Genomic DNA, 1,153,433 nt, shown 5'->3' on the forward strand with positions numbered 1-1,153,433 from the left:
CATGTATTGTGCTTGATATAATTTTATTTCTCTTAGTATCTCTTGCGACTTTGGTTTTGCTCTCAATTTCTTTTCACTTTCCTTTATTTTCTCCAATATTTTCTCCTTCTTTTCATTTTGGATTCTCTTCTTTAATGCATTCTGTTGTATCGCGACTAGGGAAATTCAATTCAGGTTCCATTTAAAGGCAAACTTACCTAATTCATTTTTCCCCAAAACAATATGTGAACTGAAGTGCAACTGTCCTTTGAAATTTGCACATCTCTAGACTTTGCTGCAGTTCTCCAGCCAAGTAACATGTCGGAAAATGGATACACTTGCACATATTAGCAAAGATAAGACACATTGGAGGGAACTGCTTTTCAAAAACGTGTATATTAGACAAACATGCTGAAATATACTCGGAGTCGAGAGTGGATTTCATGCTCTTTATTCAGCTCATAGTGGTGAGGAGGAATGAATGTTTCCCCAAAGTATCTGCTTTATATACATTATTTACACAATAGGCTGCACGTGATTGGCTAATTCCGGGATTTTCCTGTAGGCCAATCAGGTTGTGGATTCACTTCCACCTGGAGCTGGATTGGGTGGCTCCTGCAGACCAATCATACTGCTGCATTGTTCTAGGACCAATCAGACTGCTGCATTTTGGATCCTATTCAACTCAGTACATAACACATGCATACAAGCCTATGTATATTAAGAGAAATGCTGGTGAATATTCGTGGGATTGTTTTGTTTTTTTTAATGCAAACTGAGGTGGGAATGTGGAGAACTGAAGAATGGGGGGGGGGGTGAAGAACTGAAAGAAACCAAAATTGACAAATTTGCCCATTCCCAGTCCGAAGGGCCAGAATGCAGAAACCCTAAAAGGACAAAGTGCAACTATAAGGACACAACAGGTCCAGAAAAAGAGAAAAGAAAAGGGAGGATGAAAGGATTTATGAAGGAGAACTAAGTCAGGGCAGGGTATAGAACAAAAGAGAAGGCAAGTAGAGCTACAGCCATGGCTGTGTCATGGGAATGAGTAGGGAGGAGAACGCAGGAGGAAAGCAGTGGTTTCCCAACCCCTGCCATTGTTTAAAACCATCATTTTCCTCTCAGTGTTCCTCCATCCCTGCTTTACTCAAACTTCTTCCATTGTATACAGCAGCCATTTCCCCTCTTTTAGACTAGATGGCACTTGGGGTCCCTTGCAACTCTCTAATTCAATTATTCTCAATTCACCCTTGTCTTCCATTTTGTGGCCAGGCAGCAGTACACAAAAGTATCACCCTCCTTCAGAAAAGTGAGCCCCCACCAACTCAGAGGAAGCTTTCTAATCTGGTGGCTACTAGCCCATAGCAGCGTTGCAGAGAATGGATCAAAGGCAATCCACCTCTGACTAGATCCAATTAATGCCCTGGTCCACTCATGGCTATGGCCCCATTTTGCTACTCATCAGAATGGTATCCTACAATTGGTTTTCTGCTGTAATGGTTTTCCCGAAGCTCAAGACAAGGTGGTGGTATGATCACTACATGATGCATGGCCCAGTATCTTTGCTCTTTCTAATCTGCTCCACTGTCATCGCAAGTCCTGAGCAGAATCCAGTCGAATCAGAGCTATTGTTATTCTTCTTGTAGCAACTCGCTCCCAAGCATCAAACTCCCTCGCCTAAAACAAATATTCCAATCAAGAAGTAACCGCTCAGGCATGTAATTAAGAAGAAAGCTATGCTCAAAGTTCTACTGTACCACAGGCAGGAAACAAGGGCACTCAAATGAGCAAAGACAACTTTGATAATTATTGATTTAGAGCTACAGTGCGACTACAGTCCAATGATGCTGCCCATAAAAGCACAATAGTTTTTGGGGTTTTTTAAAATCAATACCCCCGAATGAATCTTTGCTTGGGGGGAGGTGGGGGGAAAGAGAACACATTTACCTGCATTACTCTCAGAAGAGTTACAGCTTAGTCCAACCAAAAAACCTGTGAATTTGTGGAGGGGAATTCAGTTGTTTCTCCTGGCTTCTTTGCTCCAGAAACTGAGCTGCACACTGTGTTTTGGCAGGTCAGAAATGAGGATGGGGTGAAGCTCTGCAGAAAGATAACAGCAGCACCTCCTCCTGACCCACTGTTGGCACCCGAAAGCTCCTCAAAGCCTGCATCCCTCAGCAACTGAAGCACCTCCGTCTCAGGCAATGCTATCAGGTGTACAAGATATATACATATCCAAGAATCAGTAACCTCTGTATGAGGTACATAACTATTTATATGATAAATTAGGCTGTGTCTGTGTTTCTATGGCTGGTTGTGTGGAGACCATAGGGAGACCACTTATACATCACCCAAAAGGAGGGAATATATTGAAAAGCCTATAAAAAGGACAAAACAGGACAGAATTTTGTATGATGTTTGCACATGCAAATTTAGATTCATAGATGCAAACTTAGAAATAATTACCAATATATATATATATATATATATATATATATGCAGGTTTTGGTGTCTTCGGGTGTCTTCCCGTGTAAGAGTTGGGGTGTCTAGGCGACGTTTCGACGAGGTCTCACTCGTCATCTTCAGGCTGGTGCTTACGGCTTCTTGTTACTGGAACAGAGCAGGATCTCAGTGTTTGAGTTCCTATAAATACTGTTGAGGGGGTGTGGTGTATTCTGGGCAGAGAGGAAGTTCCCAGGGTAGTGTGACTTTTCTTCTTTTGTTCCTTAATTACTTGAGGGATATCTTGAGTGATTTCTTGAGTGATATTCTGAGTACCACTTAGGAGGGTCATTAAGAGTGGATTAGTTGCTAAAGCTTTCGTGTCTTGACCTCTTGAACTTGTGAAGAGTTTTTCTGAGAAGATGGCTGTACTGCACTTAATTGTGCTCTGGCTTGGCTTCGTGTATAGGGGCGAGCTGTGGTTTTGTGCCCTGTGCCAGTCAGATCTGTGTAGGGATTGCAGGGGGGTGTAGCATCCGGAGGTGCCACTATGGTTTGGCTACTGGATGGTGTCTGTAATTTATCTGTGGAGAGGGTCTGGGTTTGGGTCTGGTGTGGTTGATTGGTGATGGTGTTCTGTGTGCCTCTGGTTCTGGTGTCGGTTTTTGTGGGGAGGGCTAATTTCCAGATGTCTGGCAGGCGGGACGTGTCGTCACGCTTGTTCATGTTGTGAGGGTGTTTCTCTATCTCGATGGCTTCCATGATTATTCTCTTGTGGTGATGTTCCATGTTAAAGAGCAATTTGGAGTCTGCAAAATTAATTTCGTGTCCTGTTTCTTTCATGTGTTGGAAAAGAGAGGAAGTTTTTTCTTCTTTTTTGACGGCATTCTTGTGTTCTGCGATACGTGCATTTATTCGTCTGTTTGTTTGTCCAATGTACGTGGCTGGGCAGACTTTGCAGGGTATTTCATAGACCCCTTGGTTTTCCAACTGGATTTTATCTTTGGGGTTTCTGAGGATATTGGCTATTTTTTGGTTGGTGCAAAAGGCTGTTTTGATATTGTGTTTATGGAGGATTTTGCTAATTTTATCTGTAGTGCCCTTGATATAAGGAAGGAGGGCCATGCCATTGTTTTCTTCTGTGTCTTGGTTTTTGGGGGATGTTTCTTTTTGGATTAGCTTCGTAACCCTGTTTTGCTGGTATCCATTGGCGATTAACACATTTGAGAGATTCTGTAACTCAGTTGTCAAGTGGTCTTTGTCAGCCAGGCGTTTGGTTCTGGAGATGAGAGTCTTGGCTACGGAGTTTATTTGTGCAGGGTGGTGGTGTGATTGTGCATGTAAGTAGCGGTTGGTGTGTGTTTTTTTCCGGTAGATGGTGTGTCCTAGGGAGCCATCAGGTTTTTTGTAGATTAGGACGTCAAGGAAGGGAAGTTGGTTGTTGGCTTCTATTTCCATAGTGAATTGTATTTTGGGGTGTAGGCTGTTGAGATGTGTGAGGAAGCTATCTAGTTTTTCTTTCCCGTGTGGCCAAATTACAAAGGTGTCGTCAACATATCTGAGCCAGAGTTTGGGTTTGTGTTCTGACTTGTCTAAAGCATTGGTTTCAAAGTGTTCCATGTACAGATTTGCGATGACCGGTGAGAGGGGTGATCCCATAGGTGCTCCTTCTATCTGTTTGTATCTTTGTCCATTGTGGATGAAGTACGTGTTGGTTAGGCAGTGGTTGGTCAGGTCCAGGATGTATTCGGGGGGATTGTATTTGTTTTGGATGGCTGTCAAGGCTTCATTAATGGGCACTTGTGTGAAGAGACATGTACATGGAACACTTTGAAACCAATGCTTTAGACAAGTCAGAACACAAACCCAAACTCTGGCTCAGATATGTTGACGACACCTTTGTAATTTGGCCACACGGGAAAGAAAAACTAGATAGCTTCCTCACACATCTCAACAGCCTACACCCCAAAATACAATTCACTATGGAAATAGAAGCCAACAACCAACTTCCCTTCCTTGACGTCCTAATCTACAAAAAACCTGATGGCTCCCTAGGACACACCATCTACCGGAAAAAAACACACACCAACCGCTACTTACATGCACAATCACACCACCACCCTGCACAAATAAACTCCGTAGCCAAGACTCTCATCTCCAGAACCAAACGCCTGGCTGACAAAGACCACTTGACAACTGAGTTACAGAATCTCTCAAATGTGTTAATCGCCAATGGATACCAGCAAAACAGGGTTACGAAGCTAATCCAAAAAGAAACATCCCCCAAAAACCAAGACACAGAAGAAAACAATGGCATGGCCCTCCTTCCTTATATCAAGGGCACTACAGATAAAATTAGCAAAATCCTCCATAAACACAATATCAAAACAGCCTTTTGCACCAACCAAAAAATAGCCAATATCCTCAGAAACCCCAAAGATAAAATCCAGTTGGAAAACCAAGGGGTCTATGAAATACCCTGCAAAGTCTGCCCAGCCACGTACATTGGACAAACAAACAGACGAATAAATGCACGTATCGCAGAACACAAGAATGCCGTCAAAAAAGAAGAAAAAACTTCCTCTCTTTTCCAACACATGAAAGAAACAGGACACGAAATTAATTTTGCAGACTCCAAATTGCTCTTTAACATGGAACATCACCACAAGAGAATAATCATGGAAGCCATCGAGATAGAGAAACACCCTCACAACATGAACAAGCGTGACGACACGTCCCGCCTGCCAGACATCTGGAAATTAGCCCTCCCCACAAAAACCGACACCAGAACCAGAGGCACACAGAACACCATCACCAATCAACCACACCAGACCCAAACCCAGACCCTCTCCACAGATAAATTACAGACACCATCCAGTAGCCAAACCATAGTGGCACCTCCGGATGCTACACCCCCCTGCAATCCCTACACAGATCTGACTGGCACAGGGCACAAAACCACAGCTCGCCCCTATACACGAAGCCAAGCCAGAGCACAATTAAGTGCAGTACAGCCATCTTCTCAGAAAAACTCTTCACAAGTTCAAGAGGTCAAGACACGAAAGCTTTAGCAACTAATCCACTCTTAATGACCCTCCTAAGTGGTACTCAGAATATCACTCAAGAAATCACTCAAGATATCCCTCAAGTAATTAAGGAACAAAAGAAGAAAAGTCACACTACCCTGGGAACTTCCTCTCTGCCCAGAATACACCACACCCCCTCAACAGTATTTATAGGAACTCAAACACTGAGATCCTGCTCTGTTCCAGTAACAAGAAGCCGTAAGCACCAGCCTGAAGATGACGAGTGAGACCTCGTCGAAACGTCGCCTAGACACCCCAACTCTTACACGGGAAGACACCCGAAGACACCAAAACCTGCATTCCTGTACCCGTGAAAATCTACGAAAGCATATATATATATATATATATATATATACCCATTACATCTCACCTTAGTGGGTAAGACTGGAAACAGGTGAGCCTTGTGCCTTTTCAGTCTTCTGTTCAGCTCCTTCAGGGTTCCTGCTCTCTCTTCTTAGGATCTTTTATCTTTAAACGACTTGAACTGGACAGCCCTCAGAACAGAGAACTCCCTCTAGGGACCTGTTCATGTCAACATTCACCGTACTTTTCCATGTATAAGACGAGGTGTTTTTTACTGTAAAATAATGTTCAAAATGGGGGGAGGGGCATCTTATACACGGATAGCGCAGATGGAGGATGGGCGATTGGTTGCAGTCGCTAGCAGGAGCTTGTCAGCGGTGAATGTGTGTGTGATTCGTGGCTGCGGCAAGGGCTGCTTTGGATTGGCTGCTGCTGCGGTAATTGGTTTAGTGATTGGTGGCTGAGTCAAGGGCTAGTTTTAATTGGCTTTCTTCAGCAATTTGATTGGTGATTGGCGGCTGCAGCAAGGGCTGCTGTGGAGTAGCTGCGGCTGCAGCAGTTGGGCGAGCAATTGGTGGCTTCTGGTGGCGAGCGGGCAGATGCTTGCTTGTTTCTGTGACATGTTCGTTTTGCAGCGTTTGTCAGCCTGGTGTGTTCGTCACCCCCCCAAAAAAATAGTAATCGAACAGCCCTGGGCAATCCTCCCCAAAAAAGCTCAACAACTCTGGGCCATCTCCCCCCATTTTCTAAAATTTGAGTCTTATACACGGGGGCATCTTATACACAGAAAAATACGGTGAGCACTATGATACCACTTTAAGCAGTCATGGATCCCCCCCACCCACCCAAGATCCTGGAAGCTATGGTTTGTTAAGGGTCCTGAGAGTTGATAGGAGACCCCCTATGCCCTCCACCCCAAACTACAGAGGTCACTGGGAAGAGGGATTGACCCCTCTTAAGCCATTCTGGGAATTGTAGCTCTGGGAGGAGAATAGGGGTCTTCCTATTGGAGAACCTTGCCATAATATCAGGAGGGATCGGTTGTTCCAAAAGAATCAAAATTCTTTTGCGTGAGAAGGGAAGTTTGATGAAAAACATCTACAGCCACTGCCTTGAAAACAAGATGGGGACGTTTTATGCTTCATAATCTCCTCTGCATTTCTTTGCAATTGCAGCAAGGCGTGCACAACATTTCCCCCTAAATGTAAGTAATGGAGAAAGGCAAAGTGCACAGATACAACCTCCTAATCCTCCCTGTGTCTTCTGCTTGGAAAAGAAGGTTTGGTGGTGGTGTTGGAAACTGTATAGTGCAGAGATAGGTGCATTTGATGTGTAGCTCAGGTAATTAGCAGAACCATGTGGGGAAATGAAGGATGTGACAGAAGGAAATGTCATGCATTCACTTCCCTGTCCCTTATTAGTTCCTACTGCCTTATGGAATATGGTAGAATGAGTATGATGGCCACCTATCAGGTGGTGTTCATGTGATGAGTGCTTGCAAGTACTACTGCTGCAGCAGGAAGGTAAATGGCATTTCCATGAGCTCTGGCTTCCGTCATGGTGTTCCGTTGCTCCAAAAGCTGGCCACGTGACCCGGAAAGCTGTCTGTGGACAAACTCCCTCGGCCTAAAAAGTGAGCTGAATGCCACACCCAATAGTCGCCTTTGACTGGACTTAACCGACCAGGGGTCCTTTACCTTTACCTTTTTTACAAGTACTACAACAAACAATGAGCCCTGCGACATGCTCGTGCCGTGGGTGGCTCCTTTAAAATATATTTTTGTTATCTCTGATGTTTTAAGATTTAAACCTCCTTTTCCTCAAAGACTGCTTGAGTCATAACCCCCCGCAGTCAACAGCTAGAGATCTCAGAGCTGCTGTTTTCACTTCTACGTCTGTTTATTTAGTTATAAACCTGGCACAAATCTTCAGAGAATGGAAATCCGCTGTTATTATTATTATTTTATATCTAAAACTTTCAATTGCAGCATTTGCTGCTCCCGCACGGTGAGAGAAAGCCAGGGGGAACGAGATTAGGAAAGAACATAGTAATTTCTTTCTCAGTTCTCTTGGCAGGCTGGGAATTACAGTGTTTGTCCCCAGACTCGGGGTTAGCAGGGTGAGAGAACAGCTTGTGTCAGCAGGAGCTTTGCATCCATTTCCCATGCGCCGTCCTCTTTACTATTCACCTCAAGCCTTGAAACTATAAACATTTCTAAATGCCATGGGCTTAGTCACCGAATTACAAGGTCCTTGGTGAGAAGATTCCCTCAGTCACGCTTCTGTGTAACTTCAAAATGGAGGCAATGTTGCTCAGAAGAGTGTGCAGGCTCTGGCGGCTTTCAGCCCCAACAGAGGTTATTATAAACCTTTGCTGCAGCAAGAACTAGTAGGAAGCTTTTTTCAAGCCTGATCAATTTTCAAGCGTAACTCCAGCTTCTAGGTCTCCTGCTGCAATTATGCTCTTCAGCAGGACTTCAGATCCAAGCCTCATGTTAGGTTACTACAGCAACTGCCATGCATTAGAAAACAAGCTCATGAACTTTCGCTTTACAAAAAAAAAACCACCACCATCATTCACCGAGGCAGTATAAATTCCTGTTTGTTTCCAAATGTATTCATGATAGGCTGCCGCTTTTGGGGGAGGAAAGATCTTAAAGGATTTCTGACTTCACCCAAGGTTGAGTTACAGTGGGAAATTGACTGTCTTCTCATGAGAATCAGTGTATGGCTCATTTGCCTTTCCTTTGTGGAGGGAATTGATTATCTAGACCTATATCAATCTGGTTTCAGGCCTGGTTGTGGCATCAAAACTGCCTTGGTCATCCTGATTGACCTTTGACGGTATCAACATACAGGGAATACAACCCTGCCCTGCTCCTTTGTATCCATGTGGCTTTTTGTACTATCAACCACAGTATCCTCCTGAAGTGAGTCTCTGAGGTGGTGGTCAGGGGCACCATGTTACAGCCAACCTCTGGGCTTGTTTCCAAAGAGAGCAATTTGATTGGGATGGGTATAGTATTTAGAACACTGAGAATGATCCTGTTACTTTATCCAGGGAATTATTATTATTATTATTATTATTATTATTATTATTATTATTATTATTTATACCCCGTCCATCTGGCTGGGCTTCCACAGCCACTCTGGGCGTCTTCCAACAAAATATTAAAATACAGTAATGCATCAAACATTAAAAGCTTCCCGAAACAGGGCTGCCTTCAGATGTCTTCTAAAAGTCTGGTAGTTGTTGTTCTCTTTGACATCTGGAGGGAGGGTGTTCCACAGGGTGGGTGCCACTACTGAGAAGGCCCTCTGCCTGGTGCCCTGCTACTTGGCTTCTCTCAGTGAGGGAACCGCCAGAAGGCCCTCGGTGCTGGACCTCAGCGACTAGGCAGATTGATGGGGGTGGAGACACTCCTTCAGGAATACTGGGCCAAGGCTTTTTAGGGCTTTAAAGGTCAGCACCAACACTTTGAATTGTGCTCGGAAACGTACTGGGAGCCAATGTAGGTCTTTCAAGACCAGTGTTATGTGGTCTCGGTGGCTGCTCCCAGTCACCAATCTAGCTGCTGCATTCTGGATTGTAGTTTCCAGGTCACCTTCAAAGGTAGCCCCACGTAGAGCGCATTGCAGTAGTCCAAGCGAGAGATAACCATCCTGTTCCCTATGCAACTTAACATTTATATACGAAGCTGTTGGGAGAGGTCATCAGTAGGTGGCAACCAACTCTATCTCTCAGTAATCACCAGATTGGTGGCTGGAGGTAGTGATAGACTGGATGTGGGACAACAAATAAAAATTGAATCCAGACAAGATGGAGATGTTAAGTGTTCTGAGTTCTTAAGTCCAATAGGGCAAACATCCTGATTTAACCAGGTCTGCTCTAGATGGGGTTGCACTTCCGAGAAGGAGCAGGTGTGTGCCTTTGGGTACTCCTGGATCTGACATTGTCACTGGAGGCTCAGGCCGCCACTGTGACCAGGAATTGCTTCAAAAAATCTGCCTTGGCAGTGTCTGTCATTAGCTCAAAGGAAGCTCCACAGGTCTCCCAGATCAATCTGTAGATAGGAAGTTCCTGTGGAAACACAATTAAAATTACAGTTTGAGCAGGGCAATATTTGAATTGCAAAGGTTTCATTTCAAAATCTGAGAAATACATATGGCTTTCACAGAGTGCAGCTGGCTGAAGAAAATCTTTAAATGAAAGCAATCTCCCAGGGTCTGAAATTGGTGATATCACACTGCTGCCATGCATTCAGTCTCTGACTATAAGGTTTCAAGTGCTTCTATTTATACAACTTCTGCTCTTAGACTTTTCTTGGTCCTGAATTTAACTAAGGCAGTTGCAAGTTTACGAACATCTAAATAGAGCTGCATAGATTCAAATGCTTCTAAACCTTATGCATGCTGGAGTTTGGGGGTTGGGAACCCATACGTAATCCATACATAATGTTACCCACTTCTGTTTTAGCTCCTGGGCCCATCTTGTGGGTGCATATTTATAAAGGGACTGAACAAGGAACTCAAACTGACAGCAATTTTATGTATCCGACACAATTCTTTAAAAAGGCAATTTGCTAGCAGAAGGAACTTCCAGAGAAGACTAATCTTCTGCAATGGTGGCTGGAGCCCATTGGAACTCATGGGGAGGAAGACAAGCAGACCAACGGTTATAGGAGCCAGAACCAATGACAGGCAGAACGAACTAATTCTGGTTTTGTTCCCATCCTCACCCCACTTCCACTAGTTCTACAAGCAGCTTATGGTGAAGACAAATATTGTGGCCATCTAAGAGATCGTGATGCATCACTGTGAAGAAATCTGATTTGCTTGTTATATGTTGGATTTGTGCAGGTTCTAATATTTTAAGGAAGAAATTAGTGCTCGAGGTATGTAGTTGCCTTTCCACAACCCCCCTTAGAATGAATCTGGGTGCCAGGTAAACCCAACCATCTCTGGTTGCGGGGAATAGACGGGTTCTGGTCTTGCCAAAGGAAGATGCCAAGGTTTGGTGCTTTTCTTGCTGGAGTTGGCAAAAGTAGAGATTGTTATTAAATCTTATATTACACAAGATTATCAGTTGCTAAGATAAATGCTTGAAATCTAAAAGTTGCCAAGTATTGGAGTGGGAATTCTACTCTGGAATGTTTATTGGCTGAAATCACAAAAGGAGAGGCTCTATCTTCCTGAAGGAGATTGTTACTGTGGAGGATCAAGGTGGGATGCTTTTCTTTTTCATACTCTGCCCTTTTTCATACACTTCCCACAAAAAGGTGAATGCGTTGTTGTGGTTCTTTTACACCCATATTTATTAGTAAGTGCACAGTGTTTGCAGAGCGGAACGGGCTTAAGTTTGATGTAAGGACCTGCCTCTCCTTGAGACCTTTTGATCGTTGCAGGAAAAAGAAAAAAAATGGTCATATATTTAAGTGCTATCTGGGCTTCTCAAGCATTATTTCCCCCTCAAAGCATTTAAATTAAATGTAGTCCAACTTCATGACTTGAAATCGGTGATATCACAGTGGTGCTGAGTCTGTAATCTTCTGAAACCAATATATAAAGAAGCTTGTTTTGATCTGTTCCACCTGCCCCCTATTGTATTTTCCATTGTATTTGTCTTGATCTTGTGGGTTTTATTATGATATTGTGATTGCTGTAAGCTCTCTCGAATGATGTATATGCATTAGAAGAGTGAGGTAGAAATACTTTAGACAGATAGATATTGGCAGAGAAGGTGGAACAACATATATATGAGGCTGTGCTCATGTAACCCGAAGTACCACTGTAGTTCTATATAAATTCTATGTAACACCCCCATGGATTTGAAGGCCCTGAGCCCACCTCAGTGCTTGAGTGGGGATCTTATCGAATCTGGAATTGCACCAAGAGACATACCTAGCCAGCTGTACTTTTCAGTTGGCAAAAGCAGCCAGAAACTTGACATGCTTCAGAATGTGACAATTTCTGTAAGACAAACAACTGCTGTGAATAAAAATGAAGCGCATTTTCGCTCTCCCTTGTCCCTGATTTTTGACAGGCCATGGGCAACAAAGAAAGCCCCTGCCCGTACATGTTTTCCCATGCATGCCTAACAGTGTTTAATACACTTAAATAGTAAATAAATTATGTAAAAGGTTTTATTTTATTTATTTTCTATTCCACTCTTCTTCTTACAACTGAGCCATTCAGAGCAGCTAACCGCACAGACCGGAAACAAACATTGTAACAATAAAAAAGATTTTAAAAATTATGAAAGTACAATCAGGCTTACCACAGTAAAATCACTCACTATGTGTGCCAGCTTAGCTATCAATGTGTTATAGCTAGGCTGTCACTGGTGGATAGCTCAGGTGGGTGTGCTAACCTTCTAACAGGAATGGAGTAGTGCATGTGAGAAGTCCATTTAAATGTGACCAGCTCTGATGGGTTATGGCTTTTTTGTATGGCTTGCACTCTATATATATCAGGTCTCCTTTGCCCCCTTTTAGTGATCTGAAGGATGGATGACTAATGATAATACAGGGAACAGCCCAATCGCAGATTGTTGCTGAATTGAGATACCCAATCTTAAACATCAGGAAGGTGATATCAGAATACAATGAAGCTAATGCAAAGGTGTCTTAGACCCCAGCATGCTGTCTGATGAAATGATGGCATTTGTTGGGAGAGAAACAAAGTTAATGTGTCTCTGTTAATTCTCCTTGATCTTTTAGGAGCATCCTTGGTATTCTGCTGAAGTAACTATTTAAGTTGGGGCTGGGTGGCAGAACTTTGTGCTGGTCCCAGTCCTACATGAATGGCTGTTCTCAAAGAGCGACACTTGGATATTATGGTTTGGTCCTTCCGTGTGGGCTTCCCCAGGGTACCATTTTACCTGTCATGTTGTTCAACATCTACATGAAACCACTGAATGGGGTCATCAGGGGTTTTGCTGTACGTAGTCACCAATATGCTGAGGGCACAAAGCCTGCTCCTCCTTTACATCTGCAAGTGTGGATGTGCTAGACTGGTGTCAGGCCTGGGTGAGAGCCAGTACAGTGGTACCTCGGGTTACTTACGCTTCAGGTTACAGACTCTGCTAAGCCAGATATATTACCTCGGGTTAAGAACTTTGCTTCAGGATGAGAACAGAAATCGTGCTCCGGCGGCGCGGCGGCAGCAGGAGGCCCCATTAGCTAAAGTGGTGCTTCAGGTTAAGAACAGTTTCAGGTTAAGAACGGACCTCCGGAACGAATTAAGTACTTAACCCGAGGTACCACTGTAAATTGAAGTTTAATCCAGACAAGACTGAAGCACCATCGGTGGGTGCTTCCCAAGGCTGGATGAAAGGGTTTGGGCCTGCTCTGGAAGGGGTTACACTCATCACCGCCTTGCCCTGCCCCATCCCAGTGAACACACTGCTGCCGCTCTACCCCCCATCATGCCCCTCTGCCGATTGTTATACAAGTAGGAGCATCACTGTGCCTGTTTTATGCTGCACAAAAGAGAAGCTCGCGATTCTAGTTTTTAACTCCATGGTGAGGCCACCTACAAGCTACAAATGAAGCCATCGCCAGTGCCATTCAGATACCAACTGGAACTCATTATTTCCTGCAGCAAGATACATTTCCTGACATCTGGGCTTAGGGGAGACATCTAGCATTAAAGTGCTTCTGATTTCCCTTGTGGAAAGCAAGACATTTTCAGGCTTGCTCTTCTTCTTTTTTTAAAGTAAGTGATTACATCGTATACAGTTGGGAAAAGCAATAGCACAGGCTGCCGAGGAGAGGCCAGGAAGAGAAGGAGGGCTGAATTCAGCTGTCTTTGCTCAGAGACGAGTTGCTTTTGGCCCTCTCTTACCTATCACCTGACAGCCGCCATTCCATCAGTCATTAGAAGAACTGCAACTTTATAGGTGGGCTGTTTTTTACTGCTTCAGGTGTGCTTTTATATGCTGTGCGTGACCCACTCTATGACCTTCAAGAAGTACAAAATATTAATAATGTTGGAGTGTGCTTTTTTCCTCCTTTCTCACCAACCCTTTTTGTGTGTGTGTGTTATGCCTTTTAGATAGTTCCTGCTTCCAAGCTTACAATCTTCTCATCATTGTAAGCTAACCTGTCAGCACTTTTAGCTAAAGAGAAGTATATGCTATTCTTGCTCCCAGTCTTCATGCATTCAGCTGAAGGTGTACATAGAATTTATATAGGACTACAGTGGTACCTAAGGGATGCAGGTGGTGCTGTGGGTTAAACCACAGAGCCTAGGACTTGCCGATCATAAGGTCGGTGGTTCGAATCCCCACGACGGGGTGAGCTCCCGTTGCTCGGTCCCTGCTCCTACTAACCTAGCAGTTCGAAAGCACGTCAAAGTGCAAGTACATAAATAGGTACCACTCCGGCGGGAAGGTAAACAGCTTTTCCGTGCGCTGCTCTGGTTCACCGGAAGTGGCTTAGTCATGCTGGCCACATGACCTGGAAGCTGTACGCCAGCTCCCTCGGCCTATAGAGCGAGATGAGCGCTGCAACCCCAGAGTCAGTCATAACTGGACCTAATGGTCAGGGGTCCCTTTACCTTTACAGTGGTACCTTGGGTTACATACGCTTCAGGTTACAGACTCCGCTAACTCAGAAATAGTACCTCAGGTTAAGAACTTTGCTTCAGGATAAGAACAGAAAAAGTGCAGCGGCCGCACGGAAGGCCCCATTAGCTAAAGTGGTGATTCAGGTTAAGAACAGTTTCAAGTTAAGAACGGAACTCCGGAACTAATTAAGTACGTAACCAGAGGTACCACTGTGCTTATTTGCATGTAGGGGTGTCTCCTAACTGCATGATGGGGGTTCCAAATCAAGACAGGAAAGTGGTACATATAAAGTGTCTATGCTGAGCTCCAGCTGAGCCTTTGGAGGTTGGGAATGAGAACAGTGTTGAATGGAGCAAATGTCCAGGTTTAATAGCTACTTTGTGATTCTCCTACAGAATTTTAAAGAAGCATTTGTAGAAACATAATACAAAATATGTTACAGCTCCTCTTTTTCCCCCAGCACTTTCCCCATAATGTTACTTTATTAAATTAATCATTTTCTCTGTGCTTCAATAATGTTCTGCCGGCCTCTATACATGATGAAAACTTTGTAACAATAATTTCCAGCTATGCCTCCATCTAAACTCCATGTGAATAATTACTGGTTGCTTTTCCAACAGCCAATTTGTAGAACTGTAATTTTTGTTCAGCAGTAATTAACTTTTCTTTAAACAGATGGCTCCTGATATATCATACCACCTTGAAGGCTTCTATTATGCCACCCCTTCGGAAATGATGGTCAGCTTCATTCTGGCATCATTTGCCAGGTGGTTTATTGCTTTTGGGGAGGTGGGGGATTGCACCAGGTAATATAAATGTCTCCCCTCTGAGTTATTCTGTGATATTTCTGCACAGTTATGGTCTAAAGCCAGGGACACACAGCTTGCTAAATGAGATGCTGCTGAATTAATGTGATGAAAGATAACGAAAATCTTTTAACATATTAATTACTGATTAGGTGTAAATGCCAGATGGTTTTAAATGTAAATGCCCGATCCTAAATTAAATTATTCTCTAAGTATTTCCAAAGCCCTTCTCTCACAGGAGGTGGGAGATGGTTAGCTTCATCCTTCCCTCTTTTCAGGATCCTCCAGTTGCCATTTGATTGGGTAGCTGCTGCTGATCCATTCTCATGAGGGGGGAAAGTTCGCTTTGCAATAATGGAGGATCATCACAGTGAGTCAGAGCTGGTGTCCGCACTTGGCATCCTTGGGCAGCTGCCCAGCAGAATAGCAGTGCCTACAGCTGGCATCTACCTATTGTCCTTACCAATAAGTTGTTTGATGAGCATTTTATGCATTTCGTTTTGTCCATTGTTTTATCTTTCCCTCCTGGTTTTAATTTGCTTTCACGTGTTGTAATTTACTGCATCAAGTTGGTTTGAGACTTTTTAATGCATAGAACATTAAATGTAATTAACAACAGCAAGGCAGCACAAATGGTAACAGACACTGTGGATAAAAACCACACACTGGGTTTGCCATATGAATTTTCATCTGTCAGTATGCTGCCCATTTAACATCCTGCTCCACATCACAGGCTGCCATTGGCAGGAGGGAAAAGATGTTCAGGATACAAGGTAAGTTGTGCTACAGGTTATGGCTTTTTTTCCTTCCTTAGAGAAAGGCCTGTGTTGGGCTACAATGAGTTTTGGTCTGATTTAGTCCTATATATAAACAAGATCTATATATCTAGAGCCATAAGTTCTCTGAGGGTGGTAATAGATTTCAGAATTGCAGCAACAGGTGTCATGCAAACTAGAGGTTTTTGGCTTTCGACAAACAAACAGCTGACAACAAAATAAAAAGTTACCAGATAATAGAAATAAGTCTTCTTTCCATGTAGAGCTAGCGATGCTGGCACTGAGCCCAGAACTCTGCTTGTTTCCAGTCAGGAGAAGAAAAGAAAATAGAGCAGTCCTCTTGTTTCTGGCTTCCAGCGCTGCTATCTGAAGCACGCAGAGCCAGAAGGAGCAAAATTGTTGATACTGTGATGAGGCACAGATGACCACCAGCAGCAGTAGTGATCATCCATATCGAAAACAAGCAGTGCTGGCCTTAGACATTTCAGCCCCTTGGGTTAAAAGTCTAAAATGAGTTACTCTTTCAGTGATTGCTTTAAATGACACAGATTGAGGGTGGAAGTGAACAAAATTATTCCCCACCCAGAATTTTCCACCAGAAGCAATAGCTTTGTGTTACTGGGGTTTTTTTTTGGAACGGGCAATCGTGACACCTACGCAGTACAGATGAAAGCAGAATTACTTACAGGATCTATCAGAGGCAGCTCAGCACACTTGCACAATTTTTCTTTTCATGGCCCAGGAATGAGTTTGGCTCCCAGGAAGCAGTAAGGCCACATAAGATCAACTTCCATCAACCCCAGCTAAGATGGCCAATGGGCTAAGAAGGTGGAAATTGTAGTCCAGCCACATCTGGAGGTCCATATGTGAATTAGCCTCTGTTCACCAAATTGGCCTTTGCTCAAAACTTAACCTGACTATTGGAATTCCTTGTCCAGTTAAGTCCATATATGGAGAGGTTGTTAGGTAGCCGGTATCCCTGCAACTGGATGTGGGTGGCGCTGTGGGTTAAACCACAGAGCCTAGGACTTGCCGATCAGAAGGTCGGCGGTTCAAATCCTCGCGACGAGGTGAGCTCCCGTTGCTCGGTCCCTGCTCCTGCCAACCTAGCAGTTTGAAAGCATGTCAAAGTGCAAGTAGATAAATAGGTACCGCTCTGGCGGGAAGGTAAACGGCGTTCCCGTGCGCTGCTCCAGTTTGCCAGAAGCGGCTTAGTCATGCTGGCCACATGACCCAGAAGCTGTACGTCGGCTCCTTCGGCCAATAAAGCAAGATGAGCGTCGCAACCTGAGTCGGTCACGACTGGACCTAATGATCAGGGGTCCATTTACCTTTACCTATCCCGGCAATTGTAGATATCTATCTAGATGTCATCATCCTCCAATACTGTTTTGTTCTTTCTTAAGCCTCTGTCAGCTATCTATTACATCGGCTGCATATAAGCACCCTGGCAACTCTTGTTACGGCTGATTGTGAAGTGTTGATGTGCTTGCAAGATGACTTTGAAATGAACCTGTGTATGCTTGGCAAGGAGGTCCGAAAGGAGGACAGCTGGTTGTTTGCTTGTCCTATCCTGCACAATATTCAAATGTACCCCTTCTTCCTTTTACGGGACCGCCTCTCCTGGCATGCCCCGCAGAGGACCTTAAGGTCCACAAATGGCAACACCTTGGAGGTCCCAAGTTGCAAGGTGGTTAGATTGGTCTCAACTAGGGCCAGGGCCTTTTCAGTACTGGCCCCGACTTGGTGGAACGCTCTGTCACAAGAGGCCCTGCGGGACTTGACATCTTTCCGCAGGGCCTACGAGACAGAGCTGTTCCGCCTGGCCTTTGGTTTGGACTCAGTCTGACCCTTATGTTTCCTTCCTCTTATGGTTTTGATCTATGGGGTACTATTAAAATGAGGCTGCATTTTAAATTATATTTTAACTTGTATTTTAACTTGTATTTTAAAAAAAAAATTATTTTTTTATTGTAATTTTACTGTGTTAGCCGCCCTGAGCCCGGCTCTGGCCAGGGAGGGCAGGATATAAATAAAAATTAATAATAATAATAATAATAATAATAATAATAATAATAATAATAATAATAAATTTATTATTTATACCACGCCCATCTGGCTGGGCTTCCCCAGCCACTCTGGGTGGCTTCCAAAAGAATATTAAAATACTATAATACATCAAACATTAAAAGCTTCCCAAAACATAATATTAATGTATTATTATTATTACTATTATTAATGCATATTTCATCTGTCGCCTCTGTGGTCCCATAGCTTCATCAGTGTGATCTATAAGCAGGAACTGCATAGTATGCATATGTGTGTGTGTGTGTGTGTGTGTGTGTGAGAGAGAGAGAGAGAGAGAGAGAGAGAGAGAGAGAGAGAGTCACAATCAGCTATAAGGTACTCATAAATCCACTGCTACATTAGTCGGATAGAGCTTTGTAGAGGCTAGACTATTGCCATTAGCAACATTCAGTTTTGGCAGCATTCTAAAGCATTTCCCACTCACTTCACTTGGAGAGAAGGCTTTGGCTATACACGTCAGATGCCGTCATTACATTTGCCAGACTGCAAGCTAGAGAACCATGCGGCATCTTTATAGAGCAATCTGGAAGCCAAAGTGGCAGCTAATCTCACCCATTCTTCTCACTGCCATCCCTCCCCAGTGCAGGAAGGACCACATCTCACCTCAGTGGTAGAGCATCTGCTTGGCATGCAAATGGTCCCAAGGTCCATCCATGGCATCTCCAGGTAGAGAAACCCAGAAAAGCCACTGCCAGTCAACTGAATAACACCAAAAATAATACAAAATACAGTTTAATACACATTAACTTCTGAATAAATAAATAAATAATATTATTATTTATACCCCGCCCATCTGGCTGGGTTTCACTAGCCACTTTGGACAGCTTCTAGCACATATAAAGACATAAATAGGGAAGCTGGAGACCATTTGAAGTGAAATAATACGCCTTGTTATTGAAAGATGCCTCCCCTCAAGATAATTAAGTGCAAAATGACCTAATTCCACCACTAAATTGGTGAGTATAACCTCTCCTCCAAACATTCATTTTATACAAATGGGTGGCAGAAAAGGTCTTATATATTACAGGTCTTATATATTACTCTGTGATCTTTCTTCTGTGTGGGCTGGGTACACCCGCACAAGATAAAGCGAGACATCTTTACCATCTGTGCCGTAAAGTTTTTACAGTTGCACTCTCATATACTCCCTTATATTTTACGAGGCTAGATCAAACAACCCATTTACTCTGGTTCTGCCTTCCTTAATTTGTCTTCATACAGAAGACTAGTTTGGAATAAATAGATTATGGATTGTCACCCCAATAAAGTACCCGTTCATTCCCATGTTTTCTGTTGAACCATGACTCCAAGTACCTGGAACACTACCCCTGTATCTTGGTCTTGATGTATGATTAACTAGTGATTTGTGACAAAGTCAGACCAGAGGTTTTAATTATTCTATTGATACCTTTAATCTCTCTCTCTCTCTCTCTCTCTCTCTCTCTCTCTCTCTCTCACACACACACACACACACACACACACACACACGACAATTAAACCTCTTAGGCATTATCTCACTTCATTAAAACATCAATCAGTCAGTCCAATTTGTTACAAACTACTGGCCATGACTAAAATACAAACATTATGGAAAATATTGTGTGAAGTGTATTAATTCCCACGCCTCAAAAAATAATGGATCCCTTTTTAAATAATGGATGCCAGCTCTAGATGCCTTCACTGGCATATCAACAGCAGGTGATACAAAAGCCTAAGAACATAAGGAGAGCTTGCAGGATCAGGCCATGGCCCATCTAGTCTAGTACAGTGGTACCTCTGGTTAAGAACTTAATTCATTCCGGACGTCTGTTCTTAACCTGAAACTGTTCTTAACCTGAGGTACCACTTTAGCTAATGGGGCCTCCTGCTGCCACAGCGCCGCCGCCATGCAATGTTCTCATCCTGAAGCAAAGTTCTCAACCCAAGGTACTGTTTCTCGGTTAGCAGAGTCTGTAACCTGAAGCGTCTGAAACCTGAGGTACCACTGTATCCTGTTCTCACAGTGGACAACAAGATGTCTGTGGGAAGCCGGCAAGCTGGATATGAGCACATCACCATCTGCAATTCCCTGCAACTGGTATTCAGAGGCATAATGCTTCTGACAGTAGAGAGAGAAGAAGGATTTAGCTCCATGTGGTGCAAAGTTTCGCCTGCTGAGTTCAATATATAAATTTCCTGTTAAAAGAAGAGCAGGTCAGACTTTCCCCACCTGAGCCAGTGGGAGCCCTACTTTTTTAACAACTGTTCAGAATGATACCTGCATTTTGAAAACTATGGTATCCTCTCTTAAGCAAAGGTCAAAAAAGTGAAGGTAAGATAAATGACCCCGGACGGTTAAGTCCAGTCAAAGGCAACTATTGGGTTGCAGCGCTCATCCCGCTTCAGGCTGAGGGAGCCGGCGTTTGTCCACAGACAGCTTTCTGGGTCATGTGGCCAGCATGACTAAACCGCTTCTGGCGCACAGAGAACCATGACGAGTGCCAGAGCGCGCTGAAACGCCGTTTACCTTCCTGCTGCAGCAGTACCTATTCATCTACTTACACTGGTGCGCTTTTGAACTGCTGGTTGGCAGAAGCTGGAACAGGAGCTCACTCCATCACACAGATTTGAACTGCCGACCTTCCGATCAGCAAGCGCAAGAGGCTCAGTGGTTTAGACCACAGCGCCAGCCGTACAGCTAAGCATTCCAGGGCACTTTAAAAAAGGTAAAGGGACCCCTGACCATTAGGTCCAGTCGTGACTGACTCTGGGGTTGCGGCGCTCATCTTGCTTTATTGGCCGAGGGAGCCGGCGTACAGCTTCCAGGTCATGTGGCCAGCATGACTAAGCCGCTTCTGGCGAACCAGAGCAGCACACGGAAACGCCATTTACCTTCCCGACGGAGTGGTACCTATTTATCTACTTGCACTTTGAAGTGCTTTCGAACTGCTAGGTTGGCAGGAGCAGGGACTGAGCAACGGGAGCTCACCCCGTTGCGGGGATTCGAACCGCCAAATTTCTGATCGGCAAGCCCTGGACAGGCTACTGCAATCTTGATGCTTAAGAGCATAAGAAGAGCCCTGCAGGATCAGGCCAAATGCCCTTCCACTCTAACATCCTGTTTTCAACCATGACCAACCAGATGCCTGTGGGAAGCTCACAATCAGGACCTGAGAGCAACAGCACCTTCCTGACCTAGCAACTGCTATCTAGAGCAGACTGCCTAAGACTGGGGAGGTAGAACATAGCCTTATCTTACCCCTGATAGTCTCCAGAGCCTAGGGCTCCCTGGTAGTATTCTTTTCTCTCACTTGACAGGTGAGTTAAAGAACTCTTTTCCAGCCTAAAGCAGAATTAAAGCTTCTTATCTTCTTTCCAAAGTTTACCCACAGCAGAGCATGTTTGTTATCACTTACAAAAATGGGAGCTTGTTGCTGCATTACATCTTCCTGGAGAGTTCATATATATTCTCAAATCCTGTTAAGACTTGATTCCTTTGAACAGCAGCAGATATCTGGAATGCTATCCCACGCTGTTATAGATCTGTTCCATTCAGCAGAATGTGCTTCTTGCTTTTCCACTACTGAAAGCCTGGACCTCTGATTCAGTAAATCAAAGCCTGACACTTCCTCATAGGGTCACAAACTCAGTAGCTTCCTTTCCCGTGTGAGAGATCTTGGGTAAAATAGTGTATTTAATAAAGGCGGGGTTCTACCTTAAAGGAAAGCAAATCAAGAAATAAAAGGTTTATTATGTGGCAGCATCATTCTGCTGTCTGTTAAACCTTTCACTATATTCAAGCAAAATTCAATGAAACAATTTATTAATAGATGAAAGATGATCAAATTAAGAAGTGAGTATGCAGTGATATGGGAAGAGAATTAAATATACCTTTCAGCTGATTAATTATAGGGGGGGTTCATTTTAACATTTTAACAGGGACGCGGGTGGCGCTGTGGGTAAAACCTCAGTGCCTAGGACTTGCTGATCGTAAGGTCGGCGGTTCGAATCCCCGCGATGGGGTGAGCTCCCGTTGCTTGGTCCCTGCTCCTGCCAACCTAGCAGTTCGAAAGTACCCCTAAGTGCAAGTAGATAAATAGGGACCGCTTACCTAGCGGGAAGGTAAACGCCGTTTCCGTGTGCGGCACTGGTGCTGGCTCGCCAGCGCAGCTTCGTCACGCTGGCCACGTGACCCGGAAGTGTCTTCGGACAGCGCCGGCTCCTGGCCTCTAGAGCGAGATGAGCACGCAACCCCAGAGTCGGTCACGACTGGCCCGTACGGGCAGGGGTACCGTTACCTTTACCTCATTTTAACATCAAGTGAAAAACAAAGGTATATGTCTTCAATAGTTCATTTGAATAGCAGAAAGGAATGGGAATTTGAATGAAATGAAAATTCATTTATCAGTTTTTTAACAGATTTTTTTTTACTGAAGACATAGGCTATAATTTTATGGATATATCACAGTTCATGAGAAGGGAGGGACAGACAGACAAATCTGATACGTATAGTGGAAATCTCTATTGAGGGCAAAACCCTAAGGATTTTGCAGGTTTCTCTCTCCATGGACTCTCCCTCTGGATATTGCTTTTACTGATGTATTTTTACTGTTTTTGTTATTATTGTTTTTCTGTCACCCTCAAAATATTTTCAAATGCTGAGCGGTACATAAATTGTTTACATAAATTATTCAGAAATTTGGCAAGTTTGATGCCCTGCAAGTATCAATCAATCAATCAGTCAATCAGTTTTTATTGTATATAGCCAAAGGCCTTTACAATGGACGACAGAGAATAAAAGGAAACTTTAATCTAAAACCATACACGTAACCTGTAGCAGTTTGCAACACAAAAAGAAATTTACAACATTAAGACTGGCGTGCATTCACATAGCTGGAACGGAGCTTCCTGGCTGCCAGCGCAAATTTGGTTACCTGGTGTGTGATATAGAGGTGTTTATCTGCTAGGAGTTCAACTGTCACTTCCTGTGTGGATCGACCTGGAAGCCAATTAAGAATTGGCAATACAAATTTTCCTCTGGGCATTGTATACAGGAGGCAAGTCAGCAGGTAGTCTTCTACCTGATTCCATCCATGTTGACATTTGTGATCTGTATGGGGAATTCCCTGATAGCTCTCCTCTAAATATGTTGAGAGCATCTGTTGAAATCTCAGTTCTACAAAGGCCCTGCATAGTTGTGGGAAGGTCAGAGTCTCAAGGTAACGGAGCCTTGAGTGATTGGTCTTAATTTGGGGGTACCAAGCAGAGTAGTGGGCAGCAATGATGGATGCTCTGTCTTGATTGGCATCCTGATCAAAAATCCCATTTCTAAGGTCACGTGGACTAAGGGCTAAGTAGTTCTCCATTTGGACATTATAACCCCTAAGCTTATCTTGGCACATTTGTGCCCAGCCCCCTGTCCTTAGTTGATCTTCGAAGGCATTTAGCCTGCACCAGTATCTCAGACAGGCTAGATCAATTCTGGCAGCTAGCAAGGGAAGGCCCAACTCGGCTTGGAGGTGGGCTGCTGGTGTCCCTCAAGGAAGCCCCAAAATCTGCCTCATAAATTTATTTTGTAGGACCTCTATTTCAGATTTGACACCAATCCCCCATATCTTAGCTCCGTAGAGCAAATATTTGGGCGATGATTTTAGAGACAAATATCTTAATAGTTGGGTTGATTAACTGTCTACCCTTTGAATGGAAGAACTTATATAGCTGCCCAGTAGAATGGCCAGATATTAGTTTGATTGCTTCCAGATGGGGTTTCCATGATGACTTCCCATCGATAAGTAATCCTAGATATTTAAATCTGGCTACTTGCTCAAGGGTGTGACCGTCTAGAGTCCACCTGGACTTGGTAGTCCTCTTGCCAAATAGAGTGACCTTGGTTTTATCATCATTAATTTTTAGATGGTCTTTTTTACACAGCTGTCCATATTTAACCAGCAAACTTCTAAGTCTGATTTGATTCTGGGATAACAAAACTAAGTCATCAGTGAAGAGCAGAATTGACACTTTACAATTCTCTAGGATGAGGGCAAAGAAGAATGGGGGTGCCATATCAGGAATGAGATTATTTATATAGTAATTAAATAGGAAGAGTGCCAGTATACATCCTTGCTTGACACCTTTGTTAATTGGAATTGCCTGTGAGAGGGCAACTTGAAGTCCCAGTCTCACTTGCATGGGGTTCCCTCAATGGATGAGCCAGAGAAGTCTTTTATCGATATTTGAATGGGCCAATTTGTTACCTATCTTTTAAATCAAAGGCTGAGGAGAAGTCAATGAATGCAGCATTCCCTGTGATCATAGAAGAATGTCAATAATTTTGTGCAATTTGGGTAGAAAAGCTACAGGCAACAGATGACATGCTTGAACTTCCATTGACAATGATTGGAAGATGAATGAATGCATGTATATATAATTGAAATGAATGGAAAAATTGAAATGGTTTGTTTTCTTGCACACCCCTAGCTTAATTCATATCCAACTTGAGTACGAGTGCACTTGGTAGCGCTGGTGTTGGTGAAATTGCCATTAATTCCTCATTGGGATGCAGAGATCAGATTGGAAGTTTTCTCTGTTGATCCCAGGTCACAAACCTGGATGTGCCGCCCCTGTTCTAAAAATAGGCAAAACTTTGCACAAGGTAAGAGTAGTGGTGGGGTGATGACAGTAGAAAACAAACCTAGACCAAAAACTTAGGGTGCCAGACCTGCAGTTCTAGCTGCTGTCCTAGAAAACAGCTGCAGCAAAAATAACCTCAGGAAGAGGCAATTTTTCGTAAGAATGACAGTGCTAACAAAGAACACATTTATGTAATTTATCAAATCATAGTATGAGGGAAAAGTCCTATTCTCTGTTAGTGGGGATTAGATAAATCCAATTCAAACAACAAATCTGCAAGTGCAAAGATATTTTATGAGAGCTGAAAGCTTCCACTGATCGATCAGTGTGATTAATGAAAGCATCGATTACAAACTAAAGTTTAGCACACAAGTACGCAGTGGGGCTGAGAACAAAGAATAACTCTGGGGCTTTGAATTCCTGAAGAGGTTGCCATTCTGAAGGTCTGAGAGATCCATCCACTTTATTTTTCTACCACCAAATGTTATTATCTTTCTTTTTTAAAAAGCTTTTCGTCTCTTTTGGAACCCAAGATAAGAACACTGCTTTCTTTTTATGTTTAATCAACTTCAACCTCCTTTCTAAGAGCTGGGCTACACATTACGTTCATCACACAAGAGTGGCCCAGCTTCTGCCTCTTGGAAATTCTGCTTTCACAGATTCATAGAATCATAGAATTGTAGAGTTCGAAGGGACACAGAGGATCATCTAACCCAAACCCCCCAACAATGTAGGAATACGCAGGTGGCCCTTATGGGAATCAAACCCACAACTTTGGCGCTATTAGCACTATGGTCTAATCACCTATTTCTGAGGCTATTTCCCCCCCAGGGTTTGGGAAGAGGGTGAATAGGGGAAATTAGCTAATGAATTAAAGAGCTAAGTGAAGATCAACAATAGGCAGAGAAGTCAGCCAGCCACTCCTTATACTTTACATACCGTATTTTTTGCTCTATAAGACGCACCAGACCACAAGACGCACCTAGATTTTGGAGGAGGAAAACAAGAAAAAAAATATTCTGAATCTCAGAAGCCAGAACAGCAAGAGGGATCGCTGCGCAGTGAAAGCAGCAATCCCTCTTGCTGTTCTGGCTTCTGTGATAGCTGTGCAGCCTGCATTCGATCCATAAGACGCACACACATTTCCCCTTACTTTTTAGGAGGGAAAAAGTGAGCCTTACAGAGCAAAAAATACGGTACTTGTGATCCCCTCTGTGTTTTCGGCTTGCTGGTGGGACAGCTTTTGGAATTCTCAGTCACCTGTACAGTGCTGGTTACAATAACAGAAAGCCAAACATTACAAAACACACAGGCAACCCAACTATGCAGTGCTCAAAGCAGGGACAATGATAATACTATATATATATATAAGCAGTGCTTTTTTTCAGCTGGAACACAGTTCTGGCACCACTAAGGTGGGTGCCATTGTGAGCTGCCACTCCCCTGCCCACTTCTTGGCTTTACAGACTTCTAAGAAGCAGGAGTAAAGACACAATGGAGACAACGAAGCCCTTAAAAATAAGTCCAAAGTATATCAAACTGCATTATATTGAGTCGTGCCACTGGTCCATCTGGCTCAGGGGTAGCCAATGGAATGCCCTCCAGGTGTTGTAGACAACTCCCGTCATTCCTGACTATTGGTCATGTTGGCTGGGGAAGATGGAGATGATGGATGATGATGAAGATGGAGTCCAAAAAGCGCCACATTGTCAAACCCTGATCTAGTTCAGTATTGTCTACAGTGAATGGGAGCCATGCTCCAGGGTTTCAGACAAGTAAAATTCCTTTCTGACATAAATAGCACCTCCTCTGCCACCTACACTTTCCAGCCAACTTCAGCAATGTTAAGATTACATGAAATAAATCTTCTGTCAAGGAGTATCCTCAATAAGGCACACAAGTTTATCTCTTTATAGCAGGGGAGGTGCTTTGCTGTCACAGAAAGCTCATCTTCCTGTCATGCTTGTTTCCTTTGCACCCAGCAAGCACTATGCAGAAGTGCCAAAATAATGATTCTACATTTTGAAGCAATACAACTAGGCAGAGAAGGAAGCCTCCTGCTTTGAAGATCAGTGGTGTGTCAAAATGCACTTGAACATTCTGGAAAAGCAGGAGACTAGCAAATAGTTTTTATGCAAAAACAAAACAAAACATCATTTCCTTCTCAGAGCCTACCCAATAGCCCAAGTCACCACTGGGGAATCTTTTTTATAATATGCATAGAATATGTGTCAGTTTATTTGCACAAAGAGTTTGAATGTGACTTCTTCAGTCTTGGAATAAAACTACTTCTTCAAAACGGATTAACCTCCTGGGTAAGTGGAAGGCAGTATTCTATCCCTAGTAAGTTCCTGATGCAAACATAGATCCTAGATGTGATAACAGGTGCACGTATTTGCAAAAAGAAAATGTGCATTTATATTCCCCTATTATAAGAAAGACACTTTTGCAGCAGATTGGTTCTGTTTTATTGCATATATGAACAACCTGAGAAACATGGGTCTTCTGGCAACGTACAACATTTTTTGGTTGGTTTGACATCTGGGCGGCATGCTTTTCCTTTTATAACTGCACAGATCCTGGTATATCAAAGTCTTATTTTTAATGCTTTCTTATTCTGCACTAGGCACACATTTTTTGTTGTTGAAGAATGGGAAGGTTCAGGTTGTTCTACTAAATGATACATGTCATAACAAATGCCTAAAATAGAAAAGAAAGAAAAAATAGCTTACCAGGGGTTCATTTTTTATTAAGTACATCCATGTCATTTTTAGAACATACATAGAGTTTTGGATGGGGCACAATTGGTCTCCAATGTGGCAGTTAGAGTGCAGGCAGGCTTAGACACCCAAGTTAGAAGGAATAAGCAAAAATCTGAGCTTCAGCTGCAATTTATATAAGGGACTAAGTGCCGGGAGGTAAGTCAGATAGTGGACACCTGGAAGCCAGCAAACTACCACAAGTGCAGCCTATGGGGCTGCATGGCAGGCTGTTCAACCCCACCTGTTACATTGAGAATATAGCTCTAGAGGGCACTGTAAGAGAAAAGCCCATGCAATTTCAGGTATGCGTGTTTCATTTGTGGTAGGGACTCAGGATACCCCAGAATAAAGTCATTTTGATCTGAAAGAGATGGACAGGGGAGGTAGCCTATTGGTCAAGGGAAAGTGACCCAGCCCCATTAATCTGGTGGCATCGAGGAAATTAATAGTTGAATACCCAAGAGCAGATGGTGCCAGGTATTCACAGTGGGGTTTAGGATCCCATGTCAAGTGGGGGGAGAACTGTGGTTTTGTAATAATGTGTAGTCAGTAGAAGAGATTGAAGTGGTGATCGGGTAGAAAAGAATGGGAAGGTCATGGAGGAAGACAGGATTCTAGGCCCTCTTTCCCAGGCACCTTTAGCTGCACATCCAGCAATTGTTTGTCGTCCCAGAAGAAGAAGTGGGGCAGTTCAGAAAGGTACACCATCTCTCATATTCTAAAGGAGACTCAGTGAATTACTTTGTTCCTGAACATTTCTGCTCAGTGCATTAATCTTAATTTGATGGTGCTGTGAGAGTGGTACACAGATATGGCATAAGAGATCTCCAGTTTTCCTTCTGACTCCTCCCAGTCTGCTCAAGGGAATTTTGATTCACTGGAGTTCTGTTACAACAGTCCATTTTACATGGCTAGGGCTCTTCTTATGGGTTGCTCTATCTGGTGTGCAGCAGTTGAGCCTTTTGGCTCTTTGGCGGAGTGGACTTTGAGGAGCCAGACTGGTTGGACAGAGAGTTCATTGCCTGCATGTTGTTTTTTTAGTGGGACAACAGGGGTTGGTGCAGCCATGCAAGGATTTAACAGGCAAGCTTCAGGTCTCGTTGGGTAGAGAGAATTGAATTAGATGCAGCAGCTCAGTTTTCTCGCCTTCCTTGAGAAAAACTGACTGTACTGCAGCAGAAGGGAGCGGAGGTGTTAGCATTAAAGAAAGTAACACTGAAGAAATTACAGGAACTCTCTGGTCACCTGTTTTGCATACCATGTGCTCACTCCTGGCAGAGCATTCATGAGATGGCTGTGTGATGCCACAAAAGCTATGAGAGCTGCATATCACAGGGTTAGGGTTATGTCAGAAATGAGGAAGGATCTTAGGCTAAGGATGGAATTTTTGAAACCATTTAATGGTTTAAAGCTGACCTGCTTTTAGACGCAGCATAGGAAAAGGTCCATGAGAGCAGTATGGCAACAATATGTTAAAATATGCCCCAGTTGGAGCCTTAAGGGACTACCTAGTCATTAGAGGTCAGTCACTAGGACATCTGTTTTGTCCTGCCAACAGAGGCCCATTGATGAAGTTCCTATTTTGGACCATAACCACAAGGCCTTTGGAAGGAATGGGTGCCTGTTTCCAGGACTTCAGAACGCATTCATTTAGAATTGGGGCCGCACAAGAGGGAATTCATAATATAGGCAGATAGCAGTTTTCTGTCTATATGTCATATGCATGGTTTCTGAAGGGGCAACGGAAAGACAGTTAACGTTTGTTTATTGTTCATTGTTCATTGTTGTTCTCTTGACAGGTGGCTGGGATGGAGGAGAATACCAAGTCAGAGTCTTCATTACGGCCACAGCATAGTTTTGGGGGCCAGCCATAGGACAACAGGCCCAAATGGAACTTAGCCGGATGCAGGCAGTTCAATGGTTGGGTAAGCGGGCACTTGCTCAAGAAAGGATATTGCCCACTATCTTCCAGAAGGGTGTGGTCAAGCAGCCACCTCACTTCCTGGTTCTGCATATGAGTGGCAATGACCTCAGGCTGGTGAAATGCAAAGTTTTTATTTTACAAGCTTGTTTTGATTTTGATGCTATTAAATGAAGGTGGCCCAGGGTGTTGATTCTTTAATCAAATATCTTACCTGGGAAAGTGTGGCAAGGGCATTTGATAGACTAGAAAGGAAAGTGAACAGGGTATTGAGGAAAGCTTTGCAGCAGATGGTGGCAAAGTGATAAGACACCCTGAGATAAAGTATAACAGGGCTGAACTTTCTAGATAAGGTAGAATATATCGGATATGGGAAATTAAACTTCCCTGGTGGCTCTGCATAGGGATGTGAAGTTAGCGATACTGGAGAGGTCGGAGAAGAAATGTTAAGTTGTGACTTGTCCTCCTGCAATGGCAAAATTGTGCAGGGAAACGGAAGAGGTTGGAAGAAACTGAGTACCCTGTATAGGTGAATAGCAATTCCTAAGACTTTCATGTAGGGATGTGGCACTTGTGAGGCAAGGAATGGGTTACTTTTGAGGCTATCCTGTGTCACTAACTATGGGGCTACAGTGGGACGAGAATGAGGAAGGCCTGCCTCCTCACTTGAAGAGGTGTGGCATGGGAAAGGGGTGGAATTAATGCTCCCTTTCCTCTTTGCAGGGTAGGCTTGCCCAACGATGGCAGGCGTAGGAGCCTGGTAGTTTATATTTCCTGCACATCCTCTTTCCCCTCTGCAGATCGCAAGATCAACTGTAATTTTAAAAGGGATCCTTGTGCCTTGTTTATTTGTGATGTCCCCACACAGTGCTTTCATCTGTCACCTTCTCTGGGTCTTAATTTCTGGCAATTCCTCCCATAAAAGCCCCTTGTCATTGCTCTCTGTTTCCCATTGAAGTGATGTGCCCATGGCATAACCATTGAAAACATCAGCAAATGAGAACTGGCTATCATTCAGGCCTCAAACACTGCAGAATCTGGGGTCAAGGTTGGCCCAAGTTACTAGTTTACTGAGAAACCATCAAAAGTTACAATTATCTTCAATTCTGATCCCTTTAAAATGGGAACAATAACAACCCTACCATTTTGTTGGGAGGCCAAATATGAATTGTGGTACAAGTGGATTTCATCAGTCTGTGTATTTGTTTATTAACAAACTTTGTATGCCGCCTCATAACATAAAGCTTTCTAGGCTGCTTACATATTTCCAAACATAGGAGCCAGCTACCAGGAGCCATGGGGGCTTTGGCACCCACAATAAAAAAATTGAGGGTGCTGCCCCCCCCCCCAGCTGATGGGCATTCCCATTCAAATGGTTTGTGTGCATTGCATCATGTGATTGGTTTTGTGGGACAGGGCTCACCTAGGCCCCCACAATAGTTTATTCAAGTTGGCACCTCTGTTTCCAGATGTTGTTCACTTTGGCCAGTCAAAAGCAGGAAATGCTGCTGCAGCAGCTGTGGAGGTTACAAACATATATTTCTAAACTTCAGGTCCAAGCCGAATGAGAACAAGGACGTCTTTTGTAGCACTTTTATGCTTTGGTCATTTTCCATCAAGAAAATGGAACTTTCAAGCTGCTCCTGCCACACAAAGTACTGAATGTCCTCTGCTTTTTAGCAGGTTTCCTATGAGCTGACATGAAAGCACTAACCATCTAGTTCTCCAGTGCCCTTATTATCTGCACTCTTCCCAGCTCCCATTTCGCAGTGTCACTTTAACCTTAGAAAATATAGAAGCCACAGGAGGAAATAGATCTAGAGTTGCTGAATGTTGAGAGGAAAGGCACTGATGCTTGACGCACTCGATATTTTTGTTGCTCTTTCTGCTTTCTGCCTCCCTCCCTCCCTTTCATGGCTAACTTTGTACTTTCCATTCACATGTTCATGTTTGGGAGAGCTTGTTTAGGCAGCTGGCAGGGCCCCCAAACCCCAACAGGGCCCACTAGCGCTGGCTTCCAAGCCTTGGGGTTACCTGGTGGCAGCAGTGGCAGGCAGCCATTTTAATTTCCCAGAATGACCCTGATGTCACATTGCTCCAGGGCACTGTGGGGAAATAAACTTGCCACCTGCAATCAGATCACATAACTAAATTGGTCTGTGTTTGATGCAGCACCTTATTATTCCTCTCTGGTCCTATATGAAATGCCGCTTTGTTTTATCATTTCAGATGTCTCAGAAATGGACCAACTGAGCTGTTTTTATTGTTGAAAGTATATTCTGGCTGACAATGGGTTCACAAAAGTGTTTTAATGTGTGGTTCTCGACACTAAAATGCTTTCACAAAGGTGTCTAGCACATCCCAGTCTGTTCTGCAACCATCTTGATGTGAAAATTACTTTTCTAGCCTGTTCCATTTTGTTCTGCCTTTTACATTTACTGTCAAATTGAATAACGATCAAAGACTTACTGTTCTTTATACACATATTTAAAGCACTTAAGAAATGTTCTCTTTCCAGTCCAGAGTATGTTGGTGGAGTAACTTATTGTTAGGACAACCAATTTGGCTTCAACCTAGTTTCCCAGTTGGAGGCACAGCCTTAACTTAAAGAAAATTCGGCCTTCACTGCTACCCTCACTAATAAAAAAAGGACTACATACTGTTGCACACCACCCCAATATCCAAGCAGTGCAAGGTTCAGAGGTTCCAGGCACTTACCCTGGGTTTGGCTTCCTGGGAATGAGAGACAGAGGAGACTGTGGTGTCTTTATGATATATGGTTTATTTACACATATATACAACCTGAGCCTATGTTGGGGAGTGGGGGCTCACAGCATTAATACCTCAATAAGAGGCACAGGTCAAATCTGTGTCCAGGGCAGCTGTTTACCAGCTCCATCTGGTACGCAGGCTGAGACCCTATCTGCCTGCGGACTGTCTCACCAGAGTGGTGCATGCTCTGGTTATCTCCCGCTTGGACTACTGCAATGCACTCTACGTGGGGCTACCTTTGAAGGTGACTCGGAAACTACAACTAATCCAGAATGCGGCAGCTAGACTGGTGACTGGGGGCGGCCGCCGAGACCATATAACACCGGTCTTGAAAGACCTACATTGGCTCCCTGTACGTTTCCGAGCACAATTCAAAGTGTTGGTGCTGACCTTTAAAGCCCTAAACGGCCTCAGTCCAGTATACCTGAAGGAGCGTCTCCACCCCCATCATTCTGCCCGGACGCTGAGGTCCAGCGCCGAGGGCCTTCTGGCGGTTCCCTCATTGCGAGAAGCAAAGCTACAGGGAACCAGGCAGAGGGCCTTCTCGGTAGTGGCGCCCGCCCTGTGGAACGCCCTTCCAGCAGATGTCAAAGCGATAAACAACTACCTGACATTCAGAAGACATCTTAAGGCAGCCCTGTTCAGGGAAGTTTTTAACGTGTGATTTTACAGTATTTTTGGTTTTATGGAAGCCGCCCAGAGTGGCTGGGGAGGCCCAGCCAGATGGGCGGGGTATAAATAATAAATTATTATTATTATTATTGCTTCTTCCATAGCCACAGTCTTGGATTCAAGCAGAAATCAAGGATGGTTCTCCCTTACAGGCTTCTGCTTGCAACCTGCTTCTAGCTTCTAACTCTCACCTTTGTCTTTTGTCCTTCTAACTACCAGCCACTTAAGGGAGGGGGCTTCACTCATTTGTCCTCTGGCCTGGCACCTCTGCTTCCAGCCATGCTGACCTGACAGGGAAGGCCTGATCAAACAGGCCAATCAGGTTGCAAGGGATGCTTTCGCTCTTAACCAACCACAGCTCCCATAATTATTGGGGGGAAGTCATGACTGTTTAAAGTGGTATCATAGTGTTTTAAATGTATGGTGTGTATATGGCACTGGTCCTGCAAAACCTTATTATTATTAATTATTATTATTATTTATTGGATTTATATGCAGCGCATTTCTCAGAGCGTTTCACAGAACAAAATCAAAATATAAAACCACAAAATTTATAATCAAAATAAAAACAAGAACCCAATAACCCCCCTGACTAAAAAAACCCCCACATTTTAAAAGGGCATAGGATGTCAATCAAATCAACCAAAGGCCTGGTTAAAAAGGAACATTTTTGTTTGGTGTCTAAAGTTATATAATGAAGGGGCCAGGCGAACTTCCCTGGGGAAGTTCCACAGACAGGGAGCCACTTCAGAGAAGGCCTGTTTTCGTGTTGCCACCCTCTGGACCTCTCGAGGAGGCACACGAAGACAGGCCTCAGAAGATGATCACAGGATCCGGGTAGGTTCATATGGAAAAGGCAGTCCTTGAGGTATTGTGGTCCTGAGCCTTTTAAGGCTTTATAGGTCAAAACCAACACTTTGAATTGGGCCTGGAAACTAATTGGTAGCCAGTGCAGTCGGACCAGGATCAGTGTAATATGCTCAAACCATCTTGCAACCTGGCCACTGAATTCTGCACTCGTTGAAGTTTCCGAAACATCTTCAGAGGCAGCCCTACATATAATGCATTGCAATAATCTAACCTTGAGGTTACCAGAGCTTAGACAATAGTAGTTAGGCTATCCCTGTCCAGATAGGGGCGTAGCTGGGCCACCAGCTGAAGCTGATGGAAGGCATTCTGGGCCACTGAGGCCACCTGAGCCTTGAGTGACAGCAAAGGATCCAGGAATACCCCCAAGCTAGGAACCTGCTCCTGCAAAGGAAGTGTAACCCCATCAAGATCAAGTGATCTTCCACCCATCTGGTCTAGTGAACCACCCACTAACAGTGCCTCAGTGCAGCGCGAGGCTGAAAGGGGCGACACAGCATCGTGCCGGGGTTTTAATTGCCCTGGCCACGCCCCCCGAGCCACCCGATTGGCCGCTCACTGTATGGCGTGGCCAGGGCCCCTCAGTGTGACACGGGACGTAGTCTCGCCCCAACGCTGAGGTAGAAGTGGGCCTGGCGGCGAGACCGCAACCTGCCTCCACTCGGAAGTGGAAGCGATTATACAGTGATTCCTCAACATTTCTCCTCCCTATTCTTTCAGCTGAAATAGGCTCACAGTCTTTGGGTTCACAAAGGATGTCAAGGATAGGGAACCTCCTGCTTAACTGTGTCCCATCATGATTTTATCCTCATAGTCCTGAATTATTTTGCTCGTACTAAAAAGGGTTTGAAAAGGAAAAAAACTTCTGCAAGGAATATAGAAATATATAAGCAGAAGGATGAAATTGGAGAATAATTGCATATAGGGGCCTCTAAAACGCAATAGGAAAAAATAAGAGGCTTGTTTTTGTTATGTGGACGCATAATTCCATCTGCTTGTAATCCTGTTAAGCAAATTGATGTGCTCCAAGCAGCTCAGCGCGTAAAGCATGTAAGAGCCTGCAGAGTTAAGAGCGCGGATTGAACAATGCCCCTAAGGACCACATTAAAAGGCACAAAATCCCCTCCGATGTAATTCTGTGTTGGTTCAAACAATAAGCTGCCTATTACTATGAGTGACTTGTGAGACACTGAAATAGGAAATTATGACCATTATAAAACCAGTCCGTTGTGATTTATGCTGATGCTGAATTGATAGGTGCCGCAGTAAAAGAGCAAAACAAAACAACTGAACCAGAAATTGCTCTGGCTACAAAGAGGAAGTAAGTGTGCAAAGAACTGCCCGCAGGGACCAGGAAATAACTAACTAAAGGGCCAGTATAGAAGTGCTCTGAGCTAAATTAACAGGAAACACAATTTGAAGAGCTGGAATCCACGAAAAGCCCCCTTGGTAACAGCCTTTACTAGACAGTCAGTTGCTATAATTGCATTGAAAGCCTGAAAAATCAAAACAAACAAAGTTTCTTAAAATACAGAAGAATGCAGAAAAAACAACAACACTGGAATTGGCTACAACGTTCTCTGAAATAACAACTGAGTGAGAAAATGATATTAATTCCAGAGAAACAGTGTGAGGAAACAATTAAAAAAAAACACCTGTCTCCCTAAAAGCACATCAAGCAAGTCATGATCCTATGGGGACACCTAGTGAACATCCTCATAGGCAAAGAAATATTACATTATAATATACCATATTTTTCGCTCTATAAGACGAACCAGACCACAAGATGCACCTAGTTTTTGTTTTTGTTTTTTTAAATATTTTTTATTACATTTTCAAACATAAGACAAAAAAACCACATATTAAACACACAGAATCCCTTCACCAAAAAGAATAACAAACAAAGAAACAAATACAGATACACCAACAAAATATATAAAAAAAGAAAAAAAGAGTAAAACACAACTGTTCATAACATTTTTTGTGTAACTAATTGGACTTCCTCACATCTCCCTTACCCTGCATTGTCTGTAATAAAAATATCAGCAAATTATTACCTTGTTTCATTCCTTATTTTGTACTTCTCAGATGTTGCATTTCTTAACTTAAAGTAGTTTTTATCAATTGATTGTTACTTAGATTTAACATAAATATTGCTTTAAGCTTCATTCTTTTCTTACATATCACTTAATTTTCTATATCCCACAGTCAAATTACTGGAACCATAATTTTCTGGATTGTGCAATTTCTTAACATTCATACAACTTATACTGTTTTTGTAAATAGTCTTTTAGATGCACCTAGTTTTTGGAGGAGGAAAACAAGAAAAGAAATATTCTGAATCTCAGAAGCCAGAACAGCAAGAGGGAGCGCTGTGCAGTGAAAGCAGCGATCCCTCTTGCTGTTTTGGCTTCTGAGATAGCTGTGCAGCCTGCATTCGCTCCATAAGACGCACACACATTTCCCCTTACTTTTTAGGAGGGAAAAAGTGAGTCTTATAGAGCAAAAAATACGGTAGATCTTTTAGAGTACATTAATAGAACAAGCACATGTACACACACCCTGAATATGCTCCCTAGGAGTAGCATAAGAAGCTATTCTGCTTCTGCATGAGCACTAGGATTCTCAGGCATAATCTTTTGAGTTTTAAGATTGGGGGCTAAGGGTATTTGGGGCATAATGCTAGAGAAGTATGTAGCGGCTGTTCAGATCGTTGGAAAAGCTTGGGGGGGTGTTGGCCCAGGAAAGGGCATTCTCTGTGGGTGTCCCTAAGTTGTGGAAGTGCCATCACACAGAGGTGTGCCTGGCACCTGCGTTATACTGATATCACTGACTGCTGAAGACACACCTCTTTGCCTTGACTTCTGATACCTGATACATGTTTTTTAGAACCCACCTTGTTCTGTAATTTTCAGTTGTTTTAAACTGCTTTTAATATTGTGTTTTAATTGTTGTAACCCACCCTGAGACCTTGAGGTGAAGGGAAGACTGCAAACTGTTTATTATTGTTGTTATTATTGGTTTCTATTGATTTATTAGTTTCTTTGTTGCCTGTATAGGATATTGTTTTTTAATGTTTGATGTTTTGTTGTGTTTTTATATATGTTGTAAGCTGCTCAGAGAGGCTGGGGAAACCCAGCAAGATGGGTGGGATATTAATAATTAATAATAATAATAATAATTAAAAAAGGTATTATTATTATTAAGAATTGAAATGCCACTGCAGAAAATCTCCTGTTTCTGATATTCACAAAATAAGTCTGATTTAAAGGGAGGACAGAGCCTAAGACAATAATATTAAACAACTGGTACACTGTACCTTTCAGAGCACCCTTCTCCTCACTTTGCTGGTATGTCCAAAGAAGGCACAGGGATAAAATATTTCCAATCCAAGTAATGATATCAGTTCTATGCATGGTGTCATGGAAATGCAGTTTGTCCTAGGTAGGATTTTAGTTATCTTAAAAAAAAAAAGGCAAGGCCATAGATAATCAGCAAGACATCCAGTAGGTACGCCTTTATTTATTTAATTCTACTGGAGTAGGTCTGGACCTCAAGGTCAAAACCCAAAAGCGCCGCCTTTCAATTGAGGACAATGCAACAACCTAAATTTGAATGTTTCATAATAATCCGTTCATAATATTTCTGAAATGTGACTGGTAATTTCTCCTGTTGTTCATGTTTTACATAAAAAAGAAACACTTTTAGAGCAGTATTCAAAGTATGCCAGAATAAATTATAATTAATCCAATTAATGATAACAGTTCTATGCATGATATTTGCTATTTGTGTTATACATAAACAGAAGGGTTGCATCCAGTCATGCCTTTAAGCAAACAGGAGAGTCCTTTCATTCATGAAAGAGTATTTTGCCTAATGAAAGCTTTCACTAGTGGAAGAAAGGAGGCAATTTGTCCTTCCCAACTGTTCTAGAAGGTCCTCCAACCCTTCAGAACAGATTTCTCGGCAGCTATGGGGGGAAATCAGCGAAGATCAGCCCCACTTCCATTAGCAGAGGTGTCAGCTGGATGAAAAGCCCTTCCGCCTGTGAAACAGAACAATTAGATTCCACCCAATGATCTCATTGTTGCAGTTCTGCATAATTTTTCATTGCATGGCTCTTAAGTCCTTAAAAGTTTATTCAGCTCCATACTACTAAGCAGTAACCGCATAATTGAATGTGCCTCTGAGACAGCGTTTGAGACTTCCCTGAATTAGTAATGCCCAAAGGACTATTTATGGTGGTTTGTAATTAAGAGACTGGGGGCCTTATTTCTTTCTAATTAGAGCTTGCCTCCAAATTGTCATTCATACTGAGAAAGTTATCCCATAATGCCACAAGCTTAATGAAAAGAAATTGTCTTTGAACACAAACACCTTATTCCTCTGGTACCTGGAAACCCTATGGGACAGGGACATAAAAGAATGAGCAGAAGAAATGTAATCATTCTTTGGGTTCATTAGTCTCACAATTTGCATCTAAAGGTGAAACTGGATTCTGACCGTGCTAATATGTAGAAACTGCAGGTTGTATTCAACTAAGGCATTGCCTAAGAGGAACAACTTCTGATAATGGGACAGAAATACCACTCCCTCTTCTCCGCACCCCATCCCATGCACTCCTCAAATCTATTTTGGGAGTCCCCCAACTCTCTGGATGATGTGGATGTGTTTGTAGAGGTGCACAAGGGCAGGAGAGGAAATTCTGTTGTGCAAGTTGTTCTGCTTGTGCAAGGACTTAATTGAATTCAACCCAGGGTGTTAGAATACCAACTTCCAATTGCTTCCCTCCAAATCCTCTTTTTGAAGCATACTCCAAAGATGTAGCTATGTTCATCAGTGCCCATCAGGCAGGGCACTTGACCTTCCCCCTTCCAGAATCCTAGATGTATTTTAATGTACACAGCCACATGAACATCCAGCTAACAAGAAGTGTAGAACGATTTCGGGGAGATTTAGAGTGATCCCATTGAGAGTGGCTGCCCAACTAAGAATCTCTGCCCATTGCTGGAGAACGTTCCTGCGCCAGGAGACAGCTTAGATGAATGCTGCTTGTTCTGATCTAATGACCCAATGATCCTGCTCCTGCAAATGTTATCCAATTTTGAAACCCTAGCAATACAATAATATAAACCAATGCACACCCTGCAACTGTCCTGGAAAAAACGGGACATCCCGTTTTCCCCCACAACAGCATGGTGGCCGTTTTGGGTGCTATGCTCTCACGAGATACTAGGATGTGATCTCACCCCGAAAAAAGCACTTTTTCAGGACTGTGATCTTGAGCAGTGCCCCAAAACATATATTTTGAGGGTGCTGTCCCCCCAAAGTGTTTTTTTGAAGCAGTGGTCTTACATGATGCCCCCAAATGTGCTTTTTGGAGCACCAAGCCTGAAAAAGCACTTTTGAGGAGCCACAATCTCACGCAGGTCAGGTGACTTGTGCAGGAGTGTGGCCCCAGAAGATGGTGTTCCAGTTTTCCCACAACTATGTTGGAGGGTATACAAATGAGTTGTGGTACCTTTTTGTGTTCAGGTGAGGAGCTTGGGGGTACTTCTAGACCCTGCCCTTCTTTTTGAGGAGTATGTGGGGGCAGTGGTCAAAGGTAACCCAGCAGAATAGAAACCAACAATGCGGACATGGTTCTCAAGAAATGGACAGTGGAAAGCCTTTTCTTTGGGAACTGTGTACTGATCATTAGGAACAAAAGTGCAGTGAGAGAACAGAAGAGTACAAGCATTTTGTTTTCTCATAAATATATATGCAGTCACATTTATTTCAGCACTCATTTTAGAAAGACCTAAAACCCACATAATACCACTCTGCACCCCTTGAGAATTTCTTATGTTTTTCAGCCCCCAAGATAACCTTTTTTCCTAATTGATATGCTAATCACATTAATGTTTGAGCTTTCCAAAATTCTAATTAACAGCTTGCTTTGTCTCCAGCTAATTCACTAAATACTTGTTTCTTAACAAGATTAAAGGAGGCGGTGGATTTCCATTTTAGAACAAAACTGCTATCCTATATAAATCTAACCAAGTTTAACTGTTTTATACTGAAGTTCTATGCACACTTATCTAGAAGTAAGTTCCATTGCACCCAATGGGCATTATGTAGGAGCAGACAGGTATAGGATTGCACTGCCAACTTCTCCTGAACAAACTATTGGATCTGAAGAAGTGTGCTTGCACACGAAAGCTCATACCAAGAACTAACTTAGTTGGTCTTAAAGGTGCTACTGGAAGGATTTTTTTTATTTTGACTATGGCAGACCAACACGGCTACCTATCTGTAACTGAAACTACAGTATTGTTTTGTTTTTCATTCCTTTATTTAATTCATTTTATATGAAGAACTCAAGTATTAACTGCAGCTTCCTGGGTGTTCTGAGAGCTCCAAGTCCCCTCATGAAACTAAATTCTTAGGATCTATGGAGGGGTGAAGAAGCAATCCATGAGTAACATAGACACTCTAACCTCTGAAGGCAGGAGGGGGGAGAGATGTCAGTGTATAAACAGGTTCCATATGAAAAATTCACAAATCAATTACCTAAGTGTATTTAGATTGCTTTAATAAGAGGACCTGCAACACAATGTTGCAGTGGAGCAGCCCACCCTGTTCCAGTCAGCCATGCCCTCCCTCACAATACTCCATTGCATTCTTTCTCCCTCCCATCCACTCCTGTTGAGGAGCCAAAAGTTAGCAAGTGAGGACAAACACCCCCCCCACACACACACACACAAAAGCCCCCATGGGCTGTTTGAGAGGTTTCTTCACCCTTTTAGGCTTTTCTCTTGCCAGATTTTTTGTACTTCTGCAAAAATTTGTGGTTCTCCTGAGCTAGCTGATACCACCATCCTGTGTATAGGTGCCGCTTTGACTTTATAAGCAGTGGCATTCATGTGTGGGCATCAGATTTAGAAGTATTTCTGCCTTGCATTCTTATTCAAGTGTTGATGCTTTGATATACCCTGTATCTCTTCAGTTGTTTTAGGTTGTTGTTGTTTAGTCGTTTAGTCGTGTCCGACTCTTCGTGACCCCATGGACCAGAGCACGCCAGTACATAAGGTAGTATTCAACAAAATAATTGTGCTAGCAATTAGTGCTACTAAAATAGGATTTCCCCTACCTCTGTGCATGCCACATTCTGTCCCACAATCTGCTCTGGTGGTTGGGGGAACCCTTAGAACAGATTTAGAAGGTGTATGGGGGAGGAAGAATATTCCACTGAGAAAAGAATATCCCTGGTGACTTTGCGCTACATTGAATACAACCCATAACCTCCAAAATTGATTTTCCATGACACCCCAAACCCATCAGTTTAGATTAGTTTTATGAGAATATTGTGCAAGAAACAAAAGAAAGGAATGAAAATAAAGTTCATACAGAATGTGGCACAAACATGACAAGGGAAGGCCAACAGCCAGAAAGAAAATGGAAGAAAGAGAAGTAAATGACCCTGAGAGAAACCGAGGTGGGAGATGGTTTGCGTGTTATGAAAGCAAATGATCTTCTTGACATACACTTCTACATTTCCTACAAAGATTAGATAACTATAGACATGAACTTATGTTCTGTTATCAGCTTCACATGACAGATTTTTATACCTTATATATAAAAGTCAGATATGGCTAACTATTGGGGTTAAAACTATTATCTGCCCCTGTTCTTTGTAACAGACAGTGGAGGAGGCTGGCAAAAAGGAAGTTTCTTGGTGGTTGTTTTTCTTGCACAGCTTTTAAAAACAAAGTTTGGAGATTCCTTTGGCAATGTGAAGTGGTATAGAAATGATTTAAAGAAACAATTGAACAAATAAATAATACAGTTCGAAGAGGATCAGATGCAGTGTTAACTCTCCTTCCATATCCACCCAGTTGCCCTATCCTACCATAGACTGGTTGAGCACATGGGACTTTGGGGATAGATGTGTCTGCTTTTGCAATGTCCTTGAAGAGTCAGGAGCACAGGGACCATACTTGTACACTGTGGGTTGCAACACACCAACACATCACCCTCTATGCTGACACAACTGCTCTGAATGGGCTTTCTCAGCCTTTAAACTCCTCTAATGGCTCTTGCTGGAATGTTCTGTGCACTGCGCTCTCTGTTTTTCCCCCTTCTGAATGGGCATTAAGTGGGCATTAAGGGTAGTCTGTATTTGCTGTATTAGAATACATGAGGATAACTTAACAAACCACCATTTTATTATAGCTGTTTATTTGTATTTGGCTTTATCCATATTATACTTTGAGTATTCACATATTGATTAAATGAGAGGGAAAATCAGCTAAAGAAGTTTCAGCAAATCTAGTCCTTAAAAATGGAGAAACAAAGATGTTATCATTTACATTTCTCTAATAAGTCAACTGCTTTTTTCTTTACTATAGTCAAGTGATTGTTTTCATTGTTCTTTTCATTTAATCTTTCCTATTCAGTTATGGAAATAAAATATGTACAGACGTTCACAGTTAAAATTTAAGATAATTTGCAACCAATACATTAGTATAAACAGTATATACAGTAACAAAAGATAAATGGTATTCAACATAAACTGGAAAAGTAACTAATACAGGCGATCGTGTTACTCTACACAAAAATATATTTTCACCCACTGATAAGTTCCTGGATACTGATAGCTTTCTTGTAATCAGCAATAGCTTCTTTCATTAAACCCATCTTGCCACGAATATCAGCTCTGAGTTTAAACATCAGGGAATCATACGGCTGAATTGACAGTGCTGTAAGAAGTTAGCATGGTTATTAGTGATTTCTCAGAGTAAATAAGAATGATATGCTAATATTCATCTGAAAGTGCTTGCATAATTTGGATATAGTTTATTGTGCAATCATCTTCATATCTACTCAGAAACAAGTCCAGACAAGATAGACTAAATATTAATTTATTCTATTTTGATATCCAGTCTGTCTCATAGGTTCAAAATGCAGAGAATTTCTTTTGCTGCCGCCTCAATCGAAAGGCAGGAATGTACCTTGGGGTCCCTTCCAGGATCAGAGCTGGAAAAAAGCACTAGGGGGAGCTAAACCTACCTGGGTCCAGTGTGACATCACAAGAGGAAGGAGGAGATGCTAAAAAGCAGTTTGCCCACCTCCAAACACAATTCAAGCCTCATACTGTTGACCAACTATGCATGATTGTCCAGACACATCTAGATTGAAAGTTTACACTCCCTACTTCATGCAGCATTTTTGGGGGCTGCATAGTTCTGACCATTGGGATCAGAGAGATCATTTAACAGACCATTTTGAAGTTTTGCAATGCCTTTTTAAAAGAAGAGGAAGGTACATAAACTACAGTGGCGCTCTCTCTCTCTCTCTCTCTCTCTCTCTCTCTCTCTCTCTGTGTGTGTGTGTGTGTGTTTTTACCTTTTGAAATGGCTTCCTCAGCTTGCTCATATTCCTGCAATGTACTGTAGAGATTTGCCTTGTTAAAATATATTGCTGCCGAGAAAGGAGAGAGGCAAATTGCCTGCTCAAAATCTGCTTTTGCTTCTTCAAATTTCTTTAACAGTGTATTTGTAATAGCTCGATTTAGGAATGCAGATTCATTTGTTGGATCAAGCATCAGTGCCTTGGAATAATAGTTATTTGCCTGAAAAAATAAATAAAATGTATATGCATTTTGAAATTGCTTATTACTTTTGTTTTATAGAATCACTAACAACAACATGAGAAATGAATGAAGAATTTTGTTTTAGGGAAGCCTGGTTGTATTCCAGTCTAGATGTTTTCTCCAGTAATTGCCCAATTTGCTCATTCATTCAGACAAACATTATTCCAAACAATTGTATTTTGTTGTTTTCTCCCCATCCCATTTTTTTCAGTTGTTGATTTACTGCAAAACTTTATTGTTGTTGTTTATTAAATTTCTATACTGCCCTTCAGCCAAAGATCACAGGTCGGTTTACAATATAAAACACAAAAATGTGTAACATACTAACAAACAGAAACCAAACCCCAGAAACCATACCCCCTACACTTCAAACTTCCACTACAGCTGCAGAATAGTAGTATCAGGTGTGAACTGACTGCAGTACTATTGCTTCACCTGGGGCAAAGGAATAGTCTGTTTGATCCGAGCCATGACTACTGCCAATAACAGAACTGTATTTTATACAGTGGTACCTCAGGTTACATACGCTTCAGGTTACAGACTGCTTACCCAGAAATATTACCTCAGGTTAAGAACTTTGCTTCAGATGAGAACAGAAATCATGCAGTGGCGGCAGAAGGCCTCATTAGCTAAAGTGGTGCTTCAGGTTAAGAGCAGTTTTAGGTTAAGAACAGACCTCCAGAACGAATTAAGTTCTTAACCCAAGGTACCACTGTATTGCTTTTGATATGTTCTTAAAATTATTTCACATGTGGTCATTTTGTAAAAGGTTTTTGCAATATATCACTTCAAAACTGCTTAAATGTGAAGCAATTAATAAATTCAAGAAACAAACAAATAATCCATTGGCAGTACTTTTGATGACAAAAAATAATTATTATTCCTTTTCAGCAGTGAACTTTTCTGGACTTCCAGAAAAACACATAAAGGACTATCAGTTTCACCTGCTGCATCTATATCAATGCCGACGTGCACAAATTGCCTTTTTGGAGAAGGAAAGTCAACAGTAACAAGGGTGGTAAGCAGTAGACCGTATGAATGCTGGAAAGGGCTGCCTTTCCTTCTAAAGACTGCCTTCCCCTTTGCATGGGGATTATATAATACATAAACATTACTGAACAAGGTTGGTCCTACAATAATGCTTGCAAAAAATGCATTGCTATCTACAATGCATTCTGATATATTTGGTTATTAAGTTATTCAGTGGATCAAAAATTTGCTCAAATTCTCATGATTTTTCGGAAATTTAAAATGCAGAACAGTAAAGAACATTTCATAATACTTTCTGATAACTAGCATTCTATTTGTCCCATGCTTTATTACAAAGTTATACATTAGAGTACCATTATCAGATGTCATTTCTAACTTGAAAGACGCTAATTATAGCTACAGAAGTAGAGTATATTCATTTAATATCTGGGAATGGCCTTTTTTGTCACAAAAACAGCTAGTTCGGGAATGCAAAATTTTAAGTACTGTGTAATAAAAAGGTAAAGGTACCCCTGACTGTAAGGTCCAGTCGCAAACGACTCTGGAGTTGCAGCGCTCATCTCGCTCTATAGGCCAAGGGAGCCGCTGTTTGTCTGCAGACAGCTTCCGGGTCATGTGGCCAGCATGACAAAGCCACTTCTGGCGAACCAGAGCATCGCACAGAAACGCCATTTACCTTCCCGCCGGAGCGGTACCTATTTATCTACTTGCACTTTGACGTGCTTTAGAACAGCTAGGTGGGCAGGAGCTGGGAGCGAACAACGGGAGCTCACCCCGTTGTGGGGATTTGAACCGCCGACCTTCCGATCAGCAAGCCCTAGGCTCTGTGGTTTAGACCACAGGGCCACCTGCATCCCTAAGTACTGTGTACATAAATCCCAGTGCGTGGTATGAACACATCGAAGCAGATACACGATCCTGCAGCCTTGCATTTGCTAGTTCCTCCTACGCTTGCTGTTGCTATTGGTGTTGTTGACAGATCAGTAGACAGAGCACTGCTGTAGGGCAAGCAACTGCCCAGTACCCCACAGTACTGCAATATGGGGGAAGTGCATTAGAGTCTAGCATGGTTCTCCCTTCTGCCTCCACCCCAAAACTTGTACAGAGTGACCTTTCCAGTCAGCCTGGAAAATCAGGATGTGAGTCACCCGCCCTTGAGCTTTAAGACAAAAATGCTTTTTAAGGATTGTGCTAAAAAATCATCTACTAACTGAAATCATGCAAGCAAACCATTCCAAGGAAAAGAGTTCAGGAAAATTAGCGTGCACAGAATCAAATACAGACCTGTGAAAACTGCCTGTTGTTAAAGTAGATATTTGCTGCATTGAAATATGCCAAAGCATAGCTGGGGTCAATGGAGATAGCTTGCTGATAATCTTTCATGGCACAGTTTAAATATCCCATAAACTGGTTAATGACACCTCGATTAGTAAGCAGCTCTGCACTTGTAGTTACCTGAAATATAGTCAACATAAATAAAATTGTAGGAATAGAACTCATAAAGGACATGGTTGTTAGAAATAGACAGTAATATCTTGATCTTGACAGTTACCTTCAAATTATGATATAAAAGCGGAGATGTTAATATACAGCAGCAGAGCAGATATATGCATGAGAATGAACTTAGAAGTGCAAACTAAACTTGGAAACCCACCCATGCACAGAGCACACTTGTTGAAATGGCTACTAGCCATGACGGGCATAACGTTTCCCCATGTCATTGGTGCCTACATGCACCATGACCACTGACTCTTCCCCAGCACTATCTACCATGCTATCTAGGCAACTGGCAACATCTGTGCAACCTTCATGCCATGCAGACAATTAACCCTGTGGTCCGCAGGCCCACCACATCCACAATCAGTGCTTTTTTTCTTAAAAAAATGTTTAGGGGTACTCTCATTTTCCTACTCATATTGAAATACTGCCCCTCAATGAGGCCAAACCTAGATTCAAAAAATGTTTAGGGGTATGCGTACCCCTGCGTCCCCCCAGAAAAAAAACACTGTCCACAATTATCTATATTCTTAATAATCATATATCACCCACAGCCGTGATCCATCCATCCACCTGAGAAGTATCTTTGGCACAAGAGGATAGATGTTTCTCCCCCAAGGAATGGATCCCTTCTAAGGGAATGTTTCCCTCTTCCTAAAGGTGGACACTCTCCTTCACCAAGACCCTCAATCTCCCTGGCAACTATGATATCTCTGAAGCCCTCCTCCTCCACTCTCTCTGCCCCTCTTGCATGAAATGGAAATGGGCACTATGAAATGCTGTGGCAGCTGCAGTTAAGAAAGCTAACTTAAGAGAGAGAAGTCAACTCTCTCTCACATGAGTAGTAAAAAGAATGTTGCAGAATTGCCCTGAGAACCTGGGGAAATCGGGACACGCAATCCATCACATACATGTCTTGTATGCCAGCCTGTGAAAGGCTGAGTGCATATGAGCAACTGTCAAAGATAAGGAGCAAATTATAAGCAAATTGGAGATACTGCGGAAAGACAGAGTTTACATGAAGGGTATAAATTACAAGCAAGGAAGGACACTGCAAATGATCAGTAAAAGATCAAATATTTACCTTGAGTGCAGCATTTGTATCTTGAAAGGCAGCAAAGGTATCGCCCATCTGAAGAGAGACTACAGCTCGCCCATCATAAGCAATGTGACACTTGGGATCAATATAAAGAACTGCTGAAAACTGGGCCCAAGCTTTCTGAAACTTTCCAAGAGCCTACAATAATTTAACATAACCAGTAACAAAATCAGACACAGTAAAAAAAACCCTCTCACCTCTTTAAAAATGTGCCTATGTCAAACTGGTCCCCTCAAGATATTTTGGACTACATCTTCCATCATCCTGAACCGGTAGATAATCAGTAAAAGAAGTCCAGAAAATGAACCTTGAATTGTCATCTTATAATCAGATTTTAATGAAGTTAAATACATGTTACAATTCTAAATAGTTTGATTTTATCCAGTAAAACCAAACCTGTGTTCTCAGGCTCATTATCCATTATATATTGTAGAAAGTGAAAACCTGCAAATGTCATGGGCACAGAAATCCAAATGACTCAGCACCAGTCTGGAGCTCTGTCAGCCTTTGCTGGCCATCACCTGCAGTGTGATGTAAACATCACCTGCTGAGTGATGCCAACCAGCACCACTCTGTTGGTGCCAACTTCCTTCTGGATAGCGTACTCCAATCTCCCTTTGTGTTGGTCTTGCAACAACCATGTGGGCAAATTCACTCCTGGCAAGATTTCTTCTGCTAGCAGCCAGTGTGGAGCACTGAAAAAAGATGTCCCAACAGAGGAGCTGAGCTACCTTGGTACCCGTTGGATCCCAAACCAGCCCCACTTTACGCTGATGCACAAAAACCCCACTGCTCTGTATTCCCCTACCTACTGGTTGGGGGCCAGTTTTAGAACTGTTCACCAACTGTGCAATCCTTTGCATGTTACAAGAAAGCATGTGAAGCTGTTTACAGAAGCTTGTGAAGACTGAAAACACTACTAGCCACGTAGGTATTTGTTGGAAGTATATCGACAAAACTGCCCAAAGGCTGTAAAGCTAGTTCCTAATTTAAATGAGTATTATTTCAAAACAATGTGTAGAGAGCTGCTTTATGACAAACCACAATAGCAATACAGTGAGCTATATGAAATGCAAAGAAAAGGTAATTTGTAATTTCCTTTTTCATATCTCAGTTAATGCAGAACTATTCCAATCTGTTGACTGCTGTGTTGTGCAAGAGTTTCCCAGCAAAGTTTCATTTTAGGACTAACATGTCAACATTTCCACTAGCTTGTATCCATAATTGTTCTTCCATTTGTGGAAAGGTTTCTTCCATTCACAGGAGGATCTTTGATCCAGCAGAGACCCCAACTGGTGGAAAGCGGGGATGGAGGTATTTTTTCCAATCCTGCCTTCCCACTGCAGCACCCACTTACACCTTTCTGGAGGGCTATGTAGCTCAGAGTATATTTCCAAGGAGCATAGGGGGTGGCAGGAAGAATTAGTGAAAACTGCTCCCCCCCGCCTTCTGTCAGCAGGAGTACCCCATGAGCCAAGTGCTATGCACAGAATATCTAGATCCAAGGCTATATGTAGAAGCTCCTCCTCACTTACTGAAATAGTCATGTTTTAATTGCAGTGCCGCTATCTCAGTAGGACCGATCTTCTATAGTAATGTCTCATACCTCTATGACTCTGCCAGTCTCTTTCTCCTTAACCACTTTGCCAGTGCTGTGACAAAGGGTTCTAGTCTGGACTTTAACATGGTTTATTACTAGGGATCATAGTTGTAAGTTTCCTGCCTAAAGCCCATATAATCTCTGTCTCTCATTTCCGTGTAAGAAACCAATTTTTCTACTTCCTGATATGACAGGTTATTTATTAGGCAAAAGGGTTTAAGGCATACACACATTTTAAATGGACACATGTCCTGACCTCACACAAAAGGCGATCCATATACAGGGTGGTACACCTCGTGACATTGCCAGCAGGATAAAGCTGAGAAGTATGGGAAGTTACAGGTTGCACTATGGGAACTATGGAAAACAGCTCCTACTCTGCTTCTTTCCCCTATGAATTTCATAGGAAAATAGTACTGCTTTCTAGTATTGATCTCCAACAGTTAAGAGTGCTGTGTACGATAGGCACAGGTCTTACATAAATCAGAGGGCATCAATTCTTCTTACTGGTTAAAAATAGATTTAATCTAGGTATGAGAAATGGAAATAACTGACCTACAACCACACTTATATGTGCTGGTTATTTTATCCTTAAGAAAAGTGTTTAAATCTTTAATGTTCATTATGTATTTTAAGTGAATGCCCTAAATTGTCAGAGGAAGTTTAAGATTGCTGAGTGTAGTCGAATATTATAAAGACACGGTTACCAATACATTACCTGCAAACTATATCCTGCACAAAGTCTGGCCTTTATGCACAAGGGATTCAGATGTATTGCTCTTGCGAAATCTTTCTGGGCTTGTCTGGTACCTTTCTCATGACCATATTCCAGATATGCATTTCCTCGTCCAATATAGCCATCCAGAGAAAAGGGATCTAATTTAATAACCTTTGAAAATGACTGCACAGCTTCTTCGTATTTCTGAAGTCTGAAAATCAATACACATTTGAAATTAAGCGTTTTATTAGCAACATTTGATATTATATACTTTACAATGGACCATAAAGAAGGCTGATCGTCGAAGAATTGATGCTTTTGAATTATGGTGCTGGAGGAGACTCCTGAGAGTCCCATGGACTGCAAGAAGATCAAACCTCTCCATTCTTTAGGAAATCAGCCCTGAGTGCTCACTGGAAGGACAGATCCTGAAGCTGAGGCTCCAATACTTTGGCCACCTTATGAGAAGAGAAGACTCCCTGGAAAAGACCCTGATGTTGGGAAAGATGGAGGGCACAAGGAGAAGGGGATGACAGAGGATGAGATGGTTGGATAGTGTCTTTGAAGCTACCAGCATGAATTTGACCAAACTGCGGGAGGCAGTGGAGAACAGGGGTGCCTGGCGTGCTCTGGTCCATGGGGTAATGAAGAGTCAGACACGACTAAACGACTAAACAACAACAACTTTACAATGAGTGAACAAGCAATGGTGCAGAAACCAGGACCATAAATATAATTTGTAGCCAAAACATCCCTCTCATTTTTGAATAATGCATTCTCACATGGCTTATTTTGGCATGGTTTATAGTATTTATTTCACCATCTATATTCCTTTTTCAAGCATGAGTCACATATTGTGCTGGTCATGTGAACTTGTTCAGAAGCAGACCAAAGCAGCATTTTTCTTATTGTAAATATCCTGTTCTGGATACAGGGGCAGATTAGAACTTTGCCTTTAAAATCTGATCTATGTGCTGTTCAGGCTGTTACCACCCACCACCATCTGACTGATCTCCTTCGTCTTCTATGGGAAGCTTCTCTGAGACTTGGTGGGGGAAGCTGAGCATGAAGGACTAAGTTTCCTTATATACTATACAGTCCAACCTGAAATGGAAGGTGCTCCCTGATTGCTGTTCCTTTTAATTAACTAAACTTTCTGTAGAGGTGGGGAGCCCTCTGAGGAAACAAGCTCCAAATCTCCGTCTCCCATTTGCAGCCTATCCAGAGTGGAAGAGGGGTTGAAGAATAGCTGCTCTTTTCACACGCTTTCTGTGCCCTTCCTGAACTGCAGAGCAGACTAGAGCATCCCCACTCTGATTGGACCAGCCCTGGAGAAAAGGCAATGGTGGGGGAACAGCCTCCAGCAATTTTTGCACTGCTGCCATTGCCCAGCTAGCATGCTAAAAGGATTCCACACTGATCTGGCCCTAGGTGAAAAGCTTGTGGGAAAGAGCAGAGCCTACAGGGCCTAAGAACTAAAAGCACACAAGAAATCCATTCAACCTCTTGCTCGGGAAACCACCCATTGCAACTGAAATGTTCCTCAACTTGTGCTTTGCCAACTCTATTGTAAACCATGACATCAAAGCATTTATTCTAAATCCCTACTGTTCAGTATTATTACCTATGACAGCAGTGTCCGATATTTTGAAATAGTTTACAGTCTTTTGGCTTACTCAGTGCTACTTCTGCAAAGTCCTAAAAACAGAGAAAGAAAATATGTGTGATGCACCCAGCACTGACGTCACAGGCATCATCCATTAAGTGCCTATAATGCTAGCACATTGCTCATACCCACAGCTGTGAGTGGAAACCAGCACTTTCTGAGAAAAAAGAAAGTTTTTAAATTTTATTTTAAGTATGTATATCCCATCATTAATCCAGAGATCTCAGTGCAGGGAACAGTAATTCTGCAATAAATAACAATCAACAGCAATTAAAACATGGCACATAGACCAGATATAAAGCAACTAACTCAGCATAGAATCAGTCACAGTCCCCAAACATCTTTGTAAATAGCCAGGTTTCAGACTGTTATTAGAATAACATCAGTCCAGACATTCCCATCAAGAACAAGTCATCCACCCAGTTCCCTGATATTGGAAACATCTAACCAGAGCATTTTCAGTCCAGATTCATTTTCCAGTTACTAGGTCTCATCTAGCCAACCACAGCAGCCAGACACCAGATGTACAAGAAACTGCACATCTTCAGCTGACTCAGATAACATGAAGAAACACAGCTGGGTGTCATCTGCATATTGATGGCATCCAAATCACCTCAGCCAGCAGCTCCATATAGATGTAGCATTAGGGACAAAATAGAATCCTATGCGACCCCTCAAACCAATTTACATGGGGCTGAGTAGAAGCCACACACTTCCCACCCTCTGGAATCAGCCCTTTGGTTAGGACTGTGCCTAATACCCTCAGTACATAAAGTCATTCCAATAAAATGCAGATCTAGGAGAATCAACAGAGCTGCACTCTCTCACTACAGAAAGAAGTCGTCCGTCAGGGAGACCAAAGCCAAACTGGGGCCTAAAGACAGAATGAAGTGAATCTAGATAAACAGCCGTCACCAAGAATATCTGAAGCTGACTGGTCACCACCCTCTTGAGTGCCTAAGCAACTAGGCTATATTCAGAATAGACCTACTGAAAGTAACAGGACATGACTAAGTTAGGTCTGTACCTCTAGTGCATTAGCATGTTGGTTGAAATCTACATAGAGTAAGGCACGGTTGATCAACACTTTCAGAACAATGTCCTTGCTGGGCTCAAGAAGAAGAACAATCCCATAATCTTTCAAAGCCTGTAAAAATACACACAGTAACTGGTAAATAGTGCAAAATATGGAATCTCATTATCCTGTATAAAGACATTCTAATCTCCCCATCTGATTAATTACCTGTTTGCTTTTCAAAGAAATAAAGCAGGGTGGAGAAGCCTGTGGCCCTTCAGATGGTACAGAGTGAGCTGCAACTCCAACCCTCCCTGACCATTAGCCATGCGGACTGTGGCTGATGGGAGCCAACAAATTCTGAAGGGTCAGAGGTTCCCCATTCCTGGAATAAAGGCTTGAGAAATGTGGCTTATATTATATAACTTTACTAGGGTGTCTAACAAAGAATTGTACAATTTTCCAAGTTTCAGCAAAGTTCAGAGAAAATAATTAATTTTCAGTATTTTGTTTTAGCCTTAGTTTCATGAACTATAGTGACTATAAAGTTTGCTGTTATGAAATACAAGGGAGAAATAGATTAAGAATAAATTTGGCATAGCTAAAAGCAATTCATTCTTCCCAACCTGGCGATTTGGGGAAAGAAAAGGACCTTAACCATGGCACTGTAGCTGACAGGAGTGCCTTGAGCAACCCTTGGAAGTCAGTTTATCATCAAAACTACAAGATGATATCATGGACCTTGGAATTTCCCAATTGCACCATCTGCTTAATCACAAGACTATTGATTTTGTACTACCTCTGGTCATCTTAATAAATCTGTCTTTAACTGCAGTAGTTACATGTGTCTGATTAAGTTTTATTGGTTAAGTAATTTTTATTGGTTTTCACAGAATGTCTGATAAAGTTAAGAAAAAATACAGCAAATTAAGAAAAATATAGCATTTAAGTAAGTTTTTTAAAATGCAGATTTTTTTCTTTCACTGAATTTGCACATTCAGCAAATCTTTTATGAACCAACCATCAAAGTATTCCTCATATGGGGTACAAAGGTAGGGAAACAGTTAAGACCAGTGGGTTTTGTGGGGGGAATTGCCTATGCAAATTAGCATATTTAGTGTAATTTGTGCATAGGAAATTTTTCAGTGTGCATATTTAGGAAACAAGGCCAAAAATTGTGAAACCTCTAAGCTTGCCTAATATTGTATTTGCAACTGGCATCCATTCATTTAACTAATAAACTTATGAAACAGAAAGGTTTCCATGGAAAAGCAAAACATTGGAAAATTTACATTTTGGAAAAATTTACATCCGACATCACTGGTTAGAATATTCATACACTAATAGGCTTGGGATGTAAATACTGAAAATGCAAGTAAAAGCAACTGGTACTTTTTGCTGTCAAATATTGGCATCACGACAACAACAAAGCTAAAATCAACACAGAAAGGCACCACTTGTCATTTGCCATATTAAATGTACTTTTGCAATCATCTATTCGCATCACTGTGGGTTCTTAAGGTGTGCAAGGGTCTGTCGATGTGATGCTATAAATTCATAAAATCATAGAATAGCCTTCCCCCAACTTGGTGCCCTTCATCTATTAAGTAACTCCCATAATCTCTGAGCGTTGACCATGCTATCTGAGGCTGATGCCATGTTAGGGAAAGCTACCACAAGGATCAAATGCAGAGGCCGTTACCAACAAAGTAACACAGTGTGAAGCTCCCCTTCACACTGTGAAGAGCTCAATGCAAATGCTACAATGTACACAGAACTCTAGACTGAAGTTAGTAAACACAGTAAGTGAACAAATGTCATAAACTGGGAAAAGGCATGATAATTAAAAATAAAAGCAGGACATTCAGATTCAGAAATAGAGGTAAAGCAATTGAAAAGTATTATGTAACTGCCCTTTTAAAAAGAAACATACATTTTTGCTGTCCTTCAAGCAGTGGTAAGAAAGTGCTCTATTGTAATATGCCAAAATGCAAACATTGTCTAGGTCTATAGCTTTACTTAAATCTTCAACGGCATGTTTGTAAGTCTGTAGGGAAAAAATGACATGGCATTAGTCATATTACCTAAACTCATCAAATAATCTGTATAAATGAATATCGCTACACATTCCTCTATATGTAATCCTGTGTTGGCAGGTTTTCTATTGATATCTGTTGAAGTTTATAAAATTATGAAGGTGAAAACAGCGGAGAGAATTTTTCTCTTTCATAATACAAGTGGTCATTCAGTGAAGTTACCTGGCAGGAGATTAAGGACAACATTTCTTCACACAAGGTATAATTAATTTACGGACTTCACCACCATAAGACATAGTGATGGCCAGCAGGTTATAGGGCTTTAAGAATAGTTAGATAGAAAAATAGATATAGGAGGCAGAACAGATCTAACCAAGCCTATTAATCAAGCTTGATATTCAAAGGCAGAATACATATATGTTACCTGATGCTGGAAACAGAGAATGACCATCACCTATTGCGTGCTTGTAGTGGCCTGTGTCTTCTGTTTGAATCAAAGCAGATTTTTGTCTGATCCAACAATGCAATTCTTTTGGAAAAAGCACCCTGAGATTTTCAGGGATTGGACAGATGAAAGGGGCAGATGTTTATAAGCTTCACAGGGATCTTTTCTTTTAAAGTATTACCTCACCTATATTAGCTCATACTGTCTCCCTAAAACAGTTACCAATGTTATAGTTATAGGTATTTTTAAAACCAACAAACACTTGTGTCCACCTTCATGACATGAAAGTGTGCTATTTCTTACAAGTGGCAATCATTATTAAACTATGGGAGGAATTCAGCATTGAACTCATGTGACTGTCATGTCAGAGCAAGCATTTTGGTTTGGCAAAGGAACAATCCCCCTCTCCTCCTGCCCCCCATGCACTGTTTTAGGGATTACCCCTCCCCCCAAAATGAACCAATTTCAGGGGAACAAGCAGCAGGGGTGGGGACTTGTTGTGCAAGGGGAAACTGGGCTTCTATTGACATTGAATCCCACCCTATATTTCAAAAATATGTTCAGTTAAGGCTGATTACTTCATTAGTGTGTTAATCATAAATTTTCGATTCTTCTTTAAAATGAGCAGCAGTGTACTCGAAACATCTGTCTTTACCTGCAAAAGGCAACATACTTCATCACAAAAAAAAATAAGACAACATTTTTACCCTGTTATAAAACTTCAGTGCTCCTCTATAAAGATAGGCTCTCACGCTAGTAGGCTGAATTCTGAGGGCTTCATTGCAATTCATTATTCCCTTGGAGAATCTTCCTTTGCATCCATAGTAAGCAGCACGGCTTAAATATGCCTTTACAAAAGCATTACAGGGGGGAAAACAAATACATTTTAGAAGGAAACAAACACCAACAGGCCCAGTACCAGACATTATGCTGCCTGAGATGGCTAGTAATTCTGCTGCTGCTCAGTCTTCTTTATGGTGCTAGTAAAGCAAACATCCTCCTCTTTCACCCTGCCATCTCCTCATTCCTGCTCCTCCTGTTACCTCACTTTATTTGTTTCTTTGTTTTCTTTTCCTAGAAGTTTTTCCACTCACCTAGCTCTGAGAAAGACCCAAGGGGGGATCTTCAGAGTGAAGTCCTCTGGGTGAGGTGGCCTGGGTTACAAATAACTTTTAAGATTTCTAAATTTAAAACAGCATTTCGGGTTCCAGTGGCAAACTACAGCAGCAGTTTAGGCAACCTTCTGGTTACCTTGTCCAGAAGGCCTCACTCTGCAGAAGGACCCCCTTTTGCATGAGTACCTGGCAAGAGATGTTAAACAGGAATGTAACAGAGGCCTCTAGAAAACTCCTTGCATGCTAATAAATGCTTCTTACTATATAGACACACAATGCCTACACAGAGGTGTATGTGTTTGGATAGGCAGTGGCGTAGCGTGGGTTGTCAGCACCCAGGGCAAGGCAAGTAATTTGCGCCCCCTAACCCGTGGATTTGCGCCCCCTAACCTGTGGATTTGCACCCCCTAACCCTAACCCCCAGATGTTGCGCCCGGTGCAGCCGGCCCCCCCTGCACCCCCCACGCTACGCCACTGTGGATAGGTAGGGGTGTGGCTGAATGAGCAGGCCTGAAAAATCAGCCCACACCATTGGCCCTGGTATACCACAAAGTAAATTTAATGAAGACGAACTAGAATCAACTTTTCCAGGGATTTGCAATCTACTATTTTTATTGCTCAGGGACGCGGGTGGCGCTGTGGGTTAAACCACAGAGCCTAGGACTTGCCGATCAGAAGGTCGGCGGTTCAAATCCCCACGACAGTGTGAGCTCCCGTTGCTCAGTCCCTGCTCCTGCCAACCTAGCAGTTCAAAAGCACGTCAAAGTGCAAGTAGATAAATAGGTACCGCTCCGGAGGGAAGGTAAACGGTGTTTCCGTGCGCTGCTCTGGTTTGCCAGAAGGGGCTTAGTCATGCTGGCCACATGACCCAGAAACTGTACGCCAGCTCCCTTGGCCAATAAAGCGAGATGAGTGCCGCAACCCCAGAGTTGGCCACGACTGGACCTAATGGTCAGGGGTCCCTTTACCTTATTTTTATTGCTAAATGTAGAACATTGAGATAAGATAAGCTCTATTTCAGTATCTCCAAAAATCAAATTTTCAGCATTACCTGAAAATGGTCTGGCTGAACAGCAAGTGTTTTGTTAAAATCTAATATGCACTTAGGTTGATGGAGCTGCATTCTGCAAAGCCCTCGCTGATAGTATGCATCTGCATAACGTGGATATAGCTTGACAGCAGAAGTAAAAGCGTCACAGGCCTAAAAATACAATAAAGTTAGTATTACTAAATACTGCCCTTTGTCTAGACTATATTGTCAAGAATATAAAACGTTTACCGCTTTAGGACTTTGTATTGCATGAAATTAGGCAAATGATACCAGTTATGGAGGGATAAATTCCAATGTTTAAATAGGCCTCACATTCTGAAAATAGGTTTTAACACTCTTCAAGAGGCCCAGACAGTATCTGTTGTTATATGAGGTAGTAAATAGGACCATTTTTTAGATATTACCAAATTGGCCACATATTAACAAAACAGAAGTTTAATGTCTTATTAAGACTTCTAATTGTTATTATCTATCCCAGACAAGACCATTTACTGCCTAATTTTTTCATACTGACCCAGTTTGACTATGCTGTAACTGTGATGCTTAGATTAGTTTTTAGTTGCTGGTTTGCTAATGGTGCTATACATATTGTTATTGTTTTACTGATGATTTGTTAATTTATATAATATGACTTATGTAATACCTGGGATGTATTATTATGTTATTGTTATTTATTGTCTTTGAGCCTCTTTCAGATTCGTTTTAATGGAAAGAGGAATAGAAAATCTAATTACCGGTAATCAAATCTATCCAATTTGGCCATTTTGTTTACTGCACTTAAATGAAGAAGAATATTATCAGCTGTTTGGACCTATAAAGTATTTTAATTCCAATTTAAGGAAATCACTCAACAAACCTTCTTGTTATGGTATGAGGTGAGTGGCCACAAAGAGGGTGGGTGGCTTACTCTTGACAAGCCCTCTTGATCAAAATATATGCTCTATATTTTTTAGAGAAGTTAGTTAAATTGATCAAAGTGAACCATGTCCTGCTGTACCCAGCGCAGGCTTTCACAAGGGGCATAGTAGAAGTGATCAGTATTTTGTTTTGAACTCTCTTATTCATATAAAACATTTAAAGTTAATTTTCTATAGTATATCAAGGGGGCAGGGGGACTTAACATATTGAGGAAACACAGACACTTAACTAAATTCTTCAGCACTCATGCCAACAATTTTGCTATGAAAATGCAATGCCAATGAAAAAGAAGGAGGTGATGGTTCAAATACCAGAATTTACTCTCATAGAGACAGTAAGGTTTTGCCCTCCCATTCTGGCTCCTGTTCAGCCACTGCCACCTTCAGCTCAGACATCTCCTGTGGGTTGTTAATGCCCTCTTCAATGTCCCCAATAAGGCTCTCTGCTCCATCCCCAGTTCCTATTATTCACACACCCCTTCTGCTTCTGCCTCGTCCTCATCAGTCTGAACTTGCCAATCCATGTCTGATCCCAATGGAACCATGGGGTTCAAGACAGAAAATCACTGCAGGGTATTATTAATCATGGCAAGTCACAGAGGGGAATTAATTACAATAATCAATTATGACAATCACAAAGGGGAATGAATCGTAGACAATTATTGAAGGAATTTGAAGGAATTTAAGAACCAACTGAACGCAGAATCAATTAATATCAATCACACAAACTAGCAAAAGGAATAAAAAAAATGTAGACAACCACAGAATTAATTAAGCTTGTGACACTGGAACAGCCAAGGGAAGATTCCACTTGCCACAAAGATTAGACACACAAAACTAGCTACAGAGACAGAAAAATACAGAGAAATAATTGAGAGAATGAATAAAAGGATCCTGAGCACACAGAGCAGAAAACAGAGAAAAGTACAAACCTGAATAACAAAGAAATGCAGAAAGAATTGCTAAGCTATTGCCAGAAACAAAAGGCAGGAACTTCACTGGGGTATCTTCTGGGAACAGGCTGCTTAGAAGTTCCTGAGACACAACTGCATTCCTGTCTTCAAGCATTAGAAGTTCAAGCGTGCCAGCATGGGAGAAGAACAGTGGCAAATTGATAATCCTGTAATCCTAAACATTTGTTGCTTTACCAGATGATGTACTATTGTTATTAATTTATTTATTATAAAAATGAATCCCCTACCTATACACATACCAAGCTGATAATAGCTAAAAACATTATTGCAATAGAAGTATAATTGCAACCCATCAATAGCTTGGCTGGTTGATTAAATATATTCCAGGAATTCAACATGGCGCTAAGGAAAATTATCTTCCCTCTCCTACCCTCACACATTGTTCTGGGAGATCTGCTGACCCTCCAAAACAGATCTGAGGGAGGTGCACAGGGGAGAGAGGAAGGAAAGCCCTGTTGTGCCAAAGGGAGTCCTTGCATTGGCTTCTCCTCGCAGAACGGGGTAGCTAAATCTTGCCCTTAGTCTCTGTGCCTAGGGTGACACTATCCTAAGAGGTGTGACAGAAGTGCTACTGCCCAATTGGAATAGCCCTGAGGTACCAGCAGGAGTCTGAACAAACTGCGGGAGGCGGTGAAAGACAGGAGTGCCTGGCGTGCTCTGCTCCATGGGGTCACAAAGCATCGGACACGACTAAACAACTGAACAACAACAATCCCCTTCCCTTCAAATTACTTTGTCTGACATGCCTAAGCAAAATTTAACACAGTTTTGGACTTTCAACAAACCATTGAAGAGTATCCCAACGCTCAAGTCTTTAACTCATTTCAACTCCACAATCAAAACTTTTGTGTACAATGTTTAAAACCAAAATGCCATAACACTTAAGAAATATGTACCTCTAATAAGGAGACTTGCTCCATATAGCACTGTCCCATAAAAAAATATATTTCTGCAGCTTCAAATGTACTAGGTGTAGATCTTGTAGCGGCAGTATCCATCAGCCGCTTCAATGCTTGTTTAAAACTGGCTACAGCATCCTGTAATAAAAAGTAAGTGTAAAATATAGTTAACTGATGTTTGCAATCCCAGTCTTGAGAGTGATCGTGCTGCTCAGTTTGCTCAATGGTGAATCAGTCACCCTTTTGAATAACAAAGTGGCCTCCATCTTTCTTTCACCGCAGATATATTTACTTCGTTTTTTTTAAAAAAACAAAGTAAATACCCAACCCTATAGATTCTACACATATGTTTACAATTCTATGCACACTTACTTGGGAGTAAGTTCTATTGAAATCAATAGTTACTTCTGAGTAGACATGCATAGGTTTGCTACATTCTTACATACTGTACGTACTGCGGCAAAGAAGACCATGTAATACAGCTCTTTTTTTTGGCACCAGGGAAAGAGGATCTAAGGTTATCCCAGTAATGAAAGCTGGACAGAAATACAAACTTAATGAGTTGAATACATAGCCAGAAAGACTGATTTAGTTGCAGCCAATTGACATGTGTCATGGACTAGGCTGTCCAGTTAAAAGAAACAATCCATTTTTACTTCTGCACAGCAAGTAATGATCTAAAACTTGGCCTGCTTTCATCTGGCACCTTGAATCCAAAGAGTAATTGCCATTATTTTTCTACATATTTATCAAGTAGGCCCTGGTAAATGTAATCTTCCCAAGTACTGGTGACACCTGAAGTAGCACATGGGAAGATTCCACTTTTGAGGGTTTACTTTGGCTTCACAGAACACCAGATATCAGAGAAGCATGGCTTGCTGCCATGGCCAGAGTTAGAGAGGTATCATTAACCTCCAAATAGGGTGGAAGGGACGCAGGTGGTGCTGTGGGTTAAACCACAGAGCCTAGGGCTTGCCGATCAGAAGGTAAACAGCGTTTCTGTGCGCTGCTCTGGTTTGCCAGAAGCGGCTTAGTCATGCTGGCCACATGACCCGGAAGCTGTCTGCGGACAAACACCGGCTCCCTCGGCCAGTAAAGCGAGATGAGCGCCGCAACCCCAGAGTCATCCGTGACTGGACCTAACGGTCAGGGGTCCCTTTACCTTTACCTTTAGGGTGGAAGAGGGTATGGGGAAGGCTAGGGGAGATGAGGATAAAAAGGAGAAATTTTCTCTAGTTCAGATTAAAGTCCAAGACAGATAAAAATATAGGGATCATACACAGAGGCCAGTGAGATTAAATGAGCTCTTGACAAATTAACTATTGAGTGGCAAAGACAGCAGAAAAGAATGGACAACCAGCAGGATGCTGTGTCCCAGCAGAAAACAGCAAGGAGGAATAGAGATTTAATAAGAAATGAAATAGTCACCAGAACCCATGCAGAATTCTATCAGCCTCACATATTTTCCCTATAGCTTTCAAAAATAGTTCCCTTCAAAACCGCAGAAATACAAGAGCATATCTTTAACCTTATATTTTTTGGCTTTCATTTGGATTTTTCCAAGTAGAACAAACATGGCACAATCAGGTTGGTTTTCGGAGGCTGCAAGTGCACACACAATGGCCTTGTTGTGATTCTGACAAAATGATTGAACAAGTGCTTCTTGAACAAGCGAACATTCAAGGGGTCCTGTAAAATATTGAAGGACAACTTCATTCTGGGCCAACCTATTTATTATTGTGCATTTCAATGTATAAATACAGATATCATAAGAGACAGGCAAGCTTCATAGCCAATGTTAATATAAATGTTCAGAATGCCAAAGACTCGTATTAAACTTCTGTTAAAGCACTCGGCATTCAGAGAATACCAGAGTGATGTACAGAAACCAAATATAAAGCATAATACAGCAGTGGTTCCCAATTAGCTTATTACTAGTTCTGCATGCTCAACGAGACTTGGGGCTTATATTTCTTAGACAGCCATCATACCATTTTATGCCAACAGGGCTTCGCAGCTACTTAATTTTCAATTTTTATTTAGCTAGCCACCTTAACAATTATCTGTATTTTTGTCGTTTTAATGGTGCATTCATTGTGTTTTAACATTGTGCACCGTCCTGATATTTTGTGATATGGTGGTATAAAACTACTTTTATTTTTAAAAATAAAAAATGTCAAACCATTTTGAACTTGAGGGGACTCCCCCCCCAACCAAAAAAACACAACTGTGATAGGGTATGAGGGTTTGCTGTTCAAGAAAAGTTCCAGGTGCTCCTGGGCATGCTTCAAGTAATCCTTTGGACCTGGGCCATAGCTTCACAGTGCACAGAAAGGTAAAACATAAACAGACAGTACCTTGACCCATTTCTGCAACTTGGTGTATGCAGAAACTTGCAAGATCATAATTCTGCATCTCTAGTAGATACTGTCCTCTGTAAATGAAGTATTTTAACATACATTAATTGCTTGGAATTTCTATGGAACCATTTATTTGTTTTCAAATAGCAATAGAATAACAACAAAGATTTAAATATTTGAGTAAATAAAATTACAGAATATTATCAACTCTTCATTGGCTATACATTCAGCAACCTTTTTTTAAAAAAAATATTTATACTTTTCAGATATATACAATTCATTTCGACATTTTAAAACTTGACTTCCTTCCTCCTTTTTGTGTGGTTCCTTAAATTTATTTTTACTATCTTCTGCATATCCAAATTAACTTAACGTGCTCATTTATTTATCTTCGTTACATATATACTCTTATATAGCTTCAGGTTATTACAATAATCCTGCCAGTGTTTTTATCTGTTTACAATTTACGTGTAAATATTCAATAAACCATTTCCATTCTTTTATAAAAAGTTTTTTATATTGAGTTCTTATTCTTACAATAAGTTTTGACATTTCTGCATATTCCATAAGTTTTTGTATCCATTCTTCCTTTGCTGGGACTTCTTTTTCCCATTTTTGGGCAAGTAACATTCTTGCCACTGTAGTCGCGTACAAAAATAAATTTCTATACAATTTAGGTAGTTCTATCCCTATGAATCCCAGAAGAAAGGCTTCTGGGTTTTTTCACAAACGTTATTTTAAACATCCTTTTCATTTCATTATATATCATTTCCCAGTAAGCCTTAACCTTACTACAAGACCACCACATATTAAAAAAAGAACACCATTCAGCAACCTTTGCATCATCCCTAATAAAATACCTAAAATATATCTACTAGGAATAAAATGTGCTAATTCACAATATTTATACCCACTCTCTATCTTTATTGACCCTCAGGGCAAGTTACATAAATAAAATAAATATTAAAATATCCAAAAGAAGCAGATGAAAGTACAAATCAATGGACCAAACATATGTAACATAACAGCCTGGAAAAATAGCTCTTGAGCTGATACTAGAAGTAAAATATTCCATCAGATTCTGACAATCCCGCTAATTTGTTTTTAATTTAGGCAAATTTCATTTAGTCAAATAACGCCCTAAGAAATTCTATTTATTTATTTATTCAGTTATGCACTGAAGAATCTCAACTATTAAGCCCACTTTAATTAGAGTAGCATTCTTGATGAAAGAATAATATTCATCCAGCACTAAAAGACCTAAAAACTAAATTTAAAAGGATACAAACTACTTTGGCAGACCACACATCTGAAATCATAGTGAGGACCTATGAAGCAGCTGAGTTGTATGCTGCCTTCAAATATGAGTCAATGAAGCCTGAACTTCAGGGCTAATGGAGGGAAGTTGAGTTCAGTCCTCCATCTCCTTCAGAGCTGAAGCCATTGCAGAAGGTTTTGTGGTGTCCTCAAAATGTTACAGGCCTACAACTCCATGCTGGCTAGGGTTCATAGGGGTTGGGCTCCAACAGCATCTGGAGGGCAACACAGTGCCTACCAGGCCAGTTAAGGGTTAGCACCTGCACTCTGCTATCAATGTTATTTCTTAGCAACATGAAGGCAGCACAGTATATATGTGCAACCCTCAACCCACATCAGTGTAATTTATGTGATTCTTCAACAAAGGTTGATATTCACCTAGTATACCAAGCCACCACCAGTAACCTTCAGTGTCCCTAAACAGACACCAAGAGTCAAACTAGACATGGCATTAATGTATAAATGCATTTATACATGTATGAATACACATTTATTCATTCATTCATTTATACATACATACATACATACATACATACATGGTATCCCAACCACATTCCTGGTAATGACCCAGACTAGTTCACTCAAGGAAGGAAACAGCAAGTTTGGGAGGTAATTTTTCCCAGAGTGTGGTGTTGGGGGAAATGATTAAGAATACTCCCTCAAAACTGTTTTTTTAAGTTTAAAAAAGAAACATTAAATGTACTAGCACATTTAACATCACGTCAAAGGCTTACATGATACATACAGTGATAATACAGGTGGACAATAAAAGTAGGAAAGAAAGAAACTGATAACAATCTTACCTTGTTAAGCATAAGTGGGGTGAGTTGGGCTGGAGATGAATGGCTCTGTTTATATCTTTAATTGCACTCTTTAGATCATGAACCTGTTATTTTAAAACAGACAAACATCCATTATTCTTTGTCTCAGGATACCACCATCTCATTCAATGTGTTCTCCTATACAAGGACCACCTCCTCCTTTTTAAAACATTTTTAATCCATATCTTTTAACAGTAAATAAACTTCAATTGATTGTTAAGAAACTTCCACAGCTTTCATTTCTGCCTTGACCAGAAGGAAGGGCCATAATCCATCATACCGTCCCTGCTAGCCGAAGGAAATCCTTTTATGTAAATAATAGGGCATGTCCAGATTTCCAAATCCAAATTTATATGGGGAATTTTTTAAAAAAATTAAGCAAGTGGGAAGTTTTAACTAGCGCATGTATCAAGGAAAAAACAAAGCCAGAATGTTCAACACCGTAGACCCTAAATACTCTTCATTAGTTTTTAGAACTAAATTAAGCCTTCAGAGAGATGGTTCTGACTAAGAAAACACCAGGACTTCTGTTGTTTGCACTGAGAAAGTCTTTGCATTTCTTGCACATTGTCCCAGTATTGTTTTATATGCAAGCCTTAAAGCAGCTAGTTACCTATTGAGCACCTATCACACAAATTCTACAGCATAGGTAAAGAATAGATAGATACCCTTTGATATGCCTGGGCTCTGCACATGTATGGTCTAATATCTAATGGATCCAGCTGAATGGCTTGAGTGAACTGTCGAATAGATTCAAAATAACGGTCCATATATAACATCAAAATCAGTCCAATATTTATGTAAGCTACGGAAAGGCTCCTGAAAATAGAGACAGAATGCTATGAGCGTTACATTTTTCAACATGTTTGTACATTATGCTACACTGAATTTCATATTATTTGTTGAATTAAAGCCAGTCTGCTTTCCAGTAAGAAAAACATGTTTCCATCCTAGACCTGTACACGCTACATATCAAAAGCAAGAGTAATGTTTTGAGTTCCCTCCTGCTATCTCCATGCTGCTTCTTATAGTGAGGGCAGAAGCACAGCAGAGTGTCATGGAGAGGAATACACATTTCTTTTCCACAGCATGGCATTCCTACAACCTGCTTTGTAGGCAACCTGGGCACTAAGAGCGTAATTTACCTCAGCACAACAGAACTTCTGCTTTCTGGCCGTCCACAAAGTGGGATTTATCAGTGACCTACACTGACTTGTTAGCTAAACAATTAATTAAACAATTAATGAAAATAATGTGCCATTCTGATACAGATGCCACATTAGCATCAGAATCTATATTAGATTCATTCCCAAGCTCTACTAGTTATGTTTCCTTGGGGAAAGGTGGGGAGCAAGGAATACAAGGTATCAGAAGTGTAGCTTCTTGGGTAATACAGCCAAGCAATAGGAGACTACCTGGTCTGAGTAGTTTGATGGTTAATACCTTCCCCCTTCAGCAAAATGGTTCCATTATCCCTTAAGGTGGTGATAGTGGAGCTGTTGTTTTTTAAAACATTAATTGGATCTGACTAATTTGGGAAGCAGGTATGTATTACTCTATACTCAAACAATATAAAAGTTAGAACCTGTATAGTGTATTTTGCTTATGATGGCCCTCTCTGTAGGTCAGGAACTGGCATTTCTGCACCTCCATATGCAGGGCACTGATTCGTATGTCATGCCAAGCTAACACATGGTTTACTGCAAATACATAAATACACAGGCTCTAAAAAATTAAAATGGCCCCCAGAGGGTTAGCTTTAGGTCAGTGTGGCCCTTGACCTGAAAAACATTAGCTGGTTTTAATGTGTTTTGTCAATTGATTTTATTTGATCAGCAGGCTTGAATGCCATAATAATAATAATAATAATACAGCAAGCAACAAACATATAGATAGATAGATAGATAGATAGATAGATAGATAGATAGATAGATAGCATACCTGTCCAAGGAGAGTGCACTTTCAAAATCACAGATTGCCAGTAACCACTGTTTCAGTTCTGAATACAAGATCCCACGGTGAAGAAAAGCAGCAAGATTCTCAAACTTGTGATTGAGAAGAACTGGGGAGGGATGGGGAAATATATATAGTTGTTTCTATATGCCCTTCATGAAATATAGCCTTTGAAATAATTATATATTATCTCAGTGTGCACTATGACCTTCATCCTTTATTTAATTCCTTTCCATTCTGGTTGCTCTTCACTGCTCTGGCACAAATCACACCCTCCTTATAGAACTGCAGGGCTTGTTTTAAAATATCACCGAACGTGCATGACTGCACCTCTATGGTTGCTTCAAAGGATTTAATGACCTTGAAATATCTATGGGAGCTTGTGAAAAAGTTGTATGGTTGTATCAGATCACCAAGCAACTCTTGCAACCCCTTTCCAAAGAAATGGAGGTGTTCACTGTGAATAGGAGCGAACTTTTTTTCAAGGAGAGAAGATACTCTATTAATGGAGGGATAGGAGAAAGGCGTTCTGATCATAAAGGAGGGGGGCAGGACAATGGGAACATTGAAAAATTTGCCCAAACAAATACGAGAGCCAGTCATTGGCTACAGCCTACTTCCTGGGCTAAATATTATTATTTATTAAATTTGTATACCACCCTTTGTCCAAAGATGCCAGGGCGGGTCACAACAGAAAAATAAAAGATACCAAATACATAATAAAACAAAAACAAACCAATAACCCCTCACCTACAAAAACATTTAAAAAGCCACAGAATGTTAATCAGTTGAAGAGAAACGTTTTTGCCTGGCGCCTAAAGATATGCAATGAAGGCGCCAGGTAAGCCTCCCTGGGGAGAGCATTCCACAAGCACCGCAGAAAGGGCCTGTTCTCATGTTGCCACCCTTCAGACTGCTTGTGGAAGAGACACATGAAGAAGGGCCTCAGATGATGATGTCAGTTTCATTTTACATATCTATATATAGATACACATAAAAATATAGGTACAGTGGTACCTTGGTTCTCAAACGCCTTAGTACTCAAACAACTTGGAACCCAAGCACTGCAAACATGGAAGTAAGCGTTCCGGTTTGCAAACTTTTTCCGGAAGCCAAACGGGCTCCAATTTGAGTGCCACACTTCTGTTTTGAGTGTTACGCTGAGGTCTGTCAGTTTTTGCTATTTATTTTGCATTTTTGTGGCTTTTTGTTTTCTTTTTGTGACTGTGTGGAGCCCAGTTGAGCTACTGATTGATTGTGTGACTGCATTACATTGTTTATTGCTTTCATTTTATGGATCAGTGGTCTCGTTAGATAGTAACATTCATGTTAAAGTGCTGTTTTAGGGGTTGTTTTTAAAAGTCTGGAACGGATTAATCCATTTTGCATTACTTTCTATGGGAAAGCGCGCCTTGGTTTGGGAATGCTTTGGTTTTGGAATGGACTTCCAGAACGAATTAAGTTTGAGAACCAAGTTACCACTCACTGTATACATATACATATACATATACATATACATATACATATACATATACATATACATATACATATACATATACATATGCTGGAAGGACTTTCCAGTGTTTAAAGGAAACATCCTCAACATATAGATGTAAAATTTGTAAATACTTTTAATTCTATTAATGTTTAATTTAAAAAAATAAAATTCTATGTTTTTAGCAAGTCTTATTTTTAGCTGTTAGCCACCTTGGGTCCCATTAGGAAGAAAGGCAGGAGATATAGATATTTGATATACTTAAAAAGAAAAATGTATAAATTCACACTTTGAACTTAAAAAACAACAACACCCTGCATCTATCATAAAAACAGTGTATACTATACCAGAAACACTCAAGTCCTGCAGGGCTTGTTTTGGATCCAGCGTTCGCAAAAGACAACCTCTGTGGTAGTATGCAATCCAATCATTAGGATTCAAGTGAATCGCAACAGCGAAATCTTCAGCTGCATTTTTATACTGCTCTAGTTTAATATATATTCTCCCTCGATAGGTTCTAGAAATCAAACCAATATTTTCCTCATCATAGTAGATTTACAATATTCTGCATTTATATAAATTCTGTCTGAATGCAAAACTTAGAATAGAATCATAGAATCATAGAGTTGGAATAGACCACAAGGGCCATCAAGTCCAACCCCCTGCCAAGCAGGAAACACCATCAGAGCACTCCTGACATATGGTTGTCAAGCCTCTGCTTAAAGACCTCCAAAGTAGGAGACTCCACCACACTCCTTGGCAGCAAATTCCACTGTCAAACAGCTCTTACTGTCAGGAAGTTCTTCCTAATGTTTAGGTGGAATCTTCTTTCTTGTAGTTTGGATCCACTGCTCCATGTCCGCTTCTCTGGAGCAGCAGAAAACAACCTTTCTCCCTCCTCTATGTGACATCCTTTTATATATTTGAACATGGCCATCATATCACCCCTTAACCTCCTCTTCTCCAGGCTAAACATGCCCAGCTCCCTTAGCCGTTCCTCATAAGGCATCGTTTCCAGGCCTTTGACCATTTTGGTTGCCCTCCTCTGGACACGTTCCAGTTTGTCAGTGTCCTTGAACTGTGGTGCCCAGAACTGGACACAGTACTCCAGGTGAGGTCTGACCAGAGCAGAATACAGTGGCACTATTACTTCCCTTGATCTAGATGCTATACTCCTATTGATGCAGCCCAGAATTGCATTGGCATTTTTAGCTGCCGCGTCACACTGTTGGCTCATGTCAAGTTTGTGGTCAACCAAGACTCCTAGATCCTTTTCACATGTACTGCTCTCAAGCCAGGTGAGCAGTTGTCCCAGTGTGTTTAATTTGATTTAAGCAAGTCAAGGCTGTGATCCTAAGTATGCTTACATGGAAGTACCATAAGTTCCATTCATAACAGTGGGAATTGCCTAAAAGTAACTGTGCTTAGAACTGAAATGCAAGAGGCGAGGAAAGCTAATGGGCAGCTTAAAAAACATAAACATCGAATTTGACAAAGCATATTGATCAGGCTCTCAAAACAAAAAGTGTACGTATTGTGTTAACAATGCTATATAAATTAACATATTCCATAGACTACAACCCTGAACCTTACAAACATTCTGATGCAAAAAAGAGTTAAATGAAGGTTCAAGAGGCATATATACCAATAGCAGAGATAGCTCTGCACAACACAATTGACCCACCACCACAGACAGATTTCATAAGACATTGGCACTCCTTGTCTCATCAGATCCAGTCTCAGTCTCTCTCTCTCTCCAGCAGATAGACACAAGTAACACAATCACTCATCACTCTTATATATTTATACCCAGAAAGTAGGGCACAGATACTTTCACTCAATGTACAAGAGGTCACAGGCAGACACTGAATGCAGGGCATAATCATTTTCTCAGACACTGTTATAAGGGATTTAGAAGTCAACTATAATTGCTTAAATTCATATATAATTTGCAGTTACCTTGCCTCTGAAATGCTTGGGTCCTGTTTAATCACATTTGTAAAATCATTAATAGCTATATTCCATATAGATTTATTAAAGTAATGTATTCCATGCTTCATAAGTGCATCAGTTCTTTTGGGATTATAGAAAAGGCACTAGATTGAAATAAAATACATGCAATTGTTACCCTTGCTTTTGTATTCATAACGTCACACCAAGGCAATCATTCAATCAACACAAGCATGTCTTCTTGCCAGATGAAATTATCTCCCCTCTCATCTTTCTGTGTGCTCTTCTAGGTGTTCTCCTGACCCCCCCCCCCCAGAGCTGATTTGGGTGGGCAGGGGAGATGAGGAAAGTCCCATTGCGCTGGTACAGTAAGTGACTTCTGGAGGGATGGCGTTTTTGGTGCTGGCACCCTGGTTATGGAATGCCTTCTCAACAGAGTTGGTACTTTTCATTTTTCAGTCTTTTCAATCCATATTTTGTCAATTGTGATTTATCTCTTTTTTATTATTGGATTGTGTCTAATAAAGTTCTACTCAGAGTAGTTCAACTGAAATTAATGGACCTAAATTAGCCATGTCCATTCATATCGACGAGTTTACTCAAAGCAGAACATCAGACACAAGCCTTAGTCTTATAAATTGCATTGCTCACTCCACACAAGTACATCCCATCAGTACAAGGATTTACACTTGTACAACAGAACTTCTCTCTCTCTCTCTCTGCTCACTAGCGTCCTCCCCTAATCTGTGCAAGAGAGTTGGGGGAACATTTATGACAGATTTAGGGTAACATGGCAGGAAGAATATGGGGAAGTCCCATTGTGCAAATGCAAATCCTTGAACTGATGGGATGCATTAGTTGGAAATTGCCCAAAATTGATTGGTGGGTGGTATACCAAAGTAACTAAACAAATAACTAGGCAAACTCAATAGTGCTTCAATAGTGTTGTGTGACCACCATTTTAAGAACCTTTGCAAAGAATCCTTTGTGATCACAGAAGTAATTGTACAGGTTTTTTTATTCTGGCCCAAATATATTGTAAAACTATATACAGTATAGCAATACTTACTTTAGCATAATCTTCTATCGCCAGTATTATATCACCATCCTCTTCATGGGCCTCAGCTCTTTTGTAATATATTTCATCATCTGTAGGTCTGCATTTCAGGGCAAGACTGTAGTTGATAATTGCTAATGAATTATCTCCCTGATTTTTGTATATTTCAGCTCTTGACAGATATGCATCTGCATAATCAAAATACTTTAAAATTAGTCTCTTTCAGGTGCCCAATATCATTGATATGCATGTTTAATTTTTTTAACTAAAATTAATTGCAACTGTAATAAAAATTTGCAAACAAAATCGTGTGATTCAAATCTGCAAATGTATTGGAAGTAATTTTCCAACCTTTGTCTAGACCTATGGATATTTGGCAGAAGTGTTGCATAATAATAAAACTTCTGTACATACTGATTTGATATGAGGGACACATAATCAGGAGCTTCTCAGAACAAAATTGTACATCATGGGGTTTCAAAGTTACTTGCCTGCATTGTTTTTGTTGCACTTAATTATAAAACTCAGGTCTTCTAGTGCTGGAAGCATTTTGTTCTGGTAAATGAAAATTAAATGTCTATGCCAATAGGCATTAACCAGCATTGGTTCTAAACTTATTGCCTGTGAAAGTAATGAGATAAATTGGTTATTAGTTAGCTAAAAATTCCAGTGTATCATAAGGCACATCTTAAGTTACACCTCTGGGAACATCACTTGGGATCTAAGAAAAAACAACATGGTGAGATCTAAGTTTTGGTTAGGCTCCATACAATCTGGTTCCAGGACCAAGTGGAGCTAGCTTCTGGGTCAAAAGCAGATATATCATCTAAAAAGGGCAAGGGCTGAGTTCCAACCAGGAAACAAGGACCAGAGGGACCAGACACTGGTACATTATCAAAAGAACACAAGTCAAGTCGCAGGATAACATCAGAGCATCTGTGGAGAGGGCAGTCAGAAGCATATCTGCAGTCAAAGCCATACAGCTCTTATATTTAAGGAAGTCATCAGGGGAAGGAAACGGGCACATAGGTAATATGCTCACACTGCAGACCAGTTGCTCTGAGGTTAGGATTTATAGGACCTAGTGGACACAGAATAAACTGACTGAATGATCTGGCAGGTAGGAACAGAGTACCATATTTTTTGGTCTATAAGACTCACTTTTTCCCTCCCCAAAAGTAAGGGGAAATGTGTGTGCGTCTTATGGAGCGAATGCAGGCTGCGCAGCTATCCCAGAAGCCAGAACAGCAAGAGGGATTGCTGTTCTCACTGCGCAGCGATCCCTCTTGCTGTTCTGGCTTCTGAGATTCAGAATTTTTTTTCCTTGTTTTCCTCCTCCAAAAACTAGATGCGTCTTGTGGTCTGGTGCATCTTATAGAGCGAAAAATACGGTAGTTGCCTGAGCATGACTGCCAGGAATCCTGGCCTGAGACCTCCTTTAGTGCCCTACAATTAGTTGTTGCAAAACATTTATGCACTGAAGCTCCTTGCATACTTAAAAATTAAATAAATGTACCATTTTTAGCTTATATTGTTGCTCTCATATTAACAAATTGCATTTTGAAATTGTTGGCTACAGAAAGTAGTTAAACTCAACCCAAAGTGAATATAAACTGGTCACTGTAGGCTGCAAGTACCTATACTGAATATCTAGTTTCAATATGTTCTTCTGGACCCCAATATAAAACAGTCATATAAGGAAGATCTATGGTCTGTCTAGCATAGCTTACTGCTACAGTAAGCTTCCTTACTACACACTAACTCTATCATATGCTACTGAAAAAATACAATTGTCAAGCATTCAATTGATGCATGATTGTGCATGCACACATTGCACCAAGCCCAAAAGTGACCAAAACAGTGGCAAAAACAGCCCTAAAAGAGCCCAGAAAGGGCAAAAAAGACATGAAACAGTGCCTAGAAATTCCACGAGCCTTTGCAAGCGCAATCCCAGGAGCCCTTGCTCTAACTGTTAAGGCCTGTGGAAAGTTTAATTGGAGCAAGGAGGTTCAGATGGAGCGACTGTGGTGGAGTCTGACATCTGGTAAGTGCTGCTGGTTTTTTTTTAAGGGTTTCCAAGGGTTTAGAGTTTAGAGGGTGTTTGCCAGCTTTTCCAATGGTGTTTCCGGTGCCTCAGAACATAACTCCCATGTAAATGGGGAGTTGCTTGTACACAATAGCATACAGCAATTCTCTGATACTCATGCCTAGCTTCTTCGGTTCTAAATACCTCTATAGGACGCACTTATCCCCCTCCAAAAATGAAGGGGAAATGTGTGTGCGTCCTATGGGGCGAATGCAGGCTTTCGCTGAAGCCTGGAGAGCGAGAGGGGTCGGTGCGCACCGACCCCTCTCTCGCTCTCCAGGCTTCAGGAAGCTATCCGCAAGCCTTGCGAGCCCGGCGGGAGTTCCCCCGGGCTCGCAAGGCTTCCGGGCGGCAGCCTGCAGCCCGGAGCACAGGGCGACCTCCGGAGGACGCCCCGTGCTTCGCGCAAGTGTCCGCAAGCCTTGCGGCCCAGGGGGAGTTCCCCCAGGCGAGCAAGGCTTGCGGGTGGCAGCCTGCAGCCCAGAGCACGGGGCGCCCTCCAGAGGACGCCCCGTGCTTCGGGCAGGTGTCCGCAAGCCTTGCGCGCCCAGGGGTAGTTCCCACGGGCTCGTAAGGCATGCGGGCAGCTGCCTGCAGCCCACAAGCTTGGGGGACAGCGGGGAGGCGCAGCGCCACCATCTCGCTGTTCCCCGACCTGGTTTGGAGGCTGTCGCTGGGGAGAAGCGCACCTCTCCCCAGCGCCAGCCCCACAAGCTCAGGGGACAGCGGGGAGGCGGAGCGCCGCCATCCCGCTGTTCCCCGACCTGGTTTTGGGGGGAAATAAAGGGGGGGATTTTTTTCCCTTTATTTCCCCCCCCAAAAAAACTAGATGCGTCCTATGTGCCGGAGCACCCTATGGGGCGAAAAATACGCTAAGTGTAGTAGCACCATGTCTGTATGACGTCAAACGTATGCATAACATCACCACCTGGCAAACAGCTTGATGTTTCTATAGTCCACAAACTTGTCAAAAGTGAACCATGACTGGGGGATTTTATGTAGATGAAGATGATGGATGGATGGTGGAGGAACTTGTGTGAGAGGCAGGAAAGGGGAGATCTCCCAGGGTGGTAGGAAAGCTCCCAGGTGATAGCTGGGAAGGCCCACCTCTTTCTGTATGAGACAAGGGTTAGAATCTACCTTTGATAGAGGACTTTGCATTTTTCTTCCTCTTTTTGTTTTTGCTTAGTTTGTTTTTCATTGTATTGTATTGTATTGTGAAAAACCCTACTGCAATCTTATTAAAAATGAACAATGAGTTTGAGTCAATCGTACAACTGTCAATAGCTGTAATGTAGAATTAAGATTTTCATTAAAATATTTTTAAAAATATTTTTCGTGTGTTCAGATATGTAGGGTATAATGAAAACAGATCACTGGTGACATAATTATCTGCATAATTGCTAGGTTTCCAGATCTAGTCCTGCAAAGTTGTTTTTTCCTAAATAGAAAAGTGCATAAAATGAGGAATCCAGAGAGGGGATTATTTGAAAAAGATGCTCTTCCATTTGTTAAGTTCATCTGTCATTGCCAGAGGGTCATAGTTATTAATAAGTTAACAAAACATCTTCAGTAGCAAGAAAAAATAGGTATTATTTCTTTAAAACTTACTTTTTCCAAGTCATCCATGGCTGCCTTCATTTTGCCTATTTTCCTGTATATTGCTCCACGTCTACAATAGTTAAACCCAGAAAATTTTCCTTCATCTATTTCTTGGGTTATTTTATCAATTTCAGATTGACACTGCTCAAGTTCATCTGGCTTTCCCTCGAAGAGAAGAGGATTTACTGTGTTTACTAATTCTATGTCCTTGGTTTCCTCCTCTATGTCCTTTTTGCCTGCCATTGATTTATCAGCAAAAGATTGCCTACTGGGAGGGTATTGCTCATCAAACCATTTATTCCAGATTTTTCTGGCCCACAGATAATCATCGGTGTCTTCTGGGGTTCTCCCTTGGCTTGCTGCAAATTTTTCAAAATCTAGCCAGCAAGGGAGGCTGGGACTTCGATAACTTCGAACTATTCGAGATACTTTGATACAGAATTTATTATGAATTGGAAGCTTTCCAAGAGATGCAGACCTAAGGAAAAAGCCAAAACTAGAATTACATTTTGCCTGTACATTTGTTGCTGACATATGACCAATATGACATATGTAACAATGTGACATATGACCAATAAATATTCATTATAATGTTTAATAACGTATTTGATTCCTGCATAATATTCAAGTTTCAACACATAACAGAAGATTCCTGTCAGGGGTGCATAAAAATGGTTTAAACTGCCATTAGTATTTATTTTTATGTAGAAAATTTATAATTTATGTAGAAAACTTAGTAAGCAAAGAGCTCTCTAACTTCTTTATTATACACTCATGTTGCACATGACAGCTGTGCAACTGTGTCAAACCGATAAAGCAATGTGTATAGCCTAAATAGCATTTTCTGATGGACATGGTGCAACAATAATTTGGCACCTGAGACAAAAAATCCAAATAGTACCTCTTTTTAGTTTAATTTATTGTTAAATTAACTGTAATTAATTTACTGTAATTCAGTGCAACCAAAAGTGCAGCGCCCATACACAGAATCCCATAATGATTAGAAAGTATTTTTCCACATCAGTCCTTCACACAGCCACTGGCAGTGCACCAGAGCACTGGAAGTCTGTGAGTCACTTCATATCCTTAGGCAATTTGTCTGCTCTATGTGATGAAATGCAAGAACATGACATGAAACTTGCATTTAGGCAAAAGGGTTGCCTACTGCCTGAGAATTTGCTGAGGGAAGAGAGGAAACAAAGCTATACCGAATCCTTTGGGAATCTTCTGCCCACAGTTGATGTTCTTGTGAACATATCTGGTACCAATTTGGTACCCTCCAAATGTTTTGGACTACAAGCTACAACACCCATGATCTGTTACCACTGGCTTTGCTTGCTGGGATTGAAAGGAGTTGTAACCCAAAGCATCAGGATAACACCAATTTAGGAAAGCTAGTGTCAGGGAACTGCCATCGGAGGGACAGGTGGTGGAAGGGCTCACGGAGGTTGGGAGAGACCCAGCAGCTGAAGCAGGAACCAGCAGGGGGAGAGGTGGGTCTCTGAGGGAAAGCGAGCAAGAGGGAGGGCTCAGGGACACGTCCAGCGAGAACAGTGGGGAGGTTTCTGGACCTCCCATAGGGAGACCCACTCCTCGCCGGAAACTGTCACGCCGCGAGTCCAGAAGACGTGTTTCCGTTAAGGAGCTTTTATGTTGGAAGCGATTCCGAAAGCAACCACTGTCGGAATCTGCCAGTGACTAGAGGAGCCATGTCCGAGGGGCTCCGTCACAGACAGAGGTTTGTGGACTTGAACAAACTCTGAGGGACTACGATTTTACGCACAAGCAGCTCATTATCCCTTCACAGCTAGTATTACTGTATTACCCATAAAGAACTGGCACACACATAAAAATGGTATCTGGTGCTGTTGGAGAAATTATTGTTTCCATACCCCAAAGTGCTCAATGTATAAAATTAAAAGTTGCAAATATTAATAAAAAGGCAGACCTTTTAAGAATCTGTGGAGGTTCTCTTAATTTCTCACAAACACTTTCTAATATATGAACAGAAATGTATTTCCCTGCTGTTTTCAATGATCTCCTTTTGTATGATGCTTTCCTTGGGAAAACGATGTACTTCATCCCAGCTTTTCTAGATTCTTCAGCCAGATTAGTTTCATCTATAGGTTCAGGAGGTGGAGTGGGTGCAATAGATGCAGATCGTCCTCTAGAGGAGAAAAGACCTTTTGTTTGCTTGAATGTACTTGCCAAAGCTATATCAGAATCTTTATCTGAACCAACAAGAACACTTTTGTGTGCGGCAGATTCTCTTTTCTCAAGGCTAAGAGAGCTTTGTGGCTTTGTTGATAAAATGCCAGGCTTTGTAGCTTCCGTATCTACTGAAAGACGTTGTTTTTTCATAACAGTTATCTCTTCCATAGTGGTTCTGAAATTTGCAGAAATCTTCAAAGCAGATTTGTCTCTGAATGATAATTCTGGTGCACTATGAGGTCTTTTAACCAGAACTTCCTGTAAGAAAAACAAATATCGGTTTGTTTATTTTTAGTTTTTTGGATAACATTCCAAAAGTAGTCAGCAGTATAAAATTGGATTGCTGGGTACTTAGTATGGGTTGTCTCCAACCCGGCACCTTTGCTTCCACAACTGTGTGTGCAGAATTTCTCCTGTCCCCTCCAGCCCCTGTGTGCCCTCAAAAGCAGCCCTGGAGCATTGGGAGTCCCTTCAGAGCAGCTTGGGGGGGGGGTGAAGAGGGGGCTGAAGGAGAAGAAACGGAAGTCCCATTGCATTAGTGGAACCCTGCTAAAGGTTACAATCAAGTAACCTCTTGAGAGAGTGAGCAAGAATAAGCCAAGCATGAGCAGGTTAATTCCTCCTCTTGCCTAGGCAAGATAAGATTATGTGACATATCAACATAATCAAGTATCCACCCCAACCCCTCTCACTTTGCCTTAGTTTCGTCTTAGTTCACGTGAGTGTCAGTGGAAAAAACCTAGGAGGTCTAAAAGGAAGGAAACCAAAGAGAAACCTAGTAACATGCACCCCTTTTCTCTGTAGGTTTTCTTTGTAGGCCTGTTCAGGGTAAGTACCCAGTGACCAGTTCCCCTGACTGAGCAGAAAGACATCAGGCAATAATGGCCTAAACTAAGCCAGTTGTGTATGGAAGTGAGAGCTGGACCATGAAGAAGGCTGATCGCCGAAGAATTGATGCTTTTGAATTATGGTGCTGGAGGAGATTCTTGAGAGTCCCATGGACTACAAGAAGATCCAACCTATCCATTCTGAAGGAAATCAGCCCTGAGTGCTCACTGGAAGGACAGATCCTGAAGCTGAGGTTCCAATACTTTGGCCACCTCATGAGAAGAGAAGACTCCCTGGAAAAGACCCTAATGTTGGGAAAGATGGAGGGCACTAGGAGAAGGGGACGACAGAGGACGAGATGGTTGGACAATGTTCTCGAAGCTACCAGCATGAGTTTGACCAAACTGTGGGAGGCAGTGGAAGACAGAAGTGCCTGGTGTGCTCTGGTCCATGGGGTCACGAAGAGTTGGACAAGACTAAACGACTAAACAACAACAAGAAGCCAGTTGTGACACAATCCAGCACTCCCACCAATGCAACCAGACTGGGCCAGCCTTGCTGCCTCCAGGGCCCTCTCCCTCCCAGCAAACCATAGATTCCATTGCTGGGAGGCCATGTGCACCACAGCACCTTTCCTCATCAACCACTCCTGCTCAAAAAATACCTTACTGAGCAATTTTATATGTATTTACTTTCAAGCAAGTGCCATTGTTTTCAATAGGCCTAAGTATGTTTAGAATTGCATCCTTGATTCTATAGAATCTAATGCTGTCTTCGTTCATTCATAATAAACATGTTTCTATAGCAAGCCGCTCATCCACAGATGCAAAGAATGAGTTTAAAGATTTTCAGTTCTGCTGTATACAGGTTTATTTTGAAGTAAATGCCACTGTGTTCAATGGGGCTTATTCTTACTAATCCTACTCCCATTTACCTGGAAAGAAGCCCCATTGAATTCAATGGAACGTGTGTCTAAGCAGACATGTATAGGATTGGACTGTGTGTTTAGGGCTACAGTCTAAATAAATCTTGCAGCACAATCCTAGGCATGTCTACTTGAGAGTAAGTCATCACAGCTACTCTGTGTAAATAACTGATATAAAAAGTTTGAATTCTGAAAATCAGAAAGTGCTTTAGTATTTCTTCTCACAAACTGTTTTGAAAAAATTAGGCTACAATACTAACTCAACCTACAGCACCTAGACGTAAACCCACTAAATTCAGTAGGACTCATTTCTGAGTATACATTGTTAGGATTGTGTTGTAAGGCATAATAAAATGAATGTAGAGAGATGTATTTATGTTTTAATTGTTTACCCTTTCTTGTAAACAATCCTGGGGATACAATTGAAGGGTGGTGTAAAAATGCCTGAATTTGAAAAACTGTTGACAACAGTTACACAAGCAAAATGATTATTATATTTAATCTCCCAATTACTTTTAATTAAAAAATGTGAATGTTAGATCTCATTGAAGGGAAACATAGGGAATATCTACCACTGAATCGGAACAGAATTAATTTTTACAGAAGCAACAAAATCTATATGCAAAAACTGGAAATAAAATTATTTGGTTGGCACTCAGTGTCACATAAGTCAAGTAAGATTTTATAAAACCAGCATACATATTTCTTGCAGATGCAACTCCTTCACAGCAGACTACTTACACATTCTGTGATGTTCTCCTGCAACACAAAGTTTTGGTATATTGTAAAATGAGACATTACAAGAATAACTGATTATCTAACACTAGTACAAAAATTAGGCTGCTTGAATTTTACATTTTTTCAAGCACATTGTTTTTCAGTTCCTAATTGATTGACCACTGCAAAGTTAATTATTGCCAAGAAGGAAGAACATGTCCCAACATGTAAAGAATGGATAAAAAGAATCTGTCTGCCTTATGGCACAGGCAGAGGCTGAAGCCTCAGCACTGCTTGATCTCAGCATTCTTGCTCGCTTAATTGGTTCCAGAGCAGAATAGGAGGGGCTGTTGTCTTAACCCCAACTCTCTCTCTCCCTGTCCCCCCTTCACACTTTGTGAAACCCAAATCCCTGCTAGGATGTTTTACTCAAGCTCTGTGGAGAGACTTAGAGAGCCCAACTCAGACTCTGCATCAAGAATAGGAAGCAGAGCTAATCTCACACTTTAAGGAGCTCTGCCCTAGCAGAGAATTTTCCACAGTTTAGTCAGGTTCATTTTAGTATATACAATAATTGGAATTATATATTTTAGATTTAGTTCAGAGAGGTTCCTGCTCTTCAGTTTTCCTTAATAGAGGAGTAAAGTTCAAGCCAGCCCTACCCTCCTACTACTGGGAAAGCAATTACGAAGAATCTTAAATGCCCTGCTTAGTCTACCAGAGATTTTTTTTTCAATATAATTTTTATTAACAAGCCAATCAAATCAAATCACATCACGTTAGTTCCAAATTACACAGCCAAATTTTTAAATTTTTGTTGGGGGTACCCATGCTTCGAGCTCAGAAAGGGATCCAAGCATCTCTCTTGCTGCTGCTTTAATGTACATAGTCTACCAGAGAATTAAAGATTAAAATAAATAATTATAATTTTGAGTTAAACTTTAAACAAGAAATTAATATTAAATATGGATGTGATTATTGCAAATAATAATTAAAGCTTTAAGCCACACTCTGGATAAAACTGTTGCTATGAAAAATCTACTATATATTTTGGGAAATCGCTTGTTAACCATGCATTTGGACATCTCAACCAAATTTTGCATGGTGGTTCCTGCAATTAGGAGCAGGTTTTCCTCAATGTTTGGATACAATTGGACACCATTTTGAATCAAGATGGCAGCCAGAACCTTTCAAAACAGCACTGTTTTAACCACTGGTTTTTTTTTTGGTTTCTTTGAATTCCCAAGCAATGCTGGGTATGATACGGCTAACAAATAATAAGTACTAAATAATAAATCTGAAAAAAGTTACAATACCTGTAATGTTTCCCTTTCAGAAACTAAAAGCCCTGGAGAGGAAGCGCTTCTTCTACAGATTTTAAGAGTCTATGAAACAAAGAAAAATATATACAAAAAGTGGGTATTTTTTAAATAGAACAAACGTATTTATTTTCATAACACATTTTTTCTTGGAAAGCTACCCTAGATTCAGATTGTGAGCATGTATGTTGGTTTTACATTAGGAGTATGAAATTAAAAATAAATTGAGTTTTATTTACATACTCGTAAATCTGACATAATTATGTACACTGAAGTCTAAAAATTGTGGTGGAAGAGATGTATCACGGAGCTTTCTTTCTGGTTTAGAAAAGGAAATAATATTTCACATAAACACCTTGTTAAAAAGGAGATATTTGCCACTGGGCAATAGTTGTTTAACATAGGTAAAGGTAAAGGGACCCCTGACCATTAGGTCCAGTCGTGACCGACTCTGGGGTTGCGGCGCTCATCTCGCTTTATTGGCCGAGGGAGCCGGTGTACAGCTTCCAGGTCATGTGGCCAGCATGACTAAACCGCTTCTGGTGAACCAGAGCAGCACACGGAAACACCGTTTACCTTCCCGCCGGAGGGGTACCTATTTATCTACTTGCACTTTGATGTGCTTTCAAACAGCTAGGTTGGCAGGAGCAGGGACCGAGCAACGGGAGCTCACCCCATCGCGGGGATTCGAACCGCTGACCTTTGGATCGGCAAGTCCTAGGCTCTGTGGTTTAACCCACAGCGCCACCCGCATCCCTTTAGTTGATTAACACATCTAGGTCCAAATAGAATCAAGGAAGGCATCCGGATGAGGAGCTTGGGAATTTACCTTCAAACGACAGAATGGCCAGTGGATGAACAAACAAAAAAGTCAGATTTTGTTAATATTTCACAAATATTACTACTTGGATTCTTCATACTTTTCACGAAATACAGAAAATTAAAGATAGCGTAATTTTGGCAAAAGAGCCTGTCTCAGTTGACAGGCTTCTGTTACAAATCTAAGGCATATCTCAGCTGCAACAGTCAGCAGGGCAGAGTGTCAGCACTTACCTGACCTGCTATCACTGCTGCTGCAGCTTACAGGAAGGAAGAAGGCGATGGGTGTAGTGAGCATAGTGCCAGCACACTGGTGGAACCAATCAGGTGTTTCTGCCAGTGCATTTGCATACTAACCTTATCACTGCCTTTCCCCTCCTCCTTTCATTATACTGCAGCAACAGCAGTGGCAGGTCAGGTAAGTGCTGACACCATGGCACCCACTACTGTTTGTAAGACGGAGAAACAGGGACCTTAATTCACTAGGCCTTGGTTCTTCTGATGAGCTGAAAGGAGGAGCTCTGAAGTTAAATACTAGATGGAATTAAGACAGCCCCATGGCACCTTGATGTTTAAGAAGCCACTAAAGAAGTTTTTTAAGACCATTTTCTCTGAAGTGTGCTAATTGTACTTTAGTAAAAATGTTTTTAGAATTATTATTTTTTTGTATTTTATGTCATTTTATCTTGCACTGTACACCACTCTGATGGCCTCAGGCTAGGAAGTAGTTTATAAATCTATAAAATAAAATAATAAATAAGCAAATGGCAGGTTCTGTCTCAGGCACAGGATGCAGAAGAATGAAAGTTAAGAGATATGGGACATCCAGACTGAAGACTGAAAGAATCTAGTTACCTCTGGGAATCTGAGTATGCCTAAGATTGCTTGGGAAACAGCCAAGGGAATTAACTGGACTGCCCAAGGGCAATAACATTCCTCTTTAAGACTGCTTTAGTGTTCTCGAAGCTACCAACATGAGTCTGACCAAACAGCGGGAGGCAGTGGAAGACAGGAGTGCCTGGTGTGCTCTGGTTCATGGGGTCACGAAGAGTCGGACACGACTAAACAACTAAACAACAACAAATGTTCTCCTAAGGAAGTACAAAGGCTCCAAGAGTCAAACGAGTACTGAGGGGCCCATGCCCATCTTGGCCCTAAAGAATTACAGTATACGGACTGAGTGTGGTCCTTTCATAACATTGACATTCAATGAAGAAAAGTTGACAAATGCATTCTGATATATTAAGTTTCTTCAGTATTTGTATGCTGTTGTTACACATTACTCCCAGTTGAGTGGTGTCCCCTCTAACCAGTTCCCCCGTGATTCCTCAGAATGCCAGACCACTCTTGCTTCAGAGGACAACCAGTGAGCCCTTTTTTCTCTGAACTCAGGAGCCAGATTCATTACAGGACCCTCCTATGGGCTTCCCCTACTTTCTTGTGCTCAGGTTCGTCCTCTTTTCTTCCGCTATGCTGGTCCCTGTACACAATTAGCATAGGCAGTCCAGTTACTGCTTCTTTCCTCCCCTCAGCAAGCTCCTCTTGGCACCCTTGTACTTGACCTCTCAGTACTTTGCCTGCCAGTTATATGAAACACTGAGGCAGAGGGAGTTCCCCTGTTCATTGCCTGCCTATTTTCCTGTTGGAAGAACCAAACACTTTGGAGCTTTTCCTGCAGCCATCTCTTCGGCTGTTCTCTCCTCCATGCCCTACTATTCCCTCTCAGCACTTCTGTTTTATCTCTGTATACTGAGAGAGGCATGCTTTCCCACAGACTGACTGCTGGAGAAGCTTCCTGCAAATACAAAGGCATGAGCCAATGGCAGGTTCCTCCTCACAAAGCCCTTCCAAGGCAGCTCCCATAGGAAAACAACCCTTTATGAAATATATAAAACCATTATCAGATCAAAAAAAGAAGAAACTATTACTGCAATACACACAGAAAGCAAATGGTCAAAGTCCTCCTCAAACTCTAATACTTCTTGATCTCGAAGATCACATGAAAAGTCTTCATAAATAACACCATTAATCAGATTGCTCTGGAAAAATAAAAAGGTTTAATGATAACTTTTAACCGGTGGTATAAACCATCATACCAATTTCAGTTTGACTTCATAAATCTCTAGGAAAAGTTAAAACGATAACATCAAAACTTCATTGGATTTGATACACTGATACATCCAATTTGATACATTGGATTTGGTCCCATTAAACAAGGAATGCACAGCAAGTTGGACAATATGATTTATTTTGGCCAGTAGTGCTTAACATACAAAAAATCTGAACAGTTTGAAATATGGCTGGTGTATATACTTTCACCCAGGTATTTTAGCTTACTCATACACAAACAAACACAGCTACATAGAGAGGTTTGCACTATAAGACTCCAGAAGGATCATATCCAAACAAAGGAAATATGAATTTCAGCAATTCTAAGAAAGAACAAGAATGGTTTTGGGCATTCACAACACAGTACAATCCTGCAGGTATTTAAACATTAGCATTCTCTGTTAATTTGATGAAATATTTAAATATTTTGGAGAATGTGCCCCAATTGCATATGGTATGTAATTACTAACTGTAAGTTCATGTTTACATGAATTTAAAATACACCACTCTATATCAAAATAAAGCAACTATTTCTATAATTCACACTTTCAGTTATAGATATTGGTAGAGAAACGCTATTATTTAATTTATATTTTATGTAGATAACCGAATGTGATGTTAAATGAAATGCTGTGTAGTCTTCAAATATATTAAGAATTTTTACCTCATACTTTGGAAACAAGGTCTCCTTCATAAGAGAGAGAGGAGCGGCGAATTTCTGTGGCGCTGGTGTCCAAAACATTTTGAGAGACCCTGGATGAAATTTAACCTTCACATCAAAAACAATTAACTAAATTAGTATGACTTTAATCCTAGACATGATTTCTTCTGAATAATTAGATGTTGCTGTGCTGAATTGGTAAACATTTCAAGACAAATCAGGCATTTTGAGATAAAACAGAAGTGAAGGAAACACAAAATATGAAGGGCACTTGTATCACCTGGCAAAAGTTACACATCACATTTGCATGGCAAAACCAGCATTCTCTGGATCAGGGCAAATGAGTGAAATCCTTATTCTAAACATATTACATAAGAGTATGGACTACCTCAATCAGCAGGAAATCTAAATGGAAAGACCCAAGTCCTATGCTTTCATATGCCCAGGATTATATATTAGCAACAGGGGGTGCTTACACCCACAGTTGTATCTTAAAGCTGTCCCACACAGTTACACTTAGAAATTTATTAAACTAGTATCCCCAAAACAGAAAATGCCAGGAGACTCCAAAAATGGCAATGGCTACAGCAAGAGAATGAGACATCATAAAACTCTCTGCATTCAAGGCCCAGTTAAATAAAGAATTTGCATACAATTACCTCACTGTCAGAGATACAAGAAAGAAATAGAAAAATTGACTGAAAGTCAGGGGAGAGGAGCTTCTGTGAAAGAGAAAGAGTCCAGCCTTCAATGTGGTTGGATTACACCATTTGAAAAGGAGATGAGCTTGTCTTGAAAGGAAGCCACTAGGGTTGGTAAGGCAAGTCCTAATATTGTCTATTGAACCTCCCCCCTTCTGTACCTTGAGGAGTGTGTTGTATAAGAACCTGGGAAATGCAGGGCAAAAAACTACCTACTATGCTTTGAATTTTTCTTCCCTATATAAACACCCTCTTTAAAAAAGGAGAAGCAATCTAGAAAGACAATAATTTGTTATATTTCAAAAGATGGGACTTCAGAAAAATAAGTTATCAGAATTACGTATCAAATCTTACTTTTTCTCCTAACAGGGCTAGTTGAGGTTTTTCAACATAAAACTCAGCTACTCTTTGCCATTCAGGCATACTTTCTGGTGACCTTGGAGGGAAAACTTTAACTCCATCTTCCTGACTGCATTTGTATACTTCTGAAATAGGAACGCCTTCGTTACAAATTCTGGAAAAAAAGATTCTCAGTAAGATATTGGAATATTTGTAAAGCACACACACAGAGAGAGTATTTACTCCGTTCAAGTTTTATGCTTTGTTTTGCTTTTAAATAGCACACTCTTGATGGCAAATAATTGCAGGCTATAACCTCAGCAACTACTGGCCAACATAGCTCAAGTAATGATGGATTCACACTGAATTTTATTTCAAAGCAGAACTGGGAGATGGGAGACAGTGGGGAAATGAATAGAAAGACAATTAAAGAGTAATTGATTTGGAGAAATTGGGGGGGGGCAGCCATTTTTTGACTAGCCAGGCCTAACCACAGCAATCATTTTGTAGTGTTGCCTAGGTATCAGGTAGGTTTTGTTAATAGTAAATAGGCTAAATTTCATTGAGATTAGCTCTCTGGGTATTTTTTAAATTAGGTGTTAACCAGCTCAATCCCTTCAAATCAAAGGGATCTTCTTATCACATAAGTTAAGCATGCCGTGTGCAGTTCTCCTGCCAGTGATCTATCAACAACTTTGATGAATTAGTTTTAGTGTTTTTACTATATAAGAGTTTTAATTGCATTTATATGTTTCATGTTTCTGTAAACTGCCCAGACAGCTATGTTATACATCTGGTGTACAAAGAGAATGAATACATAAATAAACAAAATGTAAAAATAAATATTTAAGTCAATTATCATTTTCAACTCAAGAGTACATTCTAACAGTGCCATCTACTGGTGGTTCAAAACTTTCTCACTAGAGAAAAGATGAACACTGCTGGGTTCTGCAATAAAATCTGCCTTCAAAGTCCTGTGGGTAGAAAGCAAGGCTATATATTTAAAATCACCATTCATATCTTTATACCTGTGACCACCAAAATATTGTTTTCATTTTAAAAGGGAATGTAATAATGCAAATGAACACCGTCCATTCCACAGAACACTGTTTCAGAGTCTTGTTTAGTCTCTCAGATATTAAAGCATTATCTACACTTGGGTAGTTTCTGATTTCATAAGAGAATAGTGATAATGAATTACTCTAGCAGGGTCTCCAAAATTTAAGCCAGGAAACAATCAGAATTAATTAAACTGCCCACCCACAAAACATTTTGCTGAAGGAATGCCTGTTCACATAAACAAGTCTCCTGAGTCAATAGAATCTCTCACATTCTCATTCCTATGAAAAGACACTGCTTGATAGTGTTTGTTGATTCAGACTAGATGCCATTCAAACAACCCTTGTCATGTTAACAAAGGAAAGGGCTTTTCTTGGACCAAAGGGGAAAGGGGGGAAACCTGCCTGACAGCAAGGCACAGGGATACCAGAGCACATCTTCAGTTTCTGCCTACCATACACTAAATCGCAGGAATAAGTTTCAGGCATTCCAGTCCCTGCTCTGACCTGTCACCCTAACCCACTATTCTAATGTCAGGATGTTAGGACAGCTAACTGTCCTACAAATATTTGAGCTGGATGTGCTTACTGGGCAGAATACATAGAGAAATGGCTATTGGCTTAGAACAGGGGTGAGAACTGGTGAAAGGGAACAAGTTACCTCTTTAAAGTAACAGTGACATTTTAAAGCAATCATTAAACTTAGTCTTGTTTAACATGCAAATAATTCCATTATCTGATATTATCAACAAATTTCAATAAATAATACCGGGAATGGTAGTTTTGCACACAACCAAGGCATACACAACTGCTGATATGCATGCTCTATTCAGCTCCAGAATGGGGCAGGACCGGCTTTTGCGTGCCCCACTGATGCGCACAATACCCAGAATGCAACCCCCACACAAACAGGGAGTTGTCAGTATACTTGCCTGGCATTTAAATTTAAGTCCCTTAATTAGTTAAAATAGCTGGGCTTAGGCTAATAGTTGAACATGAATTAATTAAATTAAATGCTAGCAACTGAAGTTTATATTTTATGTCTTGGGTGTTTTTATTTGCACTGTGCTGTTGTTGAATTGGTGTGTTTTACTTTTGTTTACTGTGCATTGTCCTGGGCTCCTTGTGAAGAACAGCAACTTAGAAAGGTTTTTTAATAAGTAAATAAATAAAGGGTGGGAATCTTACACCTAGAAATATTGTAACAAAAAGTATCAAGAAGTCATAGCATCATTGAATAATAATAATAATAATAATAATAATAATAATAATAATAATAATAATAATAATTTATTTATACCCCGCCCATCTGGCTGGGCCTCCCCAGCCACTCTGGGTGGCCTCCAACAAAATATTAAAATACAATAGTCTGTCAAACATTAAAAGCTTCCCTAAACAGGGCTGCCTGTTTATAAAGAATTATAAAGATTATAAAGAATATAGAAGGACAAGTCACTGAGGAAGTATCAACATGGCTTCTGCAAAGGGAAGCCCTGCCTGACTTACCTTTTAGGATTTTTGACAGTGGCAGTAAGTATGTGGTTAGGGGTGATTCAATATACATTATGTACTTAGACTTGAAAGAGCTATTCAAAGCATTACTATTTTACAATTGTTGGCATCCCGACCAAGAAGACCACTAGCAGGGCCAATCTGGGCAGGAGGGCCATCTGGGCCAGGGCCTATGGCTCAAAAGGGGGCTCAAATTTAGACACTTGTTAATTTTTTTGCATTTAGTATGTTTTTCAACTTGTTTTTATGCACATCAGACCAAAATGTGACACACCTTCTCAGCTAGAAAAGGTTAGAAAAGCTATTGTTAAATAAAATGTCTCACTCTATTTTTGCGCCTTGTTTTCGGATATTTTTATTTCAGGTAATTGTTATTCTTCTTATGGTTAGGAGTCTCAAAAGCTGGGCCTCTCCAAACCTCTGAGAGGGCCTGGGCCTCCCCACTAGAACCTCTTTGGCAGGACCACCTTCTCTGAGTTCCGCCACTTCTCAATGGGAGGCTTGCTGGGCCCAGTCCTTCTTATTGCACCACCCAAAAAAGAGAGGACACTGAAGCAGGTAAAGCCTTCCAGAAGAAGAGGCCAGGGATGGGTAGGAACCTCATGCACTGAGCACCAGCTGTGCTGGGAAAAGGCAGCAGGAGCCACTGGTGGAGGAAGAGGGGGGCGGGGAGAGCACACTGCCCCCAGCAGCACAATCCCTGTGGGGTGCCATCGCAGCTGCCCCCCCCGCCCGCACTGGGTGCCACGCCCCCACAGGCAGCACGCCATGCCCCTGCAGGCAGCATGTCATGCCCCCAGGCGCACGCCATGCCCCTGGGACATGCGGCAGCCATGCACCTGCCTGCTCTCTGCCCCCCAGTGCCGGAGCATGAAGCTCCGCCACTGGCAGGAGCCACAAAAACTCAGTGTGTGCCACAGGAAGGAGGGACACAAATCTGTAGATTTCTGTTATTCCTGGAATGCAAATAAAGTTGTGCAAATTGGTTCTTCCACCAGAAAAAAATATTCACTGTTACATAGAACTGCATCATAGTGCTCACTCGGCAACACAAAAACATCGCACAAAGTATTTTCTAATCATACCTTTCTCTTGCCACAAATTCATCATCAGCAGGAGTGGATGGTAAGAACTGCTCTGAGAGGTCACTGCAAAGATTAACTGGTGGTAATAAAACATTATGACCCCTTTTGTGTATAGTATGGTGTATTCTTGAAGCAAGCTGCAGATGAACGGGCAATACACATCTTGGGCAAGCCTCACAAAGAAGGTGAATAAGTGGGTGATCCACATCTCTAGAAAGAAAATAAAGATCATTACCATTTGATGCATGTAGATATTAATTTTAAAGTTACTGAGTCTGGACCTGTATGTTTCTGTCTGGAACCTGTTAAGCTGATTGGGGCTGTCTGCTCTGCTCCTCTCCAAATAACTTTAAAAGCTCATGCCTTGGAAGTGGTGCAAGCATTCTGGCTCAAGCTGAAGGGCAAAAGCCAAAGGGTGCTTGTTCTGTGGCTCTTTGCCTCTGGCTTGTGCCCTCTTTGAAGAGGGAGGGAGCGGAGGGGAGGGGAAGGGAGAGAGAACACAGTGCACTCCTCCCAAGGGAATGTGGAAATGAATTATCTTAAATATCACACATGGCGAAAAGTCACCGTACTGGGGGGTAGAGGTCTTCTATGGAACCTGTTGACCCACCCCTCTATAAACAAAACGGCAGTGATCATTTTCTTTCTTTGAGGGTGAAAGAGAAGGCAAGACCAAAAACTATGACAGATCTTGCTACACTGGCTAAAGAAGCCCCTTCCCAGAGGAACAGTGTTCAAGCAGCTGTTTTTGATGTTTTGAATCAAACTACAATGGAACAGTACAGAATGTATGTAATGAAGGTGAGAAAAAGTGTTGCAAAGTTATGGGTTAGTGTTTCTGCACATGGTAGTCTGTACTGCAAAAATTCTTAAACAATTAGATACCGTAAACAACTACCTCACACACATTTCCATTTTCTTCCACAATACAATTTCCCTGTCACCCTTTTTCAAACATAAAAAGTTACAATTCTGTAGCTCTCAAAAGAAAGCATAACAGACAAGTTTAATTAATCACAGTCATCAATTACAATGTTACCTAGTGTGTTTTGTTAAAAGGTTTTGTTTTTAATCTAACTGAGAAAATAACAACTGAACCATAGTTTATTGTGCCCCTTTGCTTGAGCTCCAAAAGAAGATGGACTCATTTGCCGGTAATGGACAAAAATGGAAACACTCCTAACAAAAAACTAAAATATTTAGAACATGTTGCAGGTAAAGGTGTGTGTTTTTACAGCACACGCTCTCCTTAAGCACTCTATTTATCATCCTTTGAAAGAGAAGACAAAGAAAAACCAATACTATGTGTGTGGCCTACATTAACCTCACTTAATGCACTCAATAACTTTTTTTCACAAAATCATGCTTTTTCTGCACCATTGATAATCTGACAGTAACTTTTTACTGAAGTAAAATACTCATTGTCTGCTGTCATTATTTGTTTTAATACATAATCTTGCTAACCAAATGAACTTAAAGCAATGTAGATAAGCAATGGCATGCACGGGGTCACTTAAATGCCAATTTGACCGTTTCATAAACTTTGGAATTCTTTTCCCATGAGTCTGCTCTCGGTTACTTAATTGAAAGTAATATCCATTTACAAACTTCAGACTTGCCATAAAAAGGCTCTCTTCCGTGTCCCAGAAACTTTTCAGGGCTTGAAACACAACAAAAGCTAGTAATTAAAGCTTTTTTCCTACACCAATAAAGTAGTGGAGGAGTAACCTGGGGTATTCCAAAACACATTTGACCCTAAGAAGTTACTATTCCAAAGGGTGCAAAACTGAAAAACAAATGCGAAAATAAATAAATACTGTAAAGGAAATGATGCCAGGCACATCATTCAATTGAAAGGCCAATACCAAACATATTTAATGAATTAAGTTCTGAGGAATGCAACCGAACTTACTGAAATAACGCATGCATACAATTAATAGGGAAGCCATGCACCACGGTCTGCCACAGACAAGACTTATTAAAAGTACCAGGGTCTTTAAGAGGAATACATCTAATTAGTTAATTTCTTTCATCAATTCTATGGATTATAGCATAGCCATTATCTGCACAAGCCTATGTAAGTCTACTCAAAAGTAAGCAGATCTACTCATCAGTAAGTCACAGTAGGTTAAATGGAGCATATTCTCAGGTAAGTGGGTATAGGAGTGTAACTTAAAGCAGATATGATTGCAAGGAACTATGTGTACCATTCAGCACATAACATGCAAGATGGTGAGATTTTAAGAAATAAGTGAAAAAGCAGGGTTGTTTCAAACATGTGGTCCATCTACCTACATTTTTCCACATTTGGGGAGGTTATGTGGAGGACGGGGACAGACTTTGGGGGTGTGGACATTCAGGTGGATGGTTTCCAATGTGACGTACAACAAGATATAAGGCAGCCCTTCCCTATTTATTTATTTATTTTAACAACATGCAAATACTGCTTGATTGTACTAAAACCTCTAAGCAGTTTACAAGAGATAGTAAAATTATCAGTAAAAATAGTTAAACACATTTTAACATAATTTAAATATTTTAATTTTATTAATTAATATATTAAATATTAAAACGTGGCAACATCTACATGTCTGAATAAGCTTGCCTAAACCAATCTGTTTTAAGCAGGTGTCAAAAAGAGTACAGCAAAGACGGCTGCCTGATGTCAATTGGCCAGAAGTTCCAAAGTGTAGGTGCTGCCACACTAAAAGATCTATTTCTAACATGTTTCACAGATGTATACTATTATCAGTTGTGGTGTGCAGGATTATGCAGGAATATAGATTTTCATAATGTATTTGGGGGGGGCCTCCAGGGAATATAAGTAAATAAAATGAAAGCTTTATTTCTCGCAACTGTGGAACAAGTATTATGTAGCATGTAACACTGCTAGTTCCACAGATCAAAACTGTCAAGTGTGCAGTTATGTGGGTAAGGCAATCCTGCAAGTAAGCCAAACCATTAAGGGCTTTATATACCAAGAGTAACACCTTGAACTTCACCTAGTAACAAATCGACAACCAATGCAGGTAATCTGAGCACAGGTGTTATATGCTGACAAGGTCTTACTCCTGACAGCAACCATGCTACAGCATTCTGCACTTTCTGGAACAAGCAGAAGGCAAACCCCACATAAAATACATTGCGGTAATCAAATCCCGATTTCTGATTTGATCCTGGAATATCTTGCTTTTCCTTAGGACGTCCCTATTTTCATTGGAGAAATGTTGGGAGGATATGGACCATGGGCCCATCAACTTCAGCCTTGACTAAATTAGGGGTGGGCAGAAAGTAGAGCAGGATCTACTGGTAGATCTCTGCACGATCTGAAGTAGATCAGAAAGGACTGATCATTACCAAACGTTAACCAATGGCAACATAATTACACACACACGCACACACATGATGGAGATAGAGATTGCTGAAATGAACTGGGGGAGAGATAGCCAAGAGTGGATTTGTGAGCAAACTATGAGCAAAGTTAAACTCTGGTACTCAAACCAATTACTGAATTCTTTCATTCTAAGTATATGAGTTTTGCACCAAATTCCTATTGGTGACTTTAGGGGTTCCAGTAAGAAAAAAAAAGTAGATCTCATAAAGCTGAAGTCTGCCCATTTCTAGTCAACACTGACTGCAGTATTCTGATTACAGATAGGTAGACGTGTTGGTCTGCCATAGACAAAATAAAAAAATTCCTTCCAGTAGCACCTTAAGTACCAACTAAGTTGGTCTTTAAGCTGCTACTGGAAGGAATTTTTTTATTTTGCAGTATTCTGAGACAGACATATTTCCCAGCCCTACTTACAGATGGCAAGGGTTGAACCTCGTTGTCCTCTTCAGATCACCACACAAACGCTTCTTGTTCTTTTATAACTTTTTATTGCGTATTAACAAAACATTCTTATAAACGGTTCTTAAATATTACTCCTCAGAGTCACTTCTTTCAGATACCTTCTGAGCTCTGCTTCTCCATGACCAGCCACTCTCAAAATGGCGAAGGCGCCCTTCCCTTCGCTTTCCCGCTCTTTTTTCTAACCTCCTGGCTAGAGCTGGCCTGTATCTCCCCTCCTCCGAATCTGAGCTAGAACTTAACCCTTGCCTTTCCTGGGAACAGCCAGTCCCTCCCTGTTGCTCTCTTCTCTTCAATTCACAGCTCTCCTCCCCCCCTTGGGGAATGCTTTCTCCCTCTGGGAAACTGGAATCTTCTAACTCTAACTCTTCCCTGACACTGAGACATTTTGCATTCAAACCACTGAGCTATGGCCCTTTCCCTACATTAGGCAATAATCTGCAACAATTACTCTTTGTAATTTAGGATTGAATCTTCTGCACTCTAGAACATTTATGATGTTGTAATGCAGTGAGTGGTTCTTGTGTTGCAACTAACGCTTCTGTCAGTTCTGCTGTGAACTCCTTAGGCAGCCTTCGGCAAACCACTATTCTCCAAGTCTCCTCACCTGAAACATGGAGATGATAATGCGACCTACTATGTAGGTTTGCTTTAAGGTTTACAAAAGCAAATTTATGTGAAACACTTTGAACACTCTGAAGTGCTGTATAAATGCATAGTATTATTAATTAGTGCTAAAAAAAAAAAACAATTCCCCTCACCTCCGTTTAAAAATAAACGACAAGGAAAAAGAGACCAAGATTTGTGTGTGCTACTGACAGAATGTAATCTAAAATCAAGCTCAATTGGGCTATAAATCTCTGGAAGGAAAAGAATTTGGCGGCTGTGATAAGAATGCTGCAGAGATTCTGGGTGCTGGAAAGGAGTATTAAATCTTCAGTGTGTTCAAAAACTGCCCACCTTTTCCTAGGCTGAAGGGAAAATGGCGAAGATCTGTGACATAATAATATAATAATAATAATAATTTATTATTTATACCCCGCCCATCTGGCTGGGCCTCCCCAGCCACTCTGGGCGGCTTCCATAAAAACCAAAAATACAATAAAATATCACACGTTAAAAACTTCCCTGAACAGGGCTGCCTTAAGATGTCTCCTGAATGTCAGGTAGTTGTTTATCGCCTTGACATCTGCTGGAAGGGTGTTCCACAGGGCGGGCGCCACTACCGAGAAGGCCCTCTGCCTGGTTCCCTGTAGCTTTGCTTCTCGCAATGAGGGAACCGCCAGAAGGCCCTCGGCGCTGGACCTCAGCGTCCGGGCAGAATGATGGGGGTGGAGACGCTCCTTCAGGTATACTGGACCGAGGCCGTTTAGGGCTTTAAAGGTCAGCACCAACACTTTGAATTGTGCTCGGAAACGTACTGGGAGCCAATGCAGGTCTTTCAAGACCGGTGTTATATGGTCTCGGCGGCCGCTCCCAGTCACCAGTCTAGCTGCCGCATTCTGGATTAGTTGTAGTTTCCGAGTCACCTTCAAAGGTAGCCCCACGTAGAGTGCATTGCAGTAGTCCAAGCGGGAGATAACCAGAGCATGCACCACTCTGGCGAGACAGTCCGCAGGCAGATAGGGTCTCAGCCTACGTACCAGATGGAGCTGGTAAACAGCTGCCCTGGACACAGATTTGACCTGTGCCTCCATGGACAGCTGTGAGTCCAAAATGACTCCCAGGCTGCGCACCTGGTCCTTCAGGGGCACAGTTACCCCATTCAGGACCAGGGAATCCTCCACACCTGCCCGCCTTCTGTCCCCCAAGAACAGTACTTCTGTCTTGTCAGGATTCAACCTCAATCTGTTAGCCGCCATCCATCCTCCAACCGCCTCCAGACACTCACACAGGACCTTCACCGCCTTCACTGGTTCTGATTTAAAAGAGAGGTAGAGCTGGGTATCATCCGCATACTGATGAACACCCAGCCCAAACCTCCTGATGATCTCTCCCAGCGGCCGCATGTAGATGTTGAAAAGCATGGGGGAGAGGACAGAACCCTGAGGCACCCCACAAGTGAGAGCCCAGGGGTCTGAACACTCATCCCCCACTACCACTTTCTGAACACGGCCCAGGAGGAAGGAGCGGAACCACTGTATAACAGTGCCCCCAGCTCCCAGCCCCTCAAGACGGTCCAGAAGGATGCTATGGTCGATGGTATCGAACGCCGCTGAGAGATCCAGCAGAACTAGGAAACAGCTCTCACCTTTGTCCCTAGCCCGCCGGAGATCATCAACCAGTGCGACCAAGGCAGTTTCAGTCCCATGATGAGGCCTGACATGTTTAACTAGTGAGACAGAATGGTTTTTAGCCTGTTCCGAGGCCTGTCGCCTGTACGGAGACATCGAAGCAAGGGACAGAGTGATAAACTTCGAGATTCAGTTCTACCTCCAAGCCACAATGGGGGAAACAACTGCTGGGAAGTGAAAGAGACAACACAATATATGGATAGAAGAAATTTCTATGCACATAAGTTTCCACACACAGGGCAGAATAAAGATAATAATTTGAGTTCCTCACTTGAAGCTTTATAAATTTATATATTATAATATCACGAATGGAAATCATTAATTATGTAGCTGTTGACTATGGGATTATTATTATGACTTAAATGTAACTGACATTAAGATTAGGTAACATAGATTGGAAATGCACCCAAACCACCATGCGGGGAGCCATTTTAACTAAAATGTATTAACTGGAAGCTGATTGGCATTTTGATAATTGTATAATTTGGCAATAAATTGCTATTGTTATAATTTGGCTATAATTGGGGGTATATTGGAAAACTAATAAAAATAAATAAATTAGTGCTAAAAAGGAAATATTTTTAAGCTCACTTGATCTTTGTAGTCCAAGTGGAAAGCAGAGATACGGGATGCTGTTCATCAAGATCTTCTAAATCCTCCTGAATTTTAAATGGTTTAGCCTTTGGAATTGATTTGCCTTTTATTTCCAGCTCTATGTCTGAAGACAGAGACTTCTATACAGGGATAAAATTCAATGGTAAAGTCAAGAACATTAAAAAAGAATGGCTAAAGTAAACTTTCAGCAGCCTCACAGTTGGGTTATTTGTTCAGATGTGCAGTAATATTCCTACCCCTTTTTTAAAATTCCTTGCTCCTCCCTGTTGTTAGGGATGACCACAACCACAGACAGGCCATCTGTCCATGTTAAATTATGGAAAGCAACCCTAAAACCAGAATTATTAAATATATAAAAGCTGAAGCCTTGATCAAGAAGAATTAGCATGTCTTCCACACTTCTCCTTATCAGATTCAGGACAAGACAGCTGCCTTTCTGAAGTAGAAAAGCAAAACTAACCCTCTTCCGATGTGTCATCTGCACAAGTGATGTTTGCCTCAATTCCGTTCAACGCTCTTGAATGAAGAATTTCTCTTCATTATCAATCTTCCCTACCCCCTCCAAACTTTAAGGAGATAAAATGGAGATGGTTTTCATAAATGAAGCTGGTCTATCATAAAACATGTGAGGGAGACCCTTGCTCTGAGCAGGTAAGTTGCTGATACTCTATCTAGCGTAAGATATTTAGTAAGAGTGTGTGCTGGAATTTCACAAATTCCAATGCAAAGTGGGATGCCTTGGAATAATCTGGAGCTTCTCAAAGGTGAAGCTAGATCTCTGTGAGTAGGCAAAAATGAAAGCAAAATAATTTGCCTACCACCCAAACATAGAGACCACCCACCCAAACAGCATCTCTCTTTCCAAAATTCAAGTACAGATTACTGGCCCTCATCCAGTACACTAATGCATGCACATACCAGTCCAGACCTTTCAGAGTCTCTCCTGATTCAGATGTTTATGTTCTAATGAGAGTCTATGATTTGTCCCTAAGATCAGCATCCATATCTGAAGACTGGAAAGTGGTCAATGTAACATCCATTTTTAAAAGGGACTCAGGGAGATCCTGGAAATTACAGGCTACTTTCCTTAGTATTTGCTTTATTTTCAAATTATTTCCTAATCATCCTTTTCCATGCTAGAAGGGAACTGAAAAGAAAACTGCCGATGTCATAATGCCATTTTACAAATTTAGAGTATGACTGCACTTGGAATACTGTGTACAGTTCTGGTTGCCTCACCTCCAAAGGAATATTGCAAAGTTGGCAAAAGTTCAGAAAAGGGCAACCAAAATAATCAAAGAGATCACTCCCTCCTTTGTTTTTTCCTTAAGGTGACTTAATGGCTTACGAGTCCTTTCTGTAAAGAGTCTTTCCGAGATCTAAATATGAATAAATGGTATTTTAAAATTTATCTCCTACCTGTGATGGTTCAGGTATGGCCTTTTTCACATCTTTTTGCTTTGGAGGAGTTGGCTCTTGTAACTGTACAACCTCTGAAGATGAACTCTCTTCACTTTCATGGAAGCTTATTACCTCTTGTGAAGATGATAATGAGGAATGCTCTACTTTCTCTCTTGGCATTTCAGTCACTTCTTCATCAGCCTATGAGGACATTTTAGTCTAGATATACATTTCTACTTCCCTCAATTATATATAATAATAATAATAATAATTTATTATTTATACCCCGCCCATCTGGCTGAGTTTCCCCAGCCACTCTGGGCGGCTCCCAATCAGTGTTAAAAACAGTACAGCATTACATATTAAAAACTTCCCTGAACAGGGCTGCCTTAAGATGTCTTCTGAATGTCAGGTAATTATTTATCTCTTTGACATCTGATGGGAGGGCGTTCCACAGGGCGTGCGCCACTACCGAGAAGGCCCTCTGTCTGGTTCCCTGTAGCCTCACTTCTTGCAATGAGGGAACCGCCAGAAGGCCCTCGGCGCTGGATCTCAGTGTCCGGGCTGAACGATGGGGGTGGAGACGCTCCTTCATATATATATATATATATATATATACTTGGCTCCTAATCTAGCTAAGTATGAAAATATTTAGCTCAAATATATAACACTGAAATATTGACCCTGCACAAGGTCCTGATCCAGATTGGACCTGCTATTGCTTATTGTCTGAAAGGTGTCACATCTGTTTTGTCCCTAAGTTTAACAGCAACATACAGTATACTTGAGAAGAAGGTGAGGCAGTGTTTAATTTTTTAAAATGTAAACAATGAGGTTGAGGTCTGTGAAGAAACCTTTATCCCTAAAGAATAACATTTTGTCTTTTCTAAAAGGCTCACCAAACATAGGAAGCTGATTAACAACCATGATATAAAGCTGGTCAGACATTCAGACAGTCATAAAGTCCTGAGCCACCCCAAAGCCAGTCGCCTCAGCATGGATGTTGAAGGTCCCTAGAACCAGCAGTCTGGGAGTCCTCAACACCACCTCCAAGACTGTCAGCTCAGGCAGGGAGACTGCTGGGCAGCAAGGCGGGCGGTAAACCAGCAGAATCCTTAATCTACGCCAATTGCTCAATGCCAGGAATCTGTCCCAGCCCTGCCTGGAGATGCATGGACTGAACCAGGAACCTTCTGCATGCAAGTCTGGTGGTTTCCACTGAGATACAGCACTTCACCAGTTTAATCTGAGAGCACCTGGAAAACTACCCGATCACAGGGCATCCGACTTGCTGGGATTCTTTCTCACTTTATAGAGCTTTATCCAGCCCTCCAATTGTCTAGAATCTGCACAGCTTTGCCTAATTCTGATGTCAAGATAAACAGAGCTAAGTGTCATTGGCATATTGGAGGCACCCTGCTCAGAGACTAGGCTCACACTGAGAAAGCAGATGGCACATGGGATACAAGAATAAGAAAAAGGATGCATAAAACAGCAGCTTGGAAAGAGAATAATACAGGTAGTATCAGCAAAGAAAGGAGTAGTCAGAAACAAGAAAGTTTAGAATTTAAGTTTTACCTTAACTTCAGCAATATCTTCTCTCACTCTTGCGGCTTCCATTTGAAAATGAGCTTGGGGATGGTGAGCTTGGGGAAAGCTCGTTCTTCGTGATGATCCTGGTATATCCTAGAGAAAATAAAGGGCAAATATACAATCTACAGTATCAATCATCATGGATGAAAGAAGTGATGTTTTATGAACAAGCTGTATCATCTTCATCTTGCCCTCTATCCTTTTCACTAATTCTGTATAGGGAAGGGACAAGCTGTTATTGCTCAGGGTAATGAGAAAGGAATTGTACACATGCTCAGAGGTACTTTTCACATAATTTCTGCTGGCTAGTAGAAATAATGGTGTCATTTTGCTACCAAGACCCAACCGACCCATGCTCCTCTATTAATCTGAGGACTACTATAGTGCTCTACACAGGCAATTCCTGCATCTCTTTATTCTATTACAATGCTTGTGCCACAGAACATCCCCACTCCTCTGATCTGAGGTTGCTGCAACACAAATCCTTGAATCTTGTTACACGTGTGGGTTAGCCTGTTCTCTACAGCAGCACTGGTTGGTATTATATGGTTCACTTTATGTTTCACATAAGAGGCATTTAAGAGGCTTCCTTTTCAAACATTACAAGTAATCAGTGATCTTGCTCTTTGTGGCTGCCAATCATATAGTGGAATTTACTTCCAAGTAAACAAGCATAACTTTACACTGTGAGAATGATTAGCTTTTAATTTGCTATGTTTAAAACAATAGAGAAAATGGTAGAGTTGGAAGGGTCATCTAGTCCAACTTCCTGCAATGCAGAAATCTCAACTAGATCATACAAGATGATCTAACCTCTGCTTTAAAATCTCCAAGGAGAGTTCACCAGCTCTTATGCGAGTCTGTACCACTGTCAACCAGCTCTTACTGTAAGACTGGTCTTCCTGATGTTCAGGAAAATAAATATATAAAATAAATATATAAATATTTTTTTAAAAAATTTAAATCTAAAATAATACAAAGTATTTTAAAAATAAGCTTTTGTTTTGATCTCTCATTCCATGGTCCAAAGTTTACCAAACCCTATTCCCAACCACCTAAATTAGCAAATCAACCAATCCCAGCTTTACTTTACATAGAAGAAACAGTCATTTTATATTTTTCAGTCATTCTATCCTTTTTCCTTGTCTACTGTATGGGAGACCTGCTCAGAATAAATTACCAAAAGAATAACATTTTGTCTTTTCTAAAAGGCTCACCAAACATAGGAAGCTGATTAACAACCATGATATAAAGCTGGTCAGACATTCAGACAGTCATAAAGTCCTGAGCCACCCCAAAGCCAGCCGCCTCAGCATGGATGTTGAAGGTCCCTAGAACCAGCAGTCTGGGAGTCCTCAACACCACCTCCAAGACTGTCAGCTCAGGCAGGAAGACTGCTGGGCAGCAAGGCGGGCAGTAAACCAGCAGAATCCTTAATCTACGCCAATTGCTCAATGCCAGGAATCTGTCCCAGCCCTGCCTGGAGATGCATGGACTGAACCAGGAACCTTCTGCATGCAAGTCTGGTGGTTTCCACTGAGATACAGCACTTCACCAGTTTAATCTGAGAGCACCTGGAAAACTACCCGATCACAGGGCATCCGACTTGCTGGGATTCTATCTCACTTTATAGAGCTTTATCCAGCCCTCCAATTGTCTAGAATCCGCACAGCTTTGCCTAATTCTGATGTCAAGATAAACAGAGCTAAGTGTCATTGGCATATTGGAGGCACCCTGCTCAAAGACTAGGCTCACACTGAGAAAGCAGATGGCACATGGGATACAAGAATAAGAAAAAGGATGCATAAAACAGCAGCTTGGAAAGAGAATAATACAGGTAGCATCAGCAAAGAAAGGAGTAGTCAGAAACAAGAAAGTTTAGAATTTAAGTTCAGCAATATATTCTCTCACTCTTGCGGCTTCCATTTGAAAATGAGCTTGGGGATGGTGAGCTTGGGGAAAGCTCGCTCTTCGTGGTGATCCTGGTATATCCTAGAGAAAATAAAGGGCAAATATACAATCTACAGTATCAATCATCATGGATGAAAGAAGTGATGTTTTATGAACAAGCTGTATCATCTTCACCAGGAATACTACACCTGTAGCCCATCACAGGTTTGTTGGACTACAACCCCATTATCCCCAAGCCCTGTCAGTCTGAATGGGGCTGCTAAGACTTGCAGTTCACAAGATCTGGAGGGCACCAGGTTGGGGGAAGGATACTGTATATTAATCAGAGACCCAATGCTTATATGCCTGCCAACCCAGCAGCAGTTGTTGCAAATTTCTTACTGCCCCAAATCAACGGGCTTGAATGGATTCTCAAAAGAAGGGAGCTCTTTCCTTGGCAAATGTACAGGGATGTCAATTTTCAGAAGCAGACATAACACAAGTAGTAATTGTTATGCTTCGTTACAACCAGTAGCAGCCTGTGTGGTTGAGTCATCCTCCCAGTGCTGGCATTGCTGTAGATTCCCGTACCCGGTTGAGACCGTGAGGTGGGGGCATGGAGGCAGTCATGTTGAGGCTGCCCAGGCATACTAGCAGAAGCACTAGATTAGCTCTGCCAGCATCCTTGCACACACCCAACCTCACCACCATTGTTCTTTACCCTAGCCCTGTCCAGCCAAACTGCAACTGTGATGGGAGGGCAGCTGAATCACACAAGACAGGCAGCTAACGCTTACAATATATATATTTTTAAATTTTAACTATAAGTAAGTCATTGCTAACAAAAACAATTCAAGGAATATTCATGAGATTTTCTGTTATTTGTTTGTTTGTTTGATTGTATGTTTGTTTACTTGTATGTACATCTGTTTTCTTGTAAATGTATTTATTTTAAATTAATAAAGATATATTTTTTAAAAAGAGAGATTTTCAAAACAAAAGAGAAAAGGAAGCAGATTCTATTTCAAATTAGGATATTTAACTGTAGAAATAACATAAAATATATAACATTATGTATATAAAACCAAGTTTGTTTTCAGCTCTCATTTCATCATTTGCTTTCAACAGATATAAAATAGTTGGAATACAAGGTACAGTATATTGTAAAGTGGCTAAAGCAAGTTCTGTTATACTAGTTTATTTCACCCTGACAGTGAAATTTAACTGTGGCCACTTTTAGTCCTTGCAGTGGGGCAGGGGTGTTTGTGCAAATGTTAAAGAACCTCCCTAAACTGACTAGCAGTAAACAGCAGTGCAACATAACCCATCTTGTCTCCTAACTGTACCTACCACCACCACTTTTTGCATGTGTAAGTTTATTTTGTAATCCATTCCAAATCTGGAGCACAACCTCAGCTAGCGCAATGCTCCTTCTCCATATAAAGGCATTGTCCCAGTACCAAAGCAATGGCATGCATTCTCATTCTCTGTAAGCTCAATAATCAATTCTATGTTCTGCTGCCATTAGGCAGAACAGTGTAGAATATCAGGTTAAGAAACAAATATTTTTCTATAACAGAAGCTTAAGCTATACCACTTTCACTTGTTCAGCATCTTCTGGTGTCAGTTCTTCAGGTGCCAACTCTGTTGCCAGATGGTCTTTTTTAACAGGTGGCGGCTTGAGAAAGAAAGAAGAATATTAAGATTAAAAAGCATGATCTTTGATGTCACATTTTAGCCATAATGAAAGCATTTGATGGGGGACGACAGGTTAAAGAACATCCCTGAATGGCATCCTATGGAATTCCACCATTAGATCTGTATCAATGGGGATTATCCTTTTGCCGGGCTCTACCCTGATGGAGATATCAGTCAGCAAGCAGGTTGCTGATCCAGGATACAAACCCAATGCCCATGCCAAAATCCATCTTACATCTGTAATCAAGTTGTGGCCACTTTTTCAATTCAAAGTGGTGTCTTGTCTTACTTATTGTATCACACTGTCATTTCCCTGCCTCTGTGGCCACTGGCCTGTTGTGCTGTGGCCTGCAAAGATTAAGATTAAAAAGCATGATTCTTAGCATCATCTTTTAGCCATGAGGAAGGCATCTGTTTACATAGTATGTACTACTATGTGATACAATTTAGATTCTTTTCACATTTAGGCCTGGATCTAAAGGTCTGCTCACCTACCGGGAAGCTATGTTACCAATTCCCAGAAGCTGCAGGCTTTGTCATTTCACATGGTGCTCCAGGTCCCCAAATCCTCCATAGTAGTTTCTTATGGAGTCAATGTGCTCCGTACTGGGGGTGGGGGGATCAGTGGCCCTATGCTACTATGTACAAGTGACAGGGCAAGTGGGGATTCAGTTCAACCAATATTCCTTCGTTTCAATCTGCAGCTACTTTGATTACAGCGTATATGATAAAGGACTAAAATATTTATTAGAGCAGTCCTCTGAAACAATACTAAAAAATTAACATCATTCTCTGATAATGCTTTGAACCTTATCAATTTTACCTGTTCCATTTCCAAAGGTGAAACTTCTACAGCTGGAGTCCCTTGTTCTCTCGCCTGAAGTTCTTCATTCATAGCTAATATCTTCATAGTACGAAAATATATATAAATATATTAGAAAGTACACCAATGTCAAACAACAGTAAAACATTTTGCTGAAGTTGATGCTAATGTAAGTGTGGAATCTCCCGTATAATTTTTTTAAAGCACGTTCTATCAATAACCACTCTACTATGATCCTATACATTTCTGGCACAATTCAAGCTGTACCATACCTATGAACTTGATCTCTGTATACTGTAGGTTAGGCACTACATCAATCTCTGTATCCAATATCAACTTGGAAAGCTGCACATGATACTCAAACATGAAAGTCATGTAGACAAGCACCCTCAGTATGTGTTTCACATGCATGAAACTCTTCCCTAGGGCCCTAGTCAGAAACAGAATAAGTGTTTTGTTTTATTTTATTTTAACCCATTTTAATTCACTTTGAACCACCAGGATGAAGCCTGTATACACACACACACACACACACACACACACACGCATGCATACATACATACTTTGCAGCAGGCTGCAACTATGGCTTTTGTGTACTTCCAGGATACTTCTACTAATATATCTATTAAACTACAGAAAACCTATCAAAGGAGGATGCATTTATATTTGCCCAGTCTAACTATTAGTTTTATAAGGTACTACTTTTTATCTGTGTTACAGCACAGTGTAGGTTTCAGAGAAAAATATGCAAATTTTAAAAATAAAACCAAACATATTTCATGCATTCTAAGTCCACCTACTGCTTTGTTTACGTTGTAGTCCTGACCAAGAATACTCTCCACAAGCTCTTTGATCCTCAGGTCCGAGGGAGTTGGTATAGTAGACTTCAGGGATGCAATAATTTCATCAATAGACCTTACAGCTATTCCAGAAGGCATCTTTTGCAGGGAACGCTGTAGTTGTGACCTACTTCGCGAGAGGTGCCTCGCTTTTGAAATGCTTGATGTACTCCCACGTGAAATTTCTACCAAAGCCTCTGCAGCAGACTTCATACTAGATGAGCCACTGCTTCTTTTACTAACTGATATTTCAACGTCAAATATTGAACCTAATAAGGATGGTTTTGAAATTTCTTTCAACATATCAGATTTTCCACTTGAACCAGAAATCACAGAATGTGTGTCATCAGCTTCTACATTTAAAGCGCTGGTTCCTCCAACTGTAGAAACAACTACTTCGTCCGATGTTATTTTTTGCTTTAGTTGTTCCATACCCAAACTCTTTTTCTGTAGAGCAACAGATTTAGCTGGTGATTTCACATGACTCCTTTGATATTTGGGTTTCGGTGGGGGCTCTGGTTTCTTTAGCATTGTGAGTTGTTTGCTTGTACCTACGAAAGAAGCTATTGCTACTGCAACTTGTTCATGTTCATCTTCCATGTTATCACTTTTGATTTCTGAGGTTGTTTTCTTAAAACTAGGGGACTGTTTCTTGTCAACACTGCCCTCTTTCTTAGATGTCTTTTGTGAAGTTGTGACATCTTGTGTTTGATCTTCCAGGCCGGTAACAGTGATCCTAACTGCTTTCAGACGTTTAGAAGAATCCACTTCAAGAGAAGAATCTGTACTTTCAAGATGTGGGGATGGGCTCCTTGAGCTCCTATAAGACAAAGTTGTTTCAGGTGGTTCAACCTCCAAATTGGATTTTTCCAGTTCTCCATGAACATCAGCAATTGCTTGTTTAAACCTGACAAATTTCTGTCGAGATTCTTTGCAGATATTTTCACGTTCCTTAAGGATACGCAATTCTTCCAAATAGCTTAAGCCAAAATGCTCATGTTTTCTAGCCATTTCTTTGCACCTTTCAAGAAATAAGCATAGAATTTTACTTATATGTGATTAAAATTCATAGCTATAAAAGATTAAGAGACCTCTTAATATTCTTGACTTTGTAAATTAGCATATCTGGGAGCTTCATGTGGACAAGCTGAAAAGTGATTCCAGATATGCTAATTTATATGAAGCTCTAAATATTTTTTGAAGAACTGCTAGGAAGTCTGAAAAAGGAGAAGAAAAACAGAAAAGCCACAAACATTTAATTTACCATGGTTAGTCAGAGAGAGGAACAGGAGGGCTTCAATTGTCCCATTTAATTTTTCTCCTTCCCCAGCACCACAGGTAACACACAAACAACAAGCAAACTATATCACTGACTGACAGATTGATAAAATGTTCAGCCTCAGCCATGAAGCTCACTGGGTGATCTTGGGCCAGTCATAGTCTCTCTGCCTAACCCAGCACACAGGGTTGCTGTGGGGATTAAATGAGGAGGGAGAAAACCATTTATGCCACTTGGGCTCCGTGGAGAAAAAGTGGGATGTAATTGCAATTGATTAATTAATTAATTAATTAAAACCTGCTCCTCTATAAAAATAAATAAATCCCGAATGATATTTCAACATTAATTTGACTAAATAGTTTCCAATAAGGGTACTGCCTATTAGAAAAAGCAAGTTGATAAAATAAATGTTAGTTAATTTGCACAATTGTACATATAAGTAAAAGGCAATGATTCTGAAACAGCACAAGTGCTGACTTTTTTACATGATGTGTGTGAAAGTTATACCAGGTGCCTTCTTAGGAGAGGCCTTACCTTCTGAGCAAAAGAGGAAGAAATGCCTCTTTTAAGACAGAGATTGCTGTCTGCCATTTTAACAAAATACTTGCTTTTTTAAAAAAAGAAAAAAGAATCTGCTGCATAATTAATTGGGGACGCCTTTTTTTACTTTCGCAACAGGTCTAGCTGATTATATACAACCAAGTCATCACACACAGCAGCCATATAGTTCCCTTATCCATCCCGCACCCACCCATTGGCAGGGTCCTGTGCCCTTTAGGCAGGGCCAGATTTAGGTTTGATGAGGCCCTAAGCTACTGAACGTAATGGGGCCCTTTATATGTCCAGCTGTCCTTTGCCAACAACAAATTGTCGCTGTTTTTTGTGTTGAATATATGCTATAGGTACCTAATAGATACCTAATAGATATCTAAATCCATTTGCACATAACACAATATGTATTTTACCAAAGTAATTGTTGAACTGAAATACAATTAATACAGTGGTTTTTTCCTTTAAAAAATTTTGGGGGCCCAAGAGAGTGGGGCCCTAAGCTATAGCTTGTTTAGCTTACACAGTGGTACCTCGGGTTAAGAACTTAATTCTTTCCGGAGGTCCATTCTTAACCTGAAACTGTTCTTAACTTGAAGCACCACTTTAGCTAATGGGGCCTCCTGCTGCTGCCGCACCACCGCTGCGCAATTTCTGTTCTGATCCTGAAGCAAAGTTCTTAACCTGAGGTACTATTTCTGGGTTAGCGGAGTCTGTAACCTGAAGCATTACAGTAACCATATGTAAGCGTATGTAACCTGAGGTACTACTATACATAAATCTGGCACAGGCCATATAGTTCCCACATCCATCCCACACCCACCCACTGGCAGGGTCGGTCCTGCGCCTTTCAGGCTGGGGCTGGGAATCCGTGGTCCTCAAGTTGCTCATGGACTCCGACTACCCCTAAACAATGGAGTTGGGACCGAAAAATTCAACAGGGCAAGCCCCTTTCCTCTTAGGGCAGGCATAGGCAAACTCGGCCCTCCAGAAGTTTTGGGACTACAACTCCCATCATCCCTGACCACTGGTCCTGTTAGCTAGGGGTGATGGGAGTTGTAGTCCCAAAACATCTGGAGGGCCGAGTTTGCCTATGCCTGACTTAGGGGGTTTCCCACGACGATGGAAACCTGAACCTGTTGGATTTCTGCCACGCAGCTGCTTCGCGCCAAATCCTCGCCCGACGTTAACTTTCCCCCGCGAAACATTTCAAGCAAACCTCGCTCCGCGATTCCTCCCGCGCCAACCCGAAAGCGGTTCCCTCACGGCTCGGGTCCACCTCTCCCCATCTCGTCCTTTCCCAGCCTCTCCCTCCTCAGCGGCCGCCAACGACGACGGCAGCAGCAGCTCTGGCCCGCCGCGGGGAGAGAAGCGCGCGCGGTCGCTTAGCAACGGGCTGGGACGCGGAGTCAACGCAAGAGAGACAGGCCTGGCCGGCCGCGGCTTACAGGGAGTGGGAGAGGAAGCGGTGGGGTTGGGGGTGCGTCGTGGGCGAGAGCGCCCCCTGGGGCAAGGGAGGGTCGCGCTGGAAACGATCCCCTCGGCTGCGTTGGGCTCTCTGTGGAGAGAGGGCGTTCAGGTCTTGCTTGTGGGATGCTAGGCTACGTGGACCATCGGCCTTGCTTATGTTTTATCCTCGGCAGGAGTTGGGGGTCCTCTTCCCCTCTCAGACAGCTGTAGGCTGCTTGGACCAGTGCCGGATTTACATATAAGCTAAACAAGCTATAGCTTAAGGCCCCACTCTCTTGGAGGGGCCCCAAAAAATTAAAGGGGAAAAAACCCTGGATGTACATTTCGAAAATATAAGATAAAAAACAAATAAAATAAAACCTACATACAGCAACAGTGTTTTGTTTTGTGTTGTGTTGTCTAGGCTCCTATGATGTAAGTAAGTGATGTAAGTAAGCCTGCTATCCTGCTCCCTAAAATATCACTGGTTTGCTCATTTCTATATATAGGGTGCCTACATTCTGCATGGACTGGTTGCATGACAACATGTGCAAATGGCTTTAGATACCTATTAGGTCCATAAATTACCATAGCATATATTCAACAGAAGTAAAGGTAAAGGGACCCCTGACCATTAGGTCCAGTCGTGGCCGACTCTGGGGTTGCGACGCTCATCTCGCTTTATTGGCCGAGGGAGCCGGCGTACAGCTTCCGGGTCATGTGGCCAGCATGACTAAGCCACTTCTGGCGAACCAGAGCAGCGCACAGAAACGCTGTTTACCTTCCCGCTGGAGCGGTACCTATTTATCTACTTGCACTTTGAGGTGCTTTCAAACTGCTAGGTTGGCAGGAGCAGGGACTGAGCAACGGGAGCTCACCCCGTCATGGGGATTCGAACCGCCAACCTTCTGATCGGCAAGTCCTAGGCTCTGTGGTTTAACCCACAGTGCCACCCACGTCCCATATTCAACAGAAAAACAGTGGCAATTTGTTGTTGCCAAAAGACAGCTGAACATATAAATGGCCCCATTACCTTGATAGCTTAGGGCCTCATCAAACCCAGTTTGGCTATATGGACCATTGACCTTGCTTATGTTTTATCCTCGGTATGCCCAATTAAAAGGCCAGGAGCTAGGGGAATCCTCTGCCCCTCTGAAGAGACAGCCATGGGCTGCTTAGACCACTGTTCTGGCTCAGTATTTTCATATAAGGTTTTAACATAGAGAGAGAGCTGTTTTGTGTCTGAATTATTTATCATACTTCAGCTCTTAGAGATTAATTTTACGCTGTTTATATCTGTATGCTCACTGTTGTTGCATATGTTTGCACTTTGGTCAGTGACCGAAATAAATCAATTTATTCATTCATTCAGTATTTTTATTTACTTATTTATATTACATTTGTTAGTTGCTTTATCTTGCCCAAGGCAACCCCAAAGCACCTTGCAAGCAAACAAGGGGGGGGGACCAGTCGAGTTAAATATGGTCAAGTCCTCCAGCCTACACAATTACTATTTGGGGTGTGGGTGGCACTGTGGTCTAAACCACTGAGTCTAGGGCTTGCTGATCAGAAGGTCGGTGGTTCGAATCCCCGCGATGGGGTGAGCTCCCGTTGCTCGGTCCCAGCTCCTGCCAACCTAGCAGTTCGAAAGCACTCCAAAAAGTGCAAGTAGATTAATAGGTACTACTCCAGCGGGAAGGTAAACGGCGTTTCCATGCACTGCTCTGGTTCACCAGAAGTGGCTTAGTCATGCTGGCCACATGACCTGGAAGCTCCCCCGGCCAGTAAAGCGAGATGAGTGCCGCAACCCCAGAGTCATCCGCAACTGGACATAACAGTCAAGTGGTCCCTTTACCTAACTTCTGTTTAAAGGGTCTGTGTGGCAGTACAGTGATGCACTAGGACAAGGAGGTTTCTCCCTCACATGGCAGTTTTCTCCCTCACACTGCAGTTTAGTTTGTTTTCATTACTTTCCCCCAACTCTTAAGTTCTGCATTATGTCTGAGTTTTCACGTAAAAGCCACTTCTGGAACCATAGTGGAATAACACAGTGCAAGTTTAGTGTTCATTTCCAGGTTGTTTCCAAGGGAAAAATCCATTTGCAAATAATATGGAAGTGAGAACTAAACTGTGTTCAGGGAAGTTTTTAATATTTAACACTGTACTGTTTTCAACACTTGATTGGGAGCCGCCCAGAGTGGCTGGGGAAACTCAGCCTGATGGGCAGGGTATAAATAATAAATAATAATAATAATAATTGTTCTATATTAGTTCCAGAGGTGGCTTTTACATTGTGTGAAAGCTCAAATATTAACAAGAAATTAACAAGGAAATGTTAAAATAGAATAAACTGCCATGTCAGTGCCGTCTTCAGATCAGAGTTTCTCTTGGCCTTAAACTTCACTGAGTGATTTCTCAGGGGCCCTTTCAGACTCATCTTCTCACCAGCGTGTTCTGCAACATGTCATGGCCCAATAATAGTGCATTTCTGGTGGATAGAATATAAAAGCAGGGAGGGGAGAAGAGAATCAGGTGTGTCACCTTGAGCTCTTTGGAAATACAGTAATGCAATCCTATTCATGTCTATTCAGAAGTAAGGCCCACTGAATTCAATTACACTACTTCCTAGGTAAGTGGGTGTAGAATTGCTTGCTGAATCCAGATATCTACCTTGTTTTAAATTAAGAGTAAACTTTCTCATTCTGCCATGCAGTACTGCCCTCTACAGTTCAGTTGTTCACTACCTCAGCCTTGCTGAGCTTCTAACAGTTTTCTTTCGAGCCATCCTGGGATGTGTGGAGGAAATACTGATATAAATTATGAAGAAGGTCAGGGAAGAGTCATACACATGGACAGGATTTTAAAAAGAAAGTCAAAGAGCAACTGATAGTACATTTTTTTTAAATCGTGCATCTGATTAAGTGGCCTATGTCCACAAAAGCCTATGACGTAACACATTTGTCTTTAAGATGCCAGAAGACTCTTTGTAGTTTTAAACAGTAAATAGAACCATCAGTATGCCATTTTAGGCAGCCATGACACCTCTCCACAGGAGCCTCAGCAGGAGGGGCAGGACATGGCAATGAATAGAAAGAGCTATTAGCATCAGGAAGGAGGACCTGAATGGAATGTTGGGATTTGCATCCGGAAGGAAGCAAAGGAAAAGCTCACAATAGGCAGAAGGGTAGCCCCTTAGCCTGTGCCACAATAGGTTCTCTGGGGGTCACGATTCTGGCACACTGGTGAGGAACAGTTTCAGATAAATTGGCACTGTTTATTTTCCTACACTATAGCACAGTAGATGCAAGGAATCTGAGCCCTCTTCAAAGTTATTCATTTTCACAGCAAGAAAGGCTCAATCCTAATCCCATTGAAATTAATAAGAATTTCCCTTTTATCCTCTGTGGGAATAGGATTGTAGCCCCAGTGTGCAACTTCCTTCCTAGTTCGAGTTCCACAGAAAGTTGGTCAGAAGCCCAGGGAGATAAGAGGGGACAGAGGAAAAACCCAGAATTACGTAATTTCTGAAGGAGTAGCATTAAATTCAATATCTACCCAGGCTACCAAATTCATATTTAAGTCTTGTTATTAAAAATTAAAAAAAAATCAGTCAACTAGGCATTACAGTGCTAGCATTTTATTTCTGAGCATTTTAATTAAAACATGAACCCACTCTAAATGACAGAAGACTGAATGAGATGCCACAGACATGATATCAAATACATATTGGATTGTCTAATGTCTTTATTTAACATGAGTTTTGCTCAGGTTGTAATCAGATTGACTTGGGACACTGTGTGTTGGTCTGTGTGTCATCTTTTTGAATCACGTAAACCCAAGACGTTGGTTTGACTTGATTCAAAATCTGAGTAAACCATGTTGGAAGCTTGGGCATCCGCGGGCAGGGGACAGTTTCCACACACAGATGAACCATAACCTCCAGAGTCCCAACAGTCCTTGCTTAAAATTAGATAGATAGATAGATAGATAGATAGATAGATAGATAGATAGATAGATAGATAGATGCTCAGTTGTATAGAACTTCTTAGCATCTTGTGATTTCCACTGAGCACCAAAAGGACATGTAGAAAGGAAATGTAGAAGAACTATAGTTGAAGTATAAAACTATAGTTGAAGTAAAAACCATAGTTTTTAGTCTTCAACTATAGTTGAAGACTAAAATGTAGAAGAACTATAGTATACATGCAGAAGAACTATAGTTCAATATCTGTGGATAGAAATGCCTCCTTCCAACTCATGCATCAGAGAACACTAGTCACACAAAGCTTTGTGGATCTAACTCTTACAAAGCATAAAAAAGTGCTTGGAGTCCTCTCTCCTCATCTTCGTTCCAAAGAACAGGGCATTTGCCATTCTAAAAGCCATGCAAAAGTTAATGTGTCACCACCACTTAAGTGGTCATGGCACCAGAAAGCCTCAGTTAATGGGAATGAGTGCAAGCAACCTTTTTGCAACCATCTATTAGCCATCAAGAGAGCTCTGATAAAGCAGGATGCTAGTGAAGGCAGAGTCTTTCTCCACTCATGCATGAATTGTTTGAGTGGGGACTATGCTAACCACCACTGATACATGGCATTCCAAAGATTGAGAAGAGGGACAACCTTTTTAAGTAAGAACCTTGGCTTAACCAATGTATTTAACTCTAGCCAGCAGGTGGGACTGTTATCTAGAAAGATTTCTAGTATTGCCTCCATAGGTGCATATTATTATTATTATTATTATTATTATTATTATTATTATTATTATTATTTATCATCATTAAAAAAAGATGTTTCACACTATTGGTAAGTTTTAACTGTATATACATTGTATCAGCTTATTGGCCATGATGCCATGGTTTTAAAAAGGCCTATAAAGGAAGCCCACCAGCTGTAGTCATGCATGAGGACTACAGACCTTTCTCATGTCATAACACATTCCTAAATGCAATTAACTCCTTAAAGAATGCAGCCTAGAAGGATGAATATTAGCTAATCAGATTCAGACATCTATACCAACATAAAGCATTAGAGAGTTCACCTGTTGAATGTCACGGTTCTCCTTATAACACAGTGTTGTCAGTTCAGTGGGAGGGTTTAGACTGTATGCCTGACTCCCTGCTCATTCCTGGATCCAGCAAGGATTCAATAGCTGGGATAGCCAAGCCAGCTTGGTAATGGCTCCCAAAGTATGGGTCATTAAAGTAACAAAGGAAGTGGCCCTGTGCAAATGGGTGGGCCCTCTCTCCCTCAGCTGTTTGATAGGTAGAAGAGCAAAGGCTAGAGTTGAAGTGTGTGAGAAAGCAGAGCTAGAAGCTAGAAACAGGCTGAGGCTTGTGAGTGAGAGACCTGGCTATGGGGAAAAGCATGTCATTATTGGGTTGTTAATGTGGTGAGCCCTTCCATCATAGGCTCAGGATGTATATATGTGAAATATACTCAGAGTCGAGAGTGAATTTCATGCTCTTTATTCAGCTCATAGTGGTGAGGAGGAATGGAAGTTCCCCCAGAATGTCTGGGCCCCACGTGATTGGCTAATTCCAGGATTCTCCTGTAGGCCAATCAGGTTGCAGATTCACTTCTACCTGGAGCTGGATTGGGTGGCTCCTGTGGACCAATCAGACTGCTGCATTATGAATCCTATTGTTCTAGTACCAAACAGACTGCTGCATTTTGGATCCTATTCAACTCAGTACATAACATGTATAAATATATTCCTAAAGATACCACTGTCTCCACTGTCCCTCAGTCCAAGGAAACTGAACCCTGGCTAAGCACCTACAGCCCCTGGAATATTGCAGCACTCAGAGATTGGGGTGACATGCAACACTAAGTTCCACATATCCCATTACAGCTGATGTTAAAGGCTCAGAACTTAAAATCGTAAGAGCCCATCTAGCCCAGCATACTGTTCTCACAGTGACCAACAAGATGCCTGCAGGAAATCCACAAGAGCAATCTTCCCTCCTGCAGTTTCCAGCAACTGGTATTGAGAAGTGTACTGCCTCCAGCTGGTTGAAGGGAGAGCATAGCCTTATCCTCCATGAATCTGTCTAATCCTCTTTTAAAGTCATCCAAGTTGGTCATCACTGCTGCTTCCCATGGGAGCAAGTTCCATAGTTAAAGTGGAGGTCAAATCAGAACAATGGTGTCATCAAGATAGGAAACTCCACTTTAGCAAAGTTATCCCACTCGGCGTCTGGCTTAACACATTTTTGAAGTAAAGCGCTATGGGTTGAACCACAGAGCCTAGGACTTGCCGATCAGAAGGTCGGCGGTTCGAATCCCCGTTGCTCAGTCCCTGGTCCTGCCAACCTAGCAGTTTGAAAGCACCTCAAAGTGCAAGTAGATAAATAGGTACCGCTCCAGCGGGAAGGTAAATGGCGTTTCCGTGTGCTGCTCCGGTTCGCCAGAAGCGGCTTAGTCATGTTGGCCACATGACCCGGAAGCTGTACGCCGGCTCCCTCGGCCAATAAAGCGAGATGAGCGCCTCAACCCCAGAGTCGGCTACGACTGGACCTAATGGTCAGGGGTCCCTTTACCTAATATGCATTAAAACCCAAAGTGATGTGTGTCCAATCCCTTAAGACCATTAAGGCCAGAGTCAAATACTGTATTACTTAACTGCACCACTGAGTAAAAAAAAGTAGCAATTCTAAGTAGCATTCATGTTAAGAGTTGCTCACTTTTTAATGAGCAGCAGTTCTGTGTCTTCAACAGTTACACAACAGAAAGAAGTAAGGCATTTTCTAACAAGCCTTCTGCATCAATTCACATGTTGCAAGATTGTCCCTTCATAGCATAATTACCTCTTGAGATTTATGGTCCCTTGAAATCAGTCAGGCCTTTAATTATTTTATATAGGGCCATCTTGCAGTAAATACTCTCACACAGAGGCTTTTCTTTGTATTTGCCAATCTAGCTTTTGCTTTATTTCTTTGCCAGTTTAAACACAGACATTTCCTCAACAACCCAGACTAAAATGCTGCTGTTGATTCTCTCTCTCTCTCTCAACAGTTTTGATGTTTTGATCAAAGTTATTTTCACCATTTTACAATGAATGTTTTCCTCCACTTAACAGAAACTTGATTTGTCAAAGCCTTAGCACTCCTAAGCCAAATAGGTAGATACCCTTATTGTTAAACAAGGTCTCAAACATATCATTCACTTGACTGTATGAATTGTCATAAATTTGATTGTGCCAAGAAATGCAGCACCTTCTTTTGGCTTTGATGTTTATCTGTATAGTACTTTTGCTAGATTGGTGTTGGATAGTAAGAGCTGCCAACATGCTAGGCAGAGGGAATCTATTGGTGCTTTAGCATAAGTTCATTCTGCAGAATTTACAAGAGAAAAATTATCACTTGTTCGCATCTGAAGAAGAAGAAGAGTTTGGATTTGATATCCCGCCTTTCACTCCCTTTAAGGAGTCTCAAAGCGGCTAACATTCTCCTTTCCCTTCCTCCCCACAACAAACACTCTGTGAGGTGAGTGGGGCTGAGAGACTTCAAAGAGAGACTGGCCCAAGGTCACCTAGCAGCTGCATGTGGAGGAGCGGAGACGCGAACCCGGTTCCCCAGATTACGAGACTACTGCTCTTAACCACTACACCACACTGGCATCTGTAGATCAAGCTGCTCTTAAAGGCAGAAGATGAACTTTTTTTGTTTCTGTTTTTTTAAATCTCAACCCTACCAGGAAATGACGTAACCGTAGGTAAAACAGAATAAACTATTTATTGGGCTGATATCCTATTGTGCACACTTATTAATTTCCTCTTTCTACCTGAAAAGGTTTCTGTGAAATTCAGAAATCATTCACCAGTAAAAAGTGAATATTTAATGGAGACCTTCTCAGCAACCTGAGTTTATTAACTGATCCACCAAGACCCCTGGAGATTTTCAAGTGGTCCATGGGGTGAGGGTGGGGGCAGAACTACCTGTTGTACACAGATGTGACTTTCATAGAGTTTTATCTTGTGTGAAAATGCCATTGGGTCATTATAAAAATCCACAGCTGACTTACAAATGGTTGGAGGCTGTCATGTAGCCCTCCCCAAGTTGAAGCCCTCCAGATGTTTTCAGCTACAACTCCTATCAGCCCCGGTCAGCACAGCCTATGGTTGGGAATGATGTGAGTTGTCTAAAATATCTGAAGCGACCTTGTTGGGGGAGGCTGCTGGAATATGTCCAAACACAATTAAACTAGGCTTTTTAGCTAAACCAGTATTCCTCAAAGGGCTAAATATACTTACTGACCGCTGAATCCTATTCCTGCCTCCTCAAAAAAACCTACTGAATTCAATGGGACTCACTCCTAGGTATGTAGGAGGTATCTGAGACCTTTTAATCCCATCAGTTTAGATCCTAAATTTTCCTGGAAAATACATGTATTTGTTATTTATGCCCATAGCTGTCAACGTTTCCCTTTTTTTTAAGGGAAAGTCCCTTATTCCGAATAGGATTCCTCGCAAGAAAAGGGAAAAGTTGACAGCTATGTTTATGTCCTTGAAATCCCTTTCTGTGTAGTGTGAGTAGAATTGCAGCTTCTAATATCTGTATCCTAAACAATGAACTATTTAATCTATTTTGTATTGTTTTTTTCAAGTAAGGACTATCTGTTGAAACTTCTAGATATTAGTGCAGCTAGATTTCACTAATCAGTCACATTCAGCAGATGAGGGCAAGTTCTCTGGCTCTTTGGACTCATCAACGGCACTCAAAACAAATTCCGGGATGAATGCGTAGGCACAAATTCAGCACTGGCCAATAACTCGTGCTACGAGTTTCTCAGATGGGCGATAAACCCCGTTCCTTGCAATGCGACGCGCAACGCGATCCTGCGAAGGTTAACGTGGACATATGTCCCACGGAGTTGCTTAAGGAATCTTAGCGTGGCTTAACCCTCAGGATGTCGTACCCAGCTCAGAAGGCGTGGGTCCCAATCCCCACTCAGCCGCAACATTCATTGGATCTTCTCAGGCCAGCCAGTCACTATCTCTTAATTATCCTATCTCGCAAGATGGTTGTAAGGATAAAGGCGGGAGTGGGGAGGACCAGATATGAGGTAGGTAGGTAGGTAGGTAGGTAGGTAGGTAGGTAGGTAGGTAGGTAGGTAGGTAGTAGGTATGTTGGTTGGTTTGCAGCCTCGCCCCCGCAAACTTCCTTTGGATCTGGGCAGCCTAGTTGCTCATTTTCTAAACGGTTCGACTCACAAGCTCCCCCGCGTTCATTCTAAGACAGGGAAGCCTCTTCTCAGAATCTCCCTGATCAGAATTGTAGCCATTCAGATCCGCTGGAGGTTCCCTAGACTTTACAAGATGATCTGCTGCGGATAATGTTGCCACAGCCTGCTACTTCGTAACATCCACGTTGCTCCAGTCTTTGGCAGTCCTGCGTGCAAACGCGACTATTAACATCCTCTCCAGACTTCTTTCTCCAGCATCTTAGTCAAATGTATTGGGAACATAGAACATAGAGTCCGACCTGTGGTCCATGGAGCTTGGTTTAGTAACTGGCACTGGCTCTGCAGAATTTCAGAGTCGAGGACTTTGCCAGCCCTGGCCACTTGAAAAGGGGGATTGGGGGTTGGAATTTGGACTTCTGTTTGCGAAGCATGAGCTCTACCTCTGAACTTACCATCCTTCCCTAAATTGAGGACCTCAGACGTTAGGCGTTTGGTGCCTGCGTCTTGGCACGGCGAGGTGTGTGTGTGTCCCCCCCCCCCTTTATCCGGCTACAAGTCGCGCAGCTGTAGGGTTCAGTCTGGAGAGGAATGGTTCGCACCCATTCACTCTCCTTTCCTGGGGGCTGCGATGACTCTCGCGTGTGAACGAGCAGATGCAGATTAAAAAAAACCCTCCAACAGAAAGTTCAGATCAAATCAGGAAACTATGTTTGTCAGATCACTCTATACGTTCAACTTCGCTCTAATTTCTCGGGTAGGAATCGCATGATGTGTGTATACGTGTGAAGGCATCCTAAAGAACGAAATTCCAGATCGAAAATGGTTCGTGGAGAGAGATGTGCGTGCTTACTTTCCTCTCCTTACAGAGCCTTATGACCACGCGTCAGATGCCTTCTCCACCAAGTTCTCCGAAGTCATATTAACTTCCGAGGGACAGCTGCTCATCTGCTGCATGAAAAGACAAGGAGAAGTCTTGTGGATCCTTGAAAATTGGCATGTTTGGGCTGCAATTAGAATTTATGCTTTTGAATTATGGTGTTGGAGGAGACTCTTGAGAGTCCCATGAACTGCAAGAAGATCAAACCTATCCATTCTGAAGTAAATCAGCCCTGAGTGCTTCCTGGAAGGACAGATCCTGCAGCTGAGGCTCCAGTACTTTGGCCACCTCATGAGAAGAGAAGACTCCCTGGAAAAGACCCTGATGTTGGGAAAGATTGAGGGTACAAGAAGAAGGGAACGACAGAGGATGAGATGGTTGGACAGTGTTCTCGAAGCTACAAACCAAACTGCGGGAGGCCATGGAAGACAGGGGTGCCTGGCGTGCTCTGGTCCATGGGGTCACGAAGAGTCGGACACGACTAAACGAATAAACAACAACAACACAACAACAAGCCCCATTTAGCTCAGGGGTCCTTACTTTTGAGGAGACGTGTCTACGGTGGCGCGGCCATTGTGGCAGGTGCCTTTCCTGAGCTTGAAAGCCCAGCTGAATAGTCACGCCTCTCTCGTCACGAAAAGCGTGGGGTCGTCAAGGCAAGTGCCCTCCAGGGACCCCCATCTTCACTGATCTTTGGTCATGTTGATTCGGGCTGATGTGAGCTCGCTGGAGTCCAACCACATCCGAAAGCCATCTCGTTGACTACGTCAGAATAAATCCTAGTTTTTAAGATGCCAGCAGGACCGTCTATTTATTTATTAGATTTCCATCCCTCAATGTGGCAGTATACATGGTTTTCCCTCACAACAACCCTGTGAGGTAGGTTCGGCTAAGAGACGCTGAATGGTCCAAGATCAACCCAATGAGCTTCTTAATACTTGAGTGGGGATTTGAACCCGGGTCTCCCAGGTCCGAGTCCAACAGTCTAACTCTAACCCAGTGTTTCTCAGACTTGGGTTTCCAGCTGTTTTTGGACTACAGTTCCCATCATCCCTGACTCACTGGTCCTGCTAGCTAGGGATGATGGGAGTTGTAGTCCAAAATCAGCTGGAGACCCACGTTTGGGAAACCCTGCTCTAACCAGTACAACCACATCGGTTCTGATTCCAAGAATAATTAGAGCCCGCTGCCATTAGGCAGCAGATATAACGCCTGCTTCCTGGGAGAAAAGCAATGACAAACCTAGACAGCATCTTAAAAAGCAGAGACATCACCTTGCCAACAAAGGTCCATATAGTTAAAGCCATGGTTTTCCCAGTAGTGATGTATGGAAGTGAGAGCTGGACCATAAAGAAGGCCGATCCCCGAAGAATTGATGCTTTTGAATTATGGTGCTGGAGGAGACTCTTGAGAGTCCCATGGACTGCAAGAAGAACAAACCTATCCATCCATTCTTAAGGAAATCAGCCCTGAGTGCTCACTGGAAGGACAGATCCTGAAGCTGAGGCTCCAATACTCTGACCACCTCATGAGAAGATAAGACTCCCTGGAAAAGATGTTGGGAAAGATGGAGGGCACAAGGAGCAGGGGACGACCGAGGACGAGATGGTTGGACAGTGTTCTCGAAGCTACCAGCATGAGTCTGACCAAACTGCGGGAGGCAGTGGAAGACAGGAGTGCCTGGCGTGCTCTGGTCCATGGGGTCACGAAGAGTCGGACACGACTAAACGACTAAACAACAACATAACAAGCGACTGCGTCGAGCTTGAAGAAAGGAATGCCGACCTTTTGGCTCCTATGGCGGTGGGTGCCCTGCTTTGGAGATTCCTTCCACGACCCTTGATTTGTGGCAAGAGGGAAACTGCACTCACGGCTACCTGGGTGGCGAGCACGTCTGACCGAGTCTCTCTGATCAACATCATGGGGGCAGCCTTTATTAGCCCAAGGCTGGCCAGGAGCGGGACACGGCGCACGGGTTCCTTTGAATATGTCCAAACACAGTTATCGGTGGGGAAATGCGTCCGAGATGCTGCTCCGTTGTTTGCATGGAAACCAGAGAGGCTTCAGGCCCTGGTTGAGAGCGCAACCTGTTATCCCCCAGAAGCGAGAGGACCGAGACCATTTCGTGCATGCAGGGGGGGGGGGTGAGGAGAGAGTGCCTGCGCCAATGCTTTGTTTCCAGCCGGTTGGTAAATAAACGATACTCGGGTTGCTTGCACGCTGCTTAATGGGAAAGGCGCTCCCTGGAAAGTCAAGATAAGCAGGATCAACAAATCTGGCCGAAATCTGGAGGGGGGGAAGCGGGGGTGTTCGGTGTTGGTGATGCGATGGGGTTGGGTTCAAGAGAAAGAGTGGGGCTGGCATGTGGGTTCAGGAGGTTCTGCCTCTGCCACGACCGCCTCTCGCCTCCGATCCGCCTCCAGACTCTCGTTGGAGAGCTGGTTGCTTAACAGTATCCCGAAGACCTGAGTTCAAATCTCACTTCTGCCCCGATGTCGTCATCAGATGACCTGGCTATGTGATGTTCCTGGATTCACAGACCACATTTCAGCCACGACGGATTCCTTAGGCAAGCCACTCCATCTGCCAAATGGGCATAATAAATAGTAGTCTAATTTATATAAGTCAAACGTCTGTCTGTGTGGACTTTGCGCGCCCCCGGGGCTTTACAGGAAGAGCCGCGGGCGCGGCAGAGGTTAATCCAGTGTTGCTCTTCGGTTGGGAGACCGAGGTTCACATCTCCGCCATCTTCCTGGCTGACCTTGGGCCAGCCCAGTTGCTGCCTCTCCACCGTACCTACTTAGAAGCGTTTGTATGATTGATTATAAGAGCACGATCCCACGCCTGTCTCATCTGAGTCCCAGTCAGTGAAGTCAAAGGAACTTACTCCAAGGAAAGTGGGTGTAGGATTAGCACTAAAAGGGGGCATATATACCATCCTGAACTCTTTGGAGGAAGTGGAGTAGAAGAAAAATCAGGTAGATGGGTGATGATATTCTAAGTATTATACGCATTTGGGAACACCCCACTAAATTCAGTGGAATATTTTAGGCTGCATCGGGCTAGCTGAGAATTTCTGCGGTAACCGCAGTGAACAAACTGCAGTCCAGAGACACCATTTGACCTACGGGTTTATTTAGTTATGTGCACACTTTTTAGCATAGTTTTCTGCAGTCTCTCGGACATAAGATCATCTCTCTGCGAACCGCTCTGAAAACACAAAAGTGAAGGGCAATATAAATCTTGTAAACAAACTTCCATTATAAGTGGGGTTATTGGTTTGTTCTTGTTTTTATTAGGTATTTTGTGTTCTCAATTTGTATTTTTATGTTGTGAACCGCCCTGTGATCTTCGGATGAAACTATGCAAATTTAATAAAATCAATTAAAATAAAATAAAATTCCTTTTCTTTCGACTCCGCCTTTTCCCTAGCTAGATTGCTTTATTTTAATTATTGCTAATTCATATGCCGTATGTTTTTGATGGGGCTCAACTTTCATTAGCTCGCTCGTATCCACCCGTGGCCAATCCTGGGGTCGGAGGCAGGAACACTCTCACCTGCGCCTGCACAGCCCACCTCCCCCGCTACGCTGCTCAGCTCAGGTGAGGCAGGAGTGATCGCTCCCTTCCCGTCTCACAAAATGGCCCGTCTAAAGCTTTGCACCGGGATCCCAAGCTAGGCGGAGAGATTTTAAATCCTTAGAAGTGTACCTACCTCTGCAGCTTCCAAAATGGGTAGGGTCTTGGAGAGAAACAGAAAATGTCATGGGGGGGGGCACATCAAGCTACAGACTCCGAGATCCAGCCACTCCTGATTTACAGGGTCTCACCCCTATATGACCAAAGCATCCGGTTGGGAACTCAGCGGGGATTGTTTCTTGCGTAATATGCGCAAAAAGGACGGCGCTCCGAATTTGGAAGGCTCGCCGTGATTAATTGAAATTGATTTGAATGGGTTCCAAAATCTGAAAAGGCACGAAAATTTCGCACAGAAAACAAGCTTGGAGAAATGCAAGCCACTTCACGCGTCTAGACAGAAGTATGGAGAGCGAGAGGCAAAGTAAAGGCAAGATTCTGGCTTCTCTGACCCAGAACCTTCCAGCCTCCAACACTTCTAGATCTTAATTCTTCATATACATACTGGGAAGATCAGTCCTTCCTATTATATATGGAATTGCGCCTGTGAAGCTTCCCACTGGCTGAGCCGCTGAGGTGGCTCGGAATGTTCACCAACATTCCAAGTGCGGGGAACAAAACTAACGACATTGGCAAACCAGAAACTATGAGTGGAGGGGAAATTCTCGGCTTAGCTGGATCTGAAATATCACAGGACAGGAGTTTTGTGGGATAGGGTAAGGACTGGCAAGAGATCTCAGGAGGTAAGGAAACTAAAGACAGGGAACGCAGGAGCTGAAGGAGCAGGTCATACCAGGCACTCAGGCTGCAGTCCTAACCACAATTGCTCTCGAGTCAGCCCCATTGCACACAGGGGGACTCATTTCCAAGTAAGCATGCAGAGGATTGCATTGTAAGAAACTGATAAATAAGGTGGCGGCTTGAGGGGGCGAGTCGAAGAGGGCAATCGGCTCTGAAATGTACATATTGAACTGAAGCGAGGCGTTTTGGAGCTTCCACCATCCTATTTCCTTGAATTGGCGCTTGTACTTGCACGTGTGTGTGTGTTTTGAGCGATGGGGTTTAGGAATAGCCGGAAAGACGGAAGATCCCGCGCCCTCTGTACAGCTAAATTTGGCTAAGGCGGGCAGAAGCTGTTTAAATCAACAATGCCTCCCCCCCCCCCAAAAAAAGGGTCTCTCTCCCTCCTCCTCGTAACCGAGTAAAGGCGCTGTTAACAATTTTGCCCTCAAGTCCGATCCTGACATAAACATTGGATTTCATCTCCGCTTTGACAGGGATCCTGCGGGCAGCCGAGAGCAAAGGCGGGCAGGTCTTCACTTCTCCGGAGCTGCATGCGCCAGTGCTCTCCTATTGTTTAGAGCATAATGTTTGCGGTATTCATTGGCTTAACAAAAAGCCAAGGCTGCGTTTCATCTTTCTTTTGTCCAAGCCGGAGAGAAGGTGTTTAATTCTGGAAGGATGGCGAGGGCGAAGGAAACGACCAACATCTATTTATTATTATTATTATTATTATTATTATTATTATTAGGAGCGTGGATAGTTTTTCACTAAACATAGAGAGAGACAGGCAAAGCCGGCGAGGGGAAATTTTAGGATCTGTAGCTAGAAAGCTGCCCTGCTCCGAAACTAGCTGTGACATCTGGTTGGCCACCATCGCGAGAGACAACAGCGAGCTAAATAGACCATTGTTGTTACCCAGCAAGCTCATCCTTTTGCTTCAGAAGGATTAGATGCGAAATTCCGGTCATCCGCAACTCCATTATCAGGTTTAAAACAAACAACCTTTTTTAAAAAACACAACCTCTGCTCATCCCTTTTTGCAAGGAGAAGATCCTTTTTTACACTGTCGGCTATCTTAATGGAGAAATCTAAACGCTGAGAAAAGCGAGAAGCATCAGTTTCCCCCTTAAAATAGAAGGGGAAGTTGAGGCCACCCGCCTCCACGAGAGGAAAAACAGTGAGAGTCTTCCTCGTCCAGGTTAGCAGTCGGATCTGGGGCTGCATTACCTGACAAATGTCAATGAGAACACACCTGGGTATCAAGGTGAAGCGGAAGGCAACTTCCAAGCTAGCGAGCTTTCTGCCGACCTTCACGCAAGTGAAAGGGGGGTGGGGAGTGTATCAATGATGAGAACTGCACGGCCGGTGCTAAAATAGCCACTGGGAAAGTGCCCAAGTGAAATCAGTGGGAAATACTGTCTAAGGATCAGTTGCCAAGTTAATCTGCTGCAGCCAAAATAAAAGGGTGGGTGGGTGTCGTGTCACCTTAAAGGCCAACTGATTTTTTGTAGCCTTAGTTTCCGTGAACAAGACTCCACTTCATCAGAAGCGTAACGTGTAAATCTGAACTTGCAATCAATTGTTTTCCATTTTCAGGGTAGTCGTGCATCTGGTGAAGCGGGCTGTGGTCATCATATGACTGTGGTCGTAATAAATATGTTGGTCTTTAAGATGAAACAGCGCTCTTTGCTGATTTTGCTAATGGAACAGCTCATTGGGTTTGGAAACCTCTTTATAATTTTATAAAGCGTTTAACGCGGTTTCTTCCTAATGCTTAGGATTGGAGCCAATTTGGGCTCCAGGGTTTAATTTGTTTAAAGTGCTACAAATAACCGTCTTGTGCATCCGGTTAAGAGTCTATTGTTCCCGGAGAGACAAACAGCCATTCTTTCCCATTACTTGCGAGGAGGAGTCTGGATTTTGTGCAATATTTACAGCAAAGTCCTAACCAGGTCCACTCGTAAATATCGAGTTCGATGGGGCTCATTCCTAGGTAAGTGGGGTTAGGTTTGCAGCCTTAGGGGGAGAGAAGAAACCCTGTTGGCGCATCGCTTTTATAGCAGAGGCCCTGCCACGGTTGCATTTCCCTGGGGGGGGGGGTGGAGAGCCCCTAGGTAAATGTGTGTGAACGAAGAGAGACAGACTCTGTAAAACAATTGCCATGGTCGAGTCTCTCCTAAATATGATGCGCGTATCATTGTTCTGGCTCTTAACATAAAAAAGGAGTCTCGCGGCATCTTAAAGATGAACAGGTTTATGGTGGGGCGAGCTATCCTGATCTGGAGTCCCGTGTACCTCATGAGGGTGTGCTCCCTAGTCCACGAAGATTTCTGCTCCCTCTTCCCCCCAAAAAAATTAAATTTAAAATCCGTTCATCTTGTGCCTATTTTTTATTACGGTATGTTCCTTTTGCTGCAATGGGCTGACAGATATTCCCCACCGCACTCCCCGCATGGATTCTTTCCCTCGGGATTATCCATTTCCTCGCTTTCTCCTAGTGCAGGAGAAATTCAGCAGCGCTGAAACGCTCGTCCACACGCCCTTTGCTAGGGATTCTCCAGACAGCAGGAACACCGTGCCTAAAGGAAGGAGTTTTTCAGTTGCTTTCCAAGCAGTCTCTCCCCCCGGGGAGTTAAAGATCAGGGGTGTCGCGGCTGTCTCGCGCCCCATCGCCACCGCCCTACACTCCCAATAAGCCGCTAGATGTGAACGAAAGCGCTTAGCGAGGATGCCGTCGGACCTCTCCCCTTCCTGCGCGCATTTCTTTGAAAGTGCGCGCCAGGAGGGGATGTGCGAACGAGCCCCACTAATCTGTTTTTTCCTCCGAGGTGCTTAATCTCAGCAGAGGTCGGCTCTTGGTGGTTTTTTTAAAATAACACCTCCTAGAAACAATGATGGATTTTCAGTTCAACACACCTGCGTCCCCCCCACCTCTCGGCTCAAGTGCCGTCTGGTATGCAGCCGGGAGAGGGATGTTCCCGCAGTGGGCGACGCGCTTAGTTTTGCTCGCATCCGGGAGCCATGCGGAACTCGCGTCCCGTTGAAGCCTGAGCAGCAAACCTGCCGATCGCTTGGGATGGCCGGGCATCGGGTCCTCCTTCCGTCCAGCAGCTGCGTCTCAAAAAAACAGGTGTGCGCGCTTGAGGTTGTGGCCGGTCAACAGGAGGCGCTGTGACTTCGCCCAGAGTTGTACCTTCGGTCTCACAGCCACACACAAATCTCTCATCAACCTCTGAGCAGAGAATTCACAACCACCACCAAGGGGGGTCCGGGCACCCTTCCTTTGCTGGTGCTTTCTGCTTAAGGTTTGCAAGCGGACAACTTAAAAATATATATATATTTAAACTTTATTGCACAAAACCAAGCTTTGAGTTCAGGTTCGAGTTGGGAACTTTTTGTACGCTGTTCGAAAGTGTTCCAATCAAAATAAGAATAAATAATAAAAATTAGTATTAATAGTAGTAGTAACAAAACAACAGCTATTTTATTTCCCTATCTCTGTTCTGGTGTAATATATTTCTGGAGCTTTAAAGGGATGAGGAACTACGCACTTTTGGTCAATTAATGGAAAGGGGGTTTCTCTGGTCATTTAAGCTATGCACACGCGCGCGCCCCCACACACGGCATTTATTTAATGATTTATTTATTTTGCTTTCAGTTAAGCTCTACCTTGAAATCCATAGCGTTTACTTCCACATATGCGTGTTTCAGGATCCGGTTGCTAGAAGGAAGTTCAAAGAGAGCTGCCACCTCATCCTATACCCACCTGAGGGTGGTTGTCGTTGTTTTTTAAGGGCGGGAGCGTGGAAGCAAGCCATGCTGCAATCCTAAAGACTGGAAGTCACACTCATTGAAATCTGTGAAACTGAAAAGGTGTCCAGAGTTTCAGCTATGTAGCGGCACTTTGATCCTAAATGGAGTGGGCTCCACCCTGCCAAAATCAGCCCCCGTCCACATAAATGAACGAGACTCATAAATGCTTCACTGAAATGAATGGGGCTTTAAGCAACTGCATCATGGTACCCATTCATCGCAATAGGATCGGAGAGGTCCATCATCAGCCTGGCAGACAGGAGCATCTCTTCCCACACCCCTGGCCCTCTTTTTTTCCAAGTCCCAAGAAAAGGTTGTGTCTTCTGTGGCAATTCATCCCCTATGTATTGTATTTCAATGCGTCTTTAATTTACAGTGTGATCATATTCAAAAGCAGTTTGTCCTTTCGTGCTTTTATCTTTTATTTCCTTAATGGCACATTTTCATCCCTTGTTCTCGCATGCTGATTTGAGACATTTGTTTGTTTCAAGGATTTGACTTAATTCTGTTGCCAGATTTTAGGCGGCTGCGGCCAGAGAAAGGACAAAGAGAGAGAGAGAGAAAGAGAGGGATGAGAGAGGCCGCCTTTTGTCGACGGGTTAAACCATACGTCTTACACCAAGGACGTTACCTTAAAAAAAATATTTTTTACAAAATCGTGTTATTTGCTTACTTTAAATGGTTCAACGTAAATGGAACAACAAACAGATGTCATTGAAAACTATTATCTGTGTATCGCCTTGCTGTGTCCCAAGAACCACGTAAAAACGAAAAACTGGGTGCACAACCTGTGTAAACCGAAACGGTTGTTCCGGATGTAAGATTCCTCCAGCGAAATCAATAGAAAGAAACGATCTAAAATTAAGTCGAGGCGGCTGCGATTTTGTAAGGGAAGTTGTGGCGTAACCAGCTCTGGGGTAGTCAATAGGAACTTGAATTCCTCCTTGCGCGTGTGTGGGGACTGTGGTCCATACATTCATTCAGGGCAAGGCTGCGCCATCATTTATAGCAGTTGAGATTGCTTCCTTGCCATTGATGTTCAAACTCTTAGGAACCCCATTTCGGCACTGCCACCATTTAAAAGCAAGCAAGCAAGCAAGCGCGCACACACAACCCTGATGCGATCATGTTTTCCCAACCCCAAAAAGGAAAAGGAGCCACATTCCATTTAGAGTCAGCCAGGGCAAAATGCTAGAATTTGAAAGCATATTTTATTCCATCGGTTGCATTGGAACTAAATCGCCTTTTCAACCTCATCCTACTCAGTAAGGCCAATTGACTTTACTGGGATCTCGAGGAAGTATGCACGCAGTCCGGTGCTAGGTAACGTTCCTCGGAAGGGACACTTACCATGTTCTCAGAGAGAGGCTTGCGCCCCGGTAGGATTACTTAACATTATTTGGAATAGAGGACAGGCTGAGAAGCCTCGGTTTCGGTTTAAGCAGCGATCCCGTGCAATATACCGGCAACAAACCCCACAGAACATAGTGGAACTTATGTCTAGGATCGCTCTATAAATAGAAAGGAGGGTGAACCTAGACGACGTGCGTTCGACCGGTGTCCCACTGCTTGTTGTTTAGTCGTTTAGTCGTGTCCGACTCTTCGTGACCCCATGGACCAGAGCACGCCAGGCACTCTCACTGCTACCGATGGGCAAAGTTGCCCATAACTGGACCCACGCCCCCACTGACTTCAACGGGAACGAAGTTCAATTAACTAAGTCTAGATCCAAGCCATGGAAAATCTCTCCCACCGTGCCCACCCTCCTTATCCAGAGCCCCTGAAACAAATTTCTGGACCGATTTGTTTGTTTCTACGAAGTGGTTCCCCATCCTCCGCGGCCGGCCACCAACGTTTGGGAGCAATGAAGACAGCACCCTGTAAGTGTAAAGGGAACCTCAGCCCATTTACTCGGAAGCAGCCCTATTCGAGTTAATGGCCGAGTGGGATCTGCAGAGGATCGCCTAACACAAAAAGCAGGGGATACCGCCAGATTTACTGCGAAACAAGACCCCTCTGCCTTGGTCCCACGCAGCCCTAGGGGCGTGGATAGGGGTCTCCGTCCCGGGAAGGGGGAGCCCCTGCTCTTTTTCCGCTGGGGACCCTTCTGCGGGGACGATGGCCAGCCACACCCCCCCCAGCCAGGCCAGGGGCGCGGGGCGCCAGCCAGGGAGGGATGGCGGGCGCGCAGGCTGGCTGGCCGCGAAGCTGCTCGGCGTGACTCACCTGGGCCGCTTGCCAAGCCGAGCCGCCTGGCCGACCTCGCTATTCATTGGGGCCGCGCGCGTCACGCGGAGTGACTCATTCACACGGAGGCTCGGGGCTGCTGGACGGCGCGGGGACGGGGCCAAAAAGGAGCGGGGAAAGCCCGTGCGCAATGAAGGCGAAACTGCCCCCAGGAGCTGCCTGGGGAGATGGTCAGGCAGACGGGGATCTGTGGGAGGGGGGCAAAGAGGCACACATGGGGTCCATCCTGTTGCCCGCCCCCCCAACCCCAGAAGCGGCCACCAAGTGAAAGGGGTCGCCTCTGCTACCCACCCCCTCGAGCAAAGCCAGCCAGCCCTAGGCGCAGGCTGCTCTTCCCAATCCAAGCAGAGAGGGGGCTGCGCTCGCCTCTCTCTTGGCATCCCCCACGCCCCTCCCCTTCCCCACTGGAGGGAGGGAGGGGGTTGGAGGAAAGGAGGGGGGCAGTATTTTCCCGTTTCCCTCCTCCCTTCACGGGTCCCCACTTCTGTCTCTCTCCCCCCCCCCAAAAACAGCACGTCGGTGCGCTTAAGCCAATTACACCGCTTTGCGCCTAAAGTGCCGCCCCGGGGGAGTTGCGCGCGGCCTTGTTTGCAGGTGCATCTCCGGCTTTGTAGGTGCGAACGTCTTTGTGCGGGCGGACAAATGGGGAGAGGAGGAGGAGGAGGAGGAGGGGAAGGAGGTGGAGGAGGAGGAGGAGGAGGAGGAGGAGGAGGAGGTGGGCTCTGCTGCTGCTGCTCCTGCTCCTGCTGCCGCCGCCGCTGGTGCGACGACGTAAGATCCACCTCAGCTCAACTCCCCTCGCATCCCAGCCAGCACTTCCTCACTTCCTCGAGTGGCTGTCCGCCGCACACCGCTTGCTGCTGCCTCTGCCGCCGCCGCCTCCTCCTCCGCCGGGGGGCTTGATCGAGCCGCAGCTCGGCTTCCGCCGCTCCGGGACTGCGGGCGGGGGGCTCCCCGGACCCGCCACTCGCCGGGAGGGGCTGGATGGTTACCCCGGGCAGGCTGGTTCCAGGATGTTAGGGACCGTGAAAATGGAAGGGCACGAGACGAGCGATTGGAACAGCTACTACGCCGACACGCAGGAGGTGAGCCGAGCGGGGTGCAGGGAGGGCTTGGGAAAGGGGCTCCGTCCGCCCCCTCGAGGTGTGGCGGGTGTGAGAGAGAGGGGGAGCCAGGGTCCGCTCCCAGAGCCCGACGAAGCCCAGGTCTGCCTCCCTCGACCTTCCAGCTGCCCGGGAACCCGGGAAGGAAGGCGCCAAAGAGAAACTATAGAGGGCAGCGGGGAGATCTCCCTGGCCGTCGAGTGGACGGAAAACGGGAATCCTTGGTTTCATTCTAGGGTCTCGCCTTGGAGACCTACGGGCGCCCCTCCAACGCCTCTTGATTCTGAGTTAGGGCCTTGATGTGTGGGGCAGGGGGTGGGGTTGTTTGAGGCAAAGACCCCTTCTAACCCTCCCGTCGGGGAAAGCTTTCTGCCTCGTCGGCCGCCTTCTCTCTCCCTCCCACCCCTCACTTGGGCTGCTATTGCACTCTGCTGAGCATAACAATCGTTCGTGTGTACTTTGCAACACGCTTCTTTCAAGGCGGCGGCGGCGGTGGAATAAAAACTGAAACGGGAGCAATTCTCCCCGCGACCGGCGGGTGGCGCTGCGGAGAATAGGATCTCTGGAGCCTGCGACCAGGAACCGGGCTCTGTTTTTTGCATTGTCCATTCATATCCACGTTCCTGATTTAACAATATGCTCCAAAGAACTTCCAAGAAAAGATCAAAGACGCGTAAACGAACAATAACGGGTGGAGGAGCATGTAAAACCCCGATGGGGCGGAGGGTGGGAGGGAGAGAGAGATGAATGGGGCCCTCTTAACTGAATAGGGAGTGAAAGGCGGAAAAATACCCCCAAAAAATGGCTTCAGCTGCGAACTGAGCCTTACAGAACGTGAAAGGGAAAGTGACAAGATGATACGAACGAAAATCAAAGTGGGGGCGGGGAGGGAGAGGCACCCAAAATCAAGCAGACCTGACCTGACGGCGTGTGTGCAAAAAAGCAGATATTGCTCAACATTGCTTTCCTCTCCAATGTCCCGGGTTCATATGCGCTGCCTGCTGTAGACTCCGGCTGAACATATGTGTTTGCGGAGGCTGTCGTATTCCGGATTCTTATTTAATACTGAAGGGTCAACAGAGGCCAAGGAAGGGGTTTAGATTAAATGTATGCCTCTTCCCAGCGCCATAGGCACTCCGGAGGGGGGGGGACACCCTAAAATGCGGCTAGTATGCTAATGTGGGGCCCTTCATTGGTAAGCATAATTCATCCTTCTCCGCGCCAGATTTCCCTCTCTCTCTCTCAATTTGATTTTCCAGTGTTCTTTTGACAATTTTACATCCAGTTTTATTTATCGCTCACCCGCCCGCACACATTATTTTCCCATCCAGTCTTGCTCTGGGAAGGATACTTGATTTTTTGTTTGTTTTTAAAAAACGTATTTGTTTTATAAATTATAGCACGCCAGGCAAGGGGGGGGGAATGATTCATTTATATAGAAATATAATGTTTATATAGAAATTATATTCTCCATCAGTTAGGCTTAGTCACACTGCATAATCTTAGGATTGTTTACTAAAAAAGAAAAAAGAAAAACGTCAGAAGTAGGGGAACTGTCTGTGTATCACCCACAATATCACAACCACCTCTACGATATGCAAACGCTGTCGGAGAGATATTCTGCAAGAAATCTCAGGCATATTATAAATCTCTTAGCTTTTAGGAATTTTTGGGATTCTAATTATACTAGAGAACCGGGACTACACCTACTTAACGTTTAAAACACAAGCAAACTAGGAAGCGAACCTATGGGACACCCTTTCCCGGATTCAAGCCCAGCTAATAGCGTACATTAGCTGCAGTTGTTTTAGTAATTATATTTTTAAAAAATTAAGTGGGGGTTCGCTTTCTCAGTCTATTTTAACCCCAAACTGATTTTTTTTTTAAATTCTTTGGTCTGTTGTTTTATTCCAGACCGTTCTGTTATTTGGGACTCAAGGTGGGGAAACTGGCTGAATCTAAATTTAGACGGTCCAAAGGTTTGATGAAGCTTCGGTTGACTATAAACCTCGGGAAAATAGATGGGCGGAGGGAAGCCACCTTTCGCCCCCCCCCCACCTCCAAGAAAAGGCTGTGTTGTTTTGGGCCCAAAAGGTGCAGTTGTTCATTTTGTAGAAAACTTCCCGGCGGGCCAGGAATGTGGGGGCAGTCAGCACAGAAGAGAAGAGGGACGCGGGGTTTGTGTCAAGGAGGCCGCAAAGTTTGTTTTTCCCACCAGCCTCTCTCCGAGACTTTGGGAAGCTTTGGAGAAGGAGGCCGAGGAGGAGCCACGACCTCGGAGAGCTCCGTTTCGGCGCCTTGCAACAAGGCGCGCGGATTTCGGCGCGGCCTCCTTCGGGAAAGGCACCTGTCTCGGCGGCCTAGCCTAGTGGCAGATCCGCCACCCGCTTGGGGTAGCGCCGCAAGCCGTCGGGTTTTCCTCCTCCCCTTCCTAGGGATGCGCTTTCTTGTGGCGGCGAGGCTGGCGATCTTTGGATGGAATGGCGGCTTCTCTCTCACCGACCTTTCTCCTCCCCCGCTGTAATTCTTAAGTGTATTTAAATCTCACTGGTGTTTCCATTTTTTTTAAAAATGAAATAATGGTACACGACCTGGCCTTGGAAAAGGGGAGTCTCTGAAGGAAGCGCCGGGCTTCCTCAGATCCCACTTTACACGCCCGCGGCAAGGATGTGGAGTGGCTCGTCTCAGCCGGCGCTTTGCCCTGGCAGGACCTGGGAGGGTCTGTGGGTGTCTGATCCTTTGGGCCGACTGGTTCTTCCCCCGCGTGTCCCCGAGTTCTGGTTTGCTGCGCGTAATTTGGCACCCGCAGCCACCCACTCGCGCGGCCAGGATCTTTCCTGTCTAAGAACAGGGCCTCGTTTTAACAATACAGGCCGCATCCAAACATCTCCACAACTCTTGTTTTTACTTTCTGTGGAGATAAAGGCGCTACAGCGATTTGTGGCTGATCCTCCGCACTCTTTACTTTGAAGGAATACAAACGTTTTAACAGGATGCGCGCCAAGCTGCGACGCCCTCGGTGCAAATCGGGACCTTTTACGGATACGCCTTGGTTCTCCTATAAAGTTAGATCGAGTAGATTCATAATGTCGCTGTCCTTCAAATGCAAACCATGATCTCCCCCATTTCCTTCTCACACAGCCCCACCTCTCCCTCCCCAAAAAAACTCCCTGATCCATCCAGGGCCAATATATTTCTAGAGTTTGGAGGATCAACCCGGACTCGCTCATTGCCCCTTTAGCGAACCCTGTGATAAATCGCAGACTAGAGACTAGGATACGGTTAAGAAGGCGCCGCTTTGAGTGTAGTTTGCGAGCGATAGTCGAGATCCTAATCCTCGCCGGCTGGTTGCGTGAGAAAGGAAACTTGCGAGAGCAGCTAGGAATTCACCGAGGTGACCAATAAAGGCAAAGGTCGGAAGGGACTGGGGCAGCCACGGAGGGAAGGGAGGTTAGGAAGGCAGACAGGTGCGTTCCGGCTTCTCGCCTCCTTTAGGCCGTCTAAATTAAGATTCAGCCAGTTCCCCCCACGTCTAACCAGTGTCTCCCTCCGCAGGCCTACTCGACGGTGCCCGTGGGCAACATGAACTCTGGCCTGGGCTCCATGAACTCCATGAACACCTACATGAGCATGAACGCCATGACCACCAGCGGCAACATGACGTCGGGCTCCTTCAACGTGTCCTACGCCAACCCCAGCCTGGGCGCTGGGCTGAGTCCCGGGGCGTCGGGGGGCGCCATGAACAGCATGTCGGCCATGGGCTCGGCGCTCAGCCCCGGCGGCATGAACGCGATGGGCAGCCCGCAGGCCTCTCTGAACGGGCTGGGCGCCTACGGGGCCATGGGCCCTCCGTGCATGAGCCCCATGGGGTACGCCGCGCCGTCGCTGAGCCGCGGCGGGCGCGACGCCAAGAGCTTCAAGCGCAGCTACCCGCACGCCAAGCCGCCCTACTCGTACATTTCGCTCATCACCATGGCCATCCAGCAGGCGCCCAGCAAGATGCTCACGCTGAGCGAGATCTACCAGTGGATCATGGACCTGTTCCCCTACTACCGCCAGAACCAGCAGCGCTGGCAGAACTCCATCCGCCACTCGCTCTCCTTCAACGACTGCTTCGTCAAGGTGGCGCGCTCGCCCGACAAGCCCGGCAAGGGCTCCTACTGGACGCTGCACCCGGACTCTGGCAACATGTTTGAGAACGGCTGCTACCTGCGCCGCCAGAAGCGCTTCAAGTGCGACAAGCAGCCCGGAGGAGGCAAAGCGGGACAAGGTGCCGTCGGGGGAGGAGGAGGTGGTGGTGGCAACGGCAGCGAAGGCAGGAAAGACCCCGGAGGAGGAGGAGGTTCGCCTTTGCACCGAGGCGCCAAAGGAGGCCAGCTAGAGTCCGCCCCTTCGAATCCCAGCTCGGGCAGCCCGCAAGGCCTGGACCACAGCGGGAGCGGAGCGGAGCTGAAGCCGTCGGTGGCCTCTTCCGCCGCAGCTGCGGCGGCTGCTGCTGCTGCCGCGGCGGCAGCGGTGGCAGCGGCCTCCGTGCCCCCCGGGCCGAGCTTGGCCTCTCTGGGTCACCCGGGCCACTCTCTGGGTCACCACGAGTCTCAGCTGCACCTCAAGGGCGACCCGCACTATTCCTTCAACCACCCGTTCTCCATCAACAACCTCATGTCCTCCTCGGAACAGCAGCACAAACTGGACTTCAAGGCTTACGAGCAAGCGCTGCAATATTCCTCCTACGGGGCCGGGCTGCCGGGAGGGCTGCCTCTGGGCAGCGCATCCATGGGCGGCCGGGGAGGCATTGAGCCCTCGGCCCTGGAGCCGTCCTACTACCAAGGTGTGTATTCCAGACCCGTCCTAAATACGTCTTAGCTGGCAGGGACTCGAGGGCGCACCAAGCAGCAATCTTCCTCCCCAGCAGGGCTGGTTGGTTTGGCCTCTCCCATCCTCCCCCTTCTCCTAGATCTCTCAGCCGAAACTGACGGTGCGTTTCCCCCAACACCATCCCTGCGAGGCGGGGGAAGCAAAAGGAGAAGGGGGCGGAGAGCAGAAGAAAGGACTGTTACTTTATTATTGTTATTATTATTGTTATTGTTATTATTATTGTATCCCCCCCCCCAATGCATAGTGTTTATTCTATTTTGGCCTGGAAAGTCCAGCAAATCGCATCCAACTCCGCAAGCAGACACTGTATATACCGCCCACCTTCCCTCGCCATGACCACAAAGGAAAGATTGATTTCCAACCTGTAAATTATTATTATTATTATTGGTGGAGTCCCCCCCGCCCCACTTTAACCTTCTTCAGTGTAATCTCATCAGATTTAGGACCTTAACCAATAAAAGCAGACCTACGAAGATGCCTTATTCTAGTGAGTCAGATCTCTCTCTCTGGCTGGCTTGCTCCTGCAAGGTCTCAAGACTGAGCTGTTCCAAGTCTCCCCCCCCCCATCCAGCCCAGCCTTTAGATAAATAAATAAATAAATAAAAGGCAGAATGAGGTGGAACCGGGGGCCTTCTCTGCGTATAAAGGCCTCTCCAGTTAAAGTAGTCCCAAATGGAGAGCTTTAAGTTAAATTTAAATTAGGAAGTCCTCCAGGGACAGGCGATACAGTGCTGAATATATAAATGCGCATATGTACTTGAACAGAACAGCCCCCGGTCCCACCAGAGCCTTGGGGAAAGGAAATCTCCTAACCAACCCAGAGTTGATCTGACCGGTTCGGAATGGCTCCTTTGGGAGAGATAGGTCACACGCCCATGGACCATAGAGCCTGATCCTGAACCCCCCTGCCCTAACTCTGCAAAGTGACAGGGGTCGCGGCTGGATATGGATGCAAAGTCGCAGGGGTCGCAGTCGTTTTAATTTCCCCCCTCCCTCCAAGCTGTTACTAAAGCGTCTCCTTCACCGGGAAGCGCCCTGGCCACGTGGACGGCCGGGTATTTAATCCCAGGACCCCTTCCCCTCCGCGTGCATTCTCGAACTATATCTATCCGTAACAACAAGAATTATTGTCATTCTCCTCTCCCTCCCCCGAATATTTTAAGGTAGAAGGGGTTATCTCCCTCCCTCTCCTCTTCATCAGATTAGTCTATGACCAGTCATGATTCTGCCCCTCTCGAATTTCTTGTGGCCGCTTAATTATCGCCGTTGTTAGCACGTTCATCCAGTGTTAATGCACTTTCCACAGGTTTTTTTTACACACGATGTATTTTAGCCTAGCCAGACGGGTTGCTTCCCTTCCTCCCCCCCCCAACTTCCCCTCCCTGTTCGCTTTCACGACGTCCTTAATTTATTTGCACGGTTTTATTACTTTCTTTCTTTACAGCTTGAAAGTGCTTTTAAATGACGGTTTTAAAAAAATGACACACACCATTTTAAAGAAAATTTTAAAAAAATCTTAATTTTATAATAAATGTGATTGTAATTGAAAAAAATGTTTTGATTTTTTTAAAGGAAAAAAATGACAATATAAGCAGCGACGTATGTTTTTGGGTTTTTTTGCATCCCCTTTCTCTCTCTCTCTCGATCATTTGCAGTTAAGGACTTTAAATAAATCGAATATTATCAACGAGAGAATTTTTTGGGTTATTTTATTTTGTTCCATTATTGGGTAGGACGACTACGTCTATATTAATTAAATGGTCTGGAATAGAAAAAGAGATGGAGGGGGTAAACAAAAGATGTTGGTCCCCCCCCCACTTTCCTAGTTGATAAATTAGGAGCTCACAGGGGCTTCTGTGATACAGAATAGGGATGCCCAGAACTCATTCTTGCAACACATAAGCAGCACATTCCTACAGGGCTAGGGGGAGTCTTACCACAAACTTAAACCTTCTCTTCTTATGTATGGGAAGAAAAAAGATAGCATCCGATCTGCCCTAGATTGCATTGGAGGAATACTGTTATTGTTTTCTCCTAGCAGAGAAATGTTGTATTTAATTTGGGAGATAGGGTTGTGGTTCTACTATTGTAATGTGAATTATCGAGTGATGAAGCCCCCTCATCCCTCTTATTTTACATTAACAAAAAACTCAAGTTTTAATCGACCACCATAAGAATGCGAAATGTCTGCAGCAACCAAAACAGGGATGTTGCCATTGGCTTTAGCGAGAAACGGGTTGCATTCACTTAGCGAGTTTTAAAAATATGAGGTGTGTCGGTTGCTGAAACTGGCTCTGTTGCCCTCGCTTTCTTGTTCACTGGAAGGCGGCTTTGCAGTTTGGTGGTGAATTCTAGTGTACAGTTTCTGTTTTATTTTTCCTAAGTCTTTGCGGAGGGAACGACTTGTAGCAGACGGTGCAAAAGATCGCTTCACTTTGTAGTGGAATTTAGCGCCAAGTTAGCAAGAGAGGAGGAATCGGCGCTGCTCTCACTTTCCTGGTCCTGTCCGCACCTCCCTTTAAATTAGCTGAAGTTACTGCTTGCAATATTTTTTTGGGAAATCAAATCCTTCCCCGCCTCCCCAAAAAGTTTATCGATACACAAGTTTGTGTATCGAGTTGCTAGTTAGTGTTTGAGTGTGTCCTCTGTATATTATTGGACTCCCATTCTAGCTGCTCATATTCAGATTTCGCTGTTGTGACAGAAGCCTTTGGAATGAGACCATTTTAAGTAAGGCTTTCGGTGTTATTTTTATTCCATTAGTATGTCTGTGGAAGAGGCCAGGTCTCTATTTCTAAGAGTCTGAAATGCTTTCAGGTTATATGGCTGCAAACTTAAGACACACTTGGGGCGGAGGCATCCCACTGAATTCAGAGGGACATCCATAGAGGAAACAAGGACCTACGCATACAGCTGGAGTCCAATCCTATGCATGTTTCCTCGGATTGATTCCAATCCTAGCCATGAATCCCCACTGAATTCCGGATGATAGCAACCAGTGAGGCAAGTATCCAGGATCAAACTGGGTAGGTAGATTGTTGCTACTGCTACAGGGCTAGAGAGAATCAAGGGAGCAATCCTAAACAGAGCTCCAGAGAATCTGGTGTAGTCGTTTGAATGCTGGAAATCCTATCCATAGTTCCCCCAAGGGATTCTTACTTAGGCAAGGTGTGCGCAAAGAGTTGCAGCCTAAAGCCAAGTGTTGTGGCAGAGGGTTTTCTGGGCCGGATATCCACTTCCTTCTAGGCAGATCTAAATTCACACACCAGTTCCAAATCACCCTTTTTAATTTCACCCATCGCACTTGAGTTTCAAGGTTTGCTTATTCTGTTCTGTTGTCGCGTTGAGAGAGGGGGTCCCCGGTGACGATGAGGGTGAGGATTTATTTATACCGCGCCCATCTGGCTCCAAGCGGTGGGATCTCCCATTTTAAACCTGCTGGCTTCCGAAGCCCCCAACTCCTTTTCATGTTTACAACGACTAGGATCCAGAAGCCTCGCTGGCCTCGTTTGGGGCTTCCTTGTTTATAAGCACGTTAAACGGGGGGGGGGGGGAGCGGGGCTTCCAAGATCACCAAATGCTTCTCATTACACTCAAGTGTCTTAATTCAGTCCATTAATCTGAGGAAAGTCGGCCCTGAAACGAACAGCGCTTGCTTCCAGGTCTAGGGCCAAGGACCGCTAACCACAAGTGAGGAGGAGGCCGTGACCAGCTGCTCCACTCCTCGCCCTCCCCTTTTCTGTGCCAGCTTTCCTGGGCTCGGTACCAAGAAGACCCACCAAAACAACGGCCTCCTTAACAGCACATCATTCTGGACTGCGAGGGTCGTGTGTATGCGTGAACCTGGGTCCCATTTCCCTTTCGTCTGCCCATTCCAGACATACTCAACAGAGGAAAGGCCTGCGTCTCCCGTCTAATATCCGCACAATTAGTCCCCTTCTCCAGAATTCAGTTGCATAAAAGGAGACTGTCAAACTCTACTCTCCGGTGCAAATATACTGTAATTGTACGAGATGGATTCTCAAGTAACGCTGCATTTAGGAGCTGGGCTTCATTTAGGGGGGTTAGTTCGGCTCACTCTCGCCTATCAAGACTCGACACCACAAAACCTTCCAGCAGAGAGAGGGCAAATAAACAAGAGTTGTGGGGTTTTTTTGAGGGGGGTGTCACAGGGAGAGAAGGGAAATCAGTTGACGCTTCCACGCTCTTGATCCGAACTCCAAACCTCACTTAGGTTGGGTTAATAAAGGCATCGCTCTAATGTGGATTTTGGATTTCTTCTTCTTGTGGGTCAACATGACTACCATTTCCTTTTGCGGCGCTTACTTGGGTCTGCCTTCCGAGTAAACTAGGAGAGGATCGGGCGACCCACATATTTACTTGGATCGACGTGGCTTATTCAGGGAAATGCGTACCAGGACAGCCTGCGAAGCTTTTGTAAACTGCTGGGGGGGGGGGTGGAGAGAGAGCGCGGGCAGTTGGAAGTGATAGACAGCTCGGGATGAATTGCCTCGTGAGTAAACACCCATAGGATCCGGCTGTTGCGCCCAGCACTTGGTCACTTTGATTGTAACCCTAAGCACTTTCTCTAGGGTTACAGGTCCTGAACACGTTTACCCGGCAGTAAGACTCGGTGGGACTTACTTCCGAGTAAGCCAGCTTAAGGTGGCGCCCTTAGAATGGATCCTCCAATAAGTCCAAATGTTGAGGCGTGAGCGAAGGCCCGGGACATTCAGCCCCGAGCGAGATTCAGTCTCACGGATTTTGGGTCCGGCTAAAAGTAGAGGCCGCAGCGTTTCAATGAGCTCTCCATATGGGTGACGTGTGTTTTTGTTTAGTTCAGACGTGTTAAAAGGAGCCTGCCTCCGCTCTTGTTTCCCATCTCATCTGCATTTCAAAACTTTAAGGGGTGCAGCGGGGTGCCTTGCCCATAGCCTATTTCCCTGCTTAGCCTATTTCCCTGCTTTTTAGAAGACATCTGAAGACAGCCCTGTATAGGGAAGTTCTTAATGTTTGATGTCTTGCCATGTTTTAATTTGTTGGTGTAACCCAGTCAAATGGGCGGCATATAAATAAAATTATTATTATTATTATTATTATTATTATTATTATTATTATTATTATTATTATTATTATTATTCCTACTACTACTCCAGGCATAGTCTATCTATTCAGAGCTTCGATTAAAAGACTTCTAGAGATTCAGAGCAATGTCCGGGCTTTTGCTAAGGCTCCGTTCTTTTGCAAAGGTGCAGAAGCGAGAGAGTTTAGGCAGGAGACGAGTTTCAAAGGGACCCACGAGGAAGGAAGCGGGCCATCTGCAGCCCACGAGGATGGTTGGATTATGCCCATCGCAACTGTTCCCCAAGAGACCTTCGTCTCTTATTTTCCACAAGGCGTGTGTGTGTGTCTTCCCCTCCTTCCCCCACAAAATAAGCAACGATCATAAGAGATGGATATCGGGGTTCAGCCTTCTCCACTGTAGGCAACACGCGGCGTAATTGACTTGGAAGATGTACTCCGCGCCTGTGTAATAAAAGATATTCACCTGCTCCGTCTGGCGAGGCATAATAATAATAAGCACGCGCGTCCTTCTGCCGGGCTGGTTAATGCATAGCACTTCTGGAAAACCCATCTCTCTACGACCTTTATTCTTAATCAAAGGGGCTAGAGAATACGTGGTCACATCGAAACCTCTAGCCAAAGGCATTTCGCTGCAACGCCAGAGCGCGGTTGCGTCTCTGGAAATGCTATGGACTTTTCCCTCTCCCCCCCCCCCTTTTTCCAGACACACAATACCTGATAATGAGGTCCATTGACTTTCAGGGGATCGATCTCCCTGGGTGCTGCGGGGAGTGTTATAAACAGCTCGCAACTTTTAAGTAGTATTATATTGGGCAGTAACGGCGGAGAGAAAGCGCTGGGTCCGGATAGTAGTGGGGAGGGAGAATGGTGTGAGTGGGGCAGCGGGGGGGGGGGGGAGAGGTTAGGAGGAGCAAGGGTTCATTCATTACAACAGCCTTGTAAAAATACTTTCCCTACTCCAGCCACTACTGCGTTTGTTTCGACGTCAATTTCAAGGCAACAGAGGGAAAAAGCAAAGCTGTTTATTTTCTGGCCGACTCTCAGCTGTTGCCATATCTGGTTTCGGCGGCGGGAATGCGTGTGGGTTTTAATCTTTAGCATCCCTAGCCTGGCATCTTCTGCCCCATCCGCTCAGTGGGGAAGGGGGTGTTTGCTCCCGACCCCCCCCCCAAGCGAATTCAGTCCTCCTCCTCGCCGTCGATTGGTTCCCCAGGCGATGCTTGCGCTCTTGTTTCGCTGTCCCGCAGCATAGCAAGGACATAGGTAGATTCCGGCGTCAATGGGTGACGCTCTGGCTTTCTTCCCTTCTTCCTGGGGACGCAGGAAATGCCTTTCCTTTTCAAATGCAATTACCTTCCTTTAACAAGCCACGTGCTAGACAGCTAAAACTGTTGCCATCATTCAGGCTCATTTAACTCCATTAAACTCAAGCAGGGAGTAATTCAGCATATTACTGAAGCCTTTTAAGAGAGCTAACTGGATTTTGGCCAGTGTAAAAGACCCATATGGGGAGGCGGGAGATGGGGGAGGGGAGGCCGGGATAGATTCCCCATAGAGGCAGAATAGGGCCGTTTGCGGTGCAATACAAGCCCCCCCCCCCAATTACACCAAAATTCCCAGGACAATATTATGTGGACTGGGAACTGCTGTATATATTTTGCAGTTTATTTCTCTCCACGAATCTATTCCGGGGCCATGCTTGCAGATTTACAGAGATGCAGCTGGTTGTTTGTTAAGAAATCCAGTTACAGTTGTTGATGTTATTATTGTTATTATTATTAATAGAACAAGAAGAAAATATTCTTCTTCCTCAGGGGAAAAAGAGATTGCTTCTCCATCATAATAGAAGTATTTCTGTTTGCACCACGGCATCCTCACAAAACCTTCACTTTATTGATTAATGTAAGATGGACCTGCTGGTGGATTAAGCTTCGATGGCTCGTGAACATTTTGCCTTTAAAAAAAAAATGAAGCTTTAAAGGGAAGGATATTTTGCAATTGTTCCAGATAACATCGCCAATGACATTTGACCTCCTTTCCCCGCATCAATTTTTTCAGGAAGACTTTGCAGAAAATATTGAAAGGGTGGGCGTTTGTGGCTGAGACGAAACTTGCAGTTTCATTTAAATGAATCCTTGTTGTGCTCTAAGGGGGCGATCCTAGAAGTGACCCACTTGGAAGAAAGCTTCATGGAAATCAACAAGATCGACTGCCTTTAAAAAGTGCTTAGGACTCGGGTGCCATGAAAACAAGCAGGCGCAGAAAACAAATCAGAAGATATAGCTGTGTGTTTTTTTTTTGTGTATCTATATATCATAGTTCTCTCTCTCTCTCTCTCTCTCTCTCTCTCTCTCTCTCTCTCTCTCTGTGTGTGTGTGTGTGTGTGTGTGTGTGTGTGTGTGTAAGCGGTTTTGAACCAGAGGTTCCGTTGCCATGAATCTGTTTTTATGAATCTCAGTTGCCTGGAAATCTCTCCCCCCCCAGTCCTTTCAAAGGAGCACAACCGGTTCTCAAACATCAGGTTGGGATGGATTGTTCAAGCTGATTTATATTGGATGCAATCCACATCCTATGGAGGTCAGTGGGAAGCCTCTCATTGATTTGAATGGATTTGCATATGCTTCTAATGAGCGGGTTCTGAATCTGAGTGGGCTTGCCTTTACGTTGAATGGATCTGTAAGGATATTGGCAATGAAAACAGAGCCGGGTGCCAAAACCAGCACCAGCTGATACTAATATGCTTATGAATTGACTTTCACGCTATCTCTGTCACAGAACTCAAAAGGTGGCACTCTACTTACCTGGGAGTAGGGTGCACTGACCTTAAGTGGGAATTACTGTACTCTTGAGCAGACATACAGAGGATCGCATTGTCACATTCATGTATATGGTGGGGAACGACATGTGGCGTTGTTGGGACTCCAAACTCCATCAGCTCCAGCCAGCAGGACCAGTGGTTACAGCATGATGGGACTTGTGGTCCACCAATGTCTCGAGGGCTGCAGCTTCCCCATCCCTGGGGAAGCAGCTTAATCTTAGAGTCTGATACATTTACTCAGAAGTAAGTCCCACTGAGTTCAGCAGACTATTCTTCCAAGTAAGAATGAGCAGGGTTGTAACTTTAGACATTACTTGAAAGTAGGATCCCAAGGAGACTTACATCTAAAAGTCTGTGATTAGGACTGTGGTATAAAGTAAAACTATTTTAATTTATTGCTGATGCTTGGTTTAAAAGGGGGAGGGGAACCTACTGTGTATACTGCCCAGGATCCTTCGTGATGAAGGTCGTACTAGAAATATAACCTATTTATTAATACAGTATCTTCCTTGTTTATGTCCTGCGAGAGATAACAGGCTGCAGTTCCTTACACACATTGAACGTTCCAATGCATTCACCTTCTGAGCAAATGTGTTTAGGGTCTGACTGTGCGCGCAGAGAGAGGTGTCACACTCTCCCCTCCACTTTGAATGAAGTCCAGGTGTCTCCATTTCTCAAGCAAATGCAGAATAGATGCCTCTTGCTTTTCCAGGCAACAGGGCTCCTGTCACCTGTCGTGGGTCACGATCCGCAGCCGTCCTTTCCAGGGGCTCAGCAGTGGAAAACCAAGCAAGGAAAGAAGGGTGACGCCATGGAAAACTGCCTTTGTTCTCTATGTGTTCTTTTCCACTAATTATTTTGCACCCTGTGACAATGCAACAGTTAAGTAAGGATAGATTAGTCGAAATCACCTCCCCCTTCTCCCAATAGAGTGCCATTTTCTGGCCCAGGCTTGTGTTTTTCTTCTCTCTCTCTATTGCACACAGGCACACACGCACACTTAACCGAGATTTCACAGCTTTGAACTTTGGACAGACCAAGCTTCCCCTTTGTTGTAAGTTTCAGGTTTGCGATAAATGCCAGATACAGAATTCCCCTCCCCAGCTCTCTTCTCCAGTCTTCTTGCTTCTACAGCCAGGATTGAAAGGATCCGAGACCCACTGGCTGGTTCCATTCATTGCAATCACAGTGCAAGCCCATAACCTCTACTCAGAAATAGGCCCCAGTGACTTCAATGGAAGTTACATCCCAGGTCAGCTTAGCTGTGGTGGGGATGGAGCTGCTGGATCGCAACCCTGAACACATTTCTTGTGTTTCATTCTAAATCAACAGGCTTGCTTCTGCTTCTAAGTACTGTATAGGAGGTTTCAGTGGAGCTCCTTTCAGGACGAGCGTGGCAAGTAATTCAGGTTCGTTTCCAATTCCCACGGATATCAACAGAACTTACCGGTACCTACACCATCTCAGTCCTCTTAGGACCCCAACCTTAATGGATTCTTTCAGTCGCCTCCATTAACCTTGAGCAGATAAACCCTGTACAAGTGTTTGATTTTTAATAGTCCAGTAAATATTTATCTCTTTTCCGGATTGAAAAAAATTATGATAAATGTTATGGCAGAAGATAGGTAACTAGCCAACTCTTGTTATATTTCTCAGCTCCCCATTTTGGATTTCTCAGCTCCCCATTTTGCAATGTTAATTTAAAGAGCCCGGGAAACTCCTCCTTTGAAATATATTAGAAATTTGGAGAGCTGTTGCTAGGTACTGAAAACCTCCCATCTGTGTTTGTTACCATTGTGTTATGAGACACTAGGATTCAGCTGCAATACATTGCAGCAACTGGTTGGTTGCCCGACAGCATATATGAGCACAATACGAATATATCTACTTGGAAGCTAGCCCCACTGATTTAAATCTAAAGAAGTATATGAGAGGTTATGGTGTTTTAAAAATGGTGTGTGTGTGTGTGTGTGTCTTTCACGGAAAACCAAACAGAGGGTAACCCAGCCTTCAGAGTATGGCATCAATCTTCTTTCCCCACTACAAGGAGGACCACAAAAAGAGAGACAAGAATGGCTGGAGAATATATTCCAGCGACAGCCACCTCGAATGCTTTGCAACTTTTTTCGCGTTTCCACTGGAAACCAAGCGCTGCAACAGCTGGAGAGCAAACACGGCGCGTTTCAAGGAGGGTGAAAACTCACATCGCTCGGCAAATTTAGCCGCCAGTGCAATGCACTTTTGCTTTGGAGTAAAACGCCACTGAGCGGTGGCAGTTACTTGCGAGTAAATATTCAGTAGGATCGGGAAGTCTTGCAAGCATAACTATATTTAGAACTACAGGCTATCTCTCCTGGAAACCCGATTATTTTTAATGGCTGTCTTAAATCGATGCTAAACGTTACTTGGCAGAAAATCCCAATGACTGACGGACTTCCAATGAATGGGTTTAGGACTGGGGTGGGGAACGGGGTCGGGGACCAGCCTGGTCATATGTATTCCACCTGCTGCTGTACTAGGTTATCGGGAATGCATTGCAACTCTGGTGAGCTTAAAGACCCGCGAAGAGGAAGGCAGGAGTGCGGAGTGTTTAATGGAAGCATCAGATTTAAAATGCATTCTCCCAAATAGGTCTTTTTCTCAGTGGTTGACCGTTGCTCATTTTCTGCAATGAGCCTGAAGCAAGTTCAAAGGATGGCAACAGAGTCATTCGGAAGCTTTGGCTAACCTAACCGAATTTTATTCTAAACCGAGAAACACAACAGAATACTGGATAGCAGAACTAAAAAGGCGCAATCCGCTGCCCACGGAATCAGCAAAATTCCCAATGGGTGCTAGAGGTCCAAATAATAATTGATTATTATTATTATTTTGCATCAATCAAAGTTTAATGATGCTATCTGTATACCTTACAGAAATCAAGCAAATATTTCTATTATTTACCCATATTCTAGCTCTGGAGAGGAGAGGAGCAAAGCCTTACGGTTCCAACAATGCAATTTACATGGCAGCAAGACCCATTGTCTTCAATAGGATTGACTTCCTAGAAAGTGAATATAGGGGTGCACCCAGCAGACTCGAGGGGGAAATCTTTTCCTTTGCACGCCTCTATACTCAGGGAGTTGTTGCTCTTGGGGGGGGCGCGGGGGGTGTTGTCTGTCCCTGAGGAAACCTCCGAAGGGGCTTCCCCCAGCAGCCAAAGACAACAGTTGATTCTGCTGAGAATATTAGAAGGTCTAAAAGGAGGCAGGGTCACAACAGGCGACTGTGGGGAGGAATCAGTTACGCGTTTTATCTAAACAGAAACGAAATATGAAATGACTGGAGGAGTCACGCCGGATTTCAGCTGTGAGCACTGTAAACGACCGTAGATACACAAACAGAGTACACAAGCTCGATTGTGGTCCTCGTTTCGTCCAGCTGCAGCGGCACCAACTGAAAAACAGACTCTACCAAGTCTTCACTTTTATCACTAGGTCGGAAATACGTATATATGCTGACAAATCAGGGCAGCGCATTCGAACCTCCCTCCCCTCTTAATCCTACAACGAGGCTACGATTTTTGAGAGAAAAGTTGCCCTTTGATGATGATGATTTGCCCAATCCTGACGGGCTTCCAAATCCGCTCGAATCTTACTCTGGCAACCAGTTCAAAACCTTTGGACAAGATCCTAAGCAAAGATAAAGACTGGAGAGAGTTAAGCAGACGCATTTAGTTTGCCACTGAAATAACTGAATAAATTTGACCAAATAATGCCTATTAGCTGGAAGAACGTCCCAGTGAAACCAAGGGGGCTTTACTTCCAAGGAAAAGCGATTAGGACGGAGGTGTGAACTTCCAAGGCTCACATTCGGGCTTCACCCGAATTCATCGCGCCTGGATATGCGAACTGCCTTCTCTGTTCACGCAACGAGGGTAGTTAAAAGAGTCCTGGCAAGGTGGGGTTTGCCGCTCGGCTTGCTTCTGTACTTAATAGGTTGCTTAATAGCCGAGTTGCTATTTATTCTAGCCTCATTAATCGAGATTAGCAATATGACTTCGTGAATGTTCTCCAAGTGATTTGCCCCACAAATAGATCCAGCAAACAGACTTCACATGTCCAGGATATTCGATGTCGGAGTCAGATTTTCAGCCTGAGCCTATGCATGTTTACTTGGAAGAAAGCCCCACGGAATTCAGTGGGGCTTCCCTTCCAAGAAAGTGTGCAAGGAACTGGAGGCTTGGGGGCTAAGTGAAATGAACTGCCTGTCACCACCCCTCTCAAAAACCTGGTTAAGAAGAAGTATTTGAATGTCAACAAATCCACACATTCCAGCCTAAACACATCATGGGCTGTGGCTCCAGCTGAAGCAAAGGGGAGTGGGGAGACAGCATGAATAGATCTAGGGATACTTTAACCCCCTGAACCTTGTATGCTACTATTCCTTGTTTTCCTAAGCAAAATTCTGCATCAATAAAAGATGTCTGCAACCAATATCAATTATGGAAATAAAATATATCTGTGCGCTTTTTTATTTTGTTTTCAGAGCCATTATAAATTGCCTTACCTGCTCCTTCAGTGTCACCTGAGTTATGGGAACTACTTTAATGGCTGACTGCTGAATTCTGAGCCACGCAATTCATAATGCAATCTGCCCTAATGCAGGGATTTGATCACTTTGATGCTACACACAGCTCCTCATATGTAGCTGTAACTCAATGAATGCAAACTTTCAACTGACAATAGAAAAAATAGCTTAAGTTTTGTTCATTCTCTTATACTTATATCACACCTTTCTGATGTTATGGAACCCAAGCTGCTTTTCACGTGGCATTAACTCAACTAAGACCCACTTAACTGCAGCAAAGTGGAAGCCTCAGGTGCCTTAGGAACACACGGACCTGCCATACGGGGTCAGTCCATCTAGCTCAATGTTGTTTACAATGATGGGTACCCAGTTTCCAGGGTTTCAGACAGGAGTCCTTCCCAACCTTACCTGGAGATGCCACGGACTGAACTGGGAACCACCTTCAGATCATAGCTTGTAAAATGTCTTCCTTCTACTTCTTCTGCCCTGAGAATCTGGGCAAATGATTGGGATGAGAGAATATTTAGCCGTTTTAATTTCCCCACTCCCATCCCTATGGTGTGTGTGTGGGAATTTATCTCGGAGAGGATTTTCAAACAGGCTATGTTCAGCATGCATATGGTTTTTGTCCAGCTTTGTTAGACTATGTCCCACTTTTTCTGGCTCTGCTCCATTGCTTTGAAAAGCAGCCTGCCATGCAGAAATGAAGCCAGCTTTGCCAGGTAAATTTCTGTGCACCAGGCTGCTGTTCCAGGCCTGAAAGGGCAAGAGAGAAAGCAAGCAGGCCTTCCTTAAACAACACAGAGACCACAAATAAGGTTAATCTATTACGACGCAGGTTGGATTTCTCATGTGTCCTTAATAAATATTAAAGAGGAGGAGCCCTTTCAGGACTGAAGCAAGCACCTAACCTTTATGGGTGCTAGCACCCCCTAAAGATGATTGAACAAGGCCTCTAAAATGCCCTTATAAGTTTTTGATTTGCTGATGGCACATGGAGGTTAATGGAGGTTAATTTAAACAAGATCAATTGGCAGCTTACCTGTCCTGGAATCCCCTGGCACCAAACTCACATTACAGAAAGAATGAAAGGCACTCTGCAGGTGCTCAGAGGCACACCAATTACCGTACTTCCCTTGTTTCAGACTGGAGCTATGGCGCTAACAAAGATTTAAGAGGCAAAAGGATGATCTCCTTTGAATCTGATTCCCCTGAAAGGGAAGGCTCCAATACACTTGTCACCCATAAAGGTTAGGCGCTGTTTCTTCCCAGCCTAGGGTTAACCATCTCTAACAGCAACAGGGCAGACAGAAATTCTGCAGGTGAAACTTTCCCCTAGCGTAGTGTGAGGGAGAAGGAAGAAAAGTCTCACTGGCTGAATTTCAACCCTTCGGAAAGGGCATGAACTGCTTTTAAGAGAAGCTTTTAAGGAAAGCAAGCTGGCCCTCTCAGGCCTAGCTTGGGTCTGCTCCATCTGGGCTTCAGCTGCCAAGCACCACTCCTTTCACAAGGCCCAAGGAGGGAGAGCACTGGCCTGCCTCACCCCGAGGCTGCTCCTGACTCTTGGTGAGCCCACGCAGCCTTGCCAAGAGCCTGGCTGGCAGCAGCAGCAGCAGCAGCAAGAATCTGGCCCGGGCCTGGCCGCGCTCCTGCCATTGTCAACAAGGCCTTTGTGCCTCGCCGGCTTTGAGCTGCTCTCCAGTTAATCATCTCAAGCTGCAATGGACCGCGGGCAGCAGGAGCAGCAGCCTCAGCCAGCCCGCCTCGGCCTTTCTTCTCCCAGCCAGCCAGGCAAGCAGGCATTTAAGCGGACATACATTTCCTCCTGGTACTTCGCAGAGGCGCGGGGAATGTCAACAGCTTGGTAACCAGGAGGGAGGGATGGGGGGACGGGGGTCCCTCTCTCCTCTCTCTCCATAGCGACTCTCCTCAGTGACCCCCGTTAGCATGAAAATAGCCTCCTCCAAGAGACGCGGGGAGTCTCCAGGCTGGGGGAGGGCAGGCGACTACGCGCTCGGAGGCAAGCTCCCTTCAGCTTCTGCACCCAAGGAGGGCGCTTTGCGCAGGACGCGCGGAGGTGGCTCCACAAGCCAGGACGGTGGAGGGGGGGAAGAGAGAGAAAGCTTACATCCCAATCGCCCATCAGGGTAGGAAAAGGAAGATCAGTCCGTGGTGCCATGGGGGAAGGGGTTTAGGGAGGATGCTCAGACGCTACTCAGCAGAACCTAGCAGGGCTGTCTTATTTGGGGCAAAAGGGAAGTAATGCACTCGAGCACCCATCCCCAAAGCGCACGCGGGGAGGGACTATGGAGTCTAGAGCCTAGATCGCCTCACTGCATCACTGCTCAGCATGGAGGAGAGAGATTACCATTAAACAGACACGTGTACACGACCCAAGGTGCCACTGAAGAGTTACTCTTTTAAAAAAAATGATAATATGTCATCGGTGGATGTTTGTGCCCTGACACCGGAGTCCCAAACGTGTGTGTATGCCGTATACAGTATATATTAATTCTGAATTAAGTCCGACTGCATTTTATGCATGTTTATACAAAAGTCAGTTCTAGTGTTTGATGCATTTTTCAGAGAAAGTAACTGGGATCGCATAGGATTGGATGTGGGCTTTGCGACCAAGCCTGTCGAAGTAAATTCCACTAAATTCAGTGGAAAGGACTCCCAGGTAAGTATATGCACAGCGCTTCAGCCTTCAGTTAAGAAAACACACCCAGAATACCGGAGTTAACTTTCCACCAAGCGAGAACCTAGCATTGGGAGAATTTACTCTGAATCCACACAAACTGCGCTCCATGAATTCTTCCCCAGGTTTCTCATAGCCTAAGCGAATGGTTTATAGATTGCAACTGACTAGGATCCTAAAGTAGGATCCTCTTGAACACATGTTTTCCACATAACTCACTTCTAATAAATAACTTTAGGACAACACCCTATTACTCTCCCTCTAAACAGGAAAAGTAAGGCAGCAGTAGAGAGACAGTGTGGTGTAGTGGTTAAGACCTGGGCGACAGGGTTCAAATCTCCACTCAGCCATGAAGCTCACTGAGTAACGTTGGGACAGCCGCAGTCTCTCAGTCTGACCTACCCCGCAGGGTTGTTGTGAGGTTAAAATGGGAGCTCCTTGGAGGAAAAGGTGGGACATAAAGAATATAAATAGATGCAATATATTCCCACTTCATTAGGAGTAAGCCTGACTGAATTCATCAGGACCTACTTCTGAGTAAACATGCAGAAGTTAGGGCTGCACATCAATAGAATTTATTTGCAAGGAGGTTTTATCCCCAGGATTGGGGGGTGGTGTGGTGGTGGTGTAAGACATCTTTACACTTGGAACATTTACTTCTCAGCCACCCCACTGAAGTCAAGGGAGGTACTCTAAAGTCAGTGATCTGAAGATTTCATCTCTGCCTTGGCTTTAGCACGAGGTTATTTGATAAGGAGGCATTCTTGACCAGCATGATCCAGGACCTCAGGGAAGCTGAAGCTCAAAAAAGTATTCGTATTGCTTTCAATAGACTGGTCTATACTAACACATTGTTGGGAAGGAGCGTTCCACTGAAATCGGAACGATTTATTTTCATCTAAAGACTGTGGCCTGGAGTGGCCTGACGGCTTAATTGATTCGCGACGGGAGCCTTCCCCAGTAAACCAGGAATCCTGTTTTAAGAGTTGTGCTGTACAACAGCTAACACATGCAGCTGCGTGTTCATCATTTGACCACCGTAGTCAAGTGCGCCTGAAAGACCGACCACCGACCGAACCACCCATTGAAAGGTTTTCATTATTACCGCAAATTCCACGCTTTTCAGTGAAGGCAGTTCACCCCAGCATACACATTACTTGATTAGCTTTGGTAGATTCAGACGTGCCTGGCAGCTGAATGTGTGAAAAGTTTGAAGTGATGCAGTACTATTTCCAGGCGTGTTAGCTTTCTAGCCACCCATTCACACGTGCACTTCGCCATTTCGGGAAACTCTCTCTAAAAGATGAGCTGGGGTGTGCGAGACAGCCCTTAGCTGCTGGTTACCAAACGCTGAGAAATCGGATAGTGAGGAAACCGACTGGCGCACAAAGTACGTGTGAAGGTGTGCTAAGAAGTCTCAATGGTGCTCGGTTAGTGGTGGCGCGCATCTGAGAGTAATTCTAACCCCCCTTAGCCCGAATCAGTGTCCCCCCCCCAAAAAAAAAAACCCCTGGAGTTTTGTATTAATGCGGGACATATGTCATCCCCAGGACCAGGGCTTTGCCCCGCTGGTCGAACTTGTTGCGCCAGTGACGAGGTGGTTCTCATCTCCGCATCAAAAGCGGCCGTCTTTCTTTGCCGGACGGGCAAAAAAGTGAAATAAAATGCCAGAAGCGCAATCCTCGGCCCCCTTCACTTCAAAAGCCGCTATCAGGGAGGCTCCCCGGCGAATTTGCCTGCCTGCCTTTCATTCCCCGCTGGAAGAAGTGGGGGGGTGGGGGCGTGCGGGTGGAAAAGCCCCTCCAACAAGGCCAGGGCGCTGCTAATGCGCTTTGATGGGGATTGAATTCATTATCTCCAATAACACAATTGTGCTCGGCCAACGAAAAGAGCAAAGTAATACTCATCTAGAATTAGAGCGAGGGGCTCAGAAGAAAAGGGACGGAGGGGCCGTTTCAAAGGGAGCAGGGGCGAAAAATGAGAAAACACCTAGATGGACAATCGGCTCGGCGAAGGGGGTCCCCCGGTCTAAAGCGCAGAAGTGTATTAAGTGGGCCATTGCGAGGATCAAGGCGCGTTGGTGGTCCCTGACTGCGCATTCTTGCCTTGGCCGGCCAAGTCGAGGCGAACAAGGCCGGGGTCTTGACATTTCCTTTCCTCCAGAGAGTGGGAGGGGGACGGGGACTTAGACCTCGCCCCTCCCCGCCCCACCCGCCTAATCACATTTACTTGGGAAGCAGGAGAGCCGGACAGAAAGGAGGAGGAGGTCCTGTCTCTTGAGCGCAGCCGCTATGGGCAAAAGAGCGAAGTTGGGAGCGCGCCTCTTCTCCTGCAGCAGCGAGAAAAGCTACACCTGCGGCAAATATGAACAGTTCAGTTCTTTTAAGCATCTGGCTTAAACCTTTGATCCGAAAGTGAAAATCTTTAGCTACATTCAATGGTCCATCCAAATAAAGTGCCACAGTCAATAGGATGAATTGGGCACGGGAAGGAAAGTATCCAGGACTGCTCCCTAAAGCAGGAATGGGCAACTTGTGGACCTCCAGATGTTGTGGGACTACTACTCTTAGCATCCCTGGCCGTGCTGGCTGGGGCCGAATCAAACAACATCTGGAGGACCTGAGATCTCTCCTGGGAGGATGGGATTAAAACAGGGCTAGTCATCTTGGTGCCCTCCAGGTGTTGTTAGAGACCAATTCCCGTCAGCATTGCCTATTATTGCCAGGAATAATGGGGGTTGTATTCCAGTAAGATCTGGAGGGCTCCACGCTGGGTATCCCTGGATATTTTGGAACTAACTAAACAAACAGCTTCATATGCGCTTTGGAGTGGCTTTGGGGCAACCCCTGGAGGGCTGGAATGAGCCCCTGACATGCTCTTAGTCGCCGTGGAATCATAGCTAAGCTGGAGGAACTCTATCCTTTGCCCCAAACAGCTGGTGTGGATCAGGGGCAGGAAGGGGAACTTGTGAGTTGGGGAGGAGGGGGGGGGACACAAAGGGCAGGAAATGCGAGCGCGGATGAAGCTGAGTCCTGCAAGAGGTCAACTGGAGTCCTGAGCAAGAGCACCACTAACTCCCCCAAAGTGTTAAACCTGATGCCTCTAGAAAATAAGAAAATCATTTTTTATTTTTTTAAAATGAAAAATAACAAGATGATGATGAAGAAAAGAACTCTGTCGGTCAATATAAGCGCAGGTCTTTTCATTTTAATTACTTTCCATTCCAGTCATAGGAGCCCATTCCCAGGGGCCCGGGTCCCTTCGCCCTCCCCCATAAAATAGTTGAGGGAGCCCCCCCCCCACAGTTGATAGGCATTGCCATTCAACTGGTGTGTGTCTTGTGATCGATTATGCAGGGCGGGGCTCCCTCCAATATTTTATTCAAGTTGGCACCTTTGATTCCAGTGAATGTCTTTCATTGGAGGCAAGCAGTTTTCCAGTACATAACTTTGAATGCGTGGATAGAGCTCAGCAGCCACTTTGTTCATAAACGGTGGTGGCGAGGATCTCGATGGCAGGGATGCTGCGCGCCCCAGGGACCTTTGCAGGCGCTGCAAACCAGAGCGCAACGCCGAGAGAGTAGAAGGCGAGTCTTTTTTCAGGAGCTGGACGGCGAAAAGCAGCTCAGAATGAACCTGCTTGGTTCCTTCCACGTTTCCGCCGAGCAGGGCAGGGGCGCGCCTGAAACTGGCCGGGCCTCTGCTCGGACAGGGGGGTGGGCCACACGCCCCGCGTCTCCTCGGGTCGGCGCCTCGCCGCCAGAAGCCCGCACAGAGCGGCCTCCGTCCAAAGCAGCCGCCGCCGCAGCTCTCGGCAGCAAAGGGCGGTTTCCCGGCGGTGCCCCGAGGGACAGCGTATGCCCTGACAGCCAAGTCTCACCGGCCGCTTGAAAGGCGCTCAGCCGGCGAAGAAGATGGTGGTAGGCAGGTAGAGAGGAGCTCCCCTTCTCGCAAGGCCTCGAGTGCGCCGAAGTGACTGAGCCCTCAGAGATAAGGCCCTTCTGGTCGTAGCAGAGAGCCAGACCCAGAAAAGGGCGCGCTTGGGGCCTAGCAAACGCCTCCGAGCCTCGTCGTGGCAGTTGCTTCTGCGCGCTGCTGAGGAGCTTAGCGCAACTCAGGGTGGCTTTGCCCTCCGCTTCCTCCCGTCTACGATTTCCTCTACCGAGGGCCCAGTCAGTGCTGGATTTACCTATAAGCTAAACAAGCTATAGCATAGGGCCCCACTCTCTTGGGAACCCCAAAAAGATTTAAAGAAAAAACAACACTGGATGTACAGTTCCAAAATAGCAGATAAAACCTACACAGTGGCCAATGGCTTTAGATACCTTTAGATACCTATTAGGTCCATAAATTACCACATAACATATATTCAACACAAAAACAGCGACAATTTGTTGTTGACAAAGGACAGCTGGACATATAAAGAGCCCCATTACCTTCAGTAGTTTAGGGCCTCACCAAACCTAAATCTGGCTCTGGGTCCAGTCCATGGGAGTAGCCAGGGGGTAGGCAGAGGCAGCTAAGAAATCAATAAAAATACATGACAAACTGAGGTTCTCCCCCCCCCCCCAACAAAAGGCCTGTCTCCCCCCCCCCCAATCCTGGCTATGGCCATGGCCCAGTCGCTTAAAATAAGAGCATCCTTGCCACTGACTTTCACTGGGTGGTAACATGGGATTTTTGTTAGGAGGGAGCAGGACTTTTGTTGGGGGGGGCAGAACTGAAGTGATTGGTCAGTTAGTTATGTATTTTAATTGTTTTCTTGATCTTGGGGGGAGCAGCTGCCCCCTGCAAAGCCTGTTGGCTATGCCCATGGGTGGGACGACATCCTTCTACACACACACACACACACACGTCTAAAATAAGTTAAGGGAGGCAAACTTCACTGAGCCTAACAGGCAACCAAGGCTCATGCATTTAAGACATATTCTCAACTCAGTCGCCAAAAGAGGGTTAGCAAAAGTATGTCCACTAGAAAACATACTGGAAGAGTAGCAAACAGGTAGAGTGTCTTGCTAGTATCATTTCTTAAATTTCCAAGCGCAAAAAGGTCTATTAGAGCAAATTGCTAGAGAATAATGAAGTTTGGGGGTACACAGGAAATAAAAAATGCAGGCACATTTCTCTGGTTTATGTAAAATACATCACATTTGATAATCGGAAAGGTGGGGATTGCACTGTCGGAGCAGCTTCAAGATAAGGAAATTGAACACCGGCACCCGCATCTATGAACAGCTTCTGGTTGGAATCAAGGAAAAACCCGGGTTCTGCTGTTTCTAAATACAATAAACACTACAGGATTTGTTCCAGTGTAGAGTATATGACCGAGATGATCTTCCACCTGCTTTTAGGTGCCACTACTGGAGGTCTCAGGAACACTAAAGGAAAGCGAGAAGTAGGAAAGTCTTGACAGTCTTGACAGCACAATTAGGAATGAAAGGGGGAAATATAGAGGTGGGAGTCAGAAGTTGGACAGGGACCAAGGCCTAGTGGAACTTATTTAAGCATGTATAAGATTGCCTGGTTGCAGAATTCCAAAATGGAAGTGAAGAGTTTCCTCTTCAAAGTAGAGTGCCGCCTGTGCTTGTCTCACCAGCTAACTTGTAGCTTCTGAAATGTGAGTGGGGATGAATATGGGTTCAGTTGTGAGCTGAATGGTGCCCTATTTGATCCATCTGCCATCTGAAATCATCACCCAAGGCCTTTCTCTAGGTGACCCCATGGTCTGAAGTGCTGCTGGTGGTAACTGAAGAGAGCCTTTGCTATTGCGAATCCTTTATCTTTCAATAAATAATAATAATTATATTGGGGTCAGCCTGGAAATGTCCTTTAGGTGCCAGGCAAAAAACACTTCTGTTTTCTTAAACTTTCAATAACTAAGAATGTATGCAGTTAGCTTTGAACAGCTGATTTTGGTGTCTGTTTGAATAAGCTGCTGCTGTTTGAGTTTGTTATTTTAATTTAATTGTTGGATAGTAGTTAAGAGTGTTGGACTAGGAAACTGGGAGACCCGGGTTCAAATCCCCCACTCAGCCATGAAGCTTACTGGGTGATCTTGGGCCCATCATTGTTTCTTAGCCTAATGTTCTTCACAGGGTAGTTGTGAGGATAAAAAGGAGAGAAATATGTATGCCACCTTGAGCTCCTTGAAGGAAAGGTGGGATATAAATAGGACAGCTAGAGAGATAGATACAGCAGGATTATGGAGCAGGATTTCTAAGTCAAAGTGTGTGATCTGAGACCAAATCCCTTTCATTTGAGAAATTGTGCAAAGTCTTGGTCTGTTTCAGCCTTTGCAACAAGAATCAGCTATCCTGCACATGTGATGAACACATCACAAGACCGGGCTTTATCTGAATTCCCCACCACAATCCACTCTCGGGGTCTGACACCGTAAAATATTCTTTTGTTCTGGAATCCAGATGACTGAAGGCCCAGCCAAGGTGCTAAAGTGTCTCATCCAAGTTGCTGAATTTCTTTGCTCCCCATGGGACTTTATCTCGCTTAAGTGCATGAATGCAAAGGGAATTAAGGTCCTCAGCAAGTTGCAAGATTTGAAGCTAACTAGAAGGGAACCCGAGAAAAGGATATCAGGATCCTTCATGGATTAAGTTTTGGGTGTGGAGAAGAGGCTTAGAGTGGCTCCATGCTAGTCCCCAGTATCTTGAATGTTAATACTTTTGCCTAATGTTACCTGCATAGGTGCCTCCTGAGAGTTAAGATTAGAAGAAAGAACATTTGGGAAGGGAATTGAGAGAAGAAAAACCTAACAAATACTTTCAGAAGGTCAAATGATAAGGACTACCTTGTTAAGCTCATTGGAGCTTTGGTTACGTGTCAGATATGGCTGCAAATATGTTCATTCCCTTGTGCAGAGGAGAAAGGAGCTTATTACATTTCAGCTCTTTCACCAGAGTTTATAGAACTTTTAAGTGAGGACTAACCCATTGCCACAATAGTGCAATACCTTTATGAGGGCCAACTAAAAACCCCAAAATGATAAACAGTCTTTTGAGTTCTCCAGAATAACAGGCTGGATGCTAAGCAAAAAAAGAAAAGAAAAAAGTGTGTGTATTTGAGTTGGGGGAGATGAGAATGGAAACTGGGAGTGGTGAAGTTGCTCTCCAGCTTTGCAGTTTACACCAGTCTTGAACTGCAATGCAGGGGGCATTTTGCAGACAACACTGGATTAGCTTCGCAAAGTGCAAGGCAGCTTGTAAAATACATCCAGGGTTATTGGAACAAGCAAGCAAAAATGGATGTTCCCTCATTTTTATGCATTAATATCCCATCTGTTCCTCCTTTCCCCCTTTTTATCCTCATAGCAACCTGGTGCAGTATATTAGGCTGAGAGGCAGTGACTGGCCCAAGGACAGCCAGTGAGCTTCATGGCTGAGTGGGGATTTGAATCCAAGTCCTAGTCCAAGATTTCAACCACTACACCACACTGGAACTTGCCTTTTTAAAAAATCCAAAATCCAATAGTTACTCAGTTTGGTCTCAAGCTTTAACTGGAACACACAGGTCTAGTAGAGATGGAAAACAAAAAGCAATGTGGGTATCTTTATATTAGCAAAGTTGGAGATTACTTTCTAGGTGGTGCCAATTGAGGTATCTGATTGGAAAGCATGTGACTCTTGGAAGGAAAGTGTCATCTTCAGGTAGTAGCAACCATCTCACTTCAGTTTCATGATCCCTGTCCTTGATGGTTATATCCAGCAGTCTTTTAGACACAAAAAGCAAAGGCAGTGGTTTGGGTCCATTAGAGGAAACAAAGACACCAAAACACAGAGCAGGGTGATTCTTTTATATTACAAAGGAGTGAGCAAGTTTTCAAATTTTTTTTATAACTCATTTTGTCAAACAAAATGGGTGTGTATGGGGGAGATGCAAGGGCTGCATCTCTCCAGACTAACGTGTCCTTCAGATAAAACCTAAAGCCAAGGTCCAAAGCTTTTTGTCATTTGAAATACCCGGCAATGTTTCACAAGATACCTTTTGGGCAAACTCCATGTTGGGCAACTGGGATCCTAGACTTTTCTTCCAGTATTGCTTTGAATGACACCTGAATTCTCTGCTGCTTATTTTGCTGTGCTGCATATCCAATATGTATATACTGTACTCAGAAATGAGTCCTGTGGAGATCATTTAGGCTTGCTGCCAGGTTTGTGTATATATACACTTAGGAAAGAGCAAGCCCAAATGATCTAAATGAAACTCACTTTGTAGCAGACACACATAGGGGTTACCTGGTTAAAAAGTGGGAAATTTATTTGAGTTAGTAATTATTTGTGATATATGACTCAAAAAAGATGTACATAGTTATAGATTACTGTATAAAAACCTGAGATAATGATATTTTCACTTTACTGTTTCCTTTCAGGGAAAGTACAGTATTAGGTTCTGTCAAAACTGCCCTCTCCCTTTTACAGCACAATTCTAAAGCTAATTTACTACAATTTCTGATACAGAAGGTTAGCAATCAATTTGTCAATGGATTTGTCGATAGCATCATCAACAAACATTATACCATCTTTTTGGTGGTGGTGGGGGGGACTAATGTGATAAGGAGAAATAGAAATCCTGGGGTGTAACACTTAGCAGTAACCAAGTGGTAAAGCTGTTGAATGGGCCTTATTCATGGCAGGAAATTATTGTGGATTCAGGTGAATCCAATCAGCAGTGACTAATTCCAAGTGTGACTTCCAGGGTGTGCAATCACCAGTGGAAATTCTCTGATCAGGTTGCTGTTAATGTGGCAGACTCCCACTTCCTGCAAGACAATGGTCTTTCACTTTGTAGATTACACTTGTGAATGCATCTGCTGGATAGGACACTAACCATCAGAAGTTTGTTCCTAAAGGTTAGTCTGAATCTCTTCTATTGTAATTTGAACCCTAAAAGCTTCATAGCTATTTACAAAAAAAGAACATGAGAATAAAACTATTTGTGAAAAACAGTTAAAAACAACTTAAAATAAATAAAATCAATTATAATCTGAAAACCAGATTAAAACACATGGTAGTATTCTACATGTCTGGATATACTTGCCTAAACAAAAATGTTTTTAGCAGGTGCCAAAAAGAGTGCAGTAAAGGTGTCTGTTTGTTGTCAATAGGCAGGGAGTTCCAATGTGTGGCGGCAGCTGCACCAAAAGATTGATTTCTTACAAACATAGAATGAGTTTCATGTGGTACCTGTAGCAGTGCCAGGTCCACAGATCAGAGCAGCCCAGTGGACATAAATATTATGTAAGGTGATTTAGTTGGGGTGTAGGACAAAAGGACAGTTCTGGATTTTAGGCTAAGGCTGCTGCCATTGGAGGCATCTAGCCATTCTCAGCAGAGGCAGATTTAAGGCAGCGTGACTGGTTCTCATGCACTGGACACAGAGCTGAGGGAGGTGCTGCAGGGCATCTCAATTATTATGTCATGTACACTTGGAACAGAAGGTGAGAAGCTGGGGTATGGACCAAATTTTGGCCTTGCACAGGGCACCGTTGAAATTTGAAAGACTAAAGTCTGCCCCTGTTCTCAGTATGAGCTGGTTATAGAAAATATCTTGACAGGGTAGTTTAAACAGTAGAAAAACTTGATTCATAGTATCATAGAATCTTAGAGTTGGAAGGGAGCCAAGGGTCATCTAGTCCAATGCAGGAATCTCAGCTAAAGCATCCATGGCAGCATCCATCCAACCGCCATTTTAAAAACCTCTAAGGAAAGAGAGTTCACAACCTCCCAAGGGAGTCTGTTCCACTGTCAAACAGCTCTTACCGTCATAATTTTTTGTCTAGCCGGAATCTCCTTTCCTGCAACTTGAAGCCATTGGTTCGAGTCCTACCTTCCGGAGCAGGAGAAAACAAGCTTGCGCAGTCCTCCATGTGACAGTCCATCAAAATGTGAACGTTTGGATGGGAAGACTGAAATTTGACTGGTGGATATACTTGTGAATTCATGGCAGGGATGGCTTGGCTGCGGTGTGCTGAGTGAAAGCAAGGCCTGAAAAGATTTGGGGGTAGTTATAGCAACCAGATCAGTCCCTGTCTCCTCTCTGCCCTCTGAAGCCCTTTCAGCTCCGGCTGCCAGAACACGTTTTTAATTAAAGCGTATAAAAAGTTGTTTTGTCAGGCCTCTCACCATCCCATCAGTTTCAAAATGGTTAATGAGGCATCATCTCTTTTTGATGTTCAGGGAAGCATGGGGGGACTACCTAAAATGGCCACCAAGAGAGTTATCTCTCAATCAGGATCCCCACAACAGGGAAAGAGCGACTAGCTTCATGCCACTGACAAGGGGAACGCTTCAGATATGTGTTGCCCTTACAGAACTTGCAAGCCCAAAGTTGCAGTGAGCGTCTGTGGATCTGAAAGGGCACCAGGCAGCCTGTGACTCCTTCCCTCCCTCTTCCCTCTTCCCTCTCCCCCCCAAACCCCTCTCCTCCCCTGTTTTTCTGTGCCGCAGCAGGTAGCCTTTCAAGTGGCCACCACAAGAGGCAGCAACTTCAACCAGGCAGAAGTGGCAGCTACTCCCTCAGGGGTGTTCGTATAAATATATAAAAGAGAGGCGGAATTTTGAGAAAGCCTGGCTTGGCCTACCTGGTTATTTTAAAGAATAGGCCCAGTCTACCTAGGTATCATTATTTCAGTCTTCAGTCTTTTGTTTGTCTTTTGTTGAGCTAACCAAAAAACAACAGAAATATTTAGAAAATCAGGTTTCAGATTATTTTTTAACCTTTAAAGCCTTTTTAAAGCATTTCTAAAACACTTGATAGTTTTAAAACTATCTAAGCAGCGTACAACATAAGAACAGTCGACAATATCCTTTATACAATAATACCTCATAAGAAAACCCAGTAAAATGGTAGTATAAAAGCTTATCCGTCAGGGAAAGCCTAGACAGAAAGATACTGTACTTTTCCATGCATAAGACCAGGTGTTTTCTTTAAAAATTATGCTAAAAAGTGGGGGTTGTCTTATACATGGATAGTCCATAGGGTGGACGTTTGATTGGTGGCTGCCGCGGCTGTACCAACAGCTATTGGGCATGTTATTGGTTGCTGCGTCAATAGCTGTTGTTGATTGGCTGACGCTGTAACAATTGGGCGGGCGATTGGCAGCTTCTGCCAGCGAGGGGACGTGACAGGAGGTGGATTTTTGGACACATGCGGGTGAGTCTTTTTTGGCAATCCCCTTCAACAACTCTGTGCCATCTCCCCCCATTTTCTTAAATTTGAGTCCCCCAAAATAGGGGTGTCTTATACATGGGGGAGTCTTATAGATGGAAAAGTATGGTATGTATTTAAAAGAGGTCTGGAGCAGCTCCAGGAGCAAATAATTTTTCTTGAGGGACCTTGAAGTGGCCCATCAACCTTTCTCTCTTGGTAGTCAACTGAGCAGGCACCCTGGCCACTTGGCTACAGTCTTCTCTGCTATGGTGAGGTGTATTCTATTTCTATTCAGGTTAAGGTAATTATGTATAGCCTTGCATCTATACATATAAAGTAGCATACACAAAGTTCACACACATCTAAACCCTCTTATCCCCCCTTTTTTACTTCTTTTTTCATGATTTGTTTGTGACCACCCTACTAAGGGCCCCAGGGCGAGGGACTGAGGAACGAATTGGGAATGCTACACAAGTCCGAGCATATAAACCGATCTGGACTCTGCATTCATCATCTGAGGCCCTTCTTCATGTGCCTCCTCCATGGGAGGTCCAGAGGGTGGCAACAGGAACATGGGCCTTTTCTGCAGTGGCCCCCTTTTTGTGGAATGCTCTCCCCAGGGAGGTTCAGCTGGCGCCTTCATTATATATTTTTAGGTGCCAGGTGAAAAACTCTTCAACTAGGCCTTTGGCTGATTACACAGCCTTCTAAATATTTTGTTGTTTTTGTTTGAACTATTCATTTGTGCTTTTACCTTGTATTTTTATATTGTGAACAGCCCTGAGACCTTTTGATGAAGGGCGGTATAGAAATCTAATAAACAGCAATAATAATATTTGTGCTCTTGTTCAGCTGCTGTTCGTTTCAGAACCCCCTGTCAGATCGTGTCCCTTAGATTCCGTTTGAAATGAGAGCCTGCCTCTGGCACTCATAGGTGGCCCTAAAACAGCAATCCAGTTTTTGCCCGACTGCCAGCCACAGCCCTCAACCTTCCTTGGCCAGGTGGCTTCTGAGTCTGCATGGAATAGGCAGACTCCAAAGACATTATCAGGTAAAGTAAAAATGTAAAGGATCCCTGGACAGTTACGTCCAGTCAAAGGTGACTATGGGGTTGCAGCGCTCATCTCGTTTTCAGGCCACAGACAGCTTTTCAGGTCATGTGGCCAGCATGACTAAACTGCTTCTGGCACAATGGGACACCGTGATGGAAACCAGAGCGCACGGAAACACCGTTTACCTTCCCGCTGCAGCGGTACCTATTTATCTACTTGCACTGGTGTGCTTTCAAACTGCTAGGTTGGCAGGAGCTGGGACAGAGCAACGGGAGCTCACCCCGTCGCAGGGATTCGAACCACCAACCTTTTGATCGGCAAGCCCAAGAGGCTCAGTGGTTTAGACCACAGCGCCACCTGTGTCAGGTAGCCATCTTAGGAAAGGCTGATCTAAATTATTGCAACTAGAATCCACAGCATGTTTAAACATTCAAAAGAAGTGTTCCAAAGGGTGTATCAGTTGCAGGTCAATCTAATGATGCTTATCAGCTTGACAAGCTAGGGAAGTGTTGCTAAAGACTGGAAAAGGCCTGACCCCTTGCTTCTAAAACTAAGGGGGTAGGTCTATAACCCACAGAGGGTGGGTCGCACACATAAGGCTTTTAATGCAGAGGTTTACTGCTGCCAGAGTTAAAAAGCTACAGGCAGTAATGACTCAGGTTAGATAAGGGATTGGATGGGTGGAGCGAGTGAACAATACACCCAAGTGCTTTTCTTTCAGCAACCATGGTTCAAATGAAGGTTACATTCCAAGGGGAGTGAACATTCCCCCCCCCCCCCCAAGGAAAGGATTGAAAAGCCCTTATTTTTAGTTTCGAAATGGCTAAGAGGGCATATGTAACTCTGAATATTGCCATAGATTTCTGAAATGGAAGATGCATTGAGTCTTCTGGGATTAACACTTTGCTACCAAATGGGTATACTCTGCACCTTACCCAAATGGCTCATACCTATGACGAAGAAGTCCCATTAAAGTCCATGGATAGGATCCAGCAATTTGAAATGGGAGATTGGCTTGGAATCTCAAGCTGAGAATCTTCAGCAGCCTCAAGCAAACTACAATTCGCAGAATTCTCCAACTAGTATAATACAGCCAGCGACTCATGCTGCTTTATATAACTTTTGAATGGTATAACCAAAGCTCCAAGGGCAATGGTTCCAAGACCTGGGAAGACCTAAACACTGATATGCCTTTAGTTGGGATGTGGGTGGCGCTGTGGTCTAAACCACTGAGCCTTGCGCTTGCCGATCAGAAGGTTGGCAGTTTGAATCCCTGCGACGGGGTGAGCTCCCATTGTTCGGTCCCTGCTCCTGCCAACCTAGCAGTTCGAAAGCATGTCAAAGTGCAAGTAGATAAATAGGTACCGCTGCAGCAGGCAGGCAAATGGCGTTTCCGTGTGCTGCTCTGGTTTTGCCAGAAGCGACTTAGTCATGCTGGCCACATGACCCGGAAAAACTATCTGCGGACAAACGTCGGCTCCCTCGGCCAGTAAAGCGAGATGAGCACGCAACCCCAGAGACGTTTGCGTTATGCCTTTAGTCATGGGCTTAGCCGGGGGGGGGGCAAGGAAGGGCAGCTGCCCCCCTAAATAAATAGAAATAAAAATACATAGCAAACTGAGGTTCTGCTCCCCTAACTAAAGGTCTGCTCCCCTCAGCAAAAATCCTGGCTACGCCCATGCCTTTAGAAGAAGAGATCAGAGAGAAATGTCCTACAGTTCCCATGCTGTTTTACTGGGTGACTAGCGCTGATCTAGGGAGTGGAATAAAACCCACCATTATGGAGATGTCGGACCTGACTCCGTAGACACCTTATATATAGCACAGAGAGGCAAAATAGTTTTAATTAAGAGGGTCAGCAACAACAAACAAACCAAAACACAACCACCGGATCACATTAACAATACAGTATCTATCAATACATCTGTCTTGGTTTACACATGTGGCTCAATATACTCAGTCCAAATACGTAGGTATCCAAGCCACTTTAGCATTTATTATTAATGTCCTTTGCTTGATTTTCTGTTTTGATAGCATTTTTCTCCTCTTCTATTCCTTCTTTTCGTATGCATTCTTTTTTTTAATAAATTGCAATAACACAAATAAATGAAGGGGGGGAAGGCTCAAGAACACTGTTTTGGTCTTGTCACTTACATTAATGGCTTATGGTGGTAGCGCAGGAGTGGCTAGGAAAAAGTATATGCCTTTTTTCAAGACACTTCCTGACCTCCCAATTTCTGCTTATATTGACACTAGTGCCCCACTTTTTCTGCTGCATGGTCCTCCAAGTGACTGTACACTATGGAAGGGGAACCTCAGGCCCAGGGGACAAAGGCGCTCACCAACAGAGCTCCTTATCTGGTCCTCCCTCGGCATCACTCCAGTGTGCCAGAGAGCCAGTATGGTGTAGTGGTTAAGAGCCGTAGATTCGTAATCTGGTGAACCGGGTTTGATTCCCCACTCCTTCACATGCAGCTGCTGGGTGACCTTGGGCTACTCACACTTCTCTGAAGTCTCTCAGCCCCACTCACCTCACAGAGTGTTTGTTGTGGGGGAGGAAGGGAAAGGAGAATGTTAGCTGCTTTGAGACTCCTTCGGGTAGTGATAAAGCGGGATATCAAATCCAAACTCCTCCTCTTCTTCTGACACCCATTACTGGCCCTATTTGCACCCTCGTTGAGTCTTTTTGCCTGGTTGCAATGTGTCCTTGCATTTTGTCATGTTGCCCCCAGAAGGATACCTTCACACATCACACACTGGGCCCAGCCACATTTCCCCTTAAGTCCGTTTTCCCTCTTTACCCCGTTTCCCACCTGGTCTGGGTGTCAAATCTCCTTCGCTTTCATTACGCAACTTTTGACCCTTTTCTCAGCTTCCCTCTCAGTCCTTCCACAGACTCAGACTACATCGCTTCCCCTTTTGGATTTTTCTAAAACTCTGCTTGCAGCTAGCATTCCACCACGAACCACCCACCTATTGCTCTTATAGTACTTGATAATCCTTTTATTTAGCTCATGTTGCAGTATAATTAAAAGCATCAGAATACAAAGCTAAGCTAACAAGATTAACTACTTTGCTTTTATGTGGCAGCCTTTCAGCCTCACTGCTAGATGTTGTCTGCCGGGGCTGTGAGCGGTTTGGAACAGGGGGTTAGGTAGTTATTTCCTTTACTTGTCTTCCGAGGCCCCATGGCATAACTATATCACCAGGAAACCCTTGATCCCTCGCCACTTCTTACTGTATGCTGAAAAGGGCTGTAGAACGGTATTTCACCATTCGTTTTATCCTCACAACAGTCCTGCGAGGTAGGATGTTGACTTCCCCAAGGCCAGCCACAGATTCCATTGTATCACACCATGGCTGAGAGCCTCCAAGGAAATCCCAGTGTGCCCTGTATATTATAACAGATATGGCGTGAACACGATGGTACAGCTGAAACACTGGGCAGTCAGAAGCATTTATAACACGAGAGGCCCAGATTTCCAGTGCCCACAATTTTCACTAGCTGGCATTATAGTTGATCCACCCATACCAAGTGGTGAGGCTATCCTGGGTCTGAACCACTTCAAGAAGAAGGATACAGCAAAGGCAGGCTTGCACTGTGTGATTTCCCTGATGCTAACCACTGTTCTTTTGCTTTTTCACGTCTGTCCAAAAGACGTACACATAATCTGTTGGACAACTGCAATGCACTCTATGTGGGGCTACCTTTGAAGGTGACCTAGAAACTACAATTAATCCAGAATGTGGCAGCTAGACTGGTGACTGGGAGTGGCTGCCGAGACCACATAACACCTGTCCTGAAAGACCTACATTGGCTCCCAGTACGTTCCAAGTACAATTCAAAGTGTTGCTGCTGACCTTTAAAGCCCTAAATGGCCTCAGCCCTGTATACCTGAAGGAGCGTCTCCATCCCCATCGTTCAGCCCAGTCACTGAGGTCCAGCGCCGAGGGCCTTCTGGTGATTCCCTCACTGTGAGAAGTGAGGTTACAGGGAACTAGGCAGTGGGCTTTCTCAGTAGTGGCACCTGCCCTGTGGAACGCCCTCCCCATCAGATGTCAAGGAAATAAACAACTATCTGACTTTTAGAAGACATCTGAAGGCAGCCCTGTTTAGGGAAGTTTTTAATGTTTGATGTTTTATTGTGTTTTTAATATTTCGTTGGGAGCTGCCCAGAGTGGCTGGGGAAACCCAGCCAGATGGACGGGGTATTATTTATTTATTTAGGTATTATTATTATTTATTATTATTTATCATCATCATAATTTCCAATTCATACTCTCTTGTCTAGTAAGCAATATGAAACACATGAAAGTTTTACAGGTGCAAGGGAGGGAGAATTGTATTATGAATGTTTAAAGATCACCCAGCTCAGTCTTAGGTTATTTAAAGATAAATAAAACACAAACAGCAACAATGTGGTGTTAGTACCCATCAGGATGCTTATTTTGGAAGAATAATTTCTTTATGCAATGTTAAAGAAAAGCTGATCATGTCATTTTTGGGGTACTCTAACGATGGCCAGCTGACATATGGAGCAACCGCCTCACCATTGCTGAGAACCTCAAAGAATCCCTGAGGCTTGTATGGACTTCTATGGAAACACCATTTGGAGGATGCGGTGCCTCCATGTGGGCAGGATAGTCATGGCAGATCTAGTTCTCACCGGGGCCAAACAGATGTCTATGGGAAGCCAGTGAGCAGGACCTGAGCACAACCTCACTCTCCCATTCCAGCAACAGCTCTTCAGAAGTATACTGCCTCCACTTGTGGAAGCAGAATATAGCACATACCCTCCATTCATTTGTCAAATCCTCTTTCAAAGCCATCCAAGTTTGTGGCCATCATGGCCTCCTGTGGCAGTGAGTTCCACAGTTTCACGATGCACTGTGTGAAGAAGTACTTTTCTTTGTCTGCCCTAAATCTTCCAATATTTAGCTTCATGGGACGTCACGGAGTTCTAGAGTTACGAGAGAGGGAGAAAACCTTTTCTCTATCCGCTTTCTCAATACCATGCATGATTTTATACACCTCTACCATGTCAGAGGACGCAGGTGGTGCTGTGGGTTAAACCACAGAGCCAAGGGCTTGCCGATCAGAAGGTCGGTGTTTCGAATCCCCGTGACGGAGTGAGCTCCCGTTGCTTGGTCCCAGCTCCTGCCCACCTAGCAGTTCGAAAGCACATCAAAGTGCAAGTAGATAAATAGGTACCGCTCCAGCGGGAAGGTAAACGGCGTTTCCGTGCGCTGCTCTGGTTTGCCAGAAGTGGCTTAATCATGCTGGCCACATGACTCGGAAGCTGTCTGTGGACAAACGCCGGCTCCTCGGCCTATAGAGCAAGATGAGCGCCGCAACCCCAGAGTCGGTCACGACTGGACCTAATGGTCAGGGGTCCCTTTACCTTTACCTTACCATGTCACCTTATAATTAAAAAGCCCCAAATGCTGCAACCTTCCCACATAGGGGAGTTGCTTCATCCCCTTGATTGTTTCCGTTGCCCTTTTCTGCAAATCACTTTTTAACGCTCTACACGCATATGCTCCTGCATCTAGAAAACCAGCACATCAGGGAAAAGGGTAGGTTCGAGTTCTCCATGCTGACATGTGAGATTTTCATAGGCTGTTGGGGGAAGGACCAACCGTGTGAAATTTCTTAATGTGCAATTTCGCTCAAACACTTATGAAAACAAGTGGCCTTTTTCTAAAGCTAGAAACCAACCGTACCAAACTTTCGTTTTACGAAAATGAAATAGCAGAGCTGAGTAACAGGAGTACCCAGCGAACACTACACAAGCAGCTCCTTCGCTGCCGGTAATGTTAGGGAGGATTTAGATAATATCTGTACAAAAACTGAAATGGCTGTGAAGAGATTTGACTCTTGTGGGAGCGGGGAGGGAGACTGGGAGACAAGCTTGATAACATACCTTATGGCATTTAAAAGGAAATGAGGCTTCTACAGGTGAAGTCTTAAATGAGCAATAGTCTCCCCTGATGAGAACCGTTCTTTGACAGACAGTTAATGACTGGAACATTTAAGACATAACGTGATTACTGAAAATGAGGCAGGCCATTACAATTGCCTGCCATTGGATGGGGTGGAGCCGACTAGCAGCAGCCGGCTAGTGCTTGTTCATGAAGACAAGAGCTGTCAAAGAAATAATTTAATTTAATGTGATAGAGGCTAAATTATGAAGCTTATGATGTAGGTCATTTTCCTTTAGACATTTTAGGTGCTACATCAGGGAGACTCAAGGACACTGACAGGGATGGCTGCTAAGAGACGGTCAACTGGGTAGAATTTATTGTAAGCTGTATGCAAAAACTATCTGGTGGATGCTGTGAGCAGATCCATCCATCTCCCAGGGGTCTCTGGGAAGTAGAACTCACTGAAGCTAGATGGCAATTTGAGAGTATATGTTGTCCTCCCCCTCCCCCGACCAAGGTAATGTATTTTTCCCTCAAATAATGGGAGTTTCTGTCTTCCACACAATGTGTCATACGTGGGGCTGCCTCTGTTGACAGTTTGGGAACTTTAGATGCTGCAGAATTTGGCGGCCAGGTTGCTCACTGGGACAAGATGGTTTGAGCATATTATTACACTGATCCTGGCCCAACTGCACTGGCTGCCAATTAGTTTCCAGGCTCAATTCAAAGTGTTGGTTTTGACCTACAAAGCCTTAAATAGCTCAGGACCGCAATACCTCTAGGACTATCCCCCCCTATCTGAACTGACCTGGACCCTTCAATCATAATCTGAGGCCTTTCTTCATGTGTGTCCTCCACAAGATATCTGGAGGGTAGCAACATAGAATGGGGCTTTTCTGTGGTGGCACCCTGCTCATGGAATGCTTCTCCAGGGTGGCTCACCTGGCATTTCCATTACATGTCTTTAGGCACCAGGTGAAAACCTTTCTCTATAACCAGGCCTTGGGCTGATTACCAGTCTTTTAAATCCTTTTAAATGTGTTTGGGAGGGGGCACTATTAGTTAGTTTTTTTTGTTTACTATGTATTTTGTGTTCTCCTTTTATATTGTGTAATGCCCTGTGATCTTCAGATGAAGGTCAGTATACAAATTTAAGTATTATTATTAATAATACGGCAATACTCCAAAGTGCCATTGATTTCAATGAAACTTACTCCTAGACAAATATGTATAGGACTTAGGTCTGTCTGGACCTAACCAGGTAGCTTTCTATTCTAGTGGATAACCCTGGTTTCTTGAATAATGAGAGCAAGGCATATTTTTCTGTTTACTCTCTCCACATACCACAAGATTTTATAAATCCCTATTGAGCGCTAGCTAAATTTGCTTCTTCTTTTTAACTAAGTGGAAGTTCCTTGATGGTGGATTAGTTTGGGAAAGCACCATCCCATTGCAAATTTGCTGAAAATAGACTGACTTGGCAGCTGTAGAGTGAACATGGTAGTGCATGTTGGATTCTCACGCGGGAGAAATCAGTTGACCACTGCACTTTACGTTTCTTTACACTGCCCTGCATCATTCAGCATCGATTCACAACACACGGCTGTTTGCTCACCACATTCATGAGACGAGAACTAGAAAAAACAACGCAGGGTTGATGCAACCTTTCCACTCTTGGCTATGAAATTATTTTTGTGTTTGTGAAGTAATGCACACCGAGGCAGGCTGCTTATTTGCTGAGCGATACAGACCAAAGTGCCTTCGCCAAGTAACCTCAGTGACCCCCGTTAAGAATTGCTAATTTTATTTGCAGGGAAAAGAAGGGGATTCCAAGCTATTGAAAGTTCTCAAAATCCTGCTTGTTCATGGCCTCATATTTCAGAGGCTGATTTTTATAAATAGTGGAGGGAGAACACACCCACCAGGCAACATAAAGAACTTGCGAAACAATAAAGCAACATCTGTGAAAGTCAAATACTGGAGAACAAAGCTCTGGGCCTCCAGACGTACATGTTTCAGCAGTTCCCAGACAGTTTTGTATCATGTATCTTAATTTTTGGAATTCCCTTTCAGTTGTTTTGCTTTGGAAGAATGTTGGTCAACAGTTCTTGTTTTCTGGCAAACGTGTGAGAAGGGATGCCCTCTGTCCTCAGACCTCCTGCAGGGTCAGAGGGGATTTTGTGTGTGTGTTGAATCTGGCAATGGAAGGAGGCAGTATATTCATACTTTCTGATAGGTGTCCTTCCAAAACAAAGACAAAAAAACTACCCCACTCAGCAGATCCGAGTCAGGAAATCCACTGTGGTTAGCCGTAATTTACCAATCAGTCTATCTGAATGTAGCAATAAAAGTGTTGCTAATGTACCAGAACTCCAATAACAAAAGCCAAGAGATGAAAGAGCTATAACTCTGAGTAAAATTTAGGAATTTCCTGAAGAGGGAAAGAGATTTATTTTGATCTCTCCATGGAGTTCTGAACCCCTGGGATAGGATGGGACAATCTCCCTCTCCCGGACTCAAACATGCATGCAAAATAGATAAAACCGGGTAGAACCCAGCCATGCACTGAGATCACTGTGTATGCAAATGGCCCACAGATCTTGCTTCTCATCCCCAGGAACTAGCACCATGCCAGGAACTTACCTCCATGGAAAGGTGTGGCACCGCACTGGCTTCCACATTTCTTGGACTGCACAGAGTAGTGACTGGAGCCACATGGCACCAGATGTGTGACTGTGCCTGCCCTAAGGAGCTCATGATGGGAAGATCTCTTGTGTCTTACTTGGGCTGATGACTTTCCTGGCCATGTCTTAACCATGCTGCAGGGTGCAAGAATAGGACCAGGTACATTGACTGCAAAGAAGCCTTTGTTCTGAACGTACTCTCACTGTATTTATTCTGTAAAAAAGGGGGTGAACAGAAATCTGGACTATCAATACAAAGTTTTGAAGCCCCCCGTTTCTTGATTTTTACAGTTAATTTCTGACTCGCATTCATGCAATGACAATCCTTCACCTTGAATTGTTTTTAAAAGCAACCTTTACAAAGCCTATTTTAATAAAAGGATTACAATCTACAAAAGGGTAAGAGACAGGTAACCTGAGATCCAATTTTGGAACGTATACTCCTAGTTCAAATGTGCAAGCTTGAACTTAACAAATGTTTAAAATATTTGAGTTTTTTAAACCGTGCCAAAATAAACCACATCTTTTCTAAAGGCTACATATTTAGCTAGGCACTGGCAATGTAAATCATTCAACCATTCCAACTATTTGTTTAAAAGCCTCCTGGAACACGTGCAGCTCCAACAAAACTGAAGAATGAAAAGTCTAGACTGTTGAAGACTACAACTGACTTCCAATCAAATTAAAACAAGTAAGGAACTTTTGGGAGGTTCATTAGGGCTTCACTAATGAAATGCTCTTTAAAAAAAACAAAACATTTTACACAGACCTAGAGCTAAATGGGAAAATGCATACAGTAGGTAATATAACATAGGTAAGCTATTTTACCAATACCTAAATTTTAGATTCTAAAGAACGGATATAATTCCTTCCATCCTTTGGATGCAGAGCAAAACAGAATCTCATATGCAAAGCCGATGCATACATGGGAGCTGGGTTCCACCTGAACATTCCAGCCTAAGATAGGAATCATGCACAAAAAGTTTAGCACCTACATCACTGCACTAAGCCACATGGGCCTATAGGAGGAATTCAACACCACCCTGTTCTGATTGTTCCACCAGTGCCAGAATTTCAGCTTGCCAGATGGAACAAATTCCCCTTCTTCCCCTGCATCCTGCACTAGGGGGATCTCCTGACCCTCCCAAGTCTATTTCGGGGGGGGGGGGCATACCGGGGCAGAGGGGCGAAGCTCTTTTGCATAAGCAGAATTCCATGTGCAGGGCTTGCACTGCTGTGTCTTGTTAGGCAAATCCCATCCGAAGTGTATAAAATGTATGTGTGTGCGCACACTTTCAATCTCACCAGAAGAACCCATTAAGGCAGGGTTCTTAACCTGGGGCAGGGGGAAGAAGGTAGCAGAAAGAGGAGAGGGGAAGGGAGAATGATAGCAAAAAAATAAGAGGCGTGCAAGATGGAGAACGGTGATAAAGATCACCCTGGCAGTGCTGAATATATTGGGCAACCCGCTGACACTGCCCCTGATACACCAACTTAATAGAGGGTTCTAGGGCCCTGTGAGTTTAGGGTGAGGAAGTCAGCCTTGGGATGGAAGATGCACTGCCCTTCTTAGAAGGTTGGGAGATATCAGAGGATGGCTGGGTCAAGGGAGGGGGATTCCACTGTACAAAATACCACAGTCAGGTTATGATTTGGGGCCGAATGGGAAACATTGCTGGGTGATGCAAGGTCCCCATTTCTTTCCTGTTCAAGTTGACTTGTTGCAGTATAGTTAATTAGTGAGGGCTTAGGGGAGGCTTACCATGAATCTAATTACAGTGCTGGAAAGCTTTAATAATGCTCTTATTCTGAGACAACGTGATGCTATTTACATATTTTACCATGACATGGACCATGGATGGCTCACAACTCACTGTGCAATCCCGCTGAAAAAATACACAGTATCTCCATGTAGCATTGAAGGAATAGTGACACGACTCGCAATGGTAATTACATTTGTTATCTTAGCCAGTGGGGGTGGACGGGCGGGGGGGACAGGCTCTTACTTTGAACCCTGGGAAGGGGGAAGAACGATCATGATCAGTGTGCAAATTAGAAAGCATCTCACATTTCCTGCGTAAATCAAGAGACATAAACCGTATTCCAGTCTGTCATGCTGAGCTGTAGGCAGCTGTCAAAGGTGAGCCGAGAAGAACAAGGAGTTGAGCCCAGAATCTGAACTGAGCAACCAAGACAGGACACACAGGAACACCCCTGAGCTAGGAAGCCATTGTTGCCCAGACAAGGTCCCAGGGTAAACAGGAAGTCTTTATACAGCGCTTCCTGTCAGCCCAATGGGCAACCTGGATGGGGCCATTCTAGAACCTGACTAGATGATCTAAGCTGCAGTTCTGACAGCTCATCATATGCAGCTCAAGCACACAGAACCAAAAGTTCCTAGTTTCTAGCCCAAGCAGCTTCTGATATCTGCTCATGATTGTCTTTTTGAGAGGAAAGGAGTTTGCAACCCACGTGTATGGAGGATGTTAGAATCTGGAGGATGAACTTTGCAGCAGGGTTTATAATCTTGGAATCTTCAATAGATTTCCCCCTCCCCCATTTTTCCTTCAAGAGCAGCCATGTTACTCTGTACTATGCCAAGAATAGCCATGTACGTTTGTAGTATTAAAAAGATCAAAAATCCTGAGACATGTTAAGGAACAAATGCTGTATTGTATTTTCAAGGAGCAATGCCCACTTCTTCGGATGTATGAAATGGACAGAGAAATATGGATGTACAGATACACACACGGGTTACTCACCCCTGCAGCTCAGTTTTAGTGTGTGCACACATGTGCAAGTGTACAGAGACTGAGATGCAATGGTGGATAAACCAAGTTAACGAGAATGAAACAGAACAGGAATTATTGACTCACAGCAAATACATCATATAGTATTTATTTCCTTCAATCCTTTATTTTTTCCATTATAATCTTTTTCACTGAATCTGTAAAACAATAATCAAGGAAAGCTGGAGAAAGAGATTGCCTGGGCAATTCTAAATGATAGGAAACTGACACGGGTGTACATTTCTTGCGGGAGGTTAATCATATCGCCAGTTTGTTTGCTTTTATTTGAGAGGGTTCATAACAACAAGGACTGCTTTAAATGAGACATAATGAATCTTCTCTGCTTCTGTACAACATGAGACTGGGAATCTCCACAGAAATCACATACTGAACAATTAAGATGTGAACATAAAGAATTTGCTAATTTATCAGGATATATCTACTACTACTTGATATATGTTTTAATTTTTCCTGAAAATGGTCTGTATGCCTTCCCTTCAGTGTGTCTGCACAGGGACAATTTTCATTAACCTATACAGTGTTGGCAGAAAACGAACAGTGTTGTTCAAGAGAAAATGCAACATTTTTCAAGATATTAGATGCATATTTTTATTCCGAGCTCCTATCATTTACATACATCTTGAATTTTAGCATTATCGGATAATTTCAATATTTATATTCAACCCAGTGGATTTAGAGTTCAAGAATAATCTGAAAGGTTTTGCATCTTATATTAGGCAGAAAGAGTTAAGACCTGACTAAGCAGGCTACACTTGGTAAAGAAACAATTGCCCATAGTGTGTGTGTGTGTGTATACAACACACAAACTTTCTCAAAGGCTTGCTAACCCTACCAAAACAGATCTGCTATGAAAGTAAATAAATTTTCGTTGGGATACCTTTGGACAAATCACAGAACTCAGCAGCCAAGTGGTTAAACATTTATGATTTGATTTTATCTCGGCTTGGAATGTCGTTGGAGTGTCCCACTTCTAACAACTGTTTGCTAAGTTAAGGCTTTAATGTTTACACAGCGCTGAATGAAGCAGCCTGGTCACCAGATGTGAATGCTTCCCCAGACTGGAGTTTTCTATCAGATCACCGTCCTAATGGTCCCTGCGCCAATCTTCTTCCTTAGGACGTCCACCAGCCTTTGCAACCTGGAATGGGGGAGGCGAGTGAAGAAAAGGAAACTAATATTAGGAATGTCCTGGCTGAAAGAGACAGTGTTTGCTCTGGACCAATAAGTCCCAGGGGTGGTCATGCTAGGAAACAAAGCATTACTGTAACAGAGACAGGCTCCCAAGGCAGAATGCAGACAATTTGCGAGGAACTTTTAACCTACAGCCCAGCCCCGTCCCAGTCAGAAGAGCGTGTTAACTCATCTCCCACTTCGTAGTAAACACAATATCTGAGAACCCCGCATCTCTCAAGTTTGCACAGTACTGCCGACTGCTTGTGTGTGAAGCTTCTTGCAGAGATGCCTTCACACAAGCAGCAAATTTGGTTCCTGTTTGGGGGGGGCAGGGGCAGGGGCAGGGGGGAACCCTGCTTTGGTGCCTGTTGCTCTCGTTACATGGAACACCCAATTCTCTTTTGTCATTTAAAATATCTCTGCCCTTGTTTCTACCTCAGCCACCAACAAGCTTTAGTTGAATGCGTGCTGCATTTCCCTAAATTTCCCTATACATCATAATGTATAATATCATTTGCAGAATTGGAGAAACTAGTGAGATGGTTGGATAGGGAAGGTGGAAGCCCTTTGTTTGGAGAATCAGGCCTCCTCCTTTTCCCTCCTATCCCTTCTTCCTTCTACCACGATTCCCTACAATACCCACTTAGTTTTCTGGCAGCCCAGCTCATCCACCTCCCCATTTACATGTTATTAAAAACCAGTTATGGAACAGGCTCCCAAGAAAGGCTCACCTTTAAACATGATTTTAACATTTTAAAGATCAGTTAATGTAAAACAGTGTGGTTGGAAGGTGTGTCCCTTTGGTGTCATTTATTTGCGATTAGGTATTATTACTATTGTTATAAGAATATTTATTTATATCCCGTCTTTATCCCTGTAAGGCACCTTGGGTGCCCACCAAGAACACAGAAAAAAGAGCAAGAATTAAAAACTAATTTTATATAATATTGTTGAGTTTGTGGGTGCCAGACTCCTTTAATCGCTGAATCCAGAAAGTGTTAGAATTTGATGAGGGCTGGGGGTTTTAAGCTGGGTGCCAGACAATTCTCATCCCAGGATTGACCAGCATTCTAATAACAATACATTTTAGCAATTTCCTTTGTTAATGCATAGAACTTTTTTTGAAGGTTCTCCGCCCCTGCCCCCTGCATGGCATAAAAACATATATTGAGAGAAGGGGAGCAAATCCAACACTAGTATATATTAAGATATACAGTACTTTTTGCCATTGGGAATTTCAATAAATTGCCCTCAGTAAAGCTAAAAACATCAACATAGTTATACAAGAAGGAAATCATGTTCCATCATTTGTGAAGAATGTTAAGTGCAAATGAATTTGTTCTCATGGATGAGAGAAAGAGATATATATGGTTACCAGACGTCCCCGTTTCCTGGGGACAGCCCCCGGATTTACAAATCTGTCCCCGAACAAAATCCATCCCCGGAACGTCCTCGGATTTCATTTAATGTCCTCAGATTTATATTTTAAGTGTTGTAGATTTATTAGTAGGGAATGAATGTTGTGTGATTGCTTCATTGGCACAAGACACATCATATAAGGAGTTCTGGCGAGGCAAAATGGCGGGCGCTATGGCAGCGAGCAGCTCCTGAAGCCAGCCAGAGCCAACTGCGCTACCAGGCTGGCTCTGGGCTGCTGAGACTGCCGCTGCCAGTGCCGTGGGAGGAACCGGGGATGCCCGGTGCATCAACTGGGGGAACCGCTGGACCCCCTCCCACAACCCATATTGAGCTGGGAGCAAGAGAGCTTGGTCACCTGGCCAACTGCCCAGTGGCGCTCCAGGGCCAGTAAAAACCACGGAGCTGACACAGTGAGAAGGAGGAGAAGAGAAGGAGAAGGAAGAAAGAGGAAGGAGGAAAAAGAGGGGAGCCCTGACCTTGTCGTGCCGCTGCGGAGGAGAGGTAGGAGAACACCAGGAGGGCAAGGACATGCAGCCAAGTCCAGGACCAACCTGAACCTACTCCATGGCAGCTAGCGCTCCAAGAGAGCAGATGAGGCCCAGATGAAGGCTATGCGACAGAGGAGACCACAGAAGAGAAGATATTACTTCTTTACAGTGGCACCTCAGGTTAAGAACTTAATTCTGGAGGTCCGTTCTTAACCTGAAACTGTTCTTAACCTGAGGTACCACTTTAGCTAATGGGACCTCCAGCTGCCGCTGCACCACCGGAGCACGCTTTCTGTTCTCATCCTGAAGCAAAGGTCTTAACCCGAGGTACTATTTCTGGGTTAGCAGAGTCTGTAACCTGAAGCGTCTGTAACCCGAGGTACCACTGTATTTATTTTTTAAATAATTTTTTAAAAAATATTTTACCCCCTCTTTTTTTTTTTAAAAAAAAGTGTCCCCAGATTCTTTGAAAAAAATCTGGTAACCTTACAGAGAGAGAGAGAGAGAGAGAGAGAGAGCTTTATAGCAGATAACTGCAAGCTCTACAAAGATAGCTGCTTTGGTTTTAGTGATCCAAGCAGAAGTATCTGATACTGACAGAGGTGCACGCTAGGTATCGAAACTCTCACATTTTCCAGGAGACTCTAGGCTCCTTCCAACTGTGCTTTTTATTGCACTATTCAGAAAACTTCATCCCTGAAACTAGATTAGGAATCCACCCACTACGTAAAAACATTGGTACGGGAGAAGGGGGTGGGGTGAGTGGTAGGCAATAAGGCTTTCAGCAAGAAACAGGAAATGGTGACAGAGAGGTTTAACTACTTTTACTATGCTCTGTGATACTGAAGAAATTTATGCAGGTCAAGTGAACCAGGAGAGCAACAGAAGGCTGCATACATGCAGATGTGCTCATGGCTACTTGGAATAAGAGGATGCCTACCGGTCCCAGTAGGATAAAGGGTGATGAGCAATTCCCCATGCAGCTTCCAAACACTGAACCTCCAGAATGCTTTCCCACTGAACTGAAACCCTTCTGTATGTGTCTAAAAAGTTTAAACCCTCCAATTCAGGCATAGGCAAACTTGGCCCTTCAGACATTTTTTGAGACTACAATTCCCATCATCCCTGGCCACTGGTCCTGTTAGCTAAGGATGATGGGAGTTGTAGTCCCAAAAACATCTGAAGGGCCGAGTTTGCCTATGCCTGCTCTAAATCCAATGGGGCTTAACCTCAAGTGTATGTACAAAAAAGTTACTTTTTTGAAACTTAAAAATCATCATTGTTAAACGAGGGCTGCAAGATTCAGATAAGCTTAATCATGATAAGAGTATGTTGGTCCTCCCTGATGAATCAGGCAGCAGATTTGGAAGATTTTACCATTCTTTTTAATGGAGGGGGAATCCAAAGTTTGCACAAGCAGGAGGTGAGCATTCGCTCCCCTTCTCTTCCAAGTTATACCCCCCTCAACACGCCCCCCTCCCCGTTTTAGAGGATCAGGTTCCCTCTGAACAGTGAGGGTGGCATTGTATGGGGCCGCAGCACGGTGGCAGAACTGCCTGAAATTGGATGGAGAGCCTTTGCCCCAGCTAAAGCAAGTTCCTTCTGCACCATTTCGTAAGTGATATGTAATTATTTTCTTATCACTTGGCACGAAGAAACAGAAAACCTAACAATTCAAATGTCTGTGTGGGCTCAACGTTGCTTAAGATGTAAAAGCTGGGAATGTACCAGTCTAGCCTGTCTGCATGAAACCTGAGAGATACAGGCTAAACACTGTGGTACCTTCTTAGCGTGCAAACATTTTATTATGGAAGACGATGCAAATATTTGGAAGTCGTGGAATTCCTCAGGGGGAGCAAGCTCAGTGCACTCCCATCCACAGGTTATGCTACTGGTGTTGTCTCTCAGTTCTTGGGGGGCGGCCACAGCAAAACACATTCCACCTCAATGTGGCTCTTGTCTTGTTTTCATTTTCTCCCCTTCAGCAACAGAAGAAAGCCCACCAACATTTGTCAGCATAGTAATACCATGCATGGGAAGGGAATGGGAAAGACAATGGCTGGAGGGCTTACTTATGAGCCTCAAGAGTACAGACATATAAGGAGATGCGACCAACCACCATCGGGGAACACCACAATTGACAAGTCAATGAGGAGTCACCCATGCTTGAAAAGAAATACCCATAGGATGAAAGTTGCTGTCTTCTGGTTAACTCTGAAACTGTCAGGCCTCATTGAAAATAATGAGGCTTAGCAATCATGGCTATGGCTCTTCAGATGAATGATGACGGCTATCATCAAAATGAGGTAGACCACACCACGCATCAGGAATGCAAGACCACTTTGCTCTTTGTTTTATTCCGGGGGAAAACGTTGCAGGTTTAATCAATGGTAACAAGAGGAATTAAGCTTTTTCTGGGTATGAAAGAAATGGACCCAAAGCAGGAACTACATCTCAAAAGCAGCAAATTACACTTGAAGAGAAAAGTATTTATCTAAGAAAGTGCTTCTCATTCAAAAATTGTACTTGGGATAGTACAACCAGACTGGGCTGGACTGGCCAAAATAAAATTTTGGCTGCTCTTCCAAATGCACGCCCTCTCTCTCTCCCTACACACACACACACACACACACACACACACACACACAGAGCAAATTCCTCATTGTTCCAGCAGGCCCATTTTTCAAGTGGAAGCTCAGACTCTGGACTGCTTAGCAGGTATTGGCCCTGACACAATTGCTTCAGGTGCACCAGGGATAATCCGGCCTTGATGACAGTGGGCCCTGATAGGTTTACCTGGTGGGGTAATGACAGTGGTGGATGCCAGTGCTGCCATCAACACTGAGTGGCTTGGAGTTGCCATTAAAAATTCCCACAATGTACTGGTGTGTCACTGCGCTGGGGGCACTTTAGGAAATTAAAATGGTAGCTTCAAGCCAACTGGCATTGGAATCATAAGCCACAGGGCATCAGTGGGCCCCATCAGGTTCTTGGTACCTATCAGCTGCCCAAAGGTGCTGTGCCTCACCATAATCAACTCCTGCCCGGAAATCTATGTCCCCACTGTGAAAGGACATGTGGATCCAGAACTGGCCTCCATAGTCACTTAAGGACTCACTGTTAAAACCGTGTTTATGGAAGACAATCATACTCGGCTACGAGTAATCGCCAAAGAAGACCGTGCTCATAAAAGGTTATAAAAAGTGAACAATAGTGTTTAAGCAGCCAGCATCACCATTATTCATTTCTAATAGTTTATTAATTTACATACCGTTTAATTCCAAAATAGGTTTCTAAGCATAAAATGCTTATAAAAGTATAAACATCAATTTACATGTTACAATTTACCATTAAAATATAAACATCCATAATTAAAATACACAATAAAACAACCCCACTAAAGTACACAAACCCATAGTTAAAAGGTGCAATAAAGCAGTATCGTGCCAAATACATTTACTTGGAACAACTTTGTTTAGGCATTTAGCTAAGTTGTGTATTAGATCTGTTGTTCGGTCCCAGCTCCTGCCCACCTAGCACGTCAAAGTGCAAGTAGATAAATAGGTACCACTCTGGTGGGAGGGTAAACGGCATTTCCGTGCGCTGCTCTGCTTCGCCAGAAGCAGCTTAGTCATGCTGGCCACATGACCCGGAAGCTGTACGCCGGTTCCCTCAGCCAATAAAGCAAGATGAGCGCCGCAACCCCAGAGTCGGTCACGACTGGACCTAACGGTCAGGGGTCCCTTTACTTTTAGCACTAAGAAAGGTGACTTGCCCAAAGCTACACTGCTGAGCGCTACTTGAGTCTGCCTGGATTCCAGTCACTTTGTTGTGCTGGGCCTGAAAGAAGTCACCTTGATCCAGGAGGCTGCAGAAATTGGCACACACGCCGATCACAAATGTATGTAAGAGACAGGAGAGAGAAAGAGATGGCGCAGCAACCGCGAGAGACTTTCTAGGTTTCCATATATCTAGGATTTATGAACAAGCTCTGTTTGTAACATATTCGTAATCAGAGATGTTCTCCTGAATATAAACCAAATACATTTCCATCACAATTGTAACTTGCAACCCAAATGCAGGGGAAATTTGATCACTCCTGGACATAATATGCAGTTCTGGAGATTTTTTTTTTTACATGCATCATAGAGACAGGAGCTGCAGAACAAAATATGAAGAAATGCAAAGAGTATGTGGATACTCGTCTATGTTATTCTTCCATTATTATGATATATTATACCCATCCTCAGAGTACTTCACTGGTTACAGAGCCCAATTCAAGGATGTGGTTGTGAAATACAAAGCCCCCAAAGGCTTGTGACTCTTCCTGCCCATGACTTGAAGTCTGCTGGGGAGGCCCTGTTCTGGTCGCTTGACTTGCAAAATGGAGGGACCCCCTCAAAATTTCATCAGTTATGAAACTCACTCTCCGCCCCCTGCCCTGGCTGGCATCAGTGCTGTCAACCTGATGCCTGGACCAGGTTTGTAAGTGTCTTGAGGACAGCACTGGAAGAGATGTTTGGTGAGAGAAAAAATATATCAAAACTATGAGTGTATGTGGGGCTTGAAGGAGGAGTGGCAATCTTTATTCCCACTGCAGGTGTGAGGTGAGGAAGAGCTGGGAAGGAGGTCTGCCCCAAGGGGGAGGTGTGACTACCCCACAAAGCAGGGAAGTTAACTGTGGAGCTCTTCTGTGGAATGCCTTTTTGGGGTGGTGACGCCCCCACCCTCAGTTTTCTAAACTTCCATTTTATCTTTGTGTTTGGCATTATTCTCTCTCCAGTTTAGTTTCAAGCTGTTAAAATTAAGTTAGCTTATTTGTATTGTCTTGAAACAATGTTGCATGGATTTATTTACTTTTGTATTTACTTACTGACCTCACACTTATTTCTAACCATTCTGGTTTTTGTTTAATAATTGCAATATGTTGTTCATTTGGTACGTTGTGATCCACCATGGGCACAATTTTGTGGAAAAGTGATATACAAATAAACAGATGGTGGTGGTGATGACCTTTAGACACCTGCCTGTTTCTTCAAGGCTTTCAAACCTCAAATAATTTGCCTGTGCAGCAACAGTGACAAATTATTGCTTCTAAATGTGCAGAACTGTGTTGTGTTTTGATATTTGTTGACGGCTTTATGTGTTATTATTGGATTCCATCCTGAGGTCTTAAGACAAAGAAGAGAGATAAGATTCAAAAGTAAACAAACATTTTCATCATTACCTTTGTGAGTTTCACTAGGGTGTGAAAGGTGGGATATAAAGTCAACAACAAATGAACCGAACACTTGAATGTACTATTCAGAATAGGAGCAGGAAACAGGGCTTTGCCTATAACAAAACACTGTGTACTTCAAATGAAAAACAACTGAGCAAATTTAATATGGCAGCATTATTAGTCATTTACAGTGCTACGAGACTAGGGTTGGAATTTCCTAGACATAGCTGGAATACTGCAGTTTGAAGCAGGGTCCAGGCGGAAATCTCTGAAATGTCCTTGAAAATCTGGACATATGGCAACCCATGTCGGAATTCTAGATTTTGTTGAATAGCTCAAAAACTTCATTATTTTTGAGATTTTGCAAAAAAAAAGAAAAAAAAGCACAACATAGAACAACAACAACAAACAAACAAACCCAACTACTTTGCCAAAAAAACTCAACAACATTTGTGTCTGGATTTTCACTTTTTGAAAGATGTCAACCCTAATGAGAGGCTTTGGTTGTATACATGCTACTGGCTTAAAATGAAGCAAGGCCATTGTTTCTTTCACTGGATCAAAGCTGGTGTGTGGGGGGAAACGCATCAAAAGATAGTATTTCTTAGGAAGCAACAGGATAAATAAAGGATTGTGGCTTATTTTGTGTGTTCATCGCTTCTCACACCAGTGAGAAGAGTAAACAGGGAATGTGTATGCAGCCTTTGTTATTTTTGGTACAGCTGCCTAACACAGCTACTGTTCTGGAAATCGGGTCCCAAAAAGTTCAAAAAGAACTACTATTTGGGTTTCTGTACCTTATATCCTAGCTGCTGTCTAGACACCAAATTGACAACATGAGGTTTTGGCCCTAACCTCTATGCTATATATGAGTATAACACTGAATGCTCTTCTTCTCTGGGATGACTGCTCTTCAGTGGAAATTGCCACACAGCTAGGGGAGTGTGAATCTTGCTGAAGTTCATGACTTTTTGAAGGGACCAAGACAGGGCGCTGCCAGTATTCTTCAGGAAGCAGCGATTTCACCTCCCTTCAAACTAATAAATACTTCAGTACAAATGCGGTCTGTAGCACAGTTAGCTCAGCTTCATGGGCAAACTGTTTGCTAATGCATGTGAGCCTAGGTTCATATGAACTGTAGTTACATCACCAGCAGACTACATTAGGTCTGTTATTCTTCTTGAGGGGGTTTACACAGCCACATTCATGTAATATCAGAAATACTACCAATGGGAGTTGCACATTTATTTTGCAAAATATGACTGTTAGCAGTGTTCTTCATTGTTGCACAGCAAATACAGTGCAAAACTAGAGGTTTTTAGACCTCTGGTTTCTTCCTGTCCATGGTATGCACCATAAAAACATCACCACATTATAACTAGGAGTGATCAAAACATGCAATATCACTATTTCTAAAATTAGCTGAAGCTATGAGGTGTTCTTCAGATGGTCAATATTGGTATTTTGTGGGGAGAACTGAGGGCTTAGTCACATAGTGGTCTTTCTCATCATTGTTATTTGTCTTTGCCCAAAGCAGTTCCTACCTATGAGTAACAGATCATCCATCTTGTTTATTTATGAGCAGAAGCTGTATTTTGTGATAGTTTTCCGATCTTTTGCTTTACACTTGTTGCTGTTTGGAGGCCATGCACACCCTGGAAACCTCACAGAAGATCAGAAGGTTGATGGTTTGAGTCCACGCAACAGAACTGTGGACTATCTGTATTGATATTACTTGGCACTGTGAATGAGTCTTGTCAATTTCACTACAGCTTTTTATGGGAGAAAAGTAGGTTTCAAAGCTGGCTTGAAAAGTGAACAAGTGATCTCATCTTTCAGAGTGACTTCCTGCCCCACAATTTTGAAAAGTTGGCTTAATTATATCCTTAAGGGCAGAAAATGAATGAGACAAAATGTGCTCCCTCCCTGCAACATTGGATCACCCGTTGTCTTTTTTCATAAATGTCTTTTCCACCAATCAATATCCAGAAGAAGAAGAAGAGTTTGGATTTAATACCCCGCCTTTCACTCCCCTTCAGGAATCTCAAAGCAGCTAACATTCTCCTTTCCCTTCCTCCCCCTCAACAAACACTCTGTGGGGCGAGTGGGGCTGAGAGACTTCAAAGAAGTGTGACTGGCCCAAGGTCACCCAGCAGCTGCATGTGGAGGAGTGGAGACGCAAACCCGGTCCCCCAGATTACGAGACTACCGCTCTTAACCACTACACCACACTGGCTCCCATCCAGTGAGGCATGGTTATAAGCAGGGGTAAAAAGCATGGGAGCTGGACTACAACTCCATTGGCTATGCATCCCTGTCCACTGGCTATGCTGGCTAGGACTATTGAAAGCTGGCATCCAACAGCATCTGGAGAACCCCAGATTGGCTGCCTACGGGTTTTTGTAATTGTTGGTAGACTTGCAGGCAGATCATGTAAAAATGCAGTTGAAGGCATGCTTTGCAGCACTGTTTAAATAAGGTGAGAGGCTCCGGAAACACTGGTGCTGAGCCCATGACCTGTTAAAATTAATGGTCTTAGTTTCAGAGCATCATATTCCAAGTTCTGTGTGTTCTAAACAAGCATTCCATGATGACTTGAACGCTTGCCGCTCCCTTGTGTGTCCTCTCTGATTGTTTATAGTCCTGGTTTAAAATACCAAGTGTCCTCCATTAAGCATCCTCTGGACAGTATAACCAACACAAACTGTTCCTTCTCCATCACTCTGTATTGCGTATTTGGCAAACTTTGCAACAAATCTTTTGGCATTGTGTCCTTTTAATTTTTATTCTCTCTCATCATCCTTACGACATAAAACTACCCCCCACCACCACCCTTGCAAGCAATCACATTGCCTTACAAGAGAACAGAACAATCTCACACCACGAATCAGAGTGACATCTGGAAGTGCCCAAAAGAACTGTAATGGACACCAGAAGCATTATTCTCATTATTGCTTTTTCAATGATTGTGTGTGTGTGGGGGGGGATAAGACTCATCAGAGGCTCAAGGACTACCTCAGTGAGCCCTTTGCTTCAAGCCACATGTAGGTGCCATTGTCTGTTGGTGAAGACAATTTACAAAGATAAACATCAGCTCAAAATTTTGGCAAGATGGCCAGTACTTTATTATGTTTTCTCCTAAAGAATACTGAATTTTCTTAAAATTAGACTGGAACCCTTCAAAACTGGGAAGGATTTAAAACTCTGATAAACCTTTATGTGGTTAAAAAAAAAGGAATATACAATTTGAAGCTTAAGTTACATGCACCATCTTTATCAATGGATATAAACAGGACTGCTCAGCAACTTTTATGCAGCAGGAATTTAAGTGGTTGGCTAGATTGTGAAAAAAATAGCATATTTCATCTGAAACCATCAGAGGTGCTTCTGCCCGATGACTCAGGTAAGGCATCTGGCAGAACTCCATAATTAACAGAAATGCATTTTAAAGACTTGATATATCTTTTTGTTATCTATTCAAGGTGGCCTTGCATATTTTTTCAAACATTTTTAGCAGTTATGCTTTATTTGTTCAGCCAAGTTTTAGCACTGTCTGATAATGATTTTTACAACATGAAAGGGAAAAAAACATTTTGAAAAACCAAAACACTATCCATTTATTATATTTGGGAAGAAGTAATTTTAGCAAACAATACTTGGCCAGGATGCTTGCCTCTTTTATAATATAAAAGTGAGTTATAGCAGTTATTCAAATTAGCAAACACTGTTTTCAAAAAGGTAATTTAATAGTTTGCAGTTATCGAGCAGCTATTATGGATTTTAAAACACTAAGTAAACATCCTTCTTAGTTTTGGACAAAGCATACAACTCTGAGATCTAATTTGTTTTGTGTCGTTGGTCTTGCTGAATGGTAGTTTCTGCTGGGCTGGTGGCTTACATTATTTAACTTCACTATGCCAACATCTGGGTTTGCTCTGAAATATTCCACAACAAGCTGATGTTACACAGCAGCAGCCCTTAACCTAGCCTTTCCAGTTTACTGAGTATGCTTGGTATATTTTGCCATTGATAAATCAATGTACCAACTTCCATCTCTCTGAAGCTCTTATAAGCAAACTGTAAATGAACACTCGGGTCAAAAATTGGGTGTTGGGATTATGTTGACTTGGAAAACATTTGATTTTCATAGAATACAGTTTATTGTTTGGCAGGGGGAAGATGTTCCAGTGATGCCTGCATTTTCATGAAATGCAGTAGTGAACATTATCTAAGGGATGTTAGCTGTGCATAAGTGACAAACAAGTAAGTTAAAGATCCCAGCTCTATGAACACCCATGCTCTACTGTAAGAGAAGCTACAGTTCACACAGTGTGTGATTGTCCCTGCATGTGATTAAGTTATGTATGCAGAGGGCTCTATAGAGCCTTCAGATTACCATAGTCTTCTTTTATCTGTTTCTTACATTGTTGATTCCATATTAAGAAAAGCCAGCTCTATGACTCCAGAATGACATGTAGATTGAGCACATGCGGTCAAAGGTTTACACTTTCCACAAGTTAATCTCCTTTTATTAATCAATAGACCTGCATAACTTACTTAAGCTCCATCACATCACCACTGTCTTCATCCCCACTATCCAACCAGTCCACACATTTTCAAGTCTTTCTCAGCAAACATCAATATTTCATTTTTCTCAGAGATGGAAACAGAAACTGGAGCCAGTGAGGAGTAGCTCTAGTACCAAGCTCTTCATTACCAGAAAGAATTGGGCCCTCATAACATGTCCACCAGGTTCTCATAACATCCTTACAAAAACCTATTTACATTAGAAAAAAGGCTATGTAGTTTCTCTTCTGCATACAACTGAATACAACTGGCTTCTCAAGAAATAGTTCAGATATCCACTCCTTCCTAATTAAACAGAGAGCACTGGCTCAGTAGAGTTTTGTATCTGCACCAACCTTCATGGTTGTCACAGGAGTCAACAAATACTTCCAGAGTGACCTCCCTCGCCTAGCCTGGCCAGAGAGGATGTGTGCCTCACATTGGCTTGAAGTTTTGCTAAACATCTCAGTAATGGAACGTCCTATATGTTACATTTGCTTTTATATTAATAAATTATCTTTATCTGTTTTAAGAGTACAGAACAGTATCCACTTCGCCTGATACCATCTCTATGACCATAGTAAAGGCCCTAGATGAGCCAAAGGTGCCTTTAATTTGTAGCTTCACAGTTGGATCTATAAATAAAGACTTTCCTAGTTGTTAGTTGCTGTTCTACGTTGTGTGCATTCATATTCTTTTAGGGTAGTGGCGATCATAAGAGAGAACTAATCCTGCCTTCCCAATTTTTCTTCTCTTACCCAGAGAGCACTGTAATTCCTTACATTCTCTTTCTTTCTTTCTTTGTTTTAATTAGTGTTTCCAATGCATTTTATATATATACCACAAATCTTTATCAGTAGTAAACAGAATACCATATACAAGGGGATTTTTAGAAAATGCCTTGATTTGTACTTAATCAAGCATAGTTCCTACCCTGACTTTATTTTATTTTATTTCAGTAGATTAGGAGGCACTAGATGAATTGTAGGGGTGAAAAAGAATACAGCAGACTTTCCCATACCTGATGCCCTCCAGATGTTTGGGACTACAGCTCCCATCAGCCCCAGCCAGCATGGTCAGTGGCTAGGGATGTTGGGAATTGTTTTTCAACAACATATGGATGGCACCAGCTTAGGGAAGGCTGGTATAGACTATATGAACTGTTTGGAACACATGGAATATACTATGTAAATGCTATGACTATTGCACATCATAAAAATCCAGCGATTTCTATTCACTAGTTTAATTAGGACCAGAGGTATGAACCGGATATTGTGTAATTCCCATTCAATCAATTCTGTTTTGATGGATTTCATGACATCAAAATGATTTTAAGCACACTGTGCCACACCGCAACATCATCAGTTAACAATGGAGAAAGAGTCATTATTGTGATGCGTGACTTACATAATGGCTACAAAAAACACATTGGAATAATATTTAGATAACCAGCACTAGGGCTTAGGAAGTTAGGATATGCCATTATGAAGGTTGCCCAGAATAGCTTGATTTAATCCTCACTTCTGTTCCCATCTGTGCATTTTCATCAGGATACAGTGTGATGATCCGTCATAATCAAGGACCCTGATTTGATATTTTCAGCCGGTAATGTGATTAATTACTACATCTGGAAGGATCACTCTTTCTTGACCTCTTCAGGTACGCACAACAGCTGAAAGAACTGTTTGAGGAAATAATGAGAGAATACCTGCTTTGTCTTTTCAACTTTCACATAAGCTGGAAAATCCATACTGTATACTTTTTCAGAAAGTAATATTTTGATTGCATTGCTCAGGCAGAGTTCATGAACTAGCCGCACAGTAGGTGGCTCTGTATGAACCTGGAAGCATTGTTGGACAAATTAAGAAGGTGCCCACTAGCTTCCTTCCTTGCTTTTCTAGATTGCCTCATCTCAAAAGGTTTGGAACAAATAACAATGCATTGAAATGACACGAAATGTCTAACTCAAAGCAGATAAAACATGACAAATGCTGGATCTCAACAGTTCCACTGGCACCAGACCAGCTCAAAGAGGGGGTTGAACTGCTTCTACCTGATGCTCAGGTTGCACCAAAGTAACAGAACTTTAATGCCTCAAGCAAAGGCTTTAGAGGTCAAAACCAACAATCTGAGTTTTGTGTGGAAGCCCATAGGGACCTGATGGTCTGGAAACCTGATACATGCTTTCACATTCCATGAAGGGAAATGGATTTATCATTGTATTCATTATGGGCCATGTGGAGATCTCTCGGCAGGTTGGAGGGGGAAGTGGAATGAGATGAGGCTGCTGAAACTGTGGGCACGGAGGGTCCAAATCAGGTGGTGCCTCCATTGTGTTGGTGCTGGACACCCCAGAGAAGAAGAAGAGGAGTTTGGATTTGATATCCCGCCTTTCACTCCCTTTAAGGAGTCTCAAAGCGGCTAACATTCTCCTTTCCCTTCCTCAACCATAACAAACACTCTGTGAGGTGAGTGGGGCTGAGAGACTTCAGAGAAGTGTGACTAGCCCAAGGTCACCCAGCAGCTGCAGGTGGAGGAGTGGAGACACGAACCCGGTTCCCCAGATTACGAGACTACCGCTCTTAACCACTACACCACACTGGCTGACAGAGGAAAAGCTGACAGAGCCAGTCCCTAAACCACATCTCCTGAGAGTGAGGTTGCCTGGCAGGTGAACCTGAGACAGACAGTGAAGCAGCAAAGCAGAGTCTGCCCCTGACTTCATGGACACACAATCAAATGTGTTAGTGCAAGCAGACCCTGCCTGCTTGCAAAAGTGGCTACTTGCTTGCCCAGCCCTGTTGCTTGGGATGAGAATTGCACTAATAACTATGCCTGCCCTGCTCTTCAAAAGGAGAGCAAAGGGGATGTGTGTGTTAGATGTTGAGAGCGCTGAACTGTGTAACCACCATCTTGAACTATGTTTAAATTGCATACTGACATGTGGAATAATTGAGCTGAGAGCCTGAGTTCTGTGTCTGACAGGTTTTTAATTTTTCCTATTCTTATTAAACTCTAAAAAAGAATTAGGCTCAATCAAAACAAAATGATGGCATTTTCTGACCGCAGGCTCTCACACAAAGGTACAAGAGAAATTTGGAAGTGCACTGGCAATGGGAGCGAGTTGGAAATGGGGTAGGAAGCTATCTTCCCAAGGTGTGGTGCGAAGCCACATGACACATCACCCTTGCTGAAGCTAGAAGCAATTGTTCAAGCCTGGACGGGAGATCACCTAAGAAAACTCCTGCATGCTACTTGCTTGTATTCTACTTGCTTGTTTCCAATACTCTGTGTATTAGTATAGAGACAACTGAAGTCATGAGCCATTCCCTTAAACTGGTTTCTTCTTGTAATCTTGCGCCATTTAGCATGTTTCTGGAGCATCATCTCAGCTTCCCAAACATCAATGAAGCTATTATCCCCCAGTACCAGGTGTTCCCCTGTCATCTGTAATATTCTCTCTCCCGCTCTCCCCTGGATTTAGTTTAAACTAGCTCTCCTGATCAGGCTTGTGAGATTCTCAGCAAACACATTCTTGCCAACTGCTGTGAGGTACAAGCCATCTCTTGCCAGAAGTCCTTCCTCAAGAAAGCGAAGACCATGGTCCATGATTCTCCTAATGTTTTAAATTATTATAATGAGATTGCTGTGTGATAGCAGTGGGTTTTTTTAAAAGGAAAACTGAAGAATCATGAAGAATTCCCCCCCAAATATTCAGTTATTCACATCTTAGTTTTGTTTGGTGGGGGCTTTCAGTTAAATATTTGTTCTTTTCCAGAATCTGTTCCGATGCCCAGGAATGAATTACAATATTTCTTACAGTGGCCAAATCAGTCACCCTTTGAAGAAAATGGGCATCTGCTCTCTTTCCACCTGGCTGAGTTAACCATCACTACCTTCACAGAAACCAGACATTAATTTATAGAGATATGAAATCCAAATATTGATTCATATTTAGTCTTACACGAGAACATTATCTGAATCTACATTGACTCAGCTTCCACAAGCTATTTGTCTTTTCTTCTCCACTTCTTCCATTTTTTAAAAAAGAAGCGGGAAGGTTTTAGAATGTGCAGGGTGATTTTGCTACAGTTTATGTCACCCTGCAAGATCCTTGTAGCTAGGGGTGCTTGAGGATTTTGCTCTCTGATTTCTGAGGTGAACTGACCTGATTTGCACCTTGTGAACTAACACTTTATTATCTCTTGGGGTTCATGGCTCAAAAAAAGGCAGAGGGCCTTCTTGATAGTGGCGCCTGCCCTGTGGAACGCCCTCCCATCAGGTATCAAGGAAATAAACAACTACCTAACTTTTAGAAGACATCTGAAGGCAGCCCTGTTTAGGGAAGTTTTTAATGTTTGATGTTTTATTGTGGTTTTAATATTCTGTTGGGAGCTGCCCAGAGTGGCTGGGGAAACCCAGCCAGATGGGTGGGGTATAATAATAATAATAATAATAATAATAATAATAATAGAAAATATGCTTGAAAATTTACATATTGAGATAAAAATGAAATACCTGTACATATTTTGTGATAAAATAATATTTAAAATATGAATTCCGAAGGGGATTTTTATTTTAAAAATGACAGATTAAGGTAGTAACAGGCTGGAATGGATTTATGAAGGAACATGTGCAAAATTGATTGGGACCATCCATTTGCTATGTGTGGCTTCTTTCTAGAGCTAACCAGGCTTATAAAAATGTTGTTGGCATCTGTCTGTCTTGAGAGAAGTGGAGTGTGTCTCCATAGGTGAAGTCAAGCCACTGTATTAGCAGCAATGAAGTGACCTCCGTGGGATGTACAGGAACTATATTAAAAATGAAGGGTTTGTTCCATTACAGTGGTACCTCGGGTTACATACGCTTCAGGTTACAGACTCTGCTAACTCAGAAATATTACCTCGGGTTAAGAACTTTGCTTCAGGATGAGAACAGAAATCGTGCTCCAGCAGCAGGAGGCCCCATTAGCTAAAGTGGTGCTTCAGGTTAAGAACAGTTTCAGGTCAAGAACGGACCTCTGGAACGAATTAAGTACTTAACCCGAGGTACCACTGTATTGGGGTGTAAACCCCGACCTCAGAAATGCATATCCCCACATGCCATCATGTGAACAATACTAAAAATATATCTTTATTTTATAATGCTTTATACAGTTTTAAACCTGCCAGTGTGTGGGATTTGCTAGCTTTCAATTGTTGGAAGCTGCCCTGGGTGATGCAAATGCATCAGAAAGGTGGGATACATGGTTTTAAAGTAATAAATGCATAAATAAAAAGGATGCTGCTGCACTACAACTCCCAGCATCCTTGATCACTAATCATGCTCCTGGTGCTGATGTTTGTTGTAGTCCAACAACAAGGCCACAGGCTCTTCACCGCCCTATGAGGTATATATTAGCAGATCCTTCAAGATGCAGACATGACATTAGTACATGTTAAAAGGTGAGGATCTGTAGCTTAACAACAGAGCTCACACCTTGCACATCATCTCATGTCCAATTCCTATAATCTCAGACTGGATTTCTGTGAAATACCTCTTCTTGAGAACTTTTTAAAAAAACAACCTGTCAATCAGACAGGACAAAGGGGCTAACCTGTGGCTTTCTAGGTTTTGTTGAACCATAGCTTCCCTCACTGGCCCTGCTGGCTATAGCTGATGATGGGGCTCAGCATCATCTGGAAGACCAAAAGTTAGTCATTCCACAAGTAGACACTGTTGGGCCAAATGGGTCAATGATCTTGAGAGTATAATCCAGCTTCAAGTTACAAGATGGATTCAAGTTACAAGAAAGGAAATTCCAACTAAACATCAGGAAGAACCTTTTGACGGTAAGGTAGTAGACTCTTCTTCATTAGAGGTTTTTAAGCAGAGGTTGGAAGGCCATCTGCCATGGGTGCTTCAGTGGATATTCCTGTATTGCAGGGGGTTGGACTAGATGACCCTCAATGTCCCTTTAACTTCTACAATTCTAGTTTGGGTCAAAATATTGGGGAAGGAAAATGTATGTCAACTAAGCTTTTCTATTGCTTTAATATGACAAATTTCCCATAAATATTCAAAGAAATTGCATTGTTGGGATACTGGTACACAGCAGAACATAACAACTCTTAAGAATATGTCTTGCCTTTAAAATTCCTGGACTTTCTATTAAAATTTGTTTATATGCTTTGGCTATACCCTAGTGATAACTCATCTAGTAGACAGTTGACTTTCTTTATAACTTATAACTATACCGTACATGTCAGTTCCTGGGGAAAAAAATCCTTCTGCACAAATGAATTTTCCTGAGTGGAGTAATAACTGGGATTACCGAAGGGTTTAAAACAACTGTGATGTGTGCAATCAGTCTTAAATACCTAAATAAACTTTGTAAGTTCTCAGTTGGATCACACACAACCTCCTTTATACATTGCAATTAGTCTTAATTCTACACAAACCTTAATCCCTAAGGCAGACTGAGTTTGCACACCCACCGTCACAAAATCCAGTGACTTTACTGTGCCCTTTATTCACATATTCCATAGCTTATGTGCCAATTAAAGACAATCTCTTCACCTTACTTTCTTCTATTTCAGACTTTCCTCTGCCCCCGCTCTGGGGAAACTTGCCTTGGTTGCGTGGCATCCTCCATAATTCCTTACAACATTCCCACTACTTTCCTGCATTGTGTAAAAATGGCCCATGCCTAAGAAGGTCATATTAAAAATGTGAAAGCCAACAAATAAGGTAGCTCAAACAAATTCCACTGAATACAGAGAACTTGTTTTTGAAAATAAATAGTTCTCGTTGGCACCTGTCTGTCTCGAGAGACATGGAGTGAGCCTCTGGGGGTGAAGTCAAACCACTGCATTAGCAGCACTGAAATGACCTCCCTGTGGTACAAGCCAGGGCAATGTGTATGGAGGTCCAGCCCAGACAACAGGACGCCCCTAAATGAACAAATTCATAATTCCATCCTGCTTGATGTCCACATCACAAAACATAGTGTTTCTAGACCAAGAACTGCCCTCTCCAAAAGGTACACAATCCTCCCAAAACCTCTTAAATATTTTTGTTGTTAAGATTGTCAGAAAAATTCTTAAAACGGGGAGAGGGAAACCCTCAGTGCCTTGATCCAGTATGTGAATATGCTTAATTCTCCCCATAGGAGCAAGCTAGCCATACATTTCAAAGGAGGGACCAGCTATGCATAAACATTCTATAGCAGCCAAATTAAATGACTGGCCTCAATAGCTTCGAGTAAGCTATCAACACACCCCTATATGCAGCTATTCCTTCATACCCTTTGGGTGAAAGATTTATATGATCTGAAGAGAATCCTGAATATTCACTCATCTTACCCTTGGTACAATTGGCCACAACAGGAATTGTATAGGGCTAGCCACACTCCAATACTTGGGAGTATTGGAGGCTCCAATACTTTGGCCACCTCATGAGAAGAGAAGACTCCCTGGAAAAGACCCTGATGTTGGGAAAGATGGAGGGCACAAGAAGGGGACGACAGAGGACGAGATAGTTGGACAGTGTTCTCGAAGCTACGAACATGAGTTTGACCAAACTGCGGGAGGCAGTGGAAAACAGGAGTGCCTGGCATGCTCTGGTCCATGGGGTCACGAAGAGTCAGGGATGACTAAACGACTAAACAACAACAGCCACACATATATTTTAGGGATAGTTTAACTCAGAGCTTTCCAAACTGTGTGTCACGACACGTTAGTGTGTTGGCAACAGTGTGTAGGTGTGTCATGTGAACACCCCCCGTACTCCTCCCAGGGCTGGCAATGGATTAGTTTTTCCACCAGTTTGTAGGTAAAACTGAATTACTGTGTCGCAAAATGATGCATGTCTGAAAAGCGTGTCACCAACATGAACAGTTTGGAAAACTCTAGTTTAACTCCTAAGAGAACGTCCCAGTTCTCTAGGACCCTACTGATGAAACATAATAAAAAAGTAAAAAAACTAGGTGTGTTAAGTAGATATGAGCGTGCCAACAAGATGAGGAGAAAAATCAGTCAATCAATTAATCTAGCAGAGATATGGAAGTTACCCAGTGTTTCTTTAAAGTGTCACACGTATGTGATTACCTGTTCACCTGGCAGAGGTTGCAGGCATGAGCCCTTGCAACAAGCACCTGGCTCTTAGGAAACTAAATTACTCCCTTAAGTCCAAGGTGGCAAACACAGAAAAGCTGAAGGACACACAGAGGTGCACAGATAAAGGCTTTCAGAGATGTGGTTGAGGCACCTCAATCCCATGCTGATTGGGTCTTGAGACAAGAAAACATCATAGGGAGAGGGGAAAAATAATTTAGAAGGTATCCCTTTTTCAGGTGGTTCAATTCTGTTTCAGGTGGTTATAAGTGATACGAGGAGATGCGTCTAGGATAGAAATTTTACCTCACAGAAAGAAAATAAAAATGAGCACAATTTCTGGCACAAAAAATGTAAGCAGATAGCAAGGCAAGAGAGAAAATAATCTGAAGGCTGTATTGTAAAGACACTGGGCTGGATTCAACTAGCCAGTCCCACTTGTGGGAAACTTGTGTAAGGACTTCTGCTGGTGCAACAGAGTTCATCTCCCTCAAAACTGTAGGGGGGGGGAGAGAAGGGAGATTGTTCCATCACAGAAGCAGAAATGATTGACAGAGTGCTCTTCCTAGCGCTATGCTGAATTTCTCCAATAAGATGAACAACAGAAGTTCTTAAACGATAAATGTAAGAGTTTTACACTGGGGCATAAAACCTGGAACACATGTCCATTAATGCAAGGGTAGGCAACATGGTGCCCACCATACGCTGTTCGACTACATAATCCCTGATCACTGGCAATGATGGCTGTGTCTGATGGAAGTTTTAATCCAACAACATTTGGGAGCATCAAATTGGATACCCTTGCACCAATGGGTTTTGAGCTAGATGTGTTTCTCCAGAAAAGAGACTCCTTGGGTTCTCTGCTGCGTTGCTGGGTGGTGAGTTTACCAGAGCAGTGAGAAATTCAAAGCCCCCGAGAATGTGGAGCTAGTTTCAGAATTCTTTGGGCTTCCCCCCTGAGGTTTGGGATGGAAGTATAGTGGTTTAAGAGGTTGGACAAAGACATTGCTTCCCACAGGGCCCTCTCACTAGGGCCAATTTTCTGCCCCATCACCAAACTTATATAACCTATTGGCCGGAGCTGAAAGCAAGATGAATACACATTGCATGCAATGTTTCCTGTCTTCAAACTGAATTCAATTCTCTGAAATAAATTAACTCTTGTTTAAGATATCATCATAATGCTTTTAATGAAGCTTTAGGGAGACCTTCAGCCTGAAGAGTCAAACTCTTTACTAAGGCAAAAGAAACGTTCTTTTTAACTAAAAGTGGGACTGCTTAGCTCTAAAAATGGAATTTCCAGTTTAAACTTAAAAATCTGTCAAATATAAACAGAACTTAATAAAATATTGTATGTAAGCAAAACATGAACAAAACTCACTAGAAGGTGCAGAACACAACCATGTATTTCTGCAATTAAAACAAACAGATTTTTAAAAGTTCTCAGAAATTCAGTCAATTCCCCCCCACCCCAAATCAAAACAAGTATTGCTTATTTTTCATGAAGTTAGTTTATTGCCTATACATTTATTAACCACCCCCTTCTGATTTTAAAGGGAAGATTAAAGTCAAACACCAAATTTCCACAAGTTTCCTGAAACTCTAGAAAAGTCATTCTGTTTTGCAGAAAGGCCATTCATAAACCGGCATCAGACGGGGACGGGGGGGGGGTTATGAAAAGCACTGATGTCCATAAGCCTAGCTTTGAGTCTGCTTCCTATTTAATAGACATTGTACTCTATAGAATGCAATCTGTGCTTTAACGGTATCATGTTTGCAGTTAAAAACCTCAGACTTTAGACCTACGTATAAAAGATAGTCATATTATCCTTTTCTGAGACACTGACCTGTATCCTCATTTAAAAATGAACAACCCATCTTTATGTAATTAAATCTTTGTTTTGATCTATTAGTATTCAGCAAAGTGCCATTTTATAAAACCTCGCCCTGAATAGGCAATGCTGGAGGTAACCATCTGCAGCTTTAGAGTCCGAGTTTGAATTGATGAAAAGAGCTTTGTGTTTTCATTGCCAAGGTTGATTCTTCCAGTCATTAGGCATTCCCCTCAGATCGAATCAATGAAGCTGAAGCTCTTACACCCATGTGTTAAATTCTCTTCCCCTCATGGCTTCCTTTGCCAGCTATACTCCAGAAAGGCTACTGGATCTTAGCCACATTCTTCTCACAGCTGTGTTAAAAAAGAACATCAGAGCGCCTTGCCACAAACCCATATGGGTAACTGGTCAGTCCCCTGCCTGAGGGTCACCTCACATTGTGGTGCGATTATTCAAAGATTCATTCTTGTTCTTGAACTGCGCTGCTCAGATCATTCTGGGAAAGATTATACCCTCCAGTGGGCGCTGGAGAATGTCTTGGACATTGGTGTGAAATGCACACAATTCCCGTGCTCAGAGAAGGCAGATTAGTATTTACTTTCTGAGGAATAAGATGCTAACACCTATTGAACAGGCTGCCCCAATGTGATTCCCTCCGCCATGCACATTTCATGTGTGAAATGGCAGTGCAACATAGAAAGCAGATCCCGTTATGCAAAATGCAATGAAAGAAAGAGAACTTGTTCTGACACATGACTCTTACAAGAGTTTAATTGTTTTTTATGCAAAACACACAAGATATTACAGGAAAATTATGTATGCAATTATATGATAAAATGAAATTATGCTAATCTTGTATGTGTGCTGCACACATGTGCATATTATATCTTACACAAAAATTGATTAATAGTAAAGTATTACCATGTCCTAAAACATGTACTTTTATCACACTGAAATAAACAGTTTTGATAAAGGGTAGTGCATGATTTAAATAAATGTATGGCGATTGCAAGCATGGTCTATAATTTCTCTTGTTTTTCCATTCTTTTTCATATGAAGCATCCATTTTATTGATTTTGTAATATATATCCCATCTTTCCTACATGCAACACTATGCATGTTTTCCCAAATGTGCCACTGTGTTCAGAGTAGTTTACTCTCAGGTAAATATGCATGGGACTTATACACCTTTACCTGGGAGTATGTCCGGTTCAACCATGAGATTTTTGGAGAAACATGCCTAGGATTATGCTAAAAAAATTATCTACATAGTTATTCATTCTGAGATCACAAAGCAATGCACATTTATTTGGAAAGAATCTGCCATAAGATCAATGGAGCTTGTTTGCAAGTGAACGGGATTTGAAGTCTTGTTAATCAGAAAATAATGTTGGAGGGGGAATATTGTGCTATTCTTTACAGTTACATCAAGACAAGAACACCCCTATTTTCATCAGTGAAATGTTGTACAGCATTTGAGCTTAACTCAATAAAATCTCTGTGGGATTCTTTGATTGATCTTGGTTTAGCTTCTGGAGTAGCTGCACTAAAAAATTATATTGCTTTAATTAAACTAGAAGTAGGATTTGCAACAAAATGTAGCAAAATGCTATCTAGCCATTTGGTGCTATCTTCCCCCTGTTCCCAAAATGTCACATATTTGGTCACTCACTGGACAGTTTGGGGGTTATATATAAGGGCTTTTCTAAAGTTTTCTTTTTGTAGTTCAGCAAAAGTTATAAGAATTAAACCTAGAGGTTCCCCTTCCATGCTGAGGATACTTCCACCAGGTAGTACTATTTTCTACATACACACGGCAGTATTCTTTGGAAACAGAGGTAATGATGCGCTCCTGCTTCCAATCCCATCCCGATGGTTGGAGCTGCATCCAAAAGACTTGTGTCCCATAAGATTCCAACCCCATATCAACACACTCTTCCATGCCAAAGCATGCCTTGAAAACTTGTGGAATTTCAATTTATTGCCCAATTTACGATATCCTCACAAATTAAAATTAGTATAATGCAACTGCAATTTGAAAACAAACACTATAAAAGCAGGAGTAAAACTAGCCAAAAACCAGCATGAAACCATGCAGCAGCATAAAATCAATACATTGGCAGCAAGACCAACAAGGATAAATAAACAAAATAGTTATAAGAATTAAACACGTGGCATTAAGGAGTGTCTCCACCCCCATCGTTCTGCCCGGACGCTGAGGTCCAGTGCCGAGGGCCTTCTGGCGGTTCCCTCATTACGAGAAGCAAAGCTACAGGGAACCAGGCAGAGGGCCTTTTCGGTAGTGGCGCCCGCCCTGTGGAACGGCCTCCCATCAGATGTCAAAGAGATAAACAACTACCTGACATTCAGAAGACATCTTAAGGCAGCCCTGTTCAGGGAAGTTTTTAATGTATGATATTTTAGTGTTTTTTTTGGTTTCTATGGAAGCCGCCCAGAGTGGCTGGGGAAACCCAGCCAGATGGGCGGGGTACAAATAATTTTTTATTATTATTATTATTATTATTATTATTATTATTATTATTATTATTAAAAGCGTGGGAGAACAGAAGGGACTTTCCCCGGTGCTGGAAAATCCGAAGCTGCCACGAGAGCCTCTCTTATCTATAAAGTATTATCTATAGCAGGTGCAAACTTTAACTGACTAAAACGAATTCAAAAGCTCCATTCATATTAATGGATTAGAATAGCTCCCAAACACTATCAGAGAGGAGATTCCAGTATTCAACTGCTGCTCCTTCTGGTTCACAGGCGTACCATGCATTTATATGCTGGATCCCCATATATAAACAGTGCTATAGTGAATTGGAAGCTTCACAAAAGCTATGAGATTGAGAAGCCCAAGGTTCTCATTGAAGTGGTCTACCTATTTTAGTAGGTACAGACCTGCTTCTGATGCTGCAGTCACACACACATCCTGGCCATGGTGATCTAGCAACCTCAAGGTTGGACTCCCGTAATACTTCATCACTGACGTTGTTACAGAATGCAGATGCTAGGATAATAGCTGGGGTTGGATGTTGCAACCTATCTTATTGTGCTTCAAGAGCTACACTGGCGACCAGCCTTATGATTAGGTGTCTACTTCAGGAAACTGATTTTGGATGTCATGAAAGGGCAGGGAAATGTTAGTTATTTATTTCATTATGGTTACATTTTCAGTGCCAGGAAAGGAATGGGTGCTTCTGGAGCCAACATAATTTGACTGACCTATGCACCTTGGTCCTCAGAGAGGCTTGTCTGATAACTCAGAGACAAAATTTGTACAAACCACTTCAATAATTGTCTACTGGAGGGTGGTAGAAAAACCTGATGGATGAATAAATCCAGGTTGACTATGTATTTTCTCTAACAGATAGGTGAGCAACTTAACAAGTATTCAAACTATAAAATGACTAAATATAATGAGGACTGAATCACATTATCAGTCATGCTGGCTGCTTCCTCCTTCAGCCCTTGGTGGATTCCCTGCTTGAGATGAGAATGTTTGTAACATGAGCATTATCAGTAGCTCTGCATGCTGCTGCAAGCCATCTCTCTTTTGTGTTGGGTGTTGAAAATACTTGCAAATGTTTAGATCACATGGTTTTCTTTCCATTAACACGGAGAGCGGCCATGACAAGAGTAGCAGCTAGGAGAAGCCCAGATGTTGTGTGACTCAGCCCTGACATCCCTTGGGGTTCTGAAAAATGATTAAGTTCATTTATGATGTTAGCTGCCTTTGGATTGAAGAGGAAAGATGGGGTATAAATATTTTAGAAAGATCCATAGCAATATTTGCTAACCTTCTGCTATCACAGTATATTACGAAACATTCCAATATATAAATAATAATTTCACTATTTCTTCCAAAGATTATCAAGGCACTATCATAGGTTGACACCTAATAAAAAGGACTTCATCCCACATGCATGTTATACTCTTAAGAAAACTTCAAGCCATAACTATTAATAGACAGATGTGATGGAAAATTAAGGATATTAGAAATCAGGTGGGTTGCATTGATTTTCATTATTACTTATGCAAAGCATACACTTTGCATTTTTTTAAAAATTGAGTAGGAATACCTGGTTTCCCATTACAAATGATAACTACTATCTCCTTGGAAAATGGGGATGGAGTTGGACAAAATTAGCGTGGTAGGAAGTCTTTCAGTACAGGGATCAGTCAGTTCCTTTTAAAAATGCAGAATATTTTATATCTTTCTCCCTCTCTCACATTAATAAAGGCTAAGAAAAGTAGTTCTGGCCTAATTGAAAAATACTCATTTGTATGAAGCCGTTGAGGTTACAAAGAAACTGCAAATTCTTAGCCTGGTTTTCCTGCTGATGAGTAAGAACCGTCTGTGTGGCTCTCCCAGAGGTGTCAGTGGAATCTCTATAGTGCCACACAAGGGTTCTTAGCTCAAAGTAAACACACTTTCCACAAACTCAGCTGCTTAATCTGTTTGCAGGTTGAATTATAAGATGGGGTGGATGACTGGGGGTGCTGGGAAGATGCAGTAAGCATTTCCACAGTTTCTCGATAAAAAGGGCATGGTGTTGTTGTCAAAAGACTTTGCCCAGCTGTTTAATTTTGCTACAGGCTCAGAAGGCTGATTTTAGCATTAACTAACCTGGCAGACAGTTTTTCCCTGAGTAGTTAAGCATGTCAAATTGAATTAATTCTTCTCATAAAAGCTCACGTTAGAGTTAGCATGGTTCAGGTTATATCTGCAGGTCCATTACAGCACTCCTGGTTTGGGGAGGATTAGAGCAAAGCTAGAAAATTTTCTCTGAGATAATCCTGGCCTATACTCTATTGTAACAGCAAATTATTTTAACACTAAAGAACAGAAATGGGATACTTATATAAGCTAGTTGCTCAAGTTATCTGCCCAGATTCACAGCTAACTGGATGGAACTTTTCAAAATATTTTGCCCTCTTACATGCAGCAATTTCTCTACTTTGCTTTCCAGAAAATGATTCCCCAAATTAAGTGAAAATCTAATACAGGCAAATCATGGCTTTAACTAAATTACTCTGGTACACAGAGAAATGTAGGAGGTCTAGCTATCCTTTATGGCAGCCAACCTGGTCTAGTCTATGGAGAGACTGAAGTCCTTTTCAGGTGTTTGGTGTGAACTTGTGTTATTCTAAAAGGGAAGAAGGAAGGAAAGTGCATGGAAGCTCTGCCTCCGATGTCCCCGAGTACGGTGTCCATTGCTTCACTTCAGAGTTCCTACTACTGATAAACTTTGAGAAGGAAAATGGAACATGCTTAGAATTCTCCTCCTGATCAGGATCACAGGGAAGATTCTATGCAGATCCAGCTAAATCCAGTACGTTTCCAAGGACAATTCAAAGTGTTGGTGCTGACCTTTAAAGCCCTAAATGGCCTCGGTCCAGTATACCTGAAGGAGCATCTCCACCCCCATCGTTCAGCCCAGGCACTGAGATCCAGTGCCGAGGGCCTTCTGGCGGTTCCCTCACTACGAGAAGCCAAGTTACAGGGAACCAGACAGAGGGCCTTCTCGGTAGTGGCACCGGCCCTGTGGAACGCCCTCCCACCAGATGTCAAAGAGAAGAACAACTACCAGACTTTTAGAAGACATCTGAAGGCAACCCTGTTTAGGGAAGCTTTTAATGTTTAACAGACCACTGTATTTTAACACTTTGTTGGAAGCCACCCAGAGTGGCTGGAGAAACCCAGCCAGATGGGCGGGGTATGTATGTATGTATGTATGTGTGTATGTATGTATGTATGTATAAATAAACAAACAAACAAACAAACAAATAAATATTATTATTATTGCACTTGGAATATATTGTCACGGCTAAAATGGCCGCTGTTTCTTTAATGCGAATAAAGCTGGGTCAGCATGACTCAGCGGTCTGCACCAAGTTGTATATATAGAGTGAGAAATGTTAGTTTGTTGCTGTGGCTGGTGTTTAGGTTGGTTGGTTGGTTAGTGCTGGTGTGTATAGTTATTCAGTCGTGTTTTGCACAAAGTCTTTTAAGAATAAAACTCTGCAAGGATATTCTCGTGGACTCTTTTTGTGCTGACAAGGAGACTGAGGCGACAAAGGGAGGTCAGAACCCTTTCCTCCTTTTTTGCTTTTTACAAACACTGACATATATTCCCTCTCAATATGGGGAAGTCTGAAGGGGAGCCAGCATGTGTGGGGATGAGTGCCACACCAATGCTTTAAGATAGGGCCAAAAATGGACTGGGAGCGCTGAAACTGGTAACAATTGGACGGAATTGTGCAGCCCGGGTAATATTCTTGCAGCTGTATTTAAAAGTGTACAGAAAGAACATTCCAAACCAAGGTTCCCAAACCAAGGTGCACTTGCTAGGAAGAAAGGAGAGGGCCTCACACCTATGAAAACGTGCACATGATTGCACTGTGTGAAACATAGCAGTTGAAGTGAACCGAGGAAACTGTTTCACAACAGCTGCTTAAAATAATTGAAAAATAAATAATATCACAATGCAACATGAATTCACAAAAAAAGGTCTTTGTTTTCGCTGTTCCAAAATGAGCCAATATTCAGCTGACTATCACTGGGAATTAACTGATATCTAAATGACTGTCATGGCATAATTGTATCATTATATAATAGCATTTTTGTCAGCTCAGTCTGTGCAACAGGAGAGATATATGATGTTTGACCCCTTGGTTGCTATACTAAGAAGAAAATTGCTGCCTTTACAGGTTTGGCAGCTGACAGTCTGTCTCTAAGGTGGGGCAAGTGGTAAGCAAGAATTTGCTGGTAATAATTGCAGCTTCTCTTTGGCATAACAGGAACATGAGATGCTGCTCTGGAGTTCAACTTAGCGGCTCCAGGATATGTGTCAAAACATACAATGTGTGAAACAGTCCAGTTCTTACATAGAATTATTGTGTAACTTTTCAGTTAATTATGTATTTCCTTCCTAACGAGCTGCTGTTTGAAACAAAGATCTGGGGGGTAAATGTTGCTCTTTCACTGGCAGGGAATCAAACAATGGGTTTCCAAGAGGAGTTCTAGACCTTAGGAGCAGAATGGTTTCCTGGTACAGTGACGCTCACAAAATATGACTGCAAGGGGCCTTGCTGGTTGCCAGGATTCCTTTGGGGGGAAAGCAGGAATTCTTGGTGGCTACACAATGAAGATCACAGCACGGCAATGCATATACTTAGGGAGAACTCCTTTCGCCTCTGGAAGGTGCTGGGGGAGACTGTCAATAGCATACCCAGGGCACTCAACAGATATGCTCAGTAGAAAATTGGGAGTGCAAGGGCAGGGTTCACTGGTTATTTATAAAAAATATTTATGCCATCCTTTATTCTATTTAGAAACACAACCATTTATCACAACTTAAATGCAGTAAAACAGACAGAACACATAATCATTACACAGCAGCAGAAGAAGCTGCTTTATACAGACTAAAGATCAGTTTTGTTTACACTGATTGTCAGTGGCTGTCCAGGATTTCAGGACCAAGACTCTCCCAGCCCTACCTGGAGATGCCAACAATTGAACCCTGGACCCTTTTGCATGCCAAACAGATGCTCTACCACAGAGCTACAGCAAATGAAAACAGGCACAAATTAAAAATGACTCGGTGGATAAAACTATTTTAGCTTGGCAACAAAAGGATCATAATGCGACTGCCAGGTGAGTCTCTGTAGGGAGGGTCAACCCAGAGTCGGCAGGGGGTGGGCATTGCAGGGAAACCCCTTGTCATGGCACCTGACAAATGTCACCTGAAAAAGGGTCACAGCAGGTTAATGCACAAGCAGGTTGATAAGGGAAGATGTTGTTCTTCAGTTATTTGGGTCCCAAGTCATTTAGGGCTCTAAAGGCGTGTACCAGCACTTGGGCCTGGAAGCCAATAGGTAGTACAGCTCCTTTTAAACTGGTGCCTAAATGTTTGTCAAGAAAACTAATGCCAACTATTGAGTTTCGCACAATGTCAGGCATTTTTCAGACAGATCAAATTTAGGGCTGCCACACGTACAAATTTTCTCGGGATTTCAAAGGTGGAAATGACATCCAGGGGGGATTTTCAGCAGGCAGCGGTTTATCCTGACATTAGGCAAGTCAATCAAAAATTTATGGGTTTTGGGTTTTTTTGCGTTTTTTTTTGGGGGGGGGAGCTCAACAACTTTTGGGGTGTCCTGGTTTTTACTTTTTGAAATATGGCAGCCCTAGCAAAATTGAAAACATTGATGTCCTTTTTTCCTTTCTTTTGCAAGCCTCCCCCATGATACCAAACAGAAAAGAAATATGCTGAACATGTGTTCAAGGACTGTGATTGATTTGATCTGTACTGCAAAGTAGCCAAGAAAAACCTGGCCTTTTAAATTTTGGATATTCTGGTAAACTGATTTGGGCATGAACTTTTTTCAGCGGGAAAGCACACATCTGAACTTAAAGAAGTATTAACAAACAGCCAGATCTACTCAACTTTAGCCTTCCAGGAAGAGAAAGAAAAAGGTGCATTCACTGATTTTCATTTCATCTGGGCCCATGGAAGCTGGCAACTACATGGCAGAACAACATGAGATATGCTGTGCCTGGAAGCTGCTGGAAAGCATGAGCCTTTTCCACCATTAATCATCATGCTTCACCTGACCTGCCTCTAGACGTGTGCAGGACATGAGAAATGTGCCATTCTCTCTAAACTGGTACTGTGCAAGATTGAGAAGGGAACACTGTGTGACCAACAGAAAAAGCAATGCAAAGAGGTATTATTATTAATGCATGGAGGCTGGCGGAGCCAAGCAATGGGGACATGGCAAAGAGCAAAGAGCATTCCCATTCAGTGGCGTAGCGTGGGGGGTGCAGGGGGGGGCCAGCCACACCGGGCACAACATCTGGGGGTTAGGGACGCAAATCCACGGGTTAGGGGGCGCAAATCCACGGGTTAGGGTGCGCAAATTACTTGCCTTGCCCTGGGTGCTGACAACCCACGCTACGCCACTGTTCCCATTCTCCCTCTGTTTGTATGAAGAGAAGAATAACTGAATAGGGCGAACATGTTACAGTCAAATATATGAACTACCTAAATGGGAAACTGAAATGTTCCAGGCATTTCAGCAGCATACACAAAGTTGCTTCAAATGTTACAGGGCTGGATCCAGACTTTGCTCCTCTAAGAAGGAACATCCCTTGAATGCAGTTCTGCTCAGGGGATGTTCCCTGTGTTTGTGTGTGTGGTTTTTTTGGGGGGGAGGGGGCAGATTCCGACTCCCCGTGCAACCCCTGGCACTACCTCTGACACTGTTCTGGAGGGCTGGGCAATCCTCCTACAACACCCTGGGAAATGGTGCTGGGAGCTGCATGGGTTGGGAGGAACTGGTAAAAGTCACCCCTCCCCATCTTCCCTACTGGTAGGATGCCTTTTGTGAAGAAAAAGACGTCTGCAAACGGAAGGACCTCTCCATCCATCCAGTCTGGATCCAACTGACATGTGCATATAGACATGAGTCTATAAAATGTTAAGCAAGCATGAACCTGTGGCCCTCTAGTTGCTGTTGGACTACAATTTCCATCATCCCAATCATTGGCCATATTGACTTGGGTTGATGGGCATTGGAGGCCAACAACATCTGGATAGTCACAAGTTCTGTCTCAAGGCAAATCTAAAAAAATGTAGTATAAACACCAACAACTGGGAAACACTGGCCTGTGAGCGCTCCAATTCGAGAACAGCCTTTACCAAAGGTGTCATGGGCTTTGAAGACACTCAAACTCAGGACGCGAGGGAGAAACGTGCTAAGAGGAAGGTACGCTTGGCAAATCCACACCGTGATCAACTCCCACCCAGAAACCAATGTCCCCACTGTGGAAGGATGTGTGGATCAAGAACTGGCCTCCACAGACACTTACGGACTCATTGTCAAAACCGTGTTTATGGAAGACAATCTTACTTGGCTATGAGTGATTGCTGAAGAAGAAGAACCTCTGTTATAGAAGATAAATAAATACACAAGAATCCTATCTCTTCTCCAGATGTTATAACTATGAAGTGCTAAGCTGACAAATAAAAACCCTACAGTTTTGTTGTTGGATATAACAATAAATAGCTCTGCTATTAAGTCTGAATAAATATTCAGATAAGAATTGGCCCACTAACTTTAACAGGGATTTCTGTCTGTTTTCTAACTTGAACCTCTTTGTGTCACAGGAAGAGGGGCCCATTTAGTTGACAAACGCCATTTTCCTAAAAGAAAGACAATGTACTTACTTTTGAAGTTTCTCACTGGCCTCCTGTGAAGCCTCTAAAGCTTGCTGAAACTTCAATTCTGCATTTGCTCTCTCTTCTGCTGCTTGCTGAAGATGGGTTGTCAGCTCCTCATTTTGAAGCAGCAGCATCGACACAACATCCTCTCTGTTTTTCAGAGCTTTTTCATAAGTTATGAGAGTGGCGTTGAACTGATCCTTAAGGTTCACTTCTTGAGACAAAGACTGGTGTAAACTGCAAAAACAAAAAGGTAGGTCTTTTCAGTATGGTCAGCACAGGTTTGGCATGTAAAAAGAGGACATTGAAAAAGATGGTACAAATATGCCATGGCCAAAATATTTCAATGTAAAATTCAAACAGCAAGCCAAGAAGATCTGAAGCACTCGTGTTAATGGTTCCACAATACATTAAAAATAAACACAAAACTAAATCAACGTTTTCATATTGTACTCTACAGACCAATTGCCTCTCGGCAGTACTATGAAGTAGAGGGAAGTGATATGGCCTATTCTCATGAAACAAATAAAAACCCCAGGATTAATTACACAAATATACTAACGCACTATTGACCAACAGCACAACATTTTGTTACAGCCAATGGCATTACCCAGAAGCTGAAACAGAGGAAGTGTGAATAATTAGCACTTTCCTTTCCTTTTCGTTTTGGTATCTTGCAGATCCTCCATGTCAAGATACATTACCAGCTTGGGGAACGGATCCATTGAGACCATCCCATTAGCACCAAGACTTCTGCTTGTGTGATGGAAACTACCCTGCTCCTCTCTCCAAATGACCCTCCAATTTGGGGATATGTGGGGGGGAGGAGAGAGAGAGGAAGTTCCACTACAGAAGTGGAAGCCCTTGAGCTAACGTTACAACTCCGTTAGACACAACCCTATACGTATATCTTTATTTCTGCAGAAGTGTCTGAGAAGCACCAGTATGGCTCGCACCTCCTCTGTTGCCACTGCTAAGGATCATCCCAAGCCAGCTAGCACTTGAGACTTAATGAGTGCAACAACCTCTGGAGCATCATAGGTTCCCCACCTGTGCTGTAGAACTTGGTGGGAGGGTGGGGTGGGGGAAGAAGGTTAAAAATACTGAGCTCACTACAATCAGTGCAGCTTTCAGCTTGGTGCCCAGGGTGAGCACTCTGCTTGTCCACATCTAAGGCTGGCTTTGGGTGGAGCAAAATCCAGGTGCACATTCAATGGTGTTTTAGAATCAGATCATCTGATTGGTTAGACCCCACGGATGACAGTTCGTGGCTGTTAAGAGCAATTAAAATGTGCTGCCAAGACTGCAATTCTATGCACACTTATGTGAGAGTAAGTCCCACTGAACTATATTGAACTTGCTTCTCATTAAACAAGCATAGGAGCACACTGTTGGAAAGTGATGAAACATGCTTAGGGTGCACTATTTATCACAGTTTTACCTCATTATTACTACCATCAATCCCACAGTGTGGTATTTATGCAGTTAACCTATGTTTTTTCCACATAGCAACCCAGTAATGTAGACTAGGCTGAGAAACAGTGACTACAAGGTTACCACTGATATAAATGAATGAGTGGATATCTTTCATTAATTATTTTTGTTTAAAATAAATATATAATCTGAGCAGCTTTTTAAAATCTTTGCCCTATTTTGCTTTTGCAGGGAGCCATTCTCCCCACCATGTGCATATTTGTTTTCTTGCAAACATTGGGTTGGGTAGATTGGATGTCACACATTTGAACCATCATGGAAGTAAGAAATGAGGCATAAATTGTGTTTTCCTATTTTGAGACATGAAAAGTAAGCACTGAATAACAAACAGAACTCTGTGTCAAGAGTGTTGGCACTCCCCTTTCCTTTCTGCAGAAAACACGACCGCATTGCCAGATCATATAGAAATTAAAACCCTCTGCGCATGCATAAGTAAAATATGGCTGATTTAATAGGAATCTAAAAGTTAAAGGTCAGAGTATCGGTATGTCATTACACCTACCACCTGAGGTTGTTTGAAAATGGTGCGAGGTACCTATTCAATTAAATAAGGACATTCTGAAACTATAAATAATGTATAAAGAAATACGAAAAATCCACAGAGCAGAGAGTCTAAAATAAATAAATAAAAACCATTGGAAGAGTAGCAGATAAAATATATTGACTCACATTTCACCCACAAAAAAAAAGACGGGGGAAAAATTAAATACTCCAGCATTTCAAAGGAAAATGTAAAGCTGTAAGCTGAAGACATCACTGTCTTGCTTTTAAGGCACTTAAAGAGTTTCATAAAGAGAAGCCTAGAGTTCAGTTCTTCTTCAATTTATTTTCTGCCGTTCACCTGCAGGTCCCATGGTGGGTTACAAAAATTAAAAATTAAAAAAAGTTAAAACATGTGCATTAATTTACATCCAAATAAAGATGCATAGGATTGGACCGAACCAAAGGATTCAAGTTACAAGAAAGGAGAGTCCTACTAAACACCAGGAAGAACTTTCTGATAATAAGAGCTGTTTGACAGTGGAATGGACTCCCTTGGAGGTGAAGGACTCTCCTTCCTTGGAGGATTTGAAGCAGATTTTGGGTGGCCAGCTGTCATGGATGCTTTAGCTATGATTCCTGCTTTGCAGGAGGTTGGATTAGATGACGCTTGCAGAACATCAGGGAGCTTGAAGGCCTCTGGCTTATGCTTACTGTACATGAAGAAACATGAAAAGATCATGTTTGAGTTGGCCTCTTCTGCACCCACTCAAATCAATGGACTTCACTTAGTCATAAAAAGCCCAAACAAAACAAGAAGAGTCAGTGTGGTGGTTAGAGTGTTGGACCAGGAGGAACAGGGTTCAAATCCTCACTCGGCCAAAAAGCTCACAGGGTGTCCCTGGGTCAACCACTGCCTCTCAGCTGAATCTACCTCACAGGGTTGTTGTGAGGATTAAATAAGGGGAAAAACCATGTTCACCACCGTGCGCTCCTTGAAGAAAAAGGCGGGTAATAAACAAACACAATAATGTTCCTTGATTTCAGTGGATCTACTTTAAATATGGCTTAGTGAGATACAACAAAATCCAGATACAAAGGAAATTAAGAAGAGGAAGGAGAGAATTCTTAGCGGTTGGAAGGATGAAGCACCTTCAGGAGGCAAGGGAAGGCCGCATCAAATGAAGTCAGGGGCCACATGCACCACCCAGGCTACAGCCTGCTCACCTCTGTCTACCCTGACTTGCGACAGACACAGAAGTCTTTCCTAGTCCTACCTAGAGATGCCAGGGATTGATCTTGGGATAATCCAAGGGCAAAGCGTGCACTCTAGATAAAGGTAAAGGTCCCCTGGATGGTTAAGTCCAATCAAAGGCGACTATGGGGTTGCGGCGCTCATCTTGTTTTCAGGCCAATGGAGCCAGCGCTTGTCCACGGACAACTTTCCAGGTCATATGGCCAGCATGACTAAACCGCTTCTGGCGCAATGGAACACCGTGGCGGAAACCAGAGCGCACAAAAAATGTCATTTACCTTTCTACCACAGCAGTACCTATTTATCTACTTGCACTGGTGTGCTTTTGAACTGCTAGGTTGGCAGGAGCTGGGACAGAGCAACGGGAGCTCACCCCGTCACGGGGATTCGAACCGCTAACCTTCCGATTGGCAAGTCCAAGAGGCTCAGTGGTTTAGACCACAGCGCCACCTGCGTCCTCCTAAACGCGCTCTTCTACTGAACTATAGCCATTCTTCATGGGGAATAAATCCCTCTGAACGCAATCAGACATAAATATAAGTAAACATGCATAAAATTGTGCCGCATGACAAATTCAAAAGGCCAATTTGCCATGAAGAGTGGGCACATGAGGTGGAATTGAAGACAGAGTAACAATCCTAATTTCATGCAGAATGCCAAAACCCCCAGCAAAAGAGCACTCTGCTTCAAAAACATTCTGACAGCATGATGTCACCTTAATATCTCTTTTGTGGAGGTTTTTTAAGACACTTGAAGGAGTAACTCTACATTTTCAGCGAAGTGAAGAATTATGCGAAGTGGCCATTCAGCTAAAAGTGACACTTTTCTGATAACAGCAAATCTCTCACTGCTGGAACACAACTCGGGCACTGGAATCACCTCAAAAGCAAGTCCAACTTAATGGCTGTGCTATATGCCATTTACTTTTATTATCATCCCCAGGAAATAGGTTTACCCTGCTTTAAAATTTATACGGCTCATCTTGCAAGCTGCTTTCTAAAAATTAGCTTGAAGGAAATAGTGATTCAGGAGACAGAGCGGAAATCAATTCCAATTCGATATTGATAGCTACCGTGCGATGTAAACTGTGTGTTCTTTCTAATTAAATGTAAACACGCTTGGTTCTAAAGTCCAGCAGTGATGACAACAGCCATTAGAATGGATTGCTTAAGCATTGATCAACCAATTTGTCTGAACCTTTGTTCATACCTTACGTATTCTTGAGCAATCTGCGGCAGGGTTAGTGTCAGTTCCAACTGACTTTAGTTTAGGTCATCTTCAGGTAAAAAAAAACCAAACTTGACAGGAATGTTGAGTGCTCAGTAATGCCTAAAGTTATTCATTAACTATGTCCTTCTGATAGCTAATCAATACCATTGCATGGAGCCAAGCACACTGCTCTGAACTGCCCTTCTCCCAAAAGCCAAGTCTTGGTAAATATTTAATGGTAGTAAAGGTGTTTTGGGTTGCTATCAAACTGATTATGTTAAAGAACTCTTAAAAGAAACTTTATCTTCCCCCTCTCTGCAGAATTTGTTCAGCAATTCTATAGCCCTGATGCAAAGTGGTTCGAGGAATGCATTTCAATGCATCTTTTGAATGGTGGATATTCACCTCTGGTGTGTAAGAAAATAGTTTTGTTATAAAAGAATCAAGAGATCTCTTTTAAAGACCTGTATTTCCTTGCTAGAACACTATATAAAGGCAGGGGAAGGGACCCTAGTGCCTCTCATAAGTTGCTGGACTACAACTGCCATAATTCCTGACCATTGACCACGTTGGCTGAGACTGATGGGAACTGGAGTTCAACATCTGGGGGGTCACAGGTTCCTCAACCCTGTTAGAAAGCAACCCAACCCTCTCGTGCCCCTTTGCGACAAGGAAAGGCTGTATTCCAGTTTCCCAGTTCCATGCCTACTTTGCATATGACGCAAACTGTTTGCTAATTATGCAGTCAGGCATACTGTATTAGCTGTTTAACTGTCTATCAGCCGCTTCCTGTATGTTCCTGGCAAATATTTCAAAAACGTTGGGGAAGGGTCAGAAGCAACTTTTTCCCCAATGTCCATTTGCTCATGCCAGAATTTGCTTACTCTTTTATTCGCTCACAATAGGAGCAGCTTAATGGGGACAGAGGTGTTGCAAACTGCCTGCTGCCTGCAATGCTGTTGCTCTAGCAGTACATATTCTGCATCCATGCATATATATTCAAATGGCATTTTGGAATCTCCAGCAAAAATCACACCACGGGTTTTGTGGTTGGAAGTATTCTTGAGATAACATTACAAGGGAAATGGAAGAAGCCAACATCAAACTATTACAACAGGATTTTTTTTTCTTTAAGTTGGTCCAAGTTTAGAATCCTCCCTCCCCCCCCCCCCAGCACAGGAGCCAACTCCTGGGGGAGGGGGAGTCCTTGTGCAGGGCTTCTGTTGAAGGTCTTCATTAGCTCAATGTCATCCAATATCTGTAGGTCAGTTATGTGGTAAAAGGTAAAGGTAAAGGGACCCCTGACCATTAGGTCCAGTCGTGACCGACTCTGGGGTTGCGACACTCATCTCGCTTTACTGGCCGAGGGAGCCGGCGTACAGCTTCCGGGTCATGTGGCCAGCATGACTAAGCTGCTTCTGGCGAACCAGAGCAGTGCATAGAAACGCAGTTTACCTTCCCGCCGGAGTGGTACCTATTTATCTACTTGCACTTTGACGTGCTTTCGAACTGCTAGGTTGGCAGGAGCAGGGACCGAGCAACAGGAGCTCACCCCGTCGCAGGGATTCGAACTGCCGACCTTCTGATCGGCAAGTCCTAGGCTCTGTGGTTTAACCCACAGCGCCACCCACGTCCCTCAGTTATGTGGTAGTACTGGCTTTTCCTCTTTCCATTTAGGCTGTAGCCTTGAGTTTTTGGACAGCATTTCTCGATTTAGAATCTAATCCACACCATTCATGGTTTCTATATAGCTCCATCATGCCTTCTTGGAATCATCTCTGTTTAGCCTAAAACACCCTATCTGTTTAAATCTGTTTCCTAAAGATGATCCTCTTACCATTTTAATTGCCTTTCCTGCAAGTTTATCAGAGAAATCTGCGTAATTCAATACATTTCTGAATGCTTCTGAGGCAAAGTACATCTAAAGTTACACTAGCAAAAGTGCATCCCTATGGGCCTACGGAAGGGAAATGGAGAAAGAGTGGGCAGAGTTTGGCCCATCCGCTGCGAACGGAGAGTTGTCTTGGCAAACTAAAACGATCCTTTTAAGAAGCTCCTATTGCCTATTGTAGTTTCTTGGTCTCGGTTGCTTGCTTCAGTCATATTTAGTGTCCTAGAATGAAATAAATATTTCCAGAGAATAACAATGCAGTTATTTTTCTAAGTAGACGTACCTCCTCTACCCCTCAACAAGCCCTGGTTCCAAGTCTAGCTATGACCCCTGGATTGAAAAGGTTCTTGGCAGAACCCTTGAGGTAGGGAGGGGTCAAAAAAGTCTAAAATAGGAGCAGGGAATACAACTGCGCTTCATAATGGACGCAAGGCTATGCTGCTGATACTATTGCATGGTTTTTGACACTAGCTCCATTCGCTCCCTAAAAATGTATCCCTGTAGAATACATTTTTAGAAAACACATCCTAAGATGTGTTTTCTAAAAATGTATTCTATAGGGATAATGGAGGGGTAATAATCAGACACTCTATTAGATATATATTTTTTAAGTCCCTAAATAATCATTTCACGGAGAGAACTGTGATTCCTCCGTTTAATCAAGAGTTAAAATATGCACAGTAATTCCTTATTTTCATAATATTCCTTTTGACAAAGATAACAGCCATGAAAACAGTTCCCACCTGGCCAAACCCGACATACAGGTTTTGTTGAGGAAAAAAGAAATGCATGACTTAATTATTGAAATGGATCTATTAGAACTGTCCCCCAATCCACCTTGCCTGCCCCACCTACAGATGAACTTCGAATGACCCGCTTTATGCAAAAAAGAATCGTAATAACTTGCACTAAAAGCTGCTTATAAAGCTCAGGCTGCCAGGAAGACAAAAGCAGAATTCAGAAATGTGTGTGATGCCCCTAGAGGAGAAATGTAGCGAAAAAAGGCACCTTTTATCAAGTTTGCTTTCATATCGAATAAATAGCTAAACTGCTGCGCTATAAGTTACTTCGTGCTAATTATGTTTGGTTTCCTTAGTCCTTGATACTGTCTATTGTTTAAATTGCTTTCATTAAAACAGAAGATGGTGTCAAGAGTAACACAACGAAGAGACATTCCCCTACCCCAGCATTCCTTGAGTAAAAAGGGCAGTATTATAACAAGGGCTCCCCTCCCCCATCAAATAATACTACCATGAAAAGGTGTTCTGAGATTATTATTATTATCATCAAAAAAATAAGAATTTTCAAATGATTTAAACTAAAGGATGGTTTTCATTGTGCTTTGGGAAGTTAACTCTACAGCCATCTCCTTATTTTAACCATCTCTTCCATTTCCAGTATTCTGAGGTATATATCGGTGCTTACAGAACCAAAACAGCAACACCCATGAACAAGAGGAAGGTATCAGCAAGGTTGGGGAAAGCTGAATATTTAAAATAGAAAAAAAATATTTAGGAGGGAAGAAACAAATCTTAAGGGGGGAAACAGCCCTGCTGTATGCTCAATGGCCAATGAATTGAGTGGGGGCCCCCAGAAAACTGGGTGGCAAGGGGAATGGAGAATCCAGACAGACTGAAGCACACAACAGGAGCACTCCATGCTACAACATTTTGTTGCATGTCCACTTGCAGGACTCTGTTCTGGTTTACATATAGCTGGACTTTGACTGAGATCTTCATTAATGTTGGTAGATTTGGCACTGCCCACTTCTAGACATGTAGGATTCCTTCCCTCAATAAGGGTATAGCTGCAACGTCACGTGCCACATTTATATACAGATTTTCTGCCAAAGCACTCAAAAATGATATGAAAAGGGACAGGGAAAATTAATGGAGGGCGGGTAATCGGCTGAAAACAGCATAATGTCCTGTAGCAACAAAACATCCTAAAGATTGACAAATTCACCATGGTATGTTAAGTTGTGGTGGACTAGAGTTTATTTCATTGGATGGACTCTAGTCACACAGGCCTATGCCAGGGGTTGAGAACCTGCAGCCTTCCATATGTTACTCCAGCAGCCCAGCCACAATGGTAAAAAAGCAGGGATGATGGGAGCTATGACCTGGCAACTTCTAGAGGGTCACAGGTTCCTGGTCCATAATCAATGCATTAGTCTTCAGGTCACTATGATGCTCCAAGTTGGTTTTACATGCTAACATGACTACACATCTGGAAGCTATAATGCAATCTTAGACATGCTTACTAAGGAGTAAACCCCACTGGATACAATGGGCTAGATTGAAGTAACCTGGCACATTAGCAGAAGCTAGTGTGTGGTTCCCACTAACATAATGGGGCTCCCCCCCAAAAAATCTACTCTAGTGGTTTGGGAGAACCCCCAAAACAGCACATGGGGAGCTGAGAGGGGGATTGTTCCATCTAAATAAAACTAATGGATCGAAACAGTGTGGCATATTTCTCCCAATAGAAATCACTTAGGAATAAACATGTGTAAGATTGCATTCTCAGTCATGGTGATTAACAGCAATCTCCAAGTTTAGGGCCAGTGCACTTGAAACCTGATAGGACAAAAAACAGGGGAGGACTGTTCCAAGTTTTGGGATGACAACTCGTTGGCCCCAGTTAAAAACAGAATTCTGGACTAGAGGCATTTTGGCTTGATCCAGCAGGATTCTCTTTGTGCCTTTTTACGACATGACAACTCTGAAAGTTCTTCTTCGTACTTCTGTCGAAATGTGCTCACAAACTAAGCCAAGGAATTAACCCCCACATTTATATTTCAGGGTTCCCTGAAAGCTCCCCCTTTTTTTACTGGAGGCAGAAATGTGAGAAAAGGAGTCAGAGCAGTTTAGGCCTGGAATGCTGCATCTTATATAATCCCCTCTCACTGGTCAGGTGAGTCTTTCCCTCTACAGCTGCAATGACCTTTTAATTTATTATTATTATAGACTTCCAAGGGATAGAAGAAAATGTCATTTGGTCTGCATTCTTAAGTGAAGTGATCTAATCCACACCTTCCAGAACAATACATGGTTCAGAATGTCATCATCTTTTGGACTTCACACTTCTCCAAATGTTGCTACACAGTTCTTGGCTCAAAAGAACACAACAATGTACAAACACACACACATATGAACACGGATATAAAGCAATCATCAGTATCCAGGTTCTGACTCTAGCTTCCTTGGGCTTGGTCCATTTATGAAAATAGCTGACCAAGTAGCTTTACATCATAGGCTACTTAAAATGAATCTTGGAAGACATCAAAGACCAGGGATGTCTCTGAACCTCAGCTACCCTGGACCACTGTGTCAAGAGGATGGCGTTTCCCCCATGTTCAGGGCTGAGATCATGGGACTAAAACAACCAATAAAACACAGGGGCTGGCTGTATATCATGGAGAAGACTTGAATTGAAAGTTTGCCCCAATCAAGAGATGGCTCAATCTGGATCCTGGAGAGCAGGTCTGGTAATTGTGAGGCAGGCAGGGAGTTGAGGTAAGATGTTGAGAGGATAGAGCTGTGAGTGTCATGTGGTCTGTCTGCACCCCTTAAGGTAGCCTACTGTCCTCTGGTGCAATGGAGAGCACTGTTCATGCCACCAGTGCTGAAGTAAGATTCAGCTGGCAGTCAGGTTACATTCTGTACTTGGAATGTACCTTTCACTTCAGAGAGCAGAATGTCTTGTGCTGGACCAGGTAAAGACAGTGACTTACTGTATTTTTCGCTCTATAGGACGCACTTTTCCCCCTCCAAAAATTAAGGGGAAATGTGTGTGCGACCTATGGAGTGAATCCAGGCTCCTTGGCTTCAGCGATAGCAACGCGAAGCCTCCGAAGCGCAGAGGGAGCGCTCCCTCCGCGCTCCGGAGGCTTTGCATTGCTTTCGCTGAAGCCAGGAGAGTCTTGCTCTCCCGGCTTCAGCAAAAGGAACCCGAAGCCTGAGGAGCGTAGCGGGAACTTGCACTGTGCTCGGAAAGCTTCAGGGATAGTCGCGCGCAGCCCCTCCGGCAGGGAGAGGCTGCACGCGGCTATGGCTTCTTTAGCCCCGCGCAGCCTCTCCCTGCCGGAGGGGTTGCACGCGGCTAAAGAGGAAGCCAAAACAGCGAGCGGGATCCATCCCGCTTGATGTCTTGGCTTGTGCCATAGCCGCGCGCAACCCCTCCGGCAGGGAGAGGTTGCGCGCAGTCTATACGCTGCTCGGGGGGGGGGGAGATTTTTTTTCTTGATTTCTCCCTCTAAAAACTAGGTGTGCCCTATGGTCCGGTGCACCCTATGCAGCGAAAAATACGGTACCTTCTCAGGCTGCAATCTCATATGCGCTTATCTGGCAATTAAGTCTGACTGAATGTGACTTCTGAGTAGATATGTATATGATCACACTGTTAAGTCCCATTCCCCACCTGGGTTTCTTTTCGATTCATTGCTACAAACAGACAACACAAAGGCGAGTGAGGAGGGTCTTCTCATATGGATGTAGGATCCACAGTAAAAGGTTATACATGTGATGGGGAGGATGCTCAGCTGAGACACTGTCAGGAGAAAATGGAAGAGTGTGCTTTCGGAGGGAAAGTCAAACCATTGGAGAGTTACAGCGCCAGCTGTGGCTGTAGAGAAGGATACAAGAGAGACGTGTCTTGTTGCAGCTGAGGCAAAAGGTGGTGTCGGTTTTGCTGCTACAGATGCACCACAGCGTTTCTTCTCTCTGCGCTCCTCCCAGTGGTCATTCCTCGTCTGGTCACTGCTGTGGATACATGACCTGACTATCTGTCTCCAGGCACTGCAATTGTCTGCAACAGCAGGGTTAATGTTGCCATCCTTCATGCCATGTTTGCAGGCATCTTTGTAATGCAGAGTTGGTCTGCCAACAGTCCTAGGACTTGAAGCCAGTTCCCTGTAGAGCACGTCCTTGTGGATCCTGCCATCTTCCATTCTGTGTACATGACCAAGCCAGCGCAGACGTCGCTGGTACTGAAGTGCAAACAAGCTGGGAATGTGGGCTTGGGAGAACACATTTTTGTTTGAGACTCTGTCTTGCCATGTGATGTTCACAGCACATGTGAAAGGCATCGAGGTATTTCTCCTGGCAGGTGTAAGTTGCTCGCTTCCATAAAGCAGCATGCTCAATACCCACAAGTCCAGAATATATATCTTAACATTCCTGTGTTGTGTATAAATTGTCGTCTAACTGGAAAATCTGTTTATTTGCCACTTGGGTAAATACCACATTATGCTAAGACTTCACAGTAATATATTTTAAAGCTAACAACATGTCTTGGAATTAAAGCTCTCAATAATTACTAAATCTTAACAGTATTCCCTATATGACACCTATTGGAATCAAGTAACTGCCTGCAAAAAAGGTAAAATGCAGTTTACTAAAAAAAAAATTCCATTTTATCTTACTGGACCAGATAAATACATTTTGAAAGAAAAAGAAAAGAATTCTGGTTACCTGAAGTAAAACAACCTATTGTTTTGCCATTGTTGGGTGAAATATTAATGACCATCACTAAGGGGACCATCACGTATTAGCTACCAAGCCTAAAAATACATATTTAAATTTTTGTTTTGGGGTGCTATTTGCTTCCTGCCAGTTCAATTTTAACATTATTTCATTGGTCACAATATCAGTTTATTTACTCTGAATGTTATCACTGCATGGTTCCCAATGTAAACACTCCCGCTGAATGCAGCATAGCTGTTTGTGTGCTGAAGGTAAACTAATGCTTTGGTATGGAATTGAAGGGGAGGATGTTAGGATCCACTATTCAGGAAGAACTTTCTGGGTCATGACCTTTTCGTAAGCTGCTTGGCCTCTGGGGCATTGTTAAGGGGTGGCCCAGAGGGACAGAACCCCCTGCTCATTTGCATGGGGCCCTAGATTTCCTGCCCTTCACCCCCACTTAAAAATAAAAAAAATAAAGTTTGCTTACAGGGTGGCTTTCCCTCTGAAGATCTGCCACAAGTTTTCATCTATGAATATAAATCAGCATATGCAAATTTTATGCAGATTTACACCATGGACCTGTGTCTCAAATCTTTAAGGCACCCAGCAATGCTCAAAAAGCTTCTGACACTCTCTGTGTACTCCTGGGAAGGTGACTCTTTAGTACAGGCACGGCTTTTTCAAAGAGGAAAACATGTAAAGGGGTAAAGGAAGTAACCCTTGTCAACTCAAGTTTTGTTTTTGGGCTGAAAGAAGTCCCCTGTCAAAGCCACACACTTTCTGAGATTGTTAAAAGTTCTGGGATAGACATGGAATCAGCATTGTGTGCTAAAATGGCAAACTATTAACATCGGTTTATCAAATTTAGATGTAGGGCACACAAGATTACCTTAATAGCGAGATCTGGGATGTGGGAGAAAGAAGGGAGCTAAGATTTTAGAACAAGAGACTATACTATGGAGGAGAAGAATGTCAGCAGCTTGCCTCATCAAGTACTGACAAATGGAATGTGAGAACTGCTCCTTAGATGAAAGGAAGCAGACGGAACAATTCAACTAATGGGATCACATTGAGCTAATGGGATCACTCTGACTTGCTTGGCTTCTGTGGGCATATGTCAAAATGCTAATGTTATTTTAAGGTAGTTTCTTTTATTTGTATATTCACTAGCAGTCGGCCATGACAGGTTTGGAGAATTTCGAGGCAGTTAAAACACATCCACATACTTTAAAAGTTGTAGGACAAAAAAAGCTAACTCCCTGAAAGGAGAAAAAGAGGATGGGGTAGGGGGGTGGGAGTGAAGCAGATGCATGCACCCAGAAGCCAGGCCCCCTTTCACTAGTTCTCCACTAAAACCCTAGGCTTAAACTCCCCTCAGTCTGAAAAACAACAACAAAAAACCTCGTTTGAGGGTTTGGACTGCTTGGAAAGTGAGCAAACCTGCTGCTGAAAAAACTTTTTTTAAAAAAACACACAAAACCTTAGCAGGCTGACACGAAGCCTGACCTGAGGTATGCAAGCAAAGCAGCTTGCAAAGCCCAGCAAGTACAATGGGGCCAACTTGCTGCTAAAGCACGTTTAGGGTGGCAGCCTTAGCATGCATGCAGAGAGCAGTGTTTTTCCGGTATTCCCATCATGCTACACTGGTATTTTTAAGCTCAGTGAGGAGTGTGAGTGGGGGGAAAAGTGTTTCTGGAACTCGACGCCTCTCTGTTCCTGCCCACTTCCTGTACCGTGGGTGCTTCTTAGGATTATAAAAGTCATGAACCACAATTCAATTAAGAAAATGGTTGCATAATCCAACTTGGATTTTGCACAACTGTGGCAAGTTTCCCTGTTTCTGATTTATGTAAATAACAGAATCTTCCGACACCAGAATTCCTGGCATTTGTTTAATTAACTCCTTTAAACAACCAATCACTTAAAAACTTTTCTAACTCTTAACAGGACACATGTATGGGTATCTCCTCAGAAGCAAATCCCACTGAGTGTCCAGAGGAGGGCAACCAAAATGGTCAAAGGCCTGGAAACGATGCCTTATGAGGAACAGCTAAGGGAGCTGGGCATGTTTAGCCTGGAGAAGAGGAGGTTAAGGGGTGATATGATAGCCATGTTCAAATATATAAAAGGATGTCACATAGAGGAGGGAGAAAGGCTGTTTTCTGCTGCTCCAGAGAAGCGGACACGGAGCAATGGATCCAAACTACAAGAAAGAAGATTCCACCTAAACATTAGGAAGAACTTCCTGACAGTAAGAGCTGTTCGACAGTGGAATTTGCTGCCAAGGAGTGTGGTGGAGTCTCCTTCTTTGGAGGTCTTTAAGCGGAGGCTTGACAACCATATGTCAGGAGTGCTCTGATGGTGTTTCCTGCTTGGCAGGGGGTTGGACTTGATGCCCTTGTGGTCTCTTCCAACTCTATGATTCTATGATTCTATTCTATGATTCTATGAGTTCAATAGGCCTGGCTGCCATAATACAGGATGTACAGTCTAAGCATATATGGCACAGATCCTGGATTCTCACTATACTCAACATGCCACTATCATCACTTCCTAGTACTGATGATTCCACACTTTGGCCACCATATTTTGAAGCTGGTTTGCAAGCGATTCAGAGTCACTCATTTCAAAAATTCTTACACCCAGGACATTTCTCTGTAGGGGGGTTGGCATGAAACTAGCAGGTAAATTGTCCTGTCTCGTGATCTTATATACCAAACGGCTACAAACATAGGTAATAAGAAGCCACAACTGATTATAGTTTCCCAGCCTGCAACACAAAAGAGACATACAAGTCGAAAAATGGCATCCAATGTTGTCAGATATGATGCTATGCTAATCCTGCACTCTCCCCATCACCCCCGTTTCTGTGTACCATCTGCAAGAAGTTGTATGTAGAGCAAATGCTTTCTTCTTTATAATTTTGTAAATCTGGCTACGGTCACTAAAATCCTGTGAAACGTAACATCTTAGAGAGGCCATTCAGTAAAAGCCCGGGGTCACTGAGCTCCGCCCTGGAAACCTAAAGATCTGATAAGATTACTTGTATTATCTACAACATCATTAGCTTTAATACGACTAGTGGTTAAACATAGATAAGCTTTTGAGATACTATTGTTATATTCTATCTTGTAACAGTGGGCAACCTATTGTGACTTCACACTGGTCTGCTTCGAAACACTGCTCTTCTTTCTTACGATTATCCTCTCAAAGAACAGGCTAAAAAGAACTTAAAGAAGCTTTTTCTGGTGCGAGTAAATGAAATACCACATAAAAACCAATATGAGCAAATCTGAGGTTCATACCCCACAACTTGAAGTTGAAAACAAATTGCCCAACCAGGGGAAACAGGAAAAAACAACCATCTATCATATATACATTAGCAACGAGACCTGCAGTACCTTAAAGACTAACAAATTTATCGTGGTTTGTGAATTTGTGAATTCGAGTTGACTTCATCAGCTGCATGAAATGTAAGTTGTCAGATATACATGATTGGGGCGAGGGGAGAAAGAAATGTAGAGACGATGGCAATTACATCAAAAGTTAAAATAAAAAAATTCCTTCCAGTAGCACCTTAAAGACCAACTAAGTTAGTTCTTGGTATGAGCTTTCGTGTGCATGCACACTTCTTCAGATACCAAGAATGCACACGAAAGCTCATACCAAGAACTAACTTAGTTGGTCTTTAAGGTGCTACTGGAAGGAATTTTTTTATTTTGACTATGGCAGACCAACACGGTTACCTATCTACTATCAAAAGTTAAATGCAGCTAAATTTGTGTACATTCACAAATCAGTGTTGCGGATGATGCAGCATTCCTGCAACGGTAAAATAATTAATACTAGCAGTAAAATAATGATGTGGCAAAATGCTTTAATTGATCACACAACTTAATGTGGCACAATATTCATGAGGTACGCTAACAAATTTCAAATCTGCTAAACACTTCAAAGTACAGTGGTACCTTGGGTTACAGACACTTCATGTTACAGACGCTTCAGGTTACAAACTCCGCTAACCCAGAAATAGGACCTCGGGTTAAGAACTTTGCTTCAGGATGAGAACAGAAATTGCACGGTGGTAGCGGGAGGCCCCATTAGCTAAAGTGGTAACTCAGGTTAAGAACAGTTTCAGGTTGAGAACGGACCTCCAGAACGAATTAAGTTCTTAACCCGAGGTACCACTGTACACTGATTGCTACTCAATTGTCAGTGTTAATTAATAAATAAATATTTAAATGTTTTCCTAGTTCAAATGGCAGGAAAATTCAGACCTTATGACCTCTTGGTGTGCTATGTGGTGAGTTCCCATAGCACAAGATTATTCTTTAATACCCATTTACAGGAGCCAAATACAATAACTTCTTTATAATTAATTAAATGTGATAATACCAACTATTGGTATATCTGTCGAAACATTTTAATGTCTTGCAGATTAAGTGGTAAGATTTTCTTTCTAAGGAAAGCTCAAAAGTGCACCAGACCCTTCCCTATCTTTTGGAACTGGCATGGAGGGGTAGGAAACCTGTAGCCTTCTAGATGTCATTGGACTCCAATTTCCACCAGCTCAGAGATTACGCAATATGCAGTCCAATAATACCAGGAGGGCCACAGGCTCCCCGTCCTGGCATATGAAATGGGAAGGAACTCAAAAGTCAGTCAGTTCAATCAATCCCTAGCTGTGAAGAAGGAAGAACCTTTCATATTTTCACCTAGCCCTAAATCTACTCAAGTGCCTTACAGTGCAGTCCTATTCGTATCTATTTAGAGGTCCCACCAATTTCAATGAAACTTACTCTCAGGTCTGCAGCATAAGACTCACCAAGGATTTTGGCAGTTTTAGGGGAGGATTCACGAGAGGAAGTGGTGCTCAACCCAGGCACGGAAAAAATCAGTTTTGGATCCCAGCGCAGGGTGGAGGACAGGCATTCACAAGAGAGAATCAGTGGGTAGAGGAAGGGTTACAAACCCTCCTGCCAATTCACTCTTGTTAGTGTGACCTCCAATCTCTCCATTAGCATTACAAAAGAAGCACAGGGTTTGGAACCCCACGTTCCTCTTAGAAATTCCTCTTAGAATTTCGAGTTCTGTCCTGACCAATCTCACTAACAGAAAAAGAAACATTCAAAACCCGACAGGAATAAAAACACCTTCCTGTCTGCATTGCTCAGAGGAGGACTAAAAGTCTTCTTCCCTTCACCGTTACTCCCCGCCCCTTCCCAGTCACAGAACATCTAAATGTGCATTTTGTGCTGAAATATGTATTAAATTAGGGATTTAGTACAAGAACACTGATAAAAGAACAGAACATAGGATTGGAAGGACCAAGACTTAACCTTTTTTTTTTTTTTTTTGTATAGCCAGAACACCACCAAAAACTAAAATGCACAAAAGGGCATCACAAGTGGATACTGACTTAAAAAACAAACAAAACCAAAACCCTAAGCAACACGCTTGACAATTCCTTACTTTTTCTTTATCTCATTTAAATTGTGTGATATCAAGTTGCACTGGGTTAGGTTCTTTCATATGAAGTGAATAAATCGAGACATATCACATTGTGTCCCACGGTGCAGAGAAGGTAAACAAAGACCTCTTCTTTATGGCAAAGCAGAAAAAGATAATTCGTTCCCCGCCTTTAGCCTCCCACCCTGTACACATCTGATGGGTCTTTTGTGGAGAAGGCAATCTGAAGCATAAAAATGAGACTGTCAAGCCCAGATACCTTTTCCATTCTGAATGACGGAAAAATCTATGTCACACATACTGCTAGTAAAAATGAGAATTGTTTGCTTGCTGCTGCTGCTGCTGCTGTGTGTGTGTGTGATTATTGCATCAGGTGATTTTCATTTGTGTATTTCATATTCACCCCCAAACTGGTATGAAGAAAATAAAATAGAATATTAAACAAGGAACTTAATATTAAATGAAATCTGAATAGTTACATGGGCAGGCTTGAAACCTTTCTTAGTTTCTGTGTGTGTACAGAAGTCTGCAGTTGAGTAAGGGAGGGATATAAAAAACACCATTCTACTTAAAATACTTTCTGTATAGCAGGTATCGATTTGCACATGGAAATGTCAGATCTGCATATGAAAACAAAAAAATTACATAAGAGACAACAATAAGATATAATTTTTTTCTTGCTGGTAATAACGGGGGGGGGGGGAGAAATCATAGTGTTTCATCCTGACTTGGCCATACTGAAGAGTAGACCCATTCATTTCAAAGGGGTCTACTCTAGGTATGACTAACAGAATAATCCAACCCCCAACAGAGCTGGGTTGAGCAGAGGCACCTCTCCACTCAGCTGGCCTCCTGCCAACTCCTGAACATGTGACTGGGAGGCACCTTGGTGGGCTTTACATCACACCAGACAGCTGAAATCCTCAAAATGGGGCATTGGGATCAGGAATGAGGTAGCCCAGGATCTGCTGAATGCCGAGCCAGTCACACTGCTGTTGCATAGTAGAATCAGGCCTGATCCAACCCAATTGCTGCATCCTGCCCTCCACCTTCTGCTGGGGCTGCCATGAGGGTCTGGGATGCCAGCAGTGGGTGGGGTTTTAGAGTGTACCCTAAGACTGGCTACAACTCATAGTACAACAGGTAATGAAAGGCAATTCAGAAGAAGAAAAAGAAGAGTTTGGATTTGATATCCTGCTTTATCACTACCCTAAGGAGTCTCAAAGAGGCTAACAATCTCCTTTCCCTTCCTCCTCCACGATAAACACTCTGTGAGGTGAGTGAGGCTGAGAAACTTCAGAGTAGTGTGAATAGCCCAAAGTCACCCAGCAGCTACATGTGGAGAAGTGGGGAAGCGAACCCAGTTCACCAGATTACAAGTCTACCGCTCTTAACCACTACACCACACTGGCTCATTAGGACTTTAGCACACAACACTTTACTTGGCTTCTTCACCATACCAAAACCATTTGTATTTAGGCACCATATTAAAACTTGACCTCCTCTAGTGGTATTATCAACTTTTCTATATTGATACTGACTCTTCTGCAATCGTACTATTCAACTGGGGATGATTTGACACATTTTATTACTATTGTTTTCCATGTTTTATTTTGCAAGCTGCCTTAGAAATCTTAAGGCGGTAAGGCAGGATAAAAATGGTTCTACAGAAACACATTTCTATCACTTCAAAAAAACATAGAACAATACAAAGTCCATGAGCTGTATTGATTTGTGTCCCAACAGAAGGCTCTTTGATCCAGTAGAACCAAAAGGGGAGGAGAAGGTGATTTTCTCAGATTCACCCTTTCTCCCTCAGTTTTCTGCATCATCTACCATGTTTTCTCAAAGGGTCCTCCAACCCACTTGAGGAAAGTTAACGGGAGGCACAGGGGGGCCGCAGAAGGAAGGGGGGAAAACTCCCTTCCCTTTCCCACCAACAGAAGCCTCCACTGGACCAAGCAGCCTTCTGTCAGCAGAAGGGCACAATTGGATACCACCCTATCTGTTTAACAAATTAAGAAATACCAGGAAACGGTTACTGCCATTATTGGTTCCTGTCATCTCAGTAATTTATAGTTCTACTCCCTCCTTCTCTTATATCCCTCTTATTAGACTGGAGGGCCTGCAGTTAGGGATTGATGTGCATTTTTATTTATAATAAGTACACACTAAGCACTTCACAAATAATAAATGGTGACATCCCTGGACATCTCTCCGTTTGCTAATGGGTACTTTTTGCACACAGAAAAAATGTTACCTGTGAAAGGCAACATGATGGAAGTTTCAGGTGCCCAGGCTTTTTATGTCAGAAGGGCACTTAATCTTCTGAAAAATGTGATTGGATAAATCTTAACATATGACTTGGGAGGTCATTCTAGACCTTTGCTATTTACACCATTAAAAAACCCCCCAAACCCTATGATGAAGTGTGTCCTTTCTTCTTCAAGAGAACACTCTCCCCTATACCAGATTTTGGAAAGCCAGTTCCCAGCTACCCTCACACTTGCAAGTCTGGTTCAGTTTTCAGTGGTGGCCCTTGAGTTCTGGGAGAGAAAGCAAAGAGACCACATTCCGAGAAAGGAAATTCTGTGATGTTTTAAATGTTTTCCTTTCCCAACTTGAGTATTAGGGTGCAAATGTTATTAGAGCAGCATTAAAAAGTAAAGGTACCCCTGACCATTAGGTCCAGTCGCGGACGACTCTGGGGTTGCGGCGCTCATCTCGCTTTATTGGCCGAGGGAGCCGGCATGTGGCCAGCATGACTAAGCTCTGGCAAACCAGAGCAGCGCACGGAAACACTGTTAGAAAGCAGCATCTTCCAGGGAAAAAAGAAGATGGGGTGGGGAGGGGGCCAGTGCGAAGTACCAGTCTGGATTGGCAAAGCAGTGCCAAAATGTCATTGCAAAGCTCATTTTCCTTAATAAAATGGGAGGGGACCAGCCAGCATTAAGCACACTTTTAAAGAAGAATAACAAACGCAATCATGTGTAGATTGGCCATTAGAGAGGCAATGATGATTCAGCGAAGCTGACAGGTGTGTACAAGCTCAAGCCGCTTGGGACTGGAGACCCCAGGGAAACAGGGACTTAAAGAACTTGGGATTCTTTGGATGTTTAATGGTAGAAAACAGAGAAGAGGAAGTGGGCTGAATGAAAGTACTGGGTATGGGAAGGAGTTAGAATTTATGTCCCATAGTGCAGCAGGAAGAGGAAGTGACTTGGCAAATTTTAAGTACCGGTAAGTGAATACAGGAGGTGCTGAAAGAGACCGAAAGGTGAAAGGAGGAAGCAGGATATATTTGGTTTTCGGTTGTTGTTTTTTACTCTTGGCATCTACTGGTCTGGGAAGGCTCCTGCCTGGACAATTATCAATCAGATAAACTAACCTGTTTATCAAGCCTCTTTTTAAGGGCATAGATCTGGTCAAAGGTCTTGAATAATGAGGCCACTTACAGGTTGTTGTTTTTCTTAAAAAGAAAATAAAATTTAAGAGCCTCCACCCTGCGTATTCCCCACAGTTCAAGAATATATGCAGTTGGAATGTGAGTATTTCTTTACAGATTTGGGCATAAGGGAGATCCCCTGATCTCAGGTGCTGGAGCCACTAGCTACAAAGGATACAGTGAAACTTTGCAACCTGCAGGGATCCATAAAATTTTAACAGTCCTCTGTCCATGCATACTCTCTCTCTCTCTCTGTGTGTGTGTGTGTGTGTGTAAGTGATACTTTTCTTGCTATAGGAAATGGAAATAAAGTTAGAACTTTAAAATGAACTAATTTTAAACATACCTGTGGCATTTATTGCCCAGAGAAGAAAAGAAATAGATATGATGATTTGGACCCACAAACCACCCACAGAACTCCACTTCCAAAGCTTCCTCCCTGTTGCAGCCCCTTGCACACATGCACACACCCCTCGGGACCCTTGGGAAAGGTGTGGCACATGGTGCAAGCGTCTGCAGATGGGGGCGGGGAGTTGGCAGCAGCCATGAAGCCCCTTGAGCAAGGGGAAGTGCCTTCTACTTACAGAATCATAACATTGTACAGTTGAAGGGACCACGAGAGTCATCTAGTCCATCCCCCTCCACTTGTGTGATGGCCCTCTGGAACCAACACAATGTATATGAAGAAGAGGCCCTCCCAAGTCCCTTAAACAACTTAAAACATACAGGCATGAAACACCATTGATGAAAAAGTTTATTTATCCACCTTTAAGCCTTCTTAAAAAATAAAATAAAGCTATAATATGCTGGCACACCTTTATTTTAAGAAGACTCTTACTTTTGTATACAGTCATACCTTGGTTTCTGAACAGCTTAGTTCTTGAATGTTTTGGCTCCCAAACGGCGCAAATCCCAAAGTGACTGTTCCGGTTTGCAAACTATTTTTGGAAGCCGAACGTCCGACAGGACTTCCGCGGCTTCCGATTGGATGCAAGAGCTTCCTGCAGCCAATCAGAAGATGCGCTTTGGTTTCCGAACGCTTTGGAAGTCGACTTCTGGAACGGATTCCGTTCCGACTTCCAAGGCACAACTGTACTTCACTTCGGTAAACGTTTTGTTTTTTTATTACATAGGAGAATGATTTTTTTCCAGTACCAACCCAGCCTTTGCACAACACTCAGGGTTTTTATGATTTGCATTAATCACCACCTCAGGAATACAGTGGTTAGAAAATTAGAACAGTTTAACTGGCAACATTGTAACTCCTAACTGTCATGCAAAGTTTTGTTTCAGGAATGATTTTCAGGTATTGAATCAGGCTGAATGGCACCTTGTCCTGAGTCACAACACAAAGAAAGAACTTGCCTGTCTTCATTCCCAGCCAACTTTTTCTTGGCTCATGAGCCTGAGGTAGATTCCTTTCTGTTTTTCTCCACCCCCACTTTTTCCTTCTTTAGATTAAATAGGTTTTTATTATTTTGGGGGGCAACCCCATGGTGTTTTGTTTTTTTTAAAAAAAGGAATAAAAAGAAGAATCATCAAATAGAAATACAGCAGTCTCTGGATAAAAAACATGCTCAAGGAACCATTGTGTGATTCTAAGAAATCTTTCCTCATTGAAATGGCTTTGAACTTCCATGCTACAACAGATGTGAACACCCTCAGGTCAAGGGTTCCTCTCCTCCAGTGGAGGTCAGCCTCCTCCCACATCAGTGAGCTTCATGAGCCCAATGGAGACATCTTGGCAAGGCTGGTCAGAGGGGAAGCAAGAAAAGGACAAGAGTGCAGAATTGGGGAGGCACTGATCTGAATACTGGGGAAGGGCCAGTTGGGTTTGTAGGGGAGAGGCCTGCCCCAGTGACATCCGATGCCCTGGCCAGCACCTTAGAGCTGCCTGACTTGTCTTTTGGCTTGCAACTTTGACACATTTTTTTCTTGTCCTATATAGTTTCTCCCTAAAATATGCATCTGATAAACTGAATTCAGGGATATTATTACCCTGACCCTTTTCTCGCTTTTTGTATTCCTAGGAATAATAACACAATGGGGGGAAAATCACATTTCATTGGACATTGCTTTTTCAGTAATATAAATTACATTACCTGTAATAAATGCGAAGGGTCTGGAGCTCTTCTTCTAGTTCTTTATACTGTTGAACAGCTGCCTCTCTTTCTTGTTGCATAGCCATCAATTTTTCCTACAGAGAGAAAGCCAGTTTAATTTTCCCCCTTCCTTGTTTCCCCCCAAAATAACAAAAATATATTACTTTATACACAAAAGTTGGCATTGTGTTCCATGCAAATGCCTTGAAGAGCAACCCTATGCATGCTTACTTCTATGTAAGTCCCACTGAGTTCACTGGGGCTTATTCAGGTAAGTGCCTTTCAGGTAAGTGCCTGCAGGATTCAATCTAGAGGCCTGCTGGATCACACTAAAGGCCTATCCAGTCTAGCTTACTGTTTCCAACAGTGGCCAATTAAAAGTACCCGAGAAGCTCACAAACAGGACATGATTGCAATGGCAGTTTCCTGCTGGTGCTCCCAGCAATGGATATGCAGAGGCATACTGCAGAGGTGGCATATAAGCATAATGACTAGTAGACCACCTTGGATGCATTAGCAGGAATGAGGAATATCAATACAACCAATAAATAGTTGTTAATTGAGCCGTTGTCCTCAACAATTCATTCTAACTATTCTTTTTTTAATATAATCTAGCAAAGAGATCTCAGGAAAAGCTTGGCAGTCAGTGCAAATGTTGTAGCAGAGGTGTTGGATGCTGTAGGCCAGGCATGGCCAAACTTGGACCTCCAGATGTTTTGGGACTACAGCTCACTAGCTAACAGGACCAGTGGTCAGGGATGATGGGAATTGTAGTCCCAAAACAGCTGGAGGGCCAAGTTTGGCCATGCCTGCTATAGGCTATTAGCAGTCTAGCTCACTGAGTTCTGCATCAGATGGGAGTTTTTGAACAAGGCCCAAGGGCAGCCCCACACAGACTACATTGCAGTAATCCAGACTCTAGGTTACCATTACATGAATTGGGCCCCAAAGCCAAACAGAACCAATCTAGGTGCTGTAAATTTAATACAATAAGCTCCAAGCTTATTCCACTCAACAACCTGGAAGCCTCGTTCTATAACAACCGAAGTGTCCAAACATTTTTCAAGGCAATCTCACCTAGAGCATTTCTTGTGTCCTGTCTGGCTGTGAAGTATGCAAAAAATACCATGGCTAAATCACTGTATCTGTGGGTTCCTTCTCACACAGCACTCTTTCAGGCATTTACCGTATTTTTCGCTCTATAACACGCACCCGGCCATAACACGCACGTAGTTTTTAGAGGAGGAAAATTCGTAGGCATGCCACCCATAGGCATTTCCTCCATAACACGCACAGACATTTCCCCTTACTTTCTAGGAGGAAAAAAAGTGAGTGTTACGGTGCAAAAAATACGGTACCTTATCCAATCCCACAGAATGTATTCCTGATAGAAGAGTACTGCAAGGAAAAGGTGACCAGATGCAATATCTCACAATAATTTTGCTAGGATAGCCCTACTGTTAGGTAGAGTGAGCTGTTGCTATAGGCAGCAGGCGAGGACAGAGTTATGTGCCATGCAGCCTGCCTCCCTGTGCCCCAGGGCCTTTACCTCATCTCCTCTGTTGAAGTATGATTCAGCTACCGGTCTAGTCAGCTTTTCTACAGGGCACCATCTTATCCTTCACCCCCAGACAGCAAAATGTACTGAGCCAGCCTTGCAGCTCTGAAACAACACCATACTAAGCAGAGGCTGAGGTAACAATGCCCGCCTGGCCAAGGAATTTGCTCTAAAACTCAAGGTGCTTGCTTCCTCTGTTAAATGTGCACAATGGCATTTACTCTGCTTCCATGAACAGGCAAACAGTTGATTCCTGGAATTAAGCAGTTAAAATTCCATTTGCAGGTCGAGCCATTTGTGTGTTGAACCTTTTAGGCTCACAGATATAAAACCACAAAAGAATGTTAGCCAAACCAAGCTATTTTTTATAATTATACTGTACCGTTTGTGAACCAATCTTCTTAAATATTGGGGGAAAACATGCCTGAATCAAAGTAGGTGGGTTGTTCCAAGAGGCCAATAATTAACATCCTTGACAATTTTCAGTGTACTGTGAACTGCAATTGAAACGTAGACTGGAAGGAAATGTTTGTAGCAGACACACCCACTCGCCAAGAGATTACCAGTTCGATTCTTTAGAGAGGTATCACACCTGATATCCTTTTAGGATAAAGGTCAGGAGATGTAGGTCTGGATTCTCCTTTCACTTAAACCCATACTGGTCTGGTACTACTTCACAAGATTAGCTTCTAGTTTATTGCAACATAAGAGAAGGGAGAATTGACGTAAATGGATTCAGGGCAATCAGTCCCTGAGAAAGAGGAAAATAATAATAATACTAGGCTTGCAGTTAATCTCCTGAGTATAATGTGTAGGATGGGAGCCGAATTCTGGTAAGGCAGAGACAATAGCAAACATTCCAATCTGGGATTTAGGTGCCTGCTACCTGTGACAGAAGCCCAATCCTCACTAAGGTGGTAAACCTGTGCCTTGGTTGTAGCATCTCAGATGGAGAGGGGGACACATACAAATAAAAATAAACCAGCATCATAAAAATCCATGCATACAGAAAATTAGATGTTACGAAGCCGGCTTATTCCTGATATCTAGGGCTGGATATTTATTGTTATCATATGGAGCACAATCTTGCGAGCCCCCACTTGCTTTCAGTTTAGCATTTCAATGAGCTGGAGGAGAAGTCTATCAATGGTTACTGGCCATGATGGCTATGGTCTACCTCCATAGGTGGAGACAGCAATGCTTCCAGACACCAGTTGCTGGAAACCACAGAAGGGGAGAGTCTTCTTGTGCTCATGTCCTGCTTCCTGGTTTATCACAGGCCTCTGGTTGGCCATGGAGAGAACAGGATGCTGGACGATATGGGCCATTGACCTGATCCAGCAGGCTATTATTATGTTCTTAAATCTTATCCGGGAAGTTTGCACTGCAATAAAATAGCTGGCTAGCAAATACCATTCTCTCATTTGCCATGTATTTCTATGCCAGATTTTTAACCTCCCTTTTTGTCGCTCATCAATAAAGAGAAAGAGAGACAGAGAAAGGCCCTGCCATTAGGCTTACAAAACTAAAAAGAGACAAGACATACAAGAAAGGGAGAGTAAGAGAAAAAGGCAGAAGTGAGAGATCAGTTTATCAAGGCCAAAACAAAGTGATGATGTATAATGATTTATACCCAGTTTGAGCCAGGTTGATCTTTCCTGACTGGTGTTCTTCCTTGAATAGTAAAGGTAAAGGGACCCCTGACCATTAGGTCCAGTCGTGGCTGACTCTGGGGTTGCGGCACTCATCTCGCTTTATTGGCCGAGGGAGCCGGCGTACAACTTCCGGGTCATGTGGCCAGCATGACTAAGTCGCTTCTGGCGAACCAGAGCAGCGCACGGAAACGCCGTTTACCTTCCCGCCAGAGTGGTACCTATTTATCTACTTGCACTTTGAGGTGCTTTCGAACTGCTAGGTTGGCAGGAGCAGGGACCGAGCAATGGGAGCTCAACCCGTCGTAGGGATTTGAACTGCCAACCTTCTGATCGGCAAGCCCTAGGCTCTGTGGTTTAACCCACAGCGCCAATAGCAGTTGAATTCTTTTGGCCAGTGGTGTGGGGCAAGGTGCTTTCCCCTTGTGCTTCTGTAATTCCAGGGCAACAGGCATATGAGACTACAGGCAAATTCTACATCAACCGAGATCTTTTTGGTAATGTCATGCGCAGAGGACGCTCATCAAAAGTAATCAACTTAATCGAGTCATGTCCATTGATTTCAGTGGGTTTACTTTGAGTGTCATTTGGAACTTTGAAATGTGACAGCAATATGGAGTAGTCTACTAAGAAAGATTTTAATGGATATGGTATTTTAGGAAAGCTAAAGAACAATGTTGTTTGCCTAGAACTGTAGTGCTGGAAAGAATCTCAAGGATTATCCAGTTCAACCCCTACCACACTAAGACAGGAATCATTATACCTTAAGCAGCTCTGATAATTGTTTATCTAAGGCCTTCTTTAAAAAGTTTGTTGACAAGTTTCTATGACTTAAATCTTTCAGTTAGAAACCTTTGTTCAACATTTAATCTAATCTACTGTCATTCTTGTAACACTGCTGCCTCTCATTGGCAAAACAACAACAACCACCCCAATTGCTTTCTAATTTGCTTATACTGAAGAAATGAACCTTTGCTGCCAATTCTTGTACTAGACCAGTATGAAGTAAGCAGCACATAAGCGGCACACAAAACACTGCCAAACCATTCTACGTTCTAAATCTTATATTAATAATCCAATGATCCTTGTTCTCTCAATTTTTGGATTATTAATATAAGATTTAGAACGTAGAATGGTTTGGTAGTGTTTTGTGTGCGGCTTATGTACTGCTTACTTCTAATTTGCTTATGGCAAATGTTTGAAAACTACTTTGTCCCCATAATCTCTTCCCTAGATCCAGTATTAGAAATGTACCAGATATTCTGCAGTTTTGATTTCTGAGCTGAAAATGGAGGTTTTAGAGGGATAGAGGCTACCTGAGCCTCAAGCAACAACAATGGAACCAGAACTACCCCCAAGGTATGTACCTACTCCATCAGATGGAGTATAACTCCATCAAGAACAGGCCGTTCTTGGTCTAGGGAACCACCCACTACCAGTGCCTCAGTCTTATCTGGATTGAGCTTCAGTTTATTGGCTCTCATCCAGGCCATTATCAAGGCAAAACAACGGTCCAGCATATCTGCTGCCACACCTGCAGATGTAAAGGGTGCTTCCCCTTCCGGAACTACAATCCCCAGAGTTCCCTGTAGAGAGGGATTGATTGTTGATCCTGGGACTTATAGCTCTGGGAGTGGAATAGGGATCTCTTAAGAGCTCTCAGCACTCTCCCCCCCCATAACATTTTATTAATTTTCCACAATAACAAAAACAAAGCAAACAACAATAAAAACAAAACAGATTGACTCCCCCCTATTCCCTTTCTTGGTTCCATTGTATATCAATGTACTACATGTCCATTACAAAGTTTTAACCATTTGAATTACTTATTGTCCAGTCATAATAAAATTACAAGTATTCTCAAAACCCTGCCAATGTATTAGCCTGTGTACATTGCTTCTGTATATATGCAGTAAAGTACTTCCATTCTTCCTTAAATTCGTTGTCATCTCTTTCTCTTAATTTCACTGTCAGTTTTGCCATTTCAGCATATTCCATTAATTTAACTTGCCAATCTTCTTCAGCTGGGACACTTTCTTCTTTCCAAGAGCTCTCAGCACTCTTAACAAACTACAGCTCTGTGATATGAATGTAGCCTTAGCCCACACTGAATATAACTACTGTTGCATACAATGCATTTTTTAAAATAAAAAAATCCTATTTCTCTTTTGTCCTGTTTAGTGGCAGCATTTCCTTGGCACCACTTTCCCCCTTGGCTTCTTCTTTATTCTTCCTGAATTAAAAGCACTGGTGATGATGGGCAATCAAGGAATGCACACTGAACAGGGTGTCTGAGAGATAGTGGCATCTCCTAGGACAGAGAGAGAGGTTTTGGCCAAAAGCAGAAAATGGAAGATCCCAGGGCAAACTGAACTAGTAGATTATGCTATCTTGAAGATGAAAAGAAGTGTGCTTTAACGTCAAAGGTAAATACTTTCTCCTTTCATCATTATGATTTTTATTCACAGGATCTGCTTAGGCATACTTGGGTACAGATACAGTGGTACCTCGGGTTAAGAATTTAATTCGTTCCGGAGGTCCGTTCTTAACCTGAAACTGTTCTTAACCCGAAGCACCACTTTAGCTAATGGGGCCTCCTGCTGCCGCTGCTGCACGATTTCTCTTCTCATCCTGAAGCAAAGTTCTTAACCAGAGGTACTATTTCTGGGTTAGTGGAGTCTGTAACCTGAAGCATATGTAACCTGAAGCGTATGTAACCTGAGGTACCACTGTGTGTGTGTGTGTGTGTGTGTATATATATATATATATATATATATATATATATATATATATATATATATATATCTCCTCTCCAAATTGTAATGTCTGGTTCAAGAATGAACCATTGCATTCTCATGATTCAGAGTTTTCATATTGGAGGTGGGGGGGGGGCAGCGTCTTCTGATACTGCTCAGCTTTGTATTTAACAACTCACCTGGTTGCCATAAGCAACAAGGAATTCCATGCAGCCAAGTGACCGGACTGGCAGAAGAGGGATGGATCACTCGCTTGCTTCTCTGCCAGCAAACTTGGTTTCTGTGTCAGCCATAAAGGAAGGCGAGACCTGTGGCTCAAAAGGAGAGGGCTCCCCTACAATATTAAGTGCACTCCTATCCATGTCTTCGAAGAAGTAAGTCCTATTGAATTCAATGGAGCTTACTCTCATGTAAGTGGGGTTAAGAAGAGCAGCCTTAAGCAATCAAAAAATTTTCCTTGCCACAAATGTTGCTGCTCAAGTAGGAAATATTAATATTCTGATAGAAGTCAATTGTATGCATCTGTTTCCTCTGGATGGTACATAATCAAGTCATGGAAATGGCTCTTGACTTAGCACTCAACTTCTTACAAAAGTAACTTCCAAAGCTTGCAGCAAAGACAGGAGCATGGAGAGCACTGGGAAAACCCTCCACTCCCCATTATTTTTTTTGGCAGCCAGCAATTTAATTATGTTAGGTACATCTTAGATATTAGCTATTGAACATACTAGCCTCCAGTTTACCAACGGAAACAAGAGCTCTTTTAGATCAGACCAAGAGCCAACCAGACGAACAACTTCCCTGCCATTATTGCTAGTCTGCCATTTTCCACTCTTGCTTTGGCCACCCAGCACAATCATTTGCCAGCAGAAGGCAGCTCTCATGTTATCTATCAGACGATTATAACATGTCACAAAAAGATGCCTAACTCTGTTCCCAGCCATTCTGAAATGGCATGCGGCAACTGTTTTGCACAGCGTTGATTCTGTTAGCTGCCTTGAGCATGCTAATGGAAAGGTGGTGCGTCAAGCAAGGAAATAAATAACAAATAGGAAGAAAAAGGAGAATTGTGAATTCACAGCAATGCAACATCTAAGGTTGTAAAATCTTGCTCTGTTAAAATAAATAGATGTTTTGCTTCTGTCTTGAGCAGACACATGACGGCTCCCTATTAGAGCAAAAAATCCTTATGATCCCTTAGCAACGATCTTGCCAAATTTACCCCTGCTTTTAACCACTTTTTTGCAATGATCTCGAAAGATGCCAATGAGAGCAAATATCAGCCGCTGCAAACCAAACTACCGTGTGCAAACCCGCAGTCTGTTAAAATCGAACTGTAAACTTTCCCCTACATGCCAATGCCCTTCTGCATTTGGAATCTTTGCCAATACTTTTGTTTTTGTTTGTTCAAAGGATCTCATCTGCTGTCACTGTGACTACCTTACAGTTCAGCTCCTGAACACCTGCTGAAGTGAACCTGTCACACCAGAAATGTTTTGAAGGTTAGGCAATCTCCATTCATTGAATGGCAAGCACTTGGGTCCTGTTTCCTCTCTACCTTTCAACATAACGAAAAGACAATTGGATAACTGACTGTACAGAGATATTTGCCAACCGAAATGTTATTCCAGCAAGTTTAATCAAGTCATTTTGAATAGCAAAGAATGAGCGTATTTCTGGCAAAAACAAAATGAAAGTATTAAACAATTTACCAGATTGAATTGCAATATTGCGAGTCCATGAAAATTATTTCATAGTTCTGCCCAGTCAATGAAATGGAAGAATAAATAACCTATAATATAGTCTTTACTTTCTTTGTACCTTAAGTTACAAATAGGTAGCCGTGTTGGTCTGCCATAGTCAAAATAAAAAAATTCCTTCCAGTAGCACCTTAAAGACCAACTAAGTTAGTTCTTGGTATGAGCTTTCGTGTGCATGCACACTTCTTCAGATACAGTGTATACAGTGTATCTGAAGAAGTGTGCATGCACACGAAAGCTCATACCAAGAACTAACTTAGTTGGTCTTTAAGGTGCTACTGGAAGGATTTTTTTTATTTTGTACCTTAAGTGTGGGACATTACTGATGATTTGTACAATTTCAACACCCGTACCCAATGAAATACTAGATCAATGGGTACTTAGTATAGTAATGACTAGCTTGGGTCCCACTGATTTCCCTCAATCTGCTGTGCTGATGGGGGTTTGATGGGGCAAAGGTGTTCTTCCACCTAACGCTGCCTGGTTCTGCCCCTCTCCCCTCTGTTGGTGGGGAAGTCCTGCCCTATTGGAACCATGGGGGGAGGGAGAAGTAGTAAACCTACTACTTCACACATGTTGAGACCAAATATGCAAGCCAAGGCACAGCCATCCTTCAAAATCTGCACTAATCTAATTCTGCCATGCAGTTCTCCAGACAGGTAATACAGTAAAAATAAATAAATACATGTATTACAATAAAATGCATATATTTGTGAAGACAGCATAATAAATGCTTTCTATTAGGCCAAGTTGCTTTGCAAAAAGGTGTATATTGGGCAAAATTAGAAAGATGTGTATATCAGAAGAAATTCACACTACAATGCTGATGTTGTTAGCTGCTCTGTTGTTTACCTGTTGTTAACCACTCTGAGCCCGGCTTTGGCCAGGGAGGGCAGGATACAAATAAAAATTTATTATTATTATTATGAGTTTTCATGAGGACTTTTTCATTATTAAAAAAATTACAGACTGATGTGGAAATGTGGAAAACTAAACTTAAGACTGGAAAAAAGAGAAAGTGGGAGTAATCAAAATGGACAGATGCCTCTATCCCTAACAATGTCATAAAGGACATCTATGCACATCAACTGCTATAGCTAAGAACAGAACCTCCATATATAGAAGCAATAAAGGTCCACTCGCGGACGACTCTGGGGTTGCGGCGCTCATCTCGCTGTATATGCCGAGGGAGCCGACATTCCTCCACAGACAGCTTCCAGGTCATGTGGCGAGCATGACTAAGCCGCTTCTGGCGAACCAGAGCAGTGCACAGAAACATTGGTCACCTTCCCTCCGGAGTAGTACCTATTTATCTACTTGCACTTTGACGTGCTTTCAAACTGCTAGGTGGGCAGGAGCAGGGATGGAACCACGGGAGCTCACCCCGTTGCGGGGAATCGAACCACCGACCTTCCGATCGGCAAGCTCTAGGCTCTGTGGTTTAGACCACAGTGCCACCAGCGTCCCTATAGAAGCAATATACCCCATAAATAAAGAGCATTTTGTCACTGTTTACAATTAAGCTTTAAGGGATGTTTGTTAATTGTTACGGTATTATCTTTGTTGTTTACTGTCTTAGGCTCTATGGAGGAATGGTGGGATAGAATAATTTTAAATAAAATACTACCAGTGGAGGATCTTGGGGTGTCAAATTTTAGCGGTGCCCTGTGCGATGACAAAATGTGGTGCCCCCTGTCTTCCATTCTACATCATTGTTGTGGCACGCCCTTTGGCGCTCCCAAGGCTCTACACCCCATAACCCACCTCTGACACTACTGCTACTAATTTTTATTTCTATACATTACTGAATCCATGCAGTGTTTATAAACAATTAAGGATCCAGCACTTTGACTTGGGCTTGGAAGCAGAAGCCAGTGCAGTTTTATAAGAAACGGCAACATACGGATGATATCCAACCATAACCTGTGCATGAGTAGACCGATTGAAAATCATGAGAGATTCACTGAAATAGATGGGCTTAAGTTGCTTAGCTCCATCCAGTGGGCTTATTCTGAATATAACATAGCTGGATATTACTCTGTGCTCTGAATGGCTCCTGGTCAACAATGGCCAAATGGAAGTCTTCAAAGACAGTCCCATATATAACACATTAAAGCATAGCAGTCTAACTGGTGTGTTATCAGGATGTGGACCACAGGAGCTGAGCTTCTCTATCCAGGAGAGGGCCCCCTTCCTGTTGAACTTCCAGCACTTACTGAAGACTTCCTTTCACTGTTTTTTGGGTGGGGTTTTTTTATTGTGGTAGAAGATACTTCATGCCACAAATGCCACTTGAACACACTAAGACAGAATTGGATTCAAAAGCACTCCAATGCTGCAAACCTGATCTTTAAAGTGGAAAACACATAACACCCCCCCCCCAAGGATAGGTGAACCACCAGGATGGTGGCGAAAAATAGCGAAAAAGAAGGGAAATTGGGGTGAAAAAATGCTTCCCTCGTGCATTTACGCCCAAAATCTCTGAGGTTTTCACATCCCCTTTAGGACTCAGTTGACTAGCCCTTGAGCACCATAGCTGTCAACTTTTCCCTTTTCTTGCGAGAAATCCTATTCAGAATAAGGGAATTTCCCTTTAAAAAAGGGAAACTTTGACAGCTATGTTGAGCACACAGTTCCTCTGTGTAACGCCAGGATGCAACTAGATCTGATAGCTGTCAGCCGCAAAACAGGCCCTGCCAATTGCCTATACAGCACCAGTAATTTTATTTATTTATTTATATTTATTTATTTTGTTTTTAGATATGATGTTGCCTGACGTGCTTAGCTGAGGAAGAAAAATTATTCATCCGATCACCAAATCCTGTTAATGACGAGGTTCAAATGTACAAAAGTTGCATCAGGAGGTGGGCACACAGCGACTTCTTTTGGAGGCTGCAACTTCTGTGACTCGCATCGCTTGGGGTTAGATTGCTATGGATTTTGGCTGTTACGCGGAACTCCGCAAATGCTTTTGATCCATTTTATCTTGCAACGTAGCAAAGAAATGTTGCAATAAGAAACACCAACAAAGATCCGAAAATCTTAAGCTCTGGATTACCATATTGTGTTCTCCTGCCATTCAATGCATCAGACAAAGGCCTTGGTGTTCAAAGTAAAAGGAAGGGAGAAAGGAAGGGGAAAGAAAAAGTAAGAAAGAAAGAAACTGGTCACAGAAAGTGCAGAACACAAAGTCAATAATATTCTTCCACATCTTTCCTCTTTTCACAGACTGGATGTTAAAAGAGTTGCAGCAATTAGGCTTTTGTTAATTACCAGCTGTTGAAACAGATGTGTTGACTGTCCTTATTAGCTCACAGCTGGGACAGGAGAACAACTGATGCTCACTAAAACCAACAGCCAGCTGTTTGGCAGTAATTATCTCCTATAAATAATACAGGTGATAAATGCAGTAAAGCTTCATTGGGGAGTTTTAATAACAAAAGCACAGTTACTACATATATGTTCAATTTAAGTTTCAGATTCCCCCATCCTAAATATTTGTGCTGGCATACCTTCTTGGAAGGTTTATAATGTTACACTGGTGCAGCAGTTAGCATATTGCATTCTACCTAAACATGTTTTTGCTGCTCCAGCAGGCCTCAAAATTCTCTCAACGTGGCGGCATGTGTGCATCAACTACAAACTTACAAGGATGGTTTGTTCTAGCTGCTTCTGTGTTGATCCAGAAAAAGTGAGATCCAAAGTAAGAAATATTACCTCCAATACTGAATTTTATTATGCTTGTGCAACAAGATTCAGTTTGAGTTTAACAAAACTCTGATGAAGTGTCCTGTCTTAAATGCTTGCCTACTCTTGTAGTGCATTCACACCCCAGCAAAACATACCACATTACATCCCCTTCCTTTCTGTGGTAAATATATATTCTTCAACTGCCTATAATGGGCTTGCCGTGTCATATTTCTCTTTATTATATTTTACCATGATTTGGAATAGCCTTAAGTTGTATGTGTGTGAGAATTCACAAGTCACACAAGTCATACAATATGAAGTAAAAGCAATATATTCTAGGGAAATGAGCAAATATGTCTTTTCATCTCAGCACATTTGGTTCAGTCCCATAAACAACCAACTGCTTATTTAACTTACTTATTTTAAGACATATTTTTGACATATACCAAAAGTGGAAATAATCTGAAATTTCTGGCATCAAGTTGATAAATGTTACAACACAGGATACAATTTTCCGAATAAGCAAATGATGGAAATATGTATTTTTTCTACTGCTTACAATTTTAAAATAACCTCATATCCAGGTAACAGTAAATGCTGAAAATCTGATAAAGTTGACATTCACACATGAATGCTGTTAAACCTAAAGATGAATGTTATGAATGTCAAAAACAGAGGCGTCCCCATTTTTAGTATATACATACTGATGTGCATGTCAGAATACAACAGCACTTTCCTTAGTTTTCAGTTTTTAACATTATTTCTCTGTTACTAACTTCCACTTGAAATGTCTTTTAGTCATGACATTTTGGGTGTTCACTGGATCATTCAGATTTCCTTATATGTAGGATAACAATATGGAAATAAGTCAGAATATCTGAAATAATATTAACATAGATGATCATGTGGTTGTTTATATATTGATTCTTGACTTTATTCCAAATATTTTGTTATTAAAACTTATTAAGATGCATTAGAAAGAAGAAAGCAATGTAAAATAGAAATTTTGATTCTCTTATGTAAGCAAAGCTGTGCAACACAACCCAACAAAGGACAAGTCTACAGGAATTTAAGTCTATCCACTAATTAGTTCACATTAAAGACACCATCTTACTGAAAACAAGGATTAAGGCAGGCTGAATATTCACCCTTTCATGTCCTTCCTTCCTTATGTCTTGGGTAGAATCACCATAAAAAGCCTGTTCAGCCAGCTTTTAAGTAGAGAAGCTTGACAATAATCAAGTCTCTGTTCATTAAGAGGGACAATATCAATTAAGAGACATTACAGGGCAAGCAAACAAATAAAAAAGCCAGCCTGAACAGCCCACACAATGCCCATGAAAGTGTATTTCTAACACTGATGTGTTTTAAATTTTATAAATAAAATTTAAAGCAAAGTTCATTATTTTGTATCTCAAAGCCCTGAGTGAAACACATACCCATTCTCAACCTGCAAACACAAATGAAAGGAATTATCTTAGTGCCTAGAGAATTCCATTTATGAGGTGACCAATAAAGGTAAACAAGAAATAATGCTTCTTAAGGAATCATAACTTGATATATTGGGTTGTCTATGCACCGTTTCATTGTTAATACGACTTTGAGCAAAAGAAATCCAAAATTTGTAACAAGTTTCAGTTTGAGAGATAATGCCTTTCCCCACAAAGCTACCCCCCCTTGCCCAGCATCATCTTTAGAAATTGGTGCTATCTTTAGTTATTTGGTGCTACTTTATGTGAATATAGCAAGAAGACAACTGTAAGGACTTGTAGAATGTAAAGCAGGTCTCACCAGAATTTGCTATCAATGATGAACTGTACGAAAATAATAGATATAATCTATAGATAGGTTTGTCTACTATATTTGTAGCTGAACACAAAACAGAAACTTCCACTAAACTATGTTTGACACTTCTAAGCAAGTCTTCCATCCCCCTTATCGGGAAGAAGACAGCTTAGGAAAAAATAGTAGGGAGAAACCTATTTTATCTACTTCATATAATTGGATTAACTAATCTGTAATACATCTGACAATCCTTTTGAATGTGTAATCTAGATTGGCAAAAGGTGGTCCCTCCCTTCCCTGATTCTTCTGACTTTTAGTATTTTTTATTGTTTCGATGCTGATCCACACTGGAAAACATATATGCAAAACCAGGGGATGGTAGTGAGCAATTTGGGAAAAAACACACAAATTGATTCCTTTAGTCCAAAATTTATTTCTGGAAATTGCTGTCATACTCAGTTTCATGCAATGAAAGCAACACAGACTATGCCTACATGCAGAATTTGGACATTTTGGAAGTCCAGCAAAAATATCTAGATGTGCAGCTATATCATGAGTAACCTATAGCTTGATTTTGGCCACTGATTTAAAGCAACTGATCTTAGCTATATAGCTACTTTAAATTTGCCTCAGCCGAAAGTGGGAAACCCATTTACACGTTTAAAATATAGGTTAGTTATCCTACATTCACACATAGCAAGAAGATATTCCATATTCTGTTTTTATGTGTCCTCAAGGACTTCTGGCTTGTCAGACTGCAATGCAAACAAAAATTCTTCAGCATTCAGACAAGAAGAACATGATTTTTTATTTTATTCCCCCAACCATTTCAGATAAGTAATATTTACTAGACTTAGGTGGGAGGAATAGAGACCTAGTTTTATTATATTTCTGCATTGTTTGTAAATGCTGACAACACAAAAGTTAATGGGGAAATGAAATAGATTTTAACGGTGATGCATTCGTAATGTTGCCCATATTTATGCCACATGCAAACCACGCACACACTTTTTGTCTGTATATTACGTGCTAATGTGCAATTTTAACTTGTGTCAAGTCATGGTCAGAGTACGAGGGCACAGGTGGTTTTTGCAATACACAAAGGCAGAATAGGAACAGAATTCTAATAAAATTCTAAACTGCCACAAGCTGTCTATCACAGTTCCTTCCTGATATATCTCATAAAATACTGGCAAATGTTCCAATCGAGCTACCCAACAAAATTCACCTGGCAACAGTTGCATTGAAACAAAGTTACTGCAGCAACAAGAAACGTCATGGCGTTAATAATTGACATGCAAAGAATGAAACGGTGAGCAAGGGATAGAGAGGACAAAGGAAAGATTTCAGTATAAACTTATCCCAGCCAGTAATCAATCAAATGGAGGCTGAAAAGGGGTTTGGTTAAGTCGCATGCTAAAATGGAAGCAAATTTCAATATTTTATTATTAACTGCCTTTTTATCATGGTTCAAAGAAGGTAGCGGCACTCAAAATGTTGAATTTCATTGGAACATGAAATGAAGAATGTCAGAAGGGAACCCCCACTAATTTCTTTATTTCCTTAACTGCTGTGATCAAGAAAACTCAAGGTAGTGCCAAAACAGTAGCACCAACTGTTTAGTGTTTCTAAGGAAATGGAAAAAAAAGTGGTTGAGTCAGAGTTTAAAGGTGAAAGCAGGAATAAGCAGTGGGTTCCTGGGTTTCAATCAATCTATCAAAAGTCACTCCTTTCTGGGAAAGGTGAAATATCCCAGTGACACTGTGTAGATTAATGCGATTTGCATGACTTATCAACAACCTTGGGCGAATTTTGCTGTTGAGTTAACATCCATGACGACTATTGCTGGTAGCATTACAGCACAGGATTCTTAAGAAGCAAAACTTAACAAAGCCAAGACTGAGCAAAAGAGGAATCACACCAGGTGTGGGATGCTGGTGGTAGCGACTCTTTGTTCCTCTGGTACATAAATACACACAAAAATATTAGTTCCCAGGGTTCCAATTACACTACTCGCCCCCGCTTTGTTAAATAATTGCAAAAGCGTGAGTAAGCGCGTCGCGTCAAAGGTAGCTGCACACTTTCCCCTGGAAAAATCAGAACATGAGAATATATAAATGAGAATATTAAAACGAGATTAAATGGATTCGAGGGCTCTACGCTATTATTTGTAAGATCCTAGGCTTGACGATTCAGCCCCCTAATACAGAGCACATTGGTTACAGCACTCCTCTTACAGCTAACCCCCCACCCAGCGTATCGATTTAAATTATGTCAAGATTATTTATATAGAATGCTCCATGGAACTGGATTCTTTGATTCTGCATGAAAAACTGCTAATTGAAGCACTTTTCAGTCTCTGTTCTCCCCACCTGATAAGATCTGTTCTGTGATTTTTCAAAAACAAACCCTAACAGGCAATGAAGAGGTTGGCCGACTATTAAAAAGGTAAATCTTACAAAAGGAGATTAATAACTCATTGGGTTTAAAATTTAAGCTGAACATATTAAATAGTATAAACCAAGCTCATTTCCTGCTCCTTGCAGGGACCTGCTAGTTTTTGCTTTGCTTCCAATCAATATTTTCCTGATAGCTTTACGTGCAGGTAGAATGAATGAATCCATTCGCAACTATTTTCCCCCCCCCCATTATTAGTAAAAAGTAAGAATCTTGTTCAACATGAGTGTCAGGTTTCTGTTGGGCTTTACTGGTATTTCAGGCTGAAAGACGGACAACACTATCACTTTGATCACAGCAATTTCACAGGACTATTTTTATCATTCACAGAGAAATGTGCTACTAAATAGAGAAGTCATTTAACGTGAACTATTTATCAGTACAGGAAAGCAGTATGCTCAAATTTATTTCCTTATGCAAGCTTTCCCCAAATCTAGATTTCAAAATTTCATTTTGAAGTGATTATTTCCATGTCTCTTTCACAACCAAGAACACAAAAGAACAATTCCTCACTTTGAATAATAGCATCCTATCTGTGGAACTCTCCAGCAAAAGCAGTTAAGCCATTGCCCACTCTGTAGAATTGGTGACACCTCAAGTTGTGAGTCAAATCTTCGAAAAAGGCAGAGATATTTCTACAGAATAAATATAAAAGCCCATTCTGAGTCAAGTAAGGAACTTTCAGCATCTTTTAGATTATAAAGCTTGTTCCTTTTAATATATTCACTATACAATGCCTAGTCATTGTAACACTGTACAAATAATCATTATAATTAACATTATAGGCCACATATCTAGTATAATTCTAATGTTTAAGCATTGTATAGAATTTTGGTTCTTTTTTAGTGGGGGGGGGGGAACCTGTCACTATCACTAATTTAGCACCAATATACCGTACTTGCTAATAACAAGTATTATATAGAACCTCAAACCTACATGTATTTATTGATTCTAATGAAATGTACTTCAAAGTAACCGTACTGAGGATGTAATTTAGCTCTTCAATGTGATCTTATGCACGTTTGCTCTGAAGTAAGTCCCACTGTCTTCACTGGGGCTTAGAATTTGTGTTTTGGATTGCAGTTCTGGAATGATACTCTTAGGTTTTGAAACTTGCTGCTGCAAAAAGACTGAAACCATTAGCCAGAGTGAACAGAAAGCCACATTAATGATGTTGTGGGTGGGAGTCGAGAGTATGTGACACAGCTAAATGCAAGCATATAAATGGTGATAAATGTATGTTCCATTGATTTCAGTTCCCACACACCTCGTCAAAATCAACAGGATTTTAACAAGTTTCTTAAGTTAACAATGTTCCTTAATTAATTAAATTTAATTAAAGCCTGCTGAGGTTTTTCCTATAGGCTCTTATGCACAATGTTTCTTGGCCAAGCTTTCCAGCATGAACACTCTCGAAAGCAGAGATGAAGGACCTGCAGCCTTCCAGATCATGGGTAGGCAAACTAAGGCCCGGGGGCCGCATCTGGCCCAATCGCCTTCTAAATCCTGCCCATGGACAGTCCCGGAATCAGTGTGTTTTTACATGAGTAGAATATGTCCTTTTATTTAAAATGCATCTCTGGGTTATTTGTGGGGCCTGCCTGGTGTTTTTACACTAGTAGAATGTGTGCTTTTATTTAAAATGCATCTCTGGGTTATTTCTAGGGCATGGGAATTTGTTCATTTCCCCCCACCCCACCCCCCCAAAATATAGTCTGGCCCCCCACAAGGTCTGAGGGACAGTGGACGGGCCTGCTGCTGAAAAAGTTTGCTGACCCCTGTTCCAGATGTTCCCATGCCCCAACTCTTATCAGCCTCAGCCACCATGGCTAGTGATCGGGGTGATGGAAGTTCTAGTTGAATAACATCTGGAGAGTTACGGTGTTCCCCATCCTTCATGTAAAGCATAAGGTCATAGGCAACAAAACAACCAACCTCAACTATTTTCCTTTCCTGTGCAGGAGCAGGAGCAACAGCCGGATGTGGGGAGACAGGAGAAGGGAAGTTTGTCTGTCTGTAGGGTGGGGTGCTTGGAAGGGCCATGGAGGGAACCTGGAATTTCCAGAGTATTTTTTTAAAAAATATATTCTTTAGAAGCTTTGGCAAATCCCAAAAGTTCTTCTTTTTGCAAGCCCAGCTTGTGTAGTATGAAAGGTGCTGGACTCTCCTTCAGTGGAGGTTTCTCGACAGAGGTTGGCTGGCTGATTGCTGGGGATTATTGGGCTGTGATTTCTGCACTGGAGTGGGATGGATTGAGTGACCCGTGGGGGTACCTTCCCATTCTATGAACTCAAAACCTGAGGCTGCAGAAACCATCTTGGCTGTGAGTTCTGGGAGAGCCAGTGTGGTGTAGTGGTTAAGAATGGTGGACTCATAATCTGGTGAACTGGGTTTGCATCTCCGCTCCTCCACATGCAGCTGCTGGGTGACCTTGGGCCAGTCACACTTCTTTGAAGTCTCTCAGCCCCACTCACCTCACAGAGTGTTTGTTGTGGGGGAGGAAGGGAAAGGAGATTGTTAGCCGCTTTGAGTCTCCTTAGGGTAGCGATAAAGCGGGATATAAAATCCAAGCTCTTCTTCTACTTCCTGCCTTGCTGGACTCCACCTGCAGAAGCTGAGGCCGCTGAGCAGACACATTGGCTGTGGTATTGTTTAGGGGGTGTTGCTGCGGACTTTGGTAATTATGGATATTGGTATACCTGTCTTTTTAGATATGATGATTTATGTGGAAACATTTCAACTTTGTTGTGTACTTTTTGATGTGTTTTATTTATTGTTTATGACTACTTGCGTTATTTGTAATGTTGCACCTTCAGCATGGTTTTAACAATGGAAAAGCGACATGCAAATAAAATGACAATCGGTTTTAGGACACATGTGACTAATTAAAAACATTTTTCAAAAACAACAAAATATTTCAAGACACCTTCTATTTGAAGCTTTTTCTTTTGAACAGAAAATATATAGTCTTCTAATCTCTCCCATATCATCTAAAAAAACAAACTGTTAAAGGTTAATTCATGAAGTAGGTGCTCTACAGTACAGGATATCTTTCCCTACTGATTAAGGTTTTATGGTTAAGATATAAATACCTGTTTACCATATTTCCCTGTATTTGTTTCCATTTGAGTTATGAGGCATAATATCAGTCCTTTGACTGCTTAATGATCAACAGTCATGAGATATGACCAATCATACATTGCTCTATCTCAAACTCTTCCATTCATTCAAGTGAGCAACTATTCTTTAACAACTCATTTAATCTCCTCATCAGAGTGATAACCATATCACATTATTAGAGCAGAAGTGGTTTCTGCCAGACGGTAAGGAAACAGATTAAAAAGAAGGGTGCGTTTAATTCGAGACATGCAGGAAATTGGAATTATTTCCCATGACTTGAATAGAAACATGCAGTGGAAAGGCAAATAAAAATTTAACCAGGGCTGAATGTAGTATAACCACTTGGCAAGCTGGTCAACTGTAAATGTTGAGGAGAACTGTACTATTTCTCTGCTTCTCCACTTTTCTGAGCAGGTGAGAGAATGTGCACTAAGACACTCTGCACTGCTTGGCAAGATGTTTACTCATAATTACCTGGTAAGTTGGCACTTGTTAAATTGTCAACTATACAGTATTCACTTGATGAAAACCAGTAACTGAGAAAATACATCCAGGTTCTGATCTAACTAAGCTGTGATTCTCCAGATGTTGACTGGCTACAATTCTATTAATCCCTGACCATCAGCCATGGTGGCAGTTGTGGTACAGCAACATCTGTGGAGGGGTCAAAGGTTAGCTACACGTATTCTTAAATGAAAAGCACAAGAGATATGAACTACACTTAGAAAGGAATAAACAAATGCACAAATATAGGATGGGGGACACCTAGCTTGATATTAGCACACACAAAAAGGATCTAAGGGTCTTAGTAGACCACGAGATTAACATGAATCAACTGTGTGAAGCAGTAGCAGCAAAAAAAGGGGGGGCAGGGAGGGGGGAAGAGAGCAAATGCTATTCCAGGCTGCATCAACAGAAGTCTAGTGTCCAGTTCAAGGGAAGTAATGGGACCCCTTTATTCTGCCTTGCTCAGACTCCATCTGCAGTATTGTGTCCAGTTCTGGGCGCCACAATTAAGAAGGGTATTGACAAGCTGGAACACGTGCAGAGGAGGATGGCCAAGATGATAAAGGGTCTGGAAACCAAGCCATGGTGACTTACCATTTTTTTTATCTGAGGGCCACATTCATCCTTGGCATTCATCTGGGGTCCCCATGCCAGTGGTGGGAGTGGCCAAAAGAGGGTGTGCCACCTTCTCTCTCTCTCTCTCTCTCTCTCTCTCTCTCTCTCTTTCTTTCTCTCACGTTTTTCTATGCATGGAACACAAAGGGCATATATAGGCAGCCCACCTCTTCAGCTGATCAATGCAGACCAACTGATATGGGGGCTACCCCCCTCTCCACATACCCAGTGATCAATCTGATAACCAGGGAGAAAGACATGTGGATCCCCATCAGGGCACTCGGCTCTGTCAGCCCCAGCACTTTACATTTCCCCTTTTTGCTACAGCTACAAAAATCAGTGGGGTCTTGGGCAGGGGACAGAATTCCTTGGGTGGCTACATTGCCCCCCCCCCCCACTGGGGAGAGCCACTTATTACAAGCAAATGTATACTGATAATATAATGAGATGATACAGGTTGATACTCTTATTTTATATAAATTATTTCAAAAATTATCATGGGTACATGCTTAAAATACACTGAGGATTAATGAGGAAATATTTGGGCATGCGCCAGAAAGCTTATCAGGAAGGGCTGGTCCACATAAGACAATTTCCCCCAACAATTTCCCCTTTGGATATTATGGACTACAACTTGCATCAGTCCAGCCAATGGTTGGGGATAATGGGAATTGCAGTCTAAAACATCTGAATGACCCCAGGTTGGGAGCAGGTATCAACTCCATCTTCTTTTTTAGCGACAGTGCCAAAATTTGGAAATTGGGTTGGGAAATGATTCCCTCAGTTCAGAAAACATAAAGCAATTAGAAACTGAGTGCAAACTGTCCCTGAAGTTTGAGCCTGGCTCTTAATGGCTTTTCCAGGGACTAGCCCTCTCTCCAGCCCAACTTTCAAATTACCAGCTGTACACAAAAGTTCTTTCTTTTCTGAAGCAACAGTAACATTAGGATAACACCTTCATTAGGACCAGCTAAAATGCCACAAATGCCCAGATTGTAAATAAGATGTTTTTAAAAGCATACGTTGCTCACATTTCAACTATTTGTAGGAAGGAATAAAAAACATTTAGCAAAAGTAAGATCAAAATATTTTGAAACAAGGGTCAAAAGTACGGTTAATGATTAGCTGTGTTAATGGACTGATTTCTGTCTCTCTCTTTTGGATTACAGAGGCAACTCAGCCATCAGGCAGGTCTATCTCCCCTCATTCTTTGGCCACTTCCAGCAGATTGAGAAAAGCTGGAGAGTAAACACAGGTGTTTTAAAACTGGAGCTGCTGTCATGGACAACCACAAACAGCCTTAACTCGACTGTGGCTATGCCTCTTTCCCGCCCTCTCTTTTTAAAAGGAGAGCTTAGCAAGAAAATGTCAAATGTTTCACCTTTCAACACCTCAAAATAACTCAGAGCTTAAGGTATTGTCCAGGAAATCTCAAGCAAATAGTTCTTTTTCTAATTTTCTTTTCAAATGTAGCCAACTTCGAATTAGTCATGTATTTTTTGAATATTTTTTTTTACTAATTACTTTATTTGGAAGATAAGTTTCTTGGTTTCTTGGAAAGCGCTATAGTTATTACACACAAAGAGCATGATCCAGAGAATCAGCAGGCTAATTTACTGGATCCAGCGAAACTACTCGGTGACTTGTTTTTATAAACATCAGCCGCCATGGTCATTCATACCCTTAAGTCGCTGTTGGAGCTGCCTTTGAAGACAGCTCGGAAACTTCCAAGTGGTTCTCCATGCAGCCTCTGCTTGGAACAGGACAACCCTCTGAAAAGCTGCTCTCCAGAGTAGAGTCCAAAGCAGCGCTAAAAGCTGCAGATGGAAAGGGACAATTGGAGCTCAGTTTGGGCATACACAGCCACAATCTATTTAATGACTGCTAAGCGAGATGTTTTGCTTTGAAATGGCAAAAACTGGACCTACTAAAGTAGCAACCATCTCCCATACTGTGCTATGGGCTCAAAAGACACAATGGGTAAATCAAGCTATGGAATCTGTATTATTTAGACAAGAGTGACTTACCCCGAAAGCTGCTTGATTTACCCGGAGAGTTGGGAAGCAGGTGGCACAATCAACCTGGCTGGGCAACAACTTAAAGGGAAATTTGAGATCCTGCACTGGGATATGACATCTATAGTATGGGCACCAGTGTACTTGAAAGATTTATTGTTAAGAAAACACCCCAACTAGTGTATTAGTGAGTAAAACCTGAGAGCTGGCACAGGCAAGAGCAGGCATAGGCAAATTTGGCCTTTCAAATGCTTTGGGATTACAATTCCCATCATGCCTGACCACCGGTCCTATTAGCTAGGGATGATGGGAGTTGTAGTCCCAAAACGTCTGGAGGGCCAAGTTTGCCTATGCCTGGGCAAGAGCCATTTGCCACTGCTACCACCTCCTTTGGTGCTGGCCAGCCCCAGCGGTAGGGTTGTGGATGCATGCTGTTTCATTAACCCTGGTGCTGCCAGCCAGGGGGTTGGATTGCCCCCTAAGTACATTTTTGGTTGCTTCCATGAGAAATTAGCTCTCGTCCCCACCCCAACTTTCAGGTACTAACCTTTTCTTTTTTACTGATGATTCATGAGGCAAGCAGCTTTCATTCAGTAATGTTTGTGCAGCCTTTTCTCTGAACCCCATTTTTTAAAAAACAAACAAACAAACAACCTACAATATCCTATGTATATGTTCAGGCCGATCTTCACAACAAATGATCAAGGAATAACTGGGATCTGCACAACAGTAACCCTATCAATGCAAATACAGTGGTATCTCGTGTTACAGACAGGATCCATTCCAGAGGCCCGTCTGTAACTTTAAATGCCCACAACTCGAAGCATTCTGGTACTTCTGGGTTGCTGCGGGACGTAACGTGAAAAGACGCCACATGAAGCGTACGCAACACAAGGTATGACTGTAACAGCTTATAGGAGGCAACCTTTTTATCAGGATTGCAGGGGCAGGAAAAGATTAAACTACTACTTCTAGTCAGCTCCAAGTCTGTTACTCAACCCCCATAGCCGTTATTTGAATTTCAAAAACTGTACATTACATGCAAAAATGCAACATGTTCAATTTATGTTCAGTTTGGCTCTTTCTGCTTTGGTCTCCACAGCCTGACACGGCAATTCCGGTCTCCAGGCTGGTTCATCTTTGCCTGTATGGCAAACTAAGGCCCGTGGGCTGGATCCGGCCCAATCGCCTTCTAAATCCGGCCCACGGACGGTCCGGGAATCAGTGTGTTTTTACATGAGTAGAATGATGTGTCCTCTTAAGAGCGGTAGTCTCGTAATCTGGGGAACCGGGTTCGCGTCTCCACTCCTCCACATGCAGCTGCTGGGTGATCTTGGGCTAGTCACACTTCTCTGAAGTCTCTCAGTCCCACTCACCTCACAGAGTGTTTGTTGTGGGGGAGGAAGGGAAAGGAGAATGTTAGCTGCTTTGAGACTCCTGAAGGGGAGTGAAAGGCGGGATATCAAATCCAAACTACTACTACTACTACTACTACTACTACTACTACTACTACTACTCTTCTTCTTCTTCTTCTTCTTCTTCTTCTTCTTCTTCTTCTTCTTCTTCTTCTTTAAAATGCATCTCTCGGTTATTTGTGGGGCCTGCCTGGTGTTTTTACATGAGTAGAATGTGTGCTTTTATTTAAAATGCATCTCTGGGTTATTTTGGGGGCATAGGAATTTGTTCATCCCCCCAAAAAAGATATAGTCCTACAGCCCACGGCTGAAAAAGTTTGCTGACCCCTGCTGTATGCCTTTCATGGGCTACAGATGCCTCACAATATCAGATCCTCCAAGTGTCCTATTTTCCAGGGGCATCCCTGATTTAGAGAAGCTGTCTCAGTTTCTGATTTGATCCTGGAATGCCCCACTTTTCCTTAGGATGTACTTATTCTCATTGGAGACATGTTGGGAGGGTATAGAATTATCTGACCCCCGAGTCGTCTGAAGGTAATCTTGTATAGGGAGGGTTTTTAAAAAATGTTTTATTATGTTTTTATATATGTTGGAAGCTGCCCAGGGCAACCTAGTAAGATGTGTGGGGTATAAATAGCAAAATTATCATTAAGGAATGGGACACCCCTATTTTCATCAGAGAAATGTTGGAGGGTATGCAACATTGACCCTGACTGACCTTCATCTACATTAGATGAAAATAAATAATGCTTCATACATGCCTTCTTGTGATATGGGCAGAATAGGCTCAAAACTATGAATTGCACAGAGCTCTACCCTGGCTAAATCCAGATTCCAACTCTGGATCTGTGCAAATGGATTAACCCTGCCTTGCAGCCAGAAACCATTAATCCAAATCACTTGATGCAATCTTGAAACTGCTTGTTCTTTAGTAACCTAATTGCTTTTAATATGTTTGTTCTGGAATAAGTGATTTCTAAACCTGTGGCTTTTAGCATCACACAACTGCCCTTGAACAATGGAATATTCTTTCTTCATTTCCTTCCCACCATCCTTCCAACTCCAAAAGCATCTATTTATTTATTTTAAATTCAAACACAGATTATGTAACGAGTTTCTGGTAAACTTGTGAATGTGTTTTCTGAGTATCAGTTTAGCATTATATATGTCTATCAAGCTAAATGAAATCAGACCACAATAGTACTATGATTACTAGTAGTAGCAGCAGGTTGTTGCAAAAATAAATTTATAAGTTAAAAAGTCAAACCAATTTTATTTCTAATTAATAAATCTCATCAAGTTTGCTTGTCTTCCTTATTTATTAATTACACGGAGCATATTAAATTTATGTGACTAATAAAACTGTAGTTTAATGCTGCATATAAGGGAAATATCAAAGTAAGCTATACTCACAAGAGACACAATAAGGCAATAGGTCTACTCAATGACAAAACTGGATATCATCCAGTGTGATTTTGTGTATGCTTGAAATATTTTTTTTTAAGTTTGCATGTCTTTCTTAGAAGTCCTACATTTTAAAAACAACAAAACCCCCGCTTGTGCTTCTTACAGAAGTAATTCCAAGATGAAATTCCAGTTTGTGAAAAATGTTTTTTCTGGACTCACATCTGCTAAACTGCAGACTAGATTGAAGTCTGGGTTGCAAAGTCTTAAAGTTGTGTAGGTAGGAAGCTACAGTGCTCTGACCTAAGCTGCTTCTGCCTCTACTGCAATGTCAACTTTGCCAGGCAAGTTTTTTAAGTACCGAAAGAGAGGAAACATGAAAGCTGATGTCATTTTCCTTTGAACATAAACAAAACCCAGCAAGAGCGTGAATCTATTTTTCTGAAGAAAAACTGAAAAAACAAAACTTTTGAGAGATGTAGACATTCCTCTCCAAGGTCATAGCTAATAAAACATTTGGAAGACGACATGACACAATTTAGGTTTAAAGGTTCACTTAACTTTGTTCTAATGTTTTGAATTTGACGGGCTCACGTGTCAAAAGATGTTTGCATCGTTTTGTGGTCTGACAATTGATCTGCAAGAATAGTTTTTAAGGAGCTTTTTTCTTTTTTCTTTTTTTTGTTTCAGTTAAAATTAAAATCCATGCTGCCTAATCCTTGGAGTCAATCTGTAATTAAGGGGATTTCAAGAGAGACCATGCGCTGAATTAATGATAAAATTTAATATCTGTTTAATACTCTAACAAAAGAATGAAAACCAGGCGATACACAAAACACCATCACTTCAGTATTTGGTGTAAATTTGCACCAATACTTTCACTAGCAATAATCAGATACTTGATACTTAAGGACACATTTTTTGCAACTGAACGTCTGTTCAGCTTACAGCTAAGGCACTGATCCTATGTACATTCAGGACACTTCCAGATCCTTAGTCTTTGACATGGTGATCATACGATGCAAAGGAGAACAGGGCTGTCAAGGTTCTTTAGAAAGAGGAATTTCAGCAGGTGCCATTTGCCATGAAGGTGTGAGGAAAGCAGCATCCACCAATGTTTCTTCTCCCTCAGACCTCTTAGGTTGGGAGCGTTGTACACTTGGAAGTGGCATTCTGCTCCTCTGCACGTACCTGGCAGTTCAGATACTCCCCCCCCACTCTGTTTTGCGAGAGACTTTCTGTGTTTTTTGTAGTCTAACAACAATGCAAAGGATGTAAAAAAATACCCACCCACGTTACAAATTCCTGAAAGTTCCTTCATAGTGTTGTTTGAGGAACCACAGACTTTCAGAAGCCATTGGACTACAACTCCCACGATCTCTAGCCACTGGCCATGTTGGGTGGGGCTATTGCAGGCACAGGTAAACTCAGCCCTCCAGACGTTTTGGGACTACAACTCCCATCATCCCTAGCTAACAGGACCAGTGGTCAGGGATGATGGGAATTGTAGTCTCAAAACATCTAGAGGGCCGAGTTTGCCTATGCCTGGACTAATGGGAGTTAATCAACATCTTCAAATATCTCAAGGGCTGTCACACAGAAGATGGAGCATGCTTATTTTCTTCTGCTGTGGAGGGGTAGGTCTCGAACCAATGGCTTTGAGTGACAAGAAAGGAGATTCTGACTAAACATCAGGAAGAACTTTCTAACAGGAAGACCTGTTCAACTCTGGAACTATCTCCCTTAGGAGGCTGTGGACTCTCCTTCCTTGGAGGTTTTTAAGCAGAAGTCAGATGGCCATCTGTCATGGATGCTTTCATGGAGATTCCGGCATTGCAGGAGGTTAAATTAGGTGACCATTCCAACTCTATGATTCTGTGATCTGGAGGGGCAGATTCCCCATTCCTAACTGTACAGGTAATATTTTGTATGCTGTGGGATGCTATTGGTAATCTCACTTCCAAACTACCACCCACAGTATGTAGTTATCTTGTATTTGGACTATTTGCCCATAAAGTCCAAGGTTGTCTACTTGGATAGGCAGCAGCTCTCTTTTGCATTACCAGACACTTGATCCTTTTGACTGGAGATACTTGGGAATTCAATCTGCCACTCATCTATGTTACCTATTTATAATAAGATAAAATGTGCTGTAAGAGTACCCCCCCCAAAAAAAAACCCCTGTAGCACACATACCTACAAAAGCAAGAGGGGGAGCGAAGGATGTGCAATAACAGCATTTTAGCCAGAACTTGTATGCTGCTAATTGAGCAAAAATATTCATATCTATATATTTTTTAAATAACTGCATTCTTTGACTGAGTGAACTGGACCTGACAATACACAGGCCTATTCACATACCTGTCTACATACCATTTTGGACTTCATAAATTTACAGCCTAATCCACATTTATATAAGACTGAGGTCTTTGAATTTAACACCTTTTCTTCATATGGATGCCTTTGGGTATTTAAAATCCAAATACATCAGGTTACTGGTTTGTGAACTGAGCTCATCTTAATTGTAAGTTTGGTTCTACAGTGTGAAGTTATTACTGGCAGATTTCATAGGCAAGTGGTGTTCAGTTAATTCTGCTTTCAAACTGAACTATATTTAGTTTATCTGTAATGTTAACATTCTTCATGCCTTTTCTATTAGCGACATTTACATTTTTCTCCTTAATGGAAGGTAAGATTTTGAAATCACAACACTCCTAAGTGAATATTTAAATCAGAGGAGATTGAACTCTTAACGGGGAATGCCAGGCCATTGTATTTATCGCTATAAGAGAGGAGAAGAACTTCTCTGAGCTTATTGCTTCCTACTGAATAATTCATTTCTGTATAAGTATAATGAAATACTCAAATCAAAGTACATGCCAGGACTGAGCAATCAGGTTCTGCAAGGATGACACATCCTAATATAGTCTCGGCTGAAATCTCCAAGTATTTGTGCTGCTTTAATATCTTCCCCACAGTGGGACTGCGTTCAGCTTGACTTACTTGTGAGTAGTAGTCATGTTTAGTATTTGTGCCTAGCTCTTATGAAGGAACAACATACAACAAGGAAGCTACACAGCTTATTGGCTTTCCAAATCACAGAGAGAATGTGGGATCTGCACAGTTGATTCGTAGTTAAGCCTATTACGTACGTGTGAGGATCCATTCTATGCGTGTGTTACAGTTGCTTGTCTTGTACACTGAGACAACTAGAGTGACATTTTCATTCTATTACACCTTTATCACCCAATATTGGAGCAATAAGGGACAACCAAGTATTGGGCATAGCAGAATCTGCTGGCAGGTGACAGAAGACTTCAGATAAGGCCAGTGCCAATTTGGACCATAAAGAAGGCTGATTGCTGAAGAATTGATGCTTTCGAATTATGGTGCTGGAGGAGACTCTTGAGAGTCCCATGGACTGCAAGAAGATCAAACATCTCCATTCTGAAGGAAATCAGCCCTGTGTGCTCACTGGAAGGACAGATCCTGAAGCTGAGGCTCCAGTATTTTGGCCACCTCATGAGAAGAGAAGACTCCCTGGAAAAGACCCTGATGCTGGGAAAGATGGAGGGCACAAGGAGAAGGGGACGACAGAGGACGAGATGGTTGGACAGTGTTCTCGAAGCTACAAACATGAGTTTAACCAAGCTGTGGGAGGCAGTGGAAGACAAGAGTGCCTGGCGTGCTCTGGTCCATGGGGTCATGAAGAGTCGGACACGACTAAACGACTAAACAACTACAACCATTTTTATGTCCAATGATAAATCCACAGCTCTTTGTGAAAATGAATCATGGACACCAGATTAAAATCCATTAAAAGGCACAATATTCTTTAGGTGGTGGAAGAGAGGGGACATGAACATTGCCCTTCCAGCACAATTATGACTCTCGCTGGCTTAGTAAACCATCTGAAACAGAGTTTAGCTGTATGATCTGCTCATCTCATGATCACAGTAGACACTGGTTTACAAATGCCTGGAGCAGCACTGGAGCCACTTCCCCACAGTTTCTTCCTACGTAACACAAGTAATGACAATATGATAGAAGCACACGGATGGCGTGAATCATGGTGTGGTTTCTTCCCATGCAAATTATGCCTGGCTCCCAGAGAAGGGGATGATCACACAGAAAAAACACTCACATGTCACTCTCCTCCTCTACAGTGTTCTGGAGACCATCTTGGCTGTGAGTCCAGGAAGAACTGCTCCCTGCCTTGTAGGCCTATTCCCACCTGGCCTGGTGGGGGCAGGACACTGACTGACGCCAGCTACAGAGACTGACGCTACTGAACAGACTATCGGCTCACGGTATTGTTTGGGGAGATTTGTTCCTCTTATTGATATCATTTTTTGGTATCTTTATTTTCAGCTCTTATTTAATGTGGAGTTCTTCAAATTGGCTGTGCGCTTTTTGATGTATTTGTAATTATCTACCCCCCCCCCCATGCTGTAAGCTGCCTTGAGCATGGTTTTAGCTATGGAAAGGAGGCATACAAATAAAATGATGCATGTAATGGGAAAGCATGGATGAAGCCACATGGAAGCTGCTCCCATGCCATGTAGTCTTATGTGTTCTGGGTCTGGGAATGGCTTCCTTAGAGCCTGTAAAGCAAATACTTTCAGGATAGAGCCTTAGTTGGCTGCCAGCACTCAGCAGGACAACATAGCAATAAAGTTCTTACAAAAAGCAGCTGCCGGCAACAATGTGCGGGGAAGTATTTATTTCCAACTGTTCCAGCACAGGTCAAAGCCACTGGAAATGAAGACTGATCTACACTGCTACTGGTGGGTATGTTTTGTCACAGACACCTGGAGTTGGTTCACATGTAATGTCAAAGTTTGCCATTATGTCTGAATCAGAGGTAGACTAAACTCATGGATGAAACTTTCAAGTATTAGACGGGACAAACTGACCAGTAGGTCTAACCAAGTACCCCCGAATACGCAACAGCAACATCCTACCTCTTGCGGGCTTTCATGACTTGGAAGTTATTCTTGCTGAATTTTCACCTACTGTACAGCTAGAAACATCAGAGCCCTGCCAATAATTTATCTAGTGTGGATTTTAAAAGCAATAGATTTCTTCATTTAGTATTTGCTCTCACTTCTGGCTCACATGCCTAATCACACCACCATACACTTATCAATTTCCTTATTGTTTCCTTTTTCCAGTATGTGGGGGGACGACCCTAAATTCTGAACCAACGCTTAAATGTTAAAACTATTAAAAAGTTGCAAAAAATAAAATTAAAGTACATTTACGGATCTCCCTGCATTTGCTGGTGTTATTCCTGTTTTAGAATTCCCGGCTTGGATACTATTATGGTAGGGAGTTTGGTAAAATAGTTTGCAAAACTATTTATACAGATACATTATTTGAGAAACTATCCATTCTGATGTCCTCATTGGTCACAGGACTACAGTCAAGAAGATCCTTCAGATTAAGAATGAAAGAAAAGTTGAAAAGTGCAAACATGTATTATCTTTTGAGCCAAGGCTAGTTGGCAGCCTTGAGAATGCATTAAGGCTTTTGTCTCATCTCTTGTGAGGAACTTGCTCATGACATCTACAAATTTCAAGCCACACAAAAGAAAGAGGCTATATCAGGTAAAGGGGCCCTGGTACTATTTTTTAGAAAACAGACGAGGCTTAGAAATATTTATATATGCTTTGCCCCACCTATGTCTCCTCAGTGTCTATTACAGACCGAAGGTGGAACGGCATTTTCAGATAAGGAGGTCATGCATGGGTCGGAGAAAGACCTTTGCTATTTAGAGCTTCCTAAGGCTTGCTTTTGGGGTGAAGGGTTTACGTAACCAGCGTTTATAAGATTTCACTAGAGCACAAACAACAATGTATCGTTATGCACTAATGGTGAATGGGACAATCTAATGGAGGGTTATTTTGACACTCGCCCTAAGAAGTACAGTTCACTATTGATACCTTTTTAAAGCCCCCCCTTAAAGTCCCAGTTATACTGCAGCTAAAAACCACACACTATTAAGGCTGTAATCTTTCAAATACTGCAATCCTGTTGTTGTTTAGTTGTGACCGACTCTTCGTGACCCCATGGACCAGAGCACGCCAGGCACTCCTGTCTTCCACTGCTTCCCGCAGCTTGGTCACTCATGTTTGTACTGCAATCCTATACAGTGGTGCCTCGGGATAAGAACTTAATTCGTTCTGGAGGTCCGTTCTTAACCTGAAACTGTTCTTAACCCGAAGCACCACTTTAGCTAATGGGGTTTCCCGCTTCCACTGTGCCGCCACCGCCCGATTTCTGTTCTCATCCTGAAGCAAAGTTCTTAACCCGAGGTACTATTTCTTGGTTAGCGGAGTCTGTAACCTGAAGCGTCTGTAACCCAAGGTACCACCACTGTACATGCTTAACTAGGTAGACGGAAGCTGCTTTAAACTCAACGGGACATGCTTCTGAGTAGACACATGATTGTGCTGAAACACAGATCTGTCTTGAGAGTCACTAGAGGGTCTGTTGTGATTCTATAAAACAATCCCACTTTAAAGGAAAGAGGATATTTAACACTTCACCCATGTCAATTTAGATATGTATTTGACTTACATCCCAGGTTTAGATTAACAGCATGTCCCCCAGAGGAAAAGCTTTTTCATATGATTCCGCCCCGCCCCCCAATAAAATAAAGCATATTGCTTGACAACAACTTAACATTTCTGGTAGTGTGACATCTCTCTTTTGGCTACAAAATCGGTTACTTACAGAGATGCAGTAGTAAAAGCAAAATTAAAGAGCATGGAACGCTCTTCTTATCCCTACCCCACCTTCATTTTTAATTTTAAAATCTGAACATTCTGTATAGTGATGAGGAATCCCAGGCATCTAAAATGTTTGATTCGTGTTTCAAAAACAAACAAACCTGGGGCAGGACTAAAACCCCCCACACGAAAACCTGCTGCTCCTATTCATTTGAAATGTTTTCCCGGACAAGAGTATTATTGTGCATATATGAACTAAACAAGCTACGTATTATTAAACATTTATATTATACCCCCTCCCTTCAGGCCTCAATGTACACTGGGATTAACTCACCATTTAAATGTAATCTATTTTGCTTCTGGAAATATTTTTTCCTTGACCAAATGTCTCCTTCTTTTAACCACAAAGAAAAAGGCTGCTGTGCTCTCAATCCTTTTGTCTTTGGTAACAAGCGAAAGAATACTCTTGCTAATATGTGCTTTCATCTCCAGTGAAACGGACACTTAGGCACACAATTAAAATTACTCATACAAATGAGTCAATAGTACTATTTGTGTAAAGAGAGCCACATATGTAAATATCATCCGAATCAAAATCTCGCCGCACAAAGTGGCATGCCACTTCTGAGAAGCGTGTGAGTTTTTCTTTTTGGGAAGCGGGGAAATAGGCAAGAGGCAATTCAGCTTGGCTAGTTAGCCCTGTGAAAGATTAGCCCTGTCTAATTCTTCTACTGTTGGCTTTCAGGCAGTATAGAATCTCTGGAAGTGGGGTCACATGAGACATGTGGCCATTTTCAGACACCTCTATACAGTAGTCATGATATTTGTGCAAAGTGAGATTTCTGATTTTCCATGATCTGTAAGGTACATTTGTCAGATTCAGAGATTGCAACAATTGATGTTGCTGAAACCTCTGGGTTTCTATGCCACACATAATATCAATCACATTAAGAATTGTAAGACGTCATCCTAATCAGTCTGTGTTATACTATCTACGACAAACCTACAATATTTACTGCACATACCTGCTGTTGCTGGAAACATGGACGAAGTAGATGAATCTCAAAGGAAACAATTAGGATAATTATATAAAAGGTAGTGTGGTGGCCCCTACCCTTTGGAACACTATCTTCTTATGTACCAGACAAGTGCCATTTCTATTATGATTTCAGCACCTACAAAAGACCTTCCTTTTCTCAATAAGCCTTTTAAGACTATATTTTATCCCAATCTGTATTTGCACATTTGAAATGCTTTTTATATATGAACCTGCTCTATGTTACATATGTTTCTACTGTTGATGTTTTCATTGCTGAATCACCTTGAAACATTTCATAGAAAGTGATTCACAAATGGGATTAATTGAGAAATAGATAGCTGTAAAAATGTCTTCAACACGAGTCCACTTTTTAAAAGCCAGCTACAATGTTTTAGCTTTACTGAAAAGAATATTTGTGGTGACAAATATTATGTATTGTAAGCAGGACAATTTTGCCAAAGAGGAAAATTGTGTATTCCTCTCTGAATGACTCAACTGCCTTGCAGGAATACATGAAAACATTTACAGTGTGAAAATGCATAGGGTGGGTAATAACAACTACTTTGGCACAGTAACTTCAAAGTATCAAACGTGACAACTCTGAGCGATGTTACTTTAGTGTTGCAGGCACAAATATTCAGTTCTGAATGGGAGTTTGATAGTTTAGCCCTGTGTGACTGGAATGATAAATGCTGAGCTTGGTTCAGATAATTAAACAATAACTAAGTAAAAAGCACCTTGGACATCCGGGGATGAATAACATTTGATTTCACGTTAGCCTAATTTCCCCCTCATCTAAGTGCTTTTAGAGCCTTCCCATGACACACAAACAAGGACTGGTTTTTATATCTACTGCTTTGTGAAAATTCCATGAATTATGACTATACTTAGCTTCATGAGTTGCCACAAGTCCACTTGTTGATAGAGCCTAGGAATGGGCAAATCGGTTTTCTCTCAGGTTCTCATTTTTCCAATCTTAAATTGGAGAACCTTTTTTTTAAGTCCTCATGAAAATCTACCAGCATTTTATTGTGAATTCCTAATATATACATTGTGTACAATTTTGGCTCATATACACAATTTTGCAAAGCAATTACTATAGCACATTTTTGCACGTGTGTTTTTGTGTGCATTATTTTTGCTAATATATGCATTCAATGCACACGTTACCCAAGTATATGCATTTTTGAACACACTGTTTGGCCAGTGAACTGCACCCAAAAATTTGGAGATGTGCTAATTTCAGAGGCTGGCTGTGTTTCGGTTTACATATTGCTTTGGAAAGTGTGAATTGGGCAGGTTCGCTTTTAAATCAAATGGGGTTCAGTTTTCTTCTCCATCCCTAATGGGGACAAATGTTTTCACATTTCAGAACTAATCAATATAGACAACAGAAATGTTGATCCTCAAGCTAACTTAACAAGAAGAAAGGTGGGAAATGAGAACAAGTTTAAAGGAATAAAACAGCTGTAGGCTCCAGACAAAGATCTCTCTTTTCTTTTCATTATACATGTTGGGATGATGTAGAAATATATGTCTCATGAGCCCTGCAGTGCTGCTGGGATCAGGCTTGAGAACAGGCTCCGATGTGGGTGGAGGAGGTTGAACAGAAGATGGCAGCAACTGAACTGGCGTTTGAATTGGAGTATGAAGCCTTGCTGCTCAGAACCAGGCCCCACCTTCACAGATGGGATCAGACCCACCCACTCCAACCAAGTGTATGCTTGCAACCCTAATATTCCAGAGAGGTGAGAGAGCCTTGATTGTGAGCTCACCACACCTTGTCTTGGCAGGAAAACTCGTTGGGACATCTTCCAGGCTTCTGTCCAATTCTGAACTTCTTGCCCTGCTCCTGAATCATGAATCCTGCCTGCTGTGAGCCTTTACCATCACTTGCCTGAAGTAAGATCCTCTGTCTGCATGCATTGGCTTGGAGCAAGGACAACATGGATCTTTTAAAAACATTATTTTAATCTGTTTTCCCCTTTTGGTTCCTAAGAGGGTCTCGCAAGGAAAGGCAGTGTCAACATAAGATGCCCTTTCTAAAGCTAAAGTATCATTTCCCTCAAATCTTCCCACTTTGCTGCCTTTTATCCTTCTCTTCTTTCCTTCTCTCTTCCTCCTCCTCCTTTTTATCTCTTTCTCCCTTTTATCCTTCCTGACAAGACTTCCCCCGCCGAAACTGAGAAGAGGACTCACAAGCTACCCTTTTGCAAACATCAGTATCAACTATGTGGTCACTACTAGGATAGGTCAACAATCTTATTAATACAGCACACACTACCTGAAGCATATCAAACAGACATTCTTTAGAAATATTCATTTTGTACAGTTACCGCTGGGCAAACAGCGACAATTTCCCCCCAAACACTATAGAGCTAGAATACTGCCAGAAGCGAACCGGTGTGAATTGAACGTTAGTTACCATAACACAGCCTGTCAATTTGGAGAATATGTTGTTTTTATTTTGTTGTGCTCATAGGCGCACACACACCACTAAATAATACCATAACAGAAGGGTGCTGTATCTGTGTTTAAAGAAGGGGTTGTTGGCAAACAGCGAAGCTCACTTCTGCCGAAATGTACACAACTGATATATGCAGCACAGAAAGCTGGCACCCAGGGCTTACAACCTTAATTTGCCTGCAAGAAGGAATGGAGATTTACCTTCAGAGCACGTTCTTGATTGTTTTCAGCAGTCAGATGTCTCGTGTTGTTTGCAGAAGTCTGGTTCTGCTCTTTCATATGATGAAGCTCCTGCTCCAGCAGTTTGCACTGCAACGAGGGAAGAATCCCATTAAGTGAAGGAGCTGGGACAGATCTTTTCTCCTCCAGCAAGCCAAATGAATTAATGCAAATAAAACATATTATATTATATTATATTATATTATATTATATTATATTATATTATATTATATTATATTATAGAATTGATTTAAACTTCACATTTAAACATGTGATCTAGGATATGAGATAACACAGATTTTGGTTTATTCATTCTCTCACGGTATAATTACTCACAGACAAAAATGCAAATTCCCATGACTAACACAACATATCTGAAAGACGGCATATAAATTATTGAGAAAAAATAATATTCTAAGTCAGAATGAGAAGCAATTTTGGCATTAAATAGCTACACACACACACACACAGAGAGAGAGAGAGAGAGAGAGAGAGAGAGAGAGAGAGACTTGTCTACATTCTGACTTAGATGATTTTATATACGGGAAAGTAAAGTTGCATGTAAAATGTTGAATTGGAAGTTACAGCCACAATGTTATGCATTGCTTATTAAAAACAATGTGAAACAAAACAGATTATACACTGCACACCCTATCTCATGCCAGTTAAAGATACAGCTATAAACATCATGTGTTTGCATTAATAATTAGAGTTTAGTACTAAGCAGCAGAATTGTTAATTATTTGTCTGACAGGGAGCATGCTTCAAAGAATTAAACAACAAAGATATAGGCCAATATATTGGATGGGCATCTAACCAACTTTCCAGAAGGTCATGAGGTGCAATTCCTAGTTATCCTGGCTTAAAGGTAAAATGTGGTTTGGAGGGCAAAATAAATACAGAAAAATTCAAGACCAAAGAACCATAAGGTGTATAAGGGAGGCTGGAGAACAATCACAAAACACAAAAGGGAACCTCTGAAAGCATGGAGACCTGTAACATAAAAACTCTAAATCAACTGTATACCAGAAAATGTTAGGAAAAGTATGTCCTGATAACATTTGCACACTCAGCAGTGTGAAATTTGTCAACTGAAAAACACATTTCCTGAAATGTGCCCAAAACTTTGGGAGAATTCATTTTGGAGTGCAATATTGCTATCAGATACATGAGGCAAATCCCAACAATGTACCAATGGGCATAAAAAAACTTCATTTTCTTTGTATAGCCCTCACAGAAGAGAGGAAAGGTAAGACTCATTCGCAGAAACAAAATACTACAATTGGATACCACCCATGGGGTATGTTATTGAAGAGATTTTACCTACATATATTAATCTCTGAATAAGCACAAATGTCTTTCTCCAATGAATAACAAAGTTACAATATTAATAAAATTGCAATATAAGCAATTCCTGAAGAGAATAGGTACAGAATGCCAAAAAGAAAGAACAGATTTTTGTGGAAAATAAGACATTTTCCATATTGAACTATTTATTCTCATAAGCAACATCCAGATGTGCAGACTGGCTAGAGTCCAATCTACAGTAGCAAATGCTTAGGTCCTACTAAAATCAATGAAATTTAAATATGTTTAAGAGTGAAATGAACTGCAACAATTATAGCTTTCATTTAATATTAGTTTAATGCTCCTCAAGATGTTAACTGGATTGATGCAACTAGAGTGATCAGTAAGAAAACTTGTCTATGCAAATATCTAGAAGATTCAGGTTGATAGGTTAGGCATAATTGGAAAACAAAAGTCATTTAATGTTATCTTGAACCTGGTATCAACATCACCAAGCAGCTTTCCTTATTGTGACAGAAGTATATTATAAACATCTAACATGCATTCTGGTGGAGTTCTGGGGCTGTTTATTTATTTAGATTAGAAATAAGAAAACCTTGCCTATTCCCAGAAGTAGGATTTGGAAGGTGACTCTCACTTTCTCCCTCACACAACCCAGAGAACAACTAACCTCTGGAGAAAATAAACTATGCTTTTATATCTCGGCACCAGGATTTCACTAGGCCATAATGTTTGAAAGAGAAAGTAGTTGATAGATGCAGAAAATAACGGGTTGCATCCGATTTAGTCATCTGGTTCACTTTCCCTCTGTCTTCTCCCCTCCCAATTTTTATGGAGTTTTCCCCAATCCCATGGAGCAGATTTGGGGATGGAGTTGTGGGGGACAAAAGGGAGAGGAAGTTCCACTGCACAAGCGGAAACCCTTGTATGAATGATGGCGTTGGATACTTATTGTCTTTGTACTACATAAAGACTACATAAAGTACTGTATATGTAGTAGTAGTAGTAGTAGTAGTAGTAATAATAATAATAATAATAATAATAATAATAATAATAATAATAATAATAATTTTTATTTATACCCCGCCCTCCCCAGCCAAGACCGGGATCAGGGTGGCTAACACCAGGTATAAAAACAATTGATTAAAACACAACTTAAAAACAAGATTAAAATACAACATTAAAACACAGCCTCATTTCAGACAAACTGAAATCAAAACTTTTTGGGAATTAAAACGTCAAGTCTTCACCAAGGCCAACTATCCAGACTGGTCCTATGGGGGCCAGAAAAAAAGCCAGGGAAGTCCCCAAATAGGAGTTCCATCACACATATATTTCAGAGCACTTTTAGTCTGAAAATGTTCATGGGCAAGCGCAATGTTCTTATGCACTTAAAGGCTGGTATAATAATAATAATAAATTTGTATTTATACCCCACCCTCCCCAGCCAAGACCAGGCTCAGGGCGGCTAACAACCAATAATAAAAAAGTTGATTAAAATACAATTTAAAAGATTAAGATACAATATTAAAACATTAGGGTACAATTCTCTTCATAGGAGGAGAAAGGAAAAAGAAAGAGAGGGAGGGAATCAAACTGATTCCAAGCCAAAGGCCAGGTGGAACAACTCCTGCAGGGTCCTGGTCTCATGGGCAGAGCATTCCACCAGGACGGGGCCAGTGTTGAAAAGGCCCTGGCCCTGGTTGAGGCTAATCTGACTTCCTTAGGGCCCGGGACCTCTAGGGCAGTGTTCCCCAACCTTGGGCCTCCAGCTGTTTTTTGACTATAACTCCCATCATCCCTCGCTAGCAAGACCAGTGGTCAAGGATGATGGGAATTGTAGTCCAAAAACAGCTGGAGGCCCAAGGTTGGGGAACACTGCTCTAGGGTGTTGCTATTTACGGACCTTAAGGTCCTCCACGGAGTATACCGGGAGGTGGTCTGGTAGGTACGAGGGTCTTAGGCCGTGAAGGAATTTCAGAACTGTAAAATATTTAAGAGATTGAGTCTGCAGTCATCTGTACAGTCTGGCCCAATTCAGTTCCACGTTGCTTCCTTCCTTCCCCATTCTCTACTTGGGGAGTATTCTGGGGTTGGGCAGGGGAAAGAAGTGGAAGAGCATCTGCTTTGCTTGCAGAATGCCTTGAATTCAACCCGTCATCTCCAGGTAGGTCTGGGAATTTCTGGAGGCTGAAACCCTGGAGACACATTGCCAGTCAATGTAGACAATAAGGAGGAAGACAGTCTGAGGTAGTTTCCTATGACGCTTCCTATTGTGTCTATAGGATTCCCAGGCTATTGACTGCGTCCATCTATTGGCAGCATTCTTCCAGTGGCTTGCATGGAGCGGAGCCTGGATTGACCCTCTATTTGGCCAAAGGTCCCATCAAATCCAGTGGGACTCAAGACTAAACCTGCACAGTTTGAGGCCAAAGGTGAAGGAGACAAGTTATGTTTACTGATAGTGAGATTACTAAACAGGAAGCATTTATCCAGTGCACCGAGCAGCCAACTTCAAAGCTTGTTTTTATCGATGATCTTTTGATCCTAGCTTATTTGTTAACTTATTTTAATAGTGTACATCCTCCTTTTTTAAAAAAGTCAAAAATCAAAACTGAAACTCAGTTGACATGTTGGAATAAAACTCCATGTTCCAGACAAAGGTGGTTTAACAGATTTCAAAACTGTTTTATTATTCTGTTCTTCTCTTTATTTTCTTTTGAAAGAACTGCACATGAGGACAGTTTCCGATCCAAAGATTTCTCAAAGAAAGCAAGCAGTTTTCACTGTGATTTTTTTAAAAAACAAAAAACACACAGTCTCCCCCTTGTCCCAAATTCATCATGATTGCTTGAGAGGCAAATATCTCACCACTTGGATGCTACACAACTCCTTCCTTTGCAGACAAAAATAATATCAAACTCTTCCAGTCAAAACACAAACCAACCTTTGGTGTCAATGTGAGTTATGTACATTGAGCAGCAGATGTTTGGAAACACTTGTATTTATCTAAATTGATTTTATCCTTTTCTTTTCCATTTAAAAGAATTAGTTTCTTCTTCCACTAAATGATGGTCTAGATAGATTTATTTAATTATGCCATAATTCTGAATTATTATTTTTTTTCGTTTTTAAAAAGTATGAAGTCTTTCCTCTACACTTCTGGCAAGCGGTCAACAAGAGTGTTTAACTGATTATTTTTACAATGCCCAGCCGTTTTAAACCTCCTGGATTTCAGAAGAGTGAAAAAGAAAGAAAGAAAGAAAAAGAGCTTTGGTAGAGGTCAGACCCCAGGAACATCTGCATTTTTAGAAAAAAAATTATTTGATTAGGAAAAGAAACATTTAACATTTCAACTTGGGGGAAAATGCAATGCAGCTCTAACATCTTGCCAATCAGAAGCCATAAAAGGTTTGATTAAACACTACTTGTCTCACTGCTGTAATCCAGTCTGAGCTTGAAGCTGTCATGAACTCAAAGATAACTTTGTATATTTGTCTTGCTCCTAATAAATATCAGTTTATGCATAACAGGAAGAAGAAATGTGGAATGCAAAATTCTGTTAAACCATGTTGGGGTGTGTGTGTGTGATTTCAGATGCAACTCTTGAGGAGCACAAATCCCACTCAATTTAATTTGATTTGCATGAAGGTTACTGGAGCTTATGATCTTATTAGGGCATCTGGCTGGAAACCCAGCCAGATGGGCAGGGTACAAACAATAAATTATTATTATTATTATTATTATTATTATTATTATTATTATTATTATTATTATTATTATTACTGCTGCTGCTGCTACTACTACTACTACTTTTAGGCAAAATGCTACTAAATAAAGTTACCATGGAACAATGAGTATATTAGGAACCAAACTGAAACAAACAATGCATGCTGTTATCGTTATTTGCGAAATTTGTATACAGTGGTACCTTGGGTTGTATACGCTTCAGGTTACATATGTTTCAGGTTACAGACTCCGCTAACCCAGAAATAGTGCTTCAGGTTAAGAACTTTGCTTCAGGATGAGAACAGAAATTGTGCTCCGGCAGCACGGCAGCAGCAGGAGGTCCCATTAGCTAAAGTGGTGCTTCAGGTTAAGAACAGTTTCAGGTTAAGGACGGACCTCCAGAACGAATTAAGTACTTAACCCGAGGTACCATTGTACTGCCTTCAGCCATAGATCTCAAGGCAGTTCACAACATACGACTATCATTCATATCTCCTCTGACTTGTCCAATGTTTTTTTGAAAATTTAATTTTGTGATGGCAGTTGGCAGATCTGTTGAGGAAGGGCAGTGGCAGAGCATGTGGCTTGCATGCTGCAATTTCAAGGTTCAATCCCAGGTAGGGCTGGAACGATTCCTGGAGAGCTAGTCAGCATGAACCAATGGGATGGGCCTTCAAACATGTCACCAGTATTCAGAGACGTTAGAAGGAACTAGTCCAGTCTAAGACACATGGGAGTCCTTTCTGATGGGAGAAAAACAAGGACCACCATTTCAGGTTTTACATAGGTGTCCTGCTTTTGTAAGTTATTGGGTTAATTTATTGCCAGTTGTCCTACAAAGTTCTGTGGACTGGTTCAAGCAGGCATGTACACAACAGTCCCTCATAACCAATCAACACCCAGTGACTCTCAGGCAAATATCTGAGGGAGATGAGGATCACACTCACAGAATAAGCTATTCCTATTCAGCAGACTTTTTGTATCAGTTCCGTTGCTTCCCCTAGCACAGGCATAGGCAAACTCACCCCTCCAGACGTTTTGGGACCACAATTCCCATCATCCCTGACCAGTGGTCCTGTTAGCTAGGGATGATGGGAGTTGTAGTCCCAAAAACATCTGGAGGGCCGAGTTTGCCTATGCCTGACCTACCAGTTCTAAGATGAGGATGCAATTTTGCATCCAATGAAATCAAAACTGTTGACAAGCATATTGGCTAAGAACCGATTGTGCCCTGCATGACTCAAAACACTCTTCGGTTCACACCACTTGCTCCTCCCAATTTCTGCTGATTTCTGTCCTCTTTTTGCAGCCCCCACCCCCAATTCCATTCAGATGGATCTCCCAACCTTCAGGAGCTGCAACTGTGGGGAAAACAGATAGGAATGACCCATTCCATCAGAAAATCCAGGCCGTAGCATTGGAGTTGACAGTGGTCTGGTTGAACTATGGCTTAGTATGAATGAGCAAGCATGCTAGGACATGGTGAAAATATTGCGGCCACTCTGCTTGTGCCTTGCCCCTGCCGCACCACCAGGAGCTAAATTGTGGTTTGGCATAGCCTTCTGTGCAAACCTGGGCTCATGATTTATCTTGCTCCAGACAAACCATGAGCTATAAATCAAGTTTTGTTTTTGACGTAGTGCTCATGGTTTGTTTGAGAGAGACAAACCACAAGCCCAATTTTGCACATAACATTAACCAAACCATGGCTAGCTTTCTGGTTTGTGGAGGCCACAGGAGCAGGGCAGGAACAAAGCAGACACAGTTTTGTACCTGTGCACCAGATTTCCTGCTGTGGGTTAAACCACAGAGCCCAGGACTTGCCGATCAGAAGGTTGGCGGTTCGAATCCTTGCAATAGGTGAGCTCCCATTGTCTGGTCCCTGCTCCTGCCAACCTAGCAGTTCGAAAGCACGTCAAAGTGTAAGTAGATAAATAGGTACTGCTCCGGCGGGAAGGTAAATGGCGTTTACGTGCGCTGCTCTGGTTCGCCAGAAGCGGCTTAGTCATGCTGGCCACATGACCCGGAAGCTGTACGCCGGCTCCCTCGGCCAATAAAGCGAGATAAGCACCGCAACCCCAGAGTCGGTCATGACTGGACCTAATGGTCAGGGGTCCCTTTACCTTTTTACATACCCAAATTCATATATATACCTAAATATACTGAAGTCAGTATATTTCATTTCCTTACGCTGAATCAATAGTTATGGCACTTTCAAAAGACAGATAATTCTGTGCTATTTCTGGAAAACCACGAGAGTATGAATTGCCACCCTGGAATTTTGGAGCGACGAAAACTACTTGGTTGGAGTAGGTAACACATTTGCGCATATTTTCATTTATTCATTTTTATTTTTATTTTAAACTTGTTTCTCCCCCTGCCCCCGATTTTTCTCAGCCTTCTCTCCTATTTCCAGGAAACTTCTTTCAGCAGAATAAAATTCTAATTGCTTTTTAATCTGGATCAGACATTTGTGTGCGATTCCACACTTGACTTAAAAAATTTAATTTACTCAGTCTGCAGGATTTATTTATTTATTTATTTTTAAATGTGCCTTATATATAAATAAGAGGTTTCTGTTTTACACAGAGGCTCGATTATTCATTCAATTTTCTAATTTCATGCCTCTTATTCCAATAAATTATTTATAAACAAAGCATGTAAGATGATAAATAGTACTCAAGGTAGTAGATTAGTATGCTCAAGCATACTTTACAAACCTGAGATAATGCACCTTTGTCCAGTTGTTCAAACAATAGGCACCCACTGCAGTACAATGGGCTTAAAAAGGTTCAGAGTGCTGATTTGTACATGCCAGAACTGTGAATGTTCCCGGCAATTCCTATTAGTGCAGCACACAAAGATGGTGCGTTCATTTCCCGCAAAAAACTAGATGAGTACAAGTTGTCGGCTGGTAAAGGATCTCGCTTGACAAAGGCCAAGGTTCCAACGACAGTAGATGTAGTGGAATTTGTACAACGAATTATTTTGTGTATGTCTCAGGCATTTGGAAATAAAAAATGGCAAGTGTCATTATTACTATTATTTATTTATATATTAATTTACGACAGTCGCAACAGCACAAGTTTTAACACCCTCCCTCTGAGGGTGCTGCATTGTTCTTATTTGATCTTCACCGCAATGTCAACGTAGTCCCCAGAGAACCCCCGAACAATAAAGATTGCTAGGAAAAGTGAGTGCCCCCAATTGGGCGTGATGTAGCCAGAGCCTGTATCTTGAGTCAGAAGCCAGCAGAACCTGCAAGTGAGGGGAAGGCAGTGGTGTGTGTGTGTGTTGAACACTTAGGAAGTCATGCGCCAACTCAGGGTGGTGCCCTCAGAATGTGGTGCCCTCCAGGTTTTTCTGGACTACAGCTGGTTGTCCAACTTCCCCAATCCCTGTCAACCTCACGCCACATGGACATGAACTGGTATGAGATGATTAGGAGTTGTAGTGCAACAAATGGGAGGCACCAGGCTGACTACCTCAGAACCACATAATTAGGAGCAGGGGCTCTTTCCCTTTGACTCTGGCCCAGCAAGATGCCTTCCAGACTGAGGAAGACCAGGAAACTGAGGGGTCATGTTAGCCATGGCCGTATCGGCAAACACAGGAAGCATCCTGCAGGCCGTGGTAATGCTGGGGGTTTGCACCACCACATAATTAATTTTGACAAATATCCTGGTTATTTTGGAAAAGCTGGTATGAGACATTACCACTTGAAAAACCAGCACTTCTGTCCTACAGTGAATCTCGATAAACTCTGGACACTTCTTAGTGAGCAGACAAGACTCAACGATGCCAAAAATCAGGCAGGATTAGCTCCAGTTATTGATGTCGTATGTTTGGGTTACTACAAAGTCCTGGGCAAAGGGAAACTGCCCAAACAGCCTATAATCGGGAAAATTCTTCAGCAGAAAGGCAGAAGAGAAAATCAAAGAAGTTGGTGGTGCCTGTGTGTTAGTGGCATAAAGGATTTTTCTATGTATCCAGGCTTCAATAAACACAATTTCAGCTGTGTATTCATAAGCTTGAAAATTGAAAATTGAAAATAATAATAATAATAATAATAATAATAATAATAATAATAATAATAATAATAATTAATAAGGAGCAGGGTGGGATCCATGTTCTACATAAAGAAAAACAAGCTAAGAAGGTGTGAAAAGCACTGGGAGTCAGCAGAGGAGGTATTCTCAGCACAGCAATCAAACAACACCAGATCCAATCTGGGACCAGGATTATTTTTTGCCAAATGTAGAAACCAAATTAGTCCTAGTGTGGATGGGAAGGGGTCTGCACATTATTTATAAACACTAAATATTATTGATATGATAATATATCCATTGGCAACTCATATAAGCCTATTTTCAGGGTAAACGTTCAGTTTTGGGAATGTCAAATGAATAATAAATAGAGTGTCATAAGAGCGCGTGTAACACACCCTTTCTAAAGTCCTAACCCAAACATCTAGGATAAGGGAAAGAGTGGCAAGTGTTACATAGCTCAGTTGGTTCTGAGCATGGAAAAAGTATACTGCTTTTCTGTAACTTAGAGCAAACATTTTTTTTGTCCAATGATTCCTCAGCAGTGAAATAAAAGAAACTTCAGTTATTGCAGAAGGAGCAGTGAAGAGAGGCAGTCTTTTTGCATAACTGTAACTCTTGCTTGGTTGAATGCCACCAATTTAAGTTGACAGACAGGAAAACAAAATTCTGTAAACAAACTGTCATTCTAATGAGCTGGTTTTCAAATAAGCTTCAATGGATTTTCTTGAAATCCATATGCAAACAAGAATATTGCCTAAATGTTAAGTTGGCAGTTATAACACAAAAGGACAGGAATGTTTCTCGTCCTTTGCAAAATACCGACACATTAGTTCAAGAAACAAATATTGTGGATCACTGTGCCATAGTCACTACCAAATCATTTATTAATCTTTTCATTCAGTTATTACTTTTTCAGATCAGGAGTTTGCAGGTGACTTCATATTTGTTTGCCTTTTTTACACATTGAACTCTCAGTTGAGTTGTAAACTGCTTAAGTATCTCTTCTTCTTGGCCTTGTTGTATAATGCGTATTCTTTAAATTCTTACAAAAGGCCTTTACGGTAGATGGGCTGCAAGAAACTGAAAATTTAATGGAAAAGCTGAAATAATATAAATAATATAAATTAAATGCTTTACAAGAAAATGGTGTTAGGCTCGGAATGTGTAATCTTTCTAGTGGCCTATTTTAAGATCCTGAATCCAGGGTCTATCTTTATACACCACGGAGATACAAATATTTCTCAGTCACTGCCAGTGTCTAGAAGATCCAGAGCTAAGCATGTTTACTGAGAAAGAGGTAAGGTCCTCTGAGCAGAATCCAGCAGAAATGTCTTCAAAGGATTCCTGCTACTCCCTGAAGTCACTATAACCAGCCTGTCACTAAAGCCTAGGATCGGAGGAACTTTTAAAAAACAGAATTTCAGGGGGGACTGGAGATGTGTGTGTGTGTGTGGGGTGGATTCAGCTAAAATTGGCTGGCCTCCTACAATTAGCAGACATCCCTGCTCAACCAAAAGTCCTTGTGCTTTCACAAGAGCACCAACTGGATAAAGAAGCCCTATGATTTCAACAAGGTTTAGTCCCATGTATATGTGAATGGGAGTGCAGTCTAATTTGTTATGCTGGCTCAGCACAAAGACTGACTCCGAATAACTGTAGGACCACAAGGTTCTGCCCACCTATGGGACCTTTGCACTTACGCTGCGCAACAGAGCAGCTTCCTCACTCTTAAGGTACATGGGAAACCTCTTCTGGAAGCAAGGAGACTTTAAAAGTAGGGTGTGACATGAGATGGAGGGCTCCCATTCAAAGGAAAAGGAAAAATAATCCACTCATAGTTGCTCGGATGCTAGCTTGAGTGCTTTAAAGGTAAAGGTAAAGGGACCCTTGACCATTAGGTCCAGTCATGGCCGACTCTGGGGTTGCGGCGCTCATCTCGCTTTATTTGCCAAGGGAGCCGGCGTACAGCTTCTGGGTCATGTGGCCAGCATGACTAAACCACTTCTGGTGAGACCAGAGCAGTGCACGGAAACGCCGTTTACCTTCCCGCCGGAGCGGTCCCTATTTATCTACTTGCACTCTGACGTGCTTTCGAGTGCTTTACTCCTGTTCAATTGCACCTGCCAGTTTAATGGCAGCAAATTTATTTATTTTTAACCAAAAACTTACACAGATGAGGATTATAAAAGAAAAAGAGGAGACAATTAACTGTTATAGGTAGTTTTCATCTCACATTCAAACGAGTTGACAATATGGTTGCATTTTGAAAAGTATAAATTTGTATGTAATACATAACACCAGTGCTTTTTTTCCTGGGGGATATGCATACCCCTAAACATTTTGTGAATCTTTGTACTTCCGTCCATTTACTGTATTTATTTTTCCTAATCTGAACTATTAAATGGTGATTTTCTTGAGTCAAAATGAGAGTACCCCTAAACATTTTTTTTAGAAAAAAAGCACTGCATAACACACATAAACACATTCACATACACACACACACACAAACAAACAAATGTAATAAAGAACATAAAAATAAAAAATGAATATCCTTTTACTTATTTGGACTTCAGGAAATCTGAAATGTGGAGGGAAAAGCCCCCTCAGCTCCAGGTATCACTTCCTCATTATTAAATGGCTTTCAACACATTTCCTCTTATGATGTCACTCTGTACAGAATGCAACAAAAAAGCAAAACTGGAAGATATAAAACAAAGAGTCATTCAGCTACATGATCCATGAACAAGCAGATTGAGGAAATGTTCATGGGGAACTGTCCTTGCGAGTGTGCTTTCTCCACCTATTTTAAATGAGGAAAGAAAAAAGGGGGATTCTCCAAAAATGTTTTTTTTTTCATCCCTCAATTAACCAGTGAGTCAACTGGAGGAGTCCAGTCGAGTCTTTACTGAATCTTTTCACATACAGGAAGTGATTTGTGTGTGCATTGAGGAAGCATACACAACTTCCAATGGTGATTCATTATTATGCAGTCTTCACTGCTTGATGGATTTGTCATTGATTCAAATCGCAGGTTGTTCTGTATGAGCAGAGGTACTTTCACTTAAGTAAATGGGAAGATCAGTTGCACAGGAACTATGAATGGGCATTGGAGCGCCTGCATGCACAAGAAGCTGAATCAGAAAACAGCAGCATTCCCCAACCTGGTGTCCTCCCAGTATATTGGACTACAAATCCAGTCAGCCCAAGCCTGCACTGCCTAAAGTCAGGGATGATGGGAATTGTAGTCCAAAATATATGGTGGGCATCAGGTTAGGGAAGTCTGAAACAGGAAAAAAATAAACAGATTTTCTTTTTTAGAAACAACAATAAAACGCATATGCTTTGAGCTATAACATTACATGCATATTATTGCTAAACATATTAAGCTTTTTAAAAACAATATATGTTACTGAAGCAAGCTACCAGTAATACATAACCATTTTATGTTTCCTCTCGGGGTCCTAACGTTAAATATTTAAATTCATTCCAAAAAGTGGTTAGGGAGTCTGATCTGTATGAACTTAGAGCTTAGCACTATGATAGAAGAGTCAAACAGCAATTAATCTAACAAGCTCTCATGCAAATTTAGGGACATTACCTAGAGTCATGTTCAAAAGGGGAGCGGCCCTTAAGTATTAGAAAGAAGATGAATCTTCCACGTTAAAAATTAATTAATCTTTGTAATTAAAGATAGGTTTAATTGTGCCCTCAGCTACCAGGCAGACATGGATTTTGTAAATTCTACACAACACCGTTGTTTAAACAAGCACAACAGGTGATTTTACAATACAAATAATAGACATTCCAGGGCAGAGATGTGGCACAAAATGGAAGATTCATTAAAATGTGCCAACTGCTTATTCATGCATACATATTCCTTTTTACCTTTAAAATCTAGAAGTAAGGAAGAGAAAACCTTATGGGATTCTAGATCATCATTGCCAATATTCTTTCATCTTCAGAATAAATATGACTGGTCATTTGATGCACATAGTTTGCAAAGAAAGTTTTAAGGCTACAGGATGATGGAATAACTTTATAGAATATAATCTGAATTACTTCAGTTGAGATCCGAGGGTAGAACGTACACAGACACACACAACACACACATCCACCCAAACCAGGGGTAGTTCTGTTTGAGCCAAGAAGTCACACCCTGAACATGATTAGTCCATCCTGCTTTATTTGTGTCCATATTGACTTCTAATAAATATTTTTATTTCAGTACTTGTTGTTGTTTAGTCGTTTAAGTCGTATCCGACTCTTCGTGACCCCATGGACCAGAGCACGCCCGGCACTCCTGTCTTCCACTGCCTCCTGCAGTTTGGTCAAACTCATGCTGTTAGCTTCGAGAACACTATCCAACCATCTCGTAATCTGTCGTCCCCTTCTCCTTGTGCCCTCCAACTTTCCCAACATCAGGGTCTTTTCCAGGGAGTCTTCTCTTCTCATGAGGTGGCCAAAGTATTGGAGCCTCAGCTGCAGTATCTGTCCTTCCAGGAAGCACTCAGGGCTGATTTCCTTAAGAATGGATAGGTTTGATCTTCTTGCAGTCCATGAGACTTTCAAGAGTATTTCAGTACTATTCATATCAATATTGTATTTCATTGTCTAATCGCAGTGCTATAAGTAAGTTAGATACAGGTTCATAAGATAATAAATATAGTATACAATTTATGTATTTTGTGGTTTTGATATTGTAATTTTATGCTGTGAACCGCCCTGAGATCTATGGGTATGGGGAGGTATACAAATCAGCAGCAACAACAATAATGCTGCTCAGCACATTATTCTGCACATTTTCTTGCAAGAAACACTGATGTCGCAATTTTGTCTAGGTCATGGATGGGAGACAGGAACCGGCAAGAATCCAACTCCTCTAGGTTATATTGGACTATGTGAGCTAAGTTAGTTTGAAAGACAGGGACTGTCCAAAGGTTACTCAAAGATTTCCCACAGGCACTGGCCTGATCCAGCAGCCTCTTCTTATATGCTCAAGAGGGCTTTATGGCTGAGTGGCGATTTGAAGACTGATCTCCACAGCTGTAGCCTGAAACTCTCTTGCAGGGGTAGCCAATATCATACCCTCAGTATGTTGCGGACCTCAACTTCAATCAACCTGACGCACAGACATTATGGCACAGGATTATGGAAATTGTAGTCTGCAAATTGTAGTCTGAAGGGCACCTTGTTGGCTATTCCTGCTCTGACCACCACAATGTGCTGGCTCCCAAGAATACCCTTTCAAATGCTGAGTTTTAACAACACAAGGTTGATGTTTCATTTTTAAAAAACCATTTCAGAGAACAGTAATGCAGCATTGTGGGGCACACAGATTCCTAAATCCAGATGAAGCAAACTCTTTTTCTTTTTCTTTTACCCTTTTTTGCATCTAACAACTTTTTCAAAAGGGAAAAAAAATCACCTTGATGTACCTCACAGGTGTAGTTCTTACATGAGAAATGTTTGCTCGCCTGTGGCAAGAATGCTTGAATGCTTTCTGCATTGCAAAAGGAAAGGGGGGAAAAGGAGAGAGTGATTTGAGTGCTTCCATTTGGTAAACTGAAGCGCAGAAAAGGCTGCTCTAAAGCAGGCTCGTGAGGCCTATTGGATGCTTACTGATTTATCAACGACTAGCTGGAATCAATAAAGATGGGCAGTCAAGTGTGCTGCTTCTAAATCTTTGTGCTCCCGGCGATTGAACAGCAGCAAGCCCTGTGCCAAGTGGTGCCACGAACAGAAGAAACGGCCTTTGGCTCGTTTCAGATGAGCAATTGGGCGCGTGCCAATTTTGTTCATGAACAGTCATAAGCATGTTCCTGCAGAGCAGGATGTGATCAAACTATTCAGAGCCGGAAAACCAGGTTTGCTTGCCAATTACGTTATTGCTTCAGTGCCGAGTATTAAACAGACAGTGCCACACTGGCCATAAAATGATTCTTTTTTCTCTCTCTCTTCAACAGCAATGAATTCTGCATCCTTGGCCCTTCTGCGAGACTGTACCCATAATTACAGCTATAAAAGGCAGAGAGCACAGAAATCACACCCAGCGTTCAAAGCCCCTCTTGCAACTTAAAAATAGCTATGTCCCTGCCCCCAAACATATAAGAGAAAACTCACTGTCCCTTCCTCAGTTACCTAGTTTCGGCTGCCAAGCCTCTCTCATGCTAAACATTCCTGTCCAGAAGGTGTAAATGGCAAAGGTCCAACAGCAGCTCTGAGGTATTTCATCATACTGCCCACTACTGGCAATACTTTTATTAAGAACCCAAGCTGTTAACGTTAACATTTAATCAGAGTTGAAATGTTCAGACACCAGTGCTCAACAGAAGGAAAATATGTTGAGGACATTTCCATACAAAGACTTCCACATTCATGCACCTACACACCCAAACCTGCTGAACAGTCACCAACAAAGTATATTAATTACAAATCTGGGAGGGATACATGTGTTCAAATGTCATGTCCAATAACGGTTTATGATGATGGGAAGGAACCTGGCCTCCCCCTAAGTTTGGACACTCCCTGTGTGGTTGCAAATGTTCAAAAGCTTTTGCCTCCATATTTGATAGATCATAGCTCCTTGTGTCACCCAGACCCAACAAATTGTGATTAATCTTAACTATGGTTTGATTTGTTTGGATCAAGCCAACTTCAAAGTATGGACTATAAAAGCTGGTTTGATTCAAACAACCCATGGTTAAAATTAGCTGCAGTTTAGGGTTCAGGCAATGCTGAACTGTGATTTTTGTCTAGACACAGCCTGGCATAATAAACCATGGTTTAGTATGATGTCTGAATGAAGGCTCTGTCCTCCATTCATGCACAAACCGTTTTCTCTGCAAAGAGAATATATATATATATATATATATATGCAGGTTTTGGTGTCCTCGGGTGTCTTCCCGTGTAAAAGTTGGGGTGTCTAGGCGACGTTTCGACGAGGTCTCACTCGTCATCTTCAGGCTGGTGCTTTCGGCTTCTTGTTACTGGAACAGAGCGGGATCTCAGTGTTTGAGTTCCTATAAATACTGTAGAGGGGTGTGGTGTATTGCCTCAAAAGTTCTGGGCAGAGGGGAAGTTCCCAGGCTAGTGTTCTTTTCTTCTTTTGTTCCTTAATTACTTGAGGGATATCTTGAGTGATTTCTTGAGAGATATTCTGAGTACCACTTAGGTGGGTCATTAGGTGTGGATTAGTTGCTAAAGCCTTCGTGTCTTGACCTCTTGAATTTGTGAAGAGTTTTTCTGGGAAGATGGCTGTACTGCACTTAGTTGTGCTCTGGCTTGGCTTCGGGTATAGGGGCGAGCTGTGGTTTTGTGCCCTGTGCCAGCCAGATCTGTGTAGGGATTGCAGGGGGGTGCAGCATCCGGAGGTGCCACTATGGTTTGGTTACTGGATGGTGTCTGTAATTTATCTGTGGAGAGGGTCTGGGTTTGGGTCTGGTGTGGTTGATTGGTGGTGGCGTTCTGTGTGCCTCTGGATCTGGTGTCGGTTTTTGTGGGGAGGGCTAATTTCCAGATGTCTGGCAGGCGGGACGTGTCGTCACGCTTGTTCATGTTGTGAGGGTGTTTCTCTATCTCGATAGAGAAACACCCTCACAACATGAACAAGCGTGACGACACGTCCCGCCTGCCAGACATCTGGAAATTAGCCCTCCCCACAAAAACCGACACCAGATCCAGAGGCACACAGAACGCCACCACCAATCAACCACACCAGACCCAAACCCAGACCCTCTCCACAGATAAATTACAGACACCATCCAGTAACCAAACCATAGTGGCACCTCCGGATGCTGCACCCCCCTGCAATCCCTACACAGATCTGGCTGGCACAGGGCACAAAACCACAGCTCGCCCCTATACCCGAAGCCAAGCCAGAGCACAACTAAGTGCAGTACAGCCATCTTCCCAGAAAAACTCTTCACAAATTCAAGAGGTCAAGACACGAAGGCTTTAGCAACTAATCCACACCTAATGACCCACCTAAGTGGTACTCAGAATATCTCTCAAGAAATCACTCAAGATATCCCTCAAGTAATTAAGGAACAAAAGAAGAAAAGAACACTAGCCTGGGAACTTCCCCTCTGCCCAGAACTTTTGAGGCAATACACCACACCCCTCTACAGTATTTATAGGAACTCAAACACTGAGATCCCGCTCTGTTCCAGTAACAAGAAGCCGAAAGCACCAGCCTGAAGATGACGAGTGAGACCTCGTCGAAACGTCGCCTAGACACCCCAACTTTTACACGGGAAGACACCCGAGGACACCAAAACCTGCATTCCTGTACCCGTGAAAATCTACGAAAACATATATATATATATATATATATATATATATATATATATATATGCTTTCGTAGATTTTCACGGGTACAGGAATGCAGGTTTTGGTGTCTTCGGGTGTCTTCCCGTGTAAGAGTTGGGGTGTCTAGGCGACGACCTAAGTGGTACTCAGAATATCACTCAAGAAATCACTCAAGATATCCCTCAAGTAATTAAGGAACAAAAGAAGAAAAGGCACACTAACCTGGGAACTTCCCCTCTGCCCAGAACGTTGGAGGCTATACACCACACCCCCTCAACAGTATTTATAGGAACTCAAACACTGAGATCCTGCTCTGTTCCAGTAACAAGAAGCCGAAAGCACCAGCCTGAAGATGACGAGTGAGACCTCGTCGAAACGTCGCCTAGACACCCCAACTCTTACACGGGAAGACACCCGAAGACACCAAAACCTGCATATATATATATATATATATATATATATATATATATATATATATATATATATATATATCCCTATCTCTTGTCTAACAAATATAATCTTGGAAAATGAGAGTAAATGGTTGGTGGGTTTTCCTCTCTGAAGGGGCCAAGAGTTAGAAGAAAGACTGCTGTCAATGTTTAGTTATGCTTTAGTTGTTTGTTTTTTATTCACTTGAAAATACATACGAAAAGTAGTATCAAATATTTGAGTTTATACCATTTTATTTGTTTTCGCACAGAGAAAAAGTAGTTTGCATATTTGCTCAGCAATCTAGTGAATGATCTCAGATTATACACACATGTACCATTCAACCCAGTGAGGATAATGCCTATCGGTCTGTTAAGACAATGTGCTCACATATATCTGGGACTCTGTCAGAATTTTCACTACCCATTCCACCAAGAAAACACAAGCAGAGCAAAGTTTGAAGGAAAATCTAATTAAAAACCCTGAAATGCACAGCCACATGTTTATTATAGGTTAATTAAAAACTTAACTGCATTATATAACAATGTGATGCCATACTATACCTGAAAGGCTAGTTCAAATACAGACAGTAAAGTACAACTGTTTGCTCACAGAAGACACACAAGTTGTGTTACTATACAGCAACTATTAATTTCATTGCCTGCTGAACCCAAACTAATGTTAAAGCTGCATTACTTCCAAGGTTACACGGGGCCCAGAACTGAGCAGAAGGCGCCAATAGTAGCCACATGGAGGTAGTCTCTGTTATATATCCTTTGATCCATAGTAGGCTACCTTGGCTGCAGGTTCTAGTACAAACTTGTAATAGCTTTAACGTATACTAAGTGACTCAATAGCCATTTCCTGGTCAGGGTAAATCGCTCAATAGGACTTATCCAGTACATGCAAGAAAACAGTGAGTACAGCTGGTTTCCAAATAAGGGAAGGGTGGGGTTATACTGAATAACACATGAAGAGCGACCAGGGGGTCAAGAAACTACTGAATAATAAAATGCACTTTTATTGAAACATGCTGCACTGTGTAGGAACAGGAGACCCACATGAAAGCCATTGCAGGTTTTCAGCTTGAGTATTACCTATCTCCAGATTACAGGCTGGACTGGGCCTGCATGTATCCCATGCGCATGGTAGGAAGAAAGAACACACCTTGCCTACCAACCTTCCTAGGGTACTGGCCCCACCTCCACTGTCATCAGATGCACAAGTGAGAAAACTATTCAAGAGTTAATAGGACCTGTGTGCATAAAATCCAACGCATTGAGTCTCATTCTGCATGGCCGATATGTCGAGTAAAATCCAGGAATGAACTGCGACAAGCATCCTAAGACGGCAGGGTTGTCAGACTCTCGTACGCCACCAGCTATATGGGATGGATATGAAAAGAAGGCACCATCCAATCTGACCCTAAATCAGATACTTATGCTTATAACTAGAAGAGGCTTTCACATAGCTTCCATAATCCAACCTTCTCTAAACCTCCACAATGATTAGGCTTTCACAGGCAATGGTCGCCTATTTATCTTTTTGTTAAAAACAACAACAACCGAACAGTATAGGTGGGATTCAGTCTCATGAATTCTTGTGGAAATCTTATTTCTTGTGCAGTGTAAATGGAGAAGTACTATTTTGTAAATTCGGTTCCTAAATGAAAGCAAAACGAAAACCCAAACCAAGAACAGAAATATTTTTCCGCAGTTAAGGGTAACGATCCACCAATAACGCAGCCAGTTCACAACCATTCATCTCAATGTCAGCACAATGAAGGATCAGCAACAGCTGGACATCCTTATGTCCAGATGAGAATCCTTCTTTTTATTCACTTTGCAGGTCGGTTGTGAGACAGAATTAAAGTAAAGTAGCTAAAAATTGTTATACAGCACACTCTCTAAAGAGCAACCAGAGAATAAATGGTGTGTGCGTGCAGGGAAGAGATACAGATAAACAATCTAATAGTGAAATTCTGACAGGTCTGATGCAATAAAAGTTATCATTGGCAGGCACTGCTACCACCGAGAAGTCCATAAAAATGCATTGCACTTAAGTGTAATGCGTATCAGGTAGAGCAGTACTGCTTGGAATCAAATATTTGGAGTGCAGTATACTTAAGATAAAAAAGGCATTTATGGCCCGCACTATCTCCTTGAAACTTCCAGTCTGCTATACTGACAAATGTACAAATCAGGTGCCAGGAGAACAGTGCCAAGAAAACACTCTGGATTAATGGCCTTTACTATTAAGACTGTATTTAATATTTTGGACTGTGTCTTTCAGCTCAAAAGAGATTCACAATTCGCATCCACAGTTGAGAGCCTACGTTGCTTAAGACCTAGTAGTCAGAGACATCTTGTTGGAAAGCATATTGTGACCAGAAGGCTGAACAAACCAAAGCTGTCACCAACCAACTATAGCAATCCCCTCTTCTTGGGCGGTCATCTTCTCTATTACTTTTGGTGGTCTGTATTAAAAAAATACAGCGTGTAAAAATCAGTTCAAGAACAAAAGATTCTACTGTATTTCCCAGAGGCAATTTAAGTTATAAGTATATTCTGATGGGTGAACTAGAGGAACAGAAAGCAACTGCTAACACATTTCATTTTCAACCAGTAAGCGAAAATGTGGATCACAGTAGCAGTAAGTCTTCAGAGAATTCAAACATCACAAGAAGATAGTCTTGAATCCAAAGATACATGGAGGGGTACTGCTGGTTTTCTCCCACATATCTGTCCCTGCAAAGGTATACCTGACCCTCATCAGGGGCTCCTTGCAGAGGCTACAACCAAGTTCAACAGCATTTCCCCACCTACTCAATGAGCAGAAGTATCTTCCACTCAAAGAGTACATCGTAGGTTCTTTGGATCCAAGCCAGATACTGGATCAGACCAAAGTCAATATTCTTTATCCACTCAGTGGCCAGCCAAATATCTCTGAAAGCTTACAAGCAAGATATGAAGGCTAAGGCTACCCCCACCTAACTATCAGACTATACCGGCTGTGTTCAGACATCATGTTAAACTATGGTTTAGTAAGACATGAATAACCAGGAAAACGAGTTAAAAATCTTTTCCTTCCATTTTTAATTAACCACAGCCTGGAATTTCATCTAGACCCAGAGCTCTAGTTAACATTAACTACATTTAACATAAATAAGCCGGCTTAAACCCCCGCCCCCAAAAACTCATGATTTTAAACTGGTTGGCTGGAAACTAACCATTGTTAATGTTATCCAGAGTTTGTCAGGGTTGGAAGGCATGACAAATCAGTTAGCTAAAAATGTGGATGCAAAAGTTTCAGAACTCTTCTTCCTGGCTAGAAGTACATAAGCCAAGGAGGAGGACAGGCTTGTTCAAAGTTCATCAGACCGAAGCTTTGTGTATGTCCAAATGCAGTCACTATCTCTGAACATGAGGATTCCATCATTTAACTATCAAAAACAGTCCCCTATACAGCTGATAAAAACTAATACCCATCACATCCTGCGGTAATGAGTCCTATAAGTTAAGTCAGGCATTTTATGAAGTACAGTGGTACCTCGGGTTAAGAACTTAATTAGTTCTGGAGGTCCGTTCTTAACCTGAAACTGGTCTTAACCTGAGGTACCACTTTAGCTAATGGGGCCTCCCGCTGCCGCCACGCGATTTCTGTTCTCATCCTGAAGCAAAGTTCTTAACCCAAGGTACTATTTCTGGGTTAGGGGAGTCTGTATCCTGAAGCGTCTGTAACCTGAAGCGTCTATAACCTGAGGTACCACTGTACTTATTTTTCTCTACCTTGAATGACTGTGTATGGCTTGCAACAGATGACTTTAGGTTCTCAGAGAATCATTTTGGTCTATTCTTTCTCAGTAACTCCAGAGCCCTCAAAAACCTGCTCTGGGGGGGGGGGGACCCCATCTGGATCATTGGGAGATTGGGGGAGTTGCAGAAGTATAAAATTGCTTCCACCCCCTTCCTTCAGTGGGAGCCTTTGCCCTGTGGATTTCTGACAAGATATTTACTGAGAACTTTTGTACATGCCTCAGGCACCACACTACTAGGCTTTAGTAGATGCCCCACTTCAGAGAAGAGATTTCTCAGTAATTTTGTGCAGTCCTTTCCCCTGTCCGCAATTCTTCTCCTCGGGCCTTTGCGAATCGTAGCTGTCATCCTCTGTGATTCTCATATGCCCCTGTCCAGTGTTCCAGTGTTGCCAATCCTTCTTTCTCAGTGCATCCTCCTTCCCACACCAATTCACCAGTGGAAGCCTCAGTGGTTCCATCACACCATTTCCCCCCAATCAGACTACAAGATGATGTACCAGAAAGGCTTGGCTTGGCCCAGCCAGCTGTTGCACACCATAGTCCCTCTTCCCTGTGGGCGATTTCTGGAATAGCCAAGCCCAGCCCCACCAAACTAAGAATAACCTGCAAACAGAGGACTGGATTCAGAGATCCTGTGTGTGGCGTTCTACTCAAAGAACACAGGCACTGTTTGTCTATTCTCTCTTCTCCTGCACCCCCATGTGTCCTGTAAACCTGACCCTTGAAAGTCAGAGAACCCTCTTAAACAGCATGGGAAGTTGCATAGGAAGTGGTTGGTGAAATCAATGAAAACTGCCTCCCCTCCCACATCTGTGAGCCTTTGATGAATCACCACCAGTTCTTCCATAAATGGAAGCCTTTCAAATTGTGGAATGGTTGCTCTGAATCCAGGTCTAGCTATATCCCGGCGCCACTGCCCCATAGGATCCTGTGACAAACTTGTTCACTTCTAGGCCTCATAAAATTAATGTGAAATATTCATGATGCATTAATGATGAGTGCCCTATCCATCCCATTTCACACTGGAATGGAGGGAATCGCAGGCAAATAGGCCCCACTCTTCAGTAAAGCAACATTGGGGGGGGGGGGGGAGAGAGAATGACAAATGCCTTTACCTTGCTGATTCACATTTATACCATGATCTCCTCTAAAACCCAAGTCTCTCCCAACAGCACTTGAACCTAAGCTCCTTCCTCATGTAATGTATTTATACATTCGTTTTTACACATACAATTGTGGTTTTTTCGTCCCCTTCATCTCGGTTTGTATTTCTTTACACTTATCTGTGTTAAATGTCATTTTAATCCCTTAAAATTTCCCACCTCAACTTCCCATCTCGGATTTTAATCTTAGCTTCCTGTGTGACCAAGGTTTCTGTTTCCCCTATATTTTTCTTATCACCTTTCTCTAATTACCTCATGCGTTATTATTCTGAACAGTGGCTTAGAAAAGAATAGGACATCTGCTTTTTATATTATTCTTATTTCATTACAGTGTGGCAACAATAATTTCCTAGGGTGGTTTTCAGCACAAGGAAGTTTTCTCTGAAGAAGTTAAAACCTTAAAACAGGAAAGCAATTCCATTTTTCCCGGCCGTGAGGAGAAGGGGGTGATTGGGTATCTGCCGACAAATCCTTTTATAAAATAATGTGGACTTACTTGAGCCAATGCAGCATCGCGCTCTTCTATCACTGCATTCATTTCTTCAGCTATTATTTTCTTTTTCCGTTCCTGGGTCCTGTATATTCGATCGACAATTTCAGCTCCACTCCTCCATATCGCCATCCCGGTGTCTGCATTGTTTATTCTGTTCAGTAATTCCTGTAATGTCTACCAACAGCATTTTATGTTAGTCAGACATGAAGTTTTAATATATTTTATTTAATATGGGGTTTTAATTAATAGGCACATGTGAATTGTAAATTGACTGAGTGAAGTTATTGAATTTTCATACTGCAGCAAAGATGTACATTATTAGTGTGTCAATTCTTCTTCCCCCCCACATCTTAGTTCCTGAAACCCACTCAATTGAACTTAAGCCTCTAAGATATAAGACTGACATCAAGAAATCTCCTCAGAGAATGGCTTACCATGTCATTTTCTTCAGGGTTAATATTTTCTAGCCTAGGAAAAAGGGACACAGAAAGCCTGATCAGTAGCATTTCCTTAGTGCAGCAAAATGAGTTCGCTTTTTAAATCTTTAGAACCTCAAGTAATTTCATTCTACTAGTCTTTAGAGTCAACCATGACATGGAACATATTAAAGTGCCACCGGCTCGATTCCATCTTTCAATAATACTCCATATCTTCAGGTACCGACTTCAGAATGTTAAGTTATTAATGTTTACTGCTATATATGACTACAAGGATCAATTGTTCATATGTGCTTAGATGAAGAAAGTTCCCCAGCGACAGGAGCACAGATGCTCTTATTTATTTATTTATTTATTTCTGGGCCCGCAACTTTCACCAGAAATTTATATATTTTAATTTTGCTTAATGCAACCCCCCAAATAATAATAATAATAATAATAATAATAATAATAATAATAAAAAGAAAGCAAACACCAACACTCCAATCCTAAACATATTTACTTAGAAGTAAGTCTCACTGCCTTTAATGGCACTTACTTCCAAGTAGGTTTGTGTAGGATGGAAAGGAGGATGAGGTTGCCTTGCTATGTTTTCTGCTTCTCAGCAGGTCAGAAAATAAGAAATTTATTTTTAAAACTCTTTCAGCCCAGCTGAAATGTGTGTGTAAAGCTAAGCCATTAAAGGTCTCCGTCCATCAACTCTTGAACAGCCCCACTTTTACCGAAAAATTGTTGTTAGTAGATTTACAACTCTGTCAAGACCATTCTGCAGAGCTGCAGACAGAAAACTAATGAGTTTGCATTAACTGGATCCCACCCCATTTTAACAAGACAAATGCTGGAAGTAAGTCATAACACAGTTAAACAGGTTATACAAGACTGACTCTCTCTCTCTCTCTCTCTCTCTCTCTCTCTCTCTCTCCACATTGTTAATTTGATTGAACCAGCTTTTCACACAACGTAATGAACCCACTTTTTAAAAAAGAGGGATAAATATAAATAACCTCTAAAAATCAATGTACGTGTGTTACCAGGATAGTTGAAAAAAAGAAAAGAAAAAAGCTAATGTACAAAAAGTTTGCAGTTTGCCCCTTTATCTGCCTCTGAAGAGGATCTTTGAATGCTATATGGGCTCCTGTTAGCAGGGGAGGGGTGAAGTAATCAAGATCGGCTGGCTGCTGTTTGGACAATAATAAGTATAGCTACATGGACAACTTTGACAAGAATGTCTCTGGACACTGTTTCAAAGGCTGATGGAAAGGTGAATTTGAGTTCCTAACTTTTCACATTTTCCGTTCAATTTTTGATTGATTTTGGAGCCGGAACACATTTAGCAGAAATGATAGCAGGAGCCAATACAAAGCTGTGATTGTATAACCACTAACAGGAACTATACTGATGGTTGATGTACTACCTGCAACAGCTCCATCTTTTGCATTTTGTTTATGCAGTAGAACAAAACAAGCACAGAGCATCATATCCAACTAAGTCATACACTGAGTAAACCCACTGAAATAAATTGACGTAAGTTAGACCCTTAAATTCACCGGTAGCAGTGAATTTTTGAAGCATGACTCAGTTGTGCATGGTCCATAGAAATAATTCTATTTTAAAGTAATATAAGAAATGCGTTTGCAATGCAGCAGGTGTAGGGACAAGAGGGATACATGCTTTGATTACTACTCCTTAATAAGCATGTGGGTTTTGCTTTTTCCTGATGAAAATCATCTACTGGCCTTAAAGGTTTGATTGATTTTCTATATAGGGAAACTTCAGACCGACAGCCTTGTAGCCCAAGCACTGGACCCTTGCATGAAATGTCACACTTCCTTGATTTATTGCTGAATAAAATCAATACTGGACTTTTCTCTCTATATCCATGGTGATTCACCTTGTTTTCTGTCCTGGGAGCAAAACTGTGACCTGAAATCAATAATAAAAACTGCGACAAAAAAAGCCAATGGCCTGTTCAAGACTATCTCCCAGTGTGGCAAAAAATAAAACTCTCGTTGATGCGCTAACAACAGGCGCACCCAACTTTTAAGAGAGCCGGTGGGGCACTTCACAAGCTGCTCCTCCTCCAACCCCCACAAGGACCTCTGAGTTGCTACCTCACTACTCTAGGAAACCTGTCATATGGTTGCCAAGAAACCAACAAGTACTTCCTCCTGCCTCCCAGATACAGGATTCAGGGTTGGATACAACTAACAAGCTTCTCAGAGCTTTCCTCTTGTGCAATGAGTCCTACCCTCCCCCACTCTGCCCTGATATTGTGGGGGGAGGGGGGAGACGTCAGGAGACTGCCCAGTACAGTATGTGTGTGTGTGTGTGTGTGTGTGTGTGTGTTGTTCTGTCTTGTTAGCCAAAATGCTTGCCTTGACTGAATTATTACCTTATTGTGATGCTGAATTTCTCCCTAGTTTGTATCAGGGAACAGATATACCAGGCCTAGGCAAACTCAGTCTTCCAGATGTTTTGGGACTACAACTCCCATCATCCCTAGCTAACAGGACCAGGGGTCAGGGATGATGGGAATTGTAGTCTCAAAACATCTGCAGGGCCGAGTTTGCCTAGGCCTGAGATAAACCGTATTTTCCCGTGTATAAGATGCCCCCATGTATAAGACGCCCCCTACTTTTGGGGACCCCAAATTTAGAAAATGGGCATATGCACTATCAGGTATAAGACGCCCCCAGATTTTTAACCTTATTTCAAAGTAAAAAAACCCCTAGTCTTATACATGGAAAAGTACGGTATATAGCACTAATGAAGACTTGGTGGGCTAGTAATAAGGTATAAGACTATAACTGTAGTAAGTCGACAATCTTTGCCTCCAAGGCTGACAAGACCTGTGGTGGCCAAGGATAAGAAGCTGAAGAAGTAGATGCGGGATGGGGAGAGTGAAAAAGAGTGCATTCCAGCATGCATGTTTGTCACGTGGAAAAAAGGAGTCAGATCCAGCAGAGTTCTTGCCCAAGACATTTGATCAAATAGCGGTAAGTTTTACATATGGCGGCCAATTATGTACGTACGTTTCAAAAGATCGTTCCGAGAGTTTCATTCGTTTACAGGCATCCTCCCTCTCTTCGTTGGGAAGCTTCAGCCTAGCCATGACAGCCTCATCACGCTCTCGCTGCGCACAATGAATCTCTTCTACTAGAGCTAGAATAAAGCAAGAGTTTTAAACGTGTAAGTAGGACAGAAAGAAACATGCAGGTTTTTCCTTTTTGTTTGTGTGTGTGTCCTGTGATTCCTTGAACATACTGAAAGCAATGTGCATTTTTCACTAATTTAGAGCAAGCTTGTAACCATCCAGATTAATGGCTTTTCACTCCACACAGCTAAATCCAGTGCTTTCCCCTCCTAAAAAAATGTTTAGGGGAAGATACTCTCATTTTCCTACTCATATTGAAATACTGCCCCTCAATAAGGTCAAACTTAGATTCACAAAATGTTTAGGGGTACCGTATTTTTCGCTCTATAACACGCAGATTTTTGCTCCTAAAAAGGAAGGGGAAATGTCTGTGCGTGTTATGCAGCGAATGTGTGTCCCTGGAGCCGAAAAATGAGGCAAAAATCAAACCGCGCTTCAGGGAGAAGGGAGCTCCGTGAGAGAGGAAGTGGCAGCTTTCCTGCATTCTGCCTCAGGGTCTTACTGCCCACCCTGCTCTGTTTCGTTACTGTGTTTGCTCAAACGGAACAAAGAGCAGGGAAAGCCCCTCCCCTCCAGGCAAGAAGAGAGGAAAGGAAAGGAAAGGATCGTCCTTCCTTCTATCCTCTCCCTGCTCCGGAGGGAACAATGTTTGTGAAGGGAAGAGAGATTACAGGTTCGGCTTAAAATTCTGATTTGACTTCCTGCTTTTTGTTTTTGGAGACACACAGCATTCAAATATGCTTTCTTCCATTTAAAAGGATGAAATCCTTAAACAGTGTTTTGCCTGTAAATTCATGCGATCTGGAAGATTACAGTGTCTGTACCTCTTAAGGGATGGCAAAGCTTAGGTTTCGCTGCTAAATAGTTCTTAATGCAGTTAAAATGCTTTCTTCTGTCATGCTGGTGGGAGGGAGAGGGAGAGAGAGAGAGAGAGAGAGAGCGCGCGCACGCTGGCTGGCTTGGGTGGGTGGGTGGGGGGAAACTTTTGCCTTCCTTTCCTCACGTTATAGCCCTCTCCTGCATTCTTAGCCTTCTGTGTTTTTCCTTCCCTCCCCACTTAAAATGTGGTTACAAAGCATGGATCCACATGGATCCTCAGGATCTTTGCACTGGGTCACCCCAAATTCACCATCAGAGCACACAGCATGTCCATGGCTACAGCCTGCCCCCCCCCAAAATCACACACCCATTGTTGCCTGGGGCTGCAATGGTGCAAAAACGTGGTTACAAAGCATGGATCCACATGGATCCTCAGGATCTTTGCATTGGGTCAGCCAAAATTCACCATCAGAGCACATAGCATGTCCATGGCTACAGCCTGTCCCCCCCCAAAAAAAAATCACGCACCCACTGTTGCCTGGGGCTGCAATGGTGCAAAAACGTGGTTACAAAGCATGGATCCACATGGATCCTCAGGATCTTTGCATTGGGTCAGCCAAAATTCACCATCAGAGCACATAGCATGTCCATGGCTACAGCCTGTCCCCCCCAAAAAAAATCACGCACCCACTGTTGCCTGGGGCTGCAATGGTGCAAAAACGTGGTTACAAAGCATGGATCCACATGGATCCTCAGGATCTTTGCATTGGGTCAGCCAAAATTCACCATCAGAGCACATAGCATGTCCATGGCTACAGCCTGTCCCCCCCCAAAAAAAATCACGCACCCACTGTTGCCTGGGGCTGCAATGGTGCAAAAACGTGGTTACAAAGCATGGATCCACAGGGATTCTCAGGATTTTTGCATTGGGTCACCCCAAATTCACCATCAGATCACATGTCTGTGGCCACAGCATGAAGCACAAAAATGATACGTGCACTGTTTCATTCAGAATATTTTTTCCCTTGTTTTCCTCCTCTAAAAACGATGTGCGTGTTATGGTCAGGTGCGTGTTATAGAGCGAAAAATACGGTATGTGTACCCCTGCGTCCCCCCAGAAAAAAAGCAATGGCTAAAACTGGTGCCTAATCTAATCTAATCTAATCTAATCTAATCTAATCTATCTATCTAATTTATTTGCTTATTTATTTCAACAATTCATACACCTTTTAATTACATCTGTCTCTAAGCAGTGTATAAGTAACTCAGTAAAACAAGATAAAAGTAAGTTAAAACTATGGGATCAGAATTCAGTGAAAATGCCTTGCTAAAATAAAATTTAAAAAGTATTCAGTTGGTACAAGATGTTCAACAGGGAAGGGGGTGCCCTTCTGACCCACAACTGGAACGGATTTCCATAAATTCCCAAACGTTAGTCTGGACAAAATTTTATTTTCCAAATTAATTTTTCTAACCCGTGGACACAATTCAGAGAGTCTAGGCTACTGGCCTTCATCTGTCTGATCTAAGGTGAGTTGAAGCAGTAGCACTACCAACCATACAAATACATTTGTTTCATTTCATTTCATAAAAGTTTGTACGCTGCTTGTTTGCAAAAAGCCTCCAAGCGAATGAAACAATAGCATCACCAGCGAAAAGAGTCAAAAGCAACTGTTTAAAACATTTAACAAAAAATAAATAAATTAAAATGCACAATGAAGCAAAATCAGATTAAAATACACACTGACATTCTACACATCTGGGCAGGCAAACAAAAAGCGTTTCTGGCAGGCGGCAAAAAGAATACAGTGAAGCTGCCTGCCTTATGTCAACAGGCAGGGAGTTGTAAAATGTAGGTGCTGCCACATTAAAGATCAATTTCTTACAAACGTGGAAGGGCTAGGATGTGGCACCTAGTTCTTCAGATCAAAGTGGTTGAGAGGGCATACATGGGGTAAGGCGGTTTCATAGGTAAACTGGTCTCAAGTTGCTAAGGGCTTTATATATGATTAAAAAAAATTAAGATATGGGTTCCCAAATGCATGTTTGAGTTAACAGTGTGTCCCAGATCTGAAAAGGCTAGAGAGGACTAAGACACCCAAATGAAGTGTGTTAATTTTTTTAAGCCCATGCTGCATCCTCCTTGCTGTCAAACGAGACATGTCACTGCTACCAACACCTCTCTCTCTACCCCTGTCACTTATTTCTAGTAACAACAAGATGATGCCTTCTGTGAGCTCATTGCACTAACTTTCTCTACACCTGTTGCACTTCTATGGGCTGATTTTGGAGGTGTGAACAGTAACTATGATGGTTATAGTTACAGGTTGGTAGCCGTGTTGGTCTGCCATAGTCGAAACAAAATTAAAAAATTCCTTCCAATAGCACCTTAAAGGTAAAGGGACCCCTGACCATTAGGTCCAGTCGTGGCTGACTCTGGGGTTGGGACGCTCATCTCACTTTACTGGCCAAGGGAGCCGGCGTACAGCTTCCAGCTTCCATGTGGCCAGCATGACTAAGCCACTTCTGGCGAACCAGAGCAGCGCATTGAAATGCCGTTTACCTTCCCGCCAGGGCGGTACCTATTTATCTACTTGTACTTTGATGTGCTTTCGAACTGCTAGGTTGGCAGGAGCAGGGACCGAGCAACGGGACCCCATCGTGGGGATTCGAACCACCGACAAGTCCTAGGCTCTGTGGTTTAACCCACAGCGTCACCACACGCACATGAAAGCTCATACCAATAAGAAACTTAGTTGGTCTCTAAGGTGCCACTGGAAGGAATTTTTTTATGATGGTATAATACTATATGGCAGGGGTCAGGAAACTTTTTCAGCAGGGGGCTGGTCCACTGTCCCTCAGACCTTGTGGGGGGCTGGACTATATTTTGAAGAAGAAGAAAATTCCTATGCCCCGCAAATAACCCAGAGATGCATTTTAAATAAAAGGGCACATTCTACTCATGTAAAAACACGCAGTTTCCTAGACTGTCCGCGGGAATGATTGAGAAGGCGTTTGGGCCTGATCTGGCCCCCGGGCCTTAGTTTGTCTACCCATGCTATATGGGCTTTGAGGAGATGTATGAAAGAGATGTGGACCTGCTTCTCAATGGTGGTGTCCACACACCCCAGCCCAGATTGGCATTTAGCTTCAGGAGTAGCTTTTATGTGGCAGGAAGGACAAAGGTGTTTCTTTTTTAAAAAGAAAGATCCGAAAGTGAACAGAGTAATGGAATGATTTAGGTTATGGGTTAATATCTACCGTAACATTTGCACCCTCACCAAACATTTGCCACTAAAAGGTCATACAATATCATTAATAGACTTTTCTTAGCTGCAACCATCTTGGCTGTGAGGGCAGGGCCCTGACTGACTCCAGCTGCAGAAGCTGTTAGGTTGGGGTTCTGTTTAGGGGATTTTGTTGTGGAGGGGTTGTTGTTAATTTTTTGCATCTTTATTGTGGATCTTATGGTTTATGGGGCAATTGTTCAATTTGGTTGTGTACTTCTGGATGTTTTGTTTGTTGTTTATGACTACTTCTGTTATGTTTGTAGTGATGCAATTATTTTATATGTCATAAGCCGCTTTGGGTTTTAATTTTGGAAAGGTGGAAAATGACTGATTGATTGCTTTTATTTAATGCAAATGTATACAGGCAACTCCCCATTTACATGTGGGTTATATTCCAAGGCATTGTGCATGTCAGTGAAATCAGGTATATTTGAAACACCATTGGAAAACCCTGCAAAAAACCCCTGCTCCACCCCCTTTTGTGGCATTTTCAGGTCACTTTCAGGTTTGGTGCAGTCGCACACATATTGAACACATGTAAATGGGTGTGTGTGCCTGTAATATCATTTTATTTAACAAATCTGTACGTCCTAAAAGCACGCTAGACTATTTTTCTTCTCCAAACATTATCCAAGCAGTTTCTCCTGATTTATGGGCAAGGTTTGTTAGTGCTCATTTTTATACCCACAACAACATAGGTAAGTGGCTGATGAGCAACACCCTGGAGAAAAAATTATGGACTAGATGTGTTGCAGCATTACACTGTCAACCTAATTTCTTGAACCAACCTGGGACAATGGATAAAAGCACAGGACTTGGGAGGAGAAATACTATTTCAAATCACTAAACACTATCAGCCTAACCTATCTCATACCAGTGTGGTGGTAAGAAAACACCTGCCGTTGTGATCTCATTGGAGAAAGATGGAATGTAAAATGGAACAGATAAATAAGTTCCCTCCATGCAAGCGCTATGGCTAAGACTCAAACTAACGTTGCCATGCCACTCAGCACTGGTAAGACCACACACAGAATACTTTATTCACTTTGGAGCACTAAGTTCAAGGACTTTGACAAGCTGGAGAGTCACTGAGATAAAGGGTCTAGAAGTCAAATCATAAAAGGGTAGGCAAAAATAAATTAGATATGTTAAGCCTAGGCAGAGGGAAGCAGTGAGTATATTAAAAAGAGTATCACTAAGAAGAGGGGCAAGCTGTTGAGTCCATGCACTGGAGACCAAGCAAAATCTAAAACCTGGTTTTACATTACAGAGATGCTGACTTAAGTATCAGAAAAAGTAAATAGAAGTATGGACTTCAGTGTTAAGAAACCTGTTCACAGCTCTGAGCACCAAATGGGACAGGAGAGCTTACTGAAGACACAAGAAGTGATCACGAAGCCCACAGTTTCAATAGAGCTGCCTCAGCAAACCTTTTGTACATGTGAATTAGTTCCTTTAAATCACGGGTATTGCGAACTTTCGGTGAAAGCCAGCATCATTTTCATTAATTTTATTTATTTAATGCATTAATAAACCACTTCACGGCATGAAGCTGCCAAAGCAGTGCACAATATAAAAATAGAATAAAGCACAGAAGCACAACCTCTAGAAAAATAAAATCACTTCAGCAAACTCCAAAAACTGTAAAATCCCAACCCTGCCCAGAGCCAGTTTAAGGGGGTGCAAGGGGCATGTGTGGGGAGGGAGGGAGGGGTGGGGAGGGAGGGAGGGGTGGGGAAAGGCCCCCTTGCACTAGCAGAAGTCCTTGTGCGGACTTTTGCTTGTGGGTCCCATTAGTTGAATCCAACCCTTTAAAACCATTTCTGCAGATTTGCAATTAAATGACTAGGTTACACGTCAGGTACACATTTCTTAGACAAGAAGGTTTTCACTACAGTGGTACCTTGGGTTACAGATGCTTCAGGTTACATACGCTTCAGGTTACAGACTCTGCTAACCCAGAAATATTACCTCGGGTTAAGAACTTTGCTTCAGGTTTTGAATAAACATTCACAAACTTTTTATTGATAATAATCAGCTAAATAGTTTGAGGATCTATACAACTTTGTAACATGAAGAAAACAGCAGTCTCAGAGAAACCAAAGACTGGAACTGAGGGAAGTTGGGGGGCGGGGGCGGGTGGGTTTTGTGGGGGGTGGAGGGAGGAAAAATGGGGGGGGGAACAAGGATGATATGTTTTTGGATAATATGTCTTGTTTTAATTTTGAATTTAAAAAAAAGGAAGAACTTTACTTCAGGATGAGAACAGAAATCGTGCTCTGGCGGCGTGGCGGCAGTAGGAGGCCCCGTTAGCTAAAGTGGTGCTTCAGGTTAAGAACAGTTTCAGGTTAAGTATGGACCTCCGGAACGAATTAAGTACTTAACCCGAGGTACCACTGTACATGCCTAAGCATCATGACTCTAGGCACCTGTCTAATTTTGGCTGCTGATTGATTCCAGGGAGGCTGGAGCTGCAACATTAAAATCCCACTTTCTAATACAAGTGCACTCCACAGGTGCATTGAGGCAGTGTAGCTGATGGGGTGAGGCAGTCTAATAGGTAACCTGCTTTCGAGTTGTCCGACAGAGAACTCTGGAAGGGGAAAAAAAGTGACCTGCTATGAAGATTTCTGGGTAGGATATCGTACTTCAGTGGAACTACTGGCAAGGACTTTTAGGACTCTTGTTCCAAAGTCACCTTTGTTATTTCCTGGAACACCAAGGTTTACCTTGGCAACAATATTTCAGCCAAGCCTAGTATGCTTAAGTTGTTTCTTTTTCTTTTTAAAAACGACATTTTAATTGAAATGTGAAGCTTATTGAAGTCAACGTGCATTTAATGTCAGGGGCTAATGATATGCAAAGTGAGGGGAGGGAGATAAGGAATTGGCCAAAGTTAAGCACACTTAAGCCCATTGATTTCAACATAAGTGTTGAGCGTGACTACAACTCAACAGTTCAAACAAATCAACACGAGTGCATTTTGCTTCATAAATGATAGAAACATGAATTTCCAATTATTAAAACGTATTTTAGGTTATTTGTAACAAGATTACTAAATACCCAGCCTACAAAAATGATTTGCCCCTTCAGAAATATAATTGTCCCCAATCCATCAAGTCTAACAGACTTGTACTTTTAAGATAGATAATAACTGTAAACAGGCAGTTTTTGTAAGGTACATAGCTATTTCAAAGTTCACTTAGAAAATCAACATAGCATTTTAGCTGGAATTTGCTCATTAAATACCCATAACTGTAATGCAAATTATGCTGGAATGAATAAGGCAAATACATATGCTTCTTTCTTTTTATTAAATGTAAAACCTGCTGTTAATTACATTGGCTATGTCATATAAACTTTTCTCTTTTAACTATTAAACGGAAGTCTTTACAAAAGTCATTAGAGATCCTCATTCTTTGACTTGTATAAATTTCAATATTTGTTCAGTAAAGGTTCACAGCAGTTAAATTACATTAACAAATATTATTAGCTACTATGTAAGCCAACTAAGTAAAATACTTATATTGCAGGTAAAACAAATCATTGGGTGTTTACGATAATATTTGGATATGTCCATTTTTAAACAAGCTTATCAAATATCCTGTAATTCTTAGTCAAATGAGAGAGACTCAAAGTAGATCTTTTCCCCCAAATGCTCAAATTTGTTTAGTAAGCTAATTGTTTTCTAATATAGGATAGAGCAAATATGAAGAAGCTGAACCATTCGGAGTATGAGTTTACTGAGTCAAAGCAGTGTACATATTTTCTTAGTTAAACCTGATTCGGTTGGCAAACCTTTCGGCCACACTTTTTAGCTACCTTTAAAATACAGTAGTAGCAAGAGAGGGTGTTAGAAATCATGCTAGTATAAACATTGGTTCATGATTCTCCAAACAACAGAACCTTGGAGAGGAGGGGGGTGAGAGGAGGGGGGGGGGCATTTCCCAGAAAAGATGTCTGTTTGCTGATTTCTTAGGGGTCATCTGGATAAATATAGAAACTGAACTGATGGCAGAAAAAAGGGATATTAAAAAACACACACACACTTGCAAAACTCGCACGGTCTGGATTTTTTTAAGGACTTAAAACAGCCAACAGCTAAGATCTACAAGTCAATATAACGCACAGAACTCTTAACTCTGTACTACGCCACACTGAGACTTAATTGTTGCAGATTACTTCTTGCAAAAAAATCCAGTATGATTCCCCCTCCCTTTTTTGCAAAATGAGAATACCACCTACAATTTCTCCTTTCCCCAAGAAAAATTAAAAATAACAAAAAAATGGCACATAAAATGTCAACATCTTTAGAAGCAGCTTCCTCCCACCTTTCCACCCCCCTTTCTATTGTGTACATTTTCTAAGTTTTCTACGTAGTTCTGATTGCAATCGTTGCTTAGGTATCCTCAGTAAGTTAAAGAAAGAAAGAAAGAAAGAAAGAAAGAAAGAAAGAAAGAAAGAAAGAAATTTGCTGCAATAATGAGGAGACTGTTGTGAGTAGTTTTGTGATTTTGGATTTAGTATTCAGGATTAGGGGCTGTTGAACTCTGAGTGACCTAGGATTTTCCTTAGAGCTGGTGAAGGAATGATCACAGGACTTCTAATGGATATGCACAGATGTCTTCTACCCAAAAAGGTCAATAGAAGGGACGAAAGGGTACTTTTTCTGTTGAGGACATCTCTAGTAAAGATAAAGCTTTCCTAATCTGAAAGATATTTTTAGATTACACAGGCCTATATAGAGTTAATATGTCATGGGAGTGGAAAATGGAGAACAAATAACATTTTCCATTTTTGTTCTCATTTTAAAAGGACGGGGAGGAGGGGGGCGGCGAAGTGAGAGATAAAGCTTGTTCTGTCATGCCATCCTTTGAATCTGAGATTCCTGTAATGGGCTGCTTGCTTTTCTTCTTCTTCGTTCATTAATGGTAAATCTACTTATAATCATTTTTTGTTTAGTTAATAATCTCCTGGAAAGGAGTAAAAAAAAAAAAAAAGGATAAGGAAAATTGTTTGGGAAGGGGAAGACGTAAGAGACCTAAAATATGAAACTTCTTTGGTGGGGTTTTATTTTGGAGTTTAGCAATAGTTGCAACCCAGAGAGCTTTGGATTCTCTCTGTGCCAATATAGAAATTTGTGTATATATGTACAGGTCATTACAATATGGTACTAATCAGACTGTGCACGTAACATATTGCAAAATATTGATAATCCCATAAATTTTTCTAAGGACCAGATTGTGGTCCTGTTAAAATGAATGGAAATAGCCCCAAGTCACGATACACTTTTTATTATGTTGTTCTGACGTCATTAGGATAACTGAAATGTAGAAGCATTAGAGAGATGCACGAATAAAATAGAAGTAGAACAGTTTTTGACAGGTCAGTACTAGGAATTACAGACTTAAAGTCATTTACATATAAATGTGACTTGGTAGATAAAGCAATGTGTGCAAACACAGATAGAATGCGCTGACACCCTTGTTGCCGTGTGTTTGTTGTATGTATTTAGTTTGCAGTACTCAACAGCTCCTAAATTTTGGGTGCTGTAAATGTACTGATTTTACCAAAGAACCTGAACTGTTTAGTAATAAGCAAGCAAAGAGACATTGCACAGTGGCATTCCTGTTTACTCAGCTACGCAAAAAGAAAATGAAAGAGAAGGCATGCAAATGAGAATACGTATACGTTCATCTCCACTGCATTTACAGTTTCTTACTGAAACCAGCCCTTGTACCGGTGCGAAAACCACCCTCCTCCTTTCAAAATAATAATTTTTGGAGGGGTGACGCTGACTTTTCAGAATCTACACTACTGTCTTGCAGCTGCAATTCCAAAAATCCTTGCTTAGCTAAATAGTGAAAATTCGGGGATTTTGAATTGTATGCAGATGAATGTCTCTCATCAATAAAGTAGTCTCTCAAAGGAGCTACTAGGATACTTCTGAGTCTACAGAAGGGCATTTTGCTAGCAAGAACATACACAATTAACAACTATATTGAATAATTCATACACATAGCATATTGATGACCGGCTGTGTAATCTTAACTGTGTCTACTCAGAAGTAAGTCTCACTGAGTTCAATGAGGTTTATTCCTAGGTGGGATATATGATTGTACTTTCAGTCACTGAGAATTATTCTATACTTTCAAAACATGCTATCTGGCATCTGTGACACAAGCTTATTTTACAAATGTACCCATATTTACAGAATATGATTTTACGCTAGGGCTCCCCACCTCACACATTCTTCATATGAATTGCTAGAATTCTTGAGAAGCAAAACCACTGCCTTGTTTCAAATTTCTTAATGCTATGAGTTGAGCAAGTTTACAGAAGTCTATGGCAAATCTCTGACTGATTTTAGTGGAAGTAAACCACACCTATAGTGCATTAAAAGTCTTTGCCTTTATCAAGAAACCATCAGATGAAAGGCTTAGGAAATGAATTTGCATAACATATGAATCTTACACCAAAACGGCTAGATACATACTGTATATAGAAAGAATAATTTTACGACTCAATTATTAGTAAAACTATGTTCGTTACATACTTTTAAAAATAGAATGTCACACATATTTAGATTTATAAACACAAGGGTTGGGAACTGTTGAGATCTTTTGGCTAAAGCCCAATATTGGCCTTATTTCAGTTTAATTGGAAGAGGATCTCAAATTCATCTTCTCCATGAGATATCAGGAACCTGGATTTCTCTTTGTAGCAAAGGTTAATAAGAAATGTGTCTGCAAAAGTCAAACAGCATTAAATATCAAAAACTGATTATTATTCCACAGGAGTTGTTCTGTCATTCATAATCTCTCCATGCTCCAACCTTCCACAGCTAATCTTTAATGGATGACATGCAAGAAAGAAAAAATAAATGGCATCTAAAAAAAGTCTGTCGATTGAGTTTAAATGAAATGGTAGATATTTCCCTTTACTGATCAGCGAAAGATAAAAAGGAGCACTTTTAAGGTAATATGGAATTACCAATGTAAATATAATCCTTATTCTTGTGTTACTGGATTGTTCTCTCCTCCAAGCCCAAACTGTTGCTTGTTTACTACCACAACAATCATAACTTTCCCCACCTCATTTAAAGTAATGTGTGTCACATTTCACTTAAGTTTTAAATCCTCATTGAAAGACAAAAAGGAAGAGTGATACAATGAGAGAAATTTGCAGGGGAATTTAAAGGAGCATTTCAAAAGAACTGGAATATGGAATATACACACAGAATACAAATTAAGGCAACTCTGAAAAATGTTTCGTGTAAACAATAAACTCACGACAAATTACTTGTGGCAATTATTTGTGGTACTGCCCTCTATTTTATAATATGTGCACAAACAATGTTAGTTGTTGAGGGGAGCTGCATTTATTAAACACAGATGCAGCCAGACTATAGTTTTATAAATGCTTGGCACTTAAAACATTACGGTGCTGCTTTTAAGTGCGTGTGTGTGTGTGTGTGTGTGTGTGTGTGTGTGTGTGTGTCAGATAGTACTTTCTCTTAATCTCACCAGAACTGTGCAGGTTATGAATGATTCTCAAGGTGGGTGTTTGGAACCAACACCCCTCTACCCAAATTCCACACTGTAAATTACTCTGTGCTACTCAGCAAAATTAGATAACCTTATTTTGTGTGTGTGGTATGGTCTCTCCACCCTGGTTTTCTGCCTGCTCAAAATTTGTGGGGGATATTGTCCTTTAACTCCTCTCTGCTTCTGATGTTCATGATAAACCACTGAAGGTCTCAGCAAAAGGCAACATTTTCATACAAATGAGGAACAATCAGTTAAATTATTGTTAAGGGTTATTTGCCTGATAGATTTTTTTTAAAATAAAAACAGTAGCAATTACCTGACTTTTAGCATAGACAATATATTTTCTCAATGGCAACATGGCCATTGGCCAAGGACTTTAATAAAACAACAAATATGAACAAACTGGCTGCCTGACCGTCTTTACCTGGAACATCCTTCCCTATTGCGTGTGTTGAACCAGCTACAGAAATTTTTAAGGTGGTTTTTACTGAAGCGGCGTTTAGCTACTAGAACAAGCCTCTAAAACTTAATACTCTGGGGCTGATTGTGCCCCCATTTTGTCTACCCTTAAGCTCCTACGTTTCAGCTTCATTGGATAACATCCGGTTCTACTATTACAAAAGACTGTACAGATTCATAAGAGTGAAAGGTACCACCACTGGACCTAGCAAAGAAATGGCAGAGCTGGGGAGGTGAGGAGCAGCAGAAACAGAAAAGGAAGGAAGAAAAGGACAGAACCGAGATAAGGAAGTGGAAAATAGATTCTCCAACATCTCTGTGATGAAAATAGGGACATCCTATTCCATAATGATAATTTCACTATTTATACCCTACACATCTTACTGGGTTGCCCCAGCCACTCTGGCCAGCTTCCAACATATATAAAAACGTAACATGAAAAAAAAATTCCTTATACAGGATTGCCTTCAGTCAGGGGTCGGAAAACTCCATACCAGGCATAGGCAAACTCGCCCTCCAGATGTTTTGGGACTACAATTCCCATCATCCCTGACCACTGGTCCTGTTAGCTAGGGATGATGGGAGTTGTAGTCCCAAAACATCTGGAGGGCCGAGTTTGCCTGTGCCTGCTCCATACCCTCCAACATTTCTCCAATGAAAATAGGGGTATCCTAAGAAAAACTGGGACATTCAAGGACCAAATCAGAAACCAAGACGGCTTCTCTAAATCAGGAACATCCCTGGAAAATAGGGACACTTGGAGGGTCTGGCAAACAGACCCGATGAGGGTGGGGGAACCTATGGTTTATGGTGGTAAAGAGAAAAGGGTGCACACTGTGGACCAGACAAAGAAAAAGAGGTAGGATTAACTGGGGGCCTTTAGAAAGGCCTATAATGGCCTCATCTGCTTCTCCTAGGCCATACCACCATCCCCTCCTAAATGCTGGAATGCGTGCTTGAACTGTTCTAATGCCTTCCAATTGCCTGGATGGAGAGAGATGTCTGTAGAAATCCATGGCTTCCCTATGGTTTGAATGCAGCTTGCAGTACAACTGGAAGAGTCACATCCGTTGCTCTGCCCATCTTTGCCCATGGAGGCCCAGGTGGTGTCTGTGGCAAAGAGTGCCTAACATCAGCTTTGGTTGGTGCATCAATCACACCCTTTCATGGACAGGGAAACCTGGCCACTGTGACACATGCACTGGTAACCACACACCTGGACTACTGGAACATGCTCTTTGTTGGGCTGTTCTGGAGGCTGCAGCTAGTGCAGAATGCCACGGCCTGGATCGTGAGTGTTGTTTCTTATTGGGCACATATGCCCAGGTTCTGCACTGGCTGCCTATTAGCTACTGAGACAATGTTAAGCTTCTGCTACTTACATTCAAAGCCTAAATACCGTATTTTTCCATCTATCAGATGCCCCCATGTATAAGACGCCCCCTATTTTTGGAGACTCAGATTTAAGAAAATGGGGGAAGATGGCTTAGAGTATAAGACGCCCCCCTAATTTTTGACATTATTTTTTAGGGGGGAAACCTAGTCTTGTACACGGAAAAATACGGTAACTCTGGACAGGCTCCATGAAAAACCATCTTCCTCTTCGCTACCCATTAAGGGTACTGAGATCAGCTAATGAAACACAGTTAGTTTTGCCAATGTTTGATGATCATCAGCTTGTAACATGGAGGTGGGCTTCTTCACAGGTGGCACCACAGTTGTGAAAAGCCATCTCTGCTGAAATGCAAGAGGTCTCATCAGTGTGGGTATTCCACCAGCTCCTGAAAATGCAGCTGTTTAGGCAAGCATTCACCTGAATGGAACTTGTGACTTTATTGTTTTAACTGTTTCAAAACTGTTTTAATTCCTATGTGTTTAATTATATATTTTAATTAAGGATGTTTTAATGCCTTTTAATCACAGATTGATTTTATAGTCATAAACCACTGAGAAGCCATTTTGACGTACAAGTGATATTCATTAATAGTAATAAAAATATTCTCTCCTCAGTGGTGCAGTGCAATGAAAGGTGGGCTGTTGGTTGGGTCCCATATGTTTCTCTTATAAACAACAAAGACCGCATTCAAAATTTTATATTATGAACTATAATCAGCCTTTTAGGGTGCTTTGCAAATATTATCTTTGTAATTATTACAACAACCCTGCAAGGGACGTCATTCCCAACTTGTACACAGCAGGACTGAGAGACCATAGATTGCTTAAGGCTGTCTAGCAGTTCCTAGCAGAAGCAAGATGTGAGGCAGAAGCTTCTAGGCTTGCATCTCAGTCACTTTGTTACCACAATAAAGTAGCTCTCGAAAACATTATTTTCCTGCTAGTGTTTGAGTAAGTTGGACTTTGGTCTCTTGGCCTTCAGTGAGTCAGACTTAAGCATTGCACTGGTTTTTTAATATAAAAACCAAGGCCTAGTCTTTTTTTTAACAAAGTCCTACTCTTCTTCCAGCCATGCCTGAATCAAGCAAACTGTTAGCCAGTGTTCTTTCAGCAGAAGGTAGCCATGTTTTGTGCATTCATAAGCCTCCCAGTAATAATAATAATAATAATAATAATAATAATAATAATAATAATAATAATAATAATATCTTTATTGTCATTGCCCCCTCTCGGGGACAACGAAATTACTTGGCTGCTCCATCCACCCAGGTAGGGCACTCCACACAAAATCAAATCAACTATAAAAACACTAATTAAAACAATACAGTATAAAACAGCAAGGAAGATTAGATGACTTTCAAAGTCCAGGCTTCCCATTCAGGGCCGAGATCGCTCTGGGGAAGAAGCTGTTCTTAAGACGGCTTGTTCTTGTCTTCATCGTCCTGTATCTCCGTCCTGACGGCAGGAGCTCGAAGAGACAGTGACCAGGATGTGATGGATCTTTTACTATGTCCAGTGCCTTCCTATGGCACCTTGTGGCATAAATCTGCTCTAAGGTGGAGAGTGGGCAGCCAACAATGCTCTCTGCTGCCTTAACAACTCTGCACAACCCCAACCTGTCCCGGGTAGTACAGCTTCCGTACCACACACATAAGCCATAAGCCATAAGTTCTGGCCAGTTCCTGCTGAAAAAAATCCTGGCAACTCTCAGCTTCAACAGAACAAGTACAAAAGGGACAACCCCCTCACATAAAGATGTGTTAACCACCTCTTGCTCCTCCCTGATCAACACCCCACAACTTGCAGGATGGACAGAAGGCAAGTGGTTGGATAGACAGTCAGTGGTTGGATGGACACCTTCTGCACATCCTCAGGCCTCAATAGCAGGAACTATTGGGACAGACTTGGATAAACTATCATATATGCATATTCAAAATCTAACAGTGGCACATTTCAGGTCAGGTTGAAAATGCTTTAGTTTCTCTCATCCTCACACTAGCCCTCTAAGGCAAGTTCCTATCCTTCCTATTTCAAATATGGTCAACACTGATTTAGATCTGATATGAGAGTCTTGTACCCTATGTACAACACATTACTCATCGGCTAAAGAAGAAGAAGAGGAGTTTGGATTTGATATCCCGCTTTATCACTACCCGAAGGAGTCTCAAAGCAGCTAACATTCTCCTTTCCCTTCCTCCCCCACAACTATGAGGTGAGTGGGGCTGAGAGACTTCAAAGAAGTGTGACTGGCCCAAGGTCACCCAGCAGCTGCATGTGGAGGAGCGGAGATGCGAACCTGGTTCCCCAGATTACGAGACTACCGCTCTTAATCACTATACCACACTGGCTCTCAAAAGCCAGTGCCATCTCCAGGAATTAGCCTGCTGGCCTTCAGTGGACTATCTGTATGCTCAAGAATGTAAGGTTGGTAATATTAAAACAGCCCCACACATTTTTTAGTGAAGAGACAAATCATAACATTAAGAAGATTTAAGAGGGGACTCCACAGACAACTTCATTCTTAATTGGACATAATGATCAAAATTACAGCATCAAATCTGTTTTCAAGTTTTCTTCCACAAAATATTGACTGCATGGATTTTATTTTTTACACACACACACACACACACACACACACACACACACACACGTTGTGGGTATTTGGTGAGTATTCATGTTGTGAAGCTTTGTGTCACAAGGATATCTCAGTTCCTTGGAAACCAGAACATATAGTTTGTGTATCAGATGACAAAACGTTTCTACTAATCCTAATGATTGCCTGTTTGTCTCCTTAAATCATGCATCCGTTTAACATTAATCTGCTTCAGAAGTAGACATACTGACACCTTGTGTGGTTTCTCAGCCTCTGGGTTCCCCTAACATGTTTGTCCTCTAGTTTATGTTTCCTCTTCTTCCATCCACCTTCCATTCCATTCCTGCTTTCACACCTTTGACATATACAGTGGTACCTCGGGTTAAGTACTTAATTCATTCCGGAGGTCCGTTCTTAACCTGAAACTGTTCTTAACCTGAAGCACCACTTTAGCTAATGGGGCCTCCTGCTGCCGCTGCGCAATTTCTGTTCTCATCCTGAAGCAAAGTTCTTAACCTGAAGCACTATTTCTGGGTTAGCGGAGTCTGTAACCTGAAGAGTATGTAACCTGAAGCGTATGTAACCCGAGGTACCACTGTATACCTCTTTCCCTTCAACTATAGGAAGCTGTGAAACGCTAATTGTCATCTTGCAGCCATTGTTCCACCAGCATCAGGAGATGGAAAGCAGGGACAGTGCTTCTGGCCAGCTGAGAAACCAGCAACGTTGGGCTTCTTCTCTCCTTGAATTGTTTCCATTGCAGCCAGTCATTGTAGGAACTTTGGAACTAAGAACTGGCTTTTATCCTCACTGGGACAGCATCTACTTCACAGTCAAAAGGCCCGTATTCAATCTCCAGGTAAATGTCCCACAATGCCAGACAGTGCAGAAGATACTGAGTTGAGCCAATGGCCTGACCCAATACAAGGCAGCTTCCTATGTCTTTTTACATTGTAATCCTAAAGGGACAATTTGCAATTTGCTCTGGGAGGCTTTTGGGCTGAAGAGCAGAGGGAAATGCTTTAAATAATTAAACAAACGAATGAATAAACTAACAAAACACTAAGAAGGAATAGCAGCCTCTAGTGGCCACAGAACTGAGTTGGTCAACTGACCATTTCTTCTAAAATATGCCCCGGTATTTCTAAAGAGGCATGTAGCAGCACACAGATTCCCAAACCCAGGGTATAACTTTGCACAAAACCAAATGTATACTAATACAAAAATGTTTAACCCAGCTTTTTAAATGTGAAAGGACTGAATCATTATTATTCCAATTTTCTGCCCAGATATATAAAATGCTAGGACTCATCTAAAACCATCCAGTAAATTGATGGCTGGGATGAGACTTGAACGCAGGTCCAAGGTACAGACCCATGCATATTTTCTTTGTATGCTAACATGAGCATCCACATTGATGGTGTGCATATTTTCCACCCTAGCTATATTTCCTTGCTGTTTTAATTCTCCATCTGCTTCCTCGCATTAGTTCTCCCAGTTAACTTCTTCTCAAACACCAAAAAAGCAGGAATCTTACTAACAAGGGAAGCTGCTTTTGAATTTCAAAGCCAGTTTTGTCAACAGCCTGATTGGCTACTATGGAAATGTGTGTTTTTGCATGTGTGTTTCTTTCAAATGCGTGAGTGTACGTGCATACACACACACACACACACACACACACACACACACACACAGATACATGTTTGTTAGACATAGATAATATTTATAAAAGTTACATCACAGCTTTGATAAATTGATGAAAATATTGTTTTAGTGATTATATAGGGATCAACATTCTGTATTTTGTACTCTTCCTCCCTGTTTCATATTAACAAGGGCTTTTCAGCTTGAGTTTTATTATTTTAAGATCCTTCTCAAAGTACAAGGTAAAAGTTTTATAACACACTTCCCCGGTGCCTTTTATTACACGCTCTTCTGTCATGATTTTATCACAATTTCAAATGTAAGATAAACATTCATCTGGATGTTGTATCTGGATGTAAAAGTGGAATCTAAATATGATAAGCAAAACACACAATGATGGGTATTAAGCAACTAGGTTTTACTCAGAGTAGACTCATTGAAATTAATAAACATGATTAAGTTAGGTCCATTAATTTCAGTAGGTTCACCCTGAATAAAACTTAGTTTAATACCAACTGCAGTGATTAACACTAGTGAATCCCAACAACATACAGTATACATCTTTTGAAGACAACCCAAACTAACCTATCTTAATTCAAATACATCTAGGAAATCTATAGAGTTCAGCAAAGCACACAATATGTGCCACCTTCAAGTGCAGGATATGGGGTTATCCATAAACAGCATGCAGGATCTTACCCAGGGAACCATCCATACATATGCCACTTCTGTGAACAGATCACCCTGCTGGATTATGGCACATGTGTTTTTTATCCAGTTTTCCTCCATGAGCTTGAATGAGCAAAGAAAGTCTACACTGAATAAAATATTTCTCTATTATATACACAGAAGTAAAACGCTGTGCAAACATCCCCAAAACAAACATATAACTTGGAATTTAATCCAAACAGTTCACATCCTGTAAATGTTTAGTTGGTAGATAATCAAGATGTAACTATGATCTATGTAAGGGTTTTATGGTAGTTTTTTTATATATGTCAGAAAAACTATAGGGTTACTTTAAATATGCATTTAATTTGTGTTGCGAATATTTTGGGTTATGTCATTGTGATTCAGAATGGCTAGCCTATCTCACAAATGTTGGTAAGGTAAAGGTAAAGGGACCCCTGACCATTAGGTCCAGTCATGGCAGACTCTGGGGTTGTGGCGCTCATCTCGCTTTATTGGCCGAGGGAGCCGGCATACAGCTTCCGGGTCATGTGGCCAGCATGACTAAGCCGCTTCTGGCGAACCAGAGCAGCACACGGAAATGCTGTTTACAGTGGCGTAGAATGGGTTGTCAGCACCCGGGGCAAGGCAAGTAATTTGCGCCCCCTAACCCGTGGATTTTAGCAGGGGCAGAGAGCTGCGAGTGCGAGCGCACCCCCCCAGATGTTGCGCCCGGTGCGCCCGGCCCCCCCTGCACCCCCCACGCTACGCCACTGGCTGTTTACCTTCCCGCCGGAGCGGTACCTATTTATCTACTTGCACTTTGACGTGCTTTCGAACTGCTAGGTTGGCAGGAGCTGGGACAGAGTAATGGGAGCTCACCCCATCGCGGGGATTTGAACCGCCAACCTTCTGATCGGCAAGCCCTAGGCTCTGTGTTTTAACCCACAGCACTACCTGCGTCCCACAAATGTTGGTAATATCAATCAATTTCTTTACTGACACTGTAGAAAGCCAATCAACTGAAAATTCTACACTAATCCCCAAGCCACTTCCATTCACTTTGCCAGTGAGATGGGAATGACATCTACCCAAGTCACATCAACTACTATTAAGCATATTAGGGAGAATTAGCTTTAATAATGTTACAACATTTTCACAATCATGCTAGCGAAGAAGCCATATTCCCATTTCTCTTTCAAACCTCTTACCAGCTTCATAACATTGTCACCAAGTGTCCTTGTCTACATATGTTTACCATTACATATATATATACTCAAGGAACTTACTTTAGGATCTTTAGCCATAGTCATGGTGAGCCACAGGCAAAAGAGTTTTCTAAGACGAGGAACTAACACCAAGACTCTAGCTTAGAATAAACGAATATGCAATTCGTTAAAGAAAATAGAACATAGCCATCAAGTTGGACAAGCATCTAATGAGTCCATCCCCATCTCTAAGGAATGCAAGAGACTGGGAAGAAAGGGTCATGCAGGTGGATAGGGGCAAGGAGAGAGTAAAACTAAAGGAGGATACTGGAGGGCAGAGGGATGAATGAGGTTAAGAAAAGGAGTCAAAATGTCAATAACACGATCGTGAAGCTGAGGCTCCAATACTTTGGCCACCTCATGAGAAGAGAAGACTCCCTGGAAAAGACCCTGATGTTGGGAAAGATGGAGGGCACAAGGAGAAGGGGACAACAGAGGATGAGATGGCTAGATAGTGTTCTCGAAGCGACTAACATGAGTTTGACCAAACTGCAGGAGGCAGTGAAAGACAGGAGTGCCTGGCGTGCTCTGGTCCATGGGGTCACGAAGAGTCAAACACGACTAAACGACTAAACAATGACCAACCTGGATAGCTGGAGAGAAAGAAAGGAAACCAGATAACAGATATTGCTGTTATTACTGGCACGAGATGGAGGCAGGGAATTTGATCAGCTGAGAAGCAGGTTTCTTTAAACTGCCCAGTTCTCTGTTGATCAAGAGATGGTGGCGGTCTGGCCCTCATCCTGGCCGTTGTATTGATACATCTCCCAGGAAACTGTGGTTTGGCCTCAGTATGATGCGTGGAGCAAGCCACTGGCGAAGATCTATCATCACTCTAAAGCAACATTTCTTTCATTGGTTAAAAACCTGAATTCCCTGCTCACCCAACAGAGGTTCGGGTCTCCAGCTGAGAGAAACATGAAAATCTCCCCACAAAGGTGTGTGGAAGGAGGGGTGGCAGCATCTCTCTGAACAAGCTAAAACAATAAGTGGGTATTTGAACTGCTGGTTGAAAGGTAGTGGCCGTGGTAATCATTATTTCCCTTGTTTGTTCAGGACCTTCCAACAAAACAAACAACCTTTTTGTGATTGGATTGACATGGTGTTAACAATTCATTTAATGCCCAAATCAGTATGAATACAGGTAAAGCTCTTACTAATACCAGTACCAGGATGTTAAAGCCACCTCTTTTCCAAGCAACTTTAAACAGCCTCATATAAAGAAGTCAAAGCACCCCTCCTTTAGCAAATACATCTAATGTTCATTAGGCCACGTCATATAGCAACCAAGCGGGCTGTAGGAGCCCTATGGCCATCTGTTAAACGCTCATCTACTGCACCTGCAGCTTTTTCCGCAATCTTCGCTTCTGCCACTCTCTCCTGCAGCTCTAAGTCCAGCTTTATTGTCTTCAGCTCCTTGTCTTTTTCAGACAGCCGGTCCTGAAGCTGAAGAGTCGAAACGGCGACATTGTTATTGGCATGTAAAAGTGCACGGGCACAATATTAACTTGCAAGAAAGATATGTATTTCGTTCTCACAAAATGGCTCTCTCAACAAACACCGAGCAACGCAAACACAACTCTTACATTTTTGTTTTCATATAAATAACTTTTAAAAATGAAATTGCCACCCACTTCCATCCTGATGCGTTATGAAGGGAAAGGAACCTATATTCCAGATTTAATTTCACAAACTCTTAACCTACCTACCATGCACACAAAGAGAACAATCCTAAAGCATGTTGACCAGAGAAGGGAAGTTTTTGGAGCTCAGCAGAACTTACCCGCTAGAAAGGGTGCAAAGTATTGCAGCCTTAAGCAAAAGGTTAAGGGCCCCCAAAGTGTGCTAATTTACCTGGTTGAGTTTTCAGATGTGGTTAGCAATTCCAGAACAGGAATTGCTCACCCTAATCTACAGCATAATTCAGGGGTGGTAGCAGAGCATTAACCACATAATTAAATTGATTTTTCTCATCCCAAACCCCATCCAACTGTAGCTCCAGTGCTATGTCAAACATTCCATATTGTACAGCACAGATAGGTGGTTATTAACAACAAGAAAGAGCAAACAAACAAACAAACAAACAAACAAACAAGAAAAGCACATGACCAAAACATTTGGAAAGGATTGAGTTAATATGCCTGTCACTATTGATTTTATCATTTGTTGTTTACCTGTGCTTTGTTAATTTTTGCCTGTTGCTTTAAACTCGTGTTTTAATGATTTTACTGGTGTTTTTTGCGGCATGCTCTGAAATCTCTTCATGAAGGGTGGGATTATTAATGGAATAAATAAATATTATTAATAATAATAATATACATACATGCAGCAGCATTGCAAAATCATGGTCTTAAAAGTTAAGGGAGCTAATAAACAGTGCCGCAAAGGTTTCAATTACTCCATACAAGGAACTTCAAATAAACTGAGCAAAAAATAAAAAGTAAACTTGGATATGTCTCTACACTCTGGTTTCTCTTCAGAGTGTATATATCCTTAGAATGAAAACAATGTTGCATTTGAACAGAAGTGTAATGCATACATATTTTTCAGCACTTGAGTTCAATAATAATCTGTAATTTCTAACTTATTGTGTTACTATCTTTATTCTAAAATCCACAATGCACTTCTATCACTTAACAAAAAAATGTAATGGTCAATTTAACAGTATTATTTTGATAATGAAGTGTGATTATATCTGCAAAACAATTTACTGAGGATTTTACCATTTAATTTATGAAAATAGATTGCTGTTAGTATAACAAAGCACATTTGAGGGATGCTTAATCTGATAACTTCAAAAACCTTGCACAGATTGACTGTTCTGAGAAGTGGGGAAAAATATTGTAAATATGTACAATTTTTAATGTACAATGGATCTCTTAATCATCAATGCAAACCAAAGAGTTTGCTTTGTTACATGGGGGTCTCTTTCTATCATCTTTGATCCAGGTTATTCAGAGTGTTTAATTAAATCATAGTCGGTTCTGAACAAGGCCAGCCTTTCCAAATCTGAGCCAAAAAGAACTGCAAAAGAATCTAGATGGCACTATCTGTGATGTCACTGATTTTAAAACAAAAACAAAAAGGAAGACAAGAATATACAAAGATTAACAAACCATGAATCAAATGATCCCTGCAACAAAAGGAAGCTATATCTTGTCAATCAAAACAAACAATAAAGAAAAATTAGAGTAGGTTAATAGGCTTAGAATATTTCACTGTACCTTTTTATTGTTTGCCCTTAGAACGTCCAATTCCCTTAAGAGGAATGCAATATCCTTTTCTTTATCTAGGTTTGCAGTGACATGAAAAGGATCCATGTTGTCAGGCATAACTTCTCTTCCTTGCTTTTCAGTAGAACTAGAATGAAAAAAGGAAGAAAAACTTCATTGATCAGTTCGTTCAAGTGATACTTCCTACATTCAGGGGCAGGGCAAAAGCTGTGTAGTAAAACACACACATCGCACCCAGAAGGTCCCATGTTCATTGCCTGGCATAGGTTTGAAGGAAGTAAGTCTGGGGGGAAAGCCTCTGTGCGAGATCCAGGTGGCAGTTTTATACCAGTTCACAGGTTCATAGTTGTTCCTGGATTTTTAAAACTTTCAAGAAATGCAATGCAGAAACTGCTGCTTCTTAAATTTACATCCATAGCACTGTTTTGTAAAGTTTTATATAAACCATTTGCTATAAATGCACAAAGCATGTGCAGATGTGTCTTCCTTTCTGTCCGATGAGATACCTGTTCCTGCTCTGTAAAGAGTCTCAACCATCATGTAACTACAGTGGTACCTCGAGTTACAAACGCCTCAGGTTACAAACTCTGCTAACCTGGAAGAGTTACCTCGAGTTGAGAACTTTGCCCCAGGATGAGAACGGAAATTGTGTGCTGGTGGTGCAGCAGCAACAAGAGGCCCCATTAGTGAAAGCATGTCTCTAGTTAAGAACAGTTTCAGGTTAAGAATGGACCTCCAGAACGAATTAAGTTCATACATAACTAGAGGTACCAGTAATACCTCAAGTTAAAAACTTAATTCGTTCTGGAGGTCCGTTCTTAACCTGAAACTGTTTTTAACCTGAGGTAGCACTTTAGCTAATGGGGCATCTCACTGCCACCACGCCGCCGCAACACGATTTCTGTTCTCATCCTGAAGCAAAGTTCTCAACCTGAGGTACTATTTCTGGGTTAGAGGAGTCTGTAACCTGAAGCGTCTTTAATCTGAAGCATCTGTAACCTGACATACAACTGTACTTACACCAGTCTCATCCCGTCACTTTTCTACAACTGCCCACTGAATTCTTGTTAGCTTATTTAAGAAGTTCTCTCCCGTGATAATAAAAGAAACTGAAGGTGGGATTCAACCAGGTTCTGCAAGCAAAAGCTCTACGTAAGGACTTCCACATGCACTATGGGGATTCCCTCCTCCTTCTCCCCCATGTGCCTTCAAAATTTGCTTGGTGTGGGGTCAGTAGAACCCCTGGAACAATCTGCATGGGGAGGAGGAGGGATCATTCCATAGGGGGAAGCCAAAAAGCTTGCCCTGGCAAAAGATCACTGTCATGTGATGCTGAATGCTTCCCTGAGCTTTTAAAAGCCTCAAATGAACATCTTGCTTACCTTAACCTTTCATCAGTGCAAGAGACAGTGAGATTACGTAGCTGCAAACTTTTGGTACAAGCAGTTTGCATAATGCTTAAACTGGATGTTGGCTGATCAGAACAGTTTAGCTGTTCACTTTTAGTCTGAATGGCTTGTTCTCTTGGCTGTGATTTTGCTGAAGAACTGTGCAAATTCAGGTAACTGGGAGCAGAGACATCGTTCTTTTGCTCAGAATTCTGCTTCAAGATTTCTGTTAGAAAAATAACAACATTTTACTGTTTAATTAAAGATGAAAGATGAGCATTTAATGCAGCTGAATGACAACGCTGTTGGCTTCTAAAGAAGTTCAGTAAAAACAAGTAAAATTTAATGCCAGTTTGACTGCCAGGATTTCCACAGCATGGAAAACCAGCTGTGTGGATTAGTAAATTGAACACAACCTGCATCCATGCATCTAAGTGGCAGAGAATAGGAGCTCCAGCACATTTCCCAAAGTCATTCAGTATTGAACTATACAAAAATATCACATACGAGTACAACTCTTCCAAGACTGTGACTGCAATCAGACATTACTTCATTGTTGTTTGTTGCAAAAATACAGTTGTTAACATGATCCGAAGTTTATTGATCATGACAACATGACAAGCTGTGGGAGCTCCTTGTGACTGTGCTTGAAGAGAAGGCAGGGAGGGGAACTATATGAGCCTTAAGGATCATGTGGCTTTTCTCATCACACTAAACTATGGTCTAACACAAGAGTGGGGAAACATTCCCACCCTAGCTGACCAACTGTGACAGACAGTTGGAACAATCCATCTGTCAATCACATGGTAACATGATGGACAGGAATGTTGCTCCACTCACCCATCAGTCCCTTGCACAAAGCTTCCCAAGCGCCCAACAGCCAGCTGGTTGTCAAGCGCTTGAGAACCATCCTATCCTCAACACTTAGAATCATAGAATCATAGAGTTGGAAGAGACCACAAGGGCCATCGAGTCCAACCCCCTGCCAAGCAGGAAACACCATCACAGCACTCCTGACATATGGTTGTCAAGCCTCTGCTTAAAAACCTCCAAAGTCGGAGACTCCACCACATTCCTTGGCAGCAAATTCCACTGTCGAACAGCTCTTACTGTCAGGAAGTTCTTCCTAATGTTTAGGTGGAATCTTCTTTCTTGTAGTTTGGATCCATTGCTCCGTGTCCGCTTCTCTGGAGCAGCAGAAAACAACCTTTCTCCCTCCTCTATGTGACATCCTTTTATATATTTGAACATGGCTATCATATCACCCCTTAACCTCCTCTTCTCCAGGCTAAACATGCCCAGCTCCCTTAGCCGTTCCCCAAGCAGTGAGCATATAGCTGGAGAAGCTGCTTCATACAGGGATCAGCTTCATGATCAAGTTCCCCACACAGACCTCAGTCACAGCTGACCCACCTATGTTTCTACATGGCCTGCTACTGATGTCATATATCACATCATGACTGCTGCTCTAACATCATTAGGAAACTGCTTCACAAGACGTTCCTATAGTCTCTGTACAAAAATTCCCTACATTTCCCTGAAAATTCTGCTGTGCTTCCAGGGAACTGAATACATATCTTCTTTGCATCTTTAACGAAACTATTATGCTATGGACACCTTCATGCAATTCACTATTTACCCACTAAAACAGATAAACTAACATTAGCAAATAGGACCATTTTTTTCTGTAAGGATAGCTTCATATACAGGGAAGTGTTCTATGTGTATACTAGATAACTGAATACTTAAATGAAGTTAATGACTCAAACATCCAGTTGACATTACTGCAATCTGCTTTTTCTTGAAGGAACAACAGCAGCACAATCACTTGTACAGGAAATTTCCCCTTCAAGCTGTCAGCATCGCCCCTGAGCCAGTGTCACCAACTGGACTCATCCACTTCAGCCCCGAGTGGGCTAGGCGAGCTGGGTAGCACTTCCAGAGACCACCTTCTGCACAGGAACAGGTCTAAGTGCTGTGGACTCACAACTCAGAGCTGTGAGCACCGGATTCACTTCCACAAGAAGACAGTCGTCACACAGCAGAGTATAGCAGAGTCTAGCAGAGTATAAACGACTTGGAGAGCAGCTCTGTAGAATATCTTCTTTATTCTATCTACAACTATAATATACACTATATACAGAGCTAAATGTGGTCTAAACTGAAACGCTTAACTGCACTGAGTGTCTGCAGCTGCTCTTAGCAGCAACCTTATCTATACACACGATCTCTCTCTAACACTCAGTCTCTCTCTCTCCTTCTGCTCTGACTGACTGACTGATGTTAGGCTGGAGCGGAATAAGTAGAGAGCAGAACACCGCCCCTCCTCTCTGGAAAATCACCAGACTCATCAGCAGATTCTTGGATATGGGAGGGGTGAAATCTCCTCACAAGCTGGGGTTTCTCAAGACCAATAATAGAAAGAACATGAATCTCAATGCCATTAATATTCTGGTGACTTTTAAGGTGATCAGTAGTGGAGCACATGCTTGCCATACAGAAAAGTCCTAGCCTCCATTCCTGGTAAGATTTCCATCTGAATCCAAAAGATCCAATGCCAGAGCTCTGCAGACCAGAGATTGGCAACTTGTGATCCTCCAGATACTGTCCAATGGCAACTCCCATCATCCTTGTTAGCTGTACTAGTTGGGACCAATGGAAGTTGGAAGTTCAGGAACATTTGGAAGGCCCCTGATTTCCCGTCCTTAGTGTAAACAGCACCAATCATACGCTCAGCAGTGTATGATTTCAGAACAATTTGCATTTGACATAATTGGGGGTATTTGTGCTCCATGAGTGGTATCCATGTAGGTTTATCTGTGTCTCTTATGAGTCACCAAAACTAAAGCAGACCCATACAGAAACTTGAAGAAGTTGACACCACAGACTTTGGCTCCTACTAGTAAACTGCAGTTACATGTAGGGTTTACAGTACATGTTTCATTATGTGTAGTTTTAGACTGAAGTAAAGCATGGCAATATTTTCCTTCACATACTATGAAGGAATAACTATTTATGAAGGGTGGTACAGGTAAAACTAAAGAACGTTTCACCATTCCACTACCGCTAATCAATGATCAGCAAGTTCTCTCAGTCAGAAAAAAAGTTTTGTACACCATGTTTTACTCCCTACTCAATATTCCTTAGCTCTCTGTGTTACAACGTAAGCCCTAGGTTTAGTTAAGTAATAAGACAAAAATCTGTAGAAGAGAGCTGATCAATACATATATTGTGTCAGCTAGAATAGACATATAAAATAGACCTAGAAATATCCAATTTGTGATTTATTAAAGAATTCGGATAGGACTGCCAGATGTGTTCCGACACTATAAAAACAAACATAATTAAACTTGTGCCATCTGTAGGCACAATTTTGTGCTCAATACCGTTTCACGGGGTTGAACAGAGAGATGCATGACTGCAACTCTGCCCATGCAGTGGGGATTGGTCCAGCTTCTTCCAGCTACAGCCTCTTAGTCTTTGCCCTGTGAAAAGCTGCTCTTGAGGGTTGGAAGGCTCACAGGAATAGCACAAGGCATAGCTCAAGGAGGCTGCTATGGACATTGACATAAATTGGGGAGTTTCTGCACAAACAGAATCTGTATGAGGCTATATACCACAGCACTAAAGATAAAGGTACCCCTGCCCGTATGGGCCAGTCTTGACAGACTCTAGGGTTGTGCGCTCATCTCACTCAGAGGCCGGGAGCCAGCGCTGTCCGCAGACACTTCCAGGTCACGTAGCCAGCGTGACGAAGCTACTCTGGCGAGCCAGAGCCGCACACGGAAACGCCGTTTACCTTCCCGCTAGTAAGCGGTCCCTATTTATCTACTTGCACCCGGGGGTGCTTTTGAACTGCTAGGTTGGCAGGCGCTGGGACCGAGCAACGGGAGCGCACCCTGCCGCGGGGATTCGAACCGCCGACCATGCGATCGGCAAGTCCTAGGTGCTGAGGTTTTACCCACAGCGCCACCCGCGTCCCTACCACAGCACTACTCTTTTCTAAAGTGGAAACAATTAGATGACAAGTTTTTGGTTTTTATAATGAATCAACCCCCATTAGAATTATGAATTAAGAACACGGTGCGCCCACATACGCCTCCCCTAAATGAACATTGCAAAGTTAATTCCTGGAAACCAATGTAGGTGAATGCTTCACTTTCTAGTGTCCTACTCTGAGTGCTCCCACTTTGCTCCCAGTCTTATTTTCAACTCTGGCCACACACAATGGACACAAAGCATAAGTACCTGTAACTGCACTGGTTCATGCTCATTCCTGCTATCCTTATTTCTGCCTTTCCTTCCCAACTCCTGTTCTCTCCCCACTTCGTTGATATTTAGAACACGAGGTCCTTGGATTCAGAGATTTATCTTTGGTGCTCATTTTTCTCTGTTATGCACTGTGTACATGTATTGCAATCAATAATAACACCAATACTCAAAATACCATTGTACAAAAACAGTTATGGTCCACCAACCACAAAAAAACTACAATATGTAAGATCATTAAAATAAACACCATTTGCAAGATAAAAATGAAGAGAGATTTAGTAGCCACTGAGGTTCTAGTAGAAAGGCAATTTTAAGGAAACCCCAAAGGTAGTAATTCCCTTTCTCAAATTCAAGAAGCATTAATGAAATCCTATTTTTGTTTTCTTAAAAGTAAATTCCATCATAGTTAGTGGGGCTTACTCTCAGGTAAGTGTATGTAGGATTGAAGCCTAAATTTAGCCACCACCACCAGCAGCCCAGTTTAGCAGATACTGCCTTTCATAACCTCTTCTCAAAGCTGGCTAATCATAATTTTAGTACTCAGTGTCAACTGTGATCATTAAGCACTTACTGTGTAAATATCACGAGCTTCCTTAGGCATTTGCTTATTATTATTATTATTATTTTGCAATTCATTAACATATTATTTCCCAGCATTAGATTTAGGAGAGAAATCAGTTGCAGTTGTGCAGATTTTTTTGTTCTGTGCCTGGGCATTGAGACCATTTTTGAGATTCCACGCATATACAATCAAAATTGCAGTATTGCTAGACAGATAGTAAAAAAAAAGAAGACGACGAAGAAGAAGAAGAAGAAGCAGGGAGGGCAATTTCAATGAAACGCAATGTTAGTTCTAATGGACGGATGATTGTGTTTGGTCTTTTGAAACTTTGAAGTATAGGTAAGTCTTGATCACACAAATTAATAAATCCTAAAGCTGGAGTTAACAATAACCATTACACCCAAATTCTGCAGCTTAGCCCAGGCAATTTTTCAAAAGGTCAGGTTGTGAACTGGAGAAGATCAGGGAGGTCCACCGCATAGCTTTGTTGCCAGGCATCTCCCGTCTGGATTGTTGCAGGCATTTATTAGTATTCGTCAGCAGACTCAACAAAGCAAACAAGAAATTCAAGCACGAATAATAAAATGAAAATGCTGCTATATAACCCTTTGTCATTCAGCAAATATGGGACTTTTTAGCTACATTGTTCCTAAACCTGGGTTACTACTTTAATTTTTCTCCACCAGGCTGACTGAGCGAGTATGCATGTGTGTTAAATGCAGAGCTCCCTTAACAACTGCAGGACTGCCATTTAATCTGTTGGTAGATGGACCACTTCCTGTGGGAATTCTAGCTATGACTTCCAGATCCACCAAATAAATCTCAGATTAAGAATCCAAATGAAACCTGCCTTTGGCAGATAAAAAAAAAATGTCAAGATGGATATAAACAGTAAAATTATAAATTATCTAGGTGCTGCACACTGATTTGATGCGCCGGGCTTTCTTTGTGTGTTGTTTATATTTTACTGCAGTATCACAACTACACAAGGTATTCGTCAAATGTCACACTTTTATAATATTGGAGGCATCATTAAAACTGTTTGGCTAAGGACCTTGAAGTGTTTAAGCAGTAGCTCAAAAGTATATTTGTGCAAAGTAGAAGAATAAATTTACATATCAGCAGCAGCTCATAAGGGATGAGTAAATATTCTGTTTATCTCTCATTGTAATTCAGGTTAGTTTAAATACAGGGCTTCAAGATATCATTACAATCTATATAGATTTATTACATAATTTCCAAACACAGTGCCTGGTGGAGTTTTACTCAGCCAAACTAGTACTTGGGTTTTCTATCTAAACTAGCATTTTAAAAAAGGAAGAAAGTAAGCCTTTCCATTATATATACTATATACTAGATAGATAGATAGATAGATAGATAGATAGATATAGATATATATAGTTAGTTAGTTAGTTACTGTGACACCTGGCAGATAACACTCTTATTATATATTTCCTCATCAATTATCCAAATCTTAATTATCTAAATTTCCTTTTTATGTGGAGCAAGGTCATGTCCCTGCATACCCTTTAATTAAACAGAAATCCTCTTTGTCACCCAAATTTATTCAGGTATTAATGCCGATATGATAAATTTTATAATTTAAAATGGCAAAATGAGACAACCACACCAACCACACACACACACACACACACACACACACAAATGCCCCCTGCCTTATTGAAATAACATACCTTTAAAGTACTTGTTTTATTTTTTTAGCCTGCATCACAATAACATTAAGGCCACTTTAGGCAATAATGAGCTGATAAACGTCATTCTCTGGAAAACGGTACATTAAACATGCAGGCAAAATCTTTGATAATCTCATTTCATCTCTGATGCATCCCCCTGGGGGACATGAACTGGTTTTTAAGGGAAAAAATGGTTATGCCTTTGCTCATCTTACCTGTAGTGAGGCTGGCCTGGTCTAAATTTAAGCTTTACACTTCTTGATAATAAAACTCTATCCAAAAATGTTTATAAGCAAAGCAATGGCCAGACATTTGCAGTACTTGTGATAATTTCCCTAAACCTTATCTGGAAGATACCTGACAACTCCAAAAAGCGTACAATACTGGCAACGCAAAGCCATGGAGTCCAAGCGGTAAACACCAAATTATATTAAAGTTGAAGAAATACAGCATTAAGGGATGCCAACTTGCCTTTGAGAATGAACAGGGGTACTTAGCAGTCACTGCTCTCCTTTTTCAATATACTGTATCGGTTTTCAACAAATCAAATCAAACCTCAAGAGATAGGTACTCGGTTGCTCCGTCAAGAAGGAACTTATGAGTTAGATGCGAGCAGCTTCTTCTTTTTTAAGTGCTCACAGTATTGCTTATGTCAAAGTATTCAAAAAAAAAAAATTGAGGAAGAAGGGAAAAAGAAAAAGCTGTGAAGAGAGTGGTCAACTTAGTATTTAACTTAAAAAATATTGAATATAGTTGCCTTTGCTCTTCATCCTTCAGGTTTTTGGTTGTTTTTTTACATTTGTATACACCAAGCATCACTTATATTCACTGATCCATAATGGCCGCTCAGCCCATCCATAAAAGGTGGGTGGCGGTTGTGACCCGGCACATGAGCTCCTTCACCTCCCTGTGTAATAAAAAATTTAAGGATATATATATATATATATATATGCAGGTTTTGGTGTCCTCGGGTGTCTTCCCGTGTAAAAGTTGGGGTGTCTAGGCGACGTTTCGACGAGGTCTCACTCGTCATCTTCAGGCTGGTGCTTTCGGCTTCTTGTTACTGGAACAGAGCGGGATCTCAGTGTTTGAGTTCCTATAAATACTGTAGAGGGGTGTGGTGTATTGCCTCAAAAGTTCTGGGCAGAGGGGAAGTTCCCAGGCTAGTGTTCTTTTCTTCTTTTGTTCCTTAATTACTTGAGGGATATCTTGAGTGATTACTTGAGTGATATTCTGAGTACCACTTAGGTGGGTCATTAGGTGTGGATTAGTTGCTAAAGCCTTCGTGTCTTGACCTCTTGAATTTGTGAAGAGTTTTTCTGGGAAGATGGCTGTACTGCACTTAGTTGTGCTTTGGCTTGGCTTCGTGTATAGGGGCGAGCTGTGGTTTTGTGCCCTGTGCCAGCCAGATCTGTGTAGGGATTGCAGGGGGGTGCAGCATCCGGAGGTGCCACTATGGTTTGGTTACTGGATGGTGTCTGTAATTTATCTGTGGAGAGGGTCTGGGTTTGGGTCTGGTGTGGTTGATTGGTGGTGGCGTTCTGTGTGCCTCTGGATCTGGTGTCGGTTTTTGTGGGGAGGGCTAATTTCCAGATGTCTGGCAGGCGGGACGTGTCGTCACGCTTGTTCATGTTGTGAGGGTGTTTCTCTATCTCGATGGCTTCCATGATTATTCTCTTGTGGTGATGTTCCATGTTAAAGAGCAATTTGGAATCTGCAAAATTAATTTCGTGTCCTGTTTCTTTCATGTGTTGGAAAAGAGAGGAAGATTTTTCTTCTTTTTTGACGGCATTCTTGTGTTCTGCGATACGTGCATTTATTCGTCTGTTTGTTTGTCCAATGTACGTGGCTGGGCAGACTTTGCAGGGTATTTCATAGACCCCTTGGTTTTCCAACTGGATTTTATCTTTGGGGTTTCTGAGGATATTGGCTATTTTTTGGTTGGTGCAAAAGGCTGTTTTGATATTGTGTTTATGGAGGATTTTGCTAATTTTATCTGTAGTGCCCTTGATATAAGGAAGGAGGGCCATGCCATTGTTTTCTTCTGTGTCTTGGTTTTTGGGGGGTGTTTCTTTTTGGATTAGCTTCGTAACTCTGTTTTGCTGGTATCCATTGGCGATTAACACATTTGAGAGATTCTGTAACTCAGTTGTCAAGTGGTCTTTGTCAGTCAGGCGTTTGGTTCTGGAGATGAGGGTCTTGGCTACGGAGTTTATTTGTGCAGGGTGGTGGTGTGATTGAGCATGTAAGTAGCGGTTGGTGTGTGTTTTTTTTCCGGTAGATAGTGTGTCCTAGGGAGCCATCAGGTTTTTTGTAGATTAGGACGTCAAGGAAGGGAAGCTGGTTGTTGGCTTCTATTTCCATAGTGAATTGTATTTTGGGGTGTAGGCTGTTGAGATGTGTGAGGAAGCTATCTAGTTTTTCTTTCCCGTGTGGCCAAATTACAAAGGTGTCGTCAACATATCTGAGCCAAAGTTTGGGTTTGTGTTCTGACTTGTCTAAAGCATTGGTTTCAAAGTGTTCCATGTACAGATTTGCGATGACCGGTGAGAGGGGTGATCCCATAGGTGCTCCTTCTATCTGTTTGTATCTTTGTCCATTGTGGATGAAGTACGTGTTGGTTAGGCAGTGGTTGGTCAGGTCCAGGATGTATTCGGGGGGATTGTATTTGTTTTGAATGGCTGTCAAGGCTTCATTAATGGGCACTTGTGTGAAGAGAGATACAACATCGAAGCTCACAAGTAGGTCATCGGGATGTAGGTTTTGCTTCTTTATTGTTTCTATGAACTGGAAGGAGTTTGTAACGTGTGAAGAGATGGATTCTGCATAGGGCTGAAGTTGCTTAGCGAGAAATTTAGCGAGATTTTGTAGAGGTGAGCCTATGGAGCTGACTATTGGTCTGAGTGGTGTTCCTTCTTTGTGTATCTTGGGGAGGCCGTAGAGTTTGGGGCATCTGGATGATTTTTCTCTGGGGATGATTCTTAGCTGGATTTCTTCACTGATAGGAGAGGCTTTTATTTTGGATTTGGTGGTTTTTTCCAGATAGGTGGTGGGATCTGTTTTTATAGGTTGGTAGGTAGGGTCTTGGAGTAGATTTGATAGTTTTGCTTGGTAGTCCGATGTGTTCATCACAACAGTGGCATTACCTTTGTCTGCTGGGAGAATGAAACCCAGACCCAGACCCTCTCCACAGATAAATTACAGACACCATCCAGTAACCAAACCATAGTGGCACCTCCGGATGCTGCACCCCCCTGCAATCCCTACACAGATCTGGCTGGCACAGGGCACAAAACCACAGCTCGCCCCTATACACGAAGCCAAGCCAAAGCACAACTAAGTGCAGTACAGCCATCTTCCCAGAAAAACTCTTCACAAATTCAAGAGGTCAAGACACGAAGGCTTTAGCAACTAATCCACACCTAATGACCCACCTAAGTGGTACTCAGAATATCACTCAAGTAATCACTCAAGATATCCCTCAAGTAATTAAGGAACAAAAGAAGAAAAGAACACTAGCCTGGGAACTTCCCCTCTGCCCAGAACTTTTGAGGCAATACACCACACCCCTCTACAGTATTTATAGGAACTCAAACACTGAGATCCCGCTCTGTTCCAGTAACAAGAAGCCGAAAGCACCAGCCTGAAGATGACGAGTGAGACCTCGTCGAAACGTCGCCTAGACACCCCAACTTTTACACGGGAAGACACCCGAGGACACCAAAACTTGCAAAAACTAAGACCTCGTCGAAACGAGGTCTAGACACCCCAACTTGCAAAAACTAGACCTCGTCGAAACGTCGCCTAGACACCCCAACTTTTACACGGGAAGACACCCGAGGACACCAAAACCTGCATTCCTGTACCCGTGAAAATCTACGAAAACAAATATATAACTAACCTGGGAACTTCCTCTCTGCCCAGAACGTTGGAGGCTATACACCACACCCCCTCAACAGTATTTATAGGAACTCAAACACTGAGATCCTGCTCTGTTCCAGTAACAAGAAGCCGAAAGCACCAGCCTGAAGATGACGAGTGAGACCTCGTCGAAACGTCGCCTAGACACCCCAACTCTTACACGGGAAGACACCCGAAGACACCAAAACTTGCATATATATATATATATATATATATATATATATGGTAAAGAGACCCCTGACCATTACCATTAGGTCCAGTTGTGGCCGACTCTGGGGTTGTGGCGCTCATCTCGCTTTATTGGCCGAGGGAGCCGGCGTACAGCTTCTGTATGGCCAGCATGACTAAGCTGCTTCTGGCGAACCAGAGCAGCGCACGGAAACGCCGCTTACCTTCCTGCCGGAGCGGTACTTACTTATCTACTTGCACTTTGACGTACTTTCGAACTGCTAGTTTGGCAGGAGCTGGGACCGAGCAACGGGAGCTCACCCTGTCGCGGGGATTTGAACCACCGACCTTCCGATCGGCAAGCCCTAGGCTCTGTGGTTTAACCCACAGCATCACCCGCGTCATTCATATATATATAGATATATAGATATATAATGTTCATAAATGTACCAATCTAGCACGTACATCGATATGTGGACCACATGCCTGGAGCAGCACAGGAAGATCGCCCTGAAACCATTTTGACTCCCAAACTGATGAAATGTTTTCTCTGCAAGGAGGGAGAGGGTGAGGGAACCTTCCCATTGTCTCAGGAATTAAGTGATCACCATCTCAAAGGAATGGCCAGACTACCAGGAAAGGGAATCAGATAACCTGGCAGACGGGAAAAACAACATCATTCTAATTTATGTTGTAGACCGCCTTTTCTGTGATGTAGCTTTGATGTTTGTTGGGGATGGTCTTGGGTTACACCCCTTCTGTGATGTATATATGATGTATGGAGGGGTGGTCCTGAGCTCCAGGGCAGGGAATTTAAAACGTCTATATAAGGGCAGGCACACCTTGGTTCTGGGTCCTCCTCCTCTCTCCTGTGTGTAAGGGAGCACCCTGTTGCAACAGCTTTAATAAAGATCAGGCTTACTAGCTGCTTTGCTTCTCAATATTCTCTGGCTGGCCTCTGTTATTTTCTCCTACCGATGGAGAACCTACGAAGGACTCTATAAAGGGCTCTTGCATACCCCATCAGGGAATAAGGGCAGATTTTGTTTACAACACCTGGAACATGCCAGTTTCCCATGCGGCCGTTGGCTCGCACCCCCTGGCCGTAGTGGAGCATCACAGGTCACCCACCAGACCCTGTTTTGAATCGTGCCTATCCGTGGTGGCCTGGGAGACGTGCTCAGGGAACGGACATGGAGTGGTAGTTTTATCTCTGGCCCGCTTCCAGACCATAGAGAACTGGCCGGTGCTGTTTGCTGCAGCCCAAGCCACTCCCACCACTGCATATGTAAATAGAGAGAACTGGGGGCCCTTCTCTTCTTTTATGTAGTCATTGCAGTTTTGGATGAGAGGCAGAAAGGACTTTAGAGTACTGAAAACAGGGGCAAATGGCTTTTCTCCATATGAAATGGACTTATGAATTGTAGCAGGTTCTTGCTTTCTAATGACAAATAAAAACATCAGAAGAAACTAATGGAGTCATGTTTATAGGTTTTACGACATTCTGCAAGAAAAAGAAGAAATTACTGCGAAGGTTGTGAATTCCTAGATCTGGGTAGCCAACCTGCTCCCCTCTCCATGTTGTGAACTGCTCCTGATGCTGTGGACAACAATTCCTACCGTCCGTGGCTACTGGCACTGCTGCCTGGGGCTAATGGGAGTTGTAGTCTGAAACAGTGGGAGGGCACCATGTTGACCATCACTAGTAACAGAATATAACCCATTCTATATGAACTGCTTGCTACTCCTCACCAGAATTCCAGCAACCATAAATCTTTTTCTGGCAGAAAATGTTTGAGCAACAACTTGGATGGAGAAACTGAGATGTAAGCAGGTTGCTTAATTCTGCAAACAACCGTCAAGATGAGCCTCTGCCAGGTTTGTGCAGTGATGGCCAACCTTCTTGCCATTCTGATGTATAGATGATGGAGAAATGATAGTATGAGAGACAGCTGACAGGACGATCGTAACAACACTATCTCCTACTTAAGACTTGACTTGTACCCCTCTAACCCCACTGCCATGAAGGAAAGAAAGAAAAAGCCAGCATCTTGAATAAAGATCTAGCATGGGTTAGAAATGGGAAAAGGGCTGGTGAACAAAGAAAAGATGTTTAAATACACAACACAGTAACTCTTCCATAATACTAAGGGCTAAGCCAATGTGGTACCCTCCAGACATTGCTGGAATCTAGCTTAGTCAGCATGGCCAATGCTGGGACCCAACATCTGGGCAGCACCACATCAGCTACTCATAGACTGTAAACTCCATGTGCAATTCTTTGAATGAGCCCATTATTTCTGAACTGCAGCTAAACTGAACTGAATAAAATCCTAGCCCCGGGGGGTGGGGGGGTGGGGATCGTAAAAGAATCACAACACAAAAATTAATAGTATTTACAGCTGTAACGAATAATTCCTAAGCCTCCAATGGCCATGACAGATCAGGGATTTTGCAAACTGAACTACTGTACGTTGGAACACAAATATACTGTTGCACGCCGCCCCAATCCATGGATGGATTGCTAACAGACTGGGTGGGTGGCTAACAGATTGAGGTTGAATCCTGACAAGACAGAAGCACTGTTTTGGGGGGGGCAGATATGGGGGACTCCCTGGTCCTGAATAGGGTAACTGTGCCCCTGAATGACCAGGTGCGCAGCCTGGGAGTAATTTTGGACTCACAGCTGTCCATGGATGCACAGGTGAATTCTGTGTCTGGGGCAGCTGTCTACCAGCTCCATCTGGTACACAGGCTGAGACCCTACCTGCCCGCAGACTGTCTTGCCAGAGTGGTGCATGCTCTAGTTATCTCCCACTTGGACTACTGCAATGCACTACCTGTGAAGGTGACCCAGAAACTGCAACTAATCCAGAATGCGGCAGCTAGACTAGTGACTGGGAGTGGCTGCCGAGACCATATAACACTGGTCTTGAAAGACCTACATTGGCTCCCAGTACGTTTCCGAGCACCATTCAAAATGTTGGTGCTGACCTTTAAAGCCCTAAATGGCCACCATAGCTGCAGCCTTGGATTCAAACAGAACTCAGCAATCTCTCTCTCTCTGTCCAGCTTGCTGCTTTGCTTCTAGCTCACATCACTACAAACTCTCTGCTCTCAACTCAGCCTTTTTCCTTCTAACTATCCTTGAGTTGGGGGAAGCCACCCATTTGACATCTTGCATAGATCCCCTTCCTTTGTTCCCCTTGGTGGCCCATCACCTGGGCAATTACCTTATCCAGAAACTAGCCTGGTTTACATTTTAACACTTGCTGGATTCCAGTGGTTAGAAGGCTCTCACCATACTGCCTACTCCCCCTATAGCTCATAACACTGTTATCCCATATTGTTCCTTAATGGTGTGAAGAATGTTCTCTATCTATCAACGTAATTTCTGTTTTGTATTACACAGTCAAAAAACACAAAATGCACATTCCATTGCAAAAATTTGGAATTCTATAAACAAAAGGATAACTCATCTTGGCCAATTGATTATGTAGCCCACTGTGTGTAAGGACTATGCATACCAAGATGTTACGGTAATCTGGTACTATTTAATGTATAAGTCACAGAACTTGCAAATGGTCTCTTTGAAAGAATTAACCTTTTGAACCTTTCTTAGGGTATAGTGACCCCTAAAGGTACTAAAGTTGAACTGGCTACAGAGGTTCCAAAAATGTAATAGAATGAATACATGTTTGTTGCTGGCTGTGAAAAGTGGAGTCTGAAGGACACCTTTGGATTTTGTTAGTTGCAGTGGTCCAATTTCCTCTGAGCCACATCTTAGAAACCTTGATCTGGCAATAACAGAAAAGGAATTCAACAAGTGGGTATAGTGACCATTCATGAAACAGCCATAAGTCAAGGAAACATTTCCTGTGGAGATCACAACAACTAACCCCATTGCCAACTACGAAAAAGGAAACTCATGCCACAACAGTCTACATAATAGTTAGGATGGCTTCCCAAAGGAGATCTTTCTTTCTTTCTTTCTTTCTTTCTTTCTTTCTTTCTTTCTTTCTTTCTAAAAATCACCTGTGATATTCAACATTTAACCCACTTCCCCATAAATTCTCTATATTTTATGCTTTATGGACCCATTTCACGAGTTGTTGTAAAAACAGAGCAGTTGGGTGGTGAACTCCAGTCCACAGGTTGGATGTAGCCTTCTAGGCCTCTTTCCTTCCAGTCTTTGGCACTCTCCCCAAAGCACCCTCTCTCTGTGCCCTCCTTGAGTGCTTTTGTCTGGCTAAAACATCTCATTGAACTGTGATAATGCCCCTTGATTGCCAGGATGGAGAAATTTGTAGAGAAAACTCTGGCCTTTGCATGGCTGGAATATAGCCTACTGTACAAAGGTAAACAAAATCACATCAATGGCTCTACCCACTGATGTTTCTGGCTCTCCCTACCTCCGGCAAGCAGCCCCTGAACAGTTTTCAACCCCTTGGGGGCTGAAAAAAGTGTTCCCTATTCCAATAGTAGAATATGCTGGTACAACAGGGCGCTGGCCTTGCTGCTTCACCTTGTCTAGATTCTAGTCCTTAACACTTCTCCTCCATCCTGTTCACTCACAAGAGGGCCCAAACGACATATAGGAAACAGCCCTCCTTCTACATTCATACAAGCACCACAGAGAGTGAAGCTCTGCAGCAGAGAAATGGCCAGGGAGAAGGGTGATGAGAGAAACCCCTTTCTTAGGAGAGTTTAAGTGGAAAGTTAGCAATATGCGGGAGGAGGAGTAAGTTCCCTTCAGGACTGAGACTGAAGCAGCACGAAGTACTGGGACATATACACACACAAGTGTGAATGTAATGTGATTCTAACTAGGGATTTTCTGATCTATTATGTTCTTGTGTTTCTTGTGGCAAGCCACTCACAGCTGTGGAGTACATGACATTTACTACTACCCCTTCTTCCTTCCCTATACAATGCTGACTCTTCTGCCACAAGGGACCCCGGTAGACAGATCAGAAGGCTCCTGATTTGAATCTTGGTCAACTCAGAATCCAGTTTCTAACCACAATTGTCAAGTTCCCTGCCTCCAGCCCATTTCCCAGTGCAGTTTTATGTTTGAAGAACTCCACACTCCTCCTTGCTTTTTTAATCTTTCCTTTGTAGCACATTACATTTAACTGCTTATGAAATCAAATCGAAGCAAACAAGATGGCTGCTCTGGCTACTGGCTCTCTTTAGTTTGTATGGGATTAGCACTAGGCGATGCTGTTGCTAGCCTGTAACTTCTCCATGCCTGCAGCTTGGTCTTGGTTTTATGAGGAGAAACAGGAAGCTGATGCTTTTCAGAGCCTGTAATTTAGAGCTGCTAGGTCAACCAGAGATGCACCTAAAATAATAGTACAAAAAGGGTTTTCTGTTTGTAATTTTGATTAAAGTGGATATTCTTCAGAGAGAATGAAATCAGTCAGTCACTTTGATATTGACTCAAAAGCTGGTGGTGATAGGAAGAATGGATGAATTGCTAGTGTTGATGTACTTTCACTGCTTCCTTGGAAACTAGAGAGAGATGGGCGTAGTGCAATTAACCGTGAAGTGTACCTCTACTGAACCACCAGTACGGTTCTCCAATGCTAAAAGGGAGGCAGGTCTCCTCTTGCATTATTCTGCATTCATAAAGATGTTCTAAACCCTTTCAGGAAAAAGAAAAGCGGCAAGACAAGGAAAAGCATGTGCAAAGAAATGCAACATATGCCCCCCCCTGCACCCATGATCCATTTGCCAAGGCTGCACATGTAGACCTCTCCCGGCCCAGATGCAATTGAACTGACCTTTGGAAGGGACAATGGGGCGTCCGTCTGCACATGCCGCAGATAGTTCCTCCCAGCTGATACCGCATTTATTTACTTGCTTACTGTCTGCACTTACAACCCACCCTTCAACAAATGGTTGCAGTAATGTCACAATTAAAGTAAGTAGAACTTACACTAACGTCAGAAACTAAAACTGCAAACAACTAAAGACAGCAACGAACAAAACAGAACAGCTAGGCACAGCAATTTCTTTTGTTAATCACGAGTTCCATATAGATGCTGAAGGTCCTCGTGTTTCCATGTATGTGTCTCTGCCTAAGCATTCTGGAGGGGGCACACTGTTTGGCGTGAGCTGTCTTGTCCTCCTGACCAGGTTACTGCCCCCAGCTCTGCTCCTGAGTCTGAACTGGAAGGAAAAGAGTGCTTGGGGGAGGGCCTACTCTTTGTTATCAAGGGCAAGGCAGCCAGAACTGCTGCCAGTGTTGGCTATAATTTTCAGAACTGTAACTTTCAGGACTCTTGCTCAAGTTGCAGCGTTGGATGGTAGAGCAACTCTCCACGATACGTGCGGTAAGTAAAGTCTAATTCACTTAAAGCTATGGTTTTCCCAACAGTGATGTATGGAAGTGAGAGCTGGACCATAAAGAAGGCTGATCACCGAAGAATTGATGCTTTTGAATTATGGTGCTGGAGGAGACTCTTGAGAGTCCCATGGACTGCAAGATCATCAAACCTACCCATTCTTAAGGAAATCAGCCCTGAGTGCTCACTGGAAGGACAGATCCTGAACCTGAGACTCCAATACTTTGGCCACCTCATGAGAAGAGAAGACTCCCTGGAAAATACCCTGATATTGGGAAAGGAGAAGGGGACGACAGAGGACAAGATGGTTGGATGGTGTTCTTGAAGCTACAAACATGAGTCTGACCAAACTGCGGGAAGCAGTGGAAGATAGGAGTGCCTGGCGTGTTCTTGTCCATGGGGTCACGAAGAGGCGGACACGACTAAACAACAACAAATTCACTTGGAATGGCATGAAGCAAGGAAGCCTACAGGAGTAAGATACAAGGAAAATGGATTGACAGCATGGATAATGCAGCTAGGACACATGTCTAGGGTTTTTCTTTCTAGAATTGCAGGCATAGTCCCTCTCCCCAATTGGCAATGGGGCTGCAATGCATGGGGAGGGAAAGGTTAACTGTTCCCTCTGCAGCCATGATTCCAAGACAGTCATACCTTGGTTGCTGAAAGGCTTGGTACTCGGACGTTTTGGCTCCCGAACGCCGCAAACCAGGAAGCGAGTGTTCCGGTTTGCAACGCCCGACGCGCCTTCCGATTGAGTGCAGGAAGCTCCTGCAGTCAATCGGAAGCCGCATCTTGGTTTTCGAACCATTCCGGGAGTCGAATGAACTCTTGGAACGGATTAAGTTTGACAACCACGGTACGACTGTAAATATCGCTTCCTGCCCCCCTCCCCTGCCACAATTAACCTCAGGGGGGAAAGCTCCCATTCAGACCATTGGGAGCTCTCCCATCACCAGCAAACTGAACCATAGGACAGATACAGTGGCACCTCGGGTTACATACGCTTCAGGTTACATACGCTTCAGGTTACACACTCCGCTAACCCAGAAATAGTACCTCGGGTTAAGAACTTTACCTCAGGATGAGAACAGAAATCGCCCGGCGGCAGCGGGAGGCCCCATTAGCTAAAGTGGTGCTTCAGGTTAAGAACAGTTTCAGGTTAAGTACGGACCTCCGGAACGAATTAAGTACTTAACCTGAGGTACCACTGTACTCATTGCCAAGATCATGCCTGGAAAGGATTAAACTCCCCACCACCACCACCACTGAAGCCCCAATGCTAATACCTCCCCCATCTGTAATTACAGAAAGAAAACTCAGGTGTGCTTACTAGCCGTTGTGCAATTAGAATAGCAGTTCAGCCCTCTGCTACGTATATATTATCCTTACAGACAAAAAAAAAAAAAAGAGGTCTGGTTTAAAAGGAACACGCTTGCAGTTACATCACTTAACAGAAAAGAAGTGAACTTTTTTAAACAGTCACTTTTACCTACCAGCAAGAACAAATGCATTCCATCCAGGCATTGCCTAGCATTGGCATAGCCCCTGGGGTTATGTATCAATACCTCAGAAGTCCTTACCTTTTGACCAGTCCTCCATTTGTATTTCTGAACTTGTTTGATCTGGCAAGGTCTCCGCGTCTTGCTCCAAGACTTCAGAGCTAAAGTAAAGCCAAGTCTAGATAAATAAACGTAAAACAATATATCAGAACACACCTATACCTTGCCCTTATTTGTCAGGGAATTTACAAGACAAATGGCTCAAAAAAAATGTTTAGAATAGGACAATAAAACCTGTTTATTTTAACAGGTGACATTAAATTGACTTTCACAGTAAAAGATATTTTTGTTCACACTTTCAGTTTAGATAGATTTATTCTGTTCTCTGTTGAATTTAATGATGGTGTTGAGAAACGTATTAGTCCTCAAAGCCTGATCCTGGCAACAGTTATTACAAAATAGAATGAGTAGGTCCAGGAAAGCAAATATGATTACTTTTTTCTTGGTCTGCATTACCAGTGGTAGTGAATGCAGGATTAGGTCATGCCAAGGTTTTGCTCTGCATAATCCTTAGGTATATATGCAAGTATTACAGAGAGAAAGTTCTCACAATATTTTCAGATTCGTATTAAGATACATAAATCACCACGTTAACATTTTTAATTTGTAAGAATAGTATGCTCATTAGAGACAATGTGGAATTACAGTTATTATGCCTGTATTATCACAGTTTTGTGACTTTTTGGTTGGTCTTAATAAAGGTATTACCCAACCATGGGTTTTGGAAAGTTTTTCCCTTCCCTGGTCCAAGATGGCTACCCTTGTTCTTCATGTTTCTTATAATAAGAAAGTTTACTTCTTAGGAACCCCAGACGGCCATAAAATGAAATAAAATGAGAAACCTAGCCACCATGTGGTTATCAAGTTCAAAATAAGGAACAAGAAGACTTTCTAAAAAAATATAGATAAGTAGCTTATACTGTATAGCCTGTACTTGATTCAGCTCTAAGAATACACAGCGAAAGCAAGATGAGAGATTTTAAGGGACTTTCTTCTCAGGAGTGAGAGAGAATATTACCTCAGACCCTGAAGTCTGAATTCCTTACAAAAAGTCCTCAAATGAAGCTGTAACTTTGGCTTTTTCACTTCTGTGTAACTGTGTTGATTTGGGGTTGGCAATTTCCCCCCCTATATAAGTTCCTCATTTACTTTTGGATTAGCTGGAAATATAGAAGGTTATTATTAATATCAAAGAAATGTGTTTTACGTCAATGAAGTCTTTCCTCTACATATTGCACAAAAAGGTCCATAATAATTGCAGTCTTTTAATAAGGTATTCATATAGCAAGAGATGAAGAAAATACAGTATTTAATAACCTCTGGAGTATTTTAAAACATGTCTTAGGGCCTTAATGTGCCTAGTAATATACTATTTAAAACCACAATTTTATCCCTCCACAATATACAGTCATACTTCCCCGCCATTTACCCAGCTAATGAATGCCAGCAATTAGTAAAATGTAATCCCACTGCACAATCAGTTTAATGCTTTTAGCACTCAGAAAAGTAAACACCAAATTAATACTGCTCAAGCCATATCAGATCCTACTTGGAAGCAAGCAATTATAGTTCAGCTCCTCAGGTGTAATTAAATGATTGGAATGATTTAGTTCCATAAATGCAAGTTAATTCATAAGCAAGCAACAAATATACTGGGAGTAATTACAAGAAACATTGGCAGTCTAAGCAGGGCATGCTCTTTTATACACCTGGTATAGGAAAATGCTGCCCTCTCCTGGATATCGAGGGTGACTATCCACTCCAACAGCCACACTAATGTGAAGTATGGCAAAATGCAAGGTGTGAACACAGGAGAATCTTTGAAGGTTAAAAGTCATTCTTGCATTTCACATGCACAAACCATCAACTATGGTAGTAGCCATAGTAGATTGCCAGCAAGAATTACTTCAATTACACACAGCCAGCGCTCATGGGCTAGCAGGGAAATGAGTCTTGTTGATCCGCAATAGAATTAGACGGACAGCTTTATTCACAAAGCACTTCTTACACAAATATAACCTGCTCGGAGAAAATCATTTACAATGTCACGTATAAAGACTATGCAAATGTCTGTTTTGTGGAATGTACACAATTTAGGAAAAGGCTTCCCAAAATATGTTTCCACAGAAATATAGAACTGGCACAGTTATCTTGTATGACGATGGCTGCAATCTTATACCCATATATAGCTGGGAAGAAGTCGTACTGAACTGAATAGGACTTCCTTCCGAGTAGAGACGAATAGGATTTCACTGTACATTTTTCCCTATGCAGGGATTATATCCTATCCACATTTAAAATAACCCCCCTAACCAACATATTAAAGATTTAAAGCTATTCCAGGAAATACAATAGGTTTAATGTAATACAGTCATGAACATATTCTATTTCTAAAGAGAAAATATATTCTATACAGTCAATTTTTGAAAATACATTAAAAAAAATATTTAAAACCGCACTGGGAAAACTTACCAGTGCCTTCAGTTATATATCTATAATCCATAACCAAACATTACTAAATAAAATAATTATTATTAATAATGATGATGATGATGATGAAGGCTGTTAAATAGTGTACACTGAAGATGTTTAATAGTGTACACTGAAAATGCACACAGATTGCAATAACTTATTTTCAGAGTACAACACGCATTACAATCTAGTTTAAGTTAGTTAAGACCCACTGAAGTCAACAAGTTATTTGTGACTAACTTGATATCAATGAGGCGACAATAAGTGCGACAAATTTTAGCTGCATTGGGTCTACGTTGTCATTTTAATCACAGTTAAATAATTTCTGTTGGTGTTGATTGAATCAGGAGTTTTCTTTGACAGCTGCCTTCAGATACCGTAAAATTATAACAATTATCTTCAGAAGCAATATTATTTAGTTTACAGTATTGCGGTAAAGTGAGAAGGAAATAAGCTTTATATATCTGTGAAACCACATACAGCCCTCCTCTGTGCAGACATCACTAATGTGTCAGTGTGTTTTTGAAGCTTTAAACAAATCAAGAACATAAGCACACTTAGATATTTGTTTACATCAGCCACCAGACACTGCAATTTGTGTAAAAAGCATAAACATATATAAACATAACTAAGCATTGCCAAATTATACAAATTAAAAGATACTAGAGTATACCACCCTCTCTTAACAGACAGAAGAAAATGAAAGGTTATGTTAAACAAACAATAATATGGAATTTGAATCACAACCCTGAGTCACTTTTAAGACTTTGTGCTTTAGTCTCTCCATGGATGCTTTTTTTCTTTTTTGCAACAAAACATGCTTATCTTATTAATCTTTAAATGTTTTTAAATAACCCTTGTAGGTACGAATTCAATTATTTTATTAGAAGACATATTATTAATTTTAAAATGTACAGCACATTTACTTTGCCCTTTAATGCCATGGTCTTATTTTTCTATTCAAATCTTGTACACTGTAAGTTAATTGCTTTTGGAAACTACTTATTATTCATGTAAAAATTAATGTGCCAATGTGTTTAAATCCTTTTAAATGACCATTCATGCATCCTCCCCGTTTAAGTACCGATGAAATCTGTCAAAGATATCAGTGCAAGATGGTTTTAAAGAAAGTTCCAATAAAGATTTTTCCCCCTGCTAACATAAGATTTTCATTTTCACCAACTTTACTTGAATTCCATTAATTTTTTAAGCTGCTTTTAATAAATTCACCAAGTAAAATTTTTTAGGCCCCATAGTCTGTCATTTGTGTTCCAGCTGACTCTATGAATATTAATAACAGTGTTATCCTGATTAAATAGGCTTCGTATGAAATCCCTGTGAATCCTATAGCTCAGACATCTCATTTTTTCCAACTCTTTATGAATTTGGATTCAGACATTATGCTGGAAGAAATCTTTAATAACAGATCTACTGGTACATTTCTGTATTCTTAAGCAAGAACGAGATCTTCTCATAATTCAAACAATTAAAAGAAACACGTCTACATCTTAAGGTTTCAGGCTTTCTGTAAATACACACAACACATCTTAACTCTAATGGAAACTTCAGCATTTTCAGAACAAAGGACTGGGTACCTATTAAAAAGTAATACTAATGTCTCTCCCAATACACACCTTATTTGGTCTTAATTCATAGGTGCTTTGCAGTTACGAACATGTGATTAGATAGAGGAGACCTTCAGGTCTCGTTGCAAGAAGATGCATCGGATTCAAACCCAAGACTTGGCACACATATGTCTAGCTTGTTTTTATATATTTTTAATGAAATTAAGTAGCAGTTTACCAAAACCTCGTTCGGCAATAGCTTTAACCAAAAGCAAATCATAAGGATTTCCAGGGACCTCTCCAGGAAAAGAGTGAAATGTTTTTTTTAAAATAAATAGTCACAGGACCTGACCTCCTCTGAGAGGAGGATAGTGTTGAGAGACTGCTGCCTGGTTATAATGTGGGTAGACTATCACTACAGATTTGCCTTAGAGCAAGCAGGGAACCGTTCCTTAGCCCAAGAGAGGCATCCCTTGGGCTCACCCATCTGGGAAACACTTGCTGGTGGTTGGCAAGGCCAAAAAAGGGTGTGTGACCAAAGTGGGAAGGGCTAAATCTGCTATATACATATAACACATCCAGACAACACACAGGGAATAGAGAGGAAGCCCCATGCGTAGACCAGGGTCTGATGACTGGCAATTCCCCCACCATCTTACAGCTAAGCCTGTTTTGAAGAGGAAAAAAGTATGTTACTATTTCTTTATGGCACAACTGGGCAACCTGCAGCCTGACCCAGTTTTATGTGGCCTCTTAACATCTCCTGAAGTCGTCCCATTTCCCCACCCCATCTAAATTGCTTCTTGCTTGTTAGTTTCCGACTTTTCCTGACTTCTAAAAACATTTTGCCACTCTTTCTATGACGTTTCAGCGCAAATGAAAAAGGACATAATTTCATCTGAAAAAAAATAATGGATCGTTTTTAAAATCCAAGTTTTCTTGGAGACAACAACTTCCCAAACCACCAAGTTATAAATATAATATATATCCCATCTATGAAACTTCCACTTTCTTTACCAAACAGTAGTTATAATCACCTGCTGCACTTAAAAACCAAAAGGAATTACCATAGTTTTTTGTGTATAACAAGCCCCCTATTTTGGGGGACTCAAAATTAAGAAAATGGGGGGGGGGGCGATTCCCCAAAGTTATTGAGCTTTTTGGGGCAAGGACTGCCCATAGATGTTGAGGTTTTCTGGGGGGGGGGGATGATGCCAAAAAACGCTCCCCCGCCATACCGACAATGCAGCTCGCATACATTGCCACAGCAACCTAAACTCTGTCCCATCACCGGATCTATTGAGTTTTACTTCTGAGTAGAGATGGTGAAACATGGAGGTCATTAGTCTGGAGCAGCTAATTCAGAGTGGTCATTGACTGTGTCCACCAGTCCAGCATGGCCCCCTTAATAGATGGTAGATCGTGTCCTCCCTAAAAGAGGGCACGTGTTGCAGTGAGATCTGGAGACAGACCTCTTGGTTGTGGGTGGGTCCACTGGATAGCCACAACACCTGATTGGTAGGTCCCTTGATGCTGGGTTTCAATCTGGCCAATGGGGTTGCAATCTGAACTGATCGAAGGACCTATATAAATCCATGTATGTGCCCCAGAGCTTCCTCTTTTGGCTTGTGCATCGGAACATCCTCCCGTCTCTCCCTAATTTTAGGACCTTTTGTGATTGACCTGCTATGCCATTGTGTGTCGTCTGTCGTTGGGACAGGGGCACGGCAGGAATTTTCCCACTTGGCTAAATGGCTGTTGCCATTTGGGTTTTGCCTGCCGTGTAGCAAGTTGTCACAACTTGTAAGGTTGCGGATAAGCACTGGTTCATGTGATAGGGATGGGAGAACGGTCTTGCCATCCCTATGTGAAGGGTATTCCGTTAAAGGAATCCAGGGACTCAACTTGGTTTGGCCAACCCCTGAGTCCAGGGGAGCATTTGGGGAGTGAATAGAGTCTGTTCCTGGGCTTTTCACCTTCCTCAGGTGTTCACCCTTGGCTGACCTATGATAGAGCCCTGGGTGAGTGCTACCTGCAAGGGTATAGGGAGCTATTCGAACCAGAGCCTATGCAGCCACTCACTGTTCTGTAATCAGTAAAGTTGTGGCCTAAATGCTACCAAAAACCAAAACTAAAATTTGAGTCAAATGTGTCTTTATTTAGGAGCAGCCTTTCTCAATCTGTGGGTCCCCAGATGTTGTTGAACTACAGCTCCCATCACCCCTAGCTAGCAAGGCCAGAGCTCAGGGATGATGGGAGTTGTAGACCAACAACATCTGGGGACCCACAGGTTGAAAACCACTGTTTAGGAGGGAGGTCTCTGGGTCTGAACATGCAATGGATGTAAGCATGGACTGGATGTTTTAAATCTTTTTCTTTTTTTAATGTAACAGGCAGATGGAAAATTGGAAGTTTTCTTTTTGTATGTTTTTCTAATGTTTTTGTCTATTTTGTCTCTTTCTTTTTTCTGTTTCTCTTCTTTCTTTTTCTTCTTTCTCTTTGGAATCCTATATTTGGGGCTTTTATTCAGGTCCAGAGATTGTATACTCATGGGGGTGGCAGATGGTCAACGGAGGACCCTGGGTGAGAGACAGGTGAACGCTGTGTCCCAAGGTGAGAGGCTGAGAGGAGAAAGGAAAGATCCCAGGTGATAGCTGGGAGGGGCTACTGTCCTCTGTGGGTAAGGGCTAAAAAGTACTTTGAAGGGAGGACTCTACTTATTCAACTTGCTTTTTTTGTAGTTGTAATTTTACTGCAGTATTGGTGCGAACAACAGTAAGGCTGCAGAAACACATGGTTTCTGCAACATAGTTGCAGAAAGGTAGGAGGCTAAATCAAAGCACAGAAATAAGGATAATAAGTGACAACAGGAAAGGAAAGCCATGAGTTTACACACTAATGCCCAGTATTCACTTTGTTCATCCTAAATGAAACTTCAGAGGGAATTCAAGACAAGTGTTCCAGGTCGCTGAAAAAGAAGGAAGAAAAGCAATGCCACCCACCATCCCTGCAGCTGTGCCCCCCCCCATTGCTATTTCAGGATGCAGAAGGGGAGCGAAATGGCAAGCAAATGAACCAAGGCTAAAACACGAGAGAAAATCACATTGGACCCAGTGGGCCTTGCTTTTGTGCAACAATGCAGAATAATAGTGTATCCATATTTGCATCCCATGACCACTGGATATTTTTTAATGAGCAACCTCAAGCTTCCAGCTTTCCAATGTACACAAATTACCATTGCTGGCATGTTGGAGACTGCCTTGATTCTGTTTTTGTCACACCGTTTTCAGATATCCATTCCCCCAGGCAGGTGACTTATTTAACCCTAAATTGGCATTTCTCCCTGTTTCAACCCTGCTGCCCTTGTCCTCTCGAAAGCCTCTTGTAACCTCTGGTCATATCCCTCTTCAGTTATGCCCAGTCAAGATCCCTCTGCACATGGTCACATGTGCCCACAGGCCAGAGACTTACCATACTCGTATTTGGAGCACATCAGAAGAGGTTCAGTGCAGAAAATGTAAGTTCACCTAGCTGAATTTATCACAGAATCAAAACAAAGTTTATCCCTCTTATTTGAATCAGGCATATAGGAAGAGTATATTAAATGTGCTATCTCCATTATAACATCAACTGATAAGGAAGCAAAAACTGAAAAAACGTACCCCCATTTTCCTGGAGTTAATCAGATACCAGGATCTTTTAAGATATCCTGAAACGTTTTGCCCTAGGCCAAGCTAAACTAAATCACTTAATCTAGGAGGGTACTACATATAAAAGCAAAGTTAGCTTATAGAATAGTTTCCCCAGGGAACAAACAGCCTGTTTTCTTAGCACTCTTATTCATGCCAAGTTTTGATGTAATGACAAACTTCACCACAAAAGGACTTGCGTTTCCACAGAGCTAGAAAAATTTACTGGCAAATCTAAAGGTCAAAAAATTAATAGAAGAAAACTCAACTCAGCCCAGAACAGGTGCTGAGAAGTTTTCACAGCAAAAAGGATAAAAGGTTATAGGCATTTTTTAATGGCTACCTAAAAACAAAAGAATCTGTAGTTCAGACGCATTTAAGTATCATCTCCACTTCTAAACTGAAAATGTGGTTTGAACACTGAGAACATTTCATCAAAAGCAACAACCAGCTCATTTTCTAATAACATTCCTTGATAATAAAGGCACTACAGTACTCTGAACACTACAAAACTTCATACTTCTGTGCCCATAACATTTCATTTCTGCTCCTTGGTGGACGTCTCACACCGGAAAATGAAAGGGGTGATGAGAGTACTGCCCCATTAGTTCTCTTGGACTTCTCAGCTACTTTCGAAACCATCAACCATGGTGACCTTCTGGGTTGTTTATCTGAGTTGAGCTCAGCTGCTGGAGTTTTACAGCGGTTCTGCCACTTTCCAAAGAAGTAGTTTCAGAAGGTGGTTCTGTGAGAACTTCTGCTCTACCCCCTGACCTTTGGCTCATGGGGTGCCTCAATTCTCCCATGTTTTTAAATAGGCTTCTTCACACGTTTCACTAAAAACAGGCACAAGTGATCTCTACACATGTGCAAATGTTTCTGTGAAAGAAGGTCCACTTGTTGATTTGTGCAGCTAAATTAATGTGCAGACAGTTACCCAGAAACTCTTTGAATGCTAGGTATGAATAACTGTGCAAGTTTTTCTATAACTGCTCAGGTGGTTGTGTCATCCAGAAGTTTCCGCTCCAGTTGGTGAGGTCAGGCCTGGTCACAGTTATCCATCCTCTAGTCATGACCAGCTCATTTATTTCATTATTAAGAGCATTTCTGTACCACATCCCACATAAAGTCTTGAGGCCGTTAAAATATTAAAATACATATCAACATATTAAAATACAGAATGATAATGCAACCAAAAACTAGTAGATCCTTGCAGAAAGGAGGATTTAATCCCTCAGCTATCAGCAGATGAGCAGAGGGTTAAATCCTGCCTGCCAGGATAAAGCAAAATTTATCTCCCCCATGCAGTGGTCAATTTTGACTGCTTGGGAACCACTGAGCAAGGGATTTTGACAGGTGGGCAGAATACCCCACTTGTCAATCATTTGATATCATAGGAGTGACAGGTGGGTTGCCCCACAGGCCTGTGAAAGTTGGCCGATGGGGTCAGATAAGAATCTGGTCCATGGAATCAGAATGTGGCCCACCCTGACCTACAGCAGTCTCAGGACCATGGAAGGTGGGGAGGAAGACCTCAATTCTTGCCACAGTCTCAACAGAAAATCATTTTTCCACAAGGTAATTGGAGGTTTCTATTGAAGAGACTGTGTCAGGGCCATAGCAGAGTATCAGAGAATCACAGAATTATAGAATCACAGCATTGTAGAGTTTTAAGGAATCCCTAGGGGACATCTAGTCCAACCTCCTGCAACGCAGGAATCTCTACTAAAGAATCCATGACAGATGGACATCCAACCTCTGCTTAAAAGCCTCCAAGGAAGGAGAGTTCACCACCTTCTGAGGGAATCCATCCACTGTTGAACAGCTCTTACTGCCAGAAAGTTCTTCCTGATGTTTAGTCGGAATCTCCTTTCTTGGTTTGAGACCTACCCTCCACAGCAGGAGAAAACAAGCTTATTCCATTTCCTATGTAACAGCCCTTCTGGATGTGGCATCCAGAAGTTTCAGCTCCAGTTGGTGAGGTCAGGCCTGGTCACAGTTATCCATCCTCTAGTCATCTTCAACTATCATATCACTTCTCCGACACCTATTTTCCAGGTTAAACATAACCAGCTCCCTCAACTGTTTATCATAAGACTTGATTTCCAGACCCTTTATCATATTGGTCGCCCTCCTCCGTACATGTTCCATTTTGTTCCCTCAATTCATTTATAAAGATGTTGAACAACACCAGGCCCAGGAGAGAACCCTGTTAACTGCCTTTTACCATTATCCCAAAGCAACCATTTACATTTACATAACAGAACCCATAAATATTAATTGCGTTCTTGCAGTCATAATGGGATACAGATTTTGGGAAGCTAGCTATTAGGGCTCTGGAAGATCTTAGCTGGGAAAATCTGGCTTTGTGTTTCTGCTACAAACTACAGCTGCTTTGGCAGCTCCCAACTATTCCTGGCATATTACTTCAGAACAGTAATGTTGAGATATTTCTGGAATCATGCCATAATTGAGGAATAGCACTTTTTAAGCTTGCAACTGAGGTCAACCTTGCATAGAATATAATCAGACAGTTAGAGAGAGACTTATGGGGCCTGAGGGCTCTTTCCATGCCAACTGCAATCAATGGCAAAATCAGCAAATATTTAAGAGGAGGGGAAGCCCCAAGCAGGTTTAAATATGAGAGTCAAATCAAAGACGTTCTCTTCCTCATGCGATTAGAACTGCTTGAAGGAAAGGGAGCGAGCACCAAGCTAGCTTCGCCCTTCCATGACGCATGGAATGTGTATTAATATACACATCAGAATTAACCATGTTTCTCACTGCTCTGCAACTGCACTTTCACATTCCAATCAGGGATCTATCTGCACTGTGCATTTAAAGCAGCACCACACCAATTTAAACTGCCATGGGTTTCCCCAAAACAATCCTGGGCACAGTAGTCTGCTAAGGGTGCTGAGAGCTGTTAAGAGACACCCCGCCCCCATTCCCAGAGTCGTGTAACTATCAATCCTTCTTTGCATGCAACTCTGGGAATTGCAGCTTTGTGGCAGAAATTCTATAAATCACTGCATATGCTCATTGACTTCCATGAGGGCAATGGAACACCCTCTCCTTCTCCAACCCATTCTCTTGATCCATGTAGTTAACTCATGCTTATGTCCCGTAGAATCTGTACTGAAGAGAACTACTGTAATGTTTATCCAACCCAGGATCTCAAATCCTGATTCCATCTGCACTATACATCCTGCCAATTTAAGAAGTCATGGCTTCCCCCCAAGAATGCTGGGAGCTGTTAAGTGCTATTAAGGGCACTGTTAGAAATTAGCCAGGCGCTGGGAGTATTTTGCAACTGGCGAGGTTCTAACTGAGACCATATGGAGATCTCAGGATGTCAGGCTGGTGACTGACATCTGGCTAGCCCCTCCAGTTTTCTTAAGCAGCGAAGCAGAAGAGCTTATTTATTGCATGTACAGCGGTACCTTGGGTTACAGAAGCTTCAGGTTACAGATGCTTCAGGTTACAGACTCTGCTAACCCAGAAATAGTACCTTGGGTTAAGAACTTTGCTTCAGGATGAGAACAGAAATCGCTTGGCGTTCTTAACCCGAGGTACCACTGTATAGCCCACTTTTTTAAAAAAGGAGTACATGGTTCATACCCCTCCTCAGTTAATCCCTACACTGACCCTGAGAGGTAGGTAAGGAAGCTGTAACTGGCCCAAGGTCAGTGAGCTTCATGACTGAGTGGGGATATGAACACTGATCTCTCAGGTCCTAGTGTGACACTCCAACCACTACACCACACTGGCTTCCTATAGTACTTCTGCTATATAAACTAAGTAGGTAAATAAATAAATATGGGGAATTCAAAATGTCACTACAGAAGGATCTGAAATATTTGACTTAAAACTTGAATTAGTTTTATTCTGTATTGTTTTATTTGATGTTTTAAGGTGCTGTAAACTGCTTGGATTTTTTCCCCTTTAAAATCTTAAGTGGCATAGAAATGAAACTAATAATAATAATAAACTCCATGGGCGGGGGGAGGGAATGGTGCCTAGACATACCGTTGTGGCGAATGTAACCCAGGTTTAAGGTGCCACTTGGCAATTAGCTTATATATCTGAGTTTCTAACGCTAATCAGTGTTATGAGTGCTCAGAGTTGTTAAGGCAGAGCTTTCCAAACTGTGTGTCATGACACATTAGTGTGTCATTTGCGGTGTGTAGTAGGTGTGTCATGTGAATGCTCTCTGCACTCCTCCTAGGGCTGGAAAGGAGTTAGTTTAACCTCGGGTTTGCTAGTACAGTTGTACCTTGGAAGTCAAATGGAAGCCGATCCGGAAGTCCATTCGACTTCCAAAACATTTGGAAACCAAAGTTCGGCTTCTGGTTGGCTGCAGGAAGCCCCGCCGGATGTTCGGCTTCCAAAAATAGTTCGCAAACCGGAACAGTCACTTTCGGGTTTGTGGCATTCGGGAGCCAAAACATTTGAGAACTAAGCTGTTCGAAAACCAAGGTACGACTGTAAAACTGAAGTACTGTGTCGCAAAATGATGCATGTCTAAAAAGTGTGCCACCAACATGAAAAGTTTGGAAAGCTCTGTATTAAGGAGACCCCTATAATAGAATCATAGAGTTGGAAGACTAGTCATTCTAGTCCAACCCCTGCAATGAAGGAATCACAACATGCGGTCACCCACCCAATTTGAAGCCGTAACGGACCCTGCTTAGCTTTGCAAATATGCTAGCAGTTTTATTGCTGTACCACTTAGTTGGAGAAAAACCTATTAAACTTCACTCACATTTTAAAATAAATATTTTTTTCCTTACATATGGATTTTTTTTCTTTAGTTGCTTGTCTTTTTCACTTAAGAGCCTGCTACCTGAGCTACAAAGAAGAATTTACTGGCTTTGTCTTGTGGCGTAATGAGAAGTTGCAAACCTTTATACAACTGATGTGTGTGACATAAGACATATTGTATTACCTGGATAAGAAATTAGAGTAGAAATGAGCATTCTTCAGGACAGGGGTGTTTGTAAAGCAGTCCTTTGCAGAACACGTGGGTGGAGTACAGGTAAATTTAAGGTCAAGCCATTTTCAATAAATATCTTATCTGTAGTTCAAGACTCCCAAAATAGATTGCTATGACAAAAGGTGATATACAGAATTGCTCAACAAAAGTTTTTTTTTCTTTTTCAAAGTTTCCTGTTGAGACATGGTGCACACCTTACACGGTTCAGCAACTTGGACTATATAAAGGTCTTTATAGAAATCTGCTGAATTTTTTCTTTGATTATTAAATAGAAAACTTGGGTGACAAATATAAATTTTCCACTCATCATTCCAAGTAAGACATATGTGTGGCACACTGTGGGTGTTAGAGTGGAATAAAGCTGGTATCCTCATGGTAGGTCTTTTGAGCGAGTAGGGGCATCCAGTAGCAGAAAGATATTGGAAATTATTTTTTGCCCATTCTCACTCCTGTAGGTGGCATGTGGAGGGCTGCAGGGAGAAATTGGCCAAAAAACAAAACGAAACCTACTTTCTCTCTTCGTCAGCATATGCCTCCTCTGAACCAAAGGTCTTATGTGAGCACAAGGGCATTTATTATTATTATTATTATTATTATTATTATTATTATTACCCTGCCCATCTGGCCGGGATTGCCCCAGCCACTCTGGGCGACTGCCAACACATATAAAAAATATTATAACATCAAACATTAAGAGCTTCCCAATACAGGGCTGCCTTCAGATGTCTTCTCAAAGTTGTGTAGTTCTTTATCTCCTTGACATCTCACAGGGAGGGCACCACCACCGAGAAGGCCCTCTGCCTGGTTCCCTGTAACTTCACTTCCCGCAGTGAGGGAAGCAACAGGAGACCCTCGGAGCAGGACCTCAGTGTCCGGGCTGGACAATGGAGGTGGAGGCGCTCCTTCAGGTATACAGGGCCAAGGCTGCTGAGGGCTTTAAAGATCAGCATCAACACTTTGAATTGTGCTTGGAAACATGCAGTAGCCACCCAAAACTGGCTCAAGTATTATTGCTAACGTTAGGTGGCAGTTCATGGTCATTGTAAAGCTACATGAGCTCCTGACCGAACACCCATTCCTGAACTGTTCTACATTAAATGTTTCCTTACACCTAAAGGAGTAGACCAGAGGTTTTCAATCTTTTTAAGTCCGTGTCTCCCTTGATCAACTACATTCTTTCTGCGACACCCTGTGGGGCTCAGGAGGCCAGCTATTTCACCCCTTGCCTGCAGAGCTGGCAGCCTCTCACCCTTTTTTGAACATCCTTCCTTGTGGAGTATTCCCTCAGCCTCCTCTCCTCTCACCTCTCTTGGGAGTCCTCTTGGCAGCTGCTGCCGCCACTCCTGGTCTCTGAGCTTCCCCCCCCACCCGAGAAAGGTGCCTCTTCACACTGCCCCACAGGGGCCTGGGAAGCACCCTCTGGCCAGCCCCAGAGGCACCATTCGCCCAGGGAGCTTGTAGCTAGGCCTGCTGCAATCAACAGCTATGCAAGCCTTTGGGAGGCAAAGACACGAGAGGGCATCAGGAAAGAGGTACAGAGGCCAGTGTTGCCTGCGGCACCCCTGACTGTCATTCAAGGCACCCCAGGGTGCCACGGCACACAGGTTGAAAACCACTGGAGTAGGCTGTGGCCAATAGGTGGCAACTGGAAATGAACATTTGTTTAATGGCCATGAACATTGAGGTGGCCCAGCTCCTTCTGTACCTCTGTATTAACTTACACACGAGAAAGAGAAGTATTTGCTATTGCATGCAAATGCTTTTTTGGAAAGTAGAATAGCTGAAAGAAATAAGAATGAACGAACAGAATCGTAATTCTTCTATTATTTAGTAACCTTCAGTGACTTTAATATCACTTCAAATCCCTAAAAAACAGGTTAGAAACAAATATTAGCCTTACCAGGATGGCAAAGGAATGGATCAAATTACATTTCAAGGGGAACACTGTATTTTAATTAATGCTACGTAGTGCCTTTACAGACAGCAGTCACCTTCAGTGCAGAGTGGGAGTAACAATTACACCTCCTAATCACACGACGTGAATCGGGGAAATAGTCTCCTACAGGACAGCCTATTATGAGGACCACATGGGTATTTGTCTTCTCCTTGTCTTGACATCCAACTCAGAGCACCAAAGCCAACAGTAGAGGCAGAACCAACACTGGAAGAGGTTTTGAAGGAAATAAATAAAAACTCAGGCCTTGAATTGGGGAAAAATCCTGGTTTGTTGTCAAGCGGCTTTAGCATCCACAGATCCATCAAACCTCTCTGATCCTAAAGTGGCCATCTTGTGAAGGTTTTCCCTCACTATGCAAGTGTGCAAAACTTTACTAGAGCCAACTACGGGAGCCACTTGTGCATTGCCAAAAAAGAGAGAGAGGAAATGTATGAACCAACCAAAGAAAAGCACACAGATTTGCAAAAAAAATGGTATGTGCTAATAAACATAAGTGCATGTATTTGTGTTCATGCACACATAAGTATGTATATGTGTGTGTTCATGCACAAACGTATTGAAATAATTCTCACAGAATCACAAAGTTGGAAGGGACCCTGAGGATCATTTAGTCCAACCCTCTGCAGTGCAGGAATATGCAGCTGACCCTTAAGAGGATTCGAACCTACAGCCTTGGTGTTATCAGTATTGCACTCTAACCAATTAAGCTTTCCTACAAAGCATAGTGCTATTGTATGATCAGGGGATAAGCATGTCTGCTGTCTAGGTACTAACTACCGTATTTTTCCGTGTATAAGACAATTATTTTTATTACTAAAAATGTTTAAAATTGGGGGTCGTCTTATACAAGGATAGTGCGCGGGGGGACGGGTGATTGGTGGCAGCCGCGAGGAGATTGTCATTGGCAATCGGGCAGCCGATTGGCTGCTGTTGCAGCAATGGGGTGGGCAATTGGCGGCTGCTGGCACCGAGTGGGCAGGCGACTGGTGGCTTCAGCAAGGCATGGCAGCGGCGGTCAGGCGGCCGTGCGGTTGTTGGCAATCCCAACTCTGGGCAATCCCCCCCCCCCAAATGCTTAACAACTCTGGGAAATCTCCCCCCATTTCTTTAATTTGGGGTCCCCAAAAATAGGGGTCGTCTTATACACAGAAAAATATGATATTTACAGTACATGTGAATCGTCAGCCATCTTTTAGATGGGTTAGAATCACAGAACAGTAGAGATGGGTCATCTAGTCCAATCCTCCCGACACTAAGGTTGTCCTCTGCCACAGACTGAGCAGCTGGAAACTTCTGGAGCTTACCTTGCAGCACTCTGCTGGTAATAAAGTAAGGATATTGTTACAGGATGAACATGCACATCCTTGAAGGTGGTGGGGAAACCCTGGCAGGACCAAGGTACTGTTGTTATTATTTTCATGTATAGACCGCTTACCTCCTGCAGATCTCAAATAAATTTATGCTAATAAAGGGTAAAGGGTAAAGGGACCCCTGACAATTAAGTCCAGTTGCGAATGACTCTGGGGTTGCAGCGCTCATCTTGCTTTACTGGCTGAGGGAGCCGGCGTTAGTCCACTTCCGCAGACACAGTTTTTCCAGGTCATGTGGCCAGCATGACTAAGCCACTTCTGGCGAACCAGAGCAGCGCACGGAAACACTGTTTACCTTCCTGCCGGAGCGGTACCTATTTATCTACTTGAACTGGGGTGCTTTCGAACTGCTAGGTTGGCAGGAGCTGGGACCAAACAACGGGAGCTCACCCTGTCGTGGGGATTCAAACCGCTGACCAGCAAGCTCAAGAGGCACAGTCGTTTTACCCACAGCGCCACCTGCGTCCCATACTAATATATATAAGGTATGCTTAATTCAAGCCAGTGGAACTGTTTGGCTTCCTTGACCGTTATCAACTCCCGCGTTATCAACTCCTGGCAGCATAGAAGTTTTCTCAAGGGCAAACTCTTCTGAAGGCTGTTCGCCTTTAATAGTAGGAGATGAAACCTTTTTTAAAAAAACTTCCAAACTGAGTTGGAAGTGATTATTTCATCTTGTGGGAGATCCGATCCTGGAATGGCAAGAGTAAACACTGGAGACCATACAGATCTGGAGCTGCTGTTTCCTCTAGGCCGTGGATAGGAAGCTGTGGGCCTCCGCATGTTTTAGAGTAGACTACAACTTACATCAGCGCCTGACAGCATAGCTCATTGCCAGGGATTGTGGGAGTTGTAGTCCAGCAACAACTGGCAGATCACAGGTTCACACCCCCCCCCCAAAAAAATAAGCAAGTGACTTTCTATTAAAAGTCCCCTCTTCCTAGATGGTAACTTTGATAGGCTTTATAAAGATTGCTTTCATAATTTCTCATTCCACAAAGCTTACTGAGAAACATGAGGTTCAACGGGCCCCCCCACGTTTCACGAAAAGAACAGGAATTGAAAGTTTAGCAGAAAGGAAGATTTGGCAGCAGCTGTGGCAGCAAACCTCAAAATGAGGCAAATCAGGCTCAAGACCAAATTCTGAAGGGTCTGGGCTTGCCTGGAGTGAATATTTTTGAGCTGGGAAAGTTCACTTTCTGAACTTCCCTCATAGTTGAACTTTGCTTCCTTTACTAAAAATTGTAATTGCAAATTTGGAATAGAATACAAAGTAAGAGTCGCATTTGCCAGCCATAAAGTTTACTCTCCCATGATACTTTGTCTTGAGAAGCTTTGGTTTCCACGATGAGTATGAAAGCAAATTTGGTTCCCCCCCCCTTTATTATTTTAAGTTGAAATTTATCCTAATCAAATAAAGAGATAATCTCCAAAGAACCTCTTTGTGCAGGCAAAGTTGGAACGAACACCTCCTAACCCACAGCAATCTGAATATCTTTCACACAAGAAACGCTGTTGACAAGAAGCATGCTGAAATGTGGACACATCATATATTAGAGAAGAAGATATAAAGTACACCATACTGGTAAAGAACTATTTAAAAATGCATTAAAGAAGCTGTGTTAAATACAATGCTAATTAGAGATTAAGATAGCTTTTACTCGCAGGCACTCTTTAATCACTTATATTTACTTTGGACGGCACCTTTACTTTTATTTACTTCTTCTGCATCAAATGAGGGGAACAAAGCAGCTCTATCATCTGTACCTTAAAACGTCTGCATGTGTATCATTAGGACACACTGCAGAAGAGAAGACTCCTCGGAAACACAGAATTGTATAGTTGGAAGGGAAATATGCAAAGGTAGTGAATAGGTCTACTGCTGCTACCTCTTTAAACAGCATTAATTCAAGAGTTGATGAAGTCTGGACAACCATATATTTCTGCATATTACATTTCTACACACTTTTTGCCTCCTTTTTGCAAGCTACCCAGGAAGGAGTTGCACCGATGCCAGACAATGCAGATCAGCAATTGCTGGTCGATGTTAGACAAATAATGAAGGGAGCTTCTGCTTTGAATGCCAAAGATCCCAGGTTCAATTCGTGGCATCTCCAGGGAGAATCGGAAAAGAATCCTTCCTGAAACCCTGGAGAGCAGCTGGCAGTCAGTGTAGACCAGTGTTTCCCAACCTTTTTTGGGCAAAGGCACACTTGTTTCATGAAAAAAATCTTGAGGCACACCACCATGCCAGATGGGGAAAGGTCACTTTTTACTTATGTAAAAAAAAAAATAAAAAAATAGTAACAGCATAGAAGGTAATGGTTATCTCTTTGATGTCTGATGGGAGGGCATTCCACAGGGCGGGCGCCACTACTGAGAAGGCCCTCTGCCTGGTTCCCTGTAACCTCACTTTTCACAGTGAGGGAATTGCCAGAAGGCCCTTGGCACTGGATCTCAGTGTCTGGGCTGAACGATGGTGGCGGAGACGCTACTTCAGGTATACTGGACCGAAACCGCTTAGGGCTTTAAAGGTCAGCACCAACACTTGGAATTGTGCTCGGAAAGGTACTGGGAGCCAATGTAGGTCTTTCAAGACTGTCGTTACGTGGTCTCGGCGGCAGGTAGCAGCGCTCACAGCTTACGGACTGCACCGTGTAACAGATGTCTGGCCCAGCAGCCTAAGGCGGACAAGCCAATGAAACAGGCATTCAGAATCCATTCATTTCATAAAACCTGCAGGGCTCAATCTCTGTGTTTGTGTATGTGTGTGTTTCTGTTTTGCCCAAGGGTCTGGGGGTGGGAGAGAGCTCTTTAGCATGATGCTTTTAAAACAATTAAATTATCAACAAACAAACCTGATGATACGAATAGCAACGTCAGGTGCTACCGGGGGGGGGGGGGGAGAAGGGGGCCTACTCGGAAGTAAATACTGCGTCCAGGCGCAATTAGCGCTGATTTAAGGTGCACCAAGACTGCCTAAAAACCTCACCAAAGATATGCAACAAAGCGCTTCGTTGCAGAGGGGAGAGTTTGTGCACCGTGGAGGCTGGAGGGCTTCTATTCTACATGCGGGGGTTGGGGGGGGCAAGGAAAATGTGCTCCGTGGGGGGGCGGGGAAGGCAAGAAAAGGAGCTGAGCTCTAACTATAGGCTCCCACGCTTGAGCAGGCCCGACTCGGTGGGGCGGACCACCCTCTCTCCTGGAGGAGGAGGAGGAAGAGGAGGAGGAGATTCCCATCCACGGCGTGGCCTCCCGCGCTCCTGAACGGGAAATCTCTGCAGCCCAAGACTCTCCGCGAGGCAGCTCCTCCCTTCCTGCCTTGAGCCGCCGCCAGCCGCGCCCCACTCCCCAGTTATCTGCTGCCTGCCAAGCCCCGCCCCTCTTCATTGTCCTCCCCTTCTGTTTATTCCCCTTCCTCCATCCCTCGCTTTTTTCCTCTCTTTCCTTTTTTTAAAAAAATATTTTCTCTTCCCCTTCTTTTTTTCCACCCTTTCTTTTTTCTCTTTCTCCCCCCCCCCCTCCCCACCCTCCTGGGTTAAAGGATTTGAGCAATGGGTCTGGAGGTGGAGCTCGTCGGAGGATTAGCCCGACTCGCCCGCCTCCCTCCCACGGCACACTAGGCAACGTCCGGCGGCACACTAGTGTGCCGCGGAACACCGGTTGGGAAACACTGGTGTAGACAATACTGAGCTAGATGGACCAATGGTCTGACTCTGTGTAAGGCAACTGTCTATGGTTCCCCTCTCCACTATTATTTATGGTGCCATATCATATATATGGACGCGGGTGGCGCTGTGGGTTAAACCACAGAGCCTGGGACTTGCTGATCAGAAGGTCGGCAGTTCGAATCCCTGTGACGGGGTGAGCTCCCGTTGCTCGGTCCCTGCTCCTGCCAACCTAGCAGTTCAAAAGCACGTCAAAGTGCAAGTAGATAAATAGGTACCGCTCCGGCGGGAAGGTAAACGGCGTTTCCGTGCGCTGCTCTGGTTCGCCAGAAGAGGCTTAGTCATGCTGGCCACATGACCCGGAAGCTGTACGCCGGCTCCCTCGGCCAATAAAGCGAGATGAGCGCCGCAACCCCTGAGTCGGCCACGACTGGACCTAATGGTCAGGGGTCCCTTTACCTTTTCTATCATATATATGTTCCCTGAAATGAGTGCTATTTTTCTAGAAGAAGAGGCTCCAGAACTCACCACAAACACTTCCCTTGTTCTCTTAGAATGATAATGGCGTCCACCTGAGAGGTGCCAGAACTGAGTTCTGGTGAATACTGGCTCGAAAAAAGTCCTGCCTGGAATAGATATATCTCACTGCTTATTCAAGCTGCTTTGTTCTTCAAATTGTGATAAAACTTGAGTGTATGTCATGAGGAGGGCAACAGATCTCCCATCTCGTTTTATTCATTTTTTTATTTCCCTCAAAAGTAATGTGTTTTCTAAGCGAGGCTTTTCATGCTCTGACCTTGGCATCCACCGGGACCATACTGTGATTTATATTGAGAATTCCAAGCCTCATCTAATCTTATAAATAAATGTAAAATGTATAAAACAATTACCCTAGAATAAAATTGAATTTTATCTCTCTGTAATCAGTTTTTGTCTATGCTACAAATTTCTGTGTTTGAATACAATTCAAAAATTAATAACAGACATAATTTATTTTCTGACTTTTCATTACTGTGACATTTTAGCAATTTTTTATATATATACACAGGCTTAAATTTTATCTAGGGCTTCAACCCCACAGTTTATTTTTAGCCATCGGGCACTCTTCTGGAATTTCTATTTAAGGAATATGCTTGTTCAAGAAATACACTTCCCATTTACAAACCAAAATATACAGCATAATGAAATGGAGGGAGGGGAAAAGGCTTTGCTACAATGTAAAGATAGATTAAGGAGGGGAAGTGTTGCGTTGCATGTCAACGATCCAAGGACTTATGTGTTCTTTTGATGTTGGCTGCAAGAAGTCAAGTTTAGTGGCAATAATATAGAAAATTATAGTAAAGTTACTGTGTGTGTCTGCTATTTGCTTGTATATTTTATACTATTTTATGCTTGTATGTATATTTTATATTGTATAATATTTTATTTTATACTGCTTGTATGTTTTATCATTGTTTTCTTTTTATCGGGATATTATAGCTACACTCAAGTGTTGTGTGCTCCTCCATCCACTTTTCTTAAACAGGTAAAATATATGCTTGGCTTTTATGGTTTTGGTCCCAGGTATGGCTAGGCATATGACCATCATAATTGGCAATCATCAAGCCTGTCCAGTTTGCATTCTCCACCTCTTATTTCATGCGACAGAAGCTAAAAACTAGCCTCTAACTCTTGATATCTCTTTGCCTTTGATCCTGCAGGCCATTCAGCCATACACTTATCTTTACAGTCTGTTAACCTTCATATGACTATTTAACTATGGCTGCTGTAGGTGTTAGTGAATTTTTATGTAAAGTGAATATGTAAAGTGAATTGTTATGTAAAGGTGTTAGTGAATTGTTATGTTTCCAGTGTTGTGAGCTGCTTTGAGCATGGCAAACCACAGGAAAATAGCATTTGCCACTGGGGATGGTTGCTTCAGCCTGCCTTCCTCACCTTCCACCTATAAGGTGTTTTTTTATTTTAAAAATTGCTTTACTATTGAATTGATGTTTGATTTTTTAAAAAAACATGTCCGTCCGTCCCCCGCCCACTGCTCTGGAATCCACTTGTTAGATGAAGCTGCAAATCTTCAAACCAAACCAAATGGGAGCATTCATAAGGGATCTTTTGAAAATGCAGTGCAGCAAAAGGCATTGATTAGCCACAGCACAGGACACCAAAGGGATCCAGCAAGGCAAAATGGGGACTAACTGATCAAATCTGCATTCTAAAGGCATTTTGCCCACCAAAGACTCAAAACTACACCAGTACATTGGTTATATCTCCAAGGTCTAATGTGAAGCTTTTATAACGGGAAGCGGGGTACCATATTTGCCCAACAGCAGCCAAATCAGCGCACTGTGCTATGGCAGGCAAACCATTACTGTGGAATCAGGGTGACAATATTTCTAAGAGAGTTACATGACTGTTAAGACACTCTTTAGGCTAGATTTCATAATTAGAAACTTACGTAATTGGAAATGTTTTGATAGCCACCCTTTAAGAAAGAAACAGACAAGCAAACAAACAAGCACTGGGGCACATGCACACACACAGAGAGCAGTTAGCTGAAGAAATAGTTAAAATTAAAATGCAGCCGAACAACATTGAGGAACAGCTGGTGTAATTCTATGCTTGATGGCAAAGTAATGAAGCTCTTGGTGGCTTGACAAGACAAGCTACAAGCTTGAATGAAATTGTTCAGCTAAAAGAATTAGAATGAAGTTGATGACGGATGCGTTACTGAACATGACAGGGTGTCATCTATTTTAAACAGGATCTTTACTAGGATGTACTGAAAGAAATTTTTCCACTACCTTGAACCCACTAAAGCTTTTTTCAGTAAAATCGTATTGGATCTTATTCAGACAATAGGCTAGCTCCAACTGTTACTATTTAATTTTTTTTAAAAAAAGACACTATAGTCTATTTTCAGTGCTAATAATTCAAATCTTGGGGGATGGTGGGGTGGGATAACCTGTGTTATTCTTCTATATCCATTCCACGAAAAAGTAACTCTAACTCTTCTTTCCTAAAGGGTCTCTCAAAGGGCACATGCTGAAGTTATAATAGCAGATTCCATTCCTCATTAACTAGTAATAGGTAGTTTTGGTACCTATTTCCATAGATGTTGATGAATAAAGCAGGGTTGGAGAACTTGGGGCTCTGGGTGTTGTCAGGCTCCCAACTCCTATCAGTCCCAGGCAACTCAGCCAATATTGTACCCCAGCAATGCCTGGAGGAGCTGCCTGGGCGGCTTTACTTATTGACATGAGCACCTATTTTCTCCAATACATAATAAGAACTCATAAACGCCAAATGCATTTGGATGAACGAAATATTAAGCATTGTACTGTACCCAGGGTTGCAAGACAGTTTGAAAAACTAATCTATAAATTAAGTTTGCACGTGATTAAAAATAGCATGTGAAAAAAGCAGCACACATGTGCAGGATTCCTAGATAACAACAACAACATATTATTATTTATACCCCGCCCATCTGGCTGGGTCTCCCCAGCCACCCTGGGCGGCTTCGAACAAAGTATTAAAATACATGTGACATCACTATAGAAGATGTCTTCTTATGTGAGAAAAGGGAGGCTCTCTCCAATAGTTCTTGCCCCCTGCAGGCTTTATAAGTACATGTAATAAAAAGGGCATGACCTGGGATAGCTCAATTGGTAGAGCTTAAGGCTCTTAATCTCAGGGTTGTGGGTTCAAGCCCCAGGTTGGGTGAAAGATTCCTGTATTGCAGGGGGTTGGGCTAAATGACCCTCGTGGTCCCTTCCAACTCTGCAATTCGATGATTTCAACTAAACCTTAAGAAAAACTTCCTTATAGTGTGATCTGCTTATTAGTGGAAGAGACTGCCTTAGATAGTGGTGGAATAGTGGGAGTATTTTTGGAGTCCATTCTAAGCCTTGATACCTACCAGAGCAGGTATGAGGAACCTATGGTTCTCCCACATGGCCAGCACTCAGGATGATGGAAGGTGCAGTCCAATATCCCGAGGGCCACAGGTTCCTCCTGCCTCATTTTCATGAACAACAGTTCGCTTTAAGTACTCTTGAAACCTCCCTATTCGTTGTGCAATGCTGTACTGCAGAGTTCAGATGAAAAAGAAAATCCATATGGCTAATCTCTGCAAGCCAATAATGTCCAAGTGAGAAGCTCAAATTTATTTCATCCATCAAAGACAACCCGAACAAGGAAAAAGGTACTATTTCAACAGAATTCTAAGTTGCTTTGTTCAATCACTTTGACAAATGTCAAAACATTACCTTTCCCTGCCTTGCATTTAACACTGTTCCTTGAAGCTTGAATGTGTTCGTTTATACTTGCATAAATATCAATGCAGACTTCTGCAGATTCCTGTTCTGTATGCTGCACAATGACATGACTCAACCAAATCCATAACCTTTGAAAATAAACTTTACACCTTTCTTCTGGGGTATCAGATATAGCTCAGGAGCATAATTACACTACAATAGCGCTAGTCAAATCTAGGTCACCTAGACTGTGTGTGACAGACATGAATTACTGGAGTCTCAGCTCAAAGACGTTCACTTTATGACATAGTTGCAGGTTTTTGAAGCTTCACTGCTAATAAGAAATTCCTCCTCACTAAAGCAGTATTATTTTGGCACTGTCTTTGTAATATAGCACTTGATATAAAAAAGATGTCCCATATGTGAAGCAGCAAATTCCAACCCTGCCGGTTCAATGGTTAAATATAATTAATATGATTTCTAAAAACAGCATTGCAAACATAAGTAAATGTCACCAGTTGTACACTTTCATATGAAGGCCTGGAGAACGTCGCAAATTGGAAGTGTAGACGGGGAATTTCATGCACTTCTCAGTTAATACACATAGCCTCCAAGTGATTGCTGAAGCTACTGGACTGGATCCAGAAAAGAGCAACCAGAATTCTTCTTATGCTTTCTGCCTCTTCATCCCACTAGAACAGGGGTCAGCAAACCTTTTCAGCAGGGGGCCGGTCCACTGTCCCTCATATCTTGTGGGGGGCCGGACTATATTTTGGGGGTGGGTGGGAAATGAACGAATTCCTATGCCCCACAAATAACCCAGAGGTGCATTTAAAATAAAAGCACACATTCTACTCATGTAAAAAGACCAGGCAGGCCCCACAAATAACCCAGAGATGCATTTTAAATAAAAGGACACATTCTACTCATGTAAAAATATGCTGATTTCCGGATCATCCACGGGCCGGATTAAGAAGGCGATTGGGCCGCATCCGGCCCCCGGGGCTTAGTTTGCCTACCCATGCACTAGAACTCTCTGTCACTTGAAAAGCTACTTCTCAGATGGACAGACCCCCCTCACAGACTAGCATGGGATGGAGAGGGTGGTTAGTGGGCCAATAATTCAGAAGAATTTGGCAGTGAGGCCTTGTACATGCAGAATTGCCTTTCCATGTATGCAAGAACCTAAAAAAAGCCGGCTAGATCAGGCCAAAGGCCCATCAAATACGGCCAGGGCTATTTTTCTAGAAAAAGAGGTGTCAGAACTTAGCATGACCATCTTGTTCTCTTAGAATGGCAATGGTGCCCACCTGAGAGGTGCCAGAACTGGGTTCCAGCTGGGGAAAAAGCCCTGATTACAACACTTGTTTCCACAGCAGCCAACCACACCACTGAATAACGATAAAACCACACGTTTTGTCAATTTATGCCAGCTCTCAAAACATCTCTTGAAATTCCCACTATTTCCCCTTTTTATGGATACCCTCACTACTGGCATTCAGGTGCCTGGTGAAAATCTGGTTCTCGTTTCAGAACTTTGCACATTATCACCATGGTTATCAGAATTTGATCTTGTGTTATCTTTTATTGTATTTTCCCTGGAAATATATGATGGTGTATCGAGTTTATTTCAACTTGCTCAGAGATCCTAGGATGCAGACCAGGAATAAGGGAAGTGCTCTTCATTCAATTCACAATACAGTGGTACCTCGGTTTAAGAACAGTTAGGTTTAAAAACGATTTGGTTTACAAACTCCACAAAACCGGAAATAGTGTCTTGGTCTGTGAACTTTACCTCGGTCTAAGAACGGAATCGCCTCAGTTTAAGAATGGACTTCTGGAACGGATTAAGTTCGTAAACCGAGGTACCACTGTACTGTACAACATACAATTTTGAAATATTTGGCCCAGATATCCCCACTTGTTCCAACAATATTCCTATGTCTTCATCCTCAACCTGTTAGCCTCCCAGATTTCAAAGGAATGTGCCTCAAGTATGTGATTCTAGACCTAAGAAAAGGTGATTAGGTACACACTGTTGGCGCATAGCTCCATCTAGTGGCTACAGGTACTACAGCACTATCTCATTTTTTAAATAATGAACTTTTATTTTTGATGTGTTTCCACACATACATGTCTGGTGAGTGCGTTTGTCTGTGTGTGCTATGTGCAGCGAATGTGGATGTGTGGTCTGCTTGTGTGCTGTATGTACTGGGGGGGCACTTGTGCAAATATTGGCTATGCTCACTCTGAGAGTGGCCCTCAAGCTGAAAAAAGCTACCCAACTTGTAATCGAACATGGAACCCCTGCCTCCCCCCGCCCCAATATTTTTTCTTTTATTTGATGTTTAAAAACACCTTTAGGATTTTGCCTCTTAAAAAATGAATAAATTCAAATGTCCAGGTCAGCCACAACAATGTTTATTTGGGGAGTTTCAAAGCCATCTATTCAAATTCATATTAAAAAATGTTTCAGATGCATGAAGTGCAGCAAAAAGTGTTTGTGTTTCTTTAGAATGCTATTATAATTTATAATATACTGTGCTATAAGTTTCCACATCATCTATCAAGAGTGGCAAGTACAAAAGTACTATCAAGTCCAAAAAGTAACAATATTGGAATTTATTCCCATTTATTTCTCCCATAAGGCCACAGAAATTTTAAACCAGAACCGTTAGACAAATTTCCCTGGTTATGGGGAAAATGAAAATAATAGTTTCGAGCTACTAGTGTCAGATCTTTGCAAGAACTCACTGCTCCCTTTCTTCTTGTATTTGACAGCTACTACTGCCAATATTTTAATCCAGATGGGAGGGGAAACAAACCATTATCTGGTGATTTACTCATAAGAATTCTGCTCCTTACCCAATTACTGATGGGTGGATGACTATGATGAGGAATCCAACTTTCTTTCTGTTCAAATTAAATTCACTTGTACTCCCAACCTCTCCTTGTTTTGAAAAAGGGATTATGCAAGAGAGAGAACATTCACCCTCCCCCAATAAACTAAAAACAAAATTAAGAATCCTGCAAATTTCCTGCTCATACATGTCTAACTGAAGGCCATAAAATGAAAGAGAAGGAGTCATTTATATTCAAAGAATAGTTAAAGATGTGGAAGTGAGGAACAACATGGAAGTTGAAGGCCTGTGAAAAACAAGCTTTTGACTTCTTGCACCTTCAAAATACAGTCCTGAGCACAAATTGGAAGTGGAAGAAGAGTAGTTGCTTTCCTGGTTAGACATGCATGCAAAAAATGATTGGAGACGGGTGTCATACATCATTGTCTGTAGCACCTAATTCAGATTTTAAAGGATGCCCGCCTCACTTTGGGAACCATTCTTGCCATTCTTAGCAAAAATTATATAAAAATGTGCTTGTTAATTATTCTGAGTTTCTTGTGCAAATCCCTTTGAGAACTTCAGTTTAAAAGCCTTTTTAGACTGTAAAAGAAAAAAACAAACTATTTTTTAAAAAACTTTCTATTTCGTAGTCTTGCCTGTAATGTAATATTTCTTTCGAACACCAAGATAACAGAATGCAATTAGATACAAGTACAAGTTCAGAACCTGATTTTCAAACACCAGCTCAACCCAGACACCTGTTTTCAAGATGGCAAGGAGAAATGCACAACACAGTGATGGCACCATCCCACACTATTGAATGGGGAGAAAGTAGGAGAAGGAAAGACAGAAAATACACTATTGTAGTGATCTACTTCAAGAAAGATCTCTGAAATACATTGATCTACTAGTGGTACTTTGGAACTAGAGCAACTATTTCATCATTCCAGCAATGTATAAGACAAGACAGCATCTCCCTCAAGAAGTTAAAACTGATCAGGCTAGATGGTAACTTAACAAGATACATTTTTTCCTATTTATCTATTTTATTATTTTCTTTAACAAAAGGACTCTGGTTTATCTTTCAGCCCCCAGCCCTTCCCAGTCCTCTAAGCTGTTTTCCTCTAAGAGGGCCTCTTTGAGCCCTTCTAATAATCTGATCAAAGTAACTCCTACCATCTGGAAGTCTCTCAGATCCAGTCTGACATGCAGGCCAGAATAAAAAGAAAAACAATCAAATTTAGCAGAATATATCACAATTCCAGAGAACGTAACAATCCAGCATGTACACCAGTACAAAAGCAATAAAAACATAGTTTTTGCTGCAGAATGTGGACGTTCCTTGCACACTATAGCCTCTCTATTTGTTATGGAAGCGTTTCAAATGGCCTCCCAGCTGGCTTTGAATAACCACATAACCAGTGTGCCATCTGAACTCTTGACAACTATCTGTGCCCAGGAATTATGTGCTGCCTGACCCCACTTCCTTGCTCCCAACATCTCACAGGATACTGTCAAAACTGACTGCAGATGACAAAGCTGTCTGCAAATGTGATCTGAAGGCTGCCAACATTCACCTTGCCTTATGGGAATCCTTCAGACAACCACAGTATCCATAGCAGCGACCAGAGGATAAATTAGCACTGGGAGAAGTGCAGAGAGAAGAAACGCCATGATGCACCTGTAGCAACACAGCTGGATGCCTTCATCTGCCCCAACTGCAACAAAACATGTCTCTTTCGTATCAATCTTTGCAGCCACAGGAGGCCCTGTTTTTCACCCCTGAAGGAACACTCTTCCATTGTCTCCTGAGACAGACGGGTGTCAACAAGTAACAGTTGAGTTTGTCAATCTATAAGACTTTCAAATGCCTGTGGTGGCCAATAAAGACCTCATGAAAAATAAAGTTATCAGTGACCACTAGTCATAATGGCTATATGCTACTACTTTAGAGACAAAACACTTCTGAATATCACTTGCTGTGGATCACATGCAGGAAAGAGCTATTTTGTGGGATTCTCATAGGTATCTGGTTGGCTAATGTGAAAACACCATACTGGACTTGATAGAGCTTTGTTCTGACCCAGCAGGGATCTTATTACTTTCTTACCAAGCAAACCAGAACAGCAGAATCACACTACTCCACCAAATTCATGATCTATTCCCACAAGCACTGAAGTGGGAGGAGGTAATTCGGATGCTGACACTTTTTGTAAAATGAGATGCCAGGCGGTATCACACTAAGCAGAGTGTGAGGTGGGTAAGAGGAAGAAAGCACAATTTTACATGCTGACAGACCGATGGAACGCCAGTTCTCAAACTGTGAATTTAGAAGTCTGTAGACAAGCTAGATTGGGAGTTGCATTAAGTTTTCTTGTGTGGGTAAAATGGTAATGTCCCAGTCAGTCCTGACAGTTACTGTTCCACGAAGAATCAGACTTTGAAATGCGTGTAGAGATGGAGAGAATGTCCCTACTTTCCTTTTAAACCACTTTGACTGCGCAGCCAAAGTGATATTTCAGCTGAGCACCCTTGAAAACTTACGCCAGTCTTTAGAGTCTAAAAGAAACTCAGGTTACTATCAGCGTACTGTATTTCTCAGTGAGGGGGTAAGACTAACGGGGATCAACTTTTAATAGGATAAACGCCATGCAAGGCAAGCGGAGATTGCAGATTCCACTTTACTATTGCATGTATTTTTATTATTAGGGACAGCACAGGAGATAACACCCTGCACTCCCCCTTCTTTCTCCTCCTCCCGTGCACCCATCCTATGAGACTCTTGCAAACAGCATCAGCCAATTTAAGCTGCGGGGCTTTCCAAACAAGTGCCAAATAAGCAACCCTATAACTGCTCGAAGTAACAGAACACCAAGGATCCAGCCTCGGGGAAAGGCTGCCGTTACCTTTCATTTTATTTTTTTTTGCTCCAGCCGGTACCGCCCAGAGCTTGCCAAACACGCGCGAGGTTCAGAAGACACTCCTTCGGCGTGCAGGCGCCGCTCCCTCCAGCTGCTACCGCTCAGCGCCGAGCCCTCAGGATCATAGACTCGCGCGACCCGCCCACTTCCGGAACCCTTTAGAAAGCAGCGCCCTCAGGGCGGAAGTGGAAAGGGAGGGGGCGGAGGACTCTCGGGATTGCGCGTCGCTGTGGTTGCGGGGCGGCTCTTTCTCTGTCCCTGCAACGAGCAAACCAGTGCACCTTTTGCTGTGTTCTAATGCGGGTCTTTATTCGTTGGGGATTTACGTATAAGTTAAACAAGCTATAGTTTAGGGCCCCACTCTCTTGCGGCCCCCCAAAAAAATTAAGGGGGAAAACCACTGGATGTACATTTCCAGAATATAAGGAAAACAACAACAAATAAAGTAAAACCTATATACAGCAACAGTGTTTTGTGTTGTGTAGGCTCCTATGATGTTAGTAATGGGCCCTGCTTGCTAGCCCGCTCTCTAAAATATCCCTGGTTTGCTCATTTCTATATACAGTGGTACTTCGGGTTACATACGCTTCAGGTTATGGATGCTTCAGGTTACGGACGCTTCAGGTTACAGACTCCGCTAACCCAGAAATAGTACCTCGGGTTAAGAACTTTGCTTCAGGATGAGAATAGAAATTGTGCGGCAGCGTGGGGGCAGCAGGAGACCCCATTAGCTAAAGTGGTGCTTCAGGTTAAGAACAGTTTCAGGTTAAGAACGGACCTCCGGAACAAATTAAATACTTAACCCGAGGTACCACGGTAAAGGGTGCCTACATTCTGCATGTGCAAATGGCTCTAGATACCTATTAGGTCCATAAATTACCATATAGCATATATTCAACACAAAAAACAGTGACAATTTGTTGTTGACAAAGGACAGCTGGACATAGAAAGGGCCCCATTACCTTCAGTAGCTGGGGCCTCATCAAACCTAAATCCTGCCCTGTGAAGTTTCCTTTCAAGAGCATTTCTCCCCTTCCCAGTTTTATCCTAACAACAACCCTGTGAGGTTTGTTAGGCTGAGCTCCACATGCTGAACAGTGTAGCCGCTAGGCCACATTAGCAGCCTGTCCACTTGTGGATGTGGGTGTGCGCTCATCAGTTCAAGGATTTTAGGAATGTGCTAGCTGCGTCAATCTCCCAGGGTGACTGCTCCTCTGTTGCCATGGAGAATAAAGGAGAAGGAAACTGAACTGGCATGCTAGGTTAAAAAACCAACAACTTTAAACACTCTTCTTTATCTAAGAAAAAAAATCACGTTTTCCACAGTATTTTTTCCTCCCCATTTCCTCAGTTAAAAAGAGCAAAAGCCCCTTTCTTTGTTGCTCCCTTTTGTAGCTTAAACTTGAGTTTCTCCATTGTTTTCTATGGGCAGCTTACACTTCCACCCGACAGGAGCCAGGGAAAGAAACTGGGAAGCTCCGTGTCCCAGCAGCGGACTCGTTACTCTACAATTCCTATCTCTATGCTCAGCCCTGCACAATAAAAGCTGACAGGGTGAACCAACGAGCAGAAAGGCTAACAATGATGGGGCCTTGGTTGCTGTGAGTGGGTGGGATGCCTTGAAATATTTCAGGAAAGCGGAAGTTTTGGGACTGATTTGGCGGAAACTTGGAGTGTGTGGAGCAGGTTTAGCTTCCGATAGTGAAAGAAGTCAGCTTATTTGTTTAATAAAACACACTAGGGCAAGAGGAGTGCAGAAATTCATATTCTGGAGGCTTTCAGCCTGCGGTGAATGGTTTTGTTCAGCACCATGTGCAAGGCAGGATTTGGGCTTTTTGTCATGAGATTCAAATCATGAAGCGCATGAAATGCAGTGGTACCTCGGGTTACAGACGCTTCAGGTTACAGACTCCGCTAACCCAGAAATAGTACCTCGGGTAATGAATTTTGCTTCAGGATGAGAACAGAAATCGCGCAGTAGCGGCGCGGCAGCAGCGGGAGGCCTCATTAGCTAAAGTGGTGCTTCAGGTTAAGAACAGTTTCGGGTTAAGAACGGACCTCTGGAACAAATTAAGTTCTTAACCTGAGGTACCACTGTAATGATAAGGAAGCGGGTGCTTTAAATTGGAAATTGAATATTATGCCAAGGCACTTAAAATGGCTTGGAGGGGAAAGGGAATATAATTGATTTGGTATATTTCTCAGAAGAATGGGCAATATGCTGGAATGGATTGACAGTTTTATGCTGGCTTTCAGTGTTTTAGTTGCTGCAGTTTTAGTAAATAGATTGAAATACACATTTAACTGACTTTTGTTAGTCATTTTGGGAGGGTTTTCTTTTCAGAAGGTAGAGTACAAATAAATTAATTAAATAAACCATAAATGTATTCAACTAAGTTTTGCTCCCAGTTGTTTAGTAGTTGGCAAAGCAAGAGTTTATTACTAAAAATAGGATATTTTTTTGCTGTAGAGCTAGTCACTCCCAGTTACTATTGAGCCCAAATCTGATAAGACTCAAATAGGCACATAAATTCCAACTCAGCAACTTCACTTTGAAGTTTCCCTTTGAATTTTTGTTGTTGTTGAAGTATGGGAAACTTGAAAGTCCTACAGAATGCCCAAGGAGACGATTGTCAACAATTATTGTAACCTATCCTGGAACCATTTTGTTGAGGGTGGGCTTTAAGTCTAATAACAGGGTGGCATTTTACTCACTGAACTAGACCCACTGAAGTTCATGGGGCTAACTTAGTCATGTTCATGAATTTCAATGGGTTTACACTGAGTAAAACTTAAATGCTGCCCTGAGTCTGTCTAGATTGTCCTGGTGGATGACATGGGGAGTGCAAACTTCTTACTTGATATCTCAATGGCTTTTGATACAACTGACCATGTTATCTTCCTGGATTGGCTGTGGGATGGGTATCAGAGGCACTGTATTACAGTGGTTCCTATCCTACCTGCAATGAGGGAGAGATCTTCAACCCCAGAAGGAGCATGACATTTCCCCACTTGAGATACTTCCCCTCCCCTAACACCACGCTGTATACTGTCTTGTTATATTGTACGAATTGGCCAAGGCCAAATTAAAGTGGTTGGGGGATCTGGTGTAGTTGCCAAAATAGGGTCCCCTTCTCCTCAAAAGGAATGCATGAAATAAGGTAATGGAATATACCGTATTTTTTGCTCTATAAGACTCACTTTTTCCCTCCTAAAAAGTAAGGGGGAATGTGTGTGCGTCTTATGGAGCGAATGCAGGCTGCACAGCTATCCCAGAAGCCAGAACAGCAAGAGGGATCGCTGCTCTCACTGCGAAGCGATCCCTCTTGCTGTTCTGGCTTCTGGGATTCAGAATATTTTTTTTCTTATTTTCCTCCTCCAAAAACTAGGTGCATCTTGTCGTCTGGTGCGTCTTATAGAGCGAAAAATACGGTACATGTTGAGGTATCTTAAAGACTTTTTTGATGGCATGCATCTACCTCGGGAGACAATGGAGGAGTGCACCTTTGGGTGGCAAGTCAAACTATTTGAAGGTTACAGCGCCTGTGGTGGGTGTAGAGACCAATACAGGATAAACAGGGTTTGTTGAAGCTGGAGCAGAAGAAAGTGCCAGGTTGTGCTGCTGCAAATGTCTTTCCACCTCTGGTTGTGGCAAGGTTGATGTTGCCAGCATTTGTTTCCAGACATCTTTCTAATGCAGGGCCTCGTGCCTGAAGTCAGCTCCCTTCAGAGCACAAATTGAGTATTACATAAACTGTCATGGACTGTATGTGCAACTATTTAACTGATGTTTTTCAGTTACAGTAATTTTTTTGTGTTCAGGTGACACAGTTACTGAAAAGTTTAATCTCCTGAGTGGTTTTTCTTTGACAACCACTTCTGCTGAATCTTTATGGGCCCAGATGGCTAGAGCTTTAAGCTATCCCCCCCCCCTTTATGCCAACTTTGTGGTTAAGATGTCTCTAGCATCATTTATCCCAGTTGATACCTGTTTTGGATTCAAATCGATTTTATGTATCTGCTGCTATTTTAAACTGCTGTTTATATTCATAATTGTTTTTTTTAAACTGGATTTATATATGTAACTGTTATATATGTTACATAGAAATTTCTGTAAATATAAAATATCCATACTACATTGACTTTTGTTTATTCCATTTTTTAAAAAGTTTTTTATTAACAATTTCAACATAACAAATTATCAAAACAAATCATCTTCATTATTCCCCCCCCCAAGACTTCCTCAGCTCCTCTATCAGCCTATGTTAACCTCTGCATGTTGTAAAATTGTATACATCCTTTTGTTTATTCCATTTTAATATATTTCCAGGTTGCTTAGACTGCATACATCATTTGGGGCTGGGGGACATTTTATCATTACAACGCTGTGAGGTAGTTTAAGATAAGATATAGTGATTCATCCATAGTCTCCAAGTGCACTAAAGGGCTGACTGTCTCCATGTCACACTGGCTATGCCCACAGACAGTCAGATTTATTTATTAAAATTTATACATTGCTTGATTGTAAAAACCAACCAACCAACCAACCAACCAACCAACCAACCCTCAAAGCAGTTAATGATAATGTTGCCAGATTTGCAAGTGTCCTCATGCATGCATAAGACCTTTGCATTCTCACTCTGCTGCTGATTATTTATCAAAGTTTGACCTCACCTCCTTGTTATGAAAGCAGCCTGGAAGCAATTCCTAATGGGGCCAACTAGCAGAGCTGATCTTACTGTCAGGGAGTGAGGCAACAACTTTGGGTAGCTGATTTTCATTGTTCATGAAAGGGCAGAAAATTATTATTATTGTGCTTTTTTTACTGCAGGGAAAAGGGACAGGCATTTGTGCCATTTTCTCCCACCTCTCCCAAAACAACTGAACCAGCCATGGGTACTCTGTCATTTGACAAGTGTCAGGGTGCAGTTTCTTACTCTACATCAGGCAGCAGGTATCTTAGCCCATCTGGTCTGAAGCAAGAATAGGAGAGCGTACTGGTGAGGTGCGGGCGTGTTTTCTCTGTTTTGTAGGATCTCCCAAAGAGCTGACTGTACAAACTCTTTCTTGGGGGTGGAGTGGGGTAGAAGACAGCTGACAAATTGGGAGCCCCAATTTCTCAAAAACAAGAGCGTGCAGGGCCAGATTTAGGTTTGATGAGGCCCTACCGAAGGTATATGTCCAGCTACCGAAGGTATATGTCCAGCTACCGAAGGTATATGTCCAGCTACCGAAGGTATATGTCCAGCTGTCCTTTGTCAACAACAAACGGTCACTGTTTTTTGTGTTGAATATATGCTATATGGTAGTTTATGGACCTAATAGGTAACTAAAGCCATTTGCACATAACAAAATATGTATCACTTACATCATAGGAGACTACACAACACAAAACACTGATGCTGTATGTAGGTTTTATTTTATTTGTTTTTTATCTTATATTTTGGAAATGTACATCCAGGTTGGTTTTTTCCTTTAATTTTTTGGGGGGCCCCCAAGAGGGCTATAGCTTGTTTAGCTTATACGTAAATCCAGCACTGTGAGCCCGGTAGACACCCGGCGGTGTTTTCTTCCTAGCCGAAGCGAGAAGGGAACTTATAGGGGATCGTCTACTATCCTCGCGCCCCAACTTCCTAAACGAAACCGGAGTCGTTTTAGACGTTCTAGAAGGGATAAGCCCGGCATTCACCGAACCGGGTCTGCCACATTTGTCTCCTCCTTGCGCAGCAGAGGCTCCGGCCCCTGGGCTGGCTCTGGCTCGGGTCCCAGCCGTGTGGTCTAAAGGTTACAGCGCCGAGCGCCCCCGGCCAACTTCGTGGGGGTGGGAGGGGAGAGAGAGAGAGAGAAAGCGGGCGCTTCTTGCCAAGGCTCCGACCCGCCTGCTTCTTGCTCCCCTCCCTCTCCTTTTCCCGCCCCGTCGCTATTTCCGAGCCCAGGGGAAGACGCCTTGCCTCCCCTCCCGCCGCCACCCAAAAGGAGGTGTTCCGACCTCCCCGGCAGCGCAACCTCGGACGCGCTCCCAAGACAGTCGCGGGGCCGCTCCTCCTCCTCCTGCAGCGCCACACCGGCGGGGCTCCACGCGGCTTCCCACCCACTTCCACGCGCGCTGGTGACCATGACGGGGAAAGCCAGGAGCTTTGGGCGCGAAGCGGCCCACCAGATCCTGGCCGGAGGATCTGCGGGTAAGTCGGCGGCGACTCCGGGAACGAACCCTTTGCGCGCGGGCGCGCTCTTGCCCTCCTCCGTTACTGAAGCCTCTTGGCGAGGTTTCGGCTCCCGCGCGACGGCCTGCTGCTTTTTCAACCGCTACAAAGTTTGCCCCGGTGCCGGAATCCGCCCCCTTTCCCTCCCTGTCCCAGCTCTTCGCTTTGCATTCGCGTGCGCCGAGCTAGGCCCGCCTCCTCCAAGCCCCATAGGCTCCTCTGGCCGGGCTTCTCCGCCCTCCTCACGTTGCGTAAAGGGAAGTCCCGGGTTCTGGGCGCCGCCTCCGCTTGCGATTCCTTCCTGAATGGGCTCCTCTTCGAGCTTGAAAGGAAGGGGGAGCTGATGTACCAGGAAGGGCTGTTTGCTTCTGGAGTGAAATAGATAAACGTGTGTTGGTGTGTGTACGAAGCGATATGGCAGGCACGTCCAACTCCCTAGGACTGCGATCTACTCCCAGTATAAAAAGCGGGCAGTGACATTAGAGGGGGGAGGAGCCACAGTTGTTAAGCTTTTTTAAGGGAAGATTGTTCGGAGTTGTTGACCTTTTTCCGGGGAGGACTGACCAAAGTTGTTGAGCTTTGGGGGGGGGGGGCAGAGCAGAGTTGTTGAACTTTTGGGGGGCAAATGTGACAAACATTCATTTCCCCGTTATTTAAATCTCTTGATCGACCGCGATCTACCAGGAGCACCCACGGATCTACCTTCCAATAGCAGTAGACCGGTTGAACATGTCTGCGATAACAGGACCAGGCAGACGGTTTCTAAAGCATTAAGCGGCACTTCCTAGATTCTTCTCTGAAAGGATGCACTAAGTTGTTTCTGACAGTGACTGGAGAAATTGAGACGCGAAACCCTTAAGGTCAAACGTGTTGTATGGGAAATCCATCCAGAAGACAACATGTATATCAAGGAGTTAGTGATCTGACATGGTTACCCTTCCTGCCTCAGTTCCCTCCCCCTCCCTCCCCCTCCTTAAGTTTTTGATGGTGTGAGACCAGTCTCAGTTGGGAGGAGGTAAAGCCCCTCACACAGCTGCCTTAGTCTGGGAGGATAGTGCTGGAAACCTACTTTGATGGTGGAAATTGTTGTGGGAGAGGGAGGCATCGAGGTGGCAATCTATAAAATTGGATGGTTTGGGCAGAAGTTTTGAGAAGCTAGTGCAGGGACTGATTGGCCGCAGAGCCATGCAAACTGAGGCTACCAGGGGAGTAACTTCGCTGCTTCTTGAGGGCTTCCAAGTGGCAGATAGAAATGTGTGTATATATTGCTTGCTGTTTAGAAAAAAGTTTCCTCCTCCTCCTCACTTGTGTTTTGTATTGCTTCTGAATTTCCTTTTAAAACAACCACCTTGTGTTTGGCAAGACATTTGTGGACTTCCTCCACCTTCCTTAGCTGCTCTCATGTGAATCAAAGCCATGTAGTTTCAGGGCATTGGGGAATTCACATTCAGAAGAGAGGCATTTGTTGTAGCATTGGTTTGATCCTCCGGGTTGAAGTCAGGTCTCTATATCCACATTTTTTTTCTTGTTTGGATCAAATGGCATCTCTGTTAATTGATAAATTACAGGGGCTGTATTTATCTGAATTGGTTGTTAGGATTTTTTGGGTGGTCAAGTTGTGAATTTATGGTTCCTAAAAGATGTGGGTAGCCAGTTGTTGTTTTATTCACATATTAAATAATAACAATCCCAGGCTTTTGCCCCCAGTTGTGTAAATTACATTGTAGGCCTGCAAGTCATGATTGTTACAATAAAGCTCTAGTAGGTGTTGCTGCTAGGTTGGCAGGGGCAGGGACTGAGCAACGGGGGTTTGACAGCACGTCAAAGTGCAAGTACATAAATAGGTACTGCTCTGGTGGAAAAGTCAACGGCATTTCTGTGCGCTGCTCTGGTTCACCAGAAGCGGCTTAGTCATGCTATACGGAAGCTGTATGCTGGCTCCCTCGGCCAGTAAAGCGAGATGAGTGCTGCAACCCCAGAGTCGTCCGCAACTGGACCTAACGGTCAGGGGTCCCTTTACCTTTACCTTTAGGTGTTGCTGCTATTATTGTTAATTTATTACCCACCCACCATCCTAAGGTCCCAGGCTGAGTGACAACAATTAAAACACAATTTTAAAAACAACTTATAATCACCAATATAATAATAATAATAATAATTTATTATTTATACCCCACCCATCTGGCTGAGTTTCCCCAGCCACTCTGGGCGGCTCCCAATCAGTGTTAAAAACAATACAGCGTTACATATTAAAAACTTCCCTGAACAGGGCTGCCTTAAGATGTCTTCTGAATGTCAGGTAATTATTTATCTCTTTGACATCTGATGGGAGGGCGTTCCACAGGGCGGGCGCCACTACCGAGAAGGCCCTCTGTCTGGTTCCCTGTAGCCTCACTTCTCGCAATGAGGGAACCGCCAGAAGGCCCTCGGCGCTGGATCTCAGTGTCCAGGCTGAACGATGCGGGTGGAGACGCTCCTTCAGGTATACAGGACCGAGGCCGTTTAGGGCTTTAAAGGTCAGCACCAACACTTTGAATTGTGCTCGGAAACGTACTGGGAGCCAATGCAGATCTCTCAGAACCGGTGTTATGTGGTCCCGGCGGCCACTCCCAATATAAGGTGAACCCTAAAAACACACACCTCTGGTGTCAGCGCAAAGGCTACCATTCTGAGGATACTTAAACCTATGAAAATTCCATTAATATTAAATAGGGCTTGTTCTGAGTAAACATGGTTAAGTGGACTATAACAAAGTTAATACATGTATTAATATATCTGGGGTCATGAACAAGAAGTGGCCTTGGATGCAGATAAACAGTCCCATTTGCATCAGAAGGTGTATTCAGGCAGTTCAATGAGATTCAGAAGCACATTACAATGTAAATGAAGATTTGCATGCAGAGAACTCTTTTCTTTTGCAGGCTGATGAGGTTAGGCTTGGGCCTTGTGTAAAAGACCTGAGGTTGAACAGACGACCCTTTGGATACCAGCAAGACTGAAACAAGCTGCAAAGATCTGATAGCCAGAAACAGTGTTTTAATTGCTTGAAAACATTCAGCCCAACTAACAGTTCTGTATAATTCAAGGCCTTTTATTTGTATTGTGAACTCTGGTTGGCCTGCCCTATTTTACTGCTCTTCTGAGCTTAGTTCTAGTGGGCCAATGCTACAATCTATTTTCTGATCTTCAGAGATGCTTTGAGCTTCCCTGTTTTGCACACCATCATAGTTATTGGTGTATGTGTGTGCTGCATATATGTATCATACCCAACATACACTCAGTTCGGTGTCAACTCTTTGAGGTTTTAAGTTAAAACCTAAATGAAACTGGAATCCAAGGGGTAGGATTTACTCTTTATCTATCCATTTTACCCTTTTTGGGAGCACAATGATGTGTTTGTTTGCTTATTTTTAATTAATTAGAATGAAGACAAGGAGGCCCTTCTGCTCATTCACAGAGAGAGGACATTCAGGAACAGACAGATTGCCAAATAGCACAGCAGGCAGCAAATTGGAGTCTTTTGGGGCAGTTATTATGGACCACAAAACTAGGAAGCAAAATGATGCTTATTTTGTAGCATTTCTCTTTCTATAAATAAGAACATAAGATTAGGCCAATGGGCCATCTAGTTCAGCATCTTGTTCTCATGGTGGCCAGCCTGTTACAAGCAAGACCTGAACCACAAGAACACTCTCCCCTCTTGTAGTTTCCAGCAACTAGTATTCAGAAGTATACTGACTCCAACTGTGGAGGCCCAGCATAGCTGTTATGGCTGGTAGCCATTGATTGCCTTATTCTTCACAAATTTGTCCAGTCCTCTTCCACAGACATCTAAGTTAGCAGCTGTCACTGGTGGCTTCTTATTTTGTGACTGCTAAGTGTACCTGGGAGTCTTTGGTGATGTATGTGTTTGAAGGTTTTTTGCAAGTCCTAGTATTCTATGCCAGCCGGACCCACCTCTATATGTTTGTTGACACTCTCAAAGAACTCTTTTAAAATATTTGTTTATTGATTTTTGAGAATACAGCAGCAAAACAAATCAATAGGGTATACAAATAAATCAAAGGAAAACAAAAAGCCATAACTGTGACTGAGTGAAGTACAGGGAATCCGTTTTGTGCAGGGGTTGCGTTCCAGGTCATCATGTTTACACCCCGTTATGGGCTCTTCCCGGTCTGAAAACAGCCTGCGCATGCACTGCCACACATTCTTTGAATGCGTGCAAGTTGCCTGTACAGAGTTTGTTTACATCATCTTCTTCATCTGAAGTATGAAGATATAAATGTGGAACTCTAATAGGGCTGTGAGACACGACTTGCACTTGCATAAGCCATACTGATTCTGTTTGTTTTCTTTATCTTTAGCAATACTTTCCACCAGTTTTCCTCAGACAGATTTTAAGCTAACCAGCCTGTAATTTCCAGGATCTTCCTGGATCCTCCCCCCCCCTTAAAAAGTTGTTACATTTCCCACTTTCTGGTTCTTTGGTATGGAGCCTGATCTGAGGAGTAAGTTACATATTTTTGTTAGAAGGTAAACTGTTTCACACTTGAGGTTTTTTAAAAGAAGACTCTGGTGAATGCCTTCTTTACTTGACAGTTTGTCAGTTTTATATTTTGTCTATTTGGCCTAGATTTCACCACCACTTTCTGCCTCAGTTCCTCTGACTCACTTCCTTCAAAAGTTGGTTCAGGCCTTGGGATCTGTGCTATATCCTCCATTGTGAAGGTGAATGCAAATCATTCCTTCAGTTTCTCTGCAATCTCTTTATTCTCCTTCAGAAGTTGTTTTTACTCCTGTCCACTAGGGGCCCAACAGCCTCTCTGGATTCTCTCTGGCTACTAATGTATTTACAGTGGTACTTCAGGTTAAGAATTCGTTCCAGTGGTCCGTTCTTAACCTGAAACTGTTCTTAACCTGAGGTACCACTTTAGCCAATGGTGCCTTCCGCTGCCATTGCACGATTTCTGTTCTCATCCTGAAGCAAAGTTCTTAACCTGAGGTGCTGTTTCTGGGTTAGTGGAGTCTGTAACCTGAAGCGTCTGTAACCTGAAGCGTATGTAACCCGAGGTACCACTGTACTGCAATGTGTTCATGAGTGCAAATAACTGAGAGAAAGACTATATAGTGGCTGGAAACTTAAGAATCGGGAAGTCCAGCGATGCCTCAGTAGTACTAAGTTGGGCAAAGAAGCAAGCTCTCCTCAAAGCACCAGCCCCATGGCTGTTCCAGGAACTGAACAGCTACAATGCCCAGGTTAGGTGGTTAGAAATGATCCTGCGATTCAGTTCTTCACACAGACATGTGGGTGGATGATAGTGAGAATGCTCACAGGGGGAGATATTGGGTGGAATTGTCTTCCCTTGCTAATGTCAGCTGTGGCTCATTTTGACTGTCATTATGCAATTTATCCAATTTACTTCATCGCATTGCAGTATTCGATCTCTGAGTGAGTAGGAATGATTGAGAAGAAGAAGAAGAGTTTGGATTTGATATCCCGCTTTATCACTACCCAAAGGAGTCTCAAAGCGGCTAACATTCTCCTTTCCCTTCCTCCCCCACAACAAACACTCTGTGAGGTGATTGAGGCTGAGAGACTTCAGAGAAGTGTGACTAGCCCAAGGTCACCCAGCAGCTGCATGTGGAGGAGCGAAGACACGAACCCGGTTCACCAGATTACGAGTCTACCGCTCTTAACCACTACACCACACTGGCTCTCTATGATGAGAAGATCACTTGCACAATGTTGAATTTCATCCTTGGTGATAAATGTTAACTCTATGGCAACATTAGAAACTATACAATTTCTCATGTTTGTGTGAAATATTATGGCACCAGGTAGGCAGAAATATATTTTGAGCACTGATTAACTATTAACTAAATCTATCAAATACATCTGTGCTGGTCTGCATGAATAAGTCTTTAGATGCCTGGATAGATAGTCAGATAGATAGAAAGAAAGATATATTATTTAGCAGAGACCATGGTCAATAAACAGTTTAGCTCTATTAGCAGTACAGAAATTTCTTTTTTAGTAGTAGACTGCAAACTTGTATCCATCTGCTGTTCCAAGCTGAAGTCAATAGGACTGACTTGCATAGAGTAGCACTGTTAGTTGCTTAAGGGAATTGGTTGTGCCTGTACACATCAGCTACGCCCCTCGTCCACCCCCCCAAAAAAACCCAGTAAGAAGTTTGCTTTGTCATATGTGTGCTAAATTGGCCACTGGATGGCAGTATAATGCTGCTTTAATATATTTTAAAAACTGATAAAAGAACAAAACAGGTCTAAACATGCTGTCTTTACAGGTGAGTATCAGATTTATGTAGCGTGGATGGGGAAAGTGTTTAGTAGAGAAAATGAAATACCATATTTACTGAGAAGAAGCTATGTTTATTTTCTTTAGAAAAGCCAACTACTACCTACCCCCATTCGGTCAATACAGTGGTACCTCAGGTTACAAACTTAATTCATTCTGTAGGTCCATTCTTAACCCAAAACCGTTCTTAACCTGAGATGCACTTTTGCTAATGCAGCCTCCCACTGCCGCTGTGCTGTTGGTACGCGATTTCCATTCTTATCCTGGGGCAAACTTTGTAACCCAAGGTACTACCTCCGGGTTAGCAGAGTTTGTAACCCGAGGTACCACTGTATAGCTCTCCAAGGCAGCTCACTTACAGTAAATAAAAACAGCCATTTTGATAAAACAACACAAAATTAAAATTGACAATTTACCAAAAAAATGTCGTTGACAACAGCAATACATTCTGCATAAGATTTTCACAATTTTTATGTTGCCAAAGCTGAGGTGTGAATAATTGTCAATAGAAAGTTATGCCATAGGTTCTTGACAGATGAGAAGAAGTGGGGGAGCAGCTTGATGTATATCTTGAAAATGGATTGTACCTTTGGTTCTGTTTAAGCAGTGATGCAGGGATACGAGAGTCCCAATTCCATCTGCCAGTTCCTATACCTTTTACCTTTGCTGTGTGCCTTGAATTGCAACGCTCATGATTTCGGCAGAAAATATCGCAAGTGGTGTCCCTTTGCAGCCAAGGAGGAGCTGTAAATGTTGCTGCTAGCATCATTTTCCGGGGATGGGGGTGGGATTCTAGTTTGACATTTCTTTTCCGCACCCCCCACCCTCAGTGGGAAAACAGTGCTGCCAGCTTCATTGCCAACATCTTTTCACATTTGTAGGAGGAGTCGTCCCTCCCCCCCAGCTTCTTTCATCTTTGAAGGAGCCCTCCACTGCCTGGTATTCCAACCCTGTTCCCTAAAGTGACCCCCCTCCAAGGGTGAAGAGGTTCAGTGTCCACAGCCCAGAGACTCATTAGGATGGCCTCATCAGAAGATCTTAACACGCTAGCAAGTTCATGTAGAAGCAGGTAGTCCTTCAGATAACTTACCCATATTCAGTCAAATTCAGGAAATGCGTTTGTATAAGCATAGTTCTGCAACACCTGAATGGATAGTGAAATTTTAGATAGGAAATTTAGTGTGCTATTGGTGAGAGTATTCTCTCTCTCTCTGTGTGTGTGTGTGTGTGCGCACATTTTCAATCATTTCCAAACTTATTTGGCAAGTTCATTTCCTGCTTTGCGTACTATTTGTACTTTTTAAAGGGCCAAACTACATGTTACATTAAGATATCTTAAAAAGCACATTTAATGTTGGCTCCTTGGTTTTTCATGGAAATGCGGAAGCATACCCCACCTGACCCAGTTGAGAGCATAACAAGTTGGGAGGTAAGGATCAACCATTTCTTTCCAATGCCAGATGGCAGCTGAAAATCGCTCTGCTACTATTTGCCCTTAAAAGTGCTGTGGGAGAGCAGCCGAGCTGGGATCTTTTGACATTTTTTGTCTCCAGACAGGCACAAGAAGGAAAAACTTAACCCTCCCTTCCTCTCCATACTTTGCAGTCTGGATCAGGTTCCATTTTTTTTTTAAAGAAGGAAAAGAAATCCAGCGTGCTAAAATATAATTTCCGAAAGTTCAGTTATGAAGAGTGCAATATTAGACCAGTATTCTGAAGCTGTTCTGCACTAAAACTTGCTTATATAAGAGAGTGTGCTTTGTAGGCATAAACTGCAACCCAGTATTAGATGGGAATCAAATTGCTTCAGGAAGCTTTATAGCTGTATATAGCTTTTGTGTTTGTGACACATTTGGGCAAATAGTTCACCATGCACACGTGTTAAGGGCAGAATGACAAACAGGTCTTGCTCTCCAGAGGATACTGAAGGAAGTAAAAGGTAGTATTGTGGTGAAAACCTGGCATTTGTTTTCATTGTAGCACAACAGACAGCAGGATGTTCAACCAAATTTGACACAAAACACACAGATACATAATGGCAATTTAGCCTCTTGTATAAGCAAGATCTGTCATATCCCACCACCACCCCTTGGTAGCTGCTATTAAAGTAAAAAAGGGGAGGGGAAAGTTGTGATTTATAATCACAGACCTCCCACATCAACCCTGTTTTCAGCTCTTATTGAGGATTTGGAAGCAAATCCAATTTCCAAGTATTACTTCAGTGGAAGAAGTTGAGGGTGTTACCAGGTGGGGGATTAATTTGCAAATGGGTCATTGTTGGTAGCAGGTTCCTCTTCCTCTGCCCCAATTTAATGGATCAACCCTTCAAAATGAATATTAAGGGGGGGGGAAATATGGGCTGGCATTTTGCTGCCAATCATGGCATGTGGACAGTGTAAAAAGCTTGCATGCACGAGAACCAACAATCTCACAATCAACACCCATCTGGATGCAGCCATAGAAACACTTGGGTGAAGCTGACTCCTGAAGAATGACTAATGTGACAAGAGTTTCCACATTTGCCATCCCAAGCTGTTCCTGAAAATAGAAGCACAATATTGCTGTTACTTTAGCTGTAGTGTTGGCTCCTAGATGCTTGCTATTAGCGGTTACAGTGCAAAAAAGGCCACTTTACAAAGTGCAATGTTATGAGTTTGTGGGTGGTGGCTCTCTTCTTTAGACACTCCTTATAACAACCATGTATTATAACATTTATATCATGCTCTTTCTCCAAGGAGCTAAAGATTCTCCCCTCTCCCCATAGTTATCTCCCAATGACCCATTGACTTGAGCTGGTTAGTTGGCTTGAGAAACAGTGACTAACCCACAGTTATCAAATCTCCTGGCTCAAGACTCAAGAGGAGATTTCAACCTGGCTCTTCCTGTTCCTAGTCCAACAATCAGATCCCCACACCACACTGGTTCGGTATGGTAGGACATGGTTACTATGGTTCCCAAGCACAATTCAAAGTGTTGGTGCTGACCTTTAAAGCTCTAAATGGCCTCGGCCCAGTATACCTGAAGAAGCATCTCCACCCCCATTGTTCAGTCTGGACACTGGACACTGAGATTCAGCGCTGAGGGCCTTCTAGCGATTCCCTCACTGCGAGAAGTTAAGTTACAGGGAACCAGGCAGAGGGCCTTCTCGGTAGTGGTGCCTGCCCTGTGGAACGCCCTCCCATCAGATGTTAAAGAAATAAACAACCATATGACGTTTAGAAGACACCTGAAGGCAGCCTTGTTTAGGGAAGTTTTTAATGATTGATGTTTTAATGTATTTTTACTCTTTTGTTGGAAGGCGCCCAGAGTGGCTGGGGAAACCCAGCCATATGTGCGGGGTTTAAAAACTAAATCATCATCATTATCATCATCATCATAGACAGGATGAACATGGGCAAAGTTGCAGTGGCTGATGTAATCCAACAATATCTGGAGGCCCGCAATTTTCTCATCCCTGACCAAAGACTGCTTAGTGAGGCAGAAATGATATTCAAACTGTCACTCAACCATTGCTCAATAGTAACTCTTCGATGTAAGATCGGAACCATCATTAAAAACTATTGACATCGTGATTACAATTAAGAAAGCACCATGGGTACTGTGGCTGCGTAGAACTTTTCTGTTTACACAGGGCTTTTCTGATATATTGGCTCCGCTGTTGGTTAGTGTGTATATCACTGTCCAGATTTTGACTATTTTTATGCTGTGTTTTATGGATGTGTTACATTCAGTGTCCGGATACTGTTTATTGTGTGGTAGCCAAGAAAGAAAAAAAGAAAGGTCCTTTCCTTTCTGTAAGTGCCCTGTCCATGTCATTGACTGGTAGGGAGGTGTGTGAGGGGGGAGGGGAAGGATGAGGCATGGGTATGTTTTGGGTGGTAGTATTGTTCAAGCATTATGTGTTCTTGAATGATATGTCCTATTGATTCAAGCAGGTGAGGTAAGTGTAATTGCACTGGTATGGTATGGAATCCACATGGTATGGAGCTGGGGAACTCAAAGGGACAGATGTCACACATTGTTTGTAGCTGTTGAAGTGTTTTACATTGACTGATTATGTTCCTTTAGAAATAGATAAATAAATAAATATTGTTGCTCCCTCAGTACCTCTGTTATATTACATTAGTGCAGGTCTTCAAATATTAAAATTGCCAGGGCACTAGTCTTGTTTCTCAAGTACTGAGCAGGGGATATTACCCAAAATTAGAGTAAATATAAATCAATGTCATATTCTTGGTATGAAATTATGTTACTTTAATGTCAATAAACTTTAAATTCAGACTTTTCTTATTAGAATAAATGTTTCCTCTTAAAATGCATGATAATCACAATCAAGACTAAATTTGTTCTGTTATTTATTTTTTAAATGATTGTACATGTTTAGCAGACTTTTGATTTAAATCCCTGTGGATATATTGGAGACAGATGTTTAGATGACCTCATGTTTAAAGTAATGTTATATTTGGACACCAGATTAAATTTTCTTTAAAACCTTTCCTTATAAGAGAGACTGTTAGAAGGTAATCAATAATTTACGTTAGAAACATGCCATTTTATTGAATGATATTGTTAACATTTGTAGGTGTGTCTTTTATACACATATAAAATCTATATTTCAGAAAAGTCCTGATTATGCAACAGTTGTTTACATATGAAAATAATGTTTCTGGCTGGAAGATTAAATGAGAAACAGATTTCTGAAGTCCCTTGAATTTGAATGCAAATTTGCCATATCATTCTGACTCCCCCCCCCCCACTTCCACTTTGGTCAATGGCTGCAATAAGCTTTTAATAGTACTGGTGGGAGAAGACTCATTAATTTTGAATTGTAAATATCTTACAGCTAATTTCTTTTTTCTTTTAAAAAGCACAATCCTAACCATGTTTGCTCTGAAGTAAGGCCAACTGACAAGTGTGCTTAGGATTTTAAGCAATCCTGTAATTACTTTTAAGTAACACAACAGTAGGCTGGTATGCCAAGTTTTAAATATTGAAAAACTGTACCCACCAATTGTAATAATTGGTCTAAAATAATTAGAAATTCATAGTGTTACTTGGGCGTTAAAATGATAAATTGATCTAAATTGAAATATTCTGTTGGAGGCACTCTCTTTTGTGTGCTTTTTCATAAGCGAAGTTTGTGCAACTAGTATGTAAATTTTTGCAGCTGTCATTAAAATGCCGGCATTAATTTGGAGAATTGCACACATTTCTTATAGTTCACTGTAGAAAATAGTGTTTCTTGGCTTTTAGTGCCATAGCATTAGTTATTCAATTTTATCTAAAAACAAAAGAGAAAGGTTGCAATATATGCTAATAAGAGTGTTTTGCAACCAAGAAGTATGATACATACATCTAAGGTTGCCAAACTGGCAAGAAAAAAAGTTGGCCTGCACCATTTTTATTTATTTTTCTTTTGGGCCAGTTGCCTGAAAAACTGGAGGCTGGCTCCCTCCTCTGTCACTTTATTTTAACTGTACAGCTTAGAGGAATAGTGCTGTCTCCTTCTCCACACCTGCCAAAAAGACTGCATAAGATCCAGCAAAGAAACAGGACTAATGTTTTTTTTCTGTTTTTCCGACCTCATGCTGGGCACGGCTGCAGTTGCACAGATACATCACTGCCTGCCAACAGTACAGAAACCTACTAGAAAATAAGTTCAGCCTTTCCTCCTCTGAGGTTCAGCTGTATGCAGACTGCTGGAATTTGTCCGGCTGAAGGTCTGTCTTGTCCTCCAGATTGCAAGCAGCCTTTCCCAACCCGGCCAATGGTCAGATGTGATGTAAATCACATTAAGACATTGCGGTATAAAGCGATACATAAAGAGTAGTATAATAATTAAAGCTGGAGTCCAAAATATCTGGAGGACACAAGGCTGGGGAAGTCTTGGGGAAGAGAAACATCCTTGCATTTGCATCTATTGGGCTGCCTGGAAAAATCCAAAGGAGGAACAGAGACCAGTTGGTGGCAGCAAGCAAGTGATTGAAGAGAATACAGTGGTACCATAGCTGTCAAGTGTCCCTTATTTGAAGGGACAGTCCCTTATTCCAGCGCCATGTCCCGCTGCTGTCCCTTATTGATGGATGTCCCTTAAATGTCCCTTAAATGATGTCCCTTAAATTTCAAAGGAAGCAGCTCCTCTTCCTCCCTCCCTGCCGGCCAGGGAGGAGGGAGGCTCCAACTGTGTTGCTTGGCTGTGTTGCTCACCCAATAAAAGTCTAAGAACAACTGGGGGTGGAGCTTGCATGCCTTGTGTGTGGCTAGTTAATGCAAGCTGGGGAGTTTTTTGAATGCTGGACGCCATTTTGTTGCACGTGCTGCTGCAAACTTTGCAGTGCAAAGCCAGGCTGGGGGAGCCATCTTAAGTTGAGGCTGCATAGGCCTTGTGGTGCATGTGATTCAGATTCTATTCAGTTGAACCTCTGGTTACAAAGTTGGTTGGACAGTGTTCTCAAAGTTACCAGCATGAGTTTGACCAGACTGCAGGAAGACTGGAGTGCCTGGAACAGGTGAGGCTGCAGGTCCCTTATTTTCAAGGCTGCTGGTCCCTTATTTTCAAATCTGTAAGCTGACAGCTATGAGTGGTAACTCAGGTTACAGACGCTTCAGGTTACAGACTCCGCTAACCCAGAAATAGTACCTCAGGTTAAGAACTTTGCTTCAGGATGAGGACAGAAATTGTGCAGCAGTGGTGCAGCAGCAGTGGGAGGCCCCATTAGCTAAAATGGTGCTTCAGGTTAAGAACAGTTTCAGGTTAAGAACGGACCTCCAGAACAAATTAAGTTCTTAACCCGAGGTACCACTGTACTGCCAGCTAGGCGCTCTTTCTTCAGCTTCCCCCCTCCCAGTTCTTCGTGCCCCCACTGTAAACAGTTTGAGACCCACCTGCTGAGCCAAGTAACTGCAGTAATTGGGACAATACTGTCACCTCCCATGGAAGGAGTTGCAGAGTTTGTCCTGAATTTGTTTTGCGCCTTACTTCTATAGTATTGTGCTTTGTATATGATGGTAATGTTTATTCATTTTAAATTTCATTGCCATTATTGTGAGCCTCTTTTGAACTCAGCATTGTTGTTGGAAAAGCAGAATGCAAATATTAAATAAAATAAAAAAGTAGCTGCTGGTACTATTGATTGTAATATACTACAGTATAAACAATTGCAGAAAAGCCATGCTTTTATGTATGACTGGTTTGTATGGAAACCAGGAATAGAACACTTAAGACAATACTTTTTAATTCTTCTTGACCGAGCAATTTGATGCTTTAAGAAGAAGAAGAAGAAGAAGAAGAAGAGTTTGGATTTGATATCCCGCTTTATCACTACCCGAAGGAGTCTCAAAGCGGCTCACAATCTTCTTTCCCTTCCTCCTCCACAATAAACACTCTGTGAGGTGAGTGGGGCTGAGAGACTTCAAAGAAGTGTGACTGGCCCAAGGTCACCCAGCAGCTGCATGTGGAGGAGCGGAGACGCGAACCCGGTTCCCCAGATTATGAGTTCTATCACTCTTAACCCCTACACCACACTGGTTCTCAATAAATCGCATGGCTACCTTGCATGCTAGATTGAAGCCCAGCTTGGAAATTTGTGAATGCGTATCTAAAAAGCATCTGTCCTAAATTTTATTTGGTAGATGAAAGGTATTCTACACTGAAGTTGGTTTGGTGCCATGTGCTGTCTGAACCCTTTGCCCAGCTGAAGTCAAATAGTCCATACTATGATCTCAGGCTGCAAAATCCTACACCCTGTACAAGTGGAACAACATGTATAGTGGCAACTCAAAACAAATAACCAGACTGTCTACTGTCTTTAACTCTACTATTGCAAAGTTGTGGACAAAAAGATTTCTTTCCCCCATTCCTTAATGCCAAGTTTTCCATGAAGGTGAACCTCTGAATGCTTGAAACATCTCGGATTATTCAGTAAATTTCAGTTTGCACCTATTACTGGATTTAGTCTTCCTTGAATTCCTCTACTGAGCTAGTGTCATTGGCTTATTCTGCTTGGAAACTCAAAAGAGTTCAAGAGTTGAATTCAGCTAGAATTTATGTATATGTTGTGTCCATTGATTCCAGCGGGGCTAAGTATGGTTGCTCCAACTTTGCTGTTTTGTGAATCACACTTGACACACTTTGATTTCATAGTGTTCTGGGATAAATTTAATGTGTTTTTTGAAAAGAAAATTCTTCACAGCTGTAGCCTCTCACTGTACATATTAATCCTTAACTTTAAAAATGAGAACATGCTCCTTTTTTATTGGAAGGATATGTTCTTGCGGCTTTGAAATGTATCACTTTAAAAAGGTTCCAATAACGCGAGCCTGACTCTGAAAGTAATGTCAGATCATGAGTAAGATTACCTATAAGGTTGAATATTTTAGAAATGTTCTGAGATGCCAACAGTACGTATGATTAATGCATTGCGTATTTGTAAAATGGCATGGGTTTTCAGAGCTAGGCATTTCTCTTGAACTTTCCAATGAAGTTACATGAGCATAGCCCCAAGTGATTATGTGGACAGTTTATGTTACTGCCAGAATTTGCTTATTTTACCTTGCAAGTGAAATCTTTGACACTTACAGCATTTTGAAGAAGTACACAGGCCTGAAAGAACATATGTGTGATATGTTTTTGTTCAAGTTTATACTATCTATTTGTTTCTCTAGCTGCTGAAACTATATTTACAACTGCTGATGTTTCTGCAGTTTAATAATATTAAACTGAAACTTTTAACAGGATATACCTTTTTCCTGTCCTAGTTCTATGAATTCATAGTTCTCTTTCTTTATGAAACTGGGATGTTATGAAATGTTCTAATAGTGTACAGGGAATATATATGTATATGCCAGCACACCTGAAGTCATAATACGAAACAATTCTTTTGTAAATGTCTTCCCTACCCGGCAACTCCTGCTTTCAGCCCAGGTCTATTCGTCACTAGAATATCGTTCAGACAAGTGGGCCTTGTTTCCACAATATTTTTCATTCTTCATGGAGATGTGGCTGAAACATGACCAGATATGTTTTTGTTTTTTTTTTTGTAATTTGAGAATAATCCATCACCAAGGTGAGACATTATGTCTGCCAAGCCCTGAAAAGTCAGTCTACCAGATGCATACCTTTGATTTTTCAGCACTTGTATCTTTGCTATATCTGTGGCCATCTCCCAGCTATTCTTGCCTTGAAAACAATATGACCTATTGCTCTGTTGCTATAGATATGAATAACTACCCTTAAGAACATAAAAAGAGTTCTGGTGGATCAGACTAAAAGTCCATCTAGCCAAGCATATGGATTTCCCACAATGACCAGCTACATGCCTGTGAGAAGCTCACAAATGCAGCAGGAGCTCAGTAGTCCTGCTGTTGTGCCCCAGCAATTGGTTCTAATTCTGAAGGCAGGTTTTTATTATTATTATAATGAGAATATTGTTGAGATCTGCTCTCTCTCTCTCTCTCTCTCTCTCTCTCTCTCTGTTGAGTTGGTAAAAATAAATAAGCAAACGAAGTCTTAATTCATAGGGATAGCCAGTGTTTTGCACTCCAGATGTTATGAACCACAATTTCCATGAGCCCCACCTGATGCTCAATAGTCAGGAATGATGTGAGTTTATAGTCCGCAACATCTGGAAGCACCATCTTGTCTACCTTTGCATCAGACATTCCATGAACTTTTTGTTTTTGTTTTCTTCAAGGAACATGAGAAAGTTAGGTCCGTTCATTTCAGTGGGTCTACTTTGAACACAACTTAGTTCACAAAATGGTCCCAGGGCGGGTTACAAAAAGGGTTGACACTTCCTCACTCTTTTTGTCCATTCTGTAGCATACTTCAAAGTGTTTCATACTTCAGCAAAAATGTTTCAGAAGGAGACTCAGATGTGAAGCTGCTGAGTTGGAATGTATTACCATATCTGAGTCTGTCAGACTCTGCATCAGTAGGGACTGGGAGTGGCTAGCTTAAAGCAGAAAGAAGATGTCCCCTTTTAGTAGTATAACCTTGCTTTGCAAATTCCTAACCAGCTGGGAGTGGGTCACACCCGCTTTTATTGAATCTCTTTGTTATGTACTGAAGTTCTCACCCTGGGCCAGCAGGGGGATACTGTAGATAGTTATGCAAATGAAGGATCGAAAAGTGACATTCAGTGATTGGATAGTTTTGTATGCAAATGAAGGATCGAAAAGTGACGTTCAGTGATTGGATAGTTTTAGAAAATGGCAACAGTTGCATTGTTCTGGAGCTCTATATAAGCAGGCTGACTGATCTCCTCAGCTAGTTCTGTTCTGGCATCTGAATAAAGAAGAGCTGTTTAAAGAATCGCTGTGTCGTCTGATATGTTCGCCCACAACTTAACACTCTTATTCGTTTGTGCACTGCACAGTGATCTCTTGGTCTTCAGCTTCATTTTGTAAGATTATTCTCCAACTCTTTCTTCACTCCATTTTTATGAAATAGATAGATAGATAGATAGATAGATGATAGACAGATAGGTGGCGCTGTTGTCTGAACCACCGAGCCTCCTGGGCTAAGTAATTGCAAGGTTGACAGTTCGAATCCCCGCGATGGGGTGAGCTCCCGTTGCTCTGACCCAGCTCTTGCCAACCTAGTAGTTCAAAAGCATACCAGCGCAAGTAGATAAACAGGTACTGCTGCGGCGGGAAGGTAAATGGCGTTTTTATGTGCTCTGGCACTTGTCACGGTGTCCCATTGCGCCAGAAGCGGTTTAGTCATGTTGGCCACATGACCCAGAAAGCTGTCTGTGGACAAACATCGGCTCCCTCGGCCTGAAACCGGAGATGAACGCCGCAACCCCAGGGTCGCCTTTGACTGGACTTTATCATCCAGGGGCCTTTACCTTTTACCTTACACACATTGAAATTACCGCTTAATGTCTTTGGCAAAGTAAGCTCTGGCCGATGAAGGTTTAGTAGGCCGCAATAAATTTGTTAGCCTGGTGCCTCAGGACCCTTTGTTGTGTTTGTTGTGACAGACCCCCTCTGTGGACATTTTTTCTCACTGTATCTTTTTACCTCTGCAGAGAGCACCTTTCATTCTCAGTGAATAAACAGTGCATTTTTGTAGCAATGAGTGTCACATTATGTCCTGCCCTTCCCTCAGTTGTCATTGTGGCATAGCTTTAGCACAGGACAAGGTGATGCCACCCTCCTGCAAGGACAAAAACATTTTAAAAGCCTTGTAGCATCACCCAAGCCACCTTATCTGTGCTGCCTGGTGCTGCTGCCTGAGTTATCACTTCACATGGATGCATGGCAGGGCCTGCCACTGACTGGCTCTGAAATGTTAACCATTCCAGTTTCTGCATGAAATGGGCTACCATGTGTACTTTAAAGGTTGTCTTAAAATACAGTGGTGCCCCGCAAGACGAATGCCTCGCAAGACGGAAAACTCGCTAGACGAAAGAGTTTTCCGTTTTGGAGGTGCTTCGCAAAACGAATCTCCTATGGGCTTGCTTCGCAAGATGAAAATGTCTTGCGAGTTCCTGCGGTTTCCCCCCCCTTTCCCCCCTTTTTCTAAGCCGCTAAGCCGCTTATCAGCTGATCCGATAAGCCGCTAAAAGCCGCTAATAGCGCTAATCCGCTAATCCGTCAATGGGCTCGCTTCGCAAGACGAAAAACCGCTAGACGAAGAGAATCACAGAACGGATTCTTTTCGTCTTGCGAGGCACCACTGTAGGTGTCCAATGCATTAATAAGCCACACGTCTATTTCCTGTTGGCATAGCGTCTGCAAAACTAAATACTGTATTACATAACTGGTTGCAAATTTACTCCATGTTCGCCTGAACGTTTTGATTGCTGACTTTAATGGCTTTCTTCCCATTCTGCTACAGAGACAGATCCTGTCCCATAATTAGTTTTGCTTTCGTAAGGGTTCACTCTTTATTTCATCATCTTTTCTGCGTATCCACCTGCATCATCGCATAAAGATACAACTTCTAATTTCATTGTGCTCCTTTAAACTGTTTTAATTTTGATAGATAGGTATTAGCTGCACTCCCCGCCCCCTTCTAACATAGTTTCAAACTGATACTTAATGCGGTTTGAACATGTTTTGCCAGTATATTCCTCCAGATCTTCTTTTCACAAAAGGTATTTTGATAACATTTGCCTTTAAAAAGAAAATGATAAATACCAATATAAGCATACAAACCCTGAGAACATTTGTCATCACACTGTTATTCTAGTTTATTTCATTATTGTGTAGCAAGAAAAGCAAACGACTGGGTTTTTCAGGGGTATGACAACTGTACTGTTAAGACATGTACAAAATTCTTACTGCATCGCATATTTCAACAACCTTCATTTCTTTCAGGGCCTTTAACACTTCATTGCCTGTATCTCAGGATGCCAAATACTGCTGTTATTTATCACACTTTATATATTTTCTATTTCTTACACCCAGCATCAATCCACAACCAGTGTGGTGAAATAATTATAAAGACTGGACAGGGAGATTGTGAATGACTGTTGCGGGTGGAGAGTTGGCGGAACTTGTGGTGAGCTGTGGCGCTAGCCCAGTTAAAGTAATATAGTGCAAAATGAGAAGAAAATACCGGTTGTTTCCTCCAGGTTGCCATCATGCTAAGAATAGAGTCTGGCCACAGTTTTCCAAACCTCACATTTAGAGTACTGCAATATACTCTACGTAGGGTTATGTAGTCTGGAAGCTGCAGCTGATACAGTGCACAGCAACAAGACTGCTGTTTTGGTCCAGGGATGGAATCACATGATATCTTTCCTTTGGGAACTGCACTGGGTTCCTATATGCTACTAGACCCAAACGAAGGCTCTGACATTTGCATCTAAATTCCTAAGAGGCTCAGGATCCAAAAACTTGAATAAGTGCCTCCTTCAGTTCATAAAGGTCTATGCCTTTCAATCAGTGGGGGAGTTCCTGTTGGTGGTCCTGCATAAATAATAATAATAATAATAATAATAATAATAATTTATTATTAACATTCAACAATGACATCAAACAGGGATTTCTCTGAAGTGGCACCCTGATTGTGCAACTCTCTCCCTTTGATAGTTGGATAATCCCACTTAATAGTAACTTTTTGATACTAGTCGAAGGCATTTTTGTTAATTTAGGCTTTGCGGGTGTAATAACTGCAGCCATGTTAGATATCAGAATGCTGTGGGGTTGTTGTTTGCTGCTTACATTTTCAATTCAACTTCTAACTTTCATTTTTGCACAATATTTCAAACAGTATGAGTTGTTATATTTGATGGAATGATACTGTAAGCCTCTCTGTGGTCTGTCCGATGAAGGCAGGGAAGAAACTCAACCGATAAATGATAAACACCAGGTTATTGCTTAACCTGGAGATGCGGAACTAGTGACTGCCAAATGTCATTGCTACCTGCCTACACAATTATACAGAAAGGGGCTAAATGCAGTATTCACGATAGCACACAATTGTGAATACAAATTGTGTGCTAGTGCTATCTGCCTAGGCATAAAAGGTAAAGGGACCCCTGACCATTAGGTCCAGTCGTGGCCGACTCTGGGGCTGCGGCGCTCATCTCACTTTACTGGCCGAGGGAGCCGGCGTACAGCTTCCGGGTCATGTGGCCAGCATGACTAAGCCTCTTCTGGCGAACCAGAGCAGCACATGGAAACGCCGTTTACCTTCCCGCTGGAACGGTACCTATTTATCTACTTGCACTTTGACGTGCTTTCGAACTGCTAGGTTGGCAGGAGCTGGGACCGAGCAACGGGAGCTCACCCCGTCGCGGGGATTCAAACCACTGCCCTTCTGATCGGCAAGTCCTAGGCTCTGTGGTTTAACCCACAGTGCCGTTAATGCCTAGCCAGGCGGCAATTCATTGCCCGTCCAGCCGGGCCTCTGATTGGCCCATTCACCTTGACTTCCTGGCAGGGAATCCCACTCGGTACCTCTTCCGGCCAGTTAATCCCCTTAACGACTGGCCAACATGTGAGCTTCTGCTGCTGGGGTTGGTGAATGGGGCGATGGTCTGCAACCGCCCACCCAACTTAGGAGGGTGAGTGATCATTGTTGATCTCCAGTTCCCAGTAGCCCCAGCGGCATGGCCACTGGTCAGGGATGAAGGACTTTGTAGCCCAGTAACATATGAAGAGCCACAGGTCACCCATCTCTGCTTCAAGCAGACCATCATACTGTATTTAAAATACATTTAATAGTTAATATACTGCAGTCTGTTTTACAGAAAGAAAATAAATTTATTTAAGCTGGTTTCTTGGTATTGCACAATTCATTGCACACTATTGCCTAATTCAATATTGCTGGCCTTGTCTGAAATGAAGAAATATGAATTTAATTTAAAACGTATGCATACAAAGTTGCAAGTTTTAAATGCATATACAATTTAATTGTTCAGCTTTACTAATTTTTATGATTTCTTTTTTAAATCGCAGGGTGACATCCAACATAACATTAGCACAGAAAAGTTAGAGCGTTGATGTTGTGTGCAAGCAGCAGCAGAAGTGGTAGCGTACAAAACTTAGCTGTAGAGTATAATAATTGATTTTGCAGCATCTTTTGTAAAACATGTATTGGATTGGGCTGTTGAGCTACACTAAGAACAGGACTCCCACTTGCAGACCGACTATTATGTGAGTGAGCTGCCATAACTGGCTATCACCGGAAGTTTTCCCAGTGTAACAATGTGCGTCTTTGTTCAGATAAATAGAACTATCTTGTGGTAGAACACAATGGACTTCCACACAGCTTGGGCAGCAGTTTAGAGGTGGGTATATTTGGGTGTTCTTTTATAATACGGAACCCCATTTTATTCATGTCCTCTTGGAAATTATGTCCCATGGATTCCAGTGACATTTACTCTCATGCAAGTGTGCATGCAGATTAATGTGCATTTACCAGTGATTAATTCCTACTGAAGTCCTGTTTTTTTTCTTCAGTAAATACACACAAGATTGCACCACGATTGTTTCTTAGAAAGGCTCTGCAAATTGAAGAATAAACAAGCAGCAAGTAATGGAAGCAGACAGGAAACGAGAGTTGTTACTCTCCAGAGAATGATTAAGCTAGGCTGCAGAAGTTCCCTGATGTTCCCACATTTGGAGTATTTTGTGAAAACATGTGCTTTCCCCAATGCTAAAAAAAGTTTTTAGTGGACAAGCATAGGCAACTTTAAAAGTATACCATTTGGTTCATGAAACTGACAGTCACTGTTAGAATCATGGGATCATATTTATTCTCCAGGAATCACTTACTAGCTGAACACTAAAATATCATTATCTTGCAGCAGCTTGCTCATGAGTGACAAAGGCCCCTAGGAGTGTCCTTACTGTCCTTTTAGTGGTGTCTGTTCTGTTTTATGGATAGGATCCAAAGTTGTGCACATTGTTCCTCATGGGGGTTTTCAGATTCTTCCTGGTAGTAGCTCCCTGAATATTAGGGGTTGATCTGTGTCGTACCCGTGAGGCTGCAGCTGGAAGGAATATTGGCAGCTGCTTCCGTGCGTGCAGAAGTGCTTTGGACACGTCTCTGGTAATATCTGTATCCCAGTATTTACATAGCTATATTTATTTCAGTGAGACTCTGGGCTTGTCCACATATGAGCATTATTTAGCTATTCATCCACTCCTCATATCCACATTTGAATTAGACTGGAGTTGCCCACACTTGCATTTATTTGAATTTGTATACGAGGAGCAACTTTGGGCTTTCCTGTTAATATTGGTAGGCATTCCCTTTTGTGTTTATCCCAATCTTCTAATTTGTTGATTCTATTATGTCAGTTAAGTACTGCTGGGGCATGAATGCAGATAGGTCCCCCAAGAAGTGTGCAAAAGCACAAAGTCAAGCAATTGTAAATTTCCCTGTGAAGTTTTCTGGTTTTGCGCAAATCTGAGGGATAAAATGAAATGTGTGTGTACGCACTCAAGGAGTGCTGCTATTCCACCCTCGAGTTTTACTTCTGGCACACTTCTGCTCTCAGGTCTTTTCCACTAGGAAACAGATCTCACTTCTGACACCAGTGTTACACGCCACCCCCAATCTCTGCCAAGCCATAGTAAGATTCTAGGTGGGTTTCAGGGTTGTGTTTCCATCAGAATATCAAGGCACAGTGGAGTCTGTTGTGTCTTAGAAATGTGGTTTATTCACACATATTTATACTTGAGTTTTATCAGAGTTCACAGCATTTACACCCCAAGAGGGACTTGTCCTTCCCAGAAGTGCAGCAATGGGTTCAGAGGCATCCTAAGTGCCATCTCTGTGTCTCTCTGTAATAACCCATTCCAGCCAGCTAGCATGTCTGCTGCCCTTCAGTCCCCTTCAGTCCAGCTTCCAAGAGACTGTGATCTACTCCCACTATAAATAAACTGGCAGTGATCTACCCATTGGATTGACCAGAGTTGTTGAGCTTTTCTTAGGGGGAGATTCTGGGCAATTTGCCCCCCCCATTCATAACTATGTATATATGGATAAGCTTCTGTCTCACCCTTACTAGCCTGCTGGTTCTCAGCACACACTTTTCAAATTATTGCCCAATATATTTGGTGTAGATATTTTTAATGTGATTTGCTTGTGCAGTTTTTGGATTTTGTGCAAATCTGAGGGATCAAAAGTGGGGGGGGGGATTCCTTGATTGAGGAGCACACCAGAAATAGTTATAAGCACAGCCAGAAAATAAATGAAAGCATTGATGAAGTAGTTGGCCTGGATAGGAGAGTAGTAGAAAGTGGTAATTGATTCAGCCACCCAAAAACTACCTGAATCATATAATCTGTGGCCCCGAGTGGAGCCTGATTTTCCCCAATATACTGGATTGGGTATACCCAAATTTACAAGGGAAACACATTGAGAGTGGTGGTGTTTAAGGTTAATATCTTCTTGACTATGCCGGCCTAGGACCCTCTTACCTACGGGACCGCCTCTCCTGGTATGTCCCACAGAGGACCTTACGGTCTTCAGACAAAAACATCTTGGAGGTCCTAGGCCGCAGGGAGGTTAGGCTGGCCTCAACCAGAGCCAGGGCTATTTTGGCTGTGGCCCCGATCTGGTGGAACGCTCTGTCACAAGAGGCTAGGGCCCTGCTGGACTTGACATCTTTCCACAGGGCCTGCAAGACAGAGCTGTTCCACCAGGCCTTTGGCCAGGGCACAGCCTGTCCCCTTCCTTTGGTAATCCTCACAGAACTCTAGCCCAGTGGTTGCCATTAATTTGATTTGAACTGATTTTATAATGAAATGATTTTAGAATGTTGTATTATTTTACCGTTGTTAGCCACTCTGAGCCCGGCTTCAGCTGGGGAGGGCGGGAGATAAATAATTTTTTTATTATTTTATTATTGTTATTGACTACACATATTAAACAGGAATGCAAGCAGCTGAAAACACACAGTAAACTCTGGTGTGGACAAGCCCTACAACATCGGGGTGTGCATGTGCAGAGTTTTAGTGCAGGGTCAGGAGGCACAAGTTCCTAGTCCCACATGTCACATGAATAAGGAAAAAGTGGTAGTAAGCTATCTGCAGTGCAAATGAACATCCTGTGCAGTGCTTGTCTTACATTTTATTATCCACTAAGCCGTTGGAGTGAGAACTGCTTTAAGCCTTATGTATGAAACTCCTCTCAAAGTTATTATAGGAGGAGAACATTCTTTGGTGCCATTCCAGAGAGGGGCAAAATGCACAAGAGGCAGCTGTGAGGTTTCAAAATCCCTCACATCAGATGCTGTGTGGAGGAAGCCAATTGTGGTATTACTGCAAAGCCCTTTGACTGATCTCTCCAGGAGGAGGAGAAAGAGAACATCTGGACATGCCTTCTACCATCCTGCTGATTATCAGCATATTCTCATTGTTCTTATGATGCTACTCAAGTCATAATGGCCAGAGATGGAAAGAATCTCCTTGTTTATTATCATTTTGCCCATGCAAGATTACGCTCATTATCATGATTTCTAATGTGTGCCTAAAGTGTCCCAAGTGACAAAGATTTCACCACTTCCTTTACAGACTACTTCACAGTCTATAGATTTCACTGCAGGAAGCTATTGCTGATATTTAGCCTGCTTCCTCAGCTTAAAGTTGTCGTTTCTTTTCATCCTCCTGCTGTTGAGTGGTGTGCTGTTCCAAAACAAATTGAATGTTGGTGGGCAGACTTCAAGGCTTTATGGTCAGAATACTAAGGAATGTTTAAACCAGCAAGAGTGCGTTTTTTTAACATTGATTCTTATAGTACCTCTAAGATAATGTTCAGAGCAGTGACAACATCAGCTGTTTTCACAAAATTTAGCATCTGGCTTAATCAGGAAAGAGAATTCTTCATTTCAAAACCAGCTTGGAAAATGCAAGAAGAGCCTTTAGTATTTGCGCCCTTTCGGGAAATGAAGAAAACGGTCTCATTTGGACAGTTCCTTCTGCACCTTCTAGGTATGAAGAACTGCTTGCCACTTTTGAAATGCTCACTATTTCACCTGATACCTCCCTAGAATGGTCAGATATAAAAGAGGATAGGGGACCCCTGCACCTTTAACTGTTGCATAGACAAGGGCATTTCAGCAGGTGTAGCTTATTATGTAAACAGGTGTCATGACAAGCTACGTGGTGAAAAGTTATGATCTCTTGTCCTCCAGTCCTCCTGAGCGAGCCACGTCCTTCCGTCTGAGTTCCTAAGTACACAAGCAGCAACAAGGAATAATTGTCCAGTGACAATTAACACCCGGATAGCTACTTCTCAGATTCCGAAATGATGCGACTTAGCTTGTGACTGGCAAAAACCAACAAGCTCTTTGTCGAAACCAGGTGGGTAAGAAACTTTTAAAAATGGGCTGTGGCCGTAACAGCTGTGTCCTTCTTGTTTTCCCTGACACACAACTGAAGGCTGAAGTTGCTAGTGGTCGCCACTGAGAGTTCGTCCACACTTCCACTTCTCCCATACAGTGGTACCCCGCAAGACGAACGCCTCGCGAGACGAAAAACTCGCAAAATGAAAGGTTTTTTCGTTTTCGAGTTGCCTCGCAAGACGAATTTCCCTATGGGCTTGCTTGGCAAAACGAAGCTTGCCCCGGGGACAGCGGGTCTTCTCTTTTGAAGCAAGGGGCGGCGGGGAGAAGCGATCTTCTCCCCGCAGCCCCAGGTCCGGGGACAGCGGGAAGCGCTTCCTGCTGCCCCCGGACCTCTTTTGAAGCAAGGGGCGGTGGGGAGATCTGCCCCAGCACCTGCCCCAGCCGCCCCGCTTCGGAACGCTGCTCCGAAGCGGGGCGGGGGGGCGGGGGCGGGAACACCTGCCCCAGCCGCCCCGCTTCGGAACGCTGCTCCGAAGCGGGGCGGGGGCGGGCGGGAACACCTGCCCCAGCCGCCCTGCTTCGGAACGCTGCTCCGAAGCGGGGCGGGGGGCCGGAACACCTGTCCCAGCCGCCCCGCTTCGGAACGCTGCTCCGAAGCGGGGCGGGGGGGCGGGAACACCTGCCCCAGCCACCCCGCTTCGGAACGCTGCTCCGAAGCGGGGCGGGGGACGGGAACACCTTCTGAAGGCGGGCGGGGGGCGAAAGTCTTTGCTCCCCCCTGCCTGCCTTCCCAGGGGCTTTTAAATCGCCCCGGACAGCGGAGAAGTCCTCCGCTGTCCCGGGGCGATTTTAAAATGCCGCCCGCCAGCATTTTAAGATCGCCCGGACAGCGGAGAAGTCCTCCGCTGTCCCAGGGTTTTTTAAAATGCTGGGGGTGGGAAGAAAAGCCCTTGTCCCCCCCCCAGCCTTCAGAAGAGGTCCGGGGACAGACTGTCCCCGGACCTGGTCTGAAGGCGGTTTCCCTAGGAACGCATTAATTGATTTTCAATGCATTCCTATGGGAAACCGTGCATCGCAAGACGAAAAACTCGCAAGACGAAGAGACTTGCGGAACGAATTAATTTTGTCTTGCGAGGCACCACTGTACCTGGAAAGCCCAGGTCCAAGAGGTTTTCCATTTGCCCTGTTCTTTCTAGGCATGGGGCTGAGAGGTGTTTTTGTTTGTCCTGACACTTTACCCAGGAAAACCGGTCATTTACCACTGAATCAGAACAAACATCCATTTGTAGAAAAAATGATTGATGTGAGTTCTGATTCAGCAGAAAGTCTTTCCTGCGGGAAAGTGGCTGGAAGTGTGGAAGAGCCCTTAGTTTGTTAGTTTGGATCAAGTGTAGTATTCACCAAACCAATATTCTGATATAGTGTTTTATTTCCAAAGTGTTAGGGGTATGTACCTCTGTTGGGAGCACATCATGCCCTTTCTGGCATAGTTTCGCCACCTTTGGTTCCCACCCTGCACTCAGCTCTCACATGTGGCTCCTAGAAGCTGTCAGCATCCAACAGCAGCCACACCCTGGAAATGGCTTCAACTGGCTGGCTAAACTAGGTGAGGGTAGCCAATGGGTCTCAAACCCACAGTGAGTTAGGGACTTTCCCTGCATGCAAAGACAAGTTCCTGCAAACTGAGTGGATGATACCAATAGTGGGTTCAGTGGTCAAGAAGGCAGTTGCTGAATGTGCTGAAGAGGCAGGCAGATGGAGCTTGTCAACCTGGGAAGGTAGCCCATCTAGGAGAAGGAAAACTCTGGTCCTAAGCTTCCACTGCCTTGTGGCTATGCTCACCTAGAGCATACCCACTGCCTTGTGGAATATCTTTAGAAGAAAAGGCTAAAGAGTAAACCTCACACAGATCTGGAGAAGAGTCCCTAAGACAGTTGGATGCTGCCTTGAACAATTCCTGGCTGGTGCCAAACATATTGCTCTGCTTTTCTTTGGACCGCATCAGCAAGGCCGAGAGGCAGGGATCTTGTTGTCTGGGCAGCCCTGGATGTCCATACTCACTGCCCAGGCTTGTGCCCCAGGGAAGTCATTTCGGTGCTGCTAATGCAACAGTTTGACTTCACTGCTGGAGGTGCGCTCCATTCTGTCTTAACACAGACAAATGTCAACAACTCTTTTATTTCCATTTCGAGCTACATGCTTGCTATTTCTCCCACCTCTTCCTTGGTACACATGTTCCCTTTGAATAAACTTCTTAATTGGATTTCTGAACTGTACTGGGTTCTATACACACTCAAGGGCTAGTTAACCTCCCACATGGTTTCAGCTACTGGGACTGTGCTACTGGTTGTTACAGTGTCTGAGAGAATAGAGGGGAGATGGAAGTTGCCAGAGAACTGTCATTCAGCCGACTGTTGCCCTACTCTTGAAGAGACCACCATTAGGCACTGGGTATCCCACACCCTTGTCCTAGGTGACACATAAGCAGGTGGTGGCAGCAGAGAGAAACAAAGACTAGGATGAGTTTTCCAGGTCTAGTAGCCTACCCTACATGGGTGATACTGAAATGGGGGACTGGTCTATCTTTAAAAGCTGTGCCTTCTGAAATTCCATTTTCTGTGGAACTATAAAGGGTACAGGAACCTTTTTGCACCCCGCCACCCTACTCCCACTGCCCCATTTGCTTATCTGTTTGGGACACCTTGTGTTTGGAACACCTTATCCCATTGCTGGTGCAGGATCATGCACACAGGATGTGCTGGGTGTGCCCAGGCACAGCCCAATGTTTCAAAAACCTGGGGATCATCATGAGGATGAGAGAGTATAGAGAAGTTACCCTTCTCCCTCAGTGGCCATAGTGACTAAGATAGAGAGACTAAGGAAGGAGAGATAAAGAGGAAGGCAGACAGAGACACAGACAGAACCAAAAGGCTGAAATAGATCTAGAATAGAACTGCAGCTTCTGCTTGTATCTGTCTCTGGAAGTGGCACAGGCAGAACCTGCAGATCCATTCCAGCCTTTTTCTTCTGCCTGCATCTGTCTCTGTCTAATGGCTCTGTCTCCATCTCCTGTCCTGCTCACACCTGATGAGCAGGACAGGAACCTTCACCAGTGTGTGATGATAGCTCAGGAAGTGTTCCTTGGCATGATTTAACTTGCAAGTATTGCCAGAGGTCCCTGTGTGAAATGTTGTTAGGTTAGATCCCAGGCTTAGACGTTACAATGGGAAAGTTGAAAAGAAATCAGTTAACTCTGCAACATACTGTTTTCTAGTGTTATCAGAAATAAAGATATTAGGATGTTACTGGACAAAAAAATCGGCAAACCAGGAAAACCTCTAAGGAAGCAGTGAAAGTGTTCTCAAACTGCTAGTGTTGCATTTTGAAGCCCTCCCCTGCCACCTCAAGGAGGCAGGGAATATGCAGGAAGTATTTCCTACAGCAGTAAAAGAACAACATAGCTGAAAAGTCTGCTACTTCTCCTTTCAATGATGCTGAAAGCATCCTGTTCATCTTGTCAGAATTTTCTCCTAGAATTCCCATGGTAAAATATTGGTTAGAAACAGTCATGGCATTGGGGCTGAACCAGAGATATGCGTGCTTATTGAGCACAGACACCCTAGTTTGGCTATCAAATGTGTGTGGGTGTTCATTTTAGACACTAAATGGAGCACGCTGGAGGTGGGAGCAAACTCCAGCCTGCCCTGCCTTACCACATTGCTACTTGAAATTGTTTTTCTCCAGCCTGGCTCACTTCCCCTATCAAACCTGGCTGGGAGACAAGCAATTTCAAGCAGTAGCGCATGGGGTGAGAAGTGGGTTTTGATTGGTTTAGTGTATAAAGTAAATTCCCCACTCCCAGAGGTCAAATGCACATGTTTAATAAACACACACATGGCTGGTTTGGCCCTTAGAAGTTATCATTAGCTAGCTTGCTAGTTGACTTGCTCCCTTCTAATAAGATGGAAGAGAAGCACTTGCCTTCCTCTAAAAGGCTACCTCACCCCAGATCATTGTGTCTGCACCCTAAGGAGGGCTAGAATCAGGAGCAGGGATAACTGGGTGTACCTACTGAGGCCTACACTCCTGCAAGGGACCCACAGCCACCCTTTGGAGCCTTCTAGTCCTCTTTGCTATTGCTCCCTGTGTTCACTTGCTATCTCTGAGCATCCAAGCAGTGACAAGGGAGGAGATACAGTAGCACCTTCCACTTGCCGTGTGCTCTTTCTCTGGGCAATCGTATGGATTGGGACTGGAGAGAGAAGGCAAGTGAGTGTACAGTGGTGCCTTGGAGAGGAAATGACTTGGCCACAGGGGCTCATGGGCTCCCAAAGCCTGGAGTCAACACAGATCCTAACATCTGATGTTGAGACCCTTCTCTACATCATGGCATGGGAGGGTGCTTGGCATGTAAGGGTCTCTTTTGTAGCTGCTCCCCTCCCAATTGTGAAACTCATTTTGTGGAAGAGACATGTTCCAACTCTCTCTTCAGCTTCTACCAGTTGGTGAAGGTAGGCCTTATATTTATTTTGATACTTTAAGTCAATGTTTTTAATTATTTCCTGAGTTACTGTGGTTCTTTAAAAAAGCTTTTTATTGTTTAAGTGTGCTTTGAATGTTGTTAGCTGCCCTGAGAGCTACTTTACGTGCCCGCGCAATCAGAAACCAATTGGAAGCTGTGCCTTGGTTTCCGAACCTTTTCGGAAATCGAACGGACTTCCGGAACAGATTCCGTTCAACTTCCAAGGTACGACTGTATATACTTAAATCCCAGGAATGGGGGGAAAAGGAGGATTGATTATGTAGAAAACTCACATGCACATTGTGCCTCTTTCACTTAATGGCTTTAAGCCAGAGGTGGGGAACCTGTGGTCGCCTGGGTGTTGTTGAACTCCATCAGCCCCAGCCATCACCTCCACTAGTCAGGGATGAAGGGAGGTGTAGCACAACAACATCTGGAGGGCCACAGCTTCCCCATTCTCGGTTTAAGCAAACAAAGTAAGGCACCTGGAAGTTCTCCTGTGCAAACTCCATTGAAATTAGAAACTATAAAGTGCCATATTCTGGTGTGGCTCCCGTTTGTTTCAATGGCACACGTGCAAGAAAACTTCCAGGTGGATTATGCCCACAAAGCGATGTTTACATTATAATAGAGACTGGAGTTTTGCACAGTTCTGAGGGGCTAGGTTCCATCTTGGTGGGCTGCAGTTCTTCCTCTGCGGCAAACATGGAGCAATTGCAGTTCAAAAGGCAAGAGAGTGAGAACTTCGCCCCTTCAATGGCTCCTGAAGAATAGTTCCGGCTCTTTCTTCATCCGTGATTGGTTATTGTCTCATTCCGGTCACCTCTCAGATGCATGCTGAAACATTCTTGGTGTGTAACAGCAAATAAAACAAACCATTTATAAAGCTGAAGCATATTATAAAAGAAGAAACCTTGAAATTCAGTGTGATAATTAACCTTGTTTAATACAGTACTAAGTGAACAGGCCTCATTTAGCTCTATTGTTTCATCATTTTGTTTTAAGTGTGTAACATCCTGCCTGCAATCGGTATGCTGACGGAAAACTGTCACAACAGTGATCATTACAATCTGGAAGTTAAGTTTGACTGAAACATATGTCTTCAATTTTAATAGCTCAGCTTCCCAGATGCCCTAGAGGAGAATATTGCCTGAGAAGGAGCTTTTCATGTAAGAATAATTTGTGTTAAGTAGCTCAGTGATCTGTTTGTTAGGTTAGAGCTGACAGTTTGTTTATATTTCTAAAGGGGTATGATGAATGGGGGAGAAGTTGATGCTAATTAGCCTAAATTGTTCCTAAAGAATGCAGAACACTTTGCCAGTTTCATTGTTTCTGTTTCTTTGCACTTTTTCAATAATTGAATGGAGCTCAGATCATTCATCATAATTTCAGGCAACATGGAAATAAGTGAATATAGCACGGGCCTGCCTGTGCGATGGAAGATGTCACACTGGGGGTCAATTAGGTAAGACATCAGCCTGGGACTAATGTAGCATGTTGTGCAAATGCAGCAAACGCGAACATTGTCCTCAAAGAAATTAATTCTGTCATTATACACTGGCATAAAGTATGACTACTTAGAAAGCAGCGTTGTCTAGTTAACATATTTCTTTCTTTGTTCTTAGGCATTAACCCTGAGATGTAGGCCAGGGATATTCTGTACTTGAAAACATGCTTCTTATCAAGAGACATATCAAATGCAACAGCAGCAGCAGCAACTTTGACAGATGAACAAAGTCTCTTGATGGTAGGGGACAGGTGTGCTTGTTCATAGACATCAGGGATGTAAAAATGTGACAAACTAAGATGAAAGCCGCTGTGTGCGGTGGCGTAAAATGATGGGTTGGACCAAAGGTGGCCTGGTTCGAACCTTGGTTGAACCATGAAGGTCAGCTGTTGTTGACCTTGGGCTGGTCGCTATCTCTCAGCTTACCCACCTTATCACATAGATGTGAGGATTAAATGAGAGGCGAGGCAGACTGCGAGAAGCAGCTCATTCACTGGGGAAAAGCTGCCATGAGAGAGACAGCGAGGCATTGGGAAGGTTGGCATGGTGCAGGCATACTGATGGGAGTGACAAATTGGCTCCGCCAGTGTACCACCAGCACCAGGTCAGCTGCACCATCACCTTGACCTTCCCTCTCTCCCTCCAGGTACGTAAATAGTGGCAGCGACTCCTCTGTCTTGAAGCTAGCATGGCAGCTCCACCCCACAAGATGATCCGCTTCTGGAAACCATGCATGCTTTCCTGGGCTCCTTTGAGGAAGAGAATAACTAATCATTTTAGCATTTTACTGATAATGCTACTTGCAACATGTTATCCCACCCTTTCTTCCAAGGAACCCAGGGCAGTGTCCATGTTTCTTCCCCCTCCTCACCGTTATTCTCACCAAAACCCTGTGAGACTGAGAGAAAATGAGTGAGGCTGAGTGAAGATTTGAATCCTAGTCCAACATTTTTACCACAGCCCTGGTCTACATAGAAAGCTTTGTATTATTTTGATTCCCATTTGGTTTAAGTGTCAAAGCTATACCTTTTAATATTGGCATCAAAATGTCCTCTCTCTCTCTCTCTCTCTCTCTCTCTCTCTCTCTCTCTCTGTGTGTGTGTGTGTGTGTGTGTGAATGAAGTTTCTCTCACACATTTTATACAAAAGTTTATAAAATCCATGCTAAGTGCAAGAAGAAATGTACACATGTCAAATCCAGGCCTTACTCGAGACCATTCCTTTTTAATTTATGCACATATAGTATCACAGGAAGAGATGGAATAAATTTGCAGACTGTGGCGAATGAGAGAACATTTTTGAATCAGGATCTTTAAAAGGGGTGAAATTTGAGTATGATTAAGTTAGGAAAACGACTCGTTTACAGCGGAAGTCAGAGACACTGTGTACATTATAGGCATGTCATTCCCCCCTCCCCTTTTATAGCTAGGTTAGGCTTTTATACAAATTGTGAAGGAATTTGCAGTTCTGAGAATAGATTTTTGTGCCTTTATAAACTTTTATAGATGTGCACAGCACAACAGAATGCAAAGAGAAATAGCAATTAGTACTTAGTATTCAGATCAAGAGCAAACTTTGCTGTAGGGCAGACTGGTAGTTTATACTGCATGGGAGTCTTGCTCACCACTAATTTTCTCGGAAGGAAATGATCCCATGGCTTATGCTATCCACGTTTTGTGCATATTTGCCCTATAATTGGCATTTATTAAAGAGACTTTTGGTTTGATGGATGACTGTCAGGGTACAGGCGGCCAGCTTTCAGGCAGATTGCCTTTTTCTTTTCTTTTTACATTAACTCATTAGAACTCTGCTCTATTTCAACATGTTCTTTGTTTACCTTATGATGATTAAGATTTTTTTTTTAAAAAACTCCAGGTTTGAAGAGAATTAGCAGAGTTTTATTCAATTATTTGCATTTGTAATTTTGACAGAAAGAAAACCAATAGAGAAGCCCATGCATTCAGAGTTTGGAAAGTGTTTAAAATTCTAAGGTGTAATGGCAACTTTAATTAGTTGCCACTTTCGTAAGATAATTTTGAAATGCTTAGCCACATCTAAATATTTTCAGATACAGGGTTAAATTCCCTGTACCTTTCCTTCCTTTAAAAAAAAACCACAACCAAATAAAGCACAGTTGTGATCTCATAAAATCAGAATGTAAAGTAATATTTTCACAGCAGGGTTTAAACCAATGAACATTCAGCAGACCCACATTTAACACCACATTCATCTGGAAGTAAGTGTGGTGCATCCCACTGTTTGAATTACTTAGTTGATTTCAGGGGAGCTTACTTCAAAGTAACCATGTTTTGGATCATGGTACCAGGAACGTTATTAGATTGTATTACAACAACATCCAGTATTCCTATAACTTGAGAAATTAACAGCAACATTACATTAAGGAGGATTCAAATAATTTTAGTCTTCCAAAATGCTACGTAAGACAGTTTCATAAGAACTTTGGGGGCTGACATCTGATGAAAGCATATACTTGAAGTAACTTCTCATTATAAATTCAAAAAAGCATGCAATATTCTCATTTCAGTCATCTGACTATGTTAAGCTAATGTCAAATATAGTGTGGGGGCATTTTGGGAAGGCATATACAGGTGGTGACCATTTTGTGCGGGGTTCTGTTCCCAGCCCCCACATGTGTCAGCGGAACACATGTAAATGTGCCCCACCCTTCCCCCGTTCTGCCTTCTTCCAGGTCCAAAAGGACCTACAGGTCAGTGATCATGCACCAATTGGACGTGCCTAAAATGGTTGCCACCTGTAGCATCAATTCACTGGAATGACTTTCCACTTAAGTTCTGGAGTGGGTCAGTGGTCTTGCAAATGGTCCCTCACATGGCACGGTTGCAGCCTAAGATTACTTGTTACACTATCCATAAATTGGTTTTATAATCTTGGGGCTGGTCTCTCATGCTCTGCAGTATTTGAAAATGCAAGAAAGTTCCGCCATTCTCCAGCTAAAGTGTCCTTCTGTTTTGCTCCTTTAGAGAATTTCAGTTTTTTTGTGTTAATTTCTCTATAAGGGCTATTTACCACACTCCTTGTACCAGGATGTTAGGGTTGCTCCCTCGAGGTTCTTCCAAAACTTTGCGAAAACCATACGTGCTGCTACCAGCATAAATCCAATTAAGGCTTTGTCCTCCAGGTCCTGATTATCATTCAAATGCAAATTCAATTAAAGCTTTCCAAGTTGGTGGCCATCACTGCTTCCCTGTAGGAGCAAATCCTATAGTTTAACTACGCACTGCATGAAGTACTTTCTTCTATCTGTCCTGAATCTTCCAACATTCAGATTCACTGGAAATCAACTAGTTCTAATGTTATGGAGGAGAGAGAGAAAGCCCGCTGCCTTCCTGCCATTCATAGTTGTATAAACTTCTGTCATGTCACATCTCACTCCCACATGAATACATTCTTAAATTCATTACGCTGGGCTTAAAGGTAAAGGGACCCCTGGCCATTAGGTCCACTCGTGGCCGACTCTGGGGTTGCAGCGCTCATCTCGCTTTATTGGCCGAGGGAGCCGGCGTACAGCTTCCGGGTCATGTGGCTAGCATGACTAAGCCGCTTCTGGCGAACCAGAGCAGTGCACAGAAACGCCGTTTATCTTCCCGCCGGAGCGGTACCTATTTATCTACTTGCACTTTGACGTGCTTTTGAACTGCTAGGTTGGCAGGAGCAGGGACCGAGGAACGGGAGCTCACCCCGTCGCGGGGTTTAGAACAGCCGACCTTCTGATCGGCAAGTCCTAGGCTCTGTGGTTTAACCCACAACGCCACCCGCGTGCTTATGCTGAACTTAAGCCTGCTCATTTCTGCATTTGATTGGGGCCAAATAGGCACTTTCACACATCATGGTAACTTGTAACCATGCACAAACCTATTTGATCGCACCTGCTTTGGTCAGTCTTCACCACGGGAAGAAAGAAACCAAGCTGACTCAAAGCAAATATCATGGATTTTCTTCACTCCAATCAATGCATGATGAAAAGCCAATTATGTTTCAGTTGAATGAAACAAACAATGAGCCATAGTTCATATGTAACAGTAAACCAAGATTTGTGAGGTTTCCTCTGTGTGCTAAGAGGGAGGAGCAAAATAGTTCAGATTGGCAATTTTAAAATGAACCATTAACTATGTTTTACAATGATTTGTGAACTGTCTTAAAATATTGTTCTCTTTAGGACCCCCACATTCTTTTCTCCCAATGCTGTTTAAAGCCAAAGTCTAACAGAAGTCGGTACGACAAGCAGAGATTACCATCTTCCTGTTATCCAAAAGCTATTTAAAATCCAGTCAAGTCTGGCACCTGGCGGAACACTCAACTAGTTTCTTTCTCCCTTATGCAATTTCCCATATACCATTGACATAATTGCCTCAAGTCCACTTTTCTATACAGTCATACCTTGGAAGCTGAACAGAATCCATTCCGGAAGTCCGTTCGACTTCCGAAACATTCGAAAACCAAAGCGTGGCTTCTAATTGGCTGCAGGAAGGTCCTGCAGCCAATCGGAAGCCGTGGAAGCCCTGTCGGACATTTGGCTTCCAAAAGAATGTTCAAAAATTGGAACTCTCATTTCCGGTTTTCGATTGTTGGGAGCTGGAACGTTCAACTCCCAAGGCATTCGGGAGCTGAGGTACGACTGTATCTAGTCCTGTCTGTGACCCCAGTCATCAGTCCTGCCATTACTTCCATCATGGGTTCCACCTCTTGCAACACAATGTTGGTGGCAGGAGAGGCATGACAGTTGGCACAACAGCACTTAAATCTTGGGAACTGACCTATATCTACGCAGAGAGAATCTCATTTTAGGGTAACAACTTGTCTTGCACTGGACACACCTGCTTGCCACACCTGCTTCATTCAGTGCTTGTTCTTCCCTTTGGTATTTCTTGACATTGGTTAGTGAGCTTGACAATTCCCTGAAGTAAAAGAACACCCTTGGAGACTTATGAACAAATAAGACAACCACTAAGAGTTTATGAACCTTCTAGAATGACTGACTCATATAGAATCATGTTGGCAGTGGCTACAGCAGAGCTACAGTGGAGCTCACATCTCTAAATGCCTTACCTCAATTATAAAATATATGTAGCATTCTGAATCCTGCCAAGGAACCCTTTATTATGTTTATATTATTTAAATTAAGCAATGTAATGTTGATTGGGCTGAGGAAAAATGTAATTGGAGTGGGTAGATGGTATGGTTAGATAGACTTTCACCCCTGGGAACATTAATTTAAATTCCACATTGAGCCTGAAAAGAGGGTATGTTTGGTGGTCTCGTCTTCAGTCACTGTTGAGGCACATTATGAACCCACCAGATAATTTGGCATGACTGCCAGCCTCTCATCAAGTGAATCAAGGAAAACTGAAACCATGTAACTGGTTTCTGTGTGGAAGGGAAAATGTGAGCTGGTTCCATATCTCAAGCAAAGGACAATTGCTGACAAACTTTCTATTCATACCTCCTTTGTCCAATAGGCTTATAAAATTATACAATAATTACACTGAACAACAGTCATATTGTTACGTATAATCTGCACAGGGAACTTCTAATATGGATATGGTTCCTCCCCCCCTTAGGTTTGGAATATCTTTACATTGTTTAAGTATCATTGTGTGGACACTGTATGCAGCTGTATGCAGCTATTTATGAGGAGGGAAATGGCAAGGTACAGGACGTTGCTCTAAGTTTGCAAAGAACTCTGAGAGAATGATCTATGCATATAGTGAAGATATGAAAGTATGAATAGCAAAAGATGGTTTTGGAAGATGGTTTATACTTCAGTCATATGTATGGGAGAGTCACTGAAATGATAGCTGGTGTGGAAGATACACTTTAAGCAAAAATGCCTCTTGAAGTGCTTTACAACCATTTACACTACAAATTGTACAGTGGTACCTCGGGTTAAGTACTTAATTCGTTCCGGAGGTCTGCACTTAACCTGAAACTGTTCTTAACCTGAAGCACCACTTTAGCTAATGGGGCCCCCTGCTGCCGCCGCGCCGCCGCAGCACAATTTCTGTTCTCATCCTGAAGCAAAGTTCTTAACCTGAAGCGCTATTTCTGGGTTAACGAAGTCTGTAACCTGAAGCGTATGTAACCTGAAGTGTATGTAACCCGAGGTACCACTGTATTGTTGTTGTAATGCCCTCATTCAAATTTAGAATGCTGTGGACAGTTCTGGTGAGCTTTAGAAACGGAATGAAAAAGGGCGACAAAAATGACCAGGAGGTTCATTATAAGAACTTCATTATAAGAAAAAGTTAAAATGTTTGGACCAAAAAAAAAAAAGAGAGAGAGAGAGAGCCTAAGAAGACCCCTGCTGGATTGGCCCATCTAGTTCATCATCCTGTTCTCATGGTGGCCAATCAGATGCTTGTGGGAGGTCCATAAGCAGCACCTGAGCACAAGAGAAATCTCCCTCACTGCAGTTTCCAGCAACTGGTATTCAGAAGCATTAGTACCGTAAGCTGAGGGGATGAAAGATGGGCCACTGGGGCTAGTAGCCATGGATGACCATGAATTGGTCTAATTCTCTTTTAAAGCCATTCATGTTAGTGATTATCACTGTTTGCTGTGGGAGCCAATTCTATACAGTTGTACCTTAGATCCTGAACACCCTGGAACTCGGACGTTTTGGCTCCCGAATGCTGCAAACCCGGAAGTGATTGTTCTGGTTTGCAAACATTCTTTTGGAACCCGAATGTCCAACGGGGCTTCCACGGTTTCTGATTGGCTGCAGGAGCTTCCTGCAGCCAACCAGAAGCCACAATTTGGTTTTGGAAGTCGAACGGACTTCCAGAATGGATTCCATTCGACTTCCAAGGTACGACTGTAGTTTGACGATTCAGCTTCATAGGATGCCAATGAGTTCTAGTGCTATGAGAGAGGAAGAAAAACGTTTCACTCTCCACCTTCTCCACGCCATGCATACACACACACACACACACACACACACACACACACTGCCTTTTACTCTCCTTTTCTATCAACTAAAAAGCCCCAAATGCTGCAACCGTTCCTCGTGGGGGAATTGTTCCATCCTGTTAATCTCTTTGGTTGACCTGGAGAAATTAGACTGGCTCCCTCCATGCTCTCTTTCCACTGGCACGTGGAAACTTTCTTGTTCTAACAAGTTTTGGGAACTTACTGTTTTAAAGGAAAGGGCCGGTGCAGGGGTAGGCAACCTAAGGCCCAGGGGCCGGATGCGGCCCAATTGTCTTCTCAATCCAGCCCCTGGACGGTCCAGGAATCAGCATGTTTTTACATGAGTAGAATGTATCCTTTTATTTAAAATGTGTCTCTGGGTTATTTGTGGGGCATAGGAATTCGTTCATATTTTCCCCAAAAAATATATTCTGGCCCACCACATGGTCTGAGGGACGGTGGACCAGCCCACGGCTGAAAAGGTTTGCTGACCCCTGGGCTGGTGCCACCTGTCTGAAATCCAGGAGAGATGCAGCCAATCAGTGTAGAGGCAATGCAGAGCTAGATGGGCCAATGGCCTGCCTCGGTGTAAGGCTCTGTAAACATGTGTAGGGCAGGGGATTAGCTACTCACTATGATGTTAGTCCCCCAAGTGCATTCATTGAGCCTACTACTACAGTATTTGGATGGTGTTTAAAAGATGAATTGAGCGGCTTCTAAGCACTGAATTCCAGTAGAAATTCTCTTTGGACACCAAGAATTCATCTTAATGATGACAGACACTGAAAAACTGTAACAAAGGGTGGGGGTGATCGCTAAATCATTTTAATAGCTTTGGCGAAGCTACAATTTGCTGCGGCAAGAATTGCTTGTTCCTTTTCTTTCCCATCACATGTCCCACTGAGGTGGTCATTAGATACATTAAATAAAACCAGTAGGCTATTTCTTTCTCTGTCACGCATGCAGCACATATTCATGCAGTTCTTAACGTGTGATAGATTAATGTTTCAATAACAGCTTGTTTAATTAAACTACAGAGAATTTCTGTAGAAATTTCCAGGGAAATCTCCTACTTGAAAGTAAGCCCCATTGCAGTCATAGCCAAAGCAGCATGGGTGATTCCATGCTTTCCTATTTCTTACGCAGCTCTATGCTTTCCTCTAGAAAAACTGGATTTTCATACTTAGCTGCAACTTTTGATAATATACTTTATGTTGTGGGGTGGCGGCAAGGCGGTTCTGCAAGGAAAACAGGAAATTCCCTTCTATGCACACTTCAAGGGGTTTTTATTCAATATTTAAAAATTATTATGTGCACACTTTTAACACTCCCATCAGTAGATCTAAGTATAAAAACCCCTCTCTCATTTATACAATATATAAATATGAATGGGATGAGATCTGTGAAAAGGAGGTTGTTCACTGGAGGGTGCTTTCCCATCTCATCCTCCTGCTTGCAACTCCCAAAAAGCCTTCCAGAGACTGTGATGCAGGATGCGGGGGTGTATGGCCACAAGAGGAAAGGGGATGTGCCAAAAATCAGGCAGAGGCACCCTGTTTGAGATGAGATGCACTTAACCTAAGGTGCATCCATCCAGTTTGGGTTAATTCCCCCTTCCCACTACATCCTGTCCACATTCCATCTTACAAAATTCACAAGGACCCCTGACCCTCTGGAAAGGTGTTTCAGCATGGTGCAGGGGTGAGCAGGGAATGGCAAAGCCCCTTTCTGTGAACAGCCTCACATTCGCAGATCTTGAGATCCAATTATCAATATCCCCGCTCAGGGCTAATCTGTTTGTGGGTCCATGCTAGTGGTGGTGGGTGGAGTGGCCTTCTCTAACCCTCCCCTCTTCCTTCCCATGTAGTGGGCTGCTGAGAAAGGGATGGCTCATTCTTGCCAGAGATCAGAACTAATTGTTTGCAGAAGATTACCTGCTCCCTTTCCCACTGCTCTTTCCATTTCAGTTCACCCCTCCTTGAAAGAGGTCCGAATGGTTTCCTTGCAGACAGCTTCTCTCCCTTGTTCCATTACTCCACCCATTTTAGCCACACACAAACATGCTTCTCTCTCTTGCCTTCCTTCTCTGCTTCTGGCTGCCTTTTGCATGCATTAAATAAGGCTAAGGGCCACTGCTTCTCTAGCTCTGCCCAATAGCTCTCATGTTTAAAAGTGTGTATAGGACTGCTCTCCTAGAAAATTATTCTCGTCCATGTTGGTTCAGTTTTTAGATATCTATAGGAGCAGGAACTAGATTCATGCCCTCAATCCAAAGTATGTAGGGAATAACCTGGTTCCACTTCACTGCTATATGTGTATTCTTAATCCTACTGAATTACTTGCAACAAATGAAGCAAGATTCTCTCTAGTGATTGTCCAAAATGCAATGTAATAATTGTACAAAATAGCTCTGTTTATGGAAGACCTTTTTCATCTGGTCTTTGGCTCATCTGTCTCATGCACTGTTTCTTGGAAAATCTGGAACAGTCGTAAGGAGCTGACCTTAGAGCTCTCTTAGCACCAAGCTAGACTAAGGTTACCAGACATCCCCTTTCCCAGGGGAAGTCCCCGGATTTACAAATCAGTCCCCATACAAAATCTGTTGAAGATGAAAAGTGTCCCCGGATTCATTGAAAAAATCTGGTAACCTTAAACTAGACCTGAAGTTTGTGTCTTTGCATTTAACTTGCAGATTTTTTAAAAAATAAAAATCTCAACAGCATCACAGTTGCCTTCCTTGTTGCTTATGGACTTGAAGGATCACTGTAGAAAATTGGATGTTGGACCAAGGGGACACTTGATCCGATCTAGGATGGTTGTTCTTGTGATGTAGGGTGTCTGTTTTACAAGTCTATGTATTTGCTTTCACTCTTTTCAGCTGTTACGACGACAGAAAGTGATTGCAAAGACACCAGAAGTCTCTATTGCTCTGTTCCTTGACCTTCAGAAATGAAACTCTGTAGCACTAGACTTCTCACTGCATGTAGGGGTGTGGAGTACATAGCTGAAGACTTGGTTCAAAAAGCAGGGCTAAATTAATGGCACACATGCACGTTAGTTTAAAAAGGGAAATAAAAATATAGGGATTTCAAAACTGCCTTTCTACAGAAAATAGTTTCCATTCTGTTTCTAATATGTTTGGCTAAAATGTCATCTATGCTCAGTAATATGCAACATCTTATTTAAAACTTTAAAAAGAAAGATTTTCTTGTGGTTACATTCACAAGTGGAAAATGGGAGACCATGTGTGTCTGTGTATAACATGTGAAGATAGCTGAATAGGGTAGTAGACAAAAGAAAGAGCGAGAGAGAAAAAAGAAGAAAAAACCCCATCCATTTGAAATCCGGAGACCTTTACAATGCTACAAGTAAGTAAAAGCAGATGTGGTAAAGTTTAGAAAATCAAGACATTATTTTCCTGTTTCCATTGAATTTTTCTAAACACATTATAAATAAGCTTTGAAGTAATACAAAATACCCTGTTTGTTTTGCTGATAGCATCTTTTTGTAAAAAACTTTATCAATGCTTGTTTAAGTTATAGACTAAATGATACCTTAGTCCGCGGTTAAACAATTAACTTTATCCCTTAACAAATACAATGCTAAAAGGCTGGCAAGGTCTGAGATGCTAACTTGCAAAAGCCTATCAGAATAGTTTTGAATTTTTGTTGAAAAGCAAGACTATTCTGCATCCTTTAATATGCAAAAAATATGCACTCGGTTCTATAGTTGTCTCAAAAAAGCAAATAGTAAAACACCTTTTGCATTTCTAAATTTTGTCCCCCTCACTGCCCCCCTCCCCATCTGTCATTGTCCTCTCTAGTAGCAGGATCCCTCCACTTCATCAAAACCAAGGAGACTTTCCATTCCATGGCAAGTGAAGTCAGAATCCAAACCCATATTTCTGGAACTCTCACAACAATTTAAGTTTGAAATTGTCTCAGGTTGTCTGATTGGTATATTTCCTATGAATAGGTATATTTCCTATGAAGCAGTAACTGTTAAATAACAAACTACCACCTGGTAGTTTGAATTTAATTGGTGAGATTTTTGAAATAGCAGTCAATTATTTGGTTATGGGGTGTTAGGGGAGGGGTAGTACCTCTTGTGGGGGACACGTCATGCTCCTTCTGGGGTAGTTTGTCCACCTTTGGTCCCCACCCTACAAGCAGCTCTCACCTGTGGCTCCTAGAAGCTGTCAGTATGGAACATCGGCCACACCCCAGGAAACAGCTTTGATTGGCTGGCTAAACCAGGTGAAGGTAGCTGATGGGTCTCAAACCCTCAGTGAGTTAGGCACTTGCCCTGCATTCAAAGACAGGCTCTGGCGGATTGAGTGGCTAGGACCAATAGTGGGTTCAAGGGTCAAGAACGTGCTGTAGAGGGAAGTGAGGGGCAGATGGGGCTCATCAGCTTGGAAAGGTAGCCTATCTAGGAGAAGGAAAACAATGATTCTAAACCTCCACTGCCTTGTGTCTATACTCATTCATGACAAAGGCTTCAGGAGTAAACCTCGAGGAAAAGTCTGTATCTGCTGTGGGACATCTTTGGGAGAAGGACTAAGGAGTAAGCCCTACATAAATGCGGAGTGGACGGTTGGGCGGTGTCTTGTAGGCCTGTTTTAGGCAATTCCCACAGCCAAGCTGGTGCCAAATGTATTGTTCAGTTTTTCTTTGGACCACATCAGTGAGGCCTAGAGAGAGGTTTTGTCATCTGAGAAGCCCAGCACCTCCATGCACGCTGCCCAGGCTTGCACCCCAGAGAGGTCACTTTGGTGCTGCTAATGTAGCAAAAACAACGTGGGAGGCAGCAGTTACAAGTTAACTGGTCTCTGCAGCCACAACAGTTTGACCTCGCCCCTGGAAGTGCGCTCCATTGTCTCTTTAGACAGATGGATACCAACAGTTTGAAAAACATATAAAGTAAATTAACTGAAGTTAACAACAGTTGATAAGTTCTTCTGTGAACTTTTAGTTGGCTTTTGGGTAGCTTTTTTGGAGAGTTTCAGTTTTTCATGGATACAGCCCAGTAACAGATTCTGTGGTGGGGCAGAGGCAGCTACCTGACCGCTTTGCAGGTGAGTTAATGCTGCTTACTGTGAGGGGGAAGGGGGGGAGTGGTGCAGAGGGAGATGTACTAATGCACTGGCAGGGGTGCCGCATTGGACTGGCCACTTCATTTGCACCATGTCAGTCTCGCCACTGCCTTGCCCCTTCCCAGTAAGGAGACCATCTCACCTGCAAGGAGGTCAGGCAAGCATCTCTGCCCCACCACAGCATCCACTACTGGTGCAATCTGTCCAGTTCATCCCAGTGCCCTTGTACAGTGGTACCTCAGGTTAAGAACTTAATTCGTTCTGGAGGTACGTTCTTAACCTGAAACTGTTCTTAACCTGAGGTACCACTTTAGCCACGCCGCCGGAGCACGGTTTCTGTTCTCATCCTGAAGCAAAGTTCTTAACCCGAGGTAATATTTCTGGGTTAGCGGAGTCTGTAACCTGAAGCGTCTGTAACTTGAAGCGTATGTAACCCGAGGTACCACTGTAGTTAAATTGGTTACATTTAATCTCTACTGCAAGAAAAGGGTCAAATGATCATGCCTTGTAATGCAGTTGCATATATGTCAGAAAGGGAGACCATAATCTTTCTGATTGTTCCTGTTTCTGTCTCGTAAAGGTAAAGGGACCCCTGGCTATTAGGTCCAGTTGTGACCAGCTCTGGGGTTGCGGCGCTCATCTCGCTTTATTGGCTGAGGGAGCCGGCATACAGCTTCCTGGTCATGTGGCCAGCATGACTAAGCCACTTCTGGGGAACCAGAGCAGCGCACGGAAACACCATTTATCTTCCCGCCAGAGCGGTACCTATTTATCTACATGCACTTTGACGTGCTTTTGAACTGCTAGGTTGGCAGGAGCAGGGACCGAGCAACGGGAGCTCACCCCGTTGAGGGGATTCGAACCACCGACCTGATCAGCAAGCCCTAGGCTCTGTGGTTTATCCTACAGCGCCACCCGTGTCCCTGTTTCTGTCTCATAGGATATTTTAAAACAGACAAAATGTAGACTGCGTCACCTCTCCAGTTTTGATGTGGCAGGAACTATTTGGGGAGTCCAGAGCCAGATGAAGTGACTTAGGTGACAGTGCATCAGATTTACTTTCCCACCCCGACACTAGGCAGATATCACCTGACCTCTTTTTATCTCAGTCGCTGCTGAAGTCTTCCCTGTTGTTGTGTCAGGAATGTCAAACCTGGGGCCCTCCTGATGTGGTTGGTCTCCAACTCCCATCAGCCCCAGCAAGCACAGCAAGTAATTAGGGATGGTGGAAGCTGGGAGGCCAACAAAGCTAGGAGGGCCATAGGTGTAGGAGGGCCAACAAAGCCAGGAGAGCCAGTGTGGTGTAGTGGTTAAGAGCGGTAGACTTGTAATCTGGGGAACCAGGTTCGCATCTCGGCTCCTCCACATGCAGCTGCTGGGTGACCTTGGGCCAGTCACACTTCTCTGAAGTCTCTCAGCCCCACTCACCTCACAGAGTGTTTGTTGTGGGGGAGGAAGGGAAAGGAAAATGTTAGCCGCTTTGAGACTCCTTCGGGTAGTGATAAAGCGGGGTACAGTATCAAATCCAAACTCCTCTTCTTCTTCTTCCCACCCCGTCATGATATGGCACACATTGGATTAATGCAGCACTGCTCCTAAAGAGAAGCACCAACACCACCCACATTTGGAGGTCCCTAGGTTCGACACCCCTGAGACAACGCTTTAAAACATGCATAAAAATGAATATACCATGAAAATGATATGGATTAATTTCCCAATATTCAAATAAAGACTCGTTTCCCATCTGTCATGGTTGGGCTTTGTATGGTTTAAGAAACAATGTTTAAACAAACAACTGAAACACGAAGGGCATGAGGTTTGTCTTGTCTTGCACCTTTCAAAGAGAAATGGCCATTTCGGATGCAAAGCTATTCTAGAACACCTGTGAAATATCACTGAAGTGAAAATGATTACCTTCACTCTGAGACACGTTTTTGTTTAGCATCCAGAATGTCAAAGCCTTATTATACTTCTATTTCTGCCATGTTTTATTGCAATATCATAAAGGCTAAGCATAGCTTCCTTTTCAGTTTCCCAGTACATTTCTTGATGTTTGGTATGCATTTTTGTACACGTATGATTCACTTTGGGTAGTATTCAACATCCACCCATTGAAATGAATGAATATGACTATGTTATTTAATTTCAGTAGGTCTGCTCTGCATAAAATTTAGTTGAAAAGCATCCCTACTATAAAAGCATGCCACATAAAAGAATATGGTACCTGGGTGAGTCCCAAGGATGGAACCTCATCCATCTGCAGACACAGAAATGTATCTGTTCATCTCAGGGGGGGGGGGGAATGGGAAACTGTTGACTTTCCAAATGTTGCTGGAGTCCAACTCCCATCATCCCATAATAATAACATACTGGAACCATAATTGGCCAAACTACATATTATACAGCCTTCTTCAACCTGATGCCCTCCAGATGGTGCCCTCCATAGCTGGCTGGGATGGATGGGAGTTTAGTGCAACAACATCTGAAGGGCACCAGGTTGAGGAAGGCTGCATTATCTATCCCCCATGTTCTTTTTTAAATGGAAGCAGCCACTGGAGCTACAGTCAGCCGTGGAAAAAGGGCAGGTGGGTGCTTAACCCTATCGCTCCCAGCCACTGTCTATGTAGAATATGCCTCCTCCAGTTATTTCTCCCTGGCAGGACAGAATATACCATTATCCATTTTCCATTACTATGAGAAATTGTGCTTGTGCAGGGCAATTTTTAAAGAAGGGAATTTAAGCACCCCTTCCTGTACTCCCATGGATCAGCTGCCACCTCCAGCGCCTGCTTTTCATTCAAACAAACCAGCAGAAAGCTACACTAAACTCCACTGCAGAACTTTGGGCCTCAATACACAAACAAGTATCCCTTTAACTTACAGGTCCACTAATTAAAAGGGGCTCCTTTTGATCAATCATTTAAAGCTTTCGTTTGATTGATGTCCTAATTAAATGAATTAAAAGATTGCTGACCTGCTTCTGGCTGCTTTTCTTTGGGTGGCATGAAACTGGCTCTTGCTTGTTTCACCTTGAACCTTTTAGCTGCAGCCCTGCTCCCAAAGGGCCATTGTTTCTCAGGCAAGCGACTCGAGAACCTGAAAATTATGCTGCCACTGTGGAAGAGTATCCCTTAAGGAAAATGTAAGCGTGGTTGGTGAAATGCAGTGATCTCTTGCTAAGAATATCGCCAATGTCTAGACGTTTTGTGATATGCTTTTCATTAGTAAAAAAAACCTGGGCCTCATCAAACGATAAGCTAAATTAACAGAAAACATAAGTAACTTGCCCACCCGTTCCTTTTTCTTTCACTACCACTAGCAATGGAAATATATTGCATGTCTCCAAATAAATCGTAAATTGTTCATTTCCAGAATTCTCATTTAGGCCCTGTTACTACCAAGGGACACATTATTTCGTTTTAGTCTTTATTCCCTCGTTTCAAATGTGTAAGTAATTTACGTTAGTACTGTTTTATTATTTATTTTTTTAGAAATAGACTGCTTAATATAATAAAAATTTAGAAGCAGCTGACGTAAAAACAGTAATACCCCCACCCCAAATTAAACACATTTTCCTAAAAACTAGATGAAAACAGATCACAAGTGTATATTGCCTCTCCTCACATGAACCGACTTGGACACTGTGATCACAGTCCGAGGCCCTTCTTGTGTGCCTTCTTTGCAAGAGGACCGGAGGGCGGCAACACAAGAAGGGGCCTTTTATGCATGGGCTCCTCACTTGTGGAATGCTCTCCCCATGGGGCTCACATGGTGCCTTCGTTACGTATCTTCAGGACCAGGCAAAAACATTTCTCTTCTCCCAGGCCTTTGGCTAATGGTCTTTTAAGGGATGCGGGTGGCGTTGTTGTCTAAACCACAGAGCCTAGGGCTTGCCGATCAGAAGGTCGGCAGTTCTAAACCCCGCGACGGGGTGAGCTCCCGTTGCTCGGTCCCAGCTCCTGCCAACCTAGCAGTTCAAAAGCACGTCAAAGTGCAAGTAGATAAATAGGTACCACTCCGGCAGGGAAGGTAAACGGTCTTTCTGTGTGCTCCTCGGGTTCTCCAGAAGCGGCTTAGTCCTGCTGGCCACATGACCCGGAAGCTGTACGCCAGCTCCCTCGGCCAATAAAGCGAGATGAGCGCCGCAACCCCAGAGTCAGTCACGACTGGACCTAATGGTCAGGGGTCCCTTTACCGTTACCTATGGTCTTTTAAACAGGGGCGGAGATTGTTTTTGTTTGTTACAATGCTATACATTTTGTGTTTTTATATTGTAAGCAGCCCTGTGATCCTTAGATGAAGGGTGGCATAGAAATTTAATATTCTGAAATATCAGCACTCGGATAGCATTCTTACTAGCTGTTCTGACCATATTTCTCACCCCAAAACTCCTGTCCTGCTTCCCTCCCATTCATAGCAGATGGCCAATCATAAGGGGAACATGAAGCAAGTGGCTAAATGGAGGAGAATGTGCAGCTGCACTAGAAAATGTGTTTTATGGATTGTTTGCGTATTGCTACTGAGGAGACCTGCTAAATGCATTATTTTGATTATGAAAAAATGAAAGTGGCAGTAAACATTGCAGTGCTTTGGGAAGGCAGCCTGACATCTGCTCTGTGAAGAGCTGGCTGGGGAATATTCTGCAATAATATCAGCTTTACAGTCTACAGTGCTTTTGGCACAACACATCTTATTTGACAGTGCAAATTAAGTGTGTCGTATAATATTCAATAGCCGCCATTATTTCTCAGATCCAGTTGCTGGCCAAAAATATTTCATGGTAAATTGCAAAGAATATATGCTGATAAATTAGCGCAATAGCATTTAAAAGGGGAATGGAAATGAACTCTCAAAGAATAGCCAGCACTGCTCACATTTTAATGCGGTCACACCCAAAATGTGTTAGCACCCCCTCCTGCGTTGCCTCCAGCTGTTATGTAAGTCCCTTCCCAGATGTGTGCATTCCCTCTGATGTCACTGGAGATATTTGGACCAGAAACTAGTAAACAAAAGTGAATCCAAACTTAACTTCAGAAGCACAAGGAAACATATGGGAAACTTGCTTAATTGTTGTGATTGCAATGACAGATGCTACACAAAGTACAATTTATTGAAAATGAAAAATTGGCGTAGGTAATGTATTCACATGTAACATTTGCATGTCAAACTTGTTCCTTCCCTTTCTATATTTCACCTCTTTTCTGCTTCAAGTGAACATACAAGGCTACACTATAATGAGTCAAGCTTTTGGTCAATTGAAGTTTAGTAGTCTCTACTCTGGCTGGCAGCAGTTAGAATCATAGAATCACAGAATTGGAAGGGACCCAAGGATCATCTAGTCCATGGGTTGGCAAACTAAGGGCCGGGGGCCGGATCCGGCCCAATTGCCTTCTAAATCCGGCCTGCGGATGGTCTGGGAATCAGCGTGTTTTTACATGAGTAGAATGTGTCCTTTTATTTAAAATGCATCTCTGGGTTATTTGTAGGGCATAGGAATTTGTTCATTATTTCCGTCCAAAATATAGTCCGGTCCCCCACAAGGTCAGAGGGTCAGTGGACTGGCCCCCTGCTGAAAAAGTTTGCTGACCCCTGATCTAGTTCAATGCCCTGCAATGCAGGAATATGCAACTGTTTCATATGGGGATCAGACCTGCAACCTGTTAGAATTCCTGCTCCATGATTGCAGTCATGGGATTGTTGTCTATCACATGACGGTATATGTTTTGACTCCACAGAGTGGGAAGTGACAGAGACAGGATGTTTGTGCTACTGTGTTCCGTGAAGTGGAACTTTGTCCTTTGTTCTTTTCCTTTTTGCTGTCTGATGCTAGAGAGAGAGGGAGCCATGTTGCAGTGCTCCGTGAGTGTTTATATGTAAATAAAGTAGATTAGCCAAAATGCTGAGTTGCTGAGGCCTGTTACACATGATGCGCAAACTCTGCGGATCCCTAAGTGTGCTGGTGTCAGTTGGCATCGGTCACTGTGATGTTCGGGCTAAAGAAAGCTTTTGAAGCTCCTGAATGATTGACCAGGAGGGAGAGAACATGCCAGCTGGGCGTGTGTCTCTACCAGGGTCCTACTCAAGTGTAGACTGAGCTCCTGACACAACCTTGGTGTTATCAGCACCACACTCTAACCAACTTGAGCTATCCAGGCTCTCATCTCAGCGTTTTTTCGCTTCTGCTGAAGATTCTGCAGCTGGAGATTGTGGGCATTGAGCTTAGACCTGCTGTTGGTAAAGCTACAATCCTTCTCCAAGGAATGAGACTAGAAACCTATAGATATAGGCCAAGAAATGTTATCTGGACTGTAAAATATTTGCCCATGAGCTTACAGAAGCCCAGTGCAACTTGTAAATTCATTTTGAACAGTCAGCTCCACACATCCCAGGCTATTACACATTGCTTTTGAAACAGCTCTGTGTTTCAAATGGATATCCATGCATCGTGGGGTGGGTGACTCTCTCTGGGGAATAAAACTCATCAGAACATAAAAAGGTCAAAAGGCCACCTAGTCCAGTATTCTGTTCTCACGGTGGCCAACCAGATGCCTATTGGAGCTGCAACTAGGACCCCCAACATACAGCCACCAACAGTAGAGGTACAACAGCCATCATGCCTAGTAGTCAATAACTTAGCCAGAGCTCTGTCGGTAGATGCTGATCTAACCTTTGCCAGTGGCTTAGAGAGAAGGGCAGACATCTACTTTGAATATAAGAAGAGGGCATCTCGGAGTGCATTTCAGTCCAGGATTGAAAGCTCAGTCTTTTCACACAAAAATCAGTTCCTGCTTTCTCCCCAGGATTTCTTTTTTTCAGGAAAATGTTTTTGCTGTCATTAAACAATTGGATGGCAGGAATATTCCCACCCACCTACCCCATGTGCAACGCTGTGGAAGAACACATTGATGACAATTAATTTCACCAGTGAGACAAATAACTTGGGTTTTGACAGAAGCCGAAATGCAGCAGAATGCAAACAGCGCTGCGTGCAACAAATGCAGGATGTAATGGAAATCAATTCCTTTTTACATCCCAAACCTTGACATACTGATTAGTAGGCAGTTCTGAAAATGGGATGTTTCCTATCTAACAGGACTTAGTTGGCTCATATTAGATACCAGCATTCAAGCATATTTCAAGCCAAGTCATATGTGGGACTGAATGATGGACTGTGAGACTTCTGTTGCCTCTTCATACCGTTGCCTCTGTCTTGGATTGGAGGATTGGCGGACTTCCAGTGGCCGCTAGAAGGATGCAGTTATGTTTGCAGAATGCAAGCTTCATTTACTTCTGTGTGTATATCTACTTGTAAAGAATTTGAGAATATGATCTCTAATAGCCAGTCCCTTGTGGGTTTTGGGAGTCTAACTCATGATTTGGATGCCTGATGCTAGTAGTACTGTGCTAATTGTGTAGTTCGTAAATCCTACAGTAGAGCAAAACTGCTTTTTAGTGGCATAAATCTAAATTTTGAACCAAAGGAGGACTTTTGTTCCAGCGGGATTAGAGTTTAAAATGTCTTCAATTCTATTTTAGTTTATTTTGATTCCAGTAGTATTGGGCATGGTATTATATATCCAGAAGAGATCGCTAAACATCAGGAAAAACTTTCTGACAGTAAGAGATGTTCCACCACAGAACAGACTCCCTCGGGAGGTTGTGGGTTCTTCTTCTTTGGAGGTTTAAAAGCAGATGTTGGATGACCATCTGTCATGGATACTTTAGCTGAGATTCCTGCTTTGCAGGGGGTTGGACTAGATGACCCTTGGTCCCTACCAACTCGTAAGATTCTATAATTCAATCTAGCTGCAAGAACATATGGCTGCATTTGCTTAGAAGCACTGGCTTTCACTGTGGAGGGCTCAACTCTATAGTCCTTTCTTCACATGAACATAGTTACAGGGGTAGAGTAAATGCATCATTCAGTGGTTGTTGTTGTTTTAGTGCAGCAGCACCTACTCACCAGAACTCCCTGCACCTTCACTCTACTCTTTTCAGCACCTGCTAAAAACATACTTGTTTAGACAAACCTATCCAGCTATTTAGAATGTCGATGTGTGTTTTAATGTGTTTTTAGTTTATTGTTGATTTTAACGTTTTGAATTATTGCTGTTATTGATAAAAACTTAATATGGTTTGATATTTTTGTAAACCATTTTGAATTTTTTTTTAATAATCAAGCTGTATAAATTTTACAAAATAATAATAATGTGAGAATTAATGTACTCAGGGGTTCTTTGCTTAAATCAGGGTGAACTGGTGGGCCTCCAGATATTGTTGGATTCCAAATCCCATCAGCCCCAGCCAGCATGGCCAATGGGCAGGAATGATTGAAACTGACATCTAGTAACATCTAGGGGGCCACCATTTTCATACCCTGGCTTAAATGATGCGTTAGTTCAATGTGTACAATATTTATTTTCTGATGAAGAACATTCTCACTGGTTTGCTTACCAGAGATTACAGTGGTACCTCTGGTTACATACTTAATTCGTTCCAGAGGTCATGCTTCCGGTGGAGCGCAATTCTGCCGCAAGCGGGGATTTTACCGCGAGGTGAATCCCGAGCTATTTTGGATAAAAAGGGGTGCTACAGGGTGCAGTAGCCCCCAATTTTAACCTCTGGGGGGACATCCAGAGGAACAGGTTCCCAGTGAAGCCAGGAGCAACCCGCACGGCCGTCAGGTAACCCCAAAAGGGGCGAAGGGAACGGCGGAGCGGGTAGCGGGCTAAGGGAAGCCATTTTCTATATCCAAATAGCGAAGCCCTGAGCTTGCAAGAGGAGTGCTTCATTCTCAAAATAGAAGAAATCCAAACCAAATTGGATTATAAATTTGATGGAAGCAGACTAAGGAAGGATTCGGAGTATAAAATAAAAGTGAGGAGTTCGGCTGTCATCTGGAATCAACACAGACGCAGCGCAGCGCGCAGAGCTGGAAACAGAAAGTGAGTTGCCGCTAGTGGTTATTGTCTCCCTTCTCTCCCTGAACTTTTAAAAAGTAACTTTTCAAGAAGTTACAAGCTCCAAGGATCTCTGGGGGACAGGAGGCGGGCAGGTGTGGGGGATTCCCTGGTCCTGAATGGGGTAACCGTGCCCCTGAAGGACCAGGTGCGCAGCCTGGGAGTCATTTTGGACTCACAGCTGTCCATGGAGGCACAGGTTAAATCCGTGTCCAGGGCAGCTGTGGCACGCCGGGTCACGGGAGTAAACCAGAATGTCATCCAAATACATCACCACGTACTTGTCTAGCAAGTCCTGGAACACGTGGTTGATGTACCGTTGGAACACAGCAGGCGCGTTGCACAAACCAAAGGGCATAGCCAGGTATTCGAACTGTCCGTACCGGGTCCCAAATGCGGTCTTCCACTCATCCCCGGCGCGGATCCGAATCAAATTGTAGGCACCCCGGAGGTCTAGCTTGGTGAACACCTGCGCCCCTTGCACCCGCTCCAGTAACTCCGAAATAAGGGGCAAGGGGTACCGGTCCGGGATGGTAATTTTGTTCAGGGCCCGGTAATCATGGCAAAGGCGGAGCTCCCCACATTTCTTTTTAACAAAGAGCACTGGCGCAGCAGTGGGCGAGGTAGAAGGCCTAATGAACCCACGCTCCAGGTTCTTGCGCAAGAAGTCCTGTAAAGCCTCGCGCTCTGGCTCTGTTAACGAGTATAAGCGACTCACCGGTAGAGGCGCTCCGGGCTGCAGGTCTATGCCACAGTCAAAGGACCGATGCGGCAGCAGCTGGTCTGCCCCCCGTTCCTCAAACACGTCGTGATATTCCCGGTATTCAGCGGGGAGCGTTACAGCAACCTCCTCAGTGGGCGCACCTGCTAGCATCTCAGTCTCACCAGGAGAACTGGGGTCTGGGAAGTGTACAGTCCGTTTGACCCAGTCAATCCGCACATTGTGAGCCTCCAGCCAGTCCATCCCAAGCACCAGGGGGAACCGGGGCATGGAGGCAATATCCAGAGTTCGCATCTCACGGTGCTGCTGGAGGCACAGGACCAGGGGCTGGGTCTCCTGAGTGACGGCACCCGAACGCAGGGGCCGTCCGTCGATTGCCTCCACCTGCACCGGTTCTGGCTTGTTCCGAAGTGGCACCCGATGCTGGGCAGCAAAAGCAGCGTCCATATAAGAGCGGGTTGCGCCCGAATCCACCAGCGCATGGGTAAGAATCCATGGCCCTCCTGGAGGGTATAGATGTACCGGAACCATAAGGTGTTGTAATTCAATTGGTGCGGCCCCATTCTGTGCTGTTTGGGACCCCAAGTAGCCAGGGCCATCAGCTACTGTGGTTTGGTGGTTTCCCTGCGGCTGGCGTTTCTCAGGACAGGACCTTGCATAGTGTCCGCTTCCGCCACAATAGAGACATAGATTCCCCTCCCGACGCCGCGACTTCTCTGTGGGAGAGAGGCGTGGCCGCACTGCCCCAAGCTGCATAGGTTCCTCCAATGACTTAGCTGGGCCCGTGGGGCTGCTGGTAGACACTGGGACCAAGAACTGGAGGTGCCGGCGGTCCCGAGCCTGACGCCGGTCCTCTAGCCGATCGTCAATCTGTAGACTCCATTGAATAAGGGTGTCTAGCGTGGTGGGGCGTTCCATTGTGGCCAGCTGGTCCAGTATCTCATCTGAAAGCCCCTCGAGATACTGGTCCCGGAGAGCCGAGTCGTTCCAGGTCAAGTCCTGTGCCAGCAGCCGGAATTCTGTGGTGTATGCGGCCACCGTGGTCTTGCCCTGCCTCAACCGCCGAATCGCCCGGTTGGCTTGACTCCCCTTCTGGGGGTTGCCGAACGCGGCCTCCAACAGATTGCAAAACCCCCCGTAGTCTGTCAGCAAGGGGGAGTCTTGCCTGAGCAGCGGCAACGCCCACTTGGCCGCCTGGTCCTTTAACAAACTAATCAAAAAATGCACCTTGGTGCGGTCGTCATGGAAATTCCGGGCGCGCCCCTGAATATACAGCTTGGCCTGGGCAAGGAACATGGGAAAGCTGGCCGGGGCCCCATCAAATTTCTCAGGCAAGGCCACTGGGTACTTGTCAGAAGCCGGGGCGTCGGCCCCAGGAGCCGGTAGGGCGTCCAAACGCTGCTGCAGTGCCGTAATCGCGTTACTGAGCTGCTGCACGGTGTGCCTCAAAGCCTGGTTCTCCTGGGCTATTGCCAACAGTGTAGCCGCTTGGTCGGCCATGGCCTCTGACTCTTCCCGAACGCACCCCTACGAAGGGGGAGTGCGGGTGTGGCGGGAGCAAACTGTGCTGGTCCCGGGGGTAAGGTACCGTGAGTGTAGCAGAGTCCACACGAAGAGGGGCGAGGTCCGATGCAGAGAGCCGGGCGGGGAACAGGAACTCTGGAACAGAAGGCTGAGCAGGTAACAGGAACACCGGAGGGTCGGGAACAGGAGGCCGAGCAGGGAACAGGAGTACTGGATAGTCAGGAACAGGGAGCCGAGCAGGGATCAAGAACACAGGAAGGTCCAAAGCCAACAACGACGTTGCTCCCGCAACCTGGGGCCGGCCTGACTGGGCTTTATTCTCTTCTAAGGTCAGGGGCGGTCCCGACCCCCAGGAGCCCCGCCTCCTCTGGCCTTAAGGCGAGCACTCCTCCTGGGGGCAACCAGTTCCCTTCGCCTCTCTGCCCTAAGCCTCTGCAGATCAGGAGAGGCCGAAGGGTTACTGGGCCCTGGAGGAGGCTCACCTGTGGCCACTGAGTCATCCAGCACCTCTGGGGCCAGAATGGTTTCACCTGGTGCCTGCTCTTGAGTTTCCTCAGCATCTAGGCCTTGCCCCAGTTCAGCCGGCCCTGGAGGCGGGGACTCCTGTGCCGGCTGGGATTCCTCCGGATCGCTTTCAGACTCGGAATCCCAGGCCATCACAACAGAACCCTGAGGCACCCCACAAGTGAGAGCCCAGGGGTCTGAACACTCATCCCCCACCACCACTTTTTGAACACTGTATGACAGTGCCCCCAGCTCCCAGCCCCTCAAGACGGTCCAGAAGGATGTTATGGTCGATGGTATCAAACGCCGCTGAGAGATCCAGCAGAACTAGGAAGCATTCACCACCCCACGAAGCCCATCGCCCAGCCCTTCCCGGCTAGCTTTTATAAGCCAGGATGGGCAAGGATCAAGGAGACAGGTGGTTGGTTTCACTCGCCCAAGCAGCCTGTCCACATCCTCGGAGGTAACAGATTGGAATTGATCCCACACAATTTGACTAGACAGGACTCTAGCACTCTCCCGCCCCGGCCCTGCTCCCACGGTGGCGTCTACCTCTTCCTGAATCTGAGCGACTTTATCTGCAAAAAACTTTGCAAAATCATTGCAGGAGATCATGTGGCCCGTACTGGGCCCCGATGTAGCAGGTGGTTCCGCTAAATTGCGGACCACCTGAAAAAGTCTCCTGCTGCTGTTTTCTGCAGATGCAATAGAGGCGGCGAAGAAAGCCTTCTTCGCCGCCGCTACCGCCACTTGGTAGGCTCGACACTGAGCTCTAACCTGTGTCCGGTCAGCTTCAGAATGGGTCATCCGCCACCGGCGCTCTAGCCGTCTCAACGATTGTTTCATTGCCCTCAGATCCGTGGAAAACCACGGGGCTGTCTGGGCTCCATGCAATCGGAGAGGGCGCTTCGGAGCCAAACAGTCAATAGCCCTGGTTAACTCCACATTCCAGCGGGCCACCAGGGAATCAGCTGAAAGGCCATCAACATGGGATAAAGCATCCCCTACCGCTCTCTGGAAACCATTTGGATCCATTAAGTGGGGGGGGGGCGGACCATCCGAATCGGTCCCACCTCCCTGCAGAGGGGAAACCAAAAAGCGCAGATTGACAAGTCCAGAAGAAACAGGAAAATTTCTGAGAAGGTATAAGGAACTAAAAGCAGAAGAAGAGGAAGTTGAAGAAGTCAAAGGAGCAGAAAAAGGAGCAGGTGCCAAGGAAGAATCAGAATTGGGGGAAGAAGAAGAAGAGAATGGGAAAAAGTCAGAAGAAGCAGAAGAAGAGGAAGAATCAGAATCAGATAAATTATAAAAGAGTTAAAAAAAAAATTAATTGGAAATCAATATGGCACTAAAACTATGAAATTGGAATATTAATGGGATGAATGAGAAAAAAAACGGAACAAAATCGAACAATTCTTAAAAAAGAAAAAACTGGACATTATATGTTTACAAGAGACACATGTCACAAGGAAACACAGGAAAATCTTGATTAACAAAAGACTAGGAAACGAATTTATATCTTCAGATAAAGAGAAAAAAAGAGGGGTAGTCTTATACATCCAAAGTAAAATTGAATCACAACAAATCTTCAAAGATGAAGAAGGAAGAATTATAGGAGTACGGATCAAATGGCAGGGCGAAAGTTTGATAATTGTCGGGATCTATGCACCTAATGGAAATAAGACTGATTTTTACAAAACGTTAGAAGAAAAACTATTTGAGTATATGGATCAGAAAACTATAGTAATGGGAGATATGAACGTTGTGGTTTCATTGGAGATGGATAGACTAAGAGACGGAACAAGCAAAGAAGGAAAACTACCTAAGAACTTTTTTTCAATGGTTAAAAACCACAATTTGATAGATATTTGGAGACTCAGACATCCATTGGACAAACAGTTCGCTTACTTCTCTGAACCGAATTAGTCAATGTCAAGAATAGATCAAATACGGGTTTCGAACGAATTGACTCCAAGAATTCTACAAATTGAGATTCAACCAAGAATAATCTCGGATCACAATCCAATAAAAATGGAACTGAAAGGATTTGAGGAAAGAACTTTTAGATGGAGAATTAATGATTACCTCTTAGATGATCAAAAAATTATAGAAAAAGCACGAAAGAAATTAACTGAGTATTTTGTGGATAACAGTAACAAAGGCACGAAGATGAGTGTAGTATGGGACGCAAGCAAGGCAGTGTTGAGAGGTTTTTTTATTCAACAGAATTCACTGAAGAATAAGAATAGAGAAAAAGGGGGAAAAAGAAATTTTAAAGCAGATAATGGACAGTGAACAAAAGCTTATCAAAAAACCAAATAATTCAAAAATAAAACAGGAGATCAAGACTTTGCAAACACAATTTGCAATGATTATAAATAAAGAAATAGAACTGAACATCAAAAGGCGAAGACAAAAAAAATTTGAATTTGCGAACAAATCTGGCAAATGGCTTGCGTGGCAAATTAAAAAGAGAAAGGAGCAAAATACGATCAATAAAATCACTGTAACTGGAGAAGAGATTGATAACCTGAAGGGAATCAGAAAAGGATTTTTGGACTTTTATAGACAATTATATAGAAACAGAGAAAAAAATAATATGAGGAAAATAGAACGATTTTTGAAAGGAAAAAAGGTGCAAAAGATCCCGGCAGAAAAGAAAGACCAACTGAATGCACCAATAGGATATGAGGAGATAAAAGAAGCCATAAAGGAACTGAAAAGAGGGAAAGCCCCAGGACCAGATGGATTTACAGCAGGCTACTATAAAGAAATGAGAGAGGTTTTAATGCCACCACTGAAAGAAGTTATGAACAATATTTTAAAAGAAAGAGACATCCCAGAAACATGGAAAGAAGCATCCATTACATTTATCCCTAAACAGGACTCAGATTTAACACAAGTTAAAAACTATAGGCCTATTTCACTGCTCAATACAGATTATAAAATATTTGCAGGGATTTTAGCGAATAGATTGAAAAAAATACTGCAAGAAATCATTCATAAAGATCAAGTAGGTTTCCTTCCAGGCAGGCAGATGAAAGATAATATAAGAAATGTAATTAATATTTTGGAATATCTGACTGCTAGGAATGAGAAACAAGCTATATTAATGTTCGTTGATGCAGAAAAGGCCTTTGATAATATTGCTTGGGATTTTATGTTGAAGAATTTGGAGTTTATGGATGCGGGGACTGAGTTCTTTAATGGGATAAAGGCAATTTATACAGAGCAGAAAGCAAAGCTAATTGTAAACAATGTGACTACAGAAGATATAAAAATAACAAAAGGAACTAGACAGGGATGTCCACTTTCACCATTACTATTTATAATGGTCCTGGAGGTTCTCTTGAGGTCAATGAGACAAAATGAATTAATAAAAGGGGTAACAGTTGGTCAGAATGAATATAAAGTAAAAGCCTTTGCAGATGATCTGGTAATTACGATTGAAGAACCATTAGAAAGTGTAAAAGAAGTCTTGGATGAGATTGAGAAATTTGGAAGTGTGGCAGGGTTCAGACTAAATAAGAAAAAAACCAAAATAATTACAAAAAATATGGTACTATTTCTGGGTTAGCGGAGTCTGTAACCTGAAGTGTATATAACCTGAAGCGTATGTAACCTGAGGTACCACTGTATATTGATATATGCCTGGCCATTTGCTTAAACCACTGCCATACTTTTTGGGGATTCATGTGCTATCAAGCAGATCTTAACAGTAGGTACTGTGGCTAATAGTTGGCCCCCAACCTTCTGTAGCAGAATAGGGGAGGGCTGTTGGATGCAGCAGTGGGGAGAAGAAGATGGAGAAGCCCTGTTGCCTGTTGGAACTCACTGTTGCTCAGAGTAGTTGTTAGGATAAAAGCAGGACTCCATGCAGAATTTAGCTCCTTGGACAAAAGCTGGGATATAAGATTAATAAGTAATAAATAATGTGAGGCTGGTCCTTCTTAGTTTCATTTTACAGATATAGACTCAAGGCTAAGAGAGAGCCATTTGATCAAAGTTGCCCAGAAAGTCTTTGGCTGGACAGTGTTTTGAGGTCAGGTCCAGATAATTTGGAAGGCATCAAAATTAAAAAGATGTCCATGTTGTTTTGTGCAATAATAGTGAACAACCAGAGAACTATTTTTAATATTTGCTTATGTGCTCCCTTAGCTGTGTTGATTTAGTAAAGCAAGAAGACATCCGGAATGCAGAAGGAGCAAGAGTCAAGTTCCACCTACCTCATTTTTTGCTTTTATATGCATTTAAGAATTGCTACAGCTTTACAGAGTCATATTTGAATTAATAGCTTATTCTTGTCCTATTTCTTGTTTTCCATGCACAAGGGGGAAATGGGAAAGTTTTTGAAACAAAGCTTTTAAAAACAACATCTAAGCTGTTCTTGGAAATCAGGAGAGGCATCTAGCTAGTTATTTAAGTTGTGTTTTTAACCTGCCATGTGTCAGGACAGACAAGGAAATTTCACATTCTACATTCGGCTTGCTCACTTTTTAAAAAACAAAACAACTCATCAACAAGTATGAGGTATCAAATTCACATGTCTGTTTTTCCAGGGCACATCAGGGTTACCCAGAGAATATTACAAAAAGAAAAACAAGCAAGGAGAAGATTGTTTTGAAAAGCAGTTCCTTAGTACCAAAGCTGCTGTGAACATTTTTTTAAACACGCCTTCTTGCTGATGTGGGTTGCGGGAATGCAGACTTAGTAAAGTCTTCCTGTAATACTTCAAAGTCCACAGCCAAAGTTAATCTAATTTAACTTTACTGTAGTTTATTGACCAACTCTACAGCCCTTTTCAACAGCCCTCCAATTCACTACATTAACCGTAGTATAATTATTTTCCAAGACAGGAATATGACAAATGCTATTTGCGCTCATAAACGCTCTGCTAATGATGTGAAAATAGGATGTTCTGAAGGCTTTCTACACTCCTTCAGTCTGGGCACCACTGATGAAGTCTAGTGACCAGTGTGTGTTGCATGTAATTTACTATGCAGACTTTGCCAATTCATGTACAGTGGTACCTTGGGTTACATACGCTTCAGGTTACACACTCCACTAACCCAGAAATAGTGCTTCAGGTTAAGAACTTTGCTTCAGGATAAGAACAGAAATTGGGCTCTGGCGGTGCGGCGGCAGCAGGAGGCCCCATTAGCTAAAGTGGTGCTTCAGGTTAAGAACAGTTTCAGGTTAAGAACAGACCTCAGGAACAAATTAAGTACTTAACCCGAGGTACCACTGCACAATGTTTGTTACTTGACCACAGTATCTCCTTTGTAGGACTGACCCAATGACAGATCCTGCTAATATGAGTTCCACTGATACTGCCACTGTCATGGGAATAACACACAGGAGTGGTAGTCATTCATTCAAATATAGTAATAATAATCTCAGTTCTCTAAGGCAGTGTTCCCCAACCTTGGGCCTCCAGCTGTTTTTGGACTACAATTCCCATCATCCTTGACCACCGGTCTTGCTAGCGAGGGATGATGGGAGTTGTAGTCCAAAAACAGCTGGAGGCCCAAGGTTGGGGAACACTGCTCTAAGGCCTGCCCTTAAATAGCCAAAATTGCACCACACAGATATAAGAGGGAGATATCGGAAGGATGACACCATGGGGCTGTCCCAATGTGCCATTACTCCAACACAAGCTCTGGATCAGGTTTTTGTAGGTGTACAGGGTGTGTGTGATCTGAAGGTGGGGGGCTTTGCTCCCCAGTCATATTTTAATGTAAAGTGTAAGCCTGGAAGCTCAAATTAGTGAAACAATGCTTTCAGGCCCAGTATACCTGAAGGAGCATCTCCACCTCCATCGTTCTGCCCGGACACTGAGATCCAGCGGCAAGGGCCTTCTGGCAGTTCCCTCACTGCAAGAAGTGAGGTTATAGGGAACCAGGCAGAGGGCCTTCTCGGTAGTGGCACCTGCCCTGTGGAACGCCCTCCCATCAGATGTCAAAGAATTTAACAACTATTTGACGTTTAGAAGACATCTGAAGGCAGTCCTGTTTAGGGAAGTTTTTAATGACTGATGTTTTAATGTATTTTTAATCTTGTGTTGGAAGCTGCCCAGGGTGGCTGGGGAAACCCAGCCAGATGGGCGGGGTATAATAATAATAATAATAATAATAATAATAATAATAATAATAATTATTTTTATTATGTCTGTTCCTTCTCTACTTTGCTTAACATGCTAATGTTCTCACTGGCAGAACAAACATACCTGGGAACAATACTGGTGCAAGTTTTACTGGGGAGACGGGAGTATAAGCCATAAAATTCTCAGTTTTTATTTTTCTTTTTCAAATGTACCATTTGGCCAGCAGAAAGGAGTGCAGAAGAGCCAAAGATATTTTTATTTTTTTTAAACTTCCCCCTAACATCTGGGTATAGCCGTGTATTTTTACTCCAAGCACAATAAAACAATCCTACTTGCTGGTGGTATATGACATAATGACCCAAATATGTTTTTAAAAAATCATTTATTGCTGTACATAAACAGCTAAGTTAGCACTAGGGATGATAAAATAACAGTGGTAATTCTTCCTTAAGCTGAGAACCATTGGTGGCCCATTAGGATTCCAGATGTGGCAGTGTGTGCTTTCCCATTTGTTTTCCAATGTCTAGTGCTCGGACCTTTGGTATCTTGGCTGTGGTTGTCAGGCATGTTGGCTTTTCAGCTTGAGGTCTTCCTGGAGAAACACACTGACCTAGCTAATAGCTATAAAGCAGCTTATTGTCTTGGGCCTAGTTTGTTAGGACTAGCTGGAGAGAGGGCAGCCTTCTGTCAAAGGTCAAACACCAGCTTGGCCACATTTTCTGCATAGTAAATACTTGCAATAGGTCTGTAAATTGATGGTGGTAACTGGGCAGGAGAAAAAGGAAAAGTCGGGTACCAGCAGCTCTTTCAAATCGCTAATGCCCTGGTCCCTCATTGTGTTTACTCAGAATTTAGTCTCACTGAGATTTACTCGCTAGTAAATGTTCTTAGGACTGAGCCACAGTCCCTAAGTGTCCTTAGCAATCTCTTCTAAGTACTTAATAAGGAAATGTAGTGTTTTAGCTTTAGCAGCACTAGCAATAGACCCAGCCAGAATAAGAAAAACAATGGATGTTTTGCAGTCCAGAATAGAAAATCAGTTTTATCTTACCCCTTTTAGAATATAGACATGGCATATTGCAGACACAAATTCTATATAAAATTAGGGTTAGGTTTATGCAGATTCTTTCTTTTTTTAAAAAAAAGTAGCATGACAGTCCAGTTCATGAAATAAATATAACAAATGCAGTTCTGGATAATTTGGAAATTTTTGTTCATTTGGGAGCCATTCCTCATTTGAATATTCCCAGTGAAGCCATTGGACCCACTCATATAAGCACTCACCAGAGGGATGAACGAATTCCCTCACAATATTTCAGCGGAACATAGTCATTAGTGCCATTCAGGAATGACTACGGCATCAGAAAGCTAAATAGTTATTTAATAAAATCTCCTCCTTGGTGAGCTGGATGATCCCCCAAAGCAGATTTTAAATCAGCTGGGTGGGTCAATCTTTCGATTCATAGGCAAGTTGTTAGTGCAGAATTTGAATAGCTGAATACCATTGTACTTCTTTTTGCAGTTGTAAATTTTTCTGTGGATGACAGCCTCTGATGTATCCTTGTGGTCTATCAAAAGATAGACAGCAACCTTTGATACAACATATAGTTGGTTGGTTGAAGGAGAATGATGCAGATAAGATGATGTTCAAACATTGAATAGGCGAGGGGACATGCATATATTGATTTTCAAGTCTGCAGGTAGGCTACATGGATACAGATAATGTGTGGTATCCTCTCTGTGTAATCTAAAATTCTGCATTTCTAAGGCTCACATTATGCAGGGAGAATTTTATATATCATTATCATCATTTATTTATTAAGACCCTGATGTTGGGAAAGATTGAGGGCACAAGGAGAAGGGGACGACAGAAGACGAGATGGTTGGACAGTGTTCTTGAAGCTACAAACATGAGTTTGACCAAACTGCGGGAGGCAGTGGAAGACAGGAGTGCCTGGTGTGCTCTGGTCCATGGGGTCACAAAGAGTCGGACACAACTAAACGACTAAACAACAACAGCAAGGCTCACATAATGTAGGGAGAATTCTATATATCATTATCATTTCTTTATGTGGAGTCTGATGAAAGTCACTTGGGAGAGCTTTCTAGAGTAATGGCTCCACCACTGAAAAGGCCCTGTCTCCCACACTCTCCCCAGATGATGGTACTGAGAGCAAAGCATCTAACGTTGTTGCTAGGTCCCAGGCAAGCCTACAGGCAGGTGGACCCTTAGGTCACATGATCCTGTTTCAGGTGTTAAAGGCTAGAACAATAAATAAATAACATATTTCTATCCCACTCTTCTAGTAGCCATGCCACCGCCATGAGCAGCCAATCAAGCTGACATAATACTGGAGTTATATGCTTAGACCTGCAAATATGTCCTGACCTGCGAGTACCAGAGGAAAGTCTGGCAGCTGCAGTTTGGACCAACTGAAGCTTCCAGACTGTCTTCAAAGGCAGCCCCATGTAGAGTACATTACAATAATCCTGTCTGAGGGCAACTGAAGCATGGATGATTGAAGCCAAGTCTGCCTTCTCCTGGACAGACCATAGCTGGTATATAAGCTGAAGTTTACAAAAAGCACTTCAAGCAACTGCCATCCCCTGAGCATCCAGGGAAATTAGTAGCTCAAAGAGTACCTTCAAATTATGTACCTGTTCTTTCACAGAGACTGCAACACAGTCCAGAGAACAGGTTAAAGCGACACATCCAGGTTGCTAGTGAGTTTTTTTAAAAATAAATTAAATTAATAGTACCTCTGTCTTGACTGGATTAAGTTTTGTTTTGTTAATCTCTGTCCACTTGCCTGCCAGAGAAAGGATGATGGGAATGAGAGCCAGTGCTTTCCTCCCTGGGGGTACTCTAGCGTACTCAAGGGAATGCAGTACCAGCACCCTTTCCCCCCAATGTTAAAAGTGTGGCATCACAGCCTCCTTCAAAACTGTGAGAGCCACATGTGAGTAGAAAAATACCCACCAGGAACAATTCAGATTCATAAATTTTTGGGTGGAGGGGCAGTTCAACTTAATGGGTTCCCCACCCCTTCAGCAAGTATTACCAGCTGTTGTCACCAACAGCCCGAACTGATCAGGAAATGATCTGCCCATGATAACAGAAAGATTCATAGGTTATCATTTGGATCTGAGCAAAACATATCAAGTGCATTCCTAGCTAGCTAAGTTTGTCGGGCCTGTTACAGTTTGAGTTAGGCCTATGGTTGCTATGGAGGCCATGAAGAATTAGAACTGCTTCCCATATGGGGACCTCAAATCTTCCAAGCTCTTCAACACTACCTTTGAGACCACCTCTGTTGGCTCAGGAAGGGAGACTGTGAGTGGGGGTACACTAGCAGAATACCTGCACTATCTTGAGAATCCAGCATTAAATTCAGACATTCACACCTAGCAGACTGTTGGGCAAGGCACCAGGTGAGACAGAGAGAGAAATATTTATTGGCTGGGACAAATTTATTAGATTTTATGGTATCAAGATCATGATGCTGCTTTTATGACTTTGTAATGTTCCAAGGCACAATGATAGAGTCCTTTTGGAAGATGGCACCCTAGAAAAACAAATCTAATCTACATCTTGAAATCAGGGATACAGTTCAGAGTTCTAAGTTATCTGTAAATCACTTTACTTGCAAGACCTATATTCTGAGCTATCTAGAAGCTCAGATTTACCAGAGTTTATCTGAAGTACCTGTGAAGTAGCTGAGGTCTTATAAACTCCATCTGTTCCACACACCCTTGTGACCTACCGGTCATATATTATGGTCCATCAGAGACTCGGAAGCCATATGTTTTTGCTGTCTGCCTGGGATTGCAAAAAGGGGAAAGTTGTTAAGAACCTGGTAGGCCACAATGGCTAGTGGGCTGCCTTTGGCTTGGTTGCAGGCCTTGTTTTGATCAAGCAGCTCAGGTTCTGTAATGCCTACTGAGGTTTAAATCTGAGCTTGCTAGAACAGATCATTCCGTGTTGCAGGATGAATTTTCATTTCTTTAAAGCACCATCATACCACTTGATGTGTATTAGTAATAGACTAAGCCAAAATGCCTCCAAAACATCTCTGTCTCAGCACAGAGATATCTGCCAACTGGTTTCCAAGATGACAGGCTATATTTCTATAAACTAATGCATTGGCCAAGAGTAGTGTTTTTTAAAAATATAGCAAGATGGTTATGCAAAACAATATAAAATGTGTGCTGGAGGGAAACCTTGCCAGCTGTTTCCCAACACAGAATTCACCATATAGGCTTTTAAACTTCCTACCATTACTGTATCTGATTTACACTTTGTCATGAACAGCAAGACAGTTTAGAATGGGACTCCAGCCCTTGGAGGCCTGGATAAATTGCAATGGGAGAAACATTTACATTTGCCATTTTTTGTTATCCATTTACTCAAGCCAATTTGACCTGTGACATAATCTGCAAAGGGTCACAAATAAAATTTCACAAAGCTGCAACTGTCTCTGTGATTTATGCCATAAGCTGAGGTTTTATAGACCACAGCAGGTTCCATTGTGAAGAAAGATGAGTCTTTGCCCACCACCTTACAGGGTGAAGAATATAGACTGAAATATGCTTGCAGCTAACAATAACAATGAACGTCAAGGCCAGGATATTTAGTTGTACTCAGTGGGCACACAATCCAGTAAAAGTTAGTTGTGACTGCATCATCATCATCATCATCATCATCACCACACCACTTTATTTGTATGCTGCCTTTCCACACACAAAACAATACTCCAAATAGCTTACAACAATGTAAACAATGCATTAAAAAACCAACAATGGCAGTAATCATTTCATCGTAATAGCAACAATGAAACAGCAACATGTAGTAATGTAATAGCATACAAAAAACATTGCTGTGTTATAAATGTCGCCTCCTGGCAATAACAAAAAAAAGGGGGTGTGGTTGAGCACCTTGGTCCTAGATGTTCTAGCCACTGCAGCCATGTCTGCTACAAGCTAGCCAAGAATTAGTCAGTCTGATTTACTTGTTGAATGGTTTCTTTACATGTAAAGGTTCATCATTGTTCCACCCGATGTGTGTGTCTTTAAGGGGCCGGAGCAAGGGCCAGAGCAAACTAACGAGACCCAGCTTTACAGCTGTGAAACATAGCAGGTGCTGCTGAGTTGTACTGATTAAACTGTGTCAGGAATTGGGTAGAGTATATAAGGAGCAGCACCTAGCTCTCCCATTACCCTGGGGGATGGGTTGGTGGTTGGGTCTGGTTTGTTAATATATTTAGTGTAAATGGAGTTTTTGTTTTTCTTATTAAAACCTTCTTTAAGTACTTTTTGAGTCCCTTTTTAATGCATGGTCTCCCCAGCAAGCTCTCTGCAACGTTACCATACTGCAACAACCCAACACTACTGTCTCAGCCTCAGGTTCCCCAAAGACTCACTGCTCCATTGGCATCACCATTCAGGCAACAACTCCTATGGAGTTACTCAGTCCTGTTGCTGCAGCAGTTTCTTATGAGGTTTCCAAAGGTAGCGGGTGGGGAAGCTGGAAACCCCCTGTGATGTTGCTTTAGCCCAGTTCTCATCTTTGGTACCTGCATTATGCGTATAGTGACTCTGTGAGGCAGTAGGTGAGGTCACAACTCCTGATCTTGCTTTTTATTGTCACATATCTGCTGGACCCACCTCTTCCCGCAGCATGTTAGGCAGAAGACTCCACTTGCTTTAAATTGTATGTGTGTTGCACCCATTCTCACCTTCTGTATCTGGATCCCATTCCAGCCTATACTGTATGTGCCAAAAAGTGAGAATAGGCCCCCTATTGCATGACAGCAGTGGAATTTGTTAGTTGCAACAAAGTCCGGTTCCACCGCTATGACTAACATGGGTTGTACCCAACTTGTGAAGTGGCTGTAAACATTTCTCAAAGACACCGAAGGATGGTAAGATACGAACCTATTAAAGAGCTACCTATATTGCCAGCTAGGGACACGGGTGGTGCTGTGGGTTAAACCACAGAGCCTAGGACTTGCCGATCAGAAGGTCGGCGGTTTGAATCCCTGCAACGGGGGTGGGCTCCTGTTGCTTGGTCCCTGCTCCTGCCAACCTAGCAGTTCGAAAGCACGTCAAAGTGCAAGTAGATAAATAGGTACCACTCTGGCAGGAAGGTAAACGGCATTTCCGTGTGCTGCTCTGGTTCGCCAGAAGCGGCTTTGTCATGCTGGCCACATGACCCGGAAGCTATACGCCGGCTCCCTCAGCCAATAAAGCGAGATGAGCGCTGCAACCTCAGAGTCGGTCACGACTGGTCCTAATGGTCAAGGGTCCCTTTACCTTTATATTGCCAGCTGTTCCTCCCCATAGTTATGCCAATGAATATCAGAAGCATGACCGAAGCACATCTTGCCTGGTAGAGCCATGTCATTGACATGAGGAAACTTGGCTCCCAGCAGAGACAGGGCTAGAAGAATAGAAAGGATCTTAGAGCACCATTTCCTTTCCTTAGCTGCACCAGGCTTTCTGGGGATGGTTGGCTGGGAACTCTAATCCATGACAATTGATAGTGAGAGCATCATTTTGCCCTTTCCCCTTGATGTACTTAAATAGCTTGGATCTGGGAATCATTCCCACATTGAGAATCATGCAGAGAGGGTTTCAGATTAAGTTTCCATTTCAAAACAGTAGAATGTAGCCCTGTATATATTTAACAGTAAGATTATGATTCATTTCAAGAGAATTTGAGTACGAGTTAATGTCTGATCCTTTTAATAACCTACAGCGCACTGGAATCTTTCCCCCCCTTTATTTCCATTAAACACTTAATTGAATTATTGGAATCTAAAACATACATGCTAATTCACCACACAGCTTTAGGATGCAGACATATTTTAAAAGGGTTGAGCGGAATAAAAATGGTTGGTGTTTTGTCTGAGCACAGACTTTTGAATTTTTCAAAGCAGAAAGAATGGGCAATACTCAAAAGGGAGGAAGATGGTGTGTTTCGTACAAAATAAAAAGGCATTCCCTGAACCATTTCATTATTATTTATTATTTATCCAAGGTTGGTTTCAGCAAACTTGTTTGATATAGTGTAGTTTATTCCCCAAGCTATGAATAAGGTAGTCTCCACTTCAAATTACCTATGTGACTTTAGGCATGCTACTGTCTCTTTCAGTCTCTATCCCATCAGCTGAATACAGGTGTAATTATACTTACCTAGTCTACAGGATTGTTATAAGGATTGCAACAATATATGTTTACTCAGATGTAAGCCCCACTGAGTTCAGCCTTAAGCCCTGTACTGTAGTTGGATGACGGTGAAGGTGTTAATATACATCGCACAGATCCTACCATTTGAAAACCCTGACTCTGAAGATGTTTTATTCTGTTATTATCCTGCACACTGCTTCGATGTTTTCGTGCCATGAAGGGGTCTATACATTTGCTTGAAGACAACAGCAGCAGCAACAATAATAATAATAGAACTTGAGAAGAAGATTGGAAGAGGTTTAAGGAATATTTGAAAAAATATGTTAATATTTAAATCTTAGAATAGCTTTGGAAGTGAATATAGGCTAGAAACAGATAATAGTGTATTTTAAAATAGTATTATTTGTAAGTGATAAAATGTGAAGATTTTTATGGTTAAAGTGTGATAAAAAATGGTTAGAAATTATGATATATGTAAACTGCTAAAGATGAGGTAAAATGAAAATAGGGGGGACTTGGGGAAGCCCACCTAACAATGTTTAGAAAAAATAAGGATAAGACAAGAATTTGTTTGTATTGTTTGTTTTTCTGTTTGTGTTGTTTATTTGTGTTATAAAATGAATAAATTTTTTTTTGGGGAAACCAACAATAATAGAACTTGGGGCTGTCCAATGAAGTTGAATATCAGAAGATTCAGGAGAGACACAAGAAAGTGCTTCTTCATACAGCATTATGGAATGTAGTGATGGTCCCCAACTTGCATCACTTTAAAAGAAGATTAGATAAATCAATGGAGGGTAAAGTTATCAGTGGGTACTAGCCTGGACAGCTGTCTTCTATCTCCACTGTCAGTCCCAGTATGCCTCTGATGACCAGTTGCTGGAAATCACAAGTGAGGAGAGCACTGTTACAACCCCTTTCTTGTGGGCTTCCCATCTGGCATCTGATTGGCCACTGTGAGAAAGGGATGGTGGGGGAGATGGGTCTTTGGTCTGATCCAGCAGGTCCCTTCTTATGCACTTAGTTACTTTAGCCATGTTGAAAATGAATTCTTCAGTCCAGCAATGCTTAGTAAGCTAAGAACGATTCAAGACCTGTAGCTGAGAGCCAAAATTGAAACTGGGAGCCAAAATTTAATTTTAAAATTTCCAGAACTGAAATGCTTATAAACAAACTTAGAATGCAGACTGTTCCCTTATTGTTTATATTATTAATTGGCTCAGATACTTTTTAAAAAAGGGGGGTTCCATATGCATTGCATTACCACATGGCATCTAAAAGTCAATGACATACTTACAGGTGTTAATATTTTTATTTATTAGACAAGCTTCGATATTGATTGTGAAAGATCAGAAATTTAGTAGAGGGACTCATTTTACAGAAATGCTATGTAGGCATGTTGACAAAAGACTGGCTTGCCAACTTTGAATACCTTAATAGCTTCAAATCTTTGGTCCCTGTTTGCATGCTGAACTTAAAAATGTGATTTACTCCAGGAACAAGTGCTGTTTTTTCTGCAGAATTAATGTTGAAAGTAGGTATTCAATCACTACTTTGCAAAGTCCAGCTAGTGTATCCTTTAATAAGTGATTGTCCATATGCAATGCATAATGCCCATATGTAATGCATAATGCAGAAAGAAAAAAGAAAGACTACAACTGGAATGGCTTAACATTTTAGACTTAAAATATCATTTCCTTAGAAGAGATATTCTACCTTAGTATGACATAAGTAAGTGTTGTGTAATTGTGTCTTGAAAGGCAAAATAAATAGGCATTTAGAAAAGCCTATAGGTATATCCATAGATGATTACATATCTAGATATTTTTATATGCATACAGTGGAATTTCTGATGCTACAGTAAATTAAGAAGTTGGATGCTTTTCATATGCTATCCTATTTCAGTAACACAGAACAACCTTGAACCACACTAGAGCAATAATTACCTAACCTAAATCAGAGACAAGCCCAGCCAAACAGCTGTTTTCAGTTTGTTAGGAGATCCATTTGATTTACTCTCTTGGTCAGCTTTCATTACTGTATAAGACAAAACTTCAGTTTAGTTTTTAACCCTGAATTCCCAGTCTTGTTTGCATGCTGCTACAAAATTGCATGCTTGAACTGTCAGAGCCATTCAGCATGCTAGAGAGCTACTGTTGTGTTTTGTATGGAGACTGTTTTTTAGGAGGGAGACATTTGAGTTCCCAATTGTATGGGCAAAACAAAGCCCCAGATCCACACAGTATTCCCAAAGCAAACTGAAAGTTAACTTTCAGACGCTCCTGTTTACTGACATGCCAAACCAACCTATAGGACTGGGATATCCTCAACAGATTACTTCACAAGAGGGTACTGAATTATCCATAACCAGCACCTAGAATGGGAGCAGGAGCTGAGCCAGGAAGTTATGGAGCTGTGTAAGTGAGATGGCGCTAAGGAGCTCAGTACGGAACTCAGCCCAGCAAGCATCAAGAGGACACTGAGAGGCTTCTATCCTCACTACCAATTTCTCTTCTTCCTGGTCATCAGATGGGAGGGAAAAACTGAGTCTTCTCCTTTCTCCTGAGTTAACCATTACTTCGGAGGTGACCTATAGAAATATAGCTTTCTAGCAGCCAAAGGAGTTCTCCTAGGTTGGCTCTAGACTTTCCACTAGGTCCATTGGTGCCTTCACTATTAAATGAGGAATCAAAGCAGGTCTTGATGGGTGATTGGAGGTCTCAGCTAAGACACCCATGAGCCAAGGCACTTCAGGCTGATTTGGGAATTTTGTGGGTTCTGCCAGGTCCTCAATTTTCTTCAGGATCTCCATGAGGCTCCAGAATTGCTGTCTTAATTTCCATGTCATAAAATTATTGGTTTTGTTAAATTTACACCTCATAGTTCATAGTGTAAAAACTAAGTTGGGGGAAGTTTCAAGTGCTGTGTGCTTGGTGTACCTAGCCGTATATGGGACCTTCAACTTCCTCTGGGGGACTTTCAAGCCCACATCTTCGTTGCACTATGCACTGTGTGATGAATTTCTTTCTTTTGTCTGCCTGAATCTTCCAACATTCACTGGATGGCCTTGGGTTTTAGTATTATTAAAGAGGAAGGAAAGCTTCTTTCTATTCAGTTTCTCCACACCATGCACAATATTTTACAGCACACCTCTATCATGCCTCTCCCTGACTTACCATTTTTATAATCTAAAAATCCCTTATAGGGCAATTGCTCCAGTCCTTTCTTTGGAAACTTTCCTGTTCTGACGAGGCAAGCAGAATTCCAAGTGGGGCGGCACCATAAGTATGTCAAATGGCATTAGGATATTGGCAGTTTTATTTTCAAACCCTTTCCTAACCATCCCTATCATGGAATTTTCACAGCGCTCACAGTGCAGTGATTATAAGGACAGGTGCAATGTGATCATCACATGCTGCTCCACTCAGAGGTTGAGCACTTACAGTCTGTACCAATTGCACCTTCAGGATCATCTTCAAGGACAGCCTCATGTAAAGTGCATAACAGTTATCCAAGTATGAGGTTATCAGGACATGCATAACTGAGACCAGGTTGTTCTGGTCCAGGAATGGCTGTACAGTGGTACCTTGGCACTTGAATGGCTTGGCTCCTGAACAAATCGGCTCCCAAGCGCTACAAACCCAGAAGTAAGTTTGTGAATATTTTTCGAAAGCTGAATGTCCACCGTGACTTCCGCGGCTTCCGGTTGAGTGCAAGAAGCTCCTGCAGCCAACTGGAAGCCGCACCTTGGTTTTCGAACTGTTTGGGGAGTCGAATGAACTCCCGGAACAGATTACGTTTGAGAACCAAGGTACCACTGTAGCTATTATACCTGCTGAAGCTGGGCATAGGCACTCCTTGCCACTTAGGTCACCTGGCCTCCAACAGCAGCTTGGAATCAAGGAACGCCGCAAGCTATGAACCTTTTTTTCAGTGGGAACATTTGAAATGGATTGCGTATGTCATTCACAAAATCTTAATGATCGACAGTCTAATGGCACCCTATGCATTTGCCATCACCCAACATGAGGTTGTTGGGGTTTTTTTGTTTAGTATGCACAATGCCTGACACCCCACATTAAAGACTAAGCCTGAAAGGGGTTTCCCTCAACAAGCCGAATGATAATGCACCACTGAAAGAAAAGGCAGTGTGTCTCAATATGCTTCTGTACGTTATTTTGGGGATATTCTTTAGGGTGCACAATGGTGAAGGCCATATCTGCCAAAAGCCATGGTGGTAGAGGTGGCAAGGATGCTTCTGAAGCATCCTTCTCTGCAAGAGGGAACATTATGGAAGACACTGCGTCACTATAGTTTTGTTTTCAGGGTGCCTTGCCTTCCACTACTACAGTTCAAGGCTGAAGTGTTCCTGAATTCCAGTTGCTGGACGCCACATGAGTGGGGAGTGCTTTCGTGCTCGGAACCTGCTTGTGGGTTTTCCGCAGGCATCTGGTCGGCCACTGTGAGAAAAGAATGCTGTATTAGCTGGGCAGGCTCCTCTTATGTTTCCCAAGTGCTCCATGAGCTTCAGTCAGATGGTCTGTGAAGAGCCCTTAAAATCTGAATCCTATGGAATCCAAATTGTTATAGAATAGCATACAACATAAGAAACAAAAGAAGCAATATAAGACAATTAAAACTCACATAGCAACTAGTACAGCACATTACAGTTGCCAAAACAGGCAGAAAAAAATGGTCCATAAAGAGCTTCAGCAATTTCTAAGTGGTCCATGGTGGTGGTGTGAGTTTGGGAACCAATGTTTTGCTACATTGTTGTTAATCAAAGGTTCCTAGTATGCTGTAGCAAGAAATTTGAAATTTATTAATTTGATTACGTATAAGTGTTTTACAATATGGAGTTGTTGAATAGTATCAACATTTTACTTGATCAAAACTGAGTAAAGTATTATATTATTTTTATTTATAAAATTTCGTAGTACACCATATACAAATAAACAGGCCAAACCCTACACCAAAGGATAAATGGACATAAATCTGACATCAGGAATCACAAGACAGAGAAACCAGTAGAAGAACACTTCAGTCTCCCAGGACATTCCATACAAGATCTCAAAGTAGTTGTCTTATTACAAATGAATTTCAGAAATAGACTTGAAAGAGAAGTTACTGAATTGCAACTTATTACCAAACTTAAAACCATGGAGAGACCTGGTCTGAATATAGACATTGGATTCTTATCTCATTCATAGAATCATAGAATCATAGAGTTGGAATAGACCACAAGGGCCATCGAGTCCAGCGCCCTGCCAAGCAGGAAACACCATCAGAGCACTCCTGACATATGGCTGTCAAGCCTCTATACACGATAAAGCTGTTTTTAGCCATCTCACCCCTTGCTTTTTCCAATAAGACCAATTGCAGTCGTCATCAGGTTTACCACACCTATCAGCCAATCACCCATTCCCACCACCCTTCTGAGTAATACCCCACCCCACCCTCCCACTATATATAAGGGTCTGGTGACTTCTGTTTCAGTGTATCTGAAGAAGTGTGCATACACACGAAAGCTCATACCAAGAACAAACTTAGTTGGTCTCTAAGGTGCTACTGGAAGGAATTTTTTTATTTTGTTTCGACTACGACAGACCGACATGGCTACCTACCTGTAAATAAATACAACGTTACAGTGACAGATGCCTAAGCATAGTACCTTCCCATTTCAATAGCTACACTGATATAACAATATTTGGTATTCCATCCCTTCTTTTTATCCCATTGTGCTTGGAGACCCAGCAGTTCAGAAAGTTTGCAGCTACATAGGAATGTTTCATATACATGTCATAGTATGTATATATAATGCAATAAGAGTAACCAAGGTGAAACAGGTGACCTCAAGAAACAACTTTTGGTTAACAAATGCATATCTTTAAGTTGAAAATTTAATTATTTGCCTTAAATTTGTGCTTCTTGGAGCTTAATGCCAGACCATGTTAAATAAACGTATTGTTTCCGTTTTTCATTTAACCAATGGGTTATACTATGACAAATCTGTTTTATATCCTCAATCAACAGATGATTGTATTTGGTAATAATTTATCAAGAATAAAATCTGTTTTTGAAACTAATCACCTCATGTTCGGTCTGCCCTTTTTCAAACCTACCATCTGATATTCATTTTGTCTGCAAGACAAACATAGTGATGAAAATGCATATGCCACAGGATATGGTCTGTGGAATGAAGCAGCTCTCATTCTCTCTCTCTCTCTCTCTCCCCCCACATATATTTGAAATATATGGATAAATTTCTTCCCCCAACACATGGGCCAAATTTTCATATTGAAGAGGAGAGGGAAATCAATTTTGCATAGCACCAAAACAATTATGAAACCAGAATTATGTAATTCTGATTCGTTTTGCATCTTAGAATCCAGTGAAATGTATGGGTCAGCGCAACCCGCTTCCAGGATGTAAAATCTGAAGAAAAAAAAAAGAACATGGGTTGCCTTTGCAAGCTCAAATAGAGATTTCCTATGTTTGACCAAATAAAGATCACAAGCTACAAGATCATTGGTACAGAATGAACTTGGGGCCGTGTACAGAACTTCATTTCCAAAACTGTCTATATATTTCCAGTACTATTTATCCTTTCATTTATTATATTTGTTAGATGCTTCATAACGTGCAAAATAATTAAAATAAACATAATTTATCTTATGTAGTGGACCTGTAGAGTAGCTGAGGAATTTTGGGAAATGATACATAATTAGTTGAAAAAATTGTTTAAAAAGACTATTCCAAAGAGACCAGAGGTTTTTTTTTAAAGGTATAATGAGATCAGAGAGATCAAATAAACAAATGAATTTATTTCTATATGAAACTACTGCTTCCAGAATTTTATATGCCCCAAAATGGAAAGAGGAAGTCCCCACAAAGAGAAGTGGCAGATGAAATTGATGGCGTATGTAGAACGAGCAAGATTGACAAGTAAAATTAGAGAACAAGAAGAGACAACTTTTAAAGAGGATTGAAAATTATTTCTCCACCCCCATCGTTCTGCCCAGACTCTGAGGTCCAGCGCCGAGGGCCTTCTGGCGGTTCCCTCATTGCGAGAAGCAAAGCTACAGGGAACCAGGCAGAGGGCCTTCTCGGTAGTGGCGCCCGCCCTGTGGAACACCCTTCCAGCAGATGTCAAAGCGATAAACAACTACCTGACATTCAGAAGACATCTTAAGGCAGCCCTGTTCAGGGAAGTTATTAATGTGTGATATTTTAGTGTATTTTTGGTTTCTATGGAAGCCGCCCAGAGTGGCTGGGGAGGCCTAGCCAGATGGGCGGGGTATAAATAATAAATTATTATTATTATTTGTAGATTTTTTAAAAAAATTATTGCAAGAATGCTAGAACGCTAGCTGGTTTGGAGTAAGCTCAGCAGTTAAAAATTGTAATGAGAAAAATTTGGAGGTAAGAATGTCTAAGAAAAGCAGAATATGCAGCAGAAATAGATAATTTGAGGAAACCATGGAAGGGCAGTCAATAATAATAATAATAATAATAATAATAATAATAATAATAATAATAATAATAAAAAATTGTTGAACTGAAATTGTTGAATCGTTGATGTGATTGAATTGTATAGTACTTTTCTTTTTTACTCTGATTGTATTTTGAAAAGTCTATAAATAAAAATTAAAAAACGTAATAATAAACGTAATAGAATACCAGTGATGCAAACAATACAATCAAAATCACATTAAAAGCCAGAACCAGCATGGATAGTGATGAAAACAGGATACAAATCACAATCAAGTCACAATAAAGAACACTAAAGCAACTTTATCAAAAGTGGAGACTAATAATATGAATATCAAACTTCAAAGTTGTATTGCAATAAACTTTAAAAGTTATTGAAAGGTGTTAAGGTAATCTTAAAAAGCCTGTGCTCATAATAAGAAAATATTGGTCTGGCATTGAAAAGACATCAACATAGATATCAGGTTAGGTTCTCTGTGGGAATCACTCCACATTCAGTTTGGGCACTACTGAAAAGGCCATGTCTCTGAAGGCCACCACCTAAAAGCCCACCCTCCATACTTTAGCTTCTGGACACACTTGGGGAAGTGCCTCCATTTGCAGGAATGGGGAACCCATAGCTCTGCAGATGCTGCTAGACTACACTCCTTGCCATTGGCCATGCTGGCTGGCATTGAGGAGAGCTGGGGTCAAACATCTGCAGAGCCACAGGTTCTGTCTGAAACCCTGGAGAGATGCTGCCAGGGTGTGATGCAGCCTTTCCTTTTTCTTGAGGGCCAAGTGCCCTCAGGAGTAATCTGTTTGAGACCACATGACAGAGGTGGATGAGACCAAAGCCAGACACCTCTCTCTTTCTTCCATCCTTTCCTTTCCCTTCCCACTCGGCAAACTGCTGTGGGAGATACAGATCGCTCTTGCCAGAAGTCTGGTCACGTACAGAGGTCGTTTGAAGTTTGGCCGAGAGCTGCTTGAGATTAGGCCAGGAGCTGAACATAGCCATAGGACTGCCGGCTGCCCAACCCTTGCTGGAAGCAGTACTGAGCTAGCTGAACCAATGGTCTGATTTAGGCTAAATACACACCTTACATTTTATGTTCATTTACATCACATGAGAACTATAGTTTATCCCTTACAGACCTACAATTATCAGAACCCTAACAGGCTAGTTTTCAGGATTTTTTGCGTGGGGCACTTGCTTTAAATTTATGTGTGCGCACAGCCTCAGTATAAAGCACCTTCCTCTGTTTATATACATACTATGGGAAAAGCTATAATGTGGGGAGATCTTCTCAGGAACAATTCCTTTCATGAACTAGTTAGTCTCCAGGCCTCTTCCGATCTTCCCTTGCTTTAAACGTTTAGAGGCTAGTTATTCTTTGGGGAGCAATGAATTTCTGTGAAACATAAAGTGACCGATCAACTTGTATATTTAGGAAAGAAATTCCTTAAGTGTTAATTTGAGGCAATTATCAGGGCTGCAGCTTGATATCCAATAGTGGCATGATTATATAGTAGTATTTGTTTTAGAAAATCATCGGAGTTCAGTCAGTTCATGCCACTCATATCTATCATAATGAAGGATATCCTGCTTCAGTCCCTGCTAGATTTATATTCATTGACCCCCGCTGTGGTAGAACTAATGGACAGAGGGCATCTTAGTACCATGCAAACACATGGTTGCTGACTGACCAGCTTGCCCTGCACAGATTTGGGCTACTGAACTAGACTTCCAACTACCACACACTTGACTGAAGTGACTCCTGCCTATATGGTAAAGGTAAAGGCAAAGGGACCCTGACCATTAGGTCCAGTCGTGGCCGACTCTGGGGTTGCGGCGCTCATCTCTCTTTATTGGATGAGGGAGCCGGTGTACAGCTTCCGGGTCATGTGGCCGGCATGACTAAGCTGCTTCTGGCAAACCAGAGCAGCGCACGGAAACGCCGTTTACCTTCCGGCCGGAGTGGTACCTATTTATCTACTTACACTTTGACGTGCTTTCGAACTGCTAGGTTGTCAGGAGCAGGGACCGAGCAACGGGGGCTCACCCCGTTGCAGGGATTCGAACCGCAACCTTCTGATCGGCAAGTCCTAGGCTCTGTGGTTTAACCCACAGCGCCACCCACGTCCCTATATGGTATCTTCACATTAATTTCTGGTAATGATGGGAATTCCCCTCCCTCCCCTCTCAATCACTCTGCTGTGGTGACTATCAGGTCTTACTAGTACAGTTCTTTTCTTTCACTTGCATGTCTTGGGTCTAGAGGGTGGACCTGCATGTGGAAACATGTAAATTGCCTGGTCTTCCTAGATTCCTCTGGTATGCATTTGTTCTGAGATGTGTCCATAAAGTGAAACCTAACCGGTGGTCCTTTTTACCTAGCTCTGCTAATGCCTTGACCACCTAGCAGTAAGAGTTTCTTGGACACCAAGATGCCTTAAAAGTTGTTTTGGAAAACAGAATCCCGGGCAGGAGGGAATGAAATGCAGCTGTTTGCAGAAACCCCCCCAAAACACAAAGCTTAAAATCCTCCCTGCTGATTGGCTGGATTACGTATAGTGTGGGTCACTGCTTTATAATAATTGTTGGTTATTTTCCCCCATTAAAATGAGCACCAACTAAATATTAGAAACAGCTTTTTAAAACTGGGAATGTGGATATGCCTAGAGCCTTTATTTTCATTGCCTGCATAATAAGAGGATCTGAGAAGGCAACATTTCACATGCTCTAATGTCTTTTGTTATATAATGAACTTTAATTTGATTTTCCTTCATAGGGAATCCTAGAATCAAGCTTAGGGAATCCTAGAATCCTGTGCGCAGAGAAAAGCTTAGTAGGAAGATAAATGCCAAATGTTCCCAGGTGTCCATGTTGGTGAAAATATGATATACCTAAACATTTTATCAAAATTAATATTCCTTCTGTCTCTTCAGGCATCTTAAGTTTCTAGAAATTTGGCAATGTACTTTTTATTTTATTTTTTTAAAGTTTATTTCTTAAAGATAACATGCTGATGATACCCAAATGTATTTCTCTGTGTCAGATGGGGATTTGTAAGTGCCTCTATCTGGGCACTTCGTGAGATGGATGAGGCAAAAATTAACTGAAACTGAATCCTGCCAAGATGCAGTGGCAGAGCATATGCAACCGCCAACCAGGGCGGGCACACAGGGTACCCCCAAAATGGGCAGAGGGAGGAGGGAGCTACTGTGCCCCTGGGTCATGCCTGACCCAGGAGTGTAGCTGCGGTTGGGCATGAGAAAGCTCCCTTGTGGCCCATAGCTCAGCTGAAGAGAGGGGCAGCGAATTTGCCATTGGCTCTCCTCTCCGCTCTCCGTCCCTGGACCAGGCTTGACCCAGGGGTGGAGCTGGGACTGAAGGAAGATGTACATAGTCTGGAAGTGCTCCTAAACTCAACCTTATCCTTCCAAGCAGAACTAGTTTCAGTGAGTCAGAGCACTTGTAGCCAGCATTAGCTGGCTTGCCGGCTTTGACTATTCATGGAATGTTCCCACTCCTGTGTTGCATCCTCGCCCCCAGCCCCATGCTGATTAGTCCGCAGGTTGTATTCAATATAGTGCTAAGTAGTATTTTGCATGAGTGGAATGACTTGTCCTGCACTTCTCCCCCTCTCCCACCACAATGCTCCCTAAATCTGCCTGGGCTTTTTCCCAACCCAGATTTGGAGACAGTGTAGTACATGTGGGGCGGGTGGCAGCAGTGGGGGTTATTTGGGTAAGTGGAAGGTGTTCTGCTCACACACATTTTTTTAATTGGGATGTCATCCTATGTTTCTTTCTGTTCTTAGCAACAGCATGCTTAAACAAATATTCCTCAGTTTCCAACAATAACCAAACATCCATATTTTTGCACCTCGGCATATAGAATTGGTGTATTGTGTGTTAATTTATTTCACTAATTTTGCTCTTCTAGATAATAAATAGTTGTACAGAACTTGCAGTCCCCAAGATGGGAGAAATAGGTTTAGTCATTCTAAAGTTCTCTTATGTACAATACAGGGCAAATTATTCAATGGGAAGAATTGGAGATTAGATGTCCGCTGAGGTTATTTATGATTAATCATGTGGGTATCTCTCAATTCAGCTTTGTTTTAGGGGGACATGTAACTAATCAGAATGATGTTAAAAGATGACAGATTTTTTTGTAGCCACTAGCCTGTTTCTTGGATATCATAAATACCTAATGGCAACCTAATACTGTAATTTAGTTATCCAGTTGTGGGGTTGACTAGACAACTGTTCCTCTGGGAGTAATTTAAACTTTAATTTTAAGGAATGTGTCCTGTTACAGGTTAAACATCTGTATACAGAGGTTGTATCTTTGTGGTTTGTGTTATGCATATGTACTGCCTCTTTCCATATACATTTTAAATTAAATCTGTGTTCTATGAAATCCACATATTGCCTTCAGAGACCACCTACATCAAAACTCTGACATCATGTTTTCTTTGAGATTCATTGTGGTAAATTGTACAGATCATTCTTGCCAGCCCTTACTATTGTTACAAGTGAGCAGTTTGCTAATCATGCAGAAGAGAGGTAATTGCAGCAATGCTTTCTGGATGCACATTTGTTTATACTTTCCAGAGAATAAAAGAATTAATCTAATCTGTGTATACTCATAGGATTGCTCTACTTGACTTCAATATATGAATCAGTCATCTCCATGCATTATGAGTTAATGACTTCAATCTAACCCAGTTTTAGTTCTCCAACCACCTATCTCCTTGCACTATTTGCTGTGTGTCTGCATTTAATCTAATAAATACCATTGTTTCCTTTGCAAATAGGCTCTGAAATACTGAAAGTATTTTGTAAAAAACTTCATTTTATTAACACTATTAGTCATTCTAAATCCACTTTGCATATAATGTCACATGAAAACGCGGTCATAATCAGCTTTTGCAGTAATTATAACAATGATAACCTAACTGCCATTGTGCTTAAATGGTTACAATTTCAGTGAGACTGAATGATTTTCATAGAACACAAAACAATAAGAGAATGGTTTCTTTTGAATCATTGTTAACTTCAGCAACAAAAGCAAATCAATGCAAATGATGTTTCTTCATGAGCTGTTTTACAATGTTTTGCCATGTTTATAGTAGGCCAATGATTTATTTAGCACTTTTTCATTCTAATTTTTTAATGCAGATTTTCTGCAAAGTTCATCAAAATGCATATGATGCAAAAATAGGTAGAAGATAAATATATTGTAAAGAGGAGGTTCATCACCATCATAATCAACAACAACAACATGATGACTAGATGACCCTCGGGGTCCCTTCCAACTTTACAATTCTGTGACTATGAGCATCACTGGCAATACACTCTTGCATATCCCCTTCTCTTCACACATCATTCCCTGACATTCAATGACTGAGGTTAATCCAACTTCCTCAGAGCTGAATTTGACACGGGAGCCTCTAGAAGTACTGAATGGGGCAACTGTGCATTAGGCCTGCATGAGAAGATACATATGTTGTGATTATTCCTCTACAAAGCTTGCATGAAACAAACCAAAAAGGATAAATAACAAAAATATAATACATTTAAACCTGTTTGGAGATGCCATTTGGACCTTGGATGAGACAATTTAAGATTTTGATCACTCTGAACACCACCGATGTTATCATGAATATGTTACTTAAACACATTGGGAAACAAAGCAAAACCTACAAAGACCTCTGGAATGGCACAGAAGCAACACACACATTTGTAGATCAATTTCATGCTTGGTTATTATCATCAACACATCAATGCACAGTGTGCCAAGAATTGGGGTCTTGCCTGCTATCCCCACTCCTGATCTCCTGATATGATAGTTTCTCCAGATCCCATGGATTCATACAACTTTCACATGTGTATGCTTCCTAAATAATAATAATAATAATAATAATAATAATAATAATAATAATAATAATAATAATAATTTATTTATACCCCGCCCATCTGGCTGGGCTTCCCCAGCCACTCTGGGCAACTTCCAAAAGAATATTAAAATACTATAATACATAAAACATTAAAAGCTTCCCGAAACAGGGCTGCCTTCAGATGTCTTCTAAAAGCCTGGTAGTTGTTGTTCTCTTTGACATCTGGTGGGAGGGTGTTCCACAGAGAAGGCGCCACTACTGAGAAGGCCCTGTGCCTGGTTCCCTGTAACTTGGCTTCTCACAGTGAGGGAACCGCCAGAAGGCCCTCGGTGCAATCAGGAACAAGTAACAGGCCAATACAGTTTCTTGCATGAAGGCTGCCTCCTCTGCCAAATATTCACAGAATCATAGAATTGTAGCACTGGAAGGGATTCCAGTCATTTAGTTCAACCTTGTGGAATGCAGGAATCACAGCTAAAGAATCCTTGATGGATCCATTCAACCTGTGCTCAATAACCTCCAATGAAGGAGAGTCCACTACCACCTTCCAAGGTAGCCTGGTCCACTCTTACCATCAGAAAGCAACCACTTCATGTTGCCTTATGAGAAGCCTTGCCCTGGATATAGTATGCAGTGGAGAGATCCAGAAGGATAGTCTGTCTTAGGAGGTCTTGATTCTCTTCCAAATCTATCCTGGCATTAAGTCTATTACAGCAAAATCAAGAGAGAATCATGTGGCACCTTAAAGATAATAATAAACTTATTGTGGTATAAGTTTTTGGGATGAAGTGGACTCCAGTTCTCAAAAACTTATGTCATCTTAAGTCTGTTAGTCTTTAAGGTACCACAAGACTCTTTGTTGTTTTCCTCTGTAGCAGGAACAGTTGATAAGAGGTGAGAAATCATTTACAGTGTTGTAAAATAATTAGAATTATTAGAATTAAATGAATTGGAAAGGGAGACAAGTGGTAGCAGCATTTGTGGAGCAGAGGTGCCTGATTCCAAATTGTGTGTGAGAGGGTGGCAGATAATCCTGACTCCTGAAGTTGAATGCCATCACTTCTGCCATTGCTGTATGATGGCCCCATAGTGCAATAAGAAAGGTGGGCTGCCACAATAACATTGCCATCATAGAGCACCTGACAATATTTGACACATAATAATTTGGATATAATGAAACTCCAGAACTGGCAAATTGTAGGAAGTTGGAAATTGATGAGTCCGTAAATTAATTAAAATGAAACAACTGAGAAATAATCATTTAAACAATTCCATTTTCATAATTCATAAATGATTAAATCTTTATTAATTAGGGTTGCCATATGTATGGATTTTCCCAGCGGTGAAATATTCTCAAAAAAGCTCAACAACTGATTTTTACTTCTTGAAATATGTATCTAGTACAGTATTGCACTGAGACCAAGCAAAAGACTTTGGTTTTTGAAGTTTGGATATCAGGTGCACTGCTTATAGTTGTTAAAAGATAATGCCACAATAGATGTTAGTCTTTCAAATGCTCCAAGAGCCTTGTTGTTTTCTGCTACAACAGATTAACATGGCTATCCTTTAGGAAGAATCCCTGGGGAACATGAAATCTCTTTCTGGTAACATTATCGTGTTAAACCTCCACTTCCATCACTGTACAATTTCACGGTATTTGCCTTAGCTAAGTTATTTATCTACCTGAAAATGTTCTTCCACGCTTCCCTTTGCCTCCTGTCCTGTGCTTCAAGCAGGGGTGACAGGGGAGAAAATGAAGGGTTAAAAATGAAGTGGAGAGGGAACAATAATTTTGCTTTTAAAATGGCAGTTGCCCAAAACTGCTCATGGGCTTGGAATGTTAAACAACTCCTGGTGAGGTGTATTAATGGTCAAGTGATGTAGTCATAGGTATCACATGCCTTTCCAGTTTATCATCATGGCCCCTCAACCACACACACAAACAGACAGCTATGTTTTTGTAGAGGCATGGGGGTAGCACTCCACAGCTACTGGAAAAAGGAATATTTTCCTAATACACCGTATTTATTTACATCTCAACTATAATCCGATGATTTGCTTTTAGCTGTACTTCTTCTTTAGTAATTAATGCTGATAAGTGGCTTGTGTAAAAAAAGTAGAAATAAGTCTATCATTAAAATCAAGAAAAATATTTCTGTTTCATGTGATTTTGATATAAAGCCATCTAATGCAACATTCTGGGTTGAATTTAGAGGATATGGAATAAAACTGGTTGCCCAACAGGGCCTTCTTGGGTATAACCCCCCACCCCTCCAAGGATAGAGGCACTCTCTGGAATAGATGGGGACATTGGGGGAAGATGCAATGGAGCAGAATGGTAATAACCAAAGGATTAGATGGAACTCCCTTTAGTTTTTGCTCACAGTGCATGGTCTGAGGTTGATGTTGCATGTAAAAAATATACTACCCAGTTTATCTGTATCAGCACCAACTCAGATGCCTCTTCCACTTGACCTTGGTAATGCATGTATAGTCAGTGGTCTCCTTCATGACATGTTACACTGTCACAACATCATAGATAGGCTGGAAGCACTTCTTAATCATTTCCTGGCTTTGCATAGCCAGTATGGGGGAGGTTGAGGTTCACAATAGACAAAACTGAGCTAAATGCACCAACAAGCTAGCTGTTCTTAAGTGCTCCGTGTGGATAATAATTGCTTTTCGAAATAATACTTGTGAATCCTACACTTTTGTTTTCTTTATATGTCTTTGGATATATTTTAATTTTAATCCGAGATTAAATTTAGGAATAAATTTAGGAACATTTTCTGAATGCCTTTCTTACCTAGTGATCTTGCCACAGCTGTAGATATCAACGAATGTTTGAAGATGCAGCATAAAGCACTGGTAAAAATTTAACCATTACTTAAAACTGCAAGGGAAATGTAAAAACAACAATAAATATTCAACCAGCCATTCAAATATGCTGGCTTGGGCAATTTTTGGCTAGAAAAGCATAAGTGAGTAATTAGATAATTGCTGCCTTGATTGAGCTTAATAGGAAACATTTCAATTAGGCTAAAGCTACATTGAGAGGAAGTAGGTTTTTACAAAGGGAAACATTCTTTGCCATGCAACTGTCAGCTTTTGCCCACACTAAGAGATGGAATTAAGTGGATCGATGCAAAGGAAACAAAAAGAAAGAAAGAAAAATGATTGCTATAATTAGACATACTTGAACATTCAAAAATTAGACTTATAGTCAAACTGATATAATTCCTTGATGATTCTTGCTTTGATAACATTGCACTTATAAAGCTCTTGCCTGTAACAAATTAGAGCATTACGTCTGTGGGACTGGTTAAATTTCCCCTTGACAAGAGAGAAAGTAATATTAGCGTTTTCTGCTATGTGACTTCCTTGAATTCCCAGGCTACCTACAATGTAAAGAAACAGATAAAACCGTTTTGCAATTGGCTCGCTTGCCTGTTGATTTAAGATTAATGTATTGATTTACAGAGACCTAGTTCATCTTAAAGAGGCTTGATGGAGCAGATCAGCTGAAGAGGATACGTTTGTCCATCTCCACAGTAGATAGGGAATATTTTAGGGTCCTTCTACACAGATGCATTTTCTTGTGAACTGCATATCTGCTTCAATGGTACCATGGGATAGTATCCAGTTTTAGTCAAAGTAGAAATTGAACCCACAGAAATTGATGAACAGGGAGGTTGACCTGGCGCCTTTATATTTTTTAGGCACCAGGCAAAAATGTTCCTCTTCAACCAGGCCTTTGGCTGATTAATATCCTACAGCCTTTTAAATGTATCCGTGGGGAGGGGGTGTTATTGTTTTGTTGTTTTGCTTTAATTTTTTACTTGTTTTTATCTTGTATTGTATTCTGTGAATCTCCATGAGATCTTCTGATGAAGGGTGGCATATAAAGTTAATAAAAAATAATAGCGACTAAGGTCCATTGCGTGTCGAGACCCCACAGCCACCCCCTCGTTGGAAATAACTCACACATGGATACGGATATTAGGTTTATGTTATTGGGCAAATTTTGGCCACAACTTTATTGAAATTACAGAATGTGAGCGGTATTGGCTTAGGCATTGATGGGACCTGAATATATCTGACTCCTGCCCATTGTGCAGGAAGTCCCCAGTAAGGGTAAGCCACAGGTAGGGGGAGCCCTGTCGATGCAGACCAACTCAAGCTCCCCCTGGTGTTCCCGTCGGGGTCTTGTCAAGGCCTTAGCCCCCCAGCCAGGCTTCAGACTAGAACAACACCCCGGGATTCCTTTAACAGAATACCCTTAAGCATGGAGGGGCAGGTGATGGCCACACCTCCCCTCCCCCCCACAAGGTCAAACAATGCCTAACCGCAACCCTAATAAAGTTGTGACAATTGCTACGAGGTAGGCGAAAACCATGTGGCCAGTGCCAATTTGCCAAGTAGAAAAATTCCTACCAGGCCCCTCGGACAACCAAGGTGATCAACCGAAGTCCATAGCAAGGCCATTGCCTAACCTGCAAAATAGGGAGAGAGGGTGGGTGATTGAGGAAGCGAGCCAAAGAGGAAGTCCTCTGGCTCACTCCTCCGTTTAAATGGTCCCGGCCATGCCCCCCCCAGCCAGCAGGTTGTCTGGCCAGGCTCCGATGTGGCTGGGATCCCCCAGGCAACGGGGGACAAGGTCCCCCGCCCCCGGTGGGGAGTGGGTGGCCACACGGTCCACCACAACTCCTCCCCACCGGAAAGTGGAGCAGATTTACTGTCAATGGGTTTACTCTGAGTAGAACTTAGTTGAATACCACCCATGGCATCTGTAATAGATACGAAATCTGAACTGGAAGTTTAGTAACTGGTCTGCTAGAAGTTCTATGAAATTATTGGCATGATCACACTAGTCCTACACATAAGAACGTGTAAGGGTCTTCATTCTGAGTCAGATTGTTAGTCCTTTTAGCATTGTCTGGTCTAACTGACTGGCAGAAGCTCTTCAGGGTCTCAGGAAGAGGTTTCCTCAGCTTTTATATCTGACTGCCATTAAGTAAGGACTTAATGCCATGTGGTAAGGACTGAACCTGTGGTTTTTATGCAGGCAAACATTCTGCTTCAGCACTGAACTTCAAACCCACCCCCTATCACAGACAGAATTTCTGAAATTTGATTGACAATTGTTTTCTACCACAGATTGATTCTATCACACATTCCCACCCCATCCGTTTTTGCAATGAAAAGAAATCTTGGATATGTCTTGCAGATCTTTCCTGTCAAAGTGTATCTGAGAATGGGCAGAGGGAGAGAGAGGGTGAAAAGTCAAAATTACCAAGTACATTGAGCATGAAATTGAGGAGCTCAAGGGAGAGTTTCATTTTCCTGCTTAAAATCAAAAAGAAACCTAGCTCCTGATAATAATTCTAACAACAAAGACCAGACTGGGAATGATTTATGTCATATTTTTCCTCATCAATAAGTTATAAATTGCAATAAAATAAAATAAATCCAATTCATGCATTTGTTAAATAGTGTGTGTGTATGTGTGTGTCTATTTTCATTGTGTGGCAGTAAGTTCCCTTAAAGAGCCTTCTGGAATAGTAGTACTGAAACCTGGTACTGAGTTTGTTTAGCCTGGAAATATTTTGCCTGAGGTAAAGAACCATTGGAGATTTGCATATCCGCAGCTATAATTTAGTCATTTGTGTTTGGCTGATGTATGACAAATTGACTAATGACTGCCCTGAAGAGGAATGTTTGCCAGCCTGACATTTTGGATGCAGAATTCTCAAATCAATACTGAGGCATGCTGCCTGCATAAAGGACAGAGCCTCTTAAACTTTTGCTTTTCCGTCGATTTGTATTCTGCTTGCAGTCTTTCCTCCAGGAGCTGGATTTAGATGAAGCTCTGTATTCTGACAGAAGCTTGACTCCCTGCCAGAAAAACTGGAAATGGAGGCAACCTAAAGTAAATACTGATAGTATTTCTCTCCCTCTCTTTTACTCTTGAACATTTTTTTAATAAAAAGGAAAGGCATATGTTCATAGCCTAACTTGTCCCAATAGAGGGTCAATTACAACCATTTGGCTGCAAATCCAATCCAAGAAAAATACAAAGTAAAGAAACAGCAACAGCAGGTACCCAGGGCCCCCACTACAGTCAGATGTTCTCAGTACATGTCAAATGTGAACATAAAGCCTATGGGTAAGATATTTTTCATCCTTCAGTTTCCCATGAAAGTCCAAAATGAATCAATAAACCAGGGAGACATTTTTGCATAGTTAGGTATTTTCCTGCATAGTCCTATAAATGTCTACAAAGATCTGAGTTCTTTTAACAGGAATCATGAGGAGAATAAATTCATATCTGATTTAGATAAAAATTGTCTGGCCAGATATTTACATACATATGCAAATCCAAGTTAATCAGGGCAACAGAGAGACTGAAATCCAAGGCTTACAGAGATGAAGTTCAAATGGTGACATATTTATAAACCAGTGTTTCCAAAACTTGGGTCTCCAGCTGTTTTGGGCTAAAACTCCCATCATCCCTAGCTAGCTAGTAGGACTAGAGCTCAGGGATGATGGGAATTGTAGTCCAAAAACAGCTGGAGACCCAAGTTTGGGAAACCCTGATATAAACGGTCCCAAAGCATGGTTGGAAAGCACCTGATCTATTTCTGAAGCTGTGTAAATAGCAACTACTTTGGAACCCACCTTCCTCACTTCTACCACATGCATACAGCTCTATGATTTTGGCCCAGGTAGGAATGCAGATGACTACACAATACAATAACAGAACAGTGAAGAGACTTTGTAACAGTATAGAGAAAACTATGGATACACTTGATCTAGCAATTTGCTGCAGACGTAAGAGATAAGCTTGCTTGGGTTGTTCTGTGCATTTCAAAGCGAGACCACACAACACATATTCCGTGTGCTGTTTCTGAAGCTGAGTGCATAGGCAGTGCAGTAATCTTGTTTAAAACCTTATTAAAAACCCTACACAAATGCATAGTGGAGTCCCTAAAATGGCTGGATGGGGCCTTGTGTTCTAGCAACTCCTGCAGCTAAGTTGGTGCCAAACATATTGCTCAGCTTTGCTTTAGACCACTTCAGCAAGCCCAAGATGGGGCTTTTGCCATGTGGGCAGCCCAAGACCTCCATACTCACTGCCCAGGCTTGCACCCCAGTGAGGTCACTTTGGGGCTGCTAACACAGTGGTTTGACTTCACCCCTGGAGGCACACTCCATTGTCTCTTGAGACAGATCAATACCAACTCTATCTATCTATCTATCTATCTATCTATCTATCTATCTATCTATCATCTATCTATCATCTATCTATCTATCTATCTATCTATCTATCTATCTATCTATCTATCATCTATCTAGCTATCATCTATCTAGCTATCATCTATCTAGCTATCTATCTATCTATCTATCTATCTATCTATCTATCATCTATCTATCTATCTATCTATCTATCTATCTATATCTATCTATCTAAAGGTGATGGGCAAAATATAATGAAACAAGTAAAATAATAATAAAAAAACACAAAAGAGAAAAATATTAATTTTAAACAATACAAAATAGACACTCATGGTAGAGACCTCTTCATCAAGCTGGGAAGACTTGTCATAGCAAAAATGCCTCCCCTTGTTTCTGGAAAGTACACACAGTGGATGTATGTTATATCTTGACATAAATGCTGTTGCAGAGTTGGAGTCTAAAACAACTGAAGAGCACCAGGTTGGTAAATATTTGTTGGCATCAGGAGGCAATGGAGGAATGCGCTTTTGGAGGCGAAGTCAAACTGTTGGAGAGCTACACTGTCTTCTGTGGCTGCAGAGACTGATATGGGAGAGACCTTTTTTTTGCAGCTGGGGCAGATGAGTGCATTCAGTTGTGCTGCTGCAGTTGCACCACAGCATTTCTTCGTTCTGTGCTCCTCCCAGTAGTCGTTCTTGACTCTGGTCACTGCTGTGGATAGACAACCTGACTGCCTGTCTCCAGGCATTGCAGTCATCTGCAAGGGATTCCCACTCAGAGTTGGTCTGCCAATGCGCCTAATGCCTGAAGCCAGGCATCCCCATACAGCACATCCTCGTGGACTCAGATGTGAACCTAAGGTTTCCTCAAATGAGCAAGGGAAGTCTGGCCCTCCAGGAGATTTCCACATTGGCAATCACTTCTAGGAGTCATCAAATCTAGATGCCACTGCCTCAGAACTGCGGGGCCTGATCCCAGCTCTCTGGGTTTCTGGGTGGTTCTCAGACCCCTCTTCATCTCCACCCGGGCTGTAGAACAGTGTGGAGTATAAATGGCTCTTAGGCTTTAGGAACCTGTTTTCCAACTCTGAATTTAATAGTTAAACTAAAACTATGTTAATAGATTATGTTTAGTTGTATTAAATCCTTTTATGCTGCATACTTTTTTCCCCTTACTGATGCAGTGAATGGCTTTTGGAGAGGTTAAAAGGTGACAACCTTACCAAGAAAACAGGTGTGATTCAAAGAGGGCATGGTCTGACACATAAGATTACAGATCGTCTCTAAAGATCTGTCTTTTAGATCTCTGGTCAAAAATTCCTTGTGAATGTGAAAGTTTTGATTCTGAAATTGCAGAGGAGCTTGCACAGTGGTACCTCGGTTTTCGAACGTCTCGGAAATTGAACATTTCGGTTTTCAAACGCCGAAAACCTGGAAGTAACTGCTTCGGTTTTCAAACACTTTTCAGAAGTTGAAGGCTACGGCAGCGTAGCTAGCCCCTCAGGTGCCTGGTGCGAGGGCATGTCCTGCAGCCGGGGCAAGCCTCTCCGAAGCTTGGAGCCTCTTCACCGCCTCCCCTTCAGCTGTAGGGCGGCTGAGGGAGAGGCAGTAGGCAGACACAAGTCCCACGCTGCTGTTTCAGGCAGCGCGGAACCTGGGGGCCTAAGCCACCATGTCACTTCTAAAACGTTTTGTGAGCCCAATTTTTTTAAAACTCATTTTGTCACACACCCCCCCTCAGTGATGACACCCGGGGCGGACCGCACCCCCCTTCCTCCGCCACTGGCCACGTGGCTTCCATATTGAGTTTTCCATAAGTAAATGCTTCTGGAAGTAAATGCTTTGGTTTTCAAACGTTTCAGAAGTCGAACGGTCTTCCGGAACAGATTACGTTCGAAAACCGAGCTACCACTGTATTTTGAAGAGGGTTGGACAACAGAGTTAAGACAACAATATGTTATCTTTCTTTGAAGGTAACATATTTGCTGTATAAGGTTCGGCTCATTCAAGTTTCCTGTTGCTGAAATGGCGTTTGACCAAATTGCAGGATGTTAGCATCCAAAATGCATATGTAAAGGGTTAATTGCAAGAGGTGTGGAACTCTGAGATGTCATATACCTTCTGGCAGTTATGGCAGTTGGTACAGTTATGGCAGTTAGTAGAACAGTCTTAACAGTTAGAGCAGCAGATATGCTATGTTGTGCCTCTAACCGTCTGTCACAGTTTAATCTATGTAAGAAATATTAGTAACTTAAGAAACAGCCCCCTGCACTGTATATTTACTCTGCAGCTGTAAGTACACCAAGTAAACGTTATTTGTTCCTTAAACTTTAAAAGAGAGTGTCTTGCGTAGTTTTTATAGGAGGGAAAAGAGAACTACTTAACGGGTCAAACGACCAAGGGCTGACATCTGCATACTCTGCAAATGGGAACTAGTGTCCAATTCCCACACATATGCAGCAAAAGCGTTCTCCTTCCTGCCTCGGCCTGCTTATTTCTGTTGCAGAGCCTTTGCTGGTGAATACGGCATTCTTTCCTGTCTTCTTTCCACACCAGGGTCTCATTATGGAACTGTCATTGTAACACAGGTGCTATTTGCTCAAAATAGATGCAACCAAACAGAAGGGAGACTTATTCAGCAGAAGAACTGGCTTTATTGGGGAAAAGGGATAATTTAGTTTCAACATGTACCATCCAAGAAGAAGAAGAAAAATGGAAAATTCCTGTCATCATCTTCACTGTTTCCAACAGGCCTCCTCGTTGAACTGGAATCACTTCTGGATTTGATTTGGACTAATCTGACTGCTGAATATTTCTAGTTGCTGAGTATTTTGTAAATGAGACACAATTTAGAAACTTGCACCACCCTGAAGCATTTTTAAAGTTAACAATTTTTTAAAAGTCTGCATGACAGAAACAAGCTCAAGGCTCGCTTGTGAAAATGGCAAAATACATCAGGGCTGCTTTTCCTAAAACACTGGAAATACTGAACTAACATACAAGTATGAAAAATTAGAGTGCTATATGATTGAGGTGCCAATCTTATAATAACTTAGAAAGGAAATGCTATTGAACTCAGTGGGGTTTACTTCTAAGTAGACACATTTAAGATAACACTATATAGGAAGCTGGTACACTAATATTTATACAGTGGTACCTAGGGTTAAGTACTTAATTCGTTCCGGAGGTCCGTACTTAACCTGAAACTGTTCTTAACCTGAAGCACCACTTTAGCTAATGGGGCCACCCGCTGCTGCCGCACCGCCGGAGCACAATTTCTGTTCTCTTCCTGAAGCAAAGTTCTTAACTTGAAGCACAATTTCTGGGTTAGCGGAGTCCGTAACCTGAAGCATATGTAACCTAAAGCGTATGTAACTTGAGGTATTAGTTTGCAGCCTGTACCACATTAATCATGCAACACTGGAGGTTGGTATGGTGTGATTTGATTTGTTGTGCTGGAGTTGTTTGTTGCTTATGTCTTTGGATTGGGTTTGGTTTCTATATGTTCAGACCCTCCCAGTGTCCCTCTTTCCCAGGGACAGTCGCAGATTTACATAAACTGTCCCAGTTTCTGATTTGATCCCAGAATATCTCACTTTTTCTTAGGACATCCCTATTTTCATCAGAGAAATGTTGGAGGGTATGGAGTTATGCAACCCCTGAGCTGTCTCAAGGCAGTACTGTATAGGGAAGTTTTTAAATGTTTAATGTTTTATTATGTTTTTATATATATATATTGGAAGCCACCCAGAGTGGCTGGGGCAACCCTGCCAGATGGGTGGGGTATAACTAGTAATTTATTATTATGAAATAGAACTTCATAGGAGAATTTCATAGAATTTCATAGGAGAAATGTTGGAGGGTACGTATGTTGTGTCTCTGTGGGCCTTCGATTTTCAAAAATATGTGGTATTTTCAGTTCCATTACTTTCCATAGCCAGGTCTGTAGCTTTCTGTGTTTAGGTCCCGTCCCCCCAAAGATTTCAAAGTGGATTAGCCGTTATTGTGCTTCAGTAGTGCCCTTCTATAGCTTATAGGCTGTGTGGACATTTTACATTTGCATGCCAGTGCTTTCTTGACCACCTCCAGGGATCAAGTATGAAGTTTGCAGATTGTTCATCCAAACCATAGGTGCCAACTCTAAGGGGCTGAGGTGTCCTCAAAGTATGTGGGCACAGGGCTGAGCCCTCCCAATCTTGAGGGCCCAGGCCTTCCCGTGGTGGCAGCGGCCTTGCTGGACCTCCCCACAGTGGCGGCAGGTCTCATTGGGTCTCCCCATGGTGGTAGTGGGCCTTGGCATGTCTCATGGCCTCTTCCTGACATGCGTGATATTGCTAGAATATTTTTAGGCTTAAAATATTTTGAAGTTTATAAAGTCTTTCTAGCCAATGTGGTAAATTAGGGTTGCCATATTTCAAAAAGTGAAGATACGGACACAAACGTTGTTGAGCTTTTTTCAACATGGACACTGATTCCAACTGCAATGTTCTGGGTGTGTGCAGGCATTTTTTGGGCCATCTCTCACAAAATGTCTCTTGGCCCTTTTTCGGAGCAGGGCAAGTTGAGGCAGGGAGGTGGCGACAGAGACTGCATGGGCATAATGAGGAGGGCCTGAGTTCCAATTCACTGCTCCTGTCACCAGAGACAGTGGGCTCCTTCTGCCTCATTATTGGGGAAGGAAGCATGTTAGACAAATAGACAACATTAACCACAAGCAGGTAGATTCTCTAGACCAGTGTTTCCCAACCACTGTTCCGTGGCACACTAGTGTGCCGCGAGATGTTGCCTGGTGTGCCGCGGGAAAAATTTAAAAAATATTTTTTTTTAAGTCAAATTTTCGATTGGGGCGCCGTCACTAGATGACCTCTGGGGTTCCCTCCCTCCCGCTCTGCGCCTCCCTCCTCCTCCTCCTCCGGGGAGGCCCTTCCTGGCTCTCGGCCAAGGCTTGGCGGCTGCCACTCACTCGCTCGCCCACCCGTCCCTCCATCCCTGCACCCGGCCTCTCCCCCTCCGTCCCCGGCGCGGGGGCTGCCGGGATCCGTAGTCCCCTCGCCCTTGGGCTCCGCGCCCGCGCGGGGTGCGCGAACTACGTTTCCCAGCGTGGCCTGGCGGGCCGGGCGTTTTGTTTGAAGCGCTCTTCTCCCGGCCATGGAATGAGCGCAGCGGCGGTGGCCGGGCGGGCAGGGGCTCTTCCGCGCAGCCCCCGCGCAGCCTGCCTGCGCCCCCGCGGAGATCGGGCGGCAGGATGGAGCCCGGGGATCCCCGCGGAGGCGGAGCGGCGGAGGCGGAGGCTGCCCCCCAGGTAGGGCTGCGTCAGGGGTTTTTTATTTTTGCAATGCTGCATCCGCGCCGGAGGGGACCCATCGGACCGCGGGGAGACCCCTTGGCGGGCGTGCAAGGCAATGCATGCGTGCAGGCGTTGCATGGAGTGCAGTGCAATGCAATGGCAACGCGGCGCCCTGCATGCATGCATGCAACTTCCACCGGCGCTCCGGACTTGGCAGGTGAGGGGGGTCCCCAGTGGGCGGCAGAGAGAGCCGGGAGGGCGAAGGGGAGCCGGGGGGAGCAGCGCTGCTCCCCGAGCCGAGCCCGGGGGGAAACTTCGGCGTCGTTGCGCCGGGTGTTGGAAGCGGAGGCTGGCGGGGGCCCCTCACCTGCAAAACCTGGTCGCCTCTCATATATTTCGTGCATTGCATTCATCGCCCGCTTTCTCCTCCAAGGAGCTCCCGGGGGCGCGCGTGGTTCTCCCCGTGTTATCCTCGCAACAACAGCCCTGCGAGGTGGGTCAGGCGAGTGGCCCAAGGGAGCACCCAGGGATTGTCCTGGCCAGGTGGGGTGATTTGAACCCTGCTCTCTGCCCGGTCTTCGTCCTCATTTAGCCCCCACATGTGCATGACTGTGCATGACTGAGGTTTCCCCCCCTCGTCTTGGCTATGGTGTGAGTCTGTGCTGTTAATTAACGGGGTTCTGCCTCGGAGAAGATGAGCCAGCCCTCAAGGAGGTGATTATGTAATTTGCTAGCAATTCATGTCCCTCCCGGCGTGACGCTGCGCGCTGACGTCACGGGGCTGTAATGGTGGTGTGCCTCGAGATTTTTTTCATGAAACAAGTGTGCCTTTGCCCAAAAAAGGTTGGGAAACACTGCTCTAGACTGAGGGAATGCTAAAGAGACAAGCCACTGCTCTATATAAAAATGTGATCTGCTTTTTCAGCAGGTGGAACTTCTGTGAGAAAGTTGTGGGCGGAGTGGGAGCAAATGTGCTGCCCAAGCTTTTTTGGTGTTTGTCCTAGAGCAGTTCCACAAGTTGAAGAGACAAATCTCTTTTTTAAACTGATCAGTGGCTTGCCTCTGTGGCAAAAAAAAACCTAAAGAGAAAGCTCTGGCAGTGCAAGTGGTTATCTTTGGCACATGCACAGAGCCTCATCATCGCATAAGCTCAGAGGGCGGGCCAATACCCTTTCAGAGACAATATCCTTACACAAAACTGTGAAAACCACAGAAGGGCACTATCAGTCGAGAAGCTGGGATTAAGGAATGAGTCCTTCCCTGGGAGTTTCTCAAACGCTACCCCGCCTCCCTGCCCCAGGTTGCTCATGCAGAGTATCTTGTGGCCTACTGTAAGTTGGGGGGTGAGAACGCAAGCATATTCCTGCTGTGTAATGAAAGGAAAAGACAACCAGTGAGTGGCTATACATATGTATACACACTGAGGTTATGCCACTCGCTGGGGTGCCTGTCCCAAACCTAGTTCTGGATATGCCTGAATGGTTGCATTCCTTTCCCTTCCCCTCCTCTTGCTTTTCCTTTGCTACACTACTGGTGGTCTGCTGGACTATGTGCAGATGTTTCTCCCATGCTATTTCATGCTTACTTTAAAGTGGCTGTTTAGTAGGGGAATAGAGAATCAACACGTGGGGGACCATCTGCTCCGATGGTGTTCCTAAGCAAACAGCAGATAGCCCTGCCACTGTCTTTGATCCCATATCACTGCTTTTGGCTTAAGTTTCAGGCTGCTGAGCAAAGGTGCATGTGAGCTTGTGCTTTCTGCCCTTTCTTTCACAGTAGCAGTACTTACAGATGTTTGCTCTGGGACTTTCTTTTCCAGTCTGTTTCTCCTGTCACTCTGACTATGACTGGAGGACTTGATTTCCTGGATTTTCTCTCTCTCTGTCTCCTCTGTGAAGCCAAGATGCTTCTTCCAGTCAGTGACTCGTTTCTCAGCTGTTCTGGTGTTTGTGCTTTATTTGTGTACCCTCAAATGTACAACCCTACATTTGGTTTCTTCTTTCAGAGAAGGCCAGGCTCAGCACTGAATGTTATAATCCTTTCCAAAACAGGTGTCACACCAAAAAGAAGAAAATTCAATATTTGTGTTGTTAAAGACAACACAGAAAGAATTGTTCTAAGCACCAAGGACAGGCAGCGGCACACTACATAAAAATGGCATTTAAATGGCATTTGGGTGCTTGCATTTTGGTTGTATTCAGGACCATGAAATTCTTATTTGTTTAACATGACAGAGCATTTGTCTCTGGAGGACAAATATTGAGGACAAATATTGAGACTGCCCCCTCATGAATCACAGACAATGCTCAGGGAGAAAGCAGGAATTGCCTTTTTATATTCTGTCAATTGATAAGTATGCCTGGGCTTTCGGGAGGGAATTTTGATTTTTAGTAATTGTTGTAATTTTGCTTTTTAAAATGTGCTAAGATCTTATGTATGGGTTAGATAAAATATGTTAAATATTAAATACATTGTAAGTCACCTGGACACCTTTTAGTGTTACAAGTGACTAATAAGTTGGATAAATAATAATAATTGAAACTACTCTAGTGGTATCAAAGATAGTGGTTAGGGCCAGGCAGAGAACTGGAATGAAAGGGAGCTGAAATATTTGCATCAGTTGCATTTGTTTATTTATTAGTTTCTTAAGTTTCTTAAGCTTTAGTTTCTTTAGTTTGTTTTATAAATAAAAATAATACCTTTATGACTATGAGTATGTGTGTATGTATGTGTGTGTGTGTGTGTGTGTGTGTATATATATATATATATATAATCCCTGGATGCATACCGTAATGAAATATGCTGCATGTGCCTATGCTTGTGAATACCCCACTGAACTCACTAGGACTTATTTCTTTGTAAACCTACATAGGATCATTCCGAAGATCCCATGTTCATTCCGGAGCTCTACATGAAACCAGTTCTTATATGTAAGAATTCTGTTTGCTGTCTTAATACCTTTGAAAGAGATGAATAAATAGAATGTTTTGGTGTGTGTGTTTTTCTACAGACAATTGGAAATTACTGTGCTGCTGTTCTATTTTCCAGATGTGGAAAACAGCTTGTCTTTCTCTTTCCTGTTTTAAAGAGGCTAGTCTAGCTGAATTTGTTTCAGATGGCAATGAAATTAGAGGCACACATGGAACTGGGAATGTTCATTTTTGCATTACCCTACTAATTAATTAGGAGTGATGAAAAATCACTCCAGAAGTCTTCACTAGGCTTTTTAATCAAGTTAAATCCAGACACAGTATTGCTGCTTTTAGACATCTCAGCTTGAGCTACTTTATGGAGTCCATTTGGTTTGCACCTCAACCTAAGTATTGCATGAAATAATGTATTTTGTTGGAACTGTACAGTTGTGCATGAACATGTACAGCTTAAAACTTTGCGATTGATTAATCCTACAAAAGATGAAATCTTCCCTAGTTCAGTTCCATAATGGAAGCTAGGTCTGCTGCAGCAGCCGTGAACCAAGCTTTAGAACTGGTTCTTTCCTTTCACCAGTAATTTGTGAACCTCTGCACTGCCACTCCTTCCCATTCTGCTAAGTAATGTGAGAAACCCCAGACCACATTCCCTGTCAAGCGAAAACATTCAAGGAGGGCATGGAGCAAGGGAGTCCTGATAGCCCCCCAGAGAAACTGGTTGGGGGGGGCGCATTCAGTCCCCAAGCATGAGATTCTCCACCCTTAGACTCTGGCCAATGTGTGTGCATTCTACTCAGTGATGTCACTTTATCTGTTTCAAAAAGCTATGGAAAAGCAATAAAATAATAATAATAATTTTTTTTAATCATACCCCGTCCTCCCCGGCCAGAACCGGGCTCAGGGCAGCTAACACCAATAAAATTACAATAAAACGTAATAGAAAAAAAGAAGTTAATTAAAATATGGGTTAAAATACAATTTAAAATGCAGCCTCATTTTAGTAGTAGCCCATAAATCAAAACCATAAGGGGAGGGAAACATAAGGGTCAGACTGAGTCCAAACCAAAGGCCAGGCGGAACAGCACCGTCTTGCAGGCCCTGTGGAAAGATGTCAAATCCCGCAGGGCCCTGGTCTCTTGTGACAGAGCATTCCACCAAGTCGGGGCCAGTACTGAAAAGGCCCTGGCCCTAGTTGAAACCAATCTAACCACCTTGTGGCTTGGGACCTCCAAAGTGTTGTTATTTGTGGACCTTAAGGTCCTCTGCGCGGCATACCAGGAGAGACGGTCCCACAGGTATGAGGGTCCTAGGCCGCATAGGGCTTTAAAGGTCAAAACCAGCACCTTAAACCTGACCCTGTACTCCACCGCTACCTTTTTTCAATCCCAGGCTTGTGGGAGCAAACTCTGATTAGAGAAATGTACTCTACATGCACTCTTATTAGCTCCTTTGCTTCAAGTCCAGATCATGATACATTAACACAGAATTCAGACTTCTCTTTCTGACTTAACTACATCCCTGAAGTTGCCATGTTTCTGTGACTACCTAACTCACTTCTCTGCTGTGGATTGTGACCATTTTGTATGGCCTTCTTTCACACAGAGAGAACAGCATTGCATGGAAAACTGTGTTGTTTGTCTGGGTCAGTCCCCACTGATAAATAATTTTATAAAACTTTCCCTTAAGTTTAGTACATACTGAATATATTAGTGATGTGCTTTCCATCAACCCACTGCTTTCCCAAGACAGTGTATCTACAGGCTTTTTCCACTTGCTTTGTAAAGAAGGGCATATAAAACGGCAAAATTAGCTTTCCCCCCTTTGAAAAATCTTGTGAAATCATCTGCTTAATGGCTAGTTTAGCATCGCCAGGTTTTCAGGGCAGCTGACAAATTGTGCAGTTTTAATGCATGGGAATAATGGAGCTTATGGGGCATAAACCTACTGGTTGTAAATCCTCCTTTGATCTTCTGGTGGTTTGTTAGGGTTTTAGGGGGCATTTAATTTAATCGTTTAATTTTTGTCTAAGAAAACAAAAGAAAATGAGCCAATACTGAGGAAGAGGGAGTAATACAATTTTACCATTTTTACCAATGATAAAAACAAAATGTAGCAGCAGCCATGGCTCTGCTCTGTCCACTGCTGATTTCAAAAGAGCAACAGTTTGCATCCACTACATCAGTAGTTATATGTAATTTCATTATATCATGAATTGTTTAAGAAAGACAATCACAAAGCCTTTCATGGTGCAATACAGTGGTACCTCGGGTTACAGACACTTCATGTTACAGACTCTGCTAACCCAGAAATAGTACCTCAGGTTAAGAACGTTGCTTCAGGATGAGAACAGAAATCTCGCTGCGGTGGCGCGGCGGCAGCGGGAGGCCCCATTAGCTAAAGTGGTACCTCAGATTAAGAACAGTTTCAGGTTAAGAACGGACCTCCAGAACGAATTAAGTTCTTAACCTGAGGTACCACTGTAGTGTTGTTTCCTTGTTGTTGTTTTAATAACAAAATAGTGAAGTATATTTAGCGCTTTGTCAGGACATGATTTCAGCTTTGATGCTAGTATTTATTAGAATTCATATCCACCCATTAAAATCCATTACAAAATTATATTCAAGAGAATAGGGTGGGTTAGGGTTAATGTTTAGAATATTTTCTCTGTAACGTTTAGAGTATTGCTTCTGCATGAAATGAAATAGGATAGCCTTGCACAGACTCTCTCTCTCTCTCTCTCTCTCTCTCTCTCTCTCTCTCTCTCTCTCTCTCTGTGTGTGTGTGTGTGTGTGTTCCGTTCCCGTTAGGAGTTTCACGGAAAGCAGGCTCTCACCAACTGCATTTTCCCTCATCTCAGTACCTCAGTGACACAACCGATTTCCCATTTCTTTTAGATTTTAACAGAAGAGGACCTAGAAGCACCACCTGGTATTCTAAGAGGCCATGTGTACTTCTGTAAGCTTTATTTACAGATGTACAGCAAAATGCTCTCTTCTTTTTAAAATGTATTGTACTTTGCTTTCTAGAAGGCAAACTCACCCTGTAGTGGTAAACATGCTGGCATCAGGTCTCTCTGCTGGTGCTATGTGGAAAAGATAACAGCACGGGAGGCTTTAAATCCTCATATTGTTGTGGCTTCTTAGTTTTGTCAGGTGCTGTGACTTGGTCCTAACACTGAGCTTAGGAGACAAAACAGTTGGAAACCTGGTGAATGGCACCAAGGGTCAGTGAAATTTACTATGGGCAGCTGCTGCTTCAAAGCAACTCTCTGTGCAGAAGCCTATTAAGAAGTAGTAGGTTACTTTCCTGCAGTTTCCCTTAGCATGATGGATGATGTTCTGAAAAGCGAAAGGACTTCCTGTGCCATGGAGGTTGCGTGTGTGTGTTAGATGGTGAGGGCAAGGCATTCTTTATTTAGTTAAGTTACCAAATAATTAATGCTACTAGGCTGTTCAGCACTGCCATTTTTGTTCAGATCAGTTTGTGTACAATAACATTGCCTCTAGCTCCTGAACAGTATTTTCATATTTGTAATTTGTAATAGGGTTCTTTGAATTAGTAATAGAATAAAGTTAATGTATAACTCATCAGTATCAAGAGTCGTCAGATATTTGGCTCCTGCTATAGTTATACTCAGTGCTATTTTTCTAGCAAAAGTGGTGCTGGAACACACCATGTATGCTTTTCTCTTAGAATGGCAATGGCGCCCACATGAGAGGTGCCGGAACTGATTTCTGGTGAGTTCTAGCTGAAAAAATGTCCTGTTTATACTGCACATTGGAGTCTTATTCTAGAACTGAGATTCCCAAATTGTGAGTGTGGATTTTTGTTTGTTTATCGTTTTCACAGTGGAAATTTGGGGGTGTCACACATGCCCCTCTCCATATTTCATGTTGGATTTGCATATGGGAGATCTGGGTTCAAAACCCAGTTCTACCTTGAAACACACTGGATTATCCGCTTGACAGGATTGCTGAGCAAATAAAATTAACCATAAATCTAGAGGGGATAGCATACCCTCTAATATTTCAAAGATTTAGACTGCAGCCCTAGATATACCTGACTGGGAATAAGTTCCATCGGACATAGTGCTAACGAAGTAGTTCTGTTAGTGCAAGGATTTCTGCTTGCACAATGGAATGCCCCCCTTCCCTGCACACCCCTAAATTTGTTTTAGGGTTCCCCAAGCCCTCTAGCAAGGCTGCAACTCTGAAAGCTTGACTTGAGCAGAGAGGCATACTAGAGTTCTCTTGTTTAATCTGTGCAAGGAGAGTCTCCTCACAGTTAATAAATAAATAAATATTTTTAAATATATTTATATCCCGCCCTCCCCAGCCGAAGCCGGGCTCAGAGCGGCTAACTACAGTTAGATCTTATGGGGGAACTAAGCCTACCTGGGGAGGCAGGGAGCTGAGGTCCCACCTGTTATGCACGGAAGTTCTCACCCTGGGCCAGCAGGGGGGTACTGTAGATAGTTTTCACTCAGGTCCACATATGCAAATAAGGAATTGAAAGTGACATTCAGTGATTGGATAGTTACAGAAAGTTGTTACTGTTGCGTTGTAGTGGAGCTCTATATAAACAGGCTGAACCCTTCAGTTCAGTTCTGTTCTGGCCTGTGAATAAACAAGAGCTGTCTGAAGAATCACTGAGTCGACTGATATGTTCACGCACAATCTAACACCACCTAAATTTTCAAGGAGGGGGCCGGCCCCCCTCAATACTCTGCAGCCACAACCGGTCCCATTGGGCATACCCACGGCCACAGCAGGCCTCATTTGGCCTTCCCGAGGCTGCAACGGGCCCTGTTGGGCCTCCTCAAACCACATGATGTCACATGTGCGGTGCACATGTGACATCACAAGTGTGTGTGTGTCCCCCGAGTTGAGCGGAACCCAGTTTATGTGCTCCAAGGCCAATTCTTTCCCCCGCTTCAGACCTGTTCTCTGCTGCTACATGAGGCAGCAGGGAGCACCTCACCTGTCTTGCAGCACAAAGCCAATATCTGTGGCCCCTGCTAGCCTTGGGGAGGCCCTGGTCCAGAAACAGGATTTTGCCTCAAGGATTCTCCCCAGCCATAGAGATCCATAGTTTCTCTCTTCCACCTTCTGTTCAGGTGTTCAGCATGCCCATGTGCATACCACCCACTTTGTTTATAGGGAAAGTGGTCAGAGCATATCCAGATGGTTCAAAAAGGTTATCGGTCACTCCACCGATGCTTAGTTTCTCAGAAAACATATTCCACTCCTCTCATGGTGCTTCTGCAGTTGTGGAGATTATTCCCCACCCCACCGATTTTCATTTTATCTCCCAACATGAACAGATTATACAGATCACACATAACGTATATTCAGCGCCCAGAAAGAGTACCGGGGCTGCCTGTTATTTCTCTCCCTACTAGCTTCATGCACATAGGTAAAATCCTTTTGAGGAACCATATCAAGTGCTAAGTAACTGGACACCCCATGCGTCAAAGGTTTACAGCTCCAGCTGTACAGCATGTACATGAAGGGAAAGAAGTATGCAACAAGTCTCCTGTCTCCCTTCATCCTCTTGCAGAGTTCCCCACCACATATGCACGTTGTGCGTTCTTCCGCCCACATAAGGCAGGGTAATATCCGGCCCCGAGTGAAGAAATACTGACAATAAAACTGCAGCACGAATGTTCCAAGAATGGTGTCCAAATAACCAGATTTAGTACATCCATTTGTATCAGTTTAGGAAAGCAGCATCAGTGATAGGAACTCTGTTTACAGGGTTTTCTTGTCCTAAAACTGCTTGCAGGTGCTTCCTTCTTGTCCAACACATAGATCCCAGAGAATAGTTTTCTGGGATCTTTTTGAGGCAGTTTACTTATGAAATCAGTCAGTGGTTAGTGATGTTCTGCCTCATCTGCTGCTGCTCTACAAGTCTGCATTTAAAACTGAATTTTCCCTCTGTAGGTCTGTTAGCAACTGATCAAGTCTTAATATCTATTATTATGCATTTACTTATTGTTCCTATGTAGAATATCTAAATCCTGTTTAGGCCAGTTCTCTGAACTAAAGTTCCCCATGTTTTATGCTTTTAGATATGCTGCAAGCCGCCCAGAATGGCTGGGGAAAGTTCTTTGCTATTCAAATTATTAATGAATTAAAATATTGATTTACATTAAAATGTGAATTAGATATGAGTTTTGCCGACAAGATGGGCAACACAACCTAAATTGTGTTGAAATCAACACAGATTGATACAAGACTATGTGCATGATATTGCCACATTTTCCAGAGAATGAACCTATGCTTGTTTGAATATGCTATTCCACTGACTAAAAAGAAAATCTAGTTTGATGGCAGCTTAAATTCGGGCAATTTAAAAACAGATCAGTTTGCAGCTCTATTGACAAGGATTCAGTATGCACCAAACTGCAAATATGTTCCATGAAACTAATTAGACTTGGATTTGGTCAATATCTGTGGAGGAATCCCCATCTTTTTATTGAATTTCTATACCACCTTTCACCCAAGGATCACAGGGCAGTTTACAATATAAAATCTATGCTGCTCTTCTGATGCAACATTAAAAAAAAGATACAGATAAATTGAAAATGATTCAATACAGAGCAGCAAAGAAGAAAAGGGATAAAATAGATTGTTGAATAGGGAAATGTTAAATAAAATGGGCATGTTTGCCTTTAGCAATATAATTTGGTCTTGACAGTCTTCAAATATCTAAAAGCCATCTAGAAAAAAAAAAATCCCCAACCGCTGGCAACAGATTATGGGACAAATTACGACAGTTTTCAAATGGAGTTAGCATCAGCAGTTGAAAAACCCATTGGCTGATAGAGCAAATTGGAAAGTGTAGAGCCATTTTCTTTGGGATTTTTAAAAATAATAGTCTGGACAAACAATTAGGAAAGAGGTGGCCCCTACCTCAGTAAAGGGGTGAACCAGGACTCTGTGCCATAAACATTCTTATTACCCCCACCCCCAAATCTCTTGAATGGCCATTACAACTCCAGACCACAAATTCTAAATGTAGCCAGCATATATGAATTTCAGCAACAGATTCCTTGGATCTTGTACAGGGGGGTGGCGGGAGAGTTTTATTCTCCTTATGGTAGTTAGTCATTCCAGTCCTGTTTATTTATGTCTTTGCTGGCTTTTTTTCCTCCCCTTGACCCTAGGTCCAGAAGCAACTTCAGGGTCCTGCCAGTGAAGCCGTATGTTATTCCTGGCTGGGTGAGCTGGGGAAAGTGTCAAAGAGAATACTTCTCTTGTACCCTGCATGTGTCAGAGAGAGGCAAGGAGAGGTAGTGAACATCTGCCCATTTTTGGCTTTGCTCTATTGAAAACAATAGAGGGGGAAGGAGGGAGAAAACCCTTGTTTTGCTGCCAAGACCAGGATCTGATGAATATGTAGCATCTAAAAAAGCTACTGGGGATTCCAAATTTTACTTTAAGAACTTGAGCTTTTTTTGTAGCAATGTTAGAAGCCAAACAGGACATGTGTGACTCTCTGTAAATCATTTATCTTAGCAACAAGTAAAACTCCATTCCTAATGCCCTGCTTTTAGAGGAGTAGGTAAGTGTTTGATTTGGTATTCCATTCTTCTCATTGGCTGTGAGCATCATGGATTTGGGACTGATGACTGAGATGCTGTCATAACCAGTTTTGTTCATTTTTTTTAAGCAGGTGCTGGCACTGCTAACAGGAAGGGTCAGATGGGGACAGCTGAGAAGTTACACTAAAAAAAAGGAGGTTCCTGATGTGGAAAATGTTGAGGACAGCTTAGCTGCTGTGAGACTCTGCATCAGCTCCATTTGCAAGATTTCCAGGCTAGCTCTCAGGTTCTCTCTAGTGACTAGAGTGTTGGATTTAGACCAGGGAGACATTCCGGATTCAAGTCCCCACACAGTTGTGAACTTCACTGGGTGACCTTGCACTCCTTCAGTTCGCACTCCTTCAGTTCGCACTCCTTCAGTTCTCCAACTCTCAGGTCCCACCAACTCTCTGGAGCAGATTTGACTACAGTGCAGAGATGGCTGCCTTTTTATAAAGCTATTGTCTCATTTAGAAGTAATAATTTGTAAAGATAATTCCTTCAGATTTTGTTTTTTTTCCTTGCCACTCAAACGAAAACAAAAACCAAAGTAGAACTTCTTAAAGCCAGACAGATCCACCTCAGTGTAGGAAAGCTAGCCAAATCTCATTTCCAAAACATATGGTTTGCCTGCTTCTCTTTGTTCAGTAAAATTCCATATCTGCAGTGTTTCCTACTTCTTGCCAAAGGATATCTAGGCTTGACTTCAAACACCCATGGGTAGAAGTCAATGAAAGACTTGACCTTCATTATTATTATTATTGTGGTTAGTAGCTAAGCTGACTTTGAAATTTCTAAGAGCATATAGAATAACCTGATGTGCAAATGAAATCTTCCAAAATCAGAACTGGCAGCTATAATTTTCATGGGCATCTGTCAAATAAACCTGAGTTCCCAACCCAAAAAATAATTTGTTCAGGTTTATTTTGCTTATGAGTACTTCTAAGGTGGCCATGAGTCCTGTATTTGAAAGGTTATCCATTGCAGATTTAAAGTTAAAGAACCTTGAGAAGGGAGAATTGTTGCCCATTGACAGTTGACATCTAGACAGCAGGCATATGGGTCAACAGGCCACAGACTTTCCTATTATAGTGAGATGTGTTTCTATTTGAATTAATAGTATTGTTATTTTTATAAATTTGCATCCAAATTCTTATCTGCATTTTTATTTTTGCAAATCTGTGTCACCATTTGTCTTCTTTTGATGTTCTACTTCCTCTTTTTATGATCTCACCCTAATAAATTTTCATTCGACTTCTGAACCTATATATTTAATGGTCAATTAATATCAGCTACTAGACTATTTCTTGATTATTAAAGTATTGGATAAGTGGTTTACATAAAAACAATGACATACAATAAAATTTCCTAAATACCGGTAAATAGATAAACACAACTGTACAAATAAAACTGAGTGATGTACAAATAAAAAAATTAAAAATTAACAGTCAAAGTCAATGAGAGCATGGTAAACATAGAAGTCTCTGCCTCACAAATAAGCTATAATAAAGATTTTCTGGTGATAATTGGAAATGTGTAACAATCAAATTCCATTATTAGCACCTCAGAAGCCAACCAATCCACACAAACACACACACCAGTTCTATGTGCCGTCATCTTTTGAAATTGCTCAAGGGCAATTAAGCTTAACAATTCTCATAACTATGTCAAGGGAACCACTGGATTTGTCTAGCAGGCATGTGCTAGGACATTCTATGAATAAATATTACACACATATATACACACAGAGTTACTAGGAAATCAAAATGCGGTCATGAGCCTGAATCTCTTAGCAGCCATAGAAAGGTTGGTTCTCTTCCAAATTCTGTGAATCAAACTGCAGGGGTCCGTTTTGTGAAGAGAGCCCTGCAGGATTCACACAGCTGTAGAGGGAAAGCAAGTATCTAATCCAGCTGAAACAATTCCAAACTCCAACAAAGCCAGTCAAGCCACAAAACTGTTGTTTTCTGTTTTTAATATTCATGAGTTGTATTGATTACATGAAAAACGGTTTCCTTCTTCTGCCTCTGCTTAACTCATGGGGTAACTATTAATAGGGATCATGTCTTTGTTTGCATCTAGTAAGTATACCCAGGAGTAACAAGATGAAACACAATGGCCTACCTTTGACCTTATTTCCTTAAAAAAAACCCAAAGGGAAGAATAATGAGAATATGCTTATTATTATACATAGGAGGCTGTAATGGTATGGGGAAATTAGGCATATTCCGTGTGGTCGTCTAGATCCAGTGCCTAAAAACCAAGCCAATAGTTACTGACTGCAACATCCAAACTGTTGGGGATCTGATATCCATTTTCTAGGCTCTGGTAACATTGAAGGTAGATTACTGGAATGAGTTCTACATGGGAGTGCCCAGGAAGACCAGAATACATCAGACCATCCCCCAACCCAAACTAGTTCGTTAAGAAAATCCCCAAACTTGGTTCCATGGGTGACTCTGGGTCATCTCTCTGCGGTAGCTTATCTTAAAGTTTTAAGTATCTATATGCTTATCACATTTATACATTTTAAATTTATTGTTGTACATTGTTTTAAATGTTTTTCCCCTTCTTGGGGATTGTACCCCCAAGTGTGTTTTATAAGCTGGTCTCCGACCATAATAAATTATCTATCTATCTACCATCAGTGAGACTGCTAACTGGGAGAAGCCAGGACAGGTTCGGTATCAGAGGAAACCTCCTTAATAAGCTCTCAGTTTGCACATAGATACTTCAGTGTGATGGAAGGTGCTGGGAGTTAACACTGGCCTGTAACCCAAGCATTTGCTCCGTGCTTCATTTGCCATATAAAGGGTTCCCCTTTCCAAAGTCATCAGCACAGAGGTATTCCCATTTACTGGTGTAGTGGTTAAGAGCGGTAGTCTCGTAATCTGGTGAACCGAGTTCGCTTCCCTGCTCCTTCGCATGCAGCTGCTGGGTGACCTTGGGCCAGTCACACTTCTCTGAAGTCTCTCAGCCTCACTCACCTCACAGAGTGTTTGTCGTGGGGGAGAAACAGAAAGGAGAATGTTAGCCGCTTTGAGACTCCTTAGGGTAGTGATAAAGTGGGATATCAAATCCAGACTCAAACTGCTGCTGCTGTGGTGCAGGGAGCAGAGTCTATTAGCAGTGTTGGAACAACAAAATCAAGGGTCCTCGGTCCTCAGGTCCTGGCATGAAGAGCCTTGAACTCAATTGAAGGACTGAGCTTCTGGTGCTTTTTGCGCTCTCTCTCTCTCTCTCTCTCTCTCTCTCTCTCTCTCTCTCTTAATTGCACTGCAGGGTTTTTGGTTCACCTATGTGAGTAACGTTTTAGTTTGGTTTCTATGTTCACATAGTCTTACAGTGCACGTACTATGAATCTCTGCTAGCCGTTGAGCAGGGCTGGAAAAGATTTACATGTGTCTGAACTAGCAGAGAGAAGTGCATAAATTCACATAGTAATTCTCATAGTTCTCATGCTTAATTCAGTTCTGTGACATTTGGGAAAGTTTGTCTAGTATTAATACTTGGGTTGTTGTTTTTTAAGTAGGGGGTTATTCTGACAGACATACTGTTGAAATAAAAACTTGAAAGAATGCACCTCAGATTTTACAGGTGCACAGAACATTCATTTGTAATGACTAATAGATCTTTTTCTTAAAGGCTGACCTAATGTTAAAAGGAATGTTTTGTTTACATACGGTGCTTTCGTTTATTGACAAGTACCAAAATGTATGACCAAATCGGGATTTTGTACAGCATTTTTTATTTTTTCTGGAATCATTTTCTTTATCCCCCCGACCACCAGCAGGTTGATACGGATTACTGTATTTCCAAAGGAAATAATATTCCTTAAAAGGCAGAATAATGCAGAATAAAGTTGACTTTTAAACAAAAACTAATATAACTCATGTATTGCAGTAACACATATCTAATATAATATGCTATGATATTGTGATTAATTTCTGAAAAATAATGAATGAGCACTTACTGTCATCATTAATGTCACATGTCTCCTGGGAAGGCTTTATTGACATAGTGTCAAAAAATGCTGAATGCCAGATGGAGTGGCAAGCAATAGGGAGAGGGATGTCAGCTGGAGTGCACAGCTGGACTGATGTCATCACTCAGCACCAAATGCACAGCTGGTTGTAAATTGGGCATGAAGGGTTCAGAGGGAGAAGGAAAGACTAGGCAGATCAGCAGTAGCAATGGCCGCATCAGATCTTTGTGTTGTGCCAAGGATGTTCAATGTGTTTCTTTTTTGCCATTGGACAAACCTGAAAGCAATGCAAACAAGGAGATTGCTTTCTATTATCCTCCTTAGAAGTAAATGTTCAAAATAGCCCCACACAGTAAACGTACTGTTCAAAATTATATTTTGTGAGGTCTTTAGCTTCATTGGTTCCAGGCTTGATTGTGCCTTGTACAAGCCGGTGTGGTGTAGTGGTTAAGAGCAGTGGACTTGTAATCTGGTGAACCGCTCCTCCACATGCAGCTGCTGGGTGACCTTGGGCTAGTCACACTTCTCTGAAGTCTCTCAGCCCCACTCACCTCACAGGGTGTTTGTTGTGGGGGAGGAAGGGAAAGGAGAATGCTAACCGCTTTGAGACTCCTTAGAGTAGTGATAAAGCGGGATATCAAATCCAAATCCAAACTCTTCATCCATGAACCTTCTTAGTTTGGCCCATGGTTGCTGCTTGCCCCACTTCTTTTGCCTCTTCTATCCTATCATTTGTCTTAAATTTCTTCCTAATTCTGTCTGTCTGCTTGCTCCTTACCAGACCGTCCTGGTCGTCCTAGACAGGATCTTGCCAAATTTACCGGAGTGAATCAACAGACATTATTCACACACAGGCTAAGTGACACTTAGCAAACCAACGAGGTGCAATCAACAGGTCCTCCTTCAAAATGAACGAAACAATTATTTGTCCGGAAGAGCTGATGATAAATATGCATATCATTATAATTTATCTTCATTATCATGATCAAAATACTTTGATTTGGACCCTTGTATTGCATGCTTAAATTAAAACAAAGTTCAGTCATCTGTGCTTAAATGCGAAGGGATCCATCAGTGTACAAGGTAATATATCTTCTACAAGTCACCTTAAGTTTATGTAGCAAATTGAAGGGGGGGGATGATATACTTCTAGGTGCTTGACTCTTTTATGGCACATACATTAAAAACATCATCAGGTGTGTTGGGGGAGGTGTTTTGGAAAACTCTATGTCATCATGCATTTTAGAGCAGACATGGTAAATCTATTCATCATGAAACGAAGACCACCACTGTGTTTGCAGAGCAGAAAGCCAGGCTTTCTTTTCTGGATAATAAATGATCACAGTGCTGGAAGTGAGTCAGACTGGCCAGAAGACAAACTATCTTTCATTCCAGTCTTCTGGATTCACCTGTACATATTCAGGTGCTCAGCAGAAATGGGTTTTGTCTTCAAGGCTGAAAGACCCTTTAGTTTAATTTAGGGGCATTTCACTGGACTTCCCCAAGAAAGTAAAATAAATTTGCTAGTGGTTACAAGTTGTAAAAAGCTGTTAAAATACACAGGTTCTGCCTCATTTCCAGTGAAATGCTGCGACTTAAGAACACTCGTTTATTGTTACACACTATGCTCCCAGACTGTCCAGGTAGATGAAATTGGATACCCTTTCGTATTTCTTTAAGCGTTTCATTATCATTTACGGGTTGTTTTGCGGGACAGGGAGGGGGAACCCAAAACCAAAGCCCTGGGAGAGAAGTACAATCTAACTTTCAGCAATGTGCAGCTGAATGCATTAAGAGAAAGAAAGAAAGAGAGAGAGGGAGGGAGAGAGAGAGAGAGAGAGAGAGAGAGAGAGAGAGAGAGAGAGAGAAATAAAGAAAGGACTCCATTTGACCTTTGACTCAGGAGAGCCGTTCTGGTTTTCTGTTGCTACGGAAACAAGTTTCCTTAATGGCAGCCCCATCAGAGGTGAGATGAGTAAAATAAGCTGTTATATAATGAAACATGAAGAGACATATATGAAGTATTAAAAGCTTGACTGGGCAAGTCAGCCTGTGTCAACAGTGCATTAAAAACATCTATCATAGTCCGACTTCAGCTCTTATGCCCAGACTGTGATACCCTGACTGCACATTAGGTATGTAGTAAGAAGAGAAAAGTCTAGCCCTCCATCACTAACCTGTTACAGAATTTTGAATTATGGTTGTGTGTGTAGAAGAGCTGTCTGTGGGATAGAATGGGCAGATTTGACTATGACTAGATCCATTCTTTTCATTGCCACAGAATATTTTAGGAATAGGAAGACAGTCTTTTGACTATCATTCATTTTCTTTCACTAAATATGTAAATAAGGCTGTAGAGATGGTGACCACCTTGGCTATTTTTTGACATAAGTTTTTTTATTATTATTGCAACAACCCCATGATTCATGTAGGAGGCTCAGGGCATAATTGAAAACTTTAGCACACAGTGGATTAGACACTGGGTTCAGTCAAAGTGTTGATACCTTGAAGGAGTACCTCCCACAAATACCTTCTTAAGATCTGGAAGGCAGGCCCTGCTTGTGGCGCAAAGTCCGTGAGGCGCTGGTACAAGGCAGGGACTTCTCAGTGGCAGCCCCCCAACTATGGAACTCCCTCTTGATTGATATTTGGTTGTTTCCCACATTGCATCAACTTAGAACATATTTATTTCACCAGATGTGTGGTAGTTGGGGGCTCATTTTCACAGAAAGAGTTTATTGTCAGCCACATTGTGTTACTCTTCCCTGGGCAATTTTAAATTTGTGACAATTATATTAGGTTTTAAGGAGGAAGGGCATGGTAGAAGAGCTGTCAATCACTAAATACCTTCTGTGACCCCACTCAATTGCTTCAGTCTGTGGAAATGGCACTGTTACAAGTGGCACATAATATTTGTTCCGCCCTTGTAATAAACTGGTGTTTTTGCATGGCAGCCTTGGAACTCCCTGCTGATTGGCATCAGGTAGTTGCCTTCGCTGTACTCTTTGGTGCCTGCTTAAACTGTTTTTGTTTTAGGCAAGCCTATCCCGACACTCTTTTTAATCTACTGTTGATTTTCATTATCTTTTTAAATTACTTGTTTTTATTGAAAATTTTAATATTTCTTGTAAACTGCTTGGAAGCTTTATTACAGTCAAGTGATGCATAAATTTTGTTAAATGGTCCCAATTGCATTTAGTGGTTTTCTGCAGGGGTGAGGAAACTTTGGGGGCAACTTTCTGGAGGCCGCATGCTAATGGTGGGTGGCACCAGAGACAAAGGTGTGTGGAGAAACCAATGCAAATACTTACCTTGTACAGTACACTAATTTCCACACACTCACACAGACCTCTGAATTATCCATTCAGGCAGGAAAGAGTCATTTTCAGATTACCAGGGCCCAGAAATCTAGAAGGGAGCCCAGGGCCCCCTTTGCGTAAATATATTCTCAACAGGTATGAATATTGCCATTTTTTATTATTATTATTATTATTATTATTATTATTATTATTATTATTATTATTTCAGTTATATTTTTATTAAAGAGATCTTAGTTTACAAAAATACGTGCCTTGTCTCTTTTTTCAAGTCGCATTTTCTACAGATCAGTTTCATTTGTTGTGAGACATTAGTGTTGCATACAGTATTAGGATAGGAAGAAAAAAGAGGGAAAGAAGGGGAGTGGGGCATGGTGAATGGAGTGGGGTTGGGTGGCATTGCTTCTATTCTTCTACTTAGTATATGTGTGGGGGTTTTTTTGTCAGCGTCACTTGTGTGGGTTCTCTTACTATTCACTTGTTGTTGCCATGTTTATTATTAGCATAAAAATGAGATCACACATTTATTTTACATCCCTGGTAAAGATTTTTAGCTGGTCTGCCCTTGCTGGAGGGCTTGGATTCCCCCCCCCCAGCAGAGCCCAAACCCAACCTCAGGAGCCCTGGTCCTGAGAATGACCTGGAGGTCACATTTGGTCTCTGGGGCAGAGGCTACTGCTAGTTTACCATGATCATGCCCATGAGTGTAATCAGGATTTTTGTTAAGGGAGGCAGGACTTTGTTGGGGTGCAGAACCGCCGTGATTGGTCAGTTAATTAAGATTTCTATTGCTTTACATCATGGGGGGGGGGGCAGCTGACCCTCCCTGCCCTGTCTTGCTACGCCCGTGATCATGCCTTCAACTGTGTGGGCAAAAAATAATAATAATGTAATGTGCTAATATGCTTATAAAGTTGATTACAAAAGAGCGTTGTATCAATGAGAATCAGAGAATCATAGAATTGCAGAGTGAAGAAACACAAGCATGCCCATTTCCATGCATATATCCAGACTCCCTGGTATCTTAATACAAAATTACATATGTTGATAGCAGAAAAACCAGGGTAAATCAGTTCATGGGATTACAGTTTCATTGCTCTATCTGAAATACATTCAGTGTCTCTATGATTGCTTTTGTTTAGTCGTTTAGTCGTGTCCGACTCTTCGTGACCCCATGGACCAGAGCACGCCAGGCACTTCTGTCCTCCACTGCCTCCCGCAGTTTGATCAAACTGATGCTGGTAGCTTCAAGAACACCATCCAACCATCTCATCCTCTGTCGTCCCCTTCTCCTTGTGCCCTCCATCTTTCCCAACATCAGGGTCTTTTCCTGGGAGTCTTCTCTTCTCATAAGGTGGCCAAAGTATTGGAGCCTCAGCTTCAGGATCTGTCCTTCCAGTGAGCACTCAGGGCTGATTTCCTTCAGAATGGAGAGGTTTGATCTTCTTTCAGTCCATGGGACTCCAGCACCATAATTCAAAAGCATCAATTCTTCGGCAATCAGCCTTCTTTATGGTCCAGCTCTCACTTCCATACATCACTACTGGGAAAACCATGGCTTTTTCTTGCATTTCTTTTTCATTGGGATGGTTTTAGTTGCTGCCTCCTGTATAATGTTGCGAGCCTCCACCCATAGTTCTTCAGGCACTCTGTCCAGCAGATCTAAATCCTTAAACCTGTTCCTCACTTCCACTGTGTATTCATAAGGGATTTGGTTTAGATTGTATCTTACCGGCTCAGTGGTTTTTCCTACTTTCTTCAGTTTAAGCTTGAATTTTGCTATAAGATTTTGCTATGATTTTGCTATGATTGCTTATATGAATGCAATTCAACTTACTTTGTGTTTTTTGTTACAATAGGTTTTTTGCAATCAGCTTTATAAACATATTAGTCCACTGCGTTTTTCCCACATAGTTTCAGTTATCCTTCTTTTCCCCCACCAATTATTCTTTGGGGAACCTGCCCCCCCCCTTCCAACTCTGCTGTTTTCTATTACTTGTGTGGAGTATACAGTTGAGCAACAGTTTGCACACATGTAGAATGGGTTCAGTGCCACTTCAAAACAGACACCATTTATTTATTTTAACTTTAGTACTACTGTGTGTGCTTCATTTTCTTTTCAGCACAGTTGAGAATGACTACAGACTTTCTCTGATTCCCGTAGTCTTCATCTTGAGAAATCAGCTACATCCTTATGAAGGAATGAAAATTACACATAATTCCATTCCCCCCTTCAAATAAAGTCCAGTGCATTAAGTCACAGCTGTCTCAGGTGCTGTAGCTTCCAATTGTGTTACTACCATTAATCCCCCAAGATCATTCTAGGTCTCATTAACCTTGGCAGTCTGGAATGCTAACCACCACTATCAAGTACAAATTAGTTTTCATTGCACATATGCTATTTCCAGTCAACCAAGCTATTTGAGATATTACAAAGTAACCTAACTCTGTTAAATTCTCTTGTGTATAGTGGACAAATTGTATGGATAGGATAATTAATAATGAATAGATATATATTTTGGAAGGAAGACTCTTTCTGTCTCTCTCCCCCTCCCTCTGTCTTCACTTCAAGGGAACGGAGACATAAAGTATATGTCAGTCTGGAACTAGTATAGTTTATTCTGTTCTAGTTTATTGATACTAATTTAAATCCTAGGGAAATTTTTCTTGTCCGTGGACATGCGAAGCTCATCTGCCATACTAGTGGGGCAGCGGGGAGAGATGGAACTTTTTAGCTGCTTAGTTATCTCTCCCAAAACTGTAGCTAACAGATTCATTTAATTATTTGTTAGTGTTGCATACTATAGATTTGGGTGGAAACCAGGAATGGCAAGGGAGACAACAGGACAGCACTGTAGCATTGTATCCTTGAGTTATTCTTCAGGCATTTCAGCCATTACTGAGCTCTGAGTAGGCCATTTAACATGGCACACAGTGGGATATGGAAGGTTTTGCCTTATCTACCCTCCCACTCTGTGCATACAGCCTTAATTGTCAATTGGGACATTCAGCCATACCCGTCAACTGCCCCATTTTAAGCAGGGCATCCCAGAAACACAGAAGCTGATCCCAGCTTCTGTTTGATTCCCAGATGTCCCATTGTTTTGGCTGGTGCTCTGGCACAAGTCCTCACGCCAGAGTGCTGGACTAAAACACTCTCACTCGGGTACTCATGAGCAGGGGCACATGATCCAGAGTGCCAAAGGTCTAGTACTCAGGCATGGCCTACTCACAAGCACCAGGACACCTAAAGGCCCAGCACTCTGGCATGAGTCTCTGGCGAGCCCAGAACACTGGTGCCAAAATCTCACACTCTCTCACCCTGCTTGGGGGGGGGGGCTGTGATCTTGTACTGCACTCAAAAATGTGTGTTTTTGGATGACGTGACTCACCTGCGAGTGACTTCAAGTAAGTTTTCCCAATTTCAAGTAGGAAAAAGTTGATTGATATGCGTTCAGCGTGAATGCTCACACACTGACAATGCCTCTCTCATATGACCCTCTCCATCAAAAAGATCTAACAAGTGAGAACTATTTACATAGGGATTTTTCCGCATGCCCCCTTCAAGAAGTAATCAAGTCATGGGCTGCCTGGAACCGAGGCAGGGTGAAACCCAGGGTGAAACCAAGGTACTGGCAGAGCAGCCCAAAGTTTGGCTGGGCAAAGGGCAGAGACACCGCCACACCTGCAACCCTGTTCCTCATACCAGGGTGAAAGGCAGGGAACAAGCCAAAGCTTTCTACAGTTGGTGTAAGTATTGGGCAAAGTCATCAAGTGACTGCAGTGGGGCCAACTTGGGACCCAACCAAACCCGGTCCAGCTCAGTCCCTTTTGTCCCCAGAACACCCCATTTTTGGGATTTCCCTGGGCTGCTGTTGGTGAGAAGCCTTATAGTACTAGGTAAAAGGTAAAGGACCCCTGGATGGTTAAGTCCAGTCAAAGGCGACTATGGGGTGGCGCTCATCTCGCTTTCAGGCCGAGGGAGCCAGTGTTTGTCCACAGACAGCTTTCCGGGTCATGTGGCCAGCATGAATAAACCGCTTCTGGTGCAACGGAACATCGTGATGGAAACCAGAGCGCATGGAAACGCTGTTTACCTTCCAGCCACAGCAATACCTATTTATCTACTTGCACTGGCATGCTTTCAAATTGCTAGGTTAGGAGGAGCTGGGACAGATCAATGGGAGCTCACCCCGTTGTGGGGATTCGAACTGCCAACCTTCCTATCGGCAAGTCCAAGAGGCTCAGTGGTTTTTAGACCACACCGCCACCTACTATAATCTGTCCTTATAGTACTACTTCATGGGCAGAGATTGGTGGAGCTTTCTGGGCTGGGCTGAGGCAGACCTTTACCTTGTCAAAACCTCCCACAACTACCAGTGTGATGGATTAGGGATTTGGATTGCAACCTAAAACAGGTTTGAGTTTCCTCATATATCCCCAGTCACAGATTACTCTGCACACTATCATAACTAAGTATCCATTTAAGGCAGAAGTGAAAGGGACAGGGAATCAGTTCCAATTCAGTCATTTCTTCCCAGAGTAAACTAGCGGAGCTTTGCAAAGGAAAGCTATTGCCCAGACAGGTATAAAGGAGATTGCGGTTAGGACAAAATAGCTACTATTAATACTACATATTTACTTCATGTTATTCCCTAGAGGAAATATACATTCTTTAATGTTTTGCAATAAAGGATGAAAAACTGAAATGTATATTCAAGTTGAACTTGTCAGCTAATGTAACAGCAGTGCAGTCACTGTGGTTTGGCCATCATAAATTTCCCCTTGCAGTTTAACTGCTTCTATACAGACATTAATTTGACATGCAGTATATTTTGGACTTTCTCAAAGAGTAGTAAGTTGCAGAAATAAAATACTAGGTAGATTACTTCTACTACCTTTATCCACTAGGTGACAGTACAACCCTTTTACCTTTTTTTCTTAGAAAAAGGTAATGGAAAAGAAAAAGGTAACTTAAACAAAAACCTGCTGAATGTGTGCTGTCCAGTTGAATAAATATTATGTAATATGTGTATGGAAATTATCTTTAGCTTTCGTATTACTATGAGGAAATATTTATCTTGATTGAAACATCTGGGTGATTCAGACAGTAGACCTTTCAAACAAAACTATACACTTTTCTGCTCTTTTCAAAAATACCTTTTTACCAGGGCAGGTTATTGTAGACCAATAGCAAAATAATAGATAATGGAAGTTAATAATGGAAATGAACTATACTTAAGGTAAGAAATATAGAATGTTTGTACTTTGAAGTTAGCTCATGTAAAGGTAAATAATTAAAATTATTTTATCCTAAGGATAGTAATGTATGAAATTAGCATTGCAAACAAAACAAATGTCTTATCTTTTAATCTTTAAACATTGTTTCAACACCTGCTTTTTACTGTACTTAGCACATTACTGGAATGGTTAATTTATCAAAAAGAACTTCTTTGTTTGAAATGTAGTTTATTCTCAGCATGCTTAATCAGAAGTCTCACTGAGTTCAACACGCTTACTTGCCTGTATATTTTCCCATGAATTTATAATTTGATATATTGTGAAAGAAAGAAAACTATACAGTGCGTTTGGGGTTCAAACGATCACAAATGTCTGCAAAATAAATACTTCATAGTTTTTGTTCATAAAAATTTTACCTGTTTAAATGTTTGGAGGCTCACACTTATTACTACTTACAAATAGAGTTGTTCTCTATAATGCATCGTGTTGCCTATACTTTGGGAATATTAGATAGAATATAGCTTAACATATTTATTGTTTATACAAAACTGCATAATGTTAATATTTCAAATATTAAAAACAGGAATATGAATAGCAGCAAAATTAAGACGAGTTGGATATTGTGACTATAAATACTCAATTCTAATTAAAGCAACTTTCTAAATGAAGCACAGTATGCACTTGCACATTTTATCATGACAGGTGAATTTCTGTTTGCTTTTCTTTCAAAAAGGCATTTTTGGGGGTAGCAATTAGAAGATTGATATATTATTTACACTCCATATGGAAAGCATGCAAGACTGTCAAAAAAGTTAGCCCATTTTTGTTGTTAGTTCCCGAGCACAAGAATTTATATTGTTGAAACACATGGAATATTATAGACACCCACTTTAAACTGATTCCCTTGTACCACGACTGCAAGGGAATCCATGGATGGCAGCTGGACCTTTTCTCACCTGGACCTGTTATTCTTTCTGGTCCTCTCACATCCACCACATAGGATACCTGCATCGTAAGTGCACCGCTGACATCTCTAATTGCACTGATCATCTGTTGGTAGCATTGCACTGGGCTGACCAATTTCTTTCTTGCCCCAGTAGATGATTAGTGTTTTGGAAGGGGACAGTTTCACGCACCAGAGCTGATGCACAGCTTACTGGCTGATGTAAGGATTTCCGGACTGAAACACAATGTATTTCACACTTTCTAAGAAATGTGATTCTCTCTGTCTCCCTTCTTAGGCTTGTGGGCAAAAGACTGCATGCATGCGCACATTTATACTTGTGTTCAGTGCATAACACAACACTTTATTTCACTTCCAGTCCTCATTCCAAGAAAAATTAGAGTGTTTTGTTCATGTGAGAGGCGGTTGTAGCCTTTATTTATCTCCCTTAAACAAGAAAGGCAGCAAACCAGGTAAATGTGAATTCTGGTGATAGAGTGAGAGAAAGCACCACATTGAAAAAATTAGATAAAAGAATGTAAAATGGCTGAACAATAGTCAGTGTCACCCTAAAGGATGTTTACCTGGAAGTAAGGTAATTGATGATAGGAAGCTAACAACTTTACACAACTTGTAGTTTGAAGAGGAAAATTATCTGCCTGTTAGGTTTATAAAAGCTATTTGAAAAGACTGTAATTTGAAGTGTGTGTGATGATTCAGGTGGAACAGGGATACTGTACTTTAGAATCAGCACTATTATAACTGTACTTTAGAACTGGTGTTGTTAATATCTACACTAGAAACCTCTGTTTTTAGATGTAACTGAATCTAGTACTTTTTTGTGGGGGAGATTAATATCATTCATATGGTCTCCTCTTGGCAATGAATTTATAGTTCTCACTTGGAATTTATAGTTTTCAGTTTTATAAAAAGGAAAAGAGAAATTTTGAATGACCGTAACTTCAAGCTTTTTTTCCAATTGATAATATATGTCACTTCCTGATTATACATGGCAACTAAGCTGTGGGTATCTGAATGCAAGAAAGTTACCACATTGACAACATTTTCAGGAAATGAGCATTTCAGAAAGACGCATGCCATCAGGTAGAATTCTTCTCCGTGATTAGCAGAATGTTCTCTATAATGAAAATGGCTTGCAAAAACAGAGCACACTATTTTGTAAGAAGTTAGGCCAGTTTATTGTCTCCAGATTCCCTTTCTGCTACATAGAGACAAGTGCATATAAAATAATGTTTGCTCAGCTCAGTCTTTCAGCAAGCTTCTTTTAAACTGTGGATACGATGGCTCCCTGCATTATGGTTATCTAGAGTTTTTCTTATGTTTGCTCCAGCAATTTACAAACTGCATTCAGAACCCACATCAATTGGTGGGAAAGCTGAATGTCATTTTACCCTCATTTACTGTGCAATCCTATACTTGTCCTGCTCAAAAGCCAAGTAAATGCTGACATTTTCTTTTTATTGTTAAGGTAGTATTTATGATGTGTTGGATCACAAGGATGATTTTCCATTGAGGCATATATTATAAAAAATATTATGGGCTCAAGCGTCACTGCTAATTTCCATATTCTAATTGCATGTGATTAATATAACACTCGTGAAAATAATGCTGGAAGGAAAGTTACCAAACAGCAGCTGGTAGGCATAAGCCCCCCCCCCATATTTTTAAGATGAAATGTTTCTTTTCACTAAGAACTTTGTGAAGAAAATGATGCGTAGAAATCACAAAGTTGAAAAGAGGAAGGAAGCTCAGGACTTCCCCCACTCCTTTTTGTTTTTTATTTATTTATTGAGGTGTACAGTTTTGAACTTTAGCTTGGTCTTGAGCAGGGGGTCAGCAACCTTTTTCAGCCGTGGGCCGGTTCCACCGTCCCTCAGACTATGTGGTGGGCCGGACTATATTTTGAAGAAAAAAATATGAAAGAATTCCTATGCCCCACAAATAACCCAGAGGTGCATTTTAAATAAAAGCACACATTCTACTCATGTAAAAACACACTGATTCCCAGATCATCTGAGGGCCGGATTGAGCAGGCGATTGGGCCGCATCTGGCCCCCGGGCCTTAGGTTGCCTACCCCTGATTTTGAGGATTAGAAGCTCACTTTTATAATAAATGATTGAATATTCAGGTTTCCACATATTTACATGTATACACAGTCAAACCATCCCAGGATGTGCAAAAGTTTTTCATGGATCACAGGCCACTCAAAAGTTACATTTTGTCTAGCCCTGAATTATACAAAGCGATGAAATGTGTGTGTGAGAGAAAAGAATATTTAAAGTTCAGGGGAGATTTGGTTAAATAGTGAACATGCCCAAGGTTTAAACACACACACACACACACACACACACACACACACACACACACCGTTCTGGAAGTAAATTGATTTGCGTTCTTTTCACTAACCTCTGCACTCCAGAGGTAACAAACAGATCAGGTATATGGTAACTTTTCAATAACTGAAGCTTCTGTGCTCATGTCCCCCCACCCCCAGTGATCCAAGAACAAGTTGCTATTTTGAAACGGGGAGAGAGAGAGAGAGAGAGAGAGAGAGAGGACAAGGAATGTCCACAGACAACTCCATGGCTCTATAAACATGCACTTTATTTGCAGGTGAGGGAGAGAAAAAAATGAATCAAGTGTCCAGGTGCAAAACACGTACAGAAGGCAGGGTGTGAAAATGTACGCCAACTGCCCCAGAATAACCACAGTGTTTTATTGGGTACACAATGAAACAGCCGCTGGTTTTCAGCAAGGCCCTGCAAATAAATAAATAAATATGGAAAGAGGTGGTCAATACAGAGAATTAACAGCAAAGCTGTCTGCCTCTCCAGGATTAGATTTCTTTATGGCTCTAAATCTAAGGGTCCATTCATTCATTTTCTGCATTCCTTTTCTTGCCAGCCTTGACTTCCGATTATATTCATTTGCTGAGATGAATTAGCTGTATCTTTGGGAAATGTTCAGATTGTCTCCAACAGCTTTCTAAATGCTCACTGCATATCTACTTTGTACACATAAGGCAGATCGTTATGGACTGTGAGTGATAGCTACCTTCTTCCACTAGAGAGTACTGACTGAAAATTTGAGATAAATTTGTGGATAAACAGTTCAAATCATTAGCTGCAATGCCCTAGGTACAAGTATAGAAGAACTGGACTAGACTGCATCAAAAACATTTCTTTTCCTATTTAAACTCTTTTAACAATGTCTAGTTTAGCCATGAAAAACATTATCTATTTTCTCATGGTTTCCTTTTACACTGCACTGGGAAATTTTTTATTTCATAAGGGGCCAACTTCCTCTGACCTCAGTAAAACAGGACCAGGCCAGGAGTACAATCACGATTAGGTTGCTTTTCAATCATTTGGTAAAATAACGGTTAGGCTGCAGAATTCCAGAAGAAAGCTTTGTTTCTTTCCATTGGGTATTTTTAATGTGGCAGCAAAAAATTAATTTTTGGTATAGAAAAGTGAGAAAATGGGAAACAAAACCAAAGGGAAAAAAGACATACTGGTACATGGCATGGGAGACATTAAGGGGGAAAAGAAACACCTAAGGAATTTTCTGTTTCAGAGTGGTTTTTTTTTATAGAAAAGATACCAATTAATGTAATGCATATGTTTTACAATGAAAAACCACATTCATTCCATTTGTTAATTTGTTTTTGCTAGGTCACTTTAAAAGTTACAAATTAGTTATGAGCAGGAATGAACTGTCAACATAATATTGCAAGGTACAATAATCTGCAATACGATTTGGAAACATCACAAAAATAAATAAACAATGGCAGAAGGTATTCTTAAATTCTTTAGAAGCAGAGAGCCTTTTCTTTTCTTTTCAAATTACAGAATGAGTAATGACTGCTTACTACATACAGTTTTGCTTGGATAATTTCTGTAATCCACATGAAAATTTAGTTCTGGAGACTAAAGTCAATTTAGGAATTAATAACTTTGATTGACTTGCAATGCTATCCTATATGTGTCTACTGCATATATGTGTCTACTGAAAAATATGGCTCATTAAATAGAATGATACTTAATTCTGAGCAGATATGAATGGAAATTTTTCACACTTACATTTTTTCAATTAATGTGAAAAGTTGAGTTTATATGCTTTGATGTCAGGGCTGGAAAAATACACTTGAAAGCTAGATGCTGTAGTATTAGGTAATTCTATAGAACTAGTCTATGATTTTTATCTGAAATGAACTATTTCAATACTATAAATGTAGATATGGTGAACAGAACCATCATCCAAAGTACACTTACTTAGATATGATTTCCATTGCAATCAGTTGAACACCAAGTTTTTCAAAACCTTTCATATTCCAAATGCTTCCTTTAGGAATAACTCTAAAAAGAGTAGGTGTTTAGTTATGAAGATTAAATTTTTTGGAGTTTACTTTGTCACAGAATTGGCAGCGACAAAGGAGCAAGGAGACCACAATAACCATAAAATCAGCTTAAGAATTATTGTATGTATTCTTTAACCTTAATTATTTTATCTTTTTTCAAGGTTTTGTACTCATGTCTGTGAGGCAGCTTTTCTTTAAACAAAATGACACATTATGTTCAGATATATACAGTACATGACAGTAATTCAAAGGACTTGCGATCATTAATTGGGCTTATTGTCCTTGCTGAATCTTCAAGCTAACTTGAAAGTCCCTGCATATAGTGTATTTCCAAAATCCATTGCTTGGATGAGGCAGACATTTTATGGGTCAATTTGTGTGCCTGCTTTAAAGGCCACAGAAGTAACAAGAGAACTGAAAACTTCAGGAGAGGCAGAAGAAGTTTTGTTAAAGGGAGCATTCCAATCCATTTAGCAGCTTCACAAGTCCTAATGAGATGATAACTCATCGAGTCAAGCGTATTTGTTACTTTCAGGAAGTGCACCTCACGTAAATGAAGGGATTATTTGAAGAAGGATCATAGAAGGGTGGGGACTGTTTGTGATTCAGCTTGGAAAAGGCAGGCACAGATTTACTTTGGTGTTCAGTAACCCACCAGTATTCGGTTCCCTCTGGTGTAGCTATCTGGTCTTTATCTGGTGTGATTCATGGCTTGTGAACTGAGAAGATGGAAGACACTTTAGAAATGGATTCTTTGTTCAAGCAGATAAAACATACTTTGTACAAAGACCGTACTTTTTACTGAATTTAAGAGACAAAGAATAAATGAGTCGGGTAATTAGTTTGAAATATTTCTACTTGTTTATTATGTTACTGTGAACCAAAACTCTTATTACTGAATTCATTTAATAGTGTATTTATTATATCATTGCACAGGAAGATCTACATTAAAGTTATCCCGTTTTATCCTCTAAACCCAGGGGAGACTGAGAGACCTATGACCATCTGCAGAGTGAATAAGCAGCTTTGGGGGGTGGCGATTAGATTAGAGAAAGGAGCCAGAGAAGAGTTCAGATCATGCCATTCCTGATCTTCTCTGGATCTGCTAATTAGGAAAAAGAAAAAGAAAATCAAAGATTTGAGTGATGTCTAGTTTGGCCCCTTGTGAGAACAGAAAAGGCTGCATAAAATAGGTCATTTAAAAATAATTATATGGTTATCTCCATATCAGATTCAAGATAGCTATCTATGAGCAAAGTTTCACACATGGAAAGAGTGCCTCCTACATCTATTAATGGAAGGGTGACGGTGAGGAGTCTTACGAATTCTACCCTACAGCCCCCCCCTAAAACTATACCATGGACATTAGGGGAGACCCTCAGGAACAGTATGAAATGGAGGGAAGGGTTCGTCGGAGGGGGGGAAAAATCCCCTCTCCCTTCAATAGCAAAATCCTCTGCTGGATTGAAGGCCATTTCATTCATTAAATATGTCCTTTGGAGAATAGCAGGACACATTTTGATCCAATCTGATACGCTTTGCTTGCTAATTTCCATTTTGTCTGGCAAATGGAACAGAGACTAATGGTTTGGCCAAGGTTAGCAGGAAGCTGTCATGGTTGGAAAGATTGTCGGACTGGGCTAACGCTGGCACTGTACTTCAGCCAAAATCCAGAAAAAAGTTCATACCTTACTCTGCACATCTGGTAGCACCTTAAGACATTTTGCTTTACATAGTGTACAGCAACCTTTTTGCTGAACTCATGACACTTTGTCAGATAATGTGAGGGTGCTGATACTTAAAGAAAAGCTATTGTTTTCCCAATTTATTTTATTATTTCAGAAAAAAACCCTTCAATCCGGGGGGTGGTGGACCTGTGACCCTCCAGATGTTTTAGGGCTCTTAACTCTCATCAGTCGTGGCCAGAACGGCCAACAGTGAGGGATTATGGGAGTTGAAGTTCAACAAGAAGTTCCCTATCTCTGCTGTGAATGTATTAGGTGGATGTATGTGTCTAAAATCTCATTACACAAATTGTATAGCTGTAGTCAAGAAGAAGTAACAGCCACACAAGTACTTCAATAAAGCTTGCTGCTTTAGAGAAACAGTTATTTATAAAACCTATGCCATAATTATTATTGCAGGGTGTTTTTATTTTGTTCTGTTGTTTTAGTATTCAATGTGCTAGATGTTTTGTCAGAGATTTAAATATTTGGCTCCTCCAAATAATAAAGTCTAATCTGGGTGAAGATCATTATGAATTGTAATGATGATTTCAAGTCAATATTTATTATTTTTCCATGAAATGTCAACCTGATTTGGAAGATTTGCTCTCCCCCCCCCAAAAAAAATCAGAATGATTGAAAGAGCTTTTATTTAATTTCATTAAACTCCTGCCGATAGTGAACCTACCAGGTGATGATGCAGGACAGAACCTTCTTTGTAGTGGCACTCCATTTGTGCAATGCTGTCCAACATTGTTACCATTTTTTGGCTAGATCAAGACACATTTATATGCCCATACATTTTAAAGGTTCAGGGAGTTGTTTAAGCTGCCTGTTGGTGAATGCTGTTAATTTTTAGCTGCCTTTATTTGTTTTGACGAAGTGTTTTCGAATTGACTATTGTAGGGTGTGTTTATTTTTTACCTTCTGTACCTTGTCTGGTATTTGTACCAGGGTGTGGTACTGAAAGGCAAGTTATAGTTTTTGTTTTTTTAATAAATAAATCCTGGTCCTAAATTTAAAAACGGAACAGTGTGGAGAGGAGGTAAAAAGAAAGACTAATATTTGGAGGGTAATTAAATTGGTCTCACTCCCCCCTCTCCCCCCAAAATATTTGAAAGCCTTTTCACCATTTTTTGCATAGATCCTGCTAGTTTAGTGAACTGACCCCTTTGCTCAAAAAGAGTTAATTTTGTTTGTGGTTAATTCATTATTTACTCGATCCCTCTCTGGGCCGGAAACCATGGGATCTTTTTCATCAGTCATTTTTACTTCCTGCAGATAAACTCTTGTTCAAGCAGCTTAGAAAATTATTCAACTTCCCTCCCAGAACAATTTTTAATCAGGAAAAGGGGTACTTTTCAGAACATGCATTTTATTTGCACAAGGCATGGTCTGATGGATTAACCAGATGTAGAGAAATTGACATTAGTACTTAACTGAGCAGTTCGGTATTCTCCACTGGGTTCCACATTAAGAGACCAAATAAAAATGGCAATTAAGCAGCTGTGAATGAATGACTCTGCAGCAGATTTTCGACGTACATTTCTCTAGCCATTGGGCATGTTCCCTAGAACATGAGATGTTCTTCTGGCTGGATATTATAATATTACTGAACAAGTGACTCTTTACTAAGTGGCAATTTAAATCATTTGGTAAGTCTGCCCTTTCAGAAGAGAATTTCATTACACACGGGTACTTGCTCACAGGTCCAGGTAAGCAGCGGAAACAGAATGTTCTAGACAACCACCTTACTGAGTGGCTGCATGCATGCTGCACTAACTTCACATTGAGTGCCTCTATGATAAGTGATATATTACACTCACCAGCTATTCAATTTGCACTGCCTTAAATCCACACCAATGACACTATCCTATGCTGTTTTATCCAGAGTTACTGTCAATAAGAACCAGTTCTCAGGCTCTGGCTTGGGTCTAAATATGTTTACAACCCGCATAATCCCAGCAACTGTAATGGCCTTTTGTAATGAGTCATATGTGTCATAAAATTTCACCCATCATGAAAAGAGTAGCAATTTTCAATCTGCTTACAACCAATGGCAACCCCCCCCTCCCATGCCAGCATCTATAGTGTTTTTGTAAGTTCCTCTGGGGTTTCTTTTGGTCTTGTTTTATATTCTATACACTTTCTTGTGCAATGATTGTGCAATACAGTGGTACCTCGGGTTACATACGCTTCAGGTTAAATACGCTTCAGGTTACACACTTGGCTAAACCAGAAATAGTGCTTCAGGTTAAGAACTTTGCTTCAGGATAAGAACAGAAATCGGGCTCTGGCAGCGCGGCGGCAGCAGGATGCCCCATTAACTAAAGTGGTGCTTCAGGTTAAGAACAGTTTCAGGTTAAGAACGAACCTCCGGAACGAATTAAGTACTTAACCTGAGGTACCACTGTACTAATAATAAATGAAAACTACCTTGCTAGGTTAGATGGGATTCTTCTGTACTCAGCTGGTCTATCTTATGTTTTTGATTAACCCAAACAGGGAAGGGAAAGAAGCCTACATATTGTTGAAGTGGAATTGTTAGGGCAGAACAGAACTTTACATGCAAATACATGTAAATACCCCCCCCCAATGTTAATGGACTTCAGCTCCCATCAGCCCCAGGTACCACAGTCAATAATCAGGGATGATGGGAGCTCTGGTCCTTCAAGTTCAAGAGGGCACCATGTTGGCTACCTTGTCCTAGAAATCAACAACAACTTTGGAAGAAGTGATTTGATGCGGACACACTTTCCGCCTGCAACTTCCCTCTCAGCTTCTTTATTCACCACACAGGGTTCCAGACATCTGTTTACCTGACACATCTGGAACTCTGCAGGGCAGGGAAGCAATTGGGGAGAGTTTCACGGGGAAAGCAGTAGGTGCAACACCATTTCTGCCTCAAATCACCCTCTCCTGAAATGGTTCCGCCTAGAAGTAGAAGCTGTCAGGCTTTTATTGCAAACGTTAACATGTAACATGTAGTTCTGCCCCAAATTCAATCATCAAATTGCAATGCATTTTAAAATGCCAAGTTAAACACAAAAATAAAGCATCTATCCTTGATAAGTATAGGGAAGCAGAATGCCCACAAGTAAGTCGGTAGCCAGATTTATTTTATTTTAAGACTAGGGGTCACATCAGACTTCTTGCAAATGTTTGAATCAACTTTTTCCAAATAATTGAATGGGCTTTTAGTAATATCTGATAGCAACCTATTCTTATTTTGTTTACATTTAACTTTTTAAATCCATTGTTTCCCAGTTTCCAACTGGGAAATAACTGAGTGTTCACCTTTCCTTCCACCATTTTTATTATTGCTGTTATTATAGTGGTTGCTTCAATGTATAGTCTACCTTTCCACAGTGCTTGTACTCAAGGCAGCTGAGCCATATCTTTATTATCTTAAATATTACGAAGAGGGAAATGTACCTTTAGATTATTAGTGCCTTGATATTATCTTCTTAAATGGACTCAGGGGTGGGGGTGGGGGTGAAATAACTGACCCACTGTCTTTCTCTTTCTCTTTTTATACAGATGGGCTTCATTAGTTCATCCTGTCAGGTTTACCAAGCGAGTGTTGATAAATTGCTCTCCTTCCTCGCGTCAAAGAAGGAGAGCAATTTCAAAAGTCTCCATGTTGTTTTACACTTAAAAGCCGAATCTGAAAAGAGACCTTTTACAATTCCACTCACAGAGAATGTTTAAGAGTGTTTTCCATTAGTTATTTTAAAAGGTAGTTAAAGGCATATGACAAAGTATTAGGTTGTTTTCACAACTGTTTTTATATCTGCTTACTTTAAATGGTTGACTATAAATTCTGCTTTTTAACAACTGGCATTCAGTTGTCTTGGATGCTATAAAATTACACACTGCAGACACCTTTTTTTGGGGGGGGAGATGTATTTTTAAAATATACCTTGCTTTGTCTCTAGAGTAAATTCTCTTTAATCTTTATCAATTTCTGTGACTGCTGATATCTTTTCTTATAATGTGGTCCTACAGGTATAATCACTGTGAGAAGGGATTTATTCATAGTGTGATACTTCCATTAGCTCCAGCCCAGTGCCAGCAGTCAATGAAGTATCCATGCCACAACTCTCTTGTGTTGGATTAACGCAATAGCGCTGCCTCTGTGTAGCATAAAGTCACACATTTCAGTGTACAAATGTTTCGGTAATGCCCTCAGCCGAGCTGCTTTTTGAAGTTTTACCATCACATGGGTACAATGAGGTACCATGGGGCAGCATAGAACACCAAGTCTTTTTTCCTTCTTTTTTTTTTTTTTTTTTTTTTGCAAAATGGGCATGGGTTTTGTTACTAGTCAAACTGCAAGCCATGTAAAAAAAAAAAAAAACTGGTCCAGCTACCTTTAAAAAACCACACAAAAAAACTTCATTCTGACCCAGATGCTAGAATAATGTCTGTGTAAAAAGTAAGAAATTTGGCTCAGTTACCACCAGAAAACAAACAAACAAACAAACAATAAATGATGTTTTGAATAATTGTCAAAAATTATATTTCCATTTTACATTCATGCATAAACAGGACAGCTGATGCATCCACACTGTGGCACCATCTTTGACACACCACGACACTTTTTGCTGTGGTGTCAATGTGTGTGGTTCTTTCACATATACTGCCACATAGTGTATGGTTCTGCCACATGGCTAATCAGGCACCCACCCCCAATGCACAAGAGAGATGTCGAGGCCAAGTATGTGGTTGCTGAGCAATATGGTGCTGTGACAGGTGCAGAATCTGTTCTCATGCCCTCTTTCCTGTGTGCCCTGTGTCCCTTGATCTGCCCCAGGCTCCACTCCCTGGCCCAGCCAAGTTGCCAGAATTTTTAAGCTAAAAAATATGGCAAGCCTAAATACAATGGAAATCACATGTTCTATCCAATAGATGCCCTTGATACTGATTCAGCCTTAACTTAAAATAGCAGTACAGTACAACACAACACTACAACATGTGCCCTTGCATTTCACATGATTCTGTGTTATTATCACCATGTGCTGGCCCATTTGCGGTTTTGACAACCACAAAGAATTAAAAAGCGATGTAATTGTGTGGTGACACCCTCATTGCTTTTGTACTGTTATACAACTGCTTAAAATTATAAAAAACAACGGCCACTCAGTTTCTTTGGATACTGGAACTTAAAGCTCTAAAGTTTATAAAACACAAATTAATGCAATCTGATATTATGCTCACGTTTAGTTTCTATAGTTAGTCTGGACAAATATCTCAGATATCAAGGTTCTATCAATGTGACAAATGTAAACACTAATGATTATCATTTGATTTTGTATATTACATAGCTATTTGCAGCTTCCCAGAAATATACCCCAATATTAGACTATCTGTTTTTAAAGAGAAAGAGCTACGGTTTCAAGACGGAGATTTGCACAAGGCCTCTCTCTTTGCTTTGGCTGAGGGTCGTGCTCTATTTCAGTCCCCAATGAAAAAGTTCATATTTTCTCTAGAATTGTTTCCATCACACTACTATGTCTCTGCTTTTAATTTTTGCCCAGTGTTAAAGAATGCAATAAAACAGGAGTTGAATGAAAGCAGCCCATTGAAAAGCTTCTGAGTCAGAATCTCTTGCTGACCACACTTGCTTATTAGTGTCAAACTGTTATATGGTTTGATGGGCTGGTAAATCTTTAGTGTTAGCCACAAAGGACTAGAAGTAAGACGTTTGCCACAGAAATCTTAGGCATCCTGCAAGTGTTGTTCACATGTTATATGTGTGTAGGGTTGATCAATTGTGAGTATCAACATGGATGTACAGTGGTACCTCGGGTTAAGTTCTTAATTCGTTCCGGAGGTCCGTTCTTAACCTGAAACTGTTCTTAACCTGAAGCACCACTTTAGCTAATGGGGTCTCCTGCTGCCGCTGCCCCGCCGGAGCACGATTTCTGTTCTCATCCTGAAGCAAAGTTCTTAACCTGAAGCACTATTTCTGGGTTAGCGGAGTCTGTAACCTGAAGCGTATGTAACCTGAAGCGTATGTAACCTGAGGTACCACTGTATTGTGAAAATGTTAAAAGGCAGTCTAGTGAGATGGTGACTATTAAAAAAAAAGTGCTGCTGTCTGTCCTGAATCTGACAGATTTTTTTAACTTATTTTTTTTAAAAAGAGGTTGTTAAAACCTTTATTATTTATAACTTTTGCTCAAGTTTACTTGATGAGGTCATGCGAGAAATTTCCAACAATCTTTATCGTATTGCGCTTGTGGCTGTGAAGCCTCAGTCATTGTGTGCTTAGAATCTTCAGTTGATCTAGGAACTAAGCTTCTGCGAGGGAAGGGAAATTTGTCAGTTCGTCTCCGGCTGAAATCTGACATGGAGACAGGATGAAGGCTGAGAAGAAGTCCTGGAACCTAGGGAAGCTAAGGGATAGGGAGCCCAGAAGCAAGAAAGTGCAAGGAAGGGTGTAGCAGAATAGAGGAAAAAAGAAAAAAGGGGAGGAGAGACAGCCAATTTCAGATTTCACATTATAGTGAATTGGGGATGAAGGACAATGTTTGTTTTTAACAAATCTAATTTGGTTCTGAATAATAAGTCAATTGGAAACACACAGAGCAGCACTGAAACAGATTGTGCCCCCCCAACACACACACACACACACACACACACACACACACACACACACACACATCATATCTTGTGACTGGCCCCCACTAGCCTGCATACTACTGACTGTTTAGGTTTACAAGTTTTTTGGGTAGAGGAAAGGATGCAGAACTTTCATTCTGCAGACCAAAACACAGCATTCAATTGTTAACCATCTTTTCAAGTATATGTCATATTATTTTTCCAGTTGTGTGTTTCCCCCCAGATTGCTCTGAAGTCTACAAACAGCTACGGTAAATACTCTGTCTAGATTCAACTCATAATGCTTTACGGCTGCTGGATACACATGAGAAGATAGCTGGATAGTGATCCTTTACTGACTCACAATCCTCTCATGTTCTGTCAAGTCCGGTTGCCAAGTTTCAATCAATTGAAGGGTTTTAACCAGTACCACAAGCTGGGTGGAGACTAATACCCTGATCCTTAATACATTTACTCAAAAGGAAAAGTCCACTAAATGCAATGGAACCTATCCTTACGTTTAGCAAACCCAGAGGAGGAGCTAAACGCTCCCCATTGCTGCTGATGCTGAAAGGGACTGTGGCAGGTGGAGGTGAAGCTCTTGGATTGTGTCTCTTCCTGGAAGTAGGAATAAGGCCTTCTCCGGTTGCCTTGACCACCAGCCATTATAGCAACCAAGTATTTTCAGTTTCCCAGCACTGCGCGAATACCATTGGTGCAACAAGTTAGCCATCCTCATTCTTGCAAGTGAAACATGTATGCATGGAAATTTTTTTATTCATTCTTAGCTACTATCACAAAAAAATTATGATGTTGTGTGACTGTGAACATACTTTATGCACCCCAGAGCATTTGGAGCCTCTATTCAAAGCAAAGAACTGATCATATTAAATGAGCTGACATAACCATAACCCACCAGAATTGGAAAAGACAACTGGGTTTCTTGCAGATATATACTGCTCAAGAGTAGGAAATTAAAGTGCACATTTGACTTTTTCCTTATTTCACGTGGCTGCTATCATTATTGCAGAGCAAAGACCAGACAAACCCTAAAACAGATGTAAAATATAAAGCTTAGAATGTTTGTAGTCATTTAAAAAGTAGAAGTACTTGTAACGTATTATTGTGATTTGTCTTCTATTTTTTACCTTTATGGAACTGATATTTGTTGGGTTGTTTGAAAGATAATGTGTTACCAAGGCAATTCTTATTTCTGTAGCGTGTTGTGATTTAGAAATTGCATAGTTCATATGATAGCATATCTAGATTGAGAAGGAATCTTGCAGTGAGAGCAATAATAAAAAAGGTGGGGCTGTTTTCACTACAGAAGAGTCTTTAGTGCTAATTAAGTTAGAACCTGGTTATCTTACTGAGAAACACTAGTTGAAAGGCTGCTTCATATATCACACACCGCCAAGCTCAGGGTTGAAACCATGTCTGGAAGCTGCAGCTAATCTCAGCTCTCTAACAAGTGGAAGTGTATACATGAGTTTTCAGATGCTTGTTTAGCATGTTCCATTTCATATTTTTATGTGTGAATGCAAAACGTTTTCAGGTATGTACTAAAAACACACACCATAAACTGCCCTGAGACCTTCGGATATGGGGTAATATATTAATAATATTAAATAAATAAAAAATATAAAGAAAGAAAGAAAATAAATGAAGCAGTTATAAGAACATTGCTAAAGCAAGAGCTACCACACACACATACACACACAATGTACATATATTTCCTGAAGGCTAGTATTCTGCTGATGTGATGTGGGTGCAAAAGACAGCCTAATTCTGGGTATGGCAGTACATGCTGACATGTTCCAGTTAGCACACAACTCATAGTAGATTTCTGTTGAAACTCAGCCATGATATGCTGCCAGCAAATGGGAGTGGTGAAAAATACTCGGAAGACCAACGAAGGCTAAAATAACACAAAATAATAATGCTGTCATCACCTGTTTCCACAACACGGTACTCAACAAAACTGTGTGCAGTGTGAAGATCCTTGAATAGTTGCCAGTCACCTTTCAGGATTTAGCCCTTTTATTTTCAGCCCATGAATGTGTGGTATTGGTCAGTAATTATGCTAATATACTAGCTGTGATTTCTGCGTATTTCCTCCTCATTCTATTGCTGTTGTGAGCTGAATATAATTGATTTATAGTGCACTCCTTACATCAAGTAGGAATTATAGATATAGCAGTTTAGAGAGGGCAATATGCCCATTTGGTTTTTTCAACCTTATATTCAGTTCTCCACATTTCCACATCAGCTTAAAGGTAAAGGTAAAGGGACCCCTGATCATTAGGTCCAGTTGTGGCCGACTCTGGGGTTGTGGCGCTCATCTCGCTTTATTGGCCGAGGGAGCTGGCGTACAGCTTCCGGGTCATGTGGCCAGCATGACTAAGCTGCTTCTGGCGAACCAGAGCAGCGCACGGAAACACCATTTACCTTCCCGCCGGAGCGGTACCTATTTATCTACTTGCACTTTGATGTGCTTTCAAACTGCTAGGTTGGCAGGAGCTGGGACTGAGCAACGGGAGCTCACCCCATCGCGGGGCTTCAAACCGCCGATCTTCTGATCAGCAAGCCCTAGGCTCTGTGGTTTAACCCACAGAGCCACCCGCGTCCCTTCAGTTCCACATCAGTTTAATTTCATTTAAAAAGTCATCATGAAAATTCATCAGCATGCTGGTGTGAATTTCTCCTCAAAGGTTAGCTGTGTTTATAGGTTATACTGTAAATTAGGTAGGTTCACCTTTAAATATGAACTGAATTGAATCCCTCCCGCCCATTCCTAGTAGGGACACACAGAGAGACATGCTTGATGGTATATAACTGGTATAGTCCTCCATGAGGGCTTTCAAATCTATTCCTAGACATTTTGTGGAAGGGAAATAAAACATTTTGTATTAGCAAGTTTCAGAAGCGTAGGGATAGGAACAAAGATTTCAGCAGATCTAACTCCTCATGCGCAAGGAGTTTCCCCAGCCACGCAGTCTGTCCCATTCAACAGAGAGGGAAATTCCACTCTTATTTCATGTGGCGCAAATTGAGCTGTCTCCTTGGTACACGGAAAATCCCATATGGTCAGGAAGCTCTTTGTGTATTTGAAATCTCACACCCCAGCTTACATGTTTTCAAACATATCCTAACCAAAGGGGTATGTGTGGTGCAGAAAGCTTCTTAAGGACCTACATCGTTTGCCAAATGCTATGAAAGGCGCCAGATTCCAAGCAAAAATCTAAGCAATCCACACACCAAGATACATGCTTTTTGTACTAGTGCTGCGCAGAAAATTTCTACTATTTCACCATCACCATTCTCCATCAGTTAATGAGGAAATACATTGTATTTGAAAGTGGTCATAGGGCTGGTTTGCTGAAATTCTCATAGGTGTAATGTGGATGAAAATGCCTTGCATTTGAGGTGGCTGAAGGGGGCTCATTTCTTCCATTTTACTTATCATCTCTTTGATATGTAAAGATAGTAAGAATATAGATACAAAAATAAAATTTTGCAAAATCTTTGTTCAAACCCATGACACTGAGATTAAGAGTCTTAGGCTCTACCAACTGAGCTATCTAATATGTATTTTTTTCTGAGTAGATGGATAGGATTGCACTGTTTTAAAAAAAGCCATATGTGATTGCACTATTTCAGTCCCAGCAATTTTAAATGAACAATTATGTACTTGTCGCATGAAAATCAAATAACTTATTTGTGACTTGATCAAGTTACACGTATGTTTACACCACAGTTCTTCTCTACTATATTTAAATCTACACTTAGTATTCTTCACATGTTCAATACTAGTATAATATTTTTTTTAAAAAAAAATCTTAACTTAAAAGTGAAATATTCAGATGATAAATTGGTAGTGGGGGGTAATTTTATAGTTGCATGCATGAAGTTTTCTCAATATAATATCTATGGAAATGGTAGTAAAATATTAAAGTATTTGTGTACATGAAGCCTTTAATAAGAAATAACAATTCAGCAATAATTAAGACCACTTTTACAAGATATACTGTAGTGCTGCTCACAGGCGTAAATTTTAGCTCTTTTACCCTCTGGCAGCCTCTCCAACCAGGTGCCCTCTAGCTTTTTTGGGACTACAACTCCCATCAGTGCCAGCCAGCACAGCCGTGCTTTCTGAATTTGAAACCCTGATCACAATCTTCTGAATTTCTGCACTGTGAATATCTCTGCTGACAAAAATGCTTGCTGTAATGTTATTTATTTGCTGTTGGTTTTGTCATGACACACAAACACACCCCGCCAGCCTTGTGCAGATAGGGTTTCGCTGAACTAGATCTCTTCCACTTTTCCCTTCTATGTGTACGAGAGAGACAAAAAGAGAGAGGAGCTTTTTTCCACGAAAAAGGCAAAACATTCTTGACTTAACTATTAAATAGAATAAGGAAAGTGCCATTGCAGTCTGGCAGTTTAAGAGGAAGAAAACCTCACTCTGTGTCCTTACGTAATGTTCATAGTTAAGCAGCTGCAAATGGAGAGGCTGAAAGATTGAAACATCCATCTGGAAATCGGCTATTAGATGTATACTGGCACGACTTACCAACATTTTATATCCTTGTAGTAGAAATTCAGTTTCCCCGAGGAGAAGCTAAAAAATGTTTGGTTTTGATTTTAGTTTAACCCTTAGCCCTGCTGCCTGCAAAGAGGCCAGAAGAGACTGGGTATCAGTCAAATACTAAGGTCTTCCATGGCCACCCCCAGCCCTGCTTGAAGGGGTTGAAAGTTGTCATTCAGCACCACCTTGCTAGAGGGACCAGGCCGCCTTTCTCCCCACAGTCCACCTATTCAGTCTTTTCTAGCCAACAGAAGGGCAGAATAATAAGACTGGCAAGCACTTTTCTGAAAAAAGATTGTTTTGATACTTAAAGCATTTCCCTCTCTCTCCCTCTTACAAAAATACTGACATTTGATTTCAGCTGGTCTGAGTTGCAGGGTGATCCTTCTAAGTGTGGAAAATAGGGTTGCAAGACCCCCATGTCTGACCTGAAGTCTCCAGGTTTGTCTGGAAGGTGGGTAACACTACCTTTAATTCTATATCTATATACCTCTATCCAGGGCTTTTTTGAGCCAGAACTTGCCAGAACTCAGTTCCGGCACCTCTCAGGTGTGGGAGGCCGTCACTGTGAGTTCCGCTATCTTTTTTTCTAGAAAAATAGCACTGTCTTTCTTTCTTTCTTTCTTTCTTTCTTTCTTTCTTTCTTTCTTTCTTTCTTTCTTTCTTTCATGAGAGCCAGTGTGGTGTAGTGGTTAAGAGTGGTAGACTCGTAATCTGGTGAACTGGGTTCGCGTCTCCACTCCTCCACATGCAGCTGCTGGGTGACCTTGGGCCAGTCACACTTCTCTGAAGTCTCTCAGCCCCACTCACCTCACAGAGTGTTTGTTGTGGGGGAGGAAGGGAAAGGAAAAAGTTAGCCGCTTTGAGACTCCTTCAGGTAGTGATAAAGCGGGATATCAAATCCAAACTCTTCTTCTTCTTCTATCTATCTATCTATCTATCTATCTATCTATCTATCTATCTATCTATCTATCTATCTATCACTCCACACAGAGAGACAGACAGGGGGAGCTCAAGAGAGCACTTCAACCTGGCAGGAGCCAGTTGCAAATTATATTATAGAGACTCTGATGCATCTGTCCTTGTTTGCTCTCTTCTTCCCATTAACATCCATCTCCAAGGCCTGCCCCATTACATTATCAGGGGCCGACCCGAGGCCTCAGATTTGGGTTCTGACATCTCAGTTTCTGGGATGCTCCTGACCTGGCAACTTTGGTGGAACATCCATAGCTTAGTGCATGCAAAAGCCCTCAAGTTCAATCCCTGGCATCTCTGAATACAGCTTCGAAAGACTCCTGTCTGAAACCCTGAAGAGGTACTGCCAGTGGCTGGAATCCCCATGATGTGGGCGGCATCCCTCTGCCCCCAATCCGGGTCACTGGGGGTCCTGGATGCCTGTCTGCAACCCTACCCCCCAGGAAAGTGGAGTGGACATCTAGATGAAGCACTGGCTTGATAAGGAAGGCAGCTTCATATGAAGGGGAGAGTTAGAGAGATACCTCGAAAGTTGTTTGCTGTATAACATAATTTTGTACAGCATGGTCCCTGTGTTTTCTATTTAGCCAATTATTTTCAAAAGTATGGAAATATTATGAAACATAGTCCTTCCTGGTCTGTATCGCCTGATATTGCAGGTAGGTTCATTTACCTATTTTGCTTGTTTATGGACATCTATACCTGACTTTCATGTGGTAAAATCAAGTTCAAAACACAAATCACAACAAAAATTAGAAATAATAATGACTCTCTCTCTCTCTCTCTCTCTCTCTCTCTCTATATATATATATATATATATATATATAATTTGTATAAATATAAAAATAATAATGACAAAAAATATACAGCAGGAATTCCGCCCCCAACAAAACACCATCATTAAAATTGTATCAGCCACAGCAGACATAAAACCTATTATCAAAGGTTCAACTAAAAATGCCTGCTGAAATAAAGTAGTTTTAACAGCCTGTTTAAATGGAGGCAAAGAGGGGGCCTGATTAGCCTCTCTTGGGAGACTATTCCATCCTTTAGGTCCTGAAGAGGCCCTGCCTCTCATCTCCACCAGCTGCGCTTGTGTTGGCAATGTGACAGGAAGAAGAGTCTCAAAAGCTGAGCTCAGATCTTCAGCAGGTTCCTTCCTTGGGGAAGAGGTGATTCCTGAAAGGCAGAATATCCTGGCTTAACTTATTGGAATGCTCTCTCATGTAGAAGATACACCCACATGTGAAGAGCTAAACTTTCAGGAAAAAGGTTTTAAAGGTTTTTTTTGCAATGCGCTGCTGTGAACTCAGAGGTGCTTTACTTCAGAGTCAGCAGTATGTACACTATTGCACTCTCAGTCTAGATTTCTCTTTAATGTCCTACCTTTCCACCTGCAGAAATTATTTACAAGGAGTATCAAGCACATGTTTCAGTGATCATAGAAGGATGTTTTGTGTAGCTGTGCATTCACAGAGATAGCTACAGGGTGCTTGATGAAATACCACATATAGGAAGGACTGCCTGAAGAAAACAAGGGCCTGTTTTCATCATCCCCAAACCCCTCCAAAAAGTACATACTGGTCTCAGGGTGTGTGTGATTGTCATTAGCACCAAACATACAGAGAGAAAAGGCTTAAACCTTCCTTCTCCATACACTGTGGTGCTGAGGACAATTGTCCCCTTTGGTGTTTATTTTTAAAGAACCACCACAACATGATGTGATTGCTAATCAAGTTATTGGCATAACATATATGTTATGTGTGGTGTAATGGTTAGAGTGTTGGACTAAGACATGGGAGAGCAGGGTTCGAATTCCCACTCAGCCATGAAGCTCACTGGGTGACCGTGGGCCAGTCACCGCCTCTCAGCCTACCCTACCTCACAGGGCTCTTGTAGGGATTAAATGAGGAGGAGGAGAACCATTTTTGCCACTTTGACATCCTGGGAAGATAAAGGTGGTATATAAAAGTCTTTAATAGATAATGTTAAATAAATATAGGTAGACCCTCAGTATAGTGTCCAAATTTCAGTACAACCTGACGCCCCAAGTGTTGGGTCAATCTGCCATTTTCTGAGATACACTGGGCTGAATCTTACTGGTTCTGAAGCGTCACTCCAACAGCATGAAACCAGAGATTTCTTCCTTTTTCCAGTATTTATTTAGTAGATAGTTTCAGATTTATATTTTGTTGAAATGTCTGCAATGGTACAGTACTTAGGAGCAGGTCATAGGGCTTATAGACTGTTGAATATGTGACAAGGAGGCTGTAAAAGATCTGGTCAGATGAAGTTAATTAACGGCAAATGAAGGACAGCTGCTTTTTATGTATGTAGCACATCTTTGATCTGCTCTACCCTTCAGACCTCTGTGGACAAGGTAGTTAAATACAAACTAGGAGGCCTATTTTAAAGACATTAAGGCCCTCAGGGGCAAGGAGTGACAGTCCGTGCAGCCATGAGCTGTTAGCGTTATTCATTAGAGAACTTTAAACATGTCAGAAAAATAGAGTAATGTCCCTGCACTTAGTTCAGCCTGAACACTGAAGATTACCACAGCTTTGGGACGTATGAATGGACCAGCGTCTGGCAGTGAGTTTCTTGAGAAGGATTTGTTATGCAGGGAAAGAATAATCATGTGTGTGAGAGAGAGTTCAATGAATTACCAGGTCATCTTACATAATCAATAGGGGTGTGTGTGTGTGTGTGTGTGTGTGTGTGTGTGTGTATGGATGCACACACAGTCACAAGAGATGGGCAGAATCCTAAAGGTGGAGGATTGTAGTGGGGAGGGGTGGGATTCTGTGAGGAGACGGGATGGGAGGAGATTTTAAAATAAATAAATTAAATGGCAGGTGACCAAAATAACTTTAGTTCAGTTGATTTATTTTTTTGCTGCCAGTTGTCCACTACTTCAATTTCAAGAATATTTTAAATTCACAAAGATATAAATAGGTTGTGAACCACTCGGGGATCTTTGAGTGAAGGGCGGTATACAAATTTAATTAATAATAATAGCAATAATTCCAATAAAAAGTCAAAAATTTAACTAATAATTAACCAATAATAATTAATAGTGACATGTTTTCAGAACCTTTGCCTTCATAGAACATTAGACCTGCAGACTGAGATGTTCCACAATTTGAACATGAATCAAGAACTGGCAAAACAACTTGAATTCAACTCTCCTTAAATGTTTTATACTGACTTTTTGGTACCTATATTAGACAACAACATAAAACATAAGATGCGCAATGGCTATTTTTCAAATAAAAGGGAGGAATTCAGTGTTGTGCTAAAATGAATGTCCCATCAGTGCAAGCATTTCAGGTTACCAGACAGAATGATTGCCCTTCTCCATCCCCACATGCTGTTCTGGGGGTTCTCCTAACCCCAAACAATTTTGAGGGTAACAATGGGTGAAGTAAGCCCAGTGGTTCAAGCAGATGGTCTTGTGCAGGGGCCGGGCTTCCAGTGAGCAGACTCATTAGGAGAATCTCTCCTGTTATGCTTACTCTTTCAGAAACTATGGTGGGGAAGCAGAGGAGGGAAATTTTGAGATGAAAACTCCCTCCATCCCCCCTACCACTACCTCTATTCAAAATACACTATCCAGAAACTTCTTCAAAGAGCACTGGGGTTGCATTACATGTAATTGTGTGTAATATGTAGTTTTACCTTTAGCAAAGCTAAACAGCAGTGGGAGAGAAATGGTTTTAATTGTGGAGTACGGAAGAGGTAATGGGACGAGGGTGGCGCTGTGGTCTAAACTACTGAGCCTAGGGCTTGCCGATCAGAAGGTTGGTGGTTCGAACCCCCATGACAGAGTGAGCTCCTGTTGCTCAGTCCCTGCTCCTGCCAACCTAGCAGTTTGAAAGCACATCAAAGTGCAAGTAGATAAATAGGTACCGCTCCAGCGGGAAGGTAAACGGCATTTCTGTGCGCTGCTTTGGTTCGCCAGAAGTGGCCACATGACCCGGAAGCTGTACGCCGGCTCTCTCGGCCAGTAAAGCGAGATGAGTGCCACAACCCCAGAGTCGTCCGAGACTGGACCTAATGGTCTGGAGTCCCTTTACCTTTACAGAAGAGGTATAATTGTAGCCTGAGAGGAAACCAATTAACAAACTGTGTAGCTAGTACAGTGGTACCTTGGGTTACAGACGTTTCAGGTTACAGGCTCTGCTAACCCAGAAATAGTACCTCGGGTTAAGAACTTTGCTTCAGGATGAGAACAGAAATCATGTGGCAGCAGCGGGAGGCCTCATTAGCTAAAGTGGTACCTCAGGTTAAGAACAGTTTCAGGTTAAGAACGGACCTCCGGAACGAATTAAGTTCTTAACCCGAGGTACTACTGTACACTGTCTTGAACCATCCCATCTTTATAGCTAACCTTAAAGGATGGAAAACTTACCTTTTACAATTTAAGACTGTGCAACGGCAATTTCCCCCTCAATGGTTTATTTTATATACATCAGACAGGTCCATTGTTAAGATTTCATACAGTGGCTTGTTTAAACCTGTAGCTGTTCATGTTTTTGTCCCAGTGTGGAATCAATGGCTGTATCTTTTCTGCTTCAAGTCTAGATTATGGACTGAACAGCACTCTTAATAATGTTTTGTGGTGTTTCAAGCATTTGTCATGTCAAAAAACATTCTTTTGGCACCAAAGGTACTGATTTTGAAATTGAAAAACAAAACAAAACACCACTTTATCAAGACCAAATAATAATTAGCTCAAGTCATGTTTAACAATTTCACAGTCAGATGTATTTTTACAACAGGATAGCAAGATACATATTGCAATATTTATTGTTATTTTGCATATTTTGACAGTATGTGTTTGAATGCCAAAACAAATATACACAGCTCCAGCTATATAATATACAGTGCTTGACATGTGTTTCTCTCTATGAGCAAATTTCCATTGTGTTTTGCTTCCTCTGTGACTATCTTATTCCAGGAAAATGAATAAAGCACACTGAGGAGGGTGAATAATACACTAAAGGGGATATCTGCAATAAAATGCATGCATGCATCATACTTCCCAGACCTATCTAAATGGTGGAAGAATATATATAGAATGTTGAGTCTCTAATATCAGTCACATCTATATAGGTAGTAGCACTTGGAAGCCACAATTTTTCTTTTCTTTCTTTTGCCATTGATGTATTTTAATTTCCTTGTTGTTTGATAATAGTACATGTTAATTTCAAAGATAATTTTAAGATATCTGATGGGCATATTTTTGTGAGACCATTGTCCTTTGAGAGTGGGAAGGGGGATATTGAGTTACTCACAGCGGGGTATTGAAGAAACTTGAATTTCCTGAAATTTCAAATTTGAATATGAGGTGGCCAAGCTTCCCCATGCCCTGCTCTGGCTACATTCGTGGGACAGAATGCCATGATGTAATATGTCCCAGGAATGCTTTCAAAGCAGTGAGGCCACGGCTTGAAGTAGTGGCAGGGCTTTCTTGTTTACTGTTGAAAAAAGGAAGAAAAAGACAACAACTATTCACATTGGAAAGGTCTATGTGAAAACAAAGCAGAGTATCGAAGCTGATACACAGATGGCACCTCCTCCCAGAACAATTAGATCATATAAACAAAAGGTTCCCAACTGGGTGTTGCAGGAGCTGTAAGGAATGAGGGTATCTTGCATGTGGTCCTTGTGTTTTCATGCATTTTGGAAAATTTAGCTTTGAAATTAGTTGAGAAATAGTGCAACAACCCATTCTGTTATACACACAGCTGCAGTTGAACTCTGCAGACCTCTACCGTGAAGGCTTTTCATGAGGAACCTATCCAATCATTGGTTGCAGCAACCAGAATAGAAATTGCCCAAAGCTGGAAAACAGCCACAAGATACCCCAGCCTTTGCCCAAATGGTGTCCTCCAGATGTTTGGACTACAACTCCCATTGGCACCAGCCATCCAAAAGGCATGTGGTTGACGAAGGCTGGACTACACAGTTAACAGAAACTCACATATTGCAGTAGATAAACAGGAGGCGTCACTAAAGAAGGTTTATTTATGTGGTCTTCATTTAAATCATGTGTAAATGAATGGTTTCCTGGGCAAAGACCATTGGCTGTCTACTCTTTGGATGAGACAACATTGCTTGAAAAGAAACATAATTGATAATTACCTATTAAAATACCTGTTAAAATACATTGACAAATAGCTTTCATTTGACAATGTATTTTAACAGGTATTTTAACAGGTAATTATCAATTATGTTTTCCCCATTGAGTAGACACTATTTACAGTTGCTATTTTGTTCATAATTTCTGTAGAAATTCAGTAAAAAAAATTGCAAATATTTTTTGTTATTATTCTTTAGATTTAATCCTTCAGTTTAATCCAGTCTTCAGGGAGTATGACAATTTATATTATTGTATGATATGGCTTCAGCTACGTTCCACAGAGTTCATTGTGTGAGAATTAAAACTTGTTCTCTCATGGAAATTAATGGGAGTTAAAAGTGCTAGACTTTGGCTGGACTGTGTCTACTTATTTATAAATAGCTTTTAAGTAAATGGTCTAGGATTCTATCTTAAGCCTTCCATTCAAGCTCCATGTGCACTCCTTTGAGTCCGTGGAACTCCTATCAAGACATTAAATTATGAGAAACACATTGTTCATAAGAGCCTGTTTAGTAAATTAGGTGATATGATAAAAGGATGCACAAAGTCGATAGGCATTGTCTGAAAGAGGTGCCTTCCTTCTAATGCTTTAATCTACAACTCAGGATTGCTAGAAATATAACAGGGCCACCATAGTTTCTGGGCTACTTTTCAAGTAGGATGCTTTAAGTGTTATCGGAACCATTACCATTGAAGGGAAAAAGTGTATTGTTTCTTATCCGTCCCACCATTTTTTGCATAGCTTGCATGTTCATTTTTATTTTTTTAATAGGGCCCCCTTTCTATATCTGTATACATTCTTGGTTATTATGCAGAGAGTGCTGCCTTGGGAAATCAACTAACTATGCAAACCTACTGTATAATTAAATGATGAGAACAAAGAAAAGATTTTTATCCTTTCGGAAACACAGAAAGCTAACAGAATCGTGAAGTTACCAAAACATAGTTCTTGCCAATGGAAATGGAATTCATCTGATTCATTTGCTGGGGAAATGCCTGCATTAAAAATTTGTGTTGTGCAGGCTAAGAAATTAAAACTAGTGCTGCGCCAAATTTGCATGAGGTTTGGGATTTGATGCAAAAAAGAGGGGTTTGGGGGATTTCAGAAAGCTCGCTGGGGGAAAAAAACTTGTCAGACATTGGGTAGACTTGTAGATGGACCACCACTGGGAGTCTAGTTCTGGTACAAGCAGGCTGAGGTCTAAAGATTCAGAGGCAGATGATGTGGTCACAACATGCTGTGCTCAGGTTCATGTGAGAACAAGGCCAGAAGCATAGGCAATGAGTGTTTTGCGTGGGTGTTGCGTTCCTGACCCCATACATGTTGGCAGAGCGCATGTTAACTCCATTACGCCCCTGCCTCTGTTCCATCCCCTTTTCTGGCCACTTCCGGGTTGCAGCAGTGTGTGTCGTCATGCTTAAATTGGTTGTTGCCTGTACTCAGTGTGGTGATGGACAAGTTGTTAGTGAGATACTAGACTGCAAGAGAGAAAGTCTTCATTGGGAATTGTTGCAATGAGTTGCCCACATAATGCCTTGCTGATTGAGGCCTATCATTTCGATCTCTGTATTGTATTTGAAGGTAATGGATTTCATTTTATATTATTGCCAGCTGATGAAGAATTATCATTGAAACAGTTCATTATCCTGGAAGAACTGTTCTGTCTGCTGCTGTGCTCGGAGCACCCTTTTGTGATGTTTGGAGCACCTACCATCTCACTTCTGTGTTGCTGTTCTCGCTCTTGACAACATTTTGGATATGATATTTCCTGTGAAAAGGCATTCAGCCTCAATTTCAGCCATTCTTTATATATACATACCATTCTAATCATTCTGCTTATGGAATAGTTACTTGACTTATCAGTTTGTGACTCCCTACACCGTTTATGAATTTTGAAACCGTTTGATAGTGTTATATAAATATTGTCAATATATTATTAGCCTACGTGTTGCTTGATGTTGTTCAGATTGCTGATTGAGGGAGCAAGGGTCCTGGGCTCTACTGCCTGGATCCCTGGTTTTACTGCTTTGGCAACTTACAAAACCTTTCCTTGGTCGTCTTTCATGATGGCTCACATCTATAGGAAAACACTGATAATGTTGCTGCTACAGCGCCATTTTTTAGACCTGTCTTCTCCCTTCCTTCCTTCTTACAATCAGTTAGGGTCACAAGGTGATATTATCCCCAAGCCACCACAATCATTTAGTAAGCCCACAACTTACATGGGGGTTGCGTTCTGCAGGTCATGCCTAAATCCAAAATTGTGTATAGTCAAAACACGTTGGGTTCAATTGTGGGTGGGATTGCCAAAGTCATTTTTTAAGGAATCCCGTCCCCTTTCCACACACTTTTTTATTTTTTGCCACACGTGTAAAGCTGAATGCGCCCAAGTTAAATGTGCCTAAATTGCGGGGTTACTGGAATTAGATGTGATTATTTGATGATATCATGGAGGGCACAGCAATGGCGTAGCGTGGGGGGTGCAGGGGGGCCAGCTGCACCGGGCGCAACATCTGGGGGTTAGGGTTAGGGGGCGCAAATCCACGGGTTAGGGGGCGAAATTACTTGCCTTGCCCCGGGTGCTGACAACCCACGCTACGCCACTGGGGCACAGAAAGGCCTCCCATTCTTCTGATCAAGAAGGATCACGCTCCTATTCTCCAAGCAACTGAGAGGTGTTCCCTATGCTGTAGAGGAAATAGGACATTCCTCTTTCCTCATTTCCACCCTTCCAGCTCAAACCACTTAGGATTGCAGCCTAATTTCTGGGATGACAATTTCTTGGCTCAAATCTCAGAGCTGAGAGCATTTTTTAAAAAATGTGGGGCTTTTGTTTTTGTTTTTTGTTTTGTTTACAAAAAGTCACCTCTTCACAAAACTTTCCCTTATCTCCCAAAGAAGATCCTTGGAGAATGTTAAGAAGAATATGCAATGCCTTTGTGTTATAATTGTTCTCTTCTCTGAGCACATTTTGCACGGGAACACTTTATACTTCAATAATTGTAGAGATCAAATGTATTTACCAGGCTTCTCTATCATCTTACAGGTCTTGTAGAAATTTGTCTGATGCACCCCCTCGATGTGGTGAAAACCAGGTAAGGTTCTGCTTGAACAAGTTTTATTGACACTGGAAGACATCCAAATTGGAAGCTGTCAGAACTTAAAAAGCTAGAACTTGTCCAAGTAAGATAACTTCTCCCTTTAATGGCATTTATATTTACTTACTGTTTTTCATAGCATTTGACAGGCAGAATTTGAATAGCATGATGCATTTCTGCTTGGAGGTCATCTGGAGGTGCTAAATACTTCTTTATTAAATGTACTCTTCATGTGACAGCCTGAGATCCTATTCTATTAAAAGTGAAGCGGGGAGGCAGCATGGTTATATTTTCTTTCCTACCATATTTATCATGTGAAGTAATGTTTTGACTTGAAACTAGAAATGTCATGTTGCCTTAAAAATAATATTGATGGTAAATGTGGCCTGAGACAGTTAGTTGTGTTTTCAAAACTCAGCAAAAATGAGATTTATTTTTCCCCAAACCTGTATTTGCACATGTCTGTTGGGTGGTTTCATGCTTGCTACCTACCGGGCACATTCAGTGACTTCCAACCATACATTTGTGGCTGGGCAATTACACTGGCTTGTCAGTTTGGAAAAACACTAGCCCAAACATTTCATTTCAAATAATAATAATAATAATAATAATTGTTGTTGACCTCCGTCTGTCTCAAAAGACAATGAAAGGTGCCTCCAAGGATGAAGTCAAACCACTCCATTAGCAGCCCCGGTGACCTCCCTAGGGTGCAAGCCTGGGCAGGGTTTATGGAGGTCCTGGGCTGCCCAGATGATAAGACCCTCTGATCTGGTCCAAAGGAAACCAAAACACGGTTTGGCCCAGCTTGGCTACAGGAGTTTCCAGAAGGAGGTGTACAAGGCGTCATCCTACCATCTGGATTTGTATAGGGTTTACTCCTTAGCCTTTTCTTGTCCCAAAGATATCCTACAAGGCAGCAGAGGTTTAAGATCAAATATTTTACCCCTTCCTAGATGAACTACCTTTCCCATCTGCCCCCACACTTCCCTCTGCAGCACATGCAGAAACCAACTTCTTGACCATTGGACCCACTATTGGTCTCATTCACTCCATCTGCCAGGTAGTAATAGTAGCAGTAGGTAAACGGTGTTTCCATGTACTCTGGGTTCTGTCACACTTCTGGGTTGTGCCAGAAGCAGAAAGCAGACCCGGAAAGCTGTCTGTGGACAAACACCGGCTCCCTCGGCCTGAAAGCGAGATGAACACCGCAACCCCATAGTTGCCTTTGACTGGACTTAACCGTCCAGCGGTCCTTTACCTTTTACCTAGTAGCAGTAGTAATGATGATGATAATGTTTTAGGTTACAGAGGAAAATTGCAGCAGAAAATTGCACCATATGTTGTCAAGTTAAACACGAGTCCCATTAATTTCAAGGGTCAAACAAGACTTGATGGGGATGGTCATGTGTATTTTTTTACAAGTCTGCCCCATTAATGAAGTGTGGGGTGGTTTGTTTTTTATATGAAAAGGTCTGGTGAATAAAGGACTCTAACACCCCCCTGTACTGTGCTCTAATGCATCAAGGAATTTTCTTTCCAATCCAGCTCACTTCCCCTATCCAAGATAGGCTGGGATTGAATTGCTTTAAGGTAAGATAGGGGAATCAAGGCCTTTGTCTGCCTCCATCATCCCAGGTTTGGCTCTAAATTTGGCTGGCCATTGCCTCTTCTTTCAGTTTTGACAGACTTCGGCATTGCGTCAACAGAGCGTTGGATACAAAGCAATTTTGTGCTAACACTTGTGCTATTTCTTCATCACAAAGCAATGAAAGCAAGGACAGATGGAATAAACCAGGAAAAATAAAATAATAAATATTTGCATGGATTTATAAGTGATTTTTCTTCTCCTTGTCCTTTGTGTTTGCATCTACAAATATTTGTGTAGTTGAGTTTTGCTGGCGTAAAGTTTCCTGAAAGAGAAACTTCTGTGTTGCCTGAGCAAGTATCCTCAGATACCAAGCTGTCAGTTCAGATGCATATGTTTGCCCTCAGTTACCTGGGCTTCATCTTAAGGGGGGGGGACGGGGACGACAAAAACCATATTGTTCAGATAGGCATATACAATCAGTAAATAAAGACTTGCTCAGTCAAAAAAGCAAAAACTTTCAAAGTACAAATACTGTAGATCCCTCCTGTCCATTTTGCAGAAATTCATCAAGCAGAAAACAATTTTACAATTTCCCAAATGTAGTTATCTCCCCATTCTAATTCTGCTATGTTTGAGCAACGTGCATTTGAAAACTGAATCATGCACACGCTTACTGGGTATTGGACAGACACCTTCTTAGATTCAAGAAAAGTCTGTTTTCACATTGAACCCTGTTGGGGAGGGAGAGAATGCTACCATAAGCAGCTGGGTGTTCTGCAAGAAGTTGGAAGAAACTGTTTGTACTTTTACATTTTGCTGCTTATCGTTTTTGGAATATGTTGGCAGCTTTGGAGTGCTCCTCAACCAGTGTACAGGAAAAGCAGGATACAGAGACACACTCATCTCTGATTACCTGTGGCCCACCACAGGAAGGGCCATAGACCAGAAAGAAGAACCGTAGGACCCTAGTAGAAGTGTTCAAGGTCCTGGGTGTAATGCCAAGCATCTCCAGGCAGAGTTGGGAAAGGCCTTGAGAGCTGCTATCAGTTGCTGAGCTAGAGGAACCGATGGTCTGACTCCATATTCCTATGCTGCTGCTGGCATGGCAACTCTGAATGTGATCTGCATCACTTTCAAACATTTTGACTCATACATAGTGTACTGCCATGTGGAAGTATTTTTCCTGCAAACAACATCCTGTGCATATAAAAATAGATTATGAGGATGAAGGGATCCAAATCTGCCTAATCTTCTGCCAGACATGCTAATATTTGGGCTATATCTCAATAGCGGAGCCGCTGCTTTGCATGCAAAAGGTTCCAGGTCCCATCTCGGGCAGGTAGAGGTGGGAAAGACTCTCCTCCCAGAGAGTAGCTCTTAAAAATTGTATGAATGAGAGAGAGCGCATGAAAACAGACATTTGCCATCTGAAGTGATTTCAGATCTACTTATAGCCCAGCAAGAACTATTTTGCTCTTTTTGTAGGTTGGACCATAGGCAAACCATGATGAAAAATATTTTGAGTTGAAGAATCCCATAAGGATTTAAGATTAGAGTGAGCATAGGGACACAATAATGAAGCAACTTTGGCCAGCTCACTTTTAACCAAATTACATTAAGTAAGCACTCCTGGGTTTTGAGAGTTTTTTTGATGTATTGCATTATCTAGCTTTCATAGCTTGCTACTGCCTGCTACTTAAAACAATACTCTAGGTCAAAAGCTTTTGGACTGAACATGACTGAACATGTTCCATAGCAAGAGCCCATTTCTAGCAAAAGACTAATCTCACATTTATTTCTACCGGCTATTCTGTTCCAGTTTATTCTTGTGTCCTAACTTCTGATGTTTTGGCCTTATTAGAGTAGCTGTGTTTCCTACATGTGTTTCTGATCGCTTTCCAGCTGTTGTTTTGTAAGTGCTTTTGCCCTCTTTGATTCTTTGCATTTTTTCTAGTTAAGTAAGCACTGCTGAAATTTATTCTAAAAATGCTCAAGTTCAAGGTAGTTATTACTATCTGGTGCTTCTTTGTTTCTAACCTTACGTGGATTCACAATGGTGACCAATTTTGGTGGTCTTGTTAAATAGCGTATATTGTATGTAGCTAGGACAATTCATAAGCCCTGTGCCAAGTCTGAAGTGTATTATTCATTTATTCATTCATTCTTTTATACATACTGTTATTGGTCCTTATTGAGTGCCATTATAAGATTCTCTAGTTGGCTGTCTGTTTTTAGCATTCAGAATATGTTTTCTTATAAAATCTTTTGTTTCACCATGGGACTTTATCTGGCTTAGGGTCATTTCAATGTGGATGTCTTCCAAGGTGCCATCATTTGCTTGCTGTTTTGCTTCCACTTAGAATCGCTTAGAAATTAATATGGGCGTGTTGACTAATAATTCCAACTCAGTAACCTGTTCCAAGTTAACTCTTGCCCCCAGATTGAAGAATGCTGTTGAAATGCAAGCTAAACATATGATTTATTTTAACGAGTTTCTAGTTATCTACGGAGATAACACCAAAGGTCTGGGTGTTGATTTTGGCCAATATTTTCTTAGGCCACCCTGCAGATCGGCTCCACCAAGACTCTGTTGAACAGGTGGCAGAGCATGCTAGGCACAAGAAAAGTTTGTTTTGCCACCATTGTTTAGCTGCATTGTCTTACTGAGGTATTGTGTGTTGAGATGAACAAAAGACTCCTCTATCAGAGTAGTAGCAAAGTAGGTGTCGGCGGAGCAGGGCGGGGGACTTGTATATTACAAAGCTGCTTCGGGCATGGAGCCCCTTTTGAGATTCCTGGCAGTGTTTTGCAGGGTAGTGTTTCACTCCATAGGCATGCATAGCAACCAATCACATATATGGGGAAAAGGAGGGGGTGTCATTTGAAAGACACAAGCAGAGTGGAGGCTAAGTGTTTTTCCTGCAGCTGATCCCTGACACTAAGAAGCAAGGCTTCTCTTATATTTACTGTGCAGTCATTGGATTTCTATTGGTCACACTAAAGTATTCTGTAATGTCAGAAGCTGCTTTTTTATATACAGATGGTTTCACAAAGCCATAGGTGTGACTGTGCTAGCATGTTGATCATCACATCTTAGTGGGACACGGGTGGCACTGTGGTCTAAACCACTGAGCCTCTTCAGCTTGCTGATTGGAAAGTCGGCGGTTCGAATCCCTGCAACAGACTGAGCTCCCGTTGCTCTGTCCCAGCTCCTGCCAACCTAGCAGCTCAAAAGCACACCGGTGCAAGTAGATAAATAGGCACCACTGTGGTGTTTCCATGCACTCTGGTTTCCATCACAGTGTTCCATTGTACCAGAAGCGGTTTAGTCATGCTGGCCACATGACCCGGAAAGCTGTCTGTGGACAAACGCCGGTTCCCTCAGCCTGAAAAGTGAGATGAGCGCCGCAACCCCAGAGTCGCCTTTGACTGGACTTAACCATTCAGGGGTCCTTTACCTTACCTTTTTTTAATTGCACCTTGCTCTTTCAACAGCCCACCCAAACCATGGTCAGCTCCAGGCAGGTTTGAGGGGACCTTGCCAAAGTGCTCTTTAGTGGTCCTGCTCCTATCTGGTTGAGTCCTAGTGGGAAGCAGCAGGCAGCAGCAGTGCTTTGAATCAGCACTGAATGTCACTGTTTAAATTTTCTGCAGTGCCCCTAATGCATTTCTCCAGGACATTATGTGAAAATAAACTGGTCCACCACTGATAGGTGATTCAATGGACAGATTTATTTATTTTTAATGTGGGGAGGCAGGACATACATCAGTGGTGGGCCCTGCTGGTGGTGTTTGGGCCCTTTCAACTACCCCATAATGCGACATACTGATGAAAACCACCCACTTCTTCCTTCATATATTTGCTGTGGTGATGTGAGCTTCTGCAATCTATTGATGGATGGATGCAATAGCTGGTCAAATTAAGAAAGACATAAACCACATGGACAGGCTTAATCCTTTTTGTGAAATTCAATCATCCATCAGTTTAGGACAGTACCTGATATAGCTAAGTAGATAGCACAGTTTCCAATTATTACATGTAGAGTCCCCCCAACCCAAAATGGCAAATAGTCATAAGCGCCATGTGTAGGATAAGAAGATGCATGTGAATTCCTGAGCATGTCTCCATAATAAATTCACCCCCACCACCACTTTCTCACCTCATGGAGCAGATACAGTTTTATCTGAGGTTTTTTTTAAAAAAGCTCAGCATACAATCCTGTTTTAGACAGGCCTAATATTTGGTGTTCTCTCACTATATCTGTATGGACTACATTTTGATAATTTTATCAATTCCTTAATTTGAAATATTTTTAGTTCACCCTTCATCAAGCATTCCCAGACTGAGGACTAGAGGAATTTAAGGGTAGGAGCAACCGAGGAATAGAGATTCTTTAATATATAGTGTGTTTTCCTTTGCTCTCTTAACGTGTTCTGTATTATATTTTATTTATGTATTTTATCTTGTTTTTGTAAAACACCCTGGAATCTCTGCAAAAAGGGTGACATGTTTTAAATAAATAAACACACCTCGTAAAGTTACTGGCTGGAAGTACAGGGCTTCTAAGTTTGCATTTATGCTGCTTTCCACAACTGGTTAACCTTTCTGTATCACCATGTCCCCAGCAGCCAGAGGAGTGCCCCTGGTAATTTGTCAAGACTAAAAAGCCGGAGGGTTTCCTTCTGTAATCCACACTGGCAATTACGCCTTTGGAAAGCGCATGCCAGCACAGCGTGTTTGCTTGCCCTGGTACAGTATCTCTGCTGAGAGAGAAAGGGAAATGTTTTCTTACAGTGGAAAAAGCTGCTGTTGATTAACTCTGGTCTCAGGCTGAAGTTGCAGGCTTCATTGTGGAAACTGCACAGTTGTTTCATTTGCCCCCCCCCTTGCAAAAAATAAATAAAATTAAAATGTTTTGTTTCATGGTGTAGCCGCACATCTATTCTTTCTGCTACGTACATGGTGAATGCAACTTCCGCATGGGGGGGGGATCATTATTGGCTTCCGGATAAGTTACTTCCCCCGTTTTCTGCCTTGAGGATTAATCTACAGAAAAAGCAGAGGACATAAGTAGCAGGTGCTCTCTAGAATGAGTTCCTGTGGAAACTGGCCAAATTTCCATTCAGAAATCTAACCCCAATGCTCCTGGCAGTATATTTAGTCTGAATGCAATACTTAGGGAGCTGCCTATGGGGGGAATAATGTGCCTTTTCCAGGCAAGGGTATACAATTACTAAAGGGCTGTGGGGAAATTGGGTCCTCCCTTAAAGAGTGAGTATTGTGGTGAGACCTGGACAACCGACACCCTGTGTTGTGGGTGGGTACAATTGGTCAGCCACAACACCCAATTGGTAGGTCCCTTGAAGCTGGGTACACTCTGGCCAATGGGACGCAGTCTAAATGGTTCGAGGAACCTATTTATGCCCATGCACGTGACCCAGAGCTTCCTCTTTCGGCACATGCATTCGGAACACCCGCCAACCTCTCCCTACTTTTAAGGCTTGTTTGCTTGACCTTGCTATGCCGTTGTGTGTCGTCTGTTGTTGGGACAGGGGCACAGCAGGAATTTCCCCCTCTTGGCTGATTGGCTGTTGCCATTTGGGTTTCGCCTGCCGTGTAGCAAATCGTCACAACTTGTAAGGTTGCGGATAGGCTCTGGTTCAGGTGACAGGGATGGGAGAATGCTCTCGACATCCCTATGTGAAGGGTATTCTGTTAAAGGAATCCAGGGACCCAATCGTTTGGTCAACTCATGTGAGGAGGTTGTGTCCGTGCCTGAGTCCAGGAGGAAATTTGGGTGGCAGTGTTAGTCCGTGCCTGGCTTTCTGCTTATTCAGGTGTTCACCCTTGGCTGACCTATGCTGGTGCCCTGGGTCAGCGCTACCTGCATGGCAGAGAGCTAGTCGAACCAGAGCCTATGCAACCAGTCACCTTCTGTGATCAATAAAGTTGTGGCCTAGATTCTGCCAGAAACAAAAACAAAAAAATGAGTCAAGTGTGAATTTATTTAGGGGGGAGGTTTCTGGGTCTGAACACACAAAAGAATGGCTTTTTTCATTGTTGAATAAGACACTCATATTATGTTATTCTATTTAATCAGAGATGTAGGCTGTGTAGGGATATAAGGGGGCAGGTAAGGCATTGTTTTAATTAGGATGACCCTCCAAGGAGCCTTTCGCCTGGTCACCTGACTACATATCCTTTGGATTTCTATTTAATCTTCCTGAGCTTCCTCTGCCTACCTGCCTATCTGCTCTCCTTCCACTCTGCCAGTGAGCAGTGGCAAGGAGATAACTGACTGTGCTGCTTTGTGCATCCAGACTTGTCTATGGCATCCTCTTCCAGGGCGCTTCTATCCATGAGAGCCAAGGACCACCATTGGTCCAGAAACAGAGAAGGTTCAGTAATATTAACGCTTGTTAATATGATGCTCTTTGGGTGGGGAAAGTGGGGGATGTTCTCCACCTCCAGTAAATATGATATGTCTCCATTAATGATCCCTTCAGGTATACTTCATGCAGTTTTTATTTGTCCATGTGAATGCAACAACTCACTTGTGCAGCAGAGCAAATGTAGCCACGTGGGAACATAGGAAGCTGCCTTATAGAAAGCCAGACGGCTCAATATTATCAATGCTATCGACACTGACTGACAGCAGCTCCCCAGGATTTCAACTAGGGGTCTCTCCTAACCCTGCCTGGACATACCAGGAATTAAACCTGAGACCTTCTGCATGCAAAGCCTGCATATGACTACTGTGTTGTTGTTTTTCAAAAACCCGTACATTAGGAAATCATAAAAGATATCTGGCAGGAGAAGAGATAGTGGATTATATTTACAAGAAAAATCTATTTTTATTTGTTTTAAATGGAAATTGGGGTTTGGAAGTGAGCAGATGTTGGCACTTGAGGAGGAGGAGGAGGAGGAGGAGGAGGAGGAGAAGAAGAAGAAGAAGAAGAAGAAGAAGAAGAAGAAGAAGAAGAAGAAAGGGTCTGAATACAAAGGAACAGATTCCCCCCCCCCATGTATACATTTTTAAAAGGGGTATTTAAAACGAGCAGCTGGGAAAGGTTAAATGGGATGAAGTTGGAGACATCCATGGAGCACATAAGATATTTCAAAACAATTTAACAGAGTGACTTGGGTGGGTTATTAACAGATGTTAATGATTTGTCGGTGGTATAAAACATTAAATCGCAATCGGGGTAGACTGTGGTCATGCCTAGTTTCTTACCCAGGGACAAAAATTCAGGGTTAGACCACTGTCATGCCTGATTTCTAACCAGCAATGGAACATGTCTGAATTAAGTAACCAAGGAACCACTTTGTTTTAAAGATAAAACAAAGCCCCCCTATATTTAACTCTTTCCCCCTCCATGCAACTAAGCTAATGTGAGATAATTCATGGGTACAGCCTCTGCTTAGCATATTTCTGAAGAAGAGGGATGCCCTATCTCTTTACAAGCCGGTTTGTGTGTGTGTGTTTTTCAGTTCACTGGTGATTTAAAATTTTCTAGTACGAAAGGAGAGCGCCGCAAATGCTTGAACGGCTGTACAACTGTAGCATTGCCAATAATTCTCATAAAAGTTGGACATTAGTGCTGTATTTAAATAAGGCCCTAAAAATAACTGTATTCAGCTAATGGTTGCCAAATAAATCCTGTAAATAAATAAAAAGTGAGATAATATCTTGCTTTATTAGCTTTCTGTGTGTTTTCGCCAACAGATGTAGCACTGTGTATTCTAGGCCTAGAGGGGCTTTTGAAGAAACAAGAATCTTCTGAGTGAGCAGCTTGAGTAAAAAAAATACTATCTTCAGTGTGTTCTTGGCAAGCGAGAGTTCAATTTTTATTATTCATTTCTCAAGAGGATGCAAAAATATGTCTAAAGAAGCAGCAACAATGTTTTAACCCTCTATAATTATACAGCGAAGTGGCGGACAATGAGAGTACGGCAAGATAAGCTGTGCTTGCACACAGAACAGAGCGATTCTTGAACTATTTTTAATTAGCCTTTTTGACGTGTATCATTTTAGAGACGAATGCACAGGCCTATTGCTCAATCAGTACCAGGGATTAGGACAAGAAGGAAGGGGACTCTTCACTGATGGGGAGAGGTACAGAGGCCCCCACTGCACCCACCAGGGTGAGAAGTTGCTGTTGGTGATTCCCCCACCAGTGGTAGCCTAAGATGGGGCACTTCAGGGTGGATGTGGGATAGCCGTGGTTTGGAGTTGTCCCAACAAAAAAAGGAGGGAAATGACTCCGACTTCCAAGTGTCTCGATTTTCCAGGGACAGTCCTGGAATTATGAAAGGCACCTTGTCTTCTGATTTGATCCCGGAATGTCCCTATTTTACCTGCCAGTGGGGACTTGGGGCAGTGCCAGATTTACGTTTAAGCTGAACAAGCTATAGTTTAGGGCCTCACTCTCTTGGGGCCCCCAAAAAATTTAAAGGAAAAAGCCCCTGGATGTACATTTCCAAAATAAAAAACAAAAAGCAAATAAAACCTATATACAGCAACAGTGTTTCGTGTTGTGTAGGCTCCTACGATGTAAGTAATGGGCCCTGCCTGCTAGCCTGCTCCCTAAAATATCACTGGTTTGCTCATTTCTATATCAATTACTTTGATAAAATACATATTTTGTTATGTGCAAATAGCTTTAGATACCTATTGGGTCCATAAATTACCAAATAGCATATATTCAACACAAAAAACAGCGAGAATTTGTCGTTGACAAAGGACAGTTGGACATAGAAAGGGCCCCATTACCTTCAGTAGCTTAGGGCCTCATCAAACCTAAATCCGACCCTGACTTGGGGTAAACTTGGGAAGAGGATACCTGGCTTGCCCTTGACTTTCTCATCATGGCAGCGATAGGAGTAGCATCAGGCAGGGACAATTGCTTCTTTATCCCTTGCTATCAGCTCCAACGCTTGTGTATTCAAGAGGAAGCTCATTTCAAGGACACCCGTATAGCATATACAAGTAGGTTGCGCCAGTTATATGATATAGGACCCGAGCTATTCAGGACTTTCTATGTCAGAGCAATTATCATGACTGCTTTAATCCCCCACAAGGGTTTATGAACAGTTTCCCTCTATGCCCAAGCCAAGGAAACTTGGCCTTCTGTCTTAAACCCCACAAAGCAAAGTGTTAAGCGACAGATGGCTTGGTGTGACAGATAAGTGTGAAGTCTCACATTAGCAAATATCTAACATCCCAAAGAAGGATCATCAAAGTCCCCTGGCAATCCAGCCTCTCCTACCACTTACTTGGCTACTAAGTTAGGTAACAATTGCAGTTATCAATTATCGCAGGTTTCCCCATTGGATACAAGATACAGTGCGGGCATTAAATAGGGAGCCTAGCACCCAGAGAGAGTCAGCAGGAATTTATTAATTTTTACTTTCAGCATTTACACTATATACTGCTCAATAACAAAAGTTCTCCGGGCAGTTTACAATCAGAATGGAAAAACAGGAAGGGAGGAGAATGGAATGGAGTACTCAAAAACAGGGCAGGATTCTAGCCAGTCGGCCATGAACAAGATTGCAAGGCTCACCTGTTTTGTCTTCAGCAGATTTGTGGTTTGTTTATTTCAAGCCTTTGGGGTCCTTTAGGAGAAAGGGTGGGATACAAATTTAAGAAATAAAATAAGTAATAAACCCAATAAATAATTTTCTTTCCATTTTCTTTTTAATGTAGAGTTCTTTTAAACTGGAGTGTGGTGGAAAACAGGGCCATTCTGAATGTTTGCCCATTTTATTTTTCTGACTTAAAATGGGTAAATGGTTCCTGAAAAATTATGAAATTATGTAAATAAGCATCTTCAACACACAAGCCCAATTCCTGCTTGCTGTCATCAATTTTCTTTTGTTTTCAGAGAAATGCCCTCCTTCAAATTGCCAAAATCTGGGGAGTTTTTCACCACAGCCAGAAGCTTTCAAAACAAAAACCCCCTCCACTTTGATTCTATAATTTGCATTATGATTTGAGGTATATGAATATGATCATATCTAATTTTGTAGAGGACCTCTAAAGATTCCACACCTCAGTGTGGTTTTTTTGTGTTGTGGTTGCTTATTACCTTGACAAATTATATTATTAAGATACCATGTGTTTCACTTATTTATTGATTCATATTAATTCAGTTTATTTTGTCTGTTATAAGTGCTTTCTGTTACAGATAATCAATTTTCTAATGCTTTTTCTCCTGTATGTGGAATGGATTGTTATATTTTAGGTGTGATTTTAATTGCACTTCATGTTGCTTTTGCATTGCACTTATAAATATAATGTAAAAAAATATTGTATTGACATTTTAATATGCTGTCACTTTAAGATACCGCATGAAGTGTGAACAGAGCACAGGCACTTTAGGCAGGTGGGTCTAATTGCTAGTTTGTTTCTTAGAAATTGCCGTCATGTAATGTTTGATGAAACATGCACAGATCCTGGGAAGGTGTTTGGATGCTGAAACATGCTAACCAGGTTTTCTTTGCCTTCTGGTAAAAACAAATTGGACTTCGTAATTGATTTTTTTGTAAGTAAAGCTTTTATGTTTGCTTTGAGTTCAGACTCCATCTTTTTCTTGTTATATTTTGTCCCTTAGGAGTGTTTGCACCATAGGTATCTAGAAAAGCAAGCTTAGTATAAATTCGTTTATCTCATCAAATAGCTGTGTTTCTATTACTTTCAGATTTTAGCAAAGCCTGTTGCTACAAAAATAATGGTAGGAAGGGAGAAAGGTAATTTTATTTAAACTCCAGCACTTCACTCCCCCCCCCAGCCCACTTACCTGATTGTATCTGGGTTTAATTCACAGAATCTTTAGTGTTTTGTTTTTTTAATGCCTTAAAAAGGGCTTTATTGGGGAAATCATTTTTTGGTTCTTGTTAAACTTTATTTTACAACTATTTACTAGGAAAGAAATATGAGCAACAACGTGTCCTATTGAAATAACAAATAAGGCCATTGCATCCTTTTTATAATGACATTTATTTAGATTCTCAAAAGGGAAAACCTCCCCCCAAAAAACACATTAGTAGTTCAACATTGTTGCTTTTGGGAAAACCTTAGGTTTATTACATAGAAAATAATCAGTATCTAAGGTTCTTGAAAGCATATAAACTTACCCATTTTTAAAGTTGCCCATTTCACATGCACTCCAGTCAGCATGAAAAAAACACATTAAAAATTGGAGCACATTTTGAAATTAGATCATTATTAATTCCCTTTAATATACACCCTAGGCATATCAAAACCATAAAATACAACATAAAAATAAAATCTAGACCCAACCACTGAATTCATTGGGACTTACTCCTGGGTAAGTGTGCACTGGATTGCAGCCTTTGAGTGATTGCATAAAATGATGGAAGTCAACTTAATAGTTCAGCCTTGGTAAAAGGAAGAGAACCCTGATCAATTTGCAAAGAATTGCCTCCAGCTGTGTTGGTTTCCGTCTATTACTTAAACAGAAGCTGATCACAGTTTGTTCTCCTTTTACGTATTTACTTTTTCTGGAATTCAGAGAAGAAAGGCCTGGTGGTAGGTTCAGACTCACATACAACAACGTGACACTTGACAGCCTTTCCTATTAGTTGGTACTCATGATTCAGAGGCAGCATAAATACTCTTAAGTGCTATTTGCTGGGGATTGGCAATATCTATGACAGAGGACTGTTGCTTTTGTGCCCTGGTTTGATCTGGCTGGCTACTGGGGAATTAAATGGACTTTTGTTCAGCAAGGATCCTCATATGAAGTTATGTTCTGTTAATTTAGGAAATACACATGGTTCCTTGACACTTTAAAGAACATACAGTATGTGGGGTAGGGCGGTTCATTAATAACATTTTTAAAAAATAAATAAATAAATCCTGCTCCAAAGGTCTTATCTTACTACACTAGGGATTATATAGCTATATCTGAGATTTTATGCCTATCAGTTCATATCTTGACCATCCTCCATGAAAATAGCTGTTTACTTGGCCGTTTTCCTATGTTGTGAAGGCTGAAATTTCACTTCAGTGGAGCAGGGTCAAGATATTAACTGATTTTCAAAAAAAAGTTTTTTATGACCCGTCCTAATGTGGGGGTTTCATGGACAAGGCTTGCCCTCACTGCCAACATATAGGCCAACATATACATTAAGTCCAGGTTATGATGAAGTGCTACACACATACTGTTATATGCCTGCTAAGCTCCTCCATGTGTGGATCAGAATACAATCAGAGCTTCATTATGTTCTGGCCACAGGGGTGCCAACTTGAATAAAATATTGGGGTGGCCCAAGTATGCCCTGTCCTGCATAATCAATCACATGATGCGGTGCACAGACAGTATTTGAAGGGCAATGCCCATCAGCTTTGGGGTGGGCTGGCCACCTCAAATATTTTATGGAGGAGCGAAGGGACCTCAGCCTCTAGGAACTGGCTATTATGGCTGGCCAGATGTGTGGGTGGTGAGGGGTGGGGCAACTGTGGAAGTAGACAATGAGGGGTAGGGCTAGTCTGTTTGGCCCTGTAGCCTACCTGTTCGTTCAATGTTCTTTCAGTGCTGGGGAGGGTGTTTGAACCCCTCTTTTGCCTCTCCTAGACCTAATGGGAGAAACAATGTTTCTTTTTTTCTTGTATGTATGCGGGTACAGCCGACAACCATTTCGCGTGGGGTTCCATGCCTGGCCCCTGCGCCCGTTGGCAAAACGTGTACAGTGGTACCTCGGGTTACATACGCTTCAGGTTACATACGCTTCAGGTTACAGACTCCGTTAACCCAGAAATATTGTTTCAGGTTAAGAACTTTGCTTCAGGATGAGAACAGAAATTGTGCTCCAACGGCGCGGCAGCAGCAGGAGGCCCCATTAGCTAAAGTGGTGCTTCAGGTTAAGAACAGTTTCAGGTTAAGGATAGACCTCTGGAACGAATTAAGTACTTAGCCCGAGGTACCACTGTATAAGCACCCCCTGTCCCTGTTACATCCCACCCTGTTGCATCCTTCTTACGACAATTTCAGTCACTTCCTGGTCTGGTCACAAGTCTTTCAGACATGTATTCATCAGCCGTCACCTGTATCCTTGTTACAAAATTGTACACACATAAATAATAAAAGATGACATGACTAACAAAAATTGGGTGGGGTAAAATACTAAACACATTATTTTACAGTACACAATAATGGGGTGATTACAGTAAACCAGTAAAATGACTTCAATAAATCAGCTTGGAAAACACAAGTGTAATTGGAGGGAGGTAATTAGTGGGGTCTGCTTATCTCTGTCACATTGCTGTGCTATTTCTGTGGGCCCTGCCATTAGAAAAACTGAAATAGCAACCGCAGGGTGGCATGAGCAGCATCCCCCTTCCTCCTTCGCCATTCTTCCTGAAGCCCTTCAACTTGGATAGGGTGGAGTGCATAAATCCACAGGGCAGGAATGGGGGCTGTGGCCCTTTCGGATATTGCTGGAGTCCAGTTCTCATCATGCCCGGACAGGCGTCAGGGATGATGGCAGTTGTGGTACATCAGCATCTGGAGGGCCAGAGGTGACCCTTTGTCCTAGGATATGCTGACGCGGGTGGCACTGTGGGAAAACCACAGAGCCTAGGACTTGCCGATCAGAAGGTCGGCGGTTTGAATCCCCGTGACATGGTGAGTTCCTGTTGCTCGGTCCCTGCTCCTGCCAACTTAGCAGTTCGAAAGCACCTCAAAGTGCAAGTAGATAAATGTTAGGATATTTCCGTTCCACCTTAAAAGGGAGCAGGCTTTGTGAGTCAGAGTCTGCGCATGTCCTGTTCACAGGATGTTTATGTTTCCTATTGCTTTCGTTCTCTCTTTGTCGAAGACACTGACGCAGAACAGTCATGTCTTTCTTTGTTCTGATCAACGCTGAATAAAAGCTTGTAAATAATGCTCTCCTGGGTGCGACTTTTGCTGTGCATTATCTGCTGATAAGAGTGTGCATGAGCCCTGGAATGTGGCAAGGTATTTCCAGGAAACTCGTGTCGCTAATAGCTCATACTGCGTGACTACCAGAGGTCGATGGATCATCCGGCAGCCGGCTTGGGGGCCATGATGGACTTTATCTCCCTGGCAGTATCCCAACAACAAATAGGTACCGCTCAGGTGGGATGGTAAACGGCGTTTCCGTGTGCTGCTCTGGTTCGCCAGAAGCAGCTTAGTCATGCTGGCCACATGACACGGAAGCTGTACGCCGGCTCCCTCGGCCAATAAAGCGAGATGAGCGCCGCAACCCCAGAGTCATCCGTGACTGGACCTAACAGTCAGGGGTCCCTTTACCTTTACAGAGGCAATGTGCACCTTGACTTAGCCATGGGTTGGAAATACGTAGCACCATTTGCTCCTCTGTCTCAGGCAGCAAAGTGTCTCAGGCAGCTTATAAAAAGGGGGGGGGGAGGCTTGTCTCTAAAAGGCGCTGTATTTACAGCTCTTCATGGGTCCTCTCTCTCCAGAGTAAAGCATTGTGAAGGAAGGAAAAAGTTGGGGACTAGGCGTTTTAAAATGGGAAAGTGACAACCCATTGATTCACGCCATTGACCTTGAGGATGTGCAAAAGACAGTCTTCACCAGCTTGCCTTCCAAAATGGGATCAGGGGTTGGCCACATCTGAAGCAATTGAAACCTCCCAACAAAAACCACAGTGATGCCTCCTGCCTGCAATGCATCGTCAAAACAAAAGGAAGTGTCCTTTTTTTAATGCTTGGCAAGCAAGATGCAATTGAAAAGGTTGCAAGAGTTTTTGCGTTTCAGCCTTAAAACAAAGGAACCCTCCATTGCTGTTGGAGTTCTGAGTGCAAACAGGCAGACACCTCCGCCAGACCGCTTTAGAGACATATTAGCTAAACCACCAAATTACTGTCCTTGTCGAGCTGTAAACAGCTATAAATCTTGGTTTTAAAAAAATAAACCAGAAAAATGTAGCACATTAAAATTGAATTAGACAATGCACACCACCCATAAACTATATAATAAACAGATCTTGGCCTTGTAGTACAGTTATGATTTCTGACAACTCACTAGAGAAGAACTCATGGGCATTCTGAATGACCTGCTACATAAATCGCTGACTAGTCATTTACACTGAGCGCATGAACCTCATTTTCTGAAATCCTGGTGAATGATTTTACAATCGATAGCATCTTTACTTCCTAATAATTTAAGCTAACAAGCAATGGTGAAGCAATGGATACAGTGTATTAAAATATGGGACTCTTGAGGGAAGGTTCCTTTTGAGACATTTTGTGCTTGGGTACAAATAATACAAAAATTAAATACTTGAGTGGCTTGGCAAATGTAGCCCATGTCTACTTGTATTATTAATTTAGTTATTATATATGGCTATTAATCACCTATTAGCCTAGTTATCTAGCTACCTACAACAATTTTTGAACACCAAAAACCCCCCACAAATCAAGTAACAAAATAAAATCTCACTTAAAATGCAACATAAATATAACAAAATTAATTAAATAAATATTCCCTTAGGGATAAAAATAGAGTGCTCAAATGCTGAGTAAAGGCTAAGATAGTAATCAATGTCAACTTTACGACAAAAATTAGATATGTACTATTAAAGTTGTTTAAAGTTCTTAAGAGGGCTGAGTAAACAAAAATGTCTCTGGGGCAGAAACTACATTACTGTAGTTCCCAGGTGGACTTCTCTGGGGAGAGTCTTCCGCAGCCAAGAGGCCACTTTCTCCTTGCTGTCTTCCATACTGAGGCATTCCTAAAAGAACCTCAGTTGATGATCTTAATGCGCAGGTAGGATGTGTTGCTTCAGGTACTGAAATGTCAAGCTGTGAAGGTTTTTAGCTTTTGTGCTTGGGCAATGAATGTTCAGCTGAGCCATGCTTGCCTATATTATTATTCCTCCATAACACACATATGCCTAGCAATTGGGTGCTGTGCTTATAGCTCACACAGGTTTGGCTTCAGCTGGATGTTCTGCTTGTGTGGAAATCCTCAGGGGGGAAAACCTGGCCCTTAGTTTTAACTACTGTTTACAAACCAACAAAAACAACATTCCTTAGCAATCCTGTTGAGAACTCCCCCCCCCCCAACTGGCCAAATGGGCAGGATAATTTCATCATGCTGTACAAAATGTGATAAGCTCCATGGAGGAACCTCGCTTTGCCTCAGTATGCAAGTACCAATATTTGATTTGTTTTCATGTTGCAGTTCTGTGGTTTTACACAAAAGCAAATTCCATTGAGTTCAGTGGGTCCGCTACAGATTGGTACAGCAATCAGGCCTGGATCAAGACCAGTGCCTTCATGTGGCAGCAGTGAGACCAGCATGGGATTCAGCCAGCTCAGCCCTATTCCATCCTCGAAACGTCACATTTTGAGACCTAAGACATCCCATTCATGGCACTTCGGCTCATTCACATGTTTGGCAGTTGTCAGGGGGTCTGCTCAGCAGGAATGCTGGATCAAACCCTGCCCCCACCCCAGCATATGAGGGATCTGTATTACTCTATTAATGTATTTACAGTTACGGTTTACTAAAGACATGTACAGTGGTACCTCGGGTTACATACGCTTCAGGTTACATACGCTTCAGGTTACAGGCTCCGCTAACCCAGAAATAGTACCTCGGGTTAAGAATTTTGCTTCAGGGTGAGAACAGAAATTGTGCTCCGGCGGTGCGGCAGAAGTGGGAGGCCCCATTAGCTAAAGTGGTGCTTCAGGTTAAGAACAGTTTCAGGTTAAGAGCAGACATCTGGAACGAATTAAGTACATAACCAGAGGTACCATCGTATGTGATTTAGCTGCTCGGAATTCCATTTACTCTTGAAGCCCGGGACAAACACCCAGCTACAATATAACAGCACTGGGCATCATAAAACCTTTGTAATTGTTGGGTTTTGTCTTCCCCTTCAGAAAACAGGGTGACTGTGTTCACATTTCTGTTTACTCTGCTTCCAGTGAGCTGCCAATGCTGGCTGGAGAAACAGTGTCTATATGACATTAGCCACAGTCTAAATTAATCCTTTGTCTACCTTGCTGTTTCTTGTACACCTGAAGGAGCGTCTCAACCCCCATTGTTCTGCCCGGACACTGAGGTCCAGCGCTGAGGGCCTTCTGGCGGTTCCCTCACTGTGAGAAGTTGAGGTTACAGGGAACCAGGTAGAGGGCCTTCTCGGTAGTGGCGCCCGCCCTGTTGAATGCCCTCCCATCAGATGTCAAGGCAATAAGCAACTATCTTACTTTTAAAAGACACTTGAAGGCAGCCCTGTTTAGGGAAGTTTTTAATGTTTAATGCTGTATTGTGTTTTTAATATTCGGCTGGGAGCTGAATATTCTTCTTCTTCTTCTTCTTCTTATGAAATACTGCATTTTGTTACTTCCCCCACTCCAGCTTGAATCTAAACTGAGAAAAAGAACAAGTGTGTTGCATTGTAAGTCAGTAATGCGTTCACAGTCAGAGACTTTATTTAGCAATACTAATAATATAGGCAACAGGAAGAAGTATCACTTTATTTGTAGTGAAATGGCAAAGAGGACAATGGAATTATCTGGGTTTGTATCCTCTGTTGACAATAATCCTAGTAATTTTCTAAGCAGAGTTAATTCTGGCATGTAGTATTTTGGCTAGGAGCCTAGAGGAATGTACCTCTTTTTATACTTCAATTGTCTTCTTATTTTGCCATAAGCTCCCCTCCCTAGTATTTCTTTTGACTATTTTTTCCAAGAAAGGGTAACCAGATCTTTTATTCCACACAAAAAGAATACATGAACTTACTATGTGCACTATACTTAAAAAATGTTTAAAATTACCAAGTGGAAAATGGGCAAATATGCATTTGTAAGCTAATTTTCAATTATTGGTTTAAGAAATATCTGCAAAGTTTGTTTTGTTTTTCAAATTATAAAAGGGTGGTTTTTAAAATACACCACTCCCTGCCATGCAAACATACATTTTCCTTTTTGGGTACACTCAAATAGATTCAAAGTGTGAGTGGGTCTTAAAATGACTACTTGTCATATGATGATATGATGATGATATGATATCATAAACTTAAATGGTGCTGAAAGAATGTTTTTGACAGATAGGCAATCTGCTTAACAAAAGTATCCATTTTAAGGTACCTTTGCAACCAGTGTAAATTTGGAAGGTGCCTTTTAAAAATTCAGTCCTCTCGGCTGGGGAAAAGAGAAAGATGTTTCACGGGGAAACAATTTTTTGTTTGGTCATCCTTTAGTGCCATGATTCAAGTGACCAGGCATTTGCTAAAGTTTATTATGTCTGAGCTGCAGGAACGTTTATGTGGATTAAGAAGGCATAGCTTGCAGCCCAGATTCTCAAATGGTGTTGCAGCTTTTCATTAACCTAGAAACCTCCTATTTACATGGTTCACAGCCTGGTCTCAGCTCACTTGGAGGTAACAAAGGGTGTCAGGGACAAGAGTACTGCAGGGGGTTTGATCCTCTAGGGCTGCCATCTGACTTTCATCAGGTCAACTGTTTTAACTCCTGCCTCATTAGGCAAAATAAAATGGAGATTATGGTGTGCAGAAGGATCAGATTACCTGAAGCTGGCTCTGCCTCCTGACACTTGCCATTGACTCTGTATTTGGACAAGGCCTTGCTCACTGTGTTTTCCTTCCAGCAGGGCAGCGGGCTTTAAATTATGTTGAAGACAAGATCATTTGTAATGGATCCCCTTTGACATTGCAGAGGTTAGGTGTGAAGAGAGTATCGTAATAGGCGAAGACACATCAGTCTGAGAGGTAGTTTACCTACTGGAGAGATGTCATTGTCTGGCATGGGTTTAATACTGATATGTGCCATACTTCATATCAAGTGATGGCTGTCTCTTCACTTTCAAAGAAGGCAGTAAATTATTTTAAAATAGCATTTGTCTAAGTGAATTTATTATTGACCTGATACAAAAGACAACAGCACTGATTCAGATGATCTTTTGTCAAACAAGGCTTTGGGGGCTATTTGTTGTTACTCAGTGATGCCACTGTAAATAGTTACCCTATTAAGGTAATTATAACCCAGGTCAGAAAATAAGTGTGGTTTAAGGTTGGCTGTCAATGCCATATTTTTTTTAGAATCAAAGCAAGATTATTAACATTCAGGTGACAATTAAGCAGAGCAAGATTAGTCAAGCAAACCAAGGAACAAAACTGAATGGGATACATGCCCATAACTCCTACTGTTAAGTGGAGGAATCAGCAGAGGACATACAGACCAAATACTAGAAGCTTAGTTACTAGCTATTTTAGGGAAGGACACAGAGGTTGATAAGGTATCACAATGAAAGTCAACTCCAGATCTGAAACTTAGTGAAGATCTGGAATGGAGAGATGGACAAAATGTGCCAAGCAAATATTGGGAATCAAGGGCAAGTCATTGTGACAAAGGAAGAGGCAGGACTGAAACACAAATGTCTGGTTCAAATACAGACAGGAAGAACGTGACAGTAATGGCACTTTAGCTATATAAGACAAGGACAGCATGTGGAGAAGAAATAGGGGCTGGGGTAGCAGTTCTCAAACTGTGGCCCATCAGCTTTATTCAGTGCTGCACAGTGTGTCTGTGAAGAACAGTGCAACAGCAGAAGAAATAGAGAAAAGCAGAAATAAAGAGCAGCGAAGAGGGGAAATTGTAGGTCCTTCCAGCCCTCTCTGCCCACAGGAATCTCAGTATACAGTAGTACCTTGGTTTTTGAACATAATCCATTCTGGAAGACTGTTCAAGTTCTGAAACTTTCAAAAATCAAAACTATATAGCTGACAGCTAGGCTTCAGGTTCTTGCACTCAGCGGAAGCCGCGTGGCATGTTCGACTTCCGAGGCATGTTCAAAAACTGAAGCATTCACTTCCGGGTTTACGACGTTTGAGTTCTGAAACGTTCAATGGAGACGTTCGAAAACCAAAGTACCACTGTATTTAATAAGCAGAAACAACAACATCGACAACAATTTATTACTTACACCCCAGCCTTTTGACTGGATTGTCCCAGGCATTCTGGGTGGCTTCCAGCATAATAAAAGCACTGTAACACATCAAACATTAAAAACTTCCTGATAAAAGACTGCCTTCAGATTATTTGGGGGGGGGGGTGAGTGTAACTTGTAGCCTGGCTCTTAGCTGAATTCTCTGAAGTAACTGTAGCCATATGTCAACCAAAATGATACAATTCTTGCACACGGAATTGAGGTCTGGAAGCTCTTATCTGATCCAGCATCAGTTTTGTATGTTGCCTGTGAAAGCATCTTTCAGAGCCATGTCTCCTGTTGCATTTGCATGGAATTCATCTGAATTCCTAATGCCAATATAATGGCTACTTTGATATATAGCTAAGGAGCAGAAGGAGCTCTGGTTTCCCCATAAACAACATTTATGTATGCACTGTGATTAAAACATTAAAAATGAATACAGATAATACTGACTGAATAAAAAGAAATGCGTAATGCTGATATTTGGGCCTGAAACATAAAAAGATAATGGGCAAAGCTTTTGTTTGCTGACAAAGGGTTATGCTAACTGGTTCCACAATGAAATTTGTTGATTTGCTTATACTGTAATAATTGCTCACTCTATAGGATGTTTCAGTCTACCCACAGTAAGCTGGGACAAACCCACCTAGAATATTACCTATGGCAAATCGCTAGAGGAGGCTGTTAAAAGGCACTAATCACAACTGACTCACTCATTCATATAGAATTTGAGAGACAATGATGTGTAAAAATGACTTATTTCTGAAGTCCACTGTACATTGTGGCAACAATAGGATCTTTTTCAGAACATACCTAGGACTTGGTTTCACTTCCATGTGCTTAGGGTAGCATTAATTGGACCTCACTTTCATGTGCAATTGGTTAAGGTGGAGTTTTCTGCATTCAGAATTTTCCTCAACCTAAATGTCATTTATTTATTAAAAATATGTGTAAGCTGCCCTTCCACTAAACAGATCTGAGGGCAATGTACAGTAATAACAATAGTAAAATACAATTAAAGCAAAAGATCAGCCGTCATAAAACAGTACAAATTAAAAAACAGGAGCCAAGAACCAAATGCGCACCCTTTAAAATGCCTTGGCATGCTGCAGTAGGACAGAAAAAAAATGTGTGAAATTCTAAAAGCATTGGTTTTTGCCAACAGCAACACAGAATAATTCTTTTTTTAGTTTGGCCCCAGAAACTTACCAGTTCTGTATCGTCTATCATATGACATCGGGTGATGGGCAGGTGGGTGTGGCTTGGGTCAAATCACATCATGTGGGGAAACCCCCCCTCAAAGCTGTTTACAAAAAAATTGAGGCAATTTAAAAAAATACAACCCTACTTTAAAACATTATATGTGTTAACTACCGGATGTGACTCTCCACATCATGAGAGTAAGGAAATTTACATTATTACATAATTTTGCTATGTGGCTGATAATTAGCTACAAATGGAATTTATTTGGGGCTGAATAAATACAAAGGCTTCCCTTCCTACTACGGATGTTTGTTAACTCAGCATGGCCAAGTTGAATGTTTTGCCAACACGCCAGGAAGAAGACTCAAGACAAATAAGTATGGGTAAATGTGTTATATTCATAGGCGTTAACTCCTGTGCCTACCCCTCCAGAAATTATGTGGAAATACTGGAGGAAAATAACAACATGGCTATAGTATAGTATAGTATAGTATAGTATAGTATAGTATAGTATAGTATAGTATAGTATAGTATAGTATCAGTTCAATTTATTGTTTCTAGTGAACAGCCAGTACACAAATGAAAATAATAGTGACAAGAATACAACTACGAATAGTGGTTTACATTTCTACTCCCCAACCTTTACAGGATAAATCATTTCCCATTCTCCCTTTAAGTTTTGTTACATGAATTTGTAAAGCCTTTGCAAGAAATTTGGATGTGTAGTGTAGTTTAATATGGTATGATCAGAGCTTTTTTTACAGCCAGAACTCACTGGAACTCAGTTCCTGCACCTCTCAGGCGGGCACTATTGCCACTATAAGAAAACAAGAAGTGTTCGTGGTGAGTTCCAGCACCTCTTTTTCTAGAAAAATAGCACTGAGTATAGTATAGTATACAGTGGTGCCCCACAAGACGAATGCCTCGCAAGACGGAAAGCTCGCTAGATGAAAGAGTTTTCCGTTTTTGAGCTGCTTCGCAAGACGAATTTCCCTATGGGCTTGCTTCGCAAGACGAAAACGTCTTGCAAGTTTGTTTCCTTTTTCTTAACACTGTTAATACAGTTGCGACTTGACTTCGAGGAGCAACTCATAGAATGCAGTGTACATAGTAGCCTTTTTGAGATTTTTAAAGACTTTGGTGATTTTTGAAGCTTTTCCAAAACTTCTTTTGCAGCCATTTGGTAAGTTAAGCTTTTAAAACTTTTTTGGGGGGTTTTGGATTTTGGGTTGGGGTGTTTGGAATTCAAGGACTTGGTGTTGGGAAGGGGTTTTGCAAGAATCTGGAAGCTTGTTTTTTTTCTGCATTTTTATGATTTTCTGTGACCATTGGGCCACTCTGCTGTTTTTTTAAAAAATTTCTGGATTTGAATTTCTGTGTGCTGGGTGGCTGGGGGAACAGTTGGGGAGGGGTTTGCAAGAATCTGGAAGCTTGTGGGTTTTTTTCTGCATTTTTATGATTTTCTGTGACCATTGGGCCACTCTGCTGTTTTTTTAAAAAAATTCTGGGTTTGAATTTTGAAATGCTCTTTACAGTATGTGTGACTTTAAAGAGCACTTAATAAACTCTTGTTGTACCAAATTTGGCTTTGTTTGGACTTTTTTTGACCATAGGAACGCATTAATTGATTTTCAATGCATTCCTATGGGAAACCGTGCTTCGCAAGACGAAAAATCCGCTAGACGGAAAAATTCGCGGAACGAATTAATTTCGTCTTGCGAGGCACCACTGTAGTATAGTATAGTATAGTATAGTATAGTATAGTATAGTATAGTATAGTATAGTATAGTATAGTATAGTATAGTATATATAGTATAGTAAACAAAGTTATCCCCTCTGTGGCATATCTACTTATATCTGATACACTCTGTGTGGACTGGATATTTTCTTGCTGAATTAGACTTGGATGTCTAGGGTAAACTGACTTTGAAACTTGCTTCAATAGTATCCTTGGGATAAGCCCTTAGGCAGGAATATTCTGATTAAGTTGATATATCTAAAATCCCTTCTTGCGTCCCATTTCAGCCATTTTTGCATTTAGTATTACATTATATCAACTAACATATTGTAAACACATGTCTGTATGTCGCATGTTTGTGGCTCTTTACAGAGCTCTGGAAAGATAAAATGTCTCATGTTTTCTCTGCAGGAGGTCTGGTGCTTTCAGCCAAATTTAATAGGTATTTATGCATTGCAAAGATCTTATCTCATGTCCTATTGGTTCCGGGTCATTCCTAGGCTCACATTATACTGGAACGTGGAGAGAGAGAGAGTGCAAGTAATTTGTTAATGTCATATAGGATGAACTTGGTTAGAAAGGGAAGTGTACACACTTTATAATAACACAAGTGTTTCCTTGCTAATCCCTTGGCAGGTTCATTATCTGTAGAGCCTCAGGCTACAGTTGGCCTATCGTGAGAGAGAAATTTAACCCACAGCATGAAATTAATCCTCAAAGACTTGTGTCTGCCCATTCTAGAAATAATAAATCTAAAGTGATTTTTATAATTCCCCTCTAACTTTATGTAGAGGTGTTATACTGGTATCTAAGTTCTGTGCCACATGCCGGTCTGTCGATTTACATTTTGTTAAGAGATGTTAAGGAATCAAGGAATGATAACAACAAAACGTGAGAAAACGTAAGAACAAAACGTGTGATGCTTTTGAAGATTGTGTGCATGTTTGTGGGTGTTTAGCTATATTTTCAACAAGATGCTTCTTTATAGATTCAGATATTCAGCACGAATTGATTTCCTTTTAATGCTATAAAAATGCACAAGTAAGAAAACAATATAGGGCTGTGGAACCCAGACAAGGTTGTAACTATATAGCTACATGCATTCAACAAACGATAACTTTCAAGAAGAAGCTGATGGATTTCTGCTTGTGAAACAGACTTCCACTTGTGCAACAGGACTTTCCTGCCTCCCCCCACCCTACACACTCTCAAAATCTGCTCCAGAAGGTTGGGCAACTCTTCAGAGGTCCAGGCATGGAAGAAAGAGAAGGAAAGCCTTGTTGCTAGCAGAGCACTGAATACAACCCAAAACTGTATCTCTCCCCCCCCCCCCCATTTCCTAAACAATAGGCATATACAAATAATATTCCCTCGTTAATCTTTTTGGTGAAAAATAAGCCATATTTAGGATGAAAGTAAGTGCTTCCATGTGCATAAAAGATTTATCTTGTGTGATCTGCCATTTTACAGTATGAAGCAGACAACTTGCATGCAGTGATTATTCTAGGTAATGTTTTCCCCCTCCTCTGTATACGCGTCAGTAGAGACTGCTGACATCCGTATTTGAAATGGTTTCATTTTTAATGGGATCAGGGGTGGAAACATTTGACCTAATAATAGCTGACCAGTTGTTCATGCTAAACATGAGAGAGAGCAATAAAATCTAGGTTAGGAATCAGATTTTTTAGAATCTTGGTCTCGTTTTAGTCCAGTTACTCAGTGAAAGAAGTATTTTTGCACTTAAGAGTACAGATGAGAAAGGCAATGAAGGCTATTATATTAGGTAAAAGGTAAAGGACCCCTAGACGGTTATATCCAGTCAAAGGCGACTATGGGGTACGGTGCTCATACTGCTTTTCAGGCCGGGGGAGCCTAAATGACTAATGATGACTAAACCGCTTCTAGCACAATGGAACACTGTGACGGAAGCCAGAGTGCATGGAAACGCTGTTTACCTTCCCGTCGCAGAGGTGCCTATTTATCTACTTGCACTGGCATGCTTTTGAACTGCTAGGTTGGCAGGAGCTGGGACAGAGCAATGGGAGCTCATGCCGTCACGGGGATTCGAACTGCTGACCTTCTGGTCACCAAGTCCAAGAGGCTCAGTGGTTTAGACCGCAGTGCCACCAGCATCCCCCTATTATATTAACAGTAGTTTACAGGACAATGTTAAATACAGGTTTAAAAGACATCCAAATAAAGGGAGTGCTATTAACAATGGGGAGAAGCACAATGGGAACACATGGAATTGTGGTGTGACAGGGTAACTGAAATTGAGATAATGCGGGTTTAATGCTAACTTTACTTTTCATAGGAGGGAAAAGAAGAATCACAAGAGACTGCCAAATAGAATGCTTTTCTGAAGAAGCATTTTAAAGAGTCATGACTCTGGAAAGGAGAAGGAAATTATCCTGATTTCTAACTGATTGTTAAAATCACACTTTTTTTATTATTCTAGGGGTGAAAGAAGTATTGAAAGTTGTGAACAGTGCCTTAAGATGTTTCTTTGATCTGATGATTTTCATGAGGTTGGAGACAGTCATTTAACAGGATGGTCCCCCTTACCCCAGTCATCTTAAAAGAGAGAGAAAGACGTAAAGCTACAAAACAGGCAGTAAAATCTGTTGCAAAGTATACGCCTTGTAGATTACTGCAGTGTCTGCTGCCCACAAACCTTTGGCTAGCATGCTTTCCCCTTTAACAAAAAAACCATGTTGCTTTGTAGCTTTAAAATTATCAGCACATTGAAAAATCTTGTTAAACCCAAAAGAAAGGCCCTGTTTCCCTTTTGATTTAACAGCATTTCAGATGCTGGTGAAAAAAAAGGGGGAGCTCTCCTTTTATTCCCGAAGTCAGTAAGAAATATTATGGAAAATTGCGCTAACTCTTGCAAATCCCTCTACAACTATAAAAGTACAAATGAGATTGTCCCTGCTGTTTCAGTCAGGCCTGTGAACTTCAGAGCAATAGGATATTTATAAGAAAATTCCAGACATAGCAGTGGAGCCGTGATCCATATGACCCAAACTTCCCAGTCTTTGTCTATCCTCCTGTCTTTAAGGAAAAACAGAGGGGCATAAAATAAAAACTTGGAAGAGCACAAATCATTGTTATGACTCGTTATAATGAATGATTTGCGTATTGCTTTATAGACTCGTTAGGTTGAGCTCTTAAGGAAAACTTTTTTTTTTACTACTTTATGCTAATTCTCAAGCCACTCTCTCGCCTCAAAATAAGAGTGTTCATTTTGCAGCACTGCCTTTCTATCCATCGCTGGGTTTTCCAGCTAAGGAAGTGTGTTGTTGTCAAGGTGCAAGTAAGCACACCACTCTTGTCAGGGGACGGCTAGTGTTCCCATTTGTTATCAAGTTCTGTGTTGAGGAGTCCATAACTTAGGCTGCTATCCTAACAATAACTTGTAAGCCTCCTTGAGTCCCTGTCAGGGAAAAAGCTGAGCTATAAATAAATATTTAGTAATAGAACTCAGGATAGCTCAGCTGGTAGAACATGAGACTTTTAATCTCAAGGTTGTGGGTTCAAGCCCCACATTTGGCGAAAGATTTCTGCATTGCAGGAGGTTGGTTTAGGTGACCCTTGTGGTCACTTCCAGCTCTGCAATTCTATAATTCAACAACAACAACTCAGAAATAAGTCCCATGAAATTCAATGGAGCTTACTCTCAGATTAGACATGCAAGTGGGGCTGGGATTGCAGCTTTAGTCAGAAAAAAAAGCTAATGACAAATTATTTTATTTTATTTTATTTATTTAATGATTCTCTCCTACTCACATACCCCACTAAAACATCAGCACTAAAAACCTATATAAAAACCACTTCAAATCCGATGCAGATACAGACTGGGAGAAGAATCTCCACTTAAAAGGAAGCCTTTCCCTAGTTGCCAAAAGGACAACAGAAACTTGTCTGATATGTAATGGGATGGAATTGCAACTGGTTGGTGCCATCACACTAAAGGCCCAATTCCTTCTTTCTGTGTACTGGACCTCTTGGTAAGATGGTATCTGCAGGAGGACATCTCCCACAGAGCTTAGGGATCTGATGATGTTTTAGGTTTCCTGGGCTGGATCACACCAAAGAAGCGTTTCAGTTAAATGCGTTGTAAACTTTGTATGAGAAATCGGGTTAGCAAAAGCAGGTCTCCACAGCACCATCTGGTGGCAAAGTGTTATATCACATGTCCAATGCATATAAATCGCTTTTTCTTTATCATTCTAGCTGAGTCCCTGGTCTCAACCTATATCAAGATTTGTACACCAGTCCCTGCACCTTGAATTTAACCTGGTAGTTAATTGGCAGCCTGTCCAATTCTTTCAGCAGTGGTGTAACATGATGGCGAAATTCTACCCCAGTGGGCAATTGACCCACTGCAGCTTCTGGCCAACCTTGGGGGTAACTCCCATAGCAGTAATCCAGTGTGCTACACATTATTATGATGTGCTTAGAATAATGAAATGCCCAGAAATTAATGCTAGGTTGATTTGCTTTTCTTAAATCATAGAAACAGCAAATTAAGATTGCCTCTTTAAACATGGTCCTTTACTGGCAATATTGGAGGCAAGTATTAAATGGCCTTTCACTTCCAGTTGATAATGAAAACCATGTATGTTTAATATTGGGGCACAGCTGGGTGGATCAGAATAGAACTTTAACTCTTAATTCTAAATTTCCTAGCTTTACTGAATTCTATTTAGAACTTTAATGGTGTTTTAATGGTGCTCTCTTAGGCTTGGCAATATACATTATAGCCAGACATATCAAACAGGGGTTTTTATTTTTCAGATCTCTTGTTGAAAATATTGATGCATCCATTTTTCTACACCTAACCTTAGCCAAAAGATGAGGAAGTGATAACCAGATATTTTAAAGCAAATTTTAGTAGAACATTTTATCTAAAAGTAGTATATTAACTATATTTCTTAGTACTGCTGTTGAAACATAGATCCTTATTTGGACTTTACCTTTGCAATTGACTAGTCAACATGTGATAGTAGTATGAATTGTACATTTCATTCCCTGTCTGCTATAAAGCACTCTTTAATCATTTGTGTTTCTGTGCCACCAAGGAGTTAATTTAATATGTGTAACATTGTAGTCCGCAGTATTTTTTATGCCTCTTCATCAAAGCACAATACAGTGGTACCTCGGTTTAAGAGCAGCCCTGTTTACAAACTATTTGGTATAAGAACTCCGCAAAACCGGAAGTAGTGTCCCAGTTAGCGAACTTTACCTCAGTCTACGAATGGAATCCAGATGGTGAAAGGGCACCAGCGGTGGGAGGCCTCATTAGGGAAAGCACACCTCGGTTTAAGAATGGCTTTGGTTTAAGAACGGACTTCTGGAATGGATTAAGTTCATAAACCGAGGTCGTCTTCTTCTTTGGTGATCACTCGTAGCCAAGTAAGATTGACAGTTTTAACAATGAGTCCGTAAGTGACTGTGGAGGCCAATTCTGGACCCACACTTCCTTCCACAGTGGGGACATTGGTTCCCGGGTGGGAGTTGATCACGGTGTGGATTTGCCATGCGTGCCTTCCTCTTAGCACGTTTCTCCCTGTACCAGTGTGCAAAGGGTTAATCTCATACATAACCCTCCTCGCCCCTAAATACTAATGAAAATAGAAGAGCCACTAGAATACTTGTTCCAAAATGGAAAGGAGAAGTCCCCAGCAGAGAAGAATGGCTACAGAAATTAATGCAATATGCAGAAAGGGTGAAACTTCCCGAAAGAATAAGAAATCAAGATAACAAACTTTTTCTTATTAAGGAGTGGAAATTGTTTATTGAATACAATGGTACCTCGGGTTGCAGACGCTTCAGGTTACGCGTTTTCGCACCGAAACCCGGAAGTACCGGAATGGGTTACTTCTGGGTTTCGGCGCTCATGCTCATCCATGCACAGAAGTGCCGAATCGTGACCTGCATGTGTGCAGAAACGGCGCTGTGGGTTGCGAACGCTGCGGGTTGTGAACACGGATCACGGATCACGTTCATAACCCGAGGTTCCACTGTAATTGGAAACAAATTGCAAATAGATTAAGACATTAGCAGGATTACTGTAAAAATGTACAGTTTCAAAAACATATACAATAACAGAGAATTAAAAGAATAAGTTTAGGCAATTGGGATATGCAGGGAAAGAAGGAAAGAACTTTTAAGGAAGGGAGGGGAGTCGAGGTTAAATTGTTAGAATTATTGTTGAATGGTTATTGAAATGTTTTCTTTTTTGTTATAAATGGAAATTATATATTTTTTAAAAAAGAGTAATAATATAAATAAATAAAAACCTTTAACAAGTTTTCTACAAACCGACAGAGTAGCAGGCATCCCCCTGCTTTACTAGTCAGAAAGAAAGGTGCTATAACATAGGGGAAATCAAAACCTCGTAAAACAATTCTGTGGAACTACCTAGCTCTTTTTTTGTAAAGACCTTTCAGTGAAATTCCACAGGCTGCAGAGCAATTGCACCAGTGTGCAGCCTGGAGCCTTTTATGCATGGTAATTAATAGGTAAAATGGAATTCAGTGTTAGGGCTTGTTTAGTATCCCTGATTTGATATGGTTACAGATAGGTAGCCGTGTTGGTCTGCCATAGTCAAAATAAAAAAATTCCTTCCAATAGCACCTTAAAGACCAACTAAGTTAGTTCTTGGTATGAGCTTTCATGTGCATGCACACTTCTTCTGAATATTGCATTCAGGTATCTGAAGAAGTGTGCATGCACACGAAAGCTCATACTTAGTTGGTCTTTAAGGTGCTACTGGAAGGAATTTTTTTATTTTGACTGATTTGATATGGTTACTATGAATGAACTTTGTATCTTGAGCTTTGTATCTTGTTCTCTGTTGTGAAAGAATGATGTACACTGTTTGCAATGTAGATTTGGGCACATGCTAATGATATTGCAGTCTGATAACTTCATTTGACAATTTAATGCAGTGATGACATGATGGCTAGCAACTAGCCAGTAGTAAAGAAAAACCATGATCTTCCCTGAACCATATGTGGAAAATGTACTCGGGTTCTTCCTCTGGGGCATAAAACATTTGTGATGATGAGAAAAGAGATGTTTTCTGTATGGACAGTGAATGAATTTTAGGGTCCAATAATTATATGTGATGACTGTGATGGGTTCTCATATCCAGGATTAGGAAATAATATTCTGCATCATTTTTATTTATTTACAGTTATATTCTGCCTTTCTTCCATCATGGAACCCAAGGCAGTATATATTTTACATTCATTCTTTAATAGCTGATATAAATAACAATGATAATTATGTATCCCCTAAATTGGGATCCAAGAAAGTTACTTTACTTACATTTGCCGATGACACTATTGTATTGTCTCAAATTCAACAAGGGTTAAGAAGACTTTTGAAATCTGTTAATCAATTGTTAGTGCAAGAAAAAACTAATTATGAAAAGATAAACGTTTTGGCTTTTGCTGATAGGTTTAAAAACACAAGTGGCAAATTGATGGGCAACCCGTTGAGAAGGTGAAATCCTTTTAATATCTAGGTTTATGTTTTACTTCAACTGGGAACGGGTATAAGCACTTCATGAATACAAATAAATTGACTATTAATACAGTGAACTCTCTATCAAGGTTCTATTGGAATAAATGAGGTAGACAAATTCCTTCAGCCCTAAGAATTTATGAAGCCAAAGTCATCCCACAATTCTGTTATAGCACACAAATATGGAGATCTCTTCAAAAGATGAATCTGGAAATATCCCAGAATAAATATATTTGTGTTATTTTTGAGCTCTCCAAGGCAACTGAGTCTTCTATTCTTCATTTGGAAGCTGGCCTCTGTTCAGTGAGGGCCAGAGTGCATCTCCTTGCCCTTAGGCAAATCTAAAATTTAAAAGGGGGATAGGGCCCATTTTAATACTTTCTGCTTTCAAGGAGATACTGAATCTTAACCATAGAATTCCAGAGTTGGAAGGGATCCTGAGCGTCATCTAGTTAAACCCCCTGCAATCCCTGACAGATAGCAATCCACCCTCTGCTTAACAACCTCCAAGGAAGGAGATGGTGGTGTCCATTTCACTGTTGAACGGCTCTTACTGTCAGAAAGTTCTTCCTGGTGTTTAGTCAGAATCTCCTTTCTTGTAAGTCGAATCCATTTGTTTGGGGCCTAGCCTCTGGAGCAGGAGAAAAGAAGTTTGCTCCATCTTCCATGTGACTGTGACAGCCCTCAAGATATTTGAATATGGCCATCATATCTTCTCTCAGTCTCATCTTATCCAGGTTAAACATACTCAACTCCTTGAATAGAGTGAGTCCGCCCTGAAATCAGGAAATGCTACAAGTTATTGAGAAGTATGGCCATCCATTTAGGACTGTAGCTGTCTCACTGTTATAATCACTTCACATAACATATATGAAGACATCATGGGTGAATTACCTCTTTTAATGGAATGAAAGTTGAAGCTATTTACCCTTATTTTCTTTGTTTGTGTGACAGACAGTCAAAGGGTTGGGTAGACCTGAGGCTGAGCCAAAAATTCTACACCCCAGACTTTCAGCTCAACTTTGGGAGCAGGGAGTGAAAAGGGGGAATTAAATTGAGGGCCAGTTGGAGGCCAGACATTATAAGGGAACATTATTCCAGGGCCTAATTCTGCACCATCCACACCACTGGAGTTAGAGTGTGGCAGATCCAAGCTTGTAATAAGACCAAGCCAAATTGACTGAATGCTGAACAATGTTCTCATTTTCTCATTAAAATAAAATGCTTCTATAAAAGCCTTACAGCTTGACTGACATCTTTAATTTGGAGTAAAACTGTGGTAATGTTCACTAAAGTGGATGACTTAGTTCTGAAAAATGCTACTTGCAAATTAGATTATCAACAATATTTATGGCTTGAACTGCACTATGCTGTGAGTCTGTCGGAGAGGCGTTAAACTATTTGTGTGTCATGCACCAGTGAGACAGCTATAATTAGTTATTTTTGTTAACCATTAGTGTAATTACTGTAGCAGATCTCCATGCAACTGTTCCATGGACAAGTTAAACCTGCTCCCAGGCAGGTTTAATTTATGTATCTCTGGCTTTGCCAAGTATTCTAAGTGTCTTTTAATTATTTCAGACACAGTTCTTAGTTCTGTCTTTGGAAAACTCCTGTAGCTTTGACTTACTTTACTAAATGTTGTGGAAAACCAGATTAATTCAAAGAGAAAATTATTTCATGATTCCCCTACCATTTCATCATGACAAATGTCAGGATGTTTGCTTACTCATCAACACTGCTTTGTGAGTGGTCAGTGTATTTATTTTTCATATGTTTACAGGGTAATCCTATGCATGTTTGCTCAGAATTAAGCCACACCATGTTCAATGGGGCTTACTCCCTAGTAAGTATGTTTAAGGTTCCAAGTTTACAAAGCCTGGTTAACATTTACAATGATTTGTCAGCAAAGACAGAAGGGAAAGTTTCTGAGCTCCTTGCAGCCACAAGCAAGGAGATGTGCAAGTCCAAGGTTTGCTGTGGCTTGTTTTAGCTCATTATTTTCCAGTAAACTGTGGTTTAGCTAAACTGCCAAATGGAAGGCTATTGAGGCCTGCAAGTGCTTCCATCTTATCTGAAGTGGTTTCATTCAAACACAGATAGAGTATGAGTTACTATAGTTTCTGGATGATGGCCCTTCACTCTGAAGGCCCTTCACCCAGGAGATCATTCAACTATGTCCTAATCCGAATTTTCAGTCTGATACAGAAAGAGTCTGATACAGAAAGCGCTTACCACATACTATCTCTGCACATTTGACTCCATAAGAAGGTAGCTGTGCTGTATGAATGAAAAATTTGTATGAATAACTACATCACTTTTAGTTCTCAAAACATTTCCCATCCTTTAATCTTTTTGTTTTTAAGAGGAGGTGCACTTGCTCATAAATGACATGCTCATTTTAATTTTAATTAATGTTGGGATTGTACTTTTTAATCCAGTTTTATCCAATGGTTAGACAGAAGCAGAATTAAGAATATAATATAGCATATCCAGAGTAATGAAGTGTGGCAGAGGTCAATTAGAGAGTGAAGTTATTGAAAGATCTATGGAAAAGAAGATAATTTCCTGTTTCTGCACTGCTCTACTATTCTCTGTCTTATGCTTATACTTAAAATATCATTGCAGTATTACAATAGTTAAAATATAAAGCCCCGTATTGGCAAAATTTATACCTCTGGCTTAAAATAATTAGGTATTTGTTTTGAATTCTAATGTCCATATTTTCAACAGTTTATGTGATTTGAAAGATTTACCCTTCAAATAAACTGCAGAATTATACTCTCAATTTACTTATTATCCTTGGTAAGTAATATAAACAACCTGCACGTTCTGTTCCAGATGGTGGAATAACTTATCAGTGTTCATTCGGTAATAACTAAGCCCCTAATGAAATCTAAGCATAAGTAATGACAAATGCAATATGTATAGTAGCAAATATCCAAATTGTGAACAAAAAGCATTAGAGTAAATGCCCTAATTAAATGTGACAGCTTAAAATATAGCCCTGTTATGTTTGAATGTAACCATGTGAATCAGTAAGTATGCAGCCTTGGAATATTCATTTTGAAATCGGTTCTGCTTTTAGGAACAGCACTTTGGGGGGTTTCTAGAATGTAGCCCTTTCTAATTCAAAGCCCTTCCTATCTCAGGGTCTGAAGGTAAGAACAATACCAGAAAACATGTAGATACCAACTCCCTGTGTCATGAACAATCAAATTAAATAAGAATGAAATAATAAAGGATTTTAAGGATATGAGTTATTTTGTGCTCTGGCTTTCTCTGCCCTATAACAAGTCAGGTCCATCTAGTTCAGTATTGTCTGCACTGAGTGACAACAGCTTTCCAGGGTTCCAGACAGAGGTCTGTCCCCGTCCTACCTGGAAATGCTGGGGACTCAGCCTTTTATGTGGAAGGCAGCAGTGATTTATCTATTTTATTTGGCAAATAAATAAAATTCCATCGCTAAGGCTGGGATCCTGAGAATAAAAAAGGGGAGGGCACTCAAACAGGAAAATCAAATATTCTGCTCCTCTTCTCTTTACTTTGCTTGATTCATCTTTAGCACAGTTGCAGAGGGCTAAAGCAGGGCAGTTGCCGTTGTTCCAGCACCCGGTGAAGACGACTTATGTTCTTCCTTTGCATTTTCCTTGCAAGACTTTCATATGTGCTAGAATTGAGGGCCGAGGTGGTCTGACAGCGTTAATGAAGAGCATGGGTAGGCAAACTAAGGCCTGGGGGCCGGATCCGGCCCAATCGCCTTCTAAATTCGGCCCACGGACTGTCTGGGAATCAGCGTGTTTTTACATGAGTAGAATGTGTCCTTTTATTTAAAATGCATCTCTGGGTTATTTGTGGGGCATAGGAATTCGTTAATTTATTTTTTTTCAAAATATAGTCCAGCCCCCCACAAGGTCTGAGGGAAAGTGGACCTGCCCCTGCTGAAAAAGTTTGCTGGCCCCTGATGAAGAGTATCCTTAAGCTAAAGGTCAAGACAGGATGCGATCACCAAACAGAAGCTTCTGTGCTTCCAGTTCAGGTTTCTTGTTTTTTCCAAGCCAAAACAAGAAGTATAATAAATAGGACTACAACATCTATATCATGGCTATGGCTCCTTAAGGCTTCTCTGTTTGGCCATCAGGACTGTCCCCAGCCACACACACCCTCCCCAGGCCACCCCACTCACCAGCCCTGCTTCATGCTCTCCTGGAATGCTTTTGACTGGCTGGAATGTGTCCTTGAATTCTGGTAAGACCTCTTGCTTGTTTGGATGGACGAGAGAGTAAGTTGTGTGCTGAAACTAGACTACTGTCCACAGTTGTATCTTCTTTGCCCCATCCATTTTTGACTCTGACCCACCCCTGGCATGTGGCCCTGGCGGGAAATGTGCTTCTCAGACTGAGAAAGGTTTCCCACCCCTGCTTTATCTGAGCAAAACTTTTAGTTTCAATTTTAATTTCAGGTTACCATTTGTCCTCAGTTAATCAATCACAATATACTCAACTGGCCATTTCTTCATGCTGGCGGGAGTGTGGCTTAATCTCCTCCTCCTCCTCCTCCTCCTCCTCCTCCTTCTTCTTCTTCTTCTTCTTCTTCTTCTTCTTCTTCTTCTGTAATCACTCATAGCCGAGTAAGATTGTGTTCCATGAACACGGTTTTAATAAAAAAATTCCAGTAGCACCTTTAAGACCAACTAAGTTAGTTCTTGGTATGAGCTTTCGTGTGCATGCACACTTCTTCAGATACACTGAAACAGAAGCTGCCAGATCCTTCTATATAGTGAGAAGGTGGGGAACTAACTTAGTTGGTCTTAAAGGTGCTCACTATATAGAAGGATCTGGCAACTTCTGTTTCAGTGTATCTGAAGAAGTGTGCATGCACACAAAAGCTCATACCAAGAACTAACTTAGTTGGTCTTAAAGGTGCTACTGGAAGGAATTTTTTTATTTTGACTATGGCAGACCAACACGGCTACCTATCTGTAAACGGTTTTAATAGTGAGTCTGTAAGTGACTGTGGAGGCTAGTTCTGGATCCACACGTCCGTCTACAGTGGGGGCATAGGTTTTTCCAGGTGGGAGTTGCTCACAGTGAGGGTTTGCCAAGCATGCCTTCCTCTTAGCACATTTCTCCCTTTCGTCCTGAGTTCAAGCGTCTTCAAAGCCCATGACAGCTTTGGTAAAGGCTGTTCTCCAATTGGAGCACTCTCAGGTCAGTGTTTCCCAGTTGTAGGTGTTTATACTATATATTTTTAGATTTGCCTTGAGAGAGTCTTTAAACCTCTTTTGTTGACCACCAGCATTACACTTTCCATTTTTAAGTGTGGAATAGAGTAGTTGCTTTGGAAGACAATAATCAGGCATCCGCACAACATGACCAGTCCAACAAAGTTGATGTTGAAGAATCAGCACCCTTCTATCCACCAAGCCATTACCTTCCTACATTTATGGTGCCTGGGTACTTAAAAGTACTTCAGTCTGATTGGCTATTAATTTGGCAAGGAAGAAGAAGAGTTTGGAAGAAGAGTTTGGATTTGATATCCCGCCTTTCACTCCCTTTAAGGAGTCTCAAAGCGGCTAACATTCTCCTTTCCCTTCCTCCCCCACAACAAACACTCTGTGAGGTGAGTGGGGCTGAGAGACTTCAAGGAAGTGTGACTGGCCCAAGGTCACCCAGCAGCTGCATGTGGAGGAGCGGAGACACGAACCCGGTTCCCCAGATTGCAAGACTACTGCTCTCAACCACTACACCACACTGGCTCTAAGGAAGTCTAACCTCAGTAGACTGCAGATTGTTCATAAAGCATAAAGTTATAAAACATTAATCAGTTTTTATCTTACGGTTATTTTTTATATTCGGGTCGTGCCTAGTCTTTCAACATTGACTCCAGTGAAAACACTTTTTGAACTGGATTATTTCGTTAAATCAGCATTGCTCCTTCTGTCTGCCTCCTGCACATCTTCATTTGCCTCTGGTAAAACCAATTCTTGAGTTCATACATGAGCTTTTTTATAACAAGTACTGGCAATCAATTAACTACTTCATTAACAAGTTACGCCTGATTTTATTGAGCCTGGCAACTTCATATCAAAGACCTCTATTCACAGAACTAGATTACAGCTCCTAATTGGCATGTAGTTTAGGGTTGCTATTAAAACTATAAAACTGATTTACTACAAAAAGAACAAATCCAAAATACCTAAGGAGAGGAATGTTCTTCTGTATGCAACTTGCTACTAATAACTCATTTAACAATGTGCAGATCTTGTCTCTTATGAACCATAAAGCATATTTTGCACATTTACTTGTTTCCTTCCTTCCTTCATTGAATTGATCCAGATTATTAAATACTTAGGGAAGAAAGGAGCCAATCAAAGTGAAGTACAATTCTTACTGATGCCAATGGGGAAGTTAGATCAAAGGCACTTAAGTGCTTAATGTTTACTTTGCTGTGCTCTTATTAATTATTTTGCTGTGCAGTTATGACTATTAGGACGAGTAGACTCTTGAACTACACTATCTGCAGTAGAATTCTTCATGGAAAGAGCTACTTTTGATGAAGATGTGTGATAACAAAGAAGGATAACATCACTGAGACTACCAGAGAAAGAGCCCTTTCTATATCCTAGCCACAATTACTAGCCTTCCCTGCACAATAAAACTCTTCTTTTAATCTTGCCATCTCTCCTTCTGCTTCATCTCAGTGTAGACTAAACCTAGTCTACAGCAAGATGAGGTAGGTGGTAGAGTCCAGAGGTGGTAGAAAATATGTTACCATTTCAGACTTCAGGTGTGGACTCATATTTATGAATGCTTCCTACACTAAAAAGCAAAAAAAACAACACATTGCAGCATAAAAGAACAGGATATGCTAGAATATAGAGAATCCCTGTGTGTTTTTTGGGGGGTGGATAGGCATGGGGGACTCCCTGGTCCTGAATGGGGTAACTGTGCCCCTTAAGGTGCGCAGCCTGGGAGTCATTTTAGATTCACAGCTGTCCATGGAGGCACAGGTCAATTATGTGTCCAGGACAGCTGTCTACCAGCTCCATCTGGTACGCAGGCTGAGACCCTACCTGCCTGCAAACTGTCTTGCCAGAGTAGTGCATGCTCTGGTTATCTCCCGCTTAGGCTACTGCAATGTGCTCTACATGGGGCTACCTTTGAAGGTGACCTGGAAACTACAACTAATCCAGAATGTGGCAGTTAGACTGGTGACTGGGAGCGGCCGCCGAGACCATATAACACTGGTCTTGAAAGACCTACATTGGCTCCCAATACGTTTCCGAACACAATTCAAAGTGTTGGAGCTGACCTTTAAAGCCCTAAATGGCCTTGGCCCTGTTTACCTGAATGAGCATCCCCACCCCCATCGTTCAGTCTGGACCCTGAATCAGCTCTGAGGGCCTTCTGGCAATTCCTTCAGGAACCAGGCAGAGGGTCTTCTTGGTAGTGGCGTCCACTCTGTGGAAACCCTTCCATCAGATGTCAATTACCTCACTTTTAGAAGGCATCTGAAGGCAGCCCTGTACAGGGAAGATTTTAATGTTTGATGTTTTATCGTGTTTTTAATATTCTATTGGGAGCTGCCCAAAGTGACAGGGTATAAATAATAAATTACTACTGCTACTACTATACACGCAGGAAGATTTTAGCAAATGGAAACGTTAAAAAATGGCATCTCCCACCTGCAGTGTGAAATCACAGACTCATAGAGCTGGAAGCAACCATGAGGGTCATCTAATCCTTCATCCTGCAATACAGGAACCTTTTTGCCCAACATGAGGCTGAACCCCATGACCCTGAGATTAAGACTCTCATGCTCTATCAACTGAGCTCTATCAACATTTAATTGTTTGTGTGTAGACAAGGCTCCTGAGGGATATTTGAGAGCAACTACAATCCTTTTCAGACATTTGGTTTCCATGGATACTATGTGTGGTGGGATGGCAGCAAGCTCCACTCATTCTAGGCACATTTATCCAAAAGTCTGTCGAGGCTCCAAAAGAGTGCATGCGTGTAGGGCCCTTCTATAACATTCAAAAGGGCGTGCCTGGAGTATTTTTGCTCTATCCTATGCACATAAGATACAAGCTCCATCCTGGCCTATGTGCATTCATTTAAAAATTTGCAGAAGGCCCTCCTCACACGCATGTGGTTTGTCATCTACAGACATTCAAGAAGGCACAGGGCTTGGGTTAAAGCTTGTTGTGCCCCTAATACTGAACAGCACATGAATACAGTGGTACCTCAGGTTACATACGCTTCAGGTTACATATGCTTCAGGTTACAGACTCCGCTAACCCAGAAATAGTACTTCAGGTTAAGAACTTTGCTTCAGGATCAGAACAGAAATCGTGCGGTGGCAGCAGTGGGAGGCCCCATTAGCTAAAGTGGTGCTTCAGGTTAAGAACAGTTTCAGGTTAAGAACAGACCTCCGGAACGAATTAAGTACGTAACCAGAGGTACCACTGTACTGAACACCTGTAAATAGTTTGTGTTGACAGCCAGAGTCAACCTCTTTTCACACATCTGTGCTGGGCATCTCAACCAAGTTATCTAGATTTCTGCCTTTTTTTTGTCCTGCAACTTCTTTTGGATAAATTTTAAAGAATGTTTGCATCACCCGGAAATTTAAGCAGTGAACTGCTCGCCTGCTTTCTTTTATAAGATAATTAAGCTTTCAAAAAAGCTTCATCTATACACAATGCAATGTGCATTCCTTTTAATGATGTAAGCTATCATTAAACTGACAAATTAATACATACATATTTTAATACTACATGGTAGAGATTCCCGCCAGGTGCGCTTTTCTGTCACCCAATTTAAAAATGCACCAATTATTTGGCCTTCTGTTATTTATTGAACTTTATCTAATGCCACTGGAAGATGTGAGACTTAACCTTCCCAAGGGCTCTTTGAAACAAGAAAAGTTATGCACCGGTTCTTACTGGAGTGTAAAGCTGTTGAAGAGTGCTTGCTGCTCTGCCAACTTGGCAACAGTTGGGTTTTTTGGGCTAATAAAAGAAGTTACCCCAGACAACCATTTCGAATGTGCCAGAACTACTTTTATTGGGACTATAGAATGGCCCCAACATAAGTGCACTCAAAAGAGGTGTGGACTTCCTTTCATAATTGCCCAATGTATTTTCATTACATCATCAGGAAATTTCTCTCTCGGAGCTTGGAAAATGGTCACATTAAAACAACTACTTTGGAAACAGTAGACACCATCCAGCCCAAATTATGTACCTTTAAGGCCCATTACTTTCAGTAGGGCTCCTGTTCTATACATATTTACCTTGAAGTAAGTCCCATTGAGTTCTGTGGGGCTTTCTTCTGAGTAGACTTGCAGAAGTTTGCACTGCAAATCTCACCTGTTGAAATGTACTGTATGGTACCGTACTTTTAATTACCTAATGTTTCCTCATTCGTGGCCATTAATTTTTTCTTTGAAAAAAACTACCTATGACTAAAGAATAAATTAAACACTATTAAAAATCAATTTTCATCACAGATGTTGAGAAAGAGTTCCTTAAAATGTTCCAGTCTTTTGCAAATTCCTAATGGAATTGTTATGTTATCTTCTCACACTCTGGAAGCGTCAAGTAAAATACGGCAGCACTGCTTGCAGACCTTTCCCTAACACAGAAGAGAACAAGATAGTCTCTGTGTGCAGATTGGTGTGTACTTTAGATTATGCTATGGAGATAAATGTAATCTACACATGGGTAGAAATAATGGAGATCAATGAACCTTAATGTGGTAGAATTGAAAGATAATAGGTTGCTGAAGCAAATCCCATGTTCATTGAGTTGAGTAGCAGCTTAAACTTGGGAAAACTCATCAAGCTGTATATTACCCGCCTCACGCACTACCAGCAGCTGACAGTTATATGAAGAGAGTACAGTGGTGCCTTCAGCGTAGGACTTGGGGGCAGAAGCCCACTCAGCAGAAAGCACAGGAGGGATCCCAAATGTAACAGGGCTGGCTTTCCAAATGTTGAAGGAAGTAAAGTACACATCACCATGGGGAGTGTAGGGGGCCTGTTTCAGTTCAAGGGTTTCATAGAGCAACCTTCTGTGGTCCACATTCCACTGATTAGTGGGGCCAGAGGCAAAATTGGGCAGAGCAAGAAACATAAATTTAACCTTTGTAGAGTAGGCTAATTTCTAAGGTTAAAGGTAAAGGACCCCTGGACAGTTAAGTCCAGACAAATGCTACTATGGGATTGCGGTGCTCATCTTGCTTCAGGCTGAGGGAGCCAGCGTTTGTCCATAGACATCTTTCTGGGTCATGTGGCCAGCATGACTAAACCACTTCTGGCGCAACGGAACACCGTGATGGAAACCAGAGTGCACAGAAACGCCGTTTACCTTCCCACCAGAGCATTACCTATTTGTCTACTTGCACTGGTGTGCTTTCAAACTGCTATGTTGGCAGAAAGTGGGACAGAGCAATGGGAGCTCACCCCGTTGTGTGGATTCGAACCGCCAACCTTCTGATCAGCAAGCCCAAGATGCTCAATGGTTTAGACCACAGTGCCACCCGCTCCCCATAGGCTAATTTCTAAACACACACACACCACTCTCAGTCCTCCATCCAGACAAGTGAGAGGCATTACCAGAGTTGATTAGACTCTCATTAGGGCATTATGCCAAAGGCTTCATGGAAAAGGTGGGTCTTTTAAAGCAATTTGAAGAAAGCATATAGATATTCTGTGAGGCATTTTCAAGTGTTATACGACAGCAAAGAATAAAGAGCAGAATCATCTGAGGGAGCAGAAGACCTTTAGATGGCTGAGAGTAGTGGAGTTGGAAGAGTGACAGACACAGAGATTTATCAGTTTATCAATAGATAACACTAGGAAAGATATGGGGTGCTACAAGATTATGGGGGGCTTTGAAGGTAAGGACAATCGGTTTGTGTTGGATCCAAGACTGGACAGGAAGCCCATATGGGGATTTAAAGAGGGATATCATGTGATCAGAGTGACAAGAAACATTTATGGTTTCACAGTTCATTTTGCATAATGGGAATAATGGTTATTTCAGAAAACTCTGCCAGTTTAAAAGCTGGTGTAAATAAAAAATAGTTACATATGAGAATGTTGAAGAAGAGTTTGGGTGGAATCTTTGAAGTCAAATTTGTCTTTTTAAACCCTTCTATTTCTTTTGTCCTATCATGGACTACTTTTTATAGGTTCCAAATTCAAAGAGGAAACACTGATCCAACCAGATACAAGAGCCTGGGAGACAGCTTTAGGACCATATTCCGGACAGAAGGGTAAGGACAAACACAATTGTTTTATTTATGATCTACTTGAAAAAAGTTTTTAAAACAATAACTTATTTTAATATCATTGTTACGTTTCATGTAATATTTGTAACCTCTGAAAGGAAACTCAGAGTAACGGATAATATCAAAATTATGATCAAGATAAACAAAATATACATCTAAACAATAAATAACAAGTTTATGGTGGCAACCGTCCCTCTCGCAAGACAATGGAAGAGTACACCTTTGAGGGTAAAGTCAAACCATTGGAGGGTTACAGCGTCAGCTGTGGCTGTAGAGATGAATGTGTCAGGTTTTGCTGCACATGATATTTCTTCTTTCTGCACTTCTCCCAGTAGTCATTCTTCCTCTGATCACTGTTGTGGATATATTACCTGTCTTCAGGCATTGTGGTCATCTGCAAGGGATTTCCACACATGTTGCAAGCCTTCATGTCATGTTTGCAGACAATTTTGTAATGCAGAGGTGGTCTGCCTACAGGCCTAGTGCTTGAAGCCAAATCTCTCCACTGAGCTTGGGGATTCTGCCATCTTCCATTCAGTGCTGTGACAAACAAACTACAAAATACATAAAACAATATTTTCAGAACATCATCTTCCTTAGAGGCAGCTTTTGGGGGAGGAAATGGGCTTAAGAGTGTTTGGGGATCTGGGAAGGTCAGGTGCCCTGACTTGACCAAGCTGAAGTGTTTTCTGCTAAGGCAAAACCACCAATGGCTAGAACCTCTTGTCAATGTGGGGTGATCTGTGAATTTGCAGCATGCTGGAAAAACAATACTAGGCCCTTTTGTGTCAATTAGTGTTTTTCTTCACCAGCTGAGTATGTAACTCCTGGAATGTCAAATTTAGCATGTGTCTAAGTTTTTATGTGACTGGGGTTGAAGTGTTTAGAATATTTCCTAAGTAACTACGAAACTGATCTTATTTCATTAACTGTTATTGAATGGCAAGTTTTATGCAGTACAGGTGCATGAGGTAATGCTGACACAATGGGAAAGCTGGTGTATGGTAGGTAGGAAACATAAAAAAACTTTTTTTTTTTTTTGAGTTTTAGTGCAAGAAAGATAATGATAAATTTTTGTTTCATTTACTTTACATAGAAGACATGTTTTCCTTAATTCATTTATATTAGGTCTGCTTAAAAATAAAAAATAACCTGTCCCTTTAAAAAAGTTCCCTAACATTTAGACTTAGTTCTGAGTCATTTTCCTTCATGTCCAGGAGCAATAGTGACTGCTTCCAGGCGATTAGCAGCACATCCTTTGGACTATCAAAACATTATTTCCTGAGACTGGAAAAAGCACCATGGTATCATTAGACAAAACCTTTAGCAAGAAGGATCAGTTTCACAATGGAACCAATGATCTAGGATGCTGGTGAACTCTCCTTCACTGTGGGTGTTTAAGTAGCCATTTATTGAGAATACTGTAGCTTAGACTTTCACGCATTGCAATTCCCTCTCCTCCCCTTTCATGCCCTCAAGTAAAAGAAGGAAAGCTTCTTCTTTCAATTTTAAATGAGCCATGTGGCATCCAACCTCAGTGAACAGTGGTTACTTCAAACAGTGGCTTGTACAACTGGGGATTCAACAAACCACAGTTCCCAAGTTTCTGATATGATGGGCAACACTGGTCCATTTAAAGGTGGAATGCTTTCCATTTCCACCCTGCTTGCATGTAAATGGAAGAGAGTATGGGGTGCGCAGAATTCTGCTTCTTGTTCTGGGTTATTGTACTGGAAAACTAGAGTTTCCTGTTTCATCTGAACCTGCTTGTATTGTTTATAGGCTTAACAAGAAAGTGTGTGTTTGTGAGGGGTTGGTATTGCAGTTGTTTAACCAGCTCCTAAAGAAATAAGTAGTTTGTCACACTGAGACCTAATTTATATGGGATATGGACCACAGGAAAAGTACTTACCTGTGTAAATGTTCCATGCATGTCCTGTAACATATGAATGCACTTTCTATTTGTGTTATTTTTACACAAGTAGCATTTGTATATCACTGGCATGCCCACATAGGTCAGTGAGAAGCAACTGCTTTGCAAACAGATGATCTCAGGTTCGATCCCATCACCTGTAAGTAGGGCTAGAAGTGTTTCATGTCTGGAACCCTTGAGAGACACTTCCAGGCAGGGTAGACAATACTGAGTTAGATGGACCAATGGCGTGACTTGGTATAAGGAAGCTTCCTTTGTTTGTTAATGCTGGCATGTTAATGTAATAATAATAATAATAATAATAATAATAATAATAATAATAATAATAATACCCTGCCCATCTGGCTGGGTTTCCCCAGCCACGCTGAGCGGCTCCCCACAGAATATTAAAAACACGATAGAACATCAAACATTAAAAACTTCTCTAAACAGGGTTGCCTTCAGATTCCTATAAAAATCAGATAGTTGTTTATTTCCTTGACATCTGGTGGGAGGGCATTCCACAGGGCTGGTGCCACTACTGAGAAGGCCCTCTGCCTGGTTCCCTGTAACTTCGCTTCTCGCAGTGAGGGAACCGCCAGAAGGCCCTCGGCGCTGGACCTCAGTGTCCAGGCTGAACGATGGGGGTGGAGATGCTCCTTCAGGTATACTGCACCGAGGCCGTTTTGGGCTTTAAAGGTCAGCACCAACACTTTGAATTGTGCTCGGAAACGTACTGGGAGCCAATGTAGGTCTTTCAGGAGCGGTGTTATGTGGTCTCGGCAGCCACTTCCAGTCATATATAGGTTCATATCGGCATTTGGACATGACATTATTGTGATGAACACTTGCACAGGTACAGTAGGCCACGTCACACATCAATCAGGGCCTGAATGTGCACCACATTGCCACCTTGTTTCAGAGATATTTATAAGATTGTTTCATAACCTCTATCATTTTCAAACATACCTCCAGGGCATGAAATATTCCTCTTACCACCATGATTTGTTGGCTTGAAAAATGACTTCGGGCAAGCTATTTTTCCACATTGGTAATAACAGGCAGTCTCTTAAAACAATATAAAAATAACTTGCTAAATCTTAGTATGGAATAAGAGGACAATAACCTTTTGAAAAGCATCTGCTCCTAGACTTTTCTCTGTCAACACCAAAGATTAGTGAATGTAACACTTACTCTTTTAACGCAGCAGACATCGGCTTTTTCTGGTGAGCACTTTCTTACTCATTGCAGGCCCTTTGGTGAGCTTAGCCGCTGCCAAACAATAAGTGAAAACTTTTGTACTGGTGTTAGGCTGAGTGAGAGCTGATTAGGAATCTGAGACTCAGCCACAGGCAGGTCGTAGTGTTGACAAGAAGAAAGTATGAAGAATTTTGTTTTCTTTTTCAAATCTTGGTGCTCTCAGTCGAGGGAAAGAGGGCAGCCCTTGTGTGCTTTCTTTCAAATGCTTGCTAAAGAAGGTTACTTCAAGAGACATTGTGAGCTGTAATATAAGCGCTGCTTTTTGAACAATTCAAGTTAAGGCTACACCTTACTAGTTGCAAGCTGTGTTCTCATCATGAGGCTGTTTATTTTCGTTAATACCGCCACCATAAAATCCAACATGAAATTTGAATTGAGTCAGTTAAGAGGCTGTGAGGAGAAGGATGGCTTCAACATGTGGAATTTCTGCTATAGGGAAACCTGTTTGGAAACCTTATTGGGAGCATTTAGGAAACTGGTTTAAACCTTCTTCTTTAGGGAACTTGTGATGACAATTTAAATAAGCCTCAGATTATTTTATGTTTGGCTGCCATATTTGCTTGTCTTTTATATATTTTATAACAGCATTTGCTTTAAACAACTGAGGCACATGAGAGGATTTTTGTCTCAAAAATCTCACCATAAGCTACAGCAGTCAAAGAGACGTAGGACAGTAAAGTTCCACTATGAACCACATTTGGAGGTTCATAGTTAATGGAGTTGACTGCTAGACTCTGTCATAGTCTTTTCTTCTTCCAGAGTTTGGATTATGAAGTTTCTAGGGTAGAATTTGGTAAGGCAAACTCTGAGTTTCCATGGCTTCCTTCTCCCAAGGCTTGAAAACATCACTGACTTGGTTCCTAGAACTGTTGGTTTGTGTTCCTTGCTTTAATAAATTAAAATAATGTTTTTACTCTCACATCTATTTAGCATAGGTTTTTAAAAGAGGGAATAATTGTGTGGGCTTGCCTTTGACTACGTTAATCAGGTATAAAAATGTTAATAGAGCATTAAGTCTATAGCAGTCAGTGTAAAATCCTGATCTTTGCCTTTTTTCAGTTTCAGTTGCAAAATGTAACATTGGCTCACTTCAAAACAGAACTTCCTCTTGAAATGTTGGCAGTTATTTGAACAATTAAATAAGATAGGCCAAGAAATAAACAGAACACAGATTAGGGGCAGCATCATTCGAAGTACACAGAAGTTTCTTAATCACTAAATGGACAAAGAATAAATTTTATGATATGAAACAAACACTTATTCTGTGGTTTAGCTTTTTCCCCTAAAGGAGTCTGTGGAGTCTAGATGTTGTTTGAATCCAGTTCCCATCAGCCCCAAGTAGTCAGGAATGATGGGAGTTGTAGTCCAACAACACCTGGAGGACCACAGATTTCCCACCCCTGTTCTAAAGACTGTTTCAGCTTCCCAGGAAAAGATTTGGGTCAACATCTTAAGTTGCTTTTTCACTAATGTACAAGGATGCTTAGAAACATGTATATTTGCACAAATTGCTTCTTTTACTTCTTTCCTTGATGTTTATTTGTCAATTTATATACTCTGTTGTTCTAAACTGCATGCCATGTAAGAGGGATTGTGTTATTTTTTTAAATTTTAAAATGTAGCCCAAAAACCCCTCTAAAAATAAAGAGTTTGTTTTAAAGTACTTCCAATCCTTTCCCATGTGACCTTTGTGCATGTTTTAAAGGGGGAAAGTAGTCTTTTCTACACAGGTGTGCACTTCAAAACTGACTTATTATGCATATGATATTTTATTTGGCTATCTGTGCCCAAGTACAAAATGTAAAGTAAAAGCAACTCTAAGCCAGTTAAGAGAAAGATCAACATTTTTGTTTCTTAGAAAAATGCAATTAGGCCAGGAAACTCTGACCACTACAAAGAACGAGAACTCTCATGACCAGTCTCTACAGGACTTTCCTTCCCCAACCCCACTGGCAGATAGGTTTCCTTTGACATTAGCCCCTTTTAGCCAGACTTTACTGCATGTGGATGCTAATTAACCAGACACTTAAAATGCAAAAACATTACCCAGTTTTTCCAGGTGGTTTGACGGAGGCACAAAAAGGTCATGGATGTGGCGTGCACCAGCTATATTAACCAGGCATGCACCTGCTTTGCAGGAGAAAAGAAAGCCAAGTGAAGCAGCAGTTGTTAAAAATAAAAGCATTTTGGTTGGATAAACATTCACAAGTTGTGTTGAAATAGCGTAAAAGGAACCATTAAACATAGGGTTTGTCTCTTTGAGAGGTTCCTAATTAATGGGATCATAGAACTGAAAATTACCCAGGAGGGTAACAGAGCTCAGAAGCCCAGCAGAGAAGGTTCATAGTTGTGCTACCTTCAACCACAGGCAGATCAATTAAACACCCTCTGTTGGAATATCTGAATTTGCGGTGTGTATAGCAAGGTTTAAGGGACGCGGGTGGCACTGTGGGTTAAACCACAGAGCCCAGGACTTGCTGATCAGAAGGTCGGTGGTTCGAATCCCCGTGACGGGGTAAGCTCCGGTCCCTGCTCCTACCCACCTAGCAGTTCAAAAGTACGTCAAAGTGCAAGTAGATAAATAGGTACCGCTCCAGCGGGAAGGTAAACGGCGTTTCCCTGCGCTGCTCTGGTTCACCAGAAGCGGCTTAGTCATGCTGGCTACATGACCCGGAAGCTGTACGCCAGCTCCCTCAGCCAATAAAGTGAGATGAGTGCCGCAACCCCAGAGTCGGTCACGAGTGGACCTAATGGTCACGGGTCCCTTTACCTTTTACCTTATAGCAAGGTTTGGATACCCATTCCTTGTGTTTGGATAAGTGAATTTTTGCCTAGCGAGCATTTGTAAAGTAGACCTACAAAGAAGGAAGCTTCCTCAGGGTACAATTCCTGCCAAGCAACTGGTTCAGAAGGATCATCAGTGCATGCAGGTATGTCAAGATGTGGCCACAGGAAATGATCCCCAATTCCTTGGTCTGGCCATATGAGCAGATGGTGCAGGAATTAATATTCTTGCTTTCCTGGATTTTATATTTGAGGTCTATGATTGCTTTGGAGAAGGAAGCCATCTTAATGGCTCAGAATAACTTATTATGGAGTTAAGCATGAAGATAGCCCTTTCCTGAAGAGAATGGAAACAACCATTAATCATTTACATATGTTCATTATGCACATTTGTTTTTAAACCATATTGGACAGGAAAGGATTAAAGAAAGACACTAACAACCACAAGATTGGACTAGAAGTTTAAGTCCCTTTCTATAAAATCAGCCATAAGATTATATGGTCAAGCTCTTCTTGGCAGTACTTAGTTAACAGTTAAAAACCAATATCAGGGGGTATATATAGGATTTGGAAGGCCAGCTGGGGTCCCTATGCTCTGGGCTGATATTATTATTATTATTATTATTATTATTATTATTATTATTATTATTATTTGTAAATAACCATTAAGCCATATGTTATCTTGGCCTGATTTTGTCACCCTGTTGTGGCAATTGTAGAAATCGCCAGCTACAGTAATCAAGCAAACTTAATAGGCTATGGCTCTGAGCTGCAGGGTTTTCTTTTTGTGTAGCAAATGGTCTTTCTGCCATGTTCATAATTGAAAGGTATGTTGAAATATGTGGTCATCAAGCCTTGATCAGATGCCAGGAACATGCAGCTGCAGTTTTTTCTCCTCCTCTAGCTGATAAATACCATGTTGACAGTACTTCCCATCTGACCTGTCTCATAAAAATGAAGCCGTGTGCATAAATAAAATATAAACTATCATTATTTGCAGCCCTTTGAGATTTCAGAACTCATTTGGCTTTTTCCCTTTTTCCCCCCCTTTCATTTTTTTTAAAGAAAAAGACCAGATTTATTTTATGCTTTTTTATTTCCACATCACCCTATTTCAAAGGCTCTATTTCTAGTGAGCCTGTGGCATTTTGAAATCATAGAATCACAGAATTGTGAAGTTGGAAGGGACCCTGAGGGTCATCTAGTCCAACCCTCTGCAATGGAGAAATCTTTTTTCCCAATGTGGGGTTCAAACCCATGACCCGGAGATTAAGAGGCTCGTGCTCTACTGACTGAGCTATATTTTCTAGGACAACACTCCTTGTCTCCTTCCCATCCCAGGCTCTCCTCTGCTGTGGCCAAAAATATCATTAGGATATAGCACATCACATTTGGTCAAATGCAGCATGTGTTCCTAGAGCTAACAAAATATTATACGGAGGGGAGGGGGGAGTTCTGTGGCATGTGCCTTCTCTCTTGCTCTCTTAATGTTAATCATTTCATTTGCCTAATTTCATTAACTTTTGTTTCCAAAATAATTGTAAATGCTGCCAGGTTTTTTAAATTAGCAATCGTTTTCCTTCCTTTAGCCAAACCTATTCGCAGAGTAATTGAAGCCCACAGATCTTTAGAGGAAATATACTATTATTTTCACAATTTCTTTGGAGGGGGGAGGGAGAACCACCTGTGTCGGTTCAGAAACTGAAGGTTAATAAGCGGGATTAAGAAATTTGGGGGCGCATATCTGACCCATAAGTCATGTTTTACCATGCCAACAGTCTCATGCACAGCTGGACGATTCAAGCACATGCATGCACACAGAACCTCCCGCAGTAACACCCACCACATTCTTTCCTGGATGAGAAAACACTACAACATGCACGTTTGGGGATGTATCCTTAAACTTATCTCCGAAGACAAGGGAGCAGCACGTTGCTGAGAAAAATGTAAATTTGAGTGCATGCACATTCATTTATGCTGACAACATACTGTGTGTGTTTTTTGTCTTTGGTATCTCTGCGCTGGAATCAAAAAGGTATCCTAATCAGCTCTGAGATTTTTCTAGGCATTGTCACTTTTAAAATTTTCTGAAACAAGGTTACCTCTGGCATCAGCATTTTTCTTCTAGGAGAGTATGTTAGATTCCGCACGGCTGGAAAGAGAGAGAGAAAACACATATTTTCTGATGGTCAGGACAGGCAGTTGGAAGCATCCATGGGACAGTCAACACTCTGGAGCAGCAATTGTTGGTGGAGCCCAGCTAGGGCTTCTCTCACCTTGGTTCTCCCATGATCTATTCACACAAAAATCCCATTCCTACCTACTGGAAGAAGCAGGACTCTTGTTTTGTTCAGCATCTATTGAGAGAGGGGACAAAGGGTTTGGAGGGAAGAGTGGAATGGTAGAAGCAATGGCTACCCCACCTTTCAGCAAAGGTCCATATAAAGTTATGGTATTCCCAGTAGTGATGTATGGAAGTGAGAGCTGGACCATAAAGAAGGTTGATCGCCGAAGAATTGATGCTCTTGAATTATGGTGCTGGAGAAGACTCTTGAGAGTCCCATGGACTGCAAGAAGATCAAACCTCTCCATTCTTAAGGAAATCAGCCCTGAGTGCTCACTGGAAGGACAGATCCTGAAGCCGACACTCCAATACTTTGGCCACCTCATGAGAAGAGAAGACTCCCTGGAAAAGACCCTGATTTTGGGAAAGATGGAGGGCACAAGGAGAAGGGGATGACAGAGGACGAGATGGTTGGACAGTGTTCTCGAAGCTACCAGCATGAGTTTGACCAAACTGCGGGAGGCAGTGGAAGACAGGAGTGTCTGGCGTGCTCTGGTCCATGGGGTCACGAAGAGTCAGACACGACTAAACGACTAAACAACAACAACAAAGGGTGTATCAATGCTCTGCAGAAGTGCTTCTGGATGATCTGTTTATTGAGTATTCAACCTGATCTGTTTGCAGGGAGATTAGATAGTTTAATTAGCATTCATCCTGGTATGATTGTGAAGAGGTTAGATGATGTCTCATCAAAGCAAGTGCTATCTCACACTTTCCAGTGCATTTTCACAACGCTTGCCATATCATGAAGAGTCCATTTCTGGGGAGGGAAGTGGATTTGTTGTTGAAGACCTCCCAACCAACTATAATAATTGCACAATCTGAGTTGGCAAGTGTGTGATTGAATGCCATCCAAAAATAACCACAGTCTGGAAGCACCTCTGATTGTGGTCTGGCAATCCTAGGCACTCTCCCGCCACCAGTTTAGCTTTGCAGAAAATTATACCCCATCCCACTAGTTCTTTCAGCTCCCCCAAATTTCCAAGGCAGTGAGAGATTAGGTGTAAGAGCTGCAGATTATTAAATACTGCATTTTGCATTCATGATGTTTCCCCTGGGTTTTCCTTTGTCTGCCCCTCATCTCTAATCACAAAAATTGTGATAGGGTCAAAATTATTATGATTAGGTCAGAGAAGTTTTAAAGAGTTCTGAAGGGTTTGCATTGGGGGCGGGTGGGTGGGAATGCTTGGGTGTGTATGTGGCAGTTGTGTGTGCACCCCTTTGGATCCTGGATAAGAATGAATGGAATGGTTCGTATCCAGTGCTGCCAGTAGTGAATAGAATGGCCTTCCACTTGCACAACATGATTTTGACTTCCTTTCTTCCCCCACGCACTCTTAAAATCTGATCTGGAGGATAGGAGCTTGTGGAAGAGCAAACAGAAGTCCATCATGCAATATCGGATTGTGCTCATGGCTTTTATTTTTAAACCATTTGATGTTCTATTGCAGGTGTAGGGAACCAATAATCCTCTACATGTGTCAGACTTCAGGGAATTGGCTTCCTCTCCCATTTGGCAGTAGATAAGCAGAACAAAGGAAAAGGAGTCTTCTTACCAGTTAGAAACTTTAATGATCATAGCGAGAGGACAAAGAATCCATTTCCTAGGAATGATGGTGCTTCTAATTAAGGGTTCCATCCACTTCCTCCCTAGTCACCCACATCACTACCGCGTCTTGTGACCTGAGCGCGTAACCACTGTGCTTTCTGTGCTGCCACCTTATCAGCTCTTCTTGACCTTGGGCTGAGCGGATGAATGCTTTCCAGAGACAGTGAATCTGTTAACTCTCTCTCTCCTAGTGCTTCCTCTCCTAGCTGTTCCCCATCCAGTATTTCCCAGCTTCTGCCTTCTGAACTATGTCCCTCTGCAAACCACTGTTTGAAATCTACAGTATACTATCCTCCTGCTCCTAGGAGGTTTCAGGATCCAGATCAGGAGCAGGCGGAGGGGGAGGCTCACTGGCGGAGGAAGAGGGGTGCTGGGGGAGCATACTGCCCCCGGTGGTATGATGCCAGCAGGGTGCCATCATGGCTCCCCTCCGTGCGCTGGGTGCCACACCCCCGCAGGTGCTACGCCATGGCCCCAGGACACGTGCCACGCCACTGCGGGTGGCGTGCCATGCCCCTCGGGACTCGTGCCAGCCATGCCCCCACCTGCTTTCCATCCCACCCCCCGCCGGAGCATGAAGCTCCACCACTGGGGAGGCTCCAACCATTCTTCCTCAGTGCAGCCTTCCTCAGCATGGTTTCTGACAACATGTAGCTGAATTACAAATTCCATCACCCCTTGCTGCTGACCATGCTTTCTAGGGCTGGTGAGAGTTATAGTTCAGCAAAGGGCAAAGATTCCCTATTCCTGTTCTGCTGTACAGTGGTACCTCTGGATGCGAACGGGATCCGTTCCGGAGCCCCGTTCTCATCCTGAAGCAAACGTAAGACACAACTGTGCGTCTGTGCGTGCATGGGTCGTGTTTTGCCGCTTCCGCGCATGCATGTGACATCATTTTGAGCATCTGCGCATGCGCGAGCAGCGAAACCTGGAAGTAACACACTTCGTTACTTCCAGGTTGCCGTGGAGTGCAACCCGAAAATATTTAAGCTGAAGCGTATTCATCCCAAGGTACGACTGTATTATTGTTACCTGCCTAGATTATCTATGATAGAAAGGAATGACATAAATGCTAGTAATAAATAAAGTTTCTAGAAGATTCCATAACTGAAATATGAAATAAGCATGGAGAACTTAGGTGACACATTTCCCAGTGTCTTTTAAGGATCTTTCCATCCTCAGCATATGCTGGGCAGTACAAAGACACAATCTCTGAGGAGCTGTCTAGGTGGATATAAATTGTCCCAATAGGGAATTAAAATCTTCAAAGTAGGAGTCATCCATTGAACTTTGTTCATGTATTACAAGCAAACGGGAGCCACAAAACATAAAATTTAATTGAGACTTGCTAGAGTCAGGCTCCGTCTAACAGAGTATTAAAGGTCACATTAGCTTTCCGTTAAGGAGAAGCAGATCAGATCCTTTGTGAAATTCCTCTGGAACTTTCCAATCTTTGCCTGTGATATAATATCCGTCCTTATCTGCTAGGGTGAACTTTTTGTTGGGTTGTCCCAAATAAGACTTTTGCAACTGAATCTCTCTGTGCTAGCAGGGTTTAATTTAAGAGTTGGTGTGCATTTTGACAGTCCTTTTGACAGCAGAGCTCGAGTCACCGAGTATATCTGTTTATTGAGGACTGACAGGTTTATGGCCAACATAAACATAATCTGATGTTTATTGTGATAAAAGCTTGAAACTGAGGATAAATTTGACTGAAGAAAATCCTTTTAGCATGTTCAGATGCTATAAATAATAATCTGAATCATATATGTACTTATAAGTGCATACTTCCATGCCTTCTTTTGTTAAAGATTTAGAAACTGAACAGATAAGAATGAATAAACTGGGCGGCAGAAGAATGCATACGTGTATTAGTCTGTTTTATCCATACTTACCATTTTACATAACAGTCGCAAACCAGTTACCAGTAATTATCAAAATTTTAATAAACTAGTTTTGCCAATAAATGTAGGTTTTTCTGAAGAATTATAGCAGTTCTAAAGGTTAAGAACAGCAGAACAAGTTTTAGCTATGGAAGCCTGTTCACTGCTTATAGCCCAGCCCAACTCTGGGGGGAAAACTGGTTCTTGAAGTTTGGGAAGCTATGCAAAGTTGGCTTGATCCTCACATTATCATGAAGAAACCTTCCAGTTTTGCACTTTTGCAAAGTTTCTTGTAGTTTTTTTAAAATCAGTTGAGCTAGATGTGGTGTAGCAGTTTAGAACGCTGGACTAGGACAAGAAAGAGTTGAGCTCAAAAATTGCCCCTCAGCCAGTTGACGGACCTGCTGCGAGCTTTTAACTTAATGGTTTGTATTATATCCAGTACAGTGGTACCTCAGATTAATAACTTAATTCGTTCCAGAGGTCCGTTCTTAACCTGAAACTGTTCTTAACCTGAAGCACCACTTTAGGTAATGGGGCCTCCTGCTGCCGCTGCGCTGCCACCGTGCAATTTCTGTTCTCATCCTGAAGCAAAGTTCTTAACCCGAGGTACTATTTCTGGGTTAGCAGAGTCTGTAACCTGGTGTCTGTAACCTGAAGTGTCTGTAACCCAAGGTACCACTGTAGTGTCCTTTCACTCATGGAAGTCTCTTTGCTCCAGCAGAGATCATGTTTCCACTGTGTCCTGCTGCCCCCGTTATGTCACCTATTGTACTGCTCTAAAAGGTCTCTCAACCTGCTGGAGCAGAAGTGGGGTTTTAGAGAATAGGGAGAAGCATCAAAAATAACCTGTCCTCCTCTCATTTAAGGAAGCTTCTGCTGGATTTGAAAACCTTCTGTGAGTAGAGGGCACAACTGGATACATGCAACCCATGGTCTGTTTTCACCTATTGTGCAAGAAACCATGTAATGCTTCCTTTCCAGAAAGCATACAAAGATAAGAGAATCCATGCTGGATCAGATTGAAGGTCCACCTCCTCCATCTTTCTCTCTCCATTAGGGGCTAACCATATTCCTCCAGGAACAGGATGTAACATCAAGAGCCTTCCACTGTTCTTCATCTCTCCACCTGCTATTCATGGCTTGGTGCCTCTGAACATGGAGGGCCATGCAGATGGACGCCTGAGCTTCTCTTTCTGATGGCATCCTTCCCATGCCGCCTAACACATTCTCCCCAAAATCTGGGAGTTTGGGACACCATGTGAGGAGCTACAACTTGGAAAAATAAAATAGTATCCCATACCTTTGCATGAGACCCAAAGGGTTTATCAGATCACAGCCAGCAATTTCCATTCAATCTTGAGGCTTACAGAAAGGGAAGAGGGCATGCCTGTTGAACTCTGGGTCCACTAAAACTGTAAAACTTGAATGCAGCCTTCCCAACCTGGTGCCGTCCAAATGTTCATAAGATTACAGTTCCCATCACCTTTGTCCATTGGCCATACAAGCAACATTTCAAGGTTGGGGAAAGCTTCTGTCGTGCATAATAAAAAGCAAAATCACTATAACCAAATGAACCCAGTGACAAAAAAAAGCCCCAGTTAAAGTAGAAGACTCACTAAAAGCAGTGACAGCAGTATTCAATTAGCAAGTGCTTTAAAACTCTCTGAAAGAGAAACAACCTCACCTGGTGCCTGTAGACTATTAATGATGTAGTGAGATGGTCCTTCCCATACCCTGCTTTTCCAAGGCTGGTTTGGTGTACATAGATGTGCCTGCTGAAAATACCTGCAGTAGAAGTACAGAATTGGAAAATCCTACGCTCCCCAAATTAGGTAGCCATTGCATAACATAAAATATAATTGCTTCTCATTCGGTGACATTAGCTCTGAAATGGACTTACACAAGAATACGAATGTGCCAGGCTGGTGTTATTTCAGAGAAGCCAATTTATATATGCACATGGGTTGCTTGTTTTCTCCATCTGCTCCCTAAGGTGGACCACCCTTGGGCATGATGTAAATGAATGTGTTGTGTGAACCAGCAGTAAGCAATCACTGCAGGGATGCACTGATCTGCACTTATTGCAGCCACTGCTGTACTTTTTGGAGCCAACCTGATTTTTGAAATTGCAGCAGAGTGCATCCAGCAGCAGTGATTTACACGTCACATTTTTCTACGTTGGGTCGCACCTACAAAAATTGGGAAGAATGGTGGGTGGGAAATGTCTGGCCTGCATGTGTGAACCACTTTTATTTGTTTTCCTTAGCTAAATTAAACAATGATCCAATGGTGGGAGGGGGAGGGGAGGCGTTCCTACATATGTTCCTAATTTGGTTCATCTTCTCTCTCTCTCTCTCTCCATACACACTCTCCCCCCCCCCTCCAGATTGCCTTTAGCCTGCCATGGACAGACTCTTACATTACAAAGTACACAAATTACCCTCCTTGTATTAGCTTGGTATCTTCCTCTTTTGAAAAGCTACCTAATCTCCAAGATGTTTCCTTTTCTCGGCTAAATGGTTGTGACCAAAGTATGCTGCACTTGTGTTTATTTTATTTATTATTTTATTAAAACATTTATATTGCACTTTTATGTAGGAGACACTCAAGGCAGCAAGCCGTACAAACTTGCTGGGGAACAGCCAGTTTTAATATATACTGTATATAAAAAGAAAGAGCCATAAGGGGTGGGTGGGAATTAAACACCCAATTTGCTATCTCCAGGAGCAGCAAATAAAACCAATCAGGCCAGACGCAGACTTAATATGTCACATTCTGGCTGCTTAATGAAAGGTGAGCAGCATGGTAGCCATATCTGGGTCTCCCTGGGGAGAGCATTCCACAGTCTAGACATCACAGTTGCAAAGGGCTATCAGGTAGCAGGCCTGGAGATGGGAAACCCCCTAATACCCAGGTTCAAGTCTCTACTCAGCCATTAAGTTCCCTTGGTGGTCTTTGGTTAAAATCATTTTATTTTAGCCTAACTTGTATAGTTAGGAGCACAGTAAATTGACCTATACTGAGTCAGACCACTGGTCCATCTACTCATTCCGGGGATGGGGAGCCTGTTGTCCTCCAGATGTTGTTGGACTACAACTTGAAAGCAAAGACAGGCTATGGCGAATTGAGTAGACAAGACCATTAGTGGGTCCAACAGTCAAGAAAGCAGTTTCTGCTCATGCTGTAGAGAGAAGTGAGGAGCAGATGCGGTTTGTCAACCTGGGAAGGTGGCCCATCTAGGAGAAGGAGGTTTCTAAACCTCCACTGGATATATACAGAAGAAGTAAATGCTAAGGAATAAACCCTACACAAATCTCGAGTGGAGTCCCTAAGATGGTTGAATGTTGCCTTGTATGCTTCCTTCCAGCAACTTCGGCAGCCGAGCTGGTGCCAGACATATTGCTCTGGACCACATTAGCGAGGTTGAGAGAGGTGTCTTGTCGTCTGGGCAGCCCAGGACTTCCACACACACTGCCCAGGCTTATGCCCTGGTGGGTGTCACTCGGGTGCTGCTAAAGCAGCAGTTTGAGTTTACCCCTGGAGAAACACCCCATTGTCTTCTGAGACAGACAATGGCCAACAACAATTGGCCATGCCTGCTAGTGCTGGAGGGAGCTGGAGTCCAACATAGGCTGCATATCTTGGCCCTACGCTGGCTGTTAGTCACTCTCTGGGGTTTCAGATGATGCTCTTGGACTGGTCCAAGGACTCCAGCTGGAGCAAAACACAGCAGCTAGGCTGTTGGAGACAGAACATTACCAGTGGATGCTCAAAAATTGACACTGGCTGCTCATATGCTACCAGGCCAGATTCAGGTTTCCTGTGTTAATTTACAAGGCCCATAACAGTTTGGGTCCAGAATACCTCAAAGATTGCCCTATACCTGCCCACTTACTGAGATGGTGGGGGGGAGCCCCTGTTAGTGGTTCCCTATGGTGGATATGCATGCCTTGTATCAACCAGGAGCCATGGATTTAGTATTATGTGTCCAATACAGTGCCGGATGTATGTATAAGCTAAACATAAACACTCTCTTGGGGACCCCAAAAAAATTTAAAGGGGAAAAAACCTCTGGATTTACATTTCCAAAATATAAGATAAAAAACAAATAAATTAAACCTACATACAGCAACAGTGGCAAATGGCTTTAGATACCTATTAGGTCCATAAATTACCATATAGCATATATTCAACACATAAAACAGCAACAATTTGTTGTTGACAAAGGACACCTGGACATTTAAAGGGCTCTATTACCTTCAGTAAACTTAGGGCCTCATCAAATCCAGCCCTGGTCCAATATTATGGAACTCGCTGCCAGTTGAGGTCAGAGAGGCCCTCTCCCTGCTGAACTTCCAGGGCCCATTGAAGCCTTTAAAAAAAAAATCTAGCTGGCATTTTAAAGGAAGTTTGATTTTATCCTTTTAACTGATTTTTTTTTGGTATTGTATCTTTGTATACCACTTAAGAGACTTGTAGTTAAGTGGTATATAAATTATTTAAATAACTAAGATAATACGTGGGAAGTGTGTAAATATTTTGCCTCGGGGTTCAGGCAGGGCTCTCCAAAAAAATCACAAACCCAAATCTTAGCAAGCAAGATGATGCTTTTGACATGTAAGTGTTTCCTAGGGATGAGCAAATCCGTGTCTTCTAGCCCATAATTCCACTTTGACAACTTTCTTGCCCATGATTCCATTGCAGTTCTGCAATAATCTGCAACTTGTAAATATTGGTATTTAAATACATACTTATGAATGTATATAAATGTGCACTTTCTCTCAAAATACTATGTAGATACTTTTAAAGTGACAAGAACCACATCGCTATTTGGACAAGTGTGAAATCTGATGGATAGCTAAGGTCTGAGCCTCACATTAATCTGCAAAGATCAAATTCCTCAAGCATCTGTGGCTTTTTTCCTCCTTATGTCTCTTGATCAATTTGTAGGGTCTCCATTCCAAGTAAGAAAGAGAGACTTCCAGACATGCTTGAGCTACTGGGAATCTTAACAAAATAGAGGTGACTATAGTATTGCCACACAGCCCAGTTTCATTTGAATTATGGTGTTAGACCATGCACAGGCAAACTCAGCCCTCCAGATATTTTGGGACTATAACTCCCATCATCCCTGACCACTGGTCCTGTTAGCTAGGGATGATGGGAGTTGTAGTCCCAAAACATCTGGAGGGCTGAGTTTGCCTATGCCTGTGTTAGAACCACGGCCAGCCATGTGGTATCAGTCAGGAGGGGAGAGCAGTTGATAGTTTGCCTCTTGGCCCCATCATTGCACTTATAAATGGAGCTTGGAGGAAAATGGGGGGATTTGCAGACTCTGCGATCATTCAGCACTATGACTAGGCAGATGATCCACTGAGAACTTCTCCTGATGAAGCCCCACTGAAAAGGTTGGGAGTGTAGCAACAGTGTCACCATTTATGGGTTTTCTGTATTTTCTGGATTTGCCTTTTTGTACATTTCTAGTTGTACAAACTGTTTTCGCAGATGTTACATTTTCATTTTAAAAGGGGAAAATCTGTATGTCTTCTGCCTCTTGGGGTTGTGAACAAAGAAAGCATCTCAAATGGAAGCCAAAGCATTTCTAACTTGTGTGATCTGCAAACAGCTCAAATAATAGCTCTCAGGGGGTGTAGTGCCCAGTCGCATTTCTAGGAAGTGATAACTCTGACACCTAAAAATGATGTAACTGATGAAACTGTTAACTAGTTTGGCAGAAAATACACCCGTTTAAACTGGTTCAGTGTGTACGTTCCCCCCCCAAAAAAAACTTCATTCAAACAAAACAACACATAATACAATGCAGAATTCATTTCAAACGCGGTAGTGGTGTTGCTTTTAAAAATGAGCAACAATGTATTTTTCTGTAATTTGTGGTTTTGATTGCTGTTAATAATTAACTTCTCCCATAAAAGAAAACTTCCATTGTGTCAAGAAAAAAACAACCCAACACTGAACACAGTACGTGTCTCATAAATCACTTTTATGTCTTTAAAACAGCTGACTTTACATTTTTATTACATTATTTGAAAAAGTATCATTTCATCTGGAAAGAATCAGTGTAAAATGTGATTGTCAACACAGCTCAACCAGTTTTCTGAAGAAAATGGTTGCTTGTGAATCAGGACTATAATTATGACAGGATTTTCTTCACAGACATTAGTTACAAGAACCAGGAGATTTAGATGGGGATGTGCACAGGAAATACCTGGCAGACAATGTGAAATGTTCTCTGAATGCAGAGCTTAGCTGTTTCTTTTAGGTTATGGAAAGCAAATATGTAATGATGAGGAACAACCTAAGCATTTGAAGGGGAACTGACTTCTCCTGAAGTTGTGAAAGGACGTTTGGCAATGTTTTATGTAGTTCAAATAATACCACATGTATGTGCGTGTAAAGTTATGTTTAACAGAATTATTTCTGTTTGCAGGGGGGAAACCCTATTTTGTATCAGGTTTAATCAGTATTTTTTTTAGATTTTTAAAACTAAAGCTTTTTCTTCTTCTTCTTTGCTTGCAGTAATGCCATTACATCACCATCCTAGATTTCCATTTCTATTTGTTATTTTTACAGTGCTGTCAACATTCAGAGTGCTTTTCCAGAACATAGTTGCTGTGAGCTTACAATGTCAAGTTGGGGCTGATTCAGGCAGCCCAGAAGTCAGTTGTGAATGCAGCAAATTCAGCATAGGACACCTCACTATGCGTTTGATGCTAGGTGCACTGTTGTCCAGTATGACAACATTGCCGTTGTCACTGACGTGAAGGAAAGGAAAATGGTGCCATCATCCTCTGAAGTGGCCGCTGCAGTTTGTAGGGCTCTCCCTGATTTATGTGACTATGTCCTGAAGTGTGCAGTGACAATGCTAATCCATATTAATGATTCTGGAAACTGAACCAGATGGCAACATTTATTTTGGAGTAATTAATCCAGAATAAATTACTTGAAAGCTCCCCTTAACATAGTGGAGCATATACATAACTAGATTACAACATCAAGTTTCAAGCAAAAAGGAGAGAAAGGAACAAGGCGTGGTGGAGAAGCCTTTGGAAAAGACGTGATTCTGCAGAAAGACTTGGAAAAGAAGGGAGATACCATAATTACATATTATTCAGTTTTTTAATACTACAAAGTAGTATTACTGAACGCTATTAATTATTTATTTCATTTACAAATTGCTTCCCACAAGGCATCTTAAGGTGTTTTACAACACACACACACACACACACACACACACACACACACACACACACAATTAAAACACTTGTGTATAAAAACAATCAAAAACAGCAACTATAAATAATAAAAACAGTTTGAAAGTACACCACATAAAATGAAATCCATTCAGACCCAGGGGAGGTACCAACCCAGTAAAAAAAGAAGTTTTGTTGAAATCTATAAGGAAGAACAATTACACACTTAACTCGAGGAAAGAAGCGTTGAATTCAGTGGTGCATCTAAGCGGTGTTGAACATGCGGCCCCTTCGGAAGGGGTTGGACTAGATGACCCTTAGGGTCACTTCCAACTTTGCAATTCTAGCAGTCTATGAGTTGTTGTTGGATCTCAGCTCAGCCAGAGTAGAGGATGATGGGAGTTGTAGTATAACAACATCTAGAGGGCCACAGGTTCGTTTTCATTGTTCCAAGTAAACATGCATACGAATAGAAAATCCAAAATGAAAGGGTTTCTTTGGAAGGTAGCTGGTTTTTTGGCTGAGTTGCATACCACAAAAAATGGCTATAGTCATTCCACAACTTGAAGGCTCCTTCCATTTATGGAGGAGACCAAGACCCAGCAGAGGGTAGAGAAGAGACCATCTTTACTGATCCATCCTACAGCCCCATCTCCTGCTTGTATTGTCTTTTATGCTTTGCTGGCTTGGCTTCTCCAGAGCAGGAATCTTCAGGGGGAAGGATGACTCAAAGAATATTCTCGCCCTCCCGCACCCCTCCATTGAAGAAGAAGAAGAGTTTGGATTTGATATCCCGCCTTTCACTCCCTTTAAGGAGTCTCAAAGCGGCTAACATTCTTCTTTCCCTTCCTCCCCCACAACAAACACTCTGTGGGGTGAGTGGGGCTGAGAGACTTCAAAGAAGTGTGACTGGCCCAAGGTCACCCAGCAGCTGCATGTGGAGGAGCGGAGACGCGAACCCGGTTCCCCAGATTACGAGACTACCGCTCTTAACCACTACACCACACTGAAGTGAATGGAACAGCACCTAACACTAGTCTGGATCCAACTCTATATATGCAGTACTTTTCCGTGTATAAGACGAGATTTTTTTACTCGGAAATAATGTAAAAAATTGGGGGTCATCTTATACACGGATAGTGCAGAGGCAATTGGTTGCAGCTGCGAGCAGGAGCTTGTCAGCGGCGATGGGGTGGGTGATTGGTGGCTGGGGCAAGGGCTGTCATGAATTGGCTACCGTTGTGGCAATTGGGTGTGTGGTTGCTGGTTGCTGGCAGTGAGCGGGCAGATGGTTGTTGGCCTCGGCAACGCGTGCGATTGTCAGCGTATTTCAGTTGTGTGAGTGATTTTCGGCATTTCCCCTAAGAAGCTCAACAGCTCTGGACCATCTCCTCCCATTTTTTTAAATTGGAGTCTCCAAAAATAGGGGTAGTCTTATACACGGGGGGGGGGGTGTTATACATGGGAAAATACGGTACTCTCCACCCACTCTTTAAAATTAAACCCTGGCATTTCATGCATATAGCCAAAAAAGTGCAAATTAGTACACTAGTTAACGGAATGAGCTATGGTTTGGAAAAGGTCAGTTTTCAGTCATTTCCTCCCCTCTCCCAGTGCGAAATTCATTTCCCTCCACACAAGAGCTTCAAGTTGTTCCCCCTCCCCGGCTATGGTGGTTGCTACATCTGCTCGTCTTTCATCTTTGCTGAAATTCTCAAAATGATGTTTCTGTTTGCAATTTCCTTCACGTAAATAGTGCAGCATTTGAAGAATTCTGATATCTCATCTCTCTCTCTCTCAGGTGAACGAGATACTTGAAAATCGACATGGTTGATCACCAGCTAGCTATTAATCTAAATGCAGAGATAGTGACAGCCTGTTTTGAGCCAAATGTGGATCCAATTAGTCAGAAATCCTTGCCAATCATGTAGGTTTTCTCCAGAATTTACTTTGAACAAATGAAGATGGAAAGATCTTCCTGTACCCGTGAAAATCTACGAAAGCAAAGATCTTTTTTATATATACGTTTTGTTCTATGTTGTGTTTGCACTAACGTGGTTTAGATAGAAACGACATATAGATTTCTGTGGGTGCAAAAGGACTTTGCTTGATAAAAAATAAATAAATGACAAGGAAATTGTGATTCAGAGAGTATGGTTACCGATGGTGGATATTGTTGTGTTCGGGCCTTCTTATATACAGTATAATTTATTTCTCATAGTATTTTTCTTTAAAAAAATTAATGGCATTGTATACCTCACAGTCCAGCCAAAGTTAAGCACTTTTGCACTCCCATTAATTTTATTTATTTTTATTTAGTGGCTTAGGTCCAAACTATCTGAAAGACCGTACTCCCTCATCATCATCATCATCATCATCATCATCATTTTTTATTTATACCCCGCCCTCCCCAGCCAAGGCTGGGCTCAGAGCGGCTAACAAGCAATAATAAAAATAAGTTGAATGAATACAACTTAAAAACAAAATTAAAATATTGAAACATTATTCAAAACCTACCCAGGTTTTGAGATCTTTGGGGGAGGCCCTTGTTTCAGTCCCATCACCCTCGGAGCCCTGCTTGGTGGGGATTCAAGAAGGGCCTTCTCTGTGGTTGCTCCCAGACTTTGGAACTCCCTCCCTCCTTATTGTCTTTCTGCCACCAGGTGAAGACTTGTTCCATCAGGCTTTGGGGAACTGACTGCTTGTAATGAAAGGGCTGGTGCTGTGCTGTTTTTAGTGTAATTATTTGTATGGTATAGATGTAGTGTCAGGGACTTGACTGAGGAGGAGGAGGAGGAGTGGTGGTGGAGGTCAGCCTCTGCCACCTTCTCCTATAGCTTCCAGAGAGGAGGAAGGCCGTCTCGAATTACAGCAGGGCTTTGAGGAAGATAACAGCTCAGAGACAGTCGAACAGCAGAGTTATGTGGTGTTAGGCAGAGAAGGAAGGGAGACAGAGCAGCTAGTTGACACATCACTGGACAGCATAACTGACCCCCTTTCTCCCAAAATATGACATTCGTTAAGGGTGCAAGCACTGCCTTTTTCTGGGGGGATGCATACCCCTAAACCAGGGGTCGGCAAGGTTTATCTCACCTGGGCCTGTTCACTCCCCTGGAGATCGTTCTGTGGGCCGGATCACGTCTGTGCAGACGCGATTTCCGGCGTCTTCGTCTGCACAGACGCGATTGCCAGCGCCACAAAAGCAAGTCCCCGCTCCATGCTGCGCCAGTTTAGCACAGCGCGCAGGGACTCGCCGAGCGGGTGGCTTGGTTTGGGGGCGGCTCGGGGGCCATTTAAATGTGGGCTGCTTGTGGCCCATGGGCTGCAGGCTGCTGACCCCTGGCCGAAACATTTTGTGAATCTAAATTTGACCTCATTTAGGGGCAGTATTTCAATATGAGTAGGAAAATGAGAGTACCCCTAAACATTTTTTAAAGAAAAAAAGCAAGAATAAAGGGCACAACAACAGTTGACCATGGGCGGATGCTGTAGAAGCAGGTGGTGTTATTAGAAGGGAAGGAGGGAGGAGCTCAGTGCAAGCAACTCCATCATGGGGAAATGACCGGAATTCTTTGTCTTTCACCGTGATGACTGAATAAATCATAAGTAAGAACTTTCTTGTTTCCTCCCTGCTTCTTGGTGCCATGGGGGTGGGGAGGATTCCTCAAGCCTGGCATGTAGATAGTTTTAATTTTGTCAATGTTTAATATTTAGTTTTTAGTTTTATCTGTTAGCCATCTTGAATCCCTATCAGGTACAGTGGTGCCCCGCAAGACGAATGCCTCGCAAGACGAAAAACTCGCTAGACGAAAGGGTTTTTCGGTTTTGCGTTGCTTCGCTAGACGAATTTCCCTATGGGCTTGCTTCGCAAGACGAAAACGTCTTGCGCTTTTTTAAAAAAGCCGCTTGAAGAGGCGCAGTTGCGACGGACCGTGCTTCGCAAGACAAAAAACATCGCAAGACGAAAAGACTCGCGGAACGAATTCTTTTCGTCTTGCGAGGCACCACTGTAGTAGTAGTAGTAGTAATAATAATAATAATAATTCCACTCTTCAGGGCATGTTGTCCTCACATGCAGCTTACAAAACAGAAAAGAGGTTGGAGTGGATGTTCCAACACAATTAATTCTATAAAATAAAATTCAAAGTTCGAACGCAGTAACAATTAAAACCTCTAGCATTGAGTATTAATAAAACATGGAATAGACTTGAAAATAAAATAATATTTCAAAGTTCCTTTAGAAACCATCAGCCATACATCCTTCCTTGGGGAGGAAGTTCTAAATATATGGAGGCACCACTGAAAAGGTCCTGTCTCTGGTGACTGCCAGTCTCACAGCTTTTACTGGTGGATCTGAGAGTGGGGCCTCCAAGTCTGATCTTAGAGCTTGAGTAAGGTCATAAATCACTGAGACTAAAAAGTGCTTTATTTTGGCTGGGTCGTGCCCATCATAATCACCCCAAGAAGCTTCTGCATCGTGGGCCAGTAAAATGGTCTTCGTGGGCCACATCTGGTCCATGGGCCTCACGTTGCTGACCCCTGATCCAATCCATGCCATCTTCTGTAATTCAAAGCTAATTTTAAGTCACTTACATAAGAAAAGCACACAGTTCTGTCTTAACTCTACAAAGCTGTGCTGCTTCCATAACGTATCAGCATTTGTTTGGGATAATGATAGCAATGAATATAAGCTCAGCTCCTTTGTGGACAAAAAGAAGAATATACAAAATGCTGACTTTGTAGTAGCCTGCCGCTGCCTTGTCCATACCTGCCTCTCTGGTGTTGTGTGAATGACGGACGTGCTTTAGACGCTGGAAGAAGTTGCTGAAGGAATTAAATATTCCCTGGTAATGTATTATGTTGGAAATACAAAACTTATGCTGTGGAAATCTGAAGTCTCGAGACCACATATCAGCAAATAATTCCCTCAGCTTCATTGGGAATATAGTGCAAGTAAATACTTTCAGGATTGCAGCACTTATTGTAATTGGTGTTTTCCTGAAGCAAGACCTAATCCTTACTGCTCACACAGGATAGTGCCTGCTGCTGACAAGAAGAATTAGAGCGTAAATAGAGAGAGATAAAAGCCACATCTCCAAGCTATGTTTTTCTTGCAATCCCCCCCCCCTTCCTGATATATTTTTTTTCAAACAGCAGTTGATCTTCCTTTTGTAACATGAGCAAAAGCATTGCACCACAACATTTTAAGCATGCAGTCATAACATCAGAGCAAAGGAAAACAACAATTTCAAATCAATGGAAGGGCTGCAATGTACTTCACCGCAAGCAGTCGCATCACTTCTCCATTCTTGGGCGGTGAATGAAAGGACACGTAAAGTCTCCTGTGAGCAGTTGCATGTTGTACGCAAAGCTCCGTTTCTAATTTTCGGAGCAAATTATATTGCAGTTAGGTTATTTCTCGAGAAGATCATGTGAACAGGCTCTGCTCAGTCCACCAACTATGGTGGCCCATAACCTCCTGCTTATGCTGTCATCCTGAAGCTGCAAAATACCGTATTTTTCGCTCTATAGGACTCACCAGACCACAAGACGCACCTAGTTTTTGGAGGAGGAAAACAATAAAAAAAAATTCTGAATATCAGAAGCCAGAACAGCAAGAGGAATCGTTGTGCAGTGAAAGCAGCAATCCCTCTTGCTTCTGTGATAGCTGCGCAGCCTGCATTCACTCCATAAGACGCACACACATTTCCCCTTACTTTTTAGGAGGGAAAAAGTGAGTCTTATAGAGCAAAAAATACGGTAATAATAATAATAAAAAACAGGGAAGAAGTTCAAGCCACATAACAGGCCATTATTGGTGGTTAGTAAATCAATTCACAATTTATATAGACCTAATCTGGATTGCCTGACCACTCTTTGCACCATAAAGGCATCCCTGCTGAAAGTCAGGTTTTTTGCTACTGTTCTTTGCTTGTGGTGTGGTATAGTTTAGACCAAGTAAGTTAACACATACCTTAAATTGGCATGTACACTTTACTGCTTGGAAAACTCTCCCCCTCTCTCTTTCTCTCCATCTCCAACTACCGCCTTCCCTCCCCACTTTCTGTGTGTAGAGGAATTTCCCCCCTATTATCACAAATTCTCATGGGAGAATGTTTGGCGCTTTCCCCCTCCCGCGTAGCAGATGAGAAGTTTTCTGTTGATAGTAATTGGTTTGTGATGTTGCCCACCTATTGTAGGCTGGTGCACAGCTTGGTCTCAGGTGATCCATAAAGAGGAATGAAGTCTTGGGAAGGCAAGCACCACCTGACAGGCTCGCTGTGTCACCTTTCCTTGACAGAAGCTCTTTGTTTGGAGCTGTTGGCAATTGCAGCCGTTTCCAACTTAAGATAAGAGCCAGAGTTCTCAGGTAATGTCCTCGATCACACCCGATGACAGACTCTTGCATGCAAGTTTTTTCAGGTGTTCTGTTTGTTCAGTAATCCTTCAATGCCAAACTTTTCTAAATAGTGAGCAGGTCCCATCAGTAATGGACATCAGCCATTAAGCTGGTAATATTTGTCATATATCAGATTACGGCTTTGTTATTCCAGTGTGATGAATGCCTGTTATGCTTTGAAAAAGATAGAGTGCAAGACATTTAGCAGTATCCCCGAGCTGCTGCTGTTTTAGAATTTGATCTACGCAAAGTGAAATTAATAGAAAGAATTGCTTCAACTACCACAAGTTCCAGCTCTTTGTGTCCTCTTTTGTTCTGCATTAATGAATAAACCACAAATAAGCAATAATATTAAGTTCCATCTTTCATAAGCAGATAAAGGTTCATACATATTAAGATTTTTGTAATACAATGGTACCTCGGGTTAAGTACTTAATTCGTTCCGGAGGTCCGTTCTTAACCTGAAACTGTTCTTAAACTGAAGCACCACTTTAGCTAATGGGGCCTACTGCCGCCGCCGCACGATTTCTGTTCTCATCCTGAAGCAAAGTTCTTAACCCGAGGTACTATTTCTGGGTTAGCGGAGTCTGTAACCTGAAGTATATGTAACCCGAGGTACCACTGTACTGTTTTCTGGCCCTGGGTATTATTTTTATGAGTGTAGCTGATCTCTCCATGAAGTAAAAAAATCTGGTTCTTTGACAGCATAGACTCTTGTGGCGCTAATAAAATGACAGTTTTCTTTTACCATGAAGTTTCTCACCCTAATTTTTTGCCATTGAAAACCCAAATCATTGGTAGCTTGAAGGAGGGTGTGAGGTCACTTTAGAAACCCCTGTTTTCACCTGAGGGCTGCAGTCGCTCCAGGCCACATGCTAGTGGCGGGTGTGACTACCCCCACACGCTTGCACATAGTTGTATAGGACACACAGCTCCCCCTTCAGCTGATCTGTGCAAATCAGCTGGGGAGGAAAGATTACTCACCCATCTGATGACTGGGAAGAGGGCAGTTTGCATCTTCATCTGGCCTCTGGCCTGGGCAAAGAGACTTGCCATCAGCTGCTCTGTGGGAAAGATCCTGGTGACTTTTTAATGTGTGTCTGTTTTTTAAACTCTGGTATTTTTAAAAATTCGTGCTTGAATTGCAAGCCATCTTAGAAGGTTTTATATCCTGAGAGGCAGCTATATAAATAATTGTAATGAATAAATAAATAATAGAATTTAAACTTCAACATCCACCCCAGCACAGTGTCTATTTTCCCAACTATTGTTATTTTCTTTTTTGCCGTCACTACAAATATTGACAAGCTACATCACTACATGAGAAGAGAAGACTCCCTGGAAAAGACCCTGATGCTGGGAAAGATGGAGGGCACAAGGAGAAGGGGACGACAGAGGACGAGATGGTTAGACAGTGTTCTCGAAGCTATAAACATGAGTTTGACCAAACTGCAGGAGGCAGTGGAAGACAGAAGTGCCTGGCGTGCTCTGGTTCATGGGGTCACAAAGAGTTGGACACGACTAAACGACTAAACAACAACATCACTACAAATATAGCCACTGACGCCACCTCTAGTGACAAAGATGGAACCAGGAGCTCCCCAAAGCTACAAACCTGCTCTTTCGGCGGTGGCAGGGGGTACTAGGCTTGGGAACCAAGTGGGGTCTTAGTAGACCACAAGCTGAACATAAGTCAACAGTGGGATGGAGCAGCAAAAAAGGCTGGTGCTATTCTAGGCTGCATAAACAAAAGTATAGTGTCTTGATGTAATGGTACAGCTCTAGTCTACCCTGGTCAGACTACCACTGGGGTACTGTGCCCCAGATATTGACAAGATGGAACATATGCAGAAGAAGAAGAAGAAGAAGAGTTTGGATTTGATATCCCGCTTTATCACTACCCGAAGGAGTCTCAAAGCGGCTAACATTCTCCTTTCCCTTCCTCCCCCACAACAAACACTCTGTGAGGTGAGTGGGGCTGAGAGACTTCAGAGAAGTGTGACTGGCCCAAGGTCACCCAGCAGCTGCATGTGGAGGAGCGGGGAATCAAACCCGGTTCACCAGATTATGAGACTACCGCTCTTAACCACTACACCACACTGGTGACTAAGATAATGAAGATAATGAAACCAAAACTTATAAGGAATGGTTGAGGGAATTGAGCCTGGATAAGAGGAGATGGAGAGGAGATATGGTAACCATATTCAAATACCTCAAAGGTTGTCCCATGGAGGATGGAGCAAGCTTGTTTCTCCTGCTCCAGAGGCTAAGACCCAAACCAATGGATTCAAGTTACATGAAAAGTGATTCTGATTAAACTTCAGGACGTACTGTCTGATAGTAAGAGCCGTTTGACTCTCCTTCCTTGGAGGTTTTCAAGCAGAGGTTGGGTGGCCATCTGTCATGTGCGATCTAGTTGAGATTCCTGCATTGCAGGGGGTTGGACTAGATCACCCTTAGGATGCCTTCCAACTCTATAATTCTATGATTCTATAATCTTGTGAGGATTCGGGGTCAGTTTGCTGGCCGCCCTTATCCATCTCATCACTGAGTCCAGGCACCAGTCCAGGGCTTGCACCACCTCTCCTGAATTTGGATGCTACAGAGAAATAGAGCTGGGTATCCGATGACACATAGGCAGACACAAAACAATGTTTGCAAAATGGGAAAAGTCTTAGAACTTTTTTTCACATTGCCGACTTTCCTTGGGACACTTGGTGCGACACTTTCTATTCTTTTATTCAGTGATTATTGACAAGCTACGGCCCAGGGGAATTCACCTGAGTAAAATGAAAACAGGGATATTAACCTCCAGTCCTCTTCCCCTATCCCTCAAATAAAATGATCACTGAGACCAAACTATATTTCAGAGGTGATTCCTATGTTTATTGTCCCTACCAGGAACTGGATTTCCCAAGATAAATATAAATATCTCAGAGTTCTTTTCATTTTCCCTATCAGGCAAATAAAAACTGTGCTTGAAAATGGACACTGGCTTTAAAGTTCAAAATTCAGCCTCAGGCTTTTGCATAAAACATGCTGAGTGGACAGCATCTGTCGCTTACCCCTACATACATTTTGCACAGCTGTTTATTGCAAGAGGGACCACTATGTGCACCAAATGATATATAAGCTCTCCTACCTGGTTACTGGGACACGGGTGGCGCTATGATCTAAATCACAGAGCCTAGGGCTTGCCGATCAGAAGGTTGGTGGTTCGAATCCCCACGCGGGGTGAGCTCCCGTTGCTCAGTCCCTGCTCCTGCCAACCTAGTTCAAAAGCACATCAAAGTGCAAGTAGATAAATAGGTACCACTCCAGTGGGAAGGTAAACAGCATTTCCGTGCGCTACTCTGGTCCGCCAGAAGCGGCTTAGTCATGCTGGCCACATGACCCGGAAGCTGTACGCCGGCTCCCTCGGCCATTAAAGCGAGATGAGAGCCGCAACCCCAGAGTCATCCGTGACTGGACCTAATGGTCAGGGGTCCCTTTACCTTTACCTTTTTACCTAGTTACTAGCCTCTTTCACATTTTCTTTGGGAGACATTTTTCTATTCATCAGTGAAAATAGCAGTATCTACTCTGTACAGGATATTCAGAAATGCACCAGGATATAATGTGATTCATGGAATGTGATGTCTAACACAGGGTATTGTAGCCTACCTAAAAGAATCTGCCTGCTTTTCCTCATGGAGAAAGACAGAGAAAATCTGAAAATGCCTTGGGCATGTTTCTTATAAACAAATGAGGATCTGAACATGAGTTTTAGTAATCAGGGGCTTGTAATATTTTTACTAAAAGATCTCACTTTCCAGTCTCCCCCACTTCAGAAAACTAGCTACGCTTTGGTACCACTGAAGTCAATGGGACAAGCTGGTCATATCTGATGGAAGTCACATTGATTTCAGTGGATTGGATCCAGACTACCCAAGAGTGGAACCACACCTATGGGTCATTCTGCTGGAGGAAAGCATTTTTATTTATTTTTTGCCAATTCCTCCCTGCAACCCCTGTGACTACCCCAAAGCTGCTCTGGAGGATCAGGAAACCCTACACAATAACCTGGGAGGTGATGCTGAACAAAAAATCCCCTCCCTTGACCCCATTACTCCAGTGGAAAGATCTGCAGGATCTTGATCCCGTACATTTGCTATTCGATGTCTGGATCCAATCTAATGTAACTAAAAGGTTAAAAATGGAACTAAAGCATGATTAACTTAGTGTGAATCAAGCGCTATGTGTTTCTTTATCATCCTTCAGAAACCAGATTTTACCAAACAGCACTTTCTACTTTCCCTTGAATGAAATGCAATATAGAACTTTCCTTCAGATGGATCAGATATGCATAGTTTGGTCCAATACTACAATTTGTTGTTATTGGGGTTTTTAAAAAAAAGAAAAGAAAAAGAAAACACAGCATAAAATGCCAGGTCTACTGACTTGGCGATTTGTGGGTTGTACTCAAATTGCTGCTAGCTTCACGTAGAGGAAACCAAAAATTAACTGCACCCTGTTACTGTGGGTTAAAAGAAACAAATGTAAATTGCTTCTCTGACTGCTGCTTGATGGTTTTCCTGCGCCTGATCTTCAAGGAGATAAAATGAGGTTTTCACATGAGCACTATATATGTGGAAAAAATGCTCGTGCAATTCATTCTTCAAAAGTTTCTTAAAACAAACAGTATACGATATATATGGTCACTGGTCCCATCACCTCCTGGCAAATAGAAGGGGAAGAAATGGAGGCAGTGAGAGATTTTACTTTCTTGGGCTGCATGATCACTGCAGATGGTGACAGGAGTCACAAAATTAAAAGATGCCTGCTTCTTGGGAGAAAAGCAATGACAAACCTAGACAGCATCTTAAAAAGCAGAGACATCACCTTGCCGACAAAGGTCTCTATAGTTAAAGCTATGGTTTTCCCAGTAGTGATGTATGGAAGTGAGAGCTGGACCATAAAAAAGGCTGATCGCCGAAGAATTGATGCTTTTGAATTATGGTGCTGGAGGAGACTCTTGAGAGTCCCATGGACTGCAAGAAGAAAAAACCTATCCATTCTTAAGAAAATCAGCCCTGAGTGCTCACTGGAAGGACAGATCGTGAAGCTGAGGCTCCAATACTTTGGCCACCTCTGCTCCCATTGCATGCCTCTAAAATTGGCTGTGGCAGGGGGTTAGGAGAACCCCTGGAACAGCACATAGGGGAACCAGAGGGGGCATGGTTCCATTTGGCAAGCTGAAATGCTTGTCATTGCATGGCATTGAATTCCTCCCTAAGTATTTCTTCTCTGTTGTTATATTCATGGTGTGTCAGAGGCCAGTGTCATTAGACTAGGACTGGGAGACTGATGTTCAGAACCCCATTCAGTCATGAAACTCACTGAGTGACCTTGGGTCGCATTGAGCTAGTTGGCAAAAAACTGGGATATAAATTGAGTAATAAAAAAATATTAAGGTTGGACTATTGGCACCTGAGGTTAAAAAATAAATGGTAAAAAGTAAAGAACCCATGGATGATTACGTTCAGTCAAAGGCGACTACGGGGTTGTGGTGCTCATCTTGCTTCAGGCCAAGGGATCCGGCGTTTGTCCACAGACAGCTTTCCGGGTCATGTGGCCAGCATGACTAAACCGCTTCTGGCACAATGGAACACTGTGATGGAAACCAGAGTGCACGGAAACACCATTTACCTTCCTGCCACAGCAGTATCTATTTATCTACTTGCACTGGCATGCTTTCAAATCTAGCTGGCACAGAGCAACGGGAGCTCATCCCATCGCGGGGATTCGAACCACCAACATTCTTATCGGCAAGCCCAAGAGGCTCAGTGGTTTAGACCAGTGTTTCCCAACCGGTGTTCCGCGGCACAGTAGTGTGCCGCCGGACGTCGCCTGGTGTGCCGTGGGAGGGAGGCGGGCGAGTCGGGCTAATCCTCCGACGAGCTCCACCTCCAGACCCATTGCTCAAATCCTTTAACCCAGGAAGGCAGGAGGGCGGGGAGGGGGGGGGGAGAAAGAGAAAAAAGAAAGGGTGGAAAAAAAGAAGGGGAAGAGAAAATATTTTTTAAAAAAAAGGAAAGAGAGGGAAAAAAGCGAGGGATGGAGGAAGGTCGTTCCTCGATAGAAAGGACTGAAGGGGTGGCAGCTGCGTGGCTGACAATGGGGGTGGCGGGGGGGGGGGAGAGACGGGAGAGGGACCGTCTCTCCTTTTCTCCAGGCGAGAATGCTGTGTGGCTTCTTCTTCGGAGCGGGGGGAGAACTGTGTGGCAAGACCCCAAACGTTTTTTCTGTGGAGAAAAACGATTGCTCCGACCGAGGGAAGAGAGTGAGTTGCGCGGAGCGCCTGCCTGACAATCGCCTCGGAAGGAATGGGTGGAGTGACGGGACGGCGGTGTCGCCTCCTCTCTCTTTCTCCCTCCTCCGCGGCTGCTAGCGACGGGCTTTTAACTTCTCCCAACTTTTGTGTGCGCGCGCGGCCCTCGAAGTCCCCCCTTCCCGGGGGACCCGACTAGGCCCTGCCCGCCGCTGGGTGAGAGCGCAGCCTAGGGAGCCGCATTGCCGCTGCCGTGCGCCTGGCTGGGTGGGGGGAGGGGACCCTGGCGGCGGCGGCCCCAGCGGCGCCTTGGTGCTCGTGCGGGACTTGCTCGGCTGGTGCCAGCCTCTCAGGGCGGAGGCCTAGTCGCGGGCTTCTGGGTGTTGGGGTTGCTACGCGCCTCAGTCCCCGGGGACCCAGCGTCGCAGCCTGACGCCGCCGAGTGTGTGGCTATGAATGGGAGGGTGGCGGTGGTGGGGCGGCGGCGGGCCTCTCCCCCTTCCTTTCTGCGAGGGACTCTTCTTGTTGAATGTGGGGCTGGGAGAGAGGCACGCATTTCTGCTCCCCCTCCCGCTTTGTACATGGAGAATGGCCTTGTCCTCCTCCCTCCCCCTTCCGCCGTGTAGCGCGGAGGGTGTGCGTCTAATCCCCTCTCCACCTGCTCCCTGAGCTGCTACCCTTGTGTAAGGGGAGGCTGCGAGTGTGTATCCGACGCAGGCAGCATGCTCTTATTTCTCCCACCTTAAATCAGCGCTAATTGCGCCTGGACGCAGTATTTACTTTCGAGTAGGCCCCCTTCTTCCCCCCCCCCCCAGCACCTGACGTTGCTATTCGTATCATCAGGTTTGTTTGTTGATAATTTAATTGTTTTAAAAGCATCATGCTAAAGAGCTCTCTCCCACCCCCAGACCCTTGGGCAAAACAGAAACACACACATACACAAACACAGAGATTGAGCCCTGCAGGTTTTATGAAATGAATGGATTCTGAATGCCTGTTTCAGTGGCTTGTCCGCCTTAGGCTGCTGGGCCAGACACCTGTTACACGGTGCAGTCCGTAAGCTGTGAGCGCTGCTACCTGCCGCCGAGACCACGTAACGACAGTCTTGAAAGACCTACATTGGCTCCCAGTACCTTTCCGAGCACAATTCAAAGTGTTGGTGCTGACCTTTAAAGCCCTAAGCGGTTTCGGTCCAGTATACCTGAAGTAGCGTCTCCGCCACCATCGTTCAGCCCAGACACTGAGATCCAGTGCCAAGGGCCTTCTGGCAATTCCCTCACTGTGAAAAGTGAGGTTACAGGGAACCAGGCAGAGGGCCTTCTCGGTAGTGGCGCCCGCCCTGTGGAATGCCCTCCCATCAGACATCAAAGAGATAAACCAGTGTTTCCCAACCGGTGCGAGACGTTGCCTGGTGTGCCGTGGGAGGGAGGCGGGCGAGTCGGGCGGCGAGAGGCGGGGCGGCGGCGGCGAGGAGAGGCCGCCCAGCGCGGGGCTCTCGCCGTCTGCCTGCCTGGCTGCCTGTGTGGCGCTGACGTCACGGGGCTGTAACGTGCCCCACATAGGCACACGCGGGGCGGCGAGCGAGCTCCCTCCCACATCCCATCGCCGCTCGCTTCGGCCGGCCTACTGGGCTGTCGCAGGCAGAAGGCCTGCGCATGCGCGAGGTTTTCGCGCCTTCGGGATTCCCTTCACGCCTTCCTCCTCCCGGGTCCTTGAGAGCGCGGGAAGCGGCAGCGCGAGACCGGCGTTGAGCCTGGTAGGTATTGCGCTTGCCAAGGCAGTCATTTGGGAAATGAAAACTTGCAAAGCAAGCAACCAGTTCAATCTGAAGTACGTGTATGCTTAATATCCTGTATCTGAAACCTGTTCTGCCCCCTCCCCCACACTTGGTGCCATTTTCATCTACACATGCAGCAGAGTAAGTTGACCCAGAATAGTACCAATTCAGATGGCAGATGGGAGAATGACAGTGCTGAATGCTTTCCCATGTAGAACAGTCCCTGCAAATAAAAACCTAGCATATTTGGAAGAGGGATGCTAGCCTAACCATTACCTTCTATGCTGTTACTATTTTTTTATTTTATTTTTACATAAGTAAAAAGTGACCTTTCCCCATCTGGCATGGTGGTGTGCCTCGAGACTTTTTTTCATGAAACAAGTGTGCCTTTGCCCAAAAAAGGTTGGGAAACACTGGTTTAGACCACAGCGCCACCTGCATCCCTAGTGGCGCCTTAGGATCCTAAGTCACACTGGTCAAATTTCAAAAAAAGCAGAAATCTTGCAAATAAGCCCACAAAATACTGCTGTGCAAATGATTAGTCTACCTCCTCTACATGGAAATGTAAGACCCTAGCCTCTTAGCAGACTAGTGAAAAAGGAAAGAAAATAGGTTTTCTACCAAGCAGGTTAATGGAGGAGGCACAGAGCTAAGGAACAGCTTTCTCTTCCATCTTAAGTAGTATGAAAACCAAGCACTCTGGTGTAGGAGAAATGAAGAGATTGGCCTTCTGGCGTCAGTCCACTTTCTCACCTGCCTGAAATTCTGTGGACTCACCTGCATGGAACTATTGGTTACCTGTGATTATCAGGTGCCACATAATACTTGTTCCATATTTGTAAGAAATCATTTTTTTAGTGTGGCAGCACCCACACTGTGGAACTCCCTGACTATTGACAACAGGCAGCTGCCTTCACTGTTCTCTTTTGGGTGCCTGCTAAAGACATTTTGTTAAGGCACTCCTACCTTGATCTGTAGCATGTTTACATGTCTTTCAATCTGGCTTTGAGCTAATTGTTCAATTTAATTATATTTCAAATGTTTTAAATAGTTGTTTTTAAATTTTATAAAAATAATTTTACCGCTGTATGCTTTTTGTAAACACTTTGAGGCTTTATTACAATCAAGCAGTATATAAATATTGTGAAAAAAGAAATGCAAGGGGTGGTCATTAAGTCTTTACTAAGAGTAGACCTCTTAAAAGTAATGAACCTAACTTAGTCATCTTCATTAATTTCAGTGGGTCTCCTCTGAGTAAAATTAGTTTACTAACACCCAAGGCTACAATAGTGTGACTAAAGCTACAATCTTCTATACCCTTGCCTGGGATTAAGTCCCGTTAAAGTCAATGAAGATCACTTCTTTTAATTTTTATTATTATTATTATTATTATTATTATTATTATTATTATTATTATTATATTTTAAAAGTTATACCAGATTCCTCAAAATCACTTCTAAGTAGACATTTAGGATTGTGCTGTAAATTTTGTGCACACAGATAAGAAGTGTGTTCCCTCTTTTCTAATTATCTGCCTAAGGAAGAAAAGGAAACATTTCATGGATGTTCTGTGAAATGTCCGCTCTGCTTATGCTTTATAAATGTGTAGTGCTTATATTTGTGAGGAATATGACCTTAGTATATCCTGAGTGGGTAATTCAAACCTTGAAGAAAAATACACATTAGTTGACTCCAAAAATACCAGAGTTATCACAAGCAATAGCTTCCAGAAGCCTCAAACATGGCACCGTAATGCTATCATTACCCCCCATTACGCAATTCCATTTCCTTTGCTGTCTCACCATATTCTCTGAACAAGCTGGTTTTGCAGGTTTCTGTAGTGCTTGGAACAGTCTCCAGGAAAAGCACAGTACCTTGATTTTAGCTGTGTGACCAGAATTGCTACTACAATATAGGTTAGGCATACTTTGGCGTGGCAGCTGCAGGCATCTACGGACAGTGCCCGTGATGAGTAATATAATGAGTAACATAATCCCTCCTTGCATGCCTGGAACAATTTTGGACCTGCTGAAAAACGCTTCTCTGCTCTGAAGAACATTTGTTGTTCTCTCTCATATTTTTTAAAAAGTTGCTACTGATTGTTAGATCTAGTCAGTTTTGCCACCCCATAGAACTATGCAAAGGTAATGTCAATTATGGGACCCTCAGTAAGGAGGGAAAGCTTATTCAGCCCATAATCCAATACCACTCATAGGATTGCAGCTTGAATACGTTTTCGCGTCTCCATGAGGTTTCCATAATTGTCACTGCCTTTGTACAGTTCTCAGGCTACTTAAAATGTCTTGCGAAAAGAGGGCATTCCTATTAGTCTTCAGGAATTATTGTCTGTATTCAGTCTTAATCATTGCAAGATGTGGTGACAAGCCACTTGCTTAGCTGTTTGGTCAAGTAAGTTCATGCATGGTGGGTCTATCAATGTCTGTTAGCCTTGATAGCTAAATGAAATGAGAGCCAGTGTGGTGTAGCGGTTAGAGTGTTGGACTAGGACCTGGGAGGTCAGAGTTCAAATTCCGACCCAGCCATGAAGCTCACTGGGTGACTTGGGACCAGTCGTCAACTCTCAGCCTAATCTACTTCAAGGAGTTGTTAGGAGGGTAGTAAGGAGAGGGGGAGAACAGTGTACAACGTCTTGGAGTTCTTGGAGGAAAAGTGGATATAAATGTAATAATAAATGCATAAATCTCCATAGAAATCTCCATATAAAGAGGCAACATGTCATGACTCTCTGCTGCTGATTCTGCATTTGTCGGACCTTTTGTCTGGTTCAGCGGGGCAACTTTTGCGTTCTTACAAAACGCATTAGGCTTTTTTAAAAAGCACACACACCACTTTAGGCTTAAGTAGAATGGTATGCTGGATGGTTCGAATGAAAGAATGGAAAAGCAGGGAGGAGTTTCCATAGTTAATCTTTGTTTCCTGTTTTGTCATGTATGACTCGACCTACCCAGAAGAGTCAATATTAAATTAAAGCCAGAAACAATTATCATCAATATAATGAAGGGTTTTTTGTTTTTTCCTATCAGTTTTGTCTTTCTTGTATACTAATTTCTCATGCAGTATTTTGTTTGATATGCAGCCAGGTTATAGGAATCTGGGGCACAAATAAGAAAATATGTGGGAACAGAATTTAACCTTTAGTGTTTGGGGCATTCTCAGGAACGTGAAAAACTCCAAACACCCACTAGATTAATGGAATGCAACAAACAGAGGGATGTTGGAGCATTCCTGTAATTTGATTATTTATGCATTTCCCCTAAATTCAGAATCTCTTTCGAAATATTTTATCTATGTGCTTTATTTACTTAGCTGTAAAATTTCCTTGGGCATCTGCATCAATGCTGAACTCCTGAACTTTTTTTTTTTTATACATATAAAGAAAACAGAGATACTGTATCACCAGTCACACAAGTAATAAAGTTACTCTAGTATCCGCTGAGTTTTACAGCTCTCCTTACCAGACTTTTACCATTAGCGCATTGCTGGTTCCTCTTAGGAGCTCTTTATCCTCAGAACGTTACTAAAAACCAAGCAGCAAAAGGGGAATCTATTTATATGTGTCTGGATCCTGAAAATAACAAAAACAAACTTTTTCCCCCAGTCAGAAGTGGAAAAGTCAAAATAAAAACCTGACTGTCCACACTTCCTATATGCCTTCTCATCCATTTTCCTCCATAGCTAACACTCCCTGCTCCTATCATTTTTACTCTGACCACTCCCAAAAGCTACAAAATAGCAATTCTATGTGCACTGCCTCTTATATATTCTCCTGCATTCCTGATGTTTACAGGCTGTGGTGTTTCAGGAACATCCTGTATCAAACAGGTGAAGAAGGCTCTCTTCCCCAAGCTGCCTCTTCACATGCAAAGACACTGACCATGAGCTAGGTGTTCCTGAATGAGGCATCAGAGTCACCCAGTTATTTTCTGTGTCAAATCTTATATGTTTATTCTACACTAGGGTCTGAAATAAGAATGGAGCAACATAGAGGCATCGGCTGGCTTCATGGTTTTCCCACGTTGTGACCTTCACAAACACACGCACATACACAAAATGGTTCGCGATATATTTCCAGGTCAAAGATTTTGAAACCGATATCATGATATGGACTTCAAACCAGTTTTAGATGGTGTATTGCCCAGCCTATCACACATCATAATTCTCAATATTGCCAGGACAAAAACGATGAAACTGATATCATGATATGGACTTCAAACCAGTTTTGGATGATATATTGATATATTGCCCAGCCCTATTCCACACATATATCTACGAACACCTTTTGTGCTATTGGAACATAGGAAGCTATCTTTTAGAAAGCAGGTCAGCCTATTAGACCATCTATCCCAGAATCATCTATTCCAGCTGCCAGCAGCTCTTCAGCATCGTAGGCAGAGGTCCTTCCCATCACCTGCTCCCTAGTTTTTTAAACCAGAAATTATGGAAAATGAACCTGGGGTCTATGCAAAGCATGTGCTTTACCAATAAGTGATGGTCTCTTTTCCTAAACACTTGTGAAAGATTTTTTAAAAATCTCTAGCCTTGTCCTATACAGGTTAGAGGCAGCCAAAACTTTTTTTCTTTTTTCTTTTTGGCAAGCATTTGTAGGTATTGTTTTCTAAAGGGGATTCTGAATCCTGCTAGCCTGATCTAAGTTTGATTGTTTTAATGCTGTTTTTAATATGATTACTTTTATTGTTAGAAATGTATACATGCTGTATACATTTAAACATTTAAACATTTTGACAGAAAACTGGGGGTAAAAATGCTGAACTGAATAAACTCTACGTTTCTGAAAAAGCCACTTCTGCCCGTTTGTACAATAACATCGTACCATTACTAGATATGCATCACAAAGAAACAAATCTCTTTCTGTAGAACCAGAAAAGGAGGAGGGTTTGTTCATTTCATCTGCTTAGCTGGTGCTGTTTCAAACTGTTCATAGCACTAGTGACTCAGTGCTCAGTCAGAGATGCAGGGCAATTCCAGTCCATCACTATAGATTGCGTAATTAAAGTTGATTTAAAGGTCTTGCAGAATGACACCACTTCCCTTAAAGGCTGGACTTTTTCCAGAAAGGAAAGTGACGGAGAAGGTGGAGGATAACACTCGATCCAACATAATGTAACCTCCCCACAAACAATTCAGGTTAGGATCGGAGGCAGTGGCAAAGGAAGGTCAGGTGGTACCCGGTATGAAAAATTCCTCTTTTTTCCAATTTTTTAAATTGATTTTCCAAATTTATAACAAACATAACAACAAACAAGAAAAACATTACAATATTGAAAAACAAACAAACATTTATCCTGTTATAGTCCCACTTTTGTTACCATTGTTGGGTGACTTCCTCAAATCCCCCTAGCTGAGTTTCCATGTAACTCATTGTAGCAGTTTTCCAATACTATTTTCATATAAAATTTACTTGTTCAATTAACATCTTTCTTTCTTTTCATTTTGACTTCTATCCGTAGTATTATACAATTTCACATATTTAAATCCTAGGCCAATCTGTTACTCACAAGTAGTTCTATTTAAATTATCTTAACATATTTAACTAAATAATCCTTAAATTTCTTCCATTCCTCTTGGTACTCCTCCTCCTTCTGGTCGTGGACTCTTCCGGTCAGGTCGGCTAACTCCCAAAAATCATCTTCATCTGCCATTCCTCTACTCGGTACGAGAAATGTCTTGTCTCCCCCCCCCCCCACACACAATTGTGAAAATGGTTTGGCTTAATTTAATGGGGGGGGGGCAAAGTTGTTGAGCTTCTTTGGTGGAGATTGCATGCCTTGCGACAAGGAGGCTGAGGGGGAGCCAGTGGGCGGACCATTTTGACAGCGGTAAGTCTGTGCACACCAAGCCCACAGCATCTCTCACATACATTGACTGCTGAACAGCATTTTGTCACGCCCCCTTGGAGGTGGTACCACACCCACCTTGCTCCGCCCCTGATTGGAGGAGACAAGGGATTTACATTTCCTGCCTGGGAGCTATGAAATTACATCAGTACAGAAATGAGTTAATACAACCAACCAGACCCTAGGCCACCCCCAACCTCTCTCACCACCAAGGAAATGTAACAAGCAAATAGAGAAGCCACACAAGTGATGCTGACGCAAAACCCCACACATACACTAAGTAGAAGAATAGAAACATTGACACCTGACCCCACCTCACCCCAATCCACTCACCAGTCCCCCTCCCCCTCTTCCCCCTCTTTTCTTCCCAACCTAACACTGTATGCAACACTAATGTCTCACAACAAATGAAACTGATCTGTCGAAAACACAACTTGAAGAAAGAGACAATGCAAATATTTTTGTAAACTTAAGAAATATTTAATGGAAAGAAAGAAAGAAAGAAGTTAAAATAGGGTTGCCGTATTTCAAAAAGTGAAAATCCGGACACAAAGTTGTTGAGCTTTTTTTGCAAGATAGATAGATAGACAGACAAACAGATAGACAAAAGTTTTTCAGTCTACACTTCCCACATTGGTTGCCATCTGTCCAGATTTCAAAAATTTCTACCCAGACACTGTTTACGACAGCCGAATCCCAGCAATGTCCGTATGGCAATCCTAGTTAAAAGGCAAAGTAGAATAGATAGGAATGCAGCTTCAGAACCTGCCGTAGTTATGTTCCCTTGTCCTAGCGATCTGCTGGAGACATGTTACATAAGCCAATAGGCATTTTCTGTAAATCTAGACTATCTATCTGGTTGTTGAGGAGTCAGAGCCAAGGTCCTTGACTTCCAACTATTATCAATCAAATGAGATGCCCACTTTTGCCCAAGCTGTCTCTTCATATGAAAGTGTGCACTGCTGCAGTTGATGTTGCAGAACCGTCACCACTGGCTACAGGCCCAGATAATACCATTTCTTCTTCTCCCAGATGGCTTACAGGTATTTGTGGGATCACAAGCGGGTGTGCATAGAGGAGGATGCTTTCCCCCTTCCTCAGGGGTGTTTTTGTTCTTCAAGGGTAACTGGAGAGCACTGATAGTGAAGGAGCACAACGCTCTCCATGGGGAAGGGAAGGCTGCCACAGATCTGGTGTATTTCTTCATGTTTCATTCTGCTCAAAAGCAATCCTCTCTTAATGATGTGAGTATGTTTGTCCTGCCCAGTCTAATATTTTGACTACCACACACCTAGCCTGTTTTTCTGGTGTTCACTCTTTGCTGTGTTTTTGTCCCATTTGGGATTGACTGAAAATGTAATCATTATTTACTTTGGGTTTCTCTACATTTCCTAACCTTGTGGAAAGCTAAGGACATGTTCATGGTATAAGAGCTAAGAGTCTGTTTATGTATGTGCCGTTTGCTATTAAGTTTTTGACATCTACTTAAGGAAAGACATCTCATACAATTTGTCATTAGAAAAAGCAGTAAAGTTACAGCTTGTTCCTAACCATATTTACCTGGAAACAAATTCCACTGATCTTAGGGAACTTGTTTCCAAGGAAGCATACTTAGGATTAAGGATCAAGTCATTTCTGGCTCTGGAGTCTCATTTTTTAATGTCCAGGAATAAGAGAGTCCTTACTCTTATCCTCCTGGTCTAGGATCATTATTTCCATTAAAAACAAACCCTGCAGACTCCCAGCACCTGGAGTGGTGAGAAACTTGAGGTCATACCTGAACCAGAGATTCTTGTGTGGCAGCAGGTTGCATTACTACTAATTGAGTCACAACCCCAGCTGTGTTTACCTATCTCAAGCCATTCAAAGTTAGCGATCTTTGTTCCGGTAACTATGGAGTGCGCTTTACTTTGAATTCATCAGTAACATTGGGAAGGGGAGGGGGGGAGTGAAATCCATCATTTGGCTATCATCCAAAATGGGAAGGGGGAATGCATGATGTGAGAGTCATTTTAAATAAAATAAAATAAAATATACCTCCTAAGTTCTTGAGTTAATGGGAATGATATTTAGCAATCAGTTATATAGAGGAATGGAGGTTTAAATATCAGTGGAATTAGGGTTAAGCCCAGATGGTCTATCAGATTAACTGACAAGAGATTGTTCTTGAAAACCCATATCCTCACCTGTTTATCACTGTGGAATGTTGACATATCGGTTACTTCTCTCATAGGGGTTCTTGTACATCACTTCTTCCTCCATTAGTTAAGTGGGCATCCTGCTCATGGGTGAGGAAAATGTGTATGTGTGTGCGCGTGCGGGGTGTGTGTGTGTGTGTGGAGAGAGGCCAGTATAGTTTTCCTAATTCCTAGGGTAGCAGGAGCAAAGGTATGTAGGAGAATGGCATTGTGGTGTTATGAAAACACACACAAACACACTGAAACAAAAAAACTAGAGGGACTGAGTATTGCGCATGAGTGCTGCCCTCATACTGCTGCCCAAATACTGGCAGCAGAGAAGGGTACCCAGGAGCAAGGCCACATCCAGCACAGGCTGAAAGGAAGCAAGTCCACAGCTCGGTGGGAGAGCCAGGGTTGGCCCAAGACTTTTTGGCACTTGAAGCAAATGACAAAATGGCATCTCCTCAAGAGGGAAGGAGGAGTGAGTGAAGGAACATCAGGAACAAAGTATTCCTATTACGTTATCATAGGATCCTGCCCTTGGTTTTTCTTCAGAATTGGAAAGGAAGTAGCAGTGCACTAACATGCCCAGCAGCTCCAGTAAAAGGGGGAAATTAACAAAATATGAATACCCAGTTATCTTCACAAATTGCTCTAGCTACCTACCATATGGGACTATGCCCTGATTTTCTGAAAGCCCTGATATAGGTGGCTGTTTGTGGCTGTTTTCAGACAACAGTTCCTTCCATTTTCCTGACATATCCTTACTTGATAATTTCTTCATTTTATGTGATCTTTCACACAACATTAAAACCAGTTCTGGAAATCTAGGATAAGTTTAATACTCGTTTTCATGTTAACTGCTTCCAGGATAAATCTGTTTGCAACCCTCTTAAGCTGGAAAATCATGGGGCGGTGGTGGTTTGTGCTGTAATTTTCATCTGGTTTTCATGGAACATACCATGTGATAAAACTTGGGGTGATGTTCCAGCATACAATTCTTTCCTGCCGTTTTCATAGATGAATCATGGCCTAACAAATGCATGCATGTGCGTAAAAGGCAGCAACATATTCATTGATGTGTCACACCATATCCACTGGTGTGAATGAAATTTAGCGTGACACAGTTCCATAACAAAGTTCCATAACACAACGGGTAATGCAGTATAAACCATGACAAAAGCGCTAGCATTATAAACAGGAAAACTAGCACAATAATCTGAATACAGATATTTTCACCACTGCTGCCAGGTTTGAATTTAAAAGCAGGACTGAGAACTTGTGGCCTTCCAGGTGTTCATCCCTGACCATTGACCATGCTGGCTGAGACTGTCTGGAGTCCAGCAATATCTGGAAGATCACAATTCTTTTCTTTCAAAGGAACCGCTGACTTTTAGTATAGCATGGAGCCTCTCTTGGTTAGAATCACTTTCTAAGTTACAGCCCTGTTTTGTCTGTGCTGGTCCTGAAGTGTGTGAAGGAGTTCTAAGTTAATTGAGCATTGGGTTTGATCTTTCTTCTCCAGGCAATCAGGTCTGACGTCTCAGTCAAGGTCAATGATGTAAGTGCAAGAGAATAGGAAGAGGACAGAGTGCTGAGCTACGTAGGTAAAGTTAAAGGGACCTCTGACCATTAGGTCCAGTTGTGACCGACTCTGGGGTTGCAGCGCTCATCTCGCTTTATTGGCCGAGGGAGCCGGAGTACAGCTTCCGGGTCATGTGGCCAGCATGATTAAGCTGCTTCTGGCGAACCAGAGCAGCACACGGAAACGCCATTTACCTTCCCCCAGAGCAGTCCCTATTTATCTACTTGCACATGACGTGCTTTCGAACTGCTATGTTGGCAGGAGCAGGGACCGAGCAATGGGAGCTCACCCTGTCACGGGGATTCAAACTGCCGACCTTCTGATCGGGAAGTCCTAGGCTCTGTGGTTTAACCCACAGCGCCAGACTCAGGATCGAATCCCTGTCAGTGACATTGCTCACTGGGTAATCTTGGGCCAGTTATTATATAACCTACCTTAATGAGGTTATAATGAGGGTAAAATGGGGCGGGGCAGGAGAGACCAGGTGCACTGCCCTGAGGTCCTCAGAAGAAAGGAAGGATAAAAAATATAATTAAATGAATGAATGAAATACTGAAAATCAGCATTGCTCAGGAATTCTAGGCAGAACTTAGGTGTCTGATCTGCTGTAATGTAATGCCATTTCATTAAACAGCATAATAGAATAAAGATCATCTACCTGGAGGCTAAATTAGTTCTTTAAAAAAATGTGTGTTAATCAAACGTTGCTAGAAAATTAAATCCTTCACGTAAGTTTAGTTTCCTATAGCCTCTTTCCAGCATGCATTTCTTAGAGGTTAATTTGTTTCTGCTGCTGCTTGTGTAGGGTGACTGACAGAAAAGAGGAAGGGGCCCAATTTATATAAGCTTGAAGGTGGGGGCAGAAGTTGTATACAAAGATATTGCAAATGATCAGTGGCCAATGTAAGGTGGGCATAGGGACATAGGGAGCTGCCTTATACTTTGCCAGACCATTAGTCCATCTACACTGACTGGCAGTGGATTTCCAAGGTCTCTCCGTTGGTGTCTCTCCCAGTCCTACCTGGATACGTTGGAGACTGAACACAGCTTCCCCACAAGCTGGCTTTTACTTGAACTGGGGCTTCTAGCCCACCTTCTTTTTCTTTTTTTTTACACTCCTTGCCAGTCCTCCTTATCCAAGGGGGAAATTCCCTTGTGGTGGAGTTCCCATTACACAGGATCTGATCCCCATACGCTGCTGTGGGAGAAGATGTTAGGCATGCCTTCGGCCTTGCGATTTGCCGCTGCTGCCAGCTACCCACTTGCCCAAGGCAAGTGGGGGGGGGCGGGCTTGGGAAAGGGAAGGGGTAGCAGGGAAATATGAACAGCAGTTTCACTGGGACATTGTGAAGGAGTGTTACAAACGCCCCCCAAAACCAATTTATTTACTTTAATAGCTACTTTGAGCATTATTTTTTTATGGAAATACAGACTATAAGCCAGGGTAGGTCACCTGTGGTCCCCCAACTATTGCTAGACTCCAGTTCCCATTATCCAACCCAAAGACCAGGCTGGTGGGAGCTCATGAGAGTTGGAGTCAACATCTGGAGCACTGCAGACCCCCATCTCTGATATATACAAACCATGTTGTTGTTTGTTGTATCAGGACAAGCCCAAACCCTAGCTGTATGGGAGCAGTATTTGGTGACTGAAGCCCATGAGCAGCAAAAATAGTTTCCTTTCACTTATGATGATTTCGTCCTTTAAAGAAATCATTACTCTTTTCATTATATTAATATACTCATACAGTGGTACCTCGGGTTAAGTGCTTAATTCATTCTGGAGGTCTGTTCTTAACCTGAAACTGTTCTTAACCTGAAGCACCACTTTAGCTAATGGGGCCTCCCACTGCCGCCGCGCCGCCAGAGCATGATTTCTGTTCTCATCCTGAAGCAAAGTTCTTAACCTGAAGCACTATTTCTGGGTTAGCGGAGTCTGTAACCTGAAGCGTATGTAACCTGAGGTATCACTGTATTTGTACATATATGAGATATAGCTCAAAATGAAAGTATTTCTAAACCATGACAAAAAACACACTGAGGGACTCCAAGCAACTCTTAACTTCAGTGAAAAACCTAGGTCAAGGCTATAGCAAGCCTTTGTTTGAAAGGAAACCATGCTTCATAGAAGCTCTGCTTTAAGGTCTGGTGATCAGTCTTGATCTGTTCTTCTGCACCTAATATTCTGCACCAATATTCTAGAATTGTTCTGAGGATTAAAAAAAACCAGATGAAGTGAGCACCGGCCCTACCATTAGGCAGAATTAGATAATTTCCTCAGGTTGCTGGTTCTGGGTGGTGGAACAACAGTGGCGTCATCTCAGCCATTATCCTGAGTACCCTCGACATTATATTGAGCTGGGGTATTGTTTAAGGACTATTGTTTGGGTGTGCAGTTGTTGCTATTATTAATATTATAAATAAATAATAATAATAATATGATTTGTTTTTATTTTAGATCTTACAATTTATGTGGAAATAGTTTCATTTGGTTATGTATTTTTTGATATTTTATTTATTGTTTATGATTTTTTCTGTTGTAATTTTTCCCCCATGTTCTAAACCACCTTGAGCATGGTTTCAACTATAGAAAGGCAGCATACTAATAAAATTATGTATGTATGTATGTACGTACATACGTACGTATGTATGTATATATGTATGTATGTATGTATGTATGTATGTATTCTCGAGCTATGTTACCATAGGCTTGTCATGCATCTGCTGAATGAGACTGCTGTCCCCAAGTGCAAAGGAGGATGCTATCCCATTGTCAGCACTGAAGTAAAATTTGACAGCCAGTCGAGTAAGCTTCTGTACATGGAATGGAGGTGGAGGAGACAGAATATTGTCTTTTGCCTCAGGCAGCAAAATGTATTGGGATGGCCCTGGATGAAGACATAGAGTAACTCCTTCCCATGAGCTGTTAGGCAAGGACAAGAATGCAAATCAAACTTTTATGGCTTGGAAGAAAATTTTGTCTCAAGTGTCTATTTTCTTGGCAGACATACGGAGAGGCATTTTCTATTTTTTATTTTTTACAAAATCTCTCCTCATACTGGCTGCAGAGGATCATGTTTGTGTTGTATCTCTGCATGTCTTCTGTATAAAAGCAGATAATCATTTAGTCATGCCCAATGAGCTGCTATTTATGTTGGCTTTGTGACGGGTCTTCTGATGAAGCCAGATGGTTGTAAACTAGCTTGTGGAATCACCGTGCATTACATGAGCCTGATGCTAATCTACCCTAGTCAATTACAGTGAGTTGATTTTAGTTTATTATATCATCTGCATTGTAAGTTTGGACAGGAGCCTAAAGGCCTTTGGAGACATTTGGCCTGTTTTGAAGAAATATGGAATGATAACAACAATAACTATGGTGCTGCACAGCTAAGATTAATTGACATTATTTCCTTGCATGCCAAGATGGCAGCTCTTCTTTGCTAGGGCTGGAACGTTTTGACTGATCAAAAGAACACAGATAAAGAAAACATTTCAAAAAGGGAATGAAACTTGCTGAGGCAGGTTGGCTGTTCAAAGAACACATTGTAAGGTGTTTGAAAAATAAAATCTACAAGGACTGTGACATTATGTAGTGTGTGTGTCACCGCTAATCTAGACAGACAAGTCCTGATTAAAAAAACAGCAGAAGGGACCTCTATACATTACAGGATGGGTTGACTTTTGATGGAAAGGACTGGGAAAGTTCACAACAAAAATCTTTAGTGGTAAAAATAAATGATAAGGCACTGGCTGGAGTAGGGTGGGGAAACTGTGGCTCTCCAGATGTTGTTGGATTGCACAACTCCCGTTAGCCATGCTATCTGGAAGTGATGGGATTTGGAGTCAAACAACAACTGGGGAACTGATCTTCAAATTCATCATCATCATCCTTTTTATTCGACCGTCAGTCAGAAAAAAGTACATTTGTCAATACACAGTTAAAAACTCCAGGAAAATTTTAGAACTTAGCCAACACTAAAATGGGCTAAACAGATAGCCCCATATCAATACAGTCAATTATAGTCTTGCGACGCTTAAAAGCTAAAAAAAAGAAATTTGGCCACCAAGGAAGGTATAGCTCTAGTGACGTTATTCAGCAAGTATAAAACCTGGTTTTCTCCGGGTAGGAAGCTAGATTGACATAGGAGTGGGTCTATAAAATTTTGTCTAAGCTCTGCATAAGAAGGGCAAGTCAAGAGAATGTGTTCAGTGGAGTCAACCACACCCATGGCACAATGACAGGTTCTCCGGGTGTATGGTACTCCCCTGTACCTTCCCCACAATATCGCAGAGTCAAGGACATTTAATCTAGCTAGATCTTCAAATTCCTGATCAACTATGAAGCTCCTTGGATGGTCATGAGCAAATAATAATAATAATAATAATAATAATATTTATTATTTCTACCCGCCCATCTAGCTGGGTTTCCCCAGCCACTCTGGGCGGCTTCCAACAGAAGGTTAAAAATACATTAAAACACCAGTCATTAAAAACTTCCCTAAACAGGGCTGCCTTCAGATGTCTTCTAAATGTCATATAGTTGTTTATTTCCTTGACATCTGATGGGAGGGCATTCCACAGGAAGGGTGCCACTACCAAGAAGGCCCTCTGCCTGGTTCCCTGTAACTTCACTTCTCACAGTGAGGGAAGCGCCAGAAGGCTCTTGGCGCTGGACCTCAGTGTCTGGGCTGTATGATGGGGGTGGAGACGCTCCTTCAGGTATACTGGACCGAGGCTGTTTAGGGCTTTAAAGGTCAGCACCAACACTTTGAATTGTGCTCGGAAACATAGTGGGAGCCAATGTAGGTCTTTCAGGACCGGTGTTATGTGGTCTCGGCGGCCACTCCAAGTCTAGCTGCCGCAGTGATTCTCTCCCTCTCCCTCTCTTTCTTACCTACCTCAAAAGGAGGCAAAAATGGCATGTGGCCACGTCAGGACATTTGGAGAGAGAGAAACCACCATAACTAATAGTATATTAAAATGCTTAACATAAGAAGAGCCCTGCTGGATAATAGCAAAAGCTATTTGTTCCAAATGCTTTTGGGAAGTGAGTGCTTTTAATGAAAGGGCTGGCGCCACGCTGTTTTATTATAGTTATTTGCATGGTTCTAATAAATTTTATATATGTATATAGTTTTACTTCTACCAATATTTAATTGCTTCTTAATTATTGTTTTTTCTATGTTTATAGTGGTTCTCATTTTTATATGTCAGCTGGGGGAAGGCAGAGTATAAATTATTATTATTATTATTATTATTATTATTATTATTATTATTATTATTATTAGTTTGTGACTGATAAACATCCATGCTGAATGTATAGGACCTGATGGGATGGGGATAGTGTGCATTCATCCCCCTTTCCACAGGTAACAACTGTCATTTGATTTCATTATTAATTATCTACATCATTATGCAGAATATGTAGCTTCTATGCACATATTGTTACGCGGATTATGACAAGCTAGGCCCTTTCCATGATTTTCTCGACATATAAATGCTCTCCATGAAGCAAAAGCATAATGTTGAAAAAGTCCTTGAACTTCCTGCTTCACTCAGAAGCTGTGCATGAAGTGTTGGGTGGGGGCTGTCGTGAATATTTTAGTTAGTAACTAGTCCATATGACATGAACTTGAGCATATGTCCATAGAAATGAAAATTCAGATAAAAGCAGCTCTAAGCAATGTGGCCTTGTAAGCAAGGGAAATTGGGACATGTAAATGCTTTCTGCCTGTATATTTGGAAGTGCAAATCAACTCAGACAGCATCTTGCACCTGCAGTTATATTTGCCTACAAGTGAGCTTATTTGGACATTGAGGTTATTTTTTTAAAGTGCAAATTTGGTACTTTTAAGTAATCTAAAATGCAGTCACCAATAAGTGGAAATGCAGAAGTGTTTGCAAACTCCATTGCTGTGTGTATTGAATTAAGGTAGCCAGAATGATAAAATAATATATACAGTCATCTTTACTGCCTTTGGGGCTTTTTATTTAAAAGTAAGGTGGGAAACAGTACTCTACTAATTAAGTCTCCATAGTGACTGTATGTAGATATGCTGCTGCGAAAATAAAATAAAACTTCTTTCCAGTGAAGGCTATCAATCTGCGATGAAACTGATTCCTTCCTAATCTGTTCTTTTGTGATGATATTAAATAGCTTAATTCTGTGTCATGTTGTCATTACACTCAGCATACAATTGCAAAGGTTTGTCTTTGGTGACATCAGAGAAAAGAACAAATTGCTGTCATCCTCTCTCATAACAAAAGTTCCAAATGCATTTTCTCACATTTTTCTGCGTGAATAGACCTAGGTGTGGTGCAATATTTAACCAGTGACTGTTTCCTGATGTACCTGTTATGCAAAGGAAAGTTCTGTTAGCAAAAGGCCAGAAAAGAATGCTTCTATAATTTTTGCCCTAGTGTTTGGACAGCTAAGAATGCCTGCTGAACGTTCATCCAGTTCTGACAATCTGAGTCATAATGAGATATTTTTCTAGTTTATAAGCTTTGGGGAAATTTCTTCTGGCTTGCCTATAACTGTTTTGTATTGTAAACAGAAAGACAGGGAAAAGCCAAGTGGGGTGTTTGTGTGTTTGTGTGGCACAGACAGTGGAAATTAACACCATAATGAATATATCCTCCAATTTTTGTATGGGACAAAATGCGCTCTGTAGCAGTCTTTCCCTAGGTAGTGCCCTCCCCTATTTCAACATGTTGAGATCTTTTGCCTCAACCCTATTGATTTCAAATCTAATTTTTGTTCAGTTTTTCATACCCTGGTTATTTTAGTGCATTGGCAACCCATCTCAGGACTTGGATGCATGATTTTCATGTAACATGTAGTTCACCCATGAGTCAGGTAGCATTGCATCCATGCTGACTCTGTGGCAGACTCAACAAGTCTTGAGAACAATGGGGGTGATGGGAGCCACATCTACCCCCACCATAGATATTTGGCTGCTCATCAGCTAGGAACATAGGAAACCATTGTACCAATAAATACATTTCCTAGTTAGTTACTATTTACAGGTCTAACCAGTTAATCATTGTTCTGTCAGATAACCAGTACTATGGGTTGCCTAGGGCTGAAAAACTAATACGCTCCAGATTCTGTCAAGCTCTGCTCACACTCCTTGATTTTACCTTGACACCACACTTCATCTACCAGATTTTACAATGGTCCCACCCCAGATCTGTCAGATTCCTCCAAGATCCTGGGTCTACTTCCTAACCCAGACAATAAGGTCTGTATTTTAAAAACACATGTACCAGAGACCGGCAACCCTGCTGATATACCTAATATGTTGAAGTTGACCCATAAAGGTAAAGGTAAAGGGACCCCTGACCATTAGGTCCAGTCGTGGCCGACTCTGGGGTTGCGGCGCTCATCTCGCTTTACTGGCCGAGGGAGCTGGCGTACAGCTTCATGTGGCCAGCATGACTAAGCCGCTTCTGGCGAACCAGAGGAGTGCACAGAAATGCCGTTTACCTTCCCATCTATTTATCTACTTGCACTTTGATGTGCTTTCGAACTGCTAGGTTGGCAGGAGCAGGGACCAAGCAACGGGAGCTCACCCCGTCGTGGGGATTCGAACCACCGACCTTCTGATCGGCAAATCTTAGGCTCTGTGGTTTAACCCACAGCGCCACCCGCGTCCCCTAAAGTTGACCCATAGCATTCACAATAAGAGTAAACCAAGGGCTCAGTGCTATTGTTTGATGTATTATTACAACAGAATACAACCACTGCCATTTTCTTTTCTGAGGAAGTAAGAAAAAATCTATAAGCTGAAATTCAGTACAAGATGTGGATTTCTGAACCACTAATGAATACTCAGCATTTGCTGCAAAGTACACAGCTGAGGTCATAAGACCCATCTTCCCTCTAGACTTTACCCCAAGAAACCATACTTGGCTACAAAAAATATGTAGATAGAGTACTGCAGGCCAGAGGGAATAAGATTTGAATTTAGTTTGTACACTTTTTTTAAAAAACACACACACACACACCAGGCAATTGTTTCCAGTTTCGCTTTCTGTTGCTGAAGAGAGGACAGTGTTCTCATCTTTCCTTCTCTTGCTGAATCTATTTATAGGTGTGTCGTGAACAGAACAGGCAGCCAAAAATTAGCAAGGGTTTTGAGCAAGAGATTGAGGGGTGATTAATAACTGTGGAAGGGAGACTCGTTTCTCTGCAAAAATAACAAAGTCACATATGATGATGGCGCGCAACTACTACTTAATCTGACCCATATGTTGTAAATATGGCCATGACTGTCATTCCAAATAAATTAGATTGATGCTGATTATTCATCCGTTTGTTGGCCAACCCAGTGGTTCCTGAGCCAGTTCTGAGCTGGAATCTTCCAAAGTAGTCTAAAAATATATTTCATTAACATCCTCACTGCCTTAGATTGATCTCCTTTTGCACAGTATATGTGTCCTTCTCCTTGGGCTGCCCTAAGTGTCTTTATTTTGGGAATTTAGAAAGCCAGTGTGATGTAGTGGTTAGTGTGCTATATTAAGATCTGGGAGACTTGGGTTCAAATCCCCACGCAGCCAGGAAGCTCACAAGGTGACTATGGGCCGGTCACTGTCTCCCAGCCTAATATGCCTCACAGAGGCGAGGTGAGGATAAAATTGGGAGGGGAAGAAGCATGAATGCTGCCTTGGGCTCTAAGAAGGAAAGGAATAAGTAATAAAGTTACTATTTTAATGGGCATATTATAGCATGAGTATTATGTAATGTGTATACTTTTCTTGAATATAACTTCTGTTTGCGTTCAGTGGAGCACAGTAGACCTGCTGTCAAAGTTTCCTATTTCACTATCTGATATTGAATGTGAATTTTTGAATACAGAATTCAGTTTTGAATTTTAAATGTGAAATTTCACCTTTAAAATGGTTGGCATTTCTTTGTTGATTTGACTCACATTCAATATGAAAGCCATTATTCAATTAAATTATTGCACTGGTGCAAGGATTAGTACTAATGCAACAATATTTCTTCCCTCTCCTCACCCTATGCATGCCCCTCGCTATTGCTAAATAGGCTATGCAAGGCTGGGGAACCCCCAGAACAGATTTATGGGGTGGGTGGGGGGTGGGAGAGAACATTCCATTGTGCTAGGAGAAAACCTTTCACTGACACAACACTCACCTTAGTGTCATGTTGAGTACAATCCTTTATTTCACTTGCTGTTGAATATCACATGCGGTCAAATACTAACAGTTGGGAAACACTTGCCTGCGAGTGCTCCAATTGGAGAAAGTGTGCTCTCCTCATTAGAGAGCACATGTTGCGGTGGGGTCTAGCAGGTCACCCCACTGTTGCTGGGCAGATCTGTTTGGATGGCCACAGGCTGTGATTGGGTACTTGTGTTTCTGAGGAGATTTTGATGTTACCAATTTGTGGGTTGGGCTCAAAGGTTTTAAATATTGGGCACGCAGCTTTGGGCTTTCTCTTTTGCTGCGTGCACCGGATCACCGGCCCACCCTCCCTGAACTGGGGATTTTGCACTTGACCTTTCTATGCCTGTCATGGGGTCACCTTCTTTTGGGGCAGGGGCCTGGTAGGAATTTTGTCCATTTGGCTGATTGGCTGGAGCCATTTGGTTTTTTGCCTACTGCGTAGCAAATTGTCACAACTTGTAGGGTTTGCAGTTAGGCATTGGTTAAAAAATTGGTTGGTGGAGGGGTAAGTGCCTACCCATCCAATGCTGGTGTTGCAAGGGAATTCTGTTAAAGGAATCCAGGGGCTGGCCATGCTTTCGTCCAAGGCCCTGGCTTGGGCCGCACAAGCCTCTGGGAGCATGCGGGGAGAGGGTGAGGGTCTGGTGCCCAGCTTCATTTCTCCCCAATGTTGTTTTCCCTGACTGGCTCCTGCTGGAATCCGGAAATCAGTTCTGTCCCTTGACGGGGGGACAGATAGTCGGAACCAATGCGTAAGCAATCATTCACAGTTATGTATTTAAATAAAGCTGTGGCCAAAAGTATGCCAAAACCCTTAAACAAAAATTATGTGTGATGTGTGAGTTATTGGGGTGGCTTGGGGACCTCAACACGCAACAGCCTTTACCAAAGGTGTCATGGGCTTTGAAGACCCTCAAACTCAGAACGAAATAGGAAGGCATGCTTGGCAAACCCTCAGCATGATCAACTCCCATCCAGAAACCAATGTCCCCACTGTGGAAGGACGTGTGAATCCAGAACTGGCCTCCACAGTCACTGGCAGACTCATTGTTAAAACCGTGTTTATGAAAGACAATCTTACTCATGCTACGAGTGATTGCCAAAAAAGAAGCAGATTCTTTTATGACAGCCAACAAATACTGTCTGATACTAATGCCAAATGATCTGATTATATATAAGGGTCTGATGACTTCTGTTTCAGTGTATCTGAAGAAGTGTGCATGCACATGAAAGCTTATACCTAAAACCACTCAGTTGGTCTCTAAAGTGCTGCATTTTAATTTTTAGATTCTTTTGGAAGGATTATTTTAAAGACTTTCTTAGATCATACAACTTTTTTGAAGACTTGATTCTTTTAAGGGAGTTTTTAGGTTTTTAAGAAGAGTCTTTTAAACTATCTTTTTAAAGAATTGTTTTAATTTATTTTGACTATGGCAGACCAGCACGGCTACCTACTTGAAGCCAATTGGTCTGATACTGTTTGATACTAGTGTCATTGCGGGTCATCTATAACATAACTGTTATTGCACGTCTGCAATCAGATATGGTCAAATATTTAAAGGAAATACAGGACATCAGAAGCAGGCATCAAATATTCAATGAATATTTCGTAAATTTGAACAGAATATAGAGAGTATGTGCAGAATGGAATGGATATCAAACATATTCCTTAGTTTGATGTAGAATAGCACCATGCCTGATGATGCTGAATGCCAAGTACGCAGAGTATTATAGCTGAAAGTACTGGAATGCCAAAGAGCAATGCACAATACACAAACCTTTTAGCATTAGGTATGCGTTCAACTGTGTTTGATTAACTTCTGAAGAGGTATTTTGTATACTTTAAAAGAAAGGATTACATTCATTTTCACTATAATCCCTTTGCTTATAAATTTCCTAAGTGACTATCTGCAAATTGAGATGTACTTCAACTTGGCCTACATACAGCTAGTAATGAGTGGAATGGTATTAAAAAGAACCCACAGCAAACTTTTTTTTTTACTTGTAAATAATGTGTTTATCTAGGCTGTGGTCAGACATTTGAATGCAGCAATATAGGAAATGTATTGCTAACTATGGAATAGCCTGTGAACTAATCTTGCGGATGTTAAAAGTACACATCACAGATGCTTGCCTATATTCCTTGATAATATATCCTGTCAGTGATGCACCAATTTTCCTTGAATTTGGATGTTTTTAAGATTGAGATCTGTTAAGGTTAAACTAGATATACTACCTAATATCTCCCCACAAAGAATTTATAATAATGGTAGCAATAATTGACTTTTAAAATTACAGTGGTACCTCGGTTTACTAACTTTATCCATTCCGGAAGTCCGTTATTAAACAGAAACTGTTCTTAAACCGAGGCGCACTTTCCCTAATGAGGCCTCCTGCCACTGGTGCCCTTCCACTGTTCGGATTCCGTTCTTAGACTGAGGTAAAGTTCTCAAACCGGGTCACTATTCCCGATGTGGTGTTTGTAAACCAAATCATTCTTAAATAGGACTGTTCTTAAACCGAGGTACCACTGTATCATCGTTGTCCATAATGTTAGTAGTGGCAGCAATAGTAAGAGTTATGCTGTTCCATAAAAAAAACACACAGTGGTATACCTTTCCAATAAAAACAACAACAGTCCCTTCTCATTTCTAATGAAGTGAACCCAACCTAATAAGAAAATATTTTAGCTGAATTTAATAAAAGGTATCCTACCAATGTTATTTTGTCGTTGTTTTGTAGTAATAATAATAATACAGTGGTACCTTGGTTTTCGAACATAATCCATTCTGGAAGACAGTTCAACTTCCAAAATGTTCAAAAACCAAGGTGCAAAGGGCAGTCTGCAAATTTAATTGAGAAACACTCAGCAGAAGCCGTTCAGCTTCTGAGGCACATTCGAAAGCGGAAGCATTTACTTCCAGGTTTTCGGAGTTCGAAAACCGAAACATTCAGCTTCCGAGATGTTCAAAAACCAAGGTACCACTGTAATAGAGCCAGCAGAGAAGGGAGTTTTTTTTTTGTCAACTCCCTGTTCCCCTACAGTCCCCTGTGACCCCCTCCCTTGCTGTTCTAAAAAGTCCCCCAACCCTGTAGATTAATTTTTCAGGGGAAAGGAAGAATTTGTGAATGTCACAACCCTGCTGCACTTGCACCAGCAGAGCATCTCCGTGAGCAGAACTCCACCCATTGTAAACCTGGATCCATCATCAAAATTGCATTCAGGTTGATCGTTTCCCCCTTTAATGAATCATAAATTATTATTTCATCACTGTATGGGAATCAGAGAGAGAAAGAGAGCGAAGGAGAGAGGGGGGGAGGGAGAGAATAATTTTTGAACTTATTTGCAACACGGTAATAAACATACAAAAGCAATAGCCCCCCTCCATCCCCCAGCAAGCACCCTGGCGTCAGCTTATGAAAATTAATTTAAATCAAGGTGCCACGATTTAAATATCCATGGAAGCATTCCTATGATTTACTCAGATATGCACTTTGCACTGTGTGGTGTATTTTTAAGAGCACTCATCCAGTGTTGCCAAACTGAAAAAGTATTTCTAACATCAGTAATACTGTACATTTCACACCAAACATTCTGTGCATCTTCACTGGCAGAACTCTGCAACTCATCTAAATCCAGTGAACCCCTGATTCATGCAGGGCAAGGGAACAGGGCCCTAAAGGTACTTTCTGTCATTGTTTCAATTACAGAAGTATGTGGGTAACAGGCTTGGATTTGACAGCAACTGAAGAAAGAGGATATTATATGCATGCCTTCAATCAGCTTTGTATTTGATCCTTAAAGGGAAAATTATGTGAGAGACAGGGGAGGAAAACAACAAACTAAGCAAGATCCCAATTTCAATATAATTTGGAGAAAATAACTGATTTGGGTTGGACATGTTGCCAAAATGGATGACTCAAGGCTTCCAAACAAGAAATGGAAACCAGAAGGGTGCCTAAAGCCTTAAAGAAGAACAAATTGGGAAGATATGATTGACTGTAATGTTTCAAAATCAACTATTACAAAGACGAATTTGGGTGGCTGCCCAGAACACAATTGAATGGTGATGTTCATTTAGATGCTTAATGCTGAAACAAAATAATGCATTTTAACTGTGCTTCGGTTAAAGCTGCAGCTGTTAACTCTTTCCATTTCGTTAAACGTTTAGAGATGTGGTGACACTTTCTTGTCTTCTCTTTCATGCTGAAATTCGGAACACTTATCTGTATCGCTGGTGGTGCTGTCCTCTTCCTTGAACAATAGCAAAAATAAAGGAGAATATAGAAGGGAGAATCCTAGAATTTGTTATGGGACCTTAAGACCTATCCATATCTTGAGCGCAGTAGCTTCCCTCATCACCATCTCTGTTGTCCTCCATGAGTTGGAGGGATAACTGGGAGGCTTCTTTTTACCCACAAAGGTTCCTTGCAAAATTTAGAACTCCCAACTTCTAGGCATCTAAATCACACAGGGACCCAACACAAGCAGAGTACAGTAGATGCTCGGGTTGCGAACATGATCTGTGTGGGATGCAACCTGCAGCAGTATGTCTGTGCGCACACTGGTTGCGATTCGGCGCTTCTGAAATGCATGACTGCCAAAATCCAGAAGTAACACATTCCGGTACTTCCAGGTTTCGGCGGTCCGTAACCCGAAAAAACACAACCTGAAGCATCTGTAACCTGAGGTATGACTGTAGTCTACTCACTGCAGATGTTCTGCCCCCAACACACCAAGGGAGCTGTGGGACTGGTGGTGCTGGCACACTGGAAGAGCTGAAATCGGAGGCCACACCTCATGTTTACACCCCCATGTGATGATAATTGTGGGGGAGATTGCCTGAATGTCATTGCTACTAACGCTGTAGCCACTATATTCTTATTAAGTATAAATTTATCGGAAGTGTGTTTTCGTCAGAGGCAGAGATGGTCTCTTTTTTACTTTCAGGCAGAGAAGAAGTCTTTCCTCCCTTCTGGAGCCAAGAACTAATCACTTGCCCCTTGCCTTTATATTTGCTTCTTTCTTCATGCCTAGTTTAGTCAGGTTCCATAAAATAACTACTGCAGGACACTTGTATGCATTCAGCATGGCCTGGCCCTACCATTAGACAGAGTGGGGCAGCTGTATATATTATATATTATTATATCATACAATACTTTATTATTATAGAGATACTGCTAACTTTAATGACATCCCAAGCCCACTAAGTTAAGAAGAAAAGAAAGGGGAGGCGGGGGAACCAGATTTGGAAATAAATTAGCGAGTTACTTGAAGAGCAAATTAGAGGGAAAGTAATTCACACACACACACACATTTATTTTTTTTTAAAAAAACACCATGTTGAAATGTAAATATTGAGCTGGCTTTCCATAAAGTAATGGTTTAGATCTAGAGTTTAGACAAGCTTCACAGTTTTTTCTGAATCTCCCCTCCTCACTGAAGTCTCCTGCATGGTCACATTCCAGCGAGTCCTCTGACCCTTAGGACAGGAGAAAGCTGAATTGGCTGCACCAGAGAACAGAAATAGAGAAGCCCCACAAAAATGACCAACAAAAATGAATCCCGTAACAATACACAACACCATAATGTGAATTTAATTCTTCCTCTATGTCACAGTCTTAGATTCTTTTTATAACTCTGCGCACCAACATTTCAGCATAAACCTTCATAATGAAACTTTGATTAATAATAATAATAATAATAATAATAATAATGATGAAACTTTGATCAGTAATATTTTGTGGGCCCAATACAACTGTGGATGGAGGATATATTTATTCAGTTCACAGTTAAATTTGAACTGATCCCTTCTAATGTGAATTGACCTACCTAATTTGCACTTTTCTGAATGTAAAGTGAAATACAGCTATCCTTTGAAATTCACACATCCCTGAATTTTGTGGGGCAGTTCTCCAACCAAAAAAAGTATACAAAAATGCTTAGACCGAGGGGAAGTTTGCATAAAATGTAGGTATTCATGAAAATAGCAATCACAGATGGATATATGAGATATATGAGGAGAAATGATCACTAAAATCTCTTGAGATCATCTATAGGAGTGATTGGTTGTCCCCCAGGTTGGCAAGGCTTATCAGCACAAAACTGAGCCTTCAGTGTCATTGGCCCAGTCTTATGGAATGCCCTTCCAATAGAGATTCAGCATGGGTCTTCAGTATTCATTTTTTAATTTTTGCTAAAACTGTTCTATGCCACCAAGGTTACATTGACTATTAAGGGGACGGTTATCTGATAACCTGTGATCTACGATTTTGGTTTTTTATGTGGTTTTTCTTGTTTGATTGTGTGTGTGTATATACATATTTTTAATGAAGATATGGTATGCATATTAAAAATAAAGAAATAAAATGCTGGTGTATTTTCATGGTGTGTTTTCAGGATACATTCATGAAGCTGCTGAGAAAATGTGGCAACCTGGACGTAAGACAAGGAAAAAACTGACAGATGACCACTATGTACAAAAACATAAAATGAAATAGATGGTGCAAAAAAATGACAGTGTTTTTGTGTGATTGTCTTCTGACACATGCTCATGTGTATGAATAAAGATTTCTCTTCTGAAGCCCTAAAATCTACTGCTTGAAACAGCTGTCCCAGCTTACCTCCCAGCAAGGTTGCTTCTGCAGAAATATCTGTAAGGACACGACTCCCATCACAGGATATCCTGCTTATATCTTGGGCAGTTTTTGGTTTTCGTTTCTCACAGCTCATGTGCTTTCCATTATTTGCTGTTTCCTATGTTCCTAGATCAAATGCACATTTTCTTTTCCCTCTCTCCACATGCACTGACTTGGTCTGTCTCTTGAGGGGCACAAGTAGACTTCAAGTTGAACCCTTGTAATGCAGGGCCAAAGTCAATTCATAGATGTTGGAGGTGCAGACAAGACAGATCCGGTGTGTCTTACACAAGCTACGATCCATTGATGACAAGTCATACAGACCTTCTGGAGGCAAGGTGTTTGAGGGAGAGAATTTAATAGAAATCTGATTTTCAGCAAGGCAGGTGATGAGCTGGGCCTGTTGTGCCTTTATCAGCTCACTTACACTTACCATCTGCTTTCACTCCTTCCTTTAAACAAAATCTATTCAAGCTACATATAATTCCTCTAGCCATGCCGGATACAAAATGGTGGCAAAGACCCACATGAGGATTGTATAAGAGTACTCAAATTAAAGGTGGTGGGGGAGAGCTCGCATTCACATGTTCTGGATATGTTTAGGGGTCTTAGTAGACCACAAGCTTAACATGAGTCAACAGTGTGATGCAGCAGCAAAAAAAAGCAAAGGCTATTCTAGGCTGCATCAAAAGATGTATAGCGTCCAGATCAAGGGACATAATAGTCCCCGGTCTATTCTGCCTTGGTCAGACCACACCAGGAATACTGTGTTCAGTTCTGGGCACCACAATTTAAGAAGGATGTTGACAAGCTGCAACATGTGCAGAGGAGGGCAACCAAGATGATCAAAGGTCTGGAAACTAAGCCTCACAAGGAATGCTTGAAGGAGCTGGGTATGTGTCAGGAGTGTGTGCAGGAGCCAGGCCCTGTGACCAGTAGGGCTTAGCAGGACTGGGGCTTTCCTAAGCATGTTCTCAAGTGGCAAGGCGCCGCTGCACAGGTGAAGCCAATTGGTAACTCACAGCACCTGGTGGCAAGAGCCAGGAAGGGATATAAGGTCAGCATTTCCCTTTGGATCTTTGCCACAGCGACACACTTCCTGCCTTGCTGCGTTTGGCTTCTTGCTTCCTGATCCTCGGCTTCTTGACCCCTGGTTTTCTGACCCTCAGACTCTGGGCTTCTGGACTCCTGGCTTCCAGACTCTCGTTCCTGCTCCCACCTCGCCATCTTGCCCCCCGTCCTGATGTCCTCTGCCAGGACTTCGGCCGCCCGTAAACTGGACCGTGACAGTATGTTTAGCCTGGAAAAGAGGAGACTGAGAGGAGATATGACAGCAATCTTCAACTGTCTAAAGGGCTGTCACATGGAGGAACCTTGTTTTCTCCTGCTCTGGAGGCTAGGACCTGAAACAACGGATTCAAGTTACAAGAAAGGAGATTCTGACTAGACATCAGGAAGAACTTTCTGACAGAAAGAGCTGTTCTACAGTGCAGCAGTCTACCTCATGAGGTGGTGAACTCTCCTTCCCTGGAGGTTTTTCGGCAGAGGCTGGATGGCCATCTGCCATGTGTGCTTGAGTTGAGATTCCTGCATTGCAGGGGGTTGGACTAGATGACTGCTTGGGTCCCTTCCAAGTCTACAATTCTATGATTGGGAAAATATACACAAATCTGAGAAATTAAGCCACAACTGTTCCTGCAAATTGAATTAAATTTTGAAGGAGCCTTGAAAGCATATGCCTTTCATTCCCCTCTCCCCCAAATGGTTGTATCTGTGTGTATGCACTAGCACTTTCCATTCATTAAAGATTACATTATCTATTGAAAGTCTACCTACCTAGGTAGTAAACAATTAATGAATGACGTTTTTCTCTGCATAAAAAGTAGTACGGTTTGAATGTGGGACTAGGACCTAGAAGACAACAATTCAGTTCCCCAATCATTCCTGAAGTTCAGTGGGTGACTTGAGCCCCACCCTCAGCCTAATCTAATCTGTTGTGGCGATAAATTTAGGTGGGGAGAACCATATATATATAGGGTTGCCATGTTTCAGAAAGTGATAATCTGGACACAAGTCTTTTGCTTTTTGTTTGCCAAACTTGTTGAGCTTCTTTAAAGGAAATTCTCCAAAATCTATACTTCCAACATGGGTTGCTGTATGTCTGGATTTTCCCATGCATTTAAGCAATTTCCACCAGGACACTGTTTTCAACAGGCAAATCCCAGCAATGTCAGGGAAATTCTGGACGTATGGCAACCCTACATATAGGACACCTTGAGCTCCTTGGAGGAGGGGTAGGCTATAAATGTAATTATAAATTGTAATAAATACTAAGTCCCACTGGATAGTAGCCAACTAAGTTTTACTTAGAGTAGACCCATTGAAACCACCATGTCTTAATTTTGATGGGTCTACTCTGAGTAGGATTATTATTGGATAGTATAGCTTCCAGCCCCAATCGATATACACTGCGTGTTGAATTTGTGTTAACTTTTTGCTTATTCTTTCAGAGGTCTAGACTCAGATTTGAGCCATGTTCCTCAAATGATTCATTTCAGTTTTGTCCTCCTGAAGTCAGTGGCATTATCTCAGGATACGTAATTTAAGGACTGCAGCAGTAGTTACACAATCAGTATGAAAACAGACCTTCACTGTTGACAGTAAGGGCTGTTCTGAATAATTAAGACTGCCTTGAGATTACTGTAGTTGTTTTATTCTGAAAAGAAAACAGGTTTGCCACTTGGCTAATGCTCCTACAGTACATACCTGAATAACCTTTTCTTTTTCTTCTTTCAATAGATTGTTCGGTTTCTACAAAGGTATACTCCCTCCAATCTTGGCTGAAACTCCCAAAAGGGCAGTAAAGGTATTATTCCACTAATATAATTCACTATTGTTGTATAACATATGAGATGTAACGTATGAGATAGCACCAGTAGCAGCTGATGGGGCTGGGGCATTATTTAGGTGTGTTTGTTCCTGCTATTATTAATATTAATGGTTTGTATCTTTATTTTTTTAGATCTTACTGTGATTTATGTGGAAATTGTTCAATTTGGTTGCACACTTTTTGATGTGTTTTATTTATGGTTTATTATTACTTTTGTTATGTTTGTAATTATGCAATTCTTTTCACGTTGCAAGCTACTTTGAGCATGGTTTTAAGTATGGAAAGGTGGCATACAAATTAAATTAAGATTGTGATAGGGCAGCGGTTTTCTGCTGACCTTCTGTTGCCCTCATTGCTGCTGCTCACCAAGATGTTGAGGGGAAGAGAGAAGGCAGCGGTGAGGCTGGTGCAGTGCAAACCACTGGCAGACCCAATCTAGTTTTCCTGCCAGTGCATTTGCATGCAACGGCCTCATCACCCTTTTGCCTTCTACCTCCCAGTAAGCCATGGCCACGTGGCCAGGGGAAGGTCAAATGAATACAGTGGTACCTCGGGTTAAATACGCTTCAGGTTACAGACGCTTCAGGTTACAGACTCCGCTAACCCAGAAATAGTACCTCGGGCTAAGCACTTTGCTTCAGTTTTATTTTATTTTTCCGGTTTCCAAATAGCACTGTGAAAATTCTGTGCGATTAAGAGCCTTTCACAAATGGGCTTTGTTTCTTTGTGTAAAACATTTGTTGCCTGCTTTCTCTGTGCTCAAATCAGCTTTTTGCGAAACATAACGGAAACACCAAAATAAATTCTTAAAATCCTGGCTGCTTCAAACAATTGAAAAAAATGAGGGGCTTGACCTGCCACCTAGTCAGAGAAACGTTATGTGTGAGCTGGAAAGATTCACAACCAGGATTCAGCTTCAGAAAACTGATGTGGGTGGCCAGCTGGCATATAACAGTAGGGCCAGGTGAAACTGCTGGTCCCATAAATTCATTTTAAAAGGCAGGTCCTATGGATGTCTGGGGTCCTCCATGAAATAGATGGAGAGTTAAGCAAGTATTATACCATCTGGAATTTCAGATGAAGTCCTTTTTTCAGATTAGAACTCCATTAAGCTGAGTGTAGACCTCTTTACACATGTCTCACTATATCTGAATTGATGGAATAGTAGTAGCCCGTCTCTACTTTTTTCTTTTCTTTTCTTTTCTTTTCTTTTCTTTTCTTTTCTTTTCTTTTCTTTTCTTTTCTTTTCTTTTCTTTATAAATGTTTTTATTGAGTAGTGAATGGCACACAGAATTAGGCAGCAGTATATGTATGAAAATGGAGAACTTGATAACATATAAACCATTGTTGAATGCACATCAGTAAAATTAAAAGTTGTCTTTGAATTCTTTCCAGATGCGAACCATTTTAATTTGGGCCTTCCCTTGAGGATACAGAACCTCCCCACCGTGTAACAAGGATGATAGGGGAGGGCAAATACAAAAGGTTGACATAGCTTAAATACACACTGTGTCCAAATGCTCTTTCTTTGCAAAACCTCAGGCTTATCCTCACATACTGGGTTGGACGTCCAGAGAGTACTATAGAGCACATTCTGTCCATCCACTCTTTAAAGGAGAAATTTTCCTTATACTTCCTGTGCCGTGCAATCTGAAATTCAGTGGCCTGCTGGTAACCTTGCATTTCAGATAGAATTGTCTGGATTGCTTGCTAATCTTAGATTGAAAAAGAGAAAAGAATGTGGAGTACTTGATTTAGATAAGGAAGCAGATTTTGTGGTTGCATGCATGTGAATGCATACACACACACACACACACACACACACACACACACACACACACTGTTCAAACATCTGTTGATAAATACATGATGATTGCAGACTAAGATTCCCCCCCACACACTATATTTATATATACAAAGTCCATCAGTATCTATAATTGGATGCTCACATAATTATGAGTCTATAAATTAGGAATATTTATTTTAGTATCGATTGAATTGGGGCAACTTGCTTGAGAGACCTTCCCCATGAGCTTTGTTTCACCACTAACAATACAGTCCTCAGAAGAAAGTCGCTTTGAATTCAGTGGCACTTACTTCTAAGGAAATTGTAGATTTGTCCCAATTTACTAGGAAAGAGTTACCCAGAGAAGTGGGGGTGAATCACCAAATGTTTGTGTGTGTGTGTGTGTGTGTGTGTGTGCGCGCGCACACACACTAGACGGCCCTTGGAATCCCTTCCAAATTTGATACAATAATTCGAGTTGTATTGTGGTAATTTTGTACAGCTGCCTCCATACCTGCCATCCACATCTCGGGGAAACTTACAGAGAAAGGCTGCCTTGAATTATAAAACTGCTGCGCTGATAAAAGATCACTCAGATAAACAAACAAGGCCGAGTTCCTGTTCAGAAGAAAAATATAATTGTCTATTCCTTTGGTAAATCCATTTGCATGTAAAAATAAAGCCATTATAATTAAGGTAATATGTCACTTGGACGCCATGTGTCAAAGACAATTTCACTTTGAAGAGTTCAGATCCTTTGTCTGTCTGTCTGTGCCTCTTTCTGTCTTTCTCTGCCTCCCCCCCCCCCTTTCTGAAAGAAAGCTGGTAATTCTGAAGGATAAAAAGCCAAACTTTATAGCCCTGATTTAGTTTCGACTTAAAGAAAAGACATGAACAGTGCCAGTACAATGGTTAACAGATGATCTTGTTGGGCAAATACATATTTTGCATGTGTTCCTTCCCAGACATTTTTACCTTAATGTTATTGAGACATATGGTAAGTACTTTGACGTTTTTTCCCTGCTCTGTGGAACTTAGATTTAAATGTATCTTTGCCAGATGGACAGCACTGGTTATTACATACACGAAGACATATATTTTGCAATTATTTTTCTTTGGAAGTTTGTGAAGAAAGCAATTTTTTTTACCATAGCAAAAAAAAAAAAAAAAATCACTGTTCAACAGCAACAAAAGTTGCTTCACTCTATTATGATAAGGATATTTTGAGCTCTTTAAAAAAAGTGAGCCATTGAAGCAAACTGTTGAATTTTCTGAATGGCTCGCTTGGTTGTGTGCATTTTGGTCCTTCATTTAGAGTTTCCTAGGATTGTTCAGCTTCAAAACTGTCCTCATAATATGAAACAGAGTTGCTACATACTATCTAGTTCTTCTGTTTATGGCTTTAGGAAGCAATTGTATTTTGAAAGCAAAGTTTAAGTGCAAAAGATTGCTAGGTAGCATGCATGGAGGGTATGATAAACATTAAAGGAATACCTAAAATTCCATGAAAAAGTTCGTTGTGACAATATATAGAAAAAATGGTAGATCTGCCAGTTGAATGTGCAATATGAAAATCTGTTTTGATACTTAGGCTTCAATCCTATACATACTTTTCTGGGAGGAAACCCTATAGAACTCAATGGCGCTTACCTCTGAGTAGACAGGCAAAGGCTTGTGCTGTAATTTTGCCATTTAGGCTTTAAATTACTCATGGCCGCAGTCCTTATTTCACCTAATTTTGCATTGATTTTGTTGCTCACTTCTACAGTACAATATTTCGTAGGTTTACTCAAAGTGAAGTCTCATTGACTTCAAGGAGACATACGACTCCCAGAGCTTTGCGTATAGAATTGCAGCCTTTCAAAGCAATCCACTGAGCTCAATAGGACTTATTTCTGAGTACAAACGTATTGTAGGGTTATTGTCCAAATTAATTTTTTACAAGTGTTTGTAGCACAGTTTTTAACATTGAATCCTATACTGCATTCAGGGAATTAACTTACCATGTTGTGATTTATAGATACATTTTTGAATACTGCAGTAGGACTATGCAGTGTAAGGTGACATGTTTCATAATGCTGGGGCTTCATCCATTCGGAAATGTTTAAAGGAGATTTAAAATCCCATCTGTATACTACAAGTCATCTTACATGAAAAGTTGCTTTGGCCTTAGGCGCTCACCCATTCATTGAAGCATCAAACTCTCCCCATGCCACACCCCACCCCTTACCAGCTCCACTTTGCACCTTCTCTAGTGTTTTTGCTCGGTTGGAATATGTCTTTGAACTCTGATTCTGCCTCTTGCTTTCCAGGGTAGAGGATGGAGAAGGGTGTGTACATGTGTAGAAATTAGCACAAGAGTAAATGGCTCCATCCATTTTTCCCTCTAGCCCAGGCTTCCTCAACCTCGGCCCTCTGGATGTTTTGAGACTACAATTCCCATCATCCCTGACCACTGGTCCTGCTAGCTAGGGATCATGGGAGTTGTAGGAAGCCTGCTCCAGCCCCACCCACCACTGGCACCAGTCCTCCAGAAGAAAGACCACATTGAGGGATGCTTCAAGCATCTGCAACTGGCCCAGTACTCCATACCCCTGTGGGCTTAGTGTCAAAGGAGAGTTAAACATTGGGAGAAAAGTATGACAGAAGCCCTGGTAGAAATTGTTGGAATTCCTGCTCCATGATTGCAGTCATGGGGTTGTTGTCTATCACATAACGGTGTATGTTTTGACTCCACAGAGTGGGATGTGACGGAGACAGAATGTTTGTGTTACTGTGTTCCATGAAGTGGGACTATTGTCCTTTGTTCTTTTTCTCTTTGCTGTCTGATGCTAGAGAGAGAGGGGGCCATGTTGCAGTGCTCCGCATGTGTTTATATGTAAATAAAGTACATTAGCCAAAATGCTGAGTTGCTGAGGTCTGTCACGCAAGGTGCAAAGACTCTGCGGATCCCTAAGTGTTCCAATGACTATTGGCATCGGTCGCTGTGATGTTTGGGCAGAAGAAAGCTTTTGAAGCTCCCAAACGATCTACCAGGAGGGAGAGAACATGCCAGTCAGGCATGTGTCTCTACCAGGGTCCTACTTGAGTGTAGGACGAGCTCCTGACAGAAATATGGTAGGGTGGAATGCTTCTTCCAAGGGTACCATGTGTGAAACCAGTTTCAAATAGGGGTGAACTGGAGTAAAGGGAAATGTTACACTTTACAAAGCAGCCTGAGCATGCTGAAAAGGAGAATTGCACCAAAAACTATGGTTCTCAAGGTCTGAGCTGGTGCTCCACAAGAAGGCACTGGCAGTTGCTGCAGGTAGACTCCCTTACACCCTCCAAGGACCCCTTCATTGGATGTCAATGAAAACAGTTCTGCTCCAGGGTACAGCCATGTTGCCAGCTGCTGAGCAGTGTTACTCACTCGATGTCTTTTCTCTGAAATTTTAAATGTAAGGGACATTTCTGAATATATCCCGTGCATGTGAATGCCATGGTATTTTTTATCGCACTAGGTATCCTCAAATTAGTGCTGGCAGCAGTTGTCAAAGCCAGAGAATAGTGATGGGAAATAACAGATTCAGCAAGGAGAATCATAGAATCAGAGAATTGGAAGGGATGCCAAGGGTTATGTCGTCCAACCCCCTGCAATGCAGGAATCTTAACTAAGGCATCCATGACAGATGGCCATCCAACCTCCAAGGAAGGACAGTCCACCACCTCTGGTGGGACTCCGATCCACTGTCAAACAGCTCTTACTGTAAGACTAGTCTTCCTGATGTAAATCATCTACATCAAGTGGGTGGAGAAACTCCATCCTGCAGGCCAAATTTGGCTTGGTGCAACTTCCACTTTGGCCCACGAGGCCATTTGTGATGGCAGGTGTGGGGAAGATAGAGACATGTCTGGTACTGCTATGCAGCTAAGTTCTCCGCTGGGTACTTGGTCTTGCAGAAGTACCCAGAAAGGAGTGTTGAAGTTAGCGTTCCAGTCTGCTGGATCAGATGTGTGGCTGATTTTGCCATGAGAATCTCCACACAGCCAATTGCTGACATTTACCTCCACCCCCACATGCGCGTGGAGAGTGATGGCTTGGGGCAATTCTCCTTTCCCACTGCAGGACCACATTCAAAATGTCATGCAAGAGTTGTGGAGTGGGGCTCAAAGGGTGTGTGTGTTTAGTGTGCAAAATGTGGACCTGAGAAAAATTGTGTGCAGTTGGAGAGCTGATAATGTACAGTTTGAAAAAATGAGAGGAGAGGAATTAGACATGTTGGCTCTGTGTGTTTATTCATCACCTAACCGAAGGCTGTGACAGGGGCAGCATGTAAGTATGTGCACAAATTTTGTAAGGGAAGAATGTGCTCAGTTTCCATACTTAAACCGCCAAAACCGTATTAAAATACCTTCTTTGTGGCCCGAACCACATTTTTGTCATCTTTGTGCAGGTAATGCTTCATCACATCCTTGTAAATGCCCTTAAATTACTCCTGGTTTTGCACCTGTTAGTTACTGAATGGAGGCAGATCCATGAATGAATCATTGCTGTATAGTGGATAAGCTCTCCTGACTCTTAGGCAGAAATTGCCACTGATACATAGTGTAAGCAAGGAGCAAAGCACCATTTGTGTTTACTGTATTTCCTGCCGCCCTTTTTAGTGTGGGGTTTCCTAGTGAGAAATTTGCCCAGTTGGAAAATCTGCTTTAAAAAGGTTATCTGGGGATCCGGGGGTGGGAAAGTCCAGGTTCAAGCAGCCTTATACAGTACTTGTGTACCTCTGGATCCAAACCATTGTTTCATTTTGGTTCTTAAGAAAACAACCCAATAGTGATGGTGATATTTAACGTTAATACTGTGCTTGATCCAATAACAATGTTCTTACCAAGTTTTAAAGGAATGATTCCTGTACCAAAGACTGGAGCAATTTTGAATTGTTTTGTCAGCTGCTCAAATTGTAATAGCACAGTATTGCTGATCTCAACAATGATGGATTTTGCAAGTGTTGGTTCAGTCTAAGTTGTTTAAATTGACATTCAATGATCATAAGAAAAAGAGAAAACTGCCCTGTATTCACTATCTGAAATAAGGAGGAAAGCTGGAATAAGGAGGAATAAGGAGGAAAGAGACCTTTCATTAGAATTTGCATAATTGGCCAGCGTGATATAAAGTCAGCATGAAGACACTTTGAGTTATTACTATTCTAGTTATTGAATGCCTCTGTTATATTACTGTTATTACATTGTCCTTGAAGGTTCTTGGCACAAGAAGCTACACAAATGACAAATGGTTATTTGATTTTTGAAGAAGTTTGGAAAGTATTATTTTCTTTCTGGGCTAAGAGGAAAGAAGATATTGAAATACAAAGCTGTTGTAATTGGACTGAGAGCTTGGTATCTGTACCTGTATGTATATGTATATATATATGGGTGTGTGAGTGTGTGTGTATATATAGTGTGAATATTTCTAATATGTGTTTAAGTGATATGAGAACAAAATTTGCCTGATTCAAATTTAACCAAAGCGCTGTGTGTAGTACTATTCACTCAACAACGGACCACCAGATCAAATCATTCTCTTTGTCTTTTGTTAGACCAATAAAGGTAAACAGTTTTCTCTGATAAGAATCTCTACTCCATTCTTGAGTTTTAAATTTCACTGTATTTACTTTCCAGTTTTTCACCTTTGAACAATACAAGAAATTACTAGGAAATGTTTCACTGTCACCAGCACTGGTAAGTAGGGTTATACACTCTTGTAATGGGAATAAGGAGATTTACTATAGGTCTTCCTCCTTCTCTTTCTCCCCTCACATTGATCTATATAATGAAGTAGGTTGAGCAAAGACACATGTATGGAGGGATAAGTCAGAGAGAGAAGAGAAAAATTGTGTTAGATCCATATGCTTTGTGGACTATCAAAAAGAACTTTTGCTCACACACAGTGGAAGAGTAAAACATCCTTCCAATGGCAGCCCCTCATTAATTTTGGACCTTGATAGGGGACTTTTCAGAGAGGGTCCACATGAAGGAGGATCTTTGTATCATTGTGCAAGTGCAGCTGCTGCTCCTGCCGGTCTGGATCCCACCCTCTTTGTTTATGCAAAATATGGAAGAGAATTTGTGCCTGAAGATCTTTGGGCAGGATGCATCTCATAGATCCTAGGAACTTGGCCACCCAGGAATCAGTTCATGTGACTTTAATGCTGTTACCAAAAAGCAAATTGGAAGAGTGCACTAGCAAAAAACAAACAAAAAACAACAAAAAAACCTCCTGACCATCTGGATTATAGATTTCTTGGTTAAACAAGTTATAGGATTGGAAGCATTTCTGGAGTTTGGCTCTCTCAGTGGAAGTTTTGTGACAGGCATATTTTTGCTCACCATATAAAGGAAGAGACCTTTCATTAGAATTTGCATAATTGGCCACCGTGATATAAAGTCAGCATGAAGACACTTTGAGTTATTACTATTCTAGTTATTGAATGCCTCTGTTATATTACTGTTATTACATTGTCCTTGAAGGTTCTCTCTCTCTCCCTTTTCTTTTCTTTTCTTTTCTGCCACTTTCCCCAAAGAACACGAGATAAATCCTTAAAGTTGCCACATACCTTTTTAACAGTGAAAGCTCTGATTCGTTTTGCTTTCTAGGAGAAAACAGTATTTTGCTGTACAGCATTCTTTATTCATGGTTTACTGCGCTTCATACACTATGGAATACTTCTCATGTTATAAAGCCTTGGCAGAGGAGACTGACTGTAATGCTTCAAGGGCTTTTCGGCAAGGAGATGGTGAAGGCAAACAAGAGATGTACCTGAAGTCAGGCAGAATGACTCTAGATATGGCAGAGTTCACAAAAAAGAAAACAAATTCCCCCCCCCCCCAGCAGATAAAAAGTTGGTTTGGGGATCTACAACATCTATATTCCATCATAGATTTGAGTGTGTTTAAACCCATTGATTCCAGTGGTCTATATTTTGACCCAGCCCACTTCAAATCAGCTGATTATATTTCTGCACCTGTGGTAGCAATGGACTGTGCCATTATTGTATGCATATTGGTATGATGATTATATCTGATTGTATGTCATATACAACTCATCAGCTTATTCACTCAGTATGTTGAAGAATACTAGAAGTTGATTCTGTTTCACTTATTAACTCCAGGGTCTAAAGAGGCCATCACTGTATAATCCTATACATCTTTACTCAGAAGCAAGCCCCAGTCCATTCAGTGGGTCTTAGCAGCATGTAATGATTTCAGCCTCTGCCACACACAAACACTTCCTCCCATGCTCTGCAATTTCTCTATTCTTCCTCCAACCCCATGTAGTCAGAAGCTTTTCCAGAAATGAACTCTCCTCCAAGATTCAGCTGTCTTTGGAGAAGCCAGAGAATTCAGAAAACCCACTGCAATCAAAATGTATTGCATGCTAGGAAATAGTATGAGGTAGAAGTCAGCTGAAATCAATGTTCTTAAACACAGCTAAGGCTCTACTGGGTTATGACCAGAGTGCTCAATATTAGGAAACGTGTTTTTTTTTTAAAAGAAAAAAGTTTTACTCTTAAGTGATTTTACTCTCTTTTACCGTATTATGTCAATGCCTTGACTGTCAGCTGCATTCCAATGAGGCCATAGCACCAACCAGTATGTTATTTGGGGTATATAAATATTTGCCATCAATTACTAATATCTTACTTAAGTTGTTTCAGAGGTGAAATCTGCCTTGGAAAACTTTTCTTCTAAGACAATTGTTTGCTGAACTGGGAAGCGCAGTCCTGTGTTTTCTTTGTATTAGATTTACTACCTAATTAAGTCACTATTTTATACTTCCCTGGTAAGTGGCTTTAAGAGCTGCCTTTGTGTCTATATTATACTCATAATAACGTGTAAATTATTCTTCACGAGGCAAAACTCTCCTTAAACAGAATGTGGAGGGCACGCTTTACCACATATGCACTTCTTAAAATCAGTCACAAAGCTTCCCCACCCCCATCTAGAGAGAATGTGTTGTTGATAGGACTTTGACATTTTATTTGGAATATTTGGAATGTGGTTTGTGGCTTTTGTAATTTCTTCTGCATGAACTGTCAACATCTAATCAAGGACGAAAGCTGTTTAGTAATGGTATACTACTGCACAAGGGTAGGTCTCTCGACTTTCATCATATCAGTCAGCTTAATGCTGAACTTCAGAATGTGATGTACGGGGATGTTTTACCGCAGTGTGCATGAAAACTGATTGATTTAACTCTTTTAGACATTTGCAGTTGCTGGCTTGGGATCCGGGCTAACAGAAGCAGTTGTGGTTAACCCTTTTGAAGTAGTCAAGGTTAGCCTCCAGGCAAATCGGGATGCTTTCACAGAGGTATGGTAACTGGAATATTTTTTCAATATGTTGGGAAACGCAAGTGCTTGGATAACAAGTATAGAATGTTAATCAAGAGCGAGCTGTAGGAAGAGGGGAATCTCTTGGGGCAGTTTAAAACAAGTGATGGTCCCAGTTTAAGTGTTGCCATTTCAAAACAGCTGGAGAAGCAAATTTGATACGGACGATGCGGTGGGAAATAAGTATTTGGCGGAGACTCATCAATGTTTCTAGGGTATCCTTTGCTCTGTAATGGTCAGGAAATGGCATGCTACCAGCACAGAACAAAGGGAAGGGGATAGGAGGAAGGGGAGAAGAATAGAAAGGAAGCAGCTTTTTTGTTTTAAATATATATCCTCTCTCTAAACTTTACAGTTCGAATGGTAAGCCTACAATTTGTTTTTTCAACATTATGCAGTAAATAACCCTCCCCCAAAAGTATTCTACTAACATCAACTAATAGAAGAGAGCATGAAAGCACTCAAAGCCACAGTACATATAGGCTCTTATGTTTGTTAGGCCAGAAGATTATGAGGCTATACCTCTGGAACACTGACTTATATTGAAGCAGACCATTGGCCCAACTAGCTCATTACTGTCCCCAGAGTGGCACTCCTGGTAGGGCAGATCTGGAGCAGTGGCAGAAGAAAGGGGGTGTGGGGGGTGCCGGCCGCCTCGGGTGTCATCACTGGGGGGGTGTGTGACAAAATGACAAAAAATGAGTTTTAAAAAATAAAAATTGGGCTCATTGAACTTTTTAGTTCAGTCAACAAATGTAACAAAACACGGTTGGCACTGGACATCACACCACGGGGGCTGGCACTTAGCGCAGGCCCTGCAGTGTGCCCAAGCCACACGTCTCTTCTGGGAGTGACGTGGTGGCTTGGGTGCCTGCAGGCTCCGTGCTGCCTGAAATGGCAGCATGGGACTTGCGTCTGCCCTCCACCTCTCCCTCCGCCGCCCTACAGATGAGGGGGAGGTGGCAGAGAGGCTCCACGCAGCGTGTCCTGCCCCCCATGGGTGGCTCGCCCTGTCCCCGGCTGCAGGGCGCGTGTGCCACACCTGGCACCCGAGCGGCTAGCTGCGCTGCTGATCTGGAGTGATAACCTTCAAGCAGCATTGTCAGTTACCCATTGCTGCCTCTAGCTGTGGAGTCAGAGCATAGCTATCATGGCTAGTCACGCACAACCCGCAAGTGTCCAATAAAAACTGGGACATCCCATTTTTACTCACGAGAGCACAGCTGCCATTTATGTCGCCTTGATCTTGCACAATTTTGCCCCGAGATCTCATGCAGGGCTGTGATCTCGTGCGACACCCCAAAATTCACGGCTCAAAAAACCTGCATCCTTTTGGGCTCCGTGATGTCACATGAGTCACATGACTCATGCAGGAAGATGGGCAGTAAGACACGCATCCCGGTTTTAGGACTCAGCATATTGGAGGGCACGGCAGCCATTGGTGGCCCTCTCCTTCATGCATTTGTCTAACTCTCTTTTAAAGCCGGCTAGCTTGGTGGGTGCAGGGATGCGGGTGGTGCTGTGGGTTAAACCACAGAGCCTAGGTCTTGCCCATCAGAAGGTCGACGGTTCAAATCCCCGCAATCGGGTGAGCTCCCGTTGCACAGTCACTGCTCCTGCCAACCTAGCAGTTCAAAAGCACGTCAAAGTGCAAGTAGATAAATAGGTACCGCTCCGGCGGGAAGGAAAACGGTGTTTCCGTGCGCTGCTCTGGTTCGCCAGAAGCAGCTTAGTCATGCTGGCCACATGACCCAGAAGCTGTACGCCGGCTCCCTCGGCCAATAAAGCGAGATGAGCGCCGCAACCCCAGAGTCGGTCATGACTGGACCTAATGGTCAGGGGTCCCTTTACCTTTATCTTTACTAGCTTGGTGGGTGCAGAGCAGTTTCTTGTTGGAAGACTATATGGACATTTGCAACACAGAGTGGTTTGGGTAGCTGCTTTTGCATTTAGAGACTTTCCTTTCCAGAGCACAGAGACCACCTGCACTTCAAGCACAAAAAGATAACCGAAGCCCCCAGCATACTTCACCACCTCCTTGCTGGAATATAGTTATTCTGTATGCCTTTTATTCAGGGCTCTTACTTAAAGAAACACATTTTCTTTGCTTCAAATGCAGCAGAAATGAATCTACCAGCAAACAGTATGTCTTGACATGTTGGAAAATGCTCAAGAACTTTCTAAAGAAAACAAACAGAAAATTCCTTTCCTCATTTAAATAAATGAGATTTTTTTTGAGGGGTGGGACATTTTCCATACAGACTCATCTGACTTCGGACACTAAGGTAGCCACAAAAATTAAATAATATACCCGGCTTATGTGTAATAAGCAAATTGCAAACTTCAGAGTGAAGTGATTAACAACAATGCTACAGGGTTCTTTCCCCACTACTGATATCAATTATACTGAGACCCAGTTTGTATATCACAAATGAGAAAAACCGTGGCTTAACGTGAATGAGGAAGCAGGCAGGTCCCCAGCGAGAAGATTTCAGTGCCTTTCCCTTGTTCCTGCTGCCACCACACAACCCAGGGCTGTGCCATTGATTGATTGATTGAAATTCAAAGCCTCTGGTGCCTTCTCCCCATGGTTATCTTTCATGGTTTTCTGCTGGCTACAAGCAGCTGGTCATAGCTTTCTGCCTGCTAAACAGAGCTCAGGACCTCCGCCAGCAGTGGTGCTCCTCTATGCCAGCAGAGAGTTGGCCATGCTCAATCCTACCTCTCTTGATCCATCAACATTGCAGAGGGCTGTAGGATTGCACTCAGTCTCATTGAAATCATTCAAGTGTACTTCTGAATGGACAGGTTTAGGATTGCGCTGTCTAACTGCACTTCTATACTCACCTCGATCATAGCTGTCAACTTTTCCCTTTTCTTGTGAGGAGTCCTATTCGGAATAAGGGAATTTCCCTTTAAAAAAGGGAAACGTTGACAGCTATGACAATATGTGATCCTCAGATGGGCAGTATATAAATTTAATAAATAATAATAATAATAATATTAACCCCATTGAATTCAACGAGACTCACTTCAGAGTAAACATAGAATTGCACTTCTAATGCCCCCCTAACATAACTTGGCTTATGCCACACATTTCCATAGATGCAACACATTAATCAAAGAATCCTTTCCTGCCCCTTGAATTTTTATCATTTCTTTTCAGAACAATCTTAACGCGCTTCACAGAATCAGTTGTATGTTTTTTACATAAGCCTTTTCCAAATAGATCACTCCTGTTATTTATTGAGACTGCTTGCAGCGTACTAAAATCATGGTCTGGACAGACCTAGGTAAATATTACCACAGCAATTTGTTTATATTGTTATGGTATTTGTATGCCTCTCCCTGGGCATTAAGTTCTTGCTGGGAAGTTTACAATAAATCCCTATATTCTATTGCAGCCATATAGTCTGTTGTTGTGTGAGATTTGCTTTTTACTCTTACAAAGTGAATCATAGATACCTGTTAGATATATGTAAATCTGAGTGAAACAAAATATTAAAAGGAAATTTGGCTTGCTTGTCACCTGAATAAGCACTAACCTGGTGGGTTGGATATTATTTGGATCATCTGTTGGTCATTTTTGCTGGCGTTTTGCAATGGGAGCTCATTAAACAAATAAGTGCATTGAAATCAGCACCGTTTACAAAGCAGCAGTCAAAATTGTCTTCATTTCCCTGTTTAAGCATCCTTGCGGAAGTCAAGTTTTGCCTTTCTAATTAAATATTTGACTACACAAAGGTAACATTAGTGAAAAGCAAAGTTAAGCAAGCAAACAATTGACAAGAAAAAATAATCTTTAACTTGGGGCTAAAGACATAACAGTACAAAATGTTAAAAGCAATCTTCCACAGTCATGCATAGGAGTTTTAAAAGTTTACGTCTCTAGAAATGGTCACACAAATTAGTTACACAGTTCCTCTAATCTGAAAGTATCCTCTCCCTGGCTGATTTAGAAGGAATGTTTGCAATGGTTATTAGGAATATTTTTATAGGAAACTGATATTTTGTGGTTGTGGTTCAAGTGTAGTGTAAAGCAGCAGTAAGGAACCTATGGCCCTCCAGGTCTTGGTGCTCTCCAACAAGATAGGTAGACTTTCGATAAGTATCTTATTGGCCACCATGAGAACAGGATGTTAGGCTAGATAGGCCTTTGGTATGATCTAGCAGGGCTTTTCTTATTATATGTAACTCCTGTTAGCCCCAGCAAACATGGTCAATGGTCATGATGGAAGATGGAGTCCAACATTTGAAGGGCCACAGGTTCCAATTATTTGCTGAATGTGTGAGATTTTTCAGATATTATAATCAAAATAACCCCAAAATAAGCAAGAGAAGCCAAAGGAAGAGTCTAGAATATCTTCAATTGTTCATTAGAAATATATGTCAAGGAACAGCATTGTTTTTATCTGGCTTGTGATACAAATGTATCACCTAGAATGTGAGAGTTTCCAGATCTTATAGTTTAAATAATCAAAACTAGGCCTCTGACAGTTCAGTATGATGATGATGATGATGATGATGATGATTTGGGATCCTTGGGATCCCTTCCAACTCTCAAATACTACGATTCTGATTCTATATTCTATGATTTCTTACCCACTCTTCACCACAAGGTCCCAAGGCAGGTTTCAACCATTTAAAATTACAATGCTAAAACACTTAAAGGAGATTGCAGTCTGTTGAAATTTTGGGAAAAGTTGGATGGAATGGTCTCGGTGGTGGGGTGCACATGTTTGCTCTTATTTATTTACGATTATTACTTTAATTTAAAAAAATTAAAATAAAATAAAAACAGAAGAGATTGCAGTCAAGAGAATAGGGTGGGTTCAAAATCTTTCTCTCCCACTCAAATGTCCGGTGCCAGGGTAAAGAGATGCACACCTTCAGCATATGACAGGTGCCAAAGGAACTTTTGTAGGGAATAAATTCCACAACCTGAGGGCTGTCACAGATAAAGTCCTCTCCTGGGCCACCACTTCTTGAATTATCTCTCAAGAGGGTTCCTCTGCCCATTGGTGAGGGGGCAGGGGTTCTGCAAGGGATTTGCCCCAGAGGCAGTGAAGACGAGATGAAACGCCACACACCTGAATGCCTCTCTCTCTCCCCAAAACTTGGCAAGAGGGGCATGTTCCACTGCTTGTGGAAGTGGTGGAGTGAGCGGGGAGGTGCTTCCACTGCCTAAGGTGGCTGCTTGTCACAGGGGAACTCACCCCACCATTTCCATCAGCAGCAGAACATCCCCCTATAGACACACTGAGATGGCCCTTTTTCATTGAAGCTTTTCACTCTAAGCTTCCCAAATGATGCTGAGCTCAATGGATCCATGGCAGCCTCTTATGTTCCTAAGGGTGATGTAACAGGAGAGGATGACAGCCCTCCCTGACTACTGTGCATGGGAGAACTAGTTCATTCATCAATGTGCATGCATGTAGAGTTCAGAACAGATGCACTTATATTCATTACCTATACATATGTACATCTGCTTCCTTGGCAAATTATTGTATTTGGTTATATTTTAATATGGACCATTTAATATGGGCCATTTCATTTATTGTCTTCTACAACGGAGATTGGTTAAGCATCAAATTGGAAAAGGGGCTTATGGTTTATGGTTACTTTGCTTTTTCCCCCCGTACAGCAGCCATCTACCTTTGCCAAAGCTCGGCAGATTATTCAGGCCAATGGGTTGGGGCTCCAGGGACTCAACAAAGGCTTGTCTGCTACCTTGGGACGTCATGGAGTTTTCAATATGGTCTATTTTGGTTTCTACTTCAATGTGAAAAATATTGTTCCCGTCAGCAAGGTAGGTGCCTTATTCTATAAAATAAAAAACATAATATAGTCATGACTGAGACCATTTGTGGTTGATAGAGCAAAAGGCAGGGAGGTCAAAGGTAGGCATATCCAGAGCCAGCGACAGGCAGAGCCAGCTAATTCTAGTTTTGTCACCATCCTCCTCTTTCATGTTCAGAGGCAGAATATCTATGAATGTCAGATGTAGAATGAAGCAACAGAAGAATTCTGTTGCCCTGATGCCCTGCTTATCAGCTTCCCTGAGGCATTTAGCAAGCCACTGTTGGAAACACCATGTTGAACTAGATCCAACAGTTTTTGGACTACAACTCCCATCATCCCAAGCTAGCAGGACCAGTGATGAGGGATCATGGGAACAGTAGTCCCAAAACAGCTTGAGACCCAAGTTTGGGAAACTCTGGACTAGATGGAGACAAGACCTTAACCTGGAGATAAGGCAGAGTCTCAGTCAGTTATCAACCCTATGCTTCTGCATTTATTTCTGCAACACCCATTTTTTAGAAAACAAACTAATGACACACACTAAGGAAACAACAGACTTGCCCAAAATTATGAAATGAGTACAAGGCAGATTTGGGTGTCCAAGCTCCACAGCTCATTATCATTCCTTTAACCCAACACTGTATTGTGTTGTTTCCCCGGGAAGATATTTAACTTCAATTATGATAATGATGAGGCCATAGGGCTTTAAGGAAAGCAACTAGTGTATCCAATTCCTAAACCATAGAGGTCCTAAAGCATATGCACCCTACTCACAGTGCATACAGGCCTATCATACAGTGGCTGATGCTAGCAATCACCTGCTTCCTTTTTGTGGTGGCTTCGCCAACACTTGCAACATGCCATGAAAACTCTAAAACTTGCAGCAGAAGTTCCTCTGCTGACAAGTGTCTCTACCAACTTGCTCATAATTTGTTCTCTGATTTCAGTATATAAAGCTTATGCTAGCAGCCTTGCGAATAAGTTGGGTTGTTATTTGACAGTCTTCCGAAAGCTTCTTATAATAAGTTGATATACTGCTTTTCCAATCCCCAAGTGAAGTTGTTCCTTCCCATTTTTGACCTGTATTTAACATACAGTATTCTCTACCATTTTTCCAAAACTTGCTGCGAACCCATCCAATCATCTTAACAGGAAAATTACAAGCTCCATTAGCAGCTTATATCCTCTCTGATAATGCATTAATTATATTAATTTAAAATTGCGCTTCTTGACATTTTAGCTAAAATAAACTATGTTTTGAGCTTTAAGATGTAAAACTGGAGTTTTAGTGTGGACAGACAGAATCTGGCCTGATCCCACATGTGGATTTTACTCCCATTTTGCTCCCTCTAAGGAATCTTCTGGCAATGTGTCGCAGCAAATGTGCTCTGTATGTTACTATATTGTTTAGAAATTAGGGGGTCTTTTCTTGCTTCCCTGGTTCAAGAAAAAAGGGGTTTCTTAAAGTCATATTGTAAAGTACCTAGGAAATCCATTATGACAGCATTCGCTGGCAGCTCCCAGCGTTCACACATATGCGATTAGACTTTATTAAGGAAAATTTCACTTCCAAATAAACTAATTGAGCACTTTGATGTTCCAGGGTAGGAAGGCTGTCTGAGGAAATATGAACACAGTTGGATTGTCTCAGCCCATACAGAAAAAAACGTTGTTCTAAGGCTGACTTTACAGCCAGTTTCTACCTTTTTAAACCAGGGCAAAATAGTTGGCTTTGGGAACAATGTGTTGTAAATTCTTCAGCCAATTAGCTTAGTGAGTTACTACTGTTTATAATGCACAGGGCGCTGCTGTCTGCTTTGCAGTTGCACCGCTGTTGGATTGTTAATAGCAGGAAGCCGTTACTGCTTAGTACAGTGCATCAGCTACACGTGAAACTAAATGTAAAAAACCTGGAGGGGGAAAGCAGCAGACTGAGATTAGCCTTTATTTAATTTAACATTTGGGGGTCCAACACACAAATGAGCATTTTAGTAGGCTTCATGGTGGAAGTTGCTGTCATTTGTAAAATATTCTGGCCAATTAGCTAATAGTGTGCTTGGATTTCTCCCGTTTTGATACAGTAATACTAAGTACATTGTGAAGCCCAATTATACAAATCATCCCCATATGCCGTACCGGTCTTGCTTTATGAACTGTGTTTATAAATCCTGTGTGAGGAAATGTGTACTTCAGCAATTTAGACCATGTGTAAAAACATAGCCAATAGGATTGTCAAGAAAACAAGCCCCGGCATAGGAAATCCTAATGTGTTCCGCTAGAATAACAGGAGTGTGTCGTGTCGTGCAAGACTTCTGATTAAATGCATATTACTTTATAGTCTTTAACCAATTGAGGTGCTTCTGTTCCTCTTTTAGTTTCTTTCTTTCTCTCTCTCTCTCTCATTCATTTTCTCCCTCTCCTACCCACTCCCCTTTTGTTTGTTGGTTTTTTGTTTGTTTGTTTATCTAGGATCCAACCTTGGAGTTTCTGAGGAAATTTGGAATCGGGCTAGCCTCAGGAACAATAGCCTCAGTTATTAACATCCCTTTTGATGTTGCAAAAAGTCGGATTCAAGGACCACAGCCGGTTCCTGGAGAGATCAAGTACAGGACCTGTTTTAAAACTATGGCAACGGTCTATAAAGAAGAAGGGTAAAGCATTCTTATTTCAATCATAAATATCCAGGTCTCTGGCTTGTTCACATGAGTCCATAAAACCACATTGTTATATTTCAGATTTGATGAGGCCCATAAAAGCCACCCTTCGCAGTGCTTATGTATCAGGAGCGCTCCAGAGTGCAGCATTTCAGAAATGTGCATATAAGCATTACAAAGGAAAAGTATTGCTTTATCTGAGTTTTCTGGATTTTTATTTACTACACACACACACACACACAGAGAGAGAGAGAGAGAGAATGAGAGAGAGAGAATGTATAAAATATCCTAATAAGTCTGCAGCAAGTCATTTCTGCTTTTTCACCACTGCATCAGTCTGGTAGCTGTAGACATCTTTCAACCTCAGTATTGTAATTAGAAAATATATATTCTATTTTATTGCTCCAATTGTGAATGTGGAAGAGTTGTAGCTCAGTGATAGGATCACATACTTTTCAAGTGAAAGGTCCTGGTTCAATCCCTAGCATTGCCAAGTAGGGTTGAGCCAGGAAAGAAACTTGTCTGAAAATCTGCTAGTCAGTGTCAGAAATAGTGAGTTAGATGGACTCTGTTGGTAAAAAGCCAGCTTCCTATGTTACAAGATTCCTAAGTAGCCCCTGACAGAAGTCCTATTTTGGGGGATGAACGGATGTGATGCTATAATGGTCTTCTCATTTTCAGAGAGCAGCTGATGAGCCTGTCTTGTTCTCATTCTTGTATACTAGGCAGCTGAGGAGAAGTCCCAGTTCCCTTAAGTAAGCGACTGGGCAATCCAGAAAAATTGACCCTGATAACTCTGCCACTTTCTAGGATTTTTTTCCAGTTGAACTTGTTGAGGAGGAATATTTGAACCAGTGGCATTCCCTGTTCCACTCAGATCCAAATGGCATCAGGCAACATGTACTGAATATTTTTCTTGTGGTAGCATTAGAAAACGCAATCCAGAATCGGAATCCCATAAAGTGGCCAGCACACAGGACAAAGAATGAGAACTTCATTTTAACAGATTTTTTAAAAATGTCCACTTGATTGCATCTTACTTTGCCCCAATCGATCTTGGAATGTATCTATATAGTGGCTGAAGGACATCTAAAACTGTCCACATATCAGAACTGGTCATAAAATTTATAGAAAACATGGAGTTCATCAAATAAATCTTAGCCTTTCTCTCCCCCGTTTCTGTTTCTTTAGAGATTGGAGCATTTGTGTTGACTATTCCATGCTAGCCTCAGTAGCAAGATGAGAATGCAAACATTGATTGGTGCATTCGTACCAAATTGCTGCAGTATAATTTCTCTCATTTTTGAAACTAGCATGTAAGGAACACCCTGAACTTAGTGTATGTAACATATGTCTACAGTGAGAACTCAGGCACAGCAATATTGTTCAAGTAGTGTACTGTATTTGTATACATCATTTGTATTTATACTTATTTTCAATCCCTACATACCACCTCATATCAAGAGTTCTCTGGAAAGTTCACAACAACAACAAAAAAACGTATAGTGCAGCTGCTATTAACAAATAGCAAATGTCTCATTAATTAAAGTCATGTTTTTGAGTATAAGGGATCACAGCAAAGCCACCGTAGCCGAACATTAATCTGCTATTTATCCTGGGCCAAGATGTTAAAATCCAGGCATTGTATACATTTGTTATTTCACATACATTTTTAGTGCATTGTCTCAGAAATTGAGCAAATATACATCCTTCCTCCCTCTACCAGTTTAAATAAAAACATTATTCGTTGTTTTCTACAGATTTCTAGCCTTGTACAAAGGATTGGTGCCTAAAATCATGAGACTAGGACCAGGTAATTATTTTATTTTAAAAATCTAGTGCATTTAATCCTGCCTTGATCGTATTTTTGTAAATGTTATCTTAATATTCAATATTACTGTTAAATATTATTAAGATGAAATATATATAAATACAAACATTGTATTATTGAAATTAAATGACTTTGGGTTGTTTTTTTATCTTATTGCAATATTTCATTGCTCTTATAGCAATTGATGCAGCCTCATTCATAGCTGCCTGCAGAAACATGGAAGGAAACCTTCCTTTATAGCTGATTCATATAATCAGGCACACACCTTTTTAAGTGTGTAAGCATCTTGTGTGTTTAGAATGCATTCTAGATACCATTTGCAAATCCTTATAGCCCTGTACCTGTAGACGTGCAAATGTAGAAATAAACATGAGGAGGAAAAAATGGGATTGGCTCTTTTCTCAGTCTCCTCAATTGTGTTGTACCGAACGATGTCACCCCTTTAGGTGCAAGGACTTCCGCTTATACAATCAGACTTCTTCCCTCTTCCCTCTCCCTACAACCGCAAATCTTCTCTGAGTGGATGGGTGCAGAGGCATGCAGGGAGAAAAGGAGGAGGAGGAGAAATCCTGTTGATAGGCAAAACTCCATGTACTAATAACTTGATTTTGTTGGTTACAACCCATTGATTCTAACCTGTGCCCAGGATTTATGCCTTAACACATATATGTTGGGAATGCTGATCTGTACCCTGTAACAATGCACAGAAGCTATCATCAATATAGCAAGGGCAAGGGCAGAGTTGGCAGCCTCAGTCTCATTTCCCTCCTCCATGTATTCATTTACACCATTGTTTGACAATCTGTCATGGGTTAAAATGTCAATTTGCTTTGTGCATCCAGTGAGTCAGGCTTTTGCCTATAGAGCTTATGGCATAAATAACCTGGCATATCTCTATCACACAGCATTTCTGACTTTGGGTTGGCTTGATAACTTCCCTGTGTTAACAAAAGAAAAAAAAATCCTTCCAGTAGCAGCTTAGAGACTAAGTTTGTTATTGGTATGAGCTTTCGTGTGCATGCACACTTCTTCAGATAGCAAGCCGCTGCCGTTAGAACTGCCATATCGCATCATCTCAAAAGCAGCAGTTGGTATCCAGTGCAGCTTAGTTGCACTCGCAGAAGGATCCCGCCCAAGAGCAGTAGCTCCTTATGTTCTTGAAGCAAAAGCAATGGATTCTATCTAATGTTTTTTTCATTCACACAGCCAGCAGCTAGACCCTTAGATCTAGTTCAGGCATAGGCAAACTCAGCCCTCCAGATGTTTTGGGACTACAACTCCCATCATCCCTGACTACTGGTCCTGTTAGCTAGGGATGATGGGAGTTGTAGTCCCAAAACATCTGGAGGGCCAAGTTTGCCTATGCCTGGACTAGTTCATACATATAGCTTGGCTATGGATTCTCATCCTGTGCTGAGGGGGACTGCAACTCCTTTCTCCAAAGGTCTTGTATGATAGCTTCACATATAGGACAATATGCATGGGGTCCCTGCTTCAGACATTGGTTATGAATGGAGTTGAGAAAGCAGGACATACCTGCTCTTCCATCAAAAGATCCACAGCCCAGGTGAAAGCAGGAAGTGGGCATTAAACAATGTGGGTTGTATTCAAAGCAACGCTAAGTAGAATCGTTCTGTCAGCACAAGGATTTCTTTTTGCACAATGGAACGTTCCCCCCTCCACTTCCCTCATGCCCCCAACCCGCCAGAGCAGATTTGGGGGCAGGGTAGGAGGCACCCAGGGAGAGGGGAGGGAGGAAGTCCTGCTCTTCACCCTCCTCTCTCATCAAGCCCCCGCTGCTTGAGATGCAGGATGCAAAGATCTCTGTGCCCCCCCCGAAGATTCTGTGCCCAGGGCCTTGACCCCCTGGCGCACCCCCCCACGCTACACTACAGGTCCCATTTTGGTCCTGTTGGTAAAATTTAAATCTACAAAGCGTTACAATTTTGTATTTCATAAAATAAAATTATCTCTTCTAGGTGGTGCAGTGATGCTTCTGGTTTATGAATATGCTTCTCGGTGGCTTCAAGAAAACTGGTGATCAAAGACACAACTCCCAAGGCAGCAGATGGTTTAAAGCAATGGCTGTTAAAATATGTTTCAGTATCAAATTGGAAGCAAATATAGCACAAATAATATGGATATGGAGCCAGTAACCCAATCCACCATTTTAGCCTGGGGCTTTCTATGGGTACTTTTTATGAAGAAAAAGATCTTTAGAACCTCAAGCAAGCCTGGGCTTCAAACATACTTTCAATGTAACATGTAGTGTGACTTTAAATGAACTGATTTCCCCAGTTATTATTACATTTATATCATTTTTCTGCAAGTTCTCCTTGAGGTAGGGCATTTAGGACACTGGCTATCAATCTGTAACTTTTCATAGTGAAACGATTTGTATTTTTTCTTCAATAAATTTGGATTTTAACCCTGTTTCCTTCATTCTATGTGATATTTTGTGTGTTTGTGTGTGCACATGCGCGCGCACACACACAAGAGCAGTTTTCCCTTCTGTGGTTTCCAGACAGTGGTGGAGCTTCATGCTCCGGTGAAGTGAAGGACATGAGGCAGGAGTTGATAATGCAGGTGAGCTGCGCACAGGTGAGCTGCAAGCAAGCTGCCGGCCAGCTCTGTGGAGGCTCCTTTTATTGACACAATATGCAAACCAGGCAGATACATTTTGGGCTGTGACCTTTACACATCTTCTAGTCCCGAGATCGTGGGGTGGTACAAAGTTATTTTGGCACCTGTTTCCACCGCGTCATTTTCCCCTTGCACAGTGTATGACGAAGGAGACAAAGGTCTCAGAGACAAAGGTCACAGACAGGACACGGCAGACTACTGAGACCACAAAAGGTTAGACAGAGGGCACGATGTTCAGACAGCTCTGGCTTTATCTGTGAGGGGGAGTGTGCTCTGCACCCCAAGGTCACGCGTGCAGGCAGCTGAGGCTGCCTGTGGGCGGGGAGTGTGCTCCACAAACCCAGCGATCATTCCTACACACTGGCACCGGGGTGTGTGTGCAGAGAGCAGGCGGGGGTGTGGCTGGCATGTGTCCCAGGGGTGTGGCGCACATCCTGGGGGCATGGCGTGGTGCCCAGCACGGGCAGGAGGGCAGCCATGATGGCACCCCACCGGGGTTGTGCTGCCAGGGGCTGTGTGCTCCCCCCACACCCCTCTTCCCCCGCCAGTGTTTCTAGAAACTGGTATTCAGAAGCATTGCTTCTCTTGTGCTTGAATCTTGCTTGCAGGTTTCCTACAGGTAACTGTTAGGTCACATGATGCTGGACTAGGTAGGCCAGTGGCCTGATCCTGCACTCTCTTTTTATGTGCTCAGAAAAACTGACTCTTAAAAAAACAAAATGTTTGAGTGTAAAAACTGACATGTGCCCTGTCTTCTAGGATCCAGAACTCCAGCTACCCATATATATTGGTGTACTTCTTCCGAGTGGCTTTGCAAAACTCTGTCCCTAAGATTTCAAGCAAAAGGGATCTAGTGTGGATTGCGGTATTTGTATTCTTTCTTTTAAATAAAAAATTTAAAAGCACCAAAGTATAGAGGCATACACTGCGCAACAAAAGCAGAGGTGCCTTCTCAGCATTTAAAAAATACTTGTGCTGACATGAATATCAATATATCTTTTTTGTCTGGATTTGACCACAGTGACTTCTTTGAAATGTGCTTCAGTAGGCAAAGTCAACAGAAAGGTAATTGGTTCTTTTTGTCTCATACCAAAGGTAAGTCTTTTGGGAGGGTCATTTTGTCATCAGTTATGCACTGGGTCTCTCCGGTGAAGGAATGAAAGATTTTAAAAAGGAAATTAGATCCACCTCAGTTAATTCTTTTCTTTATTAATTTAGAGCATTCAAGATATAAAAATAAAAGGCTTTATACATACTTTATATACACACATAGCCTTCTGGTATACATTGTCTCCAACATGTTTTTAATTACATCTTCAGCCCAATCTTTAATTAAAAGCAAAACCTCCTCCAAATACGTGGTTTTTTTAAAATAGCTACGAAGTTCTGGTTTTCTGGCTACAACCCAACCTTTTTGCCAAATTTGATCTCCAATTTTCATTTATAACGATAGCTTATTTCTACCACAGTGTAAGAATATAACACGTTGATCTCAGTTGGATTCTTTAGCAGTAAGGCCCATTGATTTCAATGGGATTTTCCCCAATCCAAATAATGTGTTTTGTGTGTGGAAAAACAGCTGATCCAAAGCCAACTGGAAGCAAGGGGGGAACCCATATTCAGCAACCACCAGCATAAATCGTGTACAAAAAGAATGATGGTGCAGTATCAGTAGTCCCTCTATCCTAAAAAGCAGATGTGAGAAGCTTCAGAGTTAAAATTCACAGATAAGAAGAGACTGCTGGATCAGGCCAATGGCCCATGTAGACCAGCATCCTGTTCTCATGGTGGCTGACCAAACACCTGTGGGAAGCATGCAATTTAGGCATGAGCACAAGAGCATCTTAAAGGTAAAGGTAAAGGGACCCCTGACCATTAGGTCCAGTCGTGACTGACTCTGGGGTTGCGGCGCTTATCTCGCTTTATTGGCCGAGGGAGCCGGTGTACAGCTTCCGGGTCATGTGGCCAGCATGACTAAGCCGCTCCTGGCGAACCAGAGCAGCGCACGGAAACGCCGTTTACCATCCCGCTGGAGTGGTACCTATTTATCTACTTGCACTTTGACGTGCTTTCGAACTGCTAGGTGGGTAGGAGCAGGGACTGAGCAACGGGAGCTCACCCCGTCGAGGGGCATCTTGCCCACCTGCAATTTCCAGCAACTGGTACTCAGAGGCATCATGCTGGCTGGTAGTCCCTACCCCTCCATCTAGTAATCCATGCTGCGAGAAACTATTAGGCAAGATGGTAGTGGGCAGGAACAACAGGAACACTAGGCCTCCCTAATACCCATTCCTATCCCAAAGGCACTGTGTTTAATCCTTCCTGAGCTCTGCACCACGATTGCATTTTCAGAGCGGAAAATGATGTGGAAGACATTGCCTGTGAGGTGCGACACATCGTAGCTATCATTTCTGACCCTGACCCAGCTGTGGTTGGGGGGCAACTACTGACCCCTGGATACAGATGTTCATTCCTCCTTTGTGTCAGATGCTCTGAGGCAGTCAAACAGGGCTCAGGTGAGTGTTGCAGTGGATGTACATCTAGATATTTATCTGTATCAGCAATGTGCACTAATATCTTGGGCTGAAACAGGGTGGGTGGGGGTGGGTGTTAGTGCTCTAAAGACCCTGCAAGATTTGTTTGAACAGAACTCATAAGTGTAGATTGCAAGTAAAGATGCTACTATCATCAAGTCACGTTGCTGTCTGTCTCTTGTACAGTTTCTTGAATTAAAGTCAGTGCTGTTTTCTAGGGGGGGAAAGGTGCCAGAACTCACCATGAGGGGTGCCGGAACTGAATTCCGGTAAGTTCTGGCTGTGGGGGAAAGCCCTAACTGAAGTGAATGTGTTTTGAGTCAGGACAAGAGGCCAATCCTAAGGCACTTGCTTGGAAATGCATTCCACTGAAGACCATGGGACTTCTTCCAAGGGCTGTGTGAAGGATCAGGGTGAAAGCTTTTGCAGGTTTGGATCATAAGGAATTATTTGCGCAACCGTAATTAGTCTACCTGGGGACGCGGGTGGCGCTGTGGCTTGCTGATCGCATGGTCGGAGGTTCGAATCCCCGCGGCGGGGTGAGCTCCCGTCTTTTGGTCCCAGCTCCTGCCCACCTAGCAGTTCGAAAGCACCCCTAAGTGCAAGTAGATAAATAGGTACCGCTTTATAGCGGGAAGGTAAACGGCATTTCCGTGTGCTGCGCTGGTGCTGGCTCGCCAGAGCAACTTCGTCACGCTGACCCCGTGACCCGGAAGTGTCTCCGGACAGCGCTGGCCCCCGGCCTCTTAAGTGAGATGGGCGCACAACCCTAGAGTCGGACACGACTGGCCCGTACGGGCAGGGGTACCTTTACCTTTTTTAATTAGTCTAGGCTTTTGTAGAATAAATATTGCTTTAAAAGGCTGAAGTTATTTCTTTTTCCCTTCCCCATTTTAGAGTAATTGGAAGATCAATACTTGAAACAATGTCAGTGGGACTTCTTTTATTTAAATCCTCTGCTCTGATAAATGGGTCCGAAATTGATATAAAAGAGAGCGCAGCTACATAATTTCATCTTGCACTTTGCCTCCTATGCATGTCTTACATGTTCTTAGACAAATGTAAATACTTTATAATAACATAAATGAAGAACAACTTTTAAAGAGCCAGAAAAAAACCAACGTTATTCAATGGGCTCCATTGACTGATTCCTGTACTTTGAACAGCATTATTTTCAACAACTAGCCTATTACTATCCTCCCAGGTACAAACCAGCAGGTATAAGGTTATCAAGGTCTGACCTTCCCTTAAAGGATGAAGACTGTGTCCACAACCTGTGCCATTAATTCATATTTCCACAACAAGCATACTTGTTTTAACTATTATTTAGAGACACTCATACTTCATGGGACATTCAGAAAAAAAGTGATTATTCAGGAAAATAAAATGTTGACTACAAGCGCTTTGATATTTGTAATACATGCTTTTGTTTTTTTTAAAAAAAATGGTTTCACCTTGTTCCTTGCTATCCCCAGCTTTGCTGTGGTCATGCTAACATGTCACAGCTATGTAAAATGCTGCTCCCTATGAACTTGGATTCCACATGAACCAAAGCAAATTATTTACTTAATTTAAGATGGGATTGTAAACGTAGCCCCACCAAAAAAGGTTGCAATCTTGGTGAGAGAGTCGGAATCATTGTTGCATGTGTGTAAATTTACTAGAGTTAAGCATTATATTATTCATTGCATAACCCTGTTTTTTTATTAAAAACTTCACCTTTCTTTTTTTAAAAAAAAAGAATTAAAATTAAATAGAGACAAGGAGAGTAGAGGCAAGGAGAAACTGTCACACTGTATACAAATAGGCTTCTTTCTTTTTCCTAGTATTTTTCTTCCTCTTCACAAAATAGGATTTTTCATAGAATCGATACGAGCTGCGTGAAAGATGGGGGAGGGGGGCGAGCTCAGGATTAGTGTACTTAACTTCTAGACTCTGATCCACATCGTGAAGAAATGGATACCCAGGCAAGTGATTTTTGCACTGTTTTCAACAAAAAGGATTATGTGAAATTAGGCTCACATGCCTAGGGTAAAGTTACCAGATTTTTTTCAATGAATCCGGGGACACTTTTCAGCTTCCTACTAAACAGATGGATTTTGTCAGGGGACTGATTTCTAAATCCGGGGACTGTCCCCAGGAAACGGGGACGTCTGGTAACCTTAGCCTAGGGTGCAGTGTGGGTGTGTTTATTATATCTGCCCTTCTTCCAGCTGCAGGTGTGCGGGATGACAGGTGCTGCCCTCCCCTGCCAGCTGCTCCTGCAGCCCCATTTTAGTCTTTAGCAGCACAATCCTATACAGGATTACAGGCATACCTCGGGTTAAAGACGCTTCAGCTTGAGCGTTTTCAGGTTGTGTTCTGCGGTGACCCGGAAGTAACGGAACGGGTTACTTCCGAGTTTCACCCCTTGTGCATGCACAAACACTCAAAATGACGTCATGCGAATGCGCAGAAGTGGTGAATCGTGACCCGCAGACGAGGGTTGCGTTCTGCTCAGGATGCGGATGGGGCTCTGGAACAGATCCCGTTCGCATCTAGAGGTACCACTGTATTCAGAACTAAGATTTACTGTATTCATTATGATTTATACCCAAGTAAACGTGCATATGCCTGTTGTTTTTGTCCATGGAGTTTTCTTGGTAGGGATACTGGAGTGGCTTGCAGGTTCCTGCTCCAGGTGGATCACATTTAGTCAAAACTCTCCACTGTGACCTGTCCGTCTTGGGTGGCCCTGCACAGCATAGCTCATAGCTTCTTTTGAATTATGGTGCTGGAGGAGACTCTTGAGCAGGGGTCGGCAACGTGCGGCCCATGGGCCAGATGTGGCCCACAAAGACCGTTTTACTAGCCCACAAGCCACCACAAACTGAGCTGCCTGCTCGGCAAGTCTCCCACACTCTGCGCTAAAGTAGCATGGCGACTCGCCGAGTGGTGCCGGAAATGGCTTCTGTGCACGCGCAGATACCAAAAATCGTGTCTGTGCATGTTCAGACACCGAAAATCGTTTCTGCACAGGCACAATTTTCGGCGCCACGGACATGCGCAGAGGCGATTTTCAGCATCACGCTGCACCAGTCCAGCCCACAGATGATCTCCATGGGAGTGATCCGGCCCATGGCTGGTAAGGCTTGCCAACCCCTGCTCTTGAGAGTCCCATGGACTGCAAGAAGATCCAACCTATCCATTCTTAAGAAAATCAGCCCTGAGTGCTCACTGGAAGGACAGATCCTGAAGCTGAGGCTCCATGAGAAGAGGAGACTCCCTAGAAAAGACCCTGATGTTGGGAAAGATGGAGGGCACAAGGAGAAGGGGACGACAGAGGACGAGATGGTTGGACAGTGTTCTCAAAGCTACCAGCATGAGTTTGACCGAACTGCGGGAGGCAGTGGAAGACAGGAGTGCCTGGCGTGCTCTGGTCCATCACTTATTCCTGAGTATTTGGGCAAGATCCTGTGTCACACAAGCAGGCTTCCACTTCTACAGCTGGACTTCTCCCTCTCCTACCCCTGCACCCCACATGGTTATCTGGCTGTTAAGGAGACCCTCTGAAGCAGATTTGGGGGCACTGGGGAGTTGAGAAACTGGAGGTCCCATCGCACAAGCAGACTTCCCTTGTGCCAACTGGCAGACATTCTTGGAGATCATCCTTTGTTCTGAAATATTCATACGCTGCCTTTTTGAGTGAAACTCACTCAAGGTGGCTTGAGAGAGCCCAGATCAACAGAGCTGTTCTGCTGGCTGCACTAAGATTGTAGCCAAGATGAATACTGACCCATGATCCAAGGGTAACACACACAAGGGTAACACACAGCGCATCAAACACAACAACTGCACACCCTTCATTTATTTCAAGCCAGCTTGCAGTTAGTTCCTGGTCAGTCAGTTCTGTTGTGTGCCAGAAGAAAATTGTGACCCGGAGACTGTTTGCTCATGCTGATTATATCTCACCAATATTCTCAATTCAACATTTGACTAAATGATTGCAGTAGGGAAATGTTTTGGAAAGTTTCCCAGGAAGTATCGGCATGACATCACATATTATTTTCTTTGCAGTGCCTTAGAAATCTACCTTTGTTGGCATTTTGAAACAAAAGCATGAAATTCTCATAAAAGAGACAGGATCTTATCTTGCTGTTTCAGCAGTATATGTAGCATGGCTAGGAAGAAACGGAGATAATTTTATTAAAGAAGTCTTTCAAAATCTGTATTGAATGATGTGTCTTTACATTATTGCACTAGACTTACAAAAATACATAATATATTAATATTTTATAATGCGAGGAAATATCATGTCAATTTTCAAATCGTTCCTTTTCATGGTTAATCTTCAGCACGCATCTGCAAGTTCGAGGAGGCTTTCCGAAACTATATTCACAACTTTATTATTGTCCATGGAAAACAGGCCATCTTGAAAAGATTATACTGTTAAGGGGGAAAGAGTAAAAGAGAGCAATTGGGATCCAAAAGGCCGTGAAATGATGCTTGATAAAGAATACAGAAATGCAAAAATGGAATTTTGTTAACATTATAAATAATATCTGTAGTACCGCCACCAATATGCCTATGAATGAAACATGCTTATGTACAACATTGTAAACTTTACCGAAAGTCTTTCTTTTTTTACATTCAATAAAGCATGAATTTAAGACAACTTTTCTCATTTTCCTTTTTTAAAATGACAACAAAGTTTTGGGCTGGAATTACTGAACACAGGTAAGCCGACAATTTACAGTACAGTTTTCTTTCACAGTGGTTAACATGGGGCATAACTCACCCACCTCCTGCACAAGCACCCACTGAAATGAATGGGAGGTGCACAAGAACTCTACCATGCTTGGGCAGGAGAACTTCCTGGTGGATTGTGCCATTGGCTTATTTTAAAAAAAATATCTGCACAAAATTTCACATTAAATGCAGGCTCCCATTCTGTTCAGGTCCTTCCCATCCATGAATCTTTATATTGGTGTGATGATACCATGATTTCAGAAGATTGGGTACCATATGGAGGAATTTTCTCAGCCCTAATCCAGAGAACATAAGTCACACTCAAGTGCCATTGTAATCAGTGGGTTGGATCCAGAGTCTGTGTGAGCAGAACACAGAACAATTCTGCTGGATGGGGGGGGGGCATTTTTGCTAATTCCCCCCATGGCCCTTGAAAGGTCACTCCAGACGGTTGCAGAGACCCTCTGAAACAGTGTGAGACGCTGTAGGGAGAGGAAATTGGAGAAAATTACTTTCCCCTCTCGTTGTACAGCAGACATTTTGGGATCTTAATCTCTTCTGCAAATGGAAAGTGCAGAATGGACACTCTGAAACCAACCCACGGGGATTTGAGGGGGTCACGTTAAGTTCTCTGCTGTAGAAACAAAACTGCTTTTCATGAGATGCAGGTGTCTCCACCCTGTGCCCAAAATATACTCAAAAGAACTGTCAAAATTTGGATCGTTTAAGGTAAAGGCCATTGTTAAGAAACGAAAACAACACATGGCTAGGATGTCGCCTTTCAGGCAACAAAAAGAAAACAGAAATGAGTCGAGTAGTGGGAACGCAAATTATGACCAAGGTCCTTATTTACAGATAGAAAACAAAAGTTAAATTGCCTTTGTAATCACAATAAAATACAGGATAAATAACAGAGCCATGTATTCATTTGCTTTTCTTGTTTGTTACTAGAAGAAGTCAACTGTCTGTTAACCAAAACTCTTCTCCACTTGTCCATACAATTTGTTTATTTATTTTGCGGGAAAAAGAACGATTGAGTGATCCAGAAGAGAACTTCTGGTTTTGGTTGCCTTTCTTAGTTAGGATTGTAGCATTATCTACTGGTTTTCCTTGACTGGGTTTTCACAAATCTGAAACAATTGCACGTTGGAGACACTCCTTTTGCTTAGAATAAATATGTGTGGTTTCACCAATGAATAGCCCTCTGAGGGTTGTAAGGTCTTCTCGATGCAAAACAGTGCAAGGGGCAGCAACACATTTATCACTTTCTTAGGTTATTTACACTTACTGAACCCCAAGGATTATTATTATTATTATTAATGAAGGGGAAAAATATTTCAAATGTCAGCAGCCCCATAAGGTCCATTTGTGAGAAGGAATTACAGGGAAAGTGACTGGGCTGGTCTGGCTTCAAATTGTTCTGCCATGTTTCTGATATCAGAGTGCAGAGGCTGTGACAGAGTGACTACCTTCTCTGGCTGTCTGCATACCCTTGAAAGCCAGCGACGCAGGGATGTCACAGTTGTGGGGCGATAGCGGAGTGCCTCCAGCATGCTGCCAGCCATGGCCAGCTACGTAACCAGAAGGAGCGGCACTATACGCCATGTACGGAGAGACTTGCGCTGCCGTGGGATAAGGCGCCATTGTTGGTGCAGAGACAAAACTTCCAACAGTGGGGAGACAACTTGGTGCCTGAAAGAGAGGAGAGGAAATAATGACAGTTACTGAAAAAGAATAAACACGTGGATTTTTAAAAACAGGGGCAGCCCTGCCGTTGGGCAGAGTGAGGCAATGGCCTCAGGCGGCAGACTTGAGGTGTCATGAAAAGGCAGGTAATTGTTAAGCTATTAAATGATTGTATTATATTTTTACTGCTTAGAATGGGGAGAGGCACTAGTGGGATTTTCTGCCTCAGGTCCCAGGTACTTTGAGTGAGAGGTTTGTGGGGAGGGGAGACATTTCTACTGTTTTTCCTCATAAAGCAAAATGCCCTGGACCAGCTTGTAGTTTTTTAAACTATCAACTAACATCATAATGTTGGCTTCAGAGGTGCCACTTCAACTTTCCAGGATGCGGTGAACAGCCAGACTTAAAAATCCAATGGCTTTTAGGTACATCTTTACAGTGTAAATACTATCTTGTTTCTTTCACCTCATAACAACTACTGCAAGCTTCTTAATGCTGCAAAATTACTTCCAAAAATATAAGTGGTACACTTGTTGTGTTTTTGAGTGGGCTATGCTGTTTACTGTTGCTGGGCTTGTTCCTATTTCATTTACTCGGAGGATGGTTTAATCCAATTGACATCTTTTAAGTTTTGATTTTAAACATAACCACTGGGGAACCCTGTTGAACGAAAATCCTTCGTTAACTAGAGAGCATATTTGATCTGTAGAAAATGCAACTTGAAAAAAGACACATTGCACATAACTTTTGTAAACCAATAAATCTTTAATATAATTTTTTTAAAAAAAATAAAATTGGTGCCCCCATATATATCTAATTCAAAATATAACAATAATAACATGTAAAATAAAATTATATTTTTCAAAAAGAAAAAAAGAAAGCATATTTGAGTTTACAGTGCCTTCTGCTTTCTAGCTTGTTTTCAAAACACACACCAGAGCAAAAGGCATTCATATAATCACTTGGTGAAACACCCTAAGATGATGTTTACATACTTCCTTGAACAGGGACTACCAAATTTACATCCGACTGCTGTGCTCATTGAAGTTCTCTTGCACAAGCCACACTGGAATTAAAGTGAGCGGCACAGGAGCACTGCCAAGCCCATTTCTATGGAATTCTTGCTGGAGAATGTTCTGGTGGAACCTCCCCCCCAAACAACAACAACAACACTGATCATTAAATCCAGCCCTTGTATTTTAAGGCTTCATTCCTGGGGAAATAAAGTATTAAAAGACACAGACAAAAAAAGAACAAAACTCTCTCTGTGTGTGTGTGTGTGGGGGGGTGTGATCTTGTCTTGAGGACAGGAGGCATTCTGTGATTTAAAGACCAAACTTCTTTTATTTAAGTAAAGTGTCATTCACTGTGAATTCCTACAGAGACAGGGGGTTGCCTCTCCCTTCTTTATACAAACAGACACCTGGACCACCAGCTTACACAAACACCCATGGAGAGCAGTTAGCAACTTCAGGCCCAATCCTGCTGTCATTCTACTGAGGAGAGACAGCGGATATCTCAAAATGCCAAATTTATGGGAATTTAAAGAATGAAAACCACAGCTTGGGCAATCTACAGTTGCAGGTCATCAGGCACTGCTCTGACACCAAGTCATTGTAAAAACAGCAAAAAGTACTGGGTTGCCTTAAAAGCTAGCGATGCCACAATATTCTCTGCTGTTTTTGTTGCAACGGACTAATACAGCTAGCGACCCCTCTGGAAACCATTAGAATCCCCTGTAATTTAACTGAATAGAGAGAAGTGTGTAAATATTTTGTTTAGCGTGTTTGTATTGTATCCTCTCTTCAAGGATTTCAGGGTAGCTTATGCGAGGTTATCTCATTCTCTCCTTAGAGGTGTCTCTGCAGATAAAATTAATCGTCATTTACTCCTTGTCCAGACCCTTTTGGGCTCTGGCGCAATTCAGTGGGAGGGGTGAAGGGCTGCTGCGATTTCACAAATTGTCACAGTAGAACTGTAAGTGGTGGCAGTTTAATGGATGTGAACCATATCATAAGCCCAGTCCCTGCCCTCAAAACCATCTTAACTGGGCCACTGATTTGAACTTTTATTTTCCCCCTGCAAGTCCTCTCTCTAACCACCACACTGGATCTTATTGGTGTCTTCTAGAGATCCAGAAGGAGATACTATCTTAAAACAGGATGCTTCCATCCCAAGTACCTTTTTTTTTTCCTTTTCATCTTTTAAATACCTGAATGCCAAAATCAGTTTGCCATGTGGCATATATGGATATACGGCATAACAGAGTGTTGGAATGAGGTTTGGGGGAGCAATTCAAATCCCCACTCAGCTGGGAGGTGCACTGGTGTCCTTGGGCCTCTTGGCCTAACCTACCTCACAGGGTTGTTGTGAGGATAAAAATGGAGAAGGAGAAAGCCATGTATACCACCTTGAGTTCTATGGATTTTTTTTTAATGATAGTTAAAATTTATTTACCACACATGTCCCATTACACTGTACCCTATTAAATAATAAAAGATCCCTCTACTGTTATGTTACTACCCCGGTGAACAATGACATTTTATATATATAGACTCCCAAGCAAAACATCTCTACTGAAGTTATTAATATGGAGAATAGAAAGCAAGAGAGACCATTTTAAAAACAAAGCCAAAATCTACATCCCAACCAACATAGGTCATTTGAATGACAAATGCAGGGAACTGAAAATCTGATTCAAATGTCACTTTTTAAAAAGGCCATGCAATCCTACACATGCTTGCCTAGAAGGAAGTCCTACTGAATTCAGTAGGCCTTACACTCAAGCAACTATGGCTAGAGTTCCAGGCATGTTGTTGGGACTAGCTTGAAATTTAGGCTGCCTGGGTTAACGGTGGAATTGACACCCATTTGTTAATCTGGCATTTCTGACAAGAACTACATTCACTTGAAGTTGAACTGGAGGGGATTAAATTCCAAGGCCCAGCAAATATTGGGCCAATAATTCAATGGAAGGAAATGAACACCAAAATACAAAATCAGGAGTTGGGAGAACCCTGCGGTGTTTATGGGCTTGTAAGGTACTTCGAAGTCTTTACTTAAGTGCTGGGTTTTGAGAAACATTTTTTTAGTTCTGTAAATATTACTCACATAATCGAAGCCATTGTTTATGAAAGGAAATTTAATTATTTAAGAAGTGCTTCTAGCTGAATGTAACCTATGTTCTTTTCCCTTTTCGCTCCCCCCCCCCTTGCCTCTTCTTTAAGGGGCAAAATCTACAGGGGAGATGTTTTGGATTGTTTCGACGGCTCAGAATTAACGTTTTGCAAGAGTCAAAGAGAACTGGAACTTCAGAAGATCTAATGCTAACCCCCTTGGCCTTTTTGATGCTTTATATATTTAGCAAAATGCATTTTTACAATTTTGCTGCGGCTGATGTAGAATATACAGTGCAAGAGGCCTGCGTCAGGAGTTACCCCTCAATTATACTAAATTAATCTGTGTCACTCGGTGTATGGAATCAAAGAGTTAAAACAGGTTCAGATGCACAGTTGTGCTTATCAGTGTTGTTCTAAAGAATCTGAAGGGACTGCTAAACATCTGACATAATAAAAGCCTTTCTGGACCCCATGATCTGCCGTGCGCATCTGGCTCAGGATAACATCTAAAGTCCTTGTCCTCAGGTTGTGCGTGTTTAGTCTATTGCAGGGGTGGCCAATGCGTTGCCCTCCAGATGTTGCTTGACTACAGTTCCTATTATCCCTGACCTATAGCCATGCTGACTGGGGTTGATGGGGACTGTAATACAACATCTGGGAGACACCATTTTGGCTACCTTACGTCTACTGTCTATACACACCTTTGGCACCTGCATCGGTGGCACCATCTTGGGTTGAAAGGGTGGATATTTTTGGTTGGTTGGTGGAGATGGATGCTCAAAGGTCACATGAAAAAATGTGACAAGTTATAAGAGTAAATAGGTAAAGAAACTCGTATAGGATCCAGGAATAGACAAGTAGCCAATGTAAGGATTTAAGGAAGGGTGTCACATGCTCAGAGCAATGACAGAAGTGAATAATTTGGGTGGCAGAAAGTGTAAGAACTGTATGCATATTGCCTTGGCCCCATTCACACAGATAAGTCTACCCACTGACAATCTGAATGTGTGTAGGGCCTGTTCAGACAGTACACTTAGCATGAGTAGGTTGGGGGTGCACATTGAGTCTACATGTCATCTCAACCAAAAAAGGTTGTGATGTCTCAACATACATACATGATACTCTTTTATACAAAAGACTAAGGAAGCTTTATCAAAGCTGGTCTATGGTTCATTATGAAACCAATCCATTTGGGTGGAGGAAGGGGGTCATATCTGTTTTTGCAGCAAAGTGCTGGTTGGGAAAAGCTTCTCAGACCAACCACCAGCCTGCATTGAGAAACCACTTCAGCCTGTAGTAGCATATAGCAGGAAACAGGACAGATTCCAGCTGAGCTTGATTCACACAACCTATCCAGTGGGCATCAGCCTTGAGAAAAGCCCACCTTCAAAGCATTTCAACCAGTGCTGAGCTACTCTTGGCCTGTCACTGTGTGGTGGAGATACACAAGAAACTGCTTTATACCAGATCAGACTATTTGTCTATCTAAACCACATTGTCTATTCTGAAAGTAGCTCTCTCTAGAATATCAGGTCTGGAGACTGTTCTTTTAAAACTTCAGTTCAATCCTTCTAACTAGAGATGCCCTTCTTCATGCAAAAGATGGGCTCTGCCACTGAGCAATGGTTTCTCCTGAATACTGAGAGACACGCCTGCCTTAACAAGGAAAGTCCAGCAATAAGTATAGTTCAGTCATTTTTTAAAAATTCAAAAACTGAATAGTAAACATATAAGAACGATAACTAAAAGTGATCCCACTAGACATTGCCCTCAAGTACAGTACATAGAGGCCACCATAAAATTATCACAAGTGGTCACCATTAAACAGCAAACTGCTAAAAACCATACACCGAGTGAGCAAGAGACAGAGATCACCATCCAAATGGTTGGGGTGTACACAAAAATTCTTAGCTCAGCAACAGAAAGATGTTAGACTTGGGGCCAGACACAGCCCTGGGGAAAGCATTCCAAAGACGAGGAGCCATTGCAAAAAAAGAAGGCCCTTTCTTGTGTAACCACCCTTGGACCTCCCTTGATGGTGTTACCAAGAGAAGGCAACCCAAAGACAAACAGAGGATCTGAGGACGTTCATATGAGGAAAGGCACTATAAGAATCATCTAAAGCTTTATAGGTTAAAAGCAGCACTCTGACTTTGGCCCTGAAAACGACCCAATTCCAGTGGTGATGGGCCAGCCTGATCACACTTCCTGGTCCCAGTTACAAGTCTGACTACCAAACGTTGCACAGTTTTCAAAGGCAGCCCCATATTTAACACAATATAGTAGTCTAGGCACAAAATTACCAGAGCATAGTCAACTGAAGTCAAGCTATCTCCATCCAGACAGTGGGGCCAGCACCAAAGCTTGTAGAAAGTGTTCTGTCTCCCAGAAGCTACCCAGGCTTCCAATGACAGTGGTGGATCCTGAAGCAGTCCCTAAAACTATGAACCTGCCTTGAGGATTATTATACCAGAAGTTGAGCTAAAGTTCTTAAAATCAATCCATCATTAGCTCCTGGATCTCTAGGCATGGCTTAGCCTCTACACCATCACGCTCAGACTGCAAGATGCAGCAGATTTCAAAATGGATTGCATCAAGGCACAGTTATTCCTTAACCATGTGCTACGGAAAGAAATATGAAAACATGATTGTGTAAATAGAAAAGATTTCAGCGTTTGACAGCTGTTCTTTCATCACCCTTCTCTTTCAGGGCATTATCATTCCTCTGCAAACAGATTAATTCCCCCACTACCCATTTGAAAGCTGCAGCTCAGCAGAATATAAAGATGTGTGTCCAACAGACTAAACCTCACGTTTGCGAAATAGCTGTTAAAACTGTATGTTTGCATAACCAAGGGACATGGCAGCGCTGATGCATACTTGCTGCTCCCCCCCTCTCCCCCCCCCTTTGTTCTTTCTGACGGAATGAAGCAATGACCTTAAATTCTATATAAACATATTTCTTGGAAATAACGCCCCATGTGTTCTCCAAAGATTGTACTTCTGAGTGTGGACTGGGATGCCAGTCATATATGAGTAATATTAAAAGGGTAATATAACGGGAAGAGGGTGTAAGCCAAGGGCAATACACAGGATGTGAACATACTACATCACTCCTCTATTGGACAGTAAAGATGATTTATATAATCAAATCATTTTATGCAATCCCAAGAGAAGACTTGACCATTTGCCCAAATACAACTTAATCAGCAACTTAATTCCATCAGCGGTGGAATTCTTATTCACCGACATGGAATTTAGTGTGCATTAACACTACAGTGGTACCTCGGTTTACGAACTTAATCCGTTCCTGAAGTCCGTTCTTAAACTGAGGTGCACTTTCCCCAATGAGGCCTCCCGCCACCAGTGCCCATCCACTGTTCAGATTCTGTTCTTAGACCGAGGTAAAGTTTGCAAACCAGGACACTATTTCCGGTTTTGCGGAGTTCATAAACCAAAACATTCTTAAACAGGACTGTTCTTAAACCAAGGTACCACTGTACAGTGGTACCTCAGGTTAAGTACTTAATTCATTCCACAGGTCTGATCTTAACCTGAAACTGTTCTTAACCTGAAGCACCACTTTAGCTAATGGGGCCTCCTGCTGCCGCTGCGCCGCCACTGCACAATTTCTATTCTCATCCTGAAGCAAAGTTCTTAACCCGAGATACTATCTCTGGGTTAGCACAGTCTGTAACCTGAAGCGTATGTAACCTGAAGTGTATGTAACCCGAGGTTACATTTTAGAATATATTTTACACACACACACCACATCTTTTTTAAAAAAATCAATCAGCCCTGTGCACAGTTCTCCAGAAGCAAGATTTCAAAACTGAACTTCCAAATAAATAGCACCAGTGTGCTAGAATGGCATCTATATTCCTTGCCCACTGTTAATTCTACAGTGGCAAAGAGCACAAACATTTATGTGAACAATGAGTCAACTAGCTGAGATCCTTTCCAGAGGAAATGTTATTTTATTTGCCTAAGAACCGGCAAAAAAGAATAAGGAGAGTATCTAGAACAGCATTGGGCAACCTGTGCTGTTCCAGATGCTGCTGGAATCAGTTCCAGGCAGTGGGGACAATGCCCACGGATAATGGAAGGTATAATCCAGAAACATCTAGAACGCCCCAAATTTCCCATCCCTAATCTAGAAGCCCTGGAGTAGTATGAAAATGGCAACATTCAGAGGGACAGAGAAACTTGACCTTCATATGCTAAAATTTCTAATAAAAAGCACATCCAAATGTTATACAAAGTTTCATAAGGACAGCCAGAAATGCTTTGGGACAAAACTAGAACAAAAAAATAGTTTTTAGGGTTTTCCGATTTATATTTTGTACACGTGTAGCAGGTACCCAATTCCACCAACATAGATTTACAGCAGTCCTAAATTTTGCCAAATGTTAAACAAGGCAGCTACCACAAATAAGGAAATTTGTAGGCAACATACTTGTTGTGACCATTCTACAGATGGCAAATTTTGCCCCAGAGGAAATCCTGGGCACGATAAAAGCTGGTGAGGAAATATCTGATAGTTTGAGAGAGGCTTAAGTTCACATGGTTGACACACATTTTTATTTCGCCCCACTGCCAACTCTGGTTGAACAGGTTTTTCAGGCTTTTAAACAATTCAGTATAATACAATACAAAAAAGCCTGTCAACATTTCTGCTTACTGTTAAGATCTGTGGCCACCAATCAGTCAACCAGCTTCTCCAGCATATTGGAAATTAAAACCTGTTTACCAGAGATGAAAGTGGGAGGAACAATTCCTTCTTCAAACCATCATCAATTCTCTGAAAGAAAACTATTGTTTGTCTCAAGATTCAGCAACTTTTTTTGAGGAATGGGAAGAATATAAGGAGCAGTAAAGAAAGTACAGCCATGTGCTTGCTATCATTTCAGCATCACAGATACAAAAAACCCTTGCTCAGAAGGGGAATATTATTATTATTTTGTTTATGAAAGGATGACACAGAGAGCAAAGCCAACAAAGGTCCTTTTTAGAATTCCCATTTTTCAGAGCATGTAAGTAGCATCTCCAAACTATGGTCTGCCTTAACATAAAACCCACATTGAAGGAAAATCCGGTTCCTAAACCATACCTGAAATCCTGGATTGGATTATGACTTTAGCAGCACATGGATCAAGAAAGCTCAGAAAAAGACACAAAAAACCCAAATTGACTGATCAGCATAATAGAGATCCATAGAGACCAATTGGCATGATTTTTTACCCATTCTGGGATAAAGTGATGAAAGACTGGATATAAATCTAAATAAATGATAAAATTGCTTTCAAGAACCATACAGAAGGATAACTACTGCATCAACAAATAGTTCTAGCTGTCATTTATCAGCCAATCTGAAATTATCCATCCATTGCAAATTAAGCCAATAATAAATCAATATCTTTACTTTTAGTAAAACCTAGGTCCCAGTAACTGTCTTTGAGATTGGTGATAATTAATTCGATATTGTTTCTCTGCCCCAAGATTTGCTACACCCGCCTACACCCAAACATAGGTGCTAGTCAGTATTCCATAAGGGTACATTAGCTAACACAGTGTAGTCTCAAAACATCAAGATGTTACGCTGGCATTGCAGAGGCATCACAAACCGCTAAAGCAAATTATTTAGGTTTGGAGGTGGGGAACCCACAGAGAAGAGTAATGTTTTGTTGTCAGTACCATTGCTCCATTCATAATATATTGCATAATTATTAGGTTATCACGTTTCAAATAAATCTGCCGTTAGAAACAGAAACCATAAAATGTGATTGACTCTGCACCAACAATTACTCACTTGCAAAAATATTGTGCAAACAGTAGGATACAACAAGAAGAAGTGAGAAGTGGTTTCTTAGAGAGTCAGTCAATGAAAATCAAACCACAGTCTCTATTGGAAACAGGTTGGGATGGGGAAAGTTACAGGAGAAAGGGCTTATAAATTTCGAACCCCACTGGGAAACTGGGGCTAAATATTTTCAGATATTGTCTGCTGAAAGAAGAACACAGATGGATTTCATAGTGGAGACAGCACCACAACGAGGAGTTGGCAGAACTGTGGGAAGTGAGCAAAAATAGCCTACCAGCTGGGAGAGAAAAGCAAGTCAGATCTTGGCAAGTATTTAAACATGCAGTCAATGGAAAGGCTGGTCCAAGCGGAGGAGGCCTGATGGCTTGTTCTTCCCCCCATCTCTCCCTAGTAAGAAACATGTGCTCTCATGCAGATTTAGATTCTGATAGTGAGAGCCAGCGGGTGGTAAGACAGCACTGCATACCCATGGCAATACAAATCTGACTTATTAAACAGGGCGGCAAAATATGCAGGAATGGAGGAGACATGTGGCTCCATTCATTTCTGATTTTAATACGAGCCTACCTAATTTGTACTTTCTGAAACAATATGCAAACTGAAATGTAGGTATCCTTTGAAACTCGCACATCCCAGAATTCTCTGGTGCTGTTCTCCAAAGATGGTCAGTCTCCTTTTCATTGCAATCGCCATGAACTCTTGAATACCTCAAGGACTGCAGCTCTCCATATGACCCTAGCCAGACCCTGAGGTCATCCTCTGAGGTCCTGCTTCATGTGTCTCCTCTACGGGAGGTCCAGAGGCAAGCAACACGAGAACGGGCCTTTTCTGCAGTGGTTCCTCATTTGTGGAATGCTCTCGCCGGGAGGGGGGGTGACTAGCACCAGACAAAAATGTTCCTCTTTAAAGGTAAAGGTAAAGGGACCCCTGACCATTAGGTCCAGTCGTGGCCAACTCTGGGGTTGCGGCGCTCATCTCACTTTATTGGCTGAGGGAGCCGGCGTACAGCTTCCGGGTCATGTGACCAGCATGACTAAGCCGCTTCTGGAGAACCAGAGCAGCACACAGAAACATCATTTACCTTCCCACCGGAGCGGTACCTATTTATCTACTTGAACTTTGAAATGCTTTCGAACTGCTAGGTTGGCAGGAGCAGGGACCGAGCAACGGGAGCTCACCCTGTCCCGGGGATTCGAACCAGAGTCAATTTCCCTAACACCCCAGCAAGGTATTCAGGTGACTCTAGTAAACCAGTGGCTTCACTGAGCAAGGTGAATGCACACAACCATTTACCAACTGGGTTCCACCATAGGCTGCATACAACAGGTCGTGTGAGCCCCCACAGACAAAAAAATTATGCTGACCCGGTGAGCCTTCTCACCGCAGAGTAACTTGGCCTTCTATATCACTTAGTCAACTGGAACTGAGTATTTTTGCATACATTGGAGCACCAGTGGCATAGTGTGGGAGGCATGGGGACTCTGGCCCCAGGCACATTTTTTTGAGGGGGCACAACCAGGTGCCCCCACAACAGGCTCTCTCATTGGAGCCTGGCTCTGGTACACAAGGGACAGCTTCCTTGCACGACGGCCCACCCCTGCTGGGCACAGAAGCAGTCAGTCAGGATGGAGGAGGTCTCACAAGGGTTCACTGCAGCTCACCTGGGAAGGAATCAGGTGTATGAGGTAGAAACAACTCACACCCTTTCATCTACATCATGCAATGATGTGGATGACTTTGCATGAAAACGTGGATGATATTCTAATCAAGGTAAATTAATAGCTTGGGAACAAAACACATTTGGGAGGTTCCTCCTTCTCGTCGTCATCATCATGGACCTCCAGATGTCCTCAGGCCCATCAATTGTGCCTTGCCTGCCATCATCCACTCAAGTATTTTGACATTGAACAAAATAATTCCACTTATCCCAAGTAGCTACACATGCACAAGCAATCATATGAATAGAACGGACAAAGAAAACAGAGACGGACTGAAAGGAAAGGGCTTCTACCATTTTCCTAAGTCTTGAGAGGATGGGCCTGAGAACAAACAAATTCCACAAGAGGGTGCCATAACTGAAGAGGTCCTGCCACTTGCACTCACCAGTCTTGCCTCTGAAGGCCAGGTACTCAGAGAAGGGTCTCTCCTGATGACCTGAGTGCATAGGGGGAGGAAAGGTTACATATAGGAGAAGGCAATTCCACTATGTCCATATTCAAGAAAATGTATTCCCTAGGAAGGGATTCCCAGGTTCAATGTGAATGCTGATGAGAGGATTTCATAAGCATTTAGATTACCATTTTCCTGGGGTAGCGAATGTGATGTCCTCCAGATATTGTTGGACTACAACTCCCATCACCCCAACTGTTGGCCAGCCTGGCTGGGGCTGATGGGAATTGCAGTCCAACAATATGGGGGGCACCATGTTGGCTAACCCTGGCATATTCTACCTGCAACAGTGGAAACAGGGTTCAGATTAACTTCAGTGAACTTGCAAAGCCAGATCAAGTTGCAGCCTGACCAATTTTAAACCATCCACGAAAAGCTACCCATGTTTAATGGGTGTTTATGTAGGTATAAAATTCTACTCTAAAGTTGTGTGATTCTAAACAGACTTAGGATGGTATTTAACTAAGTTTCACTCAGAGAAGACCCACTGAAATTATTTAACATGACTAAATTGGGTCCATTAATTTCTACGGGTGGAATTTCATGTCCTGCTAAGGCAATTGCTCAGTGAGGGCAAGCATTTTGACTTGCAAGATGCAACAATCCTCTTTTTCCTTCCCCCATGCACTGTTCTGGGGTGGGGGGAGCATGTGGGTGAGTGGAAGCCCCATTGCACAAGCAGAGGTCCTTGCACAGGGCTTCCACTGACAGGACCTATTAGTTGAATCCTGCCCAAAGGTCTATTCCAGGGTTTCCCAACTCCCATCCTCCCTAGCTAGCAGGACCAGTGGCCAGGGATGATGGAGACCATAGTCCAAAAACAGCTGGAGACTCAAGCTTGGGAAACCTGGTCTATTCTAAGGAAAACTTAGTTGAATACCACCCATATTTCTCAAGCCTTACGGGGGGGGGGGATTTCAACTGGACGCGTTACATATCTCCCCCATTCCTCTCACTGTCAAAGTGCATTGTGTAAGTTATTTGAGGCAGAGACTTTCCTCTCACCTTTTAAAAAAAACAACCTTTGGTTACTCTGTAAAGTTCCTTTGTCGCACAAACAAAACAGTAATTATAAAATATATGATTGGGATATTGGGATATGAGTAAGGAAGAGCTTGAATAAATTCTCTACCACATCCATTTCTGAAGCTACCACACGTAAGACTCAAGGCATTTTTAGCCTGCACAATGCAGCTGGGGGAAAGAGATGTTCTCTACTGCTGAACCACTTAATGGTTCAGGAAGGTGATCCAGCTTACAGCCTAGAAACACGCAAGGCATGAAACTATGGTCAAGCATAACGCTTTCTTCTCCTTATAACTACTGCTTCTTCTTTCTGGGCAGATCAACCTGCACGTAAGCCAGCCAGTAAGCAGAGAGAGAGAGAGAGAGAGAGAGAGAGAGAGAGAGAGAGAAGAACAAGCATGTTTTTCTTGACCATCTATGCCAGCACTGCATTCCTACAGTGGCCAGCCTGATGTTCATGGGCAGTTCCCCAACAGGACATAGAATCATAGAATTGGAAGGGACCCTATGGACCATCTACTCTAATCCCCTCAATTCAGGAATATGCATCCATACATAGGATCAAACCCATGACCTTGGCATTATAAGCACCACACTCTAACCAACAGAGCTAACCAACTAGGCATAAGCACAAGAGAAAATCTCTTAGGGTGTGGAGTCTACAGCAGGGCCTTCAGGAGCTGAACAGAGTCTGTTACTGCATAAAAACACAGTACATTCTCAGTTTAATGGTAGGCTTATCACCAGCTGTCAACTATTCCATCCCTATTTTCAGAAGCAACCTGCTTCTGAAGACCAGTCAATGAGAGCAATAAGTAAGGGAAGACTATGGTATGGATTTACCCAAAAACATCTATCTTCCTGGTTGGGAACAGAATGCAGGAGTATATGAGCCTTTTGATCCAGCCAGGCAGAACTTTCCTTAGGTTCTTAAGCACAGCCTGTCCACAGAATGAGAAATACAGAGGAACGAGTTCCACACACTACACTGAAAGTATCTGTAGACAGAACCATCTTATAAATATACCGAGCAGCATGAGTTTTCAAAGACATTCACTTGCGAATTAAAGAATCACAAAAAACCAAACACAGAGACTTTCATCATCAAGCTACTATCCAGGGAAATGTTATATATAACTCAGACAAAAATCCTTTGTAATCATCCCACTAAAATGCAGTGACTAAATGCAGAGTGTGTGTCTGTGTGTGTGCACGCACGTGTGCTTTCCACTGGTGACAACTTCCCTGACCTATGGCAGTGGCGTAAATGTGAAGAGTATTCAAGTGGTGAATCTGTCCCACTAACTTCAGGTTGGCCTATATTCTATGGAGGCAATTACAAAACCACCACTTCCTGAACAGAATCTGAGTAATCAGGTTTCATTCAGGAAACTGTGGAGATTAGGAAAACGGCATTCAGCCCTTAACCCACAGGCAAAACACGTATTTGACTATAGGAAAGGGGGGGGGTTGGAATGCCTGTGACTTCTCTATATCACATTATCTGCTCTGTTCATTGAAAGGGCAGGATATAAACTAATTAAATAAATAAATAATCAATCAGTCTTAGTTACATATGTATAAAAGGTCCAGATATGCAACCAAATATCACTGGTGAGCAAAGAATACTGCATATTCCTCCCCTTTTTTTCTTTGCTCATGTAAACACAGACAAGTTGTTTTCTATTTTCATGGAGCGTAACAACCAAAGCTGCAACCGATTCAATTTTTTTTATCAGAATGATTGCTTGCTTTTCAGCTGCCTAATAAGTTAATCAATTTATTACATCTACATATTGACGAAATTAAGATCTAGTCTAGAAGCATTGTTTTGTTCTTAGATACTGAACCAGGTAAGAGACAACTGCAAAAGGTACCAAGCACAATAACATACAAAAAGCATACCTTTGGCATTTATTTTGCCCCATTTGCCTACTGCAGTATGTAAATTAGATGAAAAAATCAACAAGCACACCCCTAACTCTCAGGCCCGCCAATTTAGACCTTGTTAGAATTTGCATTTGCCAAATGCCCAGCTAAAGTTGGTTTTAGTAGGTTAATCTACTGCTTAAACACTTTGGGACTTCTAGCCTTACTAGGTGACACAAAAGTTAAAGGAATTAGCACCATTCATGGCTGCGAATAAACTGTTTATGAATGTCTGATACAAATAGTCTCTTGCATCTGATGAAGTGCACTCTGGCCCACGAGAGCTTACATTTGTTAGCCACTAAGGTGCCTTGAAATCTTGTTGTTTCACTATTCTCTTATTGTTGATATGAAGAGATGAGGATTGTTAAACACAATCCCTCGTGCATCTAAACAGTTAACATCGCTATTAACTCTTTCCTGAAAGAGATTAGTGAATTTGGGGGAAGGAGAGAAAGGGGATAGCTATCTTCAGCCACCTGTGGCATTCACATTACCCCTGATCATTGGCCAGGCAGCTGGGACTGATGGAAGGTGAAGTCCAACAGCATCTGGAGAGCCAAAGGTTCCCCATCTATTCCCCAGCAATTCTACTATATCATTAGGTAACTGTTCTACGTGCTTAAAATCATACGCTGCAATTACGCTAGTAGGATTGCAAGAATTTTGTAAGGAGGATTATGCGAAATATTGCAGAGAAAACTACAATAAGAATTATTAGTGAAGGAGTATTAAATGTAATACTGAAAATAATGAAATGCAGATTAAGTGATAAAGCCAGAAAAATCTTCAGATGCAGTTGATGGAAGTCCAAAACATTGTTTAAGATAAGAAAGTATGTTATATGATTTTTGGAAATTATTTGTAAAAATCAATAAAAATATATTTTTTTAAAAAAATAGTATTGTACACTGCATATACACCACACAGTTAAAGCAATTCCCCAGAAGCCTGGGAATGACAGTCTGCTAAAGGTGCTGGGAAATAAAACTCTATGAGGAGCAAAATACAATTCCTATTATTTTTCTGGGGTGGTAGGGATAGAGATGTGCTTCAAGTGTATGGAATGTTGGAAGGGACCTTAAAGGTCATCCATTTCAATGTCCTTCTAATGCAGAAAACCCACTACTCTTGCCCCCTCAGTTCCAGTCATTCTTACTACAGCACTACAGAACAGGCCAGTCCCTGCCCTCCTAATATTATAAGGAGTGGGGGCAGAGACAGCAGACACCTAGGGATGGAATTAAGGCTGTCTTGACGCATAATTTATAGGAGGAATTCAACACTCTTCTGGTCATTCCATCAGCACAAGCATTTCTGTTTGCTAGATGGAACAATATCCCTCTGTTCCCCTCTGTGCTATTCTAGGGGCTGTTTTCATCACACCTAAAGCAGATTTGGGGAAGCGAGAAGGGGCCACTCAGGAGGAAGCCCTGTTGCACTTGCTAGAGTCTTTGTGCTGGCTTCCTTAGTTGAATCTAGGCCTGTTTTCACTACATTCCACACCAGCACCAAATAGTCCCCAGCCTGACCCTATATTACAGAGTACAGGGTTCTCATATGCACAGATCCCTTGCAGTAGCAAGACAGGGATTACTTTCAGGAGCACACACATTCTGCACCAGCAGGTTTTTCTACTGCCAAAGAAAGGAGGGGAGGGGAAAAAATTCTCTGAGAAACTCCATCTTTCCTCATTAAATAACAACAACAACTATATTTGTACCCCATCTTTCTTCCAAGGTCCTCAAGGTGGCTTACATAGTTCTCCTTCCCTTTTTTTTGCCTCACAACAACCCTGAGAGGCTGAGAGTAGGTAACTGGCCCAAGGTCACCCAGTGAGCTTCATGGCTGAGCGGGGATTTGAACCCTGGTCTCCCAAGTCATAGTCTGACACTCTAACCACTACACTACAGTGGCTTACAGTACTTGCTGTGCTCACTGTAAAGGTAAAGGTAAAGGGATCCCTGACCGTTAGGTCCAGTCATGGATGACTCAGGGATTGCGGTGCACATCTCGCTTTACTGGCCGAGGGAGCAGACGTTTGTTCGTAGACAGTTTTTCTGGGTCATGTGGCCAGCATGACTAAGCTGCTTCTGGAGAACCAGAGCAGCGCACGGAAACGCCATTTACCTTCCCGCCGGAGCGGTACCTATTTATCTACTTGCACTTTGATGTGCTTTCAAACTGCTAGGTTGGCAGGAGCAGGGACCAAGAAACGGGAGCTCACCCCGTCACGGGGATTCGAACCGCCGACCTTCTGATTGGCAAGCCCTAGGCTCAGTGGTTTAACCCACAGCGCCAACTGCGTCCCTTTGTGCTCACTGTGCTTATCACTAAATCCACAGAACAGGAAGCAGTTACATCGCAGGGGAGATTAAGGCAAATGAAAGTGCACCTGGTCACATGTATGCAGATTTTACTCAAAGGAACACAAGAAGGCTGCAGTTGGTTCCCAGTTCCTTATTCAACCCAAGAGCTGCATGAGCATGATCTGGACAAGGAACTGAAGTTTACACACCTCTGCAGTCCAACATAAACTTTGAGCGACCAGAAATCACATATGCCTATGTAAACACCAAAGGAACAAAAATTCAAAATGAAATCTGTCCTGTACTGTAACAACTCTGCTGGTGTTAGAAATTGTGTAAGACCTGGGCAGGGGAATCCTCTTTCACAACTTCTTTAGAAATGCTGGGTTGGATCCCGGCCGCTGAGCGGAATTTAGTTCTCAATGAAACCAATGGGACTTAAACTGACCATTACTAACCTGTCCCATTTATTTCAACAGGACCTCAGTTCAGCTAGCTTATCAAACAATCCCATGGCTGGGTTGTCTGCAAACAGTTTGGTAAACCAAATTCTTTGCAGTACAGAAAACAAGTCTTTCCAAGCAATTGCCATCACACAAACAGAAGCTGAGGATAGAGATGCCATACACAAGTGTGTATGCCAGGGTGTGACCAGCTCCTCTGACATGAGGGTGACTTCCGAGGGCCATGTGCCAGTGGTCAGAGGGGTGAGAGAAAAACAGTGGATGCAGCAACAAACACACCTGTTACCTTTGTGCAGTAAGTTAGTTTCTACACTCATGCATGCACTCCAGCCAAACAAAACTACTCAAGAAGAGGGCAAAGCAGGGGCAATGAGGGGTGTGGCTGGGGAGTGGGTGTAGCCTAGGGAGAGTGCCGTAGGTGGGGCAGAGAGGCTTGGAGAGCCCTGGGCCTGAGGTTCCCCACACCTGGCTTCTATGCTAATTCTAAAAGCCTCTGAACAGAGATGGGTAAGCTGGGGTGTTGAATATTAAAGGACTGCATATATATATAATAGGAATAATAATAACCCAGTGGAATGGAGAGAACCAGTGAAGCATTCTCACTGGTTCAGAATACAAACACTATAGGAAGGACAGGTTAGGGCATAAAAGGTTGGTGTGTCAAAGGGGGAACAGACTGAAAAACCCAAAAGGGGAAGACACCTTCACAGCATCGCTGTGGGTGGCAAGACAGGTCCCAAAGTAATGATGTACTTGGAATGTACCTAAATGCCCAGGGTGATCTCAAGATGGAGAATGCTACCAAGGAGGCCTCTAAAGGAGGAAGTGTTATAGTAATGGGCAGGATGGATACGTGCATATTATGGTCTCCACTAAGAACTAAAATGTCAAGATACACTAAATGACTATAATGCAGAACAGATAGTCATAGAACCTAAAAAAAGGTGAGGCAATCCTGGATTGAAACTTAAGTGGTGCTCAGGACCTGGTGGGAGATGGAAGTGTTGTCAAAGGGACTGGAAACAGTGGCCATAGTAATCTCAAATTCAGCATTTACATATGTAGACAATTGTCAAGGAAGTCCAAGGCAGGCACATTTGACTTCAAGAGAGGAAACTCCTTGAAAGTTGAAATGGAAAGTCAAGAGGGTCAAATCTCCCAAGAATGCAGGTAGCGGTTATTCAAAACTGCAATAACAGAAGCCAACTTTGAACGTACAATATGTTGCAGATTAGGAAACAAAGCTTCAAGGACAATAGGAAAGGTACCACGAAGGATGTAAGCATGGTTAATGAGAGATGTATATACAGTGATAACTCAGGTTACATACGCTTCAGGTTACAGACTCCGTTAACCCAGAAATATTACCTCAGGTTAAGAACTTTGCTTCAGGATGAGAACAGAAATCACACCGTGGTGGCGTGGTGGCAGTGGGAGGCACCATTAGCTAAAGTGGTACCTCAGGTTAAGAACAGTTTCAGGTTAAGAACGGACCCCCGGAACGAATTAAGTACTTAACCCGAGGTACCACTATAATTAGGCATGGTGTGGAAAACATGAAAAGGAGAAGGTTTTATCCCCCTCTCATAGTGCCAGAATCCAGAGTCACAACATCATGAGAGAAGAGTTTCCAGCTACCCCACACTTTGCCTTTGGAAGCCTTGCAAGTTGCTGCAGGAGAGGGACTGTAAGTGACATGATGGGAGGGGAGTTTCTAGGACCAAGGTGACACAGTCAAGCTCCCTGGTTATTTTTGCTAGTGGATATTAGATGTTGATGTAATCTCATTGTATTTATGGTACAGGTTTTTTTGCATGCTTTTATATACAGGTGAGGTAGCTGTGTTGGTCTGCCGTAGTCGAAACAAAATAAAATTCCTTCCAGTAGCACCTTAGAAACCAATTAAGTTTGTTATTGGTATGAGCTTTCGTGTGCACTGGTATCTGAAGAAGGGTGCATGCACATGAAAGCGCATACCAATAACACACTTAATTGGTCTCTAAGGTGCTACTGGAAGGATTTTTTTTATTATGTTTTTATATGTTATTGTATTGCTGTTATGCAGGTATTATGCTATTATGAAATTGCTTTTGCACTATTTGATTCTGAAATTCATTCCTGTTTTGTAAGCTGCTTTGGGTGTGATTTTTGTGGGGGAGACATACAAATAAAATTATGAATGAATGAATGAGAGCCATCCAATAAAGCCGATTGTTGAGATTCAGGGCATACTAAAAGAAGTACTTCTTCAAGCAGCACATAGTATTTGCTACCACAATATGTGGCTTCCAAGCTTGGGTAGCTTTAAAAGGGGGACCATACAAATTCATGGAGAAAAGGGCTATCAATGATAACTGGTCATGATGGTTGAATACTTCAGTGTCAGAGACTGCATGCCTCTGAATAATCATAAGGATCTGGTTGGCCACTGTGAAAATAAGTTACTGGGCTTAGATGGGCCTTTGATCTGATCCAGCCGAGCTCTTCTTACTTTCTTAAATAAATCAGTCAGTCAGTTGAACCAATTCCTCAAAATGTGGTGCATTTACAGTACACAAAAAGATATTGGTGAAGGGTGTTATTTATGTTTAAATGGATGCACCCACAAGTCTGGGTAATCAGTGAGCAAAAAGAAGCATTCACAGGCAGAACATCGTTCTGGATGAAAAATGATAAATATGCATGGAAATAGCACACCTGGAGTAGCATCTACACATCAGTCACTGCACTGGGAGCAACCAACTAATCTGAGGTTGAAGAAATAAAAGACTTGGAGAAAGAATGAATAAAGGTTCATGATATAAAAAAGGTAAAGGGACCTCTGACCATTAGGTCCAGTAGTGACAGACTCTGGGGTTGCGGCGCTCATCTTGCTTTATTGGCTGAGGGAGCCGGCGTACAGCTTCCAGGTCATGTGGCCAGCAGGACTAAGCCGCTTCTGGCAAACCAGAGCAGCGCACGGAAACGCCATTTACCTTCCCACCGGTGTAGTACCTATTTTTCTATTTGCACTTTGATGTGCTTTCGAACTGCTAGGTTGGCAGGAGCAGGGACCGAGCAACGGGAGCTCAGCCTGTTGCGGGGATTCAAACTGCCGACCGTCTGCTCGGCAAGTCCTAGGCTCTGTGGTTTAACCCACAGCGCCACCCGTGTCACGATATATCTTGCACCACAATTCTAAGGAGGTCCATTGGGCCACATGGTGGGATATATAGTAAGTACATTACAAAGCTTGTTTGGAGGTTCTAGCAGGGGAGTGCAGCAATCGTGTATCCTTGACCAAAGAATGGTACATGCCTTCTACCTGGGATGGTCGTCCTCTCGAATGCACAGCTTCAGGAGGGACGCATATGAAGCTGCGAGGGAGGAAGCGGACACCTGACTAGCCAGCCAAATCAACCAAATCAACCCTGGCAAGCAATGGGGTGACAGATGTCACAGCCAGATCACACCACAATTCTAAAAAGGTCCATTGGGTCATATGGTAGGATAGAAATACATTACAAAGCTAATAGCCAAGGTTGTGCCATGGTCCAAAGGGCACTCTGGGGCCTATTCACATGACCAATGCATGTAGCTTTTATGTGGTCATCTCCACTAGTCCCCATTCAAAGGTGGCATTTAAATCATGTTAATTCCACTAAGAAAATGAAGTAGGCGCTTAACAGGATTAAGCAAGTTGACTCAGAAATAGGTATTACCAAGTTCAATGGGGCTTGATCCCCAGTAAGGCTGCTTAAGTAACTGTCTCCACTCATCTAGGAATAAACCTCATTGGACACAGTGGGACTTCTGAGTGAATGTGTAGGATAGAGCTGTATGTTTTTCCTGTTCAAAACCAACACGACTTCAGGATGCTTCACTGAAAGGTGCCCAGAGACAGTAGCACAGTAGTGTATTCTGTTTGCTCATAATGGACCAGGGCAGGAAAGAAATAGTTTGCTAAGAGAAGACAGAGCTCCACCCCCCTTCAGTTCCAAGACAGCAGGCAACATACTACAAACCAAGTACCGGTAAAACCTAAAACTTAAAGCAAGGGACTCTTGGTCTGGCAGATCATTAATTGAAAACCTAGCTCAGTATTCCCACGCTGGAATGGCACAACCTCGGAAGCACTTCAGAATAAAGCAAGCCTCCCCTCCAGCCCCTCTCAACAAGTGACAAGTAATAATTAATAATAATAAATTTATTATTATCTATACCCGGCCCCATCTGGCTGGGTTTCCCCAGCCACTCTGAGTGGCTTCAAACACATATAACACATATAATCAGGTTTACTCTGGATTGGAACAGGACAAACAGTGCAATCCTATGATCTTGTGTATGTCTACTTAGAAGTCCTATTGAGTTCATTGGGCCTAACTCCTAGTTTGCCCAATGAAATCAATGGGGCAAGTTAGTCATGACTTCACTTAAGCCTCATTGATTTCAATGGGAATAAAGTTCAAGTAACTGAGCCAGATCAAATTCTCAGTATGGGAGCTGAGGCTGCTTCCGGAATATATTTCCAGCTAAACTCTCTCCTGTGGGTCCTGGCTTTGCTGAAGACAAAGGAAGCGTGCACAGGATTTGGGCAGGACCATCCTGAATTTCTGCTGCTACGTACTATTTGTGATACCCCAATATCACCCCCAAAAGGGGGTGGAGTGGAGAGGAGGATCATACACACACCCCCACCCCAAAATAGGTGTGTGTTGGAAGATTGACCTAAAGCAATTCATTGGATCCTGGCTTTACTAGAAGGCAGGGGCATAGCTAATGGCAGGCAGAGAGAGGAAGCTGACCCCCCAAATCAATAAAAATAAATGCATAGTTAAGAGGTTCTGGCCCTCTAACAAAAGGCCTGCCCCCCCCAAAAAAAATCCTGTCTACGCCCATGCTAGAAGGCAGCTTGTTTTGGCTTTCATCCGGAACCGTAATCCAGATAGCTGCGTGTTCCAGTTCGAAAACGTTTCTCTCTTTATTGGAAGTTAAAAAATGATTCTGCTGTGTAAGTATATTGGAACTCAACTGGAATATGGCACAGGGAGGAAAAGAAAGCCAATAAACCCTAGTCACACTTACCTCGGAATAAGCCCCACTGGATTCAGGAGGGCTTACTTGGAAGTAGCATGGCTAGGCCTGCGCTCCAACTAACTACCTCACCACCAGTGAAGGGCACTGAGAGCTCAGCCAGCGATTCCTACCCCTCCTCCAATCCCCCCGCCCCCCTGCCAGCCCTTCTTCCAGGCAACCGGCGCTCGCTTTTTACCTGGCTGTACTTGGCCTCAGGCTCCATGGAGCTCTTGTCCAGCCCGTTCACCGCGACGTGCTGCGCTGTGGCCGCGAAGCCGCTTCTGCTCAGGCTGCTCCATTCTTCCACCTTGGGGCTGTGATAGGGCGAGCTGTCGCTTACTGCGGGCAAAGACAGGGCAAAGGAGCGTCAGCTAGGGGCGCCGGCCTCGGATCGGGGCTCCCGGGAAAGCAGAATCGTGCGCAAGGGAGAGCCGGGTGCAAGGGGTATAGCCAGGGAGGGACAGGGGGGCAGCAGCTGTCCCCCACCCCACAATCAAGAAATTGTAGAAAGATTTTGACACATATATTATTCTTTTTAGCGCTTGGGGTCAAAAGAAATTTAAAACAACTGTGGCTGAGACATTTCTTTCCGAATCTGCTAGACAGAGCCAGAGGATGATGATAGGTGGGTGTCCTCCCGTCCTCCCCCAATAAATTCTGGCTACGCCCATGGCCGGCTGGGGTTAGCATCTCCACCAGAGACTGAGGGCCCGGCTCCTTCCTCCCCCCCCCCGTGAAAACCCTCATCTTACATGCACCTCGTTAGCCAAGGTCTCCCGGGCAAGGGAAAGGGCGACTGACCCTCGTGCCTGACTGCACTGACTCGGAAGCAGGTCCCGATCATGGAACTGTAGAGCTGGAAGGGATCCCCCGAGTCATCTAGTCCAGCCTCCTGCAACGCAGGAATATGCAGGTGACCCCTAAGTTGGTCATCGAGGGGGCGGCAATTCTGGCTTCCTTGGGTGCTAAACCCCTTTTTTGCAATCAACGGGGCTTGGAAACCTCCTTCCTAATGGAGGCGGGCTGGGGGTTTCCGTGCCATTTGTTCCCAGATCTTCATTTCCTCCAGCCTGAAACCGTTTCCCCCCGCCCTCCTTGGGAGGAAAAGTCGTGAAACTAATCAAATTTGCTTGAAATCGTTCAAATCAGTGGTATTTGTTTCTATTTAATGCGCCTAGGATTTAAGGTTTCGGGTAGTCGGAAATCAGCCGTCTCGATTACCACGGCTCTTCAAGCCCCGTGGGCAGCCCGAGCCTAAAAATGTTTACTTTGAAGTAAATCCCATGACGTTTCATTCCCAACTAAATGGGTTTAGGGTTGCAGCAGCCCTGCAGCCAGGATCCCACGCACGTTGACTCGGAAGTGAGTCCCACTGAGTCCAGCGAGGCTTACTCGGGAGTAAGTTTGCCGAGGCGACACTAGTATACCGCCTCCGCTGGGTTTATATGGTTTCGACAGCGGTACTTCCCAGGCGCTGGATCTCGCTCGAGCCTGGAATGTAGTTTTGAGGACTGCGGTGCCATCGCAACCGACGGGACCCACATCCCAGAGCAAATCTGCTCCAACGGAGGCCTCCTGTTTAAGTCAAGGGATTCAGCCTATTAAGGCTTAGTAAATCAGGCGCTAGATCGCTTCTCTCACCACCATCCAACATGAACATTACCAAAGAAATAAATGGAAAAAATGAATGAAAATGAAAGCAACAGGAGGCCCCGACTTGGAAAAACGTGGGACCTCTCTTCGCAGCGCAAGCTTCTGGTAACACCTCAGCCGGTATCTGCCAGGCTTTGCCCATCAATAAACAGCGAACGCTATTTCAAGCTGTGGTTTTAACACAGGCTCATAATGCGCCGCACACACCCGTCCCAGAGTCTTCTTCTTTTCTGAAGGTCTCGTTCCTTCTCTCCCTCCCCCGCAGTTAAAGTATATTCGGGGTGCGGGGGCGGCAGGCCGAACGGAGTCCCTTGATGCAAACCCAGCTTCCCGCCTCCTGGCTCCGTGAATGATTCCAAGAGACGGTGGACTGCCAGCTGACCTGGCGAGGAAGAGGCTTCTGAAATTGTTAAGCAACAGCGCAAACTCGGGATCACTTAACGGAGGCTATTTATTGCCTTCGCTGCGAAGAGATACTGGTTTTGCACGCGTAAAGTACAACCACGAGGGGTTCGAGGAAGTGGCTGCAGACCTGGACACGCTCGCCTGAGAGTAAGTCCCATTGGCCTCAATGGCGCTTACTTCTAAGGAGACACGCATGCAACTGCGCAGTAAGGAAGTAAATAAAACAGGCTGAATCCAACCCATCTCCTCCCTGCCTAGTGCGTTTCCACAGCCTGCAAGCTGGAAACTTTTGCTCCTTCTTTTAAAGTTCAAGTAACTGAAACCCCAATCCTACGGTCCGATAAACAGCTATTTATAAGTACTTATTTCTGAATAAACGTATAAAGGAGCAGGATGCACATATCTCCCAGTAGGACTCACTGCCGAGGAATGTGTTTCCTCGGAAGTAAGCCCCTCTGTGGTTAAGCGCGCTTACTCGACAGCAAACGTGTTTACGATTTCAGTTTTACCATGTTAGAAAGGAGAGAGCTCTGAGCTCCCACAAACCAACACTGGAAAACCTGTCTGCCTTCCTTTCCTGGAGATCGCAGTTAATGTCCCTGATACAGAGAAGCTGCGATCCTAATAATATTCTGAACCACAAACAAGTTCCAGTGAAATCAAAGTAACACAGATATTCAGCTGAGCATAGGGGTATATTAAGTTTAAAGGGGGGCGGGTAATTTTAGCTCGTAAAAGGGTATTTGCTGCGGCTGCTTCTTTTTAAAAAATAAACATAAATCTACGTTAATACTTCTGGGGGGAAATTTGACTGTAGTTTGACTACAGTCTGTGTTTGACTATAGTTGTGCAAACATTAGATGTGCTAGATACATAGATACAAACACACGAATCAAAGTCTCCTCCAAACTTTTTCAGCCTGTATGGGTCTACCAAAGGAGAAAGCCATGCAAATGACCAGTAGCTTTATCCACCGGGAAGCTAAGCTTAACTTCATACTTCACACACAAACTAATTCTCATTTAATTATTCGCAAAAGGACAAACCACCACGAACACCTGCAGAATTAATGAATTGTGTTAAATTTCCGCTTAGCCTGATGGAAGGTCTTTCCTCCTAACACTTTGCCTTGTGACTTGTGATTTGGGTCGCCTTGTTATGTCCCTGTCCAGCACCCGTATAATTCTGTTTGCCTTTTAAGTCCCATCCTAAACGCGTTTCTAGTCACTGAGTTTCCAACAGCCTGATAAACACAATTCATTAAAAAAAGAGAGAAAAAGAAAAAAGCTACCTAGTTTTGGACTTCCCCAGCCTCAAAGGCCACCACTTATGACAGAGTGAACTAGAAGTGGCCATTCATTCCAGTCACTCACTTCCATGAATAAACGGTAATCGATAATAGGCAATATATTTAATATCAGAGAATTGGGGGGGGGGTGGGTTTACAGGGCAGTATGGCGTCATTTTAGCACATATTCTGGTTTCACGCCTGAATCCACTTCATCCAGAGTACCCCAACTGTATTTACTGGCTCCATGGGTGGATTGAAGTCTTACAGTGACATCCCATACCTGTCTATTAAAAGGTAAATGCCACTGAGTTCGAGACTGGGTTAAATTAACAACGTTCAAATAAGGAACGGAAATGCATTTGGAGCGTTCCAAATAATTGGATTCCAATCTTGTTCTGCGCAGCGTTTAAGCGCCCTTGAATTAACAAGTGTTTACTTCCAAGTAGACATGTTTAAGGCACATGTGGACGGGCAGATCTGACATTCCATTCCACCTTCCACACTGTTTTCAACGAACCCCACCCCGCCCCCAAACTCCAGCGCCCAGTTATTCCATCCTAACACAAAGGAAGGAAATTATTTGGGCCTATCTGGATTAAGAAAAACTCTGCAGTTGTTGAAAGTCACCCATCATCCTCTCTTGCTGACAGCCCCTGCGTAGTGATAAGTATCTTTGACATAATTATTTTCAAGGTCGATTTGATGGAATAGTGTCACATTTTACGGCAGGAGATGCATAATGAAAACTAACTCGCAAATTACTACGGAAGGGGTTTTTTTTTAATTTGTTTGAAAAATTTAGCTTGCAACCTATATCCTGTTACGGGTGGAGGAGGCAAACCCCGCTGAGCTCCATAGGACTTACTTCAGAGTCGACCGGTACAGGATTGCACTGTTGGAAAGCTGCGCGGTTGCAACAGCCACTAGAAAACGGAATGTTTGCGTGTCTCTATCCTAAACCTGCATCAATATTAGAGCCTACTTCCAGATGTGACTATGATCCCCGCCTCTTTTGTCATGAAGCAAGTGCCTTTGAAATCCATGAGGCCAGTTGACTTCCTTCCAAGCAAGAACCCGTAAGGATTTAGAGGCGAGAACACTTGGATCCTAAGATAGGACTGATTGGGGGCAAGTCCCATAGATTTCAACCGAATCTTCATTCGAAGCCATCAGCGAAAGCTGACAAACGCAGCGAGCCTTCGATGGGACCCACAAGCCGGTTAAGCCAGGGCGTTTAGGGTGCAAACAGAACCTTTTAAGCGCAAACACTTGGGGGTTTTATTTTATGAACTCCTTCCATCAACAGGCCGTTGGAAACTCGGTGGATGCCCTAAAGGGCGAAGGAAATGGTACGGGTGCTCGGCAGGGACATAGAGGAGGCCCTCGAAACAAGGACGCGGGGCCCCCCCTCCTCTCCGGGACGAAAGAGGGGAGCCCCCCAGCCGCTGGTTTCTTCCCTTCCTCGCGCTGGCGCACGTCGAAAGTTGTCTTAAGAAAGCGAGCTGTCTCTGCGAGCTCCCTGTTCTGCTGATCTCTCACTTTCCCATGAATAGGGGCTTCCTTTCCGTGTCAGCAAGGTCAGCTTATCCTATAAATCAAGGGCAAAGCGCCCTCAGATGCAGCTCCGCAAACCGGAGCGGGGAAGGGGAAGGGGAGGGAGCGGAGGAGGCCAGGAGACGGGATGGAAAAGCCTCCTTGTCATTCAGATCCCACCCGCTTGCCCGGCTCCCTAGGTAGGAGGCCTTGGCCACTATGGCTCTAAGAAAAAGGAGGTAATACACGCCAAGTCGCGTATCGCTCTCGTGCAGCAACTTCTCTTTCCCCAGCACCCACCCACAGGGGCACGATTAGCATTTGCAAATCTTCCCCCCTCCCTGGAAAATGCATTGTAATTTTTAAGGGCTGGCAGCATTTATTTCTTGCAGAAATTCCAACTGGAATCTTAAAAGTGAGCTAAGAAAAGTTAGAACCTAATGATTAGCTATTATTATTATTATTATTATTATTATTATTATTATTATTATTATTATTATTCTGCCCTCAGCATGCAAAGCAGTGTGAATTTTTTTAAAAAAACACCCTGAATATTTTATTAACATGGTTTTTTAAAATTATTTTTTTGCCAAATCATACAGCAGCCATAATCTAAAAAATAGTGTTTAATGATAAAAGTAGGTAGAATTGATGGGGGGAGTTAGACTATTGGGAGGAGTTGACTAGATTTACAGACACCTTTTTGGGGGGGGGGACTTGGCCCCATTAAAACCTATGAGACCCCCCTAGCGAGATCGTTTGTGTAGCATCACATTTTGAGATGGTGGGCAAATATCTGATGCCGTGTGTTTAGTTTGAGTGTTTCACTGTTCGGTTCAATCGCTCTTGCCTTTTTGTAACGGCAAGGTTTCGATTTCTGGAGCAAAGTAAGGAAAAGCGAGCCGAGCAGCAGTTCTTTGGAAGGGGCTAAATGCTAGTTAAACATCGGTAGTTTCAGTTTTCTGGACCACCGCTTTGGAGGAAAACAAAGTGAAGCAAAAGAACGAAAGCAATTAGGTGACATTTGAACTTCCTGTCTGAGCAAATTTGGTCTGATTGCGAAAACTGGTGGTGGATTTGCCTGCAATTTCAAGGAGATGCCTTTCCTGTAGAATCCCTGACATGAAAGCAAACAGGCACAAAGAAGGCCTGGCAGGGGAAAAAAGCAAATATACCTGATAGCTTCTCTCTTTTTTTGCATGCTTGCCTATTGCTTTGCTTTTGCATTATTCATCTATAACTCAGACATTTAGATTTTTAGGATATATTAAAATATGTATAATCTCACACACCATTTGCTACCTTTTTGCCAAACTGAAGGTGACATTTAAGCATTTGAGAAAGTCAGCTATAGTCTACAGAAACATAATGGCACAATAAAATTGTTTTTAGAACGCCACAGGATTCTCTATCGTTTTAACACCCTCATATGTTTATATAACTATTACTACCAGGTATATAATAACAGCAAAGAGGATTGTGACACCTTAAAGGCTAACAAATTTATTATGGTATAAACTTAGGCCATATTAAATTTTTAAAAGATGTCACAAGACGGTTGCTTTTGCTGGGGCAGATTAATATGACTAGCCATCTGAAAATAGGCTGTATTATGTTATATTTATTAAGAGGTATACTTGTAAGGCAGGAGTTACACAAACTAGGCTTTCCAATACAGTGCCATATAACATTAGCAAACATATCTTCAAATATGCAGATAAGCTTGAGTGCCACATCACAAACACATAGCCGCAGCCCAGTTTAAAAAATGAGATGCAGGATTGTTTATTGAGAAATAAGTCCTACTATGCTCAATGGCACTTAATCCCAAGTAAGCATATGTAGGAATGAAGCCTAATTGTGGTCTCTGAATAGGCCAATCCTGTGCATGTTTGCTCATAAGCAAGTTAAACTAAGCTTAATGGAAGTTATTCCAAAGTAAATGAGCCACTTATTGGGCCATAGATTCAATCAAACTGGGTTCTATTTAAATTTGGAATTTGGTAATTTAAAATGAAATTGAGAGATTGTGTGTGTGTCCACACACAAACACAACATATTTGTTTTCATGCATTTGATTTTTGTTAGCTCAAATTAGTTTGAGGTACTTTGCAAATATATACAACCCAGTCAGACAGGCTGGATACAAATAATAAAAATATTATTTCTGCTTAAATTGAAATGGGCCATTTAGGAGATATACCCAAAGCATCAGCCAAATGTCATCTGGGAAGCTGAAATTCCCACCAAGTAAGATGAAGATTATTTCAAAGCAGATGTGCTAGCTAGAGGTTCAGGGGACATCATCCGCAGGGGGGGTTATCTGTAGCTTTTATCTTGGGCGAAGTTGTGAAGGATTTCTATTTCAATTTACACCTTCGCCAAGGTAACATTGGCAGGATTTGGTACCGAGGAGATCTTCTAACTTGTAAAGAGATGAACCCACCCCACATCACCCCACAAGTAGGCCCTGGGCCCTCTGGGGGAGGAGCTCAGGGGGTTCCTCCTTCGGTTTGGCTTGCCACTTCCTGCCCTAATCACCCGAGGTCTCCAGGAGCGCTTACCTTGGTCGGTGATGGACCTGATTCCTAAGATGTCGGTGACGGAGTGGGAGGAGGGCCACGTGCGAGGCATATGGACGGCGCTGTGGATGGTGGGCACCCCGGGCGGGGTGGGCACCTTGGCCCCCGCCGCCGCCGCGATGGGGCTGGGGTACGAGTAGATGTGGTTGTAAGGCAGGGCGGGCTGCGGGGCCGCCTGGTGCTGCTTGTAGGAGTCGTAGTGGCTCTGCTGCGAGAGGTTGCCGATCTTGTTGCGCAGGATGCGGCTGATGGAGCTGACCGAGGGCACGTTGTACTTGTCGCACACGCCGTCGGCCAGCAGCCGGTCTCGGATCTCCCAGGCGAAGATGCCGGGGTCCCTTTGTTTGTAGGTCCGGATATGCTTCACCACCGTGGGCGTGGTGACCCGGGGCTTGCTGCCCCCGATGGCCCCCGGTAAGATGGAGCCCGTCTCGTTGTAGCGCGCCAGGATCTTGCTGACACAGCCGTGCGAGACGCGCAGCTGCCGGCTGATGTCGCACGGCCGGATGCCCAGCTGGGCTAGTTCCACAATGCGGAGCCGGATAGCGTTGGGCAACGGGCGCCCGTTGACGAAAACCCCGCCGAGCTGGTTCACCTCCCCGAAGGCTGGCTCTGTGGGGAGAAGCACACGCACCGCCACATAGGACTCGCTCGGGGGAACAGGCGCAGCCCCGACGCCCCCCCCAACCCATTTCTAGCCTGGACCCGTTTACTTGGGAGGAGGAAGCCGCCCCGCGACTGCATTCCCAGGGATCGGGCCAAGCGCGCCACGGAGCTGGAAGCAAGTTCCACGCAGAGCCGGGCCTCGCTTCTCCCTCGAGGTACGACTCACCGACCTTGGCCATAAGCGAGGCCCGCGGGAAATGGTCACAATCCTAGGCATGCTTCCCTGGGAGTAAGGCCCCCTGAAGTGAGCGGGGCTTTCCTTCCAAGGTTTGGGCTCGGGCTGCCAAAAAAACCCAAAAAACTCTTTTCGGACCGCGGTGGCCCACCCGTCCGGAGAAAATGCTATTTTTGAGGAGGGAAATCTCCTCACGAATCTCCATCCTAAAGCATCCGTCTGCAGCTCTGGAACGGGCGCAGCAGCAGCCCGGGCCGCGATCCTAAAACACCCAGGCTTGAGAGGGAGTCACTTATGTGGAAACCACCGTTTTGCAATGAGGCGGGACGGGAGGGGGTGAGAAAGTTCGCACCGAGGCGTTACTTGGAAGCAAGTCCTGCTGAAACGGGACCCGGGCTGCAATTTAACCCACTCACCTGGGAGTAAGCCCCCTTTAGCTACAAGAGTGCTTGCTTCTGAGTAGACACAGCTAGAATTGCGCTCTTAAATGCAGATCCAGATACGAATAAACAAAACGAAAGGACGGTTGTCGACCACTAATTTATGCCCCCTCTTCCTGTTCCTCCCCCCCCTCTCTTTTTTTTAAAGAGTATGATTAAATTTATCTGGTCTCGTTCAGCCTGGAAAATTTAAGTTCTGGGAAATGCAGGCGAGGCAGCGGCGGGAGCTCCTCTCCTAAGCCAGCAGCGCTTGGGAGATTCTCTCAGAAGTACTGTACAAGTAGCTTAAAGCTAAGGGCGAAACGCACGGAAAGAGGGCACCTCGGGGGACGAGGCGCCCGAGCTATCTGCCTCCCTCCGGGCGAGCCCCAAATTACAAGCCTAGCCTGATTAGGATCGCCCGCTGCGGCTGAGGCTGCTGACCCTTCGCGCGTCCCTCCAACTTGTAGGAACAAGAGCGAAGTCGAGAAGGCGCCGCTACCAGCTCCTGCCTCGCCAGCCCCGCACCCTCCTGCCTTCTCCCTCCCCGGCCCAACTTACCCATGGCTCGAGTCAGGGCAACCGCGGAGCGGGAGAGACGTGTGGTGGGGGTTGCTTTTGCTTTTGCGTTTTTTGGTTTTTCAAGATCCCCCAAGGAAACGAGGCGACCGAGTGCGCCTTGGCCGGCCTGGCGCAGTGCGCGCTGGAGGAGGAGGAGGAGGAGGCCCCGGCGGCTGCCTCCGATTTCCACCACGCGAGCCGGCGACGGTGTCAAGGAAAGGAACCCCGAGGAAGTCACTTTCCTGAGACAGGAGACTTAAGTTCTGCATTTCAATCTCGCAGCAACGTGGGCTGGGCTGGGCTGGCCGGGGCGGCTCAGGCTATCACTCAGCAAGGGAACGCCCCCGCCAAGGGCGGACCTAAACGAGAACGGGCCCTCTCATTGGCAGAGGAGGGTGACAGACATGCTCGCCCTGGAAGGGCCTTCCGTTCGCTTTCGCAGGCGGGCTTGGATCGGCACCTGGGTTCCCGGCGCAGGGGCAGCTCGCAATAGGTGCGCGATAGCTGCGCATTAGCAAGGAAACTAATGCCGGAATGTGCCAGATGCATTAATGAGACGGGTAAGCAGCTCAAGACTGTATAGTTTTCATTAGAGAGGGTCCACCTTTTGCCGTCCAGAACCTGCAGATTTTCAGTGGGTGCTAATAATGCCATTTTTTCCCTTCTACATTTGCGGGCAAAGTCATGTTTTCAAAAATCAGAACGTTTCCCCTCCCACCCACCCACCCCCGCACAAGAAAGTATACTTCTTTTGTAAGAAATTGGTTGTGCGTTCTAGGAAAGTGTCAATAATTTAAAAAGAGCTACGGACGTCTGTCTAAGGAAAAGTATTCATACAGTGATCAAATGGCAACAGAAAGTGGGGAGTCAGCGGGTCCCATTTTCTACACATGAAAAGAAACAACAATAACTTTTGAATTCGTGGCTCCATGAACGAAATTACCACATTTACGTTTATGCACTTAAATCACCCTAGCTGCCTACACACACTTTTTTTTCTTTGTTGAAACCCGGAACAATTACGGTAATCTAAGTGGCTTTCTATGGGAGTCGCTTCCCCTAAGTATCCTTATGACAGCACTCCGAGAAGAAGAAAAATCAGCAGAGCTACAACTGCCCAAAGGCAGGCAGATCATGATGCATTGCTGGCTGGCGGGTACAATTTCCTCTAGGCATCCATAGGTCCGTAGGTACCTATTTTTTAAAAAAAATATAAAAAAATAAAAGTTGCAGGGTCCTAAAACGAGAAGGTCACTGGCCCATTAACTTTCCCCTCCTGCAAACGTTTGGCCTGTCTTTAAACGTAGCTCCGCCAACGTGAAAATTTAAGTAATTTTGGAGGAAGTGAAAGAAAAGTGCTGGCCGTGCTTGTGGCGAGCTGGGCTCGGCAACACGTTCGTGGATGTGAAAGGCTGTGATGTGTGTTTTGGCTGGCACCGTGGTGCTTCTGAATCGAGAGGTCTAATGTTCAGAATATTGACGCCCAGCGCAGATAACACCCGCAAAAACCTCAAGGCAGAGTTTTCTGGGCATTTTTTTCGCCCGGTTGCTAAGCAGGAACCTTCTCCTTAACGCCCCCCCCCCCAAAAAAAATCACTAACGCACGTCCTTTAGGGAATGGGCCTTCTCGTGTTTTAGGATCGGGTGGCGAAGGGTTTTCTTGTCCAAGAAACACCATCGGGCCCATTAACGACTCCGTGTGAAAACACTCAGCTAGAACAGTGAAAATCTGGTCGGCGGTTCTTGCAAATGGCATCGCCGAACGGAGCTGAGCAAAGCGGTCAGGCTTTTCTTTTAAGAACGAATAAAGGCTGTTGGGAACCCAGCGCCGCATCAAACGGGGTCGTCTGGGTTTGAATTTGAGTCGAATCCCTAAATAGGAGTGACTGGCGTACCAAGTGGAAACCCGAGGCGAAAGAAGCTGCCTTGTGGCCAGTGTTGGTGGAAGAAAGAGCTTGCTCGGGGCCGGGCCGGGTGCTTTCAAAAGCTCAGAATATCCACTGAAATCTTTGCTCCGTGCAAGAATGAATAGGGGTTTCGTGTGTTCTCCGGAACGTGGTTTGAGGCCGCTTACAAACCAGCGCTCCACTTCTAAACAAAGAGATTTCTTCCGAGCTAGGACATGCAGACCTCGTGACGCAAGGGAGCCCCACACCACGGAGATGCGCGGTCACCCTTTCGCTACTTTCCCCCCAGTGATAAGAAGTGTGGATCGGAGAGCAGCGGGCCACAACCACCGCTTTGGGGTTAAAAAGGAGGCCAGTAGACAGGGCATTCTCACGCAGGCTGACTTGTGAAACTGGCAATTATATCACTTGAAATGTAAAAATAAAATAAAATAAAATGGATAATGGACTCGTGGCGAAATTTAAGCAGCTCTCCAAAACAGCGCCGAAGAATTCTGGGTAACACCGAAGTCTGCATAGGCTGTTGCAGCCTACTGAATATTATCAGTTAACGACAGACCTGGGCCGGCAAAAGGACTATGTTGGACTTAATTCGAATGCACACCCCGAGCCGTAAACTAGGTACCGTGAAACGCTGGGGCTGGAACATATTTTCTTCCTTTTTTCATATCCTTGTCCCTACAGTCCTAAATATCCATGAGGTGGAATTATGGTGATGATGATGGTGATAACAACAACAACAACAACAACAACAACAACAACAACAACAACAACAACAACAACAACAACAACAGATTTAGAATCCTGTTGTCATGTTTAGTCAATGGCAGTCACCTCAACCCTATCAAGTTGTTTCAAGCCCTGTTTGTTTCAAGGTTCCCTGTCACTGCTGTCATTTAAGATTGCAGCCGAAGCACCTCGAAATCCTAATCGTTCCCTTTTAACTTCCCTGTGTGTAGATCAGGCTGCTGATATTCCAGTGCTCCCCCTGAATTTACCCAAGAGTGAAACTCTTTGACCCACGCCCCAGTGAAGCCTCGCTAACTGGACAATAGATCTCCCCCAGCCCTCGTCGCATTTATGTGGATTTTCATGACACTTCCTTCCAAGGACCCGCGAGCTCATGATCAGACCAGAGTAAATCCTGGCATTCCAGTTTAAAGGGGGAGGCGAGTCCTTGTTATTGGGACTGGAGTTTTAATCGGTAACAGCCGCTCCTAAACACTTTTATCGCGGAAGGCGGTTCAGTGGATTTTATAATGGGACTTCTTTCCAGTTGAGGTTGCAGTCCTTTATTTCAAGCAAATCGCTACGTTAATCTTCCTAAATAGGCGTGATAGGCTTGAAGTAGACAGCTTCGCCCACGACTGCACCCCTACTATGCCCAGTTACTTTGCAGGAGGCTTCACATTTAACTCATTGTAATGGATGTCCTGCATCGGTCGGGGGTTGGACTAGATGTCCTTTGAGGTACCTTCCAACTGTATGATTCTATGAACTTATTTCTGAGGAAACGCGCATGGGATGGCGCTGGTGAAAACACCTCACGTGCCTCTGGACCCATCTCCGATCCGCGACCCTCCGACCTGACGGCCGTTTGAACATTTGGCCCTCTGATCCCTGGCAATTCCTCCCACCCACCCTTCTTCTGGCAGTAATGTATGAGGCTTTGTTCTAGCTTTATTGGTTTGTTTGCTTGTTACATTTGTATGCCGCCTTTCCTTCCAAGGAGCTCCAGGCGGCGTACAATGGTTCTCTTCATCCAGTCCCCACAACAACCCTGTGAGATAGATCAGGCTGAGAGGCCCAAGCTCACCCAGGTGGCCGGATGAGGTTTTGAACCCTGGTCTCCCGTGGCCTAGTCCACACATTCCGTCCACCCTCCTAACGTCCTAGAAACGAGTCCTCCGGCCATCTCCATTCCTTTTTGCGCGTTCCTCTCTCGCCCTGAGGCGTCTTCTTTTCCCACCCAACCTGCCCGTCCATACCTTCCCGACCCCCCACCCAGACCCCCAGCCACAGCAGCTCCAGCTCCGCCTCTCCCACCCATCCCACCATCCCTCCATCGCTGCCTGCTTCCCGGTTCTTTTTTCTCAATGTGTGTTCCTGATGTGGTCCTGTCGGAAAAGCTCGTTTACTCTGCCCGGGTCCCCAGTGGTTCAAGGATAATGTTTATCAGGAGTGAACGTGCTCAACTTGTTTCCATTGAACTGCTGAGTGTGGGCTGAAATAACAAAGGTCACATCCACAGTGAGCCGGGCGAGGGCGAGGGAGCCGAGAGGAATATGAAAACATTATAATAAACAGCAGCCTGTTGATCGCGCTGACCTGCCTGGCAAAAAGATTAATTTCAGGTACAAAATAATGAAATAATTGGGAGGTAGAGAAAGAGAAAAGGAGGAGGGGGTGCAGAAGAGGAGGAAGGAGGGGGCTGGATTGGAGAGGTCGAACAGAAGGTTTCCTTTCCTGCAAATCTAATCGTGCCATAAAAACGGATGCGAAATAGTGCGCGCCTCGGAGCTCTGGGTAAACTCTTTTGCTGGGCTGCGAGGTGTCCCCGTCTGGCGACTGCGGGTTTCTGGGATTCGAATGAGAGTATTACACCCACTGATACCTCTTTTTCTTGGCTCCCCGCCGCAGAGGAGCGGGGCTCAAGGCACCTCAGGCCAAAAAGGGACTGAGGAACAAAGACCGGTGGGTTGGGTTTGAACCGCGCAGCTCCTGGTCCTGGCACTCAGAAAAGCCCAGATCCACCAGCGGATGGAGAGATCAGCCGGATCCTATCCATTGTTCTCATTAACTAGGAACACTTCCATTGAACTCAGTAGGACTTGCTTGGCTAGCACTCAGGTCCTGTTTGCGGGTTTCCCGCGGGCCACTCTGAGAATAAGATGCAGGTCTAGATGGGCGATTGATCTGATTCAGCAGGCTCTTATGTGTTGTGTGTGTGTGTGTGTGTGTGTGTGTGTATGTAGGCTGCAAAGACCTCTGGGTTGCAAAGGGCTCATGGCGATGAAAAAGTGCTTCAGCACTAAATGACTCTTAAATCATTGTTATTATATTGAGTAGTATAATTAATACGGTGGTGATGGTGGTAGAGTTGGGAAAGAAATCACTCTCCTGCGAGAATGAACCCGCGCAGGCTCAGCGCGTAAGCAGCCAGGATGCAATCCTAAAGGCAGTTACCTAGGAACGCAATGGGGAGCTGTTTCTGAGTAAACATGGATATGATCGGGCAGCAAACCGGAGGCGTATTTAAATACGTACATTACAAGGTGATTTATTGCCCGAGTCATAACTCAGCTAAGTGGAAATGTTTGCATTTCAGCCCGTTTATTGCTCTGGCACGTTAATCCTTCCCTGATTATTCCGACAGGGATTCTCCTCCACCGCCTCGAGATTTTATTTTATTTATTTTTTGCTGAGAGGAGGCACGTTTGGGAAGAGAAATTAAATCAAATCCAACATGATCAGTCCGATCCAATGCAGAATGAGACGTGCCTTGGCAGATCCTACGGAGATTTAGGCGCCTATTGGAATAACGGCCTGCAGTGCACCTAAGAGGATCGGGTGAAAAACGTTTGGGATGGGAATGTCTTAACGTAACTGGGGGTTGGGGCTTAAGAATTCCAATCACGTCGTCTTAACTGTCTACTCAGCAGACTCTACTGGACTGAGACTAGACAGGGGGTGGCTGAACGGAGGCATATGGGCGAGGGGGCAACATTTCAGCGAGTTGACATCCCCTGATTTATTAAATTGCAACGAACAGGGTGACCGGATCTAGAAATTCCAAGATCAGAAATAACGGGAGCGTGAACAGGATCCGGCATAAGAGGAAATGCGTGGCTAATTAATTCCATTGATTGATGGAAATGCTTTGGCTAGGTATAACTAACCCATGTATTGCAACCTCCTTTGAGTAGCTTGGGGTACTGTGGTTTGGCTGCTCATGTGTTGTCTACTTTAAGGCTGCGATCAAATCTAGATTTTATTTATTTATTATTATGTATAGGTTCCACTTTCCCTCCAAGGAGCCATACACTCCCCGATTTTATCCCCACACAACACTTTGAAATTTAGACTTTTGCGTATTGTAGGGAGAACAGCGAGGTATCAGGGGAACCATTCTCCCCTAACTGGGAGAGAAGTGGGAAGGGACAGATTGTCCACCCAAATAGACCAGAGACTTGAACCTAAGTTTCCCCCATCAAAGTCCACTGTGAGAATAGGTGTGCCCCAGTACTGGACTCAGTCTGAATGGGTTCCAATTTCAGTTCTACTTGTCGGGACAAGGGGCGTTTATGTCTCTGGCACTGTCCCCATTTGTAAAACGGGAGGCTGAAGTATTATGCACGGTTACTTAGGAGTAAGTCCACTTGAACCCTGTGGGATTTTCGTCGCGCATAGACTCGGCTGCTGCAGCCCTTCCCCTGGCGCCTCGCCACACCAAGTGCAGATCGCTATGAGGTCGGACCGTAAAACTTTCGAAACCGCCGCGTGCATAGCCTGCGTTTCAAAATGGGAAGTGGTTATGATAACAGCTTCTAAGCAGGGTGTCCTTAATTACATCCCATTCTGATTTTCTACTAGTGTGGTAACTCACATCGGCAGCACTCAGACGGGATGTGTTTCTTAAGTCACATCTCCAGAATCCTGATCCCTGGAAGGACCTCCCACAGAAATCAGTGGGACTCTAACAGCGCCATCATATGCAAGGTCACTCAAAAGTTTGCCCCATTACATTGAGCAGAGCTATCACAACTTCTAACTGTTGAGTGTTCAGACTACTGCAGCGTCTTTATGCGGGAGCAAGTCCTGCTGGACTCGGTGGCACTTACTTCCGAGTAAATGTGTACAGGATCGGGCTGCCAGATGTACAGCATCAAGGCATATTCCAGCGAGCAATCCTGAATCTACAGCTCTCAGTGTAAATCTCGTGGTTTGTACGGTTCAGAACCTGCAGCTGTAAAACTCTTGACATTTCCCCCCTCGACAGGAAACACAATTTATAGAATGAGCAGCAATGCGAGCCTGACAGTATACCTTACCAAACCAAACATCTCCAGGGCCGGTTTCCTTGCACAACTCCCTCAAGGTCACCCGCTGCTGCTGAACACCGCCAACCTGGAGCCCACGGGCACGTTTCAAGGTCTTTAAAGCGACAAGAACAATTATTTAAAGGAGGCTTTCCCCCTCTTGACCCACTCGCTTGATCGTATTCGGAGGAACTGGCAAGGCACTGCGATTGTTGCGTAGTAAATGTGCACAGGCTTGCAATCACCATTTTGCACAACCGCGTAGGGTTGCAGTGCTGGCGTTTCTGCCAATGGCAATGGACTGTGGCTTGTTGATTTGAGGCCCCATCTGGTGTGACCTCCCGTTAGGGGCATCTGGAAGGGAGGGTCGCCGGTAGGCGATCTTGGGCAGCTCCTGCATTTATGGGAAATGCCCAGCATTATACAGGAACATCTGGAAATGAAGGCCAATGCCCATTTCAGGAGTTCCAACGTGGCGCCCCTGAGCACAGTCGTGCCACTGATGCCCACAAAAGCCTCTGAGCACTTCCTTCACTGCCCCTTGGTCATGAATCAGGAGTGCTAACTTCAATAAAATATTGGGGGGAGGGACAGGTAAGTCCCGCCCCCACAATCGATCACAAGACGCGGCACACACACCCCATTTGAATGTCCATCAACTTTGCAGGCGCCGGACCCCTCAAATACCCATCTTCCTGGTCACACACAGATGGAAGAAGCTCCAGAGCAGGTATGACAGGAAGTCCTCCCTGTCTGGAGCCACATTCCCCTGTGTCCATTCTAGGCGACAGGAAATTGTTGTACTTGACTGCTCTAGTAATAATACATCCCACACCGACACCTTGGCATTTAAGCTCATCAACCGGATCCCATCCATGTTTACCCAGAAGTAAGTTCCTACATTGCTGATCCTCAAAGAATCGTGGGAACTGCAGTTTGTTAAGAGTGCAGAAAATTGTGAGGAGGTCTCTATTTCTCTCCTAGAGCTACAAATCACAAATTTCCATGGTAAGAGGGATTGATTGCTCAATCACTCTGGAGATTATAGCTCCGGGAGAAGACTAGGAGCCTCCTAACAATTATCAGCGCCTTTAACAAACTGCAGTTCCCAGTATTATTTGGAGGAAGTTATGACTGTTTAAAGGCATCATAGTGCTTTAAATGTAGAGTGCAGATGGGGCCTAAATCGCAGCAGGGACTGGAGGCTGGAAGCTAAGCATAGGCCACTGAATGCCACGGGGCAGAATTACACTGCACTGGGCTCTAATGGCAGGGGGCTGGACTAGCGAATCGTTTGGGTCCCTTTGGGCTTTATGATTCTGTGGCATCGCAGTGCGCGGGCCTAGATCGATTCCTACCCAGCTACTTCCACAGACATTACCTTTTGGACTGGGACGTCAGTCTGAAAGCGCAGCAGCAGCAGCCTCCAATAAACCGAAATACTTAAATAAAACGCCTAAGCCCCATTCCCCCCCCCCTTTCCTCCTGGACAAAGTCCCCTGTGTGCGTTGAAACCGGCTGGATGTCGAGGTGGGAAACAAAATGGCATATGGGGTCATTCTTCTCCGCTGGGTCTCCTGGAGCTTCAAGACACACAGAGATATTCAGGCGGCCGGAGGGAGGCCGGGCCAATGAACTGCTCCCGGGGACGATTGATTGCACAATAAAAGCGCTGGCCCGGCCGAAATTAACAAGGATGCGAGTGTCTCCGCGAAGCGCCGGCGAGGACGGCCTTGCGCCGGGGAGAGCAGGAATGCCGCTTTTTCCGAGCGCCGCGGCCAAACTGCAGTGGGTGTTATTCCAAACGCCTAAGGAAAATAACAATTCGGACAGAGACGCGGCCTCTGGGGAAGGACAGGAGGGGCGTCTGTGGAGGCTTCGCGCCGAGAGCGGAGATGCTGGATGGGGCCGGGGGCGAGGGAAGGAAAGGCTTGGCGGCTGAGTTTCTGGAGAGCAGAAGGAGGTCCTCTCTCTGCGCGTCTCTCCTCGCCGGTTCAGTGTTTGGGTGGGAAGCGTTCAGGTTATGTGGCTGCAGAATCCCCTTCCTTGGAAGCAGAGTCAGGCTTCCTCAACCTCGGCCCTCCAGATGTTTTGAGACTACAGTTCCCATCATCCCTGACCACTGGTCCTGCTAGCTAGGGATCATGGGGGTTGTGGGCCGGAAACATCTGGAGGGCCGAGTTTGAGGAAGCCAGGGTTGGATGGCTATCTGTCAAGGATGCTTTAGTTGAGATTCCTGCATGGGGGGGGGGTTGGACTAGATGACCCTCGGGGTCCCTCCCAACTCTACAGTTCTATGATTCTATGCAGCCTCTTCACGTGGGGTGACTCGGGAGAGCTCTGCTCGCAGAACTTAATCGGAACCCTGTCTTGGCCCCGCTAGTCCTTCTTCAAGCAGCGCCTGGTGAAACTATGGAACTCTCTCCCACAAGAAGCAGTAGTGCCACCGACCTGGATGGCTTCAAAAGAGGATTAGGCAGGTTCGTGGAGGATAAGGAGGATTATCAAGGGCTCTGCTCTGTCTCTACAGCTGGAGGCAGCAAGGCTATTGGAAACCAGAGGGGAGAGCGCTCTCTCTGGTGCTCGAATCCTGCCTGCGCGTTTCTCACAGGAATCTGGAAGCTGCTGTGAGAACAAGCTGCTAGACTTGATGGGCCGTTGGTCTGATCCAGTAGGCCCTTCATATGTTCCAGTGCTGCAGAGTCTCTGAGAATATGCAAAGCGCGTTTCCCTCGTGCCAAAGTGGCCCACAGGGATTTGAGATTAAGGTGACGCTGACTTCAAACAACTGTATATACCTCGGCACATTTTGCTTAGACGTAAGCCACGATTTGCTTGACATAGAGACCCAAGGAAAACCTCTGCAAATGACTGTTCGGTCAGGATCTAAGACTATAATTTTACACCACAGCTCGAAAATCTCCGCAGTAAACACGCTTGGGCCGAGATGAGTTTAAAAAAAACCCTAGAATAATGGTTTAAGAAATGTAATTGTATACTCTTCTGTCCCCTTAAATCTCTTGAAACAAATGCATAAAATAACAACACAGACTTAAAGGGGCTTGCGTGGAGCAAATTCCACTGGTTTCGGAATTCGCGTTCACACGAACGTGTTTTGGAACCTGGTGCGGCTCGCACATTAATCACGCATTTGAAGGTACCACATTAACAACCATCCGAAGCACATTTACTTGGAAGGGAAAAGCCCCCTCTGGTGGGGATGATGCAAGATGGGCCACACATCTTGCTGAGATTCTTTTATTTCCAATTCTATCGCGAACCGCCGAACTTCCATTGACTTCAGCTGAGCTCGTGCGCCTTTGCCAGGCTTATATAGGAGCTCGTCCCATTCAGAGGGGGCACGCATAGCATAGGACCGGGCCTCAAGCCGGTAATTTCAAGAAGCGAAGTATGGCGAAGCGATTCGGTTTCCTTACAAGTACGTGCACGGAATTGCAACCTTGCAAGGAAGCTGTACGCTGCGAGATTTACTTCCGAGTAAGCACATTTCGGACGGACATCAGCCATAGGGCCTCCTTAGAATGGTGCTGGCTGCCTGCGGACCGGGTGACAGTCCCCCGCCCCCGCCCCCAGCCGGCGCTTTCCTTCTGAACATTTGTTTCGCCAGTGTGAAGAAGTGAGGTGAGAATGACCTTCACAATATTCTTGAAGAGCTCCCGCCTCTGTTTGGCTTCCCCATCTGCTGAGCACGTAGCTCAAAGACCAGCTCGAGAAGACGACCCTTTGCTCCTCTGCGCTCTCTGAAACACCCATTTGACAGGAGCCCCATGAACGGCCTCTGAAACCATTCAAGAAATTTGTGATTTGAGGTGGCGACCCCTCCCGCTTCTTCTCTCTAACTAAGAAGGAGGGCCCCTCTTCCTTCCTCTGGTAGCAGCTTGGAAACTCCCTTACTTTTTAATCCATAGTCAAAATGGTCTGCAGCACTGGCCTTAATAGAGGCTGGCATACTGGCAATCCTCTCATGCTATTGGAAAAGGGCTTTTGCTCAGTGCCGATGGTTTGCATGCACGCAGAAGGTCCTTGGTTCGATCCTCAGTAACTCCGGGTACCATTGGGAATGTCCTCTGTCTCAGTGGCGTAGCGTGGGTTGTCAGCACCCGGGGCAAGGCAAGTAATTTGCGCCCCCTAACCCGTGGATTTGCGCCTCCTAACCCTAACCCCCAGATGTTGTGCCCGGTGCGGCCGGCCCCCCCTGCACCCCCCACGCTACACCACTGCTCTGTCTGAAGCCCTTGAGCCACTCATGGTAGCTAGGACTAAGTCAGAAGGACCAAAGGTCTGGCAGCTTCCAGTTTTCGGGGGAAGCAAATCCCAGGTGCTTCCTTCTGATCTGAATCAACAACATGGATATAGGGTCGGGCGTGGATCTAGGAACCTTCACACAACAGCTCCTTTTAGAGAGTGGATCTACTATCCGAAAAGCCCTCAGATAAATCATTGGGCCTCATTTCCGAGCAACAGCTGGGTGCTCTGCAGAGTCAAGACACACCAACCTCTCATTGATTTAACTGGGCTCAAACTCGTCTAACTCTTCGTAATAACAGGCTGCTCAGAGAGTGAGACTTGGACAGCACAACCTCCCATTTTCCTTGCAGAAATGTGGCGAAGTTTGGAATGGCCCAAGCAGAATTTGGATGGCCATCTGTCAGGGATTCTTTAGCCTGAGGTGTATATTTGCTCCATTGAAATCAATGGGGCGGACTTCTGGGGATCCGGCTGCCACCGAGCGGCTTTAATCCAAATGTTTTGTCTTCCGCGGCTTGCGGCTTCGTTCTTGAGATAGGCGCACGCCAGTCTTGGTTTTTCCTCTCCTTTGAAATCCATCCTCCTTTTGTGTACCGCATTTGTATACGCGGCTTTCCAATTGCGCCGACGAACGCCGATATAATACTTGCGGCGCTTTTGGGGCTTTTGAAACAACCCTTTGCCTCTCGATTCCGTGCATGCACATGTAGCCATTATGATCAGATGTTCTCCCTCATGGATGCATAAGGATTTTGCTGTGGAATTTTAATCGTTTTTAAATAATGAATCTGAGGCTTTCCCATGTTCCCTCAAGACACTTAATTGAAGAAAAGGCCCTTTATCTCCTTCCCACATTCTGCAGAGGGGGCTTGCCTCTCGCTTGGATGTGGAGAGTCACGTCTAAGACGTGATGTTGTTGAGGGAATTCTCGGCAGGAGCGGAGCGAATCCGACTTGCCAAATAAAACAAAAATCCAGAAGCCACTTCGACTGCTCCCAAGTCGTGCTGAAGGGCACGAGACTTTTACGCGTGAAAAGAAAGTTTCACGCTGGAGGTGTGTGGGGCGGGGGAGGGGGGGGGAGAGGCCGACCGCCGCCAACGACAGGGAAGACCGTGGCCCCGATCCGGCGAGAATCAGTTGTGTTTCGGTCCCATGGAAATCGACTAACCCCGACGCCTGTTGAGTTTCACGGCCTCCGTACCTCGAGCCAACTGCATGTTTACCCATCAGTAAGCGCCGCTTTATTCAATGAGTCTACCTCACAGTTAAGCCTACCACGGGGGCGTTTCACTCCGATGCGCATAGCTGTCAACTTTTCCCTTTTCTTGCGAGGAATCCTATTCGGAATATGAGAATTTCCCTTAAAAAAAAAAAAGAGAAACGTTGACAGCTATGCCTATGCATTCTATTTGATGGAATAAATTCCCACCGGACATACTTTCCGCGCAAATCCGTTTAGGATCGGCTGCTAAATGTGGCTCATTTTCTCTGGATTGCGACTATGGGAACCGGGAAATTCTGTTTGGTCTTAAAAGTGCAATTGTAGACAAAAGGGCTGAGAACGGTGCAAAGCCAAGGAATTTCGGGGTGGAGGCTGTGTTGGCGCCTTTCTTAAGGTGTCCAGCCGCGCTTCTGCAGTGGTCTCGACCCTACAACGTTCCCAAGAAACCCGGGAGAAAGTCTAAGGCTCGCCTCTGGGTCTCTGCCCCATATCTAACCCCCTGCGCTTGGCCTGTCAAGTCTTCTTCATTACGGCTGCCTGTCTAGTTTTAATTCCCTCTCGGGAAGGCCAATCCATATCAATTTGATGGGATTCATTCGCTCCTAAGCCAGCGCTATTGCGCGCCATAAATCGCCTTGATCGTTCACTGGGGACGCAGCTTGAAGGCTTCGTGTGAAAAGCGGGTTTGAAAAGGAAGGCCTCTTGGGCCGAAGATCCACGTGCGGGAGCAGAGAGATCCAGCCGAAAGAGGGTTCCTTATTCCAGGAGGAGGGGGCGGGGAGGAGAAGAAAGAAAGAATTTATATTGGCGTAGCGCTATTAACGCTTTCTCCCCGCGCCTCGGAGCGTCCCGAGTTTCCAGTGGGGAAATGACCATGGCGTTAAAATTAATTTAAAGCACACAGGAACAGCTGGAATAAAGTGCATTTATTTTTCACAAACTGTAAAATCACACACACACACACCAGACTCCCCGCGGACGGTTCTCCCAGCCTTTCCCAATTATTCTGCCTCTTGCTGGTCAAGATCCCCTTTCCTCGAGGTAGTCGGAGTCTGTCAATGGCAGCAGGACTGCCGCCCTGGGCGAGATCTTGACTTTCAAGGCGGCCCGGGAGGAACAGCGCCGCGTCGCAAGTTGCGCCTGCTCTTGGCTGCTTGGACTGATGGGTTGGTTTTCCTTAATGATGTGTTAGTTGCTTTGGCTGTTTTAATAACTTTGCCTCCACTTGCTCCTGGCCGGTCCCATTGGATGGAAACTAGCCAGTGTCTAATTAGGGTTTTCCTGGAGAACACATTGGACTGAAATGTGCAGCACTCAGCTCATTTGCGTTTGTATTCTTTTAAGCAATCTCTTTATTTTTATTTTTTTAAAAATCACAGCACAAAGGAAAATATACACATTTTAACGTCTCGAGCTCAAAAGCTGCGGAAAGCCGGATTTTAAAAGCGTATTTGGTTTTAATAAAGAAATCGGTTTCTCATTTGTCACATGTTACATGAATTTAGAGTCGATGGGGCGGGGGGAAAGCCCGCATTGTTCTGTCCTCAATTACAGTGAGCAATTGGGAATGTCTGGGCAATTTTCTCGGTCTCAACAAGGCTTTCGGATTACCTTGTAACAGCGCCATCTAGAGGACCTCCTCGGGCTAGGCGGCGTTTTAGGTTTGAGGGACGCGGTGTTGGTTATTGAGATGATGAAACGAGGTGTTAGGGTCGTCTATTTTAATTTGGGGACTATGGTTGTCTGAGGCAGAAGTGATGATCCACTTTGGGAAAGGCCTTTAGGTCCTCTTGTTGCTTATTTCTCACATGTCGTGCCTTGATGGCGAGGAGAGAAATTAAAGAACCGAATTAAACAAGGAAGGGGGGAAATATTTGAAGGGGCTTTTTCCTGGCATCAGGTGAGTTGAAATGTCTCATTTGTTGTTGATGGACATTAGAAACATTTTCCCGCTGCCTTCAGTGGAATGGGACCGGATCTCGGCAATAAAAACAACCCAATCATTCCTCCTCCTGGATCGAGGCCTTTACAAACATAGAGAGACAAGCTTCCGCTTACAAACCACTTGTCTGAGTGCTAAGACCCACTGAAGTCAGTTCCAGGACTGCTCAGGAGTAAATTGCTTGTGAATTTCTGCCAGTAATAAATGAAGGGATATCCAAACAGAGACAGGAAACATCAACCCGCTGCTGAATTTCTATAGCCTGCTTATTTCTCCAACACATAATTTTTACGATTAAAAAAATCATTAATAAAAAAAATACCTTTTAAGAATATCTCGAACATTTGCCAGCTTTCAACAAATGGCTAAACTGAAGTTATTTGGCATAACTTCCGTTGGCAGAGAGAGGGTTTTCTTCTCTAGATAAAGGGCTACATCCAGTATTAGCCATAAACAGAATGCTGGAAGTGCTGAGATTGCAACTCAGCTTGTATTGAACAGCTTGTATTGTATTCTGCAAGGTCATTGCCCTATACTATATGAAGCTAAGTTGCCATGAGATTCCTTGTTTGCTGTCCTATGGTGTTCTGAAATTCATTTCCAAACGGGGAGTGGGATATTATACGGCTTTCACTTGAAGAAAATCAGGACAACCCCTCCTCAAGCCTTGAACTCAATATTTCAGGATAAATCTTCGCGCTGACCCCCCCCCCCAATATCTCCTATACCGCGATTTCGTGGAGGACAGGTGACATTTAAACAATTCCTTTTCCAAGCCAATCTCTCAAAGAGAGCGAAGAGGTTCTCTTCTGCCCAGCAATGAACCTAACTAAAAAGTCAATCCTTTATTAGCCATAGCAAACCACACCTTATCAAACAAACACCGTATACGAATTCAGCATAACAAGGTTTGTCCCAGTCAGATCTTTAACTCCAGAGGAAATCAATTTGCATAAATAATACAACATAACACTACCACATCACCGATCAATTATGAACCACTAAATCTCTTTATAATGGCCCAGTCTTTCTACATGGACAGCACTCAGAAATTCAGCCACTATTAAAGTAATTTGATCATTCCTGTCCGAGAGCAGGTCCTGAACCGTTGGTGGCATAGAACTGAGCCTGTTACGTTGTAAGGCCTCCAATAATTGTCTTCTGGCATAAATGCCAAAATCACAAGAAAAGAAAATATGCTCCAAAGTATCAGGTTCCTGTTTACTACATTTGCAGAGACGCTCTGCTCCTGGGAGAGCCAACTATCTTCCTCTTACTATCATGGAGGGAAACATATTAAATCTGGCTAACATAAACAGCCTGCACAATTCATAATTCTTCAGATTTGTCATGTATCCCTTTTGAAAATCTCTACACAAAGGACCTATTAAAATAAAGAATCGTATAGGAAGCGATCAGCGAGTCCCTGTAGAGTCTAGTAAGGCAATTTACTTAGAAGCAAACCCCACTCCAATAAGTGGGATTTATTCTTGAGTAAAGATGGTACGCAGGCGTGTCTGGCACTGAACTTGCCATCCCTTCAATGCGACCAGGCTGCAGTTCGGGATTATTTCTTAGTTCCATTCAAAGGAACCAGACTGGAATAGGCTCCAGTGTAAGCCTTCCATTTGTTTGGTTTGTGGATGGAACTGTCAAGGGGAAATATTTGTAATAGCAGGAGTGGCAGTATTTATATCAGCATTATTAACCTATGCCAGTGAGTAGGAGGTAAATTTGTTCCAGGGCACCACCCGGGAACCCGTTCTGAGCTCTTCGGCATTTGATGTCATCAGCGCCAGGAGTGCCCGCCCTCAATAGATACAGCATAGGCAGCCAATTTGATAAATTGGCCAGCAGGGGGCGGGGTAATCTAGAATCCACAGTAAAGTAACACCTTTACTGGGATCGAATAAAACGCCACAAAATATTGAGCAAATTTCTGAGTCCTCCAGAACACTTCAGCTGCCTTGAAGTTAAACCCAAGGAGGGCGAGGTTGGAAGAAGAGGGGGGGGGGATATCTCGGAGTGGTCTAGCTGTTCCCCCAAGACTGCAGTTTTAGCACAATCCCAAAAGGGCGTTTTGCAGGCATCACTGAATTCACCTCTGAAGGTGCAAAGGAGATTGCAAAACGAGTCTCTGATCACTGGGATAAAAGACAGAGAAAATGAAAACCCCTGTTCCACTTTCTGAGAACCTGAAATCCGGTCGTTACCAGGTTCTGTCAATGATGAGTGACAGCAAACCAGTCTCAACCGGATTCAGGGCGTCAGACTGTCAGGGCAGAAAAGGATGAAGATTGCAGGAGTGTCTCTCCTCCATCACCATCATCGCCAAAGCGGAAATCCTAGGCACGTTTGGGGGGCCCAGGTGAGCCCCCTCCCGCATAATCAATCACATGATGTGGCGCGCACACACTATTTGAATGGCAATGTCCATCAACGGGGGGGGGGAGGGACCACGACCCCTAGGAGTTGGCTCCTATCGTTGGGGAAAAGCTCCATTGAATTAAGTGGGACTTGCTCCCAAGTAAACATGCACAGGCTCAGGCTGCACGTACTGATTGTACCGCAGTTTCCCAAAAAAACACGGAACCCGAATTTATTTACTTGGGGTGAGGTATAAAAGCTGTCTTGCGGAATTATTGCCTGCGTACTTTACTCGGAAGTCTGGGACATACACTCAGGTTCGTATGTGTAAGGGATTCATACAGACTGCCTCAAGTGGGAGGCCATGTAGACTTGTTGCACTTGAAAAAAACCACAATTTAAAAACAACAAAAGCAACGCACGACCACCTGCGATCAGCAGTGCCTGGAGAGAAGGGAGGAATAATAGAGGGATGTACATCAAGGTTTCCATTGAGGGGGGAAAAACGTGTGTGGGTGTTTAAAATACCCGAGGGGAACATTTTTAATCTTCTCCTGAAAAGATAATGTGTGCCCACGCATGTCTAAAAGAAATACTGAGTGATTAAGAGAGTAATTTAGCAGTTTCTGTTTCTCTCCTGCGCAGAATTCCCGGGAACTGGGAGCTCTGCCGTCCAGGCCCCATTGAAGTGAATAGTGGCGCTCCTGAACCGTGATCATGCTTTATATAAATGATACCCAAGAAAGCAAACCGCAGCTCCCCTAAAATTAACTAAGATAGCTGTAAATAAAAGCCGCTGAAGACAAGGGCGCTATCAAATAACTGAGCTTTGGGAGAGGCTGTAAAACATCTTATTTGGCACAATCTTTGAGGTGCTTTTCCGACTGTGGGAAATCGCATGGTTTTGCTATATATCGTTTCCTTGAGGCAAAGCGGAATATTTAGAAATGAGGGTTTCCGTTTACACATAGTTGGTTCCTAACTGAGCCAAATTAGGCGCGACTCCATTCACCGAATTTACAATTGCGCTAATTGTTGTTATTTTTTAAAAAAAGTAAATAACAGCCGAGGGGGCCGATCCAGATCAGAATCTCGCGCCTGCTATTCTGCAATATTTTTCTTTTCTTTTCCCTTTGGGCATTTTTTTAAAAGCTACTTTTGAACTAACGTAACTCCCTTTTCCAGAGAATCAGTAGGAGTCTAGAAATAACCGCATAATGAATTCAGTCCTATATACCGAACTTGTTTATGATCTGATCCTTTCAGCCTATAACCTTCCAGTTTATTTCAAGGATGTTCCAGGGATGGAAAAGAATCAAACCTCTGCATTGCTGAAACGGCTGAGATGTTAGGAGTCCTGCCTCGTTTGCTTCCCTGCGGTTGGACAAAGTGAAGTTAGAACCCATTCGGCGTCAGAGGGACAATAAGAGTCTTTTTCTGGGAACATAAATCCTATCGGGACATCGGTTTATTCCGTTTTTTTAATCGCAGGAATGTGTAAAATATCATTGACTGAAAATGCGTAAGAGCTGTGCCAGCGAAAATGGGGCCAAGTTTTGTTATTTCTAGATGTGAATATGGAATAATCCTTTTACTAACCTCAATGACGAAGAGTTCAGTGTAACTGGAAAGCCTGCATTCCCCAGGTTGTAAGGCAACGGTACTATTTTCTCTAGGCTGTGACTAACTCGAAGTCATATTATACTGACAAAAAAATCATGGATTTCAAAGGTATGAGTAGAACTCCGGGCAAAGCAGTAGCTGCCATTTAGTTGAGACCAGTGACCAAAGGAGAGCAGCAGTGTTAGTCTCTTGAAGCAAAACAGCCAAGAGTCTTCTGGCACCTTAAAGACTAACACTTTTATCATGATTCCAGTTACAGATATGTAGCCGTGTTGGTCTGCCTATTACAGTCATTAAGAGTCGTCAACAGGCTCATCTCAGCTATCTGCCAATCTCCCATTCCCAACACCCTTCTGAGTAATACCCCTCCCCACCTTCTCACCATATAGAAGGATCTGGCAACTTCTGTTTCAGTGTATCTGAAGAAGTGTGCTTGCACACGAAAGCTCATACCAAGAACTAACTTAGTTGGTCTTAAAGGTGCTACTGGAAGGATTTTTTTACTTTTATCATGACATAAACTTTTGCTCAGTCGAGTCCTCGGTAAGAGCTGTGACAGTGGAATGGACTCCCTCGGATTGTGGTGGGCTCTCCTTCACCGAAGGCTTTTAAACAAGGTTGAATGGTCGTCTGTCGTCAATAATTATTTGGGTGTGACTCCTGTATTGCAAGGGTTGGTCTACATGACTCTTGAGGTTCCTTCCAACCCTACAATTCTATTATTCAGTGATCCATCAAATGCGTGGAATGTGTTTCTTGTTGAAAGTGTTGGGATGCAATCCAGCTTGCACTGTAGGGTGATATTCCTGCATGGGAAGAGTAGATAAAGAGGAACCTTCAACCTTCCTAGACTGTCATTCCTGTGGTGACCTACTCATCTTCCTTCAGTTTAATACTCTCAGGGTTGCTGCCCTCATTTCCTACTTTCTTCTTCATCTTTACCTTGAGAGAGGAGACATCTTTGTGTGTGTTTCCTGCTGAGGTAGGTGAATGAGCAAGAATGAATTTTTCCTGCCACTGAGTAGCTATGACTACTCACAGGTGCCTGGGAATGGGTGTCAGAGGAACAGGATCAGAGGGAAACTTCCAGTTGGGATTAAGCCTCAGCACAAGACATTGGTCCAGCATCATAGAAAACTTTAGGAGCCGTAGATTTGTTGAGGAACTTGGTCCATGTACAGAACAACGATCAGCAGCTTTCCTTGTTTGGGAATCAAGAGAAGACAGTCGTTCAGGTCTGAAGCTCGTCTAAAATGTGTAGTGTAGATCCTTTATTTATTTGTTTATTTGTTTACTTACTTACTACTGATATTATTATGCTATTAATTAATCATTACAATTCTATCTCATTTTTTCTCCAAGAAGCTCAAAGTGGTTCCTCCCCTCCCCATTTTATCTTCACAATAACCCAGTGAAGTAGGTAAGGCTGAGAGACTGTGACTGACCAAAGGTCACCCAATGAGCTTCATGGATGAATGGAGATGTAAGACTTCCCAGGTCCTAGTCCAACAGTTGTAACCACAGCACCTTAGTAGCTGTAGACCCAAAGTGGGGAGCCTGTGGTCCTCACATGTTGTTAGACTCCAGGTTGGCTATGCTGACTGAGAGCTGATGGAAATTGGACTCCAGCAACATTAGAAGACCCACAGGTTCTCCACCCCTGCTTTAGAAATCACTCAGTGGCTAGGTCCTAGGGCTGATGTTTCTTCAGCAGAACCTCACTAGATGAAGAAACAGCACACTTCTGAGCATCTATCTTTCCTCAAAATTGAAGCCACTGCAGCCTGTTGGTGTTTCTTGTTTAGGAACTCTGAGCTGGGCTAAATCATCTCCAAGGTTGGATACATTCCATCAGGATATGATTACCACCCTAACCAAGACGAATGTCTGTTTATTATTTGTCTATTGGAATGTACATTTCCTTCTTTCTTCTTCTTCTTCTTCTTCTTCTTCTTCTTCTTCTTCTTCTTCTTCTTCTTCTTCTTCTTCTTCTTCTTCTTCCCATTCTCCAAACCAGGCTTCCCCAAACCTGGCCCTCCAGATGTTTTGGGGCTACAATTCCCATCATCCCTGACCACTGGGTCCTGCTAGCTAGGGATCATGGGAGTTGTAGGCCAAAAACATCTGGAGGGCAGAGGTTGAGGAAGCCTGCTCCAAACAAATGTATTTGTCTGCTTCTCTGTGTGTCCCTAAAGATACCTGGCAGTTCAGTCAGATGACTGATAGGTTGTCACCTAATAATACCCTAACCCATGTTTGAAAAGAGCAGAGAGACAGAGTGAAGCTTGCTCTCAGTCCAAGGGAGCAAATAGCTTAGTCACACCAGGTAGTTAGGAGCCTAACTGCTTACACCATCTAGCATCGGAAGGGAAGAAGGAAGGAAAGAGCATAATAGTCATGCTAAAAGGAGTCACAAACGCTCTGTTTACTCATTTTACTTTTGTGCTCTAAAAAATTCTATACAGAATTTTCAGAGGTAACTTTCCATTCATCAGTTTAAGGGCAAAGATTGCTTCCTTTTCAGACCCTCTTACAAGTCCAGGGGGGCCAGGGAGGCTTCCACCTTTTCAGGCCTCTAAGCCGTAATAAAAATTAAAAAATGGTGACACCCAAACAGAAAATAAGGTGCCAAAAGGAGAGTGACTTGTTCATTTCCATAATCAGCTGATCTGAGAGCACACATTCCTCACTGTCTACTCTTGTAACAGCAGAACTGATATCTTAAAAAATTAAAATTATGAACATTTAAAAACTCTTCACTATGGCCAAGTTTTTAGCAATTAACAACAACAAAAAAGTCTTTTACCAAATCACATCTCTTATTTGCTTAAATGTGCAAGTCTTAAGCTGTGAGTGTATGTCACACACTGTGGTTCAATGTACATAAAGACAAGTTGCAAAAATTATCAAATGCCCAAAAATTGAATATTTGGCCCAGGCCCAAGGGCCCCCCCCCAATCTATTGGCCATTCTACGCTTCCAACAACACAATGATCTTTATCCTTGGGTCCTCAAAGTATTATTGAAGAACAGCTTCCATCATCACCAACCAGTTTAGCCAACCAACTCTGTTCCAACATTTGGGGAACGGGAACAGAAACAGGAATCTGGAAAGAGAAAGTCTCGCTTTCTGTATTCTGGATGCCACCCACACCACAAACATCTCAAAAAGTTTGAAATAAAGCTAATAATATTGCTAATATCCGCTACAAATCATTTATAGACAGGACTTCCTATTAGCAACTGCTGTCCCACTCACTGTTTTGTCACATCATTTGGGCAACCGGGGATCAAAGTTGGGGGAAGGAGTGGAAGAGAGAAGAGCAATCTCTGCAACACACATTTACTGTTTGTGGAAGAAGCCTGCCTTGCTCCCACAGTTTCCTCCCTCTCAGTGTGAAAGTCTTGATTGGCAGAAGGTCACTCTAACACCTTTCCTCCAGTTCAATATGATAATATGCCCTGGACTGTGGTTTCTAAAGAAACCTTACTTTGTGCAGACCTAACTCAACTTCCGCATTAAGAAAAGTTGGAATCTGATACAGGAAAATGATATGCAAATTAAACTTCCCTTCCTTCCTTCCTTCCTTCCTTCCTTCCTTCCTTCCTTCCTTCACCCCCCCCCCCCCACTGCTTATTTGCCTAAGTTAAACTTTTCCCAAGCATGGAAACAACAAGGACCACAGCCTGGGTTCTTTTTCAGCATACAGTGCTTGCGTCCTCAATCCAAAGGCCTATTCTAAAGATTTGGGCTGTAGAAGTAGTTTTAAAGCATTTATGACGCTGGTTTTCTTGATTTACATACACCCCATAAGAACAACGCCAACGCTATCAAAACAGATGGGACAATAACCTCCTCCTTAAAAAACAAAAACAAAGGGAATTAAGCCTTTGCCATGAACACCTAATCATACCCCCCATTGTTTGTTAAGTGTGGAGAATCATTAAGTGTGGAGAATCATTAATCTAACCAGAGAGATACAGGAACGCCTAATGAATCACGTCGTGCAGTGGCTTGTCCAAGACCACCTAGCGAGTTCAGATTCGAACCTAGAACTTTCGGAATCCCTGTTTACACTTTTAGGTACGGTTCTCAGAGGGGAAACTGTGCCTCAACATTTCCACTTCAAACAAACGACGTAATTTCTATTTGGAGGATTTAATGCTTCTCCATACAAAAGGACTCTGCTCATTTAATGTCAGGAAGAAGGGTGTTTTTTTTCCTGGAGGAGCATTCCGTCACACAAAGCCCACCCACAGTCTGCAGTGTGGTACAGTCCTAACACAGGTTTACCACTTCACTGAGAATTAGGTTTAAGTCACAATGCTGTTTCATTTCGGCTATACAGTACTCTTAATCAAAATATGCACCCTTATTCCTTAGCCAGACGTTTCACAGCCTGTGTGGAAGCACAGTTTGAGCTAGGTTTTTTTGCAATGGCTCTGGAGACCTAGCAATCAAAACAGATTCTGAGCCTGCCTCCGATTAAGTCCTGCAGAAGAGAGGAGAGACCTGGTAGAGGTTGGGCTGCCATTTTAAGCATTTCTGACCCTCCCTAACGTCTAGAGATCCGCAGGTTTATATATGTATCTGTATATATATTGTGACAAAAGTCATTCATCAGGTTTCAGGGTTCTGGCCTAGCTACCAAAGTTCAAGCTGCGGTTCACTGCACATCCGCAAATCTCAGCAAGCCTCAAGTTCAATCCCAAAAGCTGGAGCTTGATGGATGAGTCATTCATCTTTCTTATGAACGGTTTGTTGTGGGGAGGGAGGGGACCCTAGCTTCGCGGTGCCCCGGCTGAGAGATGGAGCGTAAATCGAACTGCCGAATAATTGGCCGACGGGAGACGCGGTGTCACGGCTTCTCTGTCCAATGGAAGAACCTGATTTGGTGGAAGATGGCCTGAGGACATACAAAGCATCTTTCATCGGATGACAAAGGCCTCCTGACTGGATCAAGGTGAATAGGGAGAGTAACCTTTTCAAACAGTCTAAAGAAAATCCATCTGGTTTTGCCCTGTTCTTTGTTTTAGTTAAAAAAAAACAGCAGCACCTGAAGCCTAATTGAGATTGCAAACGAAAAGAGCTCTCTCTGGTTAAAGTTTCGGTATAGCGACACGATTAAAGTTGCTTTCATGGAAATAGGCCACTTGTGACTCGCAGGGAGAAATACACTGATACGCAGACCCACCTTTAACATTCTCTCGCAGACCCAGAACTTTTCAATTGTTTCTGTATGCATAGTCAGCTGCCATCAAGCTACCGTCATCTAGTGCACGTATGTGAACGTGTGAAGCTGCCGACCATAGGAGTCGACACCTAGGGGTCGAGGTCCCGACTCCCTTCGACACCCCCCCTGAAATATTCGAGGGCTCCAGGCTCCCCAAAGTTGATGGGCATTGCCATTCAAATGGTGTCGGTGCAAATGGTGTATTGTGATCAATTATAGGGGGGCAGGGGTTATATGCTCCTCTCCCAATATTATATTTAAGTTGGGACCCCTGCTGCCAGCGTGAAGCCCACACAGTCTCTCTAAAATAGGGCAGCACAAAAATTCTCATGTTGACCCTTTTCCCAGAGGGGCAACCTCATCAGTCCAGAGTTTTGCGGCACCTTAGACTTACGGTGCCTTGACCTACCACTTTGTGATTCAAAGGTCCTTAAAATGACAAAAGAACATATTAGTATTATGTGTTTATTGCATTTATATCCCACCGTTCTCTCCAGGGAGCTCAAGGTGACGTGCAAGGTTCTTCCTCCTCCTGAATTAATCCCCGCAACAACCCCCCGAGGTAGGTCACGGCTGAAACAGTGGCGTAGCGTGGGTTGTCAGCACCCGGGGCAAGGCAAGTAATTTGCGCCCCCTAACCCTAACCCCCAGATGTTGCGCCCGGTGCGGCCGGCCCCCCCTGCACCCCCCACGCTACGCCACTGGGCTGAGAGGCGGTAGCTGGCCTAAGGTCACCCACGGAGCTTCATGGCCGAGTGGGGATTTGAACCCTGGTCACCCAGGTCTTAGCCCGACACTCTAACCACTGCACCACGCTGGCACTCGCATAATAATACAGAAAAAAATACAGAAGATATATGCAATAAGAATACAACAACTCAATCAGAACCTTTTTTATTTTTCTCTCGGAAGGTTACCTCTTGCTTAGCTAGTTACAATGCCTAGTGACAATTATGACATCTCACATCTTGCGGAAAATGCTTATCTTTTTGGCCTGAAACGTTCTGCGCGTAACTCTTAAAAAAAGCAAACACCCCCCAAACCATCAAACAAAAACCAATGAATTGCATCTCCCCTTTTCCTCCTTTTGTGCGGAGCTCCAGTTACAGTCCTGAAGATGTTTTAAACCTGAAACTTGCGCGTCGGTTTACGCTTCGCTAGGCTCGGGCATTTGATCTGGGCGAAATGGTTTGAATTTGCAGTCTCCCCCCCCCCCCACCTACATCCCTTAAGGATTTTAAAAAAAACAAAACAAAACGAGGGGAGAGAGAAGAAAAGAAACCCATATTTGTCTTTCACTGGGGATCTTTTCCGCTCAAGGACAAACGCATCATGCAATGGGATGATGACACCGCTTTGGGATCCGAACAGTGTGAACCCTAAAAACACGCATCGAAGCTCTGCGACAGCCACTTTGCAGTTCTTGCCTCCTCGGGAGCGGGGCGCGCAGAGGCCATTAATCTTCATTTCTCCCCTTCTGAACTGCGGACGAATCTCGGCCGGTTGAGCCTCTCTTGGTTGCTGGGCTGCGTCCGAGCAGGCGGAGGGCCGCTTGTCTGTCTCTCCGAGGTCCTTCTGGGGTCCCAGAACTCAGGCAGCTTTTCTAGTCCAATGTGGATCACAGCTGCAAGGGAGAAACCCTGATTTCACATGGGGCAACAAAGGGGGACAGAGGGGAACGTGGATCCCACACTCCCCAAGCAATCACTCGCCTCTCACTGCTGGATCTTTCCAAGTAGCGCTTTTAATGTGCTTCTCCTCACCTAGAAATTATTATTTGTTGTTGTTTAGTCATTTAGTCGTGTCCGACTCTTCGTGACCCCATGGACCAGAGCACGCCAAGCACTCCTGTCTTCCACTGCCTCCCGCAGTTTGATCAGACTCATGTTTGTAGCTTCGAGAACACTGTCCAACCATCTCGTCCTCTGTCGTCCCCTTCTTCTTGTGCCCTCCATCTTTCCCAACATCAGGGTCTTCTTGTGCCCTCCATCTTTCCCAACATCAGGGTAATCCAGGGAGTCTTCTCTTCTCATGAGGTGGCCAAAGTATTGGAGCCTCAGCTTCACGATTTCATTTCATCCAGAAATGCTATCCGCCCAATGGCGTAGCGTGGGGGGTGCAGGGGGGGCCGGCCGCAACATCTGGGGGTTAGGGTTAGGGGGCGCAAATCCACGGGTTAGGGGGCGCAAATTACTTGCCTTGCCCCGGGTGCTGACAACCCACGCTACGCCACTGTATCCGCCTAATCTGTTCCTTCCTCTATCTTTATAATCAGATGATAGCTATCCTTTTTGCAAAATGAAGCTGAGAGAGAGAAAGGAAGGAAGGTCCGGCGCCGTAGTTAGAGTGTCAGACTAGGACCCGGGAGGCCAGAGTTCAAAGTGATCTTCGGGCCGGTCACTGCCTCCTCGCCTCACCTCCCTCACAAGGTTGTTGTGGGGATTAAATGAGGAGGGGGAGAACCGTGTGCGCTACTTTCAGCCCCTCGGAGACGGCGGAGGGATATAAATACATTCAATAGCTAGAAGGAAGGAAAGAAGGAGGGAAAGGGGAAGAAAGAAAACAGAACCAGAGTTCATACCGGATGGGGAAATTTATGTCTCCATCCTGCATTCTCTCCATACAAAGAGAAGGCGCCAAAGATGAAATATAACGTGGAGCTGGTGCGGTGGTGGGGGTTAAAGGGAGAAGGAATCTTTTAAGATGGGGGGGGGGGAAGCATCTTAAAACATCCCCTCCCTATACCAGAAAGTTGTTATGGTGAGCTCCAAATCCCGGTGGAAAGATCAAAGAGCAGGGAATGACTGACACTTCGCCCGGGGCTCAGAACTCGCGTTCAACCCGCGCCTGGCCCGCGCCGGCCTCGCCGCTGCTGAATAGGGGCTTATTCTGTGCCCCTGTTCTGTGGGGCCCTCCATTCAAGGTGCGTTTCCATAAAACCTGACTTCAGGAGGAACTGCCTTGAAGCGGTCACCCTAAACAAGAAAGCGCCGCTACGATGAACGGGACGCATTTCCAGGTAAAATGTATTTAGGGTCGTGTGTGTGTGCGCGCGCGCGCGCCTGCCTGCCTGCCTGCCTGCCTGCCTGCCTTACCTCCCTTTATATCCGTTGGGTGATTCTTGCAGGTACACAAACGCCAACCCTCGGGTTGGAGGGGTGAGGGGAGGCACAAGTTAGTCGGTTGCAATGGGCTGAAGCTCAGCTCACTGGGCTGCCTTGGGATCGTGGCCAAAGAAGTCTGCAGAACAGGACACAGGACCATCCCTGGCTTGTGTAGAGCGGACGCTCCCGCGGTGGAATCGTTCCGAGGAGAAACTGGATCCCAGTTTGGAGGGAAAGTGTGTCCCTCTTTCTGTTAGAGCTGCCCCAGAGTAGGGTGCTGTTGTGGCTACCCTGGTAGCCCGAGAATTCCAGGTGCATTTCAAAAAGGAACAGCATTAGGAAACCGTAGGAATCAATGCATGTTGTTTACCACTGACTTCAAAGGGATGTCTATTTCTGCGGCTCATAAAACAGGGCGCAGTTTCATGCTGAATAAACTCACATCCATTGGGATGGAACAGGCTCGTGCGCCCTTCCCCGAAGCAGTATAAGCAACTGCAACCTAGAAATGTGCATTTATTTTATTATTTCATTTTACAGAGTTTACTTGCTAGTAAAAATGGTTATGCACAAACCCGTTGTTGTTGTTGTTGTTTTGAGAGTACATTTTAATCTAGCTTGTCTCGCGATTAACGTCATATGCTTTAATTCGGGTCCCTTTGGGATCGTTTCATGAGATTTTGGAGCTGCCGATGTTGACTGAACGTTGCTTTGGCATAGGGATAAGTTATTGATTGCCGTCATGGTCGGCTTCCAGAGACAAAAAGGGTAGAAGTGCTGAGAGGAAACGGAAAGTCTGCTTTTATTTTATTTTCGTAATGGGATTGAGACTCACCTTCAGGAAAGAGCTGCGTGAAATACGAATTGACTGAGATAAATACAGAGTTAAAAAACCCTCGATTTTATTTTAACGTGACTACTCAGAAGTACCTTCCATTGAGTTCATTATGTCTTACATCCAGCTGTGGTTATAGGGTTGCAGCCTAACTACACAAGAAGTGTGCATGCACACGAAAGCTCATACCAAGAACTAACTTAGTTGGTCTTTAAGGTGCTACTGGAAGGATTTTTTTTTATTTTTACACAAATCCTATACATCTCCTAGGTAAGTGTGTCTAGCGTTAGATTGTGCTGTTACAGAGCAATCGCGTGCATGTCTACTCAGATGTAAGTTGCGCTATCTTCAGTGATGCTTACTCCGAGGTAAGTGTAAATAGAACTGCACCACTGATCACTTTATTCCTTTTCCTCTACTGTGGTTATTGATCTAAAATGTGCTATTTATTTTGCTGTATAATCGAATGAAATATATATTTTTTAAAAATGATGACGGAATCCATTTTCCACTCTCAATTGGGAAAACAAGGTTTTCACGCTAGTTCATTAACAAACTAGGGATAATCATTTTACTACATGATTTAAGAAACCTACCTCAAATCAAGAGACTTTTGAACCATGACCGCTGGCGTGAATACCTATTTGGATCTGGAAGAAGGCAGACAGAAGATGACTGGATAGGAATAAAAATAATAATACTAGTACTAATAATTGCACTATTATTAACCAGAAACCAATGCACGTACGGAAAAAGAGAATTGTGATAACAGAGCAGCCTTTTCAGCGATCTGACTTTTTATTTTTTAAGGAAAGTAATTTTTTTCTCCATTCTCCTCTGCAACGGACTTCTGGGTAGAAATCATAAGCGTGGGTGGCCTTAAAAAAAACACCCCATCGTGGAGACAGGAAAAAACACAGACACACCAAAGTTTCACAGCGGAATCCCATGCATGTGTACTCAGAAGTAAGCCCCACTGAAGTCAAGGGAGTTTATTTCTGTGCAGACATGTATAGGCTTGCACTTGGAGTAATGTAATCCTATATTTACCAGAGAGTAAGCCTCGTTGAACTTACTTCTGAGTAGACATGCATAGGATTGCAGTGTAACTGGTGCGCTCAGTCCGGCTAATGAATGGCTCGTCTACCCTGGCATCCAGCGGGCAATCGGTAGCAGCCAATGAGAAGCCCGCAAGCATGTCCCGAGTTCTGCACCCACCCACCCGCTTGTGATTTCCAGCAACTTGTATACAGAGGCATAATGGTAATCCCATTCTGCAGAGCAGCTTTTAGGATGGGCAGGCGTGAGTGTGCGCATGCGCGAGTTCTTTTCTTTGGTTCTCGTCTTGTTCCCTGGATGACTACGGGCCGGTCCACACCTTAGCTTATTGTGCATTGTGAACCCATTGTACCTCCTTAAATTCCCCTTGGCCACGAGGCCTTGTCCAACTAGGCTGATTCAAGTCCATAGCTGTCAACTTTTCCCTTTTCTTGCGAGGAATCCTATTCGGAATAATGGAATTTCCCTTTAAAAAAGGGAAACGTTGACAGCTATGTTCAAGTCAAGGCTGCACTGTTCCTGCCTAGGATAAACTCACGCGAGGACAGGGCAATTAGGGCAAGATCCGGCCAAGCAGAAGTCTTTTTATCTGGGAGCAAGTCCCACACAACTCACTAGGGCTGTGGGTGATGATGGGACTGCATTGCATATTCAATCCTATTTCGGGTTTCAGGATTTAATATGCTTGTCTTTGGCTGGATCATGTCCAATGCTTTCTTGGACAGTTGCTTGCGAGCAATATGAGCCGGGCACAACGGGGATTTAAACAGAAAGGCTCTGAGATGGGAAGCCTGGAGGCCATTCACCTTCTTTTCAAAAAGTAAGCCCTGAACGATTTTAAAGGGACGTTTTCGTGGGAGTGTGTGTCTCTTTATAGCCGGGGAAAGGACTCCGTGTCCCTCTAGAGCAGGGTTTCCCAAACATGGGTCTCCAGTTCTTTTTGGATTACATCTCCCATCATCCATGAGTCAGGGATGATGGGAGATGTAGTCCAAAAAGAACTGGAGACCCCAGTTTGGGAAACCCTGCTCTTGAGGTTGCTGGACTCCAACCCCCACCAACCCCAGCCAGGTTGGGCTCAGGGATGATGGACACTGTAGTCCCAACACCCCTGGAGAGCCACAGGTTTCCTAGCTCTGCTTTAAAGAAGGCTGGATGTCGTCTTCCCATCGGGTTGTGATTTAAGAATTGCGGAGACTTAATGGTTTGCTTTGCTTGCGCGAAGAAAGAAAACCCGCCCCTCTGGAAAGGCATTATTGCCACTCTATGGCGCATAGGACTAGCTCTCTTAACTTCAAACGTGCAAAGTAAAGCAAACATCTCAGCCAAACTGAAGGCTCTCCACTCAGTCAGCATGAATATGAGATTTTAAACGACCCCGTTCCCTCGGCTCTAATTAGCAACCACGGCAGGACATTGGCCAGTAGCTCGTCGCATCTTTTGATGCCAAAACGGACTTCCTTCCAAGCGTTAGAGTTTGAGGCCGTCGCCTTCACGCCTTGCTCGTGATGCTGTCAAAAGGAGCTGTCTGTCCGCCGTCGGAAGCAGAGCACTCGGTAACTTAGACGGGTCTTAACTCTTAACGACCCTAGGAGCAAGCGAGCTAACTCTTGCCTTTGTTTAAATATGGAGGAGGCCCCCCCCCCGGTTTTTTCTTTTAAAACGAAAGCATCTCTTCTCTTCTGGATGCTATACCCTTTTTAAACTGGGGGGCGGGGGGGGGGGCGGGAGGGGAGGCGATACCACAAAACCTGCTTTTGAATTTCCTACTTTCTTCCTCTTGCTAAATAAAAGATCAACGGGCTGCGGCGCCCTCTTGCGGTCGCATAACTGTCATAACACCCCGCTTTTCATGGAAACTAAGTGCTGCCGGCTGTAAGGAGCAGCTGGATCTGCGAGCGCCGGTCAACCGTCTTTCCATCCTGAGAATGGTGAAGGGCGATCGTAGCAGAGGCTGGCGATGCAGCTCCGAGGAGCTGAAACTCAGAGGGGACACACATTTACGAACCTAATCATCTCCCACCTTCTCTCTTCTCTCTACTCTGGAGCACGCGAATTGATAATAGAAATATGAGTGACCAGCTTCTGCCAGTGGCCATTTCTGGCAGTAATCTCAGAGGGAAGGACTTGTAAGAGTGCGTGTTTTCTGGGTGGGAGCGTCACAAATTTCCTTTTACAGGTGAAACTCAGAAAATTAGAATATCGTGGAAAAGTTCGTTTATTTCAGTAATTCAACTTAAAAGGTGAAACTAATATATGAGATAGACTCATGACATGCAAAGCGAGATATGTCGAGCCTTTATTTGTTATAATTGTGATGATCGAGGCTTACAGCTGATGAAAACCCCAAATTAACAATCTCAGAAAATGAAATCAGCAAAACAAGGATTGCAAATAGAGCAATATTGGACCTCTGAGAAGTAGAAGCATGCATATGTACTCAGTACTTGGTTTGGGCCCCTTTTGCATCAATTACTGCCTCAATGCAGTGTGGCATGGATGCTATCAGCCTGTGGCACTGCTGAGGTGTTATGGAAGACCAGGATGCTTCAATTGTAGCCTTCAGCTCTTCTGCATTGCTTGGTCTCGTGTCTCTCATCTTTCTCTTGGCAATGCCCCATAGATTCTCTATGGGGTTCAGGTCAGGCGACTTTGCTGGCCAATCAAGCACAGTAATCCCATGGGCATTGATCCAGGTTTTGGTACTTTTGGCAGTGTGGGCAGGTGCCAAAGTCCTGCTGGAAAATGAAGTCAGCATCCCCATGAAGCTCGTCTGCAGAAGGAAGCATGAAGTGCTCCAAAATCTCCTGGTAGATGATTGTGTTGACCCTGGACTTAATGAAGCACAGTGGACCAACACCAGCTGATGACATGGCTTCCCAAATCTCTTTTCTGATGAGAGTAGCTTTTGCATCTCATTTGGAAACCAAGGACCCAGAGTCTGGAGGAAGAATGGGGAGGGACACAATGCCAGATGCTTGAAGTCCAGTGTGACGTTTCCAAAGTCTATGTTGATTTGGGGAGCCATGTCATCAGCTGGTGTTGGTCCACCATACCTGCCTTCTAGCTGCATGGCTGCTTCGTCTTCTTCCTTAGTCTCAGCGTTGCCCTCACATTCTCAGGCATGGCGAGGAAAGGTGCATGAAGGCTCATCCATCAGCTCAGCTACTGGGATCTGGGATGAACTCCTGACCAGTGTGGTTTTTAGAGTGATCGAAATGCCACGTGGACTGTCAAATCCTCAGAAGCGTGACAAAATTTAAGTAAATTAACAAAGGCAGCCTTATCATGAAACATGTGACAAAGTCACGTTGGACATCAACACCTTGAACATGTGATTTTTCCCCTGCAACATGTGCCATGTTGCCCCGGTACATCCTGCTGCACACATGCAGCTTAACAAAACAGAGTTCTAGTCAACCACAGATGAATTTTTACATCAGGTGTAACTGAAACATACAAGGACACTCTTACAAGAAAACGTTCCACGCTTCGGGTGATGAACACAGATGTTCATACATTTCAAGAAAATGGGTTCTAGTCAACGATCATTCTACCCAGAGTAGACCTGTTGAAATGGAGAGGCATGACTAACTTAAGTCCATTAATTTCAATGGGTATACCACATTCAGTGGGTATAACTCGCGTTTCTTTCTCTTCCGTTCCAAGCTCTAGAATGAGAAATTAAGCCTTCGACCCTGCTCTGTCGGAAATCAAGCCTATATCGGGAGAAACTGGCAACTCTCCCAGGCACCCGGCTTGGTCTCCTGTTGACCTCCCTGGCTGCATTCCCCAGCAAGATCCAGGCTAGGTCACGATAGGCGATTCTTCCCAAACGTGGGAAGAACACACCCCCTCCCTCCTGCTCCCCCGGCAGGGAAAAGGAGATAGACAGAAACGTATTTACATGCTTTTATTTCTGTCTTTGCAGCATTACAGAAAACATGACTGCTCTCTTCAAACTCCAGCAGTCAAGTGACAAAGACTTCCTGTACTTCCTGTACAAGAGCAAGAGGAAGAGCTCATATTACACTCTGAGCTAATTCCGGTGCATTGCCCTGTGAATTGACTGTCCCTCTGTTTCCCACGGAACAGTCCCAACATTCCATCATGTGGTGTTTTCAAGCTAGCAGTTTCCAGCTGCATTGCATCCATATCGTAGCAGTCATCACAGCAAGGAAGCAACACATCTTCAGAGAAAACCTGAGTGCTGACTTGAAATAATTAAACCTAATGGGAGCTACTCCATTGATGGAATATCTCAGGTAAGCAGAAACTAACTCCATTGCATATTAAACTGTTACATAACTGTTACATAAAGAGGTCTTCTGGATTCATTGATAGCTTCGAACCACCACTATCTAACTACAGTTCTTTCCTTCCACCATTCACATTATCATATGCGTGTTTATTTGGAAGTAATGTTACACTGTGTCTGGTAATGATTACTCTCTGGTAAGTGTGCCTAGGAATGCAACTTTAGTTGCTGATCTATACCTGGAAAACCCTCTGCTCTGTTGAGGGAGAGGGGCCATGGTTTATTTATTTACTATGTCTGATCTCCCCCTTTCTAAACCCATATTTTAGGTACTAAAATCTAAGATTTTGGGGTACTTTACATCTAAGATTTAAAGGATTATTTAGAATCATAGAATTGGAAGGGACCCTTAGGATCATATAGTCCAGCCCCCTACAATGCAGAAATATGCAGCTGGATCAAACCTGCAACCTTGGCGTTATCAGCAACATGCTCTAACCAACTGAGCTGGTAAACTGGTTTCTTCTTGATTATCCATCACAGAAAATAATTCAGTCACCTTCAGGATAAGGTCTCCATAGGTCAGTAGCAAAGGAAAGGTTTACTACTTCTAACAGAAACATGATGTATATGTTTGGTGCAAAGCTCTTGGTTATTTAGGATAAGAGGAAAAAATATATAAGGAATTGTCCCAGTTACTACCACCCCATCGAAATTATTATCAGGTTGCCTTTGGTATCAGCAAGTACCTAATGTAAACCCCTGTAATATAAAAAAAGATGCACTGCGGATTAATGAATCTTATGAAATATATTTGTTGCCTGCTTCAGATGTAGCCCTGATAATTCAAACTGAACTCTGTTTACAAAATTATGGTACTCTTGATGGTCCCAGTGCCACCAGTGTGAAAGGCTAAACTCAGGTCCATAGCCAGATTATTTATGGTGAGGCCCAAGCAAACACTGTAAGGTGAGAAGTGTTATAGGTCTGTGTGGAACAGTAAGCACTCTGGTATGTTTAATGGTGTATGGTCTATTAAATCATTTTAATAACATTTACATTTTAATAAAATGTAAAAAATGCCAACTGTTTGTCAGTCAGCCTATTACCTTTAGCACTACATAACCCTAGAGAACTGGGAGTAGCTTTATTTCTTCCTAACTGAGCAATTGCAGATGTCCCTTTATTTCTCTTTAAGAAGAGATCAGGGCTTGTAATGGATATAATGGAAAACCATGGCTTCCTCCAACAAAAAATGAACTGCAGTGAGCCTTAGACTCACAGGTTTCCCTTCTCCACTCCTCCTCTTTTGGTTCAGTGAGTAGGAGATTAAAAACTTTTATTTTTAATTTAAGTTAGCCACGGTTCTTTATGCTGTCTGAACTCAAGGAACAGTGGTTTGTTTAAACTCCTGTGGTGGGTAAAAGAAGTAGGAAGTGAACATGTTTTCAGGATGCAACTCTTAAGATGAATATACATTCCTCTTTACAAAAGCCTTTCATCTGAACAGGACAACAGCTCCCACAAGCTTCTCCTCTCCCCTCCCTGAATTCAAAACCTGCTCTTCATGAAATGTCAAGAACCATCTCGGAATCCAATACACAAAGCAGGCACAATTAGAGTAGTGATGCTTCTGAATACCAGCTACTGGAAACCAGAGAAGGGGAGAGTGCTCTTGAACTCAAATCCGGTTTGTGGGTTTCCTACAAGCATTTGGTTACCCACTGTGAGAACAGGATGCTGGACCAGATGGGCCATTGACTTGATCCTGCACGCTCTTCTTATGGTGTAGTGGTTAAGAGCGGTGGACTCGTAATCTGGTGAACCGGGTTCGCGTCTCCGCTCCTCCACATGCAGCTGCTGGGTGATCTTGGGCCAGTCACACTTCTTTGAAGTCTCACAGCCCCACTCACCTCACAGAGTGTTTGTTGTGGGGGAGGAAGGGAAAGGAGAAAGTTAGCCGCTTTGAGACTCCTTCAGGTAGTTATAAAGCAGGATATCAAATCCAAACTCCTCTTCTTCTTCTTCTTTGAATGGAATCATGCCCCAAATCTACTCCTACTTCCTCCTGCACAGCTTCTACTACAGGGTTGCCAAGTACTAATCTGGAGGATGATACTGTCAAATGTATTTAATCACCAAATGAAGCTGCAGCTGCCCTGGCTCCCAACTTTTTATTCCATCATTCCAGCCATTGCCTATTGCTCCAGCCAGCAGGACAGGTTAAACTAGATATGGTGTTTGCCTTTGGACACTGAGTGACAGAGGGAGCGGCAAAATAAGGAGAATGAAACCCACAGAATGATTAGTTGCAGTGTGTGTGTGTGTGTGTGTGTGTGTGTGTGTGTGTAAAACATTCTGTAATGCTCAAAGCATTCAGACCTGACCCTGTCTGATGGTAGGAGACAAGGCTGTCATATAAGCCCAGACTGCCTGCCTGAGGTCAATTTTTTTGTCTGCTTCATAGCAGTAAAAAGCTGTGTTTTTCAAAAGTAGCACCGAACAGCTGCAACAGGCAGTATTAAAGAGAGAGATTTCACAATGAGATTCCTGAGCATGGCTTACCCAGACTTCAAGAGCAAGCAAAAATGTAATACACATTCAAAATAAATCTCTGTATGATATTTGGTGGTTTTTCATCTAACAGCAAATCTCACTTTGTAATATTTCCATTTGGAATACCTATCCTGATAGATCCTCCTGTTCTCCAGAAATGTGAGCTTCTGACTCATCTAGGCATTAACTCTGTGAGGTATGATTCAGGTGGAGAATGCCATTGTATGGTTTAGTTACTAGGTGGCTCTGGACATAGTTGTATCTGGGTGGAGTCACGGCTTTCCTATTGCTGTTCTCTTTGTGTTTACAAGAGCCAATAAAGTTCTTGTTAAGCTTCCTCATGAGTATGTCCTCCATGCCTTCTGGTACCCGGCAATGTGTAAGCCAGCTCTTCCCTGGGGCTTGGCAATGCAAATGTGAGAAGTAGACTATGATACTGGCCCCACCAAAATAATCAATTTCATTCATATGTTACCAGAATTGTGGAAACACACATTGACTCTCATGCTTGTGCAGGGAATGTATGTTTTGGCCTAGCTCCAGCAGCAACTCAACAAGTAAGCTCCTTTTAGAACAGGGAGGGGGAACCAAATCTTGTGGGACTCCAACTCCCATGATCCTTGACCATTGATCATCCTGGCTGGAGATGATAGGAGTTGGAGTCCACCAACTTCCAGAAGGCACATATTCCCCACTCTATCTCTAAAACTTGTATTTCTCAGTAATACCTGACTCAGGAGTGGCCATGCGTAACTTGGGCCGATGTCCAGATGCTGTAATGGGTTGGAGGAGGGCCAATTAATTGAGATGGAAGCCTGATCATATGGAGACTCTGTGTGTGAGGGGTTTCTGAGTCTGCAAATTTGAAAATGTGCATGTTCTGGATAGGGTTGCCCTCCCTCTTAAACAACAGGTAGAGTTTGGGGGTGTTCCTGAATTCATCATGGTCACTAGAGGTCCAGGTGTTGTCAGTGGCAAGGAACACTTACATCCAGATTTGATTGGTATGTTAAATCCAGATTGCTAGACTACTATAATGCTCTCTACATGGGGTTGCAATTAAAGATAGTTCAGAGACTTCAAATGATACAGAATGCAGCCACTAGGATGCTTGTGGTAGCCAAACGTTCAGAACATATAACTCCAATTTCTGCAACCTATTTATTTCCCTGCCTATTTCTTTATGGGCTCAATATGAAGTACTGGTATTGATATTAAAATTACTAAATAGTTTGGGACCAGGTTAACTGAAGGTTATCTGACACTTGCCCACATGCCAACCTGGTCAAGCCCCAAGAACAGCTTCTGGGGCCCTGCTTGCAGGCCCACTGTCAAGATCCATCAGACTGTTGACAAGAGACAGGGCCTTTTTACTCATGGCCCCATATATTTATAATTATTTTAGAAAAGCAGAACATATGGCCACTGCTTTGTTGGTTTTTAAACATACTTTCAAACTTGTTTCAAACTGTTTTCTATTAAAAGTGCTGTGAGTTGGGTTTTAAACTGCTGTTGCTTTTAGTTTTGCAACTGGATTCTTTTATTTAAATTTTGTTTTATGATCTTAATTTTCTTATGTAAGTCACATTAGGAGGCTTGTCCTGAAAGGCAGCACATAAGTACAGTACTGGAAATAAACGACTAAGGTTGCAATCCTAACCCTACTTACCCTAGGAGCAAGACCCTTACATTCAATAGGACATACTTCTGAGCAGACATGGTTAGGATTGTGGTGTAAATAACTAAATAAAAGTACCACTCTTGATAATTATGGTTGTAAATAACTGCTTTCATTTCTGACACCTCAAGCTTAAATTTTTATTTTATCACTCTGGCGGTTGTTGCTGTCATCGGTTACAAGAGTTTAGTGTGCAATATTTTGACAGCACAGTGAAGGAAAATGTTGTCAAACTTTGACACCTTTCTCCCTGTTAGATCCAAAAACCTTTGATTGCATTTAATGTAGCTATAAATCTTCTGAAATACTTACATGTCTCTTTTATGATGTGGGTAAACTGTGAGGTAGGAGCAGAGTGGCTGATAACCTTCTGGAAAAGACACATGTTTACGTGAATATTTTCTTTTTCATAATTAACAATGTGGAAACACATTAAAAGGCAGAAATATTTTCTCAAAATAAAGTAATTACTCTCCCCAGCTGATTGATTTTAATGATGAAAAAAAACCCCTATTAACACAAATATACATTTTCAAATATAACAAACCAAGCATAGAAAAGCAAGAAAATAAAAGGTGGATTTGGGGGGGTGGGGTGAATTTTTTTTTTGCCTTGGAAAAATCTTACTCACTTAGAAAAATATGTCCCATAGCTGTTGACCTTTAGCTCCATAAATCTAGGTCTGATCGGGTCATTTGGTGTATAATTATCGCAATCTGAAAGTAAGCTAAAATATTAGTATATAAGCTGCTTAGTGTCGTAGTACTGTACACATTTGCTGGGCAATTAAAGCAGAAATATAGTGCATTCCTAATTCCTGCTCCATGCTACTGAAGGAGCTTAGGATGGCGACCATTTGTTCAGTTTCACCAGTGGGGAGGGCTTGGCTGTGTTGTGACTACTCCTCACTGTCCCCAACAGAGTGGAAATCTACCACTATTTTGGGACAAGGCGAGGTGACAATAGCTTTGAATCCACTGGAGCCAAAGTCTAGAAGATGTCCTATGGACCCTGATCCTTGGGGCCCTCTGTTGCGCCAGTCTGGAGCCGGCACAGAAAAAAGGGGAGAACTCTGTGCCTTTCCTTCCTCCCTGATCCAGTTTTTTTAAAAAGCAGATCTTCTAACTGCACAAATTTTAGCCCCCGAGTTCGTACCATTAGACTGCTCTAATAAAAAATTACTTCTTTACTTACAAGTAAATGCCTCTGTGCTTTGATCTTGGCCAGGAGCCTGGATCATAGAATCATAGAATCATAGAATCATAGTTTTGGAAGAGACCACAAGGGCCATCGAGTCCAACCCCCTGCCAAGCAGGAAACACCATCAGAGCACTCCTGACATATGGTTGTCAAGCCTCTGCTTAAAGACCTCCAAAGAAGGAGACCCCACCACACTCCTTGGCAGCAAATTCCACTGTCGAACAGCTCTTACTGTCAGGAAGTTCTTCCTAATGTTTAGGTGGAATCTTCTTTCTTGTAGTTTGAATCCATTGCTCCGTGTCCGCTTCTCTGGAGCAGCAGAAAACAACCTTTCTCCCTCCTCTATGTGACATCCTTATAAAGAGGAAACGCACATGGCATACAAAGCAGTCACATCAGAATACGGATTCCAATAGCTAGAGTTAGATACAGACAAGAGCAACAGAGAAATAACATATGGAACAATTCCATTTGTTAAATATATCTTAAGGCGACCTTTATTTCATGTGTCTGCTTTGCAAGTAAGACTCTGTTTTGTATATGTGCTGCCGAAGAGAGCACGTAAGACTCTGTTTTGCAAGTATTCACATGTGGACTGCATGTAAATCCGAACTGTTATTTTATTTTTCTGTTGACTTCTTGAAACATGGAAAAGGCTAATTATTAACTGGTTACTAGTCAGCATGTTTTTTGATACTTGACTTCCTTATGAAAATACAAGCCTTTATGAGTTAATAGCCACATAGTGAGCAACCAAATTGCAAACAAATGATTACCAAACCACAGAGACCAGTCTTTTCAAAAGAAGAAATACTTGAAGCCTGGTGGTAAAATATGTAAAAGGAAGTTCTTTGTGACACCCACTGTTAGCTAACAAGCAAATCCTGTAGGAGCTGCCATGCTAAATGAAAATAGTTTCCTTTACACTGTAGTTCTAATTACATTTACTTGGAAGTTAATTCCATAAGCAACACTGTTTACATTGGAGGTGGCTGTGTGCAATATGGTACAATGCCCTTCCAAAAATTATATTTTAAAATATTTTTAAGCTGCCTTATAGGACAATGCCCCCTGAAGGTTCTAATTGGATAAAAGGTGGGTGGAGGTAGTAGTAGTAGTAATAATAATAATAATAATAATAATAATAATAATAATAATGCCTGACAACACCCTTGAACAATAATCAACATTTAATTATCAATCAGTCAACACTGAAAAACAAAGTAAAGCTTAACCAGCAGATTAAAAACTCTGAAACAGCGGCCCAAAGAAAATAGTCCTAATTAAAAAACAGTTCAGACAGTTGGGCCTTCCATTCCAGACCTTCTGAAACATGCATAGGCAAACTTGGCACTCCAGATGTTTTGGGACTACAACTCCCATCATCCCTAGCTAACAGGACCAGTGGTCAGGGATGATGGGAATTGTAGTCCCAAAACATCTGGAGGGCCAAGTTTGCCTATGCATGTTCTGAAATATCTCTTGCGATTATATAATTTATGTTCTGATACATAAAGTCTGCACATAGATATACATAATCTGCATAATATACATAATTTGATAGGGTGTACTCATCAAATGTAGAAAACTAGCAATGTAGAAAACTGGGAACCACATGGAATTGGTATAATAATTTTTTCCCCATGCTGCAGTTGATTGGATCTTAGATAAAGATGCTACGACATAAGTATATCTTAGATTTTAAGCATGAAATCAGTTATTCAGACAGTTTATCAGGTACTTGCTTTTTTAAAAAAACAAAGAAGCCTGAGATTTGTTTTGTGTGTGTTTATTATTTAAAATGTTGTTACAGTAAGAGAAGGAATCAGTAAAGTCTGAGCATATGTTTCTTTGCCCTTTTGATGTTTCTGTTTCAACGTGAGAGATGTGTAACTGTGTCTGCGCGTTATTACCAAACAACAGAGCAGAACTCATTGTGAACTTGCCAAATGAAACATTTGTAGCGCAAATATAATAGGAACTGGGTGACTGACTGCTGGATTTTACCTGCTGCACTGGAACTGTGAAGTCTGGTTTTGCCATCAGAATGAGATCCGTCATCTGGCAGTGATTAGCTGCATGACTACTTTTGGGTTGCTATTCTGGTTGGTTCTTTTGACTAACAAGCAAGTAATGGTCTGGAGCAAGGCTTTGCCACCATCAAGTAAACAGGTAATTGGGCTGCAGATTTCAAAACCAGAGGGGAAGCATAGATTTGAACCGAGTCAAAAACGTGCGATTAGTTCATCTGCATTGGCTGCTTTTACAAGCTTCTAGGGGAAAACCAAAAACTGCTCTCTCTCTCTGCCTTTCCTTTCTGCTTGGCATGCAGAGAACACAGCTCAGATCATGTCCATTAAAAGTGGGTTTTCTGGCTTGGATAGGACGATCAGTTCTAAATGACTAATACTTTTACTCCCAGCTGCTGGCTCTTATGATTCCCTTGTGCATCACTCCTCCTGTGGATCAGCCACTCTAGTTTGGTGAGCTGCATGGCATGAACGGCTTCAAGAAAATTATTCTTAGTCTGGTTTCTATTCTGTTGTTTTTTAAAGTGGGGGACTAGTGATCTTGGGCCCAACACAAAAGACCCAGGACTCAGGAGCTCTTGGACAACTGTTTATCACACCCTGTTGGAATTCATCCCGTGGCTAGTGTTAAAAGAAAAAACTGCTCCTTTTCCCTTGTGGGGTACCCAAGAGCCCATATAGAGTCCTTAAGTAGGTAGGAGAAAATAACAGAGGCCAACCAGAGAATATTGAGAAGCAAAGCAGCTAGTAAGCCTGATCTTTATTAAACTGTTGCAACAGGGTCCTCACTCACCACATGCAGGAGGGTGAAGGAACCCAGAACAATGGTGTGCAAGCCCTTATACAGTGGTAAATCGCAAGATGAATGCCTCGCAAGACGGAAAACTCGCAAGACGAAAAAACTCGCAGAACGAATTAATTTCGTCTTGCGAGGCACCACTGTATAGACTTTTAAAACTGCCCACTCTGTAGCTCAAGACCACCCCCCAAAACATCATACATACATCACAGGAGGAGGCAGTCTACGACAGAAATCCTGTCTGCCAGGATATCTGTTAATGGTCACTGATTGCTTTACCTGGGCAGCCTGGCCATTCGTTTTGGTGGCAAATACTTCAATTCCTGAATCCAGGTCACAGGCTCACCCTATTCATACACAAATATGCCCGTAAGACAGGTAAGCAAAAGACAATGGAGAGGCTTTCCCATTTCCTTCCTCCCTGCAGAGAAATATTTGAGGTCAATTTGGGAGAGTCAAAATGGATCGGGAGGGTCAAAATGGCTTCAGGATTGTTCTCCTGTATTTATTTCAGACACGTTGTTTATATACAGTGGTACCTCGCAAGACGAATGCCTCGCAAGACAAAAAACTCGCTAGACGAAAGGTTTTTCCGTTTTCAATTTGCCTCGCAAGACGAATTTCCCTATGGGCTTGCTTCGCAAGACGAAAACGTCTTGCGACTTTGTTAAACCATTAAAACCGTGCTTCGCAAGACGAAAAATTCGCTAGACGGCAAAACTTGCGGAACGAATTAATTTCGTCTTGCGAGGCACCACTGTACTTATGTATGTGTTTGCCTTGTAAATTTATGAACATTTAATTTATATATTTGAAATCTTAAATTCTTATAGCACTAGGATGAAATATGTTGCCAAATCCATAACTGGAGACTACATTTATCAGGAGGGCCAAAAAAATGCCAAAAAATTGTTGCAAGCTTTTGAGTTCTCAGTAACTCTTCATAAGGCAAGACAATACACAAAGTGGACAGAAGATTAAAACATTTTTTTAAAAAAAAAAAGTACAAAATTGGGCTGCATGTCATGTTGTAGCCATGAGGTCATCTTGTAAATGCAGTTGCAAGATGAAGATTACAGGCTGAATAAGTCCCTCCCAGGCGCTACAGATATAAAGTTAGACACCTAGGATTCTGTGATAAAGAAACGACTGATCCCCATATCTGAGAAATTCAAGTCTAGGTTGTAACAGAGATCTATGGCTATAGATGAAACATATACAGTATTTCACTTTCTAATGCAATATAAGTTATACTGTGTGTGTGTTTGCACCTAGATGGATTTTCTGGCTAGATAGGTAGTTAGATATAAGATCTGTTTCTTCAGCACAGAAGAATCTCTGCATTGCTATTCTCAGTCAGCTTGATTTTTACAAATCTTTACACATTTAATGACCATTCAGACTTACATGCCCTTCTGTTCTGCACATTTTATGGGTTCACTTCACAGAAAAGCCACATAGTTATTGAACAGAGTCTTCATGAATCAATCTGCTAGTGTGCAATTCAAGTTGCAGTAAAACAAGCCTCCTTCATATGTTAACAATTGTGGGTTTGATGCATAAAAGCATGACACATTGCTTGCATTCGTTTCCTAAGTATTTTATTCCCATTGAGTTCACCTACAATAAAACTTCATTTCACTCTGAAATTCATTAAGCTCTTGTTTCTCTCCAAAAGCTATTTTCTAGCAGGGAAGAGTTTCCTGCTTAAAATGTGGAAATGCTCCCCCCCCCCGCCCCATTTCAAAGGATCAGCAAGGTATATGAGTGAAATGTCTCCTAATTTAAATCTCGTCTTGTCTAGGTTCTCAGTCCAATATTCTAGGAATAGAGAGATGGGTCTAATGTTATTCTTGGGAATAAACATGCACACCAGTCTACAGTGGTACCTTGGTTTAATAACAGCTTAATTTATGAACAACTTGGATTAAGAACGTTGTAAACTCAGAAGTAGGTGTTTTGGTTTGTGAACTTTGCCTTGGAAGCAGAACATGTTCCACTTCCTGTTGAGTGTGTTCCATTGGTAAATTGAGTCCCTTGCTGCTATGAGAAAGCACACCTTGGTTTAAGAACACTTTGGTTTAAGAGCGGACTTCCGGAACGGATTAAGTTCATAAACCAAGGTACTGTACTGTGTCTGTCTAAAGAAGAATATAATTTAATCTAATGATAACTAGGATAGGGAAGTTAAAACTATGCACTTAGCATTTGATCCATAGCTATGGTTCAGGTGAATCCAAAAGGTCCCAGACAATGCATTAAAAAATGAGCAGCTGTTTGCTGAGACAAAGGAAATCAGGATACACATCTTCACACTCGTGCAATACCAGGAACCTGCAATGATCAAAATGAACTCTAGCGCTCTGAGCTACCAGTAGGATAGTGAAAAAGGTTATAATCATCACCATCATTTGTATGCCACTTTCCACAAAACTGTGCCCAAAGCGGCTCACAACATTTACTACTACTACTACTACTACTACTACTACTACTACTACTATTATTAAACTGCACTATACCCAGAGGTCTCAGGGCGGTTCACATATCAAATGCATGTTAATAAATGTGGCAATTCAAAAACATATCGGGGAAAATAAAATTATATATATAATGTCAATAAATACAGAAAATAAATCCATGCAATATCACGTAAAACATTATATAATATAATACAAATAAACTAACTTAATTTAACATCTTAGAATGAAGCAGGAGAGAGAATAATGCCCATCACAGAAATCAAATGGTAACATACATAGCTGGGAAGGCCCATTGTCCCCAAAGGACGTTCCACAGAAGCTCACCAAAATTAGCTTACATGCATTGGGTAGTAGCTGTGCCTCTCACTAGGTCACTGAATAAATGCACCATTGAAAGGCAGCAGCAAGAAAACTGGTCAGGCAACAAGAAAGATTTGGGGCATGTCATAGATACAAATATGAAGCAGATGAAACACAAATCAGTACAGTGATGTTGAACACACTGAAGTTACGAACTGAAAAGGTTTGTGCACCCAGGACAGAAATGTGTGCGTGAATTTTGCTTTGCTGATGGTGGTCCTGTAGCAGTTGCTCTTGCTGTAGAAGCAAGATACTTTCGAAACTGAACTAATGAAGAGGCAAGGCTTTTTACAAAACAAACAACTTGTCTCCTCAGCAATGGGACCTGCTCGAACTATGCTTGTGATGCTACTGCCCAATGCATACTGATTGTGATCTACCTATATGCACAACATGAACTATATGGAAAGGTCTGTTAATGAAACTCACATGTCCCAACCTTGATTCTCCTTGTTGTTGTTGTTTAGTCGTGTCTGTCTTCGTGACCCCATGGACCAGAGCACGCCAGGCACTCCTGTCTTCCACTGCCTCCCGCAGTTTGGTCAGACTCATGCTGGTAGCTTCAAGAACACTGTCCAACCATCTAGTCCTCTGTCGTCCCCTTCTCCTTGTGCCCTCCATCTTTCCCAACTTCAGAGTCTTTTTCAGGGAGTCTTCTCTTCTCATGAGGTGGCCAAAGTATTGGAGTCTCAGCTTCAGAATCTGTCCTTCCAGTGAGCAAGAGGAAGAGTTTGGACTTGATATCCCGCCTTTCACTCCCCTTAAGGAGTCTCAAAGCAGCTAATAATATCTTTTCCCTTCCTCCCCCACAACAAACACTCTGTGAGGTGAATGAGGCTGAGAGACTTCAGAGAAGTGTGACTAGCCCAAAGTCACCTAGCATGTGGGGGAGTGGGGAAGCGAACCTGGTTCACCAGATTACGAGTCCACCGCTCTTAACCACTACACCATGCTGGCTCCCTACATTTAGTCAAATCATGTAGCCTTTTGATATTGTAGCTATGGCATCCAGACCCTTTCAAAGTGCCACAACTGGTATTTCAGACTGCATGAATGTACACACAAGCACACCCCCACACCCCGACACATATGTATAGACAGTGTTCTGTTTCAGAACAACTATATGATCTATTCTAAAACAAAAACATTTTGCTTCAGTTTGCCAATGAGAATGAAACATTTTGGGCAATTTTTTTCTGACAAAGTTTGAACAGTTTGTTATGAAATTTATGAGGAACCATATTTTCCATTAAGAAAGTGTTTTCAGTCTTGTATTTCAGTCTATCACACACAAGTGTAAGAAATAAAGCACAGCTCATTTGAAGATTACGGAAGTCTGTATTGGCATTGCTTTTCACCATTTAATAATTTACATCATTGGAAATGGTGAGAAAATACTCTGATTTATTCTACTTCATATTTTTCCTAAGGCCAGAGGCTAAATGAGGTAGAATACCAAGGTGTAAGCAGAAGCAGGGAATTGCATTAGGCCACAAGGGCTGATCTCACACTCTTGATGTCTAGAGGTTCATTTTTTCTATATTTTAAGGGAAAAGAACACAAACATATTTTCTATACAATTTATTTTTCAAAAATGTGGTGAAAACATACCTACAGGGCTCAATTAACATGCCGTGGGTAAACATTCATACAAAACACACGCTCACACACCTGTCTGAAGGCTTTCATGTGGCAACCTGAGTACCTGGTTTGAAAAAGAAAAATGGAAGATTTAATTGATTAAGACATGGGCTGGATTTAGCCACAGGCAGAATATATTTGGTAAGGAAATGGGACCATGTGTGGAAACACAAGTTGTCACAAGCTGATCATGCCAAGAAATTTCATGAGAGCTTTTGGGAAGGGGGGGGGATGGAATTCATTTATTCAAAAGATGACTGACTCCCAGCATATTTCCTGAAAACACTTTTTTTGTATAATTTTGTATTTTTAAATGAGTATGTTGGGATTGCTTTGTAAACAAAATGAAGGGTATATCATTATTAGTAAATTATATTACCATGTTCTACCATGACACCATTACCCCACTCTTTCCAAAGAGTGCCCTTTTAAATGTGTGGCAAAGGGGGGAATTATTGGGTTGTTTTTGTTTTTATTATGGATTTTGTGTTTTTTATATTGTAATTTTATGTTGTGAACAGCTCTGAAATCTACAGGTATATGGCAGTATACAAATAGTAATGGTAGTGGTGGTAGCAGTAGCAGCAGCAGCAATAATAATAATAATAATAATAATAATAATAATAATAATAATAATTATTATTATTTCCAGTGTAACTCAAGACGGCTTACAGAGTATTGCAATTGTTGGGATGTAACTCAGCCTGCACTGGAGGCTGATGTGCCTGTATGCAAAAGAGTAGATAAAAGAGAGGAACTTCCCAGTTTCCTAGACTGTCCTTTGAGGTATGCCGACCTTTCCTCAGATGCTAGACTGATACTCTTAGGGACACATCCAAACCATCCATTTAAAACACTCTTATACCACCTTAAAGTCATAGCTCCTCCCAAAGAATCCAGGGAACTGTAGTTTGTTAAGGGTGCTGAGAGTGTTTAAGGAGACTGTTAACGAACTACAGTTCCCAGGTTTCCAAACCCTCCAAGTGTCCCTATTTTCCAGGGATGCCCCTGAGAGAGAGAAGCTGTCCCGGTTTCTGATTTGATCCTGGAATGTCCCACTTTTCCTTAGGATGTCCCTATTGTCACTGAAGAAATGTTGGAGGGTATGGTGTTATCCAACCCCTAAGCCATCTGAAGGCAATCCTGTATAGGGAAGGTTTTTTAATGTTTAAAGTTTAATGATGTTTTTATATATGTTGGAAGCTGCCCAGAGTGACTGGGGCAGCCCAGTAAGATGTGTGGAGTAAAAGTAAATGTAAAGGTACCCCTGACTGTTAGGTCTGGTTGCGGACGACACTACGTTGCGGTGCTCATCTCACTTTACTGTCCGAGGGAGCCAACATTTGCCCACAGACAGTTTTTCTGGGTCATGTGGCCAGCATGACTAAGCCGCTTCTGGTGAACCAGAGCAGCACACGGAAACACCATTTACCTTCCCGCTGGAGTGGTACCTATTTATCTACTTGCAATTGATGTGCTTTCGAACTGCTAGGTGTGCAGGAGCTGGGACCAAACAAGCGCTCACCCCATCACGGGGATTTGAACTGCCAACCTTCTGATCAGCAAGCCCTAGGCTCTGTGGTTTAGACCACATCATGTTTACAAGTGACAGATTTTGGGGTTCTGTTGAAGGGCAGTAATTTATATGTGTATGTGTGCATGCGTGCCATGATGGTGGTTGAGTTTCTGTCTCAGATACAAGAAGTGTCTTGGGACCCCATTGCTTTTTATTTCAGTCCTGGAGGTCCTGCTGAACATGATTAGAAAGGACCAGTTGGTTAAAGGTATACAAGTCGGAGCTAAACAGTATAAATTGAGAGCATATGCAGATGATCTAGTGCTAACATTACAAGAGCCAGAATCCAGTACCAAAAGGGTCCTAGACTTAATTCAAGAATTTGGTCAGGTAGCAGGATTTAAACTGAACAAGTCAAAAACTAAGGTCTTAGAGAAAAATTTAACTGTAATTGAAAAAGAGAGGTTTCAGAATGAGACAGGTTTGACTGTGGTCAAGAAAGTGAAATATTTGGGGATTAATATGACAGCCAAAAATGTGAATTTATTCAAAGATAATTATGAGAAATGTTGGACAGAAGTTTAAAAAGATTTAGAAATTTGGTCAAAATTGAAGCTTTCGTTGCTAGGCCGTATTGCTGCGATAAAAATGAATGTATTGCCTAGAATGTTGTTTTTGTTTCAAACATTGCAAATTGTGGACAAGATGGACTGTTTCAAGAAGTGGCAGAGAGACATTTCTAGATTTGTCTGGCAGGGCAAGAAGCCCAGAATATAATTTAAGATACTAACTGACGCAAAGGAAAGAGGTGGATTTGCCCTGCCAGACTTTAAGCTTTATTATGAATCAGCAGCTTTCTGCTGGTTGAAAGAGTGGCTACTTCTTGAAAACACAGACATTTTGGATTTAGAAGGTTTTAACAATGTATTTGGATGGCATGCATTCTTGTGGTATGATAAGGTCAAAGCACATAAAGCATTTAAAAATCATATTGTTAGGAAAGCACTGTTTAATGTCTGGATAAGATATAAGGATTTATTGGAAAATAAAACCCCAAGGTGACTGTCACCGATGGAAGCGAAAGCTCTGAAAAGGCTCAATATGGAGGCCAAATGGGAGAAATATTGGGAAATTTTGGAACAAGAAGGAGATAGACTAAAATTGCAGAGTTTTGAAAAACTAAAAAACCAAGTGAGAGATTGGCTTCATTATTATCAGATAATGGAGACATATAATTTGGATAAGAAAATTGGCTTCCAGGTGGAAAAGTAAAAATTAGAAACAGAACTGTTAGAACCCAAAACTAAGAATTTGTCAAGAATGTATAACTTGCTGTTGAAATGGAATACTCAGGATGAAACGGTGAAATCTGCTATGATTAAATGGGCACAAGACGTTGGACATAATATTATGTTTGCTGACTGGGAACAGTTGTGGACCACCGGTTTGAAATTTACGGCATGTAATGCCTTAAGGGAGAATATTATGAAAATGATTTATAGGTGGTACATGACCCCAGTCAAGCTTGCAAAAATTTATCATTTGCCCGATAACAAATGTTGGAAATGTTAAGAAACTGAAGGTACATTCTTTCACCTTTGATGGGCGTGCCCAAAGATTAAGGCTTTCTGGGAAATGATATATAATGAACTGAAAAAGGTATTTAAATATACCTTTCTGAAGAAACCAGAGGCCTTTCTCCTGGGCATGGTCGGCCAATTGGTGCCAAAGAAAGACAGAACATTTTTTATGTACGCAACAACGGCAGTAAGAATACTTATTGCAAAGTTTTGGAAGACACAAGATCTACCCACCTTGGAAGAATGGCAGATGAAGGTGATAGACTACATGGGACTGGCAGAAATGACCTGCAGAATCTGAAACCAGGGAAGAGAGACGGCGGAAGAAGATTGGAAGAAATTTAAGGACTATCTCGGGAAATATTACAAAATTAGTGAATGTTAAATTGATGTTGGATAGAATCTAAGTGGTTATCAGCTGTAATGATTTAGATAATTGGGGGGGAGAGAAAGAAAGGTGTAAAATTTAAGTGAAAATTAAGGGTGAGGATTTGCTGAATGAATAATTTGAATTGGAATACAAAAAGGGGAGGTATGAGGAGGTCCGAGAAATAAGTTAAAAGAAAATAAGTGAATGAAATTACACGTGTTGTTAATTTTTGTATTTTTGTTTTTTGTCTTTTTTGTATAAATTTTGAAAAGTTAATAAATATATTTATAAAAAAAAGAAGTGTCTTGGGACATCATTATTTACATTTAATCTTGCGCACTTTCACATTCTGTATGCCAAATCACTGGATCTGAATATCTTCCTAACAATTTCATCCATGTGTTTGAATGGGGCTTCCTTCTCAGTGGGTGAGTGTGAAGGGCACAGGCAGGGAGGAACACATTTACCTGGGATGATGTCCCTTTACACTGAGTAAGTCTTACTTCTGAGTAGGAGTGCCTGAGACTGAGTTGTTAGTTGTGTTAGTGGGTAAGGAATGCTGGTTAGATTTTCTTTTATTAACCTTGGGGTCCCTTTGTGAGACACCCTTCTGAAACACATAATGTGCTCATCTCTGTCTGTGAATGTAGCTAGAGCAATGACCTGCATCACTGTCATTATGGAATGGCATGTTCCCTATTTTCATTGGAGAAATGTTGGAGGGGAGGGGATTCTTTGGGAGAAGCCATGACTCATAAAGTGTTGTAAGTGTGTTTTAAGTCTGACCAAACTGTGGGAAGCAGTGGAAGACAGGAGTGCCTGGGGTGCTCTGGTCCATGGGGTCACGAAGAGTCGGACACGACTAAATGACTAAACAACAACAACAAGCACTCACTGATAGCCTTATCCTCCATGAATTTGTATGTTTCCTTTTTAAAACCATGTGGATTGGTGGCCATCTTGTTGCACTAAATTCTAAGTTAAGTATGTGCTGTGTGAAGAAGGACTTTTTTCTGTCCTGAGTCTCTACAGCTTTACTGGATTATTCCAGGTTCAGTATTATGAAAGGTGGAGACAAGCACAGCTCTACCCACTTTGTTCCATACTATACATGATTTTATAAACTTCTGTCATGTACTCACTTTATTTAACACATCACCACCACCTAACATCCTCTGGTATGAATAGTGAAGCATAGCAGCTTCCTGGGGTGGGGACTGATAATAATCAGGGTCACAGCACATGGCCAGGGGACGGGGCTTTACCCTGATTAAAATGGCTACTTTGAAGCTGCTATTCTCATTGAAAGGAAATCCATCGCCAGTACCAACAGGGGATTTTCTCTGATTGCAAATGGCAGCTTCAAATGAACCATCAACATCAGGACCACTTAAACTCCTATTTCCACGCATGCTGCAATCCCAATAATTTGCAGCCCTCCCCCCCATGCCCCCCCGCTGCTATTTGCCTCTTAAATAACGTGCATGCTAAATGTAAAGTTGCTTTTCACATCATGTTTACAAGTGACAGATTTTGGGGTTCTGTTGAAGGGCAGTAATTTATATGTGTATGAGTGCATGCGTGCCATCATGAGGGTTGAGTTTCTGTCTCAGATACAAGAAGTGTCTTGGGACATCATTATATACATTTAATCTTGTGCACTTTCACATTCTGTATGCCAAATCACTGGATCTGAAAAGCTTCCTAACAATTTCATCCATGTGTTTGAATGGGGCTTCCTTCTCAGTGGGTGAGTGTGAAGGGCACAGGCAGGGAGGAACACATTTACTTGGGATGATGTCCCTTTACACCGAGTAAGTCTTACTTCTGAGTAGGAGTGCCTGAGACTGAGTTGTTAGTTGTGTTAGTCTGTAAGGAATGCTGGTTAGATTTTCTTTAATCAACCTTGGGGTCCCTTTGTGAGGCACCCTTCTGAAACACATACAGTGGTACCTCGGGTTAAGTACTTAATTCGTTCCAGAGGTCCATACTTAACCTGAAACTGTTCTTAATCTGAAGCACCACTTTAGCTAATGGGGCCTCCTGTTGCTGCCATGCTGCCGGAGCACGATTTCTGTTCTCATCCTGAAGCAAAGTTCTTAACCTGAAGCACTATTTCTGGGTTAGTGGAGTCTGTAACCTGAAGCGTATGTAACCTGAAGCGTATGTAACCCGAGGTACCACTGTAATGTGCTATTCTCTGTGAATTTAGCCAGAGCAAACCCCTTGCATGACTGATAGCAGGTTTGTAGCATTGTAGCAAACTAACAGGGACCCGGGTGGCGCTGTGGGTAAAACCTCAGCGCCTAGGACTTGCCGATCGCATGGTCGGCGGTTCGAATCCCCACGGCGGGGTGAGCTCCCATCGTTCGGTCCCAGCTCCTGCCCACCTAGCAGTTCGAAAGCACCCTTAGGTGCAAGTAGATAAATAGGTACCGCTTTATAGCGGGAAGGTAAACGGCGTTTCCGTGTGCGCCAGAGCAGCTTCGTCACACTGGCCTCGTGACCCAGAAGTGTCTGCGGACAGCGCTAGCTCCCAGCCTCTAGAGTGAGATGAGTGCACAACCCTAGAGTCTGTCAAGACTGGCCCGTACGGGCAGGGGTACCTTTAACTTTAGCAAACTAACAATGCCCTGAAAATATATGGAGGGGGGAAAAGAAGTGGAGTTTGTGTGTCTTCCTTATTTCTGCTGGAGACCGTGATAGAAACAAGTGTCATCAGGTTGTTTGTTTTGTTTATTTATTTATTAAAAAAATTACATACCATTGTATCATTAAAAATATATCACACAGTGATATATTTTTAATTTTTTTAAAACCAAAAAATAAAATCATAAAAAGATTTTTTAAAGTTTAAAATGAAAAGAAATTAAAAACTAATATCAATAGAACATTGTGGGGGGTACTCTTAATTGCCTGCATAGGCCTGGCAGAATAGAATTTTTTTTCAGCAGGCATTTAAGGGTTGGGACAGGAGTCACCTGCTGAATCTTTATTGGTAGGGCCAGTGGAGTGTGGTCAGTAGGCTAGGGGGACTAGGCCAGTTCTCTAAATATTTCTGGTAAATTAGAGTATGAAAGTACAGTGGTACCTTGGGTTAAGAACTTAATTCGTTCCGGAGGTCCATTCTTAACCTGAAACTGTTCTTAACCTGAGGTACCACTTTAGCTATTGGGGCTTCCCGCTGCCGCTGCACCACCGCCACACGATTTCTGTTCTCATCCTGAAGCAAAGTTCTTAACCTGAGGTACTACTTCTGGGTTAGCAGAGTCTGTAACCTGAAGTGTCTGTTACCCAAGGTACCACTGTATAAAAGCCTGACACCTCCTTCCCAAAGCCTGGGAATCTTCTGCCCAGATTTGGGAGGGAGGCATGATGCTCACATGCAACATCCAGATGTTGTGACATTGCCCCCTCCCCATGCCCTCACATGCTGGTGCCTCTGGCCCTAACTGTTCCCCTAAGAGAAATTTCACTGCAAGCTACTGGGCAGGGTGTTCTACAGGACTGGGTTGATGACACCAAAGGCTTAATTTCACATTGTTGTCAAATGAGCCTCACCAACCTGGGGACCATTTATGGGCTGATGACAAGGGTCTGTGGGCAGGATTTTTAAAATTAGCAATGCAACACTAGCTCCAATAAGCAATTATCAACAAAGCACAAGGAGGCGGGGGGTGGGGGGAGAACAACCAGCCGTGGTATGAAACGCTGGAAGCTTCAATGACATACACTGCAAAAAATGGATTCGGGAAATTTGGGGGGGGGGGTTCTAAAGGATGCGCAAAAGAGTCCCCACACTCCCTCCCTTTCTTTCACGCAAATATTGAAGGTTCTAAATACTGTAGCTGCTTCTGCTTTTGCCTCTAGAGGGAGGTATAGGACTCCTCTTTAGCCTTCTAGGCCTTTTCGAACTTTAGCAACTAAAGGACGGGGAGATGAAGATCGGTTCAGTCAAAGTTGAATTATGTCCCATTCATTTCAGAAGGAGAACTAAGCATGAGCTTAAATATTTCCCGCTGAAATTAATGGGGTTTGGAAATGACTGACTTTGGCTTGATTGTGTCCTGAGTAATAAGAAACAACAAACAGTATTAACAAGAATTTAAGCATTAAAAGAGGTGCAGCAACAAATCCAGTATTGTAAGATTATTGCTCTCAGGGTTAAGTATTAGGTAAAATTAGGCTAAAATCCTAAACTTTCTTACCAGGGAGTAAACCTCACTAAATTTAGTGATACTTAACTTCTGTGTAAACAGACTGCAATGTTAAGATTTTAGAATCTACTAAGTAATAACAGCCTGCATAATAACATAATACGTAATGACACTTACCTGGAAATAAGCCCAGTTAAACTCAATTAGGATTGCAGTGTTAGGAGACATTTCCCCCATTATCTGGAAAAATTAAGTTAGAATGATGTATATTCTATTGGATTAATCCTGTATAGGAAACACATTTAGGAGGAAGATAATATTTTGAATAGGGAATCAAGTGATACTTTATGTCATTTAATATGCTTTAACTAATATTTCATCTATTAATTTTAGTACATTTGTTGAAGTGTTGCTCTTCCCAGTCACAACACTAGAAGCCGAAAGCGGCTTTACTTCTTGCAGAGTTGTTGGATAAAATACTGTCATAGCTCCATAGCTGAAAGGGAGGTATCCCCAAACTCGGCCCTCCAGATGTTTTGGGACTACAACTCCCATCACCCCTAGCTAACAGGACCAGTGGTCAGGGATGATGGGAATTGTAGTCCCAAAACATCTGGAGGGCAGAGTTTGGGGGTGCCTGCTTAAAGGGCTATGGACTTCTTAGATAGAAGTGAAGACAAACAAAAATAGGGTGATGGCCTGGGATACTCCTGATAGAACCAAAGATCCAATCCGACTTTAGCAACTTTTGGGTGATTCAATCACATTTAGCTAGAGTTTCAAGCGAAGTTCAATACAAGTTGAAGCCTGCACACATACATTCAAGCCTACATTCAAATCCCATATTCTCAATCTTCTGTTTCCCCAGTTGATACCATCTCTAGATTCATGTGCTTATAAAAGTATTATGCAGGCATTATACTTCTGGTGTTCATGAACACAGAAGAGAGGGGTGGAACCAAACCTGAGATCACACACTCGCAACTAGACTGTTCCACATGTACAGTAGGAGGGTTCTTTGTGCTTATGGTTATTTGTGTGCAGGGCCAGATTTAGGTTTTGTGTGGCCCTCAGCTACTGAAGGTAATAGGGTCCCTTATATGTCCAGTTGTCCTTTGTCAACAACAAATTGCCACTGTTTTTTGTGTTGAATATATGCTATACAGAAATGAGAAAACCAGTGATATTTTAGGGAGCAGGCTAGCAGGCTACTTACATCATAGGAGCCTACACAACACAAAAGACTGTTGCTGTATGTAGGTTTTATTTTATTTGCTTTTTATATATTCCCCATGGATATCGCCTCTTCTGCAGCCATTTAGAATGTGTAAACTTAGCTGCCTAGAAAATTTGAAAAGGCAGGCACCAGCGTAGTTTGAATATTGGTCCTTAGATAGCCTTGGGGTCTGGTGGACTTCTGGTCTAGATGTCTCAAGAAACTAGATTTTGCTCCTGTATTTGGTTGCTAAACTGGAGTCATCTGGCCCTAGCCTTGCGTTTAGATCACCCACCAGCAGCACCTTTACCCCTGGATAATCCGAAATCAGCAATTTAACAAAGGTTTCTAATCTTTTCCACTTGTGCTTTTTATCTTATATTTTGGAAATGTACATCCAGGTTTTTTTCTTTAATTCCCCCCCCCCAAGAGAGTGGGACCCTAAGCTATAGCTTGTTTAGCTTATATGTAAATCCAGCACTGTTTGTGTGTAGCCTTCTATGGGATCTGAAGCTCCCAAATGCATAAAAGTGGTTAAAGGGTGTGTGTGGCATGGGGGAGGGGCTACTCACCATAGCCCCCCCCCCGTGCTCCCATGTTCATCAGCCCCGCAGCCAGAACACCCACAAAAAGTTTATATAAACTCCGGGTTTATGTATTTTCTATATTCATGTATTCAGTATAAGGAAGTGGTAGTGGCGCCCTCCCTGTGGAACGCCCTCCCACCAGATGTCAAAGAGAACAACAACTACCAGACTTTTAGAAGACATCTGAAGGCAGCCCTGTTTAGAGAAGCTTTTAATGTTTGATGCATTACTGTATTTTAATATATATTTTTTGAAGCCGCCCAGAATGGCTGGGGAAGCCCAGCCAGATGGGGGGGTATAAATAATAAATTATTATTATTATTATTATTATTATTATTATTATTATTATTACTGAAGCTGCGTTAGACCAGGTCAGATAATTTGCACATCTTAACCTCGTATTGTCTGCTATGACTGACAGCAGCTCCCTGGCATCTCAGGCAGAGGGTTCTCACATCACCTGCTACCTCATCCTTTTATTTTGAGATACCAAGGATGAAGATGGGACCGGGTCCCTTCTATCTCTACTTGTTTCACATTATGTATGGACAGAACTGTGGGAGGCGATTGCCAGGGAGTCACTGAGCAAGCCAGGTCCCAGTGATAGAGCATGAGCTGGGATGAAGTAGGATAATCTCTTTTGAAGTTCTCTGCACACAGACCCTGAAATGTATTTAATCTGGATTAAAGGAGATTTGTGCAAAGCTTGACCAACCCCATACTCGGCGAATGCATTCAGATAATGTCTTATACAGACAAATTCTGCACATCAAATTCAGCATGAAATTTTGTTCAACTTTGTCAAATGGTTCTTGCAGAAATATGGAAAACTGAAATATCAGATTCTACTTTTGCTGTTGCTCGGCTGCTTTTGGAATACAGCCAAGATTCACAATATGATCTGAATCCTGGTGGCATTCCTGTTTCCACTGGAATACACTGAAGCAATTCTCTTTTACTTATGTGACTTGGCTCACATATACAAGTTTACAACCAAGTAGCTCACAGTGCTGACATACATATTTTTTATTTTTATTTTTTATTGAAAATATTTCAGTGAGACAAAATAAAGTGAAAAACAAACAAAAAATGTAAATGACTACAGAGATAATTCCATATTATCTTCCAGTGCACCCGTTCTGCCGCGAGTCCCCCACACATCAAATCAGTGATTGCCAATCTTCTGGGGTCCATGGGAGCATTTAGAATTCTGAAAAAATGCATTGGGCTCCCGTCACAAAATGGCTGCAATGGCAGCATGTCATAGCACAAGATGGTGGCCTCATCCAAGAGAACGGAAAAAGAGTCGGGTACACAAAACTGTGCCAACATGGAAAATTTTACTTTTTAAAAAAATGTTGGAAACTTGTAAAGACCAAACAGATTCCAGGAATCTATTTTTCCAAATATTGCTAAATCTTTTCTGTAGTGTTGCCTGTTGCTAGTGGAGTGGGTGTCATAGATTAGAACTAGAAAATGAATAAAAAACCATAATTCAAAATTATTCTTGAACCCATCACAGCACAGTGACAAATAAAAAAGATGTAATTAATGCTGGCTCACTAGTAATTATGCCACAAAGACACACACATTCTTCCAGTCTTCAGGCAAAAATTGCTACTAAAGCGACCATACAGATCATTAACAGGAAAGACAGTTGCTGCCTCTAGGCTTACAATCTAAAAAGACGTGGCACAGAAGAAAATGGGTTGGGAGTGAGGAGGAAATAAGCAAATACTTACAAAAATATGGAACACAGGATAGAAAAAGCAGCTCAATAGAAACAGCACACCAGAGAGCCAGTGTGGTGTAGTGGTTAAAAGTGGTGGACTTGTAATCTGGTGAACCGGGTTCGCGTCTCCACTCCTCCACATGCAGCTGCTGGGTGACCTTGGGCTAGTCACACTTCTTTGAAGTCTCTCAGCCCCACTCACCTCACAGAGTGTTTGTTGTGGGGGAGGAAGGGAAAGGAGAATGTTAGCTGCTTTGAGACTCCCTAGGGTAGTGATAAAGCAGGATATCAAATCCAAACTCTTCTTCTTCTTCTTCAGAGTAGCGATTGGAAAACACTGTCCAAGACTAGTATTGTGATTGAGGCTGAAAATAATCTGCAAGGTGCAGAGGAGCAAAGCATTGTTTCAAGTTCAGGGAAAAGTCAGTTAACAAAGAGAAAGACTCCCTTGCAGGGATCAACCTCCACCCTAACACACACACACACACACACACACACAGAGAGAGAGAGAGAGAGAGAGAGAGAGAGAGAGAGAGAGAGCTCTTTACTGATGAAGATGTACAAGGTGGGGGATAAAAATTGGCCTCTGTGTCCCAGAGAAACTCAGAAGTTGATGAACTATAACTCCTTCATCCACAGTGCTCTTTTTGTAGAAAAATGCCTCACCATGAAGGCCTCCCCTGTTCTCTGATAATGGCAATGGTGCCCATCTGAGAGGTGCCAGAACTCAGTGCTGGCGATTTCCAGCTGAAAAAAAGTCCTGATCACCCATGACCCTTGGGAGTTGTAGTCCATCAACATTCAGAGAGAAACACATTGGTTACCCCTGTTCTTGATAATTTTGTGTTTAATAACATTTTCCACAAGTCCCACCACCACCCGAATAGACCTTAAGCTAACTGGCCTATAATTTCCCAGATCCCCTCTGGATCCCTTAAAATAAAATAAAAAACAACAACTGGTGTTGCACTCTGGAGTAGTTATTCACTGACAATATGAAATTCTCAACGCAGGTTTGCAGGGTTCATGCCTGAAGCTGCAATTCTTGTGGCTGTTTCTGTAAACCAGGAAAGAGAAGACGAACCCTAATACTTATGAAGCAGTATGAGTTGGCCCTTAACTCCAGTAAGAGATGGATTGGAGCAAGGGATGATTTAGATCAGCCTTCGTCACCCTGGTGCCCTTCTAATCTTTTGGACTACAACTCCCTAGCCAACTCAGCTGTATGATCCTGAGACTGAGGAGTATGGCTGTGCTGGCTGGGATTCATGGGATGTGGAGTCCAAAACTTCTGGAAGGTGGTGTTGTTTAGTCGTTTAGTCGTGTCCGACTCTTCGTGACCCCATGGACCAGAGCATGCCAGGCACTCCTGTCTTCCACTGCCTCCCGCAGTTTGGTCAAACTCATGCTGGTAGCTTCAAGAACACTGTCCAACCATCTCGTCCTCTGTCGTCCCCTTCTCCTTGTGCCCTCCATCTTTACCAACATCAGGGTCTTTTCCAGGGAGTCTTTTCTTCTCATGAGGTGGTCAAAGTATTGGAGCCTCAGCTTCAGGATCTGTCCTTCCAGTGAGCACTCAGGGCTGATTTCCTTAAGAATGGATAGGTTTGATCTTCTTGCAGTCCATGGGACTCTCAAGAGTCTCCTCCAGCACCATAATTCAAAAGCATCAATTCTTCAGCGATCAGCCTTCTTTATGGTCCAGCTCTCACTTCCATACACCACTACTGGGAAAACCATGGCTTTTACTATACGGACCTTTGTTGGCAAGGTGATGTCTCTGCTTTTTAAGATGCTGTCTAGGTTTGTCATTGCTTTTCTCCCAATAAGCAGGCGTCTTTTAATTTCGTGACTGCTGTCGCCGTCTGCAGTGATCATGGAGCCCAAGAAAATAAAATCTCTCACTGCCTCCATTTCTTCCCCTTCTATTTGCCAGGAGGTGATGATCTGGAAGGTAGGAGGTTATTCATTTGTTGCATTTCAGTCCCGCCTTTTCCTCTGAGAAGCTCTAGGTGGCGTCCATGGTTCTCCCCCTTCTCATTTAATTACTGCAACTTTGTGAGGTAGATTAGGCTGAGGGGTGGTGACTGGCTCAAGGTGACCCCGTGAGCTTCATGGCCCAGCGGCCATTTGACCCTGATCTCCGAGGTCCTAGTAAAGGCAGTTTGCTATGCAACTCTCTTCCAGGACACAGGCTTCCACATGAATTAACTTTAGAATGCTTGGGCCAGAAAAATGCCAAAGGTTGGTTTGTTGTGGCTTTTAATTTAATTTATTTTTTAAAAAAACACTTCTGTATTAATTTTGGTGTGTTTATGATACTCGGACGACAATGCAGATGATTTAATTGTTTCTGGACCCACCTGCTCACCCTTAGCAGCCTTTTCCAAAGCTGACCTGATGCACCACCGTGTTGCTTAGGTTGTGCAAAAAGAAAAAAAGAAACCTCCTCTTAACGCGTGTGTTCCCAATTTTCAAAAACAATGGAAATAAAACCAGGAACAAGTCAATAATAAAGCAACAGCAACAAAGCAATCCTGTTCTAATTCACATGCTAATGATGCAGCTCTCTGGTGTCCGGAGGATTTGCAGAGAGAGAGAGAGAGAGAGAGAGAGAGAGAGAGAGAGAGAGAGAGAGAGAGAGAGAGAGAGAGAGAGAGAGAGAGAGAGAAGATGCAATTTGCAGTCCGCTTGCAAGCGCGGCACTCTCGGGTTTAAGCTGGTTCCCTCCGCGGTTTTCCACGGGTAGCAGCCAAGATCGACTCTCTGCGAGGCGCTCGCTGTGCTGCGCCGCCTGGAGCTGAGGATTCGCCTCTGCCAATGGCGCTGCTGCCCAAGTCAACATTTTAAGCTGCCTTGTAAGGATCAAAGCGCTAACAGCAGGAGCACCATCCGAGCTGCTCCATATACATAAATTAATTACCTGAAATAAATACTCTTTCTCTCGGCTGGAAGACGACAAAAAAGAGCAGGGAAGCAAGGAGCGGGAGGAAACACAAAGCGGGGATGAGAAGAGGTGCTGAGAGCGCGAAAGGGGGCCGGAGAGCAAATTGTGGCTGCAGCTGGGCTACAGCTGCCTCATCCAAGCAAAGCGGGGGGGGGGGGGAATCCCCACAATAACCCGGGAGAGCCAGTCTCCCCCAGCTTTTTTTTTATATATCTTATCTCTTTCCTCCTCACCCCCGCCAAGAAGAAGCCCAATGAATTAGATGAGATCATGTTAATATTAGTATTTATTGCTACTAATAATACGAACAGGCATGTTTATGATTAACGGTGCTGTGATTAATTAATTATAATTATTAAATAGTTATGAAATCAAATTATTATTAAATAGTTAATAATTAAATAATACAAACGAGCATAATTAATTAATTAATTAATTATGCTAGTTCATATTATTTAATGACATTTGATATTACCCTATACAGTATTGGCATTGATAAGAACAATACTATTTATCATTAATTGTGGAATAATTTTATTTATTACTTTTTTAACAATTTATTATTATTATTACTATTATTATTATTAATCAGCATTATTGGTAATAATTATTACCAATATTATTACCAATTATTACCAAACAACAACATTCACACACACACACACACACACCTACCTTTTCTGAATACCAGTTGCTGGAAACTGCGGGAGTGGTCTTGCTCTCCGATCCTGCTTCTGGTGCCCCATGGGCAATTGGGCTGACTCAGCAGGCTCTTCTTCGGTTCTTAAGATGGTACTGTAAATGCATTAAAGGAAATCTGTGTCGGCTTGCCATACGTCAGGAAAATTCTTGACATCTCCTGGTTTCCAGGTGTAAAAATGGCATGGGGGGAATTTTGCCAAACCGGCAAAATGTCAGGAAAAACCTGGATGTATGGTAATGTGATGGAAAAAGCAGCCGAAACAGCTCCAAAAGCTATTCTGGGGGAAGGTTTTCCCATAAAAGTTCAACTTTGCAGGTGTCAGGAATTTTACTTTTTGAAATATGGCAACCCTAAAACTCTGTGATTTCTTCCTTAAACCTAAATTTGACCCAAGCTAAGGCTCAGCATGATTCTTTCTTTCTTTCTTTCTTTCTTTCTTTCTTTCTTTCTTTCTTTCTTTCTTTCTTTCTTTCTTTCTTTCTTTCTCATAGAATCAAAAGAGTTCGAAGGTACCATGAGGGTCATCTTGTCCAATCCCCAGCAATTCAGGAATCTTTCGCTCAATGTGAGAACTTCTCTGCTCCTACCATTTCTACCATGAAGTGGAAGAAAATGGTCTAAATAGCATGTGGTGGAAACTGTGGGGTTTGCTGCCAAAATCACAAATGCATGTTTTGCTAGACAGGCACAGGGTTAGTACACAGAGTTTTTGAACTTCCTGGAGTGGACCCTCTGTGTGTTGTCACTTCCTTTGCCTCCACTGGGTGGGAACTCTGTAACAAAGGAGACAATCCTTTATATTTCCTTCTGCCTGTGAGGAAATCCTGCTTTCAGCCATGTTAGCTAAGACTACTAATTTATTTTATTGTAAGTTATAAGGTAGTTTGTTTGTTTTTGCACACTGCTGTATTTGCTGCCTGCACTGAAATGTAAGTAAACACCTTTCCTGTTTATCTTACTAAAAGCATGTGGTTCATTCTCTGCGATGGAGTTGAAGAGTGGAAGGTCAACTGATTACATATATAGAAGGGGATAATTGCCTAATTCCTAAGCTTTAATAAACTGCAAAATTTATGTTTTACTCTGCTAAAATGCTTGACATCCAGATTACTTTTCTATTTCTACCCCACACATGAAATAAGATTAATCTACAAAATTAATCCTCAATCTGTTTTTCCACATAAAGGTTATGGGTCCAGAGTAGGAATAAAATCTCTGAGAGTTCTTTTTAAATAATAATAATAACAAACAACTTTTATTTATATCTCGCCCTCCCCATCTGAAGTTGGGCTCAGGGCAGCTAACATCAAATATATAACATTAGTATAAAATTAAACAATAATTAAATTACCTCCGAAAAACAGGTCAAAAACAAATTAAAGTCTAATTAGATGGCTTTCCGCAGGGCTAGGGTTGGGAACAGTAGGTGTGGTGTAGTGGTTAAGAGCGGTAGTCTCGTAATCTGGAGAACCGGGTTCGCGTCTCCGCTCCTCCACATGCAGCTGCTGGGTGACCTTGGGCCAGTCACACTTCTTTGAAGTCTCTCAGCCCCACTCACCTCACAGAGTGTTTGTTGTGGGGGAGGAAGGGAAAGGAGAATGTTAGCCGCTTTGAGACTCCTTAAAGGGAGTGAAAGGCGGGATATCAAATCCAAACTCTTCTTCTTCTTCATTGGCTCAGCTATTTACGCTGATCTTATATGGGCCTGTGAGAATGCTGGGAGGCCTCTTTCATGTTAGTTCTTATACAAAAAGAAAAGGGGAGTCAGGCTGAGCCTGGCGGAACAACTCCATCTTGCAGGCCCTGTGGAAAGATGTCAAATCCTGCAGGGCCCTGATCTCTTGTGGCAAAGCGTTCCACAAGGTTGGGGCCAAGGCCAGCCTAATCTCTCTGAGGCCCGGGATCTCTCTAAGGTGTTATTATTTGTAGACCATAAGGTCTTCCGTGGGGCGTACCAGAAGAGGCGGTCCCATAGGTACGAGGGTCCTAGGCCGTATAGGGCTTTAAAGGTTAAAACCAGACCTTTAACCTGACCCTGTACTGCACCAGGAGCCAGTCCAGCTGGTATAGCACTGGATGAATGTGATCCCGTGGTGAAGACCCCATAAGGAGTCTCGCCGCGGCATTCTGCACCCACTGGAGTTTCTGGGTTTTTGAAGACTTCAAGTAATTTTTGAAGGATTTTAACCTGAATAATTTTTCCCCCCTGTTTCCTGGTGTCCACATGGACCCTTTGTCCTATTGTTAGAGGATGAGAGAAATCCCCTGCATTTAAGCAACCAAGGGGGAACAAATAAGGGGAACAAAGACAAAAACAATGTGCGGGGAATTCTGACCACTGTGAGAAAAAGATGGACCACTGGCCAGATCCAGGAGGACTATTGCTATATTCCTACATTCTCGCCTTGGCAAGAGTTTGTCTAGAGATGGAGAGGAACTATGGTCTGATTCAGCATAATTCTTCCTATGGTCTTCAGAAATCAGAACTCTCCCATTCCAAATGAAGTGGGAAGTCTGGAGTATGGAGACAGTAATGCTTTTGAGTATCAGTTGCTGGAAACCACAGGAGAGGTGACTGCTCTTGTGCCCCAATCCGGTGGCCACTGTGAGAACAGGATGCTGGACTAGATGGTTCATTGCCCTGATCCAGGAAGCTCTTCTTATATTCTTATCTTGCTATTATATTCTTATAATCTTATCTTGCTAATCATTATTTTAAAAATATATGATGCAGTTAGATTGAGGATTAAATCTGTAAATTACAATTTAAACCTCCGGTCCCATGTGTGTGGGAGAAATATGAGAGTAATCAGGTTGTGAAGCCCTTTTGAGCAGAGTAAAAACACTCACAAGCTTCTGCAGCTTACCTGAAGCTAGGAATTAGGCAGTGCTTTTTTCTGGGGGGACGCATACCCCTAAACATTTTGTGAATCTTCGTACTTTTGTCCATTTACTGTATTTATTTTTCACGATTTGAACTATAAAATGGTGATTTTCTTGAGTCAAAATGAGAGTACCCCTAAACATTTTTTAAAGAAAGAAAAGCACTGGAATTAGACAATTACACCTTTTAATCCCTGTTTATTAGTGGCCTGCTGACCTTCTCCCTGTTTGTCCCCATTGCTAAAAATAAAGCACACATTTTAGTAAAAATAAAAAGTTTTACTTGCCAAAAATGAAGGAAGCTAATACTTCTAAGTAATATTCAGGTAAAAATGCTTCTTAGGTACAGAATACAAAATTAGTTTCCAAAATGGAGTCTGGACTCTAAGCAAAGCCCAGGTAGGTACATCTGCTGTCTTCAAAGAAAGGGAGAGTTCAGGCAGGCAGGAAGTACATAAGATTATTTCCTTTGTTAGAAATTCCCACCAAAGCATTAAGGAATTAACCTCATACAGTCCCTTCTATATTGTTCAAGGAACTCTATGAGCCTCAGCCCCTCATGTGCCTGTCTGGCAAGCCTGCATTACTGATTACAACTGGAAATCTTACAAAATAAGGGCTTTGCTATGAGACTGTAAAAACCCAATAGTTCTTCCTAGATCACAAAAGCTGAGTGTCCTTAACTGAATGTGAAATTAAACATTCATTGGGAAAAGAAGAAAATTAGTTGGAAGTCCTTATGGATTTTAAGGGAACCAGGAAGCAGGGCTTCATTACAACCTATGAGAACAAAACTTCCATTGAGTCTGGTAATGGTGGGTTAGGGCTCCATGTAAGTGTAGCATCATCAATGTACAGGGCAATTTATAGCACAATCATTCAAAGGGGTGGGAGTCTCTGCATAGGAACCTGTCTTACACTGTCTGGCAGTGACTTCCCAGGGTTCCAAACCTGGGTCTCTCTTAGCTCTCCCTGGAGATCCCTGGAGACTTGCTCATTGTGTCAGGGTCAAATTGTACAGGTTGAACATAAGAAGATCCTGCTGGATTAGGTCAATTGCCCATCTAATCCTTAACTGAAAACTGCCCTGTGATCTTCAGATTAAGGGTGGTATAGAAATGTAATTAGTTCGCATGAACATGAAAGCTCATACCAATAACATTCCCCTTTTTAAACTCACAGCGGATATGTTTGCTCAGGCTCGCTAAAGCCTCTATAATAACTGTTCAGGTAGTAAAGGTAAAGGGACCCCTGACCATTAGGTCCAGTCGTGGCCGACACTGGGGTTGCGGCGCTCATCTCGCTTTATTGGCCGAGGGAACCGGCGTACAGTCATGTGACCAGCATGACTAAGCCGCTTCTGGCGAACCAGAGCAACACAAGGAAACGCCATTTACCTTCCCGCCAGAACGGTACCTATTTATCTACTTGCACTTTGACGTGTTTTCAAACTGCTAGGTTGACAGGAACAGGGACCGAGCAATGGGAGTTCACCCCGTCGCAGGGATTCGAACCGCTGACCTTCTATCGGCAAGTCCTAGGCTCTGTGGTTTAACCCACTGCACCACCCGCGTCCCCTTATTCCCTCATAAAAGATAAGACACGACACAGTCTTCTATAAAAGTATAAAAAGAGTTTACTCGCATTCTGTTCACAATCGGATCCCAGAAGGCAGACTTACCTTAGAAAAGTTACATACACCTGGAAACTATCTCACAGTCCCTTTGTCCTCTCTTGGCTGGAGGCCAAAAGAGCATCTTTGGCTAAGCAGATGTTGCTTCTTCAACGAAAACAGTCATGGAGAGAGAGGTGGCTGTCCTGCCCTGTGCTTTTGTCCTTACCTGCACAGGTAAGGCCACGCCCACCTCTAGTCACATGCAGAGGAAGTCTGTCCCAGCTCAGAAGGAAACAGGAAGTTTACCTGCTGGCTGGAGAAACATTCCTCCCCATGTGTAAACATGTTCACTCTAGGAATGTTGCACTTGACTGCTCTTGTGTTTCACATCCCACATCTGCCCTAAAGGTTAAATGCATATGCCTCTAATGGGAGCCCATTAATGAAATCTCCTTGGCAGGGAGGGATTGGAAGCCCGAGAGTTTCTCTCTTCTCCCGCTCTTCGCTTCAGCGCCTTTCCTTCTGTGGGGTCTCAAGTGCATATTTCCCCTTATCTCTCGCTGAAGGCTGAGATGGCTAGAACTATAATATAACTGGTTCCTCCTCTGTTCCCTTTTCTTCCGAGAGTTGCTTCATACGCTCTGCAGTTGCAGACGTTAGGCCAGAGATGGAGGTGTGGGCTGAGGAGGCAGTCAGTGCCTCCGAATGCCAATTGCTGGGAATCCGAAGTGGGGCTGTTGCGCTCTCGTCCTGCTTGCGGGCTTCGCACATGCATCTGGCTGGTCCCGTGAGAAGAAGATGCTGGACTAGATGGGCCACTGACAGAGATAGTATACAGTGGTACCTCAGGTTACATACGCTTCAGGTTACAGACTCCGCTAACCCAGAAATAGTACCTCGGGTTAAGAACTTTGCTTCAGGATGAGAACAGAAATTGTGCAGCAGACGCAGCAGCAGCGGGAGGCCCCATTAGCTAAAGTGGTGCTTCAAGTTAAGAACAGTTTCAGGTTAAGAACGGACCTCCGGAACGAATTAAGTACTTAACCCGAGGTACCACTGTACACACCCATTCAGAAAGTCCGCCTTGTTTTTCACCCAGATTTCAAGGCTCTGAGCTAATCCCTCATTTTCCTAAAAGTTTTTAGTAGCGGCGTCAGGGAAAGAGAAATGGAGTTGCACACACTCATTTTGCTTTGACAGCACCATCCTATACATGCTTACTCAGAAGTAAGGCCCACTGAGTTAAATGTGGCTTGCTCCTAGGTAAATGGGAATGGGGCTGCAGCCTTTGACCGCCTTCATGCTTATTGCCACACACACGTGCACGCGCCCACACGTGCACACACACAAATATACATACATATCCCAAAAAAAGACAAGACACTGAAAATATACATTTCAGTAGAAAATACTCTGGATTGAGGGGTCCGTGGTGCTCTCTTTATTCTCTTTTCCTCCCAGGTCTTCCTCCCAGTACCAGCGAGTGGAGTTTATCATAGCTTTGTTCAGCAGCGTTAATGATTTTTATTGTACTTTACTGCCCTGTTGAGAACTGCCTTGAGATTTCTTCATTTTTTAAAAAATTGAAAGGTGATATTAAAGATATTTTGAATAAATAAAAAATTAATCACCGTCATTTTTATTGACGAGGGTGCACCTGAATTCTCTTGCTGCACAAAAATTTTAAAAGGAGCTAGGCCTTGCCTGACTGTTTATAATCCAGAATCTGGCAGATACACCTCAAATTCTCTTCCGTCCCGCTCGCGCTGACTTTCGCGTGCTGGTTATATTACCAAGGCCGTTTCTCCCCCATTTCTCTGATTCTAGATTCAGGTAGGTAGCCGTGTTGGTCTGACGCAGTCAAACTAAAAATTAAAATAAATAAAAAATGGTCCAGTAGCACCTTATAGACCAACTAAGTTTGTTCTGGTATAAGCTTTCGTGTACATACACACTTCTTCAGATACCATTTCTCTGAGACACTGCCTGGGACACAAGCGATGTCCCAGTGGCTTCCCCGAGCAGCGAGCGACTCTTTCGCCTTGCCTAGTAGTCACAAGCGGAGGAGGTCAAACTATTCCAGGTCTCTCTCTCTCTCTCTCTCTCTCTCTCTCTCTCTCTCTCTCTCTCTCTCTCTCTCTCTCTCTCTCTCTCTCTCTCTGCATCCTCCATGCCACAAGCTGTCACTTTGGGTGGTCGTCCTTTCAGCCATTATGCACGTGGACTTCGTTGCTGGAGGAGCCGAGCCTCGTCCCTGCCACTACCTTCCCTTTGTTTAAAGCCTGGATTGAGGACGCTTGTGTTTTCCTCTTCTTCTCCTCGTATTATCCTTTTAAGCTGTTCTGAAGAGAGACCCCCAGATTTGCTTTATGCTTATTATTTCTTCAAAGTACGTCGAAATACGTCTGCATTCAGAGAACCCCACCGCCACCCCACTGCCGCCCCCAAAGGGCTACAAATTTATCAGTTTCAGCTGCATGAAAACGGTCAACTCATGAAACTCAAATCAAGGAGTGTCTGGTATTTATGCAATCTCTCCCTCTCTGTGTGTGTAGCCCAGTTCATAGATAGACTGTAGGATGCAATGGATCTCTTGTAAAAGTAACAGAGCTTTCCCTTTACAGTGGTACCTCAGGTTAAGTACTTAATTCGTTCCGGAGGTCCGTTCTTAACCTGAAACTGTTCTTAACCTGAAGCAGCACTTTAGCTAATGGGGCCTCCTGCTGCCGCCGCGCTGCCGAAGCACAATTTCTGTTCTCATCCTGAAGCAAAGTTCTTAACCCGAGGTGCTATTTCTGGGTTAGCAGAGTCTGTAACCTGAAGCGTTTGTAATCTGAAGCGTATGTAACCTGAAGCGTATGTAACCCGAGGTACCACTGTACTTCCAAGAACAGCAGATCGTAGCCTAACTTTAAGCACTTATTCCAAAAAAGAGTAATCTGACACCATAGAAATATACTCCGATCTTATGCATTTCCCCTCATTAAGTGAGCACTGCAGGGTTTAATTGTCACTAATTTCAACTGGAACTGGGCGGGGTAGTACCCAGCTCGCGAAGCACTTTCCAGCCCATTGATTCTAAAGATTTAAGCATGTGCCTCGCTGAAATAAATGGGCCTGAGATGTGCCTGGAACTTGGAAGCAAGTTTTCCGTTGAGCTTTCTGTCCTATTTCCTAAGGAGCCCACATGTCAGACCACATGCGTCACATCCTGGAAATGCTCGATTTGGCAGACTTGTGGCGTTGAGGATAACAACCTGTTAATGATAATGATAATCATAACGATATCCTCCCGGTGTTGAAAGGCAAGCCCCATTTACAGTAAGCGTGTTTAGGATTACACAATTGACTATTATCAGCATGGAGTGCCAGGCTTCTAAAAAGTCTGGCAGGGCAATCCTATGCGTGTTCACTCAGAAGTAAGTCCAACTTTATTCAGTAGGACTGCGCGATTGCAGCCCCCCCCCCACCTTGCAATGGATGTATTATTATACACGATCAGGTTTGGTAGGACCCTAATACTGGCGTATGACACAAGAGGCGAGTGAAACAATTCGAAGGACCCGTGTTTTCCTTACTTCTCTGGGTTAATCGGTTTATTCCGAGGTTTTCTTTCCCTGTTCAATTTCTCTTTTGCGCCTGTTTCTTCAGACCCAGCTTCTATTTCTTTTCCTCTAGACGCCAATCCTATGCTTGCGTGTGTGCGTGTCGGAGAGAGAGAGAGAGAGAGAGAGAGAGAGAGAGAGAGAGAGAGATGCGGGCTTTCCCTCTCTTCCAAGGCAAACTGCATCCCACAGAACGATCACCCGGTTGCAAATCACTAGAAAAAGCGAGATCAGCTTTGCCTTGAACGCAGACCTCTGTCTCTTAAGCCCTTCAAACCTCTAGGTCGACAGTCTGATTTGAAATCATAAAATGTATTTGTGGTGCACAACAGTAGCCATGGAGGTTAGTAAGAAATGTCAGTCAGGGAGACTTGGAAGTAGTTTTTTTATTGCTGTGCCAATTGCAGTCATTTGCTGTTAGGGGTAAATAGGGTCGCCACCCCGTGCCTTTATTACCCTTGAGTAAATATCATAGTATAACACGGCTCGGTTCTGGATTACCGACCACCCAACGTGGGCGAACGCAAAGCTCTCCAAGCAAATCTCGTGTATTTAGGTATTTTTCGGTTGTGTTCCAAACGCGAGGAGTCTAAGGCGCATTTTGTCTCGCGCGGAGCGCGATTCTAACCCCTCTACCACAAAGCAGTTAAGCTATAACAACGTCCTTCTTGGTGCATATAGTAAGTACTTCTTGACGCATATGGAGAGTCACAGGGACCATTGGCAATCGCCAGCAGCTTTTCCTTGCCCAAATTCACCATCCCTAAGCCCCGCGCAGCAACCCTCCTTCCCCTCCTTTCCCCCCTTTTTGTATTTAACCGGGAACAATGACAACAACAAAAAGACTATCCCTTCGAAGTAGGGTGGGGGGAGCTCTGTCTCCGGGCAAAATGGAACGCGATTTCAGCTGAATATCTTAGTCTGCTCCTAATCGTAATGGCCGTTGCAATTGTAATAGTAGCATCTACTACCTGTAGCAAAGAATCAAATCTACTGGAGTCTATAGATAAGGAAATTGTTTTTTATTCCTGGGTACCTTCGGGACAGAGTTTTATATTGCACAACAAATTAGAACCCATTTTCTCACCCAGTGTCCCCTCCAGTGTATGTGTGTGTGTGTGAAGTAGCTTTGTGTGTTCCTTCGTCAACACATGGATTTCCCTCCTGCTCCTGTTCCTCACACCAGCTGTGCCTTCTCTTCACTACCTAGGCCGCCTGCTCGGGTCTAATCTGGAGATCTGCCAGATCAGGGCATCCGCTTAGAAAGAGACCGACCAGCTGCAAAACTTCCCATTTCTATCTTTCTAAAGTTACTTTCCTCCCCAACAGCACAGAGACTCTTCCTTCTGCCAAAAAAGTGGCAGAGGGATGCAGCTTAGCTGTGCTGATGGTTTGGCAGCCCTACATATAAGGCGATGCAGTACTCTAACCTGGAATTTGCCAGTGTTAGATGGATTTTGATGAGTAGGGGAGGATATTTAATTTATTAATTATCCTTCCGCTTCTTACTTGTGTAAGAATGCAAATACCTATTTCAGCAGAGTTAAAGACCAGCATCTGTGTACAGCTTATATGTAGAAGCTTTTAGAGACAAGGTTGTATAACCTTCTAGAACAAATTATGATATCCAAGGATGCTTAGGCAGATTTGGATCATCTTCCTTCTCTGTTTCCTCTTAACAAATAGATCATGCTTAGACTGTTCAAGTAAACAAGAACGATATAATGTTTACTCACAGCAAAAGGATTCAGCAGGGACAGTGATGAACACCAGGAAGAATAAGTTTATGTTTTCTATTGTACCCCCTCCCAGCACAAAAGTTTAGAGGATATGAAATCGTAGAGTCCCCTGTTTGTGACTCTTTAGCAATCATGCACTTGTGGTTTGGCTGCAGATTCTTCTGCGTAAGACAGCTTCCTACAGGGACCAGATCCAGGCGCTCTTGGGGGAATCTGATTTTCTAGATCCATTTCAATCAGAGTTTAAGCCTGGTTTTGGTGCAGAAACTGCTTTGGTTGCACATAGCTATCCACTTCCGTGTTTATTTACTGAGAATAATATCAATCGCAATGGTTATCGATTTCATTCCACGAATTCCGTCTTCCCTGGAAAACGGGTAGCGTTATATTTTGTAAAGCGCTGTGGCTTCCAAGGTTAGCTGCAGATAAGCTTACAGTTGACTTCCATCGCATCTGAAATTCATATTCTTACGTCGTCCACACTGCCAATAGCCCTGTGAGGTAGTGGTCCCATTTTACGGACAAATGACTCAGAGAACATGACATCAAGACCTAGCTGAGTCTCAACTGCTGATTCTTTCGCTGTCTTCTTTTCGTTGTTGGAGATAAAAAGTCAATCCGCTCGAAACGCGTTGGGGGCTTTGCTTAGTTCTTATGGGAACTGCTTTACACGTTGTTTGCTTGCTCAGGTTTGCTTTGCAAGATCGCGAGGGAACAGCTGAGCTTCGTATTTCAGAAGGGTGGGAGCCAGAGTTTTGGGTAAGGGGTAAGTGCACGATACTCAGTAAGGTCAGCAGTTGGATATGTATCATATTTAATTCAATAATAATAATAATAATAATAATAATAATAATAATAATAATAATTCTTCCTTTGCTTAACGAATATGTTGCCCACACACGGCCTTTTGCATCTTTGGCATGCACATCTAAATATGGGTCCATTTAATTGCTTATAACAATTGTCAGACTCAGAGAGTAGAACTGGCGAGTGGGTCAAATGGAAGTGTCCCACCTAAGGAATAATCACATATCGTCTGAAACATGGAGGAGGCTAGATCATCCCATCCTGCCCTCCCTGTGGCTTATTTCTTGTTCCATTGTCCTCCATCTTGGAGGCTCACATGGTTGAATCCAAGCAAACAACTTTTTAAAAATCCCAGCACATAGAAAGCTAGAGGTCAGGGGAAAAGGATTCTAGTCTACCTGACAGCTAGGTTTCTATGTGCAGAGATGGATTGATTGTACGGGAAATAATTCCATTATGCGACACTCCCACACACGACAACCTGCCACTTGATCGGCTAATTGTAATAAGTTTTAAAACAGGTTCCCAAAGCAACAGAGTCCGAAGTCCCACTAGGAAGCTTTGGAGATAGGAACAGCTTGATATAAACACCCCGGTTTATATCAAGATATTTTGGTAGCTGAGAGCAGATTCTCCTCCCCTCCACCCGAGGGAATTCCCTTCCCGCGCGCCCAGCACAAGGAGATTCTCCGAAGAGCTATTAAGGGGTTGGTGTACTCGGCTCGCTCGGAGGCTGGAAGAGGAGCGTTTTTGGTGCCACTGGAGAGAATCCATAAGAGAAAGAGCAAATATTTGGTGCTGAAGGGCTCTTAAGGGCTGACGAGTACCATTTACTTATTTCTACACAGCAGTGTGGGCTTAGGATATTCAATAGCTTAAAAGGCTAAGAGAGGTCACTGGAGTAGAGACTTTCTCTCCTGACTCGCGAAGTTTGAAAAACAACAACCCAAACCAACTTTCCTTAGAGAGTCCTTGGCAAGGATTCTAAGAGGCACCTTCAATACTTCGTCCCTCCGGGCTTCAAACTCCACACACACAGAGAGACAACCTCCCCAGAAGCCAGGAACTGTTTGCTTTCAGGGTCAAGATTTTAATATAAGTACCTTTCTTTCTTAGAGGGGTCGAGGAGTTAGGAGGTGGGGATAGTGGGTGAGGGGTCCCCCGCCTAATTCGTTGCCATCGCTGATGGCCTCAGAAATATTGGCCTGTCCTTGAGGACGCATACAAAGGAGAACCTTATCCTTTTGTGAGACCCCCCTCCTCTTTGGCTACTGTTGTTTGCGGAGAGGAGCCGGCACCTCTCTAAGCTCTTTGCAGCCACGCTGGCTCCGACCCATTTCTTCTAAACAGCCCTATTATATTCAAGGCGGACTTCGCCTTTCCAAGCAGTTGTGATGGCTGCCTTTGGCTTCCATCCTCAGCCCAGCGGAGCCAAAGGGTTTGCATTGAAGCCGAGGTCCATACGCAGCCTGGTCCACAACTCAGATGAAAACCAGGGCATTTGGACCCAGACCAGTTCAGCCCCATCCCCTTCCTTAAGTGTAAAAAAGGAAGCGTTTATCTCCCAGGGTTTCGGCGTACCATGTTTGGCGACCCTGCTTCTAGATTGAAGTTATGAATTGATATTCATTACACACACCCCTAAGCTGGCATTCAAATGCTGGTGGGCACCCGGAGCCCCTGGCTATGAATGAGTTGTTTCCCTGAAGTCGTTTCCATTTAATCTCATTTAAAAAGACATAACTAATAAATTTGTATGGAGTAGGCTGCAGTAGACGCAAAGCAGAGTCGATCGTGGTTCAAATCCCATTGAACCCAATTGAAAACCATGACAACAAGGAACAAGCTCCGATTTATCCCGGAGAGCTAAAGCACATTGTCAGGAGGCGTCAATCACCTATTATTCCCCGTCTGAACAAATGCAAAATCTTGACTGGAACAAATGCTTCCAACAGGTCCAGGACATAGGGCTACATTTCCCCTTTGTTCACAGGCTAGCAGTTGGCATGTATTTGTGTTCCCCTCGGGCCGACCACCCAGGACGATGGGGAGGCTGATCTAGGAGGAACCAGGGGAGGGACGGGGGAAAGGGCTGGGAAGGGGAGGGCGGGGGGGGGAGAGGCAGGAAAGCGACTGTCACCGGGCACGCTTGATAGGTGGCTCCAATCATCACGGCCTGGGAATCTTTTCTAGAGAGCCTGTCCAGTCCCTAAGAAATATGCAGGAAGTCGGCCAACTGGAGCCCCGTCCCCTGCTCATCCCAGGCCACAAATCAGCCCCAGAGACAGAGCTCTTTGAGCCTCCCCGCCGGGCGCATTATTGCTCTATTTACATTTTCAGCCGGCCAGCGGGGAAAGAGGGCCAGAATAAGGAGGGGCGGGACTCAGGCTCCGCTCCGAATAGGCGCGCCGAGAGGCGTTTGTGTTGGGGCGCTGTTTGCACAGGGAGCTGCGAATCAATAACCGCAGGAGATTAAAAGAATAATCCCCCCTCCTCCTCTCCCGCCGAGATACAGGCCCATCTGGAATCATAGCGAAAGGAACCACAAGCCACAATTGCACGGATTAATTGACTGATTAATTAATTAATTGCTCAGGGGAAGCCTCCTGAAGAAGTCAGTATAAGGATGTGACTAAGTGATAAGACTATCAAAGTATCCGCATCATACCTTCCCGGACTTTTGAGACCTCTGGACTAAAAACAAATCATTGTGATGTATGGCATAAGGATCAAAAGATCACAAAAGCATAAAATACAAAACTAATGACCGAGCACTGAATCAAATTCATTCTCTAAAAATGCTTGGCAAACCAGAAATATTTTCAGTCAGCGTTGTCTTGCCTTAGTAATGGACTGGATGAGAGTCAAGGTACTGAGGTACAATCCAGATAATACCAAGGCACTGTTAATGGGTGGCTCCCTAGACTGGATGTATGGGAGATGACCTGCTCTTGATGGGGTTACACTCCCTTTGAGGGAGCAAGTTCATAGTTTGGGGGTACACCTGGATCCTTTACTGTCACTTGAGGCTCAGGTGGCCTCAGTGGTGTTGAGTGCCTTCCATCCCTTTCAGCTGGAGGCCCTATCTGGACAGGGATAGCCTAGCTTCTGTTGTCTATGCTCTGGTAACCGCCAGGTTAAATTACTGCATCACGTTAATATGTAGGACTGCCTCTGAAGGGGGTTCAGAAGCTTCAACTGGTGCAGAATTTGGTGGTCAAGTTGCTCACTGAAGGCAAGGCAGTTTGAGCATATTATAAAGATCCTGGCCTTACTGGACTGGCTACCAGTTAGTTTCCAGGCCCACTTCCAAGTGCTGGTTTTTACCTACAAAGCTTTAAACAAGTCAGGACTGCAATATCTCAAGGACCACCTCTCCCCATCTGAATTATCCCAGACCCTGTGATCATTATCTGAGGCCCTTCTTTGTGTGCCTCCTCCATGAGAGGTCTGGAGGGCAGCAACTCAAAAACAAAACCATTTACTTACATTTCAACGCAAGCAGCAAATATATCAAACTGGTATGCAGGTAAAAATACTTCTTAGTTACAAAATATAAAATTAGTTTCCAAAGTGGAGTCTGGGTTCTGGGCATGTACAACTGTTCACATTGCTGGCTTGAAATAAAGAGAAGGAGAGTTCAGACAGGAAGTACATAAAATTATATTCTTTGTTTGAAATTCACACGAAAGCATTAAGAAAATGACCTCAAACAGTCCATTCTATATTGATTCAGGAAACCTTTAAGTGTCAGCTCCTCATGTGCTTTTCTGGCAATCATGCATTTGTGATTTTGACTGTAAATCCTGCAATTGCTAGCTGCTGTATAAACCACAGTGCCATCACAGGTGTCCTTGCCCAGAATGTCTGACTCTGAGAAAGGTTCCCCATGGCCCTTTCTCAGAACATGCAGGGACGCCGTGGAGAGGATGACAGAGAGTTTAGTTTCACCGGGGGGGGGGGTGGTAAGCAGTGTTACCAACAACAGCAGGCAGGCTGGCAGGCAGGAAAGTGAGGTAGCTAATAATGAGATAAGTGGGTAAAGGGGTGCACCCTGTTATCTGGCTGAGTTCCCTCTTTCTGACTCATGACTGGGTGGGTCCTGCTTTCCTGAGCTGGAAGTCCACATTTATTGGACTGAAGTGAATCCAATGCATTTAAGTAGCAGTTTGTTTGAGTTGCAATTAAATCTGGTTAACCCCATTGAAAGGATGCAGGTGGCACTGTGGATGAAACCACAGAACCTAGGACTTGCCGATCAGAAGGTTGGCGGTTCGAATCCCCATGACGGGGTGAGCTCCTCGATCCCTGCTCCTGCCAACCTATCAGTTCAAAAGCACGTCAAAGTGCAAGTAGATAAATAAGTACCGCTCCGGGGGGGAGGTAAATGGCGTTTCCGTGTGCTGCTCTGGTTTGTCAGAAGCGGCTTAGTCATGCTGGCCACATGACCCAGAAACTGTACACTGGCTCCCTTGGCCAATAAAGCGAGATGAGCACTGCAACCCCAGAGTTGGCCATGACTGGACCTAATGGTCAGGGGTCCCTTTACCTTTACATTTACCCCGATTGAAATAAATCACATGATATTTTTCATTTTACCCTTAACCATCATGCAAACCTTTAGCACATGAACACTGAAATAAGTGTTGTGTCTAATGGAATTCAGTATGCAGGTAGGTTTTGTATGCCTGTGATTTGATTCCAGTTCTCAGTGTTTGGAATAAAGGCAAATTTGGTTAGTCCCCTGCATGTCAAATATGCAGTATACCTTTTTCTCATATAAGTTAAGCAGCGGATTCATAGCTAAAGATTAAGTTACCACTTCTACAGTATGTTGAATAATTCCAAAATCTCTTTATCATGATCAGCTAATATGCCACAAGACAGTGAGCAGACTTTTGTTGAATTGTTCCTAGGAGTTCATCTTAAGGTCTCCCAGCCAAACAGATTAGGTAGAAATCAATTATGTTGAAATCAGTATCTAATAGGATTGAGATGGGAGATATATGCAGAATCAATTGCTTCAGAACTAGGTAAGAAAACACCAGTAGCCACTTGTTCCTTACAAACAAAAAATATTTAAAAAATTGTCCACTAGCACCTTAGAGACCAACTGTTTGTTCTTACACATTCCTTAATTACTAACTGAATTGTTGAGTTCAAATCATATTTCTAATAGATTGTCATTGTCATTCTGACAGACAGTCATTGTTGCTGACAATCTGGGTATAGCTATTGAATCCAGCAATTGCCATGACCCTATGGGGAAGAAATATTCCCTACTGCTGATGTTAATGCATATCTGGTCCCCTTGATGCTTTCTTCAGAAAACCCAAGTTTGCAATGCAATCCAGATTGAAAAGCATAGAGCCAATTGGACAGGGCCCCACCTGGTGGTATCCTTGCCCTAAAGCAGATGCAATGCTGTCCATGGTGATTCCATAACTTGCCTGGTACCAATTTTGTTCTGGTATTATCGTTATTATTAAAACTTATATACTGCCTTCATCGAAGGACCACAGGGTGGCTTACCATATAAACACAAAATGCATAATAACACACAAAACTATACCCCCCCACGCCCAACCCCAGGTTAAAAGTGTGGGATGTATTATTACTAGAGCAGTCAAATACAACAATTTCCTGTTGCCTAGAATGGACACACAGGGGAATGTGGCTCCAGACAGGGAGGACTTCCTGTCATACCTGCTCTGGAGCTTCCTCCCTCTGTGTGTGACCAGGAAGATGGGCATGACCCTAGCTTACCAGATAAAAGGGATGGCCATGCAACCATCTCTCTCTTACCATTTGGACTCTTACTCTCTTACTCTTGCTCTCCTGGCTCTTAGCCAGTGCAAGGCTCAACCTTCACATAGGCTGGAGCCCTCAAGCAGAAAGTCTGAGATGTAGCTCAGACCTCTTTTCACTGGAACCACAAGATAAAGCCTGCCTTCAGATTATTGGTGTGAACAGAATATGAGTAAAACTTTATTCTTACTTTTAAAGAAGACTGTGTTGTCTTATTATTATTTAAAGAGGGAAATAAAGGGGAAACTTACCAAGAACAAGCCAGACTGGACAACCAGACTGGATTTCTTAATTAAAGGATTCTAACGAATTAACAACTTGCTTCCAATAAGATGCAAATGGAATGTGCTCTGCTGTTTACTCACTAGCGTGAGTGATGAGGAATAATATCAAAATTATATATCCTCTCCTACCTTCCTTAACATTCCCACAAAAAGGTCATAGCTTGTATAATTAGCCAAATGCCTTGTTGAAGAGGAATGCACCTTCTGCATTTCCCCTGTTTAACTAGCTAGTACCATCTGAGAATCATAGAATTGTGGAGCTGAAAGGGAATGTGGGGGTCATCTAGTCCAACCCCCTGCAAAGCCCTCATTGCCTCACTCCCCATTCTGGACATTTTTCTAAGCTTAAGTGAAACCAATCCGCTTCCTTGGGAGTCCCAAACCCATCTGACTCTAGAAAACAATGGCTATACCTAAAACTATGTACGGTACATTTTTCTTCTTCCTTTAAAGGAGAGTGCCATTTCCCCCCTGAGCATCCATCTCACAGATGGCGTCTTGCATTCTTGGGATCCAGCTGTCAGCTGCTGCTTCAGAAACAACGTTCTTTTGTGGTAACTTTCTACAGAATGATTGTAACTCTTAACATTTTGTTTTGACATGACATTTCCCACTAAATTAGACTATTGGTTTATCTAAAGTTGGTTTGCTGTTTTTGTGGGATGTAATCCACTACAGCAGTCAAGTACCACACTTACTGTTTGCCTAGAGTGGATATGCAGGGGAATGTTGGTTCAGCCAGTTGAACTTCCTGTTACACCTGGTCTGGAGCATCCTTTCCTTTGCATGTGACTAGTGTGGGATGTAATCCATTGAGAGCAGTCAAGTACAACATTCCTTGTAATGCTAGAGAAGACATGCGAGGGAATGTTTGGTGCAGCCAGTCGAAACTTCCTGTTTCTCCTGACTGAAGTATCCTTCCTTTTGCATGTGATAGAAGGTGGGTGTGACCTAACCTGTCCAGGTAACAAAAGGAAGAGTCACTCAGCACACCTCTTTTTTTGGACTCCTTTGTTTGACCAGCTTTTAGTTAGGACTGCTCTGCTAGCTCTCAGCTAGCGGAACAGTAGGATTATTCCCCCATATGGGATAGATCCACATGTACATATTTTTAACTAAGTCTGCCTTCAAGGATTCAACTGTGAACTGATGTAAGTAAACTTCTTTTATTGACTTTGCATAAGATTGTCACGTCTTTATTCTTTTAAGAGGATTAAAGGGAACTTACCAGGAACGTACAATTCAATGTGAAGACAGACTGAATTGTATAATAGTGAGAGGCTTACACAAGCATGCAACTAGCTATCTGCTATGCATGTAAAAAAGGAATGTAAACTCTGCTAAGTAAAGGAACTTGCTGGCGCAAGTTAGGAAGGATATTAATAAACAATATATCCTCTCCTGCCACCCTGAACATTCCCACAACTAGTAGGTGGGTATGACCTTTCCAGACCTGGCAAAAGGCCAAGTCACGTAGCCACCTCCTTTCTTCTTTTTCGTCCTGTCTGCTTCCTGATTCACCTAGACTGTACTGCTGGCTGTTAGCCGGCAGTTCCTAGGTTATCTCCCATATGGGGTAAACCTGTTTGTACATATTTGTAACTTTAAGCCTAAAGCCTGCCTTCAGGAATCACACTGTGCTCTGCCTGTTCACGAGTAAAACTACTTTTTGTTACTTACAAATAAGACTGTTGTGTCTTTATTCTTTTAGGAGGGATAAAAGGGGTCTTACCAGGAATAATAGAACAGATCTCAATCTGGGCAAGCCAGACTGAACTGCTTATTATTTTAAGAGACTCACACAAGTCTGCAACCAGCTTTCTTGCTGTGTAAAAGGAGGAATGCACTCTGCTGCATAACGAAACTTGCTAGCGCGAGTTAGGAAGGATAATATTAATCAATATTAATCTCCTATTACCCACAATACTCCCACAGTTTTTAGCTTCAGTTGTGTTATGCGAGGATGGGGGGTGGCATGAGCTTATGGCACTGGATTGAAATAACTTGAAAACAGATCCAAATATCCCTTCTACGCTGTTCCCCACCACCCAGGCAGGAGTGGAATAACTCCATCTTCTAGGAACACTGCTGTCAACCCAGCCCAAAATGAGCCTCACCGGTTCCAATACCAACCACTCTAAAGCAGATGTGGAGAATCCAGGGCCCCTCTATGTTGTTGGACTCCAGCTCCCATCAGCCCCAACCATCACTACCAATGACTAGGGATGATGGTGGCTGTAGCCACACAACAGCTGGAGGTCAAGGTGTTCCCCATTCCTGCTTACTCCAGTTTAACACCATCGAATGTGTATAATCTGTGTGCACAAGAACTTCTGAAGCCCCCTGAGATTAACACCTATCCCTACAGCTTTCAATATAATTTAGTTTCAAGTAAGTGTGCTTAGGAATGCCGTTCTATCTTTGAGTTTTGAAAAAAAAATGGCAAAACGATCATTTCTTTCTTTTCCTTTTGCAGGTTTGCAGGAAGTTGCTTTGTGATCCATCTCCTGCACTGGTAGGAAGTGACTCTTCAAGCTTTGGAGCAGAAGTCTTTCCACCCCTACCTAGGGATGGTGGGTACTGAACCCAGAATCGACAGCATGCAGAACCTTTTCTCTCGCACTGAACTGTGGCCCTTCGCTAACTTGGCTACAAGGAAGGCTCACACCTTTGGAAAGCAGAAATCAATGGTTTGGCGCAGATGACCCTCATGGTCCCACCCAACTCTGCAGTTCTATGATTCTATGGTTTGGCCTCCACAAGATGATGGGTCGAGCTAGGAGTCTGCGATACTCTTTGGAAATAGGACCCCGGTCCCACTGACGGAACGGGCTTCCTGGGAAAGCGTTTTCACGACCTGGGAAGCTCAGCCACGCTGGTGCCTCCCTGGCGTTGGGCGGAGAGGGACTCAAGAGGCTGTTCCCGCGGGGTACGCCCCTGGGTGTTTGAGGCGCGAAGGGAAGCCCTACGCACCCTCTGCAAAAGAAGAGAAGGGGACCCATTGAGACTGAATCCTGGGTAGCTGTGCCCCCGAAGTGGTTCCCAAACCGGGAGTAGAAAACAAACAATGAATAAATTCCTGCATTCTCGTGAAAAGGCTGAGGAGCGAGGGAGGGCTCGAGGCGAAAAGCAAGCGAGCCCCGGACAAGCGCTGCGGATGTCCCTGCGAGGATTCACTTTGTGTGCTCACAGAAGGGCGGAGGGGCTAGCGAGGGCGGCTGCTGGTCCCCGCATACCACCCAAGATGTTATTCACGGCGAACAATTACCATTATCTGTCCCCACTTTGGCCTAATCAGACAGAATCTGTAACACTGAAAGCTGCTTCCTGCTGGCTTTGGGGAGGGGTGATTCTGTGGGGGGTGGGGAGAGGAGGGGGGATGGGTAGGGGGCTGCGTGTGTGTGTGCGTGCGGGGGGGTGAGGTTGCCCTTACTCCCCATTAGAGCTTGAGCACTTGACTAATTCAGGTACTTAGCATCCCATAGACAGGGACGGTTTGAAAGCAGCCCGTGTTGACGCTGGGGAGGAGGACTGTTGATATAAACAGGAGCCCCCTCGGTAAGCGACACTAATCTCTCGCCGGAGGGGAAGCAGGGATGAGCCTCCGGCCGAGCCTTCCCGGCACCCAGTAGCTGCGCTCTCCTCGCCTTAGCCTGCCCATCACCGCCACTGCCGAGGACTGACTAAGAGGCGGCGGCGGGCATCTCTGCCATGACTACCGTGGGCAGGATCAGCTTCACGGTGCGGAGCCTTTTGGATTTACCCGAGCCGGAAGGCGGCGGAGGCAAGGAACAGGACCCCAGCGAGGGATACGGCCGCTCCCTGTACCGGGAATGGATGGAAACGGACAGGAGCCAGTATCTGTGTGAGTGGGGGGGGGGGGGCGCGGAGATCGCACAGGGATGAAGGGCTTGGGGAAGATCCGGGGGAGAGGGAGGGAGAAAATAAAGGCGACCACCATTTTAGAGGGAGATGGAACAGGCGGGGAGATAACGGGGACGTGGTGGTCACCCATAGATAATGGGCGGAGGAATATTGAACCCCAAGAATATTGCTGGGCAGAGATGATGGAAAGGTGCGTGCGTGCGGCAGAGAGGGGAGAACCCACCCACCCCACCGAAGGGAAATCGATATCGCTATGTATCCAGGAGATATTGAGCGAGAGATGTCATATTTGACTTTCATACATATCGCTGGTGTACGCAGGTGTGTGTACACGGACCCAGGGACGCTCACACACTCGTTACTCAAAGCAAGGCAGAAATACATTTATTCCTATCATAAAGCTTACTCCAGGCAAAACCGTGAGATCCCTGTAGTAGCCTTTGTGTTTAGGAATGGTCCAGCGTAGGTATTGTCTCCTTCGCGCTGACATCTTCAAGATGGACACATATGCGTCTGTTCAGATATTAATATAATATGTATTTACTAATTGGTCACATATTATATACTAAAACTATTGCGACTTCACATGTAGGGTTATTTTTTTGTTTCTTGACGGTGCCTTTTACCTCGACTATTAATGCTTTGCCGTTTATATATCTACCGTTTTCTACAGAAAATGTACCATACGAATTTAAGGACACTTCCTCAGCCAGAAAATTCCATTGAATGAACGTGTGCCTAGATGAAGATGTTGGCAAATATATATTATATGATTCGATAGTCTTTTTTTAAAAAAACCACAGATCTCTGTTCATAGTTTTTTATAATTGCTTAGAGGCAGGGAAACAGACTTCATAGAGATATTTCCCACCTTATGGAAAATCAAAACATTTTCTGTAGATAAAAATAACAAACCAAGCTCAGCCCAGTATACAATCTACACCACAGTTGCTGTAATTAGTTAATATTACTGTAGTAATTATAATGTAGAATATGCTTGTATTGCTGGGCAACAAGATTAGATCCGTGGCTGTCTTTTGTAGTCCACCCCCCCAGGGGCTCAGTTTGTTTAATTACAAAACACGCTTCAGTATATCCCTGGGCAATTTCCTCATCATAGCTGATTTCTACGGTCTGTCTTTCCCTCCCCTTCCCTCACAACCGATTTCTGTTTCCAAGTAAAGGCTCTTAAAGCACTGTAGTCTATTTCTGTGGTAGTTAGTATGTACGCATGTACCAAATTCCAGCCTTTCTACAGAATCCACGGCTTAGATCATGACGGTAATATAATAGTGAAAGATGATCTGACTCATCCATCCATCGATGCATATTTGTTGAAGCCCGATAAACTCCAGCGCTTGGATTCAGGTCCCATTGGTCTGAACTCCAGCTGAATGCTAACCAAGTTATGGGTAAAATCCAGCCACACTTAAGTTTTTGTTTTTTTAAAAGAGAAGTCCAATTGATTTCAGTGGGAGATGTAGCCACGTGTTTTTATTTCCCTTTGAAATCAATGGGACAGAGCTTAATTTGGGCTGGCTAGGCAGTGATTTTTGCTTCCACCCCAGTGAGGTTTGGAGAAATGTTCGATCAAGGAAAATGAGGGGGGCGGACTTAATGAAATCCACACCTACAAGCCTCACTCCTGCCGAATCGTGCTGCCTACAGCCTTGTAAAATATAAGCTCCCCCTCCCTACGATCCCCCAATAGCCTTTTCAGGCTGCCGTTTAGTCCGATCCTATGCATATTTGCTCAGAATTAAGTCCCATTAGATGCGAAGAGACTCCCAAGTAAACGCGCCCAAGATTGCGACCTTCGATGGAAGTAATTTTGGTTCCACCGAGAGCAGATGGGTTTACCGGCTGTGTGCCCGCTAAACCTTTAAAGCACACATACATACCCCATTAAATCCTGGGAATTGTAGTTTGCTAAGGGTGCCGAGAATTGCAGTTCTGTGAGGAGTAAACTATAGTTGCCGGAATTATTTGGGTGAGTGGGTGTGCTAGAAATGGATGTTGTATATGCAGCTTAAGACCAAGTCAACTTGTTTCCGGTCGTCTTGCCAATAGTTTAACCTCCCTTGTTCTCAAGATGAGGAGAGTAGTGGGTCGTTTTCTTGGCCTCGGCTCTGCTTTCACCAAAAGCAGATCCCCTGGTTAAATACAAGAGTCTGCCGCTCCAGAAGATGCTTCTCGTTTGGCCCAATGTTTCCAGAAGCGGAGTAGCAGTTCTTGGATATCTAAGGACCCTTCTTCCCCTTGTGGAACAGGAACGGCTTGCATCTTAAATCTCCGGCACTGAATTAAGGAAATACGCAAACGAGTACGAGTCCATTTACAGACAGAGTAATTCACAACGGGTACCAGCTTATTTAAAATCCTAATAACCCAGCTCAGTCTTCCAAAACGCTTCTTGGGAAAATGGTGCGCCCCAGGGCTTCCAGTGGGGTCTTCCGGAGGCAATGGCCCTTGGCCATAAACCCTCGCAGGTATTCTTGCTGATGCGCCTCCATTCCGATTTTTTCCATCCGCCACTTCGATAAAAGCTGGTCCCTTCGCAGCTAAGCGACTCCTGAATGAGAGGAGGTGGGGAGAGATTCTTGTCGCAGAAAGACAGACAGGAAGACAGACCCATTGGTTTCTAGAGGCATGTCTCACGCACCGTATAAACAAAGCATTTGCCATTAGTAAATCCACCAGGAATATCACTTCCACATACCCACCCACGATCCATGCTTAGGATAACAAATGCGCTCAGCCGCATCTTCTCCTCTTTTAGCTTATTAAGGCGAGCGGCTGCTTGGGGGGCTTCCGGGAGATCTCTTGATCTAACCTTACGCTTGGAGACGGCGAATACAAAAGGGTACTTTAAAATAGATGTTGAGCCCTTGCAGTTGGGCGTGTGTGTGTATGGGAGAGGCAATAAGAAGGATGAGAAAGTTTAATAGATTTTTGGGCATCCGATAAATGTCTACCTCTCACTTTTCTTGTTCTTTTCTCACACTCACTCACTCACTCACATACATATATACGCACCCTACAAACCACCAAATGCACCAATCATTGTTATTTCCTGTTTTGCAGCTTTATCAAGCGCTCCAGCTGCCCAAGTAGGAATAAAAAAATAAGATAAAACGCAAAAGATTAGGAACTTAGCAAGCTAAAAGCCACAAACCCATTTCTACAATTGTACAGTTAATATTTCGTAAAAGGACTGGCTGGAGCTCATTGAAATCAAGGGGAGATATGCGCTATTCTAAAACTCTTCCAATTGATAGGGTAAGATAAGAACAATATTTCATCAAGATGATAGCTGAAAGGAAATCTTGCCCGCAGTCTCGCGCTTAACTCGCGTGACGCAGAAGCGGTAGCGCTGTCTTCTCAACGCAAACCACAGGAAGGCGGTTTCGGCTGCGCAACTTCTCCCGCGTCCTAGTGCTGCTCCTGTTCCTATCCGAGGTTCTTGCGGGAGTGGATTGGTGCTCCAGGAGACCAGTCCACGTCAGTCTCCAGTGTTGTTGGCTGGCAACTATGCATAAAATAGCCACATTTAAAAATCAAGATGAGGCGGGTGAGAATTCCCAGAGTCATCTCGAGGTAAGGTTGGGAATGTCTCCCTTGGGAAACCCTGGAGAGCTACTCCCGTAGATGGGACCAATGGTTTGATTTAGTATAAAGCAACTTCGTGCGTTCCTGTGTAAATCCTACCCGATCCACCATCAAAGCCAAATAAAAAGGTCACAGTGCGCCCAAATAAAAGCGCTACCGTTTCGGTTCTTGGGCTTCGGCTTTGTCGGATCTCCAGAGAAAATGGATCTATGGGTGGTTGGGCAGATTTATTTCTGCATTTTGTGTGTGGCTATAGCTATATATTCTAGAAATACACATATCAGGTAAAAGAAAGTGCTTCTTCACGCAGCGCACAGTTAAACTGTGGAACTCACCCCCACAGGAGGCAGTGACAGCCCCCAACTTGGATGGCTTTAAGACAGGATTGGACAGACTCATGGAGGAGAGAGCTATCAAGGGCTACTAGCCATGATGACTATGTTTCTGAATGCCTGTTGCTGTAAACCACAGGAGGCGAGAGTACTCTTGGGCTGAACAACTACTTAGGAGTTTTCTACAGGCATTTGGTTTCCCACTGTGAGAGCAGGATGCTGGACTAGATGGGCCATGGGCCTGATCCACCAGGCTCTTCCCCATGCCCTCTTTCTCCACAAACACAGCATAATGTACCATTCAGACCTAACCTATATGTCGGATCCATTGAACAGTACAGTGGTAGGTCGGGTTACATACGCTTCAGGTTGCAGAGTCTGCTAAGCCAGAAATATTACCTCGGGTTAAGAACTTTGCTTCAGGATGAGAACAGAAATCGCGCAGCGGCAGTGGGACACCCCATTAGCTAAAGTGGTGCTTCAGGTTAAGAACAGTTTCAGGTTAAGAACAGACCTCCAGAACGAATTAAGTTCTTAACCCGAGGTACCACTATATTTCATTGATGATGATGTTGTTGATGTTGATGATGTTTCGAGGGCGCTTTCAGTCTTCCGGAATTTCCTAATCCTCGCTTACATGCGTCCCTTTGCAGCGGTAAATAAGCAAATGACAACCACGAAACGGGATCTAACGCGCCTGCCTTGTCTCCTTTCCTCCCCAACCCTTGTCTTGCCCCGCAGCTTCGGACGAGAGCGGCCCCGAGAGCAGATCGCGGCCGGCCGCCGCCTCGACGCGAGCGGACGAGGACGACGACGAGAAGAAGAAGAAGCGCAGAGTGCTCTTTTCCAAGGCGCAGACTCTGGCGCTGGAGCGGCGCTTCCGTCAGCAGCGCTACCTGTCTGCACCCGAGCGGGAGCAGCTGGCGCACTTGCTGCGCCTGACGCCCACCCAGGTCAAGATCTGGTTCCAGAACCACCGCTACAAGATGAAGCGCGCCAAGGGCAGCGGCGCCGGAGGAGAGCGCGCCGGGGAAGGAGCCGGCGCCGGAGGAGCGGCGGCGGCGCCTCTCCTGCGCAGGGTGGTGGTGCCAGTGCTGGTGCGCGAAGGCAAGGCGTGCCAGAGCTGCAGCGGCGCGGCGCAGGACTACGGAGGCGCCCAGAGCGCGCTCGGCCTCCAGGGCTACCCGGCTTTCCCGCAGGCCGCCTCGCTAAGCCTCTTCCCCACCTACCAGCACTTAGCGCCCCCGGCTCTTGTCTCCTGGAACTGGGGGTGAGGAATGCGCCGAGGACGCAGATAGGTTGCCAGAAGGAGAGAGAGACACACACATACTGGACCCCGCCTGCCCTGGGGCGACGCCTTGGACTGGTGCCTTCATCTCGCGAGGCGTTGGCTTGGATAGTACTACTTTAGAGTAAAATGAGCCGCGGATCCCAACCAGTAAGAAAGAAAAACCCAGACATCAAATCCCCAGCTGCTTGCTACTAAGGGAAGTGGGCCCAATCCTCTCTCCCGCCCCCGCCAAATTATCTTTACGCGGAAGTAACAGTGGGATCTTGAAGACTCCAATTCCTACGCACTCTTCCTGGGGGTTAAGTTCCAAAGAGAATTGGCAAATAGGAACGCGTATAGAAGGAAGGGTGCAAAGTTAAGATCGCCCAACCCGGGTTAATATCCCTTCAACACACACACACACACACACACACACACACACACACACACACACACTGTGTTCACAGTAAGGGGTCGGGAAAATATGGGGATTTTCTACCCATTGTTATCGGTGAAATGGGATGGCTGCCCTCATGAACGATTGTGAGTAGCAAAGCCACGAATGGTAGTTGTTCCGGATTAATAGACGGCAGTGTGGGAGGGGTGCTTCGGATCCTGGTGTTACTTGGAAAAGAACAGAATTCAACGGGACTTCCCTGTCAATGTTGTGGGGATCGGAATGCCTGGCGTAGCTAACCTTGATCGTCTCGCCCTAACCCTGTTTTTGGCCTTTTGTTTTAGAAAGCTGGCCGAAAACATAGTTGCTTTTTAAAAGAAAAAGAAGGCTGAGTTTCATTCTAAACAAAACGAATAGTGAGTTGCTTGTATCAGACATAGTTGATTTTCAAATAGAACTTTCTTACCCTGATCAATAAACCGGATTGTTGGCAAACAAAAACCACCCTCGGGATCCGTGTCTTTTTGGCAGAAGAGGCCGGTATCCCAAGATGCGCGCGCGCTTGCGATCGCAGAAGTCCCATATCACCCACTATTTCTGATGGGACCATGCCGGCAAATTCAGGTTGCCCTCTTAAATTAATTGGTGCTACAAACTCCCTCCCTGCAAAAGATCGGACTTCGGGGGATAAGGAAAGGGGGGGGCGGGGAGGAGGAGGAGAATGCACTGGAAAGTGTGAGGCTGACAATTGCTTGGCCCAACTTCATATTACCAGCAAACAAATCAGAACAAAGGCTCAATAAATAGCCCTCGTCCTCTTCTCGCAAATCAAGGCCGAATGATCCAATAAATTGGTGTTTGGGAGCGACCAAGGTCTCTTCCCTTCCGGAAGGATCCCACTAAGTCCCCTTTTGAATATCTTTTTAAATATCTTTTGGATGCCGTTGCCTGGTCATTTGGAATTATGGGATTAAAAATCAGTCCCGCTGGAGTTCGCGGGGTTCGCAAGTCTGTAAACGCTCAGAAGGTCGAATTGCTTCCCTGCATTTATGTCGAAGGGGCAATTTACACCGGAAAGAGTGACTGTCAAGTGACAAGCTGTTAGGGAGATGCTTGACCCCTTCCCCCTCTCTCTGGGGTGCTTTCCTGCATATGGACTGTTTCCAAGGCTAGGACCCCTTCGCGGTAGGAAAGCAACACACACAGAGAGAGAGAGAGAGAGAGAGAGAGAGAGAGAGAGAGAGAGAGAGAGCGCTCCACAGTCTGCGATCTGGCAAATGCCATATTTGAATACCACCATCCCGTCCTATTAATGCAAGGCTACACTGATCAATGTGATTGCCATTAAATTTACCATACGAATGTGTACAGGAAGACGGGTGCTCTGAACTAAACGTTTGCCCTAATTATATATAGCTACAGTCAATGACTGTACCCAGAATTTACACGGTGAACTAATACTTAAAGGCCCAATTACATGGACACCGCTGGCTTCGAAAAATCCATTTGCTTCAACTGCCGTTTCGCACGTGCTCAAATATCTCGCGTTGAAATACAAGTTAACGTTAGCCGGATTTATAAGAAACGTATCAAAAAATAGGATATATTTATTTCAAAGCGTTGTGTTCAGAAACTGGGAAAGGAAGCATTATATAGCCTAAAAACGCAACTTTGCCCCGGACCCTTTTCCTTGGAAAGGAACCTAAAACAGCTGGTTTCCTCCAAGCTTCCTGAAAAATGCCTCTCTTTCTTATCGCACAATAAAACGTGCCTATATGCAAGCTGAGTAGTAGTAGTAACACAGCAGCACCACCACCGTTGGAGACATTATTGCACAGCCCTTCTAATATTCTGCCACCTCCCTTGATCGATTGTTTCATTTGATTTGATGTTGTCCTTGTTTTTGCGAAGTGACAGTACCGAGAATGTATATATATTTTCCAAACAGCTCTTCCGACAGGAAAGAAACCGGCTCTGACTTGGTTTCGCGATGCTATTTTGTAACAATTGCGCACGTTTTCACTGCCTAATTGGCTCGCAGGGCGTGGGGGGTTAACTGAGCGATTTTCTATCTAGGGATTTTCTCGGGTTCCCTCACGTACAGCCTTATTGTCATCCGCATTGCGATAAGAATGAAGACTTAAACCGAGCCCCTCGAAGTTTCTCAACTTTTATAAACTGAGATGAAAGGCAGGATTTTTTAAAAAAAATCGTTGCGTATTTCCAGGCTCTTTTAAATGATTTTAGGATGGGAACCTGCTACCTCTTCCATTGGCAAACAGCATAATCTCAATCGTGATAGCAGAGGGAAGTGATTTGGCGTTGGGTGGAAGAATTGAAATTCTAGTGCAAACAGTGCAGGTTGGATTTTGAACCAGTGGGGGGTGCAGGGGGGGCCAGCCGCACCGGGCGCAACATCTGGGGGTTAGGGTTAGGGGGCGCAAATCCACGGGTCAGGGGGCGCAAATCCACGGGTTAGGGGGCGCAAATTACTTGCCTTGCCCCGGGTGCTGACAACCCACGCTACGCCACTGTTTTGAACTGGTCCTCTGACCTCCCTATCTCTCGCCTTTTGCGAAGTTCGAAAGTGGTGGTGTGGTCCTTCCTGGCTTCTCTTGGCTACCTGGCTGTGGAGGTAGGGAGATGGGAGTTGCGCGCATTCTCTCCAACGCCAATTAAGAGGAATATTATCGACCCTTTGGTTTGGCTGAATGGTTTCTTAAGCCAAGGGAGGGGGGGAGTCTGCTCTATATTATACTAGGAGAAATATTACTGACCCACTCCTTTAGGCTGAATGGTTTCTAGATGGAACCTTGACTCTTTAGTTGTTTTCACAATGTACGGCTGCGTTTACTTTTTAATGATTTTGTTTTATTTGGGTATTCTAGTTTTCCAGCTTTACTGCTACTTGTGCATGCGTATTTGTGTGTTTACAATGTGTTGTTTTTTTGTAAACTGCTTAGAGACTGCCTTGGCCTTAAGTGGCATATAAATAGATGAGGAAGAAGAAGATGAAGAAGATGAGGGGCTTCACTTCCCACCAGGACTGGTGCCAAAGAAGGACGTTTGCCCGGGTGTGTCCCTTTCCTTAAAACAGCTCATCTGAAAATGGACTCTTCTCAATTAAGCGTACCTCTTTGCTTTTGAGGCTATCAACCAGACCATCCCTCGGCGCAGGATCAAATTCTCTGGGCATTGATTGGTGGGTCGACCACAAAGCAATTTCTCTCTCTCTCTCTCTCTCTCTCTCTGTGTGTGTGTGTGTGTGTGTGTGTGTTTGCTTGTGTGCCTTTGGCTGCAGTGGGCCTTCTCAGTCCCATTGTTGTGGAGGGCCGGGGGTCATTGTGCGATGCCCAACTCCGTGGGTGGTGGTTTCAAGAAGACATCTGAGTGGGGAGCAGAAGGATATTCGGGTCCAGCCTCTTGTTTCCGGGGTTGGGGGTTGGGGTGGACAGTCCTTGTTGTCACCTGTTTTTTTGTCTCAGCTGCTGGCCACCTTGTCTTCCATATGGTTGGGGTTATCTCCGAAGAATCTCCCAGAGAATCGCTCCCTTAAACCCCCTTTTGTCTCCGGAGTTGAAAAGGGCATTGTCATGCCTGAAAGGGACCAAGACAAAAAATCCCGCACTGTTTCAATTCAGGACTGTTTAATCAGTCCCTAGTGACAATTTTATAGGTTTTAGGCGGCACAATGGTATCTTTGAAAACCTTGTGGCCTTCAGGGGAGACAAAGAGCCCGAATTTTATGGGCTTACAACGCAAATTAGAACGATGCCAACATGGAAGGGAGATTATCAAATTTGTATCATAAAAAAGCCTTTATAACAAATGATTGGGTGGGGGAGGGGCTGCGACTTCTAGCAATAGACTTTGTAGAAGATAGACTGGAAGCTACTTTGCATGTTAACTCTTCACTTAAGCCTTGCTTAGGCTTTGTTGAACTCCTGAATATAACCTGGCACTGATTCCCCCCACCTCCCACCCCAAATTGGTTTTTACGGTAAACAATCCTCTGCCTTATTCAAACAACAAAAACAGCTTTGCATACTTCACGAAACATTCTCCCAAAAAGTAATATTTATGAAAGTGGCAGCAGATGGACCCAAACAGAAATTCTTTGGGAGTATCTCCTGCTGAAATAAATGTGGCACAGCCACTGCCCCACCTGCATCTTGCAAGTTTGTTTCAGTGGTAACTGTCCTCACCCTGCTTCGAGCCCTCTGTTATTAGTTTAGCTCTGGGGAGCCCATGTGCCCAGTCTCCATAAAAGGGCTGTAGCTTATCTCCTTTCAATACAGAAGGTCCTAGGCTCAATATCTGGCAAAGGTTCTCTGGAAGATGAAATGAATGCCTGAACCAGTGCAACCTTACAAAGAAGGCGGTGGGGGGGGTTGTTAAGTCGTTCACAAACACAGGTCTTATCACTTGATTTCTCTATTCTTGGGCAGTGGGATGTGGGAACTGCCTCCATTGAAAAGTACTGCAAGTAAGGAGGAGGGAGAATTCTTTGTGCTGATATGCAATCTGGGATGGCTTATTTTCACACTAACACACACACACAGTGCTTATTTTCTAAAAAATATATATGTTAGGGGGTACTTTCATTTTCCTATTCATATTGAAATACTGCCCCTCAACAAGGCCAAACAAAATATTTATGGGTATGTGTACCCGGGGGGGGGGAAGCACTGCACACCCCCATCATCACTGAAAATTCCACTAATTAAATTTAAAAATATATGCATGTGTGAACCAGTTCAAAGAGGTGCCTGTCAACATGGGTAGGTTGGGTCACATGTTATATCTTCTACAGGAATGATCCACTTGGGAGGTTTAAGTTCCTTACTGCTGTTTAAAAGTGTCTCAGCCAGGTCACAGGTTGGCCCTTCCTTCCACATAAATGCAGCCTTAATTTCTAAAATGCACACATACATCATAAAATGGGAAGTTCACAAAGTCTCAACTCTACCATGGTGTCATATTTCCTGCTCGGCATGTCTTTTAATAGTCATTACATTATGGCTACTCAGGTCTAGGGGAAATTAGGTCTGCACATCCTCAGAAGTAGCCCCATAATTATTACAGAGAGACAGTAGGGTGTAGTGGTTGGAGTGACAGGCCAGACCAGGACCTGGGAGACCAGGGTTCAAAACCTCACTCAGCCATAAAGCTCACTTGGTGACCTTGGGCCAGTCACTGTCACTCAGCCTAACCTACCCCCACAGGGTTGTGTTGTGCAGATTGAGGGGGGGAGGGAGAATCATGAATGCCACCTTTGGGGTCCATGGAGAAAAAGGTAGGCTGTAAAGGCAATCAATCAATCAATCAATCAATCAATCAATCAATCAATTATACTGAGGCTGATTTAGGGTGTTCAAAGTGCTTTACAGACACCATCACATTAATACTTGCACCACACTTAATATTGAATTACTGAATCATTATATTACACTACATTGTTTCGATCCTAGGTAAATTTGCACTTTCATGCAAACATCTAAGCTTCAGTACTGCTGAAGGAGGTGCTTGTTTTGCAGTCTGGCTAAAAGGAACAGTGGCTTGACTGACAATGGCTTTGTAATCTCTTTGAAACTCTGATAACTGATTTTTTTAAACTTTCATTTTCTCACATGTTCACTTTTATGACCTCACTTTTATGATTTTGCTTTTGCTTTCTCAGAAGAGCACCCTTTCTTCTCTCTTGGTGTATTATTTTGACCTGGGTCAAAACCTCTGACCTGTATCCATATAAACTGTAACTTGCTTGGATGATATTCTTTAGGAAAGTGGACAGTATGGATTGCACAGAATTCAGCATTAAGGAGAATATTCCTTAAGTGTAAGGGTTTTTCTCTCTCTTCTTCTCATGCACCTGTTAAATTTGTTCTGGGTTCCCCCTGAACCCTCCAAAGCAGATATAAGGGTGGCATATCAAGGGGGAAAGTGCTAATCCTTGCACTAGTGCAAATATTTAGTTGACTACCACCCAAAGGGGACACGGGTGGTGCTCTGGGTTAAACCACAGAGCCTAGGACTTGCCGATCAGAAGGTCGGCAGTTCGAATCCCCATGATGGGGTGAACTCCCGTTGCTCGATCCCTGCTCCTGCCAACCTAGCAGTTCAAAAGCACGTCAAAGTGCAAGTTGATAAATAGGTAGGTACCGCTCAGGCGGGAAGGTAAACGGCGTTTCCGTGCGCTGCTCTGGTTCGCCAGAAGCGGCTTAGTCATGCTGGCCACATGACCCGGAAGCTCTACGCCGGCTCCCTCGGCCAATAAAGCGAGATGAGCGCCGCAACCCCAGAGTCGGCCACGACTGGACCTAATGGTCGGGGTCCCTTTACCTTTACCTTATCACCCAAAGGATGGAAAGTCTCCCGGTTACCTAACAAAACTGCACAATCTTGACGTCAATTCAGCTCCCCTTTATGTTAACCATGTTTATTACGAAATGGTAGCAGCTTCACAGTGTAGAAGCATGAAAGCCAGTTAGTCTTCTTCTCACCTTACATGTTAAAGTCACTCCAGTGGGGGGGGGGGAGTGTGTCTGCATGCAAGAAATGCATTCATTCATCCCAGTTTGTTCCTGAATACGTATCAGCATTATAGCCAGAGGAGATACAATATCATTTGGCAGACTGACTGGGGTTGACAATAGAATCATTCTTCAGCCAGTCAACCTGTGATACCGCCTTACCCTATATTTAGAGTCGGCCCAACCATGAGTCAAGGTGAGGTGACTGCTTCAGGTGTCAAGACCAACCAGGGCAGCAAATCCTGATACTGATTTTTCTCTGCCCCCTTGTTCCTGACGTAGTTCTTCCCTCACCCCTTCTTCCCTGGCAGGAAGGGGGCCATCTTTTGTCATATGCCTCAGGTGCCAAAATGTCTTGGGCCGGCCCTGCCATATATGCCCACTTGACTGCTTCAGTCTGTGGAATGGGCACTCTTAAAGGTGCCACATAAGACCCATTCCACAGTTTTAACTGTGTTCACCATAACTTTAATGTTTTATTCTTGTTGCAAACCACTTTGAGCTTCTTTACAATCAAGCAGTGTATAAACCTTATGAAAATAAAGTAATAAAAGCAAAACACTCACATGGAGAAAGAAACATTTATCGGGTGCCCAGAGAATGGAAGAAGCTAGCTCCACTCAAACATAGTGTTAAGGATCTAGGGATAGACCTTGACTCGACTATATTCCAGTAAGCAGTGTTTTTCATTTAGTGACAGTAATTTTAAAGAAGAATATGTAAATTATACCCTAGTCTGTGGTCAGCCATATGTGTGGGGAAAATAAATAGTTTCTTCAAATATAGTCCTGCAGAGTCACACAGTTGATTTATATCAATTTTCACCAACCTGGTGTCCTCCAGATGTTTTAGACCACAACTGCACATCAGCTCCAGGCTGCACCTTGGTTTAAATATTGACCTTTTGCTAGTATTTTCCACAGCAGACACATATTATGTGGCTGAAATTGAATGTTGGAAGATTCTGGACCGACAAAAAGAAAAGGACTTCTTCACACAATGTATAGTTGAACTACATAATTCACTCCCACAAGATGTACTGGTAGCCACCAACTTGAATGGCTTTGAAAGAGAGTTAGACATGACTACTGACTGTGATAATAATAATTTAATAATAATAATTTATTATTTCTACCCTGCCCCTCTGGCTTTGTTCTACCTCTATTGTTGTGGGAATGTTGTGGGTAGTAGGAGCGGATATATTGATTAAATATTATCCTTCCTAACTCACACTAGTGAGTTTATTCATACAGCAGAGTACATCCCCCCTTTTACACAGCAGGAAGCTAGTTCCAGATTTGTTAGAATCTCTTAAGTTCTATTATTCCTGGTAAGGCCCCTTTGATTCCCTCCTAAAAGAATAAAGACACAACAGTCTTATTCATAAGTAACAATAGGAAGTTATGAATGAGTAGAAGGAGTGGATTTACCCCATATGGGTATATCCCTGCAGTGAGCCAGCAGTGCAGTCCAAGAGAAGAAAAGGCATCAAAAGAGGAAGGTGGCAGTGTGACTGGACCTTTTTTTAGGTCTGGAAGGGTCATGCCCACCTACCTGGTCACATGCAAAGGAAAGATGCTCCAGACCAGGTGTAACAGGAAGTTCAACTGGTTGACCAACATTCCCCTGCATGTTTATTCTAGGCAAACAGGAAAAGTTGTACTTGACTGCTCCAGAGGATTACATCCCACAATTGTCAGAGACAGTATGCCCCTGATTGTCAATTGCTGGGAAGATGTAGAGAAGAAAAGTTTGGATTTGATATCCCGCTTTATCACTACCAGAAGGAGTCTCAAAGCGGCTAACAATCTCATTTTCCTTCCTCCCCCACAACAAACACTCTGTGAGGTGAGTGGGGCTGAGAGACTTCAAAGAAGCGTGACTAGCCCAAGGTCACCCAGCAGCTGCATGTGGAGGAATGGGAGACGCGAACCCAGTTCACCAGATTACGAGACTACTGCTCTTAACCAATACACCACACTGGCTCACTGGAAGCACAAGTGGCAAAAGTGCTGGCGTGCTGAGGTCCTGCTTGCAGGCTTCCCATAGACTTCTGGTTGGCCACTGGGAGATCAGGATGCTGGACTAGTTGGGCCTTTGGCCTGATCCAGCAGAGCTTTCATTATGTTCTTCTGTTCTTACATGTGTACACATGACATCAGACACTCATGTGCTCACATCTAGGAACCCTGGCCCTATCAGCTTTTTTTCTGGTGGGATCATGGGAGGAGGGACAGCATAAGACAAGACATTTTGCTGCCTTGGGTGGGGTGGCAAATGGCCCTTCTCTCTAGGTGAGGGCACATATTGTTCTCAAGGACTGACAAATTATTAGGGCACCTAAGACAGAAAATTCCATCAGCACCTCTCCCTGGGAATAAAGATAATACATCAATACATTAATTAACTAATAATTCGTTGCTCTTATATTATACAGTGGTACCTCGGGATACATAAGCTTCAGGTTAAATACGCTTCAGGTTACAGACTCCTCTAACCCAGAACTAGTACCTCGGGTTAAGAACTTTGCTTCAGGATGAGAACAGAAATCGTGCAGCAGCGGTGCAGCAGCAGCAGGAGGCCCCATTAGCTAAAGTGGAGCTTCAGGTTAAGAACAGTTTCAGGTTAAGAATGGACCTCCAGAATGAATTAAGTTCTTAACCCGAGGTACCACTGTACTCTACATCAGTTGTGTGAGGTACTTGCCTCACTATGCCTAATAGCAAGGCCAGTCCTACCATGGGAATAGCCAGTAATTTTGTTATGGTGGCAGAACTATTGTTGGGGTGGCAGAACTGACCTGATTGGTCAGTTGGTTAAGTATTTCTATTGTTTTACTTGATCTAGGGGGAAAGCTGCCCCCCTGGCTATGCCCTGAGTCCTACAACTGTAGGGAACCTTGGACCATGATGAATCTGCTGTTCCAGAAGTCTGAAATACTATTTCCCCTAATGTAGAGTTCCAGCACAGATTGACTGCTGCTACTGCTGTCATAACTCCAGCTCACACAAAGCATGGAGGTTGGTAAAAATGCTGAGAACTTATTCTCCAAGTGCTGCTCTCATTTTTTGGTTAAAGTCTAAAAGAGCATTATCTATGCAAAAGAGGGAGGAAATAGCAGGCTTGGGGGAACCCCAAGCTTTGCAACAGCAGCAACAACAGCAACACACACACACACACACACACAGAGAGAGAGAGAGAGAGAGAGAGAGAGAGAGAGGTATTTAGCAATATCTCCAATATCTTTTCCATTTGAATTATACCTTTGAATAAAGGAGATTGTTTCATTGTATTTGCTATTTGGGAGTATTGCTTTTTATAAAGGTAAACAGAGCCAGAGTTAAAGCTTGCTTGAAGATGCCGCCACCATCCTTGAAACTATCACCCATAATCTCATATTTGCCTGAGTTGCCTTGTTCCTGAGAGGAGCCAACTGAATTTTCTCAAAACACTTTCACCTTTATTTTTACATGTCCCAGATCTGAGCTGAGGCACTGAACGCAAAGTTCAATGCAAATTTGGTTTCGCCTTTGCCACACATTTTATTCTGTTGGCAGGTCAAGATCTTCCTCTTCTTCCCACCCACAGGACCAATAACTGACATATGATTTAAAGTTCTGGGAGTCCCTGGTTTATTGCTAGTATGGGTGTGGATTTGTATGTGCTTTTGGCAAGCAGCTGGTTGAACACTTCTGTTCTCTGCCACATACAACATCTTCCTGTAATAATCTTTGATCATTACTCTGTGACACACATATATGATTGTGTCGATATCATCTGTCAGCTATGCTTGCTTTCTTACTAACAGACCCCCCCACCCCCATAAAGCCATCACTCATGCTGCCGGTGCTGCCTTTTCTAATGACCATTCAGTTTTCCTTGCCTAACATTTGCTCCAAATCGCTCACATAAAATATGGATGCAGGTGATGTCCTTTTATGCTTTCATCTTTTGCTTCCTTCCTTCTCCTTTACTCTGGGCTTTTTCCTAGCTTCAGAATGTTGTGATTTCTCCATGTTTGCTGGGTGTGGGCTTTCTAAATCAGATTGAAATTGCCTTTGTTTTTGTTAGGATTTTAGATCTCCCAAAGGTTTATCCAAAAGTATACATTGGACCTATTCTGAAATATGTCTATTAAGATTAGTCAACAACAAATGGAAATGAATATTGAATACTGAAATAAATATTATTTGAAATTGCTTTTTGGCAGTGGGGTGGGGAGAATTTCATTTCCTTACTGCTGGAGAAAAAGATTATTTACTTTCTGATCTATTTTTCAATGGCCTCTGTTAATTAATTTCAATACTAATTTAATTACTTTTACATTTAACATCAGCTGTGATTCCTGAATTGCTGGGGGTTGGACTAGATGACCCGTGGGGACTTCCCAGCCCTACAATTCTATGATTCTATGGTTTTCAGTGTTATAGATAAGAAGTGACATAGAATTTTTTGTTGTTGATCTGCTATTTATTTATGGACTTGATATTCAGCAAATACTACTTTTGTGCTCCCGCTTCCAAAAGCGGAAGTGGAAAGGGCCATCGATGAAAAGCAGAGTGCATTATCCGCCTACACAGAGTCCCAGGTTCAAGTCCTGGGATGTGCAGAAAGGGCTGGGAAAGATTCCTTCCTGAAACCCTGGTGAGCTTCTGACTGTAGGGTCTATGCAGAGCTAGATGGATAAATGCTTTGTCTCCCCGTATGGCAGCTTCCTATAGTCCTCCTGTACATGACGGGAAGTTGAAGGCAAGCTTTAAAGGGTGTTTCCTCTAGAGGACAGAGCATGGTAATTGCTGGTACCATTACTTTATTTACAAAGGCACATGTTGAACAGCCATTGCAGACATACAGAAACAAGCTCATGCTGGCTATGCCACACCAGTTACCACACCAGTTACCACACCAGTTCCCTGCCAGGCCAAATCCATAGTGTTGCTTTCAGCTCTTCTTGCACAAATCCATGCCTTCCTTCCTGCTTCCCAGCCAACTCCCTTCTCCTCCCACCCTGAGGAGAGGTGCAATTCCAAGGAGGCGAAATGGTCTCAAGATGTGCTCAGGCTCATCATGCCTCGGGATCCAGGCCTCGGAAAAGGCAACCCTTCAGTTATATTGCAAGAGACTCTGTAATCATGAGTCTGAGAAAGGGAATAGCTGAGTGCTTTTCATGAGACACTTTCCCTTCCTTCTATCAGTCTTTTCCTAGTGGAGAGAGGAGGCCATTAGCTCCTCTTAAGCAAATCGCTTTGCATTTTTCACTATGCTCACCAGTCTTTTCTCCTGAAGATGTTGCACTAAATTGGCAGCCACTTCTGTTTTGCCCATGATTAAATGATAACTTTCCATTGTCGTTCTCAAAGCTCCCCTTTTTAAACAGTCATTTGCCGAGTGAAAGGCAGTCTGATTTCAGGAGCGCTTGTTAGAGCATGTGTGATCCTGTCATCATTTCTTCAGAAAATCATGCACCTGCAGCTGGAGTGAGTTACCTGCCGTCAAAGGAGGAATTGTCCATCTTGCTAAGCATTTAAATATTGTCTTCATTGTCAGGGATAACAACAGCAGGAGGGAGGCTTCTGTAGGTTAACCACATGCTGATTGAGCCTTGTTGCTTTAAGAGGTGGGATGATTTGTGATACTCAGCGATAAAAAGAGCAGCTACTTTGTTAGTTCTATTCTAACATGGAGGGTTGTTGGTGGGGAGGGATCTGAACTTATCATTTATGATATAATAGCAGCTGCCTGAGGCCAGAGTAAGAGATCAAAACCTTTTTCTTTCTTGGTAATAGACTCTACACACAAATGTAGTTCTCTCTCTATCTGACTGGAAAGCATGGCAAATAGCAAGAGGCAGAAGTGGAGGAAATGAGGCATGTAATGAAATGAAAGCAACGGGATCATTTTTTATTTTTATTTTTAATGTAGGCTGCAAATGAATTTGTGCTTCCTAATAATAGGCGCATGACGCTGATTTGCAAGATGCACAGATGGGAGGCTGCTGGAGCTGAAGGCTTTATGGCAGGCGTGAGGATCCAGTGGCCCTGCTAACATCACAGGACTATCATCTCCCATCACCCCAACCACTGGCCATGATGGCCAGGGCTGATGGGAGTTAGAGTCCAAGAACATTTTGTGGTCCACAGGTTTCCCATCCCAGCCTGGGATTTGCAGGGCAAATTGAGGCCAGTGATGCAACTAGTGCCAGACCTAGGAACCCAAGTTCAAGATCCCATTAATGAGCACCTAGAGAATAGCAAATGATTGGATCAGTGGAAAACAGGCGCTGCATCAGCACCTGAACCATCAGTGCTGCCAGGGATGGCAGTTCCTGGGTGCCTAGTCCGCCTATATTTTGTCCAAAAAATGTGGAGGCTCCTTCTCCTTCATCTTCTTCTCCTCCACCTCCTGCTGTAGAGGAGAAAGAGGGTTGAAGCAGCCTCCCGCTGGTGGTGGCACCAAGAGAAGGCAGAGGAAGAGCCGCCAGCCATTGAGCCGCACAGCTGCCATATTCAGCTCCACCCCTGGCTCCTCCCAATGTTACGATGTCACACACATGACGTCAGGACATGGTGATGTCACATGCACAGCGTTGGCCTCCTCAGTCACCCTTGCAAGCTGGCACCTCTAAGTGCAGCCATCCTTCCTTTCTACTTATTTTAAAAATGTACACTATATACATGTACACTTTATAGTCAGGGACGGAGTGGTCAGCCAGGCATACATTTGCTTACAGATGCTCAATTTATTATTTTTATTTTAAAATATATCTCATGCTTTCTTTGCTTTTTTTTTTTTTTACAAAGAAGTGGTGTTCATTCCTTAGTAAACAGCATCAGGGCAGTAGAAAGAAACTCCATTATATTCCTGCAGTCACTATGATGATGCTATAGTTGAAGTGGATTGAAAATGTGAAACTGCACATGCGCAGAGTATTTCTTTTCTTTTGGGGGTTGGCCAAATGCTTGGATTCTTTTAGGTGTAAAGGAGGCAGTAAGGGAAAGATTCATGTAAAGTGCATGCTTCACAACATAGTGCACTGTACCCATGTACCGTTCTGGGTGCCTCACCCCAAAAAGGATATTGCAGAGCTGGAAAAGGTTCAGAAAAGGGCAAGCAAAATGATCAAGGGAATAGAGCAACTCCTTTATGAGGAACGGTTACAACATTTGCGGTTGTTTGGTTAAGAAAAACAAAAGAGGAGGTCATGTTAGTGGTGCATAATAATAATAAGAAGAAGAGTTTGGATTTGATGTCCCGCTTTATCACTACCCGAAGGAGTCTCAAAGCGGCTAACTTTTTCCTTTCCCTTCCTCCCCCACAACAAACACTCTGTGAGGTGAATGGGGCTGAGAGACTTCACAGAAGTGTGACTGGCCCAAGGTCACCCAGCAGCTGCATGTGAAGGAGCGGAGACACGAACCCGGTTCACCAAATTACGAGTCTACTGCTCTTAACCACTACACCACACTGGTGTAAACAAATTACAGTGGTATCTCGGGTTACAGACCAGGGACGGGGACTTATAAAAAATATTGGGGGGGCCCGGGAAAGCTCATGAATAATAAATAAGCTCATGAATATGCAAATAAAGTGGCGCCGCCTCCTCGTGAGCGAATAGGGGAGAGTGTGCTGCTCCTATTAATCAGCTCCGAAGGTGGAGCTTTTGCTCGGGAGGGAGGGCAGGAGGCATGCAGCCCGACCCTGTGCATTTTGGGCTGGGGGAGGGGCGGCGATGGCGCTCTGCTGAAGGGGCGCCGGAGATTATTGGGGGGGCGGAGCCCCCCCAAACGAATTTTTGAGGGGGCTCGGGCCCCCTCAAGCCCCATGGAGTCGGCGCCTATGTTACAGACACTTCAGGTTACAGACTCCGCTAACCCAGAAATAGTACCTCGGGTTAAGAACTTTGCTTCAGGATGAGAACAGAAATTGTGTGGCAGCGGTGCGGTGGCAGTGGCAGCGGGAGGCCCCATTAGCTAAAGTAGTGCTTCAGGTTAAGAACAGTTTCAGGTTAAGAACAGACCTCCAGAACGAATTAAGTTCTTAACCTGAGGTACCACTGTATGCATGATAATGGAGAAGATGGTAAGAGATAAGTCCCCGCCCCCCCCCCCCATCTCTCATTACACAAGAACTGTTGAATGGTTCCTTTAAATGTAAAGGTTCATCATTGTTCCACTCGATGTGCATGTCTTTAAGGGGCCAGAGCAAGGGCCAGAGCAAAATAATGAGACCCACCTTTACAGCTGTGAAACATAGCAGGTGCTGCTGAGTTGTATTGATTAAGCTGTGTCAGCAATTGGGTGTAGTATATAAGGAGCAGCACCTAGCTCTCCCATTACCCTGGGGGATGGGTTGGTGGTTGGGTCTGGTTTGTTGTTGACGTATTTAGTGTAAATGGAGTTTTTGTTTTTGTAATTAAAACCTTGTTTAAGTACTTTTTGAGTCCCTTTTTAATGCATGGTCTCCCCAGCAAGCTCTCTGCAGTGCTACTATACTGCAAATAGCCAACAAGAACTCCTGGGCATCCATTGAGGATGAATGTTGGAAGATTCAGGACAGACAAAAGAAGGTACATAGTTAACCTATGAAATTCATGCCTACACTTCCATCAGAGGCAGTGATGGCTCCCCACTTGGATGGCTTTAAAAGAGGACTAGACAAATGCATGGAGACTACTAGCCATGATGGCTATGTTCTGTAGGAATGTGAAGGAAGGTAGGAGAGGATATATTGTTTTGATATGATCCCTCCTCACTTGGACTAGTGAGCAAACAGCAAAGCACATTGCCTTGCAACTTGTCATGAAGCTGTTGATGACTGGTGTCAGTCTTTTAATTACGTAAGTAATCTAGTCTGCCTTGTCCAGACTGGATTCTTCCTGGTAAATTCCCCCTTTATTTCCTTCTTAAAATAATAACACAACATAGTCTTCTTGAAAATAAGAATAAAGTTTTACTCACATTCAGTTCACTGCAATAACCTGAAGGCAGGCTTCATCTTGTGGTTCAGTTACTCTTGTAAAGTAAAATATGTAGAGAAAAGAAGTCTGAGCTAAATCTCAGACTTGCAACTTGTGGGCTCCATCCTTTGTAAAGGACGAGCCATGTGCTGACTCAGAGCCAGGAGCAGCAGAGATCCAGAAGAAGAAAATGGAGAAAAGGGGAAGGTGGCTGCATGCCCAGCCCTTTTTATTTGGGTCAGCTAGGGTAACACCTATCTTCCCGGTCACACTCAGAGGGAGGCGGCTCCCAGCAGGTATGACAGGAAGTCCTCCCTGTTTGGAGCCACACACCCCTGCATATCCATTCTATGAAAACAGGGAATGTTGTACTTGACTGCTCTAGCAATACATCCCACATGTTCTACTTCCATGATTGGAGGCAGTGTGCTGTGGAATACCCAAAGCTGGCAATCACAAGTGAGGAAAGTGTGGTTGTATTCAAGTCCTGCTTGCGGACTTCCTGTAAACATCTGGCTGGTCACTGTGAGAGGAGAACATTGGACTAAATGGCTTTTTGGCACAACCCAGCAAGACTCTTACATTCTTACGGCTTTCTCAAGCCTCTTGCTCCTCCTTCCTGGGAAGACCATTAAGTTTAATATTATGTATGCAACATCAGCAGCCATGATCTCGGTCGCAATGAATTGGAACAGTGAAATTACACCTACAAAGTCGGAATGGCAAGTAAAAATGTTAGAATACATCCAACTGGCAAAAATGACAGAAAGAGTTAAAGGTACTCAAAGCAGAAGGTAAATAAAGAATGGACAATATTTAAAGTATATTATAAAAATTATTGTGATAGTAAAAATCTTCTGGCAGATCCTGAATGATTCTTGCAATGTTTAGTTAACAAATTAAAGAATCTTTCTCTGAAAGAAATTAGGAAACAATACAATAATACGATACTTTGTATAAAGTAACAAATGAGAACTACTGTAGTTTTTTGAGAACAATCAGAAGTTTTTTTTATCTTACTTATCTTTAATTTTTATTTTCTCTTTTTCTAATTTTCTTTGTACAGTGGTACCTCGGGTTACATATGCTTCAGGTTACATACGCTTCAGATTACAGTCTCCGCTAACCCAGAAATAGTACCTCGGTTTAAGAACTTTGCTTCAGGATGAGAACAGAAATTGTGCTCCGACGGCACGGCAGCAGCAGGAGGCCCCATTAGCTAAAGTGGTGCTTCAGGTTAAGAAAAGTTTCAGGTTAAGAACAGACCTCCAGAACGAATTAAGTACTTAACCTGAGGTACCACTGTATCTTTCTTTTTTACTTTTTTCCTTGTAGTGTATGTGCATAAATAGTAACATTGTATATTGTTGTGTAAATATGTGTTGAATGTTTAATAAAGATTTTATATTCATTTTTTTAAAAAAGTCTAATATTATAGGTAAGTCAAGCTCTGATAATGGAACTCAATGCAAAGAGCTTTGGGATGTAATGGACAGACTCAAGAGCCATATGTTTCCTATCCCTGCTTTATATTTGATGTGTTTTAAGTGCCCTATTTTCTGTAACTCGCTCTTAAATTTGAACCTGTATTACTTCTTTGATTCCTTTAGCACCTCACACCTGTGATTATAATTAGTCATATTTTATGTCTATGCACAGCAATGATAGCCATTAAAACAAACCTTTGATGCACACCTAAATAATACACTGCTGGAATTCGAACATTTTTGGTGATGAGAATACAAACCCATTCATGCCAAATGATGTGGTTCTTTTACTGCAGGATAAATAAACTTTAGGGTTATTTACTTTGGGTAATTCTTTCCAGCGTGTGAATGCTCTAATGTGATTTTGGATTACATACAGTCTTCCAAGTATTTCCACCTTACTGCAATATCATCGTGTTATCTTTCTTTTTAAAATTTTTGTTGGCCACAAATTTAGAGATTGGTTAAAAGGCCACTTCAAACATTTGGCCCATAAAAATTCAGACAAAAGGATGAAGAAACTTTTTGAAGTTCTGAGCATCTGGTAAGCACAGATATCAAGAATGCAGATCAAAGGGAACAATGGATTCAATACACAACATTCATACAGTACATGTGTTTGATAGCTGATTATGGTTACTGGGTTTCCTGAGGAATGTTTGCTCAGCAGTGCAGGAGGGAAATATGTTGCTCCATCAATAAGCTGCTTCCTTTGTCTGATCAAAGTGGAGTTCAGTGAGAGAGTCAAAAAGGATGTAATTCAATGACCTCTTATGCCAGTTCAGACCTGTGAAAGTCAATGGGACTACATCAGAGCAAGTGGCTATTGAGCTTCTCTCCAAATTGTTAAAGCAGAAGAGATCTGATGTAAGAAAGACCATGATGAGGTTATTCTAGTTAGCACTTTATATTTCAAGGTGTCCTAAACGTTTTCTGCATATTCTCTACAAATGACAGCAGTTGCCACAGGAGGTTGGAAGATAAATCAAGGAGTTTTTCTGTTTCATTTCCAAACTTTTACAGTAATCAAACACTGTTTGATAATAAAGATTTCCTGCATATCTTGTCCACGTGCTTATCTCCAAAATCCAAGCATGTAAGAAGATTCCTACTGTATTAGGCCAAAGGCCCATCTAGTCCAGCCAGTGTGGTGTAGTGGTTAAGAGCGGTAGTCTCGTAATCTGGGGAACCGGGTTCGCGTCTCCGCTCCTCCACATGCAGCTGCTGGGTGACTTGAGCTAGTCACACTTCTCTGAAGTCTCTCAGCCCCACTCACCTCACAGAGTGTTTGTTGTGGGGGAGGAAGGGAAAGGAGAATGTTAGCCGCTTTGAGACTCCTTAAAGGGAGTAAAAGGCGGGATATCAAATCCAAATTCCTCTTCTTCTTCCTTTTCTCACAGTGGTCAACCAGATGCCTAAGGGAAGCCTGAAAGCAGGTCCCAAGTGCAACAGCACCCTTCCCACCTGTGATTCCTAGCAACAGGTATTTAGCGGCATACTGCCTCCAAGGTAGAACATGCCCATCACAGCTAGTAGGTGTTGAAAGCCTTATCTTCCACAAATTTGTCTAATCCTCTTTTAAAGCCATTCAGGTTGGTGGCCATTATTACATCAAGTTAGAGTGCATTGTGCTGTTGAACTGGGTCAATGCAGACGCAAGTTGGCTTGTAAACATCAGTGGCAGATCTTAGGGCCACAAATTTCAGTGGCGCCCTGTGCAACCATCAACATTTGGTGCCTCTGCCCCGCCTCTCACACTCCATTCTAAATAATAGTTGTGGTGCCCTCCAGTGAAATTGCTGGATGATGATGATGATAAGTTTTATTTATACGCTGCCCTCCCCGGCCAGGGCGGCTAACACCAATAAAAGCACAGTAAAAACATAATAGGGGAAAAAGAGGGGGGGGGCAATTTAAAATACAGGTTAAAATGCAATTTAAAATGCAGCCTCGTTTTAAAATAGCCAATAAATCAAGACCATAAGGGGAGGGAAACATAAGGGTCAGACTGAGTCCAAACCAAAGGCCAGGCGGAACAGCTCTGTCTTGCAGGCCCTGCAGAAAGATGTCATTTCCCGCAGGACCCTGGTCTCTTGTGGCAGAGCGTTCCACCAAGTCGGGGCCAGTACTGAAAAGGCCCTGGCCCTAGTTGAGACCAATCTAACCACCTTGCGACCTGGGACCTCCAAAATGTTGTCATTTGTGGACCTTAAGGTCCTCCGCGGGGTATACCAGGAGAGGCGATCCCGTAGGTACGTGGGTCCTAGGATGCACAACCAGCGTACATTTCCCACAAAAGAGGCACAAAACTTTTGATTCCTGGGTATGCTGAAGCTATCCAATATTAGAAGCACTCCGCTAAATCTGCCTTTGTAAATATTATGGTTTGAGTGGATGAATACTTAGTACAGCGTGTAATGGAACAAAACAACTGATGCACTGATACGTACAAACAATGTGAAAATATCTATAAAGAATAGTTTGTACTTCCAAAATTTCTGGTGACCTTGTAAATCAGGATTGCTTGTTGGATGGATGGCTTTTGTTGTTTCTGAATATCCAAATATAGCAACAGTCCTATTTAGAGCACAATTGCCTATCCATGCCCATGTTTGATATCAGTGCTAGGGGAAGTATGTAACACAGAGAGCATTAACAGATGTCTTCATTGCTCACTACTCCTTTTCAGACTCCAATGGAATGATGATCAAGACACTGGCAAGGACATGGCTTTGACACTTTATGAGATTATTTCCTACCACAAATCCAAGCAGTCTTATGGCGGATTTAATTTATGCCAGATGGCCATTCACTCTTCCAGCTCTTAGAACTGCACCTCACAGAAAACCTTCTTCCTTGGTAATATTTTATCTGACCCAATAGGCCAGCTCAGGACTACATCACACAGCGATTTACACTTCTAAGTGTCATGCTGAGTGTTTGGAGCTGAACAAGGACAAACAGGCAAATTTTGTGGTGGCTTATTTGCTGAGGATTTGTTTGAAACTTGTGAATGCCATACATCTTTAAAGGACTGGGATTACCCTACCTGACTAATCAGGAAAGAGAGAAATCTTAGAAATGAGACAATTATGGAAATCAGGAAGCAATTTAATTGTCTGGAAACATCTTAATTGGGATGAATATCATTTTCTTAAATGTATCATTTTCTTAAAGTAATAGTGTTACTGGGGGGTGCATAATGAAAAAAGAGCTTTTAAGTACAACTTAGCTATTGAAATTAAATATGTGAAATAAGACATGTATGCTTAGTGCTGACAATAATGTGATTAAACATGCTAGTTACCATTGCTGTATAATGTGAATCGGGAATTGCTTAAACTTGTCTATTAGTATTAGGTGCAACTCTCTATACACTTACCTGGGAGTAAGTCCCTTTGAAATATCTGGTGCTTACATCTGAGTAGACCTATATAGGATTGCAGTGTAGATCTATTCAGGGGTGGGGAAACAACAAGGAATGGCTAATATATTCATGCATTGCCACCCACTTTTAGAGGTAGAATGCTGCGCTTGATGAACCTTTGGTCTAATTTAACAGGGTAATTTAAGAAGAAACACTAATGCAGCAAAAAGCATTTCTAAGACTTGCTGCCTGATTCTGAGCAGAAGTGAACACCCCCCAGACCAGTAAAATGAAATTATTTTGTATTTCAAGTCTATTTATATTTCTCTGCTGGCATTCTGTTATGCTGTATTTTTCTGAATTGTTTTCTACACATTTTTATTTGCTTGTTCTATTTTATTTAAAATGTCTCTACCTCAGTGGAGGAACATCTGCTTTCCATTTGGAAGGTCCCCAGTTAAATTAACAGACTCTGTAGGGAGGATTGGGGGAGAAACCCCTGGAGAGCTGCCATAAAGACAATACTGAGCTGCATGGGCCAATGTCCTGACTGTGTAGCTTCCTATGTTCCTATATCTTACCTGCTCTTTTTCCAAAGATTCAAGGGCAGTATACAAAAGTGTGAATAAAATTAATTCATGTGACATAAAAATGCACTTTGAAACCACTTTTAAAACCAAAAAATGATCATAAAAAATACAAAAGGACAAAACTACCTCCCTAAATGCTAAGAACAGAAGACAATTCCAAAAATCATCTGCAAATTAAATTGCCTAAGCTAATAGGAAAGTGTCGACCTAGCACTGTAAAACTTGTAATGTTAGCTTGTAATCCTTCTAAGCAATGCTATTTTTCTAGAAAAAGAGGTGCCAGAACTTACCATGATCTCCCTTGTTCTCTTATATCAGGAGCCAACAAACTTTTTCAGCAGGGGGCCGGCCCACTGTCCCTCAGACCTTGTGGGGGGCCGGACTATATTGGGGGTGTGTGAACGAATTCCTAGGCCCCACAAACAACCCAGAGATGCATTTTAAATAAAAGGGCACATTCTACCATGTAAAAACACGCTGATTCCCGGACTGTCCGAAGGCTGGATTTAGAAGGCGATTAGGCCAGATCCGGCCCCCAGGCCTTAGTTTGCCTACCCATGTAGACTTACACAGTCAAACCTCGGTTGTAGAACATAATCCATTCTGGAAGCCCGTTCGTCTTCCGAAATGTTCAACAACCAAGGCCCGGCTTCTGATTGGTTGCAGGAGCTTCCTGTGCTCAAGCGGAAGCTATATCAGACGTTTGGCTTCCGAAAAACATTTGAAAACTGGAGCATTTCCTTCCAGGTTGTTGGCGTTCGGGAGCCGAAATGTTCCAAAATGAAGGCGTTCAGGATCTGAGGTTTGACTGTAATGGCAATGGTGCCCACCTGAGAGGTTCCAGAATGGTGTTCTGGCAAGTTCCAGCTGAAAAAAGCCCTGTTTCTAAGCTTGTAATGTGACACTCTCCATCCTGGTGTTCTCTAGAAGGTTTGAACTACACTCTCATGAGCCCTAGCCAGCACAGCCACGCTGGCTGCAACTGATGGGAGCTGAAGTCCAAAAACATCTGGCGGGCACCAAGATTGGGAAGGCTGCTGTAATGTTGGTTATTATTTTTATGGAAAGGCACTTCACGCTTAACCATGACTAATAAACATATAGATAATACCTTGTTAGTATTAAGGAGAAGAACACAAATTACAGCTGGCATCTATTTAATGGAGCATGTAGGACTTGCACCCAATAATGGGTGCCTATAATTTTCCTATCTATGATTATTTTTTCACAGTAAGTTCTACTGATTGCAATGGGACTTACTCCATAGTGAGGTTGGAATTTTGTTACCTCTGGCAAACATGCCTCTCATCACAAGGTTTGCTACACAACATCAGCAGATGTGGTATTTGCCCACCCAATTATTCTCAGCTGTAAGCATCCCTTCCATTAGGTGTTATCAACCTGCAGGCATATGTTTGCTGAGGTCATGTGTAGTTCTGAAACTGATTTAAATGGTTAAATGAAGATATGGGAATATGGTAGCTTATATGATTGCATCAGGAAGAGCTATGCAGGATATTGGAAACAGAAGAAGGTTTTGTTAATTTTCTGGCTTCAGTGCCATATGGCACAAAATGGGGTGTAAAACATAAATGTGCTTAGACATCAGAAATTAAAGTTCCTACAAGCAGAGAGTCATTAAATAAGAGAATGCTGCAGTTTCCAAGATATACTGACAATGCTCAGGAAAACGATAGGGCAAAAGGCAGATTCCCTTTATACAAATAAATCAACCCTTTTTTGTATTCTGTAAAAAAAGATCTCAAACAGATATGAAAGGATACGTTGTCTCTTTATTATAAAAGACACATTTTAAAATAAATTGAAGGTGCACTATTTGGCTGCGTAAAAGACTGAAATTAAAACCAGATATGTTTTCTAGCAGCCAAATGCTAAAGGTATCATAGCAGCAAATAGCCGTTTATGATGGGGTGCAAGTAATGAAATTACAACTTCCTGTATTATAATTGCTTTATGAATCTAAAAGCAAAAGCCAAAAAGGATATACCTGAATAGTCCTGCTGTAAGTTTCAAAGGAAAATCTAGCTGTGCCTGCTGTGACTGGCTGCTCTGGCTTCACAATAATCCTGGTCTCTCTCTTGGGTCCTGGCCCCTTTGGCTGCCACTGATTTGGAAGCAGTGATGTCACAGTTTGAGCCTTAGAGAAGGACTTTGAGCAAAGCTTTGATTATGAATTCTGGCGTCTGTGATCAACTCATGGAAGATAATCCAAAAGAAGTATCCAGGGCTTTTTAGTGACATATGCACATCTGAGTAGTCATGGAGCCTTTTTTGAGACAGACAATCCTCTTAGACCCAGTGTGCTCCACTTCTAAAAGTTAGCTTGCAAAGAAGCCCATTCATTGTTGATAGTTATTCTTGATAATTTGCAGTTATAACATGTGTTTATACTGTGGGATGTGAAACACAGAGCAGTCAAATACAACATTCTCATAGTGGACATGTTTGTACCAGCCAGTTGGAACTTCCTGTTTCCTCCTAGGCTGGGACAAACTTCCTCCACATGTGACTAGAGGTGGGCGTGACCCTACCTGTGCAGGTAACATAAGCACAAGGCTGGCTACCATCTCTCTCTCTTCTTCATCTTGCTTTCATTGTAGAAGCATCAGCTACTTAGCCTGAGATGCTCTCTTGGCCTCCAGCCAAGAGAGGACAAAGGAACTATCTCCTTATGTGATAGATTCCAAGTGTATATATTTTATAACTTAAGTCTGCCTTCTGGGATCCATCTGTGAACAGAATGTGTGAGTAAACTATTTTATACCTTTTATACAAGACTGTCTCGTGTCTATTCTTTTTAGGAGGGAATAAAGGGGAATTACCAGCAATCTTATTTTAGAGGCTTAAACACGCCTGGCAACAAGTTATCCGCTGTGTAAGTTTAAAAGGGGAGTGTTACTCCACTAAATTATAGAACTTGCTAATGCAAGTTGAGAAGGATATTATTAAACAATATACGGTATCCTCTCCTGCCTCCCTGAACATTCCCACATATATTTATTTCTAAAGCTTCCTTGCAGTTCAAGAATGAGTGGCTCTATTTGCATAAAAGTATACATACAGTGGTACCTCGGGTTACATACGCTTCAGGTTACATACGCTTCAGGTTACAGACTCCGCTAACCCAGAAATAGTACCTTGGGTTAAGAACTTTGCTTCAGGATGAGAACAGAAATCATGCAGTGGCAGCACAGCAGCAGCAGGAGGCCCCATTAGCTAAAGTGGTGCTTCAGGTTAAGTACAGTTTCAGGTTAAGAACAGACCTCCAGAACGAATTAAGTACAGAACCCGAGGAGTATTATACCCTTCCCTCTTAAAATTCTGATTGGGTAAAGAGTTAGCCCCTTTCAAAATGTGTGTTTGCACATGCATGGATGTGCTTGCCTTTTGAGACTACCCAGAACTGGGATAGGAGCATGAGCCAGTACAGATACAAAAAGAACAGTCATCTCTGCCAGTTGCACAGCACAGAACAGCGACAGCAATGGGCAGAAGAGCCTGTATAATGTACTTGCCAAGCATAGATTGCAGTAAACATTAATTCAAGCCACTCTGTGAATCACATCAGCTGGGCAGGATCAAAGGAATCTGATATTATGCATTTTGGTTTCTTCACTGGACTAATGCTTTGCAGTTCTGTAAGGAATTACCTATCTATTGGTACACTGCTATCTAGGGTGCTCATTTACACATCACCAGAAATGAGGAAATGCATCAAACACACACAAAAAAGGCCAAAGAGGACAAATATGCCATTGCATAAGATTGACATATGTTGATTCATATGTATAGATGCAAACGTAGAAATGCATTACCCTTCAAATAGAGGTTGCCTTCGAACAGAGGGCTTTCCTCTGTAAAGTAGGACACATGAACAACTGTCATCAATAAAAACCTTTTTTGCATGAAAAACTCAACCAGAAGTTTCTTTCTCTGCACAAGCATCAGGATAAATGCAACCTCATTGTTTATATATGGCCTATATATAGCTACTTTGGACATTTGTGCCCAAAGTTACTTGCCTGTTTCCTTATTTGCTACTTTATTTGCTTTTTCATTTTGCTTGCAACCAGATCTTCTATAATGACACTATATGATACTGTAATTAAGAATTACAGATCTAACAGCATCAATTAAGTATGCATAGAGGGTTCTCTTTCTTGAAACAAAATGATATAATGCGATTAACTCTCTTCCTTGAATGGATAATTTCTCTTCTCATGAATAGTGAAGCTGCCCGGAGACCTGTTGCTAGTCTCCCTGGAGCTAAAGAATTAAAAGTTTGCCACTGTAAAAACAAAATGCCACACCCAATGGACCACCAGTTTCCCCCAGCACAAACATGTTTTATGGTACTAAACATGGTGCTATCGTTCATATAGCCCTTTAAAAATGAGCTAAATCAAACCCATAGGGAACCCCCTCCAAAAAACGGAAGTGTTCTCCCTCTCCCTCTTTATTTGCTTTTCTGTTTTACCATGTCATCAATGCATTGTATGTTACAGTCAAACACATGTTAGTAAGAAAGAGAAAAAGAAACATAAGTATAAGACATATATCTGTAAATAATAATAGTAACATAACTTATTCCTCCAATTTAATTGGATCTTATGAACCTTAATTTTAACTCCCCTTCCACTCTTTCTCTGGTTTCCTATCTGTTGTCTTTTTGACGGCATTTTCTTATTCTACGAAATTCTTTTCATTACCTTACAACTATCCCACTTTGTCACATCTGCTACTGAGTTCTGTTTTTTCGGTCTATTACATTTATTTTCTTGTTATAATATTTTTCCATATATTCTACATATAATGTCCAGTCCTCTTTTAAATTCTTATCATCTTTATTTCTTAATCTATGTGTCATGCTGGAAAGTTCTGTATATTCTAATATTTTAAGGTGCCATTCTTCTCTTGATGGTACTGTATCTGTTCTCCACTTTTGTGCTGCAAGAATTCAGGCAGCTATAGTCATGTACATCCGTTGAGTAGTTTGGTTTTTTAGGATTACTGTTGTTATTATTCCCAGAAGGAAAGTTTCTGGGTTTTTAGGAAACATTCTTTTAAACATTTTCTTAAGTTCATTATAGACCATCTCCCAGAATTCTTTTATTATTCAACAAGACCACCATAAATGATAAAATGTGCCAATTGTTTCTTTACATTTCCAGCATAGGTCAGTTTTAGTTCTAGTTTTAGCTAATTTACTTGGCGTCAAGATCCATAACTGTGATTTTAAAATTTGTTTTTCCACAATTGTTCCCACAGGTTTGGATCAATATTATGACCCACATCTTGTGCTCATTTGCTCATAGATGATTTCACAAATTCTTCTTTAGTTTCTCGATCTAATAATATCCTATACATTTTAGATAATTTTTTTAACTCTAGATCTTAATATTTGGTTTTCAAATTGTACTGGTTTTTCTGCAAATCCCAATTTATTACCTACATTAAATTTTGAATTGATTTGATGATAGTTTAGCCAGTCAGAAACATATTTTTAATCTCTTCAAAAAAAATTTCATTTTTGGTTCTCCTTCTGAAAAGTCTAACAAATCATTATAGGTATTCCAGTTATCACTCTCACCCCCCCCCCCGTCTCAGCTTCTAGTGGGGATAACCACCTTGGTGTTTTGTTTTCTAATAAATGTTTGTATTTTCCTCACACCCTAATTAAGTTTTTACCCCCTAATAACATGGTTGGCAAAGCTTTTACGTATTCCTGCTTTGCCAGCCGTGTTCGACATCGTGACGCTCCAAATCTAGCAGTTGTGTGTTTTCTAGCTGTATCTAGTCTTTTATCCAACACAGGCAGGCGGCTTCAAAATACAATTCCAAATCTGGGAGTGCGAAACCTCCTCTGTCTTTTACATCAATTAGAATCTTATGTTTTATCTTAGGTCCCCCCCCCAAAAAAAATAAAGGTATTTTCGCCAATCTTTTAGGCACCATGTGTCATTAAGCATTGGGATTGTGTGGAATAAAAATAGCATTTCCATTTTATTCCAACGAAAGTGTTCTCATAACACTTGTCCTTGGTGCTGAAGATTGCAGAGCCTTGAGTGGCTCCAAAATTATAGCTAGTGTGCAATGCCTGTGGACAGAAACATAGCAGAGACTGACCACAAATGCTGTGTGGCATTGGGGGCTGGACTAATAGAAAGTATACATATGATGCCTATAAAAAACAAGAGCCTGCAGACCTGCCTTTAGTCTTCCATCTCCATTAACAGGTCTATCATTTACAGATCCTTTCGCATATGTGAAAAATGGGAAGCTAGCTCTTTGCATTCTTGCTTCTATCAACCTTAAGCCACTAAATACTGGTTTTGATTCTAAATTGGTCTCTTGGTTATTATTGTTAGCAGTAACAAATAAAAAAAGAATGTAATAAATAATAATTGAATATTCTATGTTGTTGTTGTTTAGTCGTTTAGCCGTGTCCGACTCTACGTGACCCCATGGACCAGAGCACGCCAGGCACTCCTGTCTTCCACTGCTTCCCGCAGTTTGGTCAAACTCATGCTGGTAGCTTCGAGAACACTATCCAGCCATCTTGTCCTCTGTCCTCCCCTTCTCCTTGTGCCCTCCATCTTTCCCAACATCAGGGTCTTTTCCAGGGAGTCTTCTCTTCTCATGAGGTGGTCAGAGTATTGGAGCCTCAGCTTCAGGATCTGTCCTTCCAGTGAGCACTCAGGGCTGATTTCCTTCAGAATGGAGAGGTTTGATCTTCTTGCAGTCCATGGACTCTCAAGAGTCTCCTCCAGCACCATAATTCACAAGCATCAATTCTTCGGCGATCAGCCTTCTTTATGGTCCAGCTCTCACTTCCATACATCACTACTGGGAAAACCATATATTCCATAGTCTAACCCAATTAAATATTCTGTTCTGGCCTGCTCCTGTGTAAACTCCCTTAAGGAAGTAGGGTTTGGCAGTTTGCGGCATACAATCACCATAGCAGGCAATTATTATTCCCATTCTACAGCTGAAAGTAAAGGCTAAAAGGAAGCAATTTGCCTTAACGTATCCAGAAAGTCCAGTACTGATACAGTGCGAAAAGATGATGCATCTCCCACAAGCTTCAGTTTGGTGCTGCTTGCCAAGTTCTTCAAAGAACTAAATAAACATTTAAATTCTTTATGAGAGTTGTAGTTACCTCCATTCTTTAATGTAGTAAAGATGCCCATTGAAATACACAACAAAGTTCTTTTTCTGAACATCAAAGCTGCGTTAAGAAGAGTTCCTACTCTTTAGGAAACAAAAAATGGATATGTATGACTGATCCCCTAGAGGGCAGTATGACCTAAATTAAGCTGAATCGTTCAATTAGCATTCCCCCCTCCAAGGATCCGCTCAGTTGTCTCACTTAAAGAATTACTTTCCCAAATCTGCCTGGTGAAAGTTATTTTTTGATCCCAAATAACAGCAGAAGGATTATAAATGCTTTGCTCATAAAATAACAAGCTGCAAAAATAAATATTTTGAGTACTGTTCAAATATGCTCCATATGCTAGTTCATTTTCAAGTCATAACCTGGTCTGTGACTCCCATTCCATTTATGATCCAAGGTTAGGCACTTGATGCAGCAAAGATATTGTATTAAAGCTCAGCAAATATAGGCCTGGCCAGAAGAAGAAGAAGAGTTTGGATTTGATATCCCGCCTTTCACTCCCTTTAAGGAGTCTCAAAGCGGCTAACATTCTCCTTTCCCTTCCTCCCCCACAACAAACACTCTGTGAGGTGAGTGGGGCTGAGAGACTTCAAGGAAGTGTGACTGGCCCAAGGTCACCCAGCAGCTGCATGTGGAGGAGATCCCCAGATTAGGAGTCTACCGCTCTTAACCACCACACCACACTGGCTCTCTATTCTAGGCCAGTGCCTAGAATAGAGACCACCTGGGAATCTTAGGTACCCTGGATTCCGTCATGTGATATAAATGATGTTGTTTTCAAGAAGTATATTTAGCCATGAGTAAAAACTGGATTCAGCCTGAGACCCAGAATATGTTCTTGGTGTTAGGGTTCAGCCTTGGAACATGCTGCAATGATAAGAAAGAAGAGTGTGTTATTATTTTGCTTAATGTTGCTGTATAATAATATAATGTACTGTGATTGTAATGGATGGTGATAATTATGTGGCTACCCATGGTTCTTTATCGAGAACCTTAGAATCTAACAGCTGACAATCAGAAGGGGCAGGAAGAGGGAGGAAGAGAGGTAAAAGGGGGAATAATTTACTTGCCTGTACTTATGGCTCTCATTCCTAACTAAAACTAAGCCTAGCACACATGCACAATAGGTGGCCCTTACTACTTGTTTTATATAAAAATAAAAAGGTAAAAGGTTAAGTCCAGTCAAAGGCGACTATGGGGTTGTGGCGCTCATCTTGTTTTCAGGCCGAGGGAGCCGCTGTTTGTCCACAGACAGCTTTCCGGGTCATGTGGCCAACATGACTAAACCGATTCTGGTGCAACAGAACACCGTGGCAGAAACCAGAGTGCACAGAAACGCTGTTTACATTCCCGCCACAGTGGTACCTATTTATCTACTTGCACTGGCATGCTTTTGAACTGCTAGGTTGGCAGGAGCTGGGACAGAGCAAAGGGAGCTCACCCCGTTGTGAGGATTCGAACCGTCAACCTTCTGATAGGCTTCTCCCAAATGTCTCATGGTGCAGCCCATACAATCTTAAACCATGCATGATGCACATGCACAAGAACACCCTGGAGATATAGGTAGCTATTATTGCCATTTTACAGGTGGAAGCTAAGGCAGGGTGCTAGAAGGAGGGGTCAGGAATGATGCCACCAAACTTTCAGAACAAATGCATCTCTCTTCCTCTTGGTTTCCCGACAAGTCTGAAATTAATAGGGACAATTATTCTACTTTTTAAAAAGAAGGAATAGCCCACAGCATTTCCGGAACTTAACAGTCATGGGATCAATAACCGATTAAACTTTAGGACAAGCAGTGGATAGTAAGCATAAACTGGGTGTCTTCACAACGGAAGTAAACAAAGTTGTGTTCCTCAAGGATCTTTGCTGGTGATGATTTGCAGACAGATAAAAGGACAAAGCTCTTTCTTACTTGTCAAATAGCTACTGATGCTCTCAAGCATGAGTTAAATTGGGACAGAACTTGTAATAGTGTGCAATTTTGGAATGAGTGCAGATGTGTGTCCCAGGATCTCACAAGCCACTCCGGTGTGCATTTTTCTTATTATTATTTTAAGTTTTTATTAACGATTTTCTTGGGTTACAGAAGCACATACATCGCCTCTATTTTCAGATCATAAAGTCCTTTAAGACAAAGCAGGGAACCTGTGACCTACTCTGATCCCCACGCTGTGCCTTTCCAAGGTCCTTTCTACCTTCACACGTTGGCTAATTTAGGTAAAGGGACCCCTGACCATTAGGTCCAGTCGTGGACGACTCTAGGATTGCATCGCTCATCTCGCTTTATTGGCCAAGGGAGCCAGCATACAGCTTCCGGGTCATGTGGCCAGCATGACTAAGCTGCTTCTCGCAAACCAGAGCAGTGCACGGAAACGCCATTTACCTTCCCGCTGGAGCGGTACCTATTTATCTACTTGCACTTCATGCTTTCAAACCTCTAGCTTGGCAGGAGCAGGGACTGAGCAACAGGAGCTCACCCTGTCGCGGGGATTCGAACCGCCAACCTTCTGATCGGCAAGCCCTAGGCTCTTTGGTTTAACCCACAGTGCCACCCGCATCCCATGGCTAATTTAGGAACAACCCATAATTTCAAAGGTTACAGATTAGCTTCTGTAACGCTGAAAAATCACAGTTGAATGCTTGGTTCTTTATGCTGTTAGTTATCACATTGCTTCCACTATGTGTTCAAACTCTCTGTTGTTGTAGGGAAACCATAAAAGTTAACTATGATCTCTTAAAATTAAAAAAAATACTTTTACAGAGCTACTGTTGTAGAAATGTATATCAGAGTTATTATCAGGATATATGGCAATGTATGAAAATGTTGTTTTGTAAACAATAAACCGCCATGCCTGATGCTTTATTTGCTTGTTAGCTGGCAGGCATTTCTTCTGAATGCAAATTTCTTAGTGACAATCTTTGTGACACAGATGGCCCACTCACCTGCTTCATTAAAGCCTGTTTAGAATACAGGGCTTAATATAGACTTTAGTCAGGGTAAAACCATGTACAGCTAATTTGTAATGATCATATCAACTAACAAACACATAATCATGAAGCTCTTAAAATGTATTAAAATTCAGATCTCTCCATTAGCAGCCTCGCTTCATTAACATATTAATAGACAATGTGCCTTTTATAATTAGCTTGTATTTTCTTTGCATCGTTGAAGATAATTCCAGGAGGGTTTATGGAAAAGTTCACATTTTCTCCACAGAGGAGTAGTGCAGCATCCAGGGGTCCCCAAATCATTATGGGGGTTTTTATCACCTTTTCTTTCCTTCCCTCTTTCTCCACTCATCCACCATATTACCTGATCAATAATAAAAGCCGTTTCCTCCAGAAGATGGACTTAAGGACATAAACCCTATGCAACAGGGGAGCAAGGCACTTGTAATAGTATATTTTCCTGACTAGACTGTGTCCATTGGTTAAGATCAGCTAGGGATTTTAACCATCTTTGGTTGAGGGCCGTTATATGGCAACATAGGTAAGAGCATTCTTGTTAGGAAGCACCCCAGTTTTGGAACACCCTCTCCTTTGTGATATGGCTAGCACTTTGCTCTTCTAAATTTTAGATGACAGCTGAAGGCAAGGATTTTTTTATTTGCCCAAGACTGTGGTGGAAACTGATGGCGCTACTGGTATTTTTTGTTGACTGGTAGTGACTCACTGCCTTGTTTTTAATCATTGTTTTGTGGATTTGAAACTATTTTACTTGCCAACTGCTCTGAAATGCCTTTGTGGTAAATGTGTGTGTGTGTGTGTATACAGTATAAAAGAAATAATAAATAAATAAGAAGAGCCCTGCTCTAGTGCTGCCTCTCCTAGCACTTGAAATTGATCTAAATCTTGAAATTCAGTCTTGAACTCTGGTTACGTTTTTTGATTGCAGCCACCAGAATGGAATCAGTGGCCAGGTGCATCTTCATATGCAAGCATGGTTTGTTAGAACATGGGAAATGGCATTGTTAGAACAATTGACTCAACACAATAGGATGGTAAGGGGGTAATGTGAGAAAGATAAATTGATAAGTACATAGCATTTGTTCATTGAATATATAAGCAAATCAGTATAGTCAATGCTGTGTCATGCTTCACTGTGGAGAGGTCTAATCCATGAATTTGGTTTTGTTTTGTCCTGTTCTGCTTGTGTTTATTGTTCTTCATTGAAAATCAATAAAAATAAAATGCATTTTTTAAAAAAGAATAATAATTCTCCTGGAACATACCAAAGCTCCATCTGGTCCAGCATCCTGTTATCACAGTGGCCAACCAGAGCTTGATTAACCAGTAATTGATTAATTAACTAAAGGAATCATAGAATAGAATCATAGAATCATAGAGTTGGAAGAGACCACAAGGGCCATCGAGTCCAACCCCCTGCCAAGCAGGAAACACCATCAGAGCACTCCTGACATATGGTTGTCAAGCCTCTGCTTAAAGACCTCCAAAGTAGGAGACTCCACCACACTCCTTGGCAGCAAATTCCACTGTCGAACAGCTCTTACTGTCAGGAAGTTCTTCCTAATGTTTAGGTGGAATCTTCTTTCTTGTAGTTTGGATCCATTGCTCCGTGTCCGCTTCTCTGGAGCAGCAGAAAACAACCTTTCTCCCTCCTCTATATGACATCCTTTTATATATTTGAACATGGCTATCATATCACCCCTTAACCTCCTCTTCTCCAGGCTAAACATGCCCAGCTCCCTTAGCCGTTCCTCATAAGGCATCGTTTCCAGGCCTTTGACCATTTTGGTTGCCCTCCTCTGGACACGTTCCAGTTTGTCAGTGTCCTTCTTGAACTGTGGTGCCCAGAACTGGACACAGTACTCCAGGTGAGGTCTGACCAGAGCAGAATACAGTGGCACTATTACGTCCCTTGATCTAGATGCTATACTCCTATTGATGCAGCCCAGAATTGCATTGGCTTTTTTAGCTGCCGCGTCACACTGTTGGCTCATGTCAAGTTTGTGGTCAACCAAGACTCCTAGATCCTTTTCACATGTACTGCTCTCAAGCCAGGTGTCACCCATCTTGTATTTGTGCCTCTCATTTTTTTTGCCCAAGTGCAATACTTTACGTTTCTCCCTGTTAAAGTTCATCTTGTTTGTTTTTGCCCAGTTCTCTAATCTGTCAAGGTCATTTTGAAGTGTGATCCTGTCCTCTGGGGTGTTAGCCACCCCTCCCAGTTTGGTGTCATCTGCAAATTTGATCAGGATGCCCTTGAGTCCATCATCCAAGTCGTTGATAAAGATGTTGAATAAGACCGGGCCCAAGACAGAACCCTGTGGCACCCCACTAGTCACTCTTCTCCAGGATGAAGAGAAACCATTGATGAGCACCCTTTGGGTTCGGTCAGTCAGCCAATAACAAATCCACTGAGTGGTAGCATAGTCAAGACCGCATTTTGCCAGCTTCCTTACAAGAATATCATGGGGCACCTTGTCAAATGCCTTGCTGAAATCAAGGTAGGCTACATCCACTGCGTTCCCTTCATCTACCAGGCTTGTAATTCTGTCAAAAAACGAGATCAGGTTAGTCTGACATGACAGTTAGTCTTCATCGATCTGGCATCCTCCAGAGGTTTTGGAGAACAACTCCTTGCTGCCTGGGGCTAATAGGAACTGTAGCTCAAAACCTGTGGAGAGGACAATGTTGGCAAACCAAATGAAGACAAGTCACCACTGAGGAGTAAGCATGGCTGAGATTGCTCAGGCAGCATTTTGTGATGTGATATTGCAGACTTGATGTACCCAAAAGCACCCCTGCCTTCATGTGTAAAATCATAGAGAGTATGTATTTAGGATTCCCCAGAGCACCTACAATAACCCTCTCAGACTGAGCAGGAAGTTAGAACAGCTTTGACGCGGGTGGCGCTGTGGGTTAAACCACAGAGCCTAGGACTTGCCGATCAGACGGTCGGCAGTTCAAATCCCCGCGATGGGGTGAGCTCCCATTGCTCGGTCCCTGCTCCTGCCAACCTAGCAGTTCGAAAGCACCTCAAAGTGCAAGTAGATAAATAGGTACCGCTCTGGCGGGAAGGTAAACAGTGTTTCCGTGCGCTGCTCTGGTTCGCCAGAAGCGGCTTAGTCATGTTCAGCGGCGTAGCGTGGGTTGTCAGCACCCGGGGCAAGGCAAGTAATTTGCGCCCCCTAACCCTACAAATTTATGCCTATGAATGATGGTCCCTCTCTCTCTCTCTTTCTCATATTCCAATTGATTCCCATTTCCGCCGATCGATCCCCGAAGCTCTCACCCAGCGAAATTCGTGCGTAATTACGCTTCGCCATCCCTAATCCTGCCGCTTCCACCGGGAAATCATGACGGTGCGTTTCTCCTCTCCAAACTTTCCCCGGCCCTTTGCCGGCCGGAGCAGCCCTTTTGGCTACGAGCTCCCCTCCTTCTCTGCCCGCTTCCGACCCCACATCCCCGTCCAGCCTCCCTACCTCTTGAAAAAAGGCGCCGGCGCCGAGCAGGACACCCCCGCGGCCATCGGAGAGAGGCGGGGCCGAGGGAGGCAAGCCAATGGGCGAGGCGGGGGTAGGTGGCCACGGGGGCGGGCGCTGCCGCAGTCCTCGGGTGGGCAAGGTAGGAACAGGCGAAGGCTGGCCGGCCGCTCTGACAATAGGGGCGGGCCGAGGGCACGACGGGGCTGGGCCCTCTGGACTCGCGCCCCCCCCAGATGTTGCGCCCGGTGCGGCCGGCACCCCTGGCACCCCCCACGCTACGCCACTGGTCATGTTGGCCACATGGCCCGGAAGCTGTACGTCAGCTCCCTCGACCAATAAAGTGAGATGAGCGCCGCAACCCCAGAGTCAGTCGCGACTGGACCTAATGGTCAGGGGTTGCTTTGCCTTTACCTTTACCTTTACCTTTACCTTTACAAATGCTTAATCATCAGAATGGACTAGCGACTTTAAAAACCATAATATTGCTGCATGTAGAATTCCATGTTCCGTAGGTCCTGGATATTTCCTGAGGGATAATACCAGTGCATGGAATATATTGCTGAAACAAAAAAGATGTGGCCTTCTTAGCATTTTAAACTGAAAAGCAGGTGGGGGCGGGGTGTTATTTGTGTGTTTTTAAAGGAAACAAATAGTTGTAGTGTTGCCACCTGGTGGTGATTGTCATTCCCTACAATAACATAAACTTGATACACAATTAACATAAACTGATCCTGTTAGGACATCTTGGAACAAAATATTTGGGTTCCCAATCAACTTGAATTTTGTGTAGTTTATGCCGGATCCAGCAACCTACCAGAAACACAAAGGATGGAGTTTCTAGGTGACCCATTTTCCACCTTTCCTTTCCTCCTGCCTCAATAAAAGAAGCTAAGCGACACATTTGCAATGTAGATAACCTGATGTGAAATATTAACAATGGAGCAGTGGAGTTCAGTAAAAGAAAAGGCAGGGGGATGCCACCCACACTTTCCAGGGTGACAGTAAGTACTTATGTCAAAGGGAAAGCGTGAGAAATAACAAGCTCCCTGATGTGGTAAATACCAATGTGATAATGCACTTGTGTTGTGGTGAAGATCTGTATTATGAAATCTTGTCTGCCTCTTGAAGCAAAGGAAGGAATGTGGCTTCCTGTACATCATTCCTTGGTCCTCAGTCCCACCTGGTCTATGTACAAGGCAGCATGTTGAAAGCTGAAATGTGTACATCTTCTTGTCCAACAGCTCATCTAGGCTTCTTCCTATGGATATTAGAGACAAAGTAGACATTGAGCGGCTCCGCCTTCTCTCTGTCACCCAAGAGCATTTATCTGTCTTCTCCATGCGGAGGACCTACCACTTGCTTGTTCTTCCTCTTGCTTTGAAAACAACTGGGGAAAAAAACTTTTTATTATTATTTAACTTCTCTTGCAAGCCTGAGCTTGTTCTGAGCTGTAGCCCACCTCAGCTTCTCCCTGCAGGTGTTGGCTACTCATATATACTCTTCCTTCATGAATTGCCCTTTCTTCCATTTCTTATGCATGCCCCCTTTAAATCTCAGTTCATCTGTACAGTGGTACCTCGGGTTACAGACGCTTCAGGTTACAGACGCTTCAGGTTACAGACACTTCAGGTTACAGACTCTACTAGTCTAGAAATAGTACCTCGGTTTAAGAACTTTGCTTCAGGATGAGAACAGAAATCATGCTCTGGCAGCGTGGCAGCAGCAGGAGGCCCCATTAGCTAAAGTGGTCTTCAGGTTAAGAAAAGTTTCAGGTTAAGAACGGACCTCTGGAATGAATTAAGTTCTTAACCTGAGGTACCACTGTAAGCTCCTTGTGCAACCACACTAGTTTCTGTAGATGCCTCTCATTTTTCTTTCTTGTTGGAATTGTTTGCAATTGTGCCTTGACCTTTACAAATCTACCTTCTTTCTCAGAAATAGAATGAATATATATAACTTTTTATTAAAATAATCAATGGAAAAAATGCACATTTAATGATACTGAAATAAAATCTATACAACATCAAAAATGAATTTGAGGATTCTATCCTAGCTGAATCTTTATAAGAGAGCACCCCAACATGGCACCTATGGGTGCATGGTACCTTTGAGGCCTTCCTTAAATGTCTATGAAGCCTCTGAGCTCCCTCAACTCAGGATGCCCTTAATCATGATCTGGTGAAAGTGGTCACTATTTTATCACTTTGGAGAAAATATATAGAACTGAAGGAAGAAGTCAGAAGAATAACGCACTTCCAACCAGGTGTACCGGCTTGCCACCACCATTGAGGAGGCCAGGGAGCAGCTACCCTATTCTGAACTTAACAGCATAATGCTGGTGGTCAACAAAAGAGGATTAAAGACTATTTCAAGGCAAATATTTAAAAATGTAGTATAAACACCAACAACTTAGAAACGCTTGCAAGCACTCGAATTGGGGAACAGCCTTTACCAAAGGTGTCATGGGCTTTGAAGACACTCCAACTCAGGACGCAAGGGAGAAACGTGCTAAGAGGAAGGCACGCTTGGCAAATCCACACCGTGATCAACTCCACCTGGAAACCAAGGTCCCCACTGTAGAAGGACGTTTGGATCCAGAATTGGCCTCCACAGTCACTTATGGACTCATTGTTAAAACCGTGTTTATGGAAGACAATCTTACTCGGCTCCGAGTGATCGCCAAAGAAGAAGTAGTGTGCTCACGTAACGCATGCATGCCATGCGTCATGCACACATCACCACAGGATATTGAAAATTTAGGGGGGCCAAGGTCTCTCAGCCTGCCAGCTGCTGCCCCTGCTTCCCCCTTCATCTTTCAGCTCTATGTACTTTTTAAGGCTCATATTAATTCTATTGTATATAAATCTTACCCTTAGAAAAGTGAAGTGTGTGTGCATGTGTTCTGCTTCTTTGGGGTGGGGGTTGATTTGAGGAAAGGGGGGGGAGAGAAAAATGACCAGAAGTGATGGTGCCTGCAGCCCTCACTCAAAATCCAAATGTGCTCATGGGCCTTAAAAAGTTGACAATTTCTTTTTCAGGAGATGGAACATGAGGTACATTTCTGCCTTTGCTGGCTTCCTCTCCTCACATCTATTCCAGATTTGCTTATTGCTTCATAGTGAGTGGAAACAAGGGGTAAAATGTTAGCCTTCTATTTAAATAACAGCAGTGAGTCATTTTTTAAAAAATCACCTGTCCTATTAACAACTTCCGGTAGCAAGATTTTGGCATCTGTTGCCAATTGCTATGGCAACAGTTGCCATGTTTTATTCTCTTCTCTTTTGTGTGTACAGTATGTAACACTTAATAATATCAACAGACCCCATGTGCACACATGAAAGGCAGAAAGTTTGCTGGTGAGGAGCCTTATCTTGTGTTCTTTTGAATGTTCCAATGACTGAGAAAGCTCAGCAATGTTGGAGAACTCTGAAACTTAGTGGAAAAACATTTACTGTATCAGAATTCAAGGACAAATAGACATACATAGTATTGACTGCCACAAAAGCCCATGAACCCACCACCATTCTGGCAATCAGACAAACACCTAGCTCAGTCCAAAGTTCAACACTCGGGTACTTATGACTCAGGTCTTATTGATCCACACCCAGTCTGCTTTTGAGTGTGTCTCTCAAGGCCAAACTCTCTCAACGTCAGGATTAGACAGGAGTAAGTATCAGGCCAGACAAAAGCTGATCTGAAGGGAGAGCGTGCAGGTGTCTGGCTCCCATTTTGGAAGAAAATGTGTTCTCTTCATTTCTGGTTTAATTATGCCCCCTTTACTCATAACAGGTGGTCAGGTTTGGAATTTGTAAGGTTTTGTTTCACCTCTAGAGTCCACAGAATATGCCCAGAAAGCAAACATAAGAAAGAAAGCTCATAAGAAACTGTTGTTTCCCTCCCACAGAGCTACAATTCCTAGCAACCTTAATAAACTTCGGTCCCAGAATTTTGAGGGGAGGTCATGTGCTTTAAATGTATGCTGGTTGTGCTTTAAATATATGGTGTGGCTATGCCCCCAATTTGGTCTCCTCAGAATAAATATCTTCTCCCCAAACCATGAAATCAAGTTTTTAAAGCTATTGAAGTGATGTGATTCATGAAAATGAAAACAGCATCCCCAGAAATGTTCCACTGACCAGCTCTGCATAGTGAGAAGATAAGAAACAATTTCTTTATGCTCTTCTGAATTCTCTATCATTTGGCTTATTTTGTTTTACAAAAGTTATATATCACTTGGTTATAATAGAACCTCTAAGCACTTTTTAAGCCATTAGAGTTATCAATAAAAATAGCTCAAAAACAGGCATTGAAAAAATCTTCAGAATATAATTACAATCAATAGTAAACTAAAAAAAAGATTAAGACACATGTCAGCTATTATTGCTTATAACCAGCTTTTCATTCCTGCAGAAAATTGGTTGTCAAAAAGCAGACAAATAAACAAAATAACCCTCCCCCTAATTAATACAACATATCTGTATGATAATAATTATAGCAATACATCAAAATACAAAACAAGTAAGGAAAAACCCAGATTCAGTATTTCAATAATACAATGGATCTGTTAATTCTATAGAAATGCATTCATAAACATTCCCTTCAACAATAAGAATTTATCTCAGTTAACAACAAAGCTGCCCTGAGATAAAGATTATAGTATATTAATACCATAAGAAACCAGTCCAAAAACAATATTGATCTTCAAAGTCACTAAAAATGCAGTTAATGCATAGTAAAACCATACAATTTGTACACAATAAAACAATTACACTAGCATGCAGTCAAAAAAGTGAATAGCTGAAGCAGTTTTAATGTATGTATCTAACTAACAGTAGGCAAAGCAAAAATATTGTATCAATAGATATGGTGAGGAAGTCACAGAAGGACATTCCTTATCAAAGGGAAATAATTTCCACTGTTTTTGGCATGTTAAGATACCTAAGAATCCTGTGTGTTAAAATCTGGTCCTGCTAACTTGGAACTGAAGCAAAGTGAAATAATTGGAATGGAAATAAAGTATTTTGAAACGCTTAAGTGCTTTTATGGAAATGTTTTTTTAAAAAATAATTTTTTATTAATTTTCAATATAATCATACAATTTTATCCAAATTTTACCTAATTTTAACAAAATACAAATTTTGGACTTCCTTCAATTTCTCTGGTAACCATCCATTTTTACCCTTCAGTACGCATTCCTTTATTTGCATTGCCATTTGTCTTCCCTTCCTTTTCTATTTACTTTCAGCAATACATCTTAAGATTTTACAGTGCTTCTTGAAGCACCTTCACAGGCTCTTGCCTTCCGTTTATCAGGGTACAGAAATCTGAGGGCAGTCATAAGGCATACTGCACTGATAAATTTATGCATGTACCGGACCCCCTGGAGAAAGACTGGCATGCAATATTTGACAACAGGCCTGGATTCAGTCCTTGGAGGTCATAGACAGGTTCCAGGCTGATGCCTTCAGTTACTATGTCCACTCAATCAGCAAGGTTTGCTTGAGCAAAACAGTGAAAAATCCATCTACCTGCAAGGATCATAGACATTGTGGAGTTGGAAGGGTCATCTAGTCATAGTCTCCCTTACTGTACCACTTATTGCTGAGGGATGTTTTGTTATGGCATATATACCAGTGCTATTTTTCTAGAAAAGGCACTCACTCTCTTAGAATGGCGATGGTGCCCACCTGAGAGGTGCCAGAACTGAGTGGAAATAAAAGCCCTGCGTATACCCTGAGGAAAAGAAGTGTACCAGATAATATGTAATGTGTTTTAGGCTCCTTTTTTTAAGATTTGCCTTGAGAGAGTCTTTAAAGCTCTTTTGTTGACCACCAGCATTACGCTTTCCATTTGTAAGTTCGGAATAGAGTACAGTGGTACCTCGGGTTACAGATGCTTCAGCTTACAGGCTCCGCTAACCCAGAAATAGTACCTCAGGTTAAGAACTTTGCTTCAGGATGAGAACAGAAATCGTGCGGTGGTGGCTGTGGGAGGCCCCATTAGCTAAAGTAGTACCTCAGGTTAAGAACAGTTTCAGGTTAAGAAAGGACCCCCAGAACGAATTAAGTTCTTAACCTGAGGTACCACTGTAGTTGCTATGGAAGACAATAATCAGGCATCCGAACAACAAGACCAGTCCAACAAAGTTGATGTTGAAGAATCATTGCTTCGACACTGTTAAAACTGTGTTTATGGAAGACAATCTTACTCGGCCATGAGTGATCGCCAGAGAAGAAGAAGAAGAAATGTGTTTTACATGGTTTATATAATACAACTCTGAATTTTATTGCTGTGTATGGCGGACTTAAAACACTGAAGTGTTTTAAATTTTTCATTTGTCTGTTCACTTCTATTTTATAAGTGCATTCATCATTTTATCAGTCATTCATTAATGTTACATTCATTTTATTGCTTATATTTTGGTGGCTTTTTTTCTTTTATTTTAAAACTTTTTTTCTTAGTTACTTTCTTATGGCAAGGTTTGTAGCTATGGGGATATATTAATATAGAGTAGCTTCCCATGTTCCTGTGTTACCTCCTCTGGAGGTAGCAGCGATGACAGCTGTACATAGTTTGTATGTTTTAAAAGTATGGTTGTGAGTTTCTCTGCTCTTTTTATCTTTAGTAAACTGCTTTGAGATTTATTTATTTTTTTACAATCAAGCGGTGTGTAATTTTTATTAAATAAATAAATAGCAGCAGCAACAACAACAACAATCATAAAATTAATAATGATTTGACATCCAAGAGCTTTTTGTAGGATGAAAAAAGAATAACATGGAATTGAAGGGAAGCATGTGAATTTGTTAGAATGCAGTTCTAAATGCACATGGACGCACACACTATACACCTTGGTGATTTTAAGCCTAGACCTAAGCCATCACTAACACATGAACAGCAGACAACATGACGAAGGAGACAACTGAGCCTGGTCATATAAATTTCCAGAAGTGTATATGTAATAGTCTCTTGCAGGGGGAAAAAATAGTTTTATTTTTTTTAAAACCCTGTGGCACCTTCAGAACTACAAATTCATTATGGTACAAGCGTTAATGGACTCAAGTCCCCTTGACTTGCATCTGCTGAAATGGCCTTGAGCCCACAAACACTTCTGCTGTAATAAATTTGTTAGTGTTTAAGATGCCTCAAGAGTTTTAGTTGGTTTTGAAGACAGAGGTTTATGTAGTTTGCTTAAGAAAACAAGAGACAAGCAGTATCTTTTTAACCTTTCGTTATTGTTTTTTTAAAGGAAAATAATTAGATATTCATGGGGTTGCTCAGTGCAACAAGTATTTAACTGTTCTGGAGAATGAAAGGTGCCATGATAAACCCTCAGAGAATAAAATTCCCTTAGATGCTTGGATATTTTCTTTTCTTTAAAAAATGTTTTTTCTTGGGGGAGAGGAGACAGGAAACTGTTGGAGGGGAAATCAAAGGGTACTAGCCATGCCTGGATACTTTCAAAACCATCATAGGAATCATCAAGTTGCCACTGGGTGGTCATCACTGCTATGTATAGGAAAGTATTAGAAAGTAAATATCTCTGGAGGCCTAACAGCTATTAAATTGTCTTAGTGGCTGCATCAATCCCACTGGTGGTGATTTCGAAAGACCTGTGGGAATACCTGGGCAGTGATGGATTTGGGCTCTCAAATTTCAGTGGCACCCTGTGCAATGCTAAAATTTCGCCGGCCCACCACCTCTCCAACTCCATCCTACAGCTTTGTTGTGTTGCCCCCTGCAGCTACCCTAAAACCGCCTCTGACCCTGGACCCTGAGCTGAAGCAGGGCAGTGCTTCCATATATACCAGCCATCACACTCAGATAATTTGCTCCTAACCACTCTCACCAGGATACATATTCTTTATTCTTTGTCCATATTTCCCATTGATCCTGGGAATAGGCTAGGAAGAGACTCGGTTTTCAAGGAGAGGGGGAAAATAGCTACTGGGAGAAGGAGAGGGGAAGTGTGATCTTGCCCTAGCAGGGAGTAAGGAATGTGGGGCAGAGGTTGCCTGCCTGTGTAATACTATCTATAAAGCACAGCCTCCAGAGTTTTTTCCTCTTACCACTGAACCTTACGAGAAAGAAACTCTGGAGGTAGGATTAGCGAGAAGAATGTCCACATCCACGGGACACATGCAGGTGTGAGACCCGAGACCCCGCGTTTCTTTTATTTATTTTCGAATTTAAGCACCATACTTTTACGAATATTTAAATTGCTGCTGAATTAAGCGAAGTGTGCCATGGGGGAAAGTTCTGCATTGATCAGGAAGGAAAAAATCAAAGCTGCCAAGAAGCGTCCGGCGGGCAGTGGCGCGGTAGCACTGAAGGAACTGAGTTCGAAAGCAACGACAATTACCCAGAAGCGGTGCTGGAAGATTCGACCGCTCCGTAGTTATTCTTTGATTGACGGAGGATCGAGAGCTCGGCTTCTCTCCGGCGCTCCCGGCTTGCAGTTCTCGCAGCGCCCGGTAGAGGCTACTGCAGATCGCCTCAAGCCAAAGCGAACGCGCCTTAAGGAAGAAGCGCGAGCCCCCGGAGTTAGTAATAACCTTTGCTACCCACAGGGAGCCTCGATGCCACTTAAATAGAAAAGGCATCCTCTGAGTTTAACGACTCAATGGCAGATTGCAGGATTTCCCTCCTCCACTAAATGCCTTGGGTTCTTGTTCCACGGGTCACACTTCGCATGGGCAAGTAAAAGTGAACTGGGACTTATAGGTTTTGCTCCATCAGTGAATTACGCGCACACCGACACTGACACCCCAACACACCCACAGCACAGCTTCTCGTCCTCCCACTACCAGTACCACCACTCCCCAGGGTCGACCGAGCACGCCATCGATATATTTAACAGGGATTTCCCCCCCCCCCTTTGCTGAGTAACTCCAAGTGACCAACGGACAAGGAAACCGAGCAGCTGGTGGGTCCTTGCCTCTCCCCCGCCGCCTTCAAGGCAGGGATGACGCTTCTCTTGTGGGTAGAAACGAATAAATAAGAACAACCAAATTCCTCCATAAATCATTCCATAATTTATTTGATTAAAAAAAAAAAAGAATTGCGTGGTAACTGACGCGGGAGGCGGTTTCTTTGTATGTTGGATTGTCTGTTTTGGGTTTTCAGACGAGGAGGGACGTGTTCGTTTCCACAAAGCAAAGGCAGAACCAAGAGAAATTAACACGTAGCCTTGAAACTGTTGGTTTCTGAAACAGGTGGGCAGAGAAGGCCGGGGGTGGACCGAAGCGGGGTGTTTGGGGTTTAGAGGGTCTCCAGCTGTTGTTGGACTACAACTCCCATCATCCCTAGCTAGCAGGACCAGTGGTCAGGGATGATGGGAGTTATAGTCCAACTGGGTTGGCGACCCAAGTTTGCCACACAAACTCCCCACACATGGAGTGTGATCCTCAGTTGTCACAAGCACATACGTGGGTGGGGAGGAAAGAAATGTAAAGGTTGGAGTTAAAAAACAAAGGGATACAATTCAAGGAGAACTTAGAAGCATGCTTACATACACTCTGAATTATCACAGGCTACTTTGGTATCCCATTGCCGTTTACTCGCCCCGCCCCTTTTACACCCTCGCACTTGAGAACTGAGGATCGCATGTACAGTATACAAAAGCCAATGCGGTGTAATGGTTAGAGTGTCAGACGAGGACCTGGGAGACCACGGTTCAGATGTCCACTCAGACGTGAAGCTAATTGGGTGACCTTAAGCTAGTCACCGTCCCTCAACCTAACCTACCTCACAGGGCTCTTGTGAGGATAAACAGGTGGAGGAGAACCATGTATGCCGCCTTAGACTCCCTGGAGGACAGGCGAGATGGAAATGTAGCAGATAAATTTTAAGTAGGGAAATGTGTTTGTCTTTGAGGTGTCACAAGACTTCTTGTTTTTTGTTGAATCAATCTAAAATAACTACCTCTCTGGAAACGGCTACATTATCCCAGGAAACCTGATCACAACCCTCTAAATTAGGCCAGTAGAATAATTTTCGTATTAGGAAGGCGGGTTTCCTGGAAAGATCGTAGCTGCAGAAAGATTTAGACCTTCCTTGCTAAGACGTCAGTCCTGTCAAGCTACCATGGTTCCCAGTCCATGAACTCAGGGACTGATCGTCTCAAACAAAGAGTGTGCTGCAGGACAATTCTCCAACTTGGGAGAAGAGGAGGAACCATGACATTTAAATCGGGGTAAAAACTGAGTCACACACACCCCCTCCTACAACTACCTCTTTTAATGGAATCTTCTGAGCACCAACCCCTTATTCTCATAGTATTTACGAGGCTATCAGGGTGACTAATTTCCAGGTGCTGAGTCTTACAGTCCTGTGGAGCTGCTGGAAAGTGGTCATAGTCTGCAGATTATCTGGGGCTTTCAGATTTAATTCAGCCTGCCTACACACCCAACACGTACTGAGTAGATGCCAACACCTACGCAGAAGATAGCGGAGGAATATTGTATTTTATTACTTTTAAGCCTGTTGTAGATTAATCGAGGAGGTGAGTATAAACTGCGAAATAAACTAGTAGCAGGTTCTTAAAAACCACGCGCTGTTGTCTGTGGAACGCTCGCCCACAATAAACTGGAACAGTCACCTCCAGGGGTGGGGAAGCTGTGGTTCTCCAAATGTTGCTGGACTACAGCGCCATTATCCCTGACCATTGGTCATGCTGGTTAGGGACGATGGGAGCTGGAGTCCAGCAGTATCCAGAAGGTCACAGGTTCTCCACAGAATGGGCTGTCTGAAATATGCATCCAGTTATCGTCGGTAGTCTAAGTCTAGCTGTGTTCCAAATGCGCTGGAGCCATTTAGGGGGAAAGGCCGTCGGCAACTTAGGCAGGAGCCTTGTTACTCTGCTGTCTGAAATAGGCATCGAGCAGAAGTAGCAGAAAGACCTTCCCTTCTCCAGTTTGTTTCCATGTAATCCGACAGCCGAATGATAAACTTATACACTGAAGAAGAAATCGGTGCTCTACGTATTGTAAAGCTCGCGTAAGTTTGCAGGAAGAGGGAAAAGGAACTGAAGATAACAGGATCCAATCCAAACCCCCCGCTTTAAAAGAGGACCATTGGGATCTTCTGTGTTTGAGACAAAGATCTGGTATATCTGAGCAGAAATGAGACTGGAAAGGGGAAATAAATCTTGGTATCTGGTGGCACAAGCGCCAGACACACCTTTGCAGCTCCTTCTTAAGCCTGCCTCTCTGTAGACTGCCAGGTAGGAAAGAATGGCAGGAATGGACCACAGAGGAAGGGTAGGGTAGCTATAGATATATCTGGAGCGGGAAAGGGACAGAGAGAAGCTGAGGGGCTGGTGAGCAGGCAAAGCAGTTGGAAAGTGGGGGACTAACTGTAAAGAACTGCGCCCCATTGTTCCTTCGATCAATTTGTGCCCAGAGCTCAGTCAAGAAACTTACTTTGAAAGAGTCCCTACTCCGAGCGATATGAAATGTTACCAAAGTGACTGGCCATGTGCAGAGTGCTTTTCCCACTTCGCCAGTGAGTTGCTGCATACTTCCCGGATAAAGTTCCTCGGGATGGGGTGGAGACGCAAGGTGAAGCCATGGTGGCGCTCGTCAGGTGTGGGTCTGGAAGAAAGGGTGGATGGAAGGAACAAGATAAGGGCCTCCGAGCCTGAAGGACTTGAGCTCGTAGTCCTTTGAAAGCCCTGCCTGCTGGGCACTTGCCCGCGAGTCGTCCAGGGGCAACGCTAGTCACCTACTTTCCGAAGGAGAAGGCGATGCCAAGAAGGCAACTGGAGCATGGGGTCCGTACTGTGCCTCAGTGTCATGGTCTCCTTCACTGGTCACTGTGCCACGGTCTCCTTCACACATACGGCGCCCCATAACTTATTGACTGCAACTGACGCCCCGATGTTACTGCTTCATCACTAGAGCGCAGGTGGCAGGTCATCTGGCCTGAAACAATGGCTGTCAGTGGAGCGAGTGTGGGGTCACACATTGCGTTCCCCAGCAAGTGCGCAGCTACAGTTAATGAACTGCAGCGGGGAAGAGTCGCTCACCTTGTATTCGTTTGAGCTTTGCATAGAGACCTAACAATCCTCTCTACCTCTTGCATGCCATGCCCCACTGAATTATTTCCTCGCTAGCCCTGCATATGTACGTATGTGCCCCACGCATCTGGTGAAGTGGGCTTTATTCCATAGAAACGGATAATATACATCTATATTAGCCCTTTCGGTTCCATATTTGGTTCCATTCTCTTTTTTGCAGCAGCATGAGGAGGCTGTATTCGTCTCCGGTATCACGTACAGAGAATTCACGTGGATGTGCAATGTATGTGTGAATTAGCCCCTAAACGAAACAGGAACCCAGTACTAAAATCTGACCAGTGAGACTTAGCTATCTTTAGAACTACAGCCCATAAACCCAATTAGACCCATTCCCAAGGAAAGTGTTCACAACCACTTTTTGACTGTTCACCCCGGGGAAGCACTCACTGACTTCAATGCCATACGGTGTATTTATTGCATTTATATCTCACATTTTTCTCCGAGCTCAAAGTTGTGTATATGGTTCTCCTACTCCTCATTTGATCCCTTGTTGTTGTCGTTTAGTTGTGTCCGACTCTTCGTGACCCCATGGACCAGAGCACGCCAGGCACTTCTGTCTTCCACTGCCTCCCGCAGTTTGGTCAAACTCATGCTGGTAGCTTCAAGAACACTATCCAACCACCTCGTCCTCTGTCGTCCCCTGCTCCTTGTGCCCTCCATCTTTCCCAACACCAGGGTCTTTTCTAGGGAGTCTTCTCTTCTCATGAGGTGGCCAAAGTATTGGAGCCTCAGCTTTAGGATCTGTCCTTCCAGTGAGCACTCAGGGCTGATTTCCTTAAGAATGGATAGGTTTGATCTTCTTGCAGTCCATGGGACTCTCAAGAGTCTCAACAACCCTATGATGTTGGTTAGGCTCAGAGACAGTGACTGGTCCATGGTTATCCCGTGAATTTCACCGTCGAGTGGGGAGATTTGAACCCAGGTTTCCCAGGGCCTAGTCTGGCATTCTAACCACTACACCGTGCTGGCTTTGTTAAGTAGCTGGTGGTATTCTGCAGGAAAAGGCTGTTTCCCTGTGGTTGGTTTTTCTTGCTTTGTTTTAGTGGCTGACTTTTGCTCACAAAGACAGTGCTTGCTGGAAGCGCATGTTTCCCGAAAGACCCTGGAAAATTATTATTATTATTATTATTATTATTATTATTATTATTATTATTATTATTATTATTATTATTAATTCAATTTGTATACCGCCCTAAACCCACAGATCTCAGGGCGGTTCACAACATAAAAACACAAAATACACAAGAAAAATAAAAACAAGGACAACCCAACTATCCCCCTTATACAATCAGACCATGGGCTCATCTAGCTCATCTGGAGGTGACAGGAGACTGTCTCAGCCGAATGTGGAGATGCTGGGGATGGGACCTGGGACCTGGAATCAGCGGCGTAGCGTGGGTTGTCAGCACCCGGGGCAAGGCAAGTAATTTGCGCCCCCTAACCCGGGGCAAGGCAAGTAATTTGCGCCCCTAACCCCTAACCTGCCGCCGCTGCCAGCTTCTTGCTGCTGCCTGGGCCGGGTATTCACAGTTCTACAAATCTTTGGCGCTGGCTTGCTCCATTAGTTTAACTTGGGGGGGGGGTGAGAGAGAGATTGCAATCGTGCTATGTGCACCGAGAGGGGGGGCACGGTTGTAACGCAGTGGGGGGGGGGGAGAGAAGAAGAGAAACTAGCAGGAGAACCTTGATTTCCCTCTGCAGCTCTGTGGGGAAGGAGGGCGCAGACTGGGCTCCTTCCTCGCCACAAGATCCCTCGGCTGGCCGGGGCCGCGCTCCCCTCTCCCGGCCGGCAGCGCCTGCAAAGGCTGCGGGTTCCTCTGCTCCTCCGTCTCTCTTTCCACTGGTAGCGAGAGCGGGTGGGAGGGGGCCACCCGGGAGCCGGAAATGGGTGCCAAATAAGGAGAGCGGGGGCCTGGATCCTGGCCTTGTTTGGCGCTTCCCCTCAGCCGGTCGCCCAGCCAAGCCCGCGGCGGCGGCGAGGCGATGCCCGCGCAGGGGGGCGCCCACCCCTCGGCCCCCGCCCGGCACTGCCGCCCCAGCACCTGCCCGCTCCTCCCAAGGGGCCTCCTCTCCCTCCCGCCTCTTCGCAGCAGTCCTCGCGGGGCGGACAGGCTCGACTCTCCCCTCCCTCTTGCGCCCCATCCCGCGCCCGATCCTGGCCAGGCTCCGGCTCCGGACCTCCTTGCTAGCGCCTGCTACTCCCCCTGGTCACCCAGCCCGACCCCTCCTCCCAAAGGAGCTGAGCCCCGAGGCTCTTCGGCGACTCTGGAGGTGGCGAGTGCGCCCCCCCAGATGTTGCGCCCGGTGCGGCTGGCACCCCTGGCACCCCCCACGCTACGCCACTGCCTGGAATGCAACTCATGTGCCCCATCACTGAACACGGCTTTCCCTCAGTCTTTCTGGGCAGCCCGAGAGATCTCTTGGCCAACCTTCTGCGGCGCGGCAGCAAGCAGCATCTCAGCCTCTTCTCTGCTTCCTTCGGTTGTTTTCTCTTTGGTGCCTCTGGAATGTAGTCATATCTGGGACTGACAGACAAGGAAAGGCGGTGGTTTGTTTGTTTGTTTGTTTGTTTGTTTGTTTGTTTGTTTGTGCGCGCTGACGATTTCACTATCTTACAGAGGAGAGTTTTAGCTGTTAACTTTCGGAAAAGGTCCTACTTTTCCGACTCCAGGCGAAAACATTTCTCTTCTCCCAGGCCTTTGGCTAATTAAACCATCTATGATCTTTTAAACTGCTGCGGGGGTACTGTTTTTGTTTGTTACTATGGTATGCATTTTTGTGTTTTTTACATTGTAAACCGCCCTGTGATCCTCGGGTGGAGGGCGGTATAGAAATTTAATAAATAATAATAATAATAATGAAATAATAAAGTGACTTATTTTGAACGCAGCTGTGGGGGAGGGTTATATTAACCATAGAGCATCCTGCTTCGCCGGCTGGAGCGTTCACCACCCCCAAGAGCTTCAAGGCGGACTTACTTGTGCCTTCATTCTTAGGGAGTAGCCTCCCCGCCATCTTTTTCCTTTCTTCTTTTTAAAGCCTTATTCTGGCATCCAACAGGTGCATTGAGACTGAAGCTTCTGCGGACTGCAACCCATTTCGTAAAATGCAGGAACTGCCATTGGTATAGCACTGTGGGTGTACGAAGGTGGACGCCAAAATTAATATCTCTGCTTTATTATTCGCTGGAATAAATAAATACAATTTCTCGCAACTAACTACATCCTTCCGGGATCCAGAACAAGCTTGTCTACAATGCATTTTTATGCTTTAAAAACTCTCCCCATTTCTCTCCCTCTCCCTCTACTTTTCTCTTCATTTTCTGGCTTTGGTATTGCCTGATTCTTGAAACCATGAAACGAGCTACTGCAGGCGGCGGCAGCCTATTTCATTGGATGGGTGAAGCAGTGGTATGGGTACAGAGACGCTCTGAGCTGAAGTTCGCATAAACAGGTGAAGTGATACACCTGCTCCTGGGCTGTGTTACTTCAGCCCAAACTGAGAACTAGCGGGGATTGCTACAGAAGCATGCTGCTTTCTGGAGCATTAACTATGTATTAGTTAGATGTATGAGAACACAATAACATAAGAAGAGCCTGCTGGATGTGTCTTTCATTGCCTTCAGAAAGCTCAGACCATCCTTTTGGTTTCAACATAACATGCAGCTCCAGGTTCCTCAGGTTGCTTATATCCAAAGACGAACAATCTAAACAGAACAGCCTACTGGCCCACGATGACAGTCCTGATGAATTAATACAAGATGCCATAGAAGCAGGGCGCAGGTGCGTTTGAAAGTTCTTGCCACAGTAACCTTAATGACATTACAATCTTTAAAGTTTACTTAGAAGGAAGAGGTCCCATCAGGATAGCTGTGCACCACCTCCAGTATCCAAGGTGAGATGTCTCAGAGTGTTAGCTGCTGGGGAACAGCTGCTATTGCGCTCATGCCCTTCCTTGTGAGCTTCTCATAGGCATTTATCTGGGTACCGTGAGAACACGATGCTGGACAAGATAGACCTTGGGTATGAGTCATCAGGGTTCTTCTTCCTATAGTCTTCTGTTCAATGCGGACATATTTTCCACGAAGGCATTTTGAAGTGGAATGTTATAGTGCTGCAGCCTTGGTTCCGACTTTAATTATTTCAAGTGCAGCCCATTGCTTTATTGGGACTGTCCCAAATTCCAGAAGTGTGGAGTTCCAACCTCAATTTTTATCTGAAAAGTTTACTCATGGAATACAAACTCAGAATCTCTACTTGAGCACAAGGGTATCAGGTATGTGGATTTCACAACCGGAGCAGTGGCAGATTTAGGGCAAAACTGGGCCGGGCCAAAACCCAACAGAATAATAGAATAGAATAGAATAAGCGAAGAAGCAGGAAAACCCTCGCTCCCCAAACTCACAATCCGTTTACCACATTTTGAAGCAAGTGAAGTTGTACCCATAAAAATAGCGGGTGGCGATAATACCATTAAGTGAAGTAATTGTCGTTAACTTAACAATCGAGGTAATTAAACAACACCATTAAAGAGCAGAGTCTAAATTTGCCAAACTACGCCACTGCACCAGAGAAACGTATGAGAACTAGAGAAACGCTTTCTCCACTTCCGGTTCCAGGTACCTCGAATGAGGCAAATCACATCGAAACCTGAACGTAATAGGGGGGAAGACCAAGACCCCCTATAAACGTATGTGGAAGCAATCACATGGATTTTCAGTGGAAGAGACTATCAGTTGAGGTCAAACAAAGCCCGCTTCTTCCAAAATCAATGCTAAGTCACAGATCTTTTGGGGAAGTGAGGGTAGCACTCATTCCACAATAATCCAGCTTCAGTTCATTGTGGCTACTCCCGCCAGCGGTCGTTAAGACTGCAGCCTCAATAGAATCCTCAGTTTGCAATTTGGTCAGGACTCTTCCACTTAAACCCGCTTCCCCAGCCCCCTTATTTGAACGAGTGGTTCTAAAAACAGCTCAGACTCGGAATTCGTTCTCCTTGTTTCAGTGGCGCTCAGGGAATCGTCAGGGCAGAACTTCCGGGCAGAAGCCTAGGGCCCCATTCAGCAGACTGAGCAGGAGGGTCCCTGGCCTGAAGGCAGTCTTGGGTCATTTTGGAGCAACGTCTGGAAACACACAGAGTTCAGCATCAAAAGATGGAGGCAGGCTTCAGATTGTCCAGAGTCTAGGAATCATCTAACTGCGCCGCTTATGAGACTGACATCCACCCTAAACTGTTTGCTCCCAGGAAACAGAGAATCCTTGTGGGGCGGGGGGAGCCTGAAGGGATGGGTAAAGTCCAACCTCCGTGTGTTTAAATGTGGTAGCTGCTCCTCAGCCGAAGTCCAACACGGTTGGTTTGCTTTGTGAAGAAACCTGTTGGAAAGGCGGAGGGGGGGGCTCGTGCGGGGGGGGTGGCTTCCTGAAATCCAGCCTCTGCACAATCGGGGAGAATTGATAAAGTGTTCCTGAACCCTCCCAGCTGAAAGGAAATAAATGTCTTGGGAAGACGTTAGGCGAGACCACTCTGGTTTAAGGGCGTTATTCATTAAGTGCCTAAGCGGGTGCTTAATTTAAGCAAGAGCGTCTCTAGCATTCACAGCGAAGAACGCCATCTTAAGCACACTCACTTTGGAAGGAAAGTTTCCTAAGGAGGGGTTGACCTCTAGCCAAGAAATCATCTGTCGGGGGTCTGAATTAAGCGCCTCATTGAGGCCTGCTGAACAGCAGGACCTCGGTACTGTTTCTATTTCGGGTGCGGCCGGGGGAAAAATTAAAGCCAACCTACTGCGTTGCGACTTCTAAGAGATACCTTGTTTTATTAAGGCTTTTCTCTCCTTATTTATCTTCCTTCCTTCCTTCCTTCCTAGCACAGAGAAGCGCCTCCATTCCCCCCAAACCTTTGTAGAAATACCACTTTCTCATCCACTCCTCCCGGTCATTGTGGCTACTTCCTTCAGGGGTCCTTCACGCGGCAGCCCCCAAACGGCCTTGTCAGTAGAATCCACAATTTACAATTTAGTCAGAGCTTTCCCATTTAAAGCAGCCCCTCTCCGCCCCCGCTTTTAATGGCCAGTTTTCTCCATTCACTTGGAAAGCCTTGGCAGCTACACTGAAGGGCGGCAAGGGGAGCCTGGGGGGGGGGGAGGTGGGAGGTGAGCTCTCTCCGGAGAGCCCCGTTGAGCTCCTTTCGAGAAACGACTCCTCTGAGTCCCCGCCATCTGGTGTGGAGGAGCCTGGAAGACGCTGCAGGTTCGGGGGGCACCGTCCGCGTTGAGGTTGGCACCGTTTGAGTAAGAAAGTCCTCCCCTCTTCTCCTCCCCACCCGCCCCCTTTCCACCCAACGTGAAGAGTTATCAGTCGGATTCTGTGGGGTCAAACTATTGAAGCCGTCGGACAGTAAATCAAAAGCATTTCGCAGACACCGGGAGGTGGGGGGGTGGGGAGGTGAGGTTTGGGAGACAGTGACTCTTCTGAAGGGCATGGGCCGAGGGGGAAATCCTTTAAGCAGGCCAAAGGCATTGCATTTTTCTCCTCCTTTCTCTTTACTTTTGCATTCCGCTTCTTCTTTTTATTGACTGATTGGTGTTAATTCAGCCAGGTGAAAGGATACGGTGTGATTAGGCTAGTAGCAGTGAGCACCGAGAAGGAAGGCGTCGGTGGTTTGTGCAAAGACAGGCTCCCTCCAAATTTAGCTGGAAAGGGAGATTTCCAAAGGAAACTTTCCTCGCCAGTTCGAGGAGGAGAGATTAAATTGGATTGATTAGCTGTGGGAAAGCAGATAGCCGATCCGGAGGAGCGTGAAAGGGCTTGCCTCTGACAGCGCCTGGTACTTCGGGAAGTAAACCCGATTCACTTTAGCGGAACTTAATTCGGTTTAAGAGGCAGGCTATGAAGATACGCCCGGCTTTCCAAATGCGAATGAGGGTTAAAATTAAGAACGAGCCGCTCTCCGCTCAATCCCCACAGGTCAAATATATTTTACCAGGGCTACTCTGGAGTAAAGGTTAGTGCCACCCGTTTACTCCAGAGTAGTCCAATCCGAGTCCACGAAAATGCTAAGGAGTCGGTCGACCTTATTATGGACATTATTGATCTGCGGAAATGATCGATGGTGCAAAATCAAAGTTCCCTGATGCTGGAGGTCAGTTTTGTTTTTTTCAAGGGAAACTACTTCCAATACCAAGTAAAGCTGCTCAGGAACGGAGTGGAAATATAACCGGGGCCCCGTACATCGGCCTCGGTTCAAACGCCTCGGCTCAACTGGTTTGGGGCTCAGGGTGTATCATTGAAAATCTTCCCTCAGGGGGCGATCCCCCTCCTGTTTAGTTCCATTGCAAAATTCCCATTTAATTCCATGACAAAATTCCCGCATGACACTCACGTGAAGATAGAATGATCAAACCACCCGTATCTGGAATAGCCAAGTCCCACCGTGGAAAGGTATTCCCTCTTCCTCATCAAGAAAATGGTCACATTTTTTTTTAAAAAAAATAAACAAACTTAATAACGCACACCTAAAGGGGAGCACATAGGAAATATCCACCTTTCTACCCCAAGAGGCACTCCCAATAAAATATTGGAGTCGAGCGGGCGTGGGCTTTAGACGATGATGAAATCCATACTCTTTACAAGAAATAAACGAGAAAACAAATAATATCAGTGCATGCTGATTGTATATATCACAAAACAACAGAGGCATCTTCCCCTGCACAAGAAGGAACTACCTTGCAGTACACGTTGGCAGATTCGTTTAATTGTAAGGAAGCCTTCGAGATCCATATTTTCTAGTAATGTGTATTTGTGCGTGAGTATATAGTATGTGCGTGTGCGTATCTTCTGTCTCTAATGCACCCTAAAATGTTTACTGAACAATCCTAATGGTTTGAGCTGCTGCTAGACATTTTTTAATATATATAAAATGGTAAACAATTTGGATGAGTAGAGTGAACTGAGTTCAGTTCCTTAAAACAATCAAGTTATTGAGTATATAAAAGTAGGAAAAGGAGGGAGGGAGGAATCTAAAAGCCGTTATCCCAATAAGTATGCCAGTCCTGTATCTATATAACGTATTTATTAAAAAGTTGAGATGAGATATTTTCAAGAAATCAAAAGAGTCATTAATACAACCAAATATTATAAAGTCTTTGTACTACAGCTTGAATTTATGACCGTAACAGATATTGAAATTCACCCCTCAGTATTTTAGCATACAGTTTTGTGACTTTATAACTAGTTTTGGTGTTACTATGTGTTTTGCATTCTCATTATAATTATTAGCCGAACAGTCATGAAATCACCAATCACTTCTAAAAAATGCATTTGGGAAGGGAAAAATAACTTTCGATTCCCCAGCAACTAAATTATTTTAATCACTTCGGTGAATAGATTTCCCCAAAAAAGCAAAGAAAGAAATGGCGCATTAACTCAGAGGCGAGCAGAACGGCCCCCTTTCCCCTTCCCAGCATTTGCGTCAAAACAGGGCTCAGAAGTGCCCAGATTTCTAAGTTTTAAAGTTTCCCCTTTTCTTCACGAATCCAGAAACTCCCCGGAACCCAAAAACAGATACTGTCTCCGATGCGAAGAAAACTTCTTGGGAACGAAGTTCCCTTTGGTTTCCTTCCAGGAAATCTATTTAGGGCGGTGCGTTACTTGTACCCGGTTCACACACGTGAAAGTTGTTTCCACCGTAAGCGCCGCGTCAGATCCTAGCCTAAAGCATCCCTCGCCCTATACACCTCAACTTGGGGTGTGGGTCCGTCCCATCCATTTCCACGGCATCGACTTCCGAGCGCGCTTGGGACTGCAGCGTTAAGGCGGCGGCTATCTGTGACTTGGCGCCGGAGAAGTCGAGGGGGAAACGGAGGGGCTGATGTGGGGGGGGGGGGGAGTTGCTGCAATTATATTGGCGTGGAGAAGCTCACCTCTTGCCGAGCGGCAAAGTATAATCACCGTGCAGGCTTCGACTTGAAGGCTGGGAAGTCTCCTCTGTGGGCACCTACTTTTCTCCTAAGCGCTTTCTTGCCTTCTCAACGAGAGGCTCCCAATTGAAGGGAAATGATCCTTAGGCACTAATATCGAGCCAGTGACAAAGCGACTGGCCATTTACGCCGCCACTTTAGACAAAGATATTTAGTTATCCCCGGGTAGCTGCAAGTGCACTTTCGTCTTTATTTATTTATTTGTTTTAAAAGCACAACCCCAGCCGAGGGACGCCAACATATTTACCAGGGGCAATTACTTAACTGTTAGGACCTAACTGTTATTTGAGACTCTCTTCTTCTTCTTCTTCTTATTATTTTTTAAAACAAAAAACAAAAACCCTACCAGGTTAATTGCCCCCCCTGCCTTGCTATTTCCTTCAGCTTGAAAGAATCGCTTTATTAAATTAGGTGCCAACGCTCTAGGCCTGGGTGAGGAAGGGGCTGAGTTTCCCCTCCCTACTTCGCGTTATTTTCCTTTTCTTCTTTGCCCGCCCACCGCCTTTCGCCTTCCCTTCTAACGACGGGATTCTTCCCTCCCTTCCCTGCGGAACTTGCGCGTGTTAAATATCGCTTGGAGCAAGGGCGCGCGCCCCTGGATCCACGAGCCGTCTAAGCAGACCTCTTTGGAACGGAGCCATTATGAAGAGGCAGATCTGACACACCCACGCATGCCCATTAAAATCAACCGGGGAAATCCTCCACCCGCTTGAGCGGAGCGTGGGATCGTGCCCCTCGAGGCTCCCTTCCCCCTCCCCCCCAGCACCAGCGCGCCTTAACCGGCTTGTGGATCGTGGTGGAGCCGCCTTCAAGCCTCCGTCCCCCAGGCAGCTCTCGATTTCTCTTGACACCGAGGTGGCCGCAATTAGGCTGAGCGGAATATTAGGAAATGAAAGACACAATTCTCCACTGGCAGGGTGATGACCTAACAGGTCTTTTCCATCCCTGGCGCCTCTGATTCATAAATAACCCGAGAAGCTGCTTTTAAGCTTTAGACGTGGCCCGGAGGAGTGCGTGACACGGTTCCTATTGGAAAATAACAAACGGGCTCTTAGCTTTAATGTGTTTTCCAGCAGCCCATCATCCTTATACAATTGCTTTACACACATTTCTATCCCCCCACCCACCCCGCGCAACATCCCCCACCCCCACCCCAAAGTTCCAGCTTCCATCTGCCTGCGGAGTAACGAGCTAGACAAAACGATCAGATGATTGCATGTACAGAGAACATATATTTGGCGAGGCGCGGGCGGCGCGGGCGGGGAGGGGATGCGCTCGGAGCCTCGGACAGATAAGCTTCCTATAGGCTCTATAGCTTATGCCTCCTAAGCAGCGCTGATAAGGCACAAGTAGTTTGCTCTAGACAACCCTCCGCGCCTCTCTCGAGGCTCCGTCCAATGTCTGGCCAGAGAGCGGATTCCTGCCAACTTGGCGATGTAGGAACGCTCGATCCCGGTGCTATTTCACACAGAGACTGTTCTTTTCTTCCTCGGGTGCTTACGAAGGGGAGGCGGGGGCGGGTGATGGTGGTGCTTGGTGGTGGCTAAATCCAGTCCTTCAGTCCTGACCTTCCTCGTTCAGACTGAGGTAGGAGGAGGAGGAGGAGGAAGAGGAGGAGGAGGAGGTGGGGGGGTGAATGGGGGGAGCGTGTGGGGCGGTGGGTGGGTAGTTGGGTGGTAGTGGGTAAAGAGGGCTTAGGATCCGAACGGGCTTCCTTTTTGTGAAACTCGCCCACGGGCGGGGCGGGGGAAGGAATAAAGCTCCCCCCCCCCAGCGCGCCTCTCCCAATCCTCCTTTCTCCATATTGGAAACTCTTTAGAGCCCCATCTCCAGCCTTAGGGTTCGATTCGCACCCCTCCCGAACAATAAATCCATAAACCGATTGATTCGGGGGAGGGGAGAAGGCAGGACTTTCCCTTTCAACCGTTGCATTTTTAATTTTTTTAAGGCTTATGATATATACGAATTATATATATATATATATATTAAAAATAATAAAAAATAAAGGCTGAGTGGGCAGGTGGTTCGGGTGGGAAAGCCTGAGAAGTAAAGGAGGGGGGAAAAACTTAAAAGGTGTTTACCTTGTCATCAGCATGTACGCTAATTATCTCGGGCAAGATGTGGGGTTCTATTGTCTTGTTGCTTTAGTGCCTATGCCCCGCCTCTGGTGGCAGCCTAAAACCTGGCGTCTGGCTAAAACAAACGAAAGGCAGCTCTGAGCCTCCACTCAATCCAATTAAGGCGGACTTGGTCCACTCGGTTACGTGTTCATCCAACAAGATCGGCGTGGAGGCAACACACCAGAATATTTGGCAAAAAAAAAAAAAAAAAAGGAGAGAGAGTGAGTGAGAGAGAGAGAGTGAGAGAGAGAGTTTTGCCTCCCCTTTCCCTTTTTTTCCCTCCTCTCCCCCCAGCCGCCGAATCATGTCGATGAGCCCAAAGCATACGACTCCTTTCTCAGTGTCTGACATCTTGAGCCCCTTGGAGGAAAGCTACAAGAAAGTGGCCATGGAGGGGAGTAACTTGGGCGCTCCTCTGGCAGCTTACAGGCAGTCGCAGGTGGCGCAGCCGGCCATGCAGCAGCACCCCATGGGCCACAACGGGACGGTCACCGCTGCCTACCACATGACAGCCGCCGGGGTCCCTCAGCTCTCGCACACCGCCATGGGGGGCTACTGCAATGGCAACATGGGAGACCTTCCACCTTACCAGGACACCATGAGGAACAGCGCTTCCGCCACCGGCTGGTACGGGGCGAATCCGGACCCCCGCTTCTCCACAAGTAAGTGCTCCGAGCTTTCCCCCCTTCTCCTTCTCTCTCCACCTTTCCCCGTGGCGCGGTCGCGCGGTCCCAGGCAGACGGGGGAGTGTGGGGCAGCAGTTAGAGCGGAGGTGCGCGCGAGGGGGAGCATTTGGCATGAAGCTGGTCTGGATGTTGCTCCCCCCGCCCACTCCCCCAATTTTTGTGTATTAATAATAATAACAACAAAAACTGCAACCGGTTTCTGACCTTGTCCTGGACTCCTGGGCTCTGGTCTGCTCCTGGCTTTGGCTGGGGGGAGTCAGGGGCTTCTCTTGCGCCTTATGATTAATCTCAGCGGCTAAGCGCATTCACAAAGAGAGGAGAAGCGTTTTATTGGACAAATGTGGGTGGCTGAGACCAGGAGGGAAGGAAGGGACTTACGAATAAAGAATAATGCGAGCCCAGAAGAAAAGAAACCGTGCGAGGGAGCGCGCTTGGATATAGGAAATAATAAAATGTTTGGACGCCAAACAAATTGTTCAAATAAAACCCTAAGGCGAGAGTCCGTGAAGACGATGAGGTTCCAGTGGCCCTTTAAAGTGTAAATAAAAATTGAACAGGTGCGAAACGAATTGGGTCTGCTTTAGAAGTACGAAGGCAGGCTCTGGACTATGTCTAAGGGAATTAATAAACGGAGAGAAATAGATAACCCATAAAGGATGTGAAAAGGGAGGGGAAGTAACGTTTATTATTTTTTGACAGGTTATTATTTTTTTGACAAATTACAAGGTGTAAACAGCGTTGCAAAAGTGGAGTATATGGTTCTTAGATTATCCTTAGATTATCCTTTCTTAATGTATGCAGGAATGTATGTGTGAGGTAGATAGACAGATAGATAGACAGATACGCATGAAAACGCTGGAATGTACAGTACACCCCAGCAAAATGTCCCCTTTTCTAAATTTGAATTCTCCTCGCTGGCCGTTTCTAGCCACTTCTCCACGAGTATTTTTTTTGTTCTTGTTTTAGAGGGGGGCGGGTTACAGGGTGGATAACGTACTCTACAAAGCCACCAGATACCTTATCCGTTTCAAATCCGATTTAGAAACGGATTTCTGCCGATTTTTCAGCACCTTGCGCGTTGACATTTTCACCGGTATCTATGTGAACTGGCATTAGTGTTGTGGGGATTTGACCAGATATTATTGTTTAGCATTTATTATTATTGTTGTTGTTGTTGTTGTTATCATGTCTAGGGACATGTCAACCATGGCCTTCCCCCCCCCCCTTGTGGATCTGGATCCCGATAACCGGATTTGGCCTCTCGGCGTGCGGGCCGAGCCCGCTACCCGCGGGTCTGCCGGAGTCTCCTCCTGGGCTTTGCGCTTGGTTCCGCTGATTAACGCTCCTTCCCCCGCTGTTTCTCCCTCCCTCCCACAGTCTCCCGCTTCATGGGCCCGTCGTCGGGGATGAACATGGGCGGCATGGGCAGCCTGAGCTCTCTGGGCGACGTGAGCAAGAGCATGGCCCCGCTGCAGAGCACGCCCCGTCGGAAGCGCCGCGTGCTCTTCTCGCAGGCGCAGGTGTACGAGCTGGAGAGGCGCTTCAAGCAGCAGAAGTACCTGTCGGCGCCCGAGCGGGAGCACCTGGCCAGCATGATCCACCTGACGCCCACGCAGGTCAAGATCTGGTTCCAGAACCACCGCTACAAGATGAAGCGGCAGGCCAAGGACAAGGCGGCGCAGCAACAGATGCAGCAGGACGGCGCCTCTTGCCAGCAGCAGCAGCAGCAACAGCAGCACTCGCCCCGACGGGTGGCCGTCCCGGTCCTGGTCAAGGACGGCAAGCCCTGTCAGGCGGGCTCCAACACGCCCACGGCGGCAGCGGCGCTCCAGGGCCACCACCAGCAGCAGGCTGCGGCCACCGCCATCACCGTGGCCTCCAACGGCGCCAGCCTGGGACAGCACCAGAGCCACCAAGCCAGCAGCGCCGGCCAGTCGCCAGACTTGGGCCAGCACGCGGGAAGCAGCCCCTCGTCCCTCCAGAGCCAGGTGTCGGCTCTGTCCCACCTGAACTCGTCCAGCTCGGACTATGGGACGGCCATGTCTTGCTCCACCTTGCTATATGGGAGGACCTGGTGAAAGGGGCCGCCCCGACGGGGCCCACCACCTCGTCCTTGTCCGACGGGCTGACCCCTTCCTTTTCTTTTTCACACGCACACACACACGCACACAGAAACACACACAAATACACGCACCCTCCTCCTCCTTTGACTTCTTCCCTTCTTCCCCTTTTTTTCTGATTTTGTTTTGTTTTGTTTTTTTAAAAAAGAAAATATCAGAACTGTGGGGTGGGGTGTTGTGTCCTTGGGACAGACGAGAGGACCAGAAGCAGACTTCTTAAGTTGTGAAATGGCTGCCGTGTTGCTGAAGGCCCCGGAGCGTTGTCTGGAGGAGTTCGGTGGCCCCTGAGACCCACGACGGACCGTGTGCCCGCGGCGTGAGATGGATCTCCAGTGGACGCTTGTATGTACAGATAAGAAAAAAAAAAACAAAAAAACAAAAAACCCTCGGGGCGAAGGGTGGGTGTTTTCTCCCCTCCCTCACCGCCCAAAAAAACTTTAGCGTCCCCCCTCCTCCCCCACAAACACACACTCTTCAAAAACAATGCACAGACGGAGAACCTTCGCTGGCCTTCAGCCCAGACGGTGGATGGAAACGCGGGTGCTATCACGGCTTAGCTTCCCCTTCCCCCTTATGTTCGATGTGAACCTGTAGCTGTATAATGCTGTCAAAAACGTTGGACTAAACCCATAGTTTTTAGTATCCTGACTATTTTGTTGATTAAAAGGAATATATCAAGCAACGATCTACCAAACAAATCAAAACTTTTTAAAAATAAAATAAAATAGGAAAACCCACTTTTTTAAAAAAAAAATATGGATGTCCACAGATCGGTGAAATTATTTGGCGCACGTTTATCTTTCTTTCTCTCTCTCCGCCCCTTGTAACTTATGTAGATATATTTGGCTTTAAATATACTTCCTGAGGAGCTTCTAATAAATTATAAAGATCACTTATCTTTCTTATTGCCCTTTGCTATTTCCCCAACCTTCCTATCACCTCCAAAAAGAAAAAGAAAAAGAAAAAATTCGGGAGCCGAATTTGCGCAATGTAAGCTTCCTTCCCAAGGCCCGTTGAATTCAACGGGGAAAGCCCAGGAAGGACGATCGGGTCCACGTTTCGGGGAAACTGATCAGCACATACAGATATAGGATCGATTTGTATGTTATATTCCCGATTAACTAGAGAATACGACGACAGGGAGTCCTACCCGAGATAAGTAGCAAGGCACGGAGACAAGGAAATCCAAGTGGCGTCATTCGCAGAGGAAAGACAATATTTGCAGACCCACTAATCGAAATCCCAAAAGGGTGCTTTTAAGATGCTGTTAATGCAGGGAAAGGAAGCTAACGAGGAGTGTACTAACAGGGTTGGGGGGGGGGGTGGATATCAAGTCTTTGTAAAGAGCGTCCAGATTTATTAACTTGTAAAAACACCATTTCTACAAAGGTTTCCTATGTAATTGTATTTTAAGGAAAGTACAGTCATCTTATTTATAATCAAAATAAAACGATAGTTTATTGTGCACGAGGTGTATCGTGTAAATTGAATTAACCTTGAAGCGCGCGCGCACACAAAGTGTATGGGGGGGGGTCTGAGATATATATATGTGTGTGTGTATACGTATATGCATGCATATATATATATATATATATATATATATATATATATATATATTGCCCTCCCTTTCCGATTTTCAGCATTTGTTCGACTTATTGGGAGAGGACACAATTTTCAGGCCAGGTAGATTTGTCGATGGCTGTGAACTGAGAATAGTTGTATAACTTTCCCGTTGTTTTAAGCCGGTAGAAGAAGTCACAACGTCACGAGCCAAGAAACAGGCGGCGCTCAGGAAAGGAGCTTCCAGGGAGGGGGCGGGAGAGCAAAACGAAAAGGCTTTACATCCAAGTAAAGCGGCTTTCTGCCCATCGGACATCAGAGAGTTGTAGGCAGGGGAGAAACAAAACCAAAACCCAAAGCACCCTGCGAGGCAGAGCCCACGTGAAGCTCTCGGCTGATCGCGCTGCAAACAGTCGGTCTACGGGCATCTCTGGATAATGATGAAGCAAAAGGGTTTAATCATTCTCTGCTTAGGAGCCCTGGCCGGATACGTAATCCTAGTTTGGCTTGATATATCCAATATATTTATATCTGCAAGGGTGAAGGGCGCAGGAACCCGGAGAGAGAAGTGAATGAGAGAGACGGAGTGAGAATTGTACAGACAGAAAGGGCTTCAACCACCGCGCAAACGAAACGGCTACACAGTCGAAGCAGAGAATCCACTCCCCTCTAGGGCTGGTGGCGAGGGTGGGGTGGGGTTGGGGGCTGGGATCGAGGCTTGGTTCTTGATATAACGATATGTGCACATATCTGCGTCTCCAACTCTTCGTCACGTGTGTCAGCAGAGAGATATTAAATATTCGGTGCAATATGTAAAATGTAGACCTCTTGTTTACAGAGGGAGAGCGAGAAAGTGAGAGACTTTGGTCAAGTGCGGTAGAAACATTTCCAGCTGTTCCTTTCCCCCCCCTTTTCTAAATCAGGTCTCTCTCTCTCTATCCCCCACCCCCAGTCGCCTTTTATACCTCTGCGCTAAAATTAGCATCCGCGGAGCCCAAAACGGAGCACTCGAGGCTGTCATTTCAAACGCCAGTGTGTCTTTTTTTGTGATTCTTCTCCCCCCCTTCCTAAATGAAAAAGCTTCAAATAACTGCGCTGAGGGTCTTGGCAAAGGGAAATCAGCAGCGAGAAGCTCGCCAATAATAAATCTCTCGGTTTGGAGGCACATCCAGTACAGTTCAGCTCTTGGAATGAAAAAACAAAACAAAACTTATTTAAATAACGTGTCCACAATTCACAACTCTCTTTAAGGGATCTCAAAATTTTATAGTTGTTTTTTCTCTCTCCTTTTTTCTTTCCTGAAGTAAATGAATTGTTGACTGAGACTGACAGGGGAAGGGAGGCGGTTATAAAACAGCATTCCTGAAGGTACTTTAGTAGTCTCTTGTCTCGCCCCCCCCATCTCGCCCCCACCTCCGCAGCCCTAAAGTTAGGCCTTAGAAGAAAAAAAAACATGGAAACGTGTTTGTCCCGAAGAGCCTCGGGAAAATAAATGGATCGAGTTTATCTGGACGAGCTAATAAACACATATTTGGTGGTGGGAGTAATGACTGTAATGGATGATTATGTACACTGACTTATCTTACTGCGACTAGATTTAGTTTCGATTAAATAAACTGGCTTCCACTTTGTCTGATGTCGGCTTAGTTTAAAGTCTGTTTGCTTGTTCCACAGAAAAGGTGAATTCGTCTCTTTATAGACCTCTAGAGTCCAAGCAAACACAATTCAAACTGTATTTACATATCAGTCAGCAGAAATGCAAACAAAACGGCTCTAGCAAAATTATAGTTCTTTCTCTCGCTTTTTCTTTTTTTAAAGAAATGACGTAATAGCATTGAGGTTTAATCATAGAAAAATACTCCCCCCCGCCAGGGTATACTTCTGTTTGAACTGATGCAAGCCGTTATGGTTTCGTTTGTTGGTTTATTTTTAAAAATATTTTTTTTAATCGAAATTTCCCTCCAAACATATTTTGAGAATTTGGACTAGCCCTGCAATAAGCATAATTTCGTTTGAGGCCGAAGTTCCAGCTGCGTTTGATTTGGAAGTGGACCATCCTTGATTTCAGGGAAATTCGTTTTTAAAATGAGTGTGCATAGTCCATAGGCTAAAATGGGCAAATCTGTATTACACCAGGGGTGGGGGTGGGGAATCACCCTGGACTTGTAAGATTGGTGTTGCCTGTTGTGCTGAGTGACTGGGAGTAGAAAAGGGAAGGGAAGTGATTAAAAGTGGAACGACGGAGGAGAAAAACGAGCTTTTGGTGTGCATGGAAGTTTTATCCTTGTCCACATGAAAAAAACGATGAGAGGCCTGTGGACTTTAACAACAACAACCACCACCACAACAACAACGGGTAATGGGATCTAATGGAGGCTGACCATTTTGTTCCCATCTCTTCGCCTGGATTATGATATGCGGATACTGGAGAGAGCATTCCCTCACCTTATATCTATGGGATGTTTAATCAAATGGTGCAAAATGTAGCTAGAGTAGGACAAGGGGTTATAAGATATTATTCTACCCCCTTGTCCCCTCTAGCCACTGTTTGCACCATTGGACTATAAACACCCCATAGATAAAAGGGGAGGAATTGCATATAATGGCTCAGAGCTTCTTCATATTTGAGGATCAATATCAAGCCACCTTCTCTCCCCCAAGGTCTTTTTTGGTCTCAGAAGCAGGTTTTGAGGTTTCCACGGATTGCTTGTTAAAGGGAGAAAATGTCACCCAACTCACCCATTGGAAAAGATGGCCAGTTCCCTTCCCCCACCCCCCTGAGTATCGTCTAGGAATCCTGCCACAATATCAGTTCTTAGGAAGGCACAAATGTTGCATGGAAGTGCAGCTGGAAAATGAAGCAAAGCCCCAGAGAAAGCATCTGCCTGTAGATATATATATATAGATGATCAGTCAGGCCAGCAGGTACACAAGGGCCTCGCTGGAGAACCAGCTCTTGTCGAGTCGCTGAGGGCTGCTTGGACAAAAGAGGACTTGGAGGTAAACACTGAGTGGCTCGTGAAGATGATCAATCCTTGTATGGTAAACTAGTTGGAGCAAAGTTGACAGCATCTTTCTTATCTGCCCAGTTGGTCTGCTGATGACTGGGGGGGGGGTGGGGGGAGAGGGGAGGTCACAGTAAATGGAAATATGATGTCTGTGCTATCAAACGGTTCTGGAAAGTAGAAATACTCTCGTCTATGGCAATTTGGTGATTAACACGAAATGGCTTGCGTTTGTTTCCCCACAACAGGCACAGAAGAGATCAGGTAAGGTCAACTCTCTCTCTCTTTCTCTCTCTCTCGAACATTTTATGTCCATTCCTCCTCTTCTCGGAAGCTGTGGCCAGGAGGAGATAAAGAAGGCAGGGGGCTTGATCAGTCGATGCTGGGACCCCGATCTTCGACGCACTTAACCACGAGGAAAGCTTTCCCTGGGACTGACTTCCTCGTAAGTGTGTCTCGGATAGGTATACTTATTTGGAGGCGAATTTGGCAGGTGAGAGGGGGCTTCTTTTCACGTTCCTTTAGGGCGCTGAGTGTCAAGCTAACATAGCATTTGTGCAGGAGGAAAACAGCTAAGTGTGTATGCTTCGGATTTTTTTTTTGCAGCCGGGAAACGTTTGTCTGTCTATCTTCCTCAGCTCTGCTTTGAAGGCTTGTTAAAGAGATAACTATTTTCTAGAAAGGACGGTGTCTGCCGTTTCTGGGCCCGCCTGAAGGGACCTAATCCTAATGGAAGGAAATTTGGCTTCATCAGCCTAAGGTGCAATGAGCTACCTTTTCTACCATAGCACACACACACCAGAAGTCATGGTTTTAGTTGGATCCCTTCCTCCAGCCAGACTTTCCTGATTGTCGACACTTTTAGCTGGGAAGTAAGCTTCAAGATGTCTTTGAGGCCTGTTTCTAAGGAGTTATGTGGGTCCTTTCCCTGTTTCCGCTTGCGGGGTGCTAGCTAGGTTTAAAATTTGTTCACTTGGCTCTCCCCGTGGTCAAACGAGTTGTTCTCTTTTGCTGTCGCCATCCCTAGGGGGGGCCTCAGAACAGTCCTTTTCTTAAGATCTAACGCTTCGTAAGCCGCTTGGTTTCCGTTTGGTAACGTCACCAGGAAGGTCTTTCCATCTGGATAATTTTCTTCTGACTGTAAACGTTTCGAGCTCTCTAGGCTAGCCCATAATTTTGCTGAGTCGGGATGTCGGAGGGTCACCCTTCTTTGTGTGAAGACGTGTCTTTGAAACCATAATCAAAGGATCCAGAAGTACAGACACCTTCATGGGACCTGTGGAAACTGGCAGGCGTCGCGGGGGGACGGGGGCTGGGATGGTGGGGCTGTAACACCACAGAGGAGTAACTGAGGTCTGAGTCCTTCTGTGATTGTTAGCGACCTGCTAACCGACTTAGTCCCAGACTCTTCCTAATCCGAGCTTTGGATCGGATTTCTGCTTTTGTTTGTTAGCTAGAAGACACCCCCATCCTTATTTTTGGCCTTTCCCTTTGAATGGGGCAGTACTGTAGCGAGTATAAGAATGGTTAAAGAGACAGGGACAACTCCTAACCCACTCCCCACCCAACAACTCAAGTTAAACAACCCAAGCGGCTTTTGTAGCTTTCTCTGCCGGCCGCCTGTTTTTAGTTTTCTTTCTTGAATGAGGATGATGAAAAATTATTTTCCCATGGGGGTGGGTGGCTATGGAGTTCACTATTAGTGCTGAGATCCGTTTCCCTCACAAGTGGAAGGGCAATTTTGCAATATTTGGGCAGGATCCAGCCACAATCAGGCAGCAATCCTGTACCTACTTTCCTGGCAGTAAAGGACACTGAACTCGATGGGAATTCCTTCTCGGTAGACGCGGATAGGATTGTTTTCTTTGGATTTGCACTGAAATCTGTAGGTGGATCCAAAACTTGTTACCCGAGAGGGAAGGTCCTCTGGCTTCAGTGCGATTCCTTAGTAAGTATGTGTAGTTTGGCAACCTCAAAAGTAGTCAACATTGACCCGATGGTGTCTTCAACGCGGACCAAAATGCAGCTACGTGTATCTGGTTTCCAACAGTTCTTCGTTTACTGTTTCTGTATGTTGATTTCGAGGTTATTAGTGGATGAGAAAACTTCTCACCCGCCCACTCCATAGCAGCTTAGGCCACCAGTCTCTAGGAAAGACGTGAAACTGATTTTAAGGAAATTCAGTTGCATTTCTCAAGCTGAATGAATGACTGCAGAATTTCTGAAGTGGTTTGGGGTATAGAAAGCCAAGCGAAAAGACGTCGAAACCTTCCGCACCTTTGAAAGCATAACCCTCATCATAGTAAAATAAGGCCCTAATTCGACTTTCGGGTAGAGTCTGGGTAGTTTCACAGTACTTCGGCGGAAACAGAAAGCTGTTCAGAATAATCAGAGTTAGTCATTTCATGGAATTTTCAAACTAGTACCAGAAGCGCCTAGCATTTCCGCCGTAAGCGCTTCGGGTGCATTGAGTTTCAGACAGATCTCTCTCTCTGTGTCCCTCCATCTTTCTCTCAGCTTTAAGAAAAGGGTTTGGAACTTTGGAACCATATTGGTCCATTTCTTGTTGCGATGACTGGTGTGTTTTGGGAAGGACTGCTCAGGTGCAGCTTAAATGCAGAGGTATCACTGAAATCGAAACAAAGTTTTCCTGTCTGCCTTCCCATATTATACCTAAATTTATGTAATATAGCTATAAATATGAATTTTGGACGGGCGATAAAGAGCTAGTTTAACCATTTGCCAAGCGACCTGGAGACTTCAGTCTTATGCACACCGACTTGGGGGCCGATTTCCGTGGGGTCTACGTGGGCCAAGTGGGCTTCACTCGCCCACTAAAGTCAGTAGGACTTGGATTAATTTTGTCTGCGTGGCGCCCAAAATCAGGTGTGTTAAACTCTGTCGAAGTTCCAGTGGTGAATAAGAAGTCGGAACCTCGCCTGGATAGTAAATATCTTGTTTCGATTTCAAACCGTGTAAAACAATAAGCTTCCTCATATGAAGGGAAGCTATACAGTTGTAGGTTGTAAGTTGTACTAGTTGTAAGTGGTACTAGTAGTTGTAAGTGGTACTAGTTTTGGAATAGTCCATCGTAACTTTATTATAAACTTTCGCTCTTTCCCCCTTCCCAACTACAAACATGTAAAGAAGCACGCTTCTAAGGCTGCAATACTACCTGGAATTAAACTCTATTGAATTCAGTGGGTCTTACTTCATAGGTTTGAATTGTTAAAAAAGAAGATTATAAGCACCCAGAACAAAGTCTTAACAAAAAAAACAAACTACTAATTCCATGTTCGGGTGAGAACTTTTGGTCCTTCAGGTACACAGCTTCTACTAATTATAAGAAAGAATATTGCCTATCCTGTTAACAAAAAGGGGGATTTTCTAGTAATATTTCCACTTAATAGAGAGTAAATATGGTCACAGCATGTCCAGGGTTTCAGTTAGGGGCAAATAACAGATGGTACTGCAGCTCACTTGCTTCACTCCGGTTGACAACCCATGTCGAGAAAAATATTTGACCCCCGCCCAGCCAAAATAATTTAGAAGGTGAGGGCTTCATTTTGCTTCTTCGAAATCAACGACGTTTTCCTACAGATTTCTAAGCAAGTAGGATTGCCGCTCTGTCGTCAGATTCCATGCATAAATCTACCTGTTTAGTGGTACTTCCTGGCAGCCCAGTGTGCGGGAGACTGCATCCTTTCAAATGTCCTTACACCCAAGGAATTCGGGTCAACGTTGAATGGGCTGTAAGGCTTAAAGGTGCGCATGCGCTTAGGTACAGGTCTCTTCAAGTGATGCTAACTAGTGGCAACCCATATACCATCACCGTGATACCTTAGTATTTTAAGAAAAAGTAATAAAACCCAGAATATGCTTATAAACAACCCCTACTACAGCCCCTATAAACAGAAGTATCTTTGTTTAGTTAGGATTGGGGCGGTGCATTCTTAAGCAGGTTTATGTTGGAAGTACTGTAAGTCCCACTGTTTTCAATGGTGCTTATTCCCAGGAAAACATAAATGGGTGGTAGCTTGTAACTGCACTTCTGTGCACAATAAGCTTAATTAAATACAGTGGATTTAGCTTTATGTACGCGTAGGATAACCTTGTGAATTATCTTAATAGAAAGCATTTAAGCCGAAATCCTAGATTTGAATTCTATTATTTAGATTTAACTGCATCGTTGGTCTGGGCGTAAAAGGACCACTTCCACTTATGTAATTCCATTGATGTCTATGGAACTACTCTTTACACGTTAGCCACTAACCCTTACCTAACCTGGTTTGTCTTAATTGATCTGAGAATGTAATAGTATACCCGTTTATTATAGTATTTCCGCAGGCTGTACAACCCTGAAAGTGAATCTGAACCCTGGAAGATAATTTCATTACACAACCACCCTTGAATAAATTAAGTGGGAGTACCTTATGTACCTTATATGCATATTTTAATCAGGTATACCACGGGTATGCATAATTACCGCCGTCTAATTGAATTTGACGCACCCAGCTATAGATGTGTGACATGTAAAAATATTTTGTCACTATATGGACATGAACTGCTTCCTAGAGATTCCAAATATTTTCATCGCTCCTCGTCATTCTGCGCTTGAAAGGGTCATGGCTTGGAGGAAAGAACCCCAACCCCCTCTTCCCTCCTCCCTCCCTCCCTCTCACTCACTCTCTCGCACACAGATCCCTCTGGTAAAAGTATTCATTAATATTCATAGTGTGGGCGATGGATCATTTATGCATCCTAACCGCGCCGCTACACACTTGTCCATTCTGAAGCGCACGAGTGGCACCGACCAATCAGAAGCTGAGAGAAAGCTGGACCAGAGTTCTATCGGGGAGGAGGAGGAGTGTGGACAAGATAAAGGAAGAAGGCAGGATGGACAAAAGCAGGAGGGGAAGGCAGGAGCGGGCATATGTCCGTCTTAAGCCCTACCAAACGGTTACATTTCTCACCCCTTGCCATTCAAAACTCATTTTCCAAGCTCCCCGCGCTTGGAGAGATACCAGCCGCTTTCTGAAGTTGCCAGGAGGCCGCCGCAAGTTTCCTGCAAGGGCTCCGGGGACACTTTCTGGGGAGCATTGCTGACGGGGGTGCCAACTTGAATAAAATATTATTGGGGGGGCAGGTAAGCCGCAGCCCACATAACTGATCACGGGATGCGGCGCATGTACACCATTTGAATGGCAATGCCCATCAACTTGGGGGGGACCCTCCAATAGTTTATTGGGGGGCCAAAGGGATATAGGCCCCTAGGAGTTGATTCCTATGATTGCTGACCAGTCTGACTGGGGAGAGGGCTGGCAAAGCGCAAGGGAGTGTGGGCGCCCGCGAATCCTCACATGCCGGACCACGCCTGCCACCTAGGTACACACCACACATTTAAAGCACATGACTTCCGCAAAAGAATCCCGGGAACTGTAGTTTGCTAAGGTTGTTGGGAATTGTAGTTCTGTGAGGAGTAAGCTGTTGTTCTCAGAATTCTCTGCGGGAAATCGGGTGCTTTAAATGGATGGTGCGTAAGGATGGAGAAGTTTTCGCTGATCTGCAGCTTGTGGGGGTGAATCTCTTGCGTTTCGGAGCCTTTCGGTGCTTTCATAATAAACTGTCTGGACAGGAAAGCAGGTCCATTCGTGTGACATTATTTTAGCCTCATCCCCGGACATTTACAATGGTGGGGAGGGGGAGAATAGTAATGGCCTTGCAAGCCTGAGATAAATGTGGATGAAGCTCTCGGAAGATTCCCAAGAGTTTGACGATGACGCCCCCTCTCCTGCAGACTCAAATCTTCCTTGAGGTTTATCCTGCTCTACCCTATCCCCACTTTATTTCCTCTTTTCTTACCCTCTTCCATTTATAGATAATAAGTTGTATGGGCAGGGAAGTAAGGATGCCACTGGTCAGCCCCTAGCAGCACCACGGTTTATCTTCCCCCTGCTTAATATTTGAGAGGCAGTATTAGGGTGTGGTAGTCAACACACATTTCCTTGAGGTTAGGAGCTGGAAATGGCAGGTGCGCGCGAGGCAGAGATGGAGATGAAGGGAAGGCGAGACGGGAGACTGTTTGTGTTTCCAAGGCGCCGCCCCCCTCCCAGGCTGCCGTAATTATCTTGCTGAAATATTCTCCAGTGGCCAAAAGTTGCAAAATAAATCGACCTCTCCGCGCTGGTTCCAGAGGTCTGTAGCCATCATCCTTTTTTCAATACATTTTAAACAAGAGGCTCTAGCGAGCGACTCCGATTCAATACACATAATCAGTTTGGAAGTCTTATTTCCATTTGAAAACAGGCCTATTTGCAATCATGAGAGCCGGACACGCTGAAAGATACAGAATAACGTGCCCGGGAGAGGGGAAGGTGGGTGGGTGGGTGGGTGGGAGAGAGAGAGAGAGAGAGAGAGAGACAGAGAGACAGAGAGGAAGAACAGTCAGGCAAGCACTGAAGATTTTCTGCCCCTTCCCAATCCTTATTTATTTATTTAAAACACGAGGCTGTAGCCATGAGTCTTTTTATGAATTCACTTGGAAAATACAACTTAATTGCTTTCTCCACCGCCACCCCAAACCAGGACCAAAGCAAAACAAGCTGTGTAATCCACAGCCAGGAATACCTCCCGTCTCCCCAAATGGTGATTGGGAAAGTATGTTGATTGTTCTGCTAGCCTCTTAGGGTTAACAGGCATTTAATCAAGAGAAAGTACAACACGGGGAAATGGTTCGGGGCAAAATGCTAACTTGGTTCGTAATAACGCGTTGTCCTTGAATACTGCGACTGAACGGAAGTTTGCAAGGGGTGAGGAAGGACTGGGGTGTGTGGGAAATGATCGCCTTTGTGTCAATATGGCCGAAAAGCCATCTGCAGAACTAGTAGGTCGTCCTCCACCTGGATGCGGTGTTAGAATAATAGAATCATGGAGTTGGAAGAGACGCTGAGGGTCATCTAGCCCAACCCCCTTGCAAAATGCAACACTATGCAGCTGTTCCATAGGGAGTTCGAACCTGCCACCTTGGCGTCATCAGCACCACGCTTTAACCAACAGAATTGTTCTTTCCCTTTTTGCACCTTGACCCTACAGAGATTTCCTTTTGCAAAGAAGTTCGGCTGAAATCAAGGGTGGAAAGGAATATGTTTAGGAGGGTTTTGTTGGCTGAGTGTGCGTGAGAGGATGGGGAGAGGGAAAATGGGAGTGCGCACACTTGCGAGTGCGTCGAGATGTGCGCTGGGTAACTCTCCGAGCTTGGTGGAGCGAAGATGACGCCAGAAAGGGCAGGATTCCTTGAATGGATATGATATGTCTGCCAAATGGTGCTTCACAAACTCATTCAGCCTAGAGGCGATACTGCAAGGCTTTATATGGGAAAGAGGGAAAGGGGGTGGGAGGAAGGAAGGAAGGAAGGAAGGAAGGAAGGAAGGAAGGAAGGAAGGAAGGAAGGAAGGAAGGAAGGAAGGAAGGAAAGAAAGAAAGAAAGAAAGAAAGAAAGAAAGAAAGAAAGAAAGAAAGAAAGAAAAAAAATGCTGCTGCAACCAGGTCACTTTTTGCTATCTTAAATAATTATGACCATGATAATAGCGAAAACGGGGGTGACACTTCAGACGGAAAGAGATGTCTCTCATAACGGAGTCCATGGGACGATGTTGCTCAGATTCAAGCGGGAGGATCCGACTGCTGTACCTGAGATCTTTTCTAACCGAGGCACTGAGAAGGACGGGCGCTGCGGGTGTGTGTCTTACCCATGCCAAACACTCCCACTGCAGGGCTCTAGCCTGCCCCCAGCTGTTCTTCTAAGCGCCAAGTAATATTGCACGACGGTAGCGATCAGATTTAAGACGCGCGTGACAGACTCCTCTTGCCACAGCTTTCCATTTGGGACAAGCAAGAGACGGTAGTCTCTTCAAGGCCCTGCCTGCTTCTGGGCCATCCCACGAGGCACCGTCTTCGGAGCCACTTCCTTGGCTGTGTTGGTAGAAAGGAACCCCCCCTCCCGCTTTGCCAGTCAAGTGCCAGCAGCTAAGTGAAAGCTAAGAGGCCCACACCGCTCCTTAATAATCATTATGATCGCTGTTTATGAAGAAGAAGGTGGAAAGAAGTTGAGGACTGGCAAGACAAGAACCACGGCGACCTGGGGGTGGGGGGCTTCCGCAGCCATTGAAAACAATGGGAGATTCGCCGTTGGCTTGAACGGGTTGCGGTTTGCAGGTGCAAACGCTATCGCTGATTTCAGGCTTTTGAGAAGGCGCCTGTATTTTCAGGATGCCTGTCCCGCTTCCTCGCCATCTTCCCGGTTCATGTCAGTGCCAGATGAGAGGCCTTGACTGCAAAGGGAGCTGATCGCAGCTCTTTTACTAACCGCTTCCGGTTGCTTCCTCTTTATCTTTTGCTCGATGTTCCTAAATGGAAAGGAATCGGAGGCTCCCTGGATCCTCGTCCTCCCCACAAATTGAGAGTTGGGTTCTCGGATTCCTATTTTCCTACATAGCCTCCCAAGTTAAGGCCTGCTTTCTTTCCACTTATTTATTTGTTTATTTCTCTCCTTTTTTTGGGGGGGGGTGTGTATAAACCATTTAATCAAAAATCAGATCTGAGATCTTATGATGGAAGGCGGTATATAAATCTAATAAATAAAAATTATTATTATTTAAAAAGGAAAGCGCATCTCAAAGCTACGTTGTGGGTAAACTAATTTTCAATAAAACAGCACATCTTAAAAACGAGTATACATAGCTAAATTATCTTTCCTGCACGGTCCAGCGAGGAAGCTGTTCTGGGAAGCCCCAATCGAAGGGACTAGGAGGTGGCGCAACGACGCTTGGACAGCAGACTGTATGGGAAGGGGAAACCTTCCTTTTCTTACAGCCAGATTCATCCCTCCCCCTAAATGTAATCCTGAAGCAGCTTTACACTAAGCCAGGTGGTTGAGATGCTCGGTACAGTTTTTCTTTGGCCCGGAGCTGCTCTTCAAGGTCCCAAACCTGAGAAAATTTTCAACTGGAGATGCCAGGTTTTGAATCTGGGACCTTGGCTTCTGCATTGTAAGAACCAATCCCTAGGGACCGAGGTCCCTTCGGCCCTCAATAAAATATTTGAGGGGGCTGCCTTCGAAAAAGCTGAGGGGAATTCCCATTCAAATAGTGTGTGTGTGTGTGTGTGTGTGTGTGTGTGTGTGTGTGTGTGATATGCCACGTGACTGAATATGTGGGGTGGGGCTTACCTGCCCCCCCCGTATTTTATTCAAATTGTCACCCGTGGTTGGAACCATTGGTCTGAAATGTGTACTAGGCACATAATGAACCAGGAGTCTCCTGCCATAAAGAGTGTTTTAAGGAAGGAACATCCCATGAATGAAGTGATCGGTTTGTGGTTAGGACCATAGGAGCCAACTCCTAGAGGCTTCGGGGGATTCGGCCCCACAATTAAATATCTAAGGGGGACACCCCCCCCACAAGTTGATGGGCATTCCCATTCAAATAGTGCGTGTACACTGCGTTATGCGATCAATTAATAGGGGCGGGGCTTACGTGGACCCCCACAATATTTTATTCAAGTTGGCGCTCCTGATAAGGAGTGTTTAACACACGTATGTTGACACACGTATGTATGGAACAATTTCAAAAACATAGAATAACTTTAGACTCGAACACTGATGCCTTTGTTTGAGTTTCTAAGGTGTTCTACCTGAAAGGTGGACCGTCAGAAGCACATTCTTATCAATAAAATAAAAGACACTGAAATAAAACAAGGAGCTCATTTACCCAATGGCTCAGTTGGTTAGAGCATGGTGTTGACAACACCAGTGTCGCATGTTCTGCATTGCACGGAGTTAGCATAGATGATCCTCAGGGTCCCTTCCAACTTCTACGAGTCTATACTTAATCTGAAGGATTGGCTCCGCTCAGCGAAATATGTCCCACCTGGGGCTCTGGCGATCCTCCAAAGGGTATGAAACTCTGTGCAAGCCCTGCGTCAACTTGAGAAGGAAATACTGAACTCAATGCTGCTTACTTCTGAATACACACGTATAGGATTGAACGGTAGAAGCGCATTCCTGTAAAAAGGTAAAGGACCCCTGGACGGTCAAGTCCAGTCAAAGGCGACTATGAGGCGCGGCGCTCATCTCGCTTTCAGGCCGAGAGAGCTGGCGTTTGTTCACAGACAGCCTTCCAAGTCACGTAGCCAGCATGACTAAACCGCTTCTGGTGCAACATGCCTGCTCAAGGGTAGGCACAGAAGCCAATGGGACTTACTCCTAGGCAAAGGTGCGGGAGAATGCAGCCTAAATCACCAGCGACAAAGACATTTCCACAGGGAATCCCTGGAGTGGAAAGCCCTGCTAAAATTCCTTTTTTAAATAAATGTAACCGATTAACGTTTCGTATCCTAATTTGATGGCCGAGGCAATTGCTGACCTGAACAACCACGCGAAGCCAACGATGCGCCTCTTTTAGACATTTGGTCAGTTCTCTAGCAGCTGGACCGGCATTCCAGTTAACTTGAACCTTGGATACTTTAAAACGGTTTTCCCAGTTAAGTTCAATAAAGGCTAAATTATCTTTAACCGAGGAACTTCGAATTAAGGTGGGATGGAACTCCTGGCCTGGCCAATGGCAGGTGGGCGAGTGGGTGGGAATGACCCCATAGTCAAGCGCATGATGTTAATAGCTCCATAAGGACAGCACTCCGATGCTTCCCATACTCAGTCAGTTCCAGGGATGCTTGTCCACAGGAATATATTTTTTGGTTGCATTTAAATGGAACAAAATTCTGCTAGCACTTCTGGAAAGCTTCCCAAGTAAAAGTGCGCATGTGCACTTAGAGAAGAAATAACGCAAAACAAGACGACGTTGGCTTGACTTACAGCTTCAGTTGTTGTCAGCTCACTTTCTAGAAGTCCGATCCAGCCCAAGCGAAACCCTTGTAGGTTGGCCTGATGTGAGATTGTGTTTTTTGCAGATATATCTGGAAATTTGATTGTATTATTCAATAACGTTATATTTTTTATATATAAAAAGGTTGCCCTGATGTGAATGGGAAAGATCTGACTCTCCTGACTTTCCTAGGACTTAAACACAGGCTTTGCTTCAGCTGGACTGTGCCCCACTGGGATGCTGAAACCCACGAGATTTACTTCGAATTAAGCACGTTTAGGAATCATAGAATCGTAGACACATAAAATTGTAGATTTATAAGGGACTCCGAGAGTCATCTAGTCTAATCCCCTGCGACGCAGGTTTCCAGCCCACAGCCATTCCTGGATGGGGTGTAAAATGCAACCACAGGAGCCAACTGCTAGGGGCCGAGGTCCCTTCGCTGCCTCCCCAAAAATATTTGAGGGTCCAGACCCTCAAAGTTGCTGAGTATTGTCATTCAAATGGTGTGCGCGCGCCAAATCATGTGACCGCTTATGGGATGGGGGCTTACCTGCTCCCCCATGTGTTATCCAGGTGGGCACCCCTGAATGCAATGGAGCCAGAGGTGGGGATTATTTGTTGGTGCTACTCAGCGCAAGTGAATAAACTTCAGGATGCTCTCATATATTGGGAACCTGGTGTGTGTGAAAAAAAGGCAGGGAAGCAGAGCATATATGTAGAACATCTGGTGGCTGCTTGCGGGCTTCCCACAGGTTTCTGGTTAGCCGCTGTGAGAACAAGAGGCTGGAGTCTGTGGGCCAGTGGCCGGATTCAGCAGGTTCTGCTTATGTACCGATGCAAGTCGAAAACGCCGAGCTAAAGAGCAGGGCCTAAAGGCTACTGTCAGCATTCTCTGGTCTCGGTCTACGAAGTGGAGAACCGCTGTCAAAACTTATTGAACATCAGTCCTAGAGGTACGACTCAGTGACACCGTTTGGCTTGGTTCTTAGGTTAAGGAAACCGGTGAAAAGTTGGGGAGAGGACACACACACACGAAGTCTGATGTTCGTAGCTTCCCTGTCTTGCTCCTTCGGAAGAGTGGGAATGCTGCGATCTGCACCTCATCCAAGCCAATGCGAAACTTGCAGCCCTCGGCCGAGGTCTGAATCATACCACTTCTGGGGAAAGGACAGGAGCTCAGTAGTACTGAATGTGCCATAGGTCAGAAGGTCCCAGGTTCAGCTCTCAGGATCTCCAGGTAGGGATGGGATTCGGGAAAGACCCTCGCCTGAACTCCTGAAGAAGAGGCTCTGCCAGTCAGTGTACTGTAGCTAGATGGACCAATGCCTATCCAAGGCAGCAGTCTACGCTCCCAATATTTTCTCCCGCCCTTCCTGGCCAGGACTTGGAGATGGACTGGGGCGTGCCTGCTGCCTGAATGACAGCGCACACTCATTTGCCAGTTGACAGGGGCCACAATCAGATCCTTTCCGAGACATTCAGAAATAAGGAAGCATGAAATATATTCGGAGTCCTGCAGTGATTTCATGCTCTTTATTGCAGCTTGTAAAACAGTGATTGAATTGCCCCCCAAACCTCAGGCTTTTATATACATTATTTACACAATGAGTCCCGTCTGATTGGCTGATTCTGCTTCCCTCCTGGAGCCTGATTGGTCTTCTCCTGCAAGCCAATCAGTTGTTGCATTCTAGGATCCTACTTGCCTGTTGTTCTAGGATCCAAGGTTAGTACATGACAGCTCTGTTAAAGGGACGCTTTTCATTTGGTATCGTTAAGATCCCCCACTGTTTCCTTCAAAGGGACAGAGGAGAGGAGGCAGGTACCTCTCGGGAAATGAAAAAGATGCAAGCGCCTTGGGCTTCGCAGAGCAAATCCGAGAAGCACCCGAGGAGAGTCTCTGGCAGATCAGGCCCTCCTCCTGCTGGTCAAATTTAGGCCCCTTGGATAGCCAGCAACCGGAGGTCAAGGGAGACTGAATTCCATTTTGCTGTTAGGATTAATTCATTTTATCCATCGTTTGTTACATGGGGGAAAAAAGTTTTAAAGCGATGGACTACTACTTTAAAATGCAAAGATGCCACAAAAGAGCCGAAAGTAATAAAGCCACACATGGTATGCGCACCCACCAGCAACTAATAGCAGGGAAGATATCCTTCGCTACCCAACTAAAATAGGGACACTATTATGTTTAGTTAGTAGATACACTTTTTACGGTGTCGAATTGAAATGGTGCGTTGATTGCTAGAGTTTAAAGGGACCTCTTGTTCGCTTGGTATGCTGCCCATCACCACGGTGGCATCCAAACAGTCCGTTCAGGACAAGGGCACCAAACCTTTGAAGACAACCCATAACCCATCACTGGGAAGATCCAAAACCGGCCGCTCGGGAGTCAGTTCCCTCGGGTTCAGAAGTTCCAAATCCAGAATAAGTTCTGAAGAGAAAAGGAGTTGAGCAGAGCTCTTCATCCAGATTCCCTTCCTTGGTGTCACAATGGAACTTGCAGCCAAACCATTTGTAGCCAACCGTTGCTCTCAAGGAAGGAGTCAAACCGGATTTGACCAGGGAGGGCCAGAGCTCTTGACAGTAAGAGAATGGCATTCCTACGTACCTCCATCAATGGATATTTCTATTGCAAACCCAAGAGAAAGCCCAGATCAGATACACATGGAAATGGAAAACTGACCTCAGATAGAACGCGACAAGCTGGATTCCCTCCCCCTTTATACCCAGCATTAAGCAGAATTCACACGTGACGCATTTCCTACGTTAAACTTTGGCATGCAGCTCTGCAAAATATTAAGCTGTGGCCGTGCAAGTTCTCTCTTTTTCTGTGGAGGTTTGTTTTTAGCTGCCTTCTGGTTTTAAAATGTTCTGAGGCATTTGCTCCACTTACACTAGGACCCGAAACAGGTTTCCGCCGAAGTGAGTCCTATTCACCTGAGTGGAGCTTCTTTCTGAATAAGACGGCTTAGCAAGTAGTGCTTTATTTGTGGCAGGTTGGGATTTTGGCGTTCCACAAACTAGGATTTAGCTCCGTGTAAATCCATTTAACACTGAGCGAAATGAGAAGGTAATCGAGGAGGGGAAACCCTTCTCCCTCCTCCCTTTCGTAACCGGATGCCCACCTTTTAATACGCTGCTTTCGGTTTCTAGGTTCTCAAATCTCAAATCGCTGTTCCAACAGTACTTCCGATATCTTCTCGCTGGCCAATGGTCCTCCGAATTAAGGCAACCGCAGAGTAGGCGGTCTAGAATGCGGTGCCAAATTTACTTGGAAGCCATTCCTGTTGAATCCAGTGGGGCTTCTCTCCACGAAAAATATATTTAGGAGTGGGGTCTTCTTGGAGCCAGTGTCAGTTTACGCAAAAGTAAGCGCGGCTAGGATCGCAGCCTCGATCAACGTTTAGGATGCGTGCTGCTTCTAAGCATAGAAATGTCCCCTTAGCGTCGGTGGCACTTACTTCCGCGTAAAATGCATAGGATCGCGGAACTGATTTGTTAACACAAGCCAAAAAGTTCTTAAAGTGATCCAATCCTTTTGGGGGTGGCATGGAAGTCAAATTTGTCCCAGGACGCGATCTTTGGTACGTTTATGTGGAAGTTAAAGTCAGAGAAATTAATGTGAATCATTCCTATTTGTTTTTAACGTTTGGCTGTTACTCTTAACCACATTTAATAGGAAGGAGCTCTGCTGAAACCAATGGGACTTGCTTTCCGCCTAAAGTTGGCAAGGATCGGGTACTATCACTCCCCTTTTTTGTTTTCCACGTATTCGAAAGGATTATTCTTTTGTCCAATGAATACAAACTAAATTATCAAAGCACGTTGAGGGATAAAATGAGAAGATAATCATTAGGGGTTTGTCCAATATTTCACACGGAAAAAAACACACCCACCATCCTTCAGGCTACCTTTTTACATGTACTTGTCCTTAACCTTTAAAAGCAACGGCTGTAAATACAAGATCTGTACTTTCTCTAATAGATTTTCCTAGGAGCTGGTGACAGAGAACTGATTTCTTTTCTATTAGGCTTTAGCACATCTTTGTTGAAGGCCCCGCAGAATGACCACGGATTAGAATTCGATTTGCATCTCTTAGGCTCCCTGTGTGGTCTTTGTAAGGAGCTTGTAACTGTTAAAATGACTTGTTAGGAAGCGTGTGGGCTCTCATCCCTCTGCTTTTGACAGAATGATTGGGAAATTCAGTTCGCCCCTATAGGATTTAGCCTGCGGATTCCACCTGAACCTTAAGCAATTAGACCCTAATCTCAGCGCAATCATATGGGAGTTAGGATTTCTTGTACTTTGTTTACTCCAGGGTTCTTATATAGAAAAAGCACCTCGATTATTTTAAACGAACTTTGTAATAATATTGTCCCAAATGTTACAGAAATGCACCCAGCTTGGAAAGCTGCACTGATAACCTAGCAGCAGCCAAGGCTTTACTTGAAGTTAAGAATGTTATAATAAACTTCAGTCAGAGAACATGCATGGGAGTTATGAAAGATGTTATCCTACCTTCACTGAAAATCTCGGATGCAACAATGTTTGTAAACTGACTTCTGAATCAACCTGTAGGGCAAGCAGAATCACTGAATTCAAGAGGATTTACTTTCAAGTAAACCTGTACTTAGGACAAGAGTGCTAACAGCATTCTGGAAACAGGATAGATGAAACTCTGAATTTTCATTTCTGTTTAAACACACACACCCAATTTATTTTATTATTACCAGGTTAGTTTCTCCCAATCTGCTCTGCAAAAACTGTAAATGCACTCAGAAAAACACCCCAAACCTAATTTATATTAGGGCATGAGAAGAACCAGGATTTAACAAACAAAACTAATCAAAGTTTGAGCCCAGGCTAGGGAAAATGTCTGTCTGTAAATAACTAAATGTTCCACTGAGCAAATTAATCTGAGCTGGATACATATGTGATCTCAGAAAAATAAGCATTTCCTAATGAAAAGTCTTTTCAGGCTTTTAATATATCTTTCCTTCTCAATATCACAAATGCACAGTGGTCAATTGTGATCCTAGCCCCCAAACATAGCATTGCTGTCATGGAGATATCATATTTCTCCAGAACTCAAACCACAGTATTTTATTACAGTGGGGGAAAACAAGCCGGTGGGGAGGAGGAACTTTGCTTGTGCAAATGCCACAGCCACTTTTGGAACAGGACCTGTGACATCATTGGTGTTGAGTGACACATCTCCCCTCTCCTCCCATCTCCTGCCCACTCCACTTTCTGACCATTTAAAAGTTTCATTTTAATGATTCCGCCCCCCCTTTCTTTAGAGGTCGAGCACTATACCATTCAACTGCAAGATCATTCATGCAGCTCTTTTAAAATATGGCATGCACCGCAAGGCTACCCCTTCTCCCCCTGCAAAAACACTTTGTCATTTCAAGAAATGTGTTAGTGTTTTATGGTCTGTATTCCACATCTCCAGAGCTGAAATACATGGGTACCTCTGCCCTCCCCCTCCCCGCCTGGTTTCCAAGTTCTGAACACAACAGCAAAATTGTCAACCCTGCAGCATGATCCCTCTAGAGTACTGGGACCAAATTATTTATTATTACCTCTGGGTTGCCTGCTGCAAGACCGCAAATATTTTATACACAGTAGGTGGACGTGCACAGCTTGGTGCTGTGATGACACACCACTTACTCAGAAGAGTTTAGATCTGGAGGTAACTTGGGGGGAAGATGAGGAAGAGAGAAGAAGCCCAGTGGAGGACTTCTACAGCTGCTTCAGGTCCTAACCTACTCACAGCTGTCAGCATTAGCATTCAGTGACCATTGAACGTGCTCAGCCATCATTGGGCTGTTTAGGGCAGGCATAGGCAAACTTGGCCCTCCAGATGTTTTGGGGCTACAACTCCCATCATCCCTAGCTAACAGGACCAGTGGTCAGGGATGATGGGAGTTGTAGTCCCAAAACACCTGGAGGGCCAAGTTTGCCTATGCCTGGTTTAGGGAGTTTCCCTCCCTTAGAATATTCCCTCCCCAAATGCTCCATCTCCTAAGCCTGTTACTACCCCCTCTCTCTTGTGTTCATGCACGTGTGGTGCTACTTGGCCACATAAGCAACTGCACTCATTTTGTGTAATTTATTAAAAAAACAAATCTACCTCTTAAGCATAACCTCTAAGTGGCTTGCTAGAAATATTGAAATTACTACTAAACTAGGCTTCCTCAACCTCGGCTTCCAGATGTTTTTGGCCTATAACTCCCATGATCCCTAGCTGGCAGGACCCCTAGCTAGCAGCGATGATGGGAATTGTAGTCTCAAAACATCTGGAGGGCCAAGGTTGAGGTAAAGGTAAAGGAGCCCCTGAGCATTAGGTCCAATCATGACTGACTCTGGGGTTGTGGTGCTCATCTCGCTTTATTGGCCGAGGGAGCCGGTGTACAGCTTCTGGGTCATGTGGCCAGCATGACTAAGCCGCTTCTGGCGAACCAGAGCAGCGCACGGAAACATCGTTTACCTTCCCACCGGAGCATACCTATTTATCTACTTGCACTTTGGCATGCTTTCAAACTGCTAGGTTGGCAGGAGCAGGGACCGAGCAACGGGAGCTCACCCCATTGCAGGGATTCGAACCACCGACCTTCTGATTGGCAAATCCTAGGCTCTGTGGTTTAACCCACAGCACCACCCATGTCCCTTAGGTTCCAGGTTGAGGAAGCCTGTACTAAACGGTTAAAAACCAATTAACAACATTTAAAGATCATTAACAGCAAAGGAGATTTGAAAATGTCAGCACCTGCATGTCTGGATAAGCTTGCCTAAGCAAAAATGTCTTAAGCTGGCACTGAAAGGAGTACAGTGAAAGTGCCTGCCTGATATTAACAGGCGGCGAGTTCCGAAGTGTAACAATGCTACCACACTAAAATACTGATTTCTTATAGCTGTGGAATGCATATTATGTGGCACAGGTAACAATATAGTGGTACCTCGGGTTAAGAACTTAATTCGTTCTGGAGGTCCATTCTTACCCTGAAACTGTTCTTAACCTGAGGTACCACTTTAGCTAATGGGGCCTCCCACTGCTGCCGCACCACCAGAGCATGATTTCTGTTCTCATCCTGAAGCAAAGTTCTTAATCCGAAGTACTAATTCTGGGTTAGCGGAGTCTGTAACCTGAAGCGTCTGTAACCCGAAGTACCACTGTACTTCTGCAGATCAAAGCAGTTGAGTGGGCACATATGGGAAGACGCAATCCCGTAAGTAAACTGGTCTCATGCCCTTGTGGGCATAATGGAACTCTTAGACACCCCCAGTGGAACCACCAAGGTCCCGTGCCCTTCCTATTTATTTTTTAATTATTATTTTAAATGAGTTTATTTGGCTTTTTGGGTCGTTTGATAGGGGTTGCCTGTTTCTGGGAGAGCGTTTCTTTTAATTTTTAAGGTCTGTGCTCCATCTAGCTGTAAACAGCTGTGATACAAAATCAAACAAAAATTAAACATCAAGAAGAACTTTCTGACAGTAAGAGCTGTTCAACAGTGGAACGGACTCCCTCAGGAGGTTGTGGCCTCTCCTTCCTTGGAGGTTGTTAAGCAGAGGCTGGATGGCCATCTCTCGTGGATGCTTTAGTGGAGATTCCTGCATTGCAGGGGCTTGGTTGAGATGACCCTCAGGGTCCCTTTCAACTCTGCAATTCTATGCTTCTGTAGGAGGAAAGGATATAACACAGCATTACAGTAGTGAATGAACCTCTTGGTTGACCAGTCTCAACCAGTGGGATTCAGAGCACAAAATAAGACACAAGCTTGTTTACAGGTGTGATGCATCATATACATGGTTTCTCTAGCTGGTTCCAGACATTGGGAAGGGCTTTTGACCTCCATGTCCAAAGATAGGCAACAACAAAATCAACCTGGAATATATGTAAGTGCACATGACAAGTCAAAGGGAACATCACAGGAGAGAGAATAAAAGTCCTTCAGGAGAAGTAATAGAGACAGAGCTGGGGAAAATAAAGATGGATGGGATCAGAGGTGGCCTACAGCCATTTTAAATGGATAGCATTATCACACTGCTGGTGACAGCAGTTGACACTGTTTGTTTAGATTTACTTGGTTACAGACTAACTGTAAGTGGAGAATGGGAAGCAGAGTCATTGCACAGGAGGTGACAGATCAGATGTGCTACTCTCATTCTTCACCAACATGATGGACCTGGGTCACTGACTCTATGTATCAAGCTTTTATTTTATGACGGTTACCTCTCCCACTATCCTAAAAGCTTCTACTCTCTTTCACGTCATGTGGCCTTATGATCTGAAGGCAGAAGAGCTCCACAAACTATATACACCTTTCCCATGCAACTTTAGGCAATTAACTACTGGAATGAATGCATCATTCTTGGAAGCATGGACTGTCATATTGTTAATCTGTTTGCTGGCTGAAAAAGCGGCTTTTGTCTTTTAACCGTTGCATGCTATTAAAAGATTGTAAATTTAGTAAAACGTTTTGTATTTTTCCATTGTAAAAAAAAAAGATTGAGAAATGGCATCCAAAAAGGGATCAGTAATGTGACATTTTTCTCCAAGCAGAAGGAGCTGGAGAAAAAGTGTAGCAGAACCAACTTGTGTTGAAACTTTACATAGGTACTGACATGTACTTTCTGGGAACATTTATATCCTGTCTTTCCATTCAGTGTTATTGTTTCTGTACTTCCTTGGGTTCTGTATAAGCCAAACAATTTGGGTTTAAAACATTCCCATAGGGAATCCTGAGTGGGCTGAATTTTCTTTCTTTCTTTCATTTTTATCCCTCTTTGTATATTTTTATTTGACTCATAATTTTTTTATCAAACTGTACTATAAGGACAGAGGCATGTTGTTGTGACAACAGAGGACTTATTATCAAGGCTGATTAATGTAATTGTACAGTTATAGGTAAGACCAAGATTACAGATAAATGCTGGGCTGAAGCAGGACCAAAGTTGAGGTCACGGAGTCTGATTTGGATGAGAGATGAGATAAAAACATGGCCAGCTCAAAACACAGTGCATGGCTAGGAGCCAAAAGTGAGTAGCCAATTGAGAACAAGACTAATTACAACTCATTATGTGTAAGCGGAAGTATTTTCGAGGAACCAAATTAGTTGAGCCATAATGTCAGAAAACATTAGCTCTGAATATACCTTGAATACTAGTTGCTGGGAATCACATGAGGGCAGAGTGGATGTTACGCTCATGTCCTGATTGTGGGCTTCCCATTGGCATCTGTTCAGCCATCGTGGGAATAGGATGCTGGACTAGAAAGACTTTTGGCTGATCCATCGGAGATCTTCTTATTAAAGAACCAGACCTGTTCATATCTAGATCAGCCCAGATGCTCCCATCCACATTTCCATGTACTATTATCACATAAAGGTGGTTTAAGTCATAAGTAAGGCATGAATTGGTTTAGGGCAGTAAAGTGAGAAGAGGTTGTGGGCAAAGTCAACAAAAGCATAAGCAGAAAATGGACTGTACCTAAGCCTATTTTGGGATGTGGGTGGCGCTGTGGGTTAAACCACAGAGCCTGGGACTTGGCGATCAGAAGGTCGGCAGTTCGAATCCCTGCGACGGGGTGAGCTCCTGTTTCTCGGTCCCTGCTCCTGCCAACCTAGCAGTTTGAAAGCACGTCAAAGTGCAAGTAGATAAATAGGTACCGCTCTGGCGGGAAGGTAAACGGCGTTTCTGTGTGCTGCTCTGGTTCGCCAGAAGTGGCTTAGTCATGCTGGCCACATGACCCGGAAGCTGTATGCCGGCTCCCTCAACCAGTAAAGTGAGATGAGCGCTACAACCCCAGAGTCGGTCACAACTGGACCTAATGGTCAGGGGTCCCTTTACCTTTACCTTTTAAGCCTAATTTACAAGCTATTGTGTCGAGTTGTTCTGCTGTGTGGGTGCCTTGGGCTCTGTGCTGCCTATACTCCCAGATACAAATGGAGTGCAAAACAGCCAGACAAACACAACCTGCTAATGCAAAGAGATATTCTGCAGCTGCAGATTTGGCTGATCTGGTCAACATGGCTGCACATGGATGTTTGGGAAAGAAAATTAGTCCAACTTCATGGAATACAACTCTAACTTTTATTGATAGTATCTGCCCTCCGTAAAATTCAGTATCTATATACTTAAAATAAACACTAACTGTCCGAACTCTAGTACAAAGGCTGCTAACAACACACACATTTGTGCATCTCTACCTACAGAGTCCCCTCCCTCTTCTGAAATTAGAATAGGTTGTGGTGCCCAGAACAGTTTCTCAGATTCACATAATGGGCCCATGGGCCTCCAAAAGTTGGCAACCTGTGTTTTTCATGCATCATCAACAGTTCTGCAACAAGATAAATTATTAAGCCAATTAAATATATTACAGTATGGGCTATACTTTCCCAGAAGGCCCTGTAACATTCCAAGACTTAGGCTGTGATTCTATCCATGCTTCTTCCTAGAGTAAACTCATTGAACTTAATAGAACTTACTTCTGAGTAGGATTTTTCATGTTTTATAAGCAGACATCTGATTTTATAATACATTCGATATGTGCTGCTAGGTCAGCAGACAAGTGTAGGAGGCACAGGACAGGGCATGTGGCTCATACAACTCTCTCCTCCAACACTTTGCTGCCACTCTTCAGCATTTGCCACCAGAGGCAACTGCCTCACTTGGTCTTACTTTAGGACCAGCCCCACAGTAATGCATACTTTTGGTGTGTATAACTCATGAGTATCCAAGGCCAAGTGGGTCCCACCAAAGGTGTCTTTTCCAAAACCTGCCCCTAAAACAACAGCAACAACCCTGGAGGCAGCACTGTCCTCGATTCTTACTGTCTCATCCTTTTGCTCCTGCAGACAGGACACTTTCTAGACCTGTGGATAGTGGAGCTTTAGGCATGTCAATGCGCAGAATTGCACACGGATCGCTGGATCTTGGGAATCTTTGTCTGTGCCTTTTCAAGGGCTGTTAGCTGTTTCTGAAGGTTAAAATTGTGAGGCATTTTTTCTGGTCTGATTTAAGAAATGAACTGACAGAATGGAGACCCAGAAAACTTACAGACAGTAGTTCTAGAAATAACATTAAAAGGAAAGGAGGTGAACACATCAAATTGCATTTCTCAATGGGACATTAGTTAAGTCATAAAAATGCAGCTGTCTTACCATATACAAGGAACTGGAAGTTTTATTCAGGCAACGAAGAGATTTTCTAAGTCCCAGAACCAGAATACTATTAGCCGTTCACCCATTTTCAGTATTGTGACTTCTGGATATATTGTTAAATGACATATGGAAATGGTGATTTTAATTTTCTTGAGGGATAGCAAAGCTAGCCTGAAGTCATTTAATATGCTTGATTAGCAAGTTGTGTTGCCCTATCTATAGCTGGTAAAAATATGTTTCATTTTCAGCTTATAAAGAGTTGCAATTTAATTATCAACTTGCATAACCTTTCACCAACAAAATTTGTTTCAGCGAAAGATATCACTTTACCTATTTTGTACCAAATATTTCGGAATAGCAAAACATCTGTCTGTATCAAATGTTGGGGAGAATGATTAGAGTTGTCAGTTGATGACATTTGCAGTTAAATCAACTACCGTATTTTTTGCACCATAACACTCACTTTTTTCCTCCTAGAAAGTAAGGAGAAATGTCTGTGCGTGTTATGGAGGGAATGCCTATGGGTGGCATGCCTACGGATTTTCCTCCTCTAAAAACTATGCACGTGTTATGGTCGGGTGCGTGTTATAGAGCGAAAAATACGGTACTTACCTTCTAACCAATTCATATTTTTACCAAAACCTCAATACAGATATCTTCCTTGAGATGTTGAAAGATGTGTATGATAACTTGCAGCTTAATGAATAAAAGCTCCCATTTGTTTTTGGATAGAAAAGTTCTCTTTAATATGTTCATTTTCATTCACACTTTCTTAGGAGTAAGACCCACTGAATTCCCAGGAACTAATTACTTTGTAAACATCTATCAGATAGAGCTGCACAGCTTTAGTTGATCAGTCTATTGATTGAACTGATTAAACTTTGTAATCATCCAAATTATATATTTTTCACTCAGTCCACACTTGTAAAAAACAAAAACAAAAAACCTTTAATATAATTTTAACTTTCTGGTCCTGAACATAAAACATGGATGGAAATTCCATCAAAATCAACTGGACTCACTGCCTCGTAATCACCCTGATTTTAGGAAACTGTAGCACAGAAGAAGGCTACTGCTCTCAGGTACACAAAACAGGCTGATTGCACAGAATTAGAATGGGGAGATAGATATAGAGGGCTTCTCATGCATTAAACTACTGATAGATGCAGGTCTTTCCTCCCATTGAGCTCCATTTTGGTTGCACCCTACCACACCGGCTGCAGGCATAGAAACCAGTTTCCAAATGCTGACACATATTGCTACCCCTGCATTGGGGCATATATATCTCTGATAGGGTTGAAAACATGGGAAAGCACTGTAATATTTTGCAGATATAGCACGGAAACATTCTAAGGAGTCCAGCATCCTATACTTTTTGCTTCAAGGCTTTTCTTTGTTGTCTTAGGGCTGTGAAGGCCACATCTTCCATGCAAAAAACTGATTAGCAATACCGAAGTTCCCTTTACATTTCATGGAGTACGATGGATTTCTTCCTTATTTGTTCTTGCATGGATTTTCAGTCAATTTCTCGATTGCCTGATTAAGAAAGAGGAGAGTTCAATAAAAAAAATGGAACCATGTCTTGTAAAAACAATCAGTCAGTCAGTCAGTCAGTCAATCAATCAATCAATCAATCACCAATTATACTGGCTGTATCATTAATAAAGAAGAAGAATTAAACTAAGACTTGGAAGAACCGCTGCAGGCATTTTCCACTCTAGCTTGGGTGTGAGATTTCTAAACTTAATGTCTCTCTGACTTCAAATACACTCTAACCATGAGTTATTAAGATTGCCAGGAGGAGATTGCCTGGAATTTTGGGATCCCCCAAAAGTGGTTTTTAAAAAGGAAATTTCAATGGAAAGCCAGATAAAAAGGTATTGTGCAGTATGTCCCTGCTTAAAATGAGAACAAGGAATGGAGCATTGCAGTTAATTAGCTCTAGTCAGCGCTGGCTGCTCTGCAACATTTCTTACAGCCGTGTTCTATCTGAGCCTTAGAGTAAACATTTCCCACATGCTTGATGCAAAAAAAGGAAAAAAAAACCTGCCAGAAAATAAACATTTTAGCCATTCAAAATCTGGAAGCATCACAATGAATCTTTCCAATAACGAGTGAAAGGAGGTTTGAAACCCTTTGCTGAAGAACAGAATAAGCCGTTGACCATTCGTGATTGTGTTCTTATTTGCTTGGCATCTTATTCTATCCTTACAGGACAAACCACACATACCCTAGTTATACCCCAAAGCGGTTGGATTTACTTATGTTGATTTAGTCCCAATGAAATAAATGGAACAAAATCGGCTGAAATCCAAGTACTTCAGGATTAACCGGGCTGTGGATCAGGCTGCACATTATCTAGCTATATTTATTGTTTGAAAGTGGATCTTCAGTGAGCATTTTATTGTAATTGCATTGCTTTTTTATTTACAGGATAATTGTTTTTCTTTGCTATCAAGTCCTCATTTAAAATAGTCTAGTTAATGCATTACAAATAATGAAGTGCTACATTGCCTCAATTATTTCTGTATTAAATGTATCCTGAGCAAAGTTAGATATGTGAAATACTGCCATTTTTCTCAATTCCCTCAAAATAGCATTTAATCTACTTCTGATTCAGCAAAACTGACTACAGAGCAGAAACATTTTTTACAAGTTCCATCAGCTTACTTTTCTATGGGAAAATATGATAACACGTTTTATTGCCTTTTGCAGAAAGTATTTGTGCTTTACATTTTTCATTCATTAGGCACAATCACTGAATTTTAAAATAATCTATTGTGCACAAATCATTTTGTTTAAACAGATATGCTTAATTCTTAGATTCCTTTAAAAAAAGATTACTTGCTTTTCCCTCAGAGTAAAAATGCCAATCTGATAAATATGGATTGTTCAAAAACGTTTTAAGTGTTGGTTAATATATTTCTTGCAATATATATATCATAATATTAAAGATAATTTATTAGCCAGTTTTATATTGCAATGTTGTCTAAAAAACGACCGTAGGGTACAGTTCATGTTTAATACATACAAAGTGATTTAATATATACAAACTGAGAACATCCTCTTGTTGCATCTCCATTTAACTTTATTTTATTTTTAAACATTGCAGTCTATATTGGATATTCTTTGAGCTTTTTCAACAAAATCCTACTTTAGCATGGATGGGGGAATATTCAGCATGAGAAGGAAATCAGATGTGATAATTACATGCCTGCTTCTTAGCATTTCTCATAAAATAGGCAATAACATGAAATTTCGATCTTTCAGTTGAAAATACACAGAACCATCCTGGACAGAGCCACCTTTATTGGGAAAAAGTGAATAGGGTTTTTGGAATGGGATTAATTAGGCGAAGGAAGTATAAGGACTTCTGCTTTCAGAGACAAAGTGCTTTGCATCATGAATCTGCTTGTTATTTAAGGGCGGATGGGGGGGGGGGAGCTCCTAAAAATCAGATCCCAAAGGAAGTTCATTTTGGGTTTGACTGAAGCCAAGTATCTCTATCATCTAATGCGCAGAAACATTTCCTCCCCCCCTCAATTCTTTTCCATTACCAACCGAAGAAAATAATTTCACACTAATTATTTAATTTTCAAACTTAAAATATATCCAATGCAGAAAACTGTACAAATGCCCCATTCATAGATTCCTAATTACATGTCTTTTCAATTAAAAATATATCCACCATTTATATTTTGTGTATATTCCTAATAATCAGCTGTTTGCACTTTCATATAAAAATATCCAGCAACCCAGGTCTTCATCTGTCGATCTAGCTATCTATCCAGACAAACATAAATACTTTAATGAACAAAAACTTTTTTTGAATGTTAAATATTCCAGAATTAAAATCCCCACAATATATACCATTAAAAGCACTGTTAAAAAAGCAAGTACTCTAGACTGGGGTTTTTTTTTTTAAATGCTTGAAATGGCATTTGAGTTCCTTGGACAAATCCACCATCAGTAAAAGGGAATAAAAGGCTATTCCATTAGCAAATATCACATTTAATGCAATCATCTGAGTCAGAAAAAAGTTTGCGTTAAGAAAGGTTTTATTTACATGATCCAGATGTCGATATTTATTTAGACTGGAGTTAAGCAGAGATCTTTAAATGAGCAAGTGCTTCTCTCTCTCTCTCTCTCTCTCTCTCTCTCTCTCACCGCCCCCCCTTTGGCTCATATTGGTTTCTGATATTTTAAAATGTGATTTTAACCTGTCTGTGCACACAGAAGCAATGCAAAATCTTTGTTTAATAGGACCTCCATATCCTTTTTTATTATTAAGCATCGGATTTCATTCAAAGAACTGCAAGCTAATTTTCAGCAGACCAGATTATTCTGAAATGGTTAACCTTTACAATACATAAAAACTAGGCCTGTCATTAGAATAAATAAATCCTATTCAAATAGCTGTATGAGTTTTGGACAATTAATCAGTTGCATTGCATAAATGCAGTTGTACTAAATGAAAAGGAAGCTTTGGGGTGATGTTGAAAATTGAATCAGGTTTATTTGTCAGGACTTGACGTAAGTCAAGTTACACAAATCGCAAAACCAAGAATCTTGAAAACAGGCAGTTAGAAATTTCTGACACGCACACACGTTTCTGCAACTGCAAAGCAAGCAATCTTTTCTCTTCCTGGCATTCCTTTTCTCTTTCTGATTGGAGCAATGGTCCTTCTCAAGGAAGTAAGAGTCTCCAAATATTTGATAGCATTTCTTTACATAAGCAAATAATGCAAAAAAAGAAAAAAAGGGAAAGGAAAAGGTCCTCTGGTCCATTCCACTCCTTCCCTGCAAGAACAGAAGTTTGAACCAAGACTTAGGCATACTTTGATATCCAAGGGATTTAAGTGAATCAGGACTAATTTAAGTACCACTGATTTCAGTGGGTCTCTTCTAGGTAAAGGTAAAGGGACCCCTGACCATTCGGTCCAGTCATGACCGATTCTGGGGTTGCGTCGCTCATCTTGCTTTATTGGCCGAGGGAGCCGGCGTACAGCTTTCGGGTCATGTGGCCAGCATGACTAAGCCGCTTCTGGCCAACCAGAGCAGTGCACGGAAACGCCATTTACCTTCCCGCTGGAGCGGTACCTATTTATCTACTTGCACTTTGACGTGCTTTCGAACTGCTAGGTTGGCAGGAGGGGTCTCTTCTAAGCATGGCTCAATATGGATTCAACTCAGAGACCAGCAAAGAGAAGTTTTTGCACCACTGTGTTAATTTTCTGAGCTGTGGTTACAGCAGTGGAGGATAGTCAATTAGGGCAAATGTGGAACTGCCCCACCAACTACAGTCTGTCCTCATCCAGCCCCACCTGCCTCCCTCCCTCCTTAGTAATGAGTCCAGGGTGTGGAGCTGCTGGTTAACCTTTTCCTTTGTAGTGTCGATGTTGCCCTTGTAAAACTCAGCAAGGAAGAGGACAGGGACAAAACTAAAATTAGCTGGCTCCACCTATCATGGACTCAGAATCTACCTACTGTTTGGGCTCCCTGCTTTCTGCCCTACCAGTACCAATGGGCATCAGCCACCACTAGATTGCAGCAAACCAGGGGTGGGCTTGTAGTCATACCTCTTCATGGGAGTGAAAATGTACGTACTTGAATTGTGCCCTCGGTGGTTTTTAACCTTTGAAAGACGGGTCTTTACTTGCAGGCAAAGGAAACAGAGAGGCAGTAGAGAATCAGAGTCCAGATAACATTTGACTATTTTGAGGAATTGCAAAATGTAGTATTCACACCATGGCTGATTGTCAACCAAGGGGTTTCAAATACAGATTTACCCTGTACACATGAAAGGCAAAGCAATGCCTATTGTTTTTATGTAAGCACGTGTCATGGCAGACACTAGTTTAGAAGAGGCTTTTGGACGTACTATGAAGTCTCGAATAACCATATGTGAAAATACATGGCAGATACTGCTGCTGCACTGAATTTTCATGTTGTACCATGTTCACTACATAAATCTCTCATTTGAAGCAGCATATGTCCAGTTTTTGTTGTTGTTGTTGTTCTGAAGATGCCTGTTCTTGGTTTCAATTTTGACAATGGCAGCTCTTGGTTGAAACAGTGGTAGAGCTTCATGCTCTGGCACCGGGGGGTGGAGAGCAGGCGGGGGCATGGCTGGCATGCGTCCTGGGGATGTGGCATGCAGCCTGTGGGGGCGTGGCACCAGCGCGGGCAGGGGGGCAGCCGCGATGGCATCCCACTGGGATTGCGCTGCCAGGGGTGGTGCGCTCCCCCCGCACTCCTCTTCCTCTGCCAGTGGGTTGAAAAACATGCTATTGTTTTTGCACTGGAATTCCCATAGTGCAGTGGGTGCTTCAGCTCTGGTGAAAATACTAACTGGTAATGCATCTGATATAACCATGTGCAGAGTTCTTCATTTTTTGTCAACACCTGTTCTGGACTTGGTTTGGCCCAGCTGCTGCGCCTCAGAGGTCTCTTCCAAAGAGTGTCCTATGGATATTAGGCCGGCAATAAAGTTCTGGGCCAGAATTGCACTGGAAAAATTGTTACATACTGACAAATAGATAATTATTCCCTCCCCTTGAATATGAGCAGGCATAATCTCAGTTGTCTTTTCGGTGACTACTGAAGACCTTCCCTCTTTCAAGAAACCTTCTGAGTTGAGATCCTTCCCAGTCTGCATCTGTAGTTGAAAATACTTTAAAGATGTTTTTTATTTTTTATTATTACATAGTTTGTTGCCCTGGACTCCTTTTAGAGGAAGGGTGAGATATAAATTTGAATAATAAATCTATCAATGGCCCTATTTATTTATTTATTTATTTATTTATTTATTTATTGTTAGTGATTGCTTACAGGCATACTCATTTCTAATGACAAAATATATCAGAAAAACAGAATCATAGAACTGTAGAGTTGGAAGAGATCCCATGAGTCATCTAGTTCAACTTCCTGCAGTGCAGGAATCATAGTTAAAGAACCCCTGACTGATGGCCACCCAACCTCTGTTTAAAAACCCCTAATGAAGGATAGTCACAACCTTCCAAAGGAGCCCATTCCACTGTTGAGCAGTTTTAACCATACTCCTTTTTTGTAGTTTCAGTCCATTGGTTTGAGTCTCACTCTCTGCAGTAGGAGAAATCAAGCTGGCTTCCTCTTTTGTGTGACAGCCCTTCAGATATTAGAATATGGCTATCATATCATGTCTCAATATTCTCTTCTGCGGGCTAAACATGTCTAACTCCCTCAACTGCTCCTCATAAGGCTTGGTTTCCAGACCTTTATCACCTTAGTCCCCCTCCGCTGCCCATGTCCCAGCTTGTCAACATCCATCTTCAGCTGTGGTGCCCAGAACTGGTTACTCCAGCTGTGGTCTGTGCATATATTGATATAGTGTCTGGTTAATGAATTCATTTGAAAAAAGCATCCTACCCATATTTTGCAACTGTAGGTATTAAATATGTACAATGTCCACTTCCTCACCATCTTCTTCTCTGGCGATCACTCGTAGCTGAGTAAGATTGTCTTCCATAAACACAGTTTTAACAATGAGTCCGTAATTGACTGTGGAGGCCAATTTTGGATCCACACGTCCTTCCACAGTGGGGACCTTGGTTTCCGGGTGGGAGTTGATCACGGTGTGGATTTGCCAAGCGTGCCTTCCTCTTAGCATGTTTCTCCCTTGCGTCCTGAGTTTGAGTGTCTTCAAAGCCCGTGACACCTTTGGTAAAGGCTGTTCTCCAATTAGAGCACTTGCAGGCCAGTGTTTCCCAGTTGTCAGTGTTTATACTACATTTTTTTAGATTTGTAGCTCAGTCTGCCACTGGACCTGTTTATCTGGGAGAATAGCAGCTGTTTTGTGCATTGTACAAGAATCCAACTATTTTGCTAGGGGAGAACAAAAGGGAAAAATGATTAGGGAGGGCTTAAAAACCAAGACTTGATACTAGCCATGATGCTTACTGGGTGATGTTGGGCCACAGATGTGAGTATAACATGGGAAGAGGGGATAATTTAGTATGCCACCTTGACCACCTTGGAAGGATGGAATAAACCATGTAATGAAAACAAGGTCAATTTAAAATGAAATCCTGTTCAAATTATGTCACAGAGATTTAACCCGCCCCACCCCCCAACCGTATTGTTATTTTGGAGTTAATGGATGTCTCTGCGCAGTGGGGTGGAGCAGAGTGGGAGAAATTCCACAATGTGAGTGCCACCACAGAAAAGACCCTGTGTTCCTTCAGTACACAAAGGGACACAAAACCTCCTCCATAGATGTTAGAATATAATGACTCTATGTGATAAGATTGCTAGATCATTGTCAGTCTGCTTGGTTTCCCAAACCACTTTCTTTCATTCTACTGTTAACAATGCAAAAGAACGTACAGGAGAATGTCTTCCCTGAGACGTGTAATAAGAAATCCATATTATAAGCTGCAATCAATGAATTAATAAATTTTTGTTCCTTCTGTTTTATGCACACACCCACTGCCATCAAGACTCATTTATACCATTAACTTCCACTGAATTATTCCTGGAATAAAACCCAATATAAATAGCACATTGTCTCCATTGTCTTATGGGTATTATTTACCTGTATCCAATCTCATGAGGATTGATTCAAACAAGTGAGAACTAATAGAGATTATTAAAATTTCCAAAGGGGAAACAAAATCTTTCAATTATGCCAGTGTCCTCCCCCCACTTCTTCCTCTTATATTAGCTTTAATTAAACATTGCCAATAAATGTGATGGTCATCAAAAATCAGAAAAGGAAGTAGGGGAATACAAAAGGCAGAGTTGCATGAAAATGTATTTCACCGCTAATGGTTGGCAGGAAAGCATTAAAGCACAAAAGGAAGCCTTGTATAGTTGGAAAGCTAAAGAGGTAAAAGACAAATACTGTAGAATAGATAGGATAAGTTTGAAGGATGGGAATGGAAAGTCACTTTCCAAGGCTCTGGTATTTTAATACCAGAATAGCTTTTGTTAAATAGAACGGAACAGAATAGAAACATTTTGTACTAAGTTCTTCTGGAAAAAAAACTTCCATTCAGTTATGCATTTAAAACTAATGAATTAGAGTGAGATTGCATACATTTAGAGAAATATTGGACCTGTGGTCTAATCATGTCCATTCAGGCCTAACATCGATCGATTTAAATTCTGTGAATGCTTTGCAATCATCAGGTCTTCATAGTGAACCTCAAATCTCTAGGTATGCAGGTTTTCCTCAAATGTAATCTGATTTTAAAAAGCAACAACAACAACTGAAGAATCAGCGATAACTTCCCTGGTTCTTGAGAAGAGAGAAAGGATTGGAGAAAAAAGACAGAAAGTAAAGAAGAAAAACTGAATTGTTTATAGACAGCCCATCACCAGAGCAGTGAACAATATATAACCAGGAATGGTGATACAATTAGGCATAGGCATACTTGGCCCTCCAGATGTTTCGAGACTACAACTCCCATCATCCCTAGCTAACAGGACCAGTAATCAGGGATGATGGGAATTGTAGTCGCAAAACATCTGGAGGGCCGAGTTTGCCTGTGCCTGAACTATATAATACAATAAAAACAATGCAACACAACCAGAAAACATTAAAGATAGTAAGGCTATTGTAGGACAAACTTGATTTTAAATGCCCAGGCAGGCGGAAAAGTTTTGACTTAGTTCAAAGAGTATTGCAGTGAACACCCAGTAGGGTGTGTTATTTCTCCTGCAACTTCTGGATCTAGTCGGAGAAGGGCATACACTCTATTGTTGTTTAGCAATTAGAACCTTTTCACTTATTACAATTTCCCCCTCCATTAACTGATTCTCCATATCCATTCTTCTCAGGACTCGGCCAGAATATTATTTCTCTTTGGCAGGCAGCCCCCGCCCTTTCATTCAGGCCCTGAATTACAAATGCCAGGATCTCAAGAGATATGTGTGATTTCTAAAAGCATCAAACCAAGATAATGTGTCTGCTTCGCACGGGGTGAGGTTGTGACAAACAGAAGGGTGGGAAACCTTTTTCAGCCTCAGAGTCACATTCCCTAATGAGGAACTTGTCAGGGGTTACATTCCATAGGTGAGAGGAAAACAATGAATAGATCCATGGAAAGTGACCTCAATCAGCTCATTGGGCAGGAAGGGCAGGGTGCAAATTTAATAATGAATAAAAATAAATAATCTTACCTACATTCTGGCCACACAAAAGTCACCTGCACTCACCTCTCCACTCTGCATTTAGGCAAGCAAGAGGCATTATTGCCATTCAAGAGCCCTGCTAGATCAGACCAAAGGCACACCTAGTCCAAAATCTTGTTTTCACAGCTGTCATCCAGCTGCACATGGAAGTCCCACTAGCAGAACTTCAGTGCAACAGTACTCTTCCTGCTTGCGATACCTAGCGACTGGTATTAAAGAGGAATACTGCCTCTGCCAGTGGAGCTAGTACCGGTAAGTAGCAGTCATTGCTAATGGCCTTTCATAGTCTTATCCTCCATGAATTTGCCTAATCTTCTTTTAAACAGTTCCAAGCTGGTGACCATTACTGCATCTTGCGGAAAGCAAATTCCACGGTTTAAATATGCGCTGCATGAAGAAATACTTTCTAAAAACCTGTCCTGAATCTTCCAACATTCATCTTCATTGGATTTCCACAAGTTCTAGTGTTAGGAGAGAACGAGGGAATGGCCCAAGGTGAGCGTCATGGCCAAGTAGGGATTTGAACCCTAGTCTCCCACGTCAATGCCTCTGAACATGAGTTGCTGGGAATCACAAGTGGGCAGAGTGCTGTTAAGTTCATAACTTGCTTGTGGGTTTCCTCAAGGTATCCGTGCCTGGATAGCTCAGCTGGTTAGACGATGGTGCTGATCATGCCAAGGTTGCAAGGTTGCAAGTTCAATCCCCATATGGGATATTCCTTTATTGCAGGGGGGTTGGACGAGATGATCCTTAGGCTCCCATCCAACTCTACAATTTCATGGTGCCATTTTTCCTGTGATCTGTTTCTCCACTGTGAAAACAGGATGCTGGACTAGAGTGGCCTTTGGCCTGATCCAGCTAAGGCAGGCATGTTCAAAGTCCGTTTTGGGGACCTAATTTGGCCCACCGGTTGGTTTAATCTGGCCCCTATGGCAGTTTATTTCCTGGGGTGAAATCCTAAAAAAAAAGTCAACAACTCCAGTCCTAAAAACAGGTCAACAACTTTGGTTGGCCCTTTGGTCGGCCCTCATGGCCCTTCACTTCATCAGATCTGGCCCTCTTTGAAAAAAGTTTGGACACCACTGAACTAAGGGATCCAATGGTTGTAGCTAGAGAGAAGAGATTTGGGCACTCACATTTTCTTCAGAAAAATATCTCACTCTTGGACTGGAGCTAAAGGGGAAACCTCTTCATCCCTAGAGCCACTTTATCTTCTAGGCAACTTTCAGGGCCTCATACCAGTGGTGGGTGGGGCCAGGGGAAAAAAAGAGCTTGAAGGAATGGACACCATTTCACATTTGTGCAGTAGGCTCACTTCTACACACACTGATACTCTCCTCTGTATCCGCCATTCAGACAAGCAAGAGTCCTGGTCAGAGTTCAAAGACACATACCAGCCAGACACAAGCAGTCCAAGAGGGTGCCAGGCATGACTGGCAAGGGTGTGGCCTTTGGAGAAGGGGTGTGGCCTGAGAAGACTCTTGAGGGCCAGGCACAGAGGCTCGGGCAGACACATTTGCCCTATGGGCTTGAGACTCCCATCCTTGGGCTAAAACAAAAAGGGTGAGTGGATTCTTTATTCATGAAAGACCATTTTCAGCAACTGCTTAAAACATTTTTGTTTAGGCAAGCCTAACCATATTATTATTATTATTATTATTATTATTATTATTATTATTATTATTATTATTATTATCTCCCCTGCCTATCCAAACTGTTGATGTGTTTTAATTTCTCTTCTTGTTAATTATAATTATTTTAAAATGATTTACATTGTTTACAACAGTTTTTATTGATCATTTTAATATTTCTTGTAAACTACTTAGAAGCGTTACTGCAATCAAGCGGTATATACCATATTTTCCCGTCTATAAGACATCCCCATGTATAAGACACCCCCTATTTTGAGGGACTCAGATTTAAGGAAATGGGGAAAGATGGCCCAGAGTATAATACGCCCCCTAATTTTTGACATTATTTTTTTGGGGGGGGACCTAGTCTTATACATGGGGAAAAACGGTAAATTTTGCTAAACAAGCAAATAGTGGGTAGAATAAGATTCTTGGATAATCATTAAGTGGAGAACTATAAATCATAAAACACTTTGTACATGCACAGCTTCCTCTCAAATATCTTAGTGACTGCGGGTGCAGTCATCTCAGAACTTCTCCCCTTTAGACTTTCCATTCGCTTCAATGGGGGTTGTGTAGGAGATGTTGCCAGTGGATTTTGCCTTGTGTTTTAGAAGTTTTACTATTAACTCTATATTTGATTTTATCTGATTATGACATAAATGCAGGCACATTAAGTGGGCTGATGTCAGCAATCAGGACTGCTTGTTACACAACATCAGTAACAGGGACTCAGGTGTGAAACAACTGTAATTATAGGTATTTAGCCCAAATGTACGTCAGTTGTAACTGATTAGCTGTGTGAGTCTTTATAGTTAATTGAAATACTTTATCAATGAATGTCTTGACTTAGCAGCAATACTAACAACATAAACATGAGATTCAGCTGACAGGAGAAAGAGTTCCCTCCATGTTAATGTGCCTACTCCTCTTGCCCATTTTCTTTCATTTTCACCATGTTGCTTCATCTGGGGCTGGGGCCAAGTCATGGTGCAGAGTGATGCCTTAGTGCCTGCTAAGGAAAACTCCACATCAAGGACAAAACCATGACATAGCTGGAAAGGCGAGCCATTGTGGTGTAGCGGCACCTTTTCTCAACCTTGGGTCCCCAGATGTTCTTGGACTACAACTCCCATCATTCCTAGCTACCGGGACCAGTGGTCAGGGATGATGGGAGTTGTAGTCCAACAACATCTGGGGACCCAAGGTTGAGAAAGGTTGGGTTGGCAGGGGTGACCAACTCCCAAGAGACTGCGATCTACTCACAGAATCAAAAACTGGCAATGATCTGCCCCCTTTTTGGGGGTTCAGGTCTAAGTTGTTGATCTTTTATTAGGGTGGAGGAAAGACCCGTTTTTAGGGGTGCAGGGCCAAGTTGTTAAGCTTTTATTAGGGAGGAGGAAAGACCTGATTTTTGAGAATTCAAGCCTAAGCTCAAGGTAGAAAGTGGAAGCCCCACTCAGCCATGAAACTCACTGGGTGAGCTTGGGCCACTCATTCATTATCAGCATAACCTACATTACAAGATTGTTGTAAGGATAAAATGGGGTAGGGGGAAGGAGAACAATGTATACCGCCTGGTGCTCCTTGGAGGAAAGATGGGATTGATTGATTGATTGATTGATTGATTGATTTACTGTGACACCCTTCATCCAAGGATCACAATGCAGTTTACAATATAAAAACACAAAAATACATACCATAGCAACTAACAAAAACAAGACACCCCCCCACACCAGTTTAAAAGGCAATAGATTGCTTAATTAGCCAAAGGCCTGGGAGAAGAGGAAGGTGCCAGGTGAGCCTCCCTTGGGAGAGCATTCCACAAGCAGGGAGCCACCACCGAAAAGGCCCGTTCTTGTGTTGCCACCCTCCAGGCTTCTTGCAGAGCAAGCACACAAGGAAAGGCCTCAGATGATGATTACAGCGTCCAGGTTGGTTCATATGGAGAAAGGCGGGTCCCTGAGGCATTGCAGTCCTGAGCTGTCTAAGGCTTTTAACAATGAAATACATAAATGATATGAATGTGACCAACAACTTCCTTTTAGACCTCATTGCATGGCACTTCTTCCCAGAGAGCAACTCCAAGGCAGATGGGCCTATATTGATACAGATCAGCATGACCCAACTTTTCTCCTAGAGTGTCCAAGGCCTACTTTGAAGTAGATTACACTGCAGATCACTCAAAGGAAGCAGGTATTTAATTCTGCCATTGAGCTTGGAAGCAGACTTCTGACATGAGAAATCTGTAGCGCCGCACCTCTCCAGTCACCAAGACCATACCCTCCAACATTCCTCAGATGAAAATAGGGGCATTTCTCACCCCATTTTTTGTCCCCCATAAGCATTTTGTATCAGAATAAGGGTGAATGTCTCTACCACTACCCCCAAAGGGTCACAGCACACACAAACCACACCATTCACCACCCTGAGAAAACCCCTTAATCCCGGTTTTATTTTATTCTCTGTTAGAATGACAAACAGAAATACACACTAATAAATAAGTTTTAGAAAGGGCAAGATTAGATGTGGATGTACAAAGCATTTTTTATATATATAAATCAAAATTCCTTGTGTTCTGCTACTCCTTTCTTCCTGCCTCACAGAATTGGCATGCCATGCAAAGCTGGGTCTCAGTGGCTGCAGCTTCACTGCTCACAAGAAGCCACTGCAAGCTTCTCAAAGGAGGAGGTTGGCAGTGACCACCATGTGGAGGCCATGGAGAGGCAACAGGATGCTCTCTCACAGCTGCCACCATCGCTCGGGACAAACGACTGCTCAGCCTCTTCCCTGAGCTCAGTGGCGGCATTGGCAAGGGAAATTGGGATATTCCAGGATCAAATCAGAAGCCAGGGTGGCTTTCATAATTCCAGGATTCTCCCTGGAAAATAGGAACACTTGGAGGGTATGCAAGACTCTCCATTCCCTTAGTTGATGGCCATGGAGGAAACTGTGAGTGTTTGTGTCTGTTGTCCAGCAGCGTGGAACAGGCTGAGATATTAAGCAACACGACACATGTAATCTAGCTAATCTTGTTTTGAGCTCTGTAATCAGATTAAAACTGATCCCTAGTGGGTTTTGTAAGAGATGTGCTACAATGAAGTATTGATGTACCCTGCTCAATCCAAAAGAAGTGGAGCTCTCTAGACCTAAGGCCCAGAATACCAGAAAGTTATGGAGTTAAAGCCATCATAATCACTGCATATGAAGAAGCATAACTCCACCATTAGCCAATTTACTGAGAAAAGCAGCCCATTTTTAATTAAATTGGTGGAAACCTTTGACTTAGTAATAGGGCACATCTCTGATATCTGGCTTTTCAGCCATTGTTGTTTAGACTATTTTTGCAGCTGTTATTCAATGGGCTACCTCTAGCATAAAATTAAGGGCTGGGCAAAAGAAGACCATAATCTACCCATGGACCACAGACCAGTTTCTGGCAGATCACATGACACCCACTGGTTGCTGGAATCTATGCAAGGATTTGTGTTCCAGCCATTAACATAGTTCTTGTGTTCTTAAGCAGAAGTGCAAATTCTAGGTTATTGACCTTAACTATTAAGAGATGCTGAGTAAAAATGATTTGTAAATTCAAAATATATCAGTGAACCAGGGGAATGCTTGAAGGAATACTAGAAGGAAAACCATGCTGGGAAAGGCTGTCAATGGCTATACTTTTTTCAAACTAACTGTTGGGGCAGGTGGGGGAGAGTAACAGTCTCCAGGTGTGTGCTGCATTTTTTATACATTCATGTGTGCTACATGTCTGTTTATTCCAGCTCTGGCCTTGCCTGCTTTGACCCCACCCACTTTTATTGACCCTGCCCATGCAGCCCCTGGAAAGTAGAATCATAGACTTATAGAATGCAGACCCTCCAAGTGTCCCTATTTTCCAGGGATGTCCCTGATTTAGAGAAGCCGTCAAAATTCTGAATTGATCCCGGATTGTCCCACTTTTCCTTAGGACGTCCCTCTTTTCATTGGAGAAACATTGGAGGGTATGGTAGGATGTTCCTATTTTCACTGGAGAAATATTGGAGGGTGTGGAGTTATCTGACTCCCGAGTCGTCTGAAGGCAATCCGGTATAGGGAAGTTTTTTTAAAAAAATAATTGGATGTTTTATTATGTTTTTATGTAAGTTGGAAGCTGCCCAGAGTGGCTGGGGCAACCCAGTAAGATGTGTGGGGTATAAATAGTGCAATTATCATTATGGAATGAGGCATCCCTAGTTTCACTGGAGAAATGTTGGCGGGATGAGAATGTAGAATGAGAATATGGTTTGAAACTCAACATCAAAAAAATGAAGATCATGGCCACTGGTCCCATCACCTCATGGGAAACAGAAGGGGAAGAAATGGAGGCAGTGAGAGATTTTACTTTCTTGGGCTCCATGATCACTGCAGATGGTGAGAGCCGCCATGAAATTAAAAGATGCCTGCTTCTTGGGAGAAAAGCAATGACAAACCTAGACAGCATCTTAAAAAGCAGAGACATCACCTTGCCAACAAAGGTCTGTATAGTTAAAGCTATGGTTTTCCCAGTAGTGATGTATGGAAGTGAAAGCTGGACCATAAAGAAGGCTGATCGCCAAAGAATTGATGCTTTGGAATTATGGTGCTGGAGAAGACTCTTGAGAGTTCCAGGGACTGCAAGAAGATCAAACCTATCCATTCTGAAGGAAATCAGCGCTGAGTGCTCACTGGAAGCACAGATCCTGAAGCTGAGGCTCTAATACTTTGGCCACCTCATGAGAAGAGAAGACTCCCTGGAAAAGACCCTGATTTTGGGAAAGATGGAGGGCACAACGAGAAGGGGACGACAGAGGATGAGATGGTTGGACAGTGTTCTCAAAGCTACCAGCATGAGTTTGAGCAAACTGTGGCAGTGGAAGACAGAAGTGCCTGGCGTGCTCTGGTCCATGGGGTCACAAAGAGTCGGACACAACTAAACGACTAAACAACAACAACAACAAATGAGAATGTAGAGCTGGAAGTGAGCCTGAGCATCATCTAGTTCAACCCTCTGCAATGCAGGAATCCTGCCCACAGCTGTCCCTAGGTGGGCTTGAGATGCACTGGCCCATTGTGTCACAGGAGCAGCAAAACATTAAAAAGAGCCTACTGGATCATTCCAGTGATGCTTCTAGCCCAGTATCCTGTTCACACAGTGACCAACCAGATGACTGTAGGGAACTCACAAACAGGACCTCAGCATGAGAGCATTCTGCTCTCCTGTAATTTCCAGCAACTGGTATTCAAAGGCATAATGCCTCTGATAGTAGAACACAGCCATTGCAGCTAATACACCTTGATAGCCTTACCCCCCATGAATGTGATGTAATCCTCTTTTAAAGCCGTCCAAGTTGGTTGCCATCACTGCCTCCTGTGGCCACCAAGTTCCATAGTGGAACCATGCACTGTGTGAAGTACTTCACACTATTCTAGGCTGCATCAATAGAAGTACAGTGTCCAAATCAAGGGAAGTAATAAGGTAAAGGTAAAGGGACCCCTGACCATTAGGTCCAGTCGTGACCGACTCTGGGGTTGCGACACTCATCTCGCTTTATTGGCCGAGGGAGCCGGCGTACAGCTTCCGGGTCGTGTGGCCAGCATGACTAAGCCGCTTCTGGTGAACCAGAGCAGTGCACAGAAACGCCGTTTACCTTCCTGCCGGAGGGGTACCTATTTATCTACTTGCACTTTGACGTGCTTATGAACTGCTAGGTTGGCAGGAGCAGGGACCGAGCAACGGGAGCTCACCCCGTCACGGGGATTCGAACCGCCGACCTTCTGATCGGCAAGTCCTAGGCTCTGTGGTTTAACCCACAGCGCCACCTGTATAGCACCACTCTATTCTGCCTTAGTCAGGCCACACTAGGAATACTGTGTCCAATTCTGGGCAGCACAATTTTAGGATATTGACAAACTGGAATGTGTGCAGAGGAGGGCAACTAAGATGATCAAGGGTCTGGAAACCAAGCCTTATGAGGAACGGTTGACAGAGCTGGGTATGTTTAGCCTGGAAAAGAGGAGACAAAGGAGATATGATAGCTGGCTCCAAATATCTTAAGGGCTGTCACATGGAGGAGGGCGCAAGCCTGTTTGCTCTTGCTCTGGAGGACTCAAACCAATGGCTTCAAGTTACAAGAAATGAGATTCCAACTAAACATCAGGAAGAACTTTCAGATAGTATGTGAGGTATTTTTTATTTTCTTTTATATTCTTTATTGAAAAATAAAAAGTACAAAAGTAGGAGTGCACAGAGTAAGGTAAGACACAAAAAACAGAAGAAACAAGAAATGGTATGCTTTAAAAAAACAGAACAGAACAATATATATATATTTATTGTGTGCATTACAAAAAGGGGGTGGGCTTGTTATTATAGTTAACCAGACCTTAATCTAATTTGGTATTTATAAAAACGAATTCCAAATGAATTCCAAATATCGTTAAACTTGTCCATGGCGAGTCTACATTTGTAAGGTATGTCAAGGAGAGAGATAATGACTGGCTCAACATTATACAGCTCGCTTCATGCCTGAGAGGGAACTTGCATCCCATCGATCCAAGTCAAGCCACAACACCACAGTGGGCCCGCAGCTGAGAATTATTAGAAGCTATTTGAAGCGATAATGAAACAGCAGAAGCAGCATTGTTAAGGACGATATAATGAATTAATCCCATGAAAGCCTTTAACGTTCCCAAACAGAGGCAGTCATGGGAAGAGCTTCATCTGTTGAATTTCCGCCAGCGACACAGCTGTAAAATTCACAAAAATTCTCCTAGGAGAGAGAGGGGAGAGAGGGAGGGAGGTAATAATCCCAGTGAGCTTCCAAATAAATGAACACATAGAGCCTGGAGATGCGTCAGTGGAAGAAGATGCTTCATAAGAAATGCAGCTTGCTTATTTAAAGGTACTTTTTCAGGCTCCTTGCCAAGATTTTTCTAAGAGCTGCTCCTTGAAGTAGCAGCCTGGAAGTGAAATATCAACTAGGCAGGGCCCTCATATGGCTCTGTATGCACGCTTTGTAATAACTGCTGTTACCCTGATTTTTTTCCAAGAAACGTCTCCAATGAAAGCTCAATTTTTAATAGCAATGCAAGCTTGTTTGTTTCCATGATTGCAGCTGTAAATAAAAAAACAACATTGCCCCGGGGGCACTGATGGAAAGGGGGGAGGGGAAGCATTGTTTAATGTGGGTTTTCTTTGGAGACCCAGCATCTCCCCCCCCCCTTTGAGGGCAATGTGTAGACAGGCTATGCAAATTACAGCTCCCCCAGCACAGTGAGAAAGGGGCCTCTCTCCATCCAGCTCATATTAAGGCAGCCTGAAATGGAGATTAACAAGCTTGGTAATTAGGCAAGCTGAAAGCCTTCCTAACACATTGCACCTTTCCAAGGCTGTGTGTTGATTATTATTACCTCAACACAATGGCCTCCAAGTACAGTTCAATGATTTAAATATAAAGCACAAACTAGGCACCCACCTTTGCACAGGTTTGGTAGAGGTATGTGCCTGAAAGAGCAGGCTGGGCTACCTCCCCTTTTTTTGCAAAAACAAAATCAGTGAAAAGAAGCATTCCATTTGAATAAGGTATTAGTGGAGCTGGACAGCAACTATCTCAGCAATATTCCTTAGTATGGGGGTTGCTACATTTTTTCTCCGAACCTGGAAGACCTATTTTCACAGCTGTGTGATGGGCAAAATCAGTCCATCTCTCTCTCTCTTTTTCTCTCTCTCTCCTCTCCCCGCCCCCCCCCCGAGAAACTCACCTGGTGAATTTCCACTTGATGCAATTAAAAGCAGCAGAGCTTTGCTGGAATAGAGTGGCAACTCTATTTTTTAGATTGGGCAAAGGTGTAGCAAAGGAATGTTTCCATGGAGCTCTTGAACCCATTGATTGGTCTTCAGATGCCCTTCAAATGGTCTTTTGGAAGACCCAGGGTTTTTTTGGTACAATCCTGGATCTGTCAGCTGTATAAGAGACGGTGAAAAATGTTCCACACAGGCAGAGTGCTCATTAATGGTTCCTCACCGTCCTGGAAAAAAGTGACAAGTGGAGTGCCAAAGGGTTCTGTCCTGGGCCCATTGTTGTTCAGCATATTTATAAATGCTTTGGATGAAGGTGTTGCGGGGATGCTCATCAAATTTGCAGAGGACACCAAACTGGGAAGGTAGCCAATGCTGCTGAAGACAGCATCAGGATTCAAGTTGACTTGAATAGATTAGAGAAGTGGGCCAAAACCAACAAGATGAATTTCATTATGGACAAATGTAAGGTTCTACACTGAGGCTGCACAAATATAAGATTACAGACATCTGGGCTGCCAGTAGTACATGTGAAAAGGATCTTGGGGTTGACATGAGTCAACAGTGTGATGCATTAGCAAAAAAAGGGCTAATTCTATTCTAGGTAGCATCAACAAAAGTATACAATCCTGATCAAGGGAAGTAATAGTGTTGCTCTGTTCTGGATTGGTCAGACGACACCTGGAATACTGTTTCCAATTCAGGGCACCATAATTTAAGAAGGATATTGACAAGCTGGAAAGTGTACAGAGGAGGGCACAAAATGATCAAGGGCCTGGAAACCAAGCCTTATGATGAACAGTTGAAGGAGCCTGGTATGTTTAGCCTGGAAAAGAGCAGACTGAAAGGAGATATCTTAACCATCTTCAAGTATCTCAAGGGCTGTCACATGGAAGAGGGAAAAAGCTTGTTTTCTCCAGCTCCGGAGACTAGGACCTGAACCAGTGGATTCAAGTTACAAGAAAGGAGATTCTGACTAAACATCAGGAAGAACTTTCTGACAAGAGCTGTTTGACAGTGGAATGGACTCCATCAGGAAGCTGTGGCCTCTCCTTCCTTGCAGGTTTTAAAGCAGAGGTTGGATGGTCATCTGTCATGGATGCTTTAGTTGAGATTCCTGCATTGGAATGACCTCGGGGTCCCTTCCAACTCTACAATTCTATGATTCTATGATTCCCTGCATTATTTGGCTTGGCTGGTTTGTTCCAGTCATTTGGAACTCTGTGCTCTAGAAGCATTTTATTTTGCTGCAGCAGAGCTGATTGCTTGTTGGCGCATTCTATTTTAGGCTCTGTAGGCTGACATAGTGGACAGCTGATGGGTGCATTTGTTTATTTCCAGCCTTAAAAAAAACACAACCCACATGATTTGCCTACATGGTTACTCAAAGCAAGAAATAAAAATGCACAAAACTACAGTAACTAACAATGGAAATCATGCAATCAAAGAGAGTAAACAACCAGCAAAGAGTAATAAAATAAGTCATGCCTAAAAACAACCTCTACTGAACCAAAAGCCTTATTTTATGAGGTTTGCTAGAGCTCTGAAGGTCAAAATGGAGCTGGCCGGATGGGTTAGATAGTTCCAGATCTGTCATCAAGTTCCAGATCTGCCAGATACTTTATTTAAATGTGACATCCTCTGTTAAAAGGTGATGCAAGAGGTTATGGAACGGACCCTGCATTTGTCTTATTAAGAGATGAATACTGAGGGGAAACAAGAAAGGGGAACTGTGTGTGTGTCCAAATGGTGTCTGAGAGTGGCTAGAGAAAAGTTCTTCTCCCTCTGTTATAACACTGAACCGTATCAACCTCCAATGAAGCTGAATGTTGGAAGATTCGGGACAGATAAACAAAAGTACTTTTTTTCAAGCAGTGCAAAATGGAACTTCCTCCCACTAGAGAGGAACTTAAATGTCTTTAAAGGGGGATTGGACAAATTCATGGAGGAGAGGGCTATTGATGACGGGAAACCACAGAAGGGGAGGGTTCTCTTGGGCTCAAATTCTGCTTGCTGGCTTCCCAAAGGCATCTGGTTAGACTAGGTGGGCCATTGGTCTTATCTAGCAGGCTGTCCTTATGCAGGCAGCCAACCGCTGAGACCCTGTAGTTGCCTCATGCTGCTGTGGCCTGTCTTCCTCTTGAGGTGGGTTGCCTGCCCAGGTCATGTGCTCCTAATCAAGCTCTTCTCCCCTCGCCCTCCCCTCCCTGAACTTCTAATTAAATGTAGCAGTCTTGAGAGATCAAGCTATACACCCCCCTTTTAAAATCACACCCTGGTTTGTATTGGCTGCTGCGCAAGGCTGAGAATGGATATTACAGCTTTTTATGATATAATATCCCCTTAATTGGTGCTTCATAGGGCTGCGCCTGAAATTCTTGTCCATTTCATCCTAAAACTCCAGCCTGCGATTTTCTCCCTGGCCTCAGCGTGCTGGAAAAAGCCATTCAGAGGCAACAAGGCGACTGGTATTGCACAATTCCAAAGTACCTTAATGTGTCAAAAATGTTTGGGGGAAGAAAGCGCCACTGTAAATGCAATCACCTACATTGGTGTCCCCTTTGTCAAGCGAGAGGCAAAGTATTGCTAATTGTCCTGCGTTTTAGCAGGGTTTTTAAAGCATTATGTAGTAAGTACACCGAAGGGTCAATTTGTGAAGTGAAATACTTAGCATGCAAAGCGTCATACAAGATGCTGTGTAATACTTGACCTCTCAGCATAATAAATGTAGCAGTGAAACGCTGTGCATTCAGCCGGGCCTGAATAGAGCCTCCGCAGAGGAACAAAACCAGAAAATGTTCTCTTCATCCCCTTCCCTTTTTTTCCACTAAGCGAAAATTATTCTTTATAATGGCCATTGCAGCAATTAGCCAGCATTTCGGAGGGTGGGTGGGGGGGAGAGAAAGGGAGAGAGAGAGAGAGAGAGAGAAGGAGGGAGAGAGGGAGGGAGATGGCGAATAAATGTGCAGAAATAGCAAATTTCTTAGTGGAAACGGGAGTTTGTATGGAGGGCTGCAAATTACTTGGAGGTATGTGAATAATGGTGGCCCGAGTTCTCCCTGCTGCAGAATACGGTGTGGGTGGGTCTACAGATTTCCTCTTTGCAGCAAAATGTTTAGACATTTGACTATTTTAATTTTACTCACAGTCTGGCTCAATTGACCTTGTTTCCCCCCATTGATCATTTCTTGTATGCCTTGGAAGCAAGCGTGCACATGACCGGGGGGGGGGGGCTTCCAATTAGAGCCGTGTGTGACATGCAAGTACAATCAAGGGCTGTCCACTGAAACTGCTCCAGGATTTTAAATCTGGCTTTCCAGATCAATACATTTTAATAATTCAGCATGCTTAGCGAGCAATTGCAGGACGTTGCAACGGACTGCCTAATTAAAGTTTGATTTATTTTTTTATTTTTTAAAAAAAGTTTAACTTTCCGAAAGTTTACCTTCTCAACAACAACAATGTAAAGCCCAGCTTCTTTATCAAAAGCATGGGAAGAGGCACTAACACCTCTCGTTAACTGTATCATCCAGACAGTGAGCAAAATTCTGGGAAGTTGCAATAAAAAATGTTGTGCATGCACACACACTCTCCAAAGCTTGGCAAGTCCCTGGTGGTTTGGTGCAGTTTCTTTTGTCTCTGCGAAAATAAAGGAGTTTTGTGGACAGCAGCCGGAGCAAAGCATTATTGCTTCTGAACAAGGACAGATATCAAGCGTTTCCTTCAAAACCACTGTATCATTTATGTGTAAGGCATAACTTCGTTTAAAAACAGCTAGTTCTCTACTTTAATCTCTCCCTCGCCCTTCCCTAATTGCCTCTGCTAATGAGTTTCAGCAGTTGCCTCTGACAGTAGTCATGTGGGGTGATTGGTGTTCTTCCTTACAAGCAGTTATTTCACCTAATGCAGATGTGAATATCTGCTTTTTCAATAATATTGAAGTCCTTATTGTCTAGAGTTCAAGGATTGCATAAAATTTAATGGGCAATTCATTTAGTGTTTTCCACATGGCTATTTACAGATATGCTAGGGTTTTTTTGGTTGGTTTGTTTTTTAACAGAAGGTGGGTTTGGAATAAAGCATCTCAGCGTTATTTTTTATAATTTTAATTTTAAAAGATTCTGAACTCTTCAAAAAGACAAAGCACAAAGAAAGTTCCCGCGCCTGCAAAACCACAAAACGGTTGGAAATAGTTGAAAGCAAAAATGGTTGAAAGCAATAGAGAGGTTTGATTAGGATCCTCTGCTAATATGGATTTCTGTGCATTGCATGTTTTAATTGCAGCTGTCTCCGGTGAAAAGGGTTCTACGTATACTGATAAACTTGTTGTCAATTATTTGTGTTTCATTTGATTCATAATGTGCTTAAGGGTGATTTTAAAAAGGATAAATGAATGGTCTGTATTACTTGGTGTAGAGAAGGTTCCCTTCATTATCAAATAATGTGAACTGTATTCAAATGCTTTAATATTTTAATTAATCAATTCCTTTCATGGCAGCAAATGCAATTAACCAAAATATTCTATGCACTAGACAATTCTACAAAAGACTGGAGAACCTTACAATCAAAATGCTTTTTCAGCTGCCTAAGGATAATCATCTTTTCTCCCTATCTAGTGTAAGTTTATTTCCAGAAGATAAAACAAGCATTGGCTATGAATGGAAGAGAATTTGGCACCGGATAGTAAGTATAAAAAAGTATGACCTAACATTTGACTTAAAGTGCCCATAAAACATGAATATCCAGTGAATTATGAAACTTCCATAAGGTGAACATGGAACTATCTTTGCCTGAAAATCTACAAAAGCCTAGCTCTTAGCATCTTCTGAAAGAAGTGTGTAAAGGTACTGTTCTAAGTGCATTAACTTGGAAGTAAGTCTACTTATATTTCCATACAAGAGAATAGTCAAGATGCCATACCACGGTAAGACTATACAACTAGGGAGGCCTGATGCAAAAGTGAACAGGAGTCTTGCATCTCTAACAGTTGTGCAGAGGAGGGGATTTCAGCAAGCTGGAACCTGCTGAAATTCCTTCCTCTGTATTAAAGATGCAGGTGGAGTCCCATTCTCTTTTTATTTTTATTTTTATTTTTTTGCATCTGGCTATCCTACATGCAGCAGCAACAGCAACAACAAAGTAGCTGAAGTAGAATCTTAAAATAACTGTGAAAACAAGCAACACCAGTAACACAGCAATCATGAAAAAGCACCAGCAGACAGCAGCAATAAAATACCGTACATCATATGGAGCCCACCTGTTTTAGTAAGAATGGAAAGGAAAGGAAAGGAAAGGAAAGGAAAGGAAAGGAAAGGAAAGGAAAGGAAAGGAAAGGAAAGGAAAGGGGAAAACTTTGGAGGCTATTCCCTAAATTGGGTGCCACCACATGTCTCTCATTTCCACAACAGCCACAACAAGGGTGTTTGTTTACACATCACAAAAAAAAGGTTTCCACAAAATTTGCAAATACTAATCTATATGTAAGATGGACATTTTACAACAACAATTTATTTATACCCCGCCCATCTGGCTGGACCCCCCCCCCCACCGGGTGGCTTCCAACAGAATACTAAAAACACGATAAAAGATCAAACATTAAAAACTTCCTTAAACAGGGCTGCTTTCAGATGTCTTCTAAAAGTCAGATCATTGTTTATTTCGTTGACATCTGATGGGAGGGTGTTCCACAGGGCGGGCGCCACTACCGAGATGGTCCGCTGCCTGGTTCCCTGTAACTTTGCTTCTCGCAGAGTGGGCACCACCAGAAGGCCCTCGACGCTGGACCTCAGTGTCTGGGCTGAATGATGGGGGTGGAGACGCTTCTTCAGACATACTGGGCTGATGCCATTTAGGGCTTTAAAGGTCAGCAGCAACACTTTGAATTGTGCTCGGAAACGTACTGGGATCTAATGTAGGTCTTTCAGGACTAGAAATAGAATACAACTCATCAAAGTGATGAAGACAGGGACCAAGAAACCCATTGGTCTGGTGTCAAGGTGCTAACGGTTGATAGGCAAGTTGACGCCTTCTTTAAATTTGATAGCTCTCTAATCCTTTAAACAGAGGACTGTCCACTGTAAGGTAGGCCACACGACTTCCGCAGCCATGCCTAAGTTGGTGGAGAGACAAGAAGAAAAGTCTCAAAAATTATTTTCACTGATTTTAATATATTATTACATTTTAATCTGCCCTGGGATCTTATGGTGAAGGGTGGTTAAGAAATTCTATGAACCAGCCAACCAAAGACCTGGGAAGGGGTGATACAGAATTAATTCCTGAGTTTGAAATGAATCAGCAAGATTCAGCCGCTCCCTCTCCATGCGTGAGAGGGAAATATTTTGCTTCTGTATTGTGGCTGGAGGGAAAGCATTTCATGCCTTCTGTTATGTACTGAAGTTCTCACCCTGGGCCAGCAGGGGGATACTGTAGATAGTTATGCAAATGAAGGATCGAAAAGTGACGTTCAGTGATTGGATAGTTTTGTATGCAAATGAAGGATCGAAAAGTGACGTTCAGTGATTGGATAGTTTTGTAAGCAAATGAAGGATCGAAAAGTGACGTTCAGTGATTGGATAGTTTTGTAAGCAAATGAAGGATTGAAAAGTGACGTTCAGTGATTGGATAGTTTTGTAAGCAAATGAAGGATCGAAAAGTGACGTTCAGTGATTGGATAGTTTTAGAACGTTGCAACAGTTAACAATTGTTCTGTAGCTCTATATAAGCAGGCTGACTGAGCTCCTCAGCTCAGTTCTGTTCCAGCTTACAAAATACAGTGGTGCCTCACAAGACGAAAAGAATCCGTTCTGTGATTCTCTTCGTCTAGTGCTTTTTCTGTCTTGCGAAGCAAACCCATTGACGGATTAGAGGATTAGCGCTATTAGTGCTATTAGTGCTATTAGCGGCTTTTAGCGGCTTATCAGCTTATCGGATCAGCTGATAAGCGGCTTAGCGGCTTAGAAAAGGGGGGGAGGGGAAAAACCCCGCAGGAACTCGCAAGACATTTTCGTCTTGCGAAGCAAGCACATAGGAGACTCGTTTTGCGAAGCACCTCCAAAACGGAAAACTCTTTCGTCTAGCGAGTTTTCCGCCTTGCGAGGCATTCGTCTTGTGGGGCACCACTGTAAAGAGCTGCTTTGGAGAAATCGCTGTGTTGTCTGCTATGTCAACCCACAACCTAACACCTTCCATGGGCAGTGGCCTGGATGCTGAGACCAAGGCACAGCTCCAAGTCACTGGCTGTGAGCTCATCCAGGCCACCAGGATCCTGCTGAGGCTCCCTCTGTGTTTTTATTGCAGCTTCTCCCTCCTGCCTGGTGGACTCGACTAGCTCCTTTGCTTGCTCCCCTCAGAAGCTGGCTCCTGCTCTGCCGCCCTGTCAGTCAAGGTGTGGCTGAAGAAGATGGAGCAGCTGGTGGTGGATGGCCTGCAGCACAGCAAGAGCATCCTGAGCATGGAGTGGCTGCTGGACCTCCTGGTCAGCCTCTGCAAAGAGTGCAGTTGCAACTCATTGCTGAAGAGGGAAGACTCGTCTCTCCTTCATCCAGTGGGAACGGACCTATTGATTATTGACAGCAATGTGGGTGAGTTCCTCAGCAACAGTGCCTGAGCAGGCTACCTGGAGTTCACCTTCCGACTGGTGTGAGAGCCTCACTATCTCCGTCATGGCCCAGGACCTGAGGACCCCAGTTGGTGCAGCTGGGTTAACAACAGGCATTATATGTCTTTTATGAGTATTTTAATGAACTGAATAAAGTTCAGTTCAGATCATGGGGGCATGGAGAGTGAACTTAACAGTTAATATAAACTTAAAAGCTTTCTTTTTTTAGTTGCTATTTTGTTAATGTTGTTAACATTGTTTTATGGATTATAAATGCCCTACTGATTTGTTAATGATATAATATGACTTTGCTGTAATTGTGGTGTATTTTTTGCTGCTGTTAATTGTGTTTTATAGATTGTAATTGTTTTATCGATGATTTGTTAATTATTTTATATGATTTATGCTGTATTTGTGATGTTCTATTATATTATTTTTATTTATTGTTTCTAAGTCACTTTGAGATTCCTTTGAATGAAAAGTGGCATAGAAATACAATAAATCAAATCAAATATTTTTTTTCAATGAAGTTGTTGAACAATTTCTGAATAATATGATAGAAATGCTGTTTTAAGATCTGAAGAGCTGTCATGTTTTGTGATAAGGCCTACTTAATGAAATACTTCTTTTCAAAAGAGAAAGATTTTGGGGCACTGCCACCACATGTGTATAAATGAGTATTTATTGCTGAAAGTTTTTATGCCACTCTATATATTTTCTGTCACGCCGAAACTTAACAGTCTAAAATAAGTGAAATGATCTGTATGTGCTTTCTAAAATTAGTAAACATTTCCATGCATACTTACTTGTGGTTTTTAAAACTCAGTTATTGTATATTGGGTTTTAAAAGTTATATGCTCATAGCATATGAGGACCAGTTGCTTATTAACCTAGTCCTCTGGGCAATGTGCAACAATGCTACAAAATTAAAACACAGATCTGATAATATAATAAAAAAAATGGAAATCGGGTAAAATATATCAGAAAAAAATCCCCCTATATACATCATTGTGAAATTCCAGTCTGATAATATAAATGTATTTGGTTTGAAAAATGCCATTTCCTCATATGACTCACCTTTTTTTATTTTAGCTGATACTTGGGGAGTAACCCTAGTCCCCCAGAAGGAGCAGATGGCATGACAGGGTGGCTTTGCTCACCTGACTTCTGACTGGTGACATCAGTGCTGCACACTGGGAGGTAGAAGTGGAGGGGTGAGGTGGTAGCAAGGTCAGTGCAGTGCAAATACAATGGCTGAGTCAATCCATTACATTGGTTGGGCATTTGTACTATGCTGACCCCCTCATCACCTTGTCTCTGCTCCTCTACCTCTGGGGAGCAGTGGCAACACAGGTGACTGTGTCATCACTTCTTGGCACCTGCAGCTGGCTCCCAAGTAGGGGCAGCTGGATCGTGTGCGCCTCCCTCTCCACATGTAGAGAAAAAGACCTGCACTCACAACGCCTCCTTGCTGATGTGGTGAAAATCTCAGCCGCCATCACTCCTCTGTCAGAGGATGGTGCTCCAGAGATGGTCGGGCCTGAAAAGGAGCATGTTGTTGGCAAATTGGGGGAGGCCTTGAATCTGCGGGATCCAAAGATCTCCTATTGCCCTGGCATGCCCTGGCAGGGATACAAACTACCCTGGCCCTGGAGCTGACACAGTTATTTTCCATTCCACTGAAACCAACGGGATGGATTTATTTTAAAAAAGGTTCAATAGAGAAAGAAAAGAACCAAAAATGTAAAAAGCCACATTTCTACCTGGGCCAGGGTAAGGCCAAGAGGGCTTAGGAAATAACAGTTCCTCTACCATGGAGTCTTCCCACTAACATCTCAGTAGGGTTGGCCTGTCAGTGTAAAACTCTATGATCCTAGGGATACTAGGGAGTAAACCCGCCTGGATTCAGTGGTGCTTACTTCTAAGTAAACACGCTGAGGACTGCAGGCAAAATAACCAGATCTTTATAAATGACAGAGATAGCATTTAGGATAGTGCATAATGATGCTCATTGCGGTTGTTGGTGTATTCCCAGAACGCCAGAATATTTTGTATTAATTTAAAAATTCATCAAAAGTCCTCTCCATGTCAAGGTGATGCAGCAACCACCGACAAAAGAAGAAGGCCATATTTCTGCTTTTTTTGCCAATTATTGCTTGTTGTCATTGGGAAATGTTACAGTAAGGCTGCAAGTCTTTTCCTGTTCAATGAGTTGGAATTAAACATACTAATTTAAGGTCTCTTTCAAGTATTTTATTTAACTACTTTGGCCTTTAATTCTTTTATGCGGCATCATTTAATGTAATGTTATTTATATATATGAAGCACGTTATACTTATTAACCAATGTGCAAAAATCTAAAGTACAGATTTTATGTAATGGGCTAATTACAGGACTTTAAAGCCACCTACTGAGTTTTGCTAAGCATAACAACAGGTTCACTGAACTGGATAAATTTATTCAAACTTGTGGAAATGAGCCCCATTCTGCATGCAGCCATACTGGGAAAACACACAAATTATTCCTCAATACTAGTTTAATGGGTCAAACAGTGAACCTGAATACTGAACATATATCTGCATCTTGAAACAGTGGAGAAGCTATAGGCCCTTGAAGAGAAAAGAAAGTGCCTATTCATGGGTTCTTCCTAATGTTTGTAAATAATTTTCTCCCGAAACAAAAATAGTTGGAACAAGGACAGCACTGTTCAATGGGGTGGGTCCAAAGAACCAGGAAGTGCTGCTTTACTGCAAGCCCTTGAGCATGAGTTTGTGGAAAGGTTCCCCAAGCACCACAGCCACTTCGGAAGCTTCTGCAAGGGGTGGGAGGAGACACTGTCCACAAGCGGAAGGGAACGTTTAGAGCCAACCCAATGCTTCCAGCACTAGAAGAACCATTTGATGGGATAAATAGTTTTATTATGCCTTGTCATAACTATAAGAACATAGGAAGAACCTGCTGAATAAGGCCATGGAACTAGAGCATAGCCAGCATGGCTAGTAGCCACTGATACAGCAGCATAGCTAGCCACTCGGGCACCCGGGCCCCATGTTAGGATTTTTATCTATCCAAGCTGCTCCAGCAAGTGGTACTGTTGTACAGTGGTACCTCAGGTTACATATGCTTCAGGTTACATACGCTTCAGGTTACAAACTCCACTAACCCAGAAATAGTACCTCGGGTTAAGAACTTTGCTTCAGGATGAGATCAGAAATCGTGCAGCGGCAGCGGGAGGCCCCATTAGCTAAAGTGGTGCTTCAGGGTTAAGAACAGTTTCAGGTTAAGAACAGACCTCCGGAACGAATTAAGTTCTTAACCTTAGGTACCACTGTACTGTGTTTTGTGTACATCATGTGAGTGTCTGAGTGAGCATGAGACAGGAAGTCTGAGTACTGCTGGAAGTTAGTTTCCCTTCTGAAAGTGTCGCAGTTTCTGTACTGGTGTTGAAAGTGCACAGTCGTGCTGATGGAGTCTTTGTATTATAGACTGTAAATAAAGTAGTTTTAGAGCTACTGACTGAGTCTTTCTTCTGCAATGATATGCCAGAAGACAAGTGTGCTCCTCTCAGGAGAGAGAGATCGCTTATCACCGGTCTCTCTGGGCTGATGGAGATTTATAGCCAGGGAGGACCATCAGAGACACATGCCAAAGACTTGGGAAGTTGGCGGCCTTCCCGGGCGTGTTTCCAAGCACAGGGTGAGCTGTTCACTGGGCACAGCAAGCCTGCGTAGAGCGTGCAGAGGCAGAGCCTGTGTGGCGTCCATTCTGCCCATTGCCTCCCCTTCAGCTGCAGGCATCGTGCTGCCTGAAAAGGTGGCATGGGGTTTGCATTGCCGGCCATCTCCCCCTCAGCTGTAGGGTGGTTGAAAGGAAGGTGGTAGGTGGTGGGAGCCCCACACTGCCATTTTGGGCGGCAAGGTGTCTGCAGGTGCCTGAGCCACCATGTCACTCCCAGGGAGTCAACACAACACTCCCAGGAGATATGTGGGGTGCATGAGCTACGCTAGTGCATTGATAGCCTTCTCCTCCATGACTTTGTCTAATCCTCTTTCAAAGCCACCCAAGCAAGGTCACAATCAGTAGTGGTTGATGGGGCAGCACAGGCATTGCGCACCTGCCTTCTGAATAACAGAAGAGAGGGAAAGTTTTGTTGCGCAAGCAGAAATCCTTGTGCTGATGGAACTACTTAGCAGCACACATAATACACCCACCATGTTTAATACAACCCCAGATTCCAAATGTTGTTGAACTGCAATTTCCATAATCTCCGGCCAGTTTAGCCAACAATCAGGGATGATGGGAGTTGTAGTCCAGTAGTATATGGGGACCCAAGGTGGAAGAATACAGCTTTAAGAGGGATATTCAGTTCTTGAGGGAAGCCTTCCAGGAGGTTTTTTAGTGAGAGAGTGGAGCCACAGCCTGGCAGAGGAAACCATTGAGAGCAGCCTGTAAGGCAGCTAATACAATACAGGCCTAAGAGAGAACAAATATTAAAACTACCATCTTGCTAAATCAAGGAAGTTACATTACACTGAGTACTTGGGCATCTGTCTGAGAGAACACCCCACAACCTATTAAATTACAACAATTATAAATTCATCCCACAGCAGCTTTGATCACCGGAGCCAGACCAAATAAAAGAGATGTACAATAGTTCTGAAGGATACTCAGGCTTTGGCAAGTATCTAGGGAAAGAGGATCCTACAATGGAGGGGGTGCCAATGGCAATACTTTTCTATAGGGCCTTTGTGGTCCTAGCTTGGCAAACAAGGATTGAGCTCAAGAAGGCACCCGTATGGGAAAAAGCAGTCTCTTGAGTAGGCTGGACCTGAGCCCAGGAGATCAGCCACACTGAATGACTTGCATATTCAAAATGGTCGCCTGGGGAAAACTCTAGCGCACACAGGATGGTGAAGATGGTGCATGTCACGGCTGCATATATGTGAAATAACAATAGGCGTGATCCTTCCAGATTAGAGTCACACTGTTCCCAACATGAGCAAATTAAAGGTGCGTTCAGCTCTCCCTTTGAAATCAATGGGACTAAAAGTGTGTGGCTTTGGCTAGATTGCACCTAATCTGTGGACGCAATAGATAAAATCACATTAAGGTCAAAAGAGACTGAAGAAGAGATTAGGCTTCTGATATATTATGAACATAACATAAGAGGAGCCTGCTGGATCAGGCCAATGGCCTATCTTGTCCAGCATCATGTTGTCAGATGCCTGTGGGGGAACCCTCAAGAGCACACTTCCTTCTCGGTGTTTCCAGCAAGTGATATTCAAAAGAATTATGTATGCAGAGCAAAGCCATCCTAGGGTTGCCATACGTCTGGGATTTCCTGGACACATAGTTTTTGGAGATCAGCATGCCCATCCAGGCAGATTTTTGCATTTTGGATTAAATGTCTGGGTTTTGGTTTTAAAAAAATGTTTTTGGGTTTTTAATTTTTGTGTGTGGGGCACGTGCATACTCAGAAGGCACTGTGCCCCAGAACAGGAAGCAGGCATCAGGTGACCTGGAGCAGCCTGCCAGAAGTCGTGCTAGGCATGGTGTTCTTCCTGCCACCGCCTTGCGCGGCCTTCCTGGGGGCTCACTAGGCCCTGTGCTGGTCCTGGCAGTCGCCTGGCATTGCGTGAGCTTCCCAGGGCCGCCCAGCCTCCCATTGTGAGCAGGAGGCTGAAGACAGCAAAGGTATGAGAGAGGAGGGAAGAAGGGGGAAGCAGGCAGGCGAGGAACGGGTTAGCAGCAGGGAGGGAGAGAGTGAAGGAGATGTGGGATGGTGTGTGAGGGTGCCCCGATGGTATGTGTGTGTCCAGGTTTTTGATCCCTGGAATATGGCAACCCTAAAAGACGCCGGCTTCTTGGGAGAAAAGCAATGACAACCCTAGACAGCATCTTAAAAAGTAGAGACATCACCTTGCCAACAAAGGTCCATATAGTTAAAGATACGGTTTTCCGAGTAGTGATGTATGGAAGTGAGAGCTGGACCATAAAGAAGGCTGATCGCCAAAGAATTAATACTTTTGAATTATGGTCTGGAGGAGACTCTTGAGAGTCCCATGGACTGCAAGAAGATCAAACCTATCCATTCTTAAGGAAATCAGCCCGTAGTGCTCACTGGAAGGACAGATCCTGAAGCTGAGACTCCAGAACTTTGGCCACCTCATGAGAAGAGAAGACTCCCTGGAAAAGACCCTGATGCTGGGAAAGATTGAGGGCACTAGGAGAAGGGGATGAAAGAGGACGAGGTGGTTGGATAGTGTTCTCGAAGCTACCAGCATGACTTTGACCAAATTGCGGGAGGCAGTGGAAGACAGGAGTGCCTGGTGTGCTCTGGTCCATGGGGTTATGAAGAGTCGGACATGACTAAACGACTAAACAACAACAACAAAGCCATCCCATATCCTCCAATCCTCTTTTAAAGCCACCCAAGTTGGTGGCCGTCTCTGCCTCCTGTGAGACCCCTGGGTATGGGGCTGTATATAAATTCAATCAATAATAATAATAATAATAATAATTGCTTTCTTTTATCTGTTCCAAATCTTCCAACATGCAGCTTCGTTGGATGTCCGTGAATTCTAGCGTTATGAGAGAGGAGTAGAAACTTTTCTCTATCCACTCTCTCCATGCAATGCATAATTTTATAAATGTCTGTCGTGCCACCTCTTACTAGCTTTTTCTCTAAATATACAGGGAAACTCCATGAACCACACAAATGTACCTACTATGGGCTGTATCAACACTGTGTTGGATTCGTGCACTGGGACTTCCCCCTTCCTTTTCCTGTGCACTTTCAAAATCCCTTCCAGAGGGTCCTCCAAGCCTCCGGGCAAATTTTGAGGATGCACACAGGGGCAGTGGTGAGATGTTTTGCCTCAGGCACCAAAATGTCTTGGGCTGCTCTAATGATGCACTAGCAGCTGACTGCCACAAAAAAACCCTGGTTCTGCAAGCAGTGTTCAACTTGAGTACTGAAACGCTGTAGCCAAAATTCATGCAAGATCGCAGCTCCTCTGCTGTGACATGGAAAGACATGACTTGAGGCATATGGAAGAAACCTTGGACAAATTAGGCATTCTCATGATCTTATATTGCTCATGTGAGCAGACTGTTCATAGAAGCAAGTTTCTGTGTGATATAAGTCAGCCAGGGTGTACTGAGGAACTCTACTCCGTGACTCCAATTTTACTCTGTGCATTGGTGGAAATGCAAAATTTGACTGCAAGGCTATTGTCAGATCTAATGCATAGTCCCTACTGACCATAGAAATAGATGTTGTTTTGGAACAAACGGAAGCAAATGAAGATACAGAGTGCATTTAAATCATATGCATAGATTTCCATGCAAGAATCTGTGCCCAAAGAGTAAGAACCTTCTGCAATTAATAATAATAATAATAATAAGTATGCCATTGCTGAATCTACAAGATAGTGGCTTACACCTGAGCTTTACTCTATTAGACCTATTAAAATGAATGGATCAAATAGTAGATAGGTAGCCGTGTTGGTCTGCCATAGTCAAAATAAAAAATTCCTTCCAGTAGCACCTTAAAGACCAACTAAGTCAGTTCTTGGTATGAGCTTTCGTGTGCATGCACACTTCTTCAGATACACTGAAATAGAAGTTGCCAGATAGAAGGATATAGAAGGATCTGGCAACTTCTATTTCAGTGTATCTGAAGAAGTGTGCATGCACACGAAAGCTCATACCAAGAACTAACTTGAATGGATCAAAGTTAGCCATGTCATTTCATTTTAATGGGTCTACTCTGGGTATGACTAGCATTGGACACAACCCTGGGTCATTTATTTGCAAACCGCTGTGGTTATCTTGAATAATCTACTTAGCAGCTGACACTTGTCTATTGTGAAATATACTCAAGCATCTGCTTTAGGGGGTAATTAAGAAGTGCTCTATAACCCTGTTTGCTAAAGATATATGCTTTATAAGTATTGCTTTATGTTATACACATGATTTGGGGAGTTCTTGTTTTTTAGAGTGAGGAAATGCAACCCCCTTTTGCTACTACTCCAATCCAGAAAAAAAAGGAGTTTTAAACAAGGAACGTGGACACTTGGCAGCCTCCAAAAACACCCAAATGGTGCCCTACATCTGAGGTAGCTAATCAATGCTGTGTTTGCACATACCATTAAATATATTATACTAAGTTTAGATTTGATTTCTATGCTTCTTTTATACGGTGAAAAGGGAATACATTTGAATTCATGCTGATACTGAAAACACGTTCCTAGCTCTGAGTTTCTTGGGTTTCAAATCATTTCCATTAACAAACAGCTATTTGCCCTCTAATAAAATATGTCATTATGCTTTATTCACATCACACAAAAGAATCACTGAAAAAATCGCCCCAATGATGGCCAATAATTACACATTTGGCTCCTGCACGAGAAGTGAAGAAATCGGTTCATTGGGGAAAGCAGGTGCTGGGGCATCATGCTAATAGTCAATATGTGCCACACTAATTAGCCATTGCAATTGCTAAAATTAACAATTAGCTAACATGCAATTCTCATTTTGCAGGCTGCAGTTTACTTTGGATAATCCTTGCATGTTCTTAGCAATTATTCTGACAGCTTTCCCTTTTTTAAAGGTCTGAGCACAGCTTTCACATTTGAATCAAGTCTGCCCCAATGTTCAACAGGCATTTAAGAAACAATGGCTTTCCTTGGCAATTTCGAAGGCATACGCTGGAAGCTTTTTATTCATAACTTGATATTGTGAAAAATATGAATCTTGGATAAGGGCTAAGATGTCTTCATCTCATTCACAAACCAGCACTGTTTCAGGAGAACAGACACCTCATCAATTAGGCTGTCACTGCTGTTGTTTTAAGGACAGCAAGGCAATAGAGAGATTTTGTAACTTAGTGAAAAAGCTGTCAATTCAGCAGGACCAATCTTCAAATATCTGAAGGGCCATTACATAGAAGATGGTGCAAGCTTGTTTTCTTCTGCTCCAGATGGTAGGAGCCGAACCAATGGATTCAAATTTCAGGAAAGGAGATTCCAAATAACATTAGGAAGAATTTTCAGACAGTAAGAACTGTTTGATGGTGGAATGGACTCCCTCTAAAGGTGGTGGACTCTTCTTCATTGAAGGTTTTTAAGCAGAGGCTGGATGGCCATCTGTCAGGGATTCTTCAGCTGTGATTCCTGCACTGCAGGTGTTGAACTAGATGACCCTTGAGATCCCTTCCAACTCTACAGTTCTATGATACTATTATTCTAATTCGATTTGCCATTTCTATACAATCTCTGTGAATGTCTACAAGGGAGTTTGCTAATAGCTCCATCCAGGGATCCTTTCCCCTGCACAGTTACCAGCACATGAAAATATGTGCTCCCAGACCCTCACCACTTCTGTTCATTGATTTAGCTAACTTATACCAAGATATCTTGAAAGAGTTTACAGTAAAGAGTCATAGGACTCTAAAATAACAAAGGGTCATGGGGCTGTGTCCAATGAAGTCATCCCTGTTCATGCAAGAACTTCCACCAGCACAGCAGAAATTCTTCTCCCTTGTTCTCCCCCTGTTTCCTCCCAATCTGCTCCGGAGAGATTGATGGGATAGAGCAGATTTGATGGGTGCATGGGGAGATGAGAGCAAAGGGAAGATGAAGTTCTGAAAAGAAAACTTGGGCAGAAGGTTAAGTTCATCGGGAAGTAATTCAGAAGGACATGAAGCTGGATCTGAACACAATGCAAAAGCTCCTGCTTCCTCTCTCTCTGGTCAGGGGAAGTTCAACCATTAGGTGGCATGAGGAAGCCATCTCAGCCATCTGATGCTGGAGGCAACGACAAAGCCGTGTGTACCACGTGGCCCGCTCTATGCTCCCAAGTTAGGAGTGGTGGAAAGTGATGCCCCATCACTACTGTTGAAGTAAAATTCAGCTACTGCATCAGTCAGTTATTGTATGTGAATGAGAGTGCAATGTCGCTGTTCTGATCAAGCAGCAAAATCTCTTGGACCACCCTTGCCTCTGGTGGCCTCAGTGACAGGAGTAAGTAGATAGAGGGAGGGGTCTTCAATTTGGAGCTGTGTCCAGGTATGACAGGGCCCCCCACAGTGTTGAGATGGGATGTGCTAAATGTATGCACCCCACTACCCAATAACCCAGGTGGAAGTATTGGGTTGTAGCGCATGCTCGTCATACTTATTGAGTAGACCCACTGAACTTAATGGACATGGCTAATTTAGACCCATTAATTTTAAGGGGTCTACTCTGATGATGAGGTTTAAAGGAAACAAAAACCACACTTCTGGTGATGATTGAAATTATCTGTGGTAGGGAAGATTAGTGAGAGATGGGTGAAGATGTAGGAGATGACACTGCAAGTGTAGTAAAACACAAATATATATTTGTTTTTCCTGTGGCAACTTCCCTACTCACAATATGTATAACAGTTATGCCACCACTTTCCAACGGTCTTGTTTTTTTGGAGCCTTTTTGGTGGTGGTACCTCAGCTCTGGAATTCCCTTCCTTCGGAGATGTGACTAGTACCTACCATTTTAATCTTTCTGCACTCATTTGGTTATTTGTCCAGAATAATTGCATTGATTTTATTTTAGTATTGGCTGGTTGCAATTTATCTGCCTTGTTTTTTCGATGATTGTATCATGTATGTGGATTTGTTTTAATTGTAACCCACTCTGGAACTGCATTTGCAATGGAGAAGGGGTAAGAAGTGTTTTAAATGAAGAAAAAATATATATCTGCCATCTGGTGGTCATACAAAGACTCTCCATGCTCTAAATGAATATGGTTTTTAAAAAAACCTGGGGCATATACGATTATCTCTTTAACATTACCTTGCATCCCAACAAGTTTCCTAGAAATTTTTCAAAACATTTCACAATTTGACATTTTATTGAATGGTCTTATAATCCCCCCACCCCCTGTTTACCAGCAAATTAGTTAATGCAGGAAGGCTTCAAAGAGTACAGCCATGTTTGCCTGCGACAATGAACCATAGTTTTAGTGCTGCGTAAGATATAGGGACCATGTAGCCCTCCAAATGCCATAAGATTACAGTTCCTATCCACTCCAGAAACATCTGGAGGGCCACAGATTCCACATTGCTGTGATGCATCACAGCCTAAATGTGTATCTGAAGAAGTGTGCATGCACACGAAAGCTCACACCAAGAACTAACTTAGTTGGTCTTTAAGGTGCTACTGGAAGGAATTTTTTATTTAGCCTAAATGAGCATGAGCAAACTATTGGAGTCACATGCTCCCCCTCTTCTCACCTCCTTCCACATGGTCGGGAAGAAAACTTTGGAAGAACTTGATTTCACATTCACTGAATCCATGCTAAGTGATGCATACAAAGCAGGGATCTTGGTTCAAACCCGGTTTTTGTTTAGTTCCTTTTACACTGAAAATGCCTAGTTAAAAAATATCGCTGATCCAGGATTCACTAAAAGTGGAACAAAACTCTGCTGAAGGCCTCATTTTGGCCACACAGGAGGAGAAAGAGAGGGGAAGCAATGCTTTGCTCAGGCTCATTTAAGTCTCTGTCGGGCCAATTATTTATCCAAGGTGGTCCATGTGGTTCAGCTGCTTTCTCGAAAAGCCCATAGCCACCAAGTGGATACTACCCAAAGGCAGTTTCAAAAAGTCTCTACATGGCTGATCCCTACATCTTTAAAGAACCTCCTCTCTCCTCTGCTAACCCAAACATCATTACCATCCACAGCAAACCTCTTTTCCAGCCGGGGTGCTAACTGGACACACCTGGAATCTCCACAAGGTTCCAATATGGAGCTCAGAAGTGCAACCACAACTCTTTTCTTTAGGCAGTGAAATGCTGTGCAATATTAGAATCCCCACTCTGGGTGTGTAAGTGCATGTGCATGTGCTTGCCTGCAGATCCATGTTGAATTAGTGGTATACACATTAAAAAAAAAAGCAAACAAGTGTGCAAACTCTTACAAAAGGAGGCAGCAGAGCACGGAATTCTGTGCACATGCGGGAGTTGCCTCCATGTTTTCTGGCTGCTCAATCCGTTCATTTCACACCAAAGAAGTAAGACTGCAGGGAAGGGGAGAATGGATTTGCTGGCAACTGCAAAAAGCTTAAGGAAACTTTTCAACACATTCAAACCTAGGTATTTGCTGAGGCACGTGAATATACTCAGGCAAAATTCACCAATGCAAAGCAGTCAGCATTTGGGCTTTATTCACAGCAGGACTAGATAAGCCAGGTAACTGGTGCATTCAGCAGATAACTGCAGCCTCTTGAGGCTTTATATATGGAACAATAGCCAATAGAAGGGAAACTGTGAATGACCAATCAAAAGAATGCCTTTGCAGCTGGGGCCAGTAGGGCAAGCTCACAGACTATAAATGCCATGGGTCAGAAAGAATGCAGGGCCCAAGAAAAGAGTTGCCCCCATATATCCTTTAACTATCCTATTTAGTAATCAGCAGCACAGTCCAATTAAATAAAGAAATAATAGGGGATGTCTTTTATAGATATTTAGTAGGTGTTTGTGGGTACATCGACCATAGTAAAAGTATGGAATCGGAGAGTGACAAAACAAGGGAGCAAAACGAATGGTGTATGTGGCAACGCAGAACATTGGCACCTGTAAAATATTTCCTGTTCAGTTCTGGGCTTCTGGACTCCTTTGCAACTTTGCAGTTGAAACTCACTAAGGTCTAGAAATTCAAAATGTTCTTCAAGTTTCAGTATTTACTACTGTTGTAGTCTTGGAAAAGTCTCAAGGCACCAGTGTTTTGCACTTTGCGTTTAAAACTATGGCAGCCACAACGTAGATTTAAAAAGTAAAATGTTGACAGTCGGAAAAACAATTCAAAACATTTGTCTGCCTAATAAATACTGCTCCTAAAAGGAACATGTTTCCCATTTGAGAAACATCCCCCCAAATCATAACTTTACTCAAACAGATAGCCACCTTCACACCGTCACACCATAAAGCACTACCACTTTAAACACTCAAAGAATAATGAAAGCTGTAGTTTGTTAAGGGTGCTGAGAGTTACAGTGGTACCTCGGGTTACAGACGCTTCAGGTTACAGACTCCACTAACCCAGAAATAGTATCTCGGGTTAAGAACTTTGCTTCAGAATGAGAACAGAAATCGCGTGGCGGGAGCGGGAGGCCCCATTAGCTAAAGTAGTACCTCAGATTAAGAACAGTTTCAGGTTAAGAATGGACCTCCAGAACGAATTAAGTTCTTAACCAGAGGTACCACTGTATTAGGCAAGCTCTATTCCCCTTCCAGAGCTACAATTCCCTGAGTGGTTTGATCATCAATCCCTCTTCACAGGGAATTATGGGAAATGTAGTTCAGTGAAGGGAAGACCTAACAAACTACAGCTCCCAGAATTCTTTGGGGAAAGTCATGACTGTTTAAAGTGGTATCACAATGTTTTAAATGTATGGTGTGAATGTGGCCTTAAAGATTTTTAAAAGTATTGTATTATGAACTTTAATAGAGTCCATTTCATCAAATGCATGAAGTTACCAGTTGGTAGATATACATGGGTGTAATTAGAGGGTGTGTGTGTGTAAAGGAGTAGGGCTTTATTGCAAAGAAATACAGGGGGCGAGAATGCAAACTAAGCACAGTGACCAGGGCCACAGTATTAATTGCTGCTAAGACCATCATCTTGGCATGACTGAGAAAATTAACACCTTCAGTGCAAGAAGTTAACTATTTCTTCATAAGTGTGTTACTCTTTAAAGCACTACAAGGATCTTAATTGTTTTTGATGCATCAGGCTACCAAGCCACCCCTCTGGAAATTGCTTATTCAAAAAATAATTTTAGGATGTTGGTACGACGGGGTTAGCTTAGCACTTCCAAAATATTTCGAAGACATATCTGCGGCAACATAATTCAGCCTGCATCTGAGAGGAAAGCTGTGTACTGTATATATTTTGGCTTGTACACAATCTAGTACCAGACATTTTATCTATTAATATGCATAATCCTAACACTACTGTTTGGAAGTCAGTGTGGTTGTTTGCATACCCAAAATGGCACCAACCATCCACAATGATCAGGCACTGCATCCATACATATAAGCTGGCTCTAGGAAAAGATGGTCTGCAGGTGTACGTTTAAAAAAATGTTGAAGAAAAACACAGAGGAAGGGAGGCTGCAGCCCAGTCCAGTCAGAATGGGAAGGGCCTTAGCTCTGTGGTAGAACACCTGCTTGGCCTACACAAAGTCCCAGGTTTAAACTGTGGTTCCTAAGGCTGGGCAAAACTCCTGCCCCAAGTCCTAGAGAAGCACTGCTGGTCAGTGTAGACAACACTGGTATATAGACCAGGAATGCCCAACCAGTCAATTGGGATTGGCAGGTCGATCCCCAGATGTCATTGGTCGATTTCAGGATCTGTAGCTCCGCCCCTCGGCTCTCTTTCTGTGTATCATTGTTTTGTCAAATCGGTTTCTATTCATGTCAACGATTTCTGTTTTATGATAGTAACGCTGTATTAGGCAAGTGATCCACCTCCCCCCTAGCAACTTTGGCTCCTCCCCCCCCCAAAAGTAGACAACTTAGGCTTCGCCCCCCTCTCCCCATGGATAGATCATGGCCAGTGTTTTTATACTGGGAGTAAATCGCAGTCTCTTGGATGTGCCTGATATAGACCGATGGTCTGGCCCAGTGCAAGACAACTTTCTCTGACAGCATGCTCAGTGGGCATGGGGTGCTGACTTTCTGGTAGGACAGGATGTGAAAATCTGGATATAAGTAGGGATGAAATGGTGTATCATTGAGGAGCACATGGTTCACTGACTGAAACACTGAAGAGGAGCACCGCAGACTGCGACATTTTGTTGCAGGACCTACTTTTTCCAGTTCAAAACTGTCCAATGCTTTTACTAAATAACAGGCGCGCTAGCTGGGGGGGGCTGAGAGACTTCGCCTCCCCCTCAGAGCTCTTAAGGAGGAAGCTAGGCCCCCTAAATATTGAGCAGTAATGTCGGGTGTGATGTCAGCATGTCGTGTGATGTCAGCATGTAATGTGACGTCGGCCCCCTCAGTAGCAGGGGCAAGCCGGTGCCTTGGCCACATAATGTGTACAACTCCTTGTTTTGACAGTATTCTGTACAGTGGTATCTCGGGTTACAAACTTAATTCGTTCCGGAGGTCTGTTCTTAACCCGAAACCGTTCTTAACCTGAGGCGTGCTTTCGCTAATGGGGCCTCCCGCTGCTGGCGCACCACCGGCGCGCGAATTCCATTCTCATCCTGGGGCAAAGTTCGCAACCCAAGGTACTACTTCCGGGTTAGCAGAGTTTGTAACCTGAAGTGTTTGTAACCCGAAGAGTTTGTAACCCGTGGTACCACTGTATATTAAAAGGAATCTGGAAGAGGAAGAGGAAGAGGAAGAGGAAGAGGAAGAAGAAGAGGAAGAGGAAGAGGAAGAGGAAGAAGAAGAAGAAGAAGAAGAAGAAGAAGAAGAAGAAGAAGAAGAAGAAGAAAACTTAATTTGGTAACTTGACTAATGCAGAGATGCATATTAAGCTCACCCGAATTCTGATGTGAATGGAGCTCAGCACAGGTACCTCTGCAGTAGAAGACTGTAGAACCCACATCCCTTTCATCTCCACCAGGCAACACAATGGACCACAATCTGACACAACTGAAAGAAAGTTTTTATTTTTTTTTTACTTTTAAATGAATAGAGAAGCCTACATTTCCCCTCTGAATTCTATTTGCAGAACAGATAAATTATGTACCCAAGATATTATTAAGACTTCATTTTATATATAATAGTGATTTGATTACTGCTATACAATACATTGTGCAGAATGTTATAATCTCAATTTGCGAGCTTGCAAAAGAAAGTATATTGCGGCAACTAATGACTTTGGTAGTGAAGAGTAATAGATACAGCACATGATCCTGAACACTTAGCAAGGGGTGCAGACAATAGCAAAGTGGAATAAGTTGAAAGCACTTAACTTGTTACTGCTGTGATGGATAGGAACGAAAGCCCTTCATTTAAAATATTTTCTTGGCTCAACCTGAACTTCCTTACATAATCCTTTTCTTCAACATAGTTCTAAACATTCGGGAATAAATATACTCCTAATAAGGCAAAGAAGACTGTGTTTATGGACTAATCACATTCAAAATCCTGTGATCCTATTATAATTGAGGGGTAGGAATCCCTCTGCAAAGATTGCATTATGAGCATAAAGCATTTGCGTTCCCTGAAAAGATGCTTTTTCCAATTTGGAATAAACACACTGAATTTGAGAACAGCAGAGGGTTGTGTGTGTGTGTGCTGGATACCTTTGTCTAACTATAACTAGGCTTAGCAAAACCTTATACAATGCAAGTCACAAAGCAGTTACACCTAGCAGTGGTTTCTGTTAGGATAATTTGATTGCTGCTCTGGTACAGAAGACATTATATGATAGCAAATTTCATGTGTTTCAATTTATCTTTTACACATTCATGAAGAGCCAGTGTGATGTAGTGGTTAGGGTGTTGGACTAGGACCTGGGAGACCAAAGTTCAAATCCCCACTTGGTCATGATATTCTCTGGGTGACCTTTGGCCAGTCACTTCTTCTCAGCCTAACCTACCTCACAGGGTTGTTGTGGAGTTTAAATGAGAAGGTGAGAACCATGTATGCCTCCACAAACAGCTTGGAGAAAAAGATGAGATGCAAATGCAATAAATATACATGCAACCTGATGCCATAAAGACTTGCAACAGCTGCGCATAAGATCAAACATGCAGGTCCCAGTACCACTGCACGGAGACAGAGAAACAAGTCTTGGTACAAGCTTTAATTGATGCTGGTGTACAGTGAATTAGACCAACGATCTGTATCAGGCAGGGGAAATGGGTGCAACACTAGGTAGCTCTGATCGAAGGTAAGAACTGCATGGAGAAAGTCTCATCAGTCAAGAAAAGCTCATTGTACCAATAGGCCAAAAACAAAACAAACCGCCTATTAAACAGAACTTGCAGCTTGGGTGAATTAGATTGAAGCAATCACTTACAGTTTCTGGAGTTCAAAGGTTTTATTTACGCAGTAAATATTTCCAGGATGAGTGGAGATGAGAGAAAGAAAATAACAGACAGCTTTGGACCAACCCAAATTAAAAACAAAAACAAAAACATAAATTATTATATTGCGGAAGCAAATTATTGTATTGGGCATTCTGCAAGGAAATATATATTTATTTAATGGGTTTATGTATATCCCAGTTTTCCTCCCAGGAGCTCAAGGTGGTATACATGCCTTTCCCTGCCTCATTTTATTCTAACATCATTTGCATGAGATGGGTTAGGCTGAGAGACTGTGACTGGCCTAAGGTCACCAAACTTCATGGCGGAGTGGGAATTTGGACCATTACTCATTTATTTCAATTATTTGTATACCACTTTTCATCAGAGAAGATCACAAGTAGATTTACTAAATGTACAGGATGGTGTATTTTCTATTTAATCTATCTCTCTATCTACCTGCCTACCTACTCATCTCTGTTTGTATCATTTGATGGCTAGAGAAATTATTGATAACTGAAATGGGCTGTCACTGTTTATACTGGAAGCTGTTTTTTCCTTTGTTGTTACCGTGATAGAGATTTTAAAACATCACAGAGCTGAGAGAGGGCGATCTAGTCCAACTCGCCAATTGATGCAGGAAATTCAGAGACAGAGCATCCCCATGAATGCCTCTCTGTCAATAATGCAGAATTACAAGAATGTTAAAAGGCCTCTCCTCTGAGCCATGAGAGGGGCTTTGATTACTAACTGTGAATTTGTCTCAATAAAGGTGTGCTCTCAGACATCTGTACTGAGGCTTCAGCAGCAGACAAATTTGTTTAAATTTCATTAATCAATCAATTAGTCCACTGGGTACTGGCTTGACAGTAGGCACACCCATTCATGCGCACATGTACACAGTCAAATACCACAAGTGCAAAATCTACCACCAACTGTTCCATGCTGAAGGATATGCTTTGACTGTGCAGGGAAGCTAAGTTGCCAGCCCGCACCTCGCCTGACTCAGGCTGTAACTTGTGCGTCCTGCTATTCTAACCCTTTCTCTTGATCTGCTTTTCAGCCCATCTTAAAGTACACAGCTCTAAGCAGCAGGGGAGTTTCTTAGCAAAGGGCCACCCACTTGCATATTATTCCTTCCTTGCCTGGGACATGACACAAGAACAAAGTAGACATTAACCGCTACATTAAACCCAGAAGGAAAGTAATCAGTAACCTGTTATTCCCTTAATAAAGGGAAACACATGCAGAGTGAAATCCAGAAGACTAATCAATAGCCCCAGACAAAGCAATGTGCCAAACAAATTGCAAATCAATTAGAATCCTTGTTTTCTTTCAAATGGTTCACTATACCTAAAGCAATTACTCGTTCATTAGACCTAATTTAACAGCATGACTGCCTTAGCAACAACTGGCAGCGTCTGGCTATCAAATGGAAGAATGGCAGCTTATTTCTGTCTGTCTGTGAGTCTCTGGCCAATCCAAAAAAGAGGGAGAGAATTCCTTTATAGAAGACCACTTTTAATGAATGGCTGAAACATTTCTGTGCCAGGGGAGGATCAGGATGTCCGGTTGCTTTCTCTCCGTCGTCTTAAGAAAATTGGCATCCATTTCCGACTGAGTGTGAAATACCCAAAGATCCTTTGTGCTATAACTGGGTTCAAGAAGCTCCAGCGACAGCTCTGCGACCACTGCTCTCCACTTGGCTCATCTGAGAGTTGTACTGTTGATCCCATGTACATGCTGGTAGCACGCCTCTCACACGGCCTACTGTCATTCATGCGAAGAACGGAGAGTGGATCTCTCAGTTAATGTGCCTTCTTGAGCATCTTGTGCTCTCTGAACACCTGGCACCAGTCGCAGTGGGAGAAAGTTGAACGAGAGACATTGAAAATTGCATTGACATTTCTTTCAAAGGGTGCAACCACACCTTGAGAAGCAGAAGGCTCTCAGCCTCCTAACTCTGATGCAGTGGTGCAGAAGGGTGTTTGAGCATTCTCCCCTGCAACTCCCCATTGGCTAGTTTCATGGCCTGCCCATGAGGTGGGTTAAAGCAACTGCCTCAGGTGGCAGAAGCCCTGAAGGTAGTGTGGTGTAGTGGTTAAGGTAGTGTGGTGTAGTGGTTAAGAGCGGTGGACTCGTAATCTGGTGATCTGGGTTCCCGTCTCCGCTCCTCCACATGCAGCTGCTGGGTGACCTTGGGCCAGTCACACTTCTTTGAAGTCTCTCAGCCCCACTCACCGCACAGAGTGTTTGTTGTGGGGGATGAAGGGAAAGGAGATCATTAGCTGCTTTGAGACTCCTTCGGGTAGTGATAAAGCGGGATATCAAATCCAAACTCTTCTTCTTCTTCTTCTCCATGGATGTCTGCTCGCCGCACCACTGAAATCTCTAAGTGTGTGAGATCTCACAAAATCTCAGTGAGATCTCATGAGATTGCTACGGAACCCACCGTTGTAGTTGCTGCTTCACACTGCCATGCAACCTAGTTAAGGGATGCTTTGGAGGCAGTAGCAGAGCAGGGCAACACTTCTTGTTTTGCCCTGGACACACCACCCCTGGCTAGTTTCTACTTTCTGGACTAAGCTGGACAGCCTAGCCCAGTTCAGATGCAATTTGATGGGTTGCCTTCTCTTCGGTCTGCAATTAGCAAAGCTGAAGCTTGAGCAGCTTTTGGAAATGATAGAGGTCTTCTTATCTGGTCTGGTTTTTAGGGATAGGGGACTGAAGTTTGGTCATTAAAAAACACACCAATTCAGCTGCTTTACTTGAATTTTAGTGAGTGTTTGGTGTTAATTGGCTTTGCTTATTTCTTCTCACCACATCTTGCCAAGAGTTAAGAGGAGGGGCAATATATTGATTACATCAGGGGTAGCGAAAGTCCAGATGTTGCTGACTGAAACTTTAAGCATCCTTGACCATTGGTCATGTTGGCTGGAGATAAGGTAAAGGGACCCCTGACCATTAGGTCCAGTCGTGACCGACTCTGGGGTTGCGGCGCTCATCTCGCTTTATTGGCCAAGGGAGCCGGTGTACAGCTTCCAGGTCATGTGGCCAGCATGACAAAGCCACTTCTGGCAAACCAGAGCAGCATACGGAAACGCCATTTACCTTCCCAACGGAGCGGTACCTATTTATCTACTTGCACTTTCACGTGCTTTCGAACTGCTAGGTTGGCAGGGGCAGGGACCAAGCAATGGGAGCGCACCCCATCGCAGGGATTCAAACCGCCAACCTTCTGATCGGCAAGTCCTAGGCTCTGTGCTTTGACCCACAGCACCACCTGCGTTTAACCCACAATACAGAGAGTGGCTGGAGATAGTTGTAGTCAAAAACATCAGGACGGCACCATATTGGCCACCTCTGGATTATCTGAATGAATAGCAACATAAGGTAACTCCATTTCTTTCCTTAAAAAAAAATGAATGAGAGGAAGAAACTGTTCTTCAGATTCTCAAGGTTGGCACTTTTGAAATGCCCAGAGTATTGTACTTTCAGCACGAAATGTTGAGATTACCTATTATATTACAACTTCGTAAAAGTCACAAAAGAGTCAGGGAGAAACATTTTTCCCCTTTTCTCTTATATTTATTACTACTCAAATCCCAATGGTGTGTGGTTCAAGAAGGGCAGTGTTCATTCCTAGATCAGTGACGCACTTGTCGTCTGATATCTAGTGATCCTACGCAGCTTAAAATGAGGATCTGTGACACTGTAAAGAGATAAATCTCACCTTCTTAATGGAAGATGTGGTACTTGAATCAAGGGCCCCGGCAGATTTTTTTAAAGTGTTACATACTTAGACACAATTTTTACTGGAGGATCAGACATTAATATACCTTTTAATTCCCCAGAGGAGCTGGTAATATCCTATTCAGAGCTACAACAAAATTAGCTGACCCACTCCCAGTGGAGAGGCTCCCTGCCAAGTCAGCTCCCTCCAGCCACTCTCTGTATTGTAATGCTCCCACAGTAGGACACAGGAAGGCAAAGTGCTCTTCTGAATACAAAAGCATGATCACACAAGAAGAAGCACTGTAGGAACCTTATTATACCAGCTTCGGTTAACCAAAAGCACTTGGTTATCTGAATTCACAGTGGTTCCCCTTGGGATCCCTCACCGGCAGAATCTTCCTGAAATACGGACTCCATTGACCACACTTTTAATCATCTGTATTGGGGATGCCTCTTGACCCAGTGGATGAATGCAATTGTAATGTGCCTATCATGAATGATCATTATTATTTAAACATCCCTTTTTAAAAAAATGCTCACAGTGACAACCTAAGGTGGCAGTCTTATGCACACTGGGAGTTGATTGAGAAGTGTGTGTGTGTGTGTGTGTGTGTGAGAGAGAGAGAGAGAGAGAGAGAGAGAGAGAGAGAGAGAGAGAGAGGAGACTGCAAAGTATGCCTCCAATTTAAATCTGTGGGGAAGGAGTGATCGGAATATATATAAAAAAGGGAAACACTTCTATAACAGAGCAAAAATATTCTTAAGTGCTCTCTATTTCCCAAAGCATTCATTAAGTTCGGGGGCAGCACTAGAGCATTCTTCATTTTCTGGATGATAAAAGTATTAGGCATTTATGGCCCCTCTGTAAATATTTATTTTATTTACAAATATGGAAGCTGAGCATAGGAAGGCTTACCTTACAGCAGGTAAGGCTGCATTAGAGAGGAATTCCTGGCTTTCTTTTCTGTGTCTTCTCCACTCTGAAAAATCAAACTGCAAACTGGTTCCAAACTGTTCTCTTTCAGTGAAAGATGTTATCTTTCCCAAGCTCTGAGGGATGGCTTATTAAACAAAACAAAACAAAACAAACTAGAATGGGATTATCACCGAATACAAGAAGATCTGTTTTAAGCTCCCACTGATGAAACACGAGTTGATAATCTGGTGCTAGCGATTGGTTTAAATAAAGGACGATGGTTAACCTGTGACCTTCAGATGTTGCTCAGCTACCATTACCACCAGCCACGGACAGCATGGCCAATGGTCAGGGATGATGAGAGGTGTTGTTCATCAACATCTGGAGGGCCACAGTTTAGCCACCCTTGCAGCAGGGGCAGACTTTGGTAATCTTTGGTCCTATGGCACCCTGAGTAATGCCAAAATTTGGCACTCCCAAATAGATCTTCTCAGTTATGGGTCTTCTCAATTTTGCACCCCCTCAGCTTGGCACCTTGTGTGAGGGAACTGCCCACGCTACTTGCAGTGTAACACAATTTTTCATAACATAAACCAGAAAATCTCTAAGGTTTAGTGCAGGATTTCTTTTTTTCTTTGCTGAAATCTTTTAGTCAAAGAGGGTGCAAAATGCCTACTGAATTTATTCCAGTTGCTTATTCCAACATTCTGCTGTCTCCTCTAATTCCATTTGTACAGCATGTTCTTTCATCTCCTTAGATTGTACTGGCTATGATTCAAACTTAATGGGGTGTACACATGCAGCTAGTACTGTCAAGTAAGGAAAGCCACCTCGCAAATAAAATTAATAGCGGAAAACATTTTAAAAACCAAAGCGCCAAAAAACAAAAACAAAACAGGAAATGGGGAGGGGGAAAGGATGACACCAGTCACGACAATTTATTCTAAAGGGACTTGTAAACAGAAAGCTAATGAGCCTATTAATCCTTATGGCAGAATGGCATATCCAGCACAAGAGATTTAGAACACATGGTAGTAACACTGGATATTGCACAACAATCACAATGCTCTTCAGGTCCATTAAAGATGCTGAATTTTGATGTCAGTGTAGGTTGCGGTCCAAGTAACAACAGAAAACCTTTTGTATTCCTTAATGCACACTTTTAAAAAATCATATTTTTTTATGGAATCTTGGAATTTATTCCTTTTAGGATTCATGGCTTCCTCAAATAATCTTTGGGACTGTAATTTTATGCTGTTGCTGCTGGGAATTCAGTTAGAGACCCCCAACCTATAAAACTGTAGTTCCCAGAGTTCGGTGGGCATTAAAAAAATGACTATTCAACCAGTTTAATTCTGTTGGAGGAGATATGGCTTGGCAATTATTTAGACACTAGACTGAATGATTTTATGGGGGCCTTTGTTTAGATGACAATAATATATATTAATATTAAACATGCACATTTTGTGCACTTCAAAATATGCATGTTTAATATTTCTTTCATAACTGTTATGCCACATAAACTGAAAACATTGGTTTTCAAAAAATTATTTTATCTAATTGCATTAATTATGGACATTATTTATTTATCTAAAATATTCATATACCACATTTACTTTTAAATCACAAGATAGTGTATACATAAGAAACAGTAAATTAATTTAAAATTACAATATGAAATACAACAGCCTGCAATATGCCAGGGCAGACAAAAAATTAATAGACACAACTAGTTTGTACTAATAGTCAATATAGGCCTGAGAAAGTAAATGAATTTTTGGCAAGATCCAAAAAACTCCAGAATTTATAGGGACAGAAAGAAGATCAGTTATGCAGAATAATAAAGTACTGAAATTATTATTATTATTATTATTATTACTATTATTACTATTTTAAAAAGCAACAACACAGAGATGTAGTGAATTAGCCTTGCTGTGTTTGAAGACTCTTCAGCTCATTCTGTTATGTGGGGCTCTGGGGTTCTATCTTAAAGTCCCACCATGATAGAAAAACTGCAGATAGATGTACTCTTAGGAAAACACATTTTTATTACCTCAGAGGAAGTCTAGTGGATTGACTGTTAAAGCACTCTGAGAATTGTAGGTGTGTGAGGAGAGCCAATATGACATATTTAAAAATAAACCAGAGCCAAACCATCTCACTTTCTGTAGTAGCAGGTCTTATCGTTAAGAAATGGAATGCTTACTCGGTTTCTACATCCCCCTCAAAATCTGGTTCATCTCATACTTACATAAACTCCTGCAAATATAATAATAAACTCCCACACAAAATCAGGTTTATTCATCTTGCCCTTGAACCGAGTATTCCCCCCCCCCCATGAGTTGATCATTCTTCCATTTGAGCTTACTTTAAGGCCACTTAAGAGCTGTGGATGTGCTAGAATGTTTGGATAACCACTGCTGGCCTCATAATACCAGTTAAAGTTTTTTCTTTCCAACCCAACCTATGGGGGCACTGTTTTCTCTGCACCCCACAGCATGCTTTCTTTTATCTCTCTGAACCTTCCTCTCTAATCCTCCTCCCTTTTCTCTCTCTTCCACAACTCCCTTTTCTTCCTCTATACCCCATTTATAAGTAGAGCCCCCCTTTCCTCTTCTCCCATTCACAGGGATTTTGTGCATCTCTATCTTGCAGTCAGTGGTGTAGCATGGAGGGGGGCACAGAAGGGTTGCTGTGGGTGCAAAATTATTAGGGTCGCAAAATATCAACACCCAGTGCTGCCTCAATACAGCTGTGCACTTCAGTCATTGGGGTCCATTGAAAATGGCTTCTCTATATGAACCAGGAAGTGACCTCTCCAGACAACAGAACAACTCTTTTCTTATCTCCGCAGCTTTGATCTCCTGGGTAATGTGGGTGCTGTTAGGCAGATGAATGTGCATGTGCACTCCATCCATTTCCCTCGCTTTCCCCACCACCTCCGCCTTGTCCTGGGCACTGGCAACCCACACTATGCTACTGCTTGCAGTTCCTCCTTTACTTCCTTTGACTCCTTCCTGTTTTGGTCTTCCCATTCCTCCTCCATCTCTACTTGTCCTTGAGAATTTCAGAGGCAGCGGCAGACAACAGTTTCATTCTCCTAGAAAGTTGCCCAAAGGCAAGTCGGCTCTACAGCCTGACCAGCAGGCTGCAACAGAATGGAAAAATGTCTGCCAACTCCATCTTTGAATTGATAGTGCTGCAACAGTGCAGAACTAACAACTCCTAACCGCTGTACAGCAACCTTTTTTAGCCGTGGGCCAGTCCACCATCCCTCAGACCATGTGGTGGGCCGGACTATATTTTATTGGGGGGGGGGAATGAACGAATTCCTATGCCCCACAAATACCCCAGAGATGCATTTTAAATAAAAGTACACATTCTACTCATGTAAAAACACCATGCAGCCCCACAAATAACCCAGAGATGCATTTTAAATAAAAGGACACATTCTGCTCATGTAAAAACACCATGCAGCCCCACAAATAACCCAGAGATGCATTTTAAATAAAAGGACACATTCTACTCATGTAAAAACAAGCTGATTCCCGGACCGTCCACGGGCCGGATTGAGAAGGTGATTGGACCACATCCAGCCCCTGGGACTTAGGTTGCCTACCCCTGCTGTACACCCTTTAGATGAGCTGTATGACTTAAATGAGGTGGAAATGAGCCACAAAAAAATAGACATTTGGATTCTTCCACAATCAGGACGGAGGGCCTTGGATTGTGCAGTCTTTGGACCAAAGCAATCCCAATGGTTTTCTTGCCATCATAGTCCTAAGAATTCTGTTTTTCATCTGCTTCGTGCTATCCTTTGCCACAGGGGTTGCCAACATGGTGCCAACATAGGCCCACCCATCCCAAAATTAGAGTGGATAAAACATACTGAGGTAGCCAATAAAATAGGTTGCAGTGACTGCTTGGTTTGCAGTGTGTGCATGGTGCCCACAACAGTTTCTCTGGTTTGCAAATGTGCTCACAAGCCCCAAAAGGTTGGCAAACTCTGCTAGGGCAAATGAAATCTTTTGAGTTCTGCTCCTTATGTAGACATCCATGCACACGAGGAAGAGCAGGCTTGAAATAACCCAAAAGGTTTCAGAAGTACAAATAAGTTAAGAAAAACCCCTAAGAGGGGACCCCCCCCCAAATGAGGACAGAATCTGCTCAGTGGCCACAAAATGCTGATATTTTGTTATGGTGGTAGAGGATGAATGGAATAGAGTACTGTACCCTGAAAGAGGGCTGGCGGGCTAGAATCCTGAACATGGGCACTCCACACTGTTTTGTTGCAACAACTTCCACAGTTAGAAAATAACTACTAAACAAGTAGTCTATGTCTCTCCTCCAGATACATTAAAATATCCCATTATGTATTTTCTTTGTTATGCACATTTTATAACAACAATGGCTTTAAAAGCCTCATGAAATGCTTCATGCCACTACATCTATTTTTCACCTCTGTCAAACTCTGGTCCTCCTTCTAAGCTGCCATTGTCTTCAAGCTCTGAGCAATGAAACACCGATGATCTGTTTTGCAAACAAGCGTGCAAAAATAATCCCCTGAGCTTCTGTGCATACAGCCTGCTGCTGCATACAGCAATCTGGTTTCTGGTAATAATACCACACTGGTATTAGCGAGGTAAAGATGGGGTGTCTTGGATCCTGAAGCCACACACTGGGAACCTTTTATAACAAAGCAGGCACCCTATCTGAACTCCCCTTTTCTCAAATCACATGGAGGCGATGGGGGCAAGAAGGCTCATCAGTGTGACTGATTGAGCATGAAGGCAGGCACTGCCTTCGACGGGATCATACCCTCCCCATAAGCTTTGCTCTCCTCGGCCCTCCGCCTCCCCCTAAGTGCCCCACACTTCTCTAAGGGAGCTGCGCTGCACCTTGACACAGGAGTTGCTGAAAAGCAGAAATGAGATTTCCTTCATGTGGTACCTTTTCTTTTATTACAGCCCATGGCTTCTAGACTTGGTTATTTCAGCACAGATAAAAAAGCTATTCCCCAATGGTGGCCAAGTGAAAAGATGATGTAAAGTATGTGCGTCTCTTTTGTCTGCTGCTCTACAAAACCTGAATAAATGAGCCCTTTTGCAAACCTACAGAGAATCAACTTTTCCCCCACTCTCTTTTTCCCCCTCTCACTCCACTGCTGGGAATAAGCCATTTTAATTATGGAACTTTTTTCCTCCCCCGCCCCCCCTGTTTAATCTTCCAGTGACAATTAATAGGAATATTTTATCCAACCTTGATGAATGCTTAACTCACATGGTTTTTCATACAAATGCAAACTTCCTTTCTCTTGGCCTCTGGTGACTATGCATCTAATGCCGAAGTAGCATCATTCAGCTCTAGTTGCTATAGCATTTTCAAGAACCTCTCTCTCTGTTCTTGTCATAAATTATCTTTAAGTGACAAAAGCTGAAAGGAGGTCTGCAGCAAACTGTATCAAATAATGAATTTGTAAGCTGCGGCAGAGAACACTTATCTTACTTATACTCTTCTACAATCGATTGTCTGGTGACCCTTCTTTTGGATACAGATGAGCATAACCCCGAAAAAATGTTTGTGTTGTCTTTCTCACCCTGCCAGCCTGCTGGCTGCATGATCTAATAAATATTGGCAGGACCAAATGAAATAATATAGAAGAGCTTCTCTTCTTTAAAGTCCATAGACCAAGAGTCTCTTGTAACTTGTTAATATCTCCATCAAACGCTGAAGTGTTAACATATGTGATACGACCATGCAATCAAGTAAGGACCGATTTGTTGACTAATTAAACCAACACAACAAGCTCTTTAGCACCTACAAGTGACAAGTTTAGAGCAGGCAAGTGGAAACTCTCAATTGAGTCCTCTTTTATGAGACTATCATGCCAAATTCAATTCTGACTGAGTAGCGTTTGAATGTACTTGACTTCCACTATGTGCTGACATGCTTACAATAATTCATCATGTGTGACAATAGCCCAATATTAGAGATTTATGATATATACAAAACAGTTACAAATGAAATGTTGTCCTAACATGTGTCTGCTTTGCTTATCTACAGTCTATTGATATTATAATTAATGGTCAATTACTCAAAATGGGTGTGTGAGCACACATACATGATGGTGGGAGAAAACAGTCATTACTGGTTTGAATCATCGACTTCTCTTTCCCGCTCGCAAATTTTGGAAGTTGATAAACTCATTTTGTAACATTTGGCACTTCCTAGACATAAAGAATCATTTATCACGGCATAGATAAAAAGAGGCAATTCTGTAAATGTTGCATTGATAACATGGCACGTGAAGCTCAGCTTCTTTTCAGGAGCATAAGATACAGTTACTGCTGCTCATTTCTTTCGGGCAAACATTGTGCAAGGGACAATGCAGAACACTGGTCACTGCCCAGGACGCTTAGTCTGAAGATCTGCAAAACGGCAAGAAGGGTGAGTGAATGGAAGCAAGCTCCTTCTCTGGCTGATGGATGGGACCAAATTGCCCTCCCCCTTTCCATGATGTCATTTCTGAGAGGCGGGAGGAGGAGCCTCCGAGTGGTCCAAGGTTGCCTGGTTCAGGGCAGAGAGTTCCCTTCCCAGAGCAGGGTTCCCCACTGAACCAGGCAGAGGGCCTTCTCGGTAGTGGCACCCTCCCTGTGGAATGCCCTCCCATCAGAAGCCAAGGAAATAAACAACTGTCTGACTTTTAGAAGACATCTGAAGGCAGCCCTGTTTAGGGAAGATTTTAATGTTTGATCGTGTTTTTAATATTCTGTTGGGAGCTGCCCAGAGTGGCTGGGGAAACCCAGCCAGATGGGTGGGGTATAAATTTATTGTTGTTGTTATTATTATTATTATTATTATTATTATTATTATTAACCCTTCATGCAGTAATCTGAAGCCCCCCCCACAGTTTTTTTGTGGTGCAGGGGGGATCCAATAGGAAGGAGTAGGTGCACATCAATTTTCCTCCCCCTATCTTCCATCTGCAGGAGCCAAGAGCACCTCATTCCAGGGGCTGTGGCTCTTTGGACCCTGATATTAGTAGGCTTAACTTCTCGGCAGATGCTTTAAAATGTTACAGGAGAAATTGTGGTGGGTAATCCTGACCTGGAAGAAAGTAAAAGAGATGTTTCAAGTCAACATGCTTGAAGGAGACAACAGCTGCAGAAGGCAAATGTCCCTCTGATATGTTTCAGTGTCAGATCAAAATTAATTGATTATTAATTCCTTACTAAAGGGAAGTCAGTGGAACATTCAGGTAATTGGGCTATAAATATGCATATTCAGTAGCTTTTGAGCCCTTCAAGTATTTGATTACAATGTTGTAAGAATGCTAGCTGAGGCTGAGGCCCAAAGGCTCAAATGCCTGCATTGCTACACTTCAAAGAAAGTGGGAAAGAATCCAGTTCTCAGATTTTAAATTAATTTCACTTCGTTAAATCAAAAGGGGATACACAGTCTCATCTGATGGCAATTGGCCAGTGACACTGACTCCATGTATATTGTCTAGAATACTCGAGACCAGTGAAGAGACACAGTTAGACTGCCATTTTGAAGTACTAAATACCTTTTTGGCTAATGACAAATGAATTTGCGGAAGTAGGCTGTGGGGAGACATTTTGATACAGAAACGCATGCCTGAGTTTTCTAAACTATTTTTTTGAAATAAACCTTTGTATTTGATGAGGTCAAAACTGGGTGACCATAGGGAAGGCAGGCAAGCAGGTTGATGAATGATCAGAAGAAGGACTATATCATGGCTTGAGTGCTGTCCATCAAAAGCAAGCGCTGATCCCCTTGGGCAAATAATATTGTTCCAATGCAGGGTGGTCCAACTTCTCAGGCCAAGTGGGCTGCAGGAATTCTTCGACACAGAACAGAAATTACCATATCCTAAACTAAAGTGAGAGCTGGACCATAAAGAAGGCTGATCGCCGAAGAATTGATGCCTTTGAATTATGGTGCTGGAGAAGACTCTTGAGAGTCCCATGGACTGCAAGAAGATCAAACCTATCCATTCTTAAGGAAATCAGCCCTGAATGCTCTCTGAAAGGACAGATCATGAAGCTGAGGCTCCAATACTTTGGCCACCTCATGAGAAGAGAAGACTCCCTGGAAAAGACCCTGATGTTGGGAAAGATGGAGGGCACAAGGAGAAGGGGACGACAGAGGACGAGATGGTTGGACAGTGTTCTCAAAGCTACCAACATGAGTGACCAAGCTGTGGGAGGCAGTGGAAGACAGGAGTGTCTGGTGTGCTCTGGTCCATGGGGTCACGAAGAGTCGGACACGACTAAACGACTAAACAACAACAACAAACTAAAGTGTTTGCAACATAGTTAATATTATTTAATATACACAATTAATATATTTAATTAAATACACAACCAATAATTTTAACATATTTATTTATTAAAGGGATCAGAACCATTCTTTTTTTAAAAAAAGAAGTGACCAAAAAGATAAAGAAGAAGAAGAAGGAAGCTGCTGGGTGTGAGGGGAGTTGCTGGATGCAGGCAGGACTCTGGGCAGGAAAGAAAAACAGGAGAGGGAGAAAGCAAGGTAGTTCTTAGCAGTTCTCTGCAGTGCTGGGCAAAATGTCATGGGCCAGAAGTTAGCTGAAGGGGGACAAAGCAGAATAATTCCAGCTGCAGCTGATCAGTCTTCAAGGACAGAAGGAGAATAGACACACAAACATTTGTAAATGGGTTTGCAGTATAGAAATGAATTAATTAAATAATAACAATCTTACTATTATGTGCAAAAGGACTTCAGATTTATTGCTGAATTTTTAAATAAAAACTCATTTACATGTCCCAATGTGTAGATCTCCAAGCGCTATAGCATTTGCCTTGCTTCCATTATACAACATAGATGACCAAGGGGGGGGGGCGGAGAATACAGCCATTAGTTCTCCCCACCAACTTCACCTCCAACCCACCAGCCACTTTCACAGATTGTGTGGAAAATCAGGACCCATCATTGCATGCAGTTCACTCCTGATGCCTTCAGTTTGTGATCCACCAAGCTGAACATACTTTGCCAACCATATATAGCACTTGCCAAGCATTTGCCAGACATACACCCGTGACTATTTTTGCAAATCAGTCAGAAATGTAGAAATAAAATCAGCGTTTTTGCAGTCAGAACCCCTTGAGTCCAATTTTGTTAAGATTAATTAACACGCTCATTTCTAACGTGTTAGCCAAGACATGTTAACATATTAAGCATACCTGTTAATTGGTCTTATGATAGCTTGGTCCAACGCAAATCACCATATCCTGAAGGATCTTCAAAAGCAGATTGATGAGGATCTGGTGAATTATGGTCTCAATGACCATTGGACCATTCTGAAAATCAGCTCAACACACACAATATGGGTGGGGTTCAGCTTTTTTGGGGTGGGGTTCAGCTTATTTGGCTCTCAACGCTGATTTTATTTCTACATTTCTGTTCCACCTTTCCTTCAAGGAGACGAACATGGTTCTTGTCTCCTTATTTTATCCACACAACAATCCTATATGGCAGGTTAAGCTAAGAAGTCTGTTATTGGCCCAAGGTCACCCAGTGAGTTTCTGGAAATGGGGATTTCAACCCATGTCTCACTTCAAAATTCTGACCAATGTAAGACACAACTTCATGAACCATCCCTTTCCTTTATTGATTTAGAGACTAAACTGGCTTCAACCCAAGCTCTTGGTTATTAAAGAGAATGGCATTATCACATTATTGTCTCCAGGGTTCACTTAACTTTGTCAAATGGAATCTTGAAGACGGAAACACAACAGCTAATTATGTTGTCAACACAGCAGATATCGAAAAGTGAAATGAAGTTAAAAGCTTTTCACCTCTGAGAGCTTGAGTTGATTTCTTGTTTATATCATGAGTGAAAACAAGTAGTTATGTCTGAACCTGCACACTTTCAGGCTCCCATTACAATTCATCCATCAAATAAACAAATACTTACTTCTAACAGGAAATGCCAGTTAAGTTGTTTAAGGAACACCGTTAACATTACTATAGGGTCAAATTATGTCAAATGTTACACCTGAGTTTCTTACACTGACACTTCAGTGAACATTGAATGCATAATATACCATCAACTGTGTTCACATAGTCACTTTGTACAGCTATATTTCAAAAAGACATACTCTCAAGTTGCTAAACTCAAGTAGTTATTATAATAACTGTATAATGATATAGCGTAGTGGCTAAGGTTTATTACATGTTTATCATCTTTCTCCAAGGGGCAAAATAAGATCTACATAACTCCCTACTCCCTTAGCCTCATAACAGCCCTTTGCTGTAAATAAGGTAGAGAGGGCAGGGATTTGAACCTGTTTTTCTCCCTTTCAAATCCCTATGTTGAATATGAATCATATAATGGAGGAGACACATGAAGAAGGGCCTCAGAAGATGATCTCACGGTCAGGGTAGGTTCTTATGGGGAGAGGCAGTCCTTGAGGTATTGTGGTCCTCAGCTGTTTAAGGCTTTATAGTCAGTGGCATAGCATGGGTTGTCAGCACCCGGGGCAAGGCAAGTAATTTGCACCCCCTAGCCCGTGGATTTGCGCCCCCTAACCCGTGGATTTGCGCCCCCTAACTCTAACCCCCAGATGTTGCGCCCGGTGCGGCCGGCCCCCCCTGCACCCCCCACGCTACGCCACTGTTTATAGTTCAAAACTAGCACTTCGAATTGGACTCGGAAACTAATTAGTAGCCAGGATCGGTGTAATACGTTCAAACTGTATTGCCCCAGTAAGCAACATGGCTGCTGAATTCTGCACTAGCTGAGGTTTCCATTTTCAGAGGCAGCCCTATGTATAACGCATTGCAGTAATCTAACTGCAAGTGAGGTTACCAGAGCATAGACAACAGTAGTTATGCTATCCCTGTGCAGATAAAGGTGCAGCTGGGCCACCAGCTGAAGCTGATGAAAGGCACTCCACATCACTGTGACAGCAAAGGACCCAGGCAACCTCCCAGCCATCAGGTCTAGGGAACCACCCACTATCAGTGCCTCAGTCTTATCTGTGTTGAGTTTCAGTTTGTTGGCTCTCGTCAAATCCAAAACCAGGAGCTAGGTTTGGCTCTTTCCATGTGCATTAAGGAACACACAACCCTGGTGATGAAGAAGTTTGATTTTTTACCACATATCTGAAAATGACAATCTAGCATAGCTTCTTATATCCCATTAGGGTTTAGAGCAAGGAGGCTGCAACCTATGAACATTTTATGTTTTAAAGATAATTGAAATGTTAGCCTCTAAGGAGCTACTATCTGACTAACTCTCCCTTTCTCCATAAGAGTTGTAGCCTTGAGTCCCATTCTCACCTTCACATCAAAATAGATCGAGCACTTGGAGGGGAGACCAAGATTGTGCCAAGTGAGCTCGCTTCCTGCCAGAGGCATAGCATGGGGATGTTTCTGAGGTGATGGCTCTACCCGCATTTGGGGGGGGGAGCGCTACTCATGCCACCCTGCCAGTCCTGTGCCACTATGTGATGCTGGGATCTGAGCTGAATGATTCTTTGTGAATCATGCAGCCCAGATCCCAGCATTGCAAAGTGGCTCAGGGTTGGTGTCAGTCTGGCAATGTTGGTGGTGGGGGCTGGGCTGGAGTGGCGGGCTCCATTCACCCTCTATGACCCATGCTTGCCCTGGGTGCCAGCAAACCACGCTATGCTGCTATTTTCTGCTTCCATATTTTCAGTGGAAAAGATGAAGTGAGTTCTGAATGCACAGGTGTACATATATGAGTTCTGTTCATGCGTATAACCCTATCTTCAACCTCCAAAGAATGTGCAGAAGACATAGCTGTCAACTTTTCCCTTTTCTTGCGAGGAATCCTATTCGGAATAAGGGAATTTCCCTTTTAAAAAGGGAAACGTTGACAGCTATGACAGAAGATATGGGTGGTGTTAGCAAGCATTATCCCACCCTCCTAAGTCATGTGTTCAGCCAACATTGTTGTGAAACTGAGACTAGGGATTCTGCTGTGGAGAACTGGAGGTGAATAACAGTGACCTGATTTAGACTCAGCCGCTAAATTCAGCAAAAGATTGAGGTATCCTGTGCTTGGCAGGGCTGAGATGAAAACTGCAAAAAAAGAAGGAAAAAAAGAATCACAGGCAGTTCTGAAAAAAGCCACATAGGTTCTGATCTTCTCATTAATTTCAGATGGGACCGAATCCCTGAAAGTGTTTGGGCAGAGGGCCAGAGTCACACATAATATCATGATGGCAGGGATAGCAAATAACAGAGCAGAAAAAGTTCCTTTTATCATACTTCAACACTGAACAATACCAGGACCAAAACACGGCTGGACAAACAGCTTTAGAGTTTTGTGTCTGTGTGTTTTCTTGGATGGATTTCCAATGTCTGAATAAATTTGAGGGCAGTACAATTTACAGTGCGAAAAATGCAAAATTTCTTATTTAACTTCACGTATTAATGTCGATTCCTATGCATCATCAAGACAGATCTGTAAATGTGAGAATACATCATTGATTTTATGATGGTTTGGGAGGGCGCCTTAAAAAAAAAAAAGGTTAACTTTTCAGCTTGATATTATTTTAGTATTTACCAGTCTGTATTGTCTTAGATGTCATCTTGGCAAAGGGCTCCTAAACAACTGCCACTTTTAGCACTGCTGCCAAAAGGCCTCCTTTCACAATAAAGCATGCTGAGCTTTGGCAGGAAATCAATAAAGTGAAAATCTGTTCTCATCATCCATACATTTACCATCACAATCAACAATCAAAGGCAAGACCTGGGTTCTTTATCCACAGGCTCCAGCCTCCCAATTTTCTCCTATGAAAGGCAGCATAAATTAGAACCCTTGGTTCCTGTTAGCTGGGCTTAATGGGTATGATTTATGAACCCATTAAATGAGGTTATGTAAATTGATCCTTAAGCAGAATGCTAGTACACAGGTGACAGGTGCAGTACATATGAATGATGAGTCCACAAGGGTTCTGCACAAATCAAATTTCAGAGACATTCTCTTTTAAGAAGGAGAAATATGTTGTCAACAAGGAAGTGATTTAAATACTGCCCTGGGTTTGACAGCAATTATGCTTTTTATCTTAATTGCGGCAAACCATATAAATTCTAATAGGAAATAAATTAGTCATTTGCCCATTAATGACAAGGGGTGAAGACAAGAATGGCTGCAATCCTTTAAAAGGCATTTTACTGGTAGGATTTAGGCTTCCATCAGGAGTTCACATAGGCAAACAAATACAAACTTTAACTTGAGAGTAGTAAGACTAGATTATAGCAGTGCAGGAGAAAGCCAATTTGTGGTAAAAGAGGCATTTCTGGAAAGGATCAAATAACATTTCCTGAAGGAAATGTGGACATTTTTTGTTTACTCAACCTTCATGTTTTGATCTCAGTAGCATGTTCTAAAATGAAGGCAACATTTGGTAGAGCAGTTAAATGAAAGTTAGACCACTTTAGCAAGATTTAATTGATAATGAAAACTATCCAAATGAATTAAATTGCAGATTGTCTCCACTTCCATTTTTTTCATGGGGCAGAGTGAGAGAAATAAGAGAAGTGACACGGGTTCCTCTGCAGCAAATTCTGCTTGTGCTGAAGTTTTGCTAGCACAGATTTTGATCTATAGCTGTGAAAACAAAGAGTCACTATTAAATGGTAAATATTAATTATCGGATTCTGAACTGTTTGTTGTAATTCTAGCAGAGGAAGTCTCAATCCTGTTTGCTTATCACATTGGACCCTCTTATTAGTTTTCTGTATACGCACTACAACTATACAGCATTTGACTCCTGGGATATTAAGGTTGCAGTCCAGTGTTCTGGCAGGGCAGGAGAGCGAGTAGAATAAGAATGCAGCTCCATGACTTTTTTGTTGTTGTTCTTCAGAAACAACGATGTAATCTACAGCACTGAAGAGGTATCAGCTTTCCCTTCAGAAAGTGAGTTTGGGAATGAAGACTTCTGCTTGGGAATATTATTTGGAACTGTGAGGATAATGGTGTGGTTGCAATTTATTGCAAAACGGTACGAGACGAAGAGTTGTAAGGTGTTAGGAAGGGATGGCCTACAGGAGAATCATAGCCCATAGTTAGGGAATTGTGGGCGAGAGAAAGAGCAAGTCATTTGGAAGACCTGGTGGTTGAAAAGCAAGATACAAAACAAACATTTGGTCATGCCACCATGATGTGCTGAAAGCAATTAAGAGGAATTTGCTACACCAGAAATATATCATCTGTATAAAAAAATTCCTTCCAGTAGCACCTTAAAGACCAGCTAACTTAGTTGGTCTTTAAGGTGCTACTGGAAGGAATTTTTTTATTTTGACTATGGCAGACCAACACGGCTACCTATCTGTAACTGGAATCATCTGTATAGTTAACCACAGGCTGATAATGTGAACTCATCTCTATAATAAATGCCACCTGGAGAAGCAGGTTCTTCCTTTCCTAGATTATAAGCATCTCATCTGCTCAGAATTCTGGAAAGAACTCACAGGGCAAAGGATGGACATTGCTGTTCACCATCATCTCCCTACTGGGCTGAATAAATGTTCTCTCTCAAAAAGATTGTCCTTGGAGCTCTTGACTTAGGCTGCATATACATCATACTGTACCTTTATAGCACATTCAAAGCACATTTTCCCTGCAAAGAATTCTGGGCACTGTAGTTTACCTAGGATTGCCATATTTCAAACACCGAAAATCTGGACAGAAAAGTTGTTGAGCTTTTTGGCAAAAGAGCCATTCTTGACCCATTTTTATGGAAAATCAGCAAAAACGACACTGCCGACATGGGTTTACATACATCTGGATTTTCCCAGACATTTCGCCAATTTCCGCCCAGGAAATTCCAGACATATGGCAACCCTAAGTTTACCCCTCACAGAGTTTCAGTTCTCAGCAATCCTTAACAAACTACAGTGTCCAGAATTCTCCTTGGTAGTGGTGCCCTCCCTGTGGAACACCTTCCATTCAGATGTCAAGGAGATAAAGAAATGCACAACTTTTAGAAGACATCTGAAGGCAGCCCTGTATTGGGAGGTTTTAAACGCTTGATGTTTTATGTTTTTAGATATGCTGTAAGCTGCCCAGAGTGGCTGGGGTGTAAATAAAATTATTATTGTTATTGTTGTTGTTGTTGTTAGAGAAGAAGAATGTGCTTCAAATGTGGTTTAAAAGTATAATGTGTGCCCTGCATTATTGTCACATGGTGCAGTGCCTGTGACTAAGTTCTCTCTTCGCTTTTTCACCCATTAAAAAGGAATCCTTCCACTACTCTGGTAAGGGAGGATCTCCTAGGTACCAAGTGTACAGCTCAGAGAGAATTTTCAGCTTGCACCAAGCTGTACCAGTTTTGTTTCACATCTGGCCTATGTTAGCTTTACTTGCTATGACCTGCTATGGGGAAGCGTGTGGTGGGAGAATGAGCTTGCAGAATTATATTAGCCCTTCTGTGAGCATCTTTGGCAGTGCATGGTTTAAAGTAAGAGAACCATGTGATTCCTCTGCCACCTTATGATACTCTTCTTTTGCAGAACAAAATGGCAGATGGGTGAGAAGAAACTTGCTTCCAATAATGCATCTGCCTGCTTTGAGTATGGCACGTGATATTTAGATATTTAGACATTTCGGGGCATCTCACGATATTCTAAAAAGGAGTAAAATGGTTGATTCAGTTGCAAGAATGTTCAAAGATGAAAATAGCTAGCCTTTAAGGCAGGTGCGAGCAAACTTTGTTCCTGTCAAAGGTCACATTCTCTGATGGGCCCTCAGGCAAAAGTGGGTAGACAAGCACTCACTTTCTTTCTTTCTACTCCCTAATGGGAGTAGCCAGGGGGACAGGGGAGCACCTGCCCCCCAAATCAATAGAAATACATAACTAACTGAGGTTCTGCCCCCCCAACAAAAATCCTGGCTACGCCTCTGTACTTCCTCCCTCTGCCACCCTCTTTCCCTCATTTTCCATTCTTTGACATCCACATGAAAGAAGGCTAACTTGTTGCTGGTCTCTGACTCCCATAAGTCCCATACATTCAATGGTCAGGGATGATGGGAGTTGTAGTCCAACACATCTGGAAGGCCACAGGTTTCCCACCCTGTTTTCGAGTATTGCAATTTGATGAACACAACATCAAGTAGCCCATCAAGTTCTCCATTCCTGAATTAGGCCCAGGGCAGTTCAGCCAGGAAGTTCAGCCAGGGCCCACAGTTGCCCGCCTCCGCTTTAAGGTAACACAGCGTATATTGTATAATTATGGAAGTGGAATGGCAAAGAGTCTATGACTCAGGAGTCATGAAATCCTTCTACACAACTCAAGGACTCAAATGAGAATTTTGATAAAGTAAGCTAAACAGGCCTTAGACGTTGTTCCACATTATAAAAAATATGTATCTGTACAGGTTAAAACTTCTTATCTCCTCAACCTGTTCAGCGGCTTTTCATTTCCTGCTTGCACAAAAAAAAAAACAGTTTAACTTTGTTCAAGTATCAGGCATCAATTGCTAATTGAATTAGCCTCTGCTATTGTATTTGAGTTCAATAGCGATTCCCTTCAAGGTTCAGCTACTTGTTTGGGCATTGTTCTCACATGTAGCTCACTGCAGCATTTCCTCCTTCACAGGAGCTGTCATTTTTATTTCTGGGGAGAGGACCAACAAGAGTGGGCCTTGGAGTGCCTACTCTGGTTTGGAAGGACTGGAATGCAAAAGAGAGGCAGTGAGAGAGGGCTGGATGTGCGGTGCTGCTTGAGAGCAAATATTGCTTCTGTTCTATTCTTCAACACAATGAATAGCTTAATATGAATTTACTACAGGAAGAAAAACAGTGGCCATTTCATTTTAAATCTAGGTGCTTTGAGGAGTAGATTATTCTTGTTGATGGGAAAAACTGTAAAACTACTGAAGGAGTGAAATAATACATTGAAAACAGAAGGATCTCAACCAAACTGCATGTGATCCTAACAGTGAAATCTTGTCCGTGGCTACTCAATGACACAGAGTTCTTTCTGTCAGCTTCAGCTGGTGGCCAAGCTGTGCCCCCATCTAGATAGGGATGGCCTAACTTCTGCTATGCTAAAGCCAGCTTGGAAATTGCAGCTGGTGCCCAGTTTGGTGGCCCGATTGTTGACTGGGACAGGACGGTCTGAATATATATATTGGCATGACTGCACTGGCTCCCACTGGGGCTGAAATCACAGTACTGGTTTTGACCTACAAAGCCATATGCGACTTAGGACATCAGTACTTCAAAGACCGCCTCTCCTCACATGAACCAAACCAGAACCTGTGATCATCATCTGAGTTCCTTCTTTATGGTCTCCCTCCATGGGATGTTTGGAGGCTGGCAACACGAGAGCTGGTCTTTTTAGTGGTGGCTCCTGCTTGTGGATTGCCAGGGGGCATGTGTGACGCCATCTTTATCCATTTTCAAGCACCAGGCCAACATTTTTATCTTTACCCCGGCTTTTGGTCCTTAATTTGAAAAGTGGCATTGTGGCTTCTTTTAGTGGGGTGGGACCTGAAGTCCTGCCTTTTACTCATACAGCCGTGCTTTTAGTTGTTGTTTTTTACTGTTGTTCTTAATGGGTTTTAATGTTTGTTGCTATGGGTTACTCTGTAAGAAAAGTGACTAACAAATATTATTACATCAACCAACCGCGCTGTGAGCAGGAGGGTTCAGTCTTGCTGGGTGCTGCTTTGCAAATCAGAATCCTGCACACGCAACATTGAATCCTCCTGCTCACGAGTGGAGAATTCAATCCTGCTGTGGTCTGCTTCCCCAGCTTGTTCCCTGCAGGACGATGCAGTGTTCAGGATGAAAATCTATTTCCCCCCACAATGGGGCCTAAATTTTCAGCAAATGCCCAGTCAAGAAATGGGTGGTCTTGGTTTTGCTTCAGTGCTCTCCCCACAGCCACCAGGCAAGTTTCCACAGTGCTACAAGCCCTCCAGCAGACGTGTGGCATCTCATATGATAACAAGAATGCTCTCCAAAGATACATTATACTCTCTTCAAAACTGTGCATATGTATTTATGTCCCCCTTTTTTGTGCCACTGAGTGCATGCTTTAAACCAATTTCCAGATTCTGAAGACCTTGAAAGACCTTTGCATCAACCTCCATTATTTAAGATAGGGTTTCGCCTTGTTTTATGAAAACTGCATTGGAAGGGCAAGGAATCCACTTAAGAGACTGTGTGTGGCTGCAGGGGGAGGGGGGTACACCTGTTTGAGCCAAATGGGTTTTGCTCTGAGTGCATTCAGGGGCATGTGTATGTGTGTGTGTGTGTGTGTGTGTGTTTCTGCAGTGGGGTCTCGTCCATTGAGGCAAATAGGCAAAGCCCCACCAACATCATCCTGTCTTCAGTCAACCCCCACCTGCCTGCCTTCTTACTTACAGCCGGTCCAGGGGGAGTGGCAAAGCCTGTCAGCTTCCTATTTAATTCCAGGGTGGTCCTTGTGGAACTGAGCAGGGAAGAAGCTGAGAACAAAACTAGAATAAGTTGGTTTTACCTGTCACTTACTGCTGGTCTCTCTGCCTGCTACCCTACCAGTCTCAATGAACACCAGGCAGCTGTTCCGTTGTCTTGCTTTTGGACAGGCATCATGGGCATAGCTGGGGGGGGCAGGGAGGGGCAGCTGCCCCCCTAAATCAATAAAAAAATCAATAAAAATACATAGTTAACTGAGTTTCTGTCCTCACCCGATAGGAATCCTGGCTACGCCCATGACTGGCATTGTAGTCAATTGTAAAAAGGGAGAGAGTATATTTTTCTTAAATCATGTTTGCTTCTCCTTTCCTTGGCTTACGTTGTGGCCACATGAGCATTCTGGGTGGGTTGAGGTGCTGAAAAGAGGGCGGCTAATTTTTGGCAACTCTATTTCCCTTTCCCTGGTGACCCAAGTTCAAATCCCTGCTCAGCCATGAAGCTCACTAGGTGATCGGTCATGGGGAAGCCACCTCTTCTCTCAATTGAACCTACCTGGGTTATCAATGAGGATCCAGTAGTAAAGAACCATGTGCATTCCTTGGAGAAATGGCAGGAATAAAATGCAATGCTATTAAATTAGATGATCACTCACGGAGCAGTTTTGAATGAAAATACATGTACATTTGGTGGCTCCCTTGTTTGTTTGTTTGTTTGTTTTAGGTAGTTCCCTAAAATAAATAAAGAAATAAACAAGAACAAGGTGAAAGTGACTATAAAGACGGGTTAACAGTTTCAGCTCAGCCCTACATAAGATATGTAAGCAGATGAGCTTTCATTTTAGATTCTTATTTCAGAAAATGTAGTCCTCCTTTTCACTGAGCTGATTTAAGTACAGCTTTAAAAGCCCATAATGGATTACTTTATTATCACATAGACTCAAAGCATTAGTACATGATTTGTACTAAGGGATACAAGTCCTGTTCTCTTTGAAGCAAATGAAGGGGTGCCTTTATTTTTCAACCTCTACCTTCCCCGTTGCAATGTATCAAATGATCGGTTTTACTATCTTTAGGGTTAAGTGCACTCTTGCAATTTAAAATTAAATGATTTTTATTAAGCACTTTCACTAAATATCTACATGCTGCACAATTCCACTGATTAAGGATCATAACGCCTGGTAAAACAGCAACACCAAGAATTAGGGAAGCATTAGTGTAATGCAACTTGCCTTGCGTCTGCAGACCTGTTTTTCAAGGAAACTCAATGGTGCGTGCTAGGAAATACTCCAATGGAATAAAAATATATGAGCCCTAGCTAGATTGCATGGTACTGCAGGATAAAGTCACCTGTGCTGCATGTAACCCAGCCTGCATTTTCTGCTTGAACATTTGGGTTCTGTGCAGCTGCCACGCAAGTTCTAGTGCAGTTTTTGTGGCTCAAGAGAAAATCAACCTTGGAGAAGCTCACACCTCTGGTGCCATTGTTGTATTCTCACTGGTATTAAAAGGCAGAGCTGGACCACCCATGAGGCAGGGTGAGGCGAGTGCCTCAAACAGCAGGATCCACAGGGGCAGCAGATTCAGCTTCCACCTGCTATGGTGGAGGCCAGATCTGCTGCCTTCTAGGCACCTCCTCCTCCATGAAGTGGCTTCTGGATGAATAGAAGGTGCTGCTCCTCTCCTCCTGATTTTTCTGTTGGCATCTGTCTTTCTTGAGAGACAATGGAAGAGTGTGCCATTGGGAGTAAAGTCAAACTGTTGGAGAGTTACAACACCTGCTGCGGCTGTAGAGATGAGATATGTTTTGTAATGAGTGGGGTAGATGAAGGCATCCAGTTTCACTGCTGCGTATGCACCACAACATTTCTTCTCTCTGCATTCCTCCCAGTGGCAATTGTTCCTCTGGTCACTGCTGTGGATACAGGACCCAACTGTCTGTCTTTAAGCACTGTGGTTGTCTGCAAGGGATTCTCACACGGGTTAATGTTGCCAGACTTCATATCACGTTTTCAGACAACTTTATGTCACAGAATTGGTCCACCAACAGATGCCTAAATGATTTGGACTGGCCTTGTTCAGAGGAAATGCTGAAGGAAGGAGCCAGATGACTGTATGAGCCAAACACTAGCCTCTTAACTTCACATATTTCAGATGCCCTGAGCAATATAAGAGAGAGCAAGTAGTTCAGTTTCTTTCCCCAAATCGCGTAAGAAAATAGTCACCAGATACCAAATATAGCTGAAGAATTGATGCTTTTGAATTATGGTGCTGGAGGAGACTCTTGAGAGTCCCATGGACTGCAAGAAGATCAAACCTATCCATTCTTAAGGAAATCAGCCCTGAGTGCTCTCTGAAAGGACAGATCATGAAGCTGAGGCTCCAATACTTTGGCCACCTCATGAGAAGAGAAGACTCCCTGGAAAAGACCCTGATGTTGGGAAAGATGGAGGGCACAAGGAGAAGGGGACGACAGGATGAGATAGTTGGACAGTGTTCTCGAAGCTACTGCTCTGGTCCATGGGGTCATGAAGAGTCGGACACGACTAAACGACTAAACAACAACAACCAAATATAGCATGACAACAATATTATGGAACATGTCAATTCTATTAAAAAATTTCAGCTGGGTAAGTTTGTGTTGCTGTTGCTGTAGCTGAGCTGAGATCTCATGTCTGGCAAACTTTTACTGCTAGAAATGTTTCCTGGCCACATGGCATGCATGCTGGGGAAACAGGCTGCAAAGGACACTACAAGCTCTCTATTCCTTTACCACGGCCATATGATCTGTAATGAGTGAAGTGAAGGACGTGAGACAGGTGTTGACAATCAGGTGAGCTGTGCATAAGCAAGCTGCCAGCTAGCTCCACCAAGGCTCTTTTTATTAGCACAATATGCAAAACCAATCAGATACTGTTATGTAGTGTAGTTTCACCCTGGGCCAACAGGGGGATACTGTATATAGTTTTCACTCAGGTCTGTAGATAGTTTTCACTCAGGTCCGCGCCAGTTATTTTAGGCGGGAACTCTGGGCTGTTGTGGTTACAATGTTGACAGCCGGCTGCCTATAAATACAGGCCGGCTGAGCTGTTCGCAGTCAGTTCTACTCCAGCTTACCAAAATAAAGAGCTACTTGAAGAAATCACTGTGCCGGCTGCTATGTCAACCCACGACCTAACACTGGCGACGAAGGTGGGATAGATGGACATCAGAGCACAGCCAGATGCGGCCAGCCTCTGAACTGAGCTGAATCACTGAGCTGAATCACAGAGCGAAATCACTGAGCGAAATCACTGGGCAGAACCAATTCAGAGCTGACTGTTCTGGCTAGAGCACAGTGTTCCATCCATCGCCCTTCACGCCGGCATCGGAATCATGGCTTCACTTGTGCCTCTACCGCCGTTTGCGCCAGCCTCTGAATCATGGGACTCCTACCTCGCTCGGTTCGACTGCTACCTCCAAGCCAACGAGCTGACAGCAGTATCAAAGGATCGGAAACGGGGCCTATTCCTCAGCCTCTGTGGGCCTGAGGTGTTTGAGACGGCCCGAGCGTTGGTTGCGCCTGAAGCAGTCCAGGCAACACCATGGGACACGATCCAAGAGAAGCTCCGCAACCACTACGCACCAAAGCCGTCCAAGATTGCTGCCCGCCATGCGTTCTACCACCGGAACCAGGCAGAGGGGGAGTCAATCAACAACTACACCACCGCCCTGCGACAGGCTGCAATGCACTGTGAGTTCCGAGACTTAGACGATGCCCTGATGGATCGAATCGTCTGCGGGGTCCGGGACATCCATCTGCAACGGCGTCTCCTAGCCAAGCCAGACCTCACGCTACAGAAAGCCATTGAGGAGGCTGTGGCCTCAGAAGCTGCTGAACGCTCCGCCCAGGAGATCCGCAAGTCCAGCAGCCCGCGTCTTGCTAGGGAGCCAGTTCCAGTGCATCATGAAGAGGCCAGCAGTGAGGAGGCATCCTCCAGTGAAGACGATGACGTGCACCAGACAAAGCGGGAGCGCAGGAAGTTCCAACAGAAGTCCAAGGGCCAACCGGAATGTGCTGGCTGCGGAGGCAACCATTCCCGTGCCAAGTGTCGATTCGGAGACGCCATCTGTAGGAAGTGTTCCAGAAGGGGCCACATCGCTAAGGTCTGCCGATCGGCTCCGTCTGACACCCCCCCTTCATCGACTCGCAAGTCCAAGTCTTCACTCCAGTCTGCCAAGGAAAGTTGTTTCGCTCTCACCAACTGCCGCTGCCCGTCTGGAACCACGATTGGCCAAACCGACTCGCCTACGCGACGCAAGCTGAACGTCACGGTGCTCATTGAAGGAGCTCCATGTGACATGGAGATCGACACCGGGTCTGCCCTGTCCATCGTGTCATGGAGCACCATCAAAAGACTGGTACCCAGAGTGTCCAAAAGGCAACTCGACTCTCACCGCGTACACCTGAGAGACTACCAGGGAAACGACATTCCCGTGGTAGGCGTTGGCCGGTTCCGGATCGCCTTCAAGGATTTTTCGGGCCTGCTCCGGTTGGTGGTGGTCGAAGGTCAGTGGCCAAGCCTCCTAGGGCTAGACTGGTTTGATGCCCTCGGCCTGGAAGTCACCGGCATCAACTGCATCTCTAACGCAGAGACTGAGGGTCTGGTCAAAGACTTTGCCGAGGTTTTTGACGGCACCTTGGGCCAATATACAGGTACGCCCATCTCCTTTAGCCTTGATCCACAAGCCTTGATCAAGCTAAAGCCACGCCGGGTTCCCTTTGCTCTCAAGGCTAAGGTGGACGAACAACTGGACAAACTGATCGCCCAAGGAGTTTTGGAGCCGGTTGACCACGCAAAGTGGGAAACCCCCATCGTCACGCCTGTCAAGCCAGATGGGTCGGTGAGAATCTGCGCTGACTACAAGTGCACGATCAACAAGGCACTTCAGCAGCACGCTTATCCAGTTCCTGTTGTCCAACACCTGCTGCATTCCCTGGGTGAGGGTAAGGTCTTCGCTAAGCTGGACCTTGCCCAAGCCTATCAACAACTGCCAGTCGATGATGCCACTGCTGAAGCCCAGACGATCGTCACCCACCGGGGGGCATTCCGTTGCCGCCGGTTGCAGTTCGGGGTGAGTGTGGCTCCTGGCATCTTCCAAAGCCTTATGGAGCGTCTCCTGCAAGGGCTTCCGGGCGTGGTACCATATTTTGATGACGTCTTGGTGTCTGCAGACTCACACCAGCAGCTGTTCGAGCGCCTCCGTGCCGTGCTGACCAGGTTCCAGGAGGCCGGGCTCAAGGTAAAGAGGGAGAAGTGCCAGATCGCCGTTCCACAGGTAGAGTTCCTGGGCTATCTTATCGATGCCTCCGGTCTTCATCCAACCACATCCAAGATCCGCGCTATCCAGCAGGCCCCCACCCCAAAGAACAAAACGGAGTTGCAGGCATTCCTGGGGCTGCTGAACTTTTATAACATGTTCCTGCCCCACAAAGCCACAGTGGCTGAGCCTCTTCACCGACTCCTTAGCTCTAAGACGCCTTGGGCCTGGGGTCATCGGGAGACGGCGGCCTTCAACGCGGTCAAGGCTCTCCTTTCTTCAGACAGTGTGCTGGTACAGTACAGTGAATCCAGGCCGCTGGTCCTTGCCTGCAACGCCTCACCTTTTGGCATCGGTGCTGTCCTTAGTCACCGTTTTCCAGATGGAAGAGAAGCACCGCTCGCCTACTTTTCCAGGACACTATCTCCGACGGAACGGAATTACAGCCAGCTCGACAAGGAGGCATTGGCACTTGTGGCTGGAGTGAAGAGGTTCCATGAATACCTCTATGGCAGGACTTTTGACCTCATCACTGACCACAAGCCACTCCTGGGCCTCCTCGCCGGTGATCGTCCAACTCCACCGGTCCTCTCACCACGCATGCTGCGATGGACTGTTTTCCTGGCTGCCTACTACTACCGGCTCATCCATCGCCCGGGGAAATCGATGGGCCATGCCGACGCCCTCAGCCGTTGCCCTCTTCCAGCATTTGTGGAAGACCCGGCTCCAGCTTCATCGCTCCTTCTGATTGAGGATCTTCCGGCAGCGCCTGTATCGGCTGCCACTGTGGCCTCCGCATCTGCCCAGGATCGCACCATCAGCCGGGTGCTCAACTGGGTGTGGAGGGGGTGGCCACAAGGGCCTTTTGCATTGGAGTTCCAGCCCTTCGCAACCAGACAACATGAACTCTCAGCTCATCGCGGCTGTCTGCTGTGGGGAGACCGCGTCGTGATTCCCCAGGGACTCCGTCAGCGCGTCCTGGAGGCTCTGCACGTTGGCCACCCGGGAATTGTCAAAATGAAGGCGTTGGCTCGGTGTTACGTCTGGTGGCCTAATATGGACGATGCCATCACTGCCTGGGTGTCCGCCTGTCAAGCGTGCCAGGAGTCGAGGCCTGCACCACCGGCAGCTAAGGGACACACCTGGGAGACGCCAAAGACACCCTGGTCGAGGGTGCACATCGATCTGGCTGGCCCCTTTCACGGCCGGACCTTTATGGTAGTGGTGGACGCCTATTCCAAATGGCTGGAGGTCGCCCTGATGCCCTCCACCACTACCGAAGCTGTCATCCGGGTGCTGCGAGGCCTGTTTGCAACGCATGGGTGTCCTGATGTCCTTGTCTCTGACAATGGACCGCAGTTCACGTCAGGCACATTTGAGCGGTATCTTTTGGGACTGGGCATCCGCCATGCCCTAACGGCACCCTTTCATCCATCCAGCAACGGGCAAGCGGAAAGAATGGTGCGCTCGACAAAAGAGGCACTGGCGCGCCTGGACCGGGGAGACTGGCATGAGCGGGTCGCCGAATACTTGTTCATGCAACACATCACCCCTCATGCGGCCACAGGGAGGAGTCCTGCTGAACTGCTTATGGGCCGCCACCTCAGGTCACCGCTCGACCGGCTACACCCAGACTTTGCCGTGGCTGAACCCCCAGGCTGTGCCAACGCACCACGGCCATTTGTCCCAGGAAACCAGGTCTTTGCCCGGAACTATGTGGGGGACATACCTTGGGTGCCAGCCACAGTAGTGGGAGTCACTGGACCTCGCTCGTACCAGGTGGCACTCGAAGACGGACGCTTGTGGCGACGGCACATAGACCAGCTTAGGCGCAGGGTTGGGGACTTGGACACTACCGAGGTGCCCCCAACTGTGCTTGCGGCTCCAGAAGAGACACGTACAGATGGCGAGGCCCCACCTACACCTCCCTCGCAAACTGCCAGCGTGGAGCCGAACCAAGCCGTTTCAGAACAGACTCAGACCACTCCACTTGCGGAGGCTCCACCCACAGCAGTGGATCCAGGGGAGTTGGTTCCAACGCCACCTAGGGTCGCACCACAGCCTCAGCGAGAACTGTGTGGCCCTCCGGACTTGGCTACCAGTCCCCGGCGGTCTGGCAGAGTTTCCAAGCGCCCAACTTATTTAAAGGACTATGTTGTTGGACAGGTATCACTGTTGGTCTAAGTATGGGAAATGTAACCGATATGCTTTTGTGCCTAATTGAACCATTACGCGTAGTGCTGTATATAAGGAAACCATTACGATTGTAACTAACGCCTTATCTCGGTGGGGAGGGGTGTTATATAGTGTAGTTTCACCCTGGGCCAACAGGGGGATACTGTATATAGTTTTCACTCAGGTCTGTAGATAGTTTTCACTCAGGTCCGCGCCAGTTATTTTAGGCGGGAACTCTGGGCTGTTGTGGTACAATGTTGACAGCCGGCTGCCTATAAATACAGGCCGGCTGAGCTGTTCGCAGTCAGTTCTACTCCAGCTTACCAAAATAAAGAGCTACTTGAAGAAATCACTGTGCCGGCTGCTATGTCAACCCACGACCTAACAGATACATTTTGGACTGTGCCCTTTACACATCTTCCAATCACGCGATCGTGGGGTGGTACAAAGTTATTTTGGCACCTGATTCCACCGTGTCACTTTCCCCTTGAACAATGTATAACAAAGGAGACAAAGGTCACAGACAGGGCACGGCAGACCACTAAGAGAGCAAAAGGTTAGACAGAGGGCATGGTGTTCAGACAGCTGTGGCTTGTCTGTGGGCAGAAGTGTGCTTCACACCCAGCGGTCATTCCTTCAAATGAGGTTAGCTGAAGGATAGGCATCAGGACGCCTGGGACATCTGTGTGCCAGCGGGGTACTTGGCGTTGAGATGTAGTATTGCAACAGTAGGATAGGCCATGGGTAGGCAAACTAAGGCCCGGGGGCCAAATCCAACCCAATCGCCTTCTAAATCCGGCCCGTGGATAGTCCAGGAATCAGTGTGTTTTTACATGAGTAGAATGTGTCCTTTTATTTAAACTGCATCTCTGGGTTATTTGTGGGGCCTGCCTGGTGTTTTTACATGAGTAGAATGTGTGCTTTTATTTAAAATGCATCTCTGGGTTATTTGTGGAGCACAGGAATTCGTTCATTCCCCCCCCCCCATATAGCCCGGCCCCCTCAAGGTCTGAGGGACAGTGGACACTGCTGAAAAAGTTTGCTGACCCCTGGGATAGGCTATGCCCCTGCCTTGCAGTAACCCATGGCTATTCTCATAATGTTGTTCTTGGACCAGCTCTGTGGTTGCTTATCATACTCACAAAGGGAGTAGTAAAATTGGGTCTGCAGTTGTTGAAGTAACAGTGTGATGCTTTCTTTTTGCGGGGTCTGATTGGCTGCTTCCTTCAAGGTAGCATGCATCATTCCCTTACTTGGTGATGTATTGATTGTCCCCTACATAAAACAACGGACCTAGCTTTCTGCAGCAATTTGCAAGTGTTGTTCTTTTTTCAATCCTCCTGAAAATTCATCAGCATTTTAATGAATGAATTTGCAATTTTGCCGAATATACATATTTTTTCAAAACAATTTCTCTTAATATGCATGTTAAGAGAAAAATTCATGCAAAATTCCTTTAAAGTATGCATTTTTATGCTCGCTTCAGCCGAGCACATACATTTTTGTTCACATTACTTGGTTGGAGAACGAGATTGCAAAATTTGGCGATGCGCGAATTTTGAAAAATGGCTATGTTTCAGTTCACATATTGTTTCCTGAAGCAGAAATTTGGTGAGTTTGCCTTTAAATGTTAACTTAATCAAATCCCTCGTATCCCTAGGAGGCAGTACTGAATTAAAGCCTGTGGAAGCCCCTAGGCAGTCAAAAGCGCCCCTCGCAAATTACCTCCTAATACAATTTTGATTTTATCAACCACCAATTTTAATAAACACACAAAATTATCACACAAAACAAATATTAAAAATTATGAATGTTATTAAACAAATCAAATCAAAATTATTTTGATCCATTGTTGTGGGGCCCCTAAAAGGCATGGGGCCTATAGGTTGGTATCTACTCTGCCTATCTGGTAATCCAGCAATGCTAGGAGGGACTCCCAAATTATGGTATGGTGTCGGATACTGATTTTGCTGTGGTTTCTGCAAATAATTTTACCAGCAGATAGCTGAAAATGTATATCTGGATTACCATCAGTAGGACGTGAGACTGCATGACTCTTGAACTGAAGCTAATGCATGTTTATGCATTTATTTCATTTACATCCTTTCTTTTCTCCAAGTCGTCTCCTCTATCCTATTATCACAACAATCCTGTGAGGTAGGTAAGTTCAGGTAACTGGCCCAAGGTCACCCAGAGGGCTTCAGGGCTGAGTGGGGATTTGAGCCTGCATCTTAGTCCCACACTCCAGTCATTGATAAAGCCACTGCTTCAGATTCTCTTGTCTATAAAAGGAGATTGTGGTTCATTGCTTGCCTTCCAGAGCTGCGCGGAAAATTAATTAGATTATGAACACGAAGTGCTTGAAAATCGAAAAGTGCTAACTATTGTTATCATCAGTTGATGAGAAAGATTGGGCCATTCTTCGTTGCTCTTACAAATAAATAAAAACAAAAAAACCACCATAATAAATGTGAGGCATTTCTCTGTGGAAGGGAAAAGTGAGGAATAAAGAGCAATAACGTCTGCTGTTGTTTGCGCGTAGGGTACTGAATAATCTTTACGAAAAGAAACTAATCTTGAGAGAAGCTATCTTCGATAATAGTGCTAAGGTTATTGACAGGTCTGGCTATAAGTGCAGGTTCCATTTAGGTACATCAGGCACAGTGTATTCGCAGTGCATCTCACTGATGATTGCCCACCTGCAGAGGCAGTGATAAGGCAAACTATGATTGTAGTAAAATGTAAACAGTTTCAAAAGGATAGAAAGGCAGGCTCAGAAGGGCTTATCCAGATGATCAGTAATAAGGTGCTTTTGAGACATTTTTAGTTTTAGCAGGGTCCTTCTGCAAACTCCCAGTCCAAAGGCAACAGCTAAATATCTTGACCATGAGGAGATTACGGTTGCTGCTTTTTATAACACAAGAGATAGAGAGAGAGAGAGAGAGAGAGAGATGCGCAAAAGCATGAGACATGGATGGTGTGCATCTTTTGAGATATTGGATTATTGCAGTGCACTCTCTATGGGGCTTACTTCACCTCGCACTTCACCTGGAAGCTGCAGTTAGAGTAGAATGCTGGAGCGGGACAGTTGCTGGCAGGAGAGGGACCCACTGGCGGAGGAAGAGGAGTGCGGGGGGAGCGCATCACCCCAGTAGCGCGATCCCAGTGGGGTGCCATCAGGACATGTGCCACGCCTCTGCAGACGGTGTGCCCCGCCCCCAGGACGCGCATCAGCCCCACCCCGCCTGCTCTCCGCTCCCCTGGTGCCGGAGCATGAAGCTCTGGCATTGGCGGGACCCTGCCTGTATGTAACACTTAAGAACGACTTAAGAACGACTTGAGAACTTAAGTCGTTCTGGAGGTCTGTTCTTAACCTGAAACTGTTCTCAACCTGAGGTACCACTTTAGCTAATGGGGCCTCCCGCTGCCGCCCTGTGATTTCTGTTCTCATCCTGAAGCAAAGTTCTTAACCCAAGGTACTATTTCCAGGTTAGCGGAGTCTGTAACCTGAAGTGTCTGTAACCTGAAGCGTCTGTAACCCGAGGTACCACTGTAAAGTCCTCAACGGCTTAGGACCAGATTACTTGTGGGATCACCTTACCCCATAAATGCCCACTCAAGTGCTTTGATTTGTGGAACTGACAGTATTACAGATGTCACATCAAACTCTTTCCATCTATCCTTTAGTGTGGCGGCACCTACACTTCGGAACTCCCTGTTTATTGACACCAGGCAGGCACTTTCACAATATTCTTTTTGGCACCTGCTTAAAACACTTTTGTTTAGGCAAGCCCATCCAAAAAATGTAGAAATTATATGTGTATTATCTCTTTTTACCTACTGTTGATTTTGATAATCTTTTGAATGTTTTAAAATACCTGCTTTTAACTGATTTCTCTTGAGAATGTTATTTTGTTTTATATTTTTGTAAGCTGCTTAGACGGATATAGATTTTGTTAAATAATTTTTTTAGAAATCAATTTTTTTTTAATCAACATTTAAAATCAAATCTCCAAACAACAAAATACTAGACAGATCAACTGTGGCACCTGTGCCATCATAGGTAATATCCAAGAGCTGCCTCTGAAATTCAAACAACCAAATTTCACAACGTGTTCGCTATCACAATTGAGGGGAAAGATTTCATTTTCCAAACCACAAGTGCTTTGACCGACATACATACTAATATCCCTGTACTAGAGCTGCTGCTTTAGAAAAGGCATGCGGATTCCTTCCAGTAAATGTGTGCATTTGTTGCTCTCCTATATGTCTTCTGAAATTGCCAAGATTGTCCTACCGCATTGTAAAGGGAGAACAATTTCTTGTGTTATTATTGCCACATAAACGTAAATATTTGGAAGGTGGCTGCTACTGAGTTGGAGCTGAAGAATTTACATAGTTTAATACAGGAATTGCCAACGTGGTGCCTGCAGACGCAGAACCAATATCCCTGACACTCACAAGGCACCCTATACTGCAATCAGGCTTGAAATAGTCATTCTGGGGAAACCCAGCCAGATGGGCAGGGTATAAATAATATATTATTATTATTATTATTATTATTATTATTATTATTATTATTATTATTATATTGCAGCCAGTAGAAGAGGGTGCTTTGTGTGATTGGCTGTGGGCTGTGTGTGGTGCCCACAGAGCTGGCCCACCCATGAGGCTTGGTGAGGCAGTTGCCTCAGGCAGCACCCTTCCAAGAGGCGGCACCCCATTCCACCACACAGTTTTGCCGCTGGTATCCCTGGCCCCTAGGGGCAGAGAGGGACTGAGAGCAAAGCTCTGCAGAATGCCTTCCCTCCTGCTGAGTTGGTGAGAGGGGAGGCAGTCCACCTCCCATCTTTGCCGTTGTGCTGGGGGTGGGGAATCTCCCCTCCACCCGGTGATGTGACAAGGCTTTGCTTCAGCTTGTCCTGAAAGGAGCCAATGCAATGCCCCACTGCTGGTTGGGAGGGGGGAACCAGAGAGGATTTTCCAAACACCACCAGAGTTTTCACCCCCCCATTCGGTGGGTACCAGCAGGGTGTTTCACCTCAGGTGCTGAAATGCCATAGGCCACCCATGACAATTTATGGGGTTTGGAAATGGGCCCCTGGCCCCAAAAGATTGGTTTGGTACTTTTCATATCCACATTGGGGGAAGTGCACTTTCCTAGTCCTAGCCAAGGTTCATCATAATCCTGACACAGCAATGGGACTGCCCATAATTCACAACAATCTCCCAATTACTTATTGTTATTGATGGATCTGCTTTGGATCCATTCCAGTCCGGCTTCCGCGCTGGTCATGGGACCGAGACGGCTCTGGTCGCCCTAACAGATGATCTCCGCAGGCAGCTGGATCGAGGCGGGTCGGGGCTGCTGATTCTTCTAGATCTGTCAGCAGCCTTTGACATGGTCGATCACGAACTGCTGGACCACCGCCTTGCCGACGTGGGGATCCAGGGCACAGTCCTTCAATGGCTGCGCTCGTTTCTCTCTGGTCGGGGACAGAGGGTGGCGCTTGGGGGGGAATTGTCATCGCGCCACTCCTTGGTGTGTGGAGTGCCTCAGGGTGCGATTCTCTCCCCGATGCTTTTTAACATCTTTATGCGCCCCCTCGCCCAGCTTGTCCGGAGTTTGGGGCTGGGTTGCCATCAGTATGCTGATGACACCCAACTCTATCTGTTGATGGATGGCCATCCTGACTCGGCCCCAGACACACTGACCAGATGTCTGAAAGCTGTGGCTGGATGGTTACGTGGGAGCCGGTTGAAGTTAAATCCTTCGAAGACAGAGGTCCTCTGGCTGGGGTGGGACGATATGGGATTGAGGGGGCAACTCCCATCTCTTGCGGGGGTGCAATTAGTGCCAGCACCGTCCGTTAAGAGTGTGTAATCTTCGATACCTCCCTCTCTATGGAGGCGCAGATTACAGCTATAACAAAGGCGGCATTTTTTCATCTCCACCAAGCTAAGCAGTTGGCCCCTTATCTCTCTCGCCCTGACCTAGCCACTGTGATCCATGCGACGGTCACCTCCAGACTGGATTATTGTAACTCGCTCTACGTGGGGCTGCCCTTGAGACTGACCCAGAAACTCCAGCGGGTGCAGAATGCCGCGGCGAGACTCCTTATGGGGTCTTTGCTGCGAGATCACATTCACGCGGTGCTATACCAGCTGCACTGGCTCCCGGTGGAGTACAGGATCAGGTTTAAGGTGCTGGTTTTAACCTTTAAAGCCCTATACGGCCTAGGACCCTCGTACCTACAGGATCGCCTCTCCTGGTATGCCCCACAGAGAAACCTACGGTCTGCAAATAATAACATCCTCAAGGTCCCAGGCCTCAGAGAGGTTAGGCTGGCCTCAACTAGAGCCAGGGCCTTCTCGGCTGCGGCTCCAATCTGGTGGAATGCTCTGTCACAAGAGACTAGGGCCCTGCGGGACCTGACATCTTTCCGCAGGGCCTGCAAGACAGAGTTGTTCCGCCAGGCCTTTGGTCAGGGCGCAGCCTGACTCCCTCCTCTGGCAACCTGCACAGAATTTTGCTTAATTGGTTGCCTTCAATTTGATTTAATTAATTTTTATAATGAAATATTTTTAGATTGTGTAACTATTTTACTGTTTGATTATTTGATTGTTGTTAGCCGCCCTGAGCCCGGCTTTGGCTGGGGAGGGCAGGATATAAATAAAATTTATTATTATTATTATTAGATCAGTCATTTGGTCTTTTGGGACGCGGGTGGGGCTGTGGGTTAAACCACAGAGCCTAGGACTTGCCGATCAGAAGGTCAGAGGTTTGAATCCCCGCGATGGGGTGAGCTCTTGTTCACCAGAAGCGTCTTAGTCATGCTGGCCACATGACCTGGAAGCTGTACACCGGCTCCCTCGGCCAATAAAGCGAGATGAGCGCCGCAACCTCAGAGTCGGCCATGACAGGACCTAATGGTCAGGGTCCCTTTACCTTTACCATTTGGTCTTTGATTCAGGTGAACAAAACATTGCCACTTTTACTTTTTACTTTAGGAAGCATAATAGATCAAATTTTTTGTTTGCTCTTGTGGTGTTCAAATTTAGAGGTGAAAGACACAAAAAGCCACATTTTATTGGACAGGACAGGGCACTTGTATTAACAAAATTTATTAACAAAAATTATGGTTAGGGATATATTGACTGCACATATAGTTCAGAAAGCAGAAGCCCAGCAGAATCCGAGACCAGGGAGAAGAGTCGGTGGATGAAGATTGGAAGAAATTTAAAGATTATTTACAGAAATACTGCAAAATTAATGAATGTTAGAATGATGTTGGATTGAAGTTAAGTGGTTTTTAGCAGCAATATTATAAAGGAATATGTAAAAATGGATTGTTAACAGGTGACAACCTAAAGTTATAATATATTAAGATAAAAGATTAAGATAACATCAAAGAGGGAAAGGATTTGCTGAATTAACTAATTGAACTGGAATACAAAAAAGGGAGGTGTGAGGAGGTCAGGGAAACAAGCAAATGAAAGATAAGATATGGAAAGACTGATTTGTTTTTAACTGCTTTTTACTTTGTATTTTTATTTTTTTATTTTTTCTCCTACTTTTTTTTCTTATTTTTGTAATATGCTGAAATTTTAATAAATATATTTTTTTAAAACAACAGAAAGCAGAAGCCAATGGAAAGGACCATAGGCAGGGGCAAAGGAAGGAGAACCAGCACCCGTGGGGGGGGGGCAGGGCAAACTGCCCGGTGGCACATGTGTGCATGCCATATGTACAGCAGCGGGATCCTCTGCTCGTGGCTGCGGCAGCAGCAGAGGGCTCCCGCCGCCATACGTACGGTGCTCAAGCGGCGCCGGACATGCGCCACCGGGCAGTTTGCCGATGGCGCCGCTTCTGCACCGTATGGATGGCGGCGGAGGGTGCAGCCATGAGCGGAGGATCCTCCACACGTGGCTGCGACGGTGCAATGGCGGTGGTTCGCGCCACCGCGCCCAAGGGTACGAGTCCCCCGCAGGGTGCCTTCTTGTCACACCCCTCAGAGATGGCACCCGGGTCGGATCACCCCTCCGCCACTGACCATAGGTTAGATCCAGACTAAAGCTGCAATCGTAACCCCACTCACCTCAGAGTAAACACCTTGACTTCTCATCAGACATGGCTATGATTGCAAAAGTCTCACTGAACTCCACTTAATCTAGATCCATAAAAGTTTGTTAAATCATTTATTTTCTCTGAAATTATTGGAAAACCCAAAATGAATGGAAGAAGCACATTTTAATTTTTAATTAATAGGTTTTTTTATTCTGCAATGGTTTTGTAGCACAGACACATACGATTCTCACTAGTATGGGTAATTTGTGATTAGTTTATCACATCAGAGCAGAGACAAAACGTATTTGCCATACAATAACCTGCCTAATTGGAGATCTCTAAGATGACCATGCTCATTTGATATCTACAAAGATTTCCCACTGTGCATCACATTTGCTCTTAATAATGCCTGATAGCAGCAGATTATAAGCAAAAGAAATTCCAACAAGATAATTAACTTACAGTGGTTCAACAATCACTACAAGGGAGTCAATAATGTTCATTTATGAGCAGGATGAGTCACCTAATTAGTTAATTGAAATTGGGCCTTATTGCCAGTCTCTTGTTCTTGGTTTGAGACCATGCTCGACAATGAATAAATATATATGAATACCAATTAACTCACATGGAAAGGCAGAAAGTCCAGATTTAACAACAGAGTGTAGTCTATATAGGGTTGGCAACTGGCCACAAAAACCCCAGCCAGGCAAGTTTTTATGTTTGGGGGCAAATTGCCTGAAAAGCAGAGGCAATGTTCTCTCTCTCTGTGTTTTCCCTTCAGTCATCTCCCGCCCTCATATAATTTAAGTGAATAGATAGCTTTTGTGCTAGGCTCAGTCACTGGACCTACCAGAAACTAGTGTGCTCTGACCTTCAAGCCACCAAATACTGATGGCCTTCATACCTCAGCTTCGCTCCAGGATAGAGAGAAAGTAAGCCCTGAAGGAATGGACAGGAAAAAAATATCCACGCCTGAACTAGGAAGAAACTCTGAAGAAGTGTGCATACACATGAAAGCTCACACCAATAACAAACTTAGTTGGTCTCTAAGGTGCTACTGGAAGGAATTTTTAAATTTTCTTTCGACTACAGCAGACCAACACGGCTACCTACCTGCAACTAGGAAGATACAGGTTTGTGATATAAGGTAAATCAAGTATGTGTACCATACAGGTACAGGAAGTGTATATTTCATGAGGTATGTAAACCCATTTGTGCACTGTATCACTCATTCAGTTCCCACCTATGTGTATAGGCAACAATGCAGAATGTCTGGCTGTGTGGAGCTGGGCATGCAGAAGGTATGGAGGACTGTTGCCACAATCACCAATCCCTCTTCCCCGTTTACATGCATAGGGCTAACAGTGTAATGTGTAAGTGGAGCTAGATCTGACAGAGCAAAATACTGAAGTGCAATGAGTATGCTGTGATGGCTGTTCCTAATTAGTATTTCAAGTCCCCCAGTGGTGGAGCTATTAACTAGAAAGTTGGGGGTTTGAGTCCACCCAGGGACGGTTGCAGGGGGTTGGACTAGATCAGGCATGTCCAACGGGTCGAACACAATATTTTTTAAAAAAGAAAGAAGCTCAACAACTTTGGTTTTGACCTTCTAAAAAACTCAACAACTTTGGTCCATCCTCCAATGACAATGGGTAGATCACTTTTTATATATACTGTGAGGAGATCGCAATGCCTTGGGAATTGGACTTGCCTGGACTAGATGACTCTCAGGGTCCCTTCCAACTCTACAGTTCTATGTGTCCAGCACTCCCTTGTGTTCACTTGCTGTCTGCAGAGATTCCTAGCAGGAACTTTTCTTGGCACATGGACACACATTAAAAAATCATTGATTCCCCTTCATGTTAAAATGAATGAAGGTTCTGCAAGGCATAAGCCAGTTTATGAGAAGGCTCTGTATGCACCCAAGGAATAAAATTTCTGTTTGCACCACCATTTCTGTGTGTCCTAGTGTGGGTATCTCCAACAGGACCCACTTTTAACCCAAACATGCACTTGGGGACCAATTTCTCCATCTTTTGCCGTATATTTTCATGGTGGTAGTGCTTCTGTTGCGACCCGTGATGGATTAGGCCACAACCCACTAGCAGGTCCCAACCCACCAGCTGACGAACTAGTGTTCCTGAGAACTGCTTTACATTTCATTGCTCCACACTATTTTATGTGCACATATTCATTACCTACAGCACTAGTCAGAGTTTGAAGAGCAGCATTTTGAAAACACACGAGATCCAATAAAGGAAATACAATTCTTTTTTTAAACAACAACCTGTGAATACTTTTCAATACATTTTGCAGTATACTTTGAAGAAGCTGCTTTTTATATGGAGCGATATCAACGCTGACAACTTTGAATATATCAGCCATAAGGAGCACATCTCCTGCTAATTTCTGGAAGGTACTTTTTACAGAAACCATTCATTTAAAAATTATGTATCTTGCATTATATAACACAGCAGAGTTGAGAACAGCATTCCACAGAACACATCTTGCCAAGCAGCCCACATCTAGGATTGTAGAAGACAGTAGGGGAGAGTTTATCCAAGATTCAGCCGAGGTTTTACAAAGTCACTGCATTCAGGAGTGACCTGATGGCTGGAAAGTGGCCAACCAAATGTCATTATTTAAGATAGGATCTGGGAACACTTCAGGAAATTACAGACCATTTAGTTTTGATTCCTTTGTAGCAGGGGGGAGAGGTCTTAAAAAGCATTTTAGGAGATTAAATGGAGACATTTAGAAAAGCACAGCTTGATTAAGGATGGCCAGCGCAGTCTCGGGAACGAAGGGTCATGCTTCACTAACTTCTGGATTTCTCTAAGGATAAGAATAACAAGGGGAATGAAGTAGATGGCACAGACGTTCAAAAACAAAGCTTCAGAGAGCATTAAGGAGGTCTGGGATAATTGTGCATCTAAAAGCTACGTATGTTGGACAGAGATGTGTTAAGGATTTTATTTTTTAAAATAATAATCAGATATTCTGGAGCAACAGCAAGAGAATATATTTTAAAATGGCAATAAGATAATACCAATAATATCAGCAATGATTTTATTTTAAGAGTAATGACTGGACTGCATTATTAATTAGTCATGTGAGTTAAAGGTGCAGCACATTTTATATTAAATCCTTAGCTTTAGCATGATCTTGGGGTTTGGATATATACTTGTTGTTTATTCAAAGTGTGGTACCCAGTGGACAAGCCCTTCCCAAACAACTTCAAGTAAGAGAACATTTCATAGGAGTTCATGCTGCAATACGTATTCAGCTCAAAGGTTATTTACTCCTATAAACTAATGTTGCTGTTAGACTAAATTTGGTTAAGGGATTCATACTTACATTAAGCCACTTTTATTATACAGATGAGCTAGTAGTGAAGTACAAATCACTGTATTTCTGGTTATAATTTTGTTTCTAAGGTTTCAATCTTAACCCCATCTCCCTGGGAATAAGCCCCATTGAATTTAATATGACATATTCCTGAGAGGATATAGTGAAGTTTGCACTGTAACTAACTATAGATATTGATGCTAAGCTCTGAATGTGAAACTCCAATTCAGCACACACGAGATTTTTATTTTTTAAGTCTTCTCACGTGGGTTGTGCACTTCAGAATTCTATAAAATATAAACAGGTCGTTCCAATGGATTATATTTTAGAATCATAAGCAGCAGCCAGTGTATATATACCCTTAGACAAAAATAACCATTTGCCAGGCGTCAAAAGGATTTTGCACATTCCTCTCCTTCCAGACAGAAGCTTTTTGTCCTCCTTTGGCATTGTTACTTCTTGCTTGAAGATTCCTGCCAAATTAAACAGCTCTGAATACTAGGGGAGCTGAACACGATGTTCACACCTTGGGACCTGATTTAACATGTTGCTTTACATTTCCACTATGCTTCCAAAGAAACAGGAATATAGGAAGCTGCCTCACACTACCTCAGGCTGTTGGTTCAGGATTTCAGATAGGATGCTCTCCCAGTCCTATCTGAAAGCACCAAGCCTGAGGCCTTTTACATGCACCACCACTGAGCTCTTATTCTTCTTAAATAGGCTTCTTTGCATAGCCAGGGCTGGCCCACCCATGAGGTGGACAGAAGCAACCACCTTGGGTGGTGGAATCCCAAGGGACAGCGCTGATGTCAAAGGGTTGATGTCACTGTGTTGCATATGTATGTGAGGCCAGGGAGCATGTTACAGTGGTAAAAGTGCTGAGCCCATCACCTAGAGAAGTGAAATCAGGGAAATTCATTTATTCACTTGTTTTACTTATTAATCACCTCCCATGAAACATTCTGTGGTAACTAACAATAAAAACATACATAAAACAATTTCAAATCCAACACAGAATGGGATACAAAAATATCCACTTAAAAAGCTTGAGGGAAAAGGAAGGTCTTTGATAGGCACAGTAAAGGCCATCGCGATAATACTGGTCTGATATGTCATGGAGGAGAGTTCCACACTAATGGCCCAATTTTACATAGTATGGGTTGGAAGCAACCTCCTGATGAAACGGTATATATGTAGGGATGTGAATAGAGGCTAGGAGAGTATGTATTTATTAGATATTATCCTTCCTTCCTCATGTTTGTGAGTTCAGCAGAGTGCCATCGCTTTGCAGCTTAAAAGGAAGCTTAGCTAGGCTTGGCAAACTCGATTCTCCTGGTATTTCCCCCCCTTTCTCCCTCTTAAAACAATTCTCACACTAACAGTCTTGCAAATGGTATACCATACATAACATTTGCTCACTCAGAGTTTTCTGTTGCAGAGTAACAGATAACGGTAGCTTTGTTCAGGCAGGCTTAAAATGGTAATTCAGATGGAGCCTGAGCTGTAGCTCAGACCTAGCAGTTGTCCTCACATTTCTGGCTTGGTGATGAGATGAAGAGGGGTGAAGAGAGGCAAAAGAAAGAGAGAGTGTCCATGCTGGTAAGGAGAAAATATATGGCTATGCCTGTAAAGGCACACTGGGAGTGTCTCTCAGAGTTCTCTCTAGCAAACTTACAGGAAAACTGTGTGCGCTTCAGTGCCTATTGTGTGCCTGCCTAGAAAACAACGAATCATTGGTTTGACTCTCTTTTGAATAGCCCACAATATATCTGTACCAGCACCTTGAACTTAGCCTGGTAGCTAATTGGTAGCCTGTGCAATTATTTCAGCAGCAGTGTAACATGGCAGTGAAATCAGGCGAACAGTGGAGCTACTGCATTCTGCACTAACTGCCATTACCAGAACACCTGGAAAAAGCTCTAAAGTCAGCTCTAAAGTCAGCAGGTCTCCTGGACTTGCTGATGGCCAATGATTAAACTCAACACCTTGAGGCCACCAGGATGAACCCCTCAAAACCAAAACCTAAGACCTGACATTCTTGCCAGACAGGGCAGGTAGATCTTTTGACAGTTGCTACCTTGTGCATCTGAAATTATCAATTGGGAGAGAGTGAAAACACTCCTTCTGCCTGACCCACACCGTGAGAGGCTTGGGAGCAAACATTTATTCATTTAACAAGATTTATATGCTGCTTAAACAACAAAAATATCTAAACAGGTTGCATAAGTTAATATAAATGGTGCAGGTCAGAGTAGAACCCTTTGAATTTAAGGAACATGACTAACCTGGCTCCGTTAATTTCAGTCGGCCTAGCCTGAGAGAGAACTTAGCTGGCTACAACCAAAAATATTTACTACAATATTTTCTAAGGATACTGATGAAACAAACATTTAGAATAAGTTGACATGAAATTTATCAAAATAAAAATGTACACAGTAATCTTTAATCACAACAATGACAATCTATTATTAATTTAATAATAATATATTAATAATAATTTATTAACATTAGATGCCTGGGTAGGCTTCTCTAAACAAATAAACAAGCACCAAAATCAGTACAGGTGGCTGTGTAAAACTAGGCAATGGTCTTGCTTGCACCTTTAAACTTTATTTTTTATCAAATGGTCACTGAAGAAGAAATATTATCTCCCCCATCCCTCACCTGAGGAGACAAAGCATCCATGGCAGAGGGATCTCCTCTCCCCCACAGAGCAAGGTTTTTAACCGAAGGTACCTTGGGCCAAGCTTTAAATGAGAATCAACAAAATACAGGGTTTCGCTTGAAATGCCACTGTAAACTCTTTACTGTACATATGATAGCTTTTAAAACAAAGTGTATGATTGTATATTATTGTGCTCTTGGTCAAAGCAGGGCTAAGCCTGTGCATTTTACACGGTTCACTTAATGAAAATTACTGTGTATTAGGTAGGCAGATATAATTTGTTCAGCAATGAATTCTGATTCTTAAATGCCCTTTAACATAACCTGTAGTAGGTAGGCACTTGGAATGTGGCTTGAACGAGGGGGAAAATAGATGTGCTTCTGTGTTATCACAAAAATAACCTTGAAATTATGGCTCAAATCAGAAAAATATAGCCAATATTTGTTCTTATAAATATGTTCCCCAATGTATTATAACGACTGATTTTAAGATCACAGTAGAACATTCTTTCTAACACATTGATTCTTGTTCTTTCCAAGAGATTTAAGGTGCCATAATAAAAGGCAGAAAAATATTACTGCTACATACTGATAATAGAATGTAGCCAAAAGATGTAGTTTTTTGAAGTTCCCATGTTGATACGATATTTGAGGCAGAAATGCACATCACCTCTGCACCAGGCTGGGATGTTGGTGGCTTGATTAGGTGACGATATTCCTTTGCCTAGCCCTGCCACCATCACTCCACCAGTGTGGCGCTCCCTATTCCACCTGCCGATGGGCAGAAGGAACACTGGTGGGATCCATATTGGTGGTAGCCCACAGAAAGTTCCTACACATGGTGTTCTTGAGGAAGGAATTGAACTAGCCCTGGATGTGCTGGATTCCAGGCAAAGGCGGAGCTAGCTGCTCCAGCACCCAGAGCGGTGCACATGCTGTGCACCCAGGGGCAGGGCTAGGCGCCTGTGGGGGCAGAACTAGGTGCCTGTGGGGGCAGGACTAGCTTCCCAGCAGGGTGCTGCCTGCGGCGAGCGTCCCAGGGGACGCTGCCCACAGCAAGCAGCGATCATCCCAGGGGGTGCGGCAATGTGGGATCACTAGGAAAAGGTAAATAGAAATTTGAATTGCTTAATTGTTGCTCTGCTTCCTTAATGTAGTCAAATAGGGGCATTATTGGATTAACGCAGAAGCCGAGATGGCTTTCATAATTCTGGGACTGTACCTGGAAAATAAGGACACTTGGATGGTATGCAACAGCTGTATCAAGGCACCTTCTACGCAGTGAAAGCTGTTCATTGGATCCAGTACAATAATTTTGCCACAGTTCCCCACATGCTAGCTGAAGGAATTGCTCATTCATAACATGGTACTGGGCGACAGCAGGGCTGGAATCTGAAAAGTGTAAAGATCATGAAATTGCTCACTTTCATCAGGAAGCCACACATTCAGCAAACACATTTTCTTTCAGCTTTGAAAACCTACTGGCGACTGTGCCAGCTCTAATACCAGAAAAGTAGCAAATATGAAACAGAAAGCGGTAATACTCAAGGTAGCTTCAGTAGCACTTCTGTCATTTGGTAGGCAATCGATTGAACTGGGTGCAAAACCTTAAAACATCAACACTCCAGGTAATTGAGGAACCTAACACAGTGATTGCAAAACACAAAACTGCCCCATCACCCACTTGCTCGACAGCAGCAGAGCATGAGCCTGCTAGTTTTGTCCACACATAATTGTGGCAAACAAACACAGTGTGAGAGAATGTGGCTCCCTTTCCCCCCTTCCTTAGTACAGGGGTAGCCAACATGATGCTTACTGAATTTTGCTGGACTACAACTCCCATTAATCCCAATCAGTATGGCCAGTAGTCAGAGATGATGGGAGTTGGAGTTCAGCAGCATCTGGAGACCACCACACTGCTTATACCTGTATAAGTAGTTTTGCTCTGCACATGTGAGCTGGATGGAAGCTAAGGAAATGAGCCGGTTGTTATTTCTTAGCCTAACCTACACCACAGGGATGTTATGAAGATAAAACGGGAGGCAGGGAAGAACATGTCAAGAACTTATTGGAAGAAAGGTGGTGGAATATAAATGCAAGATTCTTCCAAATAATTTCATGCAAGACCCAAACACTACCACAGCACTAGACACATGACCCTCTGAAGATGTGTTTTCAAGCATATAGTGTTGTATGGAGGACAGATGGGGAAAGATCTGGTCCACGCACTTACCTTCGACTTGTGCAACATTCGATGCAATTCATAACATCTAGAAAGAGAGATGCCTTGTAAGCCTTGCTTCTTAACTTCCCAATATGTGGCGACAGGCTGCATTTGCACAGTGGCTAAAGAGCAGCATACCACAAATGAGAAAGGGGCACTGCCAAAGACAGACAGGGTGATGTGGTTAAAGCACAAGAGGCAGGGCTAGAACACCAACAGTTCCCACAAGAGATTTTCCCTACTTCTGATGCTGTTCATTTACGTCTTTGCCTGTCCCAAACCCATGCATAATAAAATACATGGAAGTACAAGAAACTACCATTTTTCGTTTTAGCCAACCTATCTGCCAATAAGTTGTTTGGAGAGGCTACCACTAGACAGGTGCAGCTTTGAGGCCAATCAGCTGCTGTCCTGACTGTTACCAAACTACATCTACTATCAGTAGTGGCAAATTCAGACGAGCAGGCTCCCTTCTAAAATTATGCAATAAACTTTTAATTGGATGATAATAATAATAATAATAATAATAATAATAATAATGGTTGCATTGCAACAATTGGTGTAGATCTCCATGTGTTCCCTTTCAGCTAGATATGTGTAAAGCACATATGTACATAGCTGTCAACCTTCCCTTTTTTTGTGGGAAATTCCCTTATTCCAGCACCGTTTCCCGCTGCTATCCCGGATTGTTAGATATCCCATAGACTGTCCCGGGACAGGTGAGGCTGCTGATCCCTTATTTTCAAATCTAAAAGTTGACAGCTATGCATATGTACATGATCTGGAGTTCTCCATTATCTTCTTTCAGAGTTCCTTAAGCTGTGTTTTCGATGAAGCCCCATTGTACAGAACAGAACTTGCACCCCATTCTCTTGAAACTGGAGCACCTTGTGTTTTCAGTGCTCCTAAATGCTCAGCTTTAGTGCATACAGTGGCTGCATGGCGCCCCTTTCATGCTGACTGGGCAGCTCTAGGATGCTGGAGAAGGGACTCTGCTTCAGAAAAAGTCTCCAACCCCCTGTGACCCTGGCCACGCCACACCGCTGACTACTATACAACTTTAATGAGTGATTGTGAGTTTGGTAACAGGTGCTTGCCAAGCCTCTCAGCCATCTTCAGGATCTGCCTCTGCGCTGTGGCAGATCTAGGAATGGTTTTCTGCACAGAAAGGTAGATCTGAAGGAAATGCAGAGATCTTCCACTACCATCTCTTCAGATGTCGTCAAGTGAGCTGGAATGTTGCTCAGGCTCCTTCTCCAAACCTGCCCATCATCTAAAATTATTTACATAAGACTCTCCACATTATATTCTAACCTCTGCAATGCTAGTATTAACTACTGACATCTGCGAAGTCTGACTAGCAAGTGCTTTACAGTGTCAATTCATCCGAAAGCAAAATGCATTTCTGAGTGCTGCGGGGTCCTCGTTATTGCCAAGGAGAAGTATCAACGCTCATATGACACCTAGCAGAAATTAGTACTCACATTCAGAGAAAAGCTTTTGTCATTTTTTCTCCCCTGAGTATTATGTGGACTTTATTGAGATGACTGCATCTGACACCTGCTGTAATATAAATGCAGCTATAATTAGCCAACTGATGCTCACTGCAGTTTAGGTCGAATCCCTTCTGTGGGAATTATGCTTTAAAATATTCAGAACTCCAAGTGGCTCTCATTACATTTAATTTTTACTTAGAATTAGGTGGTCCAGGGGAAAAAAATTTAGGATTGTAATAGCCCCCTGCTGAATGCCACACAGCAAAGTGAAAACCCATAGATTTTTTCCCTCTCCTACAAACGAAAAAAATAGGAACAGCAGACTACACTACAGCCTTCAATTGAAGTCTGGCTTTGCTTAATTGTACTTTTTGCACTCATCAGTCTCTCCTCTTCAGAGCAAGCTACAAAAATTGCCTGAATAGCCAAAGAAAAGTTTCCCACAGTCACTGGCCACAGAAAAACACCATTGTCCTTCCTCACAGTTTGATGGACAACATTTCTATAAATGGGTAGTCAGTCCGTCAATGGCACCCTTGCTGAAAAGGCAAGAGAAGAGAAGAGATTCTGCCAATATCTGACAAAGCATGTTAACACATAATCAGGCATTCACTAACCAGGCAGCTGCCCCTGGGACCTTCATAACACAGGTGCCTTTAAGCCATTTCCTATTCACAGATAAAGGAAACAAGCAGGCGATACCTGGGAAAGGAGCAGTCTATTATGGCCTGTCAGATGTCCATCTTTTGGGCTGCATGCAGAAAAATAGAAAGGACATAAAGGAAACTTCAAATTGAATGGTTAAACTAGAAATGCAGTATGGTATTTCCAAACCCGGTCATAATGTCAACTTTAATAATAATAATAGTAGTAGTAGTAGTAGTAATAATGCAGTACTAGACTCTCATACGAAGGCTAATTCATACAATACTTTTTTAAAATGTTGAACTTACACCCCATCTGCTTGAACTGCAGATAGTTCAAAGTGTCCAGATTGTACCCTATTCTCTCCTGATTAAACCCACTAAAAGCAGCAGAAAAGATTCAGATGGAACATTACAAAGATCTAGACACATTCTGAAACTTTCACAAGATCAGTTTGATGCATATAAGTCAAATAAAAATGTCAACTTGAAATGACTGGCTTGTGTAAAAAGAGAGAGACCATTTTCACTGTGCAGGTGCTTGATATCCTTCTGCATTCCTTCTAAATTGAATTGGGATCATAAAAGTTTGTATTCCCTCATTGGAAAGTTTGGAAATGTTGCAGGAGCACAGTAGAACCATCCTATAACAAATCATGGCTATGGAAAGTTTCAAAAGCAGTTTGCAATATGGCACATTCACTGGTGGGACCACATTATAGGAGCCTAAGTAGCTTTTTGGATCCCAACCAATAGCTACAACCTGGGCAGACCTCAGCAAGTCAAGGACCTGAACATAAGCAGAGGGATTTTGTTCCTCCTCTCCCACCAGAGCAGTCTCCTACACTACATACTACTGTATATTGCTTTTGAAACTCTCCTGGGTTTCAAGGGTGACTTACATTCTAGGATGGGGTTGCTGAATCAAGTACCGGTAACTAACGCTCTGAATTATCAGCAATGTAACATACAAACTGCAACAAGCAAGTCCAAAACATGTTTAATTTGTCTCCAGCTTGCTTAGGCTGATGTTCTGTACACACATACCTGGGAGTTAGTTCCATTAAATGCAGCAGAGGTAACTTCTTAATACAGATGCATAGACTTTCACTGCTAGTTCCTAGTAAATTGCTCTGGAACTGCACAGTAGAAGAGTCAGAGAAGCACACTCTGGCCTCTATCCCTGCAGTCAGCAGACAAAATTAAGGTTACCAGACGTCCCCGTTTCCTGAGGACGATCCCCGGATCTACAAATCAGTCCCCATACAAAATCCATTGAAGTTGAAAAGTGTCCCCGGGTTCATTGAAAAAAATCTGGCAACCTTAGACAAAATGCCACTGGGGGGGTTGTACCAAGAACATCACAACCAGGGGAAGACCAGCATAGAAGGTCTATCAAAGCAGTTGCCAGAAGCTTGCTCCCACCCCATCACCTGCCAGAAAAGACACTTGGTTTTCACTACCACTTGTCTTCAGACTTCAGAACAGAGGGGAATGACACACTTATCTCTGCCAGTATCCAGAGGAACAAGGGCAGTTGGGTCACTTGCAGTAGCTCTGTTTGAGCAAGACCACCAGCAAGGGAGGATCAGCCTGACCCCAACAGGATATAAATGCGTTTTACAGCTCAACACATTGTTCTCCATCCTTGTCCCCACTGACCTCCCTCTTCTTCTCCCTTCCATTCCTCATGCTGTGGTTTTGTCCTTTTAAAAGTTTATATGCCTCTCTCTTTGTTGCTGGGCAAGTCACTTTGAGAGACAACATTTGTCTGAAAAGTGGGATTAAATGTGGAATATGAGAAATAAGTCAGGGAGCATAGGCATGGCAACTCCTAAGGTTTTTTTAAATTTATATTTTGATGATCTGTCTTGTGAGTGGGATTTTATTCCCTCCCCTCATTTGCATCTGTTTATTTTAGGAGGGTAAAAAGCAGAGTCATCCATTTATGCCTGAAATTGCAGCAGACAGACAATAACCAGGGCCAACAAAAAACATCTAGTTCTGTCATTCTAAGAAAGAACATCTTCTGAATGTCAGCTATCCACATCTCAATGCAACATTGCTACCACTGAACAGTTAGATCTTCTCAAGAGCTTAATGTAAAAAGCCCTCTAGCCAGATCATAAACACCACTTCACAGCAGAGCATAGGATCCAGTAATCGATTCCCAGTATCAGTGGGAGAGAAGCCTCAGCCCTTTGACCCAAGGCTGAGACCTCACCATTTCCGCTGCACTGAAACTGAGGGCCATTTCTGCCTATTTCCAGGGAAGCTCTAGCATCATGAAGGTGTGTCACAACAAAGAACAGCAGGAGACTAGGAAGGTGCACAAAAGCAGGCCAAGTAATTGACAACCCTGCATTCCTCATTCCAAGGGTTCCTGGTCTAGTTCCTGGTCTAGCACAGCTCCCAAATATTTTCCTAAGTGTACAGTGTGTTTGTGGATGGACAATAAATTACTTTTGGGACCTTTGGACTGCAATAAAGAATTGATTGATTGGTAATAAATTCAGGGGGAATTGAAACGGGGCATAAGGTAGGTTACTAATCTGGGTTAATAGGTGATTGAGGAAGATTAATATGCTGTTATCTAGAGATGCTTTGGGAGTAAACTGAATTGATGTAGAGAACAAGACCTGTTGCAGTAAATGAGCTGGAGGGGAACTGATTTTGGATGTTCTATGCAGGAGTGCAAACTACCGTATTTTTCGCTCTATAACACGCACCCGACCATAACACGCACATAGTTTTTAGAGGAGGAAAATCCGTAGGCATGCCACCTGTAGGCATTCCCTCCATAACACGCACAGACATTTCCCCTTACTTTCTAGGAGGAAAAAAGTGAGTGTTATGGTGCAAAAAATACGGTAACTGAAGAATTTATCTGGGGAGATTTGGATGGGAAATGAGTTGGTTTTCATTCTGTGTCATTTAAATTCAAAACATATGCAAATTTGTGTCTATGGGTCCACACTTTCAGTTCCTTTTAAGTACAAGACAACACCTCTGACCAGCCTTCTCATGCCAGGGTTCCATGATGGAAGAATGGTGTAATATATATATATAAAGTAATAATCTAGAGAGACAGATACACTTTTTTGAGAAGAAGCATGTGGGTAGCAGTGTAAAATTTGCAATTGTGGTGTTCCGGGAGTAGAATCTCTTGACCGTGACAAGGGCAAAAACCTTTGTGTTGAGAAGTAAGTCTAAGGACTTATTTTTCATTTTTACATGATGCAGGATAAAAATGCCCATTATTTATATAACCTTTTCTGAAAGTTCAAAACACTTCATGGATGTAGTGCTTAATGGCATGTTTTTTTATATAATGTAAATGGCACTGGAGTTGAAGCTTGAAGTGAGAGGAGGAGTTTAATGTGTTCACTTCCTGCTAGGATCCCAATTTTAATCACTTCTCCAAAGCTACTACCATACATGCATTTCTAAAGAAGTTCCCACTGGCACCAGGAGAGGCTTCCCTTGAAAAAACAGCTGCAAACTGTGGGTGGGAAGAGTTAAACATCCTCTCCTCACCCTACCCTCCAGTCCCAAGGCTGTTATTTACATTTTTAAAAATGTTATACAACATATAACCTTTATTTAAAACCAACTGTGTGCTAGGCACTATATAAATCCAGGTGTCTCTGTCCACACATTTCAAAGGGCTGCTTTGTGTGGTGTTTGGGGTTTAATTCTCCCTCTGCATGGCAAGAAGCCTGCCAGAGAGAGACATGCGTGAAGGGGAAGTCCATGCATGTACAGCTTGGGCTCAAGCTAAAGACTGTACCTCCCTGCATCAGCCTTCTTCTGGGAAGGCCTTTCTCATGGTCCTGACACCTTCACAGGCATGCTTGGTGAGCACACAAGGGCTTTCTTGGTGGCTGCTCCCAGAGTGTCAAACTCAACTCCTTTCTGCTTTCCTTTTGCCAGCAGGCAAAGACCTCTTTGTTGCGACAAACTGGCAGCAACTTCTGAGGGTGGGTGTTGTGCTAACTTTGCATGTGTTTTTAAATGTTTATACAGTAATAGGGTTATTGATGTTTTTTAATATTTGTACTTATTCTCTCTCTCTCCCTCTGTGTGTGTGTTAAAGTAAAGGTAAAGGGACCCCTGACTATTAGGTCCAGTCGTGACCGACTCTGGGGTTGCGGCGCTCATCTTGCTTTATTGGCTGAGGGAGCCGACGTACAGCTTCTGGGTCATGTGACTAAGCTGCACACGGAAACGCCATTTACCTTCCCGCCAGTGGTACCTATTTATCTACTTGCACTTTGACATACTTTTGAACTGCTAGGTTGGCAGGAGCAGGGACCGAACAATGGGAGCTCACCCCATTGCGGGGATTCGAACCGCTGACCTTCTGATTGGCAAGTCCTAGGCTCTGTGGTTTAACCCACAGCGCCACCCACGTCCCTTCGTGTGCGTATTAGTTCTGTTTTAATTTCTGCTGTGAGCTACCTTGGGTCCTGCACTGGGAGAAAGGCAGGATATAAATACTTTTCATAATGTTAATGCCCCAAGTCAATGAAGAGCACTGTGGAAGGGCTTCTTGCATATTTTGCATGCAGAATGTCCCAGGTTAAGTCCCTGACATTGCCAAGCAGGGCTGGGAAAGATTCCCTGTTGGGAAACCAGGGGAGTTACTGCTGGGTCAGTGTAGGCAATACTGAGCTAGATGGTCAACTGGTCCAACTCAGTATAAAGGGTATCCTAGGATCCTGAGCACCTAAACCCTTGCACGCACTTCTCTCTTCATGGCAGTAGCCGTGCACCAGCAGGGCCTTTCTTCTGTTGTTAAGGAGTGAAACAGTGGTGTTAAGATATGGCATGCTGCTCTAGGTGGATGCGAGTTCTCTCCCCCGCTCTCCATGTGAAGCTTTATTTTTGGAAGAACCAGGAAAGCTCAGCATCAGATCCTGTAAGGTGGGGAAGCGGGTGGGACGGAATCTGAATGCTACTTGCCTTTAAAATTTAAAAGGAACAGCAAATTATATTTGCATAGTGTTCAACTTGAGTTCTTTATGAAAGGCTTACATTTAGTCATCTGCTTAAGGCATGAACCTTAGCACTCAGCCCTTACTCTGACTTTGCTCAAGCAGACTGTCGTGTAACAGGCACTGAACACACGTGCTCTTCTTTTCACTCAGCTGCTGTGCCCAGGCGAATCCCTGGATTGTAAGCTGCTCAGGGCAGGGTCTTGTCCTACACACACACACACATACACACACACGCTTCACCGGATCGCTCAGTCGGTAGCGCACGAGAATCTAAATCCCAGGGCGAGCCTGGGTGAAAGACTCCTGCGTTGCATGAGGTTGGACTAGATAACCCAAACATCTCCTTTTCCAGATGCTTCTCAACGCAGCCACATTGGGCAACGATCAAAGCGGCTGCTCCGCCCCTCAAACAGCAGCTGGTGGGGAGCAAAGGCGCTCCCCTTGAGAAGGACCGCGTTTACACGGAGACCGGCAGGAGCCGCACCCGCAAAGGCAGCGCGTCTCAGAAGCCCCGCAGCTGCGTCCCTCCCTCTCTACCCATCGGTCACGTGAGTGGGCGGGGCCCTGAAGCAGCTCCGGAGGCGAGCCTTCCTCCGTCATCCCCGTGCGACGAGGTGCGAGGGGCGGAGGGAGGGAGAGGCATGGCCCCCGCCGCCGCCGCGCCCGGGGCTGTTTGTTGTGGGCGGCTGTTATGGCCTCCGTCGCGGGAGAGGCCGGCTCCATCCCGCCCGAGGTCTCCGCCCCGCTAGGGGACTCCTCCGAGGAGGCAGCCGGAGAGGTCTTGAGAGGCGCCCTGCGCTCGCTGCCGGCGCTGGTGGGGCAGGTTAGTTTTGCGGGGAGGGAGCCCCCGCAGCAGCCGCGCTTGGCTGCAGAGTCGGAGGCAGGAGGGATGAGGTGCAGTTGCCGCCGCCGTTGCCGCCGTGGAAACGTCCTCGAAAAGGGGGGGGGGCTTATCTAAAAGGGGGAAAATAAAAGGTCGGCCCCGACACCCAGCTCCGATCTCGCTGCACAAGTTTCCTGAAAGACGTGTATCTGCACGAGACAATCGTGTTAAAATAGTTTTTAAGGAGTCTCTCCAAGGAAAAGAGGCTTATGATTAAGCCTAGCATAGTGCTTCAGGGCTCCCTTCCCACGTTTTCTCCGTCACGCTTCGCGTATCTGAGCATCGAACCGAGCTTACCAAACCTAAGCTTGCTACTGCTTGGAAGCAACAGCTATTGATTTCCGCAGGAACCTCTTGCCACCCTCGGTGATTGTTGTTGCTGACATGCATGCCCCACAGAAATCAATAGGATTACAAGGGACGTTTTAATCCTCACGTTTTTCCTAGTGGGGTGTTGCGTTCATATATTTCATTTAGCTTTTCCAGGCTCGTTTTTCTTTGATGCATTTGGTACACTGCGCTTCCCAACCCCAACCCCCCACCACTCACGAGTGTGTAATGTAAATCTGCAAATTTGGGAACCTATTTTGTATATGGCTCTTCCTCTTCTTCCGCTCTTTTTTTTTTTATAATAACCTTCATTATTTTGACTTGTGTGACACTGGCACATGGGTGGCCGACACACAATTGTTCTGCAGTGATCAAATGTAAGTAGCTGAAGAACTGAGTTCAAATTGTGGTTTACATATTGTAAGGAAGGGGAGCAAAAATCCCATGTGAAACTCAGCATTCTGTAATTGCTTTTTTGCCACCTTTCTAAATGCCTACATACACACATTTTACAGTCTGCCTTTCTAAAGGATAGAAATCTCTTTAAGGCTTGTGTTACAATGACTCTTAAAAAACCTCTGCTATTAACCTAGGTAAAATGTAACAAATACAGGCCTGTCAAAATCTTCTCTTGCATCCTTGAGCATTTACATGCATTTCAATTAAACAGAAGCACATATTGATTGAGGAGTAGATAAATGGTTTATTTCTATCTGCATTGATGGTAAGATGGCTGCTGGAGTGTAGTATCACTTCTAGTGTCCAAACTTTTTTTAAAAAAAGTGAGTTGAAAGTGGGAGAGGATGAAGAGAGGAGCCATAAGAATTCTTTACAATGAGGAAAGGATCTGTTACAGAGACAGATAATTAAAAGATTCAATAGCTATAGTTTCAAGAAGTGGTTTGATCAAAGAACTTTAAGGAGGAAATAGAAATTGATCAGAGTCAATAAACAGTGTCATGTTATGTCTTTTGTTAAACTACATGAAGTGGGTGGAAATTAGTTAGATGGAAACTAGTTGTCTGGCTTTTTGAAAGTGGCATTTTCTCCAATGGATAAAAAGGGTTAGATTTAGATCTGGGAAATATGGGCTCAAGTCTTCATTGCTGTTTTGGATTTATTTTGTAGCCTTGGCCATATATCATCATCAGTTCCCCTTCTCTTAAGATGGTATTACAAAAATATTTTTTCATTTGCAATGAAGATTGTAAACAATTTTCAACATCAGTAGTTTAATCCTAAACATATCTGCTCAGAAGTAAGTCTCATTGACATTGGTAGGTTTTAACTCAGCTTACAGCAATCTTAAGTGTAGGGAAAGGCAATGTGGTGGATCCGTTGTTGCATCCCAAGCCCTGCTGCTTTGGCAGACAACTGGGGGACTGGTTTCTGTAATTTTTATTTATGCACAGTGAAGTCTGGGCTGGCACCGCTGAAGGGCCTGAGAATTAGTCCCTCAGGGAATATAAAGAGCTTTGGATCCATCCCATCAAAAACTGCCCAGTAATACTGTGTTAGGGGCTTTCCTCTTTCTACTGCTGGTAGCAGCCAGTAGAGGGACATGTATGTGCCATCCTAACACATTGCCCATCCAGTCATCATAGGAACACTGGAAGATACCCTATACTAAGTCTGATCATTGGTCTTTCTAGCTCAATATTGCCTACATTGACTGACAGCAGCTCCCCAGGGTTTCGGACCTATCTGGAGCTTCCACAGGAATTGAACCAGGGTCCTTCTGGGTGCAAAGCAGATGCTCTGCCACTGAATTATGGCCCTTCTCCATGCTTTTCAACATGGGGCGGAGGAGGGATAGGTGTTCACTTAAAGTGTCTATAGAATTTCAACCTAAAAGTGCTAAATAAAGTAATATCTGCGGGAGGAAACCAGTGTAAATAATTTGGTAAAAATCTTCCTCCCACTTTTTGTAGCCTCTGTTGAAATTAAAAATTTAAATGAAATATTTTCACATAGGGTACACACACAAACACACACAGAGAATACTGAAGTGTATCATTATTTTAAAATAGAAAATAGCCACCATTAGTACTGAGCTTATCCCCATATTTTGAGAACATCTTCTGAACTCCCAAGGGCATCCATGGGAGAAGCAGAACATATGAGAAAAGTTGCACAAGGCATGGGTGCAGGGAAAGTGAAAATGGGAGCATCAACTACCTCCACATCTTTTATTTTAAAAGCTAGTAATATTCAAATATATATAGGCCAAGGGCCTTCTGGCGGTTCCCTCACTGAGAGAAGTGAGGTTACAGGGAACCAGATAGAGGGCCTTCTCGGGAGTGGCGCCCGCCCTGTGGAATGCCCTCCCATCAGACATCTGAAGGCAGCCCTGTTTAGGGAAGTTTTTAATGTTTGAAGTTTTTTTCTGTTTTTTAGTATTCTGTTGGGAGCCGCCCAGAGTGGCTGGGGAAACCCAGCCAGATGGGCAGGGTATAAATAATAAAATTATTATTATAATAATAATTATTATTCAGCCCAAAAATTATGACTACTTAAAATATGAGACTGAAACCATCAACACATGCAAGATTATATCCAAGAATTTTGCACATCATACTTAAAATGACATTAGTAATTCCTGCTACCTATTGAGTGCACAATTACGCCATAGCGGGAAATTTCAATATATATATATATGCTTCAGTCCTCTAAAGAACATATCTCTTTTATATGTAGAAAAAAGTGGCATGTTTCTCCCTGGGCTTGGAAATAATCTGTTAAATGGCTCCTGGTTTCCTACGCTGCTTTTGCCTGCCCTACTGTTGCTCTTAATATTGGAGAACTCTTCACCCCAAAGTGCTCAGAGTGTACTAAATATTTCAGTTGAGGGAAAACACTGGTGGAAACCACCAATAATGTGTCCCAAATTGTTAAACTTCTGGCCCAATTCCACCTCTGTATTTACATACAGCTTAAATGGGGCATGTCTGAAATAAGAATATTGAAAAATCCTCAAAAGCAATGATGTTCAGGAACAGGGGGTTAAGTTTCTAGACTCAAAATGGCAGTAATTTTTAGCAGAAAAAATAAAACTGCAGTAACTAATTGAAATCTATGCAGTTAACTGTCACATGTGCTCCCATTAGAATGTCACCTCAGAACATGATTGTTTTAAAACTTGAGTTGATTAACCTGCAGATTCCTCTGTCATTAGAAGTGAGAACGACAACTAACTTAGATAGTAATAGATTTATTCTCTATAAATTTTCCTGAGGACTAGAAACATAGTTCAGAAGCGGTATCCCACAGAGTAGCAGTTTCCAGGAAGCAGCAGCAGGAGATGACTTGTATTGAAGGCCTGCTTGTTTGCTTTCCATAAGCATCTTCTTGGTCAGTGTGGGAAGCAGGCTGCCAGACTTGGGAGTAGACCATTGGCCTGAGTCAGTCTGTTCTTGATGCTTTTGACTGATGTGAAATTCCCGTTTAACTCTTAGGCTGTTTGTGGTTGGAAGGGCTGTTGTGTTGAGGCCCTCTTGTGACATGATTTGTTTCACTTTTGAAGCTTAATATTGGAGAAGATGTGGTGAAAATTAACATCGACTGGAGCAAGCTTCAAAGTACATCACCCGCGTTGCTCTTTACTGCTCTGCAGCAGCATATATCAGGTTTACAGGTAATTTTTTTTTTATTGGAACTTTAAAAACTCAGCTCTCTCAGAGTAATCCTTAAATGCAGAACCTCGGCTCAGCAGTTAGGGCTGCTGTGTCAGGAAATGGTGCATCTTGCTGTATTGTACACCTGAGGTTCCACTGTGCTTTCTAAAAGATTTAAACCTGTTACCTTAAAACAATTATCAGAAGGATTGTGGGAATAGCATTGCAAGCTACTGTGGATAAGTAGATTGCGCAAATGCAGTCCTGTTGATTTCTACACTTCCATTGTAAATGCAGTACATTTCCATCTGTGGTGGGTTATAATTAAGCAATAACACGGCAGGTGTGTCTCATGCTATGATAATGATTCCATGCGTTGGGTGAGTTCTGCGGTTCGTAGAGTGCTTTCAGTGGATCAAGAAGTAGCATTATCCCAGCATGATGCATCCTGGTGTGTGTGTCTGCAATTAACCATATTTCCAGCACAGATTTTTTTTCTTCAAAGTAACTTCTTAGATATTTAATCTTTCATCTTGTCAAGTAACCAGTTGCTCTGTGTTATCCTATTCATTTGACATTTTAAAACCGTTATTAATGTGAAGTTGCACTATTTGCCTTGTTCCTTGTTTTTGGATGTCATTTTGGATTGCATGCTAGCACAGTTCATGTGGTGTCTGTGTGATGCCACAATGAGAATATATTCAACTGAGGTGTGGCCTGTCACAACATCTCCTTTGCAAGTTCTCTTGGGAATAAAAGAGAATGATGTTGGTTCATTTCCTGTCTGTCTTTGTGGGGGGCTTGTATAGCAGAAATGTCCAGATGATTGTGCCATCATTCTAAATAATGTATATATCAAAAGCTTTTAAAAAAGAAAAGAACTTGCAGGGCAGTGAGCACAACAAGTGCTCTCATGCAATTGTTTCTTAGTATAAGAACTAATAACCTTGTAAGTGGATGTTATTATTTTGTTACTGTTTTTTCAGACAATTTGATAGTGCCAACCAAAGTATTTCTATTAATAGCATTGGTGTAAAATCCTAATTTTGTAGCTCCAAATAAGGAATAAACAGTAAGTGGAAGTGGGGGAATTGCTGATGTTGTAAATCACTTCATAGTTTTTGATTGTTTGCATGATTTGCAAGTACTTTTTTTTTTGAATGATGAGAAAAATAAGGTGCATTTATTTTGCTTCTCTGGTTATTGGCCGTGTTGGGAGATGCATGAGCCTTGAGTACAATGTTTGTATTCTCCCATGCATTTTGGGTGGCTGCGTTTCAAGTGGAGATGCTGCCAGTGATGTAGTGTTAAAGCAAGAGCTTTAACAGAATGAAAGTCTTGGCTCTCATGTTAAGGAGGAAAAATACTTAAGCCTTAATGTTCTGGGTAAGCATTTGAATGGCATGTAAATTAAGTGGCATTGGTGCCGAAGGGGGCTGCTTTGATTTGGTACAAAACAGATGAGTAACAGGCAGATTTTCTCAGATAGTCTGGACCCTCCAGAGGTTGTTTTTTTCCCCAAATACGCAGATTAGTAAAAGGCACTGATCGAAAGGGCAGTGACACTTAGAGATGTTGTATTTTAATTCTAGTTTGATTGGATTATGTACACAAAGGTGATGGCATATGGCCTCTACAATTATTTTAAGAAGCTTGTTTTAGAGATTCCAGTTAAGAAGAAGTGTTCTGTCAGTTTGAATCCCATCTCTCTCTCTCCCTCCCTCTCTCTCTCCTTTCTTTTGCTTAGCCATTTATAGAAAAACTCCAGTCTTTGATTAAAGAAGAAAGCACTGTACCCGTTGATGATTCCAGTAAGACAGAAGGTGGAAAGTGTGAGACTAATTCAAATGTAATAGAAAAAGACTTGCAGATGGAAGTGACACATGCAGCTTTTGGTTCTGCAAGCCTGAAAGAGGCTCATGTTGATTTTGACCCAGAAGTAGTCCAAATAAAAGCTGGGAAAGCTGAAGTGAGTGAGTCTTGGGCCACTTTTTTTCCTTTTCTAAACTAGACCATTCTCCCCCTATTTTGAATGGAAATAATGAAATCTAAATATACGTTGTCCCTGTCACCTGCAGATTGAAAGACGAATATCAGCCTTCATTGAAAGGAAGCAAGCTGAGATCAATGAAAACAATGTCAGAGAATTTTGCAATGTTATCGATTGTAATCAAGGTAGCTGTCCACTTGCGGTTTAATTTTCTTACCCTTTTAAGTGTGATCTCTTGCCCTATTATTTGAACAGCTCTTAAAAAAAATTATTGAAAAAAGGGCAATGTTACATAGTTAACCATGTAAAAGGCATTGGTTAGACAAAACGTAAAGGGAGTCTTAGTTTAAAACACCCTGATTTGTACTCATTTATAATTCGGTCCCAGTGACTTCAATAAACTTATTTCCAGTGTAATCTAATTCTTATTTTAGGGTATTCTCAATAACTGTAGTGGCATACAAAAGGGTACATGATTTCTAGACTGCACCCTTAACTAAGAATATGGCTTTTCTAAAAATATTTTGGGGAAAGCTATATGGGGTATGAATAGAGTGCCCTTCCTTACTATAAATCAATCTGAGCAAGTCTGTGTTTACTGGGGGTTTTTTAACCTGTTCTCTTCTTACTAATTGCATTTTAGTGAGAGTAACTGTGCACAGAAATGTATCACAGAAGTGTTTTAATAATGTGCACTAATAATCTTAAAACGTGAGGAGAAAAGTATGCTCTTAATGAAGTATAACTTCTGGTTGTTAAGCTCCTTTAGCTTGTCATTGAGATTTCCATTTTATACATGGCCATCACTTGTCCAACACACCACATCCCTCAGAAACTACATTTCTCTCTTTCTGTACCAGTGACCAAGATCATACCACTGCCCAAGTCATCTTTCATCATCAGTGGCATTGCTTTCTGGGTATTAAAAGGACCAACTCTGAAGGTGAACATTTTTCCACCTGTGCTTTTAATTATTATTAAACTAGATGAGAAAAATGGAATACAGCAATCACACGAATTATGTCACGAATAAAATCAAAATCGAACAATAATACATATGTGCGATATGCCTGCAACACAAATTCCATAGTTTTATAAACAGAGCAAGATTTCTCAGTATCTTAAGAAGGGCAAATAACCATTTCAGTATTTTGATCATATTGTCCTTTCCAAAAGGTGACACCTTCAATTGGTAAAGATGTTCTTTACACTTCTTAAACCTTATGAAATGTGTAAGCTTCACCACCAATAAGTGCTTGCCTTCCAATGCAACCATATCTATGTATACTCAAAAGTCTCCTTTAAGTTCAATGGGCTTGCTTCCAGGAAAGTGTTTATACGATTGTAGCCTTAATCATTCTTCAGTAGATTTTTACTGTTCTCTGCTTGGAAACAATTTCAGTTTTTTCAGTAATTAACACGTTAGTTACCACTTTTCTCTATTCATATCTTATATAAAAAGTCTGACCCCAAATAAAACATTTTGGCAAAAACAAACCACCAATTATCAAAGTCATCAACAGAACTGACAGCATCTCCAGTGCCTATCGTCTTGTATTAAATGCATCTGTCTCAATTTACCTTGTGCTGTATACCACCTGCACATGATTTTAAAGTGATTTTCCCTTAAATTAGTTGATATAGAATACTTGATTTCTTGTGTAAATACATACTCACATGAATATTCTATAATATCACTCCTTAAATATTTCCCCAGTCTAGTCTAAATTTATGTTCAGTGGGAACTTATGTTTTGAGGAAATGATAATGTTCAGAAAATAAACCTTTGGTTTTTACCAGATTTTTTATATCTATATCTATAGTGTGTGTGTGTGTGTGTGTGTGTGTGTGTGTAATTTCAAAACTTGTTTAATTTTAACCAAGTGTTTACTAATCCATTCTATTACAAAAGCATTTAACAGAAAACATTATATAATTCCTCACACAGATGACTTTAGAAAGTATCCATCTTTAAAATAAGAATAAAAATAAATTATTTAAATGAGTGCCTTGCCCAAACAATTAAAGTAGCCATAAATTCACTCCATTTAAGAGTATCATTATAAAAACAAGTCTAATTGGAAAGCAAATCATCTTATCCTTATCCTAAATATTTGACACAGGAGCATTGCCAATATTTCTTTCTCTGTCTCTAAGCTGCACACTTGGAACATATAAGATTGTACCTTTCCTGTACGGAATTCTGACATATGTTCTGGATCTTTTAACATTGAAAGCTGGGCGCTTCTGGAAATTGGCACTTGTTTAGTGTTAATGGGGTTTTTACTTTTTAAAATATTAATAGAGCAGTATAGTTAATAACTGCTAAACATGAAGACCCTAAAATGTGGATATTATTATTGTCCCTAGAAAAAGTAATCTCAGTAATCTGTATATCTGTAATCTGGCCTACAGTAAGTAAAACCAAGTTTAAACATCAGCACTGAGTGTTCTGTGCTTTTAGGTTGAAATCCAATTTTAGTCATATTTGGGGCAGCTAGATTGAAATCAGTAACTTAAGTAAAGTCTATTGATTTCAGTGGGTCTACTCAGAATATGACGTAATTGGATACTGCATCTTATTTAGGTATGCTAGCTGGCTCTGTTAAGCCTCTGGAGCGAAGTGTGGGCTTTTTAAATGACTGCACTAATGATCACTTATTAAAAACACCCTTAGAAAACAGTTGTGCAAGGACTGATGCAGTGTTCACACCTTACCCAGGATTCAAAAGTCATGTTAAGGGTAAGTACTATTTATCATTATCTGTCAGTGTATTTAATGAGGGATTTTGTCCTCTAAAGTAACCCTTTAAAAAAAGAAGAACCAATACAATTAGTATAGGCAAAAGGGAACTTGGTCAGTTTCTCTAAGCTCTTGAACTAGACATTCACTTGATAATGGAAGATCTCTCTCTTTCTAAGATGAGACATCAATTGAGGCGATATACCTAGTCCAATGCACGTTTATTCAGGAAAAAAAAGTTTCCAACTGAGTTGTGGGATTACAGCATCTGTTCATTTTCTAAGCCAATGAGAGACACTTTGTTCAGGTGCATTAGAAATGTTTGTCATTTTATATTAAATTTAGCTTTTCAGAAACAAGTGCTAGAAACTTGGGTTGGGGAGATGATTTTTTTATTACTGTTATTTAAAAAAATTATCCAGCTGTGATTTTAAGCACACCTATTAGGAAACAAATCCCATTGAACTCAGCAGGGCTTGTTTTGAAGTAAGTATGCTTGTGATCAGACTGTCAGCATTCTACAAAAGACTGTGGCTACTGTGGTAGAAAATGGCTTTTGGATGAAAGTTGCCTTGCATTATTATATCACTGATTCTCTAATTGCCTTTGTAGAATCGTCAAAAGCTTTATTCTTTAGGAAAGCTTTTGGACCATAAATGGTTGTTTCGCTTTTGAAGTGGTTTTAATTGCTGTGATTAAATTATTTTTCATAGTTTTATTCTCCGTCCTTCACCCCCTCCTGTTTTAGTGAGTTATTGCTCCTTTATTGCCATTTATTGTCCTTTTTTTAAAAAAAAGCCTAGGTTATTTAACTTGGTGGTGCTAAACACATTGGGCTTGTTGAGGAAAAGTGGGATATAAATGTAAATAAAGAAACAAATCAATGGCTAGCTTTTTTTAAAAAAATAAGATGGCAGTGTGAAAAGTTCAAGGAGTAGTTCTCTAGAATAGTTGTCTGGAGCAAAGGTGGGGAACTTGTTTGACTCCAATCTCCCATCACCCTCTGCCCCAGCCAGCATGGTCAATGATCAGGAATGACCATTGCTGTTAATCCAGCAATGTCCAGAGAATCAAATGATATTGCTCCCTCTTTCTCTCTTTTGTGGAGCGTTTATTGTGGGAGTCTGGAACTCCTGCTAATTGTATTCTTGTTTTTTTGGGGGGGAGGGGCGTTGAAGAGCAGGTGAGTCATTTCTATTAAGCTGAGCACCACATAATCTTTAGTACTTAATAGTTGCTAATTTACCACATTGAAAGTAAGTTCTGCCATGCAATTTCTAATTGGAAGTGCTTTAGGTTAGTGTAGAATCACAGTACAGTAGTGCACATGACAAGAACAATGCAAAGCACATGGGATAGTCATATTTATTTTTCCCAGCATGAGGCATACAGACAGGAGGAGTATTTGAGTCAGTAAGGAAGAGTAATTGAAGAATTCAAAAGTTAGGTGTCTTGTGCAGTTTAGTCACCACCAGAGTAAACATTACAGTTTAAGTTAGGGACAAATGCAAATTGAGATTGGCTAGCATTATATTCTCTAAGGAAGCAGCCCTGGGAGTACTCCTATTAAACACAGCGGGGCTTACTTTTCTAGTGAAATTAATAAAAATGCACTGTCAAAAGTATTCTCCTTGCAGATAATCCTTGCTTGTTCCTTCCATGTGTGTAAAATATTCATCTTGTACTTCTTAAACCTAGTTTCTCGAGTTGTAAACACCTACGGCCCCCAGACTAGAAGTGACAGTGCTCATGGGTCCACTCATAAGGCGAACTCCCTTTCTCGTGATTGTGGGAATCAGGCTGTAGAAGAGAGACTGCAGAACATTGAAGCACATTTAAGGTTGCAAACAGGTTTGTAGAAAGCTTGTTATCTGTGCATGCAAATCATTTGTATTCGTGCCCTCAGTTGTGAGTCATTCAGTGGAGCAGAAACCATCAGAAGCATAAATTCAGAGTGTAACTATAGAGAAGGCTACACTTTTATCCCTGGTGTCCTATTTCCTACTTTTGAACTTCAAAATATGGGAGTGTCCTGGCTGAAGAATGATGGGACAAGGATTAGAATTGTTCATGTAAAAGCACTATGCATTGCATTTCCTTCTCTCTTTTTGTCCCTCCCTCAAAAAAAATCTGTAGGAATTAATTGTGCAGGTGTTCAGTCTAGTTGGATACACTACTCAGTGGCTGGTGGTCTTTGACATGTTTACATGTTGACCGCTGTCAGGTACCTTGCTGGGCAGCCTAGCATGTTCATTACTAGCCTCTTCCATATAAGGAATGGAAAGAAAAACTCACTAACTTCTTGTAAAGATCCAAGAGAGGAATTATACTCTGGGAGAGAGATATATATAGTCTGCAAATCTAAATGTGTGCATTTTATTTTTCATGCCAGTCATGTTTCACTTCCAGTACAGTACTTCCACAAAATTTTAAAGTAGAAGTGTAAGGACTCTGGCATATGGTTCTTCAGATGGAAAAATGTCACAACTCACAACAGTAAGTGTAGTCAAGGTCCCTTTGCAGAAATCCTGATCAGTGGTTTCATTAACTCTGCTTTGATGGAGCACGATGGACAGAGTTATATTTTCAAAGAACAAGAAGTAAAATACAAGATGAGATTTATTTTTTAAAACAAAGCAAAATATTAAACCTATGTCTTTTTTGCAATTGCATTCAGAGCTCTGGATCACCACATGTATATAAGCAACGCACTTCCCAAACCCAATCTTGGAATCCTGCCTTGCTAGGATTCAGCAGGTCTTGGCACCAGAGTATTGCTATTTAATGTTGTATGTTTTCCCTCCTATGCACCCTTTGTTATGTTCACATCTTGATTGAGAGATTAATCTTAAAGACTATACTGAAGTTTTCTTTTCTTTTCTTTTGAATGCTTCTAGTCATGCTAGCTTTTCATATCTATCTATCATCCATCTATCTACCTATCTCCCATAATATAGGTGGACCAGTGCCAAAAGACATCTATCAAAGAATAAAAAAGCTGGAAGATAAGATTCTTGAATTGGAAGGAATGTCTCCCGAATATTTTCAATCTGTGGTAAGTCTAACTCTGTTGCGCTTAATAAGGTGCACAAAGCAAAGTATGTGGGGGTTCTGTATAGTAAAAAGGGAGGAGTTACTTCAGTCTAGCCATTTTGTTCCAGGCACAGAGTTTTCTGCTGTACTTTCCCAGCTCCACAGTCTGTCTTGTTCATTTCTCTGGAAGGGACAACTCTTCATGATGCTCTCTATTGAGGACAGCTAGGCTACCAGCAGATACGATATGTTCTATGTACACACTGGAGAATTCATGAGGTGCTGTTTTGGGAAGATGGACTATTTTTTTAAAACTGTACAGAGTATTTTCCTCTTACAAAGGTGAAAATGTTTTCTCAAGAGCTAATTTACTCATTCAGATTTAAACACACACACACACACACACACACGTATTCCAGGATTTAGGATACAGAAAATTAGGGATGAAGCCTGACTACAGTCAGTTTGCTTGCTTTTTGCCAGCAGGTTTTCCAGTCTAAAAAAGCACACACACAGCTGCTAGGGTTGGTTAAAAACTCACTGGGCAACTGTTTGGGGAAGTAATGAATCCAGCACCCACTCGTACACAGCTGGTCAGCAGGATTTAATATCCGTGTGTGAAACCTCAGCAGTTGGATGAAAAAGGTGAGCCACATGTTGATAGTCCATCAATGCAGGTGGTTCCCCATCTTTTTGCACATAACGTGCTCCTAGCAGTATTGGAGTAAGCAAATTCTATATAGGAGAGGATTCAGGTGCTCACATTTCTCTTCAATAGAATCATAGAATAGAATCATAGAATCATAGAGTTGGAAGAGACCACAAGGGCCATCGAGTCCAACCCCCTGCCAAGCAGGAAACACCATCAGAGCACTCCTGACATATGGTTGTCAAGCCTCTGCTTAAAGACCTCCAAAGAAGGAGACTCCACCTCACTCCTTGGCAGCAAATTCCACTGTCGAAAATGGAAGCCCTTTGTGAAGGATGGGCTCTAGGCCGCTGCCTCTTTCATTATGATGAGGAAAAGAATTCTTGTCCTTTCTTGTTTTTGTAATACAAAAGAAACATAGAAGAGAATCTGCTTTACTTATATTTGGACTTTTGGGTTGGTCTTTTTTTTCAGAATTTGTCTGGCAAGAGAAGGAAAACCCAACAAAACCAAGTGAGTGCTGCTAACCTGTGTGTTTCTTGCAATTAAAAATTCAGAGATTTATAACCTTTGGTATTCCTCTACTCTCAGCTTGCTTAAGCTAGAATAGACGCAGCAGAAACCCCTCCGCAACACGTGCATTTTCTTTGTCTCTGTTAACTTAGCATATATTTTAGCACTGTTAAATATTTCATTGTTTCATAAGCTTAAAGATAGGATGGACTCATATGGCACAGTGGCCCCAGCCAAAAAAACCTTCTCCTATGATCATAGCTCCAGGCACCTTGGGGAGTGCTTAAATCTGCTTCTCAGTTCAGTCTGCTGGATTGCATGGGAAACAGTAACATCTCACATCTCTGGGGACCAACATCTCGCATAGTCCAGTCAATCCTCATGGAAATCAGAATCCAGTGTTCCCATAGGAGTATGGAGCTCCAAACATGGCATTCCACAAACATTTGAATCTGTCCTAATCCAGGATTTTATTTATTTATTTATTTTTAAATCAAAGCATCAGCCCTTCTAAGTTCTCTAGCAGCACAATCCTGTGCGTGTTCACTCAGTTCCCTTGTACACTGTGAAATTTACACCTAACTCCGAAGTAAATGTGCATAGGGTTACACTGGATCTCAATTCTCAATATGAGAAATCATCTTGGTAGTTTATAGATAGCAAATTAAATTCACCGCGACTTTTTCCTCTCTCTCTCAGATTATTCTTATCCTAGCTAAAAAACATTAGGAGTTTTCATCATAATTACCACCATAGTCATAGGGGAAATTCAGATGTATAGTAAATCATGATTTATTAAGTCAGTGATAAGCATCCTACACACAGAGACTTCCCTTACATGCCAACTTTGGTGCTTGTTTTATGGTTTCTTTAACTGCAGTTTCTTATTACATCAGAAATGGAAAACTCTGGTCTAACTTTGGATTCCAGACTTCAATTTGAAAGCAGTCTTCATACTGTGATCTGTGGTCCAGCATTAAACCACAGTTTAAGATTTTTTTAGCATCCTCAGAAGCCATACCATATCTGATGTAAAGTGAAACAGGTTTATGTAACCTCAATGAAAGCGGTGAAATTGGCAAATACAATGAGAAGAGTGGGTTGAACATGAATAAGATGCTGATTTTCTGGATTCTATCATGAAAAGCAGCACGGGGTGATCCTGAAAAAGGCACTCAATCTCTTTTCATACACAACCGCCACAACCAGAGTGGTATATGCGAAAAAATGGAAAGAAAAGGAGATACCCACAAAATAAAAATGGCAAAATTAATTGAGAGAATACACAGAATTAGTAACTATGAATGCGAAATGAGTGGAAGTGTTTTGAAGAATATCTCAGAGGATATAATAGTCAGTTTAACCTACAAGTAGGAATGAACATAGGAACAGCAGATCACATTAAATAAAGGAAGATTTGAGACGAAGATGGGTGAAAAAATAGAATATGCAGCCGAGAAAAGACTGCCTAGAATGCCATGGGGAGATGGACTGGGAAGGATAAGAGATAATGGGGATAAGAGGGATAAGATTCATCATTATCTATTATCTGAGGATAAGAGATAATGATGAATCTTGTATGGTGTATATATATGTTGTAAAAGTGAGGATAAGAGATAATGATGAATCTTGTATGGTGTATATATATGTTGTAAAAGTGCATAAACAAAAAGAAAAGCAGCACAGAGACTTTTTTTTATAAAAATGTGGTGGGGACGAGGACTAGAATGTTTCAAATGTTTGTGCAACAAATCCAAGATGTTAACCTCTTTTTTCCTGAATGACAGAACTATTCTTTGGCTGAACTTGATGAGAAGATCAATGCACTTAAGCAAACACTGCTGAGAAAAACAAATGAAGGGAGGCCCAAGGTTGTTGATCAGCTTCTTTGAGTACAGTGATGTGACTTCATCGTGCTTTCATGTGTACTTAACTCCAGACTGCCCAAGTACTGTTTATCTAGGCACTCTGTGGAAATGAAACATTACATATGAACCAGTCAAATTCTTATTGGAAACCTAGGTCAAGTGAACTTTTTTTCTTCAAAATGAAGAATGCTTTTAAACGTCGCATTGTAAATGTCTCTTCCCTTCTGATGGAAAGGAGGGTCTGTAGAAACGATAAAAAGAAAACCATACTTCTTGTATGTGATGCCTGTGAATCAGAATGCCTCTTTAAATATAGTTTTATCCAAAGACTATAGTGCGAAATGTGATTGTTCATATAATTCATATAGCTTTGTGAAATAAAGAGTTATATGTAGAAAATTTAAGCCAGCTTGCTGTGGTCTGGGTATCATTGGGAATTTCATGGTGCATTTAATGGGATGAGGGATTTCTTGATGTAGGAAGGTTAACTGACATACATCACTAGGTGCTACTGTTATGAGTGATACTGTTCATTCATGAGTTAATACTGAATGCTTATAGAAGTGAAATCCTTAGGGCTATTTCAAAAGAAGAAGAAAAGCAACTGTATTACACTGAACTAACTCTTTCCACACGAGTTACCTTCACATAGGCTTTTTGAATTCTGTGTGATGCCTGTCTTGTCTTGACATCATAGACTCATAAGAGGTACTAGTGACCTAAAAGATCATCTCATCCAACCCTCTTTTAGTATGGGAAAGCCACTACTGCAGCATCCCTGATTGGTTGCCATCCAGCCTCTGCTTTAAGACCTCTAAAGAGAAGAATGGAAACATTTTTCAAAAGTGTCATGATCAATACTACTGCTGTGGTAATGAGCACTAACAGCAAGTGTGTTGTAGTAGGGAAAGTGTTGGTTGTTGTGGACTAGGCAAATCTTGGTTAAAGGCCTGTCTTAGCCACAAAGCTCAGTGTGGTGCTCTTGAATAGGGTTGTCATACGTCCAGAATTACCCAGACATATCTGGAATACTGCAGTCAGAAATAGTGTCTGGGTGGAAATCACATAAAATGTCTGGGGAAATCTGGATGTATGGCAACCCATGTTGACAGTGCCATTTTTGGCAATTTCCCCTCATAATAGCTCAAAAGCTTCATATATTTTTTGTGAATTTGCCAGAAAATCTGAACAGCTTTTTCTGTCTGGATTTTCACTGTTTGACAAGCCTACTCTAGTCTCTCATCTAATTGAGGTGATGGGTTTATTGGAAGAATACAACTACTTCATCATTACAAACTTTTATTATCTGCCTTTTAAGGTTAAATGTTACATGGCCAATAGAACTTCCAAGAAAATGGGATAGTAATTCATCACGGAATCACTCTTCACTGCAGAATTTACACAGAAGTAGACCTACAGTCTAATTTGTCACCTGCACATTGGTAAACAACATCCCCACATTTATACCACATACCTACTTGCAGATGCCTTTTTATTTAGTTATCATTCTGTAACAAAAATATCTTAAGAAACCCAACTGAATTCTACAAATAGGGTGCTTTTTAACCCCAGGCAATGTTAATATTGGGGGTAGGGCATTTTTTAAAAGCAAAAATCAAGCAAGGGAGGGAGATACCTTCTGATAGAATACATATGGTTTTGTTTTAGAATATTTTAACACCCCAGACACAGGCAAGTTGGTTTGGGGTAGAAAAATACTACACCTGTATATGTCAGTTTCATACTACCCCATGTCAATTTCACTACATTAGAAGTTGGAGGGCGTAGGAAAATACTCAATAAAACTGGCTGTGTCGAATTGAAAGAGGCTAAGTTTAGGCATAGGGACTAAGTACTCTACAACTTTACCTGGCATTTTCTAAAGGTAACAAAGTAACCAAACATTTACAGACAATACAAAGACATTTGGAAACAATCATAATTTATTTGTATGCCACCTTTCCATAGTTAAAGTTACAAACTGCAAAGGTAGTCCTAAACAATAAATTGAACACATCAAAAAGTACACAACCATAATTGAACTATTTCCACATAAGGCATTATAAGAACTTCAAACATTACATAGCTAAACTGTGAAATTTGTTTCCACAAGATCTAGTGATGGCCATCAGCTTAGGCATGAGACAGAGCGTCTTCTCAGTGCTTCTCCCAGACTCCAGAGCCTGGGGAAGCTAGTCTGGCTCCTTCCTTGCTTTCCTTCCTACAGGATTTTGTAAACTTAGTGCTTCAAATGAGCAGCCTGGTAGTGTTCTGTTTTTATTGTAATTATTATGTTTTATACATATTTTATATGTATACATAGTTTTCATTCTATCAGTATTTCATCCCCCCCCCCCCCATGATTGTTTCTATGTTTTTAGCAATTCTGGTTTTTTTCTGTAATAATGAATTGAGGGGAGGGAATCAATGGAAGGTAAGGCTATCGTATTCAGCAGTGGCAGAATCTGGGGCAGCAGCATGCTATAGAACAGCAACAGGAAAGGGCTACTACTATAACATCCTCTTTCTGTAAAAAGAGACCTTGTTGCCACTATTCAGCAGGCCCTTGTAACCTCTCAGTTTGACTGCTGTAATAATACACAGGGCTGCCTGTGAAACTTCAGTAGATGAAAGGTGCTGAAGTCAGAATGAAAGATGGATGTCAACTTCCAAGAGCCAATACTGATTAGCAGTTTGTTTCCAGGCTAATTTAAAGACCCTGCTTTTCATCCTTAAACTCTGATCTGAATCTGGTGCACTTGTGAATGGTATGGGCATGTGAATGTGTGTGTGTGCGCGCGCGCACACACTTCACTTTGGGATTGGGCCCTAGCCATTGCTGGTATGTAGACCCATCATGCATCTCACAGGGCAGGTTGGGGTGTTGTCAACTCTGCTTTGAAGCCCACATCAAGAATACCCAAGAGAGTACCTTTCCCCACATGTACCACACCAACCACGGAGATTCTGTCGCTCCTCTCTGCTGCAAAGTGCTACCTTTGGAGGCTAGATTGCATTCAGCAATTTTTATTCTTGTCTATTTATAAAAATATTCACATACCACTATATTGTAAAAAGTTGTTTACAATAACACATGAAGCATACGCTGTTGCTATGCAATGTTTATGGAACCATTACAGCTTGAGATTTGCCTCATTCAAGAGCTTAGCCCACTTAGTGCTATTAGGACTAAGGGGGCTTTTAACTTCCAAGTTTGACAGAGATTAGTTTAGTTTGTATTATTTTTCCTATTGTCAAGGTGATGCTGTTGGTTGCAGCCTTTCTCAACCGTGAGTCCCCAGATGTTTTTAGCCTACAACTCCCATCATCCCTGACCACTGGTCCTATGAGCTAGGGATCATGGGAGTTGTAGGCAAAAAACATCGGGGGACCCAAGATTGAGAAAGGCTAGTGCATCTTTTCTTGGATTTTAAAAATACAGTTTAATGTTGCTTGCTGCTTTGGGAATTTGAGTCGCAAAGCAGATTTATAAGCTCTTAAATAAATACAGAACAGAGAAATAAAAAGGCATAAAAACAATGATGATCAGAAATTGATAGAAAATAACTGTACTGCAAGCAAGGCCAGGTCTTTGTAATAATTCAGACAGTGTATAAGATGATACAGCAAAATCACTGATAACTTAATGGGAAGCTGATTAGATTAACCTGTTTTATAAATTAACTTATTCATGAGTGTATAAATTCAAACAACATATATCACACCTGACAACCATTACTATAGTAAAGCCACAAAGTGTTTTGCACCTAGAATGGTATAATCTAATCAGACCTACAGACTTCTTCCACTCCCATTTTCAGACTATTCAACACTACAGACTCTGATACTTTTTCTGATAGTACCTATAAACAGGCCTCTTCCTAGAAGCATCTCTCTGAACTAGAGTGAATTAAAAAGTTATTCACTCTGGACACAAGAGCATCCTCTGTTTGAATCTACACAAGTGAGTCAGTGCTTGTAGGGGGAAAAAGCGGGGGGGGGGGAGGAAGGGAGAGAAAAGGATAATTACTTATTCCCTCTTCAAGTGGGAATAACGCTTTGATGCCTGAAAAAGGAAGGGGTAGTTCTGATCTCTGAAAGAGAATAGCAAGAACGCAGTAGAATTTCACATCTTGAACTACAAGACTACAGAACATTTCACAGACAAGTCAGGTGTTTCTGATGTACGGTAGTTACCTGGTACGGACAGTTTAAAAGACCATTCATTCCCTGTTCCTGTTCGGTCATGATGCCACTATTTACAATAGCTCTGCTTCAAGTTAACATAACTCTATAATATTGCACAACCACCTAAAATTAACAGATACTTTGTAAAAGCCATTCCATGAGAACCACCCTTTTCCTGCCTGAAAAAGTAAACTTGACTTGATGCTATACCCAGATACAGCCATGTAACACATTAGTTGGTCTTCTATTATTGTCTGATTCTGGAATGTCTGCTTTTGCTGCAAGTTCTTCTGCGAAAGGAGCGATTCATCTCTAGGAGGCTAATTTCTTATAGCCAAGTGCAGGATTTTAATAAACAAACCAAAAAGTGAAGTGCCTTTTTGAACAGCCCTCACATCAGCAGGAAATATGAGTGGTTCGGGAAGCTTGAACTGTTCACTATTCTCTCCAACATTGTTTAGAACAGTAATAGATTTTTTTTGTTTTACCCTTAATAAATCATAAGTGATCTCTTTGTTTGGTTTTAATTATGGAATTGCGCTACCACTGAGGAGTTTTCACTCTTAAACACTAAGCAAATAATCTGGCATAAAAACTAAAGAGGAAAGCAGGTTGGCAATAATTTTGAAAGAGTTTTTTAAGAAGCACTTGCAAATTATCAACTTGCGCCTGATGGTCAGGCAGACCGACAGCTGTGCAGGCAGACCACATCCTAGAACATGAAAAGTGTTGGACATCACTAAACCAGAACTCTGGCAAAGGGGCTAAGATGCCATCATTTGCTGCCATGGTAGCTTGCTGGGGGAGATCTGATCTTTGCTGCGCTATTGCTGGCCAGAAGATGGTGATGTTACCAACTCCAAAGGAATCGGTCAATAAAAAAGAACCAATAGGGTTGTACTATTTAACCAGCTGACTCTGGTTTCGTGCCCCAACCTGCTCAACTTTCGGCTGGGTTGCTAGATGGTAACTTCAGGCGTGGAATTTTCATGAACAAGATTCCATACCAGCTCAAGTATCCACACAGCCTTTGCACCAGGAATAAACTCCCTGTCTTTTATGAAGACTCTTCTTCAGTGGTTATGATAAGAAGACATGTAGTGGACACCATTAAACTTACTGTGTAGCCAGAGTCGGCCTACCCATGAGGCAGGGTGAAGTGTGTGTGGCTTTACAGCTCATCTTCTCCAGCCCTGCCCACAGAAGCTAAGTAGTTTTCCTTTATCCAGTCAGTGGATCAAAGTAGTTGGTTTTGAAAGTGTCATTGTGAGCGCTGCTTGAATAGAGTGGATGTCAACATGACAAGATGACTTGATGTGACATTTTACCTGCTTTTAGATGATGCATGTAAAGAAGGTAATATAATGGTCTGATTCAGAATAAGGCAGCTGATAAGGTCTTCTTGGTATTGGTGCCCGCCCTGTGGAACACCCTCCCATCAGATGTCAAGGAAATAAACAACTATCTGACCTTCAGAAGACATCAGAAGGCAGCCCAGTGTGGTGTAGTGGTTAAGAGCAGTAGACTTTTAATCTGGTGAACCGGGTTCGCGTCTCCACTCCTTCACATGCAGCTACTGGGTGACCTTGGGCTAGTCACACTTCTCTGAAGTCTCTCAGCCCCACTCACCTCACAGAGTGTTTGTTGTGGGGGAGGAAGGGAAAGGAGAATGTTAGCCGCTTTGAGACTCCTTGATAAAGGAGGATATCAAATCCAAACTCTTCTTCTTCTCTTCTTAATGTTTGATGTTTTACTGTGCTTTTAATATTCGGTTGGGAGCTGCCCATAGTGACTAGGGGAAACACAGCAAGATGGGCGGGGTATAAATTATTATTATTATTATTATTACAATATCTGATTGGCCAACATAAGAACTGGGTGCTGGACCAGTTGGGCTGATTCAATGGTGCTCATGTTCTTATGTCATTTTGTTATTTGAGGAGCCAATGAACACTACACTGTTGAACCTGATCCCTTGCATTGCAGGTCATTTCCAGAAACAGTATTGCAACTGGGAAATAAAATTCACCTTCATGCTCCATAAAGGCAAAATTACCCTTTTCTAGCGAGAGCTGGCCCAAGAGTCGTTAGCAAAACTACTTGTTTGCAGAAAGAAAAGAAAAGAAGAAGTCTTTTATCTCTCTCCAGTGCAACAACTAATCAGAATATTTGAATGTCACTTCTCAATACTGTTTTCAGCGCTGCCCGAGTTTTACTCCCCAGATAGATAGATGTGGGTTTGGCATAAAATAATTAGCAAGGGGAAAAGAGCCAGAGTTAGGTAATCACCTTTGTAAATCTTCAAATGAAACAGCGCTTTGTCATGAACAAAACACTTAGAGCTACAATGAAGAGAACAGGCTTTGTTTAAAACCTATTATTTAGAAATCATCTAATTTTTAAAGGTTAATTAGTGTAATTTACCCATCTCGGATTATTGAAAAGGTCTGTATGTGAACAACAAACATCAGCATTCAGTCCGTTTCGCATCCCCCTCCCCCGCTGATTCATCCACATCTGTTTTGCTTTTTATGATCACCTAATTGAGGCACGGATTTCTGTCCAATACAGATGGTCTACTGTTGATAACTATTTGCATGCCGTTTATACTATTATTGTACTGATTTTTATTCATTGCCAAACCGCGGGGAACATAACAATGGGACGAACAATTCATTTGGCTGGGAGATTAAAATAGATTTGTGCAGAAAATTCACAATGAAGACAAGCAAATTATTTATCAATATATTTGCCTACCAATTGTTCTTCTTCTTTACAGTCTATTTACCCCGTTCCACAATGTGCCCCTGTTATTTGGGAATCTTCAACTAGCAGCCAGGCTAAATCAGCTGCTACAAACTCATTTCTGTTGAAAATGAGAATTATACCCTTCTCTGCGCATGTAGGCAACAATGGGCGAGATCTGGGCTCTGCTGAGGTCAAGTGCTTTGTCATTCATTTCAGGATTTCGCCGTGACTCCAGAGCTCAGATGACTTGGAATCAGGCCTTCCTGTCGCCTACAACTGTTTGTGATGCCCCTGTTATCCCAGAAAACTACAGAGGAGGCTGTGATTTCACCACACACACCCTGGTCTCCATTCAGGGCTTTTTGATCCCCCCTCTCTGAGTCTGAATCTCTGCACCATGCTCCTCTTTGACAATCTGCCTGGCTGAGGGAGGCAGTCTGGTCTCCAGATCTGCATTGCTTTGTTTTCTCAGGCTGTCTATTCCTGATCTGTCTGTGTTCAGTGCTTGAAGGAAGGAAGGAGAGGCATGGAGCAGAGAAGGCTCATCACCTTATCTTTTGTCAATGCGCCCAACCTGTAATTATTATTATTTTTTTGATAAGCTGCTGTGGGAAATGATTTAAGATTGGGAGGAATTCTGAGTGGGTCTTGTGGGTTTCATTCAGGCCTTTTCCCAGCATGGTTCAAGCACCGTTTGAACCCAGCGTTAAGAATGATCATAAGGATCAGCTGCACAGCCAATGGGCATGATCCAGTGTATTTACTTCTGTAAATGGAAGTGTTTCTTCCCTTTACTGGGATGCTGGATGGGAGGTAAAAAAGGTAAAGGGTCCCCTGACCATTAGGTCCAGTCGTGACCGACTCTGGGGTTGTGGCGTTCATCTCGCTTTATTGGCCAAGGGAGCCGGCGTACAGCTTCCAGGTCATGTGGCCAGTATGACTAAACTGCTTCTGGTGAACCAGAGCAGCGCACAGAAACGCCATTTACCTTCCCGCCAGAGCGGTACCTATTTATCTACTTGCACTTTGGTGTGCTTTCGAACTGCTAGGTTGGCAGGAGCAGGGACTGAGCAACGGGAGCTCACCCCGTTGCGGGGATTCGAACCGCCAACCTTCTGATAGGCAAGTCCTAGGCTCTGTGGTTTAACCCACAGCGCCACCCGCGTCCCTTGGATGGGAGGTAATACTTACCAAATTCCCTTCCATCTGCAACACCTCTCACACTCTTCCAGAGGGCCTCCCAACCTTACACAGTACCTTTTCAGGGGGTGCTAGGAGCTCCAGGGAGAAGGAGAAGTCAGCGAAAATTGCACCCCACTTTCCTTTACTGGCAGTAATCCATCAGCAGAATTCCATTCATGGTTCCAGCCCCTTGTGTCTGGTCCATTTGGAGGCAGGAGTGAACCAGGCTCCCCAACTACATCAACATGCTCCTCCAAGCCTCTCTGAACTGCCTGGATATGCAGATAGGAATGTAGCTGCCTAATTGTGCATGACTAGAATTGTACTGGGATTTCTCTCTTGATGATCCAAATCCTTACCACCACTCCCCAATCCATCTACTGACATGGAGTAGTATGGACACACTGATGTCTAAGCAGATGTCTGAGCAAGCATTGCACTGTCACCACCAACATCTCCATACAGCTATTTAGCTGAAACATGCACAGACATTATATGTAAAGGCCTCTGTTCTTTTTTTTTTTAATTATTATTAAAATAATTCAACATTAATACATACATGTTATGAATATACAAACATACAAGCATACATTTCATACAATCCTTAAAAATATTCATACATACCCACACTCAATCCCACAAATACTTCCTTTTCCCACCCCCACCCCTCACCCCACCCTTGTGTTAGACTTCCAATCTACTCAACTGCAATTTCTTTCCACTTCTATTACTTTCTTTCACACACGTTTAAACCAATTTTCTACTTCTTTTTCTGTTACACATTGTTATCCATCTTATTTAGTATTTCGGTATTTATAACACAACTTGTTTATTCTACTTGTTTATTCTACTCCTACTTCTAATAGGAGTTCTGATTTTTCAATATAATTTTGCAGGTATCCTTTAAACACCAGTCCTTGTCTATCTTCTCTTTTGAGATCCTTCCAATTTCTCCCATTGTTTTGGATATATTGTAATACTCCAATAATTTGGCAAGCCACTCTGTTTTTGTTGGTATAATACCACTTTTCCAATTTTTCGCAATCAATAGCCTTGCGGCTACTGTTGCGTATAAATATAATGTCTTGTCTTCTTCATTTAGACTTCCTGGTACTATTCCCAATAGGAAACCTTCTGATGTTTTCCTAAATGAATATCTGAACATTTTTTTCATTTCATTGTATATTGTTTCCCAAAATTGTGTGATGTTTAAACAAGGTCTCTGTTCAAGCCTCATCCCTTTCCCATATCTAAAGGATTTCTCCCCTTCATATAGAGGAAGTTGAAGCAATTCTTCCATAGTACAGCAGAACCTGATTTATAAAGTTATGGTCAGAGCAAAGCAGCAGTCTGGGTTCCCTTCTCTACTCAATCATTTCTTAGTAGCTTTTAAAGGTAAAGGTAAAGGGACCATTAGCTCCAGTCGTGACCGACTCTGGGGTTGCGGCACTCATCTTGTTTATTGGCCGAGGGAGCAGGCGTACAGCTTCCAGGTCATGTGGCCAGCATGACTAAGCCGCTTCTGGCGAACCAGAGCAGCACACAGAAATGCCGTTTACCTTCCCGCCAGAGCGGTACCTATTTATCTACTTGCACTTTGACATGCTTTCAAACTGCTAGGTTGGCAGGAGCTGGGACCGAACAATGGGAGCTCACCCCATTGTGGGGATTCGAACCGCCAACCTTCTGATCGGCAAGCCCTAGGCTCTGTGGTTTAACCCACAGCGCCACCCACATCCCTTAGTAGCTTTTACTAGCATGCAAATTTCAAAACAGTGCCGAGGCTTCAGACCAGAACTAGCCAGTCTCTCAAACACATTATTCTTCACAGCTGAACATTATCAGTTGTAGAGTATAGGTGTTGCCAACTTTCAAAAATTGCTTCATTCATGTAGTAAGCTAAATATTACTGCATTTGTATAGTGCCTCTGCCTGACTCATGAAGCAGAGTCTGATTTTTTTTTTTTTGTCAAAATGGGCAACAGATTTGCCCAGCTCATGAAACAGACTGTATGAATTGAACAAATTCTCTGTCTAATTCATGAAATCAACAATGTCTTTGCATAATTCATGAAATAAGCAAAGCCTCTCATGAACCTGGCAGAAGCTTTTCATCATTTCATGACTTTGGCAAAAGCAAAGGCTTATTGCCACCCCCTCCCCTTTATAGTTTATGCAGTAGCTTAAAATTAGGTGAAGCTGTAGCTTAATTCATTGTTCAGGGGAAATTGTTCATAAATGAGCCATTATTTCAATGATTCAAAGACCAGAACATTTCCACAATTTAAACATTAATGTATAGTACTTAAATATAATAATATGATAAATAAATAAGCATACGTATTTATTTTACAGCATTTATATCAGGCCATCCCAGAACATAGTTCTGTTGTCAGCCCACAAATATAGAAAAATACAATACAATTTAAAATATTATTAAAAAGACAGTTTCCAACAGGAAAAGATCCAAACCTAAATTGACATATAACTAAAAATAAACAATATACAAGCAGTGGGATAAAAGTTCATCTTTTAAAAGCTAGTGAGAACTGAAAACCCCGCAACTTCAGTGCTGAAAAGATCTATGAAAAAGGTGCCAAATGGGGTGCCACCACCAAGAAGGCTCTTTTTCCAGCAGCCACTTGCTTGCTGGGGGCACTCACAGCAAGGCGTCTGTTGAAGATTCTAAAGCTCAGGCAAGCATGTGATCTTTCACGGCAGGAGAAGGATTAGAAGGAGCCAGCCACTGGAGACATGCTGCACTCGGCTCCAGAGGCGTAGCCTGGGGGGCGCCGTGGGTGCCGTGGCCCCAGGCCCAATTTTGAGAGGGGACGAAAACAGGCGCCCCCACAGCAGGCTTCTTCATCAAAGCCTGGCTCCAGGCCAGGAGGAGCTGTGCCTTGGTTGTGGAGCTCGTGCCTGGTGCAACTCCTTGCCCCTGGGTCAGGCCTGACCCAGGGGAGGAGAATAGGCAAGTTCTCCTTGGCTGTGTGGCGCATTGCACCTGGCCCGGCCTGGTGGCAGAGAGCACCCCAACTTGGCCGCAGTGAGGTGTGCCCAGCCGCAGCAGCTCCACCTCCGCTGCGGGGTCAGGCCTGACCCTGCAGTGGAGAGCAGGAGGAGAGTGGGGAGCAGCTTCCCTGCCCCTCTCACACCTTGAACTGTGCTGTGTGGGAGGGCAGACTCTGTGCCCCACTCTGGGCAGCGTGGGCGTACACTCCGCCGCTGCTTGGCTCCACTCTTCAGCTCCATGCTTTTGGGCATAGTGGGGTCCTGGCTCCTACCCCCAAAATATAGGGGGAATCAAATGGGCTCGGCCCCTAGGAGCCGACGCCCTTGTTCTGGACTGTTTCAACAGTTCAAAGTCTAAAGGGGTATTATTATTATTATTATTATTATTATTATTATTATTATTATTATTATATGAATTTACAGTGGTACCTCGCAAGACGAAAAGAATCCGTTCCGCGAGTCTCTTTGTCTTGCGGTTTTTTCGTCTTGCGAAGCAAGCCCATTAGCGGCTTAGCAGGCTTAGCGGATCAGCTGATAAGCGGCTTAGCGGCTTAGCGGATCAGCTGATAAGCGGCTTAGCGGATCAGCTGATAAGCGGCTTAGCGGATCAGCTGTTAAGCGGCTTAGCGGCTTAGGATCAGCTGATAAACGGCTTAGCGGCTTGGGAAAAAGGGGGGGGGAAAGGAAAAAAAACCAGCAGGAACTCGCAAGACATTGTCATCTTGCGAAGCAAGCCCATAGGAAATTCATTTTGCGAAGCACCTCCAAAACGGGAAACCCTTTCGTCTAGCGGGTTTTCCGTCTTGCGAGGCATTCATCTTGCGGGGCACCACTGTATACGCCACCCTGCACCTACAGGTATATATATTCACAGGAAGACAAAATCATGATTATAAACTTACGAGCTCATCTTTCTGAGAGGCGTCTTTTGTGACCAGGGAGACACCTCAAATGTTGCTGGAAGACTGGCTCCTCCTCTTATTTCTTTTCTCCGAGAGCAAAATCTGTGAGTCATGGTTGAGTTACTGCCATGTCCTTAGACACCACAGCTGAGGTGCAAAGAGCTACTTAGGCCTAGCCAAGGGTCTTGTGCTTTTTGTTCCTTAACTCCTTTTTGCACTGAAGAGCTGAATCACCCTTCCTCGATGCCATATCGCAATCTGTTTTAATTTCAAGAGCCTTGCGAAATGGGGCTGGCGAAGGGTCTACTGCTTAGAAGGGCAAGCTGAAACTCCCTCGCAGAACTAGTGGCGAGCTTCTCCAGATCCCAGCACACAGGCATTGTATCTATGTCTGTCTGTTTGTCTACAGTAGCCTCAGAGGAAGGTATGGAGCCAGGGTTGGCATCAACAGCTGGAATCCCCAGGTAGAGCCAGAGGGTCCGCTGCTAGGACAACTGAGAATAGAATCTATAGATTGATGCAAATGCACACACACACACACACACACACACTCCTAAGGCAAGCCAGGGATGCCAGGGGAGGAAACCTCCTCTTTCTTTCGAGAAAAGTTCACACAGTAACTAAAGGCTAAAGGCCTTGATTTCCATTCGAATAGTATTTTCTTTGGCAGTTGCATAGCTCCATATCTCATGTTTCTATTCACACTAACAAATTTTTGAGGCAGCATGGCTATGTGCCCTGAAGGTTTATAGCGCTACAAGAGCATATGCTCTGCCCAGGTCCTAATTGCTTGGGCTGGCACCATTGCTGAGAAAATAGTATATAGCGTTGTTCATTTGCTTATTTCAGTAGCATCGTCACTGCTATGTCACTGAAATGTATTGTTACTGAATTGCTTTGTGATATTTTCCTTTTGAATGTCGTATGGTTAGGGGTTTTTTTATTATTTATTTCTGTTTTGAATGAACTTGTTTTGATGTCGTTGCTGTGAGCACAAACTTTCTTGTGGAAAGGTGGCATGCAAATCTTCAATCAATTAATCGATCAATCAATCAATCAAATAAATAGGTCATATTTATCCCACAAGCAGAAAATCCACACACAAAACACTATTTATGTAGGTAAATTAAATTCTGATTCATGGTCACTTATTGTCACTTTTTTATGAGACTGAGGCTACTGAAATCCTTCATATACTTACCTGCAACAAAGGCCCCCTAAACTCGTGGGATTTACTTCTGACGTTAACTTGCATAGGATAGGGCTGCACGATCCCTGTAACAAGGTACTTTCTCTACTTTTAAAAATCTAACAAACAAGTATCAGATTCCAGCCTCCCACTCCTTGCCCCACGAAGTTCATAATTACTGTTTAAATAATGGGCCCTCCCAAAGGAGGCTGCATGAATGGCTCAAGTCACAATGCCCAAGTATATTTTCAGAGCTTCAAGAGCTGTCAGTGTGACACCAAATCGTCTTTGCAACTTCATTACGCCAGAATTAAATACTTACTTTTGGGGAAAAATATCGGAAAAGAAACTCCATCCTTTGTCAAATATTCTTTTGTTATCCTAGACTTCGCTACATTTGCAACATGTCAAAACGGGTACTTTCCTCGGCCATTTAAGAACCAAGAGTGGCTACTCATTGTTAAATGGCTCGTTTCCGCTAGCCTGTGACAAAACAGCTAGCTGGCTAGTCAGCCTCAGTCAGTGTCTATTTATGGCAAAATGTCAAAAAAGAATGTCCTGCATTTGTGGCTCAACAATAATGAACATGGTTAAATCTGAAAATTCACAAAAGGAAGTGAACAGCTTTTTACATTCTGAAGAACATTAGATTCTGGTGTCCTTTTTGTTCCAATTGTTGTGGCTTAACACTATGAAAAGACCACCTGTTGGGCTGCCATTTTGTGATTGTATTAAATGCAGTGATTGCATAAAAGAACACTTTCCAAAATAACCTAGTATTATTATTCACTTATTTCACAGTAAATGTGCATTCAAGACCTGCCATAAAGTCCCCCTCCTTCATTGAAGTTTCAAGATGGGTGTGCTCACTAAATGCACACTTACTGCAGATGTATGATGTTATAGTCCCAGACATGATACTTAGAAATGAGCTCATATAAACCTGATGAGACAATTAAGCCTCCTGTAACATAAAGCTAAACTTCTGTAAACAGTGAGCAAGAACCAGTGATGAAATGTTTCCAGACTCATTGATGGATTCTAATTTGGGTAATAAAGGTACAATTACATGACAATATATAGGTTTTGTGTCTTGGTAAAAAACAACAACCAACCACCAGGGATATTAATGCTGTTCTTATTAGCAGGACAGCATCAACTGCCCTGAAAAATAGCTGTCTAAATACATGCAATATGCACCTATCAAAATCAATAGGAGTTTTACATGGGCTCTGTAAATCCTCAAACTTTCAAAATTACAAAAATCCAATTGAAATCTATACAATCTACTCAAACTATCACAAATAAAACAGATCCTGACCATGCAAAACACTTCAACCAAAAGTTTGCTTTTTAATCTGTTTTTCCCTTTACCTTTGCTTATACAGACTGCTGTTAGGGAAGTGAACTTCAAAGCTGAAGACCACAACAAAAATTACTTTGCTCTGAGCCTCTGCAGGTTTAACTTTGCAACCAGATGCAAGGGCTGACTATCTGATCCTGAAGAACATGGGGATTCATTCTTTATCAGCCATATCACCGATTCCACAGCTGGTGTAAATAACCACACTACTTTTGATTCACTGCAGAGGATGTTTTGATCCATAGCAAACAGAGTTCTGGCCTCAAAACATTTGTTGATATTACATGTGTTTCAGTGTGAAGTAAATTTTACAAATGTCTGGCAGATCATATTGTTGTACACCAGCAATCTGTTGTATCAATATGGCCTGAACTCAGCAGTAGGGCACATGCTATACATGCAGAAGTTTCCAGGCTCAGTCCTGTTGTGGTCTTCAGCAGTCACACCCTCCAACACTTTGAAGCCAAAGTCCGGGACGCCATCTTCCCAAATGCCATTTTCCCGTTTTTTATTGTGAGAGCTTGGCGGCCAATTCAGCAGCGGTGATCTCATGCGATTTCGTGCTGTGGTTCCTCTGCAAAAGTTCTTTTTTTAAAATATAATTTTTTATTAGGTTATTTTTAACATATCATTTTCAACAGTAATTAAACATACTTTTACATCTTATTCAAATTTTTGACTGCCATCAATCCTGTCTGAACATTTTCCAATCTAATCTCTCAGTATGCATTTCTTATCTTCCCTATTACATTTCAAACTCATAACCAATATCTCTATCTTTTTCTACTTTGTAACACTTTGTATATTTCTCCTTACAAAACTTCTTGTAGTCCTACTAAAGTACAGTGGTGCCCCGCAAGACGAAATTAATTCGTTCCGCAATTTTTGCCATCTAGCGAATTTTTCTTCTTGCGAAGCACGGTTTAAACGGTTTAACAAAGTCGCAAGATGTTTTCGTCTTGCGAAGCAAGCCCATAGGGGAATTCGTCTTGCGAGGCAAATCGCGAATGAAAAAACCTTTCGTCTAGCGAGTTTTTTGTCTTGCGAGGCATTCGTCTTGCGGGGCACCACTGTAATTTGTTGATTACAGTTGCTCTTCAAATAATTCATATACTTCTTCCAATCTTCTGTAAATCTCTGGTCCCGCAGGTTTTGAACCCTTCCTGTCATTTTGTCCGATTCTGCATAGTCCATTAATTTCGTTTGCCATTCTTCTTTTGTCGGAATTTCTTCTTGTTTCCATTTCTGGGCTAACAATACTCTTGCCGTCCCAAAAAGTTCTTTTTTCAGGCATGGCACCCCAAAACATGCATTTTGGGGCTCTGCACAAGATCGTTATCCCCAAAAAGCATTTTTTTCCAAGGAAAAAATGACTCTGTGAAGTTGTGCAAGATCATAGCAACTCAAACGACTGCCATGCTCCTGCAAAAAAAAAAAAAAAGGACTGATTTCCTGTTTTTTTCTGGGACATTTGCGGCGGTATGCAGAAAGTAGGGTAGCAGAAGCCAATAATTTGATTCGTTGGCTTCCCTGCTTAGAAACAGACTCCAGGCACTTCTGGTATACTCATATGCAACAGCTTTAGGTAAGCACAGTGGTACCTTGGTTCTCGAACTTAATCTGTTCCGGAAGTCCGTTCGACTCCCAAAACTGTTCGAAAACCAAGGCACGGCTTCTGATTGGCTGCCGGAGCTTCCTGCACTCAAGCGGAAGCCGCGTAGGATGTTTGGCTTCCGAAAAACGTTTGAAAACCAGAACACTTACTTCCAGGTTTTCAGCGTGTGGGAGCTGATTTGTTCGGCAACTAAGCCATTCGAGAACAAGGTACCACTGTATAGTAGACACACAGCTCACTCTCACTCCTCAGCCTCCAGGCCCATGCTGGCTTCCTCCTCCCACTCACATCTACAGGAAGTTCCCTCTTCAAGTACTTTCCCTTGACCCAGGAACAAACTATATTAACACGAGGGATCCATTGCCAGTCAGCATAGACAATATTAAGCTAAATGGCCCAATTGTTAGCCTCAGTATTCGGCAGCATCTGCATTCCTGATACATTGTATCAGCATCTATGAAAATACATTTCTTTTACTGTTGAACAATCAAAACCAGGAAGTGAGTGTTCCGGTTTCCGAACATTTTTTTTTGGAAGCCCAATGTCTGCTGGGGCTTCCGTGGCTTCCAATTGGCTGTAGGAGCTTCCTGCAGCCAATCAGAAGCCGCGCTTTGTTTTCCAAACATTTTGGAAGTCAAATGGACCTCCGGAACGGATTCCGTTCGACTTCCAATGTACAACTGTACATGTTTCAAAGCAGGGGTGGCTAATTTGTGACCCCCAGATGTGGCTGGTCTTCATCTCCAATCATTGCAGACCACTGGGCATGCTGACTGGGGCTGATGGGATTTTGGAGTCCATCAGGACCATAGGTTTTTGTGGCGATCACACAGGGTCCCTGGACATTTGACGGTCTATTGATCCCTGTGCCACCACTGTGATTGCTTTCCCATTGCCACCAACCTGTTTCCAACACAGAGTCCAGACAGTTGTTAGCATTAAATCAAATAAGCAAGTTTATTTTATAAGCCTTAACAAGTTTATGGTTTCAGATAATTTTTCTTGTCAGTTTCTTAATCTTAATTTCTATACTGGCTTATACCTTTCCTAATAACTGCTAACTGATTATCCCAACTGTCTATCTGACTCCTTCTATCAGTTTCTCTCACTCTCTCACAACACAACTCAACCAACCCACAGACATCCTCCCTCTTCCTTCTCCAACTCCCAACTGACTTCCACACAACTCCAACTCTAACTCATCCCCTTGGGTTCCCACTGGCCAATCACTTCACACTCATTTAACCCTTTCCCTATGACCCACCTAGGAGGGCAAACGCCACAGTTATCTACCTCCCTTTTCAAGGAAATAGCAGCATCAGAAGTTGTGAATTTATATAAACAGAAACAAACAGAACGGAGGAGGAGATAGGGCTCAGTGGCCAGCATGGTGCCAGTTAGATGGTATTAAACTTCAGTTTCCATCAGCCCCCCGGCAGGGTGACCAATAGTCAGCGATAATGGAGAATGTAGAGCAACAGCATATAGAAGGCACCACACTGGCTCTAGTGGGTCCCAAAAGTATTTCTTAAGATCCCAAAAGTATTTCTAGAAGCTAAGTTTAATTAAGGGCAGAGTAATCTTCATAATGAACAATTGTTATTTGATATACTCAGCCCAGAGGCACTGAGGTAGCATTTCAATTACAGAGCTGTTGCATTTTCCACCAATGAGAAAAAACTATTCTTCCTCCAGGTGGCATATCCATTGCAATTGGAATTACTGTATGGGGCGTGTTTGAAGCTAAGAGAACCAAGAGAACTATAGAGAACCTGGTCTGACATGGCGTGGGGGGTACTGACATCATGCTTTAACTTGGGAGGGAGGAAAAGGCTCTACAATCACCCCAATTCCCCTTGTTATTCAGCCCCCACACAGAGTGATGCATGCTTCTAGAACACATGCTCTCCAGAGCAAGGTTATTCTTATAATCCATTATGTGTAGACTGAAAATTGTGTTTTTTTCTTCCCATACATAGTTCACCAGTAATCTGAAAAAGAGCCTTTAAATTCTACTATGTATACCTGAAGGAGCATCTTCGCCCCCATTATTCAGTCTGGACAGTGGCATAGCGTGGGGGGGTGCAGGGGGGCCGGCCACACCGGCCGCAACATCTGGGGGTTAGGGTTAGGGGGCGCAAATCCACGGGTTAGGGGGCGCAAATCCATGGGTTAGGGGGCGCAAATTACTTGCCTTGCCCCGGGTGCTGACAACCCACGCTACGCCACTGGGTCTGGACAATGAGGTCCACCTCTTAGGGCCTTCTGGCGGTTCCCTCATTGCGAGAAGTGAGGTTACAGGGAAACAGGCAGAGGGCCTTCTCAGTAGTTGTGCCTGCCCTGTGGAATGCCCTCCCGTCAGATGTCAAAGAGATAACCAATCATATGACCTTCTGTAGACATCTGAGGGTAGCCCTGTACAGGGAGGTTTTTAATGTTTGAGTCTTTTGTGTTTCAACATTTTGTTGCAAGCCATCCAGAGTGGCTGGGACAACCCAGTCAGGTGGGTGGCATATAAATAAATCTTCATCATCAGTCACACACACATTTCCTTACCACCAATGTGTGAGTCTTTTAGGAGTTGACTGAACAAAACAACAACATACACAATGAAATGGGACTTAGCAGAAACCTTTTTAGTCCTATGGATTTTAATGGGATTAATCAAAAGAGTCCCCCCCCCCAATAAAACATAGCACAGCTAATTCTATCTCCCTTGGAGATTTGTGCTTGTCAAAGAGCAGTCCACGCTGTCTTGTGGCAGAGCACTTTTGAACCAAGGGACTTTCAAAGGCAGATTGTGTCAGGGCATGGACCTTCACAAAAACATCTGAGGGGGAGGGCCACAGTGATCCATGCGACAGTCACCTCCAGGCTTGACTACTGCAATTCGCTCTACGTGGGGCTGCCCTTGAAGCTGTCCCAGAAACTCCAGTGGGTGCAGAATGCTGCAGCGAGGCTCCTCACGGGGTCTCTGCCATGAGAGCATATTCACCCAGTGCTTTTCCAGCTGCACTGGCTCCCGGTGGAGTACAGGGTCAGATTTAAGGTGCTGGTTTTGACCCTTAAAGCCCTTCACGGCCTAGGACCCTCATACCTACGGGACCGCCTCTCCTGGTATTGCCCCATGGAGAGCCTCAAGGTCCATAAATAACAACACCCTAGTGGTCCCAGGTCCTAAGGAAGTTAGATTGGCTTCAACCAGAGCCAGGGCCTTTTCAACTCTGGCTCCGGTCTGGTGGAACGCTCTGCCTCATGAGACCAGGGCCCTGCAGGATCTGATTTCTTTCTGCAGGGCCTGTAAGACAGAGTTGTTCCGCCTGGCCTTTGGCTTGGAGCCAATTTGATTCCCTCCCCCTCTTCCTTTTTTTCTTTTCTTTTTCCTTTCTCCTCCTCTGATGAGGCTGCATTTTAATATTTTAATGTTTCAGTATTTTAATTGTTGTATTTTAATCTTGTTTTTTTAAGTTGTATTCATTCAACTTGTTTTTATTATTGCTTGTTAGCCCCCCTGAGCCCAGCCTTGGCTGGGGAGGGCGGGGTGTAAATAAAAATTATTATTATAATATTATTATTATTACCATTTCTAGTAGATCTGTTGACTAAGCAGCAGTGAAGCCTGAGTACACCTGGCCTCTGAGAAAGAGATAATCTATATTCCTCTACTCTTTCCAAGCGGGTGCGCCTCCTGTTCATCTAGGGACAGTGCTTGCATCCATGTAGCGATGGGGCAGAAATTAGATGCAGTTAGCGTTTTAAAGCCAAATCTAACAAATTTGCAGTTTCTGAAACAATATAGAACACAGCCGTCCTTCAAAATTTGCACTTATCCGAATTTTGTAATGCCGTTCTCCAACCAGTTTTTACAAAAATACATATATGAGATATAACAGTGTGTAAAAATGGATATATTAGTGAAAATAACATGCAAAAATACATTATATTAGGGGAAATGGCTTGCAAAAAAAATGTACATTTGTCAAAACTGCACACAAAAATATGTTCATTTGGAGAAATTTGAAGTAAAATGCTGAGGAATTTTCAGGATGATGAAAAAACACACCCACAGATTTCTGAAGACCTGAATTTAAGATTGGAAAAATGAGACATGTGAGAGGACCAAAGCTGACAGATCCTTCCATCCTTACTTCCACCCACAGCCAAAATTCATTAATCAATTAAAGGGTTTAGGGAGATTAACAGTGAAATATGATACGCCCTGTTGCCTCTGATTTTAGCCTAAGATCTAGAACTGAGCTTGAAGGGACAGCAAAGTCATTCCCCACTTAAAAATCTGGCAAAAGTTTCCCTAATCTGGCACCTGTAAGCATCAAGGAACTATTCTTTCATTCATTCATTTAATAAAATTTATACTCTGCTTGATTGTAACAAAAAAGACCACAAAGCAAATTTACAAAAAGGCAAAACAATGAAATCAAGAGAAAATCACAACCACACTTTAAAGAATACCAATGTTAAAATGCTAAAACAGATTACCTCAACTTTCTAAACATCTGAGTAGGCTCGTCTAAACAGGAATGTCTTTAGCAGGTGACGAAAAGCATACAGTGAAGAATTTCAGTCATAATAAATTTAAATCTACATTATATCATGTGGGTGAGAAATGCATTGATACACACAAACACACAGCAAAATTTCTTGGCTTAATTTGAAAATGAAAGCATGATGGTGTTTGTAACCTTCAGCTATATCATTCTGCAAGATAACATGCTGAAAACAATGGGTTTTGTAAGCTAACCCAAATTTATTGGTGAGCATATTTCTACAGAGGGACTCACAACGTATTTTACGTTAGAAGAAGAAAAGGTTTTCTTTACACTGTCTAACCTAGAGGGGGGAAAAGTGGTATACAATTGAGAAGTATACAATGCACCAGTATAAATTATGGGCTTATTGTTCATTGCAATGTAAAGGGTATGTGCGGTGCACTTAACTATTGTATTAGAGAATTACAGAAACCGAATCCACCAAGCAGAAATGGCTTATGTCTGAATAAAAAAATATGTATCTTTAAGAGAGATACAATGTGTTTGGAACCCCGAGGGTTAATGAGAGGTAAGCTGGTGAAGGGGGAGATGAGATGAAGGGAATAAAAGAAGCTGAATAGATGAAAGAACTGATTCAATGGGAGGTATTGTTGGTCACAGCTAGGTGTCCGAAACAAACAGAAAAATGGGAACTGCTTTAACATTGGAGGGAAATAATAAAAAAAAGAACTTATACCACATATTAAAAAGGGCGGGGAGGAGGAAATAAGTAATAAAAGGCTTTCAGGCTATTTCAGTAGAGCTCTCTCCCCTGCCATATATATATATATATATATATATATATATATATATATATATATGAAAGAAAGCAGATAAATTGAATTCCTCTCTAACAGCATCTCATACAGAAAGGTTCATTGTCCCCCTTTTCACATCAAGAATTTAATTTTGCATTCCCTTTCTCCATCTGGAGATATGTTCCCAGTTTCCTTACTCTAACTTCTATTACGCTTCCCCCACGGTGCCCTCTGTTTCAGAGAGTCTGTATTGATGAATGTTCAGTTCAAATTTAGTGAGGATAGCAGAGAAACATTATGCAGTCTGCTGCCTCTAATTTTCAGCTAAAGTCTTGAGCTGAGCTTGAAGAGACAGTAAAGGGGTTTTTTTGTGTGTGTGTTTGTTACTGGCAAAACTTTGGCTGATTTACTTCCCCTTCCCTGGAACCTGTAAGCATCAGGCAACACTTTAACTCATATTCACATCTAAACATAGGTTGTATCATGTGAGATGGAAATGTGTTGATGGTAAACTATTGTTATTGTTATTTATTATGTTTCTATACCGCCCTTCATCTGACGATCACAGGACGGTAAACTATTCCTTGGTAGACTATCACCAACTAACCCCTAAATCACTTATTTCCCACAACATGTTCCTGGCAACCATATTTACTTGGAAGTCCAAGTTTTATGTATGGTTAGAGAGGTTGTGTGCCACTCCCAATCTCTGCTGAGCAGTAGCAAGATTCCAGGGGTGTTCCACGCACTCAGAGTTGTGTTTCATATGGTTAAGAGCGGTAGATTCGTAATCTGGGGAAATGGGTTTGCGTCTCCGCTCCTCCACATTCAGCTGCTGGGTGACCTTGGGCTAGTCACACTTCTCTGAAGTCTCACAGCCCCGCTCACCTCACAGAGTGTTTGTTGTGGGGGAGGAAGGGAAAGGAGAATGTTAGCCGCTTTGAGATTCCTTCGGGTAGTGATAAAGCGGGATATCAAATCCAAACTCTTCTTCTTCTTCTTCTTCATTCATATATATATATATAGAGAGAGAGAGAGAGAGTTTTTCAGATTAAAATTTTACAGTCACATGTCTGTAAACAAGATTCCAAGGAATCTCTTCGACTTCCCTCCTCCGCTGTGTGGGTCCTATTGTTAATCATTTCCTCCTGCATCTTTTATAATAATCCAGATCTTTTATCTCTCCATTGTCTCCCTAATTCACCATTAAGCTACAAGCGATATTCCAATCCTACTAATGATTTTAACTGTTTACAATGGTCTTTAAGATAAGTTATAAATCCCCCCTCCAATCCTTATTAAAATTTTGGTCTCCCTGATTTCTGATTCTTCCAGTCACTTTAGCCATTTCGGCACAATCCATCCGCTTGATCTGCCATTTTTCTCTGATGGGGACTTTATCTTCTTTCTATCTCTGGGCCAATAACATCCGCACAGCCATGGTCACATACATAAATAGTCTTTTCTGCTCCCCTTCATTCAGGGTTGTGTTTCCATTGGGAAACAAAGCACAGTGGAGACTTGTGTTTTTAAGAAATATGGCTTACTTGCCTTCCAAGTGTCCTGATTTCCCAGGGACAGTCCTGGAATTACGAAAGGCCACCCTGGCTTCTGATTTGATCCCAGAACGTCCCTATTTCACCTACCAGTGCTGCCGTAGCTGAGCTCAGGGAGGAGAAGCCAGCAATTGTCTTGAATTACGGCAGCTGCAACAGCTGTAGCTGCCAGGGAACATCCTGTTGTCTCTCCATAGCCTCTCCATTGCCACCGCTGGCCTCCTCCCTTGGTCAGCTTATAGCAGATGCTGGAGAGCAGGAGAGGAGGAAGAAAGGTTGCCGCCACTGAGACCCAACTCCACATGATGCACCAGTTCTGAGGGGCAGGCCAAGGGCAGGGCAGGAGGGGAAGAAAATGGGAGTGGAGCAGAGCGCAAGCAGTCTTGATTTTTTTTAATTAAAAAAATGCTTTGTGTGTCTGTGTCTAATCTTGCCCCTTTCTAAAATTTATTTATTGGTGTATGTTTTTTTATTTTTGTATATCTATCAAAGAATAAAATAAAATATGGACTGGGGGGCTTTCTCAGGGCAGTGATGGGCTTGTGTGCTGTGTCTTGTTGGGGTAGTGATGGCAGCACTCATTCTTCTTCTGATAGGAAATGGTCTGTGGGGGAGGGGAATGGGGGGTCGAGGAGGGTCAGTTGGGTGGGGCAGTGAGGAATGTCCCTATCTTCATCTGAGGAATGCTAGAGGGAATGGCTTTATTTACACATATTTACACCTGGGCCTACTTTGGAGAGCATTCAGAGCATTACATCCCAAGAGAGGCTTGTTCCCCACAGCAATGTAGCATTTGAGTCCAGGGCATCCTGCACCTGCCAAAATATCCTCTTCTTGGTCAATACAGTCATACCTCATGTTACAGCCACTTCAGGTTACGTGTTTTCAGGTTGCGGACCACGGGAAACCCGGAAGTACCGGAACGTGTTACTTCCAGGTTTCGCCGCATGTGCAGAAGAGCTAAATTGCGCTTTGCACATGTGCAGAAATGCCAAATTGTGCCTGTGCAGACATGGCACTTCAGGGTGCAAATGCTGCGGGTTGTGGATGTGCCTCCATCATGGATTACGTCCGCAACCCGAGGTTCCACTGTATTTCAATCTTATTTTTTAAAAAATTATAGGGGTGCCATTTCTACTATACAGTGGTACCTCAGGCTAAGTACTTAATTCGTTCCGGAGGTCCGTTCTTAACCTGAAACTGTTCTTAACCTGAAGCACCACTTTAGCTAATGGGGCCTCCTGCTGCCGCCGCACTGCCATAGCCTGATTTCTGTTCTCATCCTGAAGCAAAGTTCTTAACCTGAAGCACTATTTCTGGGTTAGCGGAGTCTGTAACCTGAATCGTATGTAACCTGAAGTGTGTGTAACCCGAGGTACCATTGTACATGGATTCAGTCACTCCTCTGCCCCATGTTGCAGGCCCCATTAGATTACTTCTCAAAAACATTTTTATTTCTGGCTTCCCATGGACCAGATTCAACTAAACTGATGCACTAGCAGGAGCCAGTGCTACGAGTCCTGCTAGCGCAACTGGCGCTCCTGCCTTTCCTTCATCAGGGGCTGGGTCGGGATGACCCTGACAACAGCATGTGAGGGAAGGAGAGGGAGATCACAGAAATGCTTGTGCTGATGGAACAAATGTAATAGTGCAACATTCTTGTTGCAATGTTGAATTCTGCCATCTGTGTTTCTTGACACTGACAATGGAATGGGTATTTGTGCTAGGTATCTATGCCAATGGCTAGAACTGCTTTGTTTTTAAAACAGGGATGGAGCACCTGTTGTCCTCCAGGTGTTTTTGGACAACACCTCTCAACAGCCCCAGCCAGCATAGCCAATGTCCAGGGATTTATTCCCTCCCCCCTCAGCAATTTGTATACGGCTTAATCACAGGCCTCTCTCAGCCCTCTCTGGTGATGAGAGTTGTGGTCCATGAGGGCCACAGGTTTCCTGCCCCTGTTCTAAAAAAAAGAGGAGGGTGATTCTTTGACCACAAATGACATTGTTCTTTTTTCTGAGGAATGAAAGGGGAAAAACATTCACATAAAGTAATGCATTGCTGGGTTTCTTGGTACAATTACACCTCAATGTATCTAGAGGCAGGTCTTAGAACTATGCACTCACACCTGTCCTCACACACTGAAATCTCTGTTCATTGTACTGTATCTGGCTGTACTGTACTGTACTGTACTTTCCTAGGTACAGTACGGCAATTGTGTTGCCGCTTATCTGTACTTTCCTAGGTACAGAAGACCTTTCCTCCTTAAATCTGGTCAGACTGGTTAACTTGTGTATTGCGTTTACAGGAAGCTGGCCTATACTGAATCAGGGGGTGCAGAAGGCCACGACGAGACTCCTTACGGGGTCCTCGCTGTGGGGTCACATTCACCCAGTGCTATACCAGCTGCACTGGCTCCTGGTGGAGTACAGGAACAGGTTTAAGGAGCTGGTTTTAACCTTTAAAGCCCTATACGGCCTAGAACCCTTGTACCTATGGGACCGCCTCTCCTGGTATGTCCCACAGAGGAACTTACGGTCTTCAAACAAAAACATCTTGGAGATCCCAGGCCACAGGGAGGTTAGGCTGGCCTCAACCAGAGCCAGGGCTTTTTCGGCCGTGGCTTCGATCTCGTGGAACGCTCTGTCACAAGAGACTAGGGCCCTGCGGTACTTGACATCTTTCCACAGGGCCTGCAAGACAGAGCTGTTCCACCAGGCCTTTGACTACTTTAACATTGGAGGGAAATAATAATAAAAAAGAACTTATACCACATATTAAAAAGGGCGGGGAGGAGAAAATAAGTAAGGTAATCCTCACAGAACTTTAGCCCAATGGTTGCCATTAATTTGATTTGAACTGATTTTATAATGAATTGATTTTAGAATGCTGTATTAATTTACTGTTGTTAGCCGCTCTGAGCGCGGCTTCTGCTGGAGAGGGCGGGATATAAATAAAAATTATTATTATTATCATCATCATCATCAGACAAATGATATTGTTCTACACTGACTGGTAGCCAGTGGCGTAGGAAGAGGGGGTGCGGTAGACTTGTAATCTGGTGAACCAGGTTCGCATCTCCACTCCTCCACATGCAGCTGCTGGGTGACCTTGGGCTAGTCACACTTCTATGAAGTCTCTCAGCCCCACTCACCTCACAGAGTGTTTGTTGTGGGGGAGGAAGGGAAAGGAGAATGTTAGCCACTTTGAGACTCCTTCAGGTAGTGATAAAGCGGGATATCAAATCCAAACTCCTCCTCCTCCTCTTCTTCTTCTCCTCCTCTTCTTCCTCCAGCTCTCCCCACCCCCACCCCACGCATCTGCAGTCTGCTGTGGAGGTTCCCCCAACCCACTGAAGCAGATTTGGGTGTGGCAGAAGGGCTACAGAGAGGCAGAGATGAAGGATAAGCCCCACTGTGTGTCTTAGAATTTCACCAACAGATTTAGGCCCCTGGGAGTCACAGATACCTGGCCAAGCTATTCTTATGGTTGCAGAGTGGGTTGTCATTCAGCTGTACCTACCCATCCTCCCGCTGCTTAAAATTGAGTATGCAATGAGAAGGCCAATTCTTTTTTTAAAAAAAACAAAGAGTGAAGAGATGTTTTGGAATAGGCATTGCTATCAAACTCAAGGATAGCAGTGCTTTGCACACTTGCCCGAGAGTAAGCCCCACTGAACACAATAGGAAGGGTTTCTCACAAACATGCATAGGATTATGCTGTTAGTTCTGAACAAATGTGCACAGAATTGGTGTGTTTATCTATTATGGGTAACTGGCAGTTTCTTCATTGCTGACTCTGTGTCAACAGCTTTGGCTGATATAATTGTGTTGCCGCTTATCTGTACCAAAGATCTCCTCGGCTATTGAAATTTCATGTGGAATCATCGAAATGAGTGGCAAAGCTCAAGTGGCACAGGGTCAGTATTTGACAAGCTATATATTTACACATTTTATAAACAGAGGGCCAGTGTTCAATAAACACTTGCCATAGCTTTTTCCTTTAAACATCATGATATGTGTAATACATACATAATATATATTTGTAATACTTTCAATATTTGTAATACATAGGTGATTCATGCTAAATGACTTGGCTTGCACCGTTGTTGTTGTTGTTTTAATATTTTAGCAATATGGTTCAAATCGGCCTCTCTCCCTTGGTATATTTTTTCCACAATCATGGCTATTGCTGCTTACAACACTCAGTTGGTAGTTGCACCATGAACTGGAGCCAAGCCCAATCACATCAATATAAGCAATATTTGCAATAGGATGGATTCATTGTAGCACCACAGCAATTGTTTGTCAGTGAAAGCACTCCTTACATGTGCTTTTCTGGAGCTTTTCCTCACCTCCCAAAAACAATTTTGGGAAGTAGAGGGTTGGGGGAGGATAGCAGAGAAAGCCGTCTTGTGCTAATGGAAATCCTTGCACAGGCTTCAGCCAGATTCTTAGAAAATTGAGGCAATTTTAATCTGCTTCAGTATTTTAACTTTTGTATGTTTTAAAGTAGGGTTGTAATTTTTCTTTGATTTTCTTGTTTTATGTTTTGTAAACTGCTTTGTGATTCTCCATTAGTTTGACTTCAACCCCAGAGGCACATTCCATTGTCTCTCAAGACAGACGGATGTCAGCAATGACAAACCTCTGAGGATTTTTTCCACAATCAAGCAGTATATACATTTTATGAAACAATCAATCAATCAATCAATCAATCAATCAGGACTCCTTAATTGAATCCCACCAACTATTTGAAATGTTCACATCATATAATTTAATTACCATTGTAATTTGCTGAAAGCATAACCAACAAAATTGACTCCATAGTTTATTATTTTCCACCAACCAGTGGGATCTTTATCCACTGGTCTTTCATTCCTTCACTTCCGGAACTTTCTCCGTACACAGCCATTCCACCTAGCGGCAAAACCCTCTTCCTAGAAACCCACGGGTTACATCTATTGAACTCAATGGAACTTACTTCTGAGTCGACATGTATAGGATTGCACATAAAATACTTTTGTGTCGTGATTTCTGCAATTGTGCAAAAAGGCACTTGATCACAGCTCTATTTACACAATTGTATTTAATAGTACTGTGTGATGCTGAATGAAGTCTTTCTCTCACACCCACACTCCACATTTATTAAGGCCAAGCATTATGTTGCTCATGCCTTTTGCTCTTGTGTGGCTGATGCAGTAATGGGTGCTTTCCTCCATGGTCCCAATCCAACTCAGGGGACTTATGTGCCAGTTATTTATAGGGTAGTAGGGGGAATCAGTCATACAAGGGCTAAAGAGATGAATAACATGTCTAATTTGACCCTCAAATAACTTTCGCCTCATATGTTTTCCTTTCCTGTCTGTACACATGACTAGGGGGGCTAATTATATGCCCAACAACCATTTTTCAAATGTTAAACTGTCTTCTGTGGATTTGGACATATGGCTATCATAGAAGCCATTGAATTTGTTTGATTTCCTTGTATAAAACCACCTACATTTTGGATTAGTGAATTCCATAGTTTAGCTCTGCACTATGGGAAGCCCTTCCTTAAATTTGTCCTGAAGTTCCCCTGGTTCAGCTTCATTGGATAATCCCATGTTCTATTATTATGAGAGAGATAGAACTTCTCAATAACCACTTTCTCCAAACCATGCAGAATGTTATACACCTCTATATGATGCCTCTTACATGCCTGTTTTCCAATCTAAAAATATATAGTGAGTTTTGCCAGCCCCATGATCATTTTGCTTGCCCTTTACAGTGGTACCTCAGGTTAAGTACTTAATTCGTTCCGGAGGTCTGTACTTAACCTGAAACTGTTCTTAACCTGAAGCACCACTTTAGCTAATGGGGCCTCCTGCTGCTGCCGCGCCGCCAGAGCACGATTTCTGTTCTCATCCTGAAGCAAAGTTCTTAACCTGAAGCACTATTTCTGGGTTAACAAGTCTGTAACCTGAAGCATATGTACGTACCACTGTACTGAGCTTTTCCAGTTTTGCAATATCCTTCTTGAGACGTGGTGACCAGAACTGTACCCAATATTTCACTTGTGGATGCACCACAGATTTGTAAAAAGACATTGCATGATATTGGCAGATTTGTTTTCAATTCCCTTTGATAATGTACGCTAATCAGAATTCACCTTTTCACAGCTGCCAACACTGAAGAATTTCTTACAGACTTTGCAAGAAAACCAGTTTTCCTCCCCAGGAGATTTCCTCCTCATTCAAGGCATGTTTGATCCAATAAATTAAAAAGGGAAAAGTAATTTCCTATACTTTTGAAAGAACTAAGTTACACTAACAGCCCGATCATGTTTACTTACCCACGATGAGTTCTGTGCAACTTACTTCCATGTAGACTGGAGCTAGAGCCACACTTACATGGGAGTAACCTCCACTGAATATACTGGGAAACAATTTGGACTAAGTATGCATTAAAAACTTGGTAGGTGCTGATATGCATTTATAATTATAGCATTGCATGCAGATACAATTGCATAAGAGAGTTGCTGATCAGTTAAAATATAAGTAAATACAACAGATCAACCTTTGCCAACCGGCTGCCCTCTGGATGTTTTAGACTACAACTCCCAACAGCCCCAGCTAGCCGAGCTTAGTTGGCTGAGGCTGATGGGAGTTGTAGTCCAAAACTTCCAGAGGGCCGCAAGATGGCAAAGGTTGCAATGAATTTTAAATTAATGGACTTAAGGACCTCCCTTTATTTTATAAAGACACCTTGCCTCTTACAAAGGTACCTTGATGTTGTTTTCCGTCATTTTAAATACATATAGCCACAAGAATGCATTAATCTGATGCACAAGTTATATATATGTATGTGGCATGTGTTCTATAGAGATGCATCTGAAAATGCAGGTAGACAAGATCTATCTATCTATCCATCCATCCATCCCTCCATCCGTCTAGAGAGCTTGAACTGCAAAACAGCCGTGTCAGAACTCAGATGGTTAACATTCGCTTCTTGCTGTTTTATTGCATATTACTGTGCGCTCCTGAGCAGCAGGAGCAGATTCGAGCAATTACAATCAAGTCAGGGCACACGCCGTGGCTGAGCAACACGATCATGATGAGGATACTGATGAGGCACTTATCGAAAACCCCACATCATCCACACTCATCAGCCACAACATGTCACCCCAAATGAGGCATCAGCTGCCTTCAGAAGGCTCATTGCACACTGTTTACAGCTTTCTCTAGGCCCACTTTTGATTTTGCAGTCAGGGCTTAGTTCAAACAGCAGCTGACTGGTTCCAGGGCTCAGTGCAGCATCCCTCTCAGGCTGCAGGCAGGCTCCAGCACAACAGCCGGACGAGTTGCAGCAGGGAAAGCCGCTTTCCCTTTCCACGCAAAGGATAGCCATGGGCTCTTTGCTGTAATTGCTCCATTATTTAAGTGAGAAATTAATATTAGCCGCCGGGAAATAAAAGGAGAGGAAGAGAATGCACACCTTCTGTCACCTGTTCTTTTTCTTCACATTTTAGCTTCTGCAAGTAGTACTTGAATTAACACAAAAAGAAAGAAAAAGTTGGATGTAAGTGCATTTGAGACCAACGCATTAGGCTGCAATCCGATACACACTTACTTGGGAGTAAGTTCCAGGGACTTATTTCTGAATAAATGCATGGAGGATTCTGCTGTTAGCGACTTTAATCTCACTATTAAATACTTAGTGCCCAGTGTGATATACATGCTTGGGATAGAAAACCTGATTATTTTGCATCCATATCACTTTCACATATTTTTACCCATCATTTAGTTCTCTTCCTTTTGCCCATTAATCTGTTCTGCCCTCAAAATAGACACTTTAATAATAAAGTGTGCATTTTCTCTCAAAATCCATATTTTGTTGTGTGTTTTGAGTTGCTTAAACTGTGAAGAGCCATGATGCAACATTTGAAGAAGGGCAGATTCTGTTGACTGGCTAAGTTCTGATCTGCACATTAGTCACAGAGATCAAGTCCATGAGCAAATTATTTTGTATAGGAATTTGCAAAGATCTAATTGCCCAGGCATGCCTAATATTTTCAAAGAAGTGTTAGGTCAACTGTTGAGATCCTTGGTCTTCACTAATACAACCCTACCCATTTCAGTGGGAATTGTGGAAGCTCAGCCCAGCAATCAAGGAACTGGGCAGTTTTATTATCCTTACTAGAACACATTTCCTAAGTTTGAAAATCTGGAAATTCCATCACTGCAGATAAATAATCTGGGAAGCATTGTGTCATCTTCATTCTCAAGACAAGGACTCAGATTGGCAAAATGTTTAGAAAGCCAATGGGTAAATAATACATTAATTATTACTGATAGTAATAACTGGGTTATTACTAAATAATAAATTTATTATCAATTAAGATGAGGAGGACGTACAGATTGCAGCACTAAGGCTGCAATCCTATACTTATATACTTGGGTGTAAGTCCCATTGAATTCAATGGGGCTTACTTCTGAGTAGACAAGTATAGGCTAGCACTGCATGTCTTATTGAAGGATGGGGACAAAGGGGACCAAAGGGATAAAGTGCAAACCCTAAATTACATTAATGATGGACAGTGCTCATCAGGGCTATTTTCAAACATTTGTAAGAACTCGATCACTAAGTTTGGGAGTATCTGTACTTTGGAACTCAAGCAGGTGCCTTCACTGTATTCTTTTTGCTGCCTGCTAATTTAGATGCTTAGAAATGCTGGTGTGAGTTTTAATCTGGCTTAGTATTTTAACTTCTTGTTTGTTTTAATGCACTGTAATCCCCCCTCCCTGATTTTATGATTTTGTCTTCTTGTAAACTGCTCTGAGGTTTTTCCAATCAAGCGGAGTATCAGTTTCATGAAATAATATATAAAGACATAAACAGTCCAAACATTACTGAACATCAAGAATTACAGCTTGATCCTAACCCTTGCTAACATATGAAAGAAATGGGGATCTGTACCAAGTTCTTCATCATTGTGGCACTACTAAACAGGGAGACAAACTGGCATTGCAAGGATGTGACAATAGTACCACAAGTCGATCTATGTGTGTAAAAATTAAGGAGCAGCATGCCAACCCCTTTTCTAAATGCATTCGGGCTGCAATTCCAAGCACACCAACTTAGATGTGGATCCAAATTAAATCATTGGGATTTATTTCAATGCAATGTGGTTGGATCAAGGAACTATTTGAAGTCCAGTCATCACAGTATTCTTTCCTGCTTACGATCCAGCAGAGGCATATTTAGTTTCCTGGCTTATTTGACCTAACAAACCAGATCTCTCGTACTTAAATTACACTGAAGTGCAAGTACTGTACGTCGATCTAATTGTTTCAAGGATTACAGCCAAAGTTCCTGATCAAGAGCCCCATACATTTCCCTGTGTTCATAAAGAGACTGTGCAGGCGCAGACTGCCATTAACTTCAATGGAGAGAGGAGCTCCATTTGTACACAAAGTAGATCCGGCCCAAGGCATTTAGCCACTTGAGACAAACCACAAAATGGGGCTCCTTCTCTCTGCCAGGGAAGAAGGGGTGAGTGAAGAAATAAGATTCCAATAGATTCAAGTTAGAAGAAAAGAAATTCTGACTCAATATTAGGAAGAACTTTCTGACAGTAAGAGCTGTTCAGCAGTGGAATGGACTGCCTTGGAAGGTGATGGACTCTCCTTCGTTGGAGGTTTTGAAACAGGGCGGGTGCCCATTTGTCTTTTTTTTTTTAAGCTGTGATTCCTGCATTGCCGGGGGTTGGACTAGATGACCCTTCCATCTCTACCATTGAACAGAATTGAGTTCCTATAAGCTGGAATGGCATTCTTAAGATGAGTGCTTCTAAATAACATGCAAGCTGAAAAGGCCGTGGAGGAGAACTTAGCTATGTTATAAGTGGGATAGTGTGCATAGCTATACATTTAAAAGTACTCAGCTTTGATCGTATAACAATATATACTGCTAGCTATTCTTACAAATGCACACACCTATATGAAATTGAATTATATGCCTGGAGTGTGTGTGTCTGAGATCTGTTTTTGGGTCATCATCTAACTCTTTGTGATGCACATTCTAAATTAGGCAAGAGGGATGCGCCTTTCAAATGCAGATCATGTTTGCCTTTAGAAGAGCAATGAGAACACTTGCCACTTTCAGAACATTTATGTGCTAGAAGTACTGTTAGCAGAAGAGCAGTTTAGATAAATTCAAGACTTTTTTTTTTTGCTGATCACAAACATTAAGCTTCACACCTGAAGCCCTCAACCCCCTGCTGTGCTCTAATCCTAGCATCATTCACTGCTAGAGACTCAAAGCGCTGTGCCACTGCTCTCAAACATTTGATTGCCCTTCGTTTGAATGCCACCACCTGCAAAAATGCGTTTTTTTATTCCCTTTTGAGCCTCTCGAGGAGGAAGTAAAAAATGATAATTCATGGCAAACATTAATTAATTGTTTACAAGATGATCTTTTCTTTTTCTAACTTATGTTCGGGAGACATATTGAGCGGCGAGATCCTACTCTTCATGTCAGGGTTTGTCAAGAGGCCTCCGTTGTTGTTTATCGCTCAAGCATAGGATAGACTGGAGGTCATTGTTTCTTCAGCTCAAGTAGCCCTGTCTGGCTCTTGTTTGGAGAATGGAAGCGACATGCATGATTTCCCCTTTGCAAAAAGAACTACCGGGTCTAGGAAGGAACAGGGGATTTAACAGTGTAAATAAACATTTCCCTCCACCTTCTGCTCTGTGTGATTTTTTAAAAAGGTCAAGAGGCACCGTTGCTGTATTTTAAAAGCCTCAAATTATGTTTTAAGAAACATATCACTAAACTCACAGAAACCTGATCAGAACTGTTAAGGAGCTGCTGTGATTGTATTCGCCCTTGAGTTCAGCAACCATGAGAAGACCCACCAGAAGATGCTAAGGCAATTAAATATGTTTGGAGTTTTCTAGAAATCACTGGGGTTTGCTGCCTGGCAACTGTCAGTAAGCTCAAGAGTCCAGATTTGTAAGCTTGGTCACACCAACCTTGGTCACACACAACCATGTTTCCCACAGATCAGGTAACTTCCAGCAACTGAAATGTTAATTTGCCAGGTTCAACAAATTAATTTCAGTAATCAGTATAGCTTGGGGCAAATGTTTGGAATTAGGATCTTACAAATGAGACCTGCAATGATATGTCACAGTGTTAGGTGTTCAACTGTGCCTTCTTTGGCAACAGCCTATTCCATCTCCACCACACAATTTTCCTACTCTCCCACAAACCCAGTTCTCATCAGAATGTGGGCTTTGGAGTTAATTTTTTTGTACCACATAGTATTTTTCCCTTTTAAAAAATTGCCCTCCTTTGTAAAACTTAAGTTCGCCAAAGCTTGTTATACCTGTCTTATGTGTCTCTCCTTTGGCTTCATAGCCATCGCCTGAGTTCAGTATTAGTGGCACTGTGGTCTAAACCACTCAGCCTCTTGGGATTGCTGATCGGAAGGTTGGTGGTTAGAATCCCTGCGACGGAGTGAGCTCCCATTGCTTTGTCCCAGCTTTTGCAAACCTAACAGTGCAAGTATGCCAGTGCAAGTAGATAAATAGGCACCACTGCAGCAGGAAGGTAAATGGTGTTTCCGTGTGCTCTGGCACTTGTCACAGTCCTCCATGCACCGGTAGTGGTTTAGTCATGCTGGCCACATGACCCAGAAAGCTATCTGTGGAAATGCCGGCTCCCTTGGCCTGAAAGCAAGATGAGCACCGTACCCCATAGTCATCTTTGACTGGACTTAGCCCTCAAGGGGTCCTTTTATTAGTATATACAAGTGGGGGCCCTGCAATAAAATGTTACTGTCTCCTAGCCACTCCCTTCCGCCCTCTCCCCCAGTTCTGCTTGCCCCTTCTTGCAAGAACCAGTCAGAATTCTGTGCTCACTAAACACACAGTCCTGTCTTCATTGGACTTTGTTATCTCCTCCATTTTATTTTATGTTTTCCTTTGGAGGTGATGGTGATGGGATAGGCTTGTGCCCAAATCTAGCTACATTAAAATATTTCATTGTATGGGGCAGCTCTCCCTTCTGTCACTAGCCTTTCTGTAACTACTTCTTCTTGCCCATGGCCAAACCAAGACATTTTGGCACCTGAGACGAACCGCAGCTCCCTCCACCAACGAAGAAAGGGTGAATGAAGATCTACACCAGCAGACCCCTCAAGTGTCCCGATTTATTCGGGACATCACGGTTTGGCAATCTCAAATGCTCCAATTTTGATCCCTCGCACTGGTCGCACCAGAGCAACGAAACAGGACCAAAAAACGGAAGGAAAACTTACCTTGACCTCCTCTTCCAGTGGCTTATCTACAGTGCCAGAGGAGGAGGAGGCAGTTCTGGTCATCAGAAGATGCAGTGTAGGCTAGCAGGCCTTTTGGCAGACTACACCAGGCCACTCGCATCTCTGGAGAAGCAGGCTGTCTGGTGCGGCCTGCTGAATGAGGAGAAGCAACGCAGTCTGCTGAAAGGCTGCACTGGCCTCTGCTATGTCTCCCGACGCTCCCGAGGAGTAGGAAGACTGCTCAAGGGGAGGGGGCAAGCAGGCAGGTGAGGGGCGGTGTGTGTGTGCCCCGAATTGCCCTCCCAAAATGTTGGCAGGTATGAACCAGGAACAAGGGTAACAAAGATCTACATCGGGTGGGAGTAGACCAGCGCCACCTCCTATTCGCCAAGAGGTTGCTGCACAGTTGGTCGAACTGCAATTCCTTGGAGCCCCGATCTGCTACCCCTATGGATCCTGCCACTTGAGGGGGTCACCTCACCTTGCTTTTGGGTGGGCCGGCCCTGTTCCTGCCTATCACAGCCTCTGTCTAGCAAGCCCTGCAGACTGCTTCCCAAAGCCTGTTCTTCTGTGCAGTGATTCATGTCTTGTCTCCTCCCTCCTTTTTCTCTTTCCTTGTTTCCTTTTGTTCGGCCCTTTCTTTTCTTAGCTCTGTTCAGCAGGCCCAGTTCAAGACACTTTCTTGCTTGAGTGAAGGACAAAATGGTGCCCCCCCCCAAGGCCCATACAGAATGCAATCAGATTGGCAATTGAATCTTACTCCAATACTGGTGAAAGGATAGGATCTTAAAATGCACTTGAGGGCAGCAGGCTAGCATAGGAGGTACAGGTCAGACCACATGGCACTCACGGCTCTGTCCACTCCCTGCACCTCAGCATCGTAAACCACTGTGATTTTATAATACAGTAGTATACAATGCAAGTAGCTTAATAGGTACTGCTCCGGAGGGAAGGTATCATATCTCCTCAGTCTCCTCTTTATCAGGCTAAACATAGCCAACTCCCTCAACTGTTCCTCATAAGGTTTGGGTTCCAGACCCTCAGTCACCTTAGTCACCCTCCTCTGCACACATTCCAGCTTGTCAATATTCTTAATTTGTGGTGCCCAGACACCGGACACAGTATTCCAGGTGTGGCCTGACTAATGCAGAATAAAGTGGGGCTCTTACTTCCCTTCACCTGGACACTATACTTCTGTGTCTGCAGCCTAGAATAGCGATAGCATTTTAAAATTTTGTTTTATTTTTTGCTGCTGCATCACACTCTTGACTCATGTTAAGCTTGTGGTCCACCAAGATCCCTAGATCTTTTTCATATGTACTACTGGTATGTCAGGTGTCTCCCATCTTATACTGGTGCAGCTGGTTCTTCCTGCCCATCATGTCCATTAATTTCAGTGGTTCTGCTCTAAGTCTTCTTCTTTGGCAATCACTCATAGCCGAGTAAGAGTCTTCCATAAACATGGTTTTAACAATGAGTCCGTAAGTGACTGTGGAGGCCAATTCTGGAACCACACGTCCTACCACAGTGAGGACATTGCTTTCCGTGCGGGAGTTGATCACGGTGTGGATTTGCCAAGCGTGCCTTCCTCTCAGCATGTTTCTCCCTTGCGTCCTGAGTTCAAGTGTCTTCAAAGCCCATGACACCTTTGGTAAAGGCTGCTCTCCAATTGGAGCGCTCGCAGGCCAGTGTTTCCCCGTTGTCGCTGTTTACACTACATTTTTAAAGATTTGTCTTGAGACAGTCTTTAAACCTCTTTTGTTGACCACCAGCATTACGCTTAGTTGGACACAACCCAATGTTTTAACTGTTCCAGTTTGCTCCTAGGGAAACCTCTGGCACTAAGCCATCAGGTGTGGCTTTATACAAGGTCTGGGATTGGTGCTGTATTTTAGCAGCTGATGGGCTCATGTTCGGCCACTTATATGAAACCACAAAAGAGGACAAAAGAGGACATCAAACTGCATATAATCTACATGTGCAAATTTCTGTGTACTGTTGCAAAATTAAAAAATAATTGCCGTAACTTAAATAGGCACATCCAATATACCTTATTTGGCCAGAAGAACTGTATTCTGTTGCCCAGGTACTAATCACACATGAGGAACTTCGAAGCCCTTGCTATCTCTCCTTATGGATATTTCTCTTTAAAGTGGACTTGGACCAGAATGCCCTTCAAATAGAAGACTCCTTCAAACAGAGGATCTTTCTTCAAAAGTGTGTGTCCTGCTAGAAAATCAGGTGCTAACTTCAAGATTGGCTGTTGTAGAAATGTGCCATATTCTGCAATCTGCAGAGGGTATTCTCAGACTCAAGCAGTTTTGTTCTGGAAATGCTGTGCTGTATAAACAGTGTACAACAAACTGGAAGTTAGTAAGATCTAACTTCTAGGAAGCGTGTAGCCCTGCGGCTCCCAGAACAACTAAAGGTTTTCAGATTCCAAATTAGAAACCCTTCGATCAGGGCTCTAAGGCTAAAAATCAATTTCATATTTTCTGAGTTAATACTACGGCTTGCTCTTAACAGACATAGAGACTAATAAGGTATGCAGAAGGAGTAAAAAGCAGCACACAAAAAACTGAGGCCTTAGCCTTGGCGATGATCCAGCACAATGATGTTTCAACCAGATTTGAAAAAAAAATCAATAACATCTGTGGTATAATGGTTAATTAAAGAAGCTCTTCAGCAGAGCTCAAGATGAGAGGCCCGGCCTGCAATTCAGGCAGCTGAAGCTTGATTATCAGGAAAGAATGCTTTTTAGCTATGAGTGGATAGGCCAAAAGCTGCAATGTGTAGAAATGGGGAGAGAAACTGCTTTTATTTTAACTTTCTTTAAGTAATCAATACATGGTTTTCACCTGCATTAGGAGCCAAACCCCACTCCCAAACTTCATCAAGAATGAAAGAGTGTCCTCCAGACAGTGGACAAAAAGCATCTGGGAAATGTGCTATTTGGGCCCGTTTTCTTTTAAAATCACGAAAGCCATGTCTATCCTGCCACTTTCCATCTGTAGATGAACTCTATGGTTGCCACCTCTCGCACAACTGTTTGTGAGTGTGTGCACCTCATGCAGTGAGACCACTAATGTGCCCACTTCATTTTACCAGGGCAACATTTGAAGCACCACTTTATTTTGGAGAATACTTTTGTTGAGGAGAGTTATGCTTTTTCATGTGGTATACAGTGGTACCTCGGGTTAAGAACTTAATTCGTTCTGGAGGTCCGTTCTTAACCTGAAACTGTTCTTAACCTGAGGTACCACTTTAGCTAATGGGGCCTCCGACTGCCGCTGTGCCACCACGGTGCAATTTCTGTTCTCATCCTGAAGCAAAGTTCTTAACCTGAGGTAATATTTCTGTGTTAGCAAATTCTGTAACCTGAAGCGTCTGTAACCCGAGGTACCACTGTATAATTTGCTGGTGTTGGCTGTCTTCCTCTTTCTTGCTCCTTATTGTTGCATATGGTGGGGCAAGGGGTTGTTTGCTATTATTCATTTCTCAGGAAGGGGGAAATGTGAGATCAAGATTCCTATGAGAGACGGACTTGAAGGACCAACCAGAAACACAGGTAAAGGGGTGTGACCAACAGCAGAGAGAGAACAACAGACAATAAATTTAAGTCACATTCAAAACTCACTCAAAGGATTCTAAGCACTGCAGACCTTCCAAGTGTCCTTATTTTCCAGAGGCAGTCCCAGATTTACAGAAGCTGTCTTGGTTTCTGATTTGGTCCTGGAATTATGGGACATTAGTATCCAAAATGCAAAAATAGTTTATTGCAAGGGCTGTAGAACTCTATGACATAATACACTCTGTTGCAAGTATGGCAGCTGAACAGTCTTAATAGTTTGAGTAGCAGGTATGTTGTGTTGTGCTGCTGTCCACCTCAGAGTTGTTTAGCCTGTAACAGTTTAATCTATGTCAGATGTTTAAGCAATTTAAGTATCACTCACCTGCATTCTACATTTAATCTTCAACTGCAAGTACACTAAGTAAAAGTTATTTGTTCTTTAAACTTTAAAAGAGAGTGTCTTTTGTAATTTTTATAGGAGGGAAAAGAGAACTAATTAAAGAATCAAATGACTTGGGTTGACTTCAGCTTACTTTGTAAATTGGGACTGATGTCTAATTCCTACAGGACAGGAGTGTCCCCCTTTTCCTTAGGACGTCCCTATTTTCATTGGAGAAATGTTGGAGGGTATGGAGTTATGCGACTCCCAAACCAAGGAGAGAAGATATCTGAAGGCAGCCCTGTATCAGGGGGGAAAAAATTATGTTTAACTTTGTTATGTTTTTATATATGTTGGAAGCCACCCAGAGTGGCTGGGGCAACCCAGTCAGATGGGTGGAGTATTATTATTATTATTATTATTATTATTATTATTATTATTATTATTGGAATAGGACATCCCTATTTTCATCAGATAAATGTTGCAGGGTATGGCATCCTAGTTTACCCTCACAGAGGTACAAATCCCAACACCCCTTAACAAACTACATTGCCCAGAATTCTTTGAGGGTGGAAATGTGTTTTGAATGTGCTTTAAAAAGGTAGCCTTAGATGGAGTACTCTTATCTTAAAGTGCAATGAAGTGTTTTTGTTAACATACAACTGTTTCCAGAATTGCTTCCTAATACAAGGGAAATTACTGAGCTCCTCCAGATGACCTGTTTATTCAGCATTTATCCTGATTTGCTTGCATAAAGCTTGCATGGCAGTTAGGCTATGCCTGGACTTTACTGAGCATTCCCTCTGATTTGTTTATGGGGTAGTTATATGACAATGAGCATTTGCCCTGCATTCATTCTGATTTGCTTGCAGGGCGTTTACTTGCTTTTTCATCAATCATTCATCCACCCCACACTTGCCAATGCATTTATAAACTATAACAACTGTGTGTGTGTGTGTGTGTGTGTGTGTGGATTTGTTGTGCTAGGGCTTTAATTGTACAAACCTAAAGTTCCAGTATGCATTTGAATCCCTCCTGCAAGCTACTGGAGGTGCTCACAGAGACAATGGGCTCTTCTGTATAAAGCTGTTATTCTCCACCCACCAAGCACAATCTGTATAATAAATCAATCCATATAATCAGTGCTTTTTTTCACCTGGAGCATGCCGGAGCACAGTTCTGGTTCCCCTCAAGTGGGCACCATTGTGGGCTGGCAGTCCCCTCGCCTGCTTCTTCCCTTTATGTTTTTATGGCATTCACACATTGTCTTCCTCATCCAAGTGTTAACACTAAATTCAGATTCTCCTCGTCATCACATAATATGAAAAGGGAAGAAAACACAACGCCATGTTGCAGTGCTCCGTGTGTGTTTATATGTAAATAAAGTAGATTAGCCAAAATGCTGAGTTGCTGAGGTCTGTCACGGAAGGTGCACAAACTCTGTGGATCCCTAAGTGTGCCGGTGTTGGTTGGCATTGGTCACTGTGATGTTCGGGCTGAAGAAAGCTTATGAAGCTCCCGAATGATCGACCAGGAGGGAGGGAATATGCCAGTTGAGCATGTGTCTCTGCCAGGGTCCTACTCGAGTGTAGGCTGAACTCCTGACAAATAGGAGGCACTGCTGGTCTCCTCCCACCCTTGCTTTCTATGCAGATTTTCTGTCACCCCTTCTTCCCCGGCCAGGAGGAGACACCATTTTGTGGCTTGCCTCAGGTGCCAGAATGCCCTGGCTGTATCAAAAATAAAAATAGGAAACATGCCCTCGAAGGTACAAGAGGCAAGAAAAGAAAGAGGGAAGGAAGGAAGCAGCAGCATTTCATACCAAATCCCCCCCCCATTATAATCCTCATGACAACCCTGTGAGGTAGGTTAAGTTGAGAGAGAGTGACTGACCCAAGGTCACCCAGTGAACATTGTGGTTGAATGGGGACTGGAACTCGGGTCTCTCCAGTCCTAATGTGACTCTTTAAACCATAACACAACACAGGCTCGCTGTATAAGAATCAGGCAGGCAGAAACAGAAGTGCAAGCAGGAGATGAAAAACAGGGGCTATTGGTCTTCTATTAAAAAGCCAAGACATTCAAGAAGAACCAGCATGATGTTTAGTCAGGGCAGCAATGCAGTCATGTGGCAGAGGAGAGGTGATGATGTCCCCCACCTCATTCATCTTGCAGACAATCTCCTATGTGAGCTGGACTCTCCACGGGAACAGCCAGTGGTGTGGGTGATAGACAGTTCTGCTTTCACGCTCATCATCATCATCGAGAAGGGGAAGGAATAATGTGAACTTGGCCTCCATGCTGCCAGCTGTTCAACATGAAGGCCGCAGCTGTTGTGAGGATCTCAGCAGGGCAAAGGGAAGCTCCTCGCACCACTCTTTCACCAAGCTGTTTCTCCGCTCCTGGTGAATGTATGAAGCGCGGCTTAGTGTTTTCATTGTCGAACTGCACTGGCTATAAAGAAATAGGCCATTTTAGCTGATTACTCTGAGTCTTTGTTTATTTTTCTTTGCTGCTCTGAGAGCTGTACAAGAAGTTGGGTATCACATCCCTGCTTTAAAAGAGCAGCGCACTTGTTCGCTGCACTGACAAGTCTCCTGCTGAGCTCTCATCTCTGGCAAAGTGCAACGATGTTGTACAAATGAACTACTTGTACAGTAGAGTCTGGGAATCTTTGAACAGTGACAGCAACAGGGCTCTCTAAGTGTCTCTGCTGAAAGGGAAGGCATTCCTAAAATTCACTTCCTGAAAAGGCTTTGCTGTTTGTCTGGGAAAAAAGCAAGCCACATATACCTCTCACAAGTTCACAGGGAGTTCACAAGTTCACAACCCTTATTCTTAAAGCACATGGGTCAATGTCTGTGACAAACAGAAGGAACTGTGCACTCCTTTCTTTCAAGCTATCCATGCAAACCATGCCACACAACTGCCAGACCATCAAAGCCATGTTGGGATGTGGTTGGTCTAACCCAGGTTTTCTCTCCTGTGCCCCATTGCCTGTGTGAAGACTCATTTTTGCATCTTCTAGTTCTCCCGCTTTGCCTGGTTCTTGCTGAGTTTGCATGCGAATCTTTCACACCTAGGCAACAGTTTTGAAAAGGAAACAATTTCATACCAGTATTTGTGTGAACTCTTCCTTCACAAAGAGTTGTGCATATAATCATGCATGTTCGGTATGAGAAGGTTTCATGGGCAAAAGCAAAATGAATGCTAACCTAGCACTGAAGATGCCCGTGCCAAAAGCCATTTTCGTACATTATGGTGTGGTATGGACATGTTTGTTTTTAACATCACACCTGTGCCACAGCTTTTCAGCAATCACTGGTGCTGTTGTGGACACTTTTCTCTACACTTACCTCAGCCTGTAGCAGGCCTATAAGAGTTAAGAGCCGGGACCTTTTTCAGTAGATGAGAAAAGCCTCCACAGTTGTTATTCCTTCATATCCTGAAAATGTGTTTTCTTATGATGTTCCACACGTGTCTGTTGGGAAGCCTCTGGGGGGGGGTGACATTTTGGGCTGTGCTTAACAAAATTCACAAGCCCCATCTCCAACCCCATATTTTATTCAAATCATAGACCCCTCTAGCCTTCTAAAGACAGGAGGCTGGAATAAAATTAAGAGGCAGATCTTTCCTGTGTATGAGCCCTGCTAATGACCTTGACATGCTAATGACCCCCTCATCTTCCCACATTGTCTCTGGGCTGATGCTCTCAATGACTTTGCCTAGGTAGCAAGCCTCATACCTCCAGAGCCCAAATTAATTTGTTCTTGAAGATCTTACATTCCTGCTTAAATCAGGTTATTCAGATAGCAGCACAGTCAAGCAAAACTCCAGCCTGAATTCTGTGCCACAAATGGAAACTCTGAAACACTGCCTGAGTGCTGTGCGTAAAACGTAAGAAGATCCCTTCTGGACCAGATCAGAGACCTAACTAGTTCAGCATCCTCTTTGCCACAATGACCAAGCAGATGTCCATGGGAAGTCCACAAGCAGGACATGAGGTAAAATAATGGGATGGAAATAATGTGCTACATGAACAACTCAAGGCCCAATGCCACGGATTTGTTAGCATGATTTATAAAGCTCTCCAACAGGAAAATTGGGTTGCATCTAATATGCTGAAGGCTTTTCATTTTAATTATGCTGTATATTAGCAGTGGACATATTCTCTGAGTGTGGCTCATTTGGAAGCCCAAATGGCCAACATCCACAGACAAGAGGGAGGTATCAGCAGGTTTAAGGAAATCCCAGATTACTCTTTTTAACTAAACATCCCCACATACTACTGATAGAGATAGTAAAATGGTAAAACGATGGTGGTGGAATAGGAAATTGGGACAGAGTATTCTGGGAAAGGGCATGGCTGGTTGGCTGGCTGGCTGGGATCCTGCACAGGAGAACTCCACATGGCAATATTTTGTTGCAACAGGTCCTACATGCCCCCACCCAATTATCAACATCTTACTTTTTGACAAAATAAGACAACCGTTTCTATTTTCAAACAAGCATCAGATCTAAATTTGGTTTTGCAATCCTAATTTCAGAATTGTGCAAACCGTATTTTGACTAGTTGGGCACTGAGAGTCTTTCAGAATTGTGCAAATCACAATTTATCTTGCTGGGCACTGAGAGTTTGCCTCAGGATATGTTGGCAAAGAATTGCCACACATGAGAACAGGAAGGAGAATGTCAAACCAAAGCTCCTCTAGGTTTGTTCATGTAGCACCAAACCATGGTTTAGTGTGCTGCTGTTCTTTGCATGTCTGCTTTCCTTGGGTGTTTAGAATTTCTGTATTTTATCACAACCTTCTTAATATAACTGATGCATTTTTAATCTGCTTTGTACAAATGTTTGTGTGTTTTTCTGTTTCATGCATATTTTCATACATGGAGTTAATGGCATATTTTCAGTTTTAATTAGCAGTCCACTGGAGGTTTAAGGTAAGTAGCCATTAGGAACTAGGAAAATGTAATTGCTCCACCATCTGGTCAGCTGTAATATTTTATTACAATCATTTGATAAACAACATTATTGGTAAAATATTGAAGATGTTTCTCCTGAGACCTATTTTAATGGAAAGCTTGTTTGTTTCGACAGCCTTTGTCACATACATTCAGCACTCAAAGATTTGTAAATACTTTATTATTTTTACCCTGGAAAAAATGGCAATATTGATGTTATAATTATATTCATACAGTGGTGCCCCGCAAGACGAATGCCTTGCAAGACGGAAAACTCGCTAGACGAAAGAGTTTTCCATTTTGGAGGTGCTTCGCTAGACGAATTTCCTATGGGCTTGCTTCGCAAGACGACAATGTCTTGCGAGTTCCTGCGGTTTTTTCCCTCCCCCCCCTTTTCCTAAGCCGCTAAGCCGCTTATCAACTGATCCGATCAGCAGATAAGCCGCTAAAAGCCACTAATAGCGCTAATCCGCTAATCTGTCAATGGGCTTGCTTCGCAAGACGAAAAAACCGCTAGACGAAGAGAATCACAGAACGGATTCTTTTCATCTTGCGATGCACCACTGTATAGCGACCTATCACAAACAATTAATTTAAAGATTACAACAATCACACACACACGGCTCAACTTGAATAAAATATTTGGGCCCCAGGTAAACCCCGTCCTGCGTAATTGATCACAAGACACAGGGTACACAGACCATTTGAATGGCAATGCCCATGTGCTTTGGGGGGCTCAAACCCCCTCAACTATTTTATTGGGGGAGCTGAAGGGCCCCAGCTCCTCGGAGTTATTGCATATAAAGCAATAAAATACTGATAAAAGAGAATCACAGGGTGGGAGGAATCCTACATGAATACTAATGAGCAATGTTCACTGAGTTCAAGGAACTTTACTCACAGGCAATGGTGTATAGCAGAGAATTCCAAACTCTGTGTCGTGACACATTAGTGTGTCAGCTGCAGTGTGTAGGTATGTCTAACAAATGCTTCCCACACACCTCCCGGGGCTGGAAAGGGATCAGTTTAACCTCCGATTTGCTAGTAAAACAGAACTACTGCGTTGCGAAATAATGCAAGTCTGAAAAGTGTGCCACCAACATAAAAAGCCTGGAAAAGTCTGGTTTTTGCTACTCAAATAAAAATCAAGCGATGAAGCTTGCATAAATATCACTTGAAGAAGAAGAAGAAGAAGAAGAAGAAGAAGAAGAAGAAGAAGAAGAAGAAGAGGAAGAAGAGGAAGAATAGTAGTTTGGATTTGATATCCCGCCTTTCACTCCCTTTAAGGAGTCTCAAAGCGGCTAACATTCTCCTTTCCCTTCCTCCCCCACAACAAACACTCTGTGAGGTGAGTGGGGCTGAGAGACTTCAAAGAAGTGTGACTGGCCCAAGGTCAACCAGCAGCTGCATGTGGAGGAGCGGAGACGCGAACCCGGTTCCCCAGATTATGAGACTACCGCTGTTAACCACTACACCACACTGGCTCTTATATGGACTTCCTATAACAAGCACTCTGGGGTTAAAGTCCTATTCAATCACCTTTTTTAGAAGAGGAAGAGGAGGAAGAAGAAGGGGAGGAGGAGGAGGTGGTGGTGGTGGTGGAGGAGGAGGAGACGACAATGATGACATGAGGGAGCCACAATTCGTTGGGCTGAGGCTGGCTTCTGGGAGGGACTGTCACTATAAATGCTCTACCTCAGCCATCTCACAATGTATCTAACCATTCTCCTGGAAGGAGACCCAGAAGAGAGCTGATATTCAGAGCCATTCTGCCTCTGATTCTGGAGGTAGCATGTAGACATCATTACTAGTAGCCATTCATAACCTAAAGCCATCCAAGTTGGTGATCATCGCCAGTGTTCACATCCTTAGCAAATGTCCTTTTTGCTACTTCAGGCTACATCTCCCTTTTGTTTCTTCAAATCATTGAGAGTAATTAGTAATTATTAAGGCGTTGATTAGGACATTTCCCCCTTCTTTGGTCACCTGGGTTTCTGCAAATCCTTTTATCTCATCCAGATCACTAATCCCTTTCAATCAAGGTAGACACACCATTAAATTCTGCTGATGTAGGTACCGTGGCACGAACCTGTATTGTAAGTCTGTCCAGTAGAGGGCAAACTCATTCACTCTCACTCTCTGTGAGAGAAAAGGGAGAGGGGGGAAGAGAGAGATCATTATAATAAGGTTCTTACAGTTTTGCAGAGCAGTCTCATGCAGATTTCCACAATTACCTGCAGGATTTTGATGACTGTAAATCACTCACCACAGGCTAGCAAATGGTGAGGGTTTTTTTAAAAAGCTATCCTCATTGTATAAAATAGCTTTGCATTTGGAAAATTACTTGAACATTCCATTTTTATTCCACATATGAAGCCAAAGTCACCTTAAATAATCCTATTTCCCCCCATTTGTCTCCATTTGGAGATTATTTCTTTGCCCATCTTATTTCGTACAATGTACAAATGCGTCACGACTGATTATGTGTTTTAAGCTATTGGGAAACGATTCAGAATTCCAAATTGCTGTTTCATTGTATCAAACTTTACCTAAGATTTCTGTGTATATTCTGAAAGAAATATCCATATTTTTACACCATGCTAGCAATAAAATGCTGTTCTTTTAATGGCCTAAATCTAGGCCATCTTGTTCAATGGCATTCCCGTCTTTGACAATAAATGGATGCAGTGCTCATCCTCAAAACTCCTATACTTCTTGGAAGAATACTCACTAATTGTTACAATTCATCTAAAGGAATAAATTCTAGACTATTATTTTGAGACTGCCATTATTTAGATTAATTTGAGCATAGTAAAGTCTGGCATTCAGTTCTTGAGTGAATGTATCAGAGTTTTTGAAAAAGTCCTTGCACCAACAGGTGTAACAGCCAAAATTCAAGATGGTTTTTCACTGACCATTAATACTATACTACTTTTGTTGATACCAGTGGAGCTATACCACTATACCAATGATGACTGCTTAGCCATTTTGTTTAAAGGATCTGCTACTGTCTTAAACATGAAGGATTATTTTCATTGCTTTTTGCCTCAGTATCACGAGGGCTGAAAGGGTGAGGAGATCCAACTGATTTACTTGTTTGGGAAAACAATTTCCCTTGAAAAACAATTTTACTTGAAATGTGATGGGAATCGAAGATGTTGGCTAGGATTTTGAGATCATGTTTGGGGAAGGAGGCAATATTACTCCTACTGATTTCCTGCTTGGGAAGATTAGGGACTCAGCTACATTAGTAAAGAAAAAGCCTTTTAAATGTGTTATAATACTGTGACACCAGATGGCGCAGTGGAGTTCCATTTTTCGCCAATGTGATTTTCCATTATGATGTTTACAACGCGTTTTGCTGAAACACGTTTTTGATGTGTCTAGATCCAGCCTAGGAGACACTCCAGAATAATGTTCTGGTGGTGTGGGAGACTGCAGGGAAAAGGAGAATCAATGAAAAAAACACGATTCCTCTCTTCTGCCAATGAGAGCCTCCACTAGATCAAAGGCCTCTGCACCCCTAGTTCTAATACTATTATTATTATTATTATTATTATTATTATTAAAAAGATGGCGCCGACAGTAAGCCTTCAAAGATGGCGCCGGCAGTAAGCCTTCTGTGATAATTTTGTGTGGTATGTTTTATAATTTTGTATGTTGAAAATTAATAAAAAATATATTTTTAAAAAAACACAAGATCATCATCACAACCATCATTTTATTTGTATACTGCCTTTCCACAGTTAAAACAATGTTCAAGGCGGCTTGCAATATGGAAAGATTTACATAGTTACAAACATAGCCAAGTAGTCATAAAAATAAACAAAACACATCAAAAACTACATATCCAAACTGAACAATTGCCACATAAAAATAAAGACACAAAAAATTAATATCAATATCCGCAAAAACTCCTGACAAAACTTCCCCCAAAATACCCCAGTCTTTGCTGGGCAGCAGCAGCAGCAGCAGCAGTTCTTATGAAGTCTGTCAGGCCCTGCCCTGAGTCAGGTGGACAGAGGCAGGAACGGGGCCCTCAGGCTCCCAGCAGGTCAGACGTCAACGCATCATCCACAACTCCTTAGAAGTGATTCCTTCATGAATTCAGATTTGACATTACTTCTATAAATGTTAGAAGCTGCTTTCCCCATCAGACTAGAGTAGGAGACACAGACGCATGCAGACACACGGGCACCAAAGCAAAACTGAAAGCAATTGTCAATGGAAACTTTAAAGCTCTCTTTGTATAGATCACGGCTTTGTTTTTGGAATCTCCCTAGTGGCACTGGCGAAGGAAGGGGGTGCAGTGGTGGTGGCGCACCCCAGGTGTCATCACTGAAGGGGGGTGACATTGCTGCACTGCCCCCGAGACGCTCGCCGCTCACTGCGGGTGGCACCCCCCACACCCTAGGACACTCGCTCCGCCCTTGCGAGCGGCTCGCCCTGCCCCCAGGTGCACAGCATGTGCGCCGTTCCAAGTGCCAGAGCAGCTAACTCCACCTTTGCCTAGTGGATCTATCCTTTTCCTGATAGGATTCCCTGCCCAAGGACATTAGGCAGGTGTCTTCACTATACAGTGGTACCTCTGGATGCGAACGGGATCCGTTCCAGAGCCCCGTTCGCATCCAGAAGCGAACGCAACCTGCGTCCGCGCATCTGCAGGTCACGATTCGCTGCTTCTGTGCATGCACATGATGTCATTTTGACTGCGCATGCGCGAGCGGCGAAACCCAGAAGTAACGTGCTCTATTACTTCTGGGTCGCCGCAGCGAGCAACCTGAAAATACTTATCCTGAAGCTACTTCAACCCAAGGTATGGCTGTAGTTTTTAATATGCCTGCTGAAAACATGTTTGCTTTAGCAAGCTTATCCAGACATATAGTTTAATTCCCCTGTGTCTCTTTTAAAAGATTTATTGGTTTCATCTTTGTTCTTAACAATGATGGTTCTCTGTATATTTTATTTATGGTTGTTTTTATTGATGATAGTTTTACATAGTGCTATTTTTCTAGAAGAAGAAAAAATAGCACTACGTAAAACCATGGCTTTCCCACTACTGGTTTTCCCAGTCGTGATGTATGGAAGTGAAAGCTGGACCATAAAGAAGGCTGATCACCAAAGAATTGATGCTTTTGAATTATGGTGCTGGAGGAGACTCTTGAGAGTCCCATGGACTGCAAGAAGATCAAACGCATCCATTCTTAAGGAAATCAGCCCTGAGTGCTCACTGGAAGGACAGATCCTGAAGCTGAGGCTCCAATACTTTGGCCACTCCCCGGAAAAGACCCTGATGTTGGGAAAGATTGAGGGCACAAGGAGAAGGGGACGACAGAGGACGAGATGGTTGGATAGTGTTCTCGAAGCTACCAGCATGTGTTTGACCAAACTGCGGGAGGCAGTGGAAGACAGAAGTGCCTGGCGTGCTCTGGTCCATGGGGTCACGAAGAGTCGGACACGACTAAATGACTAAACAACAACAACAACAACAATTTTCTAGAGAAAGAGGTACTGGAACTCACCATGAACGCCTCATTTCTCCTACACGGTGGAACCTCAGTTGTCAAACGTAATCCGTTCTGGAAGACTGTTCGACTTCCAAAACGTTCGACAACAGAAGCATTCACTTCCGGGTTGTCAGCATTCAAAAGCCAAAATGTTCAACTTCCGAAGCGTTCGACAACCAAGGTCCCACTGTAATGGCAATGGTGCCCACCCAAGAGCCCTGGTTTTACGTATCGTTGCTTTTAATTGGGCTGTGGATTTTAGCTGTGGTTGATCGAGGGAATGCTTTATTCAGAGAGTTTTTTGATCAAGTAATTTATAAATATTATAAATAAATAAATCTAATAGATAATATAAAAATTCATATTCCAACCAAAGTAGACATTCCCCTTAGTCTTAAAGAACTACTCTGTTTTCACCTGTCGTCCATATCATATCTAATTCTCTCCCCCCCCACACACACTGTTCCCCCCCCTCCAATTATATTTTACTCCATTGTAGGATCCAAAGCCAATTAAAGACCATGTCCAGTTATCCCTGCCTTGATCACCCCCCAATCCTACCCTGTTCCCAAAAGAAATCTGATGGCTCCATCCCATCTTATTATTTACACTGGGTGACACCTGACACATCTGTCCGTGTGCCCAGGAAATCTAGTTGCACCCTGTGACTTCTAGTTCATCTCCTTTACCCCTCCGGCCGCTGCATGCCCCTCCCCCAAATCTGCTCTGGAAGATACCACAACCCCTGAAAGCAGATTTGGGGGTTATGCAGAGGGCAGGAGAAGAAAGTTGTCCATTTCATGAACAATGTTCATGCTATGTTGCATCTCACCCATACTTGCAAAACTCAGACAAAGGGCACAGAAGCTGATGGATTTGCTAAGTTACGTGAGAAGTCAGACGAACTGTCAATCTTGTCAGTAATTGATGCTCAACAATTTCGACCCTCAAATCTAGTGTTCAATAAATGAGTGATTAAAGAGGCTGGTTTTAGAGACCTTTGCTCCTTGGACTGCCTTGGGTCCCAGCACAGAGTTATGGCTCAAACGCTGTATTTATGCCCAGGGAGTGTTACATTTCCACTTCCTCTGCTTTCTGGGTGCTTAAATTGCCCTATCTTTGCATCTTAACTCTGTAGTTATAAGACACTGAATATAAACAGCATGCAGGAAAGCTACCTTTGGAAAGAGCCACCTTTATACAACTAGCCATGTGTGCAGGCCTTGAGAACAGGTCATTTGCCTCCTGTCCTCACCTGGCCACGTTTGCATATTTCACATATTTATAAGGCTAAATAAAGTTACCTCATGACACCCACATTGTGTCTATTTCATATTTCACTTCAAAACCTCACCTCCCTCCTAAACCCTCTTTAGCACACTTGGAGTAGCAAAGCAAAATGAAAGGAATTTTCTATTTAAGTAGAGCACTGACATTCTGTTACACAATTCGATTTTCTCTGTATACCTGCTCTCAAAAACAGAAGACACAAAACAAAACAAAAAATGCTGAATGCATTGAGTCAGCAATGGCATAGGTGTCTGAATGCATCCTCACTGCCTCTATCACTCATCAGTGTAATTGTTGTCATGTTATTCCATTTTTTGATTAGTCTGGTCCGCCAATCTCCAAGCTTTTTTCTGGCCAAACGTTCTTCTGCTAGTTGCCATGGTGACTGGATTGTTAGAGAGGAGAAAAGCTCTGTTGTCTATCATTGTTCTGTTGTGTTTTAGGTAATGCAGGAGGCATCACGAGTGAAGTGGATGGACCTTTTTTGCTCGACATCGTTTCAGAGTATTGAAAATCTCACATAAAAAAAAGGAGCAAATAGGCCACAACCAAAGAAATAACTAAGTTCACTTTAAAAAGAAAGTGCATGTTATTGTAAAAGGGGTAACGTGGAAGTAAGAACACAGAGGCAGAATATTATATTTATCATGAGAACAATTGCTACAGTTTTGAGTGTGGGTATACAATACCAGCCATTTTGCAATTTAGATTTAATCTACCATTTCTTTGCAAAAATGAAGGGAGAGGGACTATGGAGCTTTATCGCCAGTTGTTTGTTTTTGCCTTCGCTTTGTGTGAGGAATAAGAATCACACACAAAAGTAGACAATGATACGTATTTCCAGCTGAACTGTCACTCATCCAGAGGCACTGAGTTGCCCCCAAGATGGTGTGTGTGTGTGTGTGTGTGTTTGGAACACATTGTGCACACATTGAGCACTTGTGTTGTGTGTGTGTAACGTCACACGAAAAGGTGAAGGCCGCATGCTCTGAAGGAGCTGACCACTTGCCCTGCATCATGGATCACACATTTCGCGTGTGCAATGCACACAGGACCACCTGAAGATTGAGGGGGCCTGGACCCCTTAAAACAGATATTGAGCGGGCTGAGGTGCCTTCGGCCCCCAGGGTTGGTTTCCATGGATAGGGGTCGTTTCTGGGCAGTTCCTTTTGCTGTCCGATTTTGGAAATTAATAAAAAGGTTGTCTTTTGTTACAGATTATTGCTCACATTTAAAGTACAGATCTAGAAACTTTCTGTCTTGGGTTTTTCTTCTTCAGGCTATTCCAGTTGCAGATCAGCAACAATATGAAACTAAATGGGATGGCTGGGAAGAAATGAAGATGTGCATTGTTGTTGTTTTTTTAACGCCTTTGAAAAGAATAGCAAAACAAAACAAAACGCTAAAAGGTTTTTTAAAAGGGTTGCCCGAATTTTTAGAAAAAAACTATTCACTGGTATAAAAAGCTTGTAGTAATAATATGGAACACACACACACTGTCTCCTTTTTAAAATACATTGGGTTGTGCCCCTCTGCTCATGGAACATTCTTTGCTCCAGTGAGGCTTCCATGAGTAGGAAAAGATATTTGTGAAAATTCACCCTTCCATCTGCAGTTTGCCAAAGTCTTGTCCAAAGTCTATTCCATTGACATAGGTCCAATTCATAGCTAAAATCCTATTCCAATTGATGTTTTATATGGTCAAGTGAGCACACCAATGCACTGAGTAGAATTTTATAGATTGTGGATGCTATACCTGGGTCTTGTTCTGTGGATATTACAAGTCTTTCAAATGGGGCTAGTGGTCTTGTGGGTGCCTTACTGATTAGCCAAACAAATGTGGATTTGGTGAAGTAGCAGCCAAAGGGGCTGTAAGTTTCCAATCTGGTTCACATTTCTTTGTCTGATAGTGGTGTATTTCAGTTCTAAAAGTCACATAACTGGTATAGACCTTTTGCCCTCCATCCAGCCACAGCAAATAGTCACAAATTGTTGTGAAATAGTGGGTGGAAGGCAGTGGGGACAGTGCTGGAGTTAGAATTCCTTCCTTCTCTTTCCATGCATTAAGCATGGCTTGCGTGAATCTGTTTTGAACTCTTAGGCTGGTTCTAAATTTTTGCTTTAAGAAAGGGTATTCTAGGTTGGAATTCCCTCAGTTAGTTCTGTTTCCAATTGGACCCATTGTTTTGAGGTATCACCTAAAATAATAGGGATGTCTTACTTGGTTAGCAATAAAATGTAGTTCCACATTTAATAGGCCCCAGCCTCTTTCCACAGTGGGGAGATACAGAAGTTTGGCATTTATTCTGGGTCTTTTGCTGGGTCTTTAATTTTTTCCCCTGCCACTTTTGTATCTGGCTGAGTGGGATCCAAATTAGAAGTGATTGGTGATTGGGATAAAAACAGCAGTTTTGGTAGGACCATCAATTGCTAATCTGTCTGGGAGAGTAAAATGGGTTTTCACTCCCCCACCAATTTTGAAGAATTGTCTGACATACAGGGGGATAGTTTTGTGAAATTGTAACCACTGTTATAATGCTTTTAACTGAAACTGTTTTTAGAATGTTTTAACTGTTTTAAAATGCAGAGTATTTTTGTTTTTGTTTTTTTAATTAAAAAATATGTGTGTGTTTGTTGCCGGGACTCTTTTGGTAAGAAGACAGGATATAAATTTAACAAGTAAATAAATCTATTGGCAGAACTTTGGAGCTCTATTCCTGGTGTTGGGCTTATTTACAAAGCAAACGGAGGGCGGGGATACAATGTAGGCACTGAAATATATGCTGCTCACTCTTTTATAGTCTGCTTCACCCATAATTTAGAACTCTAAAATAGATCATGGTATGCAGCCAGAATGAACCCAGTGGACCTTCCTGCCAAATAAATATGCATAAGATTGCACAGCCATTCACTCTAAATCCATAGCCTATTTCTCTTTTAAAGTTTCCCATACATAGCAAAAATTTGCTATGTATAAACAAAACAGGCACACTTTCACAAGACTGAAAGCTAGAGCACTTCTTTCCTTGGATTCAAAATGCCAACTATACTAAATATTCATTTTTGTCTCCTTGCCTACAACAGCCAAGGAATGAATCTCAGCCTCAAAATGATGTGCCATAGAGTAAGGTCCACATTTCACTAAAAGCCAGAAGCTAAATTTCCTAGCCTGGATTGTAACCATCATCTTGCGTACATCCATTGAAAAATGGGGCCGAGTGTGTAACTCTTTAATGTGAGGCTGGTGCTGCCAAATCTAATGCTAGAGTTAGTTCTAACTAATTAGAACACTAATTAGTTCATTTCTGTTCACAGACATGCTCTTTTTCAAAGCCAATTAGTCCACCCCCTCCTTACTTCCTCTTCAAAAGCTCTGGATCCTGGGAAGCTATCCCATACATCAGGAGAAAGCAAAGGCCAATGGCAGACAAAGGAAAGAGACAAAAGGGATGTTCTAGCTATACATTTCTGTCCTGGCTGATTGAAGTAATTGGTCCCCATGAAGAAACGTTTGAACTGGCTTCCTAGTACCGGAGCACTCTTGAAGGCGGTCTTGTTAGAATGATTTTCGTACCCATTTAGAACTAGACAGTTTCAAATTCTGTTGACCTGGGAGCGTTTTCCAGTCAAAAGATAACATTAAAAGGAGAATATGAGTTCAGTGGGCAAGTGCTTCATTTCAATATGATTATTAGGTAGGGGTTAATTAGAGATGACACCCCAAATGTTGGGATTGATTTCCCATTACCTATCCACAGAGTGGCTTTGGGTAGTAATCATATGTGTGTATGCAAGGAAGTACAAGGGAGCATGCTTCATGTATCTGAACATGTCATTAGGGTTTGAAACTTCTCCCCTATGTGCACTCATAATGCAGAAATGGCTCATCCATCTCCTCTCAGGGATGAAGCACAAGTCACTTATAGGAGATCTTACTCCCTTGAGCTTTCAACACTTATTTATTCATTTATTTTCATTTTTTATAAACTGCCCCTCATCCCTTGGAATCCCAGGGTGGTTCACAAAATTGTCATGGAAAAAATACAAAATATTGAAATGAACCCTAAAAATCTTCTCAAACACAGCAAAATTCCAAACACCACAGTGCCTTGCAACAGCAAACACCACACTAACTCCAGGACTTGAATGAGCCCTCCCAAAGATCTTAAGGAAAAGATTGGCATAAAAAAGCTATCAATGAGGCAGACAACCAGAACTCCAATAGAGGGAGTTCCATAACTGGGGTGCCATCAGAGAAAAGGCCTTGCTCGTGCTACCGCACTAAAACAGAATGAATCTGCACAATTGTCAGCGTTAATGCATATTCTTCTTTCAGTTCATGTTAAGCTGCACAGTTCAGCATGGAGTGCTATTTATGTCAATGAGCCTCACGTGAACCTAACTATGCACTGGATTGCGCCCAACATCTGGAAAACTTTTCATTTAAAAAGTAGCATCTATACAAGCCTACCTGAAAGTAAGTCACATTACTCTGCATGGAACCTAACATCAGAATAGACCTTTATAAGGTTGAACTGTGAAAGACTCAGGATTTAATATGTGTGATAATAGTCCTTGTGGGCATAGGCGCCGACTCCATGGGGCTTGAGGGGGCCCGAGCCCCCTCAAAAATTCGTTTGGGGGGGCTCAGCCCCCCCAATAATCTCCGCCGCCCCTCCAGCAGAGTGCCATCGCCGCCGCTCCCCCAGCCCAAAATGCACAGGGTCAGGCTGCATGCCTCCTGCCCTCCCTCCCGAGCAAAAGCTCCACCCTTCGGAGCTGATTAATAGGCGCAGCACGCTCTCCCCTATTCGCTCACGAGGAGGAGGCGCCACTTTATTTGCATATTCATGAGCTTATTTATTATTCATGAGCTTTCGCGGGCCCCCCCCCCAATATTTTTTATAAGTCCGCATCCCTGTTTGTGGGAGGGGGGGCTCAAAACGCCCTGAGAAATCTGAGACTAGCTGGTATCATACGAGAATGAACAAAGACAAAATATTAGCAATAATATAATAGTACTGTTTTAATGCTGCAATACCTTTCCAATAAATGAAGAACTTTTCTAAAAATAGAAATAAATGCAAGACAACCTTTCTGTGGTCTATTGAAAGAAATGCAGCAATTTCAAATAAAAAGAATATTATTTTTTTTGTTTGGGTCCCCATGCCATGATTTTTGTTTGTTTTCACTGGGCACATTTTAGGGGCTCATCACCCTTGTAAAAGGTCCTACTGCTGTTTGTCTTGATCTTCCTTGCAGCTGCTGAAGGGAAGGCAAACAAACCAGAATTAAGGTCATTCCTTAAATCCTTCAGAAAGGAAGGCGAGGACTAAATTATTGCTGAGAATTACATATAGGAAAACCCCAGGGTAAGATAACTTATTGTTCCTTATTTGCTAAGGCTCACAGCAGCACTGCATTTACATATTTGTAAAGGGATTACATTAGATCTTTTAGAGACAGCTTGGTATAACTGCTGGCTTTAATGTTTTCAAAGGTTGCTTTTGTGCAACCTGAATTCTTTAGTACTGGACAAAAAAGTTACTTGATTATGTCTGTGAAGTACTTTCTGAAGCACCATCTTAAGACAGCACCATATTACAGCTAAAGATGGCTAAGTCCGTCCAATTTGGGTTTATCTCACTTTTGCATTTTGACATTTCTGCAAAAGTTTGCAGATTTTTTATTTATTTAAAAAACTGTACAAAACTCCCATACACATTTTTATCCACATTTTGCTTAATATGCTCATGTTGATGCAAATGTTGCCTAATATGTGGATTTTGCATGAAATTTCCCCCCAATAAAATAAATTTGTATGACTTTCATGAGTAAATACACCTTTGTGTATGCTTTCCCCTAATGTATTTTTTTTTAAAAAAGCGTTTTTGCTTGATGAATGACATTGCATAATACAGAAAAGTGCAAATCTTGAAGCAGCATTTTGGTTTGGAAATTTCAAATTGGGTAGATTTGCTTTACAATATGAAATGAACACATTTCTTTCTTGTCCCTACCATTGAGACTTTGTCCATTCCTGTACCAGCATAGGCGCCGACTCCATGGGGCTTGAGGGGGCCCGAGCCCCCTCAAAAATTCGTTTGGGGGGGCTCAGCCCCCCCAATAATCTCGGGCGGCGGTGGGCGCGTCCGCGGCTTTTATAGGGCGCCCGGCGCGCACCAGCTCGATAACGGGCACCGGCGCGGCGGGGGGCGCCGGGCCGGGGGACGGGGGCGGCCGGCCTGTCTCCTTGGCAACCCCATTGAGCAGCGCCGGCTCCCCCGGGAGGGCCATCCCCCCGCGCCGCCGATCGCCAACACCGCCGACGCTGTGGCTGCCCGAGCCCGAGCCTGAGCCTGAGCCCGACCCGGAGCCCGAGCCCGAGCCTGAGCCCGACCCGGAGCCCGAGCCCGAGCCCAAGCCCAAGCCCGTCAGTCAGTCAGGAAGGAAGGAGAAATGGGGAGGGAGACGAGGGAGGAAAATTGCGCGCAGGGTGAAGAAAGGAGAAGGGCGAACAAGACGAGCTTCCAACCCAAAAAAGGGCTGGAAGACTGGGAGGATGAAGGATCGGGAAAGAAAGCGACGTCTTCCCCGCCCGCGACGTCGCCCGCTTGTCATTGGCAGCGCAGCGGGCGCCCAGAGGGGCTGGGCACCGGCGCAGGGCCACTCCACAGCCGCGGAGGACAGCTGCGCGGCTAGCAAGGTGCGCCGCGTAGAGCGCGGCCCTTGTGTGGCCCGGTGGCCAGGCAAGCTCGGGCGGGGACCCCCATGCGAATCTAAGACGGGAGAAGAGGGCAGAGCAAAGGGGGTCCCTTCCCCAACCTCCGGCTCTGAGACTTCCCTGCGCCCCAGAAAAGCGAAAGGATTTTCTCTTCTTTTTTTTTAATAAATATTTTATTAAGTTTTCAAATACAAAGTTAGAAACATACACTGAAGAAAAAAGTAAAAGAACAAGAAAAAGAAAAAAAGAAAAAGAAGAAAAGAAAACCAACCATTCAACACATTTTTTATATAACTAACTGGACTTCCTCGCATCTCCCTTACCCTGCATTCTTTATAATAAAGATATCAGCAAATTATTACCTTGTTTCGTACCTTATTTTGTACTTTTCAAATACTATACCTCTAAATTTAACATACTTTTCATCAGTTACTTATATCTTAAATTAAACATAGTATTACCTTAGATTTTGACCTTTTCTTACTTAAAATATAATTTCCTGTTTCCCAAATCTAATTGCTGAAGCTATAGTTTCCGAATTGTGTAAATTTTTAACATTCATACAACTTATATTGTTTTTGTAAATAGTCCTTAAATTTTTTCCAGTCCTCTTCCGTTGTTTCTTCTCCCAAATCTCGGATTCTGCCAGTCATTTCAGCCAGTTCCATGTAGTCCATCAATTGCGTCTGCCACTCTTCCAGTGTGGGCAAATCTTGTGTCTTCCAATATTTTGCGATAAGTATTCTTGCTGCTGTAGTTGCATACATAAAGAAAGTTCTATCCTTCTTTAACACTTTCTGGCCAACAATGCCCAAGAGGAAGGCCTCTGGTTTCTTGGGAAAGGTATACTTAAATACCTTTTTTAACTCATTATAGATCATTTCCCAGAAGGCCTTCACTTTTGGACAAGTCCACCAGAGGTGAAAGAATGTCCCTTCAGCCTCCTTACATTTCCAACATTTATTATCAGACAGGTGATATATTTTTGCAAGCTTGACTGGGGTCATGTACCACCTATAAATCATTTTCATAATATTTTCCTTCAAGGCATTACATGCCGTGAATTTCATTCCGGTGGTCCATAACCTTTCCCAGTCCTCAAACATGATGTTATACCCAATATCCTGAGCCCATTTTATCATGGCTGATTTGACTGTCTCATCCTGAGTGATTTTCTCTTCAACCTGCCCTCCATCCTCTTGCAGAAAACTCTTTGCCTGCCCTGCCCGTATCTCGTTTTTGCTTTTTAATTCCACACACGCACCCTTCGGACTTCGTGGCAATCGGGCGCACGGGTGCGTTTCCTAAGAGAGTGAGGACCCCCGCCTCCTCCCCACCTGCTCCCTCGCCAGCCAGCCAGCCGCGCGCCCTAGCCGGAGAGCCCCGGCCGTCCCCGTCGCGCAATCGGCTGGATCTCCCTTCAGCAGGCCGTGCTCACAACTCGGCCCAGGGACCCCCAGCAGCGGATCTCCGGCTCAGCTGAAGAATCCGGCAACAAGCCCCCTCCTCCCCAATCGCTCCGCCGAAATACTCTCCAAAACCCCCCAGATAGGCCGCCGGCCGCCAAGTCTAGTGGCGCCCTGAGCGAGGGTCTCTCCCCAACACCGCCACCTCGAACTGCGTTCTCCCGGCTACCCGAGCGAACCAGCGGCAGGACCCCGGTATGGGCCCCCCCAATATTTTTTATAAGTCGGCGCCCCTGTGTACCAGCAACATATTTCCCCTCCACTCTCCCTCTCCTTACCCTATTTTTAAATTATGATAAAATATTAGCAAGAGATCTGTATACCTAGACATCTGGTATCTATATCTATATTTGTATCCCCCCCCTAAAGGTTTTATGGCACTGTTTCTATCAGCATCTTGGGCTGTAGTTCTATTCACACTCACCCAGAAGTTGGCCCCTTTAAACTTAATGGTATTTACTTCTTAACTGACAGGAACTGTAAGAAGATAAATGTATAAATCATGTGGCTTAAAAGTAGGTGCCTCCATTTTAAAAGTCCTAAAGCAGACTCATTCACAAGAACAGCTTGAAGGCAAAATCTAGATTGCAGCAAGAAATTAATGAAGAAATGAAACTTTTGAGAAATGCTATGCAGACCAAGTGGAATTTCTGGCTAAATCTGGTAAATGTTCACCATAAGGAAGACATTGCGCACTGGAGATCAGAGCATCAGTGTTTCGCACAGTATTCAAAACCAGGGCCGTCTTAAGAATATCTGGCACTGTGGTGCAAAGATCCCTCCCATTTCCCAGAGTTGCTGACCTTTTTATGGCGCTGCCGGCAGCTCTTCAGGGTTGGAGGAGGCAGGCAGCAGCTGGAGGGCGGCTCCTCCAGTGAGGAAGAGGCAGAGGCTCCGGGCGTGGCGCTGCTTCAGCTAGGCGGGCAAGGGCGGCACCCAGCCTTCCCTGGCGCCCTCCAGAACTTGGCGCCCCGTGCCACTTGCCTCTATGGGCAAGACGCCCCTGTTCAAAACTCCCATTGTTCTAGGTGCATTTTGCGACAGGGAATTTCATTAATGCGGGCAGTTTTTGAGCTCTAGTACTGCGCCTAAGATTTCAGATTAAAACTGGAAGGAAAGGAGGACCTTTTTCTTCCTCCCCACTTCCGGCTACTCTCTGAAGACTGGAGAAGAGATATTAGGGGGGTGAGCAGGGGAAGGACTAGACCATGTGAAAATGAACATCATATTTTACCTGCAGTTCATTCATTTTCAGCTTTGTATTCTTGTTATTAAAAAGCACGCCTAGACATTCCGTTGCTGCTCCCATAACCTAGGTTTAAGGTGCCCTTTAGCTCCTACCTTTCCTATCTCGGTTTCTAACACTGGTTCTGCTGTATTGTGCAGTGTGATTACAATGCATCTCAAGCACGTTAAAGGACAGTGTAGGCTGTCCAGTTGACGCAGTGCGTATTTACTGTATTTTTCGCCCCATAAGACGCACCGGCCCATAAGACGCACCTAGATTTTAGGGGGGGAAGTAAAGGGGAAAAAAATTATTTCCCCCCCAGGTGCGCTGCGCTACACCAGGAGCTTGGGGCGTGCGGAGCTCAGCGCGCCCCAAGCTTCTGCGTGCCGGCAAGGTCTCCGCTAGCGTGGGAGAGCCGGGCGCCTCTCCCAGGGCTAGCGGACCCCTGCGCTAATCCAGAAGCTTGGGGCAAGCTGAGGTCAGCGCGCCCCAAGCTTCTGCGTGCCGGCAAGCAGTCCACTGCCACCCCAAGCCTCCCGCACCCGGCAGGAGGTCCCGCCGGGTGCGCGAGGCTTGGGGCGGCAGCGGACTGCTTGCGCGCACCTAGAAGCTTGGGGCATGCTGAGCTCAGCGCGCCCCAAGCTTCTAGGTGCGCGCAAGCAGTCTGCTGCCGCCCCAAGCCTCGTGCACCCGGTGGGACCTCCTGCCGGGCGCGCGAGGCTTGCAGGCATTCGCCCCATAAGACGCACCCTGATTTCCCCTTCATTTTTGGAGGGGAAAAAGTGCGTCTTATGGGGCGAAAAATACGGTAATTTCTTTGGATGTGTTTGAAGCTACAGTATAGTTCTGACAAAGAATATACAACTACTAACCTACTGTCTCCTCAATGTTTTATTATTATTATTATTATTATTATTATTATTATTATTATTATTTAAAAAAACCAACAACCCACAAGGTTTCCCCTTCGACCTGGGAAATATTCTCTGGCAGCTGTTCTATAAATAAAACATGGTAGCTTTTAGTGTAATTCTTAGTGTGAGAACATGCTCCTTTTAGAGCCAACAGTAATGCCACTTCACGAAGGGGATGCTTTCTGAAGAGAGGATCTTGCCGCTCCTTTCCACTTTAAAATCAAGTACATTGGTGCCACAGTATCCTCAGTCCCCAGGAGCCTGATGACTGCAAAGTGTGAGTGAGTCAGCTACAGAGCTCAGAGCTGGCAGTGCTCGCGGCCACCATCAAAACACCCGATGCTTGCAGGAATACCTCTTGTATTTCACAGGCTGGGTGAAAGGAACCAAAAGCCTCATCTGGAATCAAAATCTGGAACTGGACTCAGTTAATACATGAAAAGGGGAGGGTTTGGGTGGTTTTCTTAGGAGTAATCCCCAGAACTCTTCAATATCCAGAAAGACACTAAAAGGACTTTTTCAGTACTGTAGTCTATACCATTTACTGCAGGTTGGTTCCAATCCGTATCACTTCCTAATGGGTGCTGAATCCTGGAGAAATTAGGACCCAGTTGAGCCCAGGAGCCAGCTGACTGCCAGTTGTCTTTGGCTGGATCTAGACATATCAAAGAAGCGTTTCAGTTAAACACATTGTAAAGTTAAACAGGGAAATCCAGTAGGGAAAAATGGGACTCCCCATCGCCATCTGGTGGCACAGTGTTATATTGCATATACAACGCATATAAATTGCTTTTTCCTTACCAATCTAGCTGAGTTCCAGAAGAGGAACTCAGCATGGATAGAATCTTCCTGCTTCACTCACAGGACGTAAGAGCACCATTTCTTCCTGTTGCGTCACCAGGTCTGAAGTTCAGAAGACCACACCTGATGTTTCAGCAGCCTAAACTGCCCGTTACTAATACCCCTAATTGCTATTGTTCTTCTAGAGCATCTAATTTCAGCATGATTACTCTGCCCTCATTATCAGTAATCACATCAGACTCCCCATTCTTCACTTTGGGAGTACATTCTCAAGGTTACATACTATTTAAAGCATATCCAATGCACATTAAAGCATTTGACTCCCCCCAAAGGAACTTGAGAATGGTGGTTTCCCCTTCGCATAGCTACAATTCCCATCGTCTTTAACAAATTACAGTTCCCAGGATTCTTAGGGCATTAAATGTGTGTTGTGTTTTTACTTGGGGTGGACATTTTCTCATTTCCCCTGATATCTGAAGTACAAAATCCTGTATCTCAATCCATCTGTTTTTATTATGGATGAATTATGACTAGACCACATTCACAGTCACTAATGCAGAGTACTTGTGGAGGGGCTCTAACTCAAGAGGAAAAGGTATACCTGATGGTGATGATGAGGATGCAGAAGGTCTCTGATTCAATCAGGTGATGGGCCTTGAGACCCTGGTGAGTCGCTTCCAGTCAGAATAGGTAACATGAAGTTAGATAAACAAGAAGTCTGGTCTGAATTTGGATTGTTTTATCCAGTCTTTTGGAGGGCATTATACTTCTGTTGATGCAACCTAAAATTGCATTAACATTTTTTCCTGCTCATCACAGTGTTGATTCATGTTAAGCTGGTGCTCGAATAAGGCCCCTAGATCCTTTTTGCCTGTACTGCTGTCAAGACAGGCGTATTATTATTATTATTATTTATTAAATTTCTATACTGCTCTTCATCAAAGTATCACAGGGCAGTTTTCAATATAGAAACACAAAAATACATACCAAAGTAACAATAACTCTGCTGCGTGCAGTTTAAAATGCCATAGATTGCTTAATTAGCCAAAGGCCTGGGAGAAGAGAAATGTTATTGCCTGGTGCCTAAAGATTTGCAACAAAGGTGCCAGGCAAGCCTCCCTGGGAAGAACATCCCACAAGCGGGGAGCCACCACAGAAAAGGCCTCTTCTTGTTGTATTGCCGCCCTCTGGACCTCTTGGGGAGGAGGCACATGAAGAAAGGCCCTCAGCTGATAATCACATGGTCTGGCTTGGTGCATATGGTACCCTATCCTAGATTTGTGCACCTGGTTATTCCTGCTTAAGTGTAGAACCTTACATTCGTCCATATTGAAATTCATTTTGTTAGTTTTGGTCCATTTCTCCAATCCATTAAAGGCAGAGATCAGCAAACTTTTTCAGCAGGGGGCTGGTTCACTGTCCCTCAGACCTTGTGGGTGGCCGGACTATAATGGGGGGTGGGAGAACGAATTCCCATGCCCCACAAATAACCCAGAGGTGCATTTTAAATAAAAGCACACATTCTACTCATGTAAAACTACCCTGATTCCTGGACCATCTGCGGGCTAGATTTGGAAGGCGATTTGGCCATATTATACATGTTTGTTTCTGTGTTTGTATGTTTGTATTGTGTATTGTCTGTGTTTATATAAATTGTGAAAAACCAATAAAAATTTTATTAAAAAAAAAAGATTTGGAAAGCGATTTGGCCATATCCGGCCCCCGGGCCTTAGTTTGCCTACCCATGCATTAAGGTCATCTTGAAACCTGATTCTATCTTTGAGGTATTAGCTCCCAGTTTGGTGTCATCTTCAAATCTGAGGAGCATCCCCTCTATTCCTTCATTCAAGTAATTTATAAAGATGTTGAGCAACACCTTGCCTTTATGGGGGATGGAAAGGAGTATGTGAATGGGTATGGAAACTAGCTTACTGTTGATGTAAAACACTCAGAATTTTGGTTCGGGGCCCCAAAGGGTTCCTCTAGAGTCAGAGAAGATGGGTGATGTCCAACCAAGGAGAGAAAGATGCAAGCAGCTTTTTAAAAGCAAAAAAATCCTTTATTCGGTTGCAACCAAGTTCCCTACACAAAGGTGACACAAGGTATGAGGATCCCCGCCCAAAGGTAAGTTCAGAATGTTATACAGTCACAATTGTGGGTGGTCTTATTTGTCACAGGTTCATCAATTTACAAGGTAAGGGGGAGGTACACGGGTGCAGGGTGCAAAAGGGAGGCTGAGTGCAAGATACAAGGGCGCAGATCCTATCTACATGAGTACTGTGATACCTAGAAATCCAGGAAGAGATAGCAAATGATATGGTAATCCGGTTTTTCTAGAATAACAATAGGGATGAGAGTTTTATCTAACAGCTGAATTCCTCTCCCCGAATGGATCTGGTCGTCTGGCACTTTATGGAAGAAGGAAGGGGAGCTGAGTGGAAGTGATTAGGGTGAGGCTAAAAATAACATTTATACTTTTATGGTTGCAATAAAGTGATGCCATCCGAATACATGGGTTCCAATTCTTATTTTCCTGGAAGTAGTTACAATAATGGAGAAACTGAACAAAGGCAAAAGGATACAAAGGGGTCAATTCCATTGCAATGATGCCAAATGTAACAATTGCATAAAGGTGACGGTAAGGATTCACATTTACAAGTAGTAAAGACACAATTACAAGGGGGGAGAGACTAGATACAATTTAAAACTACCTGGATACAATTATAAAAATACTTGGATACAATTACATAAGAATACTTAGATACAATTATAAAAATAAAGATAGGGTAAATTCAGGAAATAAGGTAATGGGCAGTGCAGGGAAGAACGAAAAATGCTTTATTTGATAGAAAGGAAAGAAGGGATTCAAAGGAGGCAAATAACAGAAGAAGCGAATTAAAAGGAGAGCAGAGTAAATGGCAAAATTGAGGAAAAGGTTTATATATCTCTTGGGCTGTCTTCATTTTGTTTATTTGGTCTTGTTTTTCTGCTTCTTTAGCTATTTTTCTGCATTACTGTACAAAGGTTACAATTTACATTTATTGCTCTGCCCATTTTCCCCTCTGACTCCACCCTCCCCTGAAATGGAAGCAAAATTTATATTCCACGTTGCAGGGGCACAGAACCAATAACCTCCTGGGGATTGTTTTGCATGTGACTTCACACAACACTGGAACTGAACCAGAGAAACACTTAGAACCAGGCCTTTTCTTCAGGTAGAACTTGCTGGAACCCAGTTGTGGCACCTCTCAGGTGGGTGCCATTCGCCATTCTAAGAGAACGAGGGAGGTGTTCGTGGTACCTCTTTTTCTAGAAAAATAGCACTGCATGGAACAAGTGTAATATTCATAGAGAAAAAGCTTAGATAACTGAGGAAATGAAAACACGTTCAGCGGTGGTGGGTGGGGGCAAACCTTATTAGTCTCTTGAAGGGGATGTTTCTTACTGGCTAAATTCAGCAATGGCTATAACATAAAGAAGGTATTATTCTCATGTCATGTCAATATTGACCAACTTTGCAAACAAGTGGCTTTGTACGGCCTTCTTTTTCCAACCAGCGTCTGCCTCAGATAGCTTTGTGTACTCTCCAGTCTCTTGTAGTGAGCCAGTGACTGATAGGGCAGCAGATCAAAGCTCTGATAGAGAGAGGCCGGGCAATTTGTGCATGAAAATTTGTCTTTAAAAAGTGATAAGAATACAAAAGGTGGCTTAACATACTTTCTCTGCAGTTTGAACTGCAAACAGTTGATTACTTTGGCAGCAGATACTGAAGTAGCTTCTGATGCCTCCAGTCTGTGGCAAGACAGAACGGAAGTCCAGAGATAAATGTAGAAAATGTCAAAATGGTCGGTTTAACCAGAACACATTTGGTCATGGTACATTTGTTTAATGAAGATGAACAAAACCTAATTTTGATATGCAAAGGTTGATAAGCAAACTCAGGACAGATATCTGTATTGTGAGGGGAGTGGCTTCTATGGGATAAAAACAGGGAAAATAATGATTTGGCCGTGTGATTAACCATATGACAACTAGCCTACTTGTGATACAGATCCGATTATTGGCAACACACATCTTAGCTACATCAAGATTGGATTACTGCAATATGCTCTACTTCCATGGTTCCCAAAAGGTGTGGTGTGGCAGGAGAGGATGGAAAGCGTGGTGGGTGGGAAGATTCAAGGACAAAGACACATTTAAATATTTCAGTTTAGTATAAAATTATTTTTGGTTGGAGTTGTTGTTGTTTTTTTGCAGAATATGGATAAATATCTTTTCAAAATGAGAGCAAGAGCATCAAGTGATACTGAGGACTGTATCCAGAATTGTTGTGATCCAGAATCGCTGTTTTGTGCTAGAGAAAACTCATTTATAATTAAATTTTGGGAATGATTCATGATCTTAAGTAGCTGCGTTGTTTTATACTGTCTGGATGCCCCATGATGATATTATAAAGTAGCCGTGTCCTATGCTATAAATCAAGCACTGCTAGGAGTTGGTTCTTTTGTTTTCCAATGTATTTCTTATCAATAAAACTTAACCTGTGTGGTGTAAACAAATTTTTATTCTGAAGGTGTTGCCCAGAAGAAAAAGTGTGAGAACCACTACTCAGCATTGGGCTGCCTTTGAGAATTCTACACAATCCTATCTTGTAATGCCTGCCAATTCATAGCATTAGTGATTACCCAGAAGCCCTAAATAGCTTGGAGCCAGGATACCTGGGAAATGGCCTCTTTGTGCATCTTTTTGGCTGCCCCATGGTTTCAGAGGAAAGGCACTTCTCTGTGTCCCACATAGGGTGGAAGCACTGCTGATGACAAGTCAGTGGCTGTGCCAATATTGTGAAACAACTTGCCCCATGAAGCACTGGTAATTCTGTTCTGGCTATCTTTCTCCTGCTGGCAAAAACATTTTTGTTCTGGCATGGTTGAGGGAAGCTGTGGATTGGTGTTAGCAGCCAATCACCCTGAAAGTGACTGCCACAGAGCTGTGTATGTGTGTGAATATCCAGACTGGGAGGAATGGCATTCTTAGTTTCTTCTCAGAGCCCCATAACTGGCAGACTACATAATTTCATTTCTTTGGAACTGCAACTCTCCTTTAAAAATTTTTTTTAAAAAAATTGCGACAAGATCAATTTAATCAAAGGTCATTAGAAAATCAAAGATCATTAGAAAATATTAAACAATGACTTCAGTCTTCTAATCACTGGATCGAAGCACATAAATGTGCAAATGCAACTAAGTGACATGTACATTTGGTACATATAGCTGATTTTAAAATTATTTCCCCCCTCATATTTACATGTCCAATCCAACCCTAGGTAACCAGTAAAACACAAATTCAGATTGCAATCCAGCTACAATGCATACCAAGCACAAAAGCTTTCTAATGATCTTTGATTAGTTCTTTATTAAATTCATCAACGGAGCAAAGAAAATTTAATAATCTTCACCATTTGTCATCTTTCTGATTAGAGTTTTGATTAGAACTTTAGGCTTTTATTTGCCTCCTTTCTATCCATTGCCATTATAACGCTGTTCCTTTCTTCCAATTTAATAGGTAGGATGGCAGAGCAGAAGAACATGTGCCTGATTGGTATTCATCTGGAAATGCACAAGTTAGACTAAAGCTAACGGCAGTTTATTCAGCATACAGATAGCATTGGGGGTTGGGGTGGGGTGGACCTGAATATTGTTCCACTGTAGGTCCAGAGATTGCCTCCGGTGACCTGCATGCTTGTTGCCCTCAGAACCAAGTGTGGCAACTTATTAAATTGACAAATGAGATCACAGTAATCACATTTCATGCTAAAATAGAGGTCCCCAACCTTTTTGGGCCATTGCACATATTTGGAATTTTGAGAAAGTGCTGTTGGGGCATAGCATTTCACAAAACAGTAGCCATGTGGTCGTGGCAAAATGCTCGCCACAATTAAAAGAGTAGAAAAGGAGGAAGGGCCACAAAATGGTGTGGGCATGGCCACACATCAAAAGGGAGAAAGGCATCTAGATCAGCCAATTGGTGTCTCTCTGCTGATAGGGGCAAAAAGGGGACCTTCTTGTGGGAATGTTAAGGATAGTAGGAAAGGATATATTGAATATATATTTTCCTTCCTTCACTCATGCTAGTGAGTGATGTAGCAGAGCTGTGGGCTGGAAAGAACACATTATGGCAATTCCAGAATATCTTAACTGGTTACCAATTTACATCCAAGGGTCCAAAGTGCTATTTTTATAATCTTCAAACCCATATATGTCAGGGATTTTGAATATTTCAGAGAACACTCCTCCCCACCCCATAAGCCTCTTACAGGATTTTACAATCCACAGAGAGGGTCTCCACTTCAAATGTATCTTTCCTGGAGATGAGATCACCTTCTATTAGGAGCAGAGTCTTTTCAGTTGTAGCCCCAGACCTGTGAAATACATTATCTCTCTTAAGGCATTTGGTCTAATTTCAGAGACAATGGTACCAGGCACTTGGGGTTAAATGAAGTGGTGCCATATTTATAGTTGTTTTGCTTTTGAATGGTTTTCTTTAAACATTTCATAATTTTGAATATGTTAAAGGGTTTACATTGTTATTGCATGAAAACTGTCTTGAGAACATTGATGCTAAAGGCAGTAAAGAGATGTGGCAAGTAAATAAATAAATTCTCTTGTTTTCAGGTGGTACTTATATAAGATCAGAATCTGCCTTTCCACTTGGATAAGTACCTTGTTCCATAAGGCCTTGACACAGTATAATACAATGTTTTATTCATTAAGTGGCAGGCATTAATAATGAGAGTACAGGAGTCTGGGATATTTCGTTATTTCTCCGATTCACTGTGTTATTTTTCAAAAGCAAAAGAATTTTTTTCTTGCATCTTGAAGTGATTGTGTTTAAATGCATGTAAATTGCAAGCTTTGAGGCAGGTTCTGTCTTCCAGTCAAAGGTCTTCAGCGCCTGAGAAATATATCAAGGAAACTCTTTTGTTTTTGAACTAGTATGAAAAATATCTAGAAATGTTTTTTTTTGGGGGGACAGCTACCAGGCTCCACTATGCTGGGCACAGTGTCATTTGTGGAAGGATCCACATGGCGAATAGCAGAGCGCTGTTTCCCCTCAGTCCTTGCAAACGTGCAGGCACTGAACACACCAGGTCACTACAGGGAATGGGCGCTTTATGTCACCTCCGTAATCTGGATCCGACCAATTGCTCATCTAGTCCAGCATCCTCTTCTCACAGTGGCTGACTAGATGCCTGTGGGCAACCCACAACCAGGACATAAACACAAGAGCACCCTCTCCTTCTGTAGTTCCCCACAACTGGAATTAGAAATATTACTGCCTCTGTATTCATACTTTCCACTTCACATGGCCAAAGAATGTGGCATCCGATTTACAGTCATACCTCGTGTTGCGTTAGGTTCACGTTGCGTCTTTTCGGCTTGCGAACGCGGCAAACCCGGAAGTGTACATTTCCAGGTTTTGCTGCACGTGCGTGTTCAGAAGCGTTCTGTGAGCTTTGCACATGCGCAGAAGCACTCTATTGTGCTCTACGCTTGCACAGAAGCGCCGCTCTAGTTGCGGACTTTTCGCGGTGCGAACGGCATCCCAGAACGGATCATGTCCACAACTAGAGGTACCACTGTTTTTTTTAAAATGAAGACCATAACAAGAGCTGTGCTTGATCAGACCAGAGTTCCTCTCTTATCTCCTGACAAACTCTCGCCAGTGGGAGTAAGAAAGAACATAAGCATTTAGAGACATCCCTGCTGGATTATTTATGACCACTGAAATTTTATATTTTTGTAACTTTTTTGGTGTTGCAAGCCACCTTGAGCATGGTTTAACTACAAGGAGGCGGGATGCAAATAGATGAAGATGGATCTGACCGATACAGTATTCTTAGACCTTGCACAATTGTATCTCTTTTAATTCAAAGATGTAGAACTCCATTTCTGCCTAGCGCCACATTTCCTTAGAGGTAATATGTCAGAGGCTGCAATGTGGGGGTGGGCGGGGCAATAGCTCCCAATGGGCAGGGCACATCTCTTCCCCACCCCCCTGCTTTCTCTTCCTCTCCTCCACCTGGTGGAGATCCAGAATGGATCACTCTTAGCAAAAATCTGAACTAATTGCTGGAAAGGACATGTTTTCACTTCCTCTTCCCGTTCCATCCGTTCCATCTTTCACACCATTTCCCTACCAGCCCTGCTCCTCCTGGGCTTCCTCCACCTGCATGGAATTATTATTATTAGACCAAGGGCCACATGAAATGAGTGTTACATTACTGTTTTAATCGGATGTTTTACATGACTTTTCACAAGTAGCCACACCATCCAGGACAGGCTGAGGTGGAAACAAAAAAAAAGGAGAAATGATAACAGAATAAACAAACAAAGCTGGCTGATGGCTGAAAAGCCAGGGTGTAAAAATGTTGATAAGATCACATTAACAAATCAGAGTTTTACCCTTGCAAGCTGCACTTTATTTAAAAGTCCTTAATTAAATGGGGAAATAGGCTTGTGAGAGTGTAATGGGATTAATCATCTTGTTAGGCGGGGGGGGGGAGTGGAGTATTGAAATAACTTCATGGTTGACATGGCCAGTTTTCAGATTTGCTCTGCTTTTCACAGACACTTATTGGAATAGGCGGGGGGGGGTGTTAACCCCTCAGACATTGAGCTAATCGGTCCTCAAATGTCGGTTCATCTAGAAAAGTGGAATACGTATATGCTTGCCTTGACTGTCCACCTCTAGCATTTAGAGTGAGGGTAATGGCATTTAAAATGGTCATTTCTATACAAAAAAAAAAATGCCATTTTAATGCATTGTTGATGGCTTTCATTCTCCCCACCCCACCCTGCCTTAATTCATACTTAATTATTCCCCTTTTGGAGAGAAGTTTAATGCCTGTTTCAAAATAAGACTGAGCACACCTGGATGTTGCTCTGTAGATCTCATCAGCTGGAGCTCTCACACACTATTCTGTCGCAGACAAAAGCTAAGGACCTGATTAATGATGCAGCACTTTGTTTTCATGGAACAAGCAACCTCATAAGCTAGACTCGCTGCTCGTACCTTTCTCCATACTATGGCACTGTAAATTCAGCACCTTATGAGCCAGAGAACAATCCTAACGCTGAGATCATCGCAACTTCATATAAATTACAGTGCTGTTTAAATAAAGTAGCTTTGCCTGATCCAGCTGCCATTTTCACATGTTGCTAGAGCAAGCATAGCTTTCTCCCATCTACTGTGCAGATGTCCTTATGTATGATTCAGGCACAACACATTGGCACCAGAGTGCATGGGCTCCTCATTCACCACTTGGATTGTGTGTTGGTGTGATGAATCCACTTTGTTCAGGAGGTCATCTCATGGTGGATGGGAGGCTGCATGTTGGCTCATCACCATATGGGCACCCATGTGGGTTCTGGCAATCTTTCTTTGGCGATCCCTCATAGCCGAGTAAGATTGTCTTCCATAAACACGGTTTTAACAATGAGTCCATAAGTGACTGTGGAGGCCAGTTCTGGATCCACACGTCCTCCCACAGTGGGGACATTGGTTTCCGGGCAGGAGTTGATCACGGTGTGGATTTGCCAAGCGTGCCTTCCTCTTAGCACGTTTCTCTCTTGCGTCCTGAGTTTGAGTGTCTTCAAAGCCCATGACACCTTTGGTAAAGGCTGTTCTCCAACTGGAGCGCTCGCAGGCCAGTGTTTCCCAGTTGTCAGTGTTTATACTACATTTTTAAAGATTTTCCTTGAGACAGTTTTTAAACCTCTTTTGTTGACCACCAGCACTACGCTTTCCATTTTTAAGTTTGGAATAGAGTAGTTGCTTTGGAAGACGATCATCAGGCATACGCACAACATGACCAGTCCAACGAAGCTGATGTTGAAGACTTCTGTCTTTCCTCCAACAGTCTAACAGGGCTTTAGCTTCATTGCAGAAAGCTTTCCTTGCATACACAATGTCACAGGTCACTTGCTGGCACTACAAGTTTTTTTCTGCCGCTACCTGTAAGGGACACGGGTGGCGCTGTGGGTTAAACCACAGAGCCTAGGACTTGCCGATCAGAAGGGTGGCGGTTCGAATCCCTGTGATGGGGTGAGCTCCCATTGTTCGGTCCCTGCTCCTGCCAACCTAGCAGTTCGAAAGCACGTCAAAGTGCCAGTAGATAAATAGGTACCGCTCCGGCGGGAAGGTAAACGGTGTTTCCGTGCGCTGCTGTGGTTTGCCAGAAGCGGCTTTTCATGCTGGCCACATGACCTGGAAGCTGTAGGCTGGCTCCCTCGGCCGATAAAGCGAGACGAGCGCCGCAACCCCAGAGTCGGTCATGACTGGACCTAATGTTCAGGGGTCCCTTTACCTACCTGTCTTTATTGTGTATTTATTTTGAAGAGTTTGTTTTGATGTTTTATTGCTATATGAATTCAGTTATGTATATTCCTTTGTTGTTCCCTAGTATCAACATTGATGAAAGGTGGATTATACATATTTTTTAAAAAAAACATAAATAAAAACAAAGCACAATGGTCTTTTAACTAATGGTTTGGATACAGTGAAAGATTACATCATACCTGGTTGCAGAAATGAGTCTTTATTAAGAGAATATGCTGATGTCAGTTCAGCACAGGAGTTTTGCTCCATTCCTGGGGCATCTTCTTAAACAAGGACTTTTACTCATTTTAACCATCTACCTTTTTTATTAATGAGAATAGGTAGGTTTCTAGAGTAAATTGTCTCTCCCTTTCCTGAGCATTTGGTTGCTCAATTAACTATGTCTTAAATTAATCAGTGCACCAAAAAAAAAAAAAAGAAGAAGAAGAAGAATAGTATTAGGACTAAACAATACTGAAAATTTGATTGTGTGTTATATATGGAATAGAGCTATTCAGTGAAATCTTCCAATTGTGATAACTCCTCTCTCCTGATTACAATTACTTCAAAGCTGTAGTGAAGGTATTGTAATATGCCTCTGAAACTGGCTGTTATTGTGCTTTAATTTTTTGTTCTATATGTCCTTATATAAATTTGCATTATGGTAATACCTAATCCGGAACAGTGAGACGCAACAACTATAACGTGTGTGTGTTTGTGTGTGTATTCATATATATATATATATATATATATATATATATATATATATGAATTTATATATAATATATATATATATATTTGCTTTCGTAGATTTTCACGGGTACAGGAATGCAGGTTTTGGTGTCTTCGGGTGTCTTCCCGTGTAAGAGTTGGGGTGTCTAGGCGACGTTTCGACGAGGTCTCACTCGTCATCTTCAGGCTGGTGCTTTCGGCTTCTTGTTACTGGAACAGAGCAGGATCTCAGTGTTTGAGTTCATATAAATACTGTTGAGGGGGTGTGGTGTATAGCCTGGAAGACACCCGAAGACACCAAAACCTATATATATATATATATATATATATAAGAATATATATATATATATATATATTTGCTTTCGTAGATTTTCACGGGTACAGGAATGCAGGTTTTGGTGTCTTCGGGTGTCTTCCCGTGTAAGAGTTGGGGTGTCTAGGCGACGTTTCGACGAGGTCTCACTCGTCATCTTCAGGCTGGTGCTTTCGGCTTCTTGTTAACAACAAGAAGCCGAAAGCACCAGCCTGAAGATGACGAGTGAGACCTCGTCGAAACGTCGCCTAGACACCCCAACTCTTACACGGGAAGACACCCGAAGACACCAAAACCTGCATATATATATATATATATATATATATATATATATGAATTTATATACCACTCTTCATCAAATTGTCTCAGAGTATATCCACTTATGTAGCAGTAAGCCGCAAAGAACTCAGTGGGACTTACTTCTGAATACACATGCATATGATTATGCTGTAATCATAATAATGTCAGACTACAAATTGGTGTGTGTATCTGTCTGTCTCTAACCCACTATTTACAGTCACATACACATCAGCAGGACAGTCCTGTGTGCATTTGCAGACTGCAGCCTAACACAGACACAAAGATAGAGAGATAGGAGATAGAGATTGACATATTTAGAATTTAATAATAATAATAATAATAATAATAATAATAATAATAATAATAATAATTTTATTTATATCCCGCCCTCCCCAGCCGAAGCCAGGCTCAGGGCGGCTAACAATAATAAAATAGTACAAGATTCTAAAAACATTTCAGTATAAAAATTAATTAAAATCAAATTGTTGGCAACCATCAAGCTAAAGTTCTGTGGAGATTGCCAAAGGAGGGAGTCAGGCTAAGGGAATGCAATATGCTTGAATGTGTTTCTTTCATTATTGTTACGATCCTATACACGCTTGCAGTGGAATCCCACTGATTCCAATGTTGGACTTATTTCTGAGTAAACATGCATCATGCATCAGTGAAGCTACACTGATCAGGCATCAGTGAAGCTACAGTATTCAAATTATTTAACGCAATCGTAAAAATGCACCTACTCCAAAGGTGAGTTAAGGATTGTTGCTCAACTGTACTATTTCACTAAAAGACATATGGAAATACTTGCAGAGACCAATATCTACCTGCCACTGATGATACTGATCCTGCGAGCCAATTCCTAACTTTTTAATATAAATGCTCAAAACTAAAAAAATTGAGCAACCTGTTTACAATTTGAGCTGAGGTGTCTCAGCCGTCTCTTGCTTTGTAGTGTAGGGATGATCGCTGGGTCCGGAGCACACTCCCCACCCGCAGGCAGCCTCAGCTTGCCTGCACGTGTGACCTTGGGGTGCGGGGCACACTCCCCCTCACAGATAAAGCCACAGCTGTCTGAAGATCATGCCCTCTGTCTAACCTTTTGCAATCTCAGTAGTCTGCAGTGTCCTGTCTGTGACCTTTGTCTCTGAGACCTTTGTCTCCTTCGTCATACACTGTGCAAGGGGAAAGTGACGCAGTGGACAGGTGCCAAAATAACTTTGTACCACCCCACAATCTCGGGACTGGAAGATGTGTAAAGGTCACAGCCCAGAATGTATCTGCCTGGGTTTGCATATTGTGTCAATAAAAGGAGCCTCCACGGAGCTGGCCGGCAGCTTGCTTGCAGCTCACCTGTGCGCAGCTCACCTGCATTATCAACTCCTGCCTCATGTCCTTCACTTCATTGTAGAGTACATTTTTATTCTTTTCTCCTTCCAAAGGGCTCACAGCAGCAAGATTCTCTTCCCACCCACCCATTTTTCCTCACAACAACCTTGCAAGGTAGGTTAGAAAGATGGAGTGACTGGCCCAGGATCACTCAGTGAGCTTCTCCACTGGGCTTCAAGAGGACTTGATCCCGGTCTCTCATTTCCAAGCCCATTACACCACTCTTGAGCTTCATGATAATGCTCTGCATTATACTGCAAAGCAGTTTTGCAAATATATCCTTCTTATAACACTTTTCTGGGCATAAGTTAAATCAAAATCAGATCAGTGAGCAAAAGAGAAAAAAGATGGTAGTCTTATTTAGGAGAGAGAAATTTGAATTAAGAAACTGAAAAGCTGTATAATGACATCACACATCTACTCCTTCCTTCAAAGTTAAACCCTTTCCAATTATAAAAGCCCATTTTACTTGTTTCAGGCTTTTGTATCGAAATATTTAAAAACTGCACTTAACTTATTCTTCATTTCTCAGATGGCTGATGCTGCCATTAACTTCGGCAGTCATATTATTAGAGAAATGGATTGTATTTCTTTGTAATCTTCTGCATGCATCTACAAATTGTGTTACTTTAAAGGTCAAGATAAGTCTTTTGTACCATAATGAGAGTAATGATGAATAATGGTACTTGTGTTCATAAATTAGGCCTTGTCCATAAACATCCTTTTACACAGATGCTCAGTGGAAATCTATTAAATATTAGCAGTCATCTGGGGAACTGGGTACAAAACAACCTTAAGGAGGCAGATTAATTGTAGGACTGTTTAGGTATCACAGTGAGGTTAATGCATCATGCTTTGCTAAAGCTGAATTGGGAGGGAATTTATTAGCTCAAAATGTTACACGAGAAAAGGTAAGTGGAGTTGTTGACATTAAATGTGAAGCCTAATCACCTAATAGTAAATATGGAATCATTCTATTTGTGATTACTTTATTGAAAGAGAATATTCCCATCTAGCTTTTTGCAAACCCGCTTAGAGACAAAACAAACATAATGCAGTCAACCTGTACTTGGGTCTCCCAGTGTTGCTGTTCTTTAAATATAAGCCGCTGGGAAAGGGGGTGCTTAACATAGCTGTCAATTTTTCCCTTTTCTTGCAAGGAATCCTATTCAGAATAAGGGAATTTCCCTTTAAAAAAGGGGAACGTTGACATCTATGGTTAAGGCCCCCCCCCCTTTGAGCAATTTCTCCAATTTGTGCCCCATCGTGGCTGTTATTAGCCCTATAGGGGGGGTACAGAGGTAATTGTATCATTCCTCATTTTCTCTCCCCCCCCCCCCCCCCAGTTTGGCAGAGGAGTCGATTTAAGTTTTGGAAAAGTCATGTGGGAAAGAGTTAAAAATAATTTGATTATTTTATGTCGCTCAAGGCTGGCCCAACACATTCTGAACTCAATTTCCAAGGACAAGAAGATCCTCCCTGCCCCTTACCCACATTTCATGAAAAATAGCCAACCAGACAGGTTGTTTAATCTTACTTCTACCCTGGCAACAGTGTCGTACACCACAAGTGTCTCAGAAAAAAGGGGCGTCCCATTTTCTTGCATGAGAGCACAGTGGCCATTTTGGGTGCCATGATCTTGTGCCAAAAACAGCAGCACCCCCAAATACAAGTTTTTGGATGCTGTGCAAGCACAGCCCCGAAAAAGTGCATATTTTGAGTTCTGTGCTCTTGTGCAGGTCACATGATTTACGGGGGACCATGGGTGGTAAGATGTGCATCCCGGTTTTAGGACTCAAGATGTGAGAGGATATGCATTGTCCAGCACTACCACCATACCTGCGGGAAACAGATTAGCTTAGGAGGTGCATGATAGGCTATAGAGCATATGTAGCTTTGTCTTCCTGAAGGTCATCACCACTGACCTCCTCCCAGCATCTGCCATCTGAATGGACACCCTCTTCCGACTATTATCATTATTATTAATTACCCATCCTTCAGCCTAAGGTCCCAAGGCGGCTTACAACACTAAAGCATAATACTGAAAACGGTTTCAAATAACTTACAACCACAAAAATAAGGTGGATCCTAAAAACATAGCCAGGGTAAACAAGTGTGTCTTCAGTATTTGCTGAAAGCTGCACAATGAAGGCACCAGAAACAACTCTGTGGGGAGGCAGTTCAGCAGCTTAGGGGCCACCACAGAGAAGGCTTTCACCACAGCCCCAAGCATCTGAGGGTAGAAAAACTACCAAGAGGGCTGCCTCTGCACATATTTAACACTCAAGAGGGTCTGTAGGGAAGATGGTGGTCTTTCAGATATTTGGGGCCTAAGTCGTTTAGGGCATTAAACATTAATGCGAGCACCTTGAATTGGGCCCAGAAATGAACTGGCAACCAGCATGGCTGTTTTAAAAACAAGGGTTATTTGGGATCTAAACCCCAGCCAGAAATCTGACTGCTGCATTTTGGACCAATTGAAGCCTAATGGTAGGCCGAGACGTGCCTAACATGGCTGCTATAAGGCTTAAACAAGAAACCTGTCAGAAGATCTATACATGCATCCCTTGCTTCATATCTGTTTGAGCCTTGGATGCTGGAACCCACACATGTCTTAAGTTTATTGCAAGGCGCCCTGTGTCCTTTTCTAGCCCCATGGAGAAATCCATGGGGCCAGGTGGCAAAACGTGTCTCCACATGGAGCCCACGTGACCCACACATCTCAGGGTCCCAGACACAGCCACCTCAGGTGGAATGGGGGGAAACAATGGGCTTGATTGCCTATTTCCTTGTAAGGCAGGCATCCCCAGCCTTTGGCCCTCCAGATGTTTTGGACTACAATTCCCATCATCCCCGACCACTGGTCCTGTAAGCATGGGAGTTGTAGGCCAAAACATCTGGAGGGCCAAAGGCTGGGGATGCCTGTTATGGAAGTGACATAAGTGAACCTGGCAGGACAGCTTAGTGTTAACCCCTTCATGCATTAGTTAAGCATGCTGGTTATATGAGGTTGCTTATCCCCCTGCATAATGACACATCAACTCTTTGAGGACATGTCAGCTATTTGTTGATCTGCTCTTCAAGGGCTTGTGTACACCTTCTGACTGCTCAACAGCAAAGGTTTCTCCTATTTTAAAACTGGTTGCTCAGAAAGTTCAGCTCTCTCTGCAGATCGCCATTGCCTCTCTGATTATGTAGTTCTTGAAGAAAGGAGCTGAAGAAAGGAGCAGGTACCTTAACTCTGCTTGTCTTGCTACTTTTATCATCTGTGGGGCAAAGTATGTCTGTGTTTAGGCTCTGTTTAAAGTGTTTGAGGTTTTTTTTTAAGGTAACTGCCATGTGATTCTGACTTTCTAAAAAAAAGTACAGTGGTACCTCACGTTAAGTACTTAATTCGTTCCGGAGGTCCATACTTAACCTGAAACTGTTCTTAACCTGAAGCACCACTTTAGCTAATGGGGCCTCCTGCTGCCGCCGCGCTGCCAGAGCACGATTTCTGTTCTTATCCTGAAGCAAAGTTCTTAACCTGAAGCACTATTTCTGGGTTAGCGGAGTCTGTAACCTGAAGCGTATGTAACCTGAAGCGTATGTAACCTGAGGTACCACTGTATTTCTTTTTACTAAAGGCAAAACAATCAAACAAACACCGAACCAAACCGAAACAATAGAAACAGAAACAGAAACCCACCTTTGGATTGCTACTATAAGTCCATCTGTGCTTTTAAATGCTCTACTTGCTATATGTTACTGGTGAACATATATTTTTGGATCTGTATATGAAATTTCAAATGCATAAAGGGCAGCTTGAAAGGTATTTAATGATGACTTATTAAGTGGTCATTTAGAGAAGTGAAAGATTAGTACCATTAAAACACACACCCTGTAGAGAACCAGTGGCTGGAACAAGTATGGGAATGTTTGACATCAGAATCCATCAGCAGTCCAGGTCTCTCACTAACCTGCTACCCGATCCTGTACCTGGGGGCTGGACCTGGGACTTACTGCAAGAGACCCCTGGCCTCTGACTTTGAGTGATGGGTCCTTCCACTCCACCTTCACTTCTTCCTTTCTGCCCATCAACACCTGGCACAATTCTGTAAGTGATTTGTTTTAATCAAGAGCATTTATCTTTTAATGTTTTAATAGAATTGCATTATTGTGCATTTTAATTGGGGTGTAGTTTTAATCATTCTGCATTTTGACAATGGTTTGCAATTGCTTTTCACATTTTGTAAACTGCTTAGAAGTCACCTGGACATTAAGAGGTATACAGATTAATAAATCAATAATTATCATAATATTTGAAGGCTCTACCCTTAAGCTATGGCTGGATCTGTGTGGTTTTTTTGTTTTTTTTTAAATACTTCCCAGCTTAAAGCTATTTTTGCATTGAATTAAAGTCATTTTTGTAAATGGCTTAGGGGTTTTCTTACAATCAAGTGGTGTGTAAATTTCATTAAATAGATAAATAAAAGTGCAACTGCAGTAATCGTTTTGGAAAGACAATTTTCGACATCAGTTCTCAAAAATGGAAAAAATATCCTTTCATCAGCGAAATGACTCACTCCAAGTAGCATTTAAGCAGAAACATCTACACTGACCTCATAATGATGCCAATTTGCAGTGAGCAGATTTGCATATTATTTTTCTTCCTCTCTGTGACCGAAGCTGCTAAACCAAACCCAGGAATGATTGTGTATATGCACAGACTAGTACAGTATGCACATAAACCAAACAGATATGTATGGGGAAGAACTAGAAACATAGCAGTCAGGCTTGAAAGAGAGAACAGTGACTGCACTAAGTCTGTATATTCTAAGATGCTGTTCCGCTACTTCCCCTCAGTAGAGTCAACATTGTTCATATAGTAATGTCACCTTGGCATTAGCTTGTTCCAAATCAAAAAGTAATTTCCTCCCATTTTAGTGGCGCATAAAGGCCCTTTGTTGTAGCATTTATGCAGAAGCTACTGAAACTAGCCTTTACCATTTAGGCTTACTCATAATGCAGCTGCTTTTGAGTTAGCAAATGGCTCATTTAATACCCCTTCTTTTTCTCTAATAACTCTGCCATTCTTAAGAATTTCACAAACACTCTGTGTAAGTAATCTTCAGTCCTGTGGGTCACCTATGAACTTTTCATTTTGAATATTTGAGCTCGGGGGTGGGTGTGTGAGACTACCAGGGTCACTTGAGAATTGAGATTGCAGTCCTCAAGCCTTATTCCTTTCTAGTCTCATACCCATATAACACCCTCCTCCAGCAGGTGAACACCTTTTGCTTGCTGCTGTTGGATTATTATTATTATTACTACTATTATTATTATTATTCAAAGTAGTAGTAGTAAAAGTAGTATTTCTTACTTGCCGTCCACCAGGAATTTCCAGAAAAGGTCCCAGAAAGTTTCAGGTTACAGCATATAAAATCGCAATTAAAACAGTAGAAAGCAACCCTACTCTAGCATATTACGGGGAGGACACCAAAATAAATTCTTCAGTTTTCAAATGTTAGGATTGAAGAGGTATATCTTCGGCAACAAATGAAAGCCGTAAAGAGATGGTACCTGAAGCATCTCTTTGGGGGAGAAGACATCACCAAGAAGGTTCACCCTGAACCTGGGAGTGGCAGGGCCACCATAAGGTCCACCTCCACCATTTTGGGTGTGTGTGTTGGTCTATAAGGTCTATAAGGAAGGGGGTGTTCCTTCAGATATTGGGGTGGGTGGGTAAAATTGTTTAGGGCTTTAAACAGGGAACCAGACAGAGGGCCTTCTCGGTAGTGGAACGCCCTCCCATCAGATGTCAAAGAGATAAATAATTATCTGACATTCAGAAGACATCTTAAGGCAGCCCTGTTCAGGGAAGTTTTTAATATATAACGCTGTACTGTTTTTAACACTGATTGGGAGCCGCCCAGAGTGGCTGGGGAAACTCAGCCAGATGGGCGGGGTATAAATAATAAATTATTATTATTATTATTATTATTATTATTATTATTATTATTATTATTATAAACACTAACACGAGCAGAGCCTAAGCTACTGAAGGTAATGGTGCCCTTTCTATGTCCAGCTGTCCTTTGTCAACAACAGATTGTCGCTGTTTTTTGAATATATGCTATATGGTAATTTATGGACCTAATAGCTATCTAAAGCCATTTGCACACGTTGCCATGCAACCAGTTCATGCAGAATGTAGGCAACCTATATATAGAAATGAGCAAACCAGTGATATTTTAGGGAGCAGGCTAGCAGGTGGGGGGCCATTACTTACCTCATAGGAGCCAACACAACACAATACACTGTTGTTGTATGTTGGTTTTATATAATTTGTTTTTTATCTTATATTTTGGAAATGTACATCCAATTTTTTTCCTTTAATTTTTTTTGGGGGCCCCAAGAGAGTGGGGCCCTAAGCTATAGCTTATACGTAGATCAGGCACTAGGTGTGGGTGTGGCTGGGGAGCAGTTGCATGGGGAGCATCCTGAGGGTCAGAAAGAAGGCTTGGAGGACCACATTCAGCCCTCAGGCCTGAGGTTTCTCACCCCAGCTATGAGGGCAAGTGTCTGTAAAGATGCCCCTCTTTCTGAGTGGCCTGTCAGTAGCTGCAGCTTCCTGCTGCCAAGTACATACCCCACCAGACCCTGCAGGTTAGGAATGGGCCTGGATGGCATCTTCAGTGGTTGGCACTAGAGCCCATGTAGCTGGCTAGTGCCAGTTCTTGTGAGTTTGTTTTCTGTCTTTCTCAGCACATTGATCTATATATACCCCGTATTTTTCGCTCTATAAGACGCACCAGACCATAAGACGCACTTAGTTTTTGGAGGAGGAAAACAAGAAAAAAAATATTCTGAATCTCAGAAGCCAGAACAGCAAGAGGGATCGCTGCGCAGTGAAAGCAGCAATCCCTCTTGCTGTTCTGGCTTCTGTGATAGCTGTGCAGCCTGCATTCGCTCCATAAGATGCACACACATTTCCCCTTACTTTTTAGGAGGGGAAAAGTGAGTCTTATAGAGCAAAAAATACAGTATATATAGATATATATCTTGTCCAGCGAGAGCTGGATGGGTAACTTTAAAGTGAATTTTTTTAAAAAAAGATCACACAAATGTGAAGAATCTCAAAAGCATAAAGGGGAGGATTTGCAAAGCCTCTAGAACTGCACCATACTAGTAATCTGTAAGGGTTTGTTTTAGTAGCATAAAAATAATTATGGGATCAAGTAGAATACAATTCCCAAGTGGAGGGCAAGATAGCACCTCACAAATCACAGCCATGCAGCAAAGAGTAGTACATTTGCATGTGAAAAGACGGGGGAACAGCATTTATGAAGAATTGTGAAATTACGCCTGTATTTATTATTATAATTTTGTGTCATCCCCATCTCATTTCAGCCTGACCTGTAAGAATAGATTAAATTAGTGCCATTTTCTTCTCTTGTTAACATCTTTATCACAAGAGCAAGCTGTCAGGATTTTAGTGTCAAAAAATAGTCTGGGAATTACCGGAGGCAATTGTTGGACTATTTCCATGGGGCTCGCGCTGATTGGCTGCCACAATCTCGTTTCCGCTTCCCTACAGATGTGCAGGTGCTATATAGCCTGACAACACAAAAACTTTCAACAGAGTTTTCTCCCTAATAGAAAATGCGAGGAACTTTATTGTTTTAATAAGAAAGGAAAGCATGAAAAAGAAAGAAGCCTGAAAAAGGAATGTCAGAGATGGTACAGATAGCTCCGTATCTATTCTACATGTGCATAATATAAATAAAGCTCCGCCCATGCTGTCATGCAGCTGTTTCTGACTGCTGCCATGGTCAGCTGCTGTTCTTGGAGACCCTCCATAGAGATGATCTGTGCACAGATTAGAACCTGGATATCCCAGTGTTCGAAACCTTGCTTCAGAAAGAGCCACTATTGCTATTCTAGGCTGCATCAACAGAAGTCTAGTGTCCAGATCAAGGGAAGTAATGGTACCACTCTATTTTGTGGTCAGATCAGACCACACCTGGAATTCTGTGTCCAGTTCTGGGCACCACAATCTAAGGAGGATTTTGGCAAGCTGGAACATGTGCAGAGGAGGACGACCAAGATGTTAAAGGGTGTGGAAACCAAGCCTTATGTGAGGAATGGTTGAGGAAATTGGGTATGTTTATGTGCTGGGCCCAGGGGTTAACCCGAGCAATGCGGTCCAGGTCCGGTCCCGAATCCAAGGATTCCACAAGGAGTCAGTCCAACAGGGCCAAGGCAGGAAACCAGGCTAGGTCAGGCACAGGGTAACAGGCAGGTTCCAGCAAGCGGCAATGTTGCTCCTGCAACCTGGGGTGGGGTCCGGCAGCCTTTTATCTCTGACGGGGTAACAGCCGGTCCTGATCCCCCGGCGACTCACCTCCCTGTCTCACTCGAAGGCAAGCACTCCACCTGTGAGTACTCAGGTCTCTCCTTCTCTCAGACCTGAGTCTCTGCAGCTCAGGAGATGTTGGTGGGTTACTAGACCCAGAGGCCGCCTCAGCCTCTCCTGACACAATTGGTAGTGGAGCAGCTGCATGTGATTGCCCAGCAGAGGGCAACAAGGTAATTCCTGTATCTGGAGCCAGGGCAGACTCAGGCCCCTGACTTGGCTCAGCTGGTGCTTGTTGCAGGGGAACCTGTGCAGACTGGGGCTCTTCAGAATCAGGCCCCAGACTCGGTTCAGATGCTGCCTGAGGCAGAGGATCCAGTGTGGACCGAGACTCCTCCAGTTCCGAGTCCGAGCCCGAGTCCCAGGCCATCACAGTTTAGTCTGGAAAAGAGAAGTCTGAGAGGAGATATGATAGCCATCTTCAAATATCTAAAGGGCTGCCACATGGAAGATGGATCAAGTTTGTTTTCTTCTGCTCCAGAGGGTAGGACTCAAACCAATGGCTATAAATTACAAGAAAGGAGATTCTGACTGAACATCAGGAATAACTATCTGACAGTTAGAGCTGTTCAACAGTAGAACAGACTACCTTGGAATGTGGTGGGATCCCCGTCATTGAATGTTTAAACATAGGCTGGATGGCCACGTATGATCTGGTTGAGATTCTTGCATTGCAGGGGGTTGGACTAGTTGACCCTTGGGGCCCCTTCCAGCTCTATAATTCTATGATTCCATGATTCTATAGCATCCCATTATATTCCCAAATTCATTTTGTTAAACAGGAGCAATTATACTGTCCTGTAGCTTGTGACAAAGCAGTGCATTGTTGCAAATGATCCAATAAGATGAGCTCAGTCGCATAGCGCGGGGGGTGCAGGGGGGCCCGGCCGCACCGGGCGCAACATCTGGGGGGGGCGCTCGCACTCGCAGCTCTCTGCCCCTACCTGGCTCACTCACTCTCTCAGCGCTGTCACAGATTTCGCAAAAAATTCGCTATTGTCACATGGATCCTCCTCTTAGTCAATCAGGAAGTGGGATTAGGGGGCGCAAATTAGGGGGCGCAAATCAGGAAGTGGGTTAAAGGGCGCAAATTACTTGCCTTGCCCCGGGTGCTGACAACCCACGCTACGCCACTGGATGAGCTGCCTTATTCTGAATCATTGCATTGATCCATCTGACTCAGAGTAACCCCACTGGCTAGAAGTTGCTGCTCCAAGGTTTCAGATAGGACCTATCTAGAGATGCTGTGCACATCTCTTCTACATTCAAGGCAGATGTATCTGTATCTGAACTACAGTCCTGTTACAAAAGAATACTCAACTGATTGGCCCTTCTTCCATTACAAAATAACACTCAGAATATGGGATAGAATCAGTTCCTCCAAGCGTTCGATTTCTTTCTCAGGATAGCAGAAAGCCTTGTTTTGTTTTTTGTTGAATTCCTATTTTTTTGTTTTCTTTATCTTCCTCTTCCTTCCCCCTCTCATTTCTTTGGAGTACTTTCTTTGTGCTATTGACAGCTGTCACACAATGTCTTTTGAGGGAAGGAGGAAGGAACAATTATTGTACTTGGTAAAGCAGTGATGCATATAGTACTTAAAATATTTTCAATTTTTTACAGCACTTTTTCATGCTACTATTGCCTGATGTGTTTTTTAATCACAGAATTCTAGGTAGGATGGAACCAAGCTCATTATTATGAGAGTCTTCTTTCCGAGCCTATTTGATGTGCAAAATCAGCCTTACAGACCTACAAGGATTTCCTGTATATTGTTGTCTCCACAAAGCCTTCCAGGAGCTATTTTGACCTACTTCTTCCACTTCATGGCAGAAATGGTAGGAGCAGAGAGGAGTAGGAAAGACAAAGGGAAACATAACCACTTTGAGTCTTAGCTTGGGTCCAAATTAGATTTAAGGAAGAGATGCGCTTCTTATTACAGGGGAGAGACCAGGAGCTCACCAAGACAGTAGCTAAGTTCCTCTATTTGATTTTCTTTGTCGCCGAAGTACACTACAGGATCCTGCCCTTGCTGGAGACCCACAGAGATGAAACAGATTGTTCGCCTCTTCTTCCCTTTGGCAAATGAGGAATGTATTTGGAATGCTCCTATGTGATGTCAATAAAGGTTACTTGATTTGATTTACAGCACAAATCTGAAGCTCATAAGAAGAGCCTGCTGGATCAAGCCAATGGGCCATCTGGTTCAGCATTCTGGTATCATAGTGGCAAACCCACTATGGCCCATGGGAAGCCCGTAAGCAAGACCTGAGAGCAACAGCTCTCTCTCCTGCTGTGGTTTCCAGCAGCTGGTAGTCAGAAGCAGACTGCCTCCAACAGTGAAGGCAGGCAATAGCTGTCGCCTCTCCTTTCAATCCATCCAAGTTGGTGACCCTCACTGCCTCCTGCGGAAGCGAAATCCATGGTTCAAGGTGACTGTTCCATACCCTCCAACATTTATCTGATGAAAATAGGAAGATCAAACCTATCCATTCTTAAGGAAATCAGCCCTGAGTGCTCACTGGAAGGACAGATCCTGAAGCTGAGGCTCCAATACTTTGGCCACCTCATGAGAAGAGAAGACTCCCTGGAAAAGACCCTGATGTTGGGAAAGGTTGAGGGCACAAGGAGAAGGGGACGACAGAGGACGAGATGGTTGGACAGTGTTCTCGAAGCTACCAGCATGAGTTTGACTAAACTGCAGGGGCAGTGGAAAACAGGAGTGCCGGGCGTCCACGGGGTCACGAAGAGTCGGACACGACTAAACAACAACAACAACTTTCTCCATGCCATGCACAATTTATATGTATCTTTTTTCTTTTGAAATAATTTTTATTTGATTTTACAAGTGCCAAGTTGTAACAATACAAAATACATATCCATATTTTGAAATTTCTCTGAATCTCGAGACTTCCCTCCATCCCATCCATGGATTCTATTGTCAACCTTTTCAGCTGCATATTATTTTATAAACCATATTTTATATATCTCCATATTATCCATGTTTTCATCTGCTTACAGTGGTCTCCTAAATAAATTATAATTCCCCCCCCCCATTCAAGAGTTTTTGTTTTCTTGGTTCCTGAGCTTCCTGGTCAGTTTTGCCATTTCAGCCTGTTACAACAGCTTGGCCATTCCTCTCTGGTAGTAGGGATTTTGTCTTCTTTCCATCTCTAGGCTAGTAACCTCTGTGCAGCAGTTGTCACATACATAAAAAGTCTTTTCTTACTGTATATGTTTCTATCATGTTGCCTCTAACTTGCCCAATGCTCAAGTTATCTTAAATATGGCTTTCCACCAGTTTTCTGGGAATAGATGTTAAATCAACCAGCCTTTAATCCCCCCCATCCCAATCCCCTTTTTAAAAAATTGGTGCTACTCTTGGATGGATGCCCTCTGGACCCCATGATGTGACCATTATAATTTTGCCAAAATATTTCATCCCTTCCTTCAGTTTCTTTGCTGCAAACTGTCCATGCTTGAGGATGCACTGAAAGCTAGGAACACCTGTCAGGCTAGTTACAGGCAACTGAGTTTTCAGATTTAGTCTGGCCCCCTTGCTTTTAACACTTGCAGGTGATAGGTGCAAGCCACCACAGTCTTAAAGCATTGTTTTGAAAGTGTGGGGCATGATCCAGCCAAAGTTGAGCACTTTTAAATTGATTTAAATGGGAAATTTTTTAAGCAGCTGCTTCACTCTCTCCCCTGAAACTACGACCTAGAGTACTTACCTTAGAGTGGATTGGGCTCTTAACTTTCTCCGTTTTGAAGTTTGGAAGAACGCAAACAGCAGAGTTCGGTGAAAGAAGAACGCGCAAGCATTAATCTCTGTGTGTGTCTTGAACTCTCACAGTGTGACCTCTGCCTTTGGAGTTTTACAGTTATGTTTGTTAATTTAGATACTGACATTCATCATCTAGGCTGAAGAGCACTTTTACGTGAAATCACAGTTTCTCAATTTAAAGCAAAAATAAAGGCAAAGACAACACTGTTTCCACCTGAAAGGTCTTTAAGGTAAATAGGTGCTGAACTCCAGTTCAGAATATCTTTCCAGATCATCGGGAACGTATCAGGAAATAGCAAATCACATTTTGTCACAGGGTGTCTTCTGGGACACATTATTTAAAGGAGAAAAAAATGTTATCAGATAAAGCAGGTTGTTATATTAAGCTCCTTGTATGGTTTTCCCTTCAGTATATCATTTATATAACAATTAATTCTGTTTTCTGTTTTATGTAAATTATGATTACCTCTTCAGCTAGAAGAATTCAGCAGAACAGAATATTGTCATAGCATAATAGGCTCCTGCTGTTAGCTAAGTGGGAAGACATTAGTCGGAAAAGGTGGTCACTCACTACATGAGCAAGTAGGCCCTACATTATTCAGAGAGATGACCCAGAAATCTTAAATGGGATGCAGTTGCATTCTAATTTTTCACATATATATCACATTTTATCCAAGCTGGGAAGAGAAAAACAAAATTCTCCCAATCTCAAACATGGCTAGCATTTAGAACAGCTTTTCCAAAACTGGGTCCCCAAATATTGTTGGACCACAACCCCTATCATCCCTTAACATTAGCCCTGCTGGCTGAGGATGAAGGAGCTTCTAGTCTAATAACATCTGGCAACCCATGGTTAATTCAGATTTAGAACAACAGAAGGACTATCTATTTGCATGCACCGCGAGAAGCATGTCCCAAGGGGTTAACTGCATGCAACACAGAGATAGTTTCGGGTGCAGAATTCAGCATCCTGATAATACCAGCTGTCTTCTTCTCTTTTTTAAAAGTAGAGGCTTGAAGGTCTTTAGGCAGTGCCTGATGAAATCGCAGAAGCCAAAGTATGAGCTACATAATGCTATGCCAGCGCAAACCTTATGACTAGCAGAAGCAGGATAAATTATCCAAGATAGGCAGATGTGTGCAAATTTGCCCAATTTGCATTAGAATCATGGGGCCATAAAGCTGCAAGGGGTCTGGTAGACCACCTAGCCCAACCCCACTGACCTACCCCTCTTAATGCTGGCAGTCCAAAGCTATATATCCATAACAGATTGCAGATTGCAGGTTTTCAGCAAAAGCCTTTGCTGAAAAATCCACTTTTTTTTTTTAGCACACAAGGAATTATTTACTAGTATTCAGCTTAGCAAGAGTAGCACCTCCCCTTGCTATTTTCTCCTGCTATTTACCAGTGGCATCTATTTAATTTGTTTATTGCAGCTTCTTCCCATTATGGGATATGGTGTGAACAGAAGGCTATCATGTCAACCGTACATCACAGAAGCAAAGTTTTCTAGTGGGAACAATTGACATTCAGATAACCATGTTAATATCTCATACATTGTGTTACTTCCTCATTATATCTAAAGACACGTTTACAGAACAGCAGGCAGTATTATTTAAAAATAAGTCCATAATGCTACTTTTCATGAGGCCAGATATAGGGTGAAAAATCAGGATATTAAAGCTACCCCCTCCCCCCGCTAAATCAAAAGCTATATATTATTTTCTTGGACGGCAGCAGAAAATGCACACAAAGAGACAAAAGGGGTTGACCATTGATGCTGAAGATGCAATTTCTATTTTTGGAGCTGCTAAAGTCTCTTCTTTGATCTATCTTTCCATTCTCCTCTGCATCGCCCATTCTCTGGATCTCTTTTTCTGTTTTGTTTTTTGTCAATGACCTTTCTTCAGTCCAACTCAGCATCTAATGGCCTGAAGAGGGCTTCTTCACATGACAGAAAGCTTTAGATTTAAGATTTTACCCCCTTCTTCATTAGAGGGGAAAGTGAACAGCCTCTATGCACTGGGTGTTAATGAATGTGAAGGGAGATTTTTTTTATTCTTTTTTTGGTATGTGTTTTACACATTATGTTCTTGACTCCTCAAGGTGCTACAATAAATTGCTGCGCTTCATTTACAAGGAGTGATAACAGCAGCAAAATGAGGATCTGGCAGCAAATTACTTTTCAGTTCACCCTGGGTCAGGCTGCTGGGGCTAATGAGAAGAGGTGCTCTAATTTTAAATTCCTCCTCGACCAAGCTATTCTCACATTAATGTTCACTGCTGTAAATTGTAAAGTCAAATGAAGGAGCACTGTTGAAAATTAACCAGTATTTTTGTCCTTTAAGTACCCAATAGAACATATTTTGGCTCCTGAGACTGGTAGTTATTAAAGGCAACTCTGACTGCTGCAACAGAGGGTGCCAAGCATAGGTACCCTCACTCAAAACGGTAAAGTACAACCTCTTTTTAATAAATAAATAAATAAATAAATAAATAAATTAAAAAAAAAAAATTGGCCAACAAAAGTGATGCAGGCCCTCAACAAGATTATAATATAGCCCAGAAGAGGAGGGTGTTCGATAACCAGCCCTATTATGTATCCATTTAACAAGACACTGTACACCGGCATTAAAAGTCATGTGGAATTAGGCTCCCCGTTTACGGCTGCTGCATGTTTAATGAACGGCAATTGTGTATCTGGAGGGACTTTGTCTGTCGAAGCCCAAAGCAGGATTTGAGTAACTAATGAGAAACGAATGCAGCACCTGCTTCTCCTATCAAATATCTTGCTAATCCCACATTTGCCATTTAGCCAAATCAAACACGCTACGCATGGGGCATGGGGAGAGGAGTGGACAGCACATGCTCTTCACAGTGACTTCAGCTTCCTCCTCCATCCAGTCTTTGGACAATGAACATAATAATAATAATAAGTCCATGTCATTGACACAGAATTCACTTGGCTAAGGATGTGCCTGGCCCTCTCTGGTGGAGTCTCCCATGGTACTGCGATGTAAAATACAAATTAACCACACTATCCTAGTCTAGTCATTGTAATCAGTTATGTTTTCATGTGTACATTACTGATATATAAGGTTGTTGTAGTTCTTGTGTGTGGCTTAATTGCTTGTTTTTGCATATCTTGTGTGATTGATGATGTTCTAGAAAATCTTTTCCCCTAAAGGAGACTTTCTAAATTACTTTGTTTAGATGCTAATGATTGTATTTCATTAGTGGCCCTCTCATCCAGAATCATCTTTAAATGAATGAATATGCCATAATTAAAAATCTGAATTATGAATTACTTTGAATGGAGACAACATTGTCCCGATTTCCCACTGCGACTCAGTGTTATTTCAATTATGTAAATATGTTTAATCATTCCCCTTTTGTTTTTCTAATTATTTAATATTAATGTTGCTTTACCCCTTTATTGCTACCAGAAGAGATATGGCATCTTAAATGAGAGTACTTAGACAAGTGATGCACAGATGACAAGATTAAAGCAGACATTTATCAGAATGCATAACCCATTTCAAAAACAAACATGCTATTAACGTTCATACTAATATGGCAACACTAGCAGTAATTGCACTTCATGCATGTTTTGTCTGTGTAAACCTAATATATTCACAATGAACAATTGCAAATCATTATCCTTTTTCTTATCAACAGCAAAATCCATTTGAGAAAGTTGACAATTGCTGAAGATACCAGTCCTCCACACAAAAAAGGATTTCCCCCCTCCCCCCGCATCACGACTAATCAGCACAGAGTGTATTACTAAGGAAAATTAGCAGCTGGACATAAATTAGTGCTTTTTCATGCCCAAATTCAATTCCCCTAGCAGGTTATTCAAATCTATTTCTCCACCTGAGAAAGAAGGCTTGCTCCTCTTCAGCCTGAACAGTTCTTGAATCAACACACTATGGGATATTGGTTACAAAAGATTGTCATGCTTTGACACACAATGTTTCGTAAGTCCCTGTAAATAAAAGTGACGCATAAAGTTTACTAGGTTATGTATGCAGGGCCATGAAATCCGGGGGAACATTTAATAAGGCACAGGAAGGCACCATACTAAATAAATACTGAAAAGTATCTGCATAAAGGTATACCGTATTTTTTGCACCATAACACTCACTTTTTTCCTCCTAAAAAGTAAGGGGAAATGTCTGTGCGTGTTATGGAGGGAATGCCTACGGGTGGCATGCCTACAGATTTTCCTGCTCTAAAAACTACGTGTGTGTTATGGTCGGGTGCATGTTATAGAGCGAAAAATACGGTAGTTATTAACATTTAGAAATAGTTTGGGTTTCTAACCGATGCAGTTTCATTGATACAGTCCTAATTAGAAAGTGTAAAACAGACACTGTAAATAAGACTGAAGAACTGGGGCAAAAAACCCCCCAAAAAACATGCTTGGATACAGTGCTATAAAGTTCGGAATTGCCCCTAGAAACACAACACAAAAGGAAGTCTGGATGAGCCCTAAATTGTGAAACGTGCTTTGGAATCCTTCAGAAAACAAAACACCCAGAAGTATATAAAATCATTCTGCCATCTTTACCGATAAATAAACTGCACTACAGTACTTGTGTAAAATAAGCTGTAAATGGTTGGGAAAGTTGTTCAAAAACTCAGAAGCAACAATTCTTGGGTTCAGCAGTCAGAAAATTGTATGCCAATGGCCGGATAAAACAGAAAAGAGGATTAACGCAAATATGATTTGCACAGCACCCCGTCCGAGAGTGATATTTGCTTCGATTAAACAGCTAATGTCTAAATTACAATCTACCACATGTCAGCGGAGGAAATGTTGCTGTTGCTTCACAGCAGCTAAGACAATGATTATTACATTTCTATTTACTTTCATTTGCCAAAAGAAATTGGGTGGTATGCTCCTAATCTGCCCCACCAGCAGAAGGATTATGGTTAGCACAACGCGATTTCCCCTTCTCCATCTCCAGCACACGCCCCACAGCTCAGATATGCTCTGGGGGGTTGGGGGAACCCTTAGAAAAGATTTAAGAGGCACATTTTTGAGAGGGTGGGGTGGAAGTTCAATGGTGTAATCAGAAATGCTTGCCCGGAAGTAACTGCTTACTTAGTGCTATGTTGAATACAACCCTCTTTTTTTACCAATTTCCCTATACCGAGCTGCCTTCAGCTGTCTTCTAAAGGTTGTATAGTTACTTATCTCCTTGGCTCTGGGATTGCATAACTCTTTACCCTTAAACATTTCTCTTATGAACATAGTGTCACCCTATGGAAAAGCAGGACATCCTGGAATCAAATCAGAAACTGAGACAGCTTCTGTAAATCCTGGACTGTCCCTGGAAAATAGGGATACCTGGAGGGTCTGCATAAACACTTACCTGGAGTAAACTTAATTCAACTCAGTGTGCCCTAATTACAAGAAAACATGCAAAATATTTCACCTTGAACTTGCCACCCCAAAGTCTCATGGTGGAAAATCTTGTACAGTCATACCTTGGGTTGAAGTAGCTTCGGGATAAGTATTTTTGGGTTGTGCGCTGCAGCGACCCGGAAGTAATGGAGGGCGTTACTTCCGGGTTTTGCCACTCGCACATGCGCAGACAGTCAAAATGATGTCACGTGCATGCGCAGAAGTGGCGAATCGTGACCCGCACACGCACAGACACGGGTTGCGTTCGCTTCTGGATGCGAAAGGGGCTCCGGAATGGATCCCGTTTGCATCCAGAGGTACCACTGTATTTGGGAAGAAGGCACTTTCTGATTCCTCTCACTCCTCCAGTTTAGACAGAAGATAACTTGGAGTTTAGCCAAGATATCGGTTAAGATGATTGATATATAATTTGAAGGCAAAATTCTGTTCCCTTTTTTTGTGGATTGGGATTTACAGTAGTTGAGCCTCAGCCTTGTGGTGTAATCCCAGAGGGGTTTATTCAATCAAACAGTTTTGCTGTTGCACAAGTACCAGTCAAATTATGTTTGAACACTTCACAGGGGGCAGATGCTGTCTTCCCAGGTGCCTCTTTACTAGACAGTAGAGTAATTAGCTCCCCCACTTCTCAAAAAGTAACTGTAGGCCGTGGTCTGAGAAGAGAGAGATCACTAACTAACCATTGAGGTTTAATTCCATGGTCAAATGATATCTTGTACTGGTATAAATGTTGCTGCTCCCTCTCAGACTTCGGCAAATTAGTAGACAAAGGGTTGCGGTTTCATCAGCAGCCTGCATTTACTAGCTTTCAAAAACTTGTACATTCTTTTAATTGGAGAGCAGATTCAGACCAAATATGCTTTTGGGTGGACAAACATTTCTTTTTAAAACCCCTGAAAATAGTTTGTAATAGTTTAGAATTTGAGCTCAGGGGTATACCTTTTATATACAGTTAGAAATTTCTTGTTTTTTTCCAACTTAGGCTGGTTTTTCCAAAGAAGATTAAAGGGAAAAAATACGCTTGTTTTGTGTGGGGGTGGGGTGGGGGATGTGTAAGTTTGGGGGAAATTGTAGGAATTGCACCCCACTTTGAATCTGGGTCCCAATTAAAAGATATCTCTTGTTCTTCTAGCAGAGGGAAAAGGTATAAAGTAAAGTAGCTCTAAGCTCTTAGGGTTCTAAGATATGCAAATAGTTTTCCCACTTCAGATCTCTGCATAGACTCGGCCGGTGCAAATTACTAAAGCATTCTGTGTGCCTCAGAGAGAGACAATGAGACCGCTACAACAGATGAAAAAGAGTTTCCAGCATGTTTGAAGGTATGCATCAGAAACTTTACTTTATTTTATATAAAATTATATGGTGTTCCCTCTGCATGAATTGTATTGAAAGTGTGTTTGGACTTTAAAAATTGATTTTAAATTGATCTTTAAAGCTTTGAATGTCCTGCTGCCATAAAGAATATAGAGAATTAGCCATTTTTCATGAATTATGGATTACCTGAAGAATTGCTGCCACTCCAAGAAATGCACGCTTTTGGATTTGAATTTAAGTTTGTATATTTATCTAAAGAATTTTATAAAGATATAGTCTTCAGCCATATTTTTTTAACCTAAAACAAAAAGAAAAAAATGTGTGCAGTTCCTTACAGTAAAGTTCTATCTTGAGTTAACTGAGCAAGTATTCTTACTAGCAAAACCTTAAGGCAGTTAACAAAAATCCAAGTAAATTAAAAATACTTTTGATATTTGTATTTGTCCGGTTAATAAAGTATTTGTCCAAAGCTCATTTTTTTCCAGAGCTCTTCTTTCTTACTCATTACTGAAATTTTGCAATATACTTATTTAACTATTGCTACAAAAAGAAAAGAAGTCTTAATTAAACCTTTATATTATTCAAATCCATTTAAAGTCTTTTAGTTAAGCCAGTTTGGGGGGTAGGTGAGGAATCATAATCTTACATCAACTTCTTCAAAAAGTTGGTTTACATCAGCAACAAGCAGTAAGACTGAAGTAGCAACTATCCATCTTAAACTCTCTTGTCTTTTAAGTTTGTTCTTCACTGTTCAACTGCAATGACCACTCCAGCTAATTTTTTTGTATTTCTTTGAGTATATAAGTAAAGAAGGTATCCTTAAACATTTGATTTAAAATGCACACATCTCAAGGCTTCTTTCCATTGCTACATTTTACTCACACAGTGGCCAGTTCAAAATAAACACTGGGTTGGTACGTACGACAATCAGCCTAATGAGAGCAGCCTTAAGACTTTCTGAGATGATTGGCCAAAACATATTTCAGCTTTTGCTGGATTTCATCCTTGTATGGAATATTATCCTTTTGTGGGACAGTCCTACATATTCTAATTCAAAGGCAATAAGATGATTTCTGGTCTACATACACATATACTGCTACCAGCATGAGTCTGACCAAACTGCGGGAGGCAGTGGAAGACAGGAGTGCCTGGCGTGCTCTGGTCCATGGGGTCACGAAGAGTCGGACACGTCTAAACAACAACAACACATATACCAACTAAGATGGCAGCCTTGATGGGCAGGGCATTAAATGTGTTACTTAAAAAACAAACAAACACAGGAGAGATGCATTTCAGTGCTGGAAAAGAAAACGGGTAGTGGTGGCAATTATTTTGATTCAGAACTCTACTATATATTTTAGTAGAACTGATTCTTACAGTGTAGAAATGCACATTATTCTATTTAAAAATAAATCACCAACGTACACTCAGCAGTTGACTGATAATGAGACTAGGCCTCAATGTTTCCTTGCACAGTGATGTGTTCTAAGTTTAGCACTGTTGTTTTCTGTGTATAGATATGTGTGTGTTCGTTCCATCTATCTATCCAATATAATGCTGAAGTCCATTAAAGCTTCACAACACACCTCCTGGAACTATGTACGGTGTGTGTGTGTGTGTGTGTGTGTGTGTGTGTGTGTGTGTGTGTGTGTATATATATATATATATATATATATATATATATATATATATGGTTTCTTATTTTATTGGCCAGACCAACTTAACTTTTGCTGTACAAATTGTTGTTGTTGCTGCTGTTTTAAAAAAACTACATTGCACAGCATCTAAAGGGAATATAAGCTTTATAAATTAATAAGTTTATGGATACATGTTTGTTGTTATGAGTCATTCCTTTCGTGTGGCAGCACCTATACATTGGAATTCCCGGCCTATTGAGATTGAGCTGAAATCATTTCTGTTTCAGCAGGCCTTTCCAGACACCTGATTTGGTTATATTTCAACTTTATTTTATTTTTAAGATGTTTATTGTGTTTTATTGGTTTTAGATGTTTTAAACAATTTTTAAATATGTTTTATCTATTTATTTATTTTGCTTTGCTTTTTAATAATAGATGTGTTTACTACCCTGTGCTCCTTTGGCGGGAAGAATGGAATACACATTTAGTAAATGAATGAATGAAAGAAACATTGATAGATTTGCACTCAAAATAAATCATGATTGATATGCCAACAAAGTAACCCTGTTGCTTAAATCTATTTTCATCCATAAACTAATTTTTAATTAGAAATTGTATCTTTGCCCTATTGATATAATAACCTATAAAACCTTTTTTGTTAACTAAGAAATTACACCGCTACAACTTCTGTAACTTCCTCAACTTTTTCTAATTTGTAATCCGCCCTCAAGACAGAATATTTGAACTTGAATATATGTTAGCCTCAGCCTTCAACTTTGCAGTTACTCTTACACACACACACACACACATACAGAGAGAGAGAGAGAGAGAGAGAGAGAGAGAGGTCAACGGGCTTGCCCATGTTGCTTCTTTACAAATCCCATTTCATCAGAGGTGACAGAGAGCTGTGACACACTTAAGAGAAATTTAAGTGTATGGTAAATGTGTGTGTATAGCAATCAGTTGACTGCTTAACTGCACATACAGAGCAGCAGGGTGGGACCACTTAACTCATGTGTGTCTATGAATAAAAAGTTATCTGAATTGGTCTTCAGGAAAAATCTACTGTCAGCAATGGAAAGCACTTCCATATTCATCTGAGAAAACTGAACTATCTAGGAGGACCTGTTGTAAAGGAAAAAGAAAGGAAACAGTGTGGTCTCTTTCTCTACCAAATTGGCAATGAACGTAACACAAATTGCCAGGTAGGACAACCTTGCACATTCTGACTGGAATTTGTTTTCTCCACTGTAGTACCATTAAAACCTGATAGGTTGCTCTGGAGTAAGCAGGGCTGGCTGATGCTCTTGGGAAGCTGGCAGGGAGCACTGCTGATGCCTGCTTTGAACCCAACGTACGGTAGTTACTTTTGTGGTCTGGCCCTGTAAGCAGGACCACGTGGTTGCTTCTAGCCAGCCTTTGGACCATGTGGCTGCACATGGATTGTAAGGAATTAAAAGATTGGTTTAGAGCCACTTGGAGTGCTACCAGCAAGGGCGACTGATAGACGACAGGGCTTACCAGAGGTCGATTTGCCCAAGGCCCCCTGAACATAAGAAGGTGGCAGCTCTGAAACGGGAGAAGAAATTTCACTGTACAAGAACAGGGTGAGCAGAGGAGGTTATTTTATTTATTTAACAAGATTAATATGCCACTTAATCAGAAAAACCGCTAAGTTGCATAAAACAATATAAAAGAAAATAGTGATAATTTTTTAAAAAAAAAAAAAACCAACCCACTAGCCCCGCCTCCCAGTATGTAAGACTTTGGAATTCATAACACTTCCATTTTATAATTTGCTCCTTGTCAATCCCCTTTCCCTTTGATATGTACTTACCTGCAAGGCATGTTATCATTTTTTCTTTCGTATCCTTGCAAATATGAAAAATAGTAGGTGATTTCATGCTCGTGGAACTGATGCACTCTTTCCATAAGTGTTCCTAATGAAATACCTAAAATATTTGGTTCTTTGTTATTTGGTTGGTTGCATTCTACTTTCATGTGTATTGTCTACATTAAAATAAATAAAAATGGAAGGGAGGGGATAAAATAAAGATTCTGTTAAACCTTAAAAAAAAAAAAACCCAACACCAAGTAGCCATAATGAAATTCTTCAAAATATAGATAAAAATGAACAGTTTTGCAGCAAATATATGCAATAAAATTACATATTTAGGCAGGTTTGCTGAAACAAAAAAAAAAGGGTTTGGCGGGTGTCAAAAACAGTACAGTGAAGGCACCTGCTTAATATTAATAGGCAAGGAGATCTAGAGAGTTAGGGAAAAATTCCCTGCAGAAGTGCACTTGGAGGGTCGGCAGCCCAGTACCTCAGTGCTAGAAAGCCCCGACTGCTGTTGAAAGGTACCAGGAACTCACAGGAACAAGGAAAGCAAGCTACCTTATGCCACTGGTCCATCTAGGACAATATTGTTTAAGCTGACTGGCAGTGGCTCAGGTAGCGGTCTCTCCCGGTTCTTCTTGGAGATGCCAAGAATTGAACCTGTTGATCCTGGACCTGGCCACACAGGGGCAGAGGAAGAGGAGCAGGCGGCATGCCACGCCCCCAGGACACGCATAAGCTCCGCCCCCTGCCTGCTCTCTGCCCACCGATGCCGGAGCGTGAAGCTCCGCCACTGTGGCTACATAGAAGCATCAACTATCGCAATTTTAAAAGGGCATTGTTAGCAATAGAGGGAAGTGTAGTGGTATCAAATTTCCAAATGCAATGCTCTGCATTGCCCATGAGTAGGAAAGGTGATAGAACCTAAGGATAGAATTTATCACAAATGATCCTGTGTTGCCTCCCAAAAGTGTAAGCAGAACTGAGACAGTGAGTGTGTTGCAGTATTAATTCTCTCTGTGCTAAGGGGCTAACTAGAATGCAGCCTTCCATGTAGGGCCAGATTTCGGTTTGTTGAGGCCCTCAGCTACTGAAGGTAATGGGGCCCTTTCTATGTCCAGTTGTCCTTTGTCAACAACAAACTGTCGCTGTTTATGGACCTAATAGGTATCTAAAACCATTTGCATGTTTCCATGCAACCAGTCCATGCAGATTGTAGGCACCCTATACAGTGGTACCTCTGGTTATGTACTTACGGTAATTCGTTCCGGAGGTCCATTCTTAACCTGAAACTGTTCTTAACCTGAAGCACCACTTTAGCTAATGGGGCTTCCTGCTGCTGCCACACCGCTGGAGCACAATTTCTGTTCTCATCCTCAAGCAAAGTTTTTAACCCGAGGTAATATTTCTGGGTTAGCGGAGTCTGTTACCTGAAGTATATGTAACCTGAAGCGTCAGTAACCTGAGGTACCACTGTATATAGAAATGATCAAACCAGTGATATTTTAGGGAGCAGGCTAGCAGATGGGGCCCAATACTTACATCATAAGAGCCTACACAACACAAAACACTCTTGCTGTATGTAGGTTTGATTTTATTTGTTTTTTATCTTATATTTTGGAAATGTACATCCAGTTTCTTTTTTCCTTTACATTTTTTGGGGGCCCGCAAGAGAGTGGAGCCCCAAGCTATAGCTTGTTAAGCTTGTATGTAAATCTGGTGCTGCTTCCATGTGTGAGAATGCAGATCTGGCACACCGTGGGAAAAGTGGAAAGGCAAAGTAAGGAAGAGAAGCAGTGGGCAAGAATACTGGGTACTGAAAAGGTTTTGTTCTTGATGCATTGGCCACTATAACCACTACCACCCCCATTGCCTTTATCCCAAGTGAGCTTCCTTCCAGTTTCTGAGCCACAGTCGCTGCAGGGAGCATGGTAGCTGCAGAAGGGGTTTCAGGGTCGGAAGCAGGAAGTAGGATTCACCACTCCTCTCCGATTCACTGCGCCTCCTATTTGAACTGATAGTTGCACAGCAGAACTGCATTCTAGCACACCACTGCTGTCATGGGGTTTTGAAGGGGAGAGGTTAGCTCTCGCAGAAGGCACAAATCTCAAATCCCTGACTCTGCCCTCCATGTGCTCCAAGATCAGGTTTACCACCCCTTCCTCTGTTTTTCTTTCTTTCGGTGTGAGCACATCGCTGCAGCCACTTTCTTTTGTCTTTTGGGTGATTAGAGATTCTTTTACTCTTTAGGACTAAGGCTTGTGTATGTACTGATTATTTGCAGCCCTGTTTAAAGTAGCAACCACACACTCGGTCTCTTTCATTTTTGTGTATTAAACCAATCTTTTTCTGCTTCCTGGTGCAACAAGTTCTTTCTTAGGCATGCATACTTTAAACAGACACATGTCCTGACTCCACATGAAAGCTTCCATTCCTCTCAAGAGCACACACTGGGTCTATATCAGTGGGTGGATAAAAATCAATGATTTTTAAAAAAATAATCAGATTTTTTAAAATTTAAATTGGGTTTTTTTATTTAAATTGGATTTTTTTAAAAAAAAATGGGATTTTTAAAAATAAAATGCTTTCGGAGCAAAAATATTTATATTTAAGTTACATTATAGTCCAAAGGTTATTCATCAGAAAACAAGGATTTGTTTTTAACTGTGTAGCATAAGGCTTTATATGCAATGTTTTTGGTAAATAAATTCCATTAATCCATTCACTATGTCATGGTCTTCCAGAGGTTTCTGTAAGATTTTGGGGGGCATTTTTTTTCTAACGATAAGATACAGATGCTTTTTTTTTGCAGTTCTCAAAAGGGTGAATTTGTGTCTGCAGAGGTAACATGCCTTTTCTTCACAGGAAAAATGTTATAAAATACACATACAGAGTTAAGGGGAAAATCTTAATCCCATTGTTTCTTTGCAATTTTTATATACACAGAATCAACCCCTAACCTCTGAAAAGCAGAGGTTCGATGAATAGATTGTCTGGAGTAGAATAGATCTGCACAAGTAGCTAAGTGTGAAGCAATAAAAATGAAAGTGCAACCTTGTGAGCAGAATACAGTTGTACCTTGGTTGCCGAACGCCTTGGTACTCGTACGTTTCGACTCGCAAATGAGCGAAACCCGGAAGTGACTGTTCCGCTTTTCGAATGATTTTTGGAAGCCGAACGTTCAACATGGCTTCCATGGCTTCCAACTGAGTGCAGGAAGCTCCTGCAGCCAATCGGAAGCTGCACCTTGGTTTTTGAACAGTTCTGTGAGTTGAACAGACTCCCAGAACAGATTAAGTGTGACAACCAAGGTACGACTGTACTCCACAGTCTTCGGATCTTTGTGTAATAATTGTGCAAGTCAGCTGCATGTCTAGGCAACTCAGACTTGAGTCAAGTGCTGAAGGCACTTCATGACTGGCAACCTCTTCCCAATCTCACTGGGTTCCAAAAACTGCACTATCACAACTGAACAGGCACCTGAATGTAGAAGCAAATCTAAAGAGGTGGGTGATGGTGGTTGTGGAAATACAGAAGTTTTTTCATGTGTGTTAAAACTCAGTCTAAGTGTTTGTCTGTTTTTTAAAATTTAACCACATCAGTTAACGAACATGGCTACATATGCTATAATGTTTCAGTTAAATAAATTGCTTAAGTTGTTATTAAGGAAATGATTATTTTTCTCCTTCCAATAAAGCATAGCAGAAAGGTTGTCCAAAAATAAACAGTTAACTTATTAAACCTCACACTAATTTCATAATTATCTGTCTATGTATTCCTAATAGTATAACCAAATCAGTAATTTTGGATATAACTGTAAAAACTACTCTGACAATTTATTATTCCAAAAATGAAACCTTCATCTGGTTGTAAATATTAAGATTATACCAGCAAGAATGAGTCTTTCTGTAAAAAAAGTAATTTAAATCGAGTCTTACTGACTAGTGATTTAAATCTTGATTTAAATTGTGATTTAAATTGATTTGATTTAAATCAAATCCACCCTGGTCTATATATGGGGTGGACATGTATGTGGGTTCAGTAATGTTACTAAACTAGGGGAGATTAGCAGCCAAACCTAACAAATGCATATTCCTTCAAGTTAGCCTGAGAAGGGGCTAAGTCCACAGAGCTGTATTGCTGATAGACGGATACTCAGACCATAGAACTACAATTGGTAGAGAGGACTCAGTGTGATGTCATTTCCCCTCCTCTCCTGGAAAGGAAGAAGCATATAGCACTTCCAGTTCCTTTGACATGCCTGAAGCTGGTTATACTGTGAATATCAGCATTTTGCTTTTAACTTTGCTGCCAAGGATGGGATTTGAAACTCTGTTCGACCGACACACGTGGGCACCTGGAGGGATAAATTGCAATTAATTGCAATTAATATATCCTCTTCTACCCATTAAAACCCATCCCATATAAACTGGCTTGGACAGCCAGCTACAGTCTTTAAAAAGACACATGGAGGCTGTTCTTCCCAACATTTCTCCTGAAGAGTTTCAATTATAAATCTAGACATAAAATTTGGCACTCACCCTTTCATCCTTGACCGTGTGTGTTAGCAACAAAAATAAGATTCAGTGGACAATTTATGCTCCCACTTTTGTCTCTTACCTTCTCCAATATCTTTTCCATACCATAAAATAAAATTGGGAATCATTTGAGCCATTTCATTTTTATTTCTGGATCCTCCCCCTTACCACAAAGCAATAACAAACATCAACAAAGCAAATCAGTTTGTATTCCAGTTATGACTTTAGCCTGAGATCTTGTATGTTTTTATCGACATTGAACTCCTTTTTACAGCACCATCTGTTGAATATAACTAGAATTTCAGTGTAACATTGTACCCAAACATTGTTCCAAAATTAGATTAAAAAGAAAAGCACACTGGCTACATTATGCCAGAAACAAATAAATCCATTCATTTGAGCGTCTGTGCAACCTCATCTTTGGGAGCCAATCACTTTGAGATGTATGAAGAGCTTTTATAATGATGGTGATTATGATGAGGGGGAGACTAGGTAAGGAACAATACACAATGGCCTTCAAGCAAAAAGAAAGGAAAAAAGAGTGTCATAGCAGAGAGCCTTTTAATGTAGGTGGGAAGTACCGCAGGGTGTATATTAACTGTAAGCGATAGCATTACATCTCTGCTTTAGACAGAGGCAGGCATTTCTCAGAACCCAAACAAACAGATTGTTCCAGCGCTACACTGCTTTTTATAAGAAACACTGAGAAGTTCCACAGAGCACAGCACATTTCCCAGCGCAGACTTGAAACGCGGTAAAAAACTGATATATAAGATGGCGACTATCCCTTGATTTTTAAAAACCATTATTTGCACCTGATTACAGCCAATATTTCCAAAGCAAAATAACATGCTTTCTCGATAGCATATATCCAATATGGGGACTTCCGGCTGGTTTGCTTCCAAGAAAATCTACACCCTTGCTTTGCCTGTTGGTGGTAGAGGCTGGTAGTCATTTTTGCTTGCCTAGCTAACAGCGGGTGGCGCTGTGGTCTAAACCACTGAGCCTCTTGGGCTTGCCGATCAGAAGGTCGGCAGTTCAAATCCCTGTGACAGGGTGAGCTCCCATTGCTCGGTCCCTGCTCCTGCCAACCTAGCAGTTCGAAAGCATTCCAGTTCAAGTAGATAATTAGGTACCGCTCCAGCAGGAAGGTAAATGGTGTTTCCGTGTGCTGCTCTGGTTTCGGTGTTCCGTTGCACTTAGTCATGCTGGCCACATGACGCAGAAAAACTGTCTGCAGACAAACGCTGGCTCCCTTGGCCTGTAAAGCAAGGTGAGAGCCACAACCCCAGAGTCATCTGCGACTGGACTTAACTGTCAGGGGTCCTTTACCTTTACCTTTTAACTAACAGCTCTAATTGCTGAATTGTTCAAAAACTAGCAGAACTGACAGGATATGACAGAACTCAGAGCCTTCATTTAACTTTCCCCCTGTCATGATACCCAAGCTGGAGGCAGTAGGGAAGGTGGTGGTGGGGAGAACAGGAAGAGTGGATGTGGCTGAAAACCATTTAGAAAGGAAGAGAGGAAAGGGGAACACCCCTTATACAACAATGTTTGGTTTTCCATCTGAGGGATTCTCTTCCCACTAAGCATTTTTTGTACTTCTGCAAACCTAGGCTTCCCTTGGGCCTTTTGATGTGCATGGGTCATGCCATTTGGGCTACTTAAGGATCAGTGCTCACTGCTGAACATCACAAACAGAGGGAATTATACAGAATTCTATGAGGTTCCCCCCACCACCACCGTAGCTACCATGCCATCAAGATTATTGTCTGAGATAACTGCTAATCAAAGCAAGAATACTGCACACAAGAGAATGAGTCATTTGCTTCAGTTCTGAGAATCATGAGCACAGATGCACACACAGTTACATTAGTGGTCATGCAGGATTCAGATCGGATAACACACAAGATTTCGTATGCAGTCCACTATCATGAGATGCGACCTGTTGCACTCCGATTATAGCCGATATGTGTGGGTGGAGAATATTCTTTTTTCATCCACGAATTCCCTGCTGGATTGGAGTGGTTGACTTCATTTTTGTTTCTGAAAGTGCAATGCAAATGGCAAATGATAAAACAAAGCTGAACAGATGTTCCATTTTGAATGGGAAAAGGCTTGCTTTGCTTATTGGAGAGCTCCCAGGGAAATCTTCCAGAAGATCCTAACAATAATCGGAAGCTACAGACGACGTTGCACTGTTCCTGGCGCTAGTCAGGGACAGAGAGGAAAAAAGGAGCCTGTGAACCTCATGTGAATTTGAGGGGGACACCATAAAGACAAAGGGCACCGCCCAGCCACTTCCAAGTCCCAGTGATTTTGAGGAGACAGAGGAAACACCTGCTTACCTCTCCTGCTGAAATTAAATGGGACTTAGAAAGGCTTTGAGCCAGTGTGGTGTAGTGGTTAAGAGCGGTAGACTCGTAATCTGGTGAACCGGGTTCAATTCCCCGCTCCTCCACGTGCACCTTGGGCCAGTCACACTTCTCTGAAGTCTCTCAGCCCCACTCACCTCACAGAGTGATTGTTGTGGGGGAGGAAGGGAAAAGGAGAATGTTAGCCGCTTTGAGACTCCTTAGGGTAGTGATAAAGCGGGATATCAAATCCAAACTCTACTCTTCTTTGGGTCCTGCTCAGAGATGGTGCTTCATTGGAGCTGTTAATCTTGTCACATGGCAAGTTCACTTCAAACCTTTCCTTTGAAATGCATTATGAAATCCCCAGTTATTACAAATAGGTCAATGGTACCGGGTTGGTCCAACTCATATTATCTGAACGCCACCGATAACTCCAACTGCCCAGCAATTCCTCTTATTGCTGCCATTTCCTAGGTAACCAAACAGCCAGCCGTAGAAATGGAATGTGCAAAGGGAAGAAGGAACCCAATCTGGAAGTATTTCTATTTGTGTCTTGTTTAAACGTATTCCTAATTCTCAAGAGTTATCTACGATTGACGTCAGAAAACACACAACACAAGAGGCGGAGGAGAGGTTAGGTCAGCATGGAAGAATGCAGAACTTTCAAGATGTTGTGCATTTGAAAGTTTTGACTTTAGAGTTTAACTATTTCACTGCACAAAACCCACGCATTCAGGATAGTTTTATGATCCAAGACATTGAACTTTGGAGAGAAGACCGCATCACTGAAATTCTGTGCCATCCGCAAATCTACTCTAGGTTTTTTTAAAAGCAGTTTTTCCAAATGCACAAATCCCACCCCACACTAAAATACAAAGGCCAAATGCACACAAAGATTGCTTTGCTCTTTGCTGGCACTCTGTATCAGTTGCAGTTTCATCATCATCATCCTTCACCCGAAGTTCTCCGGGTGGTACACAAGATAAAAATACAGGGTAAAAGCACAAAATAAATTGTTAAAGTGCAGACTTTTCAGTACTGACTGCTCTTAGCTCACAGAGGAAATAAGACAACTCTTGACATGATATGGTATTATTGTTTGGGTATCTGTGGGCTCAGGGAGTGTGGGGCATACATATGGGGGGAAAGAAAAGAAAAACCTCTCGCACCCCCATGCTAGGCTCAAAACATCCCTGTACAGTGTCAGACCTTGGCTTGTTCTTGTCTTAGCCAGCAAGAACTCCAAAAACCGCCCCCTGCAGCTAGAGTTCTTCTCTTCCCTCTAGTTTCTTCTCACTTGACCCTTCCGCTAAGTTCTTACAGTACTGATTTACTTACTGTACTTTTCTGTTTTATAAGACCATGATTTTTTATTTTTTATTTTAAAATCATGCTAAAATGTGATGGTCGTTTTATACATGGGTATAAGGTGGACATTTGATTGGTTGCTGGCGTGGCTGTCAGCGGCTATTGTGCATGTTATTGGTTGCTGCATCAATGGGTGGTGTTAATTTTGTGATGCTCTGGCAGGTGGGCGGGCGATTGGCAGCTTCCGCTGCTGATGTTTCCCCAAAATAGGGGTAGTCTTATACACGGGGGCTTCTTATAGATGGAAAAGTATGGTATTTAGTTCTTTCTCAGTTTAACAGATGTCATAGGGCAGGCCCCAACTCTTTCTCAGAGAGACTCCCAGACTGACAGCTGCTAGACCTAGCGGACTCACTGAGCTAGGTAGGCCAATGCAGAAAATAATACCTCCAGACAAACTGAAGGACAGTGCAATGTATGTTTGTGCCTTGAATGTATTCTGAGAGTGCCAAGTCTGTTAGAACCTCAACAGATCTCGCAAAATGCATGCTGGTCTATGGATTATCTTAAAAATACATTCAAATGAGACAAATCGACTGATATTTGTCTTTATGTGTGTGGTGCATGCTCTGGTTATCTCCTGCTTGGAATACTGCAATGTGCTCTACGTGGGGCTACCTTTGAAGGTGACCCGGAAACTACAACTAATCCAGAATGCAGCAGCTAGACTTCTGACTGGGGGCAGCCGCCAAGACCACATAACCCTGGTCCTGAAAGACCTACATTGGCTACCAGTACGTTTCCAAGCACAATTCAAAGTGTTGGTGTTGACCTTTAAAGCCCTAAACGGCCTCAGCCCAGTATACCTGAAGGAGTGTCTCCACCCCCATCATTCAGCCCAGACACTGAGGTCCAGCGCTGAGGGCTTTCTGCCGGTTCCCTCACTGCAAGAAGCAAAGCTACAGGGAACCAGGCAGAGGGCCTTCTTGGTAGTGGCGCCCGCCCTGTGGAATGCCCTCTCATCAGATGTCAAAGAGATAAACAACTACCTGACATTTAGAAGACATCTGAAGGCAGCCCTGTTCAGGGAAGTTTTTAATGTGTGACATTTTAATGTATTTTTAATCTTTGTTGGAAGCCACCCAGAGTGGCTGTACCCAGCCAGATGGGTGGGGTACAAATAATAACTTCTTCTTCTTCTTCTTCTTCTTCTTCTTCTTCTTCCTCTTCCTCTTCCTCTTCCTCTTCCTCTTCCACAACAAAGCTGCAATAAATGCTGCACAAGTTGCTTCTTCTGCCAGGTGACTCAGTGGAGTCACAGTAAAGCCAAGCATCCCTAGTCACAGAGCTCCACCACCCCTGAACTTACCACAAACCTGTAAGCTCCACCGCCTGGCTCCACCCCCAGACTGCTTTGAGTCCCTGCCAACTCCAGGCGCTAAACACGTACCCAAACTATTGATATGAGGAGGTGGCAAGGAACATGATTTTGGTTGCATGTATGAAGAGCTCAACCTCTCACACTAGACAGTATCTGCCATCACTTTAGATTAGCGATTAACATAAAATAAAACCCATCAAAGCAAAACAGATACTCAAAATTTCGGCACTGAATAACAGCTGCATCGTCAAATAAAGCTTACTCGTTCAGCCATTATTTGCAAAGCATTCAAATGGCTTATCCAGGCAATTGTGGAGATTTTTAAACAACAAATAAAAATAATACTCAATGTGAATTTTTGTGCGCATGATTTCAACTTCACTATGCACGAAAGTTTCAGTGTCCATAACGATTTTATCTTTTTCTGAGAGCTGCTTCAGTTTGCTTTCCTGCCTAGGTTTCTGCCTGCCGCTTCTAATCCTCATTTTTATTCCTGTTGGTTATCTGATCTCTTTGATCCTTCAGAGGAGGCCTTGAACTCTGGTTTTATTCCTAATGGAGTCCACTGGCAAGAAGTGGTGTTTTTTTTTCTCCTGTGGTTTTGCAGTCTTTATCACATTTGAGCTTTTTGTTTACTTTTCATAGGTTTTTGTAGCTTTTTTATATTTTCTGGAGATTCGGGACATTTTGTAGCACAAGAAAAGCTACCCAAACACTTGATATTTGTAGCAAAATCTTCAGCCACTGAGAAAACGGCCTTTTACTTTTTATCTTGTGTTTTCATTAAACAAAGAAGGAGTTGGGGGGGGGGAGCAGAGAGAGAGAAGGCAATGTTTAAACAATATGGTCCAAGATACAGTCTGAAGACACATGAGGCCACTTAGCTTGATGAGCTAAGCAGGTCTGGGTCTGGTAAACACCTGAGCAGGTGACTCTCTGCAAACTGCAAGTACACTGCCATGGGCTCCCTGACAGAAGAAAGGAGGGCTATAAGTGTGAGAAAATAAATAAATATGGCAGTACAGTAGTACCTCTAGTTACATACTTAATTTGTTCCGGAGGTCCGTTCTTAACCTGAAACTGTTCTTAACCTGAAGCACCACTTTAGCTAATGGGGCCTCCCACTGCTGCTGTGCCACCGGAGCACAATTTCTGTTCTCATCCTGAAGCAAAGTTCTTAACCTGAGGTACTATTTCTGGGTTAGCAGAGTCTGTAACCTGAAGCGTATGTAACCTGAAGCGTATATAACCCGAGGTACCACTGTATAGAAAATTCAGATTGTAGACAGGGACAATATAAATACATCCAGAAGTCTGCAGAAATTCAACCATGTCAATCAGCCTAATGAATGATTTCCCTTTCTAAAGTTACTAATGATGGGGATAATTCAAACCAAAAAAGGCATGTCTGAGGTCAGACTTTTTAGCTGTCCTCTCTAATCTTAATTAATTAATTAAATTTGTATACCACCCTTTATTTGAAGATCACAGGGTGGTTCATGACAGAAAAATATAAAATACATAATAAAATATAACCCCCTTCCCACAAATACATTGGCAACTGGCTGGTAGTTACTTAGATTTTTTGAATACGGGGACAGTTTCTTGAGGAGTGGTGTTACCACTGCCTCTTTCAAGCAGGCAGGGGCCACACCCTCTTGCAAGGATGCATTTATCACTTCCCTAGCCCAGCCAGCTGTCCCTTCAGTGCCAGTTTTTATCAGCCAAGAGGGGCATGGGTCCAGAGTGCAAGTGGTTGTCCTGACCAATCAAACCACGTTATCCACATCCTTGAGCCTTACTAACTGGAACTCATCCAACAGAACACAACTAGACAGTGCTCTGGAAATCCCTTGAGAATTCAACTGTTGTAATAGTGGAGTGAAGACCTCAGTTGACACAAGTGATTTTGTCATCAAAATGCTTTGCCAACAAGTCACAGCTAGTTGCTGTCGGTTCTACCACCACCTTTGGGCCAGACTGTGTAAAAGGTCCCACACTGCCTGGAAAAGCTCTGCCGGACAGCATAGTGAGGAGGCAATGGAGGCAACAAAGTATGCTTTCTTTGCCGCCTTCACTGCCAATAGGTAGACTTGATGATTAGTCCTCACCAGTGTTTGATTGCATTCTACTGGAGTTTTACTCCAGTCACATTTGAGCCATCTCCCAGTTTGTTTCCATGCCCTAAGCTCTGGAGTATACCAGGGAGCCAAGTGGGCTCCACAAAGTGGGAGAGGGTGCTTTGGGGTGATCATGTCAACTGTCAAATCCATTTGGGTGTGCGGAAACGTTGGATGTCATTGGATCCATCAGAATCTGAAGGTGGACTATGCTGATAGGTCCCTTGCCTCTGCAGAGGGGAAAAGGTACTGAGAGCCTAAATCTCAGCAGGAAGTGATCTGACCATGACAAAGGACTGATGTCAATATTCCCCACTTTCAGTTCACCCTCTTCCTGCTCATTTGAGAAAACAAGATCCAGAGTGTGGCCTGTCACATGTGTTGGGCCAGTGACATATTGGGGCAACCCCATGGTTGTCATGGCAGCCATGAAGTCCTGAGCCACTCTAGAGCCAGTTGCATCATCAATCCCCCAGAAGGAGTCTGGGAGTCCTCAGCATTGTCTCTGAGACCAGGTCTGTCAGCTCAGGCAGGGAGACTGCTGGGCAACAAGGCAGGTAGTAAATCCCTAATCTGTCCCGACTGCCTGGTGCCAGGAACAAGCACTCTAGTTCTCCCTGTAGCTGACAGAAAGCAAGAGAGAGATGCAATCTCTGCAAACCACAGCAACACCCCCCCCCCCAGTCTACCCTGATGCTGCACCAAGTACCCAGGTGGGCACAGCTGGGTGAGACCAACTCCACCCTGCTCACACACCTGGGTTTTAGTTTTAAAGATCAGACCATGGATGAGAGAAGTCCTACTCAAAGTAGACCTGGCATTCAGCAACAGCAGCCGCAGACCTGAGGGCTGGTTAAGGCCCACATCACTGAGATGCCATACCTGCATCTCCACTATACCACTTCATTTTTTTAAAAAATGATATTTATTAAGTTTTCCAATTTAACAGTCCAATAAAAAACACATTAAAACATTCCAAATTATAATACAATAAAAAGCCGAATAATCATGCCAAATAATATATCTTTGGGTGGCTTCCCATGCTCTGAAGTTTGGGGAGTGATGATCTAATATTGTACTGCATTCCTTAATTAGTCCAAATAGTCCCTATAAACATTTCTAATGTTGATCCTTCGTTTATTTTTAACAGCCTCTGAGTTCGTTTAACAAGTGGGTTAATCCTTTGTAGTTCTGTGTATTTTAATTCTCTTCTTCTTTATTGTCCTGTTGTAATCCAGCGTTCTCATCAATGCACTTTCACTTTCTGCACACAAAGGCAATTCTTAGTGCGTCACATCCAAGACAGAGGAAGATGTGCCTTCTGCCATTAGTGCCAGGCGTATATCCAGAATTCCCTTCTCTGATCTTGTTCCAGCTGCTAACAAGCTGATGCCTCAGTAAAAACCCCATAGCTCCCATCATATATTCTTTTTGTCATTCCATTAAGGGTCATTGCCAGAATCATAGTCAAATTTTCACACAGTCAATTTTGTAGTTAAACCATAACAATAACGATAGCAAGATACTCTTTCAGTCCTGCTTGCATATTTCAAACAGACAGTTCTTCGGGGGAGATTTGCTGAATAAAGCAGCAAATGCAAAATATATCAAGAGAAAATAATGGAGGGTCACCTCCCCCAACGTACCGATAGTTACAGCAAAAGTCCTTCTCCAGGTCGAACTCTTGGCACCCAGTGGCTGAATCAGTTAGCAGAGTACTTTATCTCCCCTAGTTCAGAGCATGCCTGTTAGTTTAGTCCAAATTTTATCTTATAAAACAGGTGTCCTCTGCTCATGGCAACATCTTTGGGGAGTTGCCGAAATGCGCGGTGCAATGTATCCAGTTCCCCCTGCCCCCGCATTCCTTCAGAATGGGCGGCAGGTATCGGACAATTTGTGGGTGAAGCAGCCCCCCCCAGCCCTGGGGTTTGGGGGGGAGGATAATTACTCCCATATATCCTCAATTAGCTGCATGGAAAGGCTCCGCGGGCATAGGGACCACGGTTCGCCATGGCAGCCAGACATGAAGTGCCCACTATACCACTTCAGACTGCAGTTCAGGACTCACATCACTGAATACTTCTCCACAGAAAAAAACAAAATGTCAGTGAGATTGTGGCCTTCTGTGAAAACTAGGCCTAATCCTTTTCAATAGAAAATGCTTCCACTGAGTACAGTATCTGCCATGATTCTCCTGAAGTCTTTTGCCCCTCTTTGTTCCTTTTGTCAGTAGGTTATGAGTTTGCTGTTCTAGAGGTAGATAAAATTCTGTTCAAAGGTACATTTCACAGCATATAAAATACATTTATTTAAATTTTGATGCCATAAGGCATTTTGTGATTAACTTGAGGAGTCAAGCCCTCTTTTCAGGTTATGTAGCATATCTGAACTCTTTTCGCTTGATCTCAACTTGAAATGTGGCTTTCCTCCCTGGTTCTTTATACATGCTACAATGCATTCTTCTTTGGCATTTCTTACAGAATGATATTCTTTGTTGTTCCATTCCTTTTGCATTTTAGCCTTGAGGATGTGAGAAATGTAAACGAATTATTTCTTTTTCAAACTCACTGCAGGTTAAATATGAAACTCCTGTTCTGCTGGACAACATACCTGTTTTAGACATGAAGGGCTCACAGTAGATGCTTTTGTTGTAACCTTCCACATTGCAGCACACCATTTGTAGGGCTGACATTGAAGACGGTCCAGAAATGACAGTTCAAAAATAAGGCCACAAGATTATTAACTGGTTCTGGACATTTTGACCGTATTTTACCAGTGCTTTATCAACTGTGCTGGCTTCCATTCCATTTTGAGGTCCACTTGGAAGTCTAGACTTTAAGATCTAAAATGTTGAGCGGCTTGGGATTGGGTTGTTTGGGGGAGGGGGGAAGTCTTCTCCTGTAAATGCCTACCCAGATCTTAAGATCTTCTTTGAAAGTACCTTATCAAATGAGGGTGGCTGCTAGCCTTCTCAGTGGTGACACCCCAACTGTTGAATAGTCTCCTCAGAGACACTCACATGGCACTTCTTTGTGGTTTATTTCGTGATAAATACAAGGTGGTCTACCTTTAGGGGCAAATTTCAAATTTTGAGAAATGACCATAGGGACCAGTCACAAAATGGCTTCTGTGAGAGCACAGCATAGCACAAAATGCCCAAAGACTGCTGTGAGAGCAAGGCATAATGACCCACATCTAAGAGAACAAAAGATGACACAGGACCACAACATAGTGCATGTCCCCTCCAATCAAGAGATAATTCAGGGGGCAGGGAAGCCAACTACATCAGCCGTATTGTGCTCATTTACAGAGAGAAGCTTTGTACCTCTCCTCAGAACTGATGAATAAGTAAATTTTCTGCTGCTGCAACAGTTTGACCTACAAATACAAAGGGAAGTACACTGGTACCTCGGGTTACATATGCTTCACGTTACATACGCTTCAGGTTACAGACTCCGCTAACCCAGAAATATTACCTCGGGTTAAGAACTTTGCTTCAGGATGAGAACAGAAATTGCGCTGCGGCATCAGGAGGCCCCCATTAGCTAAAGTGGTGCTTTAGGTTAAGAACAGTTTCAGCTTAAGAAAGGACCTCCGGAACAAATTAAGTACTTAACCCGAGGTACCACTGTACTAAGGGGAGATCAATACATTGTTTCCAAAGTTTCCACAGCCCTGAAACATTTGGCCAAGTGCATGGTGTGTGGCTTCTGTGGGGTTGAACACTCACTGGCCCTTGATGTTCTAATCTGCTGCTCTTGCATGAAGGATTATTATTATTATTATTATTATTATTATTATTATTATTATTGCTGCCCCTCAAGTATGAGCGCAAACAGATGTGAACACTCTCAAGGCCAACAAATTTCTGGAGCTTGTGCATGAGTGTGGAGACAGGCCCAAAGAGGAAAAGCACCAAGGCACAGCTATCACTGCATCGACAACAAGGTGTTTGTGGATGTGGGGAAGTACAAACTGGATCACGTGTACTGAAAGATTGAGACAGACGAGCAGGATTCAACCACCCAATCTTCCTTCAAATGCCCTTCCTGCTGAAACACATCCATTTACCTGGAAGTGAATCAGTTGTGTGATATTTTCAGAGATGTTTTGTTGCACTTACTGCTTTGGAGGAGGTGGGGAGTGAATTTCAGTATTTTTTATCTTATCTTAAATATGAAGTAGTTATTTATATATTTTTTTATTTCTCCTTCCTTCCTTCCTTCCTTCCTGCCTGCCTGCCTGCCTTTTTTCCACGAGGTGCATTGGCCTACACTGCCTGCATTTCTGGGACACAATGCCCCCAGGAAAGACCCCTCCCCCTGAAAGTCACCGAATATCCACATGCACCCACTATCAAAAGGGATAGATTGCTAACTTCCATCCAATCTAACAAATCTAACCTAAGCATCTCTGGAACACTATAGCAATTTTAAAAGAAGTGATTTTTCATAAAATAATGATTGCTACATGACAAGTAATTGCAAGAACTGAGCAACGCTGCGTTTGCTTAGTAAATGGTCAAGGGTTTTATTAGTACAGACATTTTCCCTTGTCTTTAGTACTGTATCTCTTCCTACCTGTTCACTTAGATGTCTCAGAGCCACCTCAGACTCATCTATGTCGGCCTTCCTATCCTCAGGTTCACACTGTTGATGGGGCATGCATCTTTGATTCTTCTTTGCTCCCCACATTCAATATATCGGCAAGTCTCGTCACTCCATGAACAGCATTGTAAAAAATCCACCTGGCCCTTCCTCTTCCTCCCACTCAGAGAAATCTCTCATTCATGCTCTGGTAGTCACCTGAGTCCTAGCTTGAGATTACTGCTCAGTGTAGGCAGAAACCTGAAGAGGATCTACTGATAGATCTCTGGGTGATTTGCACTGGATCACCAAGGATTTCGCACTTCATAGCAACAACTTTCCCTCCAAAATTAGGCGGGGTGTGAAAGGACTGCAAGCTCAGGTCTGGCTTTGTGTGAAAGGGCTGTGAGATCAGGTCTAGAACAGGCAGCGACCATTTTTCCTGGCCCCCGCCTAGCTCAGCAGAGTACACATAAGCCCGCCCCACCCTATTATTTATTATTATTATTATTATTATTATTATTATTATTATTATTATTATTATTTCAACTTATACAGCATCCTATACCTGGAGGTTTCAGGGCAGTTCACAACAAGACCACAACATATGAAATCAAACCAAAAGCAGTAACCCAATAACCCTCCTCCCGAAAAAAGGCACATTCTAAAAGGGTGTTGGATGTCAATAAGATCAACTAAAGGCCTGGTTTAAAAGCAATGTTTTTGCCTGGTGTCTAAAGGTGTATAATGAAGGCGCCAGGTGAACTTTCCTGGGGAGAGCATTCCATAGATTGGGAGCCACTGCAGAGAACCCTGTTCGGCCCTCTTCCAGGTCCAAACGGACCCATGCACCAGCCACTGTGCATCAGTTGAATGTGTTCAAAATGGTTGCCTCGTGTACTGAAAGCAAATTCTTGGGATCCAGTACACTCAGAGACATCCTCTTCCTTACTTCTAAGTGTATAATGTCTCCCACCCCCAAGCTTTCTAGGTTACTAATTTGCATTTGATGGGCTACAAGGCCTAAGGGGGAAAAACAAAGTAGATGTTGCAAGCTTGAACTCCCCCACACCATTCTTTTACATTATGAACTCGCTTGGATCAGGGACCTACCTATTTTTCCTGTTGATGACAATTAAGACCTGCTGGAGCACAGTTGTGATCGGTTTTCGTCCTCAAGAACTGGCATTGTTAGAGAATGGAGTGCAGCTTCTTCTTTTCTTTTCATATATATATATATATATATATATATATATATATATATATATAGCTTCTTACGTGAGGCCCTTAGCCAAAGCAAGAAAAAATAACTTAGTCAACAGCTTTTGCATAAAATGCCTGCTCTATCACCTCCTGTGATGCAGTAATGAATGAGCACGGACCAGACATCTTCAGATTCTCCAGATGTTAAGGATCCTCCAGGATGCTTAGTTCCTGACAAGACACTGAGTGTATAATATACATTGAGTGTATAATATAGCCTTGCTCTTCAATACATCAGTCAGAGAAGCTGTTGTTGTGTGTTTTTAAAAAGACTGTCACGGACTGTTGCAAAACAAAAAGGTGAGTCACCAGAAACGGTTTTTTACAAAGACTCCAAGGCAAACTACACACAGCTTTGAGAAACCTATTAAGGCTGTCGGTTAATTTCAGGCTATGCTTCTGAACAGTGGTGAAGCTAGGTAGTTTTAGACCCTGGACTTACTGGTCTTACAGAGAGCCCTCTTTTAGGTGACTGTGTGTATTGCTTCATTCCTGAAACACATAAAGTAAAGGTAAAGGGACCCCTGACCATTAGGTCCAGTCGTGGCCGACTCTGGGGTTGCTGCGCTCATCTCGCTTTATTGGCTGAGGGAGCTGGCGTACAGCTTCCGGGTCATGTGGCCAGCATGACTAAGCTGCTTTTTGGCGAACCAGAGGAGCGCACGGAAACGTCATTTACCTTCCCGCCGGAGCGGTACCTATTTATCTACTTGCACTTTGACGTGCTTTTGAACTGCTAGGTTGGCAGGAGCAGGGACTGAGCAACGGGAGTTCACCCCGTCGCGGGGATTCGAACCGCTGACCTTCTAATTGGCAAGTCCTAGGCTCTGTGGTTTAACCCACAGCTCCAACCACATCCCCCCTGAAACACATACTTAACATTTATTCCTCCCCCTCCAATGTTATGCTTTACTGCTGCTTCTGCCAGTAGTAGCCAGTTTGCTAACTCTTATTAAAAATAATGAAAAAAAGACATAGCTTGTGCAGTTTTGCATTTTAAACTCATACAAATCATAGCGTCATCATGACTATAGGAATAAAATGGAGTTTCTTAACAATGTATTAGTGTAAAAATGGACCAAGTGTCTCACTTAATGGGATTAGTTTAACCTCAGGTTGTCTTGATCAGGCAAAACTTTATCACAGTCTGGGCTCTGTCACACATGATTAAATTCCTACTTTCCAAAAAAGCTTGTTATTCAGATGCAGAAAAGGTATTTGGAAACTTAGGCTGGTACTGGCTCAGGTGATTTTGCAATAACTCGTTCATATTGACTCATCTCCAGAAGATGCCTGTAGTATGAAAGTATGCATTGGGTTTTTTTCCTGATCATAGTACAGTGGTGCCTCGCAAGACGTAAAGAATCCGTTCTGTGATTCTCTTCGTCTAGCGGTTTTTTCGTCTTGCGAAGCAAGCCCATTGACGGATTAGCGGATTAGCGCTATTAGCGGCTTTTAGCGGCTTATCTGCTGATCGGATCAGCTGATAAGCGGCTTAGCGGCTTAGCAAAAGGGGGGGAGGGGAAAAAACCCACAGGAACTCACAAGACATTTTCGTCTTATGAAGCAAGCCCATAGGAGATTCGTTTTGCGAAGCACCTCCAAAACGGAAAACTCTTTCGTCTAGCGAGTTTTCCGTCTTGTGAGGCATTTGTCTTGCGGGGCACCACTGTAGTGACTGGTATCTTGCTTTGGATTTAATTTGATACTAAAGATTTATGTACTATTGAGTCCTGGGTGATTTGTATTATGACAGAAAGATGAGGGGGGGCCCACCTTTCTGTTTCTGTGCACCATTCACAAATTTATAAATCTCTACTATGTAGCTCCTTATAGTGCAATCCTAGGCATGTTCCAATTGAGTTCAGTCAGATTTGCTTCAAGATAAGTGTGTATAGGAAAGCCAGCTTTCCAGAATGAACACGATTGGCTGTGCAAAATAGATTCACATCTTACTTCCCCCACACCCCAGAAGCCACTGTAGTTCAGGGAAAGTGATGGAGGAGAAATTTAATTCCATTTCACATTTAAAAGCAAACCTACCAAATTCGCCCTCTCCAAACCAAGCTGTGAACTGAGGCACAGCTATTATTTAAAATTGGTGCTTCTTTGAATTTTGCAGTGCTGTTGTCCAACCAAGTAATGTGAACAAAAATGCATATATTTGAGTATATTAGAGAAAGCAGGTATATTAGTGAAAGTAACGTACAAAAATGCATTATATTGTGGGAAATGGATCTGGGGGGAAATTGCATATAAGGTCAAACACAAAGATGTGTTTATTAGGATAAATTCACATTAAAATGCTGATGAATTTTCAGGAGGATTTTTTTTTTTAAAGAGAAACATTGCAAACTGATGTGGAAATCTGGAGAACTTAAGATTGAAAAAAGGAGAAGCCAAGGGAAACCCAAATGGTCAGATTTGTCTATCTGTATGGGTGGTTGGATGTTTTCAACAACCATCCGAAGCAAGGCTTAGCAACCACCCTTCCAAGAGACCATCAAAAGTCATCAACTTTGTGGAGCAATACCTGGATAGAACTGTTGTAATATGAGAGCTCACCAGCTGCGAACCAGCAGCACATTGTTTACATCATGTGATTCATCTGATGTTACTGAGCGTGAGACAGGATGTTCAACGCTCTTCTCAAGGTTGTGTTCTCAGTGTAACTTGAGACCTTCCTGTTGTTGCTGCAAAGGAGGAGTAAGAGAGTTGTACGGAGGTTTCCAAGAAAGCAGACATGTTTTGTACAGTGTACAGTCCGGGAATAAAGTAGAATGAGTCAGACTACTTTCAGACTGTCTTCTTTCTTCTGCTGAGATGCAAGGGGAAAGGGAGTGTGCATCTCTCAAAAGGGAGGTGTCGCTTATTACTGATCTCCCTGGACTGACCCAAGACCAGCTAGGGGCAGATCACTGGCAACAGGCCCCAGTGCCTGGGAAGAGGAGTCAGCCTTTCCCAAGGGGGCCGTTCGCCAACAAGAACTAATGTTTATATACCGTATTTTTCGCTCTATAAGACGCACCAGACCACAAGATGCACCTAGTTTTTGGAGGAGGAAAACAAGAAAAAAATATTCTGAATCTCAGAAGCCAGAACAGCAAGAGGGATCGCTGCACAGTGAAAGCAGCAATCCCTCTTGCTGTTCTGGCTTCTGTGATAGCTGCGCAGCCTGCATTCGCTCCATAAGACGCACACACATTTCCCCTTACTTTTTAGGAGGGAAAAAGTGAGTCTTATAGAGCAAAAAATACGGTAGTTCAGTTAAACTGTGGCATTCCGATGAAAGATGGAATCCTATGAAAATGCCCAGCCAACATGTCCAGAATTTAGTCTCCCACCACCCCAGCAGCGTCCCAAAAGGCTGTTGTCTACAAGAGAGAAGTTCAGAAGACCAAAAAGACACTCTAGCAGATGCACTCTAGCAGACGGCTCCCCAGGCTGTGCTTGTAGACCCCCATTGAGGGAGAACTCGTCACCCCTCTAGGCAATTTGTTCCATTGTCTTAGCTACTCTTGCCACCAAGAGGCTTCTCCTAATGTTCAATCCAGAGGTGCATCCAGGTATTTGCTTGAACATGCACAGAAGCCCAACCGCAAAGCCCTGTTCCTGTGTGCATTGTGCCTCCAGGCTGAGCAGCATGGGTCTGCCAGGAGCTTCTGCTCATGTTAACTTGGATGCAAGTTGACCACCTCATGCAATCAAGGATCCTGTTTTATCAGGGCCCCCAATCAAGCAAGGTCCCATTCATGTCAAAGTGAATGTGAGTGTAAGGTCCCTGAAGAGCTACCCTACTCAATATGGGGAAGGTTAGAGTCTGAGTGCATTGGGCAGCACACATAGGGAGCGTTGTGGGCAGGTGGTCCTATCCACAGAAACAAGGTTTCTACAAACCTGTCTCAAAATGTAACCACCTGTAACTTGACCACATTAAATCTCTTCCCACCCCCAGTATGGATGAAAGGCAGAATCACTTTCCATTCTGCCCTGTATATATCACAGGCAGTGGTTCAGCTTCCAACATAACCTATGTTGTTTGTCTTGCGGTCCGCCATAGCAAAATTTCACATAATTAATTACAGCATTAATTAATTGTGCGATCATCCCATTATTCCACGCTATTCATTTCAGTGTGAACGAAACACAATGCAAACGGGCCAGAGGGAGTCATCAGTTATGAATCATTATGGATCATTTCCAGAATGAGCAAACACCAATTGTGTTTCCTGTTCCAGATGACTAAGTGAACTCTGACAATTCCCCCCACCCCCTTCATCGGAATTCTCTGACATCCCCACCTCAGGGGCAGCAAAATGAAAGTGTTTGCCCACTGACATGTGACCTCCCATCAGGTACTTGAAGAGTGGTATTACCCCACACCCCACCCCAAGTATTGATTTCTTCAGACTAGTCTGGTGTCATTTGCCTTGTTTTGTTTTACTTTACTTTACTTTACTTTATTTATTTATTTATTTATTTATTTATTTATTTATTTATTTATTTATTGCTCCATTGCATGGCCCATTACATTTAAGAGGACACAAAGCAAAAAGAGTAATCAGTGATTTAGTTCATTAACACACTGGGGTACCACCAATCCTCCACAAACGGAACTTTTTTTATAAAAAAACCCTAACTTCTTTTTGCTTTGGAAAGAACCCGTCAAAGTAGGTGAAAATTTGGTAACACTTAAAAAACAACAACCCACCCAAAAGCTAATTTGACTGTTTTATAACTGTTTCATTACAAAATGATGGTTATATTCATGAAATATACTTGGAGTCAAGAGTGGATTTCATGCTCTTTATTCAGCTCATAGTGGTGAAGAGGAATGGAAGTTGCCCTACAATATCAGCATTATATACATTATTTACACAATGGGCTGCACGTGATTGGCTAATTCCGGGATTCTCCTGTAGGCCAATCAGGTTGTGGATTCACTTCCACCTGGAGCTGGATTGGGTGGCTCCTGCAGACCAACCAGACTGCTGCATTCTGAATCCTATTGTTCTAGGACCAATCAGACTGCTGCATTTTGGATCCTATTCAACTCAGTACATAACAATTCGTATATTTGCCATGTTAAAACTTGATTTCTCCTGAAGTAAAAAAAAAAAAAAAGTTTTGTTAATTAGATACGCAAACTGATGTTATACCATAAGAATATGTTATACTCATTTGGCTGCACATCCTTTTCTCTCACCGGGGGTAAACAGTTGCCTGTGGGAAACCTGCAGACAGGACCTGAATGCAGTAGCACTCCTGAAGTGTATTGAGTTTTAAAAATGAAAAAAGAAGTGTGAATTTCCCCCTAAATATCAGTGCATAATGGACAAGCTCTGAAGCTTTGACAACTATCAAATTCAGCCTTATTTTTCAAACACTGAAAGTGGATGGAGTTTCACTGGGGAAAGAGTGAAACAAATACAGTGGTACCTCAGGTTAAGTACTTAATTTGTTCTGGAGGTCTGTTCTTAACCTGAAACTGTTCTTTACCTGAAGCATCACTTTAGCTAATGGGGCCTCCTGCTGCCGCCGAAGCACGATTTCTGTTCTCATCCTGAGGCAAAGTTCTTAACCCGAGGTAATATTTCTGGGTTAGTGGAGTCTGTAACCTGAAGCGTATGTAACCCGAGGTACCACTGTAGTAACTATGGGATGGTCTGAAACATCATGGCCCTAATCCCGCTTCCCATATTTGCAGCAGTTGAGTCGAGCACCCACCATTTACAGCACAAGCACATTGTTTCCTCTGCCAGCAAGGCAGTCTCAGTCCTCTAGTTTTTATTGGCAAGAGCTTGGGAAAACACTGCCGTTTGTTCTTAGAAGTAGCTGCTGCTCTCTAGACTCCCCGAGTGTCTGCTGGGGTTTAAGAGCAAAGTCAATTGTGCAAGTGTGCCATCTGCTGGTCAAAACCGTGTATTTGCAGACTGCTCTGTATTTTTATTAAATAATCTGGGCCTCCACCAAATTTTTGTGGGGTTCATTTTTTAACAGTGAAAGGTGCCATTTGCGGGTGTGGATGCGATGTGAAATACGCTTTGAAAGAGCAGCACTTCCAAAAGGTGGAAAGTCGCCTTTTTCTGTGAAATCAAAACGTTCCACTCTCTTGATAATGCATTTGCCAAGAGAGGAGGAGGGATTGCAATAAGCATTCTGTATGAACGCTTTAAAAAAAAACCATTCACAGCCTCCCTTTGCTGGACAAGCAGCCAAGGAAACACACTGGGGACAGAACTGTGGATTGCATCCTTTAAAGCAGGGGCCAGCAAACTTTTTGAGCAGGGGGCTGGTCCACTGTCCCTCAGACCTTGTGGGGGGCCGGGCTATATTTTTTTTGGGGGGGGGAGAACGAATTCCTATGCCCCACAAATAACCCAAGGATGCATTTTAAATAAAAGCACACATTCTACTCATGTAAAAACACGCTGATTCCTGGACCATCTGCGGGCTGGATTTAGAAGGCAATTGGGCTGGATCCGGCCCCCGGGCCTTAGTTTGCCTACCCATGCTTGAAAGTGACGAAAGCCACTTTGAAGTAGACAGTCCTCAGCAAAATTCTCCCACGTGTAATGTTAAGGGATGCAGTCTGCGTCTTATGTATTCCTGACCACCAGAGTCTGGAGTGGTTCCAATCCAGGTTTTATGCAAAGTTCGGGAACGCTAGACACCAGTCACTGAGGCAAATGAGAACGCAGGGAGGAATTCAACACTGGGCTAAGGCAATCAGCTTGCCAGATAAAATGATCTGCCCCCTGTGCCACTCTGTGGGTTCTCTTGACACATACAACCCCCGGGTCAATTTTTGGGGTTGCACAGAGGAAGATGAAGGAGAGTGGAAGTCCTTGCACAGGGCATTTGCTGATAAAACTCGTTCATTGAATATTGGCCAAAGATTTCTAGCAGCCTTTTCTCACACCTAATGTGAGGTTGAGTTTGTTCTTATAAAAGTGTGTTGGTCTCCATCCTTTATGCGAAGAGTATACCCTAAACCTCCCCTTCCCAGCCCAGCCAACCCAGTAACTGACATTTTACAGAAACAAATCATTGGTCCATGTATCGTCTACATGGACAGACAGATTTCCCAATCCTACATTGAGGAATAATAATAATAATAATAATAATAATAATAATAATAATAATAATAAATTTATACCACGCCCATCTTGCTGGGTTTCCCCAGCCACTCTGGGCAGCTTCCAACAAAAGATTAAAATACAATAATTCATCAAATATTAAAAACTTCCCTAAACAGGATTGCCTCCAGATGTCTTCTAAAAAAAGAAGAAGAGGAGTTTGGATTTGATATCCCGCTTTATCACTACCCGAAGGAGTCTCAAAGCAGCTAAGAATCTCCTTTCCCTTCCTCCCCCACAACAAACACTCTGTGAGGTGAGTGGGGCTGAGAGACTTCAGAGAAGTGTAACTTGCCCAAGGTCACCCAGCAGCTGCATGTGGAGGAGCAGGGAATCGAACCCGGTTCGCCAGACTATGACTCCCCTGCTTTTAATCACTACACCACACTGGCTCTCAAGTCAGAATAACTTCCTAATTATTTATTATTATCATTCTTCTTGTTATCATCACTATCCTTCTTAATTTATTAATCTCCTTCTACACAACCATCTTAAGGTGATGTACAATAAAAACAGCAAAAAGGTGAAAATGCACACAAATTGGATACATTCAAAATGAAGTTAAAAACCATACGGCACTCATGGCAAAGTCCCCATTTTTTCAGCTAGGAAAGTCTATTGGGCCAAAAATGTCTTCAGCTGTTCCTGAAAAGTGCACATAGTGAGTGGGTGCCTGTCTTAAGAGTGATGCTATTCCACAGAACAAAGGCAGCAACACTAAAAACCCTATTCTGAATTACTGTGGAATGCGTTTCTGAGATTCTTGGAACTTGCAGCAGAAACTTTCCACAGACTGCAGGGATCTACTGGGTGTATAAAGGATAAGATGGTGTCTTAAGCAACCTGATTCTGAGCTGTATAGCCATTGATTAACTTATCTCCACATTCTGGTGGAGACAAAAGATAAAAAGAAGGCAATGCCATTAACAGGTCAGAAAAAAGAGGATGGGTGCCTTTTTCACCATTTTCAACCTTACCAGAGCTTTTGTCCCTCCCATTTCGGAGGCCGTGACTTTCATTCCTCCCATCTTTCCTGGGCCCATTCATGAATCAGAAGGACAGGGCATCATTGTCAGTGTCAAAATATTATTCAGCTGCCACTCAACATCTTACTATCAGGAGCTGGAGTCAGGAGCCAGTCAGCAATAAAACACCTGGTGTCAGCGAAGTTGACTCTTCATTCAAAGAAACCAAAAACCGCAGGCCCAGCAATCACAGCAACTCTTCCCAGGAGGTCTTGCCCCAATAAGGCAGTTGTGAGGACTGAAGGTCCCCGTCTTCCCACTGCTCTCTAAGGCTTCTCCCCCGGTTCCTGTCCCAGCAACCTGAGGCTCCTTTGCCTTGTCTCTCTTTGCTCTGCCCTCTTCATTCCTCCTGGTGTTTTAGGAGACCAGGGAGGAAGAGAGCTGGTCACAGCAGGAGTGGGAGACTCCCTGCCTTCTTCAGCAGCCTGCCTCCATTCTGCCTCTTGACCCCTCTTCCTCTCAGGCTTGCACTTCGGCCTCTGATTCCGCACTGCTCTCTGCCACAGCTTCCTTTTGCTCCCTAAAACCTGTTGCCTCTTCAGCTTCTGACACCTCCCCCCCCCCCCCGTCTGCTCCCTCTTCTCTCTCTGACGACTTGAGATCATCCCACCAACAATCCCTGGGCTCTGAGTCATCTTCCCCTGGGGGTCCCCTTGGTGCCTCCAACCACTTCTCAGCATCCAGCCAGTCCATGACACTTACATGAATTGGGTGAAAGAGTTCTGTCCTTCACCTCGAGCAGCGCAATGTCTTGGGACGGTCATACTGCAGAACAGCAGCAAGAGATAGCATGAAGGAGCATTTCCACTCCCATCGTTCTGTTCGGACACTGAGATCCAGCACCGAGGTCCTTCTGGCGGTTCCCTCATTGCGAGAAGTGAGGTTACAGGGAACCAGACAGAGGGCCATCTCGGTAGTGGCGCCTGCCCTGTGGAATGCCCTCCCTTCAGATGTGAAGGAAATAAGCAGCTATCTTCTCTTTAAAAGACATCTGAAGGCAGCCCTGTTTAGGGATGTTTTTAATATTTAATGCTGTATTGTTTTTAACACTTGATTGGAAGCCGCCCAGAGTGGCTGGGGAAACTCAGCCAGATGGGCGGGGTATAAATAATAAATTATTATTATTATTATTATTATTATTATTATTATTATTACCCTCTTGTCCTGCTTGTGGGTTTCCTTTAGCCATCTGGTTGGCCACTGCAAGAAACAAGATGCAGGGTCAGATAGGCATGTGGTCTGATCCTCTTCCCACATTTTTATGACCGAACCTGGTTCTTATGACCAAACTTGGTCTACATGCAAAGCTGGCATTCCACCACTGAGCTGTGACCCTCACCCATTGCCAAGAGCATGTTGGGAGAGGGAGAAGAATTGGGGTGGATAACTTTTCAAACGGCAATTGCCTCTTCGAAGGATGCAAAGACTTTCACTTGCTCATGAACTGCTGGAAAGGCTTCTGAAATGAGGGGCCTCTCACTGACAAACTTCGTGAAACGAGGAACCCTCCATCGCAGTACTGCTAGACTAGAAGCTGCCTAGCTACTCCAACTTTGCCTGCTTCAAGGTTTAAAAAGTTAATAGATTCATACTTCTTTTCAAAATGCATTAGGCATATAAAAGGATGGATTCAGTCCTTATTAGGAGCACTCTGTTCTGAAACTTTACCATCCAAACATATTGAGGTAGCGATTGCTGTATTCCATTGTTGCTGTTCTTTAATACTTGAATGTGAAGCATCATCGAGAAGTTGAGTAAACACCATTATCTACACTTCCATGCCAATTTCAGTCAAGGCTACAAATTGGTGAAAACCTTCTATTTTGCATACAATAGCCTAGGGACCTGACTTATACTGGGACAGAGCATCAGTCCACCAATCTCAGAGTCTACACCGATTGGCAGTGGTTGTCCAGGAATTCTGGTTTCAATCCCTGGTATCTCTAGATACCAGGGATTGAAACCAGAACTTTCTGTATGCAAAGCAGATATTTTACTATTGAACTACAACCCTTCCCCACTCATAAGGGAAGATAGAGGGCCTTCTCAATGGTGGTTCCGTCCACATGAAATTCTCTCACCTGCAAGGCACATCAAGTATTGCATACTGTGACATGTCAGTTCTGCAGCCAAATGATTTGCACCCAAAAAATGCACATGCTCTGGTAATGTGTTCATATAAATGCATCTGTTTTTGGAAAAGAACATACAGAAATGCACTATATCGGTGGAAATTGCTTCACATTTATGTGCATATTAGGCTCAGTGTGTATAGTGAGTGAAATTCACACAAAAATCCTGACAAATTGTCACAACATTGAAAAAAACAAAAAGCCAACAGATATAGAAATGTAGAAAACTGAAGACTGGAGAAATGAGAAACTGTGAGAAACCAAAATGGACCCTACTCCTCAAATGCAGTACAATATACACAGGCCTGCCTTTGTTCGCAAACTTCGGTTTGTTTAAAGCACAGGTGGAAGATCTTTGATCCCGAGTTTAAACATCTTCACCTTAAAGCTCTGCTTAAGGTCTGGGGTTCCAAAGAATGCTTGCTTTCACACACCTCTGTCTGTGCACTGATATCGTCACAAAAGGTGCTCTTCCGAGGGGCCCTGCTATGAGAAGTGATTTGGGTACAGGTCCTTTTCTATGGTGGCCACCCACTCCTGGAATTCTCTCACCTGTGAGGCTCATCTACTTTTCATTTATATGCTAGGCAAATGCCTTTATTATTTTCTCAGTTTTTAAATTGTTTTTGGAGCTTGCTATTGCTCCTAGTTTTATTAACAATGTTATATATAGGTGGTACCCAACTTAGTCATACTTAGTCATATTTCTTCTTCTTTGAATAAAACTATTTGATAAAATTGTTCTCTGCAAATATTGACATGGAGTCTTTGACAACAATTTGCAGCATTTGACATGCAGTACTGTATGTGAGACAACTTCCAGTGTTCAACCTATGACATTTGGCATGCAATATTTGTTAAATGACAGCATTTGATGTTTTGTCAGTCAACAGCATTTGACATGTGACTTCTAATATTTTATTGGTTAAATAATAGACCAGTGCTTCTCCAGATTCATCCACTCTTACACACAGAGAGGTGTGTATACAATGGAGCTGCCATACTACCATTCACATGCTTGACCAGCATCCACCATCCTACTTGCAATACCTTAGAGGTTCTTCACATAAAATTCACCACAAAGAAAAAGTCAGCATGTTGGTGTCTGTTGGAGCTCCTCTCTCAGACTGCTTCTGGCTCTGCCCCCTCCAATATGAGCATCCAATTAAGGTGAATGTTGGAAGAGTCAGACAGACAAAAGAAAGTGCTTCAGACTTAGTTAAACTACAGCATCTGCTCCTGCAATATGAAGCACTGGCCACCAACTGGGATGGCTTTTGAAAGCAGATTAGACAAGTTCATGGAGGGAAAAGGCCATCAGTGGCTACTAGTTATGACAGTTATATTAAACCTCCGGTGATAGAGGGATTACATCTCTGAATGCCATTTTCTAGCGGTCATGAGTGATGGCAGTGTTGCTGCACTCAGGTCCTCAGGCTTCCCATAAGCAGCTGGGTGGTCAGTGTGGGTATATTTGGCTTCATTTTGTATATTGGTTATATACATTGGGTATATTTGGCTTCATTTTGTTCACAGTGGCCTGCTTCAGGCTTTATGTTGGTTGGATGAAATAGTTGGTTTGATTTAATCAATTTGTGCTTATTATTATTGTACAGCAAATTAGTGTAACATTGTATATGCTTTCAATTGATTTGTCAGATTTTGTACTTAGGGATGAGAAAGCAGTTTGATGCAGCTTGCAATTAAAGGTGAACCTACCTAATTAATACACATGTTCCAAAACGATATGTGAACCTGACTGACTCCAGCTACAAAAGCTGAGGCTGCATGACAGACTTTTGGGCTGGGGTTTTGTTTAGGGTGTTTTGTTGCTGTTATTGATATCAATATTTTGTATCTTTATTTTTATATATTATGATTTGTGTGAAAGCGCTTCAATTTTCTTTTGTACTTTGATGTCTTTTATTTATTGTTTATGAGAACTTTTGTTAAGTTTGTAATTATGCAAATCTTTTCATGCTGTAAGCTGCCTCGAATTATGGAAGCTGGCAGACAAATAAAATGATGATGACGAAAATAGCACAAAGATACATTATATTTAGAGAAATTGCTTTGCAAAATGTGTATATTAGCAAAATTGCATAGTAAATTTGTGTATATTAGAAGAAATCTGTGCTAAAATGCTGGTGAATTTTTATGAGGACTTCCAAAAAAAAAAAAAGGAAATTGATGTGGATATATGGAGAACTGGACTTAAGACAGGAAAAATGTGAAAGTGAAAGATTTGCCCATCCCTGATTTGACATCCCAGTGAGAAAGGTGGAAATGAAACATAATACAAAGCATAAAGGCACTGATAACATGATCCTAAGCATGCTCACTCCTAAGTAAGTCCTGTTTAGTTCAATGAGACATGTCTCCCCCCCCCGTAAGTATGCTTAAGATTGCAGCCTAACTAAACAAATCAATAGTTGTTTTGCAATGCAAGCCGTCAGCACGTTAGTGTACCAGGTGGCTTGAAGTGACCGATAATCATTGTCTTTTCTCGTAGCATCTGGCTCCGTCTCCCAGGTTGACACATTCTTTCAGCAGCAAATCAAGCATAATAATAATAAAAAAATGAATAAAATCCCCAAGGGTGAAAATGCTTCAAAAATCTTGAAAATCATACCTACTTTTGTTTGTAATGTGTGAAATTATTACAAGTATGTTCACCAGGAAGACTATTGATGGATGACTCACAATTTAGCTAAATTCAATAAGCTACACACTGTGCGTAACCCAGTGGGCGAGCCATACATTTTATATTTCAAGTATCGAGTGTTTGCCAAAAACAGTATTTTTAAAAAGTGGGAAAGGAGCTCATGAATAGGATAAGACTACCCACAGGCAGCTCCTACTTCTCCTCTGGCCACTTACATGGGATTTCGTGGTACTGCTGGAGCATTTGAGGAGAAAAGAGTGCTTACCACAGCAACCCTGCTACACCAGTCCTTTCCCAGAGGCTTTGTGCTGCCTTTAAGTATACACGCCCAGTACTTAATGGAAACCTTTAAAAGACTTGTGCTTCAAGGCCAAAATGCACAACAAACATTTCCTCCCAACGGGGTCACTCTTTAACTGTTCTTAAAGGTAGTCTCCATGCCATCGCCATGCATTAACAGCACTTTTCTCAAGCAAAATGTTAATGATGTGAAAGGGCCACAAAACTACAGTAGGAGAGTGAAAGGGGAAAGATCATCCTCTAGGATGTGGGCTCTTTTGAGAGAGGTGTGACAAAAGAGGCGGCTGAATGAAAAGCAGCCCCAATATTAGAAAGTACCTTCGTAACACAATTCAAAATTCTCTCCTGACCGTAGAAAGTTCCTTTGGAGGGGATAATTGAAGGAGGGGAAAGTGCCCAGCATTGATGCCATCATCTTGAGAACATGCCCCACTCTTTAAGTTGCGATGGCAGCATAAAAATGATACAGAGAACCAGGAGTGAGGAGTATGGAATAGCATAGCCACGGGGCACATAGCCACAGCAGAAACCAGTTATTTCAAATAAATTCTTAGCCATCTTGGAGTAGAAAATTAATAATAATAATAATAATGATGATGATGATGATGATGATGTAGTATACCTCTCCCATCTGGCTGGGTTTCGCCAGCCACTCTGGGCGGCTCCCAACAGAATATTAAAAACACGATAAAACGTCAAACATTAAAAATTCCCTAAACAGGGCTGCCTTCAGATGTCTTCTAAAAGTCAGATAGTTGTTTATTTCCTTGACATCTGATGGGAGTACACAATAGATAAAGCTGAATAAATAAAACAGGTCATGGTCACAGCATCAAAACATCTGTTTTTCAGATGTATGTGGGACCATGTTCCTCATTTCTTATCCCTCCAGATATTGTGATCCAGTTTCTAGAGCTAAGCTTGCCTAAGGAGTGGCACTGTCGCTGCTTCCGACATTGCTGCAGCAATGCTTGTCCCATTTTCATCTCTGGGAAGGACAGTTGGGCTATATATGAGTGTTCGTAGTTTTGAAGGGTGCTGCAGCCTAGTCATAGCATTGAACAAGCCTTTGGGCTTCCCAGGAGCTCTGGCCAATGTGTGCCAGTCAAATGAACCACTTGAGCCTACCTCTTTGTTTGTTTTTGCAGGAATATAATCCAGTTTTAAGCATACACGTCAGTATCTGGTACTACTAAAACTAAAGCCAACCTATACCTACACATTGGCCGATTAGTCTTCTGTAGTGATGGGGAGGAATTTGATTCAGTTTTCATTTAAAGGTGAATCGATCAATTCACAGTTTGTGACACACAGCCATCTTTCAAAAATCTGCACTTATCTGAATTTTGCAATACAGTCCTCCACCCAACCAATGTTTCCCAAAAAGTCATATATTAGGGGAACGTGTGCATAAAAGTGAAGAAATTGGTGAAAATAACATTTAAAACATACATAAATTATATAAGGGAAAATTCCTTGCAAAAAAAAAACTGCATTAAAAAAAATCTGATTGTTAGGAGCCATTCACACCAAAATTGACAGATGCTCCCATCCCTAATTTTGCTCGTCTGAATTTGTCAGCCTTTAAGGTGCCACAGGACTCTTAGGTTTGTTTGTTTTTGCTCCATTGCTTACAAGCAAAAATTATAGCTGCGGATAAAAACAGCAGCCATTCTCCCTTAATTTAAGCATGTTCCCTAGCAGCCAATTTGAGTGAAACAGCACCAATTCGAGTCAAGTAGTTAGACTTGCACATCACTATTTTAATATGCAGCCAACACAGTTGGGAAAAGCAGTCGATGTGTTTGTGCAATAATCTTCTGAAGATTAAGGAATAGGAAGACTTATTTGGCCATTCACCTTAATCATACAACGTCTTGTCCTAATGTTAATGTTATTTCCAAAGAACTGCACTGCCTTGTTACCTGGGCATCATGTTAGAAATAGTGTTTATCATCACAGCTCAATATTTGTCAAGGGGGTGGTTGATTTAATAATATCCAGCACAAGAGTACTCCAAGGTACCCATTAGTTTGATTGAATGCTGTATTTGTGTAAGCAAGCCAAGCATTCAGCACTTTGGCAAAAGTCACTTGGAAAGGGAGAGATTCAATGCATGAATGTTTCACTAGTTAGTGAATTTCCATTGAAACTTTAATGGAAATGCTTGTAAATATACTCCCCCAAGCCCACATTGTGTGCCATTTCCCAAAACAGGGATGGGTGTAAAGCTGCTGTTTAACCAGGAAAGGCGGGGGGGGGGGAATCGATTAGCCAGATCATTTAACATACTAAAACAATTATGGCATAATTATAAGGAACATAATTATATACTCTTGATGCCTTTAATTGTGTCATCCTCACTAACTAACATTAAAAACTCAATCAAAACAAATTAAGCATTAAAATTTAAATCAGAAGTTAATGGAAAAAACGGTTTTTCAAAATGAAATAATTATAACTCTGAATTCCACCTGTTAACAGGAAACCTGCTTAACTTGGTTTCTTTGTCCTTTGTTTTTCTGCAGTCTCATACAGGTGAACGATCTCCCAGTGAGAATGTTAAGCAAGTTAAATAAATAAAAAATCAAAGTCACACACTCTTTCCTGTCCCATGCACTTTTTATACTTCTATGAACTTGTGGAGACATTTCTTTCAATCTCCTTTTCTAATCCAATAGATATGGCAAGGAGGTCCCTCCTATGTCTGATCAGAAAAACCATGTGAAATTTGAGCATTAGCACTGCTAGCTTTTCAGAAGAAGAAGAGTTTGGATTTGATATCCCGCCTTTCACTCCCCTTCAGGAGTCTCAAAGCGCCTAACATTCTCCTTTCCCTTCCTCCCCCACAACAAACACTCTGTGAGGTGAGTGGGGCAGAGAGACTTCAAAGAAGTGTGACTGGCCCAAGGTCACCCAGCAGCTGCATGTGGAGGAGCGGAGACGCGAACCCGGTTCCCCAGATTACGAGACTGCCGCTCTTAACCACTACACCACACTGGCTCTCAGCCCCAACTGTGAAGGTTCTCATCCTCTCCTATTGTTATCAAGAGCAATTCCAGCCTCTGCACAAAGCTGTGGTCACGGAGCCCTACCAGAGCCCTTCTGCCTCTGTGGGAGGGGGGCAGTTCCAGGCAGGCAAGCCAACTCTAGGGGCTGAGGTGTCTTTGGTCCCCTGAATATTTGTTGGAAGGGGACTGGGCTCCCTCACGGTTGAGGAGGCCTGGCTCCCATCATGTGTGTGGAACATTTCATGAGTAGCAGTTTCAGTGGGTGGCTCCTCCAGAGCCCGCAGCCCTCTTTAGATGATGCAATGGCGTGCGTCCATGACACGCGTGGCACCAGGAGCGTAGCTAGCTGCTCCAGCACCTGTAGTGGTGGGGGCGGGGTGAGTTGCCCACAGGGGCAGGGGGGTGAGCCACACATGGGGGGTGGCACAGAGATCTGCCCACGGAGTCTGTCTGGCGGGCACAAGCCCCACGCTGCCGTTTCGGGCAGCACAGGGCCCCGAGACACGTGGCTCAGGCATACTGCAGGCCAGGCCCCACAGTAATGCCGCCATTTTGTCACCCCCTCAGGGATGACACCCGGGGCAGACCGCACAGCCCGCACACCTCCCTCCCTACGCCCCCGCGTGGCATGCAGCACACACGACATCACACGTCACGCACGCGTGACACACGCCGAACCCTTTCAATCTTAGGGGCAACCTCGCACCTCGGGTTCCAGAGGTTCCTGGCTTTATGTGATTTTGCCTATATGCATGATGGCCAGGAACCTAACCCCCATTAACATGCACGTTACCTGTACTGTAAAGTTTGCAACCTCTAATGATTTCTGCCCCCCAACCCATGTTTCACTTGGTGTGTTATGTAGCTTTGGTTTTCATTTTGCCTACTCTCGAGTTCTTGAAAGGAAATGGGCTGGGCAGCGATGCAAATGAAGAAGCTACGATAATTATTTGGGCCAGATTCTCTGCAGCCGTGCCCATGCCTTACTCACTTTCAGTGAATAAGCTGGAGATAGCTTTGTTTCCTTGAAATTGTTGTTGCTGTTGCTGCTGCTGCTGTCGTTTTGAGCCAGGCTAAAACAGCATTGTCGTTGGAAGTATCCAAATGCCTGGATGTGAAATAAATGCATACCATTATACTTCTCTTTTTACCTCACGCTCACGGATGGAAGCGACCTGTCGCCTGTTGTGGAGACAGGAATCTTGCCTGGCTGCTGAAGGTCAAAATTAAGTCAAAACGGGAGGAGGGGGGAGAAAGGGGGAGGGCAAGTATAAATAAATAAATAAACAAACCCATTTCACTGTGAAAGGAGTGATTACCAGGCTGCTGATTACGAGTGGGCAAATGACGCGTAGAGTCACAAAGGTACAGTAGCTGTGGCAATTGTGGGGAATTAACTGGGGTGCTTTGGTGCACTCCTTGGAACAGGAATGACTCGCAGAATGGCTTGCAGCGATGTGAAAATTATTGCCATCCTTTTCGCAGGAGCACTTTACTTGATTTCCTTCCCTTTCCCCTCCCCACCAAAGGAAGCTGCCGAGCCATCAGGTGAATTCACCATTTATTACCTACCTGCCAAACAGATGTGGCAAGTAGGCAGGCTGTGAAGAAACGGTCAAAAGGACAAAACTGCTCTTTTTGATGATGTGAGGAATACGCTTTTCCCTCCTGGCGTTTTGATGTTAAAAATTGTGTTTCTATTGCCAGCCCTCTTTTACAGAAACATTTTTTAAAATATATATATATAAAATGGAGTGGATTTGGAAGGAATACCGCAATATGTACTTACTGTATGCTTTTGGAAGAAAATATTTTGACCAAAGAAACATTCCACATTTCCCTTAGAAAAATAAAAGCTTTTAAAGGCCATTTGGAAGCCTACAAATAACTTATGCAACTCCTTGTAAAAAGCTTTTAGAATTGTTAAAGCTCGAACCCCAGTCACTCCTTCCAACTCGGGTATTCAAGAAGAAATTCAGTCAGCTGTGGTCTCCAGAAAATAACTTCTTACATAAATTTATTCCCAGTAGATTGACATCTTCAGCAGCTTTACAGCCAATTGTTAGATTAAATGGCAAGAAAAACAAATCTGGCAAAGTGGGCTGCAGCAAACTAAAACTCATGGCAAAAAATATTAGCCTTTCAGAGGCCGGAGAGCTCTCCAATGTTTTTCATACAATGGACTAACACAGCTACCCTTTGCGATGCAAACTAGGAACATATGAGTCCTGCAGAATCATACCACGCACCTCCCTAGCTCAGTGACCTATTTCAGACTGGACAAAATAAAGTATTTCTTCCCACAGCACATAGTTAAACTATGAAATTTGCTCCCACAAGAGGCACTTATTGCCACCAACATAGATGAAAATCCATTCATCCCCCCCCCCATTATAGTCCGGCCCACCACATGGTCTGAGGGACAGTGGACCGACCCGCTGCTGAAAATGTTTGCTGACCCCTGGTGTAAACAATACTTCTGGCAAGGCCACAGTTGTCTTCACCCCTCAGCAAATGAAAAGCTGGGAAACCTGATGTTTGGCATTTAGGCACAAGACTTGTAAGTAATATTGACCCATTCACAGAAGTTGGTCCCAAAACAATAACATGGCATACAGTCCTTTAAGAAGGGCCATTTTAACCTGTCAGACACCTTCTCAGTGTCCAAAAACACACACAGCTTACACTTATTTTTTGTAATCTGTTGTAATCTGCTATGTCCATCAGTGTTCCTAGATTTACCTTTAAGAAAACTGGCTTGAACTTTGTGGATATTATTTAATGCACATTGAATCCATATTAATAGGAATTATTTTATTTACTCTGTTCATTAGAACTGCCATAAAGATTTTATAGTCAAAATTCAATAAGAGTCTGCATGGTGCTACATCTCCTTGGTCTTTTCCTTTAGTATATATATTTATATTATAATTATATATCAAATTATTTCCCCAATTCTTGAGGTATATGGTTTAGAGTATATATTTCATTTAGAGCTGCTGTTATTGTGTCTTGGATAATATTTATAAATTACTTATTGTACTCTGTGATAAAACCATCTGATCCAGGTGGTTCTCCTATCTTTAATTATTTGATGGTCTGCTGCATTTTAGTACAACTTGCACTTTGGTCCAGCCATAACTTATCTATTTCATTTAAGGTTTGAAATTCAGTTTATGCTACATATTCTTTAATGTCCTTCCCCTCTGGCTTTTGTGTTTTATAGGGGTTTTTCTTTTAGTACTCTAAGAATTAAATTTACTATTTCCTTACTATCAGCTATTCTCGATCTATCTAGCCAAAGTGGATGGAATAATGTATGTAAATTTTACCTTTGTACAGTATGCTAATTTCTACATCTACTCATGCATCCTTCTCTATTCTCAACCTGGGCAAGCAAGAGGCATTATCAGAATTCAAGGACACATTCCAGCTGGGCAAAAACACTCCAGGAAAATGAGAAGCAGAGCCAGCGAGGAGTGTGACAGGGAGAGAGGCGGTGCGCTGAGGGATGAGATGTGGCCTGACCAGTCACCAGGACCAGAGAGAAAGTTCTGGAGGGACACATTTCCCCCCTGGGGAAATGCACTTTGGCCCTGGGCCTGAGGTTCTCCACCACTGAGCTACCAAAGGATAAGCCATGAGTGGAGAGGAGTTGTTGGCACTGTTCTCCTCCCCAGACACACATAAACCTGCCCATCCCATTTGCTTTAAGCGTTGGGATGGGCACTCCTTGCAGCAGAAGCATTTGAGCTGGAGCTGAACCCCTATTATTATTATTATTATTATTATTATTATTATTATTATTATTATTATTATTTTACCCTGCCCTTCCCCAGCCCCTATGGGCGGCTTCCAGCAATATATATATATATAAAAGTCAAACATTTAAAGCTTCCTGATCACCAAATGTTGATGAAGTTCTTCTATCACAAATATAAGCAATAAAGCAGAAAGCAAATAGCAGAAAATAATGAGAGGGTCATCTTATACAGTTGCAGAAGATACAGAAGGTCAAAGGATGTTTCTTAAGTGCAACAGAGGCCACAAACAGGATGCAACTCCAAGGTAACATCCGTGTTCAGTAAGCTTGTAACTTGTGCACATTCAACTTTACACACTTGGCAAAATATAAAAAAATAAAATGGGAGCAGATGTCCTGGGGGGGAAAGACTGGCAATCCCACCTGCCATTGCGCCAAATATGTTTTCACTATGTGATTTTGGTGGGATCCCTGGAATATAACCCCCGCATAAGCTGAGAGATACCTGCACTGACATCACAACCAAACAGGTCTTCTTTATAGAGAAGAATAGAATATTATGCTGCATTTATAATACAGCTGCTGGCTGATCATTCGTTTGTTAATGGTTAGCAGATAGTGTCTGGATAGCTGGAGAGATTCTGTGTTTTTTGAATGAGATACCCAACAAAGGAAAGTGAGAGCGAGAGAGCACACACAGAAACAGCAGCCTGGAAGTTGGAATGGGCAGAGAAAGAGAGCTGGCAATTCTGACTAGAGTTAGCTGAAAGCGGGAGTGCCCACACAGACCCTCACACAGTCCCAGACAGCAGGCCATTTTCTTCCACCTGTAGTCAGACTGTTACTATTTTTCAGGAGGCATTCAACTGCATACCAGCAAATTTAGGTATGTGCAACATTTATCCGATGCTGTACACAACTTCCATGCAAAGAAACGAATGTGCAATAAAGAGTGGACATCGCATAACTTCTGCACAGGCTTTGTACAATCAAATCAGGACGAATGCTCAACATACAGGAAGCTATTAAGGGTTTGGTAAGTAGCATGACAAATATCAGGGGGTCGTGTCAAGATGGCAGTAAATACAATTGTACTATGCCCTTTTTGGCACAGAAAATTATGTAGCCTATTTAGCTCTGGTGTGTTCTGCAGAAGCCAAGGCCAGGAGAGCTGAGCTTTTTCCTAAATATGCAATTTGGTACTTTGAATCAGTTTTTCATTTGATGCTGGGCTAATGAACCCATAACGCTTTAATCTCTACTATTCTGTCCATTTCCGAACATGTGCCATAAGTTATGTATTTTTGTCTTTTATGTTGTTAACTACTGTTACAAAAATATTGTCAGGCAATCCTTTATTCTTTGCATTAATCCCACCCCCTGTAATATCAAGCAGTGTATTGTCTGCAGAGCAATCATAAATCAGTGGTGCCATAAACTTTTTAATTGCATTTTAACCTCTTTGAGCTTTTTTAAGTTTAAGATGGTGGGAGTTTTCCATCCTCATCTCTTTCTAGTTCTTTCCAAGCAAGCGAGAATAAGGAATCACTCAGATTTGCTATCACTGAACTGTAGCATCGCAGAACTTTAAAAACATTAAACATGATAATTTAATTAAAACAAAATTGTTTGCATTAGTCAGTGTTAGCTTTCTTAAACCTCTCTCTGTTGGCAACACCCAGACAGGATAATTGGCTACCCCATACATGCACAGCCATAGGGAAGCATAATTTAGTGGGAGGGAACATCCTAGACAAATGTCTACTCCGTGGTTTATGAGGCCATGCAATGCTATCCACACTTTTCACAGCTAAACCCCTGAAAACTGGGAGATTGACAAAGGGGCCCAAACGTGAGGAGTAGTCATTAAAAGATGCAAATAGCCAGAATCTGTGCTGTTTTGTTTCAGTCTCCTTTATCCCGTTGAAAACAGGAAAGCCTTCTGTCATACAGACTCAGAGATTCTCGGGGCCCAATAAAGGTTGGTGGCATTTCAATCTATGTTTGTTTTCCTTCTTCTAATCACACATCCCAAATCTGCCACAAAACTCAGCTGGACTTAATCCATAACCTTTTACAAGTGTAATAACTAACTTGTATCATCCCATGACTTTTTTCAACCAATTTTTTTGTAAAAGCTTAGAAAACAGTGTGCATAACAACACAGATGGCTTACAAATATATCCCATATATTGTAGAGATGATTTTCTATGTGAGTAATCTTAAGAACTAAAAAAAATCCCATACATATCTGCAGATTGTATCTACTGACCTAACAATATCTGCTGATTTAGTAAAACACGCCTCTGCTTCATGTATCACAGTGAGCAAAACCAAAACTGTGGTGAGAATATGTGGAGTTTGAAGGAGGAGTGGCTAGCTTTACCTTCCCCGTGTGAGGGATGGAAAAGTAACTGACAGAGGAAACTCGGTAAGAGCTGAGAAGGAAGGCTACCACAAGTGGGAGCTGTAGCTACCATCTAATGCTGGTAAGTCAATTGTGGTGAGCTTCTATGGAATGTCATTTTGGAATAATGATCCCACCCCCGCCCAACTTGTATACTATCATTTTATTTCTGTGTTAGTAGTGTCTCCTACTTCATTTTAAGCTGTTCGGTTAGGTTAGCTTATTTGTGTATTGCTTTATATAATGCTTTATATAATGTTGTGTGGATTTATTTTCTTTATTTATGGACATTAGGGTTATTTTTTTTAAAAAAAATAATATTATATTTACTGTTCATTTTATATGTTGTGAGAAAATTGGGCACAATTTTCTAGGAAAAGTGGCATGCAAATAAAGAGATGAAGAAAAGGAATGGGACCTTAAACCAAATAGACTATTTCTCTATCTAGCCCTATATTGTCCAATTAGCAGTCTTTATCACCTGCTACGTGATACTTTTTGCTTAGCTAGAGATGCCAGGAATTGTACCAGGGACCTTCTGCTTGCAGAACATGTCCTCAACCTTTCCATTGCTCTGTACTCAATATTAGATATGAGTATCTAACTCACAGCATTCCTAGAGCTCAGCCTCCTGTTGTCACCAAAGGTTTGTTACTTGGGGCCCTTCTGAGCCCACTGCTGCACATGCGATATTTAGGTGAAACTAAGAACAGCTGCTCATTAGGAAGGTCCAATTTCACAGTAATGTACTTTCAGTCTGTGAATGGCACCCATCTCTTCCCTAATGCCATCAGTCTCTTGCCTAATCATTGTCCTGAAACCTCTTTGCTTTTTCTGTGTCTGTCCACGATTAGAGAGTAGAATCAGGTAAGCCAACTGAGTTGAGACAATATCTTGTTGCTGCCTGTCATTCTGGAATAACATCAAGTATCTATTGTTATCACATGTGGTGACCCTCTTCGAAACTCTGAGGTGCAACTCATGCAAAACCTAGCAAAAGACCTCTAGGGTGGCGGTCACTAGGACCACATTACAGCAGCGCTGTGAGAACCTGCAGCACTGCTCAAGAAGGTCCCCAACCCACCGGAATCTCCCAGCATTTCTTTATTCATGTATAACTTCAAGAAAAGTATTTAAGCCGTGAACAGTAAAAATCAATACATGAAATACAAGTTAAACACAAAATAGCTTAAAATACAGATCACACATCCTAATTACAATATATGCAAATGCTCCACATGCCCCATTGTGTTCCATTTAACCCACAGATTGAACTTCATGATATAACGGGATATATCTAGACATTCTCACAGTAGACTCCTGACCTCATACCCATCCTGTGCTGGGATTATTATTTCTAGCTCTCTGTTTTGGGAAAGGCTGTTCTGGAGCTGCGCCACCTCCTCTTTCAGAGCAAGGGGGCACTGTCCTTGGTTACTGTGGTGAATTCTCCTCTTCCCTCCCACCATTGGCCCAAGAAGCCACTGAGGCAGCCACACCCATGTTTAGACACTTTATTTTGGTTAAGAAGACGAGTGAAACACACTGAGAAGGTATTGGAATGTTTGAACTCCACCAGGTGACCTGTTTATTCAGTAATTAATTAATTTTTATAATGAATGATTTTAGAATGTTGTTTATGTTGTACTTTTGTACTGTTTTATTGTTGTTAGCCGCCCTGAGCCCGGCTTCGGCTGGGGAGGGCGGGATATAAATAAAATTTATTATTATTATTATTATTATTATTCACCCTGATGTCCTTCTGCAAGTGGAAGTTCTTCTGCAGAGTGCTTTTCTTCTAGAAAAAAAGGTGGCAGTACTGCGTACCCTTGAGTACCCCCAGAAAAAAGCACACGTTTGAGAGAATGAGACAAAAAAAATATTATTTACTTATTTGTTTCTTTACATATCATATTGAGATGATATATATATATTCTTTAAAAACAAAAAACAAAGAAAACAAAAAGGGGGGAAACAAGAAAGGAAAAAAGAAAAGAAAAATAACAATAGCAATAACAGTAAGGTGAAATAAGAAAGGAGGATGCCCTGTTCTTAAACAAGGCCCTCCATGCCAGCTGAGACCCAGGACCAATCGGTTGGAAGTTAGATGGTCCAAGTTACCCCAAACAAACACCTATATAACTACATACAGTGGTACCTCTGGTTACAAACTTAATTCCTTCCGGAGGTCCGTTCTTAAGCTCTAATCCTGAGGCATGCTTTTGCTAATGGGCTTCCTGCTGCACGCAATTCCCGTTCACATCCTGGGGTAAAGTTCACAACCAGGAACAGCTACTTCCAGGTTCATAGCCTGAAGTGTTCATAACCAGAGGTACCACTGTATAGGCTACTTTCTGTAATCTATCCCCCACTCTTTAACCCAAATCTAACTCTAACCCACCTCTTCCCCCACCCACCACACTTTATGTCAATGCAACACAATAGGTTTGATAGACACAGTGAGAGACATAGGACAACCCTGATGGGCTGTCAGGGTATTGTCCTATAAAGTAGACAAACAGAATGGCTAGTTTAAAAGCAATTACACTAAACATGAGGGGGTTGGAAAACCGCATCAAATGAAAACGCATCACCTCATATGTAAACACCATGAAATCACACATTGCCTTTCTACAAGAAACACACAATCTACCCAAAGGAATCAAACTCCTGAGCGAACCCCGCTTCAGTCAACAATGGGTTGCACCTGGCTCAGGAAAGGCCCACAGAGTAACTATGATATTCAGTAGAGACCTGAATTTCAAAGCCACAACAGTGTGAAAAGACAAGAGGCAGATAAAATTTTGCTAAAGGGATGCTAGATGGCAAAACTAAACTGACCATTGGTTCCATATATGCCCCAAACTCAAAACAATTAGAGTTCATCCAGCAAACACTAAATAAATTCCTCTCCTTCTCCAAAGGGGAAGCAATCTTGGGAGGTGATCTCAGCCTAAACATGAGAGGCACCTCCCTGAAAGACATCCACCCTACAATCCCATGGGCAACTTTCCTCTGAAGGAAACCCCAAACAATTAGGTACTCTTATCAATCGTTAAAAATGCTTCAAAACACATATGGTGTGAAGAAAACCCAGCAGACACCAGCCACACATTACAATCCAGGCACTACGGCATATTGTCCAGACTTGACAGCATTCTGCTCCCACAAGGCCTGATCCCCCTGGTTGGATCAATGAACATAGGTAACATTAAACTCACAGACCATGCCCCAGTAGAAGCTACTCTTAAAATAGGAGAAGAAACATGAACCACCCCATCATGGTTCTTCAGTCCCATCCTAACCACAAATAAACTAATTAGAGAGAGTCTCACAAAAACTCTCCAAAACTATTCCAAAGAAAATGATGTAGACAATATAACAACCCCCTCCTTTGGGACACCATGAAAGCTGTCACTAGGGGAGCTTGCGTAAAAGAGAAAGCACAGCTTAAAAATCAAACCTCCTCAAAAATTAGCAAAGTAGGACAAAGCATTTTTCAGATATCGTATCGTATCATGGCCCTCTCATCACGCTACAAACAGGAGCCAAAAGACTCCTTAAATTTATAGAACTAAAAAGGAGGGAACTCAACTCACTTGAAATCAACAAAACAATGATTAACATCCTATACTCAAAACAGCGCTTCTACGAGTATGGAGGGGGAAACTCCAGACTGTTAGCAAACAGGTGTAAGGAGAAAAATCACTCAGAAAAAGAATTCACTGCATCACCAAAAAAAACCAGCAACATAACATTCTCCTCCAAAGAAATTACCTCAGAATTTGCAGAATTGTATTCCAACCTATACACCTAGAGATGGGGAGACCTGGGGAAAAACTGGAAATCCCCCCCCATTTTTTACCAAAGCTTTTTTTGGGGGACTGGGGGGTACTTTGATATAGTTTGAATATTCCACACACTTTTTTTCCAATTTTCCGGGGGGGGGGGCTTTGGGGGAAAATGAAAAAACCCAGGCACTGGAGAGACCTGTCAGGAGTAAACATGGACCAATGGTATCAAACAGTATGGGAAACATCCTTACTAGAAAAGCTAACCAATAAACTGAAACTGACATGGGGACAAATAGAAGAAGATGCCTTTATTCCGGTACGGGTCCCCTTCATCACAAACGCAGCCCAACAAGACAACAACAAAAATCCACCGACAACAAATGAATCAAAACGACCTTGACAGATTAGAGAACTGGGCCAAAACAAACAAGATGAATTTTAACAGGGAGAAATGTAAAGTATTGCACTTGGGCAAAAAAAATGAGAGGCACAAATACAAGATGGGTGACACCTGGCTTGAGAGCAGTACATGTGAAAAGGATCTAGGAGTCTTGGTTGACCACAAACTTGACATGAGCCAACAGTGTGACGCGGCAGCTAAAAAAGCCAATGCAATTCTGGGCTGCATCAATAGGAGTATAGCATCTAGATCAAGGGAAGTAATAGTGCCACTGTATTCTGCTCTGGTCAGACCACACCTGGAGTACTGTGTCCAGTTCTGGGCACCACAATTCAAGAAGGACACTGACAAACTGGAACGTGTCCAGAGGAGGGCAACCAAAATGGTCAAAGGCCTGGAAACGATGCCTTATGAGGAACGGCTAAGGGAGCTGGGCATGTTTAGCCTGGAGAAGAGGAGGTTAAGGGGTGATATGATAGCCATGTTCAAATATATAAAAGGATGTCACATAGAGGAGGGAGAAAGGTTGTTTTCTGCTGCTCCAGAGAAGCGGACACGGAGCAATGGATCCAAACTACAAGAAAGAAGATTCCACCTAAACATTAGGAAGAACTTCCTGACAGTAAGAGCTGTTCGACAGTGGAATTTGCTGCCAAGGAGTGTGGTGGAGTCTCCTACTTTGGAGGTCTTTAAGCAGAGGCTTGACAACCATATGTCAGGAGTGCTCTGATGGTGTTTCCTGCTTGGCAGGGGGTTGGACTCGATGGCCCTTGTGGTCTCTTCCAACTCTATGATTCTATGATTCTATGATTCTATGATTCTATGAATCAATATGGCTAACCTGATCCAAAAATCCACCCCCTCACACACTCACACATATAAACAAATCTCACTACAGCCAGTCAAAGGCAACCAACCAAACCCTAGGCCACTTGCAACTTCTCTCATCCCCAAGGAAATATAACAAGTGAACAGAAAGAGAACCCACACAAGTGACGCTGACACAAAACCCCACACATACACTAAGTAGAAGAATAGAAGCATTCAGAACAATGTCATTTTCAAAGGATGGCTTTGCTTTGGGTCTCATACTGCTTCAGTAAGTGCAAATTAGATAGCTTCTCCTTTAAAAGCACACTGAGAATCAAATTTCCTCCTCATCCGCAAGCACTATTAACAGAATTGTGCATATATGTCAGTAGTCAACAGTGTTTATCAGGGCTGTAGCTTTTCTCTTAGGTCATTTGCTCCACTTGGAGATTCCTTGAAGACACACGCAGACCTGACAGTCTCAGCTGTTCTCACACCAGAAATGGAGTGAGCAATTTCCCATCTGTGTTCTATCCCTTCTGTTTAAAGATTCAAATAGAGAGGCGAAAATGAACCAAAATATGCTTCTTAGGAATTTCAAATTTGCCATTGACATTTGGAGGTTTCCCTCCAGCTCAAGCATAGGCAAATTCAGCTCTCAAGATGTTTTGGGACTACAACTCCCATCATCCCTAGCTAACAGGACTAGTGGTCAGGGATGATGGGAATTGTAGTCTCAAAAACATGTGGAGGGCTGAGTTTGCCTATGCCTGCTCAAGCTATTCCCTTGTCATACACCAACCTGTCTTTAGCACTGGTGATCTGCTTTAATCTGATGAATACTCCACTAGCCAGAGTTCTTCACTAACTCCATTCCTCTAAGCTTCACATGTCTTTTCCCTTTTGTATACAGTGGTACCTCTAGTTACAAACGCCTCAGGTTACAAACTCTTCTAACCAGGAAGAGTTACCTCGAGTTGAGAACTTTGCCCCAGGATGAGAAAGGAAAAACGTGTGCCGGCGGCACAGCGGCAGCAAGAGGCCCCATTAGCGAAAGCACGCCTCTAGTTAAGAACAGTTTCAGGTTAAGAACGGACCTCCAGAACGAATTAAGTTTGTAACTAGAGGTATCACTGTATTCTGTTTGCATCACTTTGCCTCCAAAAGGTTCACTTCCTGGTATCTCTAGGTGGGTTTGAAAAAAGTCCCTTGCCTGAAGTCCTAGAGAGGTATTGCCACTTTCTATTGAGAATTCATCCTCATCCTCGAGTCTAAAGCAACCTCCCCGAGTCTGGTGTCTTCCAGATGTTTTGGACTACAACTTCCATCACCCCCAGTCAGCATGGCCAAAGGGCAGGGATGATGGGAGTTGTAGTCCAGCAAGTTCTGGAAGGCATCAGGTTGGGAAAGTCTGCAGTATAGGGACAGTACTACTGAACTAGATGGATTAATGGTCTGAATGTAACCATATACCTAATGATATGTATTGTATTACACTAACTACTCAGTCCTGAGCTTGTAGCTAAAGAGAATACAGTGGTGCCTCGCAAGACGAAAAGAATTCGTTCCGCGAGTCTTTTCGTCTTGCGATGTTTTTCGTCTTGCGAAGCACGGTCCGTCGCAACTGCGCCTCTTCAAGCGGCTTTTTAAAAAAAGTGCAAGACGTTTTCGTCTTGCGAAGCAAGCCCATAGGGAAATTCGTCTAGCGAAGCAACGCAAAAACGGAAAACCCTTTCGTCTAGCGAGTTTTTCGTCTTGCGAGGCATTCGTCTTGCGGGGCACCACTGTATTGCATTGGGTTAAGGCAAGGTAGGGGCAGGTGGGTTCACTGACTTATGTTAAGTTTCACTTTACTTATGTTGTCACCCTAGCACATCACCCATTTCATTACTGCATCTAATTTGGTTGATATCACAACATTATTACATTGATCACTGTTTCAACTTAGCCTAATTTAATTGATAGAATTCTGTGTCCTTGCTATTATAAGAGACAATTAGCTCTCATTAGTTTACATTTCACTCATTTTCTGCTGACTGATTGCACTACATACTGATACTTGCTAATATCAATATGCAATGCAATCAGTCAGAGGGAAATGTTGGTACAGTATCTCTACAAACTATCACACTTATCATTCTGATTGTCTGCAAAGTACCAATATTTGCCTACAATTTAATAGTTTCATAATGCAATATTTGGTATTAATAATCATCATCTGAAGGTCACATCCTTAATCACATTTGCACTGAGCAAAAATTAACTAATGAAGATTACAACGTATTAATAAATTGCAGATGGTACCTCTCTATTTTCCAACATAACCTTCAAATAACAGAAATGGGAGCTGTGATTTGACTTAAAGACTTTTTTGCTTCCCTCTTCCTATTTATTCAGTCTTCATTCTGGGTTCTAAGCGCTTTTTTTTTTTTAATCCTTTTGTTAAGGTCCTGTAGCAACCATATGGAGAGCTTTAGCAGAGCAAGAACATGCAGCTGATGCTTTGTATTAGAGGTGAAGAGGTGACTTGAATTGTGCTACTGTTAATTTGCCCTTTAAGCAGCTACAGCAGGGAGTCTATAATGGCAAGAAGCCGTGCAAGGAGATTTGCCTATCAGATTATTATGTCAGAAATGCTAAAGATTGAAAGCAATGGAAGGGCAAATAGCTTTTGGTAACCAATTTAACATAATCCACTGAGCATTCAAGGACACCCATTTGTAAATATTTTGTAAGTTTACTCAGATAAAATGCATTCATACCTACATTTCTCCCCAGTATTTTTATGCTAGTGGAGACAAGATGCTTTTGGTCCTTCATTACGTGTGTGTTTCTGTCTGTCTGTCTGTCTGTCTGTGTTTAATGATGCTGTTAACTCCTCTGTGCCATGCCAGAGACTATTTAAAGAACCGTCATGGCAAAATACACCCCAGTTGTATTGTTTTTAGCAATCCGTCCCACAACGACAAACATATTCCTCTCAACCCTCACAGCTGGTTTCCTGAAAAACCATAGAAGAAAAACATTTAGTATTGGGAACATGAAATAAATAGATGTCGGTTTGAGATTGAAACACGCAGATTCAAAATAAGCACACACACACACACACCCCGAAAGTACAAATTAGGTTTGTGACAGGACGTTTGAATGCCACAGTTGCTAAAGTAATCTATGTCTGAAGCAGGGCTTCCCTCAACCGGGCTAAGCCTTTAGACAGAAAAACTAATTGCTACAAACACTAATTTCCTAGTCCCTTTTGTCTCCTATAGTAGGCACCTCTGGATGCAGAAGGTACCCAATTAGCAGAATTCATGGGCCTGATTGTGTATTGTGGGGCAAGTGTGTGAATAGTATAAACAGTGCTGATTACTATTCCACTGTAATGGCTGGAATTTTTTTTTTGATTGCTTAATAAGGCCATCTATTCTACATCAGTCTCTGGCAAAGCTGCTGGGGAAATCAGTTAGGTCACTTTTTCTGGTCATACTAGCAGGAGAAGCCTTGTGATGCTAACAGATGACTAAAGACATAATTACAGGCTATTTAATCACATCTGTTTCCCCACTTAACATTGTTTGCTCAAGTTAGATGTAGTTTTTTTAAAAAAAAAAATCAAAAGGACAATAATGGCAAACAGACTCAAAAAATTACTCTTGCATGGTTAGAACTCTAGGGCTCGTTATAATTACAGAAAACAGAGTTTACAGTGATTTTAAAAGGCATTAATTTATATTAGCATGTTTCTATACACATATTGAGGATTGCTGGTTGTTTGTGGAATGGAGAGAGGAAGAATGCACTCGATTTACACACATGCTTGGGAAAAGCCAAGGGAATTTTTTTTCTGAAGCAACTTTACTAAAATAGGGTTTGTGCCTAAATACATTTCATTCTGAAGCTTAGAATAAGATATCGGTCCATAGAGCTTGCCTGACAGTCACAAACATTCTTCATTTAATTCACAGGCAAAATAGCAGAGGCTGGCTGTTAAGTTGTGGGTGAACATATCAGACGACACAGTGATTCTTCAAACAGCTCTTGTTTATTCACAGGCCAGAACAGAACAGAACTGAAGGATTCAGCCAGCCTGCTTATACAGTGGTGCCCCGCAAGACGAATGCCTCGCAAGACGAAAAACTCGCTAGACGAAAGAGTTTTCCATTTTTTGAGTCGTTCCGCAAGACGAATTTCCCTATGGGCTTGCTTCGCAAGACGAAACGTCTTGCGAGTTCTTGCGAGTTTGTTTCCTTTTTCTTGAAGCCGCTAAGCCGCTAATAGCCATGCTTCACAAGACGAAAAAACTGCAAGACGAAGAGACTCGCGGAACGGATTAATTTCGTCTTGCGAGGCACCACTGTATAGAGCTCCACTAGAACGCAACAGTAACCACTTTCTGTAACTATCCAATCACTGAACGTCACTTTTGATCCCTTATTTGCATATGTGGACCTGAACTATCTACAGGGTCCACAGGGTGGAGAACTTCAGTACATAACACTGGCAATATATTCTACTGCTGAAATGACCCACCTACTCCACAAGGAGCTGCCCTTACTTCCTGTCCTAAAGCAACAGCACTTCCTGTCCAAACTAACTCTCCAGCACGTGAGAACTTTCAGCTTGCAGCTCAGGCACCACAGAGCACATGTTTGTTGGACTTTGCATGATTTGCATGCAAAGGTCCCTGGTTCAGTCCCCAGCATCTCCAGGTAACACTTCTCCTGTCTGAAACCCTGATTGCTGCTGCTGCCGCCACCAATCAGTACAGTGTTGACCAAATTGGGCTAGGCTGGTCCATGATCCAGCTCACGTTTGAAGAATGTTTGCACAAGGGTGATCCAGAACTTGTGAGCACCAGCAAAGTCTTGTACCAGTTAGTAAATTATCATAGGGCCTTTTGGATGCATTTAGCAGTATATGGGACCAAATTGTCTAGATCTGTCCTCCATGCTTCACAAATGATGCCTCGCAATTAAGCCAGTATCATTCAACTCCTCGGCCTGTTCCATTGCTCTCTGGGGCAAGCGGTCAGCTTTGGTCTGTGCAGATGTTTTCTTTTTGTCTATACCTCCACAGAAATTAGATGATAGATAGATACAGTGGTGCCTTGCAAGACGAAATTAATTCGTTCCGCAAGTTTTGTCATCTTGCGATTTTTTTCGTCTTGCGAAGCACGGTGTCTGGAAAGTTTTGGAAAAGCTTCAAAAATCACCAAAGTCTTTAAAAACCTCAAAAAAGGCTACCACACCGCGTTCTATGAGTTGCTCCTCGAAGTCAAGTCGCAACTGTATTAACGGTGTTAAGAGAAAGGAAACAAACTTGCAAGACGTTTCCATCTTGCGAAGCAAGCCCATAGGGAAAATCGTCTTGCGAAGCAGCTCAAAAAAACAAAAAACCCTTTCATCTAGCGAGTTTTTTGTCTTGCGAGGCATTCGTCTTGCGAGGTACCACTGTAGATAGATAGATAGATAGATAGATAGATAGATAGATAGATAGATAGATATGGATCATATCTCTCCTAATGTGCAAAAAATATCTTATCCCCATGGACTGAAATGCCCATCTCCTTAAATCAAATGCATATAACCTATCAATTATGCTGAAGGATTTGTATTTCCATTTTCATTTTTGGAACAAAACATTCAGGGCATCTTATATATGTAATTTTAAAAAGCTGAACAATATAATGGTCATTATATTTAACTTTAAGGATTGGTGCCAGAATTTGCTTCTTCACCACCCCCTCCCCACCCCCTTTTCCTTTAGTGTTGTGTTTTGAGTTGTGAGCCTGCAAGCAGGGTCTGGTTTCAAGCAATGCTGGGAGCCTTTTTGGATGAAGAGCAGGGTAAAAAAAATGCTTCCAATAGATAAATGTACAATTAATTTTACAAATATACTAATAAAATAAATGATAAAAGAATACACGCACACGCAAATGACACAATGTAAAGGCGATATATACAAGGTTTTGTCTGAAGTTAGTTTGAATGGCTTTGGAGAGTTCTACTCCTGCAAAATATTTGTTGTGAGTGAGTGCCAATAACATTAGCAAACAGTTTTCAGATTGGTTGTTTGTTTGGGTTTGCTTGTTCTTTTTCCATATCTCAACTGATTCCCCCTCCCCCCGCCCAAAAACACATCTTGAGGGGGTTTAAATGGCCCTGCTCAGGTAAAACCTGCACAGGCATTTTGATGGAAATTAAAATGATCCCAATTAGAGTCACAAAATTTCTCATGGGAGTTTCCTCTTTTTATCAGCACTGAGATGAGAAAACCCAGTGCAGATTCAGGAACTATGTCTTTCACTGATCCCATTTGGCTTTGGGCCAAAGTCGACATTAGACCCAGGAAGCCTGTGTGGTTTCATTGGTCTTGATTTTCAGTGAAAAGCATCTGTGGGAACCCTGTGACTGGAGGAAGGGGAACAGATGCCATTTGTTGGCTAAAAACACCCCAAAACTGTTTTTCCCTCCTCAAGGTCCCCTTTTGCAGAGCCCCCATATATTTCCCTCTGTTGGTTGAAAAGCAACGGGGTGATTTCATAGACAAAGGGCAAAAAGGGAAAGGGGGAGACCTGTGCTTAGTTTTAAAATGGCTCCATTTCTTCCTCTAGCACACAAAGGTGAAGGTGAAGGCAGAATGCAGGCCTCAGACTCCTCATGCCTGAGTTATGAATTGAAAAACAATGATTTCCCATTATGTCTGAACCATGCCATGAAATGGGAGCTATAATGATCCAGTGGGCAAGGTGTTGATCAAGGACCTGGAAGAGTTTTAATTCTTCATTGTGTCTCTTTGATATCTGGACAAAGCTAGCAAGTGGTCTTCCATGAGCCTGACGTTGTCTTTACACTTCCTTCTCTTGAGCATGCATTCGGCAGAAGGGATGGAAAAGATGGCACAGGTTTGGGAAATCTGCAATTTGCAGAGACAAAGTTCCCCGCATGCCATTTCCCCTAAGGAACTGCAGTGTGGAAAATGACATATGGCGAACTTTGTATTTGCAAATTGCAGAGTCTGGCTAGAGTCTGATAATTCCCAATTAAAAATAAATCCATTAACTCACTCTGACCCAGTGGCTCTCATTGCACATCTCTTACATTTGTTGCACACGCCCACATGGCATGCTCAGAACATTCCACAAGATAGCAGAAACAGGAAACAGCATGCATGTGCAAAATTGCATGAGACACCATGAGCTTTTGAATCACATCCATTTTTTCAATGGTGCAACAAACTTTCTTGTGTTGGGGGAAGGGAGGCAGAAATCAAGGAAACTTCATCCTGTGGAGCCATTAGCTTTCAGTTTCAGCACCATATGCAATCCTCAAGGGAGCTTTGTGAACAAACTATAATTTCCAGAGTCAGTCAAACTCCTTAAATACAATAAAAGTGTGAAAACAACATGCAAAGAGAAGGGGGGAGCACTTTATGTTTAAACATGTTTTAAAACATCTATCAGGAACACTTGCGCCTGAGGAAGTATAACATAGTTATAGTTTCTAAAACTATAACCCAGGAACAGGGTCATTGAAGACAAGACTCCTCTGAGGCAAAAGGCTTAAGCAGTGCACCTAAGGCAGTTTTACACAATCATTTTTGAACAGAATAACTATATAGGTGGCATCTGTCACCCACACAATCCTAAAAGCAAAGAATGAATTGCTTTCTTTTCTATGTTTTAAAAAAATGGAGGGGGGAACCCTCCATAAATCCATAAACGGAGCCAAGGAAATATCGAATCCATTAAAGGCATTCTAGTAGAAATTCACAGCATGCCTTCTATTTAGCTGTTGCCAGCTAAATAGCTTTCAAATCATATAGCAGCCAAATTATAGACAAGAAAACTTAAAATATTGACCTTGTTGAAGTTTAGTTTATTTCCCAAGTTTATCTCAAAATGTCTGTGACAGCAAAATAGCACAAGCCTAATATTTTTATTTGGATCTCCCAGTGTGGGACATGATTTGAGATAGATGCTTCAAAAAAAATTGAGGAGAATATTGCTAAAATAATTAAGGTCATCAATAAGAAGTACTTTAAACACATTAGTAGCAGGAGGCCATCTAGTGAGATAGTGAGACTCAAAGGTTGATTCAAGGAAGATGAGGAGATTGAGGAGAAGCTGAATTCGTTGCATCTGTCCTCACAGTGGAAGATAAAGGACAGATCTCAGTGCCTGAACTAACTTTTGAAGGAAGGGAGTCTGGGAAATTTAGGCAGATAGTAGTACTGAGAGATGAAGTTGTAGGCCTATTAGACACAATAGAAACTGAAAAATTGCCGGGTCTGGATGGCATGCACCCAAGAGTTCTCAAAGAATTCAAAGGTGAAATTGCTGATCTAGTAGCAAAGATATGTAACTTGTCCCTCAGATCTGCCTCTGCATTTGACTGGAAAGTAGCCAATGTAACACCAATTTTTAAAGAGGAGATCCAGTGGATATTGTGGAAAATAAATGCCAGTTGGCTTAATGTCTGTCCCAGGAAAGCTGGTGGAAAGTATTGTTAAAATTAAAATAACCAAGCATATAGAAGAACAAGGGACGCGGGTGGCGCTGTGGGTTAAACCACAGAGCCTAGGACTTGCCGATCAGAAGGTCGGCGGTTCGAATCCCCGCGACGGGGTGAGCTCCCGTTGCTTGGTCCCAGCTCCTGCCAACCTAGCAGTTCGAAAGCACGTCAAAGTGCAAGTAGATAAATAGGTACCGCTCTGACGGGAAGGTAAACGGCGTTTCCGTTCGCCAGAAGCGGCTTAGTCATGGTGGCCACATGACCCGGAAGCTGTACACCGGCTCCCTCGGCCAATAAAACGAGATGAGCGCCGCAACCCCAGAGTCGGTCACGACTGGACCTAATGGTCAAGGGTCCCTTTACCTTTACCTTTTATAGAATAACAAGTCTTACTGAAGCTGAGCCAGCATTGCTTCCACAAAACAAGTTCTGTCTCCCAAACCTGTTAGAGTTCTTTGAGTGTGGCAACAAGCTTAAAGAAGTGATCCAATTGACATAATGTACAGTTCTGGTTGCCCTACCTCAAAAAGGATATTGTAGAGCTGGAAAACATTCAGAAAAGGGCAACCAAAATGTAAGGGGAAGGAGCAACTCCCCTAACAAGGAAAGGTTGCAGCTTTCAGTTCAGAGCAAAGGCAAGTAAGAGATGGGATGATATAATGATGCATGGCATGGAGAAAGTAGATAGGGAAAAGTTTTTCTCCCCCTCCAAGAACTGATGAACATGAAGGCAAATGTTGGGAGATTCAAGACAAAAGAAATGAAGTCCTTCATGCAGCACATAGTTAAAATGTGGAACATGTTAGTATCTTAGCTCACAGTCAGAGGTACCTGGCCTCCCCCGAGGCAATTGAGCGAGATACTGTGTTTACCATCTGTCTGCAACTGCCGGCAGGCTAGGTAAACAAACCCGGCGATTCTTCTCATTAGTCGTGAGAAAGGACACACCCTCTGCTTCTCTGCTTCTCTCTCCCTCCCTGCATTTTCCCAGGGAGGGGAAATGAGACAGACAGGAGTCCTTTTTACATGTTTTATTCCTGTCACTCAGCAGTACATAGAAATGTGACTGCTCCCTTCAGACTCCATCAGAAGAGACTCAACGCTCCACCCCTGTACTTCCAGCACAGGTCATATGACACTCTGAGCTAACATCCGGTGCTCAGTACAGAGAATAGGCTCCACCTTTTCTCCAACAGTACATCTGCAAAACATAACATCCTGTTTTGCATTCCAGCCATCTGGAGCTGGCTTTTGCCTTGGTGCTTTTTCCCAACAGAACATGTTTCCACAGGTGGCGTGATGGCCACCAACTTGGATGACTTTAAAAGAGAATTGGAAAAGTTCGTGACTACTAGCCATGATAGGCTATTTTCTACTTCCATTTTCATTTTTTTTTAAATGATATTTATTGAAAAAAGAATTTTTTAAAAAATTACAAAGAGAAAAAACAAAACAGAAAAATAAAAATAAAAAAATAAAACCATCATTTTCAAATTCTCCACTTTCATTACCTTCTTTCTATGACCTCCTCCTCCTCCCTTTTCTTGTATCTTGATTAATAGTTGTTACAGCAAATCCTTTCCAAAATTCATAGTATTCTGTCATTACATTACCTTACTCTGTTTTCATCTTATCTTATAAAAAAACCTTAAAGCTTAAAACTTAAATCTTATTTTTTACCAACTTCTCATAACCATTACCTTTTTACCTAATTCTTTAAACATTTTCACAAGAGCCAAATAATTCCTTTTCAACATTTTTCTAACATTCATCAATTTTATAAAACATTCCTAATGATAGAAAAAAGAAATAAGAACAATCCAATCTTCTTCCAGCGTCCCTTCCTCCTGGTCCCGGGTTTGTCAGTCCTTTTTATTTCTACTTCCATTTTCAGAGGCAGTATGCTGGGAATTGCAGGTGGGCAGAATGCTCTTGTGCTCATGCCCAGCTTTCAGGGTTCCCATAGGCATCCCATAGGTTGTCCACTGTGAGAACAGGATGCTGGGCTAGAAAACAGGAGTAGAAAACAGAGGAGTCCATTAGTAAAACAGGTTGTTGTTGTTGTTGTTGTTGTTGTTTAGTCATATCCGACTCTTCGTGACCCCATGGACCAGAGCACACCAGGCACTCCTGTCTTCCACTGCCTCCCGCAGCTTGGTCACTCATTTTGGTAGCTTTGAGAACACTGTCCAATCATCTTGTCCTCTGCCGTCCCCTTCTCCTTGTGCCCTCCATCTTTCCCAACATCAGGGTCTTTTCCAGGGAGTCTTCTCTTCTCATGAGGTGGCCAAAGTATTGGAGTCTCAGCTTCAGGATCTGTCCTTCCAGTGAGCACTCAGGGCTCATTTCCTTCAGAATGGATAGGCTTGGTCTTCTTGCAGTCCATGGGACTCTCAAGAGTCTCCTCCAGCACCATAATTCAAAAGCATCAATTATGGTGCTGGAGGAGACTCTTGAGAGTCCCATGGAGCAGCAGGTTACCAAGACTCATACAATGCAGTGGAATGTGAAAACCTGACCTAGTTTATTAACTGGTGGCTTCTTTACCAAAGTAGCTCTAAGCAACTTACAATATAAAAAAGGGATACAGGTGGATACAGGATTCAAAGCAGGAATGGGTATAGTATACGGACAAAACAAGGATCGGTAATTCAGAAAGGCAGAGCACCATGAACTCTGAAGTTCAAGTTCCCGGCAAAGAAAGAAGTAACAAGGCAAGGCATGAAGCGAGACACAACTTACACAATCAAAGCCCACATCCACACCATGCTTTCCACCTGTCAGCACCTTTCATGAACTACAGTTCCCATGATTCATTGGGGGCAGCCATGACTGTTAAAACGGTGTAATGGTCCTTTAAACGTATAGTGGCAATGTGTCCAAGGTTCAAATGGATGTGATGCAAACCAGTGAACTGTGCATAGCAATATAACCAACAGAACGGCAAAGCCATTGCAGCAAGACACTCCAGGAATTTACGGTCTTTGGTTTTGCTCATTTTCTGGTTTGTTTTTAATCCCACCCTTTCACCCTCCTCAGGAAAGAATGGATGGGTTCTGCCTCACTCTCCCATCGGCCTCGGCCCAGTATACCTGAAGGAGCATCTCCACCCCCATCGTTCTGCCCGGACGCTGAGGTCCAGCGCCGAGGGCCTTCTGATGGTTCCCTCACTGCGAGAAGCAAAGCTACAGGGAACCAGGCAGAGGGCCTTCTCGGTAGTGGCGCCCGCCCTGTGGAACGCCCTCCCACCAGATCTCAAAAAGATAAACAACTGCCTGACATTTAGGAGACATCTGAAGGCAGCCCTGTTCAGGGAAGTTTTTAATGTGTGACATTTTAATGTATTTTAAATCTTTCTTGAAAGCCACCCAGAGTGGCTGGGGAAACCCAGCCAGATGGGCAGGGTATAAATAATAATATTACCTTCTCAGAATAAGCCATGCCTTATACTACCCATCATGAGAAAGTTGTGGGGATGAGTAGATGAGGGCAGTAAAAGGAGTGTGCAAGAGTGCAAGTTGATGAGCAAGGTGGCAGAAAGTAGAGTAAGGTTCGGGGTGGTAGAAGAAATTGGGAGGAGTTAGATCTGTTGAGTTGAGTTTACTTACATTTCTCATGTTTCTTAAGAACAGTTTACTTATACAGCAGTACCTCAGTTGTCAAATGTAATCCATTCCGGAAAACCATTCGACTTCTGAAATATTCGACAACCGAGGTGCAAATGGCGGTCTGCAAAGTCAATGGAGAAAATTGGGGGGGGGGGACACAATGGAAGCCATTCGACTTCCGAGGCCCATTCGAAAACAGAAGCAATTACTTCCGGGTTTACAGCATTCGAAAACCGAAATGTTCAGCTTCTGAGATAATCAAAAGCCGCTGTACCACTGTACGTGCATCTGGGGGCGGGGAAAGGATTGATTATTATTATTTGGCTGCACAAAAATCCAATTTTACCTGATATGCATATTTCTGCAAGGAATCACCCCTAATTTGGTGTGGTTTTGTATGTTGTTTTCACCACTGTGCACATTTCCTGAGTGCGCTTTCCCTGAGCACACACATTTTTGGGTGCCGCCATTGTTCCTGGAGAACTGCATCACAAACCCAGAGAAGTTCAGAGGGATAGCTGCCTTTTGGTTCACCACTTGGCTTAGGAAGTGTGAATTAAGAAGGTTTGTCTTAAAATGCAAATCAAATAAATTTATCCCATGTCCCTAGCAGAGAAAGAGTCCTGGATGGGGGAAGGCTGGAGTTCCCATCCCCAAATATCACTGATCTTATTCATGGAATTTCACAAGTGAATGTTCTGGTTCCTATAAATGAAGCTGGCATGTTTTCGCAAAAAGAATGTTTTTAAAACAAAAATATTACTAATTAAATCCATTTCCCCGACAGTAGACTTTTGCAGCTCTGGTTTGTCTGTTTCCCTTTATGTAGCCGCTAGTCATTCCACTGTTGTTGTTTTTTATATGCCCTCCACTCTGCTTTCAATCTTCTTCATATTTCTATGAGTTAAAGAGAAAACAGAGCTGATTATTGAGACAGTAACATATATTTGTGTTCTTAAGCGGGCAGCAGCGGAGCCAGAAGATAATAGACACCTCATTTATTCAGGCTTTCAATAAACATATTTAATTCCCAGTGACAGCTGTCTTTGCCACATTAGCATTGCAAATCATCTCCGTTTTGTAATGGCCTTCTATTGAGCATGATTCAATTATGCGTGATCCATAGCAAAGCAGCATAAGGCCTTACTATCTATAGCTAGATTTCTGTAAGCGGCTGCTCTTTACACTGCTTGCATTTAAGCTAGCTGTTTACAACAGTGCTTTCCTTGAACTGCACTGAACTCTCTGCACTTCCCAGCTAAATAAAGTAAAATTAATATAATTTGTAAAGCAAGTATATGTGTAGACATTGCATGCCTGGCATTCTTTGCATACGCATTCAAGGAGAAAACACTTGTTAAGCCAATTGCTTGTTTCTAGACTTAAAACATTCACAATATGAAGCCAGTGAAGGGTGACATCACACTCAGAAGTAGTGCTTTTCTTGTCGGAGAAAAAGGTGCCAGTACTGCGTATCTTTGAGTACTCCCCCCCCCCAAAAAAATTACTGCCCAGAAGTGACAGTGGTCCTTCCCCTTACTCTGTTTCTGTGCGTAAGAGAGAGGAGGGGAGAGATTTGCTGAAGTGGGATTTTTCATTTTAATACTTTAAAGAAAACAATTGTTGCAGCATAGTTGTGATCAGCTTCTGTCCCTAAAAGTTCACTACAATTATACCTTGGATCCCAAATGCCCTGGAACTCAGATGTTTTGGCTCCCAAACGCCACAAACCCGGAAGTGAGTGTTCCAGTTTATGAATGTTCTTTTTGAACCTGAACGTCCAATGGGGCTTCCGCTGCTTCTGATTGGCTGCAGGAGCTTACTGGTGGGCAGTAAGGAAATTTTACCGTCAAGAAAGATGCATTAGTGGGCAGTAGATATAAAAAGGTTGACCACCCCTGCCCTAGACAGTCATCATGGGGAGCGTGGTTTGGGAACGTTTTCCTCCGCTTAAGGAAAGGCGTGAAGGAAGATGAGTGGGGCAAGTCCTTTTAAAGGTCTCTGCCCCTTGCTGGGCCATATGAGGCCTAGTGCCTGCTGTGATCTCGTGAGGGCAGAATCTCCTTCCACCCTCCGGCCACGACAGCCACCCCACAACCAGACGTTGTTGACAAGCTCACTGGCCAACAATTTTGTTGAAGGCATAACGATTAAAGCCAGGGAAGGGGGAGGTTATTGGCTACCACCGGAGAGTCCTTCTGCGGGTTCAGCTGCCTGAATTTTACGACAAAACTGGAATAATCACAACGAAAAGGTGTACTAACTCTCTCTACTGCTCTCTGCACTGGGAATCCCAAGTAGCTGCATGTGTCAGGATTCCTGACAGTAGCATCCTGTGGAAGCCTTTCATAGGATCATAGAATTGTACCATTGGAAGGGACTCTGAGGGTCATCTAGTCCAACCCCCTGCAATGCAGGAATCTCAACTAGATCATATATGACAGGTGGCTGTCTAACCTCTGCTTAAAAATCTCCAAGGAAGGAGAGTCCACCACCTCCTGAGGGTGTCCACTGTCAAACAGCTCTTACTCTTTTATAGAGGGGAGCAGGTTGTTCTTAAATCTGTACACTGCTATCATGTTTGTTATTCCTACATACCAGAATGTGCATCCTTTAAACTAATTCATTCTCTGACATACTTTGCCCTCTGCAAAAAAATAAATAAATCTATTTTACTAAACATCATAAAATTCACATACATAAAGGGAACTATTTAAAACACTCACAAGAGAGAGATTATTGTCATGTGGAAATGACTATTTATTGCCAATTGAGGAGGGAAAATAGAGGACAGCTTTCTCTGTGTGACAGATACTAATGAAAACTTACTCTGTGTGTCATATAATTTGGCGTAATTAGAGAAAATTAAATCATTTAGTGTGGTAATTGTAAAAAAAGGTCAGGGACAGGAGTTCAAGAATACTCAAATCACTTCCATATCCTATTTTTATATTTAGCATCTTAGTACTGCGTATCTAGACCAGGGTTCAGTCTGAAAAATAATAATTCAGTAGTTCTAGTGTAACCCCTGCTGCTGTCAGTAGCAGGTATGGAACAGAAATTCGGTATGCCTATACTATTTACCAGCATAAGGTGTGACAATTTCTCTTCCCCCTTCTATGGGAAGGGCTATAGCTCAGTGGTACAGTAAATCTCAGGTTCAATCCCCAGTAGCTCCAGGTAGGGCTGAGAGAGACTCAGGTCTGAAACCTTGGAAAGCTGCTTCCAATGAGTGTAGAGACAGTGCTGAGCTACATGGACCAATGGTCTGATTTTGCATTAGACAGCTTCCTATATCCCTGTGTTCTTTAAAAGAAAAAAGAAAAAAAAGTATACAGCTCTTCATTCAAAGATCACAGGTCAGTGCACAACACAAAAATGCAAAATGAGAATGCAAAATACACAATAAAATAAAAACATGCCAATAACCATCCCCACCCTCCTACAAACACATGTTAAAAGCCATGGAATCGTAATCAGACAAAAGCCTGGTTGAAGAGAAACATTATTGCCTTGTACATGAAAATATGCAATGAAGGCACCCGGTGAGCCTCGCTGGGGAGAGCATGCCACAAGAGGGAGCCACTGCAGAAAAGGCCTGTTCTTGTGCTGCTACCCTCTGGACCTTTTGTGGAGAGGCCAAATAAGGGCCTCAGAGAATGACTGTAGGGTCCAAGTCAGTTCAGATGGGGAGAGGCGGTGCTCTGAGGTACTGCTGTCCTGGGCTGTTCAATGCTTTATAGGTCAAAACCAGCACTGTGAATTGGACACAGAAACTAACTGGCTACCAGTGCAGTCAGACAAGGATCAGTGCAATATGCTCCAACTGTCTTGCCCCGGTGAGCAACCTGACTGCCAAATTCTGCACCAGCTGAAGTTTCAGAACCATCTTCAGAGGCAGCCCTAGATCTAACACATTGTGGTAATCTAACCTAGAGGTTATCAGAGCACCGACAACAGAAGTTAGGCCATCCCTGTCCAGATAGCCTACTGTGCTAGAACCATCTGGAACAGTTGAAAAAAGAGGCCACTGTACTGCAGTGATTTGGCTTCTGCCTGAACAAGTATGCCTGGGAAGCAGCACTGTTCTAATCTACAGAAATGGCTTTCAGGGGAATAGGGACTTTTCTTACAGTGCCACACATTCCTTGGCTCCTTCTACCACTAAGGGAATAATTGTTTTATTATTTTAAAGAAATTTAAGCTACTGAAATATTACTTGTATGTGGTTTTATGGTTTTTATTATATGTTTTATAATATTATAATATCATAATATGAGCCCAGGGAGGGAGGGATATAAATAAAAAATTATTATTGTTGTTGTTGTTTAATTAGTAACTGATTATATTACTTTGTGTATAATTTGACAGAAAAGAAACTAAATTTAAATAATATACTGCAGCAAAGATATGCCTGGCTCGAAATAAAAAACACAAAACGGTACGGTTAAGTCTTTCAAAAGAAAGCAAAAACTGCAGCAAAATTATGTATGGCTTTTAAACACTCAGTTTTCTCTGCTGCTTTCATGATGCTTTTAACTGTTTTCTATTTCTGTTTTCTATTTACTATTTCATTGTTCTTTAAAGGGCAGCATATACATTTTAATACATGAACGGAAAGTATACAAAAAATAATAATGTCTTGTCCTCAGACGTTGCCATCAAAATACATGATCCAACAAAAGTAAGAAATGTTTACATTTAATGAATACAAAATCTATCAGAAATGCCAAGTAAAGTACAAACAGTCTATTATCTGATCAAGTTCAACAGCAAGCAACAAGGAAATTGAATTTTGCAGTTAGCAATGAAAACACAATTTTCAAGCATTTTGAGGGATTCACCTTGACATTTCTTAATGGAATGGTGGACTCTTTATATTTCGCTTTATATTTTTTATTCCTTTTCTACCTTTCAAAAGATAGTTTGCTGGCAAAGGAGGTGGTGTCAGGACGTGTAATTTCTAAAGAGAGGTGCCCTGCGGCTATCATTGTTGGAAGAAATGGCATCACTTTATTAGCCCGGGTTCTTAATTCTGAGCTTGCAAGCCGGGGAGATGCTGCGGTTGCTCAATGGTGACGGAAGCACTCTATGTATTTTTGGATGTACTGTCCTCAGTGTTCCTAATAATAATAAAATTGTATTTATATCCCTCCCTCCCCAGCCGAAGCCGGGCTCAGAGCGGCTAACAACAGTAAACAGTGTTATGTCCAAGGCCAGATCACTCATGAGGCGAAGTGAGGTGGTCATCTCAGGAAGCAAATCTGGGCCTGAGGAGAGTGCCGCTCACCGACTCCTCCTCAAATGAGGGTGCACACCACGTCCTCTGCCCTTGTGCCGTGCCCACACCACACCTCCACTGCCACTGCCTCTGCCACAGGTAGTGGGGAAACACTTATTGTGGTGGGGGCATACCTGTGGAGGCAGAGGCAGGACAGCCATCCATCCTGGTGTAGCGCAGCGATCCGCTAGCCCTGGGAGAGCCCCGCGGCTCTCCCAAGACTAGCGGACTGCTTGCGCGCACGCAGAAGCTTGGGGCGCGCTGAGCTCAGCACGCCCCAAGCTTCTAGGTGCGCGCAAGCAGTCCGCTGCCGCCCCAAGCCTCGCGCACCCGGTGGGACCTCCTGCCGGGTGCGCGAGGCTTGGGGCGGCAGCGGACTGCTTGCACGCACCTAGAAGCTTGGGGCGCGCTGAGCTCAGCATGCCCCAAGCTCCTGGTATAGCGCAGCGATCCGCTAGCCCTGGGAGAGCCCCGCGGCTCTCCCAAGGCTAGCGGACTGCTTGCGCGCACCTAGAAGCTTGGGGCGCGCTGAGCTCAGCACGCTCCAAGCTCCTGGTGTAGCGCAGCGATCCGCTAGCCCTGGGAGAGCCCCGCGGCTCTCCCAGGGCTAGCGGACTGCTTGCTGGCACGCAGAAGCTTGGGGCGCGCTGACCTCAGCTTGCCCCAAGCTTCTGGATTAGCGCAGGGGTCCGCTAGCCCTGGGAGAGGCGCCCGGCTCTCCCACGCTAGCGGAGACCTTGCCGGCACGCAGAAGCTTGGGGCGCGCTGAGCTCCGCACGCCCCAAGCTCCTGGTGTAGCGCAGCGCACCTGGGGGGGAAATAAAATTTTTTTCCTTTATTTCCCCCCCAAAAATCTAGGTGCGTCTTATGGGCCGGTGCGTCTTATGGGGCGAAAAATACGGTAGTTGCTGTATGCAGGTGTCAGACAAAAGAACTTAAACGTGACAAGGATTCCTGGAATAATAATACCTTGTTTCGCCCTGCCGGGCTTTGTCAGCCGAGCATACTCTAAATAATGCAGATAAACATAATACTGTAGGGGTTTTTTTACAAATTAGAAAATAAAACACATAACACACATATTGAACAATGGATCTACATACCATATTTTGTGTATCAGAGACATGGAACAAGTGACATGGCAGATACCGCATTAAACAACCAGTAGTACTATGTTTGCTTTTATAGAGAGACACAATGTTAATTCTAATTACAGGTGGCAGCAATCTACAGCAAAGTTTTTCTCTCTTAACGTGACCCCCTTGAAACCACCATGTTCAATGTAAAATTTTTAAGGTTATCAGTGGTATATCAATCAAGCATAGCTAGCTTTTTCTGAACTTGCCTGTTCTTTAGTCTTCCTTGTTTCTTTTTAAGATAGTGTGTTAATTCTGCCATCAGTGCATATTCCCACATTTTGTTTATCCACTCTTTTAGAAAAGGTGTTATTTTTAATTTCCATATTTCTTACATATAATGCTGTAGCATTAAATATCACATGGGATGCTATTACTTTGTGTGATTAACTGAGACAGTCATTTCTACTGTTTAAAAAATTAAAAAGAGGATCAACAAGATTGCATACCCTAAAAATCATTTAAGGTATGCAATCTTGTTTCTTGCATTCCAATATTTCAGTGGGGAGGGGGGTGGACTGAAAAATGGCTAAGAAAGAAATAAAGAATTGTCTGCCTAAGGCTAATGAAAAAAATTTGGCCAAAGTTTTACTACTTTCTACTATTTTTTACCTAATTTCAGGGCTTCAAATCTAATGCAGCTAATAGGAAGTGGAAGATTCTCTATCTGCTGCTTACACATTGATGGTAGAATTGTAAATAATATCTATCTGGCTTTGAGAATATGTGCTTCAGTTACACCTTTCCTTCACCTTGAGACTCTACCTCTTTTGGGTCAAGGTACATAGTAACAGAGCAGGTATAATAGAAAGCAAATAGTAGCTGCTTGACTTTCTGATTCCAAAGTCACCCTACAAAGTGGAAGGTAACATCCAGAGAATAACTCATGAGCTTGCTAGTTGGTCATAAAGGTTATTAAATAATCGTTCTGGTGTTTTATTGATGCAAAACAAGAAACAACCAATCTCTAAAGCGTTTGCTACCTCCATGAGTATGTGAGGACATGGCATAACAAACACAGTTCTTCAACATAAATACTACCACAAATACAGATAAACAAAATCAAAAGTCTCTGTCCTGAGGAGTTTACAATCCCAAACTCCACTCTTGTTTATTGTTTAGCCCAGGTTAGCCAACGTAATGCCCTTCAGCTGTGGCAGGACTACAACTCCCATCATTCCTTACCATTTGTTGTGCTAGCTGGGGCTGATGGGAGTTGTAGTCCTATCCTATCTAGTGAGCACCTCAACAGCTGCTCTCAGATTAGACTATACTTTAGGGCAGTGGTTCTCAAAGGGTGCGGCATGCCACACTGGTGTGGCAGGAGAGGATGGCAAGCGTGGCAGAAAGATTCAAGAACAATCAAAGAAACATTTTAATATTTCAGTACAGTACAATACAGTGCAGCATAGTATAGTATAATATCATTATTTTTTTATTTGCAGAATATGGAAAGATATTCACGAGCATTGGCTATTCTTCTACGGTTCTCCGTGACACATTGTTGTGAAGAGGGATTTTAAACTCTGACCGATATGAAAGATCAGAAAAGAGAACAGCTTCTTTGTGTTGATGAGGAGATGAGAGTTTATTTGATTCAAATTAGACCTAATATAGATGAGATTACCCGGCGAAAGCAAGCTTACATCTCTCATAAGTACTTAAGGTACTTATGTAAGAGGCTCATTTACAATTACATTTTGGGACTGATCCATGTTCTTGTGTAGCTGCATTCTTTAATACTTTCTGGATGTCCCACGATCATAGTGTAAAGTAGTTGTGTTCTATGCTATGAATCAGACATTGCTAAGATTTGTATATTTTTGTTTTCCAATGTCTTTCTTATCAATTAAAGAAAATCATTTGGTGAGAGCAAATTGTTATTCTGAAAGTGTGGCCCAGAGAAAAAAGTTTGAGAACCACAGCTTTAGGGTCATAGTTATCCTTTTGAATGCATTTTTTATAGCTGCAAGAAAGCAACCATGTTGAGTAGCAAGCAGCTCACATATTACACAACAGATGAGCATCTTTTAATAAACAAACATGAAGAGGATCGGCTTGCGTACTCTATTTAACAAGTGGAAAGGGATATAGAAAGAAAGGCAGCAGCTAGCTCTGCTGTGTTTGTCCAGTCAGGCTAACATAGCAGAGCTGGCTGCACCTTGGGGTCATTTTTGCTTCCTCTCCTCTTCACTGGAGACAGTCCAGCCAAGCAGGGTCCAGCCTTCCAAATGGAACTCCATTAAGCCACATCTCCATCCTCCATACTATTTCTGCCCTGAAAGGTTTTATAAGGGCAAGGAATATAAGTCTAAAAGAGAAAAGGGCTTGGGTAGAAAAGGAAGAAGACAGCCTTGGTATTCATATATTCAGAAATGTCCTGACAAAATGTTCTAGTTCCAAACACGGCAATTTGGAAAGTTACTGCTGACATTAGTGACCCCATGGGAATTATTTTAATCTATCAGCAATTTGTGTTTGTGCATTGGGTATTCTTTGGAAAATCTAGTGCTTTTTTTGTCAGAAATAACTTATCTTTGCATTCTTCCTTTCTAAAGCTTCCCAGAAGACAAAATAACCTAAAAGAAATTACTATACTAATTTATCTCCCCCACATTCCGGTAATTGTCACATTGTACCGGCCACAATTAGACTGAATGACAGTCTTTTCTCCGTTGATCATAGGAATTTCTTATATACACAAACTGCAGCACAATATCAATCTCCTTTGGCTGGTTTCAACCAACAACTGTGGCTGATTGCAAGTCATTTGAAAACACTGAGCCATGCATGAGCATGACAAAAGTCAATTTAGATGGATTTGCAGGAGCACAAAGACCTACAGATGTAACACAATTCAAAATGCTGCATTTTGGCAGCATATGTTTCAATCCATAGCCCCTGCTATTTCATTAAATGATGGAAGAAGGTCAAAAGTTTAATAAACTTCAATTTTATGTGCATATTGAATATCATTTTATATCTCATCCTAAATTAGTGAAGGTCGTAGTGACAATGATCAAGGTCAGCAGAGCAATTTATAAGGACGGTCCTCGGCTCTGCAGGAACAAAATTAATCACTTGACTTTGGATCATATCTTAGGACTATTAGATGACATTGGGGATATAAATATACATTTGTGTTTTGTTTTTTTTAATTCCTTCCCTATCTCTTACAGCCCCAATTGAATTCACTTTTATGACACACCATCATCACTTGTGTCATGTTATACATCTCATTTAATTTTTGAAGTAGCATTATTTATAGAGCTTCCGAAAGCACTTCACAGAGAGTGTCGGCTATGGGCTAAAAGAAAAGAGAACGGTTTAAGGTCACATTTGAACAGAGCTCTGGTAAAAGGGGAAGGGAGTTCTTGATGGAAGAGGCAGTTCAACTAGGACAGACATCATTAGCTGAGGAAACTGATGGGGAGTCAAGTCGATAAGCAGGTTGAGAATTGGTTTGGATCAGATCAAAGGTCCAGGCAGTCCAGCACTTTTGCTCCAAAATAGGCCACTCAGAAGCAGGTGGGAAGCTCACAAGTAAAGCATGACAGAGCCCCTCAAGGAGGGACTGTAGTGCAGTTGTTCAGCTTTCATTTTGCAGGCAGAAAGTCTCCAGTTAAAAGGACCAGGTGATGGGAAAGACTTCTGCCTGAGACCCTGGCAGCTGCTGCTGGTCAGAATAAATAGTAGTGGTCAAGACAGCTTTCTTTCTTTCTTTCTTTCTTTCTTTCTTTCTTTCTTTCTTTCTTTCTTTCTTTCTTTCTTTCTGCTGTTTTTGCCTAGCATCAAGTAATACATCATTCAGCCCAGACATGAGGTGTAAAGCTACAGAGAACCAGGCAGAGGGCCTTCTCAGTAGTGGCGCCTGCCTTATGAAATGCCCTCCCATCAGATGTCAAAGAGGTAAACAATTATTTGACTTTTTAGAAGGCATCTGAAGGCAGCCCTTTTCAGGGAAGTTTTTAATGGTTGATGTTTTATTGTGTTTTTAATATTTTGTTGGGAGACACCCAGAGTGAGTAGGGCTACTCAGTCAGATGAGCGGCATATAAATAATGAAATTATTATTATAATCAGAGATCCACTACCTCTGAATAGTGAGACTCCACTTTTAGTTTCCATGGCTCATGGCCATTGCTGGGCCTCTCCTCTCCTCTATTGTTTTTTGCTTGTTTGTTTGTTTAAGCCAACCAAGTTCCTGGCCATCCTCACAACTTGTGACAACAAATCCTACGTTAATCATGCTCAGGTCCCTGTGAGTCACATCCACATCATACATTTAAAGCATTCTTCCCCAAAAGAATTCTGGGAAATGTACAGTAGTTTGTTACGGGTGCTGAGAATGGTCACTCTGTGAGGGGTCTCTACAGCTCCTGTGATTACTTGGCTGTTCCTAGGACGACTGTTAAAGTGGTATAAAGGTAAAGGTAAAGGGACCCCTGACCATTAGGTCCAGTCGTGACTGACTCTGGGGATGTGGCGCTCCTCTCGCTTTACTGGCCAAGGGAGCCGGCATACATGTGGTCATGTGGCCAGCATGACTAAGCCGCTTCTGGCGAACCAGAGCAGCGCACGACAACACCGTTTACCTTCCCACCAGAGCGGTACCTATTTATCTACTTGCACTTTGACGTGCTTTCGAACTGCTAGGTTGGCAGGAGCTGGGACCGAGCAACGGGAGCTCACCCCGTCGCGGGGATTCAAACTGCCAACCTTCTGATCAGCAAGCCCTAGGCTCTGTGGTTTAACCCACAGCGCCACCCGCGTCCCTTAAAGTGGTATAGAAGTGCTTTAAATGCTCGGTGTGGTTGTTACCACTATTGCAATTCTGAGAGTGGGAGATGGGGGTGGGGGAAAGTGAAGAATTTTGAATGTGCTTCAGCTTCCTGGGAATCTCTCTCTCTCTCATAAAAATCATTGGTGTATGTGTTTCTTCATTTAGGAATTCATAAACCTCTCTACATTTGGAGAATACTTGGGTCGGATACAGAAATAGGGTATACAACAAACAATACAGTTCATAAAACATTACTAAAACAATGTAACAACTTGGGACCAGTATACCTACAATATCTCCACATGTCCCCACTCAGCGGCTTCGAACGGCGGAATTGGCACTGATACAGGTGCCATGTAATACCTGTTCTGCATTGGTAAGACCTCAGTCGTTTAGTGTGGCAGCACCTGCACTTTGGAACCCCCTGCCTGCTGAGATCAAGCAGGCGCCCTCACTGTACTCTTGTCGCCGCAAGCTCAACAACTACTACAATCGTAAAAAAAAAAGCGATCAACACTTTAGGGATTAAATCCTAAAAAAAGCTTAACTACTTGGTCGGCCCTCATTCATGGCCCTCTTTGAAAAAAGTTTGGGCACCCCTGAGTAAGGAAATGGTAGTCTTTATTAAACTTTTTAATAGTTGGAGCACAATAGACTAGGCATTGGTAACTTAAAAAATTATTACCACAATGCATACTTGTGCTTGGTCCAGATGCAGAATGCTTCAAAAACCAAGATCCTGCCAGTATATGCCATTCCTGCTCAGAGATCTACACTAGCTGCCAATTTGTTATTGGGCCAAATTCAATATGTTACTATTTGTATAGTACTTGCTAAATACTTTTTTGTTTAGGCCAGTGTACCCAAACATGTAATTTTAACAGGTAATTTTATAATATATGTTTTTTTTCCACATATCTGCTGGATTTACTTTTATTTTATTAAATTTCAGGTCAACTTGCTTTTAATGTTTGATTTTATCCATTTTTATGAACATTTTATGTTTCATGTAATCCACTGAGAGATTACATGTGCTTAAGCAGCAGGGCTATTTTTCAGCCGAAACTCATAGAAACTTGGTTCCAGCACCTTCTCAGGTAGATGCCATTGTAAGAGAATAAATTGTATCCTAGGAAAAGTTGATGTTAGGAGGCACTCTTGATACTGAACCATCATCTGACTTTATTATAATTTTACACATCAAGAATAAATTTTGATGGGAGACCTCAGAGGCAATAGCAAATTAGTTAAAAGAATCCCATTTAAAGCTATAGAGCTTAGTTGATGAAGTAAATATGTCCCTGTACAACAACATACATTAACTTTAAATTGATAAACACCCCCATTTCATATGACACCCTCACACACTTACAAAAAAGAGTCTAGTCTTACAAGCCATATAATTTGAAATAGATTTTTCTGTATGCAATGAATACTATTTAATGTTCGCCAAATCATATAGCATAGGCATTATACACATATATGATAGTAAAGCTCCAAGCTTTTCCAGATCTGGTCTAAACAAATTCTCTGTTCTTCCTGATCATAACTGCATACTGACTGTTACAGTTATTGGTGTATTTTGCTTTCTTTAGTATGCTAACTGTACAAAACTGTGCAGCGACATTTTCCATTGTGCCAACACTCACTTCTAATCATGCTCTGTCTTGTCCTAAGATTTTGTGTTTTTGCATTTAACAAAATAACTGCAAATGTCAGGTATTAGAAGGACTGAAACACCCTTTTCTATTTGGCTGTCTTCAGACCCCCATCTTTTATTCATAGCCTTTCTCGTGGTGCTGGAAGGCAGACTGTGTTGCTATAGCAATGCCCTGCATATCCTTGTGGATAGCTTACAGTTTTACTCTCTTTTTTTTTTTAACAACAAAGAGCCATTGATAACACATGTTGCCAAAGGTTACAGAAGTTGAATGCTAAAATGGAAATATTTCTCTTTTATAGAGTTGCACTGTGGATGCATCCTGCAAATTCAAAGAAACAGGTAAGGGTATGACCTCTTTGTGAAGAAAGATGAATAGTTGAGTTTCATGACATTATTCAGAATCAAACGCAACCTTGGTGTGTGTATGTGTTATTTTTTACTATTTCACTGTGGCATATTTATGGTGCAATCCTATGCACGTCCACTCTGAAGTAAACCCCAGTTAGTTCAATGGGACTTAATCCCAGGCCAGGAAAGTTGATGTTGTGTTGTAGCTTCAGCCTCTCAGAATGCTGACGTGTTAGCACTTTTTCTTTCTTTCTTTCTTTCTTTCTTTCTTTCTTTCTTTCTTTCTTTCTTTCTTTCTTTCTTTCTTTCTGGAATAGTGCTAAAATACATACACACACACAACATTTTCTAGCCAAATAATCAAATATTATTTCAGAATTAATGTAAGATCTAGTAAACAAAAACAAAAAAACACCCTCAGATATGGGAGCAGTCACTCGTGCGATCTCTAGCCACCCAGAAGTAATATGAAGCGTGTCTGAAGTGTGTCCCTTTGGGTCACTGAAACACTTTTGCCATCATAATTGATTTCTCTCCCTCCGCATTTGGAAACCTCACACCGAAATAAACTCTGAACTGGCTAACAATCCTGTAAGCAGCATTTGAAAAGACTATGTATGACTGCGAAAGCGAAGTGGTGGGAAGAAGATGGGCAAAAACAACTTCGCAGCACAAATAGAGACTAAATACGAGTATTTCCTGGTGGCGTGCATTTTGCTCGTTGTAAATCTGAAAGGGGATGTGCTAATTAAGGACGTGGGAGGTGAGGTTTCTCCCCCACCTCCTTCACCCCAGTTCTGTTCAGGAACACCACAACTTCTTGCCTCCTGTGTGTGTGTTTGCTATTAGCAATAGCAGTCACTTAAATAGACTCTTCCCCCTGCCTACTTGTTGCAGCAGCAGAAGTCTGGGGTGTTCACAGAAAGGACTTTGTGGAAGACCTCTGTAATTCACGTGGCTCAGTCTGGAACTCGCATAGTATAACCAGAGTAATATTTCCCATGGATTTAGGAGTGAATTGTAAACAAAGGGCATCGTGACAGTACATGGGCCAGGCTCCTTTAGGAAGGCGTGGGGTGTTTGGAGGGAGGAGGGCTGCCAACTTCCAAAATTCTGAAACAAGTGGCTGAAGAATGTTTCTCCCCCCTGCAGGCAATATGTGGGTTAATTGAACACTGTGTGGCAGGGTTGGGCAAGCCAAAGTACTCTGCCTAATTTCATGTGCCTGCATTGGGAGAGTGAGGAGAGAGTAGTCCCATCCATTTTTGGCTTAGATCCACAACTTACCCTGAAGGGGATACAGCCCTTGTCAAAATGGCGAAGGACCAGTGGTGGCTAGTGCCCTTTGAGACTGATGAGGCAGAAAGCAGAGTCAGCCATAGACGGAGCAAGAGGCAGTGACAGACAGGGCCAACCAGGTGTAGTGGAGAAATTCAATTCAGTTCACATTTCAAGCCGAATTCATCATCTGTGACCCAAAACAGCCCTCTTTCAAACTTGGCACTTATCTGAATTTTGCAACGCAGTTCTCCAACCTGGTAATATTTGCAAGAAGGTACATATTGGGGGTGGGAAGTGCCTAGAAATGAATATGGTTGTGAAAATAACATCGGAAAATGCATCCATAAACTGTGCTTATTAGGAGAAATTCACACATAAAACACTGCAGGAATTTAATGAGGACAATTCACAAATTGCTGCAGAAATGTGGAGAACTGAATTCAAGATTAGAAAAAGGGAGAAATGGAGAGGACTGAAATTGACAGATCCTTCCATCCCTAGTCAATTAATTCTACTTCCCCCCCCCCATCCTTCCCTCTGTCAAGTTATAAAAAGGCAATGCTTATATGAAGGAGGAAGAGAAATAAATAAATATGTGGTACCTTCCCAAATTAGACAGCATCTTATAAAGCAGAGACATCACCTTGCCAACAAAGGTTCATATAGTTAAAGCCATAGTTTTCCCAGTAGTGATGTATGGAAGTGAAAGCTGGACCATAATGAAGGCTGATCGCCGAAGAATTGATGCTTTTGAGTTATGGTGCTGGAGGAGACTCTTGAGAGTCTCATGGACTGCAAGAAGATCAAACACATCCATTCTTAAGGAAATTAGCCCTGAGTGCTCACTGAAAGGACATATCGTGAAGCTGAGGCTCCAATACTTTGGCCACCTCATGAGAAGAGAAGACTCCATGGAAAAGACTCTGATTTTGGGAAATGTTGAGGGCACAAGGAGAAGGGGACGATAGAGGACGAGATGGTTGTACAGTGTTCTCAAAGCTACAAACATGAGTCTGACCAAACTGTGGGAGGCAGTGGAAGACAGGAGGGCCTGGCGTGCTCTGGTCCATGGGGTCACAAAGAGTCGGACACGACTAAACAACTAAACAACAAAAACCTTCCCAAAACTTGTCATAAGTAAGAGGGCAGGCAGCTGAGGGCAAACTGAGGTTGCTGGGGCCATGCTCCATTTGAATTAATGGACCAGCCTCCACTGCAAAGGATCCTTACTGCTTTACCTTGGATTTGACCCATCTTCCTCACCGCCTCACTGTGATTTAAGGAGGGTGCTGCATAAGAGCTGTTGTTTTGAGTTACTATGCATCTCTGTGAATGGTTTTAGGAGATGGTCCATTCAGCTCCAACTTAAAGCATACTTGTTTAACCATGTATTTATGGGATGTTGATAAAGATAGCTGGTGCCTAGGATGGAGCCGCCTCTAACAAAAGGTTCTCAAACCTTCTGCCCCCCAACCCCAGGCTAAAAATTACTGAAGCCCACCAGTAACAAAATAACAGTGTAAAATGTGATGAAATGAAAGAGTAGGGTGCCATTTGCTGATCTAGAGCCTCTACATGGAGAAGGGTTTTTTATTTTATATCTTCCTTCCCATGCCTCTCAAAGTATTATATTTTTTACTCACCAATCATTTCTTCTCTTTCCCCTTCCTGCTTAACTTCCACCAATGCCCATCTCCTAACTGCCAGCTTCTTTAATCCCTCCTTCCACCTCCTTTTACATTCACTTTTCCCTCCTATAACAGATTCCCTCTTTTATGCTCTTCATCTCTATTTAATTTCTACTGCTTTTGGGTTGCTGCTGGCACTAGTGTCCAGTCATCCAAAATGCTATTGCATGACTAAGGGTGTCTAGATTAAATCTTTCGTCCTCTATTCCACATCACTGATATGTCTGGTGTTAGAAAAGTTTTATATTTGCCCCACACCTTCACGTAAACATGAATGATATTGCTTTGTCCATCATACCATTTCTTCCTACCCTTTCTGGACATCCACAGTAAATTGGTTATATCTGTTCTTACTTTTAGGTCTCCTAGAGGCCCAATATTTGCTTTGCTTTTGGGAACCGTGGTGTGACTCAGAATAGGAGATCTACAACTGGGATTCCCAGTCTTCTGCTTTCTCTCCAAGTGATGGTTCCCACTTGGTCTTTCCTCCTTGACAAATAAATCTGACTCTTACTTTTTGCCATTCCATTAAGGCCTTATTTGTAACAGCAGCTGGCAGGTTTTGCAATGGAATCTGACCTTTGACGGATATGTATGTAAACCATTTTTAACTTACCAAACTTGTGGTAGCTTTGGAAGCGGCTTAGAAGGGAATATTTTAAAGGTCTAATAGCCTATATTGCCACACTTTGCTTTGCTTTGTGATTTTAATATCTGCTGGGGTTCTGTCACCAAAGAGTACTTGCTCCACACTTGGATCTAGGCATCTGAAGAATTCTCCTTTTATTCTTTAAACAAAATATTACAAAAGCACCAACAGACAGGGTGATGCCAATCAGCAGCCATGCTGGGCTTCCTGTGTGTGGTGACTCAGGAGCAGACCAGACAGAAGACTGTTCTGACTTGCCCACTCCTGGGGGTATAAAAGGTTGACCTTGCCTGCCCGCCTCACTTCAGTCAGTCTGGACACCTTTAATGTCCATCCTTTAATGTTTGTGTTAATTCTTACAGCTTTGCAGGTATGGATTTGCTGCCCAATTACTATGGACAGCCGTTGGTTGCTGGTTTCAGGTCTGGGCACGAATTTTGCCCACAGGCAGATTGGCTTTGATCCTGTGGGTTTTTGCCTACCTTGTTGCAATCATCACAACTTATGATGGTGAAAGAGGCATTAGGCTGGATCCTTAAGAGGGAGAGGCAAGGAATAGATACCTTGCCCTATCCCATAGGGGGAATCCCTTAAGGGGTTCCAGAGGGTAATGCTTTCTGTCCAGAAGCCCAGTCAGGGACTGACGGGCCATAGTTCCCCCTACCAGTGGCTGAGTGGGATCTACCGGAAGCAGTCCATGCAATAGGCAACCACAGCATCGACCCATCAGTTGGCTGACAACAGATCAATAAGCTGTCAGGCTGTGTGATTAAGGGATCGATGCCCAGTGTCTACAGAAAACCTCTAATTAAAGTTATGGCCTACTTTTAAATCAGGCACATAGCTCTGTGTCATACTTTGCTACTGGCAAAGTCTGAACAGAACATTATAGAAACAAACAATCTAAAGGGATGTCAAGAAAGGCTAACAGATAGGAAGTCAGAACAGACCAAATGCAGGTTGGCAGGAAAAGAACACAAATATGCCATCCATGGGGGAAACAGAGTACTGCAATGAGCAATGAAATATCAAATGATCCACATGGAATATTCATTCACCATCATGTCAGAGATGAGGAACTTCAGGCCTGGAGGCCAAATAGCGCTCAGGAGTCACCCCAGTTGCATATCCCTCAACTCTCCTGGTAAAACTGGGACATCCCGTTTTTTCTTGTGAGAGGACAGTGGCCATTTTGGGCACCGTGATCTAGCTCAATTTCACATTGTTTGGGGGCTACAATCATTTGCAGCACCACAAAAAGGGGGGGTTGGGGTGCCACGCCTGAAAAAAATTGTTTTTCCAGGGCCATATTCTTGCATGGGTAACATAATTCACACGGGCATGCGACGATGTCCTAGATTTCATTGAGACATGTTGGAGGGTGTGCAGTTCACACTTCCTCCCAGACCAAACCTCTTACCAGCAGTGCTTTGTCCCCTTCTTGGCTAAAATGTATCTCTGAATTCTGTTCATGCTTCTTCCGTCCTTGGATGGAGACTAGAGAGGGATATGTGAGTATGCAAAAACTAGCCTATTGTACAAAATGTAAAATTTGCACTCATTGTTTTGCCCACACCCACCACAGACATGTCCCCACCCTGCCACTAGCAGTGGTTGTCCAGAAAGGAGTGAGCCATCAGATCGAAAAGGTTCTTCGTTGCTAATGTAGATGAATGTGTACCAGAGCTTCCATCACTGGGCATCTTCTGAGGCTGCCAACTCAGCAAGCAGCCCATTGCTGAGCCTGGAAGTTGCACAGTTCTGACCCTACTGCTGCTGCTCCTCTTACCATTGCCTACCATCTCTGAGTGAGGAGTGACAGAGGGGAAGGACCAGCAGCTTCTGCTCACCTCTGAGTGGCCACATGGATTGCTGTAGTTCCAGAAGGAAAGAGAAAATGAATGGCCAGCAGTGAGAAGAAGGTGGATCCTCAGAATCCTGGAAGCAGCTCTGAGGCACTTGTACTTCCTCCCAAGGAACTGTGTATCAGGCTGCCGCATTAGTTGGCTCACCGTTCCCAACTACATCTTTATGCCCCAATATTCAAAAGCCCTCAGCCGACTGCTCTTGAATGCATTAAGCAGGGCAAAGTGGTGGGCTGGGACAATGGCTTATGTGCATGGAGCAAATGGAGAGAGGAGGGGAGAGAGGAGCTGTTCAGAAATAAGTGAATATAATGGGTTTTTAAAATCCAGTATGTTTCCAGAATTAACGGTGAAATCGGCCACTTTTTCTGAAGTAACTGTTATAATCAGAGACAGTAGGAGGTGGCATATGCCTCGCCATAGGCTATATGCTGGTGCCCTAAGATATCAAAGTCCTAATGTTTAGCAGCAGAAGTAAAATGGTGAAACTCACACTTTCCCACAGCTTTCAAGGCTGCCAAAGTATATATTTGTTTTGATGGTTATGCCTGAACAGCAGCAGGTTTGCTGTATGTATATATATGTAATTTTCAATGCTCTTGGAATAAAGTATATCTGATGTTCATAATTTTAGCCCAAAGTACTTTTTTGATAGGAGTGGTATGTCTGTAGCTTTGCCTGCTGAGTGTTGGCTCTTTCACCCAGCTCTGGCCTCACCGTGAAGCAACGTGATTCACAAATCAATTCACTTTAGGGGACAGATTCAAGAGGAGCGTCAGGTTACTAACTCAGTAATCTCCAGCCTTTTGTATCAATTTTTTTAAAAAATGAGAACTCTATTCCACTGTCTGTTCCAGATGCGAAGGAATGTTTTGAGGCCCCTACTGATTTCAATGCCACACATTCCGAAAGGAATATAATTCTCTCTGTAGTCACAGAACCAAACACTGTACGTGTTTATGTTGGGTTATGTTTTGAGAGCAAAGGTTTCAAGGGAGCTAACTGGTTTTATAAATGCAGGCTTCTGATCTATTGAACCAGGTAGAAAAGATGGCAATGAGCAAGGGGCACGGGAGAGACATTGTAACAGACCGAATAATAACAGGAAGAATAAAACATAACCGGTTCTCCTGGTTTGCTTGGTTTTCTTAAAAGGCAAAGTTCGTGAATTTCAATAGGGACAAATGCAAGTTTCTGCACTTAGGCAGGAGTAACCAGATGCCCAAATATAGGGTGGCAGACATGTGGCTTGACAATAGTGCATGTGTAAAGGGTATAGGGTATTACTAGACCAGAAGCTTAATATGCTTTAACAGGTTGATGCAGTAGCAAAAAATGATAATGCAATTCTAGGCTGCATCAACAGAAGTACCGTGTCCAGATCAAGGGAAGTAATAGTCCCCTATTCTCCCTTTGTTAGGCCACACCTCGAGTCCTGTGTTCAGTTGCGGGCACCACAATTTAAGAAGGATTGTGTGCAGAGAAGGTCAGTCAATATGATATAGGGTCTGGAAACCACGCCTTATGATCAGAGGCGAACCAGGGGGTTGGCCAGGTTGGCCCTGCCAAGAGCGCCCAGGGGAGCACAAAAATAATGCCCCACTACTCTGGCTCAGAGTGGCTAGAATCCACACACTCCCTGGACTGCTCCTTCACTGCTCTGGGTGACCAGGTGAGATGTGCAGGCTGCTCTGGCAAGGGCACATGACGCAGGGAGCACCAATCCAGCCTAGGTATGCCTCTGCTTGTGAGGAATTGTGAGAGCCAGTGTGGTGTAGTGGTTAAGAGCGGTAGTCTCGTAATCTGGGGAACCGGGTTCGCGTCTCCGCTCCTCCACATGCAGCTGCTGGGTGACCTTGGGCCAGTCACACTTCTCTGAAGTCTCTCAGCCCCACTCACCTCACAGAGTGTTTGTTGTGGGGGAGGAAGGGAAAGGAGAATGTTAGCCACTTTGAGACTCCTTAAAGCACGGGTGTCAAACACAAGGCCCGCGGGCCGAATCCGGCCCGCCAGACCTCGTCCTGTGGCCCGTGTAGCTGCCGCCGGCTGCCAGCCTTCACCTTTTATTCTAGGTTTTTTTTGGGGGGGGGGGTTGACACAAGGATGTTTACATGGTGCGGCTCCCTACTCGTCTCCCCCCCCCCCGTCGCTCTTAAGGACGTGGTTGCTGCTTCAAATGTCCCCACGTCTCTCAACTTGCGCCTTCGTCGTCGGGGGCTGAAGCGAGGCGGGCAGCTGGCTTCTTTCTCCCGCTCACTGCTCAAAAAGAGCAAGCGGAAGGTCAGGTCTCTCCGTGCCGCGGAGGGGGAGTCTTTCTCCTCGGAGAAACATTTTTATTCCAGCCTTGGATCTTCTCCGGGGTGCAAACTCACCCTGCGGGAGGCGTCCTCTTCTCCTCCGCGCTGGATTTCACCAGCCCGGGGCTTCCCTTCCTCTTCATTTCGCCTCCCTCTCCATCTTTGCACAGCCAGCCTTTCCAGGACAGGCAATGCCCGTGATCAAGTTGTTCTTTGGGAATATGGGGTGGCTGGTGTGTGTGTGGGGGGGGGGGTGAGTGGGAGAGAGAGAGAGGCGCGCACACACACTCCAAACACCCTTAAAATAAATGTAAAGTGGGGGCGGCGATGATGATGGCTGTGATGGGAGGGGGCTGTGTTCCCTGGCACCCCCTCCACTCCCCGCCCCCCCACCGCCGCCTTCCTCCTCCTCCTCCTCCTCCTCCTCTTGCAATTTCGCGGCAAGCCAAGCGAGGAAGGCGATCTGGCGCCTGGCTCTCTATCTCAGCTCCACAAGTTGGACTCCGCGCCCGCGCAGCGGTGCTGGGCGGTTCTCCCAGCCTTCCGGCACATGTCAGTCCCGCTGGCACATTCCTGGGAGGAGATCGGACGCGGCTCCTTGCAGCCCTTCTATCACTCGGTCACACAATTGAGCGGCTCACTCTCCGCCCTGCGGATCTCTCCCTCCTGCCTCGGGGAAGGAAAGGAAGAAGCCAGAGATCCAGTTGTAGGCAGCGCGCTCGCGCTCTTTCGCCTTTTGCGCTATGCAATGGCACCCTGAGATGGGGGGGGGCAGGGGAATTAGCCAAGGAAAATGACAGTGCACAAGGCATGTTGATGCTTTCCTGTCAGAGCTCTCTCTCTCTCTCTCTCTCTCTCTCTCTCTCTCTCTCTCTCTCTCTCTCCCTCCCTCCCTCCCTCCCTCCCTCACACACACACACACACACACAGACACACACACATTTTATTTACAGCCCCATGTCGTGTATGTTTACTCAGAAGCCAGCCTCACTTTCTTCAACAGGAGTTTCAAATAAATGCACATAGGATTGCAGCAATCGTCTCATTAGGGCTCATTCTTTGTAACAACTTTGTTTCCTAGTTCTGCTGGATCTCTCAGCGGCCTTTGATACAATCGACCATAACATCCTTCTGGACTGTCTACACTCTACATTATTACAAAAAACAGTAATAATTGAATGCAGTGACAATAATTTATGATAATAAAGAGTGGACACATAGTCCTACAGATACAACCGGCCCTTTGAGGGTGACCAAACTGCTGATGCGGCCCCCCGATGAATTTGAGATTGACACCCCTGCCTTAAAGGGAGTGAAAGGCGGGATATCAAATCCAAATTCTTCTTCTTCTTCTTCAGAGCTCTCTGGGAAGAGGGGTGATTGGTTTTTTGTTGTTGTTGCTTTTTTATTGAGATTTCCACACAAACAAAAAACATATTACAGAAGAAAAAAGGCATATAAAAATAAACAGTAAACACTCTTATCAATCAGTGTTAAGTATCACCCACTTATTTACACTGCATTAACACGCATTTTGACCTCCCTCCTGTCCTGCTACGGTTTTCTTACATTTTTTCTTCTCCTGCAGTTTCTATTTCTAAAATTTACTCATAACAAGGATTATGTTAGATCTGCTGTAGTTTTTAATTTACCAAAATTTCTTTCAATATACGTCACAAATTTACTCCACTCTTCAGTAAACTTTGTTTCTTTTTGGTGTCTGATTTTGTTTGTCATTCTTGCTAATTCTGCATATTCAAATAATTTTGTTTGCCAATCTGTGATCGTGGGAATCTCAACTGATTTCCATTTTTGAGCTATCAATATCCTAGCTGCCGTTGTCGCGTACTGAAATAAGTTTTGGTCTTTTCTTTTAATTTCATCCCCAATTATTCCTAAGAGGAATGCCTCTGGGTTTTTTTTTAAAAAGGTGTACCTGAAGATTTTTTAAAATTCATTATATATGAGCTCCCAAAATTTTTTGATTTTGTTACACGCCCACCACATGTGGTAAAAATCCCCCTCCTTCTGCTTACATTTCCAACACATTTTATTTCCGCTTTTATACATTTTATCCAATTTTTCCGGTGTGATATACCATCGATACATCATTTTCTCTAAATTTTCCCTTAGTGTGGCACACACTGTGAATTTCATTCCTCTGTTCCATAACCTCTCCCACTTTTCGTACTCTATATTATGTCCCACGTCCATGGCCCATTTTATCATTGCCTCCTTTACTACTTCATCTTTTGTGTCTCATTCTAACAGCAAATTATACATCTTAGCTAACAGTTTAGTTCTCCCTTCTAATACTTCTGTCTGGTATCTAGATTTTTTCTCGTTCATCCCCAATTTTTTGTCCTCATTCCAAAGTGCATTTATATGATGGTATTGCAACCAACCTGTTAGTCTATCTTTCAGTTCATCATATGATTTGATCTTCCAACCTTTTTCCGCTTTAATCAATATGTCTTCATATGTTAGCCTTTTCGCTTCCATGTTTACCTTTTTTATTGTTAAGATATCTGTTGGGGATAAACACCAAGGAGTGTTCTTTTCTAAAAGTTTCTTATTTTTTCCCCAAATTTCAAGCAGTGCTCCTCTGAAAATATGATTGGAGAATCCTTTATGGACCTTCCCTTTATTTAGCCACAAGTAAGCATGCCAACCATATCTATTGTTAAAGCCATCTAGATCTAACCGGTCTAAATTCTCCAGAGTAATCCATTCTTTAAGCCAACACAGGCTGGAAGCCTCATAGTATAATCTTAGGTTTGGTACGGCAAAGCCCCCTCTTTCTCTCCTATCTGTTAGTATTTGAAATTTAATTCTTGGCCTCTTTGCCTGCCATATAAATTTGGAATGACTTTTTTGCCATTCTTTAAAGATCGCGGATCCCCTAATTACCGGGATGGTTTGAAATAAGAACAGCATTTTTGGGAGGATATTCATTTTGATTGCCGCCATCCTTCCAGACCATGAAAGTTTTAGCCTATTCCATATATCCATATCTTTTTTGATCTGTTTCCACATAGGTGTATAATTATCGCTAATTAGACTGATTTTTTGAGGTTAACCAAATACCTAAGTATTTGATTTTTTTTGAGACCTTAATTCCACATTCTTGTTCTATGTTCTCTTTTGTATTCCTATCTATATTTTTCACCAACATTTTAGTCTTTGTTTTATTTAGTTTGAAACCTGATACTTTGCCGAATTCATCTAACTGATTGTTAGTGATTGTTAACTCCCTCTAGGAAATGTAGCTCTGTGAAGGGAACGGGGGTCTCCCAGCAACTCTCACTAACCTTGCCAAACTACACTTGCCAGGATCTTTGTGGGAAGCTATGACTGTTTAAAGTTGTATGAAATTACTTTCCATGTACAGGGCTGATGGGGCCTTTTATACACTAATAGTGAACTCATTCTTCAAGTGCCTTTTGTTATGTAGCCCATACAGCATCATCCACATTCAAGAGTGAAGTGTGAGCTTAGAGTAACCTCAAGGTCTGCAGCACTCTTCCAAAAATCTTTAGGAGGGGGAACCCTCAAGGGGGACCAAGGCCCAAAGCAGTCCAATGTGGACTGGTCACAAAAGGCTCTGAAATAGCTCGAAAATGTCCAGTTTCTTCGCAAAAAAAAAAGCCCAACTTTGCCGAAAAAAGCTCAACAACTTTTCTGTCTGGATTTTCAGTTTTTGAAATATGGCAACCCTAGCAGAATGGAATGGAGTGCCCTGAAAAAGGGGGTGGCTGACTGAAACATTGAGCAGGAGCACTCCACACTGCAACATTTCCTTCAGGAACAACCGTACTTATCAATTCCTATAAATCAGGACCGATAGAACTTCCTTATTCAGAGATAGCATTGCTCTCAATTCAAGAGGCTGGGAATTTTTGGCAAGGATCTTGTTCTTCTTCTTGTGTTATACTTCAGCATTGTCCAACCCTAGCCAGCACCATGCTGATGGGAGTTGTCCAAAACAACTCGAGGGCACCAGGTTGGGAAAGGGTTTATCATCTATTATACAGGCAAATATAGTCAAAACCCCAGAGAAGAAAAATGAACCTGTGCTTAATAGGGCACAAGTTTCTTGCATTGCCTGGACACTTTATCTTCCTTTATTTGATATTTAAATCATTATTATATGTAATTGTGCTGAAACAAATGTACAAAGTGACAGACTGGAATAAAAAACCCTGGTGTGCATCCTTTTTGAATGAGAAGCTCACTGACAGATAAATGCCTGGGTAGTAAGGAGAGAAATCTGTACTGAGTTTTTTTTTGTGGATTTAAAAATCCAATTAAAGGAATGCCTGATAAGGGAGAAATTTCTAAGCATACAGGTAAATGCTGCAGGACAACTCTACAAAACCAATCCAGTGGCAGCAGCTCTCAGATTTATAGGTATCCCGTTTGTCATTCAATAGTCAAATAGCTCTGACTGGTCAAAGTCTGCCTTTGTCCAATTGTGACCTCCATGTTCCTGTGAGGGACATCTTTGTCTCACTTTTCTTTGGTCACCGAGTTCATGTACATCAATAGGCTGAGACTCACAGTCCATTAACAAGCGTTTTCAGCTCAGCCCCGGGCCACCCAGAAGCCCTGGTGCATGTTCTCACTGAATGGCTTCACTGGTGGCCCATTCAAATGCTCTAATGTCAGGGGGGAACGACTTGAATGGAGGAGCCAATGTACACCATTGCTCGGGCAAAGTGACTGCAGGTTTCAACAAAGCCTCCCCTGTGGCGATGTTAAGCAGAGTTATCAATAGTGCAGAGGCAGAGGAAGAACTAATGCTCCAATCATGCCATCAACAGGTGGCCCAGATGCAGCCACTTCAGAGCAAAAACTGCAGGCCAACATTTACGGGTAATTCTATCCTCTTTCCAGTTCCAGCATACAGATGTCCTCTGCCTGCCTGCCTGCCTGCCTCCCTCCCTCTCCCACATTCTGTCAGCCTCCTTGAACTGAATCCCTAAAGACTTTTTTGTTTCTCTGGCTATTCACGCAGACAGTAGAGAAACACACTCATCTAGTTATCAGGGAAGACCAATTTACTTTTTTTAAAAAAAATGAGCCTGAGTTATTTGTTTACTCCTCCACTATTTTTTGAAAGCTCATTTTGTTGCTATTTTATATTGTGTGTGTGTGTCCTCCAACACAATGGTGCTTATTCTTAAACCAATTAAGACAGCAGAAGCAAACTCCATTTTATTTCTGCATCCATGATGGTGCTATGCTTTAGGTAAAATTAAAAGCGAAATTGCACATATGCATAGCATTCATTTCATTTCCTTTTTTTAAAGCAGGGTTTGCAAACTGTTTTGTTATTGTTGTTACTTTAACATACCAGGAATGTAGCAGTTGCAAAGCATGGAATAGTGGTGGAAAGATAAATGTTCATTATATGCTTGACAATGGAAGTAATACACATGGCCGCCTAAAAAGCAGGTGCCCTAAAACTATTAATACCAGGGCCTAAAATTATTGAGACACACACACACACACACACACACACACACACCTGAGATGCTACAGTGGAAGATCATACAGGAGAATGTTGCAGTAGTCAAGGTGGAACTCAGCCAAAGCACCAACTATAGTTTTCTTAAGCAGGTCTGTAGTTACGCAATTTTGCACACGTAGAAGCATCTTGGCTTGGTGATAGATTAAACACTGGGAAGTGGGTAGGGAAAGAGGCCTACAGTGCTCGTGCCTGATCAATAAGGCTGAGAATATACAAGGGGAATATATGAGGAGTATGTAAGAAGAGAAAGACTTGAGTGTGGAAAAAGAGAAGATCAGCCTTGAACTTAGGGACTGTCTGAACAGGGCTTTCTTGCGCCCGCCCTGTGGAACGCCCTCCTGTCAGATGTCAAGGAAATAAACAACTATGCCTTTTAGAAGACATCTGGGAGGTTTTAAATGTTCGATGTTTTGCTTTGCTTTTATACTTTCCTGGAAGCCACCTAGAATGCCTCGGGCAACCCAGTCAGATGAGTGGCGTATTATAATTATAATTATAATTATAATAATAATATTTATATTAATAATAATACTATCCCAACTTGATTCCTCAGATCATCTGTAGGAGCATCTTTGGTTGTTCCCCAAGTTGGTGAGGCTTCCTTGCTGTTGGTCCAGTCTTCGGGAATGCTCTTCCACCAGAAATTCAGCAGCTTAAATATTATTTTTTCTGCATTTGCTGAAACCCCTCTATGCTGCCAGTTTTTAATGTGTGTGCTTGTGTAGATATGTGTTGTACGATACATTGGTATTTATGAAGTTACGATGTGTAAGTAGTTTTATTATAATAATTTACAGTAATGTTAGGTTTGGATGGTGATGAAACATCCAAGTGGAAAGATCAGCCAGGCAGATGTGCAAGCCATGTGAGGTACATTTGAAAGCCATGGGAAAGAGTGGAATTGGAAAGCTGTGCCCCCCCCCCATGCTGCTAGACTCCAGCTCCTGTCAGCACGGGCAATAGCCAGCTGTGACAATTTTCTTCTGTTCAGGGGGGGAATCTAAGCCTGGGCTTCTGTGTAACAGACACTGACAGCCAAGTTTTTCACCTCAGTTCCCTCTGCAACTGCCACTTTAAGGGGGAGTGTTAAGCCCCTTTCATATCAGCATACAGGGAATTTAAGGTTCAAGGAAGGGTCTTGAGGCAAATGGCAAATTCATTTCCTTCCTTCCTTAGTAGAACCTGAGCATTAGAGGGGGGAAAGATAAATGAGGTTTAGGATTAAAAAAACAACAACCACACCTTATAAAATACTAGCATTACAATTAAAAAATATTGGTTATAGATGCAGAGCTGAGAAACCCTAATTAAATCATGATTACCTGAATCAAGCAAAATGTGATATGGGCCTCCTAAATGAGTGAAAGATGCTCAGATATTTATACCCATTTTTTTTTCTTTGAAGGAGATAAATTTTGAAGAAAAACAAGACATTTTACAAAATATCCAACTATATGAAAGGATTCAGTGAACTGTATATCCAGAATACATGCAACACAACTTTTGCACACACACAAAATTGATTTGACATAGTTTGCTGTCATCAAAGCAAAATAATTTATCGGCAACAGCCGATAAAACTCCATCAAATACTAACAAAAACAATTTTTTTAAAGTCTATGAATACATAACGTATTATCAAAGCCTAAATTATACAACAGCATATCCAGTCCACACCCGAGCATGGTAAAAGGGTCAGTATTAAAAATAGCATTCACTGTGAACACAACTAGTTTAACTAATCTATCATCACAGAAATAGATGCCTTTATTCCCATTTTAGTAAGTTCAATTGTATTGCAGTGGAGTGAGGAAAATGGGCTATGTCTCTGGAACCAGCCCAAACTGGGGTAGAATTGGGAATATCT

General features: G+C 42.8%; 9 protein-coding genes, 7 long non-coding RNA genes and 1 pseudogene across 32 annotated transcripts; 10 read left to right on the top strand and 7 right to left on the bottom strand.

Moving 5' to 3' along the window:
• Positions 1-41,992: 41,992 nt before the first annotated feature.
• Positions 41,993-106,517, bottom strand: TTC6 (tetratricopeptide repeat domain 6). The gene is made up of 35 exons (XM_083505614.1): positions 106,287-106,517; positions 103,201-104,260; positions 102,401-102,481; positions 101,474-101,557; positions 97,975-98,082; positions 96,415-96,597; positions 94,972-95,114; positions 88,234-88,443; positions 84,594-84,753; positions 83,542-83,646; positions 82,709-82,807; positions 79,947-80,015; positions 78,655-78,672; positions 75,898-76,418; positions 73,959-74,427; positions 70,753-70,882; positions 70,274-70,449; positions 69,214-69,350; positions 67,602-67,771; positions 65,748-65,868; positions 64,475-64,625; positions 63,789-63,871; positions 61,666-61,742; positions 60,837-60,997; positions 59,306-59,446; positions 56,519-56,668; positions 55,060-55,200; positions 53,805-53,918; positions 51,884-52,003; positions 50,815-50,888; positions 49,191-49,401; positions 46,858-47,010; positions 45,561-45,731; positions 43,040-43,265; positions 41,993-42,393 (listed from the first exon to the last, which is right to left on the bottom strand). The coding sequence occupies exons 2-35, from the start codon at positions 104,248-104,250 to the stop codon at positions 42,260-42,262; spliced, it is 6,141 nt and encodes a 2,046-aa protein (XP_083361740.1). The 5' UTR covers positions 104,251-104,260; positions 106,287-106,517; the 3' UTR covers positions 41,993-42,259.
• A 21,251-nt stretch (positions 106,518-127,768) lies between these two features.
• Positions 127,769-134,730, top strand: FOXA1 (forkhead box A1). The gene is made up of 3 exons (XM_083500342.1): positions 127,769-128,142; positions 131,716-133,740; positions 133,857-134,730. Exons 1-2 carry the CDS (start codon positions 128,071-128,073, stop codon positions 133,021-133,023), a joined length of 1,380 nt encoding a protein of 459 aa, XP_083356468.1. The 5' UTR covers positions 127,769-128,070; the 3' UTR covers positions 133,024-133,740; positions 133,857-134,730.
• A 37,170-nt stretch (positions 134,731-171,900) lies between these two features.
• On the bottom strand, positions 171,901-363,422 carry MIPOL1 (mirror-image polydactyly 1). 3 transcript variants are annotated; one of them, XM_083508870.1, is made up of 12 exons: positions 363,287-363,422; positions 332,615-332,711; positions 314,059-314,290; positions 312,668-312,803; positions 310,784-310,889; positions 289,635-289,764; positions 286,600-286,633; positions 286,169-286,339; positions 262,853-262,960; positions 227,679-227,773; positions 204,872-205,102; positions 171,901-172,976 (listed from the first exon to the last, which is right to left on the bottom strand). In XM_083508870.1, the coding sequence occupies exons 1-12, from the start codon at positions 363,347-363,349 to the stop codon at positions 172,910-172,912; spliced, it is 1,470 nt and encodes a 489-aa protein (XP_083364996.1). In that variant the 5' UTR covers positions 363,350-363,422; the 3' UTR covers positions 171,901-172,909. The 3 variants fall into 3 exon arrangements, with proteins under 3 accessions (XP_083364996.1, XP_083364997.1, XP_083364998.1); XM_083508871.1 differs by lacking the exon at positions 363,287-363,422 and adding an exon at positions 362,310-362,491; XM_083508872.1 differs by lacking the exon at positions 363,287-363,422 and adding an exon at positions 333,612-333,709.
• LOC310711061 (large ribosomal subunit protein uL15-like) lies at positions 271,397-271,936 on the top strand (annotated as a pseudogene). Its single transcript has one exon. The product of its transcript is annotated as a large ribosomal subunit protein uL15-like (transcript).
• Positions 363,423-367,726: 4,304 nt separating the features above from the next.
• LOC310710542 lies at positions 367,727-369,034 on the bottom strand. The gene is made up of 2 exons (XR_014528120.1): positions 368,536-369,034; positions 367,727-367,957 (listed from the first exon to the last, which is right to left on the bottom strand). It is a non-coding gene; the product is annotated as an uncharacterized lncRNA (long non-coding RNA).
• On the top strand, positions 367,957-642,174 carry SLC25A21 (solute carrier family 25 member 21). 4 transcript variants are annotated; one of them, XM_083509856.1, is made up of 10 exons: positions 367,957-368,506; positions 514,048-514,096; positions 557,340-557,423; positions 619,205-619,271; positions 626,744-626,803; positions 629,327-629,434; positions 635,099-635,263; positions 637,726-637,907; positions 639,671-639,723; positions 641,721-642,174. In XM_083509856.1, the coding sequence occupies exons 1-10, from the start codon at positions 368,440-368,442 to the stop codon at positions 641,780-641,782; spliced, it is 897 nt and encodes a 298-aa protein (XP_083365982.1). In that variant the 5' UTR covers positions 367,957-368,439; the 3' UTR covers positions 641,783-642,174. The 4 variants fall into 4 exon arrangements, with proteins under 4 accessions (XP_083365982.1, XP_083365983.1, XP_083365984.1 ...); XM_083509857.1 differs by having other exon boundaries at positions 635,102-635,263; XM_083509858.1 differs by lacking the exon at positions 557,340-557,423.
• LOC310710350 lies at positions 459,277-478,890 on the top strand. 2 transcript variants are annotated; one of them, XR_014527956.1, is made up of 3 exons: positions 459,277-459,522; positions 459,846-460,291; positions 477,858-478,890. It is a non-coding gene; the product is annotated as an uncharacterized lncRNA (long non-coding RNA). The 2 variants fall into 2 exon arrangements; XR_014527957.1 differs by lacking the exon at positions 459,277-459,522 and having other exon boundaries at positions 459,590-460,291.
• Positions 478,962-482,653, top strand: LOC310710599. Its single transcript, XR_014528144.1, has 3 exons — positions 478,962-479,042; positions 480,666-480,767; positions 482,517-482,653. It is a non-coding gene; the product is annotated as an uncharacterized lncRNA (long non-coding RNA).
• On the bottom strand, positions 557,522-563,495 carry LOC310710434. Of its 3 annotated transcripts, none has more exons than XR_014528060.1 (4): positions 563,388-563,495; positions 562,657-562,740; positions 560,545-560,622; positions 557,522-557,992 (listed from the first exon to the last, which is right to left on the bottom strand). It is a non-coding gene; the product is annotated as an uncharacterized lncRNA (long non-coding RNA). The 3 variants fall into 3 exon arrangements; XR_014528061.1 differs by having other exon boundaries at positions 560,545-560,851; XR_014528062.1 differs by having other exon boundaries at positions 560,545-560,851; positions 562,657-562,737; positions 563,388-563,492.
• A 6,905-nt stretch (positions 642,175-649,079) lies between the features above and the next one.
• On the bottom strand, positions 649,080-682,813 carry PAX9 (paired box 9). 4 transcript variants are annotated; one of them, XM_083499752.1, is made up of 6 exons: positions 682,510-682,813; positions 680,671-681,300; positions 673,421-673,563; positions 662,376-662,426; positions 651,137-651,338; positions 649,080-649,343 (listed from the first exon to the last, which is right to left on the bottom strand). In XM_083499752.1, the coding sequence occupies exons 1-6, from the start codon at positions 682,511-682,513 to the stop codon at positions 649,339-649,341; spliced, it is 1,035 nt and encodes a 344-aa protein (XP_083355878.1). In that variant the 5' UTR covers positions 682,514-682,813; the 3' UTR covers positions 649,080-649,338. The 4 variants fall into 4 exon arrangements, with proteins under 4 accessions (XP_083355878.1, XP_083355877.1, XP_083355876.1 ...); XM_083499751.1 differs by having other exon boundaries at positions 651,116-651,338; XM_083499750.1 differs by having other exon boundaries at positions 649,080-651,338.
• A 32,014-nt stretch (positions 682,814-714,827) lies between these two features.
• Positions 714,828-769,656, top strand: NKX2-8 (NK2 homeobox 8). The gene is made up of 4 exons (XM_083510254.1): positions 714,828-715,376; positions 760,116-760,216; positions 762,139-763,527; positions 768,230-769,656. Exons 3-4 carry the CDS (start codon positions 763,374-763,376, stop codon positions 768,760-768,762), a joined length of 687 nt encoding a protein of 228 aa, XP_083366380.1. The 5' UTR covers positions 714,828-715,376; positions 760,116-760,216; positions 762,139-763,373; the 3' UTR covers positions 768,763-769,656.
• Positions 764,060-767,387, bottom strand: LOC310710631. The gene is made up of 2 exons (XR_014528165.1): positions 766,381-767,387; positions 764,060-766,119 (listed from the first exon to the last, which is right to left on the bottom strand). It is a non-coding gene; the product is annotated as an uncharacterized lncRNA (long non-coding RNA).
• A 43,151-nt stretch (positions 769,657-812,807) lies between the features above and the next one.
• LOC310710428 lies at positions 812,808-827,221 on the bottom strand. Its single transcript, XR_014528057.1, has 5 exons — positions 826,876-827,221; positions 824,738-825,820; positions 818,796-818,949; positions 816,634-816,919; positions 812,808-816,291 (listed from the first exon to the last, which is right to left on the bottom strand). It is a non-coding gene; the product is annotated as an uncharacterized lncRNA (long non-coding RNA).
• On the top strand, positions 822,058-831,185 carry NKX2-1 (NK2 homeobox 1). 2 transcript variants are annotated; one of them, XM_083509561.1, is made up of 3 exons: positions 822,058-822,065; positions 827,209-827,576; positions 828,978-831,185. In XM_083509561.1, the coding sequence occupies exons 2-3, from the start codon at positions 827,219-827,221 to the stop codon at positions 829,676-829,678; spliced, it is 1,059 nt and encodes a 352-aa protein (XP_083365687.1). In that variant the 5' UTR covers positions 822,058-822,065; positions 827,209-827,218; the 3' UTR covers positions 829,679-831,185. The 2 variants fall into 2 exon arrangements, with proteins under 2 accessions (XP_083365687.1, XP_083365686.1); XM_083509560.1 differs by lacking the exon at positions 822,058-822,065 and adding an exon at positions 826,065-826,381.
• A 3,226-nt stretch (positions 831,186-834,411) lies between these two features.
• Positions 834,412-887,054, top strand: LOC310710234 (uncharacterized protein). Of its 2 annotated transcripts, none has more exons than XR_014527903.1 (3): positions 834,412-834,549; positions 880,564-880,630; positions 883,297-883,894. XR_014527903.1 is itself a non-coding variant. In XM_083510905.1 (3 exons), exons 1-3 carry the CDS (start codon positions 834,506-834,508, stop codon positions 883,514-883,516), a joined length of 384 nt encoding a protein of 127 aa, XP_083367031.1. In that variant the 5' UTR covers positions 834,412-834,505; the 3' UTR covers positions 883,517-887,054. The 2 variants fall into 2 exon arrangements, 1 of the variants encoding a protein (XP_083367031.1); XM_083510905.1 differs by having other exon boundaries at positions 883,244-887,054.
• Positions 887,055-955,183: 68,129 nt separating this feature from the next.
• On the top strand, positions 955,184-970,605 carry MBIP (MAP3K12 binding inhibitory protein 1). Of its 3 annotated transcripts, none has more exons than XR_014528423.1 (9): positions 955,184-955,401; positions 959,315-959,425; positions 961,153-961,374; positions 961,484-961,580; positions 964,073-964,138; positions 965,837-965,989; positions 967,096-967,193; positions 968,295-969,936; positions 969,992-970,605. XR_014528423.1 is itself a non-coding variant. In XM_083513168.1 (9 exons), the coding sequence occupies exons 1-9, from the start codon at positions 955,270-955,272 to the stop codon at positions 970,223-970,225; spliced, it is 1,023 nt and encodes a 340-aa protein (XP_083369294.1). In that variant the 5' UTR covers positions 955,185-955,269; the 3' UTR covers positions 970,226-970,605. The 3 variants fall into 3 exon arrangements, 2 of the variants coding, with proteins under 2 accessions (XP_083369294.1, XP_083369295.1); XM_083513168.1 differs by having other exon boundaries at positions 955,185-955,401; positions 968,295-968,333; positions 970,121-970,605; XM_083513169.1 differs by lacking the exon at positions 959,315-959,425 and having other exon boundaries at positions 955,186-955,401; positions 968,295-968,333; positions 970,121-970,605.
• A 93,681-nt stretch (positions 970,606-1,064,286) lies between these two features.
• LOC310710557 lies at positions 1,064,287-1,107,740 on the top strand. The gene is made up of 3 exons (XR_014528125.1): positions 1,064,287-1,064,447; positions 1,106,366-1,106,546; positions 1,107,420-1,107,740. It is a non-coding gene; the product is annotated as an uncharacterized lncRNA (long non-coding RNA).
• Positions 1,107,741-1,153,433: the final 45,693 nt, after the last annotated feature.

This window comes from Podarcis liolepis (assembly GCF_965112155.1).
Source record: "Podarcis liolepis genome assembly, chromosome: 1".
Taxonomy (NCBI): Eukaryota; Metazoa; Chordata; class Lepidosauria; order Squamata; family Lacertidae; genus Podarcis; species Podarcis liolepis.

Bases quoted from the DNA above. Each gene is read 5' to 3' on its own strand.
- NKX2-8 (XM_083510254.1), top strand. From the start codon at position 763,374: ATGACTACCGTGGGCAGGATCAGCTTCACGGTGCGGAGCCTTTTGGAT. The intron at 763,528-768,229 runs GTGAGTGGGGGG...CTTGCCCCGCAG, and splicing joins GGACAGGAGCCAGTATCTGT to CTTCGGACGAGAGCGGCCCC.
- SLC25A21 (XM_083509856.1), top strand. From the start codon at position 368,440: ATGACGGGGAAAGCCAGGAGCTTTGGGCGCGAAGCGGCCCACCAGATC. The intron at 619,272-626,743 runs GTATTATTCCAC...TTTACTTTCCAG, and splicing joins CTCCCAAAAGGGCAGTAAAG to TTTTTCACCTTTGAACAATA. The intron at 635,264-637,725 runs GTAGGTGCCTTA...TTGTTTATCTAG, and splicing joins ATATTGTTCCCGTCAGCAAG to GATCCAACCTTGGAGTTTCT.
- MBIP (XM_083513168.1), top strand. From the start codon at position 955,270: ATGGCCTCCGTCGCGGGAGAGGCCGGCTCCATCCCGCCCGAGGTCTCC. The intron at 965,990-967,095 runs GTTTGTAGAAAG...CCCATAATATAG, and splicing joins ACATTTAAGGTTGCAAACAG to GTGGACCAGTGCCAAAAGAC. The intron at 968,334-970,120 runs GTGAGTGCTGCT...CCTGAATGACAG, and splicing joins GGAAAACCCAACAAAACCAA to AACTATTCTTTGGCTGAACT.
- PAX9 (XM_083499750.1), bottom strand. The intron at 673,564-680,670 runs GTAAGCGCTCCT...CTTTGCCCGCAG, and splicing joins CAGGTCCATCACCGACCAAG to TAAGCGACAGCTCGCCCTAT. The intron at 662,427-673,420 runs GTAAAAAGCGAG...CTATGCACTCAG, and splicing joins CTGAGGCCAAGTACAGCCAG to GTCATCAGGAGAGACCCTTC.
- MIPOL1 (XM_083508870.1), bottom strand. From the start codon at position 363,349: ATGCTCTTGAAAGGAAACTTCACAGGGCAGGATTTAGGTTTGATGAGG. The intron at 286,634-289,634 runs GTACGTACATAA...CCTTTTTCCTAG, and splicing joins TCGGAACGATCTTTTGAAAC to GCTAGAAAATATTAACCCTG. The intron at 227,774-262,852 runs GTAAATCTCCAT...TTCTCTCTGTAG, and splicing joins ATCAAGAACGTGCTCTGAAG to GAAAAATTGATGGCTATGCA.
- TTC6 (XM_083505614.1), bottom strand. From the start codon at position 104,250: ATGGCTAGAAAACATGAGCATTTTGGCTTAAGCTATTTGGAAGAATTG. The intron at 69,351-70,273 runs GTAAGTATTGCT...ATTTCAATCTAG, and splicing joins CGATAGAAGATTATGCTAAA to TGCCTTTTCTATAATCCCAA. The intron at 45,732-46,857 runs GTAAATATTTGA...ACTATATTTCAG, and splicing joins ATACAAATGCTGCACTCAAG to GTAACTACAAGTGCAGAGCT.
- NKX2-1 (XM_083509561.1), top strand. From the start codon at position 827,219: ATGTCGATGAGCCCAAAGCATACGACTCCTTTCTCAGTGTCTGACATC. The intron at 827,577-828,977 runs GTAAGTGCTCCG...TCCCTCCCACAG, and splicing joins GGACCCCCGCTTCTCCACAA to TCTCCCGCTTCATGGGCCCG.
- FOXA1 (XM_083500342.1), top strand. From the start codon at position 128,071: ATGTTAGGGACCGTGAAAATGGAAGGGCACGAGACGAGCGATTGGAAC. The intron at 128,143-131,715 runs GTGAGCCGAGCG...CTCCCTCCGCAG, and splicing joins ACTACGCCGACACGCAGGAG to GCCTACTCGACGGTGCCCGT.
- LOC310710234 (XM_083510905.1), top strand. From the start codon at position 834,506: ATGGCTTGCGTTTGTTTCCCCACAACAGGCACAGAAGAGATCAG. The intron at 834,550-880,563 runs GTAAGGTCAACT...CTCCCTATCTAG, and splicing joins ACAGGCACAGAAGAGATCAG to TGTAAGTTTATTTCCAGAAG. The intron at 880,631-883,243 runs GTAAGTATAAAA...TTTTTATTGCAG, and splicing joins AGAGAATTTGGCACCGGATA to CTTCTCCCTCCTGCCTGGTG.